Source organism: Hesperophylax consimilis, chromosome 4, assembly GCF_061612785.1.
Source record: "Hesperophylax consimilis isolate HC1 chromosome 4, BYU_Hcon_1.0, whole genome shotgun sequence".
Lineage (NCBI taxonomy): Eukaryota > Metazoa > Arthropoda > Insecta > Trichoptera > Limnephilidae > Hesperophylax > Hesperophylax consimilis.
In genome coordinates, this window is record NC_142839.1 from 13,365,147 (window position 1) to 14,397,722 (window position 1,032,576).

The 1,032,576-nt window shown below is 34.1% G+C and overlaps 26 protein-coding genes and 8 non-coding genes across 58 annotated transcripts; 17 read left to right on the plus strand and 17 right to left on the minus strand.

Annotated features, from left to right (window-relative positions):
* Positions 1 to 52,759: 52,759 nt before the first annotated feature.
* Positions 52,760 to 96,980, minus strand: LOC149424219 (sodium-coupled monocarboxylate transporter 1-like). The gene is made up of 15 exons (XM_089631227.1): positions 96,683 to 96,980; positions 96,491 to 96,519; positions 69,318 to 69,560; positions 67,322 to 67,481; positions 66,269 to 66,334; positions 64,335 to 64,386; positions 63,137 to 63,204; positions 62,356 to 62,510; positions 60,465 to 60,605; positions 59,228 to 59,446; positions 57,724 to 57,907; positions 56,944 to 57,201; positions 54,292 to 54,419; positions 53,820 to 53,970; positions 52,760 to 52,990 (listed from the first exon to the last, which is right to left on the minus strand). The coding sequence occupies exons 3-15, from the start codon at positions 69,542 to 69,544 to the stop codon at positions 52,949 to 52,951; spliced, it is 1,851 nt and encodes a 616-aa protein (XP_089487353.1). The 5' UTR covers positions 69,545 to 69,560; positions 96,491 to 96,519; positions 96,683 to 96,980; the 3' UTR covers positions 52,760 to 52,948.
* A 15,016-nt stretch (positions 96,981 to 111,996) lies between these two features.
* Positions 111,997 to 123,474, plus strand: LOC149424220 (sodium- and chloride-dependent glycine transporter 1-like). Its single transcript, XM_089631229.1, has 12 exons — positions 111,997 to 112,150; positions 112,405 to 112,534; positions 112,618 to 112,749; positions 112,953 to 113,107; positions 113,239 to 113,315; positions 113,566 to 113,833; positions 115,481 to 115,584; positions 116,069 to 116,306; positions 117,036 to 117,164; positions 117,328 to 117,528; positions 120,427 to 120,597; positions 123,311 to 123,474. Exons 1-12 carry the CDS (start codon positions 112,121 to 112,123, stop codon positions 123,425 to 123,427), a joined length of 1,752 nt encoding a protein of 583 aa, XP_089487355.1. The 5' UTR covers positions 111,997 to 112,120; the 3' UTR covers positions 123,428 to 123,474.
* A 2,753-nt stretch (positions 123,475 to 126,227) lies between these two features.
* Positions 126,228 to 129,827, minus strand: LOC149424221 (uncharacterized). The gene is made up of 3 exons (XM_089631230.1): positions 129,798 to 129,827; positions 127,678 to 127,940; positions 126,228 to 126,359 (listed from the first exon to the last, which is right to left on the minus strand). Exons 1-3 carry the CDS (start codon positions 129,801 to 129,803, stop codon positions 126,254 to 126,256), a joined length of 375 nt encoding a protein of 124 aa, XP_089487356.1. The 5' UTR covers positions 129,804 to 129,827; the 3' UTR covers positions 126,228 to 126,253.
* A 9,898-nt stretch (positions 129,828 to 139,725) lies between these two features.
* On the plus strand, positions 139,726 to 180,218 carry LOC149424222 (uncharacterized). Its single transcript, XM_089631049.1, has 5 exons — positions 139,726 to 140,042; positions 159,150 to 159,276; positions 165,492 to 165,629; positions 169,383 to 169,637; positions 180,147 to 180,218. Exons 1-5 carry the CDS (start codon positions 139,726 to 139,728, stop codon positions 180,216 to 180,218), a joined length of 909 nt encoding a protein of 302 aa, XP_089487175.1.
* Positions 180,219 to 181,606: 1,388 nt separating this feature from the next.
* Uro (Urate oxidase) lies at positions 181,607 to 204,867 on the minus strand. Of its 3 annotated transcripts, none has more exons than XM_089651375.1 (4): positions 204,797 to 204,867; positions 185,664 to 186,116; positions 184,880 to 185,190; positions 181,607 to 181,893 (listed from the first exon to the last, which is right to left on the minus strand). In XM_089651375.1, the coding sequence occupies exons 2-4, from the start codon at positions 186,085 to 186,087 to the stop codon at positions 181,720 to 181,722; spliced, it is 909 nt and encodes a 302-aa protein (XP_089507501.1). In that variant the 5' UTR covers positions 186,088 to 186,116; positions 204,797 to 204,867; the 3' UTR covers positions 181,607 to 181,719. The 3 variants fall into 3 exon arrangements, with proteins under 3 accessions (XP_089507501.1, XP_089507502.1, XP_089507500.1); XM_089651376.1 differs by lacking the exon at positions 204,797 to 204,867 and adding an exon at positions 192,107 to 192,226; XM_089651374.1 differs by lacking the exon at positions 204,797 to 204,867 and adding an exon at positions 186,339 to 186,476.
* Positions 199,873 to 215,977, plus strand: vari (MAGUK p55 subfamily member vari). 4 transcript variants are annotated; one of them, XM_089651369.1, is made up of 12 exons: positions 199,875 to 200,122; positions 204,403 to 204,512; positions 205,847 to 206,002; positions 206,518 to 206,700; positions 210,512 to 210,757; positions 211,418 to 211,516; positions 211,677 to 211,835; positions 212,496 to 212,706; positions 212,830 to 213,000; positions 213,268 to 213,413; positions 214,144 to 214,218; positions 214,394 to 215,977. In XM_089651369.1, the coding sequence occupies exons 1-12, from the start codon at positions 200,038 to 200,040 to the stop codon at positions 214,568 to 214,570; spliced, it is 1,818 nt and encodes a 605-aa protein (XP_089507495.1). In that variant the 5' UTR covers positions 199,875 to 200,037; the 3' UTR covers positions 214,571 to 215,977. The 4 variants fall into 4 exon arrangements, with proteins under 4 accessions (XP_089507498.1, XP_089507495.1, XP_089507497.1 ...); XM_089651371.1 differs by having other exon boundaries at positions 199,876 to 200,122; positions 210,512 to 210,745; XM_089651372.1 differs by lacking the exon at positions 214,144 to 214,218 and having other exon boundaries at positions 199,873 to 200,122.
* Positions 215,978 to 216,067: 90 nt separating this feature from the next.
* LOC149424225 (tubulin polyglutamylase complex subunit 2) lies at positions 216,068 to 221,943 on the minus strand. Its single transcript, XM_089631050.1, has 5 exons — positions 221,888 to 221,943; positions 217,259 to 217,426; positions 216,945 to 217,126; positions 216,330 to 216,503; positions 216,068 to 216,226 (listed from the first exon to the last, which is right to left on the minus strand). The coding sequence occupies exons 2-5, from the start codon at positions 217,383 to 217,385 to the stop codon at positions 216,068 to 216,070; spliced, it is 642 nt and encodes a 213-aa protein (XP_089487176.1). The 5' UTR covers positions 217,386 to 217,426; positions 221,888 to 221,943.
* Positions 221,944 to 223,190: 1,247 nt separating this feature from the next.
* On the plus strand, positions 223,191 to 228,276 carry Fbw5 (F-box and WD repeat domain containing 5). The gene is made up of 9 exons (XM_089651377.1): positions 223,191 to 223,251; positions 223,557 to 223,714; positions 225,387 to 225,564; positions 225,702 to 225,924; positions 226,060 to 226,249; positions 226,374 to 226,711; positions 226,788 to 227,000; positions 227,874 to 228,024; positions 228,138 to 228,276. The coding sequence occupies exons 2-9, from the start codon at positions 223,679 to 223,681 to the stop codon at positions 228,243 to 228,245; spliced, it is 1,437 nt and encodes a 478-aa protein (XP_089507503.1). The 5' UTR covers positions 223,191 to 223,251; positions 223,557 to 223,678; the 3' UTR covers positions 228,246 to 228,276.
* On the minus strand, positions 228,272 to 238,889 carry LOC149424227 (E3 ubiquitin-protein ligase PPP1R11). Its single transcript, XM_089651378.1, has 3 exons — positions 238,606 to 238,889; positions 231,750 to 231,867; positions 228,272 to 231,665 (listed from the first exon to the last, which is right to left on the minus strand). Exons 1-3 carry the CDS (start codon positions 238,690 to 238,692, stop codon positions 231,499 to 231,501), a joined length of 372 nt encoding a protein of 123 aa, XP_089507504.1. The 5' UTR covers positions 238,693 to 238,889; the 3' UTR covers positions 228,272 to 231,498.
* LOC149424228 (succinyl-CoA:glutarate CoA-transferase) lies at positions 236,722 to 237,890 on the minus strand. Its single transcript, XM_089631231.1, has 2 exons — positions 237,710 to 237,890; positions 236,722 to 237,640 (listed from the first exon to the last, which is right to left on the minus strand). The coding sequence occupies exon 2, from the start codon at positions 237,553 to 237,555 to the stop codon at positions 236,860 to 236,862; it is 696 nt and encodes a 231-aa protein (XP_089487357.1). The 5' UTR covers positions 237,556 to 237,640; positions 237,710 to 237,890; the 3' UTR covers positions 236,722 to 236,859.
* A 3,609-nt stretch (positions 238,890 to 242,498) lies between the features above and the next one.
* On the minus strand, positions 242,499 to 263,684 carry LOC149424229 (uncharacterized). 2 transcript variants are annotated; one of them, XM_089651404.1, is made up of 7 exons: positions 263,485 to 263,684; positions 252,278 to 253,414; positions 251,173 to 251,234; positions 247,903 to 247,962; positions 244,996 to 245,232; positions 243,652 to 243,990; positions 242,499 to 242,688 (listed from the first exon to the last, which is right to left on the minus strand). In XM_089651404.1, the coding sequence occupies exons 1-7, from the start codon at positions 263,496 to 263,498 to the stop codon at positions 242,642 to 242,644; spliced, it is 1,896 nt and encodes a 631-aa protein (XP_089507530.1). In that variant the 5' UTR covers positions 263,499 to 263,684; the 3' UTR covers positions 242,499 to 242,641. The 2 variants fall into 2 exon arrangements, with proteins under 2 accessions (XP_089507530.1, XP_089507529.1); XM_089651403.1 differs by having other exon boundaries at positions 242,855 to 243,990.
* LOC149424230 (mitochondrial import inner membrane translocase subunit Tim21) lies at positions 262,443 to 848,968 on the plus strand. 2 transcript variants are annotated; one of them, XM_089651406.1, is made up of 4 exons: positions 262,443 to 262,869; positions 846,819 to 847,170; positions 847,439 to 847,621; positions 848,080 to 848,968. In XM_089651406.1, exons 2-4 carry the CDS (start codon positions 846,820 to 846,822, stop codon positions 848,224 to 848,226), a joined length of 681 nt encoding a protein of 226 aa, XP_089507532.1. In that variant the 5' UTR covers positions 262,443 to 262,869; position 846,819; the 3' UTR covers positions 848,227 to 848,968. The 2 variants fall into 2 exon arrangements, with proteins under 2 accessions (XP_089507532.1, XP_089507531.1); XM_089651405.1 differs by lacking the exon at positions 262,443 to 262,869 and adding an exon at positions 846,417 to 846,543.
* Positions 275,282 to 298,142, plus strand: LOC149424231 (TATA box-binding protein-like 1). The gene is made up of 4 exons (XM_089651380.1): positions 275,282 to 275,474; positions 277,352 to 277,894; positions 278,342 to 278,436; positions 295,532 to 298,142. The coding sequence occupies exons 2-4, from the start codon at positions 277,368 to 277,370 to the stop codon at positions 295,768 to 295,770; spliced, it is 861 nt and encodes a 286-aa protein (XP_089507506.1). The 5' UTR covers positions 275,282 to 275,474; positions 277,352 to 277,367; the 3' UTR covers positions 295,771 to 298,142.
* Positions 309,673 to 317,610, plus strand: LOC149424232 (uncharacterized). Of its 4 annotated transcripts, none has more exons than XR_016305778.1 (6): positions 309,673 to 312,124; positions 314,584 to 314,773; positions 314,937 to 315,120; positions 315,256 to 315,368; positions 316,132 to 316,356; positions 317,011 to 317,610. XR_016305778.1 is itself a non-coding variant. In XM_089651381.1 (5 exons), the coding sequence occupies exons 1-5, from the start codon at positions 309,897 to 309,899 to the stop codon at positions 316,270 to 316,272; spliced, it is 2,856 nt and encodes a 951-aa protein (XP_089507507.1). In that variant the 5' UTR covers positions 309,673 to 309,896; the 3' UTR covers positions 316,273 to 317,610. The 4 variants fall into 4 exon arrangements, 2 of the variants coding, with proteins under 2 accessions (XP_089507507.1, XP_089507508.1); XR_016305779.1 differs by having other exon boundaries at positions 316,132 to 316,337; XM_089651381.1 differs by having other exon boundaries at positions 316,132 to 317,610.
* On the minus strand, positions 317,601 to 321,229 carry LOC149424233 (zinc finger and BTB domain-containing protein 8A-like). Of its 4 annotated transcripts, none has more exons than XM_089651383.1 (3): positions 320,376 to 321,229; positions 320,005 to 320,055; positions 317,601 to 317,974 (listed from the first exon to the last, which is right to left on the minus strand). In XM_089651383.1, exons 1-3 carry the CDS (start codon positions 321,109 to 321,111, stop codon positions 317,622 to 317,624), a joined length of 1,140 nt encoding a protein of 379 aa, XP_089507509.1. In that variant the 5' UTR covers positions 321,112 to 321,229; the 3' UTR covers positions 317,601 to 317,621. The 4 variants fall into 4 exon arrangements, with proteins under 4 accessions (XP_089507509.1, XP_089507510.1, XP_089507512.1 ...); XM_089651386.1 differs by having other exon boundaries at positions 317,832 to 318,600; XM_089651385.1 differs by lacking the exon at positions 317,601 to 317,974 and adding an exon at positions 318,458 to 318,949.
* Positions 323,689 to 385,585, plus strand: Rab3GAP1 (RAB3 GTPase activating protein subunit 1). 3 transcript variants are annotated; one of them, XM_089651387.1, is made up of 5 exons: positions 323,721 to 323,945; positions 325,099 to 325,177; positions 325,371 to 326,604; positions 326,995 to 327,191; positions 381,091 to 385,585. In XM_089651387.1, exons 2-5 carry the CDS (start codon positions 325,158 to 325,160, stop codon positions 382,412 to 382,414), a joined length of 2,775 nt encoding a protein of 924 aa, XP_089507513.1. In that variant the 5' UTR covers positions 323,721 to 323,945; positions 325,099 to 325,157; the 3' UTR covers positions 382,415 to 385,585. The 3 variants fall into 3 exon arrangements, with proteins under 3 accessions (XP_089507514.1, XP_089507513.1, XP_089507515.1); XM_089651388.1 differs by lacking the exon at positions 325,099 to 325,177 and having other exon boundaries at positions 323,689 to 323,787; XM_089651389.1 differs by lacking the exon at positions 325,099 to 325,177.
* Positions 331,271 to 367,204, minus strand: haf (leucine-rich repeat and fibronectin type-III domain-containing protein hattifattener). 2 transcript variants are annotated; one of them, XM_089651391.1, is made up of 7 exons: positions 366,856 to 367,204; positions 338,807 to 338,944; positions 337,110 to 338,723; positions 336,666 to 337,028; positions 335,253 to 335,505; positions 334,236 to 334,407; positions 331,271 to 332,473 (listed from the first exon to the last, which is right to left on the minus strand). In XM_089651391.1, exons 1-7 carry the CDS (start codon positions 366,880 to 366,882, stop codon positions 332,341 to 332,343), a joined length of 2,700 nt encoding a protein of 899 aa, XP_089507517.1. In that variant the 5' UTR covers positions 366,883 to 367,204; the 3' UTR covers positions 331,271 to 332,340. The 2 variants fall into 2 exon arrangements, with proteins under 2 accessions (XP_089507517.1, XP_089507516.1); XM_089651390.1 differs by having other exon boundaries at positions 331,271 to 332,496.
* On the plus strand, positions 390,827 to 597,350 carry smog (G-protein coupled receptor 158 smog). 4 transcript variants are annotated; one of them, XM_089651394.1, is made up of 14 exons: positions 390,827 to 391,065; positions 408,327 to 408,563; positions 432,540 to 432,734; positions 433,975 to 434,147; positions 445,467 to 445,569; positions 461,576 to 461,709; positions 531,174 to 531,336; positions 535,139 to 535,207; positions 556,982 to 557,173; positions 565,563 to 565,787; positions 566,962 to 567,156; positions 580,302 to 580,559; positions 582,595 to 582,615; positions 586,861 to 590,648. In XM_089651394.1, exons 2-14 carry the CDS (start codon positions 408,357 to 408,359, stop codon positions 587,032 to 587,034), a joined length of 2,109 nt encoding a protein of 702 aa, XP_089507520.1. In that variant the 5' UTR covers positions 390,827 to 391,065; positions 408,327 to 408,356; the 3' UTR covers positions 587,035 to 590,648. The 4 variants fall into 4 exon arrangements, with proteins under 4 accessions (XP_089507520.1, XP_089507523.1, XP_089507522.1 ...); XM_089651397.1 differs by having other exon boundaries at positions 582,595 to 582,686; positions 586,861 to 586,928; XM_089651396.1 differs by lacking the exons at positions 582,595 to 582,615; positions 586,861 to 590,648 and adding an exon at positions 594,644 to 597,350.
* On the minus strand, positions 590,782 to 590,854 carry TRNAS-AGA (transfer RNA serine (anticodon AGA)). The gene has a single exon. It is a non-coding gene; the product is annotated as a tRNA-Ser (tRNA).
* LOC149424238 (5S ribosomal RNA) lies at positions 597,726 to 597,844 on the plus strand. The gene has a single exon (XR_016302155.1). It is a non-coding gene; the product is annotated as a 5S ribosomal RNA (ribosomal RNA).
* On the plus strand, positions 598,167 to 598,285 carry LOC149424239 (5S ribosomal RNA). The gene has a single exon (XR_016302138.1). It is a non-coding gene; the product is annotated as a 5S ribosomal RNA (ribosomal RNA).
* On the plus strand, positions 637,038 to 698,436 carry LOC149424240 (uncharacterized). The gene is made up of 6 exons (XM_089651398.1): positions 637,038 to 637,427; positions 692,117 to 692,292; positions 692,902 to 693,127; positions 695,839 to 696,097; positions 696,217 to 696,416; positions 697,994 to 698,436. The coding sequence occupies exons 1-6, from the start codon at positions 637,334 to 637,336 to the stop codon at positions 698,266 to 698,268; spliced, it is 1,230 nt and encodes a 409-aa protein (XP_089507524.1). The 5' UTR covers positions 637,038 to 637,333; the 3' UTR covers positions 698,269 to 698,436.
* LOC149424241 (5S ribosomal RNA) lies at positions 649,135 to 649,253 on the minus strand. The gene has a single exon (XR_016302156.1). It is a non-coding gene; the product is annotated as a 5S ribosomal RNA (ribosomal RNA).
* Positions 649,577 to 649,695, minus strand: LOC149424242 (5S ribosomal RNA). The gene has a single exon (XR_016302157.1). It is a non-coding gene; the product is annotated as a 5S ribosomal RNA (ribosomal RNA).
* On the minus strand, positions 650,019 to 650,137 carry LOC149424243 (5S ribosomal RNA). The gene has a single exon (XR_016302158.1). It is a non-coding gene; the product is annotated as a 5S ribosomal RNA (ribosomal RNA).
* LOC149424244 (5S ribosomal RNA) lies at positions 650,984 to 651,102 on the plus strand. Its single transcript, XR_016302159.1, has one exon. It is a non-coding gene; the product is annotated as a 5S ribosomal RNA (ribosomal RNA).
* Positions 651,426 to 651,544, plus strand: LOC149424245 (5S ribosomal RNA). Its single transcript, XR_016302160.1, has one exon. It is a non-coding gene; the product is annotated as a 5S ribosomal RNA (ribosomal RNA).
* Tango6 (transport and golgi organization 6) lies at positions 698,657 to 703,346 on the minus strand. Its single transcript, XM_089651393.1, has 5 exons — positions 703,201 to 703,346; positions 701,009 to 703,116; positions 700,711 to 700,924; positions 700,478 to 700,629; positions 698,657 to 699,704 (listed from the first exon to the last, which is right to left on the minus strand). The coding sequence occupies exons 1-5, from the start codon at positions 703,247 to 703,249 to the stop codon at positions 699,438 to 699,440; spliced, it is 2,790 nt and encodes a 929-aa protein (XP_089507519.1). The 5' UTR covers positions 703,250 to 703,346; the 3' UTR covers positions 698,657 to 699,437.
* Nedd8 (Nedd8 ubiquitin like modifier) lies at positions 703,578 to 709,667 on the plus strand. The gene is made up of 3 exons (XM_089651402.1): positions 703,578 to 703,739; positions 707,104 to 707,234; positions 709,478 to 709,667. Exons 1-3 carry the CDS (start codon positions 703,722 to 703,724, stop codon positions 709,560 to 709,562), a joined length of 234 nt encoding a protein of 77 aa, XP_089507528.1. The 5' UTR covers positions 703,578 to 703,721; the 3' UTR covers positions 709,563 to 709,667.
* On the minus strand, positions 709,811 to 831,973 carry LOC149424248 (ubiquitin-conjugating enzyme E2Q-like protein 1). Of its 3 annotated transcripts, XM_089651399.1 has the most exons (6): positions 831,763 to 831,973; positions 758,770 to 758,798; positions 717,310 to 717,902; positions 713,763 to 713,961; positions 713,136 to 713,577; positions 709,811 to 712,373 (listed from the first exon to the last, which is right to left on the minus strand). In XM_089651399.1, the coding sequence occupies exons 3-5, from the start codon at positions 717,462 to 717,464 to the stop codon at positions 713,143 to 713,145; spliced, it is 789 nt and encodes a 262-aa protein (XP_089507525.1). In that variant the 5' UTR covers positions 717,465 to 717,902; positions 758,770 to 758,798; positions 831,763 to 831,973; the 3' UTR covers positions 709,811 to 712,373; positions 713,136 to 713,142. The 3 variants fall into 3 exon arrangements, with proteins under 3 accessions (XP_089507525.1, XP_089507526.1, XP_089507527.1); XM_089651400.1 differs by lacking the exon at positions 758,770 to 758,798; XM_089651401.1 differs by lacking the exons at positions 717,310 to 717,902; positions 758,770 to 758,798; positions 831,763 to 831,973 and adding an exon at positions 715,505 to 715,555.
* On the minus strand, positions 839,800 to 846,096 carry LOC149424249 (solute carrier family 66 member 2). Of its 2 annotated transcripts, XM_089631232.1 has the most exons (6): positions 845,745 to 846,096; positions 844,926 to 845,062; positions 844,663 to 844,746; positions 842,558 to 842,774; positions 841,320 to 841,452; positions 839,800 to 840,901 (listed from the first exon to the last, which is right to left on the minus strand). In XM_089631232.1, the coding sequence occupies exons 1-6, from the start codon at positions 845,945 to 845,947 to the stop codon at positions 840,845 to 840,847; spliced, it is 831 nt and encodes a 276-aa protein (XP_089487358.1). In that variant the 5' UTR covers positions 845,948 to 846,096; the 3' UTR covers positions 839,800 to 840,844. The 2 variants fall into 2 exon arrangements, with proteins under 2 accessions (XP_089487358.1, XP_089487359.1); XM_089631233.1 differs by lacking the exon at positions 844,663 to 844,746.
* A 117-nt stretch (positions 848,969 to 849,085) lies between the features above and the next one.
* On the minus strand, positions 849,086 to 890,342 carry LOC149424250 (transmembrane protein 231). Its single transcript, XM_089631051.1, has 5 exons — positions 890,328 to 890,342; positions 852,795 to 852,967; positions 850,845 to 850,973; positions 850,088 to 850,313; positions 849,086 to 849,354 (listed from the first exon to the last, which is right to left on the minus strand). The coding sequence occupies exons 4-5, from the start codon at positions 850,293 to 850,295 to the stop codon at positions 849,086 to 849,088; spliced, it is 477 nt and encodes a 158-aa protein (XP_089487177.1). The 5' UTR covers positions 850,296 to 850,313; positions 850,845 to 850,973; positions 852,795 to 852,967; positions 890,328 to 890,342.
* On the plus strand, positions 859,194 to 862,855 carry LOC149424251 (hemocyte protein-glutamine gamma-glutamyltransferase-like). The gene is made up of 9 exons (XM_089631007.1): positions 859,194 to 859,824; positions 859,911 to 860,695; positions 860,783 to 860,975; positions 861,063 to 861,251; positions 861,388 to 861,607; positions 861,694 to 861,958; positions 862,059 to 862,343; positions 862,438 to 862,563; positions 862,703 to 862,855. The coding sequence occupies exons 1-9, from the start codon at positions 859,194 to 859,196 to the stop codon at positions 862,853 to 862,855; spliced, it is 2,847 nt and encodes a 948-aa protein (XP_089487133.1).
* Positions 890,343 to 890,510: 168 nt separating the features above from the next.
* Positions 890,511 to 924,441, plus strand: LOC149424252 (annulin-like). Of its 3 annotated transcripts, none has more exons than XM_089631234.1 (11): positions 890,511 to 890,927; positions 915,101 to 915,319; positions 917,133 to 917,411; positions 918,305 to 918,456; positions 918,967 to 919,198; positions 919,644 to 919,804; positions 920,141 to 920,326; positions 920,525 to 920,635; positions 921,188 to 921,568; positions 922,194 to 922,436; positions 923,379 to 924,441. In XM_089631234.1, the coding sequence occupies exons 1-11, from the start codon at positions 890,786 to 890,788 to the stop codon at positions 923,556 to 923,558; spliced, it is 2,286 nt and encodes a 761-aa protein (XP_089487360.1). In that variant the 5' UTR covers positions 890,511 to 890,785; the 3' UTR covers positions 923,559 to 924,441. The 3 variants fall into 3 exon arrangements, with proteins under 3 accessions (XP_089487360.1, XP_089487361.1, XP_089487362.1); XM_089631235.1 differs by having other exon boundaries at positions 890,511 to 890,909; XM_089631236.1 differs by lacking the exon at positions 890,511 to 890,927 and adding an exon at positions 909,880 to 910,191.
* The last annotated feature ends 108,135 nt before the right edge of the window (positions 924,442 to 1,032,576 follow it).

The window sequence follows — 1,032,576 nt, forward strand, 5'->3', positions numbered from 1 at the left end:
TATTTATTCAAGCGAAGAAGTTTTGTAAGAATCGAAATTTACAAATGCGTAAGTTATGGATGAATGCATAATGGGTTAAATATATATTTTAGATCTCGTAAAAAAGCACTAAAGAATAGAAACGGATGTTTATTCTTCTGATTTAATACGCATGATTGAGTAATTTGTACCTTTGTGTGATCGGGAGAGATCTCCTCTGCGACATCCTCCCTTGCCCGGGTTGCTAGCTACCAGGGGACCAGAAGAGGGTGCAAGGTACCACCCCGCGCCCCTCTGACGGTGGAAGGTACAGAGTACAGAGCACAGAGCAGAAGGTCGCAGGTACGTGTGTTTAATTTAACTCCCGTTAGACAATGCCGGGAATACTTTACGTTAATGCCACGCAACTCTGCCCGTTTTATATTATTAAATTCTTTTGTTTCGGTCCGTCTGGAGTGGTCGTATAGCCCCCCCCCCTGCCCACCACTAGCCACTAGTCCACGGGTAAATTAAACGTAAAGCACCCCGGGTATATTTGATAATTAAACATTGCATACGGCCGCCCGAATACTTTCCGTCTGTTTTTCTATTTGTATTAAAAAATAAATAGACCGAAAAACATTCCGGCGTCGGCGGCTTTGGAAACGACGCCGATATTACCTCCATACTCCGTACACCGGACTCCATACTATACACTGAACCGCGCGCCCCACTACACAGACGAATAAATAAACGGGCGCCATACAAAATAACCTTCCACGAATCTTTTTCTCTGCCCGCAACAGTCAAAGGCTTTACATATTTTTCCCATATTTATTTTCTCGTAGGAGGTAGGTATTTTATCGAAATTTCAGCGAACGTGAACCTTTATAACCATCGGGACAAACACGAGACGTTTTTTAAAGGCTTGACTCCTTTTAAATTACGCTCATTCCTAAGAGTATCTTAAAAAAAACTAGATAGAAAAAAATATTGTCGTTCTCCTCTATAATATTTCCAAGTGTTTCGCAGATTGAGACCGCTAGCATATTGTAAATATATTAAAACATTGTAGAAAAGAAGTACTTAAACGCTATTCTATAAATCGGGGGTGATTGTATTAAGTAAGTCCATAAACTTAATACAATCGGGGGTGATTATATTAAATAAGTCCATAAATATGTTGAGATGTAATCGTAAATTAAACTAGTAGATATTTTCCCACAAATCCGCTTATCAAAATTTTTATCATGCTAAAAGCCAAATAAAACGGTATAAAAAGTTATTCTTCCAAAATTTTGGACTTGCCGAGTTTTGTTAGTATCTCCACAAAATTATTCCCATAAAAAAAGTTTGAGGAACAGCTAATCTAGCGAACTAGTGGCTATTACCGTAATGTGGAAAGCTCAAAGCAAAAACTCCGTAAGACAAAAAATCTCGTTGGTAGCTACTTATCGGATTTTTCAAAAAGCCCAATTTCTTTTCTCCTTTGGGGATCAAGCAAAAAGCTGAGTTGCAGAAACAAGAAACCAACGGACAATCGGGACATTCCGTTTTTTCATCGTGTCTTGCAAATCCTCATTTTATTTGGCGATGTTATCATTGAATTATTGGGGATCCACCGCGAGTAGTCTATTGCGAAGGGTGGACATTGGCCATTACGCGGAAGATCCGGGAACATTCGAGAACATTCGCATTAGGATCCCGGCTCCGTCCCAAGTCCCAACTATCCGCGGTTTGAGCTCCGGGCTAAACAAATGTTTGCCTTACGAAGGTAGGGAGGAAAATCCTCTTTGAAGAACATGATTTCCAGTGTAAACCCCTTGGAAGCCAACGCACAAAGCAAAAAATAACCAAATGTAAATTCGGGTATTTCGATGTTATTATTTTTACATACCAGGACTAAAGGGGTATTTGACCATGTTGAAGGATTAAAGTAAGAATATAAAAGGTACATACCCATTATTTTATTTCAACCCTTAGCTTTATTTGCTCATGTAAAAATACATAATGTTCCTAGTACCTAGCTGGGTACAAGGCTTTAAAGAATACGACCACAGTTTGTATACGAATATATAAGTCACATCGGACGAAAAGTGAACTTCGGACAACTTACTCGTACGTACATAAATGAAAAAAGCAATTTTAAGATAATAAAATCATAAAGGATGTTAAAGAGGAGCTATTTTCAAGAAATAAAGGTCCTTTGATTATTGTGTAATTCAAATTAAGAAGATGGAAAAACGGAATAAATCAACCCGTAAAAATGTTTCTTGTACTATAATAAATATATTTTCTAATGTCTTTTAAAACTGAAAAAAAATGGTTTGACTGAGAATTGAACGTTTCTTCCCAGGAAATTGAGTCCACAACTCTACAGATCGCCAAATCCCGGTTGGATAAAACCGAGATTTGTTTCGTATATATTAAATACTGCAATGTAACCGAATTTCAGAGAAATTTACATATATATCTGCGCGTGATTCGCCATCGCCATCATTGAATGCATCGTCATCGACAACGAGACTATCTGCAAAGTTTCAGCTCGATCGGATGTCGGGAAGTGGGTTAATTTCCACTTCAAAGATTTGCATTATTTCATGAAAACAAAAATTTCCAATAGATTTAAAAATCTCGTGGGAGAAATCAAAACCTTTAATATTTTGGGCAAAGTTATACTATTCAGACTCGTTCTTAGTACGCAAACCCAACCTAAGAACCCATTTCATATTAACAAATATAACATAAAGATTTAGGTTTTATTTTATTTTAATTACTTTGTAGTATAACGTGTAGATTACTACGAAAAAAAAATAAAAACCTGATATTATTTTAAAAAAATTAAACGCTTTATTTTCCATTTCCGCCAACTAAAAGTTAGTACCAGTCACCTAGTATAATACAAGTCTGTGACTTATTTAAAAACCTCAGCGTTAAAACCAAAATCAAATAGCAAACAGTAAAAATAAGTCGGATTTATTCATCGAGTGTGGCGCCGGTGGTGTGGACGACTCAACATCGAACACGTATTTCAGAATCCACCTATTCAGACGTTTATTTATCCCATTAGGAGGGTTGGCAGTGCCAGTATTGGCACCATCTTCCAACCAACCAACCTAGTCTAACTGGGTGTCTAGAACCTATGAAGCACCTACTTGACGACACTTTCCCGGGCTTACCGGTCCTGGAGCTTTCCTCACAAAAACTAGTGACTTACTTTGCACCATAAAATAAACTTTGCACCGTTAAAAAAGAACTGTTTTATTTTTAAAATATTCCGAAAATAAATCAATATATTGCTTTTGGCCGTCACATCTTTTTTTTATTTAGAAACTTAATTTCGTGTGAAATTCATTGTTCAAAAAATTAAGGAGGTTTCTTCTCTTGTTTGTTTTTTAATTGCAATTGTATCTTGTCAGGCTCAAAGGTGGAGATGGGATGATAGGAGGCTTTGAAAGAACCTAGCTATTCAGATCTGGTCGCTAAACATGATTGTTGTTGGGGCAAAACAACCATCTCCTGCGGATATCTTTGCTCCACCTTTCGAAGATTTTCAATGATAATTTAAAAAAAACTTAAGCCAGAATCTAACGTGATCTATCGAAATATATAACCAAAGTTGGATGGAGATCAGGTGAGAACGCGCCACTACATTTTACGAGTAGAATCCAAAATTTTCACAACTACAACCCGAAAAGCAGCATTTAAAAAAATTACTAATATGGAGCAAAGTAAAACTGTGTTACGGTGTCTACTTGGTACGAAGGATTTGGGAGGCTGGTTTGGGTACCGCTGCCCCGGGAACCATCTATTGGATAACCAACACCTCTGCCATAGGTCATCCCTACGTTTGATGTTATAGCAGGGGTGCCCGGGTTCATCGGGTGAGATGTGTTCAGGATGCGCCTGCCAACCTATTTGACTTCTCCAACTGGTCTCTCGCCCCATCGCCTTGCGCTGCAGCAGGAGGGATATATTCAGACATCCGTCACTCCTGGACACACCGATCCCTAGATTCCTAAACAACACTCATACCTTTTACCTTGACAGAAGTTCCTCTCCTTCGTTTCCTTATAAAAGATCCTCCACACAGAATCCCCAAAGATGACATCGGCCCTGATGGAAATTAATTTCCTCAGAGCCTCCTGTGTGGGGTTAATGTTAAAAAAATTATTAATAATTTCTTCTTTTTTTTTTCTTTTTTTACATGCATAAAAATATAATTACAAAAATCAAGTATTACAAAAACAAGTATTACATTAATAAAATTATTTATTTATTTATTTGCAAAAATAGTACAAAAACCAATACATTGCAAAAGCGGTAAACAAATTATGGAAGAAAATTTTATACATAAGTATACAGTTAAAACATATGCGGTAAACAAAATATGGAAAAAAATTATACATAAGTATACAGTTAAAACAAATACAATATTTCGCGCTTAAAGTCGTTGTAGGACATATGGAAAATATCCAAGTTAGCTGGAAGGGAGTTAATTAACCTAGTGAGTCTTCCCAGGGGCATCACCATTGGTATATTAGTTGTGGACCTAGGAAGAATTAAAAGCCTGTGTTGGCGGCCTCTCGTGAAATTATCCGGGACATAAAGTCCTATTTTTGACAGAATGTCTGGAATTGATAGTAAACCATTCAGAAGCTTGTAAGCCATAAACAATAATGCGACGTCCCGTCTGGAACTAAGGCTGCAGATATTCAGCATTCCCGAGATAAATGCTGTTGGAAACAGCCATGGGTAAAAACCAAACTCTCTCATATAGAGGTAACGTAAAATTTTTTTTTGTATTTTCTCGACCATTAGTACGTAGACAGTGTCCTCTGGCCCCCATACCTGAGATCCACTCTCGAGAATGCTACGCACTAAGCTAAAGTAAAGCAGCCTAATGACTGCAAGGTTCGTCAGTTCCTTTGAATTGTGTATGACAAAACCTAACATTCTTGTAGCTGATTTACAGATCTTTTAATGTGAGCGTGAAATGTTAAGCGAGCATTGCAAAAATATTTTTTTTTTTCAAATTTTTTAGTATTACAAAAAGCATTTCATTCACAGGTAAAGAAGGTACTATAAAAAATAAAAAAGGTAGCTTTAAGATAAGAAAAATAAAATGATACAATAAAATAAAAAATATAATAGAATAGTATACATATATACCAAAAAAAAAATCCCACATAGGCATCGCCAGTTCGTGGGTATACTTATTTTGTTTAGTGCAGTTTATAAAACAAATAATTCCGTTTTTACAAAATTATAATTAAGAAAAAAAGGTTAAAAAATAGAAAAATTAAGAATTTGTAAATTTACAAAAGGTAGGATGTTATAGCAGGTAAGTATTTGTGTCAATGGTAGTGATCCAAGTCTTTATTACATTTTTGTATATGCTGTAAGACGATATATTTTTAGATCTAATTTCTATAGTCTGATAGAGTGCATTGTAGATTTTTGGGGCAATGAAAAAAGCATGTCTCTGCGCAAGCCTAGTTTTGCATAGTGGAACCTCATATGCATTATTTACTCTACTGCTAGAACGATTTTCGTTTTTTGTAAAATGAACATTTCGTGAAAATATATATTTCAGACATTGCATAAAGTAAATTTTTCTTATATCTAAGAGTTTAGCTTCTTGAAATAATTGCAATTATACTTTGCTACTGCTCTCCGTTCACCGAATTGCCGGGTAATTAAATTTTTTTTTTGCCAAAAATGGCGCAAAGTAAGGCACTTCATGGTATCTACTTGCTATGAGTGGTATATGATCTTAGCTACTGCTCTCAGAGCTCTCTGTTCACCGCCACCGCACACAGCCTTGCCGGGTCTGTAAGCTTCGGTAGTAAAAAAGCTACTAACAGGATCATCTCAGTCCGTTAGACATTAGACGATCAAGCGTCGGAGGATTATTGTCACTGCCAGTGCCGACTGAGGGGCAAATGGAGGATTAATAAAGAGCAAATCTCCGCGGCTAACTGATGAAGAGGGTGCATCATTTGATAGAAAAAATATTTCAAAATGTTTTATAGGTATTATGCAGATAAAGCATATCATGTTGTTTTCATTTATTTTCTTCATCAAAAGATATTTTACAGTAGCCGCTATTCCACACGGAGAAAAATAATCCCTTTAATATAGTAACAGCATGCGAACTTCTTGATAAAATAATAGTCATTCAGAATATATCGAGAACACATGTTCTTTTCATTCAATATGTCAGTATCAATATCAGCGTTTGTATGAGCACGTGTTCCGCAGTCCTCACAAAACATTTGCTTTTGACTGATACTTTGAACTGTTTCAATTCATTCAGTATAGGCCCGCAGTAAAATTTTTAACAATAAAAAGAATAATTTGACCAGATATGTAATAAATTAACAATATTTCATATCAGCAAGTATTCTCCGTGCAACTCCAACAAGTTAAAGCTTTCAATGTCTAATTTATTTGAATTCTTTTACTAAGGTATGGATACATTTTAATTAGATTACGGTTTTGCCACGTGAAATTTTAATACTATACTCTTCCATTATAAGCTTTTGCTCATTGTAAGAGTGCACATAATTGCAGTAATTTATCATTAATTAATAATACAGGTATACAATTAATATAATGTGCTGTAGTAGGTTCATTGCAGTTAGAAATGCAAAAAATATATATTTATTTATTTATTTATTTTGTTTATTGCAGAAACAAACAGTACATAATTACATAGATGACAATAGTTACAAAATTATAAAAGTTAGTACAATAATTGGTACCAATGACATGTTGCTGACATATATGCATATGAGGTATATTATACATTTTACGGTTAAGTTACATTTTTAAGTTAAGTTAAATTAGTGTGCTGGGGAAGGAGAGAGGTGTGTGTGAGTGTTTGTGTGTGTGTACGTGTGCATGTGTGTCTGTGTGTGGTTGTATGTGTTATGTGGGCGAATTCAGTGTGCTAAAAAAGTTTTTCTTATATAGAGGGAGAGAATCAAAAAATATATCGGTGTTTGTGCTTGTTTGAATTGAGTTGAATGTTTGAAGGATACGAGAAATAGGGGAATTGGCTGCAGCGTTTGTATTATTACTAGTTGTGTAAAAAAGGTTGGTGTGTCGAGTTCTTTTAAATGGGGTGTTAAAATTTATTTGGGATAGAAGTTCTGAGCAGTCTATTTCGTTGTGTATTATTTTATGGAGAAATGTCATGTCAGCTACCGTTCGCCTGGATTTCAGGGATTGGAGAGTGCAGATATAATTATTGTTGTATTTATAACCTAGGTACTTAATGAATTTATTTTGTATGCGCTCTATATTATTGACATAGTAAGTGTATTTGGGATTCCAGACAGGCGATGCATATTCCAGTGTACTTCTGACTAGTGAGGAATAAAGCATTACTAGCGTACGAGGATTTTATATGTATGGTAAATGAGGTAAACGTGTCGTATCTGAAGTAATTTAATTAATAATAATGCATAAATATACTTTTTTCCGTATTTTGAAAAGAAATTGTTACTTATGGAAAACAAACGACGTATAGGATACTTAATTCACATGGAAACAGTTTCTTCATAATAATGCCTTGAGACACGAGTGAAAATCTTTTAGACAAGAGTGAAAATTTATTAGACACGATTGAAATTTTATTTATTAGACATGAGCGAAAACCTAATAGACACGTGTAAAAATCTATAAGATACAAGTGAAAACCTATTAGATACGCGTGACAACCTATTTGAAATGAGTGAAAATCTGTTAGACATGAGTGAAAATCTATAAGATACAAGTGAAAACCTATTAGATACGCGTGACAACCTATTTGAAATGAGTTGATCTGTTAGACATGAGTGAAAATCTATTAGATACAAGTGAAAACCTATTAGATACGCGTGACAACCTATTTGAAATGAGTGAAAATCTATTAGACATGAGCGAAAATCTATTAGAGACGAGTGAAAATCTAATGAACACGAGTGAAAACCTATTAGACACGAGTGAAAATCTAATAGACACGAGTGAAAATCTGTCATTGGTTCAGTTATTATACTTATATATTTTATCGTTCCTCAATATAAAATATATTGTAAACAGTTTTCCAAACAAAATAGAATACTAATTTCGGTTTTCTGTGTTGAACTGATTGTGTCAAGAATTCAGACAAACGATAAAGTAGGTAATATAATATTTTTAACATATTTTCAAAATTGGAACTGATTTATCAAGATTTCAGACAATTCCGGAGATTTTTCACGAATCTTTTATACAAATCATAAAATACTTTATATAAATTTGGAAGCATGTATGTTTCACCATAATTTTGGTAAAAAAAGAGAACTTCGATTGATTCGCCAGATTGAATTGTTAGGCAGCGTCGGACACTGCCGCAGTTATTTTCGTGAAAAGGTCTATCGGAATCGTTTATAATCTATTAAGATGTGTATAACATGTTTAAATTACATAATCAAATTGTGTTTAGTATTTTTTTTAATTCATTCTTAATTTAGTCAGTCAAAATGTAAGTAAATAGTTTTTTTGGTTTCTTGTCAAATTGACAAAAGCCACTATTTCATTCATGGAAACCCAACTATAATACCATCAGGCCGTTTCTCCACAGGGCTAAGCAGAGAGAATGAACTACAAAACAACTCGGTCTTGTTATAGATAGTAGGTATAGACCGAAGCAAGCAATATGTGCCTAGACCGAGATGTGTGGCGGTTCATCCTCTCTGCTAATGGTGTAGACTTTGTATGTAACAAATTGAAATAAATGTCAAAGTAAATAAACAAACAAAATCTACGCTTTTACTAATGTAGTCATCATGACAAACGGTACAGGCTTTGCAGATGATTTTGAATAATAAAACCTATACCATTTTAGTCGCCGCTGTGTCGCACAGTGGACGGACTAGAAGAAACCAGGTTGACAAAAATATTTTATTGTTTCTTGTAGTATGTTGAATGGTCAGTTATGAAGCGACGTAATGAAAAAGCATTTACGCTGGTTTTTTCATGATATATAGCGTTATGTATGGTTTTTGAATGCAATTAAATTTTAGTTATTGGAGAATACCTTTTCCGAGGGCATTTTGAGTGGATAGTTATAATTATTATGTCATTGAAATGTTTTCAAGTTATACATTAATCATTTATGTAGATGAGTAAACATAAATTGATTTTGAAAAAAAAAGCATATTTATAAAATTTATTTTCTTTAATCTAAAGTTTAAGCTTTTGCTAACATAATATCAATTTTTAAAAGTTGTATATGAAGTAACATGCACACGCACTAATTAGCTTAATTTGTAACAATACCCAACTGAAATATCAAAAAGTAAATCATTATTATTTCTCTTACATATAAATTGTACTTAACAATAAGAATATAAGTATTAGATTTTCACAATTAACATTTGCACATTTTTTGAATTAGTTAAGACATAAAACAGAGCGAATAAGAACAGTAGGTAATAACACTTAAAAAAAGAAATAATCTTACAAAACTCGTTTCTGAAAAGTGTAAAAAGTTGTACTGGGTGCATTTGGGTGCAAGTCGCAGTATTTGAATTATAGTTACCGATAAATTATTCTTTCATTTAAACACAAAGTTCAATTTTTTACAAAAAAATATTACCATGATAAATATCAAGTCCTCTTATAAAATTGAAAATTTTATTTACTAATTAAATTTTAGTAATACGATTATCCTTAAATAGTAAGTACAGACCCGTTGTAATAATATCCATTACTTAATTATAATCCACAACACTGCCAAAGTTATACTGCACTGCTATATGTTGTCGATCGAAGCACTAAAATTGAACTTACCGGCAGGTGGAAATTGGAATATCTCATTTCCTCAACTTTGATGACTCGCTGTTACTCCTGGGTTATTGTGAAATGCTTACTTAGATTTTTTTTCTAACCCAAAAATTCTTTAACTTATTCCTATAATCGATTTTTTAACATCGTGAATGACTTTTGTCGATCAGGCTTGATCACACGAGCTACACGGTCTTCTGTGCGACGGCGCGGCGCCGCACAGTGGGCTGAAAATCGCCTTTCATAGACATAGAGACTTGAATTTTCAAGGGTATTTTTTTGGCTAGAAATGGATTCTGCTGATCATTACTATGCTCAGCAGAAATGCTAAGGCGATTTTCAGCCCACTGTGCGGCGCGGCGCTACTAGCGCCGAGCGCTGAGCACCAGTGAGCACCCGTCTAATGCCTGCCGAAATATGTATTGTTTGCGGGAAACGGGATTATATCCATCCGCTGTTATTATTGTAGGGGATTCGGGCGGAGGACGCGATTATACTATCATTATTATTACATTATAGTTTGTCCGTGGTATTAAATACACACAAGGATTATGCTGGGCTTTGTGGCGATTTACTTTCTTTCAATGGAATTATGTGCTTGAAACGCTTGAAGGGAACTTTACGCACAAATTTAATATAGGCTTGTGGCTTATCATAACCAACTTTCATTACGGTATTTATATTTTCAATAAGCTCCAAAGAAACGAAAAAAATATTATGACGTTAATATCATTGCGAATTCAATTTAAATCATATTTTTTTCCCCTCATTCCCCTCCCTATCCCTGTCAAATTTTAATTTGCATCATTTTGATATCTTTCTTATTTCTACAATTATTACCCAAGGCGAAACTTACTCGGAGGTACAATTGGTTACATTTGACTTGTGAATATTTATTTATTAATTTAAACGCCCTGATGGGCTTTTACATTATACATATTTTACATAATTTCCTGCATAATACAGTGACAACAGAAGGTTTTTATTTTATATTTTATACTCACATAACAACAACTGTGTTTCTCTAGTCTCCCAAATACATTACGATAAAACCCTGTTTAATCAGCAGGTAAATGAATAGAAAAAGAAGCGGGTCTGCTTATTTTTCTATTCAATGACATCCACTAAAAAGGTCAGATATCTAGCATTGTTCTAACAAGTTTTTTACGTCGATCTGTCTAGGTGTGTAGTTAATATTTTTTTAAAGGGCCCCTGCCCGGGGTTCAAAGGGTGCAAATGTCAATATAAAAGACCCAAGGCCATCAAACGCACAAACATAATAATGCCAAGTTAAAGAAACACAACTTTTCGGCAGAATTAACATAACTTTTTTCATATTTTTAGAAAATAGATAAATAAGATATCCGCCCTGATCGCAACCAGGATTATTGCTAATGATAGGTTACAGCTTAGCATAGTATTCTAGAAACGTATTCGAATGGGATCTACTAATTATTTTCTTTACTATGGCAACACCAGGCTACTCACTTTGTGTTTGAAATTTGATATTCATATTTAAATTTCTTCAGTTTTTATTTTTTTTTTATTTATTTAATATTTGTATGTTTTTTACAGTAAAAGTAGAAAAAACATAACACTATTTTACGTCTTTTAAACTTATAATTTTGATCTGCAGATTAGATTTTGATTTAATAAATGACTATTTTGATAAACAAATTTCAATAATTTAAATAAAATATTTAATACAAAGAATAAAAAGCATAACATAATATTGTCCTAAAAATGATTTACTAGTAAAGAAATGTCTCAACACCGCTTGGTTAAGGTTAAAACTTGTGAAATCTTTTGTATTTCCTATTTTGAAACCAAGGATTTTAGTTGCTTAGTATGCGATTTGATTAATACGATATTTATATTGGAACTTACTATCGGGAACCATACAAAGATCGCGCATATTAGAGCTGGTTACAATTTTGTTTTAATTTAACAGATATTGATGTACATGTTTTTAGCATCCTTGCAAGCGTTGGGACCCATTGTATATGCATTCCACAGGGTCTGAAGGTTTATCACAAAGCCACTGGTCAAAATCGTCCTTGTTTTTGTAAATATAATTATAAAGATAAACTGTGTTCGCAAATAAACCCTATAAAAGTCTCCCCACACTAAATGTCTCAAAAAAACTTTATCTAACGGCAGTTCTTTTTTTACCCCAAAGCATTTATTAACTGCCGGTAAATCAAGTGCGAACAAATCCAACACTATCCAATATAACGCGATGGTAGAGTGAAGATAAATCTCAAATACGTGTTCAAACTGTCCCCGGATCATGTCAGGGTGTCCTGCGCCCCTAGGCCCTAGTCTCCGAGGGTGGACCGCCCCTTCTCCCCTTATCTGCAAACAGCGCAAATGTCCGACTATGTATTCAAGCGCCCCACGGCCGGCACTGATGCGGGATACGATTTTGTATCACATCCTGTTTTGTAATAAGTAACGTCTTGACGTGATCTTATTATAGTATTAGACAATACACACGGCTTGATAAATGTGTTGTTTGTGTTGAGCACTGAGACCATTGTTTGAGATATGTATAACCTTATGTAGGTACCAATCCTTACATTATTTGAATTTATTTTTACTTAATTTGGAATACTTTTTAATACTTACAGAACTTCGTAATAACAATATTAAATTTGATAGGGTTTTACGAATTAACCACGAAAACAATTAACCAATCCTTACCGATGTTACGTGTTTATTAACCAATCCTTACCGATGTCACGTGTTTATTAACCAATCCTTACTGATTTTACGTGTTTATTAACCAATACTTACTGACATTAAGTGTTTAATAACCCATCTTTATCGATGTCACGTATTTATTAACCAATCCTTACCGATGTTACGTGTTTTTTAACCAATCCTTACCGACGTTACGTGTTTATTTTGATTTAAAAAAATATCATTAAAAAGCCATTTTTAGCATCGTTTCGATTATGAATCAGGATGATACAGAAAGAACACTCTGAATAATAAACACATTAAAATTGTTTCGAGCTAAAAATAAGAAGCGATATGAACAATAAAATCGAATGATAAATACCTATTCAGAAAAGTGCGGGCACATTTAATTTAAAAAACACAGTTAGATAACAATGATAAACAATTATTTCAGTAGTCGGAAAAGAAAAATAATTCATTTTAATAGCTATTTCATTAAAAAAGGGGATGGTTTGACGTCGTTTCATCACGCCGTGTTTTGACATAATAATGTTAAAATGGTATTTTTTTATTAAAACAAACTAAGGACCTATTGAAGTTCAGTATGCGGGTTTAAATAAGTAAAGAAAAAAATCATTAAAACATCCACATCAATAACAATAATTTCCGAGTAAACTGTCGATTTTTATTTGAACGAAATACTAAAAACTACACATTAACTACATATTAAAAAGCATTATTTTCCATTTTTGGTTACTGAAATATTTGCTTTTAATTATTATCTAAATAAAACAAAGTGCGTTTTAACCGTGTCCCATTTTTGTGTATATTTACCAATCGAATTGTGCAATACACTTATCATTTTGTTTTTGATAACAAAGAAGTCCATAACTGGATAGACCTTGTCCGTCCTGGGTAGAGAAGTCCCAGGCCAATTAGGGGGCAACAGGGCCCGCGAGCCCTCCCCGTTCCAATGTAAAGGAACCGAGCCGCGGCACAATTAAACATAATTGGACCCTCGGAGACCCCAAGGTTGACAGCGGGGACCTTTTAACGCCACTTGCCTTATCCCCGTGTTGTCCGTTGTTATACTTACACGGGAATTGGGGATGGGTAAATCCCCCTCCCTTCATCGTTAATATTTAAAATAAACGTTTAGAAATGGCAACATTATGACGGATGATTCTTTAAAGACCTCATAGGCATATAATATCTTATATCTCCGGGTTTCTACCGAACTCTATGATTAAATAAAACTCTGGCTTCAATAAAATACTTGCGGTCTTACTAAAAAACCGTGGTGAAAATTTTATTCAATTGATATACTCCCGTGTATGTGAATACCTTACTAATTAAAAATCAAAATAGAAACTGACTTAAAATAGTTCATGGAAAGATAGATAAAATATTTACATTGCTTATCCTGTCAAAGGGGGTTGCTTATCTCTTTTATAAACTTAAAATAATAATAAACTCATCGAATTTCGGAATTTTCCCAAAGTATTTTAAATGTTCTATATATTTCTTCATTTTGAAGATGTTGTAAAAAAAATACAAATTTAGAAACTAGATAAAATTACTTATTAGATTTTTACGTTTGAAATATAATTTAATACTTAAGAAGTGCAATATTTTAATGTCAAGCATTAAAAAGTTGAAAAAAAAACTTACCATTAACATTTTTGATCAAAACGTCGTAAAATTTCAGGAAAATCAAAATTCAAACAGTCGTTTTATTTAAGGAGTTTGCAAAACCACCAGTTTAACCTCACTTTCTCTCGTCTCGTTCTCTCGAAATTTCGTTCATACAAAAAAATTCAAAACTATAATTTAAAAACTTGCTTTTAATTTCCAGGAAACAACAACAACAAAAAAACTGAAATGTTTAACGCATCTTCAATACATGGTTACCATCTCGAGCATTATAGCCCAGTCAATGAAGGTTTTGTGTCGGAACTAATTCCCCGGAAGCTGAATTTTTCACAGATGTTAGAAGACCTTTAGACATGTATTTTTACAAAAGTCCCCGACTTTCCTCCTTGTGCTTCCTTCCCCACCCCCTCTTGAATATATTTTTCAAAGCCTTTTGGAATACGCTAATATCTCCTCAATGGTTTTATTAAATCAAATTATTTATTTTTTGTTTAGTTTTTAATTAGTTATTCTAAAAAATTGTATTCTTTCATTTTTGCGAGAAAAGCTATACAATCTCTACAATTTATTAGTAAAAGAAAAATATCAGTTTTTAAAATAGTATTTCAGAATATATTTGCACATAACTTTTTTCTGAGCCTGTTAACGAAAAAAAATAAATCAACAAAACTCGTAGACAATACTTTTAGCTATAAAATGATGTATATAATGATGGGTTTTAATTTATAATAAGGCACGTAGGCTGTTAATAAGGAGTACGGCGCGCGGCGGCTCGAACTCGCAGCGGTTCGCGGCGCAGTGAGAAGTTACAAATACCTAAGGAAAGTAATGATTAAATCATGTGTTTGCTTTATTTTTATAACAAATTCATCTAACGTTGAAAAGTTTTATTGTTATTTACCAGTTATAGTTCGGAGGGGAGGGGGGGAATATAAATATTTTCCCCTGCCCAATGAAGCGCTTTCATTATCCACTAACCGCCGTGCCCCGGTCTGGCTAAACAGTCATATTATGTTGTATGATTGTTTGTAACTTATTATTTAAATGAAGTTATGTGAAATAAGCCAAAAATACCTACGACAGCGTGGGAATACACCACATTAAAATATTGCAGACCTTATGTTATGGCGAAGTTCTAAAAAATCTTTTGTGGTAATTCTCACTTTTTTATTATGTGCACCTATCAACAATAAAATACCGAAACAACAAATCACTTAAAATAGAGCATAGATCTAAAATGGTTTACTTTCAAACAAGCTTCTTAAAATATACCTTAAAAAATATTATAATGACATAACGGTTTGTAAATTATATTATATACTTATCAATATTATCTAAGACAAAATTAGCAAATATTCAAATAATTTTCTAGTCAAGAGAGTCTTCTATTTCTTCGTCATACTGCGGTGTGTTCAGACATGATAATCCGTTACGGTTGTAGCACATGGCAGAGCAATTAAATCCAGATTTTCTGCAGCCACTGTAATTTCCACATCCAGACTTGCAGGAACAGGACACCAGAGAAAGAAGGTCATCAGGAGCAAAAGGTTTCAAATTTTTTTTCTTTCCACCATTTTCATACCTCCATCCCCAGTTTATAGGGTTTAGTTTGTTTCCTAACCAAAACTGTACTTGCAAATAAACTCTCAACAAATGGTGATGACACGATTCTGAAGTCGGTGGTAGTTTTGCCAAGTCAAATTTAGATTTAAAAGCTGATTTTGTCGTTAGTCTGGTAAACTTATAGTATCGAGCTTCGTTTCAATTAGAGTAGCTACCAAGACCATACATGGCGAGAGCGAATTTTTCTCCATTTTGCAACAAGTTCTCTTCGGTTGCATCTTTTTCCAGAAATGCCTCAGCTGCGCGTTTTGCTTAGGGATTTTTTTTCATCATATCAACAGCTTTTATCTTTCCTAACCCATATAAAGATGAGGTCGTATCACAGCCCGTAATGGCATGGGTAAATAGTATGTGTTTTCGAATATCTTTATATAACATTATAGGTTCCTCTTTGATGTTGAAAGTTCTTGAAGGGGCCTTTCCACCAACATCTTTACAGAAAAAAATAGATTTTCCTTCAGGAGCAAGACTTACAAGTAATACCAAAAGATCACTATCCTTGCCAACAACAATCACTTGTGAGAAGATGCTGAGTTGTTCGATGCCGGTTAGTACAATGTTAATATCGGCATCACCTGCGGCCGTGACAGTTTTCAAACCAGATTCACTAAATTCATGACACAGTGCCTCAATCATTATTTTTGTTGTTATTCTTATTAGATAAGAAAGCTTCGTTCTTAGTCAAACAACGTCTAGTGAAGTTTAATTCAATATCGCACGATGAGTTGTTAGCCGACCTACGTATTTGCTCTTCATATTTTATAGTTGGTTCTTCAAGGTATCCATCGAAAACGACAATAGAATGTTTGCCAAATTTAGTATGGACGAAACGTGAGTATGATTTAATGATGTCTCCGTAAGTAGTTTCAGTTTGCCAAACAACAGAGTATAGGAGGTATCCCCCATCGATGACTATTGCAGCATTTTCCAAATCAACTTCATCAATAATACTTTCACCATACATGATTTCGTTCCTTTACGAAGGGAGACTTCATCAAAAATAGGAGGGGTCTTGAAGCCAATTCATATCCTAAGTAAGTCTAAAGCTTGCTAGGACTATCACTAATGCACAGTATTCTGTTAAATAGCTGCTGGGGGTTTACTGCAACTTGTCTCGTCCTAACAGTTGCGGATTTGAATCTTGCTGGGTAGTCACCATGTATTTCCTTTTCAGTCGTATATCTCCAAAATTACATCCTTTCATTTTTTGCATAGCTGCCAGGCCCACCTCATAAGCGTTATCACAATTGACACTATTATCTGAAATAAACCCTGAAGATAAAGGACATCAGCTCCCCTGAGAGCTTGGTGAACGGGGTGTGGTGTCTTAGCCATGATGTATATTTTCCTATATCTAGCTCATCCCTTTTCTTCCGTGATTCGCGCAGCTCAACATGCTGTTCAGTGAAATGAAATTCTATAAGGATGAATTCTTCAATGCTCTCTTGCACTTTCACGCAGTAAGTGGTTTCAAGTTTCCACTTTGACAAAGCGCTGTCAGTGATTCCGCGCCCATGTGTCAAACCTCCTACTGACTTCATTGGTCGCATGAGACACTGCTCGATGATCATGTCCGTCCAGGTACCGGACCAATATCTGTCGCTTCTTCTTATTGTAAAGTACCCATTTTCAGTGAATAGTTTATATTCTTCTTTAGTTATTTTTGATTCGAGTTGTAACATACTTTGAACATACATATGTGCTGATTTTTCGTATGGTAAATGTCCTGCCGGGTGGAAAAATGAAAGCATATCAACAATAGTATTTAAGTGCATTTTCCGATTCCCGGACTTCTCTGCAAATATAAATCTAAGCATGAGGTTGATTCAATGTAGAAGGTAAAGCCACAACTTGGCAGTCCTACTCGAAGATTCCTTAATCCTGTCTTCACTTGCTTCAGTATATGGAATCGTCTCTTTTAGATTGTCATCATTATTAACCTCCTCCATATCTTTTTTCCACGTAACTAAATCCTGATACATATTTTCTATTTGTCTTAATTTTCCATCAATATCTCAGTATTCTTCTCTCATTGCGTGGACAAGAGACGCTGTTAAAGTGTAGGCTCTGTTTGCCCGAGAATATTCATGTCCCTGGAGCATGTGGGTTACTGTTGAGGACGCGTAAACTGATTCCCATAAATTTCCCACATACCTTTATTTAAATAATAAGTTACAAACAATCATACAGCATAATATGACTGTTTAGCCAGACCGGGGCACGGCGGTTAGTGGATAATGAAAGCGCTCCATTGGGCAGGGGAAAATATTTATATTCCCCCCCTCCCCTCCGAACTATAACTGGTAAATAACAATAAAACTCTTCAACGTTAGATGAATTTGTTATAAAAATAAAGCAAACACATGAATTAATCATTACTTTCCTTAGGTTTTTGTAACTTCTGGCTACGCCGCGAACCGCTGCGCGTTCGAGCCGCCGCGCGCCGTGCTCCTTATTAACAGCCTACGTGCCTTATTATAAATTAAAACCCATCATTATATAAATATTATTTTATAGCTAAAAATATTGTCTACAAGTTTTATTGATTTTTTTTTTCGTTAACAGGCTCAGAAAAAAGTTATGTGCAAATATATTCTGAAATACTATTTTAAAACTGATATTTTTCCTTTACTAATAAATTGTAGAGATTGTATAGCTTTTCTCTCAAAAATGAAAGAATACAATTTTTTAGAGTAACTAATTAGAAACTAAACAAAAAATAAATAATATGATTTAATAAAACCATTAGGGAGATATTAGCGTATTCCGAAAGGCTTTGAAAAATATATTCAAGAGGGGGTGGGGAAGGAAGCACAAGGGGGAAAGTCGGGGACTTTTGTAAAAATACATGTCTAAAGGTCTTCTAACATCTGTGAAAAATTCAGCTTCCGGGGAATTAGTTCCGACATTGGGTCTTTTTTTCCCTTCATTGACTGGGCTATTAGGCACATTATAAAAAAACATCACTTTAAAGAAATTCTTTTAAAATAGAGAACATAAAATTCAATTTGAATACTGGCATAACCGCTTAACCTAAGTTTGTGACATAACATGAAAGTAGATTTTACAAATGATATTATTATATAAATACTTACTCTAAAACTTACGAAAAATAAATAATATAAAATGACACGAACGTACTAGTAAATTGACCATTTTATGAACAAAACACGATTTATGAAGATATTTCATAGAAAAAAAAACAGCTGTCAACCGCGGTTTCCGCGCTTAATCAATGTCATAATGCGCATGCGTGAAGTCATTGCTAGATGCAAAAAAACAATGTTGCAAATTTAAAAATCAGAGTTAAAGATTTTTTTATTAGTACCAACTCGAATCTAAAATTTACAGTATTTATACAATGTGTAACAAAAACACAGTTTAACGGATGTGAAGTGGTTTTTCTTTAGTAAGGCTGTTGGACTTTTAATGTTATAGATTAACAGAGGGCTCTGATATCTTATCAGAAGACGGTTAGTATAATATGGACCCCGCCCACAAAGTTCCCCCTCATTTTGTTATCCCCTCGGTGACTACAATACTCGACAGCTAACGCCAACTATGGGTAACCTGATATACTACTACGAGTGTCACTTAAGAATGAGCGATTAAATTAATATCAAGAATATCACATAATACAAATAAACACTAATATTTATGACTTTTCATATGCGAGTTATGCATATTAGTTGTGTTTGACGTAATTAGGTATTATACAAGAATTCAAATTCGCCGGGAGCCAATACCACTATGACGTCATTGGCATCCTCAATTTGGAGAATGTTGTACAACCGAAGGAAGTAGGGAGAGGAAGGACGGATAGGATACCCACATACAACTGGTCATTAAACAAAGCTAAAGCGATTTCTATAAATAACTGACCAAAACATGGTCCCTTTTAATTTAAGACATCACAATAAAAACATTTCACCATTACACAATTATTTTAACTCAACATTTAAACACAGTAGATATTATATTTTGAAATACCAGTGAAAAATCAAGGGAAATTTAAGAAATATTTCAAAATAAAAATTTTAATATAAAAAACAAAACTGCCACGGCCCAGAATCGAACCCCGATCAACTGCTTGGAAGGCAACTATATGCTGACACTTACACCACTATTTTTAATATCGACACCATAAATTCATTGTAAAATTATGTAGGTACTGAAAATATAATAAGAATAATAGGAATTATGTATTTTTTAATGTTACGTAAATAGAAAACTTCTTTATTCTATGGTTACTGATTTATACACAAGCGAAACTGTATTGTTTACTAGCGCGGATCCGTGAAAAATCACTGGATATAATAATTCCACTATTGAAAAAGATAATTGAAATAATATTTTCTGTAAAACTATGATATTATATGTAGGTATAGGTAGTTACTTTATCGCTTTTCTGAATCCTTCGCACAATCAGTTCCAATTCAGAAAATTATTAAACTTCCAAAGAAAATTTGATTTCATTGAAGCAGATTTCACGGAGACAAACAACCACGTATAGACAACTGAAATGAGTATGTGTATGTTCTATGTTCTTTTCTTTTGAGATAATTATTAAGTTTGTATTTCAATTTATTTTACTTGGTTATCTGCAAGAAATGGAGCAAATCAAATCAATCAAATTAATCAATCAAATCTAAGCTCCTTGCACGTAAGGTCTACAGAGAGTTATTAAAATATGTATATATATATTAGTTTAGGTTACAGGAAAAACTTTCAATCATGCATAATGATAGGAGACAATAAAAAACATGCGTTTAGAAAGTGAAGATAATGTTGGTAGTTCTTAGTCGAAGTTAAGGTCGAATAAGTTCAGTGGCAGAACAGAGCCCCGGCAAGGCTGAGGTCCTGGGTTCAAATACTAGTTGCGATCGAAACTTTTTCTAATATTTTTATTTCAAATATTTGTTTGAGGGTCGCTAATATTGTCCTGAATGATTAATAATTTACCATTTTGTGCAATAAAACGTTTAGAATTTTGAAATTGATGGGATTTATGCACACTGCGTACGACACCCTTTTGAAAGCAGTTAAGAATTTAACGCACAAACCATGAACGCAAGCAGGAACCGAATGGTGGTGGGTGGAGTGGCAATGGCAGCGGAGGCACACACGCCGAAATAACAAATCGCAAGTCGTTACTCCGCGTGCCGTGGCAAATATTAAAGCCGCTTGTGGTAAATTAAAACACTTTTCATTGCCGCTCGTAAATCGCACCACTTACAACTCTATACAATGAGTTCTCGCTGGAAAACATCCCGAATAATAATTCGGCGGCAATCGAGAGTCGTCAAGCGGGAAACGCGGATTCCATTCAACGCGCGGGAAATCCTCGTAAACTTTTCCCGCCATCTGCGGCTCTATTCTTCCTGCGCGGGAATAATCCCATAAGAAGGGAATAAGGCACCACCCGGCTCGGCCGTCGTAACGACTTCCTCATATGTCTAATAAAATTATTGTTCGTGGAAGGAGGATGGTTAATTGCTGCCGATTACACAAACCGGAACACACGCGCTCATCTCTCAGGTATGGTATCGGGGCTCGCAGAGATGGCGCGATATTACCAGCGTACAACCAACAAATACGGGGTGTTAAGGGACGTACTTGACTTACTTTAACCAATGATTCCTGACATTATTTTGAGTAAAAAATGTGTTTTATATCTTTGTTTTAACAAAAAACATAGAATATCAGTACTGATTGTACAGCTAGGGTCGATGTGAGGGGATGGTTGGTTATTCGGTTGAGTGACCAGTGACAACATGTGGAAGATTTAAAAAATACATATTTTTGAAAAAAAAATTTTTGAAAAGAGACATAAAAAAGTCACCGGACACAGAAATTTCATTTTCATTTTTTACTCAAATATTCAAATAATCTCAAGAATCACTGGTTAAAGAAAGTCAAGTATATCCCTGAACACCCTGTATACTATCACAATAGTCACTCCACATGACGGAAGTTGAAATGGTTAGTGTTCATATGGGTTAGCTACAAGTTTCAAAATGTGTTCCATCCCGTCGTAAATATTGTATCGTGTGTTATAAAACTAATAAATTTGTGTAGTGATTGGTAGTTATAATTATTTAAGAAGCAATTGAAAATTATACGTTTATAGCTTATTAGTAATCATATCTATATGTATTTGTAAATGTAAATAAATATGTTAGTCGTAAGTTCCAATTTTTAAGTCAGAGTAGTTGTAAGTCATATTATATCAGCATTGTATATTAATACCCTCTAGGTCATAAACTTTAATTTACAGTTTAGTCACTAGTTATAAGTCTTACTTGTAAGTCAATAGTAATCAATTTTAACTGTAAGAAGTATTTGTAATTGTAAAAAAGTTTTTTTAATATTAAAGTTAATGTGTTTTGCGAGAAGTATAATAGAATAAGTAACTATATAAAATGAAGTTACGTAGTTTGTTGCTGAACCTCGTCAAAATGAGACTGGCTCTTTTGATTGGTGTATATATAAAAATAAATTGTAGAGCGCCCTTGTGGAGATTTTCTCACGAAAACGGCGCTATTACCATTAGCAGTACTGCCAAGTTCTGTGAAATATGTAGACTTTGCGTAATATTAATTGCTCCGACTTGCTTGCAACATTCGTAACGCTCATACGCTCTGGCGGAATAAAAACGTACTATCAAAAATTTTATTGACAGGATTGACCGGAAACCGAACGCATTAACACATCTACAGATAGACGTAATGCAAAATGGTCCAGTCAAAACAGGACTTCGCTACCTTCAGTCAATATTATTGGGTATTTAAGATGATTTTTAGCATTGTATTTAATATCTACTTACCACGGAACACGGGACAAGATTGAGTTTACTTTGTAAAAATAGAATCCGCGTAATGTTAATGAGCCGCAACACTTGCTCCATAAATTACCTCCAGACGAGCTTTGTACGACTTTGTACGGCGTTGCACGTGGAAGTTATTCAGAAATTTCTCTGCCTAATGCTAATTTGCCCCAGCCCCGCCGCGTTGGTCCGCACCTGTCTTGAGTATCGCAAGTTGTTACATTTAAATGAACGCGATTTGCGTATTTTCAGACGCGTTACCGACTTTCATAAATACGCCTCCCCGAGCCAAACGATTCTCTTTCAGCGAGTTATTACAGCTTTTACTCACTTTCTCATTCATACAGCTTCCTTCCCGCTCGATGGAGAAGGGAGAGAGGTAAGGAGAGACAAGAACTAGATAGAGATACCATGGCAGGAGCACAGCGGACACGTAGAGATCTCGCGGGGGATGATTTGCATACAGTTTGGGAACTGTAATGGCGGTAGCACCCTGGGCGCTCTCACCTGCCTATTGTTTGATAACTTTCCCGGGATGAAATTACGAGGAATGAAGTCGAAGCTTTTACGGCGCAAAACGTTCCGGGATGTTTCCAAGCGGGCGGAATTAATTAGTCGAATACAAATGTTAAATCGTTCCTATTAACGTGGTAAATGTTTTGTCTATGCCTTTCGGAGTCTTTTCCCCCTGAATAAACTTCGGATGAATAATATGATTATTAAACTTGTATATTCCGTATCGCACTGTTCCATTTTAATACCCGCGAGGCTCTCCGTTTACTCTCTACACGAATTAATAAATTATTTCGTTGCATCGTTTCGTATTAGGTGCCTAATACCTACTCTTCGTGGTATTAAATACATGGTAGTGCGTACATAATAGGCAAGTACATAACATACCTGTACCCATATAGATATGCAATAATAATAGATATCTGTAAAATAGTCCTAAAATGCACAAACTAAATTACAAAATTCATGCATTCATGAAAATTTACTCAAACATTCTTCTTGGTAGTAGAAATGAAGATCTACAGAGTCCGCCCAGAACAAACTGATGGAAAACCGCTCTGGGTGTTAACCCTTGTTCTTTTCTTTACTAAAAACCTGTCTTATCTCACATAATTTTGATTCTATTGACTTAGGAGTGGTCTCATCCATTCATTAATTCAACATAGTAAACGATACTAGTTTGTAAACATATATTTTTCAAAAATTCCCCCTTCCAAGGACGTTCCAACCACTTTTCTGGGCAGACAATTCAATTATAATCACCAAAGTTTCATGAATGCACCGTAATTTAACAAAGCATGTTTTACCTGTAACTACTAAAATAGAACGTTTCTTTTTTCTTGAATAACATATTTATTTATTTTAATTAATTTAATTACAAAAATGACGTATTGCCCATCTTACTAGGTGTGAAACGCCTGTGTTGAGATGGCAATTTACAGAGTGGTTGTTAGCTAGGTTTGTGTTTACACAATATTATGAAAATGACAGAAAAAATAAAACAGCATTTTTTTAATTATAAAATTGAAGTATGCATGTAGAAGATTTAGACAAAGAGGACAAAGAAGAATACGTTTTCAATAAGAAGACAAATTATAAAGCAGAAATATTTTTCTCTAAAGCACCAAAAATATAGAAATGTGAATCTGCCATCGTGAAATTGGCGCGACTTTTCTTTCGAAAATTTCTAGATCAACACCGTTTTTTCAGCTCACAATGATTGGTTAGTTGTCTCCACCATGATCCATAGAGCTTTAAAAATAAAATTTACCCAGATATAATAAGACAAGACACACAATTTTTCGTCTATACCTATATCTTTCAATCATTTTCAGTATCAAAAATTTTATTTCAATTATTCCACTTAAAAAAAAATAAAACTAAACTCGGGAGAAGCGAAGTAAATAGTAGTTACGAAGTAAGAGTAATAAAAAAGTTTTGATAAGTGTATCTTTAAGGATGTATAAATGTTGAGTTTCTTCATCTAATGGCTCATTAATACGAATTTGTACTAAATATAAAAATCCACTGAATAGATAATACTCACTAGAAGCGCCTTCCATATAGATTTGAATGGAAACCCATAACCCTACTGACTTAATACCTTTTGATCCTATTTTTTACAATATTATCTCCACACAGGAGGCCCCGATGGGAAATAAGTGACGTTAGGTATACTATGTCATCTCTAAGATGCTGTGAAAATGGTACATATTGGGAACACAGGACTCCAAAAATGATAAGTCCAATTTTTCGTAGGGCGCCAACGTCGGAATACTAAACTATTTCCATTTGAGTAAATACTAATAATTTTCGTCTAAATCTTGTTGAACTCTCCGAAAAAAAATGAAATGATTTATTGGTTTGCGCTTTGACCTAGATAAATTTTCGCCTACGCTTTATCCGTTTCTTTTTTAATGTGACAATACATTTCCACACCCTTCACCCATACCGCACACCTACCCTCATTGGTTAAAAAAAATTGCTCTCTTTGTTTATATAATAATTCATATTCCACTCAAAAATTTCGCCTAAGACGCTTTTCCATATTTTTGTGAGTTTTTTAAATTCAATTAAAAAAATAAAGAGAAACATTCCCGGGTTACTCCTCCTTACTACGGAAAATCTCCTCCTACCACCACAGTAAGCGGAAAATGTTGCTTGTGTCGCGATGGAAGACTTCACCAGTCGAGGAATTGAACGTACGACGCTTGGGTGGGACCCAAATGTGATTCAAACTCAGCCACTGAACGGTCATAACTGTAACTAACTTCCACTCCCTTCGTTCTCGTCACTTAGTAGGGGAAGTCAAAGTTCCACAGAGTTCCGAGATTATTGAGGAATTAGGGACTAATGTGCGGTATTCACAATTCATTTCGCAAGTCTTTTTTATATCCATGTAGATAATCTACACATTAAAAAAATTTACGTTTAATTTTCATTTGGCATTTCCAAACGCAAAAATAAATCTTTTGAGCACTTTCACGGCTTAAAATGGCCCTGTTCATAACCCCGACCAACACCGGGTACACGTTAGTTTGAATGTAAATATTTATAATTTATTCTAACTACTTCCTAGTTGCTTCCCTGTAAGCTCTATAAAAAAATAAGCTGTCCCCCCTAGCTTCGAAGCTGGCGACACCCCTGATCCCATTTGAATTTCATAATGATGTGAAGCACATTTCTGTATTTGAAATTTAAGGCTCGATTGGCCATTCTGTTGGATCACGAAACAGTGAGTTTATGACAAACTGAAATAAGTTACAGAATATATCAGATGTGATTCCGGCTTATTAGAAACATAAATCAACTAATAATAAATTATTATAAGCATTAATTACTCGCCTGTAATATCAATACAAATTGAAAATATCGCCCGAGTAAAAATACATGCCACCGATGGGAATTGAACCCGCGCCTTCTGATGTCTCGTCAGACGCTCTGGACCACTGAGCCACGTCGGCTTATTTCCAACCCGCCAAATAATTCAATATGTACTAGTACTTCAATCAACAATTACTGCTTATTATATTTTTTTCACCTGTAAACAACCAACTTTATTTTTGTAGGAAAGGCTTTGTTAGTGCTAAATTTTCCACTAGATGGCGTCGAGACATATTATATCTACATTTGTCGGTGACATATATTGTGACTTGTCAAGTATTATTATTTTTTAATGAAACACTAATGTTTATCATTGAACAATAAAGATTAAAAGAAAAAGGGATAATAAAGTATTGTAAGCAACGATTATTGTTTATAATGATTTATTATCCTTTGTGCTATGCATAAAAATATTAGTTCATCATTTAAAAAAATAATTAAATCTACTTAAAGTAAGTAGGTTAAAGTATCTTTTTACATGTTCTTTATTCAGCATACAAATTATGACAGAAATATTTAGTAATCTAATTAGCAAAACTGAGGGTTACACGAGGCCACTGCCACCAAAAGAGAAACTCTGAAACTAATAGGAAGAATTTGTTAGAAACAGCCATCATCAGTTTTACTTGTTCAAACACTGGTCCAATTAAATTATGTACACAACGGAATGTCTGCTCGGGAAAAACTACATGGAAAATTGGGCGGGAATCTTAAAATGTCAATTTATATTCAAGTGGTCTCATTGTAGTTTTAACAAAACCCCTCCCCATCCATTCGGGGATGATAATAATATGGATAATTTAAAATTTGTGTAACTCCTGTTGTACCACAGTACAAAGGAAATTCTGTCTCGTTTGCATACTAAATGATTGTGAAATATTGAATCATCTCGTTTAAACTTTCTAACTTGTTCCAAAGACAGACGCAGAAGGAGAACATCGCCATCGCGGGCTTATCAATTATGTTCAATAAAGTCGGCATTTTCTATTTGCTCGGGAAGGATTTTAGCCCTCTTTTGTCAAACAGTTCGTATTGTTTACAATGATTGTATTCCTTCCATGAAAATATTATAATATATATACATATCCTACGGCTGTCAATTAATTGAGCGTCACTCCCTATTTCATTTAAATTTATTGAAATGTACATGGGTAAATACTGTATTGGAAATCGTAAAAGTGTATAATGTTTCGTAAGTAGGTACCAATTAATAACAGTCGCTAAGCAAACTGCTCATTTATAAAACCAAAATAAGGCTAATGTTTAAAAACATAAATAAACCACTCGCGTTAAATACCTACTATTATGAGACGTGTTGCCTGACCCAAAATATAAATAAACCACTCGCGTTAAATACCTACTGTTATGAGACGTGTTGCCTGACCCAAAATATAAATAAATCACTCGCGTTAAAAACTTACTGTTATGAGACGTGTTGCCTGACCCAAAATATAAATAAACCACTCGCGTTAAATAGTACCTACTAAATCAAAACGACGGTATAGTAATCTTTGCCAAAGATTCACTAAACCCATCAATAACAGAAATCAACCTAACCGAAGCAAACTGTATCCAAATCTCCCTCGGAACAGACATCTCCATATTTGCCGTCTACAGACCCCCAAGCTATAACAATCTCTCACCTTTTCTCAACTCCTTAAATAAACTTCTCGATAAAAATAAAAAAAACACAACAATTAATTATTGCAGGGGATATGAATATTAACTTACTAAACGGGCAACCAATAACCACAGAATACTTAAGTCTACTTACTCACTATGGATTAAATTCGACAATCAACTCACCAACAAGAATTACGTCAAACTCTGAATCCTGTATTGACCATATATTTGTTAAAACTAGGAAAAAAACATCTTCATCCATTATTCGATCAACGGTCACAGATCATTTCACTACTACACTTAGCATACATCATAACGAGAAACAAAAAGATGAAAAAAACAACTCCGTACAAGACAAAATTAATTTTAAGTGCCTAATAGAGGACATACATAAGGAATCTTGGTCAAATGTAATAAATGAACCCGACCCAAACAACGCGCTGAACACATTCATGAACACAGTTGGAACCTACATTGCTAAACATACAACAAAAAATACCCCGAAAAACTACTCACATAAAGAAAAAAAAATAACACCCTGGATCACGAAAGGATTAGTAAACAGCATTCATAAAAGAGACACAATGCACATGCAAGTGCGCAAAAACCCATATGACGACAAACTAAAAAATAATTACCTGCTATATAGAAACCTTTGTAATAAATTAATCAAACAAGCCAAATACAAGTACTACAAAAAAGAAATAAAATCCGCCAAAAACGATCCCAAAAAAATCTGGAAAATCGTCAAAGATATTACTTTCTCCAATCCGAAAAAAGACTCGAAGATCAAAGTACTGTTAATAAATGGAAACAAAACCCTTACAAAAAATGAACCTGGTAAAATAGCTAATTTTATTAACTCCCAATTTGCAAAAGTCGGATCTAACTTAGCTGAAAAAATTCTTCTAAAAAACGGCACAACAGAAGACTCTTTAACCAAACTATCCTCTACCATACAACCAAATCATTCGTTTTATGCTCACAAAATAACTAAAAAGGAAATCTCAGATTTAATTATTTCTCTCAAACCAAATTGCGCTGTGGGCCCAGATAACCTCTCCAATCATATACTGATTAGTCTCCGAGAACATATACTTATACCACTTCAACATATTTTCAACCAAAGTTTCAGCCTCGGCATTGTCCCCGATCACCTAAAAATAGGTTGTATTACTCCAATACATAAATCGGGAGACAAAACGCTTATCTTAAATTACAGACCAATCACTCTGCTAAATTCGCTATCGAAACTACTAGAAAAAACTATGAAAAAAAGACTGCTCGCATACCTTGATAAACACAAACTGATCTCCACCCGTCAATTCGGGTTTAGAGCAAAAATGGGAACAGAAGACGCCTTATCGGAACTAACCACCTACATAGTGAAAAACCTAGATGGCGGTTCAAAGGTGTTAGGAGTGTTCTTAGACCTAGCAAAAGCTTTCGACACCATCTCACACAAATTACTCCAACAAAAACTCAAAAACATTGGCATAACAGGTCCACCACTAAAATGGTTCATTAGCTACATTGAAAATAGACAACAAATTGTAAAAATAAATAATCAAGAAAGTGACAAAGTAGGCAACAGGTATGGAGTACCCCAAGGCAGCGTCTTGGGTCCCATACTGTTTCTCATCTACATTAACAGTCTAACTGAGATAAGCCTAGGGAACATAGAGTACAAAGTAATCAGTTATGCAGATGACACTGTAATTTTATTCAAAGCCCAATCATGGGAAAACGTCTTCAAACACACGGAAACAGGGATGACTGAAGTAAATAGATGGCTAATAAATAATCTACTGACACTAAATATTTCTAAAACTAAATACTTAACTTTCAGTAAAACATTAGCTGGTCAGCCAGATAGTCACCCACAACTTCATCTTCACCCCTGCACAGTTACCTCATTAACTAACTCACGCTGTGTTTGTGACAAAATTGATTATGCGCAAAATATTAAATATCTCGGTTTAACTGTTGACAATAACTTAAAATGGGATCTCCAAATCAACCTAATTACAAAAAAAATACGGAAACTCTCTTACATCTTCAAAACAATTCGAAACATTATGTCACTACCTCAGCTAAAAAATATATATTTTGCACTCTGTCAAAGTATTCTTATGTATGGTATTTCAGTATGGGGAGCAGCAGCAGAGACTCATCTCAAATCACTTAAAATTAATCATAAAACAATAATCAGAATTATGTTCAGAAAGCCTTATCAACATCCGACAGAACAGCTAATGATCAACAATAACCTATTAGACATAAATAAACTATTCATAAAGAAGATCATCTACAAAAACTGCATAAAAATATCACCACACTTCATAACTCACTCGCAAAACACAAGAGCAAACACACACAATCAATTACAAGTACCATATATCAAATCAAATTTTGCCAAAAAACATGAATCTTACTTGGCACCACATATATTCAATAAGTTTGTAGCCCAAACAAAGACCTATGTCGCATCTAATAATTTGAATTGGGTATTCAAAAGATTTTTAAACTGGTTGAATGTCAAAGAAAGAAGAGAGATAAGTAATATTCTTAATATCTAAAATTATATATTTTCTTTTTTCTACTCTGTTTCTAATTTCTGATTTTCCTCTTATTTTATTATTATTATTTTTACTATAATATTTATATTTCTTTTTTCTTCTTTTTTAACCACTTATTTGTTTTTATGTAATTAGAAATTGTTAGTTACCAGCCTCAGCAACAGACTTTGTCTAGTGAGGAGGGTAAGGAGAAAAATCATGTATGTACATAACTAATAATAAATAAACGCCCGGGTTGCCGGCACTGAATTGAATTGAAAAAATTATGAGACGTGTTGCCTGACCCAAAATATTAATAAATCACTCGCGTTAAATACCTACTGTTATGAGACGTGTTGCCTGACCCAAAATATAAATAAATCACTCGCGTTAAATACCTACTGTTATGAGACGTGTTGCCAGACCCAAAATATAAATAAATCACTCGCGTTAAATACCTACTGTTATGAGACGTGTTGCCTGACCCAAAATATAAATAAATCACTCGCGTTAAATACCTACTGTTATGAGACGTGTTGCCTGACCCAAAATATAAATAAATCACTCGCGTTAAATACCTACTGTTATGAGACGTGTTGCCTGACCCAAAATATAAATAAATCACTCGCGTTAAATACCTACTGTTATGAGACGTGTTGACTGACCCAAAATATAAATAAATCACTCGCGTTAAATACTTACTGTTATGAGACGTGTTGCCTGACCCAAAATATAAATAAACCACTCGCGTTAAATAGTACCTACTATTATGTGACGTGTTGCCTGACCCAAAATATAAATAAATCACTCGCGTTAAATACCTACTGTTATGAGACGTGTTGCCTGACCCAAAATATAAATAAATCACTCGCGTTAAATACCTATTGTTATGAGACGTGTTGCCTGACCCAAAATATAAATAAATCACTCGTGTTAAATACCTACTGTTATGAGACGTGTTGCCTGACCCAAAATATAAATAAATCACTCGCGTTAAATACCTACTGTTATGAGACGTGTTGCCTGACCCAAAATATAAATAAATCACTCGCGTTAAATAGTACCTACTGTTATGAGACGTGTTGCCTGACCCAAAATATAAATAAATCACTCGCGTTAAATACTTACTGTTATGAGACGTGTTGCCTGACCCAAAATATAAATAAAACACTCGCGTTAAATACCTACTATTATGAGACGTGTTGCATGACACAAAATATAAATAAACCACTCGCGTTAAATACCTACTATTATGAGACGTGTTGCCTGACCCAAAATATAAATAAACCACTCGCGTTAAATAGTACCTACTATTATGAGACGTGTTGCCTGACCCAAAATATAAATAAATCACTCGCGTTAAATACCTACTGTTATGAGACGTGTTGCCTGACCCAAAATATAAATAAATCACTCGCGTTAAATACCTACTGTTATGAGACGTGTTGCCTGACCCAAAATATAAATAAATCACTCGCGTTAAATACCTACTGTTATGAGACGTGTTGCCTGACCCAAAATATAAATAAATTACTCGCGTTAAATACCTAATGTTATGAGACGTGTTGCCTGACCCAAAATATAAATAAACCACTCGCGTTAAATACCTACTATTATGAGACGTGTTGCATGACCCAAAATATAAATAAACCACTCGCGTTAAATACCTACTATTATGAGACGTGTTGCCTGACCCAAAATATAAATAAACCACTCGCGTTAAATAGTACCTACTATTATGAGACGTGTTGCCTGACCCAAAATATAAATAAATCTCTCGCGTTAAATACCTACTGTTATGAGACGTGTTGCCTGACCCAAAATATAAATAAATCACTCGCGTTAAATACCTACTGTTATGAGACGTGTTGCCTGACCCAAAATATAAATAAATCACTCGCGTTAAATACCTACTGTTATGAGACGTGTTGCCTGACCCAAAATATAAATAAATCACTCGCGTTAAATACCTACTGTTATGAGACGTGTTGCCTGACCCAAAATATAAATAAATCACTCGCGTTAAATACCTACTGTTATGAGACGTGTTGCCTGAACCAAAATATAAATAAATCACTCGCGTTAAATACTTACTGTTATGAGACGTGTTGCCTGACCCAAAATATAAATAAATCACTCGCGTTAAATACCTACTATTATGAGACGTGTTGCCTGACCCAAAATATAAATAAATCACTCGCGTTAAATACCTACTGTTATGAGACGTGTTGCCTGACCCAAAATATAAATAAATCACTCGCGTTAAATACCTACTGTTATGAGACGTGTTGCCTGACCCAAAATATAAATAAATCACTCGCGTTAAATACCTACTGTTATGAGACGTGTTGCCTGACCCAAAATATAAATAAATCACTCGCGTTAAATAGTACCTACTATTATGAGACGTGTTGCCTGACCCAAAATATAAATAAAACACTCGCGTTAAATAGTACCTACTATTATGAGACGTGTTGCCTGACCCAAAATATAAATAAATCACTCGCGTTAAATAGTACCTACTATTATGAGACGTGTTGCCTGACCCAAAATATAAATAAACCACTCGCGTTAAATAGTACCTACTATTATGAGACGTGTTGCCTGACCCAAAATTAAATAAACCACTCGCGTTAAATAGTACCTACTATTATGAGACGTGTTGCCTGACCCAAAATATAAATAAATCACTCGCGTTAAATACCTACTGTTATGAGACGTGTTTCATGACCCAAAATATAAATAAATCACTCGCGTTAAATACCTACTGTTATGAGACGTGTTGCCTGACCCAAAATATAAATAAATCACTCGCGTTAAATACCTACTGTTATGAGACGTGTTGCCTGACCCAAAATATAAATAAATCACTCGCGTTAAGTACCTACTGTTATGAGACGTGTTGCCTGACCCAAAATATAAATAAATCACTCGCGTTAAATACTTACTGTTATGAGACGTGTTGCCTGACCCAAAATATAAATAAACCACTCGCGTTAAATAGTACCTACTATTATGAGACGTGTTGCCTGACCCAAAATATAAATAAATCACTCGCGTTAAATACCTACTATTATGAGACGTGTTGCCTGACCCAAAATATAAATAAATCACTCGCGTTAAATACCTACTGTTATGAGACGTGTTGCCTGACCCAAAATATAAATAAATCACTCGCGTTAAATACCTACTGTTATGAGACGTGTTGCCTGACCCAAAATATAAATAAACCACTCGCGTTAAATACCTACTATTATGAGACGTGTTGCCTGACCCAAAATATAAATAAATCACTCGCGTTAAATACCTACTGTTATGAGACGTGTTGCCTGACCCAAAATATAAATAAATCACTCGCGTTAAATAGTACCTACTATTATGAGACGTGTTGCCTGACCCAAAATATAAATAAATCACTCGCGTTAAATAGTACCTACTATTATGAGACGTGTTGCTTGACCCAAAATATAAATAAATATCTAGAATATAGCTATATAGAATATATCTATATAGAAGATATCTCGGTATCACTGATACGGTACGCACGTCTTACTGTCGCGCTGTCATTAAAAAAAAATTTTTTTCGCGAATTTTGTTCACTGCTGGATCGAATAATGAGTGACGTCGTGCTCCTAGAGCTGAAGAGCATCATTCTCGAACAAAGTAGAACGATTAACGAGTTGTTGGACCGTGTAAAGGCCGTGGAAGCGACATTAAATCGGCAGGTAACAAGCAAAAGTGACAACAAAAATGCACTACCTACAAATCCCGCGACTCAGCGCTGGGCTGACGTAGCGGCCCCCGCTGCACCGCACACCGCGCCCGCTACCCTGTCAGCAGTAACGCAAACCAAGGAAAGGATGAGAACTAGAGCGGCCACCAAAGCAAAAAATGACGCCGGTCAATTTGAAACCGCATCTTTTAGCGGCGCGATCCCCAAAACGCACGCCACGGAACCACACGTTCCAATTTCCGAGCCGGAATCAAAAACCGCTCCTAATACGGAAGATTGGATAAAAATTAAACGCAGACAACGCACAGTGAAGAATTTAACTATCGGTAACTCCGATAAGTCTTCGAGTATAAAATCATATCCAAGAATAAAGAATATTATCGTGTCTAGATTACATAAGGACACAACAGTAGAAGAGATCCGGGCACATCTGGAGAAAAACGAAATAACAAAAAGTGAAATAGAAAAATTCATCGCACATTCTCAAGAATACGCAGCTTTCCGTATAGGTGTAACGGAGGATCTATACGAAAAACTTTTACGGGAAGATTTATGGCCTCGAGGAGTACCGGTAAGACATTATCGGTACTTAAAACCAAAACAAAATCCTATTGATGATAATCAAAACCGGACCAAAGTGAATGAAAATGCCGCCGCGAAATGACTAGAGAACCCCCTAAAAGTGAATTCTCTCCCTTGCACAATTTTTTACCAAAATGTACGGGGATTAAGATCCAAAACCGATGATTTCCTACAAAGTGTAATAATACAGAACAACGATCTTATATTACTATCAGAGACATGGCTTAACGACAGCATTTACAATAGTCAACTCTTCGATCAACGGTATGACGTGTTCAGAAAGGACAGAACCTCGGGACATTCAAGGGGAGGAGGAGTACTGCTAGCCGCGAGACGTGACCGTGCAACTCAAACCCAGAGACTTACCTATCTGGAAAGTAAAGACGAGAATATGTGGATAAAGACATGCCTAAATGATTTTGGTGTTATTTACATATGTGTTGTGTACATTCCACCGGCATCGCCAAATAAAACATATACCGATTTTTTTGATAAGGTTACTGAGAATTTTAATTTTTTAATCAATAAAAAGATTATTATAATAGGCGACTTCAATCTAAAATCTAGTAACAAAGGCACCGAAATGGATCTCATATATTTTATGAATCTTTTCCAAATGGAACAAAGCAACTCTATTACAAATGTGAAGGGAAGCACGCTGGACATTGTTATCAGCAACATTGATTTAAAAGTATATAAATCCTTATACTCACTAGTTAAAGAAGACGCTTATCATCCATCGTTGTGTATAGAGATTTCGCCGAACAAAAACACAACCAATTGTCAAACACGAAACTTGTGGAATAATATTGATAATAGTGTTAGGCGAGGATGGAACTTCGAACATGGCGATTTTAAAGCTCTTTATTGCCATTTACAATCTCATGACTGGCAACCTTTGAAGGACATAAATGATGTTAATTTAGCGACACACTTTTTCTATTCCATAATTTATAAATATTTTGATATGTGTTTCAAAATTAAGCGCACTCCGAGGAATGGTAGAAAATATCCTAAATGGTTTTCTAGTGAGATTGTTAGCGACATAAAACTCAAATTCAAACATTACAGAAAATGGAAGAAAACTGGAATGGTGAGTGACCGGGAAATGTTTTGTCTACTTAGAACAAAAATAAAACGCAGTATTCGATTAGCACATGTGCAATATATTAATTCTATTGAAAAAAATATCAAATGCGATCCCAAATCTTTCTGGAAGTATATCTCGTCCAGAAGAAGTGATGGCGGGTTTGTTGACCATGTTACTTGGAATAATCAGTCTTTCTCAGGAGCAGATATTCCAGAAGCATTTGCAGACTATTTTAAATCAACTTATAGTAAGGAAGCTGCGGACTTGAAATCTTTTATACCTGGAAAAAATACGCCAACAAAAACACAGAATGTTGATATTCAAAATATTACAAACACTGACATCACCGCTGCTGTTAAAAAATTAAAATCCAAAACTTCTTTTGGACCGGATCTTATTCCGTCATTCGTGTTAAAGGGATGCTTTGAGCCCTTATTAACACCTCTCGCGTATATTTATAATCTTTCACTTAACTCCGGAATATTCCCAGACCTGTGGAAAATCTCTAAAGTTACACCGTTACATAAAACTGGTGATAAGGCTTCAGTCTCTAATTATAGACCAGTGGCGATCCTATCCTCTCCAGCCAAGTTGTTTGAACTAATAATTCATAAATGCATTTATACCCAAGTTGAACCCTTTATAATTGACCAGCAACACGGTTTTAGGTCTGGCAGATCTACTGTGTCTAATCTAATGGTTTTTACGGAGTACATATCTCAAGCTCTTGATAGTAACAATCAAGTAGATGTATCATACAATGACTTCGCAAAAGCCTTTGACTCAGTAGATCCGCTTATTCTCCTAAATAAACTCGACCAATTTGGATTTTCAGCGAAACTTCTATGTCTATTTGTAAGTTATTTCTCAAATAGACAACAATACGTAACTTATGGTATTTTCCACTCTTCCAACTTCATCACAAAAACTGGAGTTCCACAGGGGTCGAATCTTGGACCCTTACTTTTCTCGCTATTTATCAATAACATTTACCATTGCATAAAATTTTCCAAGTTTCTCTTATTCGCGGATGACATGAAACTATTCCTTTTAATAAAATCTTTGGAAAATTGCTTGCAGCTACAAAGTGATATAAATTCTATCGTCGAATGGAGTCATACCAATAAATTAGGGTTTAATATTAAGAAATGCTCCATTATGTGCTACACCAAGGCAAACAAAACGATTTACTATAACTACAAAATGTCTTATTCATCTCTTCAGCACATTGTTATTTCAAGAGATTTGGGAATCGCATTTGATACGCACTTAACATTTCACGTCCACATAGAAACGATATGCAACAAAGCTTTAAGAATGCTAGGATTTGTGCTAAGCAACTCCAGACATTTTTGCAGCTCGGCCGCGATTCGTGTGCTATACTATAGTTTAGTACGTAGCATTTTGGAAAGTGGTTCTGTAATATGGGGACCAATGGATTTAACTTACTCTCAAATGATAGAGAAAGTACAAAAGAAGTTTCTGAGATATTTATATCTTAGAGACTTCGGATATTATCCCTGGTTATATCCATCAGCCTTTTTGTCCGGCATGCTGGGTATTAATAGCCTCACCGATAGAAGGAAAACTGCTTTGCTGATAACAGCATATAAACTTCTAAATGGTAACGTCTGTATTCCCGATATTATAGAAAAATTTGAGTTTTATGTCCCCGACAATTATACAAGAGCGCGCAGGCATAGAACCTTTGTCGTTCCAAAATGCAGAACCAACTTACCATTAGTAATGCCGCTCGGAAAAATGATTATGTTACTAAATTACCTGTCCCCTGATATAGATATTTTCCAACTTAATATTCACCAGTTCAAAAACGCTATTATTACTTAATAAATTAAAATAAAATGTATGTTTATTATTGGTTATGTATAACTGTAAATGTGCATTTAAAATAAAACAAATAAATAAAATAAAATAAAATAAAAATAAATAAACCACTCGCGTTAAATACCTACTATTATGAGACGTGTTGCCTGACCCAAATATAAATAACCCACTCGCGTTAAATAGTACCTACTATTATGAGACGTGTTGCCTGACCCAAAATATAAATAAATCACTCGCGTTAAATACCTACTGTTATGAGACGTGTTGCCTGACCCAAAATATAAATAAATCACTCGCGTTAAATACCTACTGTTATGAGACGTGTTGCCTGACCCAAAATATAAATAAATAACTCGCGTTAAATACCTACTGTTATGAGAGGTGTTGCCTGACCCAAAATATAAATAAATCACTCGCGTTATATACCTACTGTTATGAGACGTGTTGCCTGACCCAAAATATAAATAAATCACTCGCGTTAAATACCTACTGTTATGAGACGTGTTGCCTGACCCAAAATATAAATAAATCACTCGCGTTAAATACCTACTGTTATGAGACGTGTTGCCTGACCCAAAATATAAATAAATCACTCGCGTTAAATACTTACTGTTATGAGACGTGTTGCCTGACCCAAAATATAAATAAACCACTCGCGTCAAATAGTACCTACTATTATGAGACGTGTTGCTTGACCCAAAATATAAATAAATCACTCGCGTTAAATACCTACTGTTATGAGACGTGTTGCCTGACCCAAAATATAAATAAACCACTCGCGTCAAATACCTACTATTATGAGACGTGTTTCATGACCCAAAATATAAATAAACCACTCGCGTTAAATACCTACTATTATGAGACGTGTTGCCTGACCCAAAATATAAATAATTTAAGTGATCAAACGATAAAGACTTTAAAAATCCACAATCTACGTGATTAATAAGTTAAATTCTGCATTGCATTCCATTAAAAGTGTACGAATTTAAATAATACGGAACTGTCAAAATTAATTGTTTTCAAGATTACGTTCAAACTACATCAAAAGTGCTCAATTTTGTTTTTTGCTAAGTGTAACAGTGTTAAATCACCCAGTTTTTTTCTTTTTTTAAAAGTTTTAAATCCAATTCTATTAATATAAAACTAAACTATCAAATATTGAAAGTGAAAGATTTAGCAAAAACAGCACTGTCATCTCTCAAGCTGAATTACAATATATGAAGATCTATTATCTCGCCTACTCATAACTCGGAAGTGGTTCAGTGGATAAATCGGTCACGCTGAAAGTTATATCAACGGCGTACGTTCGAGCCCCAACCAAACCAACTAAAAATTTTATATTTTATTTTTATTTTATTTAATCTCTAACGCACGACTGTTAAGTTGCGGGGCGCGTTCAAGGCCCAGAGAATCCATCGAAAATTGAATAAATTAAAAATATTAAAAATCTTCTAACTATGCCTAACTGCTTAGCATGTCCCGAATCGACGGGAACTACATTTGTATGCCTAGTATGTAAAGGAGCATACCATCTTCTCTGCGGTGGAATCACAGAAACCGCTTATCGACGACTGACAATGGAACGGCGCACTCAAATTAAATGCAAGAAGTGCGCAACCGTAGCGGTTGGCACTTCTTCCCAGGCGCAGTCACCGGTTTATGATATCAGTTGTGATAAACCCATTGGATCGGAGAACAGCGAAATCCTGAAAAGTCAAAATGCAATCATCTTACAAAATAATAAAATACTGGATACAATAACCTTCATGAGCAAACAGTATGAATATATTCTCCTCCGCGTGCGGGAGTTAGAAGATAAAAATATGGTGTTAACAAAACAAAATTCCTCTTTAGAATCCCGAATTGACCTACTAGAAGGCCAGCTTGAAAATGTCGAAAGGTCGGCAAGAGCCAAAAATATAGAGGTGAGGGGAATACCCGAAATAAAGGGAGAAAGTTTAAAAAATATATTCCACAATATATGCCAAACCATTCAATCAAAAGTAAATACTTCAAACATTGAAGCGTCCTACAGGACACAAAAACACAAAAATGGACCTATTGTTTTTAAACTGACCTCGAATCGCGATCGAGAACAATTACTATCGGATATAAAAGCCTTCCACAAACAAGCATCCAGTCCCGAGGAGAAGCTCAACACTCTGAACTTAGGGATTGCCGGACCAAGCTCACCAGTCTACGTTGCGGAACACCTGACATTTCGTGCTAACCACTTGTGGTACCTGGCCCGCAAAGCTACAAAGGAAATTTTTTTTAAGTATTCGTGGATCAAATCAGGGCAGATCTACGTACGTAGAGATATCGGAACACCTGCAATTCGTGTTTCTAATGCGGAGACACTGGCACTACTCTCACCAAATTCATCACAATTATAGTTCTAAAATTATCATGTGTAAAACTTTTATTGTATCGTATTATTATTTTTTTATTGTACTTGTTTTGAGGTATCACATATATTGTACTAGTGTCAGAATCAAGAATCCGGTAAAAGATACTATTCCTATTTCTATTGCTTTGAAACATCAACATTATTTTCTAACATTGCCAACAGTAAAAACTCTACATACAACTTGTTTTCTAAATTGCTCGCCAAGTTTTGTTCAGCTTCTAGTCTTCATCCAAAGTTTAGCTACCAACACCCTACACCAATTTAAAAAATGGAAGATAATATAAATAATATTTTAGACAATTTGTCGCAGATTCCATGTATCGAAACAAGTAGTTCTGTAGAAGTTCAAAAAACCCTAAATAAATCCAACCTAAAAATATTTTCCATGAATATCAGAAGCATGAACAAAAATTTCAATGAACTAATGATACTACTTACAGAACTTGACTCAGACTTTGACTTGATTATTCTGAGCGAATGCTGGATCAGAGATAACTATATTCCTAAAAACATAAAAAACTATAATCAATACAGTACTCAGAATAACCAATTACAAAATGATGGCGTTATTATATACATAAAAAATCATATACAATACTCTATAAAGGAAATCACAATAACTCACTCAAATTGTCTTAAACTTGAAATAGAAAATAGCGTTACTGTTCTAACTATATACCGATCACCGAGCACTTCCAATATAACACCATTTTTAAACTCGCTTAATCAGTTTCTGGCATGTATTAGAGATCATGAAAATGTTCTAATTATTGGTGACCTAAATATTAATATTATAAATACAATGCATCCCCAAGCAAACGACTACATAAATTTATTAACTCTTCAAGGATTTATCCCAGCTATTACAGCCCCTACTCGTGTCTCAGAGTTATCCGCCAGTTGCATAGACCACGTCTTTGTCAAATGTAAGCTAAATATCAAATCTCTCATATATCAGTGCACTGTGACAGATCACTACGCTACTATCACCTCCATTTCTCATAAAATTCAAAAATTACCAGCATCCACTATACAACTAAAGAAAATTTCTTATGACATTCTCTTCAAACTGGTTTCCAATGAAAACTGGTCAAATTTCTACAAAATTAGCGATCCAAACTTAGCGTGTGAATCTCTCATCAACATCCTACATAAGCATCTGAAAAATGCCACATCCCACACACACAACAATCAAAGTAGTCGTACAATTAAACTAAAACCTTGGATAACTACTGGTATTTTACACTGTATCCGCAAACGTGATAAACTTCATAAATATTGTAAAAATAACCCCACTGATTACGAATCTCTCTTATTTTATAAAAGATACAGAAATGCCTGTAAAAAAATAACCTGTACGGCCAGAGAAGATTATTATAGGAAACAGATAGAGGAAGCTGCGAATGATAATAAAAAAATCTGGAACATTGTCAAAGAAATATGCTACACCGACAAAATTACCACACCCATAAATAAAATAACCATCACAAATAAAACACTAAATGCAACCGAAAATTCAGAAACAATCGCAAATCACTTCAACCAATTCTTCTCTACAATCGGATCGGATCTAGCAAATAATATTTTAAAAAGAAATAGCAAGTCTGAAAATAATCTTGCAAATACTATCTTTCTCGATAATCTGAGCTATGACCCTTTCAATCTCACACTAACAACAGAACAAGAAATCACTGAAATCATCAATTCACTCAAAAATACACACTCCACGGGAGTTGACAATATATCCACTAAACTAATTAAACACCTTAAACCAATCATTGCTAAGCCCCTTGTATACATCACAAATCTAAGTTTTCGAACTGGCCTTTTCCCAAACACTCTAAAACATTCAACAATTATTCCTATCTTTAAATCAGGGGACAGATCAATCGTCAATAACTATAGACCAATATCTCTACTGAGTCCAATCTCTAAAATAATCGAAAAAACACTAAAACAAAGGCTCTACAAGTTTCTCGAAGAAAATAAAATCCTGTCAAAAAACCAATACGGCTTCCGCTAAGGTCTTAGTGCATCAGATGCAATTGCAGCTTTTACTAAATTAATTTCTGATAACCTCGATAAAAGTCGCAAGCCCCTCGCTGTATTCTTGGATCTGGCTAAAGCCTTTGACACTGTATTACACCACATACTTTTGAAAAAACTCTCACAGATAGGAATAAAAGGTGTTCCTCTTAAATGGTTTGAGAGCTATCTAACAAATAGGTCCCAGTCAACTATTATTAACTCCGCTAAAGAGTATAGAAGTACAAGTTTGCCAATCACATATGGCGTGCCCCAAGGCAGTGTGTTGGGCCCACTTCTGTTTCTAATATACATTAACTCGTTATGCAATTTGGATACTGGTGGCACTATAATATCTTTTGCCGATGATACGGTTATAATATTTGCAGATGAAAATTTGAATTCAACATTTGAAAAAGCAAATCATGGTATAAATGAAATAAAACACTGGTTAGATTCCAACCTCCTCACTCTAAATATTGAGAAAACTAAATACTTACTTTTTTCCATACGCAAACCTAATCTACCTCAAAACTATCATAAACTTACCATACATTCATGTTCACAGAAATTCAACATGGCTACATCACCTCACAAAAATTGTTCATGCGATAACCTTATAATATCAAACGAAATTAAGTACTTGGGGGTCATTATAGACAATCAACTGCGATGGGAGGCCCATATAAATTCTACAACAAAAAGGCTTCGCAAATTATGCTACATTTTCTACTCTCTCAGATCTATCCTTAACCTACAAACACTAAGATGTGTATACTTTACACTTTTTCAATCAATTACTACATATGGTATAGTGGGATGGGGAGGTTGTGCAAAAACGATTCTTCATCCCATGGTTTTAATTCAAAAACTGTTACTAAGGATAATATTCAAATGTAAGCCAACAAACCCATCAGAACCACTTTTTAGAAAACTCAGAATATTAGATATTCGACAATTATATGTTAAGACCATTCTCATATACATACGGAAAAATGACTTGGTGAATAAAACACAACAAAAAATTAACACCCGTTACTCGTCACACCTAAATTGTAAAATTCCCCAAACGAAAACAGCTTTCGCCCAGCGGCAGTTTTCTTATATTGCTCCCAAAATATTCAACTCGCTGAGTATTGATATCAGAAAATCAAAAACTCACAATTTGTATGTCATAAGTGTTCAAAATTGGTTATTTATAAAGGGAAGGAACTTTTTCAAGGAATGCCTGCCATCATTAAATTAAGCTCATTTTCTTTATTAGTCATTTTTGTTTTTTCATTCAATTCTGTAAAGAAAAAAGTTTAATAATTAATTAATTAATCTTTATTTTCATTATTTCAACAAGTTCATTTTCATAATTTCTACTTTGTTTTCATTATTTTAACAAGTAAAGTAACCTATTTATTTGCTGATTGTGTTCATTTTATCTCATTAATATCAACAGTTTAAAATACGGTTGATGTACACTTGAGCAATCTACTGAACTGGGAACCAGTAAAAGTGTCACCTATTATACAAATACATTGCATGTAAAAAAAATACTTAGATTAACAAGTTATCAAATATTACATTTATATAATTATATAAACCTATGTATATAAATTTCGACTACCATAATACGGGCGTGTGTCTAGTGTGGTAGTCGAAAAGCATGTAAAAACTGTACACATTAATATTTCATGAATAAAGAAAAAAAAAAAAAAAAAAAAAATAAATCCACTCGCGTTAAATAGTACCTACTATTATGAGACGTGTTGCCTGACCCAAAATATAAATAAATCACTCGCGTTAAATACCTACTGTTATGAGACGTGTTGCCTGACCCAAAATATAAATAAATCACTCGCGTTAAATACCTACTGTTATGAGACGTGTTGCCTGAACCAAATATAAATAAATCACTCGCGTTAAATACTTACTGTTATGAGACGTGTTGCCTGACCCAAAATATAAATAAATCACTCGCGTTAAATACCTACTATTATGAGACGTGTTGCCTGACCCAAAATATAAATAAATCACTCGCGTTAAATACCTACTGTTATGAGACGTGTTGCCTGACCCAAAATATAAATAAATCACTCGCGTTAAATACCTACTGTTATGAGACGTGTTGCCTGACCCAAAATATAAATAAATCACTCGCGTTAAATACCTACTGTTATGAGACGTGTTGCCTGACCCAAAATATAAATAAATCACTCGCGTTAAATACCTACTGTTATGAGACGTGTTGCCTGACCCAAAATATAAATAAATCACTCGCGTTAAATAGTACCTACTATTATGAGACGTGTTGCCTGACCCAAAATATAAATAAACCACTCGCGTTAAATAGTACCTACTATTATGAGACGTGTTGCCTGACCCAAAATATAAATAACCCACTCGCGTTAAATAGTACCTACTATTATGAGACGTGTTGCCTGACCCAAAATATAAATAAATCACTCGCGTTAAATACCTACTGTTATGAGACGTGTTGCCTGACCCAAAATATAAATAAATCACTCGCGTTAAATAGTACCTACTATTATGAGACGTGTTGCCTGACCCAAAATATAAATAAACCACTCGAGTTAAATAGTACCTACTATTATGAGACGTGTTGCCTGACCCAAAATATAAATAAACCACTCGCGTTAAATACCTACTATTATGAGACGTGTTGCATGACCCAAAATATAAATAAACCACTCGCGTTAAATACCTACTATTATGAGACGTGTTGCCTGACCCAAAATATAAATAATCCACTCGCGTTAAATAGTACCTACTATTTTGAGACGTGTTGCCTGACCCAAAAGATAAATAAATCACTCGCGTTAAATACCTACTGTTATGAGACGTGTTGCCTGACCCAAAATATAAATAAATCACTCGCGTTAAATACCTACTGTTATGAGACGTGTTGCCTGACCCAAAATATAAATAAATCACTCGCGTTAAATACCTACTGTTATGAGACGTGTTGCCTGACCCAAACTATAAATAAATCACTCGCGTTAAATACCTACTGTTATGAGACGTGTTGCCTGAACCAAAATATAAATAAATCACTCGCGTTAAATACTTACTGTTATGAGACGTGTTGCCTGACCCAAAATATAAATAAATCACTCGCGTTAAATACCTACTATTATGAGACGTGTTGCCTGACCCAAAATATAAATAAATCACTCGCGTTAAATACCTACTGTTATGAGACGTGTTGCCTGACCCAAAATATAAATAAATCACTCGCGTTAAATACCTACTGTTATGAGACGTGTTGCCTGACCCAAAATATAAATAAATCACTCGCGTTAAATACCTACTGTTATGAGACGTGTTGCCTGACCCAAAATATAAATAAATCACTCGCGTTAAATACCTACTGTTATGAGACGTGTTGCCTGACCCAAAATATAAATAAACCACTCGCGTTAAATACCTACTATTATGAGACGTGTTGCCTGACCCAAAATATAAATAACCCACTCGCGTTAAATAGTACCTACTATTATGAGACGTGTTGCCTGACCCAAAATATAAATAAATCACTCGCGTTAAATACCTACTGTTATGAGACGTGTTGCCTGACCCAAAATATAAATAAATCACTCGCGTTAAATACCTACTGTTATGAGACGTGTTGCCTGACCCAAAATATAAATAAATCACTCGCGTTAAATACCTACTGTTATGAGAGGTGTTGCCTGACCCAAAATATAAATTAATCACTCGCGTTATATACCTACTGTTATGAGACGTGTTGCCTGACCCAAAATATAAATAAATCACTCGCGTTAAATACCTACTGTTATGAGACGTGTTGCCTGACCCAAAATATAAATAAATCACTCGCGTTAAATACCTACTGTTATGAGACGTGTTGCCTGACCCAAAATATAAATAAATCACTCGCGTTAAATACTTACTGTTATGAGACGTGTTGCCTGACCCAAAATATAAATAAACCACTCGCGTCAAATAGTACCTACTATTATGAGACGTGTTGCCTGACCCAAAATATAAATAAATCACTCGCGTTAAATACCTACTGTTATGAGACGTGTTGCCTGACCCAAAATATAAATAAACCACTCGCGTTAAATACCTACTATTATGAGACGTGTTGCCTGACCCAAAATATAAATAAACCACTCACTTTATATACCTACTGTTATGAAACTTGTTGCCTGACCCAAACTATAAATAAACCACTCACGTTAACTACCTACTCTTATGAGGCGTGTTGTCTGACCCAAAACAGTAATTAGCAATATTAAAAAAAAAACATTATTCAGAAATCAGTAGTTCTTTCCGATAAGGGATGAGTTAATAATAATCTTGAGTATTTTATTTTTTTACGGATTGTAAACGAGATATTTGCAAGTAAAATATTGTGCTATGCATAAAAAAATCTTGTCTTAAACATTAGTTTACCAAAAAAATAATAATAAATATTGTTTTATTGTATTCGCTATATAAGAAATTTATTAAATGATATTCGAAAGTCGGTGTTGCTACACGTACTGATGAAACATAAATGATTGATTCCTCTTAACCCCTAAAGCCTCTGACGTTTTGCAATGTACATCTCTTATGCGCCTAGTACACGTTGGCCCATGCAATGAAAGGCTCTTGATTAGCAATCCGAAGATCGCGGGGTCAACTCCCGACGTGCGCAAGCAAATATTATTTGGTTAATTTGTGTTATTTCACAATTTATTAATTAAAAAATAATATATTGTATACTTGCGGCACATTCCAGAGTGGAAGATACTCTCAGAATCGCCCTGATGTAAGACCACCATTCAGAATTGAAACGTTGCATGAAATGGCTTTAGCCATGTTTGGTGACCAGATCTGAACAGTCAGGTACTCCACCACCTTCCTCTTCCCATATCCTTCCCCTCCCATCTACCTCCAGCCTCACAACATACAGCGATTGGGGATGTCATAGTCTCACTGGATCCAGACGGTTGGGAGCCGTTGGAACTCTTGTGCGGTATTCACATTTTAAAAAGATCAAATGGCCAACGCAGAATAGGGTATTTTCATTTTCCCTTTTATTGTCGAAAAAAAATGTTAATAAAGGTATATTTATTTTATTTTTATGTTGGCGAATAAATTTGTTAATGATTTAAAATGTGCCATTTTTGATTTGCAACTTAAACGACATCACCGTTTTTTTTATTTTTGAATTGGTCTAGAGCATTGGCGCCAACGTTGGCAAATGCGTTCACACGTTGGCGAGTTGGCACCAACGTTGGCCCAATGCTTTGGCCAACGTGTAATAGGCACATTAGGAGAACTGTCAGAATACAGATTTCGCGGAAAATATTTTCCGCGTCTGTGAGGAATATCTCTCAAAATTGCCCAAGGGGTTAAATCAATGTCTATATTTAATTACCAAACTGTAAATGTACATATTAGTTTTGCATCTACAAATTCCGAACCCCAATGTAATGACAACGACCTTATCTATGTTTCTATAACAATAAAGATTTTTTAATAACCTTTCACAGCGAAACCAACCTAACCTTACCTAACTTAGCCTATTTTGTTTTATTGGTTCAATTTCGGGGAGATTCAAATCATTAACTATACTTTCTGTATTTTTAAAAATTGTGAGTTAAAAAAATAATGAATACTTTACAAATCCCTCTCTAACCGAAAACAAATATCATGCAAGTGGCCCATTGTCCGTGAAGTTGAACAATTCTATTTAAATTTTGATCAATCTTTTCAGTTGGTATGTTTTTTAGTCGAAAATGGTTTTGTCTCTTAAATTTTTTTTTGTATATATATTTTTTTTATTATTTCCGGAAAGCTTTTATGTAAAAGTTGAAAATTGCTTATTGTTATCAAATTTAATTTGTAGAACTACATTTTATTTTGTTATGAATTCAATAATGTTACGTAATAATCATTATGCTGTGTAATAATTATTATTTTGCATGACAGCTGTTTCGCGCTTCTGAAGGCATTATCATACTGTAAAATAGTATAAGTAAGTTTTATAAACGACAATCAAATAGTTTGATAATGTCCTCAGAAAGAGAAACAGCTGTAACGTGTAATAATAATTACCCAGCACAACTTGTTTATAAATTAACTGTTTTTATAAATTGAATGATAACATATCACCTGTGACGGGTAAAAACATATTTTTTTTAATAATAGCGCCATCTGTTGGACGTAAAAGTAACATGCGCTATTGTTTCTCTATCTGCACATACAAACTAAGCCACAGCAACGTGTGGTGGGGTACAACTATTATGGAATATGGAAAAATTATTAATTATAGATCATTATATTTTTTATTCTTGTGAATACCATTTCATAGTCGTCAATCATACCTACACAGATACAACAATTTTTTTTAGAAATAGAAAGCAGATATTATTATATCTGTGCCTTACTATGGAGATTTTGGTGTTGGGAACGCTTTGTTAAAAGTAAAAGGTTCCACTTATAATTGTGTTTATTTACGTTACAATAAATAGGTCTGGATTTAGGTAGGTACACTGTTCATTACCCGAGGGTTGGTAATTTTCTGGTTCGAGAAGCTTGTTCCCTGTCACTATAACCTCACAAGCATCTGTTACACTCTAGCGACATCTGACGGACTCTGGAGTAAACTTTATGACTAGCGCCATCTATCGCTTAAATACTCAACTTATTTCCATACATCTGATATGATATGAAGAGTATGTATGATTGTGAATGGGGCAAGAAGTGTGCCAAGACCAAGTTGTATGGCGGTCCGTCCTATCTGTCTACCCGAGCGGCGAAACGGTGTAATGGTTAGTTAGTTTATTTGGAACCAATAATTGGTTTTCCCTGATGTTTCTTAATTATTATTTATTGTAAAAGAAAACAACCGCATGAACCTTGGAAACTGCCAAGCATGGACGATATAAGCTTTTTAAGATCTATAGATTCTACAGAATCATCCTGAAAATATCTTTCATATATGGTGACTAAAGGGGCTCCAGAAAAAGTAAAAGAAGAACGGAAATAATATTTGTGTCATTTCAAAATTATGCAGTACTGAATCAAAATATAACTAGCAGTTGTTGTAAATAACAGCTAGATGCCGTCAACGCCCGATGCTTTTGAAGAAAATTAACATATCAACAATTGGATATCAGTAAATACTAACTACATACAAATAAATATAACTCAACACAACGCAACACAGTCTACTATTGGTAATGTTTTAGCAGTTTGGCACGTCTTGGCATCAAATAAGTAAAAAAGGCGTGTTTACACTTGTAAATGATATTATGCATAATTTATAATGTTATTTGGATTAATTTTTCAAAGATTATTTCTTCCAAAGGTACATTTAGTTTTGTGATGATATAATTAATTGATTAAAATCAAATTACTTTGTTTACACCACTTTATTAACCCTAGATAACTAATCGCTCGTCGAAGCGACGACACGCTACTCGGCGAAATTCTAAATCACCTACTTCCCCTTGCTCCCCGACCTTGACTCTTTCATTACCTTCCTAATTTGATTAAACAGAGCAGCACGTGACGCGATTGCGGCCACACGCATACTAGGACGTGCCCTATGACCATCTCGTCGTCTGTTGGACGAGAGTTTAGTTATACAACAATTTTTATTTTTAAGGTACGTAGATTCATATATTCTTATATTTATTGTTAATGTTGGCGAATCTTCTACAATAGAAGCTCCGGTTCCATCTACGGCAAAAGTGCATAAAATTAGCTACCTGTGTCCATCCAAGGCCCGGAGGATGACCAAACACCGTTGCACCAGATGTAGAAAGGCTATTTGTGGTCCACATAATGTTGACATGTGTGGTCACTGTGTAGACTGATATTTTGATATTAATTTTTACTTAATTTGTTCATTATAAACCTTCCTTTTGTGCCATGTAACAAGTTCCTATCTTAATTAAATATTTTTGATTTATTTCTAGTGTTTTATTGCGTAGTCCACTCGACGAATGTGTAGTTACAATGAAACAATGAAAACAGTTTAGTTATCTAAAGTTAAATAAAAAATTATTGAGTTCATATTCAAAAATAATAAATTAATTGCTAGAATTTTTTTATTTGAACATATTTCCTTTTCGAACGACCACGAAAATTTTCTAATTAAATCCCCCCACTCCTACCCTTTCCACTCATCAATACATTCTTCTGGCGATTTGGGTTATCCCCGCTCCCAATGTTAATCTACGTTTAGTATACGACTCATCCTGATCAAGAGAATGTTGTTCTCAAAACAAGTTGATTTTTTATATAATAAAGTGTCATAAACCAAGTAATTTGTCTTTGATTCAATATTCTGGTTATGAACTTACTACTATACATTGTGGCACATTCCTGTGTTAACAGAATGTACGAGATTTTCTGTACACATCGTACCTGCGAGAATCAAACTACAAGTCACCTACAAGTCCGGTCTCCGCTTCTACGGATTCGAACTACCGACTTCACTTCACTCCACCACCGTCCATCTCCGCTTCTACAGTGTTGATCATCGGCCTGGGAAATTCACCACTGATAACGTCCAACTGCGTTGAGCATCGGTAATGAGTCATCGCTATAACTTCACTGACATTCAACACTGCGTTATCTAAAACCTCTTTCATTTACGTATCTCACCTTACCAACCCCGAAACATCTTTGTGGATTTTCCTATCCAATATATTCGATATGTAGCGCCTAGCAACAACCGAATCTTTTTTTAAATTTTTTTTTATATTAACTCCACACAGGAGGTCCTGAGGAAAATAATTTCCCTCAGGGCCTATGTCATCTTTGATCTTGAAGAGTCCCATGTTGTAGGAGGGAGGAAACACAGAGGCCGGCAGTTCGTTCCACAGCCGAGCTGTTGAACTTAAGAACGAATCGTAGAAGCGACCCGTTCTCATGTGACAAGTGTCAACTGTGTACAAATGTTGGGCGCGCGTTTGGCGTGTATCCCGACTACGCACCGGTGCCGAAGGGATCAATGACGCTAGTTCCTCAGAGCATCTTCCATTGTAATACCGATAGAACAAGGACAGCATACCTACCTGACGCCTGTGCTCTAAAGATTGCAGTCCGTTTGTTAAGATTGGGGAATCTATCAAACGGACAACTTCGAATCTACCGGTGGCAAGTAAAACATTATAGCTGTTGGCTCTCAGTCCTCTACTCTAGTCCCAACAGTTGGAACTCCCTATTGTTGGGATTCGCTAAAATAATTAGTATCCTTATGTATTATTTTTGTTAGTGTTCGCATCAACGTTAGCATTATTTCCAACGGTTATATTATCGCCAACAATAGCAGAGTTGGCGTTTGTCCAAATTTGCCGTCAACGCGCAATACCAATTATTGAAAATTCATCCACAGCTTAAACGCCTTCGCCAACAATAAGAAAATGAATTCAACTTAAGTATTACCTCCATACTTACAAAAGCCTGCTAAATAAAACTTTGTATGTTCAAATGTTTTTATTGACAATTTTCTATAGTAGCGCAGTGGCTAATTAATAAATTAGCACACAAAATATAACAATGTGTACCATTACGATAAGTCAAATTAACAAATGCTCTTTAAATTTAATTCCTTGGATGAACCATAAAACCTGTGACTATATGCTATAAGCGCGCTATATTTGCGTGGCTTGGCACATTTCAGCATATCACTCACCATAAATTCTTATTGGTAGTGTATGGCGAGTGATACACTGAAATAGGCAAAGCCATGATGCGGAATGTGTTGCGTACATAAAAGCTACTACCACATGATTCACTGAGTTCAAGGAAAACAGAATACTTATTCACCGTCAGCGGTTCCCAAAGTATGTGTTGTTACCATTGCTACCAGTGAGAGGTTAGAGGTTACATCCAAAGTTGGTTGTATGTTTTTGTGATCTGTCTGTATGAGGTGAGGTGTGAGGTGTGTAAGGGCCAAGAAGTAGCTAAAATCTTGGAAAGCCAAAGTATATTTACCCCAGAATATTTTTTTATAATATGGGTGGGGGGGGGGGGTAGAAATTCAGAAAATAATTCATCACCTCAAAACATTTAAAGTAATACAAAACCTTTTGCAGTAATACAAAAAAAATGAGTTGGGACAAATATATTGCGAGTTGGTGGGCATTTAACATTTTGGCATGGGACATTTGCAGAGCATCTTGTATGAGACACTCAACATTAAAACGAATTCAGTATGGCTAGACGGAAGGAAAATCGATGTTAGTGGTAGCGTAAAATACCATGGAAAGGCAAAGAAGAGTATGCTGTCAAGGCATTTTCACTTTTGCATTACAAATGTGAAAAAGATACTATTCAACGCATTCTGCACTTCGCTGTGCACGTCACAACTGTGGGTGGATTAAACTGCATCCTAATGGCATAAGCTAAACGTCGCTTACAATAATGCTTATCGCCAACTATTCAGCCTACCGAGATACTACAGCACTACGGAAATGTTCCTGGAGGGACGAGGGCACTCTTTCAGAGCGCTTCTCCGCCACCACATGGAAAGCTTATGGCGCAGACTACGTCAATCAAGTAACACTGCCATGGTTGCCTGGATGGAGTCCCCCCTGATGGCCCTCTGGAGACGGAAGATGTCCATATATCCTCCACAATTTTAGGTTTATCTTTTTTCACTTAAATTCCGCCTATCTATGTATTGTTATTTTTCTTATTCTTATTATATATACTCAAATATTTCAAAATATGGAATGTATTGCATTGCACTACCCCTGCATACATTCTGGAATAAATTCTTATTATTCTGTCTGACTAAAAAGTAGCATCGGTAGAAAAGTAACAGGATTAAATTTTTGTAAATTAAGTTGTATATTTCCATATGTATGAATAATGTTAGGAACACAATTTAGGATTAAAAAGAAAACAAAATATATATTATAAAAAAAAATTTAAAGTTCATTTTTATCACCCTGAACATAAACATAAATATACATTCATTAAATCAGTATAAAAATATCATTTATGCATACAGTAACATTCTATAAAACTTTGACAATCAAAATATCACCTAAACATTTTTTAAATTAAAAAATAAATTATCATAAACCCTACTTTAGAATTAGAATACCCAGTAAAGTAACACTATTACAAACTACAACTTTTGTCACCTGTTGTCATTAGTGGGTGTGTCCTTACTTGAAGAATCCTAGGCAAAAAATTACATGAAAATTAATGAAAAACTTAATAATTAACTTCAAAGTATTCCTATAAAAATTAAGTTCCTTCATTCCTGAAAAATCTATGTATAAAAAAAATGTATCTATGTTAAATTGTGATTGTTATTTTAGTTTGCGGTATTTGAATGGAAAGAATGTCCAAGTCAGGCAGGTCCACGGTATCTTTTCCACATTTGAATATGCTTCTGCCACTGAATAGATAAACCGGGAGAAGTGTGTTGAGGGCGTGTCCGTGTGCCCGAAGAAAACTCAATTTTTATTACTTCTGGTAAAACTGATTTCATAAATAATTAAATTTCATTGGCCTGTCCCGGGTCCAAGGACTCAAAGTCTTACATAAATTGACGACGTCAGTTTTCATTCGAATCTGTTCAGTGGTATATGTTCTATTCTTTGGGAATGTTTATTAGTATATTACGTACATAAGTGGATTTGAACACACACACAATAATTTTTTGTAAAGAATGACAAACACACAAATAACTTGACAATTTTTGGATTCCTCCTATTTCCTTCACTGTACTGGGGAAATATTGCTTGTGCAATGATGGAGGACTTGAACAGAGGATTGAACCCGCTACGCCTGATTGGGAAACTAACGTTTTGAAATATTTGTCTACTACAAGTAACTAATATCTTTAATTTTCTTCATTAGTACCTGCTTTATGTTTGAATTTCTTATAAACAAGGTCTGCGTAAACGCCGTTAAAAAACAAGATACGAAGATGGAATGTTCTACAAAAAAAAAATTTTTTTTTCTCTTCTTTATTGATATGTTTTAAGACGCAATTTATTTACCTGACTTGGAATTTTTTCTAATAATAAATCAGTAGTGGCGATATCTTCTCTGACGTTCATTTTTGATTTTCTCGTGGCCATTCCCGCATTCTTCATCATCTTCTCCGGCAGCCATCGGTGAATCACAGGAGAGAAGAGATCCGGATCCAAACTATAAAATATTAAAGTCAATAAATTTTCCACAAACAATATTAATTTGACAAAAAAAAAATAGCTGCAATAAGTATTGTTGGTACTGCCGATAGTTCCGTTGTAAACACTCCCTCTTTCTTGTGAATGACATATGGAACAGAAAGAGAGTTGACAATGAAGCTTTCAGTGGCAAAACCATAGAGAAGTTGACCAATAATATTCAGTTTCAAGAAATGTAGTTCGAAGTTTGTTTTACAAAAATGCAAGAAAATATTACTCAGAAAAGAATATGTAATTGAATAAAAAACATAAAAAAATATATAAATTTAAAAACACATACGTATCAAACTCCTTATCCTTGGTGAAGTAGGATACAATGATCCCAACAAGGATGGTGGTGCAGATGCCAATGGGAGCTATCCAGTGGTACGACAACTTGTACAGAGGAAATACACCGTCATCAAAACTCTGAAAGATCAATTCATTTACTGACAAACTACATAAGTAGTTTAGCGGGTTTAAATGTGAATAAATAAAAAAAAAATAAACTGATTCAAATTAATATTTCTTAACCATTTTCGAAAGGTCAAATAATTTTTACACATTTTGAGGTGCAAAACTGCGGAGGTTTGAAATTCACATGAAATGTTCTTCTTTAAAAACACTACTAAGCTGAGTTAGAAAAAATATTTGTTTTTAAAGCAGAAACAACACTAAAAACGAATTTGAAAATGCAAATCTAAAAACACATATACAGGAGTCCCCTAAGCTATGGATCAAACGTAGTGAGGTGATAGGAGATGATGTTTGTATTCAAAATGACCAAATATGTTGTGGTCCAACCTTTCTTTTTGGTATTTAAAAAAAAAAATTACCCAGTATGCCGTCTAACAAAATATTATTCAAAAAAAGTACAGTGTTTTTAGATATGTTTATTTTAATTATGCTGTTAAATGATGAATTTGTCTAATGAAATTATTATTATGAACTCCGTATCAATATTACAATAGTAAATCTAGTTTATTTAGTAGGATTTATAGGCCCTGTTAGAAGTTCTACCGAGCCGAACCCTCTGATATGAAAATATCTGGAGTCGGTGAATTTTTTTTCCCATTTGATCTCTGGTGAGTTGACGTGTTGTTGTTCTTGTATTGTTTTGTATTTATTTTACTTATATAATGCACTTGCATAGGGGCCGTTCAAGTATTACGTAAGCAGATTTATTACAATTATTTATCCCCTCTTCCCCCTTGTCACCAAAAGTAAGCAAAGCTCTTACCCCCCCCTCCCATGCTTACGTAAAAATTGGTACCTATATGCATTTTTCTGTTAATGTATTCTGTTTTTTAAGCGAGTACCTAAACGTATTAATTATTTGTGGGAATCCCCGGATATGTATTCGGTTTTCAAACATAGACAATGTGTGGGTTGCCAACGTGTAAAAAAAAAACTACTGCTGAGCAGTGCTGACGTAATCACTATCTCGACCCCCCCCCACCCCCCATGTCATCAAAAATAAGCAAAGCAAAGACCCCCCTGCCCCCCTATAGTGCTTACATAATACTTGAACGGCCCCATAGTGTTGATTGAATAGCTGATCATTTGTGGAAAAGTGAGTGGAAGGGTTTAGTTTTTCCTATGGGGAAGATTTAACCCTGACAAAAAAATCGGAAGCATAAAAATTAATATAATTTATTTCTTTAAAAATAAAACGTAGCATTCGAATGAACAGATTACGCTATATACAAAGTGTTGTATATAACTCCGTATTGCTCGCCACACAATCCCATAAAGACCTGTCACACCTAAAAGGATAATAAGTGTTATAACTGTGGACGTGGCGACGATATGCACTGTGATCTGCTAGCCAGGCTATATTTGAAAATTATGCGACCCCCTCTCCTACCTACGGCAGGAGAAGGGGTCAGAACAATTTACGGAGCGCCGTAATTACGCGGCTGTCATCTGCTAAGCTAAAGTGACAGATTCCATAAAGAGAAATGATATTCCGCGGCAGTCCCCCAATTGATCTGACATATAATACGTACATGCAATGCCCAATTTATGCGTGCATCATATAAAATAATGTGTCTAAGACTTGAAGCTGACACAAAAAATATGTTCCATAACATAATATGAACCACAAGTGAAAAAAAGTTTTACAGTTTATGCTGATTCTAGCAAGACATTCGTTGGTCCCTCTCTAAAAAATTGTTATTTTTTTAACACGAGCATCTTAAAAGTTTCATTTCATTTTATCAGAACTTTTTAAGTGTAAAGTTGTTTGCATGGGAAGATATGTGGCGGTCCAATTCTTAATCCTCCAATTTTTTTATTTTTTTCAAATGCCATCAAAAAAATTAACACCCCACTTCATTTGATCCGAGCTTAGATACCTGAATATAAAAACCCTATATTTATAATCATGCGTATATGCGTAATAAGTATGCGCTAATAAAACGTGCCTCCAGTGCTAGGCGCATATATTTATGTGTTCGATTTTGTAGCTGTAAATATGTAACGAATTTAGCAGATAAGTGAACCAAAAAATAGTTAGAACCTTTATCTTAATGACGTCTGGCAAACACCATGTAGTTAAAATATTCTTATTTGTTTATAAAAAACAGTTTAAAGATGATGATGGTGTAACAATATGGAAGTGGGTGTGAGTAGTGCTAAAGTGAACATGATTTTTTGTCATGCCTCGCTGTTTATAATATTATAGCCGCATCCTGCATCTTATTATTTGTTCATGTATCTCAGTATAATTCAGGAGAATTAATTAACCTTTTAAGATAAGCAATCCATAAATCTGTCAAGAAATAAGAGAGTTACAGCAGTTTAAAAAAATTAGTTATGATCGTCAAAAAGAGTGCCGCGTACAAGTGATATTTTGTGTACATCAATAACGCAGTGAAGGTTATGGCCTGTCAACCTATGAAATCAATTTCAATAACTTTACAACTTCTTGTAAAACACTAAAACTACTTACATCGTCATGATTAGTACGCCACTGTGATGTGATGTTAGGCGGGTTCTGGCACCCACTCATATCGGGCTCTCTCCTGTCGGGGGGCACGAAGCCCTGCGCAGAGGCAGTTTGGGAGCCCACCGACACCCAGCCTCCGAGCAGGGCCCCCGCGATGGCCCCCACTAGAGCCCCCCGCGAGGTGGCCCAGGGCCAGAGCATGCCTAGGGTGAACACGCCAAACATGCTGCTGGCAGCGATGGCGGAGAAAGAAGTCGCTACCTGGGGAACAAGAGGAGATCATGTAGATTGTTTAACAAAGTTGTAGGAAATTTTTAAAAATATAAGATAAATTCATCAAACAAACTTTATACTCAATTCGCTTCTCCTAAAATGTATGAATATGGCACAGATCATTTTTTGTTCTGTATCTCGTATCTCGTCTACCATAAGTAGTTTCCCCAAAATAGCTCAGAAAAATGATTTCTTTTATTGTTCCGCCGTATCCAAATGGATACATCAGCGAGCAAGTGATTAAGAATTGAAAATAAATGCTAGGCAGAAGAGGGGTGGTACATAATAACCCAGAAAATAGATATGCAGCCATACAAGGAAAGAGAGATATGTATTTAAAAAATATATAAATTGTGATTTTGAAATCACTGTAACATCACAATGTACATTTTGTACATTGCTAAGAGAAAGTAAATAAGAGAAAGTAAGTAAGAGAAAGTAAGTAAGAGAAAGTAAGTAGTAAGAGAAAGGATGACGCACTGGTGGTAAGAGCTAAAATTGATTCCTTACATTCAACACCCCGCTCAGACGATCAACCACAAACATCATGCCTAGCGAAACCAACCCCAGAATGGTGGCCGTCACTCGAGCTATGGCATTAGCCGCCCGCGGCCCGGGAGTCCTTTTAAAGAGGCCGCGGATCAAGTCCTCCAGGACTACCGTGGCGGAGGAGTTCAGCACAACTGACATGGAACTGGAAAAATTTTAATAGGAAACATTTTATTAGTGAGCTTTAAGTTTGTTGAAGTAATTATAAAAATAGTTATTACGGTTATATGTCTGTCTGCAACTCTGATTCAATGAACGTAAGATAGAACTCGGATTTACTTTGAATTTAAGTGTTATTTTAAAATTGAAACTGTTTTTTTGAACAAATTCAAGCACACTACTTATAATATAATATTTCAGCAGAAAATTATATTAATTGTCTTTTTCAAAATTGGAAATATAATACCCTGTGATTTTTCACAGGTCTGTGGTAGTAAGAAAATAATTGTGGAAGAGATAACATGGTGAAATTTGAAAGTGTTTTTCACTATTTTTCTGATATTTCGTCGTAAGTCGTTGAGGAGGTCTTAAAAATGTATTCTCTTTAAATTTTTTAAATTAAAATATTTTTTGTGCAATAAAAAGGGAAATTAAATAAGTAACATAGTAATGTAAAAGAAATTACTGAATGATGATGCAACTTTTCACAGAAATTATTATAAAATATATATACATTTTGGACACGGTGTCACTTGGTGACCGGATAAATCATCAAAATGATAATTCATCACATCTTTAAAAAGTTATATAAAGTCATGGAAAGTGATATAACAAAAACTTTATTAGGTGGGTTAAGTAGGTTAGGTTAGGTTTAAATTATTTTATTTTTCATAGTTTTAATGACTTTATATCACTTTTTAAAGGTGTGTTGAATTGTCGATGTGTTGATTTATCATGGAACCGTGTCACTTAACCACTCAAGTGATCAAGTTAATAATATTTTTAAAGAATCTACCATTTGCAAGTTTGCATAAGTTGCAGTATTTAGTAATCACAATAATGTCTATAACTAATGTCTGTGATCGCCTGTTAAACTTAATCCCTGGTTTAAATTCTCATAAATTGAATGCAAAATCAGCCTATCCTAATCCAACATGACAAAAAGTCAAACTGATTTCAACATAGGAATGAATTTCACGGAGAAAAGTATTATTGTGATATATTTTTGGGGTATTATGCTGTGTTTCGCTATCTCCTTTTTTAGCCAATGTTTCGGATAGCATTACAGTATCCTTACAGCGCCCTTGAGGTGATTTCTCACGAAAACGGCGCTATATAAATTAGCCAAATATTATTATTAAATATTATTATCCATCCATAAAGGATGCAGCTTTACACAACGTAATAACTCAAAAATAAATCACAATAATGATTTAAGTATAGATTAACCATTTAAAAATACATAGTGTAAATATACACATCCATTGAAAAGCTTCAGAAAAGATAAAACATATTGGTTTTTTACCTCAGGGCCGCACCAAACACTCCTGCTATAAAGATGCCCAAGGCACCGGGAACGTTATTGGAGATCAGAGCAATGTACGCCGGAAGAAGCTGGTCATCCGTCTTGAGAGCCCCGGCAGCGAGGGGGTCGCAGGTCCCCAGCCTCTCGTACATCAGCAGCCCCGTGTAGCAGCACAGGGATATTATAAAGGCCGCACTCACTGAGAAGAGAAACACAGACCTATAAGGAAAGTGCCAAACGTCAGGTTTCTGTTGTATTATGTTGTTAAAGGTATTATTCGAAACCTCTTTTGGTAGCAGCACATTGGTAATTAATGTATTTTAAATAACTGAGAGGTATAGTCTCAGAAATATTCAAGCAACACGAAAGAAAACTAACAAAATGTGGTTTGTTTCCTAAAAACTATACTATAAACTAACCATATCTCTAAAAATGACGAAGTTATGAGCTTTCAAAGTAAACATTGGTAAAATGTACAGAATTGTGTCTCGTGACGCCATACGCAGTAAGTATTAGACAAGCAGAATTCGAATGCTGCGCATATACCCTTGTTTGCAATCGCTTTTCAAGGGAATTTTCCAAAAATTCTAAACATCGTAATACATTTGTAAATAATGTGAAATTTGGTTGTAGGAGACAACTTCATTGTTTGCTAAAATGCGATTACGGATTACATTGCATTGCGCAACCCTTGGATGTAGTCTGAAAAAAAATCATTATTATTGTTAAAGCAAACAGGAATGCCGATCTGATGTATGGAATTCACACGCCTGTATATTTCTGTACATAAAATACTGTTGAAATCTAAAATAATAATTGAAGATCATAAAACTTTTTCCAGTCCTGACTTTTGAGTAATCAATAGGTAATGAACATAAAATAAATCAGTTCACAGCGCATTTTTTGCTGTACGAAGCCAATAAAAAGCATATTGGTAAAATTTTGATGTAGAAAAAGAGATTTACCACAAAGAAAATTTTTGTAACTCACAATAATTAATTATTAAAGAACCGGATATTCTGGTAAATTGTTCAATCCAAAGTTGGTATACTTTTGGTATAGTTCTATTTATCAATTTAAGCAACGATTAACTGACTAGAAAATTTAAGTAAATACACACAAGACAAAGGCTTGGAGAAAGGAGAGCAATATTCTGATAGCACGCTGGTATTATATTGCCAAATGAGGGGTAAAGAACAGAAAAGTATGAGAAACATAATATATTATATTGACTCACACTTCAGCCTTCCTGCGAGTAGGCAGAGACATGTAGCGCTGCACCATGGTCATGTTGATGGCATTAAATGCTGTCCAGTACATGGTCCCGCCAAACAGAATGGCGCCCGCCGTGTGCCTCTGATAAGGGTCTGTGCTCCAGCTAAAGTCAAAAATAAAAGTAAATAATATTTTAATACAAGTTGTTATCCATGAAAAATCATAGAACTTGCGTAATTTCACTTTTCGACACCATTGTTGAAAAAATTAAAAGCTTAATAAAAACAAGCCACGCCTTCCGAGAGCAACACCATGCTTCACTAGCATGCTGAATTTTATTTTACCAGTGTGTCGTCATCTGTCGTTACTGTTGGACGTTTTAGACAGACATGCTGATATTAGTAGAAGTGTTATGTTTAGCTATCGACGTTAAAGTAACAAAAGAAAAAATAAACGTAAACAATTGGTACACCCACTCTACAGATCTCGGCTCGAGGATGGAATATTTCATAACACGTACGCAAAAATAAGAGAGTATCCTGATAAATTTCGTATGCTCGACTGCAGGCCGATGTCATAAAAAAAAAACATGTGTAGCAGACTTCAAATAGTGCCATACTTTCTTCATGCAAGCATTCCGATTGTGCAGATAAAATCGACTTTGGAGAATACTGAAAAAACAGGTTGTGGCTAAATTACAGCATGGTGTAGCCCAAGCCTAAGCCCTAATAAGTACAAAACATTTCAAATATAGAATAAAAATAACTGTCAGCTATATTCCAGAGCAGGGCCGGCCCTGAGCCAAACGGCGCCTGGCGCAAGTTAAATTTTGGCACCCCTTATCAAAACCAGTAGATGCCTTGGTAGGTGATCACTGTATTCAGTAATATTCAGATGATTTGTATTTTTGTGCTGTGCCGTTATATGAAAAATAATCTCAAGGGTGATGAGTTAGGACTGTTTGGTGTCAGGTATTACCAGCTCCTTAGCGCCTTGGCAATTCGGCGCCCGGAGCGGACTGCTCCAATTATATATTCCAATAGGGCCGGCCCTACTCCAGAGATACTTATTTTTTCTTCTATGTTCTGATAAAACGTATTATAGGTAGGTATCTAATCACTTGACGTGATTTGAAAAAATTATTTTAAAAATTTTCTCAACACATCAGTTCCAAATTTGAAAAGTTCATGCTCATCGTAGACACAATCATAGATACATACTCACAAAGGAAATTTTCTTCATTAATGTTATGATTTCAAATATGGGTGACCAAGCATTTGGCTTCCCCGGGTTACATTGAGTGAAGATAAATCGGTTTTAAAATATAATATACATATATGTCATAAAACTTTTTCTATTTTTATTCTGCAAAAAAAAAGGACAAGATACTCATAAAAATACATACAGAGTGGGATATGTTGCCTTGCTTTGTGAAATGAATGCATCAATGTCTAGTCCGATGGAAGTGATTGCAATTCTCTGTGAGTTCTCAAGGTGCTCTTCAGAAACTTTTATTCTAATTTTACTCTTTGTGAACTTCATCCATAAAAATAGTTGCTTTTAGCAGTTCGTTGAAAATTTGTTTAAAACCACAACATAATACATAATTTAAAAACTGTACATCGTAAACTTTAACATTCACATAACACTTTAATGTGGGAAATTAAGGTGGGAAATTTTATTAAGTGAAATGATGAGCTTGTGTTATTAACTAATTTTAAAGAAAATTATTTTACACATTAGTAGTTTGGCCCGGTATTGATACAAGAAAATGTTCAGTTGAGTTGAATTATTTTCTTCTTTTTATATTTTTGGATAGGACATTTGTCTTTCTTGTGGATGGACAAAATATTATAAAAATTATAATATTTTTTATGAGCCTAAATAAGAATAATGATTGATAAAGGACATACTTCCAGAACTCCAAGCGATTTCCTTTTTTGGCTTTGCTGAAGACTTTTTCTAATCCTCCCGCGCTGATGGTCCCGACAAAGGCGAAAGTCAATACTGAACAGAACATGATGGCCACCTGCCAAGTGTCTGTCCACACCACGGCTTTTAAGCCACCCTAAAAAAGAATAATGCAATCACAAAAAAGTATGTTTCTAATTTTCTCTTATTTAAAAATTAAACTATTTAATTAAATTAACCTACCTACTTAATTATAAACAATTTATTTTATAAAACAGTTAAAAAATTTCAAATATAGAATAATACAATTTGTCCAAAGAAACGTCACTACCTCAATGATAATTCGTTTTTTCAGGTGGGTACCATAATATTGAAAAAATGCAAATAAGAAAGTCCTAATAAACACGATAATTTCACATTTGACAAAAGGAATCTCTACTGAACCATAGTCAAAGTTAGCCATCTAGTCAAAGTGAGGCTTGCTTGAATAATAAAGTGGATGCAGAAGATTTTCGAAAAATGGAAACGGAACTCACAAACAAAATTTACTGACAGATGAAATGCCAAATGGTTAAGTTAAAACAGGACTTTGCTATATTCTGTCAATATTTGAAATAGTAACTGGGATAGCAGGATAGGGACCCCCGGAGGCGCTGCATGGAGGCGATGAGTACCCAACCCAAATCGGACAGGGGGAGAAGATGATGATGATGATGAATGTAAATATGGGCTAATTAAATAGCTATTAATAAGGTGTTAATTAATAACAATATTTAAACTCACCAATACAGTGTAAAATATGCACAATAGACAAACTGAACATCCAACAATGTAGAGATTTATTCCAGTAACTGAAATAAAAAAAAACATAAGCTCATAAATAATCGACAGACACAAAACCACATTATTATGTAAATTTTTATGCAAACAAGCAAAATCCTTCAGTATTGTAATGTCTGTATACATAATATATACCTACTTCAGAACTCGATGGCAGTAATCATAACAATATGTATTGGTAAATGTAAATAAGTATATTAGTCATAAATCTCTATTTTTAAGTCATACTTGGTCATAAAAATATGTCATTGTTGCGCTTGCAGACGGAGTCAGATTTCAGAAAAATGTTTTCTTTAAATCAAGTAATCGGGCCCGATCTCGGCTACGTGCATAAGTTTAACCGTCATCTCACAAAACTCATTCAAATGTTGTTTGTCGACACATCTGAATACAAAACTGGGAAGTTTTTGCTTCCTTTGTAAAATTTGGTAAAACTCACACAGCCGGTCTTGCAAGTGCAACGACAATGTATAGTTTTAAGTGACTGGTTATTGATCTTACTTATAAGCCACTAGTAATAAATTGAAGTTTTACGTTTAAATGATAAAGTATACTGCCGTGGTAAATAAAAACACAGTGTCCTCCTGAGTTTCAGGGAAGACACTGTGTTTTTTTGCTACGGTAGCAGTATAGGTTAACCCTCAAAAGGATACGGCAATCGGAAATAGTAAAACAGACAAGAATATATATATAATTAGTCGTTTATCGGTTAATGTAAATGTGTCAAACTGTTTTTTAAAATACGTTGGATAATTTATTTTTTTTATTTGTGTGATGCAACAGTACTACATAGATAAGGAGAAAAAAATTTGGCGGAAAATATTTTGCCTTTATTTATTTGAGGGTTAAATGTACAAATTAAGTTGTAAAGCGCCCTTGAGGTGATTTTCTCACGAAAACGGCACTATGTAAATGATCCAAACATTATTATTATACATCTTTAACCACTTCATACATAATTCATTTTTTATAAAAAGTGGACAGCAGACCATTGACAGTGTTTATTCAAATGGCAAAATCGAAGTGCATTTGTTGAATTTGTTGATTAACCTTTTAACCTGACACTATGCATAGATTTTAGTGTGATTGTACAAAATAGGGCTTATTGTCTGAATTTGAGAATAAAATTATGTAGTTTTACCTTGATTGAATGCTAGGGCAGGAACATAGATGACCACTGGTAGAAACATCAGCTACAAAAGAAAAATGTCAAAATGAATACAAATTGTGAAAATGAAAAATTATTTGACTTGGAATCTCTTATTTCCTGCAAGAAAAATAAAAAATGTGTAATTGGCAGATCATGATTTCATAAATATTACCAAAACCTGCATGTTTTGACGAATCAAATAATTTAACAATGCCTACAAATAGCTTCATAATGATATTTTGATGTTAAGGTTAATTATTTTGTGAAAATACACTTTTTGCAAGTTATACTTAAAAATATTACAACAAATTATTTGTTTCCCCCTGTATATGTATATGTAATATGAATATGAATAAATAGTTTTGTCTATATAAAAACCAGATTCTTTCAAGAAAGGCAAACAAATACAATATTGTATCGGTGATTTAATATAATATTGAACAAATAATTTGTCTTGATATTTTAAAGCATAAATTCCAAAAGAGTATTTTCAAAAAATTAAAATTTATCCACCTATGAACGCGTGGATTATAACATACATTATGTTTACCCTTAAATGGATTAATTTAATACAAGTTTTATAATAGAGCTAAAATCAATAACCCATTGGCATCAAACCTATCGCTATATCTATCGCTAGGGTCTGAAGTAAGTCGGCTTAAACATTGAAAACGGACATACAGGTGACATTTGGGTTTCATCTTTTAAATGCTAATCGCTCTTTGGATAAAGAAGCATTCATTTCCTAGTGTTGCAATAATACGTGGGTAAAGTTTTTCTCTGATAATTAAAAGTTAAGTTTTGTTACCGATCAGCGTCATAGTGATTTTTAAAAATGGCAGATGGTTCTTGTATCGTTAACCTTGCTCGAAAAACGCGTAGTGGATGCTTTCAGGACTATCATACCAAATAATTTTTTTCATTGTATATACATTATACACGGTGTCCGGAAACTCGTAGTACAAGCGGGAAACTGGAGAATCTACACCACATGGGGAACCCAAAAAAACATTAAGTTTTTTGATTTGAGCATTTTCAAAAAAAAAAAAAAAAAAACAAAAAAAAATATTTTTCGGCTATTTTAGGGTTAAAGTTTTTTCTGGTGTTTAGGGTTGAATAACAGATGTTTTAACCCCGCAGAGCAGAAATATTTTATGATTACACCGGGTTAAATGAAGGGTGATTTCAAAATAATGCTTCAAATCCGAGTTTCTTCATTTGTTTTACTTTCAAATAGTTTTAATTAGTTGGGTACTTTGATTTTCAGTAATAATTTATAAGAATTTGATAAAAAAAAAAAAAAAAAAATCAACTTCAAACTCGATTTACTCGATAACGAAAGCTCAAATAAAAAAAATATATACTACAAAATCGACTCCAAATGTGATGTAGATTCACCAGTTTCCCGCTTGTACTACGAGTTTCCGGACACCCTGTATATGTAAATAAAAATTATGCCAATAAGATTGCCCAATCTTCACAAAGTAAAACAAATAAGAAAAAAAACTTTTTTTTTTATATTCTAATTTACTCATATGAATTTTTTTTTTAAACTCAAAATATATTTTTTTCATAACCATGATCAAACACGGAAAAGAAAAGAAAGTTTAAGAAAATTATTACGTTTCAACATAGGGTTTAAAAGTTATTTCAGATTTAGTACACCACTGTACATTTAAAAATTTTAGTACAAAATGAATTCGGAGGTAAGGTTCAATTGTAGCTCAACTATTATGGTCAGCAGTAATAACAATAAAGTCTTACCATAAAATTATTTTATAGTTACTTAATTAACAATACCATTAGTGTAGCGTCACTAGCAGACATAAAAATGTACCATTATTATTTATATTCACAATAATAATGCCCCAAAAAAATAATTGAACAAAAGGAAAATCCATCTAATAAAGTAATATATAAATTACCTCATCCAGTAGAAACATGATCGAAGCCAATACCCTCAGAGATCTGTCGAACCTCAATTCCAAGTACTGAAATAAATTATAAGCAATATCATTAAATTTAAAAATATCATAAACACATAATAACTGTGCATATCTAAATATTCATATGGGAACACATTGACAATGAACGTTACTGTATATTAAAATATCATAATGTTCTTTTTTAAACCATAGCGGACCACTAACATTTAATGTTGATTAAAGTAAGTACATGTTAACTTTTACAACAAACTGTTCTTTATTTAATTCAATGTTATGAAACGAACACTCGCTATTGACAGAGTGGGAATCAACATGACATGTCTTGCACGTAACCAGTTGGTGTACGAGTTGTACAAAGGTGAGACCAAATAACTTCATAATAGCGGTATATGATTTAACTAACATATCGTGCTAATCAATGATAAATGATTCCATCAAACTTTTTCCAGCATAGAACGTCTAATGGACAATACACATTCATATAATTTAATGATTTGACTCACGAAGCAATGTTTATTTCTATCCAAAAATAAACTGCTAATCATGTGTCGAAGTGTGTAAATTTGAAGGCATAAATAATTGATGATATTATGGCGATTGAAGGTCAATTGACTAATGCTAAGTTGATTGATGATAAGCAGCAGAATGATGGTCACTCAATTGACAGTTGGTTTATAGCCGGTTAATTGTCATTTGTATTCATTTGACAAGTAGCGCCATGTTGATTTGTTTGACATTTGAACGATCTCCTTTAATCGCTGATGCTCGGCCGGCTTCAGCATTTGATCAACCACCAAGCATACCAGCTTGATAGTCAATCGATTGACGATCAGTCGAATGATGGTCAGTCGATTGACAGTTAATCGCTTGACGGTCGGTGATTTATGGTGAGTCAAATGATGGACGGTAAGTCAAATGGTAGTCAGTTTATTGAGGGTCAGTCGTATGACGATCAGTCAATTGAGATGGTCAGTGAATTGACAGTCAGTACATGTATTTAAGGATTAAACTCTAATGACAACAGGTACCTACTTCATATGAGGATTGAAGGCGGAGATTAAAATAGACGGGCAGATAAATAACGGCCACAATATAGCCGCTCAGCATAATGGAGAACACAATGAGCCAGTACTGTGTGCCGAAGTTATATATCTCAGCCGGTGTTCCGAGGATGGTTACCCCCGACACGTAGCTGCGTTGGCCACCACCCATATGGAAATAAAACAATTGATAAATCTAAAACATTTAAGAACAAATGGTTTGTATCATGAGCAAGACGTATTATTTAATAATCTAATAATAATATGCAATTATTTTTTTATTAAAGCAACTAACCATCATCCCTCGTCATTGTGTGCACACGCTCAACATTTTGACATTAACTGATGCTATTATGGTCACAATGTGCTTAAAAAATATATTATTTATTGGTTGGATGTGGTAAAACGAAGTCACTATAAACACACAGATAGCTAGTTCTAATAATATTATATATATTACAATTATTAGTAATGCTATAGTATTACTAATAATCGATTCAGAGACAATATAATTATCTTACCTCTACCTACCCTAAGAAAAACGAGCCATTGAAGAAAATAAAAGAATCAATTTATTTTTTTCCCTAAATTGTTTAATACTTTTCTGGTAATTGTTTTGCATTGATAAATTGTTTCTATATATTACAAATTAACACTTTTTAGTAAGATAATAAAATAGCCATTTTCAAATATTCAATGCACAACTCATACTTATACTTGAAAAACCACACAAAGTCCATCTTTGGTCACAGATCAATGCATGCACTGCCCATAAGCAATTAATCCCATTGCTTTACCACCCACGTTTTCACCTTATTTTCTTGGCAGTAAGGGTATCTTTAATAACTTTCATCGGTTGCTTAGTGATGTCTTTTGGTTTGAAAACATAGAGAGGCTTCAGGTATCTGAGTCATTTTACAATCAAAATAGAATATTGCCTTGTACGCAGGAACATAATGGACCCGTTTGGACAAGGAATCGTGGATACATATTTTCAATGGGGAGAGACAGAAGATTTTACATGAGAGACTTTGCATACTATCCCTATTTATATCATGAGGGAATGTTGGATATTAATAGCCTTGCCGATAGGCGGAGAACTGCTAGTGCGAGTGTGTAAACACAGCGGTTCGAGATGCACGACTAATGTAAGAATACTGCAATCTTTAATAATGATTTAAAGTAAAGTGTTGAATGAACTTGCCCCTATTCCGGATTATCAAGCTGAACATTGCAAAAATGTATTTACTAAACTTTTTTTATAAAAATGCATTTCAAATATTTACATGTAATCATGTTAACTCCTGTGATAGAAATATAAATTAATTCAATGATGGAATTTGCGCTAGCAGACAAAACTTAATATTCTAAATATTTATTGGTGATTGAGATGAAACCCAAAGAGTCCAAGTTCTGCCTTGATATAATAGTGGTTTAGATCAGATTATAACTAATCGAACTGTCCCATTTAAATCCCAGTAGCGACGAAAAACATTTTTTCACATGTGTTAATAATGGTAACTGGATAAAACAAAATGGTGACAAAGCAGAATGTGATAAATAATAGTTCAGGTATGGTAAGGATAGGTTTGTTCTTTGTTTCTTTTTCTCCTCTTTCTTCAATTTTCTGTTTTGCTGTGGAACTGTTTCTAATAAATATAATATGTAATAGAAAAATCATTACAAATAATAGTTCCTTTATTTACTTATGACAATGTAATCTGCTGATTACATTGTCATAAGTAAAATGTGTGACTGACTAATTTCTGAATTAGGTCAGGAACACATTGGTGACTTTTGTCACGACAACAATTTCATCACTGTTTCACTATCCTTTACAGCATAATATAAAGGTGAGCGCAGGTTGTGACATGACATTAGGGTAATTTTTTATGAATTTATATGAATTTTTAAACTCTAGCCGCTGCCGTGATAAAGTCACCGGTGCGCTCCTGGCCTTACTTTTGAGCCATATAATTTATGCCTACCTTCCAATGAGCGACATGGCGACGGGGAACGTTTTCATCTGTCGGCTCCCCATGAGGTAGTCCTGGACATCGTCTGTCCTGGACCTGCCTCGGTAGGCGAAGTACAGTCCGGTAACTCCGGAAAGGACCAGCATAGCTGAGAACAGGCAGTAGTCCAAGGCCGTGAACTTGGCCTCATTGAGGAGATGGCTGGCACCCCAGACGGCATTCTCAACTCCATTCCCCATGGCTCAGCACAACACTCTGAAAAATACAAACGATAATAATGATTATTGCAAAATAAAGCATTAGTGGATTTTAAAAGTGGCAGAGTGGGCATCGCTTCTGGGTCCCACCCAGGTGTCGTGAGTTTAATTACTCGGCTGGCTAAGTCCTCCATTACGACGCAAGCAACATTTTCCACTTACTGTGATGGTAGTAGGAGACTCTCAAATTGTTGTATTATTACAACACTAAAGAATCTAGAGGGTCTAGAGTCGATAAAAAAATGTAGCTTCGTTAAATAAATAAAATATAGAGTCTTGACGTGTGCGATGAAGGAGGAAACCATGTTTCCTTATAACGCCGTTGGAAAAGTGGTGGGGTCCCCTCCAGCACTTAAGAGTAATACACAAGCCAAAAATATGTCTTTTTTTAGCGTCTTACATCACCATGAATACACGTAAAAGGCATAAAAATCGCTTGGCAAACAGAGTCTAGAAATGGTCAATTTATGCGCAAAAGTGGTTTTCATTTATTTTGTGAATAATTTTATAAGAAAAAAGTTAATTGAGGGAAACTGTCACAAATCATCTAAAGCATAAAATTGTATATTTTGAAAGTTGTTTCTTATATGCGTTCAATATTTTCTAATTTTAAAATACATTATTCAGTTGTTTACGCTTATATATTTTTTCAAATAATACATATTTTTTTAATTTTGCTCAAACAAAACGATGGGAAAAGCTTCAATTTATCCAAAGCATGTTTTTGGTATTCATTCATAATAGTAGTAAAGATTAATCAAAAATAGTGATTTGACTGATAGCTTCGCCTTAAGATATTTAAATTCTTCTTTGGGTGTGTGTGTGTTGTTTTTCTTTATGTAAATACCGCACAATAGTACCAACTGCTCCCGACTGTCCGAAGCCACCTTTTTCGGAATTTCTAACTAAATGCAACCATTTCACCTAACAAAGTCATTTCTATCAGAAGCTAAGGAACTTAATATTAATTTGATTCTCAAAAAATAAGAAAGCTTTCTTGGCTTCATATTTTTTAAATGACTTATTATGTATAATAATAATAAAAAAAATTAGAAAAGGAGTGAAAAAATCGATCAAGAAACAAATTACCTTTGCATTTTTCAGTGTTCATTGAAATGAACATAACCCAAAAAAATTAAAATTTTAAAAAGTTAAATATCAAGTGTATTAAACCTATTACATAAAATAATATACTACACTTATTAATATTAATAATATTCTATTTAGTTGTACAAATAATAATGAACCATCGAATAATTATTAACAAACAAAAATAATGAAAATTAATTTTATCAGATAAGTGAGTAGAGAATGTAGAGCTGATAAAATTGTATTTCAGGTACCTACCTGCCTACATCATAAGTAAGATAATCTAAAAATCACTGCAAAAATAATATAAACGATAATTTATTAATTGAAAGAGATTGTGCACTGCCAATTCATATCTATCCGGAACCAGTGTGGAGTAGAGATTCGATTATGCGACCTTTGAATTCGACATTCCGGTTTATCGGACATAAATATATCTACACATGTACAGGTCAATATTTGAGTCATGGCATGTTATTAGTTAAGTGAAAAAAAAACTTTTTTTTTCAAATGCACTAGTCTCTGCCACACGTATAATTCGGAGCGGCGGTATCACGCGCCACTCCAGTCCACCGTGCAGAAAAGTAAGGTCCGATAGTAAGGTAACGATTTACAGCGCAGTCCATTGTGCGACTTTTCTGCGCGGCGGCCTGAAGCGGCGCGTGATACCGCCGCTCTGAAGTGTACGTGTGGCAGAGCCTATTGTGTATTGATACACGCCATTGTATGAGAGCTTTCTATGCAACAAAGAGACCAATTTCGCGATAGAAAGTAATACAAATAATATCATTATGTACGTACATTCTCGACACTACAATTGGTTGCTTAAAATGCTTAGCAATGCGTGGCTAGTACACCGAGAGCAGTTGTTTTCAGTCGTGCTTTAAATATATTTTTTAACTAAAAAATCTAAAGCTTTCCAGCGAAAGTTTGGCCTATGACTGTACAGTGACAGTGTACATGACTAAATTTTGACCTGTAATGCCGATTATAAAAACATGTTTCCCTGCCAAAAGTTAAATGGTTTAAAACCACAACCGCAATATTTTATTCACAGTAGTTTGTGTATAAAACAAATATTTAAATTTACACTAGAAAATACATCAATTATATATTTTATCCGCATTTATTGATAGGCAGTACCTATGTGTAATTTAATTCAAATGCAACAAAAATATTTATAAGATGAACCACAATGCATTTTCCACTGTCGCTAGGCGATGAGTCAAAAATTTAATGTTAGACAAAAGGATTGCTAATAATAATAACTATTTGCTAATAAATACAAGTCAAAGAAATGCATAAACCTGCTACATACTAGAACATATGAATAGTCAACATCAAATTAAACACTTGATAGTGAGTGCATGTATTTATGAAATAAAGACATTCCCCGGATAACAATATTATTATTCCTCCTGCTACCATATCATAATAAGTTGATAATTTCGCTCCTGCAATGATGGAGAACTTAACTAGGAGAGTGAAAAAACCCGATGCTTAGAACCACTGTAAGTCTAACTAACTATTATAAAAGTGTTAGCCCAAACCCCACGGTTTCGAGAACATTAATTTACTATTTAATACTAGCTGTATCCCGTTGCTGTGGCTCAGTCAGTCTGTGCTGATAGAGAAACAATAGCGCGTGTTGCTTTTACGTCCTACAGATGGCGCTGTTTATAAAACACACGTTTTTCCAACAGATGGCGCTGTTTTAAAAATAAATTAGCTATATAAAAACAAAAGCGTATTCGAATGCAAAGTTGTGTCAAAATTTCAAAGCAATCTGTGAAAAACTTTCGGAGATTTAAGATTTTGAACAAACGAACATTTACATTTTTATTTATATAAATAATATAATAATAGAAGATTAATTTTAACGTCTGACAACCGTTGATATTTTTATTGCAAGCACAAAATGTGAGTGTAAGAAAAGACGTAACTTTTACAAAAGTTTAATGATTTTCTAGTGTTAATAATACAGGGTTTTCCAATAAGAGGTGTTATTTTGAATAGCACGCTATTTCGGTAGATGTTACTTTTGAAGCTGTCATTTTTTAACATTTGACAAGTAGAAACTACGCTATTAATAAAAATGGAACGATACACGCTTCAACAACGCATTGAAATTATTAAAATTCACTTGAGTGAATCACATGCAAATCATCTTGAGTGATGAGGCCCATTTCCACCTCGGTGGCTTCGTCGACAAGCAAAATTGTCGAATCTGGGGCTCGGAAAACCCAAGAGTTATTGTTTAAAAGCCTCTCTATCCTCAACTATTTGGTGCGGTTTATGGTCCGGCGGAGTCATTGGACCTTACTTTTTCGAAAATGAGGCTGGAGCAACAGTTACGGTGAATGGATTGCGCTATCGAGAGATGATTAATGATTTTTTATGGCCGGAATTGGATGGTATTGATCTGGACAACGTTTACTTTCAACAAGACGGCACTACGTACCACACAAGCCACGAAACCATTGATCTTTTACGATTGAATATCAAAATAACACCTCTTATTGGAAAATCCTGTATAATACATATAAAAGATACAGTAAAATATATATATATTTGGCGTCTGCTGTATACGGAAACCTCCTTACGCAAGTTGCAAAAAAAAAGAATATATCGCGTCTGCTGTATACGGAAACCTACTTACGTAAATTACAAAAAAAATAATATTTCGCGTCTGCTGTATACGGAATGCAAAAACTTTGAAAGAAAACCAAACAATGACCGCCTGCGAACACGAGTAAGGTTTAGCGCCTTCAAAGATTAATCTTGATTCGGAATAGTGTTATTATTACTAATTATGGCCAAAATTAGCTATTAAAAGGAAAAATCAGGACCAAAATTGGTTAATAGTATACAAATTGCATAATATTACTTAATAGATACATAATACAATAAACAAAATATTAATCTACAAGGTACATATTAGAAATAATGTTGGTAAAAATATCGAAAAATGTGATTAATTTAGTACCTACAACCAGTGGCGTAGCTAGGTAACCAAGGGCCCTGGGGCAAATTAAAAAATGGGGCCCACTGCTATGTAAAGTGATTAGGTTTTATCAAATAAAAATATGAAATTTACAAACACTTTAAAAATGCTGAGCTACTTAAGCTCTTTTTTGTGCACTGCAGACTGCAGGGCAGGTAATAAAAATATTAAACAGTAACAACACAAATTAAATTAATAATTCGTATAGGTTTGGATAATAAAACGAAATAGAGAAGATTCAAGGGTTTATTATATAAAGGTCGGGCCTACCAACTGACTAAATAACAATTATATTTACAATCTTTTCCTAGCTTTAGTTTTCGCAAAAGTATCAATGACTTCGTTTAAATCCAGGCTTGATGCGGTTTTGTTTTCAATTGCTATTAGCGATAAATGTCGGAGTCGAGTTTGGCCCATCTTATTTCTTAAATAATTTTTTAAATGGCCTTTCAGCTGCTGCAGAAGTGATAGGAATTGTAAAGAATAATAACATTAGCACTCCATATTTGCTCATTATTTCCTTACATAATTGGTGAACAGTCCATGCTTGAGTTGGTTGAGGTAAAACTAGATGGTAAATATAAATAAATTGAAGTGAAAAACTAGGGCCTATTATATCTGAATATTTTCTTTGGAATTCGTCACACTTTTGTAATAAAGTTGCTTCATCAACATGTAATAAAAATGTTGGTGTTGACAGACTGCACTCATACCAATAAAACGTGTATCTAATTGAGATATTACTGTGTCTAGTACATGATTGAAAATCTCAATTTTAAATATTTTTTCTCGGTTTGGAAATCGGTGATCCGCAACTAATTCATCAAAATGTTTTTTTTAACTTTTCTATGCCTTTTTTCTTGAAAATGGGTATCAATACCATATTTTCTTGCAGTTTCACTGGCTTTGCACTTGAATAATTCGAAATCATTTCTATAAATTTGCAACTTTGCTTTGGTCTCTGCTAAAACTTTACTCGCGTCGCCCAAATTGATGTCGCATTTTTGTAAAGTTTTGGATGCATAATTGATGTCGTTCAATACACTGTGCATGAATTCGCAAAGCAACACGAACTCGAAATTTAGCATTTTTGTTTTAATACTCTCTGCTTCACTACACTCATCTTTATTAGGACTCTTTAGATTTATTTCTGATAATGCTTTGATAATATCAAAATAACGAAGTTTTATTGCAGATATCGTATTGACAATACTGGACCATCTAGTCGGATTTAGTTTTTAAATGTAGAGGTCTGTGGTTCCTCCAAACCCTCCGCTCTTATGTGTGTCATGCAAACATCATCCACGTTCACATGATCGGCGGCGGAGGTATCTCCAACAGCAATAATTGTCGACTCTTCTTCAGTAGGCTTCTCAACCAACACTGCAGTTACCACATTATTTGAGTCACTATCAATAGAAATATTTTGGCCAGTTGTACTTGCAGAAGGCTGACTAAAAAACTTGGCAATTTTGGGCAATTTTTGTTTACTATCTTCTCTTTCTTGGCGTTGTTTGCGTTTAAATGCACAACTGGGTTTCTTCTTTCTATCCATATTTTAATACGCTACAAGTGTCGTTGGGGAATGACGCACATATCACTATCCCAACACTGCTAACCTACAGAAAGAATTTAGGGGAATTCCCTAGGCATTACTTTTGAATTTCTCTCAACTGAGTTGTCATGATTAAAGTGGGGTTGCAAGATGCAACCTGTCATATTTATTTTAAAAATGGGAGAAATTTCCAAAAGTTCAGTTCGATCGAGATTTCTGGTAAGGATTCGAGGGCCCCCAGAGCTTGAGGGCCCCGGGGCAATGCCCCGCGTAGCCCCTAGGTAGCTACGCCGCTGCCTACAACACATGTATTTTTAACCGTTTTAATTTCTTAAAAATAAAAAGGATTTGGGTAAACAAAATGCCGACTGTACAGTTGTATACATATTTTAAAATGTATATATTATGAAACTTTTCAGATACTTGTAGACTCAATGTTCCTTAATAATATTATATTCGTTTCATTCCGCCAAAGTTTCATCTCTTCTTGAAATATCGTCCTCCATCGCTAAAAAACTATTATTTTTTAATGATAAAGTAATGTTTATAAGACAAGGTTTTTATGCAAGCACAAAGGATAACAAATTATTATAAGCATTAATTACATACATTTGGTTGTTCACAGGTGAAAACATATAATAAGCAGTAATTGTCGATAGAAGTACTTGTACATATTGAATTATTTGGCGGGTTGGGAATAAGCCGACGTAGCTCAGTAGTCTGGACTACTGAGCTACGTCGGCTCTGTAGCACTTGCTCTGGAGCACTTGACAGGACATCAGAAGGTGTGGGTTCAATTCCCGTCGGCGGCATTTATTTTTAGTGGGGAGATATTTTCGATTTGTATAGATATTTCAGGCGAGTAATTAATGCTTATAATGATTTGTTAAATACACTTGAACTTGGTCATAAAACAATTATTAACATAATATTATACCAAATGACTAACTTCAAGCTGAATTCAGGTACATTCACTACAATCCTAAATCGAAATATGGCTAAACTCTACTGATGCAAAACTTTTTTTTTAAAACGTAAGTAGGTACTTGTACTGCAAAATATTTTTAGTTTTCTTCGCCAAATAATTTAAATGCCATTAGACTAAGAAAATAGCTAAGGTGTTCTTGGTCAAATAATTTTAACACACTAAGGACCGGTTGTTTCGGAGAATTTGAACAATTCATCAAATTTCAACCTTAATTTGCGAGTTCTGTTAAAGTCCTATTCAAGTTCTGATATTATATTATTATAGGCTAGTTGCTTGACAAAACTGAAATAAAAACAGAACTTGAAAAAATCTTTCACAGAACTTGAAAATGAACGTTGAAATTTGATGAATTGTTCAAATTCTCCGAAACAACCCGTCCTTAGACTAAGAAAATACCTTTAGTTTTTTCGCAAAGAATTTCAAACAATCAATAAATAATGACGTGTACACAGGTCGAAGTTCCGAAAGCAACTGCCGCCGGCAGTGATGCCATGCCGCGAAAATGAAAATCGGCAGATGTGAGTGAAAAATTCGGGTGATTAGTGACAAACATCGGTAGGTCGTACCTAGTTACGGCCTACTACGGCCCTGATGAAATCAAAACAAGATTAAATATAACCATGCAGATTAATGGTCGCGTTAATCAGTAGTGCATTTACACGAAGGTCATATAATGTAATGAGCTCGTTTATACACCAGTGATATTATTGGAAAAATGAAGGAAAATTAAATAATTAATTCCTTGTTAGTAAGTACACTAATTACTTATCAATGTTATCATATATGATTGTTATTTATACTCACATTTTATTATGATAGTTATATTGTGTTCATAATAATTATGTAAACTTCGATTGGTCGATTGGTCACTATTACCAAATACCTTATAATATTAATAGTACCCCCAACTTCTGATATTTCTTATACATTCTGATGGCAACATGCTACACTAGCGCCTCATGTCGGTGTGAGTTGTGCGTCTTGGTTTTCTTCCATACTTTTGAATAGATGAAATTTATTCTTTATTATACTCAAATAAACTAGAAAGAAGAATTATTTCTTTCTAACACAAATTTGTCATTTAAAATAATAATATATATGTAGTATACTTGCGACACGTTCCAGAGTGGAGGATACTCTCAGTATCATCTATATAAGGCAACAATTCAGAATTTAGACGTTGCTTGAAATGGCTTTGGCCGTGTTTAGTGACCAGATCTGCCACAATCGAGGATGCCATAGTCTTACTGGCTCAGACGGTCGGGAGCAGTTGGGACTCTTGTACGGTATTCACGGAAAAAAAGTGAAAATATAACATGAACGAGTGAATCAAATACATTACTCGAGTCAAGAGTCGGAATTGCAAAAACAAAATATTGATTACAAAATAATATGATTTTTTCTAACCCAGTGTGTGCCAAGACAAAGTTGAATGGTATTCCACCATGTAAGATGAATTCTGTAGTGTTACGTTAGTTTATTCATTTATTTGAAATTGAAAAATGGCTTATTTTACAATAATTATTTACGTGACGCACAAATAACATATTATTAATTTGAATTATTGTCAATTGAGGAGCTTTTTCAAAAAGAGAAATATCTTAAAAAACTTTTTCTTGAGACATTTTTAAGTAGTTAAAATCAGTCGGGGTTAGGTTGTATGATAATCTTTAAATACAAATTCAATTAACTGTTAGGCATGATAAATAATAACAAATCTAAATTCAGTTGTGAAAAGAGATTTTATTTAAAAAGAAGTCGAAATTGCGAATTTTGATGCAAAGAAGAAATATCAACTTATTTGAAAGAAAAAGTTTTCACAAAACGAAATATCAATACATTTTAGTTCTAATATGAAATGATTGTTTTTAATAAAAACAAAAATATACGTTTGCTTTGTGTTTAAAATTAGCTAATTCCGGCCAAAAAAAAATCTCAAACAAAATTTAAAATTTAACACCCTGCCGCTTATTTTGAAGGCAAAAATAATAGGAAATCAGAAAAAAAGTTTACAAATTGTTAAATAACAGGGGGCCTACTCAGATGCATTGAAATAAGATAATAATGAATCTTTTAAATTATATCCCTACCTAGTTATTTCACTTTTATACAGATACTAGCTGACGCGTACCCGGCGTTACTGAGGGTTATCCTTAGGATATAGACATATACCATTGCGGACTTTTCTGTAGGCCATTTTAAGATATACAATTCCGTAGTACATTATTTGGATGTATCTCATAAGGTTTAGCCAGCGTTGGCAATGTAGTGCACGAAAATATATTTTTACGACTAGATTATAAAACATCAACTGTTCTCTACTTTCTACAAATATGATATGCATGTATCATATATGTAAACCTTCGGGAAAATATTCTCTAAATGATAGTGAAAACCCTATCAAAATCCGTTGCGTAGTTTAGAAGAACTAAGCGCACAAACAGACAGACGCGGATATCGACTATATTTTATACTATTTAGAGATAGGTATGTACGCATGTATGTTTCAGTTTGTGAAAATTTATCATTTTTTAAAACACATGGTAACGCAGGTAAATACATTGATTTTAGAAAATCTGAAATAGCCACTTCGTAGACACCCACAGTACCTACACCTAGATAGAGAATAATAATAAAAATAAACGTTTTGAATAGATGTTTCTCCATGTGAAAACGCTATCTGGAATGTATTGCATTGCACTACCCCTGCGGACCTTCTGGAATAATTTAATGGTTATACTATCAAGAAGAAATTTAAAGTTCACTCCGGAAAAACTGACTAGCGTTGAAACATGAAACTTGTCAACAGATGACGTGTGTTCAGAAGAACGATCTGTGTGTGTCCGTGAACTGGCAGATCTTTTTTAGATGTTATACAAATTTTATAGGCCTTACTCTATGTAAGTGTACACTGTACACGGTGCGGTGGCAATCTGATTGATTCGTACAGTACCTATTAATAAATTCTGATTTAAGACACGACTATCTACTTACTATTCACCGAGTATTTGATACGGGATGTTGCTTATCGCTTTACGATTAGAATGAAGAATAAAAATAAAGTAATATCTACCGATTATTATCAGCTAATCATTGAAATATAAAATCAATCACACAAGATCCCAGAAGATTGTAATCAAAAATAAATGTTTTTTTTTAAATAATAAATCATTGAAATCTTTTTTAGAAAGGTTACTCACTGGTCAATGTTCAATATTCTTAAATTATGTAAAGATGCAAAGAACTTTGCATATATTATTTTATGACGAGAAAATTAAATTCTATAAATATCGTAACATAACCTCATATTCATTACTGCTTTTATTTGATTTGTAATGCAATTCTCGGAAGATTCACGTGCTTATGTACATTCCTCATTTAGAGTATTTATTTGATCACTTTGAATTTAAACGGCATTCGAGCACTTCACGTGTAGATATAACTAATAATTATTATTAATAATAGTATTTTTCGTAACAGAATAATATGACTTCACCTTTGAACTGTCAGATTTTAGAATTGATTTAAATGTGGTAATAATAAAAATTATAATTAATTCAATTCACATAAAATATCGGATATTTCCTGCTAAGTGCGTACCTACTTACTTCTACGATTGTAGTCAAGCTGGCATATAATAATTTATGTAAGTATAAGGAACTCACTTCGATATCAATGATTTTTTTTAAATAATTTGTAAAATCGATAAAAAATAAAAGCTGATAGAATGGGCATCGGACCCAATCGGGCCCAGCTCAGAGCCTGATAGAATAGGCATCAGAACCAACTCTCAGCCCGATAGAATAGGCATCAGACCCAACTCTCAGCTTGATAGAATGGGCATCGGACTCAACTCTCAGCTTGATAGAATGGACATCGGACCCAGCTCAAAATTTGATAGAATGGCATCGAACCCAGTTTATTAGGTTTGGATCATTGGTGTATTATACTTTAGTCAATGCTTTGGATGCTAGTTTTTTATCTTGACTGATTGGCATAATTTTACTATAAACATTACGCACTTGAAGTTAAATAGCACAAAAATGCAAATTTATATTATTATTAATACTAGCGCATACTAGATATTATAATTGTAGGATTTGTGAAGCTGAAATAATTTATAAAATATTTGCCTCAGAATCATTATCTATCAATTTTCTTCATAATATAGTATAATTATATTTGGCAATCTTTTCGAATTCCGCTGCATGCAAAGGCTCTTAAAAAAACAATTGATTTTAACTTAAATATCTAATGGATACAACTATTTAAGTCGGGGGTTTATGCAAACACGCACAAAATAGGTTCTTAGGGTGTTAGTTTGAACTATTTTAATAATTAATACGTATTTCCTAGACTTCAAACTTAACTTTGATTGAAAAAAAATGGAATTTTAATGCATCTTTTACCATCTCCCACAGCAAAAATAGTTATTTCTTGTAATAATTAAGTTAAAACAAAGTGGTACTTAATTAAGAATGCAGTGGAATTCGACAAGTTTATCTTTCATTTTTTGTTGACAAATAATTAAAGAAACGTTCAGATATTTAACTTTCGAATACACCTTTGGTAAATTATAAAAATCATTAATGAATTCAGATTTAGATCTGTAAATATTTGACAGATTTCTGTCAAAAATGTTAATAAAATAAATATCTACACACTTCAAACATAGAATTATTATTACAATTTACTAAAATAAAATAATCTCGGTACTTACTTTATCGCTTATCTGATATGATTTACACGGTAACCAGTACCAATTTTGAATTTAAAAGTTCAGTTCTGAGAACGTTTTTTTACTTACGTTTTTTAAATCACATGTATGTATATTTTGTACAACGTTTATTCTATACATAGGCAACGTAGGCAATGAATGTTGATCTTTGTATGAGTTGATAATATATTTTTTTATTTCATACAAGATAGGCGTATATAAATACCAAACCTCACTGATACCAAACACCCTATAAAAACATGAATAGACTGCAAACTTTTGTGGAAAATTATCTGTAGTGGAAATAATTACAAAACATTGTGGAAATCCAATGAATCTGTAATCACAATAATGTTTTTCGTGACGATTTTACCCCAGGCATGGGTACCCCTGTATCTACCAATTGTCTCTGATGGAGCTCATCTGATAAGTTATATCAATTATCTATTATTGATTCGAGTGCAAAAATAGCACTTCGGCGCGCTTCTAACAATCATAATCAGTAAGTAACTGTAGCGTATGTAAGTACTCAGTAGAATTTAAATCCGTAATTAGAAGTGAACCGTTATTGGATGTAACTAACAGCGATTAAAGGGGCATACAATTAAGGCACCGTAGTAAGCGTTCAAAGATGGTTTGAAAGGAAGATACGTAAATATGATGTTAGAGGGAGCGCGCTAATATTTAAAAAAGCGATAATAATTAAGCGAAGATATTTAATAAAACACGACTCTTTCGACAAATGCTTTAGTTGCATTTAAAGATACACTGTGAATTTTGTTCACGCCTATAACATATTAAATAAGAGAACAATACGTGTTTTTATTAATTTTCGGAGCATACTTTTTTCTATCGAGAGAATTTCATATAATTAACGTTTTGGCAAAACAAATGTACAGATATTAGCTTCAAAAATAATTTTTTTTGGGACTTAGAGTCAACGAGAAACTTGTTATAAATCGGAGAAATGCCCCCCGCATGGGGGCTTAATGCAAATTTCTAACAAAATAATAACAAAAAACGATTCGATTCGGATAATAAATACGAAATTCACATTGAAGACTTTTCGGTGCCTCTTGTCTTCTTTTACATTTCTACAGAACAGTGACAAATCAGAATACCCTCACAGGTGATATACAGTCAATAAAAGTGATGAAAAAAATCTAACCTAACATAGTCAACCTAAATACAATAAACCGTTTCTTGCTGTGCGTTTATATTTTTTTAAATGTCGGTAGATCTAGAAATGATCGTAATGGTAGACCTAACGCTAAAGTGGCACCGACTTTCAGTAAAACGATTTGTTTCTCAATTTCAACTTTTTGTGTGAAAAATAACTTGATCCCAAAAATATAGGTAAGATCAATCTTTTATTTCACACTAAAATTAATAAAAGGTTTTCGGCTATAAAAAGACTAACCATTTTTAGTTACCTAATTAAATTTAATTACCATTACCTAATTAGAGAAAATTCTACACGCTACTAAAATATAATAATGTAGGATTCTAAGCAAATATGCATGAAGATGCAGTAATTTATTATAAACTACATCATAAATCTCAATAATCTCCACGAAATGTTTATGGATTTTAAGTACCTACGCAGGTACATGCATTAATTTCTTGATTTTATTTATTACAAAGCTGACTTTTAGGGTGACCACTTATCTCAAGCAATTACATATATAAAACAGGTAAGAACCTACAGTAATTTATTATAAACCTGATTTTTAGGGTGACCTCTCGATAATCTCAATTTCATTAATAAAACATATTTTAAGTGGTTTCCCTACTTTTGCTTTTTTATTATTTTACTATAAAACTGATTTTGAGGGTGACTTTTCAACAATCTAAAACAAGTTTAAAAATAGATTTTATATCCACGATGTTTTATAATATGTTCCAAGGTAATTAATTGTATGTTTAGGATGATCTAAGCAAACTGACTTAGCGGGTTCGAACAACGAATGTGATTTGTGATTAGCAATAAAAACTACGTAGATAAGAGTATAGTAATGTATAGGTCTACCGTCTCCGTGACAAGATAATGATAATAATATATTATAATACATGTATGTATTTTTATCAATACAAACATTCGGGGACGAACAGAACTGAGTATTAGGGCATGCCGCTAATATTATAAAAGTTGGGATACAAACTAAACAGTTCGACCAAATTCTATGTATTTCATTTTATAAATATCATATTTTACCATACCGTAACATTTTTTTAAATAAAATTGTTTAACATAAAGCCATGCTTCTTTTTGCAGTCAATTTTGTTTACATTTATCGACACAGAATACCAGAAATAAAATGGAAGATTTCTACAGTCAATACGTCAAACATTAGAGCAAACATTTTTGTTTGCGTCCACATTCCGTCTCCCTTTGTTGAAACTTGGGGCGCGGTGAGCGTGGCCCAAAGATAGTTCTTCTAATATCTTTGGCGTGGCCATAGACATTTTGTCATTTTGTAGATGTCTGGTGAGGAAGACGCGTGTGCTCTCATTTTCGCTGTCAGCTGTCAAGATGAGTTTTAACGAGGAAGATGTTCCTGCAGTTTTAGCGATCGCAGAAATTATTGCACCAGGGAGGAAACACAGATTTCGGGTTCGACTTTGAAATTTTAATTTATACAGGGTTTTCCAATAAGAGGTGTTATTTTGATATTCAATCGTAAAAGATCAATGTTTTCGTTGCTTGTGTGGTACGTAGCGCCGTCTTGTTGAAAGTAAACGTTGTCCAGATCAATACCATCCAATTCCGGCCATAAAAAATCATTAATCATCTCTCGATAGCGCAATCCATTCACCGTAACTGTTGCTCCAGCCTCATTTTCGAAAAAGTAAGGTCCAATGACTCCGCCGGACCATAAACCGCACCAAACACTCACACGTCGAGGATAGAGAGGCTTTTCAACAATAACTCTTAGATTTTCCGAGCCCCAATTGCGACAATTTTGCTTGTTGACGAAGCCACCGAGGTGGAAATGGGCCTCATCACTCAAGATGTTTTGCATTTGATTCACTCAAGTGAATTTTAATAATTTCAATGCGTTGTTGAAGCGTGTATCGTTCTATTTTTATTAATGGCGTAGTTTCTACTTGTCAAATGTCAAAAAATGACAGCTTCAAAAGTAACATCTACCGAAATAGCGGGCTATTCAAAATAACACCTCTTATTGGAAAACCCTGCATCAGAAATTGAAAATAGAAGACATGGTTTAGGTAATATCGTCCGCGTCTCGGAAACTGATATCGAAGAATGAGTGTTATTTACTCGGACAGATGAACTGACATACATATCTATGGGTGCAACTGGCAACTGAAACATGTAGGCGATTAGTGACTGGTTGCCGTTGAAAACTGGTTTTTGGTAAGTTGCATCGCGTGCAGACCGCCATTGAAATCCACAGGATAGCAACTTGAGTTGCCAACTAGTTTTATTTCAGTTGCCCCGTGAGCGGATGGACTAACATTAAAACACATAAAATATAAACATTTCTTGTTTTTTCGTGGAATCTTTTTGTTATATATATTTTTATATATGTGAGTCTTACTTTCAATATTTTCTAACTAAACTAACGAACTAATTAACCATCACGCCGTTTCCCCGCAGGGGTAGGCAGAGAGGACAGACCGCCAAACAACTCGGTCTTGGCACACACTTCTTGCCTCATTCACATTCATACCTCGACTCATACATACTCTTCTATTATTCTGACTATTAACATGGCCCGACTCAATTATCTGATTCACTTGGTCGTGCCATGTCTTCCTCAGGCGTCCCCGACTTCTGCTACCATTGACATTTGCATCGTATGTTCTTCTTACACTCCTTTCTTCGCTCATTCATGCCCAAACCATCTAAGCGTCCCTTTCTTGATCTTACTCATTATGCTTACATCAGCCTTGCACTCTTTGCGGATGTTCACATATCTCACATGATCGTACATGGTTTTACCACACATACGCCTCATGGATATTATTTCTACAGCATTCAGTCTACTTTCATCCTTTCTCTTCCAGTTCCATGCCTCACTTCCGTAAATCAGGGTAGGTACCAGGACTCCATTGTGGACTGCTAGCTTTGCTTCTTTGGACATTTTTTTGTTACCGCCAACTGCCTTCAGTCCAAATAGCTTTTACGATTTCAAAAGCATGATTTTGAATTGCTCTGAAATCATTTTCGAGACTTAGCAATGGGCTAAATGCAAAATGCTACACAATCTTGGGTTGGTTGTTATCTCCTGAAATGGAGCGAAATCATTGGATATATCACCTAAACACGACACGGAACATTCCTACAGGGTACGTTATTGAAAATATTATTATAAGTAGGTAATCGATACCTCCAGCAAGACTCGTGGAAAGATGGAGATAAGATAATATGTGGATTATATGAAAAGAAAATCTTGTGAAATAATAGTAAAAGGATGGACATGGAGAGCAAGTGGATCCTTTGTTACGATCATGGAAGTACCGTGACCTAGGAAGAACCTTGCATAAGCACAACAAAGGCGAACCTTATATTATTGTAATAGAACCACAGTGAACTCTCATGAGAAAACCGGTATATAATATTATGTATAATACTAGACTTTTGCGAGAGGTCACCATGTTTACATATAGGTCATATTAAATAAATGTAGGTAAAACACGGACTTTTCAGTATAGTTTTGTTTTGTCCTCTGGGTTGCCAGTCGAGAGGCTTACCGCTCTACCACGGAGGCTGTAAATATACAACTACATACATGAACTTCAACAACATATTGGCAAATATACACCTACATACATAAACTTCAACAACATATTGGCAAATATACACCTACATACATAAACTTCAACAACATATTGGCAAATATACAACTACATACATAAACTTCAACAAGATATTGGCAAATATACAACTACATACATAAACTTCAACAACATATTGGCAAATATACACCTACATACATAAACTTCAACAACATATTGGCAAATATACAACTACATACATAAACTTCAACGACATATTGGCAAAGTTAATTAAGTGTTAACAGTTGGTTTTATGGAAATTTAAAAATAGCCATAAAGTAAATAATAAACCTAAGCTACGTTAGGTTGTGTAAAAATTTATGATGACCTTCGCTATTACGTTATCGGCGTTATCGACGATGCATTATGAAAATGAATTGAAAAAACGGCCGCCGCACCGTCATGGTGTAATGATCCATAAGTCCATACATTATTACTAAATCGGGCCGTTGTGGATTCGATTCTCGGTTTACGAGCGCAGTGCTAGAACATTATGCCAGCTTATATAATTTACAAGTACCTAGGTACTTATTAGAATTCAAGTTTTGCACCGATTAACCAAGCTTGACAATCTTATAAGTAATCTTAGAAGTATGGGACAGAATAGCATGAAAATGATTTTACTAAACTAGATCTCCAAAAATATCGGTATAAGTAAATAAAATCTAATCGTATTTTAAAAAGAATTCATTCAATTAGTTGTTAAATATCATCGTACTGTAATTGGATTACATGTTGTACAGTTAATGAATTCTTTAAAACAACCAAACACGAACAATGAGGTCGACAGTAATAAGGGCTTTCAAAATTGTGGACACCCTGTAATATACATACATGTAATCACGGATTTCTTTGAAATTTTGACACACCGTTGCATTCGTTTTTATACATCTGTATTATATGTATAGAAGTCACCTGTGAAAATTAAAAACATGTTTTTTTTAAACAGCGCCATCTATTGGATGTAAAAGCAACACGCAGTATTGTTTCTCTATCTGCACAGACAGACTGATCCACAGCAACGCGTGGCGGGGTACAGCTAGTACATGTATAAAATGGATACTGGCAGGATGGATATTAGAATATTTAGTGAAAATTTTGACGAAGTACAATTTGAGCAGCTCAACAAAACATATAAATTAAAGAAATGTACGAAGACAAATACATAATTCTAATAAAATCATTAAACTTGAAAACCTTTTGATAACTGACATAAACATGACCCACTTTAAAGTAATGATCATTATTCAGTCTCGCTAACCATTTATTTTAGCGTTTCAGTGTGTAGTTAAAGTTGCATTCATAAGTAATATACTTTTAACATTGTATTTACGGAATGTTATCATATTCGAATTTACAATAAGGAAAATCATTAAAAAACGAATTAATAAATCAATAAATTCGAAATAAATGAAAACAGAATCAACATTAGAAATAATAATGCATTTTATACTGACCGGTCAGTGGTTGAGTGGGCATAGCGCTTGGGTCTCACCCGAGCGTCGCGTGTTCGATTCCTCGGCTGGCTAAGTCCTCCATCACAACACAAGCAACATTTTCGGCTTTCTGTGGTGGTAGTAGGAGATTTTCAAACATTGTTGGGTTATTCGTAACCCGGGAATGTTTGTCTTTCTTTTTAAAAAAAAAAAAAAAAAAAAATACTCCCCAAACGAACACCAAACAAATGCAAACACACTGCAGTTTCATTGGACCTTGTACTTTCAATCTTTTAACGAAAAATATTCAAGTGATAACTAAACTCGGCGTTTCGCACCGTTCGCAGTTGCTTTGTTCCTTCGTATAAATAGTTAATTTGGTATAAACAGGCAATATACATCTAATGCATTTGTAGTACATCATCGTTGTAATCGTATCAATATGTGAAATTATAAAATAGCATAATGTATTTCATAGATACAAGTGAGTTTGTAGACTAGTGCGTTAAAAGCTATTTGCCATTTACAAACAACCGGTCATCAAGTCATCATTTGCATAAACTTGAAGTTGTGCAAATAAACGAGGCGAGCTAAATATACCTACAAATTAAATTATTACTATCAATATACCAACCAATTTTAAATGTACCTACCTACCAAATACATTAAACAGTGTAGTTTCCTAGTATGTACGAGTGACTTGGAACTCATGTACAGGTAAATCATTTTAAAGAGACCCTTGCTGGTGTCGTGATGTAATGGATGAATAAAAACAAAGATTATTGCCATTTTTAAATATGTACATGTATTTGAATTTCACTTTTGTTTTTGGTGATGAATAATGCAAATCTTTGAAGCGGAAATTAACCCATTTCCCGACGTCCGATCAAGCTGAAACTCGGCAGATAAATTTCCCGTCGATGACAATGGATTCTATCAACTTTTGGTGGCAATCACTTACATACACAATATACGAAATAAATGACGGTCCTACCCGAGCGGCATCTGGCGAGGTTGGTTGAGTTGTCGACTACAGTTCCTGGGAAGGGAGGGAAGGAAGGTTCAAACCAAAATAAAAATGAATCATGATGCATTGTAGTAAAAAAAATGTTTTTACGGGTCGATTTTTTAACTCGTAATCAAATTCAAAAAATCTTTACTGTACAAATAAAACGTAAAATAAACAGGTTCAAAGGGTATATACATTATAATAAATAATAGTATCCCGGTGTGGCGGTCGTTTATACTAATCTACAGTTTTATTCTGAGATTGATGAAATTTTGCTCACTCGACCTTGAAAACAAGAAAGGTTACTACTATTTAAAAAAAACAGCTTCACCTCCCATCCCCCTTCCCCATTCCTTAAAACAGAATTATGATACACGTTCAAAATAAGACGAACATTACTGTCTACGTCTGATTTCAAAAACTCTGCGTTAAGTCCGGGAAACGCCAGGGACTTCGGCTAGTATAATGACCCGTGACGTCACCGATGTCTCAAAAAGCTTAGGTTTTTTTGCAACCGGTGCTGCACTTTGTATAGGAGTCGAGAGGTTTTATTATTCTTAAGATTACTTGCTTTTAATGTTATCTTATTGAATTAAATTGCTAAAATGCATCCACAACCGCACCTGAAAAATGTATCGGTGTTTAAAAACCTGTTTCAAAATATTACATCGATTCAAATGTGAATGTCGTCCAAAGTTGCCAATGCATATGTTCTAAACCCACAAGAGATGAAGAGATTTTCAAAATACCCACAAGTTCCTTTACCTCAAAAATAACACAAAATTCTATTCAAATTAGAATAGTTTTTTACATTACCTAGTTATATTCTCTTTCGTTCAGGCTTCACAAATAGACTTTTTGAAAATTTGCTGCGAAAGAAAATGAAATATAGTGCGTTTTCACAATTATGATTTGATAATCAAAAAATGCCCAGAATCCCCGCATTTTTTCCACAAAAAGGTTCTGCCCGCAAAAAACCAAATTCTTGAAAATATAAGAAATTCCCTGGGAATTCTCCACTAAGTGAGAACCTTTACGTGGATGTTTTAGATCATAGATGTATTGCTCACATAGACTGGTTGTGATTTAATGACATGGTATTAAACCAAACGGTGTATTTTAATGACATGGTGTTTTATTCTTTTTTAAATGACCATTTATAAATTTTACTATATAAATATACAATAAAAATTGCGTTTGTTGATCTATATCAGGGATGGCCAACAGGTCGACCGCGGTCTACCGGTCGACCGCGAAGCTGATTTAGGTAGCCCGCGAGAGTAAAATCAAGTGAATAGGAAAATATGACAAAATAACATTCTTTTGAGATGTATTCTATACTATACTAAATAAGGTACCTACTCACACGCTTCGGTCGCATCGCAACAACGCAATGGCAGTATCGTTGCGTGCATGTGCGTGAGTCAGGCAACTAAATGCGGCTCGCCTCGCTACGCGCGTTTCCATGCCTAAGAAAGGAAGCTTTATATTTAATGTGGTTTTTCGGTTCTACTGCAATTTGCGAATCAACATTTTCAACGATGAATGCACTACAAACCAAACATCGTTTATTCCCGCATAACAGATGCCCACTTAAGTTCGTGTTTGCGAATCGCAGTTACTTCGTACACTCCCCAATATGATAAGCTTGTAGAGAATATGCAGTGTCAAACATCCACCCTAAAACGTAATGCTGAATGCTTTTTTTTTATATGTTACATTGCATTAATAAATTCTTACAAATTTATCACAAAATAGTTTTATTGTGTCACTTTTAAACTCTACCTTGCAGTCGACCGCAAGAAATAATTTTTAACGCAAGTAGACCGAACAGGTCAAAAGTTTGGCCACCCCTGATCTATATGAATATACGAGTGGGCCCGGGCAGACGTTGTCCTGCCACAGACCGCCTTCTATGTAGCCGCATTTTATATAGACCTCATTTTATGTACACCATCTTTTATCTGTTGGATATTTTATATTTTATGCATTTGACAAACATAGAACACAAACATATGCACAAGTTACATTTTTTTTGTTTTTTACATTACACAATATAATACAGTTATTAATTACATAGTATAATATAAGTATTTGATGTACCCCCATAAATAAGCAGGGCTTGTGTGTTACATCCATCGTAGATATTGTTTTGACGTTTCATTTGATATCGATCATTTCAGCAGATTTTGATTATTGTTCAGTGCGATAGAAAATAAGTAAAAACGGTACCGTTGTATTCTCTTACAACTGTCTTGAAGTATATATGTCTTTCATAGTTGTGACAGATTGTCCTAAGAATACGATCCATAGAAAACACTTTCGACATACATTATTTATTTTATTTTTTACAAATTTCATAATAAATAAAATTAAAATTCTCAATTAATAGAGAAGTTAAAATTTGTGGTTTTATCATAGACATATGAATATTAGTAGACCTGCCCTAAGTGATTAAAAGCGTATTATCCCCACTCCCCATACCGGTTCCATTGAGCCGGCTGGGCTCGCATATGGCCTCAAGTGAAATTTGAAAACGTGACGTCATCATTCTTGTGCGAACTATGGTCGAGGCATCATCGGTTCATTTTACGAAATAACACTGCAAAATGTTGACTTGTGATATGAAAACTTGTAAAAATAGATGTGAAAAAGAGAATAAACCCAATTGTCGTATTACATTCCATAAGTAAGCATTATTTTACTTTATTTTAAGCTTATTCACACCGTATTATATGGATCAGTTTTAGAAACATATACTATCACATCACAATGTAGCGATTCTCAAGTGTGCTCATCGTTGTTTACTGGGGTAAGTAAATTATGAGACATTTGTAAAAGTGTCTTAACTAAATACTCTGAAACTAACTACGACTCTGAAAATAGAAGCTGCCTTACTTTGCCGAATTTGGACTTCGCAAATTAGTTCATAACGTGGCGAGTAATTTGCGCTCCCATGTAGAAATGTCTATTCATTCAAAAGCAGATTTTACTTTTAAGAACTAAATGGTGATATTATAATGCGAGATGCCTATTTACTGTCAGATTGATTTATTGACGAATCACAGTCAGCTTCACTCCCTTCGTTCTTCAACAGTTGATTTTACCCCTCGCCATTATCTTCTCGTCTATTAATTCCTATGTCTGTGGTGGTTTTATGTATTTTTGGATGATAAAGATGAAAAAAATCGTTGAAAAACAACGCCACCTATCGGGTAAAAAAATGTTTCAAGCTGGAACCAACATACACATTCACGAAATTTCATTGAAATCGGTAGGGCGGTTTCGGAGATTAGCGTGTACGAAGACAGTGACACGTGATTTTTACGTAGAAACATTTTTTTTTTAATTCATAATAATATTTTAACTGCAGTTCCTTATTGCGCGACCAGTAAGTCATCGATACAGAACACAAAATCTTTTCCCGAGAAAAACCAAGATTATAATCAGCATACATAAAGCTTTTAATCCCACATATATTTTTGTCACAAACAAAACATAATGATATAATATGACCATTAAGACATGAGAAAAGCGAACTTTAATTGATTGATATTCTGTAGTTTTGTATAATTACTTCCTTGAAGACAAAGTTCTCAAGGCAATAAGCTAATTGGAGTTATGTAGGTACATATTTATATATATACATACCATTTAATTTATGAAGAGTACAAAGTCTCGAGTTTAGATAATAATAATTGTTAATACATCCATCATCCACGACACGTAATGAATGATGCGAGTGTAGTGACAAAAGTGGAAAAGGAGGACAATCTACAGTTGTTAATTTAATCATTTTTTTACATATATTTTTTAACTTATTAACTTTACAATATCGGATTGATAGGCGTCACTACCAACGATTTCTTTCAATTCTAAGAGCTCAGTTAGTTCACCTCCATTCATTAATTAGACAGTTGTTTTGCATAACGTACGACATTATCCACAAAAGTTGTGCATATTGATTCGAAATCTGTCTTATACCGAGGGACAAATCACATTCAGGAAGAAGAATTCTGATCAAAACCTTGTACCGCCCAGCATAAAATTTTATTTTACATTCATAAACAAGCTCATTAAAGAACATAAATACATATTATTAAAATAAATACCGGAAAGTCCAATTATGTCCTGGGTGTGCGAACCGTATCTAAATTTGTCTAATGACAGTTTTAATCTCAAGTGACCTACCAGGTAAGTATGGTACTGTATATTATCTGCCTGTACAAAATATAAATAAACAAGAAAAATATATGTACATTTGTAGAAATGTATTATATATTTGTACAGCGCCCATGAGGTGATTTTACACAAAAACGGCGCTATGCAAAACATCCAAATATTATTATTATTTTCTTCGGGTGGTGCTTATACTGTCTGGAAAATTAACATAAAAGCCCTGGACAGAGCATTAGTGCGATTTAGCATGAATGAAATTGAAGCCAAATCGAGGGTGAGAGGAAATGCCTGGCAGCCATCTTGTATGATAAACTATTTGTATGCAAAATAGCATAAAAAGAACTATTTCATTTTGAACACAATTATAACGGCTTACGATTTTGTTTTATTTTCATATTTGATGAGACAGGTAATGGGACATTAAAAATTTAAGTAGGTAAAGGCATTTTTCATACATCTTCTCCCTCACCCCGCTAAATCAAATTGTTCTCGAATAGCTCTGTCCAGGTACTTTTAGGTTCATGGTTAGGCAAAGATAAATACATACATTTAATTATAATGGTTGGGCTCTACACCCAAGGTTCTTAGAAAATATATAATATGCTAGGAAACTAGGGCTACACCCAAGGTTCTTAGACAATATATAATATTCTAGGAAACTAGGGCTACACCCAAGGTTCTTAGAAAATATATAATATGATAGGAAACTAGGGCTACACCCAAGGTTCTTAGAAAATGTTTGGCTATACCGTGCTGTTTTTTTACCACACCGTGTCGAAAAAATCAGAATCTGAATAAAAACGGGCCACGACTCCGAGAGCTGCACCATGCTGCACTATTGGCATGTTGAATTTATTTGGCCAGTTTTTCGTCGTCTACCGTTAGCGTAGTACGTTCTAACTAGATGGACACGCTAAATTTAGAAGAAGTTTTATATTTAGCTATAGCCGTAAACGTAATAAATAAAAATAAGAAGCACTGGGAACACACTTTCTACAGACCTCGGCTCATGGATGGAGTGTTTTATCAAAGGTACCCAAAATAAGAGAGTATTCCTAGGCTCAGTACGTTCGACTGTGGTAGAAAAAAAACGACACGTGTAATGTCGTTTAGCCGACTTCATACAGAGCTATACATTCTTCAAGCTAGCATTCGGCTCAAGGGGATAAATTAGACTTTTGAACATGCTGAAACAGTAGGTCATCACTTTTTTTTACTCATTAAAAATATTTAGAAAAAATATTACAATAATGAAGATTTTTATTTTATTTATACGTTGACGAATAAATTTTCTATATCATTTTAAAATGTGGCATTTTTGATTTGCTGCCAAAACGACATATTCGTGACAGCCGTCTTACAAACCAGTGGTGTTTTCGACGTCATAACGACGTTGTAGTCAGTTGGAATCGTTTCGGAATGTGCGGTTTTAGATGGTTTTTTAAATCAATAATTATGAATGAAAATATTAAAATGTCATGTTTTTAGTACGATATTTTAGTACGACATTTTTAGTGCGACCATCATGCAGAATAAGAAAAAATATCTTATATATTATTATATATCTATCTTTCGCACATATTTAACGTTAGGTATTCGTAGTTTGTGAAAATAGTGCAGCTGACATTTATTTATTTATTTATTACAAGCCCTATTTGTGTGGAATGCAGGTTGAATTCTTCCCGTGAGGTGGGGATTATTTATTCGCTTCTAAAAAAACAGCATGGTGTAGGTAGATCAAGCCTAAGCAGAAAATCTCTTATAAATCTCCCTTCATAGATGTTTATTATACTATCCCAATCACGGGCTTCGTCAGGATAGACAGGGGGTCATTTTATTTTTTAACATCAACTCCACACAGGAGGCCCTAACAGGAAACGAGTTAATTTTAAAGCATGATATGTCATCTTTGGGAATGCTATGAAAATGGTACACATTGTGGACAAAGGAGTCGGAAAAAATTGCATTCAATTTTCCATAGGGCCCCAATGTCGGAACCCCGGCTAGGTGCCAAAATGAAATACATTTGGGACACAGAACGCAGGAAAAAATGTTTCCCATTTTTATGTATGCGGAAAATGTTAATTATGCAATGATAGAGGACTTAGCTAGTAGTGATTTAAACTCGCGACGCGTGGGTGGGAATCCAAAGCATTTGTACACTCGGCTACTAGCCGGTTAAGCTGATATGTTTAAAGGCTTCCGTTTTAAACCACACTAAAATATTTCCATTTAAGAAAATATTAAAGGATTTTCTTCTGAATATTGTTGGGATACTGACTCCTCCAAAAATAAAGCATTTATTAATTTGTCTTTCGATCTAGATATACCACCACACACCATACCTAGCTACCGACCACCAAATACGTACCCACCCCTCTTACGGATACCATGGAAAAAAATTCACCTGTAGCGCTTTTTCCGTGTGTTTGTATATGCTAAAATGCATATTCCACTCCCTCCATCCACACCACATATCTTCTTTAATTGGGGATAATATGGAAAAAAATTTCGCTAGCGACGCTTTTCCGTGTTTTTGCGAGAGTTCAAACTAATTTTCCGGTCACTTTCTCCAGTTGGGGAGGCCATAGTTCAACGGGCTCGGAGGTTATTGAGGAATTGAAATTAATGTGTGATATTCTCAATTATTTTCGAAATATATTTTTATATCTATGTAGGTAATCCACACATAAAAAAACATAAATTTCCATTTGACCTTTCCAAAAGCAAAATAATATTTTCAATCGTAAATTTTGTAATACACAATTAAAAAAAGATAATAGCAGTATTTAGAATCTTTTTGTATTATTTTCAACTTTAAAATATGCTCATAATTCTCCAAATCACGATTATGTGGCGTAGCACTATCTTCAAGATAGGTTCGTACAAAATAGTATCTTAATAAAATTAGAGAAAAAATTTGGTGTGATATTTTTCTGTACGTTTACGGCTTTGAAAGGGGGCCCCCAAACTTGGTAGGTCCATGGCCCCCTTCACATGGACCTATTCATAACCCCGAGTAACGACGGGTACATGTCATGTTGTATAAAAATATTCCTAGTTTATTCTGACTACTTCCTTGTTCCTTCCCTGTAAGCTCTATTTCCCTGATTCCAATCAAAACTCTAGAAAGATGAACTCTGGTGCCATGAGATTTACACAGTCTGAAATTCAAAGGTCAACGAAACTATTTTTTGCTTGGGTTTGATGTAAAATAAAAATGTTCCTACAATTAAAATTTACAAACAGAAAATCTACTGGAGCAGACTCGTGAAAAACACGGGAAATTATAGTTATTATAGGTTTCGTGAAGCTGTAAGTATTTATTTACAAAATATTTGCTTCTAGGGACTCAGGATCATTGCCTTTCTATAGAATACATTTACCTTTCGAGTGTTCGTAAACTTGAAAAATGATATCTTAATTTATTATTGTCAAAAATTTAAACAAAATAAATACAAAAACCAATTATTAATCAACTAGTTGTACCCCGCCACGAATGGTTGTGCTAATGCGCGTGTTGCTTTTACGTCCAGCAGATGGAGTAATCAACTTTCTGAGATTTAAGATTTTGAAAAAACGAACATTACATTTTTATTTACATAGAAGATAGATAAAATCATTTTTGTACCCACTTTTCGTTTATTTGAAATGATTTTTTATACTTCCAATTTTGAAAATTAAAAGTTAATTGAGCTAGAATAATTTCACGCATTAACGCAGGAATATTTACAAACACTTTTATCACGCGTACATCCACGCACCGACGCAAATTAATTTATATAATTAAATATTCTATTCCAGGAAAAATACCACAACTCGTACAGCTCATAATAAATAAGGAATGATGGTATTAAAATAACAATCTCATTGAATTAATGCTTCCGCAATATAAACACGCACATTTACGTGAGCTTCATCACACCTGAGTTCGAAGAAAGACGTCCATCTGATAATAAATATTATAACATAATATAATAATATTATGAAATATTGTGGAAACAGGTTAACTGTGTACCAGAATATGCAATAATATTACATTATATCCGGTAGACGAACTTCTGAACGTGTATTGAATAATATACACTAATAAATATTTGAATACATGTATTATATAAATCCAATAGTGTGATAAAACTTTCACTTACCGTTCGACAAAACACCGGTTTATAATAAGCTGCATGTATGAAATAATCACGTTTTTGAATTAAACAAATACAACGTAATAAATGATTAATTATTATTGTGCGCCCTGTCAAATGACTAACAAAATTATGGAAGATCGAATCACAAACGCCACCACACTATCAACATAATATTATTATATTATTAACACGTACAGACAGTCGACCATCACAGAGACATCTGCGAAGTGTCAAAGTTCCCGCCAGATATTATTTCTGAAGTTCCTCACATCGCTCACTCTAGCGACCGCTCGCACAAATTATTACCAACTGACCTTTGTATTTAGAAGGTTTATGAAAAAAACAAAAAAGAATACATAGAATATTCTGACTTTTACAAATTATATTCTTTTATCGACGTAGTTCGATCCTAAATCGATTTCATAAAATTACAACAAACTGTCCACTTTTCTGACAATCATGACAGAAATACAGAAATACTGTCAATTGCTGTCAATACTGTATATCACACGCGCCTCCTAGCGGTAGAATTTTAAACTGCGGTTGCTGTAGTAACTGCTTTACCGACTGAAGAAGTTTTCTTTTTATCTTCACAGGGGAATACAATATTTTCGCAACACCAAATACGAATCCAACTTAATTCCAGACTGTTTCAATTTATGATATTATACAATGTATATAAAATGTCATGTTGAAATATTTAACCGTAATGAAAATTTACATTAAATTTTATGAAGAAATCGGCTAATTTAATATTCCAGGAGACCGTATGAACCCAGTATTTATTGTTATTACGCAATCTTTCAAATGACAACTCTGGTACGTATATTTTCCATTAAAATAGAACAAATTCACATATTTTAATGAAAATAAAATTTACGGTCTAGTTTTACTGTAACGTAATACATTTTCTACAAACCTGTGCTTGAAACCAAATAAAACAGCAACAATGAGCCTACATTTTACCATATTATTACATGCTTTTGTACCTACCTAATATATGTATTTTAAATAAATTTACATTACATTGCATGCGTCGATAACCCAAATACCCAAGCACACCATACTGTTCATGTACGTCGCTCATATCCCAAGTTTTGTGGAAAATATAATATACTTGACCATAAAATTAATTTAAATTAATTAAAATATTATGTAGTTAATACTATATAATTATGTAAGTTATAAAATACTTTGTATTCATCACTATTTAATCAAAAAGGATCGACATATTTCGAAACTTAAGGTTTCGTCATCAGAATAAACATTATACAATAAAAATGTACTAATTTAAAAATAGACAATTATAGAAAAAGGACGCTCTTCCTTTCCTTCTGCGCAACGTTGTACACGTGCGAACTATGGGCCAACTACAAAAAGAGTAGTGTAGAAAGACTACGGGTCCAATACAACAACGCCTTCCGCACAATGTTTTGTCTCCCCAGATACTGCAGCGCTTCCCATATGTTCACGGAGGGGCGAGTTCCCGGATATGCAGCCCTTATTAGATCCAGGGTGGCAGGAATGAGGGAAAGGATAAGAAGCTCTGGAAATATCCTCACTATGGAAGCCCGCCTCACTCCATCCTCCAGCATTGACGCACACTGGAGAAAAATACTAGCGCCTAATATAGTCACGGCTCCCTAAAGGCTTCAACTTTCTATTATTCTATTATTTTATCATTTTATTCTATTTTATTCTCAATTTATTCTGTTTTCTTTTCTTTGTTTTTCTGTTCTATCTTTTTGTTTTTGATTATATATTTTATTGTATCTCTATATGGAATGTGTGGTACTGCACTAACCTCCCCACATACCGGAATAAACACTTTATTATTATTATTATTATTATTATTATTATATAGACAAATAAGTACCTATAGATAGAAATATTATAATTATTGAATGATTGAAGAAGTAATATAATACACATTTTCCACGAACCTTGCTTGTGCCCGACATGACTCAATGTAGGTAGGTACACAACGAAGTACGTAGGTACCTACTTCGTAAAAAAAAAAATTTCGTGATTATGCGTTATGTAGAAAAACACACTTTCCTTTTCGGTACATTTTCAAGAGTAGGTACGCTTTTAGTAAGATAAGTATTCAGAAGAATATTAATATCCGCTCAATAATTTCATAGTATCATGTTTCTTGCTATGACACCCGTGCTTCTGAAAATCTGCTTTTTATTCTTTTGGAGATTTCAGCAATTCGTAGTTTGATAGGTAGATATGTGGAGTACGTACTTACTTTGATAGTTAATCATAATACTCGTATCTAAGTAGGCGACCAAAATAGAAACTAATCAACTTAGGGATTGATTAGGTACCTATCAGCAAATAGGAACACTATAATATTAATAATATCTCCAACTTCTGAAATTTCTGAAACATTTTAATGGAAAAATGCTAGCGCCTCTTAGCGGCATGAGTCATAAATCAACTATCTAGCATGAGTTGTGCGCCTTGGTTTTCTTTTATACATTAATGAATTTTATGTGAAGTATAATCTTTATTTTACGTGAATAAATTATAGAAATCTAAAAAAAATAGGTAACCTACATACGACCTTACTGATTTTTTTTTGTTCATACATAAAGCTATTAAATCGGCTATGAATTCTATTTTTGATGGTTTAGGAAGGTAATAAAATACATATTAAAATGTGAGAAATTTTTTTCATAGATTTCTATTTTTATGTAATCAAGAACATTTTATTTGCCATAAATTAACACACTCGTCATATTTCAAAAGCTAACCTGTCAAAGTTTTTTGGCATCCCAAAAAACGACTTACAGTGATTTTGTCCTTAGTAATTATTACATCCGTAAACTGTACACACATTACCTACTTTTCGGGATTACTTTTATATGTATTTTTATGAATATTGATCACCGCCACTCGGTACAAAATAAATTCAATTTGCCGCCATTGAAAGTGATGTTCATGCGATGTCAAAGTCAATATGCTACACTAGTGCCTTTAGCGCCAGATGTGTTGATATTGATATTACACTATTTCACTGGAGTTGGGCGTATTAGATGATATTTATAAATGTAATAATTATATCAACGCTCCCGACAGCAAAGTTAGTACTTACCTATGTCATTCTAGCAAAATAAATATCCCCGCACTGTGAATTTCATGCTAATTGTATTAATTTAACTTCACATGAATGAATATTTATTATTCTAAAGAAAATATTCCGTCCTCTATTCTCTAAAGAAAACCCGAAACATTTCCACCGCGATTTAATTCTCGGAAGCTACAAATAATAATCGTGATATGTTTACATTGAACTCAAAACTGGATTGTAAACATATTTAGTGGGATATATCGTTCTTGGATACGATGTACATTAGGTACATATTAGCTTTATTTATTCGTTACATACGCGGTGTCCGGAAAATACTGGTACAGGCGGGAAATTTGTTCAAATTAGAGCTATTAGATTTTTTATTTTTCCTTTTTTCTTGGTGACTTAGGGTTGAGAAACTATTGGAGCCAGTTCTATGCTGCCTTTAATAAGCATTAAATATATAAATAACAGCTGACTCGACTTACTCGAAAACGAAAGCGCAAATAAAAAAAAAATGATATCACAAAAGCGACGTCAAATGTGATGTAGATAGGTACACCAGTTTTCCGATTTTACCACTGGTTTCCGGAGACCATGTAGGTATACATATTAATAATTCTATGAAATTAAACGCTGCACAGTTGCACACGTCACCTTCAACTCTCTAATAAATCGTTAATATGCCTACTAAATATTCAAATCTATACAAATCAAAATGTACATGATCGTTTGTTCAAGATCTTAAAGTATTGCTTAGAATTTTTAAAACTTGCATTCGAATACGCATGTGTTTCTATGTAGATACTTATATTGTATAGAGGTAATCTATGTCAGGTAAAAACATGCTTTTTTGGTAAAACAGCGCAACCCGTTGGAAAAAATGTTTTTTTTTTAAACAGCGCTATCTATTGGACGTAAAAGCAACACACGCTATTGTTTCTCTATCTCATTGAAGAGATAATAATTATATTTAGTCATTGTATACCAGAACATCCTTCGGACAAAGGAGTTTTTCATATAAAGCTCCGTTGCTATAATATAATATGCTTGGAGAAAATATAAAAACTATAGGTACGTTAAATTCATTCAAGAAAATGGTCAAAATCTCCGTACTAGCTGAGAGTGATGATTTTGGATCACCCATGTTGTCGCTTATATCATAATTCCTTGTGGAAGCTCTGTTTCGATATAATCCTTATTTACTTACTGCGCATGTACTTATTTACTTCTAAAATAACTTTTGGTTATTTATTATTATGTTACTTATTATTATTTACTTAATTATCGTATTAATATTTACTTTAATTATTGTCTACCTAAATTATTTACTAACTTACTTTTTATTATAATATTATCTACTTACCTATCGGTTATTATTTACCTATTTTTATTTAGTTATTTTTATTTTTTCTTAAAATCTATTATTCATACTATCCATGTTGTAATTGTTAGTATGGTCACCCTATGCTTGTGTCTGATAAGCCAGCACCGGTACCTTGTACTTTAGTTAACAGAATAATATTATTGTTGCCAACTTACTTACTAATGCTTCTTTTGTTAGCATTTTGTTTTTATTTTTTCATACATTTGTTACTAAAATTTTGTTTATTTTTGTCTACCGGTCTCGAAACGTCCGTGTCATAAACTTTTCTTTTTGGTTTAAATTTAATTTAATGTTGTTATTATTTTAAATTTACATATATGTATTTTTTAAATGATATTATTGTAAAGCTGCACATCTTGATACAGGAATGCCCTAGTGAGATGTGCAGAGTATGCTTTTTATGTAAAAACTGTTTTTTTGAATGAAATAAATAATAAAAAATAAAAAAAATAAAAATTGTTCTATCTGCACAGACATACTCAGCAACGCCTCGTGGGGTATAGCTAGTATAGAATAAAAATAATCGTCTTGAAAAATATGTTGAAGGTTATTAAAATATTAATTAATAAATATAAAAACTTTAAAAAAACTTCTGTTACTTTCTTAAATAATGTGTGTTCATTTAGTTATTATCATTTATATTACCCATACACAGGCGAATATGTCGGTTCCCATTTCATACAAATACTTTTATACATATAGGTATGAAAAAATGGCTTATATTTATTTGTTAAAACTAGGGGATAATGTTTAACAAGGTTGGGTAGATACCTACTACTTACATAATATTCCTACATGATAATAATTAAACGCATTTTTAAAATAAGAACTGTAGGTGGTACATGGTTCTTTCAAGTTTGTAATAAATTCGTTCTGTCAAATTCGTAATTGAAAAATATAAAAAAACAATGCTTTTTCTAGTTGATAAAATTGGGAAAAATTCTTTATAACTCAATTACTACGCAACCAATCATGCACGGGGAATCTGAAAATGGATCACCTTCTTTATCAGAAAGTGGTGAAAAATCAAGCTTGTGTGATTTGCCAAACCAGATTACTCCAGGGGAGTACAATGATATAATAATAAAATGACGGTAAACTTGTCGAAATACGTTGCACGAAAAGGCTCTTTAAAAAAAACAGCACTTGTTTTCAACTTTAATGGAGACAACTCTAATGGAGACAACTATTTAAGGCGATTCACTACGTAGTAATGCAAAATCATGTGTTTTTGGTTTGAAAATTTGGTCGCCTAGAAATGTTTCAGATGTTTTAATTAAATACTGCGAGTAGAATACATCTTGGCCTTTAAAATAATCGAGTATTTTTTAGAGTCTTTTTATATATCCCAGAAAAAAATAATATATAAGGCCTATGAAAACTGTTATAAAGTTCAAAATCTCCTACTTACGAACCCATTTTCGGCTATGATTTTATTGTATAATGTGGCAAAATTAAGTTATTTATAAAATGATCAAAAAAAAATTAAATATTTATCCCTGAACACCCACAAAATAAAATAAAAGGCACTTTTTGGCCATGTTTTTTTCTTGCATAAATCAAAACAGGCGGATGGTGTTAAGCGAGAATTTAAACCTTATCGCCATCTACGTAAGGGCTGTTATTGATAGCGGCTCGATTTAAAATATTACACGTAGTGCATCGCCTTAAATCGGGGGTTTAAGTAAACATCCACAAAGTAGGTTTTTAGGGTGAAAGTTTGGGAGATTTTAATAATTTATGCGTATTTCCTAACCTTCAAACTTAACTTTGATTGAGGAAAAATGGAACTAATGCATCTTTTACATATAAATAGTTATTTCTTGAAGTAATTAAGTTGAAGCCAAGTGCTATTTATAATTTATTTGCGTATTAAACATGCTGCGGAATTAGACAAGTCTATCGCAAATATTACAATTGTTTGTAGTAATGAAGTGGAATCGAAATGTGTTTTTTAAATATTTTGAAGCGGAATTCTGTAACTTTACCAGTTTTGTAAATATGTTATATTTTATTATGTTCATATTTTAGGGTACGAAAAAAGGCTTCGAAGCTTCGTCAATTGGTCTGCATTGCAAGAATCCTACATAGAGCATTTGGCTAACTATGAGAAGGAAAAATTATCTGGTTCTTCATTCCACGATGCGTTGAACTCTAAAATAAAATATTCATCTTTTTACAACTTCATGGGGGATTTCCACTGCACCATCAAAGCTCGTAACTACCTGGACCTAATGCAAATGACGTTGTGGGACTTGGAAAAATTCGGTTCCAAGGAAGAAATGTTCGATTTTATCAGATCAAATAATATTACGGATTCTGTTGAAGATGTTATAAAGAAATCTGTCAAGGATAAAACGTCTTTAGACTTCGAATGGCTACAGAACAATGTTGAACTCTTACGTCTGATGAATTATAAAGTAGGTTAGCTTAGCTATTTATTTTTATGTGGTTAGTTCAATTTAGATTCATCAAAACCAGAAACTTTTAGGAAACAATCAAAAAAATGTGATGAGATTCGAATATCTAAAATTTTAAACATTATTTCAAAGGAATTTGTTTTTTGTTATCCAGGTAACTACTTTGGATTCATCCCTCAAGCATTTTAAGGGTATTAAATGCCTAAATCTGAGTTTAAACTACCTGTCCAATTTTAAAGGGAAAAAATTACCACGACAACTACAAATGTTAGAATTGCAGGGAAATTTTCTTGCTAATGTTCTTTCGCTTTCCCAGAGCCTTCCCGAAAGTTTGGCGTATTTGGGAATAAGTAGAAACCTTATTTGTGACGGTTAGTTGATTTTTAAAATTTTATAATCTTCACAATTGACAAAGAACACAATTTGAATTCATTATTCAAACCTACTACGTTATTTATTTACTTCGTTAAAAAGCTATTTGCCAGAGAGTTGCAAAGCTATTTCTTTCCTAAGTATTTGTTTGACATTATGGGGAGCCACAACCGCCCTCAAGAACGGATTTAAGGTTCGTTATTGGTGTGTGTGTGGCAGTGTGTCTGTATACGCTTTCGGTAACGATATCCTTGCGAAGCGTTACTGAGAAACAGATTTTGTCTTGCATATACCTAAAGATTAAGGGGAAAAAAACACATATTCTATCGACAAATATGAATATTCGAAAAGCATAAAGCTGGCCACAGACACTGCGCACGGTTACATTTCACACGTGGCTTTAGCTTCGTTCCCTATGAGCTGTGATACATATCCACGCACGCTACTCATGGCTGTGTGGGTATCTAACGTCAGAGGTATACGCGTGGTCTGCAGCGGATGCACCGGCTGAGCGAAGCTTGCGGGGCTGTTGAGATGAAACCGGGCTTTTTCGTGGCTTAGCTCAGCCAGCAATGTGTGACCACATCGCTGTAAAATTGTTATTTGGCTAATTTATATAGCACCGTTTTCGTAAGAAATCATGGTCAAGGTATCAATCACGCAGCTTTCATTTTAGTCGTGGCCATGGACTTGTTGACCGCATTAGGTACAGTGTAAGCATTATTTTTACAATTTTCAAAATTAACTTTTTTTCAAATACACTGGAAGTTTTTTTCTGAAGTCAATTGACACGTTTGAAATATAAGTAAATTTTTACTGAAGTCAATTAACACGTTGTACGCAAGCAGGGCATCTGTTTGAGTACTGCGTTCGCATCAACATTAACTGCTATACAAAATATGATTGGTAAATAACCTAACAGATTTTGAAAAAACACTTCCTTTCAACTTAATTACTACAAGAAAGTTTCCTGTAAACAACAGCTATTTACGTGGAGAGAGATGGTAAAAATGAATTAAAGTTATATTTTTATTCAATCAAAGTTTAAAATTTTCCTTATAAAACGATCAAATTGTTTAGCATTGATTGACGTTTGCGAAAGTATCGTTTCAATCTTCAATAACCCAAACCAATAAAATATTTTGTGTATGTAAAATAGTAGTTTATAAAACGAATATCTGTGTGTAATTTCCATTATCTGTGCCTAAAGGTATGGCGGTTAGATAAATATTTACCATATAATGATTAAATCTTTAACTTAACTATGCTATGTTATATTTATAATTGAGATTCATGTTTTATTTCTATGTATCTTTACACTGAAAATACTCATTTGTCATTTAAATAAATTAATAAGTGTAATATTAAGTTGGCATTTTTTCTAGATAATAATTATTTAACTGCTTTGAGTACGACAAATATAAGTGTACTAGATCTATCGGACAACGATATAGCTAACTTGAAGGAAATCCTTGCAGTATTATCATCTCTGAAAACTCTCTACTCTCTCTCGCTAGATGGCAATCCCTGTTCGGTAAACGTCTTTAAATACATATTTAATTCGTCTTTAAATACATATTAAGAAGCTGTAAATAGGAGATAGGCATATACCATCGTCAACTTTTCTGTAGGCCTTTTTAAGATATACAATTCCGTGGTGCATTATTAAGCGCCCTAAAATATTATTTTTTATGACTTGATTACAAAACATCGACTTTTCTCTACTTTATATAAATATAATATGCAAGTATTATATTTATAAACCTTCCGGAAGAAATTATATAGATGATAGTGAAAACCCTATCAAATTCCTTTGCGTAGTTTAGCAGAACTAAGCGCACAAACAGACAGACGCCGATAGCGACTGTTTTACACTATTTAGAGATTATTAGAATACGTGAACTGTTATTGATATTGAACGAAGGAAGCAAATACTTGATGGTGTGACATGATTATTACTATAAATTAAACACCTTATAACATGCACGCTGTTATTTACTGGCTGTTCGCTTTGAGCTGAACAGTGAGCAAGCTTCATCAGAGGTAATTGTATTCAAATACCCTATAATAATTATAAAGTATTTGGTATATTAGCAAATACCCTATAATATTAATAGTGCAGTTTACGAATACAAACAACAAAAACACTCCCAGTCGTTTTTCAGGATGTCTAGAAACGTTGATAAGTTATAGTTGGTGAAATATAATATGAATTCCTTAAATCATCGCAAACAAAATTCTTGATTACATAATAAGTAAAATAAAAAAAAATAAAAAATAAAAGAAAATTTTTCACAACTACGAGATAATATCCAATTTAATATTTTTACGTATGAGCAAAAGGCTATATAGTAGTATATCGATTTCTATAATTTATTAACTTAAAATAAAAAATATATGTATTTCACATAAAACGTATTCAGTATTTATATATTATACTTAATTCTGTTTTTTTATAGTTTTGTCAGGTCTATAAAGACACAGTGGTCAGCTATATTCCCCGGCTCGGGTTTCTAGACGGTATAGAGATTGAAGAAGACGATAGAAACCCTGACTTTAATTTGGAGAAAGGCCAAGAAAATCTTTTCACTAGCGGAGTATTTGTTTTCTCGTGTTACCGCGTGATGGCTCTGCCTGAACCTATTGCTGATAAGGTTTGTAAACCAATTCTAAAATTAAAGTTTTGTGTAAGTTTTACACGAAAAATTCTTATTATTATTTTTATTTATCATACAAAAATAAATAATAAAATAAAAATCGTTTGTTCCAAATCTTAATTTTCGGAAAGTTCTTCATCGATTACTTTAAAAATTTGACACACCGTTGCATTCAAATACGTGTGTGTTTTCATATCCCCTGTCTCCTGTGACAGGTATTTTTTTAATAATATAAGCTCCATCTGTTGGAAGCAACACGCTCAATCAGACAGACTGAGCCATAGCAACGCGTGGCGGGGTACAACCAGTTGATAATATATATATACAGACGGTGTTTTGGTACAACCCTTCAAGCCACATTTTCGGAATTGGTTCTTTTCAGTGGTGGCATATAAAATAGTCTTCAAAGTACAACATGGTAAAGTTTTTTTTCTGATTAAGGCATTACTAAAAATTTAATTTAATTTGTGGGGTACAATTATTTTTTTTGGCTTTGTCAAGAAAATCGTAGAAGAAGTTACTCAACCCCCATATCTCGAGAATAGAGGTCGCAGGTTCAAATCCCGGCGTGTGCAAGTAAATTTTATTTGATTAATTTGTTTTATTTCACAAATTACTCTTAAAATAATGTATGTATAGTATATTTGCTGCACTTTCAAGAGTTTCCAGAGTGAAAGATACTTTCAGTAGCGCCATACCATTGACAATTGAAACGTTGATCTGGCCGTGTTTGGTGACCATATCTGTATAGCCAGGTACTTCCCCACCTTCCTCTTTCCAATTTTCTTCCTCTCCTCACTACCTTCAACCTCAAAAAATACCCCGATTGGGGATGCCATAGTCTCACTGGCTCCAGAGGGTTGGGAGCAGTTGGGACTCTTGTGCAGTTTCACATTAAAAAAAAATTTAAGAACTTTCTCAATCTCATGAAAAATCATGGGGTATTATAATTGTTGGATTTGGGAATCCATTAGTTTTCAAAAGCAAATATTATCAATTATCTTTATAATATAATTATATTTTTGTTGACAAGTTAAAGAGATCCAATAAATAATAATAATATATTTATTTAAGAAATTTGCAACTATAACTATGAATACATGTTAACAAAAAGATGAAGTTGAGGTTTCTCATAATCTGCCTCACTAGGCTACTTTGTGTTGAGGCAGTAATTTTAAAAGTTAATTAAATACATATGAGTATACCAACACTTATTATTATAATATAATGCCTCAATATTTTTGTTAGATCAATAGTTTCGAATTTGGGTGAGGGCACTAGTAAAAGCCCTATTATTAAGTTTTATCCAAATTATAATGTTCTTTTTGAAATTTGTTTGGGTATCACATATTTTAATGTTCTCTGAAAGAGCGTATGTGATAAGTGAGTGCAAATGTTGAAGCATTATCCATTTAATTTTCACTTTTTTCTATTTTGTTTCTGTATAGTTATTATTATTTTATTTTGTGTTCTTTTAATTCATATATATATATATATTATCTTACAATCTTTATTTTTAATTTGATTTATTTATAGTATGCATCTCTTGCACAATCTTTTAGACTAACTTTAATTATAATCCTACCGTTTTTCTTTATTATGCTTACTGTTATTTTTAGGTACAAAAATTATAATGTATAAACTTATATTACCCACGCACAGGCTGCGCCTTAGTGGGTTCCCTTTCCTATTATTACAAAACTGTAATGTCAAATATATAAATTGGGAAAAAATAAAAGAAATAAAAAAATAAAAAATAATAAAAAAAATGTAATAATATCAATAGTAATGGAGGATTAAATAGCAACTTTAAATCACGCAATATGCAGTGTTATTAATTAAGTGTGTTCTGCGTTAAAAGTCGGATCTTCTCCACGCTTTAACTTTCTAATAGAAGTGTGCCATCTAAATTGACCCCGCCGTTAAATCTGTCAAAATTTATAAATAAAAGAAATACACGTGTCTTTTAATTGATATACGATTTTCGTGTACCAATTAAAAGACATTGAAATACTTTTTAAACCTGCCCATATTTTTTCTGCTTTGGTGTTGTAGTATGTGAAGAAAACTTACTGATATGAAATATTGTTAATGTATTAAAAATCTGGTCAAATTATTCGTTTTCCTGTTTGAAAAAACTGGGCTGGAGGCCTATAACGATTGATTTGACAAATTTCGTAACAAACTATCAGTAATGCACGAATATGTTATGATGAAGTCGGAACACTTTTCCATTAAAATTATAATATTTTCGTACACACACCAACAAGGCCACCTGCGTAACACGTGATCAGATATATTCTGAATGTCTAATATTTTACTAGGAAATTATCATGCAGTCACGTTTTTAACAGTATTTTTATTTTTTAATTGTCGTACTCATTTCTCTCCATATTTGATTAAAAATTCACGTTAGTGTTAACACTAGAAAATTAAATACTGTGTATAATTATTTTTAGGCAACCGTTAAGATGTATTTTTTGGAGTTAACGCTCCCCCTACTGGATGATGTGCTGAAAGAATTTATTAAATATAATAACGTGAGCTTCTCTCAGTTACCCGGAAACAAACCTGAGCCTACGGTGTTGGTTTACGATTACGACAAGCAAACGAACTTTTCTTCAGGTGAATAAAATAATCCTGAAATACTTATATTGTGTTGTTAATGCATTGCTTTCCGTTCCCTCTCACTTTTTTTTATTTCATGTGATTGTAATATTAGGTACACTGTTTTTTCCAAAAGTGAGAAATTTAGATCACATATTGTTTGGTTTTGTCCCACTCAACAAATACCATTTGTTTCATCAAGCCTTATGTAAAATTGCCTTCCCTCCGTTCAACATCGCGTCTCTACTAAGTCGAACTCGACTCCAATCTTCCAAATAACTATGACATTTGTCCATTTACATTTCCGTAAATTTGACTTCCCTCTCTCCATAATTTGAAATGATGACCTAGAAAGCCAAAAATATTGAAAAAAGGTTCAACTACATGCTAATCTAGTTATCTCTACAAAATTTTATAAGGTATGTGTTATGTTTTTCTAGACCAATTTTACGATGGCAACAACCAAGTCCCAAATGACCAAAAATCCATTTCAAATTCTTATTCAACCGATGTACCAAGGCCAGAATCGAATGCTGAAATTTTTATTTCCCCCTCACTTCAGCTAGAAGAAATATTCGAGAAGCAAAGAATCAAAACAATTAAACAACCATGGAAAAGACTCATGGAGTTTGATATTCCAAGTATCGTAATACCCTGTGACGACCTACGAATCTTGCGGGATGTTTTCAGATCAAAAGTGACAGTTAATTTAATATGTGCATCGGTAAGTCTGTACGTGTAGTAGTCCTTTTTGTAAAATCTGTCAGTTTACAATCATTTCACCTACCCAACACCGAGTTACAATACTTCATCCTGCTTCAAAGACGACAAGAATTGTTTTAATATTTTAACCGTTTTTAACTTTTTTATTTCGTATTATAATTTTTTTTATGTTTTTTCGTAAGAACAGGGTGGAATCCAAAGATATTAGAAGAACAATATCTTTGGTGGAATCATATACAGGGTGCTAAGGGACGTACTTTTCTTTCTTTAACTAGTGATTCATGACATTATATGCAGTAAAAAATATTAATTAAATTTCGGTCTCCGCTGACATGTTTGATTTTTTTTTATCACATTAAAATATTTTTTTAAATAATAAGGTATTGGACAGGGAGGGCTGGGATGGGGGGTCAGGCGGTTGCTCATGTAAAAGAAATTATTGTTTTGTTTTGAAAAAAAAAAACATTTTAAAAAGTCACCGGAGACCAAAATTTCATAATTTGTTTCACAGTACTTTTGTAATTTTGCTTGATGTGGGACTTACTTTTACTTCAATTAGTTATTAGATTTTAGTTACGTGGTGTTATTTAATAAAAAATGAGAGAATGACTTTTAAATAATACCGCAATTTGATACGAAGTTATACTACTTCTATTAGAAAGTCAATTAGCTATGTTTGAGGACAAGTTCAGTTTCAAGCCTTGCTTTTGTGATTTACAATTTTTGAATTTCTGTGGGAGAATAATTAAATTGTTTTGCATTTTCTTAGTTCAAAATTTATATATTTTATATAATCGGTCACATTTTTTTTAGAATTCTGTGAAATGTTTTCGTCATTACGTGGGAAAATAATTACTTGATGACGGTTTTGGGTGAAACTCATATTTGGTGATTTAATTATTAAAAATTTAATATTTTAAGGTGATTTTTTTTTTAATTTAACGTTGTTATTGTAAACTGTAAACTTACGGAGATATTAAAGATTAGTGAAATTAGCTAAGGCGGATTGGCATCTTGGAAACGGTAAACGTCATTTTAAAATGTCCGTCCAAGGTAAATAGCCTAATGAAAGTCCTCAGTTTTGATTCTTTTTGTGCAGTTAAATCCGGCAGATTTAAAAATCCCCAAAGGTAAAAGTAGCACGGGTAAAAAGGATTCTAAAATGTCACAAATGAAGGCGGCCGATTCAACCTCTGATGGGTGTATCCTCGACAGAGAGACTGTTGCCAGTTTGCATTGCCATTTGATCGCTCCGAAGTGGAAAACGCCACTATTGGACTATCAGTGGACGGAGAATGTTAATTCGGAAGATGCGGATATGACTGAAGGCTTAGAGGTAATTTTTTTAACCACTATGCAGTATATAGCTACCGATTATGAGTTATGGAGAAACCCATATTTAATTTTTTTCCTAGAAAACATTGACAAATATTAATTTCGCTGTAGGAACTGAAGTACATTGATAACACAATTAAAACGCCAGCTGTTAAAGGGAAAAAAGCTGCGATTATAGAAGAAATTGTTGATGTGGAACCACCCTTAGGAATCCCGGAGGAACTAACGTGTCACCTTGGATTTGGTGTTTTAAGAACAAAACAAACATAAATAAATTGACACGCACATTAAAATTATACAAAAATACGATGATTCCACTGTAGTCACATTATTTAATAAGTTACATACAAGATTTCAGGATAAACTTAAATATCTACAAATTATTACATTTTCATATTAAAATTAAAATTAAATAAATGACTCTTTTCGTTAATGCTTTAGTAGATAACTGGAACTTCCGAATTATTTGTAATTTATTATTATTCGTTACTTCACAAAATCCTTCTCCGAGAGTTTTCTGGCGTCCAAATTTGTTAATTGGCCTTCCCCGAATGTCTCTAATTTTGCAGATTCTTAGTCCCATTCGTTACCGACAGTTGTATTTTCAGATCATCAGCCTATCTTACCTGTGTCTTATCTCTGCTTATTTTTCTCATACAAGGACACCATCACGTTACAGACAAAGTTAGCCGTACAATTTTCAGATTTCACCCTGTGAACTCTTTCTTTTTCCTTGTTCCGCAATTATGAACTTCCGCAAGCAAAAATATTCATAATCCAATAGTTAAGTACCTCAGTTTCAAGGTTCTGCGGCAGTATTATTACAACTGGTGAGTTCCAATTGATGGATTTTCTGCATTAACCAGAAGAGACAATTGAATAATGTGTACCTCACCAAGCATTATTCACTTGTCGTGATTGAGAGCGTATCATCGGTGACCAGTTCTCAGCTGACTGTGAGAGATAAAAGAGTTCTTAGGGAGTCTTTTGTTTATTCGTGTTGGATAATATGATGTGAAAGTGTCCGTCAAAAGCCTCGCAAAGCTTTTAGGTATGAAGAATCTTGAAGCCAAACTCGAACATGTAAGTATTCCGTAACCATAGTGTACCTAATAATGTAACCATAGGTATATACATATATTAATATAATATAATATTTTAATCTTTTGTACACTTACATTTTTGTCGTTATGCTCCTGCCAGCAACCTGCTTGCATTATATTTGCATGCAGACAAATCTTTATCGTATTATTTTCGTGAAAAAAAATGTCTCTTGTTCGTATCTAATCTATTCACACCTACACTTATATTTTATATCAATTTATGCTTTTCCTCAGGGCAAAAAGGAGAAGATTGAACGAGGAAATTGGGTGTCTAAAACAGAGTTCTTACTGTCTTGCCTCGGCTATGCCATAGGAATTGGAAATGTTTGGAGGTTTCCTTACTTGTGCTATAGGAATGGCGGAGGTAATTCAATAAAATTTTGTTAAAGCTTTAGGTGTTCCACGTTTTAATTTATCAGGAAATAATTTATGCTTTTGTTACAAAAGGAGCTTTCCTGGTACCTTATCTACTGATGCTCTTCTTGTGCGGACTTCCACTATTCTATCTGGAAACCAGTATTGGTCAGTTCTCTAGTCTAGGCTGCATCACAATGTTCAGGATAGCCCCTCTTTTCAAAGGTTTGTATTTACCAAATATTACTTCTCAATGCAATAATGCTATCAGCATTACTTTGAACTGAATAGCTGCGTACAAGTAAAGCAGTTTGATAATGGTTTTGAATGATAAGATTAATAAATTTCATATAACTAGCAAATAATAATATTTTTAAATTATAGAAAACGGTGTTTTAATAAAACATGAATATTTGTTATATATTTAGGAGCCGGATATGCGACAATAGTGATCAACATCATCTGCACTGCCTATTACAGCCTTATTCTAACCTACCCCTTAATTTTCATCAAAAACTCGTTCGGCGCCACCCTTCCCTGGGAGGATTGTAACCACTCCTGGAATACAGACAACTGTTTGAAAGTTAGTTTGTTTTTACTGCTGCGTGCTTTCATCTCTGCTTCCGTTATTATTTTCGCCTGAATACTATATTTTTCCGCATTATATACATAGTCACTTAGTTCGAACCCTTTTTAAAAAGAACTATTTTTCAGATATCTGGTACAGAAGAATTAATTGGAAACTTCACTAAGAACTCTACCATTAAGACACCATCCGACGAATTCTTTCAGTAAGTGAGTTTTATTTAATTGAAAATAAATCACTCAAAACACGTTATTTAACTAGACTAAAACACTTTAGATTAATTTATCTGTTTTTATAGAATTTAGCTTTGTTCACTTGGTTCGCCTCATTTCTTGATCCGATCCGCCTCATCGCCTTAGTGCTGCAACAATTTCCTTTCTTCTACAGTATCGGTCTCTCGATCCCCAGTTTCCCCCATCGTATCCTTAAATGAGCATTCCTGTCTTATTTTGCAGCAATCAAGTCCTGGAAATATCCGAGAGCATAAACGAACTGGGCTCCATCGTGTGGGAGCTGTTCTGGGCCAACTTGTTTGCTTGGGCCGTGATGTTCGCCTGTATAGCCAAGGGTGTGAAGTCAGTGGGCAAGGTGGTGTACTTCACGGCTACATTCCCTTTCTTCGTTCTGATTGTTCTCTTCGTAAGGGGCATTACCCTGCCCGGAGCTATGGATGGGATTTATTTCTACATTTATCCGCAGTGGCACCAGCTTCTCAATTTAAGGGTATTATTTTTTTATTGTTATAGATTATGAGACTGTCTGCATTGTTCTCGGTTCATTGTGTTTTTCCCATGATTCGCCTAATTCATTTACCAGTAGCCAAGTTCACTGTGGTTGTCAATGTCCTCTGACTCCAAAATATGGCTCGCCAGCAGTGGCGGTTTGTGGGGTAATTATGCAGATATTAGCTTCTAACTATTAGCTTCGTTAAACTGCAATTATAGTTTGGGCATTACCCCTTGTTATATCCCTCTGACTTTCTCGCTGGAATGCAAGGACTAGATCGTCTAGACGTCAGAAGTTGAAGTAAAAAATTGCAATGGTGGTAGTAGCACATAAGCTGCTCAACGGACACATTTGCAATGCTGATGTTATGGGGCGTATTATGTTTTATGTCCCCGATAACTTCACCAGAGCTAAGCAGCACAGGCTTTTTATTTTTCAAAGAGGCAGGACCAACCTACCAAAGCTCATGCCTCTGGGGAGAATGACTTTTGAACCAACTTCCTTCAGAGATAGACTTGTTTCAGTCAAACCTCAATGAATTCAAAATTAGAATAAGTAGTTTTTTAACACGGTGATGTATCGCAACTCTTTTAATAAACGTATAGAATAGATTAATGTACTCGTAGATTAATTGTAAATGTTGTGAAATGTTATTGGAATCACTGTTTTTCACAAATAAACAATACATAAATAATAATGTGCAAACATGATCAAGTTAATTTCTAGACTCAAACACAAGATAGACCCTGCCAACTTAATGCAAATAATAGCCTTACTTCGTACACATTGCCACGTACATCACAAAACGAAAAGAATCTTTGTCACTAGAGCTAATCGTAAACGAACAGTTCTACTTCGGAAGTATTCATTGCTTGAGGCGCGCCTCGAACTAAACAAGCATGTCAGCTACCATTTCACGTAACTTCTCCACCACCTACGTTAAATCAGCGGCTCTCGGAGGCCGGCCCCATCTCTGCCTCACTAGCGTGTTATTGTACTGATTTGTGTAGAAATGGCTGGGCAAAAGAAAATCCATGTGTGGCCGGCTGCGTCACACTAATATGATGCCTTAAATAAAAATATATGAAAATATTAATGAGAACTATTTAATTAAAATTTATATTTTTGGTGAATGTATACGCGCATCTTTTTCCCCTTTTCTCCTATAGCGCCTCCCCTGGCTAATTACTCGAACCACTACTGCTCGCCGGATATTTAAGCCTGCTTTCCATCAAGGCGGAAAATTGGCACCTCGGTTATGAATGTATCTATTCATCCCATTGATATTTAATCCATCCTCTTTATCCCTACAGTAAAGTTATTGGCACTTTCCACTCCCAACGCAAGCAGCTTTCTCACGTGGTGGTACTTTTCTGTTAAGTTAATAATCCTTCTAGCTCCCCTAGTAATTATATTTCCAGATTGAATAGTTTTTTTGGGCCGACTATGAACACTTTAAACAATATAATATTGGTATCTGAGCCAAACCATGATATTGTCACCGTTCCATGAATAGGCGTTTCTTAATCCTTTGAAAATTTAAAAAAGTTATGTGTCTCCTGAGGGAATATAAGAATCAAACAGTTTTTCAATTTCTTTTGAATTTTTAATTTAGCCTGGAATTTATGTTCGTTGTTTGTTTAGGTATGGGCGGATGCAGCAATACAAATATTCTACTCCCTCGGTCCAGGGTGGGGAGGAATAGTCAACATGGCGAGCTACAATAAGTTTAACAATGACAACCTTTCGTAAATATATTTTTCATTTCTTATAAGAAATAATAATTTCGGCTGGGTGTCTGTCCTGCATAACATCTTAACTCGAATTTACTTTGAATTTATGTATCAGTTTCAAAATTTGATTGTGTGAAAACTTATGAGTGAAAATTGTCAAAATTAGTTTTGTTGGAATTCTACGTTTGAAATACGTGGAATTCTATGCTGGAATTTATGTATGTTAAATAATAAAAGAAATTTTCACCGGAATTAATAAACCATGGAATAAATGCTTTCTTGGAATTTCACCTGGGGTATCTTTTAATAATAATAAATTATCAAAGGAAATGGTCTCCTTCTACTACATTCATTTATGTTAACTCTTTGTCAGCAATCAAAGTAGCTTCAGCGGTGAGGTAATGTAAAACTTTTTGGGAATTGATTGGATTTTGAATTACCGTACCGAATATATTGATTCTGCGTGGCCGTCAGTGAACCACTTTTCATTTTTTTTCAGTGACTCCATAATAGTCCCCATAGTAAACTGCGGCACCAGCATCTTTGCTGGCTTCACCGTGTTCTCTGTCATCGGTTTCATGTCTCACCGCACCGGGCTGGCTATAGAGGACGTGGCCTCCGCCGGGCCCTCGCTGGCCTTCGTCACCTACCCTGCTGCCATCACCATGCTGCCCTGGTCCAACCTCTGGGCCGTGCTCTTTTTTGCCATGTTGTTCTTTTTGGGCATCGATAGTTGTGTAAGTTACTCCTTTTACGTATTTTCTCTTTTTTTCAATTTGATTTAACTGTTTTTTTTTATTAACTGAATGTCCCATTTCAACCATTGCCGATCTTACAGCTAACAGTATACGGTCTTGTGGACATCGATAGTTTTGCAACACGTGTTCCTTTTTTCAAATATACTTTTGAAAACCTGTGTTTTTACGTATATCTTTGTCTACATATCCCAGTGTACTACTACAATGTAACCATTGAGGACCTCTACCAGTGTTTTTCTTGTCTTTCTGCCAACACAATTTCGTCTATGGTTTCCGTTTTGTTATTTGTCATATATTATTTACGCCTTTCTTCTTGGCTGTCGATGGTTCTAAAGGTAAATCATTTAACGTTTTCCTTTTTTATATATCTTTTAAGTATTTTTGCTAGTTTGGGACCTTAGTGACGCGTATTTTGTAACGCATGTTGCATTTACAATAAACCGCGTATTTCGAAAACTCTCTTATTGTTTGCGAACTGAAAAATATACGATTAATGGTCACTGAAGATATCAGTCACAAGAGATAGAGAATTGCACCCTTGGTTGATCTGTTTGTTTCGGTTGCTGTTCTTTCTGGGAATTTATAGTCCTCAAAAGCAACCCAAGTGAGTAATATGTAAAAGAGAACTCTCTTTTACATATTTCTGGGCAATTTTCTAAAGTCATTTATCAAACATCAGTTGTTTATTTCATTGTATATTTGTTACAGTTCGTTCAACTGGAAGCAGTTATTTCTGCGTTGCTGGACGAGTGCCCCTCCCTTATGAAATGGAAAACCTCAGTAACGTTTCTAAGTTGCGTTCTGTTCTTTGGTTTATCAATCGTATGTACGACAAACGTGAGTACCCGCTATTTACTGTGACTTTTGACTTTGCCCTCCACTAACTCTCGTCCCTGTACGAAGAAGAAGAACTATGTCTTGATTATATGAGCTTCTTATATAATTTTGAATTTTCTGAAGAACTCAATTATTTTTTTACTGAAAGATTTGTTGTTTTTAGGCGGGAATGTACATTGTGCAGTTGATGGATTGGTACTGCGCCTCGGTGGGGATTATAATGATTTGCCTGATTGAGATCATTATAGTTGGATGGACCTACGGCTATGATAACTTCACCAGAGATATCCAGTTCATGAACGGTCACAAGGTCCACTGGATATGGAAAGTCTGCTGGAAATACATCACGCCCACAATTTTAACGGTGCATTACTTAAATATATTATGACCTTGACACTATCAAATTGTAGGGTATTGCTAGATATTCTCAAATAATAGTTTTACACTGTCAATTACCTCCGTATATCCGTGAATTACTAAAACAATGTCCCCCAAATATCCTTCACGTAGGTTAAACTGTGGCATATTCGACGGCCGAAAATAATGTCGCGAGATACCTATCTAGGTAGCCTCTTTAGAAAATTAGTTTCACGCTGTAATTTTCCGTGAAACGAACGATTTATCACTGTACGTAATACGCAATTATTTTTTGCGATTTCAATTTCTGTTGGCAGCGACTAGTGGCACAAAGAAACGACAAACATATATTGCAAGCTCTACAGAAAAAAACACACAAAGCAAAATATAATAATTTTAGATTTTTTTAAATAGTTGCATCATGGGACTGTCTTATATCTTTCTATGTATGTATGTATGTATTTTACGGCTTTTGTATTATAGTCACTTGAAATTTTATTATTATATATCAATTTTCTCTATTGTGATATATCCATAGACATACATCAATGGATATATCGTTATATGTGTGCTTTAGTGTTATAATTAAAATTGTCAACATGACCTGCTGACAAACTGCTTTAGCTTATGGATTTAAATGTTTGGAAAAATTCCGTATCTGAAAAAATCTGATTTGTATTCAGTAGCTAAAAATTTCATACAAAAAAGCTAAGACGTATTAATTATTTTTTTTTTGGTAATTTCACTCAAGTATAAGCGTTCTGCTACAGTAAATTTCGTATAGGAAAATCTACCAAACTATTACTCGGCTTTGTAGATTTTGCTGTTACTAAAATTTTATTGCCTATTTTTTTCCCGAAATGATTTATTTATTTAGTTTCTAATATAATTATGAAATGTTATGTTGGTTGTACCTATTAAGTCCTTTATAAATTTTGGCAATTTTGAGAGATATTCTTCCCAGACAACGAACACCCGTAGTTTCTTTTTGAGAGATAAATTTCTCAGCCCGAAAACGGTGTCAAAAAAAATATGCTATCTCATTTTGTGGTACGATGACATTTAATATGATTTGAAGAGTGTTAGAAAGAGAAAATACCGCGCTTTCAGTTTGAATAAAATAGTTTACAATATAAAATTGTAAACTATTTTATTTTATTAGTTTCATGTTAATAACACGAAAAAAACCATCGGTAAGCGACGTTACAAACTTTATCCATATTTGCGATGAAAATTTTCAAATTTTTAATTTCATGTGTTAATTTGTAATGCTAAAATCTGAAAGAGTCTTTTATCTGCTTTCAAAAACAGTGTTTTATTTTGAAATACATTCGTTAAAAAACCCGCGAATTTATCAGGAATCGAATGTAATGCGAAAATATTTTCCGCGCAATCTGCATCAACAGTTCACTTAGGATTAGTACATTGCAAAATGTCAGAGACTTTTAACCTGTTGAAGGCCGGAGCATAAACCAGAAAAATATTAGTGGAACCTAACGTTTTATAAGCCCAAACGATGCTGATTTAGTGTTTCATTCATTTTTCGAAGCATTAAGGTCAAAATCACATCGCCAATTATTCTAAAAAGAATCATACTAGAATGCTCGCATGTTCACCGGAAACCCATCGGCGCACAGTGGGCTGAAAATCGCCTTTCATAGACATAGAGACTTGAATTTTCAAGGGTATTTTTTTTGGCTAGAAATGGATTTTGCTGATCATTACTATGCTATAAAATGTCGTACGAAGCAATTGCGTGTACAAATGAAGGAGTTATAATTTTTTTAAGAAAATTTTGTATGGAACTGACATTAAAAATGAGGCTATGTCTGGAATCATAAGGTTGACCATTATATCCTTACACACAAATATACTAATATTTATTTGTATTTTTTGACATACTTCATATTGTGGCGCAAGGTGCGATTTTTTTTTTTTAAATCCTCAAAGTTGAAAAAAAAACCTTTTTAATGTTGATGATTCATTTTTATGCTTAAATGCTTTACATATGAGTATGCTTTGTCTAGTTTACAATATTTTATTTACACTGCAAGCCAAAACACTGTGCACAGTGGGCTGAAAATCGCCTTTCATAGACATAGAGACTTGAATTTTCAAGTGTATTTTTTTTTGGCTAGAAATGGATTCTGCTGATCATTAATATGCTATAAAATTTTGTATGAAGCAATTGCGTGTACAAATGAAGAAATCATTATTTTTTTAAGAAAAATTTGTATGGAACTGACATTAAAAATGAGGCTATGTCTGGAATCATAAGGTTGACTATTATATCCTTATACACAAATATACTACTATTTATTTGTATTTTTTGACACACTTTGTATTGTGGCGAGACTTGTGCTTTTTTTTTTTTAAATCCTCAAAGTTAAAAAAAAAACTTTTTTTATGTTGACGATTCATTTTAATGTGTAAATAAAATATTGTAAACTATACAAAGCATACTCATATGTAAAGCATTTAAGCATAAAAATGAATCATCAACAAAAAAAAGAATTTTTTTCCACTTCATGATTTAAAAAAAAAAATCGCACCTTGCGCCACAATATGAAGTATGTCAAAAAAATACAAATAAATAGTAGTATTATTTGTGTGTAAGGATAGAACGGCCAACCTTATGATTCCAGAGATAGACTCATTTTTAATGTCAGCGCCATACAAATTTTTCTTAAAAAAATTATAACTCCTTCATTTGTACACGCAATTGCTTCGTACGACATTTTATAGCATATTAATGATCAGCAGAATCCATTTCTAGCCAAAAAAAATACCCTTGAAAATTCAAGTCTCTATGTCCATGAAAGGCGATTTTTAGCCCACTGTGCGGCGTTCCACTGGTTAAGGGTTCAGGCACAACACATATTGAAATATTTGATGACTGTTACAGTTTATCTTCATCACTACCATAATATGGAACAGAGACCTGACTTATCTGGACAAGCCATATCCCAGTTGGAGCATCAAGTTGGGCTGGTGCATGTGCCTGTCGTCCATGGTCTGCATCCCCGTCTACATGCTGTACTTCCTTGTCTTCCGTTCCGAGGGGAACCTGCTCGAGGTAAACTAACCTAACCTAATCTACTCATTTACACATTCCGACATTCTGTTTTGTCAAAAATTACTCATTTTCGAATGATATTTTTTGATCGTAGATCTATGTCTATGGCATTCATTATCTTTTGAAACCACCAATTATTGTATTTTTCAAACAATGAAAATATTTGTTTTAATGGATTTTGGAACATTCTTGAATATATATTTTTTTTAATCTGCCAAAAGAGAAAAATCTGTAGTAAATTTACGAACAAATTTATTTTATCATCCAAATCATTTAATATTTATAGCAGTTTCATTTAAAAAAAACACTAATTTCGGATGTGATGCTGTTTGTTACTCCGATTCATTGAACTATAAAACTTTTGCTTTGTTTTTAAGTGTCATTTTCAAAATTGGAAGTGTTTGTTTGGAGACTCCAGACAAAATATTATTAATATAAAATTATTTCAATTGCCATTTTCAAAATTGGAACTGATTTCTCGATAATCCCTGATCTTTCACGGCTCTGCTATAAAACAATAAACGTCAAAACGTGAACCTGTCGACCAAAAAAGGAACAAAATTACAGGAGCACAGAAATAACATAGGGTATATAGTTTGAGTTAATATCCGCAGTGGTTGTTATGTCACAATAATTGTTCATAATAATATTAACGTCAAAACGTGAACTTGCGGACAAGAGCAAAATACCAGGAGTTCAGAAATATGATCGGGTATTTCCATTTGGTTATTTTAAATTTAAAGTTTTATCATGAAAATCTTTCTGTATAAAAATCTATTCCTATAATTTTTTTCTAAGACGATTTCAATAAAAAAATATTGTAGAAGGCTCATTATTATAAATTTTACCACTCACTTAGCGAGTTACCTTTATATCAGCTTCTGGTTTATAAATAATGTTCAATGGCAACTACTGTTTTATACTAGATCAATTCCCTACTCTAGGAAAGCTCCAAATTAGCAATAACTGCTAACGTTTATTATTCATTTTTTATCCCATTCACTTTGTGAAGAATTTCCATAAATCCGTATTAATATCGTTCAATGTCAACTGACTATTTTGTATAATAGCCCAGTTTTACTTGTGATAGTTAATATAGATAACTCTTTGTGTCTTGACTACCGACTCAAGAAGCAAATGATAGATTATTGCATCATAATATTGCAAATTATAATACATCTTTAATTATTTTTTGTTTATTTATCTCGTCAATTTCAGTGATTTAGGGTTAAAAATTGTATCTCCATAAATCATGATACAAATTATAATACATCTTTCTTTATTTTCGAATTTTATTTTTATTTAATTACGATGGCTTAGTGTTAAAATATTGTATCCGCAGAAATCATGATATTGAGAAACTGATATGAAAAGTTTGCAAACCTTCGAAAATTTTATTTTAGTTTCATTTTACAGTATATGTGTAAATACAATATGTTGGCATGAACGTGGCATCATATGGATAAATAATATTTTTAAGGATATTATACAGTATCTGTGCTCATAAAAGCACAGCCTGGAAGATTCATATTATGTTTATTTATATGGGACGGTAGGTTTAGTAGAAGAATTGTTTGAACCCAAAAAAATAGTTACATTTCAGTATTTAGTTCATTTTGAACGAAAATTGGAAATACAATATTTGAGTTGAGAATGATTTTTGTTAGAAATTAGCTACCCCCCTAACTTTACGTTAGGGCAGTGGTCGGCAAAGTGCGGCTCCGGAGCCGCATGCGGCTCTTTGGCTTCTTGAGTGCGGCTCTGGCACAAATATGCACGGGCAGCAGGTAACAGCAGGTTTCAGGAGTTTAAAAACAGCAGAGCGACCTTAACATTCGTCAAAAATCCCCTTAATGCTACGATAACTGAATTGAAATTTTCTCCTTTTGGTATTGACATTGGTAACTTTGAAATACAATTGCAGGATTAAAAAACGGAGGTTATATGGAGCTCTAAATTTCAACGTCTTTGAATTGATTTGGAAATATTGAAGAAGAACAAATGTGATCTTAGTTCACATCACAAGTGGTCTGCTTTGAAAGACATGATCATTTTCAACGTCTGGAATAGTATTCCTGACTCTTACGATCAGCTGAAAAAACTCGCGTCTGCTGTTCTTTCCCTTTTTGGTTACATATTAATGTGAACAATCTTTTTCAAGCATGAACTTTATCAAGAGTAAACTGAGAAGTCGTCTTATTGACGAGAACCTGGAATCATGCCTAAAATTAAAAACAACAACAGACAAACCTGACTTACTGAAACTTTCCAAGGAGATGCAAGGACATTGTTCGCATTAAGTGTTTGTCAGTCATTGTCATGATTTAAATTTTTGGATACCTTAATTTCATATTACTGTTTATCAACGAATAAACCTTTATTAACTGTGAAATCAAGTTTTATTCAGTGTACCCGTAATTTAATGAAGGTCTAAAATTATAATAAAGGATTACTTAATTAAAAAACAGATTTGGCTCTCAGATTTTTTTAATCGTTGTAATGTACGTATTTGGCTCTTTGGCCAATAAGTTTGCCGACCTCTGCGTTAGGGTAATCCATTAGTTCGATTAGACGTCAACAGGACGAATACAGCAGTAGATCGATGCGAGAATATAATACCACTTCAAAACATTGGAAATACTTGTCAAGCTCATTGTTTGTACCTTTTATAGTTTTTCTTATATTAGGTACTTATATCTTATTTTCTTTCCAGCGCATCAAGTTTTCTCTCCGTCCTGACACAAAATGGGGCCCTGCTAATGACACTGTGGCCACGGAATGGAAGCAGAAAATTAATAATGTTGTTCCTTTAATTACTATAGATTCATAATCAATAAATGAAATTTTGTACGTACTTAGAGAAAATTTAATAAAATCTAATTAACCGAGCAGTCAGAAGATTGGCATATTGTTCTATCTTCATTATTTCCTTGGCAGTATCACAGTCCCTTTATTAAAATTCACAAGGGATGCTTGGCGACTTCTCCTGGTCACTCAACTTGCTTCCTTGTAGCAGCCTTCCCAAGTCAAAAGGGGAATTTGACAATATAATAATATGAAGATCTGATTTATAGGAAAAGATTTTATTTTCTACTAAACAGTTGCAGTGTCATTTTGTAACAAAAATATTTATGTGCTCTTTATTACCGAAAATTGAAGAATACAAAGTAAAATATTATCATCTCGTCACTTGTGTTATTATATTGAAGCAAGTAAATTTATATATATATATACTTTTTTTTTTTTGAAGCCATAATATCTTTCGCTTCAGTTCCTTATTGTCTGACATATGAGCACCTGAACACTTTCTATTTTCTATGAATAAAAATATGCAAGATGTATAATATACAGGATGCCGCAAAATAACCTTTAAGCCCGTGACAGACCACGCTATATTTTCGTGGCTTGGCATATCGCTCGCCATACATACACATTATACAACTATACAAGACCATCCACAACTCTGGTTTCAACAGGACGGAGCCACAGCCCATTAGAGTTACTATCAGACAAACAATAAAGCCTTAGACACATTATGCCTGCATAATTTGGAAGTGGCTTATACGTATTATATGTTGGGGTGACATACCACGCTATAATCTTCCTCATGAGAGGTCAGATCAATTGGGAAACTGCCGTCGAATATCATTTCTTTGTATGGAATCTGTCACTTTAGCAGATGACAGTTGCGTAATTACGGCGCTCTGTAAATAGTTCTGACCCCTTCTCCTACCTACGGTAAGTAGGAGAGGGGGTCGCATAAATTTCAAATATAGCCTGGCTAGCAGATCACAGCGCAACCGTCGCCACTTAGGTGTGACAGGTCTATATGGGATTGTATGACAAGCAATATGGAGTTATATAAAACGCTTTGAACTTATAGCGTAATCTGTCACCACCTTTACTCTGTTACGGGACATCTTCGGCGAGAGCATTACTTTGGGCCTATAGGAAAGAACGAATGTACCTACGTTGATGAGCCAGCAACCATCCTTTATTGAAAATCACCAGAAAATATACGAAAGGTGATGGAAAATCACATTTTCATTTTTATTTATTCATTTTTTGCACAATGTGTTGGAAGGAGAACGAATGTGCGGAGCAGAAAATAGCCACCATTTACGATACGTAAACCAGGTTAGTAAAATTATTTGTATGCGTACTGTAATTTAAAAAATATATAATTATTATAATTTACTCCGAAATAATTCAAAAGTTATTAAAGAATTTAAACCATAAAGGTCATTTGCGCCAACCTGTGCATTTAAAATAAATCAACTTATATAGCTTGGAGTAACACGGGATTTTTGGTAGAAAATTATTTTATCTCCTGTGTAGAGATACGTAAGGTGTGAGCGTTTGGACTGAATTGTAACAAAGCTATTTACATCAGATGTGAAAATGATATTTTAAGCTTTCACCAAAATGTTCGCAGTCGTTGTTCAGCGTGTTGAACGCATAAATAATTATTTTAATTTGATTGTAAGCAGATGATTTGGGTTTATTAGCAACGGCGTACAAATGCGAAATGTTACAGCTTACAGTTGCTACTAACTGGACAGAAATAACCTTTCCAAGAATATAGATTAATGTGGACTAAATTGATCATTCCGTGTATTTGATTTTGCATAAATAATAAACTGTATTTATTAATAAGCCTACAAGTAGCAAGTAACCTTGTTTCAGTAAATCTATTAATTTAGCAGTCTAGTCTATTCATCAATAAATAATATTGATGCAATATTATGATGTTATAAATATAGTAAATGTTTACCTCACTTGTTTGTAATCAACGTTTGATTTATAACTGAAAATCTGCGTATTGATCTGTTGTAAAGGGTGGTTCATCGGGTACACCCAAAGATATTAGAAGAACGAGATATGCTATGTTGGCCGCCGGACCGTAGCCGGAGTACTACCTAATTAGGGTACTTTGAACGGTATCGGGACGTGTACGCACAGAAATCTGTTCTATTTATTAGTGCGGATACCTTAGCGTAAGCGAAGGTGTGCAGTAGTATTGGTGAACAAAACCGGCGACACTCGGCAAAACAATTCCACTCAGTACGAACTGCGCATAGCACATCTCGTTCTTCTAATATCTTTGGGTACACCGAATATAAATTTACCTCATTTTTTTAAATTTAAATTGACAATTCTAATGTTTGACAGTTGTCATCTGCTGTTAGTGAGGTTATTAAAAATTAGTCACTATGTAAAAGAACAACGACTTGTTATTATTAAAACATATTAAAAATTTAATTTCAACATTAAGTCCAGCGTATCCGATGGACCACCCTTAATCATATACTACAAGCCTCAGAAAGAGAGATTTGTAAAATCTATGGAAATTTTGTTATGTGACTAGTACTGTCTTTTTTAATTGTTCTTTTTGTACGTATTTAGTTCGTAGAACTTAATTTATTTTAAATTTAATAATATTTGTATTAAGTCAATTTGCTACATTTAAGAAACAATAATCTATTATTTTTTACAAACAAAACTATTTTTCAAATTAAATAAATCATCATGTAATTCTTTTATAAATTCAGTTTATTGTCAAAAAAAATTATGCAGGCACGAACAAAAATCCAAAATATATGTCTGCGAATGTCAGGGCGGGGGTGGGGGCTGATTTATGTGTGAATCTACCGGTTTATTCAGTACCGGGGGCGGCCTCTAGGTTTATGTGATGGCTGGCGTACGGGGTGTTTCCGGGTAGAGGGGCGACGTGGACGGATCCGCGGGTTGCCGCGACGTACCTGGGAACAATTACAAATTACATTCATTTCATTATTAACCTTTTGTAACTCAGTACCTACCTGTCAAAGGGATTTACTTTTTGTCAATCGCCATACTAAAATTGAAATTTTGAAAAAAACAACATCATTAAAGTCTTGGTTTTCAATCTTAGCACTTAAAAGTCACGAGCCGCTACTGCTAGTGTGTACTGGGTAACAAGGTTTTGTAGATAGAATACAGTTGGCTTAAAATCATTTTGGGATAGAGCACCCATATTTTTTAAGTTCATTGTTGACTAAGTCTTTTAAAAAGTTCACCTTGGTTAGCCATCTTGATGCTGGAGTGCATTTTTTACATGATTAGTGATTGTTTTCGCGACCTGTGTTTTCAGCAGATCTCAAATTTCACCGCACATTAAACTTGTTACAAGATATTATTTTGATAATTCCTGACAATGATCCTAGTTAGAATGACAACTCACCTGGGGTTCACGACGGGAGCGGGAAAGGACAGCTGGGGCTGCCTGAAGGTCGGCGGGAATGAGAGGCACAGCAGGCGGTGCACTGAACGTCGTACCAACGCTTTATTATCTTATATACTAAATGAAGGATGGCGAACCTATTACCTCAAGTCGGTCAAAGAAATTTACGTCGTGAATGTCGACAATGCAAGTACAACAACTCTTGGACAAGGTGTTGCGTTTATTGCCAAAAATAGATTATTTTAAAGAAATGTTCGTATTCTTTCCAACATATAAATAAATAGGGGCAGACTGGCGCATGCTACCGTATCGTGATAGCGCACATAAATTGATCGCACGCAGTGGCAGACTAAAGGTGATGCTCAAACCATGAGCGCAATCAAAAAGTGACACGCTTGTCATAGGTTCGCCATCCATATGTTAGGTTAGGTAATGAAGTACAATGTGCAATAGCATGAAAGACAATATATTGTTATTTGGGGGAGGTTATTTTAATTTAAAGGTCACTGAACAGATTTTGCTGGTTCCTCAAACGGCCACATGTGAAATTGCTTCAATTTACTTTTATATTAACCTCTTTCGCACAATTTACAATGTTTCGAAATTCCGGACTAGTGACTGCTTTTGAAAATGCACGGCGTAGTTTATTTTAGCCCTACCATTGTGAGTTCCGGTGTACCCTCTCTGTCTCACACATTCGTACATGAAAAACAGTGGTGGGTTACAACAGACTTATCAGCAGTGATGTGTTCATATGACAATTTAAACTCTAATTACCTGTTTTATTTTCCCTTGAATCAATGATTTGCGTGAAGTTAGTTAAAAGACCAACAAAGTATGAAGACTTGCAGACTCACCCTGGCTGCACGACGGGTGCAGGAGCGGCATAGGCGACCACCTGCGGTTGTACCAGTAGCGGCGAGTGCGCTGCATAGGCTACCGGGCCAGGGTGCGCGAGCAGGGGCGCCTGGTACGCGTGGTAGGCCGAGTATGCCAACGGCAGCGGCCCGGCGGCGTAGGTTAGCGCGGGGTAGTGCGCGGCCAGCTTAAGCGTGGGCGGGGCAAGCGCCACGATGCTGGCGTGGCACACGGCGATCAGGCTCAACGCTACCAGGATAAACTATAACACAAAAAGCATGGTCATTAATAGGTTTTTACCCTCTTAGTCTCATAAGCCGACCTGGTCTGTGCTAAATCCCTCTTAAATATTGACAATTGACAAACACAGTGAAAAAAAAAATATATCAAAAGTAATCAAATCACATTGTGAAACATTTATCCAATACAAATCAATCACAAGTTTTTTTACTGAAAGATGCCTGCATTGTTTAAATGATGACTACATTTTTTTAAAAACATAAATGATCTGCTATAACTACGAGTATATCAAAAGAACAGAGTGTTAATTTTGTTGTTTTGCTTTATTCGTCAAATTTTAAATATAACACAACCCAATGAAGCGAAAAATGTTCTATGAAAATACATTTTTTATTAATTTTTGTCATTTTTTTAAATTGAAGTAGGTAGGTTCTTTACTTTGTTGTGGTGTTAAATCTGTAAACTGTAAACTTCAAAAATATTAATATTGTGGGTTTACAAAGCCTGCATTTATTATTAACTTTACATAGTAACATTTGCCAAATGAGTCAATTTTACAAAAAAATATATCAGAAACATAGTTTTCATATGATTTCATAATATTCATATATATTTCATAAAAATCTTGCTACAGATCAAAAAATAATTTTTAAAATGATCATAACGATTTGAAAACATATCGGAATTGAGTAAAAAAACTTTCATTTAGTATTGGTTTGAAGGTTTAAGTGGGTTTTCAACAAAAGAATTTTCGCGAATTCTCACAATGCTAGTATGTATAATACCTCGAAGTGCGTTCGCTGAATATTCTCTACCCACTGACTGAAGTAACAATAATAAAATCAAATCACGATTTTAATCTTCCCGAGACTAGATTTACTTTTCACGCTGATTAAAACACGTTTTCACAAAGAAAGCTCACTTACAGGAATCTAATCAGATACGAAGAGTTTCTCAAGAACTACGTGTGGGTACTTGAAATTGGATTTCTTTTATCTTCTACTTTTCAAAAGCAATCAACACAAGCAACAATAAAGAGAATTTCAAAACAACCAAACGTCAGACATACAGAGTTGAAACAATAATGTCTGATCCTTCATTATTGAATAAGTTAAAAGCTTTTCAACGCAAGAGACGTTTATAGAATAGTCAAAACATGGATATTAAATTTAAAAACTTTTTAACCGACTAGTCTTAAGATGCCATTGGAAGGATGATACCGATCTAATGTATCTATATAAATAAAAATGTTGTTAATGTTCTTCACCGATTGACTTGAAATTTTGCCACTTAGCATTCGAATAAGCGTGTGTTTTATAAACCTATATTATATAGATATCACCTGTGACAGGTAAAACATGTTTTTTGATGATGCACAGATAGACTGAGCCACAGCAACGTGTAGCGGGATACAGAAGTACCAAATAAAGCCAACGAGAAACTGTGGAGATTTTAGACTTCCAAAAGCAAATTTGTCTGGAACCTAAAATAATCTCTACTTTAAAGGATTTAAGATTTTTAATGAACTACCGACAGATGCTAAAAAAGCTAAAAGCCTTGCTGCTTTTCGTGGATTACACCTAAAGCCTATAAATAGTAAGTTTTAGATTTATTGTAAAGTGTGATTAATGTTATAGAAATAAGTTATTGAAAGGTTTATACTAAACTAAATAAAAACTTACAAAAAAAAATCACTGAATAAAAGTTTTTTATCGCATTTCAAAATGATACCGAATCCCACAACGAAATTACAATTAAAAACAATTTTTATTAAATTTAAAAATCGGCCCTAGTCATTTTTGAAAGGGCGATTTAACATACAATTAATCGAGCAAGTAATCGAAAATAAGTATTGAATATTGATAAAAGATTTTTTTACCTTCATCTTGGAACTCGTTGTGTCTTTCAGAAGAATACAAACAGGTGTGATGACATTTCCTTGAGGCAGGGTCCTTTTATACGATGTAAGCAGGAGTGAGCAGATCTTGTCGATTTGCGCTGAACAAAGCCACACAGCCAGGTACCCGGTAATTATTATTTGTAGAGCATAAATAGTAGTGACTTTGAATTCTAATAAAAAAATTCTTCTGGATTATAATTTATTTCAAATTAAATTAATCGGAGGCTTTACAATCGTATTAATATGAAAGAAATATGTAATAAAAAATGTCAAAATCGTTAGATTAGGTTAAGTGGCTACGAATCCGGAGGTCACAGTTCAAATATTATTTGATTAATTCGTTTAGTATATTGAAACGAACGAAAATGAACTTATCTTTTGCCTTCTAAATTTAATAAGATACCAATGGATGTAAAAAGTTAATCAACCTGCACAACTAAACTAAAAAAAGCTAAATAAATGGTTAATGGATCTAGATTTTCTATATTGATATTGTTTAGAAACACAATAGTATCCATGTAATGTATCCGTGTAATTGTGTAAATATGCCCATGACAGTAAACAGAAGAATATTATTATTGCCAACTTACTATAAACGTACTGCCCAATTCTTCTTTTGTTTACATTTTTGAATTATTTTTCGTACATTTGTTACTAAAATTTTGTTTATTTTTGTCTACCGGTCTCGAAATAACCGTGTGATTAACTTTTATTTTTTGGGTTTAAATTTAATTTTATTATTATATTAAGTTTACATATATGTATTTTTTTAGATTATGTAATTGTAAATCTGCACATCTTGATACAGGAATGCCCTAGTGAGATGTGCAGAGTATGTTTTTTAGGCTAAAAACTGTTTATTGAATAAATAAAATAAAAATTGTAAACTAAAAAGAAAAAACTCCTAATAATACATAAAAGCTATAGTTTTCTATTTAACTCTGTAATATTATTTTAACCAATATATCACAGACAAAAAAATATTTAGGACGGGTTGTTTCGGAGAATTTGAACAATTCTTCAAATTTTAAAGTTCTGTTTAAGATTTTTTTCAGTACTGTCAAGCAACTAGCCAAGCAACAGTGTTAAGTTTGTTGTGTGCCTTTAAGTGTGTTTATCCTGTGAGTATTTTGACAGTGTTATATCTATCTGCCTATATATTTGATAATTAACATTGTGAACATTTCCTGTGGTCAAACTGCTTTGGTAGTTTAGCGGGTGCATAATGAAGAATAAAAAATAATATTTTTTATGCAATTCATATATACTCACGATAAAATAAAGTGAAGTTAAGTTAAGTAAAATGAAGTACAGGAACAGGTGACACGAAGATAGAAGATAGAGACTCTGCAGCAAAAATCCAAGGTGGTGAAGAAAGTGGACCAGCTGCTGCAGCGAAAGAGTCCACCGCGTCCACCAACAGTGCCAGAACGAGGTTCGTTATCCATCCAGGTATGTGTCTGCTGCTAATAAAGCGCTGACACCTCACATAGACGTTCGGTGGGTCCATCCTGGTCATTATTGAAACAGTCGGTACTTACATATATTTTTTAAAAAATAATAAATGGAAGAAATCATTATTATCAAACTAACTGAAAAATAAGATACTAGCAGCACTTGAAAACGCTTGAATTTTTATTGTAATGTTTCAAAAGGACAAATAAAAAATCGCATCGTTTAGTAAACGTTTAGGCATCAACAATCTTCCCGTGTCCTTTCCCGGCAACATCTGCCTAAGGACATTAAAAATGTGACTGGTGCAAATATAGTCTCGATGACGCCAGGCAGTTAGGATACTAGACTTATTCAGAATCATCAAAAAAATTACACTTTTAGAGACAAACCCAACCAATTTACCCCCTTTTACAATTATCTGATTTGTTTACTTGTTTTTTAAGAATACACAAGGTGGAGTCTTGTGCGTGGATACGTTGGAAGGATACGAGATGCCTAGGAAAGTAAAGCACAGGTTGATTGTGAAGTTACTACTCTTTTCATGCAAGTTATGTTTCCTTGTCCTGGTTGAAACCCTGAAACATTGTTTCAACCAGAATAAATAGGTACATTTTCACATTCAGGTGATATTTGTAAGCTTTTGAAGAAAATTTATAACTAAACATTATGCCTTCCTTGTGCTCTACGCATTAGACTTAAAATCGGGATGTTAAGAGTTTGATTCCTGAGCAATATAAAAATGTTTTAAAACGTGGATTTTTCGTAACGTATGGGCGCTTGTTCTAGTCATCAATTGTTTAGCGCATAGTCCTTACAAAAATGGCTCTGATATGAAAAATCAATTTTCTGTAGATTTCGGAAGATTTTAAGGTGTTTCAGTTTGGCTGAAAATTCTTCACACACAAAACAGATTTTTGTAAAAAGCAAACGGCTATTTCGGCTAATAATCTCTTATATTTCAAACCCAGTCCTATAACAAATCCAAAAGTCGCGAGGCGCCACTGATACGTTCCACCAGAGGCATCCAAAAAGAAAAAAAAATATAGTTAATGTGTTTATATACGCACGTCGGGATTTGGACCCGCGACTTTTGGATTCGGACCGAGAACCTAGCCCTCTACTACGGAGACAAGTAAACATTAATAATGTCATATTTGTTTAAACTAAGGGGGTATTTCACCTTCCTCTCAATTACTATGCATAACAATAAATAAATATTCACAATTGGTAGAAAACTTGACTAATTTATCCGATATAAAATATATATAAGTACTGCTCAATCTATTAATAGATTCGAGTGCCGAATAGTAAAATCGAACATTGGAAGTAAATAAATCGTTAAATTGAAAAATAAATTATCCTTTGGATAGTGCTTATCAAGAGGGTGGTGAAATATCAACTCGTATCAAGACATATATACATACATAGACGTATGGACCTTGAAACCCACAAGTCATGTGCCGCCAATGATATCTACTACCAGACAAAGAGAGGAGCTAAGGAGCTAATAGAAGGATTTTACGTTACTTGAAAACAATATTTTTATTTTATTTCCTTAATTTAAGTGGAAAATTAGGTACTATTGTAACCACCTTGTTGTAGATGCATATATCAAAGAAGATGGCCTTGCCTGCAGACCGTTGTCCGGCTTTGGGTGTGGTCACCCACGGATACCAGACCTCAGCCGCGAGCAAGCAGCAAGCAAACCCGTACAAGAACCTTCAATACCAGTAGGTACCTCCAACCTATGTACAGTACCTACCCACCTACAGATAAATTATTTTAAAGGTATCCTTGCTCTTTTAGTGGCCTACTAGATGGATCAAAAATAATTGGATTAAATATACTAATTTCAGCTGTCGGTGCATGGGTAATGTGAAATATTCGTGCGTAATGCGTAACATTATTCAAGTTCAATGAACTTTAAATTTTCAAAATCACTTATTGATACTATTTGTTAGAGAAGAGATATAGTAGGTACCAAAATAATTTCATTTATTAATAATAATTCGTTTTAAATGTTTGACAGTTATAGAGTGAATGTACGTTACTGAGAAGACGCTCGTGGTTTCACTGAACTAGGTCCAATGGACATACTTTAGGGGGGCCGTTCATATAACTTTTCTCTGTCCACGATAAGAACGACCTGTTGGAGTACCAAATTAGGTTCGTTCTGCGCATACCACCCCCCCGCTCCTTTCCTTCACCATCGCTCGGCTATCTCCGGCAATCTTCGCTGACAATTCGTTAGTCGTTAGTGCCTGCGCTTAGAGAAATTAACCCATTCAGACCCTGCTATAAAATGGATGTTCAGCCGATATGTCCGAATTCATTATCACCAATTACGAAAAACAAAAAAGGACAGGTAAACATTATTTATGTGTTATTTGTATGACTATTCGATTTACAACAATGCATTTTTATAATTCAAGGATATAGATAGGTAATATATGTATAAAATTTGTGAATGTTGGTGTTGATCGTTTTTTTTATGTTTATAGGTGGTGCACAAACCTCAACGGACAATGATAATAAATATGTATCGAAAAAAAATCCTGAAAATTATAATATCCCGTGATTATTTACGGGTTTGCGCTAGTTTGATAATAATTTTGTTTTTGTAGCTGAAAATGAATCAAAAAACATGAAAATAACACTGTCGAATTCAATCGCAGGTTAAAGTAGAAAAGGAAGTTTTAAATGTCGCTACGCACCCAGTATTTTTTGGGCATTTTTGGGGTAAGAAAGGACCGCGGGCAGGTGTTCCAAAGAATTTTGTTTTTCAAACTATGGCGACCAAATACATTCAAACGAGTCCCCTTTATAATAATTTGCCTGTAACTATCTTCCCATGTCTACAGTCTGCCAAGAAATTGTAGAAAAAATTGAGGCGTCGTGATCGTTTAAATAGTATTAAATGGCAACATCAAGCTGGTTCAATGGGAAAAATGTTACTTTAAATAAGTACTATGGTCCAAAAGAATATTTTTATATCAACAAATATCAAGCTGTATTCAGAAAGCTGTGATAATCCCTGAAAGGAAATGATTAATGATTGGAAACATAATATTCGAACCTTTTGTCAGTTTTTAAAACATCAAAATTTTTGTTTCGATTTCAAAGAAGCATAGATTAAATGATTATTTTAAATATCTATGAAAGAAAAAGGCACTTCTTGCAAAGAAGAATAAACTTTTTTTAAATTTGAATTGCCAGGATAGCCACAGTCATTGGCGTAGCTATAGCGCTCACAGGGAGGGGGATACGATCGTAAGAGGGGGTTCAACCCTGGTGGGGGAGCAAGGAAAAAGAGAGAGAAAATTCATTAGAAAGTGTTTTATGACCTCTTTTTACCACCTACGTATATAAAGACTTAATTTGAACCCCCTAAACCCCTCCCTCAAATACTCCCATAGCCATCGTAATTAACATTTTTAGTTCCTTTTATTAAATGTATAGACTTTCTTGACGGACTGTACCTCCAATCTATAGTACCTACCTATCCATCCGTACCTACGTGCACTAGCAATACAATATTCCACTAGGCAAGTACCTTCCTACCAATAAATTACTCCGCAAGTATTATATGTTCCAATCGCTGAGACCTCAATTGTATCCCCTCTTTCTGTCACAGGAGTCGTTTATGAAAACGAGGGAGAGGTTACAGTGGATCTATCAGCGATTTGTCTCTACGCAGGTACGTTCAGGTAGGTAAGGTAAGGCAATACCAGTTGGCATTTGACTTCTTGTAAGGGAATTTATTATTGTATGACTGCAAAAGGATAAACGCTTTGCAAACAGGTTAGCCCTTTAATAGTGTAACTTCGAAAGAAGTAAAAAGTTATTATGTATAGCACCTTATAAAATATTAATTTTACTTGACAAAGTTTGTACTGACTACGTATATATCGACAAAGAATGCTGACTTTTTTCATAATAATAAGTTCAATAATAGTAATTCAATAATAAGTTTCTCTGACTATTGGCATTTCAAAACATTTTTTTTTTATAAAGAACTATAAACCGGAAATTTGTTTGTATGCAGTAATATCTTTGGAACGGTGAGCTCTGGCATTTATTTACGAAGAATTTTGCAATAATTTTCTAGGTCAACCCAATCTTCTCAGGCTAGTAATCGTATTTTGTCTTTTTTACTAAGTAACTCTTTAAGTAAGTTAGATAAGTTAGTTAGTAAGTTAGTATATCAAATAAATATATTGAATTTTTTTATTGTAATATTGTATCAATTACAGGATCAACTAAACTTCAAATATGATTTAAGATTTTCACGGCCAAAAGTATTTTTGTTATTTGTTTTTGGGGTATTATGCCGTGTTGCGCTAACTCCTTCTTTAGCCAACGTTTCGGACAGCATTGCAGTGTCCATCATCAGGGCAGATGTTATTAAAATAACACATCTGCCCTGATGATGAAACGTTGGCTAAAGAAGGAGTTAGCGCAACACGGCATAAAACCCCAAAAACAAATAACAAAAAAAAACTAAACTTCAGTTTAACGGCAGTTTATTCCGTACTCAATTCTCATTTTGATATCTTTTCAATTGAAATATGCAATACTTATTACATACATGGCATAAGCATTTTCTGTGTAGGTACCTTATATTTATCTTAAGTTAGTTTTTACACCTAAGTAAGGTATGACATAATAAGCTTTCGGTGTTCGGAAGTGTTATTTAAATTACATGTGGACGCTCTAGGGTTATAGAGCCCTAATAATATGCATTTTTGCAAACAAAATCAAAACATACCAACCGCAATACTTCAATCACTCGTATTACCTGCAAATATATAATAGCAAATTCATACGTACCCATTTCAAAATCACTCAAACAATAGCACGCAACCACCTGAATTTAGAATTGCAATCATGTGAATCTTAACATAAACTTATTTCTATGGGTATTTGGTTTCAACCGTGTCAAACCGAAAAACTCAAAACTATCGGTATTTTCGATGCTGTTTGTCAAATAATATTTTTAATCGTGTTATTCCTGGATCTTTCTTCCTAATCTGGTGTTGAATATATATATTTTAATTGAAATTAATTATTTTTAGCCATTTTTTGGCCTACATCTTTCATTAATTATTTTATTACTGCGACTGTCTCACTGGGGATATCTAGTTTCACAGGCACAGCCAGTTTACAAACATTTTATTTTAATAATAGCTACATTTTTCGATAAGCTGGAAGCACAAATATATGACTTAAATAAATCAGGTTGGTTATTGATAACGGTATAATGGATTAGAGAACTTTCATTTTAGACTTGGGTGAATTCACTAATTATTTCACGACCTTTGTTGATGATCCATTGTTTTGTCAAAATAAAAAAATTGTTTAGATTTTATTATTTTAAGTTTCTTGATTTGTTAAGTTAGGTTAGGTTAGGTTTGTTTGGTGTATTTGATGTCTCTTTATCCAAATTTTGTATTTGTAAGATTTGTTTGGATTTATGCCGCGTGTTTGTATATTTTATGTATTTTTGTAAAATTTGTTTGCTTTGTTTGGTGATGAGTTAAAATAGTTTTTGTTTAAATTTGTCGAACATCTGGTACTTGAAATTTGTTGAATATTTCTACAGTACTTTTTGAGACTTATTATTAATTAATTATATTATATTATTAATGATTAATTTTTAACCTTTCGGTAATGAATCTCCTGATGAGTGTTACACCCATGCGATTATTCCATGTTTTATGATCGATTAGCAAAGAGAATGGTAATAATAATCGGGTATTTTTACAAAATATGAATACCGTTTATTTTTCTGATTCAGATCATTGTACTAAAAATGTGCAATTTTCATTTTTCATGTCGTCCGGCGTAACATCAACACCGCCGAAAACACGAATAAAAACGAACATGACATTTTGGCGGCAAATCGAAAATGGCACGTTTTAAATCGTAGTAGAAAATTTATTCGTCAACATAACAATAAAATCAAAATAACTTCATTGTCAATTAATTAATTTTTTTCAAGAATAAAAAAAAAAACAGTAAAAATACCCTATTAAATCAAATACATACAATAATATAACGCAGGGACAGTATCGTGGTTTCCTTATTTTCCTTTAAATCTCTATTTTTATCCATCCTTAATTTGTTTACGTTATAGGAACAGAGCGATCCGGTTGTAAACATTTCTCATTTCGAGCAATGGTTATCATGGTTGAATGATTTACAAAGTTTGTTAGATACATTCCTTTGTAAATTAGAAAAGTAAACGATAAACAAGATTTTTGTGTCAAGGAAAGTCACAGTATCGCAGGCTAGGTGTTACGTGATAAATACGAGAATTCATGCCATGCACATCATTTCAAACTTTACAAAATTACTTCAGTACATAAAAACAACTAAGTTCAACCGACTAAAATCTTTAGAGTTAGATATGACATAATTTAAAAAAATCTTGTACCGAATTATTTGGACGATTTACAATATACGATTACCTCGCACCCCTTCAAACAGTTTAGTGTCAGATATGGAAATACGGGATGTTTGCCAGACTTTGAGCAGGCATCTAAAGAATCTCAGTCACTAGCAAAGTAGATTAAAAGACGAGCGGGGTTAACAAGGTAGCCGATGAGCTGGTCTGATTCAGGCGTTCCTGACCTGGGCCTCGATTCTCGACGAAGTCATTCCACTCGAACAATGAGTGGGTCGAACCACTCGTTGTTCGAGTGAAATGACTTTTGACGTTCTGACTTTTAACCTTCCACGAAACTCGAGAATAAGAACATCGAGCAATGTATGTACTTTCGACGGCGATTGCGAGAGGCCTTAATTAGAGAATCGATACCCTGGTTTACACTTCGAGCAGCTTGAATTTTTACAACTTCATAACTAAAAAAAATTGTCTTGTTAGTATGAAGACAACTATTTGGTAAAATAGGAAAGACTTTATATGTCTATGTTTTAAGGCACTTTCTTTCCACAACCAGCCAGTCTATTTTTTTAAATCAGTTTTTGAACACGTGAAAGTTTCTAACTAAACAATTATCATGTAAATCACATTTAAACTTTGCTTGGAACGAACTACCTAATTTACAGCAATAATTCTTACTCTTGGTGTAACATGCGATTTTATTTATCACGAGCTTCCCGTAAACACCACAACAACACTCCACGGAACAGAGCCCCATGTTTTGTCAATACATTCCTGAAGTTTACCCCTTGCAGTCCATCACAGACGAGACTTCCGAGTAATAGATTAATCCACATAATTCCAACAGCATTCGTTACCCTTATCGACGAACTTTATGTAGTTAGCAAAGTTGTCAGCGGATAAAGTTCTGAGCACTTTAAAGTACTTATGATAACACGACAACGGTTATGTAATTCGGGCGCTCCGTGGGCAGTAAGAAACAGAGTCTTGGATTTAATTTATAGCAATGCATTTTGTGCAAGTAGTTAAATACATAACACCCCCACCCGCACACCACGCAAACACCACCCACACACCACCCTCGCATCCATCACGTTGTTGTTTGCCGCGAGGGGGTTGCTATGACTAGTTCCCTCCAACTACACACTCACCCGACTTCTAGTGTGGCCATACTTACACACAGGAATTAACTTTTTAAAACTACATAGAGAGTGCTTGGGCCATTCCAAATAAATTATTTTAGTTCCTACTCCAGGTATTTTACGTCGAAACTACAATTAACTCAACGGCAGTTATAATAAAAGCCCCTATAAAAGGAGTTAATAAAGTAATAAATATCCATCAATCTAGGTATAAACGGGTTAAGTTTTAAAAAAAATATTGATTTGTCATTATTTGAATATCTGAGACAAAATCTGTACATTGTATCAAGATAAGACAACTCTCAAAAATACTTCAAATATTTAAATAATTGGCTCAGTCAAAAGATAATTAACATTGATAAATATTTTTTTTAATGCTTAATCTTTGAGAAATATTTTAGGGCTCGGCCGAAATCTCTTGCATGTTAATATTTTTTTCAATCACTATCTGTTCGTACACGTATTTTCTCCTCAATTTAAATTGAAAGGAACAGGTACAAAAAGTTCTTGAAAAATTTTTACTCATGACAAAAGCGTGGTCACCCTTAACGTGGTGTCATGTCAATGCACTAGCGGGCGTCGAAACGCCGAATAAAAGCCTTCGCAATTTGATATGTGCCGTAAAAGCCTTTTCAACCGATTGCGGAACGGTTGCGGACAAACCTAACACTTCATCAGTTATCATTGTGCTCGAAGAAATTGTTGACATTACAAGTGAATTTTGCTAATTAAATAAATATATTTTTTAAATAGATTACGTGTCTTTGATGCTAAAATAATTTTCTTACACTTTCAACAAACGTGTAAATTTGGCGTAGTGTACAGAATAAAATCGACGTGAAAGAAAAAAATATTATATTAGATGCAAAGCTAATAGAAAGTTTGTTATTTTTTTCCTGTGATAATGCCCATAGATCTCAACAAGATGAAATCATTAAAATCTACTAAGAACGTTGAGAAAGTGAACATGGAGCGTACATCATCCACGACTACAGCAGATTCTGGTTTCTGGACCACCATTGAGCTTCTCATGGGGAAAGAATACAAAGACTCCAATTGGGAAGCTGGATCGGAAAATCAAGAAGGAGATTTTCGTGCTTTGGTGGGAGCTAGGGGACGACGCCGGAAGAGAAGTTCAAGAGGCACTAGACCAAGTAAAAACGCAGCATCTATTGTTAAGCAGATTGAAAACACACTTCTAGTACCTGGAATGGAGTTAAGGTACATATTAAATTGTGTTAATTGTTGTGAATTTAAAGTCTGTATATATATTGTAAGGTTGGCGTAGATTTTAGTGAAGCTAGCAGAGTTTCAGGGGATTGTTCGGTGTCTAAGATTGGGCTGCTGGTTTGTGTGGATGAAAAAACTGCAGCTTTAAGCCCCCGCTGATTTATTGCAAGTTTCTCGCTAACTCTTTAATTTTTTAAGTTCCAAAAAAAAATTAGTTTTGAAGATAATATCAATACATTTGTTATGCCGAAAAGTTAATTATATGAAATTCCCTCGATAGAAAAAAATCACAAAGTAAGCTCCGAAAATTTTCAAAAATTAAATTAAATGCAACTAAAGCATTTTTCGAAAGATTTTCGCACTATTTTATAGAAGCCTTGTTTTATTAAATATTTTCACAATTTAAGTTTAATCATTATCGTTTTTTAATATTAACGCGCTCCCACTGATATTCGTTATTTACATATCTTCCTTTCAAACCATCTTTAAACGCCTACTACTAGGCTTTAAGCATAAAGAATTGGAATGAAACAACAGGAGACCTACAGGGATGAAGATGTTTCCTGGTGATGACCAATACTCACCACGGAGGGACGTAGCTCTATTTGCTGTGTAGTAAAGTTTCATTAGATTATAAAATGAAATTAGCTAGCCCCAAATTAATGGCATATTTTAAATCTAAAAAACCATTTTTTCATCTTGAATGCAAAATAATGCGGAAGAAAAATAAGCGGCAATTTAATAAAGTTTTCAAATTATGATAATCATAAGAATACAAATTATGTTAATTCTTGAGATAATCTACCAAGCCAAGAAACCGGAATAAAGTTGGGGTAAATATTTATTTTCCGCTTCATGTAGATTTCCCATTTTATTGCTTAAAGAAAATATATCAGCTTAATTTGATAATAAATATTAAGATATTCACGTATTAGATAAACTTGTATGGGTATACATAATCATACATATTAAGACTATTTATTTATTGGACTTCGTAACAAAAGCTTGTATTTAAAATATAATATTTGAAATGGAATATTTTAAATACAAGCTTTTGCAATTTTGTATTTAAAATATTTCTATTTTAAATATAAAATAGCAAAAACTTGTATTTATTCGAATTCGCAACAAAATTACTGTTGTGAGCTTTGGCAATTTTATATTTAAAATATTTCTATTTTAAATACAAATTTGCAAAAGCTTGTATTTATTCGACTTCGCAATAAAAGTGCGTGTGAGTTTTTACAACTTTATATTTAAAATACTTCTATTTTTAATACAAAATTGCAAAAGCTTGTATTTATTCGAATTCGCAACAAAATTACTTTTGCGAGTTTTTGCAATTTTATATTTAAAATATTTCTATTTTAAATACAAAATTGCAAAAGCTTGTATTTATTCGACTTCGCAACAAAAGTACGTTTGTGAGTTTTAGCAATTTTATATTTAAAATACTTCTATTTTTAATACAAAATTGCAAAAGCTTGTATTTATTCGAATTCGCAACATAAGTACTTTAGTGAGCTTTTGCAATTTTGTATTTAAATATTTCTATTATGAATCCTTCCTCACCCAGTGCAGCTTTTATATGGAAGGTTTTTTACCTAATTGGTTCTGATTTTTTTTTACTGTACAAATCTTCTTCGGTTTGTTCGCTTTTGTTTAATTTGAGATGCTAAAAATATAATTTTATATCGTCATTCCATTTTATAGTTTCACTACCAAGTTTCATTTTTTTCTCAATCCAATTGAAAAATGTTGAACACACATTAAGATATTTTGTCAGAATATCATCTTGTGATAATTGAATCAAATCTCAAAGCTTAACATCATTTGATAATAAAAAGTGACACCAAGCTTTCGAGACAACCGTAGACCTAGACATTTCTCATGGTATCCAAAACTATACAAGATGAATCATCATCCAAAAAATAGGTACGAAAATATTTTGTAAAATACTCAAAAATAACTACTCTTAGTTTCGTATAGGTAATGTTGCATATCAGTACAATAAAATGTGTCCACACGGAGAAAACTAATAAAAGATATTGCTAATTTATTAAAAATCTCTACAAATTATTCGTATTCTTGGTAAAAACGTGATTGTAGGTCATTCGAATGAATTGATAGGTATCCTCAAAAACTTTAGGTAAAATACCAATGTTTTGTCACGATGTCCGAACACGTGTTGATAAAAGTCCTCACATTTTTGCATTTCGTTCTGATATATTATTAACCTCAACGTAGGTGGATGAACAAGTGTTCCGATATTATTAATAATTTACCAACACTTTATCAGAGAGAGGCTTACAGTCGCGTTCTTAATAAGATGACTAATAATTTGAAGAGATTTTCAATAAATCAGCATTACTCATTTTTCTCCCTGTATGTAGAATATAATGTTAAGTAAGCCGGTAAACACAACCAAAAATCAAATTGTTATATATGCATAAAAAGCAATTCCAATGAAAAATAATTTAACAACACTCACATCCTGCAAATTACAATACTCCTAGACATAAAATAAATATTTCTACGAAGGTTTGCGCAACTCGGAAAAAAACGGTATTAACTAATAATAAAAAAAAAAAGTTTCAGTGGAAACTTCTTTCATACTGCATTACGATATAAACACGGTGTTTATAAAACAGTTTTCTCCGTAAAACATTTAATATTTAAAAGTGGTTTAAACTTTGCCCCTATTATTACAAGAAACTAACGATCATTACCATAATTATTAGTGGCGATAATTTGGTTTTCTACTCTGCAATGATTCCGCAATTATTATTCTAGCAAGAAACATGATTTCGCATGATATGATGTTGTTAATGTTTTGGTTTGTTTGTTAATCATTTTAAGTGAGGCTTTGTTTGTATGAGTGAACAAAGCGGAACAAACACTTAAGGGTGCTCCCTTGCGCAAACAAACATGTTACATAAAATAATTACTTGTCGGCGGAATATGATACCTGATAAAAATACATGATATTAATTAAAAAAAGGTCTGTAATATTATGATTCATCACCGAACAAGAGTTTGCCTGAAGCCAGTGGGACTATGGCATTCCCAATAGGGGTATATTGTTAACAGAAGAGAGTGAGGAGGGGAGGAGATGAGTAAGAGTAAAGTTAATATGTGTCTGATTGTATAGATCTGGTCACTAAACACAGCTAAAGTCATTTCAAGTAATGTTTCCATGCTTGATGGTGGTCTCTCAGAACGATACTAAGGACGGGTTATTTTACAGAATTTGAACAATTTATCAAATTTCAAAGTTGATTTTCATTTTCTGTGAAGGTTCCATTCAAGTTATATCACCATTTCAGTTTTGTGATAATAATGGCCAATAATTATATACTAACATAACTTGAATAGACCCTTCACATGACGTGAAGATCAACATAGAAATTTGATGAATTTGATGAAACAACCCGTTCGAGTAATTCAGCTATACGTGACCGGTATAATATATCTTAGGCTGAGACACGTAAATATTCCTATTTCACACATTATTCAATGTAGTGCAATAAAACTATTTTCATTAAACAAACAGATTTCCATCAAAACATGAAGTAGATAAATAAAAAATTGGTTAGCTTTTTATACATAATCGAAGCCGAATTGAAATTGCCCTGATTCCACACAAGGTTTTGATTTCATTCAAACATATTTGTATACAAACCTAAAAACTCACATCCACATAATGAATAATTTATCTTTTGTATTCATAAAATTAGGTCACTGGATAATGAAATATCCAATATAATATGTTTTACTTCGGGCCTGACCTCGTACAAATGCGTAGAAAACGTTATATGGCCGTCCATTAATTTCGTAAAAAACGAAAGATGTAATAATTTTGATAGCCCAATCTGCAGATTTTCCTGTAATGGCTTATACTGACATTTTGCGTGCTTAAAAGATATAGATAAATATTATATATCTATCATATTAATAAATATAGATAAATCTTCCAAAAAGTCTTTAATATGGGATCATTATGTCCCATGTTCGCGTTTCAAGGACGACCACTAAAAGGTTATTGAGAATGAGAGGTAGTTGAAAGGCCAATCGCGAAATCTGGCTGTATTAATTTGTCATGATTAACCCTAAGAAACAACAAAATAAATTATACACCTTCAAATAAAAACCACTTGGCATTTCCCCAGGTGGTATCAGATCGGAAGGAAGATTCCGCATTTGTGTAGAGTTCACAACTGCACTCAATGCCAATAAATTTATAAATTCCATTGACTACCTCTCTGCCAAAAATACAAAGCTTACATCCCTTCATTTAATGTCTCCCGCATGGGTCTAGTGAGAGGTATCCCCACAGACCTATCCGAGGAAGAACTCATCACGGAACTTATTATCCCAGCATCTTCGGGGAAAGTTTTAAAGACTATGCGGCTGAATTATAAAGATATGACTTCCGATTCTATAGTTTGGAAACCCTCCCAAACTGTAATTCTTACATTTGAAGGCCAATCTCTTCCCTCTCATGTGTACCTTTTCCACAACTCTCTCCCAGTGGAAATTTATTCATACCCGACAATTCAGTGCTTTAACTGTTGTCGGTTCGGCCATTCCAAGCAATCATGTCGTTCTTCTCCTCGCTGTTTTAAATGTGCAGAAAGTCATTTAGCAGAGCAATGCCCCTCCCCTTCCAATCCCCCTACTTGCATCAACTACTCAGGCTCTCACACAGCCATAAATACATCCTGCCCCGAACTTTCACGCCAAAAAAACATTGAAAGTTATATGGCTTCCAATATTGTATCATACTTCCACACTTCTAAAATAATAGCTCCCTCTAAAAAATCTTTTGCTGAAGTCGCCTCTCAACCCCAGTTATCTCAAAACATTATTTCTCCAAACTCGTCATACAGGAAGACTGTAATGACAAAATCTGCTTCTCGTCCTCTTAAATCCCCCGGATTTGATCATCTTGGCCATAACTCCCAGCTCTTGTTCCCAAATGGTAACATCAGCTCCCCGTTTCCACAAAATACCGTCTTTTCTAACACCAATTCTTTGAACTGCAATTCCTTTATCCCTGATTCAAATCCCAATTCCTCAAACAACATCATTTCTAATGACAATTCTAATATTATTCAAACTCTCATCATGTTACTTATCTCTTTAATTAATAACAATAATTCCCTACAGTCCAACGCTGCCTCTTTACTCTCCTCCTTAAATTCTCTTGTCTCCAATGACTGCCCTGACAGCAGGGATTCTTCAGTGGAATAGTTGAAGCGCCTTCTCCAATAAGGCTGACCTCATCCGCGTTCTACAATTACACACAATTTCTATTGCAGCCATCTCTGAGACTTGGTTTAAACCGTCTCAGCTCTTCAGGGTGAGTGCCTACCAATGTCTGCGGGATGACCGCATTGATGGGAAGGGTGGTGTAGCCCTTCTTATAAAAAACTCCCTGTCCTTCACCCCTATTTCCATTAAACCCCCAGATTCATCCTTCCAGTTAGTGGCAGCTACTGTCTCTAATATTACGTTTGTATCCCTCTACATTCCCCCTTCTACCCCATTTGACATTTCATTATGGATCCACATGATTAGAAAAATATCTTATCCCCTGGTCATTCTGGGTGACTTCAATGCCCACTCCCCTCTCTGGGGTTCTTCATCAACGGATCCTTCAGGAATCAAAATAATTGACCTTATGGACTCCTTGAACATGTGCCTTCTAAATGACGGATCCCCAACAAGGTTAAGTCTACCTGGGCAGAGCCCTAGTGCGGTGGATATAACTCTTTGTTCCCCAAGTATATATCCAATAATTTCCTGGAGAACTTCATCAGACCCCTACGGCAGTGACCACTATCCAATTATTATAAATCTGGTTCAAGGGTTAAATACTAACCTCTTTAAAAGAAAGCCAAAATTTATCACAAAAAAAGCCGACTGGTGCCATTTTACAGAATCTGTCCAGGGTCACACCCTTTCCCTGCCTACTCCTTCTTCAGATAACTGCACCTCCTCTTACAAATCTTGGTCTGATTCCATTCTAAAATCTGCAGAGAAGCCTACTCCCAAATCATCCCCTGTAGGCACGAAGGCTCACCCTCCCCCCTGGTGGGATGAAGAATGCCTTCGAGTGCTGAAGGAGAGGAAACCAGCCAATAAGACATACTGCCAACAGATGACAGTGGAAAATTTCTTGAAAGCCAAGAATGCCCAAGCTGTTGCTAAACGTACATTCCGTTTTAAAAAAAAAAATAGCTGACGTAATTTCTGCACTAATATATCCCCTGCTACTCCGGCGGGGGAGGTTTGGTCCATGATTCGCAGGTTTAGGTCTTCCTTTTCCCTGCCGAAGTCATCTCACAATTCTGGTATTTGGATTTCTGACTTTCTTAACAGAATTGCTCCCCCATATGTACCTAATCTTGACGAAGTTCCTGTTTTATCTTACTCCCCAAATTCTTCATCTTGGCTAGATGCTCCATTTTCCATAGACGAGTTAAAAAGAGCCACGGAAGACCTAAAAGACTCAGCTCCGGGCAATGACGAAATCTTGAACATATTCATCCGCCACACTGATGACGATTCCCTTTCCTACTTTTTCTCTCTCATCAATATCTTCCTGGACTCTGGTATTATTCCCCCGGACTGGAAAATTCAAAAAATCATTCCCATTTGCAGAAGTACCAAAGATCCAAGTCTAGGCTCAAGTTACAGACCGATTGCTCTCTCTTCAACACTTTGCAAAGTAGCTGAAAGAATGATTAAGAATAGATTAGACTGGTTTGTAGAGAAAAATCGTATTCTTCCCCCTTCCCAGTTTGGATTTAGAAAGGGTAAAAGTACCCTTGACAACCTTTCCTCTCTTGTTACAGATGTCAAATTAGCGTTATCTAAAAACGAATATTGTATTGCAGTATTTTTAGACATCTGTGGAGCATACGACAGTGTAAATATACCCATTCTCAAAGAAAAGTTACTGGCGATTGGTATTCCTCCTAAATTGGTTCAATTCATTGTCAATTTGCTCTCCGAGAGAACTGTTTTTGTAGATGGATCCGAATCCTCTCCCCACATAAGACAAATATTCAAAGGACTCCCGCAAGGGTCTGTCTTAAGCCCGATACTGTATAATATTTACACATACGATCTGGAAAAATCTATTAATTTCATGTGCAACATACTCCAATATGCTGACGACTTAACGTTTTACAAAATATCCGCCAATCTTTTCATCGCAGCATCAGCAATTAACAACGCTCTTAGAAAACTCTTGGGTTGGTTAAATAGTAATGGTCTTGAACTTTCCCCTGCCAAAAGCAAAGTTGTCATCTTCACTCGTCGACGAAAGCTTCCGGATATTCAGGTAATATTTGGCGATGAAGTGATCCCTATCTCGAAGGAAGTGTGTCAATCTCGTTATCATATTGTCCGCAGCTAGCTCAGAATCATACTTAAATATATTGCTGTTTTTATACTTACCTCTTCAGTCGTGTGTTCTGCCTTCTCACCAATTCGGGTTGCTTGGGTGGGGACTAGGGACGTGAATTTAATTAAGAACATCTAATAATTATGAGTCACGATTTTATATTGGGTTTGTCAAGTTTTAATACTAAATCTAAATTATACATAGATCTACTTACATCTATAACTTAACTGGTTGTCATATGGTTCGGATTACTTCTCCACTATTCACATTGTCATTGTTCACAGTTACTACACTGTTGTCACTGAGTTGGTTCTGTTCGTTGGCCTTAGTAAGGCCGAAGTCCTAGATGGCAGCTTCTGCAGTTCTGTAACTCAGGCCTCCCGGCCGCGTCTGGTCACCGCGCTTTCTTCGCCTCCCGGCCGCGTCCTGTCACCGCACTTTCTTCGCCTCCCGGCTGCGTCTGATCACCGTACTTTCTTCGCCTCACGCCCAGCATTACGTGGCTGGGCGGAGGATAACATATCTTGAAAATCACTTTCTCTAACTCGATTGTAACTTCTTCATCCACCGCCCACCATCACATCGCTGGACGGGGAACGCGTGCTTCACCACCACTCCTGTCTCGGTTTCCTCTCTCTCCCGCCTCGATCTTGACTGTCTTCGTTCCTGAGCTCGTAAGACCTGTTGCCCTACCCCGCACTTCTCCTTCTTTCTTTTAAACCCCCGTCTGTCAACACTTGTCTTTGGGCGCACACTGCGGGACACTCTCAGTTTATAACTCAAATTTATTTGTGACGAAATTTGATTCGTCACAGAAGTTAAGTTCCTTGGAATGTTTTTGGCCTCCAAGCTTACTTGGAACTCTCATATAAATCACGTTGTTACAAAATGTGAAAGCAACATCAATCCCCTTAGATTTCTAGCAGTAGTGTGGTGGGGATCCTACCCAGCTTCTTTAAAACTTCTATAAAATGCCCTCATCCGAAGCCATCTCGATTACGGATCTTGTCTGTTTGATCCAATGTCCACGTCAAATTCTCATAAATTAGATAAAATCCAGTCAAAATCACTTCGCCTTGTCTTAGGAGCCATGAAATCTTCTCCAATCAACGCAATGCAAGTTGAATGTTGCGAACCTCCCTTACATATAAGAAGGCGATGCCTGGCAGAAAAATATGTTTACAAAATATGTTCAATAACATCCCATCCCTTGATTCCTATACTTCAATCGTTAAAGTATGAGGTTAATTCAAAACACTTTTGGAAAAATCATATCCCTCCACTTTTTTATGATTGCTACAACTCTTTCCTGGATTTATCTACAAACACCTATCTCAATGAATCTCTTCCCTTATACTCATACCCCTATGAAAGCCTTACTTTCTATCCGAAGGTCCATCAATTTATCGGAATAAGTAAAAAAACATAAAAAAATCAACTCGATTAAATAATGCAGAATTTAACACAATTATTGAAAACAACTGGCCAAATTACATAAAAATTTTCACAGATGGCTCCAAACTCAGTCAGGACTCCCATTGCGGGGCTAGTGTCTATGTTCCTCACAGAAAATTGTGTTTCCCACACAAACTTCCCAAAGAATGCTACATTTTCTCTGCTGAATGCACAGCTATCATAGAAGCTCTTCAACTCGTCAAATCATTAAATATTATTTCAGCTCATCAGCACTCATCCTTTCAGACTCGCTTAGCTCACTACAAAAAATAAGCGCATCCCCACTCAATTCCAGTAGCGACTCTCTAATCTGCTCGATCAGGGACCTACTGCATTCCATGTCACTGGTTCATGCATCAGTGGTCCTAGCCTGGATACCGGGACACCTCGGTATTACTGGGAATGACATGGCTGATTATATTGCTAAGGAAGCCACTGCCCATGGTCCGTTAAGTGATATCCCTATTCCGGTTAGAGACCATTTCCCTATTCTCAAAACTAAGTACCAACTCCAATGGTCTTCTGAATGGAAAAAATCTTCTCTGATAAAAGGTCACCAGTACTCATTAATTCAACCTTCTATTCCTGTTAAGCCCTGGTTTCACAAATACACTACCATGCCTAAAAATATATATTTCTTCCTTAACCCGAATGCGGCTGGGTCACACTTGTTGTCTTAGCCATCTTGCCAGGTTCCACATAGTCAGTTCGCCGTACTGTGATTGTGGGTCAGAGGATACTCTGGACCATAATTTTTTTGAGTGTCCTATCAATGACCAATTTCCAAACTTCATGCATGAATTGGTAAAACTTGATAGTAAACTGCCTACCAGCAGAGATGTGCTTTATTTCAAATAAATCCATTTCAAATGGAAATGCAAAATGCAAAATGGGTATTTTCCATTTTGCATTTTAAATGCTTTTCTAAAAACTATTTTGCATTTTGCATTTTAAATGCTTTTCTCGATGCATTTTCCATTTTAAATGCTTTTTTGCAACATTCTTCCTACTATCTCCACTCATCTTTTTTTCATAAGCCCCAAATATCAGTCGGTCCTCAACCTCGCTATGAGAGATAATTTACATTTGTCAAGTTGCTCCCTGGTAGGAACCCTGGCAATTGAGTGATACCATTACAAAAAATACTGATTTAAATACTGAACATGGGGCCATGACGCTGTAATATTAAATGTTAGATAGCAGTTTCTATGTTTTTACGTTGGCAACATTAGTCCCGCGCAAATTTTTTGTGGTTTCATAATCTGTAGTCGTGGTGAGAGTGGTATATTTATGGTCGTGGTGTTTTTGGATTTACCATCATGTAATATGTTTGTTCTACATTGATGTCCATTATTAAATGACAAAATTGTTTAAAAATTCTATAATTATTTTAATTGTTTGACCTGAGAAACCATTTTGCATTTTCAATGCATTTTGAAAATAGGTATTTTGCATTTTGCATTTGAAATGCTTTTCTAAAAACCATTTTGCATTTTGCATTTTCAAATGGAAAAGTTGTGACCCATTTCCATTTTGCATTTCAAATGGTTTTGGGTACCCATTTTGCACATCTCTGCCTACCAGTATACCCTGTCTTCTTAGTCTAAACACTCCTGAAATTTACCATCTGTTGGCAAAATTTATTTATAAAAATGGCCTCAATATCTGACCATAATAATAAATATAAACCAAATTTCTTTCACTTTCATTTGAATTCATTTGTTCAGGTTCCTATTTTCATGTTTATTTTCATCTATTTTTACTAATTCCAACTCTGCATATTTTGACTGAGTTAAAACACTATTCTTTATGCATTTGTATATTTTTCTTGATTATTTTATTGTATTTGTTTATATTCATTTCATAGTACTGTTTTTTAAAAAAAATAATGCTTCTAATTTTGGAAAAATCTGTTCTTTTATATAACAAAAAATGCCCACTACTATTGTGCACAGGTTCCTATTTTTATAATTTTGTAATTACCTATTATTACCAGCTCTGTATTGTTTTTGTTAAGTTATGTTTATGTTACACCCATGTTATGTTTATGGTAGGTTTATGTTTATAATATGTTATGTTCATGTTATGTGCATGTTATGGTATGATATGTTTATGTTATGTTCATGGTATGTTTGTGTTATGTTTATATTTATGTTTTATAATCACATTTGTTTTCTCCCATATGCTGTGTTTTTTTTTATAATATTGCCAATTTCAGCTCTGTACCGTTTATAAGTAAGTATATTATGTTATGTTATGTTATGTTATGTTATGTTATGTTATGTTATGTTATGTTATGTTATGTTATGTTATGTTATGTTATGTTATGTTATGTTATGTTATGTTATGTTATGTTATGTTATGTTATGTTATGTTATGTTATGTTATGTTATGTTATGTTATGTTATGTTATGTTATGTTATGTTATGTTATGTTATGTTATGTTATGTTATGTTATGTTATGTTATGTTATGTTATGTTATGTTATGTTATGTTATGTTATGTTATGTTATGTTATGTTATGTTATGTTATGTTATGTTATGTTATGTTATGTTATGTTATTTTATGTTATGTTATGTTGAGTAATCAATTTTATCCTGAAATTTGTTTTTTTTTTTTTTTACAGTGAATACCTCACAAGAGTCTCAACTGCTCCCGTCTGGAGCCAGTGAGACTATGGCATCCCCAATTGGGGGATGTTGTGAGGCTGAAGGTAAGTGGGGAAGGGAAAGAGGAAGGTGGGGAAGTACCTGGCTATTCAGATCTAGTCACTAAACACGGCTAAAGCCATTTGGAGCAACGTTTCAATTCTGAATGGTGGTCTTACACCAGGGCGATACTGGTAGTATCTTCCACTCTGGAACGTGCCGCAAATATACTATATATTATTTTAATTAATTAATTGTGAAATAACACAAATGAATCAAATAAAATTTATTTGCGCACGCCGGGTTCGAACCCGCGACCTTCGGAATGGCAGTCCAATGCGTTACCACTGGACTATGCCGGCCGTCATTTATTAATATATGTATTTATTAATAAGAAAAATGTTGTAATGTATGGCCAAGATCACTCTTAATGGGTGAAAGCCAATATAAAGAATAAAAAAAAGATCCTACTCAACCGATTTTGTTAAAATTTGAAAAAAACATTCTTTATAATATTATCTAAGATATTAGGTATGGTTTTTTGAATGCCACGTTCATAAGTTACACATTTTTTTAAATAAAAACATTTTTAGTTATAATTTTAAAAAAATAATAGTTAAAGATTAAATTTTAAAGTTTTTTTTTCATTAAGAATTTCTACTTTTTTATTTCTCTATACAACATCTTAGCTATTACCTTTCTTTGAGAAACAAATATTTTTATTTTTTCAGACGATGCCGATACAGAGAAAATAAGTACACCATCAGAAAGGATTTTCAAAAGAGGGTCCTATTTGATGGCTCATGTCTCCGTTATTTTTAATTTTTTGTTATTATATCAAATTATTTATAAAACTACTAAATATGTATGGAAAAAAATAATTTAAAAGCCACTTGAGTTTTTTTATACCTATTTTTCTGAGTGCCAAGGTGGTGATATAAGCGATTTGATGGTAAAAAAAACACGTCGAGCTAAAAAAAATTACGTTGACCTAGAAATTCCTGGCAAAAAAACGCTAATTTCATGACACCATAGCTCACCGATGGAGAGTTTTTGCTACTGTCAATTAGATTATACGGAACTATGTTAAAGTTTTTTTTAGTATTTTATATTTCCCATAAGTCGGCTGGTATGATATGTATTTAAATGTATAAAAAAACCGTGGATATCAAAATGAAATTAAAATATTATTTCGTTTCATAACATTTATATCTAAACACGACTAATGAGTTTTACCTGAGCTTTGGCTGGTAGAACAATATAATAACTACAAACTACCCTAAGGATAATTAAGCCAAGAGCCATTTAAAAAATAAGTACCACCAGTATGTGTGTCAAAAAAACTTGTCGGAGTATAAGATAATAGATTAGGTAAAAGCTCCATAAAGGTAATACGTTCAATAGTTATTTATGAGAATCCGCTCGCAAACACGAATTTTATAGCCAGGCCCGCGTCGTAAAGCTCGAGCGAGCGCCCGTAAAATGAAAAGTTTCGATTATATGGTAAATGCCTATGAACATAATGGCAACGATTAGCGGAGTCCTATCGCGCTACCTTGTACTGTCAGGAAGGTGGTACGTCCCTTGAGTTCCCCAAATTATGGCCACCCTGAATTAACCCACCCTACAGCTGAAACCGGGGAGGGTTTACTTGAGCAAGTTGACTTGAGCCACTCTCTCACGAAATTTCGCCAGAAATTAATTTTAAAAATTATACAGCACTCGGTGTGAAATATATACACACGTTAAATGCATATACTACCTGATTAATAATGTATTTATTTTTGGTCACCTATTTTAAGGTTTTTCTGTTTAGATTTTTCGACTTATTTTACCCCTTTTGATTTTCGCTTTGACTGTGAAAAATCTGTAAAAGAATAATGTTTACCCACTTGTCAAAAAGGCACTAATAGGTGTGATTTTTAACGACTTATCAACTGAAACTGTTTTCCATGCATTGGAATACTATTCATGTTTACATTTTTCAACAGATACGGTCTTAGAAAAAGATGATGTTAGTGTATTTCTTTATTATTCTTATACATATATTCTTCTACATATTCCAAAACCTCTGAAATATTCCGCGTTTCTTTTTTTTTAAACGTGTAAACTTAATATTTTCAAGTTTTCTATATATTTTCTAATTAATTCTTTTTCACCCTTTCGTAAGAAAACTAATAATTTCGTTTGCGATTGCTGAGCAGGCTAAAATTTGGGACTGCAGCCAGCGAAGCCTACCAGGACAATCTAATCATTACCTGTATTCTAATTCACCCAAATATTAACTTTTTATATTTAGGAGACTCCTATAAAACCGACCTTGCTAAATGGGTAATAAAATCATTGTGCAAATTGCTTCTATAACTTATTCTTAATTAAACGTAAACGATTTACCAAATTTATTTCATATTGTAAACATTCCGGTGTTTTACCAATGGGTACAACAATTATGACACATCAAAACAGAAACGCGCAGATAATTATTTAATCCTTAGAAGTTTGATTAAAGTACCCGATGAAACTAAACCAGGGCGTTCCTTTACGTGGTAGCCGAAAGGCTGAGGTGAGTCACGAATAAGTTCCAAACAAAGGAGCATATTACATGTATGTGGGAGGAAAGGGGGGTTGGGATGGTAGAAAGGGGCTGTCGTCAGACAGATAATACATTGGGCAACCCTAACACAGTTTGCCAACAATAGTTTAAAATACAGTTTTTTAATGTCGTTTTAAGTAAAAAATATTTATTGGCCAGCGTGTTCGCCAATTAAATAACACTATTAAAATCACTATTATGAAATCTTTTATGAATCCTTTTAGTACATATTATTAAGAACCTTTACGTGTAGCTGTAGATAGTAAAAATGCACAATTTATTGTAAATAGTCTTAAAATTTGGGAAAGCAAAATTAGTATAAAATCACTTGACCTCAAATATTTGCTAAGTGCATAATACGTAGCTTTGTTATTTTAAAGAAAAAAAAAAGAAGTTAACTCCAACAATTTACTAAGTACACACCCCTAGGTATTCATAATAATATATGTACATACATTAGTTAATTAATTAGTGTTTTCTTATCTTCTTTTTTGTAACAAATAGGATCTCCCGTCTTGAGGATTTCATTTACATATTATTAAAATTTAGTAATAGGGATACTATAAAGTAATTATAAATATATTTAAAAGACTTTTTTTCTAAAATAATTATAAATATATTACGTTGTGCTTTTTAGTTCAGTTGAGTGATTTCGGTTTCAGTCTGTATTTGGTGTCAGTATATTTTCTATTTCTGATACACCAATGTTATGTACCCAGCTTTTTATTTGATACTTAAATATTATAATACAGTTGTGAGTTTTGCAAGGCAGTGGAATTTCGTTGTAGAGTTTAGTATCATAGTATGTGTTGTATTTGTAGTTGCTTGTTGGATATGTTTTTGACTCTGAGGTCTAGTGTTTCTAATAAAGTGTTAGTTGTTTTTTATTGTGTTTTGAATTTATGAATGCAAAGGAGTATTGTTTTAGAATAGAGTTGTGTAAGTTACTTGATGTCAAGTTTGTTGAAGATTTCGTCAGTGCTAGTTCTTACAGAATGATTGGATTGCATTTAGGATTAACTTATCCTCTCCTATTCCAAATTCAAATCAAGTAACTGTCATCTCACTTAGCCAGCATGTACATGATTTTCATATATACAATGATTCTTCTAATTCGTTAATTAATTCTACAAAAAGAGAACGCACACCCGCTTTTCATCAAACCTGGGATGCGTGGTCCCTAAAACTAGAACCGCATTCGCTAAACGATAATAATTCTGATTCGTCGTTCTAAAAATATACAATGCATTGAACACCGATATAAAATCAATTAATTCTATATCCCTTTTTACTATTCGTGTTCAACTTTGGAATTTGAAAGAGGACGCGCTTTCCTTTAAAATTACGTTCCTAACACTGTTTAAAAAAAGGTATTCAATCCATAATTTAATTATTTATTTATAGCACTAAATTCAAATGTGACAATATGACCTTATATAAATAGGAACATTTCTAGATAAGAACGTAACATGATTAACTTGTGTTAAAGAAAAAAAATAATAATATAAAATAATTGGTATAATTTTGCAAGTATTTTAATCTTACTTTTAATATTTTTATTTCTATTTTCTTTAAATATCTTTTTATCATTCAGTTTAATCTTTATTTTTATGTCTTATATGGTTTCTATAATAACATTTACTCTTTAAATTTTTATTTTACCATAACATGTCCTTTCCCCTTGTGTTTTATTATTTGTTCTACAAAATATTGTTTTCTTATTCTTACATAATTCATGAACGACTACCATAACACATGAGCCTAGTATGGGAGTTGATAAAATCACCAAAATTGTAATCTTTAAAAATTTATAAATTCAAATTAAATAAAAAAAATATTTTCATTACCAAACCAACATAATCAATAAAATCATTCGTAAATTTTATCTTCTAAAACTTATAAAAGATGTAATTTACTGTGACAATCGTCGATATAAGTGTAAAAACCGTTCCTTGGGCGTCGCGGCGCTCACCATTCCATGGAAGTGATGTCCCCAGCTAGAGCTAGCGACGCCGACGGCTACAGTTTGCGGCGTCCCTCCACAGTTGGTGCATGGTGTTTTTTTGTAGTCACCGAGCTTCCGCTCCTAGTGGTGTCCATTGTGCAACAAGGTTATCTATTTATATTTTTAATTACTTTTATTGTACTTGTATTATTATCTATGGATTTTTATTTTCGTGGTAAACCACCTAGTCAGGTGTGTATAGGAGAGCTTATGCGACTTTTTTTTTTATTTATATGTTTTTATTTTACCCAAAATATAATTTTGACATATGTTCGAGGATTTTTATTTTCCTTGAACACCACCTATTCATTTGCGTTAGGACAGATTTTTTTTTACCAAAATGTCTTTTTAATCACAGTATTCCGAATTCACTTTTCTAACGAAACTACTTTAATCAACATTTAAAGAGGGGACTAAAATCTCATTTATTAGATTTTTTTTCATGGTAAACCACTTAATCACTTGTGTTCATAGTAGAGATTATGCGACATTTTTGTGAATATGTTTTTTTTTCAAAATATCATTTTTTCATATGTGCTGGGATTTTTGTATTCATTGAAGACCTATTCACGTGTGATTATTTTTAACAAAATGTCATTTTAATCCTAGTGTTTGCACTCCACATGAAACAACTTTAATCATCGTACAAATCGGCGACTGAAATGTTGCTAATTGGGAGATTTTAGCAATACAGAAGGATTATGTTATAAGATTACTACTTTGTTTACCAATAAATCAGATAAGAAATCAAATATTGATGCAAAATTTCAATATTAAAACATGTTTTTGCAATAATGTAAATTAGATATGCCACATTTTTATCCATAAACAACGGGTTTGCTATTGTTATGAAATCTCACAAATAATAAATAAAATGTAACAATATGTTTGCATATCGTCCCGGAGCGGCAGGTGCTCTTGAGAGTCCACTACTCACACTTATACCTCTCGTTGTAATGAATTAAACCGAGTTTAGTGACCAGATCTGAACAACCAGATTCCCAAACGTCCTTTTTGATATCTTTTCTTTCCCCACATCGATCAGTCAAACAAAATCTGGATAATGGATGTTCAATTATTGTCACGCGTCATCACATAAAAAGTTTAGGAACATAATCAATAAACAAATAAAAATTACGAAGAAATATTACCACAGTGATGTGGTGATAACGTAATTATACTTAACTTGGTAATATTTTTTATCTTTTCAATAATTATTTAAATGTTCTGCTTTTATGACTTTTAGTGCGTGGTGAAATTCCATCGTAATGAATTTATTTATTTATTCATGTCTTCCATAAAACAGTTATGCAACAATATATTTCGAAGAAGATTACAAAATTTGAGGTATATTAAGTATAAAGCATATAATTACATTACGTAACACACAAAACCAATATAAAACACACATCACTCACAAACACACAACATATAATACAAAAATACCTATTTTAACTTTATTTCATTTAATTTTTATTTTATTTTACTTCTATTTGAAATCTATATTTTTATTTTAAATCTTATGTTTTTTTTTATTCACTAACATTATATATATTTTCTTTGAATGTATTATGTATATTTTTTGTATTATAAAATTGAGGCCTCAGCACGGGTAAGTCACCCAGTGAGGCCAACATTACTGGATAGTACTATGAAATGTAAAATATAACAGTTTTACTATTTTGTGACATACGTCAAAGGACAGTTGCTGAACTGTTTGTAAGTGAAGTTAAAAATGTCGTTGGTCGATGCAGAATCGAGTCCCTTTGTTGATTGGCGCGTTCTGAAAGGCAGAAGTCCTCACTTTCGGGGTATAAAAAAAGCATGGGATTTCCAATGAATATTCTTGTTACGCTGAGAAAAATAAGTATTTCCTAATACAATATTAGTCCATTCAGAATATATCGGAACACGTGTTCATGCAGCTGCGCTTTTCCTGATAAATATAATGACGAAGTACTACAATAATAGAATTTCTATGAACACCTGTTCCGACATCCTAATCCTAATAACATAGTCGTTTTTTACTGACAGTTTGTTAGGAAACCTTTCAATTCATTCGTTAAAGGCCTGCAGTCCAGTTTTTATCAGGAATATGAATATTTTTACCATTTTTTAATAAATTACCAATATTTTATATCAGTAAGTTTTCTCTGTGTAGTTACATATAAGCTAACATCTTTCATATATTTTTAAATAAAACAAAATTAAATTTCTTAGTAACCTCATTGTAATATTTAATCTTTCACAAATCTCAATAAAAATGTAGACACAGAAAATAAATAAAAATGTCAGGGTCGCAACTTTCTACCATTATATATCACCTAATTACATTCCATGTTTATCATTCTCGTATTTACATTATTTAAATACTACCATTTTGTTCAATTATTTCAGACCATTATTTTCAGCCTTATTTTTGGTGTGATTGCAAAGTTCTTCCCGAACATTTACAATCTAAATGGTGCTTGGATAAACCGCGTGTATAAGGGGGAGTTTAGCGCGTTCAATCCCCCCACCCCCCATCCGCCACAGTAGTCCGTAGGAAAAAATCCCATATTATTATTTGACCATTTAGGTACTGGGACATTTTTAGACTTTTCTAGAATGAATACATCATTTATATACTTTTCTATCTTCTTCCAAGATTAATAAAAAAATTTGTAAAACACACAAAATTGTATAAACACCGTAGTTTCAGTAAGTATGTACAAGTCTGAAGATGACCATAACAGGTTGAAACAAAGATGGAACAAAGTTGTTTTTTTTTAATAAGTTCTTAATTCAAGTTTTGTCTGAAGAGAAACAAATAGGTACAGGTACACCGCTGAAAGTAACTATTCTTGTTATGTATTATTAACTATAACTGTTAGCACTTCTCCCCCCCCTTCTCTTTAGCAGCATGGTTAAAATATCATGATAACTAAGTTCAAGATCTTGACTGATGACTGATGGTAGTATTCATGGTTGATTTGTTCCCAGGAACCTCTGGGGCCGGTGCCAGCAAGCCATGGGGTCCGGGCAGGACCGGGAGGTGCTGAGGAAACTGCAGCAGAGAAACCGCCAAGAGAGACTGGACGCCCAGCAGTGTCGGATCAAGGCCAGAGAGGTGATCGAACCATGCATCACTTTACCGTTGGTTAGATTACACCATACACCAGTTTACCATCCACTGCATTCATCATTCACCAGATTACCATCCACCGCATTCAACACTCGCCAGATAACCATCCATTGCATTCAACAATCACGAGATCACCTTCCACCATATACGCCATACACCAGATTACCATCCACCATATTCACCGTTCACCTCTTCTCACATTCATCATTCACGAGATCCCCAACCATCATGTACACCATTCCTAATATTACGTAATGATGATCCATTCCGGGGCAAGAGCGTTAAGTTTATTGGCTCCGAACGTCTGGAATATTATTTGCCCTAGAGGTAGCCGTAAAAGTTTATTTTTTTAAATAACCGAAATCGTTTCAATTTCTGATAATATATTATGAAACCGTTTCGTTGCAACCATTTACGATGGGTATACTGCAGCCGTAACTGTCTTCCTTGAGACTATCAAGGAAGACGCTGTGTTTTTATTTAGCACAGCAGTAGAGCAGTTTAGTGAAGCGTTAATAAACGAATAATTGTGATCTCTTGGAATCCTTTCGAGTAGAATTTTGGCGAACGCAGTTACATGCTTATTTTAAATCGTTAACCAAAAATCCGCGTAACTGAAATGGTTGGGAAACTGTTTCATCTTATTTTACCCACCTCTAATTTGCACCTCGTTCCAAAATGGTAGATGCTCTGAATATCTCGGTTATCCCTGGTGTGAGATCCGCTTGGAATCTAAACTTTGGTACTGCTTGATCATTTGCTGCATTTGTTCTGTTGACCGAGCAGACCTCAAGAGCCAGGTACTTACCAATCTTAGTTACTTACCTATCCTTATCATTTTCCTTCCCACTTCCTCAAATATTTCCAAAATTTTGGATACCGCTATCCTTTTAATTCGGGAAATACTCATCAAGAACTCATCTTCACCTATTTTGACGATGTCCTATATTTTAATGATAGTTTTATTTATTTAAAACATACCTAAATACTATAATTTCATTTGATTCATTCTTAGACAATAAAAAATGCTTGACAAAGAAGAATATAAAATTTTCCCTGTATTGAATGTAATATATTAAATTATCATATAATGTATTATTTAACCACAGGGTTTTAAATAATTTATAATATAATGGTTTTATATGTATTAATTATTGGAAACCCAGTGGTTAAATAAATGCTTGGACGATAAATAATATCTACAAAAACTGTATTGAAAATCTTCTTTCTTTGAAAAACTTATTTGTGTAAAAAGTTAAAAAATACAAGCATGTCAAAAAATAACAATTTTATGTAAGTTGGGGTTTTACTAGCATGTTTTTGTCACCACGCCACTTTTTCACGCAAGGCCATTTCAAATTAATGTTTAACGATAAATTGTTTCATAAGCAGATTTCAACAAAAGAAGTAGCGTCGATGTTGACACATTTTCTATTCTTTACTGCATTTCTGTCACGAAAAAGATAATTTAATGTTTTTTTCCTTTCAGTCTAGACCAGAACTGTCAATAAAAAATCGTTAAAAATGTTATTCGGAACGTGACGTGTAATAAACATGGGAAATAAGGTGATGTGCTTATGGCCGTCGCGTGCAAGTGAACAATTTTGTCGGAAAATTCGTATTAACCACCCGACACAAGCATTAGCATTTACCATCTTACCAGCCCGGGAGTTGTCGGGCTTTCTCGCGATACCATGACAGAAATATGAACTTCCGAATGTAGTCCATTTTCCTTTAATATAGAAAGCAGTTTGGTTTGATGTTTGTGGCTGTCTCTCACATAACCCAGCACATTACAGATATCGAATCTGGTATTATGGTAAAAGTTACAATAAGCTGTATTTTATTATGCGCGAATCTATTATTATACGAAAAATACATAGTCGACGCATTTTTTATTTTATTATAAATATTTAACTTTCCATTTTTTCACTGTATAGATTTTTATTGTCCTTATCTGATCAGATGAATGCCTTCCCTTGTGAATTTTACTGCTATCGAATACGTGTCTATCTATCTAACTATTAAATCTCAACGATTCTGTAGGTTTTTGTTTTAAGTATTGAGTTTGAATTACGAGAATTTAAGTAGATTTATTTACGCCTGACTAGGTATTTGCAGTAAATTTACAATACAAGCAGCGCAACAGATTTACGCTAAATTTAAAGAAAGCAGAGTCAGCATATTGTCTTGCTTCCGTTTTTCAAGTTTGCTTATCCAATTGTTTACTTTCCAAACTCTTCCAGTAATGATTAGCTTTCATATTTTCTTCCCACGTTGCAATAATAACTGTTCAATAATTGAACCTCGTTTATTTTGTAAGAAAAATAACACCAACTTCAAACTTATCTATAAAGTCGAGGGCTCCGCAACTGTAGACAATACCGTTACCAATTCCAGTACGGAATCACAACAATATTGAATACTCCCGTTCGCCACATAGAGAATTTAGGTAATTTACGTAACTTTTAATAAGTTTACATTCACTGAATATAAACGTAAGCTTACAAAATGTATTTCGGCGAGTAGAACAATTTACTTGTCTAATTGTTGTCTCTGCTTTACTTGCAGATTTCTATGTTGGGAACTCTTTGATAAAGTAAAAGATTATTTTACTATAATTGTGTTTATTTACGTTACAATAAATAAGTCTGGATTTAGCCACACTGTTCATTACCCGAGGGTTGGTAATTCTCTGTTTCAAGAAGCTTGTTGTCTGTCAATAATATCCCACAGGCAATTGCTACACTCTAGCGACATCTGTCGGACTCTGGAGAAAGCTTTATGACTGCTGCTATCTATCGCTTGAATACCCAACTTATTACCAAACATCACACTAATAGAGTAAATTACCCAGCTCTACTTCAGCTCGTTGTATCTGTTATTTTATTTTCTTATTATTTTTACTAAATATACAAACAAATTATAATAATTTACAAATGTAGATATTTCGAGGCTGATTTCGATAAAAAAAATATTGTTTAACGAAACTGCCCAACTCAATTGAGAAATTATTTCTGGTGATTGAGTTGGGCAGTGACTTCATTATGGTTTATAAGATGTAAAATTTAATTAATTGATGTATCTGAAAAATTAACAAATATTTATAAACCTAGATGATAAATATAATAACATAATATAATTAAGAAAATAAGAAAGATAATTACAAACTTTAAAAAATATAAATTAAATAGTACAATAGTTATTAAACTTAGAAAACACAAGATATAAAAATAAAAATGTGCTATAAATAAAAAAGGTTGTAAATTGTTCAAAGACCGAGCTGGCAATATTTTATGAAATGGGTACAATAATGTAATGGAATAAAATGCAACAAAAATAAACGAATATTAATAAAATCAATCAATAACACTCCCAGGACACAATATAAATATTTCGAAGCTCATAAAATAACTTAAATATGTAAAAAAAAATATAAAAGCACACCTATAGTTTTTTTAAATATTTTTATTGTAATTGGATTATTTATTTGGATACGAAGATATCGTAAAAATATTCTGAGGATTTAATGGTGATCAATAATTTGATCGTATCACTGAAACTAATATTAACAAGTCTCAAACGAAAAATTTTGGACAGAAAAATATTCGGTTGATCTAGGAATTAAGCCCAGGACCTCAAAAGGGTTTGCGTTTGAGAGCTGTTAATATTATCTTCAAGGATGAAATATTACAATTTATGATTTATTTATTTAAAGAGCTGAGACGGTTTACATATATTTCCCGTGAACACTTAGGCCATAGGCTCATTGTGCTATCTCACATCTTACCTCACTCCTTTAAAAGTAATTAGAGGTTTTATTCTGTAAGTTATTTCACTATAAAATATTAAATTTATCATTCAAATATTACCTTTAATTACTTCTTATTTGCCCGTGATGATTAATTAGTATTTATATTCTATTGATTATATTTTCTTTATTTTGATTTAAATTCATGTTTCTGCATTCCATACTGCATTTATTACGGATCATCTATTCGTTAATACCTCTTTTGGTGAGTGGACAGACAAGTTGGCCTCAAGTTTCTTGAGCGAATCACTTTTATGAGGGCAAAAATTTTCTTCTTCATTATTGAAAAGCGGCAGCGATTTAGTAAATTGCTTTTGCCTCTTCGTGCAATTTGTCGTTAAAGTAATACTATTTTTTAATGATGAAATGCCTATAATTGAGTTGCTATTTATTAAGTCAATGGTAAGTTGTAAAGATGCTTTTCTAGTAACTATTATTACACATTAAATATGATTGCTCGGGATATCATCGAATAAATATCGGTCTTGCAAGAAACCATAGTTATGTATAATATACCATTTGGAGTCTTTAAGAGGCTTTTTATAAAATACATCATTGCGACCTCGGAGCAAGGGAGCTCGTAACAGAAGGTATTTAATATCCATTGAATTAAGATACACAATCATATTCTTCTTATATGGAAGTTCTGAACCTTAATCATGTTCTTCTTATGTGGAAGTTCTGAACCTTAATCATGTTCTTGGTATGTGGAAGTTCTGAACCTTAATCATGTTCTTCATATGTAGAAGTTCTGAACCTTAACTATGTTCTTCGTATGTGGAAGTTTGGATCCTTAATCATGTTCTTCTTATGTGGAAGTTCTGAACCTTAATCATGTTCTTCTAATGTGGAAGTTCTGAACCTTAATCATTTTTATTTGTATGTGGAAGTTCTGAACCTTAATCGCCAACTTAGTACCTTTTAGTTCTAGTCCATTTAGCACACGGTCTGTATCTCTTATACTTGCCTGAAATTGTATATGACCATTCCATTTGAATTATGTAACCATGGTGAAATACAGTTATGCATGGAAATACAAGGTGTCCGGGGATAAAGTACGCAAACTTCGGGAGGTGATTCGACATAGTAGATAATAATAGAAGTAAAAAAGGTTCAAAACTTTTTTTGAAATTCCAACGTCCTAAGTAGTTTTCTGATAAAGAAGTTGAATTTTTTGTATGGAAAAAATAATATTCTGGTGCAAAATAATATATTTGAAGTTTTTTTAATTCTATGTATATCGCCATCCATTTAAATTTCATAATGAGATGAAACACAGTTTTAAATTGGAATTGGCTAGACTTTTGGAAACTGAAATAACCCAAGGCGCATATGTTCAATATTTTATGGTTAACGTAAAACTGAAACTAAATGTAATACCAGTGGTGGTTCGTGGTCATTTTCGCTGCGGGTTCAGAATAAATTTTCTATAAACCACTAAAGAAAATGCGTCTACGCAGGCAGGTACCGCAAAGTTCAGCTGTCGGCTGCCGGCTGCCGGCGCGGCGGTGACGGTTCGGCCAATATCGGTGACACTCGTTAAATTCCGGAGGTCACGTGGCATCAAACATTTTCCCGCCGCGCAAATATCGTGTTGTTTTGAGGTAGGTTAAGATTTTACCTTCAGGGAATTGTGTTCGTTGTTTTTTTTGTATTAAGTATTTTGTGCTGGATCTATAATGCACAGCATGGAAATATCGTGTTGGTATTTGACCGTATTTTTCAGTCGCGTCGATTTAAAAGTCAGAATTATAATGGCGCGCAATTTATAATGCAAGTTTGTCTCATAATCTCATTTTTTAATGGGGGTTCACTGCACAAGCTTATAAATTAAGTAATGAGAGGTCGATTAATTATGGGCATACCTAATTATTCATTGGAAATATAAAAATGTAACGGACTGTGATAAATGATGTCGTGACATTTATAAAAGCGCAGAGAAACTGCCTATTAATAATGGCTATGCGACATGATGCCTCCCCTTCGGTATTTTGATGTCCCATGCCTCTTCCCCCCCCCCCCCCCCGACCTGAGGCTAGGCTCCCGTAAAACTTTTATATTTGACCTTACGGTTCGAATGTCGCACATAATATATTAGTATGACATTTTGCCGGAAATTAAAATTAAATCTCTGATTGACGCCTTAGTGGGTTGCCTTCTACATAGGTCCCTAAACTCGTTGATTTAGTTACTATTACTTCTATGAATAATCAAAATCAAAATTTCCTATATAGGTACTTAATAGCTGTCGGTTTTGCAAATATTATTATTTATATTTTTCGCAACACATCCATCGGTTCCAATTTTCAAAAGTTCCCGCTGCAACAGACGTAGGTACGTACTTGCTAAGAAGTGTGTTGTTTAATGTTGCCATTTGTGTTTAATGCAGGCTGATGAAATGGACCGCCTGAAGAAGCTAATTCTGAGCGGAAGATCACCGTTAGACGACTGTCCTCCGGAGATGAAAGCTCATCCGGTTTTCGTGTTCTGGCGACTAGTCAACAGGGAAATGGAAAAAATGCACAAGGTTTGTAAAAAGCCTTCATAACATGCTTCTATTCTTAGACACAAAAAATATATCGACAGAAATTGTGATTTCACGCTACTTATGTTATGGTAAGGGTTACGAATTCCGTTTCACTCTTAATACGCAATATTTCACTTTCAAATAAATAGATTTAGCTCTATTAATTCAAAACATGATTTATTATGTCGGGGGAGATGGAAAAATACGCACTTTTAATTTTAATTTCGTTTATTAAGTCACTTACGCGATATGTCACACGAGATTTCAAAGAAACAAAATAATGTGACATTTGCTGGAAATACCACAACTAGTTATTTACCTAGCCAGTGCGCGGGTTAGGTACAGTACCTACCTACGAACTAATTCAGTTAGAAAATAAAATCTTGAAAATATTAAATTAATATATATAACCTAACCTAATCTAACTGTGACTTTCTATAGCAAAAAATGCCCCTTTAATAACGCCTGCTCGCGTCCCCTTTAGAGTTACATCCCAGTTTTCAAATAGTATGTGGGCTACGCTAGGTTTGTATAGACTTGTTTGTGATTTAATTCTAATACCTATTTTCCATGTTCTAACCTAACCTAACCTAAACTACCTAAACGGAATACGTTTAATCACATTTTATTCTATTTGTTTGTTATTCGGGTTATTTTATTTAATTATATGTTGATTATTTGTTATAAATAATACATTGACTTACATATTAATATGGATTAATTATACACGATGAAATTATTTATTTTATATGGCAATACTATTTTTTTTTTGGTTGGCAGCAGTGTCTATGAAATATTTTGTAGGTATGAATTACGATATTATGAATATAATCCAACTCTTGATATGAACATAGTCGCTTTCGGCGGCGCTGCATACTAATTGACATATCGCGTAAGTGACTTAATAAACGAAATTAAAATTAAAAGTGCTTATATTTCCGTCTCCCCCGACATAATAAATCATGTTTTGAATTAATAAAGCTAAATCCATTTATTTTAAAGTGAAATATGGCGTATTAAGAGTGAAGCGGAATAGGAGAAAATTAATAATGTTATTTGCAATCGTGCGATTCTAATATTTGGTTAAAAATAAACAATAGAAATATCTTTTTTAAATTCGAATGGAATGGCTTGATAGAAAGTAACGTGACTAATATTGAGTGGTCGATGCTGCTAATAAGCCGTCATAGATTCACAATTCTAGACGATAATATCATTTGAGTTGAGAAACGGACATAATAATAAATTTATACAGAAATATTAGCTATATACAATTAGACGCACTGTATACCCGCAACAGAACCGTTATAACCTCTTCCTTTTTCTCATAAATCACGTAACTGAATTGGAGGTTAGAACGACCATTAACTAACTAACGAAACCTCACGTTAATTCTGACGAGAAATTGGGAAGGACTGTGTCTAGGGTATGGTAGAATAATGTGGTAGGCAGAGAGAATGAAATACCAAACAACTCTTTCTTGCATCATTCACACGCAAACTTCGTCTCATATATGCTCTTGACACGACTGTACTATTTTCGATTCGCGCGATGTCTTCTCTCTCAGAGCTACCCCAACTTCTTCTTACACTAACAGTAGTTCAACCCGCTCGTTGTTCGTGTGGAATGACTTTTGACGTTTGGCGTATTTATTTACCTTTGACGAGACTCAAGAATAAGTCGATCAATGTATGTACTTTCCAAAGCGATTGCGAGCCGCCTGGATTGGAGAATCGATACCCTGGTCTACATGTTCAAATTATCAAACCGTCGTCCCTTTCTTAATCATAAATGTCAATACGTTTCTGAACACAGATATTCTCATCCAATATTTATGCAAAACAATGTTCATAATTCACGTCACGTTTTCAGACAGCTTACCTGGCTGTAATTGCATTGTGGCATTTCTATGGCTTTCATTAATTGTATTGCTTCGAATTCATCGCCGTTCCATAGTACTCATTTGCACGTGTTACTTATCGTTTATCGTGGAGAAAGCATTTACTGTACTCGTATTTACCTGTTCAATATTGTTCTGACAAATAAAACATTACGTAATCGTACCTACGATGTAAATACGTTTTAGAACTAATTCCAAGTGACTCGATTAATACTATGAAGTCGGAACTTTCTTCAACGAGTTAAAAAATGCTGTGCGCAGTGAATTCTATTTCCACATTGTAACGAAAAAGATTTAAAAACGCTTATTATGGTAGTCAAAATATTACCAAAATATTATTAATTATCATGTCAAAATATTAACGAAATATTATTAATTATCATGTCAAAATATTACCGAAATATTATTAATTATCATGTCAAAATATTACCGAAATATTATTAATTATCATGTCAAAATATTAACGAAATATTATTAATTATCATGTAAAAATATTAACGAAATATTATTAATTATCATGTCAAAATATTAACGAAACACATGAAACTGGGTGTACGCTCTTACCACTGAGCAACCGCATCATCTTTCACTCTAAGAAAAATGAGTATTAATAATTTACTAAGAATCTCTTTAAATTATTGCTAATCCGGTTAAAACGGGATTGCATGCCGTTTTCTGATAAAATTTTAGTAAATTCCTTACACATGCTCATGCTCCTAATTTTGCCTTGATAATATGTATATAATTACTAAATACGAAAATATTATGATTTTTTGAACACGTGTCTCGACATCGTGATAATATTTTCGTACTTTACTAAAAGTTTATCGGGAAATCTATTAATTCGAACGATTACCAATATTTTGAAGAGATTCTTAAATTTAAATTTAAATTTCAAATAAGTAATTTAAATTTAAATTTAAATTTTTGAATAAGTAATTTAAATTTATATTTAAATATAAATTATATTTACTTATTCCATATTATACTGTCTCAGTAGAGGTAAAATCACAAGGAGGAAATCCATAATTGATTTTATTTTACTATATAATACTTGTGTACAAACTGATTAAATGTAAACTGTCGATTTCCCGAAAATGAATAAATAAATAAATAATAAATATCAATACTCATTTTTCTCTCTGCGCGGACGTGCACACATTTAACTTTGCATTTTTAAATTGTAATTAAAAAAATATGTAAATTATGAGTAACTTTACATTTACATATATTTTACAAACAAGTTGATAAGGGAATTCTGTTGTATGTAATACCAAATCAGAAAAGAGGAGCTCACGTCCCTGTTGGGAGCTGCGTATAGACAATAGACATCCAAATTAGAGCCACGGTTCTTACTGTATTTGGTACATAATATTTCTGAGAAGGTCGAATATTTTAAGTATTACTTTTATGATGATTCTTTGTGAAACTTTTACTGAGTTTAGATTGTTTTTATAAAATCCTCCCCATATTATATTGTCGCAGTTAAGCAAAGAGTGAACAAGGGCATACATAGTACACGTTTTCGATTATTTTCATTTAAAAATATTTCTAAACCTAACAAAAATATACTGATTTCCTTTTTTTTACTAGCTTACTAGCTAGTAATATTGCTTTTCTATGTTAGGATGTGGTCTATATCAGGGAGTTTTTTAAAATACCGTTTTGCTTACTTTTTACAAAAGAGGTACCTTTATTCATAAGCGAACTGTTCAAATCAAACGAAATCATTGCTAGATCGCATCGGGGATACGCATTCCATCATCATTTAAAAAAGTCTAATTTTCATCCAATTTTTAAGTTCATATATATGAGTCTAATATGAATTAAATTAAATATTTTTTTCTGATCAGGCCCGAGTAGACGCCTACTACAAAAAGTATCGCCGGGCCCGCCGGAGCGCCCGTCGTAGTAGTCCCCGCGAACTGCAGGGCTCCGAAGAGTCCAGCCTGGTCAGCTGCGCGGAGGGGGCCCAGCCCCCGCACAGCTACTCGGGCTCCCCGGACCCCGAGGAGGGGGTCACACCGGAGCCGATCGCCTATGCCCCCGTCGAGCCGGTCAATGAAAAGTATGAAGATGAAGATATCAAGAAACTCAGGAATATGACCGTACGTATTTAAAAACGAGTAATTGCAGTCCATTTTTCAAAACCATCGTAAAAATCAAAAAAACAGCCCAAACTGAAGCAGTAGGTATGTTTCTGAAACTAGGGTACATATATAGGTAACTATTAAACCTTGTTTTTGTTTCATCACTTTTAATGACTCGATATCACTTTTTAAAGGTGTGTTGAAATATCATTTTGATGAAATATCATGGAACCAATTTGTAGAATTCAACAAAGTGCTGGTATAGATTACGCTTAATCCTATAAATGGAGTCGGTAAATATATCAATAGTACTCCCAAACATGCTGCCCAAATCATGTATTCTATTGGTAAGTGAGTGGGTCTGATAGTTGGTCGTGTATGAATCTAACATTGCTAGAGTCTAAAGCCCATAAACACTCTAAGAAGATTATGTATAAGATGATGGGTGAATGTGAATAGACCTATATGTACCTATATATACACCGCGCTCGAACAAATATTTTTTAGCAGTTAAAAGGTAAAAAAATATAAAAACACATCTAATTACTTTTTTAGCAGATTTTACATTATGTGTAATATCTAATTAAGAATATATGCATACATAGCATTTATACTATTTTAATAAATACCCGTTCTATAAATATTTGACGTTAAAAATAATTTCATATAATGGCGGAATTTAAAAATCACATGGTTCAGGTACCTATATATAATTAGATAGATAATAAAATATTCAGCGTCCTTAAGGTGATTTTTCAGAAAAACAGCGCTGTACAAATTATCCATTAATTACTATTTTATTTTTATTTTTATTCAATTAAAATCTAATATTAATAATAATATAATTATTAACTTCTGTAAGTATGTTTTGGTTTTTGTTATTGTTACAGCTGTTTCGGCTTTCAAGGCCATTTTCAAACTGTGGTTTTAGCCACGTTTAGACGACTTATTTATATGATTCTATTTTATCCCCTCCCAATTTAAAATGATTTATTACTGGTTAAACTGATTTACTAATAAAATAATTGTGACAATAGATTTTATATTCTGTGGGGGGTATTTTGAAGTCTGTTTTCCCCACATTAACGTTATCTTAATTGTTTAATAATGATGTAGCAGTTATTAATTTATTTAAAGGTGTTTTATTTATTTAACAATTTAGTGTTTGAAAATGGCCATGAAAGCCGAAACAGCTGTAACAATAACAAAAACAAAAAATACTTGCAGTAAATTTGATTTTAATTAAAAAAAAATTTAATTTAAATCTACGTTCTACGAACTAAACACAAAAACAATAAATATCGTATACTATACTTATCATTAAATTAATTTGGTAGTTCAAATAGTACCTAACGCCAAATAAGTTGTTGTTTAAATTAAATTTACATGGAAAAATAAATTAACTAATAATTTCTAAATTAAAATTTGACCACTTTGCGTCGATTTTGTAGTTCGAAAGCGCGCGATATTTAAAATTCAGTTGATACTCTAGTTATCAATAGCTGGGCGGATACTAACCGATACGATCTGGTTCATCGGCAGATGGCGTAAGGTTGAAATTATCTGTTACAAATTCGTCGTTTGCCGCCTGTTGCACGTTTTATTTTTTTATATGAAATATCAAAATGTTTTCCGGTTATTTTCTAAAGAACTTAATTTTCCACATTAAACAATAAAATTACATTCGAAAAGAAATTCGTGGGAGATTATGAAAATTATAGAATTTTTTATGTGTCTGATATTTTATTTTTTCTAGTCTTATAAAAAGACTTTATTTATTTATTATTATTTATTTATTTAACGCCCAGAGGGCTTTTACATGGTTGGTAGTATAATTTTAATTTGACAAATACTTTGAAACAAGAAAAATAAGAATAAAATTACATTTGATAAAAGCTATGCAACAAGTCATACAAACACAAGAAACAAAAACAGAAAACTACAGCTATTTGTAGGTTTACATGATGTGTTTAGGAGTATTGTTGAAATAAATGTTTTAAATGATCCACAAAACTTGCCAAGTTGGTATTGAATATGTCAACATCACCCAAGTAATGATTTCCCATGGTGTGAAGTCGTTGTATCGGAGAGTGGGCAATGTAGTTACGCTTATGTGTGCTGCTGTAGAATATTGTATTTTGTCGTGTTGTTACTGTGGGTGTATGTATGTTTATAAGTTGCAGGAGTTCACAACAGTCGAATTTAGAGTTAAGTATTTTGAATAAGAACGTTAAATCGTTTATTTTACGTCTATCTTCTAATGTATGTACTTTTAGAGTATTTAATAAGAAATTGTATTTTAAGTCTTCGACAGGGATATTTAATTTAAAATTTATAAAACGTAGAATTTTTTTTTTGTACTCGCTCAGTGTTGTTAATGTGAATTTTGTAAGATGGAGACCAAACTACTGAGTTATATTCAATTAGACTTCTTACTAGAGATACGTATAATAGTTTAATGGCTTGTAAAGAATTAAAGTTTTTAGTTGATGGATATGATTGGTGAAACTTAGTTTTTCGTCCAAAATAATTCCAAGATCTCTCATTTCCGTGACTCTTTCTAAAGCTATGTTATTGATGGAATATTCGAATAAAACAAGATTTTTGTTTGTGAAGAAAGTCAAGGTTTTGCACTTTACTACATTTAAAAATAAATTATTTTGAACGCACCAATCTCTAAACTTACTAATATTTGATTGTAGTATATGGCAATGATTTATATCAGTTATTTTCTTGTATAGTTTGATGTCATCTGCAAAGAGCAATACCTCGACATCGTTGAAGCAATTGGTTATATCATTGATGAAAATGAGGAACAAAACCGGGCCAAGGTGACTACCTTGCGGTAGGCCACAGGTAGCCCGGAAAGCTTTCGACATCCAAGATTTTATTTTAACGAACAGTTTACGATTTGACAAATAGCTACTAAACCATTTTAGCATGTTATTCCTTATTCCTGGAGCAAATAATTTTTGGATTAGTAGTTTATGGGACATTTTGTCGAATGCCTTCGAAAAGTCTGTATATATACAGTCGACTTGTTTATTTTCTGCAAATGATTGTATAATCAAGTTTTGAAATTCCGTTAAGTTAGTTGCGGTGGATCTTCCTTTTTGATAAAACCGTGCTGTTTTTGATTAATTAATTTTATTAATTTGGGATAGATTTCGTAAGGACCAATGATTCAAAAAGCTTTGGCAGTACTGACTGTATACAAATGGGGCGATAATCAGCTATGTCTATAGCGTCTCCTTTTTTGTAGATCGGTGTAATGAAGCTAGATTTCCAGCGGTCTGGAAAATGTCCAAGGGACAAGAGACGATTAGATAGTAATGTGAGTAGTTTAGATAATGTATTAGAGCATTTTTTGAGGAATATTGGTGGAATTTTGTCTGGGCCAGCGGATTGGTCAGTGTCTAAGGAAAGTAATTTTTGTTCGCAACACTTTTGTGTGATTTGGCAGTTTGTTAAGTTTGTGGTCATATTAAATTTGTATTCGGGTATTTTGTCATCTGGAGTGTCTTCATCATATACATTTTTGAAGAAGTCCGAAAAAAGGTTTACAATAACCTGTGTATTGTTTGCACTGATTCCATTCATTTACATTATTGGCGGGTAGTCTGTGTTTTCATTGTTCGTTTTTTTAAGAAATTTTCAAAGGTTTTTGGATTTAAAGACAGTGTCCTCGACATAGGTTATGTACATTTTGTAACATTGTTTGGAAAGATCTTTACATTTTTTCCTAGTTTCGCTAAAGATTGTATAATCATTTATGGATTTACTTTGTTTGAATTTTTTGTGTTGAATCTTTTTTGCTGAAGAGAGGCTGTAAGCTCTGATGAAAAACAAACCGGATAGGTATAGCTATTATAGTATAGCTATTCTTGGTGTGTAAAAAGGTACATAGGATTCAATAGTATTAGAAAAATATAAATAAAGTTTATCTAACGATTCATCAACGCTTTCATCGGATAAAAAAGACCAGTCTGTATTTGAGAAATGGCAGTTAATTGAGTCGAAGTCGGCTCGTTTAAAGTTAAGGACGCTTTTTGAAAGTTTCCTTTCATTATCACATGTCATATTTAATTTAAGTATAGGGGAGGATGGTGATTATCTATAGGTAGAAGTGGAACATTTGAGAGTTCAACAGACATTTTAGGATAGTTTGATAAAGCTAAGTCTAATAAGCGATGGTTACTGTTATATATAAAATTATGTTGATGAAAGTTTAGAAAGTTTACCATGTCCAAAATTTCACGTGCACGATCGTTTTCACTTTCATTTATGATGAGACCACAGTTATTTGCTTTCCATATTAAGTTTGGTAAGTTATAATCCCCAAGAATAACAATTTTCGAGTGAGGATATTTTGATGAAATTGTTTCGATGTCTTCACAGTGGTTTCTATATGACTGAGGGTCAGAAAGTGGTGGTAGATAGGCCGTTCCAAATATAATTTTCTCGAGAGGAGTCGTTATTTGCACAAAAAGATGTTCGATGTTATTGTGTTTCGTGGTTAATTTTCTTGCTGACAACTTCTGTTTTATTGCAATTAAAACTCCTCCACCTCTTGACTTGGAACTTGATCTGACGTTTCTGTCGCAACGAAATACTTTGTAGTTAGTAAGACCGAGATCAGTCGATTTGATTTCCGAGTTTAGCCAGGTTTCCGTAAGTATAATGATGTCATGATGATGAGAAGGTAGAGCTGCTTGTAGGTCATCGAGTTTTGATCGTAGTTTGCGGATGTGTTGATAATAGATTTTTATGGTTCTGGTTCGGTTAGGTGGGATTTTTTGAATATTTTTGTAACTTCCTAGTTTTTTGGTCGATTCGGCACGATTCGGGGGGTAGAGTTAATGTATTTTATGGTGACATCTTCACCATTTTCTTTCTTTTTCTCCAGCTGAACCCTCAGATCGCTCAGAAATTTTTGTTGCGCCGGTGTTGAGTCGGGGTAAATTCTGACATTGTTCTTGAGAAGACTTCGTTTGCTTAGAATATTTCTCGATTGTGTTGAATTTTGTAGTTCTATTTTTTTTGGTCGAGGCTTGTCATTTAATAATTTTCCAACCCTATAAAATTTAGAAATATTTTCATTTGCTGAATTGTCGATTACACCGATTATACTGGTGACAGCTGCCTGTTCATCCAAGATCCTGCCAGCATCTGTCGTCTCAATGCTTTCGGGCACATTGCAAATAATAATATTTTTAGATCGCACTTGTTGTTCATTCATTTCCAAAATTGCCTCGCAAATACTAAAGTTATTTTGCAAAGGATTTGCTCTAATATCCTTGTATGCACGCAGTTCACCTTCTAAATTAGCAGTTTTGGATGCTACAGCTGAAGAAATGGTACTTATGGCACTTAAAATTTCACATGCAATTGGGGAAATTTTAGAGATTTGTTCCTTGTTAAATTTGTTGGCCGGATCAAAAGGTACTTTATTTAAGGCATTGACAGCTATTTCTGCTTTGGAGATGAAATTTTGCACATCCATTGTGAAACGTTTAAAAATTCACTATTCACTGCTTATCACTGTTGGGAGTCGATGATTTGTTTTTGCTTTTGTTGACACAGTACACAAGCACTTCCAATGCTAAATACTGCTATGTTAGTAAATAAGTGCTGCTTGTTAATATTCAATAATATTTATGTGTAATAATTCACTGTAAATAGTGTAAATGTTTAATTTTGACAGGAGTAGATCAAAATATCTTTGTACTGTCAAAAGAGTATTGTTGTTATGACTTGTCAAAACAATATAATTTCCAAGGCCAAGATGTGTTCTAGTTGCAGTACTTAAATAAAGCGTCTAGAATATTTCTAAGCAATAATATTTGCAACCCAAAAACACAGGATTTTGCATCGCCTTAGTGCATTTCTTAAAATTTGTTTCTGAAAATTTGTTCGTTAATATTTGTTTACGAAATGAAACGCTCACATTGAACAAAACATAGATGGAGCCGAGCTCAATCCAAAACGAAAGATACTCTCTCGCTGAAAGATAAACAACAGCTCTAAATGGCTTTAGCGGCGTTGGATAACCAGATCTCAATAGCCAAGTACTTACCCAACTTCCTCCTCCGCAACTCCTTCCCCTCCCGCTACCTTCAGTCTAATGACTTATACCAAAGGGGATTTTATTTTATTTTTATTAGGTTTGTCAACAGTAATTCACATCAAAGCTCACAAACACAACATTAATAATAATAATAATAAGGTGTTTATAAGGTGCGGTATGTGGGGAGGTTAGTGCAGTCCCACACATTCCATATAGAGATAAAACAAAATATATAATCAAAAACAAAAAGATAGAACAGAAAGAAAAAGAAAAGAAAACAGAATAAATAGAAAATAAAATAGAATAAAATGATAAAATAATAGAATAATAGAAAGTTCAAGCCTTTAGGGAGCCGTGACTATGTTAGGTGTTAGTATTTTTCTCCAGTGTGCGTCAATGCCAGTGGCGGTTCGTGGTCTTTTTAACAGGGGGTTCAGAAATTCAAGAGAAGATAAACATATCTAATTAAAATTTACTTACTGCTATCCTTCGTCAAATAGTCGAATACGGCAGCAGTCAAACAACTTAAATAAAGTTAGTGGGAGGGGTACCTACATATTATTGTTTTTAAATCACTTTACACTAGACACAATTATTAGATAATGAGAAAAGTTTTATAGGAATGAAATTATATTTATAATTATTAATAAAGGAAAGATCGTTTACTCCAATTTTACACCACGATGGGTCGCCTCCAAAAACTAAACAGGGGAAGCAAAATAACGATTGGTTTCCTCGCAACCACATAACCAAGTACACCTCGCGTACCACTCACGTTTAAAAACTCGAGTGAATTTCTCGGTTTTCGCGGCACAAACCTGGTTTAATGAGAGGTCAGGACGCGGAGGCCCTTTATTTTTAATTTCCAACCTTTTTTCATAAGTATTGGCATTATTTTTTTTATATAGACAACACTGTATTCCGCCATTGTATAAAAAAATTATGACAAAATATTCGCGACAATCAATAAACGCAAACGCATAAATAAACATATACGCAAACGCTTTCAATTTGAAATCCGAAAGAATACTGGAGATGGAGAACTGGAGAAGACAAAACACAAAATTGCATAACTAGCGACGACAATGGGGCGTTTGCCGAAACTTTCGCAAATATAATTAAGGAATTTAACGACTTATCTAAAAAAAAATACGAAAACAGAAATCAAAATCGGTCTACTTCAATAGGTAGTAGATTTACAAATGCCATAAGCAAACGGTTGGAGAAATGCAGAAACAAGAAAAAAAAATATGTACAAAAATGACTACAAAGTTAAATACCATAATATAACATAAAAAATAACACTTGCTTCCCTATGGTTCAAAGGTCAAACGTCGGCCAGTCAGTCCGCGAAGTTCTCGGGTTTCTTCGGTTACATTCGTCAATGTTCGGAGGTCACGTGATATCATAACGCGGGTTCGACGCACACAATTTGTCTTAGTTTTGCAAAGAAAGACCAAATTTTGTATATGTCACCGTCATAGGGTTTGTACCGGCTAAAATTCTTTTGTATGAAGAGTTTGGCGCGGATTTCAATTCGCACAAACTTGGAATATGTATCGTATTTTTTGGTGGCGCGGGTTTTGAAGGCGAAATTTTAATAGCGTGCTATCTATAATGTGCTTATATTATTATAAAACAAGTTTGTTTTATTTTCTCATCTTTTTAATGGGGGTTCGCCGCACAAACGCACTTTAGAGAAAACCGCCACTGGTCAATGCTGGAGGATGGAGTGAGGCGGGCTTCCATAGTGAGGATGTTTCCAGAACTTCTTATCCTTTCCCTCATTCCTGCCACCCTGGATCTAATAAGGGCTGCATATCCGGGAACTCGCCCCTCCGTGAACATACGGGAAGCGCTGCAGTATCTGGGGAGACAAAACATTGTGCGGAAGGCGTTGTTGTATTGGACCCGTAGTCTTTCTATACTACTCTTTTTGTAGTTTGCCCATAATTCGCACGTGTACAACGTTGCGCAGAAGGAAAGGAAGAGCGTCCTTTTTACTGCGGTACTGCAAAGGCAAAATCTTCTACTGAGCATGTTTGCTTTAACGCTGAGAGCTCGCCTTTGTCTATCGATATCATCATCGTCCATCAGATTACTGGTGATTATGTGTCCAAGGTATTTAGTTCCTTCGGTCACCTTCAAGTTCATACCGTTCAGGGTAGCTGGAGGAATATTTTTCGGGCCTTGCCCATGTCTTATGACCAATAGAGCCGTTTTAGCGGGGTTATATGACATTTTTGTTTCTTCAGCATACTCTTCACAGATTTTCAGAAGAATGCGCAGTTCCCTTATAGATGGTGCCATCAGGACCATATCGTCCGCATAACTGACGTTATTCAGACACTGTCCTCCGATGTGGCAGCCTACTCCTGCATTGTTTAGCCTTTCGGTGAGTTCATCCATGTACAGATTGAACAGTATCGGTGACATGCATCCTCCCTGTCTGACGCCACTCTTTAGGAGAAAAGGTTCGGAAAAATCATCCTTCCATCTTACTAGGTTTTCCTGCTGTCTATGCCACGAGTCGAGGATATGTATGACTTCCGATGATATGCCTCTTTCTCTGAGTTTAGCCCATAGCAGAGGGTGAGAGACCCTGTCGAAGGCCTTGCTCAGGTCTAAGAAACATGCATATGAGGTGGTCTTTTTATTCCTGTAGTATTCCAGGGTTCTTTTTACCGTAAATATAGCAGGATCGGTAGCAGTTTGCTTTTTGAATCCCATTTGGTTGTCGTAGGTTTCCAGACTGGGTCCGATACTGTTTAATAATAGACGTTCGAATAATCGTGCAATGGTGGTGGCAATTGAGTTCGGTCTATAGCTGTCTTGAGAGGTAGATTCCAACGATTTAGATTTGAGAACAGGTGTTATTATAGTTCTTGTCATATTTGTTGGCAAGTATCCGTTCTTCAAGATGTCGGTAAACAAACTCGCCAGCAGTAGAAAAATCGGTCCTCCAGCGTGTTTGATGTGTTCGGTACTCAGTCCGTCATGACCCGCTGATTTCCCAGTTTTCATTTGTCTCAGGGCGGTAATGACCATGTCTGCTGTGATCAATAAGCCGCTGTCTTGGTTTGTTAAACGACTCAGTGGTGGTTCGCTTGCAGGGATTGGAGAGGTCGGAGAAGAGGTGGCGAAGTGTTCTGCAAAAATGTTAGCAATAGCTTTAGTGTTCGTTTCTCCATTTATATTGCACGGAATTTTACATCGTATGTTGCAGTGTTTATTTGTCTTATTTCAAAACTGTTTAAAGTCACGGCTATGTAAAGCTCCAGCTATTTGATTGATACATTGATGACATACACACTCACATATGCATTACATTCATACATACACTTACATATATATTACATACATATATACACTTACATAACAGTAATAAGTTTTTAGAACAACACGATATGGAGCTTTAAGTCTTGTTAAGAGGAAGCTACAAGCCAAAAATGTGTATATTCTTGGTATACCTTATACTATAGGTAATAGGCATTAAAATCGCTTGAAAAACGGAGTCTAGTAACGTTCTATTTCAAGCACAAAACTGGTTTTTATTTATTTTGTAAAAAAAGCAAAAAAGTTAATCAAGTGAAACTGTCACAGAAAATCTTAGCTATAATACTGTATGTTTTAAAAGTTGATTCCTTTATGCGTTAATACATTTCTATTGAGAAAATATATTTTTTAGTAGTTTACATTTATATTTTTTATTAAGTAATTTATTTTTTATTTGTATTCTACTTAAGCGAAACGATAGAAAAACTTTCAATTTATCTAAAGCATATTTAAGACTGGCTCCAGACGGTAGGAAGCAGTGAGGACCTTTGTGCGGTGTTCAACTTTTACCTAGTCCTTAATAAATGCCATTTATTGAAATTCTGCTTTTACCATTCCAAATCAACAATTCTCGCAATCGGTTGAACTGTAATTTTTTTGTCGAATTCGTTGAATATAAACCTAGTTGGCAATCGATCAAACATCATCACTTACGATATCATTGCAAATGTATAAATTTAACTCCATTCCAAACATCCAAAATTAATATCAATCAAATCATATTCTCAATATTGATATATTTTCATTATACGCCTGAAAATATTTTTATTTTTTTATTTATTTTATTTTTTTTTTTTTTTTTTTTTTTTATTATTTATTAACGCCCTATCGGGCTTTTACATAGTAAGTTGACAGTTTATGTATTTAAGTGTAACATGTACATGGATAAAATAGCTAAATATAATTTACTCATAAGGTATTTAGAAAATAATATGGTTTAGTAAATCAAAGTATGAAAACAAGATCTTTTTTAAAGCTAATAAATATTACACGTTAAAACTAGCAAATATTTATAGTGGAAATAAATTCTGAGTGCACTTTTTACATATTTACGAAGTTTATTGGTTTTTTGTAGAACTGTAGTCATAATTTTAATGTGATTTGGTATTTTAATGTGCTTTCAGACTGTGGAGGAGTTGTACCAGATGGCGGATAGGATCATTGGTGTTCCGAGGGAGACAAATATGGCGCGATAGTAGAAGCATTCCTCACACAGTAAATCAGATTTATAAAATCACCTATTTTTGTAACGCGTTTGCTCTTCTTGCCAAACCAATAATATAATAATACAGCTTATAGTTATTGCACTGTGAAGTAATATCTCGGACGTTACCGCCATGAAAAAAATATTTATTTAAAAACCTGTCTGCAGAGTGCACAGATAAGTTTAAAAATACGTAAATATGTAATGTTATGCTACGTATAAACAGGACAAAATTTCCGCGAGCCGAGCTGTGAATTATGGGAAAGGAACGAAGCAACCGCAAATTTGTTTTTTTTCTTGAAATTTTTCTTGTTTATAAGCACCCTTGTGTCGAGCTGAAAAAATGACATATTTTTTATAAAGTTGAGATTATTTTAATAATATAGACGATCATATAGCAAAAATTGTTTCAATCCATGATTTGTGAGTGTGATTATTTTTTAATATTAAATGTTGAACTAACAAAATGCTAAGCAATAAAACATGTTAAATAGTATAAATATTTCTTAACAAAAGTGTAAAAACGATGTCTAAGGACGGGTTGTTTCGGAGAATTTGAACAATTCATCAAATTTCAACGTTCATTTTCAAGTTCTGTGAAAGATTTTTTCAAGTTCTGTTTTTATTTCAGTTTTGTCAAGCAACTAGCCTACAATGATATAAAAACAGAAATTGAATAAGTCTTTCACAGAACCCGAAAATGAACGTTGAAATTTGATGAATTGTTCAAATTTTCCGAAACAACCCGTCCTAAGTGTGTATAAAAATGATGTCTACTATTTATCACGTTTTCGCGCTATTTGGACACGTTGTACAGTTGTTTTTATGCATTAGTCATCTTTTGGGATCTTTTTTTTTATGAAAAGGAAGTTGAGGAATTTCTGGGAAGGTAAAGGGTATGAGGGTTGGGTAGGAATCTAGGGATCAGAGTGTCCAGGAGAGACGGACATATGAATATATCCCTCCCACTGCGGCGCGAGGTGATGGGTCGAGAGACCAGTTGGAGAGGTCAAAGGATCTCCCTAAATCAGCCTCTCCTGATCTGGCACACCACGCAGCTGGTGGGCAGGCGCATCCTGAACACACCTCACCCAATAAACCCTGGCACACCAGCTACGTAGCGAACCACTTGATAATCTAATAAATGGTTCCCGGGGCGGCGGTACCCATACCCGGATGTAGTTTTAAAGTGGGTTTACTTTTGATATTACCAAATAATAAACAATATTTTACAAAATAACATTATTATTTTTAAAACATGTCTATCGATTTCGCCTTATTTTTATTTGGGTAGAGTACAATTTATTTGCACTGGTTTATTTGGTTGGAGATTGTAATTTTCAATTGGTTGTTATACGGCATATTAGGCAATCCATTTAAAAAATACAGTATTAATGCTCTTAAAATACTTTTATTAATGATTATTATTGGAGTCTACAAAATTCAAATTATTCGCACATGATTGTTGTTTGATTGGTGTCAGTAATTCTCATTCAAAGTTTGCTCTTTCCCCTGCGACTGAGTTCGGCCCTGATCAGACCGGAGGGTTTGTCGACTGGTTGGAAGACCTCGATGCTCTTGTCGCCAGAAGTCAGCTTGGCGGGGAACTTGGTAAAGTCCACGTTGAAGTAGTGCTTGTTTGGCATCACCATCGAAATTTTGGTAATCTAGAAATAAACAATATCTGTTTACAAATCATGGAAATCTAACTGACCCACAAGAGTTCAAAAGATATTGACATAACCTAAACATATGAGTAATAAAACATGTACCCGCGACCACTAGGAACGATTAAATATTGTTTTAGTTTCATATTACTGATATGTCTCAATAACATATTCCAATGGCATAGTGCACAAAGGAAGATACAAATTACGAGTATATTTTTATTATGAATTTTTCTCAAAACACAATAAAAAATGTAAAAAAAGAACAAGAAGATTCCAAATTTATATTTTCCAGGTAAACCGTAAATAAAGCAATTAGGTACTGTAGCAGCATTCTATTCTTATATAACGATGGATATATATTAAACAAATGACAATACTACAAAACAGATGAAGAGAAAGGGATTAATGAAAATCAATGAAATGTTGAAACAGTTTAATAAATATCTTGTCATTTAAACCATTTTTTTTTTAATCTTCAAAATGATTAATAGTATCAATTAAATTTCGAAGAATAAATGAAAACCTTAAGCACAAGAACACACATAAGACGAGGGAAAAGATATCAAATAAGACTCCCCTTTATAAAAAAAAACAGAATAAGAAGTTTTTGATGTACGGAGCAATGGAGATATTTGAAAAATCACCAAATTACTTATTTTCATTATTAATTTTAATTTTAAATTGTGAAAATATGTAATTAATTTATATTTATGTTTATATATTATAAGGATTGTATTAGGACACAGGCAGCTATCATTATTTAAAAAAAATATATTAATACACATGTGGGTAGGAGAAATAGTAAGGATATCTCGGGAGGACATGGTACGATCAAGCCAATCAAATGAATGAGTAGGAGTTGAAATTACAGAAGAAATGGTATTGTACAAAAATGTGTGAGATGCATCGATAAAATGAAAATAAAAGAGTTTACTTCATGTTAAATACATTTAAGGATCAAAGCAAAAATGTATACAAATATCAGTCTGCCTGTAGGTATTAGAAATGCAAAGTCATGTAAATTTCTCGCGAAACGTCAATTACCAATTAAATTATCTTTTTTTTTGTATTAGGCAATTCACCCTAAACGAGCGCTACAAACGCGGTGGGCAATTGATTTGTATTTACGCAAATTTGCACTTAGGTACCTACCACTTTTGTGCGCTATGCTGAATGTTGTTTCAAATAATTTGTACAGTAATACCTAACGATTAATAATTTCATTAATAAAACTTAATTTTTTTGTTTTCACCTTAAAACATTTAAAAAATCAGTAGATATTGTACAGTTAGGAGCGGAATGAGAGGTTGGTCGGATACTAGTGACAGTTACGACATATAGAAATACTTATATTTTATTTAGTTTTGAAAAAAAAACTCATCAAAAAATCACCAGATTTCAAAACTTCATTTGAATTTTTAATTCAAATAATAACAGGAATCACTGGTTAAAGTGATTGTAAGTAATGACCCTTAACAATCTTCATTATAACCAGGTTATTTTTCCTGGTGATATAATAAGTTATGTATTCACTGACAGAATAATAAATATAGGTATGTGTTTAAATCGGCCAGATTTAAAGTTTTTAAAGCATAAAATTACATTTAATTTAATAACGAAATTACAGTCTTAAAAACAAAAAAAAATCTATATTTTAGTACCTACTTAGTTAAAAAGTCAGCAAGAAATACGGTTCGATTAAAACGGTTGTTTTACCACAAATAGCATACCGTTTCCGCACTAAAAAACGCAAGAAAGTTTTTTCATTTATTTGTCACTGTGAATGAACAGCAAATGAACCCAAAATGACAAAAGCAATACTAACTGTTACCAACGGTTATTCTCGCTATCAAATTAAAGAAGACTGAAGACGTTTTTTTTTAAATAGGAGCTTTGTCAATGAAATAATTACTAGTAATACATATATTTGTACTACAAAACAAATATTTTCCTTGTGGTATTTTATCTTCTTTCAAGTTCAACGGACGATAAAAAATGCACTGTAGTAAACAGATAACTCAAATGTACGTGCATTGTAATGTATTTGTTTATTTGATTACCGGGTGCGGTTTATGTTTCTGCAAATTGAATGGACTGTTTCCTTTAATTTAAAAAAACTAAGTTATTTGGTTCCCTGAGAAATTTTCAATTTTAGCTTTGCTGTGATTAGGATCAAACCACACAAGATTTTTTACACTTTTAAATACGTAAGACAAAAAACAGTAAAGACAATGCGAAATTATATTAGATATCATAAAAATGAGAAAAAAATCAATATTATATTGATGTGAAGAGTTGTAAAGTAACAAATTAATCAAAAATCGAACTGATAATCGAATCGAATGACGATAGCCAACCTTCGTTAGGAGAAGACCTCAGATGAATAACAAGTAATTACTAGCCAGCAAAAGCATTTGAAAAATGTGGAGCAAACAATCTGGAATCTAGTCCAATACTTTTATGTAAAATTAAATGGATACATGTATTTCTTGGTAGGAATGTTCTCGTAAGCTCAAAAACTAGCATTGACATACAAATTTGGGACAGAAAAACCTCTCACCGTTTTTGTTGCTTTTAATCTGTCGCTTTATGGTGTATAAGAATCGTAATCGTATTATAATGTTGCTTGTCATAGTGTGTAAAATTTATAGAACCTAAAAATATGGGATGGACGGTTACATTTGGGTGGATTCATTGGCTTTAAACCGCAGTAGGTAGTTTATTACGTTTTCAGATTAATATTTTGAGGAATGGTATTAATTAAATAATATGGTAAATTTATAATTTAAACGAGCATGTCATATCTATATATAGATAAGACACCAATCGCTCGAGTGGTTAGGAGGCAGAAAAGCTGTGCTGATGCCAGTGCTCACCATTAGACAGTTTAAACACACAGATTCCCGCCTTATGGCATACTTTCTTCACCAAGTATATAAGACTCATTCTCTTAGAATAGTTTCCGCCTTTATGGGATACTTACTTGGCTGACATTGTCCAGAACCGTCTGCTCCGCCAGGTAAAGCGTGTTCTGCACGGACGGTGAGGCTACGCCCGTCCGCGTGTTCCCCGCGAAATTGTCCAGGATAGCGTCCTTCACCTTGTGCCAGGCCCCGTTGAAGTCCACGCCCTCGTGCGTGCTGTACACCCAGCTGGCGTCCACCACCGTGCTGAAGATGCGGTCTCCGGCCTCCGGGAGGGTGGTATAGTCGTCGCGGACGAAGTTCTCGAAGCTGGACTGAGTCGTCTTCAGGACTCTGAGGCCGGTCAGAGAAGAGGTAACAACGATGGGTCCTGAAAAAAAAAGTTTTAGAAGGATTACTGCAAAAGCCCCCTCGTCGTTAACATAACTAATACTGCGTGCGACAATTTTCTTGGCTTCCAAGGTGACGCGCCATGTTACCATTTGAATATTTAAGTTATTTTGTAGTTTTGAAATTAAGTTAAATAAATATTAATTTTAAATTTATTAAAACGCGGAGAAAGTCTGTCTTAAAGAAATTAGCTTTAATACTCGACTTTGCAAGATAGTTTGCAAGAAATGGGTGTGCGTCCTGTCTGTTTATTTTCAGTTAAACTGATTTTTCGAAGCACCGTAGGTGTTAATAGAAAAATTGCAGCGAGCTAACAATCTGCACTCGTACCGTCACGTAGATTTCGAAGTCATGAGTCAATAGTCCGAATAAGGTCCTGAGAAGCTTGCAATATATGCCAAAATCTGAATTTTGTTATAAAGAACATTTTCTAGAAAGGAAGTGAGAGCTTACCATTGCGCGTTTGCGAAACATTCGTAGACCTCAAAGCAATAGGTTTAAAAACGAAAGCGTGATTATGTGCATCCTGTCCCTTCCTGATCCTTTCCCAGGGAGATTCGTCAATTTTGATATTCACAGAAACGATGTGGCTGTAGGTTTCTAAGAAGTGTTTACACAACAGCACAGCAAATCCTTCAGGAGTTACAATGCCATGCTTCTTGGCAAGAACGTAGACGGTGTTCTTCTGAGTGTCTGTTGCCACAATGTCTCTATTGTCCCCTTGCTTGTAATCTCTCTGATTGTTCAGCTTGAGGATTGTGTTCACTTCAAACTCCTTGACTGTGTGCTCCAGTCCATTCTTCCTGACGTGGAGTATCTTCACGAAGCTCTTTCCATACCCCTGGTCTGTGATCTCATAGCGATCTTCCAACACCATCTTACGCCGTACTGTTTTTGCGTGGGATTCTACAACAAAACAATTTTAAATCATTGAAAAGATAACAATTTGTCACATAGTTTCAAGCACACTATGTAATCAGCTGTAGTAATTTGAAATTTAATGAAATTGAAAGACAACATAAAATATATTGAATTTGAAAAGAAACATGGTATATATTTGATTTAAAAATGTAACACGAAACAAAATATATTTTGAATTTGAAATGGTACATAATAAATTTATTTTACCTAAAAACATGGTTATCTAACTACACTAAACTTGACGAACTGACGAACTAACTACGTGCTCCGGTTATCTTGAATTTAATGTTTTCAAGTGTGCGAATATGTCATGTAATATTACATAGTACATACTCTACTCTCTACGTTGCGCCGTTTTAAAGGTCGGACTTCGACTGAACGCTGCTTTATATTTATAAGACACTTATCTAATCCCCAAAATATATCATACGTATCTTAAACAATACCGATGAAATGTAATTTAAAAATACACAAGCGAAATTAAAAATCTTTTTTTAAGTGTATGATTATTAAAAAAAATGATTTGAAAAGACGAAAGACCGGTCACTGAACTCAATCAGTACACACAAAAATATGAAATAAAGCACAACGGTACGAATCATGAAGTAAGTTTTATCGTAAATCTGTTTTCAACAGAAAAATACATTTTGAAAGGTGATCTTTGCAGCATCAAATAAGCGCAAATTTTTCTGTCTGAAATTTCAAGGTCAGCGCAACTACTTTCAGATCGAAACATCACTTCCACCATGAGCTAAACAAATTTCAAGGTCAGCACAACCACTTTCTGTGCCGTCAGATTGCAACATCACTTTCACCATGAGCTAAACAAATTTCAAAATCAGCACAACCACTTCCTGTACCGTCAGATTGCAACATCACTTCCACCGTGAGCTAAACAAATTTCAAGGTCAGCGCAACTACTTTCAGATCACTTCCACCATGAGTTAAATAAATTTCAAGGTCAGCACAACCACTTTCTGTGCCGTCAGATTGCAACATCACTTCCACCATGAGCTAAACAAATTTCATGGTCAGCGCAACTACGTTCAGATCGAAACATCACTTCCAGCGTGAGCTATACAAATTTGAAATATCTATTTATCTGTCGCAAAAAAAAACAGATAGGTACTTCATGATCGTTCAAATCAATTTTTTATTGTTCAGTAAGAAAAAAGGTTAAAATAAAGAGTTTTGATTGAAAGTCGGGTGAAACAGGGAAATCGAAAATCGAAATTCGAAAAATTGCGCTCAATAACCAAAACCAGAAAACATCAAATCTAGGAAAGGCGAAATAATGCCTTCAGAAGGCAAAACGCATAGTGATAATTACACAGCAGAACTTGTTTATAAGCGGTTTTTAATCTATTTGAATTTCCATTTCGTTTTCGTGAATGAATGAATGCGGATCTTGGAAAAGGAAATCAACCCACTTCCTACCCAATCGAGAGTTGTTAGCGCGGTTGACTCCAGTCCCTGGAGAGGAAGATTCACTCCTCAGTCAAACCAAAAAATATTTAAATACATCCGTTAATAAAAATAGAGATATTGATTTATTTCTCAAAATGAATAATAATGTTATTGAATATATGAAAGAAAAACCTAAAATTATACAATATAGATAGATACTTATAGATTTTTGTTTGGTACCTCTTAGAAGCATGTAATTGACTTGAATGCGTAATGCGGCTTATCAAATAGTATTTACTAACCGATTAATCATTATATTGATTCAATTTGCATTTAATTTAGCAATCTGTCGACCATCGCTGTTCGTTTCAATTCGATTTGTAATCGCTGTTATCCTTATCAACGTGAAAATTGTGATTACATTGCCTATTAATAAATTCCTATACAAGGACACCACGCTGGATAACAACTGGATTGAAAAATGTAACGTCATCCAATGGCGCTCAAGAGAAACTATGCTAAAAGGTGCCAAAAAACTAACTTGGTTGACGATGTAAAGTTGGGCGGAAACCATAGATAATAGAAATAATATATGATGGCGTAGAAGCGTGCCGACTGTCGCCGAGCTACTACCAAACTGCATATATATTAATAATGGTTCATAGCCCATCTTCCTTGTTTCTTTTATTTATGGAATTGACAGAAGCCGTTTAAGGGGAAGCAGATTAGTGTGACAACAGTTTTATTTTTATTTACCTGTGTTCACAGTTCATAATAATGGTTACAATAATTAACTGAGCATAAAAAGTCCCGTATTAACTCGACCGTTTTTTACTTCGTTTGTAAATTTGTTGGTAGGTTTCGTTTCAGTTTCAAGATGGTAGTCGTTTAAATGGTTCGGTAAAGATTATTTTTTCAGATGTGATATCGTTGTGTTTATTTGGACTTTCTTATTCGCATTTTTTACAACATTACGGTACCTATCTGCGTGAAGAAAGTTTAAAAGGAATATTGAAATAGTGACGTTTCTTTGGACAAAAGGTATAATTCAAAAAAAAATTACACATACCTCGTTCCTCGTGTACTTAGAAATACTTTAGAACTTTATCAACTAACGATACATTGCAACATGACAATAAACTTGTACAATAAATTGTACATCGATTAGAAGTCAGATAAATTAATTTTCTCCAGCTCCGTTACTTCTTGTCAACAAGATTTGGTTGGCTCTAAATTACTGTCGAGATATTTCCATTATTTGCACATCTTTTTAGTTTTAAGTAAGACATGTGTATTTTATTAGAACATATAAATGTTGTAATGTTTGCCGTAAACAAAGTTACGATTACAGCCATTGGATTAATTAAACATGTTTGACTCATTTCGAACGTTATGAAGGTATTCGGTACCTATTTAACGTGTGTAGTTTTAATAATCGTAATGACACGCCATTTCCTAACAAACTATCAGTACATTCAGAATATATTTGAACAAATGTTCACGCATCTGAGCTTATCCTAATAAATATATAGACGAAATGCGAAAATATCAGAATTTTTATGAACACATATTCCAACATCCCCGTCAAAGGCCTGCAGTCCCATTTTTAACAGGAATACGAATAAATTGAACAGATAATTAATAAATTTCTAATATTTTATATATGTAAGTTAATAAAAAAAACGGTTGCTTAACTCTTTTAAATAATAGAAAAACAAATGGAATTCATGCAGGCCTCTTTATACGCCAAAAAAACTAAAATTATGCACATCAGATCTCCACACGCCAGATGTAATGTAATTCCTTCATTATATACACACACATTTGACTGCATACATAAAAATGTTGCACAGCCCTGTTCATGTGAAACCATTGATTTTGTCAAAAGTTATGTATATTTGGGTGTTACTATTGACTGCTACATGAAATGGGATGTACACATTGCTAATGTTTGTAAACGTCTACGAGCTATTGTGGGTAGGATTTATAAAATAAAATATTTCGTACCTATAAGTACTTTAAAGTTAATCTACTTATCTCTGGCTGAATCCACTATACGTTATGGAATTACTTCTTGGGGACATTCTTGTAAAACTAATATAAGCTATATACAAACATTACAAAACTCCATTATAAAATTGTTAATCCATAAATATGACAATTAACACAGAAGTAACATTAAATTAATATACAAGTCCCTGAATGTTTTACCTGTCAGAGGATTATTGTTTTATAATATTGTAAGTCAAAATGTTATATTGTCTGATTCATTGTATAGGGAAAGAGTTTGCCATAAACATAACACAAGATTCACTCAAAATGAAGGACTGGTAGTTCCAAAATGTACTAATAAATATGGTGAAAGAACTTTAAACTATATAGTACCCAAAATCTTTAACCTATTACCAATGACAATTAAAAATAATAACATGTATACTGCTAATGTTAAATATAATCTAAGGAAATGGTTATTGGATAATAATGATCTATACTGATGCCCCTGAAATGGAATTCATATTCTTAGAAAATGGAAAAACAATTATTTTGTAATACCTGACTACCTACCTCTATTTATGAAACTATTGATGTACTTGTTGATAATACTAATTTGTTCATACATTTATTTTTACTTGCTTATTATATAAGGCTTTTATGTTGCTATTTAAACTTTTCTGCAATGTAACCAATTTATGTAATTATGTACCGTTCAAATTGTATCTTATGAGTGTATAAATGTTGTCTCTATGTCCCTGCTGACAAACTACATAAGTAGTTTAGCGGGTTTAAATGTGAATAAATAAAAAACAAATGGAATTCATCAGGATCGCCAACATACGAATCTCAACTAGACGAATCTCCAGAAAGATAAGTAATAACTAACCATAACGATATTTCCTCGAAGGCGCAGGCAGAGAGAATTGACCACCAACTAACTGTACAACTAACTGTATTTGCAAACACTCCTTGCTTTATTCACACTCATACACACTTTTCTGTTATCCTTGACAAGAGACCCGACTGGTATTTGATTCACTGGATCATACCACCACATCTTCCTCAAGCATTTCAGACTTCCTCTATCTATTTACCTGAACCAAATATAATGGATGTGTCACAAATGATTTACCTTTGTAAACATAAATTAAACTTTATCGCGACTGACGTAGTTGTATAAGAAAACCAAATAAATTGGTAGGTTTATACAATATTATAACAAAAGATACTTACACATAATGTAACTTACTATTAGAGAAAACTCCTAGATAGCCGCAATGTCAAAATATGAAAATTTGGACTAAGTTGAATTTTACCTGAGGTTTGTAATAAAGTTTTTGTGTGGGTGTAATATTATTATATGGTTAACTGTATTTAAGCTGAAATAAGTACCTAACTTGAAGCATTACCTTTTATTGACTTAGTAAACCTCTTTGATCGTATAGGTAGATACCGACTAACCATATTTCTGAAACATGAATTATTATGAAGAATTGCCGAGAGATTGTGTAGGTATATATTTATCCAAAAGAATTGCCGTGAGAATTGTGAAGGTATAACTAACTAACTAACCAACCATCACGCCGTTGCTACGCAGGGGTAGACAGAGAGGTCGGACCACCAAACACTCGATATTGGCACACACTCCTTGCCTCATTCATATTCATAGATACTTCACACATACTCTTCTTACAACAAAATGACAATACCTACACAAAAAAGTTTAATAATAAAATCAATATAATTTTGCACTGCGAACTGCGACTAGAACCGAAACTTAACAGCGACTCAAAAGACTTCACAAATGCACGTAGGTAGACTGTGGTCGTCTCATAATAGTTTTTTATAAACTTATCTTGAATGAATGATTAATGCTAGGGAATTAAAATCTAACCGTTTATAGTTCCTAGTACTAGGAAATGAGATCTGACCTTCTGACATAATTCATGAGCAATGTAAGTTGATAATGAAATTGTACAATCATGGACAGAGAACGTGACAAATTGAAAATAATTTTTAAAAAATATATTAATTTTACACAAAATTATTAATTAACTTTAGCCGCAATTAAAAATATAAGAATGACATTCACACAACAAACAAGATATTATAAAACGTCAAAACAACAACTGTTGTCCCCTGCTGCTATTCAGCTTTCTACCTACCAATTCCCATAGACAAATCTACCAAATACGGATAGTTCTGTTATAATCACTCGTTCTTTATCGTAAACAATGCATGTAGTAGCAAGAGAGGGTAAAACGGTACTCATAGCAGCAAAATCATAGAACTAGTTATGTAATATTGCTTGGATAAACTAGTTAATGAGAAACGCATGTCCAATTTAAACTTGCCAATCGCGTTTCCAACTAGGTAAGTAGGTACTACAAACAGTAAGTAGGGACACGGTACTTACTTCTAATCATCTAATTGATACAAATAGGTTGTTTTAAACTAGTATTAACCGTGTTCCTATTTTCTGTATATATGATAAAATAATGAAATGAATATTTAATATCACAAAGAAAAAGCAAATAATAGATTCCTGGACGAGAATCTGTAACTGAACTCACCAGCTAGACGTCGATCTCCGACGAGAAGTGGTTGCACTATGATGTATGAAGTATTATTTAAATAAAATAATCGACTCGGCACTATATAACAAGTTTAGTCGGCTGTTATCTTCCTCGTTGGGGCATCATATTAAAATGATTATCATACCGGATTTATTATTGGGCAGCGTATTCCGCTGCCTCAAATGTTTTGTTTATTCGTAGATCTGTGATGAAATAATGGTGTAGATTCTTACGTCAATAATTTTACAATTCTAAGATAACAATATTGAGATTGACATCATAGAAACTGGTAGAAAAAAATACTGATATTTTCAAATTTATCAGATTTTCATCATTAAATTTTGTTTTAGAAAAAGTAAGTGAAATGTATGAAAAATGGCAATCGGACCAAACAGAACACTTTTGAAAAGTTGTATAAAATCATAAAAAGTAATATAAAGTCATGAAAAGTGATACAAAGTCATGCAAAGTGATAAAACTACGTTACCTTAGTTATTCGATTAATTTTTTCATCACTTATAATGACTTTATATAACAAAAGTGTTCTGTTTTGTCACTTTGTTGTACAGTCATGGAACAAATAAAACAATTTTTTATTTTATTTCTTAAAAAACATTTCTGAGTTAAAAATCACCTAATTACAATTTTAAAATGAATAAAATCTAAAAAAAAAATTTTAGAAAAATTAAGCATAATGGTTGAAGAAATGGAACACCGGACCAAATAGACAAATAGAATACTTTTGTATAGTGGTATAAATCAAGTGATATAAAGTCATTAAAAATGATATAAAGTCTAGAAAAGTGCTATAAATTCATGCAAAGTGATTTTAAAAACTACGTCACCTAGATTATTAGATTAGTTTTTTTTTCATTAAAAGTGTTATGTTTTGTCACTTTTTTGTATAGTCATGGAACAGATAAAACCAAAATAAATAATTTTTTTTTAATTTTAGAGTTACAAATAACCTATTTTAAGATCTCCTACTACCATTTCTATTACTTGTGTGTATATCATGGAGGACTAACAAGCCGAAGAATTATAGAATATATAGAAATTATGTGTTATGCGGAAAGGAGAGACATTTAAATGTAACAAAGATAATAAAAACTGAAGAAAAATAGAAAATAACCGAAAACACAAAGTATTAAATTATAATAAATACTGACAATTAAACAAATATTTACAAAATTAATAATATTTTGAAAATCTACAGAAAAAAATTTGCTGCGCAAAAATTAACTATTATTTAATTGCTTTCACACTAGGAGCGTTGGGTAGGAAAAGGTTAAATCCATTCAATATTATTTTACTATTGTTATTGTGGTAAATTGTGAGAAAAAATAGTAATATTTGTGGTATCAGATTAAAAACTTACTATGTGTCTAACAGGAACATAAAATTATTTACCAATGATGATAACGATGTACTATGTACATTTGTATTTTTACAAATGTACAGTACGACAAAAAATCTATAAATTTATTCAGAACGTATTCAAAAAAATATCGCTGTGGAGACACCAAATTACTCACATTATCTTTGAAATTTATTTGAGTATAATAATGAATCTGTGAATTTAATTTCATTTTAACATCTAAAAATGGTTACTTTGATACGTAAATTTAAGAAAAACTAAAAAAAATCGCCTTTTATGTAATTATCTTTCATGCAAAGCAATACAAAAATAAAAAGTTTAAACGTAAAATTTTAGAATCATCTCCTTTCGGAACTTAACTAATTTCCGAATACCGCTTAGAAAAAGTAAAAAAATGTCCTTGGACCATTGTGCTTTTTTAAATTACAATTATTCTGTGATCCATCTTGGTGAAGTAAGTACCACGTTAAAGTACAATGAAAACAGAAACATTGGAGCTCTCAAAACTGGGTAAAACCATGTGCAGATTTACAAACAAATATTTTTTTTGTATCTATATAATATTATTTATAACAACATTTACAAGAATCTATCCACACATAGGATACATTAATTTTCATACATCTAAATAAATATTATAATTTTAAAAAAAATATATATACCAGAAAAAAGTACAAAAAAATAAGAGACAATAGAGACACAAGAGACATACATTGAGACGCAAGAATTACATAATATAATCAGCGCAACATATTTTTAGCAGTAGCAGAAATTTTTTTTCTGAATCCATATAATATCGACGAAAATGTCTACTTCAGCACACTTATTCTTATCATATAGTCGATACATTTGGCTCAGAGGGCTAAAATAGGCGATATTTTTTTTATGTTTTCAGGTGGAACATGCTATGGCGTCTTAAACAATGGGAATTGGGAACATTTATTTCAACTTTGCTAAGACATCATGCAATATCGTGATGGCCGTGAATTATTTTGTGTAAACATATTATTAAGTGGTTGTCGTATGATCTATGATGGTTATGTAGACCACATTTGAAAGATAATAGTAACAATAATAAAGATAGCAGTCTTAGCATTTTTTAACCTATTCTACAATGTTTTCTATAATGTGGATTCCACGTAATGCTTCCATATTCAAGTTTACTTCTAATTAAGGGACTGTAAAGGGTTAACATTGATTGAGGATCTTTGAAAGGCTTACATATTTTGTGAATAAATCCCATAATTTTAAGTGATTTGCACTTAATGTCATTAATATGTACATCAAATATGAATTTAGAATCAAAAGTGATTCCTATATCTCTTATGGAAGACACTGTTTTAAGAATAATAATCAACAGCGTAGGAAAAATTCTTTATAATTCTATTTCGGATGAACTTTAAAGTTAAACATTGACAGTACACCAGTTATGTAGTGTGAGGAGATCATTTTTAAGCAGCTGATGATCGGAAACAGACTTAATTTTACGAAAAATTTTAATATAGTCGGCCAAAAAGCATAATCACAGATTAATTTTATACCATGGTCTTTCATGAATATTAGAGAAAAAGGTGCCAAGATTTGACCCCTGTGGTACACCAAAAGTTACAAATATGGGAGATGTTTGTATCCATTGAAAAGAACTAGTTGTGTTCTGTTATATAAATATGATTTCTCCCAGCGAAATAGGTCTCCATGTATTCGTATTTGATGAAGCTTTTTAGTAAGATGGAGTGGTTAACTTTATCAAACAATTTTGGAAATCAGTAGAAATTGCAACTACTTGTAATCTTTCATGAAAAGAAATACACACATAATTACAAAATTCCAAAAGATTTGAATTGACAGATCTGTGAGGAACAAACCCATGTTGCCTGACGCAGAGAAAGGGTTCAAAGGGTGATAAAATATTTTTTTTTATATTACAGAGATTCAAAAACATTGGCAAAACATGATACTATACTAATTCGTGTGTATTTTTTTAAGATTGGTCACCTGATTTAAATACTGGTACCACATGTGCCTCTTTCCACAAGTCAGGAAAAGTTATCGTGGTTAAAGATTCATTAAACATAATAAAAAAGCTGTAAGCATAAAGAATCTGCACAGCAATTGACAAAGAAAGAAGGAATTTCATCAGGCCCAGGGGACCTTTACCGGAATTTACTCAAATAAACATTTTACTTTATCTGCACTAATATGTATTTAACTAGATTGCTTTGGTTGTGTTTATTTATGTTTGACATTGAATCATTAGTAGGTGATTCCAACGTGGTATAAACAGATGACAAATATTTAAAGAATATGTTTGCTACTTTAGGAAAACAATTTATTTTCGTAAAGATTTTGAGACCACTTTCGACAGAGTTGATTTATAACACGCACTTAGTATTTTTTTCCATTTTCCTTAAATTAGAGAATTCATTATAATCTAACGGGTTACTAATTTTTTTACCTTAGTCCAAAAGTCTAACTTTGTTTTACAAATAAAAATATATAAATTTGTTTTAGACCACTTTCATTTTAATTACACTCTACCGGTTTCGGAAGCACCCTTCCTTCGTCAGGAGAATATTAAAACTAACCTATGATACAAAATATATACAGATTTTATTTTATATATCTGTCAATATTTTGTACCATAGGTTATTTTTAATATCCTCTTAACGAAGAAAGGATGCTTCCCAAACCGGTAGAGTGTAATCAAAATTAAAGTGGTCTAAAACAAATTTATATCTTTTTATTTGAAAATTATGAAGAGCCACAAAGTAAATGCTTATTACAAATATGTAACTTTATTTTGTTTTCTTAAGAAGAGCAATCAATTGCTGATTAAATCAGACAGGGACACAATATTGATTTTTTGATTTAATAACATACTTAAAAAAAAATAATTATTTCCCGCAATTTTTCATTAAACAAGAAAACCATTCTATTCACATTCCTATTTTTAAAAAGAGTTATCTTATTAACGGACAGTAGATCCTATTGACATTAATCGTAGTTTTCCTTCCTGACGTATATATTTTGAAACATTTATATTATTTTCTAAAAAATTATTTTCATTTTTTTAAAGTTAATTTCAAATGAAGGGTGATAATGATTTAATTTGGTTTTAAATCATTAATTGATTTAAGTCTGGTGATATATCGTATATCTATCTTAACATTGTCAGATAAAACAAGGTCTAGTAAATTTTCATTTGTATTCAGTACATAATTGAATTGATTTAAATTACAAATTGATGAAAGGTTGATAAGACTGTGTGCTTTCAGGCTTTTATAATTAGAGGGGGAAAGAACATAATTTTTTAATGAAGTGTCAGGTAACCATTTAATTTCCGGTAGTTTCAAATCACCAATAATAATTAACTGCGAATTGGAATTTGAATGCTTTAAATACAGATCATGTAATTCCAACAGTAATACTAGGAGGAATTTATAGAACGCAAATAAATAAATTCGAGAGGTTGTACAGACGAAACCCGACTTTCAGCAATCGGCAACTTTGGATTGCGAAACAAAATGCTTACAAGGAAGAAGTAACGCAGAAAAAAATCTAACTTTTGGTGTGAACAAATTGAGGCAGAAAAGGACCCTCGAAAAATGTGGCAAAATATAAAAACTTTATGTGGAGAGAGCAACATCAAGATTGATTCCTCTCTTGAAGCGGATAGTCTTGCGACATATTTTAGGAGTAAAGTCGAAAAAATTCGGGCTCTCGGTGGGGTAGGATTGCCTTCTGTCGCAGCAACAACTCCGCTCACTGGTAACTTCACTACTTTTGCAGCAGTAACGGAAGAAGATGTCGTACGTTCTGTGAAGTCTTGCCCAAACAAGCAATGCGCTCAAGACCCCATACCGACCTGGCTCTTAAAGAAATGTCTCCCGGATATAGCACCTGTAATTACCGAAATTATCCGGAAGTCTCTTGTAAATTCACTTGTACCGGGTTCACTTAAAAAATCAATTATAACTCCAATACTAAAAAAACAAAATCTTAATACTGATAATACAGATAATTACAGGCCAATATCCAACCTACCATTCCTATCAAAACTGCTTGAGAAAATCGTTGCCAAACAATTAGTGGGGTACTTGGACTCCGTTGGTCTGTTTGCCAAAAATCAATCCGCTTATCGACGGTTTCATTCAACGGAAACTGTTCTTTTGCGGGTTGTTTCAGACTCGATCATCGGGATGGAAGCAGGTAAGTTGGGTTTGATATCTGTTCTTGACATGAGTGCGGCATTTGACACAGTAGATCATAGTATTTTACTAAATGTGCTTGAAACCGAATTTGGCGTTCGAGGTGATGCACTCCAATGGATGACATCGTACCTGTCTGGACGAGTAGCCTCAGTAACTTTCAATAAAGGTACATCACCTGAAACTCCCATAGAATTTGGAGTTCCCCAGGGTTCTGTCCTAGGCCCCATTCTCTTCATTCTCTATACGAATCGTCTTGAACGACTAATTCACTCAGCCGGCTTTGAATCACAAGGCTACGCAGATGATCGTTTGATTTTCAAGTTTTGTTCTCCGGACGAAAAAGACGTCCTTAAAAACGAGGTGGTTAGCCTCATTAACACGATCTCAAGTTGGATGTCTGTCAATAAACTTAAACTAAATCCCACAAAGACAGAATTTATGTGGATAGCTTCCCCTGGAAGGCAAGCTCTCCTTGACTTCAGTCCAATCCGTATTCAGGATACGGATATAATCCCTTCTGCAGAAATAAAATTTCTAGGTTTCACTATGGACAATATTCTTTCTCTTGAATCGCAAATTTCAAAAGCTGTGAGTTCTGGTTTTTTCCATTTAAGGCAGATAAAATCAATCAGGAGATGCCTTCCCTCTGATGGAGCAAAGTCACTCATAAATTCGTTCGTCGTCTCACGTATGGACTATTGCAATAGTGCATATGCCGGCCTACCTCAGATACAAATCAATAGAATCCAGTCAGTTTTTAATGCTGCGGCAAGAATGATTTTTTGTGAATCTAAGTATTGCCGTATAACCCCACTTCTAAGGGATCGCCTTCACTGGCTTCGATGCCCTGAAAGAATAGAGTTTAAGATCTGCTTAATGACCTTCAAAGCATTGCAAGGAATGGCGCCAGCATATATATCGGAACTATGTATCCGACAAAACTTAAGCAATAGACAGCTTACTCTAAGGTCAGCAGATCTAGATGTTAGTAATCGTCTAATCGAACTTTCTAGGTCAAATCGAGCTGTTTACTATGATCGTTCTTTTAGTGTAACAGGCCCTCTCATCTGGAATAGACTTCCCTCAGCTCTTACTAATCTCCAGAATTTGGCTGAATTTAAACGAGCTTTAAAAACAAAATTATTTAAAAAATCTTACCATTTATAAATTTTAACTTCTTTTCAATATTTTATAATAAGCCATATTCTAAAACTTCCGGTAATTGTTTGGTTTCGGTTGTCTCCTTATTGTACCTTTTTAAAGTGTCTGCTCAGAAAATTCTCATTTCTGAGCACAAACTGCCTCCTGTTTTATGTTACGTTTTAGTTTTAATATTCGTGTTTTGTCCTGTCCTACTGTTATTGTTATTCTAAGTTTTGTCATCACTTTGTATAAACAGTGTATTTAGTGTTAAAATATTAGATCTGTATTGTGTAAGGCACACTGTAGGAATAATTTTAAGAACCATTAATACTGAATTACCTTTTTTTTTAAAGTTTGTTATACGAGTAGTTAAGCGCACTTGAAGTGAAATGACACTAAAATGCGCTATATAAATTCCATGTTATTATTATTATTATTATTAAAAATCAGTGAGTTGGAATGAGAAGTTGACTTGATCACAAGCCACAAATGTTCATTACCACTCTCCCACTCTTTTTTTCATGACACAAAAACTTTTTTAGAAACTGCAGTTAGAACTCCACCACCTTTTTTAGACAAAAATTTGGTGGACTCACGATCTCTTTTAAATATTACGTCATCAAATAGTTCTTTACTAAACACTGTTGAGTTCAACCATGTTTCGGAAAAACAAATTATGTCATAATTATTAATCAAAATTTCGTTGCGCACACTTGCGATACAGTATTTTGAATTAAACGACAGTAAGTACCTTGCCATCTTTTACAGTGTGATTAGACTCCATAGTCGATATAATAATACATTTATCTTATCTCTACAGAATTACGTCTCTAACTGTATGTACATACAGTGTATAGACGGTACAGTGTACACATCTGAATCGTGTATCTTATTCAAGTACCCTAAACATCTTATATCTGAAATCTTATCGTGAAATGCTGAAACTTTCAGCGAAGTAGCAACACCATCCTGAAATATTTCAGCGCCGCGACGATGCGCGCGCCGCCGAGAAAGCTCGCAGCTCGCAGGCCACACGTCGGCAAAGCTTCGGCGACCGACGCCCGCCGCCCGCGTGTCGTGTTAAAGCTCTCGCCGCTAGGCTACAAGTACAAACGTCACCCGGACTTCCGTGATATGCATTGAGTAACGCGCGATTGTGATTCACTATTCCATACTATTAAATAAGCTCATTCCAAATGATTGGCCGCAGGAAAGGCAGGTTCACAAATGACATTCGTGGCTACCGAGATTATGTGACGTCAGGCCGTCGCCGTGGAGACCGTTAGTTGTTTTTTTTTCTTCAACTTTTCAGTGTATTAATATTGACTTAACAGGAACTCAAAGATGTCCATTTATAAACCTACCCGCATTCCGAGACAGATAAACATTACTATTACAAAAGATTCATTCGATATTACCTGTATATTGATTAAATAAAACAAACGCACTGTATTTCAATCAACGTATTGTCATTTCACGAAAGAGAATTTCGGATACATGATTATTAAATTCTAATGGTGTTAAACCACTGGAAAGAAAGAAACAGATTAGTATGCCGAGCATTCTTATTTTGACATTTATTATTATTTTCTAAAACTACTGTCTTTCATCAAATTTCTACTCTATTTCTATTCAAATTGGCACCACTAGTTAATTTAATTAACATGCAAATGTTATTTTTCCTCGTTCATCACATTATTTTCTTAAGAATAGGGCAGAATAAATTACAACTCCCACAGGTATAATCATCGATTGCTACCTTCTAGAAGTTCGAACCAAAGCTTTCAATGGAGACTGAAAGTAAAGTGCCCACCTGTTTTATTTGTGTGTGCTTTTTACGATATAGCGCCACAATAGATACTTTTGAATTTAACATTAAATTAAAGTACCTACTGACGTAGAAACATGCACTTAACTTACGTGTATAAAAGTTTTACCATTATGTAAATTAACCGTGTTTAGTAAATAAACAGAATTATGCTTTTCATAATGTACGTGGGTAGATTTATCGAGAGATTTTTTATTAGCACATATCCATTAGGTAATTATATTATTATTACGGAATACCATTTTAAAGAAGAGCTCTATTGATTTAATATTTTTACGCTTTTATGTAAGTGGCATCTTTTTGCTACCTTCCCCGGGGAGAAAATTTCAGAGAGTACGTAGGAGGTACGTGGGTGATATGTGGGAGGAATTTGCATAAATTATGAGTGAATTGTGGGCGATACATCAGTGGTATTTACCAGTAGCAAACGTTGATCTTTTCTTCAAATCGCCTTACATTATTGAAAAGAACAGAATTTATGTTTGACTTAAATAATGATGCTAACAATTTTTTTTTAAAAGACGGTTTTTTTTAATTATTAATATTTTACACACTTTACAAATATAAGGCAAAAAGTCCCGATAAACTACTTTTTAGCAGTTTGTCTAGCGGGTTCTTTACATTATAAATCTTATTATAGTGAGTTTGCATTTTTACAATTATATAAAACAAATAATTAAATATTTTACAGAAATATAGCAAAAGAAAATTACGAAAACATAAATAACAATTTTAAAAGTCTTTAGAATAATATATAATTGTAAGCTAATACAAATTAATTCTTTCAGTAAGCTAAGTCTTCAGTAAGTTCACCAATTGTTTGTTTTGGGCAGAGTTTTTAATTTCAGCAGGTAATATATTAAAACAACTGGGAATCATATAGTTCAACGTTCTTTGTCCTTATTTATTTGTATACATAGGTACAATAAGTCCTTCATTAAAGTTAAAACGAGTATTATGATTGTGTTCTAGCCTGTTTATATATAAAGGGTTATTTATGTGCTGAAATATAATTTTGTACTACAGAATTGCTCTCACTGAAAGAATTTTGAGACTGATAGAAGTATAGAATATTATGCCTTTCTTTTTATAATTTTTTTTTCAGCTAATAATTTAACCGATGAATTTTGCACGGATTGAACATGGTCGATATTAGTTTTACAGGAAAATCCCCAAGCTGTTATTCCATACCTTATAACAGATTCAGCTAGAGATAAATAAATTATTCGAAGTGTGCAGATTGGAACAAAAAATAATTAGTTTATACAATCTGCTTACAATTGATCTTAGTCGTGCACAAACTTTGTTTATTTGTATATCCCACTTGAAAAAGCAATCAATATTGACACCTAAATAAACATATTCTTTGACTAGCTTCATATTTTCACATGTACACATTGCAGGAATACCATCATGTAAGCAATCTGAGGTATGGGATCTTTATTTTTGGTGTAATATATACCTTAACATTATGGGATCTTATGTGTAACATTGTGGGTTGTTTCAGAGAATTTGAAGAATTCTTAAAATTTCAATGTTAATTTTCAAGTTCTGTGAAAGTTCTTTCAAGTTCTGTTTTTATTTGAGTTCTGTATTTTATTTCGGCCTGTAATTATATAATAACCGAACTTGAATAGTACATTCAAAGAACTCGCAATAGAACATTGAAAAAAAAAATTCTTCCACATGTCGTCACTGATCAATTTAATTTAAGATTTAAAAAATTACTTAAATGCCACTTGAGATTTTTAACTATACTAAATAATATCAGATATCACTGGTTAAAGTAAGTCAAGTACCTCCATTAACACCCTATATTTCAGGTGAAAAAAATAGTCAAAGTTGGGTCTGTGATAATTATTATTATATACGTATATAACGGACTGATTCAACTTTCTCTCATCGGATATTAACCAGGGCCAGCCCCGTGCAGGCGCAATTGGAGCAGTCCGCTCCGGACGCCCACTTGCAAAACACCTAACACCCATTACAGCGTCCTTAAGATTTTTACTAGCGCCATTTGAGTCAGAGCCGACGCTGATATTACCTAGTCTCTTTAATAAGACTAATAAGCTATCTTATATGTGTACACAAAACCCTTGCTTGAAAGCTCACCCTAGCTTTTGGAGGGTGCGAAATAAATTACATGACACTTTCTTTCTCCGCCGATAACTACTTATCATTACGACAGACATCATTTTATTTTAGACCACTTTATTTTCATGTTGCTCTACCGGTTTGAAGTGCCTTTCTTCGTCACGAGAATAAAAACTAACATAAGATACAAAATACTGATAGATATACATAAATATTAATGTAGGTGTTGGAGTGGAAGTTGATCAAAGGGGAGAAGGTTTACGGGGAGAATAGAACGGTTTACTGGAAATATGTCTAGCTTGGTCTAGCTCCTAATACCCCTCCCGACAGAAGGTATTTTCACTTTGCAAAATAATCAAATAAGTGGAATATTTCTGAACGTATCCGAAAACTAAAAACTGCTTTGGAAAGGTGATAAAATACACCTATTACAAGCTTTATTATCTCACATTTTTTCGTTACATATAAAAATAATTAGTAAAAAATTCGTTGCGTTCGGAACCTTTGGTTTCATAAGGGCAGGGCCGGCCCTATGCGGGCGCAATTGGAGCAGTTCGCTGCGGGCGCCGAATTGCCAAGGCTCCTAGGTGCTGATAATACCTAACACCTAACAGTCGTAACACATCGCCCTTGCGATTATTTTTCATAAAAACGGCGCCACACAAAAAGACAAATAATCCGAATACTATTGATAACAGTGATCACCTACCTAGGCGTCCACTGGGTTTGACAAGGGGCGCCAAGATTATACTCGCGCCAGGCGCCGTTTGCTCAGGGCCGGCCCTGCATAAAGGTGCACATTCTAATTCTTCTGTGGTTAACATCTAAATGGAATATAGAGCGTGGTGTTTTCTCTTTCCAACACCGTTTACATCATATTTCTCACCATTACAGTAAGCGAGATACAACGATTTCTATGATTTGATCTCAAAAACGAACGATTAACCGTGAAGGGCTAGATTAGGACTATAAGATACATTTACTTGGTTATTCAATATATTAGAATTATTATTTTAGGGATTTTCGAAATTCAATTGTAATTGTAAGTTATCTAATTTTTTGCCTTTATTATTACGGAGAAGAATTTTAACCCCGTGCAAGTTGAGAATAATATTATATTTCAATTATTCGAGCCTTTTCGTACGAAATTTAAAAATAGAATTTTGACACAGTACCTACTTACCAAAAGTATTTTTACAAATTTTGCTCCATACTATTGGTTCCAAAAAATAAACGTACACACAATCACTCAGTCACTCAGGCGCATTTTACCTAGTGGACTGAACTATTATAGTCTTACCTAAATTTCAAAAGGGTTAAAACCCCGCACTGCGCATCATAAATTATATCTAAACCTCAGGCTTTTATTTATAACTACCAAGTTTGGGGTATTTGTAAAAATGTATAGCTTTGATGGGCACAGCATAGATCTACTGGCTCCAGCTAGCGAGAATCCTGTGTGTTTTTAGATTTAAAAAATAAAATTTATATATTTTTAAATATTATAAATCGTCAATAATATTTGTGAATCAAACGTTTATGCGGTGGGTTTTCTACCAGGTAAGATGAACGACGAGAACAAAGGATCTTAGTTTGTATCTATTTTTTATTTAACCTAAGTTTTATTTTATTTCAGTTGAAATCAAAGAAGAGCCGGAAGTAATAAATAATGAAGTTAATTTAAATAACACAGAAGAAATTTTTCTTAAAGGCCTCCTTGACAGCCCCAAACATCAAAGAATGAAAGTAAGTAGTGCCCACATAATATATCATATCATATTATATTTCCATCACCACAAAGATCCCGCAAATTTGTGGGCGATGACTCATCGAATGCTATTATTCTTTCTGGAGTCATCAACTAAAAGAAGTTAATAACAAAACCGGTATTATAATCTCAACTGCAATATTCAAAACTAATATCCAGAATTTGCTCGTTTTATGATTCTTACGAAGGAATAAAAATATGTGTATTTGTTCAATAATGCAATAAATTGGTGTATTATATGAAAATAATGTTCAAATATTACCTGCTTTCTATTTTCTGCAGTCGGCGCACCTGCACAGGTAGTCGCAGCATAACATTTTTTTATTTACTGGCAACATTGAACATTCATGTGTAGGGTTGTAGCGATTAAATGACCGATATTTTTATTTTGCGTCGATAGGTCCCAACATTCCATGAGTTTGTAATTCCGAAAAAATTGCAGTGCTCTTTATATTTAATTTCTTTATTCATCACTTAAATCAAAATTTTTTAAAAACACAGTTTTTTTGTAAGTCTGCTCGCATGTGAAACGTGCTACAGTCATCTATTTTTCCTTCTTCGTGTATTATAATCTGGGCCTTTTCAAGACCCGCATTAACAAATCGCTTCCTACAACCGCTACCCGCCGCTCTACGATACCTTACCTGGTAGCGATATAATATCCCTGTGTTTACACTGTACAGGCAGAGGCACTCTTGTGAAGTGTAACATGAATGTGTATATATATATATATATATGACAGTAAGCTATTTTTTTAAGAAAACCATGTTTGCAGTTATTATAATCAATTTAAGACATTAAGTTATTTAAAAAAAAATAAAAAAAATTATCGAGGTAATTATTTTACTAAAAAATTGATTAGTGATAAAGTTAAAATGTCTTTGTTTTTGATTTTTTTGTTACAGTAACTAGCTTACGTTTTATATCCTTTATTTTCATAACATTGACAGCAATCTAAAATACTAAAACAATATAGTGACGATAATGACACATTAGATGTCGATTGAGTGTTGAGTATACATCCCTACCTTTGCGTGTAGTGGGTGTGCCACTTGTTTGTCAACGTTCGTTCGTGGCTCGGGATCACTTCAAACATTTTCCGTGATCGATAACTGAAAACCTGTGTTTTATCTGCATTTCTAAGTGTGAGCGCCTTTATTTTGAGTTTATACTGCATTACGATACAAAAATCTTCGTTGTATACATTTTATATTCACGCTTATTTACAGTTAATGTGTCACGCCCAACTCAAGAGTTTGTATGTTCTAATTAGAATTTATTTGTACAACGGGTTTCTTTTTTCAATTTTCAGAATTCTGATTGCGAGTTAGACGGCCCAGTACCTATAAAACCACATTCTTTGGGTAATGTTCAAATTATCAAAAAGTTAAGTGAATATAGAGGGAATAATATCCGCACTATAGAGCAGGCTGAACTTGCTATTCTACTCTCCAAATCACATTTTAAGGTAAATAAAATATTATGACTATTTACATTATTTGTATTCCACAGAATTAAATGGGGGGTATTTTGATGGTTTTCAAAAGTTTGTGGACTTGGTTAGAAACAAAGCAATTATAAAACCATTGTTTACGTCTGTGGCACACTTATTAGATCGATTCTGACCCTTATCTTCAGCAAATGTAATAAATCTTTGTTATTTTCTTACTATCAAAAGTCGATTGTTCCTGCACGCAGTGTTTCTATGAGTGGAATAAGAACATGACTTATACTTGTAAAATAACACTCTTGTAATATATCACTCTATCATTTTGTACATATGTACTTAATGCTATTTTCCCTACGGTTATACACTTGTTAGATGCTTGTTAGTTATATTATGTAATAATCAATTGTGTCACTAATATTATGAGTCATTGAAATGTTATCTTCTAATTTGCTATTAGAATCTATGGAAAATCTCATTCTTATTCTCAAACCACAGATATTTTGAATTTCCATTAATGTTGTGTTCTATTTCAGGCCTTAATCGATGCTCATGATCAAGTGGGAGCCCTCTGGGTGTCGCGTTTACTGAGTGTCGCCTGTTCGGAAGACATAATTGACAACTCGGTATTTGTTGGTGACGACGGCGAAATGCCAGCTAAGGATGCAATCAAAATAGTGGGTATAAGGAAAAACCCAGACCAGCCTCTCGGTCTCACGGTATGTTCAACTTATTCATTACTTATAGACAGAAGTATTTACGCTAAAAAGGCCAAAATATGCATTCCAAACACTGAAAGAATTATTACTAATAAGAAAAGTAAAGAGTTTACAAATTTACTCATAACAAATGATACATTTCAGAATGCAATAGTTTTTAATACATTTTGTCAGTTTTTAACTTTCTGAAAGAATTTCTGGCTAATTACTAGCTTTTTTAATACTATATTCACGTCACTAAGCTTATAGCACAAATCTTTGTTGTGAAATGGTGACAGAGTTACTTTTGTTCTGTTTTACCGGGCGATCTTTAGTGGTCGAAAATAGAAACATGCAAAACTTGGATTAATGGTTCCCAAATATGGTATAATAATCCAATGTCTTACCATTACTCATTAAATATTGTATTATCATAGCTATTTGTATTCAAGGAATTCCATTGTAAGTTATGCAGTATTGTAATGACACACCGGTTGCTTTGAAAAAATATGTTGACTACTCTGACCACAAGTACCTATTCTAGGTCAATTCATACCTCTTAACATGTCGTGGGTGGATGAGTCAATAACAGCACATCACCAAATGGGTTAACTGCCAGGTTCACCGTGCTAATTGGCAGGTAGATCATATGGGAACAAACATGTTTTTGTCAACAATTTTTCTTGAAGATAGTTACTTCCTAGTTGTTGTCGTTTAGCACATTCTTTGACAGTTTGTTGTACACACTAAGTATTACATATTGTGCTTCTATTAGTTCATGTTGTGCTTTACAAAACCATTTGAGTTTTATTATTAATGTGCTAGCTAGTAGAAATATGGCATCCTCAATAAATTTAGTGTATCACACTGGAGAAAGTGGGGAGGGCTAGGAGATTGAGAGAGGAAGTTTGTACCTGGCTATGAAAATCTGGCTATTGCCATTTCAAGCAAGCAGATTCCCAGAACCATGGAATTTAAGGCTATGCCGTGGACACAGCTAAAATCATATACCCACAATATCCGCTACAAGTTGTTCAATTACTTCATATAATCTGGGCATTTTCGAGACCCCCGCTTTAATAAATCCTTTCCTACAGCCCCTACCTTAAACCGCCTCACAACGCTGCCCAACCGGGCAACTATATAGTTCCTCTGTCTGTTCACCGTGCAGACTTGGGCGCTCTTGTGGGGTGTTATATAAAAATAATTAAGTTTGTAGGTTTTTTTTATTTATTTTTTTTTATTTAAAGAAAGCAAGACAAAAATATATACTACAATAAATAATAAAATAAAATACAGAAAAAAAAAAACAGAAAAGTTCCAATAAACTACTTTTCAGTAGTTTGTCGATGGCAACTTTTCACATAAAAAATATCAAAAAAAGATAAAAACTTATTTTACTTAATGACAACAGTGATAACAATTTGTTTTAAAAATATAAAAAACATATACACAACAGTGATAGTATCTACCTATAGTTTGTATTAGACTCTAATACAAACTATTTCTTTCAGCGAGCCAATTTTTCAACATAATATTTGTTTTTGCATTTGTACATTTTTTTATTTCAGCAGGTAACATATTTAAGCAACTAGGTATCATGTAGTCCAGTGTTCTTTGTCCATATTTGTTTAAATGCTTAGGTACAATTGGTCTTTCATTTATCGTAAAACGAGTATTGTAAGTGTGGTCCAGTCTATTTATGTATATAGGATGTCAGAAAACATATAACTGCAGATACTTTGTAAACGCTGATTGAGTTCTGTTTACAAGCTCTTCAAGAGTCTATTAATCTTCTTTCTGTTTGTTCAGAGAGACCTAGGCCCGTGCAATCAAGCAACTTTGTCTGTTGACTTAAGCTATTACAGCCCCAATATTATTACATATACCTGCATAATACATCGTGTTTGTACAAATCAATAGATAGTAAACAACCTAGATATACATATACACCTGTACCCACCCTAGCATTTAGCTTTGGGTTATAATAAATTGATTGTAATATTAACCCGATCTATGTGGCTATCGCATATTATGTGATCCATGAAGTAAAATACATAATGCTATATCTAAAAGTGCCGCATTATGGGATTGAAGCAGCAAGAGTTTTGCAAAGGTTAAGACTCAGGATAGTAAAAGGTATTCTTAACTTAGATGAAAGGTCATAAACAATTTGAATACTGTGACAAAATAATTTGTCAATTTTATTCAATGCCATTGCGTTAACCATTGTCATATAATTTGTAATGCTGTTTTCTCAGATTATTACGCTGTTAAGTAAATATTGTCTGGTTTGGATGTAAGCCCAAATACGTTAGTAGAAATTACCATTGACGGTTCGCGGTCTTTTCAACTGGGGGTTCAGAAATTCAAAAAAAGATATATTTAATCAAAATGTACTTACTGCTGTTGTCGTTGTGTACTGAATTTCTTCATTATACAATGACATAATTTATTCAGCTCAGCACAATATTGCATAACTAGCGACTTAGACAATACGGCGTTTTCTGAAACTTTCATAAAAGTAATTAAGGAATATAATGTCTTATCTAAAAAGGGTTGAATTTTAAATACGAAAACATAAGTATAGATACATTAAAATATGTTCGTTTTACTAGTAGATTTACAGATGCCATTAAACAAACTGTTGGAGAAATGCAGGAACAAGAAAAAAAAATTACCACAACTAATATATGCTTCGCGGCGCACCATGATAGTGTTTATTTGGCATAAGTTTACGATAACACCGTATTAGAGCGATTGTGATGTTTTGATTTTTTGTATGAAGCATTTTGTGCTGATTCTATAACGCACAAAATGGGAATACTGGTTTGTTCTTCGACCTCTTTTTCGGTTGCGTGGATTTTAAAGGCGGATTTTTGTGGCGTACTGTTTATAATGTGCTAATATTATTATAATGCAAGTTTTTATAAATAAATAATTTTTTTCATGTTTTTAATGGAGGTTCGCCGCACTAACGCACTTTAGAGAAAACTGCCTCTGGGTATTACAATATATTCAAAGTACACTTGTTCACACACTGCATTCAAATAAAAAGACAATAACCCATTTAGACCTACATGCTTTCTCATATATTATGAGTGTATGAAACAGAGAGGTTAATGCAGATCTCAGTGACAAACGCAATAAATAATATGGAAACAGAATAATCAATTACCTACTTGGATTGTCTGTAAATGGCTGTAACTTTGTTCACAGGATGAGTATAGTCTGAGTATGAGTTATAGTTTTCACATCAAAGCATATTTCTTAAAAAGTAAAAAAATATATTTTTAGTGATTCTCTACAATTTGCTGCATTCATAACCTCAGTCATAGAATAGAGAAGCTTATATTTCCAATACAAAACTGTGTTTACAAAATTTAATATAGGATGGATATCTACAATGATATCAATTATATCGATGGATATCAGATGAATGTAAATGAAACGGAGCTCTGGGCTTTTGGGTTTAGTGGAAAATTTGTTTCTATTCATATTTGAATGAAAGGCACTTCTAATGTTATTCTTTATTCTACGACCTCAGTAGACCAATATGTATTAACTTGTTTTGGGGTGGCTATTAACTGACCACCGAATTGAAGTAATCCCATATCCAAATATTCCAAATACTGGTCACCAAAAATAATATTTGGGAACCAAATCAGCTGTACATTATCCATTCCCAAAAAAAAATTCAATATATTCTAATTCCCATTTGGAATTGAGCTTTATTATAGCAGCAGTGTAGATTAGCACCCCTTACCAATGATAATCCTCTCTATAGAAAATCAAAATAAATTAAAAATCCTTCATTCGTTTTCCTTTGCAGGTAAGTGAGGATGAGCACGGTCAGTTGGTGGTGGCGCGCGTGCTGGCCGGGGGCGCGGTGGCTCAGCAGGGCCTCCTGACCCCTGGCGACGTTGTGCTCGAGGTGAACGGGGCCCCCGTCAGCTCAGCCGACCAGCTGCGCGCCGAGTGCGCCCGCTCCACCAACCACATCACGCTGAAGGTGGGGCCCAACAATCACCTCAGCCCCAACAACAATCCCGTCAGGAATCTCAAGGTAACTAGTCAGGTACTCCTCAGCCATATTATATTATCACTGATTTTAGGTTTGTTATTTTATTTTTTTACTTTTGTTAATAAATCTCTTGAAACCAATTTATTAGCTCATTTTATACTTATACCATTAGTATGCTGAAAAAAAGCTAAATGGAGCCAAAAACAAATTTTTTTAACATTTAATTCTGTTTTTACACAGTTGATGAACATATCAATGTTCCACGGAATAATGTGTTAAAAAAATACAGTACAATATTATGTATTGTAAAATGCTATAATTCTAATAAGAACTATTAGTTCCATTTTGTTTTATTGACTGACTTGTATCAAAACTGTGTAAAAACAGATTTTATGATTTTATGAGTGATTTTAGAGCCAAAAATAAACTATTAACTCAAAGAATTTCAGCACTTTGTGCAATGAATTTTTTTGATGTTAATCATGGCACAATAAAACAATAATTAAAGCTCGCTTGGTTACGCCAGTTCTATATCTAAATACTATATAAATTTGTATTAGTTAAGAGAAGGCGATTGGAGAGACCTAAACAATGGATTGCCAATCTACAACAGGCCATGATTAACTTCCTTATTAGAAAATTAATGTTAATAATATTAGGGTGCTGTGATATTTGTTTAGTAGATTTACAATTTAACATTATCATTTTTTTCAGTGTTACATGCGGACGATGTTTGACTATAATCCTGTTGATGACAGCCTTCTGCCTTGTAAAGAGATTGGCCTTGCTTTTGAGCGAGGCGACATACTACAGGTATACCTAATATGAAATATTAATATGAAATTATACAATTTAAAAATTGAGTTGGGAGTGTTCCAATGTAACCTTATAATAATAATATTATTAGCTTTTCTGCTCAACATGGATTTAATTTTGGTATCGCATAAAGCTATCACAATTAATATTATTCCAGATAACAGACAGGAAAGATCCCAACTGGTGGCAAGCGTGTAAAGTGGATGAGCCTGACACCGTTGGATTAATTCCGTCTCCTGAGTTGGAAGAAAGACGAAAAGCTTATGTGCCTCCTGAAGCTGATTTTGTCCATAAAATTAGCATTTGTGGAACATGGGTAAGTCAACTCTTTAAATCACATCTTCCGAGATCTTCGGACTGTAGATTTTCAATTAAGAAGAATATTAAAGTTGCAGAATAAGGAATCAAGGCCATTTTTTTTTTTACAAAAGGTCACCCTCTTACAAATTTTGATTACATAGTTATAATAATTTTCAAATTTGCATTTTTTAAAGTCCGAAAAAACAGTTGAAATCTGACAAGGGTACGCAAGACGTCATACATACCTCAGTTAACAGTAAGGTCAATCCCGGGTCGGTAAATCAACAAATCCCAATTTAACAAGATTTCCATGAATTCTTTTGAAATAATTTGTATACCGCAATATAACCCGTGTGTGAGTCTACACAGCGCAACTTTGCACAGAGTTGTCCGCATTCTAAAACTCGCGGCCGACCGACCTGTGAGGTAGCGGAGTAAATTCTGTCAGAACCAGCCGACGACCCACAGGGCGTTTAAGTCTCTTACGGTTTTTTTGGTTTTATATGACAATTTATAAATTCTATGTATAGTAATATAATATAATAAAACCTGTATATTCAGAATCATTGTTAGTTGATCTACGTGAGTAATGTTTTTTAAGCCATAATATTTTCACTCTAGTTTCTTTATTGGTGTGAAATTTCTGATTTGTTAATTATTCAGTTATGCATTTCAGATATCGAAGAAGAAACGAAAGTTTGTATATGAATCTCGAAGTGCCAGCGATTTTGACAATGCCGATTTAGTTCTGTACGAAGAAGTAGCGAGAATGCCCCCGTTCAACCGAAAAACGCTCGTACTAATCGGATGTCAAGGAGTTGGTAGAAGAACTCTCAAAAACCGTCTCATCAATAGTGACCCCACCAAGTTTGCTGCCATTATCCCCCGTAAGAAATTGTTATCGTCATTGGAAATATCTTTCTTAACAAAGGACAATACTATGAAAGGGTAGATAAAATGCAGTGAAAAGGGCTATTTCTTTGTTCTAATGTGAGTATTTTACTTTGTAGATACTTCACGTCCCCCGAGGCCACTGGAAGAGAATGGAGTATCTTATTGGTTTTCCGAAAGGGAGGATATCGAGAAGAACATCAGAAATTGCAATTTCTTAGAATATGGCGAACATAACGGACATCTGTACGGGACTCATTTTGATTCCATCCGATCAATTATTCAACAAGGTTAGTGAAATTCTGCATTGATGGTTTTAAATATGTCGCTGTAATCTACTGGTATCAATGATGTTTCTCATTATTAAAACTAATCATATTTTATAACAATCTGTTATTATCGTGATTTATTTTTGGGTTATTATGCTGGGTTGCGCTTTGTACAGCGTTAATGTATCTTAGGGGTTGTATTTCAGTGTAATAATTTGTGAAATTAATGTGGTTTTCGGCGTTTATGTTATATTTTCATAATACATATCTGTTATTGTTGTTTTCTAGGGAAAATGTGTGTTCTGGATTGTTCCCCAGCTTCATTAAAACTTCTCCACAACTCCCGTGAATTTCTGCCATACGTCGTATTTGTAGCTTCCCCGGGAATGGATCAACTACGAAACCTGAACTGCTCTTCCAATCGAAACTTACAGGTATTATAATTAGATGCATTTCATCTGCATGTTGACATGATTATCAACATATTATTTCAATCTTGTTGTTGTTAATAATTATGTTAGTAAATAACTGTTGTTAATAATTATTAATCAATTACCATTCATTTTTAAAATGTTGTATTACTTTACAAGTGTTTGAAATACTCGTCGTGTTTTAATGTTGTTTATTAAAAATAAGATAGCCTTTTTACTTTGGTAGAACATACATAATATATCAGTTTTTTTTTCTTTTCATAGAAAAAAATTAATCAAAATAGTTTTGTTTTTCTTAATACATAGTGTTACAATAGCAAGATATATGTTTTAGTTTGAATTAATAATGTTATTTGATTGTGCGTTGCTTACATTAATACCTAAGATGCCTTATTATATCTTTAGCTTTAGAAATTAGTTATTGAGACGCTTTAGAAAAACATAAATAAATATCCATGATTAAACAGAATTAGATATGATTTGAGATTTTCGTGGCCAAAAACATTATTGTGATAAATTTTTGGGTTATTATCGTTTCAGACAGCGTTATAGCACGTGTCCATTATCTTCCCTGCGCTATCTGACACTAACGCTGTCCAAAACATTGGCTAAAAAAGGAGGAAGCGGAACACGGCTTAGTAATTCAAAAATTAATCACAATAAAATAGAGTTATATTTATTTAGTGTCCTGTGAGCATGTTTGTTGATTTTGCATGTTGTTTTATTTTGCCAGTTTGACAGACAGAGCTCCATTCGCTTCAGTTCCCGCAGAGCCAGAACCCTGGAATCGCTTGCTTCACTTTACGAGGTATTTAATCTGTTTTCAATTTGTTTCGGCCTTGTTAAAAATTAGCATTATTTATTTACTTACACATTTTCAGGAGGATTGTGGTACTGTATCACGGAGACTGATAATATCAAAAACAATGTAGTGCATATCTATATATATAGACTTGATGATTATTCTTTGTCTGCCCTAACAGGAAGATGATCTGAGAACAACCCTTGAGGAGAGCGCGTGTCTCCAGAGAACTTACGAGAAGTACATCGACCTAGTTATTGTTAACCATGATTTTGATGCCACCTTCAGAAAAGTGGTAGAAGCTCTAGAAACCCTTTCTACCAACCACCAATGGGTTCCCGTCAATTGGACTTATTAAATCATTCTACTGTACTGATCTTTGCATTTTTACAAGGGTTTATAATTTCAAATGCATGATACTTTTATCAACCGACAGCACAATTTCATTGCTTTTTGATTACTAAACTTCAATATGTTTATCACAACAAAAATACAAATTAAAAATGGAGTCTTGAATCTCAAAGTTTCTCTTTAATAAAACTTATCATTTATCTCTTAAAAGTGGTATTTTGTTCTTCAAAAAACATTGTAATCTTTACAATTACACAGGCACTCTCGTTTTCTTGAACTTCATAAACATAAATTAATACATGTAACTTTTAAAATTACACAATCATGTTTATGCTATAACTTTAATCTATTCCCTCTTTTATGTTTCTAGGTTAAAAGTATTTCTTTTTGTACCTCATACGAGCTAGCTATAATTTTTATTGTATTTTCTAATATGATTGGTTATTATTATTATGCATCATGTTCTACCAATCTTTTAGTATTATAAAATAATTTCTGGACTGGGATCTCCGTTCAATTAGTGTGAATTATTTTAATTTTTAGTGATACTATTTTCAAATCATTATTATGTATTCACTACATTTGAGTACAAAAATCATGGCAAGTTTATTTACGTACTAATTTGAAATAAATTATTTAGGTTTATATTGGATTATTAAAAAAATAAAGATAACAGTGGTAATGCAATTTTTTATGTTGAATTACAATAATTTTCCTTATAAATTAAAATTCACATACGTATTATGTATTTGCTGCAATCTACTTTGTAGAAGAATCTCTCTGAAGGTTTACACTTAGCGGCACTTCAATCTTCTTCTTCGAAACTCCATTACCTTTATCACATTATTACATCAAGTTATGTAGTTTAATGTAATTCTTATATTTGTATTATCGTAATTTAAATTTTAGACTTATGTTTTTTTATTCTTATTAATATACATTTTATTCATTCTACTCCGTCCAATAAGTTAGATAATTTATAAAATACTATGTGTTCCACTTTACTTATGCAAGAATGATTGTCGACTGTGAGCATATTGTGGTGTTAAAATGGCTTTTAAATGTTTTTGTTGTCTACGTTTATGTATTGAAAATGATTGCCGATTGGCCCTGTAATCATTTATGCCAAGAAGCTTGATGCCTTATTTTTCATCATTGAAAGAATACTTATTAAATAAAAGCTTTCCAAGATTTGCAATGTATTTCTTGAAATACATATTTCAAACTTCTTTACATACTTATATTGTTGAAATGGCTATTTAACACCTTCGTGGTATTATTTCTTCATAGGTAGTTAATGTGTTAAGTATTCAGTGAAAAATACTGAATGTGTTTATCTTTGTTATTTGAGTTAACTCAAATTTAAATGTAATTTATCTCATTTTTTGTGAATATGTTTTACATTCAATAAAAAAACTGCTGCTATTATAAATATATTTTATTTATCCTTAAATCCTCACTTGTGCTTTTTTGTAAATAGGTGTAGACACCTATACCTTGGTGGTTAGTGTTTGGAACTTGCTCCTTTGTTTGTATTTTTGGCCAGCGTTTTGAAGATGCCCGGATCAATGTGATTTAGAGGAGCATCGTTCATACAACCTTGTGGTCTCTTGGGTTCTCCGGCTTCTTCCAGTAAGTGCGGAGCCATCAGCAGGAACAATTGCTTCAGAAAATAAACATAATATTGCGCAGGGAAGATAGGATTTGTGTTAATTTGAATTAACATTAAGTTTCAAAGCGTAATTAGTATTAAATATGTTGCATACCTCTGACCACGGTATAGGCCCGGATTTGGAGAATACAGCCTGCCAACCAGGGATGCCCTGGTGGACCAGAGCCATCCGGAAATAATAGATAAATGAGTCTGCCAGCCAAGTCCATGTGCCTTCATTATCCAGTAACCAAATGGTCCATTTGTTGTCAGTAAAAATTAAACATGCCTGGGACGAAATATTAAAATAAATGTTATGGTAGCGAAATACGGGCCTTTTGTGTGTGCAGCTTTCTGACAAAAATCACAGCATGGTAAGATAAAAATATAGCTCATAAAAAGGTGACCATTGTTGCCACTAAATACTAGATAAAATTGGTCAGTATTAAAACTACATGTACATATTGTGAATGCAATTTTCTGAAATAAAATAGATATAGGTACCTATTTAGTAAACCACTCATTTAGTATTTTCTCACAGAATCCGTATTTACTAAGGTCTTATTCAGAATGGGAGGAAAGGGCAGTTCATAGTTTTTTTTTTTCTATTTATGACTATCACTAAAAAGGTCACCATTGTGGCTATCATTGATTAGAAAAAAAAATCCCACAAGCTTTTTTTAACCCCCATCAGTAAAATAATAAATTTTAATGTACATCTTCACAATACCTTGCCTTTTCCTTTACAATCATCAATCTCAAATATTTTGCTCTTTGGTCCGATGATTGGTCTTTTTTCATTGATTTGTGTTTTATTATTTGCTTGATCAATTAGTTCTTTTAATCCGGGACTCAAAGTGAGGTCACACAGTGAGTTTATATTTATTAATCCCACAGATAAAATGTCGTCTTCTGTAACAAATTAAAGGGAAACAGACTTAATACAAATATTAGTTTACTTCCATAATGATTCCAAACTGTTGTAGAGATTCTCAGTGCCTCCAGACATCTCTGTATTTATTAATTAATGAATATATTATTTACGGGAATATTGGTAGCTCCATTTCAACTTAAACCCGTCTGTTGATAAATAGAAATTGCGAATATCATCAGGGAGTGTAACTGAATGGCGTTGCTCCCATGATGTGAGAACTCCTCTGTCTGCAGGCATTTTACGTTCAACTGCGATTTTGGATACTCTTGGATTAAGCTCTGAAAAAATGAATAAATTAATCTTAATTTCTCATCACTGGAGACTACATCCAAGTAAGTTAGTAATGAGCTTGGGTGCTAGGGATTACTACTACACCATTTTATATCATTATTATTATTAACCTAATAGTTTAATCACTCCCAGTATCAAATTTTCGTAGAAAGAATCTTCTGAGACAACGTCTACGCAGAATGTCATTATTATCGAAAGCAAGTAATAATGCTATTAAATAATGTCATAATTAATTCAATATTACTATGGTAACGGTTTATTTTTTTCTTTCAGGCACAGTTAAATACCTGGTTGTTCATCTATTAAAAATTCACAGAAGATATTTGTCTTAAAACTGGTAATTACGGATATTATACAAACTTATCTATTCAGAGCAAAAGAGGAACTTACTAAAAATAACTATTTTTTGCGGTCTCCTATATTTTGAATAAATGTGCATTGGTAAATATCAATAATTATAATCTAAGTACCATTATAAAAATATTACCAAGGTAATATTCCTACCATAAATAAACCACTCACATTATCAAAAAAAGTGCTGATTTGCTTTGCCCCGCATCGTTTTTTTTTTAATATCTGACTAGATAAAAAAGTAAAATCTATTTTGAGCTTTTCCGTAATTTAATTTCTAAACTTGTTCCAAGTTCCCAACATCCCATTCAACAACATGGACCTAATAAGCCCTGGACGGAACTATTCAAGAACAATTTGAAGTCGAGGGGTGAGGAGGAAGATGTATAAAAATTGCCAAAAACTATACATTTTTAATGACATCCCATTCCTTGTGTATTTTATGAGACAGAAAAATATAACTGCATTAACATCATACAAATAAAATTATGATAATAATAAATAATTAAAATTTGCATACAAAACATTTCAAAAGTTAGTCATAGAAGATGGCTGCCAGGAAATATCCCCTCACCCAATACCATTCATACAAAATCAAAACAATGCTCTACCCAGGGTCCATAATGGGCAGGATCGAAACATTTACATGATTGAAATATTTTAATCGAATAAATAGTCGATTCAATCGCTCGGAGTTCAAAGGAAGCTGTGGACAGAGACATCATTTTTATTCTGGTGGGGGAGAGGTTGGCGGCACATAAAAAAAGTATGGTACATTGGTATGACAACATTTTGGCAGGTAAGTACCGCATTTGCAAAAAATTCGCAAAATCAGTGTTTTCATACCGGCGATGATGTTTATTGTTTACTTGCAGATGGCAACACAATATTATTATAATAATATGAATGGCTACAATGTTAAATTTATAATATGTATCTACATTTCAATCGAATAAATAATACAAATAAGTTTCATATCTACTTCCAATTATAAGGAAATACCATACTTGAATACTCTTACTGGAGTTATGGAATATCCCCACATTTCTAATTATTCCGTGAAGTCATTCTTCAATAGAAGATAATATTTCGTAACAATGAAAACATTTCATCTCCACTGACATAAAAACCAGCCAAAACAATACCGAATATAATATTAAATTTATGTATTGGGCCGATTACGTTTTTCTAAACAAATACATACAAAACCTTTAAACACATTCAACCCTACATTATTTATGGGCGCCCTCAAGGATGGGACTTGGACACGGTCAAGCGGCTTGATCGCAAGCACGTAGTTTATTGTCTATGGCACTTTGTGTCAAGCATTTTGACCGTGTACCGAAGCTGGCTTGCAAGCATTGCGCAATTCTACGTGCTTGCGGCGAGGCTTGATGCGAATTTAAGAGACTGGGACACGGTCAAGCGGCTTGATCGCAAGCACGTAGTTTTTTTTGTCTATTGTTGTCTATTATTGTCTATGCTTAGCGGCTTGACAGCCCGCATCAAGCCTCTCCGTCAAGCATGGCCACGCCTTCCTGTGATTTCGTGGTGGTCTATGTATATGTACTTCTATGCCTTCCTGTCATTTCGTGACTCGCGGCAAAATGGAATCTGTCAAAGACAAAGCGTTCTTGGCTCTTACGTTAGCTTTATGTTTGAATAAAATAATAAAAAGAAACGAATTTGGTGTCAAGAATGGTACAAGTTAAGGTACCGCTTTACCCATGAGCATTTGCAAAGTGTATTACAGGCTACAGCTATTTTTTGTATGAATATCTTGTGCGGTATTCATACAAAAAATATGTTTTCTCCATTGAAAATTCAGAAAATTATTTATTCTACAGTTTGATTATTAATGACCTTGAAAACCGCTGTCATAATTATTAAAAAATACTAAAATACTTCCAGAATTTTTAAATTAGATGGATTTCTACAAATTGAACACAAAAACAATAACTAAGTACCTATTTTATAACAATTTTATTCAATTTATATCATGGTTTATGATACGTGATATTTATTTGTCTATTGTCGTTTGTCTATTCCCACAAAAATATAAATTCGCATCAAGCCTCGCCGCAAGCACGTAGAATTGCGCAATGCTTGCAAGCCAGCTTCGGTACACGGTCAAAATGCTTGACACAAAGTGCCATAGACAATAAACTACGTGCTTGCGATCAAGCCGCTTGACCGTGTCCACGTCCCATTATATTTTTGTGGGAATAGACAAACGACAATAGACAAATAAATATCACGTATCTTAAACAATGATATAAATTGAATAAAATTGTTATAAAATAGGTACTTAGTTATTGTTTTTGTGTTCAATTTGTAGAAATCCATCTAATTTAAAATTTTTGGAAGTATTTTAGTATTTTTTAATAATTATGACAGCGGTTTTCAAGGTCATTAATAATCAAACTGTAGAATAAATAATTTTCTGAATTTTCAATGGAGAAAACATATTTTTTGTATGAATACCGCACAAGATATTCATACAAAAAATAGCTGTAGCCTGTAATACACTTTGCAAATGCTCATGGGTAAAGCGGTACCTTAACTTGTACCATTCTTGACACCAAATTCGTTTCTTTTTATTATTTTATTCAAACATAAAGCTAACGTAAGAGCCAAGAACGCGTCTTTGACAGATTCCATTTTGCCGCGAGTCACGAAATGACAGGAAGGCATAGAAGTACATATACATAGACCACCACGAAATCACAGGAAGGCGTGGCCATGCTTGACGGAGAGGCTTGATGCGGGCTGTCAAGCCGCTAAGCATAGACAATAATAGACAACAATAGACAACAATAGACAAAAAAACTACGTGCTTGCGATCAAGCCGCTTGACCGTGTCCAAGTCCCTTTACAAAAACTGTGCCATAAAAATGATCATTTTTTTATTATTAATAAACTTTTCAACTTATTATAAGTCAGAATGCGATTTTTTACTCACATTAAATGTACGGGCGTCGTAAATCCCAATCTAAAATATTAATTAATTGTTCATATACTCGTAGCTTCTTCGGTTGAAATATCATTTTATATAAACAGCTGATTTGTAATACCTAACATTCCAACATTTGACAATTAGTAATGAAGTATTGCGTAATCCCAAATGCATATTAAATCGTATTAGGTAGTACGTAACACAATAGGCTTTACCGCACGTACCTGTGTGGTACCACCGCTTCGAAGTGTACCAATGTACATAAGGGTAGTATCGGTAGTATCTTGTTTGTCAAGCAATCCGATTTGTGTATTGGAATCCGCTCCTTATTACATACGTTAGCTATCTCTGGCAGAGAGATCGCGTTGGCTTGGATTCCTAGCCACTGCGGTATCCCTGGTAATGAAAAGGCAGATTTATTGGCGAAAGATGCCATCGACACCGGAGAGTTTTTGTACAATTTCTTAAACCCCGACGACCTTCTAGTCAAACTGAAAGAAAACATGATCTCCACATGGCAGAATCATTGGAATGAGTCGAGTAAAACAAAGGGTAATCATTTTTACAAATTACAGCCTACGATTCCTTCAAAACCGTGGTTTTCTGGGCTCTCTTTGAACAAATTTTCAACTTCCTCCATTTGCCGTATGCGAATAGGACATTGCTGCCACAATGTTCACCTGACAAGAATTCAGGTTAAGAATTCTGCCATGTGTGAGTGTCGTCTTGAAGAGGAGGACCTCAACCATATTTTTTTCAGTTGCCCTTTAAATAATAATTATAAAAATTTCATACCTGATCTGATCAATACAGGTATATTGCCCCCCTACGACATTGCATTTTTGTTATCTTCCATTGACAAACGAGTATATACAATCATTTCTTATTTTATTAAAGTTAATGGCATCAACTTGTAAATTTACTTACCGAATTATTCATACGTGTATATATATATGTATGTATGTGTGTATGTATGTGCGTATATTTGTATGAATATATGTGTTTATGTATAGTATATATATATATATATCTTTTTATTATTATTATTTATTTATATTTAGTGTGTTTAGTGAACTGTATATTATATATTTATGTTGTGTATTTGTAATTCTTTGGTAAATAAATATTAACCTACACATACACAAATACAAATACTCCGCACACTCTCTACTTGACACTGGCCAGAACACTCCACTGGGGTGAAAAGCCATTTAAAAAAAAAGAAGATATATTTTTGACGTTTCTCGGAGTTGGTAATGGGACTGGGACACGGTCAAGCGGCTTGATCGCAAGCACGTAGTTTTTTTGTCTATTGTTGTCTATTGTTGTCTATTATTGTCTATGCTTAGCGGCTTGACAGCCCGCATCAAGCCTCTCCGTCAAGCATGGCCACGCCTTCCTGTGATTTCGTGGTGGTCTATGTATATGTACTTCTATGCCTTCCTGTCATTTCGTGACTCGCGGCAAAATGGAATCTGTCAAAGACAAAGCGTTCTTCTTTATGTTTGAATAAAATAATAAAAAGAAACGAATTTGGTGTCAAGAATGATACAAGTTAAGGTACCGCTTTACCCATGAGCATTTGCAAAGTGTATTACAGGCTACAGCTATTTTTTGTATAAATATCTTGTGCGGTATTCATACAAAAAATATGTTTTCTCCATTGAAAATTCAGAAAATTATTTATTCTACAGTTTGATTATTAATGACCTTGAAAACCGCTGTCATAATTATTAAAAAATACTAAAATACTTCCAGAATTTTCAAATTAGATGGATTTCTACAAATTGAACACAAAAACAATAACTAAGTACCTATTTTATAACAATTTTATTCAATTTATATCATTGTTTATGATACGTGATATTTATTTGTCTATTGTCGTTTGTCTATTCCCACAAAAATATAAATTCGCATCAAGCCTCGCCGCAAGCACGTAGAATTGCGCAATGCTTGCAAGCCAGCTTCGGTACACGGTCAAAATGCTTGACACAAAGTGCCATAGACAATAAACTACGTGCTTGCGATCAAGCCGCTTGACCGTGTCCACGTCCCTTAATCGATTTACGTTTTCAAATGAATTCTGACCAATGACGTGACTGCTTTAATACCGATTAATTCTGACCAATAACGTGACTGCGATGATTTTTCTGACAGAATCGATTCCTTGTTCGATGACGTGTCAAAACGATTGTCTCGAACTTTGGTTTCGAATGGTTTTTTAGAGAATCGATTCCTTGTTCGATGACGTTTCAAAACGATTGTCTCGAACTGTAATTTTGAGTGATTTTTTACAGAATCTATTTGTCCATGATAATGAATCGAAATATTTCGATGTTCAAAAAGTTCGAGTGATTGATCGATGATTCTTCGATTTTGCCCATCGCTAGGCCGTCCAAGCTCAACAATGGTGAATGGAATATCTATGAATATGGCCTTCTATGGATCTCGTTTGTCATTCTGGCTGTCAAAAGCTTAAGCTGTCATTATTTCTGTGCAATGGAGGTAGGATTGTCTTCTGATTGGGATGAATACGAAAATGATGGGCACTTTTGGAATTATGCCCCGGATTCAATTCTGCTTCATATATTTGGATATTTGAAAGCCAAAGATCTTCTTAATGTTGGTCCTGTATGTCAACTATGGTGGAGAATAAGCCGTGATGATATAATATGGAAACACCTGTTTATTCGCGATTACCGTATAAATCCCAATATTCAAATTATGCCAGGTATTGAATATGCATTTGAGACGCATGATTTCATTCATATTTTTTTATATAATTCTTTGTTAATTGTTTTAATGTTTAGGGACACTCGGTTGGTTGGACGAGTATCGAAGATTACATAGTGACGTCCCGTTTGTAGAAAGTGAATGCTTGGATGCTCACTCGCATCAAGTTCTTCACGTTTCATTTTCGCACAATGGCAAAATGTTTGCGACCACATCAAAGGATGGATATATTATGGTACATCTTCTTGTTCTTATTTCCATTGCATTCTGTTTGCAGTTTATTGAACATAAAAAGGCCTGCTTAAAAAGAAACAGATAAGATCAATTGATACTACTAATCATTTTGTGGAAGCCCTCTCTGAGTATATTTTGGCTTTATTTCATGGGTAAATATTTACAATTCCACCATTCTCTTAATATGCATAGTTACCAAAATTAATTTAAAACACAAAAGAAGAACCTAATAACCTATTTACCAAAATAGGTTCTTAGGTTGGGTTATTAACTGTTAGAGTACTATCCAGCACTGCAAGAGTTACGTGCATGCTTTATAGCGTGTTTGTTAGTCCTCGGGTGAGGACTTGATATAAGGCCTGTATTGCGGTTGGCTCGTGTCTTGATAACTGTATTTAATGTTTATCCTGATAAAATAACCTCAAGTGAATCAATATTTCTCACCATGTCGGATGTTAGTTCAATCGCAGACGATTTATCAAATGACAGCCACACTACGGGCTACGAGAACGTCGTTTGATAAAAGTTTTTTTCCTAAAAACTTTATTTAAACTTTTTTTTTTCTTAAAAAGGAATGAAAATTTAGGTATTATTCCTATATCATCCCGTTACTTCTTGAAAATATTGTCAAAGAAACCAATCGTTATACTGCACAATTTTTGAACAAAGGAAATTTGAAATCGAATTCACGGGCAAAAAAGTGGATACTTACTACTGTGAATGAAACAAAAGCATTCATTGCCGTCTTACTGGAAATGGGGATAGCAAGACAAGCCACCATTTTTCTTATTAGAAAATGGTTTCCAAAGAGATAAGATGATCCAACTTCAAATGAGCTCGCTGAAAAAAGGGACTACACGGACTTTGCTCGGGGAAAGACGATTGTGAAGCGATTTAATGTTATATTTTGTTGTAGTTGTAAATGTGTACTTTTTTTAATTAGAAGCATAAAATATCATTCTTTACTTGTTGAATTGCAAATAGAATCATCAAAATTTGTCCCAAGTTTTTGCATTTTTATTTAACACAATACTTTTTATATAAAAAATGTAGCAATTTACATACATACTTGCAAAATACGAATAACGCCAAAATTAAAAACAACAAAAGAAGTAGCCTGAAAACTGATTTTATTATTAATAATTATAGGTTATAGTTCAACCAAATACTATAAGTTCCCTTCCCGTAGATTCAATCAATACTCCACAAATTGTGGCTACCTTTCACCAATGTCCAGAATGGCCTGATTTTGTCAACTCATGTCAAATTCTCCGAAACAACCCGTCCTTAGACTTACCATACATACCAAATAATTGAGTCCTTAAGGATTTTTGTCAATCATTACTCAAGTAATATTTTTGTATTTATAATAATAATAATAATAATAATTGGATAATTTGTAGAGCGCCGTTTTTGTGAAAAATCACCTCAAGGTGTATTATCTGTTATATTCTGTTATGTAACAGAAAGTCGTGAACCCCATCAAAACCTTGTTCCTGTGTTGACTTGACATTATCCTTATTGTTTTGGTGCCCTATTTGTGTCATAGCTGTAATTTTTTTAAATTATCCTATACTGTAACATCTCTCCTTGTATTAACTTTGTGTAATATGTTATGTGTTGTAATTGGACATGGTCTGTTAATAAATAAATAATTGGTACATTGTTTGCAGGTTTGGAATGCTACCTATCCTAGTTCCTTGAAATATCAACACAGCATGAAGGAATTTAGTTGGAAATATACTCAATACAGTCAGTTTAATTGCTCAGATACTTTGCTTCTTGTGAGCGGAGTTCATTTTGGTTCATCCCTTAGTACTTCTGGTGAAATAGCTGTTTTCACACTGCAAAGTAAGTACTTATATCTCGTCAACTGCCATTGTTGTACTTGCCGCTGCTAGTTGCCAATACTGGTGAATAAAAATATGCATGAATGTTGTGAAGCGAAAGCTACATAAATATAATGATTATTGTTATTTATCTTAAAGATGAATTCCTCTTACAATGCCGAGTAGTGAACAAACCATACGATGTCTTTGGTTGTTGGATCGGAGAACATCACTTAATATCTGGAGAGCTCCACTGGCTCGGTCACTTGACCAGCTCGAGTATCTTATGGATTAATAAGGCATCGCAGGAACCAGATTCTGAGCATACTCCCATTATAGCCCCCCTCTATAGATTCTACAATGCTAACGCAAGTAGTGTGAGGTAGGAATTCCTTCAAAAGCATGTTTGACGTATGCCGCAATATCTAAGCATTTTTGTTTTGTGTGTTTTTCATTCTTTCCGCTTCACTTGACTTTTACACAAGTACATATTTAGTAAATTTATGTATTTTTCTAGGTCTGTTATGATAAGCGAATGTAAATGGTTCGATGAAGATTCTGATCATGAATGCCAAACTGAAGTAGTGGTTCCCATTATCGAACCTCCAACCAAGTTACCGAAAAATCACCAAACACCTCAGCTTTCTATTGTATACAAGGAGGAGTATCGAATACGTCAAGAATTATTAGCAGAATCTTCAGAAGAGGTAAATACATGCATCATCAGTGCTTCAAACATTTGAGAGTCCCGGTCGCTCTCCACTTCTGCCAGTCTCCCGTGTTTTATACCTACTTTCCAATATCTGTCTCATTATGTAAATACTTTTCTAGATATCAAGTGAATCCGATTCGGGGAGTTGCAGTGGTTCAAGTGATGACGACGGGTTAAGAAACAAGTTGCTTATATTCACAACAGGTGCCGACACATATACTCCGCACCAGATTGGTTTTAAAAGGATAGATAAAGTTGAATTTCCTCGCCGGCTGTCTCCGGGGCCTTCTATCAAAGAGAGATTAGCAGCAAGAGAAAGGGAGAGATTAAGAGAACTGGACGGAGCGCAACCGGACTGGGCTGACTTCAACTCGGTTAAAGATAAATTCAATATGCCTGACAAAGTGATTGACCTACATGGCCACATCATAGGAATGGCACTTTCACCAGACCATAAGTATGCATTCAAATTGTTTAATTTTATGAAAACTTGTGAAATAATGTTTTTCTAATGATTTCATTTTCCTTTCCAGATATCTATACGTCAATAGTCGGCCATGGCCTGCTGGGTATCAGATACAAAACCCGTTGGAACCTCCGCTGGTAGCTTCCCACATTGACTTTCATGTTATAGACCTAACAAGCTTAACTCCCATCGGTAACATGATGAGATCTCACAAAGGCTACACGCCCAACACGGATTGTTACTTCATATTTTTGGATGTTTCTGATAAATATGTTGCAAGGTAATAAAAAAAATGATTTCTTCTATAATAAAGAGGGAATCACACACATCCATAATCTAATAAATGAATAGTAAAAGTAACTTTTTATACCATGTGTTCGTTTCTGATTTGAATCCAACTTATAAAGCTTATTCTTACACTCTAAAGTTTTGTTTGTATGTTAGTTAATACATCATAGTTTATTATCTTAATCGACTGGAGATGTTGGTGAAGGCCACCAGAAGAGTGACATGTCCTCGTGGCTTACCACTCTACTTACGCTGTCTAATAACAAGTTGTGCTGTCTGCATTCTTCATATTGAAGTTTAAATAATTAGTACTGGGCAGGCCCACCGCCAGCCACCTGAACGCCCACATGCAAAACCGGCTATGCTATGCCGCCTCATTCAGGTATCTACCATCTCTATTTCTCTATCGCGAAAATGAGATTCAAGACGCCTGGTCAACACAATTAGTACATCTTTAGTCTCTCGCCATGCCCGTCACAAGAGCTGACTAAGGTGAGGCTCTTCAATCAAATCAATAGTCCCGAAAAAAAATGTCAATGTGCAAATTTGTAGTTTTACAGTAGAGCTGTTTTAAGTTTCGTTTCTGCATTTTTACTGTTTTTATATCATGAAATATAATGTTGTTTGATATTTTGCATTAACTCCTATTTATTTCATAGAAATATTCATATTTTTATAACAGTAAAAATGCAGAAACGTAAATTTAAAAAGCTCTACTGCAAAACTACAAATTTGCACATCCTAAATCCGTCGAAATGATCGAATCATTTTTGAAAAAGTGACCCCATCGATCATTGATGGTTTATAATCGGGTCAAAATAATCAAATAACATATCATTAAAAAAAATTGTATTTTAATTTTCAGTGGTGCTGAGAACCGTGTAGCCTACATTTGGGATAGATATTATGGAATTTGCTTGGCTCTTCTGCCGCACACAGATTGTGTAAATGCGGTGGCATTCAACCCTGTTAACTCGCAAATGTGTGTCACTGTGTGTGACGACTTCTCCATAAGGGTATGTAAACTCCGCTATGAATTATATTAATTCATTTCCTAATTAGTTGCCACACTTATCAAGTACTAAAGCATCTGCTGTTTCGAGCTCTAAATGTGATGTTAATATTGCAGGTGTGGAGGTCAAGGTCATCAACCAAAGAACTGAGAATACACGGCCGAGGTCAACCTGAAGGGATTGCCTTTAGGGGAATCAATGAAATTGTTAATAACTTTTTATGATTTATAAATTTTAGTCCACTGACTTGGTGATTACCATATTGATATAAAAATATTTATTTTAAGGTGACACATAATGAAAACATACATGTCAATGAGATTATTACGTTGATTTGGGGAAGCTATCGTTTCTTTTTTCGCTAGCAGGCACTATAACATTATTATACATCAACCGTTTTTGTGTGGGTATTAGTGGATTGTCCCCTTGTCAGGGCAATGATAAAATTCTGAACGGCGAGAGCTTGTTTCTGTTCTATGGCTTGATATTAACTTGTGTGTATGTTGGGACATTGGACATTTTGTTTCTTTGATTAAAGACCCGCATTGGTGGGACGAGTGAACCCACTAATACATACATTAATGTAAACAGCTGCTGAAGTAATAAATCTTTTATTCAAAGACAATAAATAAGTTATAAATTCATATTACAAAGTGAAAATTTCATATTTTATATTGATTAAAAGAAGTTGAATTTGTTAATAAAAATAAATTATTTGTGAATAAATTACCAGTGAACGACCATAAAAGAAAAATTTTACATAATAACTTAGTACATGCTCTTTTCTTCACGCTTGGACAAAGATTTATCATCTTCAAATTCATTTACAACGTTATTCTTTACAGTCATCAAATATTACAAAAAATACACACAATTTACCGGAAAGTAATATTGTTGTAACTCATTTTATTTATTTTTTTCATCTGACTTAAAAACAAATGAGAAAAAGTTATTGATACATTTCAACCAGTGGTAATAGAATGTTAATAGAATCATGTAACCCATGTAATTTGACATAGAAAAAAAATTGTACAGAATAATGAATAAATATAAGATATCAGTGGTTACAGCAGATTGCTTAACCGCTTCTGTGCCAAGAGCGAGTTAACTCGCATTCTTGGCCTGCTGTGCACAGCTACACTTCTACCTACTGGCATTTAAAAGGAGTGATTTTATGGAAAACTAGGAATGCATAAGTGGGATTAAAGTACTTAGTAGATTGTGAATACATACCAGTCAAATTAATGTAACATATTTAAATTTAAGAGTTTAGATACATAAATAAATGCTCTTATCAGAGTGTAAAGTGTTAACACACTTCTTGCGGGAATTGTAGTTCTACCTTTTACGCCAGTCCTACTTGAATGGCGGTAAAGGCATTGCTGTCCGATAATTTTACATCATCTCTTTGTAAGGGTCCCAACTATATGTATATATGTATTTAAAAATGTGAACCAAGTTATCCCCATCGTCAAAGTCTTTTCTTTTGTGTGGGAAAATATTTTATCAAAAGGAAACTATTTCAACTGTAGAACGGGTAATACATCCTTACACTTACCGCACAGAAGATGCGGAAGTTATTTTGTAATGATTTGTGCGTAAATGAAGAAAAAAATTGTATTGTAATAAAATACATACATTTTTTACAATTAAAATTTCACTAAATGGCCCAAAACTGACTACGGAGTCATATTACAAAAATGGGTTTTAATTTCGGACAATAACTTTATAGTTGGGGTGTGGTGAGAACTATGTAAAAAATTCACTAAAATATATGTATTATTTTCAAAGATATTTAATATTTTTAAAGATGTTTAAAACAAAATCCATTTTTCAAATGGGACCCTTGTTTTACTGCTCAAAATTGGCAAATAGAAAATTTCTTCAGGGTTCATTCACTAATCACTGACCATTAGGTTCATTGACCAATTCCTAAGAAAACAGATTCAAAATATGCACTCATCTACACAATGTGCGCTGCAGAAAGTAATTTAATCCAACTGTTTATACTTATTACATAGCTTTTCATTTTACTGCATAACATCGGCATAGATATTAAGTTTCATAATATCAAACCACATCATCAGTCCCAATACAATAAAATATGGGAAAATCACTTTTATAATCAGAGAAAACCAGCTCTTTTGTAGGAAAAGTAACATTATTTATTTTAGTTTTCTAATTAAAAGCAGTTCATTGGAGTTGAACGCAATACTTCACGTACTTGTAACCTGGGAGATGTAAGACTTAATAAACATTAACTACACACACACCCTTGGGGTGACCTAATTTATTAAATTATCAATTTTCCTTACAACAGCTCTAAAGCCATTTTTTATAAGGGTCATCAAACTTTAGAATAACTTCATCAAACTAGCTATGCCAAAATATGCACAGAGTGAAGATACACTCAGTATCCCCCTGGTGAAAGCCGATAGCCGGGTACTTCCCTCCTACATTCAGCCTCGCAACATACCCTAATTGGGGATGCTCACTGGATAGTCTCACTGGCTCCGGACAGCTGTGAGCAGTTGGGGCTCTTTTGTGGTGTTCACATTAAAAGAAAGAAGAAGGTAATCCTTTCCATATATTTCAGTCTCACTCCCTGACATTGGGCTATAGAAACCATCACCATTTTGGATTACATGCAGAGAGTTCAAATATAATATTATATAATGGTTTATTCACTCTTTACCATTGTTATTCAAGCAATTTTAAAACTACTGGTAGAAGAAGCGCCGCACCTCATGGCTTCGAAGCAGGCATAACCAGTGAGAGTGCAGTTCTACCGAGTTGTTCGGGGCTGCAGTCCTCGGGGTGAATATTACCACAAGATTAAACTGCGATTACATTGTCTTTTTTACCATCTAAATTATAAAGTATTACTGTATTTTAACCCACTAATAACATCATGTAGGTACATTTTATACAGAAGGATTATTAACATATGCATTATCACATCAAATCTTACAATATTAAAAATAGTTGGGGTGAATCTACAAACATTTACACAGTATTCACGCATGGCCACAATTATCTTTATTATGTTATCACGACTAGTATAGGAACATTTAAAAAAAAAAACCAAGAAAACAACCTAAAGATGTTAACTTCTATACTAGTTAACATCCTTAGGTTGTTTTTTACTAGTATAGGAACATTTAAAAAAAACAAGAAAACAACCTAAGGATGTTGACTTCCATCGATATTGTAAGTAGATGTACAATTTAAATATATATAAGTGAAGTTACCATTCAATAAAATATTCTTTTTTTTTAACTGATGGAAAAACTTAGTGAGAAAAAGTTATATGTAATGTGGTGTATCAAGTTAATTTTCTTACTTCCATAGTATTTAGGTAAAATGGTATAAACTTTTACGCGAGTAACATTTGAACTATTACACATAGAATATTTAACTAGTCTTCAATTGCATAACATGTATAGTAATGAAAAGCTATGGGACGAGCCCCTTGTCTTATGATACAGAGGGTTGGGGGGCGGGGTTGCTGGAGTCGGGGGCGGGGGCGGGGGCCGGGTGGTGCTTCTTCCGGTCCACGTGGCCCGAGCAATTGTCACACTCGTCCCCAGAGTCATCCGAATCTGAGCCACCAAATTCTTTTTTCTTCTCGTAAATGCAACAACCTAGAATGTTAAAAATAGTAGGGTAATCTGAAAAAAAAATAAAAAATAAAAACAGAAAAATAAATAAATAAAGAAGTAATTTACATTTGCTCTTCTTCTTATTCATATTCTCGTTATCAACGGTGTCATTAGTCCATTCCACTTTCTTCTCTGTCCGGGGTCTCCGCAGCTTCAGTACAGCTACCGGTGGGGTCTCAGCACCCTACAACACAAGATGATATTATTATACAACTAAATTTCACTTGTGGGTCATTAGGACTACTGCAGGGTAAGAGGGGACTGCGGTCGGACGTTCCATACTTGTTTGAACCACTGTCACCAACAGTAACTGTAAATACAGTTACTATCGGTGTGCACAAATACGGTTCCATGATATTTCATCAAAATGACAACTAAACACACCTTTAAAAAGTGATATCGTCATTAAAAGTGATGAAACAAAAACTAGGTTAAATAGTTACCTATTTAACCTAGTTTTTGTTTACAATAAAAGATATAAATTTGTTTTAGACCACTTTAATTTTAATTGTACTCTACCGGTTTCGGAAGCACCCTTCCTTCGTCAGGAGAATATTAAAACTAACCTATGATACAAAATAGTGACAGATATATACACAAAAAATATAATTTAGGTGTTTGAGTGGGAGGTTAACAAAGGGGGACGGGTAATTGGGGGAATTCCAGCAATAACAGAGCGTTTACTGGAAATATATCTAAATATATAACGAACGATGATGCTTATTACAAATATGTAGTTTTTGTTTCTTCACTTTTCATGACTTTATATCACTTTTTGTAGGAGTGTTGAACTGTCATTTTGATGAGATACCCGGTGACCCACAAATACATTCATGTGCTTCTTACGTACTTTTAAAATGATTTGAATGTACCTGTAATACATATTTCAGCAGAAAATTATTTTTATTTTATATTTGAAATATGCGTATATATAGCCAGGGGGCTGCCGACCTCCTAGGTCAAATGATCTTAACCCCAAAATTATAAAATAACAATAGTTCCTGTAATACACAGTCAATTCCGCTTAATTTGGACACATCGGGCCCAAACATTTTGTCCCAATTATGCGAAATTTAAGGTAGGTAAAAAAAAAAGATTTTTTAAAATGTTTACATACATACTACATTTATTTGAGATCTTTAGAATAAGTAAGTAGTGAATAAGTAGAGCTCTCTCGAATAGGTAAAACAAAAATGCTTCTTGCTCACAGACATAGGAATTAATAGACGAGAAGATAAAGGCGAGGGGTAAAATCAACTGTTGAAGAACGAAGGGAGTGAAGATGACTGTGATTCGTCAATAAATCAATCTGACAGTAAATAGGCATCTCGCATTATAATATCACCATTTACTTCTTAAAAGTAAAATCTGCTTTGAATGAATAGACATTTTTACATGGGAGCGCAAATTACTCGCCACGTTATGAACAAATTTGCGAAGTCCAAATTCGGCAAAGTAAGGCAGCTTCTATATTCAGAGTCGTAGTTAGTTTCGGAGTATTTAGTTAAGACACTTTTATAAATGTTCATAAATTACTTCCCAGCAACCAACCAGCTTTGTGTTTCGCGTCCAGACGTTTCTCGATGTATAGTAACAACTGATTCATATTATACGATGTGAATATGCTTAAAATAAAATAAAATAATGCTTATATATGGAATGTAATACGACAATTGGGTTTATTCTCTTTTTTCGCATCTATTTTTACCAGTTTTCATAGTACAAGTAAACATTTTGCCGTGTTATTACGTAAAATGAACCGATGATGCCTCGACCATAGTTCGCACAAGAATGATGACGTCACGTTTTCAAATATCACTTGAGGCCGTACGCGAGCCCAGCCGGCTCAATGGAACCGGTATGGGGAGTGGGGATAATACGCTTTTAATCACTTAGGGCAGGTCTACTAATATTCATATGTCTATGTTCTTGCTGCCTTTTGATTGCGAGACAATGCACTTTCTTTTGAAAAATGTTTTCGTAGTCCAAATATTTGGTTCCGGCGTCAAGATTCATCCCATTATATTTTGTGAACTCGAAGCCAGTCAAACATTAGGACAGTCAGTTCATTAGGTTTGTTCCAGCCGAAACGACACACTTCTAGTCAGCAGCAGCTCTTCCATAGAGGTCATTTGGTCAATGACCTTCCAAAAAATATTATTAAATTTAAAAAGATTGATTTATCAAACTACCCGATTATTAATTTAGCTTTAAATATTTGTGCAGATTCGTATAGTAATAGAGGGTTCCAATGCCATCAAGCGTACAAATGAAAAGCTATTGCATATACCAACTGTGGGTCACTTTAAATTTTGTCCCCCAACTATATCCTTTATTTCTCTTTGCCATACAGACAAAGGAGGTAAACACCATCATGTCTGAAGTATCATACAAAATTTATTTTGAAGGGGGTTTCGGTCATGACCGAGGTGAGATCGGCGACCTAAGATTATTATTATTATGATTATTTGGAGGGAGATGACAAAAAAAGTCAATTGAAAATTTTTTGTGTAGTAAAAAATAGCCATCCATTGATCTCAATGTAGCCATGTGAGTGGTTTATTTATGGTAGCCATCTTGAATATTAGTTCACGAAATTATTTATTATTGTTGACGTAATTTGCATGGATTCATTTAAAATGTCAAATTCTGTGGATATCGTATTGAAAGAAATCACAAACAATTCATTGAATCATGACAAACATTTTCAATAGAAGTGTCTATTAGTTTATGTTACAGAAGATAAAACTGAAGAGATTAAAAATGATATTATAAATGAAACTTCACAATTTTTGTGATGTGTTTTTGTGTGCTATAAAATGAATGTAGAGGTACTTATGCTTTCATTGTTTACTTTTTTACTCAACTGATAAACATTGGACTGAGATGGATGTTAGTGATTTAAAAACATTTTAATATGAAAAGAGTATTTTAAAGAAGAAAAAAAACATGAATTATTTATTATGTGTAAATAATTTTAAACATTTTTGTAGTACCGGCTTCAGAATATGTGAGTACTGACAAATTAATTACATTGGCGTTTTTATAATATTAACAATGCATTAGCAATATGTATTAAGAGGAAGCTATAAGCCAAAAATGTGTATATTCTTGGTATACCTTATATTGTAGGTAATAGGAATTAAAATCGCTTGACAAACGGAGTCTAGAAAAGTTCGATTTCAAGCACAAAACTAGTTTTTATTTATTTTGTAAATAATTTTATAAGAAAGCAAAAAAGTTAATCAAGTGAAACTGCCACAGATAATCTTAGCTATAATACTATTAATTTTTTAAAGTTGTTTCCTTTATGCGTTTATACATTTCTATTGAGAAAATACATTTTTTTAGTAGTTTAAATTTATATTTTTTATTGAGTAATTTATTTTTTTATTTGTATTCTACTCAAGCGAAACGATAGGAAAACCTTCAATTTATCTAAAGCATATTTTTTGGTATTCATAATGTACACCAATTCGTTATAAAGATTAATCAAAATAGTGATTTGGCATTAAGCTTCGCCTTAACATTTCATGTTAATTTTTTTTTCAATTGGTCTCCCACTTCTGGACCCCTAGAGCCGCCTATGCTTCCAGTACTAATGTCAGAAATCCTTGGTGGATTACGTGGCGCACTAGAGGTTAACTGTTGGTGACATAGTTTTTTCTGATCTAAAATGTGTTTTATTTATTTGACCTAATGATCCCTGCAAAAAAAATCATTTGCTGATTGAAAATTGACACAGAAAGCATTCGTAGGATTTATCAAGGGCGCTGCAAATCGAAAAAGTTTGGGGACCACTGTTTTAGGGGATTTCTAATCTCTCTTTTCTAAGGTTGGCAGAGTATGGGCAGTAGACTTCAGGTTAAAGGTTTCCCATCCCTATTGTATAAGGCACTGAATGGTTCTGCACCATGGCATCACTAATAAATTATTATATATGAGATCCTGACCCAAAAGCAACTAAATGTGTCTCTCAAGACTGTTTGAGCTAATATAAACGTCTCTCAGACTGTTGAGCTAATTATGTATAAATGCTTCAAAATTTAGGACCAGAACATCTATCTGGCGTGGAAGGTTTTATTTTGTTGTTGCATTGAACTATAAATTCCAGATAAAAAAAAAGTGCAAATTTCGTGGTGCTGCTTCAGGAAACAGATTTATACTTAAGATAAATAGTAATGCATTTTATGTATTTATTTCACAAAACTTGAAAAATTCATCAAATTTAATATTAAAATTTTGTGGAAGTTCTGTTATTATTCCATTATGAGTCAGTTACTTCACAGAACTTGAACATTAACTTTGAAATTTAATGAATAAATTGTTTAAGTTCTGTGAAACGACTGGTCCTAAAAACGAGCAATGATATGGCCCACTTTACTTAAGTACTTGTTGGGGGCTACAAATAGTGTCATAGCATCACATAAATGAGATAAATTAGCATCGCAGATAGCTTTTTCATTTGCAACGCACTTATGATCAGAGACCCATTAAACTTGTGGTTATCTCTAGTGTAATTAAGTATAGATTTGTTGTTGCTTTTAACAAACCACTTTAACTGGGTTATGACATAATACAATATGGTTGTGGCCTGGGAAAACGACAGAAATATTCCCATGAATAAATACATACAAACATGTACATAATACCAAAATTAACCTAATGGCCCATTGTGATTCCCTATTACATATACGAAAAACATCTATTTGCTGCTTTTTCTCTCTATACATAGTCTTCAATATCAAAGGATTTTTTTTTAAATATATTTTAGCGAACAATAATTCAAATAATGGTAGAAAGTTATTCAGATTTTTTTAAGAAAGGCAAACATTCCCGGGTTACGAATAACCTGACAATATTTGAAATCCTATATGAACTACCATCATTATAAGTGAAAGATGTTGCTCGTGCAATAATGGAGGAGCTGGCTAGGAGAGGGGTTGAACCTACGAAGCCTGGGTGGGAACGAGACGCATTCATCAACTTGGCCAGAAACCGGTAGAACTACTAACTAAAAATATAAAACTGTTGGATGTAAAATAAATTTATTTTTGGTAAAATCTAACACCACCATGACAAATATAATAAATAATTTCAATGTTATGTTATATTAATATAATACAAATCATTAGGTACACAAATTCTTATACAATCTGAAATAGGACAAATTTATTTAAAGAATGGCTCCCTGTGATTTTAGAGTCGCTATTTCATTTTCAGTGTATCCTAAAAACTCAGTCAGGATTTGGCTGGTGTGTTCCCCCAGCAAAGGAGGTCTGGACCTGATGTAATTACCTCCATCGCTAAACTTAACAGGAGGCCCCACAATCTTTATTTTACCACCGGTGGGATGATCCAATTCTTTTACTAGGTCAAGATGCTGTACTTGTGCATCCGCAAATACTTTATCAATGGAGTTCACAGGCCCAAATGGAAATGGTGATCCTTCTAATATACCCATCCAATCATCAGTACTTTTTGTACAAAATATATTTTCCAGAATCTCGATTAAATCTTTACGATTTTTAACTCTTAAAACATTTGTTGAATACTTTACATCAGCAGAAATATCTTGTATATCTAATACTTTGCACAAAGCCAGGAACTGTTTATTGGACCCTGTCCCGATAATCAAGTGGCCATTTGTAGTGGCGAAGGCTTGATATGGAACAATACTCTCATGAGCAGTACCGCGTCTTATAGCCACTTGGCCATTATTCAGGTAGTTGGATCCCAGGTTTATCAAGCTGGCTACTTGTGTCGCCAAAAGGTTGCAGTCTATCTTCTGTCCTTTTCCAGTTCTCTGTTTGAGCAGCAGAGCAGCCAAGATGGATCCATAGGCACTCAGCCCCGTTGCCATATCTGTCATAGGAACTCCTACTTTAGAGGGGCCACCGTTCTCATTCCCCGTGATACTCAGAAGTCCTCCGAAGCCAGCAGCAATTACGTCGTACCTAAAACAACCCAATTAATAACCATAGCATGTGGAATATCAGCTATTTCCAAATGTTGTTATAAATTACCCAGGTTTAGTGGCGTAGGGACCATCAGCACCGTAGCCTGTAATTGAGCAGTAAATGAGGTGAGGTGCCACTTTCTTCAGTTTGTCGTAGCCAAGACCGAATTCATCAAGTTTACCAGGAACATAATTTTCTATCAATATATCACACTTTTTTGCTAAATCACAAATTATCGACGCTCCTAGAATATTTAAAAACTTTTGTTAAATGATAATTATGATTTTCAAAAAGCAACACAAACCATTATTAGAAAGAAGTTTACCACGAGAATTTTTTATATCAATGCAGATGCTTCTTTTATTTCTGTTCAATGACGTGAAATAAGAACTCTCAGTACTATTGTTCAGAAAAGGCGGCCCCCATTTACGTGCCTCATCTCCTCCTGCGGGATGTTCAATTTTTATGACGTTCGCTCCTAAATCCCCCAACATCATTGAACAGTAAGGGCCAGCCACAATTCTTGTCATGTCAATAACAGATATTCCAGATAAAGGACTTGTATCATTTGGAACACTTGAATAACGTTTTGTACTACAGTTAGATATAGAGAAGGCATTCTTTAGAAATTGAGAAGAATACCTTATTAATTTTAACATTTTCTTTAAGTCAATCTAATCTATAAGTCGGTCAAATAAAATCACACGTAGCGAAACCTGTTATCAGACAAAGCAATATGCATAACAAGTAAATACATTACGGCACGTACAAACCGCTAAATATTCCAGTGGAGGGGCGTGAACTTAGCACTGAGAATGTAAATAAATAGATAAGTGTTTCTCCAATGCAAATATTTTAGATAATGTGTTATGTGTGTCACGGAGATCCGCACAATATATTGTGCAAATAAATAAATTCCATTCAAAGCGAAAGATAAACTCACGTTTACTGTGGTTATTTACCTGAGATATGGGCTCCGTCACAGTTGTTGTTACTGCCGAAGTTGTCATTTCTTCGCGAACCCTAGTCTGGGAAGAGTTTGCCATCATAATATTATAAAAATCACTATTCTAACATTTCTGAGTGCGTGAAACAAAGACTGGAATTTTTACTTAAAAGAAGTCCAAACATAACAACCGGAGAAGTTCAAATCAAAATCTTTACGTATTTTCAGTGGCATGCAAAACTGTAATATCAGAAAAACTGACAAGCTACCGCCAAGCTGAAAATTGCTATTCATAAATAAACCCATAAATGAACCACTCACTAGATCAATATCTTCGGGTTTTTAGTACTGAGCCCATGGGTCCTAATGTTTGCCATAGATAAAAGTCTGTAACTGAAAAATATACGTCACTACTACACATACTCACCATCGACTAGGATAGAAACTATAAAAAAGGCGTAACCATAGACAATATAATTCTCATTCGGAGCCAACCCATTGGCTAGCCTAAAATCGGCCAATGACAGCGGCCTATAAACATGCATGAAGTTCGTGACAGCGGCCTATAAACATGCATGAAGTTCGTATTGGTTTGTGGAAAATATACGTCACAAGTTACCCATAGAGATTACCGTGTCTTTTTTTCTGACCCACTTTTTTCTCGGAGTTATACCCCCCTGAATAAACCAATCACTTGCTATTCTTGCTATTTGTGCTATTGCTTAGAAAAGAAAAGGCCAGTAAATTCCATAGACACAAATATTTTGAACACATAGAAAAATTCATTAAAGTCCAACAAGGAAAATATTTCAAGAAGGAGATGTAACATCGTGGAAAAGTATTATTTATTTTTCTTGAAACAAGTCAGCAGTGAGTACACCCGGTTAGATAAACAACATCGAACATGAAAAAAGTAAAAATTAATAAAGCCCGCTGTCCCACGGTTCGGTAAGGCATCGACATAAACCGAGTGCTTTAGACCCTGGACAGAAAAAAATATTTGCTTCGGTTTGCAACATGAACCTAATGCCCATTTCAGACTTTTCAGTTTTAGCTGATCAACTCTCTACTTAATACCATATTGACAACTGTAAACCCTCTTTTAACAAAATTGATCAAGTTTTTAGTAAGAAATCTTGTTCAATTTTTGTCGTTCAATAAAAGTTGATCACAGCTTAAAAAGGGCTTTTTAGGTTCATATTTTCCCGCGCAGCCATTGTGGAACCCTTCTGCGCAAGGACTTAGGATTATGTCGATTCCTTACCCTTTAAGACGAGACAATACCCTAAAATAAAGTCAGAATCTTAAATATATTCGATAACTCCTCCTTAATATAATTCGAGCATTTTCAAGACCTGCATTAATAAATTTATTCCTATAGCCCCTATCTATCCCAACCGGGTGGCGATATAGCTCCCCTGGTGAGTGGTTTATTTATGCTCCTCTGCCTTTACACTGGACAGGTGGTTTATTTATGCTGGACAGATAGGGGCGCTCAGGAGAGTGGTATATTTATGGGGGCGCTCTTGTTAGGTGTCACATAAAAATACGCTGGCCACGCTTAATTAGATTTATTTTTAATAAAACCTTCTGATTCACCTTAATTACTACAAAAGGAAAAAATATCCATTTGGAAAATTTATATTGGATTGTATCCAGATGACAGCCAAAATAATTTCTGTGAATGACATTTTCTTAGGTTGGTATTTCTGATACTACACGAGTGGCTAGAGAGATCTTATATATTGCTAACATAAATAGTTTCCCCATCAGCTGCTTACGTGAAGTGATAGTACAATATCGTAAAGCAATTTTTGATGATGTCGTTGCTGATTTTTTAAATCTCTTTTTAATATAAAAATTCCTTTTATTTAACTACAACATCATCAATAACGTCGTATTTTTCAATCTTACCACTCTAGCTCACTGAAGAGTCTAGAACCGCCACTGATGCTGGGCACGTCTAGGGAAATTTCCCTAGATCTAGGGGAAATTTTTTTTTAATGAAAGGTTAAAAAGCACAAAAAGCTAGGGAAATTCGGAAAGTAACTCGGACACCAAAATATTGTGGAGAATTATTTCTCTAGAAATACCCTAGCTACCTCCCCCCCCCTATGAATTTGAAAATAACGTTGGGAATTAATTTCCTTGAAATTCTCTAGCCCTCCCCCCCCCTCATAGGTCGAAAAAAGTTGTGGGGAATCACTTTTAGAAATTCTCTTTGAAAATATTGTGGCGAATTATTCTGAAATTCTCTAGTGAGGAATCCAGTACTGAGCAAACGGAGAATACCCCACACAAATCCATTCTGAAATCTAGGGAAATTTCAGCCTGAAATAAGAATTTTGGGCATACCACCACTGATGCAGGGTGTCCCGGTGATTGGTTTATTTATGGTGTCCCTTAAGCTATGAATCGAACGAAGTGTGGTGATAGGGGAAGTTGTTGGCAATCAAAATAACCGAAAATCATTGCTAACTTTCAATGTCATATCAATTGAACATAGTTATGCAGAAAGCAGCCAGCCACAAAAAAATCAAACAGATAAAAGCAATTTTGTCTAAAGATAATAATCAAATCTACGCAACACTGAATGGTTTTTACTTGCCGTGAGCGTTTGTGGGGCGACGAATAGATTCTGAACTTCATTATGCACCATCGCAGCTACCAGTGCTTGTGGAATACAGGTTCTCCGCTTTACAAAAATTAAATTGCAGTTGGTTTCTTATTTGTTCCGGGACCTCCATCTCAGCCAGCTACACTATCGCACGAAACTAGAGATGTGAGTATCTAGCATGCCTATATATAGCGTGTGAACACTAACCTAAATGCCCGCGAGTATGCTTTTTCCCTGGCATGTGTATTCACCACTTATAGTCCAGGCAACGCCGAGTATTTCAGCTAGTTTTAAATAAAACTTTTTTCTAGATTTTTACTAAGATTATCCGCTTGCTAGGACAGCATTATGGCCATCTTTTTCAATTTTCGCACACATTCCTGGTCAGAGTGCCGAGGGAGCGGTCAGAAGGGCACATATTTTCTTGTTACCCTTCCCTATGCTAGATCATGACAAAATTTGATCAAGGCAGTCCTGCTGCCACTTCAGAATAGTATGTAACAAACTCAGTGTGGTCAGTATTACGGCCAATTCGCCATACTAGCTTGAAATGCAAGTAAATATTTCCTTATTTGCTTCTAGAATTTCACTATTGTATTAATTTCACAATAAGCTAGATTAGGTGCAGAACTTTTTCTCTGTATTTCTATTTTTCCTTCGTTGTAATGACTAGTTTTTTAATCATAACATTTCGTAGTGAAAGCCAACAATGGGTTGTTCATTCTTGTTCAGGGGTCGACTGTACATCATTGATGAAGAAATGGGAGATTTTTGGCCAAAAATATGCTTGCAATGTTTGTTGTGTCTGTTGAGTTCATCGGTTCTAATTATTTCTAAACATGATTATTATTTATTTCTATTAAATGAAGAACTCCTGAAAAGATAGAAAATCACGGCGGTCAAAATGCAATCCTAGCGAACAGAAGTGTGACTTTAGGGAGGGGCGTGCGGATGAATCTTAAGATATAATCGCAAAAAAAGTGTACATTTCCCTCAAAAAATCTGTTAAGATCATCGACTATGAATCTGACTATGGTTCCAGAGTGGTGGATACTCAACATCGTCCTGGTGAAAGGACACCATTTAAGATTAGGGTATTGCTTGGAATGGCTTTAGCCGTTTTCACTTACCAGATCTTAATTTCCATGTACGGGAAAGTACATGTCTTCTTCCCGTCCCCAACTCCCTTCAGCTATGAATGCCAGTCCCACTGGCTCTGTGCAGTTGGCAAGAATACAATGTTGGGATATAATAGGTTTTCTACAAATTCTTTAATAAGTCAAACAAGCCAATGAAGAAATTACTTTTTATTGATAAATCAAAGACCGATTTAATTTTCGGTGTCAATTTTTATTACAAAGTGGTTGGTAATGTTTATTACTTATATTAAATTGATTATTAAAGTCCCACGGAATCATCCAAACAATTTTTCTGTTTATCTCCTCGAGCTCCAATACGAATTCCCCACAACGTATCCATTACCTGAAACAATCAAATAAAGTATACCAGGATTAACTAAATCTTCTTGACTGTAGGCAATAAATACCTTTCAACGTAATCCAACAAAAGTCTGGCCACACCGAGTCCTATCCAGGACCAAGGACCAGGAACCAGAGGTAATTGTAAGTGGATTGACAGGATAACAAACCTCTATGTACTAGTCCTAGTGGTGGGCGCCTCGGTAGTCCCGAGGCGGGGGGGGCGGCGGCGGGGGCGGGGGCGCCGCCCAGTCCAGCTGCCCACCCACGGGGCCATTCCCATTCACCTGCGGGAACACGGGGAACTGTGGGTGCGGGAGTGGGAAGCCATAGCCTGGGGGGCATGGGGGTCCCCCGGTCATGGCCATGAAGGGGTTCACAGGAGGGAACATGTGCCCATGTGGAGGAATCATACCCGGCGGAGGCACATTCAGCATGGGAAACTGCAATTCTGCTGCCGGAGGAGGCACATTGAGCGCATGCACTTGATTGCCGAGATCCATTATGTGGTTTTGATTTGAATATTTGGGATCAAGGAGTGGTTTTTGGTATTGCATATTATGAGGTTGTTTAGCCAATTGATTATCAACTTTCAATTTGGGAAGCCTATTGTCATTCAAGGTATTAGTATGACGAATTTCTAGAAGAGGCGGAGGATACCTATCGGATGAAGGAGGTTTATTAGCACGATTCTCAGGTAACTTGGAGAAAGTGTTGTTATCTAACAATGGTTTAGGGAAATGTACGTCCAGTAAAGATTTAGGATACTGGGGACCGGCTGAAGGTGCCGAATGTGTACCATTCTGGGAATGTTTAATTAGGAGAGCGGGAGTGTGGCGCGGAGGGGGATGGGGGTGGGTGAGGGGGGTATGGCCCACGAGCGCAGGCGGCTGGGGCGGCGGGAGGCCCCCCGGCGTCGGGAGCAGGGGCCCGCTCTGGTGACTGGTGGGAACGGCTTCTGACTTGCCTGTTTTATCTCTGGGGGTGTCGCGCGACCTGCTGGAGGAGCTGCGCGAGGAGTGTGTGGAGCGGCGGCGGCGGCGTGGCGAGCGGGATCGGCGCGGAGAGCGGGAGTGCCGTGGAGAGCGGGATCGGCGGGGAGTGCGGGAGCGGCGCACTGAGCGGGGGCTACGAGAGCGGCGGGGGGAGCGTGAACGGCGCGGTGAGCGAGAGCGCCGGGGGGACCGGGAGCGGCGTGGAGTGCGCGAACGGCGCCGGGGAGATCGGCGCCGGCTGCGGGAACGAGATCTTTTTCTTTCTCGGTCCCGTCCGCCCCTCCTGTGTCCTCGACCGCCTCTGCCTCGATCTGAAAGAAAGGAAACAACATATTTACAAAGACTGCTGCTATAAAAAAATACATAATCTTAGTCAGCATTTAACAGACAGTGCAATGCAAGCAATTTCCCAGAACTTCCTCTCTCTCCTTACCTTTTAAAGACCCTCCAAACAGTATCCCCAAAAACGGAATAGGTTCTAAGCGATTTAATCCAATCCAATTTGGGAAGCGGGTTTGCCGCCCCGGGAACTATTTATTGGATAACCTACACTTTTGCCACATGTCACACCAAGTGGTTTGCTACTTTTGGTGATTTAGCAGGGGTGTCCGGGTATATATATATCAGATAAGGTGTGTTCAGGATGCGCCTTCCCACCAGCCGCGTTGCGTGCCAGATCAGGCGAGGCTGGTTTTGGGAGACCCCTTGACCTCTCCAACTGGTCTCTCAACCCATCGCCTTGCGCCGCAGTGGGTCGCATACATCCGTCACTCTTGGACACATTGATCCCTAGATTCCTACCCAACCGTAATACCTTTTGCTTTTCCAGAACTTCCTCCCTTTCCTTTCCTTAAAAAAAACCCCATACAGCATCCCCAAAGATGATATGGGCCCTGAGGAAAATTATTTTCCTCAGGGCCTTGTGTGTGAGTTGATGTTAAAAAAAGGGTAAAATATTTTCCACAGGGTGGTCTCCTGTGTGGAGTTGATGTAATTTTTTTAAATTGTAAGTTAATAAATACAGTAATAGCGGAATTTAAAATCTCCTGTTATTTCAGATTCTATTAAAGCATCGGACTCCAAATGAAATAAGTATAGGGTGTCGACAGAACAGGGAATTTAATCTGATTGAAGTGAAAAGAATTCATAGTTCAGAACTATTATTAGAAAATTATATTTGCAGTAATAAAATCATACCATAAACATAACATTCACAAAATATATTTTGTATATAATTCTAGAATTTTGTTTATAATTCTAGGAATTTGTTTATAATTCTAGAAATTTGTTTATAATTTAATAAAAACAACACTTACTTCTGCCCCCACTGCCTCCTCCCCTTTCCGCTAGATCCTGTAATTTAGGATTGACCACTTGTTTGGCTTCCTTCAGCACGGCCACCAGATCGTCGGCCTTGGCAGCGTTGGACGGGGTGAAGAAGGTGTAGGCGGTTCCTGTCTTGTCTCTCCTCCCAGTCCTTCCGATCCGGTGGACGTAATCCTCGGAATTGCTGGGGTAATCAAAGTTTATCACAAACTTTACGTCATCCACATCTGCAATCAAAAAAGATTATGTTAATAAGATAATGTCATTCAATCATTTGCAACTAAAATTATTTAATCGAGGAGAAAAACAACAATTTCTGATAACACATAATAAATAGTGATTCTTGAGTAATGTCATTTGAAAAGAAAAGAAAAAAACATTTAAATAGGAATTTCATAATGCAATACATTTGTCAAATGTTAATGTATTGTCAATATCTGTCATAGTTCTTCAAGGCTTTATTCATTATTGTGTTCATATTATTCAGTGTCGGGAAACTTATTCATGTTAAGAGTGACGTAACAAATGTCTTTAAAAACATTTAATGTTTTCATTTTACATTAAATTTTAAATGATGTAATCAAAAAAAATTGTAATGAAAGTTGGAATAAAGTTTAAAATTTAAATAAATAATAAAGTTGCATCACATTTTTTTTATAATTATAATTTCACAAATGTTTCAGACGCGTAATTTTCTAAAGGTAACATCAGAATTTTAAAACCAAACATAACATAAATGAATAGCACCCTTGTGTAAATACCTTTGAACAAACATACATTATGCAGTACACTGAAACATACAAATGTTCAACCTCTTCCTAATAGACTATCAGTCAAAATCCTTGAGTTAAATGTTGAAAGCAAATTAATAAATTCTTTTGCATAATAAGGTTACACAATAATGCTCAAAAATTCTATTCAGAAGGTGTTATGTATTGAATTTTATGGATGTTTATTGTACAATACAGTTCAGTAGATTTCAATAGTGTATTAAAAAAAAAATGATCTTTAAAACATAAAAACTTCATTATGGTACTCACAGAGAGAGGTCGTATGTATATCATCGACGATTGTACACTTCCTTCTCGTGTGAAAACGACAAAGACAAGATACTATAACGATGAAGTCACGTACAACGTCTCTCTGGGACTACTCTATTGAACCCCCAAAAACATAGTCTTCAATGGAATCAAAAAAATCTTGGAAAATACATTAATAGGCTTGGATAAAATAATAATACAGTAGGCGACAGTTATTGAGATAGTTACGAAAGTTTGTTTAAATTATTAGATGGTAAAAGTAATGGAACAACTGTGATCAATATAACCAACGCCCACTGTAATTCAATAAGTTGGTGATCATATTCATCTGTGTTTAACCCTTTTGGCCTCAGACAAATTTATACCAAAATAAGTATGTAAATGTTTAAGAATATTTAGTGTTCTAACAAATGGATTATTATTTACCTGGATTAAGGTCATTGTGTTTTATACGATTTGCCTAAGTTTACGCCGACAGATTGGTGCTCTGAGGCCAAGAGGGTTAATTAGAATAAACTGACTTTGATTAGAGATTAAATCAACAGTGATGATTTATTTATTTTCAATGTAAAATAACTTACCGAAGAATAATTATTTTATTCTGAGGAATGTCATTTGAATATAGGCAAATTATGATATATTTATAGAGAATAAGACGTATAAATGAAACATAAGGGTACGATTTTTTGGTGTGTAAAATGGGAACCCCAATGAAATTGTTAAATCCATTGGAACAAGAAGTATTCCAAATTAAAGTAATGTAAGAATTTGAGATGAAAGTTAAGATGAAAATGAAGTATCTAGTTATGATGATTCTCTCAATATATCTAAATGAAGGGTGACCGGATAAATCATCACAATGATAATTCATCACATCTTTAAAAAGTTATATAAAGTCATGCAAAGTGATGAAACAAAAACTTTATTAACTGGGTTAAGTAGGTTAGGTTAAATTTTTTTTTTCATCGTTTCTAATGACTTTATATCACTTTTTAAAAGAGTGTTGAATTGTCACTGTGTTGAGTTATCATGGAACCCTAAATGAAGACCTTTATTACATCATTTTCAGTAAAATAAATCTCTCTGGGCATCATAAATACATACTTTCAAATTCTCAGTGTTTCATTAAAAAAAATAAGAATAATATTGGTAAAGTGATATGAGCAGAGCAGAGCAGAGCAGAGCACAGTAGACGTAGTTGCGGGATGTCACTCGACACTTGACGCTGGTGGCTATAATGAGTGAGTACTTATCCCGTGTGAAGTGATATATATGATAGTCAGGTCTTACTGTGGCACAAGAGATAGTGAGGGCTGGCCGGGCTGGGCGTCTGCCAGCAAAGGCAGTGGGCAGTGGACCAATGGTCACGCCGGCACTGGCCAATGCTGGTCGCCTGAGACCCGCGCCATACTCCGTATCTCTGAGAGGCACACTCCAGCACAGAGCTTGTGCCAGTGCCAGGGCCAGTGCCTCTGCAGAAGAAATCACCACTGTGAGTTCATCGTGCGGAGCCCCAGGAAAAATCTTTAACATTTTTCAGTTTTGTTATTAAATAGTCCTTTGTAAAAGCATTTCTTCTAACTCATATAGCATATCAATCTTCTAACATACATATTTATACACAAAAATATTAATACTCAAATCAAATAATAAGAATTATTCTTTAAACTAAGCCAAAATTCAGATACAATTCAATGACTAAAGTTAAAAACATTTTTTGAAAGTTATATTTCACTTACAAACATTATCGTCAACTTGTATTTTAATTTGTATAAGAAAAAATAAAATAAATGCATTAATTTCAACTAAACAACAAGTAACATAAGAAATTTAGACAGAGTAATAAAAAGTACTTACCTAAGCCACGGGCCGCCACATCAGTAGCTACTAAAATCGGGGCTTTTCCAATTCTAAAATCTGAAAGAAGAACACTTGCTTTAAAAATATATCTCCTACTTTGTCAAAGTTTCTTTTTGTAGGATAGGATAGGACATTAGAGAATAAACAGAAAAGGTACCCTTAATACCGATAGAAAACAAATTACCAGTTGCACTTTACTCTTGTCATAGCGCATCTCTTAGAGACTAGAATATCATTGCCTACATTATTTTTTTTAAAACTAAATTGTCAAGTTCCAACCATCGTATATAATTATATACATATATATTCTTAGAAATTTAATTTAAATTAATTAACTTTTCAGGCTAATTTGTTCGTTTTTGGGATCAACTCTTATGGTCCCACAGAAATCGTTGTATCTCCCTCACTGTCATGATGAGAAATGTGATCTAAATGGTGTTAGAAAGTAAAAACACCACACTTTATATTCAAATCTAGAAACTAAACACAGAAGAATTGAAATGAATTGAATGACAAAAAAGTGAGGTGACTTTTTGTCTAATAAAATGCGTGAGTTTATATATATATATTGTTGTTATCAGTAATTTTAGTTACAAAAAACAAAAGTGAGTAATTTTTAACACTCGGAATCGGGTGAAATTACGTACTCCCTGTGCAGATGGCGGTAAGGTTGAAATTCCAGCTTAACACCGGCCGCCTGTTTTGATTTATTACGACATATAACATCGTCGAAATACATGTTTTATTTTATTTTGTCAAGTTCAGGCACAAACATGAAAACATTTTCCAATCATAATCTCAAGAACTTATTTGCCACAATAAATCCATATCCGAAAAGTGGTTCTTAAGTAGGAAATTCTACACTTTGATGTATTTTTCATAGGCCTAATAATTTTTTTCCAGGCATATGAAAAGACTTACGGCCGTTGTTCTTACCATTTCGATGGATCAATCTGAGGCTCTGATCATCCAAATGGTTTGTTTAGTAAAGCTCGATTTGCCTGTTTCCGAAATATTTTATCGTAGATAATCTTAAGTGGCCCTGCCCACTTTCGTTGACAATAAAAATGACATTAACTCTTTGCACGCGGCCGTATCAACTGTTGTTACGGCAAAAAGTCCATACTCATACGCGGCTGTATCAACAGTTGATACGGAAACTTTGAATGCCGATATTCCAGCGGTCTTTTGACATAAATTTATTTCCCGCTCGCTTAAACATTCGTAGAACTATCATGATGCTGACATCTACAAGAATTTCTCGAAAATAAAATTGTATTTCATTAAAAAACATTGATAATCAAGTGAGCCTCTTTGCGCCTTCGAGTGCTATAGTTTACATTTTTTTCAACGGATGGCGTTAGTCCAATTTTATTATTATATTATGTGACATAAAATTTAAGTGTTCAGTTTTAGAAAATGTTTTCATAACTAAAAATGATAAGTGCTCATGGTGACCCACTTGTGTCTATCAACGCAGTGGCCTAAGTACACACACGCCGAGTGAATGGCGGGACCACATTCAAAAGACACGGTACGTCTATTATGTTTTTGTTTTTATAAACATCTAAGAGTGTTGACACACGAGGATTTGTTATCATATTGTGGAGAATAATCTGTTCTGCCTATATAGTCCAATAAATCATGCCAGAATGCTTTAATTTGACATTTAATTGCGTGCATAGGTATTTGAAAATATGTACCGCGTACGGGTATAGATAAAACGGAGCAAATTAACGCGGTTAAAAGGTTAAAGCGAAAACTTAATGTCACATTAATATTAACAAGTTCCGAAATTTGATGACAAATAATTATTCCAAGTTTATACAAAACAACCCTCCTTTGACTGGATAAGCAATGTATCTTATGTATCTTTCCATAAACTATTTTATGTCAGTTTCTATTTCACGTTTCAGTTAGTAAGGTTTTCACATACACGGTCCTTTTATCAATTGAGTAAAATTTTCACCACGTTTTTTAGTAAGATCGATAGCATTTCGAATGTTTGGATATATAAAAATAACACAAATCTTAAAAAATTAAGAGTCCTTTTTTTTGTTAAACTATTATCGATGCCTCAGTTTTAAAGGGAAACAGCAAATCACAAATACATCTCTCCGTGTAAACTTACTATGAAAATCTGTTACATAATGGTAGACAGAACATGTTAGCAATTTATAAAAATATAATATATATATAGCGACACTTTCATACTAAAGTTTCTCTAAATTAATTAATAAGTAATCACACTCCTAATTATTTCCACCCAAAATTGTTCAATCTGTTGAGAATCGCACTTCTATAGAGAAACAACTCATTTCTCGTTTCTCTAGAGAATCATGGTTTTTTTGTGACAGTGAGGCATAGAATTGGCAGAGGAGAGATGATAGTAGACCAAATGTTCAAAAAATGAGATCCCTGAGATGTCTAAATTCTTGTAAGGCTGATGTAACCATAATGGATAAGGTTAAGAAAGTGACACTTAGATGGTTGGTCATGCAGTGCGGACGAACGAAGAAAGAAATACATATAAGTAGATTATGTGACATGGAAGTGAAGGGCAGAAGAAGTCGGGGATGTCCAACAAGGACATGGCACGATCAAATATTTGTATGGTAAAGTTAAGCGTATGTATGACCGTGTTAACATTGCGGATATACAAAAATTCTTGCAATGCTGAAGTAGTGAAGCGAAATGGATAAGGTTAAGAAAGGGACGCTTAGGTGGTTGGGCATGCAGAGTGGACAAATGAAGAAAGGAGCGTTAAGTAGATTAAATGATGTGGAAGTGAATTGTAGATGAAGTCGTGGACACCTGAGAAAGTTTTAAGCTGGCCCTGTCCTAGGGTTCCAACCTCAGGATAGTGTATGTCATGAAAAAAAATTTATTTATTACACCAAACTCTCGATCGGGGGAAGTGTGTTACCCATTCAGAGCGCGGGTGTTGGGAGAAGAATGAAAAAATAGTCAGTAGTAATTTTATTTTATTTTATTTGGTTTTACGCCCAGCTGGGCTTTTATGATTTGTTTGCCTCGGGGATAATAGCTATAAAATAATAATTATTATATGTAGAGTTTAACGGGTGTTGTTGGTAAGTCCATGAGATGTTGCATGCTAGGAAATTCATAAGGACGGAGAAACACAACAGGCGTACTCTTTTATCAACATACTCACTATCATGCCGTCTCATTCATAACCGGTTGTCTCTTTCATACCTTTGGAGATTTAGGCATACGTTCCCTTACAATAATAATGAGCACACTTACCTTGTAATACCCAATCTCGCTCATTTTGTGATTTGTCTCCGTGGATGCAAACTGCCGGCCATCTGAAAATTGACATTATTTATAAATACTAATCATTATTTGGTGAACATAGGTTTCATATCCAACAAAATAATCTCCTTTATAATAAAACATACTATTTTTTTCCAATAGCATTAAGAGGAACTACTCCTCTTTCATTCAAAACTTAAATTTGGGTTTGAGGCCAAAATACCCAACCAAAACGGAATAATTATATTTTAGAAAATTAGTAAATTTCTCAAATTTCATTAGTTTTTAAATTTTCATTAGGAGTAACAAAATACATTCAAAACATTTTAAACATAGCTATACACACAGCACACTGCAGTGCACCACAAGGAAATCATAATTTCAATGGACTGCAAATGTAGCCAGCCGCACTATAGGCGAATCAAAACGTATAGCAAATATCTAGTGTGGATATTTTTAATTATGATATACAGGGTTTAATAACGTGTCACGTGACACCCACTCCATCCCATTCCAGCAGCATGGTAACAGAGGAGAGAGAATGTGTATCCGTGATTCAGTCGCAACGATTATTTAAAATAAAAATCTTTTGGGTAGAGATTTTAATTATATGAAAATGTAACTATTGAAAAAGAAATTTTAATAAGACAAATTTGTGTTCCCATGTAAATCGGTCATTTGTAATTTAAATTCAGCCCATTAAAATGCTCTTTATAATCATTTTTACTACATACTTTATATTTGTATTGTAAAACTATTTTTTAATAATTATCACTAACTCACAAATAAGTTACCTCCAAATTCATGGAAAATTTAATTCTCTAATGGCCTATATTTTATAATTTAAAACACAAATAAATAAGGTAGCACATATCCGTGCTATATATTTCCCTCTATGGGATGTGCGGGATTGCACTCACCTCCCCACATCCTGGTATAAAGAATTTATTTATTTATAACTTTTGAACAATTATTCATGGATAGTTTGGCATCAAATCCAAATTTAAATTTTGTATGGAAAAGGCAGCGCAGCCGTTCCCCTTAAAAACATGAATTTAAAATTAGGATACTCAAAATATGTAAAATTAATAATTACCCATCTCTCTTCATTTTTCTTGTGATGTCATCTACTCTTTTCTTGGTTTCGATAAAAATGATGGTTTTATTTTCTTTTTCAGCCATTATCTCCTTCAATAGTGTGCTTAATTTGGTTTCCTTTTCATATTCCATACAAACATCAATAATTTGAAGAATATTATGATTAGCAGCTAAATTTAATGATCCCACATTGATCTGTTGGTAGTCCTTAAGAAATTCTCCAGCCAGATCCATAACTTCTTTAGGCCATGTCGCAGACCACATCAAGGTTTGCCTGTCAGGTCTGATTTGTTCAATAATCTTGCGTATCTGGGGTTCAAAACCCATGTCTAACATTCTATCAGCTTCGTCCAAAACGAGATAAGTACAACGCTTTAAGTTGGTACGATTGCTTTCCAGGAAATCCAGCAAACGCCCCGGGGTAGCGATTACTATCTCAACTCCATTCGTCAGATCATTCGCCTGTGGCCCTTTGGCTGCCCCCCCGAATATACATGTATTCCTTATCTTGGAAGTATTCCCAAACTTGTCGGCTACTTCTTGGATCTGTTGTGCTAGTTCTCGGGTGGGAGCGAGCACCAGCACTATGGGCCCATCTCCGCGCTGCAGCCGGTGCTGATGGTTGATGTGGACAATAGCGGGCAGGATGTAGGAGAGGGTCTTCCCCGAGCCCGTAGAAGCTATGCCCACCATATCATGGCCACTGAGGGCGATGGGCCAACCTTGGGCTTGTATAGGTGTGGGAGCTTTGAATCCCATCTTCTCAATTTCATCCATAACATAGTCGGGAAATCCCGCTTCACCAAAGTCAAACACGGGAGTGGGGATATCTTTTCCTTGAAGTGTAATATAGTTTTCACGTCTCCAATCCTCAATTTCTGTTGAAGTTCTGTTCATTACATTTCGGTGAGGGACATAGAATTCCTTTTTGAATGGTTCCAATCGGCTCAGATCCCATTTAGGTTTACGCAGGTTGGCTCCGGGGTTACTCCTTCGACCTCCGCCCCCGAAGCCGCCTCCTCCGAAGCCACCTCCTCCGCGACCCCCGCCTCCCCCATAACCTCCCCCACCCCCGCCCCCTCCACCGAGCCCACGGTCCTGACTGCGCCTCCGGCTCCTACTTCGGCTACGGTCTCTGCAATAAATATTTATACGCACAGGAATTTTACAAAAAGAATTTCATATTACATATTATGTACCTGCATTCAAAATGCTAATGATTAAGTAGTGTAAACATAGCAAGCAAGTAATACCCTAAAAGATCTACTAGCTGTGTGCAACAACATTCATTATATATTTGATTTTCTACAATTGAAGAGTTAGTTGATGGGCCTTATGGATGACTCAATTTGGTTGGTTGCAAATACCCTATCATATTAATAATACATCCAACTCCAGTAAAATATTGCCAATATCAACAACTCTGGGCGCTAGAGACGCTGGTGTAGAATGTTGACGTTGACATTATTTTCAATGGCAGCTAATTAAATTTATTTAGTACTTAGTGGCGGTGTTTTGCAAATTCGTTTAATCCAAGCAAATAAAAATGTTCTTGAAAACATAAAAAGTGGATGTTCATGTTGAAATTATAAATCATTATCAATATTGATGCTCTAAACACATGTTTGTAAAATGTTTTTATGTATGAGCAAGGAAAGTAGTAAGGTCGTATGTAGGTTACCTAATGTTTATTGTTTTATCCGATTTCTAGAATTTATTAAATTACAATAAAGAATATATTTCACATTAAATCCATTCAAATGTATGAAAGAAAACTAAGGCGCACAACTCACGCCGCCAGTGTATCATGTTGCCATCATAATGTATGGGAAATGTCAGAAGTTGGAGGTATTACTAATATTATAGGGTATTGGCGGTTGTTATCAATCTATCGAGTCTCTATAATCTGGTCGAGTTGAACGTAAAGTTGAACCGGGAGGAGTTGCATTGTATGCAATAAGATTAACACTTAAGGGCGCGCAGGAGCGCCGAGAAATTTTAACGATAGGTATTTGTAAAAATTATTTCTATTTCGTTCATCTCAGCGGGGACAGCAAAAGCGCTATCGGTGTATTGGTGAACCCCAATGCGTGTGTGTGCGTGGCTGCAGGTGTTGGAAGCACGAATCGTCGCGCCGCGCCCGATAGCGACTTCGCGTCATATTATCGCGATCAGTTCTTATTATTTCATTTACTGTTATTCATTTATTCCAAAAATTAAGTAGGTGCCTAGGTACATATTCGTAATAAAATAGCGAGGTCTACATTATTTAATATTGTATTGTACTTAACTTTATTATTATTATTACTTACTACAAATATGTACGTAGATACATTTATTTTGCCTCCGTGGTTGAGGGATAAGGCTCTCGAGTCCGGAGGTCTCGGATTCAAATCACGGCGTGCGCAAGTAAATTGATTTTAATTAATTTATGTTGTTTCACAATATTAAAAATAATATTCATTAAAAAGAATATTAATTAAATATAATATAAAATAATTGTCTGGAGAAATAATGATACACGCGGCGACTTAGTTACGGCCAAATCAGCTATCAGCTTACAGGGTTTTGTAATACTAGTCCAATTAAGTCGCCAATCGGGGAATCCACAGTCTCACTGGCTCCAGACGGGAGCAGTTCGGACTCTTGTGCGGTATTCACATAAAAAAGTCACGTCGCAACTCGCAACTAGAGCGCCTGCTGTTCGCTCATCACCTCAGTCACATCGCGACTTGTGCGTAGTTATATACATGTGACTGCCTGCTCCGAGCTCATCTTCTGCACACGCACAAGTAAATGAGACTTGTGGGTGCGTGTTTACAGGTTGCTGCACACATAAAAAAGTCATGTCGCAACTCGCAACTAGAGCGCCTGCTGTTGACTCATCATCTCAGTCACATCGCAACTTGTGCGTAGGTATATACATGTGACTGCCTGCTCCGAGCTCATCTTCTGCACACGCACAAGTCAATGAGACTTGTGCGTGCGTGTATACAGGTTGCTGCCTGCTGCAACAGATAAGTCAATACGCGTCGCGACTTGAGCGTGCGTATTCCTATATAATAGATATCTTCTTCGCTCATAGTTCATTCATCTTGTTACTATTAGTAAAGTAAGATGCACGCTGTTTTGGTTTAGTAATATCGGGAGATTCATACCATCTTTTTTTATAAAACGGCAGCATAGGCGCAGTAGGTACATCACGTACTTTGTGATTGTATAGTGTTTTTATTTTTCGCTGGCTGCATCACTCTACTGTTTTTGACTAGCCTTTTTACTGGAAACTATTCTACCTCAAATACAGACCTTCGAATTTTGACCCTGAAACCCCCTTGAATATTGAAATCTGTTTGGTCATTTCTCACGATTGACACATATAGGACATATGGTGAGTAGATACCTACTAAACTATTCATAAACGCAACCTACTAAAATAATTTTCAATAAATGTGGGTTACCGCCATACCGACGAATTATTTTAGCAAATATGTCTCTTATCGCATGCGAAATGATGAAAACTATGTGTCCATGAACCTTAAAACTCTTGATCAACGCCGAGATATCAGAGACCTAGTAATGCTATATAAGATAATCCATTATTTTATTGATAGCCCATACCTTTTACAAAATATTCATTTCAGATGTCCATTAAGAGTAACTCGATCTCCGGACACATTTTATATTCCTAAGAGCAATACTAATTATCTTGAAAATGTATTTATAAGAAGAAGCTGTAGCACCTTAAATAGATTATGCACAAATATCGATGTGTTTAACACGAGCCTCGCAGGATTCATAGCATTCCTAAGAGAGTAGCGTTCGATCGTTGCGGGAAACTTAGTAGTGTTAGTGTGTGTATTGTTTTTGTATGGGTTGAATCTGTAATCTTTTTATTTTTTTAGAGATTTTCCTTTTCTACTTGTTAGTATTTATATTGTATTTTATTATTTATATTCATATGTTTTTCTACCAATATATAAAATCTTCTGTGGAAACTTTACTGGTTCATGCAACTTGGTAAAAATGATTTGTATTAAAATAAATTTGTATAACTGTTTGTTTCCCAAATAAAATAAAATAAAATAACCCTATGTATGTAAGCAGTTATAAAGTTTTCTATGTATTTTCGTATATACATTCAAAACTATGTATTTTCTATATACAGTCAAAACCTGCTATAATGAAAACTCAATATTACAACACAATTTCCTTTTTTAACTAAACATATAAATATCGCTAAAAATGTTGTTGTTTTTTGGCTCTCCCTGAATAACGTAAATTCATCAGTTTTGACTGTATGCATAAAGTGCATTAGTGCAAGTCGGTACATTTGTTAACATATCTAGTAACCTATAATAAATATTATTCTACGTCTTAGGCTGCGTATACACACGCCAGCCGAACAACGGATTATGGGAAAGGAACGAAGCAAAAGCAAACTGCCCGAAACGCTGCGCCGCTTGCGGTTGCTTCGTACCTTTACCATAATTCGTGGTTCGGCTCGCGTATCTGTCCGCAAAGAGTGGTGTGCACTGATTTTTCAGTGGGCTAGAATCCTAAGATTGAAAATACGACATTAATGATGTTGTCGTAGCTGAAAATTATTTTTTTTCCGAAATTTCAATTTTCAAATTCTGTGCACGCCACTATTCGCAAATATATACGTAGCATAATATATGTGTATTTAGAAATTGAGTTACATAAAATCGACTACTTTATTACCTACCTTCAGCTCAAAAATTTTTTTCTTACAGATAAATAATGGGTAAAAGAAATGGAAACAAAGCGCGTTTGTTTTTATCTACTAGACGAAAAAAACCGATTATTAGTATCAAACGACAGATTTATGTTGCACCACGTTCGACATCTAGGTAAGTCGAAATATCGCTTTCCTGTTACTCTTACTACTGAACCTTCCTAAGGTTACCTTTACGTACGTAAAGTTTTTTTCCCGTAAGTTGCTCACATAAGAGAGTTATGGCAAAATTACCAATGGGTATCGTTTACATTGATAATTTTGCCGTAACTCTCTTACGTGAGCGACTTACGAGAAAAACCTAAAGATTTATGCTATGAGAGCCGTGTATTATGTAGCATGTATAACGGGAAAATGGGATGGACAAATTTAAATAAATAAATCATTTGCATTTACAGGGATATGGATGTCATCGATACTACTTTTGGAAACTTAACTACATCTTCACTAATGCATGAAACTTCCATGGATGAATCATTTGCTCCAAATATAGACGAAAACGCAAGTTCATCATCATCAACAACGCTTGATGATTTGGTGATAGAACCAGACCATATTGATGAAACCCATAATTTCGAAGGTCGCAGAATTGTGGATATAAAATATTTGTTTTCGGAGATATCAAATATAAAGCACGAACACACCAACTGCACATTTTCCGATTTAAAATTTGTGAAGGAACGACGAAATGGTCTTCTAAGCCAGTATGTTTTCAAGTGCAAAATTTGCAAGAAAATAGAATACGTACACTCCAAAGACCCGAAACGGAAAATGTCTATAAATACTGCTGTCGCCGAAGGAGTGATGTGTACAGGAAATGGGTATTCACAATGGAATGAAATTTGTGGGGTTTTAAATATGCCAAATATGGATTGTAAGACTTACACGAACATAGAACAATGTTTAGCGCCAACAATTGAAGAATGTGCCTTAGAAGAAATGATCGCAGCTGGTGAAGAAGAAAAAAGGCTAGCCATTTTAAACGGTGACGTAGACGAGGGTGGCTATCCTTTGGTAACGGTGGTTGCAGATGGCTCCTGGGCAAAGAGGTCGTACAAAAGTGGATTTAGCTCCTCATCTGGCGCAGGGTGCATAGTTGGACTACGAACTAAAAAGGTTTTATTTTTGGGAGTGCGAAACTCATACTGCTGCATATGTGCTAGAGCTACTAAACTACACATAGTTGCTTCTGAGCACAGGTGCTTCATAAACTGGCGTGACAGTGCTAATGCCATGGAACCCCACATTATAGCAGAAGGGTTCTCGAGAAGCATGGAAATGCATGGATTGAAATTTAACAAACTAGTTGGTGATGGCGACTCCAGCATCATGAAAAAATAATGCAACAAATGCCATATGGTCCTAACCTTATAGTACAAAAAATAGAGTGCAAAAATCACTTACTCCGCAATTTTTGCAACAAAATGAAAGCACTTGGAAAAAAAACCAACAACGCTAAAGGCTTTGTACCAGTTCATATAAGGAAAAAGGTTGAAGCAAACGTTTTACGCATGAGAAGAGCTGTAGTTGGAGCAGTAAATTACAGGAAAGAGCAAGAAAACACAGTACAAAGTGATAAAATAAAAAATTTGAAAATGGACATAAAAAATACCGCAAATCATGTGTTTGGTGATCATAAAAATTGTGCATCGTACTATTGCAAGCCGGAGAAGTATACTGATGATCCAAATTTAGTAAGCGATCTTCGAGATTGTGGAATATGGACTGATATCCAACAATTCTTATTGTCTCTAATAGCAAATGCAGAAAGTCTTATTATTGACGTGACAAATAACACTGTGGAGCAATTCAACAACGTTATCGCCAAATTTATAGGTAGAAAAAGGGTAAATTTTACTACAAGAGGATCTTACCAAGCAAGATGTTTGGAGCAGTAGCTTCGTGGAATAGTGAATTGGCAACCCATTCAAGAATACAAAAGAAAATCCAAGGCCACAGTCCCGGCAAATACACGAAGCACTTTATAGAGAGAAAACGACGTTCGAAGGAGAATACACAAATGTGTCGAAAAAAAAAACTAAAGTATAGTGAAAATACGACAGAAAAAAGAAAAAAGTTACAGGGCCCGATGAAAATTATGGTCAGTTGGAATTAGAACCAGATATGCCACCTGAAATATTTGAAACGAAAAAAGAGGAATTTCTCAAAGAATTATCTTCAACGAATAAGGAAGAGCTCGAACGGAATACGGTAGGCCAAAGCAATACCAATCTGTGGGCAATTGAAAGACATAAGCGGATAACGGCGTCTAACTTTGGAAAAATATATAAGCGTCGGCAAAAAACTTCAGTTACGGGAGTATTAAACTCTTTACTGTACTCACAATTCAAAGGAACTATGGCCACAAATTATGGAAAAGAAAATGAAAGCCTAGCAATAGAGCAATTTTCAAAAAAAAAAAAAAGTGGGTGTGTCAAGCCTACGCAAGACAGAAGTGAAACTTCTAGTATTCCTCTCTCTCTATTTTCATTTCATCATCTCTATTTTCTCTCTTAGGTTAGTTTGAAAATTAGAGGTTAAATAATTCAACGACGAAGCATGGATTTGCTTTTTCTAATATTTTCTTATAGATGAATGACGTTCGATTAATGTATAGTTCCAAAAATTTTCAATTTATTCACAAGTATACAATATTACATAAATAACAATATTACAATAACAAAAAAATAATAATAAAATAATAATAATAATAATAATTTTTATAATAATAAAAAATAACTTATATCATTGATGTTGCTATTCCAAATTCCTGTAATATTCAAAAATCTGTTAGTGAAAAAATAAGAAAATACACAGATTTAGGAAATGAAATAAAAAGAATTTGGCATTCTCGGACTATAAAAATATTACCATTCGTTATTTCGGCTACTGGCATTATACCTAGCTCTCTAATTAAAAATTTAGGCGTATTAGATCTATCAAAAAATTTATATATAAAGATGCAAAAGTCGGTCATTTTGAATACATGTAGGATAACAAAAGATTTTTTAAATATTTATGTTGAGGGATCAGTAGGATTTATAGGCCCTGTTAGAAGTTCTACCGAGCCGAACCCTCTGATATGAAAATATCTGGAGACGGTGAATTTTTTTTCCCATTTGATATCTGGTGATTTGACGTGTTGTTGTTCTTGTATTGTTTTGTATTTATTTTACTTATATAATGCACTTACATAGTGTTGATTGACTAGCTGATCATTTGTGGAAAAGTGAGTGGAAGGGTTAAGTTTTTCCTTTGGGGAAGACTTAACCCGGACAACTAAATCGGAAGTTTAAAAGAAAAAATTACAAAGAAATTACAATGACAATTTACCAATCATGTGCCATTTTCATTGTCAATTTCATGAATATCATTTCCTAATGTCGTGATAATTGGGTTATGGTAACTAAAGTGCGAGATATATACATGAGCACTTAAATCCTTAATGAATCGTGCAAAAACTGCATCGATTGTTGTCCCGTGTCGGGAGAGAACGTTCGTGAGCGGCTCCCCCACCTCAACAAGCGCATATGGTGAGAGAGGGACAGTGAACGGTGAGCGGTGGTGGGGGTACCCGCATTTTCGTGTCGATCCTGACTCGGTTTTACTCCGTCCCAGAAAATTCATTACGCGCCTAAAGAAGTTTCACTTCAACAAGTTTGCAGGTATCCGCTTGTGGGCTATTTATCGATAAAACGAAAAACTTTTTAGTGGCAAGTCCGGATGGCCTTATCGGTGAGGATTCTATAATTGAAATTAAATGCCCTTACAGTATAGCAAATATGTCACCAGAAGAGGGAATTGCACAAAAGATAATTGATTACTGTAAATTGGAAGACCATTCTTTAATATTAAAACGGAATCATGATTACTTCTACCAAGTACAAGGCTAGTTACATATTACTCGTCGTAATTATTGTTATTTTGTTGTGTGGAGTCCAAAAGGTTTGCTGTATGAAAAAATTGAGAGGGACGATGAAATCTGGCAAAAAATCGTTCCACTGTTAGAATATTTCTACCACCAATGCCTTTTACCAGAAATAATTGACGGTCGCATACCAAGAAATTTACCGGCGAGGGAAAGGTCTGGACCATAAATTGTTTTAATTTCATTGTGTAGATGTTAAACAGTAATTTTTTTTACAATAAAGCGTTTAAAAACAAAAAATATTAGATCATTGAAGAAGATTGAAAATGTCAAGTGATGTAGGAGGTATTCCCAAAAGTTCATTTTTCTGTAATGATATAACGTATTAAAAAAGTTAAATAAAAACTAAACTAGTTATGTGTATGTACCTAATATGTAGCACAATAAACAATATGGTGCCTCTTATACATAGATTTCAATATTCATTTGTATAATATGATATTATAATAACATAATCGATTCAACAACATGTGGTAGATGCATGTACCACTGAACATACGCTGTACCAGCATTCCATCAAACGATCAGTGGTGTATGTACTTACCATCACACATTTTCTTGTAAAATATAATTTTTTTGAAAAAAAAATCTAGAACAATATATTTAGTCAAATATAAAAGTTTTTTTTTGGTTCGGTAGTTGTATCTTAAAAAAAGTGTCCTATAAAGGGATAATATTATGTTGAGTACAACCTTCAAAAGTTATCAAAAAATATTTTAATTAATTTTTGTGTTCCATATCCAACTCGGCAATACGGAACGGAATCATCTCGGGGTCTGTCTGTAACAGGTGTTTTTTTTTCAATTTTTTTCCATTAATTTATTTGACGTAAACAAATTAAATTTGTCACAATAACTTTAGTAAATAAGCTCGGTAAGTATTGGCACACTCAAGATAAGTCACCAAACAGAAAAATAATTTTAAAAAACATCGATAACTCGGGACATGACAACACTAGTGGACTAGTGTATCGATATAATTATTGAGAATGTCACATCACTTCGTTGACTGTATACGTATTCAACAAAACCCTCTCCGCCCCCCCCCTCACCCCCGAATACTGAGAGAAAGGGACACATGCACCTCAGCCTGATAATACCTAAATAAAATTGTCAAAATCGAGGTTTTGTAGTCCTCATTTTTCTACTCCAAAACTAAACCGATTTACAAGATTTTTTTTACCAAATGTATTGGAAGAAAACATTCTATGTTTGTACGTTTTGCTTTTTTTAAAAATACATCGTCTTATTTGTATACTGAACGTTTGTTGATGGCGTTAAAAAAAGGCAATTTTAACAATTTTTGAAGGGTTATAACTCCTATAAAAAGTAACTTATCAAAAAAATCAAAACGTACCGACACGCTTGCGGTCAATATTCATATTATGTAAAAAAATATTTTCTCTAGTGTCAAAATCCAGAGAGGGAAATGAGGAATACCTTTGTATGGAAAAAACACCACCCGGTTTCCTCTTAACGGTTGACACACAACAGTTGAAGCAATCAAATTGAGTGGTCTGTAAGGCCCATGACTTCATTTTTTAATGTAAGCTTTCACATACGGTATCTAGGTAGGCATTGTCAATTAATAAAAAGTTTTTGAATTAATATATGAAATATAATGTTCGATTTATTGTAGAAAACAAAACATATTAATCTTGTTGAATTCCGCTGCACGCGTAATACACAAAAAATATGGGTAATTATTTACCTACGACTACCGTTTGAGAAAATATTCCGTACATGTTAGGTTAGGTTGGATTAGGTAGAATTAAATCACAAACCAGTCTATACAAACCTAGCGTAGCCCACAAACTACTTGAAAACTGGGATATAACTCTAAAGGGGACGCGAGCAGGCGTTATTAAAGGGGCAATTTTTTGTAGTAGTAAAAACGGTAGTCGTAGGTAAATATTTACCAAAATATGTAAGCAGCACTTGGTTTCAATTTAATTACTACAAGAAATAATTATTTATGTGTGTGGGAGATGGTAAAAGCTGCATTACTTCTCAATCAAAGTTAAGTTCTCAGGTTAGAAAATACGAATAAATCATTAAAATAACCCAAACTAAACCCAAGTTCTCAGGTTAGAAAATACGAATAAATTATTAAAATAACCCAAACTAAACCATAAAAATCTAGTTTGAAAATGTTTACCTAAACCCCGACCTAAATAGTTGGCTGCATTAGATATTTAAGTTGAAATCAAGTATTGTTTTTAAAGATCCTTTGCATGCAGCGGAATTCGACAAATTAACCCAAAACAGAACAAAGAAACCGTAATTAAAAAACAGTTGGTTATAATGATAATAAGTTCCATGTTATATTACTGCAAATACTTGGCACAAAACGACTCCTTTTCCTGTAATGGCGTATTAAGAAAGTCAGTAACTTATACGATAAAATTATTGATAGCAATATACCCATTTACAATATACTAAATCTAAATAGAAGGAAAAATAAGAGTATTGCGGATGCATACTATACATTATAAAACAGAAATCAATAAGGGCGCACGTACCTTCCGCGACCCATGTCTTGACAGAAAATTTGCACTTATCTCTGGATCTATAAACGTCGTTTTTAATCTTAAAATTAAAGCTACAACCTTTCACTTTGTTTTTAACGACATACTTGTAACTAATGCCGTTTTATCCTTCCAAAAGGACAAAAATTGAGAATCACCCTAGGCCGCGTCGAAATGCTATCGAAAACGGGAGATAAATCATAGACAAACCACAATGCATAAATAAACCCACAATGCCAAGTATATTTACATAGACAAAACGAAAATTTATCGACATTGATCGGCATTACAACCGCCATCTTTATTCTTAAGAAAGAAACTGAACTTTTTATTTATTAATTTATTTAGGAAAACTAACAGATTTTTTAATAGCTTTAAATAATAAATTTATAAAAAATACAAATAACAACTAATGACAGGTTTTCACTTAAAACATAAAATTATAATAACAAACTCCGATCTTACTTATCAAATTGCTTTTCGGCAGTAGAATTTGGAGGAGAAATGAGTGAATTAGGTAAAATAACATGTGGAGTACCACAGGGATCAATTCTTGGACCGTTGCTATTCCTAATCTACGTGAATGACATAACAAATTGGGGTATTAAAGGAATTATACAACTTTATGCTGACGATACGGTAATTTTTTACAATAAACTGAACCTAGCGGAGCTTGAAACGGAGATGAATGCTGATATTTCCCATCTCACAAACTGGTTGAGAATAAACAAACTAACTCTTAACGTAAAAAAACCCATTATATACTTTTCAGTAACAAGAAAAATTTCAGCCTCGATATTAAAATTGGAGACAACTGCCTCGAAAAGAAAATGAACACAAAATATTTGGGTCTGATCGTAGATTCCCAACTCTCGTGGGATCTCCATATAAATCATATAAAAGAGAAAATTACCCCTTTAACTGGTGTACTATATAGGATTACTACCCATTCCTTTACTAACTTCAGTATACTATGCCATGGTACATTCACACCTTTCCTATCTCTGCTGTATCTGGGGTTTTGCCTCAAAGAAATTGATAGCTGACCTGCAGGTGGTTCAAAACCGAGCTCTCAGAAATGTGTTTGAACTTCCATGGGACACTCATGTTAGGGACATCTATTCAGTTTCTGGTATCCTTCCAATTACAATCCTTCCTAAATATGAAATCACAAGTACCATCCTACAAATTACCCAAAAATCAACTCACACCAACATCAAGCCACTTTACAATCAAGACATCCACAACCACAATACTCGAAATAACAATAAAATCCGCATTCCTCAAATAAACACTACAAAATATGGGTTAAAATCACTGAACTATATTGCCTATACACTATATAATTCGCTTCCAGATATGTACAAACACATCCACCATAGTAAAAAATTGCAAAGCAATGCTTTAAAAGAATATTTTACTACTATTACAACTACATTTAAAAATGAAAATATGTAACTGTGTTATCATTTCTTGTTGTATCTTATCCATGTTTTTTTTTTCTTACTGTACTTGTTTTCTATTGTTGTTTGTTCTACTTAACGTGTCATTATTTTAATTTTTAATTTTTATGCTGTATTGAATGTGAAACTTATATTTGATATCAAAATACCGTTGTAAAATTGTACCTACTACCTCCTACATATGAATTGTAAGTTCCTCCTGCCCTAAAATGAGTTCTGTAACTCATCGGGATTGCTCTAGCAAGAAATAAACACAATAAAAAAAAATAAAAAAACTAAGGGTCCAGTAGGCAAAAAATATAAAAATGTAAATATTAAATAAAATTAAAATAAAATATGATATAAGAAAACAAATAAATGACAATATATCAATTTTATCCTCACTGACAACACCAATAACTCAATATAATACTAATATATGTATATATCTACAACTAAACTGAACAAATGTTTAAAAAATGAATCACACGCAACTGGACAGAGTTCATTTCAACAACAAGATAACTTGAAATATGTTATTAATAATTATTTAAAAATTGCTAAGGTTTATTTTTAAATGTTCCTAAACTACACGGAAATATGACAATTTCATTAAAATTCTTATAATATAAGGTACACGCTCTGAATATAAAAGCGTTTTGTCTGAGATTAGTAGAACATTTTTGAAGGTGAAAACGTGATTTGTCTCTAGTTCTAACGCTTGGAACTCTAAAATTAATCTCAGATAAAAGGGGCGAACAATCAATAAGACCATTAATAACTTTATGGATATTATATTTGCGGAGTCTCTTCTAGTTTTTAATGGCTTTAGTCCATAATATTTCATGGAGCTGTTAATATCGTGCTTACCAATTTTCATCTTAAAATTTAAATGATTGACGTTTTTGTTTTGGATGGCTTCAATGCGCTTTACATAAATATTATATTGAGGATTCCATATGGGACAAGCAAATTCAAGATGACTACGAACATAAGAAAAAAACAATATTTTTAAATTTTGAATATTATTGAATTATTTTCCAAAAAACGGAATAAGAATTCTAAAATTCTAAGGGCTTTCTTCACAATCATATCAACATGCGATTGTAAGTTTACTGTCAAGCAGAACACCTAGGTCACGAATTTGTGTAAACTTTTGAAGTACTTGGCTGGCTATGTGGTAGTTATGTTCAAATTTTATTTTGTTTCTTGTGAAGGTAACATAAAATTTTGAGGTGTTCATGTTGAGATGGTTGATAATACAGTGGTCATCAAGTTTATATAGATCTTCTTGTAATTTATAACAGATAAGAGACCAGTGTTCGGACTTCTTGCACTGGGTTTTAGCTAAAGCATCCTAGATCCCCTAGGGTTTCCACCGCATGGCCTATATTAACACACTTTAATCGGGAAGAGTAGTTCTACCCGTTCGGTCGATTGATGCTTAACGTCGGGAAGGGTAGTTCTACCTTCTGCGCCCGCCTCATTTCAATGGCAGAAAAGAAGAAATTATCCGATGTCTTTATATGAATATTATATACCAATCTCTTTGTAAAGGTCCCAACTATACGTACATAATTATCAAATTGTAATGCAAGTCTTTTTTTAATATTTATCTTGGAGTCTTTTGTGTACATCGATATTTCAACTAAAATGACCTATATTATTTAAAACTTGACACTTGATAGGTATTTCATTTGAAGATCAACGAAATAAGTAATTTAGATGACATATTCTGTTATTCTAATAATTCAATTCTTGGAATGAGGGTTTTTATGACCATGAAACCCGAAACAAATCTCTCTATCTCTGTTCCGCACCCACTCAACTCCTAGGTGCGAGCGAGCGCACAGTGTCTGACGCGACTAACAAAAGCAGGTATCGGCAAACACAGTTAGGCGGACCCTAATAAATATTTACAAGACAAGTGCATGTCAGTTTTTAAAACGCAAATTGTCGTACGGTTGTGTTCTGAGGAGATAATATTTATATTAGCTTTTTCAAACCTTTCAAAATGGATTCTGAAAATTACGAAAGTGATGACGAAATCGTTGCAGATAATTTATCTGCCTGTTCTAGTAATTATTTGCCTGAATTCGATAGTGAAAGTGAAGAATCTAGTGGAAGTGAAGAAATTCCTTGTAGGAGAAGAATGTCAGTGATGCCATTACAGTTTAGTGATTCTGAAGAAAGTGATATGGAGCAAGAAGGAGAAGAGTGGTCTCGAATAGATAATCCGCCAAATATCGAATCATTTTTAGGTCATCCTGGTGTTTGCGTAACACCAGCTGATTCCAAAAGTATTATGCAAGTAGTAGAACTATTTATTGGAAATGATTTGTTTGAAATGATGGTAGAAGAAAGCAATCGTTACCATGCTCAAAATGAATCAAGATTCAAACAAACGAACAAATCCATCAAGTGGAAGCCCATAAACATTCCAGATATGAAAAAAATGTTAGGATTGATTCTGCTTATGGGTCAAGTGCAAAAAACTACGAGACAAGATTATTGGTCTTCAGACCAATGTATCGAGACGCCCATATTTTCAAAAACAATGAGCCGTGATCGTTTCAATCAAATTTGGAGATCTTGGCACTTTTCAAATAACCAAAACATTACCGATTCCAGCGACCGCCTTGAAAAAATTCGACCCGTTTTGACATATCTCATCCCAAAATTTAATTCTGTTTACAAGCCTCAAAGGGAGCTTTCTCTAGATGAAAGCATCATACCGTGGCGGGGAAGGCTAGCATTTAAAGTATACAATGCGTCAAAAATAATTAGATATGGTATTCTCGTGCGAATGGTTAGTGAAGCCCCTACGGGATATATTTGCAATTTGGAAATATACTGTGGGCAAGGAAAGCGACTAATAGATACAGTTGAAACATTGCTTAATCCATACCTAAATTTGTGGCATCATGTATATATGGACAATTACTATAATAGCGTTAAAACTAGTGAAGTGTTGTTGAAACATAAAATAAGAACGTGCGGAACAATGCGAATTAATCGAGGTTTTCCCGAATGCCTTAAAAACGTAAAACTCAATCCAGGCCAAAGTATTTTCCGTCGAAAAAATGATGTGTTATTGCAAATTTGGAAATCTAAGAGGGACGTCAGAATGATTTCAACTATACATTCTTCGATCATACTTGAAAGCGGCAATATCGATTGGAAGACGAAACTACGAATCTGGAAACCACAGAGTGTTATTGAGTATAACAAATATATGAAAGGAGTTGATCGTGCAGATCAGTATCTTTCGTATTACTCAATAATAAGAAGAACCAAAAAATGGACTAAGAGAGCTGTGATGTATTTATTGAATTGTGCTCTGTTTAATTCCTACAAAGTTTACAAGGCCTTGAATGCAACCAAAAGACTGACTTATAAACAATTTTTACTTAATGTTGCCAAATATTGGATAATGACCGAGATTTCTGAAACTGATGCAAATTTTGAGGAACCGAGACCATCCACTTCACAATTACAAAGGAAAGTCTTGAAAAAAGATCCTCCAGGGAGATTATCAATGGACACGAAAAAACATAAAGCGATAAAAATTGTCACCGGCGGTAAAAAGAAATATCCCCAGAGACAATGTCGCGTGTGTTCTGCGCACAAAACGAAAGGTCTGACGAGTTATATGTGTCAATTTTGCGACGTCCCTCTTCATAGGGGGGAATGTTTCACTAAGTATCACACCGTATCCAAATATTAGATGAACAATTTTTAGACGTGAACTGAAACTGATTAGATAAAAGTGGTTAGAAACTAAAACCTAATAGTGTATGGTGAAAAACAATAAACAATATTACGTGAGCAATACGAGAAGCATTCTACCGTAAGTGATTATTTTAAATTTCATTTGAAAAAATAACCAATATTATTAGCATGTTCCGATGGTTTTGGTCCGCTGTACCGTGCGAGGAGCAATTGTACACGTGGTATTTCAATGGGTAATAATGTGTTACTTTGACGATACTAGAGAAGTGGCAATTGTTTTTGTTTTTATAATGATTTGGGCTTGGTGAAAATATAATAATTTGTAATTTTATTAAATTGAAACCTAGTTTATACTTAAAAAATTGAGCCCTAATGACACAACAATGACTTTGTTTTCGATTTATTATGTTGCATTAGAAATAATACTTGGTTTTCGGCTAGAAATTTTATAGCTTGGGTATGCTGAGTTAGTATGTAGAAAATTTTATTGAAATATTTCCATTATTTAAGAAGATATAGCGATTTAAAACAAATTACACAAATTCGCGCGGGACCTTTATTTTCGCCCGTTTTCAGCGGTCAGCCGGCGAAAAAATAACCCGATCAAAGTGTGTTAATCAAGAGGGTGGTTGCATTACTAATAATAAGAAACTGCAGTGAAAAATATTATGGCTTTTGATTTTGAAACGCTGATTCTGAATAAATAAGTTTTAATACATATTATTTTACGTAGAATTTATAAACGTCGTTTAAAAATGAATAAAACCCTTTATCATTAGAACACCGTTTTCGCGGACACAGACGGTGCGATTTTAGCTGAACGACAAAAATTGAAGAACATTTCATTCAGACGTTTCAGTTTAAATCGAACTGATATTGATAATCAAGATGGCGTGAACTGAAATTATTCGTGCGTGGGTCTCTATAATTTTTGAAATTTTGCGAAACGAACTTGAGAATATGTCATTGAAAAAGCGCAACAACGTCATGTTTGGGTTAGAAAATGGATTCTAAGAAGAATTGAATTAGGTTCATCTAATAATATTTTGAGAGATATAGCATTACAATATTAAAAATACTAAAGGGTATCGAAATCATTTGCGAATTCGGATAAGCAATTTGGTAAAGTTGCTGAATTCCGCTGCACGCATAATACACATTTATATATAAATAACATTATTTGATTTAAACTTAATTACTACTCGAAACAACATTTTAAGTCGGGAGAGATAGAAATACATGCACAAAATAGGTTATTTGTTTGATTTGTTGAAAGAATTTAAGGGAGTTTCCAAACCTTCAACAATAAGGGCCCGTTCCCACTTCCGTTTTCAAATCGGAGGCGGGTCCCGTTTTAAAACGGATGGCCAATGGCCCTGTTCACACTTCCGTTTTAAAAACGGACCATACTCTACGAAAAAAAATAATTGTCGATTCAAAAAAAACATGTTATTTGCTCATTCTTCAGTAATGGTGCGCAATGGACGACGATGAAGCTCTTGTTGTCATGTGGTACTTATTAAAAAGAAGGAAAAAAGTGAAAAGAAAATTTTGGGTACACCCAATCATAGCCGAATGATTTTCTGTAGGAATTTTCCAAGTGTTAATTGGTGAGTTGAGAAGTGATGAACTAAAGTTCTTTAATTATTTTACAATAATAATGATTGGATTATTTATATAGCGCCGTTTTCACCATGAAAAATCACCTCAAGGGCGCTTAATGGCTTAAGAGAATGACTATCGCTTCCTTTAACCATCTACTGGAATGAGTTTCAGAGAGCTTAACATATCAAAATACAAAATTGAGAAAGTGCATTTGTCCTGAAGAAAGGCTATCGATATTTTAAAGTAAGAAAACAATAACAACTCAAATATTTTTTATTATGTGTTTATTTAACTAATACGCTCTTCCGTGCATCTCATTAAAGCTTTAAAATTTAAAAAAAGTAAACATAAAAAAATAAAAATAAAAATTTTGATGTACAAAAGTTGTGTACACCAAGTGTTTTGTTTTTATTTAGTTAAAGATAAAATATTACCATACTCTTTCTTCGACCAGTGGTATTGAATTTTCGGGATTTATTTCCTTATCCATTATTGTAGTTTTGATTTATTTACTTAACAAAATAACCAAATACAAGCACGCAGCGTGCCTGCTTCTTTACGACAGTGAGCGGGCGGGGATGGGTCGGGGTTTGGCGGGGACTCTGCCGGAACGACTGGACGACAAGTGTGAACAGCTCCATACAACACTATGAGCGAGCGTATTCCGACACGATTTGAAAACGGACGCGCTGCGCTGGCGATCCATCCGACAAAAAATGTCGGATCCGTTTTCAAATCGTGTCGGACAAGTGTGAACAGCTCCATACAATTTAGTGTTAATTGGTGAGTTGAAAAAAGATGAACTAAAGTTCTTTAATTATTTTAGAACAATAATGATTGGATTATTTATATAGCGCCGTTTTCACCGTGAGAAAATCACCTCAAGGGCGCTTAATGGCTTAAGAGAATGTCTATCACTTCCTTTAACCATCTACTGGAATGAGTTTCAGAGAGCTTAACATATCAAACTATAAAATTGACAGAGTGCATTTGTCCTGAAGAAAGGCTATCGATATTTTAAAGTAAGAAAACAATAACAACTCAAATATTTTTTATTATGTGTTTATTAAACTAATACGCTCTACCGTGCATCGTGCATCTCATTAAAGCTTTAAAATTTAAAAAAAAGTAAATTTTAAAATATTAAAATATAAATTTTGATATACAAAAGTTGTGTACACCAAGTGTTTTGTTTTTATTTAGTTAAAGATAAAATATTACTATACTCTTTCTTCGACCAGTGGTATTAAATTTTCGGGATTTATTTCCTTATCCATTATTGTAGTTTTGATTTATTTACTTAAAAAAATAACCAAATACAAGCATGCAGCGTGCCTGCTTCCTTGCGACTGGGAGCGGGCGGGGAGGGGTCGGGGTGTGTGTTTTGCGGTGTGTGTGTCGGGGTGTGTGTGTGAACGGGCCCTAAGGGCCTGTTCCCACTTCCGTTTTAAAAACGGAGGCGGGTCCCGTTTTAAAAACGGATGCCCTAGTGGCTGTAGCGGATGTATGGAGCTGTTCACACTTGTCCGACACGATTTGAAAACGGATCCGACATTTTTTGTCGGATGGATCGCCAGCGCAGCGCGTCCGTTTTCAAATCGTGTCGGAATACGCTCGCTCATCGCTCGCTCATAGTGTTGTATGGAGCTGTTCACACTTGTCGTCTAGTCGTTCCGGCAGAGTCCCCGCCACACCCGACCCCTCCCCGCCCGCTCCCTGTCGCAAGGAAGCAAGCACGCAGCGTGCTTGTATTTGGTTATTTTGTTAAGTAAATAAATCAAAACTAGAATAATGGATAAGGAAATAAATCCCGAAAATTTAATACCACTGGTCGAAGAAAGAGTATGGTAATATTTTATCTTTAACTAAATAAAAACAAAACACTTGGTGTACACAACTTTTGTACATCAAAATTTTTATTTTTATTTTTTTAAGTTTATTTTTTTAAAATTTTAAAGCTTTAATGAGATGCACGGAAGAGTGTTTTTTTCACGAAGATGACATGTTCTTAAATATAAACGTCTTCTTTCGCTAGAGGATGCAAGGATCTAAAAATCGCAAACCTGTCGAAATATGTGTTCAGACGTGTCGATTTGATGTAAAAGTCGAACGGTGACTCACACTTGAACAGCAAAAGTAGAAGGGCTTTCAACTTTAGTCGCTCAACTAAAAACTCGATCAACTCTGTTAAATGGGTGTTCACAATTGGAATTCAACAGCGAGTTGATCAACTAAAATCACCATGTCTGAACGGTGTATTTGGCTGGTAAAACTAATCTATGTTAGAATGGAGTGGAATATTCCCCAAATTGCGGGGAATATGTTAGATTTTCAAGAATTGTTTTTTTGCAGGGAGAACCTTTTTGTGAGGAAATTATGGAGATTCGTAGAATTTATTGAATATCCAACCATAATGAAACATAATAATCACAATAATTGTGAGAACGCACTATATTTCGTTTTCGTTTGCAGCAAATTTTCAAAAGAGTCAATTTTTAAAGGTTGGATCTTAGAATAGCCGAAAATGACTAGATAATGAAAAAATAATGCTAATTTCAATAGAATTCTATTTCATTTTGGATGTGGGGAATTTGAAAATCTCTTCTTTTTTGTGGGTATTTTAAAACAAATGCCCTGGCAACTCTGACGCACATTCACATTTGAACCGCTGAAAATATTTTAATGCGGTTTTTTAAACACCGGTAAATTGTTTAACAGGTGCGATCATGTGTGCTTCTTGCACTTTGATTCAATACGATAATATTAATGATGCTATGTTAAAATATTACCCAGTGTTTTTAGTTGTTTGGGGATGTGATAAAGAAACGAGAATGAAAGATATGTGTGAATCCTAGCAGCGGCTTAAATAAGGAAGTGGAATTACAGGGTCCAAATATAGTAGCCAGAGTAGTCACAGTTGTTGCTGACGATGAATGACGACGTCGTTATGGTAGTTGATATGCATGACGATGGCATCCATGTAGGTCACATCCAGAGATGTGCAAAATGGGTACCCAAAACCATTTGAAATGCAAAATGGAAATGGGTCAAAACTTTTCCATTTGAAAATGCAAAATGCAAAATGGTTTTTAAAAAAGCATTTAAAATGCAAAATGCAAAATACCTATTTTCAAAATGCATTGAAAATGCAAAATGGTTTCTCAGGTCAAACAATCAAATTAATTATAGAATTTTTAAACAATTTCGTCATTTAATAATGGACATCAATGTAGAACAAACATATTACATGATGGTAAATCCAAAAACACCACGACTACGGATTATGAAACCACAAAAAATTTGCGCGGGACTAATGTTGGCAACGTAAAAACATAGAAACTGCCATCTAACATTTAATATTACAGCGTCATGGCCCCATGTTCAGTATTTGAATCAGTATTTTTTATAACAATTATTTTATAAGCAATATTTATTAGCCTGAAACACTCATCCACATTGAAAAATCTCCTGATAAAAGATACATGACGCCAACGGGACTTGAACCCGTGTCCTTTCGATTTCCGGTCGACAGCTCTGACCACTGAGCTATGGCGGCTTATCTCTTGTCCGCGAAATAATTCAATATATACTAGTGTTTCATTCAACAATTACTGCTTGTTACATTTTTTCACCTGAAACAACCAATTTTATTTATTGTTTTGGTGTTTAATTCGTAGAACTCCATTTAATTTTTTAAATAAATTTAAAATAAATCAAATTTAATAATGTTATAATAATTATTAAGTTCTGCTTATTTATTTAGTAGTAAGTATTTCTGTTATTTTTACAGTTTTTAATGTGACAGCTGTTTCGGCTTTTGAGGCCATTATCAAACTGTATCAAAGAGCCGAAACAGCTGTCACATTAAAAACTGTAAAAATAACAGAAATACTTGCAGAACTTAATAATTATTATAACATTATTAAATTTGATTTATTTTAAATTTATTTAAAAAAAAAAAAAATTAAACAACCAACTTTATTTTGGTTTGGCTTTATTATAGTTGGCGTCATGTATCTTTTATCAGTAGATTTTTCAATGTGGATGAGTGTTTCAGGCTAATAATTATTGCTTATAAAATAATTGTTACCCTCTGTGCTATGCATAAAAAATCTTGTCTTAAACATTAGTTTACTAAAAAAAATAATAATTAGTATTTTTTGTAATGGTATCACTCAATTGCCTGGGCTCCTACCAGGGAGCAACTTGACAAATGTAAATTATCTCTCATAGCGAGGCTGAGGAACGACTGATATTTGGGGCTTATGAAAAAAATATGAGTGGAGATAGTAGGAAGAATGTTGCAAAAAAGCATTTAAAATGGAAAATGCATTGAGAAAAGCATTTAAAATGCAAAATGCAAAATGGTTTTTAGAAAAGCATTTAAAATGCAAAATGGAAAATACCTATTTTGCATTTTGCATTTCCATTTGAAATGGATTTATTTGAAATAAAGCACATCTCTGGTCACATCACTGTGAGGTGTGAATCCGTGGTCCATGAACATGATGAAGAAGTTGGTGTCTCGTCATCGCGTCGGTGGAGACCGGACTTGCAGGTGGTGTTGATCACCGGTGAAAACGGTGAGACTTCCTGGTGCTCCACTGTGAAGTAAGCCAAAGGTAATGTAGACCTGGTTGGCTGATGATTGTGAGCTCGGACCGTTATCTTTTTATTTTTCTGTGTCTTGTTCTGTTTCATGTATCGTTTAGATTTATAAATATTATCTTATGTGTCAATGATATATTACTTTGTTGGGTATAACCTTCAAATTAAGTTAAAAAGAAAAAGTTGTTCCTAAAATGAAACGTCTGAACCGGCTGAGATATATTTACGTAAGCCAAGTTATCCTGTCTAGATAACCCTAGTAATACCATTACTTAAAATTAATGATATACCGGCCCCAATAATAATTTAAAGTACACCTATCAATATTCCCGGGTCATATTAAATCGCCACAAAAGGGATTGGTAAATATCTATGGAATGTTATTTCGAGAAACTCCTGAAACATCCTGAAGAACGGCCACAGAAATACAGAAATCGACAGAAATATGGCCGACCAGGCCGACTCGCTATGGATTGGACGTTTAAGATAATTTGTGATTAATTAAGCGTGCGCAAAATTTCGATTGTAAAAAGAAGTTTTATGAATTTTGAATTAATTAACATTCACGGTTTAAGATTTGATTTCGTTGTAATTAAAGTAAGTAATTTTGGTTATCTTTCCTTTGTATTCTTAAGATGGGAATGTATCAGTTACACTTCAGGTGTTTGTGTATTTAAATTGTAGTAAAATTTCTTTATTTTTTTGTTGAAATACGTATAAGTTTGATCATTAATTTTCTTGTATTCCAAAAAGTCTTAAAAAATGGGTGTAATTTTCAACGCCCGTTTTGCAGCGTTCGGACCATAATAATATATCATTGGGTTACTGCCATTTGATTGAATTTAAAGTATTTAAATTGACGTAAAATAAAGCATTGAAAACATATACTTGACGCCATGTGATTTGTTTCTACTATTTGATTCGTCTATTTTAACCACTAGCAAGCTTCAAGAAAATCAAAAAACGTTTGTCCAAAGTCTTAGTTGTTTTGCAAGACATTTTAAGTCGAAATAGCGATATCTCAATAATAGTTTCTGTAAAATATATATATTTTACACTAACTAATGTACAGTATTTTTACAGAAATTAAGTACTCAAATCTGAACTATGGTAATAAAATACACTTCTGTAGTGTGCACATTATTTCTGTTTTAAGGGAACAATTTAAGAAATCTGTTGATGGCACCTCAATGGCGTGATTTATTATTTTTTGGCTATCTCGACAAAGAAAATAGATGTTTGATATGTGGCCACAAAATACAAAGCCAACAATATATGCTATTGAAGCTATTCATGTTATTAAAGACAGAGTACAGCGACAGTAGTGTCGGTGATGCTTCGTGAGGGTCGCCGACGACACTATCGCCGGCGGACTCCAGTCTTCACATGATCGCCGACCTAGTCTTGTTTTGCTTCTATAAATTTTATGTTGTTAAACTAATATATTATGACAATATCTCTCGTGGAAGATTTTCAATTTCATTTCAAACTCTTTTTCACAATGGGTGTTGCGATGCCAACATTATAAAAAGTTCATCATCTTCCTCGGTAAAAACTTCAAAACCTTCATTTCCTAAAAATCATTACAAATAAAATCTATAAATCAACCACTGTAGCATGTGGAAACGTGGCTTTGTTGCTGTGGCGCAGTACTGACACTGCGTCAGTATTGTTGTGTTAGAATATGCTCCCATACATTTGTCCATACAAACGCCATCGTTTAATACTGTCGCTGTGTTCGTAGCTCTACCTTAAAGCTGTCCGTGCTATTACAGGTATTCATGCTGAATAGGTCAACTCACTTCTGGCACATAAATTCCGCAGACTCATTCAAAGCTAAAATTTTTTTTTAAATTTGATTTTAATTAAATTTAAAAAAAAATTAAATGGAGTTCTAGGAATTAAGCACAAAAACAATAAATAAATCAAAGTTTTAACATTCAAGTGTGCATGCTGAGTGAGGACACTGTATCAGGCTTCTTGGTAGCAATATTAATTCCAATGTTTTTATCTTCCATCTACCAAATGTTGCAAGTGCAAGGCAGTTTTAATAAAAAAAGAGAAAGCATTTTAATATTTTATTCTGTCAGTAAATGTTTTAAATTTTTTTTTTAATAATTTTATCTCGCCTATTCAGTTTAGATTTGTAACTTATTTACTGGTAATATTTAATTTGAAAAATTTGGTGACGATTCTTTCTTTATTGTGGCCCTTATTATATATTTGGATTATATTATCAAAACAGGATATTGTTCACAAGCATATCACATCACGCATATTAAAAGCTGGTCTTTGTTTTTACTATGTAGATGTACAATTTAACTAAATGAGAAATTAATTAGAAAAGTTGATGCCCAGTAATTTTTATTGCCAGTTAAGCCTTCTCACTCCCTGGCATAATTTTGTCAAAATGTTGGAAGCCAGACCTACATAATGTATAAGTACCTGTTTATAGTTGAATGTTTTTGTTCCAGGGAATAATATGCTGTTATGGCTACACTGATGCAGGAAAATGGAATAGGAATCTTGCATTCCCAGGAGATGCCAGTGAATGATGTGGGCAGTCATGAGATGGGCGAGCATGACCCTCAGGCCCAGGCCACCCATCACATAATGGAAGAGGTGTCGGAGGCTGCGGAGGCGGAAGCCGCCCCTGAAATAGACATTGTGATCAACAATGTCGTGTGTAGTTTCAGCGTGCGCTGTCATTTAAACTTGAGGCAAATCGCCCTTCAGGGAATCAATGTAGAATTTAGGCGAGAGAATGGAATGGTTACAATGAAATTAAGAAGGCCATATACGACTGCTTCCATCTGGTCTTCTGGGCGCATCACATGTACCGGGGCCACCAGTGAAGACCAGGCCAAGATTGCGGCGAGGCGCTATGCCCGGTGCCTGCAGAAGCTTGGATTTAGAGTTAGATTTCATAATTTTAGGGTTGTCAATGTCCTTGGCACTTGTTCTATGCCATTCGCTATCAAAATTACTGCATTTTCTCAAAAGCACAAAGAAGCAGAGTAAGTTATCATTTGATGTATTCTTAAATTATTTCTATTTGTGCACATTTATTTAAAATATTAGCTTTCAATTTCCACACCTAGAAATTACACTTCCATACCACATTAGGAGCGAGTATGCTGATTTGTTTTGCTTGCCAACTTTCATGGAATATTTAAGCTGTATGCTCTCCAAACACTCTTGTTCGGAGAGCATACAACTTATGTTCAATCCTGAGACCCGGGCAATTGATGCGGCTCAGCATTACGGCGAGTGATACTAAACATTAAATGGACTACTACGCACATACTGTACACACCACACAGTAAAACCACCTCTATACCACTTGCTTTTAGCCTGACGTGTGCACCAAGCCGGTTGAATTTCACAATATGATGATATTCTTATTATGTTTCATTCCAGAATTATATAATTAGTCATGCGACATAATTTTTTTTTCTTTCTAGCTACGAACCAGAGTTGCATCCTGGCGTCACATATAAAATAACTGATCCAAAAGCTACTTTAAAAATATTTTCTACGGGAAGTGTTACTGTTACAGGCAAGTCCATTACATTTTTTTTACTAAATAAGATGTATAGAAAGTTTTTTAAAAATGCTCTTGACTCAACAATTTGTTTCTTTTCTAATTAGAGCTTTCAATGGTTTGATGAAAAGATGCTTGGTAAACTTGTCGAATTCTGCTGCATGCAAAGGGTCTTTAAAAAAACAACCGTTTAAATCGCACATGCACAAAATAGATAGGGTTATTTTAATAATTTATGCATATTTCCTAACCTGAGAACTTAACTTTGATTGAGAACTTTAATGCATCTTTTACCATCTCCCACCACTTAATTAGTTATTTCTTGTAGTAATTAGGTTGAAACCAACAGCTATTTATTTATTATTTTGCATATTAATCATGCAGTGGAATTCAACAAGTTTATCAAGATGCTATATTTTGTTATTAAAGATACATAGGTGGCATTCATATTAATTACATTCCTGTCTTAAAATTGAATATTTTTTAAAGTTACCCATTTCATAAATAATAATTTAAAGATCCCCTACAAATTAAACAACTTATATTGTCACTTGTCATTGTTGTTCTATCTACTTGAGTTTGTTGTGAATGTGTTATTTGCATATTTTCGTTATCTATAACTAAATTAGATTGAAAAAAATCGATAACAATGAAAAACGAAAATGATGAATCGAATCAGCAATATGCCACATGTCATATCTGATAATCCATTTTTGCTTGTACTTATCGCACCCTAAGTCCTTCGTCCATAAGGCTATGCAAGAATCTGATTCTTGACGATTCAAGTATCTTTTAGACTACCGCCATACATCTACACTGAGGTTCGTACCAACACATATTGCCGACAACTCTACGGCAATACTAGTCTCCCGCGACCAGCCGGTTGAAGTTGTTGTCACTTTAAATATTATGGCGTCACATTTTGTCACTATGTGTGCTCAATGTGGTTATTATAATTGGTGGTGATGTGCGTGACAAGTTATTTACGACGTGAGTGCATAACATGAGTATCGTATACATGCTTAGCCTTAACAGCTCATGGTTATTTACCCTTTGTATTGTGCTTGAAAGGTTTAAAAAAACAAGCTATAAGGGTTTTGCACAGACCTCTCACTAAGCCCAACATGGTCTTAAAAGAGAGTGAGTACGAACATGCTGTAAGTGTCATAGACCCAACTGGTAATCGAACGTCCTATTCATAGAATAATCGACAACCTGGTCCGCCATCAATAGGTTAAGGTGCTCCCATAGCCGCTGTGCCCACATGATGCACAGATGGGGCCTTAAAGAGTCGGCGATGTGTGAATGTGGTGCGGTGCAGACTACCGAACATGTGGTCAACGAATGCCCGCTCCATTCATTCCCCGGCGGGATTGATGAGGTTCACATGGCGACGCCTGAGGCCCTAATATGGCTCGCAGATCTAGATGTCCCCCTCTGACCCCCCACCATACGAAAGAAGAAGAATAGAATAATCGACTACCTGAATAGATAGATATGTTTTATACGTCTAATTGATTTTAAAGATTTTTCTACGCTTATTTTATTTTCCGAAAGCCCCATTCTTTTAAATTTTCCCAACATTTAAAGCATCATACCCATTGGAATTATTTATAACGATACGGTCTGCATAGCTCCAGTAATTATGTATGTAGTCCAGTCCCTTCAATAAATTTCAGCAGGGTTGTCATCCGATATTCAACTATATTTCCTGGCTCCGCAATGTGGCTTCCCAGCTATCTGAGCCTTCTTCCCATCAACGTAGAGCATTAGTATTATGTGTGTTTATTCACCTTGTTCACATTTACACTCCTACTAGCTCCCTCCCTCAGTTAGTTTCTACATGTTCGTATTGAGTAGTGATTTATTTGGTTTTGGGGTATGTACCGTTGTGAGCATTTTGGATTGTCTCATCTCTGGTGTTCTATCACAATCCCTCCATTGCTAGGATTTGACCTAATTTTCAATACCCATAATTCAGCATTAAGTTTATTTCTTTTTACATTTTTGGACATGTAAATTGTACAAAATCAACTGAATTTATTTCAACTTTCGATACGTAAATCATCACATCCTAAAAAAAATATTATGTGAATTCCGCACAAGAGTGCCAACTGCTCCTGACTGTCTGGAGCCAGTGGTACTGTGGCACCTCAGATTTGGTCAATAAACAGGACTATTGCAATTTCATGCACCTTTAGATTCTGAATCAGAGGTGGGTTGATCGATCATTTTACGGTCAACTTATTCAGGTCAACATTGGATATTTTATATTTCCGTATGTTGTCTATGGCCTACTTGATAATCACAGGTACAAGTAAGAGGTTTGTTCAAAAGAAAAGGTGAATTTCGAATTTTTCGATAAGTATTTATTTACTCATCAATATCCATTTTCTCCCCTTCAAAGTAATCCCCTTACAAATAATGCACTTATGCCAGCGCTTCTTCCAATCCTCAAAGCACTTCTGGAATTTTCTTTTCGGTATGGCCATCAGCTCGTTTTTCGATTCTCTTTATCTCATCAATTGTGGCAAAACGCTTTCCTTTCATTGGTCTCTTCAATTTCGGGAATAGGAAAAAGTCGCAAGTTTTTTGGTCTTGGCTCTTCTGGCCGCTTCCATTGGTATGATTGGGCCTTTTTTTACAAATACACTTTTTTGAGACAAAGCAGACTCGCCAAATGCCACAGTCAACATTTTAAGTGCGTTGGAGCACTTTATTCCATTTTTAACGCAAAATTATATATACATATTACATATACATATTCTTTGATCCATTTTTTTTTAAAGTAAAAAATCGAAGAACACACAAAAACGTGACTAACCTTTCCAGTTGTCAAAAACAAACCACTAATCCAAAATGGCTGATAATGCTAACATATGATAAACATATGTGTACCAACATAACAAAAAAAAATCAATAATCGAATGTACACAGCCAGCGAAAATTCAAAATTCACCTTTTCTTTTGAACAAACCTCGTATATGTTAGAAGACTGAATTTTTAATAGTTAACAGCTGATCAAAAGTTTTGTATTAAGAAATATTTTATGAAATTTGTATTGGCAAACTGTCAAAATTGAATTTAAATTAGGAATTTAATACATTTATCACAAAGAACTGATATTACATTAGAAAGATACATTCACTATATACAATTATCAGTAAGAATATTTCGATTGTTGCTTGTTTTAGTTCAACGGCCTATTTCACAATGTAATGTAATAGGTGGAGAATTCACAGTGTTTAGAAAAAATAGAAAAAAAGCCACAGTTTTTTCATTCGCATGAGTTGAAAACAGTACAAATAGATAGATAATTTAATTACGAATATAAATAAAAATTTAAATGTTCATTTTTTCAAAATCTTAAATATACGAAAGTTGCTTTGAAATTTTGACACAACGTTGCCTTCGAATAACCGTGTGTTTTCATATATAGATTTCACCTGTGACAGGTAAAAACATGTTTCTTTTTTTTAACACAGCGCCATCTGTTGGACGTAAAAGCATAATGGGCTATTGTTTCTTTATCTGCACAGACAGACTGAGCCACAGCAACGCATGGCGGGGTACTGCTAGTACGTAATAAACATTGAATAAAACAAACACTTATTGACAGTCCCGCGTTCCAAAACAATCTGCTGTATAAACACATTACTTTTAAACAAATAATCTATGATTCTAGAAAAGTATCGTTCAGACTTTAGGCGGTTGAATTGAGACATCTGTTGATAAAATAGGAAAGTATTGTATCAGCTTTCTACTAACGAAAACTATAAATCATGGGAATGTTTGAAAAAATTTGATTAAATGTTTTACAAAAAGTAAATAAAAATGGTATATTATAGCGTGCGATCGCTCAAGACATTTTGCAAACTTGGCGTAATATACCAAAAATCACTTGAAGTAGGCCATTGGTGGTTCATGATCGGGTTAAAATGATTGGGCATTTCAGAATCGACCCTAGACTATTCAGAATAGTGTTTTTTCACCAGGACGATACTTATTAGGGATGGTTATGTGGCCCTTTTTATACAAAACTTAAATTTGGCATTGAAGCCAAAATCCCCAACCAAATTGTGAATTATTGTTTTAATCAAAGGGTAAATTTCTAGTACTGATATGTTCTGTTTTTTTGCTTGTGTTTTAAATTATGATGTTATATTGTCGGCTTAATTCGTAGATTTCGTAACTCCGTTTTCCTGAAAATAAGATTTTAATGCCATTTGGTGTTAAAATTAGTCTCGCATCGAATAGTAAAACTCGTAAATTTGTAAAAAAATCCACTTTGTTTTTAACCCTTTTAGTGTCATAAATATTTTGTAAAAATATGCATAAAATGCCAATAAAAAGTGCATTTTCATAGATAATTTATATAAAATAAATACACTGCAATTTCTGTTACAATACACTAATTTTCATAATTTTTTCAACATTCTCTTCAGGAGGTTTCAAACTATGATAATAAAAGCACACAAATTGAATACTACATATTTATTGACAAGAAAATTACAGAAAATATATGGTAAATGTACAAGATTTATTTAAAAGAATCTTTTCCTACACAAACACAGTGCAGTCCTTCATAACTGGCTTGATTTTCTCTGTCTCATAATTTCCGCGTTTTTATTCCAGTAAGAAGAAATAGTAGGCCTTCTTTGATACCCATTTCCAGGATTACTGCCACAAATGCTTCCATCTCTGGTATTGTGCAAGGCTTCCAAAATTTTGCATATTTTATATCTGAAATTTCACTCGACATTCTGAAATCAAAATTATGAATATAAAAACAAATAATAATAACGGTGTTCATAGAAAAAAGTGTTATTGAAGAAAGTTAGAACTCAATGTAATGAATAAAAATATGAACGCGGGCATATGACCATCACCAACGCATGCCAAAAGTGAACTGTCGAAACGAGCGCTACTTTTCGGCACTGTAAGGGTTAACCAGTGGACTGCCGATGGGTCTCCGGAGAACATGCGAGCTTTCTAATACTATCCTTAGAATAATTTGCAATGCGAATTTGACCTTAATCTTCGAAAAATGTATGAAAAACAAAATCAGCATCATCGTTTGGGCTAATAAAATTTTAGGTTCCACTTTTGATTTTTATGAATGGCGCTTCTCTGAAGGCTGAAAAAATATTTTTCTCTTTTAAGCTCTAGCCTTCCAACAGGTTAAACACACATTATTAAAATGTTCAGAATTGCAGAATTAAATAAACTTCCTAACTCCGTTTAAAAATAGAAAGCTTTAGCTTGCAAATGTTTAGTGATTGAAAGTTAATACAGAAAAATACGGTATGTTCGGAATATAAATGTCATCAAAATTGTACCACCTACATGTAAATGCCATCTGGGCGTTAATGTCTTTAATTTTTTTTTTTAAATCATTTTTTCATTCATCCATGAGGTTTTTTGTACCTTCTGTAAAATTTGACAAATGGGGGTTTCGCATTCTATGAATTAAGCCGAATATATAGGCCATTAAAGAATTAGATTCATGATTTTAGAGGCGTCTTTGGAATTTTTTTTGTGAGTTAACATTAATTATTTAAAAAATTATCTTACCCAATCTACTATCGGTCTTACTAAAAAAACCTGGTGAATATTTTATTCAATTGATAAACGACCGTGTATGTGAAAACTTTACTAATATAAACTAAAAGTTTACACTAGATATAAAAATGTAATTTTTTATAACGAAATAAAAACATAGAAAGAAAAAAAAAAACAAACGTAAAATAGAAACTGACATCACATAGTTCATGGAAAGAAACATAAGATGACACATTGCTTATCCAGTCAAAGGGGGTAGTTTATCTGTTGTATGAACTTCAAGTGATAATAATTTCTCATTGAATTTCTGAATTTCTCAAAGGTATATTAAATACTCTATATTTTTCATAATTTAAAAAATTTCATTAAAACAAATACTATTTTGGAAACTAAATAAAATCATCTTTTACATTTTTGTATTTGCAATATACTTTAATGTTTAAAAATTGTAATATGTATTTTAAATTTTTTATCTAAACATCGATAAATTTCTTGGAATTAAAAATTCTAAGAACATTGTCCTTTTGTTTAAAGATTTTGCAAGATAACTGTCACTTCACTTTTTATGTACAATTAAAAATGATTAACGTTATTATAAGAATTCTCATAGATAACCAAATTTTTTATTTATATACGACAAATTTTAGTACCATCGTAAACTGGTCATTTGTAATTTAAATTTATGCCTGTCAAAAAACTTTTTTTGATAATTTTTCTTTTATATTTACATAGAAGAGAGTTAAAAATTATTATGTTTAATAATTATCACTAACTCACAAATAATTGCCAAAGTTGCCTCCAAAAACAAGAAAAATCGATTCCTATATTTTATAATTTAAAACAGAAATAATTAAAATAGCACACGTATATTCATATATTCTACACCGGGGGTGCTCAAACGGTCGATCGCGAGTGCTTTTTGAGTCGATCTCGAGAAAAATTTCCCATGTTCCATGCCTTCTTATTTATTATTTATTTGTAGCTTGTAGCAGACTGAGTTACTGAACGGAGTGTTCTGGAACAGCTGACAAATTTCGTATTCGCAATGTTTGGGTCAACTTACTTGTGCGAGTCTGCATTTTCTGAAATGAAGATAATTAAGTCAAAATATCGCAATCGACTAACTGACGAACATATGTCATCGTGCTTGCGATTAGCACTCGGTAATTACGTACCATCGTATGAAAAGTATGCTGAGGACATGCAGTGCCACGCTTCAAAATCCAAAGTCATTATTTAGTTAAGTTTAGAAACTAGAACTCGTTTTTTTTGTAAGAACCAATAAACTTGAAATTTTGAATAAATTTAAGTTTTTTCATCGACTTTTTAGTGCAGACCTCAACCTACCTTGACTAAAAAAATGTTAATAATTTCTGCCGTTCCTCCAAATTCTATGTGGATTCGTGGCCATGCAATTATGTAACGTCCCTATATATACACTTATACCTGCGCCACGATACACCCTACCTACATAGACGACAATCCTGCATCACACATACTTGCAGCCTCTCAGAGTCGATCGATCGGAATCTAATAATATTGAGGTAGATCGCCAGCAGTTCAAGTTTGAGCACCCCTGTTCTACACCTTTTGATTAAAAAAAATATTATTCAGTTTGGTTGGGTATTATGGACTAAAATCCAAAAGTATTATTCAGGTTGGTTGGGTATTATGGACTCAAATTCAAAATTATTATTTAGTTTGGTTGGGTATTATGGACTCAAATCCAATATTTTGTATTATTCAGTTTGGTGTGGACTCAAATCCAAAAGTATTATTTAGTTTGGTTGGGTATTATGGACTCAAATCCAAAAGTATTATTCAGGTTGGTTGGATATTATGGACTCAAATCCAAAAGTATTATTTAGTTTGGTTGGGTATTATGGACTCAAATCCAAAAGTATTATTCAGGTTGGTTGGATATTATGGACTCAAATCCAAAAGTATTATTTAGTTTGGTTTGGTATTATGGACTAAAATCCAAAAGTATTATTCAGGTTGGTTGGGTATTATGTACTCAAATCCAAAAGTATTATTTAGTTTGGTTGGGTATTATGGACTCAAATCCAAAAGTATTATTCAGGTTGGTTGGATATTATGGACTCAAATCCAAAAGTATTATTTAGTTTGGTTGGGTATTATGGACTCAAATCCAAAAGTATTATTCAGGTTGGTTGGATATTATGGACTCAAATCCAAAAGTATTATTTAGTTTGGTTGGGTATTATGGACTAAAATCCAAAAGTATTATTCAGGTTGGTTGGGTATTATGGACTCAAATCCAAAAGTATTATTTAGTTTGGTTGGGTATTATGGACTAAAATCCAAAAGTATTATTCAGGTTGGTTGGGTATTATGTACTCAAATCCAAAAGTATTATTTAGTTTGGTTGGGTATTATGGACTCAAATCCAATATTTTGTATTATTCAGTTTGGTTGGTTATTATGGATTCATATCCAATATTTAGATTTTGTATGAAAAGACTGCACAGCCATTCCTCTTAATACATTTCATGCAGGCGAAAACAAGGGTCCCATTCGAGAAAATGCATTTTCTCTGAAAAAGCTATATATTTGAAAATATTACATATATTTTTAAAATTTTACCTGTGGTGAGAGTCCCAACTATAAAGTTACTGTCTGAAATTAAAGCCTACTTTTGTTATACTACATACAATTTATTTATTGAATATCAACGGTATAAATGTACCATACACTATAATTCATGTCACAGAATAACGATTAACTGTGGCATTTGATCATAAAATGACGACATAAAGTATGAAATTAATACTAGAAGGAGATACAAGTACATACAAAATATTATCAACAAGTATGAGTAGACTTTCATTATATTAGTAATGATTTAGAAGATATGAGAGTAAAGCCTTCTTGTATCTAGCTTCTGTGCAGTTAAACAGATCCGCTACATCTGCATACCTATTACTAACTTCATGTAATCTAGGTACAAGCGAGTGTTTGAAATGCTCAGTCTTGGAATTGTTACAATTAACCAGGGTTTTAGAATGAGTAGCTCTAATGGGTACATGAAATTCAATGAAGTTATAGTCAGTAGTGGGCCGTTTAGTGATGTTTTATTTGTTAAAAATGTACTTTTTTTATCACATTACAAAAAAAAACGTTTTCCCACAAATCATTACAAAAAAAACTAACAAGTTCCGCATCTCCAGTGCGATAACTGTAAGGATGTATTACCTGTTCTACGGGTTTAAATATAGTTTCCTTTTACCCTTCCCGCCCGAAGTGTGGTACATTAACGACAACTCTGCCAAATGTCACAAATAAAATATATGTTATTTTAAATTACCGGTCAGTGGCAGAGTTGGCATCGCGTCTGGCTCCTGCCTGAAGTTCAACTTGTAGGTTGGCTAAGTCATCAATCACGACTCGAGCAACATTTTTGCTTTCTGTGATGGTAGTAGGAAATTTTGTAATAGTCTCAGGTTACTTGTAATCCGGGAATGTTTGTCTTTCTTTTTAAATAATTGGAATTAATAATAATATGAAATGACACATAAATTTAATTTAATTTATTTGCGCACTCCATCACGGAAATGATTGTCAAGACATCCCCATGTTTCATGAATGCACCTTTTTAAGTACATATGTCCGTGCAGTCGATTTGAAAACAAAAGTTATCACTAAAATAAAAGCACAGTTGAGAAAGCAAGTTGCTCTTACTGTTTCTGAACTACTGTTTTAAATATTAACAGCACCATTGTGTTTGGTCCATGAAAAGATAGTCACATAGTTATTTTTATGATAGTGATATTTCACAAAAATGGTCCTGTACAAATTAGCAAAGTATTATTAGGGTTACCATCTGTCCAGATATATTGGAATTGTCACGGCTATTGAGAAGTCCTATGTCTGTTCCAATAAAATTTAAAATGTCCTGACAAAACCCTATAATGTCTCCATTTAAACCTGCACAATTCAGCAACACTGCTTACTAATGAAGATTTTCCGTGGCTGTACTGACTACAAGCAAGTAGATCGAAAGACTCCTGCGCACTCGGAGAGATTGTGAGATATTATCCGTTTTTTTTTTACTCATTACATAATAACATATAATAATAATAACATGGCATTTATATGGCGCAGTTTAGTTTCATTTCACTTCAAGTGCGCTTAACTATAACAAACTTAAAAACGGTAATTTAGTATTAGTGGTCATGTTCTTAAAATTATTCCTACAGTGTGCCTTACCCAATACAGATCTAATATTATAACACTAAATATACTGTTTATACAAAGTGATAAAAATGACAAAACTTAGAATAACAACAGCAAGACAAGACAAAACAAGAATATTAAAACTAAAAACATAATATAAAACAGGAGGCAGTTTGTGCTCAGAAATTAGAATCTTTTGAGCAGACATTTTAAAAGGTACAAGGAGGCAACCGAAATCAAACAACTACCGGAAGTTTTAGAATATGGCTTATTATAATATATCGAAAAGAAGTTAAGGCATATTAACCAGCGACCGAGAATTCGAATTTCGTCAAAAGACAGTCTCGCGATCGGACGTTTTTTAGAACGAGACAGAAATACCATATTCATTCCACTGCCAGCCGTAACTCCGCGCGGCGGTCGAAACCTACAGCATGGTTCCGATGAAATAACAATTATTGTGTTTGAATTTTCGGTTGTAGCTTTCTTCCTAATAAGTAGTTACATACATATTTGTACATTATACGTCGGAGTGCGTAAACATAAATAAATACAAATGCAGTGCGTTGACATAGTAGGTACAAAATAGGTAGGTATTTGAATAAACATTTTTTTTTAATTTTTCAAATATTTTTATTCACTTGTTTTTTTTTTTAAATTTTATTTTACATAGGTTTTACAAAAGTGATTAACATTAAGTTTGATTGTAAAAAATCTCTCGTCTTACATATTTATCCGTTTGTAAGATAGGTATTACCAGTAAGTTTTATTTCTAATACTTAAAGTAAGTATATCAAAATAACCTCGTTTTTTTTCTTCTAAAACAAGAAGCTCAATTCACAATATGACATTATTAAACTGACAAAAAGTAACACTAAAAATACTAAATATGTTGAATTATACCAATGTAATAGGGAATTGGACAATAGAATAGAAATTATTAACAAAAACATGATTTGAATCGCACATCACGAATCAAAACCGTTATTTTGACGGGAATCATATACGCATAGACTAGAATGCGGCATTGCCTGCTCTTTTGTAGCCAGTTAAATATATTTATATGAGGAAGATTTCGAAACAGAAATTGTACAGCTTAATGTGTAACTAAGAAAATTTTATTACAAATAAGTTTACATGGAAATGGAATTAATCTCCTTCGAAGTACTGTGCTTGACTAGAGATATACTTATCCCAACGTTGAATCCATGACTGGAAACATTTTACCTCGAGTTACCCGACACCGTGTGTACAAGGTACTGTTGCATACGTGTTGCTCGCGCAACTCCGGGTAGTAAATTATGGTTTATGATTATCGCGGTAATTACAATTGAATCGGTCACCGTAATATACCATGCATTTCCCGACACCATAATAACAATAATAATAATAATTGGATGACTTGTATAGCGCCGTTTTTGTGCAAAATCACCTCAAGGGCGCTGAAATCACCTCAAGGGCGCTGGTATACAAGGGTATGGTTTTGTGCGTGTAACTCGCGTAATGCCGGGAATTATTGATATTTTATAATTACCGCGATATTCACGGTTTCAGTCACCGTAATTTCACCACGAGTTTCCCAATACCGTGTACACGTGGTAATGTTGCATGCGCGTAAATCGCGCAACACCGGGTAGTAAATGCTTGTTTATAATTACCGCGGTAATTAGAGTTGAATCGGTCACAGTAATATACTACGCGTTTCCCGACACCATGTATACAAGGGTATGGTTTTGTGCGTGTAACTCGCGTAACGCCGGGAATAATTGCTAGTTTATAAATACCCCGATATTGACGGTTTCGGTCACCATAATATCCATGATTCACAATATATTGTAGGTATTACCTATTTACATAATAAAATAATAATAATATTAATGTAAATTACACATACCGACGGAATTTTAGAGACAATATTTGCTTCAGAATCACAACCATTCGTCGGTAGGTGATTATTTTCCCTGAAAATTAAACAACACAAAATTATCGCTAAATGTTATAAAAAATATATGCGTATTCTGACTGATTCGTTTGAACGACCCTGTAGCATATAGAGTACGTACAATGTACAAGGATAATTAAATATGACTAACCCTTTTTTTTCTGCAAATATTTCTCCCATGTACGTTTTTGATGACGAAATTTTTGTTTTCTTATAAAACTTTTGTCCGATAGTATTTTTCTCCTCATTTTTAAACGAGGAATTTCGTTAAAATGTTATCAAGTAGACTGGCATGGAATAGACGTCCGCTCGCCGCCCTGTCGCAGCGGGGAATGATAAAATTTCGGCTTGCGCCGAGGTAATCAGAAACAACGAACAAACAATAAACGCGAATCGAAATTAATTACTATTATATATTTTAAGAATATATTTCTTGGTCATAAATTATTTTTAATGTTTCAATAATATCATAGTAAATTATTTTTGTAAAAAAATCTCAACTATACCAATTTGTAAGGTCATAAATAAATAGTCAAATTGAGGGATTTTCGTCACAAAACGCGTCCTCGGATTTATTTATTAGTAATTTTATTTGAAATAAAAACAAAATTCTTATACATACATATGATAGATAATTTATTGATTGTTTATACTGTATTATTATATGATTTGAAATATTTGTTGTATAATACAACTTCGCCTTTGAAAATGCAACAAATCTGCGCATCGTCCAACGGTAACACTTTATTATGGTATGAAAATAATATTATTTTTCAAAATTTAACATCTTACTTTAATAGATAAAATAGCGATCTTTCGAAATCAATTTGTGTTTTTCTCTAGAAAAGTGTCCATACGTCTAAAACTGGCCTCAAAAATGCCAAATTTCAGGTCAAGTCTACCTATTTCGCCTTAAGATTTATGAATGGTAAGATTTTTTAAATAATTTTGTTTTTAAAGCCTGTTTAAATTCAGCCAAATTCTGGAGATTAGTAAGAGCTGAGGGAAGTCTATTCCAGATGAGCGGGCCTGTTACACAAAAAGAACGATCTTAGTATACGGCTCAATTTGACCTAGAAAGTTCGATTAGACGATTACTAACATGTCAATCAATCCCACATTTAGAATTACATTCAACATTTGAACATAATTTTTTTTTGTACTGCTTTATAAAGAGGTTGTCTCCTACAACAAAATTCATGTCTTTTTTACAAATGCATCATATTAATTAGAGCAAGTTGAGAACAGAATTTTTGGAAAATAGCAAATAGTACCGAAGATATAAGCCTTCAAAACATTGATATTTGCGGCTGATCGAAAAGTGTGTGATGTCACAGGACATCCGCGGTACTAATGCATACATTATACAAACATTCACTTTGAAAGCCCATAATTTTGACATTTTTGGTGATATTGAAAAACTAATATTATTGTAGTTATTAACTCTTTAAATATAACATAATTTTCATCAAAATACAACAAAAATTAGGAAACCTCATTCAAATCAGAAATGCGATCAGTAATGATAACTACAGTATGTAACTACTAGAATTCATTCCAAAATCACTCAACTAAATAAGAAATACGACAAATAAAAGATGACACACTGGTGATTTTTCACAAATGGCACTACAAGTGAGTTGAAGAAAACTAACAGATTTGATTATATTCAAGAAATAAGTAAAACTATATTTAAAAAACTGAATACGCTTAACATCATTAACAAAATGCAGTAACTTTATTTTGAACCATCTTTATATTTTATAATGTTATTACATCCTGTACAATCATACACTCTATGATATTACTTTTTAATCCTACACCAAACTAAAGAGTTTTCTTCACTGGTGTAGAAACTAAAAAACATATTTGTTACTATTTTGTTCTTATGCCATTCACTATGTATTTATTAAAAATTTATTTAACAATAAATTTTTTTGTATATGTTGTGTTTTAAAAGAAAAACATTGTGAAATGTGTAGTATCGAAAAGTGCAGATTAAATTTTAAAACATGTTTACAACAGAAATTTGGTACAAATATAAAATGGTTCATAGTAATATTAGGGTAAGGTATGCATTTCACCAATGTTTTGTTACAATGTTTATCCAACTTTGATGGACATACCAACATTATTAAAACAATATTATGTTACCTTATGGATATACCAACCATATTATGTTACCTTATTAAAAAAACACACACATCAAAAATATTATTTAGCAATATAAAAAGATACTCATTCGTGTTAACAGAGCAACCGTTCAGAAATTGAAATAAAGCAGAAAAAACAATAACAACTCAGATTTGGGAAACAACTTTTATTTGATCCGGTTGCATTGTTGATACGAATAGTATGTCAATAACACAAATTAAAATATTTGCAAGAATGTAATTATTTGTGAAATAGGACTCACTTTATCTTAGTAAAAAAAAAACTCTAGAACAATGAACTGTCATGCACATTATTCTGCGCAGATCTTCTGTAAACGCGGTGCAACAACTTCCAGCCTGAAACGAAATTTATTAAATAATGATCACAGAAGAACCTTTTTAAAACACAAATAATTTTTCTTTTGGATTATTAGCTTTTTCATGAAAGAATTATGTTGACGAATAAGTTTTTTTTTTTTTAATTTTTACATAATTTTTTTTTTTTTAATTTAAAAACAAATTATCTACAACTTCATAAAAACGGGCCACAAAAGGCATGTGCGCCACTCCCAACTAGCAAATAAATAATTAAGCAGTCAAAAGGGCGAAACAAAGTGTATGAAATATACCCCTTTGGGCCCTTCATTATTCATTGTTATTTAAGTACTACACTTTTTGTGTGTTTGTATTGTAATTTTTTTTTTAAATAAAATAAAATCACCGATATAATATAAACAAAAACCAACTAAAATATAAACACGTAAATGTTATTATTACGTGTTTATATTATAGTTATTTTGTGTCAGGCATTAACATGTGTAAATGTAGCCTCATAACATAACATCGAAATAGTGTGCTAAGTAACACTATGTCTAACATTAAGAATATGTTATATTTTAGTGTCATTATTGAAGTCAACAAGAGACGAGATCAGTGTGTGGATGTGTTAAACTCATGCATTACTGAAATAGTATTGAAGATGCAAATTGGTGTCCTTATACAGTTGTTAAGGGACATAATTAACTTACTTTAACCAGTGATTCCTGACATTATTTGGAGTAAAAATGTAGATGAGATTTTGGTCTCCGGTGACATTTAATTTTTTTAACAAAATACCAATAAAATCAGGAATTGGACTGCTAGGGTGGATGTGAGGGGTTGGGCAGCTACTCGGATGAGTGACTAGTGACGGCAAGTGGAGGCATTTGAAAAAAAAATTGAATAATTATAAAGTAAAAAAGAGTCAGTAACCATCACGCCGTTTTTACGCAGGGGTAGGCAGAGAGGACGTACCGCCAAACAACTCGGTCTTGGCACACACACTTGCCTCATTCACATTCATACATCGTCTCATACATACTCTTCTATTATTCTGACTTTTGACATGGCCCGACTCGAGTATCTGATTCACTTGATCCTGCCATGTCTTTCTCGGGCGTCCCTGACTTCTGCTACCATTTGCATTTGCATCATATATCCTCCTTATATTCCTTTCTTCGCGCATTCGCTCTACATGCCCAAACCATCTAATAAGTGTCCCTTTCTTAATTTTACTCATTACGCTTACAGCAGCCTTGCATTCTTTGCGGATCTCCACATTCCTCACACGATCGTACATGGTTTTACCACACATACGCCTCAGGGATCTCATTTCAACAGCATTCAATCTACTTTCATCCTTTGCCAGTTCCATGCCTCACTTCCATACGTCAGGGTAGGCACCAGCACTCCATTGTGGACTGCTAACTTCGCTTCTTTGGACAATTTTTTGTTAGCGCCAACTGCGTTCAGTCCTCCATTAATGGAGTTACCTGCATTTACCCTTCTTTCAATATCTCTGTCAGCCTTCCCATCTCTCGTAAACATACTTCCTAAATACACAAGTACGTCACTTAATACCCTGTATAATACACTGTTGGATAGAACCATGATGGTGACCGTGGTCTACGTTAAGATCCTTGACAATGAAGCCGAATGTCGCGGGTTCAAATCCCGGCGTGAGTGAGTAAATTTTAATAAATCGAATAGTGTTTTTATAATATTTTTATTTAGGAGAAAACACAAATACAGACTGTAATTAACAAGACAATATGAAATAGTATCTGGAAAATTCGCCGCATTCTAACTCTTTCTGACTTTAATCCGTTTAAAATATTATATGATGTACTTGCGGCACGTTTCAGAATGGTAAATACCTCATTATCGCCCTAGTGAAATATCAGAATCGAAACATTGCTTGAAATGCTTTTCCTCTTCCTCTCCTTCCCAACAAAATTTTGTATTTTTATACTGTATTATAATTAAACAATAATACAAAGAGTCATCTTATAATAATAAAATTATAAAAATAATTTGCAATACCATATACTTTTTCAATGATTAGGGGCCGTTCAAGTATTATGTAAGCACTATAGGGGGGCAGGGGGGTCTTTGCTTTGCTTATTTTTGATGACATGGGGGGTGGGGGGGTCGAGATAGTGATTACGTCAGCACTGCTCAGAGGTAGTTATTTTTTTTTTTACACATTGGCAACCCACACATTGTCTATGTTTGAAAACCGAATACATATTCGGGGATTCCCACAAATAATTAATACGTTTAGGTACTCGCTTAGAAGCGAATGGGGGAATTACCGCGCGCTACTCACTTGTCAAAATTTCTTCCATCAATCTATTGTTTCGTTTCAGTACGATTGACGATTTGACGTGTTGTAAGCAAATCAAAGCAAGTTAATATTTGTGTTACCGTTGATCCTCTTTCGCCAAAGTTGAATTGTTTATAAAACAGGATACATTAACAGAAAAATGCATATAGGTACCAATTTTTACGTAAGCATGGGAGGGGGGGTAAGAGCTTTGCTTACTTTTGGTGACAAAGGGGAAGAGGGGGTAAATAATTGTAATAAATCTGCTTACGTAATACTTGAACGGCCCCTTAACAATAATATGTTTTATTTTATAACTGGGTTTATTTTACTATGAATACCTTGAATTTGTAGAGAAAACTGCTATGACATATTATGCCCTAAATTATCTAGGATTCAACAGTAGCCTCCACAAAGTGAACCTTCGACTAGCTTAGTGAAATCAACAAAGTGTCAGCCAAGAGGACACAATCTGTCCCAAATTATTTACGGCCGCTGTTCTAAAGATTTGGTGGAAAGATAAAAAAATGTGCGTCAATATTGAGTATGTAATTAGCTAAGATTTCCTTTCTTTAGTGAGTATTGTACTAAACGTGTATTCTATGATTACAGCACGGAGCGTCAACGACGTGCAGACGGCCATAGAACGCATCTTCCCGCTGGTGTACGAGTTCAGGAAAGAGCGCAGCCCCGCGGACGAGGAACTGTGGCAGGCCAAGCGAGCGCTGCGCAACGGCTCAGCCAGAGATATGAACACAATAGACGGCCACCTCGATGACCCCATGGAGTTGGTTACCCTGTCCGACGGAGAGGAAAAGAATAATTGTGAAAGTGACCAAAGTTGGGATTGACTGGCATACACAATATCTCATTATTTAGTTAGTACCAAAGACTTATTAAAAACAAAATAATGTAAATTATGGTTTTACACTCCTATGCAACTGGTGTAAAACAATTCTCAAATATGTTTTGTTGATAAGTGATTTAATTTTACACCTATAGTGTGTTAAGTGAAATGGGAAATTTTAAATTAATTTATTGATTATTATGTGTTGTGTGCGATGGCTGATGGCTCATCGGTTTAGTTTCACAAAGACTCAGCATAGTGATTCATTTCAAGTATTGTTTTAAAGTAAATCAATACTTGTGAGGTTTTATATCATTATATCCACCGATATGCATATAATGTCTCATATTCCTGTATTAAGTAAATATCAAATATTGTTATGTTTCGTTGTAGGGTGTGTAGTATTTCCATGACAAGTGTGTGAATAAACAAAACACTGTTTGCGGCGAGCACACTAGGTACTAAACACTTTCTGTGCAGCGAGCATGTTCATGGTGCCTTTCTAGTTCACTGTTCACTGGAGTGAATCTGTGGAGAGGCAGAGGCCTGGTTACCTCACTTACCTTACCTTACCTCACCATATCATCTGGGACGGTCCATTTGTGTGTTCATTCTAAAGCTGGGATGCTATTGTGAAGTCCACTTTGAATCCTCCAGGAACACCTTGAACACTCAAACTGAAATCTTTATTCTTCTTTTCAATATAGCGACCCCAGTTAAGACAATAATGTCTCAATACATTATAGGCATATATATATATATTTGATAAAAATATTTTTTAAATCTTATGACAACGCAAGCATGCAGATGTCAAGTGTCACACGCAGTGAAATGTCAATCTCTGGTTTCTCAAGTCATATTATGTATTTATTTATAGTGTAGTAACAACTGTAGTGTGTCAGCTAGCTGGACAGTGTTTCAATCAATTATAACATTGCGGCTAGAATCCACATTACGTGCGACTGTTCATTATATATATCTTTAGTCAGTTATATCTAATATTTCAAAATGGCAATAATTTGCACAAGCGCCTTTAATCTATTGATATCCGTATAAATATTTGAAAAAAAATGTAAACTACAATGTAAGTACATTACATATACGAAGTACGCATCGTGTCTATAATTCATATCCAAATCACAAGTAAGTTAAATTGCTTCAAAAGTCAATTCTATAAAACATCCGTCAGGTGTCACGCTTTTGAATGAGCGAGAAGGTGTATAAGTAAGTTAGCTCCACATTGGGACAATAGTTGTTAGAAAGCTATGATTTTGTACAAACTTGAATACGGCCTTCATAATTGGCATGCCAGCCCCTTTAGTCAGCTTATAAAGACTAGTTTACTGTTTACTATTTCACCTGTATCAAATAAATTAAAATGTGTATGTAAAATGTATGTGTATGATATGAAAACGCCTTGTTACCCTCGTCTTCTTGTGTAATCAACTATTTAATTTAAGCGGGGCGCGATGATATGTTTTTTGTTCTTTGTGTAATCAAAATACAAAGGTCATTATTTATTTATTTTCACAAGTGCGGTTAGGTTGTTGTCTGAAGGAAGCCTTTGGTTATCAGACGTCGGTCCTTGTGTATTGTAACAACCCTTGCGGATATATTAACAAAATTATTCATGGGGACTGACCAAATGCATCTGCTTATTATTGTTAAATGTTTCTTTCGTGGTTACATAATATACTTGTATGTTTATGCTCTGCTCAATCTGGTTTTGAATTTACCTACCGTCAGCGCATCTAGTTTAACCTATTCACTGCCATCACATGTCTATGGAAACCTCTGGCCAGTATAAACTTCTTTACACTGGAACATACTGCCATTATCATGCCCACTTACTGGCGGTATTGGCAGCAAATGCGCTAATGGGAATGGATGTAATATGTAATAACAAATTAACTTTAATCCACTCAAAAACTTATTGGTTTTTATGTAAGAGAAGAGGTAACCTCGACATTGATGGCTGAGTTTTGTAAAATTTGACTTAAAGCAATGAATGTGTGCAACTATTAATTTCAGATAAACTTATTTATGTTTTCAAAAGTGAATATTCTTTTTTAGGTAAACATTTTTTTTAATAAAAATTAAATCATTGATCCAGTACTGCCTGAGCCATTTTTTTTTAGATAAACTAAAAAAAAATTGTGATTGAAAGTGCAATCGAACTGCTGATGTATTTTTGTGGTCAAATGATCCCAGTCCCCATTAATACTTGTTATTGGTTGGATGAGAAGACAAATATTTGAAATAAAATTTTAAAAACTATCAATGTGTTCACTTTATTGACTACTGTGCTAAATCCTGCTTCCACCACTGCCAAACTTTCATTATTATCATCGATATATGGATATTATCATATCAATGATTCTTACCAAACAACAACAGAATTTTGAATCAGAAAACATGTTAGTTTTCATGTGCTTCAGAATCATTACTGCTTCTATGGTCATTTGTATGGTCATCATTCCAGTCAGACAAGAAATAAAGATCAAAACTAAACTTCTGTTCTACGAGGTAACAGAAATGTTGTGTGCCACTGAATTAGTCTTTCCGAGGCCAAGAGATCTCCCCGTCTTCTTTTCCTTATTTGGTAGTATCTGATTAAATAAACACTTTAATTTGACTCTTGCAATAGTGCTGACAAAGTATTATACAGACTAAATCAGTGATTCCCAAAGTGGTCTATATCGACCCCCAGGGGTCTATGACAACCTGCAAGGGGTCTACGTCAGCGAAAAAAAAAATTGGGGGTCCACGTTAGTGGATATTACCTATAGACTGATAGTACCTATTTACTTACATTATACTATCTTATAATATTAAGACATACATTATTTATAAAAGTACATATGAAGTAAAAAAATTATTATATATGTTTATAAAATTGTGTAAGTCGTAGGATGTAGGCATTCGCTTTGTGGTTGCAATACATTTTGAACTTGTAAAAACCTGCACATAATGATATACCAGTATCATCTTGTTACAAGCATACGCGCAGTAAAAATTCTTGTCAATTTTTGTTTCAGAGCTTCGCGAACTTGCACTGACTTGTTCAATTCGTCACTATAAATACGAATGTGAGACAAATACGTTTATTCGTTTCCTGAATCTTGAAAAGGAAAGTGCTAGGAAAATATTTAAAAAAATATAAACTGGTAGTTTATCACACAAATTATAGTGAATCAGTGTTATTTTGTTTGAGAGTGCCGGAGAAAAGTAAGTACATTATTTTTTATTAAATTTTAGTTTTGTACTCGTACTTAGCAAAGATAGATAAATTACGCCGATCATGACTTCAGTTATTAGTAGTTTAATATTCAAATAATGCAAAATTATACGAGTACTCCTCAATAGTTTCTTTTTCAAAGTTTTAGCAATCGGTATTATAATTACAGTGCAATCTCCGTAATCTGAACTAATTACAGAAAAGTTCGGATTATGGAATGTTTTCGGAAAAATCTAAAAAAAGACAACTGTACATACATATGAATCCTATAATTTCTATACCCGCTATATCCGATTTTTTGACAAAATGATCTGAGTATGACATCTTGTTCACATTTTTGCGAGCAACAAGAGGAGCCTAAAATTGAGTTTCAAAACCCTCCTTATCATTACCAAAAACCATGTTAAAACTGCGAGTGAGAAACCAAATCCGCTATATCATACAGAAAGTCACTATCAAAACCCGCTATATCGGATTCAACGAATCACCAGCAGTTATTTTGCCAAAATACAATATGGCCGCCGCTCTGACGCCACGCTCCAGTGTCAAAATGATCTACGCGTGAGTTTCTAAACCCGCCATGTCGCCTCAGTTGACTTTCAAAATCACGAAGTGAGTATCAAAATCCGCTATATCCATTTTATTTATCGAAATTACTTAATTATTGCTAGACATATATAGAAAAATAAATGCTTTTCGAAATTTTATTACTCCAATTCATTATATAAAAAATTTTAATGCATTTACTTATGTACGCTAGAGATGTGACAGTTTTTTGCGGTTTTCTCCAAATCAATGAAAGTTGATATAGCGGGTATAGAAATTACACGACTCATATTACGTATGTATTTTATTATTAACACACAATATGTTACCACTTTGAAAGATAAATTAAGAAAATAAGAAATCCAAAACTGTACAGCTGCGTGTTTTTTGAAGAATTTCCAATACACACTCTCATTTCTTTGTTTTTTTTTCATAGAATTTTAATGTTTACATATAGGAAACATATTAAAAAAATATATTTTGGCATTAAACTATATATTTTGGCCGGTCACATAAATAAATATGTATGTGTGTCAATATTTACTTATTTATGACCTTGCTAGGTATTTATTATTCTTTTATAAATACATATATCTTACCAAATAACTTCACAAAAAAGTAAAAAAATTGTACTTTTGTCCATTGGTCGTTACACTGTGGGCCAGTTCGGATTACTGGAACGTTCGGATTACGGAGGTTCGGATTAATATATGTATTATATTCGGATTAATATATGTATAAATACTTAAAACAATCTTTTGTAAAATTTATATAACTTAATTTCTTATATGTATTAAATCCTAATTTGTAATTGTGTAAGAAATTAATAAAAATTATTATTATTATTATTATTTATTATTATTATTATTATTATGGATATTGCACTGTACATACTTCTCTATATTAAAATTTAAATTTTGTATTATTGCTAAAGTGGAACCAGCGAACTTTTGCACATGACAGTCGAATGTATGTAGAGATAAATCGCATAAAAAATTGTTATTATTATTCATTGTATAATATTTAATTTTAACATTTTTGTCATGTTACTTTCAAATTTCCTTAAAGTTCCATCATACCAAAACCTTAGGTAACATTCCCCCTTCTCACATTAATTTATAATGGCTGTACGCCTGTGCCTGCCATAAAATCTAAGACCATACAATTTAAATTTGACTTTGATTTTTTAATATACAGCTGCTGGACTTTATGTCTTATTTAAATAGATTAATTTTGCCCACAGATGATTGATGCCATGTTCGAATCTAAAAAGAAATGTAGACAGTACAGTGTTGATTATTTGAAGCTTGGCTTTATTCCTTCATTGTCGGACAAACAATTGCCTATGTGCCTTTTATGCAACAAAGTTTTGGGCAATGACGCTATGAAACCATCTAAGCTGCAGGATCATTTGAGAAGATGTCACCCTGATAAAACAGATAAAGATTTGAAATACTTTCAAACACTCAAAGATAAACTTCAGAAGAGACCTACGCTGGACAGAATATTCGCTTCGACGTCACAAAGAAACGATGATGGTTTGCGGGCGTCTTACAATATCTCGCTACTTATAGCAAAATCCGGAAAACCGCATACTATCGGAGAGAAGATAATTAAATTTAAAAGAGGAACTGACTGAAATAAGTACAAACGAAGAATTTAAGGTTCAGTTTAAGCACGGATATCAGCACTTCTGGCTGCAAAAAAACATACCCGTTACTTATCCCGTATTATGGAATATAGCGAGGAAATTTTTAATTTCCTTTCCATCGTCATACCTAGTGGAAAGGGTTCAGCGCTGTTACCAATCTCCTAACGAAAAAAAGAAACAGACTGGACATCATTAGCCGAGGAGACTTAAGATTAAACCTTACAAAATTGACGCCAAATGTTGATAATTTATTATTAAAGCATCAGGTTCATCGTTCCCACTAAAAACATTTACTTATTGCTTAGTTTATTTTATGTTACGTTTATTTTATATAACAGATACAAAATTTTATTTTGAGTAGTTTTAATTTAAATTCAATTAATAAATGTATAAAACTGAACATGTGTTTTTACTTTAAGTTTTTAACACTAAACTTCACTACAGTTAGAAATTTACAAAAAATCAATATCAGGTAAGTAGGGGGTCTACCAAAAACAGAAAAACATGGCAAGGGGTCTACGACACAAAAAAGTTTGGGAACCTCTGGACTAAATAATTCATTGAACAATGGTACCTCGCTGCTTGGACTATCTACAACTACAATGTAGGTAATGACATTCTTCAAACGGGCAAGCGGTGTTTAGAGTAGAGGTGGGTGAGTTCTGCATTTTTCCGGAGGCATCCGAGGACTGCTTCCTTTTAAAAGAACTCGAGTTCTTGGAGTGGGTCCCGGGTCCGAGTTCTTGGGTGCGGACTGGGTACTGGGCGACTACCGGGACGCACGGGTCCGGCCAAGGACTCGGCACTCGGACTCGGATAGAACCCGCGAAAGAACTCGGACCCGTAGCAGGACAAGGACCCGCACAAGAACTCGGACCCACACGAGAACACGGAGTCAATCCCGTCACCCATCGCACCCGAGTCGCGAGTTGTGCAGTTTACATTTTGGCGAAGTTCAACGAAATCCATTCGTGTCTTGTCGTGTTCCAGCTGATTGGGCTACGGCTAATGCGAGGCCGTAACGGATGTAGTATTAGGTTCCAAGTTCCAGATGATAATTTTAGCACACGCGTAAGCAGTAATAAATCAAATGTAGTAACATAAATTTCGGTTGTCGTTGAGAATTTGTCGTTTTCATAATCTCTGTCCATCGATATAGATAAAGGTACTTGGTCGAAGCCTCTATCAAATGAAACTCAGTAAAGGCGAGATGTTTTAAAAACAAAGTCAGGAAGTAGTTAGGTACAGCATTGAACTATTAAAATTTTAACAATTAACAACATGTTTTAATATCTATTTATTCCAGTCCATCGATTCATCGATTCTAATATCTATTTATTCCGAAATTATCACGTGAAACACACGAGAAAACGCATGCTAAAAACCGGCACACAGCAAAACACACGAGACAAACGCGTGCACAGCAGACCTCCCACCGCGCCGTGGAGCACGTGTAGTCGATATGATTTTGTGACAAAATGAATATTATATTCCTCTCAGCGTTTCCCAAACTTGTTTCCGCAGTCCTTTTGGTTTTATTTTTTTCACAGATCCACAAAATTTTATTTCACTCAATATTGACGTATTGTTTAAATAAAATCTAATTCAGTACCTACACATTTTAGAACCTACCTATTTACATTAAAAAAAACTAACCTTAATTAATATTTTTTAAAGGAATGTAAGACAGTACAAATATGGAGAAAAAGTGCACGGCGTAATGCACAAGATTAAGAAGTTACCGCTTCATCGATATAATAAGTATAGATTAGCCCTCCCATACCTAATTTCAATCCAAAAGAAATACCACCTAACGCGTCATTTCATAATACTACTAGGTACCTACCTACCGATCGAGTTCCGTCGCATCTGTTGCGTAACGTGTTTATTTTCTTAGGAAGAATTTAACATTTTGATCTTTTGTTACTTTTCTTTGTACGCTGCCTCGGATCTATCTGTTAGGTACATCTATTTTTGAAGTATTCATATAACTGATCAATTTGTTAATAATAAAGTTTGCGATAGCCCGTACCTAAAATACTACGGACTGCCTCATGTTTGTGTTTGAAAAAAAAAGATTTTCACAAAACTAGCGATTCTGTTGCCGCGAACTTACTGGAGGACAAATTTGCTCCACACAGACCAATAAAAGGTAAAAAACCAATGCTTATTGTGATCTTTGGACTGCGAGAAAATGCACTTTGTTTTTGATAAATGTTTACGTAAACCAATGTTTTTGGTTCGGGTGGCATTTTTAAGATCACAGGGCTTGTCTAGAGATACTTGGTCGAAGGACCGCTTAGATAGTTTGGACATGAAGAGCGGAGAAAGGTGTTTCAGGAGATTATTAGATTAGTGTGTGTGTAATATGGAAGATTGATTTGCGGTATAAGTCAGGGAAGACAGAGGCCATTTCACAACCACCTGAATCAAATTCCTAAGATTATCTTTATTTATTTATTTAGTACAGGATGCACATAATGTTGGATATTTGGCATAGCGCCGTTTTGTGAAAAAATCACCTTATGGGCGCTGTAATATGTCATAGGTATCACAAAATGAGAGTCGTAATTCATAACAGAAGACAATAATATTTTGTTATGAGATGAAGTTAAATGTAAAATAATAAATTAATTAGAGTTTTTATTTTATCCAGACTCCAGACCCACCATTTGGGAAACGCTGTAACAAACAATCGGCTTGGCTGCAACTCCCGAATTATCTGATTTAGCCAACAATTTTTTTTAAAATATGTAAAAAGGGACGAACAATGGGCTTGATTTAAGATAATAACTTTCGGATGGCTGAGCCTTCCAAGGTTGTTCCTTCAAAATCCAATGAACTTGTTTTATCTGTTTTCTGTAGTCGTTGTAGTTATCAACAGTGACAACAAAAAATACAATATTTACAATGAAGTGTTATGGATATTATAAATAATAGGCAAGATGCTTTTTAGTGGCTTGTGTTTTTTAGAAGATAAATAAAAACATCCACTGGAGCGCTTTTCGTCAAATTTTTGCAAGTATTGCAATATCTTAGTAGCACCTCTAGGTACATCCTAGAGTACTTAGTGAGTCTAAAAATATTGGAAAAATGGTAAAATCTAGGTGAATTCATTGGCTATAAGCCGCAATAATCATTTCTTATTGTTTCTTACTAATATTTTGAGGAATGCTGTTAATTGTATCGAATGGCAGAATTGATTGCTGAAACAGAATTGATTGATAAAACTATCGACAATACTAGGGTAAGAATCAATTTTTTTTAAAGTGAAAACCCCAGTCACAGCCTAATTTTTATACACCTAATTAAATTAAATATTACTCAACTTATTTTTTTTTACATCACTCAAATAATTTATTGCTATTATTGATTTATTAGTACATGTCAGTCGATATTATTATTTAACTAATTAGCTCATCGGTTTAGAAAAGCAACTCATAACCCCAAATAACTCCAATAAGTACTAGATATTAAACAATAAACAAAACATCCACTTACTGTAAAGCAGGTAAACAGAAGATGTCTTCACCACCAGAACTTACCACTCACTGCAGGACTCGCGAGGCCGGTGGTGGAGGGAGGCATTCGGGTTCGAGACCCCGAGTCCGAGTTTTCTGGGAGTTGTTGATTAGAGGCATTCGGGTCCGAGTCCAAGTCCTTAGAGGCATTCTCGGGTCCGGGTTCTCTGGGAGTCGTTGATTGGAGGCATTCGGGTCCGAGTCCCAGACCGAGTTCTCTGGGAGTGGTTGATTACGAAAAGGAGTGGGAGTAGGACCCGCTTCCCGCAAAGGACTCGGGCTCAAGGACTCAATCCGGCTGAACCTACACATCGCTAGTTTAGAGTGCTCTCACCTCTCAAATATTACCTATCAAAATAAACAGTTCACCATCAGTTTTGTTGGGGCGACTAAAGAGCCTGATATTTTCTGAAAAATATGAGTAATTTTCATTACAGATCGACATACTTGTACATGGTCTCCGGAAACTAATGGTACAAGCGAGAAATTGGTAAATCTATATCACATTTGGAGTTGCAGTCTAAAATAGAAGTTCGTTTATATCTCTCATCTGTGACTAACAAAAAAGGAGGTAGCGCCACACAACTTAATAAGACTAAAATTAATCAGCTTTTAACAATTAAAGCAAGTGGTCAAACTTTTTTGTTTCGAGCTTTCATTTTCGAATATGAAGTTGGAATTTTTTGTGGTCAAGTTCAAAATACTCTTTTATGTATTTTGTATTTATATTTTTTTATCTATGTATATTCTGTATTTATAATAAGTAAAACAATTGTTATTCTCTTGTAAAAGCCGCTATAATCGGCGTTAAAAAAAAAAAAAAAATTCCGTTTATTGTCTTTTAAAATGCATTGAAATGTAGACCTGACTGCGTATACCTATACAAAGCCTAGTCCATTTCAGTCACAGTGACCACTGTAGAGTACATATACAATACATGTACAGATACATCAAAATATTTTTTCAATCTTTGAACCCTTTCCCTGCGCCAAGCAACATGGGTTTGTTTCTCACAGATCCATCAATTCAAATCTTTTGGAAATTTGTAATTATGTGTGCAATTCTTTTAATGAAGCATTACAAGTACCTAGATGCAATTAATTCCGATTTCCAAAAAGGTTTTTTTTATTTGGCTATTTTATATAGCACCATTTTCGTGAAAAATCACTTCAAGAGCGCGATAAAGTTAACCACTCAATGTTACTAAATATCTTCCTATACATAGAGACCTATTTCGCTGGGTGAAATCATATTTTTATAACAGAACACAACTAGTGCTTTATAATGGATACAAACCATCCCCCATATTTGTAACTTCTAGTGTACCACAGGGGTCAAATCTTGGCCCCCTGCTTTTTCTCATATTCATAAATGACTTTAGCTGCGGAAAAAATAATAGAAAATAGAAGAAAAAATATTAAAATACAGTCAAACTTGTTTATAACGAGCACGAGTGGTCCAACTAAAATTGCTTACACTTATATTACTCAAATTTTTTTTCGATGATATTTTTTAAGATTTTGCTTTTATGCTTCTCAATTTCCTCTTCAAAACAATCAACGCATTATAACTATCATCATCTGGTTCAAGGCTTCCAGGAAAAATATCACTAAAATGCGTATCTTTTTATCGCTAGTTTGTGCGTGCTGTACCTACTACCTACGGCTTGTAAAATCGTCCTTGTCATAAATGCGGGATTGTTTTGGTTTTCGGCTGTAAAAATTAATTATTTGCCCGAATGTCAATTTCATATGGCCCACTTGGCTATAGAGAAAAATCTAAATGTTTGGAGTAATTCTTGAAAACCCCGACTGAGAACATTTTGGGTGAATTTACGCTGCATTTTCTAAATGGAACCAAATTTGAAGAACCGGTTTGTATAACACAAAATTCAGAAACCTTAACCCTTTAATTTCGCTTGAAATTTTCCTTGAATTTTATACCTTATCACTGACACCACGGGCATAAATAATAACAATCTATATTTGTAAACGCAAATATGAGCCGTAGTTGTAAGTCATATTATAGCGGTATTATGTAAATACCCACTTGGTCATAAAAATATGTATAGTTTTAAGTCATTAGTTAAAAGCCTTAGTTGTAAATCACTCGACAATAATCTTCGTTATAAGCCACTTGTTATAAGTCACTAGATATGAAACTTAGTTTTAAACCAAAAGTAATAAGTAAGTTATAGGTCAAAGTGAGAGAAATAAATTATAGGTATGCATATAATAAGTTGTTAAGCGCCTTTGAGGTGATTTTCTCACGAAAACGGCGCTATTCAAATAATCCAATCATTATTATTATTATTGCCTGTGCGGTTTAGTTAGTTACTTGTTTTTTTTGGCAGCCTGCGCAGATAAGTGTATAAAACTGTAAGCAAGGAGGTAATATTCCTTCATGTCTGTACAGTTTGTTTGGTTCATCAATCTTATTCAAAAAGAGAGGCCGCCGACATTAAAAGAAATTTTACTATCAATAAATTCGATACCAGATAATATTACTCGACACAACACAAGAGGGGATCGCATCATTTTAAAATATCGCCTAGCTAGCAGATCACGGGACATCATCGTCGCCACGCCCACACTTATAACATGAGAGGTATAAGCATAAATAAACCACTCTCGGTATAAGTATAAATAGATCACTCACATGAGAGGTTTATTTACGCTTATAACCAAATACTTACAACTCCAGTGAAATTGTGGCTATATCCTCAATACTGACAGCTAGAGGGGCTAAATTGAATTTGTTTATTACTTGGTGGCGGTGTTTTGGGCTCTCTAATTTGTAATTCGATCAATTGATAAAAAATTTCCAGAAATTAGGTTCATCCGTGTGCAGTTTACGGATGTAATAATAATTACAAACAACAAAAATACTCCCAAGTTGTTATTCAGGATGCCAAAAAATGTTGGTTTATGAGGATAGTTGGTGAAATATGATATGAATTTGTTAAATCCTAGAAAATAAAATGTTATTGTTTATTTTATTTATTATTAAAATGTGGATTACACCATTAAAAATTATACATTTTAAGGTAAATTCAGCAATTTAAAGTAAGGTATTTTAAAGTAAATTCAGCTATCTGTGTTAGTTTAGTTCTATGTAGCATTCTGTGTTCGTGTGGAAGTTATAAATCGTCATCGATGTTATGTTCTGAATCATTGAATGTAACTAAATATATTGATATACGAGTATAATATTCATATATAATACATTTTTAGATGTTGCAATTTTATTGAAATTTCTGGTACCTGTTTTTGGTAACATATTTATTGGTCTGAATTATTCACATTTTCTGTTATTAACAACTTTCAGAATTTGGATTACAATAGATGTTTTCTATTATTCAATTCTTAGTGATTCATTTATAATATTCAGTAGATGAGGTCCTATCATTGGCATTGCATCTCTCAACACTTTAATACTGATTCCATTTGGACTCTCTTTTGATTTGGTGCTGTTAAGAATTTGTAAAATATTCTTTTCATCAATCTTTTTAAGCACAAGTTTTTCTCGGCTAAACTGAACATTTCTCACGTGGTTGTCTTCCTTCAGTATTGGTATTATTTAAAAAAATAATATTTTTTTACCTTCATGACTAACTTTACGGCATTATTGTAATGAACACTTTTATAAACAATGATATACGATAAACGTCTGAACGAAATCTCGTTCAATTTTTGTCGTTTAATAAAAATCGTTCAACGTGAGTGGTTTATTTATGCGTTCAACTGAAATCGCTCTTCTGAACTGAATGGAGCAGGTGAGATTGTATGGCGAGCGATGTGTGTTGTAAAAAAACGTTTTTATGCGTATAGTGCAATGCATCGGCACCCTAATAACGATTTTATGATTTCGCCCATCTCTATAGACCATGTTGCCAATAGATATGTGCAAAATTATCTATGGAATTTTATCAATGAATTACCGCGGCGTCCACAGGGGCATTTAACTAAGCTTTGGCCTTGAAACCCATTTGAAACCGCCACGCCCACCTCAAAATTCTTATAGAAAACGAATAATATGGCTAAAAGCTCAGATCTCATTGGTTAGAGCAGAAGGATTGGTTTGATCTCTCGCTCTCCACCATAATGACTCGTGTAACAGAAAGAGATGACGGAATTATGTCATTTGACTGTTTTCAAATCATTCTTATTTATACACGCGGGTTGTCATTTGCTGCCGAAATACTGTAATTTCGCGTCGAAAATATTGCGTGTTAAAGTTGTTCGTGATAAAAATACAATATTAGCCAGTATAGTGTTAGCGAGTTACAAGCATATTCATTCTACCTACGTAAGTTCAAGTTTAAAGTGAATTGACAGTTTTTAGGTTAGTCTTCCTCCACAACGTATAAATGTTATTTATTATATCGACCAACTTATTCATGTTATTGATTAGTGTTATCCTGTATTATCTTATTGTTTTGGTGAAATTAAAGATTTTTAAACATATGCAACCATGAGTTCAAAATAGGCAGAAAAATGTCGGAATTCATCATCGTACTGTCGGACAATCATGTTTTGGAAATTTTCTTCAGTGATTTTTTGCAAATTTCTCGTCATTTTGGGTTTCTTCTTCTCCGATTAACAAGTTTCATCTTAAGGAAATAAACTGTAAAAGTTTATTTTCTTAGTCAGATGAACTTTTGCCCGTGAAAAACATTTCGACATTTTTCTGCTTCAAGGACATTTTTATTTTTATAATAGTTTTTTGGGCTAGTGAATGAATAGGGTTGGCCGAGAGCAATTATGTTGTCTATGGTCGCATCTTTTTTTAAATGGCCTTGAGTTTCCTCTACCTTGTCTACTGCTCTGCTCCGCACGGTAGGTACTGTTTGTATGCTGCTTGTATATCTGTGGTTAAGTACTGTATAATCCCGTTACATACAAAAAGCCCGAAGATATCGATCTAGAGAGTGGTATATTTATGGGCGTCCATTTTCGGTGTTTCGGGGGCAAGAAAATAATGTCGAAATAATATTCCCATACATTGGTTTATTTTGACAAGTTTCTTGAACAATGCATTTCAAATATCTTTGTGTTTTGTTTTGAATCATTTATGTTTCGTGTGCAGTAGTGAACTTCGAAATAATTGAAGCCTTAGAATCGGGCAGTGTTAAAGAAGTCACTTTTGTAATTTAAAACAATCGAAATTAAATCATGAGGCGTAAAAGTGATAGAAATAAAGGGAAATCACCTGAAAAAGTCGAAAAGCCTAAACGTGGAAGACCTCCTCGAAGACGGAAGAAGTCCTCATCTTCTTCTCCAGAGAGAGTTTCTGTTGTTGAAGAAGTGGTGCCAGATAGTCAAGATGTAGAAATGCCTGAAGTGCCAATGACTTCTACATCTGTGTTGCCTAGTCCGATCGTTGTAGCTTCGGATGATGAAGATACAGAGCAGGTTTGGCATGTCAAAGCGTCTGAAAATTCTGGGGATGCTGGAGAAAAAATTCAAAAACTTAAAATTTGCCTTTCTCGTCCGTCATCTACACCAGAGAGACCAGATCGATCTCCCCGTGGAAGGAAAAAATTAAATCGTACCTCTCAACTTGAGTTCTCCTCAGAATCTTCGGAAGACAAACGAAAGTCACGGCACCGGTCCAGGAGAGGATCAACCAGAGACTCCAATACAGAGGAATATATATCCAGTGACAATGCTGAAAAGGATGTACCTTGCAAAGAAATTTCTACAGAAAAAAACGATAATTCCGATTCTCCAACTAAGGAAGAAGCTCTGGCAACTCCTCAACATGATGAAAAAGTTCATCAAAATAAGGATAAATTGAAAACTCCCAAAGACGGTGATTCTAAAATACTTGTTGAAGAAGAAAAGATTCCTCAAAAGGATTCGACATCAACCTCATTGCTTGAAAGTAATTCAGAAAATGCATCATCTTCACGAGAAGATGATGCAAATTCTGAAAAGAAAGAGAAGCAAAAAATTTCTTCCCCAGAAGAATCCATTAATGTAGAGTCGAGTCCAGAAATTGTCCATGAGTCTTCGCATGATGAGCCAAAATGTATCAAGGTCTCTAGTAAAGAAGCAATGAAAACTACAACGCCAGAAACTGTTTCAATTAATACAACAGCTAAATTGGAATTATCAAATGTTGAAAATACCAGTAATACTTCAGATGTGACTATTTCAACTGAAGAGTTATCTAACGTAAAAAGTACAATTGAAAATGTCACAACTATTAGTAACTCTTTGAATACCATGTCCCCTGATAATCAGTCTTCACGCGAGCCTGCATCCAAAAAGGAGGAACCTTTTGTTGAAAAGGTGGTCAGTGAATCACCAGAAGTTAAAAAGGTTGATACAAACCTCACTACTGCTAATTCACCGCCCAGCGAGGACATTGAAATGACCAGTAAATCTCCTCAAGTACAGGTGATCGAATCAATTGAACAAAGCACTGTTTCCAATGATAAAAAAGTACCAAAATCTCCCATTCAAACAGAAAAGTCTCCGATTCAAATAGAAAAGTCTCCTATTCTAGTAGAAAAATCTCCAGTTCAAGAAGAAATGTCTTCAATTGAAGCAGGAAAGTCTCTAATTCAAGTAGAAAAGTCTCCAATCCTAGTAGAAAAGTCTCCAATTAAGTTGGAAAAGCCTCCAATTCCAGTAGAAAAGTCTTCAATTCAAGCAGAAAAGTCTTCAATTCAAGCAGAAAAGTCTCCAAAGCAAATCGAAAAGTCTCCAAAGCAAATCGAAAATTCTCCAGAGCAAGTACAAAAGTCACTAGTGCATGTGGAAGATTCATGTATTGAGTCTAGCAAAAAATCTTATGTTGATGTTCCGGTAGTAAAAATGGTGAATGATAATATTAAAAGTAATTTACCCGAGGAAAGAATAGAAAAAGAAACACCTTCTAATACTATGACAGAAGTTATATCTACTGGTAACATAAAGAAGAGGAAATGGGGTTCAAGATCGTCAAAAATTACAAAGGCATCCATAGTAAGCATTTCTACAGATTCTCTAAAGAATCTCATTTCGCATGTAGAACCTGTTAGTGTGGAGGAAGTATTGATGGATATAAAGTTGAAAGAAAAAAATAAATCTGATAAAGTCAGGTCTGTTGAAGATCAACGACAATCCAATGGAAAGTATGGGGCCAATGAGAAGAAAAAAGAAACAAAAGATATTTTAGGAAATTTGTCTCATAGAAAAATTTCTATTGTAAGCGAGGAAATACCCAAAGAACAAAGACCTCCAAGTCCACCGAGGTATAAATCGTCTCCTATTTTATATATAACTAATTTAGTAAGGCCTTTCACCTTACCACAACTGAAGAATCTTTTACAAAGGACTGGAAAACTGACGGAAAATGGTTTTTGGATCGATAAGATTAAATCAAGATGCTTTGTGCAATATCAAACAGAAGAGTAAGTTCTCCTTTAGTTTATTTCTTTAATTCATTGCAAGAAGTGCTTATCGGCCAAGAAAAAATTGTACCTGTTGAACGCCACTGCGGCCTATAGGCACGACCAAAACGGTTTCACGATAACTCGACACAATGACAATTCGCAACACCTTAAAAAAGTTATTAAAAGCGTTAAAAAACTAACATGTAAACCTAACCTACGTAACCTGTTTAACTTACTTTTTGTCACTTCACTTCTTAACCGGTTGTGTGCCTTAAGCGCGTTTACGCGCTCTAGGTAGCCTTGCTCACAAGGCCGGCCATACAAAATGAGCGCATTAACACGCTGTTCTATATGACGATTTTGCTTGTCAAACTCAAGTAATTTGAAAAATCTAAAATATGGAACCCACGGTGACATCTATTAGGATGATGAAGAAATAATTATAATATAACAGTTCACAGATTATATCGACTTTAGAGTGATCTAAATGAAGCTTCTTTTAAAGCTAAAAATTTCGCAGCCTGTCGGTACATCCAAGCAAAATACCTTCCGGCATTTAAAGGGTTAAAAGTTTGTTGTCATTTTGATGAGTTATCTGATCACCAATCAAAACATACTTTCTTTTCATGGGATTTTACGTGGTGAAAAATGTTCATAGCTTACTAAAATAAGTATTTTTCTGTTAGCAAAAAAATAAACAATGAGATTAGAGTTCTTGCTTTTTGTTTCATAAAGAACAGCCATTTAAAAATAATAACAAAGTTAATACTGAATCATTCCCCAACGCACAATTTGTGCAGTTTGTTGTTTTCTTTATTTTTTTATTGTGAAGAAAACTTATTTAGCTTTAGGGAAAATAAAAAAAATAATAAAAAGGAATATTTCTATAAAATGTTTTTTTATAACACGAGAGACAACAAAAACAAGTTGTTGAATTCCGCTGCACGCTTAATACGCAACAAATTATAATAGCACTTGGTTTTTTACAATAAGAAATAACTATTTATCTCGGGGGAGATGGTAAATTTTTTTATTAAACTTCATTTTTTTCAATCAAAGTTAAGTTTGACAGTTAGGAAATATGCATAAATTATTAAAATAACACAAACTAACACCCTAAAAACCTATTTTTTCTTTTTTTCCTTAAACCCCTAAAATAGTTGTTTCCATTTGATATTTAAGTTGAAATCAAGTGTTAATTTGACAAGTTTACCAAAACTTTTCATACTTAATCTTCCTCTTGTGTTGAAGGTCAAGTGTGCAAAATTTCATCAATCTCGGAATAAAACTAGATTTGTATAAAAATCTAATCCACCCGCCACAGACACTCTTCTTTGTACGGTGTATTAACCCTTCAGGCTAATTGGTTAGCTTTTAGGAACAACTCACATGGTCTCAAAGAAATCGTTGTATCCCTCTTCTGTCATGGTTAGAAATATGATCCAAACGGTGTTAGAAAGAGAAAACACCATGCTTTATATTCAAATCTAGAAGTTAACTACAGAAAAAAAATTTATCAAAGGTTCGGAACGCAATTTGAACTTTTTTATGAATTATTGAAACGAGACAAAAGTGAGGTGACAATAATGTTTGTAATACATTTGTCTAATAAAATGCATGGGTTTTCATATATTTTTCATTATCAGTAATTTTTGTTACAAAAAAACCCAAGGTGAGCCGTTACTTTTATTTTATGTTCGCATTCAAAATTTTAATAAATAATTTATTTTTATTTTTATTTATAATAATAACATATGAAAGCTTATTTTATCACCTTTCAAAAGCAGTTTCTAGTTTTCCGATACGTTCAGAAATATTCGATTTATTTGTATTTTATTGCAAAGAAGAAATACTAAAAAAATTACTCACTATAATTAACTATAATACTGTTTTTCATTTACCCTCGTAAATATATAAAGCGATGTGTAAGGTAGGATCAGTGAAAATTTAACTTATTACCACGGTGTTTGCATGGTTAAAACGGCTTTAACCCTTAGGATACGACCAACTACAATAGCAGTTCAGTGAAAACGTGACTACCTTCAGGTGCACTGCAATGTGCAGTCTATAGAGCCAGGTTTTAAAAGTTTTTAACGCATTTCAATATTGTCCATGAAATTTTCTAAGTAAAACTTTGACATTGTAGATGACTGTCAATTATTTCAAATATAATTTTCAATATTATATTTGGCTTCGAGATATTTACAAAATATTAGCCGTCTTCTAAGGGTTAAACCTGCTTAAAGACGGCTTTACCACACCAACATTGAACCGGCGCTAAAAATCTAATTACGACGAATAGTATGTGTATTTATAAAACCTTGATGAAGGTTCAGGTTGTCCAAAACCGGTTAGTTTATACATTTGATGAAGTGTTGTTTAAACAATAAATATTTTTAATAAATGATCGGTTAGTTTATACATTTGATGAAGTGTTGTTTAAACAATAAATATTTTTAATAAATGATTGCTTTTAGACAAGCGATTGAGACCAGACACGCTTTGCACGGTGTCACTTGGCCGACCTCCAATCCAAAAACTCTGAATGTGGACTTTGGATTGGCTTCAGACATGAGGGAAGCTCTCGCTAGTGGTGAAGATGAAATGCCAAGTCACCAAACATGGCCAAAGGAACAATATGTGAGAGATAGTCAAATCAGTGGCAAGGTATACTTCATTTTTTATTTGTTTAATCCTCTATGGATTTTATGACTATGGTCCTGCTGTTGATAGCTCCGTTGTAACCTCTCTGTTTATGAGGAAGAGCTATCAACAGAGCTATAAGCGGTATGGCTTCTTTTCAATTCTAATGTATTGTTTATGATTTCAGGAAAACAATGAAAAGATGTTTGAAAAGAGGACAGTAGTCCGCGAGTGGGATGTTGGTAAAGGAGACGGGGCAGAGCAGCGTGTTGAGAGACCTCCGCGCGGAGTGACCACGGGTGCCCACCATTCCCTTGACCCTCTGGAAAGAGAGAGAGGTAGAAAGAGGAGGTCCAAGAGCCCGTCTCCAGGTACACCTCATACATTCAATACCAAGCATTGTCATTCTAAAGTGCCTTGCAAAATGCACTAGAATTTACTTGTAAGAAATTCAAAATTTCATCTATTTTTGACGATTTCAAAATTATTTTTCATTTTTGTTACAGCTCGCAAATTTAAAAAGAAAGAAGAGGAAGCCCCTTCTAAACTATTAGACGACTTGTTTAAAAAGACAAAAGCTACGCCCTGTATTTATTGGCTGCCGCTAAATGCTGAAACTGTAAGTATAACATAACGAGACTCTCTGTCATGTATTCCACTGCTATTGATTTTGGTTCACCTCCACAACTTGAAAAATAATTTTTTGTTTTTCAAATTTAAACCACTTTTTGGAATAACTTTTCTTTAACCCCTAGAAGCCAGAGCCTAGCATTTGCAGTGTTGACGAATCTTGCCTGTGCACGGTACAAAGCACTGCAATTCCAGTGTTGACCTCATTTACATATTTTTTTTGCATTTGGATGGGTTAGTTAAACACAAATAAATATTTCACATCTATCAAGTATAGTTGTCAACATATCGGCTTTAACAAAAATATCTTTTTATGTGTTAAAAAAAGCTTGCTTTTATCATATATATTGGTGGAATAGAATACCAAGGAAAAATTAATTCTGCAAACCTCAGAAGAAATTAATGACCCAATAATATTATATAAACTACAATATAGTTGTAGACAGGTATTGAATAATTCCTTTTGCATTCAAGTTATAAAGCGTGTCTTTGAATGGCAAAATAAATTCAATTTGTGTTGTACCTGATATGTTTAAATTAATTGGACTCCTGAACTTTTAAGAAAGTCTCTTTGTTGCACAATGTCGATATATTTTACAATTCCCATATATCTACATAAAAAAATAAAATTATATTTAAGATTGAAATTACCTTTCATTATTTGTATTTCCATTTAGAAGATGACTAGATATTGTTAGTTCAATGAATTATGGGCCTAGAATAATAAAGAGTAAGGTTATGAATTCTTCCAGATTCTAGTAAAGGAAGAGCAAAGGCGTAAGCATATGGCGGAACATGAGAGACGAATGGAAGAACTGCGGAGGGCAGCGGAGCAGGACCAGAGAGGGCCTCGCAACCCTCCGCACCATTCTTCAGCCCACAGACACCGATAAATGGATGAACTGCTCCTCATTTCTTCTTCCCTTGATGGTGGATACACTTGGGCGACCTTTCATAGGCGAGTTTTGCTCACTATGGTCGGTTTCTTAAGTTCCTTTCACATTTTTAATGTTTACAGACATTTTTTTATTTTTCCCTTTAACCTAGCGTCAGTCCATCATTATCAATTTTGACATTCCAAGCTATTTTGGATAACCGACAATCAATCTAAGAAATTTGTTTCCTTCCCTAGAACCATTCTCAAAACATAAGATAACCAAAGCTTCACTAATATAAGTTGTTAATCTCAGTCTTACTAACATTGATTCCAGTAGTTCTTTTCATATCTTGGAAGAACTCTTAATAAAGCAAATATCCTCCTGAACTACAGGCCCACCGAGACATAACATTCATTTCACACACTTCGTTATCTTAGGGTAGGTAGTGAAATGATTTTCCTCCTTACACTCATGCGCCTTTGGACACTATCGGCGTTTTCCCATCATCAGCTCCTGACATCATCTTCCCGCTGTATTTGTTTTCAGGAATCCTCCATTTACATTATGATGGTTCTTATAGTTGCTATGTTAGTTGTAAGTTTTAAATTTTCAATTCAGTTTAGATATTTGATAGATTTCAGATTGAATCCTTTCTGCTTGGATTTTTATTCTTCTTTCATGTTTTGAAATGACAGACTAATGAAACATTTTGTTATTTATTTTCTTAAATAATGAATGACTATATTCCATCAGGCCTTGGTTGGCCTAGGAGAGAAAGTGCAGCCATGTTGGTAAAGGGGTATGCGGCAGGAAGAGCCACCCATGTTTCTTCAGTTGACGCTGGCTGCTTTCTTATTATACCCAACCCTGAAACTGACTACAAGGAGAGCCATTTGTGTTTTGGCTAAAATGTTATCTGAATCATCACAAAAAAATCTACACTAATTTCATCCTGCATCACGGAACATGGCACAAACTCGCTGAAGAGAGACTGGAAGATATAACTCTGTAAATACCAGATGATGGAGAAAGATTCATCATGAATGAATACGGATAGCAAAAGAGAAATCACGAGCCCACCATCGCCATCGGTCAAGGACATCAGAATAGACACTTCCAAGGATTACACCAAAGCAGGAGGATCTTAACCTTTTCTACACCGGCTCTTTAACCACCTACGTGTTTTAAGAGAACTTTATGGATCAAATGAAACATTCGCGTATGGGGATAGCCGCCCATGGATCACATATGCAACAGCCACGTAGATAAGGTTAATAATTTATACGTTTACAACATAATGTGTCACCGAGAAAGTTGAATTTATCTAATAAAACGAATTTGAGTTTAAATATTGGAATTTCTTTTTATTTATTCTTTTCATATACATGATCAACAATTGGGTTAGAATGTGCTGTTCTTATGTGCCGCTTCAAGTCATATGCCCTAGTGTATGTCTTGGGGCATATGTGACACTGAGTTTCTCCGTTGTGAGACTTCCTGTGGTGAGTTAAGGAGTGGGGATGCGTGAAAACTTTATCGCAAATGTTACAACTTAATACCTTGATTAAATTTTCAGAATTCAGATTTACGATTTTTGTATCAAATTGAAATGTCCGCATTTCTTTGATTGGGCTTATTCCTGTACTAAGTGTAACAAGATTTAGATTTCCCGCTATATCATTTTGTGTAGAAAGCAGTCCATTCCAGTCCAGTAAACCTAAATAAAGAAGTGAACACATTAACGAGATTGTTTAAGCAGGCATGTAGATTTGTTGCTTCAAAATGAGTTGGAATGAATGGTTCTCGCTTATTCTGCTGACTTTTACAAAACGAGTGCAATGTTTACTTGCTTACGGACTACCAAACTGATTAAAGCCTGGAATTATGAAAACTCCTTTCTATACATAGGCATAGTAGGTCTTTTAGGCCAACACTGAAATTTTCTCCATCCGAATTACAACCTCATACCTACTGTCAGTTGCTAAAAATAAAAATGTTTTCAATGTGTAAAAATGTGTATTAACGCTTATGATAAATATATTTGAATAGAAGGCACTTAAATCACAAGAGTAATGCATTGTTAGTACTAGACTACTACCAGTAGTAGTTACTAGGCATTGTTCCCCAAAGATGGCTTGGCTATTTTGGGTGGAATGTCGGGGGCAGTCTGATCCTGATGTATTTTCATAAGGTGACTGCGCATATCGTAAGAGCGAGAGAAAGACCGGCGGCAAACTGGACATTGAGTTTTCCCCGTGTGCGAGTCCTTGTGAAGAGTTAGTGAAGTAGGATGCTTGAAGCCTTTGCAGCAAACGTGGCAACGGAATTTTACCAGAGCTCCATCTGTAAATCAGGAATGGAGGTTCAGCCCTTTCATTATCTGGGAGGACGTCTTCTGGATTGACTTTGGATTAGAATGGAAGTAAAGGAAACATCGGGGGCTGATATTATTAAGAGGTATTTATTCCGTGAACAAGATGTTGATGAACCTTCAGGTCATGCACCCTGCTCAGCACTTTGGAGCACAGATTGCACCTTGTGGCACCCATATGAGTTTTTAAATGTTGCCTCAAGCTAAGCGGGTGCTTAAATGATTTGGTGCATTTGTCACAAGTGTGTGGTTTTAAATCTTCTAAATCCTGGTTGCAAGAATTATCAACTTTAATTTCAGTAATCGTAATGGCGTCCGCACCTGCGAGTTAAACAAATTGTAAAATACAATAAACAATGGTAGTGTGCAAAAAACAATCCTTATGGCAAGGTCATTAAAACAACAAAGGCAAAAATGGATTGGATTTCTTATTACATTACTGACATTCACAAATCAAAAAAATATATATTTCATCAATAATGATCTGTTAGATGCTGGTCAAAATCGATTATCAATTTCATTCCATGTGGCCCATCTGTTGATTGAAATATTTATTATATCATTATGGAGGCCCTCCAGCGCCATCTATATAAATAAATATGTGAATGTTCGTTTGTTCAAAATCTTTTATCTCCGACAGTTCTTCACCGATTGCTTTGAAATTTTGACACAAAGTTGCACTCGAATACATGTGTGTTTTTATATATACCCAAATTATACAGATGTCACCTGTGACAGGTAAAAACATGTTTTAAAAAAAAAAAACGGCTATCTGTTGGACGTAAAATCGACACCAGCTATTGCTTCTCTATCTGCACAGACAGACTGAGCCACAGCAACACGTGGCGGGGTATCGCTAGTTTATCATAATTTTGTAAAACATCTGATTATAGATTGCTATCATTGCAACTTGAACATAATCGATGCAACTGTGTTCACATTGTTTTCATAAAATATATATAAATTATAAAAATTTCTTAGAAACAATGGGCGAAGATATTAGGTTTTTATAAAGACATTGCCCGATGTAAGTTAATTACTAATTTATGTTTAAAAATCTTTTATTTATTTATTTATTGTTCTTCTCAACACATGCTAATTTACAGAGATTGATACATTATACAACAGAACTTGTTTATAAATAAATATTTTTTTATGAATTGAATAATATTATTGAATATATAAAAGAAAAATATAAAATGTACATTGTCCTCCACACTAAGAGTTCATTTGTTTTGGTAGAGTACCTTGTAAGTGGCATTGTCTATTTAAGTCTCCGCTACCTAGTGCACTCGGTAGTTAGCTCACAAGAGTAACCTTCGATTGAGATATTAAAAACATAAATTAAAGTTTTTTTATCAGAAAACAATAGTTACCCTGAGTTGTATCCTTTAATGCTGAATCTACTCCGATATCTTGTGGATTATCTAAAATTAAACAAAGTCGATTACAGATCAAATAACAATTGATAACACGAAATGATAATATGTTGATTATTAAAATCCATATTCTCGGGAAAAATAATAATCTGATTAGTAACAGAATCACCCAAAGGTATTATACTTATATTCTATTATCTTTGGAATCACCTGATGTAGCCAATGTAAGTGCAAGTAATTTCTTGGAACATGTATAAAATCATTTCTGGAAACCAGTGAGACCTCTGTCAATTCAATGCACAATGCAACAATGTACCTGTAATGACAAACAAGATATAGGAGGCTTCTAACAAACAGAAGTAACTTACCGATATTTGTAGGGTTGCAGTCTGGAGCTTTGAGGTCATTTAAGAGATTAGTAGTTTGAAAAACTTCAGAATCACATATTTCGATTTCTTCAGGAAATGAAACAACTGAATTATTTGGAATGTTACTCTCAATTAGTTGGATGTTGGGTTCTTCCAAATTTTCAACTGATTCTAATTTGAAGTTCTCTGAATTAACAGCGTCTATTGAAACAATGCCTATGTCAGGATTGTGCTCTAAAGTATTAACATCCAGATCAGGATGTCGTTTCAGAGAAAGCTTTCGTTTCTTTGCTTGAAATATTGTATTCGAAATATCATTTTCACTTGAATCGTTCTGTTCTCTTATTTCCAACTCATTTATACCTTCATTGTTTTTATCATCAGTGCCGTCTGTCAATCCTTGAACTTCTAATAGTTCTGCGGTAGTTAGAAATGAAGCTAACTGTTCTTGGACAATATTGACTTCACCATGATACATGAAATTTATAATGGCCCATAGATCTTCGTATCGGACATTTCTAAAGATGATCACTGGATGTTGGCAAGGATTTTCTTTAAATATATCCTTGAAGTATGTACTGCAGGCAGACAGCAGCATTTTGTGTGCTCTAATCTTCTTTCCTTCACAACATAAGGTCACATCTACTAAATCTTCCTGGCATCGTAAGGCATCAAATGCATTCGTCACATGCCTTAAATAATTATTCCATCTCAAAGAGAATTGTTGTCTCGACATGATTTTAACTTCTACAAATACAATAAGAAAATAAACACAAAACAATCAAAGTTCGACCGGACCGTATCAATTTTTTAAGCCGCAAAGTATTATATTTTATCGAAGATGAAACTTCAAACTTCACGACGTTTCTTGGTTTCTTCTTCTCTTTTTTAATGGCTTCGCGCCACAACAAGAAACTGTCAAAATAAAAGCTTTATTTTTGTCTATGGTTTGGGTAGAAAAACAGCATAGACCAAATACAGTGGTTCTATTCACACAGAGCGATTTTAGTTGATCAAGTCGGAATTGAATGACACTTGAAAGCTAATCGACAAGTGGGAATAGCCTTTCAACAGAGTTGAACAAGTTTTTAGCTGAACGACGAAAGTTGAAAGCCCGTCTACTTTTGTTGTTCAAGTATTAGTCATTGTTCGATTTTCCCGCCGAATCGAAACGTATGAACATACGTTTCAAGTCGATTTTTAGTTCCCTGCGGTCGAAAGTAGACGTCCCTATTGAGTGATTTATTTATGTGTATCTTGTTCCTAACATCATGGCATCTACTTCAATGGAAAAATGTATTAAGTGGTCGGATGATACGATGTTTTCTTTGGGATCAGAAGCAAAAAGTTTACAAAAATTGCCCTTGACACTGCAATTAATAATATTATTTTTAAAATGTTCTTGTAATATAGTAGTTATTATAATTAAATACGTCTCTGAACGAACACTTCTTTTAAAAACAATGTTATCCGAGTTTTTGGAACTTGGAACTAATTATATCCTTATAATCCATTTTTTAGCCCACATACGAAGTTTTTTTGCGCTTTTTCATATTCTAAAGTTCGTTCCGTAAATGATCCGAAATCAAATGGACGTACGCAGCGATAACTTCACTTAACGCCATCTTGACTAAGAAAATCGGTTCGAGTTAGATTGAAACGTCTGAATGATATGAGGTTCAATTTTTGTCATTCAATAAAAGTCGTTCCACTTAAATCGCTCTGTGTGACTTGGTATTGGAAGGACAGTGCATTAGTACGTTTTGTATAAATGGTATTGAGGCCAAATCTATTGTGAGGGGAATTCGCCTGGCAGCCATCTTGTATGACTAAATTTTGAATTGATTTGTATGCAAAGTGGTTCATAATGAACAATTATTTTTTTGTTAATGAAGTGACAACGGATTCTGATTTTTATGAGGTATTTGATGATATAAGAAATGGGATACGTCATTAAAAAATTAAGTGTTTTTGGAATTTTCCATGCGTATCCCCCCTTACCCCGCGGCTTTAAATTGTTCTTGATTTGCTTCTTCAAGAGCTTTTTAAGTTCATGGAGAACAAGGACCTAAAATACTTTTTAGGTATTTTTATTTTTTATTGTTATTAAGTTTAATTTGTAGAACTCCATTTTATTTTTTTATATATACAATAATATTATTATTGGGTTTATAAAAACAGTTTATTTTTAAACAAGTTCTGCTGTGTAATTATTATTACGCGTGACAGCTGTTTCGCCCTCTAAAGGCATTATCAAACTGTCAGTTTGATAATGCCTTTAGAGTGCAGTGTTTATGCATGCGTAATAATAATTACACAGCAGAACTTGTTTAAAAATAAACTGTTTTTATAAACCCAATAATACTTTTTAGGTCATGATAGGGAAGTCGGAGGTGGCTTAAAAATGGAAAATTACTTTTTTTCCACAATGTCGAGCGCAGCTTTGGCTTTTATCGATAAAAAATATTTTTTGAATAAGAAAACGTCCTCAGACCATCGTCATATCGTGCGAAATTAAAAAATATATTTTAGAGCGATCAGGAAAAATAAGGGGTCTCCGCTTTACTTTTACGAGTTCGTAATGACGTTGAAGTAGCCTACAATTTCTTGATATAACACAAACATCGTGCTGTGGTAGGTACTAGATACACGAAACTATGGATCATAAAATTATAAACATTTCGTGATCGATACAAATTTATTCGAATGAATTAGGATTTTTTACAAAAGCTCCGTTTCTCACGGGGAACCCGCCAGAAAATGATGCATTTGCAGAATGTGGAAGAGAAGGAAAACTTTAATTTGATATTTTAAAATCACTAACATGTATACATTATTAATTTAGGAATCACTACTCAGTATCATAAAAAATCAATTGATTTTTACTGTCCAAAATTTCAGACATTATTTGTTTGAAATCGATTAAAATCTGTTAGCTTCAAAAGATGCTCGATGCCTAAGCTAACTACATATTTACAGTGAATTAACCAAATGATGATAACCGAAAAGGGCGAAGAAACTAATATTTTCCGAGAATTAATATCAGCGAGTCACATTTCAAAACATTATAATTTTGGGATCAAATTTTATCCAGTTATATCCATCGCCCCCATCGCTTATTACTCAAACAAAGATCTTCATAAAAAATTAAATTCACTTTGTGGCGTCAACAAATAACTTTATTATATTTTTATCCTGACGAAGAAACCATTGGTTTAGAAAAGTGTCGATTATTTTGATTAAATAGTGGTGTATACAAAGATATTTATATTATTTAGATAAAAATGTGAGTGGTTTATTTATGTGATAACCACAGACATTTTTGACATCTGACACTATGTCTGACACAATCTGACAGTTCTTAAACAAAAACAATTTAAAACCAATTCTTTGAAGATCTTCGTGAAAAAGAGTAATTCTCTCATTATTTGTAAATAATCTGCACATTTTTTGTTTGGAAATAAGTTATTTAAATATAGCAGGTTGTTTCAAATGCAAACAACGTTTTGAAAACTTAAAACATTCAAACCTTTCAATCGATATATTGAGGAGTGATCATATAAACAGCTGGTATTACTAATTTTCTTTTATTCAATGATTTTTCCTTTGTTTTTTCCTCTGAATTCGTTGGCTTCGAGGCCATTGATGGCTCACTCCTTATTGTATATAAGCTACGTTTCCACAATATCAGATCATTAAAGTGATTTGTATGTGAAATGTAAGAATATCAATTCATATAAAAACAACAAATTATTATGATTTAGTAAAAATTCTTTTTTTAATGAGTTTCTACACACTTTTCTCATCTAGAAAGTGCATTTTTATTCAATTCCCAGAGTTTGGCGTGATCTGCATTTCACCCATGATTTCCTATGAAAACACTTATTTTATCAATTAAATTTATTAAACTTGTCGAATTCCGCTGCACGATTAATATGCAAAAAATATATAAATAGTATAATAATAATAAATAATGTAAATGGTTTCAACTTAATTTCTACAAGAAATGACTAATTATTAGGTGAGAGATGGTAAAAGATGTATTTAAGTTCCATTTTTCTCAATCAAAGTTAAGTTCTCAGGTATACGCATAAATTGTTAAAATAACCCTAATCAAACCCTAAAAACCTATTTTGTGCATATGCGACTTAAACCCCCGACTTTAATAGTTGTGTCCATTTGAAATTTAAGTTGAAATCAAGTGTTGTTATTTTAAAGAGCCTTTGCATGCAGCGGAATTCGACAAGTTTACTTAAAAATTTTTAGGTCAATTTATCATTTCCTTAACCACTATTTAGGCACAGATTATGGAAATTACACTGTTTTTCAACAGTTACTACAATTAACAACTATTTACATGCACAAAATATGTTATTAGGTTCGTTTTGGGTTAATTAAGCAATTTATGCATATTTAGGTCAACCAAACATTCGCAACACTTAATGCAAATAATTTCCTAAGTGGCGGCAAAGGAATCGTTTTATATTATGAATTTTGAACTTTGATCGAATAAAAATGTAGTTATAATGCATCTTTTACCATCTATCCCGACGTAAATCATTGTTTCTTGTAGTAATTAAGTGTAAATGAAGTGAAATTTTTATAATCTGTCCCCATTAAAATTGCTGGGGTTAGGAAAATATATACCAATTTTTATTTAACTTTTTTGTTCTTACCATGCTAATATTGAGATTGCCATTTTTTTTTTAAATTTTGCTCAAAGGATTCAAGAAATAGGAGGATATAAAAATCAACAATAATTGGAAATACATATATAGCAAGATGAGGCAAGGGGATGGAAGGTACTTTTGGTAGTTTTTTTGTAGTTGTCTATGTATAGCAGCCGCTATCAGTACATTGTGCCTGTTGACTGTTGTTTTGTAAATCCAATGTTTATAAGTTGCTATCGTATTTCGGTATAATATGTAGTATGACGTAATGAATATTTTCGTATCATGGGGAAGATGATTTACTGTTTTATAATTTTTTTTCTAGTAAGATGAACGAAGAAATAGATGATGCCGGGTCATTTCTGCAAGATTTCACAGCCGTGTCTGACTGGGAAATATTGATCTTGAGAATTGAGGAGTTAATAGTGGAATGGAAATTAACCAACACAGTGAAGGAGGCCCCTCTCCGTAATAATGATTTCCGTAACTCTACATGGGATCTTTCCCAAGAAACTATTGACTTTGGAAGCTACACCATTATTGTCAAAAGATACAAAATGATAAAGAATGAAAAATCAATAGATGTTTTAGAAGATTCAAGCAAGTATTGTCAAGCAATGTCTGACCTTGTCACCTTTGAAAATGACTTCGATAAGCTAAGAAATGCAAATAATCACATACCACTGGTCAGCACTTGGTACGGTTTGAGAGATTTTGTCGTGATAACTTGTGACCCTCGCCGTAATATAAAGGAGTGCGAGATCAAGCTTCTGCTAAGCTCAGTGCATATTGCCATTAACAACACTAACTGTGAAGTGCCCATATTCATTCAGTGTCTGGAATTGTGGCAACAGTTCTTCCTTGGTGTTTGCGAGTCTAAGGATTTATGCGTAACTTTTAACTCCATTCATCTCCAAAAATTACCTGGTCATTGCCACTACTTGATCGGGCTTTTGGATCTTTTTAAAGGAAAGATCGCATCCACGGTTGCGTTAGAAACTGTGAACATATCTGCAATGTTTACGTATGCGCTTCATGATTTTGCAACTTCCGCTTGGATGCAGGAACCGCCAGATTTTGATTTTCTGCAAGGAAAGACTGTAGGAATGGATGACTATTCCTCTTTGCCATTTGGAGCAATCTTGGACCCGATAAAGAACTTATATTTGAATGTGTCTTGGCTTAAATTGCTAGAGGATTCTGTTGTGGATTCGCAAAGTTATTCAGACTTTGATCCCCTATCGGCACCATTTTGGTCACTAAGTATCGAGTTGGTAGAGGAACTACCCGCCCTTCTTTACAAGTATTATGATCACTTTATTCGTCTGAATAAAAATAAATTAACATTGAAGAGGTTCTTGGATGATGCTTCCGCAGTAGAATCGGTAATTGGAAATTCTAAGTTCCCCATCATTAAATCATCGGGAAACTATGATAAAACTGCCGGAGAACCGTGTCTCAAGGACAGTAGATATTACAATTCTATTCCTTACGAGACAATGAAAACCATTTTGAAATATTTATTTTTGGAAGAGAAACAAGAAGCTGACTTAATATCTGTAAGTAAAATGTAGATTTTAAATAGTGCCAACATATGTTAGTTACGTCCGCAGAAACTAGAAGCGCTTAAGATATATCTTTAAAATTACAATATCTTTAAATTTAATTCCATATTATTGTCCTCATTCTTATATAAATTTTATTTCATTTTTCTTTCTCCATTTTTATTTTTATTATTCTCATTTATATGATTAAAATTATTTATTTACAAAAAACCTTCTGTTAACTTCAAAGAATATATTATGTATTACTGTGTTTAACCTTATTATATATCCTACTTCTGTCTCGACGTATGAATATTTCAGACAGGCACGGAACACTCAATTATAATTATTAAATTTTATCAAGAACAAAAATAAAAATAAGTAATATAATGATTGTGTTTGCAGGCGGACAAAGCGAACCCATTTGTTCTAGGCGGGGATGCCCTGAAGGCGAGCCGCAGTCGCGACCTGCCGTGGCGCGTGGCAGTGTTGAGTGCGCACGTGTCGCAGGTGATGGGGGACGCCAACGCTGTGGCGCACATCTGGTATGAGTTCAGCCAGGAGATGCGCTGCAGATGGGATCAGTCCATGAATATTGAAGGGTATGTTACATTCATTTATAGTGTTATTTATTGTTTAATAGATTTCATATTATGATTATCCTCACTAAAGTTTCACATCTTTCTCCATCATCGGAGGTTGCTGAATATTAGACTATTTTATGTCCGGGTTAAATCTTCCCCATAGGAAAAACTAAACCCTTCCACACACTTTTCCACAAATGATCAAAATTCAAAAAAATATTTATTGCACAAAAAGAGTACAAAGGGTATAGCTTATAGGTTACATCCTATTTCTTTCAGCTAACCCAACAAATACACATTATATTACATAACCCAACAATTACATGTTAACAAATGTATGTAAATAAAAAATAAAAAACAGAGTTATTTTATTTATGTAAGGTATTCATTTAAGGTGTAGTGACATTTGTTTAAAAGAAATGTTTTTAGTGTTGATTTAATTTTAAGCATGTCGGTTATTTGTTTGATGCTACGTGGAAGGTTGTTATATACTTTAATGGCCATGTAGTGTGGTCCTTTTTGAAATATAGTTTTGTTTGCTTTTGGGATTAATAAGTTTTCTGTGAACCTTGTAGCGTGTTTATGTGTTGAGTTTTTTTGTGGGAATTTTTCTGGAGATGATCGAACTAACAGGCATAACTCCATCATATATATGTCCGTCACTGTCAGAAGTTTGAGATTTTTAAAAATTGGTCTACATGAATCCCGGTGATCAGAGTTTGTAATTTTTCGTACCTCTTTTGGATGATAAAAACATCTTTGGCGTTTACTGAGTTTCCCCAAAAAACTATTCCGTATTTTATCATTGAGTATACGTATCCATAGTATGCGGTGATTACTGACTCAATGTTTAAGATATTTTTAAGGGTGCCTAGAACAAAAGAAAAGCTACTGATTTTTGCAACAACTTTAGATACATGTTTTTTCCAGTTTATATTTGCATCTAGTTGTATTCCCAGCAGTGAACAAGTTTGGGAAGGTTCGATATGATTGTTATTAAAGTTAACATTTATATTTATAGGTGTAGCTTGTACTGGACAAAATTTTAGAAGTTCAGTTTTGTTTGTGTTAAGCGACAGATTTTGTGATAACAGCCAGTTTGCTATTGATTGACAAGTCTCGTTAACATGTTTATTAAACTCGTCAACGTCTCCAGTACATTCAAATAACAGAGCAGTTTCATCAGCAAACATTGAACATTCTGTGCCAGCAATTATTGGAAGTTCGTTTATGTACACAAGGAAGAGGAGAGGCCCAAGAATGCTTCCTTGTGGCACTCCCTTGTTTATGGTTCTCCATTGTGATTCTACCATTGAACTTTCTGCTTACGATTGTTGAGGTACGATTCAAACCATTTTAAGGCTAAGACCCTTATACCAATGTGTTCAAGTACTAGAAACAGCTTATGGTCAACATTATCAATCATCATTATCATCTAGTCAATCAACATTATGCAAGTGAATTATATAAGCAAAATAAATGCAAAACAATACAAGAACAACACGTCGACTCACTAGAGATCAAATGGGAAAATAATTCACCGACTCCAGATATTTTCATATCAGAGGGTTCGGCTCAGTAGAACTCCTAACAGGGCCTATAAATCCTACTGATCCCTCAACATAAATATTTAAAAAATCTTTCGTTATCCTACATGTATTTAAAATGACTAATTTTTGCATTTTTATATATAAATTTTTTGATACATCTAATACGCCTAAATTTTTAATGAGAGAGCTAGGTATAATGCCAGTAGCCGAAATAACGAATGGTAATATTTTTATAGTCTGAGAATGCCAAACTCTTTTCATCTCATTTCCTAAATCTGTGTATTTTCTTATATTTTCATTAACAGATTTTTGAATATTACAGGAATTTGGAATAGCGACATCAATGATATAAGTTATTTTTTTAATTTTGTCATGTAAAACTATATCGGGTCTATTATGACTAATCGTTCGGTCTGTTAGTATAGTTTTATCATAATATATTTTATAAAATTCGTTTTCTAAAAATGACTTTGGTTCGTATTCATAATATGGTATTATATTACGGCAGTCAATCAAGTTATGTTTAATTACCAAACTTTGGTGAATTATTTTTAAAACTTGATTGTGCCTAAATGTATACTCGGACGGTGCTAATATAGAACATCCCAATATAATATGTTCTATAGTTTCCGGAAAAGCCAAACATTTTCTACATAAATCATCAATTTGATTTTTATCTTTGATTATATGCTTCCTATAATTTTTCGTATTAATGACTCTATCCTGAATGGCAAGCATAAATTCTTCTATTTCTGCGCTCAACTCTCCAATACTCAACCATTTGTCTGACGAAAATTTGTCAACATACTTTTGGTTGAGATAATTGAAGTGTTTTGCGTGCAAAATTTTATTTGACCAGGAATTCCTGGTTGGGATTTATAAAAATGTTGGCATTCTCGTCGTATAAATTTAAAGGTGTAATTTTTCTATCTGCCTTGCAAATTATGAGCTTTCCTATGGAAAAACGTTCTTAGCATTTCTACTTGATTATGTTTCAAAGAAGTTATTTTGACTATACCTCTACCTCTTAAATTTCTAGGTAAATTAATTCGTTCTATAGCTGAATTTGGATGATGGCAATTAAACTTTGTTAGCGTAGTTCTAATTAATCGTTCCAAGTTATCTAAGTCTGTATTTGACCATTTAATTATGCCAAATGAGTACGTTAATAGAGGTATTGCCCTATCAGTATTTATTGCTTTTACTAAATTTTATTGTATTTGCATTATAATTATAAGCTATTGTTTTGAAAGTGATTGGGTGGACATTCTGAATATATATTACAAGTGGAGAGATATCCGGGAATATTCACTGAGGAACAAAAAAATGGTCTTGGAACAAAAATCGTACTTCGGTGCTGAAAACTGAAAAGGTACATAATAAAAGCACATCAAAGTAATACTTGTGTTAATTTTTTTTCTATACACGTTAGAGCTTACTAGACCTTAGCGGTGAAAAATGGGAGGAAGGATTAGTTTTACTTGATTTTTATACATTCTTTCTATGCATATTTTATTTTAAAACAGATAAAACGAATTATGCACCCGCTTATATTAACACAATGGTGTTATTTATGAAGAATGTATATAAATAAAAATGTAAATGTTCGTTTGTTCAAAATCTTAAATCTCCAAAAGTACTTCACCGATTGCTTTGAAATTTTGACACAACATTGCATTCAATTACGCATGTGTTTTTGAATACCTATATTATTAGATGTCACCTGTGATAGGTATAAACGCGCTTTTTTGATAAACTGGGCCAGCTGTTGGAAAAACATTCTTTTTTGAAAAACAGTGCCATCTGTTGGATGTAAAAGCACCAAGTGCTACTGTCTATCTGTACAGACAGATCCAGCCACAGTGCCATCTGTTGGATGTAAAAGCACCAAGTGCTACTGTCTATCTGTACAGACAGATCCAGCCACAGTGCCATCTGTTGGATGTAAAAGCACCAAGTGCTACTGTCTATCTGTACAGACAGATCCAGCCACAGTGCCATCTGTTGGATGTAAAAGCACCAAGTGCTACTGTCTATCTGTACAGACAGATCCAGCCACAGTGCCATCTGTTGGATGTAAAAGCACCAAGTGCTACTGTCTATCTGTACAGACAGATCCAGCCACAGTGCCATCTGTTGGATGTAAAAGCACCAAGTGCTACTGTCTATCTGTACAGACAGATCCAGCCACAGTGCCATCTGTTGGATGTAAAAGCACCAAGTGCTACTGTCTATCTGTACAGACAGATCCAGCCACAGTGCCATCTGTTGGATGTAAAAGCACCAAGTGCTACTGTCTATCTGTACAGACAGATCCAGCCACAGTGCCATCTGTTGGATGTAAAAGCACCAAGTGCTACTGTCTATCTGTACAGACAGATCCAGCCACAGTGCCATCTGTTGGATGTAAAAGCACCAAGTGCTACTGTCTATCTGTACAGACAGATCCAGCCACAGCAATGCGTAAAAATTAGTAAAAATGTAAAATACAACAACTAAAACTGACTTTATTTTAAAATGAAAAAAATATACATATAGTATGAGTTTTTATTTATTTCAAATATAAAATATAAAATTTAAATTTAATTAAAAATAATATGTACATTAAAATTCTTCTTCTTCCTGTTATTGAAGCCCTTTGGAGGCTAATGATTGAAATGTTCCCTTATCTGCATCCCTTCCCTTTTACCAACAATTCAACCCTTTTAAAGGATTTTGGTGAATGGTTTGGTAAGTTTGGTAGGGCAGGTAATATGTTAATAATACATATTATTATCGTTGCAAAAACTTATTATTTAAATACATAAATTGTTTTTCTATGAACACATTTTGCATTCCACTTCTTTTAATTGAAATAATATTTGTTTTATAACACAGTTCTTGAGCACTCAATTTCCTACCGCAGTCAGGACCGTTGTAACAGCACCATTATTATGTTTCTAAATTAGGTATCATAAAAATGTCTTTTTACATTAATGTATAATGATTGTCATAAGTTAACAATTTATAAAATCACACCGCGGTTCTTCCCTTGGTGGAATTGAACCAATTATTTACATATTCACTTTACAACTTCAATACCTTTACAACCAAGTTAGTCCATTCCGTGACGTGGTACAAATTAATATCGTATGGCTACTCATATAGTTAAATAAACGGTGTTTTCTCCAACAGGACATCAGGCAACAGAGCTGGTTATATAATAGCAGTCCTCCCTGAGTGGTTGGATTGTTGCATGGATGTCCTTGATATCATTGCATATCAACTGTGGACAGAGTGGGTTTTATATCTGTAATGACACCAGTCTTCCCCGAGTGGTGAGATTAAGAGCTATACGTGTAGATATCTCATATAGCGGTCTATTCAATTTCGTATTGCAGCTGGCAATATCCATTGACAGACTGGATTCTGTACCAATCTTCTCGAGTGGTACGACTGGGTTTCCTTTAGGCGTCCAGAAAGCGGTCCATTAAATATCATATGGCAACCGACAATATCCATAGACATAGCGGATTCTGTACTTTGAGCAGTTTTTTTCTTTGTGGTCTATTTAGATATCCTTATTTTGGTCTGTTAGTTTTAGCAACAACCGGCCTCATCCTTGGACGGAGCGGGTTCTATAATGGCACCAGTCCTCCCCTGGTGGTGGGATTGCGGGCCATATAGATGTCCATATCGTGGTCCGTCCAATTGTCTGATGTATCCCCGCAGTAGTTGTTGAGAGTGTGAGTGGATCCGGCAGTGCTGTATCTGTGACAGTCCAACAAGTTACACTGATTATTACATTAAATTATGGCGCTAAATTGGGTTGCCACCGGAGAGCGAGAATTCATTTTATGTGCTGACTTTTGAAAATGTTCAAGTAATGTAGTTCCCTTGTATTCAACGAAAAATCGTGCAAGCTTAAAAAAATATGTTCATATTGCATAAATATTATATGACACATGATTCATAAAATATTATGAATACACATATTTGAATGAAAAAGATTTTTACAGAAATTCATACATTTTTTGTGTTACTCAGCAGCAGAGATGTGCAAAATGGGTACCCAAAACCATTTGAAATGCAAAATGGAAATGGGTCAAAACTTTTCCATTTGAAAATGCAAAATGCAAAATGGTTTTTAGAAAAGCATTTCAAATGCAAAATGCAAAATACCTATTTTCAAAATGCATTGAAAATGCAAAATGGTTTCTCAGGTCAAACAATTAAAATAATTATAGAATTTTTAAGCAATTTTGTCATTTAATAATGGAAATCAATGTAGAACAAACATATTACATGATGGTTAATCCAAAAACACCACGACTACAGATTATGAAACCACAAAAAATTTGCGCGGGACTAATGTTGCCAACGTAAAAACATAGAAACTGCTATCTAACATTTAATATTACAGCGTCATGGCCCCATGTACAGTATTTGAATCAGTATTTTTTGTAATGATATCACTCAATTGCCAGGGCTCCCCAGGGAGCAACTTGACAAATGGAAATTATCTCTCATAGCGAGGTTGAGGACCGACTGATATTTGGGGCTTATGAAAAAAAGATGAGTGGAGATAGGAAGGAAGGAAGAATGTTGCAAAAAAGCATTTAAAATGGAAAATGGATTGAGAAAAGCATTTAAAATGTAAAATGCAAAATGGTTTTTAGAAAAGCATTTAAAATGCAAAATGGAAAATACCCATTTTGCATTTTGCATTTCCATTTGAAATGGATTTATTTGAAATAAAGCACATCTCTGCTCAGCAGGTACCCAAAAGGTACAGGTATCGACAAAATTGGAGTGCATTTAAAGTACTCCGCATTGATCTATGCTAACACGAGTTAGAACAGGTTATTTCACAGAATTTGAACAATTCATCAAATCAATCAAAATCAAAAAGTTTATGTTCAAGTTTTGTGAATGTCCTATTCGAGTTCTGTTATTATCCAAGTACTGTGTAACAACCAGGCCATGATGAAATATTAATAGAACTTTCACAGAATTGAACTTTATCTTTGAAATTTGATGATTTGTTCAAATTCTGTGAAACAACCCGTCCTTAGTCGATGCTCAGGATGAATGGTTTTTTTTTTCTTTGTGTTATTGATATTCAAAATTCGCTTAGCAGCTTCTACAATATTATAAATTAGTGTTATCAATACCTGTACTTTTGTACTTGCCAACATTTGGCAGGTACAAAACAGAAGTGTAAGAATCTTCAGTCGGTCCTCTTGAACATTGGGACAACTTCATTTTAAACAACTGATTAATCCAGTACTAAATACAAAGGGTAACCAGCGAACCAACTAATAATACAAAATTTAAGCAGGAAGAGTGATTTTTAACTGGGAATTATGGTTGTACAAATTTACTTGGATTTGAATGTAGCTGGGGTGGAGTTATGGATTACACAGCATGAGGGAAATATGGAATGATAATTATTTGATTTATTTATTGTGGTGGGTGGGTTGGCGTGGTGGCAACCCGGTTAGTAATCTGGGTGTAGGCATTGAGGTGATACCTGCTGGCGGGGCGGTGGTCCCGAGATCGGGAGCGGGGGCGGGTGCGCGTGTGGCGAGAGGAGGAGGCCACGGAGGGTGCGTGCGGTCCCACGTGCATGTGCCCCACAGGGAAGGACATGCGCGACATGCGGTCCGAGGCGCCGGCCAGTGATTGACGAGATTGCCTGAGATCTGGAAATCGAAAACATTATTATATGCTATTATTTGTGGTTTAATAGTGCATGTATGCATAAAGCGGGTGCATGCAAAACTGTAATAAAGTGCACTGGAAGTATGACTAACAATACAGTAAAGACTTGGGCCCATTGTTTGTAGTCACATTTGACATTTTCATTGAATTTGCCATCAACGCCATTTTTAATTTTTTACATTTGCTACTTGAAGTAAAGACCCTTAATATACACATTTTCTCGGTCCGTCGGCTTTTATTCAAATTTATCAACTTATTTTTATTTGAATCAGGAGTTTGTTGGTTCGATTTCACAGTGCAAAATATCTATATAGTATAAAATAAAGTCGCTATACGCGTCTGTCTGTTTGTGCGCTTACTTCTTCTAAACTATGCAACGGATTTTGATAGGGTTTTCACTATCATTTAAAGAACTTCTTCTGAAAGGTTTATATGTATAATACACATATATTAAATTAATATAAATTATAGAAAAGAATGAAATTATGTTTCTAATCAAGTCGTAAAAATACTATTTTCGTGTGCTTACATTGCTGACGCTGCCTAAACCTTATGAGATACATCAACATAATGTACTACGGAATTGTATATCTTAAAAAGGCCTAAAAACCTCAAAAATCTACTCCAAATCATTTATAAGTCCTCGATCAACGCCGGGTAGACGTCAGCTATTATATATATTTTTCCGGTCATTGTTAGTCTGAGTATTGTCGTATAGAGTGTTACGTTGGGTGAATCAGGAAAAAAAATGACTTTACGACTGTCTCTAGGGACATAAACAGGTAAATAAATTGAACTATTTCAGGTAAAGAATAGCCTATCTTACCTGATCTAGAGCTCACTAGGTTGCTGGGGAAAGCGCTTGTGGAGAGGTACCTCCCGGAGTGGTTGGAGAAGCTGTGTTGAGATTGGCCGTCAGCTATGGACCTTGTCTTTCCAACTTTACTTCCCCCGGTGTTGCTAAAGTGTGAAACGTGAGACCGCAGATCGTCTGCAAGTAATGCTGCTCCATTGTCCACAGGGTACATCCGAGGTCTCGGAATAGATCTTCCACTATAGGCTGATACTTGGTCCCAGTCCTGAAACAAATTAATTGGGAAATGTTTAATGTGATCAAAAAAATTTATGCGCAACTCTGAAATTATTCATGAAAAACTTTTTTCACTTTTTTCACATTACTCATTTAAAATAAAATAGTATATTTGCGGCACGTTCCAGAGTGGAAGATACTCTTGAGTATCGCCCTGGTGTAAGACCACCATTCAGAATTGAAACGTTCCTTGAAATGTCTGTTTAGCCTAGATTCTGAATAGCCAGGTACTTCCCCACCTTCCTCCTACACATTTCCTTTCCCTCCCCACTACCTTCAGCCTCACAACATATTGGGGATGCCATAGACTCTGGCGGATTGGAAGCAGTTGGGACTCTTGTGCGGTTACACTTAAAAAAAATAAAAATGCCCCCTTTTCCTATGTATTTATTTTAAAAGTCGCATCAATAATCTCAGTTAGACCTTTTAGAAATATTAGAAATTAGGAAAAATGTCAATAGAAATTTAAATATTATTAATAATCAAACTAATTTTGTGAATAACCCTGTCTTAAACATATTTCCATTGTAATTTTTTGTCTTTGATCTTCTAAGCACCTCCCCTTTCCACCTCTCACCCCTCCCCTCAACCCCCCCCCCCCCACACTACTTCCTTTTATACCCACACCTGTCTCTATATACTTGACAATTTAGTTTTTAGTACATTAATTGTCCTGATGAAGAGAACATCGTTCTCGAAACATGTTAACTTCATATAAAAAATAAAGATTATCGTGGTAAAAACAAAGTGTTTTAATTATTTTATTAATAAAATGGTGCCACAAAGTGAATTTGAAGAAATTAATAATAGTATTTATTTTGTATGATGGGCATCAAAGAGGAATATTAAAGTATTTTTTGCCATTCTAGGGCTTCGGACGTCACTTTGTGGGTCTTGATTTGTGTCAAATAACTTCAATTTGCACCTAAAATAGTGTACAAAAAATATAACAATTGATTTCGGTAACAATTCCGCCGGGCTTGGTGGAGCGGGTATTCGCCGATTACATGTTCAATAGTGTTGCCAAGTCTTTTAGGCCCCACCACGTCACCCCATCATATGCACGACGGCTGTGGAACCACCTTATCCTAAAATTCTTTTTGCTTAGAATGTCTGATTAGTAAAGACATTATCGTTTGTATATCCTACCTGATGTTTATTGAAGGCACTGAGAGTGGCCAATGAAGACAGCGGCCCCCCAGGGCTGGGAGTGGTGCCCATTCCAGTGCAGCAATTCACCGGCAGACCGCCGATAGGCAGGCCTGACTTTCCATTCAACTGTTGCTGGTGTAGGTTGTGCATCTTCCTCGACCGTCTTCTGCTAGCGGCCACAAACACGATGACTGCTATTACTATTGTGCCGCATATCGCTGCACTCGCTGCTATTGTAATTTTGTCCATGTTGGATGTTGCCGATGACACTGTGCGGACTTCCCTGCATTGAGAGTAGGGCACTGTATCTGGACTGACGTTTATTTCCTCCAAGGAAATCACGCACACAACTATGCATTCCTGTAAAATACACATTTAATTACTATCTAAACATATTCTACTAAAAAATAAATTAGGTTGAGTACATTTTTTTTAACTTACCTGAGCTGGCACATTTTTTATTTTAAATTCTCGTTCGCTCGCTTCCAGGGGTGGTCCTTGCTTGAAGCTTTTGTCTCCAAACAGTCGATAAACTACTCGAAATCCTAAAATATTAGCCGTGTCAGAGTCCCATTGGATTATGACTGAGTTATCTTGCCGGTGGGCATTTTTAACTACGACTTCGTTTGAATCGTCCGCCTTTGGCCTCTGAGGCGGGAAGCCTAGAATAAGCGGAGGTCTTTGGTGTTGGCTGTTTGCGTTTGCGTTTATGTTTGCATTTGCGTTTTGTCGCCATGGGGCTAATGTTGACCTAGCCAGAGGAATATTACCGCTTGGAGTTACTTTGGAGGTTGTTTCTTTTTTAACTGTCGTGCTGCTGGGTGGTGCTGCGGTTGTTGTGACTTTAGTAGTTGAGCTGGGAGCTTCAGTAGTAGTGGTGGTCGTTGTAGTAGTCGATGTTGTCGAAGTGGTAGATGTTTTAGCTGGTGGCTCTGGTTTATTTTTCTTCACTATTTCGACGTCTTCATTTATAACGGTGGCTACGCCGATGACCTTGTTTTCATCGGTACACGTTAATTCTTCCGGCTGGATACTGTAAAATCCGCGGTCACGGAATCGGGGCGGACTACCGCAGAACTGTGGGTTTCGCTCTCTCGATGTTACTTGCAAATCTCCATTTCGAATCCACTCGGTGACCCAGCGAAGCTTACAGTCGCAATGTAAAAATCTGCCTCCTAAACTCAATCCTCGTAATGTAGTATTTAGATGCGCTAAAGCCTTCTGCGGTACAGTGTTCAATGGATTACCGTCAAGTGCCAGCAAGGTTATGGAAGGATTCTTTATAAAAGAGTCTTCTGGTAGGTTGGTGAGTAGATTGAAACCGATATCCAATACACGTAATTCTGATAAAGTGTTTATAGCGCCAGTTGGAAATTCTGGCAACAAATTATTCAAAAGACTCAAGGAACTTATTGTTTTCCATATTCCAACGAAAGCTGTGCTTCCAAGGTTCTGAATGAGATTTCTCTCCAGGTTTAGTGCTGTCAGGGAATCGAGCCCTTCGAAAGTTTTAGTGTTGGCCGGTCCCGGTAGTTCCCTCAAGCTATTTTGCGATAGATCGAGAAAAGCCAAGGTCTTTAGGCCTCTGATACATTCGGGGACCCTTTTTTGTTTGGTTCCTTTCAAGTTGAGATTTTTCAAAGATCCTTCTAAGCCTCGCAAAGCTCCCGAGGACAGCGTAATATTGTTGTCAGACAGCTTCAAGGTCGTTAGTCGTTTTAATGAAGAAAACGAATTGTCTACAATTTTGGTGATTCTATTCTTCGACAGATCTAATAACGCCAGCATGGCGAGTCCGCGTAAACTGTCTGCGGGGACTTCTAGCAATTCGTTGTCTTGAAGGTTTAGGTTTTTCAATGTACCTTCTTGTCCCTTGAAAGCATCAGGAGCTACGTAATTTATTTTACACCCAGAAAGCTGTACATTATGTATTCGCAGATTGGAAAATATGTTATCTTGCAAACTTCCGACCGTAGAATTATTGACATAGAGCAGATCCAATGCGGTGTTTTTGGCGAAGCTATCTAATGCTTTTAGAAGAACGGGCCATTCCACCTGAAAGCATAAAAGAGGTAAATGTATTCGCATAATTAGTGTAACTTGTATGCGGGACATTAATTCAACTGATTAGTTTTTACCTGGTCACACTGAACGGAAAGTTCCCTGGCCAGATTCTGTGCGCACAAGCACGCTGGTTGTAGCGCGGGCACGGCGCGCTGCCACGGGCACTGCGAGCGCGCCACGCTTGCAAGGCACGCCAGCATGACCCACACAACCTGGAATACGGAAAAGCGCCTTAGAATACATTCAAATTTCCACACACTTTTAATTCAAGAATTTTGTCAAAAACGTCCGACAAAAAATGATCTCTGACATGGCAGGCCCCACCGCGATAACATCTATTAAAAGTGATTTCACTAGCCAATTATTCAGCATTACTCGTGACTAATGAATCTCACATGATCCGTGTCTATTAATCTTCCCACCCATTAACGTTTATGCGTAAGTGCACGGTGAGAAATCCCTTTGTTCAAACTAATGTAGGTTTTAGCTGAAATGTTCAAACCCCATAAGATAAGGATAAATTAAGGTAATTTTCCGCTTTTACTTGCATGATGGTTAACCTTCTGTCAAATCGGAGTCTATTATCTTTCAAGTCAATTTTTTTTACTTTGAACACACATTTTTCTCTATTTTGTTGTATAATCATTTACCAAATCAAGGATCATTCTAATTAATGCGCAATGTTTACGATCGTAATCTCCGCTGACAATCTCTGCTGCTTTGTTGTATCCATCATTCACAATTGAAGCAACCTTCGTCGTTTCCGAAAGAGATAATTTATATAAACATTATATAACTAAAGATCGTCTTTAATCAAACTACAGATGATGGCTTTAAAATGTCTAGTAATTGTTTCTATTGTGTGGCTAGAAGGCGCTGTTATTAACCTAACCCCTATTCAATTTTATTACTAGAATCTTGATCGCATATCTGCTAAAAGGGACGTTACTTCTATTTTAGTCCAACCTTATCACATTTTTAGCTTTATTATACGTTTTATATTCTCTACTCGTTGGCTGCGTTTGTTAACATCGTTATCTACATGCCTTGTTCACACCAGAAGTCAAAAAGCTCTCGGCTTCTTTTTAGTCAATCGTAGCTCTGAGCGCAGTAAAAAAATTCCCGGAATAATTAAACAAACTGGAAATTGCCTGGCGGCAATTTCCAGTTTGATCACTCCAGTACCAGATTCTAATATTAATAAAAATTCAGGATGGACGTAATATTATTACGAGTATTTGCACCGAACTAAGACAATCCTACTGTAAACGGAGTAGGTATAATGCCCTGTTCATATTGTGAGTTAAAAAGCTCCTTGATTCTTTTCTGACCACTCACATCGCTCAGGAAACTAACCAACAAAATCGTCATCATATCTGCATCACACTAAAAGAAATGCAAAATGCATTACTTCACCTCTTCATCTAAAAGTTTCTGTAGATTTTAAAACTAGCAACATTTCTAATTTGTCTGACGACGTATAGCAGGAATCGTCTCGTTGCATTACGGAGGACGGAGGTCATGTAAAGCTTTATACGAGTAGTAGTTCCACAAAATGGTAAAAAATTACAGTCTTACTAAAAAACATGGTGTGAATATTACGCGGCGCGTATGTTCAATACGTTAAAAAACATGACTTATTACCATGGCGTTTGTTTAGTTAAAACAGTCTTAAACCAGGCTCAAGGCCGGCTCTACCACACCAACGTTGAACGTGCGTGTAAGGATATAATTAGTAAGTTAGTATCGAATTGCATATTTTAAACCACGAGATTCGCGTGGCTTTAGGAAGGGCAACATTCGGAGGTAGAACTACTCATCGAGAACTGACGTTTAAGAGAGCTTTATCGATATATTATAGATTTTGTCGAGCTTTTCCTGTCGTGCGGTAGGTAAGGTCGTTTATCCCAATCAATCATATCTCCCGTGTGGAAATCTAATATTAGACGTTATTATTATTTGTACTGTATTATCTACTGTGTTGTCCGAGGCATTGTGCGTGAGCTGCCACTCCTACACGGTTGCCTAATTTGATTTCGAAATAGTTTCTAGAATTTAGGATCTGTACCTAGCCAGGTATCTTGAAACATGTTTTAAGAATTAAAAAATTATTGTGAAATGCGAAAGTTCAATTATCATAACTATTGTTATTGCATAACGTATGTTTATAAAATAATACCTATACTAATATCTAATTGACCGAGGCTCGAACGTACATCGTTAGCTCGTTAATCTTAGCCTCTAGATGAAATAATGGATAGTTGCTATCTGGTAATGAATGCGATTGTCTTGCGCCGTGGCTACATTAGTACACGTATTTTATCTTTATTTACGGTCAGCATTTTATTCACGATTAGAACAAGGATCCTGCATTTACATTATCATATTACATCCTGCATTATTTTCAGTGGATAAAGTTGTTACAGGTAATATTGTCGTTTCTTCGATGAAATTATTAAATTTTGAACCTTTGTGCATGGAGAAAAATGAGTAATGCTGATTTATTGAAAATCGATTTAAATTATTAGTCATCCTGTTAAAAACGGGACTGTAAACCGCTTCCTGATAAAGTGTTGGTAAATTCGTAATAATATCGGAACACATCTTCATATACCAGCGTTTGCCTCAGTAATAATATTAAGACGAAATGCAAAAAATGTAAATAAAGGACTTATAAGAACAAGTGTTCGGACATCGTGATCAAACATTGGCACGTGTCTTAAGGTTTATCAGGATATCTATCGATTCATTCGTTAATGACCTACAATCCCATTCTTAACAAGATAACGAATAATTTGTTGTGATTTTTAATAAATTATGAATATTTTTTATCAGGAAATTTTCTCCGTCTATTTATTCAAGTTGCCATACCAGAACTGTGAAATTTTGAAATACAATTTTATCATCTAGTTTTTGACCTAACCTTTCGAGTTGAGTTTCCTGTATTGCTTTTATTTGGTACGTTATGATATGGTGCACAAATTAGCGCATCGATAAATACTACGTGGTTGGAACTTATAATCACCGAAAAACAGTAGGAGAGCATTAGAACTAGAAAATAAATAATTTGAGCAACGGTTACGTTGCTAACATATATCAATAAAATCCACATACAAGTAGTTAGTAGGTACTTGGCACTTTGTACATAGGTACCCACTACATGGTACATTATTTATTACAAAGGTTACGTCAATAATTGTTATGTGGGTCGTTACCATCTCTTGCACAATTGATGCTGGATATTTTGCATAATTACATCGTATCTCAGGATTTCTAAAATTTGTTTGAGGCCTGGTTTAGGTAGGTACTGTTTAACGTTTTAACTTAGCGTCCTTAACTTGCATTGACCATTCTGAATTATTTGGATAAAAAACATTTCATTTCCCTATTATATCGCCCATGACATGCCTTATTACAAGGTAGGTACTGTTTAACGTTTTAACTTCGCGTCCTTAACTTGCATTGACCATTCTGAATTATTTGGATAAAAAACATTTCATTTCCCTATTATATCGCCCATGACATGCCTCATTACAAGTGTACGATTAGTATTATTTTGTGAGTTTGGTATGTGTACCTACGTATGTTTATCTTGAAGTTCCTATGTAATACCTGCAAATGTCAATCGAAAGTTTCAAATCGTTTCGTAATGAATATTTGGAATTTTGAGAATTTCTCCTCTGTAAGCATTTGTTGCATGATGTTCACTTTTAGAAAGTACGCAACTTAGTAAATCACATTGTTTATTTAATTTATTGTGTCATTCTTACTACTTCATCTTTATTCCCATGACTTATCCGACTTTTCGTCGTAAAGAGTTTCTAGTTCTATGCCAGTCATAACTACAGTCTATGGTAAATGCCCCTGCGTGTTCTTGATAGTATTATGGAGAGGTCTATACGGATATAACGGATGACAAGTTCGATTTACCAGCACCTGAATAATAATATTGTTAGTGTGCTTTCTGTATTGCCTTTCCAATCCCTTATTGGGATGACCTCTACTTTAAACTCGTAATGAGGTTACGCGTTTTGGTTTTAGGCCCTCGCATATCCTTTCAGATTGGAGTGGTAATTACAGCGGCTTTGATTTGTGGAGAACCTTCAATGGACCTAGGTCATCGAAGTAGCGCCCGATAGCGATGCTTGTAGGCTGAAATAGGGCGAAATTGATAATGCTGATCATATTTGACACTCGACCACCGTTACGGATAGGAAAAATTTCTATTTGTTCACGATATGCAAACGTTTTAATATGATCAATCAATATTGTTATGATCAATATGATGGACAGGGTGTCATTTGATATTTATTTTGAAAGATCTTCACCCGCTCTGGTAGCTGGTCATTATTCTTCAATTCTTCCCCTACTACTTTGATCTTACCGCAATCTTGAATTATTTCCGCGTATGGCCATTAAGAGGAAGCTACAAGCCAAAAATGTGTATATTCTTGGTATACTTTATATTGTAGGTAATAGGCATTAAAATCGCTCGACAAACGGAGTCTAGAAATGTTCGATTTCAAGCAAAAAAACTAGTTTTTATTTATTTTGTAAATAAATTTATTAGAAAGCAAAAAAGTTAATCATGTGAAACTGTCACAGATAATCTTATCTATAATAATGTATTTTTTAAAAGTTTTTTTGTTGTTGGTTTTTGGGGTGTTATGCCGTGTTGCGCTAACTCCTTCTTTAGCCGACGTTTCGGACAGCGTTGCAGTGTCCATCATCAGGGCAGATCCGGTAGATCCGAAGATCCGAAGCTGTCCGAAACGTCGGCTAAAGAAGGAGTTAGCGCAACACGGCATAACACCCCAAAAACCAACAACAAAAATGCTTTTGGCCGTGAGAATCTAAAAACTTACCTTTTTAAAAGTTGTTTCCTTTACACGTTCATACATTTATATGGGAAAAATACAGGGTTTTCCAATAAGAGGTGTTATTTTGAATAGCCCGCTATTTCGGTAGATGTTACTTTTGAAGCTGTCATTTTTTGACATTTGACAAGTAGAAACACCATTAATAAAAATGGAACGATACACGCTTCAACAACGCATTGAAATTATTAAAATTCACTTGAGTGAATCAAATGCAAATCATCTTGAGTGATGAGGCCCATTTCCATCTCGGTGGCTTCGTCAACAAGCAAAATTGTCGCATCTGGGGCTCGGAAAACCCAAGAGTTATTGTTGAAAAGCCTCTCTATTCTCAACGTGTGACTGTTTGGTGCGATTTATGGTCCGGCGGAGTCATTGGACCTTACTTTTTCGAAAATGAGGCTGGTGCAACAGTTACGGTGAATGGATTGCGCTATCAAGAGATGATTATTGATTTTTTATGGCCAGAATTGGATGGTATTGATCTGGACAACGTTTACTTTCAAAAAGACTGCGCTACGTGCCACACAAGCAACGAAACCATTGATCTTGTACGATTGAATATCAAAATAACACCTCTTATTGGAAAACCCTGTATATTTTTTAGTAGTTTACATTTATATTTTTTATTGAGTAATTTATTATTTTATTTGTGTTCTACTCAAGCGAAGCGATAGGAAAACCTTCAATTTGTCTAAAGCATATTTTTGGTATTCATAATGTACATCAATTCGTTATAAAGATTAATCAAAATAGTGATTTACAATTAAACTTTGCCTTAAGATATATTTATGTACCTCAATGCATAGGATATACATAGAATCTTATGATAGTTTCATTCTCAATTAGTTTCTCGTGTTCATGGCTAGTTTTAATTCTGTAGGTTCCATTTTCCAGCGTACACGGAGAAAAATGAGTATTGCTAATTTATTAAGAATCCCTTCTCTTGTGTAGGTCTAGATTTTTTCTGCGTGCTATGGCCTCCATCACCAGATTTTTGACTATGATAGACTTATCTTTCTCCGGACTTGATTTTAATGCTGCCTGTTAGTACATTCTGAACATTTACGACTGCTTTGATACCGATAGTGTGATGACTAGATTTACAGGAATACCCACTATTTTCAGATTCCGTGGCATATTATATTTGTTCATACGTCAAATGCCAATAAAGCTAATAAAGGGTATGTACAATTAATATATTATTGAGTCCCTCGTTTATTGGAGAGAGAGAGAGAGCTTGATTCCAAACACTAAAATAATATTATAAAGATTTGTGCTTTACGACAATTTCTCTTTAATTATAATTTATTAAAACGATAATACTAACAGACAGATATGACATGAATTTTTACGCTATTAATAGCGTATGATAGTTTTAATGATTTATTAAAGCAAATTTGTTGACTCACCTGAATTATTAAAAAAATATATTTATGAAAGCGTTCAAGTGATTGGTTATTTTGAACATTGCAATATTCTTTATCTACATTTTTCCAAGGATAGCGCCATGTCCACTCAAATACCTTTCCCGTGGCATTAGTAGGTAAATGTCATTACACTCATTAGATTAAGTTTGATTTTTGTCAATTGTGTAATCCGGTTTTAACCCGTTGAAGGCCGGAGCATAACACAGATTTTTTTTAGTGGAACCTAAGGTTTTATTAGCCCAAACGATACTGATTTTTTTTTCATACATTTTTTGAAGCATTAAGGCCAAAATCGCATCGCAAATTATTCTAAGAAGGATCATATTATAATGCTCGCATGTTTTCCAGAGACCCATCGGCGTTGCACTGGTTAATACAAACCCATTATCATTAAATTTGCTAAAGCAATTTTGGAAAACAATGGAAAATGTGAATTATTTCATTATTAATACCCTGATGTTTTGCTATTAATTATCTGTTCGTGTTTAGAATATAGTCTTTCACTATTTCCGTTGCAAACTATTGTTCCTACATGTAGGTATGCTAAATATGCGTTTATTGGTAAATCAAACGTCTCATATCGTTCCTACGTACTTGGAAGCCAAATAACACAACCGACAGATATACAATAAATACATATAACCTATTCCGATATGTAAAAAAACTTAACAGAACTACACAAATACGTCGGAATAAAATTATTTCATAAATTACCAGACGAGATCAGATTCTAAATTTTCAGGGTCAAAAGTATTATAGTATTATGCCATCATGTGTAATAACACATCTGCCCTGATGGGCACTGTAATGCTGTCCGAAACGTTGGCTAAAGAAGGAGGTAGCGCAACACGGCATAATACCCCCAAAACAAGTTGAAATCAGTTCGGCAGTTTGGCTGGCGTATGTATACGTAGTATTATGATATTCCTGACGAACCAGGGACTTTTGATTTTTAAATTAAAACATAGATACTAAAATACATTCTAATGAAATGTTACACGTGAATCTTGCCACGTGAATCTTTATTACTCTGTATCATATAATAAGGAAGAACACTCTTTATTCTACGATCTATATCAATTATATATATATATATATTTTTATTTTTTTTATTTCCAAATTAAATAGAGGTAAATTGGGATATAGCACAATGGCCTAAGTGCTCACGGGAATTATATGTAAACCTTCTCCGCCCTATAAAAAAAGTATTTATTCTCCCATGAATTAGCAGATACCTATACAATTTGATATTATACGAAAATAGATTTGCAATGTTTTACTGTAAAATTTACAACTTTATGTATTTGGTTTTGTAACGAGTTAATTAAAATTAAACATCGCGAGTAGATTGTGCCTAATCAGGTAATCACTCATAATAAAAGAAAATGCATTTACAAGAAAGTGAATAAAAAATAATTGATTGTTATCTTTTAGACTTTGCGTGTTCAGAGCATTATAAACTGCCAATCAATGTAAACTCTACACCGAAGTTAGCGTGTAGAATAAGTGTTTTCGATAAAGTAATAGATAAAAAATGATAGCTTAATATCTGACTGGTAAAGGTTGATTGAAATACCTGTTTTTGGTGTTGTTATGATGCAATAAAGCTGGTTTATTGATCAATTAAATATTATTATGCTTTATGTGTTTATACGCGTCTATGCTGCACAATTTAATGTATAATCACATATTTTGGTGTTCTTATACTATGGGAATATCATATTACGAGAAGAATGTTATTGTAGGTAGCAATAGCGTTGCTGTTACAGAATCCCTACCTTATAACCGTAGAATAATGAAGAATAGTTAATGATAATACGTGTTTTATTATCTTCTTTTTTAACAATTAAATGTAATGATGTCATCACTGGGATCTCCCATGCTCATGATTTCATTTACATATTATTAAAATTTAATTTTATGGATAATAAAGATTAATTATAAATATATTAAATAGTATTTTTTTCTGAAATAATCAATAGGTATAAATAAATAATAAATAATAGGATTTCTTATTTTTTCATCAATTATAACGATCTGTTGCTGGTCAAAATTGATTATCAATTTCATTCCAAACGGCCTATCTGTTGATAGAAATATTTACTATATCATTATGAAGGCTCTCCAGCGCCATCTATTTTTTTATTTTAGTTTATTTAGGAAACATACAGTTTTACAAAAAAAATAACTGAACATAAAATATAGAACATGATTTAAACCAGTTAAGTTCCATTTATAATATTTATAAAAGCTAGAAATTAATTAAAAGTAATAAAGTACATAGTGTGTGTGAAAAATGATTAAAAAGGGAATACTAAACAATACAGAAGTAATATTTTTAACTAAGGTACATAGTAAGGTTAATTTGATTTTAAACGATTTAAGGGTACAGTGGAAAATGTCAATATCGCTTAAGGCATTATAAGATACGCCCGAGCAAGGAGTTTTGTGCGTATTTCGATTTGAAATGTTGTATATAAAATAATGTATTTGATCTGGTATTGCGTTCAGGACAATGAAATGCAATCCTTTCATTTGGGATCCTTTCAACAGGGCTGGAGAGTCAATAAGGCAGTTCACAATTTTGTACAGAAACAGTACGTCAAAATTTTTTCTTCGCTTGTAAAGAGTAATAGGATTAAATTGATGATTTTCAAAATTCACATATTTATATATTTCTATTTCTGATCTCCCTACGTTTTGTATCCGGCGTTTTATTTGATATTTGAAATGCTAAAATATTGTTGTGACTTTTCCGTGTTTCCAACATATGTGTTCGTTGTTATTTCTCGTGTTTTGTATTTATGAATGTAAAGGAGTATTGTTTTAGAATAGAGTTGTTTAAGTGACATTATGTTAAGTTTGTTGAAGATTTCGTCAGTGGTAGTTCTTACAGAATAATAGTGATTTTAGGATATTGTCATTTGCACTGCCCCATCTGATAATACCGTCTTAGAGCGATTGGCAAAGAGCCACATTGATTTTTATTTAGTCTTTTTTTTACTGAGGACATTTCTGATGGTTTTGAAGAAATAACTTAGTTTAAAAAAATATATTATTCAAATAGTTAATATGCTCAGTTCATTTTAAATTTTGATAAATTTTTAGACCTTGCAGGACAATTATGACAATGCCCATTTAAGTGATGGGGGCTATGAATTTTTAAGTTGAGTTGGAAGGACCCACCGCATCAAAATGGTTACGCCTCCAAGTCGCACCACAATGACTCTATTTAAAAAAAATTAGACTAAATTTATTTAAAAACGACTGTCCTTGTATAGCAGGAATTAGTAACATGTAATGGATTAGTACTTTTACACAAGTGAATGATATTTCAGAGAAAAAAAAAACTTTGAACAACATCACATTAATAGTTGGAATAATATTATGGTACTAAAACAAAATCATCAATATTCTATAAAGTTAAAAGGAAACACAACGATGATCAAAAGTCGCCCGTGTTCAAACAGGGACGAAGACTAACCACCCCCTTAACGGGGAGAATTTTTAAAATTGACAGATTTTCAATAAAGAAGAACACTAGAAATTCCTTCCATATGGAAACCTATGTTTTTTTAATGTTGAATGTAGTACCCTTTAATTCTAGCCCATTTACACTGTCTCTCTTAACACTTGCTTGACATCGTGTATGGCCATCCCATTTGATTTTCATAATCAATATGAAACACATTTGTGCAAATTGATTTAAGAAAAAAAATGGTCAGACTTTTCGATCACGAAACATGCCCACATGGCATTTCTTGTATTCTTCTTTATTCTATGCTTGTAACATAACCGTCTGATTCACGTTACCGTTTGAGGCATAACGGGCGTTGTACTACTGAATTCAGTGATTAATAATTCCATGTGTGATGGGTCTCGGTCAAACGGTTCGCGTAGGGAGCGGATCGTCCAGTTACCGGGAAACTGCTGGTTACTGGTAACAAGTAACTGGCCGTGTCTTCCGTTACTCGCACTTGACTTTCTACACTACTATCATTTTACCGGGAAATGGAGCAGTCAACAGTCAACCTGTACGTTCCATTGATCGCCCATCGCCCGCTGTCAGCTTGTCCTACTGATCCCTACCCTACACCATACACATCCTACAATCAACTCGAGGTTCTGACACAAATATGTATGTATTACATTCCTGCACTTTGCTATTTCAGACAGATATTCTAATAATTGTATGTATTATTTGCTATCAGACATTTGTAGGTATGTAGGATTAACTGTCTTTCATAGCACTTTGAAATACCTAGTTATTTATTCGTTCAGTGAATTTTATGCATTTATTTATTACATTTGTTTTACAGACTATTAATCGATAATAATACAGTACATAGTATATAACAGAGACTGAGAAACTATAGAAATGAAAGAAGAGAATGGTAGGTACCTACAAACTAACTACACCTGAATATACATAGCAATGACAAATCTAATATATCTTATAAAAAGAAACTCGTGTTTCCCTACCCGCCTAATTTTCTTCACAATCAGCCACTGCCTCTCACCGGTGGTTATGGTAATAGATAGCCTTGGTGTCACATCGAAAGTAAAGAGTTTGGAGGGGGTGGCTGAGCCTGGGTGGGAGTGGGTGACGAAAATGTGCTTTGTTATGGGAAGGCCGCCAATGCTTCAGATTGTTTCAGAATGGGCCCGCCGACTGTGTCGGTGAGTCTGAAAGGATCCAGAAAGTTCATAAAGGTTCTCGAATGCTCTAAAAGGTTCTGAAAGGAGAAAGTTTAAGAAGGTTCTATAAGATTCCAAACTGAGTGCCGGTGTGTGTCGGTGAGTCTAGAAGATTCCGGAGAGTTTGAGAATGCTCTTGAACGTTCTGGAAGGAGCCACTGCAACGCGTAGCGGGGTGCAGCTAGTTGCACATAAACGTACACCAGGAAGATAATTTTAGAATTAGGTTATGATGGAACACATGATTTAAGCAATAATACGTATCATAAGTTTTTCTAGTTACGTTGTAGACTAGACTAGACGTTGTAGGTAAGACTAAACACAAAAGTTTTTACATATTAATCTTTCTAATGTTTCAATCCAAAACAACACGTTTTCAATATCGTGCATAGTAAGTTTTCTTTTATTTTAATAAAATGTGAACAACTAGTATTGTCTTGTCAACTCGATATTAGTCGCTAGCTAGGCAGATTTCCCGTTATTGTGTAATTCGTTGTTAGGCGCTTATATTTATGTAATATCAGGTACTCATAATAAACCCTTATTATTTTCAAGCAAACACATTGCTACGACCCTCGATTTAGGAGGCAGTAAAATAATATGGACTCTTGCACTGCGAGACATATTCAATATGTTCTCTTCTTAATAGTCGAATTATAGATGAAATGAGATCAGGAGACTATCTACAGATATGATGATAGATCTGCAGATGTAGATGATAGATATATTATAGTAATGGTGGAAGTTACCGTAGAGAAATGATGATATGGAGATTTAGATTTAATAACTCTATTGTGCAAATTAAATTAGTTAAAAATTAATTAATTACAAATTAAACTTATTATTATGATGAAGGGTCAGTTATTTCACAGAATTTGAACAATTCATAAAATCAAGTTAATTTTAAAGTTCTGTGAAATTTATATTCAAGTTCTGTTATTATAATTATCATTATGGACCAGTTGCTTCACAGAAGTGAATTAATAACAGAACTTTAGTAAAACTATCACAGAACTTGAAAAATAATTTTGAAAATTGATGAATTTTTCAAATTTTAAAGTTGATTTTCAAGTTCTGAGAGGTTGGTTTTCTAGTTCTGTTATTATATTATTATTGGTTGGTTGTTTCACAAAACTGAAATAATAAAAGAACTTGAAAAGAATCTTCACAGATCTTGATAATCATCTTTGACATTTGATGAATTGTTCCAATGTCGATAATGAACGGAAAAACAGCGTGTAGACTGCACTTATAGTTTACACGTTATAGTTGAGAGTGAACGTGGAGGAACGCTTTTTGTTCCTGTTTAAAAACTATTCTACTATCCCGGATTTGTGGATATTTTCATAGACATAGACAAAAAGGGGTCGTGTAAGAATTCGGTTATGAGTTTATTTGGCGTTTGGCGTTTGGCCAATGGCGTTTGATTTATAATAAGGGCTGGGATTATAACCTATTTTAAACTTCGCACATCGTTCATAACTACTACAGTTAGGTAGGTAATTTAACTGATGACCAAAAAACTTTCATATCTCCATTGTGTGGTTAATTGAGATCCTCTGCCGAAGAAAGCTCTCGTCTCGTAAAGTGTTTTTTGAAGCCTCATCTTGCTACCGTACAAGGAACAAGTGACGATGATTCAATGTGAACGAACCGTGAGGGCATTGTTCATATTGATTCAATTACAGCCACCACAATGCATAATGGATTTATATTGTATTGTTGTTTAAATTAACTTTTTGTTGTTGTTATAAGATCATGCCAATGGAATTCTAGGCGCTACAAGAAAAATGGCACATCTCAAAAATGCACACTATTATTATTTTTTAACATTACAAATCGTCTGTTTTTTTATTATTAATTATCACATTTATTTTAGATTTTAAAACAAACACTGGTAGCTCATCTTATCTTATTTTTTACATACTTATTACAAATATGATCACGAATAGCTGGTTAAAATCCTTAGGGCATATGTCGCTGTATGTATAATAAATGTGTACTTTTTGTGTTACTAGATCTGTAATATATTGGTGTATAACTGTTGTTCATGGATACTACGAATTTAAATACACCACTAAATTACATAGAATGTCAATAGCTTTTGCTACTGTGTATTTATCTAAATTTTGCAAAAGTTATCTTCGGACTTTTTACTCTGACCACCAAGCAGCAGGTACAATCGTTGGCATCGAGCATTTTTTGGATTCCAATGTATATTTTTTCTTACTTATTGATGGACAGTTGCGTTGGGCCTATCAGTCCACTATGATTGCGCAATGCTCCTAATAACGGTTATTTTATTGCGCACTGCCAACGTGGTATAACGAACGCGCATGCTTCGTAGTACAACAAACCGCGCATGCTCAGTATCTTCTACTTCTGGACTAGGTGATCTGACACACTTTCCTTCCAAGAGTATAGCGTCTAACGGTATCATTAGGTTTCTTATTGTTTCAATGGTATGCGATTTAAACTACTGTTATCTATTAATTAATATATTTTTATAACATATTCGGTTTTGAAGCTCTTCTTTGTCAAGTCTAGGGTTTAGGCTCGGCTAATGCTCTGGTTACGTCCATCTTATTATGTATGCATAACGTTACCTTCATTTACCGGTTCTCTTCATAGGTTATGGATTATGGCATTCCTTGTATTAATATTTATTATCATCACGTAAATATATAGCGTTATTAGTTTGTCTTTTAACCTTAATACTTAAATTGATATTAATGTATCGGCAGTGGGTAAAGTTGTCAATTTCCGCCTCACGCACACATAAAAAAATAACACTTGATTTCAACTTAATCGGTATTACAATGGAAGATGCTCTGAGGAACTAGCGTCATTGATCCCTTCGGCACCGGTGCGTAGTCGGGATTCACGCCAAACGCGCGCCCAACATTTGTACACAGTTGACATTTGTCACATGAGAACGGGTCGCTTCTACGATTCGTTCTGAAGTTCAACAGCTCGGCTGTGGAACGAACTGCCGGCCTCTGTGTTTCCTCCCTCCTACAACATGGGACTCTTCAAGACCCATGTTCACTCCTTCCTCTCCACAAAAAGACCCTCCACACAGCATCCCCAAAGATGACATAGGCCCTGAGGGAAATTATTTTCTTCAGGGCCTCCTGTGTGGAGTTAATATATAAAAAAAAATTACTGATGGAAATATCTATTTAAGTCGGAGGAGATGTGAACATGCACAACGTAGGTTTTTAGGTTGTTAGTTTGTATTATTTTAATAATTTATGCGTATTTCCTAACCTTCAAAGATCGACCCCTCGATCTGTTAAAAAACGTTTAACCCTTTTAGGGCCATAAATATTTTGTCAAAATATGCTGAAAATGCCAGTAAAAAAGAGCATTTTTATAGATAATTTATATAAAAAATAAAAACACTTGCCATTTCTATTACAATACACTAATTTTCATAATTTTTTCAACATTCTCTTCGGAAGGTTTCAAATTATGGTAATAAAATCACAGAAATTGAATAGTACATTTTTATTGACAAGAAAATTAGAGAAAATGTACAAGATTTATTTACAAGAGTGTTTTCCTACACAAACACAGTGCAGTCCTTTTTTACACAATGCGCAAATCAAGTTGGATCTTTTCACAGAGCTACTGTCCTTACTGCTGCATGGTGACCGGGTATGTCATCAAAATGATAATTCAACACACCTCCAAAAAGTGATATAATATAAAGTCATGAAAAGTGATGAAACAAAAACTAGGTAACTATTAAACCTAGTTTTTTTACCTAGTTTGTGTTGAATTTTAATTTTGATAAAATATCGAACCATAATAAAATATAAAGAACCGAAAGTTAGAACGCATTTTAATGAATAAAAATATAAACGCGGGAACACGACCGTAGTCAAAAGTGAACTGTCGAAAAGAGCGCTACCGCGTAGGTGGCATTTTTCGCACACCTACCTATGAGCGCCACGGCGCTTTTCGGCACTGTAAGGGTTAATTTTGAACTTGGATTGAGAAATAAATGGAACTTAAATGCATCTTTTGCCATCTTCCCCGACATAAAATAGTTGTTTCTTGTAGTAATTAAGTTGAAATCAAGTGCCATTTATATTTTTTTTGCGTATTAAGTGTGAGGCGTAATTCGACAAGTTTATCTCGACAGTGATCCGTTTTCTTATTAAGCACCAATATCTCTCAAATGGTTAGGTCTGGCGTCATATATTTTATTGTAATTTTTTAGGTTAATGACTATTTTCATCTCAAAACTTAATTTCCGGCTTGAGCTCTGGAGCATTAAAAAACCCATTGCTTGTTTTGAATCTTCAAGATCAATAGTGTTTAAACTTGTGCGAAGACGGGTAGAATATAATCTAATAGAGCAATCGTAAGTGTACCTCTAGTGTATACTAGAGGTTTAAAACAATAACATTTATCTAAGGATTAAAAAAAACAATTCATGTATACTATGGCCAAATAATTACTTATGTTTTTATGCAAATAACATATTGTAATTGATTAGCAGAATGGTGCACCACTTATTTCGTCATCAATATATCACGGCCAGGTAGGAATTAAAATTAAAATCATTACCAAACTGGTTATCAAATAATAATTTCGATAAAATAAAATAAAATGTTGTTTTTTGTTAGTGGACATAATAAAATTGATATTAGAACAGAGTAATATTTTTGTTATAATAAGTTATTGAGTGACAATTTATTAATCTCAGCAGATTTTAATAAGCGGCTTTGTATTTGGCTTGTAGGTGTTGCATGTTGTCTTGTATACACGAGTAAGTATTTATGAAGGCTCCGTAGTAAGCGTTAAATAAGAAGAAGAAGATGGTTTTGAAAGTACAGTGCGTAAATACAAAAATTAAAGCGATAAAGCGAATAAAAAAACGATTATTTGTAATTAAAAAGCGTAAATAAAGCATGACTGCTTTTAAATACAGCAAATGTCTCAAGTAGCCTTTGGAGAAATATTGTGATTTTTTTATGCCTATAACATGTTAAATAACAGAAACAAATAATCTGTTTTTAATAATCTTCGGAGCATGCTTTGCGATATTTATCTATTGAGGGAATTTCATATGTATAGAGATTTTATGGTAATCTATCTCTATACATATGAAATTCCCTAAATAGATAATATCGCAAACCATAAAAAAGCTCTTTAAAAAAGTTATTTTTTATGGTAATAATCTTCGGAGCATGCTTTGCGATATTTTTCTACTGAGGGAATTTCATATGTATAGAGATTACCATAAAAAATAACTTTTTTTAAAGAGCTTTAAACTTTAAGTTAAACATGTTATAAATTGGAAGAAATTCGGAATCGGGGTCTTAACCTCTGTAGAAAGATGGAAAAGTAATGGTGCACAACGAAGCCATCAGCGGTATACCTTTATTTAACATTATTTTATTGTGTTTTTTTTATAATTACGAATTCCAGTCAACTTTAAAATAAAGATGCATAATATTCACGTATCTAAAAAGCCAACAATATGTATAGCACGATTTGTTAGTAAAATACATTATTTTTAGTTTTTTACTGGTAAAAACGAGTGTCATCATTGTCATGGTCAAGCAGGAGCGTTTGCATCTGTTGCTTTTTAAAATAAATTTTCATTATCAATGTATTAATTGAACTAATTATTATAAATAATAAACCTTATACCTACGCAGAATGGATTTTAAGTAATAATATTTTTCAAGTACCTTTTTGTCCTATTCAGGTTTCGAATAAGCTGACAGTTTATAATATGTTTCAACTATGGTTTAATTGACACAACCGGTGTTGTAGCAAACCGCTCATGGCACTCTCAAGGAATAACTATTTTGCTGGGAATATGGCGAGGTACCAATTATCTAAATTCGCACGGATTAAAAAAATGACACATAAAATAAAAATTCTTGTACAAAAAATTCGTTTAAACTTTACCGTTTCATGATTTATACTCAAACACGTTATATAACGGAATGTTTAACTTGAAAAAAACTGACTTAACAGGTAACGTCATATAAATAGTGCTGCTATTTTTATTTGTATGGTGGGATGTAGGTATGGTTGCAAATGTTACATAAAAATTATAATAAAGTATTAAATATGTTAATAATATTACCATAACATAACTAGGAACTCAGTGGCAGTTTCTTGTTTGCACCAAATTGATTAATTTTTAAATTTATAATCCTAATTAAAATTTTTAGCACGTTTTTGCATAATCATCTGTCATTGTTATGACATAAATAATTATTGTTTGCCACGGAACGATGGGAATGACTTTCCGGCACCTATTTTTTTCGATTTGTCCTAAATAAAAAGTGCCCTACGTACAATGTAATATAAATGAATATACGAGTATATTAGTGAGAATATACGTTTCCTCTTAGACGAGATGTAAAAATGAAATTTGCGTAGTGGCCAAGGAATATTAATCACACCTGATTTTAACTTTTAAACCATTTTAATTACATTGATATGTGATCACCAGTGGCGTGCCGTCCAAAAAGCTGGAAAACTGTGCCTACCTTAAGAAGTTGGAGCTTAAACAAAATCGCAAAACCTAATAAAATGTTCTGCTTAACAAATGTATAGTTTTCGGTTTCAACCTTTCCTGGGTCATGCATAATACAAATTCTATATTTCTCAGGATTGCATTTTTAGTAATATCAATACATCGGGCAAGGCATTCAAAAACTAACCTTATTGGCCTAAGCCATGATTTTCAGGATTTCCTTAAAAATACCTCCCACACAGCATCCCCAAAGATGACATAACCCTGAGGGAAATTATTTTCCTCAGGGCCTCCTGTGTGAGGCCAATGTAAAAAAAAACTACGTGAATTCCTTCATATTTTTTCTACGAAAAGAACTGTGTATGTCACGCACATTGTAATGCAACAACGTTAACTTATCGTGTGTACCGACTTTAATTCCAACTCTTTATGAATGCATATACAACACAATACACATACAGACATACACCTCTCGGCCTGTTCGAAATAGGTATTTTGTAAGAATAATGTAGTTAATCTTTTGATTGGCATTTTATTCGGATAAGGGGTAATCTCTATTGTTAGGAATATTACTTCCTCCCGTCTTAAACGACGGCTATAAAGTAGTGCTATGGACAATTAATTTGCAAGTTGCTGTTAAGACGGGCGGATTCGCTTGGCGATGTTATCTGCTTTATTTCCTCCGTCCGATGATGTTGCGGTCGTTAGAAAACGTTTTCTTAGAGCCGCTGGATGTTAACCAGTGTTCCGAGGAACATGAGTATTCCGAGTGTTCCGCGGGAGTATGGGCCGGTATATCAATTGCTTTTTATCGTCGCTAAATACGAGAATTGTCGATTAAATTTAAGCGGGCTATATCGGCCGCTTAATCCTTGATAAGCAGCAGCAAAGTAGTTCATTTTCTAGACGCTGAGGCGTTAGCAGTGTCAATATATGTCAAATTTGATATTTACGTAAATAAAAGCACGCTTTCGTCTCACAGAAATGTACGTAAATTGCTTTTACCAGTATGAACTTTAATAACTCACCATCGAGCGATGGGGAATGTCGATGATATTTAATGATAAAAGATCAATCTAAAACAGCATGGTAAGTATAAGAGGGATTTTATAAGTTCCAATGTGAGAATAGTTTCTTTTCAACGGTTAGTTGTCATTATTTCATGAATAGTGCACATGACTCCAACAAAACAAATATTATTTGCAATGAGTATCCTCGCATGTAGTATACTCGTAAATTAAACCAGCATAAAAATAAACTGCAGTCGTTGCCATTTTGAAACAACGCGATGACAGCATTTTGGCTTTGCAAAAAAAAATCCTATATTAAAATCATAGACAAAATGTGTAATATTGGTACAACCTATATACGGATTGTGCGCTAAGCTCGACATATCAACCAGGCCGAGCTTAAAAGCAAATTATGTACCGTGCTTATGAAAGTTGCGTAATGGCAACCACACTTGGACGAACTTGATGAAAAATATGATTTAAGATTTTCACGGCCAAAAGTATTTTTGTTATTTATTTTTGGGGTGTTATGCCGTGTTGCCGCTACCTTCTTCTTTAGTCAACGTTTCGGACAACGTTACAGTGTCCATCATCAGGGCAGATGTGTGATGAAGAACGATTCTTATCAACGGAGTAAATACGTATGTAAATATTAAATTGTAAACTAAAACATCCACAAAAGACTTACTAATATCTACAGTAGACGAATAAAAATACTATGAAATATATTTTTTATTATTATCATTACGTTTAACTGTAAACTGAATAGAAATAAATATTAGACCATTCAACATTGTTCAAATCTTAGGTATCACATTCAATTTCATTTAAAGAAGTCGACCTTTTATAAAAGACCTATTTTATTACCCCTTTAAAAATATGTTTGCAAGATTTCTGTGACTAATTTCCCTTTTTACTGTTTTTTAATTAATAGCGAGGGTATCTGCTCGTGCATATTTTGGTTGTTATATTTATAATCTCAATGATTGTTGTGTTCCGCTACTTTTTACTTGTAATCAGAAGTGTTCCGCTACTTTTTACTTATAATCAGAAGTGTTCCGTGACTTTTTACTTATAATCAGAAGTGTTCCCTGACTTTTTACTTATACTTAGAAGTGTTCCGTGACTTTTAAATGAAATGTTAAGTAGCACTGTTCTAGTCCCTGCAGTATTACTATTCGCAAGTTAAATATAACCAGCACCGCGGTGTCTTCGCCTACCCGTATCCGTTACTCGCGCCACATTTTCACTTTCGGGTTTTGGCACTTGCTGCAGGTAAATTGCTTGCACTTAGAGATAACTTGTTTGTTTGTGAGCCTTCAAACCGAACCCTGCTTTGTTACTTCGGAGACTGAATGCGTAATAGGGTGGACCGTCGAGGCGTTTTTTAATCCCGAATTTGGTTCTCATAAGTAATAACGCAAAAATACTACTTTTGGACGTGGCAAAGTTTTTAAAATATTTGTGTGTGTATTCGATTACCCCAAGTTCAATGTTTATTTATGGATATCACAAATGTATTAATAACGTCCTTCACAACCAGCACATACCTACAATGTGATACCCTAAACTTTAAGTTTGGACTTACAGAATTCGATAATTCAGTTCTATGTTTTTTTGTCTTTTTTGGTAGATACACAACGTTTTTTTGTTTTTTTTAATGTGTTATTATCATAACAATCGATATCCAACAAGCAACTATAAATACAATATTTGAGCAAAAAAGCTTCCTATACTGTACAAAATTACTCGCAAAACTCACAACAATATTATAACATACAACTTTTCGAAGAAAGGTTCTTCTAACCGGTGATCACTTTGTAATGTCATTATTTATTTTATTAAAAAGACAAATAACTTAGATTACATCATTTTATTTTTATATACACAATCTACATGTTTCGCGAACAATGTTCGCTTCATCAGGAGTAAATTGTGCATTTACTCCTGATGAAGCTAACATTGTTCGCGAAACATGTAGAGTGTGTATAAAATAATGTCATGTTATTTGTATTTTTAATAAAATAACATTTAAATCTCAAATAAAAAGTTACAAAACATAGGGAGATCAGAAATCGATAATATACTGACACCAAATACAGACTGAAACCGAAATCACTCAAGTAAACTAAAAAGCACCGTGCAATATTTCAGTTATAATTATTTTAGAAAAATCAGCACAGGAGATCTCATTGAGGATATCAATATCTCTACTTGTTACAAAAAAACAGCACGGGAGATCTCATTGAGGATATCAATATCTCTACTTGTTACAAAAAAACAGCACGGCAGATCTCATTGAGGATATCAATATCTCTACTTGTTACAAAAAACAGCACCGGAGATCTCATTGAGGATATCAATATCTCTACTTGTAACAAAAGAGGAGCATAATATATATTTTTTTTATTATATAAATTATACTTTTCCCAAAAACACACTAATTGTTCGATTTTCAACCCTCGCAACGGAGCTAAAAATACTATTGATCTGAAATCTAAAAACGAGGTCATAATCTAAATAGTCATTTCTAACTTTTCAGACCCAAGTAGAGATCTTAACATAAAAAATGAACCTGTATGTGCTATGGGCGGTCCGGCCAGGCGGCCTAAAGACTAGACTCTGATTTTAAGTCCGCCCCAAATTGGACCGCACGTAAAATATTTGCATCGGCGTTTCACTTAATAAGTACGGCTTGGCAGGGAGCTGCGGTCGCTTTGCGGATTCATTACGGATATTTGGATCACGAAGTTACGTTTCTCACGGCGTCACTTTTTTAGGTTAGGTATATGATTTTAAAGGTGACAAACGAAACCTCAAAACCACAATAATTATTATTGATTCACTGTTATATATGTGCGTTATATCGGCCACAATTATGTTAATAATAATTGTCTCTCATATTTTAATTTATTGTTTATTTTTTATATTTGGTGTTGATATTCGGTCGAAAGCCGAGACGAATGCCATGCCTGCAAAACGCAATGCTTTTTATCTGGCATTACCTTTTTAATGTTTTAAGACTGAAAGAAGTGGGGAGGGGAAAGATATGGGAAAGGGGAAGGTCGGGAAGTACCTACCTGATTATTCAGATCTGATCATTAAACACCGCTTAAGTCAATTCAAGCAAATGGCCGAACGCTGAAACGGCTGTTCAACAGTAGGGAATTAGAAAAACTTAATAAAAATATTTTTTAAAATTTGATTTAACGTTAATGTTTTATAATTATACAATAATTTAAATGTTCAATTATTTTAGCATTCTAAAAACTTATACCAGACCCATAAAAACTACTGGAAAAGACGGTAGTTGGTATGTTTATTTTTAATTTGATCGCAAATTATCTAAGAGTCATCCCACCACACAAATATGCAAATTACTTTCACTTTAATTGGATTATTATTTGTTATTCTCGATTTTTCTACAACAAAATAATGAATCTATTATAGAAATTACAACTTATAATAACTTCTGTCATCCCAAACAATTTTTATCGCTGCAAAATGAATCAAGCGTAAAATTATTTATTTTTATTTAATTGATAGAAAATTCAAACCATATCCCACGCCTTCGTAATTTAATAATATAATGTCATGCTTGGTGATTCTTTAGTCTCAGTATAATAATAAGATCAGTAGACTAGTTACTGGTTACCAGTAGGCAATTGTTGATGCAAATCTGGATCGCCGTAGTGCTGGGAAAGCTAGGTATTATTTTTAATAATCTTCAGTCACATAACATTGCAAAAAACAATATTTTCAGAAAATAATGTCCCCTATCTTTAAAAGTTGCTTGTACAAATATTATTATGTTCCGGAAATGACTTTTAAATTCGAATATTTAAAGATATAACTAATTTTAACCCGGTTTCGCCCGAGTTTTAGTTCTCTTTCTTTCTTTCTCATTGAATTGAATTGAAGCTTGTCTTATGTGTTTACGGTTACATATTTCAAACCCTTGATAGAAATGATATTTCGAGAATAAAATAAATGCATTTATCTAGAAATTCCCTTAGGAAATGACTGTGCAGATTTCACGATGCCAGAGCTCATTTGAAAAAAAATATAGTAAATTGCTATGGCGTCTTGCCTTGTTTTTTTACTATTACATATTTCGAAGCTCCATAGCTCACGATATGGATGAAGTTGCGAGAAGAAATTGGCTGCATTTACCTAGGAATTCCAGAGACAAATGAAATTGCAAATTGCATGGTGCCAGGCTCACCGTTCGCGTGTTGTTTCTGATTTTCTGCTTCGTAGTTAGGATATTCACGTACGTGTTATGTAAATACTTATTGGGTTTCTGTTTTGAAATCTTTTCTTTAGTATGCGATGGGAACATGTGTGGTCAGACGATGTTAATTGCATTTACGAATTAATTGTTTAAACACTTTTAAAAAATATTAAATATCATCACAGGTAAATTTATTGTTAGTAGTAAGAAAATGTACAATAAAACATAATATTATGTTTATTTACGAACCTATGAACATATTTTATGTCCATCTATACCTATAATAAGTAAAGGTCAATGCAAATTATAAATAACTAGTCATTATTGACCTTCATAAATACAAAGATTGCAAAGCCTTTCAAATCACCAACTGATACCTACACTTAAATTAAATTATTTAATTATTAGGTGGGAAGGCGATCTATGATATATGTCTACCAACCTTCCAATACAAACCCACTTGGACGATGTACTTTTAGGTGAAGTTGGTTTTATTTGCAAGATTTGAACGTTTGATGACAAATAAACCAAGTGTATCCAAAAATCCAACCAGATCGTTTGACTCAAATTGATGAAAAATTGGTACTCAAAATAAGTACTTGCATATTATGCTCCTTCAGTCTATACGAACCATAAATAACCTAAACATTGGGGATAGGCCATGAACCATGAACCATTATTAGTATATAACCGCTCACACTAAAGTGTCACCAACTTCATTCATGCAACTTCTGCAAGTTGCGCTTCACGCCAAACGATTTGATCGAGTCCGTGTAGATTGATCTTAGCTCGGCGATAGTCGGCTCGCTTCCATGACGTATATCAATTTCTTTCTAGTATCAATATTTTTTTCATTCAGTCAATGAAATAATCGATTTTTTTAAATACATCTATTTGAATTTAGTTTTTGTTTTCTTGGTTGAATGAATGAATGAATGAATGAATGAAGTGGAATCTTGGAAGTGGAAATTAACCCACATCCCGACATCCGATCGAGCTGAAACTCGGCAGATGGACTCGTTGCCGATGACAATGTGGCACTTATGCACACAAACGCGTGGACACTGCGCAAATTAAAAATAAAAATTTACAGCACTACGAAATAAATGTCGGTACTATCCAGTTAGAATTTGGATAAATGTTATTGTTGACCCCAGTCCCCGGGGAGGATGGTTCAACACCCAGTTAAAAATAAGACATATATTTTTTAAAGTTTCAGTTAAAAGTCAGTCCCTGTAGAGGAATTTTCAATCCTCTGTATTTTTTAAATGCGGCTATTTTTAAAAATAGATCTATTATAGTAAAAAAAACTCTATTTCATTTTTTAGAGTTATTGTTTTTATATTTCAGATTTTTATCATTTTTTCTGAGGGAATGAGGAAGTACTTTTAACATCACCTACTTGTGATGTTTTTTTTAATTTTTTTTTTTTTTTTTTTTAATATTTTGCAAAAATGTTCATAGATCCAACGCTCCGTTTAAATCCGAGTACTGAATAGTGATGTAGGTACCTACCTACTTAATCTCATCAATGTGGGTAACAAATGAGCCCAACGAAAAACAACGCGCTAATCTTTTGTGTTATGGGAACTTGAACTCTATACGTGGGATTCGTGAGCTAATCTAATTAGTAATTTTTACCGGATTGTGAACAACGCGGAACATCTTTGTTGTTTAAAATTTTAATAACAAAATTAATAAGTTTTGTCGTTCTCGTTATTTCGGTTGCATGAAATTGATCGTGTCCTTGGCTGCAAGGAATGTATTATTACATTTTTAAATAATTAAGGAAATTATTGTTACATTTATAAATAATCAGGACAAAGTTATGTTAAGTGTTCTGGCTTTCGTGAGGTTTAATTACTGTGTATCGGTAATTTATGTAAATCAGACATTAACTTCCTAGCTGCTTCTGGGTGATTTTCATGTTGCCATTTCCATAGTAATTATGTTTTCATATAATTAAAATTACTGCATTATAATTCAGATGTTTCCGTATTCTTTATCAAGAAAATCGGAAATTAATTAGTTCCACTAAGAAATATTAATAATTATATTATTAGTTTTTAATAAATTATTTCCTGTGCCCTGCTCTTTACTTAATCATTTTTGTACGTTCACATTTAAAACTATTCAATTCATAATATTAAAATAATCCCTGTTTCATATTTGATGTACTTTATAACAATTAAATTATGAATGCTTTACTTTTTGACTTGGTTATCAATCATGCATGTGTTTATAAAGCGCTGAATAATATTCTGGTAAAACAGTCACTAGGAAGCCGCTAATTATGTAATTAATAAAAAAATAATCATTTTGAATGTGCTTCGGTCTGTTAAGTCTGTAATGTACATAGTTATGTCAAAACGAAAACGTCAACGGCTTTAAAAAATATCAAAATGGGGTATTTTTACGTTTTTTATGAAAAACTCAATTTTTACTTTTTATTATTTGTTTTTTTTTTTTTACTTAATGTACCTACTCGTTATCTACATTGTTGTTTTAACGTTTATTTTAGTCCAAACGTTCAACGTTTTATTTTAATGTGACACGTCACAAGAGCGCCCCTGACTGTACAGTGTAGAGGCAGGGGAGCTATTAGGAGCGAGGGCAGCGTTGTGAGGCGGGTTAAGATAGGAGATAGTATAGACAGATGCCGGTAACTCGTTCCACATACGAGCCGTCTTGCACAAAAACGAGTCGAAGAAGCGTGCACCGCTGCACCGGGGATCAATGCTGCCAGCTCCTTAGAGCAGGCACCATTTAAATACCCGTATAAAACACTCAGAATGCCCATATTACGTCTGTGAATTATAGATGGCAATCGGTCTGTTAACAAAGTTTTCGGGTAGAAGCTAGAAGATAAATGATTTCAATTTCTATGTGAAGCAGATTTTTTAGGTTATGATTATTTTAAAGCATTTATCTATGATTTTTTTGGTATTTAATACAGTTTCTTTGGAAACGAAATGTCCAAATTAAATTACCAAAAGAAGCAAGATAATCTGTTGACTAAATAATACATATTCAAATATTAAAAGTGAATTCAGTTTTTCGCCAAGAAGAGCGAAATTTGTGGTTTGAATAACAAATATTATAGGAATGGTTTTGTAAAAAAAAGTGTAGTTGCGAATAAAACGAATTGGTCGGTTTAGTGGAATAATGGGAAAATAATATCTAACTCGTCATCGATCGTTTGTTCGAGATGCTCTGATTCGCGCTACAAATGTACGCCGAGAAAACACCGAGCGGGGAGGCACGGTGCACGGTGCACGGTGCACGGTGCACGATCATACGTAGTGTGTAGACTAGTTTAAATTGCAGCGTATGCCGTGATCATCATGAAAGCTGATGGTGATGACCGAACATGGTTCAATTAAGTTTCCAATCGCTCCGTTGAGCAGTTTTGGAAATCGCCGAGCGCGGTCGGTATCGGCTTCAGCTTTGACCACATTCATACGGGCTTTTTGTTTTACACACGAGGAAGTCAGTGCTTATTGCCTATTGCTTACTGCTTGCCGCCTTATTACTTATTATTTATTACCTACGCTCGTTGTGGATTTCGTGTGTATTGACATGCCATGTTTTGCATTCCACTGTTACTCGGCTAACTCGCAAACCATTTTGAATTCAAAACAAATACCTAATATGACAAACTCTCTTTTAAAACTTTTAATAATGTTGTTATATCAAATTGTGCATTCCTTATGATTGTTTGCAGAAGTCACGCAGATATTTATCTGATACACGTACAAAACTTTTATTGTTATTTTTTCAACACTGCAGTGAATTTTGCAGTGAATAAGTTAAAATTATGACCGGTTGTTTCGCAGAATTTGAAAAATTCATCAAATTTCAAAGTTAATTTTCAAGTTCTGTGAAAGTTCTATTCATGTTCTGTTAGTATATCATTATGGGCTAGTTACTTCACGGGACTTAAATAATAACAGAACTTTAATAGAACTTTCACAGAGCTTTTAACCTTGAAATTTGATGAATTGTTTAAATTCTATGAAACAACCCATCCTAAGTGTTGAGTTTTTTTAGCGAGGCTGCATTCCAGCCTGCACATTTTCACTTGTATTTTTTATTAATTACTCGTCTATGACTTCATTCATATTAATACCCGTAATTAAAATTATATTTTTGACTTATTTCCTTTACATAATTTGGTTACCTTGTCCTTGATTCTTTTTTTGCTGTTTTTATGTACTCGTATGTTCACAGAATGTGTATGATAGTGTGATGTTGAGATACGTGTTTGATTACCGGGACCGGTTTCGGATCTGCCGTGCCCGCGCTCTGCGCCCATCGCCGTTCGTCTGAAGTTGAGATGGTTCGGTCGAACAAAATGGCACAAACGTTGTAGACAGTCTTACCCGTTTGAATGGAACGAGCCATATTACCGTTACACCTGGTGGATTCTCGTTCTAGCTGTTTATCTCTGTTTAGTTCTCCACCAGCAACCGCAATGGCGATGGTAATGCCGTCGCCTTTTAGCGCTATAGCATGTAGCAAGTAGTGGCACACTCACACGTACTCGCATTGTGTACTGTTAGTTTTTACGATTATTTTTTACTTAATTTATTTTCACGTCTGTCGGCCATTTCTCACACATGGATACGCTGCTGAATCCTAAACGAAATTAAACTGTATTTTATTTGGAATGTCATTAACGTTGCCTGACCTAATTCCACGTAAACAGGATTTTAATAGGTCTCCGAGGTGGATGAGCAGGTTTATTTACTTTATGGCTAGGGCTTGAAATCTTTATTTCGATTTCACTTCGAGTTTCAGATGAGAATCTTGAAGAATTTATATTAGTCAGTGGGTTTTCTTGAATCCTTGATGGTGATGTCATACGAGTATATTTTAGAATTATTATTCATTGCCAAAGGTGTTTGTGGATAGTTTTTTTTAAAATAATTCTCCTTGATTCAACGGATCTAATGTTAGTTATCTAACACCTAAAACTAACAAAGTCATTATTTATCGTGATGACTCAATGTTGATAGTGTAAGAAATCTTGTAAAATTTAACGATTTTTATATTACCGTGTCTTATTGAAAATAATTTATGTGGCTGATTTATTGCTAGAAATGATCATCATTGCTTTGCAAGTGCACACAACGCGTACGACCCATCATATGACATACATTGACTAAAGTTTCTAATTATCGTTGGTGAACTTTTCAATATGAGTAACTACTATATAATGTGAGTGAAACATGTTTACGTTTATTAATGATTATTAAACGTTCGTAGAAAATCTTACGAATCTTCTCATTCATTCTACCAATAGGAACAATATTACAATTATAAATGTGATTAAAAGCAGGTTATTATATCATTTTCAAACTTACTCTTAAATCCATTTTGTTGTGTTGCATATCTGCCTTATTGTAGTCAATTGCTGTATTTTGTGATGTGATCACCACCCAGCTAACTTAGGAATGCATCCCTGATACACTTGTCATTTATCTTGTTGTCATCACTTAAAAAAAACCACTAAATATTCTTAAGATCACTTCTGTACCCTTTCAAAAGGGATATTTTTGTTTTGGATGTTTTCACAATAAACGATATTTTTTGTTTTTTTTTCACATTTTGTTTCACCGGTGAAGTTTGTTTTCGTTTCGGATTTGTTCGTGGTAGTTTGCTGTCGGAGGTTGTATGTTGGTTCGTTGGTTGGTTGGTGCGTCTACCGTCGCGGCTTGTCTGCGACTGAGTGCGGGTCATTGCCGTCATTAGTTGCCCCGCGAAGACTTCCCACGTGGACCGGGCCCCACCCCCTAGCCACTGCCCCCGCCCCCGCCGCGCCAACAATGCCTTCTGTGTTTGTTTTTGCATTGCTGCATACCTTACCAGGTTACGGCCGAAGGTTAGCACGCTCGGGGATAAGGGATAGACCGATTTATGTCGCTTGTATCGAACGTTTTGCGATGTGGAATGTTGAATGTTGCCAACCCGTCGAGGACCAAAAAGAGGTTTTAAATACGTACAAAATCTAAATTAGTTAAAACACGTTAAAATTCCATTTAAATTAGTTATTATGTGTCTGAACTATAGCCAAAATTAAACACATTCTTGGAAGAAAAGTTTAGCTTTAAGGAAACGGGTTGTAGGCACTATTATGGAAATATCACATGAACTTGTACAAGTTTCGGGAATGGGACATTGAAAACCGCCAATATCTTACTTCCAATGGTGCTTTATGTATTGTTCTCACGTCTTCTTTGCCCAAGTGATCTACGATGGGAACTATTATTTTGGTTGCTTCTCATACGCAGATTAAAAGCTTGGATGGTGATCTAATTGGTTCTACAGCTGCTGTAAGATTATTAAAATAACTGTTAAATCCCACGAAGATCTCTTGACCACAATTGATTCAATTAACCAAACTTCAAGGTTGCCTTACTTTGTTACCTGCCGTAATCTGCTTTATCATTTAAAGTGTTTGATTGATTCGTTTTACCCAACCTACCCCTTTTCCAAGGGCGCTATAAGAGGTTTGCCATTATATGCATTTTACGTACCAGCTGCTTTGACAAAATCGGCCTTATTTTCCAAGGGCGCCATTAAATATTTGCCATTATGTGCATTTTGCATACCAGATGTTTGACTTGTTCGTTTTACCCGATCTGCCCAGTTTTCCAAGGGCGCTATTAAAGGTTTGCCATTATGTGCATTTTGCATACCAGATGTTTGATTTATTCGTTTTACCCAATCTGCCCAGTTTTCCAAGGGCGCTATTAGAGGTTTGCCATTATGTGCATTTTGCATACCAGATGTTTGACTGATTCGTTTTACCCAATCTGCCCAGTTTTCCAAGGGCGCTATTAGAGGTTTGCCATTATGTGCATTTTGCATACCAGATGTTTGACTGGTTCGTTTTACCCAATCTGCCCAGTTTTCCAAGGGCGCTATTAGAGGTTTGCCATTATGTGCATTTTGCATACCAGATGTTTGACTGGTTCGTTTTACCCAATCTGCCCAGTTTTCCAAGGGCGCTATTAAAGGTTTGCCATTATGTGCATTTTGCATACCAGATGTTTGACTGGTTCGTTTTACCCAATCTGCCCAGTTTTCCAAGGGCGCTATTAGAGGTTTGCCATTATGTGCATTTTGCATACCAGATGTTTGACTGGTTCGTTTTACCCAATCTGCCCAGTTTTCCAAGGGCGCTATTAAAGGTTTGCCATTATGTGCATTTTGCATACCAGATGTTTGACTGGTTCGTTTTACCCAATCTGCCCAGTTTTCCAAGGGCGCTATTAGAGGTTTGCCATTATGTGCATTTTGCATACCAGATGTTTGACTGGTTCGTTTTACCCAATCTGCCCAGTTTTCCAAGGGCGCTATTAGAGGTTTGCCATTATGTGCATTTTGCATACCAGATTTAAGATTGATTCATTTGGCCCAACCATAATCACTTTTCAATTGTGCTTTTAGTTATATTTTTTGCTTCGTTTTACCCAGCCTTCTCCCTTTTATATTCGCGCTATTAGATGTCTGAAAATTTGCATATCGTGCATTTTGCATAATACCTGTTTGATATTTGATGTTTTGTTTTTATTAAAGCGGACCCCTTTTCCAAGCGCGCTATTAGATACCCGAAGGCCCGTCTTGGTACTGTGCATTTCGCATACCCGGTGTTCTATTGGTTCGTTTTACTCAACTTTTCCTTTGTTTGCCTTTGTACATTTTGCCTGATGCTGCGTCATCTCTCCGACCAGAGGTCGACATCTTTGAAGGACACGGCTCTGAATAATTTATTCAAAACATGTCGGATTTTACGCGAACTTGTAAAATATCTTTTGTTCTTGATAAAATCGCTTGGATATTTTTATACGTCTCTTACGATATGTTTTACCTGACTTACTTGAATACCTTTGCTGAAAGTCATATGGCCAACCTCTGCGCTAAAATCGTGTATAATCTACACGATTGAACTGTAATGAACTTTGGAGCAACAGTACAAAAAGGTAACAAAAAGCCAAACGCCATATCGTTAGTAAAAATATATACAAAAACCATTTTATTATATTTTGACGCATGTTGGTAGTTTCTCCCATAATTCGTCAGAGTTGCGTTGGTAAAAGTTATAATTTTTTTATTATAGTTTAGGCTTATATATACCCCAGATAACCGTTACATAAATGATTGAAACTCTTAAAACATATAACAAGGAATAATATCAACCTAACCCAACCTTCAAACTATTACTTTTCACTATTTATTCCGGTCTTTTTCGATGCCTAATCAAGATTCCGATGTTCATTAATAAATACGAAATTATTTTTGATGATCATTAAGTATAATATAAATAAACTCATATTAATAATCATTTCTTTTTTACTTAAAATGTGCGTCTCATTTACGTCAATAGTTTCCATTTTTTAATGTTTTGTTGTGTTGATTATGTCGCTTCTCGAACGCGCTAAGTATTGTGTCAGTCTATGGAACGCTGCTTTTCATATTAATGTGCATTTAATTTAAGCAATTGCCACTTGGCAAATTTTACCTACTGTAATACCTGCGTAATGGCATGCAATGTAAACATTTGAGCACGTTATTAAGCAATTTATCCACATACATACAGATACGTAACGTGTGACTACGTTTCGCACGAATAAATTTAACGTGGAAAAAGTATTCACCTGAAAATGACAAAATTAAAAAAAAATACAAATATATATAATTAAAGAAACTAAAACTGCAAAAAATATTTAAATTTTTTTATTCGGTTTTAGTTTTTCTTATTTATCTTTTGAAAAATGTGATCTAATATATGTTGTTGACTCAAAGCTTCATAGCTTACGATGGAAATTATGTCGCTAGCTGAAAATAATTGAGTTGAAAGAGAAATTGCGGACAAAAAAGCTGTGAAAAAAAGAGGTTATGCTGCTTTAGGTTTCTATAGTGGTAGATACTCGCCCTGGTGAAAGACAACCATTCAGAATCGAAACGTTGCTAAATGTTCGGAATTGTCAGGTACCTACTTCCCTACCGTCCACTTTCTCATCTCCTTTCCCTCCCCACTTCCTTCAGCCGCACAAGATACCCCAATTGGTGATGCCATAGTCCCACTGGCTCTGGGAGCAGTTTGCCTATTCACATAACAAAGGTCTGCCAAAATTATTCTCAATATGATTTTCCAGAGAGCTATTTGCCTTGTTTGGTTGGTTTGTATTTGTTTTTTTTTTCTACTTATAAATAATACAAGTATATCCTCATGTAAAAATGCCAATAAGACCTTTTCAAAAAATGAAACTTCTGAACCAAAACAATTTATTGTTTAAAAGTAATTCTACATCTCGAGAGATCATCGGAAGCAATAACCATGTCCGCAGAGCGGGGCAACAGTCCCCAGTAGCACATAGAGTAGTACTGTATCAAAATATAACTATCAGTTGTAAATAACGGCTAGATGCTGTCAACGCCCAACGTTATTTACCTAAATTTACATGAACAGTTGGATATAAATAATTATTGATAATATCAGTAACAACAGACGAATTTAATTCTACACGACGTAAAGCAGTATATTATGACTAAGTGTTGTTTTAGCAGTCTTGACGTAAAAAAAAAAAATGTTTATTAAACTTCGTAAACGATGTTATGCGTTATTATTTCGAATGATCTTTTGATTATTATGTACGTTCCTATTAGAACTAGACGTTTTGGTGGATTTTCCTAACTGATATGGCCCTAACCCTAACTTCAAGCGAGTCTGTCGGTGGCAATTCAAATATAAAATTGGGAAATCCCAACTCCCTGTCCCTGGGATTTCCTACCATTTTTGTTGTTGTTGTTGTTAGTGCTCGCGTCAACATCGGCGTAATTTATATTTAAATTCAACAGTTGAGAATCGAAAACGATAGCGGTGTTGGCGTTTTTTCGAACTTCCGTCAACGCCCAGTAGCTACTAGTCCACAATCAGCCAGACCTTAACCCTTAATTGGTGGCGTCTTGGGTCTCCGGAACCCACATCAAAACTTTCCCCCGCTCTCTCTCCGTCTTACTCTAAAGACCGCTGGGCCCCGCGCGTAAATACCTACACTCTGGCAGATCGCGCAGGAGGATAGACAGCTCACTCGCATAGTTACAAAATATATTTACGAGAGTTATTTGATGTCTAGTTTTGTACTCACCACTCGAGGGTTAATGTGTGGCTTTATCGGTGACTTTATCGGTAGGCCTAGGCGACTTGCCAACTGGAGCGGGACCCGCAAATCTCCTCGTAGAAGTTACTGCGACAAATAATATAACAGTCGTGCCCAACGAAAGCAATATCCACAATAATGCCAGGCTGACCCGGAAAACGAAAGTCTCCAGAAAATAAACACAATAAAGCAGCGTTATGGAGGCACTTATCGGAGGACACAGCGTGACGAATTATTATTCTTTCCTGTGACTACATCTTTTCTACCAGCCAGTTTGGCGTATTAAATCATCTGTGACGATATTATGTCATTATATTTATTAATAATGTCTAAATAAAATATACCGCCATGTATTTATTAGTATTTTTATTTTTGTCTTGTTTATTCCAAATCCCGGGAGGGTGGTGCAATCCCACGAGTTCCATATAATATGTTGAATATACCTACATAAATTGTAGCCCATAAAAATATATTTTTTTTGTATTTTCGACCATACCAAATTAGTTAAAAAATTCTTTACTGTACGTAAAACTAAAATATTATGTACAAAAGGTTTGCTTGTAAGTTTGTATCATTTTTTACAATTTCATAAATTATCTTCTATTTATTTCTACACGTGATTTAAAATTAAATCACGTGCAGAATAAAGTAATAAAACTAAAGAAATTTTAAAGAAAGGGACACTCTATTGTACTGCTGTATTATAATAAGTTTATGATAAGATTGATAAATATTCGCTTTTTGTAGTAACACTTTTTAGTAAGAATGTATTTAATGATGTTTTAACTTGTACGGAATAAATTATGTTTGATGTTTTTTTAGTAGGTTAATGCTTATTTTTTGTTTTTTTAATGTGAAACTGCACAAAAGTCCTAACTGCTCCCAACCGTCTGGAGCCAGTGAGACTATGGTATCCCCATTTGGGGTATGTTGTGAGGCTGATGGTAGTGGGGAGGGGGAGGAGATGGGAAGAGGAAGGTGAGAAGGTACCCGACTATTCAGATTTGGTCACCAAACACGGCCAAAGCCATTTCAAGGAATGTTTCAATTTTGAATGGTGGTCTTTACACCAGTGCGATGCAAGTAACTTCCAATGTGGAACGCGCCGCACTTGGAAGATGTTTTGGTTTTGAATGATAGAAGGTTTTATTATGAAAACTGTTTTTATTTACATTTAACACAAAATAAGATGTACACATACCTCATATTTCTAGAAACAACGATATCTTCTAATACAAACGATTCCAATAAATTCTAAATACTGTTTTTATTAAGTAGGTACTAAATAAATTATCACTCCTCCACTCCTTATCAGATATAAAATAAACATTGCTACAATGATGTGAATAGTATCATTATCATTGTTTTATTTGAACCTTACTTGATCCAAAACAAGACATTTGAATAAAACACCAAAAAAATTGATGGCAAAAGAAACCATTTGCAATATTTTACCAAAAATTTCCATTGCATAAAAATATAAATACTGTTTTGAAAGCCAAATTGTAACACCTTAAGGGCTAAATAAATCAGTTTACAATGAGAAAATAGGCCTAATGTGTCTGATAAATGACTAGATCGACATCTAATTTTTTCTCTCCTTAACAATATGGAAATTAACTGATGGCTCTTTTTGCCATATGACTATCGATTTAAAACTCTAGTCGAGTGTTATCGGGGTGCATGGCTTTCATTTGTGAGACCACTTTTGCCAAAGATCGTGCCAAGAAATTTCTCTGCTTGTTGCACTCTCTATAGCGGGCCTTGCGAGCCCTGGTTTGGGGCCCCGCCTGAGCCCCGGCACGCCCCGTGCAAGTTTGACCTATTGTACTACTTGTATATATAATACATTGTTGCTCGTGGCCTAAGATTGTCTATGGTCCTGCCGCTGAGAGCTCCGTTGCACTCTCTCTTTCTGTGATTTTTATAAAATAGGGTAAGGTTACAATGGAGATATCAGCCGAATGCCCCAACAAAAAAGTTTCTTAAACTATTCGCTCACTGCCCCTTTTTAAATATATTTATCTCTGCACCTCAGGAAAATATATACGCCTTTTTTATTGATTGTTAATTAAAAATGTTGCAAAACACCTTTGACGTTTTATTTTTATTATTAATAATAAGTAGTATTTTCCCAGGATGTGGGGAGGTTGGTGCAACCCCACATTTCCCATACAGTTATGCATATTAATTATATGGAATGAAACATTAATTAAAATATTAATTAATGTCGGGCGTAGTCCCGAGTTAGTATATATCTTTTTATCATTAGCTCCACGCAAGGAGGCCCTGAGGAAAATAATTAGCCTCAGAGCCGATGTCATCTCTCTTGAACTCAAGAACGTGTCGTAGAAGCGACCCATTCGTTGACTCTGGATTCTATGGAGCGCCTGGTCACTTAGAGTTACACCAAGTATATCAATGGAAGACATGTTGGGAAGATTGCTTCCGTTGAATGAGACTAGATTGTCATTTCGATCCCTTTTAGAGGTAATCGGACATGATTGAGTCTTAGAAAAATTAAATTCGACTAGGTTATTCTCTCACCCCGACATGAAACCCTCTCGATGTAACCGTCCATTCTCTGATTCAAAGCCATCCGAGCTATTGGAGTTTGTTTATCCTTTGGGGGCTAGTCAAACAAAAAGCTTTTATGGACTGTACTGTCCATCTGCGTAACAATGAATTGGTGCACACGATAAAATGTCATTGATGTGCAATGAAAACAAAGTCGGAGACAGAACCCGATCCCTGCTCTCCGACGCCAGCATTTATTGAGTGTGAGGAAGAGGTAAAACCATCAGCAACCGTCTTAATCGACGTTTTCCCCAAAAAGTCGGCAATTCACGTACAGACGAAAAGTCTTTAAGAAGGTACTTTGTTGAAAAGTCCTCCGTGCCAAACCCGGTCAAATGCCTTGGAAATATCCTGTGCCATCTTTTGAGATAAGATCCAGGCACCGTCCCCAAACATGCGTTACATACGTAAGAAGATCACCGCACGAGCGGTTCCTCCGGAATCTGTATTGACGGTCGTTAATAATTTTGTTCTTCTCGAGGTATGTGAGAAGTTTGTCGTTGATTACACGCTCCATCACCTTGGATAGAATAGATGTTATCGATATGGAGCGGTAGTTGGCCGGGTTGGAGCCGTCACCCTTCTTTGGAGTAGGATGAATGACCGCTTTGATACCCTAGATGGCGTAGGCTGTAATTTTAGACCGTATTAAAACAAATTTATTGAGAGTGCAAACCCTGCTGTCAATAATTGAAAATCCTGGTTGTAGATATGATGTAAGCTTTGTAAGTTTCCTTGGAAAATGAAGCATATAATATAATAAATAGGTACCACGGCCGCGCCCCCGGAGTGGGGGTCGATATCGCCCACTTTGGGGAACACTGGTCTACAACCCAAAGGGTACTTCCATCTCACTGGGATATTATTATACCCGACTGTGGTATTTTGCTATAGGTTGTTAGCAGAATACTCGTATTATTACGCGCATGCAATTCGCACAAAGCCCCAATTAAGATATGTAGTACCTAATAATACAGTTAATTTTACACGAATCAATTATTTATAATGTTGTAGATTGAAGGCTTTGTTTGGACGCAATTAACGTAAACATTGAAAATAATTTCAACCAGGAAGAACTCCTGAAGTGTGCATAATATTATTTATTTATTCGTTATTAATATTTAACACTTTCACAACCTTATCCGTGTTTTTGTTTGTTTTAGCAACCTTGAGTTTTCAGAATCGTACTAACATTATGTTGAATGAATTAAAAATCTTTTTGTGCGATACCGCACAGGGTTAAATCTACCCGGAGTCAGTGGACTATGGCGTTCCCACTGTTTTGTGGAATGTTGGGAGACCGAAAAATTGGGTGCGAAATAAGCAAGTTGAAGGTTAACATGCATCTGGCTATTCAGTTCTAGTCACTAAACATTGGTATAGCCATTTGAAGCAACGTTTCGACTCTTGAATTGTTCTCACGCTAGTAATAGTTTCTTCCACTTTTGAACGAGGTGTAAATTATAGCAAAAATATTTCTTCAATTTATTGGAATGACTTTTTAAAGTTATACTTATTACATATGAATGTAGGTAATATTTAATAATTAAATAAAAAGATGATATTCATAAACACGGAACAGTACACGACAGAGAAAATGAAAATATAACGGTCGCCATTTGCGATCGAAGTCAGGACCTCTGTCTTACCGGGACAACACTCTGAGCTATTGAGACCTGATTATTTTCTGTTATTTTTATATATTCAATATCATATTTCAATTTAAGAATAATTAATATTGTTCTTATCCTAACTAACTCAGGTCTTTATTATCGATCTCATATTTCAATTTAAGGATTTCCAATATTACCATCAAGTGCAATCAGTGGTCAGAGATTGTCCGGGTAAGACAAAGGTCCTGGGTTCGATCCCCTGTTGCGACCATTATTTTAATTTTATTTTTTCTGTTCGTTTAGATTTACTATTATCTTCTTCGATGATTAAAAATATTTTATTTGTTTATTTTTGTCCGGGTCAAGATTATAATAAGATTGTAATGAAAAAGACTCCTAACATTGGAGAATTATTAAAACAAAAACAATGTCAGAAATCACATTCATTGTACCAATTACTTGGATTTAGATTTTTGTTACACAAAATGTTGTTTCGTTATTTGGCAGTAGATGCTATTTTTTTTACTATTTCAATAAACGACAATAAAATTTCAATATGTTTATTTGTTTGTTGCATAAAACAAGACATTAAAAACCTTACGTAACAAAAATAGGAACCGTCAGTAGTCAGTGGCCCGCCAGTGACTTTTAAATCGTCAATTTTGCCCAACTGTTAAAAAGGTTGGGCAGCCTTGGTCTAATGGATCAAAGAAAATTGTCTAACGCTATTCACCACTTTGAGGAAGCGTCAGAAAATTCCAATCTCGGCCGTTTTAAATACCATTTTACTGTTAAAGAAAGAGACAAGGTGCTTAGGTGTTGACCTTAATGCATCTTGGCTTTGTTAATGACCATTGCAACCAATTGGTGCGTGGTCCGCTGAGAAATGCATTCAGCCTCTTATACCGAAACCTCCTAGATCACAAGGCCGGGACACTCATTCAAAGCAGCCTCCTAACTAGGATGTGATTCTACAAATAAAATTTGTAATTTTTTTTTTTTTACAATATACAAAACATTTTAAAATGTGTTGTGATGCAGTTTCGTAAAGTGCTTGATTGATACACTGGTAATCAAGTACTTATTTATTTTTCTTTTCCGCGGAATTGTCTATGGTTTTTTGGTGCGACCAACACTTCCGCGGAAGCAGAAAAGGCCGGTTCACTCTCGCTAGGAAGTGGCAAGGCGGGCCGCTTCGTAGAGACAGTCACAATCTTTTTATAATCGCAGAAGTCTGAAAACCAAGTTGGTTTTTATTTAATTTAATGTGGATCGGGCGATAAACCACGGTTGAAATGGGCGAGACTCGCAGACCATTTGAGACATGTTGAACGCGAGTTCGATTTAAAATTACGATGGAAAAAGTGTTAAAACGTGATCGCCGCCATGCGGCTCGAAATATCTAACGTGTGTTATAAAATCAAACGTAGACTCGGATGCCTAGAAACGTAGACAACCTGTTTCTGCCGACGTAGCCGGATGGCTCAGAACCTTATTTTTACTCTCCGCATGCATCATATCATCACCCCACCTAAGTAGACGAATGTCCATTTGGTCGGACATCGGAATTAAAAAAAAGAAACTTTACTTTTTTTTTTTAGGTTCTCATACAAGTTAGGAGGCTGATTTGATTCAGCGTCCCGGCCTTATGATCTAGGAGGATTTGCTTATACACGGTGTCCGAAAACTACTACTACACTCAGCGTCACAAAAATCGTGCCTTTTGCAAAATCTTATGAGACGATAAAACGAACGTCGCTTTCGGACCAGTCTCTTGAAACCCCTCGGAAAATCCGTCGAACGGCTAAACGTCTTAAGTTTAGTTGAGCAACGCCACACTATCGCATCCCTGATTTTAGTAGTGCCACCACTTGAGCAGTTTCGTTCGTGGTGTCCATTCAAAGGGGTTGTTTTCTAGCTCTAATTATGCATGTGTGTTCCCTTCAACGTTCGTATAGTGAATGACCTACGTAGACTCAAAGTGCTCTTTTTATAACCCAGGAAGATAACACAAGCAGTGACACCTGTAAACAGTATATGCGCAACATATTATTAAAGTCCCGTACTCGGAAAAATTGTATCGTTTATGAAATGAAACTATTGTCTGATAAGATGTCGTTAAATGGACTTTCAATTGATATAAATATTGTTTGGTTAGTTGTATTGGCTCGGCGAAACTTACGCTTGAAACTTATTTTCGAAGATGTGCGATTTTTGTGACGCCGAATATACATGGTGTCCGGAAACTCGAAGTACAAGCCGGAAACTGGAGAATGTATACCACACGGGGAACACAAATAAACATAAAGTTTTTTGATTTGAGCATTTTTATAAAAAAATAAAAAAAACCAAAAAAATATATTTTTCGGCTATTTCAGGGTTAAAATTTTTTCGTCATTATTTGTTTTACTTTTAAATTTTTAAATAGTTTTAATTAGTTGGGTACTTTGATATTCAGTAATAATTTATAAGAATTTGATCAAAAAAAAAATCAACTTCTGACTCGATTTACTCGACAACGAAAGCTCAAATAAAAAAAAAATATACTACAAAATCGACTCCAAATGTGATGTAGATTCACCAGTTTCCCGCTTGTACTACGAGTTTCCGGACACCATGTATAAGCGGGAAACTGGTAAATCACATTTGTAGTCGGTTTTGTGGTTGATTTGATCTTTCGTTTAGGAGTAAATCGAGTCCGAAGTTGAAATTTTTTCAAATATAAAGAGAAAAAAAAGGCCACTGGGGGGTTAATTTAAGCTGTCTTTTAAAATGTGACGAAGCATTTTTATAACCCTTTAATTACCCAAAATAAGAAATCAGATCGAACAATAAAGTTTGTTTGGGTTCTCCATGTGACGTAGATTCGCCAGTTCCGCGCTTGTACTTCGAGTTTACGGACACCGTGTATATCGTTACTGACATATGCTACTGTTCAAGATCCTATCGCTAACTGCTTTGGAATCGTCACGGTATTGTTGAAACAACATTGGCATCAATCAATGACAGTTAAGGCTTCATTTACTTTTATAATGTGCTTTAACGTGTTGCTGTGTTATTTATGCATTATTAACGTAAATCATTAATAATAGCATTTTTTCACACAATTTATAATATCCGCCAACATATATGTTATAACTAGTTGTTATATCGTACAATTAAAATGTAGCTTCAAAACTGGCGTATCAACTGGCAGGACAACCTTTGGTGAAATCAACAAAAATATTGTGTTCTAAAATATGTAAATTTTGATAATATTTCTCAATACTTCAATTTAAACTAGGATGAATGTTTTTTATTGTAATATGCTGTTTGATGAACTAAAACACTATTCGTTAGGTTAGGTGATTTATTTTCTAGGCCTGGTGTCGGCAAACATTAGATAAAAAAAATATATTTACAGATTTTCAAAAATTCGCCTGTATGATTTTAATAAGAAATCTTTTGTTTACTCTTCTTAGATTAGGTTCCTAACTTAGAATTTTTAAATTTAATGTTTTTTGTATTATTCCTAATTTAGGTGTTTACCTAACATAGGTTCCTGACATAGGTTTAACTCCGTTGATAGGGAGGCCGGAATTGACTGACACGCCTCTGTGAGTTCAACACAGTTTTTTTATCGTAATTTTGGTAATACCATGCTGTATGGTGGGCATTACCGTACTTTGATGTTCATTATAATTGCGGGCTTAAGGTCTTTAAACGGTATTTTTTACTGTTTCGGTTTTCACGTGTTGATCAGAACATAGGTACAGACGTGAGAATAAACCCAAATTTTGTATGGAAAATCTGGAATTTGGTTTGATTTACAGATTATATTAACATCTTGAAATCTTCGTAATCGCGCTCGTTGATTGTTAAACCAACGGCCATTGGAGTTTTGCAGACGTTGTTGTGTGAACGGGTATTTATCTCGACCTACATTATGTTACTCGACAGAGTGCTGTGATGATTAGGTCATAATGATAATTGTTCAATAATTCTTATTTCTTATATAATTTATTGTTGTTAACAGATGTTCGCGAAGAGTAGAAACTTAACGTTCATGAATTTTTCTGGAAAAAAGCGGGGAATACAAAATAACACTTTGATAGGTACTGTAAGATTTTGAACTGCCTAAAGCCAGTGGGACTAAGGCTTCCTCAAATCGAGGACTGTTGTGAAGCTGATGAAAGAGTATAGATGAGAAAGAGTTGGGGAAGAGGTTTGTCTAGTCTATTAATTCTTATGGAACCTGGTTATTCAGCTCCCTCTAGAGCGGGAGGTATTCATGGTGGTAGCTCTGGTGACTCGTTCTGGTGAGAGTCAACCATTAAAAATCGAAACGTTGCATTGTTTGAAATGTCCTAAGCTATATTTAGTGACCAGACCTGAATAGTTTCCCAACCTTCTTCTTCAGTTTCTGCTTCTCTTCATCTATTGCTTTCACATTTCACAAAAAGTTTGGAATCTTACATCTACTTCTAAAATTCTATTTCATCAAGAAAGTTTTCCCTGTTTGTATGATTTATATGGATCGCCAAATGAGTAACCTACAAGCTAACATACGTTATACTTCTACGCATTAGTTCCCTAATATTGCATTTTCCAGATGTGCTTTCTTTTTTTTACACATTTTAGTTCACGCATACAAGTGAATTATTACTCTTTGATTTTCTCGAATTGCCCAAAGGGCGACGACTGTGGGTGATTTTCGATTCGATGTATCGGCAGAAGTATTGATTTATGGTGCTACAAAATAGACATCTGATTTTGTTATTGCATAATTACATACATTTAGTTCATATCCCCGGGGTTCCTTTATGCCATATGTACTACTTACTATTTTATACATAAGTGCAAATGGAAAGTAAATGAATGTATGTTGAATTATAATAATATTGTGTGACGCTCTTCAGTTTATTTTCCTCCAATGTATAACATCGGTCGCAAGTGATCGATCAAGGAGAAATCGTGACCAAGGAGATCTTTAGCATAGGCATAATAGAGCTTCCGTTTGTTGTAAAAGTATGGTTTTCACATAATAACTTTTTAAGAGAAAACGCTGTTAATAGGATGTCATATTTATTCTTGTCATTGATGTGAAACGCAGTGTAGCACGAAAGCGTTTCCACGTCTTTCCGCCCCGCCCTTTCACGTTGATACGAATATATCTATATATATATTTTAGCTTAGTAGAAATTGTAATAAGTTATGTTTAGACGACATTAATCATTTTTTAAATTATGTTCTTTGTCCACAGGATCATGGAAGGCTTTCCGAACTCTCGAACATCCCTGTTGCATCAAAAACTGCAAATGTTGAACGTGTGTATAGACCGAAGGAAGGCCCGAGATGCCGCCAGTCTGCAGCCCCTCACTGGAGTGGCGGAAACCTCGAGCGATTCAGAAGACGAGTTCTACGAATGCAGTGACGATGAAAACACCAGCGATTCTGCTTCGGAAAATAAGAAGGAAAAAACATCCCTGTGGAATCGCCCAGTGGGACGACTAGCAAAGTTTGGCAGCGAAAAATTGCTAGAGTCCGGTGACCAAATGTATATTCCAGTCACCCAGGAACCGGTTCCCAAGACAGAAGACCAACTGGAACAAGATGCCGAGGTCATGCTCACCTTGGAGACAGGTCCAGACCGCTCCCAGACTATTGCCAGAATCATGAGTGCTTCTTTGCTATCTGATATGGAGTCATTCAAAGCCGCTAATCCTGGTTCAATATTTGAAGATTTCATCCGCTGGTACTCCCCTCGAGATTGGATCGAAGAAGATAATGCCGAAGAAGAAGGGGAGAAGAAAGGAAAGAAAAAAGGACACCTCAGCACTCGCATGCTTATCCCCAACAACATGTGGATAGATGTGTGGGGCTCCGCTAGACCAGTCCCAGCGAAGAGGCAGAGAAGACTCTTCGATGATACAAAGGAAGCCGAAAAAATTCTACACTTCTTCGAGTCGAGGAGCGTTTCCCAAATAGTCGACCTGCTGTTACCGTCCTTGACTCAGGCTGTTTTAGAGAAACTGGGGCAAGAATGCGAGAACAAGACGGAACTGCCGCAGTTAGAGGCTCTGTTCGAACGACTCAAGGTGTGTGCTGTGAAGGTCACGCGGGAGAGTGCGGAAGCCGATAAATACAACACGCTGGCTGACCAAATATACGCCATGGAAGTGATGATATCGCGCCTTATGTCCATGCAGATGAAGTTAGGTTACCACAAGGAAAGAGTCGTGGATGTCGAAGTGAAAAAGTTCTTTACTGATCTGGTGATGATTATGGAGGCTCCGGTGCCCGGGGCAGGGAGAAGTCAATTAGGCGGTAGAGTGGCTCAGCTGTTCCGTGAAGAGCGAGCCTCACCCTCTCCTTCGGGGCTGGGCCCGTTCCCCCCTGCGGCCCCCTCGGGCTCTCGTGGCAAGCCCGGCTTCCCTCCACCTGTTGAGAAGGAGTTCGTGCTCCGCGTGATGGCGCAGCGCCCCGCCGCGTGCTCCGCCCCCGCGCCCCAACTCATGAGGGCCATCCTGAAGCCCAACTCTTACCGAATTCTCGGGGCTTTTACAGAAGACTGCATATTTAGTTAAACAGCAAGCAAAAGTTTATCAAACGTGGTGATTACCTATTTTTTTGTTTGTTTCTGAAATTTTAGTATTAAGATAAGCGTATGCATGCAGACGGTAAAGTCGGTATCAATCTTAGCTAAGGACGCTCAATGACCATTTGGGTCCATTAGAAAATGGAAATAGATAAATGGAGACGGCCATTGACTTCAAATAATACCGTATTCTCGACGCCTTTTTGACGTCTGAATCTTTAATTTAAGAAGATTCATTTTCATTCGAAATGAATTTTGAAAAAACGCACAGAAAATAAAATGGGATTTCGTGCGACCAAGACTTTAATAGTAGCAGAATATCTTATAAAAAAAACTTTCATAATATTATATATAATGTTCTTCATGCGCTTTGGTTTTGCTGTTTGTCAATATCGTACATTACGATATTTAAGCATTTAAATATATTAAAGACTTCGATAAGCAAACTTAATTTTATTATATTCTGTTTGGTCGACAAATTTAACAATAATAATCATAGTCCATATTCCATGAAGTGGGGGGGAGGGGGGGTTTTTGTGCAATCCCACACACCCCATAGAGAGATATTAAAATGGATACCTTAAAACATATAATAAAGAAGAAAACTGGAAGTGTCTTCCATCAACATTTAATGTAAACAAATGTTCCATTTAGCCCAACAGCTTAGCGCTCTGTCTCACTTACATTCGTGACATTCGTCATTAAACACGTCCGTAAGGCGTTTCTTGTGTTCTTCTTTATTTTATGCTTAAAAAATAAATGATTTTATCACAAGAATGATAATCATCATAGATTTCAACAAGAGTGCGACACAAGACAGTATTTTTTTATATTTTATAATTTTGTATACAGAAGAGTACCTGGGCAATTAGGACCTTTGCTCTTTCAAAATAATATTGTATTAGGTTGTTTATTTAAGAATTTGATGTCGGTTTGAGATAATATATTGTCTAATGGCTCCGATCCTTTCGTATGACCTACAAACCGGTGCCACTTATGAATCGAGTTTCTTGCGTGACATAATTCGGTTAGTTAATAATTTTTGTAAAAAAATTACCATAATAATATTCTGTAATTTTTTAAAAACTATATCGCAGTTAATTGATAGAAATCTACTAAAAAATGCTTGTAGTGTTAAATGTTAATTAAAATATATTATATGATAATATTTTATAAAATGTGATGGATTAATTATTCCTAGGTGCTTAGAATTTTATATTTATATCTAACATTTACATAGTAAATATGCACTTTATTACCATTAACAACATCATCATTTGACACCTTCATTATTACTTGATGCCAACATCACTATTTGGTGTAAACATCAATATTTGGTCAAAGCGTCATTATTTGTGTTGCTAATTTATTATGTATAACACCACTATATTTTAAAAGCCTTTGTTAGAATCGGAAACAACCGTGTCTTCTTCTGGGTAGTATAGCAACAAAATAAAATAACTATCATAATTTTTTTTTACCAAGTACATGTTATAAATATTTGATATTATTGATAATATTAGGCATGGATATTTTAATTATTACATAACTAGTTAAGTACCAACTGGTAATAATATATACTAGTATTTGAGGTGGGATATATTTTAAAATATGCATAATGTTTCACCACAAAGTTACTACATATTTTCTAGAAATATTATTTTTTTTAAATCTGAAGACAAATTAATTTTTGAACCCCCGTCACATTATTTTACTAACGATTAACTCAATTTTGAGTGTATGCATGTTGTGTTGAACCGTCCCCGTTAAGCTAGTCTCACACGTACGCTGTACTCTCATGCGGTACTCGGGCGTGGCCTATTATTTAATTTATTATTTAATGAGCAGTCAGTATTCTGCTGATGCGCTCAAATAATATGACAATAAGTTTAACGGTAATTGAGCAGTTTTAAATTTTATGATAAGTTAATCCTTTCATCCCTCCAAATAAGATTATAAATGTTCTAGTCTCATACTGAAGCTATAATCTTCCTATGCCCCCTAGCATAGGGGAGGAGAAAAAGTATGGAGGGAGGGTGAGAGCACGGAATTTATTTACACTGGGTTTGTTATCTTGAAAGCTGTCGCGTTATCACGGCAGCTCCCTAATTTATCTGACACCTCTCCTGGCCACATCAGGAGAAGGGATAACATAATTTTCAAATATCGCTCGTCTGGAAGATCACGGCATGTCATTTAGGTCACGCCCATACGTAGATATATCAGCGATATGGTGATACATACCAAGCCTAAATACCGCATGAGAGTACAGCGCTCGTGCGAGACTAGCATTAAGCGTCGATTCTTATCCCGTTTGACTAAAAATGTTGATCAGCCGTCAAGCATTGCTAATTTCAATATCTGAAATATATCGAGAATCGGCGGTTATCGGGGATCGTTCCAATGTCAAATATTCAAAATGGCGTTGATCGTCAATCAAATATGATGGGGGTTCAAGCAACCTAACCATATTATTTACATAAATTATGATTTACTATTTTTGACAAGATAACGAAATATGCATGTTTATACCTATTTTTTATTATTAAATATACAAATGCATTAAAATAATTTGCAAATGTAGATATTTCAAGGCTAATTGTAAAAAATGATATTTATGAAATAATGAAGAGCTGTAGTGCCACGCGATTCGCCAATTCGCTGGAGGACCACCGGTCCAGCTCGTCAGCGCTACGTAATCATCGACCTTGGCTCTATTTCAGCCTTATGCTTGTCAACATATTCTTAACCTAAAATGGGCCGAGAATCGATGACTGTTCAAAATTCAAAATGGCGCTGATCGTCGATTTGATGGTCGTCAAAAATGTGAAGGTGTTGAACACGCCAACCTAAATGAATTTCATAATTAGTGGAGTGGCTTGTATTAGATGACGAGAAGGTGGTACTTGTATTATATGCCACCTAACGTAGTTAGTAGACACTATTAATGGCGTACTGGTCCCCTGAGCGCACTCGACGTCAGGCGGAGACCTATTGGATGTAACATCACTTAGCTCTCAAGTACCCAAGTAATTAGTCTCTCATGATACTTATATGTTTTGTATATAACCGTATAATTATGTGAATTAATAAATGTCTGTGTAATAAGCTTTCTATAATTTACATTGTACTTTTAATGAAAACTTAATATATAAAAATACAGCCTGCTTATGTTTGTGCTCGTAAAACTCGAAAAGTAGTCGACCGATATCGCTGAAAATTTCAACGTTTGTTCTAATTAGTGCCAGGAGTGTTTCGAGAGTGGTTTGAATGGCAGAAAATATCGGGGACGCCCGAGGAATACTTAACGCGATATCTCTGCACTGGAATGAGACACGGAGTCGAATTAAAATCGGCGATATGTTGTTTTTTAACAGTTACATTGTGGTATACAGTAGTGAATGGTGGAATAAGTCGGAGACGCCTGAGAAAGACATTAGCAATAGCGAAACTTTGCGGGGTCCACTATTAATAATAATAAGTTTTTAACTTTTTGTCTTTCTTTAAAAAAAAAAAAAACTAGTTTTTCAGATTTGACAGTGAATCTTTAATTATTTTTCTGTCAATTGCTATCAATGTCGTCATAATACAAAAGTTGAAAATACCAATTTTATCGTTTGACCAATTTGAGCCAATAGGCATCTCCATTTGGAGAATACTGAGTCTCAAGGATCTGGCTATTCATATCTGGTCACTAAACATAGCTATAGTCGTTTCAAGGTACGTTTCGTTTACACATTGTGGTTGTGAGATTATCTTTCACTCTGGAACGAGGTGCAATAAATCACGCGAGATACAACCCTCAATAATAAAAATAAATTTTATTTACCCACTCCGGGCTTCTAACCCACAACCCAAGAGTACGGTCAAAATAAATAATAATAAATATTTTACTCCGTGGGATAGTACCATGGTTAAGGGGAACGGTTGCTCGACCTCTTTCATACAAAACTTAAATGTTGATTTGAGGCCAAAATACACAACCAAACTAAATAATATTTTTTTAATCAAAGGGTGTAGTAAAAATAAATTACTGATATGTAATACTTTATTTATTTGTGTTTTAAAATTATAAAATTTGGGCGGTTAAAAAATCGATTTTTCACCATTTTATAGGCAAGTTTGGCAGTTATTTGTGACTTAATGGTAATTACTAAATAAATATTGTTTTTTGCTATGCAAATATAATGAAATGTTAAATATAAAATTATTCAAAAAAACTATTTTTATGGGTTCAATTTAATTTTCAAACGACCAATTTACGCTGAAACACAAATTTAAATTCCTACCCAAAAAACGCTTTTTTACAATGTTATGTTTTTGAATGTTGGTGAAAATATTTATTTAAACACGACTCGTTTAAAATAAGAACACACACCTCTCGTCAAATGCTTTAGTTGCATTTAAAGATACACTGTATTTTTTTTTCATGCCTACCGACTGTACCCAATACCGACTGCGCCGCCCCTAGCCCCATCCTGTATTCCCTCACTGAATTTTGGTTTTGTAACCTCTGGGTGTGTAAAAAAAAGAAATATTTTCAATTTTAAAGTCAAACAGTTGTTATTACTGTGCTTGAGACTTAAAAAAAATCAATGTAAACTTAAACAAAAAAAATAGGTAAAACATATTTTACCAAAGGCAAAAAAAGGTCAAGTGAATGTTGTTTCTTAAGAATTGATAAACAACATAAGTATGCTATACAGGGTGTATCGGCACTAACCCGACAAACTTTAACCAGCTATTCCTTAGCACATTTGGAGTAAAAAATGTTATGGGCACTTTGCTGTCCGGTAGCATTTTTTTTTCAATTAAAAACAAAAAAATTTAAAATTTCCACACTACATCACTGTCATTGGCATTGCGTTTCGTGTTAAACAGCTGTTATAAGCAAGTGTGTCAAAAAGCGTCTTCGCTCTTTCGCACACACTAAATAATAATAGTTAAAAATGAGACGAATGGTGCCGTGCTATTTCGTTGTGACTGTAAACGTGCGCCAATATAGGTACACACGTGCATTATTCAACGGAATTCGAATAAAATATTTGCCAGATGGGTTTTCAAACTTTATCAAAGGATAAAACAGTGGTGACATGTGGTGAAAATATGAATAATAATTTTTTTATTAAAAAAAAACGTTACCGGACAGCAAAGTGCACATAAGATTTTTTACTCCAAATATGCTAAGGAATAGCTGGTTAAAGTTTGTCGGGTACGTGCCGATACACCCTGTATATTTTTTTTTGCTTCAATATTTGCGAAATTGTCTTTTCCCGAATTGAGATTTCTAAATCTAAATCTTAGATTTCAAGTTCTATTGAAATAACAAATAAATTAAATGACTGACGCCCTTGGTGATGCATTGTTGATCTTAAATATTTTTTTATAATACTTTTTAATTTTGTAAAGGACCTTTCAGCTGATGTCACTGAAACCGTCATAGTAAGTCATTTTCTTAACGTTATTGTTCTGGGAAAAGTTGAAATTAACACATTTTTAAAAAGACATTTTAAAATGGTACGTGTTTGCGGATCTCTGGAATGATTTTCTGTTAAATACACATTTAAAGGATTAATTAAAAAGAATTCTAAAATTTGTCAATGTAAGTAAATCTGTATTATCATATGCATCGTTTAAAATTTTATGCAGAAATAAGGGAGCATTGTACTCAGGTAAGACTTCTAACAAGAGAAAAATAATAATATAACGGTTTAATCCACGTAAAATAATTAATAATATAATAATTTTAAAAAAATATTTCCTCGTTTAGATGATATGCGCAACGTCATTCGTCTGGTTTACGCCTATTTATTGTGACATGCGGAAAAGGGACAGCAAGTTTATATGTTCACTGTGTTAGAATGTTCTAAGAGCTTGTCTTTGGTTATTACGCATTTCAATTAAGTTCTAAGGTAAACTTATACATTTAGATAAAAGATGTGGTCTTTAATTACATTCAGTATTTAAATAGCAATGAAGTAAAACAATATTCGGCATGTCAAAATACAGCCAATTTTATTTTGTTTGGTTTTACCTAGTAAGCTATCGAAAATTATGCATACAGAATTTTTTTTTCCTATATAACCGACTTTAACACGTTTTGGCTTCGGACTCTGTGAAATAATCACTAACCAACCCTTTGGGCAATTTTGAAGATATTCTTCACGGACAACAAACAACCGTAGTCTTTTTAGGAGATATAACTTTGTCCAGTCTAACAAGGTCTCGTAAAAATGCTTCTCATTTTGTATCACAGTGAGAAATATGATTTAAACAGTGTTTGAAAAAGAAAATACCGCACTTTCAGCTTGCCTTAAAAAAATACCATAAACGCTCCCGAAAAATTTTAACCCTTAAATGCATACTGTTGCAAAACTGCAACATACCGTTCAAACCACCTTTAACTCTTTGGTGTATACTTAATGCATGCCGTTTTAGAATTATCAAGTTCACGGTAATATATTTTATCGAGTGGCATCACCTTTTTTTTCTTTCGCGAATGTCAAATGTCACTTTTTCTTTAACAAAGTGAAGATTCTCGAAAATTGGTTGGAGGTTAGAATTACAGTTTTGTTTTGTTGTTATTATTTTGATTTTCTTAGGTAAGTAGATACAATAATACAATACTTATATGTAATAACTCGTATTTTTCCGGTACACTTATTAGTTTTGAGAATTTTTTTAGGTTTTTTTTTTTTCCTTGCATATGCATGTAAATATCTACAAAATATATTTTTTTCCAGAAAAATAAATAAATCATGCATTTAAGGGTTAAATATATTTTATGAAACGACATTTAGCATTTGAAAAATACTTGTTAAGGAATGCAAATTTTTAAATAAATATTTTTTATATTAAACGAAGAAAGGGAAACTGGCAATAACTTTATAATACCTTCGTATGATTAAATACTTTTTTTTTAGTTTTGTGTAAAGTAGTAATTACAGTTAACATGATTAAAAACATCGAGGAGCGACTTCAAAACTTCACCTTTATTTTTTTAATAGCATAGTATCGATTAGTAATACTAAAATCTGAAAGAGTAATTCGTCTGCTACCGAGAACAGTATTTTATTTTGAAATACGTCCTAAAACAGCGAATTTATCTGGAATCAATTGTAATGCGAAAATATTTTCCGCGGAATCAGTATTCTGACAGTTCACTTTAGAGAAGTTGTAAAATATCATAGGCTTTAGGGGTTAATTGTCTTTATTTATGTTAATTTCTAAAAAAACACGCTGTATGTATGATGTGCATCTGTGTGAGTATTGTGATGAAGTCAACTAAGGTTGATATAGCACATTACATGACAGCCAATACACTCGGGACTAGGTAACAGGGTAGTGCGGTGGCCGCGGTGTGCGGTCAGTGAGGCAGTGAGGCAGTGAGGCAGTGAGGCACTGAGGCAGCGAGTAGCGAATACAGCCTAGAGAGCAGTGCCAGTGAGCAGTGAGCGAGGGAGGAGTGAGTTGGTGAGCGAGCGCGCGGCGGTGGCTGGCTGCAGTGTTGTTTGTGGCACATCTCGGGTCGCCATGGCGACGCCGGACGGCTCCAGGTCGATGTTCCCGGGCGTCGCGCGCCTGCGCCCGCTACAGGGGTGTAGCGTCGGCGCCGAACTGCTTGAACGATATTTTTCTGGAAATTTCTACTAAAATATTTTTAAATATAAACTTTTATACGTGTTTTCTTTCATGCAATAGCACTATATCAGGATGCACATCAACGTTTTTATGAAAAAATGTTCCTATAAAATTTAACACATTTTTGAAATACATTTCTTTATTTACCGCCACAACTTGTTTTGAAATGTACACCATTTTTACCATAAATTTTTGGTAATAATGGTAATATACGATAATAAATGAACCTAATTGATTTTCCCCTGTTCTGTACATAATAATTATAATGTTACGTATTTATGGTGGTGATAATCTGACAGTTCAACATCGATATTTCAGGTTTTCATACCTATACACTATAATAATATTAGCAGTAATATTTAAAAATATTGCGTGAAATGTATGGATGCAAATGTTGTCATTGAGAATTTGTTTGTTTAGATTTTTTAGTATTTGGATTTATGATGTTTGATCTACCCTGATAAAATGCGTAAATACCCCCTTTTTTGATCCACGATGAAAAAATTGATATTTAAAGTATTCAGGAGAAACGAATATAAGCACTTTTAATGGCAATAAGGTTGTTAAAGGAGAAGTGGCTACGCGGCCGGGTTCAGCTGCTCGCCTGCTACACTTGCCGCACTTGCGCCGCGCGGGACACAGAGCGGCGGCGGCGTGCGACGTCTCACAGCCCGGGGCGGCAGGAGGGTGGCGGGCGTCGGGCGTCAGGCGGCGGGCGGCGGGCGGCAGGCGGCGGCAGGCGGCAGGCGGCAGTCCAGTGTCGCGCTTCCAGCGGCCAGCGTCGGCCCAACCCGCATAGGCAAGTGACGCGACGGTGTACGGACGGTGCCGGTTTACGGTACAGCCCGCGCCAGGTGAAAGCGCGAGCGAAGTGATAAGACGGTCGACTTATTAAACTAAACCTTGTGTGAAAATGTGTCATCGGAACGCCGACGCCGATTTGGATACACTCTTATTCAGGATTATTCGCGAGAAAATATTCATCCACGATTATCGAAGGTGAGTTTTTCGTACAGAATTCCCCGCTTTTCCGTTGAGATTTACGAAAACAATACCGATTTTGAATGTCAAATAGAGGAATTCGCGTTTCGCTGAATGAAATGACGGTCCGGGCTGGAACTGGGAGAACGCGGGATTTATTACGTTTATCGATATCCTCTCTATTTCTGGTTCTGAGCGCTCGCATCTCCGTTGGATTTTGAAGTTATTGGGAACATCTGTCTCCATCTTAGGAAGATAAATTCGGAGGTATCGCGCGCTGCCAAATCTGGAATTTACTTTTCATTTCGACGAAAATCGTTAAAGCAGGTATATAGATATCCTTCGATATATATATTTTTAATTGAGTGGATAGTATTTTACATGATATTTAATTCATAAGAAAGCATAAAAATTCCATTATTTCAGTGTGGTAAGATTGTATTGAAGTATGTCAATAAACGAACAAGTTATGACAGAAATCATTCAAGCTCTTGTATTGTAAGACGATTGTCAATCGTGACGCAATTAAACATAAACAATATCTATTGTTGTCCCGGCGATGTGTGTCAGTTTGTATTAGTTAGGGTACCGATTAATTAGTTAGTGGCTATTGGCTCTATGGAGCGCCACAACACCTTCTGTGGCAAATTGCCCGCTGGAACTTCTCCTCGCACTGACCCCGCATACTAAACACTGATATACACAGCAATGGGTCACGCAACTATGTGCCTACAATATTTGGTGTCTTGGATTACCATCCAAAGTGGGAACATTTTTTTTTGGTAGCATTAATCCATCACTCAATCAATGGAACGCGATAATTAGCTATATGAATTCTTATCACGCTAACGTATGCCATATAGGTTTACGAACCTTTCACATGTCTTAATTAAAATAAATGATTTCTTTCATCCATTAAAAATTAATAAAGGTCCTTGCAAATTAGGACGTATTTAGCTTATGGTTGTAATTTGTAATCACTGCCAACAATACAGAAGTTAATCCCTTTAAGAAAAAACAACACCACCTGCCATTGAAGAGTCAATTAGTTTTCATTCGAATCAAATAATGTCTGTACGCTGAATGCTAATTCTGAAGCTTTTGCCTTTCATCCCTTTGCCCGGAATAGGAATAATCTCCATAAATTATGTATGTCTTTGTATACAACCTTCTGGCGACAATAGAGCGGGGAGAAGTTAATAATTGGTGTATTCATATAAATATTTCATGTAATATTACGCCTTGACCCGATTAGGGCTTTCAGGAAATTTCTATCTAAGGGCAATCTTATTATCTTACCCTGCCTTTTGGTTAATAATTAAATGTAAAAATTTAAGATAATATTTTAAGAAAATTTGACTACTGTTGAAATGATAAAAGCGTAATATACTTTTACGAGTATATTTCTCATTCCCTTGAGTTGTGCTTTATGAGTAAAAATAATCCAATATACACAACACGAGTTAGCGTGACATTGTGTAGTATCTAGGTTTGTTGTATATGAAACACGCTAACTACCAAGTACTCAATTATTTTATGGACAACTTGTTTTAGTATCCGGCTCCACCCGAATTTCAATATTTTTTTTGATGATCATTTTAAAAATGAAATATGACGCAAACCATACCTATTGCTTCGTGTCGTTTTTTTGGTATGGTAAATATATTAAGAATCCATTAGCTCATGGCGGAAATGATGTTGCGGACTAAAAATAGTTACATGGTCCTCGACATTCTTGAAAGAAAACGTTGTGAAAATTTCAATATGCCATAGGTTTTTTTTTTCGAAATTTTTGTGTGCGTCTGCTTAATAGTTAATACTTTACTGCTATAAGCTCATCTGATGTACAATTTCGATTTAAAGTCAACTTAGAGAGATATGCATTTTAGTACCTATATTAATACAAACTTTTTGATAAATCATATTTTTTTAAACTACTATCAGTAGTGTACAGAGATGTGCAAAATGGGTACCCAAAACCATTTGAAATGCAAAATGGAAATGGGTCAAAACTTTTCCATTTGAAAATGCAAAATGGTTTTTAGAAAAGCATTTCAAATGCAAAATGCAAAATACCTATTTTCAAAATACATTGAAAATGCAAAATGGTTTCTCAGGTCAAACAATTAAAATAATTATACAAGTTTTAAACAATTTTGTCATTTAATAATGGACATCAATGTAGAACAAACGTATTACATGATAGTAAATCCAAAAACACCACGACTACAGATTATGAAACCACAAAAAATTTGCGCGGGACTAATGTTGCCAACGTAAAAACATAGAAACTGCTATCTAACATTTAATATTACAGCATCATGGCCCCATGTTCAGTATTTGAATCCGTATTTTTTGTAATGGTATCACTCAATTGCCAGGGCTCCTACCAGGGAGCAACTTGGCAAATGTAAATTTATCTCTCATAGCGAGGTTGAGGACCGACTGATATTTGGGGCTTATGAAAAAAAAATGAGTGGAGAAAGTAGGAAGAATGTTGCAAAAAAGCATTTAAAATGGAAAATGCATTGAGAAAAGCATTTAAAATGCAAAATGCAAAATGGTTTTTAGAAAAGCATTTAAAATGCAAAATGGAAAATACCTATTTTGCATTTTGCATTTCCATTTGAAATGGATTTATTTGAAATAAAGCACATCTCTGGTAGTGTAAAAGCTTATATAATATCTTGAACTTGAGAGTTAAAGTTGTAAAAACACGTCCAAATAGGTGGCCAAATACACAATATTGGAAAATTAGTAAATAATATTAGCAATTTTCATCATCAGGTCATATGAGAAATCTGGCATCTGCCCAATGGAGGATAGTGCATGCAGAGCCGACCAAATGTTGACACAATGTAGCCATATAATACGGTCCAATCCTCAAACCCCAAAACTCAACAAGAATCTTGAATCATATATGATTTGCTAATTGCAATAGTACCTACTGCTTTTGAAAAACTTCATCACAAGACCGCAAAAATATCTCACAACTTACAAAGAACCCAAGACAAAATACATAAAAGTACGTATGTAGTCAACCTAATAAAAGTAAGATATATTAACGAAGTAATAAACTATTCGAAAAATAACGATTATTTGCTCTCTGTGAACGCCCATTCCAAATTCAAATTCTTCGTGAGGTGCAGAAAAAAAACAAAACATTGTAGATAATAGATACGTAAACGTAAGTAAGTACCTACACAGGTGCGTGATATGTAGTTACTGTAATTGTTGGTAATTATGTCTGCTCTGTTATTAACGAGCCAAGACCAGCGTAAAGATTTTTCATCACATTCACTTCTGTTTAAGCTATTTTAAAAATATTAATTTGATATTCGGGTTGAAAGCATAAATTACTTAGTAATAACTGGATCTAGTGTAAGTTTCAAATTTCAGAGAAAGTTACGTTAGACAAAATACTGGGATTTAATACCCGAATAACGAGAATGATTTAAAAAAAATTAAATGGAAATGGTATAAAAGTCTACCATTTCTCGTACATGTGATGTATGATAATGGTGTGGATTAAAAAAAAACATATAGATCAACAAACGTCGTTTTGGAAAGTGCCTGTCTTACTTCCAGTGATCCCTACATATTTGGAGAAATAAAAGTTTGGTCTGCGGTGACTTTTTTTTTGTAAATTTTCTGTAACAAACGAAATAAAAATTCTTTCACTGGTCACTTAGCTGAGTAACTTCCCAACACCCCACCCTGATTATAATTACGGATTTTAGTTTTTTTTAATCACCGGAGACCAAAATGTATATCTACATTTTTTTGGCAAACAAAATCCAATTAAGTGAGGTAATTATCTTAACAGCCTGTGTACAGTGGCGTAGCTACCTAGGGGCTACGCGGGGCAGTGCCCCGGGGCCCTCAAGCTCAGGGGGCCCTCGAATCCTTACCAGAAATCTCGATCGAACTGAACTTTTGGAAATTTCTCCAATTTTCAAATTCAAAATAAAAATGACAGGTTGCAACTTGCAACTCCACTTTAATCATGACAACTCAGTTGAGAGAAATTCAAAAGTTATGCCGAGGGAATTCCCCTAAATTCTTTCTGTAGGTTGGCAGTGTTGTCAATTTGACGGATAGTTATATGTGCCTCATTCCCCAACGAAACTTGTAGCGTATTAAAATATAGATAAAAAGAAGAAACCCAGTGGTGCATTTAAACGCAAACAACGCCAAGAAAGAGAAGATAGTAAACAAAAACTGCCCAAAATTGACAAGATTTTTAGTCAGCCTTCTGCAAGTACATCTGGCCAAAATATTTCTATTGATAGTGACTCAAATAATGTGGTAACTGCAGTGTTGGTTGAGAAGCCTACTGAAGAAGATTAGACAATTATTGCAGTTGGAGATACCTCCGCCGCCGATCATGTGAACGTGGATGATGTTTGCATGACACACATAAGAGCGGAGGGTTTGGAGGAACCACATTTCATATTTTTATTTGATAATACCTAATCAGTTTACATAGCAGTGGGGCCCCATTTTTTAATTTGCCCCAGGGCCCTTGGTTACCTAGCTACGCCACTGCCTGTGTACGGTTTATTACATATTATACGGATGTATGCATCATGTATTAAAAATGAATAAAACATCAAAACGCCAACACAACAAAACTCCCCGTTTGGTTTGCATTTTTTACATTTACTTCTTCTGCGGTTTCTGACTTCATATTGCATATTACTAAATTTCTTCTGGTTTGATATAAATATATATATTTACATTACCCCACACAGAAGGCCTCCAGGAAAATAATTTCCCTCAGGGACTATGTCATCTTTCTCACATCGCTGTGTGTGTCGATGTTGTTTTGATATTTAATAATAATGCATCTTTTATATTTTTTAATTTATAACAATTGTCAACAATGTAAAGGCTGCATAAATTAATGACCAAAATAGGATATACCTAATCATGGGCGAACCTTTGCGGCAGATAGAGGAAATCGACAACAAACCACTGAAATTATGATAATGTATTTTAAATAATATTATCATTCCTGACGTTAATGTTTCTTTATGTTTAGTTATGGTTTTCTATGAATATACTACAAAATGATATATGGCAAAATTAAAATAAAAATAATTTTGTATCCTGCATTTGAAATAATAACCTCAAAAACACGGATCGGGACATTCAGAACACGGAAATATTGTGCGGCAATGGTTGAATATTTACACTGCAAAAACAACAGTGACCAGATGTTCATTAAGAATAAATTTTTTTTCGAATTTGCCCAGTATCTACAGCGTTTTCCAATAAGAGGTGTTATTTTGATATTCAATTGTAAAAGATCAATGGTTTCGTTGCTTGTGTGGCACGTAGCGCCGTCTTGTTGAAATTAAACGTTGTCCAGATCAATACCATCCAATTTCGGCCATAAAAAATCATTAATCATCTCTCGATAGCGCAATCCATTCACCGTAACTGTTGCTCCAGCCTCATTTTCAAAAAAGTAAGGTCCATTGACTCCGCCGGACCATAAACCGCACCAAACAGTCACACGTTGAGGATAGAGAGGCTTTTCAACAATAACAATTATATATGGGTTTTCCGAGCCCCAGATGCGACAATTTTGCTTGTTGACGAAGCCACCGATGTGGAAATGGGCCTCATCACTCAAGATGATTTGCATTTGATTCACTCAAGTGAATTTTAATAATTTCAATGCGTTGTTGAAGCGTGTATTGTTCCATTTTTATTAATGACGTAGTTTCTACTTGCCAAATGTCGAAAAATGACATCTTCAAAAGTAACATCTACCGAAATAGCGGGCTATTCAAAATAACACCTCTTATTGGAAAACCCTGTACTAATATTACGGTTCATCCTCTATCACACACCGTGGATTTGGCGGCCCTTGGAAAATTTTAATTTATTTATCCGTGAGAACTTAGAAAAAATATGTAATATTTAGGTTTTTGAGTAAGAAGGTAAATATTGATTTAAATAATGGACTGTATTGTTCCCAAACAAGCCTTATATTTATTAATTAATTTTCGGGATATTGACAGTTTACATTTATTTAGTTTGTACATAAGTATTTTATAGCCAAAATAAAACCAATTATGGATTTCCTCCTTGTGACTTTACCTCTACTGAGACAGCATAATATGGAATGTATTCCTTTGCATTAATTAATTTTCTTCAATTTAACTTTCTTTTGCAGTTTAATTGGCGGTAACTTGCCAAATATTTTCATAGTTATAAGGGTTTTAATAGAATAGATAAAATATCTCAACTTTTCAAATGTGACCTGCTAAATTAATGTAGGTATCGACAAAATATGGGCATGCCTAGTCGCGATATTGATTTTTGTCCATGATTGAAATTGCAAAAATGCCATAACGATAATTTAAAACGTTTTTGAATGATTTCGACAACTTACTTCACCCTGTCCACTGGACCTGGTTCAGTGAAACCACGCACGTTGACTCAGTAATGTTTGTTAATTCTAGCATCTGTCAAGCATTTAAACAAAACAAATATATATTTCTTTATTAATTCATAAAATAATGTTAGTACCTACTTTATCGCTTGTCTGACATGATAAGAAGTTCCTATTTTGAAAAATAAAAGTTCATTGAACTTCAATAATGTTCTGCTTTACGAGGGAATATATCACATTACTTACTTACCAATGCACCAACTACCGGTTTGCAACCAATTGGTAAGTTAAATTTCTTTTGCCAATTATTGCAATTTGACGTAAACTGTTTCTTTTAACTTCAGATTATTAGTTATGCATTCTATTCTAGACCATGGTAATGCCAGTAATTATGCAGCCCCTAGAAAGAGTCGCCGGTCGACATACCTTAATTTAGTTTTGCATTATTTTCTACGTTGCATCGAATGGTGGTTTGTTAGCGAAATGCAAATTATGGTAATTTGCAAAGCGATTTCCCTTGCCCCGCTTGAATAATGCCCGACAAACTGACACACGAAAAGGAAAATAGTTTAACATGTTTCTAAAAGCTTCAAGTTAACCATAGTTCCAACAAACTTATAAAGACAAACTCACAGTTAAATAAATTATAATGTTTGCGTGAATCACAGATCATAGTAACAATCTGCGTCATACAATCAATACAATGGCAGATCCAACTGTGTTTCTAATGACATCATGATGAATTTATTAGAATGAGTCAATAATCACTGTGATCTTTTATTCTATCGATCAATATTTCAAGAAGTTGTTATTAAGTACTTACAAACAAGTGATAACAAGTCAATTTAAATCAAATTTAAAAAGAAATTATCGCATGGTTTTCCCTTTTAAATTCGCCTACAAAGAAAGCTACGTTGCGCTACACAGAAAGCTATACTTACTTTACATAAAACATATTTACAAGATACCCAATATGAATTCAACGAGGTGCTCGAAAAGTTTTTGACGTTATATTAAATTATTTTGTATAATTATATAAATAAAATGTTTAGAAATAGCTATATACTATTTAATCGAATATGTAAATTTATGAATTATATCGTTGTCCTGCCATAGACCGCCTTCTATGTAGGGAAGTAAAATTTTGTGGATGTATATATTTTTGGATGAGGAATCTGAAAAAAAACAATCATACACATTCACAAAATTTCGATAAAATCGCTGTGGCGGTTTCGAAGCACGAACATAGTGATACGCGATTTTTATACAGGTGTCCGTGGGTAAAGTGCATTTACTGTAGGGGGTGATTCCATATGAATTTAGAAGTAGAATTTAAAAATATATATATATATTTATAAAAAACCTTTTACGGTTGTTTTTAGGTAAAAAAGTTGAATTGTTTGTATGGGAAAATAAATATTCTTTTATGGAAAAAAAAATAGTTTGGGAAAATAAAAGTTGCAATTTCGAAAAGAGTTACCCCCGAAGTTAGTGCACTTTATCCCCCCTCCCCGACACTTTGTATATATATTAATATATTTTTTATATTTATATATATTTTATATTAACCCCACGCAGTAGGCCCTGAAAATAATACTTTCCTACAGGGTCTATGTCTTATTTGGGGATGCTACGTGGAGAGTATTTTTAAAGAAAGGAAGGAGAAAAAGTTCTTGGAAGGAAAAAAAGGTATGAGGGGTGAGTGGGAATCTATGGATCAGTGTGTCCAGGAGTGACTAATGAATGGTCAATTCCTCCCGCTGAGGCGCAAGGCGATGGGTCTAGAGAAACCAGTTGGAGAGGTCAAAGAGTCTCCCCTGACCATCTTTTCCCGATCCGACGGTGGGAGGCGCATCCTGAACGCACCTCACCCGATTAACCGGGGACCCCTGCTAAATCACCAAACGTAGGACACCACTTGTGTAATTATTATGTATTATGTAAATATGAATCTACGTACGAACCTAAATCGTTTCTACTACTAATATGAGAGTTGAGCTGAAAGTCTAGGTCTACCTATTCAATAATAATCTAATCACTATAATTTCCGCATCGTTAAAATCCGGTGAAGCATTGTTTATAGCTCCAATGCTATTTATGTGCCAGAATACGTCAACACACAAAGGCCCGAGAACAACTTCATTGCAGTTCCGAATATGTACCGGGTACCAAGTACCAAGTACAAGCTTCCAATGCAACAATATGGAATTCCAGTTGGTAGATGGTACCTGGTTGGTACGTAGGAGTACCTACATAATCGTGGTTCGTGGCCTTTGTCACTTCCCAATGCCAGCGGCAAGTGCCAACCGAAATAGCTGCCGTCAAGTAACGGAACTTTATTTTTGTGTTATTGTTTCTTATACCCAGTACGTTCTTACCAAGTGAATCGTAAGTCTGGATGTTGAACGTCATTGAGCAATTGAAATGTGTTTCAGCGTTAGTGAAAAGACAGGTTTGTAATTGAAGTTGTGGCCTTCAAAAGTGGCCTTCAAAAGCATGATTTTTTTTTGCTAAATAGCGAAATTTAGTAGGTAAAGTAAGTTTTAGAATCAAAATGAATGAAGTCTGGAGTCCTGATGTTGGACATTATATGCATTTGGGCTCCACGGTGCAGACAGCTGAATGTTTGTGATTAATGTTGAAAAGGTAGAATTCTTTTTATTATTCGGGAAATTATTTCAACATCATTTAAGTTATTTGAAGCTTTAAAGCTTTTAAAAACTTAATTGTTTTCCGTTGAATGTGCTACCAAACTATTGCCCAAAGACGTCACAGAAGTGAAAAAAATTCTATATAAAATTTCTGTTTAAGCAGAACGTTCAGGTATTTTCACTCTATTATACTTTTTTTTTTTTTTTTTATATTTACTCCACACAGGAGGCCCTGAAGAAAATAATTTCCCTTAGGGCCTATGTCATCTTTGGGGATGCTGTGTGGAGGGTCTTTTTGTGGAGAGGAAGGAGTGAACATGGGTCTTGAAGAGTCCCATGTTGTAGGAGGGAGGAAACACAGAGGCCGGCAGTTCGTTCCACAGCCGAGCTGTTGAACTTAAGAACGAATCGTAGAAGCGACCCGTTCTCATGTGACAAGTGTCAACTGTGTACAAATGTTGGGCGCGCGTTTGGCGTGTATCCCGACTACGCACCGGTGCCGAAGGGATCAATGACGCTAGTTCCTCAGAGCATCTTCCATTGTAATACCGATAGAACAAGGACAGCATACCTACCTGACGCCTGTGCTCTAAAGATTGCAGTCCGTTTGTTAAGATTGGGGAATCTATCAAACGAACCGCCCGTTTCTGCACAGAGTCAAGGGTTTTTTTCAGGTATTTTGGGGCTCCAGACCAGAGATGGCTGCCAAATTCGACAGTAGGGCGCACTTGCGATTTGTACAGGGTGAGCAGTTGTGTACTATTAAACTATCTGCGGGACCTGTACAGTACGCCCAGCTTCTGAGAGGCCAACTTTACTCTGGCTTCGATGGAGCCCCCGTACCTGAGCTGGTCACTTATAGTTACACCAAGCATATCAATGGAAGGCCTGTTCGGAAGATTGCTTCCGTTGAAGGAGACTAGATTATCATTTGGATCCCTTTTAGACGTAATCAGACAGGATTGGGTCTTTGAAACATTAAATTCGACGAGATTATTTTTACCCCAGGAGGAAATACTCTCGAGATAACCGTCCATTCTCTGCTTCAAAGCCCTCCGAGCCGTTGGAGTTTGTGTGCCCTTTGGGGGCTTGTCAAACAAAAAGTTATCATGAACTGTACTGTCATCCGCGTAACAATGAATCGGTGCACATGTCAAAAGGTCATTGATGTGCAACAAAAACAAAGTCGGAGACAGAACCGATCCCTGTGGGACGCCAGCATTTATGGAGTGCGAGGAAGAGGTGAAACCGTCAGCAACCGCCTGAATCGACCTATCCCTTAAAAAGTCAGCAATCCACGTACACAGGGATGCGAGAAGTCCGTAAGAATGCAATTTGTTGACAAGTCCTCGGTGCCAGACCCGGTCAAAGGCCTTGGATATGTCTAGTGCGACCGTTTGGGTCTCACCGTGACGTTCCAGGCACCGCCCCCAAACATGCGTCACATACGCGAGAAGATCACCGCACGAGCGGTTCCGCCGGAATCCGTATTGACGGTCGTTGATAATTTTGTTCTTCTCGAGGTATGTGAGCAGTTTGTCGTTGATCACTCGTTCCATCACTTTGGACAGAACTGATGTGATCGCTATGGGGCGGTAGTTGGCCGGGTTGGAGCGGTCACCTTTCTTGGGAATAGGGTGAATTACTGCTTTTTTCCAACCAGAGGGCACAGTGCCACACTTCAGGGACATTTTGAAGAGCTTTGTCAAAACTGGAACTATTTCCGCAGCACACCTCTGCAATACCAGGGCAGGTATTCCATCAGGTCCACTAGCTTTGTTAACATCGAGCCCCCGTATGACGTGGAGTACATCCCGATGCCGGATCCTCAGCTTTTTCATATAGAAGCCGCAGTGAGGAGCCGACGGCGGAACAGCACCCCCGTCGTCGAGGGTCGAGTTTTCCGCAAACATTTTCCCTAATAAGTTAGCCTTTTCGGTGGCGGTGTTTGCTAGTGAGCCGTCAGGTCTGGTAAGAGGACAACTTACAACTTATTTACGGTTTATCAATATAGGATACGTTGTAGAAACAATAAATAGGCTGTTAAACAAAAAAACTAAATATTCACATTACGGAAAATAAAGTTTTGTACAAATAAGTTGATGTGCGTATTCCATTACAATTAAATAAGGCATTGGTTGAATGAAAATTCATTTCCACTAAATATGTATATTTAAATAAGAAGTCCATTTAATGTGTCCGTCGTCCCCAATTTTAGTACGCGTATGCCATTTTATTTTCCTTCGCCGTTTTAAGATCTCACCCTCTAACAAGATGCAAAACGGAGGATATATTTTATTATCATGCTATAAACAGAGTAATTCAATAATGTAGGGACAACTTTGGAAGGTGCTTGAAACTTGGAGTTTTTTTCAGCCCCAAGGCTACGGGCATTATTGGTACGAGTTGGGGCTGCGTATATTTATTTTCATATTCTGTTTTGATAATCAGGACTTTATACACAATTTAATTAAGTTTTAAGTGAAAGTGTTATTCAAGAGTTTTAAGCAAAAAGAGTGTTTTTTATCCAATTTTGAAGTAAAAAAACGGTTGCGAATTATTTCTGCTTTTAAAATATGTCAGTGATGTTAATTTAGGACTCTTTAACGATTTTTATTGTTATTTATTGCCATTAACCCCTCACGGGAGGTTCTGAAGAAAATAATTTCCCTTTGGGCCTACTTCAACTTTTGGGATGCTGTGTAGAGGGTCTTTTTTAGGGAACGGAAGGAGAGGATGTTCTGGGAAGGTAAAGGGTGTGGGGGTTAAACCAGCCTCTCCCTTTCAGACCCTCCACGCAGCTGGTGGGCAGGCGCAACCCTGCTAAGTCACCAAAAGTAGCGCACCACTGGGGGTGACCTATGGCAGAGGTATTCGTTATCCAATAAATGGTTCCCGGGGCGGCAGTACCCAAGCCCGTCTCCCGAATACTTACTAAAGCACCTCAAAATAACGCAACACCTCCTTTGAAAAATGTTGTCAATTTCACACACAATGTTAGCAGACGGTAGAGAAGTAAAATAAGTTCTCTTAAATTGTGCAAAAAATAGTTAATTCATTCTTTAATTGATTGGTTAGGTGCTTTTTTTGGCCACTTGCAGATTTCCTTCGAATTACAATTTCGACGAAGAACTATCGGTCGAATCTAGACGTAGATTGACACTACCCAGAAATCTGATTAGTGCCTACATAGTTAAACTGCTAAGCGATTTTTATTCAGTTTTAACTATTATTGAAATTTATTGTTTCTTATCTTGTGCCTTGGTTGCCAACGCAAGTTATTTTATGTAAACCACATTCACGTGTATTGTCTGTATCCTTGTTTATGTTTCCTCAGACAAAGAGCACTGGAATGTAAATACCAAATAAAACAGATTCTATAAATAATTGCGGCTACAAGCTATTAACTGTGAAACTGTTGTTCATATTTAGATTTGTTTCTTGGAATGCCTATTTCTTGAATGATTCATTGAAAAAAGTTTGAATGTTCACTCGAATTCCACGCAAGCTTGCTCTGAACACATATTGTTGCTTTTATTTTTTGAAATAACTTTATTAGTTAAACCTCAAATTGTAATATATAATTATTGAAGACAATATTAGCCGGGGCGCTGCTCTACCAACTGTGCTAATGGGACCCTATTTCCTTCGGTCATATACTATTAATAAGAACTGCTAACATTATCTTCATTTTCTCACCGCACATTTTTATTGGTTGCTATCTTTATGAATGGTCGCAAGATTCATCTCAAACTAAATGCAATCTGAAACAAATACTGTCTTGGATAAATATAACCTATTTTAATTTTAATGTGTGCATCTATTTGGCTCAGTTGGTCCTGTGTTCAAGTCCTAGATACGACTGTATATTTTTTGGTTTTAAATTTTCGTAAATAATAAGATAATGTTGCATTCAGATACATTCCAGTGCTGCAAGTACCAACATACCCAGCATTCAGAATATCCGAAAGTACTTTCTTTATGTTATTGATATGAAAGTGGAAATTAGTCAGTAAGCCATCCGGAACTACAGCTATTTATATAAGAAGTTAACAATGAAATTCTGCAATGAAGTGAACAAGCTGTTTAGTCAATCTACGCAGACTTCTTAACAACAAATCATGTATTTTAATGAATATGTATTGACCGCAATACGCTTCACTGAAAATAAAATCCCCGGTAGTGTTTCCTATACTGATGTGAAAGAAAACTGATGTGACCAATTTACGGATCACTTTCCGCTCGCCCACAAAGAACTTCTTCTATTTCAGTAGCCTTCGGTGAACCCTGATTCCTCAAATATGAGGCAATTTATTTTGAAATATGTTACATGGGGCAATAGGAATACAACATGCTTGCGATAAAATAGATTTCCTTCGCATATTCCATCCTCATCGTGTATTTGGAGCGGACCAGTAGTAGCACCCCATAGCCGATAACATCCGCCTTGAACGTAAGGCTACCTTCTTTCCCACACACAGGGATTTACTATAATATTAGCTTCCAAGACTTCACAGATTCCTGCATGACAATTGGCCTATTGTGCTGCCTTTAACAAGTGTATTTTTATAACGAAAACACTCGGTTACATAGTTATGTGGTCTTCTTTCTAAAAAAAATTTCTCCAGACTTTTCATGATTTAAAGGTAATGTTTTTTCGGCTACAAAGATAAAAACTAAAAACGGTTGGTTCTGTAAAACCAAAAATCAGAAGAAAATTACGACATGCTACGACGACAACATGAATGTTGTCACATTACAACAATATTTATGAATCTGTGAGCTTTTTTGTTTGTTTTGGTATGCACACAATAACGTTTGCGCCTCTGGAAAATAATGAGTAAAAAGATTTATAAGATAAATCCGAGAAAAATCTGGATGAGCGCCAAATACGTCCGGGAATCGGATTGAAAAGGTGCGATAAACCCTTCGGGCGGGTTTAAGGGCCAGTGATTTGGGGAGGGGTCCCTATTTGCCTCCCGCATCGGTCGGCGTCAGGTGACGGGAGGCTCATTTCTTGACCCTGCCCTGGGGAGCCTCTGGTGCTATTAAATAACAGCAGCCTTTCATTTCAGGCCGAAGAATACAGTTTTTTATTCAACAATGTTCCTCAGTAAGATGAGTCAACTTGTATGGAAGTATAATGAGTAGGTATATATTAGAACAAGCAGGTTTCTCGAATGTTCAAAAGAAAATTAATATTGAATAGGAATATAGTGCTCCACTCAGGAGTCAAATTCAGAACAGATTGGGCATTTATAACTTTATTACAACTCGAAAGTTTTAAAATTGTATTTTTTGATAATTTGCATGGTAATCATCTATTTTCAGAAAAAAATACATTCCTTGTTAACTTGGTTAGGTTTTGGTATTTGTAATTTGCCGGCTGACAAAGCTTTGTCAGGAATGCATTTCTTGTGTCCGAAATATAATTTGCTATCGGTACGTCGTTGTTAATTCGAAAAAAAAATGCATTCCGAGGTAGAGAAATTTTATTTCGAGTCTTGAAGTTGCGGAATCGATTCCCGCGGTGATATCATTTTTTATATGAGGTTTTCAGGAAATCGGTGCAGCGCACTGCCAAACTGAAATTTCCCGAAAATCTTCATTAAAAAAACAGACTTTTGAAAGAAAATAAATAATCGTTTTGGAATAAACAACATCAATAATGTCGAATTTTTCAAACTTAGTGCTCTATGACACTCAAAAGTCACTGATCACTAATATGGGCGTTGAAAGGTCTGAAAGGGCAGAGGGTATATATATGCTGGTTGTTTAGTTTCTTATTTTAACGAATTGTGACCTCATCCTTTACATTATTGACTACATAATACACAAGACAAACCCCTACAATATATATATATAGATTATTTATATATATATTGTAGGGGTTTATATTTCGTATTTTTTATCATGAAGATTTTTTTTGTGGGTACTTATATATTTTGTAATATTCCATTATATTTTTGTAATCACAATGCACGTGTTTAAATGACTGTGGTGGGTCATTGAGTACGTGCTATAATAACGCAATTCGACTGTTACTCAGCCTCATATAAACTATTTGATTAAATAACTTGTGTTTAGGGAGAGAGTGTCGTCTTGAGTTTTTAACCTTACATAATTTTAGAAATACTACCGTACTTATAAACTTTACAATTATGAACATTTGTACAGAATAACAGATGTCTATACGTTAAATATGGATAAAATAAATTTAAAAGAAAATTCCTGTATGTACATCGACATATATTTTTAACACTGATTAATATATCACACAGCAAAAATTATTTTTAGGCCAAGTGTATTTTAAGTTTAGTCTTAAAATTTTACATAATTTTTGTCAGCTTGTATTTCTTAAGGGAGTTTGTTTAATGGCTAAGTATGTGTCATGGTGTTGTGCCACTGTTGTATTGAGTTTAGGGATTATTATTTGTCCCGCGGTTCTCTGTCTGGTGCTCAATGACTCTATTATTAGTTTATCTTTGTGGATTTGAAGTAATGCATTTTGTAGATAGATTCTATCTAATTTTAAAACTTTCTTGTAATAATACTAATAAGTTCGAAATTTGAAAGTTGAAGTTTACTGCACATAATTAATGTTACGTTACGCAGAAATATTTAGATAGAATCTTCAAATACACAAAGATAAACTAATAATAGAGTCATTGAGCACCAGTCAGAGAACCACTAGACAAATAATAATCCCTAAACTCAATACAACAGCGGCACAACACCATTACACATACTTAGCTATTAAATGTTTTAACAAACTCCCTTAAGAAATACAAGCTGACAAAAAATTTAAGACCAAACTTAAAATACACTTGACCTAAAACTAATTTTGGTTGTGTGATATATTAATCAGTGTTAAAAATATATGTAAATGTACATACAGGAATTTTCTTTTAAATTTATTTTATCCATATTTAACGTATCTGTTATTATGTAAAAATGTTCATAATTGTAAAGTTTATATGTACGGTAGTATTCGTAAAATTATGTAATGTTAAAAAATTAAGACAACACTCCCTCCCTAAACACGAGTTATTTATTCTCAATTAGTGGGGTAATAAACAAAAGGGTAATTATTAATAAATCTATTTGCCTGAAAATAAAATAAAAAAGTTGTTAAAAAAAATCACAAAAATAAAATACTTCAATGCAAGATGGAAAAATAGCAGATTAGGAATAGTACAAAAAAAATTAAATTAGTCGAAGCAGAGCTATACAAGGGCAGTTTGTTTAAATGGATTTGTAGTTCTGCTTGCCGATGTAAATTCTACTAAGACCTGTTTGTATTAAATTTAGTGATTGATTAGTTAAATATATCAACAACATTCTTATAATAACTACCCAAATTCTGTATACAGCGAACGGGAGTATACAATTGTGATTCCGTTTTGGAGTTGTCGCAATAATACAGTAGATATTGCCTCGATGTTGGTTTGAGAGGTATATGGAAAGAAATCAAGTATAATACTTCAGGGCTGTCAATTATTGAATTTATGATTTTATAAACAAGTTAAGTTAAGTTAAACTATTCTACATTGGATAATTGTAATATATATAGTTGACATAGTAGATAACATCATTGGCATATTCCTCTGTAATAACCATTTGCTGATTAATTTCAATCCATTTATTTTTCTAAGTAAAAAAAAAAAAAAAAAAAACGTTTTCCATAATGGTATTCTGTATTATTTGTAAAACATTTATGTACTACAGATATAATAACTATTTTATTTATATATGTACGTAAACTTTTAAATGTCACATAGTTAATGTAATAACACTAATAACAATGTATGTAAAAGCCCAATGGGCGTTTAAATAAATAAATAATAAAAATAATTATGTAGCTTTATGGAAAATATAATAAAACCCCAGAATATATTCGAGTTTCTTTATTATACTTTTTTACATCAGAGACTTTAATATATAGAGACTTTATTATAATATTTCACTGAATTTAAGTACCTATCCCGGAAAAAATACGTAAGATATAATCATTTTCAAAATATAAAAAAAAGATTGTCTAAGACGGTACAGTTAAAAAATAAATAGTTAATGGAATTTTTCACCCCTGAAACTCTAATGGTCAGGGGAGGATGGTATTCCAAGGGTTAATAATGACATTTAAATAATTTCAGCGGATTGGTGATTAATTCTATTTTAGCGGCAACATTCGATCTGAATATTGATTCTCTTGTGTGTTGCAGTGAAAGGCGATGAGGTGACCCAAGTCGAGCATGAGGAGCGAGAGGCTGCTGCTGGTGGCAGTCTTCGGCTTGTTGTGCGCGCAGGGGGGCTTGGGGCAGGGCGGCGAGGGCGGGGAGGGGGCACCGCCGCTCCCGGCTCCTCTCCCGCCCGCGGCCCCGGCCACGACGGGTCCCGACGCCCCGGCGCCCGCGCCCTGCGAGCCCAGATCGCTGCGTAATGCTCCGAAACCCCCACCGGTGAGTAGACTCCTACATACCATAGACATATGAATATTAGTAGACCTGCCCTAAGTGATTAAAAGCGTATTATTCCCCACTCCCCATAACGGTTCCATTGGAGCCGGCTGGGCTCGCGTATGGCTTCCCGTGAATCTTGAGAATGTGACGTCATCATTCTTGTTCGAACTAGCGTCGAGCTATGGTCGAGGCATTTTACGAAATAACACGGCAAAATGGTTGCTTGTGATATGAAAACTTGTAAAAATAGATATGAAAAAGAGAATAAACCCAATTGTCGTATTACATTCCATAAGTAAGCATTATTTTACTTTATTTTAAGCTTATTCACACCGTATTATATGGATCAGTTTTAGAAACATATACTATCAAATCACAATGTAGCGATTCTCAAGTGTGCTCATCGTTGTTTACTGGGGTAAGTAAATTATGAAACATTTGTAAAAGTGTCTTAACTAAATACTCTGAAACTAACTACGACTCTGAAAATAGAAGAAATTTACTTTTCCGAATTTGGACTTCGCAAATTAGTTCATAACGTGGCGAGTAATTTGCGCTCCCATGTAAAAATGTCTATTCATTCAAAAGCAGATTTTACTTTTAAGAACTAAATGGTGATATTATAATGCGAGATGCCTATATCCTGTCAGATTGATTTATTGACGAATCACAGTCAGCTTTAACCCCTTCGTTCTTCAACAGTTGATTTTACCCCTCACCTTTAATTTCTAGTCTATATATTCTTATGTCTGTGCTACATACACATACCTCTACCGCTGAGAGATTGAACGCGTGAAATCACAACTATATTTTATTCGGTAAACAAAATTTTTACGTTGTATGTTTTTGATTCCACCGTAAAATTATCACATATATCACAACGTAAATTTTTGCTTGTTCATATTTTCTTCTAATTTAATTTCTACGTGGTATGTTAGCTATAGCAATAGCTTAAGCTATTGAAAGATAAATATCATTATATTCGGAAACCATCGATATTTCAGCTTTAGATTTATCGATGAAAAAACAAATAATAATTTTACCTGAGTTGTTCTTTGTTTATTTATCTAAAACCAACTATTATAAGAATTCCCCAGTCCAAAGGCTACATAGGCTTGGAAATAAATTCAGTTATTTTCATTTATCTCATACTAAAATTTATATTAGATATTTTATGACATTTTGTTTCGCTAACATTATTTTATTATATAATCCGTAATTTTTTTTATGTTAATATTTACCTTATAATTTTTTTTTCTTTTAATGTTGATTTTTATTATTTAATACTGACAGGTATACATTTTTTCTTTCTTGTCTCTTTCTTGCATTTTTTGTACTTTTGTGTACTTGTGTATTACACCGATTCATTTTGTTCCTATCTTAGTCATTATATTCTCTTGTTGCTCTACGTACTGCCAATATGGATGAATTGAAAATTCATGCAGCTGGGAATAAAAATATTATTATCTTAATTTTAATGCACTATTTAATGTTATTAAATTATTCATATTCTATGTAAAAGCTAGACGCTAGGGCCTAAATAAATACATATGGCGTATCTTATAAATTCGGCCCTCCGATTGGCAATTTCATAAGCAAATTCTTCATCTGATTCTGTCGCCTCGCTTCTAAACCATGATGTCTTGGGAGACAATTTTGACTATTACAGGCTAACAAAAGGTGAAACATAATGCTTCGAAACAATGCACTTTCTTTTTGATAAATGCGTTCGTAATTCAACTTTTGGAATAATTATTTTTGGTTCAGTGACATCTTTTAACATCCATTCGCTCTGTCTTGACTTTGTTGGGCGATGTTGGTTATGCGTTTTCAAAATATAAGATCGTAAATAAAAAAGTACTTTATTATTAACTCAAATTTCGGGTTCGGTTTCTGCTCTATCACGGAAAAAATCAGTTAAATAGATCCTGTTACGAAAAGAATTTCGATAAGTACCTAAAATTCATTATTATTTTCTTTAACTTGCGTAAGAAAAGCATACTCGACAGCCTTTTATGTTTCTTAGGCTGGTAACACTGGTTTGCGGTCCGCCATCGTCAATTTATGTATTATCCTCCTAACGGTGTCCAAAATGGTTAAGATTTTATTATTTTCACATTTAATTTAAGGAAACGTAGAGAAAACAAATACAGAATATCCATTTAATACAGAACACAAGACGTCCCATCTAAATACCAGGTTGCAAAGCTAGTAATTTTAAAGATTTAAAAAGGCTCCCACGCTTCCAAAGGGCCTATAAATATAGCCTTGGTAGGTACCGCACTCGATGCGGCCCGAGTGCATTTTCCTTGCTTTATTTACGGAACGTTTTGCAGGCGGCGATAAGGCCCGCTACTACCTGCTACAGCATACCCCACTGTTACACTACCCGACCCCATCCCCCACTCCCACCCCCTTGATAGATCGTTTCCCTGGGCGCTGTTCCAGCCAGATAGCCCCATCTGGGGGATTATATGCCCAGGGGTGGCTTAGCATCACTCATTTCAATTTCATTCTATTGTGTATGTATTATTAATAATATATTCATAGCAAGTTGTTGCAATGCTTGAGGGGGTGTATTAGATCTAGTAAGAACATAGATACAGGACATCCAATTACTCAGAATTTTGGACAGAAAAAAAACCTCCAGCAGCAATTGGGGTGAATTATTTTAATTGCTTCGCCGATTTCGGACCCAATCTCAGTAATGGTTAAGCACTGCAACTACGTAAATATGTCTACCTATTACGTCTTCAAATATTTCATGGAAAAGTACCAGTAGGTATATGAAACACGAGATGTTTAAAATAAAAAAGGTTATTATTTATTAATATTTACAAATGGTTAGATACTCGTAACTCCAATTAATATTATTTATCAAGGCATCTACAGGATTTATGGCTGAAATTACACTTTATTTGTCTGACAGGTAATTAATAGTTATGATTATATTTGGCTTCATTTAATAAAACTTTACTGTAAAAGGTACTTTAGACAAACCGGAGACGTAATTTTATTTTTAATTATTTACTCTTTTATACGCCCTTGGTGCTTTTACATTGGGCAAATGAAATTGTTACAATATTTTATACAAGGGTTAATAATAAAACTGATAAATAATGGTTGCGTACGGTTTACAATGGGATAATATTTAAAAAAAATATGTAACCTTTTTTCCGTTGTAGTATTTTGGCATGAAAATATTGTATACATATTTTTTATTTTAGGGATTAGCGGTAGTAAACGGATTAAAAAAATTGAATTGAAAATTGATTTTATTAAGTAGTTTAATTTATTTTATAAAATAAAGTAGTTTAACTTTAATTGATAAAAAATCAAATTTTTATACATATTTTAGAAAAAGTTATCGCCATATTTTTTGGACTGGTTTTTGAATTAAGTCGGTAATTCAAAAACCTTTACGGTACCTACCTGCTTGAAGAAAGTTTGAAAAAATAATTGTCGCAAAGTAGTAAGTAGGTAGGTATTTAATTAGGTGCTTACTCACAAATTTGGCTGCGCTGTAAACCGTAGCTAACTTTACTTTTCCACTTAGGGTCAACGGTGTATGTCGATTCTTTACATATACCAACCCAATGGGACAACGGTCTAGGATAAAATTAGAAACATACTTTTTAGACGCGAGCTCTACTGTTCACAACATACTTTTTGGACGCGAGGTCTACTGTTCACAACATACTTTTTGTACGCGAGGTCTACTGTTCACAAATCTAATAGTATTAAAATGTATTAATGTAATTGAACCGGTATTTTATAAACCACTATCTACGTATCTATGAATATAAATAATTAAAATTCCATCTTTTTTTTTCTACCCGACCCCGTGCTTGGACTAATCTAATAATCCACATCATGAAATACCTTAGCCATCCATCTGATGATGTGACTATATGACTATACGACTAAGGACAGAATGCGTTCTATTAAATACCATACCCATTCCCTTTAAGTGTCCTCTCGAAATATAACTGAAATGTGTATATTAGTTAGGTGTCGAATTTTTCGACTGTTCGTATTTTTTGTATATCTCTTTTAAATTTACTCTTACAGTATTTTTAGTAATTTTACTCTCTCTCTCTCTAAAGTAAATTTACTCTAACAGTATAAAGGGAAAAAGTACCACAGTTAGCGATTTGTTAGATAGCAGATGATGGATTTTAAAATTTATGTAAACTACCATTTATAGGATCTTATTAATAGCAATTAGCACTATTTTACTACTCTAAATAATCATCTTTTCCATGTTTTGTATAAGCGAGTATTAAGTGAATACGTGTCAAACACTTTAGTATATTCTTGTCTCCAAAATAATTTTGTTTCATGGACATCGAAACCTGTTGTTTCAAGTTCCAAGTAAATTTATCACGTGTTCGAGTTTATATTGTGACCTCTCTTTTTGTTGCACGGGTTGTTTATAAGAAATAGGGAGAAGTTACACTTGAGCTAAAAGTGGTATCCCTGTACACCTATCCAGTGGTGCAAGAGTAGGCAGTAGGCGGGGAGAGAGCCGGTGTAACTGGGTTGAATAGGGGAGAGAAGAGAGAGGAAGGTCCCGTGAGACCCACAAATGGTTGTGTGCAAACGGTAGTTTAAGTTTTCATATTAATAAGCTAATGGACTCGTATATGGAGATATCAAAATCGACCAAAATATAATATGTAATAGCCACATTACAATTCAATTTTTATTTTAACAAGAAAGGCGGTAGTGAAAAAAATAATAATAAAAACATTTTTGTATTTATCGGTTGTATATAATGAAGCGTGTATTGTAATGGTGTTGGGTATTATATATACATATATGTTTTATTATTTTATATATTTGGTCTGTGTCTTGGTGTTGATATGTTTGTTATGTACGGCAATTTTTATATGACTGATAGCTGATTTTAATGCTCCCCCTAAACAATGGAAAGAATTCATCTATGTATAATAACAATAGATTATCCCTCTTATACCTAATTCCAATCTAAAAATAAAATCACATAAGAGTAATTTCACAATACAGGTCCCTATCGAATTCCGATGCCTCGCTTCGAAAAAATGTTTCCTACAGAGCACAAAGTTATCGCTCAATCCCATATTGTAATTTGTTAATTTTATCCGCCAATAGCAGAGACCTGAGACCTAGACCTAGACCTAGACCTGAGTGACATCGCGTCCCAAGATATAGAGATAATCTCCCAACTTGATGTAAACTTGTCGTTCAAGCTTCTAAAAAACCAAAGAAGATCGTTCATTTTGTGGCAAAAGTGTTTTTGTAATTTGTTGCGTGAAGTAGTTGTGTGGCTAGAAAGAAATGTAAGATTTTTTATGAATTGTTACTTCAATCGATACGCCGCCTCGAAGCCATCTATGAGGTACATCTCTTTTTTAAATATTCATATAGCTGATTCAATTGTTAATTATAAAGTACAAGAGAGCCTCTACCGAAAATATTGCTAATTGTATCAAATTTGTGATATCTTGACAACACTCATGTGACGAACTTGCTGGAATACGATTTTGCTCCGTGCAGACCAACAAAAGGTAAAAAGCAACGCTTCTTCGATTTTTTGACTGCGAGATAATGCATTTTCTTTTTGATAAACATTTTTTTGAATCAATATTTTGGTTTCGGTGTTAATTTTAAGGTTTACACGCCCTGTCTAGATAATACCTTTTTCAATTAGAACCGATTGCAAGGGTGTCCCATCAAGATGGAATGAGCCCCACAATAATAAATGAGATATCAAAAATGTACGTGAATAATGTTCAAGAAAACATAGTTTATTTAGGAGGAGTTCTTATATTCATTTCAAAATCATTGCCATCCACTCGATTGCTATGTAAACATCTAGATGTGGAAAAGGGATTCGTATTACTAAAAACTAAATCAGGCAAAATTCTCTTGGGATGTGTCTACATTCCTCCTGGATCCAATATTACAGTCTACCAAAACCACATAGATGACGTCGAAACCAATAAAAATAAATACCCTTATGCCAGAATTTTTTTATTTCATGACTATAATACCCATAGCATTGACTGGGTGAATAAGGACTCTTATTAGAACTTAAGCCTACCAGAAAATTCTACGTAATAGATATGACGAACTTACTCTCTCTACATCAAGTCAACAAGTCTTTAAAACAAATAAGCGACTTTGGAGGGGACCCCATCACTTTCCAAATGTCGTTATAAGGAGACATATGGTTTCCTTCCTTCACCGCACACGTCTAGACTCAATTTTTTTTCGCTAAACAAAGTTGACACCTATATTCAAAAAGGGTAATTAATGTGATACAACTAACTATAAATATGTAAGCTATCCATAACACCGAACTTTTTGAAAAACTATTACTAGATGGAATTTCAAATTCATTTAAAACAAAACAAGACTTACGGGCTGTGTAACTCAATCATAAGCTACGGTTGCTTTGGGTGGGGAGGTACAGGAAGAACAAAATTAAACCCGTTATTGAAGGCACAGAAATCTATTTTACGTGTTATTATGAAAAAAACCTTTCAGATATCAGGACTGATTCCGAAATATTACCAAAAAATGTAATCTGATAATTATTTATCACGAACGCCTAGTTGTATCTTCGCTTTTAAATACTTATTTTCTTCAATTTTATATTTTTCTTATATTCGCCATTAGTGTATTACCTACTCAATTTGCTAGTCATATTATTCAACCAGATAGTGTTACTATTATGTATTTTGTAATGTTACTGTGATCTAATTGTGTAGATGTATGATAATTTGAAACCTGTTAATTTGACTGCCCTAAAACTGGAAACCTTCCTAGTTGGAAAGTAAAAAGCTTCCTTAAAAAAAAAAAGTATCAACATGGATTTTTATCGGGCAGATCAACTTTGACAAATCTCTTATTATATTAAAACTATATTTCGAACGCATTAGCTAACAGAAGTCAAATCGATTTCATATATAAGGACTTTATTAAGGCCTTTGACTTGCCATAAAAATCTCTTAGTTAAACTATGTAAGCTCGGTATTGATGGAAAACTATTAGACTGTATCGCTAGCTATCAAAGCTACGAGTGTATTTGGTGCACCACAAGGGTTTCATTTAGGCCCAATTTTGTTTTTACTGTTTATAAACGATATTGTTAATATATTTGCAATCAAGAATGTTCTATACTTAGTCTAACTTCTGAAATTAAATATCTTGGTATATATATAGATCAACATTTTAAATGGAAAAAACAAATTTGTGAACTTGTCAAAAGAATTAGAAAATGTATTTATATATTTATAAGACTTAGAAATATTCTTAGACTAGAAAACCTAAAAAGAGTGTACTATGCAATTGTACAATCTATATTACAATATGGTATTATTGGCTGGGGAGGAACTTATAACAATATATTAAATCCACTTAAAATAGTTCAAAGATTGATAATTAACCCATTTACGCCTGCCGTGCCCAAACGAGGACGCCTTCAAATCTACCCACCATTTTGTTATTAATGTGGTAAGTTTTGCTAACAGTGCATTATTGTCGAGTTGATTGATGTGTCTTACATTTTATATCAAACATTTTGGATAACACCATTTATAAAAAGTATTTTAGTGTCATAAATAAAGTGAATCTCAGAGTCGCGGTGATTACCAAATGTAAGTATTTTTTTTATATGTTTACCTTCGTAAATTCTTAATTTTTCTACATAATCTTATTGAACACTTTGTTTACTTTGGAATAAAAATTTGATAAGGTAAAATATATAATTTACTGAACTGTGAACTACTTTTTTTTGTTGGTGTCCCCAAATAGGGACAGTGGGCACATAAAGAGTAAAATATTCTTTTTTTTACAGAGCTTTGACTGCACATAAATATGTCAAAACGGCAATTTGAAGTAAGCGATAACTATCATGGACTCCAGGAGGCCCTTGATGCTATTATGGCAGAAGAGGACTCAGATGTTGAATTTGATATCGTTGCTTTTCCCCCAGAAACAAGTATCCTCACTGATGAAGAAAAAGGCGATGAAGACAATATTCTTACCAATGACATGCCAAGAGATATTCCTGGAAATATCGAAGTTTTTGTAAACAGAAACGAAGAATATTGGGACAGTTCTGATGAAGAGCCTTTGTCAAATTCCGCTAGAAGGCAACGATGTAATGTTGGGCCCCGTTGGCGTAAATGCGAGCCTAGCTACGATCACATGCCTTTTGATGAGAATAATGTACAACAACGATGCAAAAACCTAATTACTGATCTCAAAGGTAAAAATCCTGTTTCAATTTTTGAGAAGATTTTTGATCAGGAAGTAATCGATATGATTCTTCAATATTCTGATTTGTATGCATCACAAAACAATAAACATGATATCAATATTACCGTTGGTGAGTTGAAAACATTTTTGGGCATTCTATCTCTATCTGGTTATCACACTTTGCCTCGCGAACGTCTATTTTGGTCTTTAGACGAGGACTGTAATGTACCTGTTGTTTCTAAGGCAATGACGAGAAACAGATTTTTAGATATCAAAAAGTACCTACATTTTTGTGATAATACTGTAGCTGCTGAAACATCAGATAAAATGTTCAAGATGCGAACCCTTGCTGAGGTTCTCATGAAGAAATTTATGCAATGGAGAGTGTTTCACACAAATCTGTCAATAGATGAATCCATGGTGAAATATTTTGGACGTCATCCATCGAAACAATTTATTCGAGGTAAGCCTGTACGCTTCGGTTATAAAAATTGGATGCTCGCTAGTGCTGATGGCTACTGCTACAATTTTGATATTTATTGCGGCAAGTCGCAAATACCCACCAATGAGCCGTTGAGTACACGGTTGTGAAAAACCTGTTCAACAAGCTAAACACAGATCCTAGAGACCATGTTGTGTTCTTCGATAATTTTTTCACTAGCTATGCATTCCTGCGGGATTTATGGGAATCTGGCTACAGGAACTGTACGTGAGGGTAGGACCAGCAAATGTCCTCTCACACCCGTCAAGGAGATGAAAAAGAAAAGTCGTGCTGACTTTGACTACCGGTTTGACACGGTCAATAAAATATTGTTTGTTCGCTGGCTGGATAACAGCGTTTGTACAGTGGAAACAAACTACGATAATTTTCTTCCGAGCTCAATCGAAAAGAAGAAAACCGATGAAAATATTCCTCAAGTATTTATGAATTACAACAGAGGCATGGACGGTGTCGATCAAGCCGATCAGTCGATTTCAAGGTATCGAACTTCAATACGAGGCAAGAAGTAGTGGTGGGTGTTATTTAAATACATGTTCGATCTATGCATTACCAATGCGTGGCGTCTACACATACTTAGTAACGACGTGAAGATGGACCAGCTACAATTTCACCCATCAGCCTCTGTAGTGCTCAATTTACAGTTTGATGGTTTTGGCCACTTTCCGGAGAAGTTGACAAAACAGTTGCGATGCACTATTTGCCATAGAAAGGCACGTTGGGAGTGCAAAAAATGCAAAAAAACTTTGTGTATTGAAAAACCATGCTTCGAGAAATACCATACTGGATGTGCCCAGTGTCCCCATTTGAGCACGGCACTTTTTTTTCTAGTAAATAAAAAAAATTTAAATATTTTTTTTTATTTTTGTTAAAAAACTCTATTTCCTACTACATAAAATGCATTTATTCTTTTTTCTACGATTACTTTAGTCTTGGGCGTAAATGGGTTAAAGTAATAATATGATGATGATGATGTTAATATGTTCATTGTTCGTTCATATTTTTATGTAACCAAAGTAGAAACAGATATGTTGTTATACAGGAAAAAATTACATTTACTTTTCTCACAAAATTATCCGATTGCCCAAGTAAGCGAACAAAGATTAGCAGACCAAAAGCGAGCTATTTTCAAAAATAATTTAATTTCTGTAGTCACATTAGAACAGATTAAAAGAGAAGTAGCAGATAGATTGCAAAGAGGAAATAATTTAGAACAAATTAACACAAGTAATGTCATATCAGATGCATTGAATGTAGATAGTTTGGATAATATTCTAGTCGAAGTGTCCAATGATATTACAGTAGATTAAAATAACTTAGACGTTATTTATAATCTTAGGGAAATCAACATTGCAAATTTAAACTTTGTTGATGAAAATATAGTAGAATTAGCTAACTTACTTCATAATAATATAAACAGATATATAGATGTAGAGCCAACAGTTAGACCAAAATTACCGAAATTGCATACGTCAAAGAAATTATCTAAATTAATTTTTGAATTAAATAACATAATTTTACCAAAAATCATATTTGACGAAATTAGTTTTTTAGATCTTCATACAATAGTATACGCTAGTGCGATTACTGTTTGTAATAAGTTAGGAATTAAATTATCATCCTCTGACGATAGATCATATAGTTATAGTAAACCAGAATGGCAGATCAGATTAGAAAATGATGTAGTATTTTTAAGAAGTAACATAGCTAGAGTAATAGAATATAAAAATGGAAATAGAAGTAGGAAAATTTTGAGACATGTAGATGAAATTGGTAGAAAATTTGGTTATAACATTGATAGTCATAATAATGAAAATATAATCAATGATTTATTGGATTTATTAAAACAAAAATTAGGGGTAAAAGCTAGTAGATTAAAAAGATATAATTATACGTATAATAAAAAAATAATAATAGATTATTCCAGAAAAATGAAAAAATATTTTATTCCAAACTTGACGATAAACAAAATATTATTTCGAATAATAATATTCCATTGCCATCTGAATCAGATATGCGCGATTTTTGGACTAAAATTTGGAGTAAAGATATAAAACATAACGAGTCAACTCCCTGGATAGAAAATGAAGAACTCAATTTTTCAGGCATTGAACAAATGAGTTTTTCTAATATATCGGTTGAATTGTTAACCAAAATTATTAAAAAATACTCATAATTGGAAAGCCACGGGTTGCGATTGGATACATAATTTTTGGTACAAACGTCTGACTACTTTACATCCTCTTTTGGCAAAAAATCTTTCAAAATTTGTCAGTCAACCACAAAATTTTCCAAATTTTCTAACTAAGGGCATTACTTATATGTTACCCAAAAGCGAAAATATTAATAATCCCTCTCAGTACAGACCCATTACATGTTTACCGACAATATACAAAATTTTGACCTCTTGTTTAACAGATTTAATTTTGAACAACAAAAAGGTTGTCGCAGAAAACATATGGGATGTAAAGAACAATTAGTTATTGATTCTGTAATTCTAAAACAGATTCAAACTCGAAAACGTAATTTACATACTTGCTATATAGACTACCAAAAGGCTTTCGATAGTGTCCCGCACTCGTGGCTGATCAAAATATTAAATATATATAAAATTAACCCCATTATTATTAACTTTTTGGAAAATATTATGTCCTTTTGGAATACCAATTTACTTATCAATTTAAAAGGTAAGAAAATAGTAATACCGGGCATTTCAATTAAAAGAGGAATTTTTCAAGGAGACTCATTGAGTCCTCTTTGGTTTTGCTTAGCATTGAATCCTCTATCTAAAATGTTAATTAAAAGCAAGTTTGGAATAAAAGTTAAGGGTAATACAGGGGAGAGTAGTACAATTTCGCATTTATTATTTATGGATGACATAAAATTATTTTCGAATTCTGAACAAAATTTAGAGAAAATGATTGAGGTAGTTAAAAACTTTTCAGATGATATCAAAATGACTTTTGGTTTAGATAAATGTAGAAAGATCCATATAGAGAAAGGCAAAATTGTAGATGGGGACGAGAGTATATTTAGAAATTTTCAAATTACTAGTATGAAAAGGGATGAGGTTTATAAATATTTAGGATACCCACAATCAAATAGATTAGACCATACTAGTATTAAAAATGATATTAGGATTAAATTTCAAACTAGGATCAGGAAAATTTTAAAATGCAATCTATCTGCTAAAAATTTAGTAAAAGCAATAAATACTTGGGCAATACCTCTATTAACGTACTCATTTGGCATAATTAAATGGTCTAATACAGATTTAGATAACTTAGAAAGATTAATTAGAACTACGCTAACAAAGTTTAATTGCCATCATCCAAATTCAGCTATAGAACGAGTTAATTTACCTAGAAATTTAGGAGGTAGAGGTATAGTCAAAATAACTTCTTTAAAACATAATCAGGTAGAAATGCTAAGAACCTTTTTCCATAGGAAAGCTCATAGCTCAGAAATGCACGAAATAATTTGCAAGGCAGATAGAAATATTACACCTTTAAATTTATACGATGAGAATGCCAACATTTTTATAAATCCCAACCAGGAATTATTAGATTCCTGGTCAAATAAAATTTTACACGCAAAACACTTCAATTATCTCAACCAAACATATGTTGACAAATTTTCGTCAAACAAATGGTTGAGTATTGGAGAGTTGAGCGCAGAAATAGAAGGATTTATGCTTGCCATTCAGGATAGAGTCATTAATACTAAAAATTATAGAAAGCATATAATCAAAGATAAAAATCAAATTGATGATTTGTGTAGAAAATGTTTGGCTTTTCCGGAAACTATAGAACATATTATATCTGGATGTTCTATATTAGCACCGTCCGAGTATACATTTAGGCACAATCAAGTTTTAAAAATAATTCACCAAAATTTGGTAATTAAACATAACTTGATTGACTGCCGTAATATAGTACCATACTATGAATACGAACCAAATTCATTTTTAGAAAACGAATTTTATAAAATATATTATGATAAAACTATACTAACAGACCGAGCAATTAGTCATAATAGACCCGATATAGTTTTACATGACAAAATTAAAAAAATAACTTATATCATTGATGTCGCTATTCCAAATTCCTGTAACATTCAAAAATCTGTTAATGAAAAAATTAGAAAATACACAGATTTAGGAAACGAAATAAAAAGAATTTGGCATTCTCAGACTATAAAAATATTACCATTCGTTATTTCGGCTACTGGCATTATACCTAGCTCTCATTAAAAATTTAGGCGTATTAGATCTATCAAAAAATTTATATATAAAGATGCAAAAGTCGGTCATTTTGAAAACATGTAGGATAACGAAAGATTTTTTAAATATTTATGTTGAGGGATCAGTAGGATTTATAGGCCCTGTTAGAAGTACTACCGAGCCGAACCCTCTGATATGAAAATATCTGGAGACGGTGAATTTTTTTTCCCATTTGATCTCTGGTGAGTTGACGTGTTGTTGTTCTTGTATTGTTTTGTATTTATTTTGCTTATATAATGCACTTACATAATGTTGATTGACTAGATGATCATTTGTGGAAAAGTGAGTGGAAGGGTTAAGTTTTTCCTTTGGGGAAGATTTAACCCGGACAACTAAATCGGAAGTTTATAATAAAAAAAAGAAAATTGAAAAAACCATCCAAATTTTCTACTGAGATTCTCTTTTCAATATTCAATGTACCCACAATAGACAATATATATAAAAAATATTCAATTCTACAAATTTATAAAGAAATACAGTTAAATAACTTACAATTCAATTCATCAGTGAGATATCAAAAAACTATCAAAATCCCAAAACTTAATACAAAGCACACACAAAATACCTATCTCTATCTAGGTATAACATATTTTAACGTCCTTCCATTATATCTAAAAAATATTGAAGATATTCAGGAATTTAAAATAAAATTAAAAAATTACCTAAAACTACTATTAAAGTCCATATCTTACTCTTATTATTATTTCCTTCAAATCTTGAAACTGTATTATTGATAAATCTTGCCTATTTCTTACTTATCCCTTTGGTTTTGCAAATATATTATTTACTTACTTATGACATGATTCCATATAATTGAGCTAGGATTCACTCACCAAACACAAGAGCCTCGTCTCTTTATGGTGAGGAAAAGCTATTATTATTTACCTTGATAACACTGTATAATATGTATAATTGTATATTTATTGTAAAAAACATACAAATATTAAATAAATTAAAAGAAAAAAAAAATGATAATGATATAAATGTATTACTTTTTGCAGACGATTTAAAAATATTAAAAAATATATATAAGCGCTGATGATTGCATCTGTCTACAAAATGACTTAAACAGGATAATTAATCGGTTTGCTCTTAACAAACATTATCCTAATATAAATAATTGTCATTTAATAAGATTTTACAAAATAAGTCAGCTAATTATTTATTCGTGTGAAGTCAATAACTCAACCTAATTAGCTAATTTAATAATATCAATTTAAGAAATTAATGACATGGGCAAAATTTTCGGCTGTAAATTAATCTTTATATTCCATATAAATGCAATTAATAAGAAGGGAATGAAAATGCTTGGATTCATTCTTCCAAATTCCAGAGGCTTTAGGAATATTTCAACCTTGGAAATTTGGTATACTTCTTTAGTTTGAAGTCAAGTCGAATATAACTCCTCGATCTGGTCCCCCATTTTTAAATACATTAAGATTCAATCGAAAAAAATCAACATAAATTCCTAAGACACATTAATTTTAAGCTCAGTATTCCCATTGAAAGCATAACTGTAATTACTTGCAGAAATTATTTTTTTTTATTTAAAATTTCAGATCGAAGAATTATATCCGACTTAATATTTATGTTCTAAATTTTAAATGGTAGTGTAGACAGCCCTGATTTAATTAACCCCGTTGAATTTCATATACCTAAGAGAGTTAGGACGGGTTGTTTCGGAGAATTTGAACAATTCATCAAATTTCAACGTTCATTTTCGGGTTCTGTGAAAGACTTATTCAAGTTCTGTTTTAATATCATTGTAGGCTAGTTGCTTGACAAAACTGAAATAAAAACAGAACTTGAAAAAATCTTTCACAGAACTTGAAAATGAACGTTGAAATATGATGAATTGTTCAGATTCTCCAAAACAACCCGTCCTTAATCGTTCCAAAATCCTGTTTAAATATAACTATTCCAGGGCTGAGCATTTAAAACACTCACTTGTACCTAGATTACAAGAAGTTAGTAATAGATTCGCAGAAGTGGCGGATCTGTTTAGCTGCATGGAAGGTAAGCCCTGATTTAATTAACCTCATTGAATTTTATTTACCTACGAGAGTTACTCGTTCCAAAATCCTGTTTTAATGTACCTAACTATTCCAGGACTAAGCATTTAAAACATTCGCTTGTACCCAGATTACATGAAGTTAGTAATAGATACGCAGAAGTGGCGGATCTGTTTAGCTGCATGGAAGGTAGGTACAAGAAGGCTATACTATCATATATTTTAAATCAAAATTAATCAAACCTAGGTCTACTATATTTTTTTATTATATGTTGTATGTACTTGTATCTCCTTCTAGGACTTGTATTAATTTTATACTTTCAGTCGTCATTTTACGAACAAACAGTTAATTATTATTTTAGTTTAAATTATTTCTAGTATTTGGTCATGCTTGCCATACTGTGTCATGGAATTATTGTGTATAGTATAATTACACCGTAGATATAAAATAATTATACTACTTCAAAATACCTACCCGTTTATCGGAATGTGCACACGTTGGAAGGGGTAAATTTAAAAGCAATAATTTTATTAATAATTTTCCGCTGATCGTTTTTCAAGTGGATATGAATGGCGGGGTAGTCCATTAAAATTAATTATAAGCACCACCTCGATGATTGATATGTGGATAACATTCATGAATATCTTGTACACAACTAGAAGCAACTCAATTTATGTGTTTAATAATTTACCATTCTCCGTTTTTCAAAAAGAACTGAAAGGCAGGATGCAACACCATGTTGAATATTAAACACAACCCCAAGAAATTTAATTTCATGTGTAAATAATATTCATGAAAACAAGTATAAAATACGTAAAACGACGGTCTAAATGTATTTATGTATAACCTGTCGGGAGGGGAAGAACGGAAAGCGCTTGACGTGAGTGTCACAACGCCTTAAAACAACACTTATGTCCCCTTCTTTGATTTCAGTTAAATTTCGGAGGCTTACTGTCCTAATACAACGCTGTTGACGTACACTTGCAAGTGGGAGCTTTTTACTGCCTATTATGTATTTAACGTAGATTACATATCCTACAGAGGTACCTACTTTATACTTTACGAGGAAATCAAATGCCAATTCGCTGAACATTAAGATATAATGTAGTGATTTAATCTTTGTTATTCATCATTCCTCATACTAAATCAATTACTGCGTATGTTGTTATTGTCATCTTTATTGTCTCTCTATATATGCTAATATTTACACATTTAGTTATGCTCTTACCTTTTAATTCTATCTGATCTTTAAGAAGGTTTTTTTGTTTACTTTTACCAACCTTTAGTGTTATTTCTCCGTTATCTTTATAGATCATTCATTCTAATATTCTTCATGCTATAATTAATAGTAAGATACAGTAGGTAGGTAAGTCGACAGATTTGTTCATAACTTCGTCGACATATTGTAAATTACACGATTTTAAATATTAATTCTATAAAATTAAGATAACTACCTACAAATGATCCCAATATACATCGCATTCCACGCACATACCGCGAAACCTAGGGAGGTTATTGATTATTCATGAAAAAAATTCATTAGTGTCCAAATAAAAAACGTCATGATAAAGTAATTATTTTGGTGTGGTTTACAAAGCGTTTGTTTCGATAGTTCTTAGAATATACCGGAAATATTTCCGGCTGCGAGTTTCTTTGGAATTGGAACTATGAAGGATACCACCAGAATAGTTCCTATAGTATCCTTTGATTCTGGTGTCCTCAATGTTCCCTCTTTTTGCCAGCCATGAATAAACCACTCACCTACCAGCACGTGAAAAAACTCCACGGCGTATTGCACTTAACCCGGAATTGCAACCTAACAACCTGTTAATAGAGGCGCTGCAGAAATTTTACTAATTCTAATCGTGACAAGGTTACAGGACGGGAAGGTAGGGAATAAATATGATAATATATATTTTTTAATATATATTTTTTTATTTAATATATTTTTATAAACCCCATTTTAAATATTTTCCCAATTACCCGGTCTTTCCCGTCTAGTGACATTTTAATTCCTACTTTGAATAACCCTCCCTTACTCTTACCCCTCCCCGCTCCTTCTACCTCTTCTTTCTAGACCTAATTTTAATTATAACTTTAGTATACTTGTGCTCCTGATGAAGTGAACTTGGTTCATGAAACATGTTGAGATTTTGTATCGAAATAAAGTGATGTAAACAATGTTATTTGTATTTTAATAAAAAATAAATAGTGCCATCACAAAGTTAGAAGAAGTTTTCTTCGAAAAAAAATAAATAAAAAATAAATATGATTTCAGATTTTCACGGCCAAAAGTATTTTTGTGATTTGTTTTTGGGGTGTTATGCCGTGTTGCGCTAACTCCTTCTTTAGCCAACGTTTTGGAAAACGTTTTGTAAAAAGAGACACGACGTCAAAGCTGACCAGAATATCTCCTTCCTCAGTCTTAACTTTCTTGAGCTTACTAATCAGATCTGTTGAATCCTTAATCCACGATTCGGTTTTTCCAGTTTAACGGTTACGTTAGTTAACGGTTACCCAGCAAGTCAAACAAGGCAAATTATAAGAGCCAAATCTGCACCAAACGAAGACAGAATTGAACAAGAGTCGAAAGGCTGTGCCTTCCTGCCTTATGTGCACAATGTGACAGACAGAATTGCCAGGCTATTGAGAAAGGAAAGTATCAAGACTGTCTTCGGAACAACAACAAAGATACAGGACTTACTGAGGTCTGCAAAGACTAAGTTTCCTCTGGAAACAGATGGAGTGTATAAACTCAGCTGTTCCGGATGTGACAAGGTCTATGTAGGCCAGACAGAGCGTACTATCTCCAAAAGGATTTCTGAACACTTCAGAGCTTGCAAACTCGGCCACCCTGACAAATTTCCGAGCATTTGATTAACACCGGGCATTTCTTTGGATTTGTTCCTGAAATCCTGGGGAGACCCAAAACTTATAGAGCACGGCTGATTACGGAGGCCATTGAAATTCATAAAAATCCCGTAAACATTAATAGAGACGATGGAGCTAAGCTCAATAGTTCTTGGTATCCGGTAATTGACGGCTACACCAGAGCTAAACGAAGAAAACCACTTTAAATAAAAAGTGATACGTTAATGTTAGCTCAGAGGGTTGGAACTGGCAACACGGTATCACAACCTGATACATGAGCTCACATTTTAACACAACCTCAAATAACACATCTGCCCTGTTGATGGACACTGCAATGCTGTCCGAAACGTTGGCTAGAGAAGGAGTTAGCGCAACACGGCATAACACCCCAAAAACAAATCACAAAAAAAAGGTAGGGAATAAATGAATGAACAGCGTTCGTATAAACATACCTTTAAAATAATTATTTATTCCCACTCAGTCAACTGTTGTATTTAAGATTCGAAATGTGATGGTGGCCATTTAGCTATTCGAACATGTGCATTACTCGCAAAATGGATCATGTAAATAACGAATAGGTAATCATAATTTAACCATAATTTGCTTATTTAAAGAAAAATTAGTTATTGATTCTGTAATTCTAAAACAGATTCAAACTCGAAAACGTAATTTACATACTTGCTATATAGACTACCAAAAGGCTTTCGATAGTGTCCCGCACTCGTGGCTGATCAAAATATTAAATATATATAAAATTAACCCCATTATTATTAGCTTTTTGGAAAATATTATGTCCTTTTGGAATACCAATTTACTTATCAATTTAAAAGGTAAGAAAATAGTAATACCGGGCATTTCAATTAAAAGAGGAATTTTTCAAGGAGACTCATTGAGTCTTTTTTGGTTTTGCTAAGCATTGAATCCTCTATCTGTTAAATGTTAATTAATAAATGTTAATTAAAAGCAAGTTTGGAATAAAAGTTAAGGGTGATACAAGGGAGAGTAGTACAATTTCGCATTTATTATATATGGATGATATAAAATTATTTTCGAATTCTGAACAAAATTTAGAGAAAATGATCGAGGTAGTTAAAAACTTTTCAGATGACATCAAAATGACTTTTGGTTTAGATAAATGTAGAACGATCCATATAGAGAAAGGCAAAATTGTAGATGGGGACGAAAGTTTATTTAGAAAATTCCAAATTACTAGTATGAAAAGGGATGAGGTTTATAAATATTTAGGATGCCCACAATCAAATAGATTAGACCATACTAGTATCAAAATGATATTTGGATCAAATTTCAAGCAAGGATCAGGAAAATTTAAAAATGCAATCTATCTGCTAAAAATTTAGTAAAAGCAATAAATATTTGGGCAATACCTCTATTAACGTACTCATTTGGCATAATTAAATGGTCTAATACAGATTTAGATAACTTAGAAAGATTAATTAGAACTACGCTAGCAAAGTTTAATTGCCATCATCCAAATTCAGCTAAAGAACGAGTTAATTTACCTAGAAATTTAGGAGGTAGAGGTATAGTCAAAATTACTTCTTTGAAACATAATCAGGTAGAAATGCTAAGAACTTTTTTCCATGGGAAAGCTCATAGCTCAGAAATGCACAAAATAATTTGCAAGGCAGATAGAAATATTACACCTTTAAATTTATACGATGAGAATGCCAACATTTTTATAAATCCCAACCAGGAATTATTAGATTCCTGGTCAAATAAAATTTTACACGCAAAACACTTCAATTATCTCAACCAAACGTATGTTGACAAATTTTCGTCAAACAAATGGTTGAGTATTGGAGAGTTGAGCGCAGAAATAGAAGGATTTATGCTTGCCATTCAGGATAGAGTCATTGTTCGAGGAACGAACAAGGGTTGGAATAGCCGCACTTTAAAGGGCTATTCCACACAGATAAAGTATAAATGAATTCTATGGCTTGTGACAGGCGATGCGAAAACACAATGCATAACGTTAATTCACGATCAACTTACCGGGAGGAGATGGTGAAATCTGCATAGTGAGCATCATCTGTCAGCACTGGAACGTTTAGCGTGGTTGTTAGCACTCGTTATTTAAAATTAAATTGCGATAAAATACGTAAGGTAATTACTTCGATAAAGTGGTGTTTTGACAGAATGAACGGTTTTTGTGCGACTGCTCGGCCCACGGCCTCCGTGGTTCCAGCTGACGTGTGCGAAATTTAAACTATACAGTTTAAATTCTGACGGTACGATTGGTTAGTACACGGCCTGTCAAAAGCAATCGGCGTTACGGAACAGTCATTAATACTAAAATTATAGAAAGCATATAATCAAAGATACAAATCAAATTAATGATTTGTGTAGAAAATTTTTGGCTTTTCCGGAAACTATAGAACATATTATATCGGGATGTTCTATATTAGCACCGTCCGAGTATAAATTTAGGCACAATCAAGTTTTAAAAATAATTCACCAAAATTTGGTAATTAAACATAACTTGATTGACTGCCGTAATATAGTACCATATTATGAATACGAACCAAATTCATTTTTAGAAAACGAATTTAAAAAAATATATTATGATAAAACTATACTAACAGACCGGACGATTAGTCATAATAGACCCGATATAGTTTTACATGACAAAATTAAAAAAATGACTGTTAATGAAAAAATAAGAAAATACACAGATTTAGGAAATGAAATAAAAAGAATTTGGCATTCTCAGACTATAAAAATATTACCATTCGTTATTTCGGCTACTGGCATTATACCTAGCTCTCTCATTAAAAATTTAGGCGTATTAGATCTATCAAAAAATTTATATATAAAGTTGCAAAAGTCGGTCATTTTGAATACATGTAGGATAACGAAAGATTTTTTATATGTTGTGATCTTTATGTAAAAGCCCAGTAGGGCGTTGAAAACAAAAAAACTTTTTCATTTTGTATAATGTCAAGCCATAAAGTGTTTGCTTTCTTCGATAATTTAACATTTATATTTGGAATAAAAAATCAAAAACATTATTACTTTATTACTTACCGTGTAATCATAGTGCAGTGAACTCTAATTAAAATGTAAAGAAATAATACACACTAAAAGCCCACAATTAAATTTCTTGCTAAAAAAATCTACCCGTCCGAATGAACTCGTACTTACTGCCCAAGAGCAAGTCTGAAATAAATCCCATCGGTGCGTTATGAATATCAGCACCCATGGGAACCTTCCGTTATGTTTTTTAGGTTCATTCAAAACATACCTACTAGTGGTGCCAGAGCGGTAGACCTGTAAACCTTGCAAATCTACTAGCTGCCTGAGTGCGCACCACCTGTGAGATTTTTTTAACGCCAAATTTGCAGTTGTTGTGTTTTTTTCTACTAAACTGAGTTAATAATTAGTGAAGATATTTCTTTTTACATACAAAAAAACAATAGTTTCTTGCGTGAATTGCGTTTTTTAACTTTATTTTCTTTAGCCACAGATGTTTTAATGAATCATGGAATTATATTTATATTGATGCTAAGTAATCTCTGGTGCAGTAATGTGATAAAACTTCTTTAGATTTAGGAGGAAATATGTAGGTAAAATATGGGAAAAGAACAACATAGCTTTTTTCATATATCTGAAGGATTTTTATCTCATATTGAACTCCCTACGAGGCAAGCCACGAACCGATACTCATCAAAACTCTTAACTGCAAAGTGACTTAAGCTAACCTATTTATTTACATTAATTACTCGAGTTGTTTGCACTAAGCACGAATTGTACCCCAGTAGGTATCTGGAAAACCTATTCAATCACGTAACTTCATAATATTACTGGCGGTATATTTGCAACGCTGCGAGATTTCAGCTCTATGCTAAAAAGTTCTTTACCACCCGAAGGGGGTCCATATACCGCGGATCTATCATGTCTCTTAATATTCTTTTTGCCCTTTCCAGTAACAACACTCAGATATTAGTAAACAATATTTTTATACCAACCGTTTTACCTGGATATCACCCAGCAGTCTTAGTTATCAGACCTGAAAAGCAATACATGGTTTCCGGAAACTCGTTAGTAAAAGGGAGTAAACTGGTGAATCTACATCACATTTTGAGTCAAATTAACATGTATGATTTGAACTGTAGTTTTCTAGCAAATCTATTACCAAGTTGTTATTTTCTGGTCATGTTTGTAATACGTCTTTTAAAACGCGTTGAAGCGTAGACCAGGCTTCTAATGTTTTAAACCCTTAAAAAAAGTTTAAAAAATCATAGTTTATATTTATAAAAAAGTTTTTTTTAGATCTAATGTGGTGAATCTACATGTCATGTATATTCACCAGTTTTCCACTTGAACTACAAGTTCCTAGTCTTTTTAGATTTCAGGCCACATTTTTCCTAGATTCCCTAGATTGGGGGTCGATATAGAGCACTTTGGGAATGGCTGGTCTAGTCGGTAGGCAAAAGCCGCAGCTTACTCGTATAGCGTGGCCTGCAAGATAGAATCATATAAACTTTGGTTAGCTGTCAATATACACAACTTTTTTAATAACGTCGTTCGTCATGCAAAACAGCTGGATGGTTGATGAATGGAGGTGAACTTGAAAGATCGCGACCAATTGATTCAGCTTGGAGAAACGAAAGTTATTCAAATATCACAAGACAAGACTGAAGACTTCATTTACTAATTATCTTCATTTTTAGTGTCAAAAAGTAGATGCGAACTGCCAATATGTATCAAAGTTAGTATTTAAATTCGTCGTCGTCAATTTATCAGTATTTTTTTAAATTATTACGTAGCCGTTTGACGTTTCGGAATGCCAATATCCACCAGGATTGTCATCTTGTTTATGTCATGTCTATATCGGTTCAGTTATCGACGGCGCAACCGTGCTAGGAATATCGATATAAAATCGTAAGAAGTTGAGCCTATCGATTCGATATTGTTAAAGTTATCAACTGGATCGTGCTGGTTCCCCTGCAATTAAAACTCTTATAAAATTTTTTTAATGTAATGCTCTCATAATATTTATAGATTGCGACAGTCACATATTTTACTTTCTTCTTGTGATTTTTGGAAGAATTTGATAAAACATGATTATCCTACCCATGTCAAGAAAGAAAGGCGGGGAGTAGTATTGCCCCTGAAATCATATATTTTGATGATACAGAAATTCTCGTATATTGCGTCAGTGTCGAGAGATACAAAAGAGAAATCCTGTTGATTCTTGAAAGAATCTCTCTCCTTGCTAACTCCGTTCTTCACCGCAGCCCAAATTGTTTTGTTCAGTATACACCTACCTTAAATATTTATAAATCCATTTATTTTGCAAACATGTGATTTGTTATAATAGGTGTTATATATACGCCAAGTAAAGGTAAAATATGATTTAATAAAAAAAATCCTGCATTCATGATTTGCTCATAAACTCATGTTGTCAGTAGAAATGAAGATCAGTACAGGAGTGTTCCATTACTTTATTTCAGGTGGACTTTTCAGATTTTCATTTTTATTGTCAAGAAAAATTTGTGAGCAAATTTTCATGATTGTATTATTTTTGTTATTTATTTTGTACATTTTGGTACTTTTACCTGTACTAATACCTACCTGCAACAGTGTTCCACCACTCTGTTTTCGTCGGACTCTTCATTTATAATGCCAAGATGAATGTATGAGCAAAGTTTTGTGAATGAACGATTGTCATTTATTTTGTGCATTTTCATACTATTTTACTCGTACTAACTTATTATGAGTTTGTAATGTACAAGACATTTTATATAGTTTTTTTTTTATTTAGTAAAATTAATTATTCACAATATCTTTTATTTTTTATTACATGTATATAAATTTTTAGAGTTTTTTTAAGTAGGTGTTATAAAAACTTTTTATTATTTATTTTCAGATTATTTTTCTATACTGTTATTTTAAATTTATGATAAGATTATAAACGAATAAAATTATTTATGATCTTTGTGTAAAAGCCCAGAATAGCGTTAGTAAATAAATAAATAATTATTAAAATGTTCCTACATGACTTGATCCAATACCACCCATTAATGAATTAGTATGTTCCTTAGAGCGCCGCCTTGGACCACGAACTCGCGTCGAGCTTGGCGAGCGAGCTGGCGCGCCTCGTAGCCCGGCGTGCGGCCAGTCCGGAGCGCGCGGCGGCACTTGCGCGCGCCGCCATGGCCCCGCGATCCGACCTCGTGGCCATCGCGCTCGGCGTGCCGCAGATCAACCTTGGCCTGCTGCAGTTCAGGAACAATGTGGTAAGCAGCAGGTGAATTAGTATGTTCTTAGAGTGCCGCATTGGACCACGAGATCGCGTCGAGGTTGGCGAGCGAGCTGACGCGGATCAACCCCGTCCTGCTGCAGTTCAGGAACCATTTGGTGAGCAGCATATGGTCTTAACCCTTCTTTTATCAACCTAAGGATTCGTGTAGATCCTTTCCAGGACTGAATTTACCCTGAAAGGGATTCTGAGCCTATCCATATTCGGGGCCTCAAAACGTTTTATTTTAACCTAATTTTAAAAGGTCTTGTTTCATTCTTTTCAATCTTTCGTCGAATTTTACTAACAGAAGAAAGATTAAAACGTACTCTTAAAAACGACGCAAGATGAATGTTGAGAACGCGGGTTTATCGGTATAGCGAACAACTGAAATAATGAAAATGCCTGTAGCATCAGAAAAAGCGGCCACTAGCCACAATTCGGTGATAAATGGATGTTATTATTCGGCCAAATTTTGGGCGTGGAAATGAATTCGCCGCCCCAAATATGATTATTCGCACGAATGCAAACTCGCCGGAATTTCCTCTGTTGAAATACATTTAAATTGCTTATTATTTTTCAATAAAATTTTAATGGCCGACTGGAGCGTTGGTTACCAAAATACTTTAATCGGAAATAAGTCGTCAAAGTCAGCAGTTAAGTCTGAGTTCGTCACATAATCAATAATAATATTGAATAAATGTGAGTCGTTTTGGTAAGCACAGGCCTAAGTGCCAACCGATCTCAAGAGTAGACAAAAAGCTCTGGGGCCTGACACTCGTGTCTTGTGTCTTGTGTCATGACACGACTGTTTTAGGCATCATGCAAAAAGCTTTTCAAAGAAATTTTTCTGGTAGACCAAGAAGGAATAGCTTTGAGTAGTTTATATGGCATAGCTTGATATTCATCAGAGTGGCGTTTTGCAAAACTTTTGGTTCCCTTCGTTGGTACCTTTTGTATAAAATTCAAATAAGTTGTGAAAAAACAATATAATTTTCTTGTTCAGCATCTATTTCTAGATTACTACTCTACTCTTGTGTTTTCCTGTTTTGCATTGATTCAAAGAGCAGTATTTATGTTGCTGTTGTATTCGATCATTTAATATGGCATAATTCGAAACATACCTTGGCGCTCGATAGCGTCGTCGCTTTTCTGTTAACGGATTGTAGCGCAGTGGCGTCTTTGATTGGGCAGGTTGCGGGATGGAGATTTTCCTAATATTTATTCCCCTTTTGCAGATTATCTTCCAAAGGAACAACACAAGCGCGTTGACGCTGTACTGGCGAGCGCTGGCTGGCTCCTGGAACCGATCTGAAGGGAGCTGGTCGGTGCCGTGGAAGGACTGCTCGAGGAACGGCTCTTCAATATGGCTGCATGGCTTCTCTATATCGGTTTCCTTTGAAGAAAACAGGTATGATTACTACCAGACTTCAGTTTATGTGCACTAAACATGCCAAAATATGCCTACGTCAAATACTACTGAAACATGCCATAAAACAAAAAAATTGGGCTAGTCTATCAAATTGCATGACTATGGAAATATGCTTCTTGGACGCGAGTTCTACTGTTCACAGAACTACTAGTGCAGTAAGTAAATTAATGCTCATCTAAACATCATCCAGCTAGTAGGATGGAACATGATAATTATTTTTATTCACTTCTGTTTGGCGTACTACTAAGTAAGAATTAAAATAGTATTAAAATATCTGAAATTGGTGCACATTTTATAAATTTGTGTATGCAAATTTGTTTTCATAATTATTTTGGTAAACCCCCTTTGGTTTAATCTGGTTCTGTTGCAGCATTTGCAGCATAGCACCGTATAATTATGTTCCATTACATATCATGAAAATCTGTGGTGCCATAGAACTACGCGCTACTGTCTACTATAATATCTCGTCGAAACTTGTTCCATTATTATAACGCGATAAGCGGTGCGCTTAGATCGGATTTTGTAGTTTTAGTAAGTGCGTCGGGAGAGTTGGAGGTTAGTTGGAGTTAAAAAAGCGGAACCTATTTTTTCGCTTCATGTCTCATCTAAATCGATGGTGGTGCCCCTCTTTCCATGATATCCAACCCAAGCACGTGCTGATTTTGCAATGGTTGATCGAGCCCTGACTTTACCACGTATCATGTTTTGCTTGCGATGAATGTTTTCAAGTCTTTCACAAGCCTGAAATAAATAATAAATTATGGCTCTTGGAAAACTCATTCTCAATTTTCCTTGAACTCTTAAATTTTTGAACTTAGGTCGTCATTTCTACCATTAAAACTCACACCTTATTTTTTTTCGTTATCTAAGCTTTTGCAGTAAAAACGAGACTCGAATTTTCTCTCTGGTTAGTCGTCTCCAGGCCGTGTGTATTAAAGTGTCAACCGAATGAAATCACTTGAAAGAGATCTAACTTGTTTTGTTGGTCTATTGCGGGTAAGAGGGGACTGCGGGCAGGTGTTCCAAAATGTGTGCACACAAATACATTAAGACATGTGCTCTTTAATGATTTGTCTCCACCTAATTAATTTATTTCCCGAGATTTTAAAGCTAACTCTTAGGATTTTTTGTTTCACTTAAAAAAATTGAAAAACATTGAATTAATATTAAAATTTATTGTCTGACTGTGACAAATAAACATGGATATTTTGAAACTCCATAGCTCACGGTAAAAATTACACACATAAACATATTTTCATTTCCTTTCTTCGATCTTTTCATTTTTTATTTTATTTTATTTTTTTTATTTAGAAAAAAAAAGTAAATATTCACAAGAGATAAAAATATATTACATTTCATATCAGACATCACTTTTTTGTTTACCCAATTTGTAGAGAAATATTCTCGGGTCAAACTGGGGAGCTAGTCTATGTGCTTATATATATATATAGATAATAATATGTATAGTTACAAAAATGGTAAAAGAATATTTTCAAAAATACTGTAAAATACTACAAAATATTGTACATTAAGAAAATTACATATAATTATAGAAACAGAATATCAACAAAAATCAACAAAAATATATATTTGAAAATCATCCATAAAAGTATGTCAATCTTCTCTGTAAAAATTCAACGAAAGTTTTTTTTAAAATTTAAAATAATTTTTCTCACTTTTTATTGTATCCGGTAAATCGTTAAATAACTTTGGGCCTATATATTCATGATGGTGTTGTGCAGCTGTCGTGTTGCATCTAGGTACATACATGTTCCCAGATGTTCTAGGTCTTATACTTCCATCGTATCCCGGCGCGGAAATACCTTTCTACCTGTTATAGTAAATTGGTTATGAATGGTGTAACGGAAGTTTATTTTTTAAATAATTGGGGTTAAAATGGGGGAAATAAATAAAATAATATTTTTTCATGTATCCTGCTTTCATGATTTGTTTCCGACATTACAATGCATAATATAAATGAAGAAATAGCTGACAACGATAAAACACTGGAGACCATCTAATTAATGTCCACTGTTGTACATAGTAGGGAAAGTAACTAGAATATCATGTATTCGTGCAGCGGTCGAACTCCATATCGGAAAATGCTTCAATTCCATTAAGGTTTTCTAATACGTGAATTAGCGTTCCACCAATAAATTCACTGGAAACTTTTACGGAAAACATATTATTGAAACTCGTACGGGAATGTTTGACAGCAGATTATTAAGAAACACTTACGAATATCAAATCCCCTCTCTTCGTTTATTGTCAAATAAATATGTCACGCTTTTAAAATTAGAAAATATTTGAGTTTTTGGCAAGAAAAAATATTTAATGAAAACGATTTCGAAAATTGTAAAAAGAAGCCAGGCTAGTTAGTAGTATATAATTCACAAATGGGTTATAATACGAACCTTGATGTATGACAGTGAAGCATGAAAGGACGAAATTGGTTTCAATGCGGTAGAAATGGATCCCTTAGGTATAAATGTTGTAAAACCAGGAACACTGGTTCCATATAATATAATATGATATAATACCTACCGTCATTGATTACACAGATAGTGAATACGCTCCACATTAAAACTTCCAAAACATTAGAAAATTGCAAGTAAACACAACATAAAGTGTCGAAGTAGTTAAATCACTTCATCTTCGAAATATTCAATCAGTTAGATTTTTAAATTATCGTGTGTGCTGTGCAGTGCTGTGTTTTAAAAATATTAAAATAACAATTTTCAACTGGTAAACATACCAAACGCGCAGGCGCATTATCAGTCCGTCATTACTATCGCCATTGGTCGAAAGTGTCGTCACTTTTGAATAGTGCTAAACAGTTTGCGGGAAACAGGCGTTTGTGTATAAACTAATTACGAATAAAGTTAACATATTTTTAACTCTTTTTAAATAAATTTTAATATGGATTTAAACGAGAACTCTCTTAACTATATGACCAAGGCCAAGGATCTACTCTGTTCGCTGATAAAAATTATTAATGACCCCGGCAACAAATTTACGAAGGAGCAAATGGGTAAAATTACCCCGATAACAACGGATCTGTTAGGAACCACAGGATTGATGGCTGTTCGTATGGGAATGTTGGAAGGAGAATTGTCAACATTAAAAAGTGTAACGGATACTCAGTCTATTGTTACTAACCCGACAAATACTTCATCTTCAATAAATGATTTGCTCGCAGAGGCCGAGGAAAGAAAAACCCGGTCAAAGAACATTATTTTATTTAATGTTCCCGAAAGTATTTCAGAATCAACAACAACAATTATTAAAATGGACAGCGATAAAGTAGTTTCAGCGATTAGTGATATAAATAATGAATTAATACCGAGTGTGGTTAAGTCGTACAGACTTGGTGTAAAAAAGTCCAACAAAATTAGACCGATTAAGGTCGAATTCAATGACTCTGTCTCGGCTCGTGAGGTTTTGACCAGGAACGCAAAACTGAAAAACGGTATAAAGGCCAGTAACGACCAAACACCATTGCAGAGGACTCAACTTCTAGATTTACGCCAACAACTCGAGACGAGGAAGAACAACGGTGAAACCAATATAACTATCAAATATGTGAACTCTGTACCTAAAATTATTGAATGTGCGCCAAAAAACTGAAACAACAAAAAATAAAATGCTACTACCAAAATGTGAGAGGGATCCGCACTAAACTTCCCATGTTGCTGACTTCGGCGGCAACTATCAGCAGTGATATCTTCATTTTAACCGAAACATGGCTCGACTCAGGAATCAATTCCGCCGAATTAGGCTTCCCTAATTTCAACATCTACCGTATGGATAGGAATTCTAAAACAAGTGCCAAAACGAGAGGAGGTGGTGTAGCCATTGCTATCTCAAAAAATCTCAGTTCTTCAAAAATATCCACAAAAAACACATCCATCGAGCAACTATTTGTCAATGTGAACACTTCTAGAGGTAAAATAATAGTGGGATGTGCATACTTACCTCCGAATTCTGATGTCCAAAGCTACAGCAATCACTGCGACGAGGTTGAATCAATTTGTGCTAAATATCCTAATACTAAACTACTTCTAGTTGGTGATTACAATCTGCCTCATTATGATTGGTGTAATATGAATTCTGTCAATTCTTGTTCTAATGTTAATATTCGTGTTATTAGAGATATGGCACTGTTCTTAGGTCTAACACAGTGTAATAATGTTCTTAATATAGGAGGTCGTACGTTGGATTTGGCACTGTCAAATGTGTCTGACATCTGTGTTGTGAGAAGTACCGAAATTCTATTACCTGTCGATGTTTACCATCCACCACTAGAAATATGCATGTCCAATCTTAAACCAATTCCTATCGTAAAAAAGGTAGTAGAAACTCGAAATTTCAAAAAAGCTGACTATGTTAAAATTTCAAATTTCCTTAAACAGACTGACTGGTCATTCTTTGATAGCGACGATGATATTAATGTACACCTTAAAAAATTTTACTTCATCGTTAATTCTGCAATTGAACAATTTGTTCCTTTAACGACTTACAGAGAAACTCTATACCCAAAATGGTTCTCAAAAGACCTGATAGACTTAATTTACCTCAAAAAATTATCTCATAAGAGATTCAAACAAAGTCGCCTGGCCATCGATTATACTGCGTTTCAAAAATTGAGGGCAGAGTGCAATAAGCTCTCCGCAAAATGTTACAAAAATTACATTAGTGATGTCGAAGGCTCTATCATGGACGACTCAAATTTCTTTTGGAAATATGTTAAATCCCAAAAAGAAAATGGTACTTACATACCTAGTAGTGTGTCATTCGATTCTAAATTATCCCAAAATCTTCAGGAAACTGTTAATCTTTTTGCTGATTTTTTTAGCGGCGTTTACATTAATGCAAGTGAAGACAGCAATATTTCGTGCTTTGATTTGGTTGAAACTCTTGATATATCTGACTGTAATGTAACCATTGACGATATTATATCTAAGCTGAAGAGTCTTGATTCCCGAAAATCCGCAGGACCTGATAATGTTCCGCCCAGGTTTTTAGTAAATTGTATGCATACATTGTCATATCCTATTCATAAGTTATTTACAAAGTCACTCTCATCAGGTGTATTCCCGGACCTTTGGAAGTTTAGTCTTTTAACGCCCATTTTCAAAAAAGGTAATAAGAGCGAAGTAACAAATTATAGGCCAATATGTATAATGTCTACTTTACCCAAACTTTTTGAAAGCCTAGTACTAGATAAGTTGATATCCCGAATCAATCGAACCATCTCTCCCCTTCAACATGGATTCATTAAAGGTAGATCTACTCTTACCAATTTGATATTGTACACGAATGATATTGTTAATGCCCTTAATGCATCACATCAAACTGATTCCATATATACTGACTTCAGTAAGGCATTTGATAAAGTAAACCACAAAATATTATTACGTAAACTAAAATTGTTGGGAATAAGAGGGAGCATGTTGGAATGGTTTAAGAGTTATCTATTAGGAAGGTACTTAGCAGTCAAGATAGATTCGTTTACTTCTTATACATTTGCTGCCTCGAGCGGAGTACCACAGGGATCTCACTGGGGCCCAATATTATTTTGTTTGTTTATCAATGATATTGTTAATATTTTTACTAATGTTAAAGTCCTGTTATTTGCCGACGATCTGAAGATATACAGAATAATCAAAGACGATGACGATCGCGCAATTTTGCAGTTGAACCTTAATAAACTATGTGCGTGGTGTTCTGTCAATGATTTGCAACTAAATTTAGGTAAATGCCAGATTATCAGTTTTTACAAAGGCAAAAATCCACTTAATTTTTCCTATTTTATGAATGGTGCTAATCTTCTTCGTGTATCACAGATTCGTGATCTTGGTGTTATATTCCACGAGAGTCTACAGTTTAACGAACACATCGATGAAATAACAAGCGATGCGATGAGAATACTAGGTTTTATTTTGAGAATGGGAGCAAATTTTAAAAGTATGTCAACATTAAAACATCTGTATTGCTCGTTAGTACGAAGCAAATTAGAATACAATTCCACCGTATGGTCACCGTACTACAAGGTCCATTCTCAATCATTAGAAAAGGTACAAAATAAATTCCTTCGGTACATTAATTTTAAAATGAAAATTCCAATCGAATTTATAAATTACAATAACTTGCTTGCTGAAACTAAACTTCTTAAATTATCTGATAGAAGAGTGTTAATTGATTTGCTATTTTTATTCAAAATTATTAAATCTTTAATTGACAGCCCTAATTTGTTGGAACTTATTTGCATTAATGTTCCTGCTAGGCAAACTCGCAGTAAAGATACTTTTAAATTTAACAAGAACCTCAACACTAATTATTCTATTTTTTCACCAATTCCTAGAATTCACAACCTTGCGAATAAATACTGTGAACTTATAGATATGTTTGGTTTTGACAATTTTGTGAGCTTTAAAAGGCAACTTATTTCGATTCTATCGGCTAATAATTAACTTTTATAGCTTTAATAATTTTATTACATCTTCTCCCATTCGAAACCTTTCAAGTAAATTATATCCATATTTGTTTGTTTTTTATTTGCTCTACTATACACTTATAATTGTATGCATATACCTACTAACTACTTTTTATACATAACACTATGTTCCATCTCAGATCTTATTATTTCTTATTCATGTCGATATTGCTAAATTCTATTAGTTTTTGCTTTTTACAGGTGCAACTCTTATTTTGTTATTTTTTTTTTTTTTTTTTTTTTTTAAATCTCTGTTATAATGTTCTTTACCTCACGAGTAAGTTACACTCTAATTTATATTGGTTTATCGATTTGTTAAACTCACAATTAATACTGGGTTTAAACACACCCACTTACTTACTTTTTATGTTGAACTTTCTTTTACTTACTATTTCATGCTTGGGTATATTTTATATTGAATCCATCTTATTAGTGTTTTGCTAATTTGCACAAAATTTTATTATATGTGTTGCTTTCTTACAATTAACTCCATTTATCTTCTTATGTTCAATTATTGTAATCAATGTAAATGTATATTTTCATGTAAAAGCCCATTAGGGCGTAAATAAAATAATAAATAATAAATAAATAAATAAATATTATGGACAGAAAAAATAATTCCAGGCTGATATACGTCTAATCATAAATAGGTACTAAAATATGCGCTTAAATGCTTTTGGTAGGTATGTAGATTTAGTACAGATTAAAGTACAATTAAATAATACTTTGAGAGGTGGGTTTGGGTACCGCTGCTCAGGAAACCATTTATTAGATAACCATCACCTCTGCCATAGGTCACCCCGAGCGGTTCGCTACGTTTGGTGGTTTAGCAGGGGTGCCCGAGTCAATCGGGTGAGGTATGTTCAGGATGCGCCTTCCCACGACCTGCGTGGCGTACCAGATCGAGAGAGGCTGGTTAGGGTAAACCCTTTGACCTCTCCAACAGGTCTCTACTCATCGTCTTACGCCGCAGCGGGAAGAATATATTTATACTCGTACGTCACTCCTGTACACATTGATAGCTAGTTTCCTACCCACATCTCTAACCTTTTTCCTTCATAGACCTTCCTCTACTTTAAAAGACCTTCCACACGGCATCCCCAAAGATGACATGGGTCCTGAGGGTAATTATTTTCCTAGGGGTCTCCTATGTGGGGTTAATGTAAAAAAAAAAAAATGGAATGGCAAGTAAATGACCCACAAAAGGTTGATAGAAGAATTCTGAGATATTCCACGATATGGCACTGTCTAGTCAATCATGCATTAACTTAATAACAAAAGGATATGGAAAGATAATTTGCACTAAATTTAATAGTTTTAGTAAAATAATTTTTTATTTGAATATCGTTCAAGAGTCCCAACTTCTCCCAATCATATATTTAAAAAATATATATTAGTTAAACTTTTTTATTTTCACATGTTTTCGTAATATAAATTTCAATTTGTTCATATATTCTTCTAATCTAATTTCGTCTAGTGATTCTCCAAATATCTTCATTGTTTTACACATCAACGACTTTTGACACTATTTTTTTCAATAAATATTTGCCTCAGCAAAACAAACATTGTCAATTTTGGAGACGACCAGAAATTTACTTTTAGAACACCTTTAGTAAACTTGAAAACTAAAGAGATCTTTCAAAAATTTTAACAAAAGAAATACTAATTTCAGCAATAATTTTGGTACCTACTAATTCGTTAATCGTTCCCATAATCATTGAAAAAATTAATAAATGATGAATGGTATTTGACGTGGAGTATATATTGTATGATTTGTATGTATTGTATTGTATGGATTGTATGGATTATATGTGACCAGTAGTCCAGTTCTTGGGTCCAATTATATTTATTTTGTATATCACAGATTTGCATACCATAATAAAATCAGATTCCAGCTGTTTCGTAGATGATACAAAAGTCTTTGCCAACCCACATATACATCACGACCATACAGCACAACGAATAAAAATAAATACCTAAATCAAATGGACCAAAGATTGGCTTTTGAAAACTTTTGAAAATATTGAATAATGCACTGTCCTACAAGTTGAAAAAACTAAAACAAAGCTTGCATACAAACTTGATGGAACACCTCTCAAATCAATGACGTTAAAACAAAACATAGGACTCATCTAACAAAAGACTTTACAATGGAACCCCCATATCCTCTGTGATTCTCAAAAGGGATAACATAAATATTTAATCAGGAAATTTGAAATATATATAAAATACAAATTTAATCGGGAAACACCGGACTTAAAAATAATTAAAGTTAAAAATATATAATATATATGTGCGACCTCTCCTGGAATATGCTTCTCAAATATGGAGTCCATATTTTGAGAAAGATATAGATCTAAAAGAAAGAATACAGAGATGATTTACAAAAATACCAAGAACTTTAAAAGATCGGTCATATGAAGATAGATTTGAGGAACTAAGATTACCAACTTTAAAAGAAAGAAATGGGTAACTTGATTGAGACTTTTAATTTCAATTTTATCTGGACATTAAACAAATGAATATAACACCTTTTGCATCCAATCCTAGGAAACACTTATTTGCAAATAGAGTAGTGGATGCATGGCACAATCTTCAACAACATGACATCGATTCAACTCATAGTTTATGGCTCGATTGTATTCTTATTTGGAGAAAAGAAAGGGTTAAATTATTTTTAATAAAAAAATACTTAATTACAGTTAAACTTATTGTGAAATCAGATATGAGAGCATCAGCAGAATGCTGCCTATTCATTCAAATTTAATGAGCAGGCAGTATGAAATTATTATTTGCAGGCATTATTTAATAAAAATATTAATAATATGCCTAAGACAGAGTTGTGTTAGTATTTAATCTGTCAGTTTTCTCATGAGGGGAAATTGCGTGATAGTTAGTTAGTAAGAGTGAGAGGTTTTAAATGATGAATAGACAAATAATCTGCATTGATAAATGACTGACGTAACGTTCACCGTTTAGATAGGTAGGTGCCCAGTTCCGTGAGCTAACAAAGTAGTAGTCTATTTGCAATAAAAAGTTGGATATTTGTCCAGGAAAACTGTAGCTATGATTTGTGTTTAAAACAACGGGATCCAAAAAGAAGAATTTTATTGCATTCGTGGGGATTCATTACTTAAGGGAGGGTAATATTTCATTGAATTTTATGAGATAACTCCCTGTGTTTAATTTTTTTTATAAATTTAATTTAGATTAAATTTGATAATATTATTATTAAGTTCTGCAAGTGTTTAAAGTAAATCTACTTTAAGATTTTAAATAAAGATATTTCTACGTTAAGCAAATACTCCCGTAATTCATGTCTCTAATAATTTTTTATTTATTTATTTTATTGATACATGATTTTGAGAGACATGTGGTTTTTTGTGATATTTCACCCTCCATGCTAGGGATGACCCTGTGTTCATTGTACATACTATACCGCTAAGTAAGGGAATAAGGATATATTATGTTTTGTCTGAAAGGTGATTAAATTGAAAAAAAATTATAATGAATGGGTATTGTAGTTGTAATGTATTCTGTGTGTAAGGATCCATTTCGTAATTTGTTTTTTAAAGGAATGGGATTGACCACGGTTTTCACTCATACTACGGTAAAACTTTTCTACACTAGTGTCATTTCTTTAGTAAAAACGGGTTTCCGAAATAAAACTTGTAAATTAGTTGTATAATTAGGTGGAAAACCATTTCACATCTATGAACTTATTTATGAACATGCTATAAAAAAATATGGCACAAAGATATCAATAATTTTATCACAATTCGTCCTAATTTTGCAATGCAAGAGACGTAGGAGGCAATTTATACCAATATTTGTAAAACTAAAAACAGATGTCCGGAAATTTAAAAATGTTGGTGTCCGAAAATCTACGAGATCTCCGCACTACTATTTCTTACCCGAATTCATTTCTAGAATATTACTAGTCATTATTTTATTTGCTAAATAATTCAGAAATTTATACTTGGGTACCGACTACGGGCAACATCACATCGAGAAATTAGCGCTAACTCTTTACTTACAAGTTTTTCCAGTCTCTTCTATCTGAGAATAATTGCATGGGCATCCGAAAATTTGTCACAATAATTCAGTTACACAAGTTTCTAGTCCGACGAACTTTCGGAAAGGACTTCCAAAGATAGAAGATAAGTGTCCACGAAAGATTTTCTTTATTATTTGTATTTTTGGACGGATCAACTTTGGCCGGGAAAAAATATAACTGTGACATACTTTTTGATTTAAGAATTCACATCTTTAAATATTTGTGTTTTTCATACCGAAATAATTTAAGGTGATCGTAACCGCGAATAAAACACTACTCGTGATTGGTATGACGTTTTGCAAAAGTATTTTGTTATATTGATGAAGTTTACGAAACCTGCAGAGTATGTAAGAGGTTTTGAATTCTCACAAATTTCTGTCCTGCTTTATCCCCGAACGGATGATAAAAATCGTGGCTTTAGGTTTTGTCCTTGTTATTCACTGGTGTTTGAAAAATTCTTGTTCGGGCAAAAAATTGCTTTAACTATGTGGGATTCCTTTCCCGGCACCACCCATCTGCAGTTTTATGTTAAAACCGTATTTGTTTATATAAAATTATGGTGCAGAAGCGAAGTTAATGATTATACGAGTATGTAAAGAAAACTGGTGTATTGGCATCTCACGGCCTGTTTGAAGATTGCCGCGATAAATCTGTGCTTTAATGCAGTGGTCCAAGTAATCTAAGTCGTCCATTAAAACTTTTGACTTCTAATGAATGCTGTTTAAATATTAAACATTTTTTTCAGGGCCGCAGCGGCAGTTTTTATGCCTCTTCACTTGGACCAGTGCGACTCTGCCCTGTCGGAACTATTCGGAGGACCCCACAACTGTGATCCTGATACTACTAAGGTAAGAGCTTATTGGAAAATAATATACACCAGGTTTTATAAAAAAAAATCTTACTCTCTGTGATTGTATTTTTCAAACCTAGTCTTGGCTGTTATCTTTCTAATACTCTGAACGTGTCAATCTATACGAATAGCCTTCGTTGTTCATTTGATCAGATCGTTGCCTCATGAAAGCGATAGTCAAGGTCAATTCGTCCGTTGACAATCAATGGTTGTTGAACATAAATGATACTCAACTATTATAACTATTATTAATAATTACCTGTTTTACAGTCACTGCTGAATAGTTCTAGACTGGATTTCTGTGTCTTGTTTCCCGTTGACTCAGATCAGATATTTAGATTTAGATGCACGACCGAGTGAACGTCTTACAGAACCAGTTATTGAGTCCAATTCAAATGAGCCGGTTTACTAAGCATATTATTTATAATCTTGTTCAAAAATTGCATAAAAAACTGACCTTTTAAAACCATTTTATTGTAAACAACGTAACTTTTTAACTCTACATATTTTTTCAAATGTGATGGGGAATTACTAGATTTTGGTCAGTATACATTCCTGGCACAATTTTACACAAATGTTTTATCAAATTCAACATTAAAAATTATTTTCAAAATACCCTTCATTACTAGAAAGATGAATAAATATATGTAGACTGTGAAATTCAACTACCTTCACAACAGGTCTGCAACAAAAAAACTTTCCGATGCATACTGGCGTTACAAAAACAATTTGCAGTCACACAAAGAAAAATCGCATGGTACCTACGAAATTAACTAAATATATCTCTTTCAAACTGTTTTTAATGCATTCTGCTCAGTGAAATTTATATCACATTCGACTTATCTTAAATGTATCTATTGTTATTAGGGCTGTCCAGAAATGGCTACAGCGCAATTTGATTCAGAAGTATTAAATGCAAAAATTCGATTTGATTCCGGAGTAACAAATGCACAGATAAAATTTGATTCATGAGTAATAAATGCACAGATAAAATTTGATTCAAGAGTACTAAATGCAGCGCGATACAATTTGATTCAGGAGTAATAAATGCATAGATACAATTTGATGCATAGATACAATTTGGTTCAGGAGTAATAAATGCACAGATAAAATTTGATTCAGGAGTAATAAATGCACAGATAAAATTTGATTCAAGAGTAATAAATGCAGCGATACAGTTTGATTCAGGAATAATAAATGCACATATACAATTCGATTCAGGAGTAATAAATGCACAGATATAATTTGATACAGGAGTAATAAATTCACAGATACAATTCGATTCAGATTCCTATTTCAACATACGAACATTCTATTACCCACTGATTGGTGTTATATATATACAAATACATATTATTTAATTAATTCCATAATAATATAATATTAATCTAAAATCATTTGAAACTGCTTACTGTGGTTTAAAGCCGATAAATCCACCCAGATTTAGCCGTCCATCACATATTTTTAGGTTCTATAAATATGGCACATCATGACAAGCGATCTCTCAAAACGTTTTTGTGAAATTTAAAAATATTCCAAAAAATCACTTCAGTGGCTACGGTGTCTTTTAGGTGATTTTTCAGGAAAATTTGACGCTTTATAAATTATGAAACTGTTATTATGATGATTATTACTCTTTAACTTGTTTACCGATATCTTATTTGAAACAATCCATACTTAATTAATTGAATTATTCAAAAACCATTTGGTAGCACGATTATATTATTTAAAACGTAGATATTATTTAAAATATTGTCTTATTAGATGTACAGTTACAAGTAGGATAATAAGCATGATCCATAAACGGATTTATGCACTGGTAATTTGGTTTAAATTTCATCTTTAAAAGGCATCTTTTGCAAGCAAGCTTTCATAATCTAGAAAGTTATTCAATAGTAATATTCATTCGCGACATTAAAAAATTTACCTTGAAATTTATTATTCACATTGAAATTTCTTTTCCAGTCGAGTTTGGTACTTTTTGTTGTTTTTTTTTTGTTTGGGAAAACCACATAACTCGATTTTTTAAAACGTTTTATGCAATTTTGATCTGTGTGAATAGTTGTTGGCTCCAGATGGGCCGCACAATGCGCGTGAGCCGCTCCCAACTAGCGAATAAATTATTATTAAGCAATAAAAAAGGCAAAATAAAGTGCACGAAATCAATTGCGACCATAATATTGAATTTTGGCATTTCCATAAACTTTCAAGTATTTATTATAATAATGATGTGTTTATTCCGTATTATTTATCGAGACATATTAAAATATGTCTCGACGCCATCTAGTGGGAAATTTAATTAACACATTTAAAAAAAACCTGTCTTATAAACATTAGTTTATCATTAAAAAAATAATAATATATGCAAGTCAAAATATTTTACCAACAAATGTACATATAATATGTCTTGACGCCATCTAGTGGGAAATTTAGCACTAACAAAGCCTTTCCTACAAAAAATAAGTTGGTTGTTTACAGGTGAAAAAAATATTTGATTGAAGTACTAGTACATATTGAATTATTCGGCTTGTTGAAAATAAGCCGACGTGGCTCAGTGATCCAGAGCGTCTGACCGGACATCAGAGGGTGCGAGTTCAATTCCCGTCAGCGGCGGGGAGTCAAAGGATTGTTATCGAACGAATTATAGAACTATTATCGAATTATAGAAAGGATCGTTAAGGCGATGGATGCAGGCCAACCTAAGGAACTTTATCATATTTTATACACAAATCTTCTGACTCAGCTAACTGTAATTGCAATAAATTAGAATCCGTGAACAGTATTAAATATGTGGGTATTATAATTGTCAAATACCTGAGATGGGAAGGACAGATCTAGTCACCACAAAGGTTGGAAAGCTTACGCACATATTTATGCCAATTAAAAATATCCTACGTAAAGAAAACAACTGAAACTCATTTACGACGTTGTGTGTTGATCACTACTAGACTACGCGTCTTTAGGCTGGGGTGGGTGTGCAAAAACTGTTTTGGATCACTTAGCAAAAGCTCAAAAATCATTACTAAGGGTCATCCTCAAAAAATATTTAAGTATCACAGTAATGCACTATTTGAAGAGTTCTGGATGTTAGAAAATTGTAGACGAGGAAATGAATTTTAAACAAACTGGAAATTGAAAACACAGGTGTTCTTCCTAGTTCAACTAGGAAGAAAGAAGAGTGAACTCTTAATTCTCTAAAAAAAAAATTATATGTAATTTAATATGGACAAACACCATTTACCTACTTTTATGTTTTAATCCTTTATAATATGTTTTCCGACTTTATGTCCGGGTTAAATCTTCCCCACACGAAAAACTAAACCCTTCCACACACTTCATCTAGTCAATCCACATTTTGCAAGTGCATTATATAAGCAAAATAAATACAAAACAATACAAGAACAACACATCAACTCACCAGAGATCAAATGGGAAAATAATTCACCGACTCCAGATATTTTCATATCAGAGGGTTCGGCTCGGTAGAACTCCTAATAGGGCCTATCAATTATACTGATCCCTCAACATAAATATTTAAAAAATCTTTCGTAATCCTACAAGTATTTAAAATGACTAAAATTAATCATTAACCTACTATTTTATTATTGTTAGTATTTTAATAAGTGTGCTAAACAAACATCAGTTTTGTTTTAATCTATTTTTAGTTGTTTAATTCTTTATCTTTTCCCTCTTTTTTTATACAAAATATGTATGCTAAATCATCCAAAATTTGACTGTCCTAAAACGAGAATTCCGTTGCGAATTCGGGGTCCTAAACGATCGCTGCGCCTTAAATTTTTGTCTATTATTAAATGTCTGTACTTCCAATTCTTTTTGAACACACCTCAGATTTTTCCTCGATTCAATCCACGTCTTAAAATGAAATCTTTATTAAATGCAAGATTATCAAAACTCGTGTTTGGCGGAGGGTGAAATTGATGTGTGGAGATTATAGGCTTAATATCGTCAAAACCTTTCATCGAGTGACAAATTGCTTTGATAGAAGCTCCCTATCGAAGGCGCGAATCAAACGATCAAAAGATTAATAATAATTATAACACGTCAGTACATAAAAAAATTTAACGTCTACCTAGTCTGTATTCCGTTATCCTAGTTTTGTAGTAAATTGAGATAATTTACATTTTCGCTTCAAAACCAAGTGATAAATTACATTCAGATTTCAATATATCACGTGATTAAAATTGGCATCTTTGTTATAAGTTAAGTAAGTTTTGTGTAATGTGGGTTATGAATGAAATAAGATATTTATAAAATTATATTCTTTAATATATATAAATTCATTTCTTAATTGTTTGTGTTCGCAAGACTCGAAAAGTAGTCGACCGATATCGTTGAAATTACAAAATTTGTTTTTATTAGTGCCAAGAGTGCCCGGTTTGTATGGTAAAAGTAGTCGGGAACGCTCGAGGATTACTTAACGCAATATCTTTACCCCGTAATGAGATACGGAGTTGAATTAAAGTCAATGTAATGTAGTTTTTCAACAGTTAAATTGTTGTATAAAGTAGTCAATAATGGAAGAAATCGAAGATGCCCGAGATAGACATTAGCACTCCCGAAGAATTGCATTTTCGTTTTGTATAAGCATTTGAGTTTGTTTGCTTCAAATAATGGAGTTTTTATTCATGAAATAGATACAAAATGTTTTAGAATTTTAGATTAGAGTTAAAATACAATATCTCCATAAATCATCATATGGAGAAAAATGATATTGAAATCTCCAATACGATACCTAATAAATTGAGTTTTTTTACATCAACTCCACACACGAGGACTTGAGGAAAATAATTTCCACCAGGTCATATGAGTATGTCAATTTTGGCATAGTTGTTGGAGGATCTGTTTTAAGAGAAGGAAGGAGAGGAATTTCTCCGAAGGTGAAAGGTATGAGGGTTGGTTTGGAATCAATGGACGTCTAGACAGACATAAATATATATATCCCTCGGTACCAGGCGATGGGTCAAGAGACAAGTTAGAGATATCAAACAATCTTCCCAAACTTGCCTCTCTCGATCTGGCACGCCAAGCTGCTGGCGGTCTGGCGCATCCTGAACACAAATCTTCCGATGTACCCGGGCATTCCTTCTAAAACTAGAGCGAAACCGAGTGGTAACTTATTATATTTTTAACGGTGACCGGATAAATCATCACATATTTAAAAAGTTATATAAAGTCATGGAAAGTAATGAAACGAAAACTTTATTAACTGGGTTAAGTAGGTTGGATTAAAAAAATTTTCATCGTTTCTAATGACTGTATATCACTTTTTAAAAGTGTGTTGAATTGTCACTGTGTTGAGTTATCATGGAACCATTTTTAACATATTTTAGTAGAATATTGTAAGGAAATCCGTAAAATTTAGGGGCTTGCGACATAAAGTTTTTTTGACAAAACAACCAACAACTATGCCAGTCCCTAAGAACAATAAGAAACATTTTTTAAACATGATAAATTGTTCTTTAGCTTTCGATTAAGCGATGGTATCGAGCGATACGAAACCGTCTCTCGCGGACTTATTATCCCTACCAAATATTTATATTCCCAATCTACTGTTTGCCCTTCCACCAGGGAAATTCATGGCGGCCATATTTGCCCAAGGCCCTAAACGGCGGCCCAGGCCGGCCAGCAACTAACGCCAGAGCAGTAATCATATTTGCCTTTCGTCGGTGTTGTCAAACCCTATTCAATAATCATCTGTTTTCGATTAACCTCGAAAGGCGGTCTTCGTAGCCCGATGGAACGTATCCGACGTTGGGTTTTTTTTAAATAAATTCGTGTACATTTTCTGTGCTGCTAACTGACTCAAGAGCTCTAAAGCCATTTTGCAAAGGCCTTGCAGCGCTGATATATTTGTTATATTGATATTCCTGTCACTTGTCCATATTATAATATATATTTTTGCGCTGGGTGAGAAAATATTACCTACAACTTCATAATTTGGACGAAATCTCTAATTTAATTGGCTTCTTTTATTTTGGCAGATTAATGAAGCATGTACTGTGGGTCGAGGAGTATGATTGAATATAAAACAATTTATTTTGTGATGAATGCATAATGATTTGAAAAGCGTCCATAGGCCTTGCTGATAATGACACTAATTAGGTACTAACAAAAATTGGGATGACATCGAAACTGTAGACTGAAAAATTTAGCAAATAGACACCAGTGCTCACCTTTCAAGAGTGTGTGCAGGATCAGAAACAAACAAGCTTTAGAGTTAAGATCTGCATTTTAGTTATGATAAGGGCCGGTTTTTCAATAAACGAAGAAGTGTTGTAAGTCGGATTGGGTTGTTAGGTTGCGAGTTGCGACCACGTGGCAACTTGACAAACAAGTTTAAGTTAGATAAATAACAAATAGACTTTTTTTCCTCAAGTTAATTTATCTTGATACAATTTAATAAAAATGTTTTAGTTGACAGTCCTTTGAATTTTATAAATGGATATATTGTGTAGTAGGTACCTAAAATGAATATTACTGAAATCAAAACCAGTTACAAGCGTAGAATGTGACTTGCAGAAGTTTGAAAGGGATTGATTAACTACCTATAATATTATGTCAATTTAAGCAGGTTTCCAGGATTAAGTGCGGTAACTTTGAGAGGTAATTCTACAGGATGGTAGAAGTCAAAAAGATAATTCTAAAAAGGAGTATATATTTTTAAATGTTATTTTATTGAATTTAATTTTCCAATGTAAATAAAACTCAATCAAAAAATGTCTACAAATTGTTATATAGTTAATGCACAAGAAATACAAAATATTTTTTTTACACGTACTATCATGTAGAATAATCTTCAGTTAGTAGTACACTTAACCTCTTTGTCAAGGTGTTATTTTGTAAAATTGCGGATATAGTTATTGTCCCTTTTCAGTCAACATAAAAAACCCTATGCTGCTAAATAAGTCGCTTTTATTGCATTCAAATTTAACCCATTCCACCAATAACAACTTCCTGAAACACTAAAAGCCCGTGAAAGGGACGGTTTTAAATTTAAAATTCTTCTTAAATATTAAAAAAAAGTAACATTATGCCGGCGGCATTTATTTTTTACTCGGGAGATATTTTCAATTTGTATGGGTATTTCAGGCGAGTAATTATTGCTTATAATAATTTGATATTCAGATGTTTTAGATGTACGTCTTACGGTAACTCGGTTGGTATCTTTATTGAATTTTTATCGGACACAAATCTAAGTCTCAGGACGAGTTGTTTCAGAGAATTTGAACAATTCTTCAAATTTAAAAGTTCATTTTCAAGTTTTGTGAAAGATTTTTCAATTTCTATTATTTCAGTTCTATCAAACAACTAGCCTAAAATGTTATAATAACAGAACTTGAATAGGACTTTCACAGAACCCGAAAATTAAGTGTGATGAATTGTTCAAATTCTGTGAAACAACACATCCTTAGACATTTCCACACCTTCATTACACAATGATATTGTGGCCACTTATTTACATCAAATTTTGAACATTTTGATGTGGTTTCACATTGGTGCCTGAAAATGATCGATGGTGATTCTGATTACACACACCAACGCCAACTTATTGAATAACCAGATTCTTTTCAACAGTCTTTTGATATGTGAACCACTTTAATATAACATCAACTTGTCAATGTTGAATATTAATGATAAAAAGCCAATAGACACTGAAATAGCAATAAAGAAGTTTATTAAGTAGATAGTTATCCCACTAGCTCCTTTAAAGTGACATTCCGTTAGCTGACATTGTTTCAAGTAGATCAGCTCGGAAGAAGTGATATTACTGTAATTTCACCTATTATTTACAATTGACTTCGTGGTACGTACTCTCGTCACAAGGCCGGATCATTAAATTAAGGTGATATTTTTGAAACCAGTTTAATATCGAGCTGCTCTTCTCTTTTTCTCACCACGAAGCTATTGACCTTACTCACCAATCCTTGAATTCAAATCGAGGTCTTTAAACGCGGAGAAATATTAATTTTACCAATTACGGGTAAGTAAGTATTTGTTTTGAAGAGGCAGCAATTTAAAATGAGAAAATCTACGGATAATAGAAACTACTCGCAGAATTAAACAAATTGTTTGCCGTAAATGGTTTTTATTTATTTTTAAATGATGGTTAATAAAGTTTGTATTTAAGAAATTAAAATCTAACTATGGCATTGAGTAAAGAGATTCTAAAGTTTGATTCAAAATACAGCACACTTCACGTGGGTAGTATTAACTGAAGCCTCGAACGAAGGGTTCTTAGTAAATACGATCAAGAGAAAAGTGGTAGGGACTCAACTTCGCTGTGAATCAACGGAGAGAGAATAATTATTCTGAAATGTTTGAAATCGCGTTCCCTCGTGTTAACATAATATTTATTCATTACTACTTGACCGGGGTATGAAATAGGCAACGTACTCCGAGAAGAAGAGGGAGAACCTTTATGGTGTGTGTATTAACTGAAGGTGTGTGTGTCTTCCGTACATAATACATAGGAATTCGTGTTTATTTGGTCACAAGCGCTATTTACGTGGCGTCCATAATGGGTGTGAAGTGTGCCAACATTTATGAATTTCGCACACCTTTTTCGGAAAGGTATTCGGTTTGGTTTAACGCTACTTGTTAGCAGACTTTAATCACCGCTTTAATATTACAGTGCCCAAATAATCATTAGGTTTTACTGCTTATTGTAAGGCTGCTGGATCATTTGTATCAATAATGCACAGACTCTGTACGCCCATTGGATCGTTTTAGTTAGCTTTTAGTTACTGGCACACTGGTATGTCACTAATAACTGGTTTTCAAGATATCTGTAAACTGAATTAATGACGTATTCAATTAATCTTGTATCGTACAACCGTAAAGAGACCGAGATATTAATATCTGGTCTTCTTTCCCGTTTAAAACATTGGGAGCGTCATCTTGTCACTTGTGTAATACTCGCAGCCGCAGAACTGCGACGATTAATGATTACAGCCGTATCAACGTATGTTACAACGGTTTTCTTTGGAAATTCCATTAGACTTTGATAGAATATCGATTGATTTTATAAAATATGATGTTTTCTTGGGAAAATACGGAATTTCTAGAAGCGTGAGATATGAATATTGAATTATTTTGAAATATTTAAGTGCTGATGGATTTTCATCAACACCCTCGGCTACAAGGGATTGTCAAAGAAAAAAGATTGAAAAGTCACACAAGGTTCAATTAGCTTGGCTAGCTGGTTGAGCGGTCCAAAGCATCGGATTCCCTCCGAGGCGTTACGTGTTCAATACTTTGCTAGCTAAGTCCTTTATAATTATACAAGCAACATTTTCTGTTCCTAATGTTGGTTGAAGGAGATTTTCAAATATTGTGAGCATTCATGTATAATACTTCGGTCAATGATCATGAGGCTATTCGTAGCCTGGGAGTGTTTGGCTATTTTTTTTTACTAATTAGTAATCAATCATTCATGAGTTTCATTATTGATTCTTGAACAGTTTTTGCCAGAGTTTTGGCACCACTTTTTACACTGTGACCAATTGAAAAAAAAATGATCGAATAAAATGATGTCTTGTCTTATTTTTTGATAGATCAATAATTGATATTTCAAAGCTCTTGATTTAACCGTTTCGTTGAACAGAAATTTAAGACAGATTGAGCTGTGCAATTTTATGACGCCAGTACTCCCCATTCCAGAATTTTTGCTCATTATGACATCGAACCACAGACATAGGAATTAATAGACGAGAAGATAATGGCGAGGGGTAAAATCAACTGTTGAAGAACGAAGGGAGTAAGGCTGACTGTGATTCGTCAATAAATCAATCTGACAGTAAATAGGCATCTCGCATTATAATATCACCATTTACTTCTTAAAAGTAAAACCTGCTTTTGAATGAATAGAAATTTTTACACGGGAGCGCAAATTACTCGCCACGTTATGAACAAATTTGCGAAGTCCAAATTCGGCAAACAAATTCGGTTGTATTTTCAGAGTCAAATATTTCGTTTAAGTATTTAGTTAAGACACTTTTATAAATTTTTTTTTTTTTGTTATTTGTTTTTGGGGTATTATGCCGTGTTGCGCTAACTAACCTGACAAATCGGCAATTGCCGAGCATTTGATTGACACCGGGCATTACTTTGGATTTGTTCCTGAAATCCTGGGGAGACCGAAAACTTATAGAGCACGGCTGATTACGGAGGCCATTGAAATTCATAAAAATCCCGTAAACATCAATAGAGACGATGGAGCTAAGCTTAATAGTTCTTGGTATCCGGTAATTGACGGATACACCAGAGCTAAACGAAGAAAACCACTTTAAATAAAAAAATGATACGTTAATGTTAGCTCAGAGGGTTGGAGCTGGCAACACGGTATCACAACCTCATACTTAAGCTCACATTTTAACACAACCTCAAATAAGACATCTGCCCTGATGATGGACACTGCAATGCTGTCCGAAACGTTGGCTAAAGAAGGAGTTAGCGCAACACGGCATAATACCCCAAAAACAAATAACAAAAATACTTTTGGCCGTGAAAATCTTAAATCATTTTTCACTTTTATAAATGTTCATAATTTACTTCCCAGCAACCAACCAGCTTTGTGTTTCGCGTCCAGACGTTTCTCGATGTGATAGTATATGTTTCTAAAACTGATCTATATTATACGATGTGAATATGCTTAAAATAAAGTAAAATAATGCTTATATATGGAATGTAATACGACAATTGGGTTTATTCTCTTTTTCACATCTATTTTTACAAGTTTTCATAGTACAAGTCAACATTTTGCCGTGTTATTTCGTAAAATGAACCGATGATGCCTCGACCCTAGTTCGCACAAGAATGATGACGTCACGTTTTCAAATTTCACTTGAGGCCATACGCGAGCACAGCCGGCTCCAATGGAACCGGTATGGGGAGTGGGGATAATACGCTTTTAATCACTTAGGGCAGGTCTACTAATATTCATATGTCTATGCATCGAACCTATTTTTTTCCCTTAATGTAGCACTAAGAAATTCGTTCCACGATTTATGAGACACTCATCTGGTATCGAGCACAGTGTTGCCAACTCAGCTCCTTTAGAGCTAGATTTAGCTCTAAATTGAAGCCGCCAGCTCAACAAAAAGCAGTTCAGCTTCTTAGCTCGTTTTTCAGACAATCTACCTTCTTTTTTCATACGAAAGTCATCAACGAAAAGTGACAATATAAGAAGAGTTATTTCGTTATGAATCGGTTATTTTTGTATTGCAATCTATCGCCGATTTCTTCCCCCCCCTCAGGAAATGTAAATAATTTATTTCTCTGGCCACACCTCCCCCCAGGATACACAAAAATTTCAAGGCAGGGGTTTATTTCTTTTCAGAATTTCTCTAGCTAGCCCCCTCCCCCTTTCGGATGACGTCTGGCTATATTTTAAAGGCCGAGTTGGCAACACTGATCGAGCAGGATGCTGGCTGCAGGTGAAGGAACGAATGACAAACCGGAAATCATCAAATCGGAACAGGATTGACGTGATGAGCCAAGTGAATCACGGCCACCTTTAATAGGAAGTCGCCTAGTTTACCGGCAAATGAAAGTAGGTACCGGTGCGGGCATTTCTACCGCATTGGCGCTCAAACTTTCAAAAATAGTTGTTCATTGTTGTATTCATATCATATGACAAATCAATAATTTTGGCGGTATTAAATTTTTAGAATGTAAGAAAGTTAAATATGGGTCGTTGAACTCACCCAGATTATTTGATTTTTAGCAACCTAGTCATAAGTCATTTACTAGCTACAATGCTTCATCGGTTATTGATTTGAACCTTGACATTTACCAGCACACTAATCGATGTTTCAAAATACGATAATTATTTAATTACTTGTTACAATTTTCGTATTGCATTTAGTGGTTTTCATCACAATTAGTGGTTTTCTAGAGCCTTTTATTTATTTTCATGCAGGTGCTTAATAGAGACCATTGGGCTTTTAAGACGACATTCAGCAAAGAAAATTCAGCAGGCAACTGGTACAGAACTTGAAACAGCCAAAAATAATATAGTACCTTCATTGAATATCCATACATAATATATATCTAGAAGACTTAAAATTCTAAATTATGCATTAGATAGTCCACAATTGCTTACATTGATAAGCTTTCGGATTCCACTGCGTAATGCTAGAAGTCGGAATTTATTGAAATGTAGAAATTCTGGGACTAACTATCATACGTACTCCTCATGGCCCAGAATAATAATCTTCAATGTATCACAAAATAAATAAAAAAGATTGTTACTGGGACAGTTCAGTTATCCAATTCATATGTAAAAGCCCTTGAAAAGGGCTCTTAAAAAATAAACAAATAAAATAAATGTCATATTTGAAATAAGCATTTACTTTGTGGCTCGTCATAATTTACAATAAAAGATATCTATTTGTTTTAGACCACTTTAATTTTAATTGCACTCTACCGGTTTCGGAAGCACCATTCCTTCGTCAGGAGAATATTAAATCAGTTTTAATATTCTCCTGACAAAGGAAGTGTAAGAAAGGTTTTTGGTGGTACGCCTGCTTGTTGAATGCGTAAGAGCGAGATGACTGATAGGGGTATAAAAGATGACGGATGCATCTGCTCGCCCTCTTCACCAAACCGACAGCTCAGAGATAAGACGTAGACAATCCGCACTTAATTGTTAATAAATCATTATATTGGAACACGCGTTATAATTATTGTGTTCCACAAAGTCTGTAAATAACAGTATAATAGTTATTTAACAGGAAGGGTGCTTCCGAAACCGGTAGAGTGCAATCGAAATTAAAGTGGTCTAAAACAAATATATATCTTTTATTGTAAAATATATGTCATAAGGTTAGTAACATTATAGGTAGTTCTTAATAAATACAGAAACAAATACGAGTGATTTGGTAATTTTTATTGTATTGAATCAGTTGGGAAGTTATCTTATATATCTTTATACTAGCTGACGTGTACCCGGCGTTACTCGACTTTTATCTACTTTTTATAAATATAATATGCATATATTACATAGATAAACCTTCTGGAAGAAATTTTCTAAATGAAAACTTTGACAAAATCCGTTGCCTAGTTTAGAAAAACTAAGCGCACAAACAGACAGACACAAATAGCTACTCTATTTATTGATCCAATTGCGATGAAAATTTCAAATTTTGTTATTATTAGTGCCAAGAGCGTTTAGAGCAAGGCTGCCCAACCTTTGGTTGGGCCGACAGTTGACCAACAGTTGGGCGGAATTGACGATTTTGAATCACTGGCGGGTCACTAAATACCTGACGGTTCCTATTTCCATGGTTGTTAGAGAATTTCTATAAAACATAATTCCCCACAAAAAAATTCAAAATGAGTGCTCCCCACAAAATATTTGAAATCCATGGGGGGGGGGGGGGTTGTTACGGAACTTCGCTGAGAAAAAATTCCGCGCACCCAAAAACATCATATGTGATTCGCCACAACAATTTTTCGAATTAATTCTATGGGATTCCATTTCGGACGCAAAAAATATTATATCAAAGACCGATGTATTTTTGTTTAAAAAGTAAAAAATAGCGATAAATCGCCTTCGTTGGCAACACTGGTGACCGCGCGCAAACTGCATTGTTTGTTTTACCTACCGCGGGCCCGCGACACTTTTTCAAATTGGCGGATTGGCGGGTTTTTGAAAATGGTTCACGCGGGCCACTTATAATTCGTTCGCGGGCCACATTGTGGCCCGCGGGCCTGGGGTTGGGCAGCCTTGGTTTAGAGGGTGATTTGATTAGCAGAAGTCGGGGATGTCCGATAAAGACTTCACGCATTATCTTTGCACTGGTATGAGATACTGAGTCGACTTGAAGTTGAAATACTGTAGCATTTAACAGTAATAATGCGAATTTCATGATACCACATGAAGTGAAAGGTATAAAAAGTCTGAGAATCACGTAATTATTTGCGGTAAAACGTGATGAACGAAGAAAGAGGTGTATGGAGTTGTCAGGTTCTCTAGAATTAACAACCTAAAATCTTTACCCCAAATCAATTATAAGTCCCTGAGCAACGCTGGGGATACGTCAACTAGAATCTTATGAATACTATAAAGGTTAGTACCATTATAGGTATATTCTTAATATATTTAAGAATAAATATGAGTGATATTGTTCATTGTTTTGTATCAGTTGGGTAGTTATAAATATATAATCAACTTTATCCAAATAAAGAAAAGCGTAACGATATACTCACAAATTAAACCATGTACCCATACAACGAGTAGAATCAATCGGAGATCTTGGAGTACTGCTAGATTCTAAAATGTTATTTAAGGACCATATTGAAAATATTTTAGAAAGAGCTTATAAACAATCGGGATTTATTATACGCATTACAAAGCCTTTTACTATAGCACACACACTAATTCTGCTATATATGTCATATGTAAGGTCATAACTCGAGTTTGCCTCAGTCATTTGGAATCCTCAATATCAAACATACATTGATCTATTGAAAATATCCAATCCAAATTTATTAAACACCTATCGTATCGTGAATCGTGAACAGTCTTGTTGAGTCATCATATCTGTTAGAAAAGATTGCATTCGTTGCCCTGAACACAACACCAGATCGAACGACTTATTTAGAACTCCACACTGCATAGCCAAATATGCGCAAAACTCTTTGATAGGACTATCTATAAAACTCACAATGCCTTACGAGATGTAGACATTTTCAAGTGTAACTTGAAAACATATAAAATGCAACTTACTAAACTGATACTTTGATAAAAAATGGTTGTATTTTTTTTAAAAGAAAAGCCCACTAGGGCGTGTAATAAATAAATAACTTAATTTTTTATTTAGTGAAATAATCCTATCATCTTAGTTTATATTATAATCATGCAAAAACTGTATTAATACTAACTGTCTTTAATTGTTTTTATAACATTTTGTAATTCCTTATAATGATTATTCTTTATATTTCTTTGTCATTTATAAATATATTGTAAAGGTGCAAATATTGAATCAACGACTAAAATTAATGAAACATTATTGGTATAATATTGTAAATAATTGCTGTTTATGCTAAATATATAAATGAAACTTTGCTTCCTAAATAAAATAAAATAAAAAAATGAATACCCATTAAATTTAGACAAAACATCTTTCATATAATATCGATTTCGTTTAGGTGCATGTTTCCAATAAAAATGTAAGCTAGTCATGTGAGAGTGTGCAATGTGCTTTTTACACCATTCTATATATCTTGTATGGACTTTTCTATACTATTTCACTTTCTCGTTCCTATATGGTCAACCCTCGTTGTGGGCGGATGCTCGTAATTACCGCTTTTCCACCGCGATCTGTGCGTTTTTTCTGCATTCTGTGGTCTTTCAAAGGCTTGGACATCTATTTATGCCAGAAGCATCTTGATAAAATCAATTTTTTATCATCTTTGATGGTATTGTTAAGAAAATATTGTTTCATTTTATGACCGTGGTTTTGACCAAAGCAATGTCTTCTTTGAGAATGCTGTTTGGGTAGTTGTGGGGAGTCTGTTTAGGGAAAGAAAGAGTCTGTAGAGTAGAGTAGATAATATGGTAGGAGAGAAGATACATACAAGCCGGAAATCTTTCCACATGTGACATAAGACGACTCCTGAATAAAATACGTCTCGTTCTCATGCGGAAAATGCCAATCATTTGCGAATGTTGCGAACAAGATATTGCGTATATCTCGGTTATCAAAGATGGAGAAGGTTTTCATTATTGTTTATTGAAACACCACTTGAATCGACACTGCATTCCCAACTGACGTCTACGTTCTAAGAAATGAAATCCGTTCGTTCAAATAAGGAACTCTACCAAATATATTGTTCATTTCTTTCCCATATTGCTTTATTCCTACGCCGGAATTTCGCTTTAACTACACGGTTCAATTTGTCCCCCTTTTCTCTTCTACACATCACTCAAACACGATATTGTGACTTTTTTATGCTAACTGGTATGTTTTATCCAACAGTGTGATTCGGAGGATGGATGGGGATTCCGGCGCGGGGGCTACCGCTGTACCTGCAGGGACGGGTACTACTTCCCCGGATCTCTGCCCTCCTGGGGCGGATTCCCCGGGGAGCAAGCCGATAGGGAGAACCTTAAGTAAGTACCCCTTTATTTCAATATTTCTGAAGAGTAATTCAAATACAATATTCGCGTTCAGTCCTGTTAACTAGAGTCCCATGTAACATCGTTAATAATAATAATAAGAATTTATTCCAGAATGTTTGCAGGGGTAGTGCAATGCAATACATTCCATATTTGAAATAATCGGATAACATTATTTTATCTATTTCCATTGTATATCAATGCATACGTACATAATAAAATGTAAACATTATATTTATTTATTAATTGGACAATTTGCATAGCGCCGCTTATGTGAGATATCACCCCAGGGGCGCTATATTGTAATAATCTACCTTTACATATATAGATTTTTACTCTCCTGATGAAGGTGTATATATAATCTAACTTTAAACTTTATTAGATACAGTAACAGTTTTAGGTAAAGAATTACCACCAGTTGGAGTAAAATTCGCACCTTTTAATTAAACCGACTGCTAACACATCGCACAATTACCCTCCCTTTATCCATAAACACGGGTACAATTAATCAATATGTAATAATCTATTATTTCAGTCAACTTTGTTATAACTATCTTTAATTGTTGTGACAAACTATACGATATTGATTCAACTTATAGACATTGACGGTTGTAACACATATTTAAGCACTGCAAGTCTCCTATGAGCAAATTATATTAGGTACCATAACAGTTAATATCAGTTGTAGACATGTAGTCAATAATAGTGTTTCATTTGAAATAATTCACAAAAATAGTAAATTCACAAATACGTAAAATTTCATTTATTCAAACAACTGTCATTCTTATTATGCCTAAATTGAGCATGTTATTATTCATTAACTCCTTCCTATTCCGTGTTTTAACAATATATACTCACCCTCTCTCTGTGAATGACCTAATATCTATCTATTAAATGTAACTGTTGTTAGTATCACTTAAACTGGGCGCAGCCCAACCAAGTGCCGCCCGCAGAAAAAAGCCGCGGAGCGGGTTTTTAACTGCTAGTATACATAATTAGACTAAGGAAAATAATAATTATACATGGATGATTCCGACAGGCACAACAAAAGCGGAATTCGAGTGAAAAAAGATAAAAATATTTTAAAAAAAATGAGTGTAAACAGCCGTTTATGGAGGATATTTGAAAAGCTCCTGTCTCCAGAGGGCCATCGGGGGGGACTCCATCCAGGCAACCATGGCAGTGATGATTTTGTTACTTGATTGGCGTAGTCTGTGCCATAAGATTCCCATGTGATGGCGGAGAAGCGCTCTGAAAGAGTGTACTCGTCCCTCCAGGTACATTTCTGTGGCGCTGCAATATCTCGGTAGGCGGAATAGTTGGCGATAAGCATTATTGTAATCGACTTTTAGCTTATGCGATGGGGATGCAGATAATGAGGAAGAGGGAGAGGCTTTAGGCTGGTAATAGTGTGACGCGTACATCGGTCGAGTACGGTCATGTATGTGAATGAATGAAAAGCTATGGTGCCATGCGATTCGCTACGCACTGCGTACGAGGACCATCGCCATCGGTCCAGCTCGTCACGGTTCGACATTAGAGAACTACCAACGAAGTGCTTATAATGATAAGTGCTTATAATGATAAGTGCTTATTTATGGTCATGCCATTGAAAGCTAGCAGCCTCTACCAAACAATACATTAGCATTGGTATATTCAAATATACTATTTATTGTTGATTGCCACAAAAAAAATAATATATCAATACTAAACCAACAGTTGATCGAGTTTGGGTGATTTTTGAAATCCTTCATAATCATTGTGGTGTATGAGAATACGAGCGTAGCTTATAAATCCATCCAACATGCATTAATAAAATTAAATCATTCTACTAGAAAATCGTTTATAATCACAATAGTTCACCACTAGTTTGTTGGTATAACTTTAATTAATATATGTTGTTGTTTAAGTACTTGTTAAATGACTTGATTGAATGAAGATGAATTTCATGAAATCATTTCATGACATGACAAATAATGAGATAAAAATTCGAACCCGATCTTTTAGAATTGTAATCCAAATATATATTGTAATTCATCGGATTATAAATTAATTGTATTACTATATCAATGTCATTCTGTATATTTTAAATATAAATCTTTTTGATACTTTCAATAACGTCAACATGTTGTTTTGATTTTTGTTTACTAGGAAAAGAGGGATGTTGGTGTAACCGTAATAGAATTAATCTATTTTTTTTTTTCGTAAGAAGCAATTACTTTGTGATTAGACATTCTATAATTGAATAAAATACTATGTTTAAAAACCACTTAATTTTTTATTAATTTTCACATTTACCGGTTTCGCTTCAGTTAAGCTTCATCAGGATGTTAATTAAAAACTAAAAACTAAGACAGAGAATGGGCTTATATGTAGGTGGACAGAGGGAGACAGAATATAATATAAAAAAGTAAGAGTATTTTATAGACAGAGACAAAATACATGAAAGAGAAGACCAAATTGCTAATTGATATGTGTGAGGGAGAAAGCAATACGTGGGTGTGGTAATGAAAAACCGCTATAGTTTACATAATAACAAATTACAGAAAATAATAATTTTTACATGAATTAAACATATAACAATAAATTTTAAGGGCATAAGAAACACAATGTTTATATAAATAATATTATGGAGTGGAATGAATTGTGGGAAACAGATTAAATATGGTGCTATAAAGTGAAAAAACACACTTTTTAACGGTATCCCTAGTTTGTGAAAATGAATGAGCTTTATCCCCAATATTGCATGAATCACGGAATTCAACTTTCATGATAAAATTGAGCGACTTTGTAGAAAAGCTCATAGCAAATGCATCAAATGATTATTGACTGTTTTCATAGGTCAAACTTTTTTCGCAAAAGTAGGGATCTAAAAATATTATTTGACATCTGATAGAAGAAAATGTTTGCGATTTCGAGCTTTAGTATATGGGGAACGGTTGAGAGAGTGAGTAAATTCCCACATTCCTTGTTTTTCTAAATCTTCCCGGAGCCTTTTGGGTACCTACTCTTCCCTGATCCCACGCCTGAATGAGTCCACAATTTATTAAAGTTTTGCCCCTCACCTCCACGGCGCATGAAGCGAAATACTGATTCGATATTGCGAAATCGATTTCTAAAAATCTAACCAAGAAAAATATTCGCACATTGACAAAATTTTTGAAAATTGCATCGGTTTTTGTTCATATCGTCTTTTGGTAAATTTTTACGAATTTAAATCATAAAGTTGAAATATTGTAATGTTTGGAGCTGCTTTATGATGAGCTCTGACTTCACGAAATTTTCTGAAAATTTCCCGTGTATTTGTGTAATTCTCTGTCAATTTTCCATCATGGCCTATGAAGTTTTCAAATATCAACGTCAAAGAGACGAAATTTTTCTCGTTTCATAATATTCTTCATTTTGCTGAATAATAAAAATCTAAGTATTTGGTAGTAACTTAATAAGGTTTTAAATATTTATTTAAAAAAGTCGGAAAACTAAATTATTTATTTTATTTGAGCATTTATATTACATGACTGTCTTACGATAGGGACTATAATTAATTAATTAGTCAAAATATTTGCAAGAAAAATTGTAATACAAATTGAAAGATATATGTTTTTCTTACTGTCCGCATTGTAGAACATAAAACAACATCACACAAACTTTATTTAGCGGGGCAATTAGTTATATCATTATTAAAATTGTATATCCGTGGACGTTGCTAATTTTGACGCCATATAATTTCGTATTAAAAGTTACTTCACGTTTCTGTAAGGAATCCCAAAAAAACTGCTCTTAAAGAACGCTGGTCCGAGGTTATCCATTCTCATTCATAACCTCTCAGTTATTCTCATTTTTTAATTAAATTTGTTTCTTTGTAACCTTTTCTCGGTTGGGTCGCTTTGATATATCATAACAATTGTTCCCATTTGTAGAAGAATTCTGCAAAAGCCACGAATCAAGTTTACTGCAGGAGGCACTTGCCTTAAGTACGTAGTCATCCATATGATAAAGTTAACATTTTCCTCAAAGTTTTGGTTAAAAATACTATGAATATTCAAGGATGCTGAATTTTTTTTTGATCTTTCTTAAACGCTTCTATAATTTTACTCGAATATATTACAGGGCTACGTTCGAGTCACTGTAAATATTGTAAATAACAATAATAATAATATGATTGTTCGGATAGCCCGTTTTCGTGAGAAAATCACATCAAAGGCGCAAAAACTGTATTAATGTGGAAACAATACTATTCACCAATTCTCAAACATAAAAAAAACGATAGGTTAACATTCGTCGATTGTGATTTATTTAAAAAAAAAAATTGTAATGATTTTATTCTAGAAGGAGTGCAAACCCATTCCGCCATAATTATTACATGATTATCTTACAGGAATAAAAAATAATATAATATATAATAAAAATACATTAAAAGATAAATAAAATGGTAATATAATAGTCACCAATAATAATAAGGACGGTCGCTGCATCATCTGCACGAACATGAAAATTTTATTTATCTTATTAGTCCAGTCAGTGGGGAGTTTTACCTTGCAAAAGGTTAGGTAGTAGCGATTTTGATATATGTTGTTAAGATTGGGACTCTAAGGAAAAAAAAAAGTTTTCGACCTTGGGGGGGTCGAGCTCGATCCGCCATCTTGGATTGAAGGTGCCAAAATTTGATTTTTTCAAAATAATTATGAAGTGGTTGATTTTACAACCAAATTGTTGAAAGCAAACTTAAAGACAACTAAATTACCTACATTTTTTGTTGAAAATTTTTTTTTGTAAGTCTAATAGGTAACGAGTTACAGCGGTTGAAAGAAGAAAATTTTGACAAAAAATTGTAAAACTCCAGTTTTCTTGATAAATTTTGTATTATGGTATTTTTTTGTAAGTCTAATAGGTAACGAGTTACAGTGGCGGAAATGTGAATATTTTTCTAAAAAAATGATGAAATTCCCAACTTTGTAATTTTTTCGGGTTATTCATTACATAATTATAATAATTTTGTAAACTCATTTCCACACCACCATGAGGTATAGAACATGGCGCATTTTTTTATTGTGATATCTCCAGTAGGTCTACTCCACAGATATACCAGCGATGGTAGATTTCGAAATTAAGTTACATTACTATGAATTATGTTACTATAAATTATGTTACTTAATAACAGTCTTCGTCGCCAATGTCATCATCTAACTCATTGCCTGTGATACTGAGATTCTGGGCTTTCATTGACAAAATCTCTTCTTCTTCGTCCTCGACATCGATGTGGACCTCTAGCGAATTTCAGCATGTTTGACCATTACAGCACCCACATACAATAGAACACTTCAATCCAGCTTTCGTGCAGCTACATGCAACGCCGCATCCTTTTTTACAATTGCATGAAATAAATTTTAATAAAGTCTCGGGTGCTGGTTTCTTTGTCATTCTTACTGGAACAAGCCCGTTGGTGTCACGTTTCCAGCCCCAGTTTCTGGATTTTTTTGGATTCCATACCATTTTTGGACTTGATGGTACGTTCTAAATGCATGGTACCGTGCAGCGTCGTTCGTTGGTGGCAAAGAGGCAAGATTGAATTTGCTTTTTGTTGTCGACTTTGCGAAACGTTTGTAGCGGACTTCTTCCAAGGTTTCCTTATCCATGTCACCCCCGTACAAAGCAACAAGAAAGCGTGTTCTTGCAACTGCTATGTCTTCTGGTGTTGCCTCATGTTGTTTGAAGATTCCTATCATGGCATTGAGTCTTGTGTCGTTTTGCACAAGCGAACAAAATTTTGTTTTTCCTTGGTTGAAGAAGGACGATGTTGTATCGCAGCCGCTAAAGGCATGAAGAAACAGAATATTCTCAGCCGCCTCTTTGTATTTCACACTATTCGCGGAACACAGTCTTTCAAAAGTTTTGCCTCTCCCGGGTTTGCGAAGATATATACTACTTTTCGGTGGTGCTAATGCTGTCAGCAGAACTAGGAGATCAACGTCTTCGCCAATAATGAAAACAGCGTCATATGATGAACACAAGGAAATCGCAGTAGGTATTGACAATCAACTCATCAGCATCTTCTTCAGCCTGCTTAACTGTAAAATCATCCTGTATAAATTGCTTTGTAAGCATCGAAATCAGACGAACTTTGTTATTTTCATTGGCTAAAAATCGTTCTTGTGAAACTTGAACTGGCATTGTTTCATCGAAAAGAACATCTGCAGACATGAGCATCCAGGCAACGTCCTGTAACCAGGACTCAATCAGTGTTGCCAAGTCAGCTGTAGACTAGGATCCCACTATAACAAATCAACGTCGTCGAGTACACGGATGATGCTATATAAGTATATTGTAACGTAGAAATATGTTAAAATGATATTGTGTAATATGTTCGTACAAAATTTTTCAAGAAAACTGGAGTTTTACAATTTTTTGTAAAAATTTTCTTCTTTCAACCGCTGTAACTCGTTACCTATTAGACTTACAAAAAAAAATTCGACAAAAAATGTAGGTAATTTAGTTGTCTTTAAGTTTGCCTTCAAAAATTTGGTTGTAAAATCAACCACTTCATAATTATTTTGAAAAAAACAAATTTTGGCACCTTCAATCCAAGATGGCGGATCGAGCTCGACCCCCCCAAGGTCGAAAACTTTTTTTTTTCTTTAGAGTCCCAATCTTAACAACATATGTGAAAATCGCTACTACCTAACCTTTTGCAAGGTGGAGCCCTTTTTTATCCCCCACTGACTGGACTATATAATGTATTTCAATATATGATAAATACATTAAAAGATAAATAAAATGGTAATATAATAGTCACCAATAATAATCAGGACGGTTGCCGCATCACCTGTACGCAAATGACAATTTTAAAGCACCCAGTGAGGCCCGCATTATCATATATTGAAAAATATTAATTGAATTAAAAAAAAACTGATTACCTGAAAAATTATGATACCCAATATTTTTAAATTATTAAAACTACAAATTTTTGAAATATTTGACCGGTTTCGCTTAAACTTAAACCAAAGATTCATCAGATTATTATGGGTATTGGTAGCTTGGTTGAAAAGAAATCAGAAAGCTGCAATATTAAAATTAAATTAACGTGTGGTAATAAATTGGTGGTCGATTTCAATGACAAAATAACGTAATTGAATAAAAAGTATGTATCTACTGAATGGGTGAATTTGAAAAAAAAACATACTTGATTTCTACATAAATCCATATGAATAACGCCCCACACACCAAAATAGATTATTGGTTCCTAGTACCTTACATTGGTTAGAATATTTACATAAAAATGTAAAAGCAGAAGAAAGTAAAAGAAAACTGGAAACTTATTCTGGCATTAATTTATGGTTAAATGTTTCTGCGAAGTGACACTCCGAATACAAACGATTAAAAAGGCGCATATACGAGTATGCAGTGACATGCATGTACGATATAGGTGCACCCTTTAGATAATGTAAATGCATTACTGTTAACGGTTCACTGAATGTTTCATAGTCAGAGACTCGGAACTGCCGACATCCGTGACATACTTCATATCCGAATCATGTATACAGGGTATATTGTACACTGATGCAGGGGGTGGTGAAGAAACCCCACTCTCCCTTTGTTCCCGATCCATTCACGTCATATAACAAGTAACGATATTTCATCCAGACTTACAACACCGTGAGACAATAAAATACGCTTTAAACAAACAAACAAACAATAAATAACTACTTTTCAGAATATTGATGACTCATTGTTTGCATATTATAAGACCGAATGAAAAAATGGCGTCAAAATGTAAGACATATTTTATGTAAAGTGTTCGTTCAAACATTTTTATAATTCATGAATGAAGTTTGTGTTGACATTTCTAAACTGCTATGTTTCCTGGAAACACTTTTCTAGAAAGTCTCCCGAGAAAACTTCAGATTGAAGCATTAAGTATTTACGTTTAAGGCAAAATCTACTTAATTTAATATGATACGTAAGTACTACCAGAGCTGGATGAGCTTTTTCGGGCTGTCTGACTTAACTTTACTTCAGAGTTGAAAATATAGCTTTTGAGAAATGAATGCCAACATGAATAACATGCCAACATAAATTCCATTTATAACGCTTAGAACTATTTTTGTAATATTTTATACCGTGCCACTGATACCGCGGACAGATATAATTACAATCTATATTTGTAAATGTAAATATGTATGTTAGTCGTAAATCTCTAGTTTAAGCCGTAGTTATAAGTCATATTATATCGGTATTGTGTAAATACCCACTCGGTCATAAAAAAATGTATAATTTTAAGTTATTAGTTAAAAGTCTTAGTTGTAATTCACTCGACATTAATCTTAGTTATAAGCAGCCAAAAGTAATAAGTTAAAGTCTAAGTGATAGGAATAAATTAAGTTGTTAAGCGCCCTTGAGGTGATTTTCTCACGAAAACGGCGCTATAAAAATAATCCAATCGTTATTATTATTATGAGGTTATATTCTTTATCGGCCGAAATACTAAGTTTTTTAATTTAAAGGTTATTTCGGCTCTTTTTTATTGAAGTGAAACTTCTTTACGCGCGTCATGCATTTTCGAGGACCGGAGTAAAACCGACTCATGACCGTCACGAAAAACAGTGATCATTTGGTGGTGGGGGCACGGGACCCCCACCACCGCTCACCGTTCACTGTCGCTCTCTCACCGTAGTCGCTTACTGAGGTGAGGGAGCCACTGACGAACGTTCTCTCTCTCTCTTCTCTCTTTTCCTCTCTCTCTAGCCAACGACGCCACGCCAGGCATCAGCTGCTTGCTTCGTGTACTGCGCGGTGAGTGTAATACGAGTGAAATACGTAATTGAAGGTGGTTTATTCGATTTGGAACAGAGTTTTAGTGTCAAAAATGAGTAGTGACGAGATAGAAGTGAGAAAAACATTCGTGGCACAAGAATAATGAAATGAAAAGAGAGAGAGAAGAATACTAAAAGTTTCACTTCCGTCGTGCGTAGGCTTGCCACAAACTGTATTTTTTTATTTATTATTTCTAGTTTCTATTACATACGTACATTAACCAGATAAACTATTATGCACAGGGTTACTTTTTATTGTTTTTAATACATTCACTTTTAAGACTTTCAGTGATTTTATCATAAGTTTTTGGATCTTTATACATTAAACAATTCTTACATTCTTCTTTCAATTGAGGCAATCTAAGAATATTTACATTTCTGGTTTCATTGTTATATATATTATTACCGATTATTGTTGAACACCTAGGTTGTTTTTTATTCATATACTTAGCTTTCAACTTTTATTATCTGTTTTCATTCCTAGAGATATTATTTGAATAGGTTTAGAGTTACGTCAGAAAGACTTACATCTTCTAATTTTTCTAATAGTTTGTTTTTCTTTTTTATCTTTTCAAAGGCTATTTTGAAATCTAAATGCGTAGGACATTCAATTTATAACTAGGTACGTCCTGGAAATTACACAGTGTAAATAACACTTGTATTATTTTACAAGCAATAATTATTCGCCTGAAACACTCATCTACATTGAAAAATTTCCTGATAAAAGATACATGACGCCAACGGGACTCGAACCCGTGTCCCTTGTCTTAAACATTAGTTTACCAAAAAAATAAATAATTAAACACTTGTATTGTCCTTGAAACATGGTTGAATGGGTGTGCAACAATTTGCAACCTAAAATTGGTCCAATTGTTTGAAATTTAATTAAAATTGTTAAATTAATGAAAATCTAGAAACGAAATTTGTAAAACGAATAAAATTTTAAACCTGAAACAACAACAAAGAACATTGTTAAAAATACGTTTACTTAAGATAATGGAAGAGCAATGAAATCGCAGAAAACATATTTTTTAAGTCGAAAATTTAACGTTGAAATTATTCACATAAAGGAATCAAAACGATTATGCGGGAAAACCGTAACGGCTCGAGCAGACTGTTCCGTACACAAAGACCGTCGAATAACAAATTTCCCAGTTTTATCCTGTACGGTCACATTGTTATAACATCCCCTGAAGTTGTTTTCATATTTTCAATATTATCGCACACGGCTTCGGCATTGCGGAGTTGCCTTTGGAATTTTTAATTTCCTGGATACGTGTCGCCTGGGCAGGGCGGTACTGGTGGGCACCTACCTGCCGCCGAAGGTAATGCCTGTCCGTGTTCAAACGTTCCCCGTAAGGCTGTCACAACGCTTTCTCATGAAAATATACTTTTCAATTTGTGATAAGTTCAATTTAACTCACGTTTCTTGGATTGGAATTGAATTTTCACTTTGAAATGCAATGATTCTTTTCCGTGCTATGTGATCGTTTTTCAGATGTCATCGTCCTATAAAATGGTAAGAAGGGTATTTTCACTATTATACGTAGGAACCGGATTCGATAGTTTCCAGTCGTACGGCGTTGAAGCGTTGGGGATCAAACTGGACTAATTGGAGCTAACAACGTGGAACTATTTTTTTCGCTTCGGGTATCTTCTAGATGGGATAACTGAATTCTCAACAAATCCGTTCCAATTTTTAAAATGGGAATTAAAATAATTTCCTGTTAAAAATATAACATTGTAGGTACGTTATGGAATTATTCTTCAAACACTTCCAATTTTTAAAATCAAGCTCGAATTCTATGAAAGAGTTCTAGAGTTAGAACCTGAGTTACATACAGATATACAACATTAATTAGTATTCTTTAATTAATGAATAAATTCTTACTAAAAAAAATAATAATACTGTTCTATTAAACAAATACTTCAATGTGCTAGTTTTCTTAATGATTTATTTATTACGAGTTCTATTTGTTATACTGCGTTTGTTTGTTTTAATTGGCATATATTTCAAGATTAATAGTCCAGAAAATCCTATAACGTGTTACGTTAAACCCTTAGGAGGATATATATGAACCTTTTGTACAGATTTAAAACTAAAACAAACTTAATACTTACTTAACACAATCTCAATTCATAAAAATTCAACCTGCGTTTGTAGGCGCTCGCATAACTTGAAAAGTAGTCAACTGATATCGCTGAAAACTTCAACGTTTTTTTTATTAGTGCCAGGAATGTTTAGAGAGTGGTTTGAATGGTAGAAGTAGTCGGGGACTCCCGAGGAATACTATATCACAACATCTCACAATATCTCTTCACCGGAATCGATATATTGTAGTTTTTTAATAGTAACACTGTGGTATACAGTAGTGAATGGTGGAAGAAATCGGAGCTGCCCGAGAAAGACATTAGCAATAGCGAAGCATTGCGGGGTACACTAGATTCATATAAAATACAATTTTTGTATGTTTCTGACGTTTTACCTTTATAGCGAAGCACTACGAAGTAGGTACATAATGCAAAATCATTTGTTTTTGGATTGAAAATTTGATCTCTTAGAAATATTTTAGATGATTTAATTCTGCAAGTAGAACACATATTGGCATTTAATACTGCGAGTAGAACACATATTGGCATTTAATACTTCGTGAAGAACACATATTGGCATTTAATACTGCGTGTAGAACACATATTGGCATTTAATACTGCGAGTAGAACACATATTGGCATTTAAAACTGCGAGTAGAACACATATTGGCATTTAATACTGCGTGTAGAACACATATTGGCATTTAATACTGCGAGTAGAACACATATTGGCATTTAATACTGCGAGTAGAAAACATATTGGCATTTAATACTGCAAGTAGAACACATATTGGCATTTAATACTGCGTGTAGAAAACATATTGGCATTTAATACTGCGTGTAGAACACATCTTGGCCTAAGATAAGCGATTATTTTTGTTAAGTCTGTTTGTAAGCCCAGAGAAAAATCAGTCCTATAAAAACTGCTTTAGAGTTCAAAATTTTATTGGTTTTATTTAACGTGGAACATTAAGTTCTTTAGAAAATGATGGCAAAACAAAATAAAGCACACTTTTTGACGATTTCTAAATAAAAACGGACGGCTGGTGTTAAGCGAGAATTTATTGCCATATGTTGAGTGTTATTGTTAGCGGCCCGATTCCAAATGTTTCACGACGTGGTGCATCGTCTTAAATGAAAAAACCACCAGTAAGAGAAAGTAAAATATATTTCGTCATTATTTTTTTTATACATTATCTAAAACGTTCCCCTGTCCCTGCTAGTTCAAAGAGTAGTCGGTTGGAAATTTTTAGAATAAAGATTGTCGCAAAAAGTTTTTCATTCGTATTAGTCCATTTAGTATTTTGTTTTCTTGTAACGCTGTCTCACTTTATTTTTATAGAAAGGATAAATCTTTTTTCCGTAAAAATCTTCCGAGTTGTCTATATTGGATTTACGAAGTATCTCCAAATATATTTAGTGAAAATACAAAAAAGTTGAAGAAATTTTCCAATTTTGTAATCGTATTTAGAATTATCATGGAAAACACATGTGCAAAGCACACGTCTTTCGTTTGGATGTAATGAATTTTCTGAAGATGTGCATATAGAAATAAGCATTTTTGTTAGTTAAGAAATAAAATACACCTAAAATATTTATACTGTTGGGAGTTTTACTAATAAGAGCAGCATACCCATTGATAATAGAAACTAGGGTTTGAACCATTATTAGTATGAAATCGCGCGCAAAGTGTCGCCAACATCGTTCACTTATACTCCGCTCTTTTTCACTGTTCTTTTTCAAACATTGATGATATCGTAAAACCTGCCCTAAAAATACAATTTTAATAAATGCGTTTTATTTTAACTCACTGGGAATAGTATATTAAAAATTGTTATTATTTTGAAATACATGATATCAAAATAAATAAAAAGTTATGAGTATTGCAATTTGTGAAAAATTTTCGCAATTTCTGGTGTTTTTATATTTTGTAATTCTAACGTTAACGCATTTCTATGTAATAATAATAATAATGATTGGATTATTTTTATAGCATCGTTTTTGTGAGAAAATCACTAAGACCTATAACTAATTAATAGTGGCTTATAACTAAGTTTCATAGCTAGAGACTTAGAACTAGTGATTTACAACTCAGACTTTTGACTGATAACTATACATATTTTTATGACCGAGTGGGTATTTACACAATACCGACTAAATACGACTCAAAACTACGTCTTAAACTAGAGGTTTACTATTAACATACATATTTACGTTTACAAATATAGATTGTCATGATTTCTGCCCGTGTGGTGTCAGTGGTTAGGTATAACATATTACAAAAATAGTTTACGCATAATAAATGGCACACTACCCACCATTGAGGTGGGTAGTCGAGGAGAAAAATTCCCTGGAATGAGCAATTAAATACTACTGAGAAATAAAAAAAATCATTATTCTGGATACGACAAGTTGAAAAGATGAGTCTTTAGTTTTGCTCTGAACTCAGATTTGCTGTCGATCTTTCGCAAATGTGAAGGCATTTTGTTCCAAGCTGTTGGGCCTGCTACTGCAAAAGCCCGGTCTCCTAAATTGGTATTGGGATTGTGCATAGGTCTTGAGAATCTACCTATGGCTGTTGACGATACTGATCGAAAGGTTGCATTAACATCGTTTAGAATGCACAGTTCCGACAAGTAGGGTGGCGCCATGTCGTATACTGCTTTGAAAACCATCAAGCAGAGTTTGAATTGGATTCTGTCAGGACACTTAAGCCAATGAAGATTCGGCAAATGTTGTGCGATGTGGGAATATTTGGAAACACCTGTTATCAGCCTTGTTGAGTAGGAACTATGTAAGTAGAAACTAGGAACTAGAATCATTGGTCCCGGGTCCGCAACAGAAGCCTACGGCAACTTAATTTATTGCAAAGCGGTCTGGGGCTGGTTAGTAGATGCTAATAAACAAGCGCGTCGCTGTATCCGCAATAATAATAATAATATCTTTATTTAGGAAAGTTGATACATTAAAACAATACATACATATTATGGTGTACATTGATTTTTAATTTTTATTTTTAAGGTTATAAAATTAACAGAAAAATACACACATAATATTGTGAAGGTAAAAAGAAAATAAAAGTACACTTGAGGTTTCTCAAATGCCGCCTCACTAGGTTAGCCTGTGTTGAGGCAGAATTTTTCGTGTTAGTTCCTAATACCTTTGAACATACCTAGTGGTGACTTCAATAACTGCGAATTTGGGTGAATGCACCGGTGAAGGCCCTATTCTTATTTTTGATCCAAATTTTTACATTATTATTGAAATTTTTTTGTGAATCACATTGTTTTATGCTGTCTGGAAGAATGTTGTCGAGTCTTGTAGCAAAGTATTTAAAGTTTCGTTGACCAAATGTGTTATCGGTATTTGTAGTAAATTTTGTTGTTGCTTCGAGTACATCGTGTATTTGAACTTTTTTCGTAGTAATTATGTATATTTGAGTATAGATGAGTTAGAATACTTTTTGCATATAGCTGCCGAACTTCAAACACATTCATAATAATATTAGATTCGAGTCTGTAATTATAGGTATCCTTTGAATTATTTTCAAAATTGTTTTCTGAGCCTTTATGATTGGGTCTAGTGCAGATGAAGTGACGCCTCCCCATGCTATGATACCATACTCAATAATAGATTGGCAGACTGCAAAGAAAATCATTTTCAGGTGTTGAAAGCCGAGAAAGTTTCGAATGAAATGCAATGAATTCTTACCTTGTTTCGTTTAAACGGGATCTTTAAAAATATTATTTTTTACCTAGCTACGATGAGAATAATTTACTTATTTTTAAAATAACTTATTGAGTAAAACCTCATTGGAATATTTAATTATCTAAAACAATATTAGCGATTTTTAAACGAAATTTTGAAAATAATAATCAGAAAATAGGACGCATCTAGGACTTGAACCCAGGACCTACGCCTTGCCGGGCGCTGCTCTCCCAACTGAGCTGATGGAACTCTATTTCCTTCTGCCAGCACTCACTTTGACCACTTTAAAATAAAAATAGGTTATATTTATCCAAGACACTATCTAGATTGCCTTTAATTCGAGAATAATTTTGTTATAGATAGAAATTTAAAAAGTTATAAATACAAAGTATTAAGTGTAATATATAAAAATTCAAAAGGTAAGATTTGTATTTTATTAAAATAACGTATTAATAAATTATTTATACCCTGGCTTCCTAAAATCCAAACATTCTAGTTGCGACTGTATCTTTCTCTGATTTTCTGACTAGAAATATCGCTAATATTGCCTTCAATAATTAAATAGAACAATGCATGTTGACTGTGTTTTACTAAACTAATTATAAAATGTTTTATTGATTAATTAATTGAATGTATAAGTTCTGGTTTTATTACCCGGCACTACCTGAGTTTCTGTTCCCCACGTTAAACATTTTTCCTTGTAGATCAATAGTTTGAAAAGGCGAAATAAATGCCGTAGCCACTAATAATACTTTTTTCTATTGGTGCCCTTTTTTACTCATTTAAAGTACGCTCTAGCGTGTTTAAATCGCACTTTATGGAACGCGCGTTTTTTAAAGTTACCATGGCAACATCAAAAAATCAACAAAATGTGAAGTCTAAATGTCAATTGTGTTTTTCATTTCCATGACAACAAGATATTGTGATGTCACATCACGAATTCATTCATAGTTCTTATTTCCAAATTTTTAATAATAATATCAATATTTATGTTTTCAAAGTGTACCAATAAAAAAAAAATAGCGTAAAGTATTCGTGGATAACTGGTCTTTAAAACACTTGCTTTATTTCGAAAAATCGCGCGTGTTTTAAAGACCTGTTTATCCACTTATACTTTAACATACTATTTGAATAGATAAAAGCATTGATTGACACCTCACAAGAGCGCCCCTGAATGTACAGTGTAAAGGCAGGGGAGCTACGTCGGTTGGGCAGCCTCGTTGGGGTCGGTTAAGATAGGGGCTGTAGGGATGGATTTATTAATGCGGGTCTTGAAAAGGCCCGGATTATATGAAGGAAAACAGATTACCTCGTTCCGTATACGAGCCGTATAACAGTAAAACGAGTCGAAGAAGCGGCCCGTTCTCATGAAGCCAACATCAACTGTGAACGGGTGTTCGTGCTCTAGAACTTTGAGTTTCACGCACGTACACCGGTGAACCTTAGAGCAGGCTCCATCAAATACCCGTAGAACAGACTTAGCATGCTCACATTGCGTCTGTGAATTAGAGATGGCAATCGGTCTGTTAACAATGGATTGTTAATCAGACGGACCGCCATCCTTTGAACAGGATCAATTAGGTTTATGAAGTATTATAGGGCTCCAGCCCAGAGGTGGCTCCCAAAATCAATTGCCAAGCGTAATTGAGATTTGTTTAGGGTTAGCAGATGGTTACTATTGAAGAATCTGCTGGCCCTACACAAGACGCCTAGTTTTTTGGAAGCCAGATTTACTCGGACTTCTATATAGTCTCGGTATTTGAGCTGGTCTGATGTACCTACTTCAAGCTATTCAATACCTATTTCAATTTCAAACTGACCAGGTTGGCTTTACCCCGTGCACGAACGTTTTCGAGGTGGATGTCAACTTTTGTCTCAAAATATCCCGAACTGTACGTATATCAAGAGTGGAAGGTAGCTTGTCAAAAAGATAACCCTTGTGCACGGTGCTGCCGTCAGCGTAGCAATGAATTGGTGCACATTCAACGAGATCTTTGATGTGCAACAAAAACAGCGTCGGCGACAGCACAGATCCTTGTGGCACCCCCGCATTGATTTGGTGCGGAATGGAAGAAGAGCCGTCAAAGGCTAGCATTACACTTGTAAGTTTTTTCGTAAATTTACGACTTCTAGCAAATGGGCGCATTGGATTTTCAAAATGCAAGATGCCCATTGGCTAGAAGTCGTAAATTTACGAAAAAACTTACAAGTGTAATGCTAGCCAAATACGGTTAGAATTTTTGAGAAAGTCCGCAATCCAAGTATGCAGGGTTGAATGGATCCCATACGACGGTAACTTTCCGACAAGCGCCCGGTGCCAGACCCTATCAAAAGCTTTGGATATATTCAACCTGACGGTTTGAGTTTTTCCAAAACGTTCCAAGTACCACCCCGTTAATATGCGTTACATACCCGAGATCGCTGTCTGCGCAACACGATCTGTTTCTACATTGATATTTTTAAAATAATTTTTTTGCTGTATTTTCAACGAGAATGTTACAACCGTAGATCATTTTTACCATCGACATCGTTAAATAAGGTAAATTTAGATCTTACAATCGTATTCGCATAATTTTATGCTAAGATCATCAGTTCCGAACGACCATCCAATTTGAATATTGGAATTTTTTGAACACTTGAAAAAAATACGTATTATTATGTCTCTTGTTTTCGAATATGAAAATGATATACTGAATCCGTTGATTATTATTCGTAAAATGTAAGTAATTCAATTTTATTTGGATGTAATTTTATGTTTTCACATATTTCTTCAGACAATCGTTTCCGATGGAAGAAATATAAATAATAATGTGTACATATTAAATTAACAACATTCTTATAATACATCGCATTTTTATTTCGTTTTCGTATAGTTATTAATGTTATAAATATACAACCTTATGTATCTTATTCATCGATGTAGGTAGGTTTTATTTTATAAATTTTAAAAGGTTACAATTTTTGTAATTTTCTCAATTACCATACTAGGGTTATACCCGTATTATGGTAGTCGTACATGATTTATGAAAGAATAACAAAATAATATTTTCTAGAACAACTTATAAAACGTAAGGGAAAAAGACATGTTATGGTAAAACAAACTATATTAGAAATAAATATGAAGATTAAACTGATTGATAATAAGATATTTTAAATACAATAGAAATAAAAAATATTGAATGTAAGATACATGCAAAATTATACCAAATTATTTTATATGGGTGAGACCCAAACGCGATGTCAACTCAGCCACCGACCTTTCGTTTTTTTCTCTCTTTAACACAGGTACATATAAATAGTACGTTTTTTACATATCCTATTGTAAAAGTCCCGCTAATATATAGAAGCATGACCGTCTATAACAAGCATGTTACGATGTACGTTCTATTGAATTGCTCCTGTGAGAAAATTATGATGTGCATACGAGCTCTTTCTGGGAATACTTTATCCATAGTACAATGTGCACATGATGTGACGAGCTGAATAGTTGGGTTGACCTAAACTAAGAAAAATGTGTGTACATTTGTGGAGATTTTGCTCTAGACGGTCATGCGTTGTCTCAAGAAGCCAACTTATTGTTTTTTATTTTTTTATTTCAAGGAAAATTTACATTGGATATTACATTTTATTTCAATCGCTATGCTAGGGATGCCCCTTTGTAATGTGTAATGTTGACTTTTTATCTAAACCAGAGGCTCCCAATGTGGTCTATATGGACTCCCAGGGGTCGATATTGGCTTGCTGGTGGTCTATGTCAGCAAGAAAAAAATTTTGGGGTCCACAGGATTCAAATGGGGGTACATACGACCGGAACCCCATTTACCTCTAGTCAAAATATAGAAGTTCCGTAAATGACACAATAGACCTAACAAAAATATAATAGACTGAGAAATTACTTATTTGATATTTGTATTTTTATATTTCGTAAAGTTGTTAATTGAGGTATATAAATAGAGTCTACGTTCCTTTTCTCGTCAGAATTAATATATTCAAGCAAAACATTGCACATTCGAAGTCGCGAATTTTCCTAGTACCCCAACTTGTTTTTGAAAAACGTCCAGGGTAATAATGACGTTCAACATTTAAATGCACTTCACACAGACTTCAAAACTAAATTTGAGGACATTTTGACTGTGGAAATGCAACGTTGAAGAATCGGATAACCTCTGATCTAAACTGTTATCTAAAGTGTCCAAGTAGTCCCATAAAAACTTACTATTGTTGTTGAAATCTTAACCCTCAGCCGCTCATGTCCATAAAACAACTGCCAATTTTTCACGAAAACGGCGCTATATAAAACATATTCTTATACCATAGTATATATATACATACTATGGTATAAGAATATATAAATATTATATTCGCACGTAATTTCTCTTCTCAGAAGGACGGATCCGTTCCCCGATCTCCTTTCTAATTTTAACAAATTGTAAGGACTAAGGACTTGCGCGTACGAAGTTTATGCAATCATGTTTGGGTGAGGGAAAGTAAATTATTGTCCTTCAACTAAACCCACAAAAGCCAACGTTAAACGTTGGCTTCGCAACAATAATAATATTGCTATCTTTAACTTCTATCGTTAGAATTATCAAGTCTGCTATATATTGAATTGCTTAATAATTATTTATTTAATTTTATTTATTCATTTATTTAAGGCCCGAGGGCTACATAAGAACATAAATTAAAAAATACAGCGATTTAACTGGTTTACAAAAATACAATTTCCATTTAGGAATAGTGTTGAAATAAGTCTTTTACGTGATCCACAAAATTCGCAATTTTAATATTAAATATATCGACATCACCTAAGTATTAGTTTCCCATAGATTATAATATTAATTGTTTTTGATGCATACAACCACCAGATTATTTTTACTGAAATTCAGCAGTCCACAATAAGTAATCGTACTTTTGCCGAAATCATACGCAGATATATAATATCGACACCAGAAAGGCAAAAAGGCGTAAAGAAATTTACATAAAACATACCGTTTTGATAAGACAAAAATTCTTGTCAAAACTGTATGTTAACTCATTTTTGACAAAATTACGCTTTACGCCCTTTTGCCTTTACGGGGTCGATATATTTTTTTTCTACCTTAAGTGTATATACAGGTTGTTAAAGGACGTACTTGACTTACTTTAGTGATTCTTGACATTATTTGGAGTGAAAAATGCAAATTATTTTTTTTCTCCTATGTTGAGGGATGTTAAAGTAAATTTTAGAGTAATACTGAATTGAAATAAACACTTAAAAAATTAGATTTTTAAGTCACCCCATAGAGGAATCTCAATATTTACAGCCCTTTGCGTTCTTTAAAGTTTGCCAAACTACTGCGTTGTAAGCGTGGCTCTCGATCCACCACCTTCCACCACAGTGGGAGGGATGAAATCATACATCCGTCTCTCCTGGACAAATGACCTCCATATTCCTACCCACCCCTCATACCCTTTTCTTCTTAGAACTTCCTCTCCTTCCTTTCCCTATAAATACCCACTACCACGAAATTATTTTCCTCAAGGCCTCCTGTGTGGAACTAATGTAAAAAAAACTATTTTTTGTCGATCTCATGTTTCAATATCAGAATTAACAATATTATTGTATTGTTTTGTTTAGATTTATTAGTTTTATCTTCTTCCTCAATGATAAAATATTGAATTTACTTCAAAAGTTTGGTTAATTTTATTTTTATTTTATTTTATTAGGAACATTAACAGGTTTATAACATAACATGCATAGAGAGAGAGAAAAAATAAGTAAAAGAATTAGGTTACAACCCAATAACCAATGTTCACATCATGCAATAAAGATAAAGAAGGTTAAAAAGCAATAAACAAACAAAGAAAACAAAGAAAGGTTAAAAACAAAGAAATTTTAAAAACAAGGAAATAATAAGAGAAAATGTATATATATATATATACACGTATAAACACATACATACATATATATACATACATATGCATTTACACATATAAATACATACGTACACACATACATATACATAGTTGCATACATACATACGCATACATACATGCATACATACATACATACACACACGTACATTTGATATTAAATACAAATAATATGTAAGAGTGATAATGAATAAATGATGAATGTAATGTATTAAATTTAGAAAAGGGTTAATTATTACAATACTCTGTTAACAATTTTTTTAAAAGCTCCTAAGGTACACGACAGGATATCAGCATCAAAATAAGTTTTATTATAATGATTGCAAGTTCTTAGTAAGAAAGAATTTTGCCTGAGACTCGTTGAAGCAATTTCGATATGAAACAATGATTTGTCTCTAGTTTTCTTACTTGGGACTCTAATATTGATTGATGACAAAAGGGCAGGACAGTCAATATGACCACTCAAGACTTTGTGTAAGTAAATCATGTCCGCAGTGTCTCTCTTTTTAATTGAGTATATAATGTTTTAAGTCCGTAGTGCTTGATAGAGCTTTCCATATCGTAATAACGTAATTGTCTCCTGAAGATCAAGTGATGTACAAACTTTCTTTGAACAGCTTCAATGCGTTTTGTGTGAATGTTATAAAAAGGATTCCATATGGCAGAAGCGTACTCAAGATGACTACGGACGTAGGAGTAATACAAATGTTGAGTGTATGGATATTGTTGAATTCCTTTCCAATACGGAATAAAAATCCTAACATGCTCAATGATTTCTTGACAATCTTATCCACATGTGCCTTGAATGAAAGTTTGTCGTCAATCAGTACACCGAGGTCTCGAATTTGATTGACTTTTTTGAGTGGTTGACTGTTTGTAATATGGTAATTATATTCAATTTTATTTTTATTTTTTGTAAAGGTTATTACATAACATTTGGCAGTATTCATGTGGAGATAGTTGACAGTACAATAATCATCAAGCCTATTAAGATCTTGTTGCCATTTATAACATTCAGTAATAGAGTTAATAGAAAGAAATATTTTCATGTCATCAGCAAAAAGTAAAACTTTAGCATGCTTAAAGCATTTTACAATGTCATTGATAAATATAGTAAAAAGCAACGGTCCCAGGTGAGATCCTTGAGGGACACCTGAAGGTACATTGACAATCTCAGAATTGAAACCGTTTACTGCTATTATCTGGGAGCGTCCGTTTAGGTATGAAACTAGCCATCGGTACAAATTACCGTGTATTCCTAAAGCTAAAAGTTTAGACAATAATAGGCTGTGGTCGATTTTATCGAATGCTTTGGAGAAATCTGTATAAATAGCATCCACTTGGATTCGTTTGTCCATTGATTTTGAAATATGTTCGGTGAATACTGCAAGATTGGATACAGTTGATCTTTTTTTCATAAAGCCGTGTTGATTATCAGTTATAACAGACTTAACACAGTCATAGAGTTGCTCATGAACAATCTTTTCAAGAATCTTACTGAAGATAGGTAGTTTTGAAAATGGCCGGTAGTTCTGGACGTCGTTTTTAGAGCCGGATTTGAATACTGGTGTAATGAGAGCATATTTCCATCGGTCTGGGAAGATGCCTTCTTTCAGTGATGATTGAAAAAGCAGTAGGAGAGGCTTAGATAATTGCTTGCTGCACATTTTTATAAAGTAAGATGGTATTTTGACATATCCTTCTCCCAACGTCCATGAGATATCATTAATTATTTTTCTATCTGTTCCTTGGAAATTGAAATAGTAGAAATATTTATAGGATTATCAGTTTGGGGATTATTAGCGAAAGCCTTTGGAGTAACATTATGATTATAAGTGGATGCAAAATGATTTGAAAACATATTACATATAGCTAAAGGATCGTTAGCAGTTACATTCATTAGTTTCATAGTGTTGGGTAACCCCGTACTATTTCTTTTACTTCTAACATAGGACCAGAAATTCTTTGGGTCATGCGATATTTTGACTTCTGCATTTATTATGAATTGTCTATGACATTCGTTCGAAACTTTTTTTTGTCTCGTTCGCAGAACACAGAATTCATGATAATCTAAAGGATTTGACCATTTTTTCCACTTTTTAAATATTCTGTATTTTTCTTTTGTTAATTTTATTAAAGTCGGGTTATACCAATATGGATATGTGCTGTTATCCTGAACTTTTTTTGATGGAACGTTACAGTGAATGATTTCATCCAATATATCGTAAAAACGGTTAATAGCTATATCGGTTGTTAGATTAGAAAATTCAGCATCCCAATCAACATTGTTGAGGACATTGTTTATATTTTCATAATTCGCCTTTTTAAAGAGATTTATTGTTCTTTTCTTACTTACCATGGGGATTTCTATCTCTGTACTGATATCAATAATGATTGATTTATGATATTTACATTCAGGTATAAGATGTTGGGAGGTATGTGACACGATTACAGGGAAAGAGCTAAAAACTAGGTCTAAGAATTTGTGATTGTTGTTCGGAAAAGTACAATATTGTGAAAGCTCATTAAAACTAAGAGGGTCTGAGATTTTAGAAATAATTTCAGATTGATGACTATTTGTAATTTTCATATTATTATCATTACTTATTGACCAGTTACTTATGTTACTTATTGACGGCCGGCATAGTCCAGTGGTAACGCATTGGACTGCCATTCCGAAGGTCGCGGGTTCGAACCCGGCGTGCGCAAATAAATTTTATTTGATTAATTTGTGTTATTTCACAATTAATCAATTAAAATAATATATAGTATATTTGCGGCACGTTCCAGAGTGGAAGATACTACCAGTATCGCCCTGGTGTAAGACCACCATTCAGAATTGAAACGTTGCTCCAAATGGCTTTAGCCGTGTTTAGTGACTAGATCTGAATAGCCAGGTACTTCCCCACCTTCCTCTTTCCCTTCCCCACTTACCTTCAGCCTCACAACATCCCCCAATTGGGGATGCCATAGTCTCACTGGCTCCAGACGGGAGCAGTTGGGACTCTTGTGAGGTATTCACTATAAAAAAAAAAAAAAGTTTATTAAAGGTAAATTGAAGTCACCCGCTATAAGAAAATTATCATCACGATGAAGCGCTCGCAGTTCACATAATTTATCCATAAAGTCATAAGTGTTACGGGAGTGATTGGCTCCAGGTGGAATATAAACGCAACACAAATTGATCCTTTTGAGATTTTTAGTAATAACTGTCACCCATAAGTCTTCAGCATTCGATTCCCAATCCTTCCGCTCTACAACTGTAAGGTGTTTCTTTAACGCAAGAATCACTCCCCCTCCTCTTTTATTCTCACTACGATCGCGTCTAAATACTATGTAACGATTATCAAATAATTCCTCACTGGCGATGCTTTCCACAAGCCAAGATTCAGTTATCATTATAATATCATAATCATTATTGGTAATATTTATGCAAAATGTATTCGTTTTGGAGCGCAGTCCTGTTACATTTTGATAATAAACGTTTAACATTATTAAGTGTAGAAAGCAAAGAAGAGAATTATATTATTGCATCATTGACTAATGCGTTGAGGATGAGTTGTTTGCCGATTGCATTTTGGATGATAGTTTGAGGAGAGAATCTTTGGTTTTTACAAGCACAGAAGCAGACGTATCATCCTTTCTCAAGAATATGCGCCCACTCTTGACCCACACGTACTTGAATCGAAGGTCTTTAGCGGCGCGCCTGGCAGCCGCGTGTACATCCTTGTTGTGTGGAGATAAGTGCTCACACACATAAATTGGAGAGGAGTCCGGGAATCCAAGATGCTGACGATTCAATTTGTTATCAGCATTCCTGCGATTGAACGCCTTCACTGCTGATAGAAGTTCGTAATGTACCTACTTAAACTTTTTCCCTACTTATTGTTGTAGCTCATACTATAATTTTTGATTATCGAAGAAAGCAAACACTTTGTTTAATAGTGTCCGTAAAGGTCAACCTTCATAACTCAAGTAAAGTGGTTTAAAACAAAATGATTATTTTTTAAATATTTTTTTTGGGTTTATTTTAACAACTGAACTAATCTGAAGTTTCACATAATTGCCTTGGGACTGGTGGAGATGATTTGATGATTTGATCAATGGCAGGAGAGGGGGGTGTGACAAATTCAAAATGCAGGAATCTACCTGATTTCTTTAAAGGTAGGGATCTATTTCCCTTAATACTTATCGGTGAGCAGAATTACAAGGAATTGCATGGTTTTATGGGAGACAAATATATTTTGAATATTGTAATCTTTTATCAAAATTAAGTCACTTTGTACAGTGTATCTCTTAACTATCCCGCAGCCAAGTGGAGGAGTAGGTAGTACCCAAAATTACTATCCTCCTTATATTAGCTTAAATAATTGACATTTCGTTTTAGTATTTTGCGTATTCCTGTGTAAATACATAAGTTACCATTATTAATTGACTGAATAATTGGGATTTCTACAGTTTAAAAACCCATAAGAGAGAAAAATGCATGGGTTCGTCGGAAGTCCCGCTTTGTTAGAGACATTTTGTTTGGCATCTTGGCCTGTCAAGAGTTAAACTTAATAAAATAATCTAAGTAGAGTGAATGGAATTTATTTACCCGAGGGAGAGCAGTAAGATGATATGCACACGTTAAAATCATGAAAATTATCAGATTTTGTGAAGAAATTAAGACGTATTTTAGATAATCTGCTTCAAAAGTCAAAAGATGTTTTTAAGATCAGCCTGTGGAATGGTACATATATTCATCGCTCAAGAAATATACCTACTCAAATACTAAGTACAATTTTCAGTACCAATTTTGAAAAAAAAAATAGAAACGCATAGAAAGGACAAGGTCTTCGAAATAGTGTTTGTGAACTTATAAAGTGCGTTGACCACCTCCATTTTATGACATTAAAAATCACGTTTTGAAAATGTGGTTCTATATCGTTTTTTTTTAAATATTCAAATGTTTAATAACTGAGACACTCTTACAATAACGCACATTTTACTATTCAAAAGTTGAATAACTGAGTCACTCTTACAATAACGCACATTTTACTATTCAAAAGTTTAGTAACTGAGTCACTCTTATGCACATTTTACGTACATGAAAATGCAAACATACCTAGTTTTACATTTTTTATTATGGTTCTAATATTTCGTACATGTATAATCTACATCAGTATAGACATATTAAATACATGAAAATGCAAACTATTAATCGTGCTTGAATACCATATTTAAGATTTAATATATATAAACCAACCGGTTTCGGTCCCATTAAAACCTTCATCGGGGGTTTAAATTAATTACGGAGTTATAGTATATAATATAAGTTTAGTGAAAAGGGAGAAAAAACTTCAACTTTGGTGGGGGGGGGGGGGGCGAAGGGGAGATAGGGGTTGGTTTAAATATTAAAGATATATACTCAACACACAACGCTGCCCAACCGGGTGGTGACATAGTTCCCCTGTCTGTACACTGCACAGGCAGGGACACTCTTGTGAAGTGTCACACAAAATACAGTATGTGGCAAGCCTACGCACGACGGAAGTGAAACTTTTAGTATTCTTCTCTCTCTCTTTTCATTTCATATTATTATTGTTCAGAATGCTGTACATTATAGTTTATAAAAAGGATAAATTTATTTATAGGTGTGTTGTTAACAAATGAAAGTTTAACTAGATTCCTAATATTGACATATTTATAAGTAGCATGTGATAAAAAAAATTAAAAGTTATAAAAATATGGGATTCGAACCCGGGTCCTGCATAACGAGTGTCGAACGCTCTGCCTCTAGACCGCGAGGAGAGGTATCTCGCGCGACGAGAACCGCGTATACAACGTGTACTCCTCAATTGACTTGTCCCGCGCTTATTTTTATGACGGAGTTTGTATATGATATTATATTACGATACAAAATTCGCTTCCTTCAATCGATCGTTTCAAACAGAATTAGAAGGTTCGATCGCAAAAATTCTAAAAATAAATTACTCAATAAAAAAATATAAATGTGCATTTTTGACAACAATCATGTAGATATCTTCTTATATGTATGCCTGACAAAGTCGCAGCACGAGAGCATTTTATCAATTTTCCTCGTATTAAAAAAATCACAAAAAGAAAAAAAAAATAGTTAAAGCGGGGATCGAACCTCGGTTCTTCACGACGAGAGTCGGGCGCTCTGCCTCTAGACCGCGAAGCTGAGTTTGGAGAGTGATCTAAACTAGGTATATAATATTAGCTAGGCTCCTATAGCGAAATGATCACGGTTTTTCGTGACGGTCATGAGTCGGTTTTACTCCGGTCCTCGAAAATGCATAACGCGCGTAAAGAAGTTTCACTTAAAAAAGTGGAATCCAAATTACGTTATTTTAATATAATTACAATTATGTACACCCACTCTTGTTATATATTTTCTTTGATTTGTAATCCATATCAGTACCAATATGATGAAGTGCATATTAAAATAAAATGTAACTAAAGTTTTCATATTTTTCAATGTATTCAGTTCAGGAACAATAGATTTAAGATTTAATAGAGCGATAAGTAATAATCCTGGAAACATCATAAAATAAGAAACATTATTACTATTACCTACTTAAAAGACAATGTTTGATTGACGATTGACTTCATTTGCTGTCCATTCGATGTAAGATCTGCAATCTAGAACACTGTTTTATAATATAAGTAGAAGGCGGTGTTTAGTCGATGTCGATGTTTTTGTCCAATCTTGACGCGTTCTATAATAATTAGTAATAGTAATTGGGTTTTACTATTTTTCATCATTGGCTTATTGGCTGCACGGAGATAATACTAAATCTGGTCAAATTATTCATTTTTCTGTTAAAAACGGGACCGTAGGCCTTTAACGAATGAATTGACAAGGTTCCTGACAAAGTATCAATAATAATAATAAAAATTTAGGCGTATTAGATCTATCAAAAAAATTAAATATAAAAATGCAAAAATCAGTCATTTTAAATACATGCAGGATTACGAAAGATTTTTTAAATATTTATGTTGAGGGATCAGTAGGATTTATAGGCCCTGTTAGGAGTTCTACCGAGCCGAACCCTCTGATATGAAAATATCTGGAGTCGGTGAATTATTTTCCCATTTGATCTCTGGTGATTTTACGTGTTGTTCTTGTATTGTTTTGTATTTATTTTGCTTATATAATGCACTTGCATAATGTTGATTGACTAGATGATCATTTGTGGAAAAGTGTGTGGAAGGGTTTAGTTTTTCCTGTGGGGAAGATTAAACCCAGACATAAAATCGGAAAAGAAATAAAAAATAGTTAAAAGCGAGTGTTTTATGAGGACGGCGGAACTCGTGTTCATACAAATACTGATATTGTCGCATTCCGTCATGATATTTATTAGGAGAAGAACGCGTATTCCCGATATTCTTAATTTATAATATTTTATGAATGAAATTGGCATACCATCATTTTTTTAACAAGATCATTTTTATCCGTGTGCCATTGGCGCCTAAACGCGACAATTTTGGACCATCTACGCAAAAAATTGCATTATTTACATACACTCATAAAAGTTAAAATAAAGTTTTCATGCTTGTTAATAGTCTTCATTCTGAGAAAAAACTCATTTTGAAATGTTGACTGCTTGACGAGTCAATTAATTCCTGTACGAGCGTTTTAGTAAATTCGTCATTTAGAAGTTGGTAAAAGATAATGCTTTAAAAAATATGATTATTATTTTGATTTATGATAATTTAAAAATATATAATATACGTTCAGCCTTTACAGTATTCCAAAATAAGTGGAGTTCACATTTGAAATAGAAAAACAAAAAAAACAAAACGTTCGACGAATTAATTTTATTTTTTATTTGGAACATTGTCTGGAGGAAAAGCTTCCCTTTTCAGTTTCAGTCAGAAAATATTTTTTGGCATGAGTAGAATGATTAAATACAATATCTGAGTACATTATTAAAGTTCCAGGTTACAATATCCGAGTACATTATTAAAGTACAATATTTGACATCATTATTAATGTTCCAGGTCGTATGTTACAATATCTGAGTACATTATTAAAGATTCATGTTACAATATCCAAGTAAATTATGAAAGTTCCAGGTCATAAGCTACAATATCTAAGTACATTTTTAAAGTTCCAGGTCGTATGTTACAATATCTGAGTACATTATTTTCCTAAATCATATTATTAGATTCCAGTAAAAAAAATGCTTTTAAAATTGTATTCACGATATATCTAATCTTCATATCTTTAGAGTAGTACTGCATTCCAGATGACGGCGATACAGTATTTATGGAAGCAAACAATGTGAAGTCTATATTCCTACGGATGTACATCTCTGACCCGTTTCTGTGCTCCTAATACTCCGGGAAAATACTCACATGCCCACAGGAGCATCTTCTTGGCCCGATTTCATTTTCTTCGGCCAGATTCACAGCGCTCAGTACTTATATAAATTGAGGTGCATTGTGAAAATGGAATCTCTTTGAAAGTATATATTTTAGATAAACCTACGAATGAATGGGTTCTTCGCATATTGGGGTGGGATTTAATAAAACGATTTGTTTAGATCTATTTGAAGACTAAATCTGAAGGGAAATATTCGTGTTTCCAAAATCACAAGCTTATCCAATCTCAATTTTTCAATTTCCACGAAAATAATATACTTTCTTCCAATCTTTACAGTTAAATTAGATGAATCATGTCATTTGTCGCTTACGATGTTTTGCATATAATTCAAAGCATTATTTAAAAAAATATATTATTGTGCAAAACATCGTAAGTAACAAAGATTAACAAATGTACCTATCTCTAAATATACGGGCTAAACAACGTAACGGCCATTTATCCCACAAGGAAAGCAAATTTGACGACTTTGTCGGTTACAATCTTTTGGCGATCGTGGCACGTTATAGCCTAAAATGACCTCTCTATTGGGATTTCACACGTGTTATAAGTATTTAAGACAACATGTACAATGAAATTCTGGTTAGTAGCTGAGTAGACAAATGGGTCGAATTCCCACTAAGGCGTCGCTCCGCCATCGGGGGTTCTATCCTCTGCTCGCCCTACACCATTGCACAAACAACATTTTAAAGTTTTAATAATGAATGTAAGAGAATTTTATTTTTTTTAGTATTTATTGAGTTAGTTTATACAACATTTGATTTTCTTTTTAAATACATTCATTCTTAAGACTTTCATGCATTTCGTCATACATCTTTAGTCCTTTGTACATTAGGCAGTTCTGTGATTTTGATTTCTTCATTTGTGGCAATCTAATTCTATTTAAATTTCTGGTTTCGTAATTATGAACATCTCTATTAAAAACGATTTCATCCTTAAAATATTTTGGCATTTGGTTGTTCATGACTTTATGCATTAAAATTAACACATTAGATAACAGTCTCTTTTTTATTGGAGTCCAATTTAGCTGCTCTCTCATTTGATTAATGCTTGCGTATTTGCCTAATCCAGTATACTCGTATATCTCATAGCTCTATTCTGTATAACATCTAGTTTGTTCAAATTTCCTTCATTGGCCAAATATAACATAGTGGAGCAACTATAGTTTTATTAAGTTATTCGAGACTCGCGAATGTTTGTATGTCTTTAAAAAACTATAAAAATAGTAACTAATTTTGGTTGTTGTTATTTTAAACTAGTTATTACAAGTCAATAATCTGTTCTGTAAACTTATCATCAGTAGTAGGTCAATTATTGTTATAATGTGTCTCCCAGACTGAACGGTGGCAATGAAAGTTTCCAAAACGTTTTTTATTGCTATCTTTAATTAGACTTACATTATTTAATATACGCCTACCGTGCCATTATTATCTTGACAACAAACTCGTGAATACAGGTTGATGTTTCAAACTGGATCATTGAGAAAAATATCATCGGTTTGTTATGCTCGACTTTCTAATAATAATAACACTTAAATCCCTGGTATCCGCATAGTTCGATTCCTGTTAAAATTATACAATATTCGATCTAAGATATTGTACTTTTTATTTTAACACGTTATAATATGGTTATAATAACTCTCTATTATTTTAGACTTTCTCCGTTGAAATAGACGCATGTCATCGTAATGTTTAGCTCGGATAGTGTAATAAGATAATGGTAAGTAATTATATACCTAAATAATATGTTTACATTTATTTTTTATGTTGAAGACGAATTTGTTCCACCCGTGGCAATATAAATAGAACATTGATATCATCCTACTTAACGAATTAAGTACCGAAAAGGAACACAAATAATGTGTAAGGTTCCGCCTAAATAAATTTGATATTTTTTTATTATTGCAAATACAGCGTAGTTACAAATATATTTTCCGGTAATTTTTTTAGCGTTTGTTATTATATTTAATTATTGAAGACAATATAAGCTATTCCTAAACGATAATCTGAAACAAAAAATCAGAGAAAGATACGGTCACATCTAGGACTCGAACCCAGGACCCTTGCCTTGCCGGGGCATCGCTCTCCAGTCCTGGGTTCGAGTCCTATATGTGACCGTATCTTTTTCTGATTTTTCTGCTACAGATGCTTTAGTTGTTGAAGACAATATAAGCTATTCCTAAATCTGAAACAGAAAATCAGAGAAAGATACGGTCACATCTAGGACTCGAACCCAGGACCCTTGCCTTGCCGGGGCATCGCTCTCCAGTTCTGGGTTCGAGTCCTATATGTGACCGTATCTTTTTCTGATTTTTCTGCTACAGATGCTTTAGTCGTTGAAGACAATATAAGCTTTTCCTAAACGATAATCTGAAACAGAAAATCAGAGAAAGATACGGTCACATCTAGAACTCGAACCCAGGACCCTTTCCCTTGCCGGGGCATCGCTCTCCAGTTCTGGGTTCGAGTCCTATATGTGACCGTATCTTTTTCTGATTTTTCTGCTACAGATGCTTTAGTTGTTGAAGACAATATAAGCAATTCCTAAACGAAAATCTGTCTTCAACAACTAAATATTATAATTTGAGGTTTTACTCCCTAAGTTTTTCCAAAAAATAAATAAATTTGTTATTATAATTTAATATTTGATGTCATTCAATGGTATGAATACATTTATCAAAAAATATAATTCATTTCTGATATTACCAAATATGTAATAATAAAAAATCATTCATTGGGAAGATGGGTATTCTACTCATAGGGAGATTTTCTAAAAAATCAAACTTACCAAACCAATGAAAAAGTGGTAATGCCAAACCATTAATTAATTTAAAATAACTTGATTATTATAACTCATGGAGGCGACTCTAGGGATCCAGGCGATGTAGATCATTTGAAAAAAAAAATGTTGACTAATCTCTATCTGATATTGTGAAAAATGCTCATATATTATTATCTATATCAATTTGTAGGTAGGTACGTCATGAGTCCGCGACTCAAAATACGTATTATGTTAATATAGTAAATTGGAAATAACTACACAATCCATGTACATAGGGCAAATTATTTTAATTAGATTACGCTTTTATGTAGTTTTGCACAAAATTAAATTAATAATATAAGAGTTTGAAACGCCCGTCCGCAGAATCCAAAGATACTGGGTGCGAAGCTAAGAGTATGGTGGTTCCGTGGTGCGAAGCAATGCGACGTTTATTAATTCCATTTAAATATAGACTTGCGAATCTATTTGACAATGATCTTTTACGGTTTTTGTTTTCTTTCATTTTTCAGCTTCATTCTAGATCGTTAACAACATAAAGAATTATTCAACACTTTTCACGAACTGTCCAATTGAAAAACAACCATTGTTCCATACACGACAATCATATAAAATGAAAAACAGTCATATGTTTATGTCACAAACACTTTAAAGCATATAATATTCATCATGCTGTCTTCCTCACGGCCATGACCTAAGCGTCTCTAAGCTTTCTTTGGTACCTAATTTTAAATTAGACAAAATAAATAGTGCCGTCATGTTTATTCTATGGCACGCATAAGGACACTCGCAGCCCCTGTTATTTCGCGGTACAAATCAAATAACCAGTTGTTTTGGTGCATATAATTTATTAGTATTGCTGTATTATAATTTTTGGGGTCAAACAGCAATCGACCTAAGGGAAGAACCACCCCCTGATAACTCGCAACTTTACTATTATTTTAAGATGATATGTATATATATTATATCATCTTAAAATATTTTCAGAGGAAATTACAATAAAAATATTTGATAGAAACAGAATATTTAAAAGCTTTACGCTCAAATCCCAGTTATACCTAAACCCTCTTTCTTTTCTGTCGGTTTTTCTGTTTCATAGTGAAATGAATTATATAGCTTGAATAATTAATTTAATACTATTTACCTACAAATAGTTATTATCTGTGGTTATATCAATAAGACAGCGTAGTTTATAATAAACGAAGATGTTGGTGAAGTTATGGAGAGATTGAAGACCTGTGGAGGTTTGGATAGGAGCAAAAAGTAATAGAAAATTAGAAGTGTAATGGTATCAAGGAGGCTAGATTTTTTTAAGAGATGCATGATCATCGTATAGCGTGGCACGGGTCACATGGGTTGTGTTCAAACACATAATACACCGGATCAACAATACCTAAACAAATTGCGTGAGGTGGCATAATTTACAGGCTGGCTATAGGGTATAGGGCTATTCAACAGTTTTAACATTTGAGTTATTTGTTGTCATACATTTATGTATCAGGCTTAGTATTATCTAGTGTGGGATGTGACGTGACATTTTTTCTAAACTTATACGATTGTTCAGAGAATAACATTTTAGAAAAATACTTTTGTTATTATAAATTTATACAGATAGAAAATAATGTAACCTTTCTGACGAGTCAAGTTTTCTAACACACTTTTGTGGGTAAAGAAAATGTTTTGCTCTGATGGATGAGAAAGAAGGACAAAACATTATTTGAAATAACGCTTACCTTCAGCTAACAGATAATAGTAAACTTTCAGGATAATTACTCCGTTTACCTAAAAGTCACTATAATGAAACAGTAGGTTGTCAAAACTGTAGCACGTATTATTTTCCATGGCATCACGTTTTTTTTCTTTTTTTTTTACGAAAAACGATAACAAAGCGAAAATACGTAAAAAACAGAGCAACAAAGTTAATACATGTTTAATAGAGAATTCGAACCTAAAATATCCACATTTCTTCAGAGGCAGTTAACTAACCGAGTAGTTCGTCCAAAGGGGCAACAATTTGGTTAATTGGTTCAACACCCAAAGAAAGCCTCAGCCAAAATTTTAAGCATGTATAGGACTCCGTTCAGAAGTTTATATGCCATTAGTAGTAGTACTCCGGAGAAACAGCAATGTGGCACGTGCAAAGGAAACCCATGATTTTCATAAAATGTCACCATATAATATGAGGGCAAAGTACTACAACCAGAATTACCAAAATCGGACACGAAAACATCGAGCACGAATTTCCTCAAATAATGACACCAAAAACGCTGGGCCCGAACCCAAAACCAACGTGCACTCTTACGTGGAAACGTACAGAAATTCTTTAAACTTGAACGAGTATTTTTTATTTTATTTATTTTATTGTAATATAAGGAATATAATCAATAAATAAATATTTTACAATATTACATTTTGATCATCATTGGTTATGTATACCTCATCAGAAAAGAGGAGTTCTTGTGTCTTCCTTAAATATGTCATTGACATTTGGTACTGGAAACAATTTAAATAGTGACTCTGTTAAGAAGGTAGAATTTTTTGTAAGTATTACTTTTATGATGATTCTTTGTGAAACTTTTACAGAGTTTAGATTGTTTTTATAGGATCCTCCCCAGCCTATGATTCCGTAGATAAGCGAAGAGTGGACAAGGGCATAGTACACATTTTTGATTGTTTTCACATTTAAAATATTTCTTAACCCAACAAATATATATATACATTTCCCGATTCTCTTTACAAGCTCTGTAATGTGGCTGTTCCACTTCAGGTTTTGATCAATAATCACACCGAGATATTCGGAAGATAACTTCGGAAGATGAGTTGATTACAGTACAAATAGAATTGTGTTGTTTACAGTTTACATTATCACATTTTTCGTCGTGGATTATAATACTTACTTTCTGATTAGATATTTTCTTTAAGGAAAATAAGACAGATATTATTTTTTTGCATTAAGTGTGAATAGGTTATTATCAAACCGATTTTAAAACATTAAATTCTTCGTTTGCAAGTTTGTTAACTATTTCCCATATTTGACCTTTTATTAAAAACACAGTGTGATCTGAGTTGGAAAAAATTATTCCCCTTTAATTTTCTGTTGGAAAATGTCATTTAGATATATTAGAAATAATAATGGACCGAGAACTGTGCCTTGAGGAATGCCAAATTTACTTGTTAGTGATGTACAAGTAAATTTGGCTATAAAAAAGTTTAGTTTAATTTTACAATTTGAGGTCTCTCTGTTAAGTAGCTTTCTATCCATTTAAGGGTTATGTGGTTTATGCCATTTGCTTATAATTTTAATACAAGTCTTTCATGGGAAATGCTATCAAAAACTTTCTTTAGGTCAATGAAAATTCCTATACATTTATTTGATTTGTCCAGGGTACTCTGAATACTAGATGAGATTTTTGCAATGGCATCTTGAGTACTTTTTCCTCGCATTTTTGATATAATTTGTACAATTTCGGGCGGATTGATTAGTTCAAAAAATTTTAGTTTATTTTCTGTGTACTGGTTATCAGTAATATTTTTTTGAATTTTGATCTTTTCAGCTAGATTCTTTCCGACATTCGCGAAGAAATCATTAAGGCGATGCAATACGTCGTGTAATATTTTAAATTCAGCCACTATCAATAACAACCCATACGTAGATGGCGATAAGGTTTAAATTCCCGCTTAACACCATCCGCCTATTTTGATTTGTGCAAGAAAAAAACATGGCCAAAAATTGCCTTTTATTTTATTTTGTGAATATTCAGGCATAAATATTTAATTTTCTTTCGATCATTTTATAAATAACTTAATTTTCCACATTATACAATAAAATCATAACCAAAAATGGGTTCGTAAGTAGGAGATTTTGAACTTTAAAGCAGTTTTCATAGGCCTTATGCATTAATTTTTTCTGGGCTTATAAAAAGACTTTTATAAAAAATACTCGATTATTTCAAAGGCCAAGATGTATTCTACTAGCAGTATTTAATTAAAGCATCTGATAAATTTCTAGGCGACCAAATTTTCAAACGCATTTCAAAGGCATTGCCTTAAATGCATTTGCTGCTTTTTTTAGGTTCCTCAATACAGTTTATTATATTATTGTTTTGTATTATGCTCTTTATTGTATTATTTTTAGTTTTCTGCTTATTTTCCAAGATTTCATTTATTATAGTCCAAATTCTCTTACTGTCGTTTTCAGAATCATCAACTTTATTTTTATAGTATTTTTCTTTAGTGTTTTTATTAGATAAGCTAATTTATTTTTGTATTCTCTAAAATGGTTATTTAAATTTATGTCTAGTGGTTTTTTTAGTTTCTTTATAAAGTTTCTCTTTATGTCTTATCGACACAACAAGTCCGTGTGTTATCCAAGGTTTGATTTTACGAAATTTTGCCGAGATTCCTTTATGAATAATTCGTTTGAGTCGTTTATAAAATTCGTTGATCTATTTTAAAATATTTTACAGCACTCATTGACGTCATCATTATATAATATCCAACCATGATTCAGACGACAATTTATTTATTAAAGATTCGACATTAACAAAAGTTATTTCTTTATTATTATTATTACCTGATTGTCTGCTATGATGATCTGCCGTTTGGGGTATTATTATATTGTAATGGAGCAAAGTCATTTAATGGTCGGTAATTGAAGATTTTATAGTTCCCGAGTTTATATTATTTATATCCTTAATATTTGTAAAAATATGGTCTATGCACGATGGACGTTGTCCGTTGACGTTTCTAGTGTAAGACTTTATACACGGCACATACTTCATTTCCGCCATCATGTTTAGGTAGTTATCTTTATAGTTCGATGTATAATCGTTCGATGTATTTAAAATTATGTCGCCTAAAACTATTGTATTTGCGTTTCTAAGGTTTAATAACACTTGTTTCAATTCGTCTATAAACAAACAGATAGTAGATGAGTGCATTCTGTAAAGAGAGATAATATTAATTTTTTGCTTGTAAAACTTAATTTGAATATGTAGGCAGTTTGTTCCATTTATTTTAATTTCTTCCGTGCACAAAATGTCACAATTATTTTGGATGAACATAGCAATGCCACTGTTTTTGTTTATTTTGTATTTTGTTGACACATATTTATATCCAGGTATATAGTACGTCACTTCACTACTCGAATGAGTTTCTGTTAACACAATGAATGCCGGCTTTTTGAGATCATTATTAATTGTTGCTATAAATTCATCAATGTTTCGTTCTATGCTTCTAACGTTCATGTGTAGAATTTTTGGGCTGTATTTGAGGTCGTTTTGGTGGAGACAGTATTCTTCAAAACTGTTATATGTTTTCTCGTTAATGTTATTTTTTGTGTCTAGTGCGTTATATAAGAAGTCTGTCATTTTTATTCGTAGTCGATCCTGTCTCTTCCAACTTTGAGCATTTTATTTTTGTAGGGACACGAGTTGCTGAAAGCCTGATGACCTGTGCTAGTTTTTTCTATATATATTTTGTTTTGTGATGTGCAGTTTGCACAAAGCGGTGTTAAATGATTTGGACAAACCACTCAAGCTTGGGAAAACTTATGCAGATTTGATATAACTGATCTACAATAATTGACATCATCCGTATTTTTTATAAATGTTATGTAACTCTCCTTCGTAAACGAATACTTACTACTTCGTATTAATTTTTTGGAATTTTCTTGTTAGAACTTTTTAATTTTATTTATAGTTTCGAATGATCGATGAAAATTGAAAGTAGTTAAACATTTAATGATACAAATAAATCATCTATACCTTTGTTTAATGAGACGAAAGTAAGAAAACAAAGTTGAACCCTCGGACGTGACTTTTCCGCCCCTGTATATAATAGGCCATGATGATTGCGTGGGCGCTGGAGGAGGAGAGGAGGGTGGTGCCGGGGGCTGGCTGGAAGTAAAGGCGGGGAAGAGTGCGCACCAGTGTTCTGATCAATACACCCCCACGTACTTCCAACCTGTCAACTTGTCCGCTGACCTCCACTCCTTCTCCTTGGGGCCGCTACGAGTTTTTAGTTACTCGGTGTTGTTTGAGACACCTTCCCTAAACAAAACTTTATTTGATTTCTTCTTGACTACGGCTTCACATTGTTAGTTTACTTCGACACCTATGTAATGCTGTTCTTCAATATAAAGCAGAAAATAATCTATTTTGGGGTTATCTGAAAGCTTGCTAACGTGTCTTCAAATAATTAAAGTTTTCATTTGTTTTTACATTTCCATTCCCTGGAGCTTTAAAGCATCCATTTAATTGTCTCAATACCGACGAATCTTAAGTGTAAAACACAAAAATGAAGCTGTAAAATCACTTGCATGGAGGGCTCTGACATCGTGTAATTTGCAGAGTGTTTCTGTTTGAATCTATCTAGGTCAACGCAACCTTTTTACAGTATGTAACTTCATCTTTATAAAAGATTTAGATTTTTAAAATTTTCATCTGTTAATAAAAAAAGTCATTTTGTTAGTTCTGCACAGTTAGACAAAAAACGAAAAAGATTCTGGCATCCATAATTTTAACAGATATCAAATATCATATTATTATAAACAAGTGTTATTTTGTCCATATTAAAAATGCATGGCATGAAACTAGCAAAGTGCATCGAGCAAAAACACGAACAGGGAGGTCGATTATTTTAAGTAATGCCTACGCTTTTATTTTGTAGTATGTTTTTTTCTTTCAACACAACGTCGCTAACACGTTTTCAACCATTGCGAATTTATTAAAAAAATACCAAAGGATTATTTTGCCCTTTATTGTTATTACTCAAGAAAAATAGCTTTTATCTTCACCTATATTTAAATTTTATAAATTAAACGTGTTGAAAGGTAAAATTGGTGAAATGTAGAAGTATTTAAAAAAATAACCCGAGACCTAAAATCTAAAACACCATTGTGCCTAAACAAAAAGTTATGGACGCCCCTTTTCCTGTTTTTTTGTGGATGAAATTGCTTTAATATCTAACTGAATAAGCTAATCATGCAAAACGATATATAATGGTTGTGGAATAATATTGTTATATTGTTATAATATTAGTTTTACTACCCGGCTAGTATAATAATATTATGATGTGCTAATATTACAATATTAGTTTTATTACCCGGCTAGTATAATAATATTATGGTGTGCTAATATTATAATCTTAGTTCTACTACCCGGCTTGTATAATAATATTATGATGTGCTAATATTACAATATTAGTTTTATTACCCGGCTAGTATAATAATATTATGGTGTGCTAATATTATAATATTAGTTACCCGGCTTGTGTAGTCATATTATTGTACGCTAATGTTACATTAGTTTGACTACTCGGCTTGTGTTATAATATTATGATACGCCAATATTATAATATGTCACACAATATTCCCGTGATTTGCATAATATATACGGAAAATCGCTGAAAATGAAATAATTGTATGAAAGAAAAAAACTGAAATAAATGACGTCATCGCGATCTTTTGTTTTACATTTGACGGGTTTCCGTTAAACTCTGATACTAGTGTTTAAGCTTTGTGTTAAATTGAAATTGTAAAACATGACATTTTTGCTTTTCTGCTAATCAAAATTTGTTCAAAATCTGAGATGGTCCTAGAATCAGCGTAACGGCGACCTTTCAATTGTCAAAAAAATGGCGATGATTTTCCAATTGATGGCAATGTTACATTTGGATCTCAGTGAAATAATCTAGAAGATCGAGAAGTGCATCTTATAAATTAGTTTGGTACATAATTTGTATTACGTGTACGTTTAGCAAAGGATGTGTTCTCCCCTCGATTCGAGGATCCGGAGCTATTCGTCCTGCGCCCCACCCCTCCTTCCCGTTGACGAATGCCCCCATCAATTTCCCAGCATGTCGGCGCGCGTTCTTCCTTAATGTTTACTGATTTGTCTATTGAATAAATATACCCCGGCCTCGAGTCGGATGTTCCGCATAAAGCTGAAGTATGAGCCCATCCTTATTGCCGAATCTGTATATAAACAAAGTCTGAACCAAATTGACTTGCGTGATGAAGTGGTTCTGGTGGTTGAATCGCTTGGCTGCGAATCTGGAGGGAGAGGGTTCGATTCTTGTCAAAACGCAACTGGAGCCCAGTATTAGCGTTAAAGCAGAAAACCATTATGTTCGTCCCATTAAAAACTATCGAACGGTGAGCTTACTCACAATGTGACCAAAAAATTTAAGGGATATAAATTCAGCTTGCAATGCCATTACCAAAATGAGCTATGGAGCTTTTTAATAAAAGTAATAAAAATAAATGTTGCTAGGTACCAAAATATTAGACGGGGAGAGTTCGAGAGTTTATATTATGCCAGACAAATAGATTTCTTCTATGAAGTTATAATTTGGGTTAGTAAAAACCTTTTAGCATCACTCAGTTTTCTATAGCGAGATTAAGAGGTATTTTAATAATGGATTTTGCAATCGAACATGTTGGTTACATAATCTGAAAATCTTGCCTACTTATTGAGATTCTGTAAAGTACCTCCTCGGTGAACAGAATCACATTTATGGCGACGTCCTCTTCTTTTCACCGTGAATTCTTTTGTCTCTAAAACATTATTTCTTCCGTTGTCTACCCAGTTTCCTGCATTTGCCCGTGCTAACGACGACACACAACGTATCCACTATAATATGTGTGCACTAGACACTGGTACTCAGTAGACACGTATCCCGACACTAGTTTTTCTCGCGAGTTTCGCTTCCTAAGGTGGTTTACTGATTTACTTTTATTCTTGTTTGTAACAGAGACGGCTTCCAGTTATACGTTTTGTTCCGGCCACCGGTTAGCAAAATAGTTGCTATTTTCCATTGGCGTATTTTCTCATCTTGTGAAATTTAACCTTTTAAGGAATCAGTCCAACAAATGAGCACTGGGTTTTAAAGACACTTTTACTACCTGTTATTGTCAATATGTAGACCGTCTGCATAGTTTCCGCAAGTACGCCATCGGCCCAGCAAGCCATATCCCATAATTGACCTAATTTCTTTGACAGTAGCCACGTTCCTTTTATAAAGTTTATAGAGCTACTAAAAAACTAAATACAAATAGCTACATTAATTAAGGTACACTTTTGATAGAAAACTAACCTTACCCGACTAGCCCATTTTTCGAATGAAATGATCCGAGTTGCAGGGTATTTTTTTATAAAGAAAAATAAAAGTTATTTTTCTTGATATTTTGTATTGAAGTACGAGTAGGTTTTCAGTGATACACTGCTGAAAAATCTGGTAAAACATCTATATGTTTCTCACAAAATATAGGTTTAAATGGAGCTATCAGTGGCATAACCATATTTATACAAACGATACATACTAACAAAGTTAGTAACCATTACGCCATATCACGAATGGGGAAGCAGAGATAATGGAACTTCACACAACCTTGTCCTGGCACACTCTCATGTTTAATTTACTTTCAGCATCGTGTCGTATTCATACACTTCTTTAAATCGACTCTTGATGTGATCCAAATCTGCCATCACTTATTTTCACTTCTCCGACCATTCGTATAACACGTAGAAAACTTTCTGACATGAAATACTGTTCAGTTATTAAAAATCTGGTCAAATTATTCGTTTTCCTGCTAAAAATGACTGCAGGCCTTCTTCGAATGAATTGACAGAGTTCGTAACAAAGTGTCAGTTAAAAGCTAATGTTTTATTAGGACGGCGGTCAACGTGTTCATTAAAATATGGATATTGTCGCATTCCGTCATGATATTTATTAGGAAGAGAACACGTGTTCTCGATATATTCTGAATGACAAATATTTAATCATGAAAGTAGCATGCTCTCACTTGTTTAACAGGATCATCTTTCTCTGTTTAGAGCGATGTTTTAATTATCTGAACATCTCCATCCCAGTATTATTTATTACGCTTACGCAGGTCTTGCATGCTTTACCGATCTATTATACGATTTTAATAGATTTTCATTTCTAATGAATTCAGTCTGCTTTGTCCTTCCTGTTAGTTCTAAGCATCATAACCAAATAGCTGAATTGGTATTAGAAATCGATTGTGAATTGCTTGTCTCATTTTCTTTGACAACAAATCAGATGCTTAGGCAGAATCATAAGAAATTTCATACAGTAAAAATATAATTTTTTTTTTATTAAAGAAATAAAGTAATTACATATAAAATCGTATATAATTGGGTTTTTCCATAGAAGCGTTATTATGTTTGGAAGGGGAGTGCATAGTACATTATTGTAGTTATTTATAATTAATTAATAACATGATAGGTATTACGTGTTTTAGTAAGTACATTACAGTAAGAAAGTAAAAAATTGTTACATTATATGTTAGATGTGTTATAAGTGTAAGTGTTTAAAGTAGATAGTAATATACTTTATAGAAAATGGTTTATATGGATTATTTTCAAGTTAATTTTAAGATTTTGTCATTGATACGTCTAGTTTTTGTCCGGTAATCGATTGAAAAAACCTCTTCCTGGTTAGTATAATTATTTTGGACACATGAAGTATTTAATTTTGGGCATAGAAAAATATATTTGAGTCGTGTTCGGTTTTCAGTTAAAAATTAGTACTCGTCTTTTTCTTTTATGATTTAAATTATTGAATTTTTAATGTGCAGATCTTTAAGTGAAGGTACTTGGAATTCTTCGAATAAGCGCTTTTTGGGTAGTCTTTGGGTTTTTATAAAGTAAGATTTTAATTATTATTCTCGGTACAACTCCTATTGGGAGAAGGTTAGTTTTATATGCTGAACCTCAACTAATGACAGCGAATTTTAAAGTTGATTGGACTTAGGCGAGTATATTAAATATAGGTATTTTATCGACAATAAATTTCTGATTTTTAAAAATACATATTTTCATTTTCAATTTTTTATTTAAATTTAGCATATTTGGTCATTCCATTTCAAATTTTTATCAATAAATCCTAGATATTTGATTGTGTTTGTGGTTTTTAGTATTGTGCATTTTAATATGCAATCATTTTTATTGTGAGTTTTGGAATTGTTTGATAATGTCAAAGCTTTTATGTGAATCGTTTGTGTGTATTATATATTGGAACTGAAAATGTTTTTTTTAACTATTTAGAGATAGTAAGTTAATGTCGAAGAAAGTCTTTAGTGTGTTTATGTCTTCAGCGGCTTTTAAAATTGCGGTTTCCTAAGTTTTTTCGGTTATTATTAGTACTGTTTCGTCGGTATACGAAGTAATTTGTCCATGTAATGATAGAATGAAAATATCGTTAACATATATGGTGAAAAAAATTGGTCCAAGCACTATACCTTATGTAATTCCAAAGTCTGATATTTCTTTATCACTATTAACCTGATTGAATTTTACTACTTGAAGGCGATTTTTTAAGTAGTTGGAAATCCATTTAATCCTCTTTTATATCAATATTATTTAATGTTGTCAGTAAAATCTCATGGGATATGCCACCAAAAGCCTTTCTGAGGTCAAAAAATACCTGCAAATTTTTTAACCTTATCTAATGATTCGTAAATGTATGATGTTACATTACCAATAGCATCTTATGTGCTGAGTGATTTTATAAAACCGAACTGGTTTTTGTGTAGAATTATATTACTTTTTAGGAAATTGACCAATTGTTTTTTCAGAATTTATCAAAGATCTTTCCTATGTTTTAAATCAGACGGATTGGGCAATAATTAGATACTTGTTGTGGATCTCCAGATTTTTATATAAGTAAATAAAAATTGTGCTTATGCAGTTTGTTGGAAATATTCCCTTTAACAAACTTAAGTTTATCGAATGAGTAATGGTTTCTATCACATAGCACTCTCTTTAGGGTGAATTGCCTAAAACAAAAAAAAAAAAGGTTCATGGATTTTAGAATATGTACCGTTGTATGGTCGAGCTGAACTTCTTTCACGCTTTCTATTATTTTTTAAGATTTCACATTCTGTTGCTGTTTCAAAATTTGATAATATTTATTGATTCTGAGTTTTAGATTACACTGATACATTTAAAACATTGTTTGACTCCTGCAATAAGGCTTATTTTATTATTTTCACAATATAAATTTGAAATTTTTAATAAACTAGTTGAAATTATTAATAAATTATTGAAATTATTAATAAATTAATTGATATTATTAATAAATAAATGAATTTATGTTTGATCCGTGTATTCTATAAATAGCTATTACATGTATATTGATGTTTTAAGTTTGAATTGTATTCCCATAAAGTTTATTAAATCTATTGGGTGTTTTACTAGATACTGTGAAAATAATTATATTTCAGAGAAAGTATATAAGCATAATGATATTCAATATAATCTTTTATTTAGCTTGAGGGCCCGTTCCCACTTCCGTTTTCAAATCGGAGGCGGGTCCCGTTTTAAAAACGGATGGCCAATGGCCCTGTTCACACTACCGTTTTAAAAACGGATCCGTTTTAAAAACGGACCATACTCTACGAAAAAAAATAATTGTCGATTCAACAAAAACATGTTATTTGCTCATTCTTCAGTAATGGTGCACAATGGACGACGATGAAGCTCTTGTTGTCATGTTGTACTTATTAAAAAGAAGGAAAAAAGTGAAAAGAAAATTTTGAGTACACCCAATCATAGCCGAATGATTTTCTGTAGGAGTTTTCCAAGTGTTAATTGGTGAGTTGAGAAGTGATGAACTAAAGTTCTTTAATTATTTTAGAATAATAATGATTGGATTATTTATATAGCGCCGTTTTCACCATGAAAAATCACCTCAAAGGCGCTTAATGGCTCAAGAGAATGACTATCGCTTCCTTTAACCATCTACTGGAATGAGTTTCAGAGAGCTTAACATATCAAAATACAAAATTGAGAAAGTGCATTTGTCCTGAAGAAAGGCTATCGTTATTTTAAAGTAAGAAAACAATAAACACTCAAATATTTTTTATTATATGTTTATTTAACTAATACGCTCTTCCGTGCATCTCATTAAAGCTTTAAAATTTAAAAAAAGTATACTTAAAATAAAAATAAAAATTTTGATGTACAAAAGTTGTGTACACCAAGTGTTTTGTTTTTATTTATTTAAAGATAAAATATTACCATACTCTTTCTTCGACCAGTGGTATTAAATTTTCGGGATTTATTTCCTTATCCATTATTGTAGTTTTGATTTATTTACTTAACAAAATAACCAAATACAAGCACGCAGCGTGCTTGCGTCCTTGCGACAGGGAGCGGGCGGGGAGGGGTCGGGGTTTGGCGGGGACTCTGCCGGAACGACTGGACGACAAGTGTGAACAGCTCCATACAACACTATGAGCGAGCGTGTTCCGACACGATTTGAAAACGGACGCGCTGCGTAGGCGAGCCATCCGACAAAAATGTCGGATCCGTTTTCAAATCGTGTCGGACAAGTGTGAACAGCTCCATACATCCACTACAGCCACTAGGGCATCCGTTTTTAAAACGGGACCCGCCTCCGATTTGAAAACGGAAGTGGGAACGGGCCCTCAGGGATTAAATTTCATCAGCATTTAGAATACTCGTCTTATTTCACTGCTGGTTTCATGCATCAGATTTAACCTCTTGCTTTACCACAATAAGAATACTTGCCTCATTTCTCTGTCGGTTTCATGCATCACATTTACCCTTATGCTTTACCAGAATAAGAATACTTGCTTCATTTCACTGCCGTTTTCATGCATCACATTTAACCTCATGCTTTACCACAATAAGAATACTTGCCTCATTTCACTGCCGGTTTCATGCATCACATTTAACCTAGTGCTTTACCACAACAATAATAACTCTAAACCGTTTTAGATTTGTTTAATATGTTGACTTCATTATATGCGAATTGGAAAGCAATACTATTAGTCGTAATACTTAACTTAATTACATTAGAAATGTGTACTGAGGTTGGTTTGAGTGGGAGGGAGAGGGGATGGTGGTTGCCGCACCCCTTGCCAGGTCTACTGGCGAAGGGGAGGTGTAGAGGGTGTTTTCATTTCTCATTACAAGTTACGTACGATTAAAAACACATCCACGCCCTTAGAGATTAGTACCTTCATATTAATAATGAGCTTGGTGTTTGAGGCGGTTAGGCAAATTATGAAGCAAATAGCTTTATAAGAATCTTACTAACACTTTCTTTTGAATGCGAGTGATTTAAAATCGATTGATCTTAACTGAAAAACTTGTATGGGGTCCATGAACTATGGGGTAAACTTTGGTGTCATAAAATTTGCACACCTTTTCCCGTGTGGAGCATATTCTTATATTTTGAGTTCTGAACTGTTTCCTCATCTACTTGCGATGTGAACAATTAAATCAAAAGTAAGAGATAATTTTAATCCATTAATCTAGCAGAATTCTGCTATCTGAAGCAGCTAATTCCTTTAACGGCGAGCTCCGTTCATCTTTCTCTGTATGATATTATAAGCTCTACACGCATATTTAACCGTCAAAAATTACTGCGTGAAACCGAAATTAACGTTAAAATTATTACTTTTCTACATAATAACGAGTTTTTTTCCATACCGTTCTCGAAAACATTAATCGCCTGAAGCTATCCATGCAGAAATTCAGATGAATTAATATTATTGTGGGCTATATTTTCATTGTTTCGGAAAACAGTTTCCCCCTGACAACGGAAAGTAAAACCCATGAAACGTATCAATTGGCCACATGTCTGTTTTTTGTTTGCTACATCTGCTATTGGTAGATTCATTTCGGCTAGCCAGGCTTACGGGCGCCAAAATTCAGCTTTATCCAATACAAATAGGTAGCTTCTACCTCTATGTAAGTTAGTTCCTACTCGTTCTAAGCATAGTTCTCAGCCAATCTACCTGTACATCCCACTCGCGGTTCCAAGGGACGGAAATGGATTTATTGTGGTTATGCTCCCGTTCGTTTCCGTTTCGTTTTTTTACACTGGCATAGGGAGCGTTCAAACGCTTCAAATTATTTTGGACTACGAGGTATTAATATTTTCTTTCTTTACTGTCTTATGATTTGTTTTTAACCTAGGAAAGGTCACTGTAATTGCAAGCTAGTAAGGTAATATAAGTTTAAAATAATGAAATACCAGGCAATATTTTCTATAAATTATTTTATTCTAATTTTTTATTATTTTAATTTTTATTCGGCTTCGTCCGAGGTCAAAAACTAATTTATTTATCAAACATTTGTAAAATATGGAGCAAACGATACGGGGTCACGTCTTAATACTTTGAGAGGTATACAAATATTTTGTACCTTGTATAAATGATGTTTTATTATGTGAACACTTCAGACAATGCATACGAGAGAGGCGAGGTGTTGGATGACTAATGTTCGGCAATCCAGAAATAGTTCCCTCTCGTGTGCTCCTAAGCTTTAGCGCGACGTTTCGCGCACGATCCGTTACAAGGAGCTTTCAATGTTCTAAAAAATGGTTTATTCCAAAATGCTACCGCCGAAGATAAAAGCTTTTTCCTACACACACACTCCCACCTGCCGCAAGGCTTACGTAGGTACTTGCTATCTTGCCACAGGCGTGGTTGCCACCTCCCCGTCTAGCGACCCCACATTTACTCTTAAGGTTTACCGTTAAAAATACTAAGTATTTCACGCTTTTAGCTAAAGTTCATTCCGACAAAAAATATTCCTTCTTTTGAGCATTTATTGATTACATTATTTTGTTAAGTGGTTGAAAGAAAGAAATGATTTTTAAATCACTGTAGCGCTTTTAAGTTTAATTAAGTAAACGGTTAAAATTAAGTAAACGTAAGTAATTTTTACGTTTCAGTAAGATTGTATCGAAAAAGTTTTATTTAATGATGCAAAAAACGTTTTATGAAAATGAAAATCGAATTGATTGCAAAAAAATGCTATTTGTATAAATCAGAACTTGGGTATCAAAACCAATCTTCCCCAAAAGTCCCCAGATAGGAGGACGCACTCAATGAAGAAAAGCTTTATCCAGGCTTGAAAAGCCATCTAAATTAAAAATAAATAATAATATTTCTTTGTAGGTTTAAGATGGGCAAGTTATTTAAAATATTGTAGTAATCGTATATTCTATATTCAAATCCTTGTAAACATTTACCTAAGCCGCACCAGGGAGCACTGTACCTTCGTCACATTGATTATCTGCCCAGTGGAGCGTTTTCAATGTTTAGACGAGTATGGAACCACTTCAACCTTTGAACAACTCGCCAAGTTCACTAGAGGGTGACATGTAATTAGACGCACAAGATGGATAATCTGATATCAAAGAAAAATGCGAACATTTTCGTTGGGGCTGTTTACCCTTCCTTGCTAGTACCCCTGCGCACGTCGACCAAACAACAGCGTTCAAATTTTTTCAGATTCATCGAAAATTCTTAACATTTCACAAATTGTAAAGAGCTTTTTATCAAATCCTGATTGAACGCGAAATACGGATTGTTTATTCTGCATTTGCACCGGAAGACGCGAACCTTTACTTTAATATTAAATAGATACCTTGTTTTCATTACATATGCTGCCATGTTTCGAGCTCCGGGAACTTGGTAAACTTTGGTCAAGGAAACCCCAATTTTAATTAAAACTTTTCGAGCACAATAGGCTCGGATCTAAAAATCATATAAAACCCTTTATTGGGGTGCAAACGCGGTAAGCATTTCTGTATCCCTTACTTTACCTTTTTACTTGGGCAACTTTTGAGTTTATTTCTAAATGGTACCAAAAATTAGCGCACGACATTTTCATATTTGAATAACATCCCCTCGAAAATTTCGCAGAATTTTCCGAGCTGTCTATTGAAGTTGTATTTTAAATATCAGGTAAACCAGAAAATTTATTCAGAATGTTAATTATCGCTTTAAGTTTATTTAGCCGAAGTGAATGCACTGTCCGGTTAAGAGGAAACTACAAGCCAAAAATGTGTATATTCTTGGTATACCTTATATTGTAGGTAATAGGCATTAAAATCGCTTGACAAACGGAGTCTAAAAACGTTCGATTTCAAGCACAAAACTGGTTTTTATTTATTTTGTAAATAATTACGTAAGAAAGCAAAAAAGTTAATCAAGTGAAACTGCCAGAGATAATCTTAGCTATAATATTGAATTTTTTAAAAGTTGTTACCTTTACGTGTTCATAAATTTCTAATGAAAAAAAACCTTTTTTAGTAGTTTACATTTATATTTTTTATTGAGTAATTTATTTTGTTATTTGTATTCTACTAAAACAAAACGATAGGAAAACCTTCAATTTATATAAAGCATATTTTTTGGTATTCATAATGTTCACCAATTCGTTACAAAGATTAATCAAAATAGTAATTTAGCATTAAGCTTCGCCTTAATACGACACTGAATTACTGACTGAATCACTAGGTGTAAGCTGTGAGGTGTTAGGTGGGATGCCACGTGCACCAGTATCTCCTCACAATGAGGCAGTTGTTGTTATCGGAACTAGCCCACTGAGGTGATCCCCTGTTAAAGCGAACTCCGAAACTAAACACGGAGATTAATTATTCACTACAGAGGAAACCCTGCAGCCTCGTCTCGCCTACAATCTATTCTACTGAAGTAAAGCTGAATAGATAATGCATAATGATAATAGATAATGCAGTGGTAATTAATAGAAGTGCAAAAAAAGCTATTCATTAAAATATTATTTTATTATAACGAATGCAAGTATTAATCGAAATAGTCTACCAGATGCTATAAACTACACGGAGAAAAAAAAACAAGATAATTAATCGAAATGGTCTATCAGATGGTATAAACTACACGGAGAAAAAAAACAAGATAATTAATCGAAATGGTCTACCAGATGCTACCAACAACACGGAGAAAAAATTATCTTGTTAAATAAGTGACAGCACGCCAACTTCCCGATGTGTTCTTTTCCTAACAGATATCACGACAGAATGCGACAATATCAGTATTTATATGAACACGTGTTCCGTCGTCCTCATAAAACATACGTTTTTGATTGATACTTTGGTAGGAACTCTTTCAATTCATTCGTTATAGGCCTGTTATACCATTTTTAACAGGAAAACGAAAATTTTGAGCAGATTTTTAATAAATTAACAGTATTTCATTTGGACGGGTTGTTTAATAGAATTTATACAATTCATTTAATTTCTAGGTTAATTTTCAAGTTCTGTGAAAGTCCCATTTGAGTTCTGTTATTATATCACGATTGGCCAGTTGATTCACAGAACTGAAATAATAACAGAATTTGAATAAAACTTTCACAGAACTTCAAAATTAACTTTGAAATTTGATAAATTGTTCAAATTCTATGACATCCTAAGTTTTCTCCGTGTAAAACCTACACTTAAACGAAAATCTCGATTGTTTTATATGTCTACACAATATAAATATTATAATATCGCGCAACTCAAACTTACAATGTGTACCATAACCAACATTAAGCCGACAATATTCTCGGCTCCTTTCCACAAGCTATGACAAGTAAGTAGTTATTATGCAACGCGGAAATCGTAACTAGATTTAAGATGAAAATTATTACTAAATTAGCATGTTTATGATATGTAAATAAAATAAAATAGGTAAACCATTACCATAATATCATATCGGGTCTTTGTCAACTTTTAACATGTTAAGATTTCTTTCATAAAATCTTAACTCTCTTGATTGGATTAAGATCAGTAAATTACATATATATTTTAAAAGTATATGTTGTAGAAACGGGTAGCAATTGTAATGATTAAAGCAATAATCGTTAAAATGCATTTATAACTAACATTCAATTTGTTAAGGAGGAAACATTATGATGGACATGCACATAATGTTAAAACGATTTTATCTGCCCTAGAAATGTGAATCACCAATAGAGATACGGGATATATCAATCGGATTTATTGTATGATTTTGTACCACTTGCTTTACCTTTCAGGGATCGCGTCTTGTCTATATTATATTTGGCAAACAGACGCCTTTCATTAAAAGACCCATAGAATGATTTTTTCGTCGCTTTCAAATATCGCTGATCCAACAAAAATATTTGCGGTTGTAAACATAATGTTAGTGTATTAGTAATTACTACAATATACCAAATATTGTGAATTTAGTAGTTGGATAATTTCGGGAATTTACTGACACAATTGTGGTTTGATGGTTTTCTGTAAACTCAATATGGTATCTCCTTTGACATAGTTTATTGGTATACTTATTTAATAGGGTATGGATGTGTCAGCAATACTCGTTTTAAAATTAAAATTCTTTAGCAAGAGACAAGAAAGGGCAAGAATAGGGTAAAAATGCGTTAGGGCGCCTAAAAAAACCTTCCGTTTATCAAAAAATAATGCAAAATGGGGGGTTATTATAGTGGATGAAGAATTTTTATTTGTTATTTTTTTATATTAACTCCACACAGGAGGCCCTGAAGAAAATAATTTCCCTCAGGGCCTATGTCATCTTTAGGGATGATGTGTGGAGGGTCTTTTTGTGGAGAGGAAGGAGTGAACATGGGTCTTGAAGAGTCCCATGTTGTAGGAGGGAGGAAACACAGAGGCCGGCAGTTCGTTCCACAGCCGAGCTGTTGAACTTAAGAACGAATCGTAGAAGCGACCCGTTCTCATATGACAAATGTCAACTGTGTACAAATGTTGGGCGCGCGTTTGGCGTGTATCCCGACTACGCACCGGTGCCGAGATAATGGAGAGAGATAAATGTTTTCATTCTGGAGGATCATCAAAAGAAAGTGCTGTTTTATAAATATATATAATTTAATAAATTCATAAAAATATGGTACACAATTTATTGGCATTTCTAGATAGCTAAATATATCTTTACTCTTTCGAAGAATCCATCTGTTTAATTCCCTATCAAGACAAAATGCATTTTTTATGACACAGATGTCAGGTGAGGCCTGATTTATTAAGATTTATTCTTCTTGTATTTATTTTATTTTTTATTGATATGTTAGATGTATTTTTTTTATATAAATATGTATATCTGGTAATGTGAGCCTCACATTTACCGCATCATCAATTTTCCCCGACCTGAAAATGACTTGTTTTGTACTTAAACGTCTCAAAAGGTTAACCAGCTTTTGTGTTTCCTTCCTCCTACAAATAAACTCCTTTAGATCTACTTTCACTCCTTTCCACCCTAAAAATGTTAAATATCTACTAGGGATACGAAGGCATTCCAGCAGTTAAAGTACCCTCACACAGCATCCCCGAAGAATCCACACAGAATCTTCAAGACATTCTGTGTTGTGTTATTATACAAATATAAAAATTAAATTAATCATAAATTAAATTATGTGTTTCCAAGGTTTTCAATATTTACATATTCTTAACTATCAAACTTCTCAGGAAATACGTTTTCAACGACTGCTCAGTGCTCAACATGTTTGAGAAATGGTTCGTGTTCGGCGGAACCCTGCGATAACTACATTTTATGGCTTTGCTCGCTTAATTTTCAATAAAAATAGTAATCCCGAGTCACCGACCACCGACCGGGTGCGGTGTGTGCATACTGCATATCGAGAGTGGAACTCTCTTCCCGAAGGAGGCACCGAGTCCACCGATTCCACCGAAGGTGGAATTCGAAGCAACACCCTTGTAAGGTATGAGAAATTCACGATTTCATCGCGTAACAGAGTAATTTTGGAAAAAAATGGTGGTATTTAAAGGTAATATAAACGATGTTCAGAGCAGCAGGACCTTGAATTGTCTGCCGCCAAAAGATCTCTCTATTTTCAGCCCACAGTATAATTTACTGTATACAATTCGACCCGGCTCCCTCCATAACGTTGGAAAAATAATAACCCGCTCGCAGGCTGCAAAAGCCTCCCAAAGAGGGAAAAAAACGAGTAACGCTTCAGACAAGGGACAATCTTCTTCCGCTTATGCTTCATCCCGAAGTACTCCTGATGTGACACCCGTTGCGTCTACCTCCACAGCGCCTACCTCCACGCCATCTGATAGTGATGCGCTGCCCCCGGCCGGCGGAACTGATGTGGATGCACCGCCTCCGCCCGATGGAGCTAAAGCAGATGCACCGCCCTTACGTCAAACTCCAGGAAGTCAACCTTGGACTTTGATTAATCGTAATCGTAAACGGCGTCCCATCACCGTACGAGGTAGTCAAAAGGACCAGGAGGAAGTGAAATACTTCCATCTTTACCCCTTGCATCCAGAGACTACAGTAGATGACTTAACATCGCACCTCAAAACAATAAGTAAATCTGTCAGTATCTCCTCATTTAAGATAACAAAAATCAAAACGAGGGGAGAATATGCGTCATTTAAAATCGGTGTACCCGGGTCAGCGGTGGCAGAATTACTGCAATCTAAGCATTGGCCTAAGCATTCGTTCTTAAAAGAATGGGTCAATAAGGTAATTACACCACGGCTACCAAATTTTAAACCTAGTTGACAGTACAATAGTTTTCATTTCTTTTACCAAAACGTTAGGGGACTGAAAACTAAATGTTCTCTATTTTATTCTAACGTTTTGGTAAACAATTACGATGTAATAGGGCTCACTGAGACTTGGCTGAACTCCAGTGTGTGCAACCAGGAGTTATTCGATGACAGCTTTCAAGTGTACAGAAAAGACAGAGATAGTGGTAGTGGCCACAGACAAGGCGGAGGCTGCCTTTTGGCTGTCAAAACTAAGTTTAAGGCCGAACACATGCCTGATCTGGAAGCTGACATCGAAGACTTGTGGATAAAAATTACAATCGATTTGTTTGTTACTTTTATATGTGTAATATATTTTCCACCGGCATCAACGCTGGAAACATATCAACTATTCTTCGACAAGTTTCACGAAAACGTGGATCTTCTCGGAGGAAGGAATATTATTGTTTTGGGAGATTTCAACATCCATTCAGCGCGTAGCGGCAAGGATGTTGAAAATGACCTCAAATTTTTATGCGAAGTGTTTGGGCTCACCCAGAATAATGGTATTCCCAATTCTGAGTTGAGGATGTTGGATCTCGTTTTGTGTAACATTGAATTAAATGTCATACATAGCGATTCTCCCCTCGTATATGAGGACAAATATCACCCCGCATTAGAGTTCCGGTATTCTTGTAAAAAGCCTCCGAAGACTACCAAATTACCTAAAACTACAGACGGCACTTTGCGGGGATGGATTTTTGGTAGGGGTGATTTTGTCAAACTTTATCAGATGATGAGCCAATTGGATTGGCATGAACTTTCTAAATTCGATACCGTTAATGAGACGCTACACCATTTTTATTCATGTATATATAATGTATTTGACGCTTGCTTCCCTAGGAAACCTCCCAACAGAGGTGGACGTAGATATCCGAAGTGGTTCACTAGAGATACCATCAGGAGCATTGAGAAAAAACATGCTCACCATAAAAAATGGAAAGCTACTGGTGACCAAAATGAGTATGAAATGTTCAGTAATCTCAGAGCAGTTGTTAGAAGAAATGTTCATATAGCATTCCGAACGTATGTCGACTCAATAGAGAGTGATATCAAGCATGATCCCAAGGCATTTTGGGACTACGTAAAATCACTGCGCAAGGATGGTGGTATAACAGACATCATGATGCATGGTGATCGGGAAGTTAGAGGAGCGGATGTAGCCAATGCATTTGCAACCCATTTCCAATCAGTGTACAGTAATGAGCCTCCATTACTAAATCCCATTTCTGCTTCCAAGTTGAATGTGAAGGGAGCCCAAAACATTGATATAAGTCATATAGACGAATCAGATGTTAAATCTTCAATTAATAACATGAAACATACACATTCACTTGGGCCAGACTTTCTTCCAGTATTTTTTTTAAAAGGATGTGTTGAATTTTTAAAAATGCCACTAAGTTTTATATTCAACCTATCTTTAGATACTGGTATATTTCCTGATTCCTGGAAAGTCTCAAAAATTTGTCCCATTTTCAAAAGTGGATCCAAGACATCTGTCGAAAATTTCAGGCCAGTGGCAATACTTTCCGCCCCGGCTAAGTTATTCGAATCGATAATTCATAAACATGTGCTGTTTCAAGTAGAGCCTTTCTTAATATCGGAACAGCATGGGTTTAGAAAAGGTCGATCAACAGATACTAACCTACTGGTACTCACAGATTATGTTTCCAAATCTTTAGATAAGGGCTACCAAGTAGATTGCTCATATAATGATTTCTCGAAGGCATTTGATACCGTAAACCATGACATATTATTAAATAAATTGTCAACTATAGGTTTTTCTTTACGGTTTCTCATATTCTTTGCAAGCTATTTTACTGGAAGAAAGCAATTTGTATCTCATGGAATATTCATGTCAAAATTATTCCTTGTACTCTCAGGCGTTCCACAGGGCTCTAATTTAGGACCGCTCCTCTTTCTAATTTTTATTAACGATATTACAGAAAATATTCTGCATTCCAGGTCACTTCTTTTTGCTGATGACCTAAAACTATTCTTGGAAATTAAAACTTTAGAAGACTGCATTCGACTCCAATCGGACATTAATAGAATTGTTGACTGGAGTAAACGGAATCGGATCGAATTCAATATTTCTAAATGTTTCATTCTTTCTTTCACAAGGGCACGTCATACTTGGTTTTACCGGTATACCATGAATGCCCGAAGTTTAAAACGTGTCTCCACTATGAAAGATCTTGGCATCATGTTTGATAGTAGGCTGACATTTCATGCTCATATCGAAATGACGTGTAGTGCTTCACTGAAAATGCTGGGCTTCGTCCTACGCACTGCGATGAATTTTAGAGACACCCGGGTTCTCCAAGTGCTATACATTGCGTTGGTTAGGAGTAGGCTTGAGAGTGGGTCGGTGGTTTGGAGCCCACATCAGGTGAAGTATTCCCTCATGTTGGAGAGAGTGCAGAAGAAATTTCTGAGATTCCTCTACCTGAGGGAGTATGGCTACTACCCGTGGCTCTATCCTACTGACTTTCTCTTGGGCATGCTCGGTATGAACCATCTACGGGTCAGAAGAGATGTGCATATTGTATCACACTTCTTCAAACTGATTCGTGGATGGTTAGTAAATCCGACTATCATGGAGAGTATTAGTCTCTATGTTCCTGATGGTTATCTCCGTCACCGACAGCATAGACTGTTTTATCTCCCGGCCTGCAGGACTAACTTGCCAATGGTCATGCCGGTGGGGAGAGCAGTCTTGCTGTTGAACAGAATTAATTCGGATATCGACATATTTAGCATCGGTGAAGCTGCCTTTAAAAGGCAAGCTCTATTGATGCTGGTATAGTTTATACACCGCTAACTATTATGTAATACAATTTTACAAATATACTTAAAAACGAAATAAAATGTAATTTTGTAATGTTTTTAAAGGAATAAACAAATTGAATTGAATTGAATTGAATAACAGCGCAGATATTCTTGACAAAAATTATTTTTTTTGCGTTCAGAATATTATTTTTATTTTAAATTTTTGTGTAACCCCTCAAGAGTGCACCTGTCTGTACAGTGTAAAGCGGAGGAGCTATGTCGGCACCCGGTTGGGATGCGGTGTGATAGGTTAAGGTAGGGGCTGTAGGAAGGGATTTATTAACGCGGGTCTTGAAGAGGCCAGGATTACATGAAGGAGGAAAAACAGATGCCAGTTGGCATGATGTATTTTCACCTTGTTCCATAGTGGAAGATACGCCCTGATAATGGACCACCATCCATAATCGATTCGTTGCTTGAGATGGCTTTCTTCTTCTTAAGTCGGTTCCTCATTGCTGAGGATGGTGACCCCCAATCTGTGGTGGACAAGGCTCCTCCCCTCCTTGCAGTTCTGTGTTGCGGTTATAAAGGCTGCGGACACCGACGTACCCGACGCCAGTGATACTTGGTCACTCCAGCTCATTGGTGACCTTCTTCTGCTTCTCCTGCCTTCCAGTTTTCCAGTGACTATGAGTTTCTCCAGGTTGGAATCCTCAGTTTCGCGAGCAACGTTACAAAGTATCTTAAATACGTTGTAGGCGGATAGTTCAACACAAGAAAAAAGAAAAAATCTACCGTATAAACCTAAACTGCGTGATCTACTTAATTTAGTTTTTTTCATTACTTTTCATGTGTTGAATTGTCATTTTGATGAGTTGTTCGGTCACAGAATTGTGGATGCCTAGCTCTTCCAGAATGGACACATTTGTGCGTCTAGCTGTCCATGGAATATATGGAGTATTTTTCTCTGGTACCAAATTTCGAGAAAGTCTATCCGCATTCTTTCAATGGATTTAAGTGTTAATGTTTCCACACCGCATAGAAATATGGGGAAAAACAGCGCCCGAATGAGTCTCATTTTGGCTGTCTTCTTTATGCCACTGTTACTCCATATATTTTGAATTTTCTCCTACCTTGCCTCCTAGATCACTTATAGACTATCACTATATCTATCGGTATTTGAAGTGTATATTTATGAAGTATATGTAATGTCTTTAACTGGGTTTTTTTATCCAGATCTAATGTTCAGATAGAGCTGTTTTATATAATGATGAAATGGGCTTAGTGTGAGTGATGCTCAGTAGGGTTATGCTTTGTGTACTTGTCGTGCACTGTTTAGGTATATTAGTGGCTGTGACATGCTGATTGGACAGATGCTCACTGGGCAGTGACTATTCATGATACACTGCAGTATTATTTATAACAAGTCATTTGCATCCACGTGGAAACAGTGGCCTATGCCCTAGTTCCCTCTTCCTTTTCCTTCCCATACCCTACAAACTTAATCCCCATAGCATGCCGTACTAGCAGTTGGGTTTGTTATATGACTGTTGTTTCCATTGAAATCAAGAAGAAGATGCCACTCCAATAAGTTCGGTATCGGAGGTATTGGACTAACCACCCGCGCAGTGCAACTACAAACACGCCTCCAGATCACAAGTTTACAATTACATTTACTTTCCACGGTGGATTCACTTGAATGCTTTACTATTTTAGACCATTAATTAACCTTGTGAGAGATGTATTAACAAGTAAATTTGAATAACGAAAGTTGCATGATAAGACCAATTAACTAAGCCGCTAATACAGAGTTTTATTTCAAGATAAAACATTAGTTCTTTTTTTCTCGTGAAATAGTGGATGTCCGACCAGAAGTTTTGAAAATACATCGTTGTTAACGGTGTGGGCAGGTGTGGTGATACCTGAACCAAAAATATCGTTTCGTATGTACCAAATCGATGGATATAAAAAGCAGTTTTTTCGAGGGGTATAAAACTTTATGATCTAATGTTTGATTGAGATATTTCAAACGATCCTGGCCTTCGTCATTCGTGAAACACAAATAAACTAATTTTTATGACATTTAGAAATATCTCAGGAGCCTACATTATATTTTGATAATCATTTATGAATGTATGAAGTATTTAAGTCGCTAGCAGACTGCAGGCGGTTTCCAGCCGTTTTCTCCGGCCGGCGCTGATTTGTATTGCAATATAAATACTCAAGGTACCACACCTACTTTGTAACTTGTTTCATATTGGGAGAGATCGATATTCTCATGCGCGTGGTTTTTTCTTCAATTCTTTTTAAAATAACATTCAATATTATTTTAATCGATGGTGTTCGAATTTAACAACTAATGCACAACCAACTCGTACATAGCGGCAAAAGCATGAATTCTATGGCGAAAACCTCCCGGCAGCCAATGCACCATCTCGTCGAAATAACTGACCGGTTCCAGCCCGGCATCCGTCACCCGGCACCATTAGCGAGTTTATGTATATAAAATAGAATTATATATATTTTTTAAATAAATTGGTTTGTAATTAACAACTTCATAAAAGTAATCAATAATATTTTTGCATACTTTATCATTTACCTATTTTAACAATGATAATAAGTTAATGTATGAATATGCAAAACTAACTAGTGCATAATCTTAGCGATAAAACAGAAAATCTATTTTGTGTTATGAAGAACTAAAGGCATGAAATTTCCAGTTCTTTTCCAGATGACATTTATATATCAAAGGATTCCATCACGCGGTGAATACCTATGAAATGACAATTTATCTGCTAAGGAGCGAAATTGCAATGCCGGGTAGTAAAGATTGTGTATATGAATTAGCTCATCCCTAAAATACCCACGTGGTGTCGAAAGAGAAAATGTACCTAACTTATTTTTCGATCTTCTTGAAGGAGCAAAAGTTGTGCACTATATTGAAGACAGGAATATATAAAATAAGAAAATGCAAATAGCAATTATGTTTATGGTATGAGATGTCTAGAAAAGATCTGAAGTAATTTCGTACACAAGATTACTGATAATACACCTTCCAATTTTCTTTTATACGATCTAATGTATGTATAATTATTTCAGAAAAAAACACTATTCAATATATTTAAAATTACTTTACATTATCCATACAACAAAATTAACATGTAAATGAAATCCTCAACACCGGAGATCCCACTGAAGATATCATTATATTTAAAATTACTTTACATTATCCATACAACAAAATTAACATGTAAATGAAATCCTCAACACCGGAGATCCCACTGAAGATATCATTATATTTATTTGTTACAAAATAAATATAAAAAAAAACACTTAAAAGAATAAGCTTAATTTACCAGACAGGTTGATTTTCACTGAATTGACTTTCTAAATAAAATTCTAAATTGACGATTGATTAATTTAGAATTTTGATGACAGAGCAGATTTTTTTTTGCATTGATAAAATTTCACATTCCATTACTTCAGAATGCTGGATTTATTTCAATGCCGAAATTCTGGGACTAACAACCAAATGTAGGTACTCTCAATCACCCAGAATACTATCGAGGGTAATTATTATACCGAGTCAGTGGACATCTTCAATTTAACACTCAATAAATACAAAATATTGTTTTCGAAATAGTTCAGTTACGCATAACAAATAAAAATGTTTCAAAATAGAAATAAAATTATATTAAATTTTGATAACTATTCCTATGTAAAAGCCTAAAAAGTCATTAATACGTAAATAAATAAATTGAATTGGGCCAAAGCGGCAATATGCCAAACCGCGAATACCGACGTTGTTCCAGAATAATTCATACGCAGGGCGTCCCGACTATATTAGGGGTAGCAACTAAACTGTCCCCTTGCTACCCTCGACGCTTCGAGAGGAATCTCATTAAATAGGAACAACCCCCTGCACGTGGTAATGGCACAAAACAATAGAAAATCCCAAGGAAGATTGACAAAATTAAATTGTTTTATCTTAGATGGCTGGCGAGTCAAGTGAGTTTGAAAGTAATATTCTAGTTTAAATAATATTTTTTGGTGCTTTTGATAACATACATGATGTTACAGTAGTCCATTTATTAATCTATCAAAACGTTCCAATAAAGGAATAAATCACATAGCAAGTGTAAAATGAGGAGCTTAATGCAATAACAACTAAAACGCGCACAATCTGTTTTTGCTCCCATCGCCTTTTGGTATCTCATTAATGGAGATTGACCTGTATAACTTTTTGGTAATCACTTCTTTTTTTTTTGGTTTTAGGCATTTCACCCTGAAAAGAGTGCTTTGTGCCTGTAGCGTGTTCTATAACACTTTGAGTGAACTGTAAAAAAACGATAACTAAAGCTCATTCAATTGGTTTGTAAATAGCACGGGAATAATTGGAAGAAGGAAAACAGCTTACCTGAACTCCCATGAATCCGGGCAAAAATACGGGTTTTCGATGCACTTTGCACTGGTGAATTTTCCTCCACAAACGAGACGAACAACAAATGAATCTATTTCGGTATTTACACATATGATACGACGACGAAATTTTAGGTGGCACCTTCTTGATGTACGACACGAGCTCGACTGGTATTTGCGACAATTAGTGCAACAATGTTCATAAGGTCCAATGTGGGTAGGACTGTTTATAGGGAAGGAGATGGATAGTAGGAAAAATGGTAGGTAATTCAAAAAGCTGTTTCAATACTAAACATTCCGCCCGCCTTGAGGAAATGTACAAATTTTCTCAACAATCGACATAAAAAAAAGAAGATGAACAAAATATATATATATATATATATAAACTTAAGTTAATGTAACGAAAACTAAAATTAGAAACTAAATAGAACAAAATTTATTCGATAGGTAATCGATATAGTTTCACTACGGGGCGTTTAAAAACACCCTGTGGCGTACGAACTGAAACGACACGAACAATTTTATCAGCGCCAGGAAATAATTCAATAACTCGCCCAACGGGCCAACGCATGGGCGCAGAATGTGAGTCGTCAATCATTACTAGGTCGTCGACTTTCAGATTGGGTGATGATGATGACCACTTGTTCCGTTGTTGAAGAGTGTGTAAATATTCTTTTCGCCAACGATTCCAAAAATGTTGAGACATTTGTTTCAATAATTGCCAGCGCGATAGACGGTTCATTGGTACGTCCACAAAATCTTCTTCAACAACAGAAACTAGAGGAGCTCCAATCAAAAAATGTGCTGGAGTCAGGGCGTCCATTTCAGACGGATCCGTTGACATCGCGCCAATAGGACGAGAATTTAAGATTGCTTCGATACGAGTCAAAACAGTGGCTAGCTCTTCAAAAGTGAGTACTTGATTTCCCACTACCCTTTTCAAATGATGTTTAGTTGATTTAATTCCAGCCTCCGATACTCCGTTAAAGTGTGGGGCGGAGGGAGGATTAAAGTGCCAGATAATTGAACGAATGGCAGTAGCGTCTATAAGTGTGTTATTGTTTTCAGGTAATCTTAAAAATTTAGAATGACCTATATGATATCTATTGGCACCGACAAAGTTGGTACCACAATCGCTATAAATGTTTTGGCAAAGTCCACGACGAGAAATGAATCGATCTAATGCTGCTATAAATGCTTCAGTGGATAGATCTGACACTAATTCCAAATGAACGGCTTTGGTCGATAAACAAACGAATAGACATAAATAGGCTTTATAGGTTTTAGCGCCGCGACGCCTACTTTCGCGGACTACAAACGGACCTCCATAATCGGTTCCTACATTTAAAAATGGACGACCTTCTCGAAAGCGGGAAGCGGGCAAGTTACCCATCAAGGGTGAACTACCACACGGGTTGTTTTTAAAACAAGAGATACATTTGCTCAAACGATGTCGAATTACGTTACGAGCCGAAATTATCCAATATTTTAATGATAGTATAGATTGCAATGCACGCGGACCAGGATGAAGGTACAAACGATGGTAATAATCTATTATTAAAGTTGTTAAATGACATTGCTTTGGTAAAATAATAGGATGTCTAGAGGTTTCCGATACTACTTGTGCAAAGCGAAGACGTCCGCCCACCCTTAATATTCCAAATTCATCGATAAAGGGAGCAAGTCTTTGCAGTTGCGGTGAACACACATTATGCGAGATTATATTATCTATATCTTGTTTAAAATAAATATTTTGAACGAATTTAATGCAACAGGTCAAAGATAAATTAATTTCTTTCAACGAGAGTGTGTTGCAACTTATCTTTGATTTCAAACTTAATCTATTAATAAATCGACGACACCAAGCTATAACTCGTAATAATTTCGATAGTGATGAAAATTTCAATAGAAACTCTTGGTCACGAGTCGACACATTAGTTGATAATGAAATTAGATTCTTCGATTTATACTCTGGTATTTGTTCTACCGGAATATCTTGAGGTTTAACAAAGGACCACTCCTCTACGGGTGACGATATAAAACGTGGACCATACCACCATAAGGAAGATTCGGCAATTTCACTTGGAAAAACTCCTCGTGACCCCAAATCTGCAGGATTTTCTTGCGACGAAATGTGAAACCAATGTTCATAAGGTAGACTTTGAATGATGGTTTCAATACGATTTGCAACGAAAGTTTGCAAACGAAACGTAGGTGTTTTTAACCACGCCAAAACAATAGTGGAATCGGTGAAAGCTATAATGTTTTCTATTTGAAGTCGATCTTTATATACTTCTTTACAATAGGTTAACAGCTTTGCCAACAAAACTGCTCCAAGCAGTTCAAGCCGTGGAATAGATATCACCTTAATGGGTGCAACTTTTGATTTAGATAGTAAAATGTGGCTTGAAATTTCTCGATTATTGATTGCAATCAAATAAACAACTCCACAATATCCTCGTTCAGAGGCGTCAGAAAAACCAACCAGTATACAACGACTTTTTTGAGACGTAGTAACAAAGCGATCAATTCTTAACTTTGATAGGGAAGGAAGTTCCGTTATGTATTTCTTCCACTTCAAACTCATTTCCATGGGGATTACCTCATCCCAACCAAGTTGCAACTTCCACAATTCTTGCATGAAATATTTAGCGACAAAAACGACAGGGTTAATGAATCCCAATGGATCATATAATCGTGCTATAGTAGATAGCATTGTACGTTTTGTGCAGTTGTCACTAAAAGCATTATTAATTTTATATGTAAATTTATCGAGCGACGGGATCCATTGAATACCTAATATATTAATATTTTTCTTATCACCGTCAAATTCAAAACTTAATGGTACTTCCCGATAATTGAGAGGAATGTCTTCTAAAACTTCAGGATAGTTGCTAGTCCATTTTCGTAATTCAAAACCACCCTTTTGAAGTAATGCATTCAACTCCCTGATGTAATATCGAGCGCTTTCCAAAGTTTGCGCACCACTTACAATGTCATCTACATATGTGTCATTAATTAATATGCTTGCAGCCTTTGAATAGTTAGATTTTTCATCAGCTGCTAATTGATGCAATGTTCGAATAGCTAAGAAAGGGGCACTTGCTGTCCCATATGTGACCGTTTGTAATTCAAATTCTTTTACGGGATGATTGCGCGACTCCCGCCATAATATATGTTGATAATTACATGAGTTTGAATCCATGAGGATTTGTCGATACATTTGACGTATGTCAGCTGTAAAAACGACTTTGTGTATACGAAAGTTACACATCAATTCGACTATGTCCTTTTGTAATTTTGAGCCCACGAAAAGTATATCATTCAATGCAATACCCGATGATGTTTTGGTACTTGCATCAAAAACGACTCTCAAACGAGTTGTAGAACTTGTCTCCTTGATTACGCCGTGATGTGGTATGAAATAGTTTCCAACTGGTGACCGAGGTGGTATTTCAATCATATGTTCCAAAGTTAAATACTCTCTCATAAAAGAAATATATTGCGATTTGAGATCAGGATTTGAATCCAGCCTCTTTTCTAAATGCATAAAGCGCGACAATGCGGTGTCATATGACTTTCCCAATTTTTCTGGGCTTTCCTTAAATGGTAAAGCTACGACATACCTCCCGTCTTTGTTACGGTAGGTATTTTCAATATACAACTTTTCACACCGAATTTCATCAGGGGATCGAATTTCTTTCAAAGAGGGGACATTTTCGATTTCCCAAAAACATTTAAGTTTATCCTCAATTGAGTCATCCATTGAAGTAAAAAATGAATTTATCGAATCATTTGACGATCCGACATTTCCCATTAAAACCCATCCTAATGTTGTTTCGATGGCAATAGGTTCATTTGCTTTGCCGACCAATTTACCTGGGCCTAATAATGAGGCAAAAATATTACTTCCGAGTAGAATGTCAATTGCTGATGGCAAGTAGAAGGTTGGGTCTCCTAATTTGAGTCCTCTAATATGTTGCCAGTCATGTTCAACGATATGAGACGACGGCAAGTACGATGAAATGTTATTGATAATAAGGAAATCTGTTGTAATACCAGACTCCTTCGAGGCGACAGGACGAAAATTTGTTTTTACTAATCCGTTTGATCCAATTGTGCGAGTGCCACCAATACCGACGATAGAAAATGAATGTTTACTTGAACGAGAAAAGCCGAGGCGTTTTGCACACTCCTCCGAAATGAAATTAGCCTGACTCGCCGAGTCCAAAAGAATTCTTGCTTTTTGAAAAACACCATTTTTTCCTAATATTTCCACGTAGGCTGTGGACAACAGTACCGATTTACTATTTTTATTGTAGAACGTTGTTAACGCAAGTGGTTCAGAATTTTCTTGATTTTCAGAATTTTCCTGATTTTCAGTATTTTCAAACATTTTCTTTGGAAAATGCAACAGACTGTGATGTCTAGCTTGACACTCATTACAAGAGAAACGAGACTGACAATTTTTTGCATTATGTTTATTTTGTAAACAGTTGAGACAGAGCTTGTGCTCCTTGGCGAATGAAAATCTGTCCTTTGGTGACAGACGTAAGAATTTTTCACATTTATTCAAATAATGTGACGATTTACACACAAGACATTTATTTACGACATTCGACACAAAAGAACTAACATTATTATTATTATTATTCGAACGATTTTTAATGTTATATGCTTTCGAGGGGCTTTTATTAAAGATTTCCCTTTGTGAGAGACTTTCCGGAAAAACGCCCAACGCGGTCTCTTTAGCTAAACATTGTTGCTCCAAAAAATGTAATAATTGGTCAAATGTAGGCACTTTTTCCAATTTATTTTGAATTTCAAATTCAATACGTAATTCTTTTGGTAATTTACGTAAAACAATATGTAATAATAGGAAACTCCATTCATGTACTGGAAAATGTAATGCCATTAAAGCCGCTACGTTTTCCTTCAATATTGAAATAAATTTCCTCAAGTTATCATTGGCTTTGACAATTTGACATGACAATATTAACTCTATATGGGTATCTGCTATTAACCGAATGTTTTCGAATCTTGCCTTTAACAAATTGTAGGCAACAATATAATTTTCTTCCGAAATAGGAAGATGTTTAACACAAATAAATGCTTCTCCAGATAAACTACTAATTAAATAATGCATTTTTTGTACAGGATTTAACGTATTATTTGAATGTATTAATGAATCAAAAGTATTTATGTAATTTACCCATTCTGTTGAAATTCCAGAAAAATTTATCAATTTAATTTTCGGAAGTGAAATATTTGAATTCTTAGTAACATTTTTACTTTCAAAATCATTTTCGAAATTTTCCGGAAACAATTCACTGTGATGTGACTGTATTTCGTAATAAATATCTTGAAATTCAGAATATTTTGTTTGCAAAGTTGCAATTTCAGACTCCTCCTTTTTCGAAGTTTCCAAAAGCATATGACACTGTACGAAATTATCTCTAACTGTTGTTATATCCGAAAAACGTGCTTTAAAAATCTTCTTATCTGATAACTCCGATGTTTTTAAAGCCTTAACCGCCGACGCGCGAATACTTTCTAGATCTAAAATCGCCAATTTATATTTAATTGCGTTCGATGCCATATTTGCAGATTTAAGAAAAGTATTTTAGTAAACAAAATTCCGAGAAACAACAACACACTATTTTGACAGCTAGATAATTTGTAAACAATGTATTCCAATATGGCCGTCCAATTGACAGCTGACTACTCAGTAGTACCAACTTAAAAACCAGCCACTTTCTGATTATTGAAACAATCTGTTTTACCGACACGACAATATTCAAAAATAATTGCACCTACCTACTTCAAATTTGAAGGTAACAAATTTAAGATTACCCACCGAATTTGCAAACAATATTGACAATATTCTAGGTACTAAATTTATGCTTCTATTATTGAATAATGATTCTAAATTGTTGAAACAGCTTTTAGACAGGAGAATGGATGACAAGGTTGTGATATTCAAAAAAACAATTGAATGGCTAATTGAACCGATGTTCAATATCCAACCAGATCGATATCCGGGGAGAGGACCAAACAATGTAGCGTGTTCTATAACACTTTGAGTGAACTGTAAAAAAACGATAACTAAAGCTCATTCAATTGGTTTGTAAATAGCACGGGAATAATTGGAAGAAGGAAAACAGCTTACCTGAACTCCCATGAATCCGGGCAAAAATACGGGTTTTCGATGCACTTTGCACTGGTGAATTTTCCTCCACAAACGAGACGAACAACAAATGAATCTATTTCGGTATTTACACATATGATACGACGACGAAATTTTAGGTGGCACCTTCTTGATGTACGACACGAGCTCGACTGGTATTTGCGACAATTAGTGCAACAATGTTCATAAGGTCCAATGTGGGTAGGACTGTTTATAGGGAAGGAGATGGATAGTAGGAAAAATGGTAGGTAATTCAAAAAGCTGTTTCAATACTAAACAGTGCCGGTAACAGTTAAAGTGGATAAAAAAATTCGGTTAATCTATTGGGAGAATAATAAAACAAATTAAATATTGGACTTATTTAGATCACTAAAACAAATTAAATGTTGAATTCATTCAGGTTAATGAACTTACATAAAGCTGTATGAACACGAGAATTGTTAAGAGATAAAAGGTGTGAAATGCTAAGGGGGGACTGGTGTGTGATTTTAATAAGCAGGCGGTATATGTTCTTGAAAGATGAATGGTTTTTACAGTTAAAGAAAACGTGGTCGAGGGTTTCCTCTTCCACACCGCACTGGCAGACCGGATCATCCAAAACTCTAATTCTAGCCAAGTGGGATGCAATTGAACAGTGACCAATTCTCATTCTCGAAATACATGAAATGAATCGTTTTGAAAGTTTTTTACCGTGAAACCATGGCCTAGTAGGGATATGGTTTTGAATTCCAGCATAGAAAGATCCAGTTCTTATTTTGGAGACTGCCCAATTTTCTTCCCAGGCACTAATCCCTTCTTTTTGTCTGCTGTGTAAATATTACGTCTGTAGGTTTTACACAGAAAGAGCCACACAGAAAAGTTTGAACAAGTGGATATTAAGCATTTCAAAAAACTTTTAACGTGTTTTACCCAGAACTACAATGTTCATAATAAGTTATTGTTATTGTATCCAGCTCCTAAAATATTCTAGCAATGAATTGTTGTCGATGTCAACAGCCCTGATCCTGATCATAATGACGCCTGGACCATCTTGAATTTTTGCGTCTTTTGAAATATATCTCTTTTCTGATACAATTCTGCGCTCACTAGTATCGCCACCTGATCGTATGGAATCCATGGGTATGATAGGGGTAAAGTCATTTAATTTTGAGTCACGTTGATTTTTCTCTTTTAATTTATGAAGGCAGGCGAACACTTTTGTTAGTAGGTAAAATCTTGACGAATAATAATACTATATCTGGATGTCAATATTATTAGAAATACAAGTTCCATAAATATGAACGGAATAGAACGATTGTTTTGAGCGTTACCTACCAATATTTAAAAATAGTTATTATCACTAATACCTCCCGTACAACTTCAAAACAAGTTGTCATCATATAACAATTTGATAATGGCATGTTAAAGTTACCCACGGGAAGGAAGCCTGCGTCCTTAGGGGTTGAAGTAAACGTTTACGGCAAACAAGGTCTTTAAACGTTTACGGCAAACAAATGCAAACAAGGTCTTTAAACGTTTTCGTAAAACTATCACTAGGGTGTAAAATTTGTATGTTTGGTAACACTTAGCAGCTGATATTGATTCTAAGAATACATTTGAGCTATGGCGGTGGTTAAAGATAGCACCCCTTTTTAACCGATACCAAATAAATAATGCAATATTTACTGATGGACGATAAAATAGGCGCTTATAGATGCAAGCTCATAAATTATAAAATAAAATTCTAATTTTTTGGAAAAAATGTTTTTTTAGAAAAAAATGTGGAATCTGCATTTGATAGTTTTAATATTGTTGATTTTGTGAATATCAAATTTTGTTCATTCTTTAGTTCCTTTCTTCTTTCGACCAACCTCGCTTGTGAAAATAAATTTATTTGTCAGTTTATGCTTTTAGCAAGTTCGTACTGTAAGTTTAAAACACACACACCCACACACACCTCAAAATGCAGGACATCATATACCGATGTTACTGAAGGCCGCCTCTGTTTCATGTTTCAGACGGTCGTTTTCTCTTGAGTATGGTTTTCTGCGATTTCCCATGCCTCCACAGGCGAATGCGGAGGAAATCCCTATAATTAGGCGCAGCTGAATTTCCCACCCGATCCCAACAAAACACAAACAGACATGTATGTAGTATATAGCAGCGGTTGATGTGATGCTGAATAATATGATGCTCCAAAACATGCAATTTTAGTAGGGTTTTTAGGAAGCAAATTTTTTCTTTACCGAGAAAATAGAAGGCATCTAAGTCTATAATAGCCAGGTAACATTTAATTCACCCATATGAGGTAAAAATGGTGAGGCGCAGTGACTTAACGCAACTTTAAATTCATTACATTTAAATTATTCACCACTTCATTGAAAATAAGAATCTAGAAAATCAAAAAAAAAAAATCAAGTTTATAATGAGCTATTAAATTAATCGTTGTAGCAAGTGGATGAGTTTGTGTACTTAGGAAATAGGATCCCGAGAGATGAGAAGTTTTATAAGGACATAGACAGAAGAGTGAATGCAAGCAATTCCATTAACGGAGGAATTAATTAAATAGTCGCCAGTGAAAAGTTGTCGATGACAGCAAAGCTAGCAGTCCATATTTGAGTTTGTTGATACATAACCTGATGTATGCCAGTAAGTCATGGAACTGGAAAAAGAAGGACGAAAATAGATGGAATGTTGATGAAATTCCTGAGACGATATGGAGTAAAACCATAGATCCGAATTACGAATGAGGATATTTGAAAAGGAACACGAGTCATAAACTAAACTACTGGCTGAATCTCAACAAGTTACGACTTTTAACGTTGCTATAGTGTCGAGTGGTGCATAATACAAAACAAAACTATTTTGAAAACATTACAAAGCATCACATCATCAGAAAACAGTGGTTTTTCGACAGTGTGTAAAATATTGGTTAAATATTGATGAATACAACGAATAAGATAGATCCTGGATGCGTCCCTCGATGAACCCCGCTGGTAGCAATTAAAATAGCTCGTGATTAATATTTTCGTTATTTTTGTTCCAGGTGCACGCAGTGCCCGGCCGCGTGCGACAGTTGTACAAGTGGGGGTGCGTGCAGCGTGCGGCGCAACGCGTTGATGCGGGGCACGCTGTTGGTCGTGCAGGGTGCGTGCATGGCTGTCACCGTCATGCTAGCCGTGATCGTGTTCAAACAGCGCAAGTGCAAGGTAAGAGGACAATGCACACAATACAAAAAAAAAAAACAATGGTGTGCTAAGAATCAGTATTTTTATTATATTAACATTTTTGGGAAATATTTTGAAAGGGGATAGGAGTAAATAAGTTATGTACATATTCAGATCTAGACAATTAATATATACAATATGTGTCTTCCTATACAGATAAACAATCCAAGAGTGCGGTGATGTGTAAGATTGGTGGTTTTTTATCTCTCTTTAACACTTTAATGCTGGTGGTGGTGAGAGAAAAAAGATTTCAAAGGGTCTCCCCAACCAGCCTCCCTCGATCTGGCACGCCACGCAGCTGGTGGGCAGGCGCATCCTTAATATACCCCACGTGATGAACCCGTGCACCCCTGATAAATCACCAAACGTACCGAACCATTCGGGGTGACTTATGGCAGAGGTGCTGGTAATCCAATTAACTCTAAATCGTTACATACCTACCATACATAAAATCTCACAAGCAGCGAATTCGCTAGGCAATTACGCTATACTAACCAAACTTTTATATTGTTCATTAATCTTTTTGATCGATTAAAAGATAATACTTGCTAGCTGGACTTACCTGTTGGAATTATTTTTGCTAGAAATTATTTTTTACGGTTAGAATCTTATACAAAATTGCATTCACTGTACCAAGAAAAGAGCTAACGAGTCAAATTTGATACGATAGCGATGTAGGTACTGTGATATCTTCTCATTAACATAATACAGGGTTTTCCAATAAGAGGTGTTATTTTGATATTCAATCGTAAAAGATCAATGGTTTCGTTGTTTGTGTGGCACGTAGCGCCGTCTTGTTGAAAGTAAACGTTGTCCAGATTAATACTATGCAATTTCGGCCATAAAAAATCATTAATCATCTCTCGATAGCGCAATCCATTCACAGTAACTGTTGCTCCAGTCTCATTTTCGAAAAAGTAAGGTCCAATGACTCCGCCGGACCATAAACCGCACCAAACAGTCACACGTTGAGGATAGAGAGGCTTTTCAACAATAACTCTTGTGTTTTCCGAGAAATTTTAATAATTTCAATGCGTTGTTGAAGCGTGTATCGTTCCATTTTTATTAATGGCGTAGTTTTTACTTGTCAAATGTCAAAAAATGACAGCTTCAAAAGTAACATCTACCGAAATATCGGGCTATTTAAAATAACACCTCTTATTGGAAAACCCTGTATATTTAGAAACGGTATTATAATATTACACAATTTGAACCCATTATATAAATGTGTATTTGTTTTACATTATGTCAGTATTTATAATATATGTATTACGTAAAGTAGTATAATATTTATATGTGTAGTTATCTTGGTGTACAAATAAAAGTCTCGTTCAACTCTGATACAGTGTTTATTGTTAAATTAAAATCGATTTTACAGTCGCAATATTTACGCGTTTACTATTCACAATACTATAGAATTCCGGCGATATCTAGGTCAAGGTTCCCTAGCGCGGTAATACTTGGCTGGCGGTTTGGAGACGGAATACTCACGAGTTCCTTCATGCTGCCGCTTTTATAAGGTGAAGAAACTTCTCGAACATTTTGGTTGCTATGTAGATATTGCCAAACTAAAATTAAAAAAAATTAAAAAACATCCAAGAAGCTTGTTTGGAAAAAAACCGAAACTTCTAGAATGCCGTTCGAATCAAGTAGTGGCGTACCACTACATATGTAAAACATAATTTTATCATGCAAATTTATGAAGAAGTAAACAGTTATCCCATATTACTTTCGATACGGTGATCTGTCAACAAGCGATAATTCCGGGCGATAAAGGTAATCTGTGTTCAATGATGTTTTCATTTTGGAACGATACATTCATTGTTGGATAGTTTGGACATAAATTGCAAATTACAATAACATGCATCCCGCTATATTCGCCACACGGTATGCTAAATGCCGATCGCGTTATGCGGATGCTTACCGTGAACTTAAGACAGGTGTGGGCCATTTTGGATTATAATTACTAACGTATAAGGAAGGGATAGGGGAAGATATTTTTAAAAAAATTTGCTCACTGGTCTGTGACTTGCTATCACGCTTATGATTCGCTTAATCAAGGTAATAGATTGCTGATGGTACCAATTAATTTAATTCAGAAAATTTTACGTTGGTGATATCAATTTCGATGTTATAATATCACTTTTAGAGAAGTTTTTAATTGAAATGAAAGTGTTTAATTATTATCTTTACAATTCTTTCTTGAATGCAGTTTCAAATGGAATGATATGTCAGTTAAATGAATTAAAAAAAAGTGTTTATGATTTTTTTAATTACAATGAAATTTTATAATAACACTGCTGAGCAGAGTTTTAAATTACTCTGCATCTGTTTACTTTTGATAAAATAATTGAATGATTCTTAAAGAAATCATAAAGAATCTGTAAAATTTGGCTTGCTTGTTGAACATGAAATAAAAACCGAAAAATTGCGTGTGAAACCTTCAAAATAATTACATTTATACAGTTTACCCCATAGACATATGAATATTAGTAGACCTGCCCTAAGTGATTAAAAGCGTATTATCCCCACTCCCCATACCGGTTCCATTGGAGCCGGCTGTGCTCGCGTATGGCCTCAAGTGAAATTTGAAAACGTGACGTCATCATTCTTGTGCGAACTATGGTCGAGGCATCATCGGTTCATTTTACGAAATAACACGGCAAAATGTTGACTTGTACTATGAAAACTTGTAAAAATAGATGTGAAAAGGAGAATAAACCCAATTGTCGTATTACATTCCATATATAAGCATTATTTTACTTTATTTTAAGCATATTCACATCGTATAATATGAATCAGTTGTTACTATCACATCGAGAAACGTCTGGACGCGAAACAAAAAGCTGGTTGGTTGCTGGGAAGTAAATTATGAACATTTATAAAAGTGTCTTAACTAAATACTTAAACGAAATATTCGACTCTGAAAATGGAACCGAATTTTTTTGCCGAATTTGGACTTCGCAAATTTGTTCATAACGTGGCGAGTAATTTGCGCTCCCATGTAAAAATGTCTATTCATTCAAAAGCAGATTTTACTTTTAAGAAGTAAATGGTGATATTATAATGCGAGATGCTTATTTACTGTCAGATTGATTTATTGACGAATCAAAGTCAGCTTCACTCCCTTCGTTCTTCAACAGTTGATTTTACCCCTCGCCATTATCTTCTCGTCTATTAATTCCTATGTCTGTGGTTTACCCGTTGAACGACGTCATAATTCCTGAAGTTTCGGAAGGGTGATTGACTTGTACTGCTATTGCTCTATAATATGTACAGTAAACTTTTTAGTGGAATAAAAATAGTGTTGTATGCATTGGTATTATTCAATTTGGTCTGTGAGTTTGGTACCGCCGCCCCGGGAACCATTTAGTAGATAACCAATACCTCTGCCATAGGTCACCCCAAGTGGTTCGCTACTTTTGGTGATTTTGCAGGGGTGCGAGGCAAGATCAGGAGAGGCCGGTTTAGGGAGATCCTTTGACCTCTCCAAATGGTCTCTCGATCCATCGCAGTGGGAGGAATATATTCACATGCTTGTCACTCCTGGATACACTGATCCCTAGATTCCTTCCCACACCTCACACATTTTTCATTTCTCTCCTTCATTTTCTTAAAAAGACCCTCCATGCAGCATCCCAAAGATGATATAAGGCCCGAGGGACATTATTTCATCGCTAAATATGCTAAAAAAATAGTAAGCAATTACCCTTTACCAAGCTACAACATTGCTTAAAAAAGCAATGGTACAAGCAATTGTTATTATTTTTAATTTTTTTTGCAGACCATCGCTTCTGGGATGTGGACTATACTGGAAACTATTCTTCTAGGAACATTTCTGCTCTATTCAACGGTAAGCATATTCACTTTTTTCTATTAGTACGATAATTTTTTTTTGTTTCACCGTTGATTCGGAGCGATTATAATCGTGGGTAATAAACGCCTGACCGATTTTTATACCGTTGCGTTTCTGTAATAGATCAATCAATGTGAAATATTGCCAGTTAGATTACATGGATTCGGTTTTGCTGGATTATCCTACAAATCGTACAACATATGAGAAAGATGGTAATTGAAAAAAAAACACGCACTAACTCAAATTTCGCTAGTACCTACCTACTCAGCACCAAAACTTTGAAATATTTATCCATTTCCGACTATTGGATCAAGCTTTTGTAAAATTGTTGAAATGTACCTTTATGGTTAAGGAATTTCTTGCTTTAAAACCAATACCTTATGTTTTGTATATATTTTAGGACGTAGGTGAGGATTTTATTTATCTATCTCTCTTCATTTTTATCCCTGATGTGTAATATTAATAACACAACTGTAAGTACGGTTCACCGCTTTGAAAATAATATTAAGGTTAAACGCGAAGTTCGTTTTATTCTATGTGTTCATAGATGGCGTTCATTAATTTAGTTTATTAAAATACGCCTTTTGCAAGGTATTGATTTACAAATTAAGACCAATTATTTGTTTGCGCACGTAGACACACACAATATAAATATGAATAAATAGTTTTGTACCTAAAAAATCTTTCAAGAAAGGCATACAAATACAATTTTGGATTGAATAAATCGGTTTAATATTGTATTTGTATGCCTTTCTCGAAAGAATTGAGTTTTCATACGGACAAAACTATTTATTCATATTCATATTGCGTACGTACAGGCGCAAACAAATATATTGTATTGATATTGTAAAGCATAACTTGACAAAAGCGTATTTTAATAAAATAAATACATTAACACCATCTATGAACACGTAGATTATATTGAACGTCCCGTTTAAGAGGGTAGCAGAGATAACGATTTTGTCGAAATTTACTAAAATAGTTAAAAAATTGGTCAACTGTGTCGCCCTCATCGTATTTTGTAGACAATTCCGCCAAAACGTTACTGAACAAGTGGTTTGATGCTAATATCCGGGCATAAACACCCGAGGTCTCCCGATCGACAACAACGAACATTCCCGATGACAAATTAAAAATAGCGTGTTTTATCTTAGCCGTTTATGTGGTAGCTGGCTTTCAATTTTTCCCTACAATGTGGGAATTTTCCCTTGAGATTCCCTAATTTGTTGATAAACATTATATGAACGGCTTTTTAAAAACTGGCGGATATCCACGATTAAAATAATTTGATTTTATAAGTAAACTATGAGCTTTTTACTGGGTTTAACCACTACTATTTATGCTTATTTTAGTTTCAAAATACATAAATGTCGAAAGAGATCTCAAAGTTTTATGTAAATCTGCATCTTCTCCATATGAAATAATTATTAGAGAGGTATTGATTTAATTAACATGTAAACTAAAATTCCCTATAAAATTGTAAGAATTTAGGAAAAAATATTTTTTCCCCAAATATTGGAAATATTTCAATTCAATGAGCACACTCCCCAACGGCCGGCTCTTCCGACTTGCGACTGATGAGGGCTGTCACAACATTGAAATATAAAACACCGTTGAGAATACTTTTATTTATTTAAAAGTTTAGGTTTTTACAGTGAATAGGCTGTCATAACATTGAAATATAAAACACAGTTGAGAATACATTTATTTAATTAAAAGTTTTGGTTTTGACAGTGAGTAGGCATATAAAAAACAGTTTTTATAATTTTTTTTATGCTTCCGATTTTGTTGTCCGGGTTAAATCTTCCCCATAATCTTCCCCCCCGCCCTTGAGGTGTTTTTGCACAAAAACGGCGCTATACAAGTCATCCAAGAATTATTATCATTATTTATTATAGGAAAAACTAAACCCTTCCACTCACTTTTCCACAAATGATCAGCTAGTCAATCAACACTATGCAAGTGCATTATATAAGTAAAATAAATACAAAACAATCAAGAACAACAACACGTCAACTCACCAGAGATCAAATGGGGAAAAAAAATCACCGACTCCAGATATTTTCATATCAGAGGGTTCGGCTCGGTAAAACTTCTAACAGGGCCTATAAATCCTACTGATCCCTCAACATAAATATTTAAAAAATCTTTCGTTATCCTACATGTATTCAAAATGACCGACTTTTGCATCTTTATATATAAATTTTTTGATAGATCTAATACGCCTTAATTTTTAATGAGAGAGCTAGGTATGATGCCAGTAGCCGAAATAACGAATGGTAATATTTTTATAGTCTGAGAATGCCAAATTCTTTTTATTTCGTTTTCTAAATCTGTGTATTTTCTTATTTTTTCATTAACACATTTTTGAATGTTACAGGAATTTGGAATAGCGACATCAATGATATAAGTTATTTTTATAATATTTTCATGTAAAACTATACCGGGTCTATTATGACTAATCGTTCGGTCTGTTAGTATAGTTTTATCATAATATATTTTATAAAATTCAATAATATTTTATTATTATTGTTATGCATTTTTATTAATATTATTATTGTTTTTTGTATTTCTTTGGCATTCACTATGTAACAATTTCTAGACATTTTTTGTAATAGCTAGTTAATGACACGGACGTGTCGAAACCGGTCGCTAATTTAATAAAATTTATACGTAACAAATGTACATTGTGAATAATAAAACTCGTTAAAAACAAAAAATGACTATTATAGTTTCCTATGAAATATTGATATTTTCATATAAACACTAATGATTCCACTTTTACGTTAAAACTTTTTAGGCTTATAAATAAATACACATTTAAGATTCTTCCAAAATTTGGTATGGTAACAATCACTTTAAAAATATACTAGAATAATGTCTTTCCCTTCTTGGAATAAGTGGATATTGATATTTTTATTGTAAGTAAGGTTCTCGACTTCGATTGCAGAGGTTGCGGGTTCAAATCCCGGCATGTGCGAATAATTTTTTTTGGGAAATCAAATAATTGAGGTCAGGTTTGTGTTGTTTGCTTTATCTGGTGTTTCTGATGGGGGAAAATTAATTTAAGGGATATTTACAGATTGGAATATTCCAAATAATAGAACTTTTGTGCTATTTTTTTTCGCCTAGATCGTGATAGTGAAAAAGTTTGGCAGTAAAATGATTTACGAATTTTTTACAATATTTATGTATTTTTATAACGTCCCGATAAACCATTTTTTGGCAGATTGACTAACGGGTTCAAACAGTTATATATAATCTTTTACAAAAAAAAATTATATATATGTACATATATTATATTATATAATTATATTTTATTTTCATTTGTTCAATTCACGAAGAGCTATAATAGCCAAATTAAATAATCAAATTATTATTATAATTAAACACCTATTTGCACAGCCCTATAACACTAGGCACATGAAATACGATACGTCTGCCCGTCTATACTGCTGGAAGCAATTATAATACTGCTGTCTCGTTCGTACACATCCACAGCGGGCGCAAGCAAATGAGATGAGTTGACAATAATTAAGACCTGCTACATATTGTTCAGCTGGAAGGTAATATATAACAAGGTACAATCATCTCAACAACGTTCGCCTCAACGCTATTCAAATTCTTGTTCACCTTTGACACGCTCCCTTCAAATTACATGAACAAAGTCTACGTTTTGATTTTATGTCTACAATATATACGTATATCGAAAATAAACTATTACCCTTACGTTTTTTAACACTACTTTACAGAAGAGAGCGTCGCGAACGACCGCTTGTGGCGAACGATCTTCGCGTTATGATTGAATATGTAAAATGCAATCATTTATATGTGTTTAGAGTTTAAATGAATATAGAATATCACCAATTAAATCTTTAAATTAATTTAATTTATTTATCAATTAAGATAGTATAAATACTGTTTAATTATACGGTTTTTTTTTTTTCAAATTGCTGTTTTTTAATACATAAAATTGACTTCAAAGTAAGTGTATTTACATAGTTTTTCAAAATAATATCACAAAGTTACTTAGCTATTATATAAAAATATAGAAGTTGGGTCCTATAGGTTGAGATATGTTCTATCAAAAAATATTTTTTATATATTTTTGTCATGTTGTATGTAGTAGCAGATGAAAGTAATCTTGAGGTCGATTGGCGATTTATTGAAAACTACTATTTTATAAACAGCTGTAAAGTAAGAAAAATATTTTTTTAGATTATTTATTTTTAACAGGTTGTATATAACATACATGTATCTAAAAAACATACACGATAAATATTTTTTTGAATATGCTGTTACGGACACAAGTGACTTCGAAAATACGAAAAAAACCGCAAAAATAGAAAAAGCCCTCTTGGACTGTTAACCTTAAGTAAGGAGAGCACCCCCGCATAAGTTATTTATACATTTTACAGGATTATTAATTTGGGATATATTACTATTAAACTTTTTTTTTGTTACATACATATAAATATATAAATTTTATATTAAGTAAAAATAAAGAACCATATATTTTCTTTATCTTATATGTAGATATAAGATAAAAAAAACATATAATACAATAATATGTATAATATCAAAAAATCCCACATAGGCATCGCCAGTTCGTGGGTGTACTTATGTTACATAAAATATGTTAAACTGTATTAAATAAATGTATCTTCCTCTATTCTAACTTGTATCGAGAGTTGCACTAAAATAGTATAAGTCAATTATAAACTAATTTATAACATAAGCTGCTTAAATATAACATGGGTTCCTAATATATAGTTGTTTTGAAAGAATTTCAAATATTCCCATAGTTATTGGAAACATGAAAGTTCTTCCACCATACTATTTCAGTAGCTTCTCGGAAGTCACATTACGCAATCAAATAAATCTCTTCGCAATCTATTTGTGAATGTTATTCCCTCCACAGTGTTACACTAAATGGCCCAGCCGTTGTGAAAAAATTGATTATTAATAGAAATGCCATCACGTTCTCCCGTACCCATTGATGGAATTCTGGATATCTTCCATTATTATGAATTTTAATATTTATTGCAGAGAAACTATTTTAGATTTTAACAGATGTGTTGAACACCCAAAGTACTAATTCAGAGAGACGAGTGGGGTTCATGTACGTTGATCAGAGGCGGACGCTGAGCTTCTAAGCTAAACAAACAGCTTTGAAAATTATTCGAGGTTGATCAAAAAGAGATATAGCAGTCAGTAGACGTATTAGTAATGCAAAATAACAGAAGACCCTAAATATGAACTCTATCGTTCCAAAATGAATGACAATATTTGAATGGTTTATGTGTTTAAATTTGTATGTTAAGCCAGTAAGAATGGATTTTTTTAGCAGTGCTTCCCTGACTATCCATTCAATTTTCCTTAGTTACAAATCGTAATGACGTGTTTCAAATTTTAAAAAATACGAAAGCGATAATTTCGAACGCATTAAATAAATTCCATAACATCTGGCAATTCCCCTCGCTCGTGTTATTTTTTATGTCCTTCTATGTTTTTAGCGTTCGAATAAACGATTGGCACAAATTGTACTCCTCTGACTGACATTTAATGCCAATGGTACACACTTGTTACCACAACACTAGGGGGAATTGCGAACATTTCAACAACAACCTGTCCGCCCCGGCTGTGGTTCTTGTGCCACCTGAAGTGCACACCCTTCTGTCCTACCATTACACGCACACCATACGCCACACGCCACGCTGCACAGTGGTGGCCAAAAATACGATTTTAATCATTGAATTTCATTTTTTCCTTCGTATAAGGATAATCCAATACGTATAGTAAATTCGTGTTTTATTTAAAAAAAAAAAACACCACATACGACCTGATATTTTAACAGTAAACAAAAATTGATTGGGCTGCCATGATTTAAAATGTGTTAATTGACAACACCGAGATGGCTAATAGGTGAATGAAAGTAAGTTTAAAAAAGCATAATGGTTCAAGTGCTTATTTTTTTACTTTAACCAAACTTAGTTTAGAAATTAATGATACTTTCCGAAAGAAGATGATACAATTTTATGTTTAAACTTTTTTTAATTTTTTGACACTGCTATGAAGGATGCTGCTTAATTTTTTGACACTGCTTTGAAGGATGCTGCTATACATGGAAAGGGTTTTTTTTGTATTTCTGGAATGTATTTGTCAAAATTGAAATTTAATAGATTTTAAATCAACATAAAACAAAATCTAACTCACAAAATTATAAATGAAAAAAACGATAAAAAATCGAGTTATGTTGTTTTCTTTAATCGTTTTTTTCCTGTTTTTATTTAATCAAAGTGTCAAACTCGAATAAACCTAAAAAAATTAAAGTGAGTAGCTCGGTGTTGTAGTAATAAAAATATTTAGTACCTTTCTACATACCGGGAAAATAGCCAGAAGACAATGACTTATTAAAAATTATAATCATTGAATAAGTTGAAACACTAAAAAAATATTGGTTGAATTCCATCTGGTCCTGCAGATTACGCACCTTTGAATTTATTTTCAATTTTCTTAATTTTAATATGATTAGTTATTTTAATAGAGTGATGATAACAAAACATCCTGTGAGAAGCATTGTCCCCATATTCTGTAACGTTAACTCTTTGTAACGTAAACAGATTTTATTGGGACTGCCAAAAATTTCTCTGACAAGTTTAGTCATAATTTAAAAAAATATTATTGGTATGTCATTTTTTCGTCTGTGTAAATTTTTTAAACGAAATGTGCTTAATCTTAAGATTGCGATGAGCGTGTATTTAAATTTGGTTGAAAATCGTCGTAAAAAATATGTTATACTTTTAGATTTTTTTACATAAAATTGGCCAGGTAAAGTTACGATCCCGACCTTTGTGCACTATGCCTACACTGTTCATGTTTATTGACCACACACCATCACACGGTGAAATATACAGACAAGTTGCACACCTCTCTCTAAGTGTGCATGTCCGTAACACGAAGTCCCGGAGAGAAATGATGATGCCATATGGTCATAAAAATAAAGCGAAAAATTCACACATCTGCATTTCTCGTTTTGACTGAATGTATTATCTCATCGCTCTTACCTGCTACATTTATTCTCGAAGTTGAAAATATCACCGTGGATACGTGACTGTGGGCAGGGCCGAATTAAGACCTTTAGAGGCCTTGCACAATATTACTTAGGCAATACTTAATATATAATTTAAAAAAAAACATAAAGTGGATATTACATATCAATACAACAGTAGAAAGGTAAAAAAAATATTGTACATTTTTATTAGAATACTAAACATTTTAAATTTTAGACTATTAAGAACCATTGATTTATCCCTAATTGAATGGCAATGTGGAAATATTGGCATTAGAAATCATCTAAAAAATATTCATAAAATTATATAAATAAGCCGTATGATTACCGCACATCAGATTATTTCAAGAATTTATAGTCCCTTCACTACAAAAGTATTGATAAAAATAGCACTTTTAAAAATTCACAAAGATTGTTTCAACTATTTTACGAACAGGAACAGAACAAAAGTTCTTGGTGATAACTATACCATGCTGTAAAACCACCATTATATATACATATATAATATACCATGCTGTAAAACCACCATTATATATACATATATAATATACCATGCTGTAAAACCACCATTATATATACATATATAATATACCATGCTGTAAAACCACCATTATATATATATTTCTCAATGTAGTATACTTTGTAACATAATATAATATTTCTCAATAATAACATTAGACAAAAATTTTAGTTTCTTATTTAGCAGTGTACGGCCAGGTTAGGTTAGCTACAATCAAATTTTCTGACTTGTTCGGCTTCTGGTGGATAGCCCCGAATAGATGAGGAGAGAGAAAATGCTTTTATAACGCTTTTAATATACGTACATAGGTTCGTGCTTAAAATGTTTTTTGTGAACCCACACTTTGAATAATTTGCCAATAAGAATACCACATTTGCAAACTGAGCCAAGATTTTTTCGCGATATGATTAGGCAGACCAATTTCATTTTAGATTTACATCAAGTATTTTGGGCAGATACATAACAGGTTAGAATGATTTTTTTTATCGATATGGATTGATTGCTATAAGAACTGATTCAGCAGCTTAATGTATGCTTACACACCTGCGCAAGTGCAATTGGGGCGGTCCGCCCCGGCGCCGACTTTCCATGTCGCGAAGAAGCCAAGAAGCTAAAGCGCTTATAATATTTAACGCCTAACACGGTACCCTTAAGGTTTTCACTAGCGCCAGGCTGTTTGGTTCAGGGCCGGTTCTCACAACAAGTATCAGACCAAAAAAGGATGATTTAGAGTAAAAAATCATGACCAAGTACTTAAAAGGCATTACGTTCATGAAAAATAAAACAATCTCGAAAGGATTCTTCAATAATTCATCGACAAACTTTTGATACAACGACAGAGATTGATTTTCAGTGTTATATTTATTTGCAACAAAAAAATGGATTAAAAATAGTGCTTTCGTTCGTAAGTTCTTCCTTTGGCCGCCTGCATAGAATACAAAGATTGAGTTGTTGATGGGGACAAGTGGTAATCACCTAGAGCAGTATTCACATCTAGGTCAGCTCATGTGCTGTTTCACAACCGTCAAGGTTCGTTCGCAGACACTTTTTCTCCAAGTCCGGGATTCACGCCTCGTGGGCACCAATGCCGCGGTTGACGGCCGAGTCTTCACCGTCATCTAGCATCTAGTCTAATAGACACAATTAACTTTACACGCGTCCGAAGAGGAACTAAATGAAAGAGGAACTAAAAATCATGTTTTTGCTAACAAAACAATATTTTTAATTATTGGACTTCATTAAACGTTATTGTTATATATTTACTTATTTATATGATTTGTGTCGTGTTGCGCTGCCTCCTTCTTTAGCCTAAGTTTCAGATCAACATATGTACATCTGCCCTGATGATTGATACTTTGGAGGGGACCCACAACCTTCCCAACGGCGTTATAAGGAAACATATGTACTTTCTACTAAACATTTTCTACTTTTTGCCGATGACATCAAACTCTTTCTGAGAATAAGATCGATAGAAGACTGTAGAAAGCTCCAGGAAGATATCGATGCAATTATTGACTGGAGTATTGATAACAAACTTGGGTTCAACTTCCAAAAATGTTCAGTGATGTGCTTTACAAGGGCACACAAGACCATATATTTTAATTACAAAATGAAAGATACGTCACTGAAGCACATGGTGACTTGCAAGGACTTGGGAATTGTGTACGACATTCGCTTAACATTTCACGCTCATATTGAAAAGATCTGTAAATCAGCCACTAAGATGTTGGGTTTTGTCATACACAATTCGAAAGACTTGACCAACCTTGCAGTAATAAGGCTGCTTTACTTTAGCTTAGTGCGTAGCATTCTTGAGAATGGATCTCAGGTATGGGGGCCAGAGGACACTGTCTATGTACTAATGGTCGAGAAGATACAAAAAAAGTTTTTACGATACCTCTACATGAGAGAGTTTGGTTATTACCCATGGCTGTTTCCAACAGCATTTATCTCGGGAATGCTGGGTATATGCAGCCTTAGTTCCAGAAGGGATGTTGCATTACTCCTGATGGCGTATAAGCTACTAAACGGTTTAGTATCAATACCAGACATTCTGGCTAAAATAGGATTTTATGTCCCGGATAATTTCGCGCGAGGCCGCCAACACAGGCTTTTGATTCTTCCTAGGTGCAGAACTAACTTACCAATGGTGATGCCCTTGGGAAGAATCACTAGGTTAATTAACTGCCTCGCAGGAAATGTGGATATTTTCCACATGTCCTACAACGTATTTAAACGTGAAATATTATTATTCAATACTTAAAATTGTAAATCTAAATTTGAAACTTTTTTCTTTGTCCCACTTGTAAATGTACCTATTTGTTATTCACTTTTTTGTAAATGTTAATTATCGATATTGCAATGTTCTGGTTCATACTGTTTTTGCAAATAAACAATAAATAAATAAATAAATAAATATGGTTTCCTCCCTTACCGCACACGTCAAAACTCTAATTATTAACTCTAAGCTACATATATTTTGAACGACTCTAGACCGATGATGGAAACAGTAACGTTGTCCGAAAAGATGGCTATTCAAGGAGGAAGCGTGACATGGCATAATAACCTAAAATTAAGCCACGATAATCCATTTGGTCTTCAAAATCTAAAAACGTATCTTTTATGTTTTTGTTGGATATTTTGTCTCGGTTATTTCAGTATGTCATACGACCAGCTACTGCCTATCATTTCCTCGGTTTCGGTCTTTTTTAATACCCATGAAATAATGAAATACTTTCCCGCAGGTTGTGTATAATCTGACATTATTTGAAACCTCCTACTAGATACCACAATTATAAGCGGAATATGTCCCTTGTGCTATGATGAAGCACGTAGCTAGTAGAAGGCACATCAATGCAAAAAAGTATGCTTTCTTCTGTTTTCAATATGATAAATTGATTATAAAACTATAATATTTATTTATCATACATTCCAAATAAAGAAAGCCATCAGGATTTTTTTGCACTGTTATCCTAATTTTTTACTTTTTCGACGCCGTCGACCGCAAAGTTAACCTTATCATGATGTAGTATCTGGTAATGGTGATCATTATTCCTTTTCACATCTGTGCAAAAAACACACAAGACACACATTGCAATCGGAGTGAATAAAGCTTATTTTTTGTTTACATAACAGTAATATTGTATTCGCATGTTTGTGTACGTTTTAATGAAAAGTAGGTACTCGCATAATACCAGATTGTACACAATGTAAGTTTTTTTGTTCCATGTCTATTTGTATATCGCTCGTTAAAAACACATTAATTTAAACAAATTTGTAAAAAAAAGCTTTTCACAGTTTTAAAAACTGTGATTTTAGAGTGTGTATAAACGATATAATTCTTTAAGTGATCTAAGAAACAAAGTTAATAAAATTGTACGTTTTTAAAAAATAATATTATCTTTCTTTATACAAATTCCTTAAATTATTATTTCGTTTAATTTAAATTATTTTATTACTTTTCTTTTCTTCTCTTCTTTTCTTGGGACTGGCAAAGGATTGTTGTTTTATAGGGTCTTCAAATTACATGCCGTCTCGTACAATTTTCATACATTATTACCGTTGCTTGAAATTGGTGTTTTTCTTTAATAACTTCATCACATTATTATCATCATTATTATTAGACGGGCTCTTCTAATCTTGCATATATCTTTTACTCTTCCCCAAATTCCTTCCCCCCAATTGGGAGTCCCACTAATTCAACGCAATTCAGACTATCGTCTGTTTATTTATTGATTCAAAAATTTATAAGCCGTTATGTGTTTATTTATAATTATCTCACATGAAATAAAAAAAATATATATTGAACCTGAGCTCACGGTGCTAAACCTATGTTTATAATATGTATTACGTTATGCTGCGAGCCGAAAGGCGAGCCGAGACTTGAATTGCGGGAAAAGAACGAAGCAACCGCAAGCGGCGTTTTGCACCATTTACTGTTGCTTCGTTCCTTTCCCATAATTCGAGGCTCAACTTTCAACGTATTCTCGTCATTACACGTACTGTTATTTAATTACATTCTTACTGTAAACTGTTGAAAAGAGTTCACGTTCCACTAGAAAAAACTTAATAGTATAATGTTTAAATTAAGATACAGTAGAATGATGATTACTCGAATCCTACACAGGTAATATTTATTTTATATACTACGAAACTAGGTTTTTTTCCGGGTATTTTTTCTCTGCCACCCAAGATAAGTCTGCTGTTGTGTTTTAAGTATAAAAAGGAGGGAGACCTGTTAAAGCCGATGGCACTGCATAAACCAATTTCCTGTTAGAGGAACCCGCCACAGTATTAGCTGATAGCGGTAACGGAATCATTCAGGAAACTCTAAATCGGTTTGTTTTCTGTACCCAGAGTTACCTGTTCTCGATACGAAACAAAATTAATAGATTTGCAATCCAAATGCACGTTCGTCGACTCGCCATCACAGTAAATTTGCGGTTTTTGTTAAAAAAATTGTAACAGAACTATTCAATATTTTAAATGTGCCCTATATTAATTATTTTTGAAGTTGTCTTAAAAACGAATACCCTTTTAGAAATCAAATAAAATTATTTTTCTGTTATTTTGATTTCAAATAAACGTTGATTTTTCTAAACAACAAAAAAATACATGAAATATCAAAATGCTACCAAAAAACTTACCGAAACATTTTTACTCAAAATGTCCACTATTTTAAGAGAATATTTTTTTTTTTTTGTTTTAAATTTAAAAAAAAAACAAAAGAATGACAAACATTCCCGGGTTACGAATAACCTGACAGTATTTGAAAATCTCCTGCTACCACCACAATAAGCTGAAAATGTTGCTTGTGTTGTGATGGAGGACTTAGCCAGCCGAGGAATTGAACACACTACGCCTGAGTGGGACCCAAACGCGATGTCAACTCGGCCACCGACCGGTTTCATTTTATAATAATCAAATATTTTAAGAACACATATTATAATTAATGACATATATATTTATTCATGATGTATTATTTAAACAACACGTTTCCTTTGTTTAGAGAATTAGTAAGAAAACTGTCACCACCCTTCTTTATGCTGTTTATACAAAAAATAAAATTTTACTCTCAATTGTCAAGGGGAAAATCCAACCAATTTTCAGCATTTTATTCATTGAACGAAGTATAAATATTTGAGACAAACTGAAAAGTTACTATTTTTCTTTCTGGCGAATAAACCACATATCTCCACATTATAAAAAAAGTATTTTTATAACGGTGGGATGCCCGCAATCAGATCTGGTCCTCGGGGGCTCTAATGAATATGATGTTTGTGGCTAGTAATGTCCTTCGGAGACTTGAAGGGTTAAAGTACAAGTGTTATTTAAAAAAAATATTAATAACTCGCTCGATTAATAATTAGAATCTACTGAAGACCGCCACCGACTTTGCTTCTTCCGCAGCAAAGCTTGTGAATTATTCCGATATGTAACCTATTTCAGATCCAATTTTTAATTTTTTTTTGCCTATTTCCACAACGGTTAAGAATAATTGACACTATCTTCAAATTTACCTTTTACCTGGAAATGTCTCCTCTATTATGTCCGAATTTCGAATGAAGTACCAGTCACCCTGCTTAAAATATTTCGCAAATTTCACCACACAAATTAATTAGTATATACTTTTATACCAACGTTTTTGTTTAAGTCCTGATTAATGATCTGTCGAATCAGTTTGGGCATCTTCACGCAAACAGCATGTCTTTAATTGTGAGTGGGATGTATTATTTTAATTAACTTTATTTAACTCGAATGATAATCGCGGCGATAGACAGAGGGAAAGAACGGAATGGTCACGATAAGAGCGCTTCCAACGGAAGAGTTGATAACTCGTGGATAAGTAGTTGATAAACTAGGCGGAAACTGTAGCCAGGTGCATTGTGAAAGAAAATAATATGCGCTTATTTGTTTGGAAATAATAATTGTGATTAGACATGCGAACTAAATTGTTCACCTTAAAGGCAATCCAACTAAACAATTTTACTGTTATTTCACTGACTCATCAATTTTGAAGTTCTCACAAAAATTAACTGAAACAGCGTCTGAATTTTGGATATTTTTTTCTAAACGATACATGTTTGTACAATGGGTTTGCGGGATTCCATTTATTTTTTTTCGTCATCTATATCAAGAGGTGTGATTTTTTTTAAATTTTTTTTTATTTTCTAGACTTGTCAAAAATTCTAGATAAATGTTTTCTTATGTTGTACATTTCTAAGTAAATAAGTGTGGCATCAAGAAATCTATATACGGGAATGATTTTGAGTTTCATGTGCTTCGCGTTAAGAACAATTTGCGACTATTTGTTTTAACGGAAGTCAGTAGAAGGAGTTTCAAGAGAGATAAAAAATAGTCCAACACACGTCATCACAAATAATAATATTAATAAAATTTGCTTAAATTGTGCTTTGTATGGAGCTCTAGTACCATTTAAAAAAATGTATTTTTTTTTGGTAAATTTAAGGTTGACCATCTGAAGATGTCATCGGTGGTCAATGAAATTGCGTTTTATGTACACTTATATTTTTTTTCATGTAGTAGATATAGGGTCCCTCATTAATCATATAACGATTTTTAAAATAAAAAATTATCAATTATTATTTTTCATACAAATTCAAAAATGTCTCCTAACTAAGATGTCCTTCGTGTATAATGCTGTATACTCTCCATATACCGTAATAGATTTTAAGCCCTCTACTGTTGCTACACAAGTGTCTCCACAACTAAAGTCTTTCGTGTACAATACTGTATACTCTCCATATACCGTAATAGATTTTAAGCCCTCTACTGTTGCTACACAAGTGTCTCCACAACTAAAGTCTTTCGTGTATAATACTGTATACTTTCCATATACCGTAATGGATTTTAAGCCCTCTACTGTTGCTACACAAGTGTCTCCACAACTAAAGTCTTTCGTGTATAATACTGTATACTCTCCATATACCGTAATAGATTTTAAGCCCTCTACTGTTGCTACACAAGTGTCTCCACAACTAAAGTCTTTCGTGTACAATACTGTATACTCTCCATATACCGTAATAGATTTTAAGCCCTCTACTGTTGCTACACAAGTGTCTCCACAACTAAAGTCTTTCGTGTATAATACTGTATACTTTCCATATACCGTAATGGATTTTAAGCCCTCTACTGTTGCTACACAAGTGTCTCCACAACTAAAGTCTTTCGTGTATAATACTGTATACTCTCCATATACCGTAATAGATTTTAAGCCCTCTACTGTTGCTACACAAGTGTCTCCACAACTAAAGTCTTTCGTGTATAATACTGTATAGGTACTCTCCATATACCGTAATGGATTTTAAGCCCTCTACTGTTGCTACACAAGTGTCTCCACAACTAAAGTCTTTCGTGTATAATACTGTATACTCTCCATATACCGTAATAGATTTTAAGCCCTCTACTGTTGCTACACAAGTGTCTCCACAACTAAAGTCTTTCGTGTACAATACTGTATACTCTCCATATACCGTAATAGATTTTAAGCCCTCTACTGTTGCTACACAAGTGTCTCCACAACTAAAGTCTTTCGTGTATAATACTGTATACTTTCCATATACCGTAATGGATTTTAAGCCCTCTACTGTTGCTACACAAGTGTCTCCACAACTAAAGTCTTTCGTGTATAATACTGTATACTCTCCATATACCGTAATAGATTTTAAGCCCTCTACTGTTGCTACACAAGTGTCTCCACAACTAAAGTCTTTCGTGTATAATACTGTATAGGTACTCTCCATATACCGTAATGGATTTTAAGCCCTCTACTGTTGCTACACAAGTGTCTCCACAACTAAAGTCTTTCGTGTATAATACTGTATACTCTCCATATACCGTAATAGATTTTAAGCCCTCTACTGTTGCTACACAAGTGTCTCCACAACTAAAGTCTTTCGTGTACAATACTGTATACTCTCCATATACCGTAATAGATTTTAAGCCCTCTACTGTTGCTACACAAGTGTCTCCACAACTAAAGTCTTTCGTGTATAATACTGTATACTTTCCATATACCGTAATGGATTTTAAGCCCTCTACTGTTGCTACACAAGTGTCTCCACAACTAAAGTCTTTCGTGTATAATACTGTATACTCTCCATATACCGTAATAGATTTTAAGCCCTCTACTGTTGCTACACAAGTGTCTCCACAACTAAAGTCTTTCGTGTATAATACTGTATAGGTACTCTCCATATACCGTAATGGATTTTAAGCCCTCTACTGTTGCTACACAAGTGTCTCCACAACTAAAGTCTTTCGTGTATAATACTGTATACTCTCCATATACCGTAATGGATTTTAAGCTCTCTACTGTTGCAACGCAAGTGTCTCCGCAATTAAGTATCTCGTCTGCAGGCACCATATAGAGAATAAGATTTAAATGTTTTAGAGAGAAAATAATCTGTTTTAGCCAGAATTTAATTTAAATGTTTTAACACATTTTTACGTACCCAATTAAAATTTTGCATACTATCTTCTAACGTTGATTAGTGGGGTATGATGCTCCAATATTGACCCCTTCATGCACGCCGGAAAAGCAATGATTAAACTTCCGTGAATGCTGCTTACCGAAGTATAGAAAAAACTTTCAGTCACATTACAAACATATTTATAACACTGAACACATTTATTGGATACTGGTAACGTTACATGACAACCATAAACCATTTTCAATCGCCACAACAATCGCTAGAATATTTTAGCGTGTATAACTCGACCGATAAAACGTCACCCGATGACATGCAACACAGTAACAACCAAATGGATTTCTAAAAGTTTGCCTCCACTGACACATTTATGGTTGAAAGTACAATTACTCGTAAATTGCCACTATCACAAAAGAATAATTACAAAAAACAACGATATCCGCATGTTTTTTTTTCTTTTGACTTGTGAGCAAAGCTTTTGACAGGAATTTACAATTTTACCATCCTAAGAATGCTTGTCATCCGCAACTATGTAGTAAGGTAGAAAGACTATTCGAACCATTTTAGATGAAAGACGGAGTTAGACAGGAAGGGTGCGTATGTCCGGAATTATTTAACACGAATAATGACATGCATATTAAGTACTGTACAAGTTATTTGTTATGTAGGAGTGAAAAGTATAATGATTCTAAGATATGCGGAAGTCATGGTCATACAATTGGTAAGAGGTCTGCATGTTTCGCTTAAAAATTAGAAGTATTTGAACACGGAAAAGATATAATGCCGCATGTTATAAGGTGGCCGCATGGTGCTACTTTATAACTTTTATAAAGTAGCACCGATGCGATGATCGGTGGCCGGATAAATCATCACAATGATAATTCATCACATCTTTAAAAAGTTATATAAAGTCATGGAAAGTGATGAAACAAAAACTTTATTAACTGGGTTAAGTAGGTTAGGTTAGGTTGGGTTTTATTTTTTTTTTCATCGTTTCTAATGACTTTATATCACTTTTTAAAAGTGTGTTGAATTGTCACTGTTTTGAGTTATCGTGGAACCGCGATGATCAGATACCGGTAGGGAAGAACATTTCTCCTGTTCTATTGAACGGCCAGTCTTTTACGTCTCCAGCGTTTTGGGGTCACATATGACCGGGCGTCCATATTTTACAAAAGTATTTTTAATTTCATCCAGAAATAAGTAATTTTTTTGACGTTAGAAAGTGAAATAACATTTCTTTCAAGTTTGTCTGAAATATTTATACTGGAGGCTTTTAATAAAATTCTAAAAATAGCCAAAATGTTCAAAACACTTCATATTTCGGCCGCTTCCGTAACAATCGTTTTAACTAATAAAGTGAAGTAACAGTTTTCTTACAAATTCCTCAAAAAAACGAATGTGTTTTCGAAATATCGAGCTCTGTCAATTTTTCTGCGATTAGAGTAAAAAATTAAGTAAAAATGTGGTTAGCGTTTTTGACAACATTTCACGTTTGATATTAAAATTTTATTGCTTAGAAAACGTAATGTTAACAAAACGTAAGATAATTTTGTCTAGTTTCCAAAATAGTATTTGTTTTTACGGAAAAATTGAACAATAATGTACATAGCGCATTTGAAATACACAGAAAACATTGGAAACTTAACTAAAATAATTAAAATACTGAAGGGTTTAACTTTGATATCACCCATCCCAGTAAACATGGATGCATAGATTCCCTGTAGAAGATTCAGTTTTGCAGTAATAAAGAATGTATTTGCTTTCCCTGCTGCCCCATATTTACATAAATAAGTTTTATATTCGAAATCTCAGTTCCATCATTGGCTTTGAAATATATATATACCAAAAATGGGACTCATCTATTCAAGTGCTTAATGTTAGTAAGTGAGATTAGATTATATTCTTTCAATGTTATTTTTCTTCACCGTTCTGTTTTATCACTTTTACCAATTTAAATGCATGGGCTGCGTGAGATTGTGACTGTACTGCCCTCCCGACACACTGACAAAAACAATGGTTTTAAAAACCTTAATCTGTACTTTACTTCAATTTAGTGCATTTATTGTATACTCGCTGACGTGTACCCCGCGTCGCTGGGGGCTATCGATGGGAGAGACATATCCCTTCATGAACATTTCTGTAGGCCTTTTTAAAGTATACAACTCCATAATATATTATTTTGATGCATCTCATAAGGTTTAGCCAGCGTTAGCAATTTTATTTATTTATTTATGTCTATTCTTGAATACACATTTTACAAATGATTACAGTGGTTTATATTGTAGTACAGAGAAAAAAGTACAGAAAAAAGGTATAAAAATAAAGAGAATAGGTTGATATAGTTAAAACTGTGTATGGGTGATATTGTATGTTACGTGAACACCTCACTAGGAGAACCTGTGCTGAGGTGTTAACGTGTTTGTGATTAAGTGTGACAGGTATTTATGTGTTGTAGTAGAAAGTTATTTTTTTTTTCACAGACATATATTGTAACATGAAAACACACATTTATATGTGAGTGTATGTATTTTTGGATAATTCTTGAAAAACGTGTATAATATTTAATTTTACTTATTATATTTTGGTTATATTTGGTTTGGAATTATAATCTTAATAAAGTAAATATCTTGATTTTTTATCCAGGCTGCGATATGTTTTTTGAGAAAGTTTGTAGATGTATTTGTAGTCATTAATTGTTTCAAAGTAATGGGCATACTGTTGAAAAGTTTTGTTGCGTATTATTGAAAGTGTCTTTGTCCGTGTGTGGTGTGTGTTATCGGAATGTTCAGTGTTTTATTTGTTAAGGTATGATTACAAAACATCGTATTTTCTCTACTTTCTATAAATATTATATGCACGTATTATATAAATAAACCTTTCGGAAGAAATTATCTAAACGATAGTGACAACCCTATCAACACCCGTTCTGTAGTTTAGAAAAAATAAGCGCACAAACAGGCGCGAATAGCGACTTTATTTTATAGTATTTAGAGATTTAATCGTTTTTAACGAGCTTAGTAAACAATGAGTTTTTTCGTTTACCAACCATATTTAGTCAGGTTAACATAGTTCGGTACCTACTCATCTCATATATAAAGTTGGCATAGTCAGGTCATTGAGTGTTACCTAGTAACTGTAATTGCCTTATGACTCGAGGAGGTCACGACTCACGATGGAGTTTGGGCGGGGAAAGCTTTTAAGGCATATCCCGCCTTTCGCAATCCCACCCTTCTATTTACGCGGGGCGGACCTCGCCTTCCATATTACGAATGATTAATGGCTGTACTTTTGTTTCACTTTTTAACGTGTTTTTCACATTGCGTAAGGCGAATTATTTCGATTACCAACTCCATACAAATGCTTGTAGAACCGACGGTTACACAGTTTAATACTCGTACCTATAAACAGTGAAAAGATATATTGTATAATAATATCCGTGAAGTCCTGGGACAAAATGATTAAAAAAATAATATGAAACCGCGCAAGAGTCCCAACTGTTCCCAATCGTCAGAAGCCAGCGAGACTATGTCATCCCCAATTGGGGTATATTGTGAGGCTGAAGGTGTGGGGAGGGGAAGGAGATGTGGAAGAGGAAGGTGAGGAAGTACCTGGCTATTCAGATCTGGTCACCAAAATAGGGCCTAAAATTTATTTGTGAATTAACAGAAATAAAATTATCGATCCGCTTATGTAGATATTGTGATAACTTGTCAATTAAAAATACCATATAGCACGTTCCAGAGTGGAAGATACTCTCATAATATCACCCATTCAGAATTGAAACGTAACTTGAAATGGGTTTGGCCGTGTTTGGTGACTAGATCTGAATAGCCAGGTACTCCCTCACCGTCTTTTTACCTATCTCCTTCCCCTCCCTAAAACATTCAGCCTCACAACATACTGCAATTGGGGATGCAATAGTGGCTTCACTGGCTTCTGACGGTTGGGAGCAGTTGGGACTTTTGTGAAGTATTTACATAAAAAAAACAATTACTAAGCCATCAACATAAAGTGTATAAAATAATATATCCGGATAATTACATTAGCGTTCAACTATTGCTTGATAACATCATAGATCATGGGTCGCATAACTCTCGGAGTCTGGAATACGTTATTGAATAACAAAATTATACATATTGTTGCTCTAGAAAAAGAAAACATTTCACGAAATACTTTTGATAATAATATGAACCCAGATCATCGACGTATTATATTTAGATGAGACATGAAACGAAAAAATATGTTCCGCTTTTTCACCTCCAACTCTCCCAATGCTCTAACTAAAACTACCGAAACCAGGCTACGCGCACCGCTTATCACGTTCTAATAATAGTAGAACAAGTAGCGCCTCTAATTGTAACTCTATTACCCAGTAAAGATAAATAAGTAAAAAATCTTTGAGTATCACCGTAATTTCTTCAAAGGTGAGTTCTGGCGTCCCGAAACTTGATCAGTTTACTTCTGTCTGGAATTTAAAAAGTTAACCCAGATATTTTCAGCAACTGAAGTAATTTCCACCACGAGCTATGGAGGTCTATCTACTCGATTTTACTGTAAATTTACTATACAAGGCCCACAGATAAGTACACCCTGTACAGATCGCAAGTGCGCCCCACTGTTAAATTTGGCAGCCACCTCTGGTCTGGAGCCCCGAAATATTTGTGCATAGTCGGGCGGCCTGTTTGATAGATTCCCCCGTCTTAACAAACGGATTATAGTTTTAAGAGCACAGGCGTTAGGTAGTAATGTTGCCCTTGTTTTGACGATATTTAAATAGACTATGCTCCAAGGAATTGGGGTCATCGAAGGGGAAATAATCCAACCGTGCGCCCAACATTCGTCAACGGTTTATATTTGTCACAAGGCAACTGGTCGTTTCCACGACTCGTTCTTGAGTTTGACATCTTCTACAATGATTTGTCGGCCTCTTTGTTTCTCCCTCCACACAGCATCCCCAAATGATGACGTAAGGCCTGAGAGAAGTTATTCTCCCCAGTGTCTACTGTGTGGATTTAATGCATAATTATGTAGGTAAATGATACTGTGTGTTTTATGTTAGGTATTTGATTTGATTAAAAATTATTTCAGAATAGATTTTAAAAATTCAGCAGGTACCTATTTTAATAACTGTGAATAAACTACTTTAGCTGAATTTTTAAAATAGTCATTAATAAAAAATAAAAAAATCTAATGTTTGTAACTTTGTTTGTGTGTTCCGTTTCCGTTTTGCGAAATTCTGCTACATCCACTTTATTATTCAAGCAAGCCTTACTACGGTTCTGTTTATTTTTTCAAATGTGAAATCATCATGTTTATTTGGACTTTATATTATATTGAAAAAAGGACTGAAGAAAAAAAATGTTACATAAAATATATGGTTTATAATTAAGCAGTTAGATTCAGTACATTCTTACAGATTAAGTTATTTCAGAACATTCTTACTGATTACGTTATTTCAGTACATTCTTACAGATTACGTTATTTTAGAACATTCTTACAGATTAAGTTATTTCAGTACATTTTTACTGATTACGTTATTTCAGTACATTCTTATATATAGTAGAGGAAATTTTGGTTTTGATTTATTAAATAAGAAAAAAATGATGCGAGTTCCACTATTCACAGAACTACTAGTATAAGTACTGGCATCCTTGTTTTAATTCTTCCATCCATCTATTCAAAGCTTTTGTTTGTGATGGCAATATTGAATAGAGTTGTTTGTTTAGGTGGTGGTGAGATTCTTTGAGCCCTCCGTGGAGCAGTGCCTGGTGGAGCCGTGGTTCCGCGAGCTCGGCTTCGTGGTCTGCTACGGGGCCATCATCCTGAAGCTGTACCGCCACCTCATCGAGTTCCGCACCCGCAAGGCGCATCGCTGGGTGGTCAGGGATGTGGACCTGCTCAAGTACCTGCTAGCCATGGTAAATATATATTGCATTACCTAACCTAAGATACACCAACCTACCATAAACCGGGTACCATTTATTGGATAACCGATACCACTACCATAGGTCACCCCAAGTGGTTCGCTACGTTTGGTGACTTAGGATGGGTGCCTGTGTTCATGGAGTGAGGTTTGTACGAGTTTTGGCGACAGATACTCGAGAGAGACTGGTTGAGGGAGACCTTATAACCTCTCCAGCACGACTCTCAAAACATCGCCTTGCACCGCAGTGGGAGGGATGGATTCATAAATCCGTCATACCTGGACACATTGACCCCCAGATTCCTACCCAACCCTCATACCCTTTTCCTTCCCTTCCTTTCCTAAAAATACCCTCCACACAGCATCCCCAAAGATGACAGCCCCTGATGTAAATTATTTTACTCAGGGCTTCCTATGTGGAGCGAATGTAAAAAAATAAGAAGATAATACTAATAAATCTCAACGAAACATGAAACAGAACAAGACACAGAAAAAAAAAATAACGTTCTCAACTGGGAATCCATCCATCCATATGCGACTAAAATGACAGCCGAGTTGGTTGAGGCGTTGTCTAGATAAAACAGAGATCTTGGGTTTGATTCCCAATTGAGATACCTTTTTATTTGTATGTGTCTTGTTCTGTTTCTTTATTAGTATTACTTTATTTATTAGTATTTAAAAGTCATTCCAATAAAATTCAACCTAACATTACCTTATATCATACATCTTGTTACGGGACGTACTTGATTCATTATTGATTCCTGACATTATTTGGAGAATTTGGTCGAAACTTCGACCCTCGCTGACTAATTTTTACTGATTTTCTAATTTTAGCTGTAAAATTTTTATTTATTTTATAATTTTTGTGAAAAAAATCTCAACGGAGACCAAAAATTCATTTTCATTTTTATCCAAATAATGTCAGGAATCACTGGTCAAAGTAAAGCAAGTACGTCCCTTAACACACAGCTTATTTCTAAATTAAAAATTGAAATAAGTGTACACATAAAGAATGCCCCAAAAGTCAACGTTACCCTTTGAAGGGCTGATAGGCCACTCATGACGGACCAGAATGTAATAATATTACTCTTGTAAAAAGTGGTTAGCTTTCGAGATATCGGCACTTTTATGAATTGACACCTTAGATCCGTTTGCCAAGTGCCACTGGTGCTACAAATTCCATTTTCTAAGATTCAAATTTTTTACGCAAACCTGAATAGCCCTGCTATTGAAAACAGTCCAAAATGAAACGAACAGTGTCTACGCCTTTGGAAAATAAAAACCATCTTTGCCCTATTCAATTTTTTTTATTTAGTATATTTTACTTTAGAAAAACACACATTTTTTTACTGCAAACAGTTACATGGATATTTTGAATTACGTTTGAGTCTCCGTAAACCGCTAAAATATTTGCATCTAAGAAATAAGAAAAATATTCAATACTCTAAACTCAAATGCAACATTTACAGTTAGCGGAAGTATAAATCTGTCGAGAGTGCGGCCACGGTGCCTGAGAATCAAATATAGCAAGTAACAAAACATATCTCAGCGGCTGTTAAAACGTTCAACGTGAAATACAAACCAAAACACTAAAAATTAAACACTACCCACGTCCCAAATTTTATCAAACAAAAGATGGAACTCAATGAGTAAGTCTTAATAAATGGCTTCTCTCATTTTTCCAAAAAATAAATTTTCTCGCTTATTCGAATTTCGAATTGGACATTGCTTTTAAAATTCACGTTATTGACATCTCAGATTGTATTTTCTATGGTCTATAAGTGGGAACTTTCATCACATATTTTTGGCTATCCCTCTCTAAACTATTTTCTCTCTCTTCTATCGAGCCTCTTCTAAAATTGCCTATCCTCCGTTCAACATTTCATCTCTTCTAAGTCTGAACTCGTCGTAAATATTTCACATATATTATAATAACGTGATATTAGATTTATCCCCACAGTTTTGAAGAGAATGTAGGTACCTACGGGTGTTTTAATTTAATCCATAAACGAAAAATCTGTTTAATTTCAGAACTTCTGACCAAGCTTGTGAAATCTGAAACTGTTATAATTATTTTATTAATATTACGAAATAAGGAGAGAAAACAAAACAAAAAAGTGGCATCCTCAATCAGTATGAAAAACTGATTCAGAATCAAGATATTCACATTGAAACCTAAAGATTGAATCGAAAGATAACCCCTTTGGGGTATTATCTCCCTATTGGCCCAGTTATCTCTCCAGCGGCTTTCTGGCTGTGAATTCTCAATCGCTTCCCCATCTGGACCCATCTTTGCATATTTCATCTCACGGCACATGGGGCTCAGCGCTGAATAGAAATTGAATCCAGAGTAAAATATGAGTTGGCACGTTTGAGGAAGGTATGCACTGGAATTGTAAATTAATGACCTGTCGAATCATCGCCCTTAACCTAACATTAAAATAATGGGAGGTGTTATATTTAGCGATTTAAAAATTAATATCAATTGTAGAAGATTTAAAATCGATTCGATGAAGTTTTTATGTGTGTTATTTTAAAACATTTTTATCGTCCACCTTCCACTGTGTTTCCACTTAGCTATATATATTTCATAGCTCGTAGCACACGATGGAAATTAAGCCACGAGTTGCGTTAAGTGAGCACTTCCTTTGACCTAAAAAATCCAATCAGAAAAGTTGTTAAATTTTCAGGACGCCAGAGCTTACATAAACACCTAACATCATTTAATTACGATGAAGTTGGTAAATAATAACATTCTCAAAGCTAATTTATTTTTTCTGTCTCTGTAATATTTTGCAGATGAATAAAAAAGCACAGAAATTATGACAGGCACCAAATATCTGTCGGAATGTGAGTTTACGATTTATTTAGAGATTATTTATTTATTTATAGTATACATAATCTTGTTGATGCGTCTGATGAAAACGCCAAAATGACTTATTGATATAAACATAACGTTTTCCAAATATTATCAAATGTTATGGCATATGGCTAAAGAACTTGGCATCGCTTTTACTCGTATTTCAGAGATTTATGCAAACACAGAAATAATACGTACAAATGCCTTCGTCATTATATAATACTCTTCAACAGTTTTATACGGAAAGAAAAAATATTCATATTTCTGTGGTCCAAATAATACCGGTAATAAGTTATCTATCCCGATGATGGACAACTGCAAAGCTCTCCGAAATGTTTATATTTGATATTTTTAAAGAAAGAAAACTTTCCCAGCTTAGGAATAATCTAAAAATATTTGATAACCTCCTCCTAGTGCAATGATGGAGGACTAAGCCAGAAAATGATTGAACCCTTGATGGCTTGGTAAAAACCTGGTGCATTTTTCCGCTTGGCTACTAACCATTCTGTAGGTATAGGAAATTAAGCACGGCCAAAAAACTCACGAAACTAAACTAATGTTATCCTTATCGTGGTGAAAATAGTTGTCTAGTACGTATAGTGCGGAATTGCACTCGCACCAGTTACAAACAAGATTTTCCGAGCCTCGAAGAACGGCGTCTTTCTTTACTTCGTCTTTTATCATACCTTCCCTGAATTATCAGTTGGGAAATCTCCCCTCTAATCTAATCTCCGCTCCTTACGATTTCTTATTATGCCCAGTAAAATTCTAGTTAAACATTAGTTTTTGCCTTTCGAAAATCCTCTCCATCAGTGTTCATATTTCGTGTAGATCTTTTTGGGATGTGCCGAGATAACATGTAGGTAGTAAGTACCAGTGGCGGTTCGTTCCGGGAGGATAGTGCAATCGATCCCTACCAGATATGAAGGTCTTTTTGGGATGCGCTTACCATGGCAAAAAAGTTCTAAGTACCTTGGAGTGATAGTCGACAGAAAACTACGATGGAACACACACACACATCAACTAAACACTAGCGTAAGCGAAAAGAAGAGCAAACGCCCTATACTCCCATATCAGCTACAGTAGTAAACTCAACCTAAAAAACAAACATCTCATTTACACATTAAGTTAAACTAAATTAATTAGTTATTTACTTTTATTTTATTTACTTCTGTTGTTTAGATTTATTCAACACTATTCCTGTAGTGTTTTTACTATTATACTAAAAATGAAGTCGTAGCCCACTTGATACAACACGGCGCAAGGTAGTGTAGCAAGTAGGAAAATATATTTTAATGAAGAGAAATAAATATGTATTGTTAAAGCATTAGGTTAATGGAAAACATATCTAAATGGAGAAATGAGTATTGCTGATTTATTAAAATCCTGTTGAAATCGTGATGGCAAACTATACGCACATTCTGAATATATCGGAGCACGTGTTCATGCAGCTCCGTTTATCCTAATAAACATAATGACGAAATGCGCAAATATTAGTGTTCCGACATCCCCATAAAATATTCGTGTTTTACTGATATTTTGTTAGGAAACCTGTGAATTCATTCCTCAATGCACTTGCAGTCCCGTTTTCAATCTGAATACAAATAATGTGACCAGATTTTAATAAAATATCGATATTTTATATCAGCAAGTTTTTTCCGTGTTTATTGATAGATATGTTATATGCCAATATAAACAGATATGTATATGTAGTTCAATGAATAAATGAGATGAAAGTAAAATAAATAAAATATAGCAGAAAAACTGTCACAAATAAGTCTTTTAATAACGATGAAAACAATAATGAGAATTTAGGTTATTTTATTCGCGGTCTCATGCACCCGATCGAACTGGAACCGATATGAATAGAATACGCTGTAAGCTTCCTAACAACAACGTTATGCAAGCATAATATATTCTTTTGCTTTCCCTCTTCCGCTAGTCACAATAAGTAGGGGCAAACAAGACAAAGGGCTATTCCTCGCCGGATGAAGCGTACACCGATCAATGCTAAGCTTTTTCATTGCAGCCAACTCTCGCTGCGTTGCCTGTACTACCTCTCCCTTCTATCTTCCTCTGGAATTCAGCTAGGTCGACTTATTATTAATTTGAAAATCGTTTTAAAAAATAACGTTTTTACATTCCAACAATTGAAAAGGAAAATATGAAATGATCGTCTGGCATGGGTAACATCGTAAATTGTGAATAATTTGTACATTCTGCTACAATTCAATATTATGTTGACAAAATAAAAATGCAGTTTTTCATGACGTGAGAAACACAGTACGCTTCAGTAATGATCTCGCTTGGAAATATGGCGGCTGCCATACACAGGCCTATTAGCCTTCACGTCCCTGCGAGCTTTTACTAAACATGGAGTATTCACAGCCCTCCGGAACTTTGATAAATTGAAACACTTGGTGTATTTATATTTCAATTGTTCGACTTATAATTACGTGCACATCATTGTAATCTTGTTCATTATTTTACGTATTTCTTTATTGTTTGTGCGTGATTAATAGTTAAAGAATTGCTGACATATACATTGTATTCTTTACATACAACACCAATATAATATTTAAACAAATATCGACATTGAAGCACGCGAACAACATTTACACGCGCAAACAAAGAGTCTCTATTATGAAATATGTGTTAATTGAAAATGCCACTGATTTTATTTCATCTGACATTTTCACAATATTGTATAAACTAAAACCTAGTTAACAACCACTATGTAAATTGCCATCTCAACACAGGCGTTACACACCTAGTGAGATGGGCAATACGTCACTATTGTAACTATATGTAATATTTAAATAAAATAAATAAATATTTTAATGGGTTTAAAATATGTTTGGTTCATTAGTACACAATTTTTTTTCGAAACTATGTTAAGAAATCAATAATATTTTTTTTTACAGTTGGATACTCATAAAACTACCCATCTTGTCCACTAAAAGTTTAAAAAAATACTCTCAATTTGTTATAGTTAGGTACATAAATATGGCTAGCATAGACATTAGACGTTCATATTTTCCATGATGGCAATGATAGCGAAGTCAGTAAAAGCTATTATATGAATAAGTTTTTACGTTCAAACTTGTGGAAAACAAGAAAAAGCTATAAATATTTCTAATGACGTTGGATTCTGCGATTTTTTTACAAAGAAAGTTACAATAACGCAGTCAGAAGTATTATTGGTATAAGTTTTAGAACAGATGTTGCATGTTTTTATACCTATTTCATGCAAAGTTATTCTGGAGCTATGTGAGGAGTATCAAAAACTGATAATATTAGAAGGAAATACAAGGAATACATAAATAATAAGAACAAGTTATTTTATGTTAAACTACATTAGCATTTAAAGCGAAAAAAATGATGGGTTAAAAAAGGGAAAACATAAAAAAAATTTCTTTCCGTGATATTTTCAAGGATTTCTTCATTTTTAAAGAATAAAGAGTAAAATTTTCTAAACATTTCCACAACTACATATTATTATTGTGATATATTAAATACTACTCTTCCATAGAAGTGTTAGCTTGTGGTATGAAGAGGAGTGCACTACTTTTCCAAAGAAGCTTTAGCTTGCGGTTAGAAGAGGAGTGTACTACTCTTCCATAGAAGTGTTAGCTTGTGGTAGGAAGAGGAGTGCACTACTTTTCCAAAGAAGCGTTAGCTTGTGATTGGAATAGGAGTGTCCTACTCTTCCATAGAAGCGTTAGCTTGTGGTTGGAAGAGAAGTGTACTACTCTTCCATAGAAGTGTTAGCTTGTGGTAGGAAGAGGAGTGCACTACTCTACCATAGAAGCGTTAGCTTGTGGTTGGAAGAAAAGTGTACTACTCTTCCATAGAAGTGTCAGCTTGTGGTATGAAGAGGAGTGCACTACTTTTCCAAAGAAGCGTTAGCTTGTGATTGGAATAGGAGTGTCCTACTCTTCCATAGAAGTGTTAGCTTGTGGTAGGAAGAGAAGTGTACTACTCTTTCCATGTTTGGTAAATGTAATATAAATATAAGTAGTTTGTCCCTTACGCTTTCCTACGCTTTCTTACGCTAAAAATAAATTGTCACTTATGGAAAATGAATGGATGTAGGTTATTTTTAAGATCAATTCATGTGGAAATGGTTTTTTGTAAGATTGTCTTTAATAATGTTTTTTAACAGGGTTGAATGTTTCGATTTTGTCATTAATGCTTTTAATTTATTCCTATTTATTTGAACTATTTGCGATATTTTGTTTACTTATTTATATTAGAATATTATTTATAGGTTATTACTTAATATCTACTATTACAAATTTAGGGATTCCTTTATTACATTTTTTGTTGTTAAATGTAAAAAGAATCACAGTAAAAGTAATATTAAAAGAAATTCTACCTTCTCAACAGAATCATTTTTTTCAATTGTTTCCAGTACCAAATGTCAATGAAATATTTAAGCAAGCTTCTACTATAAAAATTTGCAAAGAAAAAAAAACACAGAATACCAAGAATATTACAAAGTAATGAGAAATGGAAATCAATTTATTACACCTCATTTTAAAACAACACAAATGCAAAACCATTATATTTACCAAGCCATAAAAAACTACAATAATCTCCCTTCTGAACTGCGCTGTATTGTCAACCAATGAGAAAAAAAAAACTTAAATTAAACATTACATCGAAAAATCTATATTCTATACAAAAATATAATTATAACATAAAAATGTAAGAATCGTCGCTCCCTTATCAGGCACAAGAACTTCTCTTTTCTGATAAGTTATACATATTAACCAATGATGATCTAAAATGTAATACTGTTAAATATTTATGTATCTACATATATTTTTATATTACAATAAAAAATTAGTACACTTTTTATACGCATTTCGCATGCTTTAATGGTAATTGCATATGTCAGTGTCGGGAGGTGTTTTGATACGTGGTTCAGGCTCCCCGGAGAGCAGCGGTTTCGGTTTGTAAATGCATGGACAATAATGGGAAACTAAACCACCAAGTTTTTCACAAGCACTTGATATTGCTGCGTACGTCAATTCAGAACCCGCGCGGTTAGAGATAATGCCGTGAAAAACGGTCTCCGGTCGTGAAATGAAGCTTGATCGTTGGAAGTTCGTAGAGATAAAGATGCACGACGATCAATCCCCGGTGGTAATATAACCCAACCCAGATCTGGTGGATGTGAATAGAATTCCTGACAGAAGATATAATACAATATTATGAGTTATGAGGCAATAAACTATTCATGAACAATAAAATTATTGCAAGTATTTTATTTTATTTCCGATTCACGTAATAGTTTAAATTATATTTAATTTTATTGGAATGACTTGAAGGTGAAACGTAACAAGACACAGAATATAAAAATGGTAACGGTCGCAAATGGGAATCGAACCCAGGATCTCTGTCTTACCGGGACAACGCCTCTAACCACGACCATTGTGACCTGTGGTCATTTTAGCCGAACTCACATTTCAATCTGGGAATTAATAACATTTAATAATATTATTTTATCTTCCTCAAGGTGGTCGCAGTTCTCTGCTATCTATCAGCCTTTACGGCCACAAGTCTGAACTTCATCCGGGAGCAGTATAGCATCATGAGGATAGGGCAGACGCCCTCTGGCCAGCTGTTTCTGGCCTGCAAGCCGCTGTGGTGGGACTACGTCACGGAGGGCGGGGAGATGCTCATTCTGCTGTTCGGAGTTCATCTCAGCTATGCTAGCAGGAATGCTTCCACTCAGTTTCAGGTGAGTTCAACTAGTCTACAATAATAAACAAATGGAAATACATATAACACTAATTACCCAATAATATTTCTGTACTCCTGGTATTTTGTTCCTGTCGACAGGTTCACGTTTTGACGTTTTTTATTTATATCTAGCGCAGACCCGTGAAAAATCATGGACAGTCTGAATTCTCGACAGTTCAGTTTCAATTTTGAAAATGGAAATTAAAATAAATTTGCTGTTAAAAATAATTTACGTATATAGATTCTTTATTGTTTATCTGAATCCACCAAACAAACACATCCAATTTTGAAAATGACACTTAACCCCTTGAATGCCATCCTTCCGCTACATATATGTAGTACTCCTTATCCTTAGTGTGACAGGGGTAAAAATGCTAATCGCCCGCTGTATTTCGGCTGATATTATTTTCTTAATAAATTACTTGTTTTTTTGCAAAATTATGTGTTATTAGATTGTAACGTCCAACAGATATGTATAAATATATCTCTACATATTTTTCTTACGTATTTTCCCAAGCATCGCTACTTATATTCAGAGACAAGTTTTTTTTCTCTCAAATGTTGTAAAAAAATGTATAATAAGGAAATACGAAAGTATTTTCGGGTTTAATTATACAGGGTGTCCGGGGGTAAAGTGCGCTAACTTATTGATTCTATATGACTTTAGAAGTAATAGAGAAAATTAACTATTTTAAATTCTAATGTTTTGAGTTTTATATAAAAAGATGAATTGTTGGTATGGGAAAATAAATATTCTTCTATGAAAAAATATTTTTGCATGGGAAAATGAACATTAAAATTTCTCAAAAAGTTATATATCTTTTTTACTTCTACCATCGTGTAAAATCACCTCCCGAAGTTAGATCACTTTACCTCCGGAAACCCTGTATAATTAAACCCAAGAATACTTTCTTATTTCCTTATTATCCTTTCTGTATTTTCCATAAACTAAATAAGTGATTTTCACATTTTTAGGAGGTTTTTTGTAAATAAATACAATATGGTCGTAATGTGCCGTGAATCCACGGTGGATTCGTCAGCACATTACCGATTGATTTCTTGGCACAACGAGGATTAAATTCAAATCAAATTTGAGTTCTAGAGTTCAAGAGTTCATTAAACCAAAGTTACACACAACCGAAATTAGTATTTTTGTAACGTTATTTGTACAGGAGCGCCGATTTCTGTGCGCCGCCATCTGCGTGGAGGCACTCTTCTCGGGCGTGTTCTACGTGCTGCGCTTCCTGTACCTCAGTAGTCTAGATCCAGACCTGGTGTACCTGGCCTACTTCATGCGCTCGCAGCTCACCTCCACCGTGGTGCTGCTGCTCATCTTCACGCCCAAGCTATGGTACCAGCATAAGCAGGTGAGTACCTAGCCACAGACCAAACCACCTGTACCCAAGGTTCTTAGAAAATATATACTCGTACTTTACAAGGTTTGCTCATCGAGGGGGTACAGCGTTGATTGGTTGGAAAGTCGTGACGTAACTTGAAGTCCATCTTCCACCTGGAGATTTGAATTTACTGCAATGCAAGTGGCGTTAAGCGATTATGAATGCAATTGCAAACATTTATTTATAATTCGTTGCAATTATGGTAATTATTTTTATTAAAACTAGTTTATGGATTGAAAAGGAACCGGTTCTTTGTGGAATGTTTATTAAAAAATGCTAAATATTAGACACATTACAAAAAGATACATTAATTTATGAAATTTTTGAAAAGAACCGATTCCACAACGATCTCCGGTAACTGGAACCGCAGTAACAGCAACGTATATCAGGTACCAACCTCCCTAGATTCATGACTTCGAGCTATGTCATGTGCCCGATTCGTTTTTTAGAAAAGTGTTTTATGAGCAAACCTTCTATATTCTAGGAACCTTGACCTACACCTACCCACACATTCGGGGTAGGTACTTTAATTGTAGAGTTTTTAGAAAAGTGCTGTATGAGTGAACATGGAATACTCTAAAGACCTTGACCTATACCTACCCTCGGATTTGGAGTAGGTACTTAACATTGTAAAGTTTTTGAATGGAGTTCTTCCTATAACACCAATAAAATAAAATCAATTCAACTTTGGACGTAATGTAACTCCCCCGTTTTATTTTAAATTTTTGCGTACTACCTAGTACACTTTGTATTATAACACAAATTTAAACATTAAAATATGTTAGTTGGAAATTGGGTGAAAAATAGCTTTTCGTTTAAAATGAGGTAGACCTACCGTTGTGAAAACAACATCTTGTTGATTTCGAGGTAGGCGTCTATCCAATGTACGCATGGCTTTATCTTGTTATAATAATAAATAATAATATTTGGATGATTTGTATAGCGCTGTTTTTGTGCAAAATCACCTCGTAGGTATCTAATATCTCGCATAGCAACTGTACGTATGCCCACTTAAACCAATTCTGTGAAACCGCGTAATTCTACTTTTTTATCTCTTTTCAAAAGAGTGTTTAATTGTGTTGGTTTACCACGGTCCAGAGTTGCCCGGTTACCTCAATAACGTTTCTTCTTCCGTTAAATCATCTTAAGGTTCTACCTCAGCTTTTGGCCAAAATATATGTTTAAATCAAAATGAGCTTAAATGGCAGAAGTATATTATGAATGCATAACCATACGAAGAGATGATATTGCTTGATAATTTTAGTATCACACCCATTCTCAAATAAAGATAATCTAGTCTTTATTAACGTAACCTAAATTTGTCTGAAACAATCACCAAAAACGATATTATCGCTTCTATTTTCCACGTCGTTATCGGGTGACCCGAGATTAGCATAACCCAAGCTCACCCAAGCTCCATTGCTTGCACAAGCTGGCTGAGCAGATGATACTAGGGAGGGTTTGATCTCATATCCTGGCAGTAATCGGGTATCCCCTATAGTTCCGCTTCCTTGAAATACCGGTGAGAATCGATATCCACTGAATAAAGTAGGTTCTAGGTCAGTGACGAGCAAAACGCGCCCCCCGTACCCGTTTCCTACGGCCCGCGAGCCCGTTTCGTACGGCTGACTTGAATAAATAAAATATTTAAAAATTGGAGTAAAAAATGTCAACACACGGAGAAAACTTACTGATACTTACTGAAATATTATTAATTTACTAAAAATCACAGGCCTTCAATGAATGAATTCACAGGTTTCCTTACAAACTTACTCTAAAACACGAATATGTTATCAGGATGTCGGAACACATGTTCGCACAAATTCTAATATTGTAACATTCCGTCTTTATATTTATTAGGAAAAGGTCACCTCCATGAACATGTGTTCCGATATATTCTGAATAGAATAATGTTTTATTAGGAAATGGATTGTAATGACATTTTAACAGTATTTCAATAAATCATCTATTTTTCGCAGTGCAGCGTAATTAGTTTGATTTATAAAATACTATCCATCTTAGAAAATATAAAATACGTTTGCGACACCACTGTCTGCAAAGTTAACCATGTCAAGCCATATGTACCCTAGGAATTACGGCTAAGAAAGGTTGAATACCACTGTTCTAGGTAGTATTACGGTGGTATAATATATCTAGGTGGTATTACTTAAGTAAAACGTAGACGTGAGGGTAGGCGGAAGTGTCCATTGTACGTATTCTTATTATGTCTTCGGGCGGCAAGACGAAGTTACATCTATCATCTATATTTCCATTCAAAAGGAAAATTATATGTAGGTATGTTGCATTTGAAACTGCTTCCGAAAGACAGCTTCAAATGAACATTAATTGTGGATTGCAAATTAATTAAAAAGATACGAAATTAAATAGTGTTTGTTGGAATTGGGTGATAAGTACGCATAAGGAATGAAACAAGGTATATAAAGAAAGAATACAGGATGATCAATCACTTACCAAGAAGGAGCACCCAACACAATATAGTGAGTTCAAGCACAAAACATTCACAGTATAATTTATAAGAGTTCCACCGCAATACCCCGAGGGAACTACCACCCCAACATACAAAGGAGTACTTAAACGGTAATAAGCACTTCCAAAATAGTCCTTCTTTTCAAATATTATGGACACGAAAACCACAAACAACTTGCTTTCAGTACTTTAATCCTTCTTTAGTTTTTTTTTACAAACAAACTCACTCAAATTTGCAGTGTTCTTGCTATTATTCCAAATTTCAAACACTTTTCCAGCAAGGTGATGGTTAAAAGGATAGGTAGGAACTGGATAAATGACATGCTGGCAGGAACTAAGCATACTCTCATTTCAAAGCCATTACGATGTTTGATAAAGTAAATTATGAAATGTATGGTAATCTCAGATAACACGTTTTTTTTTTTTAATTAACCTAATCTATACTACAAATCATAAATTTGTTTGTCTGCAGAGGGCTAAAACTCTTTAACGTAGAATTTGGGCATCATGGAATTTGTACAGTTTTCTGATTGGCTATTTTTATGGTATGTCCGGGTCAAGAAATGAAAACTTAAAATATCACACACACACTCATACATGTAATGTATTCACTGGAAGGGAAGACACATCTCGCTACCAGATTCAGATCTGTGATCGTTAAAGGCCATGCGTCCTTTTATATAGGCCGTCCATACATCATTTTGTAGATAACGTGGAGTTGGCATCTGATTAGCTGGTTAATAATTTGCGTAACCGATAGAGATTAACGATGTCCTGCGTTCTTAGATAAGGATGCCGTAATAGGTGTGAGCGAGAAAGTATTCGGGGTAGCGCGGTTTTGTCCCGTTACAATTTTTTTTCTGTATTCGAAAAAATAACACAATATTGTTACTGAGGCGAAACCGGAAAGAAAAGTCACTGCCAAATAAAAAAGATGTTTAGTTTTTAAATCTTTGTTACACATTTTATCAGTTATGTTCCACTATTCTTACGTAATTATTATATTACTTAGGTTGATCCACGAAAGGAGTGTGCTGTTTCGTCCCTTAAAAATCAACGTTTCTGACATCCTTTCAGTGTTCATCATCGATAAGGATCACATCTGATCTCAAACCAGAGCCACAAAGTCATTACATTGCTTAACTCCCCAAAAAAATGAACACACACTTTACTCATCGATTCATCCCCTAAAATGCACAGGATTGCTTTCCCAGAAAATAGCGTCAATCACTTCGGTGTGAAAATTAATGTAACAGACAATAACATCAACAAATACAACGAAATGGAAGGTTATTTAACTCATTTCTTATGATTAATATGGTTAGGAATGAAGAGTGACGCAGAGGAGCGATTTACGCCATTCTATTATTTGTTGTTGTTTTCGTAATTGGCGGGTGTAATTACCACCCACCCGCCACCTTGAGAGTAATTAACGGCACTGCGGTGTTCTGCAAATTTATTTAATATGCAGCTGGCGCGACGGTGCAGCGCGGATTAATGTCTGATTTATAGTAGGAGTAATTAATTCATCCAGTAATAAAAATTCGATGCAAAATTCTTTGTCTTTCTATATATATATATATTATGTTATGAACCCGTTTTGTCCCTAACAGTTGAAGCTGGGTGCTGGGTACACATACACATACCGTTTCACGATTACTCTATCGTTTCACCATATCGTGTCAGGCATCGCATCAACTTGAGGACTATACTCCTGTATATCTCGTCTCTAAATTTCACTATCATTATCCGTACCTTCTTCCGTATCGACAATCGGACAAAACTGACTTGGAACCGAGATGGAACGGTCTCTATATCATCATCTATATCACATAACACCCGTACATTCTAGCAAACACGCCAAGCATTGGTGATACGCATGCGGTGATCTGATACAATAAAATGATATATTTTATATGGATTGTGGATTGTGGACCTGGCTACTAATAAAAAACTCTAGAAATGTTCAGGATGCCAACTACATGATAATTGGAATAATAATAATATTATACTATCGGAGTGAAAATGACGGGATATTTTCATTTAAAAAATTTTCTTTTAAATATGGCGATTTAGATAATTTTCTGTTACAAATAATATCATATAGGTATTTTAACGCTTGTCCGAACTCTTCAAATGATCTAATTAAATTTTGAAAATGACATTTAAATATTTAGAAATTTGAGTTCATTGAACAATATTTCATGCAGAACTCTTCAACGCGTTTCGCACACATCCAAAATGAGTATTTTGGACTAGCGCAGACACGTGAAAAATCACTTAATATTATATGTAATTATATTTAACAAATATTTGCCTCAGGATCATTGCCTTTCAAAAACAAATATTGTTTATTTTAATTATAATGCAATTTTATTTTTTTGGTTGACAAATTAGAGAAAATTAAGTTCCGAATATTAGTAAACTTACAAATATAATTTTTTTCCATTATTTCTGGCTTTCGCCCTTCAAGGGTGTTCTTGGCCATCATTTAAAATTATTGAGAAATGAAAGGTGAATTTAAATATTAATTTTATTTAAATTGGCAAATTTCAAAATTATAATGAAAATTGGAGTCGAGTTCAGACTTAGAAGAGATGGGATGTTGAATGGAGGGGAGGCAATTTTTGATAAGGAAGAGAGGATATTTGTTTAGAGAGGGACAACCAAAAAATATGTGATCTAAAGTTCCCACTTCTAGACCACAGAATGTACAATCTGGGGAGTCAACGACGTGAATTTTAAAAAGATGGGAAGGAACGGAACAATGTCCGATCCTCATTCGAATGAGTGAAGAAATTTCTTTTTTGGAAAAATGAGGGAATTGCTGAAACCACGGTTTTGATGGAATAGTCCTTTGTATTGAGGCATAGCAGGCTCCCTTGGATTGACTAGCAATGTGCCAATACTCCGACCAAACATTGCGGGATCTATCTTTGATGATGGAAAAAATGTCAGATAGGGGAATGTGGTTTACGAGGGTAACAACAGGGTTGGACGCTCCTTGTTTTGCCAAGGCATCCGCAATATCATTACCCATGATACCAACATGTCCAGGAATCCAAATCAGAGTTACAGTTTTACCAGAGCTTTGAATGGAGGCTATCATATCTCGAATAAGGCATACAAAGTGATCATCAGGATGAAGAAGAGGACTGGATTTAAGTTTTTGGAGGGAACTGAGAGAGTCAGAGAGAACGAGGGAATGTTCAAAATTATTTTTGATTATATATTTGAGAGATTCTATTATTGCAATGCACTCGGCTGAAAATATTGAAAATTGAATTGAAATTGAATGAAATATTCTGTCATTAGAATTATTATTGTAAACGTTAATACCTATACCACAGTTAGGAAAGTCGGGAGATTTGGATCCATCCGCAAATAAAAGAGAAAAGATGGGCCATTTAGATAAAATAATGTTATTGAACATATTATTGACAGTTCGGGCCGGGAGATCGGAATGACTTTTAAGGATTCCGATCCCTTCTAATATTGTTGGGGATAGGGTGACGTGACTATATTTTAAATTTTATAAGGGAAGTAGATCATTTTGGATGATATAGAGCTCTGAGAGAGACTTAAAATTTTTACAGATGTCAGGAATAGGTTTAGTTGAAGCTCTGATTGTAGATGAATGGGTTGAGTCAATGAACAACGAGACGCTGGGGATAACCTGATGACATTTAGAATTTAAACATTTAAGAACAAATTTGTCAGCAAATAGTTGACGCCTTAAATAAAGAGGAGGATCAGAACATTCCACTTGAAGGGAATTGATGGGTGACGATTGCATCGCTCCAGTTATTATTCGCAAAGATTTAGATTGAATTTTGTCTAATTTATCAAGTACATTTTTTGAGGCAGTACTAAAAAGTGGGCAGGCATAGTCGAGATGGCTTCGAATAAGTGCGTTGTAAAGCAAGTTAATGCAAGTAGGGTGAGCTCCCCACCAAACGCCCGATAATGATCTGATGATATTTAATTTTTTTTCGCATTTAGTAACTTAATTATTAATATGGGAAGACCATTTAAGTGTTCTATCAAATATTACTCCCAAAAATTTTACTTCAGAAGCGTTGGAGATTGGAGAATTTTTAAATAAAATTTGAACGGGGGGGGTTTTTATGGCGGTTTGAGAAGGTGACACACTGAGTCTTTTGGATTGAAAGTTCAAGACCATTTAACGTGAGCCATGTGCAAAGGGCATTCATGGCTTCGTTAAGATATTTGACGGCGAGAGGGATGATTTTGGATGATAAGAAGAAAGCTATGTCATCTGCGAACTCAATAACTTTTATTTGTGGGGGAATAGTGACATGCATATCATACGTGTATATATTATACAGTTAGGGGGACAATACATCGCCTTGTGGTAAACCCTTCCAAATAGACCTACTTTGAGGAGAAATATATGGAAGTTCAATGAAATTTTTTCTATCTAGAAATAGATTAATAATAGATTGTACAAACATGGGGGGAAGGCCAAGGCCTAGAAGTTTTTTTTAAGGATTGGGATGGAAACATTGTCAACGGCGCCTTCTATATCTATAAAGATGGCAAGACAAACTTCCTGTTTAGAAATTGATAATTTAATATCAGTGCTGATGATGGCAAGGTTATCCTGAGTGGATTTTTTTTCCTAAATCCAAATTGAGATGGAGAGAGAAGCTGTTTACTCTCAACAAAAAAATTCTAATCGGTTTTTATTTAATTTTTCATAAAGTTTACTGAGGGTGGATGAAAGAGCGATTGGCCTGTAGTTGGATCCAGAATTTGGTGATTTGTTTGTTTTTAAAATAGGGACGATTATTTGACAACTCCAGTCATCAGGCATTATACCAGTCTGGAAGATTTTATTTAAGATGCTTAAGAAGTGGTTTAGAACATTATCATTACTATTTTTGATTATGCTGTAAGGTATACCATCTCTGCCTGGAGATGAGTCCTTGACTGTTGATAAACAATTTTTTAGCTCAGTTAAGGTGAATGGAGAGTCTAGCCAATGATTAGACATAGGAGTATTATAGATGGGCGTTATTTCGTCTAAGTTAGGTACAGAAGGGGGGGCAATTTTGTCCAAGAATTCATCTATCCATTTAGAATGAGACTCTCGAGGAGATGGTGAACTGAAGAAGGAACGAAATCTTCGGATCATAGACCAAACTTCCGAAATTGGAGTGTTCGGAGATACTGAACTGCAGAAGTTGTACCATCCGGATGTTTTTTTTTACCTCAATACCCTTTTGGCATTGGATTCAGCGTTTTTGTATTTAAGATAGTTCTCCATAGTCATATTGTAACGATAGGAAAGAGATTTAGCTTTCCGAATTCTTACTACTTTGGAACATTCCTCATCCCACTAGGGAGTTGGAGGGAGTTTTTTGAGAGATTTAGTTTTAGGGGGAGGATTTGATTTATTTATTGCAGTTATGAGCATTGATTTGAAGTTATTATAATCATCTTTGACGGAAAATATATCGGTGGCGGGTAAATTGAGTAGGAACTTGTCCATATGAGAGTTAAATTCATCCCATTTGGTGTGTTTTGTTTTAATCTTTGTCGAAATATGAGACTTGTCTGATTGGAAAGAAGTTTGATAAGTAATGGTGATCGGGAAATGATCACTGGAGCAAGGGTCGGGGGACACCACCCACGAGGTGAGAGAAGCTAGACTAGTAGAGCATATCGAGAGATTCACTGCACTGGGGTTTGTGCTGGGGAGTGAGATCCTAGTAGGAGATCCGCCATTCAAAAGGAAAAGGTTGGATTGATCTAGGAAATCCATCACACTTCGACCGTCTCGGTCGGAAAAAGCAGAACCCCAGACGGGGAATGGGCATTAAAATCGCCTAATATAAAGAAAGGAGGGCTTAGTTGACTTACAATTTGCAACCAAATTTGTTTATTGAAGTGGGCTGTTGGGGGAAGATAGACTGAAATAAAGGATGTATCCTTTATTTTAGCTGCAACCATTTGGAAGTCAGCATTGGGGGGTTTGATATTATTTATTGGGGAAAATGATATTGATTTTTTAATAAAAAGGGCAGCACCGCCGCCCGTACCTTCTGGCCGGTCGTCGCAGAGACAGGAATACCCTCCCACATTAAAGTGGGTGGATGGAGTAAACCAAGTCTCCGAGATAGCAGCCAAAGAAATAAAGTTGGAATTTAATAGGTTAAGGAGATCAGATTTGTTAGAAATAGCACTTCGGCTATTCCACTGAAGTATTCTGACATCCTGAAGAGTCATTTTGAATAAATCATTTCAATGTGGAAATAATAGTAGCAGCGTTGGACGGTAGATTAGTTTGAGAAGAAATGAGGTCAATTAGAAGCATAATAAGAGTTTGGATAAATGAAGAATTGTCTTGGGAGAGTTTTTTAGAAAGTTTATGAGAGTTCATTGAGGAGGGATTATAATTATTTGAACACCCATTTGTGGCATTTGAAAGAGATGAACCATTGCGATATAAGAGCAGTGAGTTGTGTTGTTGCTGATCATATCCAGGAGCCGGTTTAGAGATAGCATTTTCGTATGTGAATTTAGTTGAACGAGAAGAAGTTGTTGTAGAGGAAGGAAGAGGGTTGGATGAGGAGTTGCTGGATAAAGCCTCAGCAAATGATTTTTTGATAGGCGGGAATAGTTTAGAAGCCTGCAGAAAAGACAAGTTCTGAGAGGCCATAGAAATTTTAATATTTTTTTGGCGAGATTGTTCTGGGCAATAAGTGTTGATGGCTGTATGTGAGCCGGAGCAGTTAAAAAATTTAGGTGAGGAGGAAGAAGGACATTGGTCAGCTGCATGGTTTTCTCCACATTTAAAACATCTGGGTTGAGATCTGCATGCAGCTTTGGTATGACCAAAACGGCAGCAATTGAAGCATTGAGTGGTGGGATAAGTATAGATTTCAACTGGTAATGAGTTGAAGAATAAATATATATGGGAGGGAAGAGATTGACCTTCAAAGGTGATAACGACAGATTGGGAGGGCTTCCAAGAAATTATACCCTCAGAGGAGTCCTTGTAATTTAGCCTCCTGGCTTTTATGGGATTGCCAATGTGTTGGGGGGTTGAAAGTGAAGACAGAATTTCCGCGATGGACAGATCGGTCGAGATACCTCTGACCAGGCCCATGCGAGTGACATTGAAAGTAGGGATATATGCCTTGAACTTTGAATTATATGAAATGAAGATATTTTTGATGAAACTGTTGGCAGCTGACCCTGAGAGGAATTCGACGGAGATTCGGAAGCGACCCTCGGCTTTTACACCTCCAGGCTTGATTGAAAGATTCTTGCTATTTGATAGGAATTTGCCAAATTCAAGAGGGTGGATGGTTTTTCCTTGCTCAGTTTTTTGGGCGTATACTATGAATGGGCCACGGGAATGAAGAGAATAAAAGTTTGTTGGAGGAAGTTGAGAAAGTGCTGGTGGGGACTGTGAAGTCGAAGGCGAGTCAAGTTTTATTGGGGAAGAAGGAGTATATTTCCTTTTTTTGGTAGAAGTCAAAATGACAGAATCAATGTCAGAAATTTCTACATTTTCCCCGTCTGGGGGGTCCGGAGAGGAATCTGGGGGCTTTGTAGGGGGTCCAGGAGGGAAATCTTCTTCCATTATTCACAACAGTAAACAACTACAATAATAGTATGGAAAATGACAGAAGTAAAAAAGTTTATAAATATCTGGAAATCAGCAGCGAAAAGTGACTCCTGGAAGATCGGGAGGGAGAAGAAACCTCAAGGCACAACACACTACACTTTTTTTTGCCAGAAAGCAAAAAAGAATGGTATAAAATTATTTTTAGATAGAGCAAAACAAAACAACTGATGACAGCCAAATGTTATTGTTGCAATGAAATTATGACATATTACTTCAAAATATTTGTTTTTCATCATTTGTCTGAATTATTCTTCAAAAAATTTGTTGTTATCGTAAACCAAATTTATTGTATTTACATCTTATTATTAAAATAATTGCTTGCTTAAATGTCATGTTCGACTTGAAAAGAAAGACTAAAATTATTTTTAAAATATTCAATGCGAAAAATGATGTCTAACGTATTATTGTGTCAACTCCAATACGGAATCACAATTTTATACTCTCATTCGCTGTATACAGAATTTGGGTAATGATTATAAGGATGTTGTCGACATATTTAATGCATCAATGACTAAATACAAACAGATCTTAGTAGAAAATTATATCGGTTCAAGCAGAACAACAAATTTGATTAAATAAGTTGCCCAACTGTGTTTCAACTTATTTAATTTATTTAGTGTACTATTTTTCCATCTTATATTGAGAGTATTTGATTTTTGTGATTTATGCTCATTTATAAGTTCTTTGTGTTAAAAAAAACTTCTAAAAGCTGGTCGTGAAATTGAAAATAAATAAATGGCTTAAAATTAAGTTTGACATCAGTTGAATTCACAGACCTGGAGCGGCATCTTGTCTAGTTCTGAACTTGTTTCTTGGTAAAGGCGTAAGCTAAAAAGCCAATTTTGCATCGGTAGTATATATTAGTGAGTAACGGCGTAAAAAATTATGAATAATTTAATAGATAGCCCATACCTCCTGATATGCCATAAGTTATTTGTACCAAACAACTATATCCATGGACAGCACCATGATCTGCTATGTATCCCAAATAACAGAATGGACGTACTGGCTCGTCATAGCATGACACGAGGTATGGCGCTGTTACATAACTTTTCCAAGATTGTTGACATTTTTAATAGTAACCTTGAAAGTTTCTAGATGCACGTAAATGACACATTAGCCATTATATAATTCAGAAAAATAAAAATAATTACCTATTTCATCCCTGTGACTTAACCTCTAGTATAAAAAAATGTAGAATATTTATAAAAAAATCAAATAAAACTAAAAATCGCTCATGACAGGTAAGCATTTATTTAATGGAGCTTATTCGGGCTAAGATATCATACTCGTATTATAAAAATAAGACATTATTATTTTTTTTTTTTAAATAACTTAAGTAAAACCTCAAATAATTTTTTTTTTTAAATGAATACAACATTAGCGATTCCAAAACGAATATTTGAAAAAGAAAAATCAGAAAAGGATTTGTTATTTATATTAGATTTGCTATCTTTTTCTTATGTTTCTGTTTAAAATATTCTTGTAGGAATTGCTAATATTGTCTTCAATAATTAAATATTACATTTCTTATTTATTGATAAATATTTTTTACTACCCGGTTTCGCTCATTGCATAGTATTATAATACACAGATTAAAAATGTGGAAATACAGCATTATATTTTTTGTTGCTCCAATCGATACTGATAAGTTTATGTTCTATTTAGATACAAGAATCCTGGTTTTCAAATTTAATCATGAATAAAATCGAATAAATAAAATCAAATAAAGCCCCCTCCGTAATCGAAAACCGCAAACAAAGGTATCTCCAACACAACATTTCAAAAAACGTCATCCGCTATCAAGTTATTTGAAGGCCCGTTAACGTAAATTAAGGGTATTCCGATCCGCTCATTTTGAATTCCCTCTCGAAAGCTCTAGGAATTTCCTAATGAAAATCTGCCAGGATTAAGGGGCTGGGCTAGAGAAGGAAACTCCCCGAGTGAATGTACCCAGTATTCTCGTAAAAAGAGTTTTTCTGACCAGTCAATTAGAAAGACGAAGGATTACACTGCCTGGCCCTTTTTGATCTGCGGCGTTGATTTGTCTGTCATTTACCTGTGATATAGTTGGAGCTGGGATTGCTTTGAAGTGGTGGTGGAGTTGGCACCAAGCTTTTATTCACCCGCCGCATTCTCTCGTGAGTTCTACTAATGACTACCTCTCGACATTTACATTACATGTTTTTTTTAAAATTCCAGTTAATGAGAGTTATGTCATTATAATTGCGACCACCTATATAAAGTCGTAGATTTACTTAGATTTTGGGATGTGCAAATATTTATGAATTTATTACATAAGTAGGTTTAATAAGTTTTTGGTAGAAAACTAAAACGGTTTATCCTTTTGAATACTTATAAATGGCTCTTTGATTCAGAAGACATCTAGGCACTTTTTCTTACTAAAGTACTGTTTTTTAACCCGGTTGGTCCTGCAGATCGAGAGCCAAAAGAATTTATGCTGTCGCTACCTGAGGTAATAGTCAAGGTAATAGTCAAGGACATGCAGATAACTTTTTTTCATTTTGTCTGGTTTTATGATAATGAGATCATCAGCTTAAAGAAATACCCGTGTGAACAGCTGTACATTCCTTCTTGTTTCTCGGTTTTGTTGAGTAGAATTTCTTTAGGAATGGTACGGTAAACCTGGATGACTGGATGTTCGTTGTTAGTATGTTATTGAGTGGACTGTGGGGGCTACACGACATACAGTCGTTAAACTGCCATAGTTAAGCAATGCCAATATAAACAGATGAGTAGAGCCACGCGCAATACCCGTAATCCCTTCGACATGGGTATGTAAATAACTTCTTTATGAAAACTCTTTGACTCAGAGTGACAATAGAATGGTGCATTTGGCTTCACTTTACTCGTATATGTAAAGGAATTAATGCGGTATTCCACCTAGAATATAAGGTTTTGTTTGTGTATTCCATGTATTATAGGAGGTGTTGTGTATGTATTCCAGGTCCGCTCGCTGGCACAGGAGTTCTCGTGCCGCCTGCCGGTGGACGCGTTTAGGGCGGGCGAGACGGGCGCGCTTGCGGACGCCGACGCAGCGGAGCTCAGCCTGGCCGACATGAGCCCCGAGGATATCCGCGCAGAGCTCAAGCGTCTCTACACGCAGCTCGAGCTGATGCGTAACAAGACCCTGCGCGCGGACAACCCACACATCAGCAAGCGGCGCGGCGGCCGTAAGGTGGCACACCGCCGGTTCAGCCTGCAGGTAAAGAACACGCACTCTTAGGTGGGGGAGGTTGCACTAAGAATAGCATTGTCATAAAGAATCTCCTCGCTTCTTCAGTAAACCACCAGTAACTCACACTTGTATATATACCACTTGAGAGATTGTGGTCGTTGATTCTCTCTTATCACGGAAGCCTTTCTCGTGGAAGAGTTGTATAAAACGAAAAAGTCTAGATAAATCCTTTCCTGTGACAGTAGTGGCTTGTACAATTTGCACTAATTACGAGCATTTAATTAATAAAGCTTTGCATTCTTCTGTTGAAAAAAGTTTAAACGTTTTGTCCCCTTTAACTATCTAGTAGAATCTACGTTTTTATCTGAATTTTCATAAAGATGAGTAAAACATTTGTTAAAGATTTTCACACAAAGAAGCGAGGATTATCTTTATGATTTGTAAACTAATACTTCTAGAATTGGGACAGTGGGCATGCAGCCGCAGGTCAACAATGCTTATCATCAATAAGATACTATTTATAAATTGAAATATGATTATGTAACAGTAAATTATCTCTGGTAAATATGCCCGGCAAAGAAAAGTCTATTTCTCATAATAAGTGAAGTATTTAAATTAATTTAATTCCTTCCCCTAGAAATCAAAGAAACTACTTTGATGATCTCGATAATGTCTGATGGTCGCTCCTTTAATGAAATCCATTGTATTTATCCCCAAAAAGATGATTTTTTAAATAACATGATCATTTTTAAAATCCCATATAGTTGATTTGTGAATTTCCGTGAAGTAAAGTGTTTAGAATAACTATTTGGTTTCCCAAACATCCTTGTACCCTTAATAATTGATACGTGTGTATTTCTTGTTTTATTTAGGAAATCATTTGGTTATTACTCCTAGCTCACAATAATTAGATATAAATAATATTTAAATGTAGTTTTCATTTATGGTAAGAAAATGTAGTAACTTTAAAGATAGATTTTAGATAAACCTACTCAATAATAGAAGTGAGTAAACATCGACAATGATGAATATTGATCAAGTGTTGCCTGTATACAATCATTGCTTCAACCATGCATTCATCAAGCAATTATGATTGTATTCAAAATATGTATATCATCTCATTATTCACTACGCCTTTTATTTTACAATAATTTTTCAGTCCTATGATTTGCTTGAAATACACGCGATACGGAAATTAATCATAAATACAAAGATTTTCGTTGTTCAATTTTTAAATCGTGAAGAAAAAATAGTTTTATTCTATCAGCGATTTATATTAGCTTTATCTTTACCAATGTGCTGAGATAACACGTGTAGGTGTAATTATTACTGTAGGTGTTTAGAGCGAAATCAATTCATTACTAAACAGTGTTTTAAACGGGAATAAGTGGAACTTGTCTGCATTCCAAAACTTAATACATTCTTCGATGTACCGATTTTGAACGCATTCACCAACTCTAGAACCGTGTTTCTGATATAATAAGTAGATTCATTTACATAGATATTGGTTTAAGATGTTACCCATAGATGGCGCATAGCTGTCGGTAATGCAGGAATTGAGAGGTTACCAATAGATGTCATATAGCTGTCGGTAATGCAGGGATTGCGACTTCTTAAAACGGTTGCAACCTCAAGGTCGAGCCCAGAATAATTCCTACCGCTTGCTAAAAAAGCCACTAGAGCTTATTGTTATCTATCAAAAATAAAGCCTTTTGTTTTGTGGATCCTGAGTTTGTATTTAAAGAGTTTGTGGGACAAACCCAGAGTTACAACAATTGTTATTGTTCTTAGAGTCCGTTAAATTCTTTGATAAAAATCCTAATTTATCACAGTGAAAAGCAAATGATTGGGTTGAACAGATTAGAGATTGGCTCTGTATGTGTGTGTTGGGGATATGGATGTGGTGCAGTACAGGGGGTAGGGAGAGATAGGGTAGTAAGAGTGTAGGGAGAGAGGAGTAGTAGGACGGAGCAGGGATGGATAGGGTTGCCTGTATGTGCCGCCAAATAACGAGCGTGTTGTGTTTTCTGTTTGGCGCCACCACTAACCCATCGGCCGACAGAAAAAGGGAAGCCGGGAGAAGGTAAGGAGATTGGTTTCATTACCGTAACAAAACTGGCCACGATCAAACAATTAACGCGCAATATAATCATGGTAAGGAGTCGCCTTCCTACCTACATTTTATTTTTTCACCTTTCAACTTTTATTCAACTAATAATTGAGTGAAATACTTTTTTTTTAATTCTCAGTGCAAACTTTAATAATATTTGCTTAATAATCAAGTGTACACACACAAACATATCGAACTAATTCATACTAATTTGGTTGAGAGATTGGCATGACCCCCTTTAAACAGTCCTGTGTGCTGAATGTTTAGATTGCGTAGTAATAAAAAGTTGCGTTTGTGTGTTTTGGATATTGCATTTTAAAAATATACATTTCTTTGAGCAAAACTGATTAACTTTCTGTCTGTCCAAAAAAGAATTACATCAATTAATTAGTTCTAAATTTCTCATGATTTTTCCGATCTTTCACATATTACTAGTCGGTCATTCACAATCTGCCTATTGTTTATAATTTCCAAACAGAATTTATTTAAGTGGAGTCATCCATCGCTTGAAATTTTAGTTCGCTTCATTTTCCGCATTATTTTTTAAGGCACTTTATTTTACGAATTTTATTAATTTTCATTATTCACCAAAGCAATACATAATTAGACTCGCTTGCTGCAATTTCTTTATTTATATCGTAAACTGTGCACTTAACGGAACGTATTTGGTTGTGAACATATTATATATATTTTACAAAAAAATATAGTAATAACTAGTTAATATACCCTTTTTTTTATAAACTTATTTTAAAGAAATTTATTTTCATGACATGTCATTATGTTAAAGCATTCCAACGTAAGTAAGAATAATACATATTTATGTAACTTTGAAATACGTACATTTTAAAGTTTCTAATAAACCAAAAAACGATTAAATTCAGCTTCTTGTGTAATTTGGATGAATTCATGTTACCTATGCAAATAAACAATATATACCTCGTCGTAGAGTTGTATTTGTATTACAATGAATAATATTTTATAATAATTTTGAAATATACTTAACTTTCTTCGAATAGTTGTATTTGTATTACAATGAATAATATTTTATAATAATTTTGAAATATACTTAACTTTCTTCGAATAGTTAAGTATATTTGTTTATATATTTTATATATGTTTGTTAGGGTATTGTTATCGAGTTATAATTAGTATAACAGAGCTTTTATTTAATATTTACCTCAAACTTGAAGTTTTCGACTTGTGTTGGTAATGCATTCACACAGCGATATGTACACAATGAAATCAAAGAATTCTTTCAAAGTGAATACAGTAAATCAACATAATGTCATTATAAATGGTGAAATTAATTTGTAAAATGCTTTTATATCAAATTGTATTGCTTGTAAAGTAACCGTTACGCATAGAGCTACTAGTCAGCGAGATAAATTGGTTTCACCGTAACACGATGCTGTTATATTAACGCTGAAGGATTTCACTAGTTGTTTAGAACAGCGTTTTAAAACCAACCTGTAAAGTTCCGTTCTGTGGGTCAGTAATATTCATCGAGCTCTTTCACCGCACACACACACACACACACACACCGAGAACTCAGGGGTCATCGATGTTGCCGACTCTCTACATCACTTATAAATGCGACGTTTATCGAGCAAATAATACGGCAAATCTAACTCGAGCGCCGAGCCAGCAAGCTGTTTGTTTTAACTTATAACTCATCATATGACCCGACTTTGCTCAACACTCCGATCGAGCTTATTGTAAGAAGCTTAAATAAACATTAGCAAGGTAATTTGAGTGTGTTTGAATTCTACAGGGTGCAACACCGGGAGAGACATATATTTTTTGTGGGATGATGTGACTGCAGCAGATTTTTTTCCAAAAATCCCTAAAACATTGAGGATCTTAGGGATAACTTCTGGCAAGCCCTGAAAGGCTGAAACATATTACGCTTTCAGAAATGCCATGTAAAACGTTACGAAAAGAGCACATCTTGTGAGCCAGATATGATGAATCTATAATGGGGATATAAAAGGAAAAATTAAGATTATTTATTCCATAGAATAAAGAATAACACAAGAAGTGCCTTGTGGGAGTGTTTCATGATCCAAATAAAAGCCCAATCGGGACAAATATTTCCATACACACCTGTGTTTTTAAATTCAAATGGGACGGGGATGTAAGAATCACTGTAAGATCACCATTAAGAATTAAAATGTTCTCAAAACACGCGAACACCTCAGCGCAGGTTCTCCTAGTGAGGTGCTAACAAAACTTATGTAAACTGTGTATAAAAAATAATATAAATAAAAAAATAAAAATAAAATGGCTTTTGCCGTGTTTGGTGACCAGATCTGAATAGCCAGCCCACCTAACTCATTCCCATCTCTTTCTCCTCCCCACTACCTTCAGCCTCATAACATACCCTAATTGGGGATGTCATAGCCTCACTGGCTCCAGATGGTTGGGAGCGGTTGGGACTTGGGACTGTGCGGTTTCACAAAAAATATCTTTATTCGTTAAAAACAAAGCATTAAATATATAATTTTTTGGTTTGACTGAGGATTGAACCATCGTCTCCAGAGACTGCAGTCAACAACTGAGGCAAATCCCTATTGAGTAGGACCGACAAATATTTTGTATTATAACTGCTGTAATGTCCTCCAATTTCAGAGAGATGCGTATATGTACGCGTGTATATATGTAAATATTTTCCCTTCCAAGATTTGCATTAATTCATTACCGAAAACAAAAATACATGTATTTACAAAGTTGATTGCGTTATTCCTTTACAATTAGTTAATACATTTATTAAGTATAAAAAGAGTTTGAGTAAATAATGGATATCCACCATCGACAAAAAATACATTAAACAAGATCTATACATATTAGATGTTTCTTTTATCACTATATTTTATTTGCATAAATAATAATAACTTAACAATTTTCACCAACTCAAAAAAATAAGAAAGCAACAAGAAATATTATGGCTGTAACATTTTTTACCCCATATATCGCCACACCACCGTTAGATTACACAAACTGCAGAAATCATATAAATTAGGCGCAATATTATTAACCGAATCACGGGCTTTCAAGCTAAGTGCTTATATATCGTACAGCCATGACTGATGACTGATGACTCATCAACACCGTTATTGCGCTTGATATGAGACATGACACTAGTTGGAGTGTGGAGGTAACTATTGCGGGGTTACTGATGAGATACGCCCAGTATTAATGAATCACTATATGTTTATACCTACGTGATTTCTCTAAATTAATAATACTGTTTGCAATGTTGGATTTTGTGGATTAACCACTGCAAAATTTGTTTATATCTCTGCATTTCACAGACCAATCTCAAAGATTCAAAACTGGATAAATAATATCTGTGCAGTACGATATTTGGCTTGCCATCATAAAATAATTCAAATTTCTTTGGCAATTCAGTGAGGTTAGGTTCTTATGAGATGAAGCCATATTTTTCTGAAAGGAAAAAAAATCATATCCTCATTTCTGGTAGTGTTTTCAATTCCTCGGCTGGATAAGTCCTCCATCACAACACAAGCAACAATTTCCGCTTACTGTGGTGGTAGTAGGAGATTTTCAAATATTTTCAAGTTATTCGTAGCCCGGGAATGTTTGCTTTTCTTAAAAAATATATTTATAAATATATATATGAACATACAGCATCCGTGCACTCACATAATCAATTGGCTTGTCTTTGGTATTGCATAAATATCTTCGTATGTACGGAGTCAGGTTGATATGATAATGTGTAGCCGAATTTCGCTAAAAGGAAAACATATCACAGCATCTAAAACATAAAGTGAGATTACATAATATACTGAACAGACCATAATATACCACACCATATAAAATTAAATAGGAATGCCTTCCGTGGAGATTTGAATGGAAACCATTGTCACTCTTGACATAGTACCTTTTGACTATTATATCGAGACAGTTAATCAACGCTGCATACTCTGATTCTCTCTTATTACTACTGCTTGATATTGTTTATCGCCTTTTTATTTGATTTTGAATTTGTACTGGGACTGAATTTGGATCACGATACACGCCCACATCTCAATGTGTGCATGTGAGGTTAGGTCATTATGATGAAGTGAATACAAACAGGTGATTTGATAGAGAGTCGGCAAGGTCGGATGGCGTGGAAGGGAAGGCGTGGGTCAGGTCGGTGCGGCCAGGGCCGGCGAGTCCTCCCGTCCACGTGGTGTATGGTTGTTGTCCCGCCAGGCGCTGCACGGCAAGGCGCGAGCCCAGCGCCAGGAGCAGGAGGTGACGGAGTGCGAGCCGTCGCGCACGCCCGAGGATTCCGTGTGCTCGGCTGAGGGGCCCTCCGCGCTCACGGACGGGCCCTCAGTGGCCTACAGCGAGCCCTGCTTCGGCACCCCCCGCCAGGCTAAGTGACGACACCCGCGCGTGCTGCCCACCGTGCGATTCCTGGCCGACAAGCCGGATAAGGAGGGCCACACTCACCCCACCCCCCAGGACGGGGAACCGCTCGATTATATGGATCCCAATAACCGCGTCAGAGACACTGCGTGCTAAACACAACTAAAACTATATAAATCAAGTGCTAAAAATTCAGTGAAAATTTCTTGAAAAGTTTTTGTGAGACAGCAATTAATTTACTTTTATACGAAAGACAAATTTATTCCCCGCATAAAAAGTTGATGTTATGTTTTGTTGTTGTTATTATTATTTAGCTTTCCTATAGATAATGTACATAAATCCGAATAAATAACATAACACAATACAATAATATTTAACAATGCATACCATTATCGTATGAACCTACGCTTTTAAATGGCGTCATCGTTAGAGCAAACAATGATAATTTAATGGAACCGATAAGTTATTTCGCACTGCTAAACAAATCCAGCGTGAAAGTCCGCGTATACACAATGTCAAAAAGGCCCTGGGGTAGATGGTATCCCTTGTCGTGTACTCCAGCTAAAGACCGTTTCCATGCATTCATTATACCCAAAAAAAGCGCTTTGTAGAAGATCGTAGATCGTAGCCATGTAAAAATGTCGTTAGGGTTCGTAGGAAAAGTGAATAGAACGATGTGGAGAGACTTGAATGGAAACGATTAATATAATACGTGAAATGGTTACAACTGACACCATCTACACATGTTTTTTCGACGTTGTATATATACGGACCTGAAAGCCTTCACCCGTGTTATGGTTGGACGTTGATGTGCGTCGGCGCCATCTGGATGTTTATTCGTAAAGGTATTCTAACGATTAACTGGTGAATAAACACAGAACTCCTGCAAACAGCTCCCTCTGTGGACTCACGAGCAAAACAATTATGAATGGATGCTAGTAAATAATTTTATTCAAAATATTTTACGAAAATATTATAATTTTTGATCTTTGAATGGTTGTGCCAGGCTGATTGAAGGCTGAGTAATAAATTTCTCGAAGTTATTGAATATTATGGGTGATATGATATTAGTGGTAAGATGTTAAAACCATTTGACCAAACGATACAAACGAACAAAATAGTATCGTTATTAATTTTGAACTATACCCATTTTCATACTCTTATTTTTTATATTTATTTGTTGCATAGTAAATCCGTATTTTATATTATTTAATATTAATTAATTAAAAACTAATTTTAAATAACACATAAATTGGCTTTTTTAATATTTGTTGCTGATTAGAAATTGGTTTATTAGTGAAATTCATTAAAATACACCAATTAATTTATGAACACTTGATATGTATTTAAAGATTGATGTATTTTGTTGATTTACGAACAATTCGTTTTACGTTGTGCTTTAAAAAGATGTTCGGATATATTTTTATTTTCCATTTGTGATATAGGTAATGAAATTAATCAATGAATATTTATCATTGATAATAAACTCATGAACTAGAATAATATCGGCATAAAATAATATATTATGTAAACAAAATTTGGACACGTAAAAATGTGTGGTTTAAGGTAAAGTAATCATTTATAAGAAATTATTATCCTTTTTGGTGCCAAACATTAATTGACAGTTGGTTTAGAATTCCCTTGCATAAGAATCCATTAGACACGGTAAAGATTAGACAAATAACTAAATAACCCCTGTTTTAATGCGTATATAAAACAAATATTTAGGTAATCTTAAGAAACTGGTTGAAATGAAAGAGTAAGAATTTTTTATTCCGTTTAATTTTCACAGACACTTTAATGTGAATTCAAATGTTACATATCGCACCTATTGTTTACATTTAATACCCCATGAACACCACCATGTAAATGTATCTAGAAAAACTAATCAGATGTAGGAAAATAGTATTACATTGTTCAAATTAATTATGTATAAAATTAACGGGTATTCGCATAGGTATTGTTATTATTGTCATTTTATATTTTATATTAATTTTAAGTAAAAATAATAGAAGTTATGATAAATGTGAAAAATGCTCCTCATTCATTTTGCGTGGGACCAAAACCTGTCCTTCAATCCACTGAGATGATAATATAAATATGTGCTCTTTAATACATGCATATAATATATACTATGTAAACTTGTGTTCATTTTGAGGGAAAGAAATCACCACGGTTCCTCGAGATTTTACTCATAAATACATTCAAGCTTTCTACATCTTCAAAGGTAGCACATTTCATTTTACCTTCAGGATCATCCAACTCAATCTGTCTTTCAATCCACTGAGATGATTAAGATTATGATTATATGTGCTTTTTAATACATGCATACATATACTATGAAAACTTGTGTTCATTTTGAGGGAAAGAAATCACCACGGTTCCTCGAGATTCTACTCATAAATACATTCAAGCTTTCCACATCTTCAGAGGTAGCACATCTCATTTTACCTTCAAGAAAATCCATCTCAATCTATGATTTAAAAAAAAAAGTTCATCAAACTGATCAAATACTTCATTTTGAAATCTGAACACAAAGTACTCTTTCATAATCTGAAATGATGATCTTTTAATAATTTTCAATATTTTTTAATAAATCTTAACACCGTTCAAATTATTTTCCTTCATCTATTTTATGGTTAGTGTCAAATATATTTGTGACAGTGAAATGTATTAAAAATAAATAACATTACCTATACCTATATAACGCCGATTAGGTTTTAAATAAATCAGTTTGTAAATTGTAACCAATTTTAAATATGAATTGTGATAAATTTTAGATTCATGACTTTGCATTAATAAACATAGGATATTAAATATTTTATTGCGAAACACATGTCTGATTTTATTAATATAATATGCTACTTTTCAGTGTGATTAAATATAATGTTCTATGAAACAGTAATGGGAAAACAGATGAAATAGAAAGAGATTTCGCTTCTGTGTTTTGCGAACAATTCGTGTACCAACAACAAGCTGCAATACAAAACTATCACCAAAAATGCTCTTTGTTGCAAACGTATTTATTGTATCTACAATAAATGTACAAACATTATATTGTGATTTTTCTATAATCATATGTGCAATAAAATTGTAAGTATTTAGTAATTACCAATAATCAAATTAAATTATTATTATTATTGTGCTATAGTTTATAAATCATTTTTCTCGGATAAACTAGGTGAACTAAAGAGCATTTTCCTACCTGAATCTAGGGTTTCTCCTGTAACAAAACATCTTAAAACCTATCCTGTACTTAAAAAATAATACTCTCTAGTATCTTTATTCTATTCCTAGATATTGGCTAGATGATAAATGTATCTACTTTTGTACAACGCCTATTTATTACCTTGAATGTAACAATTGATCTAATGACTGTGACGAGAGTGCACCCATGGTTGATAACGGACGGACGAGGGACGCAGGATTGAAAAAGGATAAAGTGGTGTAATTTTTATTGTAAATTGTTATTTAATGTGTACCCATTTTTTATAAAATGATCAGATTTTTTTAAACCCACTCAGCGTGTTCTAGAGAGTAAAAATGTGTTTTATGATTAACGGTTAAAACATTTTATAATTTTACAGTAAGCATAATTTAATTTAATTGATAAACAAACGTCCATAAATTCATCCAATATATATTTTAGTTTTATTTCCAATGCCCTTCTTTCCCTTCCACAATTTAATATAAATTTTTATAATAAATTATTAAAAGCAACAATAAGTCACCTGTAATATCAAAACAAATTGAAAATATAAATGCCGCCGACGGGAATTGAACCCGCGCCTTCTGATGTCTGGTCAGACGCTCTGGACCACTGAGCCACGTCGGCTTATTTCCGAAGGAGCGGGTTCAATTCCCGTCGGCGGCATTTATTTTTAATCGGGGATATTTACAATTTGTATTGACATTACATATTACATATTTGTATTTTAATAATTTATTATCCTTTGTGCTATGCATAAAAACACTTGTCTTATAAACATTAGTTTATCAGTAAAAAAAAAAAAAAATTTGATTAGTAAAAAAGGTAGTTACATATTTAGAAGAACAATTCGAAAGCTATATTATAAGTCAAATTAAAATATTCATCAATTAGATGATATACCGTAGATACGTTAATAAAAAGAATGATTTTAATGACTTAAGAATATAGACTAGAATAGAACATAATATATAGCGTAGTGCAATTGCATTTCGCCAACAACTTGACAGAATATCATTGGGATGTAATTTTTTGCGCTTATTTTTTTTTCAAGCATCATCTAGGTTTTTCACTTTTCTAATTTCTATTTCCATTTTACCCTGCTTGCTATACATAATAGTAAAATAAAACGTAGTGCATAAATCCTCATCCAGATGTTTCGTGCAGCCTTTTGGGTCGTTAGGTGCCTCTCGAAACGGCGCGGCAGGTTGCAGCAATTACACCTTCACGGTTGGAGTAAATGCTTCTTCCGAGATGTAGTTAACTGGGACGGTTACTTCAAATGCCTACTTCTGGTTCACTCTTGCCTGAGGTGAACCGGCCAGAATGGGGTGAAATGCGATTATATGGTTATTGTCGACCTAATGTCGCTTTTCGTGTACGATTTTTCAGAACAATGGAAATGCCTTTTCGTTCTGCAAATCGAAGGAAGTAAACTGTACAGTTAAAGGTTTGAAGTGAGATGAATTTTTAACATTTTGAGTATGGGTGATTGATTTTGCTAAACAATTCTGTAAGCGAAAAGAAAGTAAAAAGATAGAAATTTGAATAAGGTAAGTCGCTCCTTAGTTAGGTTAGTGAGTAAAAAATAGGTTAAAAAACTAGATAAAATAACTAAACAAATCAAAATTACGTGAACACTTACTGAAACACAGGACACATTTTATTATTCAGTACTTGAAACTACAACAGGGAAATAAGATGTAATCATTCGTTATAGCTTAATAATTGCGCTCACTCCGTTCTTGTATCACACTTTTACAGAAACCGAATGATTTATAAATTTACGTTGTGACTAATTAATAAATACTGATGCGCTCACAGTATATGCGGAATATTCAGACCGTTTAATCTTGCAAATTATGTTCCTACTTGTAAACGATATTTCGTGATATCCCGTTTTAAGGTCGTAAAACCGCGAGAGCTAAATCATTACCCTCCACACGAGACCCCAGCAGCATGCGATTGAATCTGTCAAACGGAAACTGTTCGTGGCCTGTTCAGTGTTCATATTTTATAAGAGCAGATATCATCACGAACGTGAACTCAAACCAACAGCAGGCTGTATTTATCACTTGTGTATCATCACCATCTACAAGTGTCTATTAATTCGTATCGATTTCAAATGGCAAATGCTTTATAGATATGGACCGATATAATGGTCGCTAGATCAGTAGGCTTATTTAGTTGTATTGCTATAAAACAGTTATCGATTTACATTTAAATTCCATTTCTACGGCTCTAAATGTATTGAGGTTGTGTACATCGTAGTAAACTTAAATTATGCATAAAAATAACGTGACTCTGAACCCGTCGAAAAAAAGTCTAAGAAATATATTATTATGTCAACCTTTATTGTTGCAATTTAGATTTCAAGAAAGGCAAAAAAACCAACCGCATTATTTAACAAACCTATAAAATTGTTGAAATCTCAAAATAGAATTAATTTGTAAGCGCCCTTGAAGTGACATTCTTTAATTACATGAACTTTTAAAATGAAAAGCTTTTAAGCCACACGACAAGCAACGAGTAGTTGTACGTCTAAACGAGCCCCTTGATTTATTTACGTAGTGAGGGGTCCCCGAACGCGGAGAGATGGTTCTACTTGTGCTATCAAGGTGGCCGTCTTCCCTTGTCCTCGACTCACGAGCACGGACGAGTGTCTCTAGAAGAGCTCTCTCTGTGTACAATGCAGGGCCACTTTAGTTGCTTTTTTCAGCCTCCTTTGTGTGAAGCCCTTTGCCTTTTGTACTGCTTAATTAGCCGCGAAATCGCGACTAAGCTAAATATATTAATATCAGCATATTTTTTCGGCGTTTTAATGAACAGAGAAAGGGCAATGTTAAGAAGTAGAATAACAAAATCGGTTTTTGTATATTTTAATAAGGTTCACTTGAGATAAGTAATACAACTCTCCCTTGAGGTGATTTTTCACAAAGAAACGGCGTCATACAAATTATTTAATTATTATAAAATATTTTTAAATAAGTGCTTATCTAAAGGCTTATATTCATTATAATATCAAGGGGGTTAACATTGTTTTTTGATGAAGTGTGGTTATAAGTATTTCAAGAAAATGCGCTGTATGCGTAGAAATATGTTTTTGTTATACTCAGCAATTTATTCAACATTGTCGCTATGACATCGCTAGAGTATATCAGCAAACTTGTTTGGTGATATGTTGGTTACCATAATGTTGTGGGGCGTACACGGGAATAGCCAATTCTATTGTGGTAAGCGTGTCCTACCTGTGGACCCTGCGGTACGCCATATAAGGGGGTCACTTATTGGAGGATATGAATTGGTACGATTACGATGTAATGAGCACTGTTGATGTTGGCAGTGGGTAGATACTGAAATAATACGAGAAAATTATTCCTTCAAGTAACTTTTTCAAGAATCCACGATTTCAGAAAATCTTCTTGGACGTTTACAATATTTATTAGAAATCTCTCCAGATATTGAAATGACAGTACTGTTTGATTCGAGTAACCATCAAACATAAACACATACTGGGAAAATCATTTTGAACGTTTTGCCTTACAGTGAATTATTATGCATTGAATTCTGATCGGCTGACCAATCCGTTGTTAGGCACAGTTATTCTGGTCGAACAATACGTGACTCCTGTGGAATACATACGATAATCCGCATAACTCTTAATGACCTCATAGATCAAATGCCAAACGGTGCATATCAGGTACCTACCTGCTTACCAATCGGATGAAGTGTGTAATAATTATGATGAAAACTTCTCAAAATATTGTATGTTTCCGACGTAATTCACAGTAATAAAAATGACAACTATTAATGTTTGGAGTTATATATTTAGTTTCTCATGATTTTTCTTATTATTACTACTAAATGAGTTGTGACATTACGCATTTAGTCATTTTCTCCACCCACTAAATGATTCATAAAGGCTGTTCGGACAGTGGAAACAGAAAAAGGTAGGTATTATAAAATATGTGGCAATTCATATAATATAGGTATCATAAAATCACTCCACATCACAATTAACAAAATTAACTCAACTCAAGCATGAAAAATGGTGCACATAAAATTCTGCACTCTGGAAAAAATACTCGATCAATATTCAATATGTAGGTACATAGTACAGACAAGTAGTGACATAGAAACCTGACCCGCTTGAAAAGTTATTTTTGTAATATGCTCAATTTCTATGGTGCGACATAATGAGAGTCTAAATGAAACTTGTCTCCTGTTTGATAGTCTTACTAATATTTTATTCTCAAGATAATTATAAGACACTCATTCTCAAGACAAATGATTTCTGTTTATAAATAGCGCCATTTAAATTGAGTGTTAGAGGCATTCATAAACCTTATTATTACGAAAAATAATATGTTTCTGTGTCAAATGTAAATTGTTTTAAGAATTATGATTTTCCTCTAGGTTTGGGAACAACGCCCTCGAAGTTCTTCGGCATCAGTTGTGCATTCTTGCGGGGTGAACAATTGATCAGAAATTGCATTTAAACAATACAGTAACACTTTGATATTATTAAAGAAACAATATACGTAAGTATGGTACCTATCTAAACTAAACAGTAAGTAGTAGGGTTCTAGTTTTTAAGAATTTGTATTATTGTTGCGTGTTTAAATTACACGGTGCTGTTGATGAAAAAAAATAGTGTCGCATATTCTCTTCCTCTATTGTGAATATTCCTCCAAATACACTAAGGACGGGTTGCTTCATAGAATTTTAACAATTCATAAAATTTCAATGTTGATTTTCAAGTTCTGTGAAGGTTTTATTCATGTTCTGTCATTATATCATTATTGGCCAGTTGTTTCATAAAATTGAAACAGTAACAGCACTTGAATAGAACCTTCACAGAACTTGAAAATCAACTTTGAATGTTGATGAATTTTTCATATTGCGTGAAACAACCCGTCCTTTGGTAGACACGATATCTCATCATGAAACATTCTGAAAACATCGGTCTAACCTTACTTTTTAAACTCAATAATTAAACCAATAATATGTGTCCTTTCAATCGATTGCATCAAGATTGCATCAAGAAAATAAATACACCCCATTTCGTTAAACTATCATACAGTGGGGTAACCGTCAAACTTACAAAAACTTGTTTTGGAGTAACTCAATTTTATAGTTTGATTTTCATTATAAAGTCAGGGTTAGGCGCAATAATGTTAATGTTAATTTTTTAAATCATTATATTGTCGGTTTTTAAACAAAAATGCTCATTTTTGTAAGTGCTTTCACAATATTTTTCTAGTCTAATAATAAAAAAAATAGCTAAAAACCTACTTAACGACATAAGAAGGGACCGAAACTTATTTCAGACATAGATTTTAATACATAAATATTGAAATCATCGCTAACTAAAAATACCTACAAATGTATCGTAGTTACTAACTGTTGGCAGTAACCCCATGATAATTTCATTAATTTGTAGGTAGGCACTGAAATTTGAAACATGTTTACCATTATTATGATTATTTGGCTTAAATATTTCTAATGTCTGTATATTTCAAATTAAAAAAAACGTATTTTATTTAAATTTCACTTTTCAACTTCATTCTGTTTGAAACGGGAATCCGCGACGGTAGGTAGTACTCGTAGAGTTCCCGTGAGATATTATCCAATGTATGACATCAGAGTGTGCAATAAATAAACAGCACCTACCTAGAATCAGGGGCGGACTAACGGTCAGCATTTCAGAGGGTTCATTTTTGAGGGTGCCCCGGAATTCATGCCAAACGATGCACATTGAGGACAAAGGACAAAAAATATTTCATATTTATATTTAAGCGGAACATGTTGCTTGTGCAATGAAGGAGGACTTAGCTATCATCAGATTGAACAAATATTCGTCTGCTGCGCTTTTTCTATGTCTTCGTGAATGTAACAATATATATTCCACTCCCTTCTTCTAGGGAAAACAATGTAAAAAATTTCGCCTTTCGCCTAAAAGAAATTTCCAAACACTTCGCCGTTGTCACTTACCTACTTCAGTTGTGAATGCCATAGTTCCACAGGCTCCGAGATTATTGAGTAACTGGCATTATTACATCATAAGTTTTTTTTATATCTCTGTAGGTAATTAGCAACACATTGATAAAACTTTTAGGTATATTGAATTTTTATTTGATATTTTCCATTGTAATATACATATATTTACATACCACAATTCAAAATAATAATAGCAGTATTTCGAATTAAAAATAATCTTTTTACCTTTAAGGGCTCATCTCAAAATCACGATTAGGTATTAGAGAACTGTCTTGCATTAATCCCTTCAATAAAATTAAAGAAAAAATTTAAGGGGTTTACTGTTTTCTGGTTGGTTTGTGGATTTCAAAATGTCCCCCTAAAATTTAGTGCGCCCATAGGTAGTCTTTAATGAAAAAGGCGGCGCTACTGTACCTCTAATGGGATTTTTTTTTCAATATTCACAGTCAAAATACATATTTGATTCCCCCCTCTCTACCCTCCCAAGGGCCCCTAGTTCTGTTTGCTGACTGCCTTTTGTGTCTTAGATCCGCCCCTGCCTAAAATAAGTACTGCCTCATTCTAATAACGAAAAAGTTTATGTTGAAGAAGCCACACAAAGACAGATAATTCATCGCAGTTCTCACAAACCTATTCGTAACTACTAATTAATTAAAAAAGTTGGTTCATTCGGAACACAATGATTCTGTATATAATACTCGTAGAATACGGCTATGTGGATATTGGAAATAGCTACTTATAATATATTGTGACCTCTCCAACAGATCTCAACGGTACTCCTTTATACAGGGTTCAGGGGGTCAGCCAATAACTGTCCAAATAATAATACATACATAGTTAGGTACTTAATAATAGTACTTAATAATATCTTAAGCGCGCAATTTTCTGCAAGAGTAGGTACAGTGAGGAAATCATACATCGCAATAAATTCAAATAGAAATTATACCTATTTTGTAAAGGTATTATTATTACGGTTCTAGATTATAGCCATATAATTTATTCAGTATTTTTGTAATTACATTAACAGGTATACATGAGATATGTCCAAAATATTTTATATTAATTTAATAATAATAATTGAATATATTCATAGTTATAAATGCATGTAGCTAATAAAAAATAAAAATAAAAAATGGGTGTGTCAAGCCTACGCAAGACAGAAGTGAAACTTCTAGTATTCTTCTCTCTCTCTCTTTTCATTTCATTCTCTCTTTTTTTCTGTCTATTGACATATTTATAAGTAGCATGTGATAAAAAAAATTAAAAGTTATAAAAAAAGAAAAAAAAAATTAGTTAAAGCGGGGATCGAACCTCGGTTCTTCACGACCACAGTCGTGCGCTCTGCCTGTAGACAGCGAAGATGAGTTAGGAGAGTGAGTTAAACTAGGTATATAATATTTACACCTTGCTAATGTTTTCAGTATTATTAGGGCTTTTTTATACTAATTTTCATATATTTATTGGCAGGTAGAGTAGAAATTAATATTGTTTAGCGTTTGCCAACGACCATACCATGTTGAACACACCGGTTCTCGTCCGATCACCGAAGTTAAGCAACATTGGGCGCGGTCAGTACTTGGATGGGTGACCGCTTGGGAACACCGCGTGCCGTTGGCCTATTTTTTATTTTAATTTCATGTTTTTTTTATTTTTTTATCATTACTATAATTAATAATATCATAAAATTCTTTAACTTTTCAAGTATGCTACAGGCCTAAAATATTACTTAGTGGATTGATATTATGGTCAACCATTGAAAAAAAAAATTCCTACAAACTTATTAATGTAATTACGATCTTTTTCAAGCGCGTATGTAATGATTATTTTTATCAACCTCGCACACACCTTGCTAATTTTTTCAATATTATTAGGGCTTTTTTATACTAATTTTCATATATTTATTGGCAGGTAGAATAGAAATTAATATTGTTTAACTTTTGCCAACGACCATACCATTTTGAACACACCGGTTCTCGTCCGATCACCGAAGTTAAGCAACATTGGGCGCGGTCAGTACTTGGATGGGTGACCGCTTGGGAACACCGCGTGCCGTTGGCCCATTTTTTATTTTAATTTTATGTTTTTTTTCATTTTTTTATCGTTAACATCATAAAAAATTTTATATCATTCTTTAACTTTTCAATTATGCTACAGGCCTAAAATATTACTTAGTGGATTGATATTATGGTCAACCATTAAAAAAAAAAAATTCCTTAAAAACAAAAAAATAATATTCCATGGCCGAGAATCGAACTCGGATCAACTGCTTCGAAAGCAACTATGCTGACCATTACACCACCAACGCCAGTTGTCGAGATGAGCTAAGAAGCATTTATATTTTACTTCAAAACTTTTACTACATCAAATGAACTTTAATCGGTCCCGCATTTTCGTTTCGGTCATGAGTTGGTTTTACTCCTCGAAATTGCATGACGCGCGTAAAGAAGTTTCACTTCAAAAATATCTACACCTAACAATAAGTTAAACCTGCCTTGTTTTTACGACTTTTCATCCTTTTATATTCTTTTTATTTACAACATGCTATACATACCTATGTAGGTAGGTATGGCAGCAATAAAATGTATGTGATTTTTATTTTGCTGATTGTTTATGATATTATTCAATGTCCCTTTAAAATCACAGTGGTTACTCTGCATCTCAAAAAAGATTCAAGTTTATTTCCTAAATGTCAAAAAATCATTTTCCAGCATGAACAAAATGTCAATAACTGACACTGGTTGAGAAAGGGTTAATAATTTATTTTAATTACTACTGCAGTGGTGCGATATAAATATTATAAACAAACCGTGTTCTAGTAGGTACCTATTGTAATAAATAGGGTAATTTCAATTTACTTGTAAGAGGTGTTTTAGTTCTAAGCTTAATAAAACATATATTTGTGGAAATGTTTTTCATTCTTAATATAACTGATAACAGCACTGACTAGATAATACACACTAGAAATGCCTTCCACTTAGATGTGAATGGAAACCGATGTACTTATTGGTTATAGTCCATTTAGCACGGCCTTTGTCTCTCTTACACTGCCTGCTTAAATTGTACATTGCCACTTTATTTGATCGAAATGAAAATTTCATAATGATGATAAAAAAATTTCAGTATTTGTAATTATAGTCTGATTGGTTGTATTTTTGGCTCACGACATACGCCCACATTGCAAATGATGTGTTTTTCTTTGTGCTGTGGATAAAAGTGATGACTAATCAGAAACATCAACCTAACCAAAAACGTTACGCAAACCTAACATTGCGAATAAACCGAAAATACTGTAATGAAAATTGTTTTGTAATTTTATGTTTTTAATTTAGCTTCGATCGATCCTATTTTTGGAAGCATCCAGCATTAGAAAATAGGACTTTTCAATACACTGTTGACACGAGGGGCAAGAATATGTGAAGAACCAAAAATCGAATTGGAGCTCGTAATGCTAACCGATGCATGGAATGAAACGGTTACCTCGCAAGTTAGCTGAAGCAGATCAAAAGTCAATTCTACATTAAACGAAGACAGAATTGAACTTGAACATTGAACAGAGTCAAAGGCTGCGCTTTCTTGCCTTATATCAGAATCCTGGTAATTCTGCCAGTAATGACAGAATTACCAGGATTCTGAGGAAAGAAAGCAAGACTGTCTTCAGAAAAACAACGAAAAACCAAGTCCTTCTAAGGCCCACAAAAACAAAATTCCCTCTTAAGAGAGATGGAATTTAAAACTCAGCTGCTCGGTAGGTTGGCCAGACAAACGGACCATCTCCAAAAGCGTCTCGGAACATTTTCGAGCATCAAATTAGACATATCGGCAATTGTCGAGCCCTTACTTGAAACCGACCCTTACTTATTTGAGCCTAATATGGCTGGGAATGCCCAAAGCGTATCGAGTATGTCTAGTTACAGAGGTGACTGAAATCTACAGAACCCCACACACATTACGGGGTTCTTACACCAAACTAAACACAGAAAGTCACATTAAGAAGCTTATCGCTTGCAACACGGCAAAACGTAAACACACACTTCACCACAATCTACTGAGTATAATGGACACTGTAGCGCTGTCCAAAACGTTGGTAAAGAAGGACAAAGCGCAACACGGCATAATAATAAAAAAATATGATAATGAGAAGTCATCAGCTTAGATTGGTTTATTATATCAAATAAAACAGAAGATAAATTGTTTTATAATAAGTATGCACCGACACTCTTTTCATGAAGTCTGGTCTCCTGCACACTATATATTTTTTTCTATCATTTACACAAAACACCAGCGAGGAGAATGATTTTTTTTTTGATTTTCTAGATTTCTATTTTCCATGAAGTGATGAATCATTTTAATTTACTGAATTTAAAGTTAATGTTCTTTATACAAATAGAACAGAGTCATATGCGTCCCACAATTTTTACCTCATATGGGTGTTTTAAATATTACTCGGCTATTATAGACTTAGAGGCCTTGTATTTTCTCGGTAGGGAAAAAATTTGTTTACCTAAAAACCCTATGAGGAGAATGTTTTCCATAAAAGGAAGAGCTTTCTGTGCCCACACAAATGTGTATGACCACGCCCCAATGTTTCGTAAAAAAAAGTTTTATACGCAGGAGATCAGCTTTGATTTGCACATCATTATAACATTCCAGATCTTTTAAAATCAATTGAAATATTAATAAAACGTAATTTATGTAGATATTAGTAATGTGGGTAATGGCCTCCGCCAACACGATGGTGGCCGCATCTTAACAGCACTTAAGCTCACTCAAGACCACTGCCTACATAGTTGTCCTTAAAGCTTTTTTAAAATCTGTTTTTCATTATCTTTTTTTATGTCTTAAAAAATTGCTTTATTCACATAATAATTACTGTTTATTTTTATGAAGTTTCAGACTTACTTGTATTTACTAAAAAAAAATCGTTGCATTCACATATCTTTTGTACAATAAATGTGTATATCTATAAGGCACGTCTAAGATTGTGCCAACCTGGGGAGGTAATGTGTGGACATCCTGGAATAAAAATTATTATTATTAAATAATAATACTATGCAGTCACATACCACCACTTTTATTACAGGGTATCCGAAGCAACATAAGATTTTACATAAACACTGTACCGTATTATCATGCGTTTTTTTTTTTTTTTTTTTTTTTTATAGTTAGACTACTTGACTGATTAGACGACTACATAATAATATTATTATTTCCTGTCATTATTAGGCCGTGAAATAGAAGCAACACATATTTTATCCACAAATGTAAAAATAACACAATATATGTACATATACACGGTGTGCGTAAACTGGTGGTAAAAGCAGTAAACTGATGAATCCACGTCAATAAAATTAGACAACCCAAAAACGATATATCTCAAAAAACTTTTTTTCCTTTTTTTCGGCATTTAATGGGTTAAAAGCGTTTGGAACCGGGTCTTCGTTTTGACCCATTTTAGAAGTCAGTAAACAGCTGATATTAACCTTGTAGAGTCCGATTATTTTCAAATTTGAAAAAACAAAGTCCAACTTCAGACTCGATTTACTCCAAAACGGAAGCTCATATGATATTATAATGACGTTCCTATATATAAATTAAATCAATCCACTTATATTCGTGTATGTTATAATTGTTAGTTATTATTTGAAGTACCTAATTTATTTCCAATAAGGTTGGTTTTAAATGTTATACTAGAGTGGCAGATACTCTCAGTTTCACCCTAGTAAGACCATCACTCAAAATCGAAACATTGTTTGAAACGGCTGAATCCGTGTTGTGTGACAAAATCATTGAAAAATTATCGAAAAAAATAATTACACAACCGAGAGAAATGGTACCATCATTGGAGGTAGCCCATCACTTTTCTGCCCTAGTATAAGTAACAGATGGTTACTGCTTCAAGGCTCTCAGAAATACTCAAATTTGTCTGGTATAAACAAAGCTACATTTAACATGAAAGGAATCTAGACCCTCCGATGTCTCTGCCTACGGTGTTAGGAAGCAGTATTCAAGTCCTTACTAGTCACTATTCACACACACATAATATACAATTAAGAGTCAAAATAAGAGTTGATAAAAAACACAAAAAAATGCCGCAGCTGTAGGCAGGGGTCTTTCACAGTATTACAGACACATCTGCAAAGTATTTGCACTAAATTGAAATTATGCAATACTAAATTACATAAGAAAAAAGAGGTGCCGGATAGTGCATTTCACTGGTCGACCGGCAGTTTTAATGAGAATGTGCATTACAATCGGCCTGGCCGTAAACCAGTCTCAACGTTCACACCATTTACCTGGTTTCCCGGTTGTGCCTTAAATAATGCCAGTGAAAAAGTAGGGGAAATACCCGACAACCCTAAGGAATATGCAACGGGTGATTCACGTGCAAGCAATACCGGTGTTGTAGTCACCCAGTTGTATACTGGGACGGGGTCTATCCTACCCCCTATTTAGGGGAAAGCGACAGTACACATCAGATATAGTTAAGATTTCACCACGCAGAAGGGATGGTAAATCAAAAAGAAAAAAGTGGAACAACTACAAAAAAAAGATAAAAGTATCACATTTAGAAGTTTTAAGAGAGGCATTGCACCGCCTGGTGTTAGTTTAATGAGCAAGCAGTTAGCAGGCTTTCCTCTTGTTAATTGTCTCTTTAGTAAAACTTCCCTAATTTACAAATCAATTGGCGAATTGCCAGCAAAAACTGGCAAAGCGTCTGAAACAAATTTTTGTAAGCTTCCTAAAGTGCCAACGGGGGGTTTCGCTGGTCCTCCTTGAATGCTGAGTAGATCAGTACGCTATCCAGGTAATGCTCTCACACAGAGGCCACGTAGGAGACTTGCGCCACGTACACGCCCCTGGAGACAGAGCCATCAGATACTGTTCGAATTTTAAAGGATGCCTAGGTTGTATAAACTTCCTTCATATTTGTTTGACATCAAATATATCAAATCAACAATCAAAAAAATTTGATCATAGTGCGATCAGCCATCAAGCGGTTACTTTGGCATACAAATTAAACTGATCACAGATTTGATCGTAAATCAAATGTGACAGTGGTTGAAACACTCCAGCCTAAGTTACAACAGTTTTACCTCTTGCAAGCTGACCGCAAATCTTGGGATTGCTGGAGCTTTCTGTGGTTAAGAAGGCCTGACCTTAATCCATATTTTTATTACGAAAGCCAGATGATATTACGTGTGATGTGAAAGCTTTTTATACCTATGTATATACTCGTGTGTAGACATTTTTTTTCTTTAAGTACTTTCAGCTTCACAAATCCTAGAATAATTATAATAACCCGTGATTTTTCACGGTTCTGTGTACAAACAATACAGGAAAATATTTTTTATATTTAGCATGCTATCGACATATTATTTTATTGTCTCCTGAAGGAGGTACGTATTCTGTATTTTAAATGTGTTAATCAACATAAACAAAACAGCTGGAGCTGATAATGGTAACAATGTAATCATGGTCCAAATAGCACTAATATTTTTAAATTTTACTGAAAAATCAAAAAAATGGTAGGTATTTAGCAACTAAGTCCATATAGAAAAAATATTTTGTTTTACAACAAAAAAATGTGGAAATTTCTGTATGGACTATGTTGTTTATTTAATTTGTTTTGAATTTAAATCTCGAACGAAGTTGTTCAATGAGAACGATTTATTTCTTTTAAAAACACATGACTAAGAGAAGAGTGATACCCAATCAACTTGCAATCATTATTTATTTATTTTAATGAAGACAATGTCAAGATAACTAGAGACTAAATTCAAATGTATAAAATATTCAGGCCTCCTCGGAACCGGAAACTAGTGAAACCCTAGTGGTGAGGAAAGCTGTAAAACCTGTGACATTATACTTTATACTTAAATCAAGTACAAACTTTGCCATATAAACTAAAACAAATAATATGTATGTGTAATGAGAAAAAATTATTTAAAATATTTTCAGCGTCAAGCAATATATTTAGTAGGCAATATCATAAAGTTTAGTACAGCCGGATATTATTTGTGCAGGTAGGGAAACAGCATAAACGAAATTTGAAACGGTAGGTTTAGAATTCAAAGATTTATTGAAAATATAAGGTCTACCGATATAATTCAACAATTTATCGAGTGTCCATTATGTTCATAAATTCACAGAAGTTTTCAAGTTCGAGTAAAAATTTTATTTAATTATTTATTTTTTACTGAAATTTAGGGTACTTATGATATTTTATTTATTTATTTATTTATTAGATACAAATAATTACATACATATTAAGGAAGCTTTGGCTGTCCAACTAGGAAATTTTCCCGTTTTAGGACAGCCAAATTGCCTGGTTTAGTTAACATTTGTACACGCTGCTGTTATGAATTATATTTCCATACTTTACATTAATAGTTACGCTTGTAATGTAGTCTATATACATATATATTTATCAAAGTAATCAAAATAAAAACTTTTTCAGACATATTTGTACACCCGAATATTAGTTTTTTTTATGAAAACACCTGATAAATTTTATCAAGGTACATGTAATAATATGCAATTAAGGAACACTGTATCAGGGTACATGATAACATATTAGATTAATTCAATTTATAGTTACAATATAAGAAAAATATTAGGTGGGTTTCTTAATTTGATCGCTGTTACTGTGCTGTGTATTAATTTACATAATCAAGGTACATATAATATAATATACATAATCAAGAAACATATAAACAAGGTACATGAAAACATATTGTATAAACATTATCAATCACAAAAATTATCAATCGCATTTTATAAATCAGATGCATGGTAGGAATTTTTTATTTAACTGCCAATAACAATGAATAAATGTGAGTACAGAACATTTTTGTTTATCTGTTGGTCATCATAAGTTCGCTTTCGACTCTTCCCAAGTCTAGAAGCCAATAATAAACTAATTTACGCAGAATGCTTATGCTTTTCGATTTCCATAAATCGGGTAAGAGGTTGAATAATTTTGGACCAAGGTAATAGAATTGTCTTTGGGCAAAGGATGTCGTAGTAGTAGGTGGAACAACTGGATTCCTCCTTGAATGTCTAGTGTCGTGATAATGATCAATTGAAGGGTAGTGGTGACGTTGTTTTTGAGTGTGTAATATAATTTTTTTTATGTATAGTTGTCTGACATCAAGAACTCGTATCTCTTTGAATAATACATCACTGGGGTACCTAAATGGTTTTTTTAGGATGACCCTTAGCAGTGATTTCTGTGCTTTTGCTAAGGGATCCAGTATTGTTTTGGTACATCCGCCCCATCCCAAAGATGCATATTCAAGTAATGAGTTACACAGAGCATAATATAAACATTTAAGATCTTTTATGCAGAGAATATTTCTAATGCCCAGGAAAAGATGAGTAAGTTTTCTGACTTTTGTGGAAATTGAGTCTATATGTAGGTCCCATCTCAGAAATTTGTCTATCATAATTCCTAGATATTTTATACTATCTACGCATTCTAGGGTGTTACAATTACAAGTAGTTAGGTTATTGCAGTGGTGTATAATAATGTTTTGTGTTTCTTTTGGTTGTCCCGCTTGAGTTGCACTGAAGCGGATGAATTTTGTTTTCTCCGTGTTGAGTGTGAGTAGATTATTATCAAGCCATTGTTTAACACTGTTTATACCAGCTTCTGCTTTACTGTGAACTTCATTCCAGTTTTTACCTTCAAATAACAAGACCGTATCGTCTGCAAAGGTAATAATGTGGTCGGCAAGGGAACTGTTACATAGCTCATTAATATATATATTAAACAAAATTGGCCCTAGAGTACTTCCCTGAGGTACACCAAATTTAATATTTGCTGAATCGCTTAGAGTATCATTAATGTTCACTCTTTGGCTTCTGTTTTCTAAATAACTAACCATCCACTTTAATAGTTGACCCTGTATTCCAACGCACTGTAGTTTTTTCAACAGAATTTTATGTGATATAGTGTCGAACGCTTTGGCTAGATCCAGGAATAGTGCAGTACATTTAATTCCTCCATCGATATTATTAGAGATGATTTTTGTCAGGTGAGCGATAGCGTTTTCTGTGCTTAAACCTGGTCGGAAGCCGTATTGTCTATTAGAAAGAATGTTATTATCTTCCAGATATGTGCTAAGGCGATTTTTCACAATTTTTTCAATAATTTTCGAGACCGAATTTAGCAAAGAAACTGGCCGGTAATTATGTACATGCGATTTGTCACCATTTTTGTGAAGCAATATAACTACTGAATGTTTTAAATGATTGGGGAATATTCCTGATTTAAAGCTTAGATTCGAAATGAACGCGATCGGTATTGCGATTGAGGATTTAATAAGTTTTAACAGATTTGATGAGACTTTATCAGGACCACAAGCATTTGATGACTTAAGATCGTCAATTATTTTCATGACTTCGTTTGTCGTTGTTTGTACATTGTCTATTTTATGACCGAAATTAGAGGTAGTAAACTTAGCGAGATCAATTTCAGTAGTATTAAGTTTATCAAGAATTTTTTTCGCAAGAGTGACTCCCACTGAAGTGAAATAATTATTGGCAAAATTTGCCATAATTTTTGGGTCTGAACAGTTTATATTATTAATGTACAACGATTTAATTTCGGAAGATTTATTAATTTTTGTTTTAGATATATTACGAAAAGTTTCCCACAGACGTTTTGGCGTAAAGTTATTTTCGTAAATAATTTTTTTATAATAATTTTCTTTGGTCGATTTAATTAAATGTTTACATAAATTCCTATACTTTTTATAATGAGCTTGTACTAAAATATTTTCAGGACATCTTTTCGCCTTTTCGTGTAATTGATTCCTTCTGTGAATAGATTTGACAAGGCCAGGGGAGATCCAAGGTGTGAGTTTTACTTGATTATTTGTTATGTGTATGTTACTAGTGTGTTTAGATATATATGAATGTAATTTTGTGATAAATTCATTCATTGCTGAGTCAGTATCAATTTGGTCTAGAACGTTTTGCCAGTTTTCTGATCGCAAGTCTTCGACTAAGTTATTGTAATTTGTTCGAGGGACATATTTAATTTTAGCATCAGTGGGAGGTTTGTTTTTAAGACAGAGAGCTGTGGTGTAGTGGTCTGAAATTGTAGTGTGAAAAACAAATGAAGTGATTAGGTTAACATTTTTAACATTGATATGGTCTAGGCAAGATTTACTCTTGCCCTGTTCTCGAGTAGGGCTATTAATTGTCTGAATGAATCCATTTTCAGTAAGCAGGCATAAATAATCGTTATATTGACGATGGTATTCAGGAAGAGTATTAATATTGAGATCGCCTATGATGATTTGACGTTCTATTTTTTTTGAACTATTGATGATTGCTTGAAGTGAGCTCAAAAAAGTGTCGATGTTTTGGAAAGCGGGTGATCTGTAGATTGCAAAGATACATAAGTTGTTGTTCAAAACAATTTTCAGACAGTTTGCTTGTGATAATAAAATTTCATCTACTTGTGCTTGTATTCCGTCTCTGATGTAAACAACGATTCCACTTGATTTATTTAAACTTATGTTAGTGTGATATTCAGAGTAATTTTGTATAATTTTGGAGGTGTATTCTTTATTTATCCAACATTCCGACAAAATTATAACATCGAATGAGTAATTAAATTGATCAAGAAATAATAAAAAATCATCGATTTTTGAAATGCTTCTGATATTCTGATGAATGATTTTTAGGCTATATGAGCCCCAATTGTATTTGTTTAGATTATTTAGATCATAAATAACATTTGTGTTATAATTTATATCGGAATCATTATAATTATCATATGGTAAACGAAACATATTTAGTATATTTTAAATAAGTGTAGTATTGCGTAACATAGTTATTATATTTTAGATTAACGTGGTGCTGTGATAAACTTTCGCATAATATAAGTTTTAATACAATATCTAATTTAGTTTTATTGACACCTAAAATTACTATGAAGCTGGTGATAATACAAGTTCCTAGCAGGTAGTGGAAAGCAATAGACTTGATGAAGCGGGAACAACGACTAAATATAATAGTAAACAAGCGAGACGAAATATACCTCGAGAGCGAAATTGGTACAATTTTATCACAGTGTTGACAATTTTGATTCATCGGAAATGAGAATAGCATTTGATCCCGCCTCTTTTCTAATATATATGTTCCCTCCTTTAACCCACGCGAATCGAAACATACGTTCCTTGGCATATTGGCGTGTCTTAAACCAGAGCTGCTTTGATCGAAAGGTCAGTTGTTCGGAAACGTAGATAGGCGAGCGAGGACCGGCAATTCCAATGTTCAATGTGTTAAGTTTGTCTTCGGTATTTTGTTGATTTTTATTGTAATTTTTCACATCCGTTAGCAGCTGATCTCTAGCTAGATTCGTCTTTAATTTGATAACTATTTCTCTCGGATGATTCTGTTTATTATTTTTTTTAGCTGACCGATAGATAGAGTCGATATCTTTAGTTTGAATCGAGGATTTTGTAGTCTGGCAGATGTTGAACATTACGTCTTGTAAATTCTCCCCGTTGATTTCAGGGATGCCTCTTATTTCGGCATTATTTGCTTTGAGGGCACGCTCTTGAAATTCTAGACCATTCTCCAGGACCGTAATTCTGGCTTCCAAAACGGCGTTCTTCTTCGTGAGCTCATCATTCCGTTGCTCCATGTTACGAAATCTGGCAAGAAAGTCCTCATACTGCGCACTTATGAATTGGATATTTTCTAGAATTTTATTATTTTGGTCCAAAATATCATTTTGTTTTTTTTCCAAATTAGTCGTTTTATAAATGACTAACTCTTGCAGTTCTTCTAGATTAGTTGATGGTTGGTAGGTGGGCGTTGAAGCTTTGTTGGTCACTTTTTTTGATGGTTCCAATGTTGCGGTATCACTGGTGGTCTCCGTTAAAATAGTAGCACTTGAGGCGGCTGAGCGAGTATCCTTTTTGCACTGCTTGCACTTCTGTTGGGCACGCCTTTCTTGAGTAAATCGACGGTATGTATTCTCATTTATGCCTCCACAGGCTAAATGATAGGTGCCTTTACACGTCGCACACACAAATATTGAATCGTCTGAAAGGACGGCTTCTGGACATACTCTGCAGTGCATCTTGAATAATATATTTATTTCCCGCCTTATAACGACACTACGATGATAATCGAATTAGGTATATTGGTTGAACTTTATAAATTATTAAATTATAAAATAAAAATAAAATCGCTTTTATTTTATTATTCTGGATTTGGTAAGATTCGATCCTAGGATCATCAAATGTCTGCACCAAATTCAGGTGACGCCTTAGACCACTGAACCAACCAAGGCTTGCGGCGAACTGTGGTTTTAACGGCTTATAATATAACCGAGCACCTGTAAATTAAATAATTTACTGTTCTTTACAATATTATCAGTTCACTTTTGTAATTTTATTATTTTTAAACACTATCACGGGACCAATAATTATGAACACTTTGATAATTAATTATATATCACCAACAGATTGAATTTCAAATTAAACTGGGAGATAATATGACAAATTCACTGTAAAATGACGCTGATCTGTCACCTCACTTCAATATTTGTTCTTTTTTAATCACTTAATTGAAGAATATTTCTTTGTTAATTAGATGTGACACTATAATCATCTGTGGTAAACACGGATAAAACTTAAACTTTGTTTTATAAGCGTTTTAAACTTTATATTTTAATTGTTTTGTTCGGAGCGATTGATTTGCGTGTACGTTAGTTAGTAGGTAGATGTTTTTCTCTAAAAAGATCTAAGTTGGTAAGTATTATTTAAAAACTGGTATCTGCTAGCAATCAGATGTCATAATTTATTTATATATGTTTTTTAACTATGTCTTTTTGTCCATGGAATAGTCCACTCGGGTTTTAAGTGCAAATTTACATTGATGCATTAGGAACCTCGTTATATCATTTCACCACTTTACATTGATGCATTAGGTACCTCGTTATATCATTTCACCACTTTACATTGATGCATTAGGTACCTCGTTATATCATTTCACCACTTTACATTGATGCATTAGGTACCTCGTTATATCATTTCACCACTTTACATTGATGCATTAGGTACCTCGTTATATCATTTCACCACTTTACATTGATATAGATTAAACGTTAGGTTTTTATATTTTATGTGATTTTAAAAATAATCTTTCTTAATATTTCTTGACAGAGTTCCGTATTAGGATTTAATCATTAATTATACTAATTTCTTCCGGTAGTCGATTGGAAAAAGATCTAAGTTGGTAAGTATTATTTAAAAACTGGTATCTGCTAGCAATCAGATGTCATAATTTATTTATATATGTTTTTTAACTATGTCTTTTTGTCCATGGAATAGTCCACTCGGGTTTTAAGTGCAAATTTACATTGATGCATTAGGAACCTCGTTATATCATTTCACCACTTTACATTGATGCATTAGGTACCTCGTTATATCATTTCACCACTTTACATTGATGCATTAGGTACCTCGTTATATCATTTCACCACTTTACATTGATGCATTAGGTACCTCGTTATATCATTTCACCACTTTACATTGATGCATTAGGTACCTCGTTATATCATTTCACCACTTTACATTGATGCATTAGGTACCTCGTTATATCATTTCACCAATTTACATTGATGCATTAGGTACCTCGTTATATCATTTCACCACTTTACATTGATGCATTAGGTACCTCGTTATATCATTTGACCACTTTTTTGCTACAAAATACTATGAGTTAACATAACAACACTTTTGTAGAAAAAATCCTAACTTTAAATAATACTTCAATGGCACTAATTCTGTCAAAAAAACACCAATCTCGCCAAATGAGGAATTCTAGTAAACAACAGATTAATTGATAAAAAAGTTTGTAGATTCTTTAAGTATTATTGTAGATAATATGTATTTTGTCGTACAATCAATAATTTAGTTTGTCTAAACGATTTTAAAAACACCGAAGACATCATCACTCTAAGACATCATTTGATACCCCCAAGAGCGTAATCTCAGAGACATTTCCAACAATGTGACGTCATCTGATGAAATACCCGTGGCGCCACTCAACACTCCATATTCAGCATGTTTTTATGGGTAAAAAAAAATCTGTACCTCAAAAATTATTTTAGAGAATATTTATTTAAATACTAATAAACATAAATATAAAAATATGGTTAAAAATACAATTTCATGCCTACTTATTTTTTTAAATATATTGCAGTTCCGCATTATAGCAATTATGATTTAATTATTTTTTAATGATAAACTAATGTTCATAAGACAAGATTTTATGCATAGCATAAAGGATAACAAATAATTACAAGGAATAATGAGTCGCCTGAAATATCAATACAAATTGAAAATATATCCCGAGTAAAAATAAATGCCGCCAACCTGAATTGAACCCGTGCCTTCTGATGTCCGTTATAATATCTTCATTTATTTGTGAAATATTTTTGACTTGTCAAATATTATTATATGTCTCGACGCCATCTAGTGAGAAATTTAGCTCTAACAAAGCCTTTCATACAAAAATAAAGTTGGTTTTTTACAGGTGGAAAAAATAAAATAACCAGTAATTGTTGATTGAGGTACTAGTACATATTGAATCAATTAGCGGGTTAGAAATAAGCCGACATAGCTCAGTGGTTTCAGAGCACCTGACCGGACATCAGAAGGCACGGGTTCAACTCCCGTGCCTTATCCTCCCGGCATTTATTTTTACTAGGGAGATATTTTCAATTTGAATTGATATTTCAGGCGACTAATGATTGCTTATAATTATTTATTATGATTTAAGATGATTTTTACGTCGAACTTAAAACATTTGTGCACTGTGCATCTATATCAAAGATGTTGTCCTGAGGATTTTTTGTGGGCACTCCATGGATGTAATTGTTTACGTGAGCGTGATTGTATTGGATACAATATCCAGTGGTGTAGCTACAGCAACAGCCTCCGACACGATCACATCCTGTCTCCCCTCGCCCCGTGCGTTCCGCTGCCCCTCACTCCATCTACACGGTTACTCCAATGGCCGGGGGACATCACTGCAGGAGTTTCCAAGAATAACATTAAAACCAATATATTCCTTGTTTTGATACGTCTTGTAAACTGCAATTCAGGCCGCGAAGTTAATTTGTTTTTGGTAACTAACTGATCGGAGAAGGATGATGTAACGGAAAGAAGTGAATGATACAGCTGGGATGATGTTACCAGAATATGGAAATAGGCCTGCCTTATGATGGATGTCTTCTGATTCCCTCATATGCACTAAAATCCACGACAAATTAGGATTGCTCTTTCTTTTGCGCGAGTTAACTTTTGTTGTCTTCTTAGTGTTAAAAAAAGAATATAACTTGTGGATGATTTATCCTTTATTAATTAATTTAAACAATACAACTTAAAATATGTAAGTACAATTTCAAAGGGAAACTATTAAGTGAACAATACGACAAGCAAGTGCTTGGATTCGATACACGGAATAGAGTCGTCTGGAAGCTGGAGTTGGGGTTTATATAGTCCATGCTGGTGCGGTGGAGTGGGGCGTCATCTTCCTATTTTCGGGCTGCGTGTCAAAGTGTCAATGTGTCATTCCGATAATGGGGTTATTGTACCAGTGCACGTGGAACACGTGGTCTTTCTTAAATCGATCCTTTGTTTTGGGATTGCTGCGCGTGTGGCCGCGTGTTGTTTTAAGTTCATCTAAATGTTCGTTTGTTTATTAATGGTCTTCTCCAAGTAGCCGTAGAAGGGTACGTGTTGGTATGTCGTTTCAGGGATTGTGATTAGAGTATATCGTCCCGGTGATTGTCCTTGTCCGGATGCAACTGCTATCCATAAACTATTAAGGTTTAATAGTTTATTTTAGGCGAGATGAAGTGCTGGTTGTAATGGGCGTGCTGCGATGTCTTCCTGTAGATGAGGGTCGTCTTGGGTGGTTAACTCTCCCCCCCTAAAATTGAAACTCCTTCGCACTGTGAAGGGTTTATATCTTCTCCAAAGGATATATCCGATGGCCGTAATTATCAAGCAGCTGGTAAGTGTGATGTGTATAGTTCCTTCAAATCCCGTCGTGGTGGTAGGGATATCGAATTCTCTGCGTGGTTCTTGTATTTCATCTACATGTAGGATGGGTAGTTTTAGTACATGTAATTCTTCCTTTGAATATGTGATGAGTAATGTTTCTTGGTTAACGATTCTTCCCATAGTGAAGGTTTTGCCTTGTATACTGCACTCGTCATTTGTTACAAGTACAGATTTGGAAATTACTATATTTTGTTGGTGTTGAGGGCATTGTGCTTGTAATGCTGTTGGTTCGTTGCGAAACAGGTACATCATATTATCTCCAATGACATGTGTATATTCTTCTGGACATATAATCTGGCGTAGACTACAGTTTTGTTCGCTGTGGTTTTCTAGTACGGTAGTTGTGCAGTCATCAATAGAGTTGAGTTCCTTGTTGCATATGCTGAGGCTGTCTGTAATAACTTGGCACTTGTGTGCATTATACATCTGCTTTCCATCTCTCAATAATCGTCTCGGTAGGAGGTGGGGTTGGAAACATTTATTGTTAGTTTTGGAAATGATGGGAATTATTTCGTTATACATATAAACGGTGCGTTCTACTAAAGTTAGAGAGAGAATAAAGTGTAAAGTTTGTTTAACTTTAACGAATTTAACTTGCAAAAAGCGTTGAATAATATCAAAATCTTTAGAAGGTAGTTGTTCAGGATTTACATGTGAAATAGATTCCATAAATACCTTCGGTTTTATAATGCTAGGGTGGTACATTCCATGAGAGGCAAACGTGATAGCTTCCGTAATTCTAGTTATTAACTCGGTAATAGTTTCCGTCTGATAAATCAAATGTGTAATCAACAAGTCTGTTTTATCTTCATAATGGTCATGGCTCATTTGAGACCAAAGTACCAATTGATTATGTGAAATATTTTTTAGTTTGCCGTAATAATCCTCCAATGTTCTTGAACTCAACGAGATTCTCTTTTCATTTATATTTTGGTTAGTTTCAATTCGTTGCACTAATTTATCCAAATCATTATCATCTAAGTTTCCCGTAATTCCTTTAATTATTGAACCGAGTCCGTTTATTAGGCCTCTTTTATTCCTATTTATAACTAAATTATCAATTATCTGATTATTATGATCTATTAAATATTTCAAACGTTCTAATCCTACGTGTGGTAAGGTTACATTGTTACATTTTATAAGTTTATCGTAATTAATTCCTAGTTGTTGCGATTGTTCAATTAGTTTAGATAAATCTAGGGTATGAATGACGTGCCACTGTCCTTCGACGGCTCGTGCATTTCCCAGGGGCGCGACGATGAAGTGCTCATTGTCTGCTAATTGGCGGATCCGTAGCGCTTGCGTCATGGCCGTCAGCCTGAAACAATTTAACACTGTCTTTGTGAATTGTTGTTAGGCCTCTCAGACTTTTATATTCAAGTACATTATGTGGTAGTATTTTAGTAATAGTGAACGGTCCTTTAAATTTATTTTTATGTTTACCCCGTGCGGTAACCTTTATAAGTATCTGTTGTCCCACGGACATTTCTTGCTGCGTACGTGTTTTGTTTACTCGTTCGCGTGTTTTATTTTTTGTTTTATGCTGTAAATCATGTATCAATTTTTTGAGTTCTTTACATTGATTTGCGTGGTCGGCTACGTAGCTTTGGGTAATCACACCATTAGGTTGTGGTACTCTGTTCCCATGACAAAAGTGTACCTCGTTTGGTGTATGTTTAGTTACACCATGTATGTTATTATTATAAGCATTCAAGGCTAAATTAATTTGGGTTTCGGATGTTACGTTCGGTATTGCCGTGCGTATTAATCTCAATATTTCTGTCAGAGTGGAGTGAAAGCGTTCTATATCAGCTTTTGATTGTGAATGACCAGTAGTAGTCACATGTGTTTTAATATTGTACGTTTCTAATAACTCTCGTGTCGTAGTGGACGTGAACGTGGTTTCACGATCTAAATGTATTTCTTTCGGTATACCGATTAACGAAAATATTTTAACAAGTATTTCACATATGGCGACATTGTTGTCGACAGTGATTAAAGTACAAGATGCCCATTTAGAGAATCTATCTACAATGGTTAAGAATTTTTGACGTCCGAAATGGTAAGTATCAATCTGCCATATTTCCATTGGACAATTGGGGGTAACGGTAGCCTCTAACGGGGCAGACTTTGGGTGTCTTTCGTATTTAGAGTTTTGACATATTATACATGTTTTTAAAAAATCTTTTATTTTGGTCCGCATGTTATTGAAATAGTGCGTCCGTTTTATTTTACTAAGTAAGGCATCTAGGCCCATATGACGTTGGTTCTCGATATGCGTCGAACGAATTACTTCTTTTTGTTCTTCTAAATTTATGGGTTCAATCTTAACATTTGTGAAACGTATTAATTTTAACGAGTTCTTATCAATATTTTTTCTATAGCATTCGCTTAAACACTCATATAGTCTATCATTATTTATAATTACTGCGTATTTATCCTTATCTAAACATGTTTTAATCAATTTTAAAAATACCGCTTCCGCATTTGCTAAAGGAATGCACCATACAAGGTCCGTACCTTTTTCTTTAGCTCTTAAACTATTCTTCTCAATATCGCTTAATTCGATAAAAATCCTATTCATACGCGGGGGTGGGTGTTCGTTACGAATTGGGATTCCACCCTCATGGTCATCCACATTGCTATGCACGGTGTCAGTGACACTCTGGGCACCCGAGGTGGCTTCTACTCGTAATGAATCGTGCTCCTCACCGTCCTCACTATAATGAATTTCGACCCTTGAAAGTGCGTCGGCTACATGATTATTACAACCTCGCTTATGTCTAATTGTATAATCATATTCTTGGAGTTTAAGTCTCCACCTAGTAAGTTTAGCATTGGGTTCTTTCAATTTGGTTAACCATACTAACGGTTGATGATCCGTTTCTATAATAAAATGTTTACCATAAATATACGGACGGAATTGCTGGAGGGACCATAGTATACCAAGCAATTCTTTTTCCGTCGTATTATACTTGGTTTCCGTTTTCGACAGTGTCCTAGAAATATAGGCAATAGGTTGAGATTTTTGGCTCAACACAGCCCCCAGAGCAATGTTACTTGCATCTGTGGTTACAGTGAATTCTTCGTTAAAGTCGGGATATTTTAATATTGGGGCATTCATCAGTAATTCTTTACATAGCCTAAATGCATTTAAAAACTTTTCGTCTTGGTTATTTATTTTTACGTTTTTTCGGGTACATTCTGTGAGTGGTTTCGTCACTCTGCTTAAATTTGGGGCGAATTTACGGTAGTAACCGATTAGTCCTAGAAAAGATTTTATATCCCTGACTGTCTTTGGTAAGGGAAATTTTCTTATAGCATCAAGTTTTGCGGGATCAGGTTGCAGTCCATCACCATTAAGAATATGGCCTAAGAATTTAATTTCTTCCTTGACAAATTCACATTTATTGATATTTATTTTTAAATTTGCTTCCCGCAGGGCGTTGAAAACTATTTCTAAGCGCCTGAGGTGTTCTTCTTCGTCGTTGGCATATACTATAACGTCATCTAAATATACCAAACATATTTTCCCTATGTATTTACGTAATACATTATTCATCATACGCTGAAATGAAGCAGGAGCATTTTTTAATCCGAATGGCATTCTAACAAATTCGTAGTGTTGATTAGGAATAGTGAATGCTGTCTTTTCTATGTCTTGATCGGACATTTTGATCTGGTGGTACCCACTTGTCAGATCTAAAGTTGAAAAGTATTTATTACCATGTAACTGTGAAAAAATGTCTTCAATGTTTGGGAGCGGAAACTTGTCACTACGTGTCTGTTCGTTGAGTTTCCGATAGTCTATGACCATCCTCCACTTTTTTATACCCGATTGGTCGAGTTTTTTCTCGACGATGTGGACAGGGCTTGCCCAAGGCGAATCGCTTGGTCGGATGATTCCATCCTTCAGAAGTTGAGCGACTTGTCTTTCAACTTCAAGCCTCTGTTCGTACGGTAATCGATAAGCGCGTTGATACACGGGCTCTTCTTTAAGTAATTTTATTTCATGTTTTACATGAGGTGAGCAATTAACTACCAGTTCTTCAGAGAATAAATCCCTATTTTTCTCCAATAACTCATCAAGTTTACTCATATCCATTACATGGAACAACTGAACTTGTTTGGTTGGAGTTTTTAAAATATTATTTGAGTTGTTTAAAATTAATGTTGCATTCATTAATTTTAACATATCTATTCCCATTAACACATCGTATTTATGGGAAAAGTCAAAAATATAAAAACGCATTTCAGCATTATTATTGCCGAATACTTTTCTCCAAAATGGCGTCACGACTGTACCTCTATGGGCGGTCGTAGAGTGCGCTGTTTGTACAGTAAACTCTTCATTTATATATCTACAGTCACGAAACAATCTATTATATACATTTTTAGTCATGAATGATTTGGAGCTTCCCGTATCAATCAGAATTTTCATATTTAATGGCGCTACTATATATGGTAGGCCATTATTGATATGATTCAGGTGGATTAGGTTTCTCGGGGAGATTCTTGGTCTTCCCAAAAATCCGGCCGTTCCTGATCATTGCTGTCGGTATAGAATAGCTCCTGCGCCGTACGTCCGTTGCCGAGGTCGATGACCGGGCCTTTAGGAGGTCAGGACATTGGGGCCGTTCTCATACTGACATCACCGGCACGTGTCTGGTGCGTATTAAAATTGTTGTTGTTATTTCCGTGCCACGGGCGGTTTTGTCCGAACTTATTATTATGCGTCTGGTTATTATTATGCCACGGTTTATTATTATAGTTATTGTGATTAAAATTATTATGTGGTTTGAACGAGCTTTGCGTTTGCGGAGTAAAAGGTTTATTTGATTGTTGTCCTGGCCGCATAAAATTAGATGGTCCTGCTTGTGGAAACACAAGATTTTGTTTAGACCGCTGGTGGAGCTCGCCATGGGCCTCCAACATCCTTATTTCTGTGCACAAGGCATCATAATTTTTTGTTAAGTTTGCGCATTTAATGTGCGTTGGCATGAGGTTTAATAAAGTATTTCGAGCCGTATCTTTGTATGGTTCCATCAATATGTGAGCACTAGGCCCTCCATATTGATCGGAAATTTTAATTTTAATCGAAAAGAGAATTTGGTTGATCTCATGGATCGTTGAGGAGAAATCCTTCTGACCGCGGTTGAAGTTTATCAATTCTGTTTGTAATAACGTCACAGACTTATTGTCCCCACATTCATTTTTCAATGTTTCTAATATTGTTTCAATATTGTTATCATGATCGCTCATGAGAATTACGTGAAGTGCTTTCCCACGTAATCTTGAGATTATTTTCTCAACATTATTTGGCGTATTGCCGTTTCGAGTAATATACCCCCTGGCTGATTTTATAAATAAATTAATATCTTGGGGAGAGCCACTGTACTCCAATATCGATTCCGAGTATTGGGGAGCGGGCCTCTCATTTGGCTGTGCCATTTTAATAAATTAGAAATATACGAAGTGACTTTTAATTTAAAAAAAAATAGTTTTCTCTCTAACCTTTTGGATAAGGAAGGGAAGGGATCTATCGTACGTATGGGATAGACGATCAATTGAAAAATGTACTCACAGAAGTATTGATGCGATGATCTTCATTGCCTAGTTAACGAATTTGTTTGGTGTGTGGTCCTCTTCGCGTCGAGATATTAAAGAATATCTAAGAAGTCCTGGCTACGGCCAAGTTTAACAGCTTCTTCGAAATGACCCACGTACTGGGCGCCAGTTAACTTTTGTTGTCTTCTTAGTGTTAAAAAAAGAATATAACTTGTGGATGATTTATCCTTTATTAATTAATTTAAACAATACAACTTAAAATATGTAAGTACAATTTCAAAGGGAAACTATTAAGTGAACAATACGACAAGCAAGTGCTTGGATTCGATACACGGAATAGAGTCGTCTGGAAGCTGGAGTTGGGGTTTATATAGTCCATGCTGGTGCGGTGGAGTGGGGCGTCATCTTCCTATTTTCGGGCTGCGTGTCAAAGTGTCAATGTGTCATTCCGATAATGGGGTTATTGTACCAGTGCACGTGGAACACGTGGTCTTTCTTAAATCGATCCTTTGTTTTGGGATTGCTGCGCGTGTGGCCGCGTGTTGTTTTAAGTTCATCTAAATGTTCGTTTGTTTATTAATGGTCTTCTCCAAGTAGCCGTAGAAGGGTACGTGTTGGTATGTCGTTTCAGGGATTGTGATTAGAGTATATCGTCCCGGTGATTGTCCTTGTCCGGATGCAACTGCTATCCATAAACTATTAAGGTTTAATAGTTTATTTTAGGCGAGATGAAGTGCTGGTTGTAATGGGCGTGCTGCGATGTCTTCCTGTAGGTGAGGGTCGTCTTGGGTGGTTAACTCGCGTAACGCAGCGTTGAACTAGTCACTCGTAACTTGCTTGTTGAGCGGCTGAAATTGTGCTCATTACTGGCACTATAACTTCTCCATGTGACAAAAGGATCGGAAAGGAAGGGTAATGGGGGACGTAGGTACACATTAGAGAAATACTAATCTGCGGTACCCGAAGAGAGCTTATTATGGGTTTTTTGTTAAAGGTCTGTCGGTAGATATTATCCTGGTTATCACTTAGAAGAAACAAATTGAAATATAAGATGCTTTCCAACTTTCCTTTACCTTTTTTTCTTCTTCTGTCCTGTTATCTTTAGCTTTACCAAATTTCCTTAAGCTTATAGTTTCACAGCCTACGTGCGGTAATACATTGAAAAAAGTTTAGTAAAATGGAATGAAATCATTTAGGATAGAGATTAGAAATTTTCTGGAATAGACATGAAACCGGTATCTAAAATTGAAGCAATTACATATAACGACTATGCCAAGGACGATGACAATGGAGTTTTAGGGTCTAATAAAATGTTTGTATAATTACTGCTGCTGAGGAGGTTATAATAATGATAGCTGACTGTGAGAAAGAAGCATGAGACATCCCGTCGAACACTTATATTACATATAACCTATCAAGCTGCCCCTTTCATATATGTATATGTTCCTTACACTACTTACATATAATTATTGGGTAATTACTGATTACTCTATGGTAGTAAGTGTTTTCTGGTGCCTTTTCTCTTAAACGAAATTTCCAGATTTTAAATTTGAAGTTCCAGTACTCCCAGACTAGAAAGAACCTGAAAGTTCCAGTACTAACCGGACTAGAAAGAACCTGAAAGTTCCAGTACTAACCAGACTAGAAAGAACCTGAAAGTTCCAGTCCTCACCAGACTAGAAAGAACCTGAAAGTTCTTGTACTAACCAGACTAGAAAGAACCTGAAAGTTCCAGTATTCACCAGACTAGAAAGATCCTGAATATTCCAGTAGGTACTAACCAGACTAGAAAGAACCTGAAAGTTTCAGTATCAGACTAGAAAATCTTTCAAAAAGATGGTTTGATTCTTCTACATCTGCTGTATTGTGATTACATTCTTTAGTTTCTCTCTTGGTTCTCCAGCACGAAAAAAATCACCAGAGGCTACTGCTAATGATACGTTTTTTCTAAGTTTTATAATAGATAATGCATGCATTTAAAATAATAATAAAACTAAATAATATGGCAAAAATGAATAATCTGCTACGACACTACCGTTAAAGACCCCTGGATATCCGTTATGCAATAGTGTCGTGCTTTATTTGCTGTGAAGCGCAATCACGGGACCGAGCCTTCGAGCGGATCCCGCGCTCAAACACCGCTGCATAAATCTTATTGCTTCCCTCGTCAGACCTCAGACCTATACAACATAGTGAATAAGCAACTACCTCTTTCTCGGGCTATAACCTGTTCCCAGTTTCTTTAAACCCATCCAGCAGGAAGAAACAGCCAACCCTGTAATCTAAGAAATGTGAGGAATTTTTTATCGCAATCTGGAAGTAATTACACCTCATTATTGAAAGAAAATGCTTGCGTGAGGGCTGCTGTACGTGGATGCTTTTTATTAACACTCTACACATTTTGTATGTACATATTAATTTTATGACAGAATGGAGGAAGAAGTCGGGGACTCCCTAGGAAGACATGCTTTGACGAAGTTAATCAAATGTTTCAATCGAGTATTGCCAAGAGTCGATATTATGCAGAAGATCATATACGCATCGTCTCACTCAATTACTTTATTTTTTAATGAACATTACAAAATTAAAATTTCTATTTGTTTTTAAGATACACACAAGGAAATGAGTGCCCTACTGATAAACGCGCTTCTGACCCTACACATTTAACAAACAATCACTAATGCACCATAAATCTGCCTTGGAAAATCCAAAACACGCCCATCAGTAAGGGGGTAAATATGTAAAAGCAGATATTATAAAATTTTGCTTCGTTGATGTTAAATATATCAATTAGTTTTCAGTCCTATTTTTTTTAAAAACGAGTGCTTAGGCCAAAGCTTAGACTACAGTAAGTCTGCCACCGCCGACCTGGTAACACCGACGTTGAACGACTCGTATTCTCCTCTCCCTTGATGCCTTGAATTATACTTGTGATTGAAGCAGGAAGTGTACAAATAAAACTTATTTATTGGTAAAATATAGTAAAATTTTTATTATTTTTATGTCCGGGTTAAATCTTCCCTACAGGAAAAACCAAAACCTTACACACACTTTTCCACAAATGATCATCTAGTCAATCCACATTATGCAAGTGCATTATATAAGCATAATAAATACAAAGTAATACAAAAACAACACGTAAAATCACCAGAGATCAAATGGGAAAATAATTCACCGACTCCAGATATTTTCATATCAGAGGGTTCGGCTCGGTAGAACTTCTAATTGGACCTATAAATACTACTGACCCCTCAATATACATATTAAAAAAATCTTTCGTAATCCTAAGTGTATTTAAAATGACTGATTTTTGCATTTTTATGTATAAATTCTTTGACAGATCTAATACGCCTAAATTTTGAATGAGAGAGCTAGGTATAATGCCAGTAGCCGAAATAACAAATGGTAATATTTTTTATAGTCTGAGAATGCCAAATTCTTTTAATATATATTCCTAAGTCTGTGTATTTTCATATTTTTTCAGAATTATTGTGTTCACATTTGATTAATATTAAAAAAAAATCGAACATTCTAATTTTGGTTGCCTGAAATCTGGTTCAATGAACTCAAATTTGCTTTGAATTTAAGTTTCATATTCAACATTAAAAGCGATATCTAATTATAAAATAATATTTTAACAAATTTAGAAGAAGGGAAAATTTCAGACTATCTCGTGATCTTTCACGGATCCATATTTGTGGCCTATTTCAGATTGGAATAAACTCTCAGTATAAGTGCAGTTGTGCTCTCAGCTTGTGCAGTATTCACACAATAAAAAGATATTTTACAACATTTGTGAACATTGTTGACGTTCATACTCTCTGCCTACCCCCGCTGAAAATGGTTCGATAGCTAGATAGTTAATTACATAGTAGAATCTAAATTAACTTTTTTGTTAGTTTGTTATAATCCCAACGTGCGTAAGTAAATTTTATTGGATTAAATTGTGTTATTTTACAAATTAGATATTTAAAATATTTTTTACTAAATTTTATTATAAATTATATTATATATTTTTCCAGAGTGCGAGATACTATCAGTATCGCCCTGGTGTAAAACCACCATTCAGAATTGAAACGTTGCTTGAAATGGCGTTGGCCGTGTTTGGTGACCAGATCTGAATAGCCAGGTACTTCCCCACTTTCCTCCTCCACATTTTCTTCCCTCCACACTACCTTCAGCCTCACAACATACCCCAATTGGGGGTGACTTAGTCTCACTGGCTCCAGAAGATTGGAAACAGTTAGAAAAGTTTGCACCAGAAAAAAACGGAGTGTAAGTACTTATATAAAAATAAAATTTTCTTAAAATAAGACATCATAAGGAACCAGCCGCGTTTTTCGGGTTTTTATCAATGGAAAGTAGTGATAGTGAGGGTAGAAACATTTACATGATCGAAATATTTTAATCGAAACTACAAAAGAATCGTATGGTTAAACGATTTAATCACTCAGAGTTCTCCTACTTCCAAATATAAGAAAAAGCTATATTTGAATATTTCTACTGGAGGCATGGAATCTCCTCACACTTCTCATTATTCCGTGAAGTCATTCTTCAATATAAGATAATATTTCATAATTATGAAAATATTTCACCCTCACGGACATAGAAATTTGGACACTAAAACAATGCCGAATATAATATTAAATTTATATATCGGTCCGATTGGGTCTTTAACAAATACAGACATAACCTTAACACACATTTAACCACTATGGAGTGCCCTCGAGGTGATTTTTCACAAAAACGGCGCCATAAAATTATAATTTTTTTTAATTATCAAATAAACTTATTATAAGTCAGAATACCATTTTTTACCCACTTAATGTACGGGCGTCGTAAATCCCAACCTATAATATTAATTAATTTTTCACATACTCGTAGCTTCTTCGGTTGGTAAATAATATCTTAATAAAACAGCTAATATCAAATACCTAACAAACCAACATTTGACAGTTAGCAAAGATTAATTGCGTAATCCCAAATGCATATTAAGTAATATGTAACACAATGTACCCACGGGCATAATATCTCGTTTGTCAAGCAATTCGAGATATTTTTGACATTTCTCGGAGCTGGGAATTGATTTACGTTTTCGAATGAATTCTGACCAGTGACGCGGTGCTTTGATATCGATTAATTCTCACCAATGCTTTGTAATCGATGATTTCTGTCAGAATCGATTCCTTGTTCGATGACATTTCAAAGCGGTGATTTCGAGTAATTTTCGACAGAATTGATTTGTCCATGACAATGAATCGAAATATTTCGATGGTCAAAAATACCGAGTAAATCATAGATGATTTATCGATTGTGCCCATTGCTACTGGAAAGTAACAGAAATTCCGCAGACGTATCTACTATTTTTACAAAAAAGTATCCAACTCTGTGTAGATCGTTCCGAATTATTTGAACGGATTCAATTAAGAGTGCCCATCACAAAAAAACAGACAAAACCACACATTAAACACCCCTCAAAAGAAAACAAATTCATTCACCGTGCATTTTTAACCTTAGAGTTACTCTAAGTTTTTAACACTTCACTCACTTCACACAGTTATTTAACTCGGCACCTAACATCTTCAAACCCAAAATCAATAATAAAAATGTATTCAATATGTATCACTCTAAACAGACTAGATGTAGTCATTTCCCCTCCCACCACCATCCCTTCCCAATATGCTATTGTACATATTGTGAGATTATAATACTACTACAACATGAAAGCGTTAACTTGTGGTTGGAAGAGAAGTGTACAGTTTATTGTAGTTATTCACAAGTATTTAATAATATGGTGGGTACGTGTATATTGAGATGTCGTAAGGACATTGCAGTGAAAAAGTAAAAAAATAATAATTGTATTACATGTTTGTTAAATTTAAGTAGCTAAAACATATCTAAAATAATGTAAATAGAAATAAATATCATATGATCTAAAAATATTAATAATAATAAGAAGAAATGGTCACTTATGGGAAATTAATGAGATTTATTTTATTTTCAAGATCAAGTCAATATATTTTTTACAGTGTTCAAAGCTTGGATTTCGTCATTAATGCTTCTAATGTCTCCCGGTAGACGATTCAAAAGAGTTCTTCCTTGGTAGGTATAATAATTTTGTGCAAATGAATAATAACTAATGATAATTAAAAAATATTACTGAATACTTATTATTAGTTCAATTATTGAATATTATACCTTAACATCCATATTTTATAAATTGTAACTATTGGTTTTCCCAATAAGATAAAAAATAAAATAACGAAAATTAAAATAATAACGGTGGGTGAAAATTAAACGGTCATTAAATCGCAGTGGGGATATTTTATTATCAGAATGCACGAGTACCTACTTAGTTGTATGTACTCATTTACACATGTACAGTAGGTACATTTGTATCACCTTTGTGACCATAAAAGGTTCGTCTTAGAATATCTATTTTGCTTTGGATAAAAGAGTATCACGTTTCTAAACAACATAAGTACAGTACACCTAGGATGAAATCAGTATTCAATGCACAATATTGATATGGGTATTTCCATGACCGTTGTCCGAATTGTACAGTGTGCTTGAACTTTGTTGATAAATAGAGGTTACTTGTGTCACACAAATACCCGTAGGTATACAAATGGATGAATGTTTAAAGAAAACGGTTCTATAGCGCCTCGAATCAGAGGCGTTCAATGTGGTTTTTGTTTATGATATCCACATTTTTGCCAAATATCACCACAAGCGGGCTTTGCAAATGCACAAACAAAAACAAAATGTGTATAAAATAATAAAGGTAAAACTCTTTGCAATTGCAACTAATTTTTTTTCAACTCTTCCTCTTGCATCCATCCTAAGCCTGCAGATATTTATTTAAAATTAACGGCACGGCCCAGTTCCATACATGATAGTTATTGACAGTCATGGTACCTACAATACAGAAAGAAAGAAATGAAAAGTATAAGCCAAAATTATAAGATTACTTATATAAGTCAACAAAATAAACATAAATTAGTAAAAAGTTAATGAAAGTAATGAAGAAGAATCAAAAATCAAATTATACACTGCTGAAGTGTTTAATTAGTACCCCTTTATGCTCTTACATTAATTGATGCATATCAAAAACATCAGCCACAGCATAAGATTTACCAATGGTGTGTAATCTATTTATAATACAATTTTAGCATGAAACTTTAGTATACGTGTATTATCTTTATTATTATTATCTTCAAATCGTCAGTTCATCTCATTTGTGGGCGACCTCTGTTTATGGTTCCCAATCAAGGACGCCATCCTATGAAAATGTTATTACTACAGTTATATGCACATGCCCAGCATTTGAGATTGGAAATATTGATGATATTACATTTTATAGTTAAAACTACATAAAAGCGACATGTTTGAAAATGGGTTCGGATTTACGGTGGAAACAGAAAAAATTTTTTAACAGATGTTTTCCGAGTATATATTGTAGAAGAATATGACCTAATAGACGAGTATATATTGTAGAATAGTATGATCTGAAAAAACGAGTATATATTGTAGAATAGTATGATCTGAAAAACGAGTATATATTGTAGAAGAATATGACCTAATAGACGAGTATATATTGTAGAATAGTATGATCTGAAAAAACGAGTATATATTTTAGAATAGTATGATCTGAAAAAAACGAGTATATATTGTAGAAGAATATGACCTAATAGACGAGTAGAATAGTATGATCGGAAATATCTTTTAGTTAGATTTCGTTTCTTTTAGTTAGATTTTTTTTTAATCTGAAAAGAAAAAATCGCACGCCGCTACCATATAAACCTCAATACAATACATTTGGTCGTACGCAAACCACTTATTCGTGCGCTACTGTTATATGAACAGTTACGATATTATATTTTACTTGGTATTTTCTTATATTTATAATCTGTATACCAGACATCATCATGTTAAGAATGAAATCATTCAGTGTTGACTGGGTCAACTCGGTAAAAAAACAATGTCAAGTGGACGGTTTTTATCCGCGTCGCTGGAATTACTGGATAACTACGTAACTAATGGTACAGTTCGACCGAAACTGAAAGTAACTGATTATTTAAAAAATATTCGATTCACCCTAAACGTTACTTACCAGGTAAGTAGGTAGATACTATTTTTGTTTGGAAATATGTAGATAATACTAAAAAAAAGACTAATTTATTAAGAATCTCTTCAAATTATTGGTATTTCCGGTAATAAATGGGATTGCAGGCCTTACGAATGAATTAACCGGTTTCCTGATAAACTTTTAGTAAATTTCGAATATATTATCACGAAATACGTGTCAATGAAAATACGAATACTTTTGCCAACTTTTGCATTACAACGAAAATTCTTACATCGTCATGATATATATTATCAAAGCAAATCGATAAAATATTTACAAGGCCTGTTAATTTATCGTGAGGGCAAAAATCATTTTCTCTCCGTGTATGAACTGAAGGATTAAAAATGGATTTATTGACTGAGCGTAGGGACGTCCCGTTTTATCTCGACCGTAGTGAATTTCGTCTGCCTGTAAAATTGTTCCGTTTCCGTTTCAAGATGGTAGCTGTTTTAACGTTTCAGTAAAAAAATCAAATTTCGATCAAATCAAAAACAAAATGAACTCTCTCATTAGCATTTTAATAATGTTATTGTACCTTCCCGCCTAAAGAAAGTTTCAAGAAAAATTTTCATAGAGATAGTGCCGCTTTGGAGAAATTTTATAATTCCTTATTTAAAATTTTAGGAATATGCTTATAAAATAAATGGTTTACAATAGTTAAGTAGGTAGACATTTCAGTACCTACTTAATTAAATCTATTTATTAAAGAGGAAATTTTGGATTTGATTTATTATATATGAGCAAATTATAAACATAGACGCGAGGTCTCCTGTTCACAGAACTACTAGGTGTTACGAACTCCGTTGTCCGGTGGAAAGGGTCACTCGCTACATTTTAAAAGTATTTGGACAGGTATTGTTATATTCCTAATAACCTTGCGAAAATTCTTTCTTAGCAACCGTGAAGAATTTCCTCTAAGAAAAATGACATTTATCTTCGATCTGTATAAATAAAAATGTGAATGTTCGTTTGTTCAAAATCTTAAATCTCTGAAAGTTCTTCATCGGTTGCTTTGAAATTTTGACACAAAGTTGCATTCGAATATGCGTATGTCTTTATATATTACATAGATGTCACCTGTGACAGGTAAAAACCAGCTTTTTTATGACGTGTTATATGTAAAAACATGCTTTTTTGAAAAATAGTGCCATCTGTTGGACGTAAACCCAACAACGCCATTGTTTTTCTATCTGCACAGAAAGACTGAGCCACAGCAGCGCATGGCGGGGTACAGCTAGTATATAATAATAACCTACTAATAAAGAATATAATAGTATTCGATTCATTGTTTAAATTTAAATTCATGGCCGACACAGAATGTTCGGTCGCGCTCTACCCAAAAATGTTAACTTTCTTATGGTCTGATTATCGAAATTGTTTTTTGAGGCTGTGACGTTAATATCATCATAAATATTTTTGGATACATAAGCAAATTCACAAATAAAAGTTTATTATTATAACGGTTGACCTCCTCTCCTCCAAAGAGACCTATTTTTTTCACAATATTATTTATCACTAAAAATTGTTTATATCATATAAATTTTGAAAATGCGTTATGAAATTTTTTTTCATAAACCACCACGTGATATCTACAAATATTGCTAGATCATATTAAAAACAATTATTTATTTTAGTCGCAGCAAGCGCAAGTTGTTTTTTTCTTTATAGTAGACTGGAGCAGGTTGTTCAATATTTTTTTGCACTTTCTATAAAACGGTTTCGTTGTTTCTGGTCTGGTCGGGAGATCCTTTTTCTCAACTTTTTAGATCATCCACTTTATTTTTTTTTCTTTATTGCAATTGACCTTAACAGTTGAATTTTTTGAACACAAAATAACAATACGAAACTTTCTCGACTTCCAATACTTGGAAATGATTTATTTTGCAGTCATTCTATTATTGAGGACGGTATCATAGCAAGGGGAGGTGGCACTTCATCTGCACTAGACCCAATAAAAAAACTGTTACAAAATAATCCTCAAGCTACCTCTAATTACAGACTCGAACTTATTCTTTAATGGTTTATTTGATTCATTGAGCCTAATCACTTTAAACATACCAACTATAACTACTCGATCGAAAATTATTTTTAAATATAAGAACAATATCAGCACTGAGTCATTTAGATCTCTCCCTCGTACCTAAATTACGTGCAGTTGGCAATAATTTCACAGAAATTGTAGATGTGTTCAACTGCACGGAATTTAGTTACAAGAAGGCTATAGTAACAATCCTCAATAATATTAATAACTAAGCTAAGGATAATACTATTCTTCTGCTTATTGTTGCACTAAACTATTATGTGCATCAAATGTTTGTAAAGCCCGTATGTACGTAGAATATATACATATAAATAAATAAACATAAATATTATGAATGTGTTTGACATTCAACAGATATACGAAAAAACAATCCCCATTCAACTATGTACTGACATCCAAAAATACTAAGCAAAGAGATTATTCAAAAATGTCTGTATTCGGTCAATGAAACTTTGGGTTCCTGGCGGCAAGATTTTACGAAATTCTTCTAGATAGCGTAAACAAATGTGATTATTTTTTTCAGAAATAACATAAGAATTTGGATCAAAAGCAAGGATAGTGCCTTTACCGGTGCACTCACCTAAATCCGAAATTATGGATTTATCAAAACTATTGTAATACAATTGTAGCTATGTTCATATGTATTAATGAACTTGTAAATTGCCTCAACACAGCCTAGCCTAGTGAGGCAGGTTATGGGAAACCTCAAATTATAACTATACATTTCTATTTGTTACATATTAAAAACTGTTTATATATTACTTTTTTCTATTGTTAATTTTATTTACTTGACTAATTTGTAAATAAATGTGCACTGTGCACACTTAACCTACTTTTTTGGTTATAGTTTCATACTTCTTATATTAAAAGATATATTATCATTATTATTATATTAATTAAGATGTTTCCTCTCAATAAGAAGGTAAGTGTTGACAGCAATTGATTGAACATCGGTTCAAAATATGCACATTGTTGAAATTCCTAATACGATTAACAAAATGGCTATACTGGCTGAGTCAAACACGGCTTGTTGAATAGCTTGAACGCTTTTTGTCGACTTCATCGATGACTCCTTTTGTGTTATTACAGTTCGCTATCAACTATGCCTTCTTTATCATTGGATCACATTCAGAGTGATGATAGATAGATTGAATAACGGCTTTGCTTGGCTTAGTAGCTTGTGTCTACACGGCATGATTTTTCCTAAAGCCAAACAGAGAGGAAACCACGTTTCGTAGTTTTGCGGTCTGATACTCGTACTAATCTCTTTTTTTTATTTTCCTAAAAGTTCACAAATACGTGACATCCACTTCTTTTAAAGTTATTCGTCAATTTAATGTAGATAGTAGCTACGCAATTATGTGCAGTTAATACCATTGACCGGTTAATTGTTTAGTTAATAATGTACATGCATGCTCGCATCAATAGATGAGAAATTTTGAGAAACATACTTTGAATATTGATAATGACCTATGGTCTAAGAGACATCTCTTCCGACAAGTTGATTGACCTATCAAGATAGGAAGATACTGAAAAGCACATAATTATGTGGGGATTGTGCTGTCACTGTGGAAATAATACTAGGGTTTTTACTAACGCGGAAACAAAACTTCAACAACAGTGTTAGGTTAAAAAAGTTAAATTATTATTATTTTAATTATTTATTTAGTACCCACCTGTCTACTATAATTACGTAAAAAAAAAGGAAAGTCTACGATCTTCGATTCTTTCACGAGGCGTTTTTTTGTGTACAGCGATTTTTCGATTCAGAAACATGTATTTATTTTATTAAATGTACATAATTTGGAAGGCGGGTAGGGTACCGTCGCCCCGGGAACCATTGATTGGATAACCAACACCTCTGCCACAGGCCACCTGTGACTAAGGAGGGGTACTCGGGTTAATAGGTTGAGGTTTGTCTACATGGAAGAAAATTAGTTTTTCAAATTTATTAAGAATCTCTTAAATTATTGGTAATCCGGTTAAAAAACGGGATTACAGGCCGTTTCTTGACAAACTTTTGTAAATCCTTAATACAGGGTGGAGGAAAACGGATAGTGCAGTTTTGAAGGACCGGTGCATCCCGTGTGATCGGTATAGGAACCTGGGAGGGGATTGTGAAAATAGAGCGACTTTTTTTATACTGTTAAAAATGTGACTACATTACCATTACCTAAAAAAATATAGTCATTCAGAATATATCTGAACACGTGTTCACGCCGATGGTCTTCTCCGAATAAACATAATGGACGAGATGTGACAATATTATTATTATTAAGAACACATATTCCGACATCCTCATATTCTGTTTACATATTCGTGCTTTACTGTTAGATTTTTCTGAAATTTTGTCTAATCATTTGTTTGTCAATTAGATATTTTAATGGGTTGTTCATTTGGACACAATGCCAGCTGGCATGACACCCCGAACACAGAACTTCCAGTAAAGCGATATTTAGGTTGAAGAAGAGGTTGAATGACCGTTCTCAAGAAGTTTGGAGCATATAAAAATTTTTCTTGTAAAGACAGAGGATCTATATCGCCACCCGGTTTATTATTACACGACGGAGGAAAAACAGGTCCAGCGGTGCACAAAGGATGAATGCTGTTACCTTCTAAGAGCAGGCTCCATTGAAATATCTGCAGAACATAATCAGCATGCCTACATTGCGTTTGTGTATTAGAGATGGCAATCGGTCTGTTAACAATGGATTGTCAATCAGACGGACCGCCCTTGTTTGCACAGAATCAAGTAGGTTTATAAAGTATTTTGGTGTATGGTGGCTCCACAATTCAAATGTTCGACATACCTACTTAAGATTTGTGCAGAGATGGCAGCTGGCCACCATTGAAGAATCTTTTAGCCCCTTACAAGAAGAATCTGCAATTCCTTTACACAAAGTAATAGTTTTTAAATAAGTAAAAAATCTTACATCTTACAAACAACTATTTCCTAAAATACTCCCTGGGTTATTGAGTCCATCACGTTTTATCTTGGCCCATACAGCATGTACCATTTATATCTGAAGATCGTATCTTTGCGAGAACGAAGAGATATGTCGGTAAACGCGAACTGCTTAGACATTAATTTAGCCAGACTGGAGACTAGTCTTGTATTAGCTTCCTACTGCTCGTTATCCAATCATTTTATGTGCATCCGAAGATTTAAGTGGATAGTCAAAGCCTTTAGGCAGGGATGGATTAGCTATTTCGTAAAATAAGCACGTGTTCAGAGTTTCCAAAGAAAGGGACACTGTAGAAATTTTGCATTACCGGTTTTTTCATGAACCGTATTGTGCAATTGCGTTCATCGTATGCAGTCCAGAATTCACAAAATATCATGCATTGAAAAACTTGCACCAAATTAAAATTGCTAAAAATATTTCCATTGATATTGATTACAATTTTTTTAAATAATATATTTAACTATGAAACAAAACACGACCCTGAAAATAAAAAAAAGTTAACGGTTTCTTCTGGGGATCGAACCCAGGATCTCTATCTTATCGTGACAACATCTTTATCCACTCGACCATTGGGACCTAATAAATATACGTCATATTTGTCGATCTCATATTTAAAATTCCGAATTAACAATACTATCTTGCAACTAATTTTCTATATATTTTTTGAATGATCACAAAGTTATAAAGAATTGGTTTGTAATCAAAACCGTGTTTTAGACAAACAACATACCCATATAATAATTATTGTTTTAATCAGTTTAAAAAAATATTAAGTCGACTAGTTTCGAAACATACCGTAAGATTTTCAGGACATTTATAGTCTAAGTATTAAATTAAAATTAAACATAACATTCGTTATGGCGTAAGATAGATGGCGTAAATTTTATTATTTTATTAATTTACGCTATCTATAAATGACTAGATTATAACGTACGTTACGTCTACCCTTAACATACAGTTAGGTAACACAACAGAGTGGCAGAAAATAAACATTTTGATAAGATTACTTTTTAACCCCCACTAAAAGGAAAGTAATAAGTTTCACTTGTATGTTTGGTTTCGTGGATCATTTGTGTATAAAATAGAGTTATAAGTGATTCTTAGATAAATCGAACGAAGATAAAAAGTACATAAACTTTAAAAGTCTTTAAAAGTTATATAAAGTCATGGAAAGTGATGAAATAAAAACTTTATTAACTGGGTTAAGTAGGTTAGGTTAGTTAAAAAAATAAAATTTCATCTTTCTAATGACTTTATATTACATTTTAAAAGTATGTTGAATTGTCACTGTGTTGAGTTATCATACAACCGTTTTTACATAAATTTGTTAAAAGGATTTTTGTGGAAACCTTTAGGCAATTTTTTTATCTGATCGTGCAATCTGTTTCGTATCGAACAATTATTTATGTTATATAGTTGACTATTGTTTATTTATCGTGTTGTATATAAATAAGAAATTTATAACGTATATGTTCTAATTTGTCCCTGTCGAAGCTTTCAGTAATAAAGTCAGTAATGATTTATCTTTAATATATCGGCAGACTTAATAATTTTATTAATACAAGGTGAATATGACAACAGTTTTAACGATTTATTGAGTGTTCTGTTTCACATTTATGCTTTCATGCGTCTAACACAGATATGTGGAAAAGCTTAGTCATAAATAAATCAATAAAACAAACAGCTATAAAGTTAACGTGACTGGAAATCGGTTATATTTTTATTATAGCTTCACCTACATATTTAGAAAGTCCCTCTAAACCATAAACTGTGCTCACCAAGCATTAAGGGGTTAATACGGTTAACGCTCTGTAAATTAGTAAGATATTTACAAAATGTTAATTTGAACAAACAAATTTATTATTATTCTCGACATAAGACTCGTTATCTACTGCTCGGGGGTCCCGTTAGAAACGCAAAGGCGCGAACCGCTAGGCTAAAAAATACGAGCTGGCATTAAAAAAAATCAATTCAACGATGCATAACTTTATAAATTATTGTTTGGATTGTTATAGTGCTTTTTTGGTACAAGATAATTTGTGGATAATTAACACCTTTAATTCGTACTATAATCAGTTTAATTCTCGTAATCCGATCAGTATTATTAAAAAACACATTGCGGTTAGTATACACTTTATTTTTTTTTCTTTATTCAGTGATTTTATTGGTTTTTACCACAGACATAGGAATTAATAGACGAGAAGATAATGGCGAGGGGTAAAATCAACTGTTGAAGAACGAAGGGAGTGAAGCTGACTGTGATTCGTCAATAAATCAATCTGACAGTAAATAGGCATCTCGCATTATAATATCACCATTTACTTCTTAAAAGTAAAATCTGCTTTTGAATGAATAGACATTTTTACATGGGAGCGCAAATTACTCGCCACGTTATGAACAAATTTGCGAAGTCCAAATTCGGCAAAAAAATTCGGTTTTATTTTCAGAGTCGAATATTTCGTTTAAGTATTTAGTTAAGTCACTTTTATAAATGTTCATAATTTACTTCCCAGCAACCAACCAGCTTTGTGTTTCGCGTCCAGACGTTTCTCGATGTGATAGTAACAACTGATTCGTATTATACGATGTGAATATGCTTAAAATAAAGTAAAATAATGCTTATATATGGAATGTAATACGACAATTGGGTTTATTCTCTTTTTCACATCTATTTTTACAAGTTTTCATAGTACAAGTCAACATTTTGCCGTGTTATTTCGTAAAATGAACCGATGATGCCTCGACCATAGTTCGCACAAGAATGATGACGTCACGTTTTCAAATTTCACTTGAGGCCATATGCGAGCACAGCCGGCTCCAATGGAACCGGTATGGGGAGAGGGGATAATACGCTTTTAATCACTTAGGGCAGATCTACTAATATTCACATGTCTATGGTTTTTACAGTTTTAGGTGTGTTAAAACCACCAAGCTAGGTACATGCCCGTGTTGTGGTGGTTGATTAAATATACAGTACAAAACAAAATCAAATATGAAATATAGAAGAAATTAAAATAAGTATTAAATTTGAAAGAAAATAAAGAGTATACAGTTTTAGATATTATATGAAATATATTAAAATAATTTGAAAGAATATATCAAAATAAAGAATATAAGACACAGTAAAAAGTAATATAAGTAAATATATATATGTGTGTGTATCAGAAGTTATTGAAATTATATACCTATAGCATCAAAATGAGTATGTATTACTAGGTAAGCGAATGTAAAAATATGTTTAACAGTTGATAGGTATGTGCGAGTTACAGTGACATATATGGATACATTATTCTTCAGCATTTTAAGTACAGATTCTTGTTTGAACTCCGGCTAATAATACTAGAGTGAAAAATTATTGTCACAATATTGTTCTTAACAAATACTGAAGCGATCCTAAAGTACATGAAACGTTTCAGTTGTGTCAAACCATTTTAAATAATTGATGCAAAAAATAATTAATCTTTCTGTTAATATTATGGTAATTTAAAAACGAAAACTTTTTATGGTGGTATAGATTCATTTGTCCCTTAAAGAAAACATTTAGTGGTGGTATAGATTCATATGTTTCTTAAAGAAATTTAAGTATTTAAACTGTATAAAATTACGTTATAGATTTGAATTGTCAGGTTTTATTTTAGATATTAAATCAGTTACGTATGGTTTGATAAAATTTTAACGAAATTGTAATTTAAGGTGGATTTTTCAATGTAATTTATTCCTATTACAATTTACAAATTTCCTACTCATAGTTAAAACTATTACAACTTCTAGCAACCAAAAAAGGTTTTGTTATTTTATTAAACACTTCATCAACTTTCCTTATGACTCACGACTGTCGTGAAGTCATTTTTGGAAGGTTCATTAAACTTAAGAATCAACACAACCAAACTGGCAGTGCCCATATTGTTCCGATTTAAATTTACCAGCAGAATACGCTTTTGTTCTGCAACAGAGATCGAACCCACTACCTCAACTATCGAAAAAATGCATTGAACGGGAAGCAATGAAATTTTTTGCTAAACATTATGTAAATGTTTTTGTTAAACATTAAAAAAAGTAATTTATAAGATTATTTTTGTTGATTGTTTTTGGGGTGTTATGCCGTGGTGCGCTAACTCCTTGTTCACAGATGTGTCACATCTGCTCTGATTATGGACACTGTAACGTTGGCTAAAGAAGAAGTTAGCGCAACACGGCATAACACCCCAAAAACAAATAACAAAAATACTTTTGGCCTTGAATATCTTAAATCATATTATTTATGAGATTATATTATTATCATTAAATTATACCCATAAAACAAATAATAAGTGATTTATTCTTTATTTTGTGTTGAGTTGCTATTTTTTTACTTTACGAGCATATTTAATTGAAACACATTAAAGCTTTTCATTTAGAAAAGCATTCCATCGCAAGGCTACTCTATCAATAAATAATTGCGACATCATAATAAGGACTAATAGGGTAGCGTGATAAATAAATGACTGTCAGCTCTAAGATATTATATAATAAGTGGTTGACAATGAGCGGATGTATGCCGTCGTAGCCGCCGGTTATCTGCAAGAGAATATTGTATTATGGAAGAAAGCATTGCACTCATAATCAGGCCTTTCTTGATATTCTCAGACTGTTGGGTCTTCATACCCATTGCTTAGACGAGCGTCGTGCAGTGAGGTCGTTGAAACGGCTAAGCCACCTCAGAAATAATAATATTACGATCCAAATTTGAAATTGGGAAAACTATTACAAAACATTTGAATTTCGAAAAACAAACTAAATTTGAAATCATTGTGTGTTTGGATAAAAATATATCCATTCATCAAATTGTTGTGTATCTACCATAGAAAAAGCATTGTCCCGATTGTGATGATAATTAGTTCAGCCCGGGGTCATCAGATGAGCTCGGATAGTTGCGAGGTCACCAGCTAGTGGCCAATCGACCACCGGCAGCAATTCGGCCATCGTGCGTGTTATGCTATAGCTTAATACGGCGGGGGTACGGGCGGGACACGGTTCGATGCTCGGGTGAACATATTCCGACCGAGTGAGATCACAGAGTCAGTAGCTGCAGTTGATAGAAGACAGTATACACGCCGGACTAAAGCTCAGTTGCGCAGACGGTCGCGTCATAAAGTGCATTGACAGATAGTGACATTGAGTGACGTTCGGAAGACATTTCGGCTTCGGATTTCTAAGTAACAAAAACAGATTTTTTTATATATTCATTGTGCATAGTTTAATTTTTTTTTTTTATTTTCCGATTAAAAATATTTAGTTTTTGAAAGTCTTCGTACATTCATCAAGATGATTTGTCGCGGTTTAGTATTGCATTTTGTGGTTGTTGTGGTTGGATTAAATTCGGTGATATCAACGCATGGTTTGAAGGAATACGCAGATGGTAAGACGATATTCTGTTTTTACTCTCTGTAACTTATCTAATGTAATAAAACTAAATGAAGTTTATCGCAGAATGTTTTAATTTTTTAATTTCTTCGCAGTTCAAGACAGGAAAGAGTAAGGGCAATCTCACTTGCCACATAAAATAAAAATTATGTCGGTGTTAGTATCTGTTGACTGTTAGAAACTTTACAGAAAAACTTAGATTTCATTACCATATTTAATCAATTTAATAATAAGCTTCACATATTTATTGAAGGACTCCATTGAGTACAATGCACAGCCAGTTTTTGTCGCGTAACTCATGCTGTGATTGATTACGAAGAATTGCCTTGCGATGTTACTTCAGGTTTATGTGGTACGAAAGAGAAGAAAAGTAGAGAAGTTGTTCTACTGCTTTGGAGAGTATTCATCCTGTTAGAGAAAACCAAGTATATTATTATGAATCTATTGTTTTTATCGTCCGTTTTAAAAACACTATATAAGTGTATATATTTTTTTAATAATCTGTGGTAATTCATTAATTTACTGTAAACTGTCATTAAGTACGCATAATAATAAAACAACAGAGATGAACTTTAAAATTTTAATACACATGTGTAGGTATTTAGTTATTAAAGTTCCAAATAACAACTTCTAATGTAGGTAGATAACCGAATGTATTTCAAAATTAAAATATTCTCAATTTTTTCACGGATTTGTCAAAAGATGAATTGTAAGGACTGGTTGTTTCGGAGAATTTGAACAATTCATCAAAATTCCACGTTCATTTTCGCGTTATGTGACAGTCCTATTTAAGTTCTATCATCATATAAAAATAGGCTACAGTTGCTTGACAGAACTGAAATCATAACAGAACTTGAAAATTAACTTAATTTGAAGAATTGTTCAAATTCTCCGAAAAAACCCGTCCTTAGTTGATGTTATATGTTGACTGAGCACGTTGATTGGAAACGTTTCACAAAATTGGCACTGCTCAATTTGGGACCCGGGTATGGGTACCGCCGCCCCGGAAACTGGATTATTTATGATTTATTGGATAACCAACACTTCTGCCATAGGTCGCCCCAAGTGGTTCGCTTCGATTGGTGGTTCAGCAGGAGTGTCCGGGTTCATGGGGTAAGGTTTGCCCGGATCTTGGCGACGGATGCATCTGCCCACCAACTGCGTGTGCAGGCCAGATCGGGAGAGATTGGTTGAGGGAGACCTTTTGACCTCTTCAGCAGGACTCTCTCGGAACATCGCGTTGCACCGCAGTGGGAGGGATAGATTCATATGTTTGTCACTCCTGAATACACCGACTCCCAGATTCCTACCCACCGCTCTTATCTTTTTCCTTCCCAGAACTTCCTCTTCCAAAAGACCCTTCTACATAGGATCTACCAAGATAGCAAAGGTCCTGCTGGAAATTATTTTCCTAAATAAAAAAGTAAAAACATTTCAAAACATCATTTAAGGCTTCATTATTATAAATAATTGTTACGGTTTGACAATTTATTAAAATAATGATTAACAGAAAATATTCTTAAATACAATAATCGCATGCCTACACGCTTGAGTAAGTAATTTTGAAAACAAATGTTCGTCGATATAGCTGGAATATGTGCATTTCAAACATAGGTTAGGACTTTGTATATGAAAGCTTCACAACATTTCATGCTTCATTTATCATAATGCCCGACCTGTCGAGTATCTTCGTGGGAAATCGTTTTTCAGAAATTCCATATACTAGACAAGCACATATTTTCCGAATCGTCGTTACGATATGTACAATATGTACATACTAGATACTAAGAAACGAAATAATGATGCGGAATATCCTCTATCTTGAGCAGAATGAAACAATCTAAAGTTGAAGTCAGTTTTGGGTAATTATTATTACTAACAAAATATACAGCATAGAAATTCTATTGTGAAAATTCCAATCATTGTGATTGTCAAGAACTTCATATTAAATTTTTCGTACCATAAAAACAATAGGTAGTGTGTACCTACACATACTGTAATAGCTATTTTTTAGAATAGTAAAGAAATGGTTTGCCTAATATTAATTGTGCACAGTAACTGGTTCCAATAAACTGTGCCTTCAACAATGCAATTATTAACTTGACTAACGAAGGCACGATTCCGGTGAAACCGGTTGGTGTGATCGTGTAAACAGATTCAGACCGTTCGGTGGTTAAGTTGACATCGCGTTTGGGTCACACCCTGGAGGAGTGTCTTCAATTCCTCGTCTGGCTAAGTCCTCCATCACAACACAAGCAATATTTTCCGCTGACTGTGGTGATAGTAAGAGATTTTAAAATATTGTCAGGTTATTGGTAACACGGGAATGTTTGTCGTTCTTTAAAAATAATAAAAAGAGTGACTCACAAAGTTACAGTGTGTCATTTACTAATAACGATTAACTTTACACAGTAAAAACTCAACCATTACGAAATAGTAACCCTTTTCCACTTGCGTGGAGTTTCGAGAAAAAAACGCCTCGCATTGTGTTTTGATTTAACCAATAAAGTTAAGAGTTACCCGAGTTACCGTTTTTGCTTCTGCCGCTTGTCACTAACGATAACGATGCTGACCGACATTTAGTACCTACATTACTCATTAACCTGGCCGGTTCACATCAGCTGATAAAGGTAGTATCTTAACTTTACCTAGATGAAATTACATTTCTAGTTACACATCACATCTCAGAATACCGTTCCTCTAATAAAATGCCCTGCTGCCGCGCCGAGTGATTTTCAGCCTTTGGCTGTTAACGCATCATTATTATAATAAATAGTAACTAATAACTATTAACTACACGTTTGGTTATAATTAATATATTGGTTAAAACTATACAACGAAATAATACGCAGATAACTGTTTCTATCATACCAATAAATTTAATATACAGATTTATTGGGTAGTAAGCGCTTAAGACGAGACAATACCCTAAAATAAAGTCGGAAACTTAACGACGTAAGTGAAGAAGCCGTGCACAAAAATATGCGACGCGCGACTTGGGTGTATTCAAAAGACTTGCGGTTGAATTTGCTCTAGCAATCTCTAAAATAAGGGAATATTAACGACATAAGTGATCAAGTCGTTTTGAAACAGTATTTTAATAGTAACCTATCGTAGAATTTGCCCTTGCAGGCCTAGAAAATTGATCTTTCCGTTAGGGTTATTTTAATTATTTCTGATGAAATCTCAAATGTTTCTTGAGGGATCCCTCGGAAAATTACTGACTAACATCTTCTAGAACTAAAATCTGGTACTTACTGCTAATTTAATAGTTGAAAAACGTTTTATAAAATTTTCAAACCGTTTTACATAAAACATTTGAACAGTAAGGTACCGTTTTTATTAACCTTAAATATAAATAACTTACGTCCACAAATATTGCTCTGAAAAACAATATCTATAATCGTTAAGAATTCATCGAAATTTATTATAATGTGAGCCTCGAGCAAACCCCCGTTATTAGAGTCTTGTGTCGGCTTAACGGTTGCACGGCCTTTTTAAAACAAAATTCAAATTTGAATTTGAGGCCAAAACCAAAACACTTGACCAAACTGAATAATTATTTTTAAATCAAACGGTTAAGCAAATATCCACCACGGATATGTGCCAATTTATTTATTTGGGTTTCAATTTATAAAATACTAGTGGATCCCCCGCAATTCTTCGCTATTGCTAATGTCGTTCTCCAGCGCCTCCAACTTCTTCCACCATTCACTACTGTATTTCCACAACATTTAAAAACTACATTACATCGACTTTAATTCGCATCTCATTCCGGTGCAGAGATATCGCGTTAAGTATTCCTCGGGCGTCCCTTACAACGACAAATTTTGAAATTTTCAGTTACTTCTTTCAACTACTTTTTCCCTTTGCGAGTACAAAAATACGCAGCCTGAATTTTTATATACTAAGATTAGAAATTAGTTAGAATTTAACTCTACCATTTGGAATGCATCTTTATAATATAATGTCCTGCCACAGACTGCCTTTTATTTAACGAAGTTAAAATTTGTGGTTGCACGTAATTTTGGATGAGAAAGCTGAAAAAAAAATCACTGAAAATTAATTTTTTTGTTTGGTCCAAAACTATCCTTTATTTCATGTTAAAACTAACCATACACATTCACAAACTTTCATTGAAATCGGTTGGGCGATTTCAGAGATTAGCGTGTACGTACAGTGACTTTTCATTGTGTGATTTTTATATATTAAGATAGGACATGAAATAAATCTATTTTCCACGGTTTTAGAGGTAACTTTGGCAATTATTTGTGGATTAATAATATTTATTTATGGATCCACTAGTTTATAGTATAATTGTGTACATTTTATCTTAATATCAATTTATATACACCCAATTGGGGGTAAGAAAGGTGCTTTACAACAAACTGTTCATGTTTGTTTTAATAATTATGATGACAAACATAAATTAACTACGTCATTGCAAAATATATATTAATTCATTAATCAAACACTTTTGTATAACTTTCTATATATCTTTCGTACATTTTCACGTGCACCTTTTTTCGCTAAATTAATTTAGCTTTGGTCTGTTGTAAAACATCCAATCTGGCGTAATAAAGGTTTGCTAAATACGCAAATGCCTTACAACAAAGTGTTCATGTTTTTTATAAATAAATGTCATCAAAGTTACTATTGTTCTGTAATAGCTTTCGTAGTAACTTAAGTACTTATTTTATACTATTGTTATTATATACAATTATTGAACTCCTTTGAACAACAGAACTTTCTATGATAACTTGTATTGTACCTGATAATATCGTTAAAACTCACTTATTAATGTACTCCTGAATAACTTACCTATAACAATGTTTAAGTGTAAAAAAAGCCTTCGAGGCACGAATAAATAAATAAATAACGTGTGTTTTTATTATTTGGTGGTTAGAACGCAATATTATTTATTAATCCACTCCAGTCGACAATCGTATTACAAGTTTAGTGACAGCTGGCAGATATACGTAACGAGATAATACAGATTGGTATCAAATACCCTATAATATTAATACTGCCTCCAATTAAAGTTGATAACAATACAATATCAACAACTCTAGCCGCTAGAGGCATCTAGTGTAATATATTGACTTTGACATTCTTTTCAATGGCGGCAAATTGAATTTATTTACTAGTACTTGGTAGCGGTGTATTTCGCATTCTAATTTGATTTTTGTACAATATTGATAAAACGTGTGTAAACGTTGACAGGTTAGGTTAGGTTGCTGAAATGATTTCGTTATATCCTAGCAAGTAAAATGTTACTTATTACGTAAAACGTGGATTACTTATTTATTTATTAACTGTCGGGAAATCGTCAGTTTACATTTATTTCAGTTTGTACATAAGTATTATATAGACAAAATAAAACCAGTTATGCATTTCCTCCTTGTGACTTTACCTCTACTGAGATAGCATAATAACGAATAAGTAAATTTACACCATGAAAATCTTACGAAAAAAAATTAATTTAATTCAGAAAAGCTGTGATAGTTTTATGTAGCATTTTATGTTCAAGTTGAAGTTATAAATCATCGTCAATGTTTTGTATTTATTTGACATTTATGTGACACCTCACAAACGCGCCCCTGTCTGTACAGTGTAAAGGCAGAGGAGCTATGTCGCCGCCCGGTTGGGCAGCGATGTGAGGCGGGTTAAGGTAGGGGCTGTAGGTAAGGATTTGAAGTGAAGGAAGAAATATAATATTGATATGTAATATTAATATATAACATATTTTTGTACACATTAAGAATAAGTATTTTATTACCTTTTTAAACCATCAAACCAGAGTTAATAGCCGCTTTAGATTTTATAAGTCGAGCAAAACAGCAGTAAGGTCGCATATGTGGGTTATCTATTTTTTTAGATTTCTATAGTTTAACATAATTTAATTTCATATAAAATCATTTAATGTATGAGAGAAAACCAAGGCGTACAACTCGTGCCGCTAGGAGGCGCTAGTGTAGCATGTTGCTGTCAGAATGTATGGGAAACGTCAGAAGTTGGAGGTATTATTAAAGTTATGGGGTATTTGGTAGTATGCATGATGTAGGTACCCGTAGATGTAATGTATATTGACTAAAATTCCGTTGTTCTTCCCACGTTACGTTAAAGTATTTATGGGCGCTTTGTGTTTAACAAACTGATTTTTTTATTATACGTTACCTTTTTAAACATGGTAATTGTACAGTTGCAAGAAAGTAAGTTGGGGGAACGGAAAGGTCATTGAATCCTTCGGTAACGGTACGGGTCTTTTAAAGACACGGATTTTGGTGTTGAATGGGTGTTGGTTGTTAGTGCGACACATAACACCATACTTGCTCATTACTGATTACTCACTATTTACTGTTATAAAATTATTCACGCATATATGTTTCGCAAAATAATTGGTTATCAGCTGAAGCCAGATGATTGATATCAATACATCAATAGGCAACGGGCTCATAGAATGCTAATATATGTAACATACAGCCAACGTTCAAATTCACTTGGTACTTAGTTATGTACATATGTGTTGAATTGAAGAAAATGCTCGATCATTGTTATTGAACGTGTTGCGGATATATTGCGGATTAGAAGTGCAAGTTAACTTTATAAAAACGTGATTGATATTCTGATTGGTTAAGCACCATAATATAATTTATTTTTTCGGTTAGTTTATAATTTCCTAGTATTTTAAATAAATACCTCAAATATAGTGTTTCATGCATCTATGTATTTATAAAATGCACTAATCTGGTAGGTACTTACCCGAATGCACAACAAATGGCTTAATCTATTTTGATTAAATATTTCAAAAATAGAACTATTTGTCACCGTGCTTTCGGTGTTCTATTATTTCTTATTGTTGTTGTTTGGAAAATTTGGTATCTGCAAGATTGAATAATTTCTTTTCCTCACCATATGACAAATTGATTGATGTGCCACCTGATAAGAGAATAATCTGCTTTCCATATTGCATAGATAGGCCAGACGAAGCGTTAATATTGCACGAATGGATCAGGTTATTGCACGCTATTAAAAAAAGTGAATACCGCACAAGAGTCCCACTGCTCCCAATCTGTAATGTACGCGTCCTGAAAGGGAATACCTGGCTATTCAGATCTGGTTAACAAACACAGATAAAGCCATTTAAAGCAACGTTTCAATGGTGGTCTGAATGGTGGTTTTCCACCAGGGCAATAAGTCATTTATAAATTTATTTATATTCTTAATTACAAATATACATAATCGCTACATAAAATAATCTCACATTACATGAATAGAGGGATAACTATTATAATTAATTTATAAATTTAGTCTGATATTATTTGCTAGTTTTTGAACATTTTGTTTTTTTATTTAAATTATTTCCACCCAGGAGGTTCTGAGGAAAATGATATCCCTCAGTGCCTTTTTCTTCTTTGGCTATTCTTTATGGCGGGTATTTTTAAGGAAGAGAAGGGATGGAAGTTCTGGAAAGAAAAAAATTCGTTGGAATCTGGGATCAGTATATTTTGGAATTTGGCGGCGGCCATACCCGCCTCCCAACTTTTTCTAATATATTTCTTGTGGTATAAATAATATTTATTACAAAAATATGAATTACTAATCAAAATAGTTCAATGGAATTTTACTAATTAACAGGTTCGAAAAATATATAATAAGGCGATCAACTTATGTACCGAACTGCATTAATAATAATTAAGACCAGAATGGTTATTCATTTGTGAAGAACTTTCTCACAGAAACTCTCAGAGTTTGCAACTCTTCTCTGTGACAGTTTGCTGAACCTCTCACTAAACTTATCTAATTAGGTATTATGATTATACTCAAGTTCCGACGCAGACAATGGGAGCGCACTTACTTTACTGGTGTGAATAAATATATAGTATTAAATCAAAGACATAAAAAAAAAACAAATATATTTTTTGTTATCCTGACTTTTTTGTGTTACCTAATAGTGTTTGTTTTACAACTAATGTGAACATAATTTTACATATTTACCGAGAGTTACACGTATATTTCAAAACTCCATAGCTCAAAGTGGAAATGGCGATGCAAATGGCGGTGCGTAGATCTAGAAATTGCAGATTCAAACACAGCTGTATAAACTTTATACAATTTTGTGGGCTAACCGTTCGAGAGTTCTTGGAGATTATCTGATTTATTGTTACAATTTGCTATTGTATATTTCAAGAGTCAGAACATAACATGGGAAAATGTTAATAAGTGGGATGGTATTTACTTAAGGAAATATTATTTAAATCTACAGTTTTGTGAAAATCTGTGCCTTCCCCAGGAAAACCGAATAATTAAAGAAAATGTCATGAAAATTTATTAAATGTTTTTTTTATAAATCTATCAATATTTTTAAATGATAATATCATTTACGTTGATAAAATGTTTCACATGACAAATTTACACCACTCAGTATGTTATCAAATGGTCATTAACTATGTTTTAATTTTTACATTTGTTAATGCAATAATAACATAATTTAAACAATAACACGAACCGAAAAACAGTAGAAATGAAAGAAGATAATGGTACGTACCTACAAACTAACTAGACCTGAATATAGCAATGACAAATTGCACAAAAACATACATCAGTAATATCATTTCTGAACATGATTTATACAACTTCATAATTTTATTTAGTAATAGTGTAGGCTCGTGAATTTTGGTTTTGTTTTGAGTTTTAATATTTAAAAAATGGCATTATTATTGTCGTTGTAGCAAAAAACGTTTTTTTTTTTTCAAAAATTGTTTTTGTATGAAGATTTGCAGGAAATCGGTGCAATGCACTGCCAAACTGAAATTTCCTGAAAATCTTCATACGGAACCGAATTTTCTATAAAATTTTAATTATCTTTCTGCGTTAAACATCATCAATAATGTCCAATTTTTCGAACTTACTCTATCAAACTCGAGAGTCACGAGCTGCCATTTTCTAGGAGAAACTAAATAAAACTTATATTAAAGTACAGACCGCCTCAGAACAGGAAACCCTAGTGTGTGAAAACTATGAATTTATTCATAATCATTGAATCCAAAGTACTTATTCAAATATAATTTTTTTATTCTTCTACTTTCCCAAAATAAAATAACACCAATTTAAAGTAGGCTTAAAGTTCATGAATAAATTCACAAATCTCAATTTAAACCGTTCCGATTGCAAAAGTAAGCTAAAAGTTTTCTACCATTCGCAGATAAAAGAAAGAATGTGGATCTTATTAAAATAACACAGCCTTTTGATTGAACTTGACACGTTCAATTGGCACTTGAATATGAATTCAATATGACATGGCCAGTTATGTGCTTTTAGGCCGCTACGGTAATAAATAAATAAATAATAAATTAAATGAGTTGTACAGCTATGCCTTGGAGGCTTTACTTCTTCTACACAATGTCCGCTAAGGCACATTTTTGTGTAGGCTACTAATGTTAGTATTATATTATGCATCGTAAATTTCAATATGAAATTATAATTACTGCACTCTGGTCGGTTATTATTTATTTGATTTGTATCTCTCACAACGAGCATTCAAAATTCTTCACACATTGATAAGCGGGATCGTCTCATACGAATCCGTTTATTGATATCATTTATGTTAGGGAGATAGGAAATGTTACTAGTTAACCCAGTTCATAAAGATGTTTTCTGAAACCTTTAAACTCGATAATACGTGAAATTATTTATGTTTTCATAAAATAATGTTACATCATTTTTAAGGCAGCCTTGGTCGAGGGGGAGGCTCTCGACTTGCAAGCTGGAGGTCGCGGATTCAAATCCCGGTGTGTACCTACAAGTAAATGTTATTTGATTAATTTGTGTTATTTCACAAAATTACTAAATTAAAACATTATATTGAATATATATTTGTGGCAAGTTCCAGAATGGAAGATACTCTCAGTATTGTCTTCTTTTAAACCACCATCAGAATTGAAACATTGCTTGAAATGGCTTTGGCCCACAGACATAGGAATTAATAGACGAGAAGATAATGGCGAGGGGTAAAATCAACTGTTGAAGAACGAAGGGAGTGAAGCTGACTGTGATTCGTCAATAAATCAATCTGACAGTAAATAGGCATCTCGCATTATAATATCACCATTTACTTCTTAAAAGTAAAATCTGCTTTTGAATGAATAGACATTTTTACATGGGAGCGCAAATTACTCGCCACGTTATGAACAAATTTGCGAAGTCCAAATTCGGCAAAAAAATTCGGTTCTATTTTCAGAGTCGAATATTTCGTTTAAGTATTTAGTTAAGACACTTTTATAAATGTTCATAATTTACTTCCCAGCAACCAACCAGCTTTGTGTTTCGCGTCCAGGCGTTTCTCGATGTGATAGTAACAACTGATTCATATTATACGATGTGAATATGCTTAAAATAAAGTAAAATAATGCTTATATATGGAATGTAATACGACAATTGGGTTTATTCTCTTTTTCACATCTATTTTTACAAGTTTTCATAGTACAAGTAAACATTTTGCCGTGTTATTTCGTAAATGAACCGATGATGCCTCGACCATAGTTCGCACAAGAATGATGACGTCACGTTTTCAAATTTCACTTGAGGCCATACGCGAGCACAGCCGGCTCCAATGGAACCGGTATGGGGAGTGGGGATAATACGCTTTTAATCACTTAGGGCATGTCTACTAATATTCATATGTCTATGCTTTGGCCGTATTTGGTGACGAGATCTGAATAGCCAGATACTCCCCAATCTTACTCTTCCACATCTCCTTCCCGTCCCGCTATTACCTTCAGCATCATAGTATACTCCAATTGGGAATGTCATAGTCTTATAGACTGTCAGGACTCATTTGCGGTTTCACATAAAAAAAACATAATTTACAGAAAATATGTTGCAATGTAAATAGTAATCATATCAATGTTAAATATAAGATGTACCACCATAATAAAGCTAGGCTTGTGTTTGTGGGGGATGTGTTTTTATGTTCGTTGTTTCAATATTTATATGTGAAAGTATTCAGTTTATATTTTCAGTGTGTTTTTTAAGATGATGTTAATACTTTCTAATAATGTATTGAAAAACTTTACTTCAAAATATTTATTTTTGAATTGCCCCATTGTTTTTTTTAAACAATTTGGAGTTGGGAGAATGGATGTTTGTCTGAGTTTTTTATTAATTTTAAATGGTGGTAGAGTATTATCTTTGTAAATTTGTAATGTTGCATGGTACAAGTATAATGCATTTAGTTTTATGACTTTAATTTTTTTAAACAGAAGTTCCGATGAATTCTTCTTTAATCGTGTATATTTTTGAAGTGAAACTTCTTTACCCGCGTCATGCAATTTCGAGTACCGGAGTAAAACCAACTCATGACCGAAACGAAAATGCGGGACCGATTAAAGTTCATTTGATCTAGTCAAAGTTTTGAAGTAAAATATAAATGCTTCTTAGCTCATCTCGACAACTGGCGTTGGTGGTGTAATGGTCAGCGTAGTTGCTTTCCAAGCAGTTGATCCGAGTTCGATTCTCGGCCATCGCACATTATTTTTTTGTTTTTAACGCCTTTTTTTTTTTCAATGGTTGACCATAATATCAATCCACTAAGTAATATTTTAGGCCTGTAGCATACTTGAAAAGTTAAAGAATGATATAAAATTTTTTATGATGTTAACGATAAAAAAATAAAAAAAAACATAAAATTACCATAAAAAATGGGCCAACGGCACGCGGTGTTCCCAAGCGGTCACCCATCCAAGTACTGACCGCGCCCAATGTTGCTTAACTTCGGTGATCGGACGAGAACCGGTGTGTTCAACATGGTATGGTCGTTGGCAAACGCTAAACAATATTAATTTCTATTCTACCTGCCAATAAATATATGAAAATTAGTATAAAAAAGCCCTAATAATACTGAAAACATTAGCAAGGTGTGTGCGACGTTGATAAAAATAATCATTACATACGCGCTTGAAAAAGATCGTAATTACATCCATAACTTTGCAGGAATTTTTTTTTTCAATGGTTGACCATAATATCAATCCACTAAGTAATATTTTAGGCCTGTAGCATACTTGAAAAGTTAAAGAATTTTATGATATTATTAATGATAGTAACGATAAAAAAATAAAAAAAAACATGAAATTACCATAAAAAATGGGCCAACGGCACGCGGTGTTCCCAAGCGGTCACCCATCCAAGTACTGACCGCGCCCAATGTTGCTTAACTTCGGTGATCGGACGAGAACCGGTGTGTTCAACATGGTATGGTCGTTGGCAAACGCTAAACAATATTAATTTCTATTCTACCTGCCAATAAATATATGAAAATTAGTATAAAAAAGCCCTAATAATACTGAAAACATTAGCAAGGTGTGTGCGACGTTGATAAAAATAATCATTACATACGCGCTTGAAAAAGATCGTAATTACATCCATAACTTTGCAGGAATTTTTTTTTTCAATGGTTGACCATAATATCAATCCACTAAGTAATATTTTAGGCCTGTAGCATACTTGAAAAGTTAAAGAATTTTATGATATTATTAATGATAGTAACGATAAAAAAATAAAAAAAAACATGAAATTACCATAAAAAATGGGCCAACGGCACGCGGTGTTCCCAAGCGGTCACCCATCCAAGTACTGACCGCGCCCAATGTTGCTTAACTTCGGTGATCGGACGAGAACCGGTGTGTTCAACATGGTATGGTCGTTGGCAAACGCTAAACAATATTAATTTCTACTCTACCTGCCAATAAATATATGAAAATTAGTATAAAAAAGCCCTAATAATACTGAAAACATTAGCAAGGTGTATGCGACGTTGATAAAAATAATCATTACATACGCGCTTGAAAAAGATCGTAATTACATCCATAACTTTGCAGGAATTTTTTGAAGTGAAACTTCTTTACGCGCGTCATGCAATTTCGAGGACCGGAGTAAAACCGACTCATGACCGTGACGAAAAAACGGGATCATTTCGCTATAGGAGCCTAGCTAATATTATATACCTAGTTTAACTCACTCTCCTAACTCATCTTCGCTGTCTACAGGCAGAGCGCACGACTGTGGTCGTGAAGAACCGAGGTTCGATCCCCGCTTTAACTAATTTTTTTTTTCTTTTTTTATAACTTTTAATTTTTTTTATCACATGCTACTTATAAATATGTCAATAGACAGAAAAAAAGAGAGAATGAAATGAAAAGAGAGAGAGAGAAGAATACTAGAAGTTTCACTTCTGTCTTGCGTAGGCTTGACACACCCATTTTATTTTTTTATCGTTACTATCATTAATAATATCATAAAATTCTTTAACTTTTCAAGTATGCTACAGGCCTAAAATATTACTTAGTGGATTGATATTATGGTCAACCATTGAAAAAAAAAATTCCTGCAAAGTTATGGATGTAATTACGATCTTTTTCAAGCGCGTATGTAATGATTATTTTTATCAACGTCGCACACACCTTGCTAATGTTTTCAGTATTATTAGGGCTTTTTTATACTAATTTTCATATATTTATTGGCAGGTAGAATAGAAATTAATATTGTTTAGCGTTTGCCAACGACCATACCATGTTGAACACACCGGTTCTCGTCCGATCACCGAAGTTAAGCAACATTGGGCGCGGTCAGTACTTGGATGGGTGACCGCTTGGGAACACCGCGTGCCGTTGGCCCATTTTTTATGGTAATTTCATGTTTTTTTTTATTTTTTTATCGTTACTATCATTAATAATATCATAAAATTCTTTAACTTTTCAAGTATGCTACAGGCCTAAAATATTACTTAGTGGATTGATATTATGGTCAACCATTGAAAAAAAAAATTCCTGCAAAGTTATGGATGTAATTACGATCTTTTTCAAGCGCGTATGTAATGATTATTTTTATCAACGTCGCACACACCTTGCTAATGTTTTCAGTATTATTAGGGCTTTTTTATACTAATTTTCATATATTTATTGGCAGGTAGAATAGAAATTAATATTGTTTAGCGTTTGCCAACGACCATACCATGTTGAACACACCGGTTCTCGTCCGATCACCGAAGTTAAGCAACATTGGGCGCGGTCAGTACTTGGATGGGTGACCGCTTGGGAACACCGCGTGCCGTTGGCCCATTTTTTATGGTAATTTTATGTTTTTTTTTATTTTTTTATCGTTAACATCATAAAAAATTTTATATCATTCTTTAACTTTTCAAGTATGCTACAGGCCTAAAATATTACTTAGTGGATTGATATTATGGTCAACCATTGAAAAAAAAAAAGGCGTTAAAAACAAAAAAATAATGTGCGATGGCCGAGAATCGAACTCGGATCAACTGCTTGGAAAGCAACTACGCTGACCATTACACCACCAACGCCAGTTGTCGAGATGAGCTAAGAAGCATTTATATTTTACTTCAAAACTTTGACTAGATCAAATGAACTTTAATCGGTCCCGCATTTTCGTTTCGGTCATGAGTTGGTTTTACTCCGGTACTCGAAATTGCATGACGCGGGTAAAGAAGTTTCACTTCAAAAAATTAAAAAGCATTTAACTAGATATTTGATCAACCTACTTTAATTTAAGTTTACAGATTTGTATCATCAATATTCCACATCGTAATTAAATACACATCCAGCCGATAAATTAATAAAATTTCACAGTATTTCAAACAATTTGCAATCTTTTCTCATTATAAATTGAAATTTAAGGCATAAATTTATTTACAATTATCTATGGTGCAGTACAGAGAGCACTTCATCGGCAGCGAGTAAAACCACTATTCAAAATAATTTATTTGATAATTAAAATATGCAATGGGTTTGCATTAATGGCGTTAATTCAAAACGACACAATCCAGACACTCTAAAACGTATAGGTACCTGCCTACAAATAACGAGGTGCCCACTCTAGGTAGCATGGTCGATCGATAAAGGATTTAACGATACGTATAATATTACGCCGATAAAGTAGATTTATTTTTAAAAATAATTTTAATTTTTAGTTAATCTTTGTTAGATTGCAAAATTGTATCTGTATTCTCCCTTCCTGTTTCCACTATCCATATCATAATACTTCTTTTGATGCCGGTTATTTTTGAATGGTTTTTTATTGCAAGAGGGGGGATAATAATTTATACAGAAATATTTGTCCATAAGTCGTTTTAGTTTTAGGTTGGTAGAATGTGTGTTGTAATGAAGATCTTGTGATGATACATTAAATTCGTGCATGCATAGCTGGCTACGCCTTAATTATATAAGAAGAGTGAAATATGCGATGACGAAATCATCAGATTATAAATCATTTGCAATAGGTATTTCATATTTTCTTGATTTCATGCACTTCATTTTGCACCCCTTAAATATTTCATAATTATTTAGATTAGTATTTGAAGGGTGCTTTTATGACAATAAATTGCAATTTTATTAACTTTTTACTATATTCGTATTATCATAATTATATTTCATAATGTTTTCAAGGGTAGGGATTTCCCGTACAGGGAATATTGACCGGTCAGTGGCTGAGTTGACGTAGCGTTTGGGTCCCATCTAAGAGTAGCGTGTTCAATTCCTCGGCTAGCTATGTCCTCCTTCAAAACACAAGCAACTTTTTCCGCTTACTGTGGTGGTAGTAGGAGATTTTGAAATATTGTCAGGTTATTCGTAACATGGGAATGTTTGTCTTTCTTTTTAAAATCTTATTTTAAAAAAATTAAGAATTTTGCAATTCCCGTATTTTTTTAAATTTTATTACACTAGTTAGGATGTGTGCTACAGTTTTTTGTATTTCTTAATTTTTAACATTTTACAATGTAATTCTAAAAGCCAACATAGTTTGTTTTGATTAAACTTGTAATTACACTTCAATCAATGTATGTTTTGTTGCAATATTCTATGAATTTCGTGTCTCCTTGATTCCCAGATCCATTGTGAATGTTTTGAATATATTGATATTTGTAAGTTTTTTTGTAGGAAAGTGGAAATTTGTTGAGTTTTTTGCCGCAATAGAAAACGAAATTTCTTTGTTCAAATGTTGTGTTAGTTTTATGTGCCTTTAATTGAAGGGTCTAGTGATTGTGTTGCGTGTGTTGTAGATCAAGTGAATTAGTTTTGTGAGTATAAATAAGTACGGTTTTGGCATAGAGTTGTAAGTGACATGATATTTAGATTATTGAATATTTGGTCAGAGCAAGTTCCCATAGTTACTTTGAGTAGTATTTTCAAGATTAGGATTTTAAAATGGCGATATTTGCACTTCCTCATTCAATTATTACACATTCCAATAATGATTGACATATGGCCACATTTATTAGATTCCAATGAGTTCTCTTTAGTCAAACATTTCTGATTGTTTTAAAATAATTTAAGTTTTAAAATTTTTTTAGTTCTACAGTTTTTGTTTTCTATCCATTTAAGATTTTTATCGTTTTCTATGCCTAGGTACCTAAATATGTGGTTGACCTTTTATAATGATGGACAGTCACATAGTTCTATCATGGATTTCTATATTAAAGTTTGATAATTCATCTTCTGTGTTGCTTATTTTGAAAGCAAAATATTTATTGAAGTGTTATATTAGCGTTTCCTAAACGAAAATTTGAAATAGAAAAATCAGAAAAAGATACGGTCACATCTAGGACTCGAACCCAGGATCCTTTCCTTGCCGGGGCACCACTCTGTCATTAGTTCAGTTGGTAGAGCGGTGCCCCGGCAAGGCAAGAGTCCTGGGTTCGAGTCCTAGATGTGACCTATCTTTTTCTGATTTTTATTTTTCAAATTTTCGTTTAGGAATCGCTAATATTGTGTTCAATAATTAAATATTACAATTTGAGGTTTTACTCATTAAGTTATTACAAAAAAACAAAATATTTATGTTTCTTCCTATTCAGGGTAAAGTTTAAACATTTAGCAATCCAACAATTAAAATAGTAATTCTTATTACCGTTTCACTATTTGGATGAATGCCTAATAAATCATCTCACCTCTGATAGTAGAATCTCTCTGGATCATTTATTGTGTAATTATTATAATTGGATATTTTTATAAGTTACGTGTAATAATAATAATATTTATTAATATTAATATTCCAGTGTTTGTACTTACTCTGGAACACTGTGGACGGGAATAATACTATTTACCACAAATCTACATCGAGCTAATATAAAGTGACAGATATAAGAGCAACTCCTGAAGCATGTACGGTTTTGCTGAAATTTATACAACTCTCGGTCAATACATAGCTCAAGGTCGACTATACAATACAGTCTCCCAATAACACTAGCAGAAGGTTATTTTTTATATCACGTTCGTCATGGTTCGCTCTTCCGACTGTCGGGATAGGTTTTTTAGACAGACAAAATTTTTATAAAGCAACGTTCACATTCCTTTAGATCAGTTATTTGCCATCGGATAGAATACAGGGCGTTATGAAACTTGCTTATTTGGCTCCCAACTCCATTTCCATCTTGAGCTTTGAAAGTATACCATAATTGATTCAAAATAAAACTTCATGGTTTGCGATTGTTCAGTTTTACCAAAAAATATATTTGTAATTACAATGATCAAATAAACTACTTTTTTTATCACAATACGTGAGTAGATCTTTAATATAAACTTCTTTAACAGTCTTTGTATATTTCTTTTTATTTAAATTTTAACAATTTTCGAATGAGCTATTACCGTGTTGCATATTTTCACGTAAGTACCCACTTAAATGTTTTGAATGAACCATTACTTCTGTTTTCCTACTTGCAGAGAGGATGAACCGCAACGCACCTCTTTCTTTTGTCATTCAGATAAAGTCCGACTCATATTATGTCATGTCTTCCACGGGGGTCCCGCAATTCTTCTAAATTTTCTTTCCTCGTATTCCTTTCTCCGTATATCCGCTGTAGTGCGCCAATTCATTTTGATACGTTACTCTTGTGAAGCTCAAACGTTCGCTAAAGATGGCTCCATCGCTCTGTGCATGACCTGACTCACGAAACAGTTAACAGACTTTACTTCAAAAGTTTGTGTGTAGTTGTATTGTTATTCGTTACGCCAGAGTTCGCGTGTTGGGCGGATTTACCAACAAAGCTTTCGGATCATTGTAGTCTATTTGACACAGCCCGAGCGGCTATAGCGCACAAAGGACGCACGACACGAAAACAAATTGTGCCGATGTAGAACAAACATTGCTGGAAACAAATTAAGTACCTACCTATGCTAAATGGAAAACCGCGATGGCAGCCACCAGCTATCGCATAAGTCGTCCGGGGAACAATGCATGAGCGAGGAGTGAAATGAATCAGCTTAGAACACATTATTATTTAGAAATGGGAATCATTGTTGAATTACGAAAGTCACATAGTAGTTCCTCTTAAATTTGGGTTCACACACTAGCTGTAATGGAATACATTGTATCATTGCAATCTTTGTCTTGGTGGAAAGAGGTTCAAATCCAAGACATTTCATAACTCATGTCACATTGTACTAAAATTGTGCAGATTTGGTAAGTAAAGAGTTTGCCGATTTCCAGATTCTTGCTTTATAGCTCAAGATCAGTAGCAGTGCGGCAAGAGACTTGACAAATCAGAATCACAAAGTCCTGAAATGGATTTAGCAATTTTTGTTAACATACCCTGTTCCTTTTTACTAATCTGCCCACACGTAGAAAAATGAGTATTGCTGAGTTACCAAAAAAATCTCTTCAAAATTTTCAGGCCATTTTCCGATCAAATTTTAGTAAATTCTTAATATATCTGAGCACGCGTTTATGACCTGCAACATCCCTTGATAATAAAATGACGAAATGCGAAAATAACATCGTGATAATAAATTACTCTTTTACTAAAAAAATAATAGGAAACCAATCAATTCATTCGTTAAGGACATGGAATCCTGTTTTTAACCGGATTTCGAATACTTTGAAGATATTCTTAATAAATTTAAATATTTTAAATCAGTTAGTTAGTTAGTTTTCTTTGCGCACATTTCCTGCCGCCTCACAACGATTCCCGATCGGGGACGCCATATTTTCACGATCAGAGGACGTTTGTTTGATGTCACATTATGAAAATTTTAATATGCTAATACCGCGCAATGGTCTCCACTGTTCCCAACCGGCTGGAGCCAGTGAGAAGAGGGCCTCACCAATTGGGATATGCAGTGGGGCTGAAGGTATAGGGAAAAAAAGGAAACAAAATCATAAAACTCTTAAGGGGTTCTACTTTAGCGATGTCAATAATCGTCTTTATTCATCGGAAATCATTTCGTAAAATACATCACAAAGTCATAGGCCATAACAACTATTATTTATTTTTATATTATTATTATGCCTTATTATATTTTTTCAAGAATTAATTTACTTGAACGCAATTTTCGATACAAAGGCCATTTGTTTACAAATAATCAGTTATACCATCACACGAATTACAATTTTGGCGTTTCAACATAGAATGAATTTACGTTTACCTGTATGTATTTCGACCAACGACGCACATGCTGAATGTGTTTTATATTTTGTATAGTGATTCAAAGCATTGTTATTTTCGCCAGTACGATATTGTCACTGGATCGCATATCCTGTAGGATTACTGTAGCGTGACTCTATCGGCGCCAAATGCGATTACAAGACTAATAAAATTATACAACGTGTTTACATTATTGCTGCTTTTGGCTACGGCGACATACGAGTGTTCTATATTAAAATTAAAACATTTGATCGAGTATTATCGACGTGTTAATACTTTAGTGCTATACCTAGTCATTTTTGTTTGTTGTGTTGACAGTTAAATGTACAGCTTCAAACGGTAAAGGATTATTTTGTTATGATTTAGGTAATTATTTGATAATTGCTTCGGTGTATAAATCACATGTTCATTGTGTAGGTCGTTGTTTTATATCATGTCCCGTGAGTGTTTAAACCACGTTGGGTTATTCCGGTGGGTCAAAACAAAATACATACGGCTCTGGTGGATACGGTTAGACCCACCTAAAAATCTAATTTATTTATATGATATCCTTAATTCTAAATTCCTAATATATTTCATATGTTTCCTGTAGGCAATTGTTAAGTTAAAAAAGATATATTCTGTTAGCGTTAGTTAGTGAGATATACTGTTTCGACGACTGCACAAATTCAACTGGCGATGGTGCGTGTCTTTATACACAATTATACTAATCTCAATTGTGGCTACTTATTTGTTAAAAAAATAGAATAAATAAAATTTACCTCAACGAAATATCTGTGGCGTAATAGTTATTTTTGCAAAATTCTGGTCATTTCTGATCTTTGGGGTCTAACGTAGGGGTCACAATTTTCACCAGGAGTCAAGTTATAAAAATTATTTGTTAGTTGTTGTCAGGTAGGTACTATGACAGGCAGCAACAATATTAAATTATTAGATGTATAATACAAAAAATAGGTTTCCTTGCCCAAAAAATCAAATGATGAATAAGTGTAATTACCTAATAATTTGATTTTACTAGAAAATATCGCAATCCGAATACCAGTGGCTTTGAATTAATGAAAATAAATAGTTCGCAGGCTCATTTTAAGTAGAATTGACAAATTTTAAAAAAATCACAGTTTAAAAAAGAACATGATACACAGATAATACATACCCTCGTATATATATATATATATATATATATAATTTCGTTGTATGGTTACTGCCACTAAATTTATAACACGTTCAAATAGAAATGCATTCCACGTACATTTCAATGAAAATTATGGTCAGCTATGTCGGTGCTTTTTTACTATTAATTAAGACAGCAATCAAAATTTCTGACCCGACATCGTATTTCGCCATTCCATTTGATTTTGAATTCGTACTGAGAGACGGCAAATCTTAATTTAAAAATTAAGGCCCGATAGGACAGATTTTTGGATTACGAAACACGCACACGACCATATGTTGGTAAATGTTGGAAGACTGAAGTAAAGGACGGGGAGGGAAGGGTGAAGTTTGGAAAGCAACTGCTTAACTTTATATGCCGATCTAAAGCCTTTTAATTCGCGTTTTCATTTTGAATTGTAATTTATCAGTAAAGACGGTACCAAGAGAATCTTCTGCTCTAGAATGATAGGGATATATACTATAACTATGTTCAAATTCTTGAAAAAATACAAAAAATATTTGTTTTTTATGTGTCAGAATTTGAACCCGCGACCCCGTTCACGATAGAGATGAAAGAAATTCAACTACAGTAACTTTTAAATAATTATTATTGGATTATTTTTATAGCACCCTTTTCGTTGGAAAACCACCTCAAAGACGTTAAAATACGTAGTTGCGTGATTAAAGAAGTTAATTCTGATTATATTCTGAATATGATTTACCAAAGGAATTAGTTCTGATTTATTCTAATGCCACCTTGAAAATTTATCATAATGTGTCCCATTAAAAATAACGTTGTTAATTAAATGCTGTGTTTATTAAAGTTACCTTCCCTCGAGGACGGAGACAATGATCTGTTACTTTAAGCTGTACAAAACTATCGTATGTCAATTATGCAACCGCATTAACTGTACAATGTCCTTTGTTTGGGCCTTTCATGGTTGCTATAATGCAGGGCCGCCGCAAGGGAAATTCGCCGCCCTATGAAAACTCTCAAGCAAAACCACTTAATAGATGAGTAGCAGGTGCGAATTAAAAAGGGGTAACAATATAATATTATTCGGCTTGATATATTAAGACTGCACAAAAAATAATACATATTTTTCTGGTGCCATCAGCCAGGGCCGGCCATATTATTATTATTTATTATTTGAATTTTTGTTTAGCGCCGTTTTCATGAAAAATAATCTCAAGGGCGGTGAGTTAGGACTGTTAGCTGTTAGGTGTTTTGTTAGGTGTTGAGTTAGACTGTTATTATCAGCGCCTTGAGCTGACTGTTCCGATTGTGAATGCATAGGGCCATCCCTGAATACAATGCGTATTTAAATCACAAATTCGTAGGTGTTTCAGTGCTTGTTACAGCGCTGATCGAACTGTTACTCGTATGGGCGGTGACTTTTCAGAATAGATAATAATATTAGTCACACTAAGATGAATGGTGAATTCAAGAGGGCACTACTTTGTTATGCCGCCCGTGTGCGTTGCACACATTGCACATAACGACGCGGCGCCTCTGCCAGAATGCTAGAATGCACTTGAGATTTCCGCTTTTTGCTTCTCATTACACGGACGGGTTTCCTTCCTGCTTACGAGTATTTCCTATCTTTAGCGACAGACTTTTCCTTTACGGGGTGATAAGTTGTATTTTTGTTTCTTGGTTTTGCTGTCGAGAAGGAAGTATTCTCCCACGGGTGCTGCATAACGTGTCAAGATGAATTACCTTTGTAAAATATACCTAGTCAGTTGCAAAGATATATAGAAATAGGTAGATATACAGTAAACTGTTATTCCCCGGGGCACGAAACTTATGAAAGCAGAGTCTTATCGACTTTTTGGGTAAACTTAAAATTATTCATGAACTGCTCGTTCATAGATGGCACTAATATAATTAATTTAGGAAAAAACACTTTTTGTTATGCTTCAAAATATCAAAATGAATTGTTTGTTTGCACCCGTACATACAGTATATAAATAAGAATAAATGGTTTGAATTACCAATATATCTATTTATATAAAGAAGAGTGTATGCGGACATAGATCGGGTGGTGTGGATTTAATTTTTACTACGATCAGATACAGTTTTATTCCTAATTTATTTATTTAGTTTGATGAAATTTTGTGCTCTTGACTTTCAAAATTAGGTCACTGTACAAACTTGCAAACAAACAAACAAGGTACAACAACTGTTGTGTTTTCGAAATATGTTTTGTTTCCTTATTTGAAATGCTTTTGTATGTGCAAAACTGACATGCGTGTGTCTCAGCAAATGTGAGCTCTCGAGTAACAAAAATCTCAAAACGTCATTTCCATAATGATATATATGGAGCATTGATTTCATCCGAGCGACCGCTAACCTAGAGTCGTACCAATCGGCTATCGGCACATTTTCCCTTGAGGTGACTGTCTCACGAAAACGGCGCTTTAGAAATGATCCAATTATTGTTATTAAGACGAGACAATACTCTAAAATAAATTCAGAATCATAACGACGTAAGTGAAGCAGTCGTGCACAAAAATATGCGACGCGCGGCTCTGATATACTGTGATGAGACGGTTGAATTTGTCTCATCAAATCTGTAAAATAAAGTCGGAATTTTAACGGCATAAGTAATGAAGTCGTGTAAAAACAAATTTCGGCGTGCGGTCCAGTGTAATGGACGGACCTACAGTCGACTTTGCCCTATCAGGCCTAAAAAACGACATTTCCGTGGGGCTTATTTAAATTATTTCTGAGTGAAAGAATTTTTGATGAACGTATTACTAAAATCTCAAATGTTTCTAGAGGGATACCTTGGGAAATTACTAATCCATGGTCAAAAAAATTAAAAACTGGTGCTTACCGCTAATTTTACAGTTGAAAAACGACATAAAAATTGTCGAACCGTTTTACATTAAATATTTTAATTGTAAGGTACTCTTTTTATTAATCTTTAATATACATAATTTACACCTATAGGGATCCCTCTTGAAACATTTGACATTTTAGTAACACATTTATTAGAAATAATTAAAATGTGAGCGTCGAGCAAACATCCGTTATTAGAGTCTTATGTCGCCTTACTACATCACATCACAACTAGTGTTATTTGTCTAACATAAATGACCAACTTTTCGAACATCCTTTCAGTGTCTAACATCAGGGTAGATGTCACAACTGAAAATTAAGCTACTTTGCGTTGGCCATAAAAACTTCACCGTTATACGTAATATTTCATAATACCTGCAATGTATTTAATACGTACGATTATACTTCTTTGATTGTAAAATGATGTCTGATTGCTGACATTAAATTTGATGTTCTGGATGAGCACATCATTTGTCATCACTACGTTATTACTGTTTCTGATAACGACATGTTTTGCGAAACCTCTACGTCATTACCGAATGTACCTACTCGAAAGAAGGTTCTGTAATTAAAGAAGTTAACATAACTGTAGCAGAATCTCTAATTATAACAAACTAGCAGTGACTCCCTACGACCAGAGTTTAAACGCGGTTTTTTTCTTACAATAAGTGAAAAAAAAACAAACATTGTATCGGATTGTCTTATGTTACATTTATATTGTTCGTTTTATGTATTTCCGTCATTTCTGACGGTGGGCAAAACATTCATCAACACTTTCCGATAACGCAACTCACGAAAAGAGCTCGTGATTTTAAGACGACACAATACCCTAAAATAAAGTCGGAATCTGAACTACGTAAGCAATGAAGGCGTGTATACAAATATGCGACGCGCGGTACCGGTATATTGGACGAACCTATGGTCGATTTTACCCTAGAAAGTACTCGAAAATAAAGTGGGAATCTTAACAATGTAAGTGAAACAGGCATGTACAAAAATGTTCGGTGCGCAGCCTGGCATGTTACATAGGGACCTACGTTCGAATAAGCCATCTTTCCGAGGGGTTTATTTTTTAATACCCCGGGATGTTACTGTTATAATATGCACAAAATACCATGTCTTTAGGTGCTTCTCTCTAACAGTGTTAACTTGTCTATGATAAGAAATAAAACCTTTTCCATTTTGTCAGCCTAGTCAAGCACGTTGTTTTATTCAGAACCTAATTAATATCATAATATTAACAGTTACTAATTCATAAAGAAAAATTAAATAAAATCTGGTGCTTACCGAAATCATACTTAACTTTATAGTAAGATTTCGTCAAAATTATTTAAAATGTGAGCCTCGAGCAAACCCCCGTTATCAGAGTCTTGTGTCACCTTAATGTAAACAGTACGACACTCGATCACGATTGGTATCCGTGATCAGCTTCTTCTAAGACAAAACGTCACGAGTGGGGCTCGTGAACGGCTGACAGTAATTAAAATGAGTGGCTGTTAAAGTGTTAAATAATAGATTGTGTCATATACTCTCATACAGGCTTTGGAAAACTGACTGGTGACACATTAAAAATGAATAATGCATAACTTTCCCATGTTTTGCATCAATGATTCACGTCTAAAATGCGGAACTCGTGTTGTGTAGGTGAAAAATAAACAATACCGACTGAATTATTCAACCTTTTTTTAAATTACTGAGTTTTTTATGTATGTAAATATTTATGTTTTTTTTTATTTATTATGTAGTCATTCGATTCGATGATTTTTTTTTACAAGAAATTTATTTTATATTACGATAAATATCAATATCGGATGCTTGCTGCATTTCATAACACTCACAGAACGAGAGTGATATAGTCATTAAAAGTGATGAAAAAAAACTCACCTAAAAACCTCAACTACAATAACCTCGATACAAACACTTTTCTATTCATATTATTATACATTTTTTTTTGTTAGAGAAATGTTTTATTTTTATTTTTATTGTTTTATTTATATAAATTTACATAGTAAGAATATATTTCAAATAAAAGTTAACATGTTTTCCTTTACAAGAGTCAAAAACTCGTGTGTAAAGGGAAAAAAAATAAAAAAAACATACATGGTTCCACACTAACTCAGTGACTATTCAACATACTTTTAAAAAGTGATTTAAGTCATTAAAAACGATGAAAAAAATATTTTTTTTTAACCTAACCTAACCTAACCTAACCTACAACCCAGTTAATAAAGTTTTTGTTTCATCACTTTCCATGACTTTATATAACTCCTTAAAGATGTGATGAATTATCATTTTGATGATTTATCCGGTCACCATTTTTTATATTTGTATTTTTTAGCGGTGGGACTTGAAAGTCTTCGAAAAGTTGTGAGGTTGGGTACTCTGATTAACAGTCTTTGAGTGATTTCCAGCGGTAAAAGTGATGATTTGTAAGCTCCCCCCATGCAACGATACCATACTGTATCATTGAATGGGCTAGATCGTTGTAAATATTTTAAACAATTTTTAAGTTAAGTATATTTCTTAGACTAATAAATATGTAAATCAATCAAAATATGTAAATAATAATCAATTAATTAGTAGGTAATATTTAATTATTGTAGGTATATGTAAAATCGTTGTTTTTTTTTTAAATTTTAATGAATGACTAAAACAAAACCCCGTTAGGCATTTTTTAAATGCAGCCATACAAGTTGAGCAATTAGATTTGATTCGTAATAACAGCTTAATTGCTTTGGTTACATACAAATTCGATACAGCGACCAACGGATCCCGTTTGATGGCAACCAAATAATACCGTTCAACTTCAAGAAATTGTTTTTTGCTCTTTATGCTTTAAGCTCGATAGTGTCTACGTAAGTAAATTTATTTATTTAATGGTTATTCTTTCATATGCACCATTTGAGTAAAAATATCATACCATTTGACGAAATGGTATGAATTTTGCATGTGTTCTTCTGCATGCACGGAGAAAAATGAGTATTGCTATTTTTTAAAGAATCTCTTTATAAATTACGTGTTCCGACATCGTGATAATATAAAAATAATTGGATTTACGCCGTTTTTGTGAAAAATCACCTCAAGGGCGCTGTATATAATTTATTGGTATCTTACTAAAAGTTTATCGGGAAACCTGTTAATTCAGCAATACTAATTTTTCTCCGTTTGAAATTAATAGGTAAACGCGACTGATTTCAGATCGAAACGTCATGTCAATCAAGTATCTTATCAATCAAATAGTTTGGGATTATTTTTAATAAAAATCACCAAAAATGAGTAAAATACACCGAAAGTGAGTAAAATATACCAAAAACGAGTAAAATTCACTAAACATGAGAAAAATACACCAAAAATGGGTAAAACTCACTAAAAATGACTAAAATATATGAGTTGTAAATGCGTCTTGTTCCCAATCTGGCGTCGTGGGTTCAATTTCTCTCCTAGCTGAGTTCTCCACCATTGCCCAACCAACTTCTGCGGCTTATAATGATGATAGTAGGACTTTTTAAAATAGTGCAAGATTATTCGTAATTTAATTTGCTTCGTTTTCTTGTATCCCACCAGCGATCTTATTTCTTCAAGTGTATGAATTATTATCATAATGATTTAACTTAGAAACTTCTTTCACCAGACAACAGACCTCCCTCCCGTGCTAGCTGAAATAAGCATTTCTGCACCATCAGCATGCCTACAATGGCATTCAGATAATTAATTCTTCGCCTTTATGCCTTTTAGTTCTTGCATATAGTTAGCCATGTACAGATTGTACAACGGCGGGGACATAACACAGCCTCGTTTAACCTTTTGTGATACTAAACTACCCCGTAAATTCACCGTTCATTCTAACACAGCTTGAAGCGCTTCCATCGTAAAAAGATGCGATTGCCTCTATAAGAGTCTGCCCATACACGGGTTACACCTTTCGTAGTCTTGCGATATCTCCTCGTTCGAATTCTTTTTATACATCGACAAATGCGCCGCCATGTCTTTGATTTTTTGCAAGAAATTTTCCTGTTAACATAAACAAGGAGAAACCTTGTCAGGGTAATATAATAAACATCGTATATTACATATTTTTTCTACGATTAGCAATATCGCTTTTTCAATAAGTATTCTTTCTGATTTCTTGCCAAATGAGTAAAGGGCTTTCGACTTACGTTTTCCACATTCCACAAGTTTCAATTTTGTTGTCAGAAAATTATACCCAAGAAGAAAACCGTGCCCAAAAACACAGGAAGCCTTTTCTAGCTAACGAACTTAAAACAATTAACAAAAATTAATTTTGTAATTGAGGCCAAAGTACCCACTAAATTAAATAATTTAACCCATCAGGCCTCTGGCATATTGACCGTTTTATTTCATAAAGATGCTGTCAGAAATTTGAAGAATTTGTGTGTATTTCCGCTTCTGTATCCAAAAACCAAAAACTGGTTTGAGAAAAAGGTGAAGTTTGAGACGCTTTCAAAATTTATTATTATAAATAAACATATACTTTTTGAGGAAATACAACATTAAAAAATTTAAAAATAGCTCACCTTACGTTTTTTGATCTAAACACTGAATTACTGATGTAACGTATTTTAGTATGCAAAATGTATTATAAACATTACCACCTCACTTTTGTCATTTCATATAAAAAATAATTAATAAAAAATTCTCTAGTTTCACAAATTATTCTCAAATAGCAGTCACATGTGTACATTTTAATTATTCTGTGGGTAACTTCCGTATTTGAATATAAAACTTGGTGTCTTCTCTTTCTAACACCGTTTAGTTCATATTTCTAACGATGATGGCAAGGGAGACAAAACGATTTCTATAAGACCACGGACGTATGTTCGTATGCGAGCTGTTCCGAAAAGCGAACAAATCGATTCTACTAATATGATTCCAATAGTTACCTGTTCTCAAAGCCGAACAAATTAGGCGGAGGAGATAAAAAAAATATCCAGCAAATAGGTAGTAAGGATATTCTAGAGGCCACTTCTGCATTTTGTGAGTTAAGGGTAAACGTTCCGTATATTATAATCTACTGGTTCATAGATGGCGTTAATTTACTTATTTTATGAAAATACTTTTCTACAAGTTATAATTTAAAATATTAAGAATAAATATTTGTTTGCACCCGAACAAGCATAAAACGATTATGAACAAATAATTGTCCGTATAAAAACTCAGTTCTTTCATGAAATACAATATTGGATTGAATCACCTATGCAATATTGTATTTGTATGCCTTTCTTGAAAGAATTGAGTCCTTATACGGACAAAATGATTTATTGATGTAGCGTACGTACAGGCGCAAACATTCGTCTTAGTATTTGAAAAGCATAACTTTCAAAAAGTGCATTTTCACAAAATGATTATTCACGCCATTTATTAATGCACAGATTATTATTAAACATTAAAAACAATCATGCCCATTTTATTATGCCAATATAATGAAAAATAAAATTTAAGTAAATGAACCTAGTGAGAAAGGCGTTTTGTTTTATTATGTATATGTAGAAGGTAAAATTATTTTTTTAATAATAAAATTATCGTTAACTCATAAATAATTGCCAAATTTTCTTCTAAAATCACGAAAAATCTGATTCTATGATGGACTATTTCATAATTTAAAACATAAATAAATAAAATAGTTCATATCCGTACTAGACATGTATTTTATCTTTTGATTTAAAAAAAACAGTTTGGTTGGGTATTTTGGCCTGAAATCCAAAATTTTGTATGAAGAAGGGCGTGCAGCAGTTAAAGGGTTATAGTTTATAGCCCTATGATTCTGGCATTCCGTACGCGAACTTTCTAAAGGTGTAATCATTGACCTCCTACAAACTAATGGCATGTAACATCCAACAAACATTAGTTTAGAGTATGTACAATCAAATGAGAATTCCATAGCCTCTCGTTCATTCCTAAAATCATTCTCCACAATATTAATGTAGCAATCCCATAACAGCGAGTTTCTAACAAAAACATTATTAATTGTATAACTACTGTTTTTAACATAAAACATTTCCGAAAAGTGAAAGTTTTATTTTTTAATGAAATGGCAGATTTCCTGATAGGTATTGTGAGATCTATAGAGATAGCAGTACTGCATTCGTTTCACTTTCCCGTTGGGCACTTCGGGAAATTTCCTGAAAATATTTTTTCATTTACTCTGTATTTGTAATCATTTGGAATATATAATATAATCATATTGTGAGGCAGTGCGAAACGAAACAGCTTTTGATAGAATATTATATAAAAATTAACAAAAAAATAACCAATATAGACAATGTCATATAATATTAAAAATGGAACGAACCGCAAAAAAATAATTTTTGGATAAGAAAGATTTTAATTTATATTTTTTCATGGAATTTTTAAGAGTCACCACAACCCCCCACCGTCTGGAGCCAGTGATACAATGTCATCCCTAATTGGGGTTTGTTATGAGGCTGAAGGTATTGGGGAGGGGAAGGAGATGGGGGAGAGGAAGGCGCTGGAGTAGTTGGTTATTCAGATCTGGTCACCAAACACTAAAGCCATTTCAAGTAAAGTTTCAATTCTGAATGGTGGTCTTATACCAGTATCTGTATACTGGTAGTATTTTCCACTCTGTAACGTGCCGCAAGCATATTATATATTGTTTTTAATGAATAAATTATGCAAATAACGCAAACTCATGAAATAAAATTTACCTGATAAGAATTATACCGCGACCTTCGGATTGCTGTCAAGGCTGTCCTGATGAGGAATATTTAAAATTATATTATTTAAGACAGAGTACACGATTGTTCCGAGTAATCCTGTTCCAACTGTAAACTGCCTTAGTAAAAAGAGGTGCATGTGGCTGCTAACGGGTACACAATCATTTCCTTATAATAAATCGAAATGAGATTTTATAGAACTGGAACACCGATGCCTGAAGTACTATGGCTGGTGGATTCATTAGCTGCAAATTTATAATATGTAGTTATATTCTGCATCAGGGCTGAGTAAATAAAACAAACAAGAGCCTTCCATACTTCGAACGTTTCTTTTCCATTCAAGATTTTTTTAATTATTTCTATAGTTTGGAGGATTGTTATTGTGTTGGCTGAATGATTGTGTGGTTCTCCAATCCGCAGAATCCAAGGTTGCGTGATTACTCTCGGTGTGCACAAATGAGAATTCAGATATCTTCAATTTAGTTTTTATTTTAACAAAGCTCACGTTACAATAATTTTATGAACAAAATAGATCGCGTACGTTAGAGGAGATTTAGGGCTAAACCGGCGGCTAGACCACTGGAGATAGAATGAATTATTTGCTGCGCGAGGTATCGCGCGCAGGTTCCCAGTGATCCCAGCCTCACAAGAATGTGGGTAAAAGTAATGTTGTCATTATTTTCGGGAGATTTAAACTCCTTATAATTTACCCTACAATAGCAAATTTGCCTAATTAATAGCTTGCAGTGGATTTTTTTCCCATTTCGTACATGCGCAATTGCACAAGTACGTACATATTCGTACGCGTTGAGAATTAAAACAAATACCATTCATTCACATCACATTATGCGTCATACTTAATATTAATTGTATTTTCCACATTTTTTAAAATTAATTGTATGTAAGACTTCTAAGAGGCTGAATGAAAAATTAATGTGGCCTACAATACATCAATGGTGACCTAAAGAAAATTGTTCAGGAGAGGGAAAAATCACGACTCATGTATAATACGTGGAATCCTTGTAAGCGGTGTTATGCGGGTTTATGTTATATATTATGCTGTCCAAAAAGCGAGGATTCAAAACAAAAAATATACGGAATTTTGTGATGTGCGGAAAATTCTTGCGAGTCGAATAATCACTTTCGTAAAAAAATATCACCTTCGAACACGAACAGCGGTTTATCAATTTCAATGCATTTTATTTTTATTATTTTATTAGATACAATAACTTTACATATTTTAAAATATTATTTGATAATGTGAGACTCACTGAGTGCTTTACCCGTGCCGAGGTACCCATTTTACAATTCATTAAAAAAATAATATGAACAAGTAAATTAAAATAAAATAAAACAACATACAATAATAAAGGCGGTGATAAAGTTTTATTAATGATGTTTGTATTGTATTGGTATTGTGAATGACTTATATTTTTTTAATTATTTGACGTTACATTCATTACTGACATTGGTACACAATAAGAAAGTATCTAGTCACAAAATGAATTGAAGATGAATGATGAATATTTTAAATTTAAATTATTGCAAAAGCCATTGAAAGGGGAATTTAGGGTATTTTCTTTAGTCGTTAGTAAAAGCCCTAGCGTAATACGATCATATTCAGAATGACGCCAAAAAGTCACTGTGTTAGTGGAGAGGAAGCGCGCGGGTGTCAATTACATTGCTCGGTAACGGGGTATCATTTATATGTACTGCATTATACACATTGATACAGCACACAAATATTACCATAAATTATATCTACTCATGATATGATAATATCGTCCTCTGTCGTAACTCTGTTAACCCAACATCTCGGTTGCTTGAAGAGATGTCATAATTTTATTCGCGATTAACTTCAACTAGGCGTCGATTTCCGTGTGTCTATACAAGATTTTCGGCATTTTAAAATTATTTCACATGTTTGATTTTTAGGCTGAAATCACAGACATAGGAATTAATAGACGAGAAGATAAAGGCGAGGGGTAAAATCAACTGTTGAAGAACGAAGGGAGTGAAGATGACTGTGATTCGTCAATAAATCAATCTGACAGTAAATAGGCATCTCGCATTATAATATCACCATTTACTTCTTAAAAGTAAAATCTGCTTTGAATGAATAGACATTTTTACATGGGAGCGCAAATTACTCGCCACGTTATGAACAAATTTGCGAAGTCCAAATTCGGCAAAGTAAGGCAGCTTCTATATTCAGAGTCGTAGTTAGTTTCAGAGTATTTAGTTAAGACACTTTTATAAATGTTCATAATTTACTTCCCAGCAACCAACCAGCTTTGTGTTTCGCGTCCAGACGTTTCTCGATGTGATAGTAACAACTGATTCATATTATACGATGTGAATATGCTTAAAATAAAGTAAAATAATGCTTATATATGGAATGTAATACGACAATTGGGTTTATTCTCTTTTTTCGCATCTATTTTTACCAGTTTTCATAGTACAAGTAAACATTTTGCCGTGTTATTTCGTAAAATGAACCGATGATGCCTCGACCATAGTTCGCACAAGAATGATGACGTCACGTTTTCAAATATCACTTGAGGCCGTACGCGAGCCCAGCCGGCTCAATGGAACCGGTATGGGGAGTGGGGATAATACGCTTTTAATCACTTAGGGCAGGTCTACCTAATATTCATATGTCTATGGCTGAAATGTTCATATCAGAAGCAAATCAGAAAAAAAACATTTATTATAGCCTCTCAAAACTAATCTTTTAAAGTAATAAAATTAAGTTTATTAATGTAATTTTTTTTATAAGACGTTAAAAATTGTGATTTAACGTTACATAAACGTATCTTTTTCAGAAACTGCTTCTGAACAGAAAATGAAGGTACAACATAACGATAATACAAAACAGCTGTTTCTCTAACTAAAGCAGCAAAAACTGTCCAACAATGAGCTTCATAGTCGTGAAATTTGCAGAACTATTTTCAGTTTTCGTCGTTATTTCCATCGTGAGCTATGAAATAACCACTCTACTATAAAAAACGAGATATTGTTTTTTTTCCGCCCGAATTTGAAAAACGTTAAAATATCAGCTCGGTTGTATAAAATTATAATGTTTTCGTATATGAGTTTATACATGAGAGAAGCATTGGCAGAGTAGCAGTGCAGTTTGTTGATTCCGGACTTGTTCACTAATGCAAACTCAATTAGTGCATAGGCTGCATAGTGCATACAACCGTAAAATGCATACTTCCGCCATGTAAACAGGCATGTGTCCAAACAGTGTCAAATTAGCTTTATTTTACCAATTAAAAATGTTATCCCAACGCATTTTCGGGACAACAAATGAAATAATTATTGTAAAACGAAAGAGCTAGAGAGCTACATCAACTGTCTGTAGGTAAGTCACAATTAATTAGTTACACAAATTATCAAAACTTGCAATAAACCGTAAACAGATTATCTATCAAGCGCGAACGCGTAAAAAATAATTGGACCTGAAATTCAGAATTAACAATATTACCTTAAACCATTTTTTTTAAATATGAAACGTACAAAAATGACGTAAAATAAATAGATCCCAATAGCCGAGTAGTTAAAGGCGTTGTACGGGTAAGACAGATAGCCTGGGTTCGATTGCCATTTGAGACCGTTAGCTTTTTAACTTGTCTGTGTCTTGTTCTGTTCTTCAATGATATATTACATTGATAAGTATTACCTTCAAAATTTATTAAAAAGAAAAGCTATTCCAATAAAATTAATATTATAATATTTACGTACACGAGTATTTTCAATTACCTACCAGATAATTGAAAAATACGTTGTTATCGTAAACAATTTAACTATTTTTTTTAATTACGGAAAACCATATTAACCCCTTGGGCAATTTTGTATATATATACACAGTATATCTCGGTATATATACGAGTAATAGTGTATATATATACATATAAACAGTGTTAGAAAAAGAGAATAAAGCGTTTTCAGTTTGCGTTAAAAAAATTACCACAAACGCTGCTGAAAATTTTGAAATAATTCAATGAACCAATATTTATTTATCATGTACAAAATGTTAAATAAATATTTATATGTTAACCAAAAAAGTGCAGTTAGAATAACTTTATAATACCTTTGTTTAAAATGTTTTTTTTAGTTTCGTTTAAAGTAGTAATTATAGTTTCCGCAATAAAAAACCATCGGTAATCGACTTTATCTTTGTTTGCTTTCAAAATTTTAATATTTTTAATTTCATTTTTCGATTTATAATACTAAAATCTAAAAGAATCTAATTTCATCTGCATTCAAGAAGAGTATTTTATTTTGAAATATGTTTAAAAACGGTGGATTTATCAAGAATCAAATGTAATGTGAAAATATTTTCCACGATAAGACAAATACATAGAAAATGTCTGAGGCTTTAGGGGTTAACTGAAAAGTTTCGATGTCTTCTGAAACTGTTTTTTATTGTGGCACAATGCAAAAGTCTTACCGTACGTCTCAATGGGTACACAGAGTCTCCAATTGGAGATTGGAGGAAGGGAGTGGATTAAGGAAGAAGAAAGAGATTGTCAAGAGCTGAATTATTCAGATCTGGTCAATGAACGACAGCTATTTCCAGCTACGCGCAATGTTTCCATTCTGAGTGGTAAGGGTGGACATAACAAGTGTGTTGTACTAACTAAAATAGTACAAAATCTTTATAATTTCGGTAGGTACCTACCTATTTAAACTTCATTCTCGATCAAGCTAGTCTTTACCCAAAGATAAACATCTTTCTGATTACATTTTAATACCTAAAAATACTTTCGTTTTCGAAATTTAGATAAATGACAAAAAAATGGTGGCAAAGTGGCAACGAACGTCCTTCCTGCGTGCCACATTTGGCCCAAGCAATAAATAATGGCCATTATTTACCACCGGTTATACGTGGGAAATAATAACGAAAGCGACCGTCATTTCCTGGTCGTCTGCCCTTGTACTTACCTATCTGCCTGTTATCACCCACCACCCGCCCTCCCGGTCTGTGACGTCTCCAACCTTCTTCAGTAGGTACCTACCTACAAACCTCATTATTCCATCCATCAATCATTTTACGGAAGGGTGCGTCATGTTCCAAAACTTTTAAAAAACAGCAAGCTATTAAGGTTCGCAAGGAGTGAAGGAACCTTGTCCACCATGGAAATTGTAGTGGGGGTCATGTTCCTCAACAATGGAAAACCAACCCAAGAAGAATTAGTAGGGTTCCAAAGAAAAAATCAGTCAAAAGCAAATGTTTTGTGAGGACCGCGGAGCACGTGTTCATACAAATACTGGTATTGATTCTGACATACTTATATTATAGCAGCCCGTCATCATTTCTATTAGGAAAAGAACACGTGTTCTCTATATATACTGAATGACTAATATTTTATAAAGAAGTTCGCATGCTGTCACTTTTTTTAATTGAATCATTTTTCTCTTTCTATTCTTTCGAAAGATCATCTACAAAAAAAAAGCATGCAATTTTAAAAGATGAATATATTCCCAGAATTCATCCACGCATCTTTCCTAAACATATCTCAATAACTTCACCCAAGTTCCTTGTGACACTCGCATTTCTTTTAAAGATCCATCAAACTTAACAATCAACATCACATTAACCAGACTAATAAATACTACTTAACGTTCTTATTCAAAATACTTAACTCTAAATTCGACTGTTGTGAACTCCTGCAACTTATAAACATACATACACCCACAGTAACAACACGACAAAATACAATATTCTACAGCAGCACACATAAGCGTAACTACATTGCCCACTCTCCGATACAACGACTTCACACCATGGGAAATCATTACTTGGGTGATGTTGACATATTCAATACCAACTTGGTAAGTTTTGTGGATCATTTAAAACATATATTTCACCAATACTCCTAAACACATCATATAACAAACAAATAGCTGTAATTTTCTGTTTTTGATTCTTGTGTTTGTATGACTTGTTGCATAGCTTTTATCAAATGTAATTTTATTATTTTTTTATGTTTCAAAGTATTTGTCAAATTAAAATTATACTACCAACCATGTAAAAGCCCTCTGGGCGTTAAATAAATAAATATATAAATAATAGCGCAACTATGAAGTCATAAAAAACATGTGTATTTACTTATCTATCTATCTAAGTACTTTTGCGCTAAAGCAGGAACTGAACTCGGAACTTCCGACTCATGGTGAATTGCGTTTGTACTGCGTAGGCGCTGTAGGCCATTACACTTCGTATGGTCACTTGTAAAATACACGTTTACATAGGATATTCATTTCCACTTTACACGGTAAACACGGGCTCACGCTAACAGTTCACATCCCGCTTTAGAAAAAACTACTAACATTCAAGAATATTTCTTAGATAAATCCATTATTTAATAAAATTCTCAGTTACTTAAGCCCCCGAATACCCAATATCTACAGATTTATAACAAGTTTCTGGTTAACTCTAAGTTTTTAAGTTCCAATAAAATATATGTTATTTTTTAAGATAAACATATATCTACATTTGTTATGCCAAAGAGAAAATATTTATAAAATATTATGAAGTTTCCAAAAATTATTAAAAACACTTTTGTTCTGTTATCTAATATTTTAAAACCGTGAAAAAATTCACACTTTATCTTTAAGGCGATGCCATACGTAGTAATGCAAAATCGTGTGTTTTTGGTTTGAAAATTTGGTCGCCTAGAAGTGTTCCAGATGCTTTAATTAAATACTGCGACTAAAATACATCTTGGCCTTTGAAATAATTTATTTTTAAGTATTTTTTAGATAAGTCTTTTTATAAGCCCAGAAAAAAATAATGTAAAGGCCTATGAAAACTGCTTTAAAGTTCAAAACCTCCTACTTACGAACCCATTTTCGGTTATGATTTTATTGTATAATGTGGCAAATAAAGTTATTTATAAAATGATCGAAAAAAAATTAAATATTTATGCCTGAACATCCACAAAATAAAATAAAATGCACTTTTTGGCCATGTTTTTTTCTGGCTATGTTCATAAATCAAAACAGGCGGATGGTGTTAAGCGGGAATTTAAACCTTATCGCCATCCACGTAAGGGTTGTTATTGATAGCGGCTAAATTTAAAATACTACACGACGTAGTGCATCGCCTTAAATGCAATACAAGTTGTGTTTTATGAAATATTTTCGCACAATTATTATCGTTTTTTATATTAGAGCGCTCCTTCTAACATTCGTATTTACACATCTACCTTTCAAATCATCTTTGAACGCTTACTACGGGGCCTTAAAAAGTGCAGGTAGCGTTTCACGGGAAGATTACTCTATTGAAAGTAGACAGATATTATTTATAAGAGATATATACTTTTAACATAAATGCAGAGAAGCTAGGCGAATCTAATGTTATTAAAACTAATTATGAATTCGAAAACTATTTGAAATAGGTACTTACTTTCAGAAAAAATGCGATAAATTTATATGTCACGCGACATTCTTATAAAAACATTCGGAATGTCATATTTCCCCCCTAAAACTAAAAACCTAAATCAGGGTAAGGAAAACTGTGCCTTACTATTTTTAGAGATTTTCTCAAACCATTTATTTTGAAATAGGTATTAATTTATTTTGAATGATTTTCCTGAGTAGGTATTTCTTAAGTGCTCCGATTGAGCACGATGTTATCATTATTATTTTCTATTCCCTTTCATTACAAACTTCTAAAACTCAGCACACGACTTGAGTCTATCAGAATCCAGTCTGCATTTTCTAATAACACGTTTGTCTAGTTCGCGGTCATCAATAAGGTCCATTCTTCAATCTCCACGCTGCGTGGTGCGTTTCTCCCTCCTACTTACTATCGGCACTAGCTACTGCCTATAAATACCTATTAGTACTTGCTCCTCGATCTAGTTTACCACGGGTGGGCACCTCCATTTAATGCATTCTTTTTGCCCGTATCTGGGTGAAGACACACTTAACCGTTAGTGGATTCGTTCTCAGATGCCGAGTGTGGAGTGTGGCGGAAAGATGGAATTACAGATCGTGGCCTAAACTGTTTATTAGATTAGCATTAGCAAAGTTGATCTTAATGACTCCATTCCTCTTATGAGAGACTAGCAGGTTAAAATTACCCGAATTTTTCAGAGTTTCGATACTCTTTTTTAGAAATCTCCAGATCAGACGTTTTGTCCTTTTTTTATACTCATATTTCTATTAATATTTTAGGAAAATTTACCTGGAAATTCTAGACAGAAAATTTCATGATTTCGTAGCTTTTCGTTCGATAATTTATAGCCCAAAAAGTACTGTGGTAAACGTGAAAAGATATATTTTTGCTGTTTATCGGCAGCGCGGCCTTTTTCATAAAATTGGATTTTAGGCCAATAATCCAAATATATTGCATTACTTTATTTATATGTGATTTAAATTATAAAATATATGCCATTCATGAAAAGTCGATTTCTTTAATGGCCTATTTTTTTAAATTTAGGACACAAATAAATACAGTAGCACATATCCGTAATAGATACTGCTTTACATTTTGTTTTTAAAAATATCATTCAAATTGGTTGGGTATTTTGGCGTTATATCCAAAATTTAGATTAGTATGAAAAAGGCCGCGCAGCCGTACCAAATAATACTTTCTTCATCATAATATTTCCCAGAGATGCAATTATTTTTTTAAGATATCAGACCTAAGATAAAATTATGGTTAGAGTCAAACTATGATATCTGATGAACCATGAAATCAGTTGTTTTTATTTTCAATAATCTCTAAATAGTATAACACAAAGTCGCTATCCGCGTCTGTCTGTTCTGCGCTTGGTTCTTTTAAACTACGCTACGGATTTTAATAGAGTGTTTACTACCATTTAGATAAACTCTTCCGGAAGGTTTGTATACCTATATATAATATACACAATTACGTTTATAGAAAGTAAAGAAAAGTCGAAGTTTTGAAATCAAGTCACAATAAAAATATTTTTGGGCGCTTACATTGCTGACGCTGACTAAACCTTATGAGATACATCAAAATAATGTACTACGGAATTGTTTATCTTAAAAAGGCCTACATAAAAATCCGCAATGTTTTATGTCTATCTCCTAAGGATAACTCTCAGCACCGCCGAGTACACGTCAGCTAGTAGTACAGGGTTTTCCAATAAGAGGTGTTATTTTGAATAGCCCGCTATTTCGGTAGATGTTACTTTTGAAGCTGTCATTTTTTAACATTTGACAAATAGAAACTACGCCATTAATAAAAATGGAACGATATACGCTTCAACAACGCATTAAAATTATTAAAATTCACTTGAGTGAATCAAATGCAAATCATCTTGAGTGGTGAGGCCCATTTCCACCTCGATGGCTTCGTCAACAAGCAAAATTGTCGCATCTGGGGCTCGGAAAACCCAAGAGTTATTGTTGAAAAGCCGAAAATATAGATCCTTAACGTGTGACTGTTTGGTGCGGTTAATGGTCCGGCGGAGTCATTGGACCATACTTTTTCGAAAATGAGGCTGAAGCAATAGTTACGGTGAATGGATTGCGCTATCGAGAGATTATTAATGATTTTTTTATGGCCGGAATTGAATGGTATTGATCTGGACAACGTTTACTTTCAACAAAACGGCGCTACGCGCCACACAAGTAACGAAACCATTGATCTTTTACGATTGAATATCAAAATAACACCTCTTATTGGAAAACCCTGTATATAACAAAGTCGCTATCCGCGTCTGTCTGTTTGTGCGCATAGTTTTTGCAACGGATGTTGATAGAGTTTTCACTATCATTTAGAGAATTTCTTACTAAAGGAATAAATATAAAATACATGCATATTATATTTTTAAAAAGTAGAGAAAAGTTGATGTTTTGAAATAAAGTTGTAAAAAAATATTTTCAGGCGTTTACATTGCCAACGCTGGCTAAACCTTATGAGATACCTACAAATAATATACCACAGATTTGTATGTCTCAAAAAGCCTCACGTCCTCAAAACACTATCCCAAACCATTTATAAGTCATAATAATGAAAACTTCTCATCACAGCCGGCAAAGGTAGGATATATATATTATAATAGGTATATAAAAATCATTGTCTCCATAATTTTATTTTTCACACGATATGACATTAATCTTCTAATGTCGTTTAGGTTTGTGGTACCAACGAAGTACCTACTCAGTTTGCATTATACTAATTTTTATTTTTCAGTTTTGAAGTAAACAGTTTCCGCACGACATAGATAGGTACCTGACCCATTTATTGTACCTATGGCAATATAATTTTTACAGTAATGTTTTAAAACGTATTCTTTGTAAATCATTGTTCGTTTGCCTTCCCGTTTATACAAGACATTGAGCATCCAAAAAAAATGCGTTTAGAACGTTACCTAATTCTATTTTGCTAATTTGCTGTACGTATTACAATTAAGTTATACCAAACTCTAAAAATCATTGTCTAAATCTTAAAAAAACGTGATAATACGTTTGTAGGTATCTCATAAGGCTTAGCTTAATTGTAATACGCACCTACAGCAAATTTTGCAAATTTTCTGTACGTATTACAATTAAGTTATACCAAACTCTAAAAATCATTGTCTAAATCTTAAACAAACGTGATAATACTGGTAATTAATAAGCTGTGGAGTTAATGACTATGTAGATTTCAGTGTATTATCTTAATGAAGTGCTTCATTTTTTAATAAATTTAAATAAAACAAGTTGAACACACTTCCGGCGGAAAAGGTAGTTCTAGGTGTTAGTTAATGTAGTTCCTACCTTTTAAACCGATCCTACTTTAATGGCGGGAAAGGCGTTGTTAATCGATATTTTTAGATGACGAATACTAATTTTCCTCTTATTTCACCAAGAAGTATCAAAATTCTGCATTAAAGTGAGAGAAAGGGGTATTGGATGGTTTTTAGACCTTCCTCTTGTTTTGAAGATTAAATGTGCAAAACTCAATCAATCTCGGAATAAAACATTACAAATCAAATCCACAGACACCCTTATTTATATAAATATAATATATAGCTTATAGTATAAGTCTTATACGTTGGTATAAGCCATAGACATATGAATATTAGTAGACCTGCCCTAAGTGATTAAAAGTGTATTATCCCCACTCCCCATACCGGTTACATTGGAGCCGGCTGTGCTCGCGTATGGCCTCAAGTGAAATTTGAAAACGTGACGTCATCATTCTTGTGCGAACTATGGTCGAGGCATCATCGGTTCATTTTACGAAATAACACGGCAAAATGTTGACTTGTGCTATGAAAACATGTAAAAATAGATGTGAAAAAGAGAATAAACCCAATTGTCGTATTACATTCCATATAAAAGCATTATTTTACTTTATTTTAAGCATATTCACATCGCATAATATGGATCAGTTGTAGAAACATATACTATCACATCGAGAAACGTCTGGACGCGAAACACAAAGCTGGTTGGTTGCTGGGAAGTAAATTATGAACATTTATAAAAGTGTCTTAACTAAATACTTAAACGAAATATTCGACTCTGAAAAAAGAAGAAATTTTTTGCCGAATTTGGACTTCGCAAATTTGTTCATAACGTGGCGAGTAATTTGCGCTCCCATGTAAAAATGTCTATTCATTCAAAAGCAGATTTTACTTTTAAGAACTAAATGGTGATATTATAATGCGAGATGCCTATTTACTGTCAGATTGATTTATTGACGAATCACAGTCAGCTTAACCCCCTTCGTTCTTCAACAGTTGATTTTACCCCTCGCCATTATCTTCTCGTCTATTAATTCCTATGTCTGTGGTCCCAACTATAAAAATGTACACGCATAAAAACATATGATACAAGTTTTCCTCATCTTCTTGTCTTGTGGGAGAATATTTTGTCATAATGACAATACGTATTTATACAATAATAGCTGACGTGTACCGGCGTTGCTCGGGGACTTATAAATGGTTTGGGGTAAAGTTTTGAGGTTATAAAGGTGAGGCCTTTTTAAGAAATACAATCCCGCAGTACATTATTTTGATGTATCTCATAAGGTTTAGCCAGCGTTAGCAATGTAAGAGCCAAAGACTTGATTACAAAACATCGAATTTCTATAAACATAATATGCATATTTTATATATACAAACTTTCGGGAAGAAATTCTCTAAATGATAGTGAAAACTCTATGAAAATCCGTTGCGTAGTTTAGTTTAGACAGATGCGCGTAGCGACTTTGTTTTAAACTATTTAGAGATTATGATAATATTGAACCCGTAGAAAGGTAATAAATTAATAATTCCTTACTCTTGCGGCACTGCATGTGGACAAGTGATTTTTTTTGTATAATTTAATTTAATGCGTATATTGTTTTGAAATACAACTTCACTAAATGACCCAAAACCGACTTTGTGGGCTTTTACAGAAGATCGCAGTAGAAACTCAATATGTTCTGCATCAGTTTAAATTAAAGACAGCAATATAAAATTATTGAAGGCCCTATTACAATATTTTCATTATTTCCTAGTTTTTCAAATCTCCGGTAGCACTAGGTACCTACCTACCGCTGTATTCCTGTATTACATGGGTACATTGCAGATTAATGGTACCTACTGCAGCAGATATCAGAGGACCAGTTTACATGGTACGCCTTGGGCACGAGTAACAGTTGTGCGTTGAAATAGGTGTCTAGCATTGTAACCACGGAACGCAGGGAGTTGAGGAGGTTCTACTCTAATCCGATAATATCGCTCGATATGGCACACAGAGCACGCCCGGCGGCTCGCTGACAGGAAGTGCCTCTCAGTTACAAGATACTAGCCAAGAGATACGATATCACGAGACATGCGTACTTAACTTCTGCTCTCCGGGTACAATGACTTTACGAAGTATTCGAATGTACTTTGTTTGTAAGGTGAAATAGCTATCATCCCCATATTAAAGCCTACGACACATTACGCTCAGGGCCGGCCCTATATGGGAAATTGGAGCAGCCCGCTCCTGTCACCCGCTAACAGTCCTTACACATCGCCCTTGAGATTATTTTTCATAAAAAAATGACGCAACAAAACAATACAAATCATTCGAACGGTGACCGGATAAATCATCAAAATGATAATTCATCACATCTTTGAAAAGTTATATAAAGTCATGGAAAGTGATGAAACAAAAACTTTATTAACTGGGTTAATTAGGTTAGGTTAGGTTAGGTTTTAATTTTTTTTATCGTTTCTAATGACTTTATATCACTTTTTAATAGTGTGTTGAATTGTCACTGTGTTGAGTTATCATAGAACCCATTCGAACATGATTGATTACAGTATCACCTACCTAGGACAACTACTGGTTTTGAAAAGGAGCGCCAAAATTTATATTATTCCTGGTAACGCTATAAGCATCAACGCTTATTTGACAGTGACCTATGCAGTATGCAGATTATATGTTAAGGTGTCACACTACGCTATAATTTTCCTCAGGAGAGGTGGTTAGATTAACTGCGGAACTGCCGGGGAATATCATTTTGTTGTATGGGATGACAGCCGCGTGATCACGGCGCTCCGCAAATTGATCCATTTCTGATTTAAAAAAAATTATAATTGCCTGGCCCACCAATTTCTTTAATTTGCACTATTTTCTTGAGTATTTTTTTTATTTTAAATTATTTTTAACCCTAGCTGTACACACACGGTGATCATTTGGTTCTGAGCCACTTTGCTGAATCCGAGCCTTGACGTTTTGATCTACGTCACCATCGAGTGAACAACTCGAACTTCGTACATGGGTACTACGTAAAATAGTTTTTTTTTCACAAACATTCCAGTTTATTTAAAATTAAATAATATCGGTAGATACATCAAATGGGTTTATATTTTCAGATAATCATCCAAAACAAAATCACGTCCTCTTGAAGAAGCCGTAGGTACGACTCGAGGTCTCGAGGTTAGGACTCGAGGTCTGAATTTGTATGAACTGAAAGGATTTAAGCGGGCCACAAATAGCTCGGCCACCATTGACGCGAAAGTTGCGTGGCTTGATACAGCGATGTGGTCACATATTGCTAGCTGAGCTACGCCACGAAAACGCCCCGCAAGCTACGCTCGACCGGCGCATCCGCTGCAGCCCACGCGTGTGCCTATGACGTCACATACCCACGCAGCCGTGCGTATGGTGCCCATGGCCCGATATGAGTAGATATGTATGGCAGCTCATAGTGGACGTAGCCGTGCGCAGCTGTCTGTGGTCCGCCTTAGGCTCGAGGATCGCATACACACGGCAGAGCCGGCGATCTAATAGCTCGGGGATTCGCTACAAACTATAGAGCTGAGCCATAGCTTTTTGGCTCGGTTTGGTAGATTTTGGACACCCCGAATATCAAGCTGAGCAGTGCCGAGCCCCCATTTTTCCCCAAACACGATGAGTTTTCGTTTGACGCGCGGCAATTTCGCTAGTTGGCTCGGTCGTGTGTGTTCAGATTAAGATGTATAAGTACCTACCTACTTTTCACCAAACATAACTCCTATTGAAAAGTGTGTAAATCTGTAACAGACGCTCAACTAGCATTTGGATCATAGACGGAGCGTCCTACCCACCGAACTATCGATTGTAAAATATTTTTTACGTGCCTTACGAAAATAAAATACTCACATAGGTACTATCGTAATTTAGTTGTTCATCAAAATGAGCTTATTACAGCTTGTTCGAAGTTTAAATGTTTCCATATATTTCCGCAAAAATATTACGCAAGTGATACAATTTAGATACTTATGTACAGATAAAGATTACGTTCCCGTTAAACAATTAAAAAATTCCGACGTAAAGCACTGGCCTGCGTTTAAATGTGTTTTTATTTGTATCTTTTCGTTGAAAGCTAAACGTCGTATCAACTGAGTGGATTTGAGTATAGATCTCGGAGGTTTGTTGCGCATGCACGACTATTTTTAAAATCCCGTGAAAAGTAAGTCATGATGCCAATCAGAGCAATAGACTAGCCGTTTTACTTTGTTGATTACTTGGGCTTCAAGATTTATCGAGACATGTTCCGTTACATTTTTTTTTTTATATTTACTCCACACAGGAGGCCCTGAAGAAAATAATTTCCCTCAGGGCCTATGTCATCTTTGGGGATGCTGTGTGGAGGGTCTTTTTGTGGAGAGGAAGGAGTGAACATGGGTCTTGAAGAGTCCCATGTTGTAGGAGGGAGGAAACACAGAGGCCGGCAGTTCGTTCCACAGCCGAGCTGTTGAACTTAAGAACGAATCGTAGAAGCGACCCGTTCTCATGTGACAAGTGTCAACTGTGTACAAATGTTGGGCGCGCGTTTGGCGTGTATCCCGACTACGCACCGGTGCCGAAGGGATCAATGACGCTAGTTCCTCAGAGCATCTTCCATTGTAATACCGATAGAACAAGGACAGCATACCAACCTGACGCCTGTGCTCTAAAGATTGCAGTCCGTTTGTTAAGATTGGGGAATCTATCAAACGGACCGCCCGTTTCTGCACAGAGTCAAGGGTTTTTTTCAGGTATTTTGGGGCTCCAGACCAGAGATGGCTGCCAAATTCGACAGTAGGGCGCACTTGCGATTTGTACAGGGTGAGCAGTTGTGTACTATTAAAGTATCTGCGGGCCCTGTACAGTACGCCCAGCTTCTGAGAGGCCAACTTTACTCTGGCTTCGATGGAGCCCCCGTACCTGAGCTGGTCACTTATAGTTATACCAAGCATATCAATGGAAGGCCTGTTCGGAAGATTGCTTCCGTTGAAGGAGACTAGATTATCATTTGGATCCCTTTTAGACGTAATCAGACAGGATTGGGTCTTTGAAACATTAAATTCGACGAGATTATTTTTACCCCAGGAGGAAATACTCTCGAGATAACCGTCCATTCTCTGTTTCAAAGCCCTCCGAGCCGTTGGAGTTTGTGTGCCCTTTGGGGGCTTATCAAACAAAAAGCTATCATGAACTGTACTGTTATCCGCGTAACAATGAATCGGTGCACACGTCAAAAGGTCATTGATGTGCAACAAAAACAAAGTCGGAGACAGAACCGATCCCTGTGGGACGCTAGCATTTATGGAGTGCGAGGAAGAGGTGAAACCGTCAGCAACCGCCTGAATCGACCTATCCCTTAAAAAGTCAGCAATCCACGTACACAGGGATGCGGGAAGTCCGTAAGAATGCAATTTGTTGACAAGTCCTCGGTGCCAGACCCGGTCAAAGGCCTTGGATATGTCTAGTGCGACCGTTTGGGTCTCACCGTGACGTTCCAGGCACCGCCCCCAAACATGCGTCACATACGCGAGAAGATCACCGCACGAGCGGTTCCGCCGGAATCCGTATTGACGGTCGTTGATAATTTTGTTCTTCTCGAGGTATGTGAGCAGTTTGTCGTTGATCACACGTTCCATCACTTTGGACAGAACTGATGTGATCGCTATGGGGCGGTAGTTGGCCGGGTTGGAGCGGTCACCTTTCTTGGGAATAGGGTGAATTACCGCTTTTTTCCAACCAGAGGGCACAGTGCCACACTTCAGGGATATTTTGAAGAGCTTTGTCAAAACTGGAACTATTTCCGCAGCACACCTCTGCAATACCAGGGCAGGTATTCCATCAGGTCCACTAGCTTTGTTAACATCGAGCCCCCGTATGACGTGGAGTACATCCCGATGCCGGAAATAGTGTGTCTATAATGTACGTAATCGTATATAAGACGATTGGCTACATTGTAGACAAGTTTAGTATTTCTTGTAAAATGGAAGGCTTGCTGAGATGAAGTGCGGATAGTATTGAATCATATTATAAACAATCCACACTTGGAGTTTCGAGAGTAATCCTGTTGAATCGAATAATTGCTTGGATAAATGGATATCGACATATTTAGCATTGTATACGTTATTGCTTCTCTCAATGATGTGATACCTTCTGTATCTTCCTCTATGGTAGAAAGTGCAAAACACATACCAAAAACATACAATTTTCTAAATCTAAGCAGGTACCAAGTATCGGAAAAATGTCGATCGGGTGGGGTGTAGTCGAAATTTTCACGTTTTCTCAAAACTATGCCCGACATTTTTTATAATTTTTTTACCGCTATGATAAATACCCAATAGCACATCATTGACCAAAAAATACTCGTAGATCAGATTTAATTTTCTTGTAAATCTGTTCAACTAGGTATCTAATCGAAAAAACATGATTTTTAATTAGAACTAGAGCATAATATTGGATAATATTCAAGACCTCGAAAAAGGTCTATATTTAATTCAGCTGCAACAATATAATATAATGTAGTACCTACAGCGTGTGGTAATGATACGACAAACGATAATGGGGTTATGAGCCGACTGCGTGTAGCATATTATTTACTCTATTTTACACAAAAGAAACATGTAAAAGTGGTATTTATTTATCCATTAATATCATCTATCGGCAGAGACGCACGCATTACTACTCGTATTTATGTTCTGACAGCACCTATAGCTAGCTACTACTCACAGTACGTGCTTCGTGCAGTGAACACAAAGGTTTTTTTTTTTTGATTTTATGGATTCTTTCGTAATCCTCTAACTAGCTAGGGCTTATAACAATACCCTTCATGTTTCTAGCTGACTAGTACTGCGGCTCATTTGGCCTTATTACTATTACCATCTGATGGTTGTATTTACTTGACTGATTTTATATTACATTAATGAGTTTTATGAGGAAAAATTCTTAACTGGATAAAAAACCTCATACAAATGACAAGAAAAAGAAAAACAATAAGTTCTGAACTTTTTACGCTGTTTTACCTTTGTGAATTACTGAATGTAAATATTTCATTTTTTCATAATTTGGCTGCGTCCTTTTTACTTCGGTGGTCTGTACATCTACCTGCAATGAGAAAAAGCATATGGGGGAAAAAAACGTGTGGGATAAAAACATTTTGTTATGTTAAAAAGGATACTTTGCGCTAATAATTATCATCTTCTTCTTCTAATTCTTCACTGGCGCTGTCGTCATTCTCATGGAACTTCATGATTAGGTGTTTGGGCATCCTATGTTTGTAGTTAAATGCGAGATCCGCTGGCGAGTTATAGTTACCCAGCGCTTTAATTAACGGATTATCCGGGTTCAGAGTGTTGTAGAATCGTGATGTGAGTTGGTATGCGTGCTCCTGTAATGTAGGTATGTCTTCTCGTTCGTGTATTCTTTTTAGGTTTGTGTATCGTGGTGTGTTGTAGGCAATTTTTATGCATTTGTTTTGTGTAACTTGAAGTTTGTTGAATGTAGTGTGTGCAATGTTACTCCAAACCGGTAAAGCGTATGTTAGCGCTGGGCGTATTAGGCTGAGGTACAGATGTATTTTCTTCCTTTTAGCTAGCGAGCTCTTTCTGTTGAATATTGGGCTTATCGATCCTATTGCTTTCTGAGTTTTCGCCGTCGCTATGGCGATGTGAGTTTTCCAATTAAGTTTTGAGTCCATTGTGAGTCCCAGGTACTTGACATCGGATTTCCAATCTAGTTGCTTTCCGCCCATGAGAATTTTGGCTTGCGGGAATTTATTTTTGCATTTTCGCGTGAATGTTATCGCTTCAGTTTTAGTCTCGTTTAGCTTCAGCCGCCATTTTTTGTAGTATTCGGTGAGCGTGTCGAGGCCTCGCTGTACGTATTTCACTGCCATTTCAGACTTTCTTGAGGTAGCGTAAACTGCTACATCGTCCGCATATATTGCCTTGTTGCATTTCTCATTTAGCGAAGGTATATCATGGGTATACAGATTGAAAAAGTGCGGTCCGAGTAAACTTCCCTGCGGGACTCCTTTAGGTATTTTTCGTCTTGTTGATGTAGCATCGCCCACTTTGACCGTGAAGGTTCGGTTTTCCAAGTACGATTGCGCAATTCTTATGATGTAAGTTGGCGTGTTGGTAATGTACATTTTGTAAATGAGGCCTTCTATCCACACCGTGTCAAAGGCTTTTTCGAGGTCTAATAGCGCCATTACGGTGAAGCGTTTATTATTAAATCCTCTAATAATTTGTTCTGCGACTCGCGTAAGTTGGTGGATTGTAGAATGCTTTTTTCGAAAACCGAATTGTTCGTCAGGAAGGGTCTTATTTTGCTCGTGGTGAGGTAGGTACCTGTTTAGGATGATTTGCTCAAGGACTTTGCTCAGAGTTGGTAATAAGCTGATAGGTCGATAATTTGACGGATTCGATCGATCTTTGTTTGGCTTGTGAAACGGTAGGACTGACGCATTTTTCCATGATGTCGGGAAGTGGCCGAGTAGAAGGCAGGCATTGAATATTTTTACAATATAAATTATTGCTCTCTGCGGTAGGTGTTTTAGCAGGATATTATTTATTTGATCTTCGCCTGGGGCCTTATTTGGTTTGAGGCACTTTATGATAAGGGCCACTTCTCTCGGGGTGCAAAGTTTTATATCCTCCGTATCGGTTTGCGTTTTTTGGTTTAGTTCTTCTACCGTTTCTGCCACCAGGATGTTTGTTTCCGGGTCTTCCATCCCGTCTGTTGTCGAGAATGCTTTTTCGAATCCGTCTGCCAATAAATTTGCTTTTTCCTCATCTGAGAGTGCCAGGATCGGAGAGTTTGGCCACTTCAGGGGCGGTATACTGTTATCTTGATGTCGCAGGGCCTTGGACATTCGCCATATTGAGTTGTCCTGAGTACTTAGAGATTCGACTTTCTTTGACCACAGAGTATTTTTCAACGTTGCAATTTCTTCCTTTATTTCCCTTCCGAGAGAGTTTACTGCTACTTTGAAGCATGCCTCTCGGGTACTGTGGTAAATCCTGCGTAGTCTATTTTTTTCTGTGATCAGGAATTTTATGTGAGGTGTGAGCTCTACTTGGAAGGGTTTAATTTTCTTATTCTTGATGAATTTATCTCGAGCTTCTTGAATACATTTTGTGAGGATTGACACGGCTTTTTCTATGCCCTCCGTAGTTGATAGTGTCTCGGATGTTAGATAAATTTTTTCATTAATAAATTTCTTGAACCCATTCCAATCGGCGTTTTTGTAATCAAGTTGAGTCCTTGTTATTCTCACGTGACTTCCGCCTATCGAAAAGCTCACAGGTAGGTGGTCGGAAGTTAGTTTATCCTGTGTAATCAGGGGAGAAATATTTGTAATATTTTTTGCCAGTGCAATGTCGAGAGTTGAAGGATATTTGCTTCTTTTATCGTAACGTGTCGGCCTGTCCGGTGCGAGTAATCTATATTCGTGATTTTCCATGTGATTATATAGGATGTTGCCGTTCTTATTGGCTCTGAAATTATTCCAGTACCTATGTTTGGAGTTTAGATCACCTGCTATGAGTACTCTCGTACCTAGTGCCAGTAATTTGTTAAGATCGCCTCTCGTGATGTTTTTTTTGCTTGAAGGGCAGTACGCCGATACAATAGTGTGCATCTGGTTATTTATCTCCATCCTGATTACAGTGGCTTCCATATTCTCTAGTACTGGCGTTGGTATCCTCGTTATCCGGAGACCCTGGCGAGTGAGTATAGCAGTTCCGCCTCCTTTCTGAGTCGATGTTGTAGAGGATCTGTCATTTCTGTGTACGTCGAATCCTGGCACTCTGAATCGGTCATCTTCTTTGAGGTACGTTTCGCAAAGTAGAACAATGTCAGTCTGTAAGCTGCTTGTGAGCTCAGTTAATTCCTCTATCTTGGCTCGGATGCTCCAAGCATTCCACATTAGGATTTTTACCACTGGGCCCTCTTTATCCATTGATGGTGTCGGTGAGAAGTTCCATGAGAATGATCAGCTTTTCCTCTTTGGATGAGCAAGAAGCCAGTCTTCCACGTACTCTGATGAGGTTGCGGAGTAATGACATTATGTCCTCGTCATCAGAGGAGTTTCCGGTGTTTGGCGCTTGGCGTTGTGTGTGAGGCGCTTGGCGTTGTTCCGGTGTGGGCGGTGGGGCCCTTCGTGGTTCTTGAGGTTCAGGAGCCTGTTGCTGGTGGTTGTTTCGGCCCGCTACGTCGGCCCAGGACCGGCCGTCTACTCGGGCCGAGGGGATCTGTACACGAGGCTCTGCCTCTTTGCGCCTCTGGGCGTTGGTGTACTCCTGTCTGCGTTGGAGAGCAGCTACATATGCCACCCTGTTGGGGCATTCACTGTAGTTAGCGGGATGTGCTCCACCGCAATTGCAGCAGACGGCCGGTTCTTCTCTATTCGTTTTGGGGCACTCCGGTGTGGCGTGAGCTCCTTCACATTTTACGCAGCGGGCTACGTGGGCGCAATTTCTGGACCCATGTCCGAAATTTTGGCACCTGTGGCACTGTGTGCCGTATTGGAGGTGGTTGCTCCGGTATTTACGCATTGAGATCCTGCAATGGCACAGGTAGACCACTGCGGCTCTCAGATGGCCCATATTTGTTTCCTGGCCAAAGTGGGCCAGGTATAGCGGGTATTCCAGTCCCGGGGTGGTCATTCTGACGACTGTCCTTGCAGGGAAGCCTTGGGCCTCCAGGTCTTCCATAATTTCGTCTGAGGTCATATCCGGAAGTCCCCTGATGACGGTCTTCTTGACTTTGTCAGCTTCGGTGGTAAAGGTGTGAAAGGGCCTTTCCTCGCCTCGTAGAGCTGTTGACAGCTGTTTGTGGGCTTCTACGGAGCTCACCACAACGCTAATTTTGCCACCTTTGTTGTAGCGGAAGTTGAAGTTTGCATTTCCTATATGCTTCTGAACTTCGTTGGTAATTTGTCCATGTGTCATGGATCCAATTGTCATGATAATTGGGGGTACTCGAGTACTCTTTCTGAGTGTGCTCGTTGTTGTTTGCTCACGGCTGGTGGACGCCACTGGTCCTGGTGGCGTCGGGCGTCTCTTTTGGGCTGGCGGCGCTGTCTCATGGCTCGGCTCGCTTACCTCGTGTAGCGTTTCGTACTTGTTCGGGTGCACCAGCCGAAATACGGGCTTTGGAGGCGAATGGGGGCGCTTGGCGGCCGTAGCCTTGGTCCATTGTACCTCCATTGGTGACGTTGGTCTTGATGCTTGAGATCCGGCGCTGGTGCCGGGCTTCGACGGTGATCCTGAGGCGGCGCTGGTGCCGGGCCTTTGCGGAGAACGTGATCCGGCGCTAGTGGCCGCCAACGTTTCAAATGTAAATTCTGGCCTGTTTGTTAATATGTTTATCCTATAGCCTGTGGCTCCCTCCGGGAATGTCGTCGGTAGGATTTTGGTACATTTGCTCCTGCGCTCTTTGATTGAGGCGTCCAGGAAGGCTCTCTTTGCGTGTCCTGTCATTTTTCGAAATTTTGCGTAATTTGCCGTACGTGGGAGGGGTAGGGGGGAATTCTGAAATAAACTGCAGTAAGATTATAATTTGGGCCGATCTGAATGTCGGCAGTGACCGATTGCACCTAGCGCCTTACGGCTCCAGTTAGCGTCGGTTTGTCACCATTCAGGTCTTCCTTTAGATTTTGCCTATTCTCTGTGTTAACAGTGTCCCAATCCGCCGTGGAACCGATCTTGTTAAGCCGCCAGAGAATCAGGCTAATCGCAAATATTTGTTAATGTTCGCAACAATCGCAAGTCTCAGTTAGATCTTAAAAGCCGACTTGAAAGTCGGCTAGACCGATTGCCTCGGGCGCCTTGCGGCACCAAATAGCGTCGGTTTTTGCCACCTTACAAATCTTCCTTTCAACTTGTTCTACTTTCTGTGCTGACAGTGTCCCAATCCGCCGTGGAACCAAACTTGCCAAACCACCAGAAAATACAAACTAGTCATAAGTTCTCAACCCAATCAATCAACCAATCTCATGGTCAATCAATCCTCAATCTATCCATCGTGAACACAAAGGAAAACCAATATTTTACTATATAGGTAGTGTTCCAATAATTCGTAGGTTGTACTTTATCTGTAACGGGTGAAGAATTGGGGAATTGGGGAAAAATGATTAGTCATCATTTCAGGGCCGGCACTGAGCCAAACGGCGCCTGGAGCTACTAAAAACCTCAAGGGCGCTGTATTAGGTGTTAGGTATTAGAAGCCCCTTTGTTCCTTGGCTCCTTGGCGATTTGTTAGGTGGGCGCTCGAAGTGGATTGCTCAAATTGTGATCGCCCAGGGCCGGTCCTGCATCATTCATCATCACAAAAAAATATAAATTTATTCTAAATGCTTAGGTATCTATGTACGAGTAGATAACACTTTAAAGACGTTTAATTGGTCTGCTGAAAAAACTGGGACTTATATTTCGTTTGATAACACAGGCCTGCAAATTGACACTTTTTGATAGTTTTTTTCACCGTAATGGGTGAATCGTATGTATTTTGGTGCGCTGAGTCCAAATATGCCATCAGTTTTTCTCCAGCACGTAGGGATTTTCCGCAAAATGAAAATGAAAGTTATGCAAAACAAGCAGTACATATAGGTAAAAATGCATTATGAAATGAAAAATAAATATATATTACTAGTGGTTTATTTACATTTTTAAATACAATTTGATAAAAATAATATGTATATACAATAAGGATTTATAATTCTTTATTATATCTACATCTTTTTCCCTCAAAACTCCGTTTTGAGCTTTTCCGTTTGTGTGGGATGTCTGGAAGTTCTCTATGGAGCATCCAACAGTAGTCTTCCATCATATTCTCATCCCATAGTCCTTGGTACCATCGTTCCATTTCTTTGATGTCTTGGTGGAACCTCTCGCCCTACTCTTCACTTCACTTAGTTTCAAGCTCATGGAGCACCCCAAGGTTTTAAAACATATTTTATTTAAAATTTCTTCATAATCCGGGTCCTTATTGTTCCTCAAAAACTTAGTCACAACTTATTTAAATGATATCCACGCCTCTTTCTCAGCTTTTTTCATCACCTTTTCAAACTGATTGTCTTTCATTAGTTTCCGAATGTCCGGACCAACAAAAACACCCTCCTTTAACTTTGCCTCATTCAGTCCCGGGAATTTCTTTTCAAGGTACTTGAACGTTTCGCCATCTTTTGGAAATGCCTTGACAAACTGCTTCATCAGTCTAAGCTTGATGTGAAGTGGGGGTAAAAGCACTTTTTTGGAATCAACCAAAGACTCAAAGATTTTTTTTTCCAACCTTCAAAGTTCTCGTTGGCCACACTTTTTGGCTCCAGTGCTGTGCTTTTTCCTGGCTATCCCACTCACATAGGAAACAGGGGAATTTCGTATAGCCACCTTGTTGTCCAAGGGCCATAGAGATGACTTTGAGATCACCACAGATAGGCCATCCAAACTCCTTATATTTCACTTTCTCCTATATTGGGAAAATCCTGGTTTTACCATTTTAGTCACTAAGCAAGACACCTTTCTATTGGGTTTCCATGATTCATACGCTGACTAATACTGTTAAATATACTAATTTTTATCATATTTCATAGTTTCTGATATAAAACTATAGAGCCGAATAGGAAAAACAACTTTTTTCGGCATATTCATAAATATACGCCTTAAGGTAGGCAATCCCGCAGAAAAATGCATTTTGCGGAAAATGCTTACGTGCTGGAAAAAAACTGGGGGCATTTCTGAACACAGCGCACTAAAATACATAAGAATCACCCATTATTTTAAAGAAAGCAATTTGGTCGCAGGCCTGTGTAATTTATACCGGGATATGATGTTTTTTTCCAGATGTGAAGCACTTGATCGGAGAACCAGACTTTAGGGATGTTTCTCTCCGCTGGGATTACGACCTCTCGCCGATAGAAGAAGAGCAGGGGGACCTGTCAGAGCCCCTTCTGCCCAGGACCTTCCAAATACACTACTGCGAGCTGCAGGCTTGGGGGCCTCACCGCTGCAGAAATATTGTAAGTTTTCTTGCTCACATACTTCAACATTTATTTACAAGGTACAAGGTTAAAAATTCAAGGTGCAAGGTTCAATGATCAAGGTCAGTTCAGTCTTTACCCTAAGGGCACGAGCCAAGGAACATATTTATGCCATATTCCTGTAGTTTTTGGCTTTAAAAAAGGGCACCCAAACTTAGTGGAGAGCCCCCAAACTCAGTGCTGGATAAAAACATATAAGAAAATGAGTAGGGGGACCAAACTCAGTGTGCCCAGGGGCCCCCTCGTGGCTCGAGACGGCCCGATGTTTGAGGTTCAAGGAACAACAAGGAAGTTGTATTTAAATATCAACAAACAAAAAATTGTTTGTTTTAGTTTTCATTCTTTCTTTACGCATAACACACATTATTTTTTTTTTTAATTTGTACAATGTTCAAAGCTCAAGGATCAAAGGCCGAGTTAAGTAGAGTAATTCCTACTATTCAAGGTAAAGGTACCTAGAAGGTAAATATGGAAAAGTTAAAATTACATGTTTCAAATAATTATTGTTCAAATTAAAGGTTCAAGGTTCAAAATTCAAGATCATGCTATGTTATTTTTAAAATGTAGTATTTCAATCGCTAATTCAAGGTGGTTGAAGACTCAGACGAGATGAACAACCAAGTGTCGGGCTTACACGGGCTGGTCACCTCGCACCGCAAGGGCCGCTGGGGGCGCTCCTATTCGACACGCATCAACGGGCTGCGCATGGCCACTACCTACTCCTTCGAGGTGCGCCCGCTGCACGGGGGCGCTAGGACGCGCACTGCCAAGGCGGACCTGCCCGCTAAGTCTATCATTGTGCCTACTAAAGGATGTGAGTATTAGATGTGTGTGATAATTGCATTCCGCTAGTTATACCTACTAAAAATATGTATATTTCTGACATTTTCATAGCAAATACGTGCCTCTTAAAAGGTATGGATGCGCGGCCTTTTTCGTACAAAACTTAAATTTGCATTTTAATAATGAAATACCCATAGACTAATAGTATGTTACATCCAGAGATGTGCAAAATGGGTACCCAAAACCATTTGAAATGCAAAATGGAAATGGATCAAAACTTTTCCATTTGAAAATGCAAAATTCAAAATGGTTTTTAGAAAAGCATTTCAAATGCAAAATGCAAAATACCTATTTTCTAAATGCATTGAAAATGCAAAATGGTTTCTCGGGTCAAACAATTAAAAAATTATATAATTTTTAAACAATTTTGTCATTTATTAATGGACATCAATGTAGAACAAACATGTAACATGATGGTAAATCCAAAAACAATACGACTACAGATATGAAACCATAAAACATTTGCGCGGGACTAATTTTGCCAACGTAAAAACATAGAAACTGCTATCTAACATTTAATATTACAGCGTCATGGCCCCATGCTCAGTATTTGAATCAGTATTTTTTGTAATGGTATCACTCAATTGCCAGGGCTCGTACCAGGGAGCAACTTGACAAATGTAAATTATCTCTCACAGCGAGGTTGAGGACCGACTGATATTTGGGGCTTATGAAAAAAAGATGAGTGAAGATAGTAGGAAGAATGTTGCAAAAAAGAATTTAAAATGGAAAATGCATTGAGAAAAGCATTTAAAATGCAAAATGCAAAATGGTTTGTAGAAAAGCATTTAAAATGCAAAATGGAAAATGCCCATTTTGCATTTTGCATTTCCATTTGAAATGGATTTATTTGAAATAAAGCACATCTCTGGATACATCAATGGAAATACCCAAACAAACTAGATCAGGTATAGCTAATATCTAGCGCGGATATTTGCTACTTTATTTATTTGTGTTCTAAGTTACAAAATAGACAAGAAATCAATTTAAAAAAAAAGTTATTGTTAATGTTACCGGTCCTAAATTTTTCTAATGGAATCTAATTTCAGGGAAATGCGTTTGTACATTTGTGTGTGTGCGTGAGTACCACCAAAAGTTGAAAGAATTCATTGCCACCAACTCACACCCACGCGTTTCCCTAAAATTGGATTACATTATAAAATTTAGGCAGTTAACATACGAAATAACTTTAAAATTAAGAAAAATTGATTTCTAATGGCTTATACAGGGTTTTCCAATAAGAGGTGTTATTTTGAATAGCCCGCTATTTCGGTAGATGTTACTTTTGAAGCTGTCTTTTTTGACATTTGACAAGTAGAAACTACGCCATTAATAAAAATGGAACGATACACGCTTGAAATTATTAAAATTCACTTGAGTGAATCAAATGCAAATCATCTTCAGTGATGAGGCCCATTTCCACCTCGGTGGCTTCGTCAACAAGCAATATTGTCGCATCTGGGGCTCGGAAAACCCAAGAGTTATTGTTGAAAAGCCTCTCTATCCTCAACGTGTGACTGTTTGGTGCGATTTATGGTTCGGCGGAGTCAACCGGAGTGGACCTTACTTTTTCGAAAATGAGGCTGGAGCAACAGTTACGGTGAATGGATTGCGCTATCGAGAGATTATTAATGATTTTTTATGGCCGGAATTGAATGGTATTGATCTGGACAACGTTTACTTTCAACAAAACGGCGCTACGTGCCACACAAATAACGAAACCATTGATCTTTTACGATTGAATATCAAAATAACACCTCTTATTGGAAAACCCTGTATATAACAAAGTCGCTATCCGCGTCTGTCTGTTTGTGCGCATAGTTTTTGCAACGGATGTTGATAGAGTTTTCACTATCATTTAGAGAATTTCTTACTAAAGGAATAAATATAAAATACATGCATATTTTATTTTTAAAAAGTAGAGAAAAGTTGATGTTTTGAAATAAAGTTTAAAAAAAATATTTTCAGGCGTTTACATTGCCAACGCTGGCTAAACCTTATGAGATACCTACAAATAATATACCACAGATTTGTATGTCTCAAAAAGCCTCACGTCCTCAAAACATTATCCCAAACCATTTATAAGTCCCCGAGTAACGCCGGGTACGGGTCCACTAGTTTAAAATAATAATGAAAACTTCTCATCACAGCCGGCAAAGGTAGGTCATATATATTATAATAGGTATATAAAAATCACTGTCTCCATAATTTTATTTTTCACACGATATGACATTAATCTTCTAATGTCGGTTTATGGTCCGGCGGAGTCATTGGACCATACTTTTTCGAAAATGAGGCTGAAGCAATAGTTACGGTGAATGGATTGCGCTATCGAGTGATGATTAATGATTTTTTATGGCCGGAATTGGATGGTATTGATCTGGACAACATTTACTTTCAACAAGACGGCGCTACGTGCCACACAAGCGAAACCATTGATCTTTTTACGTATTTTGGACACAAATCCTAATTTAAGTTTTGTATGAAAAAGATGAGCTCTAAAATCATTCAATATGAAGATGAAATCCATGTTGACGATTCAGTAACAAAGCACCAATAATTGTTGGATGGTGAGCGCTGTTCTTTCTAATACTAGATTTTACAGATTAACGCAACCATCATAATATTTTCAGCTCGCAACATTATTTACATATCAATAATATATTTACATTTCCATAACAGTTTCCGCCCGAGCAACACAATGCCTCCCGCACGCCAGCGAAGTGGAAGTCTCAACGGGCCCCCACTTCGGGGGCCGCATCGCCGTGGAGGCTGCGGATGGGGAGCGCTGCGCCGTGCAGGGGGACCCCAACAGCGGCCGGGACACCTATACGCTGCGCATAGACCACGAGGAGTGTGGCAGCGAGGTTAACGATACTACAGTGGCCACCTTTGTTACCGTGCAGGAGAATCTACCCATTCTCACTCACAGTACTAGGAGGTATGAACATATATTCATCTCATAAGCTTCTTTCTTTTACAATATTTATTTTTGGCATTCCTTTGATCCAAAATAATCTGTCGATAATATTAATTTGTTTCAATGAATTTTTGTTTTAGATTCTTGGTGCTATGTTCGTATAAACCGGAAACCCTCACAATTCGGGCTGGCATCAATTTGCCATCTAACGGAGCAAACCCACATGTGAAATTTTACCGTCCACAATCAGGACAAGCCGAGCCATATGATATCCAAGACGATGCAATTAATGAAGTTCAACCAGCAAGGCTGGCAGCTAGAGTTGCTGAGCAATCCACAGGTACGTTTTACTATGAAACATTCTTCTTTTTCATGAGCCATCTGGCATACAGCTTTGGACTTAGCCCTACCTCAAATGTCTCCAGTTTTACTGATTCTTGACAACTCTCACTCATTGGAATCTGATCCAATCTCCTCAGAGCGTCAACTAATCTCATATTTTTTTCTAAATAACAATTCTATCTGATGATACTGGATTTCCAACAGTCAGTCATCTGTTCTTCTTTCTACATGCCCAGCATACTTAATCTACCCATATGTCCTATTTTGAACGGGACCGACCCGTTTTTCGGTACTCTGTCCCATCGTCCCTGAAGAAAGCTTTGGGATGCCAAAATGTCCCATTTTCAGAAATGCCTCATCAAAAAGGTTACACTAAGCCAATTGTATCCCTAAGTGGAAATTTATTTCCATTAGATTTTACAAAAATACCCACATGGGAAGAAGTACAAAAAGTAATAGATATACTAATTTAAAATTGATTTATTTACAGAAGTATTCCATGAATATCTATCCCTTATTTAAAACTTCATTACATTAGAAAAAGTGTGAAAAAACTTTGAATGTTTCCACGGGAAATAGATGGGTGGAATTATTAGTAACACTTCAGAAACAATAATCTTGATCATGCAAACTTTTGAATAATTATTTAGTATATTTTATGCGTGCCTGGCACCACTGCACCAGTAGAGCAGGTGTTCTCCCTAAGTAAAAAAAAAAAGTGGGTGTGTCAAGCCTACGCAAGACAGAAGTGAAACTTCTTTTGTTAAACCGTATGAACCACAATCAATTACGTATTTCACTCGTATTACACTCACGACGCAGTATACTAACCAAGCAGCTGATGCTTGGCGTGGCGCAGTTCGCTGGTGTCTGAGAGAGAGGAAAGAAGAGAAGAGAGAGAACGTTCGTGAGCGGCTCCCCCACCTCAACAAGCGCATATGGTGAGAGAGGGACAGTGAACGGTGAGCGGTGGTGGGGGTACCCGCATTTTCGTGTCGATCCTGACTCGGTTTTACTCCGTCCATCGAAAATCCATTACGCGCCTAAAGAAGTTTCACTTCAAAAAAAATAATGTTAATACATAACTAAAATGAATATGTAAAAAAATGTGTGAAGAATTTCAATCAAGCAGAAAAACATCTTCTGATAATGGCCAATTTTGTGACAGATAAAATTTTACCCAAATTTAATGAAAAATAGCTGTTTGCGTTACCTTTTACTTAATCTTGGTATTCAACAGTGAATATCAACGGTCCCAAAGAACATGTGTAAATTTGTAGTCTTGCATTATAGCTGTTAGAAGTTTCTTTTCTGCATTTTTACTGTTTTTGAGATCAAGAAATATAGTGTCGTTTAATATTTTGAATCCACCCCTATTTATTTAATTGAAGAAATATATGATCAAAAACAGTAAAAATGCAGAAACTAAACTTAAACAGGTCTACTGCAAAACTACACGTTTCCACATCCAACATTGTTCTTCGGGACCGTCGATATTATATTCTTCTTTAGCCATTGATTTCCACACAAATCTTCTAAAATAGATACAATGTAATAAAATATATTGTTTTTCAGGAAATACAGCGCAAGCTGTTCTAATGGTAATCCTGGTAATGGCAGGACTAGCCGGAGTAGCTTTACTAGTCTGGAGAGTCATTCCCGGATCCAAGAATGATTTGGACACAATATCCGTTGCATCTTACGAATCATCTGCATCCAGGAACACCATCCAGGCCTTGGACAACCAGTCAGACACGGCCTCAATCTACTCCATTTCTCTCTCTGAATGTGGTCACTGTGGAGACAACAGCAAGCAAGAAACTGACCTAGACAATACTTCCGAAGCTTAATATAAAAAACTATTGATGTAGATGGTACAATAGTACTTACTTTATTTTATGTAACTCAGCCATAAACTCAATAATAAATGCAAGCTTAACCCTCTTAACCTCGGAGTCCCGATCTTTCGGTGTACCTAGAATGTGCTAAAAGCCGATCTGTCGGCGCCAACATTGACGTATAGTACAAAAAATGATGACATAGGAAACCTTTTGTCATGCGAATATATTCATTTGTGAAATTAACAATTATACATGTATTAAAAATTAAAAATGTTTTATATATATTATTTGTAGAACCTACAGACAAGCCGTCATGTGTGACAGCTTTGTGGGACTGCATATACCTGTATCTTTAAAAATTTATAATAAATAAAAAAAAAAAAAAAAAAAAAAAAAAAATTAGGTTTTTTTATGCTGGAAAATAGCTGAAGCCAAAATGTTTAATATGTATTGTCTGGTTGAATTAATATCAAGTTACAACTCATAGTTAAGCATGCACTGGTACATATGTATGAATAGTTTGCTAAAATTACACAGAGATGTTATGTGAAATAATAGGTATGCAAATACTTAGATTGAAAAAACTGCTAAATTGAACGCTAACAATTTTATTATTGTCAATATTGTAATTTAAAAAATAGATACAGTACTCTCTCACTAAACCGCTACCCCAAAAACCGGCAAACATTATTAATCGGTCTTTCATAAAATTTATACATTTTGAAGTTAAAGTTATGTTTATGCTATGTAAACTTATTCAAACAAAAAAACTGCTGAATTTGACATATGAATACCGGCGAATTATATAGCTTTTGTGCTTTCAATTAATAAAAATAACGGCCGATTATAGTAGTTGTTGGATAATCGAGTGGCGGATTACTAAGAGCGTACTTTATTCACATTAGATGACTAGCATTCCTCCTTTGACCACAGGGACAATAATTTTATCATTGTATTTAATTTAGTTCATGTTACCCATTGGATTACAGTAAGCAAGTGGATGGGTGATTATTTAAACAATGTATGTGATAAACTGACATGGAAACTCCATAATATATATTTAATAATTATTTATAGTGACCAAAGAAATAAAAAAAAGTTTCATAAAAATATTATTTGTTTATCGTTCAACAACAATTAAGTTATTAGTTCTATTTTATATCAAAGAACTTTATGATTTACTTTAAGTAAGGTGCCATAAGCTCTTTCATGATACTGTTTAACTCTTCCAATGCTATCTGCGCATGCAATCGCACTGCGTCATCTTCCTTCTCATCACTGTAGAGTTGCTTGAGTGTTCGGTACATGGGTAGAAGAGCTTCCTTCAGGAAGAATAACGACTCCGTTCCGAGACCCTTTATTAAACTGGATATCACCATAACTGAAGCACGGCGGCATTCAGGGGACTTGTCTGTCTGTATTATAGTATGAATGCAATTTAAAATCTGCAATAAAATTAAATTTGATTAATAAACCTATAGGGCGAGCTACTTAAGGTTAGTTAGTAGTGCAATACTGAAAAAGTTTGTATGAATCGTAAATTACAAAGAGTTATGGACAAAGAGAACACTTCTCCTTTGTCATCGTTGCAGGCTGCAGTTATTGCTTTTCAGAACAATCTGTACAATCTACATTCTCATTGTGAACAAATATAAACTAAGTATAGAACACAAAGCAGAAAAATATCCCCTCCATCAGTTTCTTAGAGGCACATCTGTGCCGAATTTAGTAATTTCCGATGCCGTCGACTGGCTAAATAACCTTAGAATTTTGACCTTCACTGACTCTCCTCGACCACATGAAGAAGAACAAGGTGCATTTGAATATTGCTGACTTAGACATGCGGATTTTAATATTGGTGACATGGGTATTATCTTGGGTAGTAGAAATGAACTTTCATCATCATCATCATCACTTTTGGCTCTACAACCCCTGGTGGGTCTTGGCCTCCTCAAGAGTCTTCCTCCACTCATCTCGGTCCCGCGCCAGCTCTCTCCAGTTTCGAAGCTCCAAGGCAGACAAATCTTTGAGGACATTGTCGCTCCATTTTAACCTTGGCCTTCCCAGGCTCCTTCTCCCTATCGGTCTTGAGCTCAGCAGGGACTTTGGTTCTTGATGCTCGGTCATTCTCTCCACAACTGAACTTTAACTTCCCATAATCCCTAATTTGCGTCCGGCAGAGATAACATAGAAACAAAAAAATATATGATGCAACAACCTCAAATATTATGGATCCAAGTTTATATGACAGCACCCGAGCCAGCTCCGCCAAGTTTGACAGGGAAGAAGCTCTGATCAAATCATCTGGATCACGACATCCACAAAGAAAAGTGTTGAGGAGGATTGTTTTATGAACTTCAGCCATTTCTCCTACAAAAATTAAAAATTGGTTAAAGATTGCTTCAAACTATCAATCTAAGTATTTCTGAATGTAACAAGAACACAACAAACCTAAATTTGATGTTATTTTAACCAGTATTTCACCAATTTTCATTCGTAATTTTATTGAATTTTCATCTTCTTCACAGGAACTTGATTTGGTGTTAACATTTAAGTATTCCTTAGACATTATTTCCAACACGTCATCCGGACAGTACTTAGCCAGAGACGCTAATCCATTGATGGCCGTAAGGTAAACATAAGAGTCTTCATCTCTCAAATTTTCCTGGGGAGGTAATAGAACAATAATCAATATTAATTTACAGAAAAAGTATTCTATGTAATAATAAGAATTTCGGAAAGAACTTACTTGGTAGATGCACAGGACATAATGTTTTTTGGATACCGTCTCTGGATCTTTTTCTTCTATCAATTTGATCAACTGCATCAAGCCATGGGCTCTGACTGGCAAAAGAGCGTCACAAACTTCCGAAATAGCTTCGTCAAATCTTGATTTATTGAGATGTTGCTTGGAAGACTTTACACATAGCAAATCATTCACTTCTTTACTTAGTAGTTGTACATCTAGGTGACTTGATTTATTAAGCAGTTTGGAGGAAAAGGTCTCGATTCTTTTTAGATATGCCTTCAATGCATCATTGTGAATGTTTTCCGCCAGTAAAGTTGCAAGCAATATCAAGCAAATGTTAACACATTCATCATTATTAGAATCTTCAAGGCCATCTTCAATATTGATGGCGCACTCTTCCAAATATTGTACGATAAATTTAACTATGAAACTTGGATCATGTTTAAAGCTTTTTAAGACACATTCCATATTTGCTAAGGTTTCTAATGCTTTGCTAAATATTAAGTAATTTTCTGATACCTCATCGATAATGTTTTCGCTTTCAAGCAATTGGGAATCTTTATTGACATCAGAATTGATGTGATGTTTTGATTTGCTTATAATATTGAGAAGAAAAACAAAAAGATTACAAGCCAAAGTATTGCTGTCTTGAAAATCTACAATCATATCCAAGAGGGAGTTTATGGAACTTTCAACGGAAGGGGTGTTAGTAGTTTCAAATGTAACCTTTACATTAATTCCTTCTAAACAACTTTCAAATACCACATTTTTTTGAGTTAAAGTAATTTCTTCGTTGGATTTTCCAAAGATAATAGATGAAAACCAATTATCTGTTTTACACGATTGCGCTAGAAAATGGTTAATAATTAAATTATTCAGTTTACTTGACAAAAGCCGATTGTTTTTTGATACAATTCTCATACAAAAAAGTGGATAGATTATCGGTGTGAGAAAATTCGATGGCAGGCGCAATTTTGGATGAGTGAAACACAAATCAAGAGTGTTTATTAATTTGTTGACTTCAGAAGCTGATAAGGTTGATCCCGGAAGAGCCTCCTCCAACAAAAGCGGTGCAATTATTGATTTAATCAATTCATTTACGCATTTAACTGAAGTGTATTTCTGGTATAAACTCGAGACACAAGCTGCTCCGACCACCATGTAATCATCATTAGGATTATCCAATATAAGATTTCGGATTTGATTGCAAATATTTATTAGATATTCTTCTTCTGATATTGCGCCATGCTTTACTGCTATTAATCGGGTAATTAAATCCACGTGCCTCCACTGACCACCTGTATCCACAGTTGTAGAATCTAAAAAGCACTTCATAGTGGATTTCAGGCCGTTAGGAGAGAGCAAGCAAGTACTCAGGTGCTTGACCAATGCTTTCTTCATAAAGTTAGGAGGGGCGGGATCCACATTTCCCTGAAGAATTACTAACTCTTTAATTATACTCGGCTGGTAAGTATTCAACAATATATCACTGAGATGTGATTGAAATTCTTTTCTTTCAGTTTGAAGCTTCAACCATATTTCTGGATTCATTGTAAATGTTCCACTGACAAAAGTAATTGTGGTATTGGGTTTTGCTATTGGTGCATAACATAGTTGAAGCAATGCACCCAGATAGTCTCCCAGGAAATGTGTAAAAATTATAGTTTTCAAATCTACTAATGAGGAGAGTTCATAGAGACACCTGCATGCAGCTCCAAGTCGGGTATACTTTTCTAATTCTGTTAATACTTCAGGCGGGCTATTGATAGAGTTGTCCTGATTTCTTTTGTCTCTGGGAATGCCAACTCCAGGAATGAGGGAAGGTTGCATGCCAAATGTTACAATACATTGTAAAAGAGATCTGATATTCTTTTGCTGGCATAAACTTGATAAATCTTCAGCGTGATCTTTTACAGAATCTTTCAAACACAATAGAAGATGACAGGAAGTGCAAACAAATTTCCAATGCACATCATTTGATTCAGAGACTTGAAAACATAACCTCGATAAATGAGAACTTTCAGTAATATCGTAAAATGTTTTGTTTAGTTTATTCAAACAATCCAATATATTCTCATTCAGCACTGTGACAACATCAACTGTGCTACCTACAAAATATAAAATCTTGATCACAGGTTTATTGTGTAAAAACATTTATTTTAAAGATCATAGGTAATATAAATGTATATTACCTCTTGTTCCAGTAAGGCAACTCAAAGCTTCTGTTAAGAGCCGCTCCATTTCTGTAATTATATTAAAGTATAGGGTCCTTGGGTTTATTATAAATAATAAATTATCTTTTTAAATCCCGCTAACTTCTACCAGTTGTTATTGTTTTTTTGACACAAAGACATGAGCTCTCCATAGAAACGAAATATGGTAAGTGCATAGAATTTCTACTCACGGTAATACCATACTAACATAGACGAATGATACATGGACGTAACAAAAATAATCGTGTGTGGAACACTTTATAAATTATTTTTTCATGAACGCAGCCAAAAGTTAGGATAGTCAATACCGATTATGTTTCCTCCATCCCTATCAGATGCTAATCCTGTCCGGTCTCCTGTCAAATTTGTACTATTATTTGTCTATGGTGGTTTGGTTGTCCGGCACCTTGATTTTTCATTTTAGTATTTACCTTTTGTGAACAATTTGTTCATTTTAAAACGTTTTAAAGATATTATTGTAACAGCCTAATCTATTCACAATGCTTATCAAAGTAAAAGTAAGTTGAGAACATAATTTTATTTCTGTTGTATCATCATCCATTTAAGGTTAGAAAATGTTCCGTGAATGTAATGTTAGTCATTCGCATTTGTTTTATTTTTTTTCAATTTGAACACTTTAAAAATTATAAAGAAAATTCATTAAAATATTTTTAATCTGAGTAAAATTCAACCTTGAATATAAAGCACGACCTCAAAGTTACGATGTTTTTCTAAAAGCTACAGGATTGTACAATTACACATTTTGTTGGCAGAATATTATTTTAATCATTGTTAGCTTTAATTTTTAATATGAAAACATATTTAAAAATCTATGCTTTATTATTGTGATAACTTATTGATTTTAAAGAATTTTGTTTGACCCAAAAGTCTAGAAAAAATGCCCATGCCAACACTTGAATTTCTTTGTGTTGTCATCTTTGGGGAGCTTGACAATAATGGCACCTCACCATAAGACTCCTGATATTATATATGTCATGATCATCTATAATATATACAGTGGAACCTCTCATTACGAGATTAATTCGTTCCAGAATCTTACTTGTTTTGTGAAACCCTCGTTAAGCAAAACAATTTTTCCCATATGCATGTTAAATACTACATATAATGCCATGCCAATAAAATACTCAATTTTTTTTAATGTTCAAATAATATTACATACTTTTAAATTGTTCACCGGCGTAACAACCTGGAATGCGATTTCGATTTGCAAAAAACAATTAAAAAATCGAAATAACTATGAATCTGTGACAAACAATTCATTCTTTTTTGCTAGAAAGCTGTCTAGAGACATTTGTTTTTTCAAAATTTGTTGAAAATGTGTCACAACATTATCATTGAATAAATTTGTAGAACACGTAGCCACCTCCTTATTAGTGTAATGCTTCTCTTTGTATGATGCAACAGTTTCCCATGCTTTCAGCAAGTCTCTTATCGCGCCAGATTTTCGTTCTGCTACTTCCTCCTCAACCACTAACAAACTCTTCTCCATAACATCCATACCGGTGGTATTGGCCAAAGACACAATCTCGTTGACTGCAGACTCCATGCATACATTCTCCTGTGCGCAGGCTAAGATGGCTGCAATACTAGCCATAGCACTCCCATGGCTAGTATGTATTGCAGTGGTTCGCGTGGTTCCTGTGATTTCTCTGCATATAAGTCATGATTTTTGGTTTTATCAAGGTTGTGTTCAGCCATCGCATCATTTTAGGTTTGAGACCGTTCGAGACGTTCTGCCGCAGATTCTCTTAGTTGCCCACATTAGAGCACAGGCCTTTCTGACAGCCCTGTTTCTTCTCACCATTCTTCCACTGTTGCTAGTTTTGACTGTATAAGACCTTTGGTTGTGTCTGTATCCCAACACCTCATGGTTACAATGTCATCTGCATACCCTTGTAGGCAGAGGCGGCTCTAGGGATTCAGTCGTGGTAGGTCATTTGAAAAAAATGTGTGACTAATCTTTATTTGATATTGTGAAAAATGCCCATATATTATTAACTATATCAATTTGTTATAGAGTTTTAGAGTCGCGGACTCTAAATAAATATTATGTTAATATAATAAATTGGAAATAAATACACAATCCATGTACTTACGGCAAATTATTTTTAAGATATTAAGTTTTAATGTAGTTGTCCACAACATTAAAATAAATAAAATCAGTGTTTGATTCTATTTGACAATGATTTTTTACGTTTTTTGTTTTGTTTCATTCTAAATCGATAACAACATAAATAATTATTCTAATCCTTTCCCGAACTATGCAATTGAAAAACAACCATTGTTCCACACACTACAAGCGTGTAAAATGAAAAAACGACATTTGTTTATGTCACCATCTCTGTAAAACATATAATATTCACCGTGTTGTCTCCCCCACGGTCATGACCTAAGCGTCCCTAAACTTTCTTCGGAAGCTAATTTTTACTTCGACGAAAAATATAGTGCCATCTCGTTTATTCTATGGCGCGCATAGGGACAGAAGATGCCAAATTGGACATTCTTTAAATTGACCCAGCGAATCGTGTGGACTTGTGAATGAAAGCTTCTATTAGAGACAACAGATGTCACTGCTAGTCACTCGCCGCCGCCGCTGTTTCGCGTTACATTTTAAATGTTTTGATGCACATAATTGATTATTATATTTATTATTGTTGTCTTATAATTTTGGGGGGTCAAACACCAATTGACCTAAGGGAAGAACCGCCACTGCTTGTAGGTCCCTGTTGTTGAGCTTTAAGATGAGGTTATCCACTACTAGGCTCCACAGCAAGGGGGATAAGACCTCTCCTTGTGGATACCCTCGTGTCACCAATACTCTGATGTTCACCTCACCCCCTATCACCGTAAGTATCCGGCTTGAGAGGATGTTCTTCAGCCACCTGTTGTTTCTGGTGGTTTTATTGAGTTCATGTCGTTTTGCCGCTTCATCGATGGTTTTAATAGTGGTGCAGTTGAATGTTCCCTCTATATCCAGGAAGAGCCCTATTGCCACTTCCCCGGTCATTTGTGCCTACTCCAGTTTGTACACCAACTTGTGCAGTGCCGCGTCGACTGACTTACCAAACTAAGAACCTAATAACATATTTTGAGCATGTAAATTGTTGTTTCTTGTAGTAATTGTTGAAATTTAATTTAATTTCCATTATCTGCGCAAGTGCGACGGTTAAGTAAATAATTTCCGACCAGCCAATCAGGGAAAGGTAACACACCAAGTAGCGCGAAGTCTCCCTTTCTGTAATTTGTCAATAAATGAATCTGACAGTTACAGACAACTCGCATTGTAATATCACTATTCAGTCCTCGAAAATAAAATCTGCTTATGAATTTGTAATCCTCTTTTCAATGTCACGCAAATTGCCAAACAGCGTAAAACTTGCAATCTTATAAAAAACCAAAAATCCCAAATTGGTTTATCTATAGTTCTGGCTTGTTTCCAAAATTGAATATTTTGTTGCACTATTTAGTTAGACACTTTTACAAATATATTGTAATTTACCCAACTTACTCATTTTTAGCGTTGCTAAATTGGCAGGCGGTACAAAAATGAATATTCAGATCGTGCGTAGAGAAGTCTCACGATATACTGCGCTGCAGACCTTTGCCTTACTTTAGTGAACTTTACTTGCACAGGATCTGGTTATTTCAAGTTGCGCTCTTCGGCGGTCAATGTACGACTGATGTTGTAGTTTGTTCAAAGCATTCTCGAACCCTTCTGGTGCCAAATATATGGTCACATGGTTTGACTCCAGCTCGTCGAAATGATACCCACATTTCATGTTAGGGCAAGTCTATCAATTTGGATTGTGGAATGAAATGTATATTTATTTTTTATTGCAATAAAGTTTCTCCTTTTTTCAGACTCTTACCGGAAAGGAAATAGAAATTGACATTGAACCGACTGACAAGGTTGAAAGGATCAAGGAAAGAGTGGAAGAAAAGGAAGGAATTCCTCCCCAACAACAGAGGCTTATTTTTTCTGGAAAACAGATGTAATTATATTAACTTATTCATCTTTTGTTCTAGTCTTTTCTCCTTACTAATAAACGTCTTATAAATTTTACACTACTGATAAACAACCATTAATGTATTAATGTAAATGGTTGTTTATCAGTTGTTTAAAATTTAAAACACATTTAGCAGTAAGGCCCTATGTTGTCTAGCGTAGACCCTCTGCTAATAAATTTATCAGTTTTTCAAACCCAAAAAGTGTATTGTAGACTATTGGTTCGTATTTGGAGACTTTTTAACTTTTTAACTGTCAGTAATCACAGTGGCGTAGACACAAAAACGGCGATATACAAATTATCCAATTATTATTGTTCTAGCCTAATTATTTTGTATGGCACTAACTTCCCCCCTAAGATCTGTTGATAAATATAATCTGGCAATAAAACAATGATTCAAACAGATTCAAATAATGTTGCAAATGTCTTGTGCCTACCCGAGATAAATATATTTTCCTTTCTGGCTAATTTTTGTTCGCTTTTGGGAATAACTCATATGGTTTCATAGAAATCGTTGTATCTCCCTTACTGTCATGGTGAGAAATATGATCTAAACGGTGTTAGAAAGAGCAAACAATACATTTTATATTCAAATCAAGAAGTTAACCACAGACAAATTAAAATATACACCTTTATGAAACCAAAGGTTCCGAATGCAATTTGAAACAAAATTGTGTAACTTTGTGATTTTTTATTAATTATTTTCATATGAAACAACAATAAGTGAGGTGACAGTAACGTTTGTAATACATTTGTCTAATAAAATGTGTGTTTTTATATATTTTTTCATTATCAGTAATTTTAGTTACAAAAACGTAATTAACTATTTTTTTATGTTCGCATTCAAAATTTTTATATACCAAAAATCATATTTTTATTTATAACTAGCTGTTCCCCACGCCACACGTTGCTGTGGCTCAGTTTGTCTGTGCAGATAGAGAAACAATAGCTCATGTTGCTTTTACGTTCAACAGATTGCGCCGTTTTAAAAAAAGCATGTTTTTATCTGTCGCAGATGATATCTATATAAAATAGGTATATAAAAACACACGCATATTTGAATGCAACGTTGCGTCAAAATTTCAAAGCAACCGTTGAAGAACTATCGGAGATTTAGAATTTGAACGAACAAACATTTACATTTTTACTAATATAAAGCGTATTTTATCACCTTTCAAAATCAGTTTTTAGTTTTCGAATGCATTAAAAAATATTCCGTTTATTTGGATTTTATTGCAAAACAGAAATACTACGCCCTTATGTCAAAATATGGCAGAGATGTGAGGAGTCAATAATTTTCTTTATATTGTTGATAATCTACTTAAATAAGTAGTCTTGTTGATTTATATCATTTCCCTTTAAAAATTTTCCCAATTATAGTTATCTGTATTTAGTTTAGAAAGGTTTAACTTAACGCCCAATCTACTTAAATCTTTTTCTTCGAATTTGTGACTTGCGTAAACACTTGAAAACTTAATTGTGTCTAAACATCGCCCAACCAAAATAGTCGCAATAAAATACAGTTTCTTATATTTGAAAAGAGTTACAGAAGCATTTTCATAATTATAGCACTTTTTTAAACCCTAGGATAGCTAACGTTGTTATTGAATTAAATCAATAAGCTAACTATTTGACCTTTTGACCGTACAGTCTTTGAAGACATATTTTTTTTAAATTACATTTTTATTACCTTTATTTTATGTAGTGAAATAAAGAATGATGAGGATATAAATTAAACAACACTATAAACAAAAACGTATCTTTATTCAAGTTTTAAGTACTAATTCGCATATATAAAATGATATGTACTACTTTTTTGAGATAATTTTCACCTTTCTACACTAAATACAGAAAACTATAATTGGAAAAAAATTTCTTTTTTATTTAATATTGTGAAGAGAAAAAAATCCACAAGACTACTTGTACTTATTTGGCCCAAGTTGGACAAAACCATTGAACTCAAAAACAAAAGAACTTACCGACTAAACGCAACCACCATGTGTACGAGTCTAGCGATAAATAAATTGACACTTGACGGCTATACTCTCAGTAGAATTCAAATAGACCGGTAGTCTTGACAAACATTCGCTATCTAGGGTTAAAAAAGAGGACATTGACATTTGAATAACGTAGTTTTTTGTCTCCTGGAATTTGGCCAAATTTTGTATATGAGAAGATGATAAGTTGGGAAATAAGATTTCTTTGTTAAGCTTTATGTTGTTTTCCAGGAATGATGAGAAGACTGCCCAGGACTACAAGGTACAAGGTGGCTCGGTCCTGCATTTAGTTTTGGCGCTGAGAGGTGGAAAATGATCTCCGATGAACTCCTTTAAATAACATTTATTTCCATAATTTAACACTATGCTTATTTTGTTTTATTTTTTAATTTAAAATAAAGATTTATAAAATCCAGCAAAAGTCTTTTCCATGGTAATACTCATTTTGATTTGAGAATAAATTTTCCAATTAATTTTGCATCAACTTTTCTTCTTTTCCATATCCGGTCCCTGGTCTCATTAGCTTGTATGCTAAATCAACAACTAATATTTATTGATTTATACTTACCTCAAAACTAAATAATTGTTTTATTCAATAAAATTTAAAGTTGTTTTTATTGAGTTAAAATTTTGTATAAAAATCTGTTTGTGGACTGGCTGTGTTAACAATGTAATGTATTACAAAATATGGTTTATTTTATGTAACCTTTTTAAACTTGCTGAAGCTGAAGAAATGGATTCTATGATTTTAAATTTGCCTTTCAATGCAGATGAAGTAATGTGGATAGAAATAGTCAAAAATGTTTTTTTTTTAGTTTGGAGCAATTTATTATCACTTTTTGTTACAACATCATTTACACACACATTATATTGTAATATGTAATTACATTTAAAATTGTTTTAATTGTATTCTAGGTACTTAACGTATTGTTAAAATAAATCTAATACATCACAACATTATTTCATATTCAGGAATGTGTTTTAATTTGCACCAGACTTTTATAAAATTACATCGGCTTTTGTTAAGATAATTGATTAGGGTTGAAGAAAAAAAGATGTCATTTATTTTTAAAGAACCTCTTTGTAAAGATTGAAAATGAATTTCAATTCTCCGTAACATTCTCACACACATCTTTGGGTATGACTAGAATAAATGCTTGATGTTTACACACAACGCGTAGCAATGTAATGTTGCATGCTTACGCACAACATAGAACAATGTAATGTTACATGTTTACACCTAATGCAGAGCGATGTGATGTTGCATGCTTACACACAACACAGAGCAATGTAATGTTGCATGCTTACACACAATGCAGAGCAATGTAATGTTGCATGCTTACACACAACGCAGAGCAATGTAATGTTGCATGCTTACATACAACACATGGCAATGTAATGTTGCATGCTTACTAGAAAGATTATTATCCAAATCAATACATTGTAATAATATTAATAGATACAAGATAGAAATTCAATTAACAAATTAAAGATATATAGACTGGAATGCCATTTATACGATTTTGAGTCACTGAACAGATAAGTCAAAGATTTTGGAACACAAACACATTTAGTTTACCAAGACTGGTTTATAATATCACCACCTTTGAAATACAACGCTTCCCTTCATCAGCCATCGCTACCTAAAGGCACCTCCGCGTGTCCCATTCTTCTCATCCTCGCAACATATTATGTACTTACAATACAACAAAGCATATTAGTATATTCATGAGTCGCAAATTATCATTAGATTAAATACTATCTAGAAGATTATATAGATTGAAATCTTGAAAGAGTATTTTAGAATGATGCATCAATCATGTTTCACAAAGTGTTAGTTGAGAGATTCTAGGTTTTAAATCTCTAATATCTCTACGGATACAGGACCAGCTGCTTAGAGTAGCTCAGTCTCTCTCTCTTGGCGGAGGCCATTCATTACCCTCGAGTTAGCTAGCTCATTACCTCATCATACATCACAACTAAATAATAAGTACCTAAACTTACACAACTTAATCTCGTACATTACATTCCGGTTCTGTAAAGGAGAATATGGATTTCATGTGTGGAGCTAGAACATATACAGTAGACTCCCTGATTGATCCAGTAGAAAAATTAATGCAGATTTAAAATTTGTCAAATTTTTTTTTACTGATGAAAAAATGTATTATGCTTATTAGGGAATGGATATTGCATATCGTCACAAACAAACAATCAAGAATTTAAACTGAAAATTTAAACTTAATTTTATTAACGTTTGTTCCACTATCTTGGAACATATTTGCATTAATATTTCATGCTTTAATGCATATTTTACATTCCCTGGTTATTATGTTCCTGCAGTTGAATGTGAAATTATGTTAATAAATTGCATTAACCTTTTTATCAAAAAATTCAGTTTACTTGCCTGAACATGTCGACGGTTTTATTGTAACGAAAGTTTTTTGTTGCGTCTTTATTTGATATATTATTGTTATCAAAAATGTTTGAAATCTCTTTACCATACCAATTAATCCTAGAGCCGGTTAATAAGACCTGGATGTTCGAGAGTCTACTGTATGTGAAATGGTGTAATAATATATATTTTTTTATTTACATGGATTTACATTTACCTTAAAACGTACATAAATATAATTGAGTATTTTGCTAAAACATTATTTATCATAAAATGTTGCGAATAACAATTTCCTTCATACTATGTGGTATATATTTTATGTTTCCGCACCACTATTTTCTAAAAAATATTTTTTTTATGTAGGTAAGTATGTATATCCTTGAACTAGGACGGAAACGTGAATAACAAATGTTTAACAGTGACATGATTAGAAATTGCACATTAATAAAGGTTCAAATTCAATAAATTTCAACTTAATTAACATGTTTAAAAGGCGGTTATCAGTGATAAATTTTTCTCACTAAAAATGTACATACAAAATAATATAAAGTAGCAAATCTCTTCGTTAAATTTGCATTTACTTCATTGTTTAAAAATATTGCACGATCTTGCCGATTTACATTTAATATGAAAGGGGAAATAAAACAATTGGTTAACTTAAAAAAATATAACAATTTATCAGTAAAATAAAGCAGGTAGCTCTGCTGATCTTCTAATCATGGGAATTCTTTATATCTGTGGACAAACAAACAAATAGCATTAGATTGGTATTCTTCAATAGATTAGTCTCTTTCATATACAAAATGTGGAATAGTTATGTAAAGTAGAATCAAATTAAAGAGATTCTTGTTACGATAGAGTACAGTCGTACTGTATTGGAGAACTACTGCGGTGGGGTGTTCCAAACTATTTCGGAACCAGTCTAAATCACTATCAGTGTGCACAACATATTAAAATGATTTGCCTGTATTTCATTAATACAAAATATTTGAAATAAAGTAACACCCATTTATTCATATGCGTGAATAGAAGGAGAGGCAGGGTTTCCGGTGGCAATGGCAACCCGGAAGGAAACACAACCGAACTGCCTGTTACGTCAACTTATGTTTGAATCACCGATAAACAGTTATATGCAGATTGACACAGTATGTGAGTGGTTTATTTATGCACACTATTATTGAACACTCGCGCCTGCCTGTACAACAAGATAACGAGTGTTACAATACGTAATAATTGAGATGACTGAAACTGAGCACCAATGAAGGATGGATGTTAAATGAAGAATAAAGTATCAGAGACACTTTTGGAAACAATTATGTTATGATAAAATAATATGTAGGGACGTAACAGTGTAGTAAGTTCTTTTTTAAAATGTATTTTGAAAATGATTCCTTCCTGGTAGTAAAAGTATTTCAAAAGCAAAATTTTCAGCTAATGATAATATATGTATATAATTATTATCTTTCGCTCTCACTTTCGAGTGATGAAAACACTTACCAGTTGTTCAACCATCGCTGAGGGAGGGCGTGACCCAGCCATACTTCTCGTGCGTTTTGACCAGCGATCTGAAGGACTCCTCGGCAGTTCTTTTACTAAAGTCTTTGGCTCCCTTGGTCTTCCTGGAGACGCGGCCGTGGCCCTTGACCAGCGAGGCGGCGAACTGCATGAGCACGGCCTCCACAGTGTAGGCGCTGGCCCAGCCGCGGGGTGTGAGCAGCTCCATGCAGATGGCGCCGCCCTCCATCACGAAGCCCTTCTCTATCCGCGGCTCGATGACCCTCATAAAAGGCGGCGCGAAGGGGAAGTTGTCGGGGAAGGCGAGGTGTAGCAGGATGCAGGGGATGCGCAGCTCGCGCAGGTCTCCCGCCAGCTCGCTCTCCGGGTCCACGCGGTGCAGTCGCACATGCCACTCAAACAGATTGTCATTCACTAAGTCCACCTGGAATGGAAAATACTCTGTCAAATACAATCCAGTCAGTAATGGGACAAAGTATCTTGCGTAACCTCGCCGGGAGAAACTGGAACTACCTACAGTGTACAGTATATCTGTAAAATTCACAAGAGGTGAGCTTTTAATTTTGTAGAGGGATGATTATTACAAACTGACTAACGAACTGAACAAACCGTAAAAATAGGTTCAGCTCTGCTCTGTTGTAGGCGCTGCATCTCCTTGAACTCCTTCATGAGGCGACGAGTCCTCACCGAGGCGGCGAGCGAGGCCCCCGCACCGGTTGAGGCCCCGCTGGCCCCCTTCTGCTTCAGAGTAGCTCCCGCGGGGCTGCCGGGCAGGCTGGCCGGGCCTTCTGCTGGACGAACACCATCTCTGGAAGAACAAAATGCCTTTCAAATGGAATTTTTTTTTTAATTATGCGGTTCTTGCATAGTATGTGTAGTTTTTGGATCACCACCTGATAATATATACTGACAGTGTTTTGTACTGAGTAATAATATTTCAAGATTATTTTATTGAACTCTCCTAGTCCTAGTGCAATAGAAATCATTGTCCTATCTAAACATATTTATTAATAAAATAATCTATTACATACATATTGCACATTGTCAATGTAAATAACAACAAAATTACAACATTAAGAATTTAAAAAAATATATATAATATTGCAAATCAATCTGTAAATAAAATAAAATAGTAATATCACATATTATGCTTGAACATAATATACATAAATAGATTATCAATTCATTTATATATTGATAATTTGTTCCTTGTTCCTGTCTTGACTTAACATTTTCTTTATTGTTTTTGTGTCCTATTTTTGTCAAAGCTGTAATATTTTAATTATCCTGTATTGTAACATTTCTCCTTGTATTAACTTCGTGTAATATGTAATGTGTTGTAATTGGAGATGGTCGGTTAGAAAATAAATAAAATATGTATTGATGAATTAGTGTGTTAATAAATATAATGAATTATTTGCAATCAAACAACAAATTGCACAGAAATAGAAAGGTAACTAATTAAATTTAATATTACTACCTATTATTAATTTATGAATATTTAGTTTTACAAATAACATTCCTTATGCATTAATCAGAATTGCATAATATTAATAATTTTATATGGATGTAAAATTGATGTTGTGTACATTAAAATAGATTGTTATGGTTTAGAGGTCGTCAACTCGCCTGCGGCTGTTCGTGATATAATTATGATTATTTTTCAACAATGCCATTATTAACTTTGATAAAACGCGTGTCAACTTTAAAATTCTTAGTACAGATAATTTACAAGTAATTTCTTGATGGTGAAAGTGTGTGAGTAAGTGCGAAATAGTAAGAGAATGTTATTGTATGAAACCATTTGTTTTAATAACAAAAGTAGCTATTAGGTTTTAAATTTTACGCAACTGATAAACAACCATTTACTATAAATGTATGATTGTTTATCAATAAGTTGTGTAAAATTTACACAACTGATAAATAACTATTTACCGTAAATGAATGATTGTTTAGTTCTGTAAAATTTAAAACACGTTTATTAGTAAATCACGAAATATTTCATTAATAACTAAAAATGGAATAAAGATATTTATGTCAAATCGAGGTGATTATTATTATTACACTTTTAGAGATGGATAATATTAGAAGGAATATAATTGTTATAATGTATTGTTAGTTATTAAAAAACAGGGTTTGACAATTGGGGCAAAAATTTTATTCAATGAAAGCAAAAAATTGTCGTTAATTTGGTAAAAGATGTGTAGGTAATTGTACTATTCCGCGATAAAAAATACTATCAAGTAGTCACTCTAATTGCGATGCAAGTTTTTCACGGGCGTATATTAGAAACAGAAAATACGATAAAAATAACAATATTGTTTATATAAAAAATAAAGAATAGATCTTACGGAGGTCGTGTTTCTGTCATAATAATAATATACCTCGCCAATTATTGAAATTTGAACAGTTCGAAGTGAACCCACTCTTTATTTGATTTGAATGTGTTACCTACATGGGGAGACATTTGAAATCGTTAATAATAATAAGGCGTTATACTTAGTAGGTACCTAGTAGTAGTCTGTTTTGTCACGGTATTACAGTTGGTGAGCTCTTTGATCCATATTGTGTATTGGTAGTTACCTACTTGAATAAAAATAATTTAATTTCTATAGATTTACAATCATTGATGGTCTAATTTAGTCTATGTTTACAATAGTATAATTGAGTGCCACTGGAGTGATTTTTTGGCACGCCATTTTTTCGCACGCAGCGGCATAAATCAACTATCTACGCAGCGGTTTCTCAAAAGTTGTTTACTGGAGTTTTATGTAAGAATAATATTATTTATTTAGATAGAGGTTTTATCTAATATATGACCCGCAATGCATTTTTAGGCTGATTTGAAACCTTTTTTAACAAATGGTTATAAAAAAACGGCTGTAAAGGACATTGACGAATAAATTAATTTAAACGAGGATTTTATTATTTTTATATTATTTGATTAAACTCACAAAACGATAGTACTTTATTTATTTATACGAATTCTATAGATGTTCCCACTTACGCGAGAAGTATCTAGTTACAAAAATTTAAAAAAAATAAAAATTACAAAACAATAGGTGAAGAACTTTAGGAGATTTAAGGTTTTGAAAAAACAGACATTTACGAAATTATTTTATGAAATTTTTCTGTTTGAATAAAAATATATGTGTAAGCTTTTTTTTTCATGTTTGAAATTAAAATAATGTAATTTTTAAACATTAAAGTATATTTAAAATACAACAATCTAAAAGTTAATTTTATCTAGTTTCTAAAATAGTATTTGTTTTCATATTTAATCTTTAAAATGAAGAAATATATATAGCACATTTTAAATACCTTGGAAAAATTCCGAAATTCGATGAGAAATTATTATTATTTCAAGTATACAACAGCTAACGAACCTCATAATAATTAATGATAAGCATATCTTATGTATCTTTTCATGAAATATTTTATTTTAGTTTCTATTTTACGTTTACATAATTTAGTAAAGGTTTCACATAAACGGTCGTTTTGCAATTGAATAAAATTTTCACAAAGTTTTTTTAGTAAGACCGGTAGTAGGTATATATATTATGTAGTTGGGTACCTACTTCCTCGTGTGCCACTAATTGACCCATCCCAGAATTATTTTTTTTAATTGAAAAGAGTTTGAAAAAGAATTGAAAAAGATGTCTTTTCTACAATAATAATTTTTTTTCTACCTCTACAAATGGTCCGGACTTGGTAGAGGTGAAACTAATCTAGCATTTAACATTCTTTACAGCGTCACAGTAGAGTACCGATAAAACAAAACAGAAAATCGAGAAAAAGTTATGAAGGTAGGTTTATAACTTTTACTTTCTCGGAGAGGAAGATACTACTACTCAAATGGCTTTAGTTGTATTTGGTGACCAGCTCTGAATAGCCAGGTACTACCCCACCTTCCTCTACCCATCTCCTTCCCCTCCCCATCATAACATACCCCAATTGGGAAAGCCATAGTGTCGCTGGCTCCAGAGGGTTGGGAGCAGTTGCAACGCGGTATTCACATAAAAAAGGTACCGACTAAGGAGTTTACTAATTACCGTGTATTAAATTTTACACTTTTTGACTGATGAAAAGGATGTTTGAATGGTCGTATGGGGGTGTTTAGTGGTGCATAATATAACATGTATGCAGCTGTAATTACCTGTGGTACCCGTGCCTTAGGATGCCGCGCCGCGCGGGGGAGCCGCTGGGCCCCCCTCCCGCCGCCCCCGAGCCCTCCCCCTCTCCGATCTTCTCCGACGAGCGGAACAGCTTCCGGAAAGCTGCCGCGAACTTTTCCTTCGAGCGTGACGTCATAGCCGCCAAACCGAACACGCGCGAAACTACAATACAAAACCCGTCTAAAGGAACTAGCTAGGTTTTGTTATTACTTATTATTATCAAATAACTAGCACTCAGTAAGTTTTCTATTTCACTCTCACATCACACCGCGAAATAACAGGAGCACTCGCGGTTGTAATACTTCTTTTCGTAAGTTGAGATGATTTTTCGTGATCCGCCAAGCGTGATATTCGCTGCTCGGGTTTGCGCTGTTTGCAGTGTGTACTTTGCTGCGTACTGTCACCGTCTAGTGTGTGTGTGGTGGACGCCAGCTTTTTGGTTCTATGAGAAATGCCCCCCTGCGCCGTAGACGAAGTGGGAGAGTGCAGACGAGTTCTGAATACTGGTTCAGCAAAGCGTTGCACTGCAGTCTGTAGGTCTTCGGCGAACGCTGCAACTCGTTCTTATACAACTCTGCGAACAAAGATAATTCACTTTTAATTAGGTACTCAAACAGCTTTTCAAATACATCAATAGTGTTCAATAGACAATGTTTATAAAACAAAAGTGGGTTTAAATATGGAACAGATGCCAAAGTAAGTTCAGAAAGAAATAATGTTAAATTCAGTCGTAAAGTAGGTACCTACAAAACTCGATATTTAAAAAAATAACCAGCTCATTAATTAAATTATTTTCAACTGAATTGCTAATGGGATAAATTAATAACATTATTAAGATTTCAGTAATTATTTTTATTGGGTGATATTAAACAAGGCAGGATTTTTCCTAAAGTAACTATTGTTGGAGAGTAATTAAAATAATAGCAAGATAAAACACAGAGAGATAATATTGGAATAACGGGAACCTTTTTCGTGTGGGTTATCATTGGGTAATGGACAATTTTTATAACACTTCATCTCGGGTAAAAAATTACTGCTTTATTTACAGCACTCATCTTTATCCACCAAGCCTTATGTAACCCCTTAAGCATTTACAATGTCTCATATGAAAACTGTAGAATCCAGATTGGAAGGAAAATATTTTCACATTACATTCGATTTCAGATAAATTTAACGTATTTAAAAAAAACACCATTCTCAAGAGCAGATGAAAGAAATTTTAGTAGCAAGGAATTTTGCAATGTACGTCTTATATTAGAACTGTCGGAATGCAGATTGCGCAGAGAAATATTTTCACATTACATTCAATTTCATATAAATTCGCTGTTTTTGAACGTATTTAAAAATAAAATACTCTTCTTAAAAGCAGATAAAAGACTCTCTTGCAGACTTTAGTATTACAAATCAACGTGTGCAATCGAAAATATTAAAATTTTGAACGCGAACAAAGATATAGTATTTAAAATCACTTACCAATGGTTTTTTTATCATGTAAACTGTAATTACTACTTACTAAAAATATATTTAATTTGACAAAGGTATTATTTAATATTTTTCAAATGCTGAACGTTGTTTCATAGAATTGTTTTTAATTTTTCCGGAGCATTTTACGGTAACTTTTTTAATGCAAACTGACGGCGCGGTATTTTCTCTTTCAAACACTTAACATCATACTTCTTACCGTTATACCAACTGAAATAGCATAACTTTTATGAGACCGTGTCAGGCTGGTATATTTATCTCTCAAAAAGACTCTATGGTTGTTCACATCTGTGAAGAATTTCTCCCAAAATTTCCCAAGGGGTTAATGTAAGTGGAACTAATCCGTAAATTTGAACATTAGTAGCAATTAAGAATTATTTATATCCCGTACTACGACGGGGGGAATTCTGATAAGCGCAACAGCTAACAGCAGAAACACCCTGTCATTTGTCATAAAGCTGACACAATCACTGGCAACACCTTTCGCACTTCACTCTAATAATAGTTGGCATGTGCAATACATACATATGCATTGCGTTCATTGTGTGCAATAGTAGTGCAGCTGGTGGGTGTGGGTCGGCAACCTGCGGCTATTATGCCGCGAATTCATTTTCGTTCCTTTCCCATAATTAAAGGCTCGGCTCGCAAATTTACACGCAGCATAATAAATTAGTTCGCCTGGGATTTTGATTTTGTGCATAACTTTAGCTGAAAGGAGAATGACTCGACCAGAAATTGTGTGAGCCGTATGTACTTGTGACTTGTGACACATCTATGGGACTTGTGTCATTGCCCCCTACAATCAGATTGCGGTTTCTTGTGGCTTCTATTGTGTTCATATTGTTTGCAGAAGTAAATAAATATAATTAAAAAGCGGAAAGAGATTTACAGACTGCCCATGGTGTCAATTTAAGTGAAAATGTGATATAAAATCTTAATGTTTGCTTGAAATTATTGCTTGTCAGATTTGTGTTACAAAAAATAAACCTATAATGTATTTGCAATTGGATTTCCGGTTAGATATGTTTTTCTTTTTCAAATATGATTTTAATAAGACTACGATTAAAATGTCAACAGTTTAAATTGAGTTTAAGTTCCGCTCCAAAATTAAAAGCTTGTTTTTCTCCTACATGGAAATCTTGGAAAATATTTTTAAAAAATATTAATAAAATGTGCAATATGGACGGCCCGTTTTCTGATTTTCACTTATATCAGCAAACAAAATATGGAACCTCTTACTTAACCAAATTTCTACGTTATTTAAAATAGTATAATATTATGCGCGACAGGATATTTTAATAAAATCCAACTTGATTACGGGAATATAGAACTTAAAGATTAGCTTCGGGTCAGAGAATATTCTGCTACTCGAAAAGTCTTTTCAAATCCTTTTTTAATCTCCAGGAAGCAAAAATCTTTTCAAACGTAAAACGCCAAGCCAAAATTTTCTGATCCAGAAAATCGCACGTCACTGGTGTGCAACATGCATCTGTGCACTGCCATCTCTATCTGTGTCATATGGGAATATGCGCAAGTGCATGCAGCATGTTTGTGTGTGATGTGTTGACTTGCGACTTACGACGACCCATGTTGGCAGTGCGCACTGAGTGCAGTGGCGCTGTGTGGTATGTAACACTTTGAATGGAGATATATATAGTTGCCGTTGCGAGTTCAGCGAGACTTGACCCATTTTCAAAGTGTACTCAATGTTTTGTTCAATAGTCCGCCATTGCAGACATCCTTTATCACTATGTATTACTACACGCCACATCACAGGCCTTTGTTAGAGCATTAGATCAAATATTAAACAGATATGCCAATAAAGCTACGCATACGTCTCTGTTGTGTATTGTGACATGTATACATCATGATGCCAGTGTTATATCGCGGCACAAAGTAAATATGATATTGTACATTGAGTGTGGCGGCCTGGCCGGCCCTTGATTGCCGAATCGTCAAGTGGAAAACTAAAGGTATTTTCTCACTTGAACACCCTCGCATCCAATATAGTTCACCTTCTTCAAGACCTTGTAGAATAATATCGATGACTAGAGTGTAACCGTGGAAGATATATGTATATTTTTATTTGAATACCGCACAAGAGTCCCAACCGCCAGGAGCAATGTGAGACTACGACATTCCCAATTGGGGTATGTTGTGAGGCTGAAGGTAGTGTGGAGGGGAGAGGTATGGGAGAGAGGAAGTTGGAGAAGTACCTGGTTATTCAGATATGGTCACCAAATAGGCCAAAGTAATTTCAAGCAAAATTTTCAATTCTGAATGCTGGTCTTACACCAGGGCGATACTGAGAGTATCTTCAACTGGAACGTGCCGCAAAAATACTTTTTATTATTTTAAATGATTAAATTGTGAAATAACACAAATCAATTAAATTATATTAACTAGCACAGGCCGGGTTTTAAACCCTCGACACGGAGGCTGTGATATAGAGAAAACTTTTATTTACTTGAAGTTAAGAATGAAATCTCAAATGAAAACTAATTTTTCATGTACTATATATACTTTATAAATAATGTAACAATATTATTTGAAGAATTGCCGGCTTCGAATGGGTCGCCAAGAAACGGCAAAAACTGGAGAAATTTTAAGGAACTTTAAGTCTAAATTTGGACGCTAGAAGGCTCAAGAAAGAATAATATATTTGATAATATAAGTGAATCTTTTTCTACATTGCTTTTTCAATTATAAATTTCTTAGAAAATTTCATTAAAATCTCAAACGTAGTCAACATAAATTTATTGTACATAACTGTTTGATCATAACAAAATAAATAATTTATTTTGTATTTCGAGCGGAATTAACAATACAACGTCGGTTATCATAACAGATACTTTATAAGTTATGAGATGAGTTACGAGTTAAGACTATATCGACGCCGGAAAGGCAAAAGGCCGTAAGCGACAATTTAGTCAAAAAATTGTTAAGCCTACTGTTTTGATAAGACAAAAATTCTAATCAAAACTGTATGATTAACTCATTTTTAATTAAATTGTCGCTTACGTCATTTTGCCTTTTCGGCATCTATATGTTGTTTATTACAAGTTGTGAGATTGAAATTAGACAAATAAGGCAAAGACAACACAGTTGTTTCTCATAAAAAAAAAACAATATTCTTTGCCAACAACCTCATACAATGGAATACAGTTAGCCAGCCATGTCGTTAAAAATGAATGCACGAGCGAACTCAATTATTGCTGCTCGGAGAATTGTGTATTATTTGTTTACCTGTCACATCTATATAATTTAGGTACCTATATAAAAACTTACGATGCAACTTTGTGTCAAAATTTCAAAGCAATCGGTGAAGAACTCTGAGATTTAAGATTTTTAACAAACGGACATTAACAGCCAAACAATTTCTGTGTTTTGTGAAAGTCTAAGGACTAGGAGTGGAAACGCCTTTGTGTAAATTTCCGACATCAGTTTTCGATAAAGATCACATTTCTAGCAGTTATTAATTTGTTCAGTACTTACATCGAATGAAAAGTTTCTATAAATACTAACCACAAAATGTCAACCAAAACATACATTGAGAAAAGTTACGGCGCGACACTGGTACAATCGTAGGAGTTAGTTTGATTTGAATTAATCTTAATCATACATAATGAAAACAAATTATATTTGATTATAGTAATTTGGGCAATTACTACTACATAACAGTGGAAAAAATAGAGAAGTCTCCTAAAAACTTGGTTCCTTTCACCGTCAGCCAATACATAATATACTGTAACCGGGCAACTCAAGACGGTGGCAATTCAAAAGACTCGTGAAAAGTGATAATAAAAAAAACTAGGTAGGTTAGGTTTAGAAACTAATTCAATTTTAGTAACTACATCACTTATCAAAATTGTGTTAAATTGCCACTGTCCTGAGTTGTCATGGAACCATAATATACACATATACAGACCTTTACCTGAGTTGCCATGGAACCATAAAATACACATATACAGACCTTTTCCCAAGTTGCTATAAAACCATAATCTACACATATACAGACCTTTTCCTATGTTGCCATGGAACCATAATATACACATATACAGACCTTTTCCTGAGTTGCCGTGGAACCATAATATACACATTCGAGTATACATTCCTTTTCCTGAGTACTCTCGAAGCAAAAATAATTACTTCTGAATATATCTGATGTGTATTTCTATTTTTGTAATGTGTATCAACTAACTTAATTACCTACTCCCATTGTACTTTATATTCTTTGACATGTATTATTTATCAACTTATAACTTATAAGTAGAGGTTAAATTAGTATTGATTTAAAAGCTATGATAGTATAGCCTTCTTGTACCTACAACCCGTGCAGTTAAATAGATCCGCTACATCTACGTATCTATTACTAACTTCATGTAATCTAGGTACAAGCGGGTGTTTGAAATGCTCAGTCCTGGTTACAAACATTTAAACATGATTTTGGAACGAGTAGCTCTCGTAAAAATTCAATGAGGTCAAGTAAATCCGGGCTGTCTATACTAGTCTAGGTCGGATATATCGATCTGAGACTTTAAATAAATTTAATTATTTCATCAAATAATTATAGTTTATGCTTTCAATGGGAATACGAGGTTAAAATTAATGTATCTTAGGAATTTATTTTAAAACGGGGGGACCAGATCAAAGCCCTGTGGGCGTTCAATAAATCTATACAGGGTGTATCGGCACGTACCCGACAAACTTTAACCAGCTATTCCTTAGCACATTTGGAGTAAAAAATGTTATGGGCACTTTGCTGTCCGAAAACATTTTTTTAAATAAAAAAATTACTATTCATATTTTCATCACATGTCACCACTTTTTTATCCTTTGTCAAGGTTTGAAAATCTATCTGACAATATTTTGTTCGAGTTTCGTTAAATAATGTATGTATGTTCCAGAGTGGAAGATACTACCAGTATCGCCCTGGTGTAAGACCACCATTCAGAATTGAAACGTTGCTCCAAATGGCTTTAGCCGTGTTTAGTGACTAGATCTGAATAGCCAGGTACTTCCCCACCTTCCTCTTTCACTTCCCCACTTACCTTCAGCCTCACAACACCCCCCCAATTGGGGATGCCATAGTCTCACTGGCTCCAGACGGGAGCAGTTGGGACTCTTGTGAGGTATTCACTATAAAAAATAAAAAAAGTACGTACCTACATAAGCGCGATTTTACAATCACAACGAAATGGCATGGCACCATGCGTCTCATTTTTAACTATTATTATTTAGTGTGTATGAAAGAGCGAAGACGCTTTTTGACACACTTGTTAATAACAGCTGTTGAACACGAGAAACAATGCCAATGATAGTGACGGAGTGTGGATTTTTATATAATTTTTTGTTTTTAATTGAAAAAAATGTTACCGGACAGCAAAGTGCCCTTAACATTTTTTACTCCAAATGTGCTAAGGAATAACTGGTTAAAGTTTGTCGGGTACGTGCCGATACACCCTGTATAAATAAAAATGTTAAATGTCTTTAAGAAAGAAGTTCTATATTTGAATTATATAATAATTTTCAGAAGTGAGGAAAAATTGAGCTTAATTCGAACTTACGGACTTCAACTATATATCTACTTCTATCGAGGGTACGAGCATTATAAATTCCAATTACCAATGTGCACTGGAGCATCTACTGTACTTATAATAGTATATCAAGTGCGTTAGAGATTATTTTTAAAAGACGAACCCCGGTTTTTGATTTTTTCAATATAATATGAAGTTGAGATACGAAAAGAACATTTCGGCTATAAAATCAAAAACCCTAAAACTAAAACTCTTTGTGGCCGGGGAAATCGTGAAAATAGTAAGAAAATATTAAGGCACACCACTGCTAGGTAAATAGCAGAGATACCAACCTACTAATTGAAAACGGCAGTACACGAACGGCATTAATTTAAGTGGACGTAGATAGATAATATTTGCATAGAACATAGACAATTCAACTACTATTAGACATGGACGTAAAAAGCCCTGGAGAGAGCATTAGTGCGATTATTTAGGAATGGCATTGAAGCCAAATCTAGTGTGAGGGGAAATTGCCTGGCAGCCATCTTGTATGACTATTTTTGAACTGATTTGTTTGCAAAGTGGTGCATAATTAAGTATTATTATTTTATTTTCCTTTTATTAATGCATTCATATCGGCTTATAATTTTTTAGGGCATTTGATGACGCAAATAATGGAATACGTCGTTAAAAAATCTAAGTAAATTTTGACATTTCAATACATCTTCCTCCTCACCCCGCGGCTTCAAATTCTTGTAGAAATGCTCCGTTCCAGGGCTTTGGAGTCCGTGCTATTAGAGCTACGTGTTTCACTTTATTATTGTCTTTGGTGATTGAGATCGGAAAAAATCGATTAACTTACAGAACATTACACTGTGTGTACTTTTATTAACATAAAGACTGAGACATGTTTATTCACTTTGTTTTTGTATTTAGTGTTTAACTTTGTATTAAATTACATTTTGTATTAAAGTCTTCGAGTGCAACTTTCTTCGCTATTAACCCAAGCCATTGAAAATATTTTCTTTATATAGAACGTAAATAAATTAAAACTAACTCAACTAGAAAAAAACGGTAGAACGGTGAACCTTGGGGTCATGAAATATGTACAGGTTTTTCTGCTTGGGATTATGCAACCATTTTCAGCTTGCAATCTTAATTCCATCACGTGCCACGGAGCTTTGAAAAAAACATTTTCCAGTTTACTGAAAACAACGCTAAAATGATTGGCTCATATTATATATATATCATATAATTTTTTTTTAAAACTAGGCAATAAAACTATTAAACATTATATTTTTTTATGATTAACTAATGTTTTTAAGACAAGGTTTTTGTGCATTGAAAACTTCCTGATAAAGAATATTGCTAATTTATTGAAAATCCTGTTAAAAATGACTTAATCTTAATAATAATTGTTTATTCTATTTTTATTTTTAATACATATTTACAAGATGATGCAGTACATTTTCTTTTGACTATCACACTAGGCTAATGCCTGTGTTGTTGACCGTAATTTATTTTTAATAAATATTTACACGATGATGCTAATGGCGGTGTTGTTGATCGTAATTTATTTTTAATAAATATTTAAACGATGATGCTAATGCCCGTGTTGTTGATCGTAATTTATTTTTAACAAATATTTACACGATGATGCTAATGCCCGTGTTGTTGACCGTAATTTATTTTTAATAAATATTTACACGATGATGCTAATGCCCGTGTTGTTGACCGTAATTTATTTTTAATAAATATTTACACGATGATACTAATGCCCGTGTTGTTGATCGTTATTTATTTTTAATAAATATTTACACGATGATGCAGTACATTTGCTTTTGACTATCACACTCGGCTAATGCCCGTGTTGTTGACTGTGATTGACCGTAGAGAATTAATTATTTTTGTAATAATGCAATAATTATCACTGATACGTATTTTTGACACCTCTATAAGAAATACCGCAGTCGCACGCCCCACTACATGTTTACATATTTTGATTTCCCCTAAATCAATACGAGCTAAAATGTCAATCCAATAGTGTCAGGTTCACACCACCTCCAACAACCGCCGCCATCGCCTTGTCATCCAAATTGATTGCCTGACGTAACTCGAGCTTACAGCAATATTACCTATCAGCCATCATGTCATCTGACGCGTTATACCTGCAATATATCATATTTATAATCCACGTCAACATATACTCACGGATTTATTCATTTACTATTGGGCTTTTACCATAGACATATGTTAATATTCATATGTCTATGGCTTTTACATATTTTTACAATCTACATGATTTAGTGCACACACACGGAGAAAACTTACTGGTATAATATAATCCTAATTTATTAAAATATATATATGTAAAAAGCAATCGCGAACTTATTTGGAATTTTATGAAAAAAAAACTTTAATTTGAATCACACACAGATCTTCACAAAAAGCGCTGAACTATAGGGTTTTCCAATAAGAGGTGTTATTTTGAATAGCTCGCTATTTCGGTAGATGTTAATTTATAGCTGTCTTTTTTGACATTTGACAAGTAGAAACTACGCCATTAATAAAAATGCAAAGATACACGATTCAACAACGCATTGAAATTATTAAAATTCACTTGAGTGAATCAAATGCAAATCATCTTGAGTGATGAGGCCCTTTTCCACCTCGGTGGCTTCGTCAACAAGCAAAATTGTCGCATCTGGGGTTCGGAAAACTCGAGAGTTATTGTTGAAAAGCCTCTCTATCCTCGACGTGTGACTGTTTGGTTCGGTCTATGGTCCGGCGGAGTCATTGGACCTTACTTTTTCGAAAATGAGGCTGGAGCAACGGTTACGGTGAATGATGATTAATGATTTTTTATGGCCGGAATTGGATGGTATTAATCTGAACAGCGTTTACTTTCAACAAGACGGCGCTACGTGCCACACAAGCAACGAAACCATTGATCTTTTACGATTGAATATCAAAATAACACCTCTTATTGGAAAACCCTGTATATACGTTTAAAATATAGATCACAAAGTTGACTGTTATTAAAATTGACCCCCAAAGCATTTTTAAATATTGATTGTCTCTCCATCGACTTCTACTGAACTGAATCTCAAATTTCGTGATATTGTTTCAAGAATTTGGTCGTTGGTGTGGAGGGCCGTTAACAATAATTATTCTTAACAGCGATCAAAATATTTATTTTTGTACATAATTTTTTACATTTCAGAGTTATCCAGTAATGTTGGCCTCACTGGGTGGCTTACCCGTGATGAGGCTTTAATTTTATAATATAAAAATATAATCTACATAATACATTTAAAAAGAAAATAATACATTTAAAATATAATCTTGTGTGTTTGTGAGTGATGTGTGTTACGTGTAGGTTTTTTTTATTTATTTTATGTTATGAAATTTCGGTAATATTGTCTTTGTTGTTCTTTAATCCATTTTGTAATTTTGTGTTTGAATTTATTTTTGTTTTCCTCAATTTTAATTTCAAGTGTAAGACTGTTTTATGCTTTTATAGCATGGTATTGGTAGTGTCTTTGTCCAAAGCTTGTATTTACTGTCAGAGTTTTTATGTTTTCTTTGTACGATTGTCTAACTGGTCTGTTAGTGATATTTTGTGTATATTGAAATTTGTTTTTTTTTTTGTCAAAAATTTAGTTTAGTAGTGTTTTAACGTATAATTGGCGTATATCTAGTATGTTACAGTTGTTGAATATTTGATATGTATCAGTGAGTCTTATGTTTTTTAGTATTACCTTTAAGATCCTTTTTCTGTGCTATTTCTATGTAATTGATAGCCAATAATTGTTCATACATCTATCAACACAAGAAAGGAGTGCGATTTAGAAAGTTAGTTCTTCAATTTCTATCTACGAGGGTAAGTAAGTATATTTGATAGAAATTCTATATTCTGGTATTTTCTGCCTTTTTTTTCATAAAAGAGGTGTGATATAAAGAGGAAAAAAATCTTCATCGATAATTGCTGGGGTCTACTATATATACGTATACAGATCGATTCAATTAACTTTTCAGTTAGTGGCAGAATAATACAAAACTTTAAAAAAAATTGCAAATATAGCAAACTTTATCAAGCCTTCCTTAATTTATTTGTTGTTGATCTTACGCAGCAGGTGATGAAAATTTGGATAATTAGGTAAGTGTAAGTACTATGTAGAACTTTTACATGTACTATGGTGTATGTAGGTGGGTACTTAGAACTTTTACATATATATTGTGGTGTGGGTAAGTAGGTACGATTAGTTTTATTTTCGATTGGCAAGAAATTGAAATAGAGAATAGGTATACGGGCTTGCACAAAAAGAGTACCTACTGACTCTTTTTGTGCAGGTATGCGGGCTTGTACAATTGCACAAAGAAGTAAATTTAATATGGGTACTAAATAAATACTAGTATGGTTTAAAAAAGAAAACACAATAATTTTGCTGCCATAATGAATATTTATGGGTGAACACGTATTGCAGCAGCGAGGAAATAGTTTGTGGGATTTCACACGTTTTGCTAATGGATTAAATTTCGAAATAACATTATGCATCGTGTAGCCCAAAATGAAATATACGATTATAATTAATATTTGCTAACCAGGCATTAAGAGAAGCGTGCTCTGAAATTTGGGTGATTAATAATTCATATAATGTCTTCGTAAAATGTCAAAATTATAAATCAGTAATCAATAAAAAATAAATGCATAAAGCATTTTTGTGGCAGGTTGCGTGTATTCCCACTGATGAAAATGTTCCCACTTGACTTTCAAAATAAGAGGAAGGTTAATGTCTGAACGAGATTTCTAAAAACTACCCCCCATCCCCTTTCCCCACCGCTTAGGCAGATTTTTTTTCATCTTGATGAAATTTTGCACAATTGACGTTCAATATAAGAGTAAAATTACTGTCTACCTGAGATTTCGTAAAAAATACCACCATAACCCTAAATAAAGCCTCTTCACTCCACGTACAGCCCGGGCAACGCCGGATACTTCAGATAGTAAAAAAAAATGTTATAACTCAAGCGTAAAATGATGCAACAAAAAACGTATGAAAATCTATATATATAGAGACTATATAAGCAGACTGTTTTAGAGGTATTCCAATAAAGATCTGTAAGCAAATGTATTGTACTTAGTAAGTTTCTGACGGAACCTACAAAAACGATTTGGATCAAGGTCGGTGCACTAGGAAATTATGAAACAAAATCCAATTATCTAAATTGAATTATTCACCGAGTAGATACTACATCTAAATTATTTTTTATCTAGTAGTTCTGAAATAAAGTGCCTTTACACTTGAAGATACCCATAAAAAGATTCATAAATTAATCAATCACCTTGAAGGATGATCTCACTCGGTGAAGTTGGAAAAAAACTTTACTAATGATACCTTAAACTAGACATACTTAGGAATCTACAAATTCTGAAAAAACATCCATGGATGAATAAAAATACAATAGTTCCCAAATTTTTTAAAGAAAATCACAACAATCAATTGTTAAACAATAACATTTTTTTCATTTGTTATACTCTTTTTCAGTTGTTATACTCTTATAATAAAACAAGTAATTCTGTGAAGTGTGAACTGTAGACCTCCCGTCCAAAAAGTATGTTTATAACATTCTCTTATCGAAACCAAAATTTCCTCTAAAATCATAAGTTTTGTATGTGTTACTTAATACCTGCCTACTAAATTATATACGAAATATTTTTTTTAGTGTGTTACATTTGTTTCAATTTCAAATAAGGAATTATACAATTTATCCAAAGACATTTCTTTTTAAAACTTTCTTCAGACAGATGGGTACTATAATACTGAAAAGCTAAGTCAAAGTTAGCAATCTAGTAAAAGTAAGGCTTGCTTGAATAATAAAGTGGATGCAGCAGATTTATACAAACAAATTCACAGATTGCATAATTAAAACAGGATTCCACACAGCATCCCCAAAGATGACATAGTAATATTATTTTCTTCAGACCTTCCTGTGTGGAGTTAATGTAAAAAATTGTCTTTGTTACGCCCAGTCAAAAAGGATTTTAGAAGAAGTAATCACAAGGATTTCATATAATTTGTATTAACAAACATTTCTTGTTATCTGAATTCGTGGAAAAAAGTTCCTTGCTATTGATCTCATAGAAAATAGTTTCTCGTTTAAATAGTTTTTGAATTCGTGGAATGTAGATTCCTGCTATTTGGATTCGAGGAATACATATATTATATTTGTTATTTGGAGCGGTAGAATTATTACAATTCATCGAATAGGGTTAAAAAAGGCATGAAATTATTTTCTTTCCTTAATTATTGTGTTGTGATTTATTTTAATAATACATATATGGTAAACAGTCCTAATTTCATTATAAACCTACCTTGCAGGGGAGGGCACAGACGAGCAGCACTATTAATATGTGCCACTAGGTACTTTCTTGTTTTCTCTCCACTTTTTTGTTTGTTAAGTAAGTGCAGTGTTGCCAGTTGAGTCAAAAAAGCAGCGCGCGCACCCTTTTCCCCGAAAATGATAAATAATTGATTTCAAATGAAAGTTTCGTAAAAATTAAAAAAAAAACGTTTTCGTTTATAATGGAGTTGGTAAACATTAGAAATTTTTTATCCTGATTTATATCGTATGAGAGGTGTTTTTCGTAGTTGTATTTAACTGTAGTTCGTAATCAGGGCAAATAGGTGCACGTGTCTTTAATGTATTTATTAAGACGGCATGGGGCACATAGAAACGTGTAGCTGGGGCACAGATGAGCCATGGTCCATGTGTAAATTATATTATCTTCAATAAATTATATTTTTGTGTGAACATAGGCGTATGTCAAGGATGCATCTTTTCACTAATATTATTTAATACATATGGTGAATACATAATGCGAAAAAGGTTCTCGATGGATGGAAAGCTGGAATAAATATCGGTGGCCATAGATTTTCAAATGCAGATAACACCACCCTTATCAACTCTTCTGAAGAAGAAATTAATCACCTCCTGTGCTAAATTTGAGGAAAGAAGCCGGTAATGTGAAACCGCACAAGAGTCTTAACTGCTTCTAACCGTCTGGAGCCGGTGATACTATGGCATCCTTAATCGGAGTATGAGGCTGACGGTAGTTGGGAGGGGAAGGAGATGGGAAAGAGGAAGGTGGGTACCTGGGTATTTAGATCTGGTTACCAAACAAGACAAAAGCCATCTGAATAGTGGTCTACACCAGGGCGATACTGAGAGTATCTTCCACTCTGAAAACGTGCCACAAATATACTATATGTATTATTAAAAATGAGTCATTTATGAAAGAACATAAATTAATCAAATAAAATTTACTTGCGCACACCGGGATTTAACCCGTGACCTCCAGCTTGCTAGTCGAGAGCCTTAACTCTTATATATCTAATATTTGTCACCAATACAGTAAGGGAGACTCTACGATTTCAAAAAAAAACTTATGAGTTTCCAAAAAGCGAACGAATGGGCCTGAGGGGCTAAAATCATGTCAAATTGAATTATTTAATGACCCATATACCATAATTATTTAATGGCCTATATATCATAATTCTTTAATGGCCTATATATAATAATTCTTGAATGGCCTATCTATCATATTTTTTTAATGGCCTATATGTCATAATTCTTTAATGGCCCATATATAATAATTCTTTATTGGCCTATATATCACAATCATTTAATGGCCTAAATATTTATAAACCAAATACATAAAAAAGCGCATTTTCGTACTAAATATTTGATAAACTTTTGGATTAAAAAATTATTATTCAGTTTGTTTGAGTATTTTGGCGTCAAATACAAATTTAAGCTTTGTTCCCCGTCGTCCTCTGTGTCCCACTCTCCCCTACACACTATAAACGTCTTAGAACAGAAGTTTGATTTTCCATTACAACTTTTTCATATACTCGCAGACACACATTTAACACTCTAGTGTTTAATGGCATTCAATTCCGGTAGAGTCGTTAAACATAAAAGTACAAAATACCATGAAACTAGTTTCATGGAGCGCCATTAGTTTGATGAAGCACTTAGCTTCCCGGTGAAGCACTTCATAGCTGCACGATGAAGCAGATTCATCATCCCGCCAGAACAGCTGTTGGGGCAACCCTGTTACGGTCAGGTTACAGGTTACACAGCGCTAATGGCGGCATCAGGATGATAAATAGCCATATTGTATAGTATTTGTGCAGAAAACGGTCCCTCGGCATAAAAAAACGATGTATAAATTAGAAATTAAACGAAGCATATTATTTGCAAATCCGATTCCCGTACGAACCGACGCCGAAATTTAAAATTTAAATCGTAATGATAATTTCGTAATAAATAATTCATACATACACCAAGGATAAGAACGGATGAAAAACTGTAGCTTCTGGAGCAGGGATGGCCAACTTGATTTTATTGTGGCTAGAGTACAATGAAACACTTTAAGTTTTTAAGCTCTTAAAAAAACAATAATAATAATAACAAAAAAGACAATATTACCAAAATGTCATAGCATAAAATAAAAATCAAACCTACACGTAACACACAACACCAATATAAACACACATCACTCACAAACACACAAGATTATATATTAAATGTATTATTTTATCTTATATTTTAGATTGTATTTAGATTATATTTTCATATTATAAAATGAAGGCCTCAGCACGGGCAAGCCACCCAGTGAGGCCAACATTACTGGAAAACTTTGAAATGTAAAAAAATATTGTACCAAATAAAAAAAATAAAAAAATTATATATACAGTTGAATATATTAATTTATATGAATTTATAACCAATAAAATTATAATTTTACAATTACAATAAAATTATAAATTATAATTTATAACCAATAAAATTATAATTTATAACCAATAAAATTATAATTTATAACCAATAAAATTATAATTTATAACCAATAAAATTATAATCAATAATTTTTTTTTCTTGTATTTAGGAACCATAATATGGTTTATTTCGATTCGACCGCTGGGATCCATGCTGATGCGAACTTTGACGGTGTAAAAAGGTTGTATCTAACACGTCCACCATCCTAAACAGGAAACGGAATACTCAAATTTACAGACAAATGAAATACCAGTTAATGAAAATTAAAACAGGACTTATTGAGCTATGCTCAGTCAATTATACAACAGTTCATTTTAGAAAATTAAAAAAAAATTGAAAAGTATAGAGAAAACTAGTTTCTCGTTAGCCGAATTGTCATAAGCGGACAGCTTAGACTTTCCAAGACACTCTGTCCTGTTACTGTTACTGTACTGTTACTGTTACTGTATACTGTTACTGTATTTCAAGATAATATGATTTTTTTCCAAAATATTCATCTATTTTATAATTGTAGGATAAAATCGAGCTTTAACATTATAAGTAGGTACCCAAACAATACTAGGTAATCGAGTGAGTTCTTTAAAAAATATTTATTTTACTCAAGATGTTTCCAGCTTTTTTGGGGAATATATTAGACAGCAAACATGACGACGGAGATAAAAAATAAAGACTAATAAATGTAGAAGCATCCTCTGAAGTAAATACACCATAAAAGAAAATTTCCGCGGCATTGACGTCATCGCTAGGTTGGGGGAAGGAAAGGAGGCGGAGACAAGATCTCTGGGAAGACGCTGCTCGCGACTCGGGAATATGAGAGTAGCTACATTTATATAACTATAGGCATAAAATATCTAATCTCTCAGTCCATCTTAACTGAGTAGAATACGATCGATTTGGCGCCATGGATATGAATAACTTATTACCCATATTCAACGTTAATAACTACCTAACGAGCTTACCGTCACGTAATTTCATCGTATGGGTTAGTAGAGAGAATCGACCGCCGCAAAACTCTTCGTACGCACTCCACATTCGTACATTTTCTAATGCAGATACTCGTCCGTATTTCTACCTTACTAATTTAACTAAGGCTGGGTTGTTTCAACCTCCGTCACATTTGATTGCCGGTCAAATCGACGATCAGCAAAATTTATAATACAGGATTTTCCAATGAGAGGTGTTATTTTGAATAGCCCGCTATTTCAGTAGATGTTACTTTTGAAGCCGTCATTTTTTTAACATTTGACAAGTAGAAACTACGCCATCAATAAAAATGGAACGATGCACGCTTCAACAATGCATTGGAATTATTAAAATTCACTTGAGTGAATCAAATGCAAATCATCTTGAGTGATGAGGCCCATTTCCACCTCGGTGGCTTCGTCAAGAAGCAAAATTGTCGCATCTGGGGCTCGGAAAACCCAAGAGTTATTATTTAAAAGCCTCTCTATCCTCAACGTATGACTGTTTGGTGCGGTTTATGGTTCGGCGAGTCATTGGACCTAACTTTTTCGAAAATGAGGCTGGAGCAACAGTTAGGGTGAATGGATTGCGCTATCGAGAGATGATTGATTTTTTATGGCAGAAATTGGATGGTATTGATCTGGACAACGTTCACTTTTAACAAGACGGCGCTACGTGCTACACAAGCAACGACACCATTGATATTTTACGATTGAATATCATAATAACACCTCTTATTGGAAAACTCTATTGAAAACTGTATTAACATTTGAACATGCTAAACGGACCCATTTCAGCTTTTGATGAAATTGTGATCAACCGTAACACAGCATAACATAACATTTCGAACTCCGAATATTATGTTTAAGATATACTGAGAATATTTGATGGGTACTGTTCAAATGTCAAAATATCAAAATAATGGCGCAATTCGGAGGGCAAAAATAGTGACGTGGGTTAAAACACCCCTTAGTATCACACCAATAAATTAATCGTGCACATACACAGAGAGGATGGAACGTCACACAACTCGCATTATAACACAGTTCCCACTAATACATTAACACATTACATCCAACTCTAGACACGACTAGGGTTGCCATAAGTTGCGAGGGTCTCGTCGGGAAGGGGGCGAGGAGGGATGAGGGGAGTAAGTGATCTTAGTAAAATACCAAAATGGGTGATGAAACAGGCGCAACAACTATTGATATGCGGGGGGGGGTTATAAAATTAACAATTAAGTCATAAGCATGAAGTACAAAAAGTAACAAATTGGTGTACATTATGAATACCAAAAATATGCTTTAGATAAATTGAAGGTTTTCCTATCGTTTCGCTTGAGTAGAGTACAAATAAACTAATAAATTACTCAATAAAAAATATAAATGTAAACTACTAAAAAAAAACATTTTTTCAATAGTATGAACGCGTAAAGGAAACAACTTTTAAAAAATACAGTTTTATAACTAAGATTGTCTATGACAGTTTCACTTGATAAAGTTTTTTGCTATCTTATAAAATTATTTACAATATAAATAAAAACCAGTTTTGTGCTTGAAATCGAACGATTCTAGTCTCCGTTTGTCAAGCGATTTTAATGCCTATTACCTACAATATAAGGTATACCAAGAATATACACATTTTTTGGTTTGTAGCTTCCTCTTAAACAGCATTGCTGCATCGTGCTCGTATACAGTTTTGTCGGGACATTTTAGTTCTTGTCGGGACAGAGGGCTCGATAACGGTGACGGTCCGGATATATCAGGACGGATGGCAACCCTAGCCACGACCAAACTCATGTTAAACACACGAATACATTATTTTGAAGAAAACAACACAACTGATACTTGTGGTTGTTGTTTGTAATGCAAATCGGATATTTTCAATGTTACATTATTCATGCGATCTCTTTATATACCTATTATTTGTATTCACGTTTGTTGGCAGGCATAAAACATATTTAACCATTTAATAATATGCAGCGATGCGTTCAGAGTCCGACCTACGTTTGATGGCATTAAATTTATAACAATATAGTACTTACTTAAGTACTTGTGTAATACATTTTTTAATGTAGAGCCTCAACTGCCCAGAACCAGTGTTACAATGGGATTCCGTCTTTGGAGTGAGGTCGAGCACACTTCAGTCGAACTTCACCCCTCGGCTATAGAGGTCGCCTGATGTTGGACATTGCAGGTCTGTCGGACACGTTGGCTCAATAAGGGGGAGAAAGAGCAAACACGGCTCAATACCACAAAAGTAAAATATTATAATACATTAAATTTATGAATGTCTAGTATCATTTCAGTGTTTAATTTTGATCTGTCAGTTTAGGGTAATCCTTGAACTTTTCTCACGACATACTTAAGTCGAAATATTCATGTAAACAAGCGAATTGCACCAGAACGTTGGGAATTATTTCACAGGGAAACAATCAACGCCAATTACAATGAGTTCGCGTAATTAAATAAGCATTTCGACAGACAGAATTAATAAGGCACAAAACTCCTCGGGGCACAATGAACGTCGTGTGACAAGGCAGATAACAGCTTTAGAGTTGTTGGGCAGAATATACACGGACACATTAATATTTCATAGAGAGCGGAGTGGCGCCTGGGATTCTAGTCACGTCCTGACAAACTATACCCACACACCCAGGCACACATTATGCATTATAGGTACTAGGGATTGTATTATTTTCCTTCGTATAGCAATACAAATAGGGATTACTAACCGGTTACTTTTACTCAGATAACAACCAATTCTGCGATTAACTCTAATGTATGATAGGGAGGCATGAATTTACCATAGAGAAGAAACGTCAGTGAAACTAACTGTAAGAAAGAGAGTAGACTGAATGCAATATAAATTAGACCCTGTTAATTACTTCAAATTTGAAATAACTGTAAGCAATGCGTAATAGTAGCTACCTAGTAGCTAGCGAGGAACGGGGGGGCTGTTAAGGATGTTGGCTCTTGGTGGACACCGCTAATTAATAGTTGTTGGAAGCGAGATTAACAGTTCTGGAACTGGCCATAATGCAGTGAGGCATGGAAACGGCTGGAAGAAATATAGTGAACTGAATTCCGTAGAAATTAGAGCCTTTGTATAAAACCATCGACCGAATATCGATTGAGAAGATACGTAAGCAAAGTGCTAGGTCGATTTCAGTATAATGAACAAGATTGAAAAATTAATGCTGGTATTCATATGGTTCATTTATAAGTATATTAGTGGAAAACCTAAGCTGAGGGAATGGACGGAGAAAATAGTGTCAGGAGTGTATAGCAGAATTCGGTAAATCCCAAGAAGACCTCGCATTATCGAGTTAATCAAATTCTTTGGGTCGTGTCAAAATAGTCAGAACCGGTTGCTTGTGCGTAAAAATAACCGCAACCAATAATACGCTGAATTTGAAGCCCTATTTCTAGGCAAACCAGATAATGAACACTCTTACTAATTATCAAATTATTCATTCCGTTTAAACGCTTGAAGTTACGTAATCTATGCAATAGACGCGCTTAATGTAATCACATACCTACCCGCTTATTAATAAATTAATTTCTCCCAGAGATTAAATAATAATGTACGATGATTACCTACTGTTACGCTTACTGAAAAGGTCACTTAAATGGTTATGAAATACAGGCTATAAACTTCACGGTGAATTTTAAATTACATAGGTCAGCCAAGAGATGATACACAGTGATTTTACGTTACCTGCGTACAAAGAAAACAAGCACGTATATACGTCGACGTGTATATTATATTACGTAGATATTTGAGGCAGAAAATTAAGGAATATTGAAGTAATAATTTCTGGAATTAGTCTGAGATAAGCACAGTGTTTTGTAAAGCACGTACTTATAAAACTTTTCAATTAGAAGTAAGAACATATTTGCATGAACGTATAAAGTAAATTTAAGTTTCAGGTTTTTGGAAACTTTGCCACCGTTAACGTGTACCGTATTTTGTTTGGCTTGACTTTAAAACAATGTTGTTTCAACACACTAGCGAATTTCTGGATGGCAATCACAAGTTTTGTGAAAATATTTCTATGAATTGTAACTAAATCTTTAAAAAGATTGTTAGAAAAATCAAATGAGAGGTTAGAGGGACGTTATTGGTTCACCTTTGACACAAATCAGAGATACAACGCAAACAACATTAGCGTATAATATGTAGGTACTAGTTACCCACGAGTCGGTATGAGTACCTACCCATTTTTGGAGATAATTTTGTTTTATTTATTTTATATATACATAAATTACAAACAATACAAAAAAAATGAACCTTTGTCTGTCCAACTGGGAAGGATTCCCGTTTCGGGACAGCCAAATTGTGTATTTAGTACATAATATTCTTACAATGGAATGTCGATGCTGTCAAAACAAATTTTGAGAACATTGTTGATTGCATTCGAAGTGACAGGATGGTTTCATTATCCTTGAAAGAATCGTAAAGATGTAATTTATTACCAGGGTCAATTTGGATAACATTAGTAATTGCATTCAGAACAGATGAATGGTTTCTTTCGGGACATCACAAGTCTGAGATTCTTTCCAGGGCATTTTGGAGAACATTTACAATTGTATAGTTAGAATTTCCACATTTATAATAAGACATATGAATCCTATAGTACTATATTTTTAGAATTTCTTAGGTGATAGAAATTACACATTACTAGACCAGAATATATAAAAATAATTTTTAAAAATTATTTTACACGGAGAAAACTTAAAAATATAATATATTGCTAATTTATTAATAATCTGGTCTTATGTTATGAGGATGTCGGAACACGTCATCATAAAATTTCTAATATTGTCATACTTCGTCGTTATATTTAACATGAAAAGCGTGTTCCATTATATTCTTAATGGACTAATGTTTTATTAGGAAATGACTTGCCATCAGTTTTTAACAGAATTTTAATAAATCAGCCATACTTATTTTTCTCCGTGTAGTCGAGTGAAACCGAAAACACTGTCAAGTAACACAACTTATTTTATAAGCATCAATATAATTATGTGATATAATTGTGTTTATAATTGATGGTCGGTTAGTGGCTGAGTTGGCATCGTGTCCGGTTCCCAACCAAGGCTTCCTGCATTCAATTCCTCGTTGTCTAAGTTCTCCACGACAGAAGCAACATTTTAACATTAAAAGACTATTATTAAAAAATATGAAATAATTTACTAGCCTTACAACCCAACTTTATAGTGACACTCTCAGTGTTTTTTAAAAAACTTATTTACTGAACAGGTGACAAATATAAAACGAACGAAACGGTGATTTGTCTTATTTTCAAATATATCTATTTGAATTTCAATTTTAATAAACGCATATCTTGGAGATGAATATTAAACTTCTTCCCGATATCCGATCTTTGTCGACGACAATGATTCTGTCAACTTTTGTCTGGCAATCACGCATACACACGTGGACTTGGATGATATTACAGCAGTTCATTTACGAAATACATGTCAGTTCTACCCAATTGGGATTTGGCGCATATGTTAGCGCGGTTGACTCCGGTCCTTGGGGAGGAAGGTTCAGCCTCAGACAAACCAAAAAATAATTATTTTCGAAAGAAATCCGAAAATTCAAAATACGTGCATTATTATTTTTAATGTTTTTTACGGGATGGTGTTTATATTAGTTGTTACTGGCTGATTCGCTTGAGCATCCTAACTGTTTTCCGAAACATTTAAATATTTATAATTTGTATAAATAAAAAATTTCGTTTTTCAAAATCTTAAATCTCTGAAAGTTCTTCACGGAATCCTTTGAAATTTTGTCACAACGTTACATTCAAATACGCGTGTGTTTTTTATACCTATATTATATAGATGTCACTTGTGACAGGTAAAAACATGTTTTTGTTTTGTTTTAAACAGAACCATTTACGTTGGACGTACAAGCACATCGCGCGTTTCTCTATCTGCACAGACTGAGCCACAACAACTCATGGTGGAGTACAGCTAGTACAGGGTTTTCCAATAAGAGGTGTTATTTTGACATTCAATCGTAAAAGATCAATGGTTTCGTTGCTTGTGTGGCACGTAGCACCGCCTTGTTGAAAGTAAACGTTGTCCAGATCAATACCATCCAATTCCGGCCATAAAAAATCATTAATCATCTCTCGATAGCGCAATCCATTCACCGTAACTGTTGCTCCAGCCTCATTTTCGAAAGAGTAAGATCCAATGACTCCGCCGGACCATAAACCGCACCAAACAGTCACACGTTGAATATAGAAAGGGTTTTCAAAGGGCCCCAGATGCGACAATTTTGCTTGTCGACGAAGCCACCGATGTGGAAATGGGCCTCATCACTCAAGATGATTTGTATTTGATTCACTCAAGTGAATTTTAATAATTTCAATGCGTTGTTGAAGCGTGTATTGTTCCATTTTTATTAATGGCGTAGTTTCTACTTGTCAAATGTCAAAAATGACAGCTTCAAAAGTAACATCCACCGAAAAAGCGGGCTATTCAAAATAACACCTCTTATTAGAAAACCCTGTGTATATATATATTTATAATTTTTTTTTCTGCTTTATAATTAAGATTTGTACATTAAACCGCACTGTAACTTGAAAGCTCAAGTACATTAATTTCATGATTATATTATTATCACGCCTCACCTTAATGATGTCTTAACCCAAGGAGGGGTCGTCATTTAGGAACGTCGGGCATACCTATTATGCAAATCTAGCCGGTGTCCTAATCGAGATGACGTTTCACTTATTAAATTCCGTAGCAAGTCGTACATCATATTCCGGTCAACCGTAGACCCAAATGCATATTTTATGGGTAGAATTATTAGTAAATGTATTTGTAGAACTCGCGCGGAGGTCACTCTGTCATTCTTTCCCCCCCGGCACAGTCAATAGTTAATTTCCTCCGTAGCCAGGAAGAAAATAAATATCTTAACTTGGGGTTGTTGAGAGGAAAAGAGACTGTTTAAAAGTTTAAGTTTTCATTTTAATTTAAAGGAGACAGTATAAAAGTTTGTGGAAACTTTATAAAATTTAACGATTTCCAGGATTAATCTTGCTTAGAATTCTGAAGAATCCCAGTGGGGGACGTTATGTAAGAGAAGTTGATAGGGGAGAGCTCCCATAAAAAGGACGGTCCCTGAAGTGGACACTAATGTTGTTATCACATTTTTAAGCGTTGTTATCAGTACCGATATGTCCATGAATTTTTGATTGACAGTTACTTTGCTGACAGACTGAACATAAATGGAAATCAGTTACAGAAAGTAAATTAATGTGTTATGTGCTTTCTAATGTAAATACAATCGGAGCATGTGTACAGTGTAAAATATTTCATAAAATTTAACTTTTCTTGATCGAATAATCACAGGGAACCACAAGAATATGATATAAGGTGAGGATATCCCTTTCAAGTGTAACGACGAACAGTCGGCCATATTTCCATGAAAAGGACACTTTTTATAGGAGTTAAATTTTGATTAAATTAAAATAATAAGATATGTAAGCATTGAAAGTAATTGGAAAATAACGAAAGATATAAACTTTAATTGAGATAAGAAAAGGTTGGAAATTAGAGCATTGAGAAAAAAGTAGCTACATCATGGATAATGGTGACCAGCCACATTACCGTGAAATGGACACTTTATTTAAAAGGGGTCAAATGCATGCTTTAAATAAAAATTATAAGAAATGATAGTATAGACATTAGAATACAATGAAATAAATTAAAGGACTCAGTATTCAAATTAATTGAGAGAGTAGTAGGTTGGAATTAAGAGCGTTGAGAAAAAAAGTGTCCGGTTCATGGGTGCTCTCTCCCTACTTGGTACAAAAGATTCAGTTGGGGTTAGAATACCTTCGAAGCGGAAACTCGTCACATGCTTCACGCGATTGATTTCCAGTTGACTGAACTTTCCCAAGGGATAAGGGCAGGATTTACCAAACGATGTGCTGTCGGACCCGCCTCGGGTTTATTTCTTACTTCCAGATTAGCTCGAGATTTATTGGATTTTCACTTGACCATGTAGGCAATTCGATTATCCGCAAGGGTTTGCGGTGAGTGTGGTAATGTCTTCTCGAATCCCATATTTCTGAATATAGAAGAGATGTAAAGTGGTGCCTGTGTTATTTCATATCTATGGTCTTAGGTCAAGATTTAATAATATGGTACAAAAATTTTATTTCTCTGGAATACAGACTTTGAAACTATCATTTGTCTTTCTATATGTAAAAAAGAGGTAGAAAAATACTTATTTTGTTTTTTTTGATTTGGTGGATCGTTTGTGTATAAAGTAGATTTATGATAGTTATATCAAAAGTAAGAAGACAAAAATCCCAATGAACTGTCGTACTTATCAACAAATTATGTGTAATTTTTGCTCTTATCATAATGACTACTAACCATAAGATATTCACTTCTAACCTACGACATATTAAAAAGCAATTAGATTGAGCAAAAAGGGCAATAATGTTGATGTTGACAGTTGAAATCGCTTATCAGGACGAACACCCGCAGGACGAATTGTAATGTTTAGTGCTTAACGAAAAAAGGTCCTTTTTCACAAAAACTGTTTGTTTTGTACCTAACCAAATTTGAATCGTCCGTAAAACAAATGAGCGCTTTCAAAAGCGACAATTCTAAAAATGTTTCAGTACTTTTTTAATTCTTTCAAACAATGGTTAATAATACAGACGCGTCAGGCCGGCCCTGATGAATGGCCTAATGGGCAGCGGGTGGAGGAGAGATGGGAAGGGAGGGGGAGGAAGTGGGCTGTTCGGCACTCGTTGGGAAAGACAATTAATCAAACCTGCAAACCCGCTCAACTATTTCCTTCCCGACACCCTGTGAAAGCTGATACAAGTCGTCGTCCAGGGCCTTTGTAATAATTCGTTTTAGGTTGGGCGAAGGAGCACACCAAAACGCTATTTAAACCTTTACAAAAGAAGAAATAATTAACAAAATAACAATATTTTAAACCTGCATTCGATTATCTGTAGTAGCGACATACCTCAATTTTTTAGGTACGCAGTATCGATGTTCCTCGTGTTTGCATATGGTATAATATATACAGGGTGTATCGGCAAGTACCCGACAAACTTTAACCAGCTTTAAATGTTACCTGACAGCAAGGTGCCCATAACATTTTTTACTCCAAATGTGCTAAGGAATAGCTGGTTGAAGTTTGTCGGGTACGTGCCGATACACCCTGTATATGTAGTGGGTAGCAGCTAGATAGTTTGTCCCCTTCATTAATATTATAATGTAATAAACTTTCTACATTTCCATTTCCCATAAGGTTTGTAAACCTTCGTCAAATTAATAATTTTCCGAGTGGAACAAATTACACCCCCTCTACTGCTTAAGGCTCTCAAACTTTCAATGTCCATTTTTATTCAAAGTTCTATTTCTAAGAAGTACCTAAAACAAAGACAAACGGCAACAACAGTTACATACCTTTTGATACCTTACTAAAATTTTTAGAAAAAGAAATAAAAAGTTTTAAAGTAAACATCCATACGCGTGTTTTGCAATACGACAAAATCAAGAAACAATAGATTTTTTATCGGAACAAACAGGAATTTTCTATAACCCACATACAAAAAATTATTTTTAATGATAAACTAATGTTTAAGAGACAATTAGAATCTAAATAGGTTAATAATGATTGCTTTAAAATAGTAATTAATATTATTTTTGGTTAATACTGGTTATTACGCCTATCTATAAATAATATTGGGTACAAAATAAATTTTCGTCCTTGCTTAAGCCGTTATGCGCCTGTGTTTCAATTACAGTTCTTGTTCGGGTTATTTGTTTTGCATGAATTGGGTCAAAGGATATTGGTGCAAGTATTTACTTAAATTTCAATGATATTAAGTTATGATTGAGTGCCGTTCTATTATCTCAAGTTATACAATAAAAAAGCTATTGTGCCAGATTTAGATTATTACATGTTTTAAAAAATATCGCTAAATGAACCATCAACATGTGAGTACTGAAATGCACGGTCTTACGAATAGATAACAACCATTGATATAGGGTAAATGGTTGTTTGGCGAAGTGAAAGGGGGAAGTGATTATTTGATCATAGGTAAAAAAAATTCACAAGAAAATATTTATAGAAAGATTTATAGTGAAAAATCGACTTATTAAAACCATGGTACTAGAATTTTCACTAACCCAATTTATACGATAGACGCATTTAAAGACATACGGATTCGATGTTATGTCACCAGGCCAGAAAGTTCCGAATATCATGCTACCAAAAAAATTTAATAAAAAGTTCAATATTTTTATGTCATTGAAAATAAAAATTATGTTTCTGAAAGAGTTTATTTGTAAACTCTTTTTTAAGACTGTTGAAATGGTGAATACTTCATCTTCATATGAATCAATATTTGTTGTGTGTCAGTTTGGTACGAACTCGTATGTAGGGAGTTAGGCAGTTCCCACCTATTGACAAGTTGCAATCACTTTGCTGATCCACTTAGAATCGTCTCGCCTTGTCAGTCTTGTCACAATATATCATAGTAGTCCCAACAGGACGATGTTTGATATTTCGAAGTAGAAATCTCATAGTGGAACTATGCAAACATTAACATCACATGTATTACAAGACTTCTAATAATGTTCCCGGTAGCTATAGGATAACTCTTGCTCGGAGCTAGTCGAATTAAAACATAGTGAGACAGGCCCGGTATATCAGTTGATTAAAAGCTAGGCTTCGTTGGAATCTAGAGCTTAGCGAGCTTAGAACATAATCCGTATTTAGGTCGGAAGCCTAGAAATCAGTAATATTACACGTGTTGGCTTTGATTTGAATAAAGGAACATGCTTAATTATTGTTCTATGTAAAACCAAATTACTGTCCACGTGAGTGGTACATCTGTGCTCTATCTGTCATCCGGAGATCGAGAGCTTTCAACATTTCAAATGTTTTTGGCGGGATTAATTTGCGAGTTGATTTTTTGATTAAGTTCCCCATTTCAATTAGATGATTTCCCTCTTCGCTCGATGAACATAATAGTCCGTACTGATAAAATCAGGCATTTTACGTGAATTTCGGTATTACGTAATAATCATTTTTATTGCATTTGGTACTGCTAGCGCCTCGACGTCTAAAATATGAACAATCTGCAGCTTACCAAGGCTTAAGCGGCCGATTTAGCCCGTTTAAATTTAAGTGGGAAATGTGGATATGGGCCGACTGATATACCGGGCTATAGTGTCTTAACACTTTTACTCTTTTCCCCCTTTTCTTAGTACGTCTCTCGACAAGTAGCATAATATTATTATGTCAAAAAATTGTTTGATGGATGTTTCATTACTTGATCAATATAAGTATTCGGATTGGTAATAACATATTCATTAATAAAATATATAAAACAGGCGAACACCAAATATAAACGTTGAAAATGAGATTTAACTTTCTAAAAGCAATAAATTGCAAAAAAAATAAATTTTATTTTGTTCTCTTATTTAATATGTTATAGGTGTGGAAATATTCACAATGTATCTTGACCGGTCAGTGGTTGAGTGGGCATAGCGCTTGGGTCTCACCCGAGCGTCGCGTGTTCGATTCCTCGGCTGGCTAAGTCCTCCATCACAACACAAGCAACATTTTCGGCTTTCTGTGGTGGTAGTAGGAGATTTTCAAACATTGTTGGGTTATTTGTAACCGGGAATGTTTGTCTTTCTTTTAAAAAAAAAAAAAAAAAAAAAAAAAAAATGCAACTGAAGCATTTTTCAAGAGATTTTAGCACTACTTGCTATAAACGAGTAATGTTTTATTAAATATTTGCTCCATTTTCGCTTAATTATTATCGTTTTTAATATTAGCGCGCTCCCTCTAACATTCGTATTTACATATCTCCCTTTCAAACTATCTAATGACCATTGTCAGTTATCCGATTACAAAACTTATGAGAATTAATCTTAAAGCCAACAGAGGAAACTACGATGGAAATACTTTTATATTGGTGTCGCGAGGTGCAAAAAAGTCCACAATCTGCTTAAAAAAGAAAGTTAAAATTGTGACCAAAAACGGTAATTATTACAAATCTTTATTAAGAAGAGAAAAGAAAATCTCGAAGAAATTTTTAGAAGAGAAATTTTCTTAACCAATTAATTTTAAAATCCCTCTAACAAAGATAAACTTTTTAATTGAGGATGAAGATTTTAGAGTTGACGGTGTAAAGTTAGTGTGATTTTTATTTTTAAAAGAGTAGACATAAAACTTATTTACTTCTATGTAGGCATATTTTTTTTGAAAATAAAATGAAAAATAAGTACATTAATTAAGACGCATATAGTGCTGTTTAATTTTAAACGTAAATTTAATAATGTCAATAGATGTCTCTCCAACTTTAATTTGTCATTAGAACAATAATAATAGATTCCTCCTTTTCCACAATCACTAGTTTCTTCCATTTGTCACCAGAGCAACATTAATAGATTTCTCTTTTACCGCAGCAAATCTCTAAATAGTATAAAATAAAGTCTCTATCTTTCGCTGTCGTTTGTGCGCTTAGTTCATCTAAACTACGATCGGATTTTTATAAGGTTTCACTATCATTTAGAATATTTCTTCCGGAAGATTGACATAAATAATACACGCATATTTTATTTATAAAAAGGAGAGAAAAGTCGATGTTTTATAATCAAGTCGTAAAAATATATTTTCGGGAACTACATGGTTAACGCTGGCTAAGCCTTATGAGATAAGTCAAAATAATGTACTACGAAATTTTATATCTTGAAAAGGAATACAGAAAAGTGAGCGATGGTTTATATCTATATCCTAAGGATAACCCCCAACACCGCCGGGTACACGTTAGCTATAATGTTAATATATATATTTTTTAATGATAAATTAATGTTTATAAGATAAGGTTTTATGCATAGCATAAAGGATAACAAATAATTATAAGCAATAATTAGTCGCCTGAAATGTCAATACAAATTGAAAATATTTCCCTAGTAAAAATAAATGCCGCCAACGGGAATTGAACCCGTGCCTTCTGATGTCCGGTCAGGCGCTCTGAAACCGCTGAGCTATGTCGGCTTATTTCCAACCCGCCAAATAATTCAATATGTACTAGAACCTCAATCAACAATTACTGCTTATTATATTTTTTCCGCCTGTAAACAACCAACTTTATTTTTATAGGAAAGACTTGTTAGTGCTAAATTTCTCACTAGATGGCGTCGAGACATATTATATCATATTATTTTTACGAGGGAGATATTTTCGATTTGTATTGATATTTCAGGCGACTTATTATTGCTTATAATTATTTGTTATCCTTTATGCTATGCATAAAACCTTGTCTTATAAACATTAGTTTATCATTAAAAAAAATAATAATATTTGACGAGTCAAAAATATTTCACAAACAAATGAAGATGTTGTACTGATATTTCAGTCGACTAATTATTGTTTACAATTATTTATAATATTAATAATAAGTTCAACCCCAGTGAAATAATGGCAATATAAACAACTCAAGCCACTAGAAACGTTAGTGTAGCATATTGACTTTTACATTCCTTTCAATGGTGGCACTGAATTTATTTTGTACTCGTTGGCGGTGTTTTTCACTTTCTAATTTGTATTTTTATCAATATTGATAAATGTTCTATATAACATAAAAATTGGATTATACCATGAAAAATATAATTTTAAAAATTAAGGTTAACTCAGCAAAGCTGTGTTAGTTTCTTGTAGCATTTTGTGTTTACGTGGGTGGTTTATTTATGGTGTAATTATATGAGTATTTTATTACACATACCATCAAAGGGTTAATGGCCACTTTGATATTTTTATGTATGAGCAAAGAAAAGCAGTAAGGTCGGATGTTGATTACCTAATGGAAATATGTATTTTTAGATTTATATATTTTACTAACGTAAATTAAAAATATTATATTTTACATAAAATCCATTAAAACGTATGAAAGAATACCAAGGTGCACAACTCATACCGCTAGGAGGCGCTAGTGTAGAATGTTGCCATCTGAATGTATGCGAAATGTCAGAAATTGGAGGTATAATTAATACTTATTATAGGGTATTTGACCGTAGCAAACATTATTGTAACTCTAAAATAAACAGCTTGTGTTTTAATTATTATAAAAGAAAAGGACGTTGACAAATCAGTGTAATTGACAAAAAAAGAGTTCCATTATTTAATAAGTTATATTCATTTTGGATTTTTATTTAAACAATTCAATACTTTGTGCGAAGCTCCATAGCTCGTCATGAAAATTTGGTAACATGTTAAAAATAGTTGCTTTGGGAGCAAGGATGGTCCGATGCTCTGTAGGGAACCCGCTTGCACAGCGCGGGTGTAAACTGTGCACCCTAAAGTTTAAGTTTAGACTTACGGAATTCAATACTTCGTTTGTGTGAAAGCACTATGAAAGACAGAAAAAAAGCTGTGCAAAGTTTTTTTGTATGACATGTAAACAGATTGTGCTTTGTAGACTAAATGAATAGATAAGCCAATAGAAGCGTATCTGTGTGCCAGAAGTAAGGTAAATTTTAGCTTATTTCGAGTGAAATTGATCAAACATTTTCAAATACTGAAATTTTTTCTCAAGCGGATAGTCAAACTGAACGATATTTTGAAATCAAATTGTTTAAATTACACTTCTAGGGAATTTCTATTAAAAACTACATAAAGTACACTCACTGGTATTCCGTCTCATAATTGTACACGATAAAAATTTTCAGCTGTAAACGAATTACGTAAAGTACAGTCCGGGCAAAGTTACCCATTTCCACCAAGGAAATTTGGCCTTTGAATTTTATCGGAATTGAATTTTCCCTTCCACTGAAGTTTATTAGAATTAATTTTTCGATAAGGCTTTGGATTTTTTAAATTGATTTTGAGGTAATTGAACAAGTCCGCAGTGCTCGCCTATAGCCCGGAATTCTGAATTCCTACGACATGAAATTGTATCTATTATATTGTTATAAATATATTATTAAAATTCTAATTCTAAAAAAATTTATTGAACACGTATAAAGACAGTACGTATAAGGGTTAGCACATTGGTATATCCATTTTCTCACAACTAAGTCAATCCACAAGAAGTAGAGAACATACATATTATATTATTACACAGTTTAAACATACAAATAAAAACAGAGGTATTTAATTCATGCAAAGTATTCGTTTAAGGTTTGGTGAAATTTTTATTATTTTTCTTTTTTATTATTGGTACAATAGAAGTTTATTATTGGTAATAAAATACAAATATTTAATAAAAAAATATTATTTGATAATGTGAGCCTCAACGGGTGGTTACCCGTTTTGAATCAAATCCTCCTACATAACAATGCCTTGTATAACTTGTATGAGATTCTACAAACTATTTCGTTTGATTTTTTTTCAATTGATTCTTATTAATTGAAAGATTTTAAAATGTTTTAGTTAATTTAAAAAAAAATAATTATAAATAAACCTTTTTCAGTTTCTCATACAAGTTAGGAAGCTGATTTGGTTGTGATCTAGGAGGTTTTGGGAGGGCCCCCCATTTTATTGTTATATCATGTATTGAATTTGTGTTAAATTAAATGAAAAATTAAGAAACAAAATAAATTTAAAAAACTAAATAAAATGTAAGAAAGAAAATAAAATACATTAATGAAATTAAAATAAATAAGATACTTATAAAAACTAAGCAATATGTGTGTAATTATTAGTCGGGGTTGTGTGTTGTGTTAAATTTTTGTTCTTTTAAGATTTTTTTTTGTAATACATCCTTTTTTGTTCTTTAATCAATTTCTTAATTTTGTTTGTGAAATTTTTTTTGTTTGACTCATTTTTGTGTCAAGTGTAAGATTGTTAAATCCTTTTATTGCACGGTATTTGTAGTGTCTTTGTTCAAAGCTTGTGCTTATTGACGGAGTTTTGATGATTTGTATGTACGCTCGTCTAACTGTTAGTTTGTGTTTGTCAAAATTTAGTTTTTTTAGTTCAAATATGTACTTTAGTAGTGTTTTTTTTTTAATGTTTGGCGTATTTCTAGTACGTCAAACATCTTGAATATTCGGTCACTGTCAGTCATGTTTCTGTGTTTTTAAGTATTACCTTTATGATAGTTTTCTGTGTAATTTCCATATGACCGATAGAGTTTCTTGGTCCTCCCCAAGCAATTATTTATTTCACGCCTATTAAGGCTTTTACATATATATATACAAAAAAATATTTACGAAATTGTACATGCAAATAGTACAGGAAACGACTATTTTGAAAAATTGCATAAAAATAAATTGAAAGACAAAATATCACTGAACTTGATTCACACAGCATGCAGGCACAAAACATAAAAAATCCAAAATATTTAATTTTCCTTTGTCGACAAAATTATTATGTGTTAGTCAAATTAAATACCTTTGTTAAAATATTCCACTACCTGATGAAAAAAACTTCAATAAGGTATGCTTATATATTGAAATTGATGTACTAAATATATCAACAACATCGTAGTATTTGTTTCCTAGCTGTTGAATCCGTCGCATGGGAGTGTAGTATTGTGGGACATTGATGTAGAATTTCTACAATAATACGGTAGGTGCTGTCTTGTAACTGACCTGCTCGGAGTATGAAAAGATATTATAGATAATAAATCAGGGGTATCAAACATTGAATTAATGATTTTATACAAACAGGTTAAATAGAAAATGATTCTAAGATCAGATAATTTTATTAAATTTAATGAACAAAGTACGTTATAGTAATTTAGGCATTCTCTAGGAATGCCCATTTTTAATAATAATAATAATAATAAATTTATTTCACATAAAAATCATACAATAAAACATGCGGAAACTTTGATTAGCCAACTAGGAATGGATCCTGTTTTAGGCCAGTCAAATTTTAAAATTAACATATCTTAAAAAATTATTTTGGATTCTTTCAATCGCATGTGAATGAACCTCATAGTTTGATTATAACTTATTGTATAATGGATCAGGGGAGTGCATAATATATCGTTCCAGTTTAAATATGTTTCTTATGTTCAGGAAAATGTGTATTATTTTGAGGAGTTTATTTGTCCATCTGAGGTTATTGTATATTGTGATTCCTATATATTTTATTTGGTTAGTTTTTTCTAGAGTAGGGCAATTGCAGATGTTGGCGTCTATGCATTAATGTGTTTTTATGGTGTTTATCTTATTTTTTGGCTGTCGTCTGTATTTATACTGTAGTTTGTGAATTTTGTTTTCGATATGTTTAGTGTAAGTAGGTTTGTGTCTAATCACTTGCGTGATTCCTAATTCCGCTATATTGTACACCTTAGTCTAATCTTTAGCATAAATAAAAATTTCCATGTTGCATAGATAATTTATGTAATAGTAAATAGAACGGGCCCTAGTATGCTTCCTTGTGGAACTCCATATATGATCCGCAGTGGCTTCCCAGTATGGTGATTAATCTTAACTTTCTGAGTTCTTTTACTAAATACAAATAATTTTTCATAATTGGGGTTCCTTGCCTTTGATACCCATGTTTTCAATTTTTTTATAGGATTTTTGTTCGGATCAAAGGCTTTAGCTAAATCTAGATATATTACTATGCATCTATGTCCTTGATCTAGGATGATATGTATACAATTTATTATGTATGCCAATGCTTCTTTTGTGACTCTTCTTTTCTCGAAATCCATATTTTTTATCCTATACGATATTTAACTAACCTATATTTTTATTACTTTTATTGTTATTTTTTGTTAAATTACTAATATTTTTTGTTTAATTTAAACAAATGTAAAAATATTTTGTTGTCCTCTCCTAAACACAAGCAGCTGCTTTATTAGGAGAGTGATTGAAATATTGGTGTTTATATTGTTATAAAATTGTAACCTTGTTTATATGTTTCAGTAAAAATAAAAATAAAATAAAAAATTGTTATCTTCCAGGTATTTTACAATTTCGTTTATATAAATATGTATGTGTTTGAAGTTTAAGTTGTTTAGAAAGGGGGATACATGAATCCAGATGTAGATATGTACATAGATTAATCGCATAGGAATCCTCTCATCTTAAAGAGATATCGAATTTATTAGAAAATACTCACCTTAGAGAGTACCTACTCAATTTAAAAGTAATTCACAGTAATTACACAATATCCTAGATATCCGAAATCTTCGTAATCAGAATAAATCGTTTTTGCAAGAATTCCGTCAATTTTACATACGCGAGTAACGAGAAAGTTCGTTATTTCATACATAAAACATAATTTTAACGTTTTAGATAAAGAAAACAAGACGTAGGTTTGTAGGAGCGTCGTATTCAAGATATGTTTGTTTTCAATACATGTTATATATCTGCTGGGGAAAAGCCATCATAGCCAAAATCTTAGTTACTTTGATTTTACTTGGTACCCGTTTTCTAACTACAATAATTCATTTACATTTACTAACCCACCCTTTAGAAAAACACTATCGTTATTTTAGTTTGCTTAAAATACCAAAAAAGATTTACTGTCTAAACTTTATATTATTAATGAATGCAGATGATTTCGATCGAAATACTTCCCTCAGGGAGAGGGGCCTGTTTTCATATTTTACCCAAAATCTCATAAATGATTGAAGCCCCGAGGGGGGCAATACTTGAGTGGAACAACCCTTCACCCTTTCTTCATAGTCTAGATGGACATATACATATATAATATACATCACATAGATTCATATAAGTGAGACTATAAATAGTAGGTACATCACATAAATAGAGTTCCACGTGATAAACTCTCCCTTGGGTGGGCACTATGCTGTTAACTTTAAAGTGATTAATAATTATTAAGCCCGACCTTAACAATACACAACATTTCCTTTATAATGCATAGTATTAAATACTAACTTACAGTTAACACTCCGAAATAACAGATCCGAACTGCCGAACTGAACCTCAACTTATGGGAAAGGAAAAAGCAACCGCAAAAGGCGCGAAACGCCGCTTGCAGTTGCTTAAAAAAATAAAAATAATGAACTTCAATTACATCTAATTTAATTGAAGTTCAAACTAAAATGATGTTCGATAATACGTGCAATTTCGTGTAGGTACAAATACATAACTGAGTCAAACACAAGCCTGAACACTTCTTGAGTAGTTAATGGAAAATATTAATACTTACCTGCATAATAATATATTGTAATGTTCAATGCGTAGATAAACAAAAAACACTGTTAGACGGGTTGTTTCAAAACTCATCTTTATCCTTTGGAGGGCTGATAGGCAAACTCATGATTGACCAGAATAACTAAACATGTTTTCGAGATATTAACATTTTTGTGAATCTCGTGACACCGTCGTGACCTTAGGTCAGTTTTTCGAATGTCACAGTTACACAATTCCATATCCTAAGTTTTATTATACAATCCTGAATAGCCCTGTTGCTGATCATAGTCCAAAGTAAAACTAAAAGTGCCTATGCATTTGGAAAATAACAATATTTTTTTAAAATTATTAAATTATTAACTTTGTACCACACTAACCTGACAAGTTATGTAAAAAAAAGAGCAATTAGTGCAGTTTTTAAAATGGTACTAATGGTACTATGGAATATGGGAGGCGGGTATGGGTAACCGGGAACCAATTATTGGATAACTAACACCTCAGTCAAGGGTAACCCCAAGAGGTTCGATACCTTGGGCGAGGTGTTTTCAGATTGCGCCAGCCCACCTCTAGCGCGTGAGATCGGGAGATGCTGGTTTGGGGAGATCCTTTCACCTCTCCAACTGGGGATATATTCACAATATGTACGTCACTCCCAGACACATTTTTTTATTTTTTTATTTATTTATTTATTTATTCCTTTAGATTTACACACAGTACAATATGATACAAGATATAATTAAAATATTTTTAGTGATTATAGATTATTGTACCTTATCAGGTCGAAATTATTGGTTCCTAACTAGGCAAATTGCCCGTTCCAAGGAACCAAAAAATATGTGAAAATAAGTGTGTGATTTGTCTATGTCTGTAATATATCTCATTAATGTTTTAATTTGTGATGTTTAATCGTTACAATCTTATGATAGAGTCGAACTTGAGCTGTTGTGTATGTTTCAATTGTGTAATGAGCAATAATTAGAATAATAATAATAATAATTGTTTATTCCAGAATGTGGGGAGGTGGGTGCAATCCCACACATTCCATAAAATATAACTACAATGTTATATACAGAGATAAGTAGGTACAAATAAAATAAAATATGAAATGTAAGTATGATAAAAAAAATAAAACATTAGAAAAAGTGAAAGGAAATATATAGAGTGAAGAGTGATATCATAGGAAGCTTATTGGTATATCGGAGCGATAATTATGGGGGCCAATATTTTTCTCCAATGTTTTTCGATGCTCGATCCTGAGGTCTGGCGGGTTTCGATGATGAGGACGTTTCTGGAGTTGTTGATCCTTCCTATCGTTCCTGCTACCCTGGTTCTCATTAGGGCTGAAAAGCCGGGAACTCTCCCCTCCATGAACATCGAAGAGGCACTGCAGTACCTTGGAAGTCCGAACATTGTGCGGTAAGCATTATTATATTGAATCCGAAGCCTTTCCATGGTACGCTTTTTGAAATTGGCCCACAGCTCGCAAGTATACAAGGTAGTGATAGAATAGAATAATGTAAGATATATATAGTTTGTGATTAGTCTATGTCTATTTATTACGTGACGTTTTTTAACATTTTTTCAGATTCTCCTCTGCCCAGTCCAATCAACCATTTAGTTATTATTGGGCCTATGTATGAAATATTACAAGTTTTTATGTTTAATTCAGGGGGGATTTTGTTGTACAGTTTAGGTCCCAAGTATGTGTGTGTCTTTTGATACTTTGCCGTATTGCTCGTTGGGATCATAAAGTCATTTCTGGTGTGGCTTCTTGTGATGTGTTTATGGTCAATTTTATTAATATTGTCTAGATTTTTATGTACATGGATAATAACCCTTTTTATATAGTTTTGACGAACATCAAGTACATTAAATTGTTTAAAGAGCTCATTGCTAGAGAACCTATATGGTTTGCGCATTATGACTTTAATTATTAATTTCTGGGCCTTTGATCCCTAGATTCCTATCCAACCCTCATACCATTTACCTTTCCAGAATTTCCTCTGCTTCCTTTTCTCCCCCCCCCCCACTAAAGACCCTCCACACAGCATCCAAAAAGATGACATGACAAAGATAACATAAAACCTGAGGGAAATTGATATGTTTTACTTTTATAAAGACATTACTATTTTGCTGCAAATCGGGTGTTCAAATTGCCTGCCACCAAACGCTTGCAAGTGCGGCATCTTAAAAAAGGACTTTTGATCTGTCTTGCACCTCCTGCGACATTTATGTATTGTCACACAGTGTTAGTTTGCTGTTCAGAGCTGTGTAGTAAAAAATATGAACTTAGAATTTGGAATTTTGTAGCTATGGCACTCGATAAACTGACCTAACATGTTGATTTTCACGAAATTGATAAAAGTGCCAATATCTCTAAAATTAACGACCTTGCATTAACAATCACATTGTGAAATTCTTGTCTGTCGTAAGTTGGCCCATAAGTCCTCCAAAATAGTAGTCCTCCAAAGTTAACCTGATATCCGGAAACGCTTACAAATTGTAGGTATGTCTCACTTTGATTTTAATTTTCACTTATCCTGTTTGGTGAATTTTGATATTTGTTTATCTTTGAAATTGTACATCAAAAGGGACTCATGTCATGTCAGTTAGATGAAAATATAAGTTAATAAATTCTTAAGAAGAAACGTAAACAGCCGTAAAGCCGGTGATGAGCCCCATCCCGCGCGGGCGTGTTGGGACGGGGGTGGACGGGTGGTTGATAGGGGGTGGCGTGGATGGTCAGGGGCAGGGTGTGGTGGTAAAGGGGCGGGTGTTGTGATCTGTAGGGATGTGACTGCTCTCCCCCTGAATCGATACAGCTCGGGCATGTGTCGTCATGGGTGGACTGTTAGACACGTTCAATCACTTATTGATAATTGGAGGATGTAGATGTCAATTACAGTAATAAATTATTACCCAAAGGACGAGAGAAATTTTTAGCCAATCTACGTATTTTGTAGAACTTTTTTTCCAAAGACAGAATCTAAAAAATCATGAAATATGTTTTTTTTTCAGTAATTTTTTTCACATAATACATATTTTTAGAATAAAAAAATTACATACGCATAAAATGTTGAAATAACTACGTTAAGGGAACCCACAAAAGTATAGGCAGTATAAAAAATTGCTAGTAAAATAAGATAGAAATAAACTTTTTATACAAATGATACAATTTAACTCTAAACTTATTTAAAACCTAATACTAATAACTTATTAACCATTCTATTTATTATATAATTTTTAATCATTTTGATTTTTATATTCAATTTTTTACGTTTGTTTTATTTTTTCTAAAATATCGTATTTTTCAAAAACATATTTTATGGTCTGCAGGATAAATAATTTAGTTTCTTTGTTTAATAAGTCAGTCGAAAATGTTCTCTTCTATAATGTATATTTAACTTTAATATTGCGCTTTTGAGTTATTTGTAAAGGCTTGTTAAATGCGTGCACACCACGCTATTCTACAATGCCGTAAATGATTGAATATATATTATAGGAGAGATTCTTATGTCTACCTTAATCGTAATAAATTATTCTTAAATAATTCAGAAACTTGCCGTAAAATCGAGTCCTATTTCGAATTTTTTAGGTGGAATTAGAAAAAAAATCAGTCGTTAGGGGTTAATATCAGCTGTTTAGTATCTTAAAATGCGTGGAAGCGAAGACCGAACACCAAAAGTTTTTTTTAACCTCTTAGTTGCCGAAAAAATATTAAAAAAAAAATTAAATATACTTGCATGGGAAAAAAGTTTATTTTTTATTCTTCTCTAGAATCACCTGTTTACCGCTTGTACTTCGTGTTTTTTGGACACCATGTATAAGGTATTCTTCCCATCTAAAAATACATTATTGGTAATTACTATTAATGAGACTGAAATCCTATCTAGTCATTAAGTTGTAATTGTGGAGGAAAATTAATGATTTTTCACATACATGAAACATTCCATCAAAAATATGAATAAATAGCAAAACAAATTAAAAAATCATAGAATATAACCACCCACTAAAGTATATATTTGTATTTTACGACGGTATTCCTAGCTCAGTAAACTTAAAGAAGGTTAACAACTAGGTTTGACCGTATTTTTATAACCGAAATAAAAAATCCGTTTTTAGTGATAATAAAAATAATGGCTCTAACATGAGAGGCGTCACAAAGATTAGTTTTATAATACAAAAATAATAGATACCAAACTTGTACACAAGTGTATAAGATCTCTGTACATAGTTTCACACATTGTAGGTACCACGAATACCTATAAATACTTTAATACTTTGTATAAAGCAGTTTTCTCCCTCTCCAGGTAGACTTAATAGATTTCATAGGGTTCCTACATTATATAAAAAAATATTTTACTTAAGGAACGAGATCTTTAATACGACTGCGACCTCACAGACCCACAAACTACAGAAATGTCAAGAGGGTGATTATTTCTTGAAAGTTGTTAAAATGTGACGTCAACGGACTTACCGCAACCCCAGCTAAGCTATTTTTAAATCACTTCTATATCACTTTGCGCTAAGAACTAAGAACTAACGAGTAAAAAGAAATAAGAACCGAACGCATTCGTTTTAATTGGTAAAAAGCACAGAGCTTTCTTCCTAGACGTTTAATTAATTGTTGAGAACGTTAGCAATGCCTTTGTTAATTTGTTCGCTTCGCATTCATTAAACATTTCGTTCCGTGTTACCTGAGAAGAGGAAAAATAATATGCAAAGGTACGACGTATGTACCAATTGCAGCTCGCTCGAGGTTGCTATAAACTTCTAGGGTTTATTATAACTTATTATAAATAGTAGACAACCTGGAAGTATTGAGGTCATGTTCCCTGGAATCATTAGAAGCAAGCTGAAATATGCTATTGGTCTATAAACTCCTAGGGTTTATTATAAATAGTTCAACAACCTGGAAGCATTGAGGTCATGTTCCCTGAAATCATTAGAAGCAAGCTGAAATACGCTATTGGTCTATGAACTTTATTCCAACAATATGCCGGAGAATATTAACAAAACCTTTTTTGGGTATATTTACGATCCAATGAAACTCCACAAAATATCATGAACACACTAGATATAAATGAAATGAACTCGTTGAGCCTAAAAGCTAGTTGAATAGCTGCCCTAGTGATCTTAATTATAGGTATCATTGATTCTCTAATGAAATATTTACGATAACCACACGCCATGGCCCTTTAGGATACATATGCTCTATCACGGCATAGCGTGGCAAAAGGAATGGTTCTGAGAATGAAAGATCAATGAGTATTGGAACAAATAGACTTCTACAATATCCACTTTTAGGAGGGCTATAACTAAATTTCAGAGAATGCTGCTTTCCACCCTACGTACATACATATGTATTTTTTGTAGGTGAATATAAATGTAAATACATCAAGGTTTTTATGTTATTTAATTTGTATATTTATTGAAGAATATTATTACTTACTTATTCCTAGGTAATTTTGTTAATTTTAAGTAAATAGGAGGTACTAACCTTTTTCTAGAAACTGCCGATCAAATTTTCTGAAACAGGAAACAATAACAATATTTAATACAATTTGGAGAAAAAAGTTAATCACAGCTTTGACTGCGAAGAGAAAATCGTATCGTATATTGTGATTTTGTGTACTAGCTTATTTATCAAGTAACTGTATTCTAGGTTTGGACTCAGCTTCTTATAATTATATCGTATGATTCAAATGATTACTCAAGATTTTATTTTTCAATGATAAATCTGCCAGCAAAGATACGCTCGCGACCCTTCTCAACCTTTTTATTGTCATTAAAATTTAGAGAAATTTCTGTACAAAATAGAAAAGGCGAATTTTTAAATGTATACTTAACTTTTAATGGACCATTATACTTGAGAATTAAAGTAGGTAAATAATGTGCTTGATGTTTGCTTTGCCGGTGGCACCCACAGGCATATTCTACGAAAAAATCGAATGGAACTAGCAATATTTTGAATCTAAATAATTGTGGATAATTTTTATTACTCCGTTTATTTGAAAAAATCTTACACACATTCGCAACCAAGCTTAAGCTTATCTAAGCCCTTCTGTCCCGAGTACTTTCGGTAAGAAATCGATATAAATCGAGTGCTCTAGTATGTATAATGCTTTTGCTAATGTATAAATCTATAAAAATCACTGTACATGTAAGTGTATACCTAAATATGGAGGAGATAGATTAAAAGTATTTTGTATTTTGAAAAGAAAAATACTGTCAAAATAAATTTATGAGGATGCTGTGAAAATAATATTACGTAAAGAACATAGAATGTTTTATATGTAGATACATACATAAGGTTTAATAATTCATATATGGAATCGTATCATCTAACTTCAGAACAAAAAGGAATATTTTGCATATCTAATAGGTACTTCATGAAACAAATATATCCTTCTCTACGCGAAAACAGCGTTCTTTTGACCTTTGAAAAATGTATTTTAGACAATTTTGGCCGAACGTTTTTTTGCAGACGAACCCATAAAACACATATGCTTGTAAGTTATTACAACAAAACGTAAAAAAATCTTGTTTAATAAGAGATTGAGAAACGTCTGAAAGAACAGAAGTTACTTCGTTTTATTGCCTAGAATCTACGAACGTAATTACGGAGGACGGATGATTTATTAATTCAACTGTTTCGCAACGCTGTAAAACTACATGCATGAAGATTACGGACAAGTTTGCATTATACTCGACACATTCTTTGAAATTATTTTAACTATATTTGTTTACTGACTAGATCTGAACTGGCGTGATCTATATACCTTAAATACGCTACATCTCTATCCCTGCTCCTTATTTACGCATTTTCAAATATTCCGGATTTCAAAGGACAGTTTATTTATTTACGCCTAACAATTACAATTACAAATATGAGGAAGTTCCGTCATTATTACTAATGACAGTAACCCTTATTAGTAATAATTGTAAGTGAATTTAAGCTACTTTAACTGTGGTCGAGGTCGCGGGTTGAAAACCCGGCGTGCGCAAGTAAATTTAATTTAATTATTTTTATTTCACAATTTAATCATTAAAAATAATATAAATTACATTTGTGGCACGTTCCAGAGTGGAACATACTCTCAGTATCGCCCTGGTGTAAGACCACTATTCAGAATTGAAACGTTGCTTGAAATGACTTTGGCCGTGTTTGGTGACCAGATCTGAATAGCCAGATACTTCCCGCTTTCCTCTTCCCCATATCCTTTCCCTCCGCCCTAAATTCAGCCTCACAACATACCAGAATTGAGGATGCCATAGTCACACTGGTTCCAGAGAGTTGGGAGCAGTCAAGACTCCTGTGCGGTTTCACATTCAAAAAATATATCTACAGTAGTTTTACATTGAAAAAAAAACCAGTTTGTTGCGTTTACACTCACAGTGTAATTTACATATTTGTTTTTTCATGGTATCAATAAAATGATTACATGGCAATATATTACAGAGAAGATTACGCATTTAAAATACATAATTGAGTTATATTTAAATAGAGTTTACATTAAGGCCATATTATTGTGAAATATTTTACCCGTGCGGGAAGTAGGAAGGGGGGTGTGGCGGCTGTCGATGTCGCCCGAATCCTTCCTACCGCGAACGAACACAACGAACGAGTGGAAGGTGACCGGTGGCCACGTAAATGCTCCACGACTCAATTCAATTAAAGTCAATTTACACGACTACTGACTATAGTAAAACTCTACTTACCGATGAAAGGTTTTACCATTGCTTTCCCTATATTTTCAAGAACGAGTTGTACAATATCTCAGCCTGCATGTCGGCCTTTTTGAAGTTATCGCAGGAGACCTTTTGAAGGTACACCCACCCTGTCCCACCCCGGTATAGGTGACTTATGGTCACCCCTTCGGAGCTCTCGCATGAATCTAATTTTTTTGAATAAACGGCTCTACAATTTATATAAATGAAGCTAGGCCTTCAAAGTCCCCGCATACGGTGTTATGAAGCGGTATGCAAGCGCTTACAAGTACTAAACTAAGGACAACACAGAAAAATAAACAACAAAACAATTAAGTTCAAGTGTCAGGCAGATAGTTGGTGGAGGGGACCCACACTCCAGTACCTGTAAACACATAAAAGTAAAGTAAACAATAGAGTGACGGGGGAGTTTCGCCGAACCACGACTGGCAGTCCTGTTGAGAAATTGGTGGTGGTTGGGGCGACTGGTGCAGGTCAGGACTTCCACACCCCTTAGCCGACCACCCGGTGGTGCCCTGAAGATAAGTATTGGAAAAAGAGGGATAAAACCCTAAAGAACCTAGGGAAAAGAAGCGTCAGGAGGTCGGAGGCAGGGTGGAGGTTACCCCAGCCCGCACAGTCACCCCTCTGACCACCAACGCTCATCAGGGGTGGCGCAGGTGATTGGCGGAGTCCCCCGGTAAGAAAGAATAATAAGAAGCTCCAGTCGTGCATGCGGGGACGAGGCCCGTTATCCAACCCCTAATGGGAAAAATAAACAAAACAAAACAGACAACGGAGTTCAGTTCTCGCCTGTAAACTCGTTGCTGTTACTAAAAAAAAAGAAAAGAAAACCGGAAAAAATACATGTAAAAAGAAGAGAAAATAAGAGGAAAAATGAAAAACAATAATCAATCCAAAAAGTGCCACATAAGGGCAACGGTAAATAAGTAAAAAAAAAAAAGTAAAAGTGTAAAAATAAGATCTGCATGGTCTGTAAAGAGGACAGTAAGTATTGAATAAGATAACAAAGTAAAGTAAGAGAGATAATTAGTAAACACAAATATATAAGAGTGCTTACAGTGTCTGTAAAAAGAAAAACAGTGTGTTAACCTTGACAGGGAAAAAGAAACATATGAAGAGAAAACAGAAAATAAGAATTAAAAAGTACAAGACAAGTTAATTAAAAAAACAAAATATAAACGAATGGAAATCATCTGCAACAGCTGGTACAGTAAGAAAAAGAAATAAGATAAGAATAATAAAATAAGAAAAACAGAATAGCATATACAATAATGAAAGAGTTGCAAAAGAATAAGTCATGTCGCAGGAGACCTGTGCCCGGCGAGCGTTGTAACCGACTAATTCTAGAGATATCTCACACCGGACAATGTTTCTAAATGCGTGGCCCATACTTCGAACGCCAAATCTGACCCATCTATATACCTCATTATTTAAAATACACACTGGTACATTAAAGTATAAAAAGGTCTAGGGGTAGTTTTAATATTTTGTGACATACTGTCTGTAAGTGACCTTGAAAATGCAATGGTCAATGCAGTATTTTGTTTGCACAGTATTAAAAAAATGACGGATAAATTAAAATCTGATAGTCATTTTTTTTAAGTATACAATTCAAGTATGAACGTAGAAGATTAAGATGAAGCGAGAATAATATTGACGTAATTAATTTCATTTCGACAAAAAGCCTGCAGAGTGATAAATGATAAGAAAAAAACAAATGAAACTTAAGTCAAATGTACAAACATGTAGTATATAGTATACATAAGAGTATATATACACAATAGGCACAAATATAAATATTTTATGAAATAATCCTAATGGATATGTTTATTGTAGGTAATCAATGAATATACTTTTAAAGGAACTTTTGGTTTGCGTGCTTCTATTGTCAGTAGGTAGAGAATTGAAAAGCTTTATAGCATTGTATTTAAAAAATTATATGCCTATAAGAGGTTTAAAAAACTGGAATGTTAAAAGATTTAACATGTGACTGTATTATGCTACGTATAAATCCACGAGCCGAACTGCCGAACTGAACCTCAACTTATGGGAAAGATACGAAGCAATCGCAAATGGCGCGAAACGCCGCGTACGGTTCGCAAATGTAAACATACCCTTAAGGTTCTAGTGCTAATTTGTTCTTAAAAACATGTGAGTATTTTTAAATTGATGAAGCAGGATATTTTTAAATTTTTTTTTATATAAGACTATATGTATAAAACCGTCGATTTTGATGTATAAAGTAACTAGATCAGCGTATTTTTATCGGGAATCCCTTGAATAAAAAATTCGCTGTCGGAATCCACTTAATTGGCTGAATATTGGGTTAAACCGTTATCAAAGTGTTTATTGCGTGGAAAGTTATTTTTCTTGGAATTGTTTTTGTAAATCAACACAATTTCCCAATAAATGTACAAAAGAAAAAAAAACGTTAACTCATTCTAGTTAGTTTCGAAATAAGCAAACATATGGAAAAAAAACATTCTTAACATTACCTAAAGTAGGCAATCTTATTATTGAAGCGAACAAATCTCTCGGAGCTCTGGCGTCATGAAATTAGATAAAAATTTTATTGACGGCCTCCATCGCCGAGGGGTAAGGCTCTCGACTAGCAATCCGGAGGTGACGAGTTCAAATCCCGGCGCGCGCATGTAAATTTCATTTTACTGATTTGTGTTATTTTACAATAAAAATAATATAAGGTATGTTTGCGCACGTTCCAACGTGGAATATACTCTCATTATCGCCCTGGTGTAAGAAAACCATTCACAATTGAAACGTTGCTTGAAATGGATTCAGCCGTATTTGGTGACCAGATCTGAATAGCCAGGTCACCATCCTCTTCGCCATCTCCTTCTCCTTTCCGCTACCTTCAGTCTCACAACATACCCCAAATGGGGTTGCCATAGTTTCACTATGTTGGCGGGACTCTTATACGGTATTCACAAAAAAATCTAGATCTGAGCTCTGACGTTATGAAACTGCACATCTTCATCTGTCTGGATTTTGTAGGTCAACGTATCTATTCTTAGCGCTTAATATAAACTCCATCAATATCTATGGAGTTTTAAAAGATTCGTTTAAATGTCACAAATATAAAACTTATTTATTATCTGGTTCGTATTTTTCAACTATGAACTTACTGAAAGAAGAAAAAAAAATCTGAAAAAAGTTTAAACATTGAGGATTCACACTGTAAAGCAATTGACAAAATGATTAAAAAAAGTACCTGTCCACTTTTCCGACAATAAGTCTCGTTTAATCCTTTCGACTAATTTACGTCCATACGTCTGGTTTAACGATACAACACTGATCACAACTTTAACAACTAAGAACAGCAACGTGCGCGAGATCGTTTGGCCGGACACAGGCTGCATTCTGCACATAAAAATGGCATGAGGTCCGACCGACCGGGGATATGAACTGTAAATAAGTACCCAAGTATAACCATAATAAGATATTATAGTGCAGGAGTTGGCGGGTAACAGAAACATACTGTATAATGCGAGGTAGGGAGATGACTGTAGCGGCGGTGTCCGGTTCGATGACTCGCGCGGTGCATTCCGGACAGGGTTATGCCATATTTTGTAAACGCTAATTAATCTTACTTTCGATGCGTCAATTAAGTAAAATTTTATTTAGTTTAATGATCGGTAAAGTACAAAACATTTTTTAGAAACTTGTATTTTCGTAGAAAGCGGACATTTGGTGGTGTGATATTATAAAAAAGTAGAATTAAAGTGGAAAAATGGACAGATTCAGCGAAAGAAAGCGGACGGACTTCCAACAAATGTGGTGCCAATGAAAATTCTCAGGATTCTATGGACAGTCAGATGCACAAATCTGGCCATTCTTGAAGAGTTCCACAATAGGCTTTAAACTATCTGCCTATACAACGTATATTAATTATTAGATACTTTGGACACGTTGCTTGGTGAACTGAGGACTTCTGAAAAACTCATAGTCTCTGGCAAAGAAAGCCAAGAGGAACAGAGTAAGGTCACAAATATGCGCTGTAGTGACTGAGACAGTGGTGTCCAGTTCGTAGGTATCCGCAGCTATACACGCAGCACATAACCGCAGAAGAAAAGAGTGGGGGAACCTTGTCCATCAAGGAAATTGAAGTGGAGTTAAAAAGTAAGTAAATAAAACAATTTATTTCCGACGGTTCCAGGTGTGTGTAGCCAAGGTTAGTCAGGATGTGATAAAATAAAGTTACTGTTGTAATTAATTTTACACTTCATTATATTTATGTACTAAACAGATGGGTAGATCATAGAAATATGATTTACTAATTAATTCGCATACAACCAGACCAATCGACACCAAGACCGCAAAGCTTTGATACATTTTCACCAATTTTCTTAACTATGTATAGGGTTTTCCAATAAAAGGTGTTATTTTGAATAGCCCGCTATTTCAGTAGATGTTACTTTTGAAGCTGTCATTTTTGACATTTGACAAGTAGAAACTACGCCATTATTAAAAATGGAACAATACACGCTTCAACAACGCATTGAAATTATTAAAATTCACTTGAGTGAATCAAATGCAAATCATCTTGAGTAATGAGGCCTATTTCCGCATCGGTGGCTTCGTCAACAAGCAAAATTGTCGCATCTGGGACTCGGAAAACCCAAGAGTTATTGTTGAAAAGCCTTTTTATCCTCAACGTATGACTGTTTGGTGCGGTTTATGGTCCGGCGGAGTCAGTGGACCTTACTTTTTCGAAAATGAGGCTGGAGCAACCGTTACGGTGAATGGATTGCGCTATCGAGAGATGATTAATGATTTTTATGGCCGGAATTGAATGGTATTGATCTGGACAACGTTTACTTTCAACAAGACGTCGCTACGTGCCACACGAGCAACAAAACCATTGATCTTTTACGAATGATTATCAAAATAACACCTCTTATTGGAAAACCCTGTATTAAAGGATACCAATAGGCCAGAAATGTATGACCCCCCCTTCTCGTGGATTCGAAAAATTATTATGGAGAATGCAGTACTGAGCAATCGAGAATACTTCACAAAAACCCATTCTGAAATCTAAGGAAATTTCTGCCAGAAATTTAGGAAATAAAAAAAATTGTGCATACCATTACTGCTTCCGGCACACCAAGCAAGCCCAAAACTCAATTTCATCGAAATATCTCTTAAGTTTTGTTATTTATTTCAGATAACAAGTACAGCTCCTGGGTTAATAAAGATCCGCTGGCATAGGGTGGTTCGTTCTGTAAACCTTGATCACAAAACCTCTTTCAATAGCTTCGTCCAGACGGTTCACACAGATCACAACACACATTCTCAACTATCAATGAAATCATTTATAAAACTAATAAAAAATTTGGACATTACCATTATTATTAATAACTATTGCTTGCCACCTGTTTAGCTCATTCGTTGCATCGCACACCTCCGACGGATGAAGCCATCAACACACAAGCCAAATATGTCCATTAGTGTGTCTTATATCACCACGAATATAGGTAATAGTAAAAAAAATGCTTGTCAAGCGAAGTCTAGGTCGATGTGCAAAAGCAGTTTATTTTATGAATTGGGAAAAAAAGATATTCAAGGGAAACGATGACAAATAAATCTTAGCCATAAAATGATATTTTTTCAGTTGTTTCTTGCAAGCGTTCGTAATTTTAAAATCAAGAAATAAATTATTTTGTACCTTACACAAATATTTTTTTACATAAACAACAATATTATTAATTCTTATCAAATGAAATTATGGGAAAAACTTCAATTTATCCGACGCATAGTGTTAGTTATTCATAATGTTAACTGATTATTAGTAAAGATTAATCGACAGTTGTGATTTCACTTCGCCTTTAACATCGTTTTATAGTTTTTCCTATTTGCCAATTATTATAAAACAAATACCTTTTTTCCATAGCACCGCAATGCTTACGACCAATATAAGGAGTGCATTAACCCTTAAATGCATGATTTATTAATTTAAAAAAAAAAATATTTTGTAGATATTTACATCATTATTTACAAGGAAATATAAAGAATTTTTTTTTTTTTGTAATTTTTTAATGATATTTGATTTAAAAAAAAATTTGTGCAGATTTACAACAATTTACGTATGAAAAAAAAAACCTAAAAAAATTTCTCAAAACTAATAAGTTTACCGGAAAAATACGAGTTATTACATATAAGTATTGTATTATTGTATCTACTTACCTAAGAAAATCAAAATAATAACAACAAAACCAAACTGTAATTCTAACCTCCAACCAATTTTCGAGAATCTTCAATCTTCAACGAAAAAGTGACATTTGACATTCGCGAAAGAAAAAAAAGGTGATGCCACTCGATAAAATATATTACCGTGAACTTGATAATTCTAAAACGGCATGCACCAAACACACCAAAGAGTTAAAGGTGGTTTGAACGGTATGTTGCCGTTTTGCAACAGTATGCATTTAAGGGTTCAAGATAAATCTACTTCGCGAATATCCTGTACTCTGCCTCCAATGCCACATCTTTGCCAATCTTGTGAAAGCAAATTAGCAAGGCTCTCATCGATAGGGGCTTACACTAAGTAGGTCGTCTTGTTGATTAAGATACTGATTCTGAGTTCCGAAGAGTATAACGATTATATGTAATATTTACGTGGTATTTTAAAATGATTTATTTGCATGGGCAGAAACATCCCTTCGTGATGTGTCGCTGCGCACCGTTTGAAAGAATGAAAGTTAATACGCCAGAAAGTTTATACCTACTTCACGAACAATGAAATTGTGCGAATCAGATTTGTACATACCAGAAGGGAAACGCACAAAACCAGTCAGACGAAATAATCCAATTTATCACACTTTACTCCCTAAATATTCTCACATAAATGTTTAGTTTTGTTTTAAACATGTAAAGAAACTGTGACATAGATTTAGAGCATTACGAAATAATCTACAAGCATTAATCTTAGTATACCCGCATTTCGTTGGTGGAGTGAAGTTGACAGGTGTCACCCATAAAAGTTATATACATTCCGCCAAATGTCAACAATTCAGCGGTCTACAGGTTTTGTAACGGATTAAAAAATATTATGCGTCGATACAATGAAGGTATATTTATGTCGGTGCTTTTATGTCATCTTTAACATTCGGCTGATTTTTTCCATAGGCATTTCGATACTGCATTGAGTATTGAGTCACTCATGATTTTGAATATTGAGTCATACGACACGACTTAAGGAAAAAACTCAGCTAAAACAGAAACTGGTTCGATTAACAATGAATGTATTCAAATAATTGGTTTTTCGTTGCCTTGAGTAAACAAGGTGCAATATATCTTTAAAGTTTACATTAAAAGTTTTGACAGAAGAAAACCACAGAAAAACATTAAAATAGACAGGTGATCTGAGATAAACGGACATAAAACTTGATTTTTGCCGTGAATAGTGAAATAAATAAAGTAACTCAAGATGGATCCTAAAAGTTTTATTGATAAAGCCACAGATGCAGTTCTAATTCTACAAAATTGCATTAATGACATTTCGACAAAACTAAACAAAGAACAAATTAATAAATTAACCCCGAAAACAATTGCAATTTTGGGGTTAATAAGCGAAATGGCAGCAAAAATGGCCGATATTTCTGGAGAAAATAGAATACTTAAGGAAATTACGGGTAACAATAAGCAATACCAAAATTTGGGGAAAAAAATTATTATCACTCCGAAAGAAGAGCAGACCACGGAGAAAACCGAAGAGGATATTAAAAAACAAATTGATCCAATTGAAACAGGAGTGATGGGAATAAAAAATGCAAAGGATGGTAAAATAATTGTTACATGTAGAAATAGTCAGCATATTGAAAAACTACAGGAAGACATAAAAATAAAGTTCTGTGAAAAATATACAACGAAGATCCCAAATAAAAGATTCCCATCAATAAAAGTCGTTGGAGTAACACATAAAATGGATGAAAAAGAAATCGTTCAGAACATAAAAATTCAGAACGAGTTTCCAGAAGAACCACAAAAAATGGAAGTAACTGTAATAAAAAACAAGAAATTAAAAACAGGAGAAGAATATATAATATATTTGGAAGTAGATACACAAACACATGGAATAATGTTGCAAATGCAAAAAATAAATATTGGATGGGAAAGGGTCAGAGTATTTGATGCATTTGACATTAAGCGCTGCTATAAATGCTACGGGTTCAACCATAAAGGGAGCGAATGTAAAAAAGACTCCTTTGTATGCCCTAAATGTACAGGTGGTCATAAAAGTGAAGAATGCAAGGCTATTAGAGGAACAGAAAAGTGTAATAATTGTATTAATACTAAAAACAAGTTGAAGATAAACCTAGACTCAAATCATCCAGCGTGGAGCTTCGAATGTCCAGTATACAAAAGGAAATTGGAATTGGAGAAGAAAAAGGTAAATTTTTTATAAAAAGCAACCAACTGCAAGGAATTATATACTTAAATATTCAGAGTCTGATAGCACATAATGAAGAAATCCAGATACTGATTGAACGAAATGATCCTGCACTTGTAATGTTAAGCGAGACTCACATAACATGCGATATTGAAGACAGCGAAGTTACTTTTCAAGGATATTCAACAATACGCTGTGATTCCTACAGTAGACACACAGGGGGAGCAATAATAATTATCAAAAAAGACATAATATTTGAAGTTATTTCTAACACAAAATACGAAAAGAACTGCTGGATACTAGCGATCAGGATAACTTCTGGATATAAGAAAGGAGTATACGGAGTAATTTACCATTCTCCAAATGCAAGTACAAAAGATTTTTTATCATTTATAGAGAACTGGTGCACCCAAAACCTAGAAGAGGAAGAAGATAATATCCTAACTGGTGACTTTAATATAAATTTCAAAAATTTGAATGATACATATACTAAAAGACTTAAAAAAATTATCCAAGCATCGGGAATGAAACAACTTGTTAAAAGTGAGACACGAATAACGGATAAATCCAGGACGTTAATTGACCTTGTCATATCCAACAGATTAGATTTGAATGTAAAAGTTCTAGATGAGCCAAAAATAACCGACCATAACCTTATCCACATTACAGATAACGCAAAAAGAACTAATACGAAAACCAGCAAAGTAATAAAATACAGAAATTATAAAAAATATAACAGTGAAAGGTTAATTGAACTTCTGGGTGATATGAATGAACTTCATCAAATGGAATTTAATGAAAAGGCTAAATCATTAATAAATAACCTTCAAGAAGTAATCGATCAGTTAATACCAATCCAAACTACTAAAATAAGAGGAAAAAATAAATGGTATAACATAGAACTACAATCAATACAATATGAAAGAGATAGACTGTACAAAATTGCAAAAATCTCAAGAAACTCACAAGACTGGAAAGCATTCAAAAATGCAAGAAATAAATACTCAAAACAACTGAAAGTTTGTAAGAACGATTACTTCAAAAATAAAATTATCTGTGAAAAAGGAGACACTAAAAAAATGTGGAAAACCATAAAAGGATTAATGCAAACTGAAGATAAAGGGATGAAACATGACATTGAATTTCCACATCAGATACAGGGTAGCATACAGAACTGCTTCAACAAATATTTTGTAAACAGCATAACGGAATTACATCAGAGTATACCAATACTGAAGGAAGACAACCGCGTGAGAAATGTTCCCCTAAACCGAGAAAAACTTGTGTTTAAAGAGATTGATGAAACATATCTTTTACAGATTCTAAACAGCACCAAATCAAAAGAGAGTCCAGATGGAATAAGCTTTACAGTTTTAAGGGATGCAATGCCAGTGATAGGACCTCATCTACTGAACATAATAAATGAATCGTTAAGAAGTGGAAAATTTCCAAACACATGGAAAACATCTATTGTGATCCCGATTCCGAAAGTTGTTAATACCAGAAAATGTGAAGAATTTAGACCTATAAATATGTTACCAAAATACGAACAGGTACTAGAAATTGTAATAAAGAAACAACTCGTTGAGTATTTGGAAAAACATCATATATTATGTGACGAACAATCAGGATTCCGTAATAATAACTCTTGTGAAGCTGCAATAAACATTGTGATTAATACATGGAAGAAAGAAACAGATAATAAAAAAATCACCATTGCAACATTTTTAGATTTTAAAAGAGCATTTGAAACGATAGAAAGGAAAAAACTTTTGGAAAAATTAGAAGATATAGGTCTTTCTGAAGTAGCTCTAAATCTTTTCAAAGAATATCTCCATGAAAGAAAACAGGTAACAAAAGTGGAAAGCTCAGAATCAGAACCGATAGAAAACAACCTCGGTGTTCCACAAGGGTCGGTATTAGGTCCAATTCTATTCATTATTTACATTAATGATATAATTAAAACCATAAAACATTGCAAAATTAGATTATTTGCAGACGATACATTAATCTATATTTCATGTGAAGAATACATAGATGCAATCAATAAATTAAATGAAGACCTACAAAATATAGCGAAATGGCTGAAATTAAACAAATTAAAACTGAATGTCAAAAAAACAAAATATATGGAAATAGGCAACAAAACGCATAACACAGAGTTAAAATTGACAATTAATGGCGAAAAAATTGAAAAAGTAAATGAAATTAAGTACCTGGGTGTGATACTAGATTCAAAACTAACTTTCGCAGCAAATTTTGAATATGTGCTAAAGAAGGTATCTAAAAAAGTTAATTTTCTTAGAAGATTAAGAAATAAACTAAATGGAAACACTACAGAGCTGATTTATAAAACTATAGTTGCTCCACATTTAGATTATTGCTCTACTATGTTGTATTTGGCCAATGAAGGAAACTTGAACAAGCTAGATGTTATACAGAATAGAGCTATGAGATGTATACTAGGAAAAGGAAAATACGCAAGCATAGATCAAATGAGAGAACAGCTAAATTGGATTTCTATAAAAAAGAGACTATTATTTAATGTGTTAATTTTTGTACATAAAATCATGAACAACCAAATGCGAAAATATTTTAAGGATGAAATTGTTTTTAATAGAGATGTTCATAATTACGAAACCAGAAATGTAAATAGGATTAGATTGCCACATATGAAAAAAAACAAAATCACAGAACTGCCTAATGTACAAAGGACTAAAAATGTATGATGAAATGCCTGAAAGTCTGAAGAATGAAGGAAGAATGAATGTATTTAAAAAGAAATGTTATATTTATTGTAAAAATATGTAAAATTACAAAATGAAATATGATCTTGTTTATATTAGTTTATATTCAAATGTATAAACTAACTCAATAAATAATAAAAAAAAAAAAAACAGTCAGTATTTACATGATGACTGCACAACATGAAAGTAAAAAATACTTCTTATATCATTTTTATTATTATTATTTTTTTTTAAATTCTGAAAATATAAGTTAATTTTATTTTATTTACTCTAAATAATTTTATTCACGATTTAAATGTTATACATGTCTATAATACAGAGGGTTTTAATTTACACACTCGAATAGAAAATTGAAAAAAATAATTAAATCTACGAACCCAAGGTAGTTCGAACAGAACACAGAACAGATCTATAGAAGCTTCGCCTTCAATCAATCCTCTAGCCACCCTTTCGATTAAATGGTGCTGAGTGGAATTATTTATTTTTTTATATATTTGTTTACACCCTCAGGGTTTACACATAAAACAAAGTGCATTAAAATTAACATAATAGTAGTTTAATCCCAGCTACGTGAATGGGATAATATGCAATTCAAATTATCTACATTTGAAGTATAAACTATTATAATAAGATAAAATATAAAAATAAAACGGAAAAAAATAGAATTTATGTAGATACTTCAAATATAGAGAAAAGAGAAGAGAAAAGTTTTCACTATAACTGCCAATAGTAAATAACAAAAATCAACGTTAAAATAAAAAAGTAAATAACTAACATATTTTTATTATATTGTCGAAAAAACGTGTTAGAATTTGCTGGTTTAAATTCTAGTAAAGTATAAATGAAAATATCAACAGAACTGAATTTATTTATGGATGATTTTTTTAAAGAATTGCAAAGAACAACTATGGAAGTCTTGTGTTACGATTTAGTACTCGGAAGGTATCACTTATCAGCCTTGTTGAGTCAGGTGCATCCATTGAGCCATTCACCGATTTGTATAAAAGTACATACCATGCATGTTTTACAGAAGCTTATGCATTTGTGCATCCCTGAGTGGAAATGTGCAAAGCTCAGTGGAAGCATGCGGCCCTGACAAGAAGTTTCCAGCGTACGGCCCTGAGTATAAGAGCGGAACACTCAGTGGAAGGTACCGACTAGCGAGTAGCGAACGAGGTTCTATAAATACACCGAGTAAGGTTTTTCAACTTCCACTGGTGGTCCAAAGGCGGCAGCAGCTATAGCCAGTGCATACCACATTGACATTCCTTAATGTTATGTGTGTAAATGTTTCTCTCATAGAACAAAAAGAAAACAAGAAATGGAATGTGGGCGTGTTTCGTGTTCCAAAAGTCTGGCAAATCTGGCCTTAATTTCTAAAACAAATTTAAGTTTATTTATTTACCCTTTAACATCAAAAGAAGTAACGTATTGAAATTTACATAATAATAACATTAAAAAATAACAAAGGATTTAAAACATATATATTTCATCATCATTATGAAATTCAAATGGGTTGGGAAGATACCTGGCAAATGAAAGAGAGACAGAGCACGTGCTAAATGAGCTCAACACATTGGTTTATATTCGAATCTACACGAAAGGCATTTATTTCTAGTGTGTATAATATATTCAGTGGTTTCTCTATAAGAAATATTTCCAAAACTAATTTGCCTATGTATTTTCGTAATTTATAATAACGAATTATGCTATGCAACTATGATTTTTTTATCTTACGTGTATCTTAAGTTACTTTAAAGTAAATTGGTATGATTAGCTTCTCAAAAACTACCGAAACAAAGCATTATAAAATAAACGAAAACCAGTTTTAACACATTTACAGATACGGTAGATTTACGTGTTGTGAAAAGGTTTTGATTTCATTGATAAACTGTCGAGGGTGTAATAATAATGAAAATAAAAATTTAAATAAACTAATTTGCATAATACAGTAAGAAGAAAAGCGTTATAATATATAATTCAATAAGTATATTTGTGGGTAGGGAGATTTGCGAGATTATAAATTTTATAATCAAATTGATTCTAACTCTGCACGACGACGCAGCTTGAAATAAAAGTAAGTGTACATTTTATGATATACCTACGTATATATATAATATACCTAATTGCGTTTTATGTACACGGAAATGTTAGCCATCAGAAATCATTATGTTTATGTTTGTGATTTCGTCAGTTCAAGTATGGTACATAATACATACCTACCTAACTTATTCAAGAAAGTGATTTACGCGTTCGACTTAGCGTGCCACATTATTATACAGGATGTCCGGGGGTAAAAGTACGTAAAATGGGAGGGAGGGGAATTCTACACGATATTGCAAGAAAAAAAGAAAAAAAACAATTTTAGAAATTTCACTGTTAAGGTAAAAAAAAGTTGAATTGTTTGTATGGATTAATAAATATTCTTCTATGGGAAAATAAACATTAGAATTTTGAAAAAAGTCGTTCAGCTTTTTTACTTCATTGTGTAGAATTAACTCCCGAAGTTAGCGCACTTTACCCCCGGACACCATGTATGTAGTTGCCATCCGGATTCACCTGATTTTCAACACACTTTTAAAAAAAACTTTTTTTTTTCAATAAAAATCGATTTTTTCACATATTTTTCATATGGATCAACAAACGCTGCTTCTGAAAATACACTTTTATTTTTTGAATTTACATGTAGAATTAATAAGTTGATTAAAATCGTGAGACACTCAAACGACCTGTCGGACAGTGGTCGCCGGGTTCTGACAGCACTTAAGCCTCTACCTCACGGGTTGTTCGGCGGTGTGCATTAAGAATGCGGACAGTTTTGTGTCAGATTGCGCTGTGTATAGGTACTCGCATTCACTCTGCGGTTTAAAAAATTATTTTCATACCAACCCGAGTGGGATTGACCTTACCGTTGACCGAAAAACCAAGGTATGTATGACGTCACGCGTACCCCGTCATATTTCGATCGCTTTGGCGGACTGAAATGAAATCAATATATGTAAAAAAAAACAAAAAATATTTGTATTTAAGTTACAAGCTGAACATTTATAATTTAATATATTCAAATAAAAATGACCAGTTAGGGGGGAGTTATAAACAAAATAGGTTATTTGATTCCAGTGATATATACATATATATCGTGATTGTTACGAAGATACTCAATATGTTTATTAAATACGTTTTGATTATCACAGGTATAATTTAAGTAGTCGTAAATATTATTAACGAGTGAATTGAGTGTAGAAGTCCGTTTAGCAGCGTTTCGAGGCAAACTGTATCACTTCCAACGTCCCAATGGCGTCATTGTGATGTTATTACTCACGGGTTAACAATTATTGACTTCCACATGGTCAACGAAACAATATTGACCATAAAGTTTTAATGGATATCGGCTGTAGTTTTATTATTTATAATTGCTTGTATTCCTATGCCCTCAAGGATAAAAACATGTCGTATGTGTCAGTAAGTACCTACACCAACCCAGCTAAAAAATCAAACTCTTCTTGGTGTTATTGAACCAACGATAAAATACCTTTTTAAGATCATCTAGTTTTTTCAACTTGCCCAAATTTATCGGGAAAATTTTTCTGGAAAAATTTTGGGTTTGTTTATTGATTGGAGGCTGGTACGGGGAAACACAAAATAAGATAAATTATCAAACATACTAATTTCGATTGTCGGTACATGGGTGCATGCGTGATTTGAAATTACGTTCCTGCTTAATTGGTAATATTATCCAATTTGAATAACTTTTTATTTTCAAAACTGGAACTGAAAAATATAAATCATATCAGACAATCGAGTAGGTAGCAAAATCGTTTTATTTATTAATATTTTTTTAATTTGAAATGTGTACCTACTTCTCTCGTGTATCGTTTTTTCTAAATAAATCCTTTTGATTCCTCTTAATTACTATAAAAGGCTACTACTATCTGCATTAGGGTTCTTTTTAATTATAAAATTCTAAATTTTAATCATATAAATTGAAAAATCGCTTTCGTTGTATGGAATGACAGCCGTTTACAATAATCCATGTTCATGATATTTTCTTATGGTGGTATTCCTGACTCTACACGAGTGGCTAGATCATAGCCGACTTGAATATAATTTATTATTATTTATTTTCCGTTGAGAGAGTTCCGTAATAGTGCCTATCTAATATACATAAATTATTTATTTAGGTATTATTATTATTTTATTTAACATAACCTAACCTTGTCAAACATAATCTTATTTTTTTAAACTTATTCTTTTATTTTACTTTTTTATTTTGAGAGTTTCGTCAAAATAGTACCTACCTAATATGTGAGGATTAAATGGTTTTAACGTCTCTTCTAGCCACTCGTATAGTATCAGGAATACCAACATAAGAAAATGTCATGGACAGAAATTTTAAATAGCTGTCATCCCATATACAACGAAAGCGAATTTTCATTTTACTTAATTGAAAATTAGGATGTCAAAATTAAAAATTTAGCAAATGAAGAAGGTTACTATTTATAGTAATTAAGGTGAATTAAGAGAAAAGTTTTATTTATAAAAAATCGTGTTAAGCAAGTATTATTTGGATAGCGATCCCGAATAATTACCAAAAATGTAATTAGGCATTTATAAATAAAATTGACAATATTTGCCATAAATCCTACAATTATAGTAAGTAATAAATAATAATCGATCAAGGAGAAAATACTGTTAAGGAATAAAATATTTAATAGAATGTCAACATTAAGAGCAGAAAATTGTACGTAGAATAAAAATCTATCGAAAAGTATGTTTGGGCCTAGACATCCAAAATGTTTGGACAGCTTTGTCAACTTTTAGGTGACATCTACCATGAGTTATAGAACATTTAAACAGCAATTTAATGGTCGAAAAATAAGAAAGGTGCCATATTTAACATTTTTGTAACAATCCAATAAGGAAAACATGACATATTCAACATTTTTGTAAGTGTCCAATAAGGAAAAGATGCCATATTCAACATTTTTGTAACAGTGCAATAAGGAAAAGATTCCATATTCAACATTTTTGTAACTGTGCAAAAAGAAAAAGATGCCATATTCAACATTTTTGGAACCGTCCAATACGGAAAAAATGCCTTATTCAACATTTTTGTAAAAGTCCAATAAGGAAAAGATGCCATATGCAACATTTTTGTAACTGTCTAATTTACTTTCTATTAGTTTGGTATAAAACACAACACGTGTGGGTCGAGGCAAGTCTTCAAAGAGATTGTCAACAAAAAAACTTTATTTAAACATAATAAATTTTGGCCCTGATGAGCGCACTTAAGGAACCTTATGATTCGCACACGGATAAAATTTATTGATATTAAATATTGTTAATTTATTAAGCATTTCTTCAGATTGATCGTAATCCGGTTAAAAAGGGATTGCAGGCTTTTAATGAATGCATTGACAGGTTTTCTAATAAACTTTCAGTAAAACACGAATGTCTTGTAACAAGTTTTTGTAAAAATTTTAATAAAATAATCGCATTTCGTCATTATATATTATCAGGACAAAAGAAGGTGCATGAACACGTCTTCCGTTATATTATGAATGTACAAAAAGTTTAGTAGGAAACGGCCCCCAATCCCGTTTTTAACAGGATTTTAATAAATAAGCAATACTCATTTGTCTTAGCAATAGTAATAACTCAGCAATAATATTTTTTGAAAACTGCAAAAATAAGAAGGCATTAAATTATCTAACTGAAGTATTCCCAGGCCAGTTTTTTATTTTATTTATACAGGGTGTTAAGGGGCGTACTTGACTTATTTTAACCAGTAATTCGTGAAAATATTTGGAGTAAAAAATATAAAATGAAATTTTGAATTCCGATGTTTTTTTTTTCAACTTTAAACATAAAAATTCAGTCGGTATTGGACATTCCGGATCGGGTCGAGGAGTTGGTCGGTTACTAGACTGAGCTCCTAATAGTGTCGGGAATCACTGGTTAAAGTAAGTCAAGTACATCCATTATCACCCTGTATATTTTACTTTTAATTATATATTATTTTTTTATTGTATTAACAACTTTTATTTAACTTTTAAAGGTTATACCCATGAATTTAATGTATTATTGAAGAAGATAATAAATACTAACAAATCTGAACGAAACATGAAACAGAACAAGACAAAGAAAATAAAAAAGATAACGGTGACAACTAGGAATCGATCCCAGGATCTCTTGTCTTTCCGGGACGGCGTCTTAATCACTCGACCATTGATACTTAATTATTAAAGTCATATGTCGATCCAGTTCGTTTGACGTTTTTTTTAGATTTGTTAGAATTATCTTCTTCTTCAATGATATATTCTCTTTTTAAAAGATTATTTTGATAGCGAAATTATACGTTAATTATGCTACTTATGTAAATCAAACTACTCGAACCACCTTGCAAATGTTTTTTTTTAATATTATTCTGTATTTATACCTAAATTCATTAAATTTGAGGCAGACACCGGCAGCTGGCAATACCGCCTGAGCACGCTCACATCCGGCATTAGAAAAATAACGATTGTATTATTTATTTCTCATCCTTACTTAGATTCATTAATAACACGCACGACCTCCCTAACATAGGTAGTGAAGGAATGCTGACCAATTTATTCCAGTGTATAGTGCAATTTTTTTATAGCTCGTAGATATTCTAAATTTAAAACTCAGTCCCATCATAGAACATATTTCGATTACTATGTGCAGAAAATGGGTCCACTTCGAAATGTAAAGCGGGGATTTAGTATCACAGGGGCCTACCTACAAGAACATAGTTTTGAGATAAATTCAAATAAAGATTGGAATGTTAATATGCCCAACTGTGTCTCTTAAACGGCTGTATATACGAGATAGAGCTTCGTGTCACTAATAAATACGATTATGGTACATAATATATGATACATCACAAATTACTCATTTAAAATAATATATAGTATATTTGTGGCACGTTCCAGAATGGAAGATTCTCTCCGTATCGTCCTGGTGTAAGACCACCATTCAAAATCGAAATATTGCTTAAAATGGCTTTGGTGATCAGATCTGAATAGACAGGTACCTCTCCACTTTCCTCTTCCTCATCTTCTTACCTTCCCCACCTTCAGTTTCAAAACATACCTCAATTGTAGTCTCACTGGCTCCAGACTATTGGGAGCAGTTGGGACTCTTGTGCGGTTTCACATTTATTTTTTAATGCATTGTACAATTAACCATGTTTATGACTTAATGTAATCAGATTCGACATCGTAATTTTTTTCAATGGGATTCATTATTCAGTAAATAAGTACTCCCTGTGTAGTTACGTTATTTAGTAAATAAGTACTCCCTGTGTAGTTACATTATTTAGTAAATAAGTACTCCCTGTGTAGTTACGTTATTTTCATTGTTCAGTAAATAAGTACTCCCTGTGTAATTACGTTATTTTCATTATTCAGTAAATAAGTACTCCCTGTTTAGTTACGTTATTTTCATTATTCATTAAATAAGTAGTCCCTGTGTAGTTACGTTATTTAGTAAATAAGTACTCCCTGTGTGGTTACGTTATTTTCAATGCATTAAACTTTTTTAATATTAGTTAAGTAGAAAGTATTCAACCATAAAACATTGTCACGAAACCTCAAATGACCGAAAAAAGTCTGTTTATCCTTTTTTCCTCAGATCTAAGAACATTTCTCCAGGTCACATCGCTTGAGTTTGTTCACATTTCACATTGACTTTCAAAACGATGTTTCTTGATAAGGTCAACGAGGTCTTGATAAGGTACCTATATTATAACGTTGTTATTGACGCTGACGTCATCGATACAATCAGGTTCTACCAAAGGCTGCTCGGTTCAATGCAACTTCTGAATACGTCACGCCTAGCTTCAGAATTCATCAAATTAATTCAAATTAGCTAGAATCTTAAATGAATCGAATCCAAGCAATTAAAAATGGTAAATTAAACTAGAAGCGAACAAGAGCTTCCGTATTTTTTTTCTGAAATAATTGCCTCCGATTTTGGTCGAAATGTTAATTAAAGCAAAACATCAAAAGGAGGTAAACAGAATTCAGTTTGTGGTATAATTATTGTAACGTCCAATCTATTTTGATTTCTGGCTTTTTAAAAAAATATTTACAGTTTTGCAAAATGTAGGAATGTTATAAGAGTAGGTACTCAGGTGTGAAAAGCTTTTAACAAGATAAGCAAAAGCGCTCACGACTGTTATTCCCAGCGGCCATTAAATTCTGTCTCAGGAATCACGCCAGCCAATTTCAAAATGAATTTTATTCCACTAAATAAACGCCAAGTTGGGGAATTCCGGGGAATTGAGTAGGACCAAGGGAATTTGTCAGACCTCCGAGTTTACAGTCTGCCATCGCTCGCACTGTTTGTCGTGGAAACGCCGGTTCAAGGGTCGTGATATATATTATATTCATTCCAATGAATTCTACTCGAAATGTTTCGGAAGATTAATTACATTTACATCCCGTTTGGAACATTTACAATGTTAACGCGATGTTTGTGGATTCAAAGCTCCCCCCCCCCCCCCCCCCACCAATGTTGGAAAATAATTACCAATACTAACCCCATTCTCATAATTTTACAATATGATGGCAATTTGCAATTATTCTAAGTATGTGATTTTTACAAAAGAATCACATAAATATGGAAAAGCATACCGCAAGAAACTCGAACATAAAAATGCTTTTCGAAAAACTGCTGATAAAAGTGATAAATCATGTTTAGGAGAATTTCACGGGATGATAAACAAATTTAAATATTGTAAACGTAGAACTGTTTTTTTCGAAAATAAAACCTCTTTCTTCCTAAACTTACAATGAAACTCATCCATTGACCTTACCTGCTGTTTATTTTACCAATTATTTTCCTTCGAAACTAAATATTAGACCGTAGTTTGCAAATTCATGACCTGGATATGATGAATTCTTCGAATCCACCATAAAAACCACAGCTCAGCCATGGTCAAAGAGTGATGCACGCCTCTGATTTTTTTGCCCTTTTTCCTCAAATTAAAAAAAATATTCTGAATAAAAAGATCGAAAAACTGAAAAAAACAGAGCGTTAATCTATTTTCGTAGTTATTGTTTCGATTCTGCTGACTTTTTATTGTGGTCACGATGAGTAATGCGACTAATGAATTTCAATGTAAACAAAGATAACGCGAAGCAAAATCGTTAAAATAATATACAAAAACTGCCATTTATTTTAATAAAAGCAAGAGTTTGATTTGTATTGTTCGTGACTTTTTTTAGACAAAGCAAAAATAATGTACGGAAATAAAATTTGATTTATTACGTCACGTATTAGTCTCGCCTTACAATAAATTATTTCATGATCGTAGTAAAATAAAAAAGAGGCGCTAAGTTACATAATGTTGTTTGACTCATTGTTACAAAAAATAATAGTTTAAAAGTGGCAAATTAATGTCATAGACATGAAAAGATTTCGACTGTGGTTTGGTAAAACCCTTCAAGCCACAAACTGAAAAATTTAGAGGATACGATACTATACGATTGTACCACCCCAGTCAGGAGCACTCCTGTCCCGGTGCGACCGTTGCACCAGGAGGCAGTGATTTGTTAAACTTGGAATACGTGCTCTGGGGTTTGGAAAGAGGTTGGCTTTAATCGACCGGTTTAAATGGAAGCCTAATAAGCCAATATTGGAATTTAGGATGCACGGAGAAAACTTACTGATATTGTTAATTTATTCGTTTTCCTGTTAAAAACGGGACTGGAGGCCTATAAAGAATGCATTGAAAAATTTCATAACAAGCTAGTAAAGCACCAGTACCAGTAAACAGTCGGAACACGTGTTATAGAAATTATAATATTTTCACGTCTTGTCCATTATATTTATTTGGACTAGGCCACCTGCGTGAACACGTGTTCAGATATATTCTGAATGACTAATATTTTACTAGGAAATGGTCATGTAGTCACATTTTTACGGTATATTGATACAAAAATGCCATTCTCATTTTTCTCCGCGTGGGCAGGAATAAAGGAATTGATTGAGCGTTGTCTTTTGCCTCATCTTACATTTCCTTGCTTTTTTTCGACTCTTCCTGGTTCACCCTGTCTCTTCTTGATTCTTATAGTTTCTCTTGGTTCTTTCCGCCTTGTCTTGGCTCGCCTTGGGTCTTCTTACATCTTCTCACCCCTTCTTGGCTTGTCTTGTCTCTTCTTGTCTCTATATGCTTACGTCTTACCGCCCTTCTTGTCTCTTCAAGTCAAATGAATTGACAAATCTTCTTAACTCTTCTTGCAACTTCTCGCCTCTTCTTGGCTAGTATTGCCTCTTACACAAAATCTATCCACATTATCCGTGTACGAACAAAGGACACTCCTCTGAAATGTATTGAATAAAAACCGACTGAAAAATAAAACAAACCAAAACATAAATCTTTCATGAACAAAAAAAACAAGTTTTCTGTAGAGCGGTCCTTTCTGTGATATTATGGTAATGTCCGACTGAAATACAAACAAATTGTAAAGATCGTATGTCAGATTATCATGGTCCGGAAAGCGCCAGTAATGAAGTAAACCATACATAATAAGTTTTTAGTAGGTGCGATCTAGGGAGCTGTGTTATAAATCTAGTTCTCTTGGTGACACTTTGAACCTTTTTGTTTTTTTTCCATTCTCACACCCGAAACACACTCGATGTTGAAGTTCACTCAAACCCTATCGCAATGCACATTAATACTGTTTAGTGCCCGAATGCGACCTTTTGTCAGTGTGAGACCTGGCTCTTCACACTTTGCACTGCTCAAGTGAACATTTGTTTTAAATCAAACATAACTTCTTTTTCGAGAGAGATACAATTATTTCTCGGGTAAAATACTAGTTATTTGAAAAATGAGTCAGGAGCAACCTAGACGCGTGGAAAGGAGACGATAAAAACAAATCTTGTTAGAATATAACATATGATGTAACTATATTCTTGCAATAAACGTTAGTCTATAGCCAGCCGTCTTATCGTCTTTTAGGTTATGGGCCCAGTCCATTTTTTAAAAGTTTTTAATGTTCCTAAGCTGAAAGACGAAAGCTGTGGAAAATTTCCTCATCCTGGAAAGCGTCGATTTAAGTAGCGCGCAAATTCTAGATGAACAGAAAACAGAAAAACAAGAGCGAAGTTGATAATGACAAATGACCTATCTCTTTACGTTCATATCAAAGGAAAATAAAGTGCAAAGCGTATGGAAGAAATTGAAATGTTTGTTTGACGACTCCAATTTCACAAGCAAGATTAGTTTACTAAGGAATTTAATATCAATTCGCTCGGAGACTTGCGATTGTTTGATTAGTTACGTCGCGCAATTAGTAGAAACAGAATAAAAGTTAAAAGGAACAGGTTTCGTGATAAACGATGAGTCGATTGGTTCATTGCTGCTAGCTGGACTTCCAGAAAAGTATATGCTGATGATAATGGCTATCGACCATTCTGGGATGAACATAAGTGCAGATTCTATTAAAACTAAGTTTTTGGACATGAGTACAGATTTTAAAAGTTAAATCGGAAGGTGCATTCATACATTACTAAAAATTCTCAGAAACGATTCGGCGCGGCAGTAAATTTCCAAAGGATCGCGGCAATAACAACGAAAGTATTGTCAACCTTCTGTCAACCCAAATATCAAAACATCAAAACAATTCGTTACTTCAAATGTAAACAGGTTGGGTATTATAAAAACCACTGTTCTACAGAGAAAGATAAGAATGCATTCAGTGCAGTTTTTATAACGAATGAAATCAGTCAAAATGATTGGTTCATTGACTCTGGTGCCAGTATTCATTTAGTGTCAAATGTAAATATGTGGTCAAATATTTCATTCAAACGAGATAACAGTAGCAAATCAAACCAGTGTACAAGTTTTATGTTCCGGAGACTTACAAATTACGACTACAGTAGGAAACAAGCAGTATGAAATAAATGTAAACAATGTTTTATATGTACCTAGAACTTGGTATATTAGATTAAAAGAATGTTTGTTGGACTTAAGCCACAAAAAATTCAAACGTGAACCTTGTCTTTTTATAAAAAAAAATTATAATAATGTTAAATATATGTTATGTACCTTTCTAATACTTGTACAACCTTTGAACCTATTATGCTTCATTCACTATCTATTATTTGTCCGTCGCACCAATGCATATCAAAATCAACATTTTGATTGTCGCCATATCTCTTGTCTATTGTAAATTTCCATGTTTACTATTAATTGACTTTATTTACCACACTAGTTAAATACAAGATTACTATAAGATGCATTACGCTCTGTTTCAAGGCAGATTCATTCTAGATTTCAGTTTGGAAACATTTCACTTAGAGACATTTAACTCTGTAAAAACTCTACTATATAATATGTAACCATAAACAATTGTAAGACTTACAAATAAAATTATAAAACCGTGTTAAGTGTTTTCATCAATAGAATCCATAACAAAAAAATTGGTGTCAGAAGTGGGATATGGTCTAAGTTAATACTACATGGAAACATTATTTCGATAATACTGTAGTATTCTTGACTGTAACAAAAGAACTCTGGATTCTACGAGTAACTTTTAATTATTTGTGACTAGTGACGTTGTTGCAAAAAAAAAAAATTTTTGCAAAAAGCCGAACAGCACCAAGAAGAAAGAAACAAGAAGATTCCCAAACATCCCTGGATCTTACCACAAACACAACAATTCTACACTTCACCTTCACCTTCACATCGCGGACCTGCCTTGCTGAGTATTTTTGATAAAGTACGTTGTTGCCCTTTGCTGTGCAAATAGCCGAAAATCAAGAAGATTCTACACCTTGACGTCGCACGTCGCGGACCTGCCTTGCTGAAGATGGAATGGTTTTTCATATTTTTGTAAGTTTGATTATTGTTTCATGAATTCTAAAGAATCTCATACGTAGCATTTAAAATCTCTTTTCTTATTATTAATTTACAATTATCGCTTTGTTAAAAATGACTGAACAAGAAGTATCTCTTCAATTTTTAACACAATTCATTAGTACATTTGATGGTAATACAAATAATCTTCACACATTCATTAAAAATTGTGATTATGCTTATAAACTAGCATCTAAAGCTCAAAAAGATATTATTTTTAAATATATTCAAACCAAAGTTACTGGAAAAGCTGATTTAATAACATCATGTAGAAATTTGCGTACATGGGAGGAATACAAAAGTTTTCTTGAAGAAAATTTTGCTGATTCGAAAAGTTTTCCACAACTATTATTAGAGTTGCAGACATGTAAACAAAATAGAAATGAGAGTGTTCTCAACTTTACACAAAGAATTGAAAGGTGCTATTCAAATTTAATGAGAGCTACTAAAGCAGAAACTGTCGACATCACTGAATTAATAGGAAAAAATTCTATGATTAAACAAATGGCTCTTCAAGCATTTTTAATGGGCACATTACCGCAGTACAGCATTATTTTGAGGGCTAGAAACCCAAAAACCTTTGAAGAAGCTTCAATATTTGCAATTAACGAAGAAAAAATGCTCAATTTTACAGAACAAAGTAATTCAAACCAAAAATTTTGCTCTATTTGTAAAAAATCAGGACATATATCTATAAATTGCTTCCACAATAAAGATAAACGTGTCAACCAAGTAAAATCATTTAGTAACTTCACTTCAAAAAATTCTCAGTGCAAAAATAATAATACTGTAAACACGCATCGAAACATCACAATAACGTGTTTCTTTTGTCAAAAACGTGGACACTACAAAAAAGATTGTTGGAAATATAAAAATTTCTTAGAAAAGAAAGCTTCGGAAAACTTCCAAGACCCTTCGTTCCCTACCGAAACGAAGAAGGTCAATACGTTACAGGTAGAATATTAAATAATCTCGAAAATATTACAGCATATATCAAAATCCCCATTAAAGAATGTAAAAATAAATATGTCAAACTATTATTAGACAGTGGCGCAGATATATCACTAATTAACCCTATGGTTTTAGATGGTGAAACAGTATACAATGATAAAGAAATAATTAAAATTAGAGGAATTAACGCTGAAAAATCGACTGAAACGTTAGGATCTGTCAAATTGAACTTATTATTCAACGGTATCCCAATTTCTAATAAGATGCATTTATTGCCTCGAGCAACAAATGTTCCACTCGATGGACTTATCGGAAATGATTTCCTAAGAAAAGTGAATGCCAAAATTAATTACAGCAACAATACATTATGTATAGGTAAAAGTTCTATGCAAATCCATTTTAAAACAAAAAGTTCGGATGTCAAAAACAATAATTCGGTAATTATTGTACAGGCTCGCACAGAGACCTTAGTTGAATTCAATGTTTTGAATCCTGAAATAGGAGAGGGACTCGTTCCAGAAATAGAGATTATGGAAGGAGTTTATCTTTGTAGAAGTATAACAAAGGTTAATTCAAAGTCAAAAGCAATTACGTCTATTTTAAATACGACAGAAAAAGCAGTAAAAGTTAAGAAAATGGAATTGATATTGGAAAAATTTAGTGAAAAAGATAGCAAAATGTTAGAAGCTGATTGCGATGATAGAACGATAAAAAGGAAAGTTAAATGCAAAAATAAAAACATTTTTCAATTCAACAAAATAACAGAGAATATTGATAATAGGTACGAACTTTTAAAAGCATCATTACGGACTGAACATTTAAATAAAGAAGAAGAACGATCACTTTTTTCAATTTGTCGAGACTATAACGATATTTTTCACTTGGAAGGAGATACATTGAGTCAAACCGATTCGATAAGGCATGAAATAAATACTACAACACAGATTCCAATACACGCAAAAACATATAGATACCCCGAGGTACATAAAAAGGAAGTAAATGATCAAATAAAAAAAATGTTGGACCAAAGAATAATTAAAGATTCAAATTCAGCATGGTCATCTCCTTTGTGGGTAGTGCCCAAGAAGAAAGATGCAACAGGTCAAGTAAAATATAGAGTAGTGATTGATTACCGTAAATTAAATGAGGTCACTGTAGGCGATGCTTACAACTTACCCAACATCACAGAGATATTAGATCAATTAGGACACTCAAAGTACTTCACCACCTTAGATCTTGCATCAGGATTTCACCAAATCCCAATGAAACCGGAAGATTCACATAAAACAGCATTTTCCACCCCTCTAGGACATTACGAGTTTTTAAGGATGCCGTTTGGGTTAAAAAACGGTCCTGCAACATTTCAAAGGGTTATAAATAACGTTTTAGCTGGTATACAAGGAATAAGATGTTTCGCATACCTAGATGATATAGTTATTTATGCCGATACAATAGAGACTCACGAGGTTAGGTTAAAAGAGGTATTCCAAAAATTAAGATTACACAATTTAAAATTACAGCCTGATAAATGTGAATTTATGCGTAATGAAGTCATGTATTTAGGTCACGTTATATCAGAAAATGGAGTTAAACCAAACCCAGATAAAATTCAAATCATAAAAAATTACCCTATTCCAAAAAATCCAAAAGATATGAAGTCATTTTTAGGACTTGCTGGATATTACAGACGTTTTATTAAAGATTTTAGCAAAATCGCTCAACCTCTCTCCCAATTATTAAAGAAGGATATTCCATTCATTTGGAAGGAAAAACAACAAGAATCTTTTGATATACTTCGAGAACATTTAATTCATGAACCAATATTACAGTTCCCCAATTTCAGTAAAACATTTAATGTCACCACAGATGCAAGTAATTTTGCTATCGGTGCAGTATTATCTCAAGGTGAGATTTCTAAAGATTTGCCAATATCCTTTGCTTCCAGAACACTAAATAAAGCCGAATCAAATTATTCAACGACAGAACGTGAACTTTTAGCTATAATTTATGCAGTTAAACATTTTAGACCTTATTTGTATGGTGTAAAATTCAATATAATAACGGATCATAGACCTTTAGTTTGGTTATTTAATACAAAAGACCCTGGCTCTCGCTTACTTCGTTGGCGTTTAAAATTGGAAGAATATCAGTATAATATAATATATAAACCCGGAAAACTTAATTCTAATGCCGATGCGTTATCTAGAATTGATCATTCTCAAATATTACACTTTAGAATAAACCCTGAACCAAATTCTTACGAAGAATTTATAAAGTCTCATTATAAAGATAAAACCATTATTGACTGCAAAAATATTGTTGAAACAGACGAATGTCTTCTAATACGGAAAGATAATTTATGTAACTTTATTTCCAATGATAAGGAAATGTCCGAAGGTTTGTCTATGGAGATAAGGAATTTAATCAATAATCACGATGATATAAAGAAAAGTAAAACGAATGTAAGAGATATATTATATTCAGAACTAAATAACATATTTAACGTTTACCATCTTATAACAATGGAACATTTTTGGGATAAACCAACATACGAAGATATTTTCTGTTGTTTTCTTAAATTAAAAAATGTATTAATTTCACAAGGAAAGAAATCGCTTTCAATTCCTGAACTAGCTCGCAGTGATAATAATTTAAATTGGAATAAAATAAAAACTATTATTTATTACGTCTTTGCAAACTCCGGAATCATGGTAACTATTTGTAAAAATAAAATAAGTTATCCAGATCCCAAGGATATAGCTAAATTAATAGAGGAGAATCACGATTCTCCACAATCAGGACACTCGGGGTTTCATCGAACGTATAATAGAATGAAAGAGAGATATAATTGGAAAAATATGAGAAAAGACATAAGAAACTACATTAAAAAATGTGAATCATGTCAAAAAAATAAAATTTCTCGTAAAAGATTTATTCATCCAATGGAAATAACTACAACTTCTGAGAAACCTTTTGAAAGGATATCTTTAGATATTGTAGGTCCGTTACCCTTATCCGAAAATGGAAATAAATATATTCTCACGTTACAAGACGACCTAACAAAATTTTCGCAAGCATTTCCAATTCCAAATCATGAAGCAATTACTATTGCAAAGGAGTTAGTCAATAACTTCATTTGTGTATTCGGAATACCAAATCGAATTCTTACAGATCAAGGAAAAGATTTTACGTCAATTATTTTAAAGGAAGTTGCAAAACTATTTAAAATTAAACAAATCCAAACAACAGCTTATCACCCCCAGTCCAACGGTGCATTGGAAAGGTCTCACGCGACCTTAGCAGATTACTTAAAACATTACATTTCAGAAAAACAAACAGATTGGGACGAGTGGATAAATTTAGCAATGTTTTCGTATAATACAACGCCTCATACCAGTACTAGGTATACGCCATACGAATTAATTTTCGGTTTAAAACCAGAACTTCCAACGTCATTAACACAAAAACCTCAATTCAAATATACATATGATAATTATGTTGACAATTTAAAGTTGAAACTGAACAAATCACAAGAAATTGCACGCGAACATGTTCAAGTCCAAAAGATAAGATCAAAAGAGAACTTTGATAAGAACATTTCTAGTAATGAACTTTATAACGTTAACGATTTAGTCTATTTAAGAAACGAAACAACGAAGAGTAATCATTCCAAAAAATTATCACCTAATTATCAAGGCCCCTATAGAATTGTTAAAATTAATTCGAAAGTAAACTGTACTATACAAATAAAGAAAAAATATGTTAAAGTACATTTCAATCGTTTAAAAAAGGCTATTGTTTCAGATTGATGACATGGTTGCCTTACGGTAATGGATTCAACTGGACGCAAATATCTTCGTCCGCAGGGATATATTATGAACACGTTAATATGATTAATTTTATAGAGAGTTATTGGAATGTAGTAACATACATTGATTTAGACATATATTTTGATAATAAGTTAATATTAATTGATAAAACATATAGCAATATACAACTATTATGTAATGACGATAACATCATGCATAAAAGTTTTTCTCCTTGCGAACCGCATTTAAATATTTTACATCAACTAATAATAGTATTAAAGCAAAAGGATAAGACGCTAAAACAATTTATAGGACAACCAAAAATAAGAGTAAAACGTGGTTGGATAGATATGGTAGGTACAGTATTTAAAACTGTATTTGGAACCTTAGATAATAATGACGCGCTTTATTATGATGAAGCAATTGATTCTCTAAACACAGGTGATAAAGACTTATATAATATGTTAAAACAGCAAACTCAAATAGTGAAAACAACTATAACAAATTTTAATAATACGATAACTAATCTTGAAAGAAATGAAGAAATATTTAATCAAAATTTCGTAAAATTAAAGTCGTTTACTACAAACATTAGCGATGTCATATTTAATTTAGAATTGAAGCAAGAAATAGAAAAACATCTTACCCTATTGAATTTAATCACAACAGAATTACAAAACGAATATACGCTTATCATAAACGCATTAATGCTTTCCAAAAATAATATAATACACCCATTTATTATCACACCTCAGCAATATATTGAAGAAATAAGTAAGTCCTTGCCTTATTTACCGAATTCCGTATCTTATCCTGTCCCACCAAATATAAAAAATGTTAATATTTTAATGTCAATGGTAAAAATTGACATTGCATATGTAAATAGAAGAATAATTTTTGTTATATCAAACCCTTTGTGTAGTTATGTAAGCTATAATTTATACAAGTTAATACCTTTGCCTATGAAAAGACAAGACGATTTATATGTTTTTATTATGCCTAATGTTAAATATTTAGCTATCGCCGAGAGTAAAACAAATTATGTTACTCTTGATAATATAGATTCGTGTAAACAAACCATTTTAGATAAAGCGATTTGTAAAACCACAAACATTTATTATAATCTACATGAAAGATCTATTTGTGAAACAGAATTACTAATCGAACCTTCTCATATGCCTCCGAATTGTGAAACCAGAATAATGAATACGATTAACGAAATTTGGCATACTACAAATAAAGGAACGAAATGGATTTTTGTGCTCCCTAAACCAACATTGGTTACAATTAAATGTAAGAATTCTGAACCAACCGATGTTAAATTACAGAATACAGGAATATTAATTATAAAGCCAAAATGCAAACTTTACACTAGTTCAACAGTGATTGTTAATGTAGAAGACCAATATTATAATATATCAAATCAAACAGCTTCAAAATCAATAATTCCCCTGTTCAATATAACTGATGATAATTGTTGCAATATAAATCAAACACAAAATGTCAAAATAAATATTCCATTAATAATACCAAAAATATTTACTCTAGATAAAGATGATTTAATTTTAGCAAGCCATAAGTTAAATAAAATGTACGATGACTTGGAAAATATACCCGAAGACCATATTGTAATTAGAATTATGAAAAATAACTTTTTTTCCTATGTATTTTTAAGTTTAATAATCATTTACATTTTATATAAACTATTTAAGTGTTACACATCTAGAAGAGATCATTTTAAAGGTGATTCTCGTGTAAGATTAATAAATTACTTGAACATTTGTAAAACAAAAGACAAAAGAGAAGCAAATGTAGAAATGGAAGAAAACGTTACCGGGTCCACTGATGAATCCCTAACGCTCAGACGAAGTACAAGACTTCGAACTGATGTGAGATAATGATGGACGCCACATTATCTCATCTTAACGAGGAAGGTGTTATGTACCTTTCTAATACTTGTACAACCTTTGAACCTATTATGCTTCATTCACTATCTATTATTTGTCCGTCGCACCAATGCATATCAAAATCAACATTTTGATTGTCGCCATATCTCTTGTCTATTGTAAATTTCCATGTTTACTATTAATTGACTTTATTTACCACACTAGTTAAATACAAGATTACTATAAGATGCATTACGCTCTGTTTCAAGGCAGATTCATTCTAGATTTCAGTTTGGAAACATTTCACTTAGAGACATTTAACTCTGTAAAAACTCTACTATATAATATGTAACCATAAACAATTGTAAGACTTACAAATAAAATTATAAAACCGTGTTAAGTGTTTTCATCAATAGAATCCATAACATATATGTTGCATTATTTGTGGATGATTTATTTGTATTCTATAATTCAGAAAACTATTATGAACAGATAAAGACTGAACTTACCAATTAATTTAAGATAAAAGATTTAGGTCAGATTAAACCAGTATTTAGGAATGAGAGTGAATTTTCAGAAAGATTGTATTTCTGATGACCAAGAGCTTTTCATCAATTCAATGTGTCAGAGTGTCATACTCCAGATACCACTATGGAAGATAATTTAAAATTAGAGAAATATGTAAAATAAATAATGATGATATTATAAAATATCCATACCAACAGTTAATAGGGAGTCTTATGTACCTATATGTATTGACAGGACCAGATATTGCTTATAGTGCAAGTTACTTAAGCCAGTATCATAACTACTATAATGAAAAACATTGTTAAAATATCTAAAAGCGATAATTTTGTTTATAAGAAAAAATATTATTCTTTACATGGTGCTGTGGAATTATAAAAAAAATTGGTATGAATGTGGTTATTTGTTATTTAAAATTTTCATGTAAAATGTTAAAATACTGTTTTTTAGTTTCTAAAATGCCTTAATTAGCAAAAATTAGTTTACCATTTTGTATTTTGAATACTATTCTATATGAAACCACTGATGGTAACATTCCCTAAAAATATGGCTCGAAGGGTTATAATAGTAGATATGGTATCACTGGTATTAAACTAGTGGCAGCACAGTATTAATTTATAACTTCACATTGTTATTCACAATGTAGCAAGGTTACCATAATTTATGTTGCAGGAACACTGGTGTGCACTTGTTTTTCTGATATTAATAACACAAGGTTAAGCTGATAAAATGATGGTAATATCGAAACGTTCTCATTTCGAAGGCACAAATTTTCGGCCAGATGAGATATTAATATTCAAATATTCACTAACCCATAGACATTGAAATTGATAGACTTGCCCAAAATAAAATCTGGGTATCATCTCGACGGCTGGAGGCAAACCACGCGACCATAATTTGGCACCAGAAGGATTAGAGAAAGTTTTGACGAAACTACGACATTAGTCGTACATTGACCTCCGACGAGCGCACATTGAAATAACCAGACGCTGTGTAGAAAAGTAAAGTTAGGCGACGGATTGCAGCGCAGTCCATTGTGGGACTTTTCTGCGCCGGATCTGAATCTTCGTTTTTAACCGAACCGCTTAGCATAGCGACGCTAAAAATATGTGAAGTGTGTAAATTATTACACATTATTATTTGTATCTATTTTTTCTATCTAAATATTTAGTATATAACTAAATAGAGTAACAAAATATAATATTTTGGAAACAAGTCCGAACTTTTGTTTACCCGATTTGGGAATTGTAATTAAATTTTTTACGCAGCCAGAAATTTGCGCGCCATTGTAAAAAGGACTAGTAATTCGTAAGCAGATTTTATTTTCGCGGACTAAATAGTGATATTACAATGCGAGTTACCTGTGTACCGTCAGATTCACTAGTTCAAAAATCACACAAAGAGTCACGTCACCTCCCCGTTCCTCGCAACTCGGTTTGTTTCCCTATCCCTGATGGGCTAATCTTGAGCTAATCCATCAATATGGATGTCAAACAAATAAAACAAAGTAATTCCGAGTCGTAAAATAAAATATTACTTGATTGTATGATTGTCTACAATAAAACCTATGAACATAAAAAAACGAAGGCCTGATTGATGATGTAAATGAAATGCATGCATAGATGTCATCGTGATAGAGCGGTAAGGCTTTCGAATAGTGATCCGGAGGTCACGGGTTCAAATCCCAGCGTGCGCAAATAAATTTGATTAGTTATTTTTATAAGCAATAATTATTAGCCTTTAACACTCATCCACATTGAAAAATCTCCTGATAAAAGATACATGACGCCAACGGGACATGAACCCGTGTCCTTTCGATTTCCGGTCGACAGCTCTGACCACTGAGCTATGGCGGCTTATCTCTTATCCGAGAAATAATTCAATATATATACTAGTGTTTCATTCAACAATTACTGCTTGTTACATTTTTTCACCTGAAACAACCAACTTTATTTTTATATGAGAAAAGCATTGTAAGTGCTAACTCTCTCACTAGATGGCGTCGAGACAAATTGTCTACATTTTTTTGGTGAAAATACTAGAACTTGTCAATTATTAATTATTATTTTTTTGGTAAACTAATGTTTTAAGACAAGATTTTTTATGCATAGCACAAAGGGTAACAATTATATTTATAAGCAATAATTATTAGCCTGAAACACTCATCCACATTGAAAAATCTCCTGATAAAGTGTTTCAGGCTAATAATTATTGCTTATAAAAATAATTGTTACCCTTTGTGTTATGCATAAAAAATCTTGTCTTAAAACATTAGTTTACCAGAAAAATAATAATTAAATTTGATTACATTAATTTGTGATTTTTCTCAATATATTCATTAAAAATAATATATGGTATATTTGCGGCACGTTTCAGAGTGGAAGATACTCTCAGTATCACCCTGGTGTAAGACCACCATTCAGAATTGAAAAATTAGCCGTTTTTGCTGACCAGATGTGAAAAACCATCTCCATCACAACCTTCCTCTCCTCATCTCCTTACCCGCTACGCTACCTTCAGCCTCACGACATACCCCAAACGGAGATGCTATAGTCCTCCGAAAGTTTGGGAGCAGTTGCTATTCACATAAAAAATTAGTTTAAACCACATATATAGAATTCAATAAATATCATATTTATCGTTTTAGCTTGAATATTATTTTTTTTCCTATAATTCATGGCTCGGCTCGTGGAAATTGTATCGTATTTATACGCAGAGTTATATTATCATTGGAGGCTACCTAAACAGGGTGTGGTAAAACAAAACAAAAAACACTCGGCTAGTAACAATAATTGTAAAGATAAAAGCTTTGAGCTCCGTAGGTTTCGGATTCAAAATCCGGCGAAGTTAAAAAAATGTGCTAATTAAAGTTTCTAAACTATGATGATATTTACACCCATAAGAATATAGGTAAGACATTTATCTATTTTCAGAATCGCAGTGGCTAGACACCACGTCATCAACTAAACCAAAAGATTGTCTGAGATCGAAATGGTTTTGGTTACCTAACCTAACCTTACATAAACTGTATTAAATTTTCTTTGCAAGTACCTTGTTGGAAAATACACATCATTACCTCCCCTCCTTTGTACATACAGAGGAAAATAATATCATTTTGGTTCGAGTTGATGTAAATTATTCTTAGAACCATTCCCTCGTTAATATATTTTTTCTGAGAGTTATAAAACTAAACAAGATTTTCTCTTCGTGGATGAATTTCCAATTCCTGAAATAACATTATCATATATTTATATCGTTGTTTATTCTAGCAGAGAACATAATATTGGTATTGTTTCAAGAAATCTATTTGTTCCGTGATCAAGAAAAAAGTTCGTACTTGAAGGGTGGAACAAAGTATCTCAGAGGCTCTCCAGCTGCCGATGTAATAGATTTAGCTAGTGTGCCCAGTACCTATACGCAGTTTAGTTTTTCCTGAAGAGGGCGGACAGTTACTGGATCGAATTAGAGTTAGTATTTAGTATCTCACCTCGCTGAGCACCCCCGTGAGATACGAACTTCCAAATGCTTTACAAAGTTGTCTTAATCGCGATCTCAATTTGTTTTATTCCATGCTTCACAAGATTATTTACTTACTAAAGGATTGGAATGAAACTAATTGGATTTTTGTGTCACACTCATATCAGCACAAACCAAAGAAAAACTGCGTAGGAGCACGGGTTAACTCTATGGAATTTATTGTTTGCAAAAAGAGGATTTAAGATTAAATGCGAGGCTCGTTATAATTTACGAATTCAAAGATGGCGTTAATTTTTTTTAATACGCTTTTTGCAAGTTGTGCTGTACAATATAGATACACAATATTTGTTATTTATGAATATGAACACGAATAAATAATTTTGTTCATAAACTCAATTCCTTTAAGAAAGGCATACAAATACAACATTATGTTGGTGATTCAATCCAATATTATATTTGTATACCTCTCTTGAAAGAAGTGAGTTTTTATGGGTACAAAACTATTTATTCATATTCATATTGCGTATTACGGGCGCAAACAAATAATTCGTTTTAATATTGTAAAGCATAACTTGCAAAAAGTGTATTTTAATAAAATAATTAAATTAACGCCATCCTTAATTAATAATAATACCCTTAGGAAAGGTTTAATTTAATAAACCACTAATTATTAATGTTTATAGTTTGTACTTAAGTATATTTTAGTTTTACATGGAAATAAACAAAACTTCGATTACTGAAGCATCACATAATATGTATTTAATGTTCTCAGTTTTTATTTAGTTTCAAAGAAACTTAATAAAAAGAGTTTTTACATATTTCTTAGCAAAAAGCTTAATGTAAAGAAAGCTTATTTCAATATGCCATAGTTATATTTATCTCAGGAAGTGAACTCCGATTTGACATATTGTGGAGGACAGGTATAAATGGGATGTATTTTCTATTGACAAGTAGGTACCTGCGTACCTAATAAGAATCCTACTAATGGAAACTACTGTCAATGACGTATTTACAACTCGAGGGAAATTAAAGTTCAACTTTGTTTAATCCTTTCTGGTTTACGCCCGGAGCAAGGCTGGGTAGAATCACGTTTACTACAATATTTCAATATCCCCAGAGAACCCGATTTCTGTTCAAAAGGAACCTAACACGAATTTGTTATCATATAATGGTATCACGAAATGGAGAAACGATATTGAGAAAGTACGCCTTGGACGTGCAGCGACCTAACTTTTGTATTTTCCTGGAATACTTGGACTTTTACCGGGATGTCACCCACTGACGATTCCCAAATTGCTCTCATCAAATCGGAATTCAGGGTAAAGTGGCTTAAAAATGGTTCAATCCTATATTTGTGATATGATTAGAAGTTTCGTTGAGTTTTCAAAAACAATATAATATCACAAGGGAAAGATAGGCATTTTTGATAATACTTAACTTGTGGGCTGTATGCTTCCTAAGTTTACGTCATACTTTAGGTGCTTCTCGGAAATATGTAACTTTAGTACATTATTATTTGAAACTAAGCATAAACAAAGGAATATTCCGATGAATAACGACCTTACAGAATCTCGTTCAAAGATTAGAAGTTGTTTGAGTGCTAGAATATTTATTTTTATCTGTTATCTCCTACCAACTACTGACTAGTAATAAAACGGGATGCTTGTTTGTTTTGTCTTATAGGAACGTAAACATTATAATGACGAGTTTCCCTGAAATTGCGTACGACGGAGTGCAAAATGCATTTATACTAATTGCCATTTTCGTTTGAATCATAAAATCTTTTATTCGGGAGTTTGATGATCCCAACAATGCCGTTATACTGTGACGAAACGCGTGTTTATTGCCAGGAAAACAGTAGACAAAAGATGACGATACGTATTCATATCACGTAAAGACGTCAATATGACAAGAAGAACACTGGAACGTTTGTAAACAATACTTTGTGTAAAGAATGAAATAGAAAGATAAGCATTTCGAAGACAAAGGAAGACATGATACTGTATCTTCTCGTGAATGCATGTCTTGCACGTAGGTACACTTCAATCAATAGATTCCAGTGAATCACACGCGATCCTAAATATTGTCCAACAACAAAAACAAAATAGATCTACAAATTTTACTGCATTTCACAACCGATTATGTTAAAGGATCCAATAAAGTGAACGTGTGTATTTCAAAACCCATAAATTCAAAGAGACATTAATTTTAGGACGGAATTAACATTTAAGCGGTCCACCAATTGACCACCGTACGTAAATAATTCAATAGTTTCCAATGGCGGCAGTTGAATAAGTGAAAAGCGGAGCCAAACCAACATGAATAACGAGGGAGGCGAAAGCTTTGTGCACGAAAAGTTGAACTAGGTACATTACAAAAAGTCGGACAAGATTGAACTAAACAGAGAGTTTGAGGATGGCTGATAGAAAATCTATAAAAAAATACTAAATATAGAAATTTAAGTACTTATACACAAGTGGTCTGTTGAGCAATTTATTAAAGTAAACAATGTTTACATACGGAAATTTGCACTTAAATTAAGGTAACTATTTGTTATACCCCATCAAATTTATTTCACATGAATTTTTATGTACCTACATAGATTTTCAATAGCTAATAATAAATAAACAAGATTGTTTTTCAGATGAGAGCAAAATATATCAACAGTTGTGTTAGGAGGTGATAAACAAACGAAAATCGATGTGGCACTGGGGAGAAATAAAAAGAAAACAAAAATAAAAGAACTAAGTGAATCAGACTGTCATTTGAACGCAAAGTTTTTAATCTTGTTTTCACATCATGTTAATGTGTACCAATCCGAGGGGTTCTCAAACTATTTCCACTTTCATGAAAAGAATAAGTATAACAATCCACCTAGATTGACTCTATCCTATTCGTATCCTCTATCCTCATGCCTTTTTCCTTCTCAGAACTTCCCATCCTTCCGGAAAACATCGTCGGAAATTATTTCCCCTAGGCCTTATGCCATATTAAGGGATGCTGTGTGGAAGATATTTTTAATGAAATCAAGGAGAGGAAGTTCTGGGAAGGAAAAAGGTATAATGTGTGGGTAGGATCCGGGGGTCAGGGTGCCCAGGAGTGACGGACGCATGAATTTATCCCTCCCTGCGGGGCAAAAAGATGGGTCCTATTTGAGCAGTCGAAAAGTATTTCTCAAACAGTTTCTCCTGCTCCAGCCTGCCACGCAGTAGGCAGCCGCATCCACCACCAAGACCTAGACAAACTATTCACCCATGAACCCCAGTTAAGTCACCAAACGTCGCGACCCATCTGGAGTGACCTATGGCAGAGATGTTATGCCTAATAAATGGTTTCCCGCCTCCCAAATTGTGTTCCTTGAAAAATCAAATGATAGAAATTTCATTTTAACGGTTTCCCACATATCGTCGCATTAATTCGTAGACTGCGTAACTCCAAATTTTTCGAAAATACGTTTTTAATGCCATCTGGTGTTAAAATTAGACCCGCATCGACTAGTAAAACTCGAAAATTTAAAAAAAAATAACCTTTTAGATAAACACAAATTAGAAAACTGCGTAAAATTATGGTGCCATTTTTACTCGCGAATACTTCGTAACTCCTTAATTCAGTATTGGCCGGTGAGCCGTGCACGCTTGTTGTGTTTTTGACTGAGGAAATTTATTTACGGTGTAATAGTTTTACCGTGAAATTAACTGAGATAAGTTGATTAATCAATTTTGAACATTTTATAACCTTAATTTTAACTGTGAAGTCACGAATAGTGTTTTGTATCTGTAGTCTAAACTGACGTCTTCTGCACCGTGTGACGCTCTGCCGTAGCTCTCTTGTTTTATGTGCCTCTGCGGTTTCGTAAATACCTAATAGGTCCTTGTTCTGTGATTATCTCTTCTTCAAGGTCACCATCTCTTTGCAAGTGGATCTCCTCCTGATGCATATCCGGATCCGGTTCTTCACTGTCCTCTTCAAAAAAACCCAAAATATTTACGGTGGAACGTGCGACAATTCCATCTCGTCTCTCCTCAGACACAGTCCGTTCTCTGTCAGGCATCTTCCGCGGGTCAAGCACATGTCTTGGTATGCCATCTACTTCGATGTTTTTGACTGAAGTAAGTCCTGTCAAGAGTTTCTACGCTTAAAGCACATGTTTGCTCACCAGTTCCACTTTCAAGTCTCTCCCACCTATCTTCACACTCTGAGGAGTCTCTTTCACAACGTTTCCTGTCATGGCTACTCTTTGCCCGGGTCTTGCAAACCCTAGTAAGTACATCAGTTTTATTTCTACAGGACAACAAGGGTGATCGACAATGTCAGATCAAATTCTTCTACAACCTCCTTCATCAACTCCAAGCGTCACTTAACGATCATCTCTGACACGACTACTCCCGGTCAGTGTAGATCTCACCCAGCACAAAACCGTCGCCGAATCTGTAATGATCTCCAGAGTTTGAAGATTTCACTTGAGAGTCAAATTTAATCCCTTAAGGAAGGAAAAGTACCAGCATTTACAAGACTTAAAACAGACATTAGAAAAGGACTACCACTCCTTTAACGATAACCTTCCGCATCATTAAAATCATTAAAATGCATCTAAATAGACTGCCTCGACATACACATACATTGTTGTGTTTTATTTTGTAAATGTAAAATTCCTATCTCCCAAATTTTCCGCTAGGTTGTTCATAAAACTGTTCGCAGAAAAGTATGTATCTTTTGTAAAATGCGTATCTCCATTCTCGGTTTTTACGTAAACTTCGTAACTCCGATTTGAAATAGAAAGCCTTAACTTACAAAAGTTTAATGATTGAAAATAAATTTCCAATTATATTATATGTTCGAAACATAAATAAAAAGAATAAGCCGTCTTTCATTTTTTTTCACTACGAGGTTTTTTGTGCCTCCTGTAAAATTTTACATTTGGGAGTTACGCATTCTACGAATTAATGCGACGATATGCATTATAAATTCCATTTCCTCGAAAAAAAATTCTTTGTAAAAAATATATTCCTCACTTTCAAACCGATGCCATAAGTTTTAATTAATAAAATACACATTCATCTAGAAATATCCAATATAACAAATTTCTGTACAAACAGCTGTTAGCTGTGTTACCAATATGTGCCTATTTTGTTTTTGATGGTTGGCCAGGAGTGATCGTTTTGTTTATATATAAAAATATATTGCATATACCAACATTTTTCGAAGCAGTCAAATGCGCAAAAATCTTGAATTTAATAACTATAACCTCGTACATCATGATAATAAGTCTCGAACTGCAAAAATTTCAACTTAATAATACATAATATTATTCACTAATTACAACTTCTATAAATATTTTTTTATGTAATACCCGGAAAATTTCGCAACACGAGAGTTTTGAAACCTTTGCTCTAACATGAAGACATTAGGCTCTGCCACACGTGTACTTCGGAGCGGCGCGGGTGGTACCACGCGCCACTCCAGGCCGCGCGCCGCTCAGAAAAGTAAAGTCCGAAAGTAAGGTAACGGTTTACAGCGCAGTCCATTGTGAGATTTTTCTGCGCGGCGGCCTGGAATGGCGCGTGGTACCGCCGGTCCGAAGTGTACGTGTGGCAGAGCCTAGTAATAGTATTGTGGGCACTGAATAGATAATGTACACTAGAAATGTCTTCCAAGTAGAATTGAATGCAGTTAGCACTTTTTTGTTCTAGCCCATTTAGAAACAAACGGCTTATATAATACAAATATAGAATAAACGGCCTCCGTGGTCAAGGGGCAAGGCTCTCGACTAGCAAGCTGGGGGTCGCTGGTTAATTTAAATTTAATTTGATTAATTTGTGTTATTTCACAAATTACAAAATAATATACAGTATATTTGTGGCACGTTCCAGAGTGGAAGATACTCTCAATATCGCCCTAGTGTAAAACCACCATTTAGAATTGAAACGTTGCTTGAAATGGCTTTGGCCGTGTTTGGTGACCAAATCTGTATATCCAGGTACTTCCCCATCTTCTTCCTTCCCATCTCCCTCCCCTCCCTACCAAATTCAGCCTCACAACATACCCCGATTGAGGATGTCATAGTCTCACTGGCTCCAGACGATTGGGAACAGTTGGGACTCTTGTGCGGTTTCAGAAAAAAAAATGCAGTTGATTAAAGTTAAGCCAAAAGTTTTCTTATGCTTAAAACTAATTAGTAGGTAAAAGGGAGAGGGAGAGGAATATAGGATAAGGATAGGAGATGCTTCCGGTACATTTCATATTCAAGTATCAATTTATGACTATACGATTTTTCTGAAGGTTATTGCCAAGAATTTCTGCATAGTGAAATTTTGTGTTGTACTTCGCACTGCGTACATATACGTGAACATAGGGATTTTTTTCTGACAAATGAAAGACATCGGTTTGAAATGATGATGAAATGAATATCTATATTTTAAAATTAAGCAAAGAATGGTTAGACCTTTGTGTTCTTGTGTTCTTCTTTATTATATGGTTGTGGGTATGAGCGTACACAGTGGTAAGCGATTGGTTTTAGTGAACAAAGAGAACGAACTTGCCAACTTTCACTGCCCTCCCCGTGTGTAAAATAATGTCACCTTGACCCAGGCCTAACCGCAGATATCTATTTTATTGTTAGTTGTAAGTTACTCGCTTCATTGTTTACCGAAGGAATTAGATCATTTTAATTAGTTTATGATTCCGCGCAAGCAAAATATTGCTCCTCTATTTATTGTTCAAACATTTCCCGGAAGATTACACTGCGCGATAAATTACAGCGAACAATGAAAGAGATATGAGACGGAATGACGAAACGAGGAAAGATAAAAACATCTTTGTCATATTCATTATGCGTATTATATTTATCAGATAATTTTATTAACTTATGCGAACTACACAGTCCGCATGTAATTTTTGATACTAAAAAGGGAGTTAATTTGTTCACGGGGTCTTTAGTCATAATTAACAACCTTTATTTCTCCAGGCTGGAATGTAATCAATTGATCGCATCTTAGATGAATTAATTAATTTCTTGTGCATATTGATAGCTGATCCCACACCTTGGAGGCCGCGCAAAAATCAGTGGCTTTTGTCTACCAACTGTCGGAATCATACTTTAACCGGGCTCTCAAATATCGCTAACTGACCATAGATGACGGATTTCGTCAATACCGTATTGACATAAGGCTTTATCGATCGTACGTGCTAGACCTCCATAACAACATAAACATAGCCCCGTTCTTGAAACTTTAATTAGAACTCCTATTTATACTGCAGTTTAGGAATCCGAACGAGTCCTTAACGAATAGTGGATATTGGTTTTTGTGTTGTTAGGGCAATTTTTATTGAGGGTCGCATTGTGAGTGATGAGGTGAACAAAACATACATTCTAGGATTGTGTGTATTTTTAATGTTACACCTCACACGAGCGTCCCTGTTTGCACGGTGAAAAGGCAAGGGAACTAATCGCCACAAGGCTGAGCAGCATGGTGAGTCGCGTCAAGGTAGGGTCTGTTGCAAGAGATTTTGTAATGCGGATCTTGAAGAGGTCCGGCTTATAATACGACTGGTGACTTGCTTTTAAAAAGGCGAAAGTGAGTTTTTTGATACTTTCTTTATGAAAAAAATCCTCTTGCTTACGACTACTCATTGTTTTTAGCGAAAAGGAAACAAAAGTGTATACATTTTGATGTATTTTATTGGTAGGTATTTTGAATATTCAAAAACCGAAACCTAAACACAAAATGAAACTATGTATTTTTTTCATAAAATAAGTTTGTGAGTGCTGCATCCGACTCAACATTCACCTAATTCCTACAATAGAATTAATTTTTACCCTGAAATATGTGGGTTCATGCAGTGCATTGATATGTAAGGATTATTTATGCAGCTGAAAAGAGTTAATTTATTCAGTAACTCGCTCGCGACAAACGTTCGTGTTTTATATTAACGAATATGGTGCACTAGACGTCACAGAGTCATTGTATTTCAATCCGAGCTTGGTTTAAATGGTTACATTTATAATCCAAATGTAAAATGAAATCAGACTGATGACTTATTATTATTATTACGAGTATGTGGTTGTAGATGTCTGGATTGTAAAGTGGCTTGGTATTAGTGTAGGTTGATTGTTGGGTAATTTGTAGGATGGTGCTCGTGATTTCAAGTTTAGGAAGAACTGTGATTAGAAGGATACCAGAAACTGAAAAGATGTACTTCACATATGTGTCCCATGGAAAACCAATAACATGTCTGAGAGCTTGGTTTTGGAAAATCTGTAGGACACATATCAGATTATTTGAGGCAAATCAACAGATAAAGCAAATATAGGATAGGTGTGAATGTACCATTGCATAATACACCGAAGTTATTAGATGAATGGGTAGTAATCCTTGAAGCCTATATACTACACCAGTTGTGGGGGTAATTTTCTCCTTCTCATGATTTATGTTAAGATCCCACGATAGCTGGTAATCTATAATCAGGCCCAAACATTTTGCGCTCGTTTTCTTTTCGAGACGGTTGTCACCAATTTTGATATTGAGACTGAAATATGTCTTGTTGCCGAAAAGTATATATTGCGTTTTTTACGTTAACGGTCAGTTTGTTTATTCGCAACCAGCTTGTGAGATGGGAAACATTAACATTAATTTCCGTTTCAACCTCACCTTCAACCATATAGCTGTAGAGTTCCTTTAATACCCCACTTTGTGTTATGTCATTAACATAGATTCAGAACAGCAAGAGTCAAAGAATTTGGCAATGACGCGGTGCTCGAGCTATTTGTTCGTGTTAATCGATGTATCATGTTAAACTATTTCTTCTTAAACGTTGTCCATTGAATATTCTTATTTCATAAACAGAAATATTTATGTAGAAGAGTTCACTTCAGGAGTTCTTAAGTATAACTAAAATTTGGTGACGTCGTGTTGCTCAGATGTTAGTCGTGTTAACTGATTAATCGTGTTAAGCGTTTTCGTCTTAAACGGTTTCCACTGTACATTTCATTTGATAAATAATGATAACAGTTCTCACGTACCTACGTAATATTAAGCACACTCTACCAGCATGAATAAACATCGTCATAGCGTTTATATTTAAATACAAGTATTTATTTAAGGGATTTTCTCTTCACCCATAATTTATGGCTGCAGCGTTTATTTGTGGCTAGGTTTATTTTCGTGTGTAATTCTTAAGTTCCACTTTCAAAGGCTTTATAAATAAAAGTCAGCGGAGAATACTAGGCGCTTCTTACTGTGATGTAACTACAATGAAGGTCGGGGTACCGTATATTGGGCTTAAGGGAAAACGCTTTTTCAAGCGGCCACAGCATGGCCAATAATGAGTATTATTTTTAGTTCATTAAAATTTATTATAAAGCAGGAAAACTGTATGATGAAGCATCAAAAACGGTGAGCTCTGGCGTCATGAAATTTTTTCACAAAAGGACCTCTGTATTTTTATGTAAATACATCTATTTTCTATGTCATTCACGTCGTGAGCTATGGTGCTGTGAAGCATTTACGAAACTATAAAAATAAGGCAAGACGCCTTTTGTTTTGTAAAATATTTTTCAATAAATTGTTCAACAAAACATAAGAACTGGGGTGAAGTTTTGTAAAGTTGGGTATAACTACCAACATTATTTTTTTTAATATCTAAGGTTAGAAGAAAATCATAAGTAACAAAGGATAAGTTTACCGTGGGGGTGTTCTATCGGTATTCCACCGTGTTATGTTCAGAAATCATTCTAGTGGGAAATCGCGATCTTCATGTTGAGATTAGTTATGCAGACATTATATATTATTGATTTTTTGAAATTTTAACACAAAGTTTCATTCAAATACGCGTGTGTTTTTATATTATATAGATATCACCTGCGACAGGTAAAACATGTTTTTTTATTACAGCGCCATCTGTTGGACGTAAATGCAACACGCTCTATTATTTCTCTATCTGCACTGACAGACTGAGCCACAGCAACGGATGGCAGGGTACAGCTAGTGTAAAATAAATTTTGTAATGTTTACTCTGTATATATTTCTACCAAGGTAACGGTCAATGTGCAAAGCGGTTCCATGATAACTCAACACAGTGACTATTCAACACACATTTAAAAAGTGATATAAATTCATTCAAAACAATGAAAAAAAATATAAACCTAACCTAACCTAACCTAACCTAACCTAACCTAACCTAACCTACTTAACCCAGTTAATAAAGTTTTTGTTTCTTCACTTTATATAACTTTTTAAAGATGTGATGAATTATCATTTTGATGATTTATCCGGTCACCGTGCAAAGCATTTAAGGAGGCTTGGGAGGGAAAAAAGTAGAAAACGGAAGAGTCCTATCAAGCGATGAGTCACCAGCCTCTAAAAATAAATGTGTGTAGCAGTAGAGTATAGATATTCAACTACAAAGTTATTTTCATCTCAATGTTGAGACCAGTTTTCCTTTTTATCTATGTTTTGTTTGAGAGAGAAGAAAAGAGAGAAAGAAGCGATTGCTTCGGTTTATCTTACTTATCTGAGCTGTCATCTATCATCTGACGTCATTTTCCTCTTTTAAATAGGCGACCGTTTCAGATCTAAATGGCAGTTTACATTTTTTACGAACAGATTAAGAAGGAAAGAAGAAAACTTCAAACAATGGTTTGTTCAAAAAATAAGGTGTTTTTAAAGTAATAATAAAATATTATCATAATTAATTCATTAACTGAAGGTTTTAATGCAAATTATGTTAAATGCAGATTAAGCTGGGGTTTAGCTTATACGTTAATGTTAGCTTCAATTACTGCGCAAGGCCACAGTATCAAATTAAAACATTTACAAAAAAACACATATTACTTAAAATAATGAAGGATATACCGTTCATTGAAATTCATTTCGCTTTTATAATATTATTTAATTTATCACTAGGAAATAGGGAAATAAAAGGTTTTTTTAAATGTATTTGCGAGTTCGAGACTAAAAGAAACAAGATAAAAATCTTTAAACCTAAATATCAAATATGGTAACGCCACAAAGAAACAGATGAACTACTTTACAAACTTAAATATTTGGATGGAACTGTATTATAATATGTATCTATATTTTTATTTCAACCTATTCTTCAAGGCAAAAGAAATAGGTTTACCCTAAGCAGTGGCGGCTCGTGTCTTTTGAGTGCGAAAGAGTTTCTATTATATTCTCTATGTTTGAAACCTTCGACATTATTGAGGTATTTTTATTTATTTTTTTATTTTTTTATTTAATATTTGTATGTTTTTTACAATAAATATACAATTTATACATATCATACAGTGTTATAAAGGTAAATAATAATAGCTTTTCCTCACCATAAAGAGACGAGGCTCTTGTGTTTGGTGAGTGAATCCCTAGCTCAATTATATGGAATCATGTAAGTAAGTAAATAATATATTTGCAAAACCAAAGGGATAAGTAAGAAATAGGCAAGATTTATCAATAATACAGTTTCAAGATTTGAAGGAAATAATAATAAGAGTAAGATATGGACTTTTATAGTAGTTTTAGGTAATTTTTTAATTTTATTTGAAATTCCTGAATATCTTCAATATTTTTTAGATACCTATAATGGAAGGATGTTAAAATGTGTTATACCTAGATAGAGATAGGTATTTTGTGTGTGCTTTGTATTAAGTTTTGGGATTTTGATAGTTTTTTGATATCTTGCTGATGAATTGAATTGTAATTTATTTAACTGTATTTCTTTATATGTTGTTTATTCCAAAACATTTTTTCATTGAAAATTCGATTTTTTGTATGAAAATTTTCAGGAAATTTGAGTTTGGCCATGAATTCATTTCATTTTCTGAAAATCTTCATACAAAAAATCAAATGTTCTAAAAAAAATAGATCACGTTTTGGGCTACAACAATAACAATAATGCCATTCTTTGTAATATTAGCACTCGAGTACACCCAAAAGTCACGAGCCGCCACTGACAATGAGGCATTAATCATGGAGCTTAACTACGAATAACCAAACCTCCCGAACGATGAGCTCTGGCATCTTGAAAATTTCATAGAATCTTGACGATCATCGAAATTTATCAAAAGTCACCGTAATAATAATATATATTTTTTTAAATGATAAACTAATGTTTATAAGCCGTCGTACCTCAGTGATCCAGAGCACCAGAACGGACATCAGAAGGTGCGAGTTCAATTCCCGTCGGCGGCATTTACTTTTACTCGGGAGATTTTTTCAATTTGTATGGATATTTCAGGCCAGTAATTAATGCTCATAATAATTTGTTAAAAAATAATAATTGTTTAAATTTTTTAGCGGCATTTTCGTGAAAAATCACCTCAAGGGCGCTATATAAAAATGGTTCGCTCCATCATTTTCAATTTAAATCACGAGAGCGAAGCCTACTAGGAAAATCAGTAAAAATAATACACAATACGGGGACCGCTATATACTCGTATGAAGTAGATTATTAATGCGAGACCGCTCAATAAAAGTCATTTTATATCGACGAGACACATTTTCATTTATCATTGTTCCGGAAAACAGGAAAATCTTTCTAAATTACATTTTATCAGAAATAAAACCTTCTTTATCCTCGGAATATGAAAGATTAATGTCAGAATCAGGAACTCTGTTACGAATCGCCGTATCACGGATCAATTAATCATTACATGTATCGATTTCAATTAGCTGTAATGTGGCTGATAGGTAACCACAAGTCCGAATCGCGTTTTCTAATCGATTCGATGGATTATATGCGCACTGTACAATAGTAAGGTGGATTATATTAATAATGGTAGAATATACATCAGAAAGGTAGATTAATTCAGAATGGAAAATAATATCGTTAGGGGAGGGGGTGAACTTGACCTTTAGATTTCTTCTGTTTGAACGAAACAAATAGTGAAAGCATTAAGTTTTAGTATGGAGCTTAAAAAGGTAGTTTTATTTCATGCCGCCCAATAACTGTTACATTGCGATTGTTATCGTTTAGGTTCTGCAAATTTATGATTTTAATAAGAGAAACAAAGTTATAAGAATAAATGTATTGTATTTACGAATAGGTATTGATTATATAAGATTACTATTCCCGTGTTACGAATAAACTGACAATATTTGAAAATCTCTTACTACTCCTAATGTTGCTTGTGTTGTGATGAAGGAGTTAGCAAACCGAGGAATTGAACACACTACGCCTGTATATAATGTCTTCTGCTTTTTAAAACTGTAACGTTTTAAATCATATGAGCAAAATCATAAGAATATGTATTATCTTCTGTATAATACATATTCTCCTATGTACACTGCATCATGTATCAATTCTATGTAAAAGTCTTTTTAGGCGTATATATATATATAAATATATAAATAAAGAATACAATAGATTAATTTTGTATTATTTACAGCAGGTATTCATGTACTTTTTGCAAATATTTACTCGTACTACATCACCTAAAAGAAGGAACGCTATTAATTTGTTTAACATCATATTTTGTATGCAGAATTTAGAAAATATTTACAGATGGCGTTATTATTTTTTATACATTAATATCGATGCACAGATGTTCCTCATTAGGTTAAGGCCAAATAATTGTCAATTTTAAAAAGTGCTGTCTACCAGCGAGTTTCCACAAGTTCAAAGGAAAGGAATTTAAAAAAAAGCGTAAACTGTCAATAGCGCTCATACATAAACATCAGGTTTGAGGGCAATGTATTTTTGAAATATTATTAAATTACTGGTAAAAACCATAGACAGTAAAATTAATAGATTTGCCTTAACGCATTAAATCTGGGTATCATTCGGCGAGCAAGGCAAAGGTTTGGAGCGTCGTCCTTCGTGGGACTTTTCTGCGCAGGATCTGATGTTTGTTCTTAAACGAATCGCCTGGTGTAGCAACGCTAAATTGAGTGAGGTCGGTAAATTAAAACACACTTGTAAAAGTGTCAAACTAAATAATGCAACAAAATGCCAAAAAGGAAACAGCGCCGGAATTTTTTTATACCCAATTTGGGATATGTTTAATATTGTTTTATTTTCGAGAACCGAATGGTGATTTCAATGCTAGTTGCCTGAGTACCTACTGTTAGATTTATTTATTGACAAATGACCGAAAGTGGCACTGTCAAGCCGGCTCCCGCACTTCGCGCTAGTTGGTTTGGTCCCCTTTCCGATTGGCTCGTCCATTAATTTGGATGTCTATGGTAAAAACGTACCCAATTTTATATATTTTGCACTTGTTTACAGTGTTATTCTTTATTATAAGTCTAATAATAACCGTACACAGCACATTAACCAAGGAATACTAGAAATTAAAGAAGAAAATAGCAGTAATGACAAACTGCACAAAAACATACATCAGCAGTATGATTTCTGAAAATGGCTTACATACTTAATGCCTGATGGAATACACGAGTTGTTTCTAGTTACAGTGTAGTCCAGTCCTGATGAAGGTAACCATTCTAGAATCTGGTTTAGGTATATTAATAACCGTTGCAGGCCGTTTCCTGATAAACTTTTAGTGATTGCCTTATATGTAAATCGGAACACGTGTTCATGCACCTGCATTTGCCATGATAATATATAATGACGAAATGTGAAAATATTAGAACTTTTATGAACACGTGTTCCGACACAATGAAAATACATTCGTAGTTTACTAAAAGTTAAACAGAAAATCATCAATTCATTCGTAAAGGGCCTACAATTCCGTTTTAACCGGAATATGAATAATTTTAAGAGATTCTTAGTAAATTAGCAACACTAATTTTGTCCGTGTACTATTTATACCTACAAAAATTTACTTATACTTAATTAGCATTAACTGCATTGTTGAAAAAATGCCCTTGCTGTTCGCCTTGAAATTTTTTTGGTTGGAAAACCATAAATATAATAGATATATGCAATATTAAAAAATGTTTGCAGAACTAACACAATGGGATCTGCAGTTAAGTTCACAATCAATCACGATGAATGCATTATTATTAGTATATCGACCTGGTTTAAAATCCTTGTGCCATTTATCCGGGCTCGCTATAGTGATACGAAATGTTCATATTAATCTGTCTCACATTTTTAACACTATTTCCGTCTCTTTTGTCTCTTGTCTCAGTTCACCTCATAAGTTAGTTAAGGTTTTTTTAAGATGAATCTGAATTGATTTTCTAATAAAGTGGGTCCGTGAATATATTTTCAGAGACAACTAATGATAATGAAACATTAGGGAAAGCTGAACAGCGATATAAATGTAAATAAACCAATAGATAGGTGTACCAACCTACTTGTTTTACTGAAAATTTTCTATTTTCTAGGTACCTTTGCCGAAAACGTTTCCAAAGTTTTTACTTAAATCCCACGGCTTCATCTTTCACGGATTTTTAATATGATCCAGCACAGGAATCCAACTGCTACCTACAGTCTAGAGTCAGTGAGACTATGGTATCTACAATTGAGGTGATGTTGTGCGGCTGAAGGTAGTTGGGAGGGTAAGGAGATGAAGACCTCTAAACTTACTTACTTACTCTAAACTTAGGTTGTTTTAAGATTACTAATCATTAAAACAACCACGTTTAACTTTTATGTCGTGTGAAATCGCACAAGAGTCCCAACTGCTGCCAACCGTCTGGAGCCAGTGAGACTATGGCACCCCCAATTGGAGTATGTTGTGAGGCTGAAGAGGAAGCTGAGATTGTAAGAAGAAGGTGGGGAAGTACCTGGCTATTCAGTTCTGGTCACCGAACAAGGCCAAAGTCATTTCAAGCAACGTTTCAATTCTTAATGGTGGTCTTACACCAGGGCGATACTCAGAGTATCTTCCACTCTGGGATTGGACGACGATTTCAAGTAAGTAGATAATATTTTTTTTATATTTAACAGTAACACTGTGGTACACAGTAGTGAATGGTGGAAGAAATCAGAGGCTCCCGAGAAAGACATTAGCAATAGCGAAGTATTGAGGGGGATCCACAAGTGTCTTTTTGTAAAGGAGAGTGTCTGTGACGGGCGGTTGGATACCGGACGGGGGGGATGGATTTGATTTGTGTACATATCTACAGTTTTATATCAAGACTGGTGAAATTTTGCACACTTGACCTTCAAAACAAGAGGAAGGTCAATGTCTACATGTGAGTTAAAAACAAAACTAAAGTTTGGGCACCGCCGGGGACTTCAGCTAGTTATTAAGTTAATTCCGGTAATCTGTCCGATTTCTATCCAGGTTCATTTTGTTTAAAAACGCTTCACTGTGCAGCACCTCTGTAGTAATTCCGCGGTTGAGATAAACGTTACTGGTTCGGTAGTAAATAAGGCAGTTAGTCCCGCCCCAGCTCTGCCGCCCTCCCCGCCCTGCCCCCGCTGTAGTCCGGGCAGCCTGCCAGCCGCCCACCGACCGTCCCCGACAAATTATCCCGCTTTGTTCTGATTTGAACTTCCAGCAAAAACTGGCCGCCCTTGGGACAGGACAGCAAGTGAAATTCCCGCCCAAGGACAGAAAGAGAGAAACGACTTGATTATTTAATAGATTTAATAGACTACGCAACTATTAGTGTGTGGATACGGTGCTAATCGGTTATTTATCGAGGCAGAAAGCTAGTAGCCCCGACTTTATTTATATATTAAATTTCTAAACCCTTTTTAATTACGTTCTTACGTTAATGTTGCTTCACTCCGCCCTCACTACGTGGTATAACGTAACTCTCTGTTAAGTCTAAAAGCCGATTCTCAGGACGGGTTTGCCCAGTAGTAGATTTCGCACAAACTGGACAAGTTTTGACCCGGAAAAGGCGAACCTAGACGACATAGTACTGATATGGCCCAGGCCGGACTAAAGTCCATCCACCAAACGTGTGTATGGCTACCGGAATAGCGGGAAAAGGTATAGATCTGGGGAGAAAGAGCGAACGGAATATTTTCACAAAAAAAGAATAATAAAAGTTTATTTTTTTGATTATGATTATTATGCGAAAATTACTAGAATTTGGTGTAAGGAGAATATATGACGAAAATATGAATGGCGGAAGAAGTCCGAGGAAGACAGGCACGATCAAGTGAACCAGATGCTTCGGTTCTTTGAGTCAGGCCATGTCAAGAGTGTGTATGAAACGATGTATGAATGTGAATGAGGCAAGGTGTGTCTACCAATGTCGAGTTTTTTGGCGGTCCGTCCTCTCTGCCTACCCCTGCGGGAAATCTTGATTTCAAAAGCGATGCGTAACCGCACATTCCGAAAACGTTCCAACTGGCCACAACGTCATTATGATAGAAAACGGTCTGGAAGACGGCTGTCACCAACGTCATCCGGTGTGACGTCAACGCCGGTGCCGCCGAATTCATGAATTGAATTGAATTTGCCGCCGAAACGACAAGTTCGAAAATTACACATTTAAAATCGTTACGGAAAATTTGTTCAATATAAAAATAAAATAAAAACATTGAAAATAGAAGTAGAAAATTGGGATGTTTTCGGTATCTGCGGAGAATCTGTAAATTCAACTGTTGACCAAAATTCCGAGTCCGAAAATGCGAATAATTTAGATACTTTAGAACATCCTAAGATTCATTATGCACCCCCCCCCCCCACCCTCCTCCCCCTCTAAACGAATAAATTTTAAATAGCAGGACTATGAAATTTAGTGAAATGTTCGTAATTCTGCGAATTTTTTTATACCCAGGGAGTTTCTAGGTTTGTAAAGACAAGCCGTCGCACTTCAAAATTCAAAACTGATTTTTTTTCTAAACTAATGTTCTTATGGGGCAATACACAATTTCTGCCGGCCCACAGTGGGCTGAAAATCGCCTTTCATAGACATAGAGACTTGAATTTTCAAGGGTATTTTTTTTGGCTAGAAATGGATTCTGCTGATCATTACTATGCTATAAAATGTCGTACAAAGCAATTGCGTGTACAAATGAAGGAGTTATATTTTTTTTAAGAAAAATTTGTATGGCGCTGACATTAAAAATGAGGCTATCTCTGGAATCATAAGGTTGGCCGTTCTATCCTTATACACAGATAATACTACTATTTATTTGTATTTTTTTGACATACTTCATATTGTGGCGCAAGGTGCGATATTTTTTTTTAAATCCTCAAAGTTGAAAAAAACCCTTTTTAATGTTGATGATTCATTTTAATGCTTAAATGCTTTACATATGAGTATACTTTGTCTAGTTTACAATATTTTATTTACACTGCAAGCCAAAACACTGTGCACAGTGGGCTGAAAATTGCCTCTCATAGATTTTATTCTGAATATTTTAGATAGGCTGTTGGTTTGGTGATTATTTATAATTTTAGAATGAGTATAATATTAAATTTAACGAATTTATTAGTTTTGATGAATACATATGCGTGCAGCTTTAAGCCAAGGTATACATAATGTATATTGTACACGAAGGTAGTATAACATTAGCTGAATAATTGAAATTGTTTTTGGATTAGGTACCTACTGTATGAAATCAAATCAGGCCAAGAGGCAAAATAAAATTAAAAAAATTGTACCAAAAATCATAAGTTGGATCTTGGACTGCGCACAGGGCCAAACATTGCATGTTAATGAAAAAGATAAGATCATATTTCTCGAACTTGGAAATTCTTACTTCGGTTATAATATTATGTAAACACAAATATGCCTAGTTTAGATTGACTTCATTCAATACCAAGGAAATATAGAATAAAATAATATACATACGTAACAAGGTCAGCTTAGAAATTATTGCGTACTTTCTAGAGGTCTGAAAATATAAATGTGATGAGATGCCTAAAAGTGATGAGATGCCTAAAAGTGATAAGATGCCTGAAATTGAAGAGATGCCTAAAAGTGATGAGATGCCTAAAAGAGTGAAAATAGTACGGTATTATAAATGGAAAATTTCTCCAAAATTTTCTTTCTTCAAATTTATTTTCTTCAAGTTTCTTCAAATGGCTGGAGTGTTAGTGACAAGATCTTAATAGTCAGGAACTTCGCCACCTTCCACTTTTCTATATCCTTGCCCTCCCAACTATCTTCAGCCTCACCAGCATACACGGAGAAAAATGAGTATTGTTAACTTATTAAGAATCTTTTCAAATTATTGCTAATCCGGTTAAAAACCGGAATGCAGACCGTTTCCAGATAAACCTTTAGTAAATTCCAAATATGTGTTCAAATATGGAACATGTGTTCATGGACCTGCATTAGCCTTAATAATATAATGATGAAATACGAAAATATTAGGATTTTTATGAACACTTATATTCCTATTAATTCATTCGTCAAGGGACTGCAATCTCGTTTTTAACCGGATTAAAAATAATTTGAAGAGATTCGCAATACTAATTTTTCTCCGTGCACAACAATTTGGGTTGTCATAGTCTCACTGGCTCCAGACGGTGGGCAGCAGTTGGGACTATTGCAGAGATAAAAGTTAGTGATGTGAAATACGGAATAAATTTAAGCCAAAAATGAATATAACGTTACAACCAATATAAGTAAAAGGTATTGGACGAAGCCTTCACAAATTAGTGTCACTCATTTTGACATGTTAAATTTTTTATTGGTTTGAACAGCTTGTTAGGAAACATTTAACTTCATTTTATTCCATGTAGGCACCTCGTTTATCAAAAAGGTTGAAGGATGGAAGCAGTCAATTGAGAATTATGAATTTTTCATAACGCGAAGCATCCCCTGTGAATAATGAAGCATTTGGCTTACTTCACGGCATACTAATCCTCATTGTTGTCTCCGGGCAAGGCTAACATTAAATCTCATCACTGAACTTGTGGACATAAAATATTATTGAATTACATTTTTTTATCGGATTAATTTTTTCGTAAAAAAAGGTAAAATAAACATATTGGTTGAAAAAATAATAACATTTTGCACTCTGGCTGTACACAGTTTGCACTTTGGTTGTATATAGTGTGTACTTTGGCTGTAATACATAATTTGAAAAACCTCTTAAAACTTATTTCAGACCAAAAATATAAAATTTTAATAATCGGCACCAGAAAATTAATCTAAGGTTATGCAGGCAGGCTGGGATGTTAAATGAGAAAAGCGGCATCAAATTTTCGCTTAACGTCAAACTACACGCTGCTGGTATTTACACTTGCGCACATATTAAAATGAAAATTAATGGTGCCAAGGACACTATATCAAAGTTCGTGAATTATCACAGGATGTTTATGCACTTTAACAAGTGTAATTATTGTACGACAATGTGTTCTTCTATTATCAGAATCATCAATTGATACTATTTACTTGATACTAGTAATATTATTATATTTATGCACCGGTGTAATTCCCAAATACCAGTGTATTTCCAAATCGGATAAACAAAAGTTCGGGCTTGTTTCTAAAATTGAATATTTTGATACAATAGTTAGTTAAACACTTACCGTGTTAGAATTTACCAACCTCACTATTTTTAACGTCCGACGCCAGGCGGTTCGTTTAAAACGGACGTTCAGATCCTGAGTAGAAAAGTCCCATAATGTGGGTACTGCGCTGCAACCCTTTGCGTTACTCTTCTTTTATGTACAGGATTTGGTTATTTCAATTGTCGTAGTTTATTCAAAGCATTTTCCGATACTCCTGCTGATGCCAAAAATACGGTTTCGTGGTTTGCCTCCAGTTTGTCGAAATGGTACCCGGATTTCATTTTAGGGTGTATAGATTTGGATGTTTATGATATCAATATAAAAACGAAGTCCTGTGACGAAAGTCGAAAATTCGAGATATAAATATCTAGCGGAAGCATGAAGTGATAAAACTATCTAGCGGAGGGATAAAGTGATAAAACTATCTAACGAAAAGTGATTTATCCCGAACAGAAGAGAAGTCCCTTGTTTACCTACACCTAAACGAAAATACTTATTTCTATCAACTTGTTCAGGAATAACAGAAAAGCATTCACAGTTTTTTTGTTTAATGAATGACGATTAAATAACTTCATTAATTATTATCGCACATACAAAAAACAACTTTTCTGCAGGAACTGTTCACAAAGTACTCATGCGGTAAAACGCTTGGATGATTAGTCAGTGTGATTTAAAGGATTTATCCTTGACCTCAATTCAGTAATCTCTGCTGACGGGTAGAAGGGGGCGAATATCCCTTCATCAAACGAGATCCACTCTGAACCAGCGTGAGAACACCAAGAATCCACAAGTCTAAAATTCAAGCTAATAAAAATACATCAAATATAGACCCAAAACTTCTCGACACTGCTGTTTTATTCAGGACGTAATTATGTTAACAAAGTACTTGTTTATTGCCGATTTAAAGTTGTTTTGCTACTATTTCACAGAACTTGCAAAAACTGTTTAAGAGCCCCGCAGATCTTAAAAAACACTTTTTTATAAAACCATGAATAAATCAATGCTCGGCAAAAATAAAACACTTACGGAAAAAGATTTCAAGACAACGTTACCAGCTACAAGGCATTATGTCTAAAATACGCTGCGTATACGAATATATACGAAATAATTTCAAAAAACCTTTCGTAAAAAAAACTTGAATATAAATTTTATCGAATTATACATCCGTTTCTGAGATAAACGTTGGGAGGAAAGGAGAGTAGACGGTCGTTAAGAAATATTGTGAAGTCAAGTAATTTTTGCTAACTATATTTTGTACCTATTGTGTAATGGGCGACAAGTATTTTTTATTTTTTTTATTAATTAAACTTTTGAACATTATATAACAATTCTGGTTTTACATAGCATCTGTTTTCTATTTATACTACTCTTCCATTAAAAGCATTTGCTTGTGGATGGAAGAGGAGTATAAATTTGCGAAAAAATAATGGTATAGTAATATAATGCATTATTTGGTAAAATAATTAACAAATAATATTGAGGTTATGGTTACAAAGTAAAAAATTATTACGAAATTAAAATCCATACAATTTTTTTTATTTGGAAAGAAGAAAAAAATATAATTTGAAATGGTTGTAATTATTAGGAAGGAAGACAAAACCCAGAGAGGGTTAGTTAAGAGTTGACTGGAAGAGAAATGTGATCTCATTAAGTAGAGAATGGTTGGTAAGAGGGCCGGGCATATGTGGGTGTTGGTTTATGGGCGGAGGCAGCAGCTTTAGGGGGTGAAATGTTAAGAGGAAAATTCCCTACAGGGGCGCAGATTGAAACTTTGATAGTTGGGGATTAGGGGTTAGGGAGTAGGGGTTAGGGAGTAGGGGTTAGGGGAACGACTACAAATTAATAAAAACAATATGATTCATTATTACAATTATTAAATTACCTAATTTAACACAGTTTAATTGTTTAATGTATAATTCACTGAGCTTTTAAAGTTTTGGTAAACGCGATGTGTCTGTTTATGATAAAAATAGTTTTTTTTAGAATACGCAGCCATCAAATAACACCGGACTGTATTTTAGAATACGCAACCATCAAATAACACCGGACTGTATTTTAGAATACGCAGCCATCAAATAACACCGGACTGTATTTTAGAATTCGCAGCCATCAAATAATACCGGACTGTATTTTAGAATACGCAGCCATCAAATAACACCTAGTAAACGTTATTTGTCTTTTTATTAAAATAATTTTATATTCTGTCACCGCTAAAATGCCGTTTACTCAATCAATCTAAACAATTCATATGAAATAAACAACCCATTAAAAACGTTATTTTTTTTATAAATCATCTATTTTTATTAAAAGCGTATTTAAAAAAAAAATCCATCCTTCTTCCTTCCCAGTTCTTGATTCAACTTTTGTATGCGTGATAGCCACCAAAATTTTATAGAATGCATTGTCATCGATAACGAGTATATATGCCAAGTTTCAGCTGGATCTGATGTCGGAAAGTGGGTTAATTTTCACTTCATTCATTCCAAAAAAAAGTAAAATTCAAAGATGTATTTAAAGGAAAACAAAATTTTACTAAGGTTTTCTATAAAAATCTTATGTTAATCTGTTATTTCTAATTTTGAAACCATTCATGTTGTAATTCCATTTTAATGTGATTTTTATATAAAAAAGTGTAGTAGTTTTTTTGTTTTAATTCATAAAGACTTTAAAATCGCCTCCCTTGTATGTTATTTTCGATAGAACATAATTATTCCCTTGAAAATCTTAAACTTTATATGGAGATAATATACAAAAGTTATACAATCTTCTGTACCTTGGGTTGAAAACTTAGATTTGCCGTAGAGATATTACAGAAAACTCCGACGTGTTGTTGTACTTCCCCACTCCTATATTTCGGAGTAAAACATCTGAAACTTGACACATTGGTTTTAGCAAACAAAACAATGTTATCCAGTAGCTACCTCTACAATCTTGAAAGTGAAAATAAAACCTGTTACAAACATGGAAGAAAGAAGCATTAGATACCTTCGTAATATATAAATAGCTTTGCTCTGACGTCCCACGCGTACGGTCGAATCATCATTAACTTGTACAAAGATAAAAGTGTTTACCTTATTTAATATGACGCAGAAATTTTATCATCATTTGCTTTTACAAATTAAGCTAGTCACACACGAGAGATATAACCTCAGAATATATTATCACCATATCACTCGTCATACTTTCCCGCAATATGCTGGTCAGAGGCGGATCTAAGACTCAAAAGACAATCAGAAAGAAGAAATCAAGGGACCGTTGGGGTTGGGTGGGTTGTGTGGTGGGTGGAGGGAGTGGAATATGAATTACTACAATTACAAACACACTGAAAAAGCGTCTTGATTTTTTTTCTTTGTCTAAGCACAAACCAATAAATTCTTACGATTTATATTTTTCGTATCAGTATTCCAACGACATTTAGTATTTTCTTCAACGAAAATATTTTGTGTTGTTTAAAACCTAAACCATTAAAACATATCAGCTTAACTGGTTAGTAGCCGAGTGGACAAATGCTTCGGATCCCACCCAGGCATCACGAGTTCAAATCACTGCTAGCCAAGTCTCCCATCATTGCACCGGCAACACTATTCGCTTGCATAAAAATGTGAAATATTTTTTCCATCATTTTGGCACCTAGTCTCCTCCGACGTTAGGGCCCCAACGTCGGAGGAGAACGAATTTAATATATTATTTTCCGACTCCTGTGTCCTCAATATGTACCATATTGATATTATTTGGGGGGCCATTTAGCATTTGTACAGGTCAATCCCATATATATATTATGAGGTTATATCTCTTGTGTGTGACCAGCTTTACTCTTTTCTCGGCCAAGCCCGAGGGCGAAACGCTATAATTGCGGAGTGGTTTATTTACGTTCGATCAACTTACGAGTGTGCTGCATTATAATTTATTATTTTATGGGGTAGATACGTGACGGGCTGTTCGAGGCTGTTCTGCCTCTAGTCTCCGTGAGCAGGGGAAATTTATAAATCACACGTACCGAGTATCAAGTAGGTACTCCATATTTGTACATTTATTCTTTGCCGCGCGTCCACTTCAGCAATCAATTGTAAAGGTTGGGTTATTTCTAACATGTCTTGAATAGAGACAATTAAAGTAGTTTTAGTAGTAGGGGTATGGGAGGTCATGGGTTCGAATCCCGGCGTGCGCAAGTAAATTTTGTGTTATTTCACAAATCACTCATTTAAAACAATTTATATTTGCGGCACGTTCCAGAGTGGAAGATACTCTCAGTATCGCTCTGGTGTAAGACCACCACCATTCAAAAATGAAACGTTTATTTAAATGGCTTTGGCCGTGTTTGGTGACCAGATCTGAATAGCCAGGTACTCCCCCACCTTCCTCTTCAGCATCACAACATACTCCTATTGAGGGTGCCATAATCTCACTGGCTCCAGACAGTTGGGAGCAGTTGAGACTCTTGTGCGGTTTCACATAACATAAAAGGTAAACGTTGATCTTTTTCATGATCAGTTTAGAGGTCTTTTAACACAATATATAGGTAGGTACCTACCTAGATATTCTTCCGGCCCTGAGAGCAATAATACATAAAGGCTAATAAAAAGCATAACGTACATGAGGTGATCGTAACACCGTATAAACGCAAGGTTTGCGTAGGTACATATTATTATCATAAAATGTATTAAAAATGAACTGTATTAACGTTTTCCGGTATAATATAACACCAATGGCGTGCAGTTGGGTTGAAAAGCGGTGAGTGAACACACATTAAAAAAAGTAAGATCTAATTTTCAATAAATAAAGATAATTTTTTAATGTCTTAACTGATAATTTGATCTAACAAATTGATTCTACTTTACAAATTTATATTACCACAGGTGACTCCTATCGTATATCCTTTTCCCGGTGTATTTTGGCTTTTCACGCAAATTACAGGTGGTTCATTATATTTATATTCATTGTATCCAATAATTAATGTTACTATCAATTAGTGCATTTAGTTATGAATTGATTTTATTTATGTTGGAATTTAACTTTATGCCTGGTGACCGGATAAATCATCAAAATGATATTCATCACATCTTTAAAAAGTTATATAAAGTCATGAAAAGTGATGAAACAAAAACTTTATTAACTGGGTTAAGTAGGTTAGGTTAGGTTAGGTTTAAATTTTTTTTATCGTTTAATGACTTTATATCACTTTTTAAAGGTGTGTTGAATAGTCAGTGTTTTGAGTTAACATGGAACCATCGACGCTACATACTGTTAGCAATAAGGATATTACAGCCTCCGTGTTGTAGAGTTACAAGCATTTAACTTTGTGTTTGAAATATAAATATTAGAGATGTGCCGATTATGACTTTCGCCGACTAGCCGACTAGCCGATTAGTCGGTTGTAATAAGACCGACTAGTCGGCCGACTAGTCGGCTAAGCCGATTACGGTTTCGGGGATAGTTCTAGGTACCCTGAAATGTCGCGCATGGCCAAAGTGTACCTCTGCTGTCCCGCAAGTTCTGTTTACAGTGAGAAGCTGTTCTCAGAGGCCGGAAACATATATGAAACAAAAAGAAATCGATTGCTACCAGAAAGGGCAGAAGCTTTAGTCTTCTTACATCATAATTTACCCTTAATTAAAAAATATAAGTAAGTTATAAAAAATATAAGAAGATTATGATATTTTTGGTTGTCACAATTGTGACTTTGATTTGATTAGATTATGTAGGTATGGTTATAAGAAATATGTTTTTTTCATTTTTTTTTGTTTTTATCAAACAGTTCATGTTTAGAATTTTTGGATATATATATAATATACACATATATTACTGTGTATCTTGTACATACAATCTTGATTTAATACATAAAACTGAGTTTGTTCATTTAAAAAATCTACTTTTTATTTTAATAATAAGAAATACTTATAAATGTTCATTGAAGATAAGAAGATATTATGTTGTTTTTTATGTTAATTAGGATAGATACTAATTTTGTTCAATAAATGTCATAATTATGTTTTCTTTACAAGCAAGTAATTTTAAAAACTGATTACCAAAGGAAAGATTGCTTTACATTTTTTAATGTATAAGACTGATTATAAAAAAAAAATATATATATAATCAAGGTTTTTATTTCATGTAGTTCCCCCGCATTCATATTATTGAGAAATACATACAACGTAAGAAGCCGGATAGTCGGCGCTCTTTGCCGATTAGTCGCCGACTAATCGCCGACTACAATAGTGGCCGGATAGTCGGCTTTACCGACTAGTCGCCGACTAGTTGGAACATCTCTAATAAATATCGATATTATAAACATGATATTTATTCTGAAAAGAACGAGTGTTCTCGATATATTCTGAATGACTAATATTTTAGTGGTTGACATTCTTACTGTTTTATAGACAGCGAGCAACGCGGCAAAATTCAAAATTTAAGGGAATACATTTCCTTAATAATAAAAATAAAAATATATTACCTATGAAGCTTAGTTGATAAGTGACGTACATTTTTGTGTTTTTTTTATTTATTTATTTTTTAAAGATTGGTTTATATTTTTTAGATAAAAGCCTTGAAGAAAACTAAACGGTGGCTTGTATGTATTAAAGTGTTAAATTACTTTATAAATCTTCACAAAATACTTAGATATATTTTTATTATTTTTTTTATTGTGTTTATTTCTTGCTAGAGCAATCCCGATGAGTTACAGAACTCATTTTAGGGCAGGAGGAACTTACAATTCATATGTAGGAGGTAGTAGGTACAATTTTACAACGGTATTTTGATATCAAATATAAGTTTCACATTCAATACAGCATAAAAATTAAAAATTAAAATAATGACACGTTAAGTAGAACAAACAACAATAGAAAACAAGTACAGAAAGAAAAAAAGAAAAACATGGATAAGATACAACAAGAAACGACAACACAGTTACATATTTTCATTTTTAAATGTAGTTAAAAATATTCTTTTAAAGCATTGCTTTGCAATTTTTTATTATGGTGGATATAATGTAGATATTTTAAATCAGTCATTGAAGAACAATGCAGGCCACTGGTATTAATTGATATGCATTAACCGCAGACATAAATACTGTGGGGTGTTATTGAAGATAACAAACAAAATGATATCACTTAATAATTATAATCGTCTCAATAAAACTACAAATTATTATTTATGTATAAGAACTATGTTTTTAAAACCGAAAAAAGTATTTTTATGTTAAAGCAATGTCACACATGTAGACATTTTGTGTGCAGAATTAAAATATTCATAAATATAGATTTCTCTACTATCCAAATATACTTACCAATAATGATGTAACTGTAAAATTCCAGGTTTAACCAAATACGGTCAGTATGATTTCTCTGCTATCCAAATATACTTACCAAGAATAATGTAACAGTAAAATTCCAGGTTTAACCAAATACAGTCAGTATGATTTCTCTGCTGTCCAATTATACTTAGCAATAATGATTTAACAGTAAAATTCCAGGTTTAAACAAGTACAGTCAGTACGATTTCTCTGCTATCCAAATATACTTTCCAAGAATAATGTAACACCAAAATTCCAGGTTTAACCAAATACAGTCAGTGTGATTTTCAAACACGGACAAGGATAGAAATACTACTATAAACAGCATTTCACTTCTGCTCTATTCCTATAGGAGAAAGCATTAATGTAATATCAGCCTTTAGATTTATCTGTCGGTTCTACCGATGTACTGATAACCAGTATGGCTGTATAAAATTATACTCAGCATCGCAAATGAATTATTTCGTCAGACAAAAATGCGTTACTTCCGTATATCGTCTGAAAAAAACTGTTTTTAAGGCACCCAAGGAGCATAACTCAAGTGGTTCTATAAAAATAAGAATCTTTTTTCCAATAGGTATGTGAGCTGTATTTTTTTTAAATATTGGTTTCGGTCGTTAGTTTTTAATATTGTATTACACATAATATTGTACAATTAAATTTAAAAAAAAAAACAATTGCATTAACATTAACAGAGTGCACTTTTCATGAGTTTTTAGTTGGTTTGATGAATCTTCATTTAGATATATGCAATATTTTTTCATACATTTAGAAGGAAAATACGTAATATACCTACTAAAAATACATGGTATAAAGTAAGTAAAATATATAAATGTATACATTTCAGAATTTTTTTTCACGTATTTTTCACATATCCTACGAAAAGTGCCAAGAGTTGTGACTTCCTCTAAGCCCCCACATACCCAATTTCTACCGATTTATAACAAGTTTCTCGTTATCTCTTTAAGTTTTTTAGTGTCAAAAAAAGTTATTTTTGAAGATAATATCTAAACATTTGATATGTCGAAACGTTAATTATATGAAATTCCCTCGATAGAAAAAATGGCAAAATAAGATCCGAAAATTAATAAAAACACGTTTTGTTCCGTTATTTAATATGTTATAGGCATGAAAAAATGCACAGTGTATCTTTAAATGCAACTAAAGCATTTGACGAGAGATTTTTGTTGTATTTCAAACTAGTCGTGTTTTACCATTATATTTTATATACAATATTATATTCAATATTTTCACCATTAACAATTCGTTTTTCTATATCTCCATTTCAAACCATTTTTGAACGCTTGCTACGGGGCTTTAAGGCTTTTGGTACGTTATTATAAAAAATTTTGTTCTTTACAAAACACGCTTTTTTGTTTTTGGAAGACTAAAATCTTGACAACTCCTTGTACGATAATTGTGAACATTTTCACGGTACATAATATTAGTTTGTAGATAATTAGGAAGCATGTTAATTTTGAGTTTGTAAATTTTGTAGTTCTAAACTTATTGTTCATCATATTCAAACACAATTTTAACTCTAATAAAAATATTGTGTTTCAAAATCATCCTTTTATTCTGTATGTCCTGTAATAATAACAATAGCATGATATATTTGCAGCGTAGTTTTGTGTTATTTCACTTCAAGTGCGTAGTTTATTATTATGGGCTTACATGAGAATAAAACTAACTAACTAACTAACCATCACGCCTTTTCCCCGCAGGGGTAGGCAGAAAGTTACGACCGCCAAACAACTCGGTGTTGGCACACATACTCTTCTATTATTTTGACTCTTGAGATGGCTCGACTCAAGTATCTGATTCACTCGATCGTGCCATGTCTTCCTCGGGCGTCCCGGACTTTTGCTACTTGAATAAAGTAACTAGAAGAATAATTTAAAAGCGGAGTTAAAATAAAATTGCATACAAGTCGATTCGAGTTATTTCTGATACTTTTCAAGAATCCAAGCTTTGTAGCAATTTTCTTAGTTATGTATTCTTAGGACACTTTGTTTATTTATGTTATTTTCAGTATTGCCTGATCGTCTCCACCTTGGCTATTAACAATCAGATATGTTGTTTTCATAACATTCAATTTAAGTTTGTTTTGGTTTAACCAAAGCGTTACATACTTTAAGATAATTTGTATTAGTGTAGTGGGAAACACAAGCGGCACCTCTGCTTCATATTATCAAATATTACAAGGAAATTATTTAAAGAACAAACACTACATCACACAGTATGATAACTTAGTAGTTTATGTTAGGTTAGGCGCTGGTGTAAGTATTATTTTTCTTCAATGATCTGTTTCTTCATGCAACCGTTTCTTTTATCAGCCAAATCTATAAGGTATTTCTCGGTTTTTATACACCTTCAAGTAACTTATATTTACTTGTTATATTTGAACGTGAATAAAACGGATCAAATTTATTAGGAAATTGACTGTGGCGGTAGGCAGATAAGTCAGCACTTGTTACTTTTGGTCAGCCTTCCGGTATAATACCAACAACGGTAGGACATTCTACGAGTCTCGACTGAAGGTTGACTAGTTAATCCGGACTATAATAATTAGTACCTGCCTCGCGATTAAACGCCGAGTACTTTAAGACATCAATAGAAATTACATTGAGAGTTAAGGCCGAATTACACCTGCCAAGTCCTCGGCCGAGTCACTCGCTTTGTTACTCGTCTGAGCAACTTATTGGAGAGATGTAAGTGAGCACATGCAGAAGAGACAGTTCATTGTGTTGTTATGATTTCTCGATGGAGGGAAAAGAGAAAAAAGAGAGTTTTACAACAAACGTCAAACACTCGACATTTTTTTAATTTTCTTTCTTTCACTGACCGACTCGGCTGATCGCACTGCCCGACTTTTTGAATTTTTGGGATGATGGCATAGAGAGCTCCGGGCCAAAAAGGCCCATGTCTCTTTTATCATGAGTTTAAATTATGGTTGTTGGAAAATATTTGATTTAGTTTCTGTAAAAAAATATTTGGGATGGTACATGGCTGCAGCTAGGGGACATTGAAAATTTAATTTAAATAGAGTAAAATAATTAAATTTAGTCTATTGAAATTTACATAACTCATACAATTTACGGGCCAGTTCTAATATACGGTTTTCAACTCGATTACCCATTTGGACACGAATTTTTGAAGTGATCAGTTTCGAAATACACTCTGATTTCTGTTAGTAGGTACCTAACTACTAATCACTTGGAACTAAGATAATTTATGATCTAAGGGCCTTGACCAATTGAGTGAACTAAATAGGTACTTTATTACAAAATGTTTATCCAGGAAATACGGAAATCCAAACAAGGCTAATCGTTGACGTCAAACAATTATAATTACATAATTAAACAATACGTTTCCTTATGAGTACGCGCGTTACATTTTCTAAATTTGAATCGATCTATTTGTTAAGAAATTTATCAAATTATTAGCTAGAATTTAACTTGCCTTGCCAAACTGAGAACTGACCGACTGAGAAATTTGATTTCTAATAAAGTCGGTATCTCACCTGACGTATTCTTTCATCCATAAAGTAGATCTGTGACAAAAAGCTTTTCCGTAGAATAGAAACCCACAATTTCCCAGTTTGCATTTTGGCAAGTTAAGAAGGTACATTTATTTTTTTTTAACAGCTAAACAACTAGTATAACATACTAATCTTACTATCTTTTAACACATGTCACAAAATAGTAAAACTGCCTCTGTAAACTTTTTAATTTGTAATCTTCTCCATGATATATTGGTGTATAACCGTTTTATGGAGAACATGAAAAAATAAATAAATAAATATATATTAAACTTACTAATTTCGGTGTTGGTGCATGGGTAAGTAGGTAATATAAAATATTACTGCGTAATGCGTAACAATATTCAAAGTCAACGAACTTTTAAGTTTCAAAATCTCAAAACAACTTATCATATTAGACAAGCGATAAAGTAGGTACCTAAATTATTTTACGAATTAATAATGTGTTGTTCTAAATGCGTATCAAATATTTAGATGAATTAATAGAGTGAATATACGTTACTGAGATAATGTGCGTGGTTTCACTGGACTAGGTCCAGTGGACATAACCTTTTTACTTTATGTCGTAATTTTTGTAGTTTACTAACATTCCAAACGTAAATTTCTTCTTTTGAAAGAACCCGAGGCAAATACTTTTGTAATATAAATGCATTCTGCTTTACAAATCCTACAATTACGTCTGCGCTAGTCAATAATAAAAAATATAGTTTTGATTTTAGACAAACAAGATTTTATGTGGGTTTAACTTATGATAATATTGTAACATAGTTCAATCTGGTTAATAAATATTCAACCGGATCTTGAATTTGTGGGATATACCTAACTAAATTACAAATATATTACGCCTTGTTTGTCCTTGACTAAAAAAACAATACCAATCAAGATTTTGTAGCAAGCTATTATAAGCAATATAGGTATTTATTAAAAATATTGTATTGCTGCATGCTGCATAAGAGAGAACTGGATTTAAAATAATTTAATTTCTATTGGTTTACGAAAATTCAGCGTAGTATAAATATATTACCTGCAGAGATATGTCATAGTCTGTAGATAAACTATAGTTTTGTTAAGTAATATAGTTACTTTATATATTGTTGCCGTACATACTAAAACTTCTTTCGGTCAATGAAACAATTTAATATTCTTCCAAATCATATTAGGGACGGGATGTTTCGGAGAATTTGAACAATTCATCAATTATTATTGGGTTTATAAAAACAGTTTATATTTAAACAAGTTCTGCTGTGTAATTATTATTACGCGTGACAGCTGTTTCGCCCTCTAAAGGCATTATCAAAATGTCAGTTTGATAATAATATTATTGTATATATATAAAAAAATAAAAAAAAATAAAATGGAGTTCTACAAATTAAACTTAATAACAATAAAAAAAAAAAATAAAAAAAAATAAAAAAAAAAAATAAAAAAAACAATTCATCAAATTTCAACGTTCATTTTCAGGTTCTGTGAAAGTTCTATTCAAGTTCTGTTATTATATCATATAGGCTAGTTACATGTCAGAATCAAAATATAACAAAAACATAAAATACATAAAACACAAAAACATAAAACACAAAATATAACTTGAAAACATCTTTCACAGAACTTGAAAATTAACTTTGAAATTTGAATAGATAATTGTTCGAATTCTCCGAAACAACCCGTTTAATTAAATTTAAAAAAGTTAGTTAAGATGTTTCTATTGACAGACGATTGTCTTAATATTTTTTCATCCTTGTCGTTTCAATAAAATTTTATTCCCATTAGCTAAAAACTGAATGTCACCCTAGTTGTCTTTATTATCTACTTTATTTCTTCTTCTTTGAAATAATGATTAATAATTAGTTATGGTTCAAATATTGTTACAATATACTATGTCTAATTACACATCTGGTAATTCATCTAAGACATCTATTTTTTACTTATTTTTGAAATATTTTTTGTTTGTATGTAGTATTACTTTATGTTTTTGATAACTCTATGTTTGCTTCACTGAAATGTTAATTGTTAACCTAGAGGTTGACTTTTATGAGAAAAAAATATGATTTATGTATGCTATAAATAAATGAAAAATTGTTTTTTTTCCGATGGATTTAGCTATTTCTATTATATTCAGTGTATTCTATAATATTCCATTTATATTCTATTTCTATTCTCCGCACTAATCGAGTTATAACTGAAACAGTAAAAGTTTTGTCATGTAACTTTGCACAAGGTATTCAGATTAAAATTTCTAGGTCAACGTAATCTTTCACAGCTCGCAACTTTAATTCCACCATGAGCTATGGAACTTTGAAACATCCGCTTAATCTTAAACAGTGGAAGAAGTCGCAATATTATTTGTTTCATATAATAATTGTAATAAATTTCACAAGAAATAAATATTTATTGTGATTTGCTTAAGCATTTTCTTTTTTTGCAGGCATTTTGTTTTTCAGCGTCTTTCAATGAATTCTAATTCTAATCACAGGTAAGTTTAACTCCAATCAAGGCAGTAACTATTTTACATACGCCTTATAAGTAAGGGATATACAACACAAAGCAGTGACGTGCATTGTGCTAACTTAATTGGAAGAGGATGAGATTTTAATGAAAATAATAAATTCACGACATTCAGAATGAATTGACTAAATTCCGCATAAGAATAAAGCCAAATATTTATTGTTCTTTTTTATTTAAAGTAAATCAATTTTAATATGTAAGGTTACTACTTTATAATTAAAAAATTAATGGGGTTCTACGAATTAGACACAATAACAATAAATACAGAGTTATTTGCCCACACCGAGTTTTGAACCAGTGACTTCTGGGTCCAGAGCCAATGAGCTTGCCGCTCTGCCACTAAGGTCGTCAAACGAAAGTAAAATAAAACAAAAAAAGAAGTGTAAAAAAATATTTTCTGAGGTAGTGAAATTTAACATTAATCTTCGTTCTTTTAAGACGATGCACCACGTCGTGTAATATTTGGAATTGGGCCGCTGACAATAGCACTCCTTGTGCAGATAGGGTATAAATAAGGTAATATATAAGGTTTAAATTCCCGCTTACCACCAGCCGCCTGTTTTGATTTTTATGCATGAAAAAAACATCGCAAAAAAGTGTGTTTTATTTTATTTTGGGAAGTTCAGATACAAATATTTAAATGTTTTGCGATCATTTTCTAAAGAACTTAATTTTCCACATTATACAATAAAATCATAACCGAAAAGGGGTTTGTAAGTAGAAGTAGAGAACGAATAGTAGAACTTTAAAGCAGATTTTATAAGCCTGATAGTTTATTTTTTTCTGGGCTTATAAAAAGACTTATGGAACAAATGCTCGATTATTTCCAAGGCCAAGATGTATTTTACTCAGAGTATTTAATAAAAGCATCTAACATATTTCGAAGCGATCAAATTTTCAAACCAAAAACACATCATTTAACATTACTTTGTAGTGCTTCGCCTTGGATTACCCATACGTTTTGTGTTTTTTTGTAATTTCCAAACATTAATACAGAATAAACTGGTGACCAGATAACTCATCAAAATGATAATTTAATACACCTATAAAAAGTGTTATAAAGTCATTAAAAGTTATGAAACAAATAAGTTTAAATAGTTACGAGGGTTACACGCCTTTAGATTGGAGAAGGGCAGATATGTACCTAACCTATTTAACCTAGTTTTTGTTTCATCACTTTTCATAACTTTATAACACTTTTTATAGGTGTGTTGAATTGTCATTTTGATGACTTATCATCGAACCGGATAAACGAATGCACAGAATCCGGTGAGCATTAAAACAAGTCAATATTTAAACACTTATATAGTAAATTTATAATAAATACTAGGGTTTCTCCTGCTATAAACGAGATCGGACAAATTCCCCATTCACGGAAATCTGGTCAGAACAAGGAAATCAAGTTGAATCCGATAAGCTTTATGTACAAATACAATCAAAGTATTTATAGCCAGACTAGACGCCATGATTGTACTCACGATGTGGACGCAGAATGCAAAGTAAAATCATGTGTGCAGTGCCTGCAAATACAGAGGGAAAGGCAAATGACCTAGTAATTGAAAGTTGTGCAAACGAAGCTAAATGGACGCAATCAAATCTCGATGAAACTCAGCTATAACACTAACGCGATAATATTGTATTGTACCTATTATTGACACACAAAGATCTGTTCTCATTGATAAGTCGTTCACGTCCTGACTCGAAACAAATTTCACAAGAACGGAAATAAAGGGAAACTGCAAGGCTTTACGAGTGGACTGAAAGATGCTGGGCTAATCATGTCACGTTTAGATTGATTTACGATGGGATAAATTTATTAAATATGCGATGAAGCACTCTTTTCATTCGTTTTCACGAGCGTCATTTTGAAAAGGTGATAGGTGAGTAAATGGTTGAAAGAACGAAAAATAGGTCAATTTTTATGGAAAACAGATTTCTCCGAGGCTAGACTCTTTTGTATTCAAACCCAAATCAGATGATTCGCTCTCAGCGCTGAAAGAAATTATGCAACTACACTTTCATTGAATAAATTATTTGTAGTCTACATTTCGTGCGGGCGGTATACAATCATAGGCCACAGTCAGAGGAGCATATCGAATGAATGAATATATAGAATCTTCGTTAGAATTCGAGCAAGTAGATTCAGATACGAACACTGCGTTCCTAAAATGTAAGATGGGAAAATTGACCATGGTAACACGAGATAAAAATCAAAAGTCAACAATGTAAATACCATAACATTATATTATATGTAAACAACAATCAAAACGTCCGATTTGGGCAAGGCCTACATTAAGACACGTATATTTTCTTATACATTGTTTATCAAATCAATAAAACGTCGACACAACACCAATTAAACTATGATTATTCAAATAAAATAATGAGATTGTACTTACTTTTATATAAAGAGTCTCTAAAGGCAGTCAATGCTAAGCACGATGGTTTCCGGAGCAATTTTATTTATTTCAAACAATGAACTTGCTTTTGAGCGGTAAACAAGTTTCAATATTTTGAAAACACAACTTTTGTTATTCTCGATACGTCGCTACGCGCACGCTGCTCTGCGCACCGCTAATCGAACGCTGAGCTAGACAAAGAGCTCCAACGGCGGCCAAACACTGACTGATCTGATGCGAGGAATACTAAACTGACTAAACTCCGAGCAGCGGCACGCAAGCCTCCATCCCGGCTGGGAAAACGACGGCACCGAGCGACAAAGAAAAACACGAAAACCCTTCTTAAAAACATCGTCAGTATATTGGTGATGTATTTTGGTTAGGTGCCGGAAAACTGGCAGATGTTTTTGGCGGGAAATGCGCTAGCCCGTGCCTGTAGCCCGGCCGGGGGGGAACCGGGATCGATCCACCCGGGCTGTACGGTGTACCGCTGTAGGACAAGCGCTCCCACCCGAGAGCTCATTCAAGGGGCCAGGCGCGGACAACATTTTCCTCGAAAAGGGAATCGTTTCAGTGGACTGGAAAATTTCTGAAAAGCAATGTCTGTTTTACGTGCTACAATTTGACTGTCTCCTTTGACAAAAGACTGGACAACAAAAGATAGAATGATGAAATATTATAGTAAAAATTAATTCGTCAATAATAATTGTATAACATTCTAAAGAATGTATTTTAATAAGCGTAATGAAGTCTGTTTGTGAGTGGCAAAATTTTAGATAGATCAATTTAAATTTTGTTCCATCGATTTTAGTTTTCGCGTAACGTTTGAGATGAGTTTTCCGTTTTTTACCATTTAAAATTGTATCACTAACAACGACGTGCCACGCAAAGAGTAGGCTAAGGTCTCAAGGTGCCACAATCGTGAGGTTTCTTCAAAATTATCCTAAGGAAATTAATGCCAAGCATTTTTTGAATTACTGTAATTATTTTGTTAAAATAAATTATGAACGAAAAAGAACACATTCGAAAATCATTAATTTCCTTGAAAAGGGATACGGTCAGACAATATTCAATGGATGGATGACTATTTTTTTTTTGAAAAAAAAAAAGACAGCAGATTAAAAATTTTTTATATAAAGAAGAACTTCTATGGCGGGCGGCGTGGATTCTACTTTAATACAAATCAGCAGTTTTACTCCGAGATTAAAGAAAGTTTTCTCAGTTGACATTCAAAACAAGAGAAAGTTCGCTGTCTACATGAGACAAGACCCTGAAAGCAGAATTCTGATACTTCATGATGAAATTTTGCACACTTGACGTTCAAAATAAGACTCCATCTGATTTGAATTCTGCGTAAAGCCCGGGCATAGCTGAGGACTTCAGCTAATATTGAATAAAGAAAATAAATAAACCCTCAATGACCTTATTTTTGCAATATGTTCGAAAAACACAAAAGTGATACATGATACACCTGTTTAATCGGTACTTTCACACTGATTAAAAAATTAGGGATGCGTAGTAAATATCGGAGATGTAAATTAAATTATAAATTTTTCAAAAAAATTAATTTTAATTAAAAAAAGTCAGAATTAAAAACGATAAGCCCACCCTCTTTCCGTGTTGTTTGCCAATGGAATGTGCTCTAGTTTCTGAACCTGAAGTTTGGTTGCACACAAAGGGGACAACTTACGATTCTAAAACCGGTCAGTGGTTGAGTGGGCATAGCGCTTGGGTCTCACCCGAGCGTCGCGTGTTCGATTCCTCGGCTGGCTAAGTCCTCCATCACAACACAAGCAACATTTTCGGCTTTCTGTGGTGGTAGTAGGAGATTTTCAAACATTGTTGGGTTATTCGTAACCCGGGAATGTTTGTCTTTCTTTAAAAAAAAAAAAAAAAAACAACTACTAGTTAAGAGCAAAAAACGAATAGTAATTAGATTCATTCAAATTTTGATTTTATATAAATGAATTTTCAGAAAGAAAGTTTTTAAAAATGTGGTCAGTGAAAAGACATGAAAGTGTTTTTAAGAAGAAATTTTATTCCATTATAATGTTTATTACGTTGTGATATTATTCTAAAATCGTATTGTCGTTTGTAATCTCCAGTTTAGTAATTATTATTTCAACCTGACAACATACACAAGAAAAAAATAAAAACTAATTTGGTACACATCATCAATTTTATTAACTTATTTTAGCTAGTTGAAAATAAACAGAAGACTAGTACAAATATAGATTGTATGAAATATGAATTAATGGTAACAAATGTACATTATGCATATACAAGACATAATACATATGTACTATGCAACACAAATGATGTCAAGATCAAATAAAAAATGATATATGTAATATGATATTATGTAGTTAAATACTTAATTTCAGTTTTACTTGGAAGATTTAAACAGAAGCTCATAGAATAAATTAATTTCATTATGTACATAAATTTTACATTAACACGTTGATTGGATTTTCATTATTTGTACATAAGCACATAAAACGTGCACCAAATTAATTCTAGATCCTGTACATTTTCCCTAATTTTATTCATTCTTATATTTCAAGCAAAATATGTAGAATACATACATAAAACAGACAAGAAATCGCAATAAATGAAGAGGAGTATATGTATATTAAACATATACTCATATATAATATACATACATTCCTTTTTTTGTTTGTAAAAGTTTATAAACAAAAGAATCATAATACTTGTATTATTTATAAAAATGAAGTGATTGAAAAGCTATGGTGTTGTAATTATTTTATATGAATATATTTTATAATGACAATAAAAAAATATATTTAAAAATGTTTTAATACACACAAAATTAATAGTAGTAAATATATTATAAAACTTGGTCATCACAATTTATAATACAAAATGACATTAAAAAACAGCTGATTACCTGAACACCAGTAAATATTAAATAATTAATGTTCGCATTCAACTGTGATGTAATTGGTTCATTTAATACAGATTCAGAAAAATTATTATATAGAGTAAATAAAAATTAAGATGTAAGTATGCTTGAAAATCGTTGATGAGTGTTTTTATTAAATAGATTACCATCAGCTTTGTGATGCAACATTCTACAATGTTAAATTCTGACGGCACAAATTAAAAAGAAAAGTTATTTTTTGTGACAACGGGTATGCATTATTCATGAGATAATAAATGATAATGGTAGCCTTTCATTATATAAAAGCGCATATAAATTCATAATCCATAAAAGAAGCTTTGGAAGTTTTCATTTTCCATTTTCCAAAATGAAGTCAAAAAAATATAATTTTTTTTAAATTATCGTAAGAAAATTAGAAGAAAATTGTAACACTGATGTTTTCGGTACGAGTCTCTTCATGTTATAAAAATTAGTAACATAAATTCGGATAAACATTCAAATGATGTATGGCACAATAATTGAGAAATAAATTATAATAAAACATGCATTTTTTATATTAAAATAATTAATATCCTAGTGTAAAATAAATTCTATGCAGATATCATAGAGTAAAACGGAACTTCAGTGGAAGATATTATGCCTTCAATTTATATATACACGGTGTCCGGAAACTCGTAGTACAAGCGGGAAACTGGAGAATCTACACCACATGGGGAACCCAAAAAAACATAAAGTTTTTTGATTTGAGCATTTTCAAAAAAAAACAAAAAAATATATTTTTCGGCTATTTTAGGGTTAAAGTTTTTTCTGGTGTTTAGGGTTGAATAACAGATGTTTTAACCCTGCAGAGCAGAAATATTTTATGATTACACCGGGTTAAATGAAGGGTGATTTCAAAATAATGCTTCAAATCCGAGTTTCTTCATTTGTTTTACTTTCAAATAGTTTTAATTAGTTGGATACTTTGATCTTCAGTAATAATTTATAAGAATTTGATTAAAAAAAAAAAAAAAAAAAAAAAATCAACTTCAAACTCGATTTACTCGATAACGAAAGCTCAAATAAAAAAAAAATATACTACAAAATCGACTCCAAATGTGATGTAGATTCACCAGTTTCCCGCTTATACTACGAGTTTCCGGACACCCTGTATATATTTTTTTAAAGATCATCAAATGCTGATTCTGAATACTATATAAATATTATTTTAAATAATTACTGTCGATGGGTTTTTACAGAATTTAGGTCACTCCTCAGTATCAGTCAGCCGCGTGAATTAAGAATGCGTGCAATTTTGCACAATGTTGTCCTGCATGGATATGCACGCCGGTCACCAATGCGATATACAAATTATTTGAAAAGTAGTACTGTTTTTTAAATTATTAATTGTTTTTGGATTTGTTGATTTTATACCGACCCGTGTGGGAATGGCCTTACTGCTATCTGAAAAAAAAAAAAAAAAGGTACGCAAGACGTCGTGTACCTTCCCTACCAGAATTCAATTGTTTTGGCAAACTTCGAAAATTATTTTAATTATAAAAAAAATACTATTATTCAAGTCAGAAGGCTTGGAAAAAGACGTAGAAAATTATAAGGTTGACAAAAAAAATTACTGGAGTTCCTTATTATTATCATAATTATTCCTACCCGCGACAAACATTTGACTTCCCTTGAGATACTTGCATTATTGCAGCAAAGTTCTGAACGAAGAAAAACAATGTTACGATAAATAATAATTAATGTCTTTTAGGTAAGGCACCAAAATATACATAACAATATTGTCACCATACTGAAAACATGTAGCAAGTGGTAATAATAAATATGATTTACAGTTTCCCACTATTTGACCTCCCAAAATTTTGGAAAAAGCTAAGCATCGACCTGCAGTCAATTCTGTTTTTACACGTTTTTGATACAACATTGTCAAAAAATTGTAATGGAAATGAACGTTCTTATTATAATTCTTACATTTTTCAATACATAATGTACTACTGAATTTTTTTAAATGGTATTCTGTTGAGGGTACCCTGTGTAAAAACAAAATGAATCCATGGTTTGAGCGTAACTTTAAAATTTACTTCGTTGAGTACGCAACTCGACTTTAGTCCTATACAAGATTTCATCGATTGTTTGGAAGAGGACTTTTCATTCTCAATTATGATTGGTTCAGGGATATGACCTGTTGAATGGAGCATTCTTATTGGACAATGTATTTCAAATTATTGACACCAGGGTTTTTAGAAAATTTTAAAAAATTTGCCAAAAAAGTAAGTACAAAATATTAGATTATTTAGTATCTGTGCATCTTATAATGTTTTTGACTGTCAAGGAATAAAATTTATTTATTATTGAAATAAGTCAATTTTATAAATTTCCGATAAGTCGGAATTTTTTTTGAATCTTCATTTTCACCCATATAATTCCATACTAAATTGCCTGTCACAGTGGCGGCTCGAGCACTTCTTCGATGGTGGGGACTGACATCTTTTACATGTAGTGCACTGAAATCTTACTACCTGGATAATATAGTATAAAAATCTTCAAACAAAATGTTCATGGACAAGTCATGTCTGAATAAAATTTATATAGGTATGTACCAATTTATACATAGTATAATAAAAATAATGCAATAACTTGCAAGATTGTCATCAAACTTAATTTGATAGAACGCGATTCCCACATAAAACCATTTAACTTACTTGGCACGAGGGGATTTCATCAGTTGTCCCCATGGTATTTGAAATTCACATATAATTACGAATGTGCAGATTCGAAGATTGCTTTACGATCGAGAAAGAAACCAAAGAATGTACCCAAATGCCTGAAGAGACATCTCGGTTTGTCCCCTATCTGTGCGCAATGTCCTGCGCACTGATAAATGCATCAAAGGACTTGATTCGCGTGGCTGGTCACTAGTCGCTTAGTTAGCTTCAAGACGTGGAGCGGAGCAGAGCTTTAAAATGCTCCGGAAGTAATTTTTATACTATACATATTTCGGCAAATGTTAACTGATTTTATGTTAGACAAGACATTGAATTTTTTTTCTTTTAGCAGGTTTCGGGAATATCTGGAGGGGTCTGTCCGCATCGTCCCCTTGTGGAGAGCCGCCAATGTACTGGCACATAACTTGCGTAGTCAATAAGCTACAATCATTTTTATGCACATTTAGTGCACTAATATTTATACATTATATTTTTATCCAGACTGCGACATTAGCGACGGGCACCACAATTAGCTTGTGCACAAAAATGATCAATTTTCGGGCAGCTGCTCGTGCAAATCATCGGTTGAGTATACACTAAGCACTGTATGAAATCTGTTACATTACAAAACTGACTGAGAGCTACTTTTAGACATTTGTCAAGATTTATACAAAATATATATTTTTAAACTAGTATGGCAAATTCTAAAAATATTAAATAAAAATTTCTTTGAATAATTTGTTACAAAACTACAAAATAAAAACTCAAGTTCAAACCTGTAAAATAACAGATCAGTAGATACTCTCACAGACCACATCAATATGTATACATATATTATTTTAGAACAATAAATATTAATAAATTTCATATTCAGTAAACCATCATGCAACCTGACAATGACAATAGTTATGAAATAATATACAAATTAAAAAGAATAAATAAAGTGGAAAAGATGGGTGGGTATGTACGACATAATATTATGTATATGATTTAAAAGAAGACAAAGCAATTTTCCACATTAAAAAGTGATAATATTTTCAGAATTTCCTATACATACAAATTATCTAACACTAGAAAGAATCGTATTTTAAAAGAATATTCATATAAAAATATTATTTATTTAACATAATTTAAATACTAACCTCAAAAAGTTAATGAAAAGCATCGTTTGTTATTTTATTTCGCGAATGAATGAAAGAAAAATCACTGCAAAAATTTGTGAACATTGTGTTCGAAAAGCGTGGGTTCTTTATTTAAAACAGCAGAATCTTTGTGAACATTGTGTTAGAAAAGCATGGGTCATTTATTTAAAACAGCAGAATATTTGTGAACATTGTGTTAGAAAAGCATGGGTCCTTTATTTAAAACAGCAGAATCTTTATGAACATTGTGTTAGAAAAGCACGAGTCCGTTATTTGAAGCAGCAGAATCTTTGTGAAAATTCTGTTAGAAAAGCATGGGTCTTTATTTAAAACAACTGAATCTTTGAGTTTTAGACAATGATTTAAAATATAATATCACACACGTATCATGAATGAATGCAACTAAATTAATATAAAATAAAACATTGTCAACGCCTTATGGTTTTTTGTTGATGCATACATTAATTTTAAAAAGCATTCTTGGTATCCGACATTTCTAATTGGAATGAGAGAAGACCGTTTCACATGAATACATCGAGATGATATGCATTTAAAAAACAACTGTTTTTGATATGATACTAACATTAAACAAATATTTACTAACAGCTACTACATTAGTCATATTCATTTAGTTCCTAATGTCCTTTCACAACAATTAACAGGGGAAGTATCACGACAAGTCAATTAAGATTTAGAGACAAGAAACTACAGAAAGTACACAATATAAATGTACGTTATATCTATTTGTGAATAAAATCAAATGGTAAATAAACTTGGAAGGTTTTTCGATAATACATATCTACAAATGTGCTGAAGATAAATTGTATATTTTTAAGAAAGAGGAGTCTATCAAGATTCTTTGGTCAGACGTATTTTTTTTTACTAAAATTAGTATAAGCATTCCTTAATGGATAGTATTATTTTATTATAAAGAAATAGAATCTTCAAGCACATTTTTTACTTCCATATAAAATTTACCGACCCTGTTGCACAGTACGAAGTTTTAAATATAAACAGCACATTTTTAACATTAATACCAATTAATGTTTGAAAGCAAGCCAAATAATAGTAAATTACTATTATTTACACACCAATTCACTGTAACCGTAATTTCCGTTAGAAAAAATACATTTGTGCAGCAGAAAGCCACCATTTTTGTATGCGGCAAATATTTTTATATGATGCCACAAATCTGATATTTCGATATATTTTTATATGATGCCACAAATCTGAAATTTCGATATATTTTTATATGATGCCACAAATCTGAAATTTCGATATATTTTTATGTGATGCCACACATCTGAAATTTCGATATATTTTTATATGATACCACACATCTGAAATTTCGATATATTTTTATATGATGCCACACATCTGAAATTTCGATATATTTTTTAACTATCCAAAAACAAGAACTTTAAAAAAAATGATTACTCTGTTCGCATAAAGCACCCTTGCCTAATTTAGAATTCTCCCTCCTGTTCATTTGTTCATTTGAAATTGATTAATTCATAAATGATTTGAAATCCAATTATCACCATTCAAGATTCAAAAATCAGTTCTTTTGGTAAACTGTAATGACGGGAAATGTAAAACATTACAATCTAATGATATTAATTAAATTTACTGATTTATTTAATTGACAAGTGATAGTACTTACAGCATCCGGCCACATTATGTTTAATTTTATTTAATTTCAGATCATTGTTTTATTATTGCATGTATTATATTTCTTTTAACACTACCAAATTATCTTTTAATGCGCAAATTTTGAACAAATCTCCTGATACAAAAGAGAAACAAATGTCTGTAAAATCATTGATAAAGTAATATTAAAAGTCTTCAATCCTCGTTCGTACATCTAACATTTAAAAATTAATTTTACTCAAATCGATTTATTTCTAACATAACATTTTTTCGATCTAACTCACAGAAGGTATCGACTCCATCTACGGTACACCTCACTCCGAACTAAAACGAAGCTTGATTTATACACATTTCACAACCACCATCAATATAATGTTCAACAATATTTTTTACAAAACTTGATTGCACAGCAATAAACAATTGATACACACAATTTTAAAATAAAAAATTACGTAACTGCCATTATTTCAAAAATTTCAACTTCATTAGATATGTGAAGGAATTTACGAGCAAACTATTGTACGGGTCACAGCAACAATTTTATGAGACAGCCAGTCAGAATTCAACGTCGCTAAATTGATAAACAGGTCTAAAATAATTGGAAAGAAAGAAGGTATTATGACTAATGGGTAAAAAGGAATAAGAAAGAATGATGTTGTCTGCTATAAGCCTGTCTCAGTCCACTGCTAGTCCCCGCGGCGCGCTCTACGGGCTGCCGCTGTCTTGTGGCGGTACAGCCAAACCTGCAAACAAATGGGACCCACGTCAACACGTCAACAGACAAAACCAATAGGCCACAAGAACCCTGCTGAGGAAAGACATCAAGGGTAGGTCTAATACTGGACATAAAGAAGTGGTTGATGGTGAAGTTGGATGATACATAATATTGTAATAAAATCAATGCGTTTTATTTAAAGTTTTTATTTTTATTGTCGTACTAACATTAAAGTTGTAGGTTCAATTACGTAAGGTCACAGTTCCAGGTGCCTGGAGCCTATACCATCCCCGTATGTATTAGGAATGTTTTTGGACTGAATGCTGAATGAAGAGGGAGTGAAGATGAAAAGGGAGTTTAGCTGAGGAAGTTAGGAAATAGTTAAGTACTTTAAAGCAGTTAGGCATGTTGTTAATAATACAACAGATAATCATTAGGATTGTTACCTGTATTAATATAACTGTGTCTAATGAAACCTGCAATCCACCACAGACCCAGAATTGTGGCGGCGCATCTCTCAGTAGAAAATAAACAGTCTTAAACACATCTCCACAGAGCCACATAATCACCATTGTGAGGCTAAAAAAAAACAAAAAATCGTTGGTCAGTAAATTACCGTAAACTACTAGTTGAAAATAAAAATGTGTTAAAAATATTGCAAATAGATTGAAAATTAAAAATTCCATTTGAATTTGATGACCTTCATATCATCGCAAAGCAATGCCATCGGGCACTACTTGCGGTAAAGGAAGAATATCTAAAAATTGTTTAATAGGAAACTATCCATAACGAGTGATAACTTATACATAATCGGGGTTATCTGTTATACGTGATATCGTCGCCCTTCAGCCAAAAGTCACAACACACATTTTTGAGATACTGCAAATTTAAAAAAGCTTAAATACAGTTTTAAAAAAATTATGGAAATTTTAAAGTAAATGTACCCGCTTAATAATAGAAAAAAAAATTAAAAGAATTACAATAAGATTTTTTTATCATTATTTTTTCCTCCGCTGCTCATCTCACTAGGGAATTCCCGTGTCGAGATGAGCAGCTTTTCAATCATACTTAATCAAATATGTAAATTACATAATACATGGATGGATTATATAGAATACGTGCTTTCTAAGGTGATTTATGACAGAATCTACAATTTGAGTAATCCAAAATCAACACTCTCGGCTAGTATGGAATTATTGACCATGTTCTTGAACAGATTTAACGACCCTATAGTTTTTTATATTTTCACTGAGCATATTATATAGTTTTATAAGAAAAACTCCTTTTGTCCAAAGGATGTTCTGGTACTCACCGGCTGATACATTAAAGAAGAACCCACTCTAGTGTTGCGCACCAGTTGTGATCTTTTGACAGTATCAATGTTGTTGAAAAATTTACAGAGAACCTGTATTATGTACAACTGCCTTACTGACATAATTTTACTTTCACAATATAATAACTGTGACGAATACAATAAACATTTCTTATACATTATTTTTTAAATGAATTATTTCTCTAACATTCAAATTCAGATATCTCAAAACTTGTGTATGTGTGTTGACGACTTTTGCATGTAGGTTATTAAATGAGGTTATTATTTACATATTCCTCCTGAGCATATTTTGAGAGATGGCGGGTTAGATTCCAGTAACAGTGCTAAAGATCAAACTAAAATTATGTTCACCTCATCCCTTCAGTGCTTTTATTTTGGTGATTTTTGGAAATCTGTGGGGCACCAATCATAGCTTCAGTGAAGACTGCTAAGAAACCAATGGTCTCTACGAAGGCCGATACATTGATCAGCAAATATGTTATTCCAGCTCCAATTAATGAAAACACCAAAACACAATCCACATAGCTTTGAAAGTCCGTCCAAGCCCAAAAAAATTTTCTCTCCAAATCTGAAAACAAAGATGGATGTAGAAAGATGCCCAAAAATAAATAAATCATTCATTATTCTGATAATAGCATTAAATTATTGTTTAAAATGTGACAATAATTGGTAAGCAATGCTAAAAATATGATAGAATTGAAATTTTGAAAAAAAAAAATCATATTTCGTTATCTATTCTTTTAGGAGTCATGGTGATACCGTAACACCTGCACTTTATCAGTTACATAACATTATTTTTAATAGTGATAAGCATAATAATTTATACATAAGATAAGGATTAAAAGGGAACCTTCAATAAACATAAAACATTGAAATCAAACCAATGAATATTATATTTTAAAAACAAATCAAACATTTATATAATATTAGCATATTTTATTAATAAACAACGTTTAATACAGTATAAATATTACATTTCATAAATATATAATATGTATGTACATAAAGATGCAGTGTTAAAACCACAAAAGCAGTTCTTCAAAGTGTTGGTGGCAAGCTCCAGGAATAATAAACACATACATGCTTCAACATGAATAACAATCTCACACAAAAGCTTTAACAGGCGTTGAATTGTACGGGGGAAAAACTGTCAGAATGTCATGCGTAGCATTCTAACAGGGGTCACTTATTATGGAAATGTTAGTGTCAGCAGGGGTACTCTGGCAACAAAATGGCCCCATTCTTACGCCGATAGTTGTAATAATGGCTCAATCATTTCAAAAACGAAATCATATTTAGGTTTTTATTACAGAAATATAATTATTACTTATCCCCAAATTCAAAATATTTAAGGTCGTTGAAAAGTGTTGAATGTTTTATTTGCTTACCAATTGTTTTTCGAGGTTCGTGTTGATAACAAATATAGTATTTGGGGTCAAGTGGAAGTGGAATAAGAATGTCAACTCAGTAGGCCGAACACTCCAACCGACATTCATGCGGGCAAATTAAAAATCACACATTAGGTGACCACTTTCTCACTCTTATACAGAATATTCAAGGTGGGATTAAATAATAAAGTATGCATACAATATGTATGTACACTGAAAAAATTACAATAAAATCACAATCGAGCATTAATAGGGGAAACAAATTTCACCAAACCAGACAATTTCTTAACTGTCCTTGAAACAAATTTACAAACACAAGGTAAAAGGTTATAAATATCACTGACTATAAAAATATAAACAAATTCATATCTTTATAGTACTTGCATAAATAGCATACAATATATTCAAAGCAGGCAAGTTGTACATTTTATGGTAACATTAATGAGACAACACTTTAATATAATATCATATTATAAATATTATTGTATATTTTTGAAGGGTTTAGTCCTAGAAACAACATAATAATAACCATGCAGAAACACAGCAAAAGCATGCGTACGACCAAGTCATCCTTTACATAGTTAAATTATTATGGTAGGACCAAATTAAATAATCTGTTTTCTTCATTTCAAAAGAGTATTGTTAATTAGGAAGTGAGAGCAATCAAATGAGTGTTATATTGTTGATGAGTTTTATAACAATGGAGTTAATTGAGTCAGTTAATTGTATTTAAATTAATTCACATGTTGCTAAGATTTTCACACCCATGTGACATAAAATGAAGATCTGAAGGAGGTATCAGAGACATAGGAATAATTTGAAATGGTCGGTGTTGTGCCAAGTATGTGTGATGTTTGGTATAGGATGACCACAAAGGTGATTACATATATTGGAACACTTTACAATAGCTTTATCATTTTCATCGGCAGTAGAAGAAAGGGGGTACACATCCACAATGAAAAAACATGGAACATAAAAGGTTGTTTGTTACGAACAAAGCGGAAAAGTTAAAAAAATGATATTATATAAATGTAGTAGTATTATAGGGTGGTCAGAGAGAGGTCTCACCGTAGAAGCGATGAGCATTTTGCCCGATAGGCAGCCCATTCTCTCTCCTTTCATTCAGCCACCGAGCCACATCTTCCGATTGCGCTGAACATCCGATAATCAATATCATTTAGAATACAAGTAGGTCACATCAAAGTATCAGTACAATCGGTACATCAGTATTATATAGTAGGTGGGTTACAAAGTAAGAAGACAAGAGGTAATATTATATACACTTATAAGCGGCAGTAGAGAAAACCATCCAATAGTAAACTGTTTCGTACCTGTAAATATTCTCTCCCGGGCTCGAATTATCTGGTTCTTTTTCTTGACAGAAACACACAGGTGTATCATTGCAAACATTGTTATATTCATTATGACGCTTTGTACCAAAAGAGGTATTTCATAGCGTTTTCCGAACCTGGAATTGGATGTGTGATAAAAAATGCTTGCATTTTACCTAATGTCAGAAATTCTCGTTGACAAGTCACAAAAGATATGTCTGTTTCATTGTGCGCTTAACATTAGTAAGCCAAGTTTAATAAGTTGGTGTAAAATTAAAAAAATATGTAACTAAACAGAATATTTTAAAGCGGCGCTACAATCTTTATTTATGGGATTGATAATTTTTTTAACACAGTTTATTGTAGAAGCATATATTGTGTTAAAAAAGTGAAATGTGTGATAATTTTATAAATATTTGGGTAAAATGTTAATAATGATTAGACATGACGATAAGAGAATAACCTTATCAGTATTGGAGCCAAACTAGTTTGCAATAGTCCCAACATATTATAAAGAATGGTAGTAACTCATTAGGAGCAAAGTGTGAGAAGCAAATATTTGTGCAGATGTTCTCACCATACTAACTGAATACTTCCTTAAATTGACATTCATTATCTATCTTAAGTTAATATTTGTACAAATTTTTAAAGACAAAATATCTTTTTGAAAAGCCTGTAAGATGGCAAATTATACAAAAAATGGACATTGCATTATTACAAGCATGAGAAATGAAACTATTAGATTACAATATAATTAGTTAACACAAGTGGTTTGTTTACATTCCCAGTAATGATTTAATATTTATTGTTATATCTTACCAAAACAATATCCTCAAAGTGTTTGCTACGAGGAGGGAAAGGCACACATACAAGGAAAATCCTTCGGCATCCTGAGTTTGTTTTATCTGTCTATATTGGGGGATATATGGAGTGACTCCCCCTATAACCATAGCACCGGCTGCACCCCATCCCACCAGATGGCCCACCGTGAGGCCCAGCTCGTCAGATATTATCCAATCCATCACGATATTGTCCAAAATTCGCTATCCAAGTAGCCTTACACTTTTGCGATTACTTAATATGTTTCTTGACAAACTTATCAATAACATTTTCACTGTGTTTTGAAAAACATTGACCCTAATTGACAATTGATTGAAATTAGAAATGTCACCACCACAATTGATGTAATTATTAAGTTGTCAGATGGGTGTTTAAACGATGTTTTGTTGGACAACATGTAAACAGCTGTTTGGAATTAACACTAACTTCATGTTTTTCAAAAAGCTTAGAAAAAATGCTTCGTAGAATAAATAAATAAAATCTAATCAAAACCAATCAAAACCAAAGTGTGAACGTACCGTGATCGGAGGTTGATCGCGAAACTTTTGAAATTTGTGTAAAAAGCTAAAATTAGATGCCAAAGCCAAAGTTTAAAAATTAAAAATATATATTTCAACGAAAAATTACTAGTAGTATTCTAGTAATTATCATTTGGTACGTTTTTGTACGTTTGTAAAAGATCGCTCGGTCGTTAAAGAATTTTATTGTTTTTAAAACGCTTCCAATAAATAATAATATATTGTTTTGTTTGGATGCGAATGAACGATAAATAAATAAGGTATGTAAACTTATATTATTTTATTTAATAGTTTGAATTTACTTTCAACACTGTATTCACCTTACTGAAAACTCTTGTTTCCTAGATAGTATAAAATAAAAAAATTTATAAGATTTATTTTAGATCGTTGAATTTAGGTTAGAACTGCCTAGCTGTCAATATAAAAAAACTTCTGAACGTTGCGAAATAATTAACCGGTCTCTTCACCTATGCTCTTCTCTATTATTGTTAATATTAGCTCTCATAATATTAATCGACAGTGTTTTTTTCAACAGCATGTCAACTATATCCAAATTAGTTCCTTTGTTAAGATGCCAGCAAAGATTCTTGTTTGAAAGCAAGACTATTAGTCCCGGATTTTCTGTAAATCTTATTATAAAGCGGGAATTTTCTGCAAGAAAAACTGAATCTGCCGTGTCCAAAGCAAACCCTTCATCAGATGTGTCCACAGATGTTCGACCCTTGGGAGAGAAGATTAAGGAGACAACTAAAACAGCTTCATACATGGGCGTTATCCTAGTTGGAGTTGGTGTAACTGGAATCATATTCTACTACGTGTTTAGAGAGCTATTCTCTAGTAAAAGTCCAAACAGCATTTATTCTGCTGCATTGGAAAAATGCATTGAGGTGAGCACCTTGTTTTATACACACATTGTAATTATTCGTTTAATTTCTACTAGATCTAGACAGCATATTATAAATATAATGCAACTATGTACATCGGTTGATTTGCACAACTGCCATACTTGCTGTGGTACATAAACCCAATGAGAACCATATTATTTAGGTATTAAATGAATACATAAGTATTCATGAAGATTACCTACCTGCTGTATTTTTACTAGCAACTTCCAGTATAATTTTAAGCAATCTTTTATTCCCAATCTTTCCCCAGGACCCTTATGTATCTGATTCCCTCGGAGCACCTATCAAAGGATTTGGAGAAGAAACATCCAGGAGGCGCAGAACTCGTGTCAGCCATGCCTTTTACCAGCGTGATGGCGTTAACTGCCTTAGGATGCAATTCTACATCAGGGGAACGAGGAATGAAGCAACTGTACATTTGGATATGAAAGAGGTTCTCATTTTTATGCATCTCACATGTTTCCATAGAATAATATATTTTTTTCAACACATATCTATAAATTTTAATTTATATGAGTTAATTATATATTTTTATCTTAATCGTTAATATCTAAAATATTAATATCATACATGTTTAAAAAAAAACGGTGTCACTATTCACAAGATTCTGTACTGTTTACAACAAGCGGAACTATGTATCTCAGTTGTGTGGTGGGTTAAGACAGGGACCATTGGAAGGAATTTGTTTATACGGTTAAAGAGGCATGAATTAAATGAGGGAGGAAAAACAAATATTGGTAGCTCGCTACACATGCAAGGTGTTAAAAATTAAAATGAGTATATATATATGTGTGTATATTTATATAAAGATGCCAATAAGTTTCTGTATTTCAAAATGAATTACATAAGGTGTTTACTTCAATGAACTAATTTATTGCTCTTGTATTTCAGGTCAATGGAAATTACGAGTACCGTTATCTCTTTGTACAGCTAAACGACTATTCCAAGAGGGTTATAATTATAGAAGACAACCGATCTTCAGTTGACCTGAAACCATTTGCTGCCGAGGCACTGCAGCCTCTTCCCAGCCTCATGTAAACAACTGACTACCTCCAACGGACTATAATAAAGACTACTCAAGATGGTGATGGTCGAGCACTTGTGACTTGGCTCCAAATATTAAATGGTCTATGTAAGTTCAATATCGCATATGAGCCAATAATTTCAAAATACGTCTTTTGGCGTTTTCAGTTGAACAGCACAAGCCGCATTGATTTGTGCTTCTAAATATTGAAATTGACCAATCAACTGCTTGTTCTCGGTTAAAGTCAATACTGCCAATGAACCGTCCCCAGTACACAGCAAACAAGAGCCCGTATATCCTCAGCTAGTTTTTTTTTTCTCTCCTGAACATTTTTACAAATGATCCTTCCGCGGTATTGGACAGACACCCATAAAATAGATTTTAGTAATTTTTCATTAAGTTTTTTGTATCATAAAATTTCATATATTACATTTCAGTCATTTTGAGCATAAAACAGTTCAAAATATAATAATTTCTTCTAGTCTTCATCATTTAGTCTGTTATTTAGACATAGTTCTTTAGATAGTTAATATTTCCCACCGGGGTACACATTTTTACAATTTCTGAATTGAATAGAATGGGTACTTCTCTTTGATTTCGATTTTTTTGCTTTCTACTAAGCAATCCTCGTTCAGATATTAATTTATTTTTAACAAGCTACAAGCAACATCTTAATTTCAGGTTTTAATAAAAATATTTATGGATGAAATTACAATTTTTTATCAGAAACTTGTGTATACATACATAATATGTAAATAGCTGTTGAACTGTAAATAAAAATATTCTCTTTATTACATGAATCAAAAACAATTTCTTAACATATTATCAATGCTGTACAAAAATTTATTTATTACAAAAGCACACTAAATAATGTTACAACTTTTTAAAACTGTCTTTCCACGGTACGCTTACCCATGAAGGCAAAATACGGTGTGTAAAAACATATATTTTAATTTTTAGTAAGACCCAGTAAAATAATACTGCGATGGCCAAATACTGCAGCCAAGCATGTTTCAGTTCCTGCCATATTCCTGGTTTATAGCGGATGGCGTTTTCCGGTATGGCGATGGACACTGATATTTCCAACTCTCTCGTAGAGCCATATTTGGTGTTGGTGTAAACATTTGTTAATGTTGTTGAAACTAGAAAAAGGAAAATTCATTTGTGGGTTAGAGACGCAGTCTGATCTTTTTTTACACGATTTTGCAATAACACGGTAACCAAAGTATAATGATAATATCCGTTCTTGTTAGAAATCTAGATTTTTCTCATCCCCTATATGCACTACCCCTATGTGTAGGAAAAAACAATACTGTGCTTTTTTTAAATCATGAAGTCAATTTCATATAATGGAACCTATATACTGTATTTTTTACTTGCTTTTCTGTGGAATGTATTCCCGTGTTAAGTGAGTTTTTAACAATTGGCTAATACAGTAAAGCAGACCATTTACATCACGGTAAACTGCCACTCGATTATCCAACAACTACTATAATCTGCCGTTATTTTGACTAGATGAAAGAACAAAATCAAATAATTCTCCGGTATTCATATGTCGAATCTAGAAGTCAATCGCATGCCTAGACTCTGCCAATTTGCACATCGACAGATTGGGTTATCGGACTCTTACGCACTCAGTATCTACACCACTGTCTAACTTGCTTACTCTGATCGTTTTACTAGTCACCAGGGTTAATTATTCTTTTTTTAGGACATTTCGGTCAGTCCTCTGTGTATTCTAGCAACTGTTCCATGCATTTCATTCTGCCAAGTTTTTTTTTGGAATAACGGAGTCTTCTCGCAAGTGTAAACATGAAACCAAAAAAATTGGGGGCGGATTAGTGAGAGAGTACTGTATATAGTAACAAAACTTGCCATTTCTCCTGGAATAGCCGTACAAGAACTTTTCCATCCAGTCGTTAGATTGAACATCTTCCGGGAACACAGAATTATTAAATCTGACGTCTCTATGGTTGTACCAGCAAGGGAGAGGAAACGCTTGGGTCAGCTGAAGGCTGGCTGTGACGAAAAGCTGGGACATTGGAAAACCAAAGGTCTTCTCAAAAGCGACCAGGCTCTCCATTTGCAGTAAACAAGGGTCCTGAAAATGAATAAATTTTAAGGTGCACAAAATACTGGAAGTAGATACAAGCACATAATTTAAGAGATTCTTGCTTGTGTGGTGGTATATTGTACCGTGGAACTATTGCAAGGTAAGGGGAACTGCGGGCGAGTGTTACAAACTAATTCAAACAAGTTTAATGTACAATTTGAAAATTATCGGTGTGCACAAATACTTTCAAAGTGCACTCTTTAAAATGATTTTCTTGTACTTTGTGTTTTAACCAGAAAAAAATCTACAATCTCAGGATGCAGTGGCCGCACTGCTCCAGATTATAATTAACCTTTTGGCCGTGTTAGCTAGCTCAGGTTTTTCAGTACGCGGAGTATTATCAGCAGCCAAAGTTGCTGTATCAACGGTTAGTATGGCCGAGTCTCAATTCCGCATCAACTGTTGATACTATGATGGCCAAAAGATTAAGCAGGTGAAAATGAATAAATGATTGTATTAGGCGAAATATAAAAAAAAAATGATGGGTTGTGAATAAGCACTAGGTGCAAAAAGTCTTACATGAAGCCTGTAATCAAGAAGTAAAAATAATTTTATTGAGTGTACATTTTTTCCCAGTGGATTACTTATTTTGGCTGAAAAGTGTATTTCATCAATTTTGTTATCATTATTGTAGTCCTCTTCATTAACCTAGAAACAAATTAAATGACATGATTAATCTTAATATGTATATAAAAATTCAGCCTGCGTGTGTTTGTGCTTGCCAAACTTCAAAAGTAGTCAACTGATATTGGTGAAAATATCAAAGTTTGTTCTTATGAGTACCAGGAGTGTTTAGAAAATTGTAGAAATATTCAGGGACACTCGAGAAATACTGAACGCAATATCTCTGCACCGGAATGATGTACGGAATCAAATTAAAGTTGATATAATGTTGTAGTTTTTTAACAGTAACATTGTGGTATACAGTAGAGAATGGTGGAAGAAGTCGGAGACGCCTGAGAAAGATATTAGCAATAGCGAAGCACTAGTTAGTTATAAAGCTTTGATCCTAACATTTTTACAAATTTTATTACCTATCTCAGTGGCGGCTCAAAAATGTTGATGGATAGATATCTGAACACAAAATAAATTACAATTTCCATAGATGTATACCAATTAATAACATAGCATAATAAAATTAAAACAATATCTTGCAAGATTATCATTAAAATTAATTTGAATGCGCACGATTCCCGCCCGAAACCATGTAACTTTCTTGAACTAAATGCATTTATTGTTTATTGCGAAAAACAGTGATTCCAGAAAGCTTTCACAATATTTACAATTAATAACCTACATACGAGTACTTTAATTATATCAGTTGCAATACAGCCTCGTGTTAACAATAATGTAAATATACAGAAAATAGTGGCTTGGTTAATATGCAATTTTAATAGAAAAACCACTGTGTATCTGTGGCTATTTCGTAAAAAAAACTGAAAATTTTACGTTTTAAATAACTATTAAAATGCATTATTTTCCATTTCCGGAAACTGTAATACTTACTTCTCATTATTATATAACTACTACAAAGTATATTTAAATAAATAAAATGTGCGTGTCCCTATTTTCTGTATATTTAACAAAAAAATAAATTATTCTAATCTTAAATTAATTGAGGTTTGACTCAAAAATGTCTCAGATGGTGGTTTGATAGTATAGTGATTTTCCCCAGAGGCATGATCTTTGGTAGGTTGGCCTGCCTTTGGAAAAATAACAAGCCTGTGCTGGCTAGGTAAAGTTATCGGAGACCTAACACGTAATAAGTTCTAAAACATCAAAATTGCAAATGTGTTCGAGCAGTATATGTGCTACTAACACCATTGCAATTTCTCCTAACATCTAGACAATGTAGTCCTAGCATTCCAACGACAAAGTCAGAGGGTAGTACCCAAACTCTCGCATGTAAAGGTATCACATAAACTTTTTTTGTACCATTTCTATAACATTTAGATTGAGAAGATTTAATGGACTATCCCCACGGTATTTGAAATTAGAGGATGGCTTACGACCGAGAAAGAAACGCAAAGAATGTGCCCAAATGCCTGAAAGAACATCGCAATTTGTCCCTGACCTGCACATAAGGTTCGGCGCACTGATGCATCAAGCAACAATCTATCAATGGACTCTGACGATCCGTGCGGGTGGTTGCTAGTCGCTAGTTCTAGTTAGTAAGTTTCAAGACGTGGCGTGGAGCCCGTCATTTAAATTGATCTGGAATACATATTTCTGCAAATATTAATTGCTTTTAAGTTTATAGAATTCACTCATTTTGGTGTAGACAAAGGGTTCGGAAATATCTGGAGGGGTCTGTCCCCACTGTCCACCTGTGAACAACCGCCACTTATAATATTTATAAATAAATTAAATCTTCTAGCTCACTGGTAGAACTAAAAGGAAACTGGTTTAATGATGAATGAGCTGATTTCCTTTGTTAAGAAAATCTAATTTAAATAGTCCTTACTCTACCTTTAGGAAGTAACAATCCTCGCCGATTGGATTAGCGTCAAAGCTGGTAATGCTGGGGATGTTGTTGCAGCTGATGACATGCTCAATCTCTTCAGTTTCTGCTAAGAGGATGTACTGATATTTGAAATGCACATTAGGCTGCTCAAAATATACATCATTCTTTATCCAAAAACCTGAAAAATGTAACATATCGGTAATTTATGAGAAATTCAACCACATTCTATTGGTAAAGCATTACTCCGCTGCACGCTTAATATTAGAGATGTTCCGACTAGTCGGTAAAGCCGACTATCCGGCCACTATTGTAGTCGGCGATTAGTCGGCGACTAATCGGCAAAGAGCGCCGACTATCCGGCTTCTTACGTTGTATGTATTTCTCAATAATATGAATGCGGGGGAACTACATGAAATAAAAACCTTAATTATGTATATTTTCTTTTTATAATCAGTCTTATACATTAAAAAATGTAAAGCAATCTTTCCTTTGGTAATCACTTTTTAAAATTACTTGCTTGTAAAGAAAACATAATTATGACATTTATTGAACAAAATTAGTATCTATCCTAATTAACATAAAAAACAACATAATATCTTCTTATCTTCAATGAACATTTATAAGTATTTCTTATTATTAAAATAAAAAAGTAGATTTTTTCAATTAACAAACTCAGTTATATTTATTAAATCAAGATTGTATGTACAAGATGCACAGTAATATATGTATATATTATATATATATATATCCAAAAATTCTAAACATGAACTGTTTGATAAAAACAAAAAAAAATGAAAAAAACATATTTCTTATAACCATACCTACATAATCTAATCAAATCAAAGTCACAATTGTGACAACCAAAAATATCATAATCTCCTTATATTTTTTATAACTTATATTTTTTAATTGAGGGTAAATTATGATGTAAGGAGACTAAAGCTTCTGCCTTTCTGGTAGCAATCGATTTCTTTTTGTTTCATATATGTTTCCGGCCTCTGAGAACAGCTTCTCACTGTAAACAGAACTTGCGGGACAGCAGAGGTACACTTTGGCCATGCGCGACATTTCAGGGTACCTAGAACTATCCCCGAAACCGTAATCGGCTTAGCCGACTAGTCGGCTAGTCGGCGAAAGTCATAATCGGCACATCTCTACTTAATATGCAAAAAAATTATAAGATAACACTTGGTTACTATGAGTACTACTTTTTATGTAATATGAGAAATTACTACTACTCTTTTTATATCGGGGGAGATGGTAAAAGATTTTTTTTAAATGTTCAAGATTTCACATGTGTTGACAGTTAACAAATCTGACTGAATCTTGCGTTTGTCCTAAGTTAAGTTTGACGGTTAGAAAATATGCATAAATTATTAAAATAACCCAAACTAAGAACCTAAAAACCGATTTGTGCATGTTTAAAACACAGTTATTTTATAAATTTTTGCATATTGAGTTTGCAATGGAGTAATGCAATTTTATCATTTTATTTTCAAGCAGTTTCTCAACAGGTTAAGCAAGGTCTATGAACTAAGGTCTCCGAAAACCAACTAGATTAGAGGTTTCCTGGTAATTAATTGAGAAAAAAATCCTCTGACCGCCATTTCAGCCCTTCACAGCCCCCTTGTAGCCTTTCACCGCCACCCATTTGCCCTCAAGATCACCACCGTCCCCTGGATCTTACCAACGCCCCTAGGAAAGCAATATCGCCCCCGTTGGGAGTCACCGAATTAGCTCTGAATACCTACTGCTAATAATATTAATTAATAACAATTATTTTAAGGTAATTTACATTAAAAGATTCTATTTTATAATAGAATTTACATAAGTACCTCTACTTCTGTACGCAACAATAATGGGGAATACTATTGCAATCAAAGTTGAAAGAATTATAAAAAATGTCGCTTTTGAGCACAGGGTACTTTTGTACTTAATTGACGTATTATAACTAAACACTTCAAAGAGTACCATTTTGTGAATATTATTTATAAGATTATCTTTTAAAGTTTTTAAAAATTCATTCGCAACACAACAAGGCACATTGTTGTCATTCCAAAATGTTTTGTTTGTTTATTGACTTGTCAGTTGCTAGGCAACAAACTACTGTGACATTACCAACATAAAAAACACAATTTACACAATAAATAATATGATCAGGTAGGTACCTACTTAAATGTAATCATAATTTTATTTTCCTCAACTGTTCTCCTGGATACTGGATACTACCCAGAGATAGATAGTTGATTTATGCCCAGAGAGGAAAAGAGAACGCAGTAGGTACATAATAAGATGGACCTTCCACCCGTTCCACCCACTTCCCACTTCCACCTATAATATTGATATACGTATTCCCCCCGCGAATGTCCCGCACTAGTAAGAGTGTTTTAAATTTTACAAAAGTAATAAATAAACATTTACCATACAATGGTTTAATTTAGGTACCAGTTGTGTACAATTTAAATAAAAATAAAAGAGATGATATTCACTTGAGATTTATTTCCAAAAAATGAATCTAAAATAATATAACCAATATGATACTACTTACTGGACGCTGTTGCTGTTGAGAATAGACTGTTGGTTTTGTCGTTATTACTTTTTGGGTTATTATGCCGTGTTGCATTTCCTCGTATTTTAGGCAACGTTTCTGACAGTGTCCATCTCACTGTGGCACTTACCGTACACAATAACCCCTGCTCGTTGGAATAGTAAAGGAGCCAAGCCAAGTAAAGTAAGTACCTATGTGAAGCCGGTCACGGCATGACGACAAAGACAATGACTTTATAGGATGTAGATGTGGGTAGTTACCATTTAACCAACAATGTCCCATTTAACATTTTTAACCACATAAGGGTGGTATCAATTACAAGACCTGTTGTATTTTATTTGCAGGTAGGTTGGTACATAGATATTGCAAAAAGTACATAACATCTACCTGTTTTTTAGGTTATCTAAAATTCATGTTTTTTTGACATACGAGTAAATGACCATATTCCATAGGCGTGCGTTGGCTCTATATAGTTTTCAAATTCGGATATGAATAGTAAAACTTTATTGTTTATTGAACATTTGAAAATGGTCATTTTAATCTTTTTCCGCTGATTATTGTGGCCAACATAAGGAAGCTCACAAGTTCCTTACAAATTCCACGGAATAAGTACATTTCGATCTTTTTCTATAATTTGTAAATACCTCTATTTCTAATTTCACTTTTATTTTTGTGAATGAATGAAAATCTTGGAAGGGGAAATTATCCCACTTCCCCACAATCCGATCAAGATGAAAATCTCTATCAACTTTCGATGGCGATCAAGTAGGTACACACTCGCGGACATATACGAGTTTCTCTTAAATTGGATGACATTACAGCAGTTAATATACGAAATAAATGTCGATCATGGCCGATCGGCATTTGGCGAGGTTGGGAGAGTTGTCGACTCCAGTTCCTGTTAGGAAGGTTCAATTCTCAGTCAAACCATTTTTTTTTAGTTTTGAAAGACGTTAAACAGATGAAGGTATTACATTATTACATTTGAAACAGATAAAGGTATTATAAAAAAACTTTACTGGTGGATTTTTTCTGCCTTCTTTTAATCGCAATGGTTCGATTTTCTTTGGTTACGCTAAGGCACAGTTTTTCAGCCAATATGCCACTGGCAGTGCTATGTACCCACTCTACTCCCGTCCTTTGTCTATTTATCCTAAACCTATATGCATCCCCCACCCTTCCCACCTCTCCTCAAAAAATCTCACAATAAAATAAAATACTTATATTGTCACACATATATTATTTAAAGTTCATAATTGGAACAGATGTTTTTCTTATTATTAAATGTAAGTTAACTTGAAAGATTTGCTGTCAATTTTTCGGGAAATAAGAAAATAAAAAATATATTACTTATATAAATACTGTTGTATGTGATGTATAAATAATTACCAAATTGTTTAAAAAATCGTTTCAAATCCGGAAAAGCGATAAAGTACGGTCCTACGGAATCATCGAATGAATATAGTGTATACTCGTATAACTAGCGCAGACCTGTGAAAATAACGGGATTGTCATTAACGCGCTATTGACTAATATTTCGTCACTATTATCAGACGAGTATTGCGCACGAGAGCGTTGGAGGACTAGACTAAGTCAAGGTAAAAAAATAACGATTTTTTTCGCTTCTGTCCCATCTAAATATAATACATCGATGGGAATGGTCTGAATACCTGACAAATCAGTTACAAATGGCAAACAAAATAATTTTCCGTTAAAAATATGATTTTACTTCATCGTTGTCTAGATTATCTTAAAACATTAAAGTTTGCATGAGACGATGTGTGAACGTGAATGAGGCAAGGAGTGTGAACCAAGACTGATTTGTTTGGCGGTCCGTCCTCTCTGCCTACTCCTGCGGGAAGCAGCATGATGGTTAGTTAGTTAGTTAGTTAGTAGGTAGCTGGTGTGATGAATCAATACGGTGGCATTTATTTTCCGAGAGATATTGATACGAGTATGATACAACACTGAAGAACGAATGACTTGTACATATCGACGCACTCTAGTAAAAATACCGGGAATTATTATAGTGTAATTAATTATTTGTAACTATTAGTAGTTCTGTGAAAAAACAGTTGACCTCGCGTCAAAAAAGCATGTTTCTGAATTTAATTTTCAAATATAAACCTTATACTTTATGCAACGTTCTTTAAATTTAAAATAATTAGGAATTATACAATTTGTTCAAAGAACGTATCTCAATTAAAATTATTTTTTCAAAACTTCTTCATGCAGGTAGGTACTACAGTATAGACAAATTCGAATAAGAAAGTTAACATTTTTCGTTTGAGAGTAAAGTTGGATATATCATCTTCAATGATTCAATATTACAATTTGAGGTTTTACTCAATCAATAAGTCATTTCACTAAAAATAATACTTTACAAGTAGGTACCTTTTTAACATTAGCTCCACACAGGAGGACCTGAGGAAAATAATTTCCCTAAGGGCTTATGTCATCCTTGGAAATGGTGCGTGCATGGTTTTTTTAAGGAAAGGAAGGAGACGAAGATCTGGGAAGGAAAAAGGTATAATGGGTGAGTAGAAATCTGGGGGTCGGTGTGTCCAGGAGTGACGGACGTTTGAATCCATCCCTCCCACAATGGTGCAAGGTGATGGGTCGAGATAGTCCTGATGGAGAGGTAAAAAGATCTGAACATGAACCTGGGCACCCCTGCTAAGTCACCAAACGTAGCGAACCACTTGGGGTGACCTTTGGTACAAGTGTTGGTTATCCTATTAATTGTTCCCGGGGCCGCGGTACCCATCGCGGCTCCCAAATTCAAAGTACCTACCAATCCTTAACTTTACCACCAAATAAGTGTTGGGTTGAGTAATGATAACATACATAATAAGTACCTATATTATTGAATATCTTCTCTGGTAGAAATTATAAAGTTCTAAATGAAACAATCGGTTAGAATTGGTTACTCATATTTACTCTTCGATAGGTGAAACCATCGGTTAGAATTGGTTACTCATATTTACTCTTCGATAGGTGAAACCATCGGTTAGAATTGGTTACTAACACTCACTCTTCGATGGGTTGCCTTTTCGTATACAGATAAATTATGTTTTGGGTGAAAAGCAGGCGCCCCAAAGACTTGTATTTGTAGATACGAGTAACAAGACAAAAGGGTCTGTTCGGTCAGCAACCTGCTTCTGAGGGTCTCAGTGTCCTAGTGGGAAGGTTCAAATTTCAGGTTTACTTTCAGCTACACAATAGGCCATGTTACCTGATATCCCCCGTGGAAAAGGAGCGAGGTGGTGGGAGGCATACTCCTTCAGGAGCCTACGTCCTCCGGAGTATAAAAGCCCTCGGCTCCTGAAAATCATTACCAGTTTGCTACCGCAGCAATCCGGAGTCATTCCTTCCTCTTGGAACTCTCTGTTTTTCGCAAAGCTAACAGTTTCTTCAAGTTTTCGGTGACCGCTCATTTTAAAGGTAAGTTGAAAGTTTTATTACAATTTGACATCACTTCTGAATATTTACAGAATAATAAACAAGAATTCGTTCATAAATCTTGCGCAAAATACTAACACTATACATAGTTTTCGGTGCTATAAGATGAAACTGAGTTTATCGTTAAAAAAAATTAAAATTTAATTTTTTATTTACAAATATCTACTAAATTAAATAATGGTTCACAGATAAAACTAATTTAAATATTCGAAATTAAAGCTGACAATATTTCCCACACAATACAAGTGAATGGTGACATTAATTGCATGCCATTTTGTATGGGTAGTTTAATAAATGATCACGAATATTATTACATTACATTACTAATAATAATATGTCTTCTGTTCTTGGATAAAGCATTTCAAATAATTCGTATTAATTATTTAGATTTAAAATGACTCAACCTTCATCGAGGATGGACAGGATGTCGTCTAGCATGACCTCCAGCATGACCGGCATGAGCGGCCTCGGTGGCATCTCCAGTATGTCCGGCATGGGCTGTCTGCGCGGGGACATGCAGAACCTCAACATCGGAGGTATGGCCTCCAACTACACCCCGGGGATGTCGGGCTCCTACAACGTGTCCAGCTTCCAGCAGCGCCCCGGCCTCAGCAGGAGGCCTCCGAACCAGAGGCCCGGCCCCACGGCGCAGCCCCGCCCTGGCCGCTCTCGCTCTGCCGGAGCCAACCACCGCATGAACTTCTCCACGCGAAACAGCCCCAATACCCAGTTCTCCCACAATATGATCTCCCGCATGGCTGATCAGAACGAGCGTCGTCGCCGCCAGGAAAACTTTGAGACCCAGCCGCAGAGCTATTACTCCCAGCAGCCCCTGAAGGTGGAACTTACCGAGTTCTACGCCAGGGACAACTCCAAGGACCATCATACCGATCAGTATGAATTGGTCAATGATACCGTATTGCCCACCCCGGTCCTGCGTAGAGGGCAGAACTTTTTCTTCGCTGTTCGCTTCGACCGGACATGGGATAAGCAGCAAGATATTATCAGAATCGTATTCGGGTTTGGTAAGATGATTGATTTGGTATTATAATTAGTGTCCCTATTTTTATATACTTTAAAAATTGCTAATGAAAATAACTCATTCTTATAGGACCCAAACCATCTGTCACCAAGGGAACCCGAGTTGTATTGCCTGTCAACTGGTCTAGTCAATACGGAAACTTGCAGCATAGCCGCGATATGCCAGGAGTGCAAGGCATGTCTGGTATTACTGGGAATATTGGGATGTCAGGAATTTCTGGAATATCTGGAATTTCTGGAATTCAAAGCACCAGCGTTCCTGGATATGGAATTCGCCGTGGATCCTTCTCCAACGAGCCCATTCCTCAGCATAGTCCCCTTAGCCCACACGGCCCCATGGACCGAATGGAACGACTGGGTAGCGGACAGCATAGCAGACCTGGCTATGGATCTCGTCATGGGTCCATGCAGAATTTGTCAGCTCTTGCTCATGAAATGGATCGTTGGGAGATTAGCATTCAACGTCAAGATGCCAATACAGTCACATTCCAAGTGCACATCCCGGCTTCTGCCCAGGTTGGACAATGGCACTGCTGGGTTCAGACCAACAGACAGGGCCAGCGAGACAACCGTTACGACTACAAGTGCGAGGAAGACATCTACGTGCTGTTCAACCCTTGGTGCCGCGAGGACCCCGTCTACATGGACAACGAGGCGTTGCGTAAGGAATATATCATGAACGATACTGGAAAGGTGTGGTGCGGATCGTACAGGCAGCCCAAGGGACGCCGCTGGATTTATGGACAATACGATGATGTCATTCTTCCTGCTATCATGTATTTGCTGGAACGCAGTGGAATTTCTCATCCCGACAGAGGCAACCCTATCCAGATGGTTCGCGCAATTTCGGCTATGGTATGTAATTTTATAAATAAGGTGTTAAATAAATGTAGATGCTTTTACTAATTTCTTAATTAATTGCATCATTACTTCTGCAAACAGGTGAATGCCAATGACGACGAAGGCCTGATGGTTGGACGTTGGGACAGCGAGTACAAGGAAGGAGTTGCTCCTCACGCCTGGACCGGCAGTGTGGCCATCATGGAGCGTTACCTCAGTGACGGTGGTCGCCCGGTAGAATATGGGCAGTGTTGGGTGTTCTCCGCAGTGGTCGTTACCATCTGCAGAGCTCTAGGTATAAAAAATACACGGACTAGTTAATGAAATATTATCTAAATATCCTACATCATCATTGTTCTTACACAAAATTTCTTATACGCAGGTATTCCTTGCCGATCCGTGACCAACTACGTGTCCGCTCATGATACTAACCGTACCTTGACTGTGGATAAGTTCTTCGACAAGGAGGGTAACGAGATCCCCAACGGACCTGATGAAGACTGCTTCGACTCTTGTTGGAACTTCCACGTGTGGAATGATGTTTGGATGACCAGACCAGACCTACCTCAAGGTTTGAACCATATTATCTCCACTTTGTCATTTTTGTGGTACGACTTCTTTCTCACTGACCATTTTGCTCATACTTTTTTTCTTAGAGTATTGTTATTCTATAACTTTTTTAATATTTGTATTTGTTTCTTGATCAGGATATGGTGGGTGGCAGATCATCGACGCCACTCCTCAAGAAGAGTCCGAGAGCGTGTATCGCTGTGGTCCAGCCAGTTTAGAGGCTGTGCGTCGCGGTGAAGTAGGCTTCCAATACGATACACCATTCGTATACTCCGAGGTCAACGCTGACATGTGCCACTTCCAGGAAGATGAGAACTCCGAGTGGGGCTTCTCCAGGATGGCCACAAACCAATACTCGTGAGTTACCCACCAACAATATAAAGATTTCTGCTTCATTTTTTGTAAATGTTTTTCAATAATACATTTTAACGATAATTTGACAGGGTTGGTCGCAAGTTGGTGACCAAGAACCCCAACAGGGATGATGATGAGGGAGACAGTGACATGCTGGAAGTGACTCATGAGTACAAGACACCAGACAACTCTGCCACGGAGAGGCTCTCCATATTCAACGCTTGTCGCGGCTTCACTCGTGCCCAGCAGTACTACGAATTCCCGAACAGGGAGACAGAAGATGTCTTCTTCGATCTGGTTGACATTGATATTGTACCATTCGGCCAGCCTTTCGACGTGGTCGTCAACATTCACGTGAGTCTCAATTACTCAAGTATTTCTTAACCCACATACATAGGACTCAGTGTATGCTTGGGTAGTATATTATAAGTACTAATTATTTATGTTTCTTCAGAACAAATCACACGAGGAGCGTACCATCAGCGCTGTATTGACAGCCAACTCCAGCTACTACACTGGAGCCATCGCCTCTCGTCTGAAGCGCGTCCAAGGTGACTTCGTCATCAGAGCCGGTCAGCGTGAAGTCTTGAAGGTGCACGTGACTCCTCAGGACTACATGGACAAGCTGGTGGATCACTCTCACATCAAGATCTACGCCATGGCGTTCGTCAAGCAGACTCGTCAGACTTGGTCCGAGGAAGACGACTTCCCTCTGCACAAGCCTAGGATGCAAGTGCAGGTACGAAAATAAAACAAATATTTATATTTATAAATGATACTATTATGAATTATTATAACTGGCGACGACTATAAATACTATTCTCTTTCCACAGGTACGAGGCCAGCCTTGCGTGAACCAAGAATGCCACGTAACATTCAGCTTCCAGAACCCATTGACCACAGCTCTTACTGATTGCTTCTTTACATTTGAAGGACCCGGTCTTCAGAGGCCAAGACAAGTACGTCAAGCCATATAATATTTGATATCTCTTTCTCTTATCTTATGTCATTCAATAAATCATTCGATTTTGTCCTTCATTTACTCTACCTACTACTTCTCGATTGAATTTACAATATTTATTTGCTTTTGTTTCGCAGATCCGCTACAGAGACGTGAAGCCAGGTGAATTTGTCACCTACAGCGACAAGTTCTTGCCCAGACGTAATGGAGAGCGCAAGATCGTGGCATCATTCTCCTCTCGCCAGTTGGATGAGATCAATGGTTCCACCACGGTCAACGTGCGCGGTTAGATTCTTCCACGAATATCATAGATCTTCCAAGATGACCCAAGCCTTCTCAATGTGATCGATAATGATTTTAATTTCAAAGCACTAAAAACTTACGATGATCTCTAAAAATGGATCAATAAACACGATCGTCTTTACTGAGAACAGTTTTGTTTAGTTAGATAGATTGAATAACTTTGTAAATATTAACATCGGATTCAGGTTCACAAGATTCCAATGTATTAAAGTACTTGTAGATTGTGGATCTCTATATCCACTTTGAATACACAGAACCAGCTGCCATTTTAATATAGTAGATTAGGTATAAACATGTATCTATAATGTTATAATATATTTGTTTAATTTTCAGTAATTATCAATCCAATTTATCATCAAAGCGTGAACAGTCAGTGTTGAAATCGAATTTGATATTTTTATTCCTTAAGTGACGACTAAGCAATGATTCAGGAACCGCAGATTGATTAAGTGTTAAGTTTATTGTCTTTTTGATTTATTTTGTTTTTTAATGCATGCTCTGAAAATCGCACTGAAAAGTTCAAAACGTAAAAACGCACCACTTTGCAACTACCATAAAAAAACATTCACTTCATACGCAAACAACCAAAGGATACATTTTAATATAATTTATATATATTTATCTATTGTATAATTATTTTAACTTTTTAATACCTATTATATTATTTTATCCGATACGTTTTAATTATAATCTGGATTTAAGCCCATTGAATAATATGTGCCATATTAACTGCCTAATATATAATATGTAAACATTTGTTTTTGTAATATTGCCTATTGTGTTTCAAATACTGTTGTTATAACTTTTTCCCATACAAAATGAGTGAGGTTATTCCAACTTTATTATACTTTTATTTATTTATGTAATATGTTTTATATTTACTTATTTTATTATGTTACGATTATTGCACTCTGTTATGTGTTTGTGTTATTTTTGGGATCCTGAAAACAATTAATAAATACATTTCTTTTCTGCAACCTTAAAGCTTAGTTTTATTCAGAATACTATAAAAAACCTGTATTTATTATTTACTACAGAAAGCCTCATGTGGCATTTATTACTCACCAAAGAAAGCCTGAAGCATTATTTATTACTTACCAAAGAAAGCCTTCAGTACTATTTAATACTTTCCAAAGAAAGCCTGAAGTACCATTTATTACTCGCCAAAGAAATGCTGAATTTAATACTTTCCAAAGAAATGCTGAATTTAATAATTTCCAAAGAAAGCCTGAAGTACCATTTATTACTTAACAGAGAAAGCCCGAAGTACTATTTAATACTTTACAAAGAAAGCCTGAAGTACTATTTAATACTTTCAACAGAAAGCCTGAAGTACCATTTATTACTCACCAAAAAAGCCTGAAATACCATAAACAAACTTTCCAAAGAAATAACAAAGTACATAACTACACAGTTAAATTCACTCGAATTTCCGATTTACTTCGAAAAATATTTTAAATCACTTATTATAATTAACACTTATTATAATTCTTATTTTCATTCATTCAAGCACAGAGACATGTAATGAATTTTTCCCACACAAATTTCACGGTTTATTCATATTACACCAAAATATTCGTAGTATGTTTCAAAATTTTGATGAATTTATTATTAAAATCAATAATCTAATATTACAACCAGACTGTATAATATTAACAGAGACATTTACAAATGATGAGTCACCAGCTTTTCAACTTCCTAACTATACATACATCCCAACTAAAATAAATATCAATAAAAATAGTGGAATCGCAATATTCGTTCACACCAAATTCAGTATTGTCACGACTTTAGAACACCCAATATTACTGACTAACTGTATTCAAATCGAAATTAAACTCGATAAATATATTTACCACATAATTGCCATTTACAGAACACACGAATCAAATATTTCACATTTTATAACTCAACTGAAAAATATATTACTACCGCTTAAAAATAAAACCTGTTTTATCGCGGGTGATTTTAATATTAACATTAACGAAAAATCAGAAAATATTTTCAAAAATGAGTTCCTAAATTGTATGACTGAATTAGATTTTAAATCATGCATAAACAAAAATACTAGAGAAATGCACGGACAAAAATCGTCTTGCTTAGATCATATTTGGATAAACATAAAATTACAAAACCTATATAAAATCAAAACAATGATTTGGCAAACGAATATTACTGACCACCACACTTGCTTATTATTGTATGATAATGAAATAAAATCACAAATTAAGGCTCCAATTACTATTAAAAAAACCACAAATATTGCCACTTTAGAGAAAAAATTGAAAGCAGAAACTTGGTGTACGATACTACAATCTAACGATGTCGAACAATGCTCAAATATGTTTGAAAAACAAATTATGGATCATATTGAAACCTCCACAACAGAGGTCTCATTATACACGAATTCAAAATTCAGACGTATAAAACCTTGGATCACTTGTGGCCTAATAAAATCTATCAGAGAAAAAGAAAGGCTATATAAAAATACAATTAAAAATCCACACGATGAAAATGCTAAGATAGTTCTCAAAAAATATAGAAATAAATTAACAGCTTTAATTAAAAAAAGTAAAGACGACTACTTTAAAAAAATAATCTCTACTTCAGAAAACAATCTAAAAGTTATTTGGAAAACGGTAAATTATGCAATTGAAAATAAGAAAAAAAATAATTCTATAAAATATTTAAAACATGAAAATAATATCATAGATGTATCCAAAGACCCAAAACTAACAGCAAACATTTTTAATTCTTATTTCTCTAAAGTAGGAAACAATCTCGCTGATAAAATCACTAAATCTGTACACACACCAAAAACTATAACAACTAATACCCAAAAACAAAATACACTATACACTTTTAAAAAAACTACCGAAACTGAAATACAACTTGTAATAGAAAGCATGAAAGACGGATCCTCTCCAGGTTTTGACCACATTTCTGTGAAAATTCTTAAAGAAATGAAAATGTATCTACTGAAACCACTAAACCACCTTATCAATCTCAGTCTGACTAAAGGCATATTCCCAACAAATTATAAAAAATCTATAATATCCCCTATCTTTAAAACCGGCGACCCGCAAAATGTTTCAAATTATCGACCGATATCACTAATATCGAATATAGCAAAAATATTTGAAAAGATTGTGAAAAAAAGGGTTGTTGATTTTCTAGAAAACAATAAAATATTACATTCCAATCAATTCGGATTCTTAAAAACAAAAAGCACACAAGATGCAATAGCAAATGTAACATCATTTATATACTCTGCACTTGACGAAGGAAATAAATGCGCAGGAATATTCATAGACCTAAGAAAAGCATTCGATAGTATCTCACACGCAAAGCTTATCAAAAAACTGAAATTAAATAACATCAATGATAAAGCCGTCCAATGGATAGAAAGTTATTTGAACAATCGTGCACAATTTGTTAAAATAAATGACCAAACTAGCGACCAAGAAACATCAAATTTTGGTATCCCACAGGGCACCGTGCTTGGACGAATATTGTTCATTTTGTATGTAAACGACATATTTATTCAACCATTGCATGGCCAAATTATCTCTTACGCTGATGATACAGTCCTTATAATAAAAGAAAAAACTTGGGAAAAAATTAATCTAAAAGCTACAGAAGACATAAATAATCTAAAAATATGGTTTGACAATAACCTCTTGTCGTTAAATAGTGATAAAACATATGTCATTCCTTTCGAAATTAACACTAACATTGTACCTCCAAATCTTCAAATATTCTTACATAATCATTCTCTCGCACAACACGATACTAATCACTGCCAACAAAAATGTTCACTTCTGAAAATAGCGGATAAAATTACATATCTTGGAATAATCATAGATAAAAACCTAAAATGGAAAGATCACATCGACCATACAATAAAAAGAGTTAGGAAGTTAATTCATATATTCTTACGAATACGAAACTTCTTATCAACGAAAAACCTATACTCAATATACTACGCATTAGTACAGTCTATTCTTCAGTATGCCATTATCAGTTGGGGAGCAGCTTACAAAACTAATCTGACCCCCATAGAAATTGTTCAAAAACTAATAATAAAAATTATACTAAAAAAACCTCCAGACTTCCCAACTGACAGAATATTCGAAGAATTCAAAGTTCCAACATTTAAAAACTTATTTATAAAAAATTCAATTATACAAATTATAAAAGAAAAAGATAAATACGCATTCATAACTGAAAATCGTACTAGACTTAAACATGTATTTGTGTGCCCCAAATTAAACACTTCTTTTGCACAACACCATTATACTCACCAAGGAAAATTCTTTTTCAATAACCTACCAATAGAAATCAGAAGCATTAGGAACAAAATTCAATTGTTGAACTCCATCAAAAAGTATTTTAGAGAATGTCACACTAAAAATCTTACTTGTTTTTCTTCTTACTGAATACATATATGTTTACATATTTTAGTTAACGGGTCTGATTGCCATGTGTCTATATTACCTACACATACATATATATTGAAATACATGATTATAGTAAATAGTAATTGTAATTATATGAAATGTATTAACTGTATTAACTGCATTGTATTAACTGTACGCGTGACTTTATTTGTACATAATATGTGAAATGTTAACTCTTCTTCCATCCACAAGCTAAGGCTTTTAATGGAAGACCAGTAAAATTATAATATATTATGTTGTTTATTGCATTAAATAAAAAAAAAAAAAAATAAAAAATAAAAAAAATAAAAAAAAAATAAAAAAAATAAAAAAAAAATTTATTATTATCTATCCACACACTTCCTTCCTTTTATAACAATCTCAGGCGAAATTACGTAATGACATTTTATGGACATACGTAATAGGTACTACAACTATGTAATAACTAAAAAAATTCTAACTGTATCTTATTGTACTGTGTATGTCTTAACAAATAAATAAATAAATAAATGTATACAATTTACTAGTCCGTAAGATGCCAGACTTAGCACAGTCATTCATATTGTTTCCTCTGTCTCTATGAGACCAAATTCACTGAAACTTTGGATTTGTTATAATAATGATATAGACTGAATACCGAAAATGACGATTTGTAACAATGATTAAAACATGTATACAATTAACTAGTCGTAAGATGCCAGACTTTAGCACCGCCGTTCATGTCGTTTTCTCTGGATCTATTAGAACAAATTCACTGAAAATTTGGATTTGTGATAATAATGATTAGAGACCGGATTATATGCATTTGCATATTTGCATATGCAAATGCATATTTAGACCCTTTTCAGCGGTAGTTGCATATTTTAGCATATAATTTGAGATCTTGCATATTTACGCTTGATATCGTTCAGATGCCTCACATAGCGACACTATAGACGTCAGATAGCAAGGCTCGCGGCCATCGAAGCTGAGCGAAGAACTGATAACTGATCTTACTGATCGCTACGGCTGGCGACCGGAGCGGGGCGGAACCTCTCTCATCTTCGCCTGCGCTCGCGCCTACTCGGCTTAATTCGGCTAATTGCCGAAAACAATTCATTCATTCGTATGAGGGGTGATTTGGTATATTTTTATAGTAATTAAGTGAATTGCGTATTTTGTTTTTGACTGGTCGCACGCGCTTTTTAGAGTTTCGTCTAGTGTTTTGTTTGTTTGCACGAAGTTGTACATTGTGAAAGTGAACCATGCCCCCTGATAAAAAAGTGCCCATACGTGGATAGCTGAATATCCTGGAATATTTACATACAACGTAAAAGTTTTATACTGCCGAGTTTGCGAGAAAAACATTTCTAGCACAAAAAAGTTCCAAATAGACCAGCATGTCAAAACCAGTGTTCATATCGCAGGAGTGCAGAAGAAGAGCCCAGTACAGCAAGTTTTTACAGTGAAGTAACCTCCAAAGGTAAACAACAAAATCACTTTAGCATGGATCTATGTGAAGCATTTCTTGCAAGCAATATCCCTCTATACAAACTGACAAATCCTGCCTTGAAGGATTTTCTCAGAAAATATTGCATAAATCAAAATTTACCGGATGAATCTACTTTACGTAAAAATTACATACCATCAATTTATCTACATGTGCTGGAAGAAATACGCAATGAACTCAAGGATAACATCATATGGATTTCAGCTGACAAAACCACCGACACTTGCGGCCGTTACATTGCAAATTTGATTGTTGGTGCATTAAAACTTGAACCTTCACCTTCCTATTTGGTGGTCTGCAGAGAACTTGAAAAGGCAAATCATTCCAGGCAAAGCCCTCCAAGTATTTTATCCCAATTTGATTCATGTGACGTGTTTTGCTCACGGAATTCACAGACTCGCCGAAGAAGTGAGATCTACGTTTCCGAATGTAAATAACCTGATTTCATCAGCAAAGAAAGTGTTTTTTAAGGCGCCTGCTCGTATAAAGGCCTACAAAGAAAAACTGCCAAATATCCCTTTACCTCCTGAGCCAGTAATAACACGTTGGGGTACATGGATCGAAGCTGCGATGTTTTACCATGAACATTTTGAAGCCATCAAGGGTGTTATCAATGACTTCGATAGTGCAGAGGCTTTGGCAGTTTTCCAGTGCAAAGAATCGTTTGACGACGCCAGTATTAAAAAAAAACCTAGCTATGATTACCACTCATTTCGCCTACATACCTGCAAGTATAAAAACGCTTGAAACTCATGGATTGGCGTTGAATGCATCTATTCAGGTTATGAAGGAAATTCGCCTTGTGAATTCCTCGTTGCCAAAGCTATTCCCGAGTAAACTCAAAGAAAAATTTGAAAACATACTGAATAATAACCCAGGGTTTGAACCTTTGTGCCAAGTTGATAACTTCATCAACGGGGCAGGTGAAATTTTGCCCGGAACAATAAGTTCAAAAATCGCACCCAAATTTAAATTCTGTCCAGCCACATCAGTAGACGTAGAACGTTCCTTTTCCGCTTACAAAAATATATTAAGCGATCGTAGACACAATTTGTCTACAGAACATTTAGAACAGTACTTTCATATACGTTTTTAAAAGTAAATTCTAAATTTTATTGTTAAATACATTTTATAATTGATATTTTCGAAAATATAATTGTTATCCTTGAGAACTAATAGCTTACTAAAATAAAAAAATATGTAAAAATACGACTTCCTGTATTATTTCATGTTGCATATTTTGACCCTTTTTATGGATTTTCGTGCATATTTTAGCTATTTTTATTGCATATTTGCATGCATATTTTGGGCTATTTTTGTTGCATATAATCCGGTCTCTAATAATGATGAACTGAACATGAGCCAAAATATCGTCGATTGTACCAATAATTAAAAACAAATTGAGGTATATAATATCTCAACACCTCATCCTGTATGCCAATTGAAGTCCCGTAAACCCTTCTGGGTAGAATTCCGATTACCTCTCACTCCAGAAAATAGGTGGAAATTAGGTGGAGTGGAAATCGTCCGACGCGACGTGGGGAATGCCCACCTCGTCCCCATTAATGGACAGGTTGGGTTCTCCCTGCCTCGTAAACTCCGGTCCTACATCAACAGGATAAGGTGCACCTACAGCTACTGTGCCCACATGAATTGGGACCTTAGAGTCGGCGATGCGTACGAATTTGTTTTTGTAATATTGGTATGGTGCAGACCAACGAACATGTGCTCAACGAATGCCCGCTCCATTAACTCCCCGGCGGGATTGATGAGGTCCACACTGCCCACAGAATGGCACCTGAGACCCTAGATGTACACCTCTGACCCGCCCTACCATACGAAAGAATAAGAATAATTAAAAAATGATGCAATTTTCGTCACTGACATGATAGTACATTTAATCACTCCAAGTCGATTAATCCCATTAATTCTAGGAAGTCGCGCGCGTGACACAGAAATTATACTTAACGTTTTCAAAACATTACATTATGCACGGAGGATATAGGTAAAATTAAATTCACGTAATTGTATCTCTGAAGAAAATACTTCATTATTGATGACAGACGTGTCAACCTACGCATTTTTACAACGTGCTATAATAATTTGAATCGGTTGTGTTAAATTACTATTCCAGTTTATAGTGATTTTAGCGCTCCAAGCTTATGCACTCTGATTGCAGACTGCATTACTGCATAGCTTACCTTGAAAGGAATGCAGCCAATTATACATGCCTACAAGGATTTGCTTCACGGTTAGTAAAACATCCCATATATTAATTAAACATGTGACTCATGTGCGTAGGAACCAATCTTAAGTAATATTTTCAATATAGGCTTTGATGTACAATAATTTTATTTTATTTTAGTAAGTTTAAACGCTCTGATGGGCTTTTACATAATATAAATTTTTCAGGCTTGTGACCATATAGGAGTTTTTATTCTTTAAATAACAACAAAAATAACAAAAACTTGATAAATGAACATAACACATGGTACATATTTTTTCTTTATATTTGCATAATATAAGAAAAGGGAAAAAATAAGAGTAAAACCTGTTTTAAAAGTGCAGATGGGATAAAAATAATATAAAATAATAGTACAGGTTAATAATACAAGGGAATAGAGTTAACAATAAGAAGAATATGAAGAAAAAAATATAATCGCTCCTATGCGATGCTCCTAAATAATAACATAAAAATGTTACATAAACATAATATTCATTGGAATTAAACTGATACCAAGGATTTTTTAAAATTATTTGTACGCATTAAGGATGAGACGCGCCTTTCATCTTTAATCTCAAATGCACATAATTAGTTACTACCTGGATATGGATATGTCGATATTTGAGGTAAATTTGTTTGCAAGTGTATGAAGGCGATGTATAGGTGCGCGTGTGTATCAGTTAGACCTGAACTTGTGGAGTAATATTTTTTTGGAGGTTGCTCGATTTCGTACTTTAAAGCGAAGCTAATGCTAAATCACTATTTTCGATTAATCTTTATTACGAATTGGTAATTGGTAATTAATCTTTATTACCAATTTAAAAAATGGAATAAATTGAAGGTTTTTCTATCGTTTCCCTTAAGAAGAATACAAATAAAAAAATTAATTACTCAATAAAAATATTAATGTAAACTACTAAGAAAAATATTTTTTCATTAGAAATGTATGAACGCATAAAAGAAACAACTCAACAAAATACAATATTATAGCCAAGATTATCTGTGACAGTCCCCTTGTCCTTTGGTCCCTTGATTAATTTATTACTTTTTTATAAAATTACCGACTCATGACCGTCACGAAAAACCGTGATCATTTCGCTATAGGAGCCTAGCTAATATTATATACCTAGTTTAGGTCACTCTCCAAACTCAGCTTCGCGGTCTAGAGGCAGAGCGCCCGACTGTCGTCGTGAAGAACCAAGGTTCGATCCCCGCCTTAACGATTTTTTTTTTTCTTTTTGTGATTTTTTTAATATGAGGAAAAGTGATAAAATGCTCTCGTGCTGCGAATTTTAGATATTTTGACTATATGATATTTTGGTCGAAATATAGCTTATAAATCGAGCCGGTAGAGTCGCTCGGTATTTTGATTAATTATTTTTATTTTGAATCATTAAAATTAATAATCAAGGCCGATAACGCGACTAATAACCCTCGCAGACGGGCGTGACAAGTTTAAAAAAAAAAAAAACGCAGCCGTAAGTGAGTTTTTCAAAATTTAGAAATGTTTTTAATATTCAGACTCCATACGGGTATGAGACTGTTAAAACACGATAGATCTTTTCCAAAACGGACAAATATACGGAAATATTTTGAAAAACGACAGATATGACTTCACACTGCCGATATATCTTCGATTCGACCCTATATAAAGCGTTAACGAGACGTTATGTGATATTATTCATTTGCCGTGTTTGAAAACGAAAATTTGCGCGGGACAAGTCAATTGAGGAGTAGATACACGTTGTATACGCGGTTCTCGTCGCGCGAGATACCTCTCCTCGCGGTCTAGAGGCAGAGCGTTCGACACTCGTTATGCAGGACCCGGGTTCGAATCCCATATTTTTATAACTTTTAGTTTTTGTTTATCACATGCTACTTATAAATATGTCATTAGACAGAAAAAAAGAGAGAATGAAATGAAAAGAGAGAGAGAAGAATACTAAAAGTTTCACTTCCGTCGTGCGTAGGCTTGCCACACACTGTATTTTTTTTAAATTCCGATTACCTATTTCGTGACGATATAAGGCATAGAAAGAATATTCACATTTTTGGCTTGTAGCTTACTCATAAAGTCGATGAAATGCACGAGTTTACAGCCTTCTATTTTCTAGGGTTTAGTTTTGTTACTTCTATTTTTTAGGGTATAGTAAGAGGATATTTAGTAAGAATGTATTGTTTTTATGTTGAATCGGTTGACCGGTCAGTGACTGAGTTGGCATCGAGTTTAGGTCCCACCCAGGCGCGGTATATTCAATTCCTCGGCTGGCTAAGTCCTCCACCACAACATAAGCAACATTTTCCGTTTATTGTGGTGTTAGAACTGGTAGCAGGAGTCGTCAGATGTTGTCAGGTTATTTGTATCCCGGGAATGTGTCTTTGTTTAAAAAAAAGAATAGGTACGTGATGTTTGAAGTTAAGCAATTGTAAAAATTGTGCGTACATGTTCAATATTCCTCATATGAATTTGATAGTATTGAGACCACAGTATTGATAATTAGAAACGCTTTACAAATTAATATCGAAGTAGGGATACAGTATACAACAGATGTTAAATATGTTCCACTTGTATAAGGAAACTCTTTGTCATCCGCAGAAAAGTCCCCGCTCTGCCGATCTGAAGGAACTCCCCGTTGCTACTCGTAAGTTGGCACGGATCCAGTGTGAACTTGTTTATGAAATCAAAGCTAGAAGACAGAAGTTGTATTAGAATTTATTGGTCATTATCGGTATTTGATAATATCAAATTTCATTATGTGTTTTCAGCTATGAATATACCTGAACATTTAAATGTTTGTGGGTTTTTCGCAATACATCTGCCTGCATCGTGCGGTCAAACATTTTTTATCCCACCGAAAATCCCTTCATTTATCTCGTAAAACATGCACAAAAATGAATTACCTCCATTAAAAGATAGTACGTGGTAACGTATTGGTATATCTGACATTACGCATTGAAACTAAGTCACGAGCGCTGATATTATATGTCTGGACCACAAATCACGGGTCACGGGGAACACGACAATTATGAACTTGTTTTGTGGGGAATTCTGTTTTGGGGGGAAGCGCTATATTTTGGCGGGAATCCTAGAGTTGCGTCAGTCAATCCGAAGCGGTTCTTCCGGCCTTCACGGTTTCCGGTCGTGCGGCGTCGATAATAATTGAGACCAGAAAGTATTATTTTTATCATGACTAATGACCTTATGAGTGATTCGTGATGACACAGCTAGGTAATGCAATACAGAAATATTTTATTAGAGTAATTTTTATTTACTGTTATTAAATTTATTTTATTTAAATTTAAAAACTTAATATTATTTTTAAATTAAGTTTTTTAAATTATTTGATATTATTTTTATTCAATTTGAAAAAAAAAGGTTTTATTAAGAACAAGATTTGCCGCGAAATTATTATTATTACGCGTGACGGCTGTATCGCCTTGTAAGACATTAACAAACTGGTGAAGAAATTTTATTATTTCTCTCTATTAGTTGTTTACAATTTTTTTAATAAATTACTTTTATTTTTATTATCAGTGTCCTGATTCAATTTCGAGGAATTTTTCAATTTAATAATATCCTTTTAAATTTTCCTACTTTAATGTTATATTATTGAATTGTTTAAAATTGTCTATAGTGGGGTCAATGAGGATGGGATGGTGGACCTTGTATTATGGACATATTATCTAGGAGTGGCGAACGAAATATTATATTACCAGCTGACCGGTGCCCGGCGTTGCTATGGGTTATCCTTAGGGGATAGACATACAAAAGCAAACTTTACTGCAGGTTTTTTTAAGATATACAATTCTGGAGTACATTATTTTGATGTATCTCACAAGGTTTAGCCAGCGTTAACAATGTGGTGCCCGAAAATATATTTTTACGACTTGATTAGAAAACGTCCACTTTTCTCTACTTTCTATACATATAATTTGCATGTATTATATATGTAAGCCTTTTGGAAGAAATTCTCTAAATGATAGTGAAAACACTATCAAAATCCGTTCCGTAGTTTAGAAGAACTAAGCGCACAGACAGACGCGGATAGCGACTTTATTTTATACTATTTAGAGATGGAGATTTAGGTAATTTATTAAATTAGATTAATTTTTATTAGAATTTTTATTAATTTCTAACTTTGTTTACAGCATTGTTTATTTTGTACATATATGTTGTAAATTAGTTGGTATATATTTTTAAATTAGGGTAATCCCCAGCGTGGTTCACATCTAAATGTAGAATGTTTGGTGCCATTTTTAATCTAGTGGGCAGGATGATGAAATATTTTGATAATATTGATGCTTCGCATTAGCACGAATATTCACAACTTCGATTTTGATTAGTCAATAATATTTTTTTTGTGAATATTCCATAGAGTCGCTCCAAGAGTGGAACCAATTTTATTTAATTAAGATTAATTTATTTGCGTTATACGCAGTCTTTTTAAATTTATATTCGACAGTGTTAGGATTTTTTATATCATTTCCCAATAAAATAACGACATTCCAAATTTAAGACCAAAATAAAATTTTAAAAAACATTTAAATATATATAAGACAAACAGTTCTGATAAAGTGTATCTAAAAGAAGGATTTTTCGAAATATTTCCATGGTTTAAAATTAAACATGCAACGGATGTGAGATGACTACTATGTTTTGAAGCTGAAGGAAGTGGGGAGGGGAAGGAGATGTAAAGGACGAAGGTTTGTTTACGTTTAAGTAGATAAATATTAAAATTTACGAAGTTCAAATGGACCAATTCTAGGCAGGAAAATGTCAAAATGGACAAAGTCTAAGCAGATATACAGGGTGTTAAGGGATGTACTTGTACAGTAGGAATTGGACAGCTAGCGATGTGAGGGGTTGGACGGTTTGGGCGGATCGACTGGGTGACCAGTGACGACATGTGCAAGAAATAAAAAAGTTTTTTTTTTGTTTTTTAAAAGAAAAAAATGAAAAAGTCACCGCAGACCAAAATTTCATTTCTATTATTTACTCAAAATAATATCAAGAATCACTGTTTAAAGTAAGTTCGGTGCACCCCTTCACCCTGCATGTTTAAATGGATAAATTTAACTATTTAATATTATAATTTGTTTTCATAATGTGAGATGATTAACGGAATCCCAATACGGAGAATATATTATGAAGCATTATTCGCAGAATCCTGGAATATAGCTGTATTATTTGGCCCCACCCTCTTGAACAAAATCATATCCTAGAAATAGAAAAAGTACAAAAGGGGTTAATGGGTTACCTGTATACGAGAAAGTAAACGTACTATCCATTCCTGTATCCATCCTTATTATTAATAAGAATGCTCGATTTTAACACCTTAGAAGCCGACCGAAATCTATTTTTTTTTTTGGTAAACATTTTTTTAACACTGGAATCATTCTTAATCATCTTATTGTTGAAAGAGGTTAACTTAAATGTGTCTAGCAAGTATACTCGTGGGAGACCCCGTGCACTTTTTTGTGCTCCGAAAGCGAGGATTTCTGCCTACCAGAATGCGCCAATCAACATAGCGACTCAACTGCATTGACCATCGACATGTTCAACGTCACTTATAGATAATTCTGCTAGTATCTTTTGACGCATGCACAAAATAGTAAAACTTCCCACATGACCTTTTATACTTAAATGTACCTCAAATTTGTAACCTTCTTCGTAACATATTGCTGCATAACCTTTTTATGGAGAACATGAATAAATAAATAAATAATGTCAAATGGACTTATCTTATATGGACTTTTATAGACATCAAAGTTAATTTTCAAGTTCAGTAAACGTTCTTTTCAAATTCTGTTAAAATATCATTATTGGCCAGTTGTTTCACAAAACTCAAATAATAACAGAGTTTGAATGGAACTTTCACAGAACTTGAAAATTTTATTTTGATGAATTGTTCCTTATTCTGTGAAACAACCCGTCAAGTAAATTTATCGATTTATCACAAGTGATAAAATCATAGTAAACTGGAATAGTATTTTAACAATTCAAATAATTATTTCACATCGTAAAAATATGTGGGGTGACACATCTGATATCAATTATGAATTGTCTTCATTGGTTATATTTGTATGCAATATTATATACTACGTACGTTTTGCGGTGAACCTTGTATAATTTAAATATGATTTAAGTATAATTTGTCATAATTATTAACATTTCTACGTCACGCCGCTTCCTAGAATAAGCAGGTCTGATCGACTTACAATAAACAAGTTAAAACAATTAAATTGTAAAATGTAATTTCTATACGTAGGCAATGAAAAATAATTCCAAAGAGTGTTTGACCTCCATCAGAATGAACAACTTAAAAAAATAAATGATTTTTATTGTCGTGAAGTTTAATTTGTACGATTCCATTTTAATGTTAAGCTTTTCTTCTCTACCAAATGGTTGGTAATGCCTTCAGAAGGTGAAATAGCTGTCACGTTTAGTATTAAAAACAAACTTATTTAAAATACTCTTAATTTATTAAAAATCTGGTTAAATTATTCGTTTTCCTGTTAAAAACGGGACAGCAGGCCTTTAACGAATGAATTGATAGTTTTGGTTAAAAAGCGATTGTTTTATGAGGACGGCAGAACACGTTTTCATACAAATATTGAACCTGATATTTTCGCATTCGGTCATGATATTTATTGGGAAAAGAACACGTGTTCTCGATATATTCTGTATGACTAATATTATCAGGAAATAGGCATGCTATCTCATTTTTAACAGGATAATTTTTCTCCGGGCAGCACAACTTGTTTATAAATTAACCCTTTTAAAAAATCTTATAAGTAACATTTTTATAATTATTTTATCTAGGTAGGTTCTTATAAAAATAGTTGATGTTACAAAAATTAGTACCTATTATGTTCTATTTTGCTGTAAGTTTTGAATTATTATTATTTTTACCATTTTCTTGTCTATATAACATTATGTCGACCAATAAATATGGGGTAACATTTTTAAGCATTTTTTATAACATAGGCCCTTAAATCCCTTAATCCAGCCCTGTAGATCTATTACTTAATAAGGTCATTTGTAGCCCTGGGTGTGTTATAGCGTGTCATTCTATTATGGTATTTTATACTATTTCATTATCTATTTATAAATAATTAAACGCTACCTGCCTAGTGACATTATTTCCTATTGATTAGTTTATTTATCTTTATCACCTTAGATAAATATTTAAGAAATATTTTCCACTCGATCCACGTTTTTCTTACAAACTACAGATTATGTAGGTCTTAAAAGCGGGAGTTGTGAACTTATGAAATGCTGATAAAAAGAATTTGCCATTCTCAGAGGATAAAAATATTACCATTTGTTATTTCGGCTACTGGCATTATACCTAGCTCTCTTATTCAAAATTTAGGCGTATTAGATCTATCAAAGAATTTATATATAAACATGCAAAAATCATATTAAATACATGTAGGATTATCAAAGATTTTTCAATATTAATATTGAGGGATCAGTAGGATTTATAGGCCCTGTTAGGGGTTCTGCCGAGCCGAACCCTCTGATATGAAAATATCTGGAGTCGGTGAATTATTTTCCCATTTGATCTCTGGTGAGTTGACGTGTTGTTGATCTTGTATTGTTTTGTATTTATTGTGCTTATATAATGCACTTGCATAATGTAGATTGACTAGATGATCATTTGTAGAAAAGTGTGAGGAAGGGTTTAGTTTTTCCTGTGGGGAAGATTTAACCCGGACATAAAGTATTCACCTACCTCGGCTTCTGCTGGATTTGACAATGGGCGCCAACATTTCAATCGTGGCACTTGGCTCAGGGCCGGCTCTGCGTGTACATTTATATTGTAAAATTCTTTCAACGATTCATTGTTTAATTTAGAAATGACATAAAATTCATCTATTTTTCTAAGAGAAATTATTTATTTATTTTACCAACGAACTACCACGGTCATTGACGAATATTGAAAAAATAGAACATTACCAAGCTTAGTACGGAAAGCCACAGCAGAAATTTTCAGAAACCCTTGAGTTCCGACCGAAAGTACGTGGAATAGCGCGAAAATTTCCTTGATTAGCTTTACTCCAATGTCGGTATAAAAACTATGTTGTTTTTGAAGTGAAACTTCTTTACGCGTTATGCAATTTCGAGGACCGGAGTAAAACCAACTCATGACCGTCATGAAAAACCGTTCTCATTTCGCTATAGGAGCCTAGCCAATATAATATACCTACTTTAGGTCACTCTCCAAACTCAGCTACGCGGTCTAGAGGCAGAGAGATCCCCGCTTTAACTAAAAAAAAATTCTTTTTGTAATTTTTTTAATAATATATTTTTTTAAAGTGATAAAATGCTCTCGTGCTGCGACTTTTAGATATTTTGACTATATGATATTTTGGTCGAATACGTAATAACCGCGGTCTAGAGGCAGAGCGTTCGACACTCGTTATGCAGGACCCGGGTTCGAATCCCATATTTTTATAACTTTTAATTTTTTTTATCAACGATTTGTAATAATGTATTAAAAAATTAGATAAATTTGTTAATCTAAATTTAATTTACTTTACGGTACCTATATGATATTTTGGTCGAAATATAGCTTACAAATCGAGCCGGTAGAGACGCTCGGTATTTTGATTAATTATTTTTATTTATCAGCGATTTTTAATAATGTACTAAAAAATTACATAAATTTGTTAATTTACCTTTACTTTAATTTACGGTACCTATATGATATTTTGGTCGAAATACAGCCTAAAAATCGAGCCGGTAGAGTCGCACGGTATTTTGATTAATTATTTTTATTTTGAATAATTAAATTTACTAATCAAGGCCGATAACGCCGCGTCGCGCGAAATATCTCTCCTCGCGGTCTAGAGGCAGAGCGTTCGACACTCGTTATGCAGGACCCGGGTTCGAATCCCATATTTTTATAACTTTTAATTTTTTTTATCATATGCTACTTATAAATATGTCAATAGACAGAAAAAAAGAGAGAATGAAATGAAAAGAGAGAGAGAAGAATAATAAAAGTTTCACTTCCGTCGTGCGTAGGCTTGCCACACACTGTATTGTTTTGTTTACCAGATAATCATATTACTCGTATATTACATACATGTATAATTTAAAAGTATATATTTATTTATTATTTGAGAGACGTCAAACAATATAATATGAATATACAATAATAATTAATAATTCATTAATAATTCACCAAAGTTTGGTAATTAAACATAACTTGATTGACCGCCGTAATATAATACCATATTATGAATACGAACCAAATTCATTTTTAGAAAACGAATTTTATAAAATATATTATGATAAAACTATACTAACAGACCGAACGATTAGACATAATAGACGCGATATAGTTTTACATGACAAAATTAAAATAATAACTTAATATATCTTTGATATCGCTATTCCAAATTCCTGTAATATTAAAAAATCTGTTAATGAAAAAATACGAAAATACCCAGACTAAGGAAATGAGATAAAAAGAATTCGGCATTCTCATAAAAATATTACCATTCGTTATTTCGGCTACTGGCATTATACCTATCTCTCTCATTAAAAATTTAGACGTATTAGATCTATCAAAAAATTTAAATATAAAAATACAAAAATCAGTCATTTTAAATACATGTAGGATAACGAAGATTTAAAAAAAATTATGTTGAGGGATCAGTAGGATTTATTAGGAGTTCTACCGAGCCGAAACCTCTGATATGAAAATGTCTGGAGTCGGTGAATTATTTTCCCATTTGATCTCTGCTGAGTTGACGTGTTGTTCTTGTATTGTTTGTATTTATTTTGCTTATATAATGCACTTGCATAGTGTTGATTGACTAGATGATCATTTGTGGAAAAGTGTGTGGAAGGGTTTAGTTTTTCCTATGGGGAAGTTTTAACCCGGACATAAAATCGGAAAAGATAATTAGAAATATTTCATTTTAATATTTATTTTTTTACCCCAGAGTGTACGCAGGGGTAGTGCAATATAATACATTCCGTAATTCTATTGTACGTTTACGATTTATAAACAATAACTGTTTTAATAATAGTTGTTACCGTGAGATTAAGTGGCAACAAATAAAAGTAAGGAAGGGTTTATTATCTAGAAATAAAAAAGAATTTTAATAATATTAAAATGTATTACCACAAAAAAAGACAAAATAAAGAAGAAATTAATTAGCATCCACTATATAATCTGTCTGGCAAAGGGCTTGCATAGGTAAAATGAAGGTGTGATATCAGTTCGTTCTTGATGCGAAGTAGTAGATTCCGGTTCCCCAGTTTATAATTTATCCAAAAAATAATGTTGTAGTCCATTGCAAAACAGCCTCGCGCTGCTGGTCCCCAAAAGGGTCCCTCTTAACCAGGATCGGCAGATGCCATCCGATTCCATCAATCCAATGGTCAATGCTCCATATGCAAAGCTGAGCTCACTAAAATTAACGAATGTGTTCGTCGAACCTTAGCCAAGAGAAATGCCCGCTGCTATGGGCTGGTGATCAAAGATCATCCAATGCAAATCACAGATCCTTGCTCCCTCAGGTTTGGCAACTCTCCAAGTCAGAATTCCAGGACTGTCAATTTGACCAATAGCAAAATGACAATGTGTAGGTACTTAAAGATCCCACACACAAAGACCATAGATGCGATGTAAGTAAAGTGATGCACACACACCTTGTTACAAATTTTATATGTAACATAGTACAACAAAAACAATTATTAATTATTGCATACTGTACGCATTAATTATTGGCAGTTCTTAAATGCCTCAATCATTATTCCTGGCAGATGGTATTACTCTTTTTGGAATACGACATACTTGTCCATATGTACATTCAGTTAATTATAGCTAGTCCATAAAGCTATGGAAAATTAATGTGTTCAATCATTTCAGTGGCGTAATAACAAGCCCAGAAACCGGTGACCACTTTTTACTATCAATGCTTTTTTCACAAACCACTGGACAAAATTCAAGGAATATTTCGACAAGCAATAAATGGTTTCGTTGCTTGTGTGGCACGTAGCACCGTTTTGTTGAAAGTGAACGTTGTCCAGATCAATACCATCCAATTCCGGCCATAAAAAATCATTAATCATCTCTCGATAGCGATCCATTCACCGTAACTGTTGCTCCAGCCTCATTTTCGAAAAAGTAAGGTCATATGACTCCGCCGGACCATAAACCGCACCAAACAGTCACACGTTGAGGATAGAGAAGCTTTTCAACAATAACTCTTGGGTTTTCCGAGCCCCAGATGCGACAATTTTGCTTGTTGACGAAGCCACCGAGGTGGAAATGGGCCTCATCACTCAAGATGATTTGCATTTGATTTACTCAAGTGAATTTAAATAATTTCAATGCGTTGTTGAAGCGTGTATTGTTCCATTTTTATTAATGGCGTAGTTTCTACTTGTCAAATGTCAAAAAATGACAGCTTCAAAAGTAACATCTACTGAAATAGCGGGCTATTCAAAATAACACCTCTTATTGGAAAACCCTGAATAAAATATTTTTGATTTTACATAAAAATAGCATATTTAGTTTAAATTCGAGATTATTTTAAAGAAAGATAAACATTAACGGGTTATGAATAACCTTACAATAATTTTAAAATCTCTTACTATCACCACAATAGGCGGAAAATGTTACTTGTGTCGTAAATGGAGGACATAGCCAGTCCAGGAATTGAATTCAGCGAGTGGGACCCAGACGCGATGCCAACTCGGCCACAAATTTATTAAAAAATATTTTTATTAAGTATATTGCCCATTGCTTCTTTAAAATTATATCAAACCTATATATTAATTAGTACCTACCTAGATTAAATTATTAAAAAGTAATTGTTTTTATTGATAAAAATAATATTTATTTTGTCATCTTTCTTTAAATTCTGCGAAAGTTATTTACTTTTATCGTGTTATAAATAAATATTAAATCATTTTGATCGCTGATTTTTTCTGCAAGGCGTTTTTTTGTTATTTTAGTACTTTTATGTAAAATTGCTGTAGTCTTATATCAAATCACTATGTTTTATTATGTAATGTTTAAAAATATTACATATTTGTGTTTTATGTTATTGGCGTAAATGCATAAACTCAAAAAAAAACAGATAAGAAAAAAGAAATAAGTTTGTCTCTTTAGTAATATCTACAAAGTATTTACCAAACTAAAGACTCTAATCTTGCCCAATTGCCAGGGCGGCAGGTTGCAGCGCCACTGATCCCGTTCAAAATGGTTAATGAGAGGTAAGTACAATATGTGCTCATATCTGTCTAATTCTGTTGCTGAAATGCAAGTTTTTCACCACATTTTCCGCACACCTGTTTTAAATCCGTTTCCTCGCACAGAACGATATAATTAATTTTTAGAAGAAAATTTCTTCTGAGAGCTTATCACTTTGTGATGTCATTATTTATTATATTAAAACGCAAATAACATTGTTTACATCACTTTAATAAATAAATTAATGTGATGGAAACAAAGTCAACAAAGTTTTAATATAATATATAATTAATCGTTACAAAGTAAACAAAATACTTTTATTTCTTTAGGACGCTTTGTTATGTAAAGTTTCGGTCAGGCGAAAGAAAAGGAACCGATGAAGGTGGGTAATGCTAGAAAGCATCCCATAGTAGGATAGAATTGCATTGAAATGTATAAAAGAGTGAGAGGACAGGTTGTTTCTGAGAATTTGAACACTTCTATAAATTTCAAAGTGACTTTTCAAGTTCTGTGAATTTATTTTCCAAGTTCTGTTATTATTTCAGTTCTGTCAAGCAGCTAGCCTATAATGATGTTATACTAACAGAACTTGAATGGGACTTTCACAGAACCCTAAAATGAAGAGGGCATCTGTCCTGATGTGCAACACGGCAATATACCCCAAAAATAAATAACTTTAATTCTTTTGGCCGTGAAAATTTCACATTTGATCTCCTTTTAAGGTATTTCCTGTCGAATCACGCTATAACAATTTCCTATTATTAACACATTCATTATTCATAATATAAAATGACAACGGGGGAAGTCCAGCAATTTGATTACCGCGGTATTGTTATAGTTTTAAAACATTCCTACATAATCTAAACATGACCGGTATGAAATATTCAATAAATATATTAATAAGGTCATGTCAATAGTCACAGTCAGGGTAACCGAATAGTGTTTACCTGTTTATTTGGAAGAATCAAACAGGTTTTATTACATATGTAGGAGTTGAAGTAGAGTTAAGCCTGAAAAGGTTCGCAGGCTAATATAGTTTAATGAAAAATAAAACTTCTAAGAAGGTAAAGGGAAGAGAAGAAGGAAGAGGCAGATAGGATGGGGATAGGCAGGGCTAGCCCTAAGCCAAACGGCGACTGGCGCTAGTAAAATTTTGAAGCACATTTTTAAAACCAGTAGGCGCCTAGGTAACTGATCACTGTAATAAAAAATATTAGAGTGACTTGTATTTGCATTTCTTGTGAAAAATAATCTCAAGAGCGATGTGTTAGGTGTGACAATTCGGCGCCCGGAGCGTACTGCTCCAATTGCGCCCGTTTAGGGCCGGCCTAAATAAACAGATAAATTTCTGAATGGGGGTATCCTATTGTAAAACTTTATAGAGTGTCGGGGAAATTAATCTCCATGTCTCGTGAACTGAAGTGAGGGTAAGTACCTGTGGGATGGTTTTTCTACCCGATGAGTGGGCTGCCTATAGCAAATTATAAGGCTGAAACACTATTTTTATCGTATTTTTTATTTATTTTTTGCATTTATTTTAAAAATCAAGGTTTTTGTTTTTTTGTGATATTATACTATATTTTTTGTATATCTGGTTGCTTTGTAATTGTTTATTTGAGTCCACTCATCAAGGGGGGAATGTAATGGAGACTGGGAATGGATAGGTGGGATTGTGTGGGATTGGGACTTGAATGCCCGAGACATGCTATGCTCGGGTTTGAGTGCATAGGAAGTTTCGCATAGAACGATTTGGCTAATTCTACAATATGGGTTTTAAATGGGGGGATTTTCGTGCCTTAATTAATTATACTATTTCGGACAAACCAAGGGCTTTTGGTGTATCTTCTTTCTAAGTGTGGCATTCTGGAATGATGCGAGACCATTTGTGTGTCCCCGTGCCCCATATGGGTGAGGCGTAAGTCATGATGGGGCGTATCTGTGTTTTGTAGATGTTTGTTTTGAATGGATGTTTTAGCGTTTGAGTGAAGTAGGGGGTATAGAGCGTTGGATATTTTTTTAGCATTGTTCAGAGTGATTTTTACGTGTTTTGTCCATGTGAGTCGTTTGTCAAGTGTCACTCCAAAATATTTGGCCGATTTTTGCCACGGTATAGACTGGCCGTACATCGTTATTTCCTCTCACGGGGCCCGGCCGCTTTTTCTACGAGAGAAAAAGACGGCTACGTCTATCTATCTATCGTACCCATCTTGAAGTAATTCGATGTTTCTTTATAGTCGGTAAGTAATCATCCTGAGTGAACAGTATTTAACCATAACTGTGGTATCATCTGCGTACAGAGCTTTAAACTGTAGATTTATATAAATATCAAAGCCACGCCGACACTATTCTTTACATAAATAGATTTTAATTTTATTATACAAGGTGCGTTTTATGTACCATGTCGATGTTTTTTTAATAAATTTTAAATGAAATACATTTTTATAAATTATATTTAATTGATTGATTATATATTATGATCTTTAATATGAAATATGACGCCGGTCCAGTAGCCGTCTCTGGCCGTGGCGCAAAGGCGATTTCCGCACACTTCTGGCGTTATTTCAGCAATTTCGTTTCAAATGTTGTCCTTAAGCATCGATGTTGTTTTTGGTTTATTGTTGTACCTACACCTTTTACTTCAAATACCCTCATAGGAAGAAAAATCGGGATGGGTCAAATTTTAAAATTATTCACTACACGCAAATTTAACTAATTTCAACACGTTGTTGGGACGTTAGATGTTAGATAATACATTGTTATCGACCACTCTCTACGACTGTTAAATGCATAAATAAACCAGTTAAATGCCAACTGACAAAAATGTCATCCAAACCAAAATGGCGGTCAAACAAAATCATCCTGGAGCGTAAAACGCACTCTGTATTTACGAAACAAACGGTTATTTATAAGTTACTAATCATATTAAAAATGAGCACAATAATAAATTAATGAAGTTTCATTAATTATCCAGATATATAATTAATTACACATACATCACGAAGTAAAAAAAAAAATAAACAATACCTTTCATGTTATAAAAACAGTAAAAATTATAATTAAATTTTCGCATCAGCTGTGACAGATTCAGGTAGTTTTTCTTTGTTTTCAAGGTGCAGTTTTAAATATCTGCATCTCGTAGAATGTTTTACAGATACTTTACAATAATAATTCATAATAATGCGGAATACATAAACTGGATAAATAATTCGATCTGGTGTGGCGTCAGGGCAATGAAATGCAATCAGATATTATGACAGCTCACAATTTCGTATAAAACTAATGTATCAGTGATTTATCTTCGTTTATATGAGCAATGTTATTAAATTGCTGATTTTTTTTTACATTCCTCCAAAGGAAAATAATTTCCCTCGGGGCCTATGTCATCTATGCCGATGTGGATGTTGTAGGAGGGAGGAAACACAAAGGCCGGCAAAGCATTCTACAGCCGAGCTGTTGAATTCAACAACGAGTCGTAAAAGCGACCCGTTCTCATGTGAAAAATAACAGTGTACATATGTTGGGAGCGTGTTAGGTTTATTTAACGATTATGCACCGGTGCTGAAGGGATACATGACGCAAGAGTGAGTCAAGTTTTTTTTTCAGGTATTTAGGGGCTCCAGACCAGAGGTGGCTGCCAAATTCAACACAGCAGTATTGAAGTGAGAGGCTTACTTGTCTCTGGCTTAGATGGAGCCTCCGTGCCTGAGCTGGTCACTTACTTACACCAAGCTTATCAATGGAAGGCATTTTGGGAGGATTGCTTCCGTTAAAGGAGACTAGATTATCATTTCGTTCCCTTTTAGACGTAATCAGACATGATTGAACCGATACTACGGGGATATGACAAATGTTGTAATTATTGAGATGTTTTCAATACGATCAATATAGGCTTGATAAATTAAAATAATTACAAGTACCACATAGCAAATACCCTCAATTGTAATTTCAAAACACATTCCTTGTTGGATTAATGATAAATAAGATTCTCTACTTTATTGAAGGATCAAGAATCCAAGTTTCTTTTTCACCTTTCGGGTTCAGATTTTAAATCGGACAGCAGACAGAATATTCGACCGGTATTATTACTATTCATTCATTAAGTTGCTATGCTGGCTTGGTTATTTTAGTACTCGCCACAATAATGTTTTGTTGTCAGGGACGCATTAAGACTTGTATATGACCCAAACAAAGATGTAGTGCCCACATAAAACAACTTTATTCTATTTAATAAGTGAAATTAAGGTTGTTGGACAGTTTTGGTGTATTTTTTTTGCTCGCTGTGCTATAGTTATTCCTTTGTAATAAGAGTAATGTTTTATTTCTACAGCGCAATTTTGTCATATTTCAACTTAAATGTGCAAGTTGCTGTGGACGTAATATCATAGTTGTGACAAACTGTTTTGACTGTCCTAAAACGGGAATCCTTCGTAGTTGGACAGTCAAAAGCTTGAAATGTAATCAATATTATAAAAATTAAATAAATAAATAAACGAAATGTAACATTTAATGCAAGATTGAAAATGGTTGAATGATAACTCAACCCAATGACAATTCAACACACCTTTAAAAATGATATAAAGTCACTAAAAGCGATGAAAAAAACTAACCCATAAACCTGACCTACCTAAATAAGTTTTAATTTATCTTAACTTCATTTCACTTTTTAAGTGTTAGGTGTGTTAAGTTATCCAGTTACCATGGCAAATACAATGTTTTCTTTTTAAATAGGTCTATTATAATGTTATTTTAATATTGAACAGTGCCATATTTTGTTTAATGAAACTAAATAGGTAACAAATAACCTGGCAATATTGAAAAAAAACTCCTGTCTTACAGTAATTATAAGCGGAGACTGTGTCTTGTGCAACGGTGGATTTATTATGAGAGTCCCTCCTTCGTGAAACCTGGTTCAGTTGCAACAGTTGCAGTTTTCTACAACATTATCTATGCTAAAACCGATAATGCAAACATTAATAATAATAATAATAATAATAATAATAATAATTTGTAGAGCGCCGTTTTTGTGAAAAATCACATTAAGGGCGCTGTACAATTTATTTCCTAGGATCTACATTTGTTATTTAGAAATGATACCAAAACATACTTACCTGGCAAGTCACTTCCAACAAACACACTTATATTAAAAAGTTTATGCTTATAAAAGATAGAACTGCACGCAGAGGACACTATATCAAAAAACACTGATCGTCGCATGATCTTAAGTCTGCTATAGTTTTTTTATTTTAATTTAAATGTATTTTAACTGTCTTTCTATGCTGTATGTATTTTAACTGTCATTCTATGCGTCTTCGATTCCATGAAGCCCTAAAGCATGTGCTTATCTTGTTGAAGAGTTCAGTGAAGTCTAGCCCTGCCTTCTGTACATGTGCGTAAATCGATGGGTCTATTTCTTAATATTGCACAATTCAAAGTTGAAGAGTGCACGAATACGGGTATGTAATATCTAAAAATACTGCCAGCGTTGATTCTACCAGCGCAACACTTGCCTAATTTTGTTTGAATCTGTAACCAATAACGATGACGTGTCGGTGGCAAAATGGTAAGCACATTGACTCTGAGCTCAGAGGTCGCGGGTTCATAACTCGGTAAGAGCAAGTAATAAAATACAATGTTATACCGGGGTTGCTATGTAGGGTTCATCCATAAATATGCGTACGTAGTATAGTTATACATAGGGCTGCCACCTTTCAAAAACAGTAGACCCGGAGATTTTAGAAATATAGTTTTTTTTATTAAAATATAACTTTTTTAGTAGGAATTATTTAATCAAGGAAAAATGTCATGGTAAATTACCATTGGTAATGTTTTTTTAAACATAATGAGCTAGCTAGTGCTCAGCTGACTTGGACCAGCTTGACACTTAAAACTATATTTTTTATTCTGAAGGGATTGTTTAAGCATCTTTTCTTGCTCAGGTTTCTTCAAAAACTTCAAAAATTCTTATTTTAATTAATCTTCACAATTAACTCTGCCTTCACCATGTCCACTGACAAGCATTTTCGCTCGTCTGTCCACAAATTTCCCATTAAAGAAAAGACGCGTTCAACAAAAACATTGCTTATAGGGATTGAAATTTTTTTTCCAATTATTTTTGGCAGTTCGGTGAAGGTTGGGGTGACTTTGAATAACTGAACCCATCCTAAATCAACAGGCAATGTTGAATCAATGGATTGTACGAACTGAGGAAATACTTGGTTTAATTTTCGTGTCTCGTCATAAAGTGATTCGATAGCTTCCACAGTATCTTCGTAACTTCCTGCACTTGTTAGATCGAATTTGGAAAAGATTTTGAATACAGAATCCTTAAAATCATAATATTTCTGTATGTATTCAAAAGTTCTCCTGTAAACCTCATTGGCTACTTTTTTTAATTGATTCTGATCAGAAGGCCTCAAAAACTTTATGTTTCTCATTATTTTGGCACCGTAAAATTCATCATGCATTCACTCAGTCAGACAGTCACGCGCTCCGCGCCGTGATGGTCGTCTGTCGCTTCTCTGCCACCGCCCGGTCTGCAGAGAATGACATGCACCATGCAAACCCGTAGACTCCGGGTCAAACCCGGAGAGGTGGCAGCCCTAGTTATACCTCGTTCCTTAGTAAAATGTATGCCAGTATTGTATTGGTAAGAGACCGGCATTTAGACTAGACAATGGCTTATGTTTATATGAGATTTCGAAAAACCACCCCCATCTATTTTCCCCACCCCTTAAAGTGGAATAAATCCAGGTCAACGCCGGAAACTTCAGCTAGTAATAATAATTAAATGTTAATGACAAATAAATGTTAATTAACAAAGATAGTGCAAATTTGGTAGACGTAACACAACATAAAATATGCTATTACTCACCACTTAAATATCATTGATATTATAACGTTTCATCAATTATTTTCCACCTTTACATCCGCACGTCTCATGGCATCCGATCGCAAGAAATGACCTTTGCTTCCTGCCGGACACAAATCACAAATCCTTATCAATAACAATTTCGCAATAATTACACACTCCCAATTCGGACAGCACATTTTTTCAGGGACTTCCCGCAACTGGTTCAATGTACCGACCTAAATTCCTTATCAAATCACGGGGATGCGGTGACTCGTGACGAACTTGTGACGGGAGTGACGGGAGTCCTGAAGGATTCACGAGTATGTGACGTCACCTGCAGTGGGCGTCCGCGATCGGGTCTGACAAGACTACATTAGTACAAGATGCCGTCCCAGACCGACATACGACCAGTTCACAGCGAAAGAGCAAACAGAACACACCAGTGCCGCTCGACGCGAAACCTTGTTTACAGACATAAAAAATACGCTTTACGATCCCAAGTAGCAACGCGGGAACTGAATTAAATTATTAAAAACGTGAAATTTATTATATACAACTCTTTAATTACAGCAGTGATCTAACCACCCAAGTGTGTTTACGCTATTACTGTGCAAGTTGTAAAACAATTATTTGATTAGTTCAACAGTTTTGTTTGATTGTTGAAGTTGTTCGGTCGGTGAAGTGATTTGAAGATATGGGTAACTCCATGAGTTGTTGCGGGAAGTGCAAAGGGTGCAGTTTCTTCAGGAAAGTTTGGAAACCTGAAGAACCAAATCCTGATTCAGTGCTCCCCAAACCTGCCAATCCGCCTGAAGAAGGTAAAAAGCCCAGCCTAGGTATGTTTTTAATTAAATTTGTGTGGTTTCATTCAATTTCATAATACAACTGAGAGATTCCAACATTCACAATATTTTGTTCAATTCGTGTGTTTTCAATTTTAATTCATAAGTAGTTCAAATGAGCGATGTTTTTCAACATTCCACTACCTTTTGTCCAACCAATTGTTTCAATTCACAATTATTCATAGTTCAAATATTAGTTGTGTGTTATCTATTTTCAATTCATAAGTAATTCAAATGGGAGATATTTTTCAACATTCCACAACATTTTCTCCAATTTTTAATACATAGTTAAAATATTAAATGTTTTCTAACATTCCACAATGTTTTGTTCAATTTGTTTGTTTTCAATTTTCAATACGTAGTTCTAATCTGCTATGTTTTCAGACATTCTATAACATTTTGTCCAATTTGTGTGGTTTCGATTCTTAATTCACGGATAAATTATATATGTTTTCCAACATTCCACAACGTTTATTCACATGAAGATGTAATGCTGCACAACACATTGATTATGCATAACCAACAAAGCGTCGTAGGAGCAATAGGAAATGTATTTCTTAAGTAAACATCAGTCAGAAATAATTATTTCTTGAATTCAAAATTTTTACCCACGTTTAAGCAGGATACTGCATTATATTTCTTGCATTAAAATCATTTTGTTATGTTTTCATTGTGTCAAACGAAATAATCGATCCTTAACTTCTATTTCAATGCGTAATTGTAATTAATAATGTTAGGTTAGATCCATATCTTCTGTAGAGCAATACAAATATAACTAGTATACACAATGTTACGCGGCTGGCGCTAACAAAAAATCTGTTCAAAGAAGCGAAGCTAGTTATCCACAATGGAGTTCTGGTACCTACCTTCATGCATGGCAGTGAGGTATGAAACTGGCAGATGATGGATGAAAGTAGGCTGAATGCTGTAGAAATAAGATATCTTAGGCGTATGTGTGGTAAAACCATGTACGATCATGTGAGAAATGTGGTGATCCGAAAAGAATGCAAGGCTGATGTAAGCGCATTGAATAAGATTAAGATAGGTACGCTCAGATAGTAAGATCGGGTTGTTTGGCGGTCTGTCCTCTCTGCCTACCTGTTAGTTACTAAGTTTGAAAACAAATTATAATATTGGTCTTAGTTTTAAAATAATAAGATCAATGAAATTTTTGATTCTGAAATCTCCAGAAACAACCGTGACATAACATTTGATTGGTGCTAAGGTTATCGGAGTACGCACCTTTGAATGGCAATTTGAATGAGCGGAGCCAGTCGTTGGCCACCTTTTATTTTTTTAATGTGTTTAATGCAGTTTAATTTAGTTGAAACATATTTTACAAAAAAATATTTTAACTTACATATTATGTATTATTATACTTATTGGCTTCTGTAAAATGTACCATTAGATTGTGGATTCTCAATGATACAAGTCACTAACCATAACAATAAAATAGAAATTTAAATGGTGAGGTTTTGGAGAATTTTGCACAACTTTTTCCATCTAGAATTCCTAGGTCAAGGTAAATATTTTCATATAGAAACGTCATTCCATCATGAGCTAAGGAGCGTTTGAAAATTCGTTTAATAGGTATAACAAATACAAGACACCGTTTTGTTTGTTGTATAATTTAATAAGTATAATTAAACTAACTGCCTATAAACTAACTAATTGCTTCAACTTATTTTTTGTAATATTTATGGTATATTGTATAGACGTCTTGCACTGTAGAGTCATTTGTTTTTTGTGATAAAAAGCCAAGCTGGGCGTGAAATTAAAAAATAAATAAATAATATAAGTGTTCAAAAATAAGATGAAACAGGGTAGTAATTTGTTTTATGAAACAGATATAGCGCGGTTCTAATTTTTTCTTCAAGGAAAAAAGTATACTAAAGGCGTATAACAGCTGGCAAAATTTCCTCTTTGCATCTTCGAACATCGCGTGCAATTAAAATCCACGTTCAAGATTCGCGAAACTAGTTAAAAGATAAAATCTAAATAAGCCAAAGGTTGTCGACCCGGTGAGTAGCGTGGGTCAGCAGAATATTCACGGTAAATTATAAATTATAGTACCTGGTATATTGTAGGTTACTGAGTAATATGTGTAGTAGAAATAGTGTATAGAGTGGTACCTGCTTGATGATAGTCATTCTACTTCTCACTCTCCTTGAGATGGCAGTTGTATCAATGTTTGTTTACCAACAGCTGTGTTTTTATAAAACTATCAAAAAATTAACATTTTGTTCTTTTTCGAATATTTCGAATTAGCAAAATGAACTAAATCTATGATAGACGACAGACGATGCAACGGATCCATTTAATGTTCCTACGTCTGCAAATAATTATCTGGAAAATTCGCCCGTTTAAAGGCTGCACAGACTAAGTAGATAATAAGAATTGCTCAATAACAATTGATGTTTACCGTTAAGGCATGGTGCCCAAACTAAAAATCAGTTTATTTTAACGGTTTATAAAGTTTTTTCTTGCGTATCTTTATCGTTGTATTTATTATCTTATGATCTGTAAAATACCCAATCGGGCGTAATAAAGGGTTGCTGGAATACAAAATGCTTTACAACCAGGGTCGGCCTTATGCGGGCGCAATTGGAGCGGTCCGCTCCGGGTTCCGAATTGCCAAGCCTCCAAGATGCTGATAATACCTTACCTAACACATCTCCCTTGAGATTATTTTTCATAAAAACGGCGTACACGAAAACACAAACCATCCAAATATTGTTTTGACAAGGGGCGCCAAAATGTAAGTTGCGCCAAACGTCGTTTGTTTCAGAGCCGGCCCTGTTTACAATAATTGTTCATGTTTAAAAAAATAATAAAAAACTTACTTACATTGTGCGGTAACTACTTGCATGGTGCTTACTTAATACCTACTCCTTTCCTTTGTACACATTTGTATGATAATGTATCTACATGTAAAAGCCTTAGAGGCATGAATGAATAAATAAATAAATTATTACTTGATTATAGTTTTCAAATTAGCTTTAACTTTGTGAATATCCATTATAAATAAATGAAACAATGTAACTTTGTTTGAACCACTATTTTTTTTTTAAGATCGACTAGTTTCGGAACAACCGTTCATTCATCAGGGCAAAATATATACCTGATATAAATAATGAATATATATAATTGTTCAGACAAAGTGACATTGTTTCAATAGGCCCGCGTATTAAGAAAGTCTAAGTTTTTCCACCCGGCTTTGCACGAGTTTCAAGTGCACTTTTTACAATTTTTTTTTTATTGAACTGAAGAAACACAGCAATGCGTCATCTCTTTTTTCATGTTAAAATTAATATGTCAAAGCTCCATAGCTCATTATGATAGAAACGACGTAGCGTAAAGAACTTAATAGTTGGGTTGTCCTCAAAATTCCATACAGTAAAGCTGGAGAAAGTTGAGAGGTATTGCTGCATCAGCACAAAGATTTCCTGCTTTACAGATAAAATTTCAACTAGACATATTTATCTTTGGGTCGCTAGCTAAAATTTTGGTAATACAAAAAACGTCAGATTAAATACATGCTTTGGCTGACTGCAAAAATTAGTTTTTCAAACGAATGACTAGTTGATTCCAGAGCATTCAAAATACGTTAAGAATTTCTATAGAAAATTAATTTCTTTAAATTGACTTTATCAATAATATGAATATTAATTCTTACAAATAATTCAATGCACTTTGCACAGTGAATCATCAGTTACATTTTATTGGTTCTCAATTGATAATGACTTCGGTTTATTTAAAAAACGTATGTGGGTAGAGCAGTAGAGTGTTAGTAATATCCATTCGATGACAAATGAGAATCTTTTGAACGATAACTACGAGGTTGAAAATTGCAGATCAACTGCACCTGATAATATCGTAACAGACTAGAATACAATCGTGTATGAGTCACTACTAAATTTATAAGAAGACGCCATACGTATCCACGGTCGCGATCTTTTTTTATTATTTTTAAATGTCAATAAATACACGAAACCGGTTGTGGTTTTTAGACACTCGATGTAATCTTTAATTACTTGATCTGCACTTTATAGGCTAGCATTACACTTGTAAGTTTTTTCGTAAATTTACGACTTCTAGCCAATGGGCGCATTGGATTTTCAAAATGCAAGATGCCTATTGGCTAGAAGTCGTAAATTTACGAAAAAACTTACAAGTGTAATGCTAGCCATAGAGTAGGTACTTTTACCCGGCCATTTTTCGAAATATTTTTACTTATTCAAAAACTAAAAATATGGAAACAATATGATATCTTGTCTATTTTTATGACAGGTAAATGATTATCACAAAGCTCACAATAGAGACCTAGTTGTTACTATCTTGCTGAATCCGAGTTTCAATGTTCAAAAAGAAGAAGAAGATGGTTTGAAAGGGATATATGTAAATAAGAATCTTAGAGGGAGCGCGCTAATATTAAAAAAATAACTACGAAATTTGTGAAAATATTTAATAAACAGTAACTGGTTTAAAATAGGGCAAAAATAAAATAATATTAAAAAAAAATTATTGTGTTTTTAATAATTTTCGGAGAACTTTTTTCTATCTGTTTTTAAGGAACTCAAAATCTAAAAGTGTTCGAGAGAAATCTCTAAATAGTATAAAACAAAGTCGCTATCCGCGTTTGTCTGTTTGTGCGCTTAGTTCTTCTAAGCCATGGAACGGATTTTGATAAGGTTTTAAATATAATTTAGAGAATTTCTTCCGGAAGGTTTTATACATATTTAATATGCATATTATATTTATAGAAAGTAGCGAAAATTCGATGTTTTTGTAATCAAGTCGTAAAACACGTTAGCAATTATGTTACAAATTTGTAGAAATTCCGAATGCATGGGCATAAGATAACTTATAAATTTCAGATAGAATTTCATGACTCGCACGACATTATTTCTTTTTGTCGAGGCTAAACCAACTTATTTTCTGCTGTATAGTTTTATCAAGATGTCGTGGCACAAAGAATATGAAAATAATGTGTAGTTCCAGTCATTCATACCGAGCTCCGCATAGGCAATAAAATATAGTTTTATTATTGAAGCGTGTTGTTTATAGAGTTTCATTTTACAGTAATGCTATTGTAGAAACGATTAAGGTAGGTACTATGTAGCGTGCATTGTTTGTTCCCACATGGTATTATCTACCTATTTGATAAATTATATAATTATTTTTATTAGATTAGGTACTAGTTCTACTAACCGGCTTCGCCCGAGTTTTAAAACTTTTTGAGGGAATCTCTAAATAGTATAAGATAAAGTCTGTTTGTGCACTTAGTTCTTCTAAACTAGGCAACGGATTTTGATAAGGTTTTTACTATCATTTGGCGAATTTCTTCCGGAAGGTTTATATATGAAATTCATGCATGTTATTTCTAGAAAGTAGAGAAAAATCGATGTTTATCCTAGAATTCACAACCTCAAACTTTACTCCAAATCGGCTAGACTATACTAATCGGTACACGTCAGCTAGTTTACAATAACCTCGAGCAATGCCGGGTACACCTCAGCTAGTTTACAATAACCTCGAGCAATGCCGAGTACACGTCAGCTAGTTTACAATAACCTCGAGCAATGCCGAGTACACGTCAGCTAGTTTACAATAACCTCGAGCAATGCCGGGTACACGTCAGCTAGTTTACAATAACCTCGAGCAATGCCGGGTACACGTCAGCTAGTTTACAATAACCTCGAGCAATGCCGGGTACACGTCAGCTAGTTTACAATAACCTCGAGCAATGCCGGGTACACGTCAGCTAGTTTACAATAACCTCGAGCAATGCCGGGTACACGTCAGCTAGTTTACAATAACCTCGAGCAATGCCGGGTACACGTCAGCTAGTTTACAATAACCTCGAGCAATGCCGGGTACACGTCAGCTAGTTTACAATAACCTCGAGCAATGCCGGGTACACGTCAGCTAGTTTACAATAACCTCGAGCAATGCCGGGTACACGTCAGCTAGTTTACAATAACCTCGAGCAATGCCGGGTACACGTCAGCTAGTTTACAATAACCTCGAGCAATGCCGGGTACACGTCAGCTAGTTTACAATAACCTCGAGCAATGCCGGGTACACGTCAGCTAGTTTACAATAACCTCGAGCAATGCCGGGTACACGTCAGCTAGTTTACAGTAAAAAAATTGGAACTTACAAAATAATGCCTTATCTTAAATGTAGACAGTTTAATAAATCCATAGCCCATGATGTATTTTAGAATTTGTAGCTATAAAAAGTTGATTATCTGTAAAATGTATATATATAATGAAATAGTTGAACGAATTTCATCACGCCACAGCTCACCGTTTATAGTGTTTCAGACTTCTCGACAAACAAATATTTATTTTAATGCCCTTGAAGTTATTTAGCTAAAAAAAAAAATAGCGGAATTCAGTTAGTTAAGATAGCATTTTATTATATGGTTAGGTACGTTATTTGTATTTTTATTTTCTCGTGTAGTCGCTTCGATCAACCGTGAAAATTGTGTGAGGAAGAAAATTATACATTGACTTTTAAATCTTTATTGCGCTTGCGAAAATATTCATTCATGTTGGAAATTATGTCAGCAGGCTCCCACTACCGCAATCTCTTAGGTATTTAATTTGGCATTTCGTCAAGAGTCAATAGCGTTATCTGCCTACATTCATTGTATAAGGATTAACTTAATGATTCAGCCTTTTACCAAACGGCCTTGACTCTGGTAGGCACTGTTGAACCAAAGCGAACCAAACGAAATCTTTGATTTTGGTTGCTAGAACCTTGAAATACATACAACGCTATCATTGTGTTTTATTATAACAATACAACATAACTTCCATAATAACCTATCATAAATGTGTATTATGTAGGTATCTGCCTATCTAATACCAGGTACCTATTTTTACTTTTTAAGTGTCCAGTATCTTTACTACGAAGCAGAGCATTTGATCGTTTGTGTGTTTGTAATGGAGCATCTCCTGCGACAAAATGTTTTGAAAGGATCTGACAAAAAGGTTTTGAAAACATCCGACAAAATGTTTTGAAAACATCCGACAAAAAGGTTTCGAAAACATCCGACAAAATGTTTTGAAAACATCCGACAAAAAGAAAATATAAAAAATTCTCGACAACGATCACTGTGAAATTAGCATTACCTTGAAATTATAATATAGCTCGCAACGTCATTTCCAATTTGATTTATGATGTATTGAAATGTATCCACATTTAGCGCTGAACGTGGACTCGTTGACCTAAAATTCAAAATGTTTGTTGTTTCTTTCTAGATCTTTATAGATTTTATGATTCATTGTAGTTGATAATGTAAAAATTTAAGATAAGAAGATATTATAATAATTAATAATACGTGTATTGTTTTTTTTGCATATTTCTCAGTTGTGCAATTAAAAATAAATATTTAAAAGGATGTTGAAAATCAGGCGAAGCCGGGCTGTAAACATAAACAAGGAACAGCTCAAAAGATATCCGAACCTTAACGTCTAAACTCGTTTTCGGTCTATCTTTATCATGTATATGTATATCTATAGAATATGTGTATGAAGGATAGTGTCTATGGCGGGCGGGCGAGCGACGTGGATTTGATTTTTATATAAATCTACAGTTTTATTCCGAGTTTGATATTGCATAGTTGTACATTTGACCTCCAATACAAGAGGTAGGTCGCGGTCTACATCTGATTTAGAAAAACTGTGGAGATAATGATGAACAACACAAGAAAAGTGACATGGGCGTGTTTCGTTATCCAAAAGTCAGACCATTATTTTCTTAAAGTTTCAATACAAAACTGTGTTTCACATTCATTATGAAATTAAAGTTGGGTGGCGATATATGTACGATGTCATGCAAGTGTAAAAGAGACCCTGAGGCCTGCCCTGAGAGACCCCGGTCCAAACGGCGCCTGGCGCGAATAAAATTTTGGCGCCCCTTGCAAAAACCAGTGGAAGATAGGTGATCACTGTAATCAATAATATTCGATTGATTTGTATTTTTATGTAGAGTCGTTGTTATTGAAAAAAAATCTCAAGAGATTTGTGTTAGGACTGTTAGGTGTTACCAACGCCTTGGCGCCTAGACAATTCGGCGCCCGGAGCGGACTGCTGCAATTGCGCCCACATAGGGTCCCGCCTGTGTGGGCGCAATTGGAGCGTGCTAAACAGGCTAGAACCAAAAGTTACTATGTCAGTGGTGACTTTGGTTTGCATTAAAATCTGCACGGAAGGCATAATTTCTAGTGTGCATTATCTATTCAACGGAATTATGTATTCGTGCTTTAAATACATGGTACCTTAACTGTAGGTCAAGATTGCGTAACTCCTTTCGTTCGTGGCGTTCCCACTTCCCACCCAAGCCACAATACATGATGTACTTGAAAAAAAATAATTTATTGAGCTCGACGAATTGTTCTCAGTTTATTCGTTGATTTTGATCACACACAGATGAATTTTATGACAATTCTTGAATATAGCGATGACGCTGCTATTTTCATGAAATGCCATCTTCTCTCGTTTATGTGAAGGCTTAGAGAAACAGACAGGATGTTAGAACGACGCTCTCTACTTTTGCACGATTTATTTATTTGCGTGTTGTACATCAGATAAAAAATAATAACCCGCAGGCTGTATTTCATCTTTAGGGATGCTGTGTGGAGTGAAGATCACTTCATCGTGAAAATCGCCATGTATACCGGTCGATTACTCTCACCCTCCTTCGCATCCTTAGGACACTTGTTCCGTCTTTGAAAAAAATCATCAATCAAAAATCATCAATCTCTATTTTAACATCATGCATATACAACTGAAATCAGTATATTTGACAAGTCGTTTTATTAGTACTTAATAGATTGCAATTTAAATGTTTGAAAAACCAAGTATTAAAACTACAGTAAAAAAATGACTGTGACAGACCACGCTATCAGAGATGTGCAAAATGGGTACCCAAAACCATTTGAAATGCAAAATGGAAATGGGTCAAAATTTTTCCATTTGAAAATGCAAAATGCAAAATGGTTTTTAGAAAAGCATTTAAAATGCAAAATACCTATTTTCAAAATGCATTGAAAATGCAAAATGGTTTCTCAGGTCAAACAATTAAAATAATTATAGAATTTTTAAACAATTTTGTCATTTAATAATGGACATCAATGTAGAACAAACATATTACATGATGGTAAATCCAAAAACACCACGACTACAGATTATGAAACCACAAAAAATTTGCGCGGGACTAATGTTGCCAACGTAAAAACATAGAAACTGCTATCTAACATTTAATATTACAGCGTCATGGCCCCATGTTCAGTATTTTTTGTAATGGTTATCACTCAATTGCCAGGGCTCCTACCAAGGAGCAACTTGACAAATGTAAATTATCTCTCATAGCGAGGTTGAGGACCGACTGATATTTGGGGCTTATGAATAAAAGATGAGTGGAGATAGTAGGAAGTATGTTGCAAAAAAGCATTTAAAATGGAAAATGCATTGAGAAAAGCATTTAAAATGCAAAATGCAAAATGGTTTTTAGAAAAGCATTTAAAATACAAAATGGAAAATACCCATTTTGCATTTTGCATTTCCATTTGAAATGGATTTATTTGAAATAAAGCACATCTCTGCACGCTATATTCCCATTGGTAGTGTATGCTGAAATATTCCAAGCCATGATGCGTTTAGCATAAGGTGTCTCTGCCCCAGGGCTGACAGATTACGCTATGCACATTATGGCTTGGCCACTTTCAGCATGTCGCTCGACATACAATCCGAACGGGACGATGTGCTAAAAATAGGCCAAGCCACGAGAATATAGCGCTCTCGTTGCGTGGTCTGTGGGCTTCGTTCCTTTCCTATAATTCGAGGCTAAGCTCGCGTTTCGGTTCGCAAATGTATATGCAGCATAAGATATCTCGATCATCACGTTCGGCATTTGCATATTTTGGGATCTGTTACACAATATTAAATTACGGGTGTCAAATGATCCACCGATATTGTTATCATCACGAAGAAGTGCCTATTAGGGCCAGGAGTAGTTCAAAGTGCACGTATCAGACAGTGGAGTGAATTCATCAATGATCACTTCCTTATCAATGACTCACTCAAAGTTCAGTAATGTCAATAAATGTGGTGGTTAGTTAAATATTGCGTGATAATTAACTTTTATTGCGATTTTATTCATATCATTGTTTACTACATCCTTTAGTTACCTAAATTATTTATAGAAGTATTTCTGTGAACAGATCCGTTGAAGACTAAGTCCAAAAAAGTGCGATTCTAATTTTCTCTCATTTAATAAATCAAAACTGAAGTTTCTTCTGAAATCAGTAGATTTGAAAAAAAATACCTACTTAAATACTTAATTATAAACCATAAAATCACATGGAAATCAACCTAATTCCCGACATCCGATCGAGCTGTCATGCGATGTTGTCAAAGACAATGCATTCTATCAACTTTGACATTGAATGACATTACAGCTGTTAATATACGAAATAAATGTCTGTTCACCCAATTGGGATGTAATCAAGCACACACATACGCTCATACACACGCATTTCCCAGAAATTGGATGACATTATAAAAAATTACAGCAGTAGGTATTTACTGCTGTAAATAAAGATTTGGCTTCAGTGATAACGCGGTTCACTCATTTTAGTCAGTCCCTGGAAAGGAACGTTCAAAACTCTCAATGACCTTTAAATAATATATCAATAAAATGGATAATCTATCAATAAAAATAGTTGATTTTTCAACTTTTTTCAGTTAGGTACCTAGCTGCCCTTGAAAAAATTCGAATACCTAAACCCAAATCCAAATAAACCCGACGATTTCATATTTGAAATTAGAATTTTTATTGAACCTTAATCATAGTTAGTCACCTAGTCAAAGATAGTCACCTAGTCAAAGATAGTCACCTAGTCAAAGATAGTCACCTAGTCAAAGATAGCCATCTAGTCAAAGCAAGGCTTGCTTGAAAAAAGTGGATGCAGCAGATTTTTGAAAACGGTAACGGAACACTCAAACACATTCATAGACAGAGGAAATACCAAACTGTGGAGTTAAAAGTTAAAACAGGACTTCGCTAGTTTCAGACAATTTTGACAGTTTGATATCCATCTACTATTTACGGCTTACGTATTTTATGGATGAATCAATCTAGATTAATAATAATAATACTCTTATTAAACAAAAGTAAGAGTAAACAAAATGAATATCCTTAATGCAATGTTATATTTTATGAAGTGATGACGTCATTGAAAAACATCCCCAGAAGAAACAAACACTATAAGAATAGACTAAATCATTTCTCATGCGTCATAGATGCATTCGTGATTCCTGTCCACACATCGCGCTCCCAACCAGTGCAATTCCCAAACAAAAAATATTTCTTTAGCATCCAAAATGGCAAACTAAATTAATGTTCGTGCTTGATACTAATGGTTAGTACACACGCAAAGCTCACATCAACAGATAATATAAAGCACAATAGCGCTCGCCATACAATCCCATACAGACCCGACACACGTAAAAAGATAACGCGCTATAAGTGTGGTTCTGAACTTCGCTAACCGAATTTATTTTACGTAACCGCTCCCGACGCGATATTTGAAAAGTTATGCGTCCCCCTCTCCGCCGCAAAAAGGAGAGGGGGTCATTTTAATTACGGAGCTACCAACTAAGTTCCGTGTTCCCTTAGTAAAGTTGTCACTTTGACAGATGAAATTATGTTCCTCGGCCGCTCTCGAATTCAACTGACCCCCTCTCCTACCATAGGTACAAATATTTGATAGCGTCGTGTGTCGGTAGAAAAGATGATGCGCTGTACATTAACTTTTGATGTGAGCTTTGCGTGTGTACTAACCATTACTCTCGCTTGTTTAGGTCACGCGTCGCAAGCCTCGTGAAGTCAGGACGGAGTTATTAATTCTATTCATCTCAATTCTGTCGCTTTTCAAGCATACTCTAAAATCACTCCAAAAAATTTAATAATTTGAATTCTCAGAATAATTTTAAAAATCCAGGTACATACCAACCTACTCACCAAAAAGTTTATTTTACAAAAATAATCTGTATCATTCCCGAAAAATCTTATATGATATAAATTTATTTTCTAAGTTTTGTTTTAATACATAAATTAGTTCGTACAAGACTTATGACGGGTGTTTCGGAGAATTTCAATTAAACAATTCGACTTATATAGGACTTTCAAAGTCTGTGAAAGTCCTATTCGAGTTCTGTTATTATATCATTATAGGCTAATTGCTTGACAGAACTGAAGTAAAAACAGAACTTGAAAACATTTGAAGAATTGTTCAAGAAAACAACCCGTCCGAAATATGTGATTTTTCACGAAAACGGCGCTATATAAATTAGCCAAATATTATTATTATTATTGTAAGTTAGAACGGACGTTGATATTTTTATAGTTTTATGAAACTGTCTTGAGACCATATTTCAATAACGATGTGTCAAAATTATCCAAATCGTAATTTTTTCAAAACAGATAATATTTCGATTAAGTTTTTGTTGTCAGTAATTGTTGATGACTTTAATTTAATATTTTTCTTGGCACATTTTTCAGCATTTGATGTACGGTTTCCGGTGTTCAATTTTATTTGCAATACAATCTTTAGTCTTTATTTCGCATCACTAGCATCGTTAATGATTGAAAGTAAATATCCTGTGTCCTTCTCTTTATAAAAAAATGTGATCTCAGAATATTTACGTAAGATGTTAACTCTTCAATGTGTGTGCAATAAATTATCACAAATCGTTATTTGAATGTACCGGTGCATTTCGCTGTATCGTTTGTTGTGACTTTTCATCAAAATGCAATCCAAAGCAACCATCCGCCGAGTTGATAATTAATTTAGTTGTTTTGTCTGATTTTTTAAAATAAATCTCCTCTAAATAGTTATTATTTCATAGAGTTGCTAATATTTTTCATAAAATACATTTATTTTATTTTTTACTGTGGCTTGATTTTATTGATGTGAGGATATATTTGTTGGAAAAATTGCATATCTCGTTCCACGTACGCTGGTTTAGTAAAATCCTTAACATTATAAGTTATCATCTACATTGGATTAGAAGTGATAATTTGTTTTAATTTTAAGTGCCTGCGGTCACGTTGTGGCTAATATAACGAGTTAGTATCTACACACTATACTAGTGCCGTGAGAAAATGTTGTCCTTTTAAATTTTTAAATATTTTTTGCAAAGAGGTTGCGAAGGAATGCTATTGAAGTTAGATACCATTGTGTTGTTATTTTTCAAGTAGGTACCTATTTCATTTACTAAATATAAACAAGGAATAGACAGAAAAGTTATTACTCATTTATCTCGAACTAAATAAGAAAATTTTATAGTTTGTTATTATTAGTGCCAGAAGCGTTTAGAGAGTATTTTGAATGGTAGAAGCAGTCGGGGACGCCCGAAGAAGACTGAAATCAAATAATTACGTGTGGTAGAATTAAGCGTATGTGATGAACGACGAAAGGGTATAAAGACGCCTAAATAAGATATGACACGATCAAGTGAATAAAATTCTTTAAAAAGTTTTTTTTTTCAATACTTTTTAATAATATTATTTCCATCTTAAGAAACCACACAGTTTTCATGTACAGTAGAATTCACAACCTCAAAACTTTACTCCAAATCATGCATAACCCCGAGCAACGTCGGGATAAAGCATAAAATCCGTCTGTTGCATGTGCTTAAAAATTATTCCATGATACAAGTGACCTCCTCGAGTAGGTAAGTACGCAGTGGAAATTATATGTTTTTATATCAATGAAAATTTAAGATATTTCAAATCCTTTAAAAAAATAAAAACAAAAAAAACTGTTTCTGCAAAAATTTATGTGAAGAAATGAAATTCCATTACACTGTTTTGCTTCTGGATTTTCTAGACAAATTAAACTATTTTCAACTAAAAATTATAGAGCTTTGAAGTATATGCCGACAACTGCTGTTACAAAATAAAACAATAGAATTTTTGTTAATTTTTTATCAAAAATTCGTAATGGACAAAAGATTTTTTTTAGGAGTCTAACTTCGTTAGCTAAGTTTTTCTTTAAATTATTGAATTGCGTAACCAAAAGCCCGATAGCTTCGCGAAACGATAATGCTCCAGCGGTCCCTCTAAGTCTCTGCGGACGAGAAGTTTGCAAACCCGAGAACTCATTTCGCAATCTTTACGACCTATTAAAACATCAACGACTGTTCGTGGTATCGATAAAAGGACCAGACTTTAAAATCAACTAATTCCGGCTAAAATACACTCGAGTACCCAATACCATACCTTTCTACTTTTTTGTTACCTTGCAGTTTGATTGTGTGCCTTACTAAAACTCTTCAACGTTAAACTATGGCTTCTTGAAATGTGCTCGTCTTTTTCTGCCTTGTTGCCATCGTATTTGTACAGCGCTCTTGAGTTATTTTATTTTTTGACATTAATTTTTATAATTTTCAAAAATTATCAAATTAATATCATTATTATTATCATCATCAGCTGAAAAATAGCGCAACAGAAACATTTTTATGTTGTTAGTTTTAACATACAAGGTGAAATGAAATTAATATAGGTAATATGAATGTTGTACTTACCTTCCTATAGTGGAATATAAATCACGAAAGATACCGACCAGTATCAAATCTATTGATCTTACTTCTCGTTCTTTAAAACATACAACCCATCAATTAAATCACTTCTTCCATAATGTAGGCGACACATTACGCTATACGCATCATGGCTTGGACTATTTCACCATATCGCTCGCCATACATTGTCATTGGTAGTGGCCAATAGGCTAAGCCGTGATGCTTATAGCGTAATGTGTCGCATGCCTAATAATTATTGATAATTCACTTTATGGCATCATTAATTATACGAAAATAATTAAATTTATTCAAACCACCATTTATATCAAATCAACTTTGTATGTTGATGTTCTGAAACATGTAGATATATATTTTTAAATAGTGCTTTAAAAAAAGTTTACTGCTTTCTTGTCTAAATTTATGTTTTGCAAAATATATAAATTTGTTTTAAAGCACTTTATTTAAAGCGGTTACACACAAATTTATGTGTTAACTAAAATGGTTCAGTTCAAAACAAATTTATGTGTTTATATTTATATTGAAAATGCATGTTGCTATTACAATACAATTGAAGGAAGTTAGTGGGAGTACCTAGCTAGTTTAGATGATGCCCTTACTCGTCGTATTTGTTATTATTTATAATAATGAAATACGGGCATTGCAAGCATTTACATAAAAAAACAATTATTGTTCTAACAAATAAGGATTGACAAGTTCACAGATTTATCCGATTGTATCACGTGTATAAATTGCTTTGACTGATGGTTGCAACTATTTAGGAACAATTAAGCGAAACTATGATGAACAAACATTCATCACTTTTATGACAAAGTAAATAAAAATAATATTATTATTTTTCGGAATAACTTATTGAGTAAAACCTCAAATTATAATATTTAAATATTGAAGACAATATTAGTGATTCTTAAACAGATGGTAGAGCATTGTCCCGGAAAGACAAGGGTCCTGGGTTCGAGTCCCAGATGTGACCGTTTCCTTTTCTGATTTTTCTGTTTCAGATTTGCGTTTAAGAATCACTAATATTGTCTTCAATATTTAAAAATAATATTATTTAGCGATTTCAAAATGAGTTTTATGAAAATAGCACGCCACTGAATGAATGACTCGTCGAATTATTAATAAACAGTTGTAATCTACAGTGGATGAAGTTATCAATTTAATCTAAAAGAAAAAATATTTATCTTAGAACTAAATGGAAAAATAAATTGACAAAATGAAACAAAGTCAGGTTTGTATTTCATTTAAGATACACCTAATGCATGCATTGTTCTTCTAAGTAGGTATTTTAGAATATAATAGCTTCATTACAAACTCTTAAACTATGTTGGAATGAGATTTTATTCTGTTTAGGTAGGTAGGTTATTTTTTATTGAAATAACAAGATTCCTTTAAAAGATGCCAATTTTCCAATATTGGCGAATGGCGTCTGGCTGGTCTCCTTATAAGTAAATTCCAATGTCATCATTCGTATTAACTCTAGAATGCTTAATTTACTAGGATAACTATTCATTCAAAGATTGACCATGTAATATAATGTAGGTTGATAGTTCATAATACAAGATGGGGCAAAAGTAATGTCATAATGTGAATGCCCACAATTATTTAAATGGCCTCAAAGGTGTTTTGACATTTATGGTGTAGACAGATAGAGGATTAGTTGAGAACAAGCAATGGAGCAATACACACCCGAAGAACGCGGAATTATTGTTACTGCTTATTTGACCAATTTCTGGTCTGTGTTTTTAATGTAATTTCGTGAATTTCGTTTTCCTCGTCGTCTTGTACCGTGTGCGCGAGCACAAGTGTTTGGCTGAGCGTCTTGCGGAAACCTTCTAATAAACTTTCCGTGAAAAAAATAATTGATTTTTTCTTAATTTCTGATACACCTGCGTTAAAACAACAGACCGGAAATTGGTCAAACAAGCTGTAACAATAATTCCGCGTTCTTCAGGTGCGTATTGCTCCATTGCTTGTTGTCAAACAATTCTCTATCTGTCTACATCATAATTGTCAAAGCATATTTGACGCCATTTAAAAAAATTGTGCACATTCACAATGACATTACTTTTGCCCCACTCTTATAACTAAGTAGGTTATTAAAAAAAAATATTTAAAAGAATTCTACGGTTGTTAAGGGGTTATATTTTAAAAGTATTACTTTGATATCTACCTACTGCAGAACGCGTGTCTATCTATATCAATAATAATATGCATGTTTGCACTTCGTACGTTATTATTTTGAGTCTTAATCGAATATATTATAATGTGAATCTGATTGAAGTGAGTACTTCATTAATATTACCTACTTACACTTTTGCATTTGTCGTTTCAATCATTGTTCAATATAAACAAACAACTTTTCGTAAAATAAACATCCTTAAGACAAGGTTTTCAATTTAGAAATGATAAAACTCATGTTAAAAGTACGCGTTAACTTATGCTCAGGAAATGTTCTGTTGTTTCAGGAAACAAAAAAATGATTTGGAGATAATGAAAATGTCATATAGTCATGTAAATATGTATCTATAAATACCTCTAAAACACATATTTTCAAGGACACATAAGATCATAGCAAAGCCAACTGTTGTCCTTCCCGGAAACAGTATTTCCCTTACAGGACGTTAGAAAATTAAGACAATAATATAGAGTATTTAACTCATTTTCTACATTGTCACAATATATATTTGTAGCTAAACTAATGCCTGTATTAATAACGCGATCTCACTGGCAATGTGATCTATACCTATGTAAATAAAAATGTAAATGTTCGTGTATTCAAAATCTTAAATCTCCGAAAGTTTTTCACAGATTGCTTTGAAATTTTGACACAACGCTGCATTCGAATACGTGTGTGTGTTTTATATACCTACCTATATAATATATATCTATGTCATCCGTGACAGATAAAAACATGATTTTTTGAACAACAGCGCCATCTCTTCAAACATGCTTTTTAAAAAAAAAACAGCGCCATCTGTTGGATAAATTCCTTTTTTTAAAAAAAACAGCGCCATCTGTTGGACATAAAATCTCACGCTATTATTTCTCTATCTGCACAAACAGACTTGTCCACAGCAACGCGTGGTGGGTTACAGCAAGGAAATAAATAAAATTAAAAAAAACATTCAGCCCAATTCAATAAGAAATGCCATATACGTCAGGTTTTTACCCATTATCTACTTATTGCATTGTTATCCTTGTTGAGATATTTGATCGACAATAATATACAATCATATATTATTTTCATCTTGTGGGAGTGAAAATAGCTTTTGGTTGCTGTGTATGATTGACTATACATATACTTATATCATCTTCTTATTCTTAGAGAATAGAGTGGTTCCAGGAGTACCAGGATAAGCATATGCCTAGTTAAGTGAGATGGTAGAATAATATTGTATAGTACGAAAAAGGGATAGCATCAGGAATTTGACAAGTTTCCTAATACTCGTGCTATGTTATATACTCCACCTGGTGGACCAACCTAATGCCAAATTATAAATGGGTGACCTACTATTATACTATTGGCGTGTTTTGTTTATGGGTTATGCGTAAAACCGTTCTGTCACACAATGTTATGTAAACGCAAACAGTCTTCAGACGTTTAAATGCAAAACACAGTTGAATGCTTACTCCATATTTTGTTCGTCCTTGCCTATGAAAATGAAATACATAAATATGGCCTGATCGAGCATGGTAATATTGAATCATTTATGAAAGGACTTGGAATGGGAGTGGTTAACCATTTTGCTATCAGAACAAGTGTAAAAAGAAACAACACCGATTCCTTTGACTATCATTGACAAGGAAGAGTTTAATGTGATTGAAGTCCCCGTATTTAAATAAGTCAACCGTCGATCACATAGATCTTCGGCACTTAGAGCTTTTTGTGTCCACCCAGGCAAAAGAGAATCCGCATGAATTTGTTTCATAGCCAGTACCTCAGCGCCTCTCGTATATACCTACCGAATGCACGAATAAAACAGTAGGACTTTACGAGTATTCATGCCATATTAAAACGTATCATTGCACAGTTTTCAAAATACAAAAATTTTCGTTTGGACCCGTTTTAACGAGGTTTTTATCTTCTATATGCACATGGAAATAGCTCAAAACTTCAAACTGCTCCAGACGCCATTAAACTCAGGGTCGGGTATTGCTAGATGAACATGCGTGGGCAACTCAATTATTTCTAGATATTAAAACACCAATTGTTGGTCAGACCTGATACCTTACCTGCTTTACCTGGTGTGGGTAGCATGGCAAATAGAAGCGGTGAGGAACTGGGGGTTGAGGATATGAAGCGATAAATAGGTACTTCTTGGATGCAGTGGCTGCCTACACGCAATACGTATTCCACATGTAGTCAGTTCGGTAGTGATCGTTGAATAGTAAAGAAGTCTCTTGCATCCAACACCTAAATCAATACCAAACTCAACTTCAAACTATAAAATAGTTTGCAGTTCAAAGAATTTTCTTGGGTTTTTCGATACTTCTCAGAAAGTGTTTTGTGATTGAGTTTTTTTATTCGCGTCAAGAAAATTGTTAGAAAATGAGCATCCCTTACGTATATCGGTACTGGGTGGATCATGTGGGGAGGACGCATCGAGTTCCAGTTTTTAATTCGTATTCTTTTCGACCAAGTGAGTTTTAACCATTTTTACAATATAGGTAGTCCACTTCCACCACCAACACCCATGCATGCATTAGTCATAATAATATACATATGTATATCAGTAAAATGGAATTGAATGATAAACACTAATTATATTTATTTTTGGAATAACCTAATGAGTAAAACCTCAATTTGTAATATTTAATTAATGAAAAAAATATTAGCGATTCTCAAACTAAATTTAGAAACAGACTTGAACCCAGAACCCTCGCCTTGCCGGGGCGCCGATTCTTCTGTTTAAATTTTTCGTTTAAGAATCGCTAATATTGTTTTCATCCATTGAATATTACTAATTATTTTATTTAGAAGTTAATTTAAAAAAAATTATGTCTAAACAAAAACGAACAAATAATAAATGCTCTGATATTTACTAGACAAAAGAGGAAAGACATTCAAGTTTAAATCAAAGAAAAGAAAGTTTTATTTTTATAAGATCAACCAATCTTTTAGATTTTTTGTTGTGAATCCACGGAGAAATTTAGATGGTCATTAAATTAAAAAATTATATCTGTTAATTACGAAATCTACTAAAACGTGTTACGACACGGTATAATACCCTAAAATAAATCACTGTAATATTTTTGGCCGTGAAAATCTCATATCATAACTCTACAAATATTCATTGGTCTCTATTTTGTGTGTTGATTGTGGGTAGACTTAGGTTAAGTACTTCCTACGCTTTGTTGTTGTGAGGGATTGTTATTGTTTTCAAACTCGTAATTAACTTTGTCGAAATCATGCAACATTACAAGAATTATTGTGCAAAGATTTTTTACATTAAAAAGGTTCTGTCTGTGGAAACATTCCATTCTGCATGTGAAAACATTACATTGACTACGTTATTGACTTCAGAATAATTCTTGTACATTTTAACAAAGCATTTCTAAAAATATAGACCGAAAGCTTTAGTCGTTAAACATCCACAGTTAGCTTGACGTCCATACATTATTATTTGAAGTATTTGCTCAATATCTGGAGTCCAAAATAATAGAATTTATTTCAAGATTTGCAAGATTGTGAAAATTGGAAACTTCAAGGTTTGAGTTACGGATTTGTATTTTTCCCATCTACAGGGTTTTCCAATAAGAGGTGTTATTTTGAATAGCCCACTATTCGGTAGATGTTACTTTTGAAGCTGTCATTTTTTGACATTTAACAAGTAGAAACTACGCCATTAATAAAAATGGAACCATACACGCTTCAACAACGCATTGAAATTATTAAAATTGAGTGAATCAAATGCAAATCATCTTGAGTGATGAGGCCCATTTCCACCTCGGTGGCTTCATTAACAAGCAAAATTGTCGCATCTGAGGCACGGAAAACCCAAGAGTTATTGTTGAAAAGCCTCTCTATCCTCAACATGTGAATGTTTGGTGCGGTTTATGGTCCGGCGGAGTCATTGGACCTTACTTTTTCAATAATGAGGCTGGAGCAACAGTTACGGTGAATGGATTGCGCTATCGAGAGATGATTAATGATTTTTTATGGCCGAAATTGGATGGTATTGATCTGGAAAACGTTTACTTTCAACAAGACGGCGCTATGTGCCACACAAGCAACGAAACCATTGATCTTTTACGGGAAAAGTTTCTTTGAATATCAAAATAACACCTCTTATTGGAAAACCCTGTATATATCTATATAATAATAATGTTAATGTTTGTTTGTTCAATCTTAGAAAGTTCTTCACTGATTGCTTTGAAATTTAGCACAATTTTTAATTCAAATAAACTTGTGATTTATGTACCAAAATTATAGTATAGATGTCACCTGTGACTGGTAAAGACATGTCTTTTTTAAACGGCACCATCTGTTGGACATAAAAGCAAAACGCGCTATTGTTTCTCTATCTGCACAGACAGACTGAGCCACATCAACTGGTGATGGGATACAGATAGTAATAAATAAATTGTTTCCTTGCATCTTGTATCGTAAATACTGTATATTTTAAAATATTTTACTGAAAGTGGCAGATATTTTTTTTATTTGATATTAGTGTACAGTACAGTAAATTGTTATTTAAACTCAGTTTTACGAATGTTTTGAAATGTTCAGCCCAATTAAACCTATAAGGTGTTATATATTTTTGAACTCTTAAATAATATACAGGGTGTATCGGCACTAACCTGACAAACTTTAACCAGCTATTCCTTAGCACATTTGGAGTAAAAAATGTTATGGGCACTTTGCTGTCCGGTAGCATTTTTTTTTCAATTAAAAACAAAAAAAAATTAAATTTCCACACTACATCACTGTCATTGGCATTGCGTTTCGTGTTCAACAGCTGTTATAAGCAAGTATGTCAAAAAGCGTCTTCGCTCTTTCGCACACACTAAATAATAATAGTTAAAAATGAGACGAATGGTGCCGTGCCATTTAGTTGTGATAGTAAAAGTGCGCCAATATAGGTACACACGTGCATTATTCAACGGAATTCGAATAAAATATTTGCCAGATGGGTTTTCAAACTTTGACAAAGGATAAAACAGTCACCATGTGGTGAAAATATGAATAATAAATTTTTTATTAAAAAAAAAACGTTACCGGACAGCAAAGTGCACATAAGATTTTTTACTCCAAATATGCTAAGGAATAGCTGGTTAAAGTTTGTCGGGTACGTGCCGATACACCCTGTATATTATGTCCTCAGAAAAGGGAACTTTAGTTTTTTCCGTGAACTATTTTTTTCAATAAAAAAACGCTTGTTTTTTATGTTATACGCTCATACGGGCTTTTACAAACTATATTCCGTGCAGTTGAACACATCTACAATATCTGCAAAAGTACTGTTGTGTTATTATTATAATTAATTACCCAGTTGATAGAGTCAAACTGGATTGTGGGAGCCATATTAATCAAAAGAAAATGTAATAATTCATGCATAAACTTGGATGTACAAATGGCTAAAATAAAACTAATAATTTATTACATTTATTATGTTGTCAAAATATGTGTTCTATAAATTAATTGATTAATTCGTCATAAGATTTGTAATAATTTCTAATGAATATCGAGCGCTTGAATCGTGAATTTCATCTAAGTTGATGAATTCTTATCGATGATGCGAAATTTGTCGTATACTTTATTAAAGATTTTTTTAAGTTTTTGCATAATATTCCACTTCAGTCAAGGTTGCTTATCCAAGTATATTCGCTAATATTATTTCAAGGATATTTCTCCAACGAAGTGATTAGTCTGCCTGAATAAAAGAAGTGCAGAGGTGTAAAATATTATGAAAATAAAACTATAAAAATGTTTTTTTATTGCATGGTTTCTAATTGTAGCTTTTAATTGCATTTTTGTATCGTAGGCGTGCTTCTGGACCTTAACAATCTCAATCATCACTTAATAATCATCAGAGAAATTCAATTTTGTTACGGTTACAAAGAAAAGTTAAATTTGGCATTATTGTTAGGTGAGGTTAAGTTAGGTTGTAATTGTATATTAGATTAAATTATTTTTGTAAAAAAAATCGTTTTCTTATTTTGTTGGTTTACTTCATATCTCTAATGGTGTAAGAGGTTTAAAAAATATATAATTTCCAACTTGGTTAACTCAAAGTTACGTTTTATATATATATAGATTACGCTGCCTGTGGTAACATCGTTGTTCGTTGCGAGATTTAGTTCAATTTTGATGAAAACCTATTATTATTATAGTCTAACCTATGGGGAAAATGGAAATAAATTATGAGTGTAGGTAGGTTATCCAATAAATTAATAATAAATGTATTCAGATAATAATATATAAACGTAGTGTAGAAAATCAGGATGGCACTACCTACCCACTTTATTAGATAAATAATAACCTGTTCTGTTGTCTTTGATTGGTGTTTTTAGAATAAACAATGATTTTATTCACTTTCAACGTGTTGATCTTAGTTCTGCATAGCAAAGTGCACCAACTATAATTGATATTAGAAACGGTGACCGGATAAATCATCAAAATGATAATTCATCACAATTTTAAAAATATATATAAAGTCATGGAAAGCGATGAAACAAAAACTTTATTAACTGGGTTAAGTAGGTTAGGTTAGGTTAGGGTAATTTTTTTTTTCATCGTTTTTAATGACTTCTTTTCAAAGGTGTGTTGAATAGTCACTGTGTTGAGATAGCATGGAACCATTAGAAACAAAGGGTGATTTGGCATGGAAGCGTGTCGAAAGTATCGACTATCAAAGCGGCGGAGCCAATGAAAATTAAGTGTGTAGGTAGAAACAAGGGCGGGTATTTGCAGTCGAATGGGTGAATGATGTTTTATGCGAACGGTTTTATTCTAACAATAAATGTTCCTACCACTATTTAAAAAAAATTAAGCTCTTTCGTTCTTTTCTTCCAATTTCTTTCATATCACTAAATTTGGTTGTGACAGTGTAGGTACCCATAAACATTAACTCTTTTGAATGGGTACCGATTTTTACATACATTTTAATCTTACTTTGTAATGTTATTTAAATATTGTTATTTTTATTTCCATTATCTTTAAAATATATTTTTTTTCATTCAGTTTAATTTAAATTCTTACTTTGGTTTATGTAATTTTTTTTTTTTAAATATGTTTTATTTATCTTTTCTACAAAACATTGTCTTTTCTAGTTGTTAATTATAATCAATATTATGTACGACTACCACGATAAGGGCATGAGCCTAGTATGTAGTCGCGAAAACACAATTTAAAACATATTGCAATATGTAAAAATAAAGAAAAAACAATGTTAGAACAACAAATTAATAAAAGAGGTTTCACGGCCCACCTCTGTTGTTTTTATTAGCTTTGTACCTACAAATGAGTTCAAACTGTTTTCCAAAATCTAATCTTCAAACTGTTTTAAATTCAAATTTCCTTTACTAACCGTTGATTAATCTTTCCAGATGCCCCAGACGCTGGCAAAGTCATAGCAGTTCGCAACCTGGACTTCTGCCTCGCAGCCAACGGCATCGAGCACCACACTGACAGGTTCGAGCTGATGACCCGGGAGAGGGAACCCTCGCTGGTGGTAAGGAGAGGGGCGTCATTCGTCCTGGATATGACCCTGTCGAGGCCCTTCAACCCCGAGAAGGACGCAGTGTCCTTTATTTTCACCGTAGCAGGTAATACCTACAACCTTATTATTTATATGTATGATGTTGAAAACGTTAAGATTATTATTCAGATGGCGATCTCGCCTGAGTTACTTCAATACCTACCTGTTTTGTAGCTCGGGGTAATTTTTTTTCAGAATTTCTAAATCGGTACAGTTAGAAAATATGTAATATATATTAACAATTTATTCAAAACTATAATTTTCAATTCTGTATAGACAATTCTTGTACTCCCACAAAAGCGTATTTTTTTCTTAATTTTTATGATTTTATACAAATATGAATGGCTTATAAAAATGATATTTATGGATACATAATACAAAATATATTACCAAATACTTTTCATACTAAATTATATATAACTAGGACATTCACAGACGTAACACAAGAACGTGCGATGAAATTAGTCTATCAAGAAAGGACAAAGCCAATACACAAAATAGTTTACTATGCAAAGGAATGCAAAATTATAACGCACGGCCAGAAACAATGAAACTGCACCAATTTATAGATTCTAGCTGAATTTTAGGAGCCATATTAATCAAAAGAAAATGTAATAAACAAAATATTAATAATAAATTAGACATTTGTAAACTTTGATGTACAAATGGACCATCATTCAGAATTGAAACATTGCTTGAAATAAAATTAATAAATAATAATAAATGCAAAATAAAACACAAGTACTGCATTTTGCTGCACAAATTTTCGTGATTCTAACCTCGTTATTGTTTAAATCAACCCGCCTCAAAGGTCCACGAACAGCAGCTGTGGCTTCTGTCACATTTTTTCCACATCTCTCTGTGGCTTGAGTGTGTAAAATAAGTTATCATTGGTAGTTACATCGTTTTGGTGTGATCCGTTATGCTTTGGAATAATATTAATTGTCTCCACATTTACAAATTTGACAAGCGGTGGTTCGTATCATTTAAATGGTCATCATAATATTAAGATTTTTTTGCTATCATACATTTATGCATATTATTATTTTTATGTATAATATACATATTATGCTGTTTATGAACTCGTGTGTGTGTACGTGTATTGTGTGTGTATGTTATGTATGGTGTGTAATACACTATATATGTATACATATGTGCATGTGTACATATACTTTTCTGTAATTCGCATTGTTTCTTTCTTTTTTAATATGTATGTAAAAAACATAATTTGTATTTTAAAACCATGTATGTAACAAAAAAACAAAAAAAAAAAAAAAACAAAAAAAAAGCTCAAAAATTTGATAAAGTTGAACAGCCACTTATGGTCATCAAAGAGAACAAGAATGATCAGCAAAGTATTATCATACTACCTTTGTGGGGGACTTGGTAGGCATTTCTTTAAATAATGCTAAAATGAGCCAATAAAGCGATTTCTTTATCGACATAATAAAATGGAAGTCATAAAATGAACAAATTAACAATAAATTTATGATATTTTGATAAACTAGGTAGGTAATAAAATATTAGATATTATAAAAGATTACAAAAAATTGGCTTCTTGTAGAGGTACCTACATCTTTTTTTATTTGAGTTTTAAAATGGTTTTGATTTCGAACCAAGGTGTGCCTTCTACAGGGAATTATATCAACATTTTTTTTTTTAAATGTATAAATATATATCCTTATTTTGCATGCAATCTGATTCTGAGTAATTTCTGGGTCGTCTCTTGGCTGGAAAAAGCACAGAGAAATATAACAGTACTCTTATACATAAGTGTAAGTATTTTATTCACTTTCACAGGCTCATTTTTTCATCTGCTTCTGGTTCGTTAGAAATTCGACTTGTTCTTAAAATCATAATAATATTAATACATTTTCCAGACACTGATAAACCAAACTACGGCCATGGAACTTTGGTGGCTGTGCCTCTATTAGACAAGCCTCCAGAGGTGACCGGCGGGTGGAGTGCTTACATCGAGAACCAGTATGACAACCACCTCACCGTAAAGATCTACACCTCTCCCTCCAGTGTAGTGGCCCAGTGGAAGATCGACATAGACACCAAGCTGATTGGAAATGGAGCAGTCAACTACACACACCCCCTAGGCTTCTATTTGATCTTTAACCCGTGGTGTCCACAGGATGATGTTTATCTTGAAGGTAAATCGAAATCATTTAATTACCTTTATGTAATGTTATTTTAGGTATAACCCCCTCAAACAATAGGTTTGTTCTTGGCGGAAACTGTTAAATATAAAATAAAGGTTCCATGACAAAACAGAACATTGAAAAAAAATGATAGCAAACATAACCTATTGTGTTATATTCTGTTTGCTATTTGTAAAAATGATCAAGTGTCCTCATTCAATCATTGAGACATACATTTAAAGAAAAAATGCACAAATATTTATCTTCCAGTGTTACTGCCGGTTTATATTTGTGTGTCCACACACTTCGACCATTCAAAAAAATTTTTTTTTTAAATAATACAAAATTCTTATAAAAGCATCTATAAAATCTGAGATACTGAAGATTTGAGCTATAAATCATACAAAAATGAAAACGCTAGGTATAGCTCAGGGTATCGATTCTCCAATACAGGCAGCTTGCAATCGCAGTCGAAAATACATGCATTGGTCGATATTCTTATTTTTGAGTTTCGTCAAAGGTACACACTTAGGTACATACGCCAAACTTCAAAAGTCATTCTACTAAAATAACGAGTGGGTCGAACCACTCGCTGTTCGAATGGAATGACTTCGTCGAGAATCGAGGTCCAGAACTTCGATTGTATCATAGATTTCGTAGGTAATACCAATGACTTAATAAAAAACCTACTTTTATAAGAATTTCGTTGCTATTGGGAAGGGCTAACCGAAGTTATACTTACATTAAATTAAATTATCGAACGTTATGTAGGCACTTTCCTCAGTTCTGAACAGTTTTCCATGAAAAAGTGGAAAAAATTGCATTTCGAATTACAAAATATTTAATTGATAATTTTTTTACATATTTAAATTCCTATAATACTAACATTACACTGTTATTTGTAGGTGAAGCTCTTAGAGAGGAATACGTTCAGCAGGATACTGGTCTTATTTGGAGAGGTTCCCACAATCGCCTCAGACCATCCATTTGGAAATATTCACAGTTCGAGAAAGACATTCTAGATTGCTCTCTATACCTGATCTCAGAAGTTGGAAAGGTAAATGAATTATCATAATTTTTTTTTAATTTTTAACATTATTAAATTTGATTTATTTAAAAAAAAAAAAAAATCATTAAAAAATAATAATATTCGACAAATGTCAAAAATATTTCACCAATAAATGAAGATATAATATGTCTCGACGCCATCTAGTGAAAAATTTAGCACTAACAAAGCCTTTCCTACAAAAATAAAATTGGTTGTTTACAGGTGGAAAAAATATAATAAGCAGTAATTGTTGATTTAGGTACTAGTACATATTGAATCATTTGGCGGGTTGGAAATAAACCGACATAGCTCAGTGGTTTCAGAGCACCTGACCGGACATCACGGGTTCAATTCCCGTTGGCGCCATTTATTTTTACTCGGGAGATATTTTTAATTTGTAATGATATTTCAAGCGACTAATTATTAGGTAAATGAATAATCAAAGGTTGCTGCTAATTGATTCACGTTCAAAGATTTCCCTAATTTGTTAACCAAAAATGTCTTAAAATTTGTTTTTAGGTTAGAGGAAATGCTAGAGGTGATGCAATCCAGGTATCAAGGGCTATATCCGCTGCCATCAACTCCCCCGATGATGAAGGAGCACTAATGGGAAACTGGAGCGATGACTTTGGAGGCGGCACCCCTCCCACCAAGTGGGTTGGATCCATGAACATCTTGCAGCAATTCTACAAGAAGAAAAAGCCAGTGAAGTATGGACAGTGCTGGGTGTTTGCAGGTGTTTTAGCTACTGGTTAGTACCTACAAAGAAACGCTAATCAAAAACTCTATTTTAAAATTGTCGATTCATGGTCAAATTCCAATTGAAACATAACGATAAAAAAACATTAACATGTATTGATGTAGATCCATTTAATAATAGGTTTAAACAAAATGAGTCAATTTCTTACAAATTTAATCAATTATTATCGTTATTTTATTTACATTATTTTAAATATTCGAACATAAAACAATACAGGAATTAAATTTATCATTCTTGTCAATTTATTTTCAACGAATGAACTTATGTTTACAAGACTATGTTTTTTATGCAAAGCACAAAGAATATAATTTAATCATGTTTCTTCTCACTATTTAAGGTATGAGCTGTTCTAAATTAATTATGTATTGTCTTTCCAACCTTATTCTTGTACTTGTTAAAACATAAAATTAGATTACTAATACGGCATAATCTCTAGTTTGCAGAGCCATTGGACTACCGTGCCGTGTTGTCACCACATATTCTTCAGCCCACGACACCCAGGGCAGTTTGACTGTGGATTACTTTGTTGATCAGAAAGGTTCAGTCATGGAAGAACTGAATTTGGATTCCATTTGGAACTACCACGTGTGGAATGAGGTATAATTTATTTATTATTATTTATCAGTCCATAAACTGTTAGGAGGGAGTGATAAATCCAATAAATAAATAAGGAAAAAGTTGAAAATGTATTAATCTTAACACATATTAGAATCAGCAATCAGCATGGTTCAATAAAATATTTATAAGTTAGTACATGATTTAATCTTTAGATTATTATAATCAGCATTTTATAGTATATACATATTATGTTTAACAATGTAATCATAATAGGATAATATGGTAGGTAATAAGAAAAATGTTAAAATGTTTGGCATTTGCCATTTCTTGCTACACCAAGTTTGTTTCTCTAATCAATAAATGAATCCCCCTTAGGTATGGATGAAGCGGTCAGATCTCGGTGATGCTTACAACGGTTGGCAGGCGATAGACGCCACTCCTCAAGAACTCTCTGATAGCATCTTCAGATGTGGGCCGGCTTCTGTAGCCGCTGTCAAGCTTGGAGAGATCCAGAAACCGTATGACAACACTTTCCTATATGCTGAAGTCAACGCTGATAAGGTAAATAATTTTTTTAATGTTGCACACCCCCAGTGTTCTCGAAAGTTCCCATGATCCCCAAATATTCGCCAGTGTTCTCTAATGTTGTACCAATGTTCCCTCAATATTACCATGGGTAGGAAATTTCACAACAGTATGCCCACACTAGTCATCAAATGTATTTTTGATCATGTTTTGATAGTCTTTTTATATTTCTAGGTATTTTGGAGATATGCTGGACCCACACAACCCCTTAAATTACTTCAAAAGGATACAACTACCGTTGGTAAATCTATTTCAACCAAAGCTGTTGGATTGTGGGAAAGAGAGGTAATTAATTATATTACTCCAATTTGAATATATTTGTATGTATATTTATTTTTTTAAATAAATTCACAGTTCAACATAATACGCTGAAAACACAGTAAAAATCTAAGCAACCTAATGTTTTAATGTGATATATTATTAGAAATCGATGGTAGAAGCATAAGTTTTGGGACACAACTCTGTGGATATTGATAAATTTTAGATAAAAATTATTACATAATGTAAAAAGCAAAGAGTTGCTATATGTACTTATATTTTTGAAAAGTTTACAAATTGTACACTGGCCGGCACAGGAACTCACTGAAGCCACCACATTGAAAGTCTCGGCCATCCTACCGTCCTTTCCTTAAGTCAGGCCTATTGTTAGATATATTCTCAAACGTTTTCTTAAAACCATTCACAAACTATTGGGCAAACCAGTCATTAGTAACGGCTAAGGCTTGTAGAGAACTAGCGTTTCGGTTTCAGAATCCTGCTTGAACCGTGTACCACTCAATCTCAAAGAGCCTTCACCACGAGAGAATGAATCTGATTAAATTGGTTATTACTTTTCAGGATATAACAGACAACTACAAATTTCAAGAGGAAACCAAAGAAGAGAGGGATGCTATGCTGAACGCGCTGAAGATGTCTGAGAGCCTGTTCTCTCGGTACTATCTCAATGAGGAGTTCAATGACATCCATTTCAACTTTGCCCTCAGAGACGACATCAAGATCGGGGAGCCATTCAGCGTAGTTCTTATTGCCAAGAACCGCTCAAAGAGCAAAGAGCACACCATCAATGGCAACCTGAGGGTGGATACAGTCCATTACACTGGCAAAGTTGGACAACCTGTCAAACTCTTTGCTTTCAACAAAGTTATTAAGCCGCTAGCCACAGAGGAAGTCAGATTGGATGTCACATTTGATGAATATTATTCACGGCTGGTTGAACAGGTATATATATAAATGTACCAATGTTTTAAAAAATTATTTATTCAGGAAGGATTTCTAAGACATTCATGTATGTATTTTGTGATTTACAACCTCATTTTCGAAGTCATTGCAATCTTTTGAAAATAAAACCTGCAAAATTGAAGAATTTTTATATGCCAAAAATGGGATCCTTATTGATGTTTGAATAGCCATATATATATATGATTTAAGATTTTCACGGCCAAAAGTATTTTTGTTATTTGTTTTTGGGGTGTTATGCCGTATTGAGCTAACTCCTTCTTTAGCCAACGTTTAACAACATCCTCATACATAAGCTCACATTTCACCACAACCTCAAATAACACATCTGCCCTGATGATGGACACTGCAATGCTGTCCGAAACGTTGGCTAAATAAGGAGTTAGCGCAACACGGCATAACACCCCAAAAACAAATAAAAAAAAACCATATTTAAATTTTTTAAATTAAACATGGCTTACAAAGCTGTCAATGAACTGTAAAAAGTTGTAACTCAAATCGAGTTTTGCTAAAATAGTGAGAAGTTTTATAAAACTAGATATCAAAGGTCAATCCAGTGTTGCTTTATGTACCTATTTTAAATTGAAATTATTTGTTATTCTTTCAGTGTGCATTCAACATTGCCTGCTTAGTAACAGTGGTGGATACGGAATTTGAATACTTTGCCCAGGATGACTTCAGAGTGAGGAAGCCCGACATCAAAATATCCATCCAGGGAACACCAACCACGGGGCAGGAGTTTGTGGCCGTCATCAAGCTGCAGAACCCACTTCCCATGCCCCTGAAGAAGAGCGTATTCCTATTGGAAGGGTGTGGTCTTGAGAGACAACTGCAAATTAAGCTGGATGAGGTTAGAAATATATATTTTTCTAGTTTTGCTGTTATCCTAGATTTTGTGATTTACAACATGTAGACGCTGCTTACCCTAGTGCGAGCTGAAGATAGTTCCGTTAACCCTAGTTTTCACTGGCGAGCAGTGAGGATTAACCTTTACCTTTGTCCGACAAGCTTTTCATGAACCTATGTAAGCTTATATTGCATATTTACATATATCAGTTATATTTAGTAATGGGGTAGCTAGTCATATCTTCCCAGGGTTCCTGCCAAAAAGCAACTCGATGGACGTAAATATTTCTCTTACTGAGCATAATGAGCAACTGAAATATTTCGGGTATATGTGATCCATCAGCGGCTAACAGCAGAGTTGATCCATGAAACATGATTCATGAAGTTTTAATGAAACGCCTACTCTGTGCCAAAACTTGATGCGTGATGCGATAGATTGCTTTGAAAAGGTCAGCATTGTAAAGGATCGGCCCGTGGATCAGCTCGTAAACATAACCCTGTAGTTGGGAATCTACAAGGGCTTATAAGCTTAGCTTATTATTCAACATATTGGCAAATCTGACACAGTAGGTCTATGGGGACTTGGTAGTGAGACAATGAAATATGATGTTGTGTGGTGTCACGGCATTTATAGCGAGTCAGTATAATTGTGCAGTTGGGAGATGGCTCTGGACCGATGATGATGATACTAGACGTAGACGGCAATGACTGCGGTGGAATGGTCGAGATGAGGATCAGTGAGTCGACACCGCGTTGATGGAGACCTTACTCGTGGGCGTGTTCAGCACTGATGAAGACGTGATTGTTAATTCAGCTTTTTAACTCATGCGGTCTGGTTATGATATGATGACCCTAGGAGCGGTGACGTAACCGCTACAGGTATATTGGCTATACTGCTATAAATTAATTTAACTAATATAATAATGTAATCTTCTTTTGGTTGCAGAACATTGCACCCGGAGCCTTTGCCACAGTCTCTGTGAAGTTCATTCCCCCGTGGTCGGGTCGGCACACCATTGCGGCCAAGTTTGTCTCCAAAGAGTTGACTGATGTTGATGGATTCCTTGCATTCAACGTCCAACCACAAGCCAGTTTTATGATCAACCATGGGAACGGAGTTCACTGATAAATAAAACACTTATTTATTATTACCATAGTTATATTATGTAATATTTATAACAATGATATGTCTACATTACGGAGATTCAGACAAGTTTTCTCTCTTTTCATACATTCGGAAGGCAATTTACTAGCTAGGTGAGTAATTTTTTTACGAATACTTAACACGGAGGTGTTAATGTTGTGATGTAATATGTAATGTTTTTATTATAAATTAACAAAAAACCAGTCCAAAGTATATCATTGTTTGCTATTTGAATAGTGTTTGTGATTGTAAAAGCTTTTAATGGTTTTAATATCCTGCCAAATAAACTTATAATATTTTGTTCACTTGTGTTGCTAAGGAAATATATGTTTTATGTAATATATTATGTAGAATCATATTTTATACTAAATAATAAAATTATGAGTGCTGATTTTTGCCATCTAGGTTTAAAAGCTAATATATTATAGATAGTTAGAGTCCATTGACTATAAACAAATCTAGTAGAGATAAGCAACTTACGTTTGTACACCGAAGGGGTTTAAATGATGCCCTTTAATTATTAGTACAAACAGTATACAATCATTTTTAATTATTCTTTTTTCATACAAATATATTAACCGTTTTTGGCAAATATTATTTATTATTATATTATATATTTATTTAACAAATTTATAGTATTAAAATTTTTCAAATATTTTTTTATTCATTAAATTTTATTAGCTTTTGAGCTTGAAATATTAAATTTTAATGACTCAATCTTCTTTCCAACAAAATATTTATAAATCTCATTATTTGGAATACTTGAACAATGAATATTATATACATACAATGAATTTTGTGATTTTTTAAAACGAATTCAAGCAGAGCAGCTGATTTTGTTAAATATGAAATTTTAGTATTTAAGGCACTGTGAGTATATTTAAAAAAATTGTATTTTTTGTATTCTTTCTCTGGACTGAACATTTTGTATAAACTATTATAATACCTACTTTTTATTTTTCAACACATTCTATAAACATATACTTGTTTTTAATGTTTTGTTTCTAAATAAACAACATTTTATTTATTCAATCTATGTGGACTTTTACATTTATTAAACCCTTTTCCAAATTATTATGACATGAAATAACTTTCATAACACTATGAAACAATGTTAAGCCGTCGTTCCATGGGTCGGTAAGGAATCGAAATAAACTGAGTGCTGTGACCCTGCGCAGAAAAATAAAGTTTGCTAAAAGTAACAATCTGCAATGAGCATTGTGGGACTTTTATGCGCAGAGTCTTCAACACCTGGTTCAAGTAGATTCCTTACCGACCCATGGGGTGAATTTGACTAACGAACGACCTTGGAAAACAAAAAGGTACAGGGTCGTCGCCAGCTTCACGGTGTCTCCAATTGGGGTATGTGACATGTGTTTGAAAGGAGTGGAATATTAATGATTACATTAAAAAATACACGCCAAAAGCGCTGCAGGTTCAAAGCCCTCCTTGCCAAGTCCTCCATCCATTGCGCAAGCAACATTTTCCGCTTATATTAAAATGAGAAATATTTTTTTCCAAGTTCTGTGTCTTCAATATGTACCATTTTGGCACCCGGCCAAACACCCCTCCGACATTAGGCCCCTATGGCAAATTTGATGCATAATTTTTTATGACCTTAATGTGTACCATTTTCATAGCACCGATAAAGAGGAATTTTCCCTCAAAGTAACTTATTTCTTATTAAGGTTTCCTGTGTGGAGATACTGTTATAAAATAAAATAAAAATCTGACCTAGGAATATTATTTTAATAGTTGGCTCTACCCTACCAATACCCTAAACTAGAGGAGAGGCGTATTTATCGTACCCAGCAAAAGTAATGGGTATTTTCATGTGGTACTTTGTACTTGTGACAAATCTCCAAAATAACTGGTTCCTAAGTATTTGTAAATATCAAAAGTATTGAAATACTTTGTACTTTAAAATACTACTGACTTCTCTCTCTGGTCTGTTAGAAAGTTGTATGGGGAAAAGGGAAAAAGAAGTGTTTTAGCATACATATATACTAAATATAGGTACTAGAACAGATATCTCAAAGATATTTTTGTATTTAATTTTTTGTTCTTAAGTATTGCGCTTCTTGCGAGTATTGTGGGGAATCATACAGTGAAAATTATTGTGGGGAATTACTTGTCATAGAAATTTTTAACAATCCCCCCCCCCATGGATTCAAATAATTACAGGGGGGAATCAATTTTACGTAGAAAATTTGTGGGAATCGTTGTGGGCTGAAATTATCTGAGTACAGTGAGTACAGGTACAAAAAATACCTGTTAAAAATACCGGTTACAAAATATTCATAAGTACTTTATACTGGGACTAGGGACGGAGATAAATAAATACTCCTCATCCCCAGTCCCCAGATACTATAATCCCCAGGTAGGTTTAAAATACTTGTGAGTATTTTGTAACCGGTATTTTTTAACAGGTATTTTTTTGTACTTGTTGTACCCAGCAACGAAACGTACTCACAGGACCCATCTCTACCCTACACTTCTCGGATCGAGTTGTTATTTTATTTTTATTTAGGTAAAATATGACTTCCCTCTTTCGGATTTAGAGAGTACTTTTATTACAGAACGAATCATAATGATATTACGATTTTCTTATTTGTTGCGTGAAAAATACCTAGATGTCGCTGATTGACAAACGCCTTACTAACTACTAAAAGCACAGCTTTGAGCGCTGTCGGAGAGATGGCATTACAATAAACATTTTTGACCGCTCAAATTTTAAATAACTACGAAAAAAAACCAAATTTTCTAGGAGACAGATACTTGTAGAACTTATAAAATTATATTTTATTTTTCATTTCACCACTAACTTTTAAAAACATCATTATAATTTTTTGTGAATGAATCTGTTTTCACTATTGTTTAGTTAGTTTAATTTAATTCTAAAAAGTTACATTATTTTTACGTAAAACGTAGTTTTGAAATAATTAAAAACAATTGAAATAGGTACCTAACTATAAAACAAGTTTATTTTATATGTGATAATCTTCAGGACTGAATCCAAATGTGTATATTATTTCGTCAGCTGAATTCAGTTAACAATAATCTATAAGCTAGTTATGCAATCCATGAATTTATTAAATAGGGTCAAAAATCATATATATAGTATAGTACTTACGCTGTGATTTGTATTTTTAAAGAGATTCAGAGCACACAAGTATTACAAAATATGGCAAACAATGTTCCTAAACACACTATCCAAAAGCTACCGAAGGGTTAAATCTGTTACTGCAAATAGTAATAACATGGACATTATCCAGTAATTTGTATCGAAAAAATCTTTTTTGGAAATTAAAATTATCAAGTTGATAAAAAGTTTTTAGTTCTCCCGCAAAAGTAATAAAGTTATAATTTTCGGACATAATCTACTTTTTCATAGATGGCGTAATAAAATAATTTAATTTAAATATACGTTTTTCGAGTTATGCTTTAAAACATTAAGACGAATTATTTGTTTGCGCCAGTACATACGCAATACGATTATGAATAAATAGGTTTGTCGATATAAAAACTCTATTATTTCAAGCAAGGCATACGAATACAATGCTGTATGGGTGATTTAATCCAATTATGTTTTTTTGTAATGAACGATGAAGTGATTTTTTTCCAAATTCAAAAATTTTCCACCCCAAGGTTTATGTCTCTCAATTTGGACCAAAATTGAGTAATTTTAACACATATATTTAGCTTATTTACATATGTTAGTGTCAATAATGGTGCTTGAAACGAAAAATCTAACAGAATCAAATTTTTTATTTTTGAGTCACAAACTGTATTATATTTTGGCAGTATAGGTACGTATTTACCTACTTACATTGATTATTGTTGTTTTCCTGTTGAAAACTGTTATAAAAAAATGATACCTAGGTATTTTGTAACAGATACCTGTATAATGATTTCAGAAATAAGGTTTTTTATGAAAAATTTTGGTAGTGATAAGTACTTACCCAGTTAGGTACATTCTTTCACTAGTAAGTATAAAATGAATATTAGATACTCATTATAAATTCTTAGCCATTGTGAATCAATTGAAGACACGGGAATGATGAGATAGAAGCAGGGCCGGAATGGACCATTAGGGGCCGAAAGCACTTTATTTTATGAAACTAAAACAAAAACAAAAAAATGTTCCTAAATCATCTGTAATTTTCCTCTTGTGTACAAAATTCACCAGAAAATATCAAAATTCGGCTTTAAGGTGTGATGGGAAAAGTAGACAGTGACTTTCCCTTGCTTTGAAGGTTTTCAAATTTTCATCATTCTCGGAATAAAAGTGAAGATTTTTATAAAAAATCAAGCAACCAACGACACACTTTATACATTAGAGAAGATATATAGATAGGTGCACTTAACTTTATGTTATCACTTATCGAATACAATTATATTTTCTTAGGAAACCCCCTTTGGTGGAGCCTGGTTCAGCATTTATTGCAGATAAGGCACAAGGTACATTCGTAAATTCCGTTCTGAGAACGAACGCAATAAATAATTATTGTCTTGCCTAATCATTTCTCCACCCCTGGATAGATGGGTCTTGATAGATACCTAATAACCACAAGAAAAATTACATCGTATTTACATTCCCCGTAGGTATTCCAATAAAAAAGCACTACACGCATTCTTCGTGTTATTTATTGAATAATCCCATCCGTCAAAAGTCCGCTAAGTTTAACAAGCGTTAGATATCAATTATGTGGGGAATGTATTCTTTGTGTAGCTCGGGGAGGGGAAGGGAAAGGGGAAGGGGAGGGTTTGATGTGGTATTGTGGCGCAGGGGGCGCCCCGCAGTCTCAGTTTGTTTAGGGGGGCCCGGGCTGCGGGGGGCCGGAGCCCGAATTTATCAAAGCAAAGGTCACACGTACCTACTCCGAATCCGTGGAGAGGTACAAATGAAATATTTGACTGCAAAAAGCTAAATATGAATTTTTCGGAATCTTATGTAGGTACGTATTTGTGAGTTTGTTCAGTTCATAAATCAGTTTAGGTTAGGTACCTATACACGGTGTCCGAAAACTCGTAGTACAAACAGGGAAACTGGTGAATCTACATCACATGTGGAGTTGATTTCATTCATTGGAATTTTTTTAATTTGAGTTTTCGTTTTCGAGTTTGAAATCGTGTCCGAATTTGGAATTTTTAGTAACATTAAAAAAAAAATCGGTCGTGGAGGGTTAGTACCAGCTGTTTAATGTCTTTTAAAATGCAACGAAGCGTAGGCACGATTCCATTTCTCTTAACCCTTTAGTTACCGAAAAATAGGAAAGTTTTTTTGGTACAAAAGAAAAAATCCTAAAAAGATTTTGCCGTTTTAGGACTTCTCTTTCTTCATCTTATATCTTTCTCATTTTCACCATGTACATTTTTTTTAAATGTACTACTTAGTGGAGGTATAATGGATTTTACATCACTTTGAATAACTTACCTATTCCTACTTCTACATTCAACAGTGACCAACTATAAGTCTACTTCAGGTCATGGGAATAAAAATAGTCTTGGTGAAAATCGGAAGCGATTAAAGTTAATGATCATGTCAATTTCTGCTAATATTTACTTTTATATTTTAAACGGAATAAAAATACCTAAACCAAATTTATGTATGTATGTGGAAGTACACCTAGTAAGTAGGTACCCCGTAGGTACTATTACTGTTTTTTTTTAAATATAGAACAATGATATTATCACGACTCTTTAGAATAGATTGATCCAGAAACATCTTTAACATTTTAGTATAATAACACAATAATCGTATTTTCCCCCTTTAGGTCGACTGTACAGCTTACTACCTCCATTAAAGAATATTTTGGCTGTGTGAAGCAAGAAATTGTATAATTTGTTAATTTATCTCGAGGCGTTTGACAGTTTTGTGGTAGGTACTCGAATATTTACACATTTAATCAGATAGTGTTATGTACAGATAAAGTCTCGTGCATATCCTTTAGAAAAAGAGTAGCAAGATGTTAATTTAAATACGCGTTTGGCTCATTTTGAGAATACACCATTAAACACGTTGAAAATAGTAGCAAAGTAATTAAAATTCACTTTTCGCTTGTTTGGAAAATAATTGAAAAAGCCCCGCGGCAGGTGAAAGTGATGGGTGACTACTAATAGAAAAAGTAATTATTCAACTTACAAGACGCGAAGAAACTAAATTAAGAAGTAAATTGATTTCCTTAAATTTATTCATATTGTTTCTTGTTTTGGATTGTTGGTCGAAAGTTGATGAGAAGTTGAGGATTTATACTAGGGTTAAAATATAATTTTTTCAATGTTGATAATTATTTGTATAGTCTCTGAAATTGATCGTTCCAGTTTAATATTATAAAATTAAGATCACCATCTCAAAGGCACACACGAAATAATAAATTTTCCTTAATTAATAATTGTTAATAATTCCTGAAACTATCTCTATCGGAAGGACCAAATGATATTTCACAAAAACGGCGCTATGTAAATTATTCTTATATAAATAATTCCTTTTTTTCATAAAGCAAAGTATGCTTTATGTTAAAGTAATTTAAAAAAAATAGGGTTATCGAAAATAAACTACCTTATAATTTCACCTTATTTAATACACTATTTAATGCATTAAAATGTTATTTTGCATTTGATTATCAAGAAACCTATCAATTCTTTCGTTAACCGTCAGCAGTTACGTTTTTAACTGGATTACGAATAATTTGAAATTCTTAATAAATAAGCAATATTTTTTTCTCCGTACAATCATCCCTATAACAGGGGTCGCCAACCGTAGCTAGCTAGTCGCATTCGTCCCTTTTGGTGCATGTCAGTGTCACGTAATTTACAAAAGTACGGGACTCTAAACAAATTTTAGTAGCTACTTATGTATTAGCTGTTCCTTCTTTGCGAGCTATTATTTTTCATCACGAACCTTAGGTAAATAGCAAAATTAAGGTGCCAAATAACTTTTGATAATCTGGAGTATGGAATAAAATTTATATCAACTGGCTGCAGAAGTACAAAGCCCTTGGGGTGATTATTTAAAAAATGACGTCAAACCACAAATCCCAGATAAAAAAGTACAATGTAAATATTACATTTTTTGCTTTACGATTTTATACAGTTTTTTACAGGTTCTCAGTGAATTTTTGAAACGTTTTGATGAATAAAAAATATGGCTTACTTTTGGTCTTTTTTGTCCCAAATTAAACGTATATGATTTGATAAAAAGGACAAATTACCTACTTGAGTCTCAATAAGATCATTTAAAAAAGAGTGCGTTATAGTTGCTCTAACATTGGGCATTTAGAACTTTTCGTAGACTCTAGAGTCACATCTAAAGAAAAAAATAGGTTCATACGACGGCACGTCTCTTTTCATATGGAATCGCTGGAACATTTAACTTTATTATAATTCTAGCCTGATCTACAACTAATTACATACTATTTTGTGTCCACCATATCTTAGTTACGATGCCCCCAATTTAGCACGGTCAAATTGATAACTTAACAACATCGGATGGATAGACGTCCGACTATTTTCTATTGATTTCCCGAGCACGGTTGCGCTGCCGATAGCCAAACCAAATAAAAATAAATCATTTTACGATGGCAACACTGGTCAGTATTGTCTATGGTCCAACATTCCCGAACGTCAAACGTTAAAAGGTTAAGTAAAAATAAAAATAAATTGACAATACCGAATTGAAATGCTAACTTTAATATGCATCGGCAGTCCGAGTATACTTTTTGACATTCAGAAGGAAGTTCTTGAGTTAATGATGTATTTAGCCACAACTTGTTTCATTTGAATAACTTTAGTTTCTCCAATCCCGAACGGATTCAATTGATCTCGTGTACGACTTCTTTCATTTCTAAAAGCTTCGTTAGTTCACCTCCGTTCATTAATATGTCAGTAATTTTGCATAATGAACCACGTTATTTAAAAATATGTGGGTATTGACAGTTAACCGAGGTTTATCTGACACCTTCAATTTGGGATGCGGGAACCATTTATTGGATAAATAACACCTCCGCCATAGGTTACACACCGATGAAATGCAATGGTTCGCTACGTTTGGTGACTTAGCAGTGGAGCCCGGGTTACTCGGGCCGAATCAGGAGTGACTGGTTGAGGGAGACCCTTTGACCTCTCCAGCCGGACTCTCTCGACCCATCGCCTTGCACCGCAGTGAGAGGGATAGATTTATACGTCCGTGATTCCTGAACACATTGACCCCCAGATTCCTGCCACCTCTCATATCTTTTTCCTTCCCAGAATTTCTTCTCCTTCCATTCCTTAACAAGACCCTGCACACAGCATTCCAAAAGATGACATGGGCCCGGAGGAATTTTCTCCTCGCGGTCTCGTAAAAAAACCTCGGAGGCCGCGGTAAAATTGATTTACCAGCAGTCGGAACATTTCTTATCAATTGTTGACGCTTGCAAATATAGCCAACTATCTATAGATGACGGATTTAATCAATATAGTATTGACAGATTTTTATCGATCAACTGTGCTAGGTTCCCAGTAGTTCTACTAAAATTGGAAAACACAAGCAATCAATTTAAGTAAGACAGTTGTCCCACGGGTCGGTTTAGATCGACAAAAACCATTATATTGGGGCCTGCAAACAGTGCAACGGCTCGATAATTATCATTTTTACCATTTTTTGTTTTTAATGAGTTTTTATTATTCACAATGTACATTTATTACGTATAATTTTTTTAATAAAATTAGTGACCGGTTTCGACACGTCCGTGCCATTAACTAGCTATTTTAAAACTAAATTTTTAAGTGCAGAAATATGGGGTTTTATTTAGTTTGGTTCTTTGGTGGGAGGGATTTGAGGGAGGGGGAGGGGGTTGAGAGGGAAACGGAGGGAGGAGTCAAAATAACGGGGAACATTGTCAATAGAGGTGATTTGCAAGGTGCTATTATTTTATTTACTATATTAATGCTTTAATTAATTTTTTTGTTGATTTCTACCGATATTTATACCGGTCGCTAATTTTATACAAAAATTTATACGTAATAAATGTACATTGTGAATAATAAAAAATCATTAAAAACAAAAAATGTCTAGAAATTGTTACATAGTGAATGCCAAAGAAATATAAAAAAACATTTTTACCAATAACACTTTTTTTAGTTAAAAATGAATTTATTATTTATTAATTGATGAAATATATTAATTTATTAACTATGCAGAGTAATAATTTAGTAAAAAATTCAATTTTTATTACATCTATATATATTTATTGTCTTTTGACAAATTACAATATATTTATATATATTGATATATTAAATTATCTATTAAAATAGTACCCGTGAGTCAATTTGACGCTAATTAGATAGTGACATAAATATACCACTCTCTAGATCGATATCTTCGGGCTTTTTGTATGTAACGGAATTATACAGTACTTAAGCACAGATATACAAGCAGCATACAAGCAGTACCTACCGTGCGGAGCAGAGCAGTAGACAAGGTAGAGGAAACTCAAGGCCATTTAAAAAAAGATGCGACCATAGACAACATAATTGCTCTCGGCCTACTCTATTCATTCACTAGCCCAAAAAACTATTATAAAAATAAAAATGTCCTTGAAGCAGAAAAATGTCGAAATGTTTTCCAAGGGCAAGGTTCATCTGACTAAGAAAATAAACTTTTACAGTGCATTTCCTTAAGATGAAACTTGTTGATCTGAGAAGAAGAAACCCAAAATGACAAGAAATTTGCAAAAACACTGAAGAAAATTTCCAAAACATGATTGTCCGACAGTACGACGAAGAATTCCGACATTTTTCAGCCTCATGAACTCATGGTTACATATGTTTAAAAATCTTTAATTTCACCAAAACAATAAGATAATACAGGATAACACTAATCTGACTAATCAATAACATGAATAAGTTTATCGATATAATAAATAACATTTATACGTTGTGGAGGAAGACATATGCCAAGTATGAAGCATTGTTCAAAAAACCGAACGAATAACCTAAAAATTGTCAATTCACTTTAAACTTGAACTTACGTAGGTAGGTTGAATATATGTTTGTAACTCGGTAACACTATACTGGCTTATATTGTATTTTTATCATGAACAACTTTAACACGCAATATTTTCGACGGATATGATAGTATTTCGGCAGCAAATGACAACTCGCGTGTATAAATAAACCACACTCATTTTGTTTGAATGATTTGAAACTGTCAAACGGCAAAATTCCGTCATCTCTTTCTGTTACACGAGTCATTATGGTAGAGAGCGAGAAATCAAACAAATCCTTCTTTTCTCACCAATGAGATCTGAGCTTTTAGCCATATTATTCGTTTTCTATAAGAATTTTGAGGTGGGCGTGGCGGTTTCAAATGAGTTTCAAGGCCAAAGCTTAGTTTAATGCCCCTGGATAGTGACATTAGCGTAACGGTGGTAAATATGAAAACAGAAATCTGCAATACCGAGAGTTTACTGGGCTAAAATCTGCCCTGTGCAGAGGTCATGCAACATGCATCGCGCAGAATTTCCCGCGTCTTTACAGCACTTGTTTTTGTCGATTCCTTACCAACCCGTGTGACGACTGTAGAAATGAATATTTTTGAAACATTATTCATATATTCAGTAAATGTGATGAATATAATTAATTCTTTATGCATACGAAACAATGGGCTAATAGTCGAGTCGAGTAGATCCTAGTGATGGTTCATAGTTTGTAGTGGGTAGCGAGAGTAGGTAGTGATAGTAGGTACCTAACTACCGAGGTGTGGGGCCGGTAGCGGTTGCTTCTCCCGCGGCTAATTACCGCTCTGGAACAGTTTACACCCAGGTAATGATTTCGACACCGCGCCTAGCCGCTCAAAATCGCTCAGAGTTGTTTCGTTCTCATCTCCAATGATTTGTGATCTTCGTTTTTTCTTTACAACTTCACGCTTTAAAAACTCAAATAATTTCAACCTAACTCAGCCCACCTGTCTCGATCAAATGATTCTTATTTTCAGGTGGGTTAAGGACGGTTGTGGCTTGGTTGTAGGCGGGTGGTTGTGATCGTAGGCTGTGGCGGTGGTTCGCTTTGATTTGATGCGGCGGGCTTGTGTTTTAGCTTCCCCATATTAGAGGATATTAGTGCCCGCCGCGGAAAGAAACCAATAACTTATCACATCGCTTGCGCGCTGGTCGGGCTTTGGAATCGAATCGACCACGATTTTTAGATGCGGGTAAAAGTACAGGTAAAAATCTTTATTCTTCCAATGAAAGTTTATTGAAAATGTTAGATACATATTTTTATAGTAGGTATCTACCAGCTTGCAATATATATGTATATGCATCTACTGGAATTTTTCTATTGTTCACGGTAATGAATGAATGTATATCTTGGAAGCGATTTAAATTAACCCATTTACCGGCATCCGATCGATCTGAAACTCAGCAGGTGGACTCGTTGTCGATAACAATGCATTATAATAAAAGGCAATCGCATACCCATACGCCGACATATACGTCAATCGGATGACATTAGAGCAGTTAATATACGAAATAAATGTCGGTCGTATCCGATCGGCATTTGGCGAGGATGGTATACCTAGTTGTCGACTCCAGTACCTGGGTAGGAAGATTCAATCTCCAGTCAATCCATTTTTTTAAGTGATGTATCGTATTGTAGTCAAAAAAACTTTGTCGAGATAAGTAAATAGGTAGGTAGGTACCTATTCGATTTAAAATATAAAAAAAAAACAAATCGGATTACTGAGCTAAGTACCTGTACAACTAATAAAGTATTTTGTATTGTTACATACATCTTTATGTTCTTATATTGACCACAAAGCCTGTGACAGACCACGTCATACTCTCGTGGCTTGGCCTATTTCAGCGAGATTACATTCCCATTGGGATTGTATGGCGAATGATATGCTGAAATAGGACAAGTCATATAGCTTAATCTGTCAGCCCCATAAAGCAGTCTATTTAAAAAATTCTCTTCGAAAACTCGTTAGCTATGGCGTACTGCAGTTTTTAGATAGGTGTCTAAACCCCACCATTTTCTGCTCTTAATGTAATTCCATCATGTGCCATGGAGCTTTAAAATATAAATTAAAATAGATAAAATACGCCATATATCTATCGCTCATTCCCTTCAAGTGATTTGTGGAAATGACTGCTTAAAACCTAGCAAAGCCGGGTAGAAACTAGTAGTAGATAACACATCAACATGAAATAGGACTATTATTATTAATTAAATACAATTACAAAATGACTTTGACTGTCCAACTGGGAAGGTTTCCCGTTTCAGGACAATCAAATTGATTGGTTTAGTTCATATGAAGTAGGTAATGTAACACAAAACATAAAAATAAATTCATATCATGGGAGAATTTACATTTTACATAACATTGTGGAAATTACTTTCATGTTTACAATATAAGAGAGTAAGTTTTTACTCACTAAAATAACTTATCCAATTCTTACATCTGCAGTTTTTAAAGCCGTGCCGCCTCGTATCGGTGGATAGGTGAGCAATTTTCAGAAACGAGAGATAGATGGCCGACAAAGGGTGGCACGCCCCTCCCCCGCCCCCCCGCTCCCCGCCAACCTTCCTCAACCCATCTCCTTCCCGCCCCCGGCACCCGGAGGTTGTCATTAGCTGAAAAAAAAATTGATTGATTTTTATAGAGGTTAACTTATCGCCTAATTGCATTATAAGAAATGTTTACGGGCGAACAGATCGAACCGTGGATATTAATTATATTATAGGTGTTTTAAATTAAAGGACGTGAGATGTCGAATTATTTAGATCGAATCTGTCAAATGATTTTACATTGTGAGAGGTGTTTCCGTTCTGCTGCGCTTTTTGCAAATGCACTTATGTTAACTGTATCGCATCCTGAGATTAATTTGTCAATAATTACGTTCATTATTATATTACGCAACGGAGACAGCCTCCATGGCGTAGTGGTGAAAGAGTAAAAAACACTATCAGTTTTGCCCTCGTGAAAACCAAAGTTCTGAATAGAAACATTGCTGGAATTGGCTTTTGCCGTGTTTGGTGACTAGATCTGAACAGCCAGTTATTTCTTCACCTCACTCTTCCCTATCTCTTTCCCCTTCCCAACTCCTCACCTCCTTCAGCCTCACAACATATACAAATTGGGGATGCCATAGTCCCACTGCCGCCGGTTAGTAAGGAAAGTTATTATAAGTCGTACTCTTTTACAAGAAATTATCAACTTATTTTCAGCTCATGTAAGCTTGTGTTTTTTATTTAATCGTCGAAAGAAACTCATATTTTTTAAAACACATCAACTTTTTAAAATTCGGTTTTAGTTCGATAAGAATAAATTTTATCTTATTTTTTTTAAATAACCTTTTATAAAAGCATTGCACAAGGTTTTCCAATAAGAGGTGTTATTTTGAATAGCCCGCATCTTGAGTGATGAGGCCCATTTCCACCTCGGTGGCTTCGTCAACAAGCAAAATTGTCACATCTAGGGCTCGGAAAACCCAAGAGTTATTGTAAAATAAAATAAAATAAAATCCTTTCTATTCTCAACGTGTGACTGTTTGGTGCGGTTTATGGTCCGGCGGAGTCATTGGACCTTACTTTTTCGAAAATGAGGCTGGAGCAACAGTTAAGGTGAATGGATTGCGATATCGAGAGATGATTTATGATTTTTTATGACCGGAATTGGATGGTATTGATCTGGACAACGTTTAATTTCAAAAAAGACGGCGCTACGTGCCACAAAAGCAACGAAACCATTGATCTTTTACGATTGAATATCAAAATAACACCTCTTATTGGAAAACCTGTAGAAAACAAATATAATATGTAACAAAAGAGAAAAATCCCAATAAACTACTTTTTAGTAATTAAAGTTTGTCAATGAATGTTTTTTACTCTGAAAAACTCATTACTTACATAGTTTGGATAAGGCAATTTTTTTAAATGTATAAATGTTTGTGGATGAGGTATTTTTCGACTGGGGCGAAATTACTAGTAATATGCATATAAACAGCAAAATTATCAATAATTTAGACGTTAAGAGCTTAATTTTAAGAATAAATTGGAACAAATTTATTCATTCGATGTTCCCATAAAATTATTTTGAAATGTTGAGATGATTTTACAAAAGAAGCGCTGCATATTTCTGTCCCATAATGTTAACCTCTTCGACACCCATGTCCCGCGAATACATGAGTAGACACACACCATCAAAATAATATTTAAACATGTCCAGGAGCACTTGCGTCACTCGCGGCACGAAACTTCATGCAAAATACAAAATAGGATGGAGAAAAAAAACATTAAAAATTCAACAAAAATGAGCGGCTAATTATGCATAACGTTACGAATTTCAGACAATAGTTCGCGGGAATACATTATTAATGATAATCGATTTAAAAATAAATCCGTGCCGTCCCTGGGCTGGACGTCCTTTTATTTACGGGCCCCGCCGCTGATAATTACACGGACAGACTAATTACATCAGCCCGGGGCAAAGGCGGCTCGTGTACGATTTATTCACACGTTCAATTTCACTCCGGGCATATTTTTTTGAGGAAACTAATTAAGCCCCGGCTCCCGTACAGTGTAAATTACAATACATTTCACAGCATTTTTGGTGATTTGTCTTTGGTGCGACTCGCCGCCGCCGATGGATGTGATGAAGTTTGTAATAGATTTGAGAATTTAGAACCAATGAATTATTTCTTCGTGTTTGTTGTTTTGTAAGGCGAAATATAATATTCTATAATTAATCTTGCAGCCACCTTACATTGGTCGATTTAACTTGTAGCTTGTATCTAGTAGCTGGGATGAAAATATGTAAATTATCTCGTTGTAATAACTGTCATTACCATAAGTTGATAATTTACATACTTGTATATTGCGAGACAAACCTTAGAACTATAAAAAACGTATTTAAGGTGCAACAAAGTTTTAAATTTGAAATCACCTCGATATATTTATATAAGTAAGTTGGTAGGAGTTTTAAAAATAAGTAAAAACAGAGTTCCGGTATTACTTACCTATTTGTGGCAATAATTGGAAACAAGATTGAAATAATGAGTGTGATTTTACATAGCAACATTTCAAACGATAAATCAAATTTCATTGCGACTGTTTTGTTTGTTGTAATTTATATATAGTGACCGGCCCGCATCCCTACCCATAAGGAATCATATTTACATTGTTGCTTCACTGGAAATCCTTTATACATGGCAACACTTGACGCCTGGCTTACCACATTGGCTTAAAATCACTGCATTCTCTTGCACTTTCCCGTTCGTTAAGTGGATAATCTCTGTAACATCGTTCTTGCAAGAAACGTAAAATTGTATGACCGTTATGCTTGATGACTGATCAAAAATTAAAAAGGATTTTTTTTCTTTAAATGATTATCTAAGCAGTCGTTGATCGATTTGATCATCAATCAAACCTGATGTTGTTAGTAAATTTGTAATATAGGGTTTTCTAATAAGAGGTGTTATTTTGAATAGCCCGCTATTTCGGTAGATGTTACTTTTGATGCTGTCATTTTTTGACATTCGACAAGTAGAAACTACGCCATCAATAAAAATGGAACGATACACGCTTCAACAACGCATTGAAATTATTAAAATTCACTTGAGTGAATCAAATGCAAATCATCTTGAGTGATGAGGCCCATTTCCACTTCGGTGGCTTCGTCAATAAGCAAAATTGTCGCATCTGTGTCTCGGAAAACCCAAGAGTTATTGTTGAAAAGCCTCTCTATCCTCAACGTGTGACTGGTGCGGTTTATGGTCCGGCGAAGTCATTGGACCTTACTTTTTCGAAAATGAGGCTGGAGCAACATTTATGGTGAATGGATTGCGCTATCGAGAGATGATTAATGATTTTTTATGGCCGGAATTGGATGGTATTGATCTGGACAACGTTTACTTTCAACTAGACGGCGCTACGTGCCACACAAGCAAACGAAACCATTGATCTTTTACGATTGAATATCAAAATTACACCTCTTATTGGAAAACCCTGTATTTCTCGAATTGTTCAAAGAAAATCCAAACCTTAAGAAATTTAATCTGAATAATCGGTGTCTATTATCCATAAAATTTAAAAAAATATTATAACATGTAGGTACTAACTTCAGGAAGTACGTTATGATCAAACGCGTTCATAGATGGCGTAAAGCTAACTATTTAATAATAATAATAATAATAAGTGTTTTATTATCTTTTTTTTTGTGTAACAAATAGATATAATGATATCCTCACTGGGATCTCCCGTGCTGAGGATTTTATGAAAATACACTTTTTTCAAGTTATATTTTAAAATATTAAGACGAATTATTTTTTTGCATCTGTATATACCTACAAAATATGAATATGAATAAATAGTTTCGTACGTATAAAAACTCAATTCTTTCAAGAAAGGCATACAAATACAATATTGTATCGGTGATTCAATCCAAAAAACTTGTATTTTCATAAAATAATTAAATTTACCCGATTTTTTCTTTTCCTTTAAAAGTTGACTTTCCGTCCCTTCTAAAATAACTCCACTCTATATTTGATTTCTGACAGCAATTTTAACTTTTTTATTTCATTTTATAATCACAACTAATCCTTTTAGTAACATTAATTTGTTCGTAATGAAATCATCCTATTGGTGGTTTGTATAAATTGTTGTAAAATTCGAACATTAGTAATCTTTTATACGTAAAATTTAAATACATTTAAGAAATATATTCTATATACATGTGTAAATATCTCGTGCCGCCTCTGCACCGGTCTGGACTGAGGTGTGAAACTGAGAGGCGCCGCTCTGTTATTAGCCGGACTAATGGCAGACCTTTCCCTCTCTCCTTTCCCTCCCCAACACTTCCTCACTCCTCACAGCATCCCCTAACATCGCCAGCCAGCGGACCAACCTTACCAGACTTACCGTTTCACGAACCGCACCATCTCAGATGAACCCATAAAAATAACAGTTTTTTTGGAAATTGGTTTTATGTATTATTTGTTGGAGTGGTGATGTTTTAATTCGTAATTATATTAATTCTGGTATTTCAATTGAAAAAGGTTCGATATTTTTTTAATCTATGAGCTCTTGTATATTCTTAGGTTTTCCTCTGCTGTCTATTGAAAGACTATTTATTTTATTAAAGTTTTTATGCGATTTGTACTTTAGAAGTGAAAAAAAGGGGAGAGGTGCAATACTGAAACAGGGTAAAGGCGATTTATACTTTAGAATTGAGACAAAAGGAGAGGTGCAATACTGAAAGAGGGTAAAGGCGATTTATACTTTAGAATTGAGATAAAAGGAGAGGTGCAATACTAAAAGAGGGTAAAGGCGATTTATATTTTACACATAAAACAAAGGGAGATGTGCAATACTGAAAGGGGGTAGAGGCGATTTTATATAAAGCTTTGCTATAAAGTAGTGTAGAAGTTTTTTGAGCATGATATTTATATCGGTAATAATCTACTATACAAAGAAAGAAAGATTGACATACACAATACAGTTGTTTTTACACATATTATGTTAGCATTCAAAGCCATTTTGGATTAACAATTTTCACAAGTTTAAAAAAAAATTCTAGCACGATGGTAGGGCTATTTAAAACCCAAATTATGCATTCTTCCGCGATGAAGCACATTAAATACACTGCACTTTTTTATTTTATTTTATTTATTGCATTCTGACAGCCTTCGTGGTTGCAGGATAAGGCCATGGAGGCCTTCTTAACTCCATGGGTAAGGCTCTCGATTTGCAAACCGGAGATCGCGGCTTCAAATCCCGGTGTGTGCAAGTAAATTTTTTTTTTGATTAATTTGTGTTATTTCATGATTTATTCATTAAAAATAATATATTGTATGCTTGCGGGACGTTCCAGAGAGGAAGTTACTCTCAGTATAGCCGGGTGTAATACCACCATTCAGAATTAAAATGGATTTAGCCTGTTTGGTGACCAGATCTCAATAGCGGTATTCACATAAAAAAATGTATTAGTCATTTATACGTAGAGGAGTTCTTTTGCCTGATAAGGTAGCCACGATTCTTACTTTGAAAGAGAGTTCTTGAAATCGAATTGAATGAAATATTACATGTTACACCGAGAAAACTAACTGATATGAAATACTGTTAATTTATTAAAAATCTGGTCAAATTATTTGTTTTCCCGTTAAAAATGTTACTGCGGGCCAGTAACGAATGAGTTGAAAGAGTTCATAACAAAGAATCAGTCAAAAGCAAATGTTTTGTGATGACAGCGGAACAAATACTGATATTGATATACTTTATTAGGAAATCAACACGTAATCTCGATATATTCTGAATGACTAATATTTTATCAGGAAGTTCGCATGCTGTCACTTTTTTAATAGGATCATTTTTCTCCGTGTGTGCAAATTTTTAAGCCCCTGCATACTCAATTTCTACCGATTTATAACAAGATTCTCGGTAACTCTTTAAGCTTTTAAGTCCCAAAAATATGAATGTTATTTTTTAAGATAATATCTATACATTTGTTAGGCCGAAACGTTAATTACATGAAATTCCCTCGATAGAAAAAAATAGCAAAGTAAGCTCCGAAAATTCTGTTATTTAATATGTTATGGGCATGAAAAAATTCTAAGTGTATCTTTAAATGCAACTCAAGTATGTGTAGAGAGATTTTGGTTCTATTTAAAACGAGTCGTGTTTAATTAAATATTTTCCCCACTTTCGCATAATTGTTATCGTTTTTTTTTAATATTAGAGCGTTCCCTCTAACATTCGTATTTACATATCTGCTTTTCAAACCATCTTTGAACGCTTAATACGGGGCCTTGATATTGTTTTTATTTGCTCAGATTGGTAAATAATACACCGCAATTAATTATAAAAAAGAATGTCATAATAATGTCGGAAAGATATTGCGATTCCATCGACGGCTGTTCGGGGGATAATCTCGCACGACCATGAAAGGGATATAACTTTTATAACACGGTTTAGTAATTAACAATCCGCCATTGCTGACCTCTGTGGCTAATTGTAGAGAGGAGTCGGCGCGGAGTTCCTCCCCTCCTTCTTTTCCCTCGTCCTTCCTCCTGTGGGGAACATCGATAATTGCTTCAACATATTGGTACGTCCCATCCACGGCCCTTTAGCGAGAGCCGTTAAATGTATTGTGTTGTAATCGCTATATGGCCTTCTTCGTATTATTGTTTGATTATAAAGAAAATCCAAAAATCAAATAACTATATGTAAGGGCCATCAAAGAATCTAATGAGATTATTAATTAATACTTGTATTTTGGTGGTTTAGTTTTGGGGTTTTAGGGTGGAAATAGTATAACGCTTACTGTCGGTTGACCGACGACGTAGCGATGACGAGCTGGACCGATGGTCCTCGTGCGCGTCGCGTAGCGAACCACGCTGCGCTACAGCTTGATATTCATTGACCTACATATTACCGATCGACGTACGCGTGACACTATTTCCAGCTTCAGTATCACTAGAAATATCTCGTCGAAATGTGTTCCACTGTTATTACGCGAGTAGCAGTGCGCGTGCACAGGCTTTAGGCACGCTGAAGGCCAAATTGGACTAATTGGAGGCAAAAAATGTAACCGATTTTTTCGCTTGGTATCTCATCAACGGGGAATGTCTGAATTCAGAACAAATCCGTTCCATATTTTAAAATGGCATTCGAATATTTTTTTGGTTTAAAATGATGGTAGACATAATTTATTTGGATTCTCGAAATAAAAATTTCAAATGTTAAAAACAAAGCTTACATTCAAACATAAGTTCTAGAGTTCGTTGAATCGGAGTTACACACAAAGGCGTAACCGAAATTAGTATTTTTAATTGCATAATTTAGCATAAATTTGAATAAATAATTTAAAGACGATGTATGAATGTGAATGAGGCAAGGAGTGTGTGCCAAGACCGAGTTGTTTGGGCGGTCCATCCTCTTTGCCTACCACTGCGGGGAAACGGCGTAATGGTTAGTTAGTTAGTTGAAAAACCAATATTGTAGAAGGATATGGATAAGATTTCAACGATAATACACCAACAGGGTCGACGGCAAGGAGAAAGCAGAAATCCCAATAATTTGCAATGTTGGTAGGAATAAAAAATGTATAAAAACAAAGGCGGTGAACTCATCAAACAGTAAATACTCACAGATAAATGAGCCGTGGACCAAACTCGGCAAGAATCCTACTGTTTATTATCTTTCAAAAATACGTTGTAACGCGAAGGGCCGTAAAAAAGGAGATAATGAAAAATACTGCTATTTTAATATTTCTCAATTTTTCACATGAATTAATTTTTGCCATTCCGACATACATATGTAATTTTACTTGTGGAATTTTACAAACTATTAATTTAAATTTTATAAATGCTAAAGTGTCAGCTACACTACTCGCTTCGACGCTTCGACGAAGTCCTCGACGAAGTTAGCCGAAGTTCGAAGTGCGTGCCCACACACTCGTGCAACTTCGCGAGTAACGCTTCGAGTCCTTTGACTCGGGCACATTTGCCGACAACAATCGAAAGTCGGGCGAAGCGAAGCGAAGTTGCCCGAAGCGAAGTGAAGTTCGTGCCCACACTATCGTATTCGGTCAACTTCGATCAACTTCGCGAGTAGTGTAGCTGGGCTTTAATAAAGTGCCCAGATTCAGCTTAGGTTAGGTTAGGTTAGGTTAAGTTAATGTGTAATGTAATCGTTATTAATTGTTGTTATTGTGTTTAATGATTCGTAGAACTCGTTGATTCTTAAAATTTTGTGTAAATAAAATTTAATAATGTTTATATTAAGGTCTGCCATCGTTTTATTATTTTTTATTATTGTGAAACTGTCTTTTCCAGAGGCTGCTCTATGGATCCAGGCGTGGTAGGTCATGAAAAAAACGTGTGACTAATCTTAATTTGATGTTATGGAAAATGCCAATATAATATTATCTATTTCAATTTGTAGGTAAGTACGTCATGAGTCCGCAACTCAAAATACATATTATATTAATATAGTAAATTGGAAATAACTACACAATCCTTGTACTTACGGCTAATTATTTTGAAGAGGATACGTTTTAATGTAGTTGTGCACACCATTAAATTGTAAAAAAAGGTTCGAAAAGCCCGTCCGCAGGGTGTGAAGCTAAGAGTATGGTGGTTCTATGGTGCGACGTTTACCGATTCCATTTAAATTTAGACTTTGATTCTATTTGACAATGATTTTTTAAGTTTTTTTTTGTTTCGTTTCATTGTTCAGCTTCATTCTACATCGATAACAACATAAAGAATTATTCCAAACCTTTGCCGAACTGTCCAATTAAAAAACATCCATTGTTCTATAAACAACAAGCGTGTAAAATGAAAAACCGACATATGTTTATGTCACCATCTCTTTAAAACATATAATATTCATCGTTCTGTCTCCCCCACGGCCATAACCTAAGCGTCCCTAAGCTTTCTTCGGTACCTAATTTTTAATTAGACGGAAGACATAGTTCCATCTCGACAGAAGATACCAAAGCCGTGGACATTCTTTAAATTGACCTGGCGAATCGTATGTACTTGTGAATAAAAGCTTCTATTAGAGACAATAGATATCACTGCTCGTCATTCGCCGCCGCCGCAGCTCGCAGACCTGCTATTTCGCGGTTCATTTCAAATAAATTATGAATAAGACTAGTTATTTTCATGGACATAATTTATTATTATTGTTTTCTTATAATTTTGGTGGGTCAAAAACCAATTGACCTAAGGGAAGAACCGCCCTTGGTCTTTTCTCGGTTATAGTGGGATGAACTGATTGAACTGAAGTTAACCAAAAATTCATCACCAATATGATATATATTAATGGCGTTGATTTAAAGAAAATGTCCACATTAACCCATTTGAAGCACTACTTGAGATTCCCTGAAAGTTTTTTCAAGTAGTTTCAAATGTTTGCCAATCAGGAAATTGAACATTATTATTATTACAATTGAACAAAAAAGAAATGCTGCCTGCAGCTGCATTCTGTGGTTAGTAAAATGATTTTCTTGTTTTTGACGATAAAATTATATATTCTTTAAACTTTTTAGATTTCTCATAGACTTCGTTCAAACAAATACTTACGAAAAACAAGGATAACAGCAGATACAGAAGTGGTAGGTACTCTCAATATCACCCTGGTGAAAGACCACCATTTGGAACCGAAATGGCTTTAGCCGTATTTGGTGACCAACCTTGCTACTCTCCGCCTCCCTCCCCTTTTCACTACGGTGAGCCAAATAACATACCCCAATTTGGGATGCCAGACTTCCATTGGCTGCGGACAGTTAGGAGCAGTTGGAACTCTTGTACAGTATTTACATACAAAAGCCAACTCACAATCACCAGACTCCACTGATATGAGATTTTATCTAGAACCTTTCACATCTTGCCATAAATACACTATATCTGAAAACGCCAAACGCTGTAAGCCAATCCCTGTCCTGTATCCACTGTATACAGTATCGGCCATCCATCGATGATTCGGTAATCGCAGACAGATGAAAACAATTTCCTCGATAGGATTAGCAATCATCGGCGGGGCTGGAATAATGACAGTGCGGCGAGACTATTAGCAGCGCTAATGCACCGTTTAGTTATACCCCGGAGCGCGCTGGGATGGACCACTACCAGATCACGGTGAAAGAGAGAGAAAATTAAAAGCGCGGAGTCAAAAACTTCGACTCAATAGTTTGGTTTTAATTTACGCCCAAGTAATGAATGAGTGCTTTTTATGTGCCTATTTTTCTAGATTCGCAGGTAAATTATGTTTTCTGTGGCAATGGGATAAATTCATAGATTTTGACATGTTGCGTAGAGCTTTAAATAATGAAGACTTTTTTACAGATGATGATTACTGAATGCAAAGACGAGAGTCGAAATATCGAACGCACCTGCAGTTTTTTTGTTCCTGCAAAAGGTCACATCTATGTATGGATAGTGATAGTTTCCAGAATTTTTCTGTTTAATATTCTAAGCTTATCTTACTAAAAGTTTATGTATTTTTCTGATGGAATCTTGGATTAAATATGTTTTGTTATTTATTACTGTCTAAAAATGTGTAGCAAAAATAGAGTAGAACAAAAAGATCGAGTATTGCTCAAAGCTTAGAAAAAATGTCCATTCGATTTCCTACGAAATATTCTTGAAAAATTATATTTGCGAATTTCAGGAACTGTAAAAAGTTGCTGGTCTGTCGAATAAACTACAAAGAAAACGAAACATGAAAAAATACTGATAACATAAGTTGAACAAAATTGTCACTTTTAATTTTGGTGGTAGTCCATTGAAAGACTGCGCCGGGTGCTTCGGACTTCGAGTCTAGCCTGAAGCTTGAGCATTAGTTTCTTCAACATTCTAATAACTGATGACTGATTAACTAAGTTGGTAGATTAGATTTATGAATACACACGGCTCTTTTGCTCAGTACTTACCTACCTACTCGCTTGCAGACTTCGTAAGGGAATATAGTATTATTTACTAACATGTTCATAAGGTAATGGATTCAATAAACCATTGTTGCATTGTTGCTTGTCGGAAGCTCCGAGCATCCCATAATAATTTGCGAAGCGTTTTATCACTATTATATTTCAGTTAAATGTTGCATCGCTTAACTCGATATAAATAACATTCGGAGGGAAATCAATCTACTCCGGAGTGATAAAACATGAATATTTATAACGTTTAGTCGGCGGGCAACATACTTAGGCGGCGGTCTGCCAAATTACAGGGCCTGGAGTAGATGCAATTCGCGAACTCAGATCACGAACCCGCAAGCGTCAGATTATGATAAGTAATTATTCATCATTCATTCCAAAGTAACCCGTATTTATACGCGTTTCAAATGGGAAAATTTGTTGAACACATTTTTTGAAGATTTTTTCGGGTTGAAATCAATCGTATTGCACTCAGTGATCATGCAATTATTGCTCTCACTAGCGTAATAGGGGCAGGTCACTTCAGGAGACGTCATATTTGGGAAGCCATTTACTAACAACTGTAATTACTAGATGCCTTATTGCCCGGGGCCCATTTTTATGGTTAAACGCAACGCTCGTTGTATTCTACGTGTTCACAGATGGCGTTAATTAATTAATTTTGTTTAAATACGCTTTTGCAAGGTATTGCTTTACAATATTAAGACAAATCATTTGTTTGCGCCCGTATATACGCAATATGAATATGAATCAATAGTTTTGTTCGTTTAAAGACTTAATTCTTTCGAGAAAGGCACACAAATACAATATTTTACCGATGATTCAATCCAATATTGTATTTATATGCCTTTCTCGATAGAATTGAGTTTTTATATGGACAAAACTATATATTCATTTTCATATTACGTATATGAGGGCGCAAACAAATAATTTGTCTTAATACTGTAAAGCAATACCTTGCAAAAGCGTATTTAAACAAAATTAATTAATTAACGCCATCTGTGAACACGTAGAATACAACGAGCGTTGCGTTTAACCTTAAGTAGCGTTTCATAACATTGAAGAAAAGTGAACAAACAAACCTAACCTAACTCAACCTAACCTATCCTAATCAAACGTAGTCCGTAATCATGTTATTTTTTGTCACTGTTCTGTTTTATCACCATCTATATCACTTCAAATTATTGATCAACGAAAGTCTCTCGCTTTTAACACCCGTAGGCCTTAGCGATCTCAAGAATCCATCCATGAAAAAATCAAACAAACGCCCCCCGCCACAGACAATCTTCTTTATACGACTTTTTTTTTTTACATAATACATTTATTTTTATTAATAGATGCAAATAAAAACACGTAATTATTTTATTTAGGTTTGACTGAGGATTGAACCTTCCTCCCAGAGAGTGGAGTCAACCGCGCTAACAAATGACGCAAATCCTGATTGGGTAGGATCGACATTTGTTTCGTATATTAACTTCCATAATGTCATCCAATTTCAGAGAAATGCTTGTATGTCCGCGTGTGTCCGCGGGATTGATTGATTGTGGAACGCACTGTCATCGACAACGAGTCTACCTGCGGAGTTTCAGCTCAATCGGTTGTCGGGAAGTGGGTTAGTTTCCACTTTCAAGATTTGTATTCATTTATTCACGAAAACAAAATGAAAATTAAAAGAGATGTATTTAAAAAATATTTACCTTTACGGAAAAAAAACTTCAAGATTTTAATACGAAAAAAACATTTTGAGAATCTTAAATAAAGAAAGGTGCATTCATTCCTACGATTATCAAAAATATTGAGATTCTTTGCAATACACCTGTGTGATGAATTGCCACGGCAACGCCCCGTACATTATTGGCATGACCCGAGGTGTGCTCTCCTTCCCTCGCGCCTTTACACCCATTCCGAAGTGCGACAAGGATACACGATGAAGTCGTATATATTTTAATACGTTGATTTCGCGATATCCACGAAGGCTTGGTAATGCACCGCGGCTAACTGGTAACGCGCAAATCATTGTTGTATTTAAAAATATCAATAATTCCATTATTTTTTCGATAATTTCATTTGATGTCGAGCAAAGGATCATTATATAAACGATATTATTATACTTTAAAACTGTCAAATTTAGTTTAAAAAAAGTAAAGTACTCAAACATTTGCGACGAACAGTATATTATTTTTTGTAGGTGTGTGGGAAGGACTTATCACTTTATCACCTTAAAACTAGTAGAAGGAAAGTTAATTTTGTCAACTTTATAAGTGTAGGAAAAACTGACCAATCATTTATTTATTTATTTTAAATCAACGGTATAAAATATAACATATACAATAAATTATAAACAGTGACCGAAAATATACAATTAACAGAAACTCTAGATCAAGGCTGCCCAACCCCAGGCCCGCGAACGAATTATAAGTGGCCCGCGTGAACCATTTTCAAAAAACCCGCCAATCCGCCAATTTGAAAAAGTATCGCTATTTGGGCTACTCAGACCGAGATTCAGCCACGAAAAAATCTGACCTGTTGAACTTACTTTTTATACAAAAATACACCGGTTTTGATATAGTATTTTTTGCGTCCGAAATGGAATCTTGTAGCCAACCCCCCCCCCCAAGGAATTCGAAAAATTGTTGTGGGGAATCACATATGATGTTTTTGGGTGCGCGGAATCTTTTCTCAGCGAAGTTCCGTAACAACAACCCCCCCCCCCCCCATGGAAATAGGAACCGTCAGGTATTCAGTGGCCCGCCAGTGATTCAAAATGGTCAATTTGGCCCAACTGTTAAAAAGGTTGGGCAGCCTTGCTCTAGATGGATATAAAAAGTTAGAGATACAAGTACATGCAAAACTTATAGGTAGACTAGGTTAGATTAGTATTGATTGAAATATATGATAGTATAGATACATGATATAATATATTACAATAGCTAAAATGTTTGCATTTTTTTTCAGGTTTTGGTTGAAAGTAGGTAAGTGCCAATCAAGCTGTTGGTTCACCGTATTGCCTATTATTATTGACCCAAGTTTCCTCAGTTGCCCCGGGCAGTTCATTATCATATTCATGAATTGAAAAAAAAAATTACATTAATGATATTAAAAAAATATTAGTTATGTTAAGTAAATTAGGTTAATAATGAAGGTAACAACGCGACCGACGATTTTTTTTCCAAAATTTAGATTAAGATTGATCAGTTTATTCTTTGTCCTGTAAAGTTGACAAATTTGGTTTAAGTACATCATATTATAAATTAGATTTAAGGTGACATTATGTACATCGTTTTGATATTTAATCTGCTCCGAGCTGTTGATTGTTGTGTTATTTCTTGGTTTTTCTTGTTATTTGATGTTATTCCTTGTTATTTCTTGTTACTTCTTGTTATTTCTTTTTTTCTCGTTATGTCTTGTTATTGTTTGTTACTTCTTGTTATTTATTTTTGTTGCTTGTTCTTTCTTATTACTTCTTTTAGATCTTATAATTCCTTGTTTTCAATTTTTCACAGACCAAAAAACATACGTAATCATGAAATATAGAAAATTCATCATCGCATTTCTCACAAATCTTACAGCTGTAGGGACACATTATGAATACAATGGCCGTAGTATTACCGAGTGTAATCAGAAAAGTTAGGCATGTTAAAAAAAAAATTAAATAAAAAAAATTCACATTTTAATTTTCGGATGGTTGAAATGATCACTGATTTTATTATTTGACAATTCAACTCTAATCTTTTTATGAGCAAAACCAAGTACTGATCCTGCCTAGGCACCTATAATATTTGATTAGTTTCAACTGAACACATTTCCATTTAACCCAGTGGCCATTTAATAAATTATTCCTAACCTCAACATTGAGATGCAATTTTCAGTTACGCCCTTTTCAATACTTGCAAATAACTAAAGATGTTTGATATCTTACTTGAAATAACACATTAGTGATTCCTAAAAGGTTCAACTAACCATTCAAAGCTTTAGAATGGAGTTATTTAAAAAAAAGGTTTAATTTGCACGTCAGCGTTGGCACGAATACATTCGACCTGCATTCTCGAAGACAAGGCAGTGGGAGGGATGACCAAATGCAATCCACAGCAAGGAGTTGGGCCTGAACCCCGAACAAGTGCAAGTCATGCACCCTTGTTAATCCATCATGCTCAGGTGCTGTGATGGGCAATCATGAGTCTGTTCCAACACAATACAAATACGCTAAAATATCGATCATCGCAATGCCGATCACGGCCTTGTATCGATTCTGAGTGCATTAAGCAGCATGTCAGGACAGGTGGTAGACTTAAGAATTGTCTCGGGGCAGACCCGTTTTTTAGAGGCCCTACTTAGCAAACAAAAAGCATCCATATTGATGACCATTGAGCAAACACAATTGGGAGAAAAAAAATGTTTTATTGATCAATAAGGCTTGATGCTAGAATACCTAAGATTTTTTATTAGTTACTTTTAGGTCGACAGAATGGTGTTTAATTTTTTTTTTACGTTTTCGCCTTTGGGTAGGCCTGCATTTTTAAATATTGTTTAGCTGGGATAGAGACATTGTGTCTGTTATGTTTATAGCTTTGTTACAACGGGACAACTTTTATTTTAATTAAACTTTTAAATTACCACTATCTTAAGTGAATTGTAACTTGTTACCTTAGTGTGTAATAAAACATTGACTTGGATGTCTTTTTTGGGCAAAAGTGAGTTATAAACATAGGTTTTCGGTTGGGAATACGTATTTTTTATTTATCAATATGTATCCTTGTAAGTGAAATTCTGAGCACATCGTTTCAAAATTTGTTCGAATAATCAATGTTTAAATTAATTTGTATGATTATCTTTTAATAAGTGGATATACCAACACATTTGAAAAAGCATTTCCTTTGTTGCTTACCATAATTAAAACACGTAAATTTCTTTATATGCGACATATTATTAGCATACTTTCATACTTCTTAGAGGTCTCAATTATTTGTGAATTATCGGCATGATGCAAGATGTCTCTAACTGAGCATTTGTAAATATTTGCTATGAGCTGATTTTTCAGAAAAATGGCATAATGGCAGTGATTATTACAGCAAATCGCACTGCATTGGAAGAAAGTATCAAATTCATATCCTTTAAATGACTTGACTCAATGTATATGTATACCTATCGTACCTAACCTAGGTACTATACAGAGCTATTGTCATAATAATCCCATAAAATATAAATGGAATTTAATACTATCTGCCTCTTATGTAAATCTGGTTGGGAGATTTTTTTCTTCTTCTTGCATTCTTGACAGATCATTTCGGAGTCAAACAAGCTGGATCGAAATCTGACTGAGTCATCCAGCGGTATCCTGAATATGTATGAAAATCGGCATTAGAATAAGCTCACGGTGACGAGTGTCAAAACCTCGATATGCTGGCGTTGTGGACCCTCAGAGGTGCGCATTGTCTGTGTAAACATTTGTGTTTGACGCTTCTAACAATGCACGAGAAGCAGTTGCACGAATAAGTCAAATAAGCCTTGTTATTTTTGTTATTTGTTATTCTCGGTTTCGCTGCAAGGGATATACAGTGCGGTGGTGGTGAAACGAGCCGCCCCTTGTAATACAATGCCCTGGCTCATGAATATGCAATTCCCTATTCAAATTAGCCCCGAACAAACAAGAACTGACGTCACATTGTGCAGCCAGCTTTCCACGGATCTGACACTAAACTAAGTAGGGAAAGTTATCGCGAACTTTTCTTTAACGTCGCTTTGCGTCAACAAAAGTTAAATGCGGCATTTTCATTGGTTAAAAATTTTACGAATTTCCAGATTTTTTCCATGACAATTTTAAAAGAATGATTTTTGACGGACATTTCAATATTAGGATGGGTTGTTTCACAGAATTTGAGCAATTCATCAAAATTAAACGTTCTATTCAAGTTCTGTTATTATATCACTATAGGCCAGTTACTTGACAGAACTGAAATAATATAACGGAGCTTGAAAATTAACTTTGAAAATTGAAGAATCTTTTTAACCCGACTTTCCCTAGTATCGACAATATTTCATCGAACCTTTTTATACAATTAATCAAAACGCTTTACAAACTGACCTTATTTTAATATTTCCTTTAATAATTATTGTCCTTGTATACCATAGAATAAAGAATAACTCTAGAAAAATGTCTCCATCTCAGTTACAATCGCCAGACATCGTTGATCTCCATTCCATTTGAATTTTGTCAACAAAGTTTTGAATTAGAAATTTAAACCTCGACTAGGCAAATATTTAGAACGCGAAACACGTCCACAGGGTACTTCTTGTGTTTTATTCTTTATTCTATGTGATACCTACACCTACAATGTCATGATGGAATATATCTGTTACATTATTAAAGTTGGCATCTATTTACAGAAGCACATAGGTGCCTACAATGGTATTGTATAATATCACGTGTACGCAGTAGGTAACAGCCATGGAAGTATGATACAGCTATAAAAAGTTAAACATTTAAAAGTTCACCTTATAAATATGCATGTTTGCAGAAATAACGATTGCCAAAAAGCAAATACGCGCGTTATATGTGGATATCAGTTCTGTATGTAAATATTAAATGCGACGGCTACATTATTTGATATTTGCATGGAGTGAATAATGTGATTGACAGACAGATAAAATGGTATTTACTTTGCGCACACGTTACAATTAACTTATTTATCAAAAATAAACAAAATTGTAAGTTATGTTACCGAATTTGAATTCAAATTCAAATATTGAAAATTTTTGTTCTGTGTTTTTTAAATGAACTTTTTAGATGCGATCGGGATTAACGGTTTTTTAAATTCAAATTTTTGTTTCCATTCGTAACTTCTGCATTGGCCCTAGAAAGTAGTGCACGCTTTGGTGTATCTGTTACAGCCAAAGTAATAAATCCGGATATAATATATACTATCCATCCATTATTTATAATGTCTACCCAATTTAGACAAAGTGATTATTGACACAGAATTAATCACATTAACGAAGACTTGGATAAAGTAATAAAACAAGTAGGTATAGGTAAAGATTATAAAATTATATTTGCCTTTAATTTATAAAGTAAATTTAAACTAGGTTGGGTTATTAAAATTAGGTTAGGTTAGGTTAGGTTAGGTTATGATATGTTGGGTTGGGTTAGGTTAGGTTAGGATAGGTTAGGTGAGGTTTGGTTATGATAGGTTAGGTTAGGTTTGGCTGGGTTATTGTAAGTTAGGTTAGGATAGAGGGGTAAAAAGTCAGTTGGACCGTATTTATTACTTTGGCTAATCATTCGTAACCACATGCTTAAATAATACGATAGTCGATATTTAAATTTCTACCAAAATGTAACATACTTCCCTTGAACAAGTTTTTTCCAATTTAAAAAAATTTGTTATTTTTTATGATAATCTAGATATGCCGAGTTGAAAGGGTAATTATATGAATTTTTAGAAGGGTAAATGTAGTTAAATTCATTAATGGAGTTGGCGGTAGCAAAAAAATCCAAAGAAGCGAAGTTAGCAGTCCACAATGGAGTGCTGGTGCCTACCCTGATGTATGTCAGTGAGACATGAAACTGGCAGAGGAAGGATGAAAGTAGACTGAATGCTTATCGTATATATGATAACCATGTGAGAAATGTATAGATCCGCAAAGAGTGCAAGACTGTAGGCGTAATGAGTTAGGATTAAGAAAGGGACGCTTAGATGGTTTGGTCATGTAGAGCAAATTAACGAAGAAAGGAGTGTTAGGAGAATATATGACGGAAAAGTAAATGTTAGAAGAAGTCGGGGACGCCCTAGGAAGGCATGGTACAATCAAGTGAATCAGATACTAATATCAAAACTATAGAAGAGTATGTATGGGATGATGCATGAATTCGAATGGGGCAAGGAGTGTGTGCCCAGACCAAGTTGTTTGGCGGGCCGTCCTATCTGCCTACCCCTGCGGAGAAACTGCGTAATGGTTAGTTAGATTAAAAATATCGCAAAGTATTCTCTGAAAATTCCAAACAACACATCGGGTTCTGTTATTTCTTGTCATCGGTATGTAAAATCTTACTGGGTTACTTCCTCCCTCTCTATTAAAATCGATTTACCATGCTATGATTCACTCACATCTAATATATCTCGCCGGAATCTGGGGATTTGCTACAAAAAAAATGATTTCATAAGTCCAAGTCGTCCAAAATAGAGCCCTGCGAAATATTTTCAGTTTACCTTGGGACACACATGTCAAAGACATCTACAGAAACACCCAAATACTTCCTTTTAATACCATTCCCACTTTAGAAATAACGAAAACTATATTACAAGTAATTCAACACTCGGCACATTCCAACACTACACTCTATTACAATTACGACGTACACCAACACAATACAAGAAATCACAACAAACTACATATACCAAAAATCAAATCAACAAAATATGGACTAAGATCCCTAGAATACATAGCTCACACAAAATATAATCAACTACCCAACGAGATCAAATGTGCAAGTCAATGTAAAAAGACCCAAACTAACATGCTCAAACTTCATCTTATTAATGACTATCTGAAATAATAATGTTGTGTATGTCCCATCATATGTCCATTTAATACATACAGCTATATGTTTCATGTAATGCGTATCATTCCCGCAATGAGTTTATTAACTCCTGGGAGTACAATGCTTTATATAATATACTATATTCTGTATTGTATACTTTTAATAAAATAAAAAAAAATAAAAAAATTTCCATAGATGCTACTTAAGAAAATTTAAATATTCATTTGTTAAAAACCTTAAGTCTCAGAAAGTTCTTCATCGATTGCTTTGAAATTTTGACACAAAGTTAATTCAAAAACGCGTGTATTTTCATATATCTATATTATTTAGATGTCACCTGTGACAGGTAAAAGATTGTTTTATTTTTAATTTTTTAAAGAGCGTTATCTGTTGGACGTAAAGCAACAAGCGTTATTGTTTCTCTATCTGCATAGACAAATTTACCCACAGCACCACGTGGCGGGGTACAGATAGTTCTAAATAAATTAAGCTTTATTAAATATTTTCGCTTGTGATTTTTAATGAAACTCTTTTTTTAATATTACCGTGCTTTCTCTATATTAAATTCGTACCACCAGAAGCAATAATGGTAAAATACAAATAATATACTCTATCAAAAATATTTTAGAGAAATCATGAACAAAAAAACTAATCGTAAAAACAAATCGTTCTGTAATTTTCTTAATTCCATAAATTAATTAATTAATTTTTTGGACAATTGTATAGCGCCGCTTTTGTGAGATATCACCTCAAATCATGAATACGATGTAACCAAGTCTGTATATTTTTTTTTTTTTTAATCCTTAATCTTTAATCATTACCAAAACTATGTTTGCACTATAATGTATCATTTTACTGGGATCTTTACCAAACGTCAGTAAAATATTAATTTCTTTATACTGCTCTCTTCAAGGGAAGAACAGTATAAAACACAAGATACACAATAACTTATTGTTAAATTAATTATTATGTTATGTACAAAACGTTTTATTAATAAATAAATACAAATACAAAATAACGTACCCTCACTTTGAAATAATCTTTAACTTTTTTTTGAGTCAGGAGTCAGAACAGACCGCAAAAAATATAAACATGCAATTTACAATATTATTTTCGTCAATAAAATAAAATTTATAATAGTGTTTTTCTATTTCCTGTAAAAAGAAGAGAACCTCCGTGAAATTGTTTCAATAATATTTTCGGGATTTTTATGATTTTACTTCAAGAATCTGATTAATTTAGCGCGAGTTAGGTACCATTGCCGGGCTAACCACTTCGCTATCGGGGTCATCAATTCATTATTGATATCACATTATAATTCAAAATGTTCGGTAATTGGGAATAGACGCTCCAATCTTGATGGGAAGCAAAGCAAGCCGCCGTGGTCACAACAGACAAATGAGCAATGAGCATGACCACTACCACCAGAAACCACCAGCAATCTCCAATGACCACTATTAACCACTAGCGCAGGCTAAGAGCCAGTAGATATATGTAGATAATATGGGCTGTGACCATCACGAGCTAAGTCTATAAATCTTCCGATGCTTAAACAATTCCAATCGTAGGAAATAGTTATTGGAGCTAAATAAATGGACATAACTTTAAGTTCAATTACAAATATGAATGCAGTCTGTTCGCTTTGGCGGTGTGGGCCTATCGTAATACAGATTGGGATCGCCATCATGGTTAACGTTAAGGGTTTCGGTGGGAGGTGTACGGGCTAAGTGTTGGAGATTTCTGTTATAAATGGGATTGTACATGTGGAACTTTGATACGAAGCATGGAGCTATTAGGCAGTAGGTACTTAGGCCTCGTTGATTCGAAAGCCAATAAGTTTGAAAAACATTGTGTAGAATTGAAATCACATAAAAGTGTTAGTAAAAAAGTTAGGTACATATGCTCGTGTGTGCAGTTGGGTGGTGGATCGGTATGGTACTATTATAAAAGTTCCTATTTGAGTTGGTAAATCTGTGAAGAGAGCAATTGTCGATGGAATGGTAATCTATGTGAAATGTCGGATTTCTGTTTGAACAGAATCCTCAAATCATAAGATTGAACAGAGAATCCATATAAATAGGTTTTATTCTAGTGTTGTTGCGTGCTGTGTGTACTGCGTACATAAACGCCTTTATAAGTAATAACGGTTAAATTAAAGTGATTTTCTTTTGGGGTATTATGCCGTGTTGCCCTAACTTCTTCTTTAGCCAAGGTTTCGGACAGCATTACAGTGTCCATCACCAGAGCAGATGTGCATTATAATGTACTACCAGCTCTTAGAGCATTGGAACGGTATCATATCTACATACATAAGAACACACTTCACCTCAATTTGTACACACCTGCCCCGATGATGGACAATATAATGCTGTCCGAAACGTTGGCTTAAGAAGGAGGTAGCGCAACACGGCAAAATACTCCAAAAATAAATCACTATTATATTTTTGGCCGTGAAAATCTTAAAATAACCGTTAAACATTTATACAAACGTAAATCAGGAATAGTTTTGGTTTTAATAATGTTTAACCAGTGATTCTGATAAGATCGTTTCCGTATACATTCGCAGCAGAACGGTCGGTTCATGTTCATAATATTTGGTGTCGCTTGAGTATATTCTGCATGGAAGTTATTTTTTTAATAAGACAGATAAAAACACAACCTAGGAATTTAGTACCACGAACAATGACGCATGTTTAAGGATGAAACAAATGGTAATAATTGAGCATTCTTCTGAAGAAAATAACAACAATGATCTAGATCAGATGATAATTTACACATTATCGCGAATACGCATTTGTGTAATGCAGATGGTGGAGATACACATTAAAAGCGCGATGCCTCGTGCATTGCTCGAAACGGTGAATTATTGTAGATCCATCCCGCAGCGATAGTCTCGTTAATCGCTCATCGCTATCTGCCGCCCCCGCCCAGCCTCCGCCCAAGAGCCCGCCCTACCCGGGCAAAAATGCATTAGGAGTACATGCCCGCGAGAGTAATGCCGCGTATCTCTAGGCCGAGATGCAGCATCTCCCGCGCACAATGGGCGAATATTTCATGCCATAAGGAGGTTGCGGAGATCATGCTAACCATCTCCGTATAAATAAGCCGGAGCATTTAATTTGCCATCAAGATAAGTGTGTGAAAAGTGCCGTTCCTCTGGGTGCCAATGGCCATGCTTAGTGTCGGCCGAGCTATATTACCTAGTACCTACACTCGTTGCTAGGACTGAGATACTCACGTGCAGGTCCTACTCGTATATATGTATGCCAAGAGCAATAAATATGGGATTTGCACATACATACTAAGAGATGTATGCGTTGGATGAATGACAAATTTTGAGATCTACAATGGATTAGGCGTAAAAAAAATATTCGAAAAATCAGAAGCCAAAAACACTTGGCGTTTGTACATTTTTCTTATTAAGTTGAATCGAAAGCCAAAAGCATTTTGAAAGTTTTTTTTAGTTTATATGTAGGTAATCAACTAGTTTGTAAGTAAACGTCTACACACTTACCTTGGTTGGCCTAAGTAAGAAAGTTATTAATCAATGAAAAATGCTTCTATTTGTTTATTTGAGTTGGTTTTTTGCCTGGACCTGATTAAGTTCTACCACGAAATTTCATATAGGCATATAAGCACTGCCTACCTTACATTACTCGCATAATAATAATGTGTGTTTATTCCAGAATGTGCGGAGAAAAATATTTAAAATAAGTGTAAACTTATTGCGGGCTATGAATCTAACCTTACTTAAATACTCAAGAAGTTCCAGCTACGTATCACAGCGCCGCCTGCGCTCACCGATGGCGTGTCAAAAGCAGAATCTAAGCTTGCCAAATGTCACTCACATCAGAGTATTCGATGTAAGCTTTATATTTTACAAAATATGTACATGTGTGCTGTGTGCGTATTCAAGCGATGACTCCTCTGTGTTAGTGTCTTAATAGGCAGAGCTTTTTAAAGTAAATTGCGACGGCCAGAAAATGTAGCAATCAGTGCCATCTGTCGATATGTCTTAGGACGGGTTGTTTCGAAGAATTTGAACGATTTATCAAATTTCAATGTTCATTTTCGGGTTCTGTGAAAGCCCTATTCAAGTGTTGTTATCTATTATTATCTATATATTATTATATATTATTATATATTATTATCTGTTATCATTATAGGCTAGTTTCTCGACAGAACTGAAATAAAAACAGAAGTAGAAAAAATCATTCACATAACATGAAAATTAACGTTAAAATTTGATGATTTGTTCAGATTCTTCGAAACAACCCGTCCTTAATTAATACGACCTTACTAACGAAATGATGAAAATATTTTATTATTTGTTGGATTTCTTTCAAAATATTGTCAGTGTTTAATTAAACTTTTTATTGTGATTTGTTTTTTTTTCCAATAGATTACCTAAATAGACATAAAAAAGTCTTCGAAAAGAATTGCGGATAACTTACATTAGTCCCAATTTCTCAATAACCACGGAACCTCTGGAACTATGGCATCCCCTATTGGATAAGTGACGAGATGAAAGGGGTGGAAAATTAGTTATATTTAACTCTTACAAAGATACGGCAAAAAAATTTCCGTTGTATCCCTAATTGGTGTAGGTATGTGGTGTGGGTGAAGGAAGTAGAATATGAATTATTACATTCACCCCTCCCCCTCCTGCTCCCTTTCCCCCGCCCCACACTCCCTACCGACGCCCATGTATGAGGCGATACAACGAGTTTCGAGAATGCCATTAATTACTACATCATTATTACACGGAGAAGAACGAGTGCGGCTTTTTACAAGATACTGCTAAAATGTGACTGCATGACTATTTCCTAATAAAATATTAGTCATTCAGAATGCATTATCATTATTTTGAAGAACACGTTTTCCGACTTCCTCATAATGTGTTCGTGCTATACTCATAGTTTGTTTATGAACTTTGTCTAATCATTCGTTAAAGTCCTGTTCCAAAACATTTGTCCAGATTTTTAATAAATTAACCATATTTCATATCAGTTAGTTTTCTCTGTGTAGACAATTTTTTCCAAATCAAATTCTATCTATCTATCTGAAGTTTACCCTCTCGTCTTATTCATGTAATATCTACATTAAACTAGATTACTTATCATAATTTAGTTGTTGTCCCTAGCATGGCATTAGGTACCTTCGACTAGATCTCCGATCAAGATTTGTGGGGAAATTTAAAGAAAAAATAATGATTTGTATGCGGGCATATTAGGATATTGTCAGATGCCTATGTGATACGAAGCTGCGTATAGACTATATACGTGTAGATGCTGGATTATCTCCATGAGATGGCGATTCCTTGATTCCTTGGACCGGTCATTTAGTACTTTATGGCATCTGAGGGGATATGGTTTATGCAAAACATCCGACAGAGGTGGAAAGGGCAAATATATTATCAACCATGTGTATTAGCATTAGTAGATACGTAGGAACTATCTCAGTTCCTGCCCATGTCGTGGTGCACTTGAAGCGATATATTAGAATGTAGGTAATTTGTAAATAATTTATAGGGGATAGTTGTTAAAGAGAATACTTGTTTCAACCTGCTTTTATATCAGCGGGAAAGGAGTTCACATAAATACTAAACGACAAGTGAAGGTTTTGCATTGAGATAAACATTATATTGTTAAGCTAATAAACACTAACATTGAAAAATAAAAAAAATATAACTGCAGGTTTTTCCAATAAAAGGTTTTATTTTGATATTCAATCGTAAAAGATCAATGGTTTCATTCACCGTAACTGTTGCTCCAGCCTCATTTTCGAAAAAGTAAGGTCCAATGACTCCGCCGGGCTATAAACCGCACCAAACAGTCACACCTTGAGGATAGAGAGGCTTTTCAATAATAACTCTTGGGTTTTCCGAGCCCCAGATGCGACAATTTTTGCTTGTTGACGAAGCCACCGAGGTGGAAATCGGCCTCATCACTCAAGATGATTTGAATTTGATTCACTCAAGTGAATTTTAATAATTTCAATGCGTTGTTGAAGTGTGTATCGTTCCATTTGCATTAATGACGTAGTTTCTACTTGTCAAATGTCAAAAAATGACAGCTTCAAAAGTAACATCTACCGAAATAACAGGCTATTCAAAATAACACCTCTTATTGGAAAACCCTGTATTTAATTTTATTTATTTTTTATTTGACATTTCCTAAGAGCTCCCCTGTTTGTATAGTGAAAAGACAGGGGAACTGTTTCATCACCCGGTTGGGCAGCGTTATGAGGAGGGTCAAGGTAGGGGCTGTAAGAAGGGATTTATTGCAGCGGATCTTTAAGAGGCCTGGAATATATGAAGGGGGGAAAAACAGATGCCGGTAGCTCGTTCCACATTCAGGCATCTTACACAAAAACGAGTCAAAGAAGCGACCCGTTCTCATGAAGCCAACATCAGCTGTGAACGGCTGTTCCGCTCGTGTACGTCGAGTTTCACGCACGTGCAATGTGCACCGGTGAACCGGGTATCAATACTAACTCCTATTATTGAACCCCTGCACTTGAGCCGGTCTGAAATACTTAGTTCAAGCATCTAAATGGAGTCTTTATTGGGGAGGATCCTTCCATCAAATTACACCAGACAGTCATTGATCTCCCACTTTGCTGAAATCAAACACAAAATTCTGATTGTCAAGCTTATATAATATACACTAATATATTTAGATACTATTCAAAATGCAAAAAAATAGCTATTGCACAAAAATACAGAGGGTATAGCTTATAGGTTACATCCTATTTCTTCCAGCTAACCCAACAAATACAAATTATATTACATAACCCAACAATTACATGTTAAAAAATTATGTAAATAATAAATTTAAAAAAAACAGGGGTATTTCATTTATGTAAGGTATTCATTTAAGGTGTAGTGACATTTGTGTAAAAGAAATGTTTTTAGTGATGATTTAAATTTAAGTATGTCGGTTATTTGTTTGATGCTACGTGGAAGGTTGTTATATACATAAAGGCGATGCACTACGACGTGTAATATTTTAAATTGAGCCGCTATCAATAACAACCCTTACGTAGATGGCAATAAGGTTTAAATTCCCGCTTAACAACATTCGCCTGTTTTGATTTATGCAAGAAAAAAACATGGCCAAAAAGTGCCTTTTATTTTAGTGCATAAATATTTAATTTTTTTCGATCATTTTATAAAAAACTTAATTTTCCACATTATACAATAAAATCATAACCGAAAATGGGTTCGTAAATAGGAGATTTTGAACTATAAAGCAGTTTTCATAGGCTTTATAGATTATTTTTTTCTGGGCTTATAAAAAGACTTATCTAAAAAATACTCGATTATTTCATAGGCCAAGATGTATTCTACTCGCAGTATTTAATGAAAGCATCTGAAACATTTCTAGGCGACCAAATTTTCAAACCAAAAACACATGATTTTGCATGACTACGCATGGCATCGCCTTAATGGCCATGTAGTGTGGTCCTTTTTGAAATATAGTTTTGTTTACTTTTGGGATTAATAAGTTTTCTGTGAACCTTGAATAGTAATGTATTAAAATGCACGAGGATATTTTTGTTTCGTGCTTTATTTGATTTTTTTCGTAAGATTTATTTTGAAAACCAGAAATATAAATAGATGAAAGTTTATTATTTGTTAGTAATGTCCTATTATTTTTGAAATAAGTGGCGTAATGATAAGCCAAATTTGTACCATTAACACATTTAAATTGGATTTATTACTGGGTACTATGTTAATTATGTCGTATATGGTAATGTTACATTGAATCAATAACAACTTAATTAACAGTCCTGCCATCGTTGCGAATATTACATTTCATGTGCCCACTAGGAATACAAGACAAAATATAGCATTCTTTTGCAATACATACACAACTAAATATCAGACGCACTCACTGACCAATATGATCTGGTCAAGAAGTATGAGGGTACTATTGATATATTTATTGACTCCATTTATACAACTAAGCGTAATCTATACCAGCACTTTGTCGAATCCTACAAATTAGAGTAACGTTGGTAATGTAGTTTTAGTGATTTGTCTTAAACGTGGTACTGTTCTTGTTTCTATAATATTTTATGTTACTGTTACATGCTTAACTAATATTATTTTATATTCATCAGCTTAAATTTATTATTTTTGTAAATTTTTTTGATAGCTTACTAGATATATTCTGTTTTAAAGTGCATGTAAAAAAAACATTTACCAGAAACAATTTATTATTTTTTAAATAGATCTATTGATTGACCTTATTTTAGAGATGTTAGATACACACAGATCCAACATTCAAAAATATAAACCTAAATAATTTAACAATAATACATCCGTAGGTATCTTTAAAAATAAAACATCTGATTCTTGTATAATTTAACAATATCCGCAAATGGTTATGTCCGAGTAGATAACGCAAACAAGAGGTAGCTTTTGCTGACGTTAATACTGCTATAAATAACACAGAGTCGGGACGATTTAAGAAATATGTGACCATGCAAATCTTAGGAGACAGAATCCATACAGAAAACCTTTCTATACGACGTTATGTCTTTGGGAACCAACATTCTGGGATGGTTATAAAATTTTATTGGCAAACCTCACAAGATGCTTGTCTTGTTTATTTTTTTGCAACGATGACTAGTTATCCTTTATTGTACTTTTTTTTTTACTTATTTTATTAAAATACTAGAAATTACTACGTGGTTTCACGAGTTTTTACGTTTTTTTTTAACTAGGTTGGGGAATCGACATGTTTATATGAAGGGTACTTACACTCATTTAAGGATAATGAAGGCAAATATGTATAATTTTTTTATAGCAACGAATAAATTTTCTACAAGGATTTAAAATGTGCCATTTTTTGCTGCCAAAACGACATGTTCATGTTACATACGCCGTCGTTGACGTCATGCCGCCGGGCAACGTCGGTTACAGCTGTCTTTCCAGCCAGTGGCGTTGTCTAATAACGATGTAGCCAATTGGAACCGTTTCGGGATGTGTGGTTTTTCAAATCAATAATTATACATATATGACAATATTAAAATTAAACGTTTTTAGCATAATGATTAGAATCAGAAAAAAAACTTTAAATCTTTCACTTTTGAACACAGTATCTCGTCTAATTATTGCCAATATATAAAATATATTGTTTATCCCAAAAATGTTTTTTTTTTGCCGTAAAAACAGATTTTCTGTATTATATTAAAACTTTGCGCTTCAGATTGATATGATATGATTACTCAAAACCTACACCTATTTTAAACTGGAAAATACTAGTATCTTTAAAACTTCTTGGGACTTGTAAAATTTTCAGTCAAGATTTTCAATAAGTTTCAGCGAAATTAAATTCCAAAGCCATGATGCGTTCTGCGGCGCCATCTGACGGTCAGTTTGAAGCTTTATCTCTCAAAATTTGCTTACAATATTATCTTATGTAAGTGGTCTGGGTGTCCACTTGGGGTTGTGTGCCAAACTGTTACCCTCCCCGACCCAACCCCTAAGTCCGGAATCTTAACAAAGATATTACCATTCACAACTTGAAGACAAAAAAGTATAGTATTTGGGTAAAACTTTTAAGCGTGTCTTAAAAATGGTTTGAATTTTTGGTGTGGTGGCTTAAATTTGTTTGTTTGATGGTTGTGTGGGGTTTGTTTGGGATGTTGGGTTTGAATCCTCGCTTTATGTAACACGATCACGTTCCTTCATATTAATATCAAAAGATACCTTCGGACCTCTCATATCGCTTCTTATTACAGCCCCAACCCTGGTCCTTAGCAGCATCTTGCGACTGTATCGCGAGGGTGGAATCTCGCCTCACTGTTCCGCTGGTTCTCATATTATTTGTGGTCACCCCAACCCCCAAGTCCAAGTCCGAAGGCACCCATCCTAATATGATATTTTGCAAGCTTTGTCATAATATATCTGACCAGGATGTTATTAAATGTGACTGTTGGATATTCCGTGGGACGTCTATGATTTGATTTGTAGTATTTTCACGTGCAGTGCATATCTAAAAGCTCGGAAGAGATTGAATTTCTCGCTGACCAATATAATACTATATTGTAAGGACCTAAGCACTAATAATTTGCAATACTATTTCAAGCCAAGAAAACATTGTGAATTTGGGGGTTATTAGTTTCGGGTTATCGATAAACAATAATTTATCATAATTTTGCGGCGGTCACAGAGTTCTTGCTGTCAAAATCTAGTATTTAGATTTTGTCTTAGTATAGTAAATCTATAAAATAATTAGTAACTGCCATGCATAAGGGTTGGTATCAGAAACGATACGAAACGACGACAGTGAATTTCCAATGCAACATCTGTATAATTTTCACCCTTCTTTCAACGTTCTTATCAGCCTTCTGTATTTCGTAAAAATTGGTAGGCAAATGAATGCACAAATTCATCCACTTTACCCTAAAGAATCACAGCTCAAAACCACTATATAGTGTTTTATAGTTGGTATAGTTAAGCCGGCTTTGAGTGCGTTTAAGGCCATTTCACTATACTTACGTCGTGTTAAGAAGTAAAGTTTTTCACTAATCGGACCTTACGCGCAACTCAATATTTACACAGCGATTATAAATAAGGTGTGAAAGTTTTATAAATGAATATAAAATAACATTTTTGTCATTCTAATGATGCTTTAAATTTTATTTATTTATTTACGGTACATGTGCCGATCTTTAAATACACAGAATAAATTCTTTTTATTGTAAAAAGATTACACAGATATTATAAAATTGTAAAGATACTAATGTGGGTGATTAAAATTAGGAAAAACTTACTTTGAATTTTTTTTTTGCTTTTTCGGTGCTATTAAAAATATCTGCCACTTTTGTTTATGTAACTAAGGGAGTTTATAAACGAATTGGTATTGATATAATTGTTTCAATGACTTTCTTATTTCACGTGTAGCTATTTATAGGAAATATAGTAAAATATCTTATTAGGCTTGGCTGTCAATAAAGGGATTATTGATTTAAAAAATGCTCTGACTGATTCTGATTTGTCATTGAACTGTGTTTATATTTTCAAAGGGAATAATCTGTATTTATCACAGACATATGAATATTAATAGACTAGAAATTAAGGATGAGGGGTAAAATCAACTGTTGAAGAACGAAGAGGGTAAAGCTGACTGTGATTCGTCAATAAATCAATCTGATAGTATATAGGCATCTCGCCTTATAATATCACCATTTAGTTCTTAAAAGTAAAATCTGCTTTTGAATGAAGAGACATTTTTACATGGGAGCGCAAATTACTCGCCACGTTATGAACAAATTTGCGAAGTCCAAATTCGGCAAAATAAATTTCTTCTATTTTCAGAGTCGAATATTTCGTTTATGTATTTAGTTAAGACACTTTTATAAATGTTCATAATTTACTTCCCAGCAACCAACCAGCTTTGTGTTTCACGTCCAGACGTGTCTCGATGTGATAGTATAATTATGTTTCTACAACTGATCCATATTATACGATGTGAATATGCTTAAAATAAAGTAAAATAATGCTTATATATGGAATGTAATACGACAATTGTGTTTATTCTCTTTTTCACATCTATTTTTACAAGTTTTCATAGTACAAGTCACCATTTTGCCGTGTTATTTCGTAAAATGAACCGATGATGCCTCGACCATAGTTCGCACAAGAATGATGACGTCACGTTTTCTAAATTCACTTGAGGCCATACGCGAGCACAGCCGGCTCCAATGGGACCGGTATGGGGAGAGGGGAATAATACGCTTTTAATCACTTAGGGCAGGTCGACTAATATTCATATGTCTATGGTATTTATAAAAATGAATGCTTCTTTTTTTGTCCCATACGCGTTCCTAAACAATTTGAATGTTTATTATTATTAGTGCCACGAGTGTTTAGAGGGTGGTTTAAATGAAGGAGAAAGAAAGATAGAAAGACTTTCTATCTCTGCACTGGAATGAGATACGGTGTTGAATTGATATTTTTAACAGCAACAATGTAGGTTTTATGATCCATGAAAAAATGTGAAATTAAAATTGATGTATTTAAAAAGGGAATTTATTTGATGTTATCATGACTATACCCGACCAATACTCCCCTTGCAACACCGGGTATACTTCAGATAGTTCTTCTTATTAAATCAGTAATACAGGTACTTGCGTTTGCTCCCGTAGAATATTCTTTGCTAGCTCCTATCGCCTGAAGTATGTAAGCCGCATTACACACAACGGCACTAAACGGATTTCACGGCGAGATTGCTTTGGTATCTTTACTTAATTTACTTTATTCTTCAGGAGAAATATGAACAAGCAATACACTGGGGATGGTGTCCCCTAAATTCTAGGGGCGTGTCCCTCGGGAAGCCTGCGCCCCCATGCGCCCTAATCCCAACTATCTTAACCCTAAACGTTATCGTATAAGCTGGCTGTTTAGTAAATTGGCCAGATAGATGGATTTGCCAAATCAAATGAAAATCTTCTAGATTTTATATTTGGATGATAAAAGCAACATTTTCTGATCAGTTCGATGGACGGATTTGGCAAAATGACATTTACCCAATCTACACAATTTTATCAAAAAGTATTTTATTTATGTGCTCGTCATTGTAGTTTGCTTAATGCAATACTATTTTTATTTTATTGTAACTTAAAAGCGAATTTGCACTAATCAATTGTGAAAATTACCACAAAGCTAAATATCTGTGCAATAGCTGTAAACTCTTGCCTGAACAGACTATGCAATAATTACAATAGCGTATTATCCAAGGTGGATATTTTCAGTTGCGAACTTACCAAACACAAGAGGTCCATAAAAGAATATTTCTCTGATGGTTTGTGAATAATGTTATGTCTCTATTGTTTATATTTCTATTATGATTTGATATATATCTGCAATCTCTCTCCATGGCTATAAATGTATTGATAAATGTTTTGTTTTGATAATTTTTCGTTTTATATAATCTTTTGTTTTGTATAAATTTTTGAATTCATATTCCTTTCTTACACATTTAATTTACTTATTCCTTATTATGCTGTCTCAGTAGAAGTAAAGTCACAAGGAGGTAATCCATAATTGTTTTTTTTTGGCTATATAATACTTATGTACAAACTAAATTAAATGTATACTCTAGATTTCCCGAAAATTAATAAATAAATAAATAAAACTCTCGAAGTACTTATTTGAAAGTTGTTCTAAAGAACAAAAGTCTCGGGCGATGCCGGGTAGTAAAGTTAGAAGTTAGTTAACATTAATCTTAGATTCCTCTAGGACGACATATATTGTGTAATAGTATAACATTATACATGCGATCAAACTAAACGAGGTTCGTTTTAAAGAAACTGGAATTACGCCACCATTTTTGTTGGGGCTAAGTTAAATATATAAACTATATGCATTATTATTACAACTGTAACCCCTTTTTGGAACGAAAAGTAGGTAAGTACCTAATGGGTAGGCACCTAGTTTCCCGTGAGTATCGGGTGTTGCGGGAAAATATTGAATAATCGTAAGGGATGATTCCTCTTGGGACTGCAAATAATAATTATTTTGGGAGTGGATTCGTTTTCAATAACGAATACATTTTTCTCATGCAACGGCCCAAAAATGTAATTTTAATATCAGTAGGTAGGTACTTAGTTTTTTTAATTTTTTAAATATTTGTATTATAATTGAAATTTGTCACCATTTTTCGTTCGTATTTCAGTAGGTACCTTAATCTCAATTATTGGTGTGAACCTGTTCTAATTGTTTTGCCTGAAATCGACATCAATACCGTGATTGTACCATTATTGGACGCTTGTAATGATATCAATAAGCGAAATATATTCTAAAGTTTGCAAAATATTCGCGATATTAAGATCAAATAAATTCCCTTTTTAAATACATCAATTTTAATTTCACACTTTTTCATGGATACATGCATGAATGAATTGGAAATTAACCCACTTCCCGACATCCGATCGAGCTGAAACTATACAGATAGACTCGTTGTCGATGTTATTCATAGCTCTTGTAAAAATTATCAAGAATTTTAATATTTCGACACCTTTTTTTAGAGAGTTTTGTATAAAATTAATTCAGAACTGGAAGAAATAAACCACATACACGTAGAAGCTTGCGAAGCCCCTGATTCGAATTCAATATTTTTCTTATGATGATGATGACAACCAAATTAGCCATATATGTATATAAATATGTCTCATAACGACAAATTAGCAATCTGGTTTTATTTTAAACTTAATGAGACCCGTGAAAAAACACCGGATATTTTTATTGTAGGATTTGTGAAGCTAAAAGAATTTGATATTTGTCTTTTAGAACCACAAGGTTCCAGATGGAAAATTATTTTGTTAAATTTTCGGTCATCTAAACATAAATGTCACCTTTTGTCTCTCCATTTAAAAATTAATACATACTTGTTGCCATTGTAATGAAATAAAATTGCACTGAAATATTATAAGGATGATAAGTCAATGTCCGTGGTGAGATTTAAAAAAAAATGTGAATACCACACAAAAGTCCCAATTGCCCCCAACCATTTGGAGCCATTGATACTATGGCGCCCCCAATTGCTTCCATTTTTTTCTTCCAAGAAAGATTCATGAAAATACATTCTACCAACTTGGCAACCATGTACACACACGCGAACATATATGCATTTTTCTGAAATTGTATGACTTTACAGCAGTTAGTATACGAAATAAATGTCACTCCTACCCAATTGGAATTTGGCTCAGTTGCTAGCGAGGTTGACTCCAGTTCTTGGGGAGGAAGGTTCAATCTTCAGTCAAACATTTTTTTAAGTTTTAAAATACATTTTAAAAGTTTACAGCAGTAAGGGATTTTTATTTCCTCCTCAGGGATTGAAATTCTTTCTCAAAACAAAAAAAAAATATTTACATACACCTATTAATAAAAATAACATGAATTATAATTTTTTTACTATTTTTTTAGCTAAGCCTTAGAATTTTATTTGATTACGAGTTATTGTGCATTTAAGTAGGAATTACATACTTTGTAGTCGAAAAATTCCGGCATTCGGTGTAACCAACAGCATGGCGGCATTCTTGTAGCTAATGGCTCATTGTTTGAAGTCCATCCATTGTTGGAAGTAAAATAATAAAAATCAAATGCCCAACATCCATCACGAGATAACCCGGTGATTTAAAACACACAGTGACGTCTGCCGTCATCGACATGCTTTATGACTCTCACGTGGAACTTATATCATATCATCAAAATGATGGAAACCATCCTGGAGTACTATGGAAATATTCAAATCGTGGCTAAGAACATTTAGGACGGGTTGTTTCAGAGAATTTGAACTATTCTTCAAATTTAAAACTTAATTTTTAAGTTCTGTTGTTATTTTGTCAAGTATCTGTCATATAATGATATAATAACATAACTTGAATAGGACTTTCACAGAACCCGATAATGAACGTTGGAATTCTATGAAACAAACCATCCTTAGAGTACCTTTATGCACTCTTATACCTAATAAAAAACATCATATTTTTTAATAACACCCATTATTCGCCAATAAAATCTTAACTCAAAGAATGAACATTACCAATTTATTAATAATTATTAGCCTGAAATACCCATAAAAATTGAAAAAATAAATGCCGCCGACGGGAATCGAACCCGTAGCCTTCTGACTGCCAGTCAGGTGCACTAGCCACTATGCTACGTTGGATTATTTTGAAACTGCCAAATATTTCAATAAATACTAGTATTTTGTTTAAAAATTATAGCTCTTTAGATTTTTTCACGTAAAAACAACCAACTTCATTTTTTATAGGAAAGACATTGTTAAAAATAAAACTAGGTGTAATCTTCATTTAATGGTAAAATATTTTTACTATTCAAATATTACTTTTTTTAAAGATAAAGTTATGTTAACCAAGACAAGGTTTATATGCAAAGCACAAAAGGTAACAATTTATTATGAGCAATAATTATTAGCCTGAAATTATTAGCATTAATTGAATAAATCTTTAGAAAAAAAATAATAGGGTAATCCGTTAAAATGAGAGATTGCAGGCCGTTTCTTGAAAAACTTGTTGTAAATTCCTAATATATCGGAACACGTGTTCATGCACGCTTGATAAAATATATTGACGAAATGCGAAAATATTAGGATTTTCACAAACAAGTGTTCCGTCATCACAACTAAAAGTTTATCAGGAAACCTATTAATTCTAATTTTATTTATATTTTCTGTTCGAGTATAATATTATACTATATATTCCTGCATTATAATGCCAGTTCTAGGTGTTGTGAGGTTGATTGTTACAGTTGACGTACATTGAATGACCGTAAAGAAAATAACAAGGTCTGCAATAAAATAAATATTATTTTGTTTAATTCGGTCCTCTAGAACGAAACAGTTAAAAATCCGTCTCGTAAGCGTTAAGTTTTCACCAAGCTACTTCGAGAATTTCATAATTACTGAGAAACTTTTAATCTCCCCTAAATTTCCAAATAACGCAAATTCACTTGTCGTCAATATATGATTGACGTGAGAACTGCCGGTCCTGACAGAAGTGTAGTTGTCCCGAAACATGACTCTGGTATAATGTTTAGAATAACAATGCGACACGGACAGTGGGTGATTGACACCTTTTGTAACACACTCAATAAGGGAAGAAATGACTCTCGTTATGAGCTGCTTTGTTGCTGAAAGGCAAATAATAAAAATACCGTTGCAAACATTACTGAATCTTTTGTTTGAATCACACTTTTCATGGAATATTCACCAAACCGGATTCAGAGAAAAAACGTTAGGTAGTGACGAAAATGTATTGCGTAAGGAATAATATTGTTCAAATGAAAAGACTTCTTGAACTAAATAAACAAGATAATTTCTTAGTAGGAAGGTACCTAACTAATGCCGCGTTCTGACTTTTAGTTTTAGTTGATCATTTTTTTTGAAAAACAAAAATTGCGCAACTTTGTTGAAAAAGCATTCATACTAACCTTGTTAACATGCTTTCACATATCATTCAACAAAGAGTTGAACAACTATAATTGTGACCTCTGAACAAGGTTATTAAACATTGTGAGTTGAATTTTTTTGAGTAGTGAAGTTTCTTAAATGCCTCCAACACCCTAAACTATGGACAAAATGACTGGGCACGGGTAAATTTGCGCTAGTAATAAAAGTGGCTAGTAATTTTAAATTTTGTATATAAAAATTCTATTGGTTTGAAGAATGGTTTACTATTTCCTCTTTTTACAGCGTGAGTTGTATGTTGCTTTTTAAAATGAAGAATTCTGCTTGTTGTGGATAGTGTGATTCTTAATAAAAAATATTTGACTATGTATGCCAAGTGCCTACTCGAATGGGCAGAATTATTTAATTGATTGAAAAGGGAACATTTATCGGCGGTACCTACAGGGTGAACCTGAGCCATCGAGTAAAATTTTAACGCCCCTTTTCAAAACCAGTAGATGATCACTGGTAGGTGATCGCTGTAATCAAGAATATTCGAACGTATTTTTGAGTACCTCCGTTTTTTTGTGAAAAATCATCTCTAAGACGATGTTTTAGCACTGTTAGGTGTTAGGTATTATCAGCCCCTAGGCGCCTTGACAATTTGGCGCCCCGAGCGGACTGCTCCAACTGCGCCCGCATAGGGCCAGCCCTGGGTACCTACCTACACGCAGGGAAACAAGAAACCACAGTGTTTTGCAAATAAACATAAATGCATGGAAAATTAATTTTGTGTTTGTTTTCCTTTGGGATTTTCGAATATCGGCATTTAACAATAGGTTTAACATTTATTTGATGCGGTACTTCAAAAGGTAGGCGGGTGTTTTAGTTTGAAGGCAAGAGTAACTTGGAAGCAAATATAGAATACACCGGTTATTATTATTTATCTGACGATGGATGAGTCCTTTGGGGGTGACTTGGACTTTTCGTATTGCCGCGCTTGTTACACCACATAATAATACTAAAAGTGTTTGACATGAATATCATTAATTATACCTATATTATACAGGTATATAATAAATCATGAACATTGGGAATCTACCTACCAATATTTGAAAAAAATTGAAAAACCCTTTTTGAATTTTGTAGGTAGGTAAGTAATGATAATATTAGGAAAGAATAACATATTTACATTAGTATATACATTAGTAAGGACATTTAACTGGAGTTGCTCGTTACTCTTTACGACTGCAAATAAAAAATATTTTTATAATGCTTTCAGAAGGCTTTAATGTAAAGTAAACACTTTACAACAAGATTTTTTTAGTAGGCTAAACAGCCTACTAAAAAATTCTTATTTGGAAGGTACAGCTTGGAAGATATTCTCAAAATCGGTGTAAGACTACCGTCCAGAATTGAAACGTTGTTTGAAATGGCTTTAGCCCTGTTTTGTGACCAGATCTGAATACGTTCATTCCCCTTTCTTCTTCCTCATTTTCCACCCCTCTCCAATACTTTCAGTCTCACAACATACCCCAATTGGGAATGCCGTAGTAACTCTAATTGAGAAAGTATGTCTAGTAACCGAAGAGGCATTTTTTATCGAATTGTCGCCTCAAAGGTTACACATTCTGTAGTATAGCATGTTGTAGTGTTGCAAATCACATCGAAAGGCTTACAGCAAATTTTTAAGTGTGTAGGGGTAGGGGTCTTGAAGTGACCCATGTTGTAGGAGGGAGGAAACACAGACGCCGGCAAATCGTTCCACAGATGAGCTCTTGAAATCGAACTGTTCTCATGTGACAAATGTCAACCTTTTACAAATTTTGGGCAAGCGTTTGGCGTGTCCCGATTATGCACCAGTGCCAAAGGGATTATTGACGCTAGTTACTCGGAGCATCTTCCATTGTAATACCAGTAGAACAAGGACAACATACCTACCCGAAGCCTGTGTTCTAAAGATTGCAATCTCCCTGTTAAGATAAGGGAATCTAAGCGTTTCTGCACAGAGTCAAGGGTTTTCAGGTATTTTGGGGCTTCGAACCAGAGGTGGCTGCCAAATTCAACAGTGGGGCGCACTTATGATTTGTACAGGGTCAGTAGTTTTGTACTATTAAAGTATCTGAGGGCCCTGTACAGTATACTTAACTTCTGTGAGGCTAGCTTGCCTCCGTGCCTGAGCTGGTCACTTACTACAAATTAGATTCCCAAATTGCGAGTCTAAATTTGAACGGTTTACTAAATACTTAAGTAGGTATGTACTGATGCTAAGCGATAATGATTATATTAATCGATAAATATCGCTACGCCCCAGTATCTTTGGGCATTTGAAAAATCTTTTTTGTTACTATCGGTGTACACAAATACATTCGAATGCGTCCTCTTTAAAATGATTTTCCTGTAAGCTAGTCCCAGGGAGAGCTCGTACGGACGTCATCGACGGTCGTCCTCTTCCTTTTCACGCGTCTTGTTTGAAAACGAAAAAGACAGAAGATACTTAGAACGATGACGCCACGAAGGATCTCTCGCTAGGACTAGTATACTTTATTGTACCCATCTTAACTATGCACTAATCATCTGTAAATTCGATATGAAAGAAGGATTTTTTTATCATTGGCAATGCAAAGAAATATGTGTGGAAAGAAAAAGGTTAGGAAATTCAGTAGCCACTACCAATAAAAAACGCGGCTTTCATAAAGAACTAGATTCCAATACAAAAACATTCAAATTTGTCACAACTAACGATGGATCGTCCCTTTGAGAATAAAAAACCTGAAAACCATAAAATTAGATAAATGATTGCAATTCTTATTCACGTTTTTTTCAGTTTTAAACAATCTGAATTCCTGAATAGGTGCACAAATTTGATTAATATTAGTACGTCATCATTATTGTAGGTATATATTTTATCCTGTAGGCGGATTCACAGTATTCGGACTTTTCCCAAGAGATGGGTCTATTGACAACAAAGGCAAGTTAGCTTTTCGTGTTTCCAAAACATTTTTGTTGACATTTTGAGCGGTTCGCTGGAAGATGTTGCGACCGCAGTTTTACACATTGTCCAAGGGTTTTCCCGGAGGACCGAAATACCTTTATGAATTCTGCGTTTGGTTCAGTGAAGAATATTAAATTCTTTACACTAAAAATATTCTTTATTTGTCAACGGAAATAAAACATGTTTATTTTAACAATTTATTAACATTATTTATGGTAAGGAGTAAAGACAACAAGTTTTATTTGGGTAGGATACCTATCTTCCTGAATAATTACTAACATCTCAGAGTATCTATAGAAAAATAAATAAACCATTTACCGTCACAAATTTCTATAGCGACGACGAGCTTTGTTGAAGAGTGGAAAATTCCTTAGATTTGCACCGAGAGGATATTGGTTCGAAATCCAACTTATATGTGTTTTGGCATAAGCCATAGACATCCAAATAAATAGACGTGCCCTAACATGAAATCTGGGTATCGTTTCGACGAGCTACACGGAGAAAAATGAGCATTGCTGATTTATTAAAAATCTTTTCTAATTATTTGTAATCGGGTTTTAATCAATTTTTACTAAATTCATAATAATATCGGAACACGTGTTCATACACCTGTGTTTGTATTCATAATATAATGAAAAAATGCGAAAATGTCACAACGGTTTTCCGACATCCTGACAAAACATTGGTATTTTACTAAGTTTATCAGGAAATCAGGATACCTATTAATCCATTCGTAAATATCCTGCAAGAATTTCTTAATCTAAAATAATAAACTATTTTTATCAGTAAGTTTTCTCCGTCTGGAGGCAAACCACGTGACCTATTTTTCACACCAGGAGGGTTATAGAACGTTTGTAATAAACTATGACGTCAGGCGTACATTGACCACCGAAGAGTGAACATTAAAATTACCAGACCATGCGCATAAAATTTAAGTTTGCTAAAGTAATGTAAAGGTGTGCAGAGCTGTTAAATGTGGGACTTTTTTGCGCAGGATCTGAATTTTCGTTCTTAAAAGAATCGCCTGGCGTAGCGACGCTAAAATTAAGCGAGGTTTATACATCATAACACACTTGTGTCAAACTAAATAGTGTAATAAAATATTCATTTGTTACGTTGTTAAGTTTTTGACGCAACCAGAAATTCGCGCGCTGTTGTAAAAAGTACTAATAATTCGAAAACATCTTTTATTTTCGAAGACCGAGTGGTGAAATTATTATACCTGTATACTGTCAGATTCATTTATTTACAAATCATTGAAAGTTAGATCGTCACGCTGCCTCCTGCACTTCGCGCAAGTTAGTTTGTTCCCCTTTTCATGATCGGGTCGTCTATTAATTTGATGTCTATGGTGTTTAAATTAATAATGTGGGTAGGTAGGTGTAGGTACTGTAAAGTGGGAAAATTCCATTTAGTATCAGGCATCAAAGTTTTTCGCAATATTCAATGTCTACATCTGTTCAGCCCAATATCCACTATTTCCAGACAGTTTGATTTTTTGTGAATATTTTTATAAATAAATCTACATTATTTTATAACATTATATTAACATTTCGTTAAACCAGCTATGAAGTCAGTCAGTTCCGCCACCTATGCCATGTATCATGGTCTGGGCTAATTGATTCTAATGTTAGTTACTTTGAGGGGATAGATTGTAGAAACAATGGATGACTTGCAGCCAGCCCCGTGACTGGCAGTTCGCTTAGGTTTGGTTAGGAACGCTCACCGTGTAATCCAGCGCGTTTATTTTGACGTGCACTAATTTGTCCATTTTTCAAGCATCTCCGGGGAAATAAATAATACCTCAGTGTGAGTCCAGGAATGCCGGGACTTTGGACTGGAGTTAGGGCGGCTAATGAGATGCTATCAGCGGTCTGCAGGTGTCTACGCGGCCAGTGACGCGGGTCGTCCACTCGCACTAAATACCTGGACGAACGACCAACCACGCTGGCGGGTATCATGTCAGTTCCTCGTCTTCATACATTATCATATTAGGTAATACGTCAATCCTAGATGCAGTTCCATAAAGAAAGTAGGAATGAATGCATGTGGATTGCTGAGCAATCGTCGTCAGAATCAGAAGCACCTGTAGATGATCGAAAGAAGTGTTGTAGATTGTATAGGATCTAAGAAGCTTTTAATCCAAGAACGATGTCATGTTTTACGCTGAGTAGTTTCATTTTGGTATTACATGGTATTTTAAATAGGTGCATAGTTATCTATTACCTAATACAATCCTTATAACTTTATTATGAAAAAAAAATGTTTTGTTGAAATAAATCAATCATATATTTTTGTAATTTATGTTTAAATTTGTTGGTGTTTCTATGTACTAATTTTATTTGTTTTGGCAATTTGGCAAATATTTTCATTGCTCCGTACATCAACGATTTGGGGGTTATTGTCTGAAAGGAGTCTTAATTTATTTCTTTTCCTTGTCTCGTGTGAGTGTTTACACTGCAGATTTTCAATTTGTTAGGAATTCAATTGATGTATGGCCATTAATTATTTTGTAGATTAAAAAATTTAGTAAATAATTTGTTAAAATGACAAGATTTTTAACTCCTTCAACATATATTCAACGTGATTTATATACTTACTTACATACTACAGGTCTGTGACAATGGCGATAATTGGTAAACTTGTGCTGACTGGAAATTTATGATGGCTTTTTCACAAGTGGATTAGAAATGTTGAAAAAATTAACGAGGGTAGGTAGGTTCTAGGTATATTTGCACCTCTTGCCACCACTTCTTCGCACTACCCCAAAGTGATAAAACTCCACTTAGCATCAAAGTGTTTAGTTCCTAGACCTGATCAGCCAAGTGAATACCAACCTTCATATTCTTCTTCTAATTCCTGTCTAATTCCGCTTCCTCAATACTTAAATGGCTATCTAACTAACTACCTCACTATTTATCTACAGCGGTAGGCAGAGAGAATGAAAAACCACACATCTCTGTTTTAGCACATACTCCTTGATCATTCAAAATCACAAATCATATTATACACATCTACTATGTAAGGAACACTGCAGGAGTATAAACAAAAATACAGTACATATTATACAAATCTACTCTTCTGTTATCGACGTGAATATAATATGTCAAGTCTTCCTGGGGACTCCCGACTTTCGTTTTCATTCCTTGGCACCAATAATATAGACAAAACCAGCTTAGATCAGCAGATCTAGATGTTGCTAATCATTTAATAGAACTTCCAAGGTCAAATCTAGCTTTATACTATGAACATAAACTGACCATTTAATATTCTTAAGTTGTTATTTTGTCCTTTGCTATTGTTAATTTATTCTCTTCCAATTGATTTGTACTTTGTACAGACTGTTAATTTGTTCTCTTTTTATAGCTGTGTATGTGTATACACCGTATACCATTTGTATTTTATCCACTATCTAAGGAACACTGCAGGAGTAAATCTTAAAAACATGACCAATGACTTGAAGTGAAATAATATAAAACAGCGCTATATAAGCGTTATTTTAGTATGTATTATATTTTGGGTTCCAAAAATGTGTATATTTTTATACGGTAGTAAAGAATATATTTTTAAAATAGGTGGTTCAATCATGACATTAAAAATGTTCACATACTAAATACTAAGGCCTTCTGTTTGATATTATCAAGAAAACAGTTAATACTCATGCATATTTTAGGTTGTTATTCTGCTAGAGTTACCAGGAGCCGAGGAAGGTAAAGGGTACCTTAGGCCCTGGTATCCGTTTCTTTCTGACAGATTTAGAGTAATCTTCCCTATGACAGGTGCCCCCTCGTCTCACCCTGTCCTCGACTTCATATATTATGGAATTATCGCGTCAACTTAGCCCAACATGTCATTCCCAATTTGTTATACGTTGGTTATATTATGTGTTTGCTTCCTTTATCAAAACAGTGACTACCTGACAGAGTCTGACATTTGGGTGAGGAAGGTAGGGAGGAACCGAGAAACAATGTAGGTAAATATCTATATACTATATATTGCTATCTTTTTAGCAGTCACATGTCCTAAGATAGTTCCTACCATACCCTACCCTACGTCACCTTATATAACTACGTTGTACGTCTCATGAGAGTACGGCTTTTTAATTAAGATATTGTTAAAAATGTGACTGCGTGACCATTTACTAATAAAATATTAGTCATTCAGAAAATATATGAACACGTGTTCACGCATTTGGCCTTGTCCGAATAAATATAATGAACATATAATTGTGTTGAAGAACACGTTTTCCGACTTCCCCAAAATAGATTCGTGCTTTACTGATAGTTTGTTACGAAACTTGTCAAACATTCGTCTCATTCGAGTTTATTACACAATTTCGCCTGATTTTCTCTAACCTATTTTCGAAACCTTTCGTCTTATTGAACAATTGAAAAATAATATAGAATAGGGACCAAAGATATTAGAAGAACGAGATATGCTATGTTGGCCGCCGGACCGTAGCCGGAGTACTACCTAATTAGGGTACTTTGAACGGTATCGGGACGTGTACGCACAGAAATCTGTTCTATGTATTAGTGCGGATACCTTAGCGCAAGCGAAGGTGTGCAGTAGTATTGGTGAACAAAACCGGCGACACTCGGCAAAACAATTCCACTCAGTACGAACTGCGCGTAGCACATCTCGTTCTTCTAATATCTTTGATAGGGAAATTGTGACATCTTGTTGTTTTTTTACTCCTAGTTAAATTTACTTTTAAAATTACATGGCTTTGGATGGAAATAAAGCATTCAGCTGAAAATAGTTGTTCCAATTGAGAAAACCCAGAGAGAACAGAGCAAACTATATGTAAATTATTTTAAAAATAAGGCATACTAAACATGTAGGTATAATATAAAATAATTGCACTTTGTTACTCCATAATAGAATATGGAATTATTGTTAGGGGAGGAGAAACTCAATTTCGGTCTTATGTAAATCGTACAGAAAATCATCTTAAGGCGATGCACTACGTAGTAATGCAAAATAAAGTGTTTTTGGTTTGAAAATTTGGTCGCCTAGAAATGTTTCAGATGCTTTAATTACATACTGCGAGTAGAATACATCTTGGCATTTGAAATAATCGACTATTTTTTATATAAATCTTTTTATAAGCCAAGAAAAAAATAATGTATAACGCCTATGAAAACTGGTTTAAAGTTCAAAATCTCCTACTTACGAACCCATATTCGGTTATGATTTTATTGTATAGTGTGGAAAATTAAGTCATCTATAAAACGATCAGAAAAAAATATAATATTTATGCCTGAACATCGTCAAAATATAATAAAAGTCACTTTTGGTCATGTTTTTTTCTTGCATAAATCAAAACAGGCGGATGGTGTTAAGCGGGAATTTAAACCTTATCGCCATCTACGTAAGGAGTGTTATTGATAGCGGCTGGATTTAAAATATTAATAATCGCCTTAAAGGTAATGCTGAAACATAGAATGACTGACAGAGACCAAATATTCAAGACGTTTGAGGTACTAGATATATGCAGCGAATCATTAAACACTACTAAACTACCTTTTGACAAAAAAAAAACAAATTTCAACAAGCACAAACTATCATTAATAGACCGCTTAAACAAACGTATTAAAAAAACACATGAAAAATTCCGACAATAAACACAAGCTTTGGACAAAGACACAAATACCAGGCAGTAAAAGCATGCAACAATCATTCACTCTATTCAAAAAAGGAGGGAAACAAAAAAAAATCACTTACTAAATAAAAAGCTGGATTAAAGAACAAAAAAGTCAACATTATAAGAATAAAACATTTATATACACAATACACAATGCCATTACAATACGTGTAATTTTATACAACGGTACATCGTAATATTTAATCTTATTTTTTTTATTATGGCCTTTATTATTGGATTTTATTTCAGATTATTCTTTTTATTGAATTTTATTAAATTTTGTAAAAAGGAAAAGTTACTAGTGAGGCCCACATGATTATATTATAATGAAACCACTATTAACATAATTTTATTTCATCACTAGTAAAAAAAACCATAGTGGTTTGTACATCCCCATTAGTGGCGATTTTTATTTAAATTAAATTACCTACAATCATTTTAAAATTCTATGGTTAAATTACTAGTTTTAAAAAATATTTTTTCATAGAGACATAATATTTCATTATTGTATCGAAACAAAAATATCTTGCCTGTGCAGGCCTATATTGACAATATATTGATTGAACACATATCTGACTCTGTAAAGTGCCCAAAATGTTCAACAGTTGCCAAGGAACATAAGAAGTTCCCACATAGATTCAGATATATGCTGAAAACATGGCTCATAAGTAGAAATACTTTACACTAGTCATCACTATCAATCAATAGTTGTTATTTATTAGCATGTAGATTTAGTGTTATTTTAGAATGTGTGTCAATACTAATAATCTGAATATCTTATAAGTGGCAACAATATTATGTGTATATTTAGAATTAGTAATAATATTATACATATTTACATTGTAATTCAACATGTACGAGTACATTCTGTTGACAAACTGTTTAATTGTAGTTTAACGGGTTAGAACTTTAAAGATTTTTTTTTTAATTTTCCTCCATTGCTCATCTCACTAGGGAATTCCTGTGACGAGATGAGAAGCTTTACAATTATATTCAATCAAATAAGTAAATCACATATCACATACACAGATAGATCACATCGAATATGGGGCTTCTAAAGTGATTTATGACAGAAGCTACGACTTGGGCAATCCAAAATCACTACTCTCAGCCAGTATGAAATTTTTTACCATTTTCTTGAATAGATTCAACGAACCTATTCGAGAAAATTCATATATTTTTTTAAATATTTTCACTTAGCGTATTGTAAAGCTTTATTACGAAGCTTTAAAAAAGAAAACTCATTTGTCCGAAGGATATTCTTGTATTTACCGGCTGATATATTAAGGAAGAACCCAATCTAATAATAATAATAAAAATAATTTAAATCATCATTTCAATCATTTAAAACATCAATGTCGCTTTTCCAAATTCCTGTAATATTCAAAAATCTGTTTCTGAAAAAATAAGAAAATACACAGATTTAGGAAATGAAATTGAAAGAATTTGGCATTCTCAGACTATAAAAATATTACCATTTGTTTTTTCCGCTACTGGCATTATACCTAGTTCCCTCATTCAAAATTTAGGCGTATTAGATCTCTTAAAGAATTTATACATAAAAATGCAAAAATCAGTCATTTTAAATACATGTAGGATTATGAAATATTTAAAAAATATTTATATTGAGGGATCAGTAGGATTTATATGTCCAATTAGAAGTTCTACCGAGCTGAACCCTCTGATATGAAAATATCTGGAGTCAGTGAATTATTTTCCCATCTGATCTCTGGTGATTTGACGTGTTGTTTTTGTATTGTTTTGTATTTATTATGCTTATAAAATGCACTTGCATAATGTGGATTGACTAGATGATCATTTGTGGAAAAGTGTGTAGGAGGGTTTAGTTTTTCCTGTGGGGAAGATTTAACCCAGACATAATTTCGGAGAAAAAAAAATAACATGGCATTTATATAGCGCACTTTAGTGACATTCACTTCAAGTCCGCTTAAGTCTAGTGTTATCATTTGAAAACATTTATTGTGAGGACCTAATAAAACTTATTCATTACCCCTGCAAAAATTTTTATCTCACTAAAGTTTGTTTAGTATTAATAAGTTCAAATAATTTATTTGATAGACGTCTGCGTTTGATGGATTCGAGCCCGTACCCCGTACGTGTGGCGTGTGGTTTTATACGCTTGAATATCTTCACAAGGCTATCAAACACGTTCGAATCAAACATTTGTAAGTTGGGAAACACTCGAGTGTAACCATTATTTTGATTAATCTGGCATGTTAGAGTATTTGAATATTTCTGTAATTGCCTCGGCGTACTTGGAATTCCATTCCGATTCGCAAGGTGTTTTGTGAAAACGTTAAACGTTCGTATGAGTCGACCCGTCCGCGGGGATCTCCCATCTTGATAAATCGCTGGGGATTTGTTTGTTAAATATAGTAGGATGATAAACAGCGCGGCGGCGGGGGGCGCGGGCACAGGGGGTGGTCCGCACAACAAATGACACCGATAAAAAAATAATCACCCCCGAGGAACATGAGTTGGGACCCTGCTTATCCGGACATCTCGTAACTCTGGAGAAATCAGCGGTAGCGCGGTGCATGCCAAGTGCCACGGCCCACGAGGCACCACACACAATATACCAACAAATATCAGTATCAATCACCGTCTACTAAGAAACCCTGAAACTTTTCATATTCCTTTCCAAAAAAACAACAACCTTCTCTCCACCTCTCGTGTGAATGTGTGAACTAACATACACCGATTGCGGACATATTTAACACGTAGAATTATGTATATATAAAAATTCTCGAAGACTCTTGTTTTTTTTATCGCTTTACAAACTATGGCCCTTACTAATAAACTTTTTTTAAATTTCCCACGATTGATAAACAACCGTTTACCATACATAAATGACTGTGGATCAGTTTTTTTTCAATGTGAAACCGCACAAGAGTCCCAACTGATCCCATCCGTCTAGGGCCAGTGGGACTATGGTATCCCCTATTGGAGTATGTTATTGGGACTGTGAGGCTAAAAGTAGTAGAGAGGAGAAGGAGATGGGGAGGAAAAAGTTGGGCAAGAATATGAATGTACAGATCTGGTCATTAAACACGACCTAAGCCATTCAAGCAACGTTTCAATTCTTAATAGTGGTCCTGCACTAGTGCGATACTGAGAGTATCTTCCACTCTGGAACGTGTCGCAAATATACTATATATATATTAGTTGAAATGAGTAAATTGTGAAATAACACAAATTAATCTAATACAATTTACTTGCTCCCGCCGGGATTTGAACCCGCGACCTCAGGCTTGCTAGTTGAGTGCCTCACTCCTCGAACACGGAGTTCCGATGAGACTAAAACACGTTTATTAGTAAAGGAGTTATTGTTTTATTCTTACATGCTGTCGTGCTCCGTTATTGGATGGTTGGTATTTATTATTTGTATTTTTTTGTTAACTCTCTGTTTATTGTTTACATACCCAGTCAACTAACGGATCACTACAACTCTCCACAGGACGGGCTTCCTACTTATCTTGACTTAAGGGGTATGGACCTTTTTGGAAAGGTTGATACTGATACATAAACATTTATTAAGTGTGTATACCTATCTGTCAATCGGTTGAAAATTACTAGCCCACTCACCTGAAAAATTACACACACCTCACCATTTGTCTTATTAGGTTTCTTCTACACAATAATATTTGACAAGTCAAAATATTTCACCAACAAATGTAGATATAATATGTCTCGACGCCATCTATCGGGAAATTTAGCACTAACAAAGCTTTTCCTACAAAAATAAAGTTGGTTGTTTACAGGTGGAAAAAATATAATAAGCAGTAATTGTTGATTGAAGTACTAATACATTTTGAATTATTTGGTGTGTTGGAAATAAACCGACGTGACTCAGTGGTCCAGAGCATCTGACCGGACATCAGAAGGTACGGGTTCAATTCCCGTCGGCGGCATCAATTTTTACTCGGGAGATATTTTCAATTTGTGTTGATATTACAGGCGACTAATTATTGCATATAATAATTTTAAATGTACTGGCCTTCCCATCAATGTTCAGTTGGGAGCTGTTCAGAGCGTTGCGAGAGTGTCGTGTGAACGCATTACATATATTAATGCACGTCACTGGCATGTAGGTATCAAAATTAATTAATAAGATTTATCAAAATTATACTAATATGTTTTGTAATTTTTTGTACCGCACAAGAGTCCCGAATGCTCTCAATCTTCTGCAGGGAGAAAACTTACTGATAAAAAATGTTGCTAATTTATTAAAAATCTCTTCAAATTATTAAGGATTGCAGGCCCTTAACGAATGAATTGATAGGTTTCCTGATAAAATTTTAGTAAAATGCCAATGAATTATCACGATGTCGGAACACGTGTTTATAAAAATCATTTTCGTATTTAGTCATTACATTATTAAGACTAGAAATTATTAGAAGTAAATAAAAGTTTATGAGGAAGCGGCCGGCAGTCCCGGTTTTAACGGTATTACCAATAATTTGAAGAGATTTTTAATGAATCAGCAATATTTTTCTCCGTGCGGAATCAGTGAGATGGCGAGGCTGACGGTAGAATAGAGGAGATGGATATGGAGAAGAAAGTGGTGGGAAAGTACCTGAATATTTAGATCTCGTTATAAAACACGGCTAAAGCCATTTCAAGCAACGTTTCGATTCAATTCATGAAAATTTCCAAAACTGATTTTGTTTTTTGAACATCAGTCATATTAATTCTCCGAAAAAAAATCATTTTTGATTTTTGCTAGAACCGATTCTTACAGCCCACCTATGTCAATACTTGAACAGAATTTGAATTAGGATGCTTGGCAGCAGAGCCGGCCCTACGCCAAACGGCGCCTGGCAGTAGTAAAAACCTCAAAGGCACTTTATTCGATATTATCAGCGCTTTGAATCCTTGGCTCCTTGGCGCCTTTGCAAGTCAGCGATTAGAGTGGACTGTTCCCATTGAGCCTGCACAGGGTCGGTGTACTTGATAAATATTAAGTTACATCCACAGACACGAGCTTTATTTGAGTAGATTCTAAGTAAGTCATTCCCAAAGTGGTCTAAAATTTGGGGGTGCATGAGATGTAAATTGGGGTTCACGAGAGTGAAATTTGTTTATTTGATACCAGTAGCAACGCGTTGCGCCCATATTCTCAATCGCAACGTTTGACTTACGACTTGCTTTATTTTATTTATAAATATGAAAACACTATACCAGTGATGCGATTTTTAGGAAGAATTGAAAATCGTGTAAATAATTTATCTCTAAAACTCCCTAGAAACCCCTCCCCCCCGCTCTCCCTCATTTCCTAGCCATAACATCACTGGGGTCTACCCAAAACAGATAAAATTGACATGCTCAAAAAAGTTTGAGGACCTCTGTTTTAAGTTTTATAATAAATATTTATGGTTCAAATATTGTTACAATATACTGTCAATTTACCCGTCTGGTAACACATCTAATACTTATTTTTTCTTTAATTTTGAAATATTTTGTGTTTGTATGTAGAATTACTTTATGTTTGTGATTACTCTTATGTTTGCTTCACTCAAGTGTAAATTGTTAACCTCGATACAGGCTTAGTCCTAGTGAGGTTGATTTTTATGTCAAAAAAAGTGTTTTGTGTAAAGTGAGATGCAATAAATAAATATATATTTATCTGACAGTTTTAAAATATTTAATTAGGTATCTTCTAGATACAAGATTTGTTCGAGATTCAAATTTAAAAACTAAGATTAGGTGTGGTGTCTTATTTTTTTTAGTACCTAAATTTACTATTTAAAATCTCCGTAACTCATTATTGTTGACTTGACCATAAAATTATAGACATAAAATTTTTTGCAAAGATGCTACAGCTGAGTATTTATGTTTTTAAGAGAACAGATAACCTAAGAACAGATTTTCTGCATTATACTTAGGTATTAATGCAGTCCACTAACATGGCCAGAAAACTACTATTGAACTCTATAAACATTTTATAAATCCTGAAAGTGCAATATGCTACCTTCGTTTTCACCCCTCTAAAGCTCACTGATATATTTGAATGATTCTGATCAAAACCTTAAGGCACCTGTACAAAAAAATCTGTTGAAAATGTTCGGCAGGTTAGGCCCGATCTACAATGAGAATCCTGATACAAATCGCTCTAGGACATCTAAAAAACGACATCCCGAATTAATGTCAGCTCTGGTTTAACGCAGTGTTTGTGAAGCCGTTTTAATCCATTTCTAGATATTGAGAACCTACTTACACACCCTTAAAAATAAAAGTAAATGCTATGACTCTTGCCAGACAAAATGATTTCGATAAAAGTTCCTCTATTTCAGTAATGCAATGTGGTAAAATCGGGTAAATGTATGCAGCGAGGTAATTAGTCATATTTAATAGATTCAAAAACACATCTTCCCTCCAAATTGTGAACTTATCGATTGTGAGATTCGAGTATCTCGTTTAGAGGTGATTTATCTTTTAGTATACTTATTTTCGAATTTTCTGTTAAAATTGAAAACTATGGAAAATAGAGGCAGCATCCTCCCAAATATCATCAATAAATATAAACATTACTAAAGCAGAAAATCTCTTGAACATTGGGCTCGTCCACTTAAAACTTTTTTTTTCATTTGCAATTGAAAATTTTCTTCAGTTTTTCCCATCATATACTTTGAAATGTTCAATGTGTAAAAAAAAATATATAAGATGCCATTCTTTCACATTTAAAACAAAAAAAATCAATTGGATAAAAGTTATATACTAGTACAACATCAAATTAAAAATTAAACTTTCATCATATTATTATATTTGGGTGAGGCTTTGAACTAACCCCATTTTACAGCTCCTATTGTACTCCATAATATTATGTAGGCATGAGGTATGAGGTATGAGCCTATGAGGCTCTACTTGGTGTTCTCGCCCGGTTGACGTGTAAGAAGTTTGATTCCAACCGTTTAGTATTATTTAGTAGAGTAGGTTTGTCACTGGGCGGCATATAACCGTATATTATCCTGGAATGCGGTAGTGACAACTCGGAATAATTTACTGGACAGGTAAGAAGGTATGGATGGGATTAATTTATAAGTCGACACTAAAATATGAATATTACAATAAGACGGTGTTGTTGTTCTTTTAATTATGTGTGAAAAGACTTTAAAACATTCGTTTAGCGAAGAGGTAGGCTGTGTAAGATGTTACCATATTAGTCATTATTTATGCTTTTTTGCTGATACGTCTAATCAAAGGGATGTTTTTAAAAATATTACCACAGGGAAATTATTACACATTCGATTACGATTTCAGACACAAAAAATAACGATTAAGGTAACACTAGTGTTTATAAACGTGGGTTTGCTCGAAGCTTACATTTTAATTAATTCTGACGAATTCGTTTCGATAATGTACGAAAATATTGAGCGATCGCTACGAAAAGGTTATTTATATTTGGGATTAATAAAAACAGGATCTTACCATTGAAAGTAAGTTAGCTATGAAGTTAGCGTTAAGCACCAGATTTTATTTTTTTAGACGGTGAACTAGTAATCTAAGGTCTAACTAGGTCCGTCCGTTAGCCAGCCCGCTGAATACTGATTTTACACGACTTCATCACCACTCTATTTTACAGATTTGCTTGGGCAAATTCAACCGAGGCACTGTCCAATACACCAAGGTTGCGTATCGCATATTTTTGCTCATGGCTTCTTTACTTACGTCGTCGTTAATATTCCGACTTGGTGTCCAATTAGTCATGAAATCAACTATTCGATTCTATGAAATATCGATTCGATGAACTGATTCGAAATATTTTTTTTTTTGTTATTTTATTTTACTGTGCCTGCGATTATTTTTTTATGCAGGCATATGAGGTCATATTTCAATGACCTATCTATATTTTGACTTTCCTTAAAACCTTATTTAAAAGATTTTTAGAAGGTATTTAATTAAAATCAAAATTATGAACATTATGTTTACAAGCGTCTTGTGAAATGCTCTAAGCGGATATAAAAAAGGTTCCACAATTTCAGAAAACGCATTACAAAAATCGGTTGTTGATACAATGCTGTCACATTGAATCACACCGAAAAATTATTAGAATATTCAAATTGTAGTAAAATTAGGAACGGTAGGGTAAATAAAAGAATTACGTGTAGGCGTTCGAATTCTCGCATGAATGAGAAAAACACGGTTTTACTCCTTCAGGGCTTTAAGCGCATTAAGATTTAAATCCACTTAAAAGCCAACCGGGCGTTCAAAATCGGATCCTACACAAGCAAATACTTACAAGCTCTCTGGACCGCATAATCGAGCGTTCTAAAAGCTCCAAAAAGCTCGAAAAAGTGCCCTAATGTTCTCGTGTTAAAAGTGCCTCTCCTAATCCGGATATTGGTTACACGGCCACTTCCCTGGCCATTGAGCTCATGACAACACCCCCACCCCTACCCCTCTGAGAGCCTAAACCCTACCTCAACCCCCACCGCAAAATACCAATAGTCAAAACATGTATGAGACTTGTCACATATAAATCTTTCAAGTGACGTCGTATTGAAGATGACTTGGCTACGGTGGAGACAAGATGAGGATCTTGTATGCATTTAATATCCTGGTAAAAACTTATGATTTCATTGTATTGGAAATATGTTTACTTGAAAATTATTAAAGTTCAATCCTATTATAATATTTGATCGGTGAAAATAATTAAATAATCAAAAATTGTATAATTATTCAAAATAAATAAGAGATTTACATCCAGGTTACAAAAAAATATATCAATGTGTATGTAATAATTTTAAATTTTATATCCTGTAAGGATTTAAGATTTTTAATGAATTACCGACAGATGTTTAAGAAGCTAAAAGTCTTGCTGCTTTTCGTGGGTTATAATAATAATAATAACATGGCATTTATATAGCGCATGCCTATAGCGTATGCCTATAGCGTATGCCTATAAAATACGATTAATAATAAGTTTTAGATGTAGTGTCAAGTGTCATTAATGTAATATAAATAAGTTAAAAGGATTATACTAGATACAAAATTCTTAAATTTGTTTATAACTAAATAAAAACATACAAAAAAATATAATAATTGAAAAACACACTTTGTAATACACCACTTTTTATTTTGAATCAATAATGACAGCCAACTGGGTTTCGCTTAACTCAAGCTTCATAAGCGCTTATTATATTAACTAAAGATAATTACATACAGAGACATATATATAAGAAAATAAAACAATGAGTGAAAGAGATATAAATAAGAAAGAAGGAACCTTATTGGTGACAGAAATTGTTATATTAATTGTTCTTATTGTTTTATTTTCTTATATACATATGTCTCTGTATGTAATTATCTTTAGTTAATATAACAAGCCCTGATGAAGCTTGAGATAAGCGAAACCCGGATGGCTGTCATTATTGATTCAAAATAAAAAGTGGTAGATTACAAAGAGTGTGTTTTTCATTTAATATATAATGTCACACCCAAAAGTGTTTGCTTCCTTCAAAATAATAAAATAATTTTTAATATTTATTCTTTTATATGGCAGAGAGAGTAATACCACCACTCTATTCAGCTGTAATAAACAAACTTTATTATTGTGAATTTGATCTCAGTAGCTCAATAGTAGATAGTGTTGGTCCCAGTAAGACAAGATGATCCGGGTTCAAGTCCCAGTTGCTACCGTTATCTTAATATTAATACAAGCTGACTTTATTGCGTTTTTTTCCATCTAGAAGAGATGATTGATTTTGGTGAAACTGCTTTACTCTGGATGTGCAAAATAGCGTTGTTCGATGGCTGAAGGTGCCAAATTGTATTCATACTTTTATATTATTTCCTAATATCCACCTATAGTTATTTTTTCTTAAACAATATTTTGAATATGTTTATATCAGGAATGTCTATTTATTTATGTTTTCAGCAACTTTAGATTTTTTTTTTTTATTACAAAATAAAAATTGTATTTTAGTTTTTCACTTAAATATTGGTAGTTCCATTAGGTTGAGTGTACGCAAAGGTGTTTCCTGTTATCTGCCGTTGTTTACACATGCTTTTGTGAAAAGACCATTCAAAACCGTTTAAGGGTATCATCCTTTTGTGTTTGAGGGTAAATATTGCAAATAGACATAAATCTAACCAACACAATGAATACCTACCCTACCTACCCAACTACCTACCTCATGCCGTTTACAGCTGGGGTGGGGATTTATTTTAAATACTCAAACACTAGGATTAATAATAATAATAATTTGATAATTTGTACAGCGCCGTTCTTAAAAAATAGCCTCAAGGGCGTTGTAGCAATAGATTTTCGCATTTTTTCACTAGCATGTGAAATAATATATCATGTAAATAACTTTAGGTAGATACTAACCGGGTAGCTTAGATATGTAAATTGTAATTTGTGTGTGCAACTGTACCATTTACAGATATTTTTGAGGCTCAGAGGAAAATCACTTCCCTCAGGGTATATGTCATCTTTGGAAAGGGTTTTTTGAAGAGATCAGTTCAATCGCCCTGATTGTTGAAATCGCATGGCAGATTATTGGCAGACTTACACCTAACAAAAACACTAATTTAACCTAACAAAAGCACTAATTTAGGAATGTCTTTTTGTGTAATATTCTTTAAAATTGTACAGATAGGTTATTAGGTAATTATTATTATTATTTAAGGCAACGCACGCACCTACCAAGTTACAAATTCACCATATTTGAGTTTGCCATTCCGGCTAAGTAATGAAGATCCATCCCGCCCCCCGCCCCCCGCTGTCAGCTTGAGGGGATGTTCGTGTAAATGAGAACCCCTCCCTTAACACCCCATAGACGGGATAGGTAGGTACCTACCCGTCACCTAACTCACCCCGGCCCACCCAATAATATTAGATAGGTGGGTAAGTGCCTACTCACCTTTGATATATTGCCACAGTGTTGCCATGCTTACTGTCGCCATGTTGCGAAACCTAACTCAAATATCGGATGGGATATCCATGTACCTACCCAGTGGCGTAGCAAAAGCATTCACATTGGTGGGGGGTCGGGTTGAAATTTACCTCTACTTACCAAAACGCATTATTTACATGACATTGATAAAACGATAGAGCAAAGAAAATTGTTGTACTTTCCTGGCATATAATCTACGAGTACACAGAGAAAACTTTCTGAAACGAAATATTGTTAATTTATTACAAATCTGGTTAAATTATTCATTTTCTGTAAAAATATAGGCCTGGAGGCCTATAGTGAATGATTTGAAAATTTTTTTGACAAAATATCAGTAAAATACAAATAAGTTATGAAGAAGTCAGAACACATGTATAAAAATAATAATACTGTCGCATCTCGTCCATTATTGTGTTACACAGAGTCATTAACAACTTAATTGATAGTCCTGCCATCGTTGCCTCTATTAAACTCCATGGACTACCATGGACACTTCATGACTAGGAATACAAGACAAACTATAACATTCTTCTGCAATACATACACGACCAACTATCAGACACACTCACTGAACAATAGGATGGCGACAAGTATGGGGGTGCTATGATTTATTTATTGACTCCGCCCTTGAGGTGATTTTCGCCCTTGAGGTGATTTTTCACAAAAACGGCGCTCTACAAATTATCCAATTATTATTATTATTATTATTATTATTTATAGAATTACGCATAATCTATACCAACACTTTTTCGAATCCTGCAAATTAGAGTAGCGTTGGTAAATTAGTTTTAGTGATTTGTCTTATATATAGTGTTGTTTTAATTTCTTTTTTACTTTGTGTTACTCTTGCGTTTAACTAATATTGATACATATTTAGTTATTTTAATTTAGTTTTCTTTTTTTTAAACATTTCTTAATATTTTCTCATTATTAGTATTCACAATTTTTCAACTGTGTATTTTGTACCTACTTTAAAATGTATTACATCTATTTACTCTCAGTATCTTCTGTATAATACAGATATTTTCCTATGTACACTGCATCGTGTATCACTTTTATGTAAAAGCCTTTTTAGGCGTATATATAAATAAATAAATAATAAGCATAAATAAATAAATAATAGTGAACATGATACATTCTGAATGACTAATATTATATTAGGAAATGGTCATGCAGTGACGTTTTTAAGAGTATCTTGGTAATAAAACCGTGTAGGTGCCTAGTATTATTTTTTTCTACTACGCAATACTGAGTCCAATGGGGGGGACGAAAATATGTTTTATCACAAAAAAAACTTCTCAAATATTAATAAATTTAGGTAAACGTAGGTATATCAAGAAATGAGATAAAATATGGTCAAAAAACGACTCTACGCAATAAGTGGAGGAAAAGTAACTAACGAGGAAAAATTTTCAGAGCAAATATTTTTATACCGCATTACTGCGAATTAACGATGCGATTCCTTATATGGTAAAAGTACACTATAGGCCTGTAAGGTTACTTGTTACCCATTCAATTTCAGTGTTTTATTCGTTGTAAATAAAATCGCTGGAAATTCATAATGTGAAATATAAAAAGCCGTGATTTACTGCTTGTTTAAAGTCATAAAACTGAACTAACAACGACGACTTTTCCGATTTCTCCCACCTGGCGAAGCTTTGAAAGAAAGCTTTTCGAATGCCAATACTCAATGTACTAGAACGTATCAGGAAACCTGGCTTCTCGAAGGACATTCCTGACGTTATTGGTGTTAATATGTATAAACCATTTAAGTACAATGTTATATACGTACCTTTGTACGTATACAGTTAAAATAGATCAACGAAATTGACAGCTACATACTATGCATTAAAATAAATAATATATCGACGCTGGAAAGGCAAAAGGGCGAAAGAGACAATTTAGTAAAATATGAATTAAACACATTGTTTTGATTGGACACTAATTCTAATCAAAACTGTATGTTTAAATTATTTTTTACTTAATTGTCGCTTTTGCCTTTTTGCCTTTCCGGCGTCGATATGATTTCAACTAAATGACTTTAGGTAGGTAACAACTACCAACAAATTAACTTATTAACGGTATTTAACTACAACATGGAGAGAAATCGATTTTTGCCTTCACGATAAGTTAACAGGCCTTATTAATAAAACACTAATTTAAGAATGTTTTATCAATTTGTCTTGATCATGAAGATACAAAGAATTTTCGTTGTAAAGCAAAAATATTCGGATTTTTATGAACACGTGTTCCGAAATCATGATAATATTGATATATCTAAATTATATGATAATATCTGTTAATTCACTACTTCAAAGATTCTTTACAAAATCGCCAATAACTTTTCTCCATATTCTGGAAATATCATAAGTTATAAATATAATGTAATTAGTCTTAGTTACACACAAACTGTATGAATGAGGAAACAACCCTAGAACGGTGAGATTTGGTATCATAAGAATCGCAAACATTGTTTAATAATAAAATATAAGGCAACTGTTTGTAACATTATCTAACCACGAGCTACCTATGCATCTGAGAAAAGTTAATTTTACTGAAGGGAAAAAATAATGATATATGTATAACTAAATTCAACTACATAAATTATGTACATTATCAAAAATATTTATTTTAACTAAAAAAATTGTCAGTACAATGAGTATTACTGATTTATTCATTAAAACGGGATATTTATCCTGTTAAAACGGGATAATAAAGTGCAAGTAAATTCGTAATAATAATAAAATTTGGATGATGTGTACACAAAGAAATATTTATTTTAAAAGAAAAAACAAACATTCCCGGATTACGAATAACCTGACGATATTTAAAAATCTCCTACTACCACCACAGTAAGCGAGAAATGTTGCTTGTGTTGTGATGGAGGACTTAGCCAGCCGATGAATTGAACACACTACGCCTGGGTGGGACCCAAAAGCGATGCCAACTCAGCCATTGACCGGTATTTTACTTAATGTCAATTTAGGTACCTATCAATTCATTCGTTAAAGGCCTACAATCCGGTTCTTAACAGGAATACGAATAATTTGAAGAAATTCTTAATTAATTAGCAATATTTTTTGTCAGGATTTTTTTTCCATGTAGGTACCTTCATATTTCACAAGATAAATTTAATTTTAATGTTTTTAAACGTTTATTTTTCTTTCTGTAGGTATAAAGAACGGTGCCTGCAACGGTCATTTCATAGTAATAATACATTCACACATCACCTCGTTTAGCTACATTTAATATCGAAATCCCTCGAGGACGACTAGTGGAATGGGTTAGTAATTACATTTTATTGTCGCTCGCTGGAGGTAGTGAAAGAAGATTCTTTTATGGTCTCAACTCCAATAGATTTATTATCAAAATTTTAGTTGTCAGCTGGTTTTAATATTTGTTTATGTTAATAACCGCAAAGTCACAAAACATCATGGAGGCCGTAATTCAGTTGTTGGTTTTGTTTATTGCCAACATATTATGTATTTTGGTTCGTACGTAGGCAGGAGAAACTGATTTCAATGGGGAGCGACAACGTTTAACTTATGATTTATTTATGGCACAAACGTACGGATTCCATAAAAATACCGGTTCCATTGAATCTGTTGGTATCCGGTTTTGTATAGAATTGTGCAAAATACACACATTTTAGTTCAACATAGGTATATGACACCTTAATACACACAATATGCTGAAAGTGAATGCAACCATCGTCAGCCAATAACTACATAAAATTACTAACGTGGATTCATTATTAATTATAAACAATTTGACAGCTAGTAAAAAGTCGCCTGAGAGTTATAGTGAGACATCTGAAAAACATAGTTTTGAAATATTGACGTTCAAAGAAATTAAATTGTTTTAATTCATAGTAAAATGAGAACGCGTTAATCATTATATGTATTTAAAATGGCAATATTAATGGAAAATTCGAAGGAGAACAACACAGCACTATTAAAAATAATGAATTTTATTTACATAGATGATAATGAAAAACGTTTTTTAGATGTCTCACTACAACTCTCACGCCATGACATAGGTACGAATCGGAGGAAAAAAATGTATTATCGTTCGTAATCTCAGTAGATAAGTTCTCTTGTAACTATTATATAGATTAATAAATTAATCTACTTAAATATTTGTTTTTTTTTGTGAAACTCCATCCGTACTGTTTTAGTTTTTTTTTATAGAAATCCGTATTGTTTTATTTTCTAACAATTCAACCAAATAAGGTTTTTGTACCTTTAATTAATCCAATGTTTCTTGTAGGTATAGCGCAGCTAATTCAGTTTTCCAAAACATCGTTTTTCAATGGCAAAGCTAAAGGTGTTAACTATTGATAATACGTACTGTTAACAAATTATGAAGTACAGAATTTCATAAGTAGAGTAATGTATTTTCCTAAGAACTATCCTTAGATTTTTAAATTAAATCAATAGCATAGAAGATAGTTTTAATAAAAGCAATATTTTTTACGTCATAATTCTTTTGAAATTTGGTTTCTTGGAACAGGAAATCTGGCAGGAAATAATATCGACCTGAAAACACATAATTACACTTGTCAAAAATTTAATTAAAATATATTGAAACTCGTTGTGCACGATACTAAAAAAATGTTGATTGGATTGAAAAATTAGCAAGATTAACCAGGGCTGGATTACGCTGTAACTAGAAAAACTAGCAAGATTAACCAGGGCTGGATTACGCTGTAACTAGAAAAACTAGCAAGATTAACCAGGGCTGGATTACGCTGTAACTAGAAAAACTTATGATATCGCTTGAATTATGTATTTCATCAAAACGATGTTTAGAAATCATAGTATTACGGATCATTTTATGTACAATCTGTCATTGCTTTATTCAGATGTAGGTAATTCGTAGCTAGGTACCTACCATTCTCATTGTTCATTTCTACTGTTTTTCAGTTCTCATTATATACTATGTGGATTAAACAAATGTATTAAATACCTACCTACCTACCAACCTAGTAATAAAAATCATTAAGTTAAATTATAACATTCATAATACAGCCAAATCGTGTGCGAGAATTTAGGTTTTAAAGTGAGGTTTTTTCGTACACTTTTCCATTTAAGATTCTAGTCAGCATAGCGGCCCATTTAACACGGGTTCTACACAGAAGTGTTGAGAATCTGGACGACATCTCGTTAAGAAAATATGAAGTGTTTGCTAAGGAGCTTAGTGCGTGGGTGGGCAGAAACGCGATACCCGACACCCGACACCACTGTGTTCCGCCTCGTCTCAGGACCTTAGACCCCATCTACACGTTACCACTTGCCACCAAATTGCCTGCCACCTCAACAATAAACATTTTCATCATTCGGTAAAGACCAACCTGACTCTTGTTTTGTTTGAAACCTTTTGCTGTAAAGTCTTCGGAAATTTAAGATGTCTGGAACGGATATCATGTTGAGTAGATGCCAGGTAGGTACCTACAGGCTGCCGATCGAATTTTAGCTTCCCAAATTTCGTTCAGCTGTTCCAGAAATACACCCAAATGGAAATGAATTGATATTTTGTGCAACAGCGTTGAAATGCTGGGTCATATATTAACTAAAAAATATACGTTTTTCAAGTTTTTCTTCTCACCCTAAAAATTAACGATTCGTGAAGTATTTTTTAAGCCTGGAACTAATTATCAATAAAATATAGTAGGCAGTTAGCTTAGGAAGCAAATATTAACAGATTTTGTCGACTTTAACAACCCAATTTACACGTAGGTACGAAGGTAGCGTTTGTATTATGAGTAGACCTACACTACCTACCTATTTTCACGCAAGTAAGTAATATTCTCCATAAGGTTATTAAAAAACAACTATTAAAAAACATATCAATACCGCATGTGAAACGAAATATGGTAAAATATACTAAATGGTAAATTCTGAGGGTGAAGGTAGTAAAGAAAGAAATGAGATGGGGGAGAGGAAGGTGGGGGGAGTACCTAGCTGTTCAGGTCTGGTCACCAAACACGGCTAAAGCCATTTGAAGCAACTTTGAATTCTGAATAGTGGTCTTACTCCAGGGCTATATTGAGAGTATCTTGCACTCTGTAATGTGCCGTATCTTTACTATTTAATATTTTTTATGAACAAATAGTGAAATAACAAATATTCATCAATTAAAATTTACTTGCGCACGCCGGGATTTGCGCCCGCGAACTTCGGATAGTTAGTCTAAAGCCTTACCCCTCGACCACGGAGGCCGTCTAGCTGATGTTATTTTGTACCTAAATATTGTACAACTCGTGCAAATCTTCCTTTGTTTCAACTGCCTATACGCCCTATACCTATCCATATATTTTTTCATTAGTATTAGATAGATATACCCGTACTGCAGCCATCTAAATAAACTGCATGTGGTAAACATTTACAGTTCGTAATAATATGCTCCCCACAGCTTAGTTAAAATATTTATGACCGGCGACCAATTAGCTAATTTTTGGAATTCATCAAATAGTTTCTAGTAATACATTATGACTGTTTTGGGTTGGTACTTAAAAGAGATACCACCAAAACAATAAATCTTCCTCATTTGAAGATTCGTATCTCTCACACGGAAAAAGATTGATGGCCTGACTCGTGTGTGGCATTGTCACGGTCCACTAATATTCCAGGAAATTTCGCAAACACACAAATTAAGGAACATTTGTTTGGAACCTAAAACCTAATTCGTACTGGGCTTGCATACCGGAGTAGGAATGAAAGTCAACATCTGCGGTCGAGGTTCGATTGAACGTCGATAATTTGCCGCGTGAAATCGCCATTCTGTTAGCGTCCGCGTTAACTTAACATTTAACAACCCCAGTTTGGAACACTTAATGCAATAATTTGGTTGTCACGGGGCGAGGTGTGTCGCTGCTTGGAATACAAACAAGCCGATAATTCCTACCAATTTCATACCACTCCAGCGTCCCGCAAAGTCGATATAATAAGAGAAATAAATCACCCTTATTCATTTCACGGGCGAGCGAGAAACGCGTTATTTTTTGTTGGGCGACACGACCCAACCCGCCTGTGGGGAAGTCGCCACGACCCGAACCGCATGTGTGGGCCCAGAGCCCGTGGGTGTTCCTTCGTGTATTGACACTTTGGTTGTCTGCCCCTTTGTGGCATGAATCGCGCACTGGCCTATTTGCACGCAGCGTGCCACGACTGAATGGACGCTTTTGGCCAACAGTTGAACAGTTGAATAGAATGGAAACAAACACCAACGCTGTGATATATGGACCGTTTTGCGTTGATGACTGGCTTTTCAACGAAAACCAAACTAACATCATTAGGCTGCGTTTTGTTGCGTTTTTTTTTTCAATGGCAATTCGAGGAACTAGCTTTCAGTCAGCGTGAAGGAAATGAACTGGTAAATAGTCGCAAAATAATTTACAATGGCAGTGGAAACTTTTTTTTTATTAAATTGAAGTTTAATGTCTTTTGTATCGCACCACTATATTGTAAGCAAAGCAAAGTATTTTTATGGAAATACGTAGAAATCGATTCCTACATTTTTAAAATATGTAAATAGTAATGATGTAGACATTTAAGAAATAGGTGGTACGTATTCTGTTGAATATTAAAAATAATATTTGGCTTATTTGCATAGCGCCGTTTTCTTTAAAAATCACCTCAAGGGCGCTGTACAAATACATGCATTGAATAATAAATACAGCTGGCGTATGACTAGGATTCATTATAACCTAATCATGAATCCTATCAAAAGACAGTGATAGGTTATACGCACTCTGTTTTTCTGAATCAGCAAAAATAATCAAACTTTGAGCTCTACAATGTATCGTTATGATATTCGCAACTTTTTCTGTCTGAAATGTTTAGGTCGATCAAATATTTTCAGCTGGCGAATTGTCGGACGAAGCTCAATAGGTAATAGGTCGAAACATTAATTTGATTTATTATGATTATTCTGTTAGGTAATCGTAATGAAGGAAGGAAAATTGTTAAGTAATAACATAGATCACTGTAGAAATGTATTATAAGTTTGTACAGCGCCCTTGAGGTGATTTTGCACAAAAACGGCGCTATACAAGTCATCCAATTATTATTATTATTATTATTAAGGCTTTAATAAGATTTAATTAGCTCATCACCTGAGCTTTACATTGGCGCGCTTATCCGGCTTTATCTCCAAACGAGCTGGCAGAGCATATTCGCGGGATATTTGGCAAGGTTCTCGCCGCCTAACATCTCCCGTACCCTGTTTTGCCGATCCCCGTTCCCAGTTCCACACTCGCTACCCTAACCGCCCGCTTTTCCGCAAAAGCCATTTACAAATTTGAAAGTGCCCGAGGTAAGTGGTTACGGGGGTAAGGTGTTGTTAGTTGTTACCTCTGCGGGTGGGGCGGTATTGTTGAGAGGGGGAAGCGGAATGTACGGAATATACGGCCCTCGTAAACCGCGCCCCCAGGCCTACGTGTCGCGCACAATGAAAATAAGCAAACGTACGGAAATATACACAATCCACTAAAAGGGCGAATAAAAAGAATGGCGGTGATTATTCGAAAGCTGCCAGTTTTCTTTATCACTCGCAAGTAATGTTCCAATGCGCATTACACTTTGCTTATTCCAAAGTATAGACCTTTTGTGAGGTAAATCTTGTTTTGAAGTTGAAGGATTTTTATTGCTTTCAATAATTTATTTTCTTAATAAAAATCCTTATAAAGAAAAGTTGATTATTTAATATTTTCTACTAGTTTCTTCGTGAGAATTTGACCATTTTTAAATATCGACATTATTTTCTAGTTAAAAAATGAGGTAAAAACGTACCTAATTGCTTCTAACATTAATGGTTAATAGATATCAAAGCTTCAACAACTCACGATAAAAATGTGTTGCAAGCTAAAAAAGATAATCCAGCACGAAAAACTGCAAATTTCACATATAAACCAATTTTCTAATTTGTAGGTATTAAGGAACTTCAAAATGTTAAAAAAACGATAAATGTAACCAAATAGGGATACCATTAAAATTTCGTTATTATTCCGATAAACGCGACAATTCGAATATAAGTTTTGGTTTAATTAATTGGAACCAATGATCTTAGAAATTCCCAGCAAGTTGAGGAATTCCCCACAAATTGGCAATCCTGAAAAGTATGTTATTCCTAGCCAGGGTTGCCAATTCGTGAGGAATTCCCCAAATTGCGGGGAATTTCATAGATTTTTCAAGATTTGGGAATTTTGTGGGGAGAACATTTTTGTGGAGATAAAGGGCAATTCTTGATTATCCACCCACAATTGGATCACACACAATAATAATTAGAACGAATATATTTCGTTTTCTTTCGCAGCTAATTTAACATGAATTTTGTGAATAGATCCCAACTATCCTTCAATGATTTCGGTTAATATCCAAAACAGTATATTAATACATATTTAAATACTGTCAACCAAGAAATTATACAGGGTGAAGGGACGTACCAGACTTACTTTAACCAGTAATTCCTGACATCATTAAGAATAACCTTCACTGGCTCAAGTGCCCTGAAAGAATCCAGTACAAATTGTGCTGGATGGTGTTTAAATCCATCAATGAAATGGCTCTACCCTACATCTCTGAACTATGCGTCCCGGAAAACACTGGTCTGATGCAGTCAACTCTTAGATCAGCAATATCATCAGCTGTAAGCAGACTGATGGAACCTAAGCGCAAGCCAAATACTGTGTTTGGTGATCGCGCTTTCGGAGTATCTGGGCCGAAGGCTTGGAATAAACTCCCTCCAGAACTTAAATCCATAACGGATCCAACAGAATTCAGGTATAAACTAAAACCTTACCTTTTTAAGCTGTCATACCCTTAAATTAAATATACCATTCCTGACAGAAAGTCCAGTTTTATCCAAATATGTCCTAAATGTCGCTAATAAACAATTAGTTAATGATAATTAAGTGTTAATCTCAAGTGACCTACTAGGTAAGTATTGTACTGTATATTATCTCCAAATATAGTTAGTAATAACATAGTAGAAATTTATTATATACATACTTGAGGTTATTTTGCACAAAAACGGCGCTATAAAAATCATCCAAATATTATTATTATTACACTGAAGACTCAGCTGAGTAACGGTCCGACCTCCTGTCCAACACCTACTGTTTTTGTATGTAAAAAAATAGTCAACAGTGTTACCGTAAAATTTCTTTTAAACTCTTAATCAAAAATAATGTCAGGTTAAAAGTCATGCACTTCCCTTACTTAATCATGGAATGTACAGTGTTTTAATATTCTGTGCGCGTAAAATCTTATCTTCCTAAGTTAAAACATTCTTATATAACGCGTTGATCTGAAGTAACGTGCCAGGTAAGTACTCATATTTTATTTATGAATCTGTTTTTGCATAATTAGATGGAAGCAATATTTATAGAGCACCCATGTGGTATTTTATGGCTAAAACGGCGTTATAAAAATTATATAATTAATATTTTATAATATAATTTAAGGTTCACCTCTGAAAGGAACAGTCAAATATAATATTAAATTTAATTGGGAACAAATACTCTTAATATGTTTTTACGTGTGCACAAAGTTGCGAAGTTAATTGGATATTTCGTGAGTAATAAACAGCTCAAAACAATTGGTAGAAATATTAATGGTACGTACTTCTAATGATTTCCAAACAAGGCTGTTAATTAATCAATCCTTACTGCCCGAATACTGAAGCCGTTCACATCATAAAGTTGGTAATATTTAAAATCCAAGGTGAACATTTTTATAAATATTTTTCACACAAATAAACCTTTAGTACTTTAGTACAAATTAATACTAATATTGTTGCGTGTTTAAAATACTCGGTTCTATCGATATAAATAATAATTTTTCGAGTTTCTGTTATTCTTTAGTGGGTTATTCTGTAATTACTCATAAAGTACTCTGTAATTACTTGCCGCTCCGGGAACTATTAATAAATAGCCAACACGTCTTCCATAGGTCACGTTTTGTGACTTAGCAGGGGTGCCCGCGTTAATTGGGTGACGTTGCCCACTTACTAAAGAGAGTGGCGAGGGAAACCATCTGAACTATTCAGCAGGACTCTCTCGACCCAATTCCCTTGCACCGCAGCGGGAGGATGGATTCATACGTCCGTCACTCCAGGACCCACTGACCCCCAGATTCATACCCACCAATCACAAATTTTTCCTTCTTTGAACTTCCTCTCCTTCCTTTCCTCGAAAAAACACTCTACACAGCATCTCCATAGATGATACCTATAGGCCCTGAGGGAAATTATTATCCATTGGGCTTCTTGTGTGGAATTACTGTATGAAAAAACATAAGGTGCAGGTAGGTACTACCAGCCTTCACTTGACTAAGAACATCACTTCTTCAAAAACATTTGTAGAAAGAACTATAAATAGCTTATTTCCTCTTATGTTTTACTATTAATTTGACATTACTTAGCTGGTCCAGTTTCTTCACCACCCAGGATTCTTGCTGCAGAGTCTCCATCTTCTATCTTCGTCGAACGTCACAGCGGTGCTGCCAAGGTCTGGTATCTGTGAGAGGATATTGTGTCAGTCCTTTATTAGCAGCATATTTTTGTAATATTTATATATTTTGTAATACCTGCATCAACTGTAAAGCGCCCCTGAGGTGATATCTCACGAAAGCGGCGCTGTACAAATTGTCCAATAAATAAATATATGGCTCATGATGGAAATGACATAGGAGCTGATAACAGTTGTTTTTGGGTCCAGAAAGAACTATTACCTTTTTATGTCGTTCGTTGTTAGAATAATTCTTACGCACCAACTGATTTTCTGCTTTACCTTCAATTATAACTCTTCAGAATTATAGGGAGAAAAAAAGTGTGGCTGATTTATTAAAATGTCTACTATAAAAGACGTGATTGGAATCTATTTCCTAATAAAATATTAGTCCATTCAGAATATATTGGAACACGTGTTCATGCAGATGTTGTTTTCCTGATAAAATTTGAACACGTGTTCCGACGTCCTAATAATATATTCGTGTTTTACCGACAGTTTGTTAGGAAATATGTCAATTCATTCGTTAAAGGCCTGCAGTCCCGTTTTTAATAGGAATACTTATAATTTGACAAAATTTTTAATAAATTAGTCAGTTTTTCCGTGCACCTTTCTCAAATGACTATTTTTCCTTCCCGAACATCTCTTTCTATTTTGGTTCTACAAATTCAACTTCCAAAGCAACTCCCTCGCTTTGATTAATAACTCTATGAAAATGGAACACAGTCAAAATTCGAAGTAAATCTACGAATAAAGTAAATCCGTACACACTAAAATCATTGCAAAATATTTGAGAAAAAAAAACCTTTAGCTAAACTGATATTAATTTTAGCTATTTGCTTACAAGTTTGAGCAAAACATATAAAAAGAAAATAATAAACACAATATAAATATTTTTAACCCATTAAAACATCAAAGTAAGTCTACAAATAAATTAAATAGGGAGGTAGCTTCTAAATCAATACTTACAATTAAAAAAAACACTTCTACCTAAACTGAACATTGAAATATTAGCTCTATGCTATAAGTTTGAGGAAAAATGTATTGAAGACTATTTTTTTTCATGAATTGAACATCTCCACAACCCCTAAAAACACGATTCGCTGAAAAGAGATGAAACTTTATTAGTTTTCCATACGCGCTCTTCAGAAATTGAATGTTATCTTTCCAATTTCGCCGATGTCTCCACCTAACAGTAAAAATGTTACAATATTGAAATTCCTTTATGTGTTTGTGCGCCCGAGCTAAAAAGTGTTATTATCGTATTCAAAGTTTCTACGTACAATCTCTCCCTGCGTTGTTGAGGTACTTAGTAATATGGTATCTCTTCTTTATAATATTACTTTGAATGGCAACGATTCATACATAATATACCGACTTTGTATTTTTGATTTTAATGAGTGCATTGTACAGTTGTACATGACAAATAATATACTACATATATTATTACTTTCTTCATCTTATTTAAATAACTTATTTTATTACTACGTAGGATGTGAAATAGTCATCTCGCGAAATTAATATAAAGTGTCACAAAATATCTGCAGTGGGATTACTCACATCACATTGCCATAAAATTATCTACAGCGGGAAGACTCACATACATGTTGCCATAAAATTATCTACAGTGCGATGACTCACGTACACATTGCCATACAATTATCTACAGCGGGATGACTCACATACACATTACCATAAAATTGATTGATGTAAAAATCATGTAAAGTTTTTTATATCAGTTGTTAGTTAACGTTTTAATTGGGTAGTATGCCTTTGTTGAATGTTTCAGCATGACATGTTCAATTTTATTGCATCAGAGTAACATATTTCAATTGCAAAAAACTTCTATTTGGGAGACGGGTTTGTATACTGCAGCTCCTGGTACCATTTAAAAAAAAAATTTATTCTTTAATATATTTGTTAAACAATGGTATAGTATATTGTCCTCCACGCTAGGAGTTCTCCTGTGTTGTGGAGGACTTTTTCAATTGTAAAGTTATATAATTATAAAACAACACAGTGGAGTTGGTTACACAGAGAAACATTAAAAATTAAAATATAAAATCAATTTTTCCATAGTTATAACAGTAGTTTTTCCATAGTTATTCCAAAAAAAGTGAAATATAAAAAATTAAATATTAAAAGGATTGTAGCCAGTTCCATATGTGTTTTTTGTATTCTGTAAGATTAGATGTTTTATATTGTGTTGGAAGTGAATTGAATAGTTTTATAGCCTGGAATCTGTAGTGTTTTTGTCCAAAGGATGTGTTGGTTTTTGGTATTAGTAGTTGGTGTACATGTCTTGTTCTGGTATTGCGAGAAGTTTGTGAAGTTTTAAATGTGTTTAGGTTCTTGTAAAGGAAAGTAAGTATTTGTTTTGAATATAGTTTTTGAATCTTCAACACTGGGAATTGCTTAAATATGGTTGAAGTGGGTGTTAGTATTGGTACTTTAAGTATTACTTTTATTAAGGTTTTCTGAGCTTTATATAGTATGTCTATATATTTTTTACTGGCATAGCCCCAGGCAATAATGCCGTATTCCATTATAGATTGTGCTATTGCGAGGTATATATTCTTAATATCAAATATGTTTAGTATATTTCTCACGTTTTTGAAAAAGTAAATCAACTTGTATTGGATAACCAACACCTCTGTCGTAGGTCACCCCAAGTGGTTCGCTAAGTTTGCTGGTTTAGCAGGGGTGTGCGGGTTTATTAGGTTAGGTGTGTTCAGGATGCGCCTACCCACCAGCTGCGTGCCTTGCCAGATCGGGAGAGGCTGATTTGGGGAGACCCTTTGACCTTTCCAACTGTCTTCTCTCATTCAGTATCAGATTTATACGTCCATCACTGCTGGACACCTTGATCCCTAGATTCCTACCCACCCCTCATACTAATGCAATTAATTAGCTTACAAAAGTCATTTATAAAAAAAAAAGTTTAAAATTTTATTCTTTTTTTAATGAAATATGGTCACAGTATTTTTCGGCACAATAATTGTGAAACTCTCCCACAATTCTTTCGCCTCTGAGAGCGCCATAAACTGAAAAGCCACATATGAAATTTCCACTGAAAAGCACAATACTTACTTCTGAGAACGTACCCCGACCCTGAGGCCGTAACATGTGAAATGTAAGCAATATTATGTATGAAACAACGTACCGAGTGCCACCCAGTATCCAGTATCTACCCAGTACCCATCTATGCTAAATTACTAGAAACGCAGCACGAAAATTTTCGTTATGTCGGGAAATAGAAGAGGGATGCTGAAATACTGAAAAGCTCTTCAAAGGGAAATACATTGATTTTATTGTAATACTTTTTTTTTCAATTTTCCGATTTTATGTCCGGGTTAAATCTTCCCCATAGGAAAAACTAAACCCTTCCACACACTTTTCCACAAATGATCAACTAGTCAATCAACATTATACAAGCAAAATAAATACAAAACAATACAAGAACAACACGTCAACTCACCAGAGATCAAATGGGAAAATAATTAATTATTCATATAATGAAATATCATTATATGAATAATGATAATAATAATAAAAAAATAATAAATATAAAATATAAATATAAATATAATAAAAATAATAAATAGTTTAAAAAAAAAAAAAAAAAAAAATACTTATATTATTGAAATATAACTAGGTATGTAAATGCATAATAATAAATGAAATATCACTAGGTATGTGAATGCCTATTAATAATTGGAATAATTTTATTTTTTAAATTTCACTATATAAACGCATAATTATGCAAGAAATTATTTTAATAATTTAATAATTTAATAATTTTTAATAATTTTTACCTATCTCTCTCATTAAAAATTTAGGCGTATTAGATCTATCAAAAATTTATATATAAAAATGCAAAAATCAGTCATTTTAAATACATATAGGATAACGAAAGATTTTTTTAATATTTATGCTGAGGGATCAGTAGGATTTATAGGCCCTGTTAGAAATTCTACCGAGTAGAACCCTCTGATATGAAAATATCTGGAGTCGGTGAATTATTTTCCCATTTGATCTCTGGTGAGTTGACGTCTTGTTCTTGTATTGTTTTGTATTTATTTTGCTTATATAATGCACTTCCTAATGTTGATTGACTAGATTCACTAGATGATCATTTATGGAAAAGTGTGTGGAAGGGTTTAGTTTTTCCTATAGGGAAGATTTAACCCGGACATAAAATCGAAAAGTGTAATTTTTATATTATTGAAATATCACCATATGAATGCATAATAATGAAAATAATATTGGGAACATCTCTGCTATAGGTCACCTCACGCTGAATTAGCGGAGGTGCACGGGTTCACAGAGTGATGTTTGTTGAGGTCATGCTGGTGGATGCGTCTGCCCATCTGTATCTGGAGATGCTAGTTAAGAGACCCTTTAACCTTTCCAGCCGGACTCCCTCGACTCATCGCCTTGCACTGCACCCTTAGATTCCTACCCACGTCACATAACTTTTTCCCTCCAAGAACTTCCTCTCCTTACTTTCCTTTAAAAAAAACCCTCTACACAGCATCCCCAAAGATTTCACAGGCCTTGAGAGATTTATTTTTCCTCAGTGTCAGACATCGGCCTCCTGAGATGGTTAATGTAAAAAATTAAGTACAATAGATTTTGATTTTCGTTTTGAGATTATAAGAAATAAAATTGTTTTTAAAAAATAATGAATTTGGTTTTTTTTTATTTGAAAATATAAAATGAATTATTTATTTATTTATAATAGTCCGAATGAGACGGTTATTCACTAAATTTTTAAAGAGATTAATACGATTGTAAGGGGAGGTACACAGCGGTAATTGGATTCACATTGCGGTGACATCTACCTGCATGATATGTTTGAATAGTCATACACGGAGTTCAAGCTTTATAACGAAGCAAAAAAATTGAGTTGGGCCATCTCGAGAGTCAGAATAACAGAAGGGTATGTAGGTATAAGACGATGTCTGAATGTGAATAAAGCAAGGACTGCGTGCCAAGATGTTTATTCACCACTATATGTGTGGGGAAACGACACGATTTTTAGTAAAAGTAGTCTGAGAGAGAGGTCTTACGTCATGTCATGGTTCTAGTAGCGTCTATCTTTTTCGTTTTCATATAAGACGGGTGAGAAGGAAGAGGACGATCGTCGATGACATATCTACGACCTCTCTCTGGGACTACTACAGTTAGTTAGTTGGTTGTGACTAGAAAAAAATCATAACTACCTAACAACTATATCGACATGACGGAACGGAGCTAAATGCATTTGTTAAGTGCTTTACCATGTTCAAAAAGCAGATTGTACAAAAACGGTTGTAGCATGACTTCAACTCATTGTGTTACCTGCCTTGCCAGGTAGGTATTTAATAAGTAGATAAACTATTCTTAGGTATATTTATAAATTAATGCACTTTTCTCTCTTTCTTTGTAGAAATATTTAAAAAATACTTTCTAGTTGAGGTTTTTTTTTTTTTTTTTTCCATTATTTCTGGCTTTCACCCTTCAAGGGTGTTCTTGGCCATCACTTAAAATTATTGAGAAAGGTGTATTGAAAGGTGAATTTAAATATTAATTTTATTTAAATAGGCAAATTTCAAAATTATAATGAAAATTGGAGTCGAGTTCAGACTTAAAAGAGATGAAATGTTGAATGGAGGGGAGGCAATTTTAGTTAAGGCTTGATAGAAGAGAGGATATTTGTTTAGAGAGGGACAACCAAAAAATATGTGATCTAAAGTTCCCACTTCTAGACCACAGAATGTACAATCTGGGGAGTCAAGGACGTGAATTTTAAAAAGATGGGAAGGAACGGAACAATGACCGATCCTCATTCGAATGAGTGAAGAAATTTCTTTTTTGGAAAAATGAGGGAATTGCTGAAACCACGGTTTTGATGGTATAGTCCTTTGTATTGAGGCATAGCAGGCTCCCTTGGATTGACTAGCAATGTGCCAATACTCTGACCAAACATTGCGGGATCTTTCTTTGATGATGGAAAAAATGTCAGATAAGGGAATGTGGTTTACGAGGGTAACAACAGGGTTGGACGCTCCTTGTTTTGCCAAGGCATCCGCAATATCATTACCCATGATACCAACATGTCCAGGAATCCAAATCAGAGTTACAGATTTACCAGAGCTTTGAATGGATGCTATCATCACTCGAATAAGGCATACAAAATGATCATCAGGATGAAGAAGAGGACTGGATTTAAGTTTTTGGAGGGAACTGAGAGAGTCAGAGAGAACGAGGGAATGTTCAAAATTATTTTTGATTATATATTTGAGAGATTCTATTATTGCAATGCACTCAGCTGAAAATATTGAAAATTGATTTGAAATTGAATGAAATATTCTATCATTAGAATTATTGTGGTAAACGTTAATACCTATACCACAGTTAGGAGAGTCGGGAGATTTGGATCCATCAGTAAATAAAAGAGAAAAGTTGGGCCATTTAGATAAAATAATGTCATTGAACATATTATTGACAGTTCGGGCCGGGAGATTGGAATGACTTTTAAAGATTCCGATCCCTTCTAATATTGTTGGGGATAGGGTGACGTGACTATATTTTAGTTTGTATAAGGGAAGTAGATCATTTTGGATGATGTGGAGCTCTGAGAGAGACTTAAAATTTTTACAGATGTCAGGAATAGGTTTAGTTGAAGCTCTGATTGTAGATGAATGGTTTGAGTCAATGAACAACGAGACGCTGGGGATAACCTGATGACATTTAGAATTTAAACATTTAAGAACAAATTTGTCAGCAAATAGTTGACGCCTTAAATAAAGAGGAGGATCAGAACATTCTACTTGAAGGGAATTGATGGGTGACGATTGCATCGCTCCAGTTATTATTCGCAAAGATTTAGATTGAATTTTGTCTAATTTATTAAGTACATTTTTTGAGGCAGTACTAAAAAGTGGGCAGGCATAGTCGAGATGGCTTCGAATAAGTGCATTGTAAAGCAACTTAATGCAAGTAGGGTGAGCTCCCCACCAAACGCCAGATAATGATCTGATGATATTTAAATTTTTTTCGCATTTAGTAACTAAATTATTAATATGGGAAGACCATTTAAGTTTCCTATCAAATGTTACTCCCAAAAATTTTACTTCAGAAGCGTTGGAGATTGGAGAATTTTTAAATAAAATTTGAACGGGGGGGTTTTTATGGCGGTTTGAGAAGGTGACACACTGAGTCTTTTGGATTGAAAGTTCAAGACCATGTAACGTGAGCCATGTGCAAAGGGCATTCATGGCTTCGTTAAGATATTTGACGGCAAGAGGGATGATTTTGGATGATAAGAAGAAAGCTATGTCATCTGCGAACTCGATAATTTTTATTTGTGGGGGAATAGTGGCATGCATATCATATGTGTATATATTATACAGTAAGGGGGACAATACATCGCCTTGTGGTAAACCCTTCCAAATAGACCTACTTTGAGGAGAAATATCTGGAAGTTCAATGAAAATTTTTCTATCTAGAAATAGATTAATAATTGATTGGACAAACATGGGGGGAAGGCCAAGGCCTAGAAGTTTTTTTTTCAGGATTGGGATGGAAACATTGTCAAAGGCGCCTTCTATATCTATAAAGACGGCAAGACAAAATTCCTGTTTGGAAATTGATAAATTAATATCAGTGCTGATGATGGCAAGGTTATCCTGAGTGGATTTTTTTTTCCTAAACCCAAATTGAGATGGAGAGAGAAGCTGTTTACTCTCGACAAAAAATTCTAATCGGTTTTTAATTAATTTTTCATAAAGTTTACTGAGGGTGGATGAAAGAGCGATTGGCCTGTAGTTGGATCCAAAATTTGGAGATTTGTTTGTTTTTAAAATAGGGATGATTATTTGAGAACTCCAGTCATCAGGCATTATACCAGTCTGGAAGATTTTATTTAAGATGCTTAAGAAGTGGTTTAGAACATTATCATTACTATTTTTGATTATGCTGTAAGGTATACCATCTCTGCCTGGAGATGAGTCCTTGACTGTTGATAAACCATTTTTTAGCTCAATTAAGGTGAATGGAGAGTCTAGCCAATGATTAGACATGGGAGTATTATAGATGGGCGTTATTTCATCTAAGTTAGGAACAGAAGGGGGGGCAATTTTGTCCAAGAATTCATCTATCCATTTAGAATGGGACGCTCGAGGAGATGGTGAACTGAAGGAGGATCGAAATCTTCGGATCATAGACCAAACTTCCGAAATTGGAGTGTTCGGAGATACTGAACTGCAAAAGTTGTACCACCCGGATCTTTTTTTTGACCTCAATACCCTTTTGGCATTGGATTCAGCGTTTTTGTATATAAGATAGTTCTCCATAGTCATATTGTAACGATAGGAAAGAGATTTAGCTTTCCGAATTCTTACTACTTTGGAACATTCCTCATCCCACCAGGGAGTTGGAGGGAGTTTTTTGAGAGATTTAGTTTTAGGGGGAGGATTTGATTTATTTATTGCAGTTATGAGCATTGATTTGAAGTTATTATAATCATCTTTGACGGAAAATATATCGGTGGCGGGTGAATTTAGTAGGAACTTGTCCATATGAGAGTTAAATTCATCCCATTTGGTGTGTTTCGTTTTAATCTTTGTCGAAATATGAGACTTGTCCGATTGGAAAGAAGTTTGATAAGTAATGATGATCGGGAAATGATCACTGGAGCAAGGGTCGGGGGACACCACCCACGAGGAGAGAGAAGCCAGACTAGTAGAACATATCGAGAGATCCACTGCACTGGGGTTTGTGCTGGGGCGTGAGATCCTAGTAGGAGATCCGTCATTCAAAAGGAAAAGGTTGGATTGATCTAGGAAATCCATCACACTTCGACCATCTCGGTCGGAGAAAGCAGAACCCCAGACGGGGGAATGGGCATTAAAATCGCCTAATATAAAGAAAGGAGGGCTTAGTTGACTTACAATTTGCAACCAAGTTTGTTTATTGAAGTGGGCTGTTGGGGGAAGATAGACTGAAATAAAGGATGTGTCCTTTATTTTAGCTGCAACCATTTGGAAGTCAGCATTGGGGGGTTTGATATTATTTATTGGGGAAAATGATATGGATTTTTTAATAAAAAGGGCAGCACCGCCGCCAGAACCTTCCGGGCGATCGTCGCGGAGACAGGAATACCCTCCCACATTAAAGTGGGTGGATGGAGTAAACCAAGTCTCCGAGATAGCAGCCAAAGAAATAAAGTTGGAATTTAATAGGTTAAGGAGATCAGATTTGTTAGAAATAGCACTTCGGCTATTCCACTGAAGTATTCTGACATCCTGAAGAGCCATTTTGAATAAATGATTTTAATGTGGAAATAATAGTAGCAGCGTTGGACGGTAGATTAGTTTGAGAAGAAATAAGGTCAATTAGAAGAATAATAAGAGTTTGGATAAATGAAGAATTGTCTTGGGAGAGTTTTTCAGAAAGTTTAAGAGAGTTCATTGAGGACGGATTATAATTATTTGCACACCCATTTGTGGCATTTGAAAGAGGTGAACCATTGGGATTTAAGAGCAGTGAGTTGTGTTGTTGCTGATCGTATCCAGGAGCCGGTTTAGAGATAGCGTTTTTGTATGTGAATTTAGTTGAACGAGAAGAAGTTGTTGTAGTGGAGGGAAGAGGGTTGGATGAGGAGTTGCTGGATAAAGCCTCAGCAAATGATTTTTTGACAGGCGGGAATAATTTAGAAGCCTGCAGAAAAGACAAGTTCTGAGAGGCCATAGAAATTTTAATATTTTTTTGGCGAGATTGTTCTGGGCAAGATGTGTTGATAGCTGTATGTGAGCCTGAGCAGTTAAAACATTTAGGTGAGGAGGAAGAAGGACATTGGTCAGCTGCGTGGTTTTCTCCACATTTAAAACATCTGGGTTGAGATCTGCATGCAGCTTTGGTATGACCAAAACGGCAGCAATTGAAACATTGAGTGGTGGGATATGTATACATTTCAACTGGTAATGAGTTGAAGAATAAATATATATGGGAGGGAAGAGATTGACCTTCAAAGGTGATAACAACAGATTGGGAGGGCTTCCAGGTAATTATACCCTCAGAGGAGTCCTTGTAATTTAGCCTCCTGGCTTTTATGGGATTGCCAATGTGTTGGGGGGTTGAAAGTGAAGACAGAATTTCTTCGATGGACAGATCGGTCGAGATACCTCTGACCAGGCCCATGCGAGTGACATTGAAAGTAGGGATATATGCCTTGAACTTTGAATTAGATGAAATGAAGATATTTTTGATGAAACTGTTGGCAGCTGGCCCTGAGAGGAATTCGACGGAGATTCGGAAGCGACCCTCGGCTTTTACACCTCCAGGTTTGATTGAAAGATTCTTGCTATTTGATAGGAATTTGCCAAATTCAAGAGGGTGGATGGTTTTTCCTTGCTCAGTTTTTTGGGCGTATGCTATGAATGGGCCACGGGAATGAGGAGAATAAAAGTTTGTTGGAGGAAGTTGAGAAAGTGCTGGTGGGGACAGTGAAGTCGAAGGCGAGTCAAGTTTTATTGGGGAAGAAGGAGTAAATTTCCTTTTTTTGGTAGAAGTCAAGATGACAGAATCACTGTCAGAAATTTCTACATTTTCCCCGTCTGGGGGGTCTGGAGAGGGATCTGGGGGCTTTGTAGGGGGTCCAGGAGGGAAATCTTCCTCCATTATTCACAACAGTAAACAACTACAATAATAGTATGAAAAATGACAGAAGTAAAAAAGTTTATAAATATCTGGAAATCAGCAGCGAAAAGTGACTCCTGGAAGATCAGGAGGGAGAAGAAACCTCAAGGCACAACACACTACACTTTTTTTTTGCCAGAAAACAAAAAAGAATGGTAAAAAATTAATTTTAGATGGAGCAAAACAAAACAACTGATGACAGCCAAATGTTATTGTTGCAATCCTAGTTGAGGTTGTAAGTTGTAAAAACAATGTTGTTGATTGCGTAATATTCCGTCATCTATGAAGGGATTCCTATGAAGGGATTATTAAAGAAAAAATGTTTTTCCAAATTTTAAATACATTTGATGGCAACTGTGGTCGAGGGCTAAGGCTCTCGACTACAAATCTGGAGGTCGCGGGTTCATTTCCCGGTGTGCGAAAGTATTTTTTTTTTATTTGTGTGGGGTGTTATCTGAATAAACAGTTACTTACCCACCTTCTTCTTCCCCATCTCCTTCCCCTCCCCACTACCTTTAGCCTCACAACATACCCCAATCGGAGATGCAATAGTCTCACTGGCTTCAGGCGGTTGAGCTTCTCTTGTGAGGTATTCACATTAAAAAAGCCATTTTAAATATAACTTATATTTTTCCAGTAAATCGTCAAAGTAATAAGATATAAAAAACGCTAGGTTCTTAATTTTTTTTTATTTAGTAGTAGAATTACTGTTAATGAATCTGTTCTCCAATGGCGTTGAAATTATTGCTCATGAAAAACAAGGTAAATTGTAAAAATGTTTTAGTTTATTTAATATTTTCTAACACTATAAATATTGGGATATCTACCGCAGTCTCACCTTATTTAGACCTATATCTATAAAATATTATCCACCTTAGGTAGGGTAGGTACCTACCAGTTCGTTCGAAAATGCGATATAACCTTTACTGGAAAAATTTTGCTGCAAGATTTGATTCTGTTAAAATAAAATAATGTAAGAGCTTCTACTAAAAGATAAATAATTTCATTATGATTATGTTCAATCGTTTTTTGTCTTGTAAGTGATGTGGTACCTAAATTCTTTAAGATAGTTTAAAGAACCTACCTGCCTGAAGAAAGTTTAAAGAACCTACCTGCCTGAATAAAGTTTAAAGAACATAGCAGCCTGAAGAAAGTTAAAACAAAATAAGAATAAATCGTATATCTATTATTCTCGGTAGACAGAAGATTTGAAAAAAGAGTGAACTGTCAACTGTCTAATTACATTTTATCTGTAAAATATGATATTTTCTTGCTTTCGATGAGTTGTTCTCTTACCATAAGAGTATGAACAAGTATAATTATTATGATATCAAAAGCATATCTCTGAGTTAGACTTAGGCACAAAATATTATACACTTTAGGTACCTACTGTTTTTCAGAATAAATTGATTCATCTTTGAGAAATATAATATGCCTGTTTACGATATGCTCGTTGCTCCCACCCCTGATATATTTTTGTAATATAAATAGTATGTATTTATGTAAAGGGGCCGCATCCAGTGGCGTACCAATTCAGCGTTTCGGCGGGGGAGGGGGGCGACACCTCGCGCGGCGCCTAGGCGAGAAATGTCAGCAATAAAATTCACATTTCTGTTCCCGAGACCATTCAGGCAAATTGAAAAATATCCACCCAGGGACTCGTATCATATCCTGGCGGAGTGGTTAATGTGGGGCCCGCGGGGCGAATGATTAACTCAAATGCCCGCAGATGGATTGCCTAGAGAAGGGTACGCCCATGGATAAATGTATTAAAAATTCGACTGATCTGTTTATTGCATCGTATTAGAAAAAAAAATGATTCCATAATAAAACAGAACGGTGACAAAACAAGCATTGATTAAATAAAAGAGAAGATAAATGAAAGAAAAAAAACACCTAAACTGACCCAACCTCATTTAACCTAACCTTCTTTCAATATTCCAATCAACCTTTCCATCTCTTGGAAACACACTCGCCCAAAACAAGTTTCAGAAAAGGACCAAGGGTGAGGGCAAGGAGGAAATTTTTTGAAAAATACTAGTTTACAAACTAGGTTGAGTATGGTATCGTTTACTATGTTTTCATTCATGCTGAATCGAACGAGACCCCTTCTAAGTCGATAGAATCATATTTTTGGTGAGTTAAGACAGTTTTTAGTTATATGTCACACAGTTTTATCACTCCGTTCATCCATTTCTACTGCATTTAGTACATTCGTCCGTCCTCTGCCAATTCCACGGATAAATCTTCTTCTTCTTCGATGGCGCTACAGCCCATATCGAGCTTTGGCCTCCTGCAACAGTCGCCTCCAACTCCTCCTGTCCTCAGCGGCTGACTTCCAGTTTGTCACCTGGAGAAGCTGTGCTGCATCCCCTCTTACCTCATCTTCCCACCTCAGTCTGGGTCTTCCCACTTTTCTCTTTCCACCTGGGTGACCAGTCAGAATTCTTTTTGGGACGCGTGTATCCGGCATTCTCTGTACATGCCCAGCCCATCTCAGCCTGAGGAGTCTCATGTGTGCAGAGATGCTAGGGGCCTTATATATATCGTACAATTCTATATTGTGCCGGATACGCCACTGTTCGCCCTCTTTCACGGGTCCACATATTCTTCTCAGCACCTTTCTTTCAAAAGTATCCAGCATTTCAGCCATCTTTACCGTCAGTGTCAGCGCCTCACATCCATATGCCAATACAGTTCTTACAATGGTCTTATATATGGTTATTTTGGTTTTTCTGTGGACACTACGTGACTTAAACACTGGCAGCAAAGAGAAGTATGTTTTGTTGGCTGCTGTGATTCTCCTTCTGATTTCTGCTGGATCCTCATTGTTCTCTGTCAGGCTGGAGCCCAGGTAGGTGAATTGGTCGACCACTTTGTATGAGTAGTTGTCTTTAAATAGTGCACTACTTCTTCTTCTGTGTGAGGGGTTCCTGCTCTGTACCATCATTTTTGTTTTGTCAACATTAACTCGCAGTCCTACTTCCCGCGCCGCTGTTTCTAAAGGGTCGAAGACCTCCTTAATGGCTGAAATTGATCTTCCGACAATGTTGATGTCATCCGCATATCCGACAACTTGACTGCTCTTGAAACAAATATTGGAGCCAGTGTCTATTAGTGTTTTTCGTATTACATGTTCGAGCACAATGTTGAAGAGAGTGGGAGCCAGACTGTCCCCCTGTTTAAGTCCCTGTGATACTGTAAATTCTTCCGACAATTCTCCGTCTATTTTGACCTGACATCTTGAGTCTGACATTGTGGCTTTTATGAGCCTAACCAATTTAGGTGGAATCTGGAATTGTAGTAGTATGTCATATAGACACTCCCGATCTATGCTATCATATTTTTTTTTTTTTTTAAAAGAAAGACTAACATTCCCGGGTTACGAATAACCCAACAATGTTTGAAAATCTCCTACTACCACCACAGAAAGCCGAAAATGTTGCTTGTGTTATGATGGAGGACTTAGCCAGCCGAGGAATCGAACACGCGACGCTCGGGTGAGACCCAAGCGCTATGCCCACTCAACCACTGACCGGTCGAGCTTGCTTGAAATCAATGAATAGTTGGTGTATGTCTATGTCAAATTCCCAGCACTTTGCCAAGATCTGTCTGACGGTGAACAGTTGGTCTGTTGTGGATCTACCGGTGCAGAAGCCTGCCTGATACTCTCCCAGTAGGTTTTCTGCATATTTATCAATTCTTTGTTTCAGTATCATGGTGTAGATTTTATATGCTGTGCATAGAAGTGATATTCCTCTATGATTTTCGCATTTTAATTTGTCACCTTTCTTGTGAATTGGGCATATTATGCTTATTTGCCATTCCTCTGGGATTTTTTCCAGTGTCCATATTTTAGTTATTAAATTGAGTAGCAGATTTCTCAGATGCTCATTTCCATATTTGAACAACTCTGCCGGGAGGTTGTCTTTCCCAGGTGATTTGTTGTTTTTAAGTTTCTTTAGTGCAGCATTTATTTCTTGCATTGTTGGTGGATTCGCTGATTCTTCATTACTTGATTCAGTGGGGATGTTGGTAGGGTGACTTCTCAGGTCGCTATTAGGGTTGAGAAGTTTATAGAAGTAGTTTTTCCACACTGTTTTTATTCGTTCCTTATCTGATATAATTGATCCATCAGCGTCTTTGCATAGTGTTGTATTCGGTTTGAAACCCTTCTTGAAGAAGTTTACTCCCCTATATGCTTCTCTAGGATTATTATTGACAAAGTCCTGTTCCATTTTTAGCAGTATATCATTCAAGAATTTTCTTTTCTTTCCCCGTATCAGCTTATTCGTTTCTTTTCTCGCTTGTTCGTACGCCTGTCTTTTGTTTCTTGTTGACGTTTCCAAGTACTTCTTTCTGAGTATATTCTTTTCAGCTATCTTTCTTTCACACTCTTCATCAAACCACGGGTTCCTGGGCTGTCTGGGCATGTTTCCGACACTTGATTCCACTGCTCTTACAATTGCTTCTTTTATATCATTCCAATCTTTTTCGAGTGATTCTTGGGAGTTCTGCTCAGTGATCTGATCTGGTAGGCTATTTACAAGGGCGTTGTGATACTGCTCTTTGCCTTCTGGTGTTTTTAGAGCTTCCGTATTGATTTTTGGAATAGTTGGTGATTTTCGTGTCCTGTTGTTTGCAATTCGGCTCCTATAGGTGGCCACCACCATGTAGTGGTCTGAATCACAGTTGGCACCCCTATACGTCCTTACGTTTGTGATGCTCGTTGCCCCCCTTCTTTCTATCAGGACATGATCAATTTGGTTATGGTGTCTACCATCTGGCGACGTCCAGGTCCGTTTGTGTATGTCTTTTCTTGGGAATTGAGTCGAGGCCACTATTAGGTTTCTTGATTCTGCGAAATCAATCACTCGGGTTCCGTTATTATTAGCGTGCTTGTGTAGACTGTTCATTTCTGTAATGTGTTGGAGCAGAGGATCCTGTCCTATCTTGGCGTTAAAGTCCCCAATTACCATCTTAATGTCGTTCGATGGTAATGTGTCGTAGACCTGTTCGAGTTTCTGATAGTATGTATCTTTCATTATGTCCTCTTTATCTTCCGTTTCAGCATGTACGTTGATCAATGTTACATTGAAAAATTTCGTTTTTATGCGTAAGCTGCACATTCTTTCATTAATGGGTTTAAAGTCTAATATGCATTTTCCCATTTTCCGGTCCACAATGAAGGCCACTCCGAATTTATGATGTCTTTCATTTCCACTATGCAGTATCGTATGCGTTCTTGTGTCAAATGGCTCAGATCCTATCCATCTGGTTTCTTGCACCGCCATTATGTCAATTTTATATTTCGTCATCTCCCTAGTGATCTCTCCTAGGGCTCCACTTCTATACAGCGTCCTTGCGTTCCAGGTAGCTATTTTCAAGTCCTTATTTCGTTTGCCGGGTCTTTTCCTAAGTTCAGTTGTTGTCCGAGGCTCTGTGTTAGGATTCGTAATAGCGTTGCTTTTACAGGGAGAGGTTATTAGCCTCTCGCCCAACCCCCTACCAGGAGGGCCATTCCACGGATAAATAGCAAGCAAAATTAAAATCAGATGTTAAATTGTACAAGTTCCAACATCCTTTAGTTGTGAAACTAGATAAATAGGTATATATTTTTATCTTTTAGTCCTTAACTACCTTTTCGAATCCTGGTCTCTCATCCACCAAACTATATACCTTTCCATATTACGGGATAGGTGTATTATAAAATAATCTATACATAAGTATATGTAAAGAGGGGAACATATTTATTTTATGCAGTTAAAAAAAATACATGAATACCAAAAGCCAATTCTCTGATAATGTGAAATTCACCACCGTTCTATTATATTTTCCTATTAAATTCGTGACATCGTTTTAAAATAATAATTAGAACCGTAATCCACGGAGTATGACACCCTTATCCATTCCAAAGTGTCGTGGTAATTCCATACATTACTTCCATACAGTCTCATGGAGGATGATACAAGGGGTCGGAGTCGGAGATACAGGGGCACACTGTAGACCGTACACAGGGTGTACGCTATAAACCTTCTGCTCACAACATTTTTCAAATCACCCTGAAATATGAGTAGTGTAGCATCATACAGCACATATAAAAGGGGCGCCACAGCCTTATGCGCAGCTTGTGCTGTGCACACGGGCGTACGAATCAATGGGCGTCCTTTCTAACCAGCCTTCAAACAACATAATTTAAATTCGTTAAAACCAACAGGTACGAGTATACAATGATTAAGCATCTCCACACATTAGATAAATAATAAGTATATAACCTTAACTGTTTCCTTTTGAGTAAATGTAAATATCAACAAGAAATTGAATAAACCTATAAAGTAAGATGATATAATGTGTAAGAGGGAGGTAGAAAGATGGCGAAGAGAATGGATTGATTTGAAGTTAAGCATGTGTTTTTAGATTAAAAAACGGGAATTTTTATTAAGATTGATTCCATCGTTAGCATTGGGGTAATTTCTTGTAATGAACATATGTCTAAATGTATGAAAGCTGCAGAATGATTATGCCGAGGTATCAATGGGTATATCTGATTTCTTACTGGGTCTTTTTACCAGAAACCTTCCTTCACTTGTATAATAGTGTAAACAGTGTTAATATTATACCTTCACTCAGTTATTATTAGTCTACCAATCGTTCATAATACTAGAAATCATCCACTGAGTCTCCAAAGAAAAAGTATAATTGGAGCAGTTCACCACATTTATTTTTTTCAATTGTCTATGCATACGTAAGAATATTTGATAATAAATATTTTTTTCATTGTTAGATTGAAATACCATATGAAATTTGAATTAAGGATATTATAAAATGGTATAAGACCAGCAGATGAAAGCGTAACAAACTGGAGTTATAAGGCTGGCCGCATACATACGTTTTCCGTATTCGATTTCCGAATTCGTTTTCCGTATTCGGACATCCGAATGCACGGAATCAGTAGAAAATACATTAATTGCCGCACACGTTCGTTTTAGTTCCGAACGGAACAAATTCCTTACGCACGTTCCGAATGCGAGCCGGCGCGTTCGGAGAAACCGAATGGAAAAAACCTAATGACGTCATGTGGAACGCAGCTCTTGCATACATTTTGCTTGTGCCGACGCAAACGTTCGGAAATCTCCGTTCAGTAATTCAGTGTTGCCAACGGATCTTGACCTAATATCGCCGTTTCTCATACATAAGGTAGCGTAAAGTAGCCGAATTTGCTGTTAGGTGGGACATGTTTAAAATTGATGTTTTTACGTGAAAATAAAAATTTCGTGGGGGGGGGGGTGGCTAGAGAATTTCAAAAAAATAAAATTTGTCCCCAGAAAAATTTCATGGGGAGGGGGGTGGCTAGAGAATTTCGGGACATGTTAAAAATTGATGTTTTTGAAGTAGCTTAATTGGCGACCAGTTTTAGATTTTTTCGGCGCCGATTCTCGCTCTGAGTAGCCTAAATGGCGATATATTGCCCTTGTTGGCAACACTGGTACTGACGTTTATACATTCCGAATGAAGAAAAACGAACGTTTGCGCTAGTCTCACGGAATTCCGAATACGGAAAACGAATTCGGAAATCGAATACGGAAAATGTATGTATGCGGCCAGCCTAAAGACTCGATAAGATGATTTGAAGAAAATGGCGCTCATTTTTTAATTAACGCGGCAATGAAGATATTATGTTCCAGTAATATTGCTATTCCTCTCACATGACTTGTTTACACTTACGCAAATTCTTGGAAGCTTGCGATAGCTGTCTCACTTATGGATTTATACTACATAAATATTTACATATATAATAATATCGCCTTTGAGGTGATTTTTCATAAAAACGGCACTGTAAAAGTTATTTCGCCATACAGGACATGATAAAAGAACGGTTCAGGTTAGATTAGTTTGTTTTGGTTTGGGTAAGGTTAGTTGTGATGATTGTTATTTTTCTTCAATTTGATCTTTTGTCACTGTTCTGTTTTGTAATGCAACCTTATTTTTATTCTCTTTTTTTACATAGGCAACTGTATCCCTCGTAGCGGTCCTGCGTAGATATGGCGTACAGCCCATCTCTTGGCTCCGCGCAGCGCTGCCGCGCAGAGGGTTTTATGGCCCAACTCAGCTGTTTATTGTAGTCACCAGAACGTTTAGTGGTAAGTACGCCCCTGCATTTTAAATTTTGCCAATCATATTTACTTCTTTCACTCGCTGGAAATAATTCACTGAAATATATAACATTATCATTGCTACTATAGTAAGTCTTAGTTGAATGGCACATATTATACGTACCTACCTATTCGTAGTAAGTCAAATGTAATAAATCATTATTTATAAGCCTTATCAGTTGTTGGTTGTAATAAAAATATTTGTTTTTATTTGTAAAGTGATAAATTGTAGGCTTAATAAATTTTGTTATAAAGCACCCTTCACATGAGGTGTGGTAAAAATCTAATCTGGTAAGTATGAACATGCTATCTAACTAGTTGTTAAACCAAATCTACTAAACTGAACTATACAAAAAAAACACTATCTTACTTATTTTAAAATTATTTAAAAAATATATATATATGTATATATAAACTACATGATATATGTTTACAATTAAATTCATGTGTTACTTTGTTGTAATATTAATTTCTTATAATTAAATTATAATATGTAAATGACATCCTCAGCACGGGAGATCCCAGTGAGGATATCATTATCTCTATGTTACTGAGAAAAGAAATCAATTATTATTATTATTATTATTAAAGATTGCTACTATTAGAAACAATTATTTTTTCTAAAGTAATTGTAAAAGAAAACGGGGACGCCTGGGGAAGCCATGGCACGATTAAGTTAATCAAATACTTGAGTCGGGCCACCTCAAGAATCAGAATAATAAAGATTATGTATGAGACCTTGAGACGATGACAATGAAGGAGTGCGTATCAAGACAGAGTCATGCGGCCGTCCATCCTCTCTGCCTACCTTTACGGGGAAACGGCGTGATGGTAAGTTAGTTAGTTCACTGTGTGTATGTTGTTCGTACACAATAAAGAGCTCTCTTTATTACAGTAATTTCATACGCAATACAACGATTTGAATTTACAACACCGGAAAAAACCAATCAACTCCGCCTGAAAGCTCTTTATTTGATTGTCTACGCAACCGCAACTTCGCAATGTCAATACAGAAAAAAACGGTCATCGGAAATGATTTATAGCTTTTCAAACGTGATCTCGTCACCTGCGAAATGGCTAATATTACGGACCCGTGGCAGCTTCTCACGTTTCGGACCACCGTGCTGGAAGCCCACGCTGATTCCTGGGTATTCCGGTGTTGCCAGCATTAGATTAGGCCGTGTTGTTTTGCTGAGTTTTTTCTTGCCAGCTGAGAAAAAGTTTTGTTTCCCGCTGCCGGGCTAATTAGCCACCGGATCCGGAGGTGCCAACACTGTCAGCTCGACGACTGCGGTGGTTTAGTGCTACCATATGGGATTTTTTTGTGTTGCCACTTTGTAAGTAGGTAGGTACCCACACTACCTACCTACCAAGATTTTAATTATATGTAACGGAGACGGAAGAAGCTTTCTAGAAGATGAAGATTTAAAAAATATATATATTCAAGGTAAGTAGCTTCATAAGTAAATATTGTATTTGGATCATTACACCTCCGTTTTTAATTGAAAAATCAACTGAACCTTTTTAATCGTGCAGTCTTAAGCGTCTCTATTAAGATATAACTTTCTGCAAATGAACTGTTGACATACTATTTTATTAACTCACCGTTAACTTACTGAAAACTTACTGGTAACTAACTGTTAACTTACCGTTTACTTACCGTTGAACTTACTATTGAATTACCGATAACTTACTGTCAACTTACCGTAAACTTACTGTTATTTTACCGATAACTTACTGTTACTGTTGACTTATTATTGACTTACCGATTACTTACCGTGAATTTACTATCAACCTACTGTCAACTTACTATTAACATTCTGTTAACATACTGCTAACTTACTGTTAAAATACTGTCAACATACTATTAACATTCTGTTAACAAACTGCTAACTTACTGTTAACTTACTGTTAAAATACTGTTAACTTACCGTTTACTTTCTGTCAATTTCCTGCTAACATACTAGTAACTTACTGTTAACTAATTATTAACTCATTGTTAACTTACTGATAACTTCCTAGTAACTGTACATTGTTTGTGCTTTGAAAATGATGTTCGTTCCTTCGTTAGTTATTCTTTTGAACCCTGCACCAGTACACACCTATGTTTGAGTATCGTAATTGGAATGTTATATAAATGATGGTCCTCTTATAACTTATAACCGCCAGGATTTGATGCCTCACCGTGGAAAAATATTGTATTTGAAAAACTCATCGATTGATCTATGCCCTATCACGCCTAGAATGATTGATGTCAAAATTTTCCGCAGCATGAATCAAATTTTTGTTTTTATTCGTAACAGATTAAATCATTTGGCGAATTTGTTGCGCCGATAAAAAATAATTGGATTCAAAAGTACCTACTTATCTTTGTATACGTTCATATAGTAAATATTCTTTACATTATATTATTTTTAATCAATTTTAAATGGTTGTTTTATTTTTTTTAAACTAGTGCTAGATGGTTATGTGAACAGTAGGCTTCGCGTTCAATAAATAATATTTCTATTTTTTTTATATATTCACCTTCCTTTTCTCCATCTTCTTCCCCTCATCACTTCCTTTGCCTCCTAACATACCGCGATTGGGAATGCCATATGACATAGTCTCACTGGCTCCTGATGGGATTCATAAAATCAGCTCCGTTGAGGTAATATTTAACAAAAAGCAAAGTAGATTTTAATTTATCACCTATTGAAAGAATAGGTAAAGGCTCCGTAGTAAGCGTTCAATGATGGTTTGAAAGGGAAATATGTAAATACGAATGTTAGAGGGAGCGAGCTTATATTTAAAAAAAAAACATATTGACTAAGCGAAAATGGTGAAAGTATTTAATAAAACTTAGACTTATTTGAAATAGAGCAAAAATCTCTCAATAAATGCTTTATTTGCATTGTGAATTTTTTCATGCCTATAATTATTAAATAACGGAAAAAAACTTGTTATCATTTTTGGAGCTTACTTTGCGATTTTTTTCGATCGAGGGAATTTCATATAATTAAAGTTTTGGCATAACAAATGTATGAACATTTTCTTAAAAAATTACACTTTTTTTTAAACTTAAAAACTCAAAGAGTTAACGAGAAACTTCTTATAAAATGGTAGAAATTGGTTATTCAGGGGCTTGAGTGAATCTTTATGTGTTATTTTTGTAAGTGTTTAATTCAATAAAGGTGATTGATGAAAAATGGCATGCTGCTGGCTTTGATGTTCGTCTCTAATGATTACTGAATTACTAATTACCAAAATACTAATTGCCCTCCTTCTGTGAGAAAATGATGGTGTGATAATTACTTACTTTTGAGACACGATTTGATTTCATAGAAACAGTTCATTATTTCAATTAAAACTTGCAAAGCTCATTAACGCTGAGCTTGAAATAGTGTTATTAGAAATAAGTACATCATTTCTGGTTTAGTGGAATAATGATAAGGTACAAAAAATAAAATTAATATTTCCTAAATTTTCACTACAAACTTTTCAGTTTGATTGGTAAGCTTAGCTAGTAATAAAAAAATAATCAAAATTATTTTAAACTGGGAAAAAATTAATGAATAAAATGAAATTGATTAATTTTGATAATGATTAATACGAAAATTAACCGCGCCATTTGAAGAAAGACCACATAGATTCAAATATTTAATTACGTGCCTCTTAACCGGTTCAGTGCGAATCACTCCCATGGGCGGAACAATAACGCGTAATTTTAATGCTAACAAAAACTTTGAAGAAAAACCACATAGATTCAAATATTTAATTACGTGCCTCTTAACCGGTTCAGTGCGAATCACTCCCATGGGCGGAACAATAACGCATAATTTTAATGCTAACAAAAACTTTGAAGAAAAACCACATAGATTCAAATATTTAATTACGTGCCTCTTAACCGGTTCAGTGCGAATCACTCCCATGAGCGGAACAATAACGCGTAATTTTAATGCTAAGAAAAACTCCTGACAGCGAGTGTGATAAAACTACAGATTTCCACTATTTTTCTATATAATTCCTACTTAAACAAGCACTTGTTATAGTGTATCAACAATTATTTTTTGAAATCCTTCCGCATAAAACTCAGCCGCCTGGGAATGTAGCCAACCTTTCACAGCTTTTTGAAGATCTTCATCGTCATCGAAGTCCTGGACCGCAAGTTACTTCTTCATGTAAGTGGTTTAAAAATGATCTTCCAAAGCCCACCCAATCATTCCCCATCCACCATTCAGCCAGGACTTGGCTCAATCTGTTTTTTATAAATCCCTTTCATGTTTACCTTTAGATAAGGAAAACAGGTATGGTATTTTTCTTAGAAAATTAATTTTGATGTCTTTTCTAGATTGTTATTTTGGTATTATATTTATTCCTCTAGTTTACCATAATTTTAGGAAAATTTAGGCACCTATAAGTAAACATGACATGTGTGTTTCAAATTAACAATAACACTTTATATGTACGCCCTCTTACAAAAAACCACTAGCTATTCAAACGGTTATATGAGGTTTTAAAATATATTTTACATTAACGCCCGAAGTATGGTCGTGGAACCTAATAAATATGTTGTTGATAAAATGAACACTTATTAAAATAAAATATTTTCATAGTAATTTGCATTTTCCGAGTTAAAAAAACGAAGTTAATTTAAATTATTGAAGAAAAACACAGAGAAAACTTCCTCATAACAAAATATTGCCAATTTATTAAAAAAAAAAAAATTGAGAATGAATTGATAAGTATCCTGATAAACTTTAAGAAAAAAATCAACGTTTTGTCACGATGTCCGAACACGAGTTCATAAAAATCCTAACATTTTTTCATTTCTTCATCATTTATTATTAAGAAAACCAATAATGTGAAGAGTTTTGTAATAAATCAGCATTACTTAATTTTCTCCGTGCAAAATTTTTGACACCGTTAAAATAAAAAGTTTTTTTTAATAAACAAAATACTTCTGTTTTTTTTAATGAAAAAAAAAATCTTTTGTATCAATTAATCAATTGATTTTCCATATAACGTACTAATATACCAATAAAAACAGTTGGTAAAAGTTAATTAAGGCGATGCACTACGTCGTGTAATATTTTGGACTGAGCCGCCATCAATAACACTCCTTACGTAGATAGCGATAAGGCTTAAATTCCCGCTTAACACCATCCAGCTGTTTTGATTTAGACGAGAAAAAAACATAGCCAAAAAGTGCCTTTTATTTTATTTAGTGGATGTTCAGGCATAAACATTGAAATGTTTTCTGATGATTTTATAAATAACTTAATTTTCCACATTATACAATAAAACCATAACCGAAAATGGGTTCGTAGTAGTAAATTTTGAACTTTAAAGCAGTTTTCATAGTGCTTATAAATTATTTTTTTCTGGGCTTATAAAAAGACTTATCTAAAAAATACTCGATTATTTCAAAGGCCAAGATGTATTATACTCGCGGTATTTATTTAAAGCATCTGAAACCTTGCTAGGCGACAAAATTTTCAAACCAAAAACATATGATTTTGCATTGCTACGTAGTGCATCGCCTTAAGTTAAATTGAAATTTTCAAATAAAATATGAGTATATTATGCTATAAGCTACAACATCATTAATGTCGTATTTTTTAACCAATCTAGGCCACTGAAAAGTCAAGAACCGCCACTGCTACCTACCTAACTAACCAGAGCATTTAAGAAAAATCTTAATATATAAAAATCACGTATTAATGAGTTCGTATACCCTAATCTTCGAAGACGCCCAAGCGATTTTTATGAAATTTTGTGAATGTGTATGGTTGGTTCCAGCTTGAAATATTGCATAGTTTAAAAAAATTGTGAATGTGTATGGTTGATTCCAGCTTGAAATATGGCATAATTTAAAAAATTTGTGAATGTGTATGATTGGTTCTAGCTTGAAATATTGCATAGTTTAAAAAAAATTGTGAATGTGTATGGTTGGTTCCAGCTTGAAATATGGCATAGTTTATAAAATTTCAACTAGTATTTTTTTTTTCAAATATCTCATCCAAAAATTTATACATCCACACATTTTTATTTCCCTACGTAGAAGATGATCTATAACAGGACAACATTTAATATTGTAAAATGCATTGGTTTGCTCGCAGAACTCGAAAAGTAGTCGACCGATACCGCTGAGTATTTCAAAGTTTAATATTATTAATGCCAGGAGTGTTTAGATTTGTATAAATGGTAGAAGTCGGGGACGCTCGAGGAATACTTGACGTAATGTCGATGTAATGTAGTTTTTTTAACATTAATTTTGCGGTATACAGTAGTGAATGGAGGAAGAAGTAGGAAGCAGAGAAAGACATTAGCAAAAGCGAAGTATTTCGAGGGATCCACTGGTAATAGATATTATATATTTGTACAGCACCCTAGAGGTGATTTTTCTCAAAAAAGCTACAGAAATCATCCAAAAATAATCGTTATTATTTTTAGATAACTTGGCATCTAAGTCAATGTATAAACAAACATTTTGTTACGTGTTTTCGGGAAAATATGAAAACTAAACATACCCCCCCATATGACTATTATCATGTTACTAAATATACGTTTTTATTAACCCTGATGAAGGTTCGGGTCGAACTGAAACCGGCTGGTTATAAATATATACAATAAAATGGTACCTATTCAAACAAAGTTATTTTATTTTAATTGTGTATACCCACAAAGTGTTTGCTACAAGCGAAAAATTACTAAATATACGTTAAATTGGGATAAAATCGACGGTCGATAAAATCGGTATATTATATTAACCTTTTTATATGAATTTATTTAAAATACTCATCCGCGCCATACAAAATCAAAAATAATATATTTGTTCCTTTTTAAGCTAACAAAAAACTGACGTAAAAACGTAAAGCGTTCTTTTTTTTAAAAAAAGCCATGTAGAATGAGATCCAATCTATCGATATTTATAGACATTCGTAGTTGCTAGGGAATTTCTAGAGATATTAAAACTTCTGAAATATTAAACCTTCGCTAGCCACAAGAAAATATTGGTAGTACTGAATTTAATTATATTTTATTTTTTTAACTTTATTTAATATCAAGGTGTTAGTTTAAGCTTATTTACGAATACCTAGTGATAAATTACGTACCTTAGCTTATGTCTATATTATTGTTTTAATACTTTAATGTAGCAATTAGTTCATATTATAGATAGATATTTTTAATAAGAGATATGGGTTGAAGAGAAGAAATCATTCCTTAATTCGGTAAATTTTTTTTTCAGATTTATCATAATTGCTCACAATCAATAATACGTATTTCCGGAGTATAGTAAGACATGTGGCAGTTGTCTTAGTAACGGAAGGTTAAACATCGAAGTAAAGTGGTACAACTACAAATTTATCGAAGGAAGTATCTACGTAGGTAGAAAAAAAAAATTTTTTTGGAATAACTTAACCTAAAAAATTATTCCAAAAACTAAAACTTTAAAATGTAATATTTTATTATTGAAGACAATATTAGCAATTCTGAAAAAAAAAATTGAAACAGAAAAATATGAAAAAATATACGGTCACACCTAGGACTTGAGTCTTGAGTTCAAGTGACAGTATTTTTTCTTATTTTTCGTTTAAGAATCGCTAATATTGTTTTCAATAAATAGAGAAAATACACAATTATCCATCACTAAACTTCAAGTAAAAATATTCATACAAAATTTCAGGTGGCAAATGATAAAAATGTTAAATTTATTAGATTTGTTACTTCAAACGATCTCCTATAAAATTGAATTTTTGTAGATGTCTTAGCTTACGTAGGGAAAGTCGAAAAATCCTACCTATGGTTGAAATTTTACACACAACTTAAGTTTTTTCCACACAAAATCTTAATGAATTATTTCTTTAAATCAGAATGGCACTGTGTTATTATTAACAACAAAAATCCTAATTAAGGCGATGCCATCCGTAGTAATTCAAAATCATGTGTTTTTGTATTGAAAATTTGGTCGCCTAGAAATGTTTCAGATGCTTTGATTAAATACTGCGAGTAGAATACATCTTGGCCTTTGAAATAATCTAGTATTTTTTAAATAAATCTTTTTATAAGCCCAGAAAAAAATAATGTAAAGGCCTGTGAAAACTGCCTTAAAGCTCAAAATCCCCTACTTACGAACCCATTTTCTGTTAAAATTTTATTGTATGATGTGGCAAATTAAGTTATTTATAAAATGATGGAAAAAAAATTAAATATTTATGCTTGAACATCCACAAAACAAAAAAGGCCCTTTTTGGCCATGTTTTTTTCTTGCATAAATCAAAACAGGCGGATAGTGTTAAGCGGGAATTTAAACCTTATCGCCATCTACGTAAGGGTTGTTATTGATAGCGGCTCAATTAAAAATTATGCACGACGTAGTGCATCGCCTTAATGTAAGTTCCTAGTTATTTTGTTAGTTATTGTACCTACTGTATATTATCTCCATATATAGTTGGTAAAAATATAGATCATTGTAGAAATGTATTATATATTTGTACAGCGCCCTTGAGGTGATTTTGCACAAAAACGGCGCTTTAAAAATCATCCAAATATTATTATTATTACAAGCCACTAGTTATAAGTCACTAGATATTAAACCTTGTTATAAGCCAGAAGTAATAATGTATAAGTCTAAGTCATAGACATACATTGAATGTATAAACTTAGTTGTTAAGCACCCTTTAGGTTATTTTCTTAAGAAAACTGCGCTATACAAATAATAAAATCGGTATTATTATTATTTGTGTTTCAATTTTTAATCAACATTAATTAAATCGCAATTGAAACTCCATCCAAAAATATGTTTAGGTACCTACCTGCTTACCTCCTGTATTCAGGTAATAGCTGGGTGTTGATAATATAAAAATAAAGTTGTTGTCCTCTTATAAATAGTGTATGTCAAGTTGCTTCTCACTTCCCACCAAGTGTCAGACCACACACAATCAAAACATCCATCCTATACGAAACCACCACCCGCTCCTCGGCACGTTTCATTATTTCAAAATATCGCTTCTTCTCCCAAACATATGCGTGATATCTCCGTCTTCTTCCCTCTTACTTTAAGCCTTGACACGTAAAAGAAACAGAAGGCAATGCATCTCTTTTAGTTTTTGCATTTAAATTGTACACGCGTTTCGCTCTTGTTTGGTTTGATGTTCGGTGTTGGTGAGGGATGGGAGGCGTATGTTGGTATGGAGGCGGAAGCCACGCCTCTATTCTCGTTCCCCTCTATATCAATATACCGAGTGCATGTTGGCGGGAAATGCTGGCGACAGATTCGCTGCGTTCCATGTTTGAATTTAGCTTGTCATCTCCCTCGCTTGGGAGCATGTTATAATGATTTCAACTATGAAAATATATTAACATAATTATTTCAAGTTTTTTTTAAATGGTCTCTATTTTCATGATCGTGTAGATATCATCATAAGCTAAAACAATGTTTAGATTTTCTTTTAGATGTCCATTAAAAAAACACAATAAAAAGGTTTAATTTATTTCTATAAAAATAGCAATTTAAAACTACAATTAAATTTTAATTAGATTACCTAGTACCTACTTACGGTTCGAGTAAAGTAAACAAGAATAAATTAAATTAATTGTGATGTAAAATGATCTAGATAAATGATAAAATCAAAGCCTATTCAAAATTAAATTGGTCTAGAAGAATAATGAGTTCTCTTATTGTTCGAAAAAATTGTGTTCATTAAAATGTTAATTATCTCAAAATTAACTACGACACTAATTGTCTATGCTTTCACCGGCGGCGTCTACGAATAATTCTACGATTCTAATCGTGCCCGTAGGTCATAAATTTCCCAAATTGAAGTTCGGCGGAAAGACGTTGTTATCGTGTGGAAAGTCGGCATATCTGAATCTATGGAAAGACTCGCAAAGCAGACAATCGAACGAGGGGGGCGGGCCCTGTGGCTCCGCCCCGCGGCGGGGCGAGGAACGCGCGCGCCAGCTCAGTGCGCAGTCAGCCGCCAGTACGACAGCCTCATTGCCCGCGCTACCCACACTAGTGACCCGAAGTGACAGTTTTATTTTTAATTTTTACCCATCTTTCCCGCACCTACCGCTGCATTAACATTAATCCGCGGCCTTTTCGAACTCTAGCCGCGCGGGAAATTGTCGAGCGCGCGTGAAAAGTGTGTTTGAAATTTAAGAAACGAACGAACTGTCAGTGTTGATTGATTTTTTAGACGAAAGATTAATAATTACTTTCG

What these genes read in the sequence shown, in the direction of transcription:
- Nedd8 (XM_089651402.1), top strand. An exon ending in ATTTTTTCTGGAAAACAGAT is followed by an intron (nt 707,235 to 709,477) that starts GTAATTATATTA and finishes GTTGTTTTCCAG; the next exon opens with GAATGATGAGAAGACTGCCC.
- Rab3GAP1 (XM_089651387.1), top strand. Translation starts at nt 325,158, where the DNA reads ATGAGGCAAGGGGATGGAAG. An exon ending in ATGAGGCAAGGGGATGGAAG is followed by an intron (nt 325,178 to 325,370) that starts GTACTTTTGGTA and finishes TTTTTTTTCTAG; the next exon opens with TAAGATGAACGAAGAAATAG. An exon ending in CAGTCCATGAATATTGAAGG is followed by an intron (nt 327,192 to 381,090) that starts GTATGTTACATT and finishes CTTTGTCCACAG; the next exon opens with GATCATGGAAGGCTTTCCGA.
- LOC149424219 (XM_089631227.1), bottom strand. Translation starts at nt 69,544, where the DNA reads ATGGGGAATGGAGTTGAGAATGCCGTCTGGGGTGCCAGCCATCTCCTC. An exon ending in GCCTTCAATCCTCATATGAA is followed by an intron (nt 66,335 to 67,321) that starts GTAGGTACCTGT and finishes AATTTATTTCAG; the next exon opens with TACTTGGAATTGAGGTTCGA. An exon ending in TCATGTTTCTACTGGATGAG is followed by an intron (nt 64,387 to 66,268) that starts GTAATTTATATA and finishes TTTCTTTTGTAG; the next exon opens with CTGATGTTTCTACCAGTGGT.
- LOC149424229 (XM_089651403.1), bottom strand. An exon ending in AGAAAAATGAAGAGAGATGG is followed by an intron (nt 251,235 to 252,277) that starts GTAATTATTAAT and finishes GTCAATTTTCAG; the next exon opens with ATGGCCGGCAGTTTGCATCC. An exon ending in GCGAGATTGGGTATTACAAG is followed by an intron (nt 247,963 to 251,172) that starts GTAAGTGTGCTC and finishes TTCTTCTTTCAG; the next exon opens with ATTTTAGAATTGGAAAAGCC.
- smog (XM_089651394.1), top strand. Translation starts at nt 408,357, where the DNA reads ATGAGGAGCGAGAGGCTGCTGCTGGTGGCAGTCTTCGGCTTGTTGTGC. An exon ending in CATTTCTGCTCTATTCAACG is followed by an intron (nt 535,208 to 556,981) that starts GTAAGCATATTC and finishes TTGTTTGTTTAG; the next exon opens with GTGGTGGTGAGATTCTTTGA. An exon ending in ACCGCCGGTTCAGCCTGCAG is followed by an intron (nt 580,560 to 582,594) that starts GTAAAGAACACG and finishes ATCGGCCGACAG; the next exon opens with AAAAAGGGAAGCCGGGAGAA.
- LOC149424220 (XM_089631229.1), top strand. Translation starts at nt 112,121, where the DNA reads ATGAAGAATCTTGAAGCCAAACTCGAACAT. An exon ending in CCATCCGACGAATTCTTTCA is followed by an intron (nt 113,316 to 113,565) that starts GTAAGTGAGTTT and finishes CTTATTTTGCAG; the next exon opens with CAATCAAGTCCTGGAAATAT. An exon ending in TCACGCCCACAATTTTAACG is followed by an intron (nt 117,529 to 120,426) that starts GTGCATTACTTA and finishes TGACTGTTACAG; the next exon opens with TTTATCTTCATCACTACCAT.
- LOC149424227 (XM_089651378.1), bottom strand. Translation starts at nt 238,692, where the DNA reads ATGATGGCAAACTCTTCCCAGACTAGGGTTCGCGAAGAAATGACAACT. An exon ending in TGACGGAGCCCATATCTCAG is followed by an intron (nt 231,868 to 238,605) that starts GTAAATAACCAC and finishes CTTGTGTTGTAG; the next exon opens with GGTGCTGAGACCCCACCGGT. An exon ending in GAATAAGAAGAAGAGCAAAT is followed by an intron (nt 231,666 to 231,749) that starts GTAAATTACTTC and finishes TTAACATTCTAG; the next exon opens with GTTGTTGCATTTACGAGAAG.
- LOC149424251 (XM_089631007.1), top strand. Translation starts at nt 859,194, where the DNA reads ATGACTCAACCTTCATCGAGGATGGACAGGATGTCGTCTAGCATGACC. An exon ending in TACCATCTGCAGAGCTCTAG is followed by an intron (nt 860,976 to 861,062) that starts GTATAAAAAATA and finishes TCTTATACGCAG; the next exon opens with GTATTCCTTGCCGATCCGTG. An exon ending in ATGGCCACAAACCAATACTC is followed by an intron (nt 861,608 to 861,693) that starts GTGAGTTACCCA and finishes ATAATTTGACAG; the next exon opens with GGTTGGTCGCAAGTTGGTGA.
- LOC149424228 (XM_089631231.1), bottom strand. Translation starts at nt 237,555, where the DNA reads ATGACAGATATGGCAACGGGGCTGAGTGCCTATGGATCCATCTTGGCT.
- LOC149424225 (XM_089631050.1), bottom strand. Translation starts at nt 217,385, where the DNA reads ATGCCTGCAGACAGAGGAGTTCTCACATCATGGGAGCAACGCCATTCA. An exon ending in ATTGTAAAGGAAAAGGCAAG is followed by an intron (nt 216,504 to 216,944) that starts GTATTGTGAAGA and finishes ATTTCGTCCCAG; the next exon opens with GCATGTTTAATTTTTACTGA. An exon ending in GGCCTATACCGTGGTCAGAG is followed by an intron (nt 216,227 to 216,329) that starts GTATGCAACATA and finishes TATTTTCTGAAG; the next exon opens with CAATTGTTCCTGCTGATGGC.
- LOC149424233 (XM_089651383.1), bottom strand. Translation starts at nt 321,111, where the DNA reads ATGTCGAGACAACAATTCTCTTTGAGATGGAATAATTATTTAAGGCAT. An exon ending in CTGCAACCCTACAAATATCG is followed by an intron (nt 320,056 to 320,375) that starts GTAAGTTACTTC and finishes GTTTAATTTTAG; the next exon opens with ATAATCCACAAGATATCGGA. An exon ending in ATTAAAGGATACAACTCAGG is followed by an intron (nt 317,975 to 320,004) that starts GTAACTATTGTT and finishes TTCTTTATTTAG; the next exon opens with GTTTACTGGACTGGAATGGA.
- LOC149424250 (XM_089631051.1), bottom strand. Translation starts at nt 850,295, where the DNA reads ATGGAGAGCCTGGTCGCTTTTGAGAAGACCTTTGGTTTTCCAATGTCC. An exon ending in CGGCTATTCCAGGAGAAATG is followed by an intron (nt 849,355 to 850,087) that starts GCAAGTTTTGTT and finishes TCCTTTTTCTAG; the next exon opens with TTTCAACAACATTAACAAAT.
- Uro (XM_089651374.1), bottom strand. An exon ending in TGTTTCGCAAACGCGCAATG is followed by an intron (nt 185,191 to 185,663) that starts GTAAGCTCTCAC and finishes TTTTTTTTTCAG; the next exon opens with GACCCATCGTTGTTACCTCT. An exon ending in TTCTGGACAATGTCAGCCAA is followed by an intron (nt 181,894 to 184,879) that starts GTAAGTATCCCA and finishes GTTTATTTCTAG; the next exon opens with ATTACCAAAATTTCGATGGT.
- LOC149424222 (XM_089631049.1), top strand. Translation starts at nt 139,726, where the DNA reads ATGCCCATAGATCTCAACAAGATGAAATCATTAAAATCTACTAAGAAC. An exon ending in GTACCTGGAATGGAGTTAAG is followed by an intron (nt 140,043 to 159,149) that starts GTACATATTAAA and finishes ATTTGTTCCCAG; the next exon opens with GAACCTCTGGGGCCGGTGCC. An exon ending in AGAAACTCAGGAATATGACC is followed by an intron (nt 169,638 to 180,146) that starts GTACGTATTTAA and finishes ATGTGCTTTCAG; the next exon opens with ACTGTGGAGGAGTTGTACCA.
- haf (XM_089651390.1), bottom strand. Translation starts at nt 366,882, where the DNA reads ATGCAACACAACAAAATGGATTTAAGA. An exon ending in GTGCCTTCAATAAACATCAG is followed by an intron (nt 335,506 to 336,665) that starts GTAGGATATACA and finishes AATTTGTTTCAG; the next exon opens with GACTGGGACCAAGTATCAGC. An exon ending in CCTAGTGAGCTCTAGATCAG is followed by an intron (nt 334,408 to 335,252) that starts GTAAGATAGGCT and finishes TTCGATTTCCAG; the next exon opens with ATCTCAGGCAATCTCGTCAA.
- Tango6 (XM_089651393.1), bottom strand. Translation starts at nt 703,249, where the DNA reads ATGGAGCGGCTCTTAACAGAAGCTTTGAGTTGCCTTACTGGAACAAGA. An exon ending in TTGCCTTACTGGAACAAGAG is followed by an intron (nt 703,117 to 703,200) that starts GTAATATACATT and finishes TATATTTTGTAG; the next exon opens with GTAGCACAGTTGATGTTGTC. An exon ending in ATGTCCTGTGCATCTACCAA is followed by an intron (nt 700,925 to 701,008) that starts GTAAGTTCTTTC and finishes TTACCTCCCCAG; the next exon opens with GAAAATTTGAGAGATGAAGA.
- Fbw5 (XM_089651377.1), top strand. Translation starts at nt 223,679, where the DNA reads ATGTTTGCGACCACATCAAAGGATGGATATATTATG. An exon ending in GCTAACGCAAGTAGTGTGAG is followed by an intron (nt 225,925 to 226,059) that starts GTAGGAATTCCT and finishes GTATTTTTCTAG; the next exon opens with GTCTGTTATGATAAGCGAAT. An exon ending in GCACTTTCACCAGACCATAA is followed by an intron (nt 226,712 to 226,787) that starts GTATGCATTCAA and finishes TTTCCTTTCCAG; the next exon opens with ATATCTATACGTCAATAGTC.
- LOC149424240 (XM_089651398.1), top strand. Translation starts at nt 637,334, where the DNA reads ATGATTTGTCGCGGTTTAGTATTGCATTTTGTGGTTGTTGTGGTTGGA. An exon ending in CTCACCGCTGCAGAAATATT is followed by an intron (nt 692,293 to 692,901) that starts GTAAGTTTTCTT and finishes CGCTAATTCAAG; the next exon opens with GTGGTTGAAGACTCAGACGA. An exon ending in AGTTGCTGAGCAATCCACAG is followed by an intron (nt 696,417 to 697,993) that starts GTACGTTTTACT and finishes ATTGTTTTTCAG; the next exon opens with GAAATACAGCGCAAGCTGTT.
- LOC149424230 (XM_089651406.1), top strand. Translation starts at nt 846,820, where the DNA reads ATGTCAACTATATCCAAATTAGTTCCTTTGTTAAGATGCCAGCAAAGA. An exon ending in CATTGGAAAAATGCATTGAG is followed by an intron (nt 847,171 to 847,438) that starts GTGAGCACCTTG and finishes ATCTTTCCCCAG; the next exon opens with GACCCTTATGTATCTGATTC. An exon ending in TACATTTGGATATGAAAGAG is followed by an intron (nt 847,622 to 848,079) that starts GTTCTCATTTTT and finishes CTTGTATTTCAG; the next exon opens with GTCAATGGAAATTACGAGTA.
- LOC149424252 (XM_089631234.1), top strand. Translation starts at nt 890,786, where the DNA reads ATGGGTAACTCCATGAGTTGTTGCGGGAAGTGCAAAGGGTGCAGTTTC. An exon ending in CTTTATTTTCACCGTAGCAG is followed by an intron (nt 915,320 to 917,132) that starts GTAATACCTACA and finishes TACATTTTCCAG; the next exon opens with ACACTGATAAACCAAACTAC. An exon ending in ATTCACGGCTGGTTGAACAG is followed by an intron (nt 921,569 to 922,193) that starts GTATATATATAA and finishes TTATTCTTTCAG; the next exon opens with TGTGCATTCAACATTGCCTG.
- LOC149424248 (XM_089651400.1), bottom strand. Translation starts at nt 717,464, where the DNA reads ATGACGTCACGCTCGAAGGAAAAGTTCGCGGCAGCTTTCCGGAAGCTG. An exon ending in CTAAGGCACGGGTACCACAG is followed by an intron (nt 713,962 to 717,309) that starts GTAATTACAGCT and finishes TTGTTCTTCCAG; the next exon opens with AGATGGTGTTCGTCCAGCAG. An exon ending in GAGCTGAACCTATTTTTACG is followed by an intron (nt 713,578 to 713,762) that starts GTTTGTTCAGTT and finishes TTTCCATTCCAG; the next exon opens with GTGGACTTAGTGAATGACAA.
- LOC149424249 (XM_089631232.1), bottom strand. Translation starts at nt 845,947, where the DNA reads ATGGATTGGATAATATCTGACGAGCTGGGCCTCACGGTGGGCCATCTG. An exon ending in CCGGGAGAGAATATTTACAG is followed by an intron (nt 844,747 to 844,925) that starts GTACGAAACAGT and finishes TCGGATGTTCAG; the next exon opens with CGCAATCGGAAGATGTGGCT. An exon ending in AAAAGCACTGAAGGGATGAG is followed by an intron (nt 841,453 to 842,557) that starts GTGAACATAATT and finishes GTTTTTTTTTAG; the next exon opens with CCTCACAATGGTGATTATGT.
- LOC149424231 (XM_089651380.1), top strand. Translation starts at nt 277,368, where the DNA reads ATGGCTACACTGATGCAGGAAAATGGAATAGGAATCTTGCATTCCCAG. An exon ending in CAAAAGCACAAAGAAGCAGA is followed by an intron (nt 277,895 to 278,341) that starts GTAAGTTATCAT and finishes TTTTCTTTCTAG; the next exon opens with CTACGAACCAGAGTTGCATC. An exon ending in GGGAAGTGTTACTGTTACAG is followed by an intron (nt 278,437 to 295,531) that starts GCAAGTCCATTA and finishes CTATGATTACAG; the next exon opens with CACGGAGCGTCAACGACGTG.
- vari (XM_089651369.1), top strand. Translation starts at nt 200,038, where the DNA reads ATGATTGGCCGCAGGAAAGGCAGGTTCACAAATGACATTCGTGGCTAC. An exon ending in AGGCCGTCGCCGTGGAGACC is followed by an intron (nt 200,123 to 204,402) that starts GTTAGTTGTTTT and finishes ATTTTATTTCAG; the next exon opens with TTGAAATCAAAGAAGAGCCG. An exon ending in ACCAGCCTCTCGGTCTCACG is followed by an intron (nt 206,701 to 210,511) that starts GTATGTTCAACT and finishes TTTCCTTTGCAG; the next exon opens with GTAAGTGAGGATGAGCACGG.
- LOC149424232 (XM_089651381.1), top strand. Translation starts at nt 309,897, where the DNA reads ATGAGGCGTAAAAGTGATAGAAATAAAGGGAAATCACCTGAAAAAGTC. An exon ending in GTGCAATATCAAACAGAAGA is followed by an intron (nt 312,125 to 314,583) that starts GTAAGTTCTCCT and finishes GATTGCTTTTAG; the next exon opens with ACAAGCGATTGAGACCAGAC. An exon ending in GTCCAAGAGCCCGTCTCCAG is followed by an intron (nt 315,121 to 315,255) that starts GTACACCTCATA and finishes TTTTTGTTACAG; the next exon opens with CTCGCAAATTTAAAAAGAAA.
- LOC149424221 (XM_089631230.1), bottom strand. An exon ending in GCACCCGTCGTGCAGCCAGG is followed by an intron (nt 126,360 to 127,677) that starts GTGAGTCTGCAA and finishes AATTGTTCCCAG; the next exon opens with GTACGTCGCGGCAACCCGCG.